This window comes from Saccopteryx leptura, chromosome 3 (genome assembly GCF_036850995.1).
Source record: "Saccopteryx leptura isolate mSacLep1 chromosome 3, mSacLep1_pri_phased_curated, whole genome shotgun sequence".
Classification (NCBI taxonomy): Eukaryota; Metazoa; Chordata; class Mammalia; order Chiroptera; family Emballonuridae; genus Saccopteryx; species Saccopteryx leptura.
Genome location: NC_089505.1, coordinates 198,691,977 through 199,845,409, shown reverse-complemented (window position 1 = coordinate 199,845,409; position 1,153,433 = coordinate 198,691,977). Strand labels below are relative to the sequence as shown.

The 1,153,433-nt window shown below is 39.1% G+C and overlaps 1 protein-coding gene, 5 non-coding genes and 1 pseudogene across 12 annotated transcripts; 3 read left to right on the top strand and 4 right to left on the bottom strand.

The window, feature by feature from the left end:
* Window positions 1–106,447: 106,447 nt before the first annotated feature.
* LOC136401932 (U6 spliceosomal RNA) lies at window positions 106,448–106,554 on the top strand. Its single transcript, XR_010750855.1, has one exon. It is a non-coding gene; the product is annotated as a U6 spliceosomal RNA (small nuclear RNA).
* Window positions 106,555–235,838: 129,284 nt separating this feature from the next.
* CDKAL1 (CDK5 regulatory subunit associated protein 1 like 1) lies at window positions 235,839–1,111,004 on the bottom strand. 7 transcript variants are annotated; one of them, XM_066377145.1, is made up of 17 exons: window positions 1,110,900–1,110,995; window positions 1,110,116–1,110,159; window positions 1,093,988–1,094,160; window positions 1,090,746–1,090,858; window positions 976,956–977,040; window positions 879,836–879,932; window positions 845,738–845,786; window positions 809,550–809,670; window positions 719,701–719,804; window positions 583,602–583,768; window positions 533,813–533,958; window positions 468,670–468,850; window positions 404,976–405,038; window positions 283,793–283,876; window positions 280,776–280,940; window positions 241,547–241,662; window positions 240,561–240,731 (listed from the first exon to the last, which is right to left on the bottom strand). In XM_066377145.1, exons 3-17 carry the CDS (start codon window positions 1,094,155–1,094,157, stop codon window positions 240,701–240,703), a joined length of 1,692 nt encoding a protein of 563 aa, XP_066233242.1. In that variant the 5' UTR covers window positions 1,094,158–1,094,160; window positions 1,110,116–1,110,159; window positions 1,110,900–1,110,995; the 3' UTR covers window positions 240,561–240,700. The 7 variants fall into 7 exon arrangements, 6 of the variants coding, with proteins under 6 accessions (XP_066233239.1, XP_066233238.1, XP_066233240.1 ...); XM_066377142.1 differs by lacking the exon at window positions 241,547–241,662 and having other exon boundaries at window positions 238,582–240,731; window positions 1,110,923–1,111,004; XM_066377141.1 differs by lacking the exon at window positions 241,547–241,662 and having other exon boundaries at window positions 238,582–240,731.
* Window positions 379,514–379,577, bottom strand: LOC136401501 (small nucleolar RNA SNORD42). Its single transcript, XR_010750535.1, has one exon. It is a non-coding gene; the product is annotated as a small nucleolar RNA SNORD42 (small nucleolar RNA).
* Window positions 439,938–440,042, bottom strand: LOC136402019 (U6 spliceosomal RNA). The gene has a single exon (XR_010750925.1). It is a non-coding gene; the product is annotated as a U6 spliceosomal RNA (small nuclear RNA).
* TRNAL-UAG (transfer RNA leucine (anticodon UAG)) lies at window positions 517,442–517,515 on the bottom strand. The gene has a single exon. It is a non-coding gene; the product is annotated as a tRNA-Leu (tRNA).
* TRNAH-AUG (transfer RNA histidin (anticodon AUG)) lies at window positions 855,683–855,758 on the top strand. Its single transcript has one exon. It is a non-coding gene; the product is annotated as a tRNA-His (tRNA).
* LOC136397333 (small ribosomal subunit protein eS6-like) lies at window positions 978,147–994,277 on the top strand (annotated as a pseudogene).
* Window positions 1,111,005–1,153,433: the final 42,429 nt, after the last annotated feature.

The window sequence follows — 1,153,433 nt, the reverse complement described above, 5'->3', positions numbered from 1 at the left end:
CCAGGCTTGTTCACACAGATGAAGGGCGAAATTCCAACGGTGCAAGTGGAAGCACATGAAGCTTCCTGAGGCCCAGGCTCAGAACTGGTTTTCTGATACTTGCTCCCGCTGCATTCACAAGGCCAGCTGGATTTGAGGGCTGGAGAAGAACAGACTCCACCTCCTGATGGAAGATGTGATCAAGTCACAGAGAGAAAAATACAGGGCTGGGGGGCGAGGATTGTGGCCATTTTTGCTCTCTACCACACACAAATAGTATATACACACATGCACTTCCCCTCTCCACCATCCTTTTTTTTTTTTTTTTTTTTTTGTATTTTTCTGAAGTTGGAAACGGGGAGGCAGATAGACTCCCACATGCGCCTGACCGGGATCCACCCGGCATGCCCACCAGGGGGCGATGCTCTGCCCATCTAGGGTGTTGCCCTATTGCAAGCAGGGCCATTCTAGTGCCTGAGGCAGAGGCCATGGAGCCATCCTCAGCACCCAGGCCAACTTTGCTCCAATGGAGCCTTGGCTGCTGGAGGGGAAGAGAGAGACAGAGAGGAAGGAGAGGGGGAGGGATGGAGAAGAAGATGGGCTCTTCTCCTGTGTGCTCTGGCCAGGAATCGAACCCGGGACTCCTGCATGCCAGGCTGATGCTCTACCACTGAGCCAACCAGCCAGGGCTCCATCATCCTCTTTTTATAGCCACAGCGTATCATGTCACCAACTGGAATAAACCAGAATTCAGTGTGCACCTTGTTGTGATGATGGATGCTTATTCATTAGTAGATATCATGGTGAACTAAGATTGTATTTCCTTATATAAGGGTTCCAACTCTCATCCTCAGAGTAAATAATAGTCTTGTTTTGAGTTGTTTGCTCTAGTTTTTCTGTGCACTTTCTATAAATACAGCTTCAAACTCTTAGCAGTAAGTATCCATTTTCTACAAGCAAGTGCAACAAATGAATTACCAGTTTCTTCCCCCACCTCCTTGCCCCCCCACCCCCAGACCCTGTGTCCTTCTCTTCCAAACTGGACTGGGTGTTCTTCGAGTCTGCTACATAGTAATCATGCTGACATTCCGGCAGCTACTTTCATCTGCAGAATGCTGTGCTTCTTAGCTAAGAGCATGGTCTTTCTGAGTTTCCTCTTCACCTTCGGGGAGCATATCTTCTAGTAGGTTCCTAAAAAAATGGTGCACAGGAGGCAACTTTTTGAGACTCTGAGTAAGTACCCTGTGTTCCCTAGTCTAGGATGTTCTCACTCAATCTCTTTTGAGAGGAAACATGTAGTCCTGTCCTGTATTGGGAAGAGGTAGTCATGGGTAGTGCAGAACACTGTAGGGAATTGCAGTGGAACTACTTAACCTGACCTTTAACCCCTCCCCTGGTTTCAGTCCTGCCCACATTCAGAGGCAGATTAAGGTCGGTTGAGGCCCTGAGCGAAGAAGAAGAGAATATAGGGCCCTTTAAAAAAAGAGAGAGAAACAGGGAAAGTAAAAATACATGTTAACCATATTTTTAAATAAATAAAAATTATTATGAACTATTAATGTTAAAATGGCACATATGAAACCAAACTTGGTGTCATTAGAAAAAAGTGTAAGTTAGAGTTTTGTGGGCCCTTCAGAAGTCGGGGCCCAGGGTTCGCATGGTGTGCCTGCCATTAACTCTGCCTCTGCCCACACCCCTTCGGAGGCCGCTGGTGCCTTTATTGCTGAGACTGTCCAGGCCTCTGGCTCCGTTCAGCCTGGTTTTTGCTTTACTTCTTACTGGCGCTTGACACTCTGCCTTCCTCTCTCTAGTAAGTCAGTTACTGTCCATCCATCTGTTCTCTGGCATTCAAAATATTGCTATTTTCTCTTTGGTTCTCACAGTCCATAATGATGTGGGCTATTCTCTCCCCTTAGTGTCACCTTAGTGGGACACTGAGAGGGCCTGGAAGTATAATCACTTTTATATGTGCCATGTTTATCTAGAAGTCGTGTGGTTTGGTTTCAGGAGCACTAAGTACTTGGGAAACCAGTTATAGTCCCTGTGTTTTGCAGGAAAATCAGTTGCTATTAGTTTTCATTAAATACCAGTGACACAAGTTCAAAATTTTTTATATTCATTGTGAAGAAGGGTAAAAAAAAAAGAGTGAAGGTGGCAATTACCAAGTGGCAATCTCAAAATAGTAATGTATAAACAGCTTTTCTTGCCTTGCTCAGAAAAGGTACTCAATGGTGTATTTGTATAAATTAAATGATGCTTAAATTGCACTCCAAGGATCATGCAGGTTCAAACTTTAATCCTAATATCTCTAAGCAAAGGCACATGCAAATTGACTTGATGCTGAATAAATATTTCATGAATTTATTGGTTGTTTTTCTGAGTTGAAACTAGGAAAGCAAGCTCACCTCTCATTCTAAATGTCTGAAATGAAAAATGAAATGTACTACTTCTTAATCAGTTTCAAGGAAGGTAAAATATTGAATCCCCTGGAATGCATCAAACAGAGCTCTGATATACTGCCAGTCAAATAAATTATGTATAGAAGATGTGAATTTTATGACCTCCTAGTTATTTTAATATATTGCCTTGCCTCTTCTCCCCAAAGCATGCTATTTTATAATTGTTTCACCGTTTCCTGATAACTTTTGTCCAAGGAATGACAGCTTGGCCAAATACCATTTTGACAAATGCAGGTGGATAGGTCAGGTACATCTCCAGTTAGAGAAAATGGGGTGGCTACAACTATAGTCCCTTGCTGTCAATACTATGCTCTTTTCACAAGTATTTGCTGCCCCTTTGAATACCAGTAGTTTGTTCCATGTGAATATCTGTAAGTGATGGTTATGAGTTAGTCCTGGGTTACCAGGGGCCTTCAGGTATCTAGCAGTTTGCTCAGAATGGTGGCCAGGTGGCCCACACAGCTGTTCAACCCAAATGAAGATTCTGGGTGCTCTGAGAAGCCTTCTTTTAGCCCTAAGTTAATGTCTGCACTGTGTTGGGCTTTGCTGACACCTGAGAGCAGCAGCTGCACCCAGCACCACCATGATGCAGAAACTTGGTTGTGTTAGCAAGGTCTACTTCTGCTTGGAAGTGTTACTAATTAACTGTTAACACATGACATCTACACACACGCCTCAGTGCAAAAAACAGCCAGTTAAATCCATGCATAAAAAGTTGACAACAAAAGTGAGAAAGAATAAGGTTATGATACATTTCTACTCTTTCAGAGTAAAAACAAAATAGTTATTTGATAAATCGTATATAGTAGTACTTTGTTGTACCATATTTATGATTCCAAACTTGGGACTTCATCTGGAATGCTGGGTAGGTAAAAAGCAAGGGGAGGAAAGCATATTTCTGCAAAGATATAAAAGGAATTGAAGAGCTACTGATTAAAATCTCAACTAGTTTTGTGACCTTGGGAACAATATTTCTTTTTTTAGGACCTCAGTTTTTCATATTTATAAATAAAAGGATTGAATTATTTATACACTGAACTAATGTTCAATGTTTAAAACCTGAGATTCTACGACAGGCCACGTTCCTGAATCTATAGGGATGAGAACCAGCAGAAAAGCACTCTCCCATTGTACAACAATTTGATCTTCAACCCAGGTTTAACACCTCTGCACACATACAGGTGGTAGAAATTTGTAATGAGTAAGAAACATGCTGATTTAGTAGAAAGAAAGAACATTCAGGGTGTTTATTATTATTATTATTATTATTGAATAACAATAGTATTGTTTGAAGAGCTCTGTACTTTGGGAAATTACTGTGTAGGACCAATAAAAATGTTAGTCGTGTTTATTTTTTCATTTCATTTTCTAAAGTACAACTTTGTTATGGTAAATGTGACTGGTCACCTGTGAACTCTTGGAACCCAGAGAGCTCTAACTCCTTGGACAGGCATTAGAGAGTGTTATCTTACACTGCATTTCTCAGCACACAAAGTGCTTATCACATATGATCTCATGCAAAACTGATTTCTTACAATCAGAAAGACGCACAACATGATAAATTTTTTATAGACATTTTGAAAGCCAAATTCTCTTTTGTGGGTGGTTGATGATGTTTGGTCACCCTTGACCTTATGGCAAAGATGAATATTCCACTGCACTTCAGCCCAGTTTTCCAGGGCATAACAAATTCTCCTGATGGAGGGTAGATTGAGTGGGTGAATAAAACAGTGCTGAGGTCAAGGGAGCAGAATTCAAAGGAGCAGAGTTCAAAGCCTAACTCAGTTATTTACTAACCAGCTGCATGGTTTAGGGTGAATCACTTTTCCTTCTAAACCTTGGTTTCTCTATCAGTATATAATGACCATGTCACTGCATTCTTCACAAGAAACTCCCCGGGGGCAGTCAGCTTTGTGAAATAATGCCAGATAGGAATTCTTTGCTCTCTTCTTTCAAATTCCTGAGAATAGCTTAAATAAGAGGAGGTATTATTACTTCAAAGTTATTTTAATATGTTAATCACCATAAACAGAAATTAGTTCTATGGTTGAGAAACAAAGATACCATGCCATCAAATTCCACATATCTCATGTTTTTTTGTTTTTTGTTTTTTAGTGAGAGGAGAGGAGGCAGACACAGACTCCTGCATGTACCCAGACCAGGATCCACCCAGTAAGCCCACTAGGGGGCAATACTCTGCCCATCTGGGGCCCTTGCTCCTTTGCAACCTGAGCCATTTTTTTAGTGCCTGAGGCAGAGGCTATGGAGCCATCCTCAGTGCCCAGGGCCAACTCGCTCGAATGGAGCCATAGCTGCAAGAGGAGAGGAGGAGGAGAGGAGAAAGGAAGGAGAAGAGAGAGAGAGAAGCGAGAGGGGGAGGGATAGAGAAGCAGATGAGCGCTTCTCCTGTGTGCCCTGACCAGGAATCAAACCAGGGCCACATCTTTCATGTTTTGAACACAGCTATTGATAATCTAAAATGTCAGAATCAGTTATATTCCAGCTTCCTCCTGTTCACACTTCAATTCTCTGGTACTTCCTGCCCTTCCAGAATCTTCAAACTGCGTATGGGAACATTCTTGGCTCTTATCAAGGACAAGGGAGGATGCCCCTTAACATACATACATTTTTTATCTTTCTCCTTTTTAATGATTTATTATTATTATTATCACCCAGATAAAGCATCAGTTTGGGTCTTGTTTTAGGATTATTTATAGTTCTTGAGGCCATGTTGTTGTTGGTTTTTACTATATTCAATTATGATTAGGTGTGGCCATGAATAATGAAACCCTAAAAAATGAATATCTAGACCAGACAAAAGTGTTACTTCTCTTTCATATAAAAGAAGTCTGGAAGTAGGTCTAGAAGTACATCTTTAGAAAGTCTTCATCCTCAGGCTTTTTCTATTTTGCCATACTGCCATTTTTATCATAAATATTCCACTTTATAGTCTAATATGTTTGTTCAAGCTTCATACATTACCTTGGCAGCCCTCTCAGCTGGAAAGATAAAGGGTCCAAAAAAGGGCAACTTTTAACTTTAAAAAAAACATTTCTGAAAGTTATATGTGACACTGTTGGTGGGAATGTAAAGTAGTACAACCATTATGGAAGAAAGTATGGTGGTTCTTCAAAAAACTGAAAATAGAACTACCTTATGACCCAGCAATCCCTCTACTGGGTATATATCCCAAAACTCAGAAACATTGATACGTAAAGACACATGCAGCCCCATGTTCATTGCAGCATTGTTCACAGTGGCCAGGACATGGAAACAACCAAAAAGCCCGTCAATAGATGACTGGATAAAGAAGATGTGGCACATATACACTATGGAATACTACTCAGCCATAAGAAATTATGACATCGGATCATTTACAGCAAAATGGTGGGATCTTGATAACATTATACGAAGTGAAATAAGTAAATCAGAAAAAACCAGGAACTGCATTATTCCATACGTAGGTGGGACATAAAAGTGAAACTAAGAGACATTGATAAGAGTGTGGTGGTTACGGGGGGAGGGGGGAAAGGGAGAGGGAAAAGGGGAGGGGGCGGGGCACAAAGAAAACTAGATAGAAGGTGACAGAGGACAATCTGACTTTGGGTGATGGGTATGCAACATAATTGAATGACAAGATAACCTGGACTTGTTATCTTTGAATATATGTATCCTGATTTATTGATGTCACCCCATTAAAAAAATAAAATTATTTAAATAAAAAAAAAGAAAGTTATATGTGGCAATTCTGCTTACACCTCATTAAACTTAAAATTTAGAACCAGAACTAAGAATATGGCCACACCTAGCTGCAAGGGAAGCTGGAAAAATGTTTTCATTCTAGGCAGTCATTGGCCAAGCTAAAAGAGTGTTGTAGGGCAAGATCAACAGGATTTGACCCAAATCAAGTATCTTGAAGAATTCTTTTACTATCAGATATTCATAAGCTATTTTTCTGGAAAGGCTATAAGATTAAATTAGAAAGTACTATCAGGAAGGACAATCCAAAGAAAATATAAGATGGACAAAAGACACCTCAGTTATATTAGACTGCTTCAATAATATCTAAACATACCCATGCAGAATGTGTTACCCTATCAGGATGATACAAGGTGGCTGGTGATTATGGTTTAACTAAAAAAATTTTTATTGATAAATTTTATCCAAAATCAAAAAGGTGAGAAAGATATAATTTGTCAGTATAATGACGGGTTGTTTCAGGAAGGAGCAGAGGTACTCTTTGGAAAAACCATAAAATAAAAATAAACTGCCCTTCACTTGTAACTTCTACATATTTTTTCCCTTTTAACACTATCATCCTCCCATGAGCATTTAATGGTGTGTGCATATGTACACACATACACACACACACACACAATGGTACACACTATGTTTTCATGAAGCATAATGTAAGAAAAAAAATCTGCTTAACTAATTAACTCTTATCTATTTAAGACTTAACTTGCTAGCCTCCCCAGGAGTATTATTTAAATTGGAGTTCCCAGGAGTGAGTGTTGCTTCAATTCCAGTAAATAAATGCCTCAGAGACTATTTCATATGGGGCCCTGGAGAACATCTATAACAAGGCTTACACTTTTTATAAATGAAAAAACAGGTTTGGGGACATAGTAGTAGAAAAAGAGATACGGGACATGCCCTCCTGGTATTAGTGTCTTAGCAGGGGAAACATATATTAACTATCCAAAACACTGTGTGTAAAATTAAGATTAATTATAGTGGGAGAAATGCTTGCAACACATATCACAGATAAATTGTTAATCTCCATTAAAAAATGCCTAGATAACAGGAAAGAAAGGTTAAGTACCCAATAGAAAATGGGCAGAGAACATGGACAGACAGTTCGTACATGCAGAAGTACAAGTTGTCCTCAAGCACATGGAAAGATACTCATCTTTACTCAAGATAAGATGCACATTAAAACTGTACTGGGTACCCTTTCTGATCTCCCAATCAAAATTGGACAGTACTATGGTGGAGTTGTGAAGAAATGGACACTCATATTTTGTTTTGAAGGTGCAAAATGACAGTCCATAGGAGGTGGGGTATTGTATGGAGATAGCTACCAAAATTACTGATTCATTTTTCCTTTGACTCAGCAATCCCACTTCTGGGCATTTACATAAAATCAGCACATGCATAAAATAACACACAGATATATGCACACATGTGGTTATTAATTGCTGCATTATTTGTAATAGTAAAAGATTAAGAACAATGTAACTGTCAGCAAAAGAAACTGGTTCCATAAACAATAGAAGACTTACTTGATGGAGTTCTATGCAACTGTAAAAATAAAAAGAGTTATTTATATCTTTATATAGAACAAGTTCCAGAGTATATTGTTAGGGAGGAAAAAGCATGTTGTAAAGTATGTTATCTTTTTATTAAAAAAAGAGGAAACAAGATATGTACTTGCAGAAAAGAAATCTTGGAAAGATAAATAAAAAATGAGTAAACAAATGTTTACCTCTAAACAGAGAGGTAATGGGGTAGATGAGAACAGAAAATCAAAGCTAGATAGCTTAATATAAATCTTTATTTCAATTTGACTTTTTAACCATGTAAGCACATTAACAATTTAAAAAAAAAAAAAAAACATTATAAAATTAAAATGGCTACTGTGACAAATATCTGAATGAGACAGTTAAGATATTTTCACAGTCAGGAAAGATTTGACCTAGTCAGATAAGTTAGGGAATGTTTCCTGGACCTGAGATATGAAGAATGAATAAGAGTTAATGGGCTCAAAGATAAGAGAAGAACATTATAATCAGAAAGGGAAACTTGTGCAAAGGTCCTGTGATGGGAAGAAAAATAAGAACTGCAAGTAAGTAGCATAGCAAGTTGTGAGACAAGACTGGACCAATAAGGAGAGGATAGACCACTTGGGACTTGTAGGCAATGCTGAGAAATAATTATATTTTTATCCTAAGAGCATGAGAAACTGTTGAAGGGTTTTAAGCAGACAGACATGAGGAGATCTGGGGAAGTTTGCACTTTATTCAGGGAAATATTCACAGTCACTGAGATTATAAAAAACAACAACATATGGTGTAGTCACTCCACTTGTTCTTAAAAAGAATTCTCAATCCCACCATGTCCCAATTCACCTGTAAAATCACATGCAATGCTTGCTAACATTTTATGTATTTCAATTATGATCCATCAGTTGTTATTTGCAAAAAAACATTGCACAAATTGCACAAAGGATAAAGTTGTTATTTTCTAATTTCCATTGGAACTTATCTTTGTTTCTAGGCAACATCATTGCACTGAATAATGATGGCTCCAGTCTTCAGAATCTCTCACAATCTGGTAAGTGAAATGAACAAGGAAACCAATTTCTGTGTGTTCAGGCCAGTATCTCAGCCTATTAGACCAAGCCTGGGAATAAAACCCATTTTTAATGCACCATTTGATAAGAACACTTAACCTCTGTATGTATAGTAATTAGAGAGATAATTAGAACTTTAGTAGAATCTCTTAAGACTAGAAATACATTTGAAATTCACCTAGAATGAAAATTACATTCTCTCAGACCAATCCAAGGTATTTTTCTTTCCAACTTTATTTTGCCTGCTCCCTCCACCTCAAAGCTTTTGCAGTTTAAAAAGTGTGATAAAAGAAGAATTTTATAGGTAGTGCATATCACAGAAAGGTAATAGATTTTAAGTCAAAAAATTGCTTTATAGCTATTTAAAAAGGGGGGAAAACACCTTAATTTTGAAAATGAGCTTCAGAGGCTAAGTATGAAGAAGACGAAGTATGACTCATCTATGCAGAGAAAGAACTGCTCTTGCATGAATCTACTCATAAAATGTTAATGTATGCATAAGAAAATTGTGTGCCTTAATCTCTGAAGCAACACTTATCAATAAGAACCCTTTAATTCTTTTCCTGTACTTGATTTATTAGCTTATGAAATTATGTTAATAACCTTCTGTTAATGGTTTAGGGGCTCAAATGACCTGATTTTAATAATAAAGTAATTTATGCAATAAATGCAATCAGCATCTATGAATCTCACTTAACAGACCATGTTGGTGATTAGGCAATGCTAAAACTAGGGACTGTCAGCATGAGGCAGTACATGTGCTTCTGCAGAGAAAGTAGATTTGGCTGTTGAGCACAGAAGTAGGGGCTGCTCCAGGCACATGATCTGAGCTGCAGCTCTTGGCGGCAAAAGCTTTGCTAGACAGGTTGAGACTGGATTAGAAATTAATTTACAAATAGTAAAATGAGTCTGATACTTGGATAACTGTAGAGTAAGTCTACATATGAAGTGTATCAGTGACAAGGCACAGTTGTGTCTTTGTTGGAGTGAAGTGATTTCCTGGAAGAAAACTGAGGAGTACAGGAAACAGCAGACACAGGAATAACCAACAGCTTCCTGGGAGAGAACAGCAAAGGCCTGGGGTGGGGGAGGGTGTCTCAGAGCGGGTGGGGTGGACACCTAGAAGAGATGTAGGGTTCAAATCTTGTTGAATCCTGTCTTCATAAAATCTACATCCTAGCCTGACCAGGCGGTGGCACAGTAGATAGAGCGTCGGACTAGGATGCTGAGGACCCAGGTTCGAGACCCCGAGGTCGCCAGCTTGAGCATGGGCTCATCTGGTTTGAGCAAAAAGCTCACCAGCTTGGACCCAAGGTCCCTGGCTCAAGCGAGGGGTTACTCAGTCTGCTGAAGGCCCGCGGTCAAGGCACATATGAGAAAGCAAACAATGCACAATGAAAAACTAATGATTGATGCTTCTCATCTCTCTGTTCCTGTCTGTCTGTCCCTGTCTATCCCTCTCTCTGACTCTCTCTCTGTCTCTGTGTGAAAAAAAAAAATCTACATCCTAGAAAATCTGGGTGCTAGTATTCCTCAACTTTGGCTGTGAGAGTATTATATGTTGAATTACCTTTTCTGCTTTGCTTTGTTTTGTTTCTTACTTTTCTCCATGCTTTACTGATCTAAAGCTTAGATATAATGAATTTATACCCTCTTACACTCATTTGAGTGCAAAGACACAGTATAACCAGGCTAGATAGAGATTTTTCTCCTTTCTTTCTTCAGAGGTCCCTAGAAAACACATTTCATTTTCTTCTCTTATTATTTAAATATTCCTCCTAGGAATTCTATGTCTCTCTCAACCAAAATTTACTAGACCATTCTCTGAGCTCTGAAAAATAAAGACAGATGTGGTCACTCCCCTCCTACTGACTGTGCAGGATGCACACTGGCTGTGGAGAGCAATAACCTGTGTTGTTAATGACCAGCAGGACCCAGGCATCACGGCACAAACGTCCCAGCACCCTTGATCAACTCCTTAAATACTGACAATCACAAAGGATTTTTAAAAAATGTTCAAAGACACAATTGGAATGCTTGATAGAACATTATGCCTCTTCCAAGTCAGTTTTACATCAAATATGATTTTAGTACAATATTAAGTGGAAAAAAAGAAGAATTTTAAATTGGTTAAACTTTCAACTGTGCTATAGCAAAGACAATATTGGCTTTTAAATCAGAGTTTTTGGGTTCCTAATTTGGCTTCACCTCTCACTACTTGTGGGATTGGTCAAGATGCCTGACTGTTTAAGAGAAATTTATGTTTATTTTTCTATATTTTAATGAACGGGCATTAAATTTGTGATACAATCATAAATTGCATTATTTTGGAAAATATAAACAAGAATGTATATTGCTAGAATATAAATATTTAGTAGAATTTTAATTCTTCATCCTAATTTTAAATCGGCATTGTATTGGCTATATTACAAATGAGGACCATTGCCCTGGCTGGTTGGCTCAGTGGTAAAGTGTTGGCCAGCATGTGGAAGTCCTGGGTTTAATTTTCAGTCAGTGTACACAAGATAAGTACCCAGATGCTTCTCCACCCTTCCCCCTCTTGCTTTTCTCTCTTTCTCTCTCTCTCTTCCTCTCCTGCAGCCATGGCTTGATTGAAACAAGTTGGCTCTGGGTGCTGAGAATGGCTCCATGGCCTCTGACTCAGGCACTAAGAAGAGCTCAGTGCTGAGCAATGGAGCAACACTCTAGGTGCCAGAGCATCGTGCCCTAGTGGGCTTGCCGGGTTGATCCTGATCGGGGTGCATGCTGACTCTGTTTCTGTCACCCCTCCACTCACTGAATAAAAAAAAAATTGAAGGCCTTTCTTAACTGTCATGTCTTATATGAAACTTAACTAAAACTCTCCTGTTTCTTTGAATTTGCATAAAATTGATCATAATTTTACCATACCATAAAGCATGCAGTAAATGCCTCTGAGCAACTTTATGTGCAATCTTTAACAAGAGCTGCTATATATAATCCCAAAATTTAAAACATTATAAGTAATAATGATGCTTTGCACGTTGTAGCACCTAATGGTCTCAAATCTCTACTCACAGCCTGTCAAGCCAAGCACTGTGTAGGTGCTCAATGATCATTCAACACCATAATCTCATTAATCCCCACTACTGCGCAGCAACTAGCAGTGCTGTCTCATTTCACAACTAGAAATATCTGCCAAGAGGTCTTGTACCTGCTTTGCTTGTGTCTCCAAGTACAGATTGGATTCTTAGTACACTGTAATAATCACTGTGTGATCGTGTTTTCAGTCATCAGGATTCTTGTCAAATATGGGCTTAACGTATGGTCTAACAAAAAAGTGAATAAAATCACAAGGATACTAGTTCTTTGCAAAAGAAATAACACCTAATTTATTTAAGCCATCTCTCCTCTGAAAAATTCTGAAGATTTTTTTTCACATAGCCAGAAAACACTGTAAAAGAAAAGAAGAAGAAGAAAAAGAAAAAGAACAAGAAGAAACTAAACTTCTTCCTAACAGTGTGCGGAAAGTCCATATCCAAGCCTTCCTTTGACTCTAACCAATGGCACCCAAGATGTACAGCTATAGCTGTTGAGTTTTAATGGAATTCCATGGATTTTAATACTATTTCTAAATTCTTATCACTCTCACCAATTTGATCTCTCAAACTCATACAGACACTTTCTTCCACTTTTGTGGCAAACATTGTACCTTGCAAAGCAGGAAGAAAATGGTGATGGGTGTAATCGTATTTGGGTGGCCATACTAGACTTCTCTTTTTGTTTCTGTTCAAAGTTCCCAATTCCTTCATCTGGCAGGCTAATTTCTTCCCCTTTGCTTCCAATCTCCTCTCTGTTTTGCTCCACATGGCACTTTCTACCCATCCAGGAACACTGGCCACCTTATAGCCACTTTAACCATGTTGGGGGGCTGTTTAAATTATCCTTTGAGTGGAAAAAATAGGTGCTATTTCTAAGCCTATGGTGTTGAGATATGCATCAGGTTAAGGTTAAGACACACTGTGCTTCCTATTGCTTTGATAGGTGTAGTAACCAATTCTTCCTTTTCTTGCTAGAGTACTTCTGCTCCTGGTAACTCACCTTCTAAATTCTTACACCTCCTAACTTCATGCTTCAAAACATGTTCTTTCTTCTACACTTTTTGGTTTGTTGTTGTTTTTTTTTTTTTTTTTTTTTTTTTTTTTTAGAGAGGCAGGGAGAGAGAGACAGAAATATCAAGATGCTCCTGTCTGTGCCCTGACCGGGAATCGAACTGGCAACTTCCATGTTCCGAAATGATGTTCCAACCAACTGAGCTATCTGGCCAGGGCTCTTTCTACACTCTTTTTTTTTTTTTTACAGAGACAGAGAGAGGGATAGATAGGGACAGACAGACAGGAACGGAGAGAGATGAGAAGCATCAGTCATCAGTTTTTTGTTGTGACACCTTAGTTTTTCATTGATTGATTTCTCATATGTGCCTTGACCGTGGGCCTTCAGCAGACTGAGTAACCCCTTGCTCAAGCCAGCAACCTTGGACCCAAGCTTTGTTCAAACCAGATGAGCCCGCGCTGAAGCTGGCGACCTCGGGGTCTCGAACCTGGGTCCTCAGCATCCCAGTCCAACGTTCTATCCACTGCGCCACCGCCTGGTCAGGCTCTACACTCTTAATTAAAGCATTTTTAAATCACTCACTGCTGCTAGATAATGTAACCAGCCATTATATCAAATGAAATAAAATCAATTAAAAAATGAAAATCAGTTCTTTAAATTATATCTCCATATTTTTTCAAAGGAATACATTTAACTTGACCCCCTGCAGGCCAGGGGGATAATGCAGGGTCCTTCCCGAACATGCCCCTCCTGCTCACTCCACACCTTACTGTACTCTTTTTGAAAGTGCAAAAACTCTGACTTGTTTTGTAATTAAACTCATTTTATGAAATGAGAGGGTAACAGAAAAGAGACTTCCTCTTGCTAACATAACTATTCCTGGGATAAATAAATATATATAAATAAATATATTTTTCCACTGGCAAACAGAAATAAATTATTTTTAAAATTTCAGTGTCTTTATTTAACACTGAACCACAGGACTGAGGTGGAAAGTGTGGATTCTGGAGCCGGAATAACTTTGGATGTGAATCCTGCCTCTTATAATAGCTGTGTGGCCTCAAGCAATGACTGAATCCCTCTGCTGTTCGCTTTCCTCATCTTTAAAATGGGATGATAATAACAACTACCACTTCTCACTGTGGTGAGGACTAACTACATTTATACATAGAAAGCACTTAGAACAGTATCTGGCATCGAGTAAGTGTTCAATTACTGTATTCTATTATTTCTGTGATGATTATGCACTGCTCCCAGTCCCATTAATAGAAGGCCACTCACCCACTGTGACTCTAAGTCAGATTCTGGGAATCTCTAGGTAGAATCAGGAGCAAAGAAATTATTCCCCATCTCTCTTCCTCTCTCAAACACTTTCCTCTTTACTGTTAAAAATGTCTTTTGACCCAGCACCACCTTAATAAGATATTTATCAATATAGCAGTCCAAAGGAATGTATGCTTTAAATATGATTATGGGAGTCAGCCGGATAAGCATTTGACTCAGAAAGCTTAGAACTCTTCACAACTTTGGTTTAAGCCCTATGTATACTCCAAAACAATCAAGGTGGTGGCTCTGTCAGCTTCTCCACAGAAACAAAAAGCATTCAGACCCAGAGGAAGTTAAGATGTTAGCTTTTTCACTGCAAGAATCTCTCATCTCATATGTAAAATACAGATTGCTGTCAGTGCACCCAATTTTAAGAAAATTAGAATAAGGCTTATGGAAGGGAGTAAAAATTATTCATCCAAAGAAGTTTTGGATGTTCCGTGGGGATGAGGTGGGATGGGGGGGGAGGTCACTGTTTTTCTTACTTCTACCTCATCTAGATTATCTTCCAGTCTGACATTTTTTAATCTGAGTTTATTTTCCACATCATTAATTTTATTTCTCAATGTTTTATAGCCTTTAAAATTCTCAGTTAAAACAGCATCATGTTAAAATATCAACATTAATCATCATTTTCCACCTCTTCTTTATTTTTCTTTTCATAGGTTATGTTGGGGTTTTAAAAATCCTTTTCCATTACTATTTTTGAATAGTCCCTGACCTTCCTTTGCATCAACCCAAGCTCATCCAATTTAACAAATTACTTTGGAGTCTCCTGAGGGAGACAGATGGAAAAGCAGGCAGCCTTATATCCTGGATGTGGAAACCAAAAGAATAGCAACATGGGACCATATGTTTATCTTGCAGTATTTTTTTCCTGAAAAACAAAAACCCAAGCTACCAACCAAACAGATAACATTACAAATGAAAAGCAGATCTCCTCAGTGTATCATGCCACCTACAGAGAGCTGCCCACCAACCCAACTTCTCTCTCCATTGTCTTCAGTGGTTTAGAACTGAAGAGGCTGTTCCTCTAGCCACTGAACATGCTCTGTTCTGATTATATATACAGACAACTTCTCTTTACATCTATTTTAGGCAAATCAGATCTCCCAAAGTACTGAAACTCCTGGGTAAACTAGGATCTAAATTCAGAGGAAAAAAAAATAAGAAGAGGCAAATTCCAGGAACTTTACTGACCCATTATCTGAAACATAAATTAGTTGAAGTGAATGTACTTAAGTCTTAATATTGCACCTTAAAGGTTTTATTACCCAGAGCAAAAGGTTGAGGGCATATGTGCATATTTGTTTAATTAATACTCTGTCTGGGTACATGCAGAACTTCGGCCACCCACTCCAGAATAGGTTTATTGGGATATTCTTTAGAACACTCTCAAGTCTGGGATTGCTCACAACTCTTCATTATTCTTATTGTCTGGCATCAAGACAGCTCAGCGTAGCTAACACTCAGCTGGAGGTTTGGTGACTGCTCCTTAAGACCATTGCAAAGCATTTCCATGGCTTTCAGAACAAAATAACTCCTTTGCTCTGCTATATATCCTGAGGTTTGCTCAGCAGTCTTCAGCCATTGCAAAGCTCCCTTTCCACATAGAACTCTTCCTAAGAATTGCTGGTGTGTGCTTAGTCATTTTGAGCTTGAGTGACAAGATACACACACACACACACACACACACACACACACACACACACACATATAAAGGATCTTGGTAGAAATAGAAAGGCAGATTAAATTATAAAACATCTTTGTAAGGTTTTGTTTGTTAGTTTTTATATCCAGAATGCATTTATGTTTTGTTAAAAACAGAATCCTTAGGTCATTAGGTTTCCAGACCTTCTCTGAAAATTGATGTAAACTTTAAGTCAGTTAATTTGAAATGTTAAAATCATTCCCCATTGTTTCTTTGGGGGAAAATAAACAATGAATTAGTCCTAACAAAGCTATTGGGAGTAAGGTAAGAACTCTGCCTTTGCTATTCTTCCAGTCTCCAGAGTTGAATTTTCTTTATATTTCTCTCCTCCTTTTCTGAGTGTTGCATGATTTTTCTCTTCACTTTTCTCTCTCTCCCAGGAAGAGACAGTATTATAGATACCTTTTTTGTTTGTATGTGTGACAGAGACAGAGAGACAAAGAGAGAGAGACAGATAGGGACAGACAGACAGGAAGGGAGAGAGATAAGAAGCATCCATTTCTTTGTAGTGGCTCCTTAGTTCATTGACTGCTTTCTCCTATGTGTCTTGACTAGGGAGCTACAGCAGAGCAAGTGACCACCTGCTCAAGCCAGCAACCTTGGGCTTAATCCAGAGACCTTGGGTTTCAAGCCAGTGACCTTTGGGCTTAAGCCAGTGACCATGGGGTCATGTTTATGTTCCCACGTTCAAGCAAGATGAACCTATGCTCAAGACTGCAACCTTAGGACCACAAACCTGGGTCCATAGCATCCCAGTTCAATGCTCTGTCCTCTGTGCCACCACTTGGCCAGGCGAGAGAGTAGATTTCTTCTTCTCTTTCATGTTTCTCTCCAGAAAACAAGACCCTCAAGAGATACTGCCTAGCAGTCAGTGTAGAGAATCCAATAGTGGACAGTGACAACAGGGGTCAAGAAAGAATATTCCCACAGCTGATCCCTAAACAGAGAATGTCCTTTGTCAATTGTGTAGACTTCAGGGACCACTGGTAAAAGAAAGACAACCACAGCAAAACTATGGAAATGGTAAAAAGTCCATTTGCCAGGGGTTTGTGAAGGGAAGGATGAACAGACAGAACACAGAAAATTTTTCAGAGCAGTTAAAATCCACTGTGTGATACAATATAGGTACATGTCATTATATATTTGTTTTAATCCATAGACTGTACAACACCAAGAGAGAACTCTAATGTAAACTATGGACTTTGGGTGATAATGATGTGCCTGGTGATAATATAGAACTACTTTGTTGGAGGATGTTAATAATGGGAAAGGCTGTACATTTGTGAGGGCAGGGAGTACATGGTAAATCTCTGTGACTTCTGCTTAGTTTTGTGGTGAACCTATGACTACTTTTTATTAAAAAAAAACAAGTGCCACAACTATAAGTTGATGCTTCTCATTTCTCTCCCTTCCTATTTGTCACTCTCTCTGTCTGTCGCTCTCTCACTAAAAATAAAAAGTAGCACAGAAATACAGTGTAGCATTTCCAGAAAAAAAAGAATAGCTACTAAAAGATTATGTTAATATTTACATAACATGTTCACACACATCACCTCATTTGATGCTCTCACTAACCTTGCACAATAAGTATGATTTCCATCCACTTTATAGAGAAGGTAACTGAAGCTCTGAAAAGATAAGTGACTTAAATAAGGTTTACTTGGATCAGAAGTGGTACAGATGAGATTCTAATTCTTATTACTTCACAATAATAACTCAGTCCTTAACAGGCTGTTGTCTTAGAAGCACAAGCAGAGAAAGGTTGCATAAATTTCTTTTACTATTATCAATTGACTTACCTTTGTAGGTTTAAATAAAAGTGACTGAAACTTAATAAGCATTTTTACTTTTTTTTAAATACTCTATGTTTTAAAACTTATTATTCTGTTTTAGTAATTTCAATGATAAGGGCCTAAAATTTTGAAAAGTATAACTAACAGTATATAAAACAAAGACTTTTTTTACAGAAATCCAAGAATGACTGAGAATTAATCAATTTATCAGCATAATTTATCCATTAATAAATTAAGAAGTCCTGGCCAGGCACCAGTTGGTTTGAGCATTGTCCTGATACGCAAACGTTGGGGTTTTGATCCCCAGTCAGGGCACACACAAGAACCAACCAATGAATGCATGAATTATTGGCACAACAAATCAGTGTCACTCTCCCTCTCTCTCATCCTTCTTTTCTCTCTAAAAACAATAAATTTGAAATAATTTTTAAAATATTTACAAATAATTTTATTAAAATTAATTAATCAATTACTTAAGGGGCAATCTAGAATTATACCAATATATGACAAAAGAATAACTGATACAACTCAGTGGACATTTGTAGTAAAAATCTTTAAGTAAAATAAAAATAGGAAATAATTCCTAAACACAAAAGAGTATTATTTTGGAAACCAACAAATAATGAAATGAAATACTAAAGAAATGTCTATTAAAATGAGAAACAAGAGAAAGCTGCCTATATCATGAGTATTATTCAGAAAGTGTTTTGAAGGCAGCCAGAAGTGATAGGGTTATGGCCAGAGAAAGGAGAGAGCTCCACAGAGCTGACTCCCAAGAAATCTTCCCAAGAGACTCCCAAAAGAGTCTCTGCATATCCTGGACCAAAAATTGAGAAGCACATGTACAGTGCTTGCCTCTGGGAATCCTGCTGCTGTGAGGCTGAGAGCTAAACAGAGATATTAGAGATCACATAGAGTTTTGATACATTGGGATTGTGGCCCAGCCAGGGTGAGGAATCCCCACTGAAAATGTAAAGCATTAGATTGAGACTTTAGAAAAGCCACATTTTACAAATATTGCCTATGTTCCAGAGTAAGGACCATACCCTAGGACTCAGGACATAAATGGTAATAGGCTACCCTAAGAAAGCTTAAAACAAAGTCTGACTGGAAGAAGGTCTATCTATTGTATATATGCTGCCAAAATAAAACTCAACACCCTTTAAAGGAAGACAATATAATTAATTCTCCCTACAATGTATCATCAACAATATCCAGCATCACAATAAAAAAATTACTAGAGCTGCAAAGAAACAGATAGTATAATCTATAATTAAGGGAGAAAAAAATGAAAACAAATCTTTAAGTAACTCAAATTAGCAGACAAGAATTTTAAAACATTTAGTATAAATATGCCTAAGTAGGTGAAAAAAAAAAATGTGAAGAGGTAGGTAATCTCAGTCAAAATATAAAAAAACTATAAAAAGAGCCAATGTAAATGCTAAGCTAAAAAATATAAAAATCTGAAATAAAAGATCCCCTGGATAAGCATAATAGGAGATTGTGCACTACAGAAGGGTCAATGACCTTGAAGATAGCTCAATAGATATTTTCCAAATTGATGAACAGAGAGAAAGAAAATTGAAACAAAAATAAACAAAGCCTCAATAATCTGTGGGACAATATAAAGTTATCTAACAAGTATAAGTGGAGATATAAACAAAGAAGAGCAAAAATAAAGAAAAAACTTTAAGCAATAGTATCTAAGAAGTTTTCCAAAATTGATGAAAAGCATCAATCATCAAAAAAGTCATATCTGGGTATGGCATACTCAAAGTATAAAAAAACAAAGATAAAATTGCAATGCATTCAGAGAAAAAAATATACATTGTGTATCATAAGAATTATGATGGACTACCATTCACGAAAAACAATGAAGGTCAGAAAAAATATTAAATTGATATCTATAAAACAGAGATATAAAACTATCAACGGAGAATTCTATAGCCAGAGAAAACATCCTTCAATAGTGAGGTTTGACTAAATTTACGTATAAAAGAAAGCTCAGAAAATTTATAAGAAACAGAAGCTCACTTTAAGAAATACTCAAGCTTAACCGGGCAGTGGCGCAGTGGATAGAGCATCGAATTGGGATGCAGAGGACCCAGGTTCGAGACTCCGAGGTCGCCAGTTTGAGTGCGGGCTCATCTGGTTTGAGCAAAGCTCACCAGCTTGGACCCAAGGTCACTGGCTTGAGCAAGGGGGTTACTTGGTCTGCTGAGGGCCCATGGTCAAGGAACATATGAGACAGCATTCAATGAACAACTAAGGTGTCTCAATGAAAAACTGATTATTGATGCTTCTCATCTCTCTTTGTTCCTGCCTGTCTGTCTCTATCTGTCCTTCTCTCTGTCTCTAAAAAAAAAAAAAAAAAAAAAAAGAAATGCTCAAGGAAGTTCTTTAAACTGAAGGGAAATGATAACAAATGGAAACACAGTTATACAGGAAGAAATCAATGCTATCAGTCATGGTAAATACTGTATGTGGGCAAATAAAAATATCTGCCTTAAAATTACTTTAAAAGAAAATGGACTATTTAAATTAACTACATTAACATTAAGTTACAGATTTTACAACATATATATATATATGTATATATATATATAATACATGACAATTCATAGAGGATGAAATGGGGGTATATGAAATTATACTATTGAAAGATTCTCATATTTTACATAAAGTGGTACAATTTAATTTAAGTGGACTGTGATAATTTAGAATGCATAATATAAAACCCTAAAGCAAGATTTTAAAAAAGAAAACAAAGAGGAATACCTAACAGGTCAATAGACATTCAACAAATATGGCACTCATAATTGGATAACTATATGAAAAAAGCAAACTTCAATCAACACTTTGTACCATATAGAAAATTAAGCTCAAAGTGGACCATAGATCTAAATATCAAACTCAAAACTCTGAAACTTACAGAAAAAAACATAGGAGAAAATCTCTGAGGCCTTAGTAAGGCAAAAGTTTCTTAGCTATGACACTAAAAGTAAGACCACAAAAGCCTGACTTTTGGGCCTGACCAGGTGGTGGCGCAGTGGATAGAGTGTCGGACTGGGATGCAGAGGACCCAGGTTCGAGACCCCGAGGTCGCCGCTTGAGTTCAGGCTCATCTGGTTTGAGCAAAAGCTCACCAGCTTGGACCCAAGGTCCCTGGCTCGAGCAAGGAGTCACTCACTCTGCTGAAGGCCCACGGTCAAGGCACATATGAGAAAGCAATCAATGAACAACTAAGGTGTCACAATACACAACGAAAACCTAATGATTGATGCTTCTCATCTCTCCGTTCCTGTCTGTCTGTCCTTGTCTATCCCTCTCTCTGACTCTCTCTCTGTCTCTGTAAAAAAAAATAAATAAATAAAAATAATAATAATACTGTACTGTCTCCTGGTAGTCATATGAGAATGACAATAATTGGCATAAAAATCTAAATACATCTTTAAATCTGGTTAAGTCAAAGGAAATAACCTCTCTGCCCTCAATTTCCTTAAATGGAAGCCACCATTGAGGAAGACCCAAGATATTGCCGCCTTCTTAAAAAAAAAAAAAAGCCTGACTTTTGGTGAAGCAGTAGATAAAGTGTTGACCTGGAATGCTGAGGTCACCAGTTTGAAACCCTGGGCTTGACTGGTCAAGGCACATATGGGATTTGATGCTTCCTGCTCCTCCCCGCTTCTCTCTCTCTCTTTCCCTCCCCTCTCTAAAATGAATTTTTAAGAAAGATAAATAAAATCTCAAAAAAAACCCATAAAAGAACAAGTTGATAAATTAGACTTAATCAGAATTAGAAATTTTGTAAATGAAAAAATAATAAAGATAAAAGGCCACCTTCAAGCCCTGGCCAGTTGGCTCAGTGGTAGAGCATCGGCCTGGCGTGAAGGACTCCCAGGTTTGATTCCCGGCCAGGGCACACAGGAGAAGTGCTCATCTGCTTCTCCACCCCTCCCTGTCTCCTTCCTCTCTCTCTCTTCCCCTCCCGCAGCCAAGGCTCCATTGGAGCAAAGTTGGCCTGGGCGCTGAGGATGGCTCTGTGGCCTCTGCCTCAGGGGCTAGAATGGCTCTGGTTGCAACAGAGCAATGCCCCAGATGGGCAGAGCATCGCCCCCTGGTGGGCATGCCGGGTAGATCCCGGTCGGGCACATGCAGGAGTCTGACTGCCTCCACGTTTCCAACTTCAGAGAAAAAAAAAAAAAAAAAAGACCACCTTCAAATGGGAGAAATTGTTTTCAAATACCGTATTTCTCCATGTATAAGACTTACCTTTTTTCTAAAAAACTGGGGTCTAAAAACTGGGTGTGTCTTATATAGTGGTTGTATTTTTTTTTTTTTTTACTTGCATTTCCCTCTTTTTTGTGCTTGTTTTTGTGCTCATTGTTGCAGACAATGATTTGTCATCAGACACAGATGAGGACAAACTAATGGATGGGAGTTTTGACAGTGATGAGGAGTTGTATAAATTTTATGATGAATAAAACTTGAGTTCAATAACTTTATGTAATTTATTTTTTTTCAAATTTCGAGCCCCAAAATTAAGGTGCATCTTATACATGAGATCATCTTATACATGGAGAAATATGGTAATATGCCTAATAAAAGACTTGTATCCAGAAAATATTTTTTAAAAGCCTTCCAAATTCAATGAGAAAATAACCCAATTTTTAAAAAAGGGTCAAAGGTTTGAACAAACACCACCAAATACAAGCATCTACAGAAAAAAATGTTCAACTTTAGTCACTGGGGATATGCAAATTAAAACCACAATGAGATGTCTCCAAACATCTATTAGAATGGCTAAAGTTGGCATTGACCATACAGTGATGGTGAAGATGTGGAGCCACTGAAACATTCATACATTACTGGTGACAACATAAAATGTTACAACCACTTGGGAAAACAGTGGATGGTTTCTTAAAATGTTAAGCATATACATACAACAAGATTCAGCCATTCCACTATCAAATATTAACCTAAGGAAAAAGAAAGTGTATGTCAACACAAAGATTTGCACACAAATTTTCATAGAAATTTAATCTATAACAGCCCCCAAATGAACACAATCCAGATGTCTATCAGTAGATGAGTATATAAGTAAATGGAATACTTATTAATAATAGAAAGAAATGAACTAATGTTCAACAGCAAAGACAAATCAAAATTCATTATGCTAATGAAGGAAGTCAGAGGAAAATGCGCATATGGTATGGTTCCATTCGTCCAAAATTTTAAGAAATGCAAACCGTTCTAGATAGCAGCAGAAAGCAGATCAATATTCAATGTGTGGGGATATAAAAGGCGATGGAGAAGTAACGAGGAAGAAAGATTACAAAAGCAGAATCGAGGAAGCTTTTTTGGAGTGGTGGATTGTTTATTATCTTGGTTATGATAATGATTTTACAAGTATATATATGTGATCGAAAAACACAGGATCTGCTGCTTGCTATCACAAAAGTCAAAATCGCAAGACAGGAACTGGTGCAAAAGGAAAGAAGTTTATTCAGGTGCCTTAACCTGAGAGACTTCCCTTCTCAAAGACTATCACCATTTCCTGTCCAAGTCCACAGTTCCTTTAGGATAGGGAGGGGACGGGTGTTTTTTCTCTATCCAATTATCTTGCTAGCTTTCTGTGCACTTGGGCCTTGTTCATTCACATATCTAGCTTTTGGAGCACTAGGGTTTTATCTAGCTTTTGGCGCTCTGGGGTCCTATCCAATCCTGTTTCTAGCTTTCGGTGCTCTGGGGCCCTAATCCAATCATGTTTCTAGCTTTTGGTGTGCTGGGGCCCTAACCATTCATGTTTCTAGATTTTGGAGCAGTCATGTAAGAACCTCCCCTTTCAGCCATCTTGGTAATGCGAAAGACTTTGCCAGTGCTCCTTGATTATCTACAGTAATATATAACAAGAAAACTTATCAAATTTTACACTTTGAATGTGTATAGTTTATTGTCAACTATGCATTAATAAAGTTGCTTTTTCTTTTTTTTTTTTTTTTTTTTTACAAAATCAGTAGAGGAAATAAAAAGAAATACTCAAAAATATTTTATTAACCCCAAAGAAAGCAGGAAAATAAAAATAAAAGTGACACATTTCTACTAATCAAAATACACCATTAAGAAAATATAAAGTAAGTCGTAGAATAGGAGAAAAAATTCAATACAAATATATAACAGGGACTTGAATCCAGAATACACAAAAAATCCTAAAATCAATATTTTAAAAAAGAAAACGTACAATGGGCTAAATACTTAGACACTTCATCTAAGATTAAAATAGTAAAAAATAAACCTATGAAAGGGTACTCGATATTCCTAATCATCAAAGAATTGCAAGTTAAAATCATAGTGAGATATCACTTCATTTCCTCTAGAAAGACAACTAAAAGTACTAATAGCATCAAATGTTGCCAAGAATATGGAGCAATTGTTATTTTCATGCATTACATGAAATACAGAATAGTGTAAATACTACGAAAAAAATTGTCCGTATTTTTAATAAAATTAAATGTGTACCTCCCATATCACAAATATTCTATTCCAGGTATTTAACTCAGGAAAATAAAAACATATACCCACAAAAAGAATGTTTATCACAACCTTATTCATAATGATCCCAAACTGGAAACAATATTAAAATCCATCAATAGAGAATGGATAAAGGAACATGGTATAGTCACACAATTGAATACTACTAAACAACATAAAGAAAAAAAAAAATTGAATACCCTGGCTGGGTGGCTAAGTGGATAGAGCATTGTCCCAGCTTGCCAAGGTCTTGGATTCCATTTAGGGGCAATGGGCATACAGAAACAACAGATGAGTGCACAACTAAATGGAACGAGTTGATGCTTCTTATCTCCTCTTTGTCCCCCCCTTACTCTCTCTTTCAAATCACTGAAGAAAACAAACAACACCCCCCACACACAAAATTTACTGAACATGCAACAGCGTGGATAAATCTTAAACCCACTATATTGTGCTAAAGAAGTCAGACACAAAAGAGTGCATACCATGCAATTTCATTTAATGACATTCAAGAACAGGCAAAAATAATCTGTAGTAATAGAACAGAATTTGCTTCTGAAAGAGGATTGACTGCAATATCTCATAATTAAACTTTTTAGTATGATGAAAATGTACATTTTTATTGGATTGTTTTTTATACAGGTGTATGTCAAAAGTCATCGGAGTTACATTTATTAACTGTACATTTTACTGTATAAATTTTGCCTAAATTAAAAATAAAAATATCATAATGAATTTATGAATTCAGAATTTGAGTAAAAATTTATTCTGAGTGTCACACAAAAGGATGAGATATAAAATATTAAATATTGAAATGTGGGGAAATACTGGAATATGGCAAAATATTAGCATGTTAAATTGGAATGTTAGTAATATAGAGTGTCTAACATTAGCTTCTGTGATTCAACAGTATCTATAAAATATTTCAAGTTAACTAAAATAAACAAAATGATGAAGTTAAAATGTCTCTGCAGTCTGTAGTATCCTTACAGTGAGACATGAGTCAGAGATCAGCAATACCAATGTTTTAAAAGCCCCCAAAAAAGAGAAATGCAAGCTTCATAACCCACGATTTCTGATACTAGAGTCATTATTGTATTGCCACTTTATAGTGTCGACTATAACCTTTGTCACAAACCAAGATGGCAATCTCTTAATTCATTAGGTCTATCATAGTATTGTAAATCTTATGAGCCAACATTTCATCAGATGAGTTGGGAACACAATTTCAGCACCGTTGTTTGTCCCATTTTGCTGTAGGCATCTGTTGCACTCAACTGAGAAACCATCACCAGGTTCTCTAGGTGATTCACTCTTGCTTTTTAAATGTAAAGAGTTTACAAATGAACTGATACTATTGTTTACAATGCCATTTATTCTCATCATTAAATTTCACTCAATCAGACCTATCAGAGAGACCATATTCTTAAATTTTCATTTTCATTTCATTTTTCACATGGAGGTGGCTTTTTGAAAACTCGACTGCATAATTATTGTTTTTACCTTCATTTCCATGTAAATGTTAAGGCCTCTCTCATTCTCATTGTCACTTGGGGTTTTCAACATGGCATCCAGACACACAATAATACCCTTTTTCATATGCACCAAAGGAAGATTATTTAAATGTATTTTTATTTCTTTTTTTTTAATATTTTTTTGAAGTTGGAAACAGGGAGGCAGTCAGACAGACTCCCACATGCGCCCGACAAGGATCCACCTGGCATGCCCACCAGGGGGCGATGCTCTGCCCATCTGGGGCGTTGCTCTGCTGCAATCAGAGCCATTCTAGTGTCTGAGGCAGAGGACATAGAGCCATCCTCAGCGCCCAGGCCAACTTTGCTCCAATGGAGCCTTGGCTGTGGAAGGGGAAGAGAGAGACAGAGAGGAAGGAGAGGAGGAGGGTGGAGAAGCAGATGGGCGCTTCTCCTGTGTGCCCTGGCCGGGAATCGAACCTGGGACTCCTGCACGCCAGGTCGACGCTCTACCACTGAGCAAACCGGCCAGGGCTTGTGTTTTTATTTCTTAATCATATCTCTGAACTCACTTTTGAGAGTCAGTATTATCTTTTACCACCGTACTTTAAAAGGGTCCACAATATTTCAAGATGAAATTTAGATCTTGGGTCATTAAAGATGCTCAAAATTGACAAACAGAAAAGGCCTCAAGAAATGATTCGTTAACTCACCTCTGAAATGGTGAGTAAACTGTATACAAATAATGTTTTGAGTTATTTGCGGTCTGAGTTTTGTCAGCTACATCTCCCTTACATCCTACAGTTCTCTCATAGAGGCTCTTGCTGTGGGCCAGTCCCAGCTGGGAATACTCCAGTGTTACCTTCCAAAGGGAGAACAGGAGCAGGGAGTGCAGGTCTAGCAGGAACACCCTTTATCCCTTTTCTGTGTCCCCGAAGCAATTGTACAAGCATGTGTGTGCTCAATGGTAGTGTGAGGAAAAGGCTGGTGGTTTCCAAGGGGACAAGTGCTGGGGGATGGGGAACAAGTGACAACAGCCATAGCAAGAGCAGCAGGAGAGCTAAACCCAAGGTCCATGACATAAGAACTTAGCTAGGAAACGAGGAGCTTACTCTTGGTCAAGGTCTGACTTTATGATTTGCAAACGCAGGACAACCCCCAAACTGTTCTTCAGATACTGAACAGCCCTCACAGGAGCAGGCAAAGCAAAGGGTGGTCCTGCCCTCTGGCAATGCATTCCTACCATCCATATTAGAGTTCTGAACACATCCTCCCAGTGGAAGATGCTACATGGGAAAGACAGGTTTGTTGCGCCTGAAACTGGACAGTATTGAAGGCACACATCAATTAGAAGTGGAAACCCAGCGCCCAATCCAGTGTCCTAAACCATACAGCACGTTACTGTCAGGCCCAGGACTAGAAGCAGTCTCCCAGCCCCCAAGCCAGTGCTCCTTCACTGTTGCTCCATTCTGAGTGCGCTAGGCTTTTCAGAGTGAGTCTGAGGTTCTGAACACTTCTGTTTACCTAATATATGTGAAAGAGAAAAGCATGTGGAATTTCAAATGATCAACCCTGCTAACATTATTAATGTGGGACATCCAGTCTTGGGCTTCAAGCTTTCTTTGTCAGCCTTTTCCTCTAAATGTCTCTAGCATGCCTCCCTAGTATTGAACAAACATCAGTTCTACCTCGGTCCTGGATTTTGTCAATACAAACTTACAATGTGCTGGCTTTTTTATCATCACTAACAGTTTTCTTAATTAACCTATTGATAGAGTCAACAGCACAGTTCACTGTTTGCTCCACAACCACTGCAGAGTCAAGATGCTCTCTGAGAAGTTCAGAACACTTGCCTGAGGTTGTTTTGTTTTCCAGAAAGAAAGGGGAAAATAAAAACCCTCACAACCACAGTGCATTTGACTTAATTGCCTAAAACTTCCTTCTGTTTATTTTGCCCCAAGTAACAGCCCTTCTTTAACTAATAACTTTAACTATAGCAACCCCTACTTATAAAAGGGCACCTCTTCTCTGGACTTGGTCTGTTTCTGCCAACTTCTAATTATGAAGCCAGAGATCAGCAAGTCGCCGTCCTAGGTTTTCATTCAATGGGATGTAGGGCCTGGGCTGCAGGGTTCATGCTTCCGGCTGGATCCTTCAGCCTGGCGTGGCTGAAGTCAGTGTGCGGGACGTTCTGTCATATCTGCCTGAAAACACAGGAAGAGGACAAAGCAAAAAAGTTCTCCTGCACGTCAGGCTGTTATTGTCACTATTCTTGTTATGGGACAGTTATTAGTTAAAGGCCACATTGGGTTCAGTAATAACAAAAAACGACTTAAATGATCTATTTCAGCTTGTGTTATTGCCGGGTAAGGATGATCTCATTTGATGGCATATGCAGTGGTTGATTGTGCAAGAACGGTGCTTTTCTAGATTGTTTGTTTCCTTATACATCAATCCAGCTTGCATTCCCCACACTACCTGGCAAAACTGCTCTTTATGAAAACCTCTCAGCAGTCTCAGAGCCCCTCCCACTTTGCTGGCTCAGCTTCACCCACTCCTCTATGGTGCTGTGGGGTGGACATTCTCAGCCCCAACTCCGCTCCCACTCCCAAGCAGCCGGGGTTGGCCCTCCCTTTAATATCCAAGCTGGGAGAAGCAGGAAGGACAGTTCACAGCGTGTGGCCAGTTGCTGGGTGGGTGGTGGTGTACTACTCATCCTTCCGTGATGACAGACAGCCCCCTACCTACATACCACAAGAATTTCCCACAATCTCAGTTGAGAAGTTGGATCCTGGCAGACGATTTCCAACCAGTGACTGCATCGGCTTAATGTGATGCCAACTGATAAATGTTTTACGTCTTGGCGTCCTCCCCCGGTCTCTCCTTTTGTGTTCTTCTTATTGTTGTTCATTGTTTATGCCAGGGGTCCCCAAACTTTTACACAGGGGGCCAGTTCACTGTCCTTCAGACCATTGGAGGGCCGGACTATAAAAAAAACTATGAACAAATCCCTGTGCACACTGCACATATCTTATTTTAAAGTAAAAAAATAAAACGGGAACAAATACAATATTTAAAATAAAGAACAAGTAAATTTAAATCAACAAACTGACCAGTATTTCAATGGGAACTATGCTCCTTTCACTGACCACCAATGAAAGAGGTGCCCCTTCAGGAAGTGCAGCAGGGGCCAGATAATGGCCCCAGGGGGCTGCATGCGGCCCACGGGCCATAGTTTTGGGGACCCCTGGTTTATGCAGACACAGAATGATAACTAGGTGCTTGGTTAATCAGAATTGTTAGCTTTTCTTTTTCAATGAAAGTAGGTAGTCATTTCAAATGTGCAGCCTATTCTCCATCCCAGATGGCAAGCCCTCTTGTAGATTACCCTTGCTGGGGGAGGAATAACGCTAATATAAAGTAAATGGGTAAGTCTATAAACCAGTCTCTGGTGGATTCAATTAACTGTTCCAGGTGTGCTGGCAGGAAAAGACACCAAGGGCCCCCCAAAACAAAATCACCATGATGGCAAAGGTAGGGGTTAAAAGTGTATCCCCTCCAGCACAGTGCAGTGATGGAGAGGTGGTTCTGCTGCAGAGCAGACGGTGTCGGTGTGCTGGGGGTGGAAACAGCTGAGCAAAGAAATGCCAGTCAAGACCTGAGACCTGGAGAATGACATCATCATCTTGTTCTAGAGAGCCACTCAGTTCAAAGTTCTGGGCCAGCACTGGCATGGCATCATCATGGGAGAAGATAGAACACTGAACTGTGTGTGGGCTCACAGTAAGGCGGCGATGGAGCACACACAACCACAAGTGCGCTGCCTAGCGGACTGGTCACATATGGTGGTTCTCCCTCCAAGAGGTTTTTATTCCCAGAACTGAGTAATCTGGACAATGCAGAGAGAGGGATTAGCTATCCTGCCAATCTTTGAAGCCCTGAGCTAGAATGATTTTGTTATTTTGTATGTGTGTGTTTTTAATTTACTGAGATAATATTGATTAATAAAATTATACAGATTTAAGGTGTACAATTCTATAATGCATCATCTGTATATGCATTGTGTGTTCACCACCCCCAGTTAAGGCACCTTCTGTCACCATTTATCCCCCCTTACCCTCCTCTACTTCCCCATCTTCTTTCCCTCCTGCACCCCCACACTGTTATCTGCATCTATAAATTGTTGTTTTTTGGATTTTCTCTCTCTTCTCTCTCTCTCTCTCTCTCTTTCGCCCTGAGCGAGACTTAATTCAAAAAACAAAAGGGCATGGCTTCATGTGTGTTCAAGGTTGGACTATAGGCCTTCAGGCTAATTTAAAACCAAAAGAGACCAAAGAGATCATTTAGTTCTCATTTTTTAGAGAAGAACTAATCAAGTCCAGATTACTCTACTCCCATCACAAAGCAAGTCATGGGTGGGGTTTGTATAGAATACACAGAGCTAACTGCCAACCCAATGTCTTCTCCGTTGTCAAAACTTGCAACACCCCTTTCCGCTAAATGCAGTATCGTTTGCTTTTAAGAGTATGAGGTTTAGAAAAGGGAACACTTTAGCTCCTATTTTAGAATTTGAAGACTAAGCCTGAACTTTCCAGTTTTACACATTGGGACATATGTTACTCAGTTTCCTCGAGTCACTAAGGGAGCCTAGAGATTTCTTGATAAGGTAACTATAGAGATGAACCTCTTATTTTTTACCCTAACCCCAGATATCTCTCCTGATCATATGTCCTTTATATGCAACCAACACTAAAGGATCAACAAGGTGAAAGCCTACTTGTTATCTTTGGCTCCACTCAGCCAGCCCCTCACTTCCAAACAAAATGCTAATACTCCTTTCAGTTCTCTGGTTGGGGACAGTACCACCAGCCTTCCCTTCAGCCACGCAGTATCCTCTAGACTCAGCTCCTACAACGTTTGTTATTTCATTTCCTCTTGTCCATTCCTGGGACTACTGTAATATATACTTTCAGATCTTACTATCTTCTCCTGGGACTGTGGTCATTTCTTTATTGGTCCCTCAATTTCTTTCCCATTTCCAATCTTTTTCCTCACTGCCACTGCAGTGATTTTTCAAAAATATAAATCTGATCATGTTATTGGCCAGTGGCTCTGTCCATCAAGAGAGCTCCAAATCCCATCACATGCAATGAGAACCTCCACGACTTGCCTTTCATTTTATTTCATTTGGGCCTTACTTCACACCTTCCCCGTTGCCACCTCACTGTCCTTCCCATTCAGGGTCCCAGCCATGCCAAGCCCTCAGAGTCCCTCCTACTGGCCACTTCTTTTTCATGATCTCATTCTCTCCTTGTCTCACTTACCTGGGCATGCCCTTTGTGTTTTAGTCATGACCATTTACATCCCCCCCCCCCCCCCGCTGTGGTTAAAACATTATTTCATAAATGTTTTACTACAAGGCAAGAGTTATATATATAAAAAAAGTTGTGTCACTTTTTTGACAGTGTTACCAAATTTAGATGCTACAAAATTGTAGGCCTTTTTGTTTCATTCTATTCTGAAAAAGAATAGAAACACATCCAATTAAAATTAGACGCTCCATCAAAGAACTCTTCCCTCACATCTTTAACGACTCAATTCAAGTGCCACCTTTTCTACAAAGCATTTTCTAACCTCGCAATTCTACAGGGTAAATAAAAACACTCCATCTTCCTGCCCTCAGAAAATTTTGTTTAAACTTCTATCCCACCTAGCACCTCTACTGCAGGACAATTATTTGTTCCATGTCTGTCTCTCACCCATGATACAGGGAACAACTTGATGGAACAGAGTACCGTATTTCCCCATGTATAAGACACACCTTAATCTAGGGACCTGAAATTTGAAAAAAATTGTATTACATAAAGTTATGGAACTCCGGTTTTATTTATCATAAAATTCGTACACCTCCTCATCACTGTCAAAACTCCCATCATTAGCTTGTCCTCATCTGTGTTTGATGACGAATCACTGTCTTCATATATTGCCTCATCCTCAGTTCCATCTATGGCATTTGAAATGTTACACTTCTACAACCACTGTATAAGATGCACCCAGTTTTAAATGCCAAAAATTTTAAAAAGGGGTGTGTCTTATACATGGGGAAATATAGTAAGTGTTATTTATCTTTGATTTTCTGGTACCAAGCACAGTGTCTGGCATATAGCAGGCACTTGATTGTTTTCAGAAGGAAGGAAAGAAGGAAAGAAGGAAAGAAGAAGGAAGGAAGGAAGGAAGGAAGGAAGGAAGGAAGGAAGGAAGGAAGGAAGGAAGGAAGGAGGGAGGGGAGGGGAGGGGAGGGGAGGGGAGGGGAGGGGAGGGGAGGGGAGGGGAGGGGAGGGGAGGGGAGGGGAGGGGAGGGGAGGGGAGGGGAGGGGAGGGGAGAAGGAAGGAAGGAAGGAAACACATACTGTCACAATATATTATTGTTTCACTTTTTATTCTTTCCAGAAAAAAAGGAACCTGGTAAGATTTAGACCACTACTTCTTGAAACAACTTACCCAAGGCAGTTCAGGAATCCACTTAGTATTGTTAGAAAAGATAAATATTTGTTTATTTTCATATTGTACAATACTGCCATTGCTGAAATACCTCAATCCTGGGATTAAAAAATACTAACCTTAATGACTCTAGTGAAAATTGGTCATGTTTCCAGCTGTCCAAATACCATTCCTCTATTTGGAGAACTTCCCTTTATACAGGTTTTTTGGGGAGGCAGAGCCCCTGACTGCTATAGTACAGTGTGTCCGTAAAGTCATGGTGCACTTTTGACCGGTCACAGGAAAGCAACAAAAGACGATAGAAATGTGAAATCTGTACCAAATAAAAGGAAAACTCTCCCAGTTTCATACCTATTCAGTGCAGTTCGATGTGGGTTCATGCACAGATTTTTTAGGGCTCCTTAGGTAGCTATCCCGTATAGCCTCTACAGACTCGTCACTGACTGATGGCCTACCAGAACAGGGTTTCTCCACCAAACTGCCGGTTTCCTTCAACTGCTTACTCCACCGAGTAATGTTATTCCTATGTGGTGGCGCTTCGTTATAAACGCGCCGATATTCACATTGCACTTTGGTCACGGATTCGAATTTAGCGAGCCACAGAACACACTGAACTTTCCTCTGTACCATCCACATCTCGACTGGCATGGCCGTGGGCTGCTCCGCTGTATACACAGTGTTACATCATCATCTGCGCATGCACACATGCTGCCACATCATCCTACAGAAACTGGGAGGGTTTTCCTTTTATTTGGTGCAGATTTCACATTTCTATGTCTTTTGTTGCTTTCCTGTGACCGGTCAAAAGTGCACCATGACTTTACGGACACACTGTAGTTGTAGAGGTGGGGTACTCACATTCTCAGTATCCCTTCCAAGCAGGACACAGACTTATGTGTGCACCGGGATCACCAATTACATGTAGCCATAGGAGCAGGAGCTGATGACAGTAAGGTATGAGGACACCTCTGGTGGTGGTCATGGTACCAAACGCATCGAAGTTCAGCACCAGCAGCCATGCAGACCACAGTGACTGGTGGGCGGCAACAGTGTCCTCACGGGCACATTCTGCAAAGGGGCGTTAAGCAAGGATCTGATGCCTTGCCTCCTTCTGCCCAGTTCCTGAGCCTGGTCCTCCAACCATCCGAGTAGTTCTCTGAGGCAACTAATCTTCAATAAATTACTTTTTCCTTATCATCCTTTCTGTTGTAACTAGCAAACCAAAAATATCCAGAACTCCTTGGTGATTCATAAATGCTTCTGGCTTTAGGGATCTGGACTACCAGTGTGCATGATTTATATGAGTCTGCCTGATAAAATATCTCATCCACTGGCAAGTCCATGGTTAGGTCATTCCACAGTATTAGAGGAATTTTCCTAGGCAGATTACTTTTAAGAATGTTTCATTGGGTAAGTTTTCTTGCCCTAAATTACACATCTGTGTGTTTGCACAGTGCCTGGCCTATAATAGGTACTCAATAAATACCTGATGAAAGAACTAAGGAATAAGTATTTTTAATTCAGAAGACTGTTACCTAATTTTACTCTATCAAATTGGTATTATTAAGATAAAACCTTATAGAAAGAAGCAGACAAACCAGATGGTCTTTAAAGAGCCTCTTCCTACATGTGATTTGATGATGAACCCCCTCAAGAATGATGCTCGCAGATATTCTAGCAACCAGTTCAGTTCAACAAATACAGTGTGTCCGTAAAGTCATGGTGCACTTTTGACCGGTCACAGGAAAGCAACAAAAGACGGTAGAAATGTGAAATCTGCACCAAATAAAAGGAAAACCCTCCCAGTTTCTGTAGGATGATGTGGCAGCATGTGCGCATGCGCAGATGATGACGTAATACCTTGTATACAGCAGAGCAGCCCACGGCCATGCCAGTTGAGATGTGGACAGTACTGAGGAAAGTTCAGTGTGTTCTGTGGCTTGCTAAATTTGAATCCGTGACCAAAGTGCAATGTGAATATCGGCGCGTTTATAATGAAGCGCCACCACATAGGAATAACATTACTCGGTGGAGTAAGCAGTTGAAGGAAACCGGCAGTTTGGTGGAGAAACCCTGTTCTGGTAGGCCATCAGTCAGTGACGAGTCTGTAGAGGCTATACGGGATAGCTACCTAAGGAGCCCTAAAAAATCTGTGTATGAACCCACATCGAACTGCACTGAATAGGTATGAAACTGGGAGAGTTTTCCTTTTATTTGGTACAGATTTCACATTTCTATCGTCTTTTGTTGCTTTCCTGTGACCAGTCAAAAATGCACCATGACTTTATGGACACACTGTACATATCAATCCTTATTGATCCCTTCCTGGAACTATTCCAGGTGTTCATGCTTCAATTATGGCTCCCCCAAGTGTTTATCTGTGACCTTCGGCCAAAATTAATCCCTCTGACCCTCAGTTTCCTCCTCAGTGAAATAGAGATAATCATACTTCTTCAAAGGGTTGTTACCAAAATCAAAATGTTATCAATGCCCACTTCTTTCTGCCTTTATTATTTTTGTTTTTACTCTCAGCATCCTCTCTTAAATTTAGTTCAAACACCCTCATAAGCACCTTCTCTGCTCCATGCATTGGGTAAGTCACTGTGGACCCAAAGTTGAATAGGGCATGCTCCTACTCTTGAGGAAGTTACAGTGTTTTCAAAGAGATAGAAGGGCCCAAAAAAATCAGGAGAGATGGTGATGGTAGTTATGGAGGTGAACAAGGGCACCACTAATGAGTACCAGGAAAGGCTGTTCATGGAGGTAGAGTGAGCAAATGTGATAGGATCCTTAGAGGAGATGTCCTTGAGGAGAGTCTCCAAGCAGAAGGTCAGAGGAAAGAGAAAGGAATGGGCCTCCGAGAAAAATGCACTGTGTGAGAAAAGGCAAACATGGAAAACAGCTTTTCAGTATTTCTGAAAGGTGAAGTTCAAGATGGGTTTGGAAAGAAGCCAAGTCGGCCTGGCATGCAGGAGTTTCGGCTTCGATTCTCAGTCAGGGCACACAGGAGAAGTGCCCATCTGCTTCCCACGCTCCCCCCCTCCTTCCTCTCTGTCTCTCTCTTCCCCTCCCGCAGCCAAGACTCCATTGGAGCAAAGTTGGCCCGGGGCACTGAGGATGGCTCCATGGCCTCTGCCTCAGGCGCTAGAATGGCTCGGTTGCAACCGAGCAACACCCCAGATGGACAGAGAATCTCCCCCTGGTGGGCGTGCTGGGTGGATCCCGGTAGGGCACATGTGGAAGTCTGTCTGTCTGCCAACTCCCCCCCGCCTCCCCTCCTCTTCTCACTTCAGAAAAATACCAAAAAAAAAGAAAAAAGAAAAAAAAGAAAGAAGCCAGGTCCGCAGAGCTACAGAGCAGTGGTTCTTATCTGTGGCTCGCGACCCCGGCGGGGGTCAAACGACCAAAACACAGGGGTCACCTAAAGCCATCGGAAATGTATTGTATAATAAATATGTATTTTCCAATGGCTTTAGGCGACCCCTGTGTTTTGGTCATTCGACTCCCGCCGGGGTCGTGACCCACAGGTTGAGAACCGCTGCTGCAGAGGGAGCCAGGCAGATCACAGATGAAGATAATGTTAGAGAAAGGGGTATGGGACTCTGGGTAATAGGGAGCCCCTGGAGGATTGTAAACAACTAGGCATTTCCAAAACCTCACTCTGGAAATGGTATGAAGGATGAATATCAGAAACCACAAGACTGAGAGGGGAGACCCAGCAGGAAGTCATCACCCTGGTGCAGGTGAATAATTGTGTGATTCCAATCTGGGAAGATGGTAGAAGAGAGAGGAATGACAAAGGGAGTCAAGCAATGTTTAGAAGACAGTAAGCATGTTAGAGGAAGGCCTTTTGGTCTCCTCAGAGTTCAGCTTTGTTCTGTTTCCTAAATATGTCATGGTGCAATGATTCATCATCATTAAACCAATGATAAATGATACACACATTCCCCACCCTCCATCCTGAGATAGGAAGAAATTGTAGCTGACCAGACACTGTGCCCAGCACCAGGTTGTGACAGCATGGTTCCAAACCATCTTTCCTCTGTAGTGAAAGATCACACAAGTAATGGAAAGGCTTCTAATGGTTTGCAAACCAGGAGACATATTTGATGTGGCATAAATTATCCATCTTTCTTGAATGTCTTATAGTTTACATTTTTCAGACAATCCTATTCAGAAGTTCAGATGGATTTGTAGCTAGGATTTCTTTTCTTCTTTTCACTGAAGAGCCTACATACATTTAAATCAAATAAGAAAAAAGAAGCAAAATAGGATATTAGGGTAAACACATGATAACATTGGCCAAAATTGTCAGGAATGGCTGCCCCATTTCGTCAAATAGAAATAGGGCTAGACAGTTACTTCATTGTGATTTACACTCTCCACCCCACCCCCACCCCAAACAGATCTAATCTTAGTCTAGTGCTCCCAGGTTGGGCTCGCAGGAAGGCAGTCTAATGTGGAGTGCAGACAATGCAGATACACTGGCTCCTTTCCCAGGGGGCCGAGTCCGGACAAGAATCAATATTTCAATAGCTCAGGATTAGGAAACACACATATCAAATCCTGTCTGTTAAGGAAACAAACAGACATTCTGTGTCTTATCCAGACTGATAGGGATGAAGTGTCTGACTCATCTGCAGAAGTGCACTTATTATTCTTGTACTTTGGGGATTAGTACAAATTATGTAAAAAATTCTCAGAATGAGACTAAGGCTACTTAGAAAAACACTGTAAATAAGATCTCGAACTGCCTGATAAGCAGGTTTTCAGGATAAAAGGAGGACTCCAAATGCAGCTTGGATAGTCTTACATTGTTTAGAAAGTAAAAGTCACAGAAATCAAAAGAGGTAGTTTGGCTTGAGTATGCAGCAGCCTGTGATCAAATTTGACTGGCTACCTCGAGCACCCCCCGCATCAAATATTTGGGAAATCTGAGCATTCCAATGTCAGCCCCAGCCGATTGGTGCCTTTCCTGTTTGTATCAAAGGAAAGACATTGCGATCACAGGGATGATTAACGTCACACGCTGAGACATGCATCTGCAGGAATAACAGGGGATTTCATATTTATCTGTTTTCCCCTCAAAAATAAGGAATGACAGTAACTGTATTTAGAAAAGGGGTTTTCCTCCAGGAGAGATGATGTCTCTCATGTCTTAGAGCACACTCTCATTTCCCATAGCCACGCAGGCAGTTTCTAGGGCATGCCTTGATCTAGCACTTCCAGGTGTCCATGAAAAGAGGACAAATGTGAAGAAGAGGCGGGTAGACAAGTGCAGAGTATCAAAGATCTAACTGCAACTCTGACAAGCATCAGATCAAAGGAATCTTTCCTGGGTTCTTTGATCTCTTGGGAACCACATTCAGCACCCTCCCCTGGCTGTGCCTGGGGCAGGTGGCCCTCCCTTCTAACTCCTTCATCTCTTTCTAGTTTTAAATAGTTCAACTCTTAAACATTTTCAAAGGAGTGGAAATAAGCAAATGCTTTAAGATCTAACTCATTTGTTAGGTTTAGTGAAGTCCTGCTACCATACTGACACCAGACTAAAAGATTAAAAATAAGCACCAAGGGATCCTTAAAAAAGAACAGTTATTGCTTTTAATACCTTACCTGACTTACAGCTGTGCAACAGCTGCACAGAAATGAGACAGTGTCCAAAAGTCCACCTCCAGAAGTGCCTGGGGTGCTGAGGAATGGGAAAGGAAGGTTTCTGTTCTCCTAATGGAGGCAAGAATTTGAGATACATCTACAATCATCATCTGTCCTTGCCCCCCCCCCTTCGTTCCCTCCCACCAAGTTCCCAAGACAATAGGATGGCCTCCCCTTCAGCTCCACATCACCCAATGTCTCCAGTGCTGTGTTTTCTCATCAGTTGTGCCTAGCACTTTCCACGCAAAATGGCCTTTATTACAATGTTAGGGAGTGGGGAGAAAAATCTTGCCTTGGAACTTGCCTCCTACCTTAAGGTAGTCAAATTTAGCAAATAAAAATACAAGACAGCGAGTTACATTTGAATTTCAGATAAATGACGAATAACTTTTTTAACATCAGTATGTCAAGATATTGCACGGGACACATTAATGCCAACTAAAATATTATCTGTCTTTAACTTGAGTTCAAATTTAGCTGAGTATCCTGTATTTTATCTGACAACCCTAGCAGGATCCCTCTGTCACCAAATCTTGCCTTATGCAATGGATTAGCTTAGCCTCAGAGTGCAACAAAAATGGATTTCGCCCTATCCTCAAAGCCCCTTCTAAATGTGGTCCAGGTGGTGGGGGAAAGAGAAAGGGCTAGTGGTCGTTGAGCAACTGCACACTGTGTGTCCCACTGGATCCCCCCAACACCCCTATAGGGTAGGGATCTTTATTTTCCCTTTCACATGGAACTCTGTGACAGTCAAGAAGTTTACCACCATAAAAGAGAAAGAAGAAGAAAAAAAAGATGGCAGCGGAGTAAGCAGATGCACAGACGCCCAGCTCTCACCTCCAAACTGGAATACAAATCAATTTAGGAAAAATCAGCATGAAAAACCAACTCTGAACTGCAAGAACGGCTCTCAAAAACCAAGGAGCAAAGAGGAAATCACAGAAATCCTGGTAGGGAGCCCCTGAACCTCCTCTGCTTGCCGGAACAGAGGGGGTGGGGGTGGGGCTGAGAGCCCAGAGAGGATCTCGGAGGGAGGGGAGCAGAAACTACTGCTCACAGCCACTTGCCTGGTGACCAGGGAGCGAGGTGCGTTGAAAGGACCACCTTATCTCCCAGGTGGAGAGGACAGGGAGAGGGACAGACTGTGAGGGGATAAGGAATGCAAGAGAGGAGCTAAAAGGGCTGACTCATCGTGCTGGAGGCGGCCATAGCTGGGGGAGGGACTGAACCTTTCACAAAACAGAGCTGAAGTGCTTCCGGATCAGAGACCTCCGGACATCTCTCCAGCTCCAATCAGCACAACAAGACACAGCTGAAAACAAGAAGTGAGGAGGAGGGGCAGTAACTCAGGTCTCCATGGAGATCTGAGATACACCTCCCCCTACTGAAGCTGAGAAAACACACTGCCCCCAGAGAGTCTAGCTGGCTAAAGAGGCCTTCAGAGTCTCAGGTTACACCCACCCCATTCCTGAATACAGTTTCAAGGAAGCCCCCTGCTGAGATCAGTAAACAAGACTATCACCTGTTAAGAAAACAAACAAATCAAGACTTCAAAGCTGCCCAAATCCGAAAGTGGATTACAGATAACAGCTGATACCAACCCAAGAAGACCTAGAAATAACACAACTGAAAACTGGAGGCAGACAACACCAAGCCTAGACTCAACCAACTCTACAAATAAAACAAAACAAAAAAAAAAAGAGGATGAGAAGACAAAGGAGTGCAATCCAAATGAAACCACAAGAGACACCTTCGAGAGATGAACTGAGTGATATGGAAATAATCAAACTTCCAGATGCGGAGTTCAAAATAATGATTGTAAGGATGCTTAGGGATCTTAGAACAACAATGGAGGGGCAGTTTGAAAACCTAAATAAAGAAATAGCAAGTATAAAAAACAATCAGATGGAGACGACAAGTACAATATCAGAAATAAAGACCACAATGGAAGGAATTAAAAACAGGATAGATAGAGCAGAGGATCGAATCAGCGAGTTAGAGGACAACTGGAATGAAGGCATGAAAGCAGAGAAGAAAAGAGAAAAGAGACTCAAAAAGTCAGAGGAAACTCTTAGAGAGCTCTGTGACAACATGAAGAGAAATAACATCGGCATCATAGGGGTTCCTGAAGAAGAAGAAAAAGAACAAGGGATAGAGACTTTGTTCAATCATATCATAGCTGAAAACTTCCTTAAATTAATGCAAGAGAAACTCTCACAAATCCAAGAAGCACAGAGGACTCCATTAAAGAGAAACCCAAAAAACCTACACCAAGACACATCATAATTAAAATACCAAAGCTAAGTGATAAAGAGAAAATATTAAAAGCTGCAAGAGAAAATAAAGTTATCACCTACAAAGGAGCCCCCATAAGGATGACATCTGACTTCTCAACAGAAACACTTGAGGTCAGAAGGGAATGGCAAGAAATATTCAAAGTAATGCAGAACAAGAACCTACAACCAAGACTACTTTATCCAGCAAGGCTATCGTTTAAAATCGAAGGAGAAATAAAAAGCTTCCCAGACAAAAAACAACTCAAGGAATTCATTACAACCAAACCAATGCTGCAGGAAATATTAAGGGGCCTGGTGTAAACAGATCAAAGTGGGAAAAGAATACAGCAAAAAAAAAAAAAAAAAAAAAAAGGGAATACACCTTTAAAGAAGAAAATGGCAATAAACAACTACATATCAATAATAACCTTAAATGTAAATGGATTAAATGATCCAATCAAAAGACATAGGGTAGCTGCGTGGATAAGAAAACAGGACCCATTACATATGTTGTCTACAAGAGACACACCTTCGAACAAAAGGCACACATAGATTGAAGGTAAAAGGATGGAAAAAAACGTTTCATGCAAACGGAAATGAAAAAAAAAGCTGGGGTAGCAATACTTATATCAGACAAATTGGACTTTAAAACAAAGGATATAGTAAGAGATAAAGAAGGCCACTACATAATGATAAAGGGAGTAATTCAACAGGAAGATATAACTATTATAAATATCTATGCACCTAATATAGGAGCACCTAAATATATAAAGCAGACTTTGATGGATTTAAAGGGCGAGATCAAAAGCAATACTATAATAGTAGGGGATTTCAATACCCCACTAACATCATTAGATAGATCCTCAAGAAAGAAAATTAACAAAGAAACAGCAGACTTATTGGAAACACTAGATCAACTCGATTTAATAGATATCTTCAGAACCTTTCACCCTAAAGCAGCAGAATATACATTCTTTTCAAGTGCTCATGGTACATTCTCTAGGATAGACCACATGTTAGGGCACAAAAGTGCTCTCAACAAATTTAAGAAGACTGAAATCCTTTCAAGCACTTTCTCCGATCACAATGGCATGAAACTAGAAATGAATCACAACAGAAAAGCTCAAAAATTCTCAAACACATGGAAACTAAATAGCAGGTTGTTAAATAATTAATGGATTAAGAATGAGATCAAAGAAGAAATAAAAAAATTCCTAGAAACGAATGAAAATGAGCATACAACAACTCAAAATTTTTGGGACACAGTGAAAGCAGTGCTGAGAGGGAAGTTCATAGCACTACAGGCACACTTTCAGAAGCTAGAAAAAGCTCAAATAAACAACTTAACCCTGCATCTAAAAGAATTAGAAAAAGAACAGCAAGTAAAGCCCAAATGTAGTAGAAGGAAGGAAATAATAAAGATCAGAGCAGAAATAAATGACATAGAGGCTAAAGAAACAATACAGAAGATCAATGAAACTAGGAGCTGGTTCTTTGAAAAGGTAAACAAGATTGATGAACCTTTAACTAGACTCACCAAGAAAAAGAGAGAGAGGACTCAAATAAATCAAATTAGAAATGAGAGAGGAGAAATAACAACTGACATAACAGAAATACAAAATATTATAAGAAAATACTATGAAGAACTGTATGCCAAAAAACTAGACAACCTAGATGAAATGGACAAATTCCTTGAAACATACAATCTTCCAAAAATCAATCTGGAAGAATCAGAAAACCTAAACAGACCGATTACAACAAAGGAGATCGAAACAGTTATCAAAAAACTCCCCAAAAAGAAAAGTCCAGGGCCCGATGGCTTCACAACAGAATTCTACCAAATATTCAAAGAAGAACTAACTCCTATCCTTCTCAAACTATTTCAAAAAATTCAAGAGGAAGGAAGACTTCCAAGCTCCTTTTATGAGGTGAACATAATTCTGATTCCAAAACCAGGCAAAGACAACACAAAGAAAGAAAATTATAGGCCAATATCTCTGATGAATATAGATGCTAAAATCTTCAACAAAATATTAGCAAACCGGATCCAACAATATATGGAAAAAATCATACACCATGATCAAGTGGGATTTATTCTGGGGAGGCAAGGCTGGTACAATATTTGTAAATCAATCAATGTGATTCATCACATAAACAAAAAGAAGGAGAAAAACCATATGATAATTTCAATAGATGCAGAAGAAGCATTTGATAAAATCCAGCACCCATTCATGATCAAAACTCTCAGCAAAGTGGGAATACAGGGAACATACGTCAACATGATAAAAGCCATCTATGAGAAACCCACAGCCAACATCATACTCAATGGGCAAAAGTAAAAGCAATCCCCTTAAGATCAGGAACAAGGCAGGGGTGCCCCCTTTCACCACTCTTATTTAACATGGTCCTGGAATTCCTAGCCACAGCTATCAGAGAAGAAGAAGAAATAAAAGAAATTCAAGTGGGAAAAGAAGAAGTAAAACTATCATTATTTGCAGATGATATGATATTGTATATAGAAAACCCTAAAGTCTCAGTCAAAAAGCTACCAGACCTGATAAATGAATTCAGCAAAGTGGCAGGATATAAAATCAATACTCAGAAATTAGAGGCATTTTTATACATCAGCAATGAACAGTCAGAAAGAGAAATTAAGGAAACAATCCCCTTCACAATTACAACCAAAAAAATAAAGTACCTAGGAATAAACTTAACCAAGGAGACTAAAGACTTGTACTCAGAAAATTACAAAGCATTGATAAAAGAAATCAAGGAAGATACAAACAAGTGGAAGCATATACCGTGCTCATGGTTAGGAAGAATAAACATCATTAAAATGTCTATATTACCCAAAGCAATCTATAAATTCAATGCAATACCAATTAAAATACCAATGACATACTTCAAAGATATAGACCACATATTCCAAAAATTTATATGGAACCAAAAGAGAACACGAATAGCCTCAGCAATCTTATAAAAGAAGAATAAAGTGGGAGGTATCACACTTCCTGATATCAAGTTATACTACAAGGCCATTGTACTCAAAACAGCCTGGTACTGGCATAAGAACAGGCATATAGATCAATGGAACAGAACAGAGAACCCAGAAATAAACCCACAGTTCTATGGACAACTGATATTTGACAAAGGAGGCAAGGAAATACAATGGAGTAAAGACAGCCTCTTTAACAAATGGTGTTGGGAAAATTGGACAGCTACCTGCAAAAAAATGAAACTAGATCACCAGCTTACACCACTCACAAAAATAAACTCAAAATGGATAAAAGACTTAAATGTAAGCCGTGAAACCATAAGCAGCTTAGAAGAAAACATAGGCAGTAAGCTCTCCGACATCTCTTGGAGCAATATATTTGCTGATTTATCTCCATGGGGAAGTGAAATAAAAGACAGGATAAACAAATGGGACTATATCAAACTAAAAAGCTTTTGCACAGATAAAGACAACAAGAACAGAATAAAAAGACAAACTACACAATGGGAGAACATATTTGACAATACGTCTGATAAGGGGTTAATAACCAAAATTTATAAAGAACTCGTAAATCTCAACACCAGGAAGACAAACAATCCAATCCAAAAATGAGCAAAAGAGATGAATAGACACTTCTCCAAAGAGGACATACAGATGGCCAACAGGCATATGAAAAAATGCTCAACATCACTAATCATTAGAGAAATGCAAATTAAAACCACAATGAGATATCACCTCACACCAGTCAGAATGGCGCTCATCAACAAAACAACACAGACTAAGTGCTGGCGAGGATGTGGAGAAAAGGGAACCCTCCTGCACTGCTGGTGGGAATGGAGACTGGTGCAGCCTCTGTGGAAAACAGTATGGAGATTCCTCAAAAAACTGAAAATCGAACTGCCTTTTGACCCAGCTATCCCACTTTTAGGAATATACCCCAAGGACACCATAGAACGGCTCAAAAAGGAGAAATGCACCCCCATGTTTGTGGCAGCATTGTTCACAATAGCGAAGATCTGGAAACAACCCAAGTGTCCGTCAGAGGACGAGTGGATTAAAAAGCTTTGGTACATATATACTATGGAGTACTACTCAGCCATAAGAAATGATGACATCGGATCCTTTACAATAACATGGATGGACCTTGATAACATTATATGGAGTGAAATAAGTAAATCAGAAAAAAAACTAAGAACTACATGAATCCATACATAGAAGGGACATAAAAATGAGACTCAGAGACATGAACAAGAATGTGATGGCAACAGGGGTGGGGGGTGGGGGGAGGGGGGATTGGGTGAAGAAGGAGAGAGGGGTTGGGGGAGGGGAGGGGCACAAAAAAACCAGATAGAAGGTGACAGAAGACAATTTAACTTTGGGGGAGGGGTATACAGCACAATCAAATGTCAAAATAATCTAGAGATGTTTTATCTCAACATATGTACTCTGATTTATCAGTCACTGCATTAAATTTAATAAATAAATTTTAAAAAAAAAGAGAAAGAAGAGAGGAAGAAGAGGAGGAGAAAGAAGAAGAAGGGGGAGGAGGAGGAAGAGGAGGGGAAGCAGGAGGGGGAGGAAAAGGGGGAGGGAGAGGGAAAGGGGAGGGGAAGGAGAAGAGAAAAAGGAAGAGGAAGAGGAAAAGGAAGAGGACGAAGGAGGAGGAGATGGAGGAGGAGGAAGAGGAGAAGAAGAAGGAGGAGGAGGAGGAGGAGGAGAAGAGGAAGGGGTCAGCTTCTAAATGTTGGGGACATGATTCTAACCCAGGTGTTCTTGACTTCAAAGCCTTGGTCTGTCCACTACTCACCACTGTCTCCTTTCCTCTCCCTAATGAGACATGACCGATTCTGAGACTAATGGACTTGTTCTAACATAAACAAGCCTTTTCCATTTCAGATACATCTTGCCATGTTAAACAAAAGTTCTGGATCTAGAACTCTCTATTCTGCCATGAGAAATGAGGGGTGGGAAATTTGATCTAAGACAGAAGACCAGATCTGACCTGGGTCTTAGGTACTTAAGTGAATTAAAGACCATCACTGGTGGCTTTCCTCACCCTGGGAGCCTGTGTAAACTCATTCATTTGCACTGAATCAAGTTAGGATACCAGCATATTTTGAACTCCTGACCTCCTTATTCTCCAGGGCAGTGGTTCACAGGATTAAGTGTGCTTCAGAATCAGCTGGAGGGCCTGCTAAAGAAGGGATGGTTGAGATCCCTCTCCAGAGCTTCTGCCCCAGTAGGTCTGGGGTACAGCCCGAGAATTTGCATTTCTGACAAGTTTTCACGTAACTCTGAGGCTGCTAGTCCAGGGATTCCACTGCTCAAGAATTAAAAAGAAAGCTTCCTTAAAATTAGTATTCACTATTGGGAACTTAACTCCACACATACTTCAGAATTCAAGGCCATTCTACCTTTCTCATGGTCGATTTGGTGGCAGATGGGAGAGTGAGTGGGAGAGCTCAGTAGGCAGGTCATATTCAAAAGTTTGGCTTTCTTTTCTTCTATGACAATGAGGCATTGGGTGGTTTTAGGGGAGGGATGACATATCCAGGCCTATCACTCAAAAAGGTTATTTGAGTGGACATTGAACTCGGAGATTGCTGTAGTGGGATCCACTGGAGATGGTGAGGGTGTGGATGAGGAAGGGACCTTTCTGAGTTGAATGGGGGAAGCAAATCCCAGTGGTCTGAACACAAAACCAAAATCTTTATGTCTGCTCTTGCTGCTCTCCACCGCCAGGGGATCCAAACTAAGCTTGGTGGAGAAAGATGTAAGTATTTCTTGTGTTTTTATCCTGAAATCCTTCATAAGTCTATGCCTTACACTGTGCATGTCTGGTCCAGGAGTTACCACCCTTTTCACAAGGGCTTTCACTCAATAATAATTGTTCAGCTGTACTTTCCTTCCCATTCCCAGATGTTTATTTATCCATCCACAATCACTTGGTAGCTTCCAGGCTGGTGGGGGAGACCAGCAAAGAAACAAACAGGTGAAATTCAACGCAGCACAGGAATGGAGGGAGCTACAAACACCTGTGGGACCACAGTGGAAGGAACGATGGACCTAAGGACAGGGGATTGTATACAAATTAATTTTCAAGTCATTTAAAAATTCATTTTGTGAACTCAAATAGAAAACTATCAATTCATTCCCTAGATTGAAAACTATTTCCCTCTAGCACAGGCCCTTGATAAACATATGTTGGCAATTGAAAAATTAATTAAATGTCTTTAACATATTAATCTCACTAGAATATCAAAATTCCGAAAGAAATACGACCATCTTCATTATCTGTCTTTCTCCAAATAAAAATATTTTATTTGATTTCAAAAATATTTGGATTTTTTTGTTATTGTTTACTTGAGTAAACAAGGATAAGAGCATAACACCAAACTGTCAGGTACAAAAACCTAGCCTTGAGGAGAGGGCTTGACTTTAGAGGAGGAATGGCTGATTCATGCAATCAGAGCTCATTACTGAGTACACAGAAGAACACACCAATGTTCAAGAATTACAACTTTAGAAGATAAAAGCATTTACATAAATCATTCTTGCTCACACACTGGGAATCTGAAGAAGGAGCAGTAGCAGCAGAAATCAATAAAATCTTTTTAAATAAGGCAAGTTTAAAAAAATCATCTTCCAGCAATTTGATGCCAAATGCTTGAGATGAAGATGATAGAAGTTACACCAAAGGACAAACCTTTCTCTGGACTTCCTGTGGACTGTGGGGTCAACTGGGAGACCCAAGGACAGCAGCTTTTCCCTGGCTGCATAAATGATCTTTGGCGAGTCACCCACTGTGGTGTCTATAAAGAGTCACTATCTGCCTTCCAAAGCTGCCAGCAGCTCTGTTTATCAGGAGACCACGAATGTAAATGATCCTCCCAAGCCCAGTGCCTTGATCTCACAGTGGGGAGAGGGGAAAACCCATGCTTTTGCAGCCAAAGAAACTTCTAAGATAAAACAGAAATAAAAGTGGAAAAAATGAGAGAAAAGTAAATGGAATGATTCGAAATCTTCACTCCTTTCTGCTCTTTCTGCTGAGTTCATTCATAATTGGTCTAGTTCTTGATAAACTAATTCAAGATTGGTCCTTCAGGCAGCTTCGTGAGTCATCATAGCACCACAGCTCAGAGGGCAAATGGCCCAGGTGATGACCCTAGACACAAGCACCTGTCTTTGTGCCCTCCACCTGCAGCCCTAATTGTGCTGCATGTTGCCAGCATCCTTCTTGATACCTTGGAAAGTACCCTGGGTGTTTTGTTTTGTTTTGTTTTGTTTTACAGCAAGCATCTGTGAAGTTAAGTTTGTATGGCAAAAGAAAAGAGAAGGCATTGGACAAGGTTTATAACAACTGATACATCAGAAAAGTTGTCAATCCTGGGAAATTTTCAAAATAATTTGGGCTCATTGTTGCTGTCATTCAGTCCTACCTTTATCGGCCTTGTCCCATGAGCTGGTCCTACTTTCAGCTGGACCCCAGACCACCTAGCTATATTCTACCTGCACAACAATCTCCTCAGAACTCCTCAGAAACCTGTCTTCTGAAAGTACACCATATATTGAAACTATCCTCTGTTTCCTCACCTTGGGTCCATCTCCATCCTATATTTTTTGTAGAGTAACTGATTTCAGGGGAAAAGCAAAGTGATTGGTTATTTACATTAAGGTGTGAACAGCAACAGCGGTAGATGCAATGGACTCCCCTATTTTCTCTTCCTCGTAGCGATAAGCCCAGCTGACTGTTTTCCCAGACTCCTCTTTAGCCCAGGGTGGCCGTGAGTCATACTTCTGGTCAATGGGACTGCTGGGAATGTCTTGGAAAGTGTTTTCCTGATAGAAGGGACAGACACCTCCAGCACTTTTCTTTATCCTTCTTCTACTTGGAAGTAGGCATGTCAGCTTGAAAGGTAGAAGTTACACCGTGGCCCAGAGGCCACCAGCAAGAGGGACTGAGCGAGAGAATCAGGGCAAGACTAGTCACAGATCTGTTTCCTTGCTCACCTGTGTGGGCCCCTGCGTCCCTCCAGCACTCTCTCCCACACCTACTTCCCTGTGTTCTCCTCACAACCTTTGCCTGGTCTAGCACTCAGGCTCAACTAACCACTGACGTCCACCACTGCCTGTCTCCAGAACCCCGTCCTATTGCTGGAAAAAGCATATTGGCTCCATTACACATTTGAGATTGTATTGTGGTAAGGATAGGTAAGTGAGATTTACCCTCTTAACAGATTTTTAAGTGTACAATATAGTATTAGCTATAAACACAACACTGTAGACCAGATCTCTAGAAATTATTCATCTTGCATAACTGAAAGTTTATATCTGTTGAGCAGCAATTCTCTGCCCCAACCCTCAGTCCTTGGCAACCACCCTTTACTCTTTCTTTCTACGAGTTAGGCTATTTTAGCTCCCTATGCAACTGGAATCATTCAGTATTTGTCCTTTTATAACTGGCTTAATTCACTTAGCATATCCTCCAGGTTCACCCATGTTGTCACATATGACAGGATTTCCTCCTTTCCTTCCTTCCTTCCTTCCTTCCTTCCTTCCTTCCTTCCTTCCTTCCTTCCTTCCTTCCTTCCTTCCTTCCTTCCTCCCTTCCTTCCTTCCTTCCTTTATTCCAGGCTGAACAATAGTCCATTGTGTGTGTATACATTTGCTATTGAAGCCTCAGTTCTAAGGTTTCCCAAGGCACTTCCCCCACTGCAGGAGGATGGAAAACACTGGAACCTGATGACTTTCCCTGGCTCTTCCAGCTTTCGAATCCTGAACTGCTCTGATTTCAGAGTCCCTTATGTCATCTCTGCCTTCCTTTCCTCCCGGCTCCTCCCATTCGTATTAGCCAGAGAGTGACGCTAAGGCTTTGGTCAGAATGACCCAAGTTCCTTTCCCAGCTCCACCAGAGATAGAGCTGAGCAACTTGTGGAGCAATTTAATTTCTTTCACCTTCAAATTCCTCTCTTATCAAAGAAAACAATTTCATTATAGATTGTCATCAAATACAAACAATTCAACCTGTACACACAGAATAAGTGTTTAACAAGCATTAGCCATTAATCTTAACAGGGTCTATGACAGGAGTCAAAGACGCCTTTGGCTCCCTGGAGCCACCTTCCCGACACCAACGGCAATCCATTGACTACGTCAAGCATCTCTGAGTCCCCAAGTCCCCTTTGTTCTTGAGAGGAAAGAAACACATTGTTACAACGACAGTAGATTAACTTCGTTTGCTGAATTTCATTGTTTTAGCGAGAGAAGCTGAGATTGAACTAGAACACAAGAGCGACCCCAGGGGAGACAGAGAGAGAGGAAGATGACAGCGTTGGGGTGGGGGTGAGGAAACAATGAGGAAGGTGGGAAAATGGGGACAGATGGACAAATTCTAATTAGGCTCTTTTCTCCTCTGCTGTTGTTTTTGCATCTTTTGGTTTAAAAATAAAGTGTCCTGTTTTGGTTTAAATCATGCCTTTTATTTTCATATTTTTAAGATAAAAATCGCTTAACCTGCCCAGGACAAACTGTGATCTAAGGCATTTGATTTGTGTTAGAGAAGGAGGGAAAGAAAGCCTTGAGCCCACCCCAAGGAGGCAAAATGCTTATGGCGTGTGAGAACGTTATTGACTTAATTTCAGGATTGCTCTCCCAGGCGAAGAAAACCACCTTAAAAAACAAACAAACTTGTATTCTGGGGTATTTCCCAGAAAAGACGCAGGTATGGTTTAGTAAGATGGGGTTTGGTTTTGTTTTTTGAGCTTCAGCTGGGTGGCAAAAGGTCAGTGCTGTGTCGTAATCCACTCGGGTGCCTCTCTCCCGTAAACTTAACCACAGCCCTGTAAAAGCCAGGCAGCATAGCAATTAGTAAAATGAAATGTCATTTTCTAAACATCTTCTCCTCAATACCTTAAAAAGTTACTGCTGAGTTTTTGAATGTTCTGGAAAAACTCTGGTGGTCAACATTTCAGAATAATTTTCCTAGGAGAAATCTGTTAAAACGATTTCCTCTAAAATAAGTTAATGAGAGGGAGAGCTGAGGCAAAGTAGCCTGTCAAACATGACTGAGGTCTTGAGAATGGATCAGAAGGTTTGTAAGGTAGTGATGTGTGGGAAGAAAGAGGGTTTTTAAAATAAGAACTATATCATCTTTTGACCCACAAACTAGCATGCTTGTTGGTATGAAGCCTACCAGTTTGTCCCAGTCTGTTTCATGCACTATGACCTGCTTCATGAATGAACAGCATCTCAACATTCTCCTAGGTCCTGGGCCTCTGGCAAGAATGCTCCAGCTAAAGCAACTTGTGCTCCATGGGGTGTGGGCTTCCTGAGGTCAGCCTGGAGCAGAACCTGCCCCTTACATACCCAGCGAAGGTCTCAAACAAATCACAGTGAGAACTGTGAGGAGAGGATGTTTACTATTGTGGCTCCTGACGTCAAGTTGGAGCACAATCCTTACCTCATTGTTGGCATTTATAATTAGGCCTGGTTTTCTATACTTAATTCAGCCAGCACCCCATTGCCTATCCAGGTGATAGGAAGCCACTTCTACACAACATGAACTAAATGCCTCATTTTGACCCCTACCTATCCTATTATTAAAGCTTATTGTAACAAAGTGAGTTACATTGGCTTGAATTTGTTTCCCCCTCCTTTTCCCACCTAACTTTTATTTTAGAAAACCAGGCAGCAAAAAAAGCAAAAAAGAGAACTCATGAGTCTATACAATCTATAAACTAGTTAATAAGCTCCTAAATTAAGAAGCCAATTCTTTTGTTATGGGATGAATTGTGTTTCCCCAAAACTCAAATGTTGAAGTTCTAGCCCACAGCACCTCAGAATGTGACCTTATTTGCAAATAGGGTCATTGTAAGGTAATTAGTTAAGATATCATAATGTAGTACTGTGGGACCTAAGCTGATATGACTGGTGTCCTTACAAAGGTAGGAATTTTGACACAGAGACACACACACACAGGAGAAGGCCATGTCAAAATGAAGGCACAAATGAGGGTGATGATTCTAGAAGCCAAGGAACATCAAAGATTGCCACTAAATACCAGGAGCTACAAGACGGGCATAGGACAGACTCTCCCTTACAGCCCTCAGAAGGGACCAACCTTGCAGATACCTTGATCTTGGACTTCCAGCCTCCAGAACTGTAAGAAATAAATCTGTGTTGTTTAAGTCACCCAGTGCATGGTAATTTGTTCTGGCAGCCCTAGAAAGCGAATGCATCTCTGAATTTAAAACCCTGTGATTTCTAAACAGGGTCCTTTAATCATGACTAGAAGAGTGCGGGCTCCCCCTTAAACTTGAGACAGCTTCCCACAAGTTTCAGTCAGCTTTGTTCTTACGCAGTGATGTGTGAGAGTCTCACTGCAATGCATAGAAATCTTGCTTATGATTAAATGCGAAATGTCATGGTATTTCGATCATTCACCTCTGGGTACATCTTGTCCACCTCAGGTTATTAACTCGTTAATTTCCTTTCCACATAGTTGGGGTCTGATGATAGTGAGATTGATCCTTAGAACTGTTTTCAACCTATGCTACCCTCACAACCATCTTCCTGTATCCTTCATGTTTTTTTCATCTGTCTGGGTGTGCCACCACCACTCTAAGAGCAGTACAGATGTCAAGAAAAATGGAAAAAAAAATTTTTTTCACGGAGCCCTCACATCAGCACTTCCTCTGCCATTCCAGAGCCATTCTGCATTAACCCCTTTATTACTGATAAGACCATTCTCTCAGGGCTCAGCAGGAGTCAGGAAAGGAAGCTGAAATCTCTGGAAGCAACAACTGATCGCCCGTTGGCCTGTGACTACGACTGCTGGGACTGAAAAATGTCCTCGCAGAACCCAGATGGGACTGGCTCCCTCTTGCCCAAAGGAGGCTGATCTGGGAAGGCATGCTGGCCAGGATCGCACCCTCGTGTGGCTGAGGAGCCCTCGCCTCGGCTGGAAAACATTGACATCAACGGGACAGAGAAGCAGGTTGAACGAATATCATCAAGCAGATTTTCTGAACTCACTTTTGCCAAAATAATCCATGCAGTGGGCTATTTACATGTGTGCTGGTTGTGAAAATGCGCCTCCCTTTGGAAGTGTGCCGTCAGATGGACGGGGTTCCATCGCCCTCTCCAGGCCGGGCCCCTACCATGGATGCTTCCTCACATTACTTCACTTGGATCTTACTTTTTCCTTCCAAGCTCCCAAGCTGAAATTTCAACAGAACTCCATTCCAAAAGTAGCTGCTCTCTCTACCACTGGTCCTAATAATTTTTATAAGCAGAAAATGAAAATATGGTATAGCATTAAGCAGGGCAGAAAATTATGGCTTTCCCTCTATGCCCCTAAAGGCAACACCTTATGTCCCATCTGCAAAGTGCCAAAGACAGCATTTGGTACCTTAAAGGCGGAAAAGGATGGCTCTAAATGGGACTCAGTGTGTGGTGCTTCCAGGGCCTTTCCAATCAAGTCATCATTAAAGGGTATATACTCTGGGCAAGGTATTTTCTTTAAACAATCCTTTGCAAAAGAAAAGATTTTAGGTCCAAACACAAGTAATTTGGTAATTAAATGTTGTGTGAGGGACCAGCTATTTGTCTCACATGAGCACAGAGCAGATAGGGCTTCTGTCAGCCTTCTGAGGGTTTGACCTTCATTTGCAATCCTCTCTGCCAGCCCTCTGGGCTGTCATCTCCTTAATCGCAGTGACAGTGAATGTGACACCCCCCCCCACACACACACACACACTTGGTAATAATCGAGGAGAGGAAAAAGTCCACATTTGCACACAGAGGCCTGAGTTGAGTGGGGAGGTGGCCACCTTGCTTGCTATCTGATCTTCAGAAAATTACTTACCAGGGTGGGTTGTGAGCATGTCATAAGCTAATGTGAAATATGCAAGCACTGGGGTCCAAGTGCCCAGTGTAGTTTCTACTGCAGCTTCTGTTGCAGACCATGTTGGGCACTCAGGAAATCCAGGTGGGAATCTCATGGGCTCTCTGGCTTGACCACCCTCTGCTACTGTGCAGGACACAAACACACACCTCATCCTTGTTTGAACACTTTCATCTCAGTCTATGCAAAGTCTCTGGGGGTTTGTGCATCCATTTCTCTTGAATCTGGTAAGTTCCCCTGCCTTCAACTTTTCTGACATGTCTGTGGATAGTGAAGCACTCATTTCAAAACCAGACACACAGAACGTTCTTGATCAGTGTACCTTTGCTCAGTGAGGTGACTTTCCAGCCCTAATCCAGCCCATCTTCCCTTCCTTCTCCCTCACCGCCACCTTGCTTAAAGTACTTCCATTTTCAGTCTGCACTTCAGAACTGATCATTTATTAATAGTGTTCTTCATATTATCCCATAATTCCCTACCCCCCAAACTGTCATTCCCAGTCCTATGTAATCACCACTCTCTGCTTCTTTTTCTTTTTTTTCTCTCTCATGTTCAGGCTGCCAGGAATTGTTGCAAAAAAGTGAAGAGATTGACATACTCATTCATTCCTTTGTTCGACACATATTTTCTGAGCTCCTACCACATGTGGAAAGCACTTTGTTGAGCCCTGGTGAGAAACAGGACCACTATGGTGGCTCTAATGCCCATCATCGACTAGTGGAGGGGCAGCAAATGAATGAAGAAGTCAACATGCAAATATATACACAGTCCCCCAGTGACAAGGGCTATGAAAACAATGACTGAATGTAGCGATCATGGATAACGGTAGACAGGGAAGCCTTCATCAGGAGGAGACATGCAGACTGAAACCTGAAGGATGAGAGGGGCCATTCAGAGGACACAACAAATGCAAATGCCCTGGGTAGGAAATCTGCCTGGAATGTCTGAGGACCAAAGAGAGGCAGTGTGGTGTGGATCAGGGGTAGGGATGCCAGATTCAGCTCATGACAGGCCTGTAAGATCCTGGTGATGTTCAAATTTTTTTTTCTTTTTTTTTTTAGCAAGAGATTGAGAGAGAGATAGATGACAAACATCATCTCACAATTGTGGTACAATTGCTTTCTCACATGTGCCTTAACTGTGGGAGGGGGGCTCCAGCTGAGCCAGTGACTCCTTGCTCATGCCAGCGATCTTGAGTTTCAAGCCAGTGACCATAGATCATGTCTATGATCCCATGCTCAAGCCAGCAATTCCATGCTTAAGCTGGTGAGCACATGCTCAAGCCGGTGACCTCAGGGTTTCAAACCTCGGTCCTCAGTGTCCCAAGTTGATGTTCTGTCCAATGAGCCACAAGTCAGGCTAGAGTTAGAATTTTATCCTCAGAGAGATGGAAAACTATTGACAAATTTTAAGTAAAAGATGAACATGATAGAATTAAGATTTACCAAGAAAAACAGACTTACATCAGCTCTAAATGGGGCCCCTCTGCCATTCAGTTCTTGTGGATTTCTTACGGTATTTCTTGACATGGGTTCTCTTCTACCTATAAACACTCCAGGGGCCCCACCCCAGGTCCACCTCTTGGCACTCACCCTCCCCATCTACTTAACTGAAAGATTAAGAACATTTTCTCTCCAGGTCTGGTCTATGGTGGCACAGTGGATAAAGCATCGAACTGGAAAGCTGAGGTTGCATGTTCAAAACCCTGGGCTTGCCTGGTCAAGGCACATATGGGAGTTGATGCTTCCTGCTCCTCCCCTCTTGTGTCTCCTCTCTCTCTCTCTCTCTCTCTCTCTCTCTCTCTCCCCCTTCTCTCAAATGAATAAATAAAATCTTTAAAAAAACCATTTTCTCTCTCTTTTTTATTGTGGTAAAAACATACCTAGCATAAAACTTACCACTTTCACCACTCTTAAGTGTGCAGGTCAGTGGTATGGAGCGCACTCACAGTGTGTGCATCCATCACTGCTGCCCATTTCCAGAGCTTCTCATCCTCCCAAATTGAAACTCTGCCTCCACTAAACATTCTCCCTCTTTCAACTCCCCCCCCCCCTGGACTCTCACCAGCGACTTCCATCCTGTCCTGAAGGGGAAATGGGTCCCCCTGTGCCGCAGTATGTGCTCCATGCTGCCCTTCATTCATCCTCACTGACCTTCACAGGACACAGCCTGCTTATACCTCCATTCACTTCCCTCTCTCCTTACACTCCCTTCCCTGATAAACAGGCCTTTATATGTCTTTCTTACTGTAATATGAGTGAGTGAATAAATGAGTGCATTTTTTTAAAGATCGTCTCTCTAAGCCGAGTTTCCGAGTCATTCTATCCTCTGCCTGTGTTACCAACACCAGTGATACCCCCAGCCCTGGAATCATTAGCCCTGCCTTCTGCCACAGGTAACACTATCACCGTCCCCTCTTCAAAATTCTTTGATTCTTTGGCTTCCGTCAGGCTGTGTTCCAGCAGTTCCTCACACATGGGATGCTCCTTTCCCATCTCTTTCCCTCATTTCTCTCTTTCCTCCTGACCAGGGGTCCCCAAACTACGGCCTGCGGGCCGCATGTGGCCCCCTGAGGCCATTTATCCGACCCCTGCCACACTTCTGGAAGGGGCACCTCTTTCATTGGTGGTCAGTGAGAGGAGCACATTGACCATCTCATTAGCCAAAAGCAGGCCCATAGTTCCCATTGAAATACTGGTAAGTTTGTTGATTTAAATTTACTTGTTCTTTATTTTAAATATTGTATTTGTTCCCATTTTGATTTTTTACTTTAAAATAAGATATGTGCAGTGTGCATAGAATTTGTTCATAGGTTTTTTTATAGTCCGGCCCTCCAACGGTCTGAGGGACAGTGAACTGGCCCCCTGTGTAAAAAGTTTGGGGATCCCTGCTCCTGACCCTAAAAGCACAGGCAGCTCCTTAGCTTCTGCCCCCTAGCCCAGAGCTCCTACCATCAGCCTCATTTTCCCAGCTGCCAGCTGGATGTGTCCGTGGGGACAGCTTGCCAGGATCTCAAATGCAATAAGTCCAAAGCCAAACTCATAATTTTCCCTGACCCGGTCCAGCCTCACTTCCAGTTCATGTGTCCCAAAGGCCATAATTGCTACTGCCCCAGTTCAGGCCCTCATTAACACCTCCCGTCACTATGGCAAGAATCTCATTAACGTCAATGACTCCATTCCTGCCTTGCCTGAATCCTTCTGATCTACTGCTTCCAAATTCATCTTCCTAAAAACTGGGCTTGATCATAGCACATACCTGTTAAAGCACGTTAGTGGCACACACTGACACGCCATTAGCCTGACATACAACGGTTCTCCTCAGCTGCCTTTCAGCCTTATCTATGACAGCTGACTGCACCACAGTGTCTCAAGTGTTCTGTAGCATCTGGACTCCTGTTCCTCCCCTTGCTTCCCCATCTGACCTCTGTATCTCTTTTGTTCCTCAAGGGTCTTTCCTTCAGAAAGCCTGCTCTGAGTCTCGACCCAAAGTGGTTCCTCCCTCTAGTATTTTTTAACAACTCTCCCGTTGACACCAGTCCTGTTCTTAGTTAATCCTGAGGCACTTTCTCCCCTTCCAGCTCTTCTCCAAACCACATTGCCTTGTCAGTAAAATTATGACCGAAAGTCTGGATGATTTTTCCTGGGTCTTCTCCATCCATCCATCTCTGAGACTGTGGCTTTGGCAGGGGGCGGTCTGGTACAGCAAGAAGCACATTGACCAGAGTCCAGAACCTGAGCTCTGCTGGCCATTCTATTGGAACAAACTATTTGACACACCCGGTGTTTACCTCTTCATCTATGAAACTAATGTTTAGATTAGAAAGATCTCTTAAATCTTATCCACTAAATCATAACCTTTTAATTCCCATTTCTCCCAACACCGAAGACAATGCCTGCTGTTTACAGAACAACTTAACCATTTTCACCTATCATGTCATTTACTATTTTTTTTTCTAAATGAAAGGAGGGGAGATAGTGAGACATACTCCCACATGTTCCTTCACTGGAATCTACCCAGCAACCCCCATCTTGGGCTGATGCCCAATTCAACTGAGCTATCCTCAGTGCCTGGGCCAACACTCAAACCAATCGAGCCACTGGTTGTAGGAGGGGAAGAGTGCGAGAAGGGAAAGTGGGAGGTGGGGGAGAGAAGCAGGTGGTTGCTTCTCATGTGTGCTCTGACCTGGTATTGAACCTGGGATGTCTGTATGCTGGGCCAAAACTCTAGCCACTGAGCAAACTGGTCAGGGCCATCATTTCCTTTTTAAACCAAAAAAGTTACTTACAAGACATGATAGACTCATCAAAAACAAAACAAAGTAGGCCTTGGTCAGTTAGTTCAGTGGTAGAGCGCTGGCCTAGCATGTGGAAGTTCTGGGTTCGATTCCTGGCCAGGGCACACAGGAGAAGCGCCCACCTACTTCTCCACCCCTCCCCTCTCCTTTCTCTCTATCTCTCTCTTCCCCTCTTGCAGCCAAGGCTCCATTGGAGCAAAGTTGGCCCCAGGTACTGAGGATGGCTCCATGGCCTCCGCCTCAGACTCTAGAATAGCTCCAGTTACAACGGAGCAATGCCCAAGATGGGCAGAGCATCGCCCCCTAGTGGGCAGGCTGGGTGGATCCGGTTGGGCACATGCAGGTGTCTGTCTCTCTGCCTCCCCGCTTCTCACTTCAGAAAAAAATAAAAATTAAAAAAACAAAACAAAAAAACCCTTAAATTTTCTACCTTTCTTTTTTTTTTCTGAAGCTGGAAACGGGGAGAGACAGTCAGACAGACTCCCGCACGCGCCCGACCGGGATCCACCTGGCACGCCCACCAGGGGCGACGCTCTGCCCACCAGGGGGCGATGCTCTGCCCCTCCGGGGCGTCGCTCTGTTGCGACCAGAGCCACTCTAGCGCCTGGGGCAGAGGCCAAGGAGCCATCCCCAGCGCCCGGGCCATCTTTGCTCCAATGGAGCCTTGGCTGCGGGAGGGGAAGAGAGAGACAGAGAGGAAGGAGGGGGTGGGGGTGGGGGTGGAGAAGCAAATGGGTGCTTCTCCTATGTGCCCTGGCCGGGAATCGAACCCGGGTCCCCCACATGCCAGGCCGACGCTCTACCGCTGAGCCAACCAGCCAGGGCAAATTTTCTACTTTTTTATAATTGACCTCAACCCTGACTTTAAACATGCAATCAACTCAGTGCTCTGAAATAAGCTTTGTGCACAAGCAGAGATTTTTACACATTCACAAAATGAAGGTTGTTGGCACAACTGCAGCATAGAAACCACTGGTGTTCAGGGTTGGAGTACATGTATCAGAGGACGTCCCATTTTGGTCTAATGGAGCACTTCTGGGGCAACCGGGAACACGGATGGCTATTGACCCAGGCTCCACATAGATCCAAGGAGCTCCCTGTACCAGTTGTGAAGTTCACCTCACTCCATCTGGCTGAGATCCCCACTCTACTTTAGGGAAGAGCCCCGCATCTTCTCCCAGGTGGCCCCTCACCCCAGGTCATTCAGCTGTCAATTCTTCCTGGAGCCTTGTCTTGGCCAGGGAGGCCTATTCCTTCTGACCTAGAACCAGCCCACTTCCATGCACAGTCTTTCTGAGGCCCTCACCACTCCTGGAAAGCTAACTAGAAAATCAATCTTGTGCCCATGGAGTTTCCTCAACAGACTACCCAGACTTCCAGTCACAAGTTCAAGCAAATTTTCCTCAAAGGGCAGAGTCTGTGCCCTCAGTACTCGAGTGTGTGTGCTCCTGGTGAAGAACAGATAAGGGGTGGGGGTCCCCAGCTATCCTTGGAGGTTGTTCTGTTGCCCATGCTCCATTCTCTAGAGCAAATACCAGGCATATTTATTCTCTGAGTGACAAACTTAAAGGATTCAAACCCTCCTCCCCCAGTAAAAAGCAGTCCCATTCTATGATCTAACCTATACTGTTCTTGAGAAGATGAAGAGCTTTCCTATTCTTTGTCATTTGTTTCTATATTTTAAACCTGTGCCTGGTTTAGATGATTAGTAGAGGCCAATCCTGAGAAAAGGAGTGGAGGAGGTGGTATTGCACCCCAGCTTGCATTTTCCCAGCACTGCCCACATATGAAGGCTCCAGGGCGTTCTCTTCTTCTGCAGAAAGGTCTGGACTTCAGACATGCACACTTAATGCAGAAGGGCTCACACTGTACTTCAAGTATCACCCCATCAGCAAACCCTTGGGCTAAAATGCACATTCTGGCCTCACCCAGACCCAATGAATAAGAATATTAGGAGGTAAGGTTTGCAGTCTTATTTTTAAAAATTTTTAAATTAATTTTAATGGGGTGACATTGATAAATCAGGGTACATATGTTCACAGAAAACATCTCCAGGTTATTTTGACATTTGATTATGCTGCATTCCAATCACCCAAAGTCAAATTGTCTTCCGTCAGCTTCTATCTGGTTTTCTTTGTGCCCCTCCCCTCCCCCCACCCACCGGTAACCACCACACTCTTGTTCATAACTCTGGTCTCATTTTTATGTCCCACTTATGTATGGAATCATATACTTCTTAGTTTTTTCTGATTTACTTATTTTGCTCAGTATAATGTTATCAAGGTCCATACACGTTGTTGTAAATGATCTGATGTCATCATTTCTTATGGCTGAGTAATATTCCATAGTATATATGTACCAGAGCTTTTTAATCCACTTGTTCAATGAATGGACACTTGGGCTGTTTCCAGATCTTCGCTATTGTGAACAATGCTGCCACAAACAAGGGGGTGCATTTTTTCTTTTGAAACAGTGCTAGGGTGTTCTTGGGGTATATTCCTAAAAGAGAGATAGCTGGGTCAAAAGGCAGTTCCATTTTTAATTTTTTGAGGAATCTCCATACAGACTGTATTCCCACCAGCAGTGCAGGAGGGTCCCCTTTTCTCCACATCCTCGCCAGCACTTATTCTGTGTTGTTTTGTTGATGAGCGCCATTCTGACTGGTGTGAGGTGATATCTCATTGTGGTTTTAATTTGCATTTCTCTAATGATTAGTGATGTTGAGCATTTTTCATATGCCTATTGGCCATCTGTATGTCCTCTTTGGAGAAGTGTCTATTCATTTCTTTAGCCCATTTTTGATTGGATTGTTTGTCTTGCTGGTATTGAGTTTTACAAGTTTTTATAAATTTTAGTTATTAACCCCTGATCAGACATATTGTCAAATATGTTCTCCCATTGTGCACTTTGTCTTTTTATTCTGTTCTTAATGTCTTTAGCTGTGCAAAAGCTTTTTAGTTTGATATAGTCCCATTTATTTATCCTGTCTTTTGTTTCACTTGCCCGTGGAGATAAATCGGCAAATATATTCCTGCAAGAGATATCAGAGAGCTTACTGCCTATGTTTTCTTCTAGGATGCTTATGGTTTTACAGCTTACATTTAAGTCTTTTATCCATTTTGAGTTGATTTTTGTGAATGGTGTAAGTTGGTGGTCTAGTTTCATTTCTTTGCAGGTAGCTGTCCACTTTTCCCAACACCATTTGTTGAAGTGGCTGTCTTTACTCCAATGTATGCTCTTACCTCCTTTGTCAAATATCAGTTGTCCATAAAGGTGTGGGTTTATTTCTGGGTTCTCAGTTCTGTTCCATTGATCTATGTGCCTGTTCTTATGCCAGTACCAGGATGTTTTGAGTACAATGGCTTTGTAGTATAACTTGATATCCGGAAGTGTGATACCTCCCACTTTATTCTTCCTTTTCAAGATTGCTGAGGCTATTCATGTTCTCTTTTGGTTCCATATAAATTTTTGGATGATGTCTTCTATATCTTTGAAGTATGTCATTGGTATTTTAATTGGTATTGCATTGAATTTATAAATTGCTTTGGGTAATATAGACATTTTAATGATGTTTATTCTTCTTAACCATGAGCACAATATATGCTTCCACTTGTTTGTATCTTCCCTGATTACTTTTATTAATGTTTTATAATTTTCGGAGTACAAGTCTTTAATCTCCCTAGTTAAATTTATTCCTAGGTACTTTATTTTCTTGATTGCAATGGTAAAGGGGATTGCTTCCTTAATTATTCTTTCTGACAGTTCATTGTTAGTATATAAAAATGCTTCTGATTTCTGAGTATTAATTTATATCCTGCCACCTTGCTGAATTTATTTATAAGGTTTAGTGGTTTTTTGACTGAGAATTTAGGGTTTTCTATATACAATATCATATCATCTGCAAATAATGATAGTTTTACTTCTTCTTTCCCAATTTGGATGCCTTTTATTTCCTTTTCTTATCTGATTGCTGTGGTTAGGACTTCCAGAACTATGTTTAATAAGAGTAGTGAAAGGGGCGTGACCTGTAGTAGCGCAGTGGATAAAGCGTCGACCTGGAAATGCTGACTTCGCTGGTTCAAAACCCTGGGCTTGCCTGGTCAAGGCACATATGGGAGTTGATGCTTCCAGCTCCTCCCCCCTTCTCTCTCTTTGTCTCTCCTTTCTCTCTCTTTCTCTCTCTCTCACTCTCTTTCTCTCCCTCTCCTCTCTAAAATGAATAAATTTAAAAAAAGTTATAATAAAAAAAAGAGTAGTGAAAGGGGGCAGCCCTGCCTTGTTCCTGATCTTAAGGGGATTGCTTTAAATTTTTGCCCATTGAGTATGATGTTGGCTGTGGGTTTGTCATAGATGGCCTTTATCATGTTGAGGTATGTTCCCTGTATTCCCACTTTGTTGAGAGTTTTTTTTTTGTTTTGTTTTGTTTTATTAAATTTAATGCAGTGACATTGATAAATCAGGGTACATATGTTGAGAGAAAACATCTCTAGATTATTTTGACATTTGATTGTGCTGTATATCCCTCCCCCAAAGTTAAATTATCTTCTGTCACCTTCTATCTGGTTTTCTTTGTGCCCCTCCCCTCCCCCAACCCCTCTCTCCTTCTTCACCCCTCCCCCCCTCCCCCCAACCGCCACCCCTGTTGCCATCACATTCTTATTCATGTCTCTGAGTCTCATTTTTATGTCCCTTCTATGTATGGATTCATATAGTTCTTAGTTTTTTTTCTGATTTACTTATTTCACTCCGTATAATGTTATCAAGGTCCATCCATGTTATTGTAAATGATCCGATGTCATCATTTCTTATGGCTGAGTAGTACTCCATAGTATATATGTACCAAAGCTTTTTAATCCACTCGTCCTCTGACGGACACTTGGGTTGTTTCCAGATCTTCGCTATTGTGAACAATGCTGCCACAAAATGGGGGTGCATTTCTCCTTTTTGAGCCGTTCTATGGTGTCCTTGGGGTATATTCCTAAAAGAGGGATAGCTGGGTCAAAAGGCAGTTCGATTTTCAGTTTTTTGAGGAATCTCCATACTGTTTTCCACAGAGGCTGCACCAGTCTCCATTCCCACCAGCAGTGCAGGAGGGTTCCCCTTTCTCCACATCCTCGCCAGCACTTAGTCTGTGTTGTTTTGTTGATGAGCGCCATTCTGACTGGTGTGAGGTGATATCTCATTGTGGTTTTAATTTGCATTTCTCTAATACTTAGTGATGTTGAACATTTTTTAATATGCCTGTGGGCCATCTGTATGTCCTCTTTGGAGAAGTGTCTATTCATCTCTTTTGCCCATTTTTGGATTGGATTGTTTGTCTTCCTGGTGTTGAGATTTACGAGTTCTTTATAAATTTTGGTTATTAACCCCTTATCAGACGTATTGTCAAATATGTTCTCCCATTGTGTAGCTTGTCTTTTTATTCTGTTCTTGTTGTCTTTAGCTGTGCAAAAGCTTTTTAGTTTGATATAGTCCCATTTGTTTATCCTGTCTTTTATTTCACTTCCCCATGGAGATAAATCAGCAAATATATTGCTCCGAGAGATGTCGGAGAGCTTACTGCCTATGTTTTTTTCTAAGATGCTTATGGTTTCACGGCCTACATTTAAGTCTTTTATCCATTTTGAGTTGATTTTTGTGAATGATGTAAGCTGGTGATCTAGTTTCATATTTTTGCAGGTAGCTGTCCAATTTTCCCAACACCATTTGTTAAAGAGGCTGTCTTTACTCCATTGTATTTCCTTGTCTCCTTTGTCAAATATCAGTTGTCCATAGAACTGTGGGTTTATTTCTGGGTTCTCTGTTCTGTTCCATTGATCTATATGCCTGTTCTTATGCCAGTACCAGGCTGTTTTGAGTACAACGGCCTTGTAGTATAACTTGATATCAGGAAGTGTGATACCTCCCACTTTATTCTTCTTTTTTAAGATTGCTGAGGCTATTCGTGTTCTCTTTTGGTTCCATATAAATTTTTGGAATATGTGTTTTATATCTTTGAAGTATGTCATTGGTACTTTAATTGGTATTGCATTGAATTTATAGATTGCTTTGGGTAATATAGACATTTTAATGATGTTTATTCTTCGTAACCACGAGCACGGTATATGCTTCCACTTGTTTGTATCTTCCTTGATTTCTTTTATCAATGCTTTGTAATTTTCTGAGTACAAGTCTTTAGTCTCCTTGGTTAAGTTTATTCCTAGGTACTTTATTTTTTTGGTTGTAATTGTGAAGGGGATTGTTTCCTTCATTTCTTTTTCTGACTGTTCATTGTTGGTGTATAAAAATGCCTCTGATTTCTGAGTATTGATTTTATATCCTGCCACTTTGCTGAATTCATTTATCAGGTCTGGTAGCTTTTTGACTGAGACTTTAGGGTTTTCTATATACAATATCATATCATCTGCAAATAATGATAGTTTTACTTCTTCTTTTCCCACTTGAATTTCTTTTATTTCTTCTTCTTCTCTGATAGCTGTGGCTAGGAATTCCAGGACCATGTTAAATAAGAGTGGTGAAAGGGGGCACCCCTGCCTTGTTCCTGATCTTAAGGGGATTGCTTTTACTTTTGCCCATTGAGTATGATGTTGGCTGTGGGTTTCTCATAGATGGCTTTTATCATGTTGACGTATGTTCCCTGTATTCCCACTTTGCTGAGAGTTTTGATCATGAATGGGTGCTGGATTTTATCAAATGCTTCTTCTGCATCTATTGAAATTATCATATGGTTTTTCTCCTTCTTTTTGTTTATGTGATGAATCACATTGATTGATTTACAAATATTGTACCAGCCTTGCCTCCCCAGAATAAATCCCACTTGATCATGGTGTATGATTTTTTCCATATATTGTTGGATCCGGTTTGCTAATATTTTGTTGAAGATTTTAGCATCTATATTCATCAGAGATATTGGCCTATAATTTTCTTTCTTTGTGTTGTCTTTGCCTGGTTTTGGAATCAGAATTATGTTCACCTCATAAAAGGAGCTTGGAAGTCTTCCTTCCTCTTGAATTTTTTGAAATAGTTTGAGAAGGATAGGAGTTAGTTCTTCTTTGAATATTTGGTAGAATTCTGTTGTGAAGCCATCGGGCCCTGGACTTTTCTTTTTGGGGAGTTTTTTGATAACTGTTTCGATCTCCTTTGTTGTAATCGGTCTGTTTAGGTTTTCTGATTCTTCCAGATTGATTTTTGGAAGATTGTATGTTTCAAGGAATTTGTCCATTTCATCTAGGTTGTCTAGTTTTTTGGCATACAGTTCTTCATAGTATTTTCTTATAATATTTTGTATTTCTGTTATGTCAGTTGTTATTTCTCCTCTCTCATTTCTAATTTGATTTATTTTAGACCTCTCTCTCTTTTTCTTGGTGAGTGTAGTTAAAGGTTCATCAATCTTGTTTACCTTTTCAAAGAACCAGCTCCTAGTTTCATTGATCTTCTGTATTGTTTCTTTAGCCTCTATGTCATTTATTTCTGCTCTGATCTTTATTATTTCCTTCCTTCTACTACATTTGGGCTTTACTTGCTGTTCTTTTTCTAATTCTTTTAGATGCAGGGTTAAGTTGTTTATTTGAGCTTTTTCTAGCTTCTGAAAGTGTGCCTGTAGTGCTATGAACTTCCCTCTCAGCACTGCTTTCGCTGTGTCCCATAAATTTTGAGTTTTTGTATGCTCGTTGTCATTCGTTTCTAGGAATTTTTTTATTTCTTCTTTGATCTCATTCTTAATCAATTAATTATTTAACAACCTGCTATTTAGTTTCCATGTGTTTGAGAATTTTTGAGCTTTTCTGTTGTGATTCATTTCTAGTTTCATGCCGTTGTGATCGGAGAAAGTGCTTGATACGATTTCAGTCTTCTTAAATTTGTTGAGAGCACTTTTGTACCCTAACATGTGGTCTATCCTAGAGAATATACCATGAGCACTTGAAAAGAATGTATATTCTGCTGCTTTAGGGTGGAAGGTTCTGAAGATATCTATTAAATCGAGTTGATCTAGTGTTTCCAATAAGTCTGCTGTTTCTTTGTTAATTTTCTTTCTTGAGGATCTATCTAATGATGTTAGTGGGGTATTGAAATCCCCTACTATTATAGTATTGCTATTGATCTCGCCCTTTAAATCCATCCAAGTCTGCTTTATATATTTAGGTGCTCCTATATTAGGTGCATAGATATTTATAATAGTTATATCTTCCTGTTGGATTACTCCCTTTATCATTATGTAGTGGCCTTCTTTATCTCTTACTATATCCTTTGTTTTAAAGTCCATTTTGTCTGATATAAGTATTGCTACCCCTGCTTTTTTTTCATTTCCGTTTGCATGAAACGTTTTTTTCCATCCTTTTACCTTCAATCTTTGTGTGTTTTTTGTTCTAAGGTGTGTCTCTTGTAGACAACATATGTATGGGTCCTGTTTTCTTATCCACGCAGCTACCCTATGTCTTTTGATTGGATCATTTAATCCATTTACATTTAAGGTTATTTTTGATATGTAGTTGTTTATTGCCATTTTCTACTTTAAAAGTGTATTCCTTTTTTTTTGCTGTATTCTTTTCCCACTTTGATCTGTTTACAACAGGCCCCTTAACATTTCCTGCAGCATTGGTTTGGTTGTAATGAATTCCTTGAGTTGTTTTTTGTCTGGGAAGCTTTTTATTTCTCCTTCGATTTTAAACAATAGCCTTGCTGGATAAAGTAGTCTTGGTTGTAGGTTCTTGTTCTGCATTACTTTGAATATTTCTTGCCATTCCCTTCTGGCCTCAAGTGTTTCTGTTGAGAAGTCAGATGTCATCCTAATGGGGGTGCCTTTGTAGGTGATAACTTTTTTTTCTCTTGCAGCTTTTAATATTGTCTCTTTATCGCTTAGCTTTGGTATTTTAATTATGATGTGTCTTGGTGTAGGTTTCTTTGGGTTTCTCTTTAATGGAGTCCTCTGTGCTTCTTGGATTTGTGAGAGTTTCTCTTGCATTAATTTAAGGAAGTTTTCAGCTATGATATGATTGAACAAAGTCTCTATCCCTTGTTCTTTTTCTTCTTCTTCAGGAACCCCTATGATGCCGATGTTATTTCTCTTCATGTTGTCACAGAGCTCTCTAAGAGTTTCCTCTGACTTTTTGAGTCTCTTTTCTCTTTTCTTCTCTGCTTTCATGCCTTCATTCCAGTTGTCCTCTAACTCGCTGATTCGATCCTCTGCTCTATCTATCCTGTTTTTAATTCCTTCCATTGTGGTCTTCATTTCTGATATTGTATTTGTCATCTCCAACTGATTCTTTTTTATACTTGCTATTTCTTTATTTAGGTTTTCATACTGACCCTCCATTGTTGTTCTAAGATCCCTAAGCATCCTTACAATCATTATTTTGAACTCCGCATCTGGAAGTTTGATTATTTCCATATCACTCAGTTCATCTCTCGAAGGTGTCTCTTGTGGTTTCATTTGGATTGCACTCCTTTGTCTTCTCATCTTTTTTGGGTGTTTTATTTATAGAGTTGGTTGAGTCTAGGCTTGGTGTTGTCTGCCTCCAGTTTTCAGTTGTGTCATTTCTAGGTCTTCTTGGGTTGGTATCAGCTGTTATCTGTAATCCACTTTTGGATTTGGGCAGCTTTTAAGTCTTGATTTGTTTGTTTTCTTAACAGTGATAGTCTTCTTTACTGATCTCAGCAGGGGGCTTCCTTGAAACTGTATTCAGGAATGGGGTGGGTGTAACCTGAGACTCTGAAGGCCTCTTTAGCCAGCTAATCTCACTGGGGGCAGGGTGTTTTCTCAGCTTCAGTAGGGGGAGGTGTATCTCAGATCTCCATGGAGACCTGAGTTACTGCCCCTCCTCCCCACTTCTTGTTTTCAGCTGTGTCTTGTTGTGCTGATTGGAGCTGGAGAGATGTCCGGAGATCTCTGATCTGGAAGCACTTCAGCCCTGTTTTGTGAAAGGTTCAGTCCCTCCCCCAGCTATGGCCGCCTCCAGCATGGATGAGTCAGCCCTTTTAGCTCGTCTCTTGCATTCCTTAGCCCCTCACAGTCTGTCCCTCTCCCTGTCCTCTCCACCTGGGAGATAAGCTGGTCCTTTCAATGCACCTTGCTCCCTGGTCATCAGGCAAGTGGCTGTGAGCAGTAGTTTCTGCTCCCCTCCCTCCAAGATCCTCTCTGGGCTCTCAGCCCCACCCCACCCCCTCCATTCTGGCAAGCAGAGGAGGTTCAGGGGCTCCCTACCAGGACTCCTGTGGTTTCTTCTTTGCTCCTTGGTTTTTGAGAGCCATTCTTGCAGTTCAGAGTTGGTTTCTCATGCTTATTTTTCCTAAATTGATTTGTATTCCAGTTTGGTGGTGAGAGCTGGGCGTCTGTGCATCCACCTACTCCGCTGCCATCTTTTTTTTTTGCTGAGAGTTTTGATCATGAATGGGTGCTGGATTTTATCAAATGCTTTTTCTGCTTCTATTGAAATTGTCATGTGGTTTTTCTCCTTCCTTTTGTTTATGTGATGAATCACATTGATTGATTTGTGAATATTGTACCAGCCTTGCCTCCCCATAATAAATCCCATTTGATCATGGTGTATAATTTTTTCATATATTGCTAGATCCAGTTTATTAATATTTTGTTGAGGATTTTAGCATCTAAATTCATCAGGGATATTGGCCTATAATTTTCTTTCTTTGTGTTATCTTTGCCTGGTTTTGGAATCAGAATTATGCTCGCCTCATAAAAGGAGCTAGGAAGTCTTCCTTCCTCTTGAGTTTTTTGAAATAGCTTGAGAAGGATAGGAGTTAGTTCTTCTTTGGATATTTGGTAGAATTCACTTGTGAAGCCATCAGGCCCAGGACTTTTCTTTTTTGGGAGTTTTTTGATAACTGTTTCAATCTCATTTGTTGTAATCAGTCTGTTTAGGCTTTCTGATTCTTCCAGATTAATTTTTGGAAGATTATATATTTCAAGGAATTTGTCCATTTCATCTAGGTTGTCTAGTTTTTTGGCATACAGTTCTTCATAGTATTTTCTTACAATATTTTGTATTTTTGTTGTGTCAGTTTTATTTCTCCACTCTCATTTCTAATTTTATTTATTTGAGTCCTCTCTCTCTTTTTCTTGGTGAGTCTGGTTAAAGGTTCATCGATCTTGTTTACCTTTTCAAAGAACCAGCTCCTGGTTTCATTGATCCTCTGTATTGTTTCTTTAGCCTGTATGTCATTTATTTCTGCTCTGATCTTTATTACTTCCTTCCTTCTACTACATTTGGGCTTTACTTGCTGTTTTTTTTCTAGTTCTTTTAGATGCAGGGTCAAGTTGTTTATTTGAGCTTTTTCTAGCTTTTTAAGGTATGCCTGTCATGCTATGAACTTCTCTCTCAGGACTGCTTTTGCTGTGTCCCATAAATTTTGAGTTGATATATGCTCATTATCGTTCATTTCTAGGAATTTTTTAATTTCTTTTTTGATCTCATTGTTAACCCATTTGTTATTTAATAACATGCTATTTAGTTTCCAAGTGTTTGAGTATTTTTCAGTTTTTCTGTTGTGGTTGATTTCTAGTTTCATGCCATTTTGTTCAGAGAAAATGCTCCATATGATTTCAATCTTCTTAAATTTGTTGAGACCACTTTTGTGCTCTTACATGTGGTCTATCCTAGAGTATGTACCATGAGCACTTGAAAAGAATGTATATTCTGCTGCTTTAGGGTGAAAGGTTCTGAAGATATCTATTGAATCGAGTTGATCTAGTGTGTCCTTTAAGTCTGTTGTTTCTTTGTTAATTTTCTTTCTTAAGGAGCTATCTAGTGATGTTAGTGGGGTATTGAAATTTCCTACTATTATAGTATTGCTGTTGATCTCGCCCTTTAAATTCATCAAAGTCTGCTTTATATATTTAGGTCCTCCTATATTAGGTGCATAGATATTTATAACGGTTATATCTTCCTGTTGGATTGCTCCCTTTATCATTATGTAGTGACCTTCTTTATCGCTTACTATAGCCTTTGTTTTCAAGTCCATTTTGTCTGATATAAGTATTGCTACCCCAGCTTTTTTTCCATTTCCATTTGCATGAAATATTTTATTTCATGTTTTTATCCTCAGTATATGTAGATCTTTTGTCTTAAGGTGTGTCTCTTATAGACAGCATATATATGGGTCTTGTTTTTTTATCCACGCAGGTACCCTATGTCTTTTGATCAAATCATTTAATCCATTTACATTTAAGGTTATTATTGATATGTAATTGTTTATTGCCATTTTATTCTTTAAAACTATATTCCTCTTTTGCTATATTCTTTTTCCCCTTTGATCTGTTTACAACAGGCCCCTTAGCATTTCTTGCAGCATTGGTTTGGTTGTAGTGAATTCCTTGAGGTTTTTTTTTTTTGTCTAGAAAGCTTTTTATTTCTCCTTCAATTTTAAATGAAAGCCTTGCTGGATTAAGTAGTCTTGGTTGTAGGCTCTTGTTCTGCATTACTTTGAATATTTCTTGACATTTCCTTCTGGCCTCAAGTGTTTCTGTTGAGAAGTCATCCTTTTGAGGGCTCCTTTGTAGGTGATAGTCTTTTTTTTCTCTAGCAGCTTTCAATATTTTCTCTTTATCACTTAGCTTTGGTATTTTAATTATGATGTGTCTTGGTGTAGATTTCTTTGGGTTTCTCTTTAATGGAGTTCTCTGTGCTTCTTAAACTTGTGAGACCCTTCCTTGCATCAATTTAGGGATGTTTTCTGTATGATTTGATTGAATAAAAAGTTTCTATCCCTTGTTCTTTCTCTTCTTCTTCAGAAACCCCTATGATGCAGATGTTATTTCTCTTCATGTTGTCACAGAGCTCTCTTAGAGTTTCCTCAGACTTTTACAGTCTCTTTTCTTTTTTCTGCTCCACTTCTGTGCCTTCATTCATCTTGTCCGCTAACTCGCTGATTCGATTCTCAGCTTTATCCATCTTGCTTTTAATTCCTTCCATTGTGTTCTTCATTTCTGATATTGTATTTGTCATTTCTGACTAATTCTTTTTTATTATTTCAATGTCGTTTTTTATATTTGCTATCTATTTAGGTGTTCGTAATGACCATCTATTGTTGTTCTAAGATATTTGAACATCCTAACAATCGTTATTTTATTCTCTGTATCTGGTAATTTGGTTATATATGACTCGTTCAGGTCCTTTTCTGGGGATTTCTCTTGATTCATTTGTGTTGCATTTCTCTGCCTTCACATTTTGTCTGTGTAAAAGAAGGTTTTGGCCACTGGCATCTACTGGGTGTGGCCTCTGTGTTTTCTAGGTGTGGTCTGTCTGCAGGCCCTCAACCCCCTCTGCTGCTTCTGCCTACAGCATTCGGGTATGGGGTGCCGGTGCCAGCCCACTGGGGCTGTTGCTGTGGTTTCTGCCTTTCCTTCATGGGAGGGGCTATGATCACGTGCTCAGGTATAAAAGCCTCAGTGGCCTCGCCCTTTGCCCTATCTCCATGGGTGGAGTCATGCTTGGCCCTGAGGGCAGGTATGAGTACCTTTGCTCAGTTGCAGGTCTCTGCCTGATTCTGGGCTTTTGCCCCACCCCTGCAAGAGGAGCCCACTCGCAGGACAGCTGCAAGCCTTGGCCCCACAGGCTGGCTGGGCTGCATGCCCTTGCTCAGTCGCGGGACCGCGCCTGTTCTGGGCTTTTCGCTTCATGGCCGTGGGAGGAGCCGGCTCCCGCATCAGGCCACAGGCCTCGGTTCTGCAGGCAGGGCAAGGCTGTGCTCCTGTGCCCTTGCTCAAGGGCAAGTCTCCCCCCCTTCCAGGGTTCCCGCCCTTCCCCGGCAGACTGGATTGCAGGCGGCCAGCAGCTGGGCTTGACCACTTTCAGGCATTCCCTCCTCCCCAGCTGGGCAAGACTGAGCTCACACCTGGGCCCAGTGGTGGCCAGCTAGCTTCTGCCCTTCCAGACAGAACCGCTTCCATGTCCCGTTGCCGCCTGCCTGCCCTCGAGCGAGCCCTCAGCCATGTGGGTGGGGGCACTGCAGCTCAGACCCTAACACTCCGTACTGTAGACCTGAAAGCTCCCTCCTTCTAAGTGATTCTGCTCTAAGTACTGCGGGAGAGCTTGTTTGGCTGGTGTCCTTCTTCCTTTTGCTGGTATTGCTGTTTCCAGGGGAAATATTCACTTCAGATTTGGGGAGTGACTCATCCCAGGGGTTAGGGTGACTGTCTCTCAAAGTGTTTCTCCCTGTGCCTCCTAGATTACACTCTCTTCCCACTACTCCAGTCCTCTTCTCTCTCCCCATCCCCCAGAACCCTGGGTGAGTGGTTGGGAGAGAGGTGTTCTGCGTGGTCCCTTTAAGAAGAATCCTGGGTCTGAGAAATCAGTTTCTTTCTCACAAACAGTTATCCTGTCTTGTTTCCAGTTAAATACTGTCCATACACCTCTTCTAGGTTCTGGGGATGTAGGCTGAGGCTTTGTTCCTGGGGCTCAGGACCCTCCTCTCTCTGCTAAACTCACTTCCCACCACGCAAGTCTCTCCCAGCTGCCATTCGCTCTGGGGAGCTGGGTAGCCCTCTCTGCATCTCCTCTTTTCCTACCAGTCTCGGTGTGCCTTCTTCAGTGTTCCTTGGTTGAAGAGTCCTCTCAGTTTAGTCCAAAGTTGTTTTTTCCAGATGATGGTTCTTAAAATTAATTGTAATCTACTTTGGTTCCGGGAGGTGGAAGTTGGTACATCCGCCTACTTCATCACCATCTTGTCACCACTCCTGCAGTCTGTTTCTTGTACTTAGTATGACTATAGTCCATGTGCTAACATCATTTCAGGGATTTTTTTCTTTTTAGTGGAAGATACTATACTCAATGATAGGAACTTAAAGATTTATGAGCAATTTGTAGAAAGTGTGGGAGGCTGGAGTTGGATGGTGGACATTCTGAAAACCAGGGGTCTTATTTATACTTTAAAAGTCAATGCCTTTGGTTCACACCATCTGAGTCTATAAATACATTCCACCTTCTTTAACTTGCTGGCACTTTAAACCTACGCCAGTTTAGAAACTCTGAAAATAGGACTGCTGCTGCTGCTGAGCTTTAGAAATGAGATATTGGTGTCAAGAATGTGAAATCTCTCTTTCAGGGGTTTTAACTTCCTCCCACATTCAGTTATAACAATAGTACTTTATGTTGTTGGAGGAGCAAATGGCCAGATTCAAACTACGCAGAGTTCTGCTCTTCTCCTCTCCCATGTATGTAGAGATGACTTATATATATACATATAGGTACTCCTTGTAGTCATACAACTTCCTTATATGCATACCACATGGAGACTTGCTGCTACAAACATCTTTGCAACAGTTTTGGATGAATGACTTTTAGAATCTAAAAGCTAAAAGAATTTGAAAACCAACTCCCTGCTGGAATTATTTTTTCCCAAAAATAGTTCTCATGTGGTACAAAAATAATTCTCCTTACTAAGGAGCATTAATATTTTCCAACTTTAAATAAAATATATCTATATATAACAATTTTATATATAAATAAAATTTAAAATTTAAGTATATATATATATATCTACATAGATATATATGTGTATATATGCATGGATGCAGACTCATTAATTCCCAAGGCTATCTTTCAATGTACAGACTGAACAAGTCTTATTAGCTGAGGCCCATCTCTCTTGCCTAATATTTTCTTAACAAAAGCCTGGTGTAAATGAGGATAGCATTGATGGGTCGCATCTAGAAACCATAGCTGTGCCTGACCTGTGGTGGCGCAGTAGATAAAGCGTCGACCTGGAAATGCTGAGGTCACTGGTTCGAAACCCTGGGCTTGCCTGGTCAAGGCACATATGGGATTTGATGCTTCCAGCTCCTCCCCCCTTCTCTCTCTCTGTCTCTCCTCTCTCTCTCTCTCTCTCTCTCTGTCTCTCCCTCTCCAAAATGAATTAAAAAAATTAGAAACCATAGATGTTCATGAAAATGCAGGTTCTTGGGCCCCAAATCTTACTAACAAAATCAGAACCTCAGGGGAGGAAGAGCAAATAATCAGCAATTTTAACAAGCTCCCCAAGGGACTGTGATCATTGGGATGTCCCATCCTACAGCATATATGTCACAAACTACTCAGTTGGAAGGTAGACTTGTCCTTGCCAGATTCTAAGTTCACCTGGACGTAGCTTAGCTCTCTAGCAAGGCTGGATGACAACGTAAGAATCCAGTTTCTCCCTTTTGAGATCTCTCAAAACATATAATAGGTGTTCAATACAGATATTTGTTTGGTGGTTTCTCCTGCTTTTGAAGGAGGGCAGAGGGATCATGAAATTATTGTTACCTCATTTGAACAGCCAGCTAATAGAGATTTGATTCCATACTCTAGAGCAGTGGTCCCCAACCCCCGGGCCACGGACCGGTACCCATCCGTGGGCCATTTGGTACCAGTCCGCAGAGAAAGAATAAATAACTTACATTATTTCCATTTTATTTATATTTAAGTCTGAATGATGTTTTATTTTTTTAAATGACCAGATTCCCTCTGTTACATCCGTCTAAGACTCACTCTCGACGATTGTCTCGGTCACGTGATACATTTATCCGTCCCACCCTAAAGGCCGGTCCATGAAAATATTTTCTGACATTAAACCAGTCCATGGCCCAAGAAAGGTTGGGGACCACTGCTCTAGAGGCCCTCAGACTTTGCAACTGGAAAGATGGTCCCATTCTTCTCTTCCATGGTATAGCACCACTGTTGCTGTACCAACAGCAGACAACTTTGCCCAGAGTCTGAATTTAATTACTGCAGATTTTTATTTCACCTTTTATATTGGTTAAAGATTCTGACCTCAAACTGCTGCATAAATTCTCTTTGGAAATTATATAACATCTAACATCTTGGAAGGTAAGTATAATAATAAGCTTGATACTGTCCAAACACACACACACACAGAAGGAGGGAGGGAGGATGAAAGGGAATACGTTTTCTATGCTGCTTAGAATCATGCCCATTTTTATAAATCCTCCTGAGCCATGGAATTAAAACTATGGAAAAGTAATATCACGATGTAGTTAGTGAAGGAAAATGCCCTTCAGAATTGGGAAGGGATATGGGAAGATAGAGAAGAGAGAGACTAAATAATTCATGAAGTAGCTTTTCATATTAGTGATATCAAGAACTACCATCATTATTATAAAATTTTAGAACTTGAATCTAGGATCTGTGTTCTATGAAAAACATTGTTTATTATTATTTCATGAGTTTTTGCAATCTACTTCTAGACACCATCTAATACTACCTATTTCAAAATAATAATACTGGAGACAATTCTTTTTAGCAGAAGAAATTCTTTAAAAGGTTCATTTTGAGTAACCCAGTTGACAGTGCCTTATTCCAATACAAATCTCATTTTGGTTTTCCTTTGTTGCAAGATCCTAAGCCTGGCTGGAGTTCAAGTTTTCCTTTCCTGGGATGGTGGAATTTCCATGAAGGTCAGAGTTTATCCCTGCAGCAGAGGTTAGACAGGTCAGTGGTTTGGCAGTAGAATAAAGGGCTTCAGAGGGACTGAAAAGCAAGATTAAAGAGAATATTAAAATACAGTCTACAACCCAAAATGTAAAACAATTTAGCACAACACTCACATACATGATGCTGATTAACAGAAATGCTTAGAAACCGAGGAAAGGAAAATTGTTTCCTTCTGTTGCTTTTCCCCCAAAGATCTTGGAGTCTGCATGGACACACCCAAAACATTTGGCTTGTTCCCAAAACTCCAGACTCTAGCATGGCTGTAAAAAATAGCTGTGAGCCAGAAGGACTGACGGGTGGCAAATCTATTTCTGAAAGGGGCCTTGTTCAGTCTGAGCCTCAAGGATTTTTATTTGTGCAAATTCATCTGTCCGCGTGGATAAATGCAGTCACACCGATAATCACATTTACAGGGCAAATAGTCACATGAAGTAAAAATATCCAACAGGGTTCACATTTTGAGGGAAAAGAGAGAGTCATTCCCATTCCAGATGTTGCTAGATAATGCTGAGCAGTTTCCATGAAAAGCTGTAGAAGTGGCATTAGCTCACATGGAAATAATGTTTTAACTAGCTGGGAGTGGTTCCTGGAGCTTGCCCTGATCCTGCCCAGATCTAACCTACCCTGAGCCATTGCAAAAACTATCTATACCCAGGTACTCAGCTGGTAAGAACAGTTCAGCAGAACTCTGGTAGAAATAGCCTCTGGCCAAAAAGACATGGTATTTGTCACTGCCAGCCTTCATAGCCAGGGGTAAAATGCCTCCGAAGACCAAGAACAGAACTGTTAGGGGTCCACGTCACAGCAAATGCTGAGATAACACCACAGAGATAACCAGGGAGAGCAGTTTCTGAGTGACTTGGTGGAATTAAGTATATCAGTAGCAAAGAAAGGCATCTTTACTCTCTATAACCATTGGGTAAAATCTACTACTGTTTGGTTTCTTTTTTTTTCATTCCTTCTCTATAATAAACAATATTAGTGACATGAATTGATTGTACATGATTTCAGTGCTAATGAAATGTTGAGATTGTCAGCTCAAATTAAAATCTTTTTATTTCAGGGTGAATAAATATGAAAAGGTTCTTTGGAATTAGGCTTTGAGCTTCAGTCTAGAGCTCTGAAGAAAATTGTGCAATACCCCGGCCTGATCCATAGTGGCACAGTGGACAAAGTGTCGACCTGGAATGCTGAGGTCGCTGGTTCCAAATCCTGGGCTTGCCTGGTCAAGGCACAAATAGGAGTTGATGCTTCCGGCTCCTCTGCCCCTCTCTCTTTCTCTCCTTTCTAAAATGATTAAATTTTTTTTTAAATTGTGCAACACCCCTCCTCCAAATCCTAGTATTTATAAAATAAGATAGTGTAAAATTATTCTTTGATGTACCTCTGTGTTTAACCATGTAATTGCTAACACTGGCTCCTCACTCCCGGCAGGGATTGTCCAAACAACCATCACTGTGAACATCTTGCAGAACTTAACCTTAAAGAGACAGCACTCTGTAAGAGAAATTTCTTTTCTCATCTGGATTATTACCATGGGCATGAAATTCTTGACTTCAATAGTTAGGATTTATGAGCTATGTCTGTCTTGCTAATTGAAGTAAGTAGCCTTCATGGCACAGTCTTGGCCATGATCCTCGAAGCTGGGCTATAACTTGCAAGTGGGCGAGGCTGACTCCCAGGTATGTGGTATGAGGCTGAAGAAATCGACAGATGAGAGGACGGTTGCCTTGGGAAGCAAGAAATCATTTGAAAAGCCAAGTGGTGAAATGGGTAGAGGGAAGAGAGAAAAACCTGAAGAAAAGGGTTAACAATAGAAAAAAATATGAAAGGGCTAAGCAGGTTTGGGAGGTGAGAACCTGGAGTGTTTCTTTAAGCCACTGGTATACAAGGGAATGGAGACTATATAAAAATTAGACAAACAACGTGTGGTAGAACTACTCAGGATACCAAGTCTGTTCAGAAGACAACAGCAAAACCTGGAGGGCCTGTAACATCAGTCCTTCTGTGGAAAACAGTAGGTTTTGTTGAGATGTTGAATGGAACTCTAAGGAGAATTAGATTCAGTTCAGCGTTGCCCTATAACATCCAGGATGAATATTGCATGGGATGGATATACACCAAAACCATTATTTCTTGTTTATCTAAAATTCAAATTTAACTAGGCACCCTGCATTTTTATTTGCTAAGTCTGACAACTCAGATTCAGTTTCCAGTGCATTCTATCATTAATTATACAGAATAAACTACAAAGTTTACATAGTGGTTTTGACACATGCCTCCAATTCTTTTTCCTCTAAGCAACTGGGTGGCAGGGGGCAAGGGGCAGAGCAAGGCGGGGATAAGCCTTACCTAGTGTGGCTTCAGAACAGTCTATTCATTTCCAGTGTCCATCCCACTGCACAGACCACATGTGCTTTGTGAACCACGAACTACACCAGGTGTGGCCAACAGTTTTTGCCCCCGGGCCAGATTAGAAAGAAAACTTTTTTCACAGGCCGGAAGAATATTAAAATTAAAAAATGTTAAATACAAAAATGATTCGTTTAAGTAAACAAAATTTTATTATGTAATTTGTTTATGAATAAATGTAACTGAGTGAAAAAATTTAATAGTCAATATTGTTTTAATAAAAATATTTTTTAATAAAAATATAATTAGCCTGACCAAGCAGTGGCGCAGTGGATAGAGCATCAGACTGGGATGCTGAGGACCCAGGTTCGAGACCCTGAGGTTGCCAGCTTGAGTGCAGGCTCATCTAGTTTGAGCAAAAGCTCACCAGCTTGGACCCAAGGTCGCTGGCTCAAGCAAGGGGTTACTCGGTCTGCTGACGGCCCGTGGTCAGGGCACATATGAGAAAGCAATCAATGAACAACTAAGGTGTTGCAATGTGCAACAAAAAACTAATGATTGATGCTTCTCATCTCTCTGTTCCTGTCTGTCTGTCCCTGTCTATCCCTCACTCTGACTCTCTCTCTCTAAAAAAAAAAATATATATATATATATAAAATTACATACCATATAAATATCAAAACTGTATTGCAATTGATCGAAACAATATTTAATTAATAGAATAAGCTTGAAGGGTTATATTTATATCGCAAATAAAACAATTATTTCGTTTTACAAACAGCCTGGACCCGTTTTCAGTTATCAACTGCAGTTATTGTCTATGCTACAATGCTACTTGATTCAGCACACTTGACCACAAAAATAACGAATTGTTTGACCTTGGGTGCCCACCGGCAAACTCCGCCTAAAAGAATGTGGGTTTCACATCACCGCTAAACATCAAAAGTTCATATCGAGTACAGACAAGTACAAAAGTTGTAAATCTTTATCATGGAATTTTTTTTTAAAATAAAGAAGTATCACGAATCCATTTGACCAATTATTGGAAGTTAACCCTAGATTACTCACACGCGGAATTCTTTTCCATGTATCACTATCTTCTTAAATATCTCAATTTCCAATAATCAAAGACGGTTCTGCTTCTGAGTAGCTGAGATTTTAAAGTAGTGGAGAATATTAAAAATTTAGTCACGGGCCTCATAAACTCATTACGCAGGCTGGACCCAGCCTGCGGCCGTATGTTGGCCATACCTGGACTAAACCATGGTGCGAGGGCAGCTCCTTATTGTTTCCAGGCCATTATTGCCAAGTTTTTATCTCCCTTGGGCATTTACTCTAAATGCAGTTGTTCAGTACCAACTATGTAAATCTTTGTAAATAAACTTCTGCAGAAGGCTCTGTTTGCTCCAGAATACTCTTCAAAAACCTTAATAATCTGAATTCCTCATTAATTTAGGAAAAGCTTCACAAAACTGCATCACATCCTTTTTCTGCACCATAAGCATTCTTCATGTGGGGTGGCTTCCCAATTATACTCTCTCTCTCTCTCTTCTTCTCTCCCTCTCTCCTTCCCTCACATGCAGGAGACCAGGCCTCATGGAGCTTACCCACTCCTTTTAGAGGGCTCAGGGACCCATGGAATTTTTTGTTTCCATCTCCATCTCACTGGCTGACAATCTTACTCTCTGCAATGATGTGAACTCATAGCTCCATGGGGATGATCAAAATTCAGGCCTCCAGCCTGACCAGGCGGTGGCGCAGTGGATAGAGCATCAGACTGGGATGCAGAAGACCCAGGTTCGAGACTCTGAGGTCTCCAGCTTGAGTGCGGGCTCATCTGATTTGAGCAAAGCTCACCAGCTTGGACCCAAGGTCGCTGACTCGAGCCTCGAGCAAGGGGTTACTTGGTCTGCTGAAGGCCCGTGGTCAAGGCACATATGAGAAAGCAATCAATGAACAACTAAGGTGTTGCAATAAAAAACTGATGATTGATGCTTCTCATCTCTCTCCGTTCCTGTCTGTCTATCCCTCTCTCTGACTCTTTTCACTCTGTCTCTGTAAAAAAAAAAAAAAAAAAAAAAAATTCAAGCCTCCAGCTGTGACCTCTCAATTCCAGACCTTCAGATTAACCCCTGGCACTAGGATGCTTCATCAAAAGAGCCAGAAAAACATCTTGGACTCGTTGATTGCAGGCCACTCCTCAAAATGCATGATGGGAGGTGAAGCACCCTGTAACCACAGGAAGGAGTCTTACACTAGAAAAGATGAGTCCTCCGCAGGTGGTCTGTCTCCTTCTCTGGAGACCTTTGAAGAATAAAGGCCATGAAATCATGGAAGGGACTTCAGCTTTGAAGGGTAGATGTGGGGCACAATACCCCACTTTCAAAAACAGCAGTGCCACTGAAGATTATCTGTGGTTCAAGAAAAGTAAGAAAAGCTGCCCAAGACTTGATGAAGGACAGAGGGAGAAAACTGTTCTTGGAGAGTGGATGCCTGCATTAAACTGGAGCTGAATTTGGCCGAGAAGGAGTTTTTCCTTTCTTCCTTTTCACGAGCTTAGAGCTTTATGTGTTTCCACAGTCTTATGGAAGCTAACACTTCATGGGTGAGTACTATAAATTCAATAGCATCCTTGTTAAGGATCAGAGAGATATTATTTAGCCAATAGTAAACCTGAGAAACATGCCACCTCTGTGGGTTAAGCATCTGTAAAGGCGGACTTGGTCAGTGCAATGCATTGTTCTCACAGTAAAGCTTCAAATTAGATTATTGACTAGGTTAATTTTCCATGGGATATAGGATTTGGTTTGCATTTCAGAATCAGAGTTCATTAAATTTGCATTGCAGTTGATTATCTTCCATTAAGAAGTTTCATTACTGGGAAGTGTAAGTGCTTTGCCACCTCCTTAGTTGCAATGTTAAGAATGCAAATGTAGGAGCTTCCTATTGATTTCATTGAATTTCACTAGGCAACTTAAACCCATATTTTATTTTAAATCCCCATTCCAGTTCTTGAAAAATTAGCACCACTACCCTACCAGTAACTGCAAAGAAAAAAAACTATTATAAATTGTATAATGAACAAAGAGCAATTTAATGAATCAAGTTGCTTTAAACACTATTTCATCTAATTCAGTAAATACATGATTCAATACCTTTTGAGGACATCTTTACTTATAAATCTATTTGGAAGTCAGGTTTTGATTTTCGTTTTGGGTTGTTTTTTTTTTTTTTCAAATGCCACCATATATCTATGCAAGTTTTTAAAGGTATATTTCAGATTGATAGCCTAGGGTGGTGCATTAGATTATAGAATCTGAGTTCTGGGAACCATCAGTCTATATCACAAAAACATTTGAGAAAATTAAAGAAATAATCCTATGAAACACTAAGTTAGCTTTGCAGAACTGAACATTTCTCCTAATCAGCCCTGGCTTTGAGTAATATTGGTGACTCTCTTCATTAAGGAAAAAGAGTATGTTCAAAGGCAAATGAGTTCCAAAGGAAGATTGCACAACTTCTAAACTTAATTTTTTTTTTATTTTAGAGAGAAGGAAGAGAGAGACAGATCAAAGTTGCTATCTCTTTCTCTCTCTCCTATTTTAACCTCACTTGCAAGAGACCAGGACTCCTGAAGAGTTTTTTTTCTTTTCCAAGTGAGAGGAGAAGATAGACAGACAGACTCCTACATGCACTGGGATCCACTCAGCAACTCCATGTTAGATGCTCTGCCCATCTAAGGCCATGCTTGCAACCAAACTATTATTAGCACTTGAGGCAGAAGCTCCCCAGAGCCATTCTCACCATCCCTGGCCGATGCATTCAAACCAATCAAGCCTGGCTGCAGGAGGAGAAGAGAGAGAGAAGGGGGAGAGGGAGGGTTAGAGAAGCAAATGTTCACTTCACCTGTGTGCTCTGACTGGGAATTGAACCTGGGACATCCACATGCCGAGCTAACTGATGCTCTACCACTGAACCAACTGGCCAGGGCCAGGACACCTGAAGATTTTAACCAAAACTGTTAAGATATAGAAAGTTCTTATTCTTTTTTTTATTTGTTTTGACTGCAACACTGGAGAACCAGTGCCTCAGTATAAGACATAAAGTGGGGAAGGTATTTGTGAGGCATAATAAAAGTTTATGAGCATTCTACCTTGTTTCCAAATTCCACTGTAAGCCACAGATTGTCCTTCCTGTTTCCTCAACCATGAAATGAAATTTCAACAAGACACAAGAGTCCTACATTAGAGAATAGGCACTTCAGAAACAAGGATTTGCCTCATTTGATAGTACATTTTACCAAGGCAAAATGTGAGCTTTGATCATCCTTTCTGTCCAACTGTCGTATAAAGTCCTAGAATTCAAGTGCTGGCTCTGAGCTGGAGCACTTTGGATCACACACACCTTACAGTCCCCTCTTGGGTGTTGAGTTCAAGGATTCAGGGGAACAGCAAGTACCCTGAAGACATGCTGTTACAGCCAGGGGTTGTGTCCCAGATGTTCCCACAGCCATGTGTTCTCTTCATGTAGGGTCTCACAGCCAGACTGGAGAAGGAGCCAGAAAGTCATGTCCTGGTCACTAGAAGCAAAGGTTCTACTATGATGCCTTTGGACATGACTGGTTTTTCTCCAGAAAAGCCACATACAAGAAAGCTTGCATAGGAGAATGCAAGTTTTAGAGGCCAAGTAGTCAGTAGGTTAAAAGACAAGATAAATAATTATCAAAGATCAGAACCCAGGCAAGCTGGAGAGTCAACACAATCAAGTCCATATAATGGAAGGTAAGCTAAACTTGACACAGAACCTAGATGTAGATTCATCTTAGAAATGGTTCTCAACATGGACAGCACATTACAACCACCTGGCTATGCTTTAATCTAACTTTAATATCCATCCCATCTCCATACTAACTGAGTCTAAATTTGAAGCATGGAGATTATTATGTTTAAAATCCACCCCTGTTGACTCCAATTCTCAGTCAGAATTGAGAAGCACTGAATTAAAGCTTTCTTAAACAAGTCTAGATGAGACAGGCAGCAGTCTCATATTAAGGGCAAGAGCTTACTCACATGTAAGGACAGGGAAGGAAGTGGATCACACCTGATTAGGAAAGGGAGTAGGAGCAGGCAGATGAAGGTAGAACTTGATACAGAGGCCTGGGCAGCTGTCACTACCCTGGTTATAGAACATGTCTTTGGGCCCGGGAAAATGGGAGAGAACCTGATGCTCAGTCTGTGGCCAGTCATTATGCTATTTTTCCTTGGTCAGAATCCCCTCACAGTGTTGACTTCGCTCCCTCAGTGCCGAGCTTATCAATAGGGCTCATGATGCTGTGGTCTCCTACCAAACAACCCTCCCCCACCACCCTGCCATGCCCGGCCACCTCAGAGTCCATGAACATGGGTGGGCTCAATTATCCACTGCTTAAAGCAGCTGCGTTTGCCCATCCTCCCTCCTGGTCTCCGTGGATCCAGCACAAAGATGTTTCAGATTTGCTCCACATCCAGCAGAAGAGAAATTTAGTACTTGTATGTTTCTCTCCAAAGTATCTGTGAGCATTGTACTAAAATTTTGGCACCTTTTTTCTTGTCTGATTGCTAATACACTTAAGAGCGATAAGACCTATCAAAGCCATCTTGGAGAAGCTGGTAAACCAAAAAGAGATATATGGTGTTTTGGAAAAGTTCAAAGCACTTAGCAGGTGTCATGACTTCCTCTCAGCATGATTTGATCTGTCTTCTAACCATAGACTCAGTCAATACCCAGGTAGTTTCTGTTTCTATAATCTTCCAAGATTAATAGATTGTGAGTACTTTCCCATGTGACTGGAACTATCCTGTCTGTGACTATGATGCTTCCTGAGCGTCACTCTGATTGCACTGGTCTAGTAGTTAAAGTTCTTCTGTGTGATAACTATGAATTCTATTATTAAACCAGTTTAGAAACCACTATCTGTCTTTGAGTGCTGATGACAGCAATTTCTAGGTTAGAGGTATAATATATCCACCAAAGGCATGCTTCTGGCTATAGTAATATTCCCAAAATTGACCATTACAGTAAAAAATAACAAAAAGCAAACAAAATAACAGCACTAATTGAATTAGTTTTTCTTCAACAATCATATTCTCTTTCATGCTTCTCTCTTGCCTTCATTCTCTCAAACAAGTGTTCTCAAAGAAACCAGAAAACACAGCATCTCTCTTGCATCACTCTTAACTGAAAATCGTTGATACATTTATTGGAAAGGCAGACTTTCAAATAAGTTTCTTCTTTTTCTTTTTTCTCCTCCTCCTCCTTCTCTTCTCCTACACTTCTTTTTCCTTTTCTTCTCCTCCTCCCTCTTCTCTCCCTTTCCTCTCTTCTTCCTTCCTTCCCCCTTCCTCCCTCCTTCTTTTCCTTCCTTCCTTCCTTCCTTCCTTCCTTCCTTCCTTCCTTCCTTCCTTCCTTTCTGCCTGCCTTTATTTTCTAATGGCTCAAGGTCCAACACATACTCAAACACATACTACTCAGAGCCTGATATTCCTGGTGTCTGCTAGCTTGGACATTTAACTCTTCCCATCCTGGGAAATGGTTCCCTAGAACATGAAATCTTTTTTCTTTTTTAGAGTAGTTCCCAGTAAAACTGAGAGAAAAGCACATAGAGTTTCTATATATCTCCTGCCCACATATGCACAGCCTCCCCATTATCAACATCCTGCACGAGAGGGGTACATTTGTTACAATTGATGAGCCTACACTGACACATCATTATCAACCAGAGTCCACAGTTTACATTAAGGTTCACTTTCGGTGAATGCAAGCATTTTAGCAAAGGGCTTTATGATACCTGCTCTGTGACTTGGGCTATCCTAGGTCTTATAAACTGATGCTTGCCCTGTATCCCCCATCAACATGAGGGCAGGGACCTCAATACTGAATTCTGAATAATTCCAATGGCCTTCACTATTCTGTTGTTGGAATATTGTTATGCTATTGGTATGGACTTATCTTAAAGTTTGGAAATGGAAAAATTATACTTACCTTGAAGTTCTAGAATAAGCACAAGCATGACTTTAAATAAACCATTAGTAGCTATTTTCATGACATCTTGTGGGTGCTTTCAGGACAGGGATGACTTCTTGCCATATAAGGAAGTCATCTAGTTGGATATATTGATATAACTTAAGCAGTGCCAGGTACAGGGGTCCAACCCAAACCTGTAGAGTGGCAGCATCAAAATGTGGGGTAATAAGTTGCAAGTGTTGTTTAAGAAGAAGAGCTTTATCCCTGCTTCTTTTATTACATTTGGATCCTTAATTTATAATATTTCTAAAATTTTCTCAGTTCCAAAGAAAACACAGCTCAGTCTATGTGTGCTTCTTGTCCCAACCAGACCCTGACAGTTGCCCTTCACGGATATGCAGTGTTACTGCTGACTTTCTCATGGTGCAGTTGGAAGAGGCCTTCATTTTTAAATGATTCCAAAGACGAAACTCATTTTAGCAGACGGTTTCTCAGGGAGCTCATATGGAGCAAACCGTAACGTATTATTTCATAACCCCCAAGATGCCTGCTGACACACTGAAGTCAGCATATATCATAACTTTTTGGACACTGGAATCTCAGACAAGATGAGGGCCACTGGCATTTTTTTAAGTTTGTGGAAAAGTAGGTTTCCTTTTTGGAAACCATGACTAATTTAAGTAATCATGAGAGCCTAAAAATTAACCTTTCCAATTGGCCCTTCACAAGCAATAAGGGTAATTACAACATAACCAAGAAGAGTATGTCTCCCCTCCCCCTTTCATTCTCAAAAGTAAAACTTGGTCAAGTAACTTTGTGAAATTCTACTTTAAAACTGATTATCTTTGGAGGGTAGAATTAAAGATGATTTTTACCCCCAGCATTTTTACTTCTCTGAAGTTTTAATATTCTCTAATAAGTATATGTGGCTTTTATCATTTTTACACTTTGTTTGTAAATACATATACAGGGTGGGGCAAAGGTAGGTTTACAATTGTTTGTATGGAAAATAATACAATAATTAATAAATAATAATACAAGAATAAACTGTGTTTCATGTACTCACAGTGTAAACCTACTTTTGCCTCACTCTGTATATGCAATCCTATGGTTCCTTTTTTTCTCCTTAGGTGAGAAGCAGGAAGGCAGAGTGACAGACTCCTGCATGCACTCAGACTGGGATCCACCTGGCAAGCCCACTAGGGGGCGATACTCTGCCCATCTGGGGCTGTTGCTCTGTTGCTCGACAACACAGCTATTTTAGCACCAGAGGTAAGGCCATGGAGCCATTCTCAGCACCTAGGGCCAACTTGCTCTAACTGAGCCATGGCTGCAGGAGGGGAAGAGAGAGATAGAGAGAGAGAAGGGAGAGGGGTAGTGGTGGAGAAGCAGAAGGTTGCTTCTCCTGTGTGCCCTGACTGAGATCCAAACCCAGGATGTTCATATACCAGGCTTATGCTCTACCACTGAACCAACAGGCCAGAGCCCTTATGGTTCTTATAAGGCATATTAAAACCTTTTTTGAGCATCATCCTGGACTAAATATAGGAGTAAGCACGTTGATTTATTTCAATGATATTGCAAACCATCCAAAACCACATTGGCCATTCTCAATTAGCCTCCACAGACTACAAGCAGTAGTGTGCTGATAAATAGTTAATGACTGGCTTTCCCAGGAAAAATAAAAGTCCTGATTTATAGCATTTGCTTATTTTCATGGTGGATTTCAAGTTACTTTGTGCTGTCACTGAAAACAGAGTAGGCACACTGATCTTTGAACCTATAGCGAACAGTGTGTGCCACTGCAATACACTGGTGAGATGACAGGTACACACACACACACATGCACACACACTTACCACCAGGGATATATTATAATGAAAGTAAATCTAAGACTAATTCTGTAAACATTTATGGCAAATAGGCACACATGTAATCACAGCATGTATTCTTGGAAGTAACTTCCCAATGGGTATAGAGTAATGGGATCAGGGTCAAACAAAATGCTATTCCAAGGGGTGTAAGCAACAGATTCACAGCATCCTTAACCCTGTCTGTGTAAGGGCAGAGGGGCTAGTCCTCGTCAGTTTGTGCACATTGACCACCACTTGGCAATAAAAAAATGTTTTCTAACACCTCCTATGCAAAATCACCAAGCTTCTGGTGCTGCTGGAGACAGCCAAGAAGGGATGCCTTGCAGGAGCTAGCTACCTCCGACTCCTGGAGCAGAGGACTGCCAATGCTGACGAATCACCCCTGAGAGTGACAGGGGACAGATGAACCACTCCAGAGTCAAGATGAAAACTAATGTCTGTCTATCTCAGGGGCAGCTTGTTCTCTGGAACATGTAAGGCCTCAGGGTTCAGAAAAGTCGAGTGCCAGCCTAGTCCCACACACCCCCAGAGTCTGCCTGCTGAGGCAGCATCCCTCCCCACCCGCCGCTGCATGGGAAGGAAAAGCCAGGAACTGAGATGGCTTCGAGTACTCTGTTTGGTCCACGGCCATGCTGACCTCATCTCTCGGTCTCTGGGCTTGCCTGTAGGACAAGTCTCTGTTTGCTCTGAGTCTGTTCCCGTGAGCTTGGTTGAGTGACTAAGGCTTTGGAAGCACAGAAAGCTGTAGGGCATAGCACAAAGGTAGCCTTCTTGGGAAAGGACAGGGTGAAAACAGTAGAGGGCAGCTGAGCTGCCACAGAACACCAGGCTTGAGCATCAACATCCAAGATAGACATTTTCACCAGCTCGTTTCACTGTATGGTGGCCAATCTCCAGTAGTCACATGTCATGTGACCCTAAGCAAATCATTGGCTCTTTTGAAACTCTGTTTTCTCATCAGTGAAACTGAATGTCATCCCTTCCTCGGGGAAATGGTATATGATTAATTGAATAGTTCATGAAAAAGAGTCACGATGATGTTGCCACATACATTATGGGCCACTCAGATCATCAATATTATTACTGATCTTGACTAACTGATACCAAGCTAAAAATCGTAGCCAATTTCATGTGACAAGAAACTCTGTAAGACTATGAAAATAGCCTGACCTGTGGTGGCGCAGTGGATAAAGCGTCGACCTGGAACGCTGAGGTCGCCAGTTCAAAACCTTGGGCTTGCCTGGTCAAGGCACATATGGGAGTTGATGCTTCTTGCTCCTCCCCCTCTTCTGTCTGTCTGTCTGTCTGTCTGTCTGTCTGTCTCTCTCTCTCTCTCTCTCTCTTTCTCTCTCCTTTAAAATGAATAAATAAAAATATTTTTTTAAAAGACTATAAAAATATACTTTATTTTTATGACGTTTCCTCTTTTTTTCTCCTTCATTCCTGTCTCTTACTCTGGACCCAATTTGTTGAATCAAGTTATAAATCAATCAAATAATATCCTTTTTTTTTTCACATTATATTGATCCCAGACTTGAGTATGGGGAAGCTCTGGGAAGGAACTGGGAGAAAAGGCAATGTTATCATCACTTTTACACACTAAGAAAAATAAAAGCTAAAAATAACTCATAGATTATTCAGGAAAAGAAGATCCAGATTTGACAACCTCAGACTGTTTTTATTTCTGCAAGACTATCATGCCTCCTACTGTTTTAACATAGTTTTAAAATTTTATTTTATGCGCCCCGGCAGCATCCTGACTGTCACAAGTAGTTTTCAGCACTATGCTATCTCATGCCTCGAGATTCGTTGCTGCTGAGGACATCTTCCGGGGAGAATGTGATTTAGTGATTGTGCCTCTGAGTAAATATGTAAGCACAAATGTGCAAGAACGTAGCCCCCATAGACACCCTAATGTTAACAAAGCTTTTTCAATTCCTAACAATCAGCCCAAATCTGAGGACTTTTCTTTGTCCTTTCTGTTTGTCTGGTTCTTTCTAATGCCCTGATTATAGTGTACACTTGTGAAAGCAGCAAGCAGGGCCTGGCTGGCAGGCTGGTGACCACAGCAGCCTTTTACCCTGTCAGCGCCAGCCTGCCGAGGGCCTGGGTGACAAGGAGGTGAGCAAGGGCACAGTGTGGAGCCAAGCTGGCCAGGAAGGGGAAGGGTGAGCTCAATTCTTCCTGCTCCCTCCACCCTCTAAGGCTGTGACACCAGCCTAAGCTCTGGTTTCCAGTCACAAGGTCCCGGGAGGCCTGGTTCTGCAGGGTCCTAGCTCTGCACGGTATGCCAGGCTGGGGTTGCTACAGAGACAACCTTGTCTTTGCAGCTTCCTCAGGAGCACCTCCTGGGGACAGCTGGGATCAGTTGGCCCCAGTAAATGGCCAGCTTTCTAACCAGGAATGTCCCCAAGGTACCCAATTAGGGCTTCAAGATTTGGAAAGGCAGAGATTAGTCTAATGATTTTATGTCAGAAAATATGATGCGCATAACCAAATAAAAAGGGTGACGGGAGAGATCACTGGAGACATTTAAATGTCCTCTCAGCCAAGAACAGGCACATAGGGTTCTAATCCCCGGCGCAGTTCTGAGCAGTGGGGGGAGGGGTGGGAGAGGGTGGGGTGGTCAGAGCTGTTATAACCAGAGGGGAGTTGTGCTACTTGGAAGCATCTTAGGGTCTCTACCCTCTGCCCATTGGGGGGGGGGGCGAGAGAGTGAAAAGGCAGGATGGCTTCACATATTCTAGAACTATCTACCTCCATGTAAAGCTAGCAGAGGATGTCTACCCCACAGCGTGGGTGGCCATTGGAGAAGGCTCTGCATCCAGAGGGGGCAGAGACATTGCTTTCCTCAGGGAGAGGCATTCTCAAGCACAAGCAATTTTCATTTCTGAAGGCAAAGACACCCACCATCCTTGAGAGCTGCGTGGTTAAAAACAGAGCCCATAAAAGGTAAGATTCCTTCTTTTTCATGGCCCCATAGTATCCCATTGCATATATGTACCACTGCTTTTTAATCCACTCGTCCACTAACGGACACTTGGGCTGTTTCCAGATCTTCACTATTGTGAACAATGCTGCCATAAGCACGGGGGTGCATTTCTCCTTTTGAAACAGTTCTATGGTGTTCTTGGGGTATATTCCTAAGAGTGAGATGGCTGGGTCAAAAGGCAGTTCGATTTTTAATTTTTTGAGGAATCTTCATACTGTTTTCCACAGTGGCTGCACCAGTCTGCATTCCCGCTAGCAGTGCAGGAGGGTTCCCTTTTCTCCACATCCTTGCCAGCACTTATTCTGTGTTGTTTTGTTGATGAGTGCCATTCTGACTGGTGTGAGGTGATATCTCATTGTGGTTTTAATTTGCATTTCTCTAATGATTAGTGATGTTGAGCATTTTTTCATATGCCTATTGGCCATCTGTATGTCCTCTTTGGAGAAGTGTCTATTCATTTCTTTAGCCCATTTTTTGATTGAATTGTTTATCTTCCTGATGTTGAGTTTTACATAGATGGACCTGGAAACTATTATGTTAAGTGAAATAAGCCAGGCAGAGAAAGAAAAATATCATATGACCTCACTCACTTGAGGAATCCAATGAACAATGTGAACTGAGGAACGAATTTGAGGCAGAGGAGAGATCAAAGAGACCAGAGGAAAAGCGGACAGAGGGAAAGGGGATGATAGGAGGGGATAAACCTGAAGGGAAGGGGGGAGGGCGTTGTGGGGAGGAGGGTAAGGGAGATGTTGAGGGGAATACGGGGGAGGTGGGAGGCATTCAGGACAACACTAGAATATATGTAAACACAATAAATTAAAATCAATTTAAAAAAAATAAATAACCTGCAACATACATTGCAAAAAAAAAAACAAAACCCAAAGAAAACAGAGCCCATAGAACTATAAAGACATAGATGACACCTTCTAAAGGAGAACATTGTTTCTTTGTTTCTTTGCTCAGCTCCTGGAAGGAGGAAGAAAGGGGAGACAGTGAGGTGGGGACAGCAGGGACCACAAGAGACGATGAGACAGAAAGACACCCCACAGAAGAATGGGTCTGTGGATGGGGGGAGAGTTCTGAAGCGGGGAGAAGGGCAGGGAAAAGCTCTAGGCACCATCTCTGGTTGGGTCTGATGCCAGCTGCGTGCTTGGAGACAGTCCTCTGAGTTTCTGCTCCTGCTGCTTGCCTGCTCCAAGGGAGGGTAGACCGGGCAGCGCCAGCAGGTTCCACCTGTTCCAGGCTCACACCTCACTCTTGCAGACACTCTAATTTACAATGGCGCAGTGGATAGAGCATCAGACTGGGATGAAGACCCAGGTTTGAGACCCCGAGGTTGCCAGCTTGAACACAGGCTCATCTGGTTTGAGCAAAGCTCACCAGCTTGGACCCAAGGTCGCTGACTCGAGCAAGGGGTTACTCAGTCTGCTGAAGGCCTGTGGTCATGGCACATGAGAAAGCAATCAATGAACAACTAAGGTGTCGCAACAAAAAACTGATGATTGATGCTTCTCATCTCTCTCTGTCCCTGTCTGTCCCTCTCTCTGTCTCTGTAAAATAAAGAAATAAATAATAAAAAATTATTGATTTTGTTTTGTTTTTTTACAGAAACAGAGAGAGGGATAGATAGGAATGGAGAGAGATGAGAAGCATCAATCATCAGTTTTTCATTGCAACACCCTTAGTTGTTCCTTGATTGCTTTCTCATATGTGCCTTGACCATGGGCCTTCAGCAGACCGAGTAACCCCTTGCTCGAGCCAGCGACCTTGGGTCCAAGCTGATAAGCTTTTTTTGCTCAAGCCAGATGAGCCCGCGCTCAAGCTGGTGACCTCAGGGTCTCGAACCTGGGTCCTCAGCATCCCAGTCTGATGCTCTATCCACTGTGCCACTGCCTGGTCAGGCAAAAATTATTGATTTTTAGAGCAAGAGAGAGAACCAATTTGTTGTCCACTTATTTATGCATTCATTAGTTGATTCCTATATGTGCCCCGGCTAGGGATCAAACCTGCAACCTTGGCATATTAGGACAACATGCTAACCAACTGAGCTACTGATCCAGGGCCTTTAAATGCATTTCTGACTTAAGATGTTTTCAACAGAATATAACCCCATTGTAAACTGAAGAGCACCTATACTTGTCTTATAGCCTCAGGAGAGTATAATATATATGTATGCAAACACACACACACACACACATATATATGATCAATGTTTGTGTGTATATGTATATATACATATACACATGTGTATGTCTATACATATACAAGTATATATATATGTGTATATCTATAAATATATATGTATATATATAAAACCAATGTTTTATAAAGATCATTTTAATGATTTCTGTTTAGGGGCTTTAGCTCAGCCCTTAAAGAAGGTAATGGTAATAAAGACTAACACAAATCTCAATTAAAGATGCCTCTTGCTTTCAGGTTTAATTATGTCCCCTCAAAAGAGGTGTTGACGTTCCAACCCCTAGTCCCCATAAATGACCTTATTTGGAAATAGGGTCTTTACAGATATAATTAAGTTAAGATGAGCTTATTAGGTTGAATTTTTAATCCAATATAACTGCTATGTTTATAAGAGAGAGAATGCCATCTGAAGACATGGACACACAAGGAAGGTAATGATGTAAAGACAGAGGCACAGACTGGAGTAATGAGTCCACAAGCCAAAAATCACCTGGGACCACTGGAAGATGGAGGGGCCAGGCAGGAGCCTCCCAACAGGCAGGGAGAGCATGAACTGCCAACATTTTGATTTGGGGTTTCTAGCCTCCAAAACTCTGAGAGAACACATTCCTGTTGTTTTATACCATTTAATCTGTGGTGGCCCGGGAAATGAATATCCCCCTTCTGTCCCTCATTGGCCTAGAAGCCTTGTCCAAATATCAAGACTCTCTACTCTCTTCACTGAGGGTGAGTTACTTCCAGACAAACTCCTTGGGATCAAATGTAATAAGGTCTTTGGGGGCCTACCCTTGGCTTTTCAGATGCATCTGAGTCCTAGGATGAATGAGCTGACACTCCTCAGATGGAACTTCCACTATATCTCTCCGAAATGTGTCAGTTGTTCTAAATGTAGTAGACAAAGAGGTCCCTAAAATCCTACCTTCGGAATTGTCATTTGCAACAGCACTTCCTGACAAACTATGACACGCTGACTGTGATTGTAGACTGGCAAGGCGGACTCAAATGCAGAAGGGGTCACTGCCTTCGGGAAGCAGACGTTCTTGCTGGAGAAAAGAGGGTAAAAGATACTTCTTAAAGTGTACTCTAAATAACACTATTAATTAAATGTTAAATTTAATTTAAGCAGTATACAGCTTAGGTTTTGAGGGATTTCAGAGAAAAGGGCAGAGAGATGTCACCAAAGGCTGCATGCCAATGGAGTGCGAGGGGCAAGGTGAAGGGACAGCATGAGTGAGGTCCAGAGGAGGGGACAGTGCTGCATTTACCTGCCAGCAATGGAAGGCCAAAGAGCCGTGGGGGACAGAACTGTTCCAAGATTGCAGCCCAAACTGAAATCCAAGCAGGAGGAAAGACCGTTTGCCTCTGGATTGCTAAGGGCTGTTGACTGCAGTGAGGGTGAAATAGGCAGAATGATAATTAGCTTGTCCAACCCCAAGTTGTAATTTCTGCTCTGATTGTATGAGTTTCTCAAATCCTGAGGGACTAGCAGTAAGTATTCACTTGCAAGAGCAATTCTCAAAAGATTAACAGAGCATTGAAATGTCATGGTGACTCTCCAAAACATTTCATCCTTCCCTGTCATAAACATAATCACAGCCTACACCCCCACGCGTGGTGGGGAGAAAGGCTGGAAATATATGAGGTGTCTTAAGTGTGTTCTCAGAGATAGGCTCCACAAATAGCCCTGTAAGCATTCCTCAACCAAGAGTTATGGATGCCAGATGCTGTTAGCAGCTCGTGACTGCGAAGACCAGAGACAGGGGCCCTAGCGATAGCACCATAATCTAGGTCCTGGCGGTAAGGCTGTTATCATGCTGCTCACCCGCCTACTTAGTGGAGAACATTCTCCTTTCCAGGAACTGCCACTTATTTTGGTGTTCCATTGTTTGCATACTTGGTCAGCGAATGTGAGGCTGTTGAGTTCAGGGTGCTGAGCTTCAGAAGATCATTGAGGTGGATTTTCGGAACACTGAGCTCACTGTGTCCTGGCCAGTCTGAGCAGGGAGACTCAGTGGTCCTAAAAGCTAGACTACATGCCAGAGGAGACCTATGGATGAAATGTTTGGAAGTGTCACCGTAATGTTAAAATGTTCTGTTAATCCTTTGAGAGTTACTCTTGCAAATGAATACCTGTCTCTGGTCCCTAATGATTTTTGAAACTCATAGAAACATGTGCTCTTGGCTGCAGTTTCCAATAACGCTGCTGTGACAAACTATCCCTATGCCTTTTCCAAAGGCCTGGAACCCAGCACTCTTGGGCTCCTTCTTCTATTCGGGGTGGACTGGGCAACCTTCCAGGATTTTGCTGCAAGTGTCTAAACATGTTCATCACCCAAGTTATTATCTGGGGAGAGTCTGTATGTAGTTATTTCACCACCTTCCTGCGAGGCCTGGAGACCTTACTACCTGATCTACCTGGTAAGAGAAAGGCAGCACCTGGGCCAGTGGTGGGACTCAGCCAGTTTGCACCAGTTCAGCAGAACCGAGACCTAATTATTTGTTGAGTTCGGTGAACCAGTGTTAAAATGGCACTGTAATCAGGGTTCTCTCTAAGGTGGGCACGTGGGTAGCCACCCAATGTGGAAATCACAAATTTACGTTCCTTACTCTTTTTTGATGTTCATCTGTGCAACAGCGTATTCTAAGCACCTATAGTAATGTTCATTCTGTCCATAGGTGAAAAAAATTTGACAGAACTATGCTTGTAATATTTATTTATTCATTTCATAAAACTCATTATATCTTTGATGAAATACTATATTTTAATTCCCTTGCATTTGTTACTTCAGTAAAAAACATAATGTAAAGAGAAAACATGTCAACCAATCTGTCATTGGAAATATCTTAAAAATAAGTTTTATTGTTTTTGTCAGGTATTATTTAATATTTTGTATTAATATTTTAAAACCTTCTTATAACATAATCTAGCTTTGTGTACCTCTTTTATTATTCTTATTTAAGTATTAAATGCATGAAATAATAAACTACCTTTTGGCATATCTTTTTTTATACTTAAAATGGTCATTAGGGCAGAGAAGTGGCTGTTGAATTATTTGCATCCTGTCACTGCCCTGGGCCCAGAGACAAGAGCTTTACCCTATGTCATCTTCCCAGTTTCCTGAGTGAAGCAGAGCCACACTGTCGTCTCTGCTCCCACAGATACAACATATCCTTGAATATAAATTATTTCTTATTATAAATCAGGCGTCAGTGAACTTGTCCTATAAAGGGTGAAATAATGAAAACTTAGGGCTTTCTGAGCCATATAGTCCCTGTCACAACAACTCAATTTGCCATGGTACTGCAGCAGCAGCCATGGACAATATGTGAACAAATAAACATGGCTGTGTTTCAATAAAACTTTATTTACAAAATCAGGAAGTGGAACAGAGTCAGCCTGTGGGCCATACTCCTGTTACAGATATATATGTGTATATATATACACTTAACTATTTTTGAACTGTCTGTTATTATTTTAGAAGAGCTTTCACAGACATCTTTGTTCCTCACAATCCTGGTAGATATGGGCCAGTGTTGTGTACACTCATTTTATATATAAGGCAATTGAGGCTCACTAATAACTCATCTGTTGCCAATAGTTAGAAAATGACAGAGTGGAGATTTAGACACAGGCTCTTTGTTTCAAAGTCTAACATATCTTCTACCATGCTAATTAATTGTGGGAGCTACAGTTAAAAATTTGACTTCACCCTAAGTAAAATCCTGACTCAGTTTACTAATAGCACTTCTCTTTGTGGAAGAAGATGTGCAAGAGAAGAATGGCACACGAGCTGCAGGGAATAGGGGCATGAAGCACGCGGAACAAGGAAGCACAGCTTTCGTTTTACAGTGCAGTCACCATGTCTCACTTCAATCTGTTGGCTGTACTGCCTGTGGCAAGGCAGAGAAGGTCTGCTAGTCAGCAGAAGGCCTCTGTTTCTTCATCTCTGGCCACCTCACCCAGAAAAATTCTGGGATGTTGAGGACATTTTTCCCCTTAACTTCCTTGAAGAAGCATGAGTCAACAGCAGTTAATGAGTGTCTACAATTACAAGAAGATTGATCCTTTGAAGACCTTGTGGAAGAAGCTTACACAGAGATGAAGTAAAACTGGGATGGCAAGGTCTTTGATAGAACCTGGGCAAGACAGAAGCAGAAATATCTTCTCCCTCCTTTGGGAATGAGCGCTCTTTGTGCTGGGAGGCACCTGCGAAGTACTTGCAATATCCGGAGGCCATAAAGTATATTTGCAAGAACAATACAAATCTAGAGTAGACATCATTTCTCTTTATAAATAATGTATGACCTTATGCATCTATCCTAAAACATTTCTGGAACAAATTAAGGCACAGAAAAAGAAAGAAAAACATTTATATTGCATCTATTTCCAAACATCTTCTATGAGCAGCCTATCAGTTTTGGGCACTGCAGTGGGTTACATGGTTTCTACCACCATCTACGTCCATGTCCTAATCCCCAGAACCTTTGAATGTGACCTTACTTGAAAAAAAGTTTTGTAGATGTAATTAAGGATTTTGAGATGAGGAGATCATTATGGATTATGTGGGTGGACCTTAAATCCAATGACAAGTATCCTGAATAAAGACACACAGAGGAAAAGGTAGAGATTAGAGTGATGCTGCTACTACAACCCAAGGGATGCCAGTAGTCCCTAAACGCTGGAAAAGGCAGGGAAAATATTCTACCCTGGAGCCTTTAGAGGGAGTTTAGCCTCACCGACACCTTGAGTTTGGCTTTTCTTAGCCTCCTAACTGGTGAGAGAATGAATTCCTGTTTTTTTAGGCCACCAGTGTGTGGTAATTTGTTTTAATTTAGCAGCACAGAAAATGAACACAAATGAACTTAATTTCTTAAAATGTATTTTTGTTAAATTTCAAATGCAGAGAGAGAGAGAGAGAGAGAGAGAGAGAGAGAGAGAGAGAGATCAGTCACATTGAGCTGCTACAATTCTATCTCTCCATGTGCCAAGACCCTGTATCAGGCCTTCCAAACAGGCCTGTTTTCAGCTCTTCTCCTGATTCTGGAACAGGCAAGAATCACTCCCTTGGTTTCGGAAAGCAGCATTGTGTGGCAGGAGGGGCAGCGGGTGGAGAGGAAGAGGATCTTCTCACAGGACCAACCAACCAACCAAATTATGGAGTTAGAGGTGGTCAGAAATGTTCATGAGGGATTTGACTTGTGTCTCACAGAGTAAAGATCAAGCTGATGCTACTGTCCTCTTGCTCCATTCTCACTCTGCCCACAGAACATCTCTTGTGTCTGTAATCGAAAGCGCAAACCTCCCCTATCCCTGCCACCCCATTAAACTCATACACTGTTTTAATTCTCAGTTTCATCATCTTCAGAAAAGTTACTTGTTTACCCAAAGTTGACTTCTGTCTCACTTGAGAAACTACAAGGGAGAGTCTGGACCCTAGGGGAGCTTTGAGGAGGACAATCTGGTTGAGAAAATGATCTGGGTTCCTGGCTTGCACAATTACACGAAGGGCTTTTTTTGTTTTAATCAATTAGGTCAAAAGGCACAGCACATTTTGAAGGAATGAAATGACCGAAACGCACTTTCCCCCCAGGATTTGAATAATCCCAATTCAATTAAATTTCTGACAGAAAAGGACTTAATTTTACTAATAAACAGGTAACCAGCCCGACAAGGAGGCAGCAGTAAGCAAATTCTAGTAAGAAAACATTAGGAGCAAGAGGCAGTGTTCTCAGTAGCCACTTCTCAACTTTCAGGGTCTTGAGCTATATTTTCCCATATATATATGGGAAAATATATATATATAATGACTGTGAATAGAAAAAAAAAGGAAGCTGGAAATTACTTCTAAAACAGATCAGTTCCATAAAAAAATGCACCAAAGAGCACTCTTTGTTTTGCCCTGCAAATTATGTTGCTCTCTCCAGCCTTTTAAATTACACTGTCCCAATAGAATTTATTTTCCCACTACATACACAGCATGGATATATTTGCTGATAACATGGCCTGTGCTAGTTTTAGCAGAACATGGTTTTTGTTTGTTTGTTTTGTTTTGTTTGTTTTCCCCAAGAAAAGACCCAAGTCCTGGATCACGCAGCTTTTGGAAATAATGGCCAGCATTGCTTCATCCTTTGCAAGGATGTGGTACCCATTTCTTGTCTCACACCACAGCAGAACCGAGAGGCTGCAGCAATAGTGTACATGTAGGAATTTTGTAGAAATCAGAGCTGAAGAAGAGGTACATTAATATTGCATTTGGTTTTTGCCCAATATGTGTGTCTCCCTTCCTCTCAGCCTTCATAAATATTCCAGAGCCTTAGACAGAGAAAACAGTGACAGCAGCATAAGTTTCTGAGCTAAAAGCAATTATAGCCTTGGTGTAAAAACAGCAGCCAATAGCCTCAACGTTAGCCATGATTTAGGTCTAGGTTGGGCCACTATGAAATTCACCAGCAGGAGAGACCTGGCTGGTCCCGACCCTTGTTTCCCACTGACATGCAGGCATTTGACTTCTGAATGGTAGTTTTGAACAAAGGCAGTAATTTGTTTCCAGCTGGTACAATTGTTTAATAAAATGCCTGTTGGGTCTCCAGAAGTAATATTCTGCTCTTCTCAGCAACAATGAACAATACCCCATCTTGAGGACCACTAACTCAACTCATATGAAATGTCTCAACTTGAAGTATAAGATTTTCAATGACAGTAATTTGTCATATGGAAAAACAAATATTAAAAACAAAGCTTCAGAGATGCATAGTAAAGGGGAAGGAGAAAGGAAATCTAACAGAAGGCTGAAAGCATTTCACTATTGTAATAATTATTCTTCTAATGTTTTAATCAAAAGAAGCAGCCTGTCTCTCTCCCCTCATCTACAATATATTCAAGCCTCCGCACTTTGTAGGTGTCAATCTCCATGCCTTCAGGCTGTTAGGAGGGAGCAGAAATTGGCAGTCCCTGAACTGCAGAAGACTGTATGATAACAGTACCTGCACCACACCTTAATTATCTCAATTATGTAAATGTGTGTTGTTTGTCAACAGCTAGAAAGAGAAGAGGTTGTTAGGCTGTTGGAGAGATGGGTTTTTAGGTGTAGGTTTGAGCAATGTGAGTTTCCTTTCTGTTGTAATTATTTCTTTACTCTCTTCTTTTAAGAAAGGATTTTATATTTATGAGAGGGAAAGAAGAAACAAAAAAGTCACTTATAATCTCAGTGAGGTGTATTTTCTTAAAGTCATTGGTCCAATGTGGTTTCACAAGGTTTTTTCTTCTCCTTCTTCATAAGTGATAAAAAAATATATATATATACATATATATATGTGTGTGTGTATATATATATATATATATATATATATATATATATATATATATATATATATAAAATGGAAATAAATACAAATGTTGTTCACACAGAATGCAGGGGATCTAAGTGATTTATTTTCCAGGAGCTAAAAATGAATAAAAATTAAATAAGCTATAAAATCAGTACACATACCTTCAAGTGCGACCAGAAACCAATTTTGGGCTATCTATGTAGAAAAAAACAATGCTACTTAGTATTAAAAATCCTAACATTAGCTGATCTTTTTCAGAGAAGTGTGGCAAAGCTTATAGAATAAGAGTCCTGGTCAGTTTTCCAGTTTTCTGGCATAAACCAGCCCTGGAACCCAGTCTAGTCTATTCATCCAGAGACCACAGAAGTGAATTTGACCTCTGGCAATTCAGTTATGACTAGTCACCGATAAAATACACACAGGGATGTTCCCATACCAGCAACAAAAGAGAGAAAGATGAGCACATGTTGTTTTTCTTAAACCACAACTAGGGAGTGTGTGTGCTCTTCATTACCTATTCCGAATCTGAGCTTTTCTGAATATTCCCCAAGCACCAGGGCTGAGAGAGCCAGCCCGGTCACTGCAGAGAGAGGAAGCAAGCAGTGGCTTGCCTGTCTAGGCTCGAATTTCAACAACCTGTCCGGAGTCTCCTCTCTGTTGAAATAATGCTAGTCAGACAGATTGGATTTTACCAGCCAGCTCTCAGATCCTTGTGCTGTGGCTTGCTGGAGAGGCCTAGAGCAGTAGGGAAGCAAAGAGGAGTCTGAGCACCCTGGCGTTACCATTCTGCCAAAGCATCCAAAGGCATTGGAGTTTTCTTTCTAAATTCCACAGGACTATTCTGGAAAGAAGAGTCACAGAGCAGGCCAGCTCAGCAGAGAGAACAGAGTAACTGTGTCAAGAACCTGGTTCTTCCACTGATTAGCTAGGGAATTTGGGCATGTTACTATTTAGTAGCTGGGTGATTTGGGTAAGAAGCCACATTTCTAGGCCAAATTCCTACCTGTAAAATGTAATTAATGCGATACGCCTTTTATTGGGTTGTTTGTAAAAATTAAATCAAATCATGCAAGAAAAAAACGTGTAAGCTATCAAATGCTATACAGATGTCATTCCTTACCTTTTCTTTGTAAGATAAACCTTGCCTCTTGAGTCAGAGCACTCTGATTTTCACTGCAGTGTGAATGTGCGGCCCTCACAGAGCAGATTTTCTTCTCATGCACACAGTGCCCAAGAGTTTTGGTTGGGGAGCAACCTACCTCCTTGGTCATGTGTTAGAATTTAGTTCCATGGAAAAAAAAAAAAAGAACTGTCTCCTTGTAGTGAAAGGGAGTTTTGTTTTGTTTTAATGCTGATTGGAACTGAGGCCAAATCAAATATGTTTGAGCCTAAAAAAATAAAAAAACAGATGAGAATTGAGTTTGCTGTGTCCCTGTTCAGAGAAAAGTTGCCTGGGACAGTGAGCCCCTTCCAGCCCGATGAGCCATGAGATGGGACAAAGGAGGACACCATTCCCACAGACTGGCTTCTTCTTGCCCCCAGGGCAAGGGGGCAGAGTCGGGTCACTTGCTCTTCCCCCCCAAAATTTTAACTGTTGTAGGGTTGCCAGATAACACAAAGAACTCCCATTTGAATTTCAGATAAAAAAAATAATTTTTTAGATTATGTCTCAAATATTGCTAAATCTGGTACACTAAATTGTTGCCTGTGTCAGCAGAATCATGCAATGACAGAATTTTTTTAAAAGAAGAAGAAGAACCATACCATCCTCTGATTCAATCTCAACGTTTTATCTTGTGTGAGAGAAAGGCGGCCTGGAGAGGCTACACGTCCCCTTAAACAGCAGCAAACCAGACCTAGAACCACCCAAAGGAGCCAACTTTCTACCTACAGCAATCGTGCAAATGATGGTTTTTAAAGCAATTAAATACACAGTACCTTCTTCTTTTTTTTCCCTGAATATTTGTTCACACAAACCCAGGAAACTATTGAGCTGTGATTACTGGCTGCTGTTTTTACTCCAGAGCCTTGGTGTGTTTGTGGCCAACAGAAACAGCAAGCACTAAAAGGTTAATTAATGACTATCCACAGTTAGCTCTGCTGACCACGGGATGGAAGACTGGGAGGGGATTTTGGTTACGGTCACTTATTTAATAGAATGTTCACCATGACCTAAGCTGATTAGGTCATCAAGCCAGGAAGGGGCAGATTAAAGAGGAGTAAGGAAGGAGGCAGACCAGGACAAGACTTTTACCAAAGTATACTGCATATGATTCTGGCCACAGGCTCACCCCTTGACCTTTATCCTTTGACTCTGACCTACTGACAGACCAAGGGCTCCCTGGCGTCATTCCCATCCCACGTCTGGTGCACATGTGGGGGCACTCCGTCACCCCTAGGAGCTCCATTTCCTCCCTAAGAAGAATTAGGACTGGAGATTGTTTGGAAGCAGATTTCTCCCTCAAGGGCAAAGTGTACAAAAAAGGTTGTGCCTCACACTAAAAGCTGGGTTTGAGAAAAGCTGGAGCGTTTGCTGTGCTTTAGGGGGAAAGAGGTAACACTCAAGTCTTCCTTTTCATGAATCTAAACCAGTACTTCCTTTTCTTTTCCAATATTTTCATCTTGTGCTACAAGATACTTGGTACAACAGAACATTCTACAAAGAATGCTGGGAGACAAGCTTTGTCTCATCACTTTTCCCCCACACTTCAGAGCTGGCCAAAGCACTCTGACTCTATGATTGGCTGAGTCTCAATGCCTGCAAAGTATTTTGGAACTGGTATTTATTGTACCCTCTTCTGTGACTCACCTGTAACAGCACACACGGCCCACCAAGGGACTTTTCCCTCGCGTTCAGCAGTTAGCACTGACTCTGCTTGGCAAGGCTCTTGGTGACTGCACAATCTCACACCTGCCAGCGCTGAAAAGTTCTGGAAATAAGGATTCTGTGCCAGACATTCCTTTAGAGCACTTCACTTCCCCTAGTTCCTCATTCTCACAGCCATTAGACGAGTAACCAGTTTCTTGAACTTGGTGAAACCATTTGCAGGGATAGTAGGCACACAGCACATCTGAGAACTGAAGCGCAGGCCAAGGCCCCCGGGTTTGAACACCGGCTTCTCGCCGCCTTCATTATTGCCTCACTTTTGTATCACGCCTCACATTTTCCAAAGCACCTTCACATCTGTTCTCCCTTTGTTCTTTATGACAGCTGTGAGACTGAGTGGGCAGATTCAGACCGAGTCACACGTCTGGAGGGTCTACCTTGTGCCAGGTTTCTCTGCTCAGCATTTTCATCTGTTTTATCTCATGTGATCCTGCTGACAATCCTGTGGCATGGATAAAGGGAAGGGACCCACCATACAGATGAAAGACTTGAGGGTCAGAAAGTGGCATGCTCGAACGGCAAGCTGACCCTTTTTCTGCACTACATATAATCTGTTTTAAATTCTGTGCCTGTGTTAGAATTCTTCTTTAACCTCAGTGACCCTGAGAAAGGGCAATATGTGCAAGTGAATAATATCTCACAGTCTAAAAACATTGATCAGCGATTATGGCCACAACTTGTTATACATGCCCATCCGTGGCCTCCTCATTCCTGGACAATGATCTGGCCTATAGCAAGACCTTTAGATGGGTAACACACATGTACCAAAGTTGGAGGAGTGCTAGATGCTTCTGCTAGAAGCTCTTGGAACACTTTCAATCTCCTCTGTAGTATTTTATTAGTAATAAACTGCCAATGGTGAGAATCCTCTTTATTTGATACTTTGCAGAGCAACACACAATAAGGTGTAAAGAAAGAAGCTACTCATCGGTCCAATCCCATCCCCCATAATAACTGATATTAATACTGTGCTATCTGTACACATATTTCTCCTGGATCATATAAATATACAAGTATATACATACATTAATGAGTTTGCTGGCTTGTTTTTCACTGAAAGAGAAGCATACATTTTTATTATTCTAAAACACTTTTTCTTGCCTCTTCTTCTTTCTTCCTCCTTCTTCTTCTTCCTTAATACTATATCATGGGTATCCCTACTCTAATTTCCCCTAATTTCTTTATGTGTATATATATGCACAATTATATATATATATATATATATATATATGTAATTTTATAAATACATGTAATATCACATATATGGGATAATATCACATGAGTAATAATGAATGCATAAAAATTCCCATGAAGTGTCTATATCATAATTCCTTTGTTGATAACTTTGTTTACAATTTTTTGCCACTATGAGCAACACTGTAATAAATACTGTTGAATGTGTGGGGGAGAAAAACCCTAACCCCTTTCCTCTACTCTCAGGTTCAGTTCTTGGGGCCTGCAAATGAAGCTGATAATAGACAAAATACCAGGAGAAAAAGTTTATTACACATGCACACAGGATTTTCACAGTAAATAAGGGAAAATCCAAACAAGTGGTTAGGTCCCAGGGCTTACATATCATTTTTATAAGGGGTGACTTTGTGTGGAGAGGTAACAAGATATAGGTTTGGTTACTAGAGTTGGTAAATATATAGGATAAATTAAACAAGATAATGATTATCTCAGTCAGGTTCACCTATGAGACTCAAGTTGGTGCTGTCTCCAGTGATAAGCGTCATCACTTCTTCCTGTTATCGGAAAGGGGAGTGGGGAAATTTATGCCCTGCTACAGGCAGGAAAGGGGAGGGTGGAGAGTTCCTACTATGACTTCTCTAGCACAGAATAATCATCAAGCCAAAGTGTCATATTCTGGGGTGGCATATTTTGATCTCATTTCAATGAGTGTTTTAACTACTATTTCTATGAGATTAATTCCCTGGAATGCTGAGTTAAAGTTTATGTGCATTTTATTTTTTATAGATGTGTCCAGATTACTTTCCTAAAAGGCTGAAACACTAATTCACATTTCAGCCAGTAATATAACCCATGATCACCCATCTCTTCTCCATCCTAGCTGGCTGTTGGTGTTTGTTCGCTTGTTTTGTCAACCTAATGGGTTTAAAGTGGCACCACATTGTTATTTTAATTTGCATTTTCTTTCCTACTAGGGAGGTTAAACATTTTTTCAATAGTTTATTAACTAAATTTGCTTTTCTTTGAGTTCCCTGTAATTGTCGAATTGTTTTCTCTCTCCCCGGAGTGTTAGGTCCACCAGAGCAAGTACCATGAGTGTTCTGTTACCCTGCCGGTTATTTCTGTTCCTAAAATAGTTGTTGGCAAACAGTAGAGGCTCAATAAAGAGTAGATTAGAGAATAAGTGAATGGCATTTCACTCAGCAACTCTTCTCCTAGGAGCTATAATAAAGTAATAATAATGGTTGTGTGAAAAGATTTATCCATAAAAATATTCATTATAGAATTGCTTGTAACTAGAAATAAAATAGGAAATGATATTTAATATAGAAAGAAAATAATAATGATTATAACAGCTAACATTTATTTAGTGGATACTACTGAGTAGTATGTTTGAAGTTTTTAAAATAAATTATCCTGATTAATCCTCATAATATATTAAGTTTTAAAAAGCTATTATAATACTGTATGCACAATAATAATCCTAATTGCTTAAATAAATGTTTCTGTATGCATCAACAAATAACTGGAAAGATATATATGAAATTGTTAAAAGTAGTTGATTTGTATGATTAAAGAAATAGATTATTTTTGGGTTTTTTTTTTTGCTTATACCTACTTTTATCTAAGTCTTCTCCACCTTCTGTAATAAAAAAAATAACGTAAGAAAAGCTATCCTGAATAATATTCTAGTATCTAGTGCTTTCTTCTTGTTTTTAAAAAAATAAAGTGTGTATATAATATTAATATGTATATAAAAAACAAAGAAAGTCTTACAATAAAAAAATAAAGCTGACAAATGCCCAATGAAATAGCTTGCTGGCCATCTCATCTTTCCTAGATAATATACGTCCTGGGTTTTGGATCCCCAGGAAGGAAGTACATTTGTCTCCTCAGTCTTTTAGGGCTGACCCAAAGAGCCATTAATCATTCTGTGTGCAGCTCAGAGAGAAGCCTCTGGAAGCAAGGAGAGGAGTGACAAGCCCATCCAGCCTGAGCAATAGTGACGCAGGTGCCTGGGATGGACACTGGGATGGAGCCTGGGCAGCAAATGGAGCTACAGCCCGTGCAGGGGCTCAAGGAAAGCTGTACTGGGACATGATGGAATGTCACAAGGTCGATCCCCAAAGAATCAAAGTGAAAGGCTTAGCACAGGGTGGAGACTGGTCAAGCCATGTTGTCCTTCCTGCAGCCTTTGCCAAAGAGGCCATCACCTCTTCCTGCTGCATGTCTCTCTGCTGAGCTCAGTGCACAAAGGTCAGGCATCCATGGAAATCAGCCTGGACAGTGGGGTGTATTCATGTACATCCCTAGAACTACTCTTAATATAAATGTCCTTTTCTCAAGAGGCCAGAGTCTACCATAGGCAGTTATCCCCACTGAGCCCAGGTCCTCAGCAAGAAAAGGAGGACAGAACCACCCTTTCACCAAATGATGCCATTTGCTTTCCTGTGAATTTGTTTGCCTAAGCAAGCTGCCCCTGTCCTCCTGCACCTGGCCTGGGAGTGTGCTCCTGACTCTGGGCATAGCATGATGGAATGCTCCAGGGAAGTGCTCCAGGTCAGTAACACTGCGAAGGCAGGAGGCAGGCGCAGTAGCAGCCAGCTCTCTCTGGAAGGTCTCCCCAGATGTCCAGTCACGGCATATTTGTCATGGTGGCTGCACCCAGCACACAGACTCTCCCTCAGTTGTCACTGATGAGAACAGAGAGTTAGGATGCGAAGCCAGCTCAGGAAACTGATGATTCCATTCTCAGAAGTTTGGAAACCAGGTGAGCTCCCACTGGCTGCTTGAAATCAGCCAGGTATCCATCAACCATGGATGTCAGCTAAGGCTGCTAATGACAACTCTCCTTTTGTTCATTTGAGAGCCAGCTATTATACTTCCTAGCACACCGTGGCTGAGGCCCTGCAAGCAGCGAGTCCAGTGTGTGGGACAAGGGTGAGGCCTGGGTTCCGCTCCCAGCTCTTCCACACACTACCTGGAAAACACTGGGGCAGTTCCTTCACCAGCCTGTGCCTCCTCTTGCTTTTCTTCAGGATAATGATAGAAACCGTAGGAGAACTAAATGAGTTAATTTATTAAAAATACTATGGATCGTGCCAGGCACAATGTAAAGTACATTCCATTATTTTCTGCTTTTAAAACCCTAGGGCATGGAATGGACTGAGAAATAATTACTCAAAAATAAAAACAGGAAAACCCAAAAAACCTGAATGCTTAACAAACTAGTTTCAAGGGTTCAAATATGGCTGGCAATTTGAAGACAGTTAGGTGCTAGAACTTCTCAAGGTGAGCCAAGAAAATGAGCAGACACACAAAAATAAGGACTCACCAAATAGGTTAAAAGAGAAAGTGTAAAGATATATGATGAGGCCCTGGCCAGTTGGCTCAGTGGTAGAGCATCAGCCCAGCATGTGGATGTCCTGGGTTCAATTCCCAGACAGGACACACAGAAGCAATAATTTGCTTCTCTACCCCTACCCCTCTCCCCTTCTCTCTCTCTCTTTCTCTCTCTCTCTTCCTCTCCTGCAGCCATGGCTCAATTGGTTCAAGCACATCAGCCCCGGGTGCAGAGGATGGCTCTGTGGAGCCTCTGACTCAGGTGCTAAAAATAGCTCGGTTGCGAGCATGGCCACAGATGGGGGTTACTGGGTGAATTCTGGTCGGGGCACATGAATTCTGGTCTGTCTATCTCCCCTCCTCTCACTTGAAAAAAGAATATATATATGGTGAATATAGCGGTTTCATCTGATTTCCTTTCTGACATTTCAGCAGGTATAGAAAGAAGGAGTATCTTGGTAAGTGCTCAGACTTCTAAACTTCCTTTGAGTGCTTGCTTCAACTGCACACATAGTAAAATCAGAATGATACAGAGAAGATTAGCATGGTCCCTGCACAAGGATGACACACAAATTCATGAAGTATTCAATATTTGGGGGAACTGGTGAGGGGAAGTCCACCTGAGAAGCTGAATTTCTTCATAGCAATTATTTAGATGCTGTTTTTGCTGTGTTTAGAAAAACCTCCAAGAGCATTTAATTTTCAGATGCAGAAAGAAGCCTCTATAACAGCGGTTCTCAATCTGTGGGTCACCAGGAAATACATAAATATTATACAATACATTTTTAAATAAAATATGTATTTCCGATGGCTTTAGGCGACCCCTGTGTTTTGATTTTTCGACCCCCGCCAGGGTGGTGACCCACAGGCTGAGAACCACTGCTTTATAACTTCTCATGCATTTGCTAAACTGCTGTTGGAGCTAAGCACTACTGGGAGGTAAGCAGGTATCAATAATACCCATTTGTTTTGTTTTTTCCACCCGAGGAAAGTATTATTTTGTCCAAGGCTTCACTCACCCAGGTAATCGCGGGCAAATATTTACACTTGGATTTCTGTTTCCCACTTTACTTCCTAGCACTCTGGACCCCTGCCTTCCTTTAGACTCCATGACTTAAGCTATTCATCATTTCAGGGTCAGAGTTTGCCAAGAGTATGTTGATTTCAGACAGAAAACAAAAATAGATGCACTTTAAAAATGATCCAAGTGTTGTTATGTTTCTGATTTTTGGATCCCCCCAGCCATTTTATAAGAAATCCCTGCTGTTTGAAATAATGATCTGAATCTCCTGAGAAACTTTAAATCATGTTAGACAATTAACAGATTCCTGGCACACCTAAAGCCAGCTGTGTGTGGCAGCATACATGCATCCAGTGAAGCCTAAGGTACTTATCGAAGGACACATGGCAGGTGTAAGCCATGTCTCTTTTTTCCCTAGAAGAGACCACATCTCAAAGTTGTCTTGATAACATCCCCATGACTTCTTGTCAGCATGATGCTTTCAGCAGTTTTGTTGAGGAATACTTTTTGTGCTGACAGGACTAAGTGAGCTTTGACCTGAACCTTGTTTTCCTATATTTAACAAATACAGAGAAAACAGAGCTAGTGGCATTACTCCAAAGACATAAACATTCTTTTCCATGATTATCTACAGCCTAGAATGTGGCTGAGAACTTTTACAGAGGGTGCTACTGTAGTGAAATAATCCTGGCAACAAGGAATATAGAGTAGCTGTCTGGCCCTGAGCATCCATGTCTGTCTGGACAGGGTTCCTTTGAGATACTAAAACCTTAGAACGAGCACCATAATGCATGTAAAAGAAGCCCAATGGCCTTAAATACACGCTCTGATTTAGTTTTGTGTCCATGAAAAATACTTAAGCATGTAGAAGAAAATGTGGACTTTGTATGACATTATCAGGTAATTGAAATGAAATGGTAGAAATGTAGGCATTTTATATAGTCACTTGTAAGTAGACTTGTTACAGAGGGGATTTGAGCATATTTTACAGCAAAAATATGTAAAATTTAAGACAAGTTGGTTGGGGTTTTCTTTTCATTGAGGTAAAATACATATAACATAAATTTACCATCTTAACCATTTTTTAAGTGTAGAGTTCAGTAGAGTTAAGTATAGTCACATTCTTGGGCAACCAGTCTCCAGAACTGTCTCATCTTGCAAAACTGAAACTCTATGTTCATCAACAAGTCCTCATTAACAAGTTGTTTTTAATAACAAATTTCTGTATTACTTAATGAAAATATACTTTAAAAATTAAGCACATTAAAGAAAGAAATGGAAGAAGACACAAATAAATGGAAAAATATAACATGTTCATGGATTGGAAGGATTAATGTAGTTAAAATGTCCATACTACCTGAAGAAATATACAGATTTGATATAATTTCTATCAAAATACCAATAAATTTTTCTCAAAACAAGGGAAAAAACCCTAAAATGTATATAAAAGTACAAATAGACAAAGCAAACTTGAGAAAGAAGATATCATGCTCCCTGATTTCAAACTATATTACAAAGGCATAATAATAAAAATAGTATGGTATGGTCATAAAAATAGACGTGTAGATCAATGGAACAGAATGAAGAACTCAGACTATATTCTCAGTTAACCTACAACAAGGGAGGCAAGAACATACAATGGAAAAAGTATAGTCTCTTCAATAAGTAGTGTTGGGAAGAGTGATAGACACATATAGAAAATTAAACTGAAACACTCTCTCACACTCCATATACATAAGTAAACCCAAAATGGATTAAAGATTTAGATGTAAGACTTCAAATCCTAAAACTCCTAAAAGAAAATATACATAATAAACTCTTTGACATCAGCCTTAATAATATCTTTTTGAAAATATCCACTCTAGCAAAGAAAATAAAAACAAAAATAAACAAATGGGACTACATTAAACAAAAAAAGCCTTTGCTAACATCAACTTGCTGACATCAACTAAATAAAAAGACAATCTACATAATGAGAGAATATATTCACAAATCATACATTCAATAGACATTGCTCCAAAGAAGACAGACAGATGGCCACCAAATATATGAAAAGATGTTCAATATCACTAATCATCAGGGAAATACAAATCAAAGCCACAATGAGATGTCACCTCACACCTGTCAGAATAGCTATTATCAAAAATCAACAAATGACAACTATTGGTGAGGATGTGAAGAAAAGGAACCCTTATGCACTGTAGATGGGATTATAACTAGGTGTAGCCACTATGGAAAACAGTATGGAAATTCCTTTAAAAAACAAACAAAATTAAACTATGACATGAACCAACAATTTCACTTTTGGGTATTTATCTGAAAAAAGAAAAATGCTAATTTGAAAAGATCTACCTATGCACTCCTATGTTAATTGCAGCATATATACGCCCCCCAAGATATGGAAGCAATGTAGGTGTCCATCAACAGATAAATGGAGAAAGAAGATGGGATACACACACATATGCATGCTGGAATGTTACTCAGCCTTAAAAGGAATGAAATCTTGACATTTTTGACAACATGGATAGACCTACCTAGAGGGTATTATGCTAGGTGAAATAAGTTAGACAAAGAAAGACAAATACCGTATGACTTCATTTATACAATATATAGAAATCTAAAAATAAAACAAAATAGATTCATAGAATCAGAGCTCAAACTGATGGTTTCAGAGCGGGAGTGAGGATGAGTGAAAAAGGTGAAGGGGAATCAATAAGATAGAGTCAATATTTTGATAACTTTGCATGGTGACAGATGGTTATTAGACTTAGGGTGATAATCACATCATAAGATATATAAATGCCAAATCACTATATTATGCACCTGAAATTAATATTATCTTCTATGCCAACTATACTTAAATTTAAAAAAATAAAGAAACAAAATAAATAATGTCTCATATTTTTAAAAATGAGCAAAATCTAATGACCATTGATTGCCATTCAGGAGGAAAGTTTTTGATGTGAAAACCTGTAGCCTAGCAATCTGACAATTCCTTTTGGCAGAATGGAAAGGCTGGTAAGCGTAAGGGAGCAGAATCACGTGAGAGCAGGCAATAGTAGAAAGAAGTTCTCTGGTTTTGGTATGTAAAAACCTTGTGATATGGTCCGGTAGGTTGCAAAAGCTGGGCCAGAAACTTCACTGGAGGCTCTCCAGGAGCAGTGTGGAGAAAAACTTGCAGTTATAGGAACCAGAAGCAGATCCGCTCCCGCGCTCCTGAGACAGCCAGGAAATGAGTCTCAGGAAAGGCGGTGACTGAAGGGAGCTGGCAAGGAATGTACAGGAGGTTAAGACAAAAAAGGCTGGAGAGGAATGTAATTGACATGAACCCAGGGCTGGAGTGGAGAGAGTCGAAACTAGAGAATCCCTCCAGAGTTCTTAATTTACTTGACCCGGGCTGGGGATGAGGGATGAAGATAGATCCAAAGATCCTAATTGTAGAATGCAGAGCAGCAGTAGTGAACTAGGTCAAGAGAGAATGCTGTCTCAATGTGGACAAGTTCCTTTCCAGAAAGGACCTACTTTATATCCAAGCCTGTGGGTACTGGAAGAAAAATCACCTTAAAGTCTATTTCTAAGCTGAGCACCTGGAATCCCGATGGATAAGTTACATTTTCACATTCCCCATTCCATAATACACATTGCACTCGAAGGGTTCCAACATTATATTCTAAACAGGAAAATCCTTTGGATGTTGGCAACAGAACCTACTAGAAGAAAATAGAGAAAATTTCTGCTAAATTTCAAGCATAAACAGAGATGAAAAATCTGTCTCTTAGGAGTGATGGCATGGATGGTGTGGAAGAGAAAGTTTTCTCAGGTTCTCGCAAGATGCTTTCAGAGCCACCAAAGAGAAACACTCAAATGTGGATGTTTCTGACAGCATCTCACAGCTTTACTTGGAAGAATTTTAGCAGTATTTTCTGAAATTTGGAGAGCTTCCAGGCATATTCTATGGCTTTTTATAATAAAGCGCTATTGTACAGAACTAGAATATCATGAAGATGCTTTATAAAATGGTTCGATTTCACTTTGGCTGTAATAGGTGCCAGGGAGCAGTGGTACGTTCCAGCACAAGTTACATTATTTATTAGTTGTGCAACATTGGGAAAATCACTTAAACTCTCTGACCTTTACCTTTCTATCTGTGATCTGAGGGTGACAATACTGCCTTATGAAAACCATTGGAGAAAAGTAAATCCAATTGGATTCCAGAAGGTGTTAAAATTGAATTTAAGAACATAATACTGAACTTGTAGCAACATGGCAGATGAACCTGATGTGGCCTGGTTTCCTCTAGTTACAGAGATACTTGGATTTTGGATAAAATCTAACACTTAAGAATGTTGAGGGAGAGCTGAACTTCAAGGAAAGTATGGGAAACCACCAGGTGCCAGAAATGAAAGCAATCAAAACCAGGAGGGTGAGCACGAGCTGAGAAGTAGCCCTCTGGACTTCCAAAGTTCCTAGCTGCAGAGCTATGAGTCTCTAGTGCCCCTGAGATAAGAGGTGATGAGAAGAGCTACTAAGCCATTAGTCTGCTCAGGCTACCACAATGAAATACCACCAAATGGATAGCTTATGACAAATGGCCTTTTTCTTTTTGTGTCCTCACGTTGCCTTTGCTCACACACCCTAGGTGTCTCTTCATCTTTTTATGAGGACAACAGTCCTATGGGATAAGGGCCCCACCCTTACGACCTCATTTAACCTTAATTACCTCTTTTAAGGAGCTATCTACAAATATAGTCATGTTCTCTGGGATTGAGTATTAGCTTTAATATATGAAGTGGGGAGGACACAACTTGTCTATAACAGGGGCTGATGAAACTCTACACAGGCTCAGGGCAGCAGTAAAAAAGCTAAAGAAAGCTTGCCTTGGATGGGAAGGGGGAAGATCACCAGTGAGAAACAAAAGCCCAGGTTTGTCACATGTACAGGTGTGGGCTTTGAACTTACCTTCCCTGCATGTTGTGGGAGCTGGAAACTAAGAAACAAACATAAAACACTGTTCCAGGGACACTAAAATTTCTAAAACCCCACCAGACACAAAAAATAATTAATCTGAGCAAAAATTTTACAATCCAGGACAGGACACAGATTTTTTTTTCTTTTTTTAAATCCTGATGAAAATTTACCCATTAAATAAAAAAAGAAACACAGTGAGAGTCATCAAATGCTCAAGTCCCAGTGGTTCTCAAAGTGTGTCCCTTGGACCAGCAGCCTTAGTGTCACCTGGGAACTTGTTTGAAATGTACATTCTTGGGCCCATCCAGAATTTCTGAATCAGAAACCCTGCAATCAGAGTTTTAACAAGTCCACCACAGGGTTTGGAGGGCTGACGAAGTGTGAGAAGTAATGCAATAGAGACCATTCTAGCAGCTGCGGAGTATGACGCTTCCACGCAACAGCCTCTGCCCTCGCCCTGGAAGCCACTGGCTTAGACATTCATGCCATCAAACACACCATCCATTGCTCATCCCTGTTAGCATGCCTCCAAACCCCAGGTCACTTTCCTTCCTTCCTGAAAGACTTTCTCCCTAGCTCAGTAACCCTCCCTGCTCTCTACCCAAGGCTTATCACATAGTTGGTGCTCAGAGCATTTTTATGGAATGAAAAAACAAATGGGAACTGCGTGTGTTACTGTGCTATGTTCTTTTGAAAAGCCTCTAATCCTACACTTGGTATTTTAGGTGGAGGTGGTGGACTGCTTTCCCCAGTATGGCAAAATCTAAAAAATACATCTATTGTACCATATGAGGCAAAGAGAGCAGCTTTGCAGAAGGACATGGTATTAGTTAGCTACGGCAGCCTGCCGTAACAAAGAACCACAGGCTGAGTGGCTCAAATAACAAAAATGTATTGCCTTGTCGGGATATTTTTAATCTTATTTTTCAATTACAATTTACATTCAGTATTATTTTGTATTAGTTTCAGGTGTACAGTGTAGTGGTTAGACAATCATATACTTTACAGTATTTCCAATACCTACCTGGCACCATCCATAGTTATTAAAGTATTATTGAATATATTCCCTATACTGTACTTTACATCCCCATGTATACATTATGACTACCAATTTGTACTTCTTCATCCCATCACCTTTTTCTCCCAGCCCCCAGCCCCCTTTGCCTTTGGCTACTATCAGTCTGTTCTCTGTATTTTCTCATAGTTGTGGAGGCTAGGAGTCCAAGATCCAGGTGTAGGCAGAGCTGGCTCCTTCCAAGTGCTGTGAAGGGGACTTTGCTCTGTCCTCTCTCCTGGCTCTGGGGTTCCTTGCATTATGATGATGTCTTCACATCAGCTTCCCTCTGTAGGTGTTTCTGTTTACTCCCATGACATTCTTTTTATGGGGACACTGGTCAATTACAGCTCTTTTCTCAATTAAGGCCCGTTCTGAGGTCCTGGGGGTTAGGACTTGAATAAAGGAATTTAGGGGGATAAAATTCAACCCATAACAGATACATTTAGCATAATACAAAAAATTTACATTATATAAAGTTTAAAACAGTGTGGTATGTAATTTTTGGACACCTAAATGCACAGTGGAAGTATAGAAACATGACGGGAGGGAAAGGAACAGCTTCAGCACAGTGCTTTCCTCCGCAGAGGGAGAGGGAGTGAACGGCATGGGAGGGCTGTGCAAGGGGTCCAGTGTTATCCACCATTCAGTTATTTTTGAATATGAAGCAAGTAGAGCTCAATGTCGACATTTATTAACTGTCCATGGTGGGCATTAATTATTTCCTGCATGTTAAAACAAAATATTTTGTTTGCATATTAGAGATAGTAGCATTAGGGAAGAAATATTCCTTGCTATAATGAACATGATGTCAAATAAGCCCAACTACAAGAGCTCACAATATTAAGTGTGTGCAGGGGAGGACAAGGAGTGCCAAGTGGTAGGTGGCTGTGTGAAAGGACAACTACAGGGGCTGAAATCTGGCTATAGGGGCACAGACATGTCCCTTGGTGGGCTACCAGTCACAGGAGATGGTGGATCAGGCAGGTTAATACAGGCCAAACCTCAGTTCAGCTGGGAAGGCAAGGCTGTGGCGAAGGTGTGGGTGACATCCAGGTGAGCTAAGCACAGAAACACAGTCCAGACAATCAAGCATCCAAGAGTCACACTTGCTCTGGGCAGTAAGCTAAGACTGGTTGCCAGAAGAGGAATTCCTGTCTGCCAAGCAGGACTAGATGAGGAATTCTGCCTTAGAATTCTAGAGAGGAGGTTCAATTCTTACAACTTTGCAACTGAAGCTCCGAAAGTGAATGACCACAACTTCACAGAGGTTCCAAACTAATGGGTACATGGGTGGTTCGTTTCCCCTGCCCCCCAGGGTAAGTACCAGGAAAAAACTGACCCAGAGGGGGAGGGCAGCGTGTGAGCCCTGACCCATCTCTGCTTTGCTGGGAAGACTTCCTGTTTGCCAGGCCAGAACTAAGCACACTATATACATCATCTCATTTCACACTCTCAACAACCCTATGTAGCTGTTTCTATTATTCCCACTTACAGATGAAGACGCTGAGGCTTAGAAATATACAGAACTTGCCAGTAACAAGTAGATGGCAAAACAGGGGCCCAATCCCCATCTGTCTGATTTCAGAGCTCACAATCTCAGTCCCTATGTTTTTTGTTTTGTTTTGTTTTGTTTTTTGTATTTTTCTGAAGCTGGAAACGGGGAGAGACAGTCCGACAGACTCCCGCATGCGCCCGACCGGGATTCACCCGGCATGCCCACCAGGGGCCACGCTCTGCCCACCAGGGGGGATGCTCTGCCCCTCCCAGGCATCGCTCTGTTGCAACCAGAACCACTCTAGCGCCTGGGGCAGAGGCCAAGGAGCCATCCCCAGCGCCTGGGCCATCTTTGCTCCAATGGAGGCTCGGCTGAGGGAGGGGAAGAGAGAGACAGAGAGGAAGGAGAGGGGGAGGGGTGGAGAAGCAGATGGGCGCTTCTCCTGTGTGCCCTGGCTGGGAATCGAACCCAGGACCTCTGCACGCCAGGCCGACGCTCTACCACTGAGCCAACCGGCCAGGGCTCAGTCCCTATGTTTTATGGGCTCCTTTCATTCACATCAAAAATTCTTGCCTGAGGCTCTGGCCGGGTGGCTCAGTGGATAAAGCACATTCAGATGCAGCGAGGTCACGGATTCAACCCCTGGTCTGGGCACGAACAAGAAGCATCAATGAGTGCAAAACTAAATGGAACAACTAAGTAGAACAGCAAGTTGATGCTTCTCTTTCTCTCTCCCTCTCTCTCTCTCTCTCTCTCTCTCTCTCTCTCTCATCAATGCAAAAAAAAATTCTTCTTGACCAAGTTCATCTCAGGTGCTGAAGACACAGTATTGATTAAGACAGACAGTCTCTGTCTTCACGGGGTTTATGTGAAAGTAGCTCGCCACCCCCCCCCCCCCATTTTACATTGCAAATGCAGGATAAGGTGTTTTTACACCATGCCCCAATAACCTTAGCTTACATTTAAAAAAAAGAGTAGGGGTGTGGGGGAGGGAATTAGGGGGAAAGAAATTGTACTCAAGAGGTTGTATAGGCAGGAGACCCTGCTCCACAGAAAGGCCAGGATTTCTAAAAAACACTTCTAATTGTTTTTGATGTGACAAAACTGGAACTCTGACCTTTGAGCTGAAAGGGAAAGGAGGCTTGTCCCGACAGAATGCCCACTGACAGGAAGACCCTGTCTGGCAGAGGTGCCTGCTGATTATTATTCTAGCCCGAGGAAAAAGAAAGTCAATTCAAAAATTGCTTGTTCATGTTATGGTAACTCCTTAATGCTTTTAATGAAAATTCTTCTCCTTCATGAAATATTTTCTATTTTAAAGAACAACAGCAAATTAATACAACGTTTCCAATAGCCTTTAAGTCAGGTTTAATTGGGGTAATTCCCTCCAGTGAGTCGAAAGATGACATTTGTCTTTATTGACTGGATGGAACAGTAGACTGGAAGCTGGGATGAAATGTCAAGGTAAAATAATGCTAATAATTATTCTGAATGTTACATTCTCCTTGACCTTGGAATTTAAAGGGCCAAAATGAAGGCTTTTTGTCAAAAGTCCAGAAGACATCTAGAGACACTGCTGACATTTATGATTAATGTAATCTGGGATTATTAGGAGAGAAATGCAGAATATGATTAGCTTTTAGTATCTCAGTAATTCATTTTATATCATTAAAGAAACCATACGGTTTAGGGACATAAAAAGAGCTGACATGCTGTGGATAATCCTAATCTCTAGAAATTTAAAAAGGAAACCTCTAAAGATAAGTACAACTTTTAAATTAAAACAGCAGTGACCGAATAATTAAATTTATAGGTCTGTAATAAAAAAGAGAAGAAAATGACCCCCGTCTAAGGAAAAATAATGATTTCCTATACATAACACACAGGCACACAAAAGAAATCAAGCCTCTATCTGCCGGCTCCTGTCGCTTCCGAGAGTTTTCTGGTTCATTTGCAGTGACAAGAGAGAGTGCGGCCGGGAAGACTGCCCCCGGCACTGGGCACTGAGCTGGCAACTCAAGCAGCCCCTGAAAAATGTGACTGTGGCTGAGAGCAAAGCACCTGGACAATGGGAAAGATGGCTTTCAATATCTGTTGGGAAACAGCTCCTGTTTTAAATAAAGCTTTTGGTACAAAGCTCTAACCGGAAAACGTGCAAGGGGTAGGGGACTCCGCTCCCTGCGCCTGGTTTCCGTGCCTGGGGTCCTCCCCAGCCCACTCCGCCATTCCTTTTCCCTCTTCTTGCGCAGCCACCGGGACAAGGAATGCGGCAGGGGTGGGACATTGATTCTTGGAAAGAAAAATACATAAGAAACACTCACATACAAATTAACAACAAAGCAAAAGGGAAATAAGCCTTTTGGTAGAGAAATAGAAAATATTTAACCTACCTATTTTCAATTCAAAAAATGGGAGACATGAAGCTTTATACCAAACAGTATGGATATTTAAACAATTTGTGCTTACGACATATGCACAAACCGCACATTATATATGTGCATGATGTATAATAAATGCATAGGAATTATTTCCTCAACTTTTTCCCCCAGCAGGGACAGATGAGAGGTAGTGAGCAAACAGAGAGAGAAGAGATAAAAAAAAGGTAAGCAGGTAATATAGGGAGAGAAATGTAGAAGGGAGGGGGAGGCAGAAAGAGAAAACCCAAAGATGAGACCCGCATGCAGAGGCTTTCCTTCCAGCCTAAGGTACATCAGAGGTATTTCTGATCATTTCTGATTAGCTCTCTAGTAACTGAGAGCAGATTCTATGTTGGTGTACATATCAGTACATCCCTTGGTTTACAATGGGCTTATGTCTCAACAAACCCATAGTAAGTTGAAAATATCGAAGTCAAAAATTCATTTAATACATCCAACCTAGCAAACATCATAGTTCAGTCTAGCCTACCTTAAACATTCTAAGAACACTTGCATTAGCCTACAGTTGGGCAAAACCATCCACCACGATGGATACACTGTCGGTATTGACCCTCCTGATCATGGGCTGACTCAGAGCTGTGCTTGCTGCCACTACCCAACATCATGAAAGAGTGGCTAGCCCAGGAAAAGATCGAAATTCAAAAATTGAAGAATGGTTTCTGCTGAATGCGTATGGCTTTCACACTGTTGTCAAGTTAAAAAAATCTTAAGTTGAACTGTCCTACATTGGGTACCATCTGTATAAAATCTATGTGAAAGGCTAGATCTGTGGATCTGTAATTGTATGCTTTACACTGCAGAAATTTAGCATCATAATAAATGATAATTCAGGGGATCTTAAGAAAGGCACTATTTGAAATGAAATAATATTGGCTTCTTACATTGTACTACAGTTACTTGTGAAAATAAATCAAAATAATGTACTTGCAAAATCCCAATAAGATTGAGAAACTTGTGGCCAAAAATCTTGCTAAAACAATATCGCAACAGGAGGCCACGAGAAGCTTTTGACACATCTCAGATCTGCAATGTGGCAATACTCACAATTAGCTCCACTCATGCTAATTCCTCAGATATTGTTGTCTTAAATAAACACACATTTAAACAGACATCACCAGCACCTTAAAAGGCAGAGCCATGGACAACATTGAAAAGATAAAAATGAAAAAATTCTCTATCAAAACTTATCATTGCCAAGTGGTAGCTAAGAGGCATAGTGACCTCTAAAACCTTACAAGTAGCTTCATATCATGTCACTAAACGTTTGTTGGGATCATGTGCAGACATTGCTCTAGGCCTGAAATATGGTGATGGATTAGCACACCAGCCATGCAAAGGCACTGTTGAGTGTACAAGCATAAATATAGGTGCTAAAGAAGTGTAGAAGAGAAGCACTCACCCAGTGTGTCCCTGGGTGAGAGAAGGGGTGATAAGAATTTGCTGAGGAGCTAATTCTTGAACTGAAGATTTAAAGAAAGAATAAGAGAGAGCCAGAACCAGATGGAAAAGTGGAATGTCTAGTGGGTGTTAGAATGGGTAGACTGTGGGTATGTATGAACGGGAACTCCTGACACAGGGAGACACTCTGGCCAAAGGTAAGCAGCCCACTTCTCAACAAATGGCACCATTGTCCACCCAGTGGCTCCAGCTAGAGCCTAGGAATCACCCTTGATCTCATTTCTTTTCCTTACGGCTCACATCTAATCATTAAGTGATGTTGACTCTACTTCAAAATATATTCCAAATCCATCTAGTTCTATCTTCACTTGAGCTCCCAGTAGAAGCGTATCCTCTTTCCTCTGGACTCTGCAATTGCCTTCTACTTGTTATAGGCTGAACTGTGACCTCTATCTCCCCCCACACATACACCAAATTCATATGTTGAAGCCCTAAGTCCTAGTACATCAAAATGTGACTGTATTTGGAGATAGGGCCTTACTTGATTATGTTAAAGTGAGCCCGTTAGGGTCAGCCATAGTGTAATCTGACTGGTGCCCTTATAAAAAAAGATTAGGACACACAGAGAGACATTGGGATGTGTGTGCACAGAGGAGCGGCCATGTGCAAGCCAAAGAGACAGGCCTCAGAAGAAACCAACCCTGCTGACACCTTGATTTCAAACTTCCAGCCTCCAGAACTGTGAGAAATAAATTTTTGTTGATAAAGCCACCCAGTCTGTGGTATTCTTTCATAGCTGCCCTGACAAACCAATACAGCTGTCTTCCTGCTTCTACTTATGCCCCCTAAAATCCAATATCCAGCAGCAAAATTCTACCATATCATTACCCTTCCAGTGGCTTCCCCTATAAAATGCAATTCCTTGTACTCATCCAAGAGGTACTGAAGATGAGCTGACATCCTTCTGATTTCAGATTAAATGTCACTTCCATAGGAAGGACCTCCCTGCCCCCCAAAAGCCCACCAGACACTCTCTAACATATCATTGTGCTTTATATTTTTCATGGTCTCCATTACCCTATGATATTTTCTTACATATGTGCTTACTTATTTCTATGCCTCCCCCACCGTTCTGGGTAAGTTCCTTCATTCTACCTCTAGCCCCTTTATCTGTCCCATCTGTCTCTTGATATCAGAACACAGTAGGTGTTCAAACATTGTTCTAGATAAATAAATGAGAGCAGAATGCATGACCTGAAGCAAACTGCATCTAGTACAGGTTGGCAGGTGGATGGGAAGGGAGGAACCTGGAGAGGTAGACCGGAGTCAGAACGTACAAATTCTTACATGAGGTATGCCAACAATATGGTGACTGAGCAGAGCTAGTACCCACCCACCACACTTGGGGGCCACTGGGATTCTGGGCAATGTCTCTATACTTGCTACATAGAGTGTCCAGGGACAATTGAACAGTCATCCACTCACAAACTCTACTTTAAAAGGGGGCTCAGGAGCCCTATAGAAGAACAGAAACCCTGTCCACAATTGGAGGTCAGCTGGGACGAGGTGTCAGGGCTAGAGCTGGCACACCACAAAGGAGCAGCAGCTGCCAACAGGAAGTCACCCAGTCAAGAAGAAACATGGTGGAATGGGCTGGAGGGGATGACTGAGCCTGAGTGAGGAAAGGCTCAAATTTGCACCCCATCCCTACCCCTGCCAAAGTACCTGTGTGCCGTGGAGGAGGAGCCTTATGGGGAAGGGAACTGATATGTGTCACTAAGGGCCTGGTTCTCTGTAGTGGGCCTTCCCTCTCAAAGAGATGGCCACCTCCAGCTGTAGAAAGAGACTGAGGGCTAGAGGTGGGAAAATAAATAAGATTTGTATGGGAAAATCCTCAGATACAGGGAGAGAAGGCAGACTTCCTGGATACCACAGGCCGGCCCTGGCAGACACATTCACAGCCCTGGAGATGGAGAAGTCAGTGGAGGGCGCATCACAGCTGGAAGAGAAGGAGGCAGAGCCGTGGCACTGAGTCCATGGGAAACCACTCTTCTCTCCTCGCTGATGGAGATTTGGACAGAGACTTGAGAAATGGGAGGCTGGGGATATGTAAAAATGACTCTACTTAAGGCTCAAGTTAATAGGGGCAGTTGTAGGTTTTTAGGTTTGGGAAGCCAAAGAAAATTTCAAAGTGAGAAGACCCTAAGTTACCATTTGGGAGTATTACTCGATGCCAAACTGAAGATGGACTGGAAGGACGCAAGGTTATTTCTTTAGCCCCATGCTTATGGGGAGATCTGGCCCTTTCCAACTCTGCAAGCATTCTGAGAAAAATCCTCCGGGTTTCCAAATTTCGACTCAGCCTGATCATATGATTTCTGATTCCCAAGAATTATATAGCACTTACCTCCTAACCTAAAAGATTTCCTTTACTTAGCATCATGAGAAAACTCATCTCCATTTCAAAAAATAAAAAAGCAATGCTCTGTTATCTATAGATACTCCCATTCTTTAAAACACTTTGTAAATCTCATAGGTAAATATTCAATACTGAATTTGTATATCTGCTTTCATTTAAAAATTATATTCTCCAACCTGATAAACCATCTCCATCATTAAATTTGCTCTTGAGACACTCCCAATTGTTTATAAACAACTTGCTAGGGCAAAGACTTGTCAATTTAACTATTTAAGATATCTAATAGAAGTTCTGGCTGTATTTCTTTTAAAGAGTCAAAACTGGTTTGAGCAACAGAAACATTTGAGCAACATTGTTTTGATAAGCTTAAAGTCTCAGAAAGTGATGAGGTAGTAGTCATCATCAGGATATAATTTCTAGCATGCGTATTTTTTAAAAATCAGGCTTATGGCCTGACCAGGCAGTGGCGCAGTGGATAGAGCATTGGACTGGGATGTGGAAGGACCCAGGTTCGAGACCCAGTAGTCGCCAGGTTGAGCGCGGGCTCATCTGGCTTGAGCAAAAGCTCACCAGCTTGGACCCAGGGTCGCTGGCTCCAGCAAGGGGTTACTCAGTCTGCTGAAGGCCTGCGGTCAAGGCACATATGAGAAAGCAATCAATGAACAACTAAGAAGTCGCAACACACAACGAAAAACTAATGATTGATGCTTCTCATCTCTTCGTTCCTGTCTGTCTGTCCCTGTCTATCCCTCTGACTCTCTCTCTGTCTCTGTAAAAAAATAAATAAATAAAATAAAAAATAAAATAAAAATCAGGCTTATGATTTTATATCATATGATATGTTTGTGTGCATTGCAATGATAGAAAACAAGGCAAAAATATATGTATATATTTCATGCCTTAGAGTCATAGTCAAGATTCTAATGGAATACTTTTCGAATCTTATTACAATGATACCTTGAAATACGAGTTTAATTTGTTCTGTAACTGAGCTCATAAGTCAGTCAACTCATATATCAAATAAATTTCTCCCATTTAAAATAACTGAAATAGATTTCATCTGTTCCAGCCTGTGAAACATCCCCAAACCATCCTAAATTATGAAAAAAGACATGTTTTTAATTAAGAAACAAACATGTATACTTTACTAATGCATACAAAATATATGAAATAAAAGAAAAAAGTGTTATTTAGTACTGTATTCTTACCTTGGAGGCAGACGAGTGTGACTAATGGAGGTGAATGGTGGAGGAGGAGGGAGGGAGAAAGGGATGCAGGCACTGTAGACACGTAAACTAAAACTGCACTTTCTTAACACTAAATGTAAACCAAAACTGCATTTTCCTTACTCTAAACAAAACTAAAACTGCACTTTCTTTACTTAAAATGAAACCACAAAAACTTAACTATAAAAAAATGGACTTTCTTAACTTTAAACTTAACCTCAGCTTAACATTATGTATTTTTCATTTAATCATCACCTGTTTTTGCCTTTTTGGCTGCACTTTCAGCACTTTCACTTGCAGGACTTTTGAATAAAAATCTATCCAAAGAGCTTTGCTTTTGTCTTCCTTTTAAAAAGTTATGGAAATGTGACAAACAAGTGTCATTAAAAAGTGCTGAAGCATGACCAGTTGATTGCAACTCGTATCTCGGAATTTCGTTAGGATCTCGAACAAAAATACAGACCGAGTCGCAGCTCGTCTCTTTAAAAATTCGTATGTTGGTCTGCTTGTATCTCAAGGTACCACTGTATTCTTGAGGATATGGGCCAAACAAAATGTAATTACTATACAGGCAAACTAGCAACATTATAATTGACCATTCTGTTCAGTTTTACTTTATAAAACAAAGCAAGTGATAGCATTTCTTTGGCTCAGTTTCTAAACTTCTGCTGCATAAAAAAATGACACTAATTTAGATATTTTAGTATGCATTAATGCAAGATCTCATTAAACAATCATAGAGAAAGGTCAATTACTTTTGTGTCTGATGACATATCTATTCCTGCAACGACTTCAATGAATTCAGAGAAGGACAAGATAATAGTTATAATCTATAAAGCTAATTTTCCTTTTGCTTACTAAATACAAAATTGCGAATGATCATGTCTAAAAATCTACAATAAAATTCATAAAATATTTGCAGTAGGTGATAAATATTCTATAAGAAAATTTACTGTTGGAATTAAACATATTTATCAGTATTAGTACCAATTACCCACAATATATTTTTGAAACACCATTGACCAGGTATATAGCACTTACTGCACTGTAAGAGTTGATGCCAAACAACTATCAAAAACCTCTCCGGAAAGACAAGATGGCAATGGAGTAGTCGGACGTACCAACTTCCACCTCCCAGAACCAAAGTGGATTACAAACTAATTTTAAGAACTATTGTCTGGAAAAACCAACTTTGAACTAAACTAAGAGGACTTTTCAACCAAGGAACACTGAAGAAGCCACACTGAGACTGGTAGGAAAAGCGGAAACGCGGAGAGGGCTGCCCAGCTCCCCGGAGCGAACAGCAGCCAGGAGAGACTCACGTGGCGGAAAGTGAGTTTAGCAGAGAGGGGAGGGTCCTGAGTCCCAGGAACAAAGCCCCAGCCTGCAGCTCCAGAGCCTAGAAGAGGCATATGGACAGTATTTAGCTGGAAACAAGACAGGATACTGTTTGTGAGAAAGAGACTGATTTCTCAGACCCAGAATTCTTCTTAAAGGGACCATGCAGAACACCTCTCTCTCAACCACTCACCCGGGGCTCCGGGGGATGAGGAGAGAGGAGAGGACCAAAGTAACAGGAAGAGAGTGTAATCTAGGAGGCACAGGGAGAAACACTTTGGGAGACAGCCACCCTAACCCCTGGGACGAGTCACTCCCCAAATCTGAAGTGAATATTTCCCCTGGAAACAGCAATACCAGCAAAGTGAACCAAGACAGCAGCCAAACAAGCTCTCTTGCGGCACTCAGAGCAGAGTCACTTAGAAGGAGGGAGCTTTCGGGGCTACAGTAGTGAGTGTTAGGGTCTGAGCTGCAGCGCCCCCACCCACACAGCTGAGGGCTCTCCAGAGGGTGGGCGGCAGTGGGACACAAAAGCATGGTTCTGTCGGCAAGGGTGGAAGCCGGCTGGCCACCACTGAGGCCCAGATGTGAGCTCAGTCTTGCCAGGCTAGGGAGGAGGCGGTGTGCAAAAGTGGTCAAGCCCAGCTGCAGGCTGCCTGTAATCCAGCCTGCAGGAGAAGGGCAGTAACCCCAGAAGGGGTGGAGACCAACCCTTGAGCAAGGGTGCAGAAGCACAGCCTTGCCCTGCCCACAGAACTCAGGCTTGTGGCCAGACTTGGGAACTGGCTCCTCCTGCGGGGGTGGAGCCAAAAGCCCAGAACAGGCAGAGTCCCGATACTGAGCGTGGGCACGCAGACCTACCTGGCCTGTGGAGCCAAGGCTTGCAGCAGTCCGACAAGCGAGCTCCTCCTGCAAGGGCAAGGTGGAAGCCCGGAAACAGGTGGAGACCCGCAGCTGAACAAAAGTGCTCACCACTGCACTCAGGGCCAAGCATAACGCCACCCACGGGGGCAGGGCTAAGTTCAAGGCCACCAAGGCTTGTACACCCGAGCATGTGATCACAGCCACTCCATGAAGGAAAGGTGGAAACCACAGCAACAGCCCCAGTGGGCAGGCACCGGCAATGCCCATACAAATGCCCTAGGCAGCAACAGCAGAGGGGGTGGCGTACCTGCAGACAGACCATACCTAGGGAACAGAGGCCATACCTAGTGGACTCCAGTGGCAAAAACCTTCTTTTACACAGACAGAATGAGAAGGCAGAGAAATGCAATACAAATGAATCAAGAGAAATCCCCAGAGAAGGACCTGAATGAGTCAGATATAACCAAATTACCAGATGCAGAGTTTAAAATAATGATTGTTAGGATGCTCAAAAATATTAGAACAACAATAGATGGTCATTACGAACACCTAAATAAAGAGATAGAAAATATAAAAAAGGACATTGAAGTAATAAAAAAGAATCAGTCAGAAATGACAAATACAATATCAGAAATGAAGAACACAATGGAAGGAATTAAAAGCACGATGGATGAAGCTGAGATTCGAATCAGCGAGTTAGAGGACATGATAAATAAAGGCACAGAAGCAGAGTAAAAAAAAGAAAAGAGACTGAAAAAGTCTGAGGAAACTCTAAGAGAGCTCTGTGACAACATGAAGAGAAATAACATCCGCATCATGGGGGTTCCTGAAGAAGAAGAAAAAGTACAAGGGATAGAGACTTTGTTCAAGCATATCATAGCTGAAAACTTCCCTCAATTAAGGCAGGAAAACATCTCACATGTTCAGGAAGCACAGAGAACTCCATTAAAGAGAAACCCAAAGAAATCAACACCAAGACACATCATAATTAAAATACCAAAGCTAAGTGATAAAGAGAAAATATTAAAAGCTGCTAGAGGAAAAAAGGCTATCACCTACAAAGGAGCCCCCATAAGGATGACTTCCGACTTCTCAACAGAAACACTTGAGGCCAGAAGGGAATGGCAAGAAATATTCAAAGTAATGCAGAACAAGAGCCTACAACCAAGACTACTTTATCCAGCAAGGCTATCGTTTAAAATTGAAGGAGAAATAAAAAGCTTCCTAGACAAAAAAAAAAACTCTAGGAATCACTACAACCAAACCAAGGCTGCAAGAAATGCTAAGGGGCCTATTGCAAACAGATCGAAGGAGAAAAAGAATATAGCAAAAGAGGAGTACAATTTAAAAGAATAAAATGGCAATAAACAATTACATATCAATAATAACCTTAAATGTGAATGGATTAAACGATCCGATCAAAAGACATAGGGTAGCTGCGTGGATAAGAAAACAGGACCCATACATATGCTGTCTACAAGAAACACACCTTAAAATAAAAGATGCACATAGACTGAAGATAAAAGGATGGAAAAAAAATTTTCACGCAAATGGAAATAAAAAAAAGCTGGGGTAGCAATACTTATATCAGACAAAATGGACTTGAAAAAAAAGACTATAGTAAGAGATAAAGAAGGTCACTACATAATGATAAAGGGAGAAATCCAACAGGATGATATAACCGTTATAAATATCTACGCACCTAATATAGGAGCACCTAAATATATAAAGCAGACTGATGGATTTAAAGGGCGAGATCAACAGCAATACTATAATAGTAGGGGATTTCAATACCCCACTAACATCACTGGATAGATCCTCAAGAAAGAAAATTAACAAAGAAACAGCAGACTTAAAGGACACAGTAGATCAACTCGATTTAATAGATATCTTCAGAACCTTTCACCCTAAAGTAGCAGAATATACATTCTTTTCAAGTGCTCATGGTACATTCTCTAGGATAGACCACATGTTAGGAACAAATTTAAGAAGATTAAATCATATCGAGCACTTTCTCTGATCACAATGGCATGAAACTAGAAATCAACCACAACAGAAAAACTGAAAAATACTCAAACACTTGGAAACTAAATAGCATGTTATTAAATAACGAATGGGTTAACAATGAGATCAAAGAAGAAATTAAAAAATTCCTAGAAACAAATGATAATGAGCATACATCAACTCAAAATTTATGGGACACAACAAAAGCAGTCTTGAGAGGGAAGTTCATAGCATTACAGGCATACCTCTAGAAGCTAGAAAAAGCTCAAATAAACAACTTGACCCTACATCTAAAAGAACTAAAAAAAGAACAGCAAGTAAAGCCCAGAGCTAGTATAAGGAAGGAAGTAATAAAGATCAGAGCAGAAATAAATGACATACAGGCTAAAGAAACAATACAGAGGATCAATGAAACCAGGAGCTGGTTCTTTGAAAAGGTAAACAAGATTGATGAACCTTTTCCAGACTCACTAAGAAAAACAGAGCGAGGACTCAAATAAATAAAATTAGAAACGAGAGTGGAGAAATAAAACTGACACAACAGAAACACAAAATATTGTAAGAAAATACTATGAAGAACTGTATGCCAAAAAACGAGACAACCTAGATGAAATGGACAAATTCCTTGAAACATATAATCTTCCAAAAATTAATCTGGAAGAATCAGAAAACCTAAACAGACCGATAACAAAAAATGAGATGGAAACAGTTATCAAAAAACTCCCAAAAAAGAAAAGTCCTGGGCCTGATGGCTTCACAAGTGAATTCTACCAAATATTCAAAGAAGAACTAACTCCTATCCTTCTCAAGCTATTTCAAAAAATTCAAGAGGAAGGAAGACTTCCAAGCTCCTTTTATGAGGTGAGCATAATTCTGATTCCAAAACCAGGCAAAGACAACACAAAGAAAGAAAATTATAGGCCAATATCCCTGATGAATTTAGATGCTAAAATCCTCAACAAAATATTAGCAAACCGGATCCAGCAATATATGAGAAAAACCATACACCATGATCAAGTGGGATTTATTCTTGGGAGGCAAGGCTGGTACAATATTCGCAAATCAATCAATGTGATTCATCACATAAACAGAAGGAAGGAGAAAAACCACATGATAATTTCAATAGATGCAGAAAAAGCATTTGATAAAATCCAGCACCCATTCATGATCAAAACTCTCAGCAAAGTGGGAATACAGGGAACATACCTCAACATGATAAAGGACATCTATGACAAACCCACAGCCAACATCATATTCAATGGGCAAAAATTAAAAGCAATCCCCTTAAGATCAGGAACAAGGCAGGGGTGCGCCCTTTCACCACTCTTTTTCAACATAGTTCTGGAAGTCCTAGCCACAGCAATCAGACTAGAAAAAGAAATAAAAGGCATCCAAATTGGGAAAGAAGAAGTAAAATTATCATTATTTGCAGATGATATGATATTGTATATAAAAAACCCTAAAGTCTCAGTCAAAAAACTACTGGACGTAGCCTGACCTGTGGTGATGCAGTGGATAAAGCGTTGACCTGGAAGTGCTGAGGTCGCCGGTTTGAAACCCTGGGCTTGCCTGGTCAAGGCACATATGGGAGTTGATGCTTCCAGCTCCTCCCCACCTTCTCTCTCTCCCTCTCTGTCTCTCTCTCTCCCTTTCTCTCTCCTCTCTAAAATGAATAAATAAAAAATTAAAAAAAAACTACTAGACCTGATAAATGAATTCAGCAAGGTGGCAGGATATAAAATTAATACTCAGAAATCTGAAGCATTTTTATACACTAACAATGAACTGTCAGAAATTTTTATACACTAACAATGAACTTAACAGAAATTAAGGAAGCAATCCCCTTTACCATTGCAACCAAAAAAAATAAAATACCTAGGAATAAATTTAACTAGGGAGATTAAAGACTTGTACTTGGAAAATTATAAAACCATTGATAACAGAAATCAGGGAAGATATAAACAAGTGGAAGCATATACCATGCTCATGGTTAGGAAGAATAAACATCATTAAAATGTCTATATTACCCAAAGCAATTTATAAATTCAATGCAATACTGATTAAAATACCAATGACTTACTTCAAAGATATAGAACACATATTTTAAAAATTTTATATGGAACCAAAAGAGAACACGAATAGCCTCAGCAATCTTGAAAAGGAAGAATAAAGTGGGAGGTATCACACTTCCGGATATCAAGTTGTACTATAAGGCCATTGTACTCAAAACAGCCTGGTACTGGCATAAGAACAGGCACATAGATCAATGGAACAGAACTGAGAACCCAGAAATAAACCCACACTTTTATGGACAACTGATATTTGACAAAGGAGGTAAGAACATACATTGGAGTAAAGACAGCCACTTCAACAAATGGTGTTGGGAAAATTGGACAGCTACCTGCAAAGAAATGAAACTAGACCACCAACTTACGCCATTCACAAAATTCAACTCAAAATGGATAAAAGACTTAAATGTAAGCCGTGAAACCATAAGCATCTTAGAAGAAAACATAGGCAGTAAGCTCTCTGACATTTCTCGCAGCAATATATTTGCCGATTTGTCTCCACGGGCAAGTGAACTAAAAGACAGGACAAACAAATGGGACTATATCAAACTAAAAGGCTTCTGCACAGCTAAAGACAATAAGAACAGAATAAAGAGACAAACTACACAATGGGAGAATATATTTGACTATGCGTCTGATAAGGGGTTAATAACCAAAATTTATAAAAAACGTGTAAAACTTAATACCAGGAAGACAAACAATCCAATCCAAAAATGGGCAAAAGAAATGAATAGACACTTCTCCAAAGAGGACATACAGATGGCCAATAGGCATATGAAAAAGTGCTCAACATCACTAATCATTAGAGAAATGCAAATTAAAACCACAATGAGATATCACCTCACACCAGTCAGAATGGCGCTCATGAACAAAACAACACAGAATAAGTGCTAGCGAGGATGTGGAGAAAATGGAACCCTCCTGCACTGCTGGTGGGAATGCAGACTGATGTAGCCACTTTGGAAAACAGTATGGAGATTCCTCAAAAAATTAAAAATGGAACTGCCTTTTGACCCAGCTATCCCACTGTTAGGAATATACCCCAAGAACACCCTAGCACTGTATCAAAAGAAGAAATGCACCCCATGTTTATGGCAGCATTGTTCACAATAGCGAAGATCTGGAGACAGCCCAAGTGTCCATCAGAGGACGAGTGGATTATAAAGCTTTGGTACATATATACTATGGAATACTACTCAGCCATAAGAAAAGATGACATCGGATATTTTACAACAACATGGATGAACCTTGATAACATTATACTGAGCGAAATAAGTGAATCAGAAAAAACTAAGAACTATATGATTCCATATATAGGTGGGACATAAAATGAGACTCAGAGACATGGACAAGAGTGTGAGGGTTAGGGATGGGGGAAGGAGAGGTAGGGGTTGGGGGAGGGGAGGAGCACAAAGAAAACCAGTTAGAAGGTGATGAAAGAAAATTGGACTTTGGGTGATGGGAATGCAGCATAATCAAAGGTCAAAACCTAGAGCTGTTTTCTCTGAACATATGTACCCTGATTTATCAATGTCACCCCATTAAAATTAATCAAAAAAAAAAAAAAAGAGTTGATGCCAGAACAAACTTCTGGTAAGTCCAGCATTTAAAAAATCAACTAAGAGACAAACTAGATTAAAATGTTTTTCCAAGCCCTGGCCGGTTGGCTCAGTGGTAGAGCGCGGCCTGGCATGCAAGGGCTCCCGGGTTCGATTCCCGGCCAGGTCACACAGGAGAAGCGTCCATCTGCTTCTCCACCCCTCCCCCTCTCCTTCCTCTCTGTCTCTCTCTTCCCCTCCCGCAGCAACGCTCCATTGGAGCAAAGATGGCCAGGGCACTGGGAATGGCTCCTTAGCCTCTGCCCCAGGCGCTGGAGTGGCTCTGGTCGCAACAGAGCGACGCCCCGGAGGGGCAGAGCGTCACTCCCTGGTGAGCGTGCCGGGTGGATTCCGGTCGGGCGCATGCAGGAGTCTGTCTGACTGTCTCTCCCCGTTTCCAGCTTCGGAAAAATACAAAAAAAAAAAAAAATGTTTTTCCAGCTCTTTTGAGATATAATTAACATTGTGTAAGTTTAAGGTATACAATGTGTTGATTTGGTTCATTTATATACACATATATATTATGAAATGATTACCACTATAGTGTTAGCTAAAGCCTCTATCATGTCACATGGTACTTAACTGTTCTCATCACACATTCACACAAAGGTAGTTATCTTGTATGTGTGTGTGGTGAGAACATTTAAGATTTATACTGTTAGCAACTTCCAGGTATACAGTGCAGTGTTATTAGCTATCATCACCATGCTGAACCTTAGATCCTCAGAACTTACTCATCTTATAACTGAAAATTTGTGCACTTTGACCACCATGTTCCCATTTCTCTAAGCACCATTTCTCCTGTTCCCCCAACCCCTAGCTCCTGGAAGCCACCACTCCACTCTGTTTCTATGAGTTAAGCTCTTTAAGACTCCACACATAAGTGATATTTTACAGTACAGTATTTGTCTTTCTCTGACCTATTTCACTTGGCATAATGCCTTCAAGGTCCATCCATGATGTTGCAAACAGCAGGATTTCCCTCTTTCACATGAGTGAATAATGTATACATATTGTAAGATACATGTATCTCATATTTGCTTTATCTATTCATCTGTTGACAGACATTTAGATTGTTTCCATATCTTGGCTATCATGAATAATGCTGCAGTGAATATTGGAGTGCAGATATCTCTTTGAGATCCTGTTTTCATTTCCTTTAGATATGTACCCAGAAGTGGAATTGCTGGGTCACGTGGTAGTTCTATTTTTAATTTTTTGAGGAAACTCCATACTGTTTTCCATAGTGGCTGTACCAATTTACATGCTCTCAAGGGTTCCCTTTTCTACACACCCTCTCCAACACTTTCATTTTTATCTATTTGATATAGTCATTCTGACAGTGTTAGGTGATATCTCATTGTGGTTTTGATTTGCATTTCCTGAATAACTAGTGATGTTGAACATTTTTTCATATGTCTGCTGGCCAACCTGTATGTCTTCCTTGGAAAATGTCTATTCATGTCTTCTGCCCATTTTTTAATTGATGTTTTTTGTTGTTGAGTTGTATGAGTTCTTTATATATTTTGGGCATCAATCCCTTGTCAGATATAAGATTTGCAAATATTTTCACCCATTCTGTTGATTGCATAAAAATTTTCTTGATGTGTTCTACCAAGCAAACTTCTCCATGAATATTTAACCTTAAGGTATTTTTTTAATAGCTCTGTCCAGGAGCTAAAATTTGATGTTTAGGAAATTTGATGATCTTGAGCACATTTATATTATCATACAATAATCACACCATCACCATGATCCAGTTCTAGAACATTTCTTTTTTTTTTTTTTTTTTTTTTTTTTTTTGCACTTTTCTGAAGCTAGAAACGGGGAGAGACAGTCAGACAGACTCCCGCATGCGCCCGACCGGGATCCACCCGGCACGCCCACCAGGGGGTGATGCTCTGCCCATCCAGGGCGTCGCTATGTTGCAACCAGAGCCACTCTAGTGCCTGAGGCAGAGGCCACAGAGCCATCCCCAGCGCCGGGCCATCTTTGCTCCAATGGAGCCTTGGCTGCAGGAGGGGAAGAGAGAGACAGAGGAAGGAGAGGGGGAAGGGTGGAGAAGCAGATGGGCACTTCTCCTGTGTGCCCTGGCCAGGAATCGAACCCAGGACTTCTGCACGCCAGGCCGATGCTCTACCACTGAGCCAACTGGCCAGGGTCACTAGAACATTTCTAAAAAGTTCCCTATGCCTGGCTACTGTCAATGCTCATCCACAGTCCCAGTCTCAGGTAACCACTGACCTGTTTTTAGTCTCTGTAGATTTTCTTCTTTTTGTGGCATTTCATAGAAATTGAACCATGAAGTCTTTCCTGCATGGTTTTTTTTTTCCCACTTAGAATAATGTTTTTAAAGTTCATTCACAATGGAACATATATCAATAATTCATTTTTTATTGCCGAATTGTATGGATATGACACATTTTGTCTATTCACCAGTGAATGAACATTTGGATTGTTTCCAGTTTAAGTCCATGATAAATAACTATGTTATAAATATTCACCTTCAAGTCTTTGTGTGGCCATAGGTTTTCATATCTCTTGTTATTGGTAAATTGTATTTTAAGTCTCTGTTTAGCCTTTTGAGAAAATGCCAAATTCTTTTGTCAGGTAGCTATACCTACCCACCAGCAATGTATTAGAATCCCAGTTTTTCTACATCCTCATCACTTGGTGTTGTTAGATTTTTTTTTTATTAAAGCCATTTGAGTGGGTATGTAGTGGTATCTTACTGTGATATTAATTTGTATTTACCCACTAACTAGTGGAGTTGAGCACCTTTTCAAGTACTTATTAACCACTTGCATATCTTCTTTGGTGAAACAACTATTTAAATCTTCTGCCAATTCAGTCCTGGCTGGGTAGCTCAGTTCATTAGAGCATCATCCCAATACACCAATGTTGTGACTTCAATTCCCAGTCAGGGCACATATCAACCAATGAATGCATGAATAAGTGGAACAACAAGTCAATGTTTCTCTCTCTCTATCCCTCTCCCTTCCACTCTCTGTGAAATCAACCAATCAATCAATCTTCTACCACTTTTAATTGGGTTATTGTATTATTTAGTTTTGATATATAGCAATATTGCAGTTCACTTTTCACAGTCTCACTGTATCATGAATTTTTAAGTTGTATATATCTAATTTTGTATCATGGATTTTTTGCTATATCGTGGGATTTTGTGTATATAGATATTTTTATATATTTATTATTAAAATTATTTTTGTGGTAAAGTAAGTATTTTCTAACCTAAAAAATTGAAAACAATATAAAAAATATTAATTAAAACATTAAGAAAATGTTAAATCAAAATAAAATGCCTTTTGAATGTGAACAATACATTCAAAACCATCATTGAGGAAGGGGGCTATAAGCCTGAACAAGTTTTTAATATGGAGAGATGGGCTTATTCTGGAAGCAAATGCCATCTCACACTTTTATTATGAAGGACGAAGCCAAAGCCTCTGGATTTAAGGCCCAAAAAGATCGGGTAACTTTGATTATGTGTGGGAATGTGGCAGGCTTTATGATAAAGCCAGGACTTAATTATAAGTCAAAAAACCCAAGGACCCTAAAAAATAAGAATAAGAATGTATTGCCTGTGTACTAGATGTACAACCCCAAGGCCTGGATCACAAAACTCTTCATGTCAGATTGGTTCCACCAGTGCTTTATCCTGAAGGTCAAGCTTTATCTGGCAGAAAAAGGCCTCAAATTCAAGGTGCTTCTGGTCATGGACAATGTGGGAGGCAACACTGTTGATCTGTCATATGATGGTGTGCAGATAGAGTTCTTGTCACCGAACACCACATCACTGATTTAGACCATGGATCAAGGCGTTATTTGCACTTTTAAGGCTCTCTATATGTGAAATCCCCTGCAAAACCTTGTTGAAGCTATGGACTTAGACAAAGAATTCTGAGTAAAGATATAGTAGTGTGACTGCACCATTGCATTGTGTCTCCTAAATATTCAGATGGCCAAAAGGAGATGAAGAGTGAAACTTTAAATGCCAGCTGGAAAAATTTGTGGCCAGAAGTGGTCCACGATTATAAGGGATTCTCTCCTGATGAAGTCCAGTAGATGAAATGTGGTAGATAAAGGCCGTGAAGCTGGCAAAACTACTGGGAGGAGATAGCTTCAATGATATGACTCCTGATGATGTTAATGACCTGATTGATGCCCACTCACAACCACTGACAGACGAAGACCTGAGGGAGATGACAAAGTCAGCAAGCGAAGAAGAGGAAGAGGAACAAGAGGAATTTGGGGTTGAAGAAGAAGAGGAGGTTGGCCTAATACTCAATCGCCTCGCAACCATGGTCAGAATGGCCAAAGAACTTCAGCGAGTGGCTCAGCAATAGTACCCCCAGGTGCTTCGTTCATTGCAGTTCTCAAATACAATGGAGGGTTGCATGCTGGTTTATAAAAACCTCGCCCAGAAGAAAAAGCAGCACCAGCAACTCCCCATAACTACATTCCTCACTCAGAAGAAGACACCAGTTACACCTATGCCTTTAGTGAAATCAGAAATTACAGATGAGGGCAAAGATACTGCACCACCTGATGAAGTGCCTGATGAAGTGGCGCCTTCAGAATAGCTGTAATGCTATCTTGGCTGTGCAGTCCATTCATCTCATCGTCATCACCTTCATCATCACCAGTACTGCACAGCTAATTCACCATCAGCTTCATCATTCAAGTTGTAGTATATTCACTGGTGATTACCCATATAGAATTTTATATGTTGTTAAAATTATGTAAGTTTAAGAGTGTAGAAACTGTTTGAGAGCATAAGAAGTGTTTATAAGAGTGTGGGAGAGCTTTGTAAGAGTGTGAGGTTTAAACTATATATAAATAATAAAATAAATATTAGGTCACTACTTCACGAATTTTCACCTATGGGGGGGGGGGGTTCTGGAACCTAACCCTTGTGATAGACGAGGGACCACTGTAATTTTAAAATATCTATTTCATATATAATCCCTCTATCATATATCACAAACATATGATTTGCATTAAGATATATGTATATTATGTATGTATGTATTTTCTGGGTACCGTTCTTTGTCAATATTCTGTCTTAATCTAAGGTTTGTATTTTTATTTTTTTAATCTTACCTTTTTAAGAGCAAAGGTTTTTAAGTTTGATGAATCCAATTTGTCAATTTTTTAAATAAAAGGTAACTTTGGTAACTTAGAAAACATTGGCTAACCCAAGGTCACAAAGATTTGCTCCTATGTTTTCTTGACATTTTATAATTTTAGATTTTATATCTGAGTCTTTGATCTATTTTAAGTTCATTTTTGTGCATGGTGTATGATTTAGGTGAAAGTTTCTTTTTTCCTATGGAAAAAATGCCTATTCTTCCAACACCATTTATTGAAAAGACTGTTCTTTCTCCACTAACATGCTTTTCTTGCCAAATATCAGTAAACCATAAGTGTAAGAATTTTTCTCCATGCTCAATTTAATTCCATTGATCTATATGTTTTTCTGATGTTAATACTACAGTCTTAATTGATATATCTTTGAGTTTTGTAATTGGGTAGGGTAAGTTGTCCAACTTTGTTCTTCTTACTTATTTTTTGTATTTTTCCGAAATTAGAAGTTAGGAGGCAGTCAGACAGACTCCTGCATGTGCTCGATCAGGATCCACCCAACATGCCCATCAGGGGGCGATGCTCTGCCCATCTGGGGCATTGCTTCGTTTGGCCAGAGCCATTCTAGCACCTGAGGCAGAGGCCATGGAGCTGTCCTCAGTGCCCAGGCCAACTTTGCTCCAATGGAGCCTTGGCTGTGGGAGGGGAAGAGAGAGAGAGAGAGGAAGGAGAGAAAGAAGAAGGGAGAAGCAGATGGGTGCTTCTCCTGTGTGCCCTGGCCAGGAATCAAATCTGGGACTTCCACACACTGGGCCGATGCTCTACTGCTGAGCCATCCAGTCAGGGCCTATTCTTCTTTTTAAAAATTGTTTTGGTTATCCTAGGTCCTTTGTATTTTCATACATATTGAGGGTCAATTTTCCAATTCCTACAAAAAAAAAGCATGCTGATATTTTGATATCAATAGTGTTGTATCTATAGATGGAGAATTGTCAACTTAACAATATTGAATGTTCCAATTCATGAATGCTGAATATCTCTCCATTTACCTTGATCTTCTTTTGTCAAATTATTTTCCTAAATATTTTACTCCTTTTGAAGATACTATAAACGGAATTGTTTCTTAATTTTATTTTTGGATTTTTTGTGACTAAGATATATAGAAACAATTGATATGGGCATAATGATCTTTTATCCTGGAATCTTGCTAAACACTCACTAGTTTTGGTAGCTTTTTTGTAATTTCCTCGAGATATTCTATGTAGGATCTTGTGTCTGCAGACAGTTTTACTTCTTTCCAATTTAGATGTCTTTAACTTCTTTTTCTTGCTTTACTTCACTAGTTAGAATCTCCAGTATAATGTTAAATAGAATTATTGAAAGCATTCAGTTCCCTATTAAGAGATTATATTAATTAATTATGTGGGTAAGGGGGGTTGGTCCTTTATTGTATTAATATGGTATGTTATATTAATTGATTTTTGAATGTTAAACCAACTTGTATTTTGAGGATGAATCTCACTTGGTTATGTGTATTATTATTTTTTGGGGGGGTCTTTTTTTAAAGGTTTTTGCATATATGTTTATGAAGAAAATTGGTATGTAGTTTTCTTTTCTTTTGATATCTTTGTTTGACTTTGATATCAGGGTAATACTAGCTTCAAAATATGACTTGGGAAGTATTCCTTTCTCTTCTATTTTCTGAAAGAATTTGTTTAGAATTCATATTATTTCATCTTTAGAGGGTTGATATAATTTACAGTGAAACTATTTGGGATTGGTGGGCAGAGTTTTAGTAATCATTTCAATCTCTTTGCTTGTTATACTTAAATTCAAATTTTTAATTATTTTCCTTTAGTTAATCTGGTTATTAATGCCTGACTGGGAATTTGTACATCTTATCTAAGTTGTTTAATTTATTGGTATAGTTATATAATACTCCTTTTATAATTTTTTTCATTTCTGTAGGGTCAGTAATAATATCCTTTCATTCATTCCTGACTTGTGTCTTAACTCTTTTTTCATGGTCAATCTCACTAAAAGTTTATTAGTTTTTCTCATCTCTTCAAAGAACCTACTTTGATTTCATTGATTTTCTCTATTGTGTTTTGCTTTCTATTTCATTGATTTCTACTCTTTATTATATTCTTCCTTCTACTTGTTTCTCGTTTAATTTGCTTTTTTTTTAACCAACATATTTCCTTCTAAGTACTATGTTAGTTGCACCATAGTTTTTAGTGTGTTGTGTTCTCATTTTTATTCAGTTCAAAATATTTCCTAGTGTCCTTTTTGCGGTCTTTTTCTATCCATGACTTATTTAGAATTATGTTGTTTAATTCCCAAATATTAAATGAATCTCAAATTTTCTTTCTATTATTGATTTCTATTTTAATTCTCTTGTGGTTGAATGGTTTCAATAATTTTGAATTTATTAAGCTTTGTCTCATAGCATAGCATATAGTCTATCTTGGAAAATACTCCTTTTAAAACTGAAAAGAATACATATTAGATGTCATTGGGTGTAGTGTCCTATAAATGTCACTTTATTCCATTTAGGTCAAGTTTGACAGTCTCATTCAAGTCTTCTATATCTTTGCTGATTCTCTAGCTTTTAAATCTCCACTTTGTATTGTTGAATTTGACATTTCTTTTTTCCTTCTGTCAGATTTTGATTCATAATATTTTAGGGGCACTCGTTATACATGTTATATTTTTATGTGTTGATTATTTTATCATTGCAAAATGTCCCTCTCTGTCAGTAGAACTGATACTTTTTAACTAAAGTCTATTTTGTCAGATATTAATATAACCACTCAAGCTCTATTATGGTTATTATTTGCATGGTATATCTTTTTCTATCTTTTTACATTCAATTTTATCCTTAAACCATAAAGTATATTTGTTGCAGACAGCTTATTGTTAGAGCTGGTTTTTTCATCCATCCCAGCAATCTCTGCATTTGTCTGTGGGTTTTAGTCCATTTAATGTAATCAGTGATTTGGTTGGGTTTACATATTCTATTTTGCTATTTTTCCCATTTGTTGAATCTTTCTTGTCCTTGTTTCTCTTTTGTTACTTAATTTTGTGTTGAATAAATATTTTATAGTGTGGTAATTTAATTTCTCTTTATTTTTTAACTATCTAGATAGATAGATAGATAGATAGATAGATAGATAGATAGATAGATAGATAGATAGATAGATTAGTGGTTACTCTAGAAAGTACAATATAAATCTTCAAGTATAACACTCCAGTTTTATTCTGACTTAAATCTGGTAAAATATAGAACTTTTGCCTCCTATAGCTCCATTCCCTCCTCCTCTTCCTTAATGTTATTATTGCCATGCATATTACATGTACGGTTAGTCCTCACTTAACATAAATGATGGGTTCTGTGACTTTAAGGAAAGTGTTGTATAAAAAAACAATTTACCATAGACTAACTGATACAAACAAGAGTTAAGTTTCTACAGCATCTCATCAATTTCATAACACAACAACGTTGAATAAAATAATTTTATTCAAAGACTTGCTGCATATATATCATGAACTCAACAACACAGTTCTATAAATATTGCTTTATATAATTTTAAATTTCTTTTGAAGAACTTAGGAAAAGAAAAGGAAAAAATAAATTTATGTAGACATCTTTATTTGCCCATGCATTTGACATTTCTAGTCCTTAGTTTTATTTTCTTCCTCTATATTTTCTATCTCAACTTTCTTTTATACTTCCCTTAAAGTAACCCAGCCACAGGAAAACATAATGATACCAAAGAAAATATCCTGAAACTAAACATTGTCCGGAAGTCAGATTTCTGATATAAATTCTGAAAGGAAAAAAACTTTTTATTACAAAAATAATTCAAGTATCATTTTCCTAAATAGCTTCTTCCTATGTAAAATGAAAGAGCATTTCAGCCTACTGTTTCACATTCTTCTATTCTGAGAGCAACTTACTACAACTCATGAACCTCATCCTTGAGTAGCTGTTGATTTATTCTTTCCCATATTCTTGGTGATCTCATTTGCAGTACATTTCTAAAAGCTTACCTCTCAACGAGCTGGTTCTTCTCCTAGGTCTAATTATTTGAAATATTTTTCCTAGATATTTTTTGAATAAAGGAGTTAGCTAAAGGATATCTTTCTAGTCTATAGCAATTGAACCCAGACTTAACACCATGCTGGAAAAAAAAATCTTTCTACACTCAAACTGTCTCAATTTTGAGATAATTAATTAAACTCATAGACTTCTAAGTTTGCATTCCAAAAAGAAGAGTAAAATAATTATTCTTTGACCTGTTAAAACATGACTAAATATTTCATTAATAAATAATTGTGGATTCAGTACATCACTAAGAAAATATTACAGTATGTCGTGTTTAATTATATGTATAAACCTATGTATGCAATTGTTTTATAAACATAAACACATATTTTTACTATGTTTTTTGTTACTGCTGGTGGTTTGGAGGTCCTTAAAATATTCCCCATATAGCATCTCACTATTTTAAAATAGAAATATAATGTTTATAGGCATGAGGTCTGTGGCAGTAGGATTCATTTAATTCACAGTTGAAGGAAGAAAGAAAAGAGGGAGAGATAGATCGAGGAAGAAAAAGGAAAGAAAGAAAATATAAGCTAAGAAATACAGTAAGAGTTGGAAAGAAATAACCTGTTTCTAAGTGTGTTGATTGATCTAATTATTACCCGAGAGAGCAAAACCCTGGAGCCTTGAGGAGAAGGAAGTACAGAGAATGGAGTTCAGAGGAAAGTCTAAAGAAACAGTATATTAGTCACCAAGGCGCTTTAATTAAAAAAGGTAAAAAGGACATTCTTCTTCCTCTGAACAAAAGGTCTATTGAAATGGAAACTAATGATATCTTCAAGAAAATAGAAAGGGTTTGATGCGGAAAATAACTAACATCCTACACAGTAATATTTTGTTATTGGCAAACAGAAAGCAATAGTTCAGAATTTATCAAGCTTATCAGTTCCACCTAATTAAGAATATAGCCAGAGGGTATAGTAAACAAAACTCTAATAACTCACTTCTGAGCTCCAGGCCTCAGTGAAATCTAATATCCTTCTTGAAATGGGGTTGGTGGTCTCTGCTCTTCTTGACCTTCATCTGAAAGGCAACCACATGGAAACACTACTCTGTTAAGGCTGAGGGTAGAATTATTTAGAGATTACATTCATGTCATCTGTGACAGACTCTTGTGTCCAGTCACCATATTGCCAGAGGATGCATGAAATTTATATGTGAGTCTTTGAGAAAAAAACTCTATAGAATCTGGAGGAGGATGATTTAATCATTTCTAGTTCAATTGCCGCCACCAAATCCACTCCATTTGTTTCAAAATGAAGCCGAGCATTTCCCCAGAAAACCTCTCCTCTCAACTTAGAAGATGTTCCAGTGTGAACATTACATGTTCAATCAGGGTGCTTGGATGAAGGTCAAGAAATGTTCTCTAAAGCTAAAATTAGAGACAGCGGAAATAGTTGGCAAATGAATATTCAAAGACTCTCAGGCTCTTCACTTCTTTTCTTCTTCTACACATGCCCCAGATTTTCTGTCTTTTCCTTTGACTGTCACTCCTTATCTATTTTGCCTATGGTCAGAGATGAGAGCATTGTGCCCTCTCCCAAATCCATATATTGAAGCCCTGAACCCACAATGTGATGGTGTTTGAAGATGGAGCCTTTGGGAGATAATTAGGATTAGATGAGGTCATGAGGGTGGGGCCCCCATGATGAGAATGGTATTCTTATAAGAAGAGGAGAAAACCAGACTTCCCTACTCCAACATGGCACACAGTGAGAAGGCAATCATCTGCAATCCAGAAGGAGAGACCCGGATCATGCTGGCACCTTGACTTCTAGCCCCTAGAGCTGTGAGAAATAAATGTCTGTTATTTAAGCCACTCGGTCTATGGAATCCTATTATGACAGTTCCATGCAGCCTAAAAAAGAGAGATGCCCTTTAGGAGGAATGGTCAACTTCAGGCCATATCTATGTGTCATATTGAGGTAAGGGTGGTCAGAGGAGCCAGCAGTCAGAAGGAGCAAGGCAACATGAGCCAACGAGGCAGGACATCTCTATCAAGAGGAGCTCTGACTAGAAGGGCCAGGGAGATAAGTCAGAGGCAGGAAATCTACCAAGGAAGTAAATGCAGGGAGAATTGGGGGTGGGAATAAAGGGGAAGGGGTTAAGAAGTATAAATTGCCAATTATTAAAATAGTCACAGGGATGTAAGGTGCAGCATGGGGAATATAGTCCATAATATTTAAAAACTAGGTGTGGTGTCAGATGGGTACTAGACTTATCAGGGTGACCACTTTGTAAGGTATATAAATGCCCAATCACTATATTGTATACCTGAACAATATAGTATTGTATGTCAACTGTAATTTTTAAAATATATTTTAAGGAAACCCACACACACAAAAGAAGTAAATGCAGCAGGGAGTATGCCAATGCTGGAATAAGTCAGTGGGTACACTGGCCAAGAACTCAAAGAACCAGTTAAAGGGACCCAGAAGAGGGGAGAATTAGAGGCAGACACTGAACTGTGATAGAAGTTGTCTGTATGCCGAACGGCCTGGGCCTGCTTCTAGACAAGATTCCCAGAGTCCCACACACTGCAGTTTGGGATTCTCTATAATGCCTTGCATGGTAAGTAGTCTAATAAATGATTCCTGGGAGTGGGTCTTGCTCCACATGAGGTGGTGGCAATTGGGAGTCATAAAGTGTAGAAACTCAGATGTAAGAGATGAAAGAGATCACTGAACCACCCTTCGTTAGGTAGAGGAAGAAATTGAAACCTCAAAAGACTAAATGATATAGCATCCCAACTGCATGATTAGGAGTTACAAAACTGGTTAAATTATAAAACGTAATGCCCACTTCAACACTTCTCATACTACCTCACAATATCTTCCCTTACGTAGTGTCTGGAGACTATGACACATCACCTTGGCTTTGAACTCAGCCTACTCTCCAGACACAACCTTGCATCAATGAATAATTCCTTAATGGAGAAGTACCTTGGGGCTAAATTATGAAAGCTCTAGATGAAAGATTATGGAATTGGGATTTATTCTGTAGGTCAAATTTCTTTATTTGAAAAGGTTAAAGGCCCCTAAATGTAGTAAGTAAAATGTGTATATGTGTGTGTGCATGTATACACATTTGCCAGGGAAGAGCATTTAAAAAAAATCTTATATAGGTAAAGAACCACCATTGTAGATACAGAAAGTTCTTAAAGTTAATTTTGAAGCTGGAGAATGTCATGACCCAGAATCTTTTTCTCGGAGTTGGACAAGATGGCGACGGAGTAGGCAGACATACCAACTTCCACCTCCCAGAACCAAAGTGGATTACAAACTAATTTTAAGAACCATCATTTGGAAAAACCAAATTTGGACTAAGCTAAGAAGACTCTTCAACCAAGGAACACTGAAGAAGCCACACTGAGACTGGTAGGAAAAGCAGAAACGCAGAGAGGGCTACCCAGCTCCCCAAGTGAACGGCAGCCAGGAGAGACTTATGTGGTGGGAAGTGAGTTTAGCAGAGAGGGGAGGGTCCTGAGCCCCAGGAACAAAGACCCAACCTGCAGCCCCAGAGCCTAGAAGAGGCATATGGACAGTATTTAGCTGGAAACAAGACAGGATACGGTTTGTGAGAACGAGACTGATTTCTCAGACCCAGGATTCTTCTTAAAAGGACCACGCAAAACACTTCTCTCACAACCACTCACCCAGGGTTCTGGGGGACAGGGAGAGAGGAGAGGACCGGAGTAGCAGGAAGAGAGTGTAAACTAGGAGGTACAGGGGGAAACATTTTGATAGACATCCACACTAACCTCTGGGACGAGTAACTCCCCAAATCTGAAGTGAATATTTCCCCTGGAAATAGCAATACCAGCAAAGGGAAGCAGGATAGCAGCCAAACAAGCTCTCCCATGGCACTCAGAGCAGAGTCGCTTAGAAGGAGGAAGCTTTTGGGACCACAGTAGTGAGTGTTAGGGTCTCAGCTGAAGCGCCCCACCCACATGGCTGAGAGCTCACCGGAGGGTGTGCGGTGGTGGGACACAGAAGTGCGGTTCTGTTGGCAAGGATGGAAGCCGGCTGGCTACCACTGAGGACAAGGTGTGAGCTCAGTCTTGCCTAGCTAGGGGAGGAGGGAACGTGCAAAAGTGGTCAAGCCCAGATGTGGGCCGCCTACAATCCAGCCTGCGGAGGAAGGGCAGGAGACCCAGAAGGGGTGGAGACGTGCCCTTGAACAAGGGTTCAGGAGCACAGCCTTACCCTGCCCATAGAACCGAGGCTTGCGGCCTGACTTGGGAGCCGGCTCCTCCCACAGGGGTGGAGCCAAAAGCCCAGAACAGGTGGGGTCCCGCTATTGAACATGGGCATGCAGTCCCGTCCAGCTTGTGGAGCCAAGGCTTGCAGCCATCCCACAAGCAGGCTCCTCCTGAAAGGGCGGGCAAAAGCCAAGAATCAGGTGGAGAACTGCAGCTGAGCAAAGATGCTCACTCCTGTCCTCAGGGCCGACAACATGCCACCTGCGGGGGCGGGTTGAAGGCCAAGGCCACCAAGGCTTGTACACCCGAGCACATGATCACAGCCACTCCCGTGAAGAAGAGGTGAAGACAACAGCAACAGCCCCAGTGGGCAGACACTGACAACGCCCATATCCGAATGCCCGAGGCAGCAGCAGCAGAGGGAGTGGTGGGCCTGCAGACAGATGACACCTAGGGAAAACGGAGGCCACACCCAGTGGACTCCAGTGGCAAAAACCTTCTTTTACACAGACAGAATGAGAAGGCAGAGAAATGCAACACAAATGAATCAAGAGAAATCCCCAGAGAAGGACCTGAATGAATCAGATATAACCAAATTACCAGATGCAGAGTTTAAAATAATGATTGTTAGGATGCTCAAAAATATTAGAACAACAATAGATGGTCATTACGAACACCTAAATAAAGAGATAGAAAATATAAAAAAGGACATTGAAGTAATAAAAAAGAATCAGTCAGAAATGACAAATACAATATCAGAAATGAAGAACACAATGGAAGGAATTAAAAGCACGATGGATGAAGCTGAGATTCGAATCAGCGAGTTAGAGGACATGATAAATAAAGGCACAGAAGCAGAGTAAAAAAAAGAAAAGAGACTGAAAAAGTCTGAGGAAACTCTAAGAGAGCTCTGTGACAACATGAAGAGAAATAACATCCGCATCATGGGGGTTCCTGAAGAAGAAGAAAAAGTACAAGGGATAGAGACTTTGTTCAAGCATATCATAGCTGAAAACTTCCCTCAATTAAGGCAGGAAAACATCTCACATGTTCAGGAAGCACAGAGAACTCCATTAAAGAGAAACCCAAAGAAATCAACACCAAGACACATCATAATTAAAATACCAAAGCTAAGTGATAAAGAGAAAATATTAAAAGCTGCTAGAGGAAAAAAGGCTATCACCTACAAAGGAGCCCCCATAAGGATGACTTCCGACTTCTCAACAGAAACACTTGAGGCCAGAAGGGAATGGCAAGAAATATTCAAAGTAATGCAGAACAAGAGCCTACAACCAAGACTACTTTATCCAGCAAGGCTATCGTTTAAAATTGAAGGAGAAATAAAAAGCTTCCTAGACAAAAAAAAAAACTCTAGGAATCACTACAACCAAACCAAGGCTGCAAGAAATGCTAAGGGGCCTATTGCAAACAGATCGAAGGAGAAAAAGAATATAGCAAAAGAGGAGTACAATTTAAAAGAATAAAATGGCAATAAACAATTACATATCAATAATTACCTTAAATGTGAATGGATTAAACGATCCGATCAAAAGACATAGGGTAGCTGCGTGGATAAGAAAACAGGACCCATACATATGCTGTCTACAAGAAACACACCTTAAAATAAAAGATGCACATAGACTGAAGATAAAAGGATGGAAAAAAAATTTTCACGCAAATGGAAATAAAAAAAAGCTGGGGTAGCAATACTTATATCAGACAAAATGGACTTGAAAAAAAAGACTATAGTAAGAGATAAAGAAGGTCACTACATAATGATAAAGGGAGAAATCCAACAGGATGATATAACCGTTATAAATATCTACGCACCTAATATAGGAGCACCTAAATATATAAAGCAGACTTTGATGGATTTAAAGGGCGAGATCAACAGCAATACTATAATAGTAGGGGATTTCAATACCCCACTAACATCACTGGATAGATCCTCAAGAAAGAAAATTAACAAAGAAACAGCAGACTTAAAGGACACAGTAGATCAACTCGATTTAATAGATATCTTCAGAACCTTTCACCCTAAAGTAGCAGAATATACATTCTTTTCAAGTGCTCATGGTACATTCTCTAGGATAGACCACATGTTAGGAACAAATTTAAGAAGATTAAAATCATATCGAGCACTTTCTCTGATCACAATGGCATGAAACTAGAAATCAACCACAACAGAAAAACTGAAAAATACTCAAACACTTGGAAACTAAATAGCATGTTATTAAATAACGAATGGGTTAACAATGAGATCAAAGAAGAAATTAAAAAATTCCTAGAAACAAATGATAATGAGCATACATCAACTCAAAATTTATGGGACACAACAAAAGCAGTCTTGAGAGGGAAGTTCATAGCATTACAGGCATACCTCTAGAAGCTAGAAAAAGCTCAAATAAACAACTTGACCCTACATCTAAAAGAACTAAAAAAAGAACAGCAAGTAAAGCCCAGAGCTAGTATAAGGAAGGAAGTAATAAAGATCAGAGCAGAAATAAATGACATACAGGCTAAAGAAACAATACAGAGGATCAATGAAACCAGGAGCTGGTTCTTTGAAAAGGTAAACAAGATTGATGAACCTTTTCCAGACTCACTAAGAAAAACAGAGCGAGGACTCAAATAAATAAAATTAGAAACGAGAGTGGAGAAATAAAACTGACACAACAGAAACACAAAATATTGTAAGAAAATACTATGAAGAACTGTATGCCAAAAAACGAGACAACCTAGATGAAATGGACAAATTCCTTGAAACATATAATCTTCCAAAAATTAATCTGGAAGAATCAGAAAACCTAAACAGACCGATAACAAAAAATGAGATGGAAACAGTTATCAAAAAACTCCCAAAAAAGAAAAGTCCTGGGCCTGATGGCTTCACAAGTGAATTCTACCAAATATTCAAAGAAGAACTAACTCCTATCCTTCTCAAGCTATTTCAAAAAATTCAAGAGGAAGGAAGACTTCCAAGCTCCTTTTATGAGGTGAGCATAATTCTGATTCCAAAACCAGGCAAAGACAACACAAAGAAAGAAAATTATAGGCCAATATCCCTGATGAATTTAGATGCTAAAATCCTCAACAAAATATTAGCAAACCGGATCCAGCAATATATGAGAAAAACCATACACCATGATCAAGTGGGATTTATTCTTGGGAGGCAAGGCTGGTACAATATTCACAAATCAATCAATGTGATTCATCACATAAACAGAAGGAAGGAGAAAAACCACATGATAATTTCAATAGATGCAGAAAAAGCATTTGATAAAATCCAGCACCCATTCATGATCAAAACTCTCAGCAAAGTGGGAATACAGGGAACATACCTCAACATGATAAAGGACATCTATGACAAACCCACAGCCAACATCATATTCAATGGGCAAAAATTAAAAGCAATCCCCTTAAGATCAGGAACAAGGCAGGGGTGCGCCCTTTCACCACTCTTTTTCAACATAGTTCTGGAAGTCCTAGCCACAGCAATCAGACTAGAAAAAGAAATAAAAGGCATCCAAATTGGGAAAGAAGAAGTAAAATTATCATTATTTGCAGATGATATGATATTGTATATAAAAAACCCTAAAGTCTCAGTCAAAAAACTACTGGACGTAGCCTGACCTGTGGTGATGCAGTGGATAAAGCGTTGACCTGGAAGTGCTGAGGTCGCCGGTTTGAAACCCTGGGCTTGCCTGGTCAAGGCACATATGGGAGTTGATGCTTCCAGCTCCTCCCCACCTTCTCTCTCTCCCTCTCTGTCTCTCTCTCTCCCTTTCTCTCTCCTCTCTAAAATGAATAAATAAAAAATAAAAAAAAAACTACTAGACCTGATAAATGAATTCAGCAAGGTGGCAGGATATAAAATTAATACTCAGAAATCTGAAGCATTTTTATACACTAACAATGAACTGTCAGAAATTTTTATACACTAACAATGAACTTAACAGAAATTAAGGAAGCAATCCCCTTTACCATTGCAACCAAAAAAAATAAAATACCTAGGAATAAATTTAACTAGGGAGATTAAAGACTTGTACTTGGAAAATTATAAAACCATTGATAACAGAAATCAGGGAAGATATAAACAAGTGGAAGCATATACCATGCTCATGGTTAGGAAGAATAAACATCATTAAAATGTCTATATTACCCAAAGCAATTTATAAATTCAATGCAATACTGATTAAAATACCAATGACTTACTTCAAAGATATAGAACACATATTTTAAAAATTTTATATGGAACCAAAAGAGAACACGAATAGCCTCAGCAATCTTGAAAAGGAAGAATAAAGTGGGAGGTATCACACTTCCGGATATCAAGTTGTACTATAAGGCCATTGTACTCAAAACAGCCTGGTACTGGCATAAGAACAGGCACATAGATCAATGGAACAGAACTGAGAACCCAGAAATAAACCCACACTTTTATGGACAACTGATATTTGACAAAGGAGTTAAGAGCATACATTGGAGTAAAGACAGCCACTTCAACAAATGGTGTTGGGAAAATTGGACAGCTACCTGCAAAGAAATGAAACTAGACCACCAACTTACGCCATTCACAAAATTCAACTCAAAATGGATAAAAGACTTAAATGTAAGCCGTGAAACCATAAGCATCTTAGAAGAAAACATAGGCAGTAAGCTCTCTGACATTTCTCGCAGCAATATATTTGCCGATTTGTCTCCACGGGCAAGTGAACTAAAAGACAGGACAAACAAATGGGACTATATCAAACTAAAAGGCTTCTGCACAGCTAAAGACAATAAGAACAGAATAAAGAGACAAACTACACAATGGGAGAATATATTTGACTATGCGTCTGATAAGGGGTTAATAACCAAAATTTATAAAAAACGTGTAAAACTTAATACCAGGAAGACAAACAATCCAATCCAAAAATGGGCAAAAGAAATGAATAGACACTTCTCCAAAGAGGACATACAGATGGCCAATAGGCATATGAAAAAGTGCTCAACATCACTAATCATTAGAGAAATGCAAATTAAAACCACAATGAGATATCACCTCACACCAGTCAGAATGGCGCTCATGAACAAAACAACACAGAATAAGTGCTAGCGAGGATGTGGAGAAAATGGAACCCTCCTGCACTGCTGGTGGGAATGCAGACTGATGTAGCCACTTTGGAAAACAGTATGGAGATTCCTCAAAAAATTAAAAATGGAACTGCCTTTTGACCCAGCTATCCCACTGTTAGGAATATACCCCAAGAACATCCTAGCACTGTATCAAAAGAAGAAATGCACCCCATGTTTATGGCAGCATTGTTCACAATAGCGAAGATCTGGAGACAGCCCAGTGTCCATCAGAGGACGAGTGGATTATAAAGCTTTGGTACATATATACTATGGAATACTACTCAGCCATAAGAAAAGATGACATCGGATATTTTACAACAACATGGATGAACCTTGATAACATTATACTGAGCGAAATAAGTGAATCAGAAAAAACTAAGAACTATATGATTCCATATATAGGTGGGACATAAAATGAGACTCAGAGACATGGACAAGAGTGTGAGGGTTAGGGATGGGGGAAGGAGAGGTAGGGGTTGGGGGAGGGGAGGAGCACAAAGAAAACCAGTTAGAAGGTGATGAAAGAAAATTGGACTTTGGGTGATGGGAATGCAGCATAATCAAAGGTCAAAACCTAGAGCTGTTTTCTCTGAACATATGTACCCTGATTTATCAATGTCACCCCATTAAAATTAATTAAAAAAAAGAATCTTTTTCTCTTGAGTTACAAAAAAGTTGGGATGCTTTAAACAACCATCCTTACTTACTTTTAAAGAATCTGAGAAATTTTTGTCCCTTTCACTTTTTCAAAAAAATAATATGGCCCTGGATGGTTGGCTCAGGGGTAGAGTGTTGGCCTGGTGTGTGGATGCCCTGGGTTTAGTTCCCACTCAGGGTACAGGAGAAGCCACCCATCTGCTTCTCCACTCCTTCCCCCTCACTTCACTCTATCTCTTCTCTTCCCACAGTCATGGCTTGGTTTGCTCGAGCAAGTTGGTCCCAAGTGCTGAGGATGGCTCCATGGCCTCCACCTCAGGTGCTAAAAAATGGCTCCAGTTTCAGTGGAGCAATGGCCCCAGATGGGCAGAGCATCACCCTCTAGTGGGCTTGCTGGGTGGATCCGGTCGACGTGTATGCAGGAGTTTGTCTCTCTGTGTCCCTTCCTCTCACTAAAATAAACAAACAAACAAACAAACAAATACTACTTTACTAACTGTGAGAAACTCTGCATGAGCAAATACTTCTAGGAATGTAGCTTGCGCTCTGCCTTACTGGGCCTCACTCTCCAGATGAGGAGTTCCTGTCATTGGTCTGGGTTTGTCGAGGGACTTGTTCTGGGCGGGCAGAGGAGAAAGCTGGGGTCAGGGTTACCTGATGTTCTGGGAAACTCCACTCCACTCCACTCCACCGGGGTTGCTTGTTACCAGGCATCTGAATTTTCACCATATGCAACAGGAAAGTTTCCTGTTCCTAGTCCATCTATAGGGCTTGCCCTCAGCAAAGTTTAAAAGTAGGAAAAGTTTTCCTTCCTTAGTCTCTGCAGCCTTTTTTGGCTATGGGCTTCTAAAAATTGAGTCTGACAGCTAAGTAGTTTGTGGTTTTCAAATCATATTGCTTGTCAAGTTATAAAATCCTCTTTTTAACCAAGCCCTTTCCTCCAGTTTTACTGACATCTGCTCCTCCTCTCTGTCACTTACATGCTGAGGTATCAGGTCTGGAATACTTGTGCCTTTGGAAATTTATATCAAAGTTTTACCTTTCCCAAGGGTGCTGAAGGGTAGAATTTATCTCTAGATATGTAATAAAAGTCTAAATCAGGGGGTAATATTGTCAGTAAACTATTTGGAGATGTAGGGACATTTTCTGAGTGCTTAAAATCATACCAGAGGGTTTGCCTCTAGGAAAAAGCTGTCTTACCCAGATGCACCTGTAAGCTGAACTGCTGGGAATTTTCCTGTAACATAAAACAATTTTTGGAAGGAAAGAAGAGAACCCTAACTCCAAAACACTTGCACAGTAATCACCACAGAATCTCCTCAAATATGTATTTTAAATTTGTTGACAATCTTTCTCTAAGTACTAGTGTATATATATGATGAATCAATCTACTTACCACTATAAAAAGGCTGAAGAAAATTTCAGTTCTATGAGAAAATGTTTATTAAAAAAAATGCAGATGTTACTTGGCTCACAGTTCCAACCAGTCATGTAAAAGATCATTTTACACCAGGACTCCCACAAGAAATTCTAAAGAGCCAGGAATCACGGGATCTTTTTTCATACAAGCAGAGAATTCCTTTAAATCTCTTCTACACAATTTGCAGAAGTCCTGCTAATGCAAACCATACTCTTTTGAGTTTATAAAATAGCAAACACAAAATCAGTAAGCCTTTTCAAAAATATTATTCCTTTGAGCCTGACCAAGCGGTGGCGCAGTGGATAGAACGTCGGACAGGGATGCGGAAGACCCAGGTTCAAGACCCGAGGCCGCCAGCTTGAGCGCGGGCTCATCTGGTTTGAGCAAAAGCTCACCAGCTTGAACCCAAGGTCGCTGACTCAAGCAAGGGGTTACTCGGTCTGCTGAAGACCCATGGTCAAGGCACATATGAGAAAGCAATCAATGAACAACTAAGGTGTCACAACAATAAACTGATGATTGATGCTTCTCATCTCTCTCCATTCCTGTCTGTCTGTCCCTATCTATCCCTCTCTCTGACTCTCTCTCTATCTCTGTAAAAATATATATATATATTCCTTTGCTAACCTTGAAAACAGAGAACCAGAATAGCATTTTGAACCCCACAGAAGCCCAAAGCCAAGTCCCTGTGCATTCCCTTTGGTCACTGGGAGATGCTAACCTTCACCTTGATTACTTTTTAAATGTGGCAGCATTCTGCCACCCCCCACCACCAATTTAAATGTAATATCATTATTCACAGGCTGCTTCATCCTGGCCAGAAAGCATTGTCAAAGACTGAACAAGTATGGCTTACAAAAATTCAGTGTGGCCTGACCTGTGGTGGCACAGTGGATAAAGTGTCAACCTGGAAATGCTGAGGTTGCCGGTTCAAAACCCTGGGCTTGCCTGGTCAAGGCACATATGGGAGTTGATGATTCCTGCTCCTCCCCCCTTCTCTCTCTCTCTCTCTCTCTCTCTCTCTCTCTCTCTCTCTCTCACACACACACTCACTCTCTCTCCCCTCTCTATAATAAATTTAAAAAAAAATTCAGTGTGACAGAGAACTTCAAATCACATTGTATGTCTTTCTGTAGAATTCTAACATTGCAAACAACACATAATGTTTTTGTGAAATCTGATATTGACAAACTAATTACAAGCAACAGGCATTATCAAACAGGAAATGCCATAATTCAAATAGACCATATACCGATGTTTTGTATTTTGGAGAAGTCCTCAATGGGATTTGAGTTTTTCCAGTTTTCTTCTACATCCATTGATCTGCTGTGTGACATGCAAAGACACTCTCCTGGCTTTAAATTCTGTTATCTTGACAAGAGACTCAAAATGGCTGCCCTTCACCCAGGGAAGAAGAAAGATATTCTAAAATTGTCTGGAGTGTTCTTGAATTCAAGATGTCAAAGTACCACCCAAAACAAGAAAAATGTAGGAAGACCATGCCTCTGTCAAATGAGACTGGAAGATATCTGCAACAGAAACAACAATGTAAAAAGAGAGAAGGAAACAGAGCAATGGCAACTCCTTTGCAGAGGAGGGAGAATTCAAACTGAAGTGCTGTAGGGAGGACAATGCTAAGAAATAAGCCATTTTGCAGGTCAGAAATCTGGAAGAGCTCAGGTTTTGAAGTCATCAGTTTCAGCATGAAAGAAGAACATATGAGACAGGAAAGAAACAGGAAATCATTTAGGCTTCTGCACGGACAGGGTGGCCCTGATCTCCTTTTCTTTTTTTTCTTTTTTTTTTTTTTTTTGTATTTTTCTGAAGCTAGAAATGGGGAGAGACAGTCAGACAGACTCCCGCATGTGCCCGACCGGGATCCACCCGGCACACCCACCAGGGGGCCACGCTCTGCCCACCAGGGGGTGATGCTCTGCCCCTCCGGGGCGTCGCTCTGTTGAGACCAGAGCCACTCTAGCGCCTGGGGCAGAGGCCAAGGAGCCATCCCCAGCACCCGGGCCATCTTTGCTCCAATGGAGCCTCGACTATGGAAGGGGAAGAGAGAGAAAGAGAGGAAGGAGAGGGGGAGGGGTGGAGAAGCAGATGGGCGCTTCTCCTGTGTGCCCTGGCCGGGAATCGAACCCGGGTCTTCTGCACGCCAGGCGGACGCTCTACCACTGAGCCAACTGGCCAGGGCCCCTGATCTCCTTTTCAATCTCCACTGAGGAAAAACTCCAACCTGGAAAAAACAGCAAACAAACACCACTACCTCTCCTCCCCAAAAAAGGAAACTCGGAGAAATAAAAATAATACAGACAGCAGAAGAAAACTTCAAGACGTTACATTCATAAAACAAGAATAATATCCTATTTAATAATAATTGTAATAATTGGCACTTAAGAGCTCCTGGAAGTTAAAAATCTGAGTCAAACTTATAAATTCAATAAAGCAACTGGAAGATAAAATAGACTTCTTAAAAAATGATGAAGATGAAAAATAAGAAGAAAAGGCAAGAAAATTAAAGGTCAGACAAGAATGTCCAACATCAAAATAATAAAAGTTCCAGAAAGAGAAAACATTAGGGAGAACATTATAATAATACAAGAAAAAAAATCTAGAACTGAAGTAAATAAAGCTGAATTTCCAAGCTGAAAATGTCCACTGAATGAATTTATTTTAAATGCTGCACATCAAGATACATGATCATGTTTCAGAACACTAGAAACAAAGAGCAGAGGTGAGCACTTCTAGAGAGGAAACTGAAGTTGCACACAAAGGAGTCGGAGCAGTGCTGGGAGCTGTGTTAGTCTGCTTGGGCTGCCATAATAAAATCCATTGATGGAGTGGCTTGAACAACAGAAACTTATTTTCTCATGGTTCTGGAGGCTGAAAGTTCAGGATCAGCATGCTAGCATCGCCAGGTTCTGGTGTGAGCTCTCTTCCTGGCTGACAGACAGCCACCTTCTTGCTCTGTTGTCACTTCCTTCTGAGCATGTGGAGGAAGAGCTCTTTCTCTCTTGCTCTTCTCATAACTTCATTTAATCTTAATTATCTCCTAAAAGCCATGTCTCCAAGTACAAGCACGTTGGTGTGTAGGGCTTCCATATACGAATTTTGAACAATTTAGTCTATAGCAGGCATCTCAACAGCAACATTAGAAGCTAGAAGATAATGGAGAAATGCTGGGGGAATGCTAGGCTGATAATTCCTCACAAAGGGCAATAGTCTTCAAAGGAGAATGTAGTTACAAATATGGTGGATGTCTATCACCCACAAATTTACATAACATAGTAACAAAGACTTCATAAATGGATTTGATTTTTTTTTAAAAAGTGATATAACTAAAGTAAGCAGGAAAAGAAGAGGAAGGGAAATATGAGTATAAGAGCTAAAATGCTATGTATCAAGAAAGAAACTCAGTTATATCTAAAATTGATTGATCAAGTATAGCTATCTATGTTGTGGGAAACATACTCTAAAGTGACCTCAGTACATCATGCCCTTGTATAATCCCCTCCGCTTAAGGGAGGGCAGAAACTGTGATATGCTTCTGGCCAATAGAACATTGCAAAGGTGAAGTAATTTTGCAGATGCAATCAAGGTCCCATATCAGTTAATTTCAAATTAAACAAAAGGGATACAGAATTAATCAGGGAAAAGTCTTTAAAGATAGATATTCTGCTGAAAGAAGTGAGAGGGTCAGGTGGCAAAGAACACTGGGTGGCCTTGAGCATCTGAGAGCAGGCCACAGCTGACAGCTAAAAGGAAGACAAGGAACCTCAGTCCTACAACTTCAAGGAACTGATATCCGCCAACAAGCATGTGAGCTTGGAAGAGATTCTAAACTCAGGAATGAAATTCAACTCAGCTGACTTGGTTGCAGCTGTGTGATCCCCAGAGCAGAGGACACAATGAAGCCAGATTTCTGACCTACAGAAGTAATGAGCTAAGATGTGTATGTTATGCTAAACCACTAAGTTTGCAGCAACTTATTACACAGTGGTAGAGTTGATCCTGAAATGAGTTAATATTTTAGGGCTGTTGGAATGAACTGAATGTATTGTATTTTGCATGTGATAAGGACATGATTGTTGGAGAGCCAGGGTCAGAATGCTATGAACTGCATGTTCCACCCCTTCATTCAAAAATCAAAGCCCTAACCCCCAGTGTGGCCTATATTTGGAGATGGGGGTCTCTGAGGAAGTAATTAAGGTTAATTGAGCTCATAAGGCTGGGGCCCTGATCCAAAAAGATTAGTATTCTTATAAGAAGAAACAAAAGAGAGTTGACTTTCTCTCCATGAGTGTGAATAAACCATGAAAAGGGCATGTGAAAACCCAAGAAGGCGGCTGTTTGAAAACTCTGAAGAGTCCTCAGAAGAATTTGAATTAGCCAGAATCTTGATCTTTGTCTTCTAACCTCCAGGACTGTGAGAAAATAAATATCTGTAGTTCAAGTCACCAGTCTATGGAATTCTTTTCTGGCAGCCCAGCACAGTCCCATGCCCAAGTATGTTTTGTAGTTGAATATATTAATTTTAAGTTCATTTTAGTTACTTAAATTTAAGAAGTACTTTTAAAAGAGAAAATACACTTGTTTCCTGGAAGGGAACAAAGAAAACAAGATCTTCCTTGATATAATATATGAGTACAACTTAAAATTGCTACTGCTAAGTGAATAGACATGTATCAAGAAAATAGCAAAAAGAGGGAAAAGAATTCAATAAAATAATCTGATAAGGTTGTGCACTAACAGTTTTCATTCATTGTGGCATTACTTATCATGATGAAAAACTGGAGATGAGCTAAATGTCCAATAATTAGAAGATTACTTAGATAAATTATGTCACAGCCATACAATGCAATGTTCTGGAGTCATTTAAAGTCAGTTTTAGAGGAGTAATTAACACCTTAAGAAAACATTAAAAATATTGTAAAGGGGAAAATATTCCAAAAACAGTATGAGCAATACAATTCCATTTGGTAGTGTGTGTATATTTATGAATGACACACATCAAAATGCCAATGGTTATCACTAGATGGTAGAATTAGAAGTAGTTTTGTTTTCTTTTAGGACTTTTCTGAATGTTCTAAATATTCCACCATAAACAGTTCTTGCTTTTGTACTGCATATGTAGTTTTTATTTGGAGCCCACATTAAGATAACTTCGCTTTCATCAGTTCTCAGGAATTCTGACAAGTTGGTTCCTACATTTTAATATGGTAGATAAATCCTGATTTCATGGTTCTGTCCAGCACACTCTTTTCTTATAGTAGATGAGAAGTGCCAGTGGGCTGTAAATCCTGCTAATCACAAAAGCAAAAGGGGTGGCGGTCACAAGTGATGGAATGAAAGGTGCAGAAATCCACTCTAGGACTTTGCAGCTGCCGCTGCACTCAGTCAGCCACCATGTCCATCCCACCGTGCACTGCTCCTGCGGCTGGGAAGTATGGTCAGAGCATAGCAAGTTCTTCTCATGTGAACCTCCTGTTCTTTCCAGGGCCCTGCATGTTTGGGCAATGCTTTTTTCCCAGGGTTTAAATGGAATTCCCAAAGAGGAGATAAGTACACCCCAGCTATCCCAGTCTTCCTGCTCCCTCAACCCAACTCTTCTTGTTCCTTCTCCTTATAGCAGAGGACAGACTTTACCAACAGACGCAGAACAAGTGGTTAAAGAGCCCCCTTAAAGGAAGGCTGTTCCCAAGACTTGGTAAAACTGTGAAACTATAGTGGTAATAATTCATATTTAAGTTTTCTTTTACCAGTGTTAGCTGATACTATTTTAACAAACACAGATTTGACTCATTAATTCACAAAATTATATTTAAAAATTGATACCAATTTAATAGCCATTAAAAACTACCTGGCCTCATTTAGAAAGGAAGGTAAGTAGTGTAGACAGTAACTGATAAGCCTGTAGTCAATGGGAAGTGGTGTTTTTTACTTCACAGACAAGGAAAGTAAATATGCGATAACCAGTGATACCCTAGCAGGCATCCCCAAACTACAGCCCGCGGGCCGCATGTGGCCCCCTGAAACCATTTATACAGCTCCCGCTGCACTTCCGGAAAGGGGTACCTCTTTCACTGGTGGTCAGTGAGAGGAGCACTGTATGTGGCAGCCCCCCAATGGTCTGAGGGACAGTGAACTGGCCCCCTGTGTAAAAAGTTTGGGGACCCCTGAAAGCTTCTGTGTGAACCATCAAATAAATGCTGTCTGTCTCTATACCTTCTCACTTACCAGTGTCCCCATGCCACCCCTATTTGGGACTATCTCTTCCCAATCAACCTGGAGACCAGGAATCGTACCACAGAACTGCCTGACAAATAGTTCAGGCGATTGGGATGTGGGAGTGATCAATGTCAAGTATCTCTAGGAGCCATGCAGATAATCCCGATGAGTACATGCAGTGTGGTCTCCTTCCCTCACTCCATTTCCTGCCCAACTGCCCCTCTCCCTCTCCCACCCTCAATCACCTCTTACAAAGCAGCAACTTTAACTAAACTTGTAGAGGAGCGCCTGTCCTCAGACATGGGATGGAATTTGTGTTGAGATGGAGGATGGGTTATGAGCAGTTAGTTCTTCAACAAGCTCTGTCCTCACACCACTCTAAACCACAGCAGCGTACATTAATGCAGCCAACTCCAAGGAGGGGAGGAGGAGCATGCCTCCTCTCAGAAGAAGGCTTCAGAACACAGAGACCAGATGTGTAGCTGGCAAAGCACATTGAATTCATCTAATGTTTATTGACAAAAACTCCAAAAACAAAGCTCAATAAAATCAGTTTAGCTGTTAGGGATACACAGAGGATTAAAGTAAAAAAGTATTATATGGGTTTGCAAAGGTTGACAAACACAGCAGCATTACAACTCAAATTGAACAAAAGAAAATCTAGTAAGAACTCACAGGGAATAAAATCATAACACCCAAGCAGTTGTTTAATCAGCAATGTTGTATCATTTTGCAAAACCTTCAGTAATACCACCGGGTATAAGAAACCCAGGTAACATCCTCATAGCTCCCTAGTTCTTCATACTTCTTGAGACATCTTCTCTATAGGGACTCAACAGGACTGAGTTCCTTTCTTTATTTTTATTTTTAGCATGGAAAAACAGACTGAATGGTGTTATGGTTGACTGTGTCCTTCCAGAAGATATGTTAAAGTCCTAGTCCCCAGTACCTCAGAATGTAACTATCCTTAGCAATCAGGTCATTGCAGACTTCAGTAGGTTAGAATGAGGCCATACTGGGATAGCATGGGCTCTTAATCCAATGACGGGTGTTCTTGTCATAAGAGAAGAGACATAGACTCACAAACACACAAAGGAGAATGTCATGTTACTTTAGAAGCAGAGCTTGAAGTGATGTATCTATAAGCCAAGGAACTCCAAGGTCTACGAGAGACCGAGGAAGACTCCTCCCCTAGAGTTTTCAGAGCACATGGCATTGCCAACTCCTTGACATCAGACATCCAGCCTCTAGAGCTGTGAGATAATACATTTTTGTTGTTTTAAACCATGCACCTTGTGGTACTTTGTTACTGAGATGCTAGGAAATTAATACAACTGGTAAAAACTGTCCTCCAACAGTTTATAATTAATGCAGCCCATCCATCATGCAGTTGATCTGATTGAGAATTATGAAGGATAACGGCAGCTGGTGAGTTTCTTGTGCATTAAGTACAAATGAGGCAAATGTTTCATTTTCAGAAATAAGAACAGTGAGCCTGACCAGTTGGTGGCACAGTGGATAAAGCATCAGCCTGGGTTGCAGAGGACCCAGGTTTGAAACCCCAAGGTTGCCAGCTTGAGTGTGGGCTCATCTGGCTTGAGCGCGGGTTCTCTGGCTTGAGTGTAGGATCATAGACATGATCCCATGGTTGCTGGCTTGAAGCCCAAGGTCATTGGCTTGAGCAAGGGGTTACTCAGTCTGCTGTAGCCCCCCAGTAAAGGCACATATGAGAAAGCAATCAATGAACAACTAAGATGGCACAATAAAGAATTGATGCTTCTCATCTCTCTCCCTTCCTGCCTGTCTCCCCCCCCCCCCCCCCCCCGCCGTCTCTCTTGCTAAAAAAAAATTTTTTTTAAAGAAATAAGAACAGTGAGATCTTCTGGTGAAGATGTTCAAATAAATGGATGCCTACTTAGCAGAGACACTGAAAAGGATTTAAGGTTTTTCTGTGAGGAACTGGACCCTAGAAACATCTTGAATTGCCTTACCAAATTCTATGCCTCATGCAGAAGGCTCACCCCATGAGAGATGTGCAGAACCCATGTGCAATCAGCCTAATTCATTTTGTTCATGTCTCAAAGAAAAATACAAATGTTTGGCAAATTGTCCCAAAAAACCTGGCATATGCCTTAGTCATTTATATCATTTCCACCTGGAAAATATTCTAGGCCTCCAACATACATGTTTCCAATGCTTTCCAAATGAAGGGTCGTGTACCAGATTCTGTGCTAGTTTCCCTGTACACTTATAGTCATATTTAATATATGCATTTGCCACAGGATGTGATACATTATTATGACTGAGGTATTATGATAACCTTTCTAGAAAGACAATGCAGCTTCCCTCAAAATCATCCTGTGTAGGTAGATAAATCTTGCTTAGGTTTGTGAATGACTTTAACACATATGATGTGCACCTACAGACACGAATCAACCTGGGATCTTGTCCCAGTAATTGCAGAAGCGGACCAGGGAGAAGTTCCAATCCCAGAGGCTGGAGTGCCACAAGGAGACCACATCTGGGGTCCGCAGTGGTGGAGGACGCAGGACATTATTATTCAGTCTCACTCCTGCAGACTTTTCCAGCGAGCCCCGTGAAAACAGCTGCTGTGCGGCATACACAGTGAGCTAATCAAGGGCATGGGCTGTTCTTCTGAAAGGAAAAGCTATTATTATCCATGTTAATTTTAACTGCTTGGCTTGTGTAGGACATTTTAAGAATTTCTTTCAAAATCAGAAGATACATATTTTTTTATATAAAACTGTAGAATGTTATAAAGAATCACACAATTACTATTACCTGTGTTCCCATTTCCCCAGTTGAAAGAAGCAGCTGGCATTTTTCTGCTTCTCTGATGTAACTGCCAAGTTTTAGAAGTATCCTGAAAAAAAGACTCTAACGTAAGTCTCCAAATAGACAAGGCTGAGTTGACTAAAACTGGCCAAGACCTGTGATAACTATAGAACAAAACGTGCCCTCCCTTCCTCTTGTCTGTGACACCAACCTACCCTTAGAAGTTCCCAAATCAGCTTGTATTTAAACACCAGGTTTCTGATGACTCAGCAGAACAGCTCTATCTTCATGTGACTGGGTTAGAGCTACCTCTTTCCACCCAGCCTAAGCTCTCTGACTCCGGCCCACTGCCAGGCACTCTGCCTGAGGCCTCTCCCACTCCACATTCCTTCCTGTTCTCCAAATTCAGCAGTGCCAGGTGCAGAAGCAGTACTGAGAGCAAAGGAGAAACACGGGAGGAACAGAAACCGCAAACCCACAGCATGGCTCTAATAGGTGATGATCATTTGCATGTCCAAAAGTAGAATCATTCATAAACATTGACCAAATTCTAGCCAGAATGGTGCAGGGACAGAGCCTCCTCAGGCACAGACCCTAGAGCGGAGCTCCTGGACTTCCAACCAGGAGCCGCCCCAAGTGATCCCATAAGAGTGCTCCCATAATCATGTTTTTGGGGCCAGCTCTCCCCCATAGGAACTCCAGCCTGCCAATGCTGGAATCAGAAGAAATATCCTATAACATTCAGTCCATCCATTTTCTCAGGAGAATCACATCTTTCAAATACTTTCAATCTGTCTCAGTGTTTTAGAAAGTAAAGATGCATCACGAATCTTTGCTTTTAGAAAGAGTGGTCTGCTCCTGATGCGGCCTGATGGCTAGGGAAGTGCTCTATCTTTGAAGTTTAGTGTGAAATGATCATTATTAATAATATACTCACCGATGAATTGGTCGTAGACACTTAAAATACTTTTGGTTAATGTTGCTAATGTTAAAATATTTAACTTGTGTTCGTTGACTGATGCTGGATAAATAAAATGTGGTATAACCATACAATGGAATATTATTCAGCCATTAAAAGGGAATAAAATATTAGTAGAAGCAAAGACAAAAGGCCACATATTATACAATTTATTTTATGATAAATAGGCAAATCCATAGGGAGTAAAACCAGATTACTGGTTGCCAGGGGCTGACAGGAGGAGGAACGGGCGTGCCTGCTTATGGAGAAGGGCTTTCCTCTGAGGTGATGAAAAGCTCCAAATCATATGCTGCTGGCAATGGCTGCACCACTAATGACTGTACTTCCTGCTGCCAAACTGCACACTTTAAGATGACTAAAATAGTCAGTTTTACATTCAATGTTATAGTTTATCACAATAAAAAAATTCAACCTTTGCATTTCCATTTCCTCAATTATATTCTCAGATCTATGTTCTTTGGTATGTTATAGGAAATATACAATAAATGTCTCAATAAAAATCTTAGAAAATGGCAATTTTCATGTAACCACACACTCCAAGGCTGAAATTATCCATGACACCAAACCACTGGGGTGAGATATTAAAGGTGACAGCTGCACTCCCCCAAGCATGACGGTCCCCTCAACTTCTCTTGTTCTTGCTCTACCTCCAACACCAGAGAAAAGTAGATCCTAAGATAAATTGCTAGTCACAATTTACAATCAGAACACTGTTTAGATGCATAAACAGCACTTGTGCTTGTTTGTAATGCCTTCTAGGTACTGGATATTAGGGTTTGTCTCTTAGATCATGTTGTTGGTTTAAAATACACCATTGCTCAAGCATGATGAAGTATGCCTGTGTGCCTGGTGTGGAAAGAAGGGCAATTTGGTTCACTATGTTGAGACTTCTAAAAAATTAAATTGCTTAAGTTACAAACTACATATTTTCTTTCAACAACACCAAATCTTATCATGTCACTTGCTTCTCTGTTTCTAGGAATGAAAATTAGAAATCTTAATACAAAACATTAGCTCAAGTGAGCTGGTCTGGCAGAGTAACCGATTCTTGGAATCGCAGTGGGGAAACCCTGCCTGAGCTTCCTCCAGTCACAATAAATCACTGTTAGTTTTTTATTGAACCAACAGCATTTAAGTCACAAATATATCTATGCAGAAAGCAATTATGGCAGCTCCTCAAATAGAGGACTTAAGGAGCCACTTACTCGGTACCAGCACTGATGGGCCTGTGCTAATGGTCAGAATAATAGGTTAGATTAGAAAGAACTGCTCAGACCCAGAGCAATCACCGACACCTCAGAATTCCTTATCTGAGCTGTGATAGCTCTTATTTCACACGCAAAGGACACTGCAGTAGCAACCAGATTGTGGGCTTTTCCTGGTGGACTTCCTAGGACACCCAAAGACTCTCGCCTATATTAGTTCATGTGCTCTGGCTAATAAGGTTTCAGAGAGCTGACAGGCCTGAATACAAGGAAAAATGAATCCCAACAGATAAGCACAACTATTTATTGGGTTTAATAAGAAGAGAGAAGAAAAAGAAAGAGCAGCTTAGACACCAATATAGTCAATACCTTTGAATCTCAGTTTTTTAAACCCCTGAAAACTCATGACACCCTAGGCCCAGAAGGGCTCTCAGAGGTCAACTATCAGGTAAACTGATTCATTATCTGCTGCAATATAACGAATTATTCTAAAACACAGTGGCTTGAAATAACAAAATGCTTTATCTCACCATTTCTGTTGGTCAGGAATCCAGGTGCAGGTCACCTGGCCGCTCTGCTTTAGGGCCCCACGTGGACAGCAGTCCCAGTGTGGGCGGGGGCTGTGGCCATGAAGGCGGACTGGGGAGGGACCGCTTCCACATGCACTCAAGGGAGGCCTGGCTGGAGGCAGTGCCTCCTGGATGGGTGGGCTGTTGAGCTGAGGGCCTCAGTGCTCAGGAGCTGCTGGCTTCAGGCCTTCCTCCATCTCTCACCATGTGAGCCTCTCCGTCTACTAGTTCATAGCATGGCAGCCAACTTCACCAGAAGGCAAAGGAACAGGCCGAGAGGAAGTATGAACAAAACAAAAGTCACGTTCTTTTGCAGATTATCATCAGAAATGACATCCCACATTTTCTACTTATTAAAAGTCACTAGGCCCCACACTTAAAGAGGGGTAAATTATACAGGGCGTGCAAACCAAAAGGTAGCATCATTAGGGCTATCTCAGAGGCTGCCTGCCACCTGTGACTATTAGATATTTCTGTCTTCCCCACAGACCCCTCCCTGGCCTCTGCTTCAACTTCTTCTGCCACGAGGAGTCAACCCTCCGGCCCTGAGGAGTCGAGCTCATTTCTGGTTCAGAACCCTAGCTACTTAGTGCTAATAGCTGACTGGCCTACCACAACTTGGGTCCCTGAGGTTCCATCAAATACCCAGAAACAGTTAAGAGACTGCTGAATTCAAGTATTTGTAAAGGAGATGTTTAGAAATGGCGATTTTGCGCACGAGATAAGATGTAGAAAGAGAAAAGGTTTAGTTATCACAGAGGAAGTCCTCCTACAACCACTGAAGGCGATCTCAAGCCTCCCAGATATTAGGGGCAGCTGGGTATGGGAAGGCAAGCACTGTGCCAGACCCACAGCCAAGATCCCCTAACCGGCCCTGTCCTGGATCTCCCAAACCACTTCGCAGATGCATACGTTTTGTCTGTCCTTAAAGCTACTGGGGAACACTGAACACAACCTGGACCATGCTGCCCTTCCACAGGTTCAAAGAAAGGGTGCCGAGAACAGATGCCTGGGTTGTGAAGCATCCCAGAGCAGTCTGTAAAAGGCAGTGAGACAGCTCAGGTGAGAAGTGGGGAAAGGGCTCCAATCAGTCAGAAAAGGAAAAAGCGAAAGGATCACAACCCTGGGGACACAATCACATTGTAAGCCTCAAAGGTCTTGATTTCCCAAGAGGCTGGGCTGCTGTCAGGATGGGGCAGAAGCATATAGGTGCAGGGGAGATGGGCAGCGGGAAGGATGGGAGGGGTTAGGGTCTGCATCCCCAATGCTTTCTATTCATCCCTTGCAATGGCCACATGAATAGTTTCTGTCACACAGACACATCTAAAATGAAGAATACGTGTGGGAGATTGGTTGGGGTGGGAAGGCAAGGGAGGACTAAAGAGAACTGCATCGTGAGCAGAGTTCTAACTCCATCTCCTTCATGTGGTCAAATTCTGTGAACTGCATCCGGAAGCCCAAACTAGTGGACAGTCACATTATTCACTAGCTTAGAGTGTGTGCAGCTAAAATCTAACCAAGTTTTTAAAAATCATCTAATGAATGAGCAAGAATTGATTCAGGAAGACATGGGTTTCAGATGGACACCATACCACTTGTAACCCAGAAGCAGTTAGAGCACCACCTGAGCCAATCTGCCAGAAGGGAATTTTCCGTTAGAACAATGGTAAGATGACTGCTTGTGGGTGCGTTACCTTGTTCCTGTCTTTTACTTGTCAGCTTCTCTCTCTCTCTGCTGTTAACACTCTTCTCAGAAGTGAACTGTGGCCTGACCTCTCCATTCTGTGTAGCTGTCCTGAGCTCCAGGGTCATGGTCAGCGCCCACCCAGTGGGGGGTTAATTATTTGGTTTTGGCTAAATCATAAAGCTAAGTAATAAAAATGCAAGGGCTTTATCAACTCTCTAACTCTGGTGATTTTCCAAATGCCCTGTAGCAAATCTATTGTGTCATTTAGCCCTGAATGCTGAGTCACAGTAGACAATGAACACAAATTCCACCCAGTATTATAGACACCGTTACAGGACTGCTGAGAGTGCACAAGGCTGTATTTCTCCAAGATAACTCTGCTGAGAACCAGTAAGCATGTGCCCTTTAGAGATACACAAACGGTTCCTGTAGTTTGCATAGGAACAGGACAAACATGAACCCAAACTTGCACTCAGACTCCAGAAATTGTTGGGGAATACACAAATGTTTCCATAATGATCCTAAATTAACACATGAGCTGTAGACTGAAGGCTTCCAGAATGCAACGGGCCTCCTGGCCAGCCGACTGTCATCTCCAGGCATATCTACATCCATACTTCCCCCCCTACAGTACAGGTCTGCAATATAGGTCAAAAATTCAAAAACAGAAAATTATGTTTCAGGGTTGAATTTAAGGGAAAATTAAGGTGTCTTTAACCAGTCCAATCTTTACTCATATACAATGTCACTGTTTCTTTGATAAGCCCCATACTCTGGTTCAAAAGTAACTAAAGAAAATAAAGCATTTTGTCCCTTTTGAAAACTACTTACTTTAAAGAAGAACCTATCAGCAAGTGAGGAGAAGGGGGTGACCAAATGGTTTCTTCTCCAGTCTTTTTTCTCTAGAAGAAAGTGCATGGTGGGCTCCTCCAAATGGGACGAGAGAAACCTTCCGCATGGTTAGACAGCCAGCTTCTTGTGCAATTTGAGATATACAATAAAACCAGCCTATGCTTCTGGTTCTGGCCTGACTTAATAACTTACTAATTGTAATTGACTAAACACCAAGCACCAGCTCACACATGTCAAGACTCATTTTTATCACCATCTTGGATCTATTGTGTTCTACATAGAAGCATGCCGGAAAATGTCCATTGAGCCACCAAAACATGGCTGACCTGAGGTCGATATCATAATCCAGAATATGAAACCAGATGGTCCAGGAGCCAGGGGACAGGAGCAGGGAGCTGAGGTCAAGCAGGCACTGCAGGATGAGTGAATGAGGTCACTGTGTCCGGCCACTGTAATTGAATGTTTTCAGTGATGAGTCAGTGAGCACAGTTCCTTTGAAGGGCCAGAGTTGGGGCATTAACGGGGTGGGGAGGGGTTGTTCAAACAGGGCTGATCTCAAGACAGAGGGCAACCACTCAGAACCTCTGAATATCTACATTTCCGGATGCCTCTGGTCTCTCTAATACCCTTCATTGCAGCTCATTGCTTTGGAGCATAAGACAATCTAAAAGTATGAATTTATCTAGATGAGAGGAGATGAAGATGGACAGGGCCACAGAGCCTAGAGCAGTTTAACCCATCAGCAACCACGTCGCTATCAAATAGGATCTTCTGGAGAAACTGGCACAGAGAGAGGGTAAGATCTTGGCAAAGAATCTTCTGTATTTAAAAGGCAGACTACAAATAGACCCCAGGACTGTTGATTCCTAATTCCATGCTTTTCCCAAGGATATCCAACTATCTTTATATGCAAGTTGTTAGGACACCATGTCTCTTTCCATTGCCTTTCAGTGACAAAGATGAGGCTGTTTCCTTGAGGAGCATCTAAAATACTAGGCCCAAGAAACAGTTTTTAAGTAGAGGACTGTGTATCAGGGACTAGTCAAAGAATTAGGAAGATAAAGTTAAATAAGAGCTTGTCTTATTTAACTTTAGACACTTGCTCTGAGGGGCAGCACACGCTAATCCAGACCCTCCAGGAAGGCACGTTTTCATACATTCTCCACAGTGCCCAGTTTCTCCTTGGCTTCTCTTGAACTGCCATGGTATTAAACTCTCAGCTAAGAAAGCCTAGTTATTTATGAGCTTAGATGCCTTTTCCTTAACCCCCTGCCTCCCCTAGTTCATATGGGAGGGCACTGGGCCCAGCCAACAACCTTTGCTGCAAATCTCTGCACCAGGGAAGAGGCTGTTAGCAGAGTCTGTCCTCCTCCCCGTGAATTTGCTGGGACAGATTTCTTCTCTCAACACTGTATTTATTACTGGGGCGTGAAACACAAATCTACAGCTGCCTTTTCCACTCGCCCGCTGTTGAGAGCCTGCTCAATAATTTAGTGCTGTCTCCCTGAAGGGCATTTGGTTTCTGCTGCCTGTTGCATAAGACAGTGCAGTGTGCATTCTGAGGTGCCTGGGACCGTTCCCCGCACCCCCACCACCCCTGCAGTTGGCTTATGCAAGTATTGGTTTGCAGCTGCAGGAGCAGCAAGCAGCTCTTTAACTCTTGGACAGCCACAACCATAACTGCTCTTTCACTGACAGTACTATTCTCTCCCTATTGGATTATCACAGCAAATTGAAGGTTACTTAAAAAAAAGGAAAAGAAACAAAGCTGTCACAATAGGAGACCAAACACTGGCAACAAATAAAACAAAAGGAGGCACCAAGCTCTTTAATTAAGGTTCATGAAGGCATGTGAATCCTAGCTTGTAGTTACCCTGCTGTGCCTCTGCCTGATTAGCTACAATGCATCTGCTCTGTTTCCTGGTATCCATCTGTACTGCTATGGAGAAATGTATTTGGGTCGCCGTGACTCTCCATAAGATGGCTCAAAGGCATCAGCTGCAGATAGACTGATGGTTACGCATGTTGACAGTGCTTCCTGCGCTCCTCGCTGTGTTGACATGCAAGATCACACCCCCTTCCTCGTACCTGCGATTAACCAATATCCGCAGACAGCCCCAATAAAATGCTTACTCCCGGACAATCCAATGTCTTAGGGTGACTCATTTTGCTGCTGCAGGCTGTAAAGCTGGAAATATGCCTTCGTCACACCCTTTTCATAAACCCCACCTATCTGTTCTGCAATGATTCAGGCCGCAGAATTCCTCCTTTACTAGATTAAAAGGATCATGGCAACTTGAACCTTTCTGCACGTAACAACATAAGGAATTTTTCATTCCAGTGTGTCATAAACGTGTGCTGTGCATACAAGCTTCTTTCTCTCCAAGGAAAGTACAGCCAAGACTGAAGTGGCCGTTGTCAGAGCTGTTTAGACAGAGCGTGCTGTGCAACTCAAGTCGTGTGGCCCTGTGTGATTTTGGTTTCCCCCAAATGCTATTTGCCTTGTTCATAAAAATCTGTTAGAATTTTTTTGGATCCTAAAACTCTTACTACTATGCCATTTTGTTACTCAATAACACTGATCCCATAAACTCAGTTTCATAAAATTTAAATGAACTGAACTGACCCCTATACAGAAACTCAGACATCTGAAACTTAAAAATATACTGCTCACAAAAATTAGGGGATATGTCAAAATGAATATGAAGTAATAAAATATCCCCTAATTTTTGTGAGCAGTATGTTTTCCTAAAACTGGTGAACTCCAAATAAAGTCTGGAGTTTAATTAATAGTAATACATCAATATTAGTTTCTTAGGTTTGACAAATGTAATAATGTAAGATGTTAACTTTAAAGGGAACTGGGTGAGGGGTGTATGGGAACTCTTTGTATTATTTTTGCAATTTCCCTATAAATTTATAATTCTTCCAAAATAAAACATTTATTAAAATTTAAAATATACATATATTTTCCTCAGTTGGGTATAAATGAAAGCAACATTCAGTTTAAACTGGGTGTTACAAAGTAACAACTTGCCAGCCATCTGATTTCATAGAAGACAAGGTAACAGAGAGGCATGGGTAGAAAGTCACTGTAGCTAGGAACATAATGCCCACACTCATTAGCTCATTTAGTCACAGCTGGGGCACTTTGTTGTTGCTTTATTGTCTTAGGAAGGGCTTCAGCCTTTGAAGAATTTCACATTCTTTGGGGAATTCCAGAGTACATGCCTTGAACTATGAGGACAGTAACTGGTATAAAATATTAGGGATAAGAGAAACTGCAGGGCCCTGGCTGGGTGGCTCAGTGGATTAAGTGTCCTCCTAGCACACTGAGGTCGCAGATTCAACCCTCAGTCAGGGCACATATGAGAAGCAATCAATGGGTGTACCACTAAGTGGAACAAGTTAATGCTTCTCTCTCTCTTTCTCTTTTTCTCTCTCTCCTTTCCTTTCTCTCTCTCCCTCAAATCAATGGGAAAATTTTAAAAAAGATAAACTGCAGGAGGAATTTCCCTTATACAAAGTGACCAAACCAGAAGACCTAAATGCAAAGCTTTATAAATTCTGAGAGCTTATTGGCAAGCCTAGACCAAGAATTGTCACTGCATACTACTCATTCCTACTAGCACATCAGTGAAGGTTAAATTTGGTGCAATTATCACTAGTCTAGTTCCCCTTTTCCCCCTTACACACCTTGTAGAACTCATAGCGGTAGCTCCACAGGGACTCAGAAACGGCCTGATCCAATCTCCCCCTGGGGCCCAGAGGTAGGTGTTGATAAACAAGGACACACAGGCGGAAGTACTTTGAATAAACAGTTGCATAATTATCAGGTATAATTACTAATAATATCATGACCAGCCACTTGTCCAGGATCACCCAGCTGCTTAGAATATAAGATTCTAAACTCCAAAGAGCCTGGCATGGGTCTTTGTAATTTAAGTATGGACAGTACTGAAGCCCACATGAGGAAGTGTTTAATAAATAATCAACCGATTGCAGTGTGGGTTCTTTAACCTCGAGCCAGCAGAGGCTCCCTTTCTTCTTCGGAAAGAGTGCAGCCTGAAGAGAGAGCATTTGTTTACCAATTCGAAAAGGGAGCACAGAGGAGCCCGCATTTATTCCTGGGGGAGGATAATGTAGCTGTCATAAACTGCTGTGTCACATCAATTTAAAAGTAATTTTTCTGAATTAAGAGAAAATTGAGTGGGAAAAATGCTTCCTTTTGGAAATTTAATTTCCAGCTGAGTATTTGTAGGCTGGTACTCTTCACTAGTACACAAGTGATAAGCTGCTTCGTGTGCCAGTGACACCAACCAGGACAGGAAAAAGTCAGTCTTCAAACAGCCATCTCCTCCCAGTCTTACCCTCTCCCTCCCTCCCCCACTCCTCTTGCTCTCACCCAAACGCAAGCCAACTCCTCTGAAAACAGAGAGGCATAAAATAATCGAGCTCCAGGCTGAAGATCAAAAACTTCATGGCGGTGAATGGAGATAAAGGAGAACATTTCATCTCATATTTAAAATGTTAGATTGGGTGCTTATAATCCCCTGATTTCACTTTTTTAATTAAAAAATTGAAGCTTTACACAGCATTTGCATATTCATGCCTCTATAATGTGCACTGATTGCATTAAAGGCGGAAAGAAAGCATGTAAGTGCAGTGCAAATCTAGTTACTCATCAAGGGCATCATCTATGTGTGCACAGATAAATATTTTTAAACAAACTAGCACAGGCCCCGGCACAGCTGCTCTGGACTCACAGCTCCTGACAGCAATTCCAATCCTACTTTTCCTTCCATCAAGGTTCAAGAGCTAGCACATTAGTCTAAAAATTTTACAATTTGGTGATTTGTAGAATTAGTAGGTCCTTTTGCCAACTGCACTCTTCATTAAAAATCAAAAGGACAGCTTCCATCATTCAACAAGACCTCCAATTGTTTGTGACTATTAGTCATAGGAAGGGAGAGTTCCCCTGCCCAAGAAGTGAATATCACTGACCAGGCATGGAAGACACTATTAATGGCCCAACAATAGCTAATCCCCTTTGACCCCCTTGCTTAAAAGTCATGACTATGTCTGGAGGTACAGTGTTCCCAGCTTTTAGAAGTAGGCCATGTTTTGTCTAGCCAGAGGTTGGCAAACTACTCCTGGGCCACATATAGTCTACTACTTGGTTTTGTAAAAAAAAAAAAAAAAAAAAATTATTGGTACACAGAAATGTCCACTCATTTAGCTGTTGTCTATGTTTGCTTTCACACTCCAAGCACAGATCTGAGTGTTGCAATAGAGGATAGATGGCTTCAAAGCCTCAAATACTCACTACCTGGCCATTTACAAAAAGTGTTTGCCAAACCCTGGTCCAAGCCAACCCCAGCCAATTTCCCAGCCTCCCTTGCAGCTAGGAAGATGTTGGACTGTATATAGTAGGTGGAAAAGACATTAGCAAGGGCACTTTTTGGATAACAGAATGAGTAATAGACACTGTCACTGAAATAAGAACCATGAAAGAGCATCAGATTTGGGGAGAGGATTACAAGAAGGAAGATGTAAGTTTAAGACATCTGAATATGTTATCTGAGGTACTTTGACAAAGTCAAATAAATACTTCAATATTCAAGTCTTGACTGAAGGACTCTAATATCAATTGTTTCTTTAACTTTAATTCAAACAGACTCTTCTTGGACCTCACCCCCTCCCCCCGCAAATTATTATCTCTATTAAATCCTCCTGACCACTACCTCCTTCTTGTAACTCTATCATAACTTTGTTCTATAACAACAGCCTTTCCTGGCTCTCCTACCAGTTCTCTCACTGCACCTTCTCTTTCTTTTGCCTGCCTACATGTATCCCTCACTCCCTAAACTGGTGAAGTCCTTCAGTGTTTATCATCAATCTCTTTTTACTTCCCTCCATATTCTTTCACTGAACATTATCACCAGTCTCGTAACTTTCAAATAAATAACTCCCACGTTGGCATCTCTAGCCTAGACTTTTCTCCCGCTCTTGACCCACTGTTACCTGTTGTGTATCCCCAACAAGTGACATCTTGGCAAATCAAGCTCTATGTACTTAAAATATTTATTTATTTATTTATTGGGGAGGAATGAGGATCTGAAAAACATATTTTGTTTTTGATCTCCCAACTTCATTCCATACCGCTCAGTTCCGACCTCTGCCCTGTGTCCACGGCCTGTGGTAAGTGGTGTGTATCAGACTCACTTTACTCTCTGGCTAGTCCTGAAACCAGCGCTTTACAGTTGGCTCAAATTTGACCTCAGGTTTGCATCTTTTTCCCTTGGGTGTCAATACTCTGATTTTAAAAACCACCAGCACCACCAACTGTAAATGAGCTTTACAAAGAGGCAGACATTTAGAGTGAGTGGACAAGTAAATCAGAGAATACAGACAAAATGAAGGGATAGTTTATCAGGGGGGTTCACTTAAGCAGCCACCAGGAAGCTGCATTCTGACCCTTCTTTTCTGTAGGGTGGCTCCTGCTGGTCCCCCCAAAGCGCGAGGCTGAGAACGTAAAGGAAAAGAGCTCCTTCGGCTTCATTTCTGTTTCCCACCTTACATTTCTACTTAGTGTTTGTTAAAACGTCAGTTTTGTGCCTTCATGTTTGACCTCCGATGGATCCTGTACTAAAGAAAGCATTTTCTGACTTCCTAAGCATCAAAGGCCAGATTTAGAATTCTTTCTTCATCTTCCTTTAAAAATCTTTCCAAGGGGGCTATTATTTCAGAGAGCTATGATGTGGTCTATCTATTCCTCCTCCTTGAAAACACGATCTGAGAAAAAACTGGATCAGAGAAAGAAGAAATAAACAATTTCCAAGCCAGTTCCTTGTAGTTCCAAGTAACAAAAAGGAGGGATGGGATTCCTTGTTTCCCTGGACTGTGGCTTTAGGACCAGGGGCTGCCCAGGCAGACCAAGTTAACATGGGAGCCAAACCCCTCCACAGGGGCTCAGGGCAGAGCACCTCCTTGGTAGTAAGGACTAGATAGTCCTACCAGTTAGTGTGGGCCGCAGGCCTGGCATTTGAACAGGAAGTGAGGCCAATCCTAAATGAAATCAAACTGTGAATAAAGGATGATTAAAATAAAAACTAACAGCATCGTTCAGAGAGCTGGTGCATGGCTCAGCTGCCCGAATGGGGCTGCCATCGCACGCCTTGGACATGAGACATGAAAAATTGCCTAGATAGCTATTGGCTGAGGAGGTTGTGAGAATCGCGTTTGTCTGCACTTTGTCGTGCCCATGACGCCGGGAAGGTAAGAGGGGCTGGTGAGAAGGTTGACAGGCTGATAAGTTTCTTTTTTTTTTTTTTTTTTTGTATTTTTCTGAAGCTGGAAACGGGGAGAGACAGTCAGACAGACTCCCGCATGCGCCCGACCGGGATCCACCCGGCACGCCCACCAGGGGGCGACGCTCTGCCCACCAGGGGGCGATGCTCTGCCCCTCCGGGGCGTCGCTCTGCCGCGACCAGAGCCACTCCAGCGCCTGGGGCAGAGGCCAAGGAGCCATCCCCAGCACCTGGGCCATCTTTGCTCCAATGGAGCCTTGGCTGCGGGAGGGGAAGAGAGAGACAGAGAGGAAGGGGGGGGGGGGTGGAGAAGCAAATGGGTGCTTCTCCTATGTGCCCTGGCCGGGAATCGAACCCGGGTCCCCCGCACGCCAGGCCAACGCTCTACCGCTGAGCCAACCGGCCAGGGCTGATAAATTTCTTTGGAAACAGCCTGGAAGGGCTGCCAGGAATGCAGGAAGCTCAGTGTTCCAATCCAACAGCTCTACTCCCCATGCTTTACAGCCCCAACAGGATGATTTTTAAATAACTATTTCAGAAAGGACATTGGGTTAGAAATCTAGAACTCTGAGCTCCAACCCTGCCTCTGCTAATCTGTTGTATGACCTTGACAAAATGCTTCACTTCTCTGGGCCCGTGAGTTTAAAAGGACATTTTCTGCTTGGAGGGGAGAGAACAAGAGGTGGTAGGAGGTTGAGGACGGGGTTGACAAGGAAGGATAAAACTTGGTTCCTGGGACCCTGGGCCTAGGCTGGGGGGCCTGGGGCCCCAAGAACAGAGAAATGTAGGACTTAGCCAACTCTGTTCCAAAGAGGTACACCCTCAGGGCGTTGAATAGTGGCTTTCCAAAAGATATATCCCATTCTAAGCACCAGAACTTGTGAATGTGATCTTATTTAGAAGAAAGATCTTTACAGATATAACTAGGATCTCAAGATCAGATTATCTTGGATTGGGATTATTTTAAAAGAAAAAAGCAGAAGGAGGTTTGAGAGTCATACACACAGGGCAGAATGCCACATGGAAACAGGGAGACTGGACTCTGCCTCCCTGACTCACAGAACACTTAGAGCCGCAGGTGCTGGGAGAGGGATGAAGACGCCAGAAAGACTTTGGAGGGAGTGTGGCCTGCCAGCACCTGATTTCACACTTCCGTCACCCGACTGAGAAACTAAGATTCTGTTATTTTAAGCCAAATAATTTGGGATGACTTGTTTCAGCAGACCAAAGAAACTAATGCAACATCTTTGTGAACAGAATAGTCTCTAGGATCTCTTTAAAAAGACTTCCTTCCCTTAAAGCCTTGAAGATGTTCATTTAAATCAGCTTTGAGCCTCAATTTAAACGTGGGTAGAGGGCTGGGATGTCTCTCTACCCCTCTCCATTGCCATGTTATTCCCAGAGAGAAGAGAACTCACTGCTTCTGTCGGGCCCTGAGATGATCACCACCTGGCAGGGGTGCTGGAAGCGGGTTGACAATGGTGCCAGGAGGAGACAGCTTTCCCAGGTACTTTCTGTGAGAAGATAGGAGTTATGCTGACAGCCCAGGAAAGATCAGTAAGAAGTTGTCAGCAATGGGTCATTTTTGGTGTGAGTGCTTCACTGTTTGAACATTATTCTCAGTGAGCACAGGCCCTGTACACTCTGTTACATAATTACAACTACCACTCCATTTTTTATTTTAAGGATGCTGCAGGACTCCGGACAAGCCAGTGTTACTACCTGTCCTTCCCATGGCTGCAAGAGTCAGCCTCACGTCTCATTCACACCTTGATTCATTAACGCAAAAACATTTTCTGAGCCCCTATGATTGGCCCTCCTTGATTGCTACCAGCCATCCCTCACTCTCACCCAATTGCCATTGTGGCCCATGATGTGATTTACAAAAGCACTTGGCAGGTATGCAATGGTAAGTAGGGAAAATGAATGTGAGTGTAGTATAACTTGAAGTGAACTGGTTGTCCAGTAAGTCAAGAAGAGAGAGAGAGAGAGAGAGAGAGAGAGAGAGAAAGGGAATGGGGGGAGAGACTGCAGCGTGAAGTTGCAAATAAAGATGTTTCAGTTTGCCAAAAAAGCTGAGATGATTACTGATGCAAAATACCCACTAGGCTTTCATTCCTGAATTTACCCTCTGTGTGCCAGGACCAAGAGAACTTCTACATAGACCCTCATTCAGGTAGAACGATTCTTACAGAAAAGTTCTTGGGAAAGAATATTGAGAGGGTTCAAACATGCTTCACAGTTTAATTGAACTTACATGATTTGAGAAAAGGGAACCACAGAGATACCTGAAGAGGATTTTCCCTTCACCATAGAAACAAGTGATTGCAATCTTAACTGACATTTCAGATTTGATGAGTTAAATTTTTTATTTTTAATTGTGGTAAAATACAGATAACATAAAATTTACCGTCTTAACCATTTCTAAGTGTACAGTATTCATATTGCTGTGCAATCAATCTCCAGAACATTTTTTACCTTGCAAAACTGAAACTCTGTATCATTAAATAATTCTTTATTCTTCCCACCCCCTCATCCTTAGGAACCATCATTCTATTTTGTCTTTATGAATATGAATACTCTACATAGCTCAGATAAGTGGAATCATATAATATTTGTTTTTTTTGTCCTTAAGGAGATAACAATCTTTTTTTTAAATAAATAAATTTTTATTAATGTTAACGGGGTGACATCAATAAATCAGGGTACATATATTCAAAGAAAACATGTCCAGGTTATCTTGTCATTCCATTATGTTGCATACCCATCACCCAAAGTCAGACTGTCCTCCATCACCCTCTATCTAGTTTTTTTTGTGCCCCTCCCCCTCCCCATTCCCCTCTCCCTCCATCCCTCCCGTGCCGCAACCTCTCCCCCACCCCCGGTAACCAACACACTCTTGTCCATGTTGCTTAGTCTCGTTTTTATGTCCTACAAATGTATGGAATCATGTAGTTCTTGGTTTTTTCTGATTTACTTATTTCACTCCGTATAATGTTATCAAGATCCCGCCATTTTGTTGTAAATGATCCGATGTCATCATTTCTTATGGCTGAGTAGTATTCCATAGTGTATATGTGCCACATCTTTTTTATCTAGTCTTCTAATGAAGGGCTTTTTGGTTGTTTCCATGTCTTGGCCACTGTGAACAATGCTGCAATGAACATGGGGCTCACATGTGTCTTTACGTATCAATGTTTCTAAGTTTTGGGGGTATATACCCAGTAGAGGGATAGCTGGGTCATAAGGTAGTTCTATTTTCAGGTTTTTGAGGAACCACCATACTTTCTCCCATAATGGTTGTACTACTTTACATTCCCACCAACAGTGAATGAGGGTGCCTTTTTCTCCACAGCCTCTCCAGCATTTGCTATTACCTGTCTTGTTGATAATAGCTAATCTAGCAGGTGTGAGGTGGTTTCTCATTGTAGTTTCGATTTGCATTTCTCTAATAACTAATGAAGATGAGCATCTATTCATATATCTGTTGGCCATTTGTATTTCTTACTGGGAGAAGTGTCTGTTGATGTCCTCTTTCCATTTTTTTATTGGATTGTTTGTTTGTTGTTGAGTTTTATGAGTTCTTTGTATATTTTGGATATTAGGCCCTTATCTGAGCTGTTGTTTGAAAATATCATTTCCCATTTAGTTGGCTGTCTGTTTATTTTGTTTTCAGTTTCTCTTGCTGAGCAAAAACTTTTTAGTCTGATGTAGTCCCATTCATTTATCTTTGCCTTCACTTCTCTTAACTTTGGAGTCAAATTCATAAAATGCTCTTTAAAAACAAGGTCCATGAGTTTAGTACCTATGTTTTCTTCTATGTACTTTATTGTTTCAGGTCTTATATTTAGGTCTTTGATCCATTTTGAATTAATTTTAGTACAAGGGGACAAGCTGAAGTCGAGTTTCATTCTTTTCCATGTGGCTTTCCAGTTTTCCCAGCACCATTTGTTGAAGAGGCTTTCTTTTCTTCATTGTGTGTTGTTGGCCCCTTTATCAAAAATTATTTGACCATATATATGTGGTTTTATTTCTGGACTTTCTATTCTGTTCCATTGGTCTGAGTGTCTATTTTTCTGCCAATACCATGCTGTTTTGATTGTCATGGCCCTATAATATAGTTTGAAGTCAGGTATTGTAATGCCCCCAGCTTCATTCTTTTTCCTTAGGATAGCTTTGGCTCTTTGGGGTTTTTTATAGTTCTATATAAATCTGATGATTTTTTGTTCCATTTCTTTAAAGATTGTCATAGGAATTTTGGTGGGACTTGCATTAAATTATAAATTGCTTTGGGTAAGATTGCCATTTGATTATATTTATTCTTCCTATTCAAGAACAAGGAATATTTTTCCATCTCATTGTATCTTTTTCAATTTCCCTTAACAATGCTTTGTAGTTTTTGTTATATAGGTCCTTTACATTCTTTGTTATGTTTATTCCTAGGTATTTAATTTTTTTTGTTGCAATCGTGGAGAGGATTATTTTTTTGAGTTCGTTTTCTAATATTTCCTTGTTGGCATATAGAAAGGCTATGGACTTTTGTATGTTAATTTTGTATCCTGCAACCTTACTGTATTGGTTTATTGTTTCTAGTAATCTTTTTGTGGAGTCTTTGGGGTTTTCGATGTATAGGATCATCTCATTTGCAAAAAGTGATACCTTTACTTCTTCTTTTCTGATATGGATGCCTTTTATTTTTTTGTCTTGTGTGATTGCTTTGGCCAGAACTTCTAGCACCACATTAAATAAGAGTGAAGAGAGTGGACAAACCTGTCTTGTTCCTGATTTAAGGTGGAAAGTCCTCAGTTTTATGCCATTTAATATGATGTTGGCTGATGGTTTATCATATATGGCTTTTATCATGTTGAGATATTTTTCTTCTATACCCATTTTGTTGAGTGTCTTAAACATAAAGTTGCATTGTATTTTATCAAAATGCCTTTTCTGCATCTATTGATAAGATCATGTGGTTTTTGTTCTTTGTTTTGTTGATATGGTGTATTACGTTAACCGTTTTACGTAAGTTGAACCATCCTTGAGATTCTGGGATGAATCCCACCTGATCATGATGTATTATTTTTTTAATATGTTGTTGTATTTGATTTGCCAGTATTTTGTTTAGTATTTTAGCATCTGTATTCATTAGAGATATTGGTCTGTAGTTTTATTTTTTTGTGCTGTCCTTGCCCGGTTTCGGTATGAGGGTTATGTTGGCCTCAAAAAATGTGTTTGGAAGTATTGCTTCTTCTTCAATTTTTTGGAAGAGTTTCAGTAGAATAGGAACCAAGTCTTCTTTGAATGTTTGATAGAATTCACTAGTATAAACGTCTGGGCCTGGACTTTTATTTTTGGGGAGGTTTTTAATAGATTTTTCTATTTCCACCTGCTAATTGGTCTGTTTAGGCTTTCTGCTTCTTCATGACTCAGTCTAGGAAGGTTGTATTGTTCTAGGAATTTATCCATTTCTTCTAGATTGTTGAATTTGGTTGCATATAGTTTTTCATAGTATTCTACAATAATTCTTTGTATATCTATGATGTCTGTGGTGATTTCTCCTCTTTCATTTTGGATTTTGTTTATATGAGTTCTTTCTCTTTTTTCCTTGGTGAGTCTTGCAAAGGGTTTGTCAATTTTGTTGATCTTTTCAAAGAACCAGCTCCTTATTCTATTAATTTTTTCTATAGTTTTTCTGTTCTCTATTTCATTTATTTCTGCTCTGATTTTTATTATCACCTTTCTTCGGCTGGTTTTGGGTTGTCTTTGTCCTTCTTTTTCTAGTTCCTTAAGGTGTAAGTTAAGTGGTTCACTTGGGCTCTCTCTTGTTTGTTCATATAGGCCTGAAGTGATATGAACTTCCCTCTTATTACTGCTTTTGCTGCATCTCAGAGATTCTGATATGTTGTATTGTCATTTTCATTTGTCTGTATATATCTTTTGATCTCTAGGCTTATTTCTCCTTTGACCCATTCATTTTTTAAAAGTATGTTGTTTAGTTTCCACATTTTTGTGGGTTTTTTTCCTCTTTTTTGCAGTTGAATTCTAATTTCAAGGCTTTATGATCAGAAAATATGCTTGTTGCAATTTCAATTTTTCTGAATTTGCTGATGTTGTTTTTGTGGCCCAACATATGGTCAATTCTTGAGAATGTTCCATCTACACTAGAGAAAAATGTATACTCTGTTGCTTTGGAAAGTGTCCTGTAGATGTCTATCATATCCAGGTGCTCTAGTGTTTCATTTAAGGCCAATATGTCTTTATTGATTCTCTGTTTGGATGACCGCTCCTGAGCCGTCAGCAGTGTATTGAGGTCTCCAAGAATGATTTTATTTTTGTCAGTGTTTGTTTTTAGGTCAATAAGTAGCTGTCTTATATATTTTGGTGCTCCTTGGTTTGGTGCATATATATTAATGATTGTTATGTCTTCTTGATTCAGTGTCCCCTTAGCCATTATGAAATGACCATTTTTGTCTCTGAGTACTTTTTCTGTCTTGTAATTAGCATTATTAGATATGAGTATTGTTATGCCTGCTTTTTTTTGGATGTTATTTGCTTGGAGTATTGTTTTCCAGCCTTTCACTTTGAATTTGTTTTTATCCTTGTTGCTTAGATGAGGTTCTTGTAGGCAGCATACAGTTGGATTTTCTTTTTTAATCCATTCTGCTATTCTGTGTCTTTTTATTGGTAAGTTTAATCCATTTACATTTAGTGTAATTATTGACACTTGTGGGTTCCCTATTGTCATTTTATAAATTCCTTTCTGTAAGTTTTGTATCTTGATTGATTCTACTCTTGTGTTTTTCTATCATTTGTTTTTGTTTGTTTGTTTCCATACATCTTTCCTCTGTTGCTATCTTTTTTTAAATCATGTGCTTCTGTGGTGGTTTTTTCAAGTGTGGTTACCATTAAGTAATGAAAAGGGTACCTATCATATTCATTGTAGTACCCTATCTTATGAGTGTTTCTGCACTTCTTCATCCTTTACTACTATTAATCTCCATCCTCTCTCTTTTTTTTGCTTTTGTTGTCAAAGTTTAAATTTGGTTTTATTGTATTCTTGGTGGAGCTTTTACTTGTGCTTTTGTTTTGTTTTGTTCTTTGAATCTGGTTGGAAAAAACCCTTTAATATTTCCTGGAGTGGGGGTTTTTGGATGATAAATTCCCTCATCTTTTCTGTATTTGTGAATGTTTTTATTTCTCCTTCATACTTGAAGGATAGCTTTGATGGGTATAGTATTCTTGGCTGAAAGTTCTCTTTGAGGGCTTTAAATATTGGGGTCCACTCTCTTCTAGCTTGTAGAGTTTCTGCTGGAAAATCTTATAATAATCTAATAGGCCTTCCTTTATATGTTGTATTCTTCTTTTCCCTGGCTGCCTTGAGAATTTTTTCTTTGTTGTTGGCTTGTGCCATTTTCATTATGATGTGCCTTGGAGTAGGTTTGTTGTGGTTAAGAAAACTCGGTGTTCTATTTGCTTCTTAAATTTGAGGCTTTAGTTCTTTCCACAAGCTTGGGAAGTTCTCATCTATTATTTGTTTGAATATGTTCTCCATTCCATTTTCTCTCTCTTCTCCCTCTGATATACCTATTATTCTTATGTTATTCTTTTTGATGGCGTCAGACAATTACTGTAGGGCTTTCTCATTTTTTTTAAATTTTTGAGTCTCTCTCTTCTTCTCTCTGTTGTGCCTAAAGTTGCTTATCTTCTATGTCATTAATCCTACCTTCTATCTGGCCTGTTCTATTAGCTAAGCTTGTTACTTCATTTTTCAGTTCATGAATTGAGTTTTTCATCTCTGTTTGATTTGTTTTTATAGTTTCAATTTTCTTTGTGTTTGTTGAGTTGTTTTCTGAGCTCCCTAAATTGCCTTTCTGTGTTTTCTTGTATATCTCTGAGTATTTTTAGGATCTATTTTAAATTCTCTGTCATTTAACTCCAAGGTTTCCAATATATTAAATTTTTTCTCCATAGATTTTTCCACATCTATCTGTGTTACTTCTCTATCTTTTGTATAAATGATATTCTATTTCCTTTTCCTTAATGGCATCTGAGGGTGGTCTTATTGATAGCACTAATGAGAATTAATAAAGAATAAAAAGTAAAAAAAATGGAAAAAAATTTTGGAAAAAAAACAATAATAATTTATTATCCCCCCCCCCCTTTTCTTTCTTCTCTTCCCCTCCTGTCCCCTCCTCCTTAGGAAAATATTGTGATGAATTGTGAATTATATTATGCTAAATGGAACAAAAACTGCCTATTGTGGAGAGCCTGAGTTGGGGGGAAGTGTTCATGGGGCAAAAAAAAAGTAGGGACCCACAAAATGCAAAAAAGAAAAAAAATTGGGTCAAGTTAAAATGATTTGCTTGTAAGTGATGGTTGACTAAGAAATATAATGAGAGGAATAAGAGGGAAACAGGAAAAAGAAAAAAAATAACTATTGTATTAAGTGAAGCAAAGACTAAATAGAATGGAGATCCTAGGTTGGGAGGAATGCTAATGAGTTAAAAAGTGAAGGAGAAAGCACCCAAAATGCCACACACACAAAAAAAAACACTTGAGTCCCAAATTAAATAATTTGTTCGTGATTGAGGATTGAATGAGAGGAAAAGTAAAAGGAGAAAAGAGGAAACTAATAGAAAGGGAGAAATAAGAAAAAGGGGAAAAGGAAAGGAAGAAAAAAAACAAAAAGAGAGAGAGAGAGTTAAGGGTTTTGGAGTGTAACTCTCATGGAGAGTAAGGAAGAAGAAAAGAAATAAAATGTAACACTTATGGGTAGTGTAGTTCAAGAAAAGGAAAAAATATGATGGGCAGAGAATAAAAGGACCAAGGTGGAGGAAATAGAAATAATAATAATAAAGGCAGGAAGATGAAAGAAACAAAAAAAATAGTGGAACAAGTTATAAAGTCTGTGGATTTTTCTTGATTTTGAGAGGTTAACTTCTTCTTCATTTTTCTTTCCTCTCCCTCTTCCTGGTTGGTGATTCTGTACCCCAGGCTCTGCCCCTGTGGCACGCTTAGGTAGGGATTTGCAGTTGATGAGACTCTACGGCAATGTCATATATTTGGCTTCAGTCTTGTTAGTAGTCAAGGCTTGTTAGCGTTTGCAGGCTCCAACAATGAGAGAGTCCGTTTTCCCGGAGCCTCTCTCCTAGTCTCTCCTTCCTGAATTAGCAGCCTGATGATCCACTCTGAGGCTTCCACTGCCTCTGCCTGGGGAGTAAAAGGCTCAAAGAGCTGGCAAATCCCTACTCTATCCCCACTCAATGCAGGGCTCTGGGTAAGGCTCTGGCAGTCAGAGCTGCCAGCATAATCAGGCTGGGCTGGGAGCCAATTGCTCTCAAGGTGACTTTCTATGAGCCTCCAGGCCTGTTCAGCTCACCTAGCACTCTGTGGGAGCACTTTCCCCAGGCTTTCCGCACTTTTTAACCTGCTATGGCTGGGAAGAAGATGCCCTAGTCGCTGCCTGCAGTACAGGAGGTCTTAACATCTGCCAAGTCCCTCTTTTTAGCGTATATCCCTGAGTATGAAAGCTCTGCCAATCAGAAGTTGCCCCCACCCCTTTAGCAAGAGGCACTATAAAATATCACACCTCTTGTCTTGGGTGACTGAACTGAGAAAGATCTTGTCAATTAGAGCCACGTAGGTCAGTTGGGAGGTGAGCAGACTGTGAGTTAAGCTAATTTTAGCAATTGGATCTGCAGATCTGCTCCAGAAAGGACTGCAAGCTGCCTGCACGCCCCTCCCCCGATGCTTGATTGTTAGCTTGAATGGCTGGGTGGGGCGCCCCACCCGCCCAGAGAAGCTCGGGCATAGGGAAGTTCACTTTGGCTTACTCCCTGCGCTCTGCTGGCAGCTGCTACCCATGGCACAGGCGGTTGCTCACGGCATGCAGGTGGCTGGGATGCTCAAGGTGCATGGGTGGTTGCTAGCATGGGCTGATTCACCACAGGCATGCTCTTTCCTTGGCTTGAACGAATGTCCATGCTGCAGCCTAGCTACCTCCACACCCTTAATCCCCCCCCCCACTCTCAGTTCCAAGTGAAAGCAGCCTTTGCTCAGGTTAGTGAGGAAGGCGCAGTGTTTCTTTGTCCAACTTATTTCCTTCAGGGTTGATTATATATTTAGTCAATTTTTCACTCGATCCTACCTTCACTTTCAGTGTGTGGAACTTCCATATGCTCCAAGGATAGATTTTTCTGTCTCTGGTTGATGAACTTGTTGAAATTTTGGGGAGATTTGTTGGTCACGCTCCTCATGGTGCCATTTCTCTGACGTCACACTGAGATAATTATCTTGACAACTGTTTAATGTCACTTAGCAGACTGTCATCAAGGTTTATCCATCTGGTAGTTTGTGTCAGAACTTCCTCTCTTTTTTAAGGCTAAATATATTCCCTTGTATGTATATACTATATTTTATTTATCCACTTACTCATCAATGGCTATTTGGATTGCGTCCACCTTTGGGTGTACAAATAATGAGTGAAATGTTGAGTTTTTCTTTTGTGGCTAAAAATCTCCCTGAAGTTTTCTTTGCATATTTTCATATCTTGTTTAGAACTAAAATCTACCATGTAACTGTTAGTTATAAATGAGCTTGAAGAAAATCCTGAAGATGTAAACCAATCCTTCTCAAGGGGTTTCTCTGATACCCCTTTCTAGCCCGAGCTTCTCCCTGGAGAGCCACTGCACACACTGATAGAATAATTTCTAGCAACTGTATTCCTATTTGATCATCGAGAATGCAGGTAGCCTTTGCCTATTTGCCAAAGGGCCCTGGTACATGAACACTGAAGCTGGAACTGACTTCTGTCTTCTCACAGACACTTACATCTCCTGTGGAAAACACAACAGTGTTCTAAAACCCTGCTGTTCCCTGGGACTTTCAAATCGCTGGGTCATTCTAATAGATTTTGAATGGTATGTCCCTTCAGGTGCACTTTATAAGACAAAGGCTATGTTCCTCATTCTTGAATTCTAATGAGGTCCACTACCTCTGCTTAGCCTAAAAGAGGGATGTGCGGGTCCATATTCCCCCCTCAAACATGTACAACAGATCTTGTGAGTGTAATAAGCTCAATTCTTGCATGTCATGTTGATTTTTAAAAAATAGTCATTAATTTCTGTTAAAAGCCTAAAGCCCCTTTTTATGCCAAGCAGGTGGTGCCAGTCCAGGTAGCCCCTGAGACCGACTACTCCACTGCAGAGGCCAGGAGAAACACAGGGACAATGGTAATACTAGGACAAATCCCTTCTCTTTTATCACAGCCCTTCCCTAGGTCATTCTAGATGTCACATTCAAAAAAAGTAAGGGGAATGGCGGAACTACCTAAGACTCTGTGTTATCAAAGAGGTTCCCACTCTGCCCATTATTTGATGAGTGACCTTGGGCTCCCCAAACAAGCCTCAATTTCTTCATCGTAGTAAGGGGTTAATAGTAACATTGTTGCAGATGACAAAATTTCATTCTTATGGCTCAATCGTATTCCATTTTATACATGTACCACTTCTTCTTTATCCACTCATCTATTGATGGACACTTAGGTTGTTTCCATATCTTGCCTATTCTAAATAATGCTGCAATAAACATATGGATGTATATGTCTTTACAAATTAGTGTTTCGAGTTTCTTCAGATAAATACCCAGAAGTGGACTTGCTGGGTCCTTCTTTGCCCTTTGCTACTGCCTTTGTTTTACAGTCTATTTTGTCTGAGGTATTAATACCCCAGCTTTATTTGTTTGTTTCTGTTTTATGAAATATATTTTTCCATCCTTTTACTCTCAGTTTGTGTGTGTCTGTTGATCTGAAGTAAGTCTCTTGTAGACAGCAAATGTAAGGATCTTGCTCTTAATCTATTCAGTCACTGTATGTCTTTTGATTTTACCATTTAATCCATTTGCATTTAACGTAATTTTTGATAGATATGTATTTTAAATTTTTTATTCAGTGAGCGGAGGAGAGGCAGAGAGACTTTCACATGCATCCTGATCAGGATCCACCTGGCAAGCCCAGTAGGGGGTGATGCTCTGCCTATCTGGAGTGTTGCTCCATTGCTCAGCAACTGAGCTCTTAGCATCTGAGGCAGAAGACATAGAGCCATCCTCAGCACCTACGGCCAACTTGCTTCAGTCAAGCCATGGATATAAGAGGGGAAGAAAGAAAGAGAGAAAAGTAAGAAGGGGAGGGGTAAAGAAGCAGATGGGTGCTTCTCCTGTGTGCCCCGACTGGGAATCGAACCTGGGACATCCCCAAACCAAGCTGACACTCTACCACTAAGTCAATTAGCTAAGGCCCATATTGCCATTTTATTTTCCATATTTTTTATCTTATTTTTCTTCTTAGAAAAGCCCTTTAACATTTCTTGTGATACTGGTTTGGTGTTAATGAACTCCTTCAGCATCTTCTTGGCTGGGAAACTCTTTACCTGTCCTTTGATTCTAAATGATACCTTCTCTGGTAGAATAATCTTGATTATAGGTCCTTGCTTTTCATTGCTTCGAATATTTCTTGCTTTCTTTCTTCTTCTTCTGGCAACCTCATGATGTGAATGCTGGTAACCTTAAAGTTGTCCCAGAAGCTGCTTATACTACCCTCATTTTTTGGAATCTTCTTTCTCTTTACTGTTCTGATTAGGCGTTTTCTTCTTCCTTATCTTCCAAATTGCTGATTTGATCTTCTGCTTCCTCTAATCTACTGTTGATTCCCTGCAATGTTAGAGTTGTATGCATGTGAAGTTATCAGTTTAAAATAGAGACATGGATGTCAGAGAAATGGTGCCGTAAAGAGTGATACCGATAAATCTCCCCCAAAATTCAACAAGATTTTAAAGCAGAGACAGAAAAATCTATCCTTGGAGCCTCCAGAAGTTCCACACTAAACATGAAGGTATGATGGAGCAAAAAATTGACTAAATATATAATCAACCCCGAAGGAAATAAGGAGGAAGAAACATTCCGCCTTCCTCACTAACTTAAATAAGGGCTGCTTTCACTGGGAACTGAGAGTATAGGAACTAAGGTGGACATAGGGTATGAATAGAACCAGAATGCGGCACAAATGTCCGAACCAGGCTGTGGCACGGACATCCACACTGAGGAAAAACTGTGCTTCTGGCAACCCAGTCAACACAAGCTAATGCTCGTGCCAAATCCAGACAAAGAAAGGCACTTGGAACAGCCATCCGCCCTGATCTCCTGGTCGGCGCGCACAGATAGTGGGTGAGAGATTCCTTCTAGAGCCCCAGGAGTGGGAGCCCGTGTTACTGGACAGAGGGGCAGGGTCAGAGGCCTTCCTGTGGGCCAAAACCGGAGTCTTGAGGTTGCCCTTGTGCCCCAAAAAGCAGTGCACTGGGAGTGAGTGGGAGTGAAATTCCCTATGCTTGAACTTTTCTGTGCAGGCAGGGTGCCTCACCAGGAGTGAGAGGCGGCTGGCCGGATATCCTGGTTGGCAGGTGCAGATAGTGGGCAAGAGACTTCCCTGAGAGTGGACGCCTGTGTTCCTGGACAGAGGGGCAGAGTCAGAGGTCTTTTTTTGGGCTGAAGCCTCGCCTGATTATGCTAGGAGCTCTGACTGATTGAGCCTTACCCAGAGCCCTGTGCTGAGTGGGAATAGAGTAGGGATTTGCCAGCTCTTTGAGCCTCGTACTCTCCAGGCAGAGGCAGCAGCACCCCCATAGCTGGATTATCAGGCTACTAAGTCAGGAAGGAAAGACTAGAAAAGAGGCTCCGGAAACATGAACTCTCTCATTGGCGGAGCCTGCAAATGCTAATGAGCCTCCACTGCCAATGAGACTGAAGCCCAATATATGACATTGCCATAGAGACTTATCAACTGCAAACCTCTACCTAAGCATGCCACAGGGGCAGAACCCGTGGTACAGAGGAAGACCAGGAAGAGGAAGAAAAAAGAAAAAGCAAGAAGATAACCTCTCAAAATCAAGAATAATCCATAGACTTTATAACCTATCCCATTTTATTATATTTGTTCATTTGTTTCTCTTATCTTCTTGTCTTGATTATTCTCTTCCTCTTCCAATTTGGTCATTTAATTCTCTGCTGGTCTTACTCTCTCCTCTCCTTGAACTACACTACCCATAAGTGTTACATCTCCCATTATCTTTTCTTTCCTCTTCCTTTCTCTCTATGAGGGTTGCACTCCAAAACCCTTAACTCTCTCTCTCTCTCTCTACTTTTATTCTTTTTCTTCTTTTTGTGTTTTCCTCTTTCTTTTTTTTTCTCCCTCTATATTAGTTTCTTCTTTTCTCCTTTACTTTTTCTCTCATTCAATTCTCAATCACAAACAAATTACTTTATCTGGGACTCAAATTTTTCTTTGTGGTGCTTTGGGAGTTTTTTACTTCACTTTTTTAACTCACTAGCAGTGCTCTCAACCCTGGCTCTCCATTTTATCTAGTTCTTGTTCCACTAAATACAATAGTAATTTTTTAATTTGTCCCCCCTTTTCCTGTTTCCCTCTTATTCTTCTCATTATATCTCTTAGTCAACAATCACCTAAAGCAAATCATTTTATTTTTGACCCAAATTTTTTCCTAGTTTGCATTTTGTGGGTCCATACCCCCTTTTATGCCCCTATATCACTTCTCCCCAACTCAGGCCCTCCATTATAGGTACTTTTTGTTCTACTTAGCACAATAAAATTCACAGTTAACCACAAAATTTTCTCAAGAAGGAGGGGAGAGGAGAGGAGAGGAAAAAAAGAAGAGGAATAATAATTTTTTTATTCTTAACTTTTTATTCTTTATTAATTCTCATTAATACTATCAACAAAACCACCATCAGATGCCATTAATTAAAAGGAAATCAAATATCATGGATACAAAAGACAGAGAGGTAGCACAGATAGATGGGGAAAAATCTATGGAGGAAAAATTTAATATATTGGAAAACTTGGAGCTAAATGACAGAGAATTTAAAATAGAAATCCTAAAAATACTCAGAGATATACAAGAAAACACAGAAAGGCAATTTAGGGAGCTCAGAAAACAACTCAATAAACACAAAGAATATATTACCAAGAAAACTGAAACTATAAAAACAAATCAAACAGAAATAAAAACTCAATTCACGAGCTGAAAAATGAGGTAACAAGCTTAGCTAATAGAACAGGCCAGATAGAAGGTAGGATTAGTGAAATAGAAGACAAGAAACTTGAGGCACAACAGAAAGAAGAAAGAAACTCAAAAATTTAAAAAAATGAGAAATCCCTACAGGAATTGTCTGACTCCATCAAAAAGAATAACATAAGAATAATAGGTATATCAGAGGGAGAAGAGAGAGAAAATGGAATGGAGAACATATTCAAACAAATAATAGATGAGAACTTCCCAAGCCTGTGGCAAGAACTAAAGCCTCAAATTCAAGAAGCAAACAGAACACCGAGTTTTCTTAACCACAACAAACCTACTCCAAGGCCCATCATAATCAAATTGGCACAAACCAATGACAAGGAAAAAATTCTCAAGGCAGCCAGGGAAAAGAAGAATACAACATATAAAGGAAGGCCCATTTGATTATTATCAGATTTGTCAAAAGAACTCTACAAGCTAGAACAGAGTGGACCCCAATATTTAAAATCCCGAAAGAGAAACTTTCAGCCAAGAATACTATACCCATCAAAGCTATCCTTCAAATATAAAGGAGAAATAAAAACATTCACAGATACAGAAAAGATGAGAGAATTTATCATCAGAAAATTCCCACTCCAGGAATTACTAAAGGGGGTTTTCCAACCAGATAAAAAGAACAAAACAAAACAAAACCACAAGTAAAAGCTCCACTAAGAACACAATATAACCAAATATAAACTGTGACAACAATAAAATAAAAGGGGGGGGGAGGACAGAAATTAACAGTAGCAAAGGATGATGGAGTACAAAAGTACTCACAAGATAGTACACTACAATGAACAGGGTAGCGACCCTTTTTATTACTTATGGGTAATCACCATTGAAAAAACCACCACAGAAGCACATGATTTAAAAAAAGATAGCAACAGAGGAAAGATGTATGGAATACAACCAAACAAAAATAAAAGATAGAAAAACAAAAGAGAAGAATCAAACAAGACACAAAACTAACAGAAAGCAATGTATAAAATGGGAATAGGGAACTCACAGTGTCAATAATTACACTAAATGTAAATGGCTTAAACTTACCAATAAAAAGACACAGAATAGCAGAATGGATTAAAAAAGAAAATCCAACTGTATGCTGCCTACAAGAAACTCATCTAAGCAACAAAAATAAAAACAAATTCAAAGTGAAAGGCTGGAAAACAATACTCCAAGCAAATAACATCCAAAAAAAGCAGGCGTAGCAATACTCATATCGGATAATGCTGACTACAAGACAGAAAAAGTACTCAGAGACAAAAATAGTCATTTCATAATGATTAAGGGGACACTGAATCAAGAAGACATAACAATTCTTAAAATATATGCATCAAACCAAGGAGCACCAAAATATATAAGACAGCTACTTATTGACCTTAAAACAAAAACTGACAAAAATACAATCATACTCGGAGACCTCAATACACCGCTGACAACTCTAGATTAGTCATCCAAACAGAGAATCAACAAAGACATAGTGGCCTTAAACAAAACACTAGAGCACCTGGCTATGATAGACATCTATAGGACATTTCATCCCAAAGCGACAGAGTATACATTTTTCTCCAGTGTACGTGGATCATTCTCAAGAATTGACCATATGTTGGGCCACAAAGACAACATCAGCAAATTCAGAAAAATCGAAGTTCTACCAAGGATATTTTCTGATCATAAAGCCTTGAAACTAGAATTCAACTGCAAAAAAGAGGGAAAAAAACCACAAAAATATGGAAACTAAACATACTTTTAAAAAATGATTAAGTCAGAAAAGAAATAAACGCATAGATCAAAAGATATATACAGACAAATGAAAATGACAATACATCATATTATAATCTATGGGATGCAGGAAAAGCAGTGATAAGAGGAAAGTTCATATCACTTCAGGCCTATATGAACAAACAAGAGAGAGCCCAAGTGAACCACTTAACTTCACACCTTAAGGAACTGGAAAAAGAAGAACAACTACAACCCAAAACCAGCCAAAGAAAGGTGATAATAAAAATCAGAGCAGAAATAAAATGAAATAGAGAACAGAAAAACTATAGAAAAAATTAATAGAATAAGGAGCTGGTTCTTTGAAAAGATCAACAAAATTGACAAATCCTTGGCAAGGCTTACCAAGGAAAAAATAGAAAGAACTCATATAAACAAAATGCAAAATGAAAGAGGAGAAATCACCATGGACCTCATAGATATACAAAGAATTATTGTAAAATACTATGAAAAACTTTATGCCACTATATTTGACAACCTAGAAGAAATGGATAAATTCCTAGAACAATACAACTTTCCTAGACTGAGTCAAGAAGAAGCAGAAAGCCTAAACAGACCAATTAGTAGGGAAGAAATAAAAAAAACTATTAAAAACCTCCCCAAAAATAAAAGTCTGGGCCCAGACAGTTATACTAGCGAATTCTATCAAACATTCAAAGACGACTTGGTTCCTATTCTACTGAAACTCTTCCAAAAAATTGAAGAAGAAGCAATACTTCCAAACACATTTTATGAGGCCAACATAACCCTCATACCGAAACCTGGCAAGGACAGCACAAAAAAAGAAAACTACAGACCAATATCTCTAATGAATACAGATGCTAAAATACTAAACAAAATACTAGCAAATCGAATACAACAACATATTAAAAAAATAATACATCATGATCCAGTGGGATTCATCCCAGAATCTCAATGATGGTTCAACATATGTAAAACGGTTAATATAATACACTATATCAACAAAACAAAGAACAAAAACCACATGATCTTATCAATAGACGCAGAAAAGGCTTTCGATAAAATACAACACAATTTTATGTTTAAGACTCTCAACAAAATGGGTATAGAAGAAAAATATCTCAATATGATAAAGGGTATATATGATAAACCATCAGCTAACATCTTATTAAAGGGCACAAAACTGCAGGCTTTCCCCCTTAAATCTGGAACAAGACAGGGTTGTCCACTCTCTCCACTCTTATTTAATGTGGTGCTAGAGGTTCTAGCCAGGGCAATCAGACAAGACAAAGAAATAAAAGGCATCCACATCAGAAAAGAAGAAGTAAAGGTATCACTTTTTGCAGATGGTATGATCCTATACATCGAAAACCCTAAAGAATCTACGAAAAGACTACCAGAAACAATAAGCCAATACAGTAAGGTTGCAGGATACAAAATTAACATACAAAAGTCCATAGCCTTTCTATATGCCAACAATGAAACATTTGAGAACGAACTCAAAAAAAATAATCACCTTCACGATTGCAAAAAATAAAATAAAATAACTAGGAGTAAACATAACAAAGAATGTAAAGGACTTATATAATGAAAACTACAAACCATTGTTAAGGGAAATTGAAAAAGATACAATGAGATGGAAGAATATTCCTTGCTCTTGAATGGGAAGAATAAATATAATCAAGATGGCCATATTACCCAAAACAATATACAAATTTAATGCAATTCCCATCAAAATTCCAATGACATTTTTCAAAGAAATGGAACAAAAAATCATCAGATTTATATGGAACTATAAAAAACCCCAAATAGCCAAAGCCATCCTAAGGAAAAAGAACAAATCTGGGGGCATTACAATACCTCACTTCAAACTATATTATAGAGCCATGACAATCAAAACAGCATGGTATTGGCAGAAAAATAGACACTCAGACCAATGGAACAGAATAGAAAGTCCAGAAATAAAACCACATATATATGGTCAAATAATTTTTGATAAAGGGGCCAACAACACACAATGGAGAAGACAGCCTCTTCAACAAATGGTGCTGGGAAAACTGGAAGGCCACAAGCAAAAGAATGAAACTCGACTACAGTTTATCCCCTTGTACGAAAATTAATTCAAAATGGATCAAAGACCTAAATATAAGACCTGAAACAATAAAGTACATAGAAGAATACATAGGTTCTAAACTCATGGATCTTGTTTTTAAAGAGCATTTTATGAATTTGACTCCAAAGGCAAGGGAAGTGAAGGCAAAAATTAATGAATGGGACTACATCAGACTAAGAAGTTTTTGCTCAGCAAGAGAAACTGATAACAAAATAAACAGACAGCCAACTAAATGGGAAGTGATATTTTCAAACAACAGCTCAGAAAGGGTCTAATATCCAAAATATACAAAGAACTCATAAAACTCAACAACAAACAAACAATCCAATAAACAAGTAGGAAGTGGACATGAACAGACACTTCTCCCAGTAAGAAATACAAATGGCCAACTGATATATGAAAAGATGCTCATCTTCATTAGTTATTAGCAAAATGCAAATCAAAACTGCAATGAGATACCACCTCACACCTGTTAGATTAGCTATTATTAACAAGACGGGTAATAGCAAATGTTGGAGAGGCTGTGGAGAAAAAGGAACCCTCATTCACTTTTGGTGGGAATGTAAAGTAGTACAACCATTATGGAAGAAAGTATGGTGGTCCTCAAAAACCTGAAAATAGAACTACCTTATGACCCAGCAATCCCTCTACTGGGTATATACCCCAAAAACTCAGAAACATTCATACATAAAGACACATGTAGCCCCATGTTCATTGCAGCATTGTTCACAGTGGCCAAGACATGGAATCAACCAAAAAGCCCTTCAATAGAAGACTGTATAAAGAAGATGTGGCACATATACACTATGGAATACTACTCAGCCATAAGAAATGATGACATCAGATCATTTACAACAAAATGGTGAGATCTTAATAACATTATACGAAGTGAAATAAGTAAATCAGAAAAAAACAAGAACTGCATTATTCCATAAGTAGGTGGGACATAAAAACGAGACTAAGAGTCATGGAGAAGAGTGTGGTGGTTACAGGGGGGGGGGGGGGAGAGGAAAAGGGGAGTGGGTGGGGCACAAAGAAAACCAGACAGAAGATGACGGAGGACAATCTGACTTTGGGTGATGGGTATGCAACATAATTGATTGACAAGATATCCTGGACATGTTTTCTTTGAACATATGTACCCTGATTTATTGATGTAACCCTAGTAAAATTAATTTAAAATAAATAAATAATAAAATAAAGATGTTATATGTATGGTTCAAGTAAACCACATTGTAATCAAAAACAAAAACCTATAGTACAATAAAGACACAAGATAAAGAGAAGAGAATCAAGGTGTACCACTATAGAATATCGTCTATGCACACACACACACACACACACAAAGAGAGCAAGAGAAGAAAAGACAAAGAACCTACAAAACAACCAGAAAATAATTAAAAATATGGCAACAGTAAGTCCTTACCTGTCATAGTTACTTTAAATGAAAATGTACTAAATTCTCTAATCAAAAGTCTAAGTTGACTTAAAAAAACAAACCCCAACTATATGCTGCCTACAAGAGACTCACCTTTTCAAGGACATATATAGACTACAAATAAGGGGACAGAAAGAGACATCCTATGTAAATGGAAACCCAAATGAGCAGGAGTAGCTATATTTATATTAGACAAAATTATCTTTAAGTCCAACTGACACATGTGACAAAGAAGGTCATTCTATAATAATAAAGGGGTCAATTCCTCAAGAAAATATAGCAATTGTAAATATATATGCATTGAACATTAGAGCACCTAAATATGTTAAGCAAAAACTAACAGATCTGAAGAGAGTAATAAGCAACACTAAAAAAATAATAGGTAACTTTAATACTCAATTTTCAAAATGGATAGATTATTTAGAAAGCAAATCAATACAGAATATACTTTGCACCAAATGGACCTAACAGACATACACAGAAAATTCCATCCAACAGCAAGCAGAATACAAATCTCAAGTGCACACAAAACATTCTCCAGGTTAGACATAATTAGGTCACAAAACAAGTTCCAGAAAAATTTAAAAGATTGAAATCATACTAAGTAGCTTTTCTAATTACAATAATATGAAACTAGAAATAAATAAGAAAGAAAACAGAAAGATTAAAACAATATGTGGAAATTAACACACCCCTGAACAACTCCTAATCTAGATAAAATTAAAATAGGAATTAAAAAAAAATACTGAACCAAATAACAATGGAAGCAAACATATCAAAACTAAAAGGATGCAGCAAAAACAGTGCTGAGGGCAATTTATAGTGATAAGTGCCTACACTAAGAAAAAAGAAAGATCTTACACAAAAAAGCTAACTTTACATTTCAAGGAAGTAGGAAAACAAAAACAAACAGCATAAACTTAACAGAAGGAGGAAGGTAACAAAGATCAGAGCAGAAAGAAATGAAATACAGAATATAAAAATAATGGAAAAGATAAAACTAAGAATTGGCTTTTTAAAAAAGATAAACAAAATTGGTAAACTTTAGCTATACTTACTAAGAAAAAAAGAGAGTTGATTCAAATAAATAGAATTATAAATCAAATAGGAGACTTTATAACTGATAGCACAGATATACAAAGGACCATCAAAGACTACATTGAATGAGTATGCCAATAAATTGGACAATCAAGGAAATGGAAAAGTTTCTAGAAACATACAATCTATCAAATCTTTTTCATAGAGAAATAGAAAATCTTAACAGACCAATAACAAGGAGAGTGAATCAGTAATCAAAAACTCCTCAAAACAGAAAATCCCAGAACAGAAGGCTTCACAAGTGAATTCTACCAAACATTTAAAAAAGAATTAATGCCAGTTTTGTTTAAACTCTCCCAAAAAAGTAAAGAAGAGAGAATATTATCAAATCTATTTTACAAGGCCAGCATTTCCTGATACCAAAGCTAGATGAAGACAGTACAAGAAAGCAACTATAGGCGAGTATCCCTGAGGAATATAGAGGCAAAAATTCTCAGCACAGTACTAGCAAACCAAATTCAATACTACATTAAAAGTGCTATTTATCCTTGGAATGCAAGGATGGTTCAACATGAGCAAAGCAATAAATGTGACACAACACATTAATAGAATAAAAGATAAAAATCACATGATCTTTTCAATAGATGCAGAAAAAGCATTTGATAAAATTCAACATTCATTCATGATTAAAAAAATCTCAAAAAATTGTCACTAGATGGAACATAACATAATGAAGGCCTTATATAACAAACCTATAGCTAATATCATATTCGATGGTGAAAGATTGAAAGCTTTCCCTCTAATATCAGGAACAAGAAAGGTTACACACTCTCAACACTCCTATTCAATATAGTACTAGAAATCCTACCACATAAATTAGGCAAGAAAAAGTAATAAAAGGCATCCAAATCAGAAAGAAAGAAGTAAATTTTCTCTACTGAAAATATGACTTTATATATAGAAAATCCTAAAGACTCCACCAAAGAACTGTTAGACCTAATAAAGGAATTCAGTCAAGTTGCAAGGTACAAAAGCAACATAAAAGAACCAGTTGAATTTCTATACACTATCAATGAACTGTCTGAAAGACAGAAATTAAGGAAACATTTCGATTTACAATTGCACTAGAAACAATAAAATACTTAGGAATAAATTTAACCAAGTAAGTGAAAGATCTATATATTGAAAATGATAAGACATTGATAAAAGAAATTAAAGAAGACATAAATGGAAAATTATGCCATGTTTGTGCATTAGAAAAATTAATACTATTAAAATGTCCATACTACTCAAAACCATAGATAGATTTAATTTAATCCCTATTAAAATGCCAATAGTGTTTTTCACAGAATAGAAAAAACAATCCTAAAATTTGTGAAGAATCACAATAGACACTAAAACAGCCAGAGAAATCTTGATAAAGAACAAAGCTGGAGGCATCACATTTCTTTTTTTCAAAAGACATTACAAAGCTATAGTAATCAAAATGGTGTGGTACTGGCATAAAAAGACACATAGACCAATGGAACAGAATTGAGAGCTCAAAAATAAACCCATTCTTTTTTTTTTTATTATAAATAAATTTTTATTTTAATGGGGTGACATCAATAAATCAGGGTACATACATTCAAAGAAAACATTTCCAGGTTATTTTGTCATTTAGTTCTGTTGCATACCCATCACCCGAAGAGAGATCGTCCTCCGCCACCCTCCATCCAGTTCTCTCTGTACCCCTCCCCCTCCCCCTCTCCCTCCTTCCCTCCCCCCACCCCCCGTAACCACCACACTCCTGTCCATGCCTCTTAGTCTCGCTTTTATGTTCCACCAATGTATGGAATCCTGCAGTTCCTTTTTTTTTTCTGATTCACTTATTTCACCCTGCACAATGCTACCAAGACTCCACCATTCCGCTGTAAGTGATCCAATGTCATCATTTCTCCTAGATGAATAGTATACCATGGTGTATATGTGCCCCATCTTCTTCATCCAGTCCTCTATTTTTTTTTTTACAGTGATTAAAAGCCTTTAAGCAAACTCTTGGCCAATACAGCAAGAATCCATAAAAGAGTAGTGTCCTTAACATGTTCACCAAGTCCAAGTTGGCCCCATCACCATGCCAAATCCCTGAAAAATGCAACCCAAGCACAGTTCAGTCTGTTAGGAGCTGTCACAGGGAGCAGGAGTCCAGGAAAGTTCCCCACAGGAAAAGTCCGCATGGCACTGGAATTGTTGTCACCATTCTATACTTTGCAGCTCATGTCCAAGTCCCAATGACCGCTGCTTCTAGCTGGTAATGATTCAGGTAGAATGGAAAAAGCCATTTGCAGCATGCGTGGATATGGAGCTTCTGTTCTCCTCTGCCTGGAGAGTTGAGACCAGGTTGCTTTTCCCTGGAGCTCTGTGACTGTGGCATGGTAAAGAGAACCTTGGGATACACTCAGCTGGGTGGCAAAGGTAAATTCATAATACAAGTTGGCAAAAGGAGGAAAGAGAGCTCTAAATTAGGAGTAGGTCCCAGCCTGAAATATGAGTGGGGCATTGAGGTAGGAGGGATAAAGGAAACACTATATATTAAGCAAAGCAGCAGAAAATAGGACTATCAACACCCACAACAGAGATCTTTGAGGGAAGAATAAAAAACCTGACTATTCAGGCAAAACATAGTTAAGTGGCCCTTGTGCAAATGAGATCAGTTTACCTGCTTCTTGGAAGAAATACCCTAGGCTCGTCCACAGGGTCGTAGATGGGGCCGATGGCCCTGGGCACCTTCAGCCTTCAGTGGCAAACCCCAGCTTTCTGGGCAAGGTTAGGTCATAGGTGGCTGGAGCAGGGCTGGAAGAGACTGAACCCTCCCTTTCTTACATGGTCAATTAATAAAGTAGGGCGCCAAGAATATACAATGAGAAAATGGCAATCTTCTTTTCTTTTTTCTTTTTTTTTTTAAGTGAGAGGAGGGGAGATAGACAGACTTCAACATGCACTCTGACTGAGATCCACAGCAACCTCCATATGAGGCTAATGATTGAACCAACCCAGCTATCCTCAATGCCCAGGGCTGATGCTCGGACCAATTGAGCCTCTGGCTGTGAGAGGGGAAGAGAGAGAAAAGGGGAAGATGGAGGGGGAGAGAAGTAGATGGTCACTTCTTGTGTGTGCCCTGACTTGGGATCAAACCTGGGATGCCCACACAACAAGCCCACACTCTATCCACTGAGCCAATTAGCCAGGAACAGAACAGTCTTTTCAATAAATGGTGGAAGAAAAACTAGATACCTGTATGCAAAAGAATGAAACTGGACCCCTATTTTATACCACTAGCAATATTAACCTAAAATGGATTATAAACTTGAACATAAGATTTGAAACCATAAAACTCCTAGAAGAAAACATAGGGAAAAAGCACTTTGATGTTAATCTTGGCAATGAATTTTAGGATACGACATATAAAGCAACAGCAACAACAGCAAAAATAGTAAGCAGGACTACATCAAACAAAAAGGCTTCTACACAGCAAAAGAAACAATAAAATGAAAAGGCAACCTACTGAATGGGAGAAATTTTTTGAAAATCACATATCTTATAAGAGGTTAATATCTAAAATATACAAGGAACTCGTACAACTCTATAGCAAAAAATCAATCCAATTAAAAACGGGCAGGCCTGACCAGGTGGTGGATCAGTGAATAGAGCATTGGATGGGATGCAGAGGACCCAGGTTTGAAACTCTGAGGTCGCCAGCTTGAGCACGGGTTCATCTAGTTTGAGCAAAGCTGACCAGCTTGAGCCCAAGGTCACTGGCTCGAGCAAGGAGTTACTCGATCTGCTGTAGCCTCCCACCCTAGTCAAGGCACATATGAGAAAGCAATTGAGGAACAGCTAAAGTATCACAACAAAGAACTGATGCTTCTCATCTCTCCCCCTTTCTGTCTGTCTGTCCCTATCTATCCCTCTATCTGACTCTCTTTCTGTCTCTGTAATAAAACAACAACAACAAAAAAAACAAACAATAAAAACAGGCAGAAAACTTGAGTAGACATTTTTTTCAAAGGATACATACAAATGGCAAACAGGTAGATGAAATGGTGCTCAACATCATTAATCGTCAGGGAGATGCAAATCAGAACCACAATGAGATATCACCTCACACCTGTTAGAACAACTGTTATTTTAAAAAATAGAAATAACAAATGCTGGGAAGGATGTAAAGATAAAGGAACCCTTGTACACTGTTAGTGGGAATGTAAGTTGGTATAGCCACTACAAAAAACAATATGGTGTTTCTTCACAAAATGATAAAACAACCTATCATATGATCCAGTAATCCCACTTTTGGGTATTTATCCAAAGGAGGTGAAATCACTATCTGAAAGAGATATCTGCATCTCCATGTTCATTGCATCATTACCAAGACATGTGAGCAACCTAAGTATACATTAAAGGATGACTGGATAGAGAAGATGTCTCACACACACACACACACACACATATATATATATGCGTTGGAATATTATTCAGCCATAAAAAAGGAGAAAATCCTGCCATTTGCAATAATGTGAATGGATTTTGAGGGCATTAGGCTAAGTGAAATAAGTCAGAGAAAGACAAACACTGTATGATTTTACTTATATAAGGAATCTAAAAGCATCAAACTCAAATGCAACAACAAAATGACAATCACATAAGGGGAAGGATATGTCAACTAACCTTATTGTGGTAAATATTTCCCCATACACACATGTATCAAATCATCAAGCTGTATACCTTAAAGATATATAATGTTTTATGTCAATTATATCTCAATAAAGTTGGGGAAAAAATAACACTAATTTCACTCATGAGGGCTCTGTCCTCATGACAAAATTGCCTCCCAAAAGCACCACCTGTAAATATCATCATCTTTGGGGGTTAGGATTCAACATATGAATTTTTTTTTCTTAAGTGAAAAGTGGGGAGGCAGATAGACTCCTGCATGTACCCCGACAGGAATCCACCTGTCAAACCCCCTATGAGGTAATGCTCTGCCCATTTGGGGCTGTTGCTCCATTGCTCAGCAACCAAACTATTTTTAGCACCTGAGGTGAGGCCATGGAGCCATCTTCAGTGCTGGGGCCAACTTGTTCCAATGGAGCCATGGCTGCAGGAGGAGAAGAGAAAGACAGAGAGAAAGAAAGAGAGAAGGAAGAGAGAAGGGAGAGGTGGAGGGGTGGAGAAGCAGATGGTTGCTTCTTTTTTGTGCCCTGATCAGAAATCAAAAAGGGACATCCACACACTGGGCTGCAGCTCTAATGCTGAGCAAACCAGCCAGAGCCTCAACATGAATTTTGGGGGCCACATTCAGACCCTAGCAGAAAGCAAAGCTGAAACCACTGAAGAATTACAAAGAAGACCTTGAAACTACATCTGGCATGGGAACCAGCCCTTTTTTCAATTTTGTCTGGGTGTTGATAGCGCCAATCTGTGGTATATGCCATCTGTTTGTTAAACTACATGGGTTTAAGGGAGAATGAAGCACCAGCCACAAAGGCTTTTCTTCATTGTGTCCTCCATATTAAGCCTTGTCCTACAGTGGTGTGACAAGTGAGTTCTAGAAAGAATAGACCAAGTGCTAGATCCTCGGTCCGTGAGCCTTCTGTCTGAACAGTCTGGTCATTTATGTTATGACCAGACTTCTTGTTATTCCTTCCTGCTAGACTCTTCCACTAGTTCTCAATGAGTCCCCTGAGCTGGGCCCTCCCTTATCTTTTATGTAAACAAACTTAAGGGTAATGAAAGAAAGATGTCAGCTCTTATGGCTCATAAAGCTGCTTGCAGATAGCCAATTTAGCACAAGCTATGGCCATTACCTGTACAGTTTAGCACTTCTCTCACACCACGCTGACCTTAAACTTCAGTTGCCAATGATGAATCCAAAAAAGGCTGTAAGAGCTGTAATGTGTATATTTGTAAATCATAGGTTTGTGTCCCACATCCGAAACCTGACACCTTTTGAAAATGACAAGGATAGTCTTTTGAGTGTCACCACAGAACAATTATGAAGATTTATGATGTTTTCAGAGACCACAATCAAACTGTGAGGCTGACAGAGAATTCCTCTTGGCCTCTGGTTTTTCATTTGTAAAATAAGAGGGTTGGAATAATTGGTCATCCAGTACTTTTCAACTCTAATGTACTATGGTTCTGCTAATATTGGAGGTTACATTGGGTTACTAAGTCCTTCACAAATCCCGTGAAGGAGGGGAACTGGCCCAAAGACTCCAGGCTACTTTTAGACTTGCTGAGCTGGCCTTGAGAGTCAGCCTCTGCTCTGCCCACAGTCCCTCAGCTCCCACAACCCCTGCGGAGCCTGTCTCTTCATCTCTCTGCACCACCTCAGACACCGCAGGACAGCCCTGCAGAGCCCCAGTGCACACCTCTGCTCAGCATGTCTTCTGCAGAAACTATTATCCCCACTCCACCTTCTGCCCACACTTCAGCAGAGAGGACAGGGATTAACCCCATTTCTAAGGAGACAACCATGCAGGGCGCACACTGGCAGACCCTCTTCCCATATCTAGGTCACCCCTCCAAAAGAGGAGTCATTTATCTGACTGGAAAGACTGTGGCACGAGTGGGTGGGGTCATTTTGGTTCCAGAGGAGAAGCAGCCTTCCTTTCTCCTTAACTCCCCAGGTCCTCCCACTGACCGGTGAGGATGGCAGAGAGTGTTCTTCTCTTCTTGGTCCCCATGGTCCTCACTCTGGTACAGAGAAAAGGTTTGGCTTCTAGAAGTAACCTTAGGAGCCCATAATTCTCTCCTCCGCTCTCTGGCTCACTCCGGTGTGCCACCGACTGGGTTCATTAGGTGACTGTGACTGTCTGTGCTGGCTGGGCACCTTTGTTGCAGACCCAGCTCTCCAAGTAGTGGGAACCAGGTTCCACTGGTGAGACTCAGGCAGCAGAAATTCTAGTTGGGGGGTCTAGCTTTGGCAAAAGTCACATTGTCACAATTTTCCAGGAAAGGCATGTTTCAGCGAATGAAGCTGATAGCTCTGTTCCTCATTTGACCCCAATATTTGCTCTCAATTAGCTGAACACTGGAGTAGATTAGGCACTCTGATAGGGGTTGCTCCAAACATCCACCAACATTATGCATTTACTGAAGACCTGCCATGTGCCAGGCACTTGGTTTATCACACTTTCAGATTCATGTTCAGGTTTCAAACTGACCTCCTCCATGAAGCCTCCAGAAATAATTTTTAAAAAAATTATTACTATTAAGTGAGAGGCAAGGAGGCAGAGAGACAAACTCCTACATGTGCCCCAACTGGGACCCACCTGGAAAGCCCCTTATGGGATGATGCTGTGCCCATCTGGGACTGCTGCTCCATTGCTCAGCAACTGAGCTATTTTAGCGCCTTAAAGGAGGCCATGGACCCATCCTCAGCACCTGAGGCCAACTTGCTTCAACCATTGGAGCCATTTCTGTGGGAGAAGGAGAGAGGGGGGGGAGGGGCAGGGGTGGAGATGGTTGCTTCTCTTGTGTGCCTTGACTGGGACTTCCACACGCTGAGCTGATGCTCTACTGCTGAGCCAACGAGCCAGCAACCAGGAATAATTTCAAATCAACCTATACCTCATCTCTACTGTGAATTCCTTTATACTTATAAGTGCCATGCAGCATATTCATTTTAAACATGCTTAAATACCCTGGTTATTCCCTTCATATTTACCATCTCATTCCAAGTCTGTCAAAAGTTACATACTTAGGAATAATATTTTTTCCAATAGCCTTCCTGCCCCTAAAAGCACCACCCCCAACACTCCAGGTTATCTGATATAGTTTCAATTTTGTGTTATTTTATTAACTTATTTAACAAATCTCTACTGAACTACTATAACAAGCAGGCACAAGAGAGACAAAGATAAATGAAACTAATCTCAGCCCTTGAGGATTTCAAATTTCACTGGGAGAAGAGTCCTGATTGGAAATATTGTCAGGGAAGTGTGAACAGAGTCAGGGAAACAGAAGACAGAACAGGTCACTTTGCCTGAAAAGGAATCAGGAAGCCCAGGCAGAGGGGAGATGTCTGAGAAGGGTTTTGAAGGATGAATAAAAGCACCCCACATTGACAAGAGGGAAAGGTATTCTAAAGAAAGACACAGTACATGCACACACATGGAATCATCAGTTGGCTAAGTATGGTCTCTCAAATAATGAAAATTTCAGAGGGGCTGGAATGAGCTGCCATGGAAATGACTGGCAAGGGGTGAGTTGGGCGAGACTGATGGGCAGCACGTAGTGAGAACACACACGTGGCTGAGGGGTTAGGGTTATGCGGTCAGTGATCAGCAATCAATAGCAATTCATAAAATCAATTTTAGCTTTAAGATTTTTTAAAAATAGAAATAAACTGAGAACAAATTTATGATTTAAATATTATGGTCAGAGTATGCACAATGCCCAGCATAATGCTGGACATACAAAAGGCACTAAATAAATGCAAAGAGACTAAGGGAGGAACCCCGAAAACATGATGAGGTTGTGTCTATCACTTTTCCAAATATTAGCTGACACTGATTATTCTAACAAAGACAGGAGGCTCCTCTATGACACAAACAAAAGGTTTTTGTTTTTTGTTTTTCTCAGAAAAAAAACTGTGTTCTAGGTGCAGCCAGTGGCTGACTCATCAGTACAAAAACTGCACACTGACTATTTGGTTACTGGTGTTCTCCACGGTGGAGTGTACCTGCTCTGGTCCCACTGGCTCTCACTTACTGTAGTATCTGAGGACACGGGGAATACACCACATTTATGCACTCAGTTCATACTCAGTGAGGGCCTGGTCTGACTCCTTATATCATCATGGCTGATGAAATGACTACCCATCTCTCAAAATAAATGTGGAGATGGAGTTATCAGACAGAAGTACTTTGAAAATTTAGGCTCAGAAGTATTTTGAATACAGATGGCTTGGTATTTCTGTAATAGTTTCTCAGATTTCTTCTCCTTCTTTTCCCACCCCCTCTTCTCCAAAGAATGCAATGAAAGGAACCCCTCAGGTGAGACATGGTTTTAAATCCCAGCTCTGTCACCTACTAGCTTGTGACCTCAGTGAAGTCACTTTATTCCTCTAAACCTCAGTTGTTTTTCTAGAAAACAAGCTGTTATAAAAATTAGATAAGCCTGACCTGTGGTGGCGCAGTGGATAAAGCGTCGACCTGGAAATGCTGAGGTCGCCGGTTCGAAACTCTGGGCTTGCCTGGTCAAGGCACATATGGGAGTTGATGCTTCCAGCTCCTCCCTCCTTCTCTCTCTCTGTTTCTCTCTCTCTCCTCTCTAAAGATGAATAAATAAAATAAAAAAAAATTAGATAAGATAATGTGTAAAAAGGGCCTAGAACAGCACCAATACAAAATAAGTTCTTAAAACACAGTACCTATTATCATAACAAACTTGTTTGGATACTCTACTCTCTAAAACCCCTGGATGAATTCCAAGAAGGACCAATGTACATACTGATGTACATACTGAGTGTGTCAGGGTGACTTTTTGGCAATTATCCAGGAAACTCCCTACTATTTGGTTGCATCTTTTTTTTTTTTAGGTGACAAAAGGGGAGATAGTGAGGCAGACTCCGCATGCACTCCAACCGGATCCACCTGGCAACCCTATCTGAGGCTAATGCTCAGTACTGAGCTACTTTTAGCACCTGAGGCTGTCACTCAGAATAACCGAACTATCCTTAGTGCTCAGGGCCATGGTCAAACCAATCTAGCCACTGGCTGTGGGAGGGAAAGAGAGAGAGAAGAGGGAGAGAAGGGACAGAGAGGCAGATGGTTGCTTTTCCTGTGTGCCCTGACAAGGAATTGAACCCCAGATGTCCATAGGCCCAGCTGACGATCTATCCACTGAACCAGTAGCTAGGGCCTATTTGGTAGCATCTTGACTGTGACAACTAGCTCTATGTTCTCAATTTCAAAACTACTTTTCATGGTAATTATCAATGAGTATCCAGTTCTATTATATCTTTCATCTTTGTGATGAAACTGTGTTTCTCCAAAGTGACCTTAGCTTAGCCTATCCCTAAAACAAGTTTTTTTAAAGCATTTTATTTTACTTATTTTTAAAATGGATTTATTGGGCTGACCCTGATTAGCAAAATTAGACAGGTTTCAGGTGCCCGATTCTACAATACACCTCTCTAATGTGTGTTCTCCAAAAGAATTTATTTATTTATTTATTTTAGAGAGGGGGGAGAGAGAGAGAGAGAGAGAGAGAGAGAGAGAGAGAACAGGGTGGGGGGGGGAGCAGGAAGCATCAACTCCCATATATGCCTTGACCAGGCAAGCCCAGGGTTTCGAACCGGCGATCTCAGCATTCCAGGTCGACGCTTTATCCACTGTGCCACCACAGGTCAGGCCTTTTTCAAAAGCATTTTAAAATCACTAACAAATCCTCTGAAATAATACATTTTGCCATAGATGAAACCATCCAGCTCAAACATTCATGAAGCAATATTTAATTTTTAATTGCTATTAATTATAAACGAGGGGAAAAAATAACCTCATATTTGTTCTGACCTCTTTTTAAATTCAAAGTAGGTAGGTAGTGAACACAACACGCTCCTCCCTCTTCCAGAATTAGGAGAGCGCAACCACACGTTAATCGAAAACAAAACCCCTAGTAAGGGTTTAAACAACACACAGACCGTGAATTCATTAAATCCAGAAGGCCACTTCCTCACCTACTCAGAGCACCCTCATACCCCACTGCCCACAATTAAAACGTGCAAATCTCACCCAGCTGTTGAGCGGGCCCTCACCCAGAATGGAAGATGTAAAAATGTTGAAGGATGGAAAATTCCTTACAAAATCCTTCACACATCTTTATGCCAATTACTAGTGTTTCACAAGCCTGTAGAGATTCTTTCTCTTCATCCTTTATCTCTGAACAGCTTCCTCTCCGCAGTCTGTCTACAGGCGCGAGAGGTGCGGACTCCCACATTGCAGGTGGTAAGAGCAGGCAGGGCAGCGCACCCGCCCCCACCCATCACCAGCTAGCCCACCGTTAAGGCGAAAGCTTTCCTTGGCGGCGGCACATTGGAATCACTTGGGGCGTGTGGGGGGAGGTGTTGAAAACTACCGCAGGCTGGTCTTACTCGCAGCACAGTGGTGTGGTTCCCAAACACATTGGAATAGTCTGGGAGCTTTTAAGAGTCCTAATGCCTAGGCTTCACCCCAAACTAATGCCGTTTTCTCTGCAGGTGGCACCCGGTATTGCAACCAGTGAGGGGGCTCTGCTCCCTCCCCCCCCCCCCCCCAGAAATCAAGAGAAGAGATGAAACAGATGCAAAAGAAGGGGCTTACTGAAAACAAAGGGAGGGAAAAGAGAAAGGGAGAGAGCTTGATGCTCAAAGGAGGGAGCACACAGGTACGGAGTAGATGGATGTCTTTGCTCTCCAGGGCCCTTTGGAAGCGTGTATCTGTCGTGCCTGCGCAGAGTGGAACTCTTTGGGGAGAGCCCGAAGAGAAACTTTAAACTTATCTAGGAGAGGCTCAAAAAAGAAAAAAAGAAAAAAAAATTAAAGTGCATTCCCATCTGCTTAAGAGAGAGAGAGAGAGAGAGAGAGAGAGAGAGAGAGAGAGAGAGGCTCAGCCTGTTTAGTAAGGGTGTGAGCTGACAGTGAGATTGTTCAAGTTCTAGGAGATTCCTATGGGCTGGGCCTGCCCTAATGAAGCCACAGTGTCACGATCGAACAGATAAAGGAGCTGTGAGGCTCAGGGACACACAGGAAAGAACGCTGTGAAAGCGTGGATGGGCCAGTGATGGAGGGTGGGTACAGTCTTGGCCTTCACTGCCAGTTGCCTGTAAAATGCATGCTTTTCACTATCCTTCACTAATAAAGTACCAATTTTGTTCTGATGACATTGTGCCCAGTTTTAAAACACCGTATTTCCCAGCTTCTTTCAACAGTGAATGAACACGTGATAGACCTCTGACCAATGAGCTGAGTGGAGGTCATAGAGCAAGGATTCCCGCAAAGCTCAAAACTGTCCATCTCCACTGGAGGTGCTTCTGGCCTTAGGCCTTCTCCTCCTTCCTGCCTGAAGCACAAATGGGAGGCTGGACATTGGGTAGCCACCTGGCCACCAAGAGGACACACCAGCACACACTAAGAATGTTGGCGCAGAAAGTTGGAAAGAATCTGGGATTCTGCAGCCATAGAGAGCCACCATGCCAGCCTGTCTACACTGTGTGTGAGACAATTATCCCCTGGCTAGTTGAGCTCTCTACCCCAGCAGATTTCTGTCCTAGATGATACACCATCCAAAGGAGAGACAGACAGGATAGGAGAAGGTATAAGGCATTTTCCCACTGAGGAAAAAATAAGGGTGTAGCCACCAAATGTGGACTAGCAAATGCTTTATTTAGTAGAGTGCATCCCGGATGAGGTTGTCCAGTCCAGGAGACAGGGGCCAGAGAAGTTGCGCAAATTCTTCCGCTGGGAGTAATTTATAGGGTTGGTAGGGTGATGGCGAGTTGATATGATGTGGTGAAATTTCATGGGCTGACAGACAGTCGTTCTTTTTCAAAGGGCTCCTGGGAAGTTTCTTTTGGCGGGCATGGGTGTGGGTGGTTCCAGCCAAAGTTTCTAGGCCTGGTTCCTCATGTGATCTTCCCCCATTGCCAACCAACCTCACATTCTGACCTTTTATGTTAGATAGGTGTGCCGCTATTCATCTGGCTACTTCCTGCTGGTTAGGGGTGTCGTGGGGAGAGGAGGTTTGAAGGTGGTGACTTTAAGGGGAGTCGTGTGTATGGGTGTAGGAATATGTGATTGTGACTTGAGAAACCTCACAGATGCGGCCCTGTAAGAATTTTAAAAAGAGGAGCAAACATGAGTAATATGCTGATAATTAGAGGAGGACCTAGGACAGGGGCAGTCCAGGTAAGGATGGGTGGCTGCCACCAGGAGTTAAGCAGATTGTAAGAAGAGAGGTCCTTGCTCAGTTTCTCTTGCAGATGGTTGAGGACATTGATGTTTTCTTCCATCAGGCCAGTCTCGTTGAACAGCACTGCTCCCTACTTAAACTCACTCTGGCGGCAGGTTTCCGGTGGGAGGGACAGGAGCAACAGGAGGATCTGCAGGGCCCAACCTTTTGGTGACCCAGAGACGGGTGGGGCCCAGTGGTTCCGACTGCCAGCGGTCCTGCATGGGGACAAGCTTGAGGAGAGAAACATGGTATCAAGGTGTTTGCCCTAGGAGCTTGGCTACGGTAGGAGTAGTCAATATTACCATATGGGGTCCCATCCATCTAGGCTGTAGGGAGCCGGCTGGAGCTCCCTCAGAAGAACTCTGTCTCCTGGCTGGAGGGGGACTGCTGGGTGTGCTTCATCTGGACCCCCTATGGGAGGAAGGGTCTGGTCTACATGTTTGTTCTCTGAGAAGATGGCAGAGTAAAGACAGAAAGGAGAGGCAGGTGGCAAGAGGAGGGGGGTTTGGCTAAGAGAGCAAAATTGGGAGTTCAGGGTCAAAAGAAGCTTATTAGATCGAAGAAAGAAAGAACTTGAAGGAGTGTTAGAAGGGGAATCCGTCCAAACTACATGTTGGGTGGTGTGCGAAGGGGAAAAGAAGGGGTCCCATCAACTCCTATAACTGAGACCCATGAGGAAACTAGAGGTCCAGAGTGCGATGGCAAAACAGAGAAGGTAGCCCCCATGTCCACAAGAAATGAGATGGACTTACCCGCTCCTGCAGCATTACCCTGGGCTCGGCAAGGGTGATGGGGTCGAGTCTGGGCCGTGCCAGTTGTCTATGAGGCCTAGGAGTTCAAGCGGTGGGTCCGCCTGGCTGGCTTGGCCTCCCATTTGGGTGGCTTGTCCTCCACGTAGAGGCGCTGAGGAAGAGCCTGTTGACCAAAGGGGGCAATTGTTCTGCCAGTGACTGGGCTGCTTGCAGTTAGGGCAGGGCTTAGTGGGCAGCTGTGGGCAGGGGCACTGCTGGGACCAGTGATCCTTTTTGCCACATTTAAAGCAAGCTGCTGGTGGGGTTCCTCTTTATGGCCTTGACTTGGGTCGGGAACCTCCTATGCCTTGCCCCTGTTGCTCAGCCAGCCTCAGGGCTGCCACAAGAGCCTGGGTTTAGAGAGTTACCTTCTGCTGCATGCGGGCCTGGTGAGCAGCCTCGGCCTTTTTCTACTAGCTGTGACCATTAAAAACTTTAAATGCCAAGTTCACAGGTCCCAGATAGGGGTTTGGGGGCTGAGAATAAGAGGAGGTGGGGCTCCTGGGGAGCTGGGCACCCAGATCCTGCTGGAAACGCTGGAGCCAGAGGCAGGACAGGGCCAGACCTTCCTGCAAGAAGACCAGGGTTGGGCTGTGGGTCAGGAGCCCTGAAAACCCGGGTGAGGGCCAATGGCCAGCAGAGGAGGGCCTGATGGGGAGGGGCTTAAGAACACAGCGGAGAAGGGAGGGGCCCCTGGCCGGCAGGGGAGGGGGCTTCCTGGAGGGAAGAGACCCGAGCAGGAGGGGTCCACAGAGGGACCAGAGAGGAGTCCCAAGAGAGGGGCGCCCCTGGGGGTCAGGCAGGAGGGGGAGAGAGTTGGGGGTTGGTGAAGGAGGAAAGATCAAGAGTGGAGGGTTTAGTTGAGGTTTCTCTGGCCAAAAAGGGCCTATGCCATAGAACAGGTGGCACAGAGATTAGGATGGGAGCGCAAATACTAGAAGCCCTGAATGTAAGGAATCTCTGACCATTTCCCAATTCTTTGGCAATAGTTAAATTGGTGAGGGTGTTAAAATTGAAAGTCCCTTCAGGAGGCCACCTGGTTTGATTATCCAGTGGGTATTGTGGCCTGGCCACAGTGGAGAAGATCAGTTTCTTGTTCTTTAGGGAGGGAGAGATTCCAGATAAGGCACTCAAGGAGTGTTTTTGAGTCAGGTTTAGATTCCCGTGCCTTTATGGCCACCCTCAGCCTCAGAGTGATCAGAGATGAGAATTGGCATCCTGCAACTGAAGCTCTGGCCACCGGATGGTTAGGTAAAGTGGGTGTGTCCAGGACATCTCCACAGGCACACACGTACTTCGAATGGATAAGAAGTCCCTGATGCAGCTGCGATTACGGACAGGGAGTCTTGGTGGAAAGAACTGAGGGGAGGCTGGAAGCAGGGGAATGTGCCAAAGTGGGTGGGAGGTCGGAGGTCTTGTTCTTCCTCGGAAGGGAAGGGGAGAGGAGCAGTCCCCTGCGAATTTCAAGGTCCTCCCAGGTTTTGGTACCAAAATGTAAGGTATTTCCCCACTGAGGAAGAAAGAAGGGCGTAGCCACCAAGTGTGGACTAGCAAAAGCTTTATTTAGCAGAGCGCATCCTGGCTGAGGTTCTCTGGTTCGCAAGACGGGCCAGAGAAGTTGCGCAGATTCTTCCACTGGGGGGTAATTTATAGGGTCAGTAGGGTGATGGCGAGTTGATATGACATGGCAAAATTTCATTGGCTGACAGACAGTTGTTCTTTTTCAAAAGGTTCCTGGGAACTTTCTTTTGGCGGCATGGGTGTGGGCGGTTCCAGCCAAAGTTCTTGGGCCTGGTTCCTTACGTGACCTTCCCGCATTGCCAACCAACCTCACAGAAGGTACCCACAGCAAAAGTAACAAGGAAGCCTAGATGTAAAGTGTGAATTAAAGACAAAGTGGGAAGAAAGAGACATCATGGCAGAGAACTTCCTCTTCCTCTTCCTCTTCCTCTTCTCCTCCTCCTCCTCCTCTTCTCCTCCTCTTCCTCCTCTCCCTCCTCTTTCTTCCTTTTTCTCTTCCTCCTCCTCCTCCCCTCCCCCTTCTTCTTTCTTCCCTTTCCCCTCCTCCTCCTCCTCTCCATATTCCTCCTTCCTCTTCCTCTTCCTCTCCTCCTCCTTCTTGGTTTGTCACTTATTCCATGACACTATTTTGAAGTTTTCTTGAATCTGGCTGTTTGTCAATTTTCTAGATTTTTTTTTTTTTTTTGTATTTTTCCGAAGCTGGAAACAGGGAGAGACAGTCAGACAGACTCCCGCATGCGCCCGACTGGGATCCACCCAGCATGCCCACCAGGAGGCGACGCTCTGCCCACCAGGGGACGATGCTCTGCCCCTCCGGGGCGTCGCTCCGTTGCGACCAGAGCCATTCTAGCGCCTGGGGCAGAGGCCAAGGAGCCATCCCCAGCGCCCGGGCCATCTTTGCTCCAGTGGAGCCTCCGCTGTGGGAGGGGAAGAGAGAGACAGAGAGGAAGGAGAGGGGGAGGGGTGGAGAAGCAGATGGGCGCTTCTCCTGTGTGCCCTGGCCAGGAATTGAACCCGGGACTTCTGCACACCAGGCTGATGCTCTACCATTGAGCCAACCGGCCAGGGCCCTGTCAATTTTCATGACACTAGAATTAAAGATTGTGCCATTTATTGTGTGCATATGTAATATATATACAGATTCAGAACAAGTGTTTTTCTAGCATTTTTGAATATAGAATGTTTTCATTAACCCCTGTCCCCAAATGGTAGTTTATAGTGTTTCTTTCCTGTTGAAGACCATTAGTTCCTTGTGCATGAGACTGTCTCCTTTACCTTCAAATTCCGATTACTTAACAAAGCTTAGCATGTAATAGTATCATTAAATATTTGGAAGAAAGAAAGGAAGAAGAATGGATATGTCAAGAAGGGAGCAGGAACCTTTCATGAAAGGGAGGGTAATTTTAATGAGGAAACCATATTTTAAGCAACTGCCTGTGCTGGTCATTAGGTGGTGAAGTTGGCTTAAGACAGTTTTGCTATTACTCAGAATGCAGATAAAATAATTTGTTATATATGGGACAGTTTAAAAATTGGGTATTCGTAAATAGTATGGTTTCATTAAGAAATTTAGTTCCTCTCCACTTTTGGTTTCTTCTCTGAGTTTCATCAAAGATCCTTGGGGATTTCTTTAAAGAAAATATGACCATCTTTAATTTGTCATTGTCTTATTATTAGCAGGTCCTATCTCAACTCTGTATAGATTAGTGAATTATTTCCAAAGACCAATAACTCTAAAAGACTATTAATTATGTTCAATAAGATGAATCCTGTAAAGCACCTTCTATTGTGCCTAGCAAAATGAAGAAAGCATACATATGTTGGTTTCTTTCTGCTTTCTTTTGATTAAAAACAATACATGTCTTCCCAGAGTGCTTTTATAAGTGTTAGTTCTAGCTAGTGGCAGGAATTGAGACTTGCTGAGATATTCTTCCAGTCCTTCGTGTGTTATTTCAAATTCTTTGACAAATTATCAAAACTTTTTTAATTATTGTTTTTAAATTACAGTTTACAGTCAATATTATTTTGTGTTAGTTTCAGGTATACAGCATAGTGGTTAGACAACCATATACTTTGCAATATGTTCCCCATAATATTTCTAGTTTCCACCTGGCACCATACATACTTATTACAATATTATTGACTATATTTCCTATGCTTTACTTTACATCCCCATGACTATTTTGTAATTACCAATCTGTACCTCTTAATCCCTTCACCTTCTTCATCCAGTCCCCCTGACCCCTCCCCCTGGCAACCATCAGTCTGTTCTCTGTGTCTGTAAGTCTGTTTAGTTTGTTTATATTGGTCTTTAGTGGAATCAGCTCTTTTGTGTAAACCACATCCATAATTACTACCTTTAATTTCCCACTTCTGTTTCTTTAAAGAGGAGTGAGAATTTGATCACCTGAGAAGAAATCTGGGTGCAAGGACCTTCTCCCCTCCTTGCACAGCCTTTCTCTATCACAGGAATCTTGCCATTGTTAACAACTCACCTGTATCATGGCCTTACAAACCTCAGTTTCGTTTCCATCGAAATCACGACACACATTGTCTTCTTTTCAAATTCACATTTCACTTCTTTAATGCAATTCAAATAAATGGCATACTTATAATAAGTAAAGTGTCATTTTGGGGACAACTGACCCGCCTTCTCGGAGCAGAAATTCAGGTCTGGCGCGCAGCAGCTCCCTGGGCCACATGGACTGTGAGCTCCTTCAGGCTTCAGCGCAGGGAGAGCCAGTCAGCGGGTCGTTCAGTGGTGGCCTGCAGTGGGAGCTTCTAACAAACTCACTAGTTTGGATAAGGGTATTTTGATAAACGGTGTTTATTGCTTTGGGAATTTGTGTTCCACGCGTTTCCTTCTCTTTTGATATTTTACATTTTTCACTCAGTGTACAGATGATAGAATGATTTGTACTGTAACTGCTCCATGTGCACACTTGGGGAAAACTGAGCAGGGCTGGGGAACACTGCTGTCTGCAGCGTGGCTCAGCGTTCCCAGCCTCTGCCAGCGCGGTTTGTTCTCTGTCACAGGGCAGGAGCCTCGTCACGGGAACCACTAACTACACAGACTAAAGGAGGCACTGAGAGTGTGTGTGTGCAGGGGTGATTTTGTGAGTCTGGAGTGATCTGTGAGATAGGACTACTCTCACTCATTGCTAATAAAATGTCTTCAGACATTTTTATATTAAATGTGTGCCATCTTCCACACACAGTCAATAATGAGTTGCAATAGTAAATTTTCCTAAGTGATAAGCATCCGTCTCCCTTTGTGTTGTTTGGGGATGTATGATGTGAGAGCAGGAGGGCAGTGTGTGCAGTCACATTCATTCTGATTCATTTTATAGAGCTCAAGAATTCTGGTATGCTCTATGAGACAGAAACAATTCTGAGTTGTTTCTTTTCAAAAATTTTTATTTATTAATTTTAGAGAGAGGGGAAGGGAGAGAAAGAAACATCAATTTGTTATTCTATTTATTTAGGCATTTATTGATTGGTTCTTGTGTTTGCTCTGACTAGGGATTGAACCCTCAACCCTGGTATATCAGGATGACACTCTAACCCAGTGGTCCCCAACCTTTTTTGGGCCACGGACCAGTTTAATGTCAGAAAATATTTTCATGGACCGGCCTTTAGGGTGGGACGGATAAATGTATCATGTGACCGAGACAAGCATCAAGAGTGAGTCTTAGACGGATGTAACAGAGGGAATCTGGTCATTTTTTAAAAATAAAACATCATTCAGACTTAAATATAAAAAAGATGGAAATAATATAAGTTATTTATTTTTTCTCTGCGGACCAGTGCCAAATGGCCCACGGACCGCTACCGGTTCGTGGCCTGGGGGTTGGGGTCCACTGCTCTAACCAACTGAGCTACCTGGTCAGGACTGAGTTGTTTCTTTTTTTGAAGAAATGTACTAAAATAGCAATGTGATGGCACTATACAACTATAAGAATGGCTAAAATCCCAAACAAAAAAGCCCTGATAGTACCAACTGCTGTGGATAATATGGAGCGGTAGGAACTCTCATTGCTGGTGGGAATACAAAATGATACAGTCACTTTGGAAGACAGTTTGGCAGTTTCTTAACAAAATTAAACATACTCTTACTATATGATCCAGCAAGTGTGCTCCCTTGACATTTACCCAAATGAGTCAAAAACTTTTAATTCATGCAAAAACCTGTATAAAAATGTTTATAGCAACTTTATATGTAATTGCCAAAATCTGGAAGCAACCAAGATATTCTTTAATAGGTAAATGTATGAACAAACTGTGGTATATCCATTCAATGAAATATTATAGTGATTTAAAAAATGAGCTATCAAGCCACAAAAAGACATGGATGTACTTAAATGCTTATTGCAAAGTGAGAGAAGCCAGTCTGAAAGGCTACATATTATGTGATTTCAACTATGTAACATTCTAGAAGAAACAAACAGAGGTGATGAACAGGGATTTAGGAAATAAAGGACTGAGTTGAGCCAGGTGCCACCGAGGGAGTTTTTAGGACAGTGAAACTATTCTAACTGATACTGAAATAGTGAATATAAAACCTTAAGTATTTGTCAAAGCTTGTACAAGGATACAGCACAAAGAGTAAACATTCTAGAACTCAGAGGATTAAAGGATAGGATGCAAAATGTGACAAGAAAAAATCTGAATGTACCCAAATGTATGAAACAATCTCACTGAAAGGTAGGTGGAATAATTAGGGAGTAGCCACCTAATTAACTTTAGAAATGAGTGGGTTCTTTAAGACTAAGGCTATAAAAATTAAAAGAACTAGGCCCTGGCTGGTTGGCTCAGTGGTAGAGTGTTGGCCCAATGAGAGGAAGTCCCAGGTTCGATACCCAGCCAGGGTACACAGGAGAAGCGCCCATATGCTTCTCCACCCTACCCCCTCTTCTTTCTCTCTATCTCTCTCTTCCCCTCCCACAGCCAGGGCTCCATTGAAGCAAAGTTGGCCCAGGCACTGAGGATGACTCCATGGCCCCCACCTCAGGTGCTAGAATGGCTCCGATTACAGCTGAGGAATACCTCAGATGGGCAGAGCATCACCCCCTCCCTGGTGGGCATGCCAGGTGGATCCTGGTCGGGTGCATGCAGGAGTCTGTCTGCCTGCCTCCCCACTCCTTCTCACTTCAGAAAAATAAAAAAACATAAATACATACATATATACATAAAAGAACTTAATACTCATTGATAAAATGGCTTCCCAGTGGTACAGGTGAACAATTCTGATGCTGCTATGAATGTATTCCACTGGAGAACAAATTTTTTTTCATTTTCCATTGCATGAGGTTTCAGAACTGTTTCTATATATTTCTGCATCGCTGATTCTAAATCTTAAATCTGTTTTTTTGGCACATGCTCTAGTTTTTATGCAATTTTCATTTGTTTTTGTTACTGCTAATGGCATACATTGGTTTTTAAACTGGAGTTAAAGGGCAACAACTCTTGGATTGAACATAACCACAAGGCAATTAATGTTTTACAAACATCACTTTTACATAATTGTAGTTGTTTTTAAATGTAAAAAATTACTATCTGATAAAAACACCCTCTTATTTTGTTTTAAGATTGAATCATGGCTTCTTCGAGTAGGCGTAAATGTAAGAATAGTCCTGACACCTTCTGTTATATATGTGACTGTTACACACTTCAACGTCAAAGGGGCAATATTTCATCATTTGTAACACGTGCATATATTGTCTATTTTCAAGTTCCCCTTGGCAATCAAGACAAGAATTGGGCTCCTCATATTGTGTGTCATAATTGTGAGGAAATGCTTCATGACTGGACAAAAGGAAAACACAAAGGGATGCCTTTTGGTATTCCCATGGTTTGGCATGAACCTAAGGACCACAGCAGTGACTGTTATTTCTGTCTGATCCATACAAAGGGCATCGGCAAGAAAAAAACGGCATATGATCACATATCCTAATATTCCTTAAGCAATACGACCTATCCCACACTCTGAGACACTCCTGGTTCCAGTTTTCAATGGTTTTATTTCTTCTAAGGATGAAGAAAGTGAACATGGTGATCAAGTATATTTTGATAAGATGCAGTATATTTTGATAAAATGCATGAGGAAATGGTTGTAGAATCTGAAGGGTCTTCTGATGCCAAGCAGTCATTAACCCCTCAGCAGTTTAGCCAACCCAAATTGAATGACTTAGTAAGAGATTTGGGCCTATCAAAGAAAGCAGCTGAGTTATTAGCCTCCAGGCTTCAAGAAAAGAATGTACTTCACCAGTCAGCTAAAGTATCCCATTTCAGGAAGTGTGAACAAATTTTTGTGGACTTTTTTTCTGAAGACAAATACTTTGTTTACTGTCATGATATCAGTAGTCTTCTCAGCCAGCTAGGTGTTACCATTTATAGTCCAACAGAATGGCGGTTATTTCTTGACAGCTCTAAATGGAGTCTGAAATGTGTTCTCCTACACAATGGTAATGTTTATGCAGTGGTTCCAATTGGTTATTCAACTCATCTGCAAGAAGATTATAATGACATAAAAATTGTCATCGACTTTCTGAAGTATGAGGAGCATAACTGGATCATTTGTGTAGATCTTAAAATGTAAATTTCCTGCTAGGATAACAGAGTGGTTTCACGAAGTATCCTTGCTTTCTGTGTTTTGTGGGACAGCCGAGCTCGGGAGAAACACTGGACACAGAAGGAGTGGCTGAAACATGAAGCTCTGGAAGTAGGGATACAAAATATTGTGAATGAACCTGCAGTTAATTGAGACAGGATCATTTTCCCCCCACTTCACCTCAAACTTGGCTTAATGAAGCAGTTTGTTCAGGCTTTGAATAGAGAAAGTGAATGCTTTCAACATATTATTTCTGCTTTTCCTGCTTTGTCTTTCGAGAAGATAAAAGCAGGTATATTCGATGGACCTCAAATTTGAACCCTCATACGTGACAAAGAATTTGCAGGAAGATGAATAAGGAGGAGAAAGCAGCATGGCAGTCTTTTGTGGCAATTACAAAGAACTTCCTTGGTAACAAAAAAGCAGAAAACTATGAACTTCTGGTTCAAAGGATGCTGTTGGCTTTCCACAACATTGGATGTAACATGAGCGTTAAGATTCACTTCCTGAACAGTCACTTTGATAAGTTTCTCGAAAATTTTGGAGCTGTTAGTGATGAGCAGACTACTGCTGGAGCATCAAACGAGATTGTCCTCAACAAGTACACAAACGCAAGAGCTACAAATGCAAATTTTTACCTGAATAGAATTTAAATAAGTTTTGCACAAATTTTATGATTAAAATAAGTGTTTTAATATGTTCTATTTTGAAATTGTAGACAAATTCTGATGCAATCATATCTTTAAGTGTTATTAGTGTATTTACTGCATTATATAAATTATTATATTTTCACAAAGATGATGCCCAAGAAGACATTCTACTTCATTATGTTAAACTAAATGTTGAAAATTTTACAATAAGATGAAAACCTAAAATCTTGAATTGCAAAAACTAATGTCATATTTCAGATCAGCACACTTGAATTAGGTAAGAACAAGTGTTTTTGTGGATGCAACAAAAATTTTGTTCCCCAGTGTTCTGGAACTGAGCAGTTAAGTTAATGGACAGTTAATGGATAGTGGGAGCCAGGTTTCTCACTGTTGGAATGAGAATTTAAATATAAGCAAAGAGAAGATGCTAGAACAATAGATGTGGTAATAGTTTAGAGTTGAAGTCATGAATATGAATTCATACTTTTTAATAGGTACAGATTATTATATAGAGAAATTCACATACACAGGGTGTCATAGTACATTTCTTTGCTGTCAGCTGAGAGGATCTAAAAACAATGACAGCTCAATAGTAATGAGCATACTTAGCACCCAGATCTTGGTTTTAAATACCATTCTCTAATCAAAGAAACCAGGAACCTTGGAAAAATGGCTGACTCTAGGCCTGGGGCAAGATATATATTATACAAAATGAGCCTGGAGTATCTTGTAGTCCTGGAAAGTAAGAAAATGCTCAAAATAAAACAAAACAAAAACACCACATCAATGGGAGTTATATCAAAGGGACAGAAAAACCAAATGAAAGAGCTCCCAGGGGCCACAGCTGGAACAATTTGAGTAAGAAAATAAACAAAATAGTATTGGATTATTGCCCAAAATATAAAATTAGTATCCATGAGGCCATCCTGATATAAATTACCAAATAAATAAATAAATAAATAGGGAGAAAGAATTCCAGAAGAAGAACCCCAAATGATTTATGTAGAAACACTGCCTTCAGGCAGTCAGAGCATGACTCCCCGCTTCTTTAGTGTGGGTCTGCAGCGACATCCTTCCAAAGAGGGTCTTCATCCCTGAATCAGTAGGCCCCTGGTTGGTCAGCACATAATCTGAATAATCTCTAGCTCAGCTGGCCAAAGTTGGCCAAATTGTAGAGGGAGAAGTCTGTTTTTGTTTTCTCCACTGGGCTCCTGGCACACCTTTTGGGATCTCCTTCAGCAGAACAGAGCTGTACCTCTCATCATAGAATAACAGTGAGCTGATAAAACTCCATCCCCATCAGGGAGGTGATTTTATCTTGTAGTAGTGGCCAGCTGCATCCAAATTGCCTGAGGTGCTTGGTAAATACGTATATTTCTGGGATGCATCCCAGATCTCCTCAGTCAGATGGGTGTGGGGTTGGGAACAAAAGCCTGGAATCTACATTAAAAAAAAAAGGTATCTCAGGTTATGTCTATCATCGGTATTAAAGCTTGAAATTGGCTATATTGCTACCACATAAATAAAATGTTTAATTTAAGAGTGATATAAATAACACCAGAAGGAAAAACCCCATCTACTTCAGAATGAGGACATTCTGTAAGACACCTAAACTGGTTTCTTTCACAAGACAGTGACATAGATAAAAAGAAAAGAGATGAAAAGCAACTTTAAGGACACTTCTAATATAAACTAATGAAACACAATGGGTCTTGAGTGCATCCCGATGCACACAAGTCAGAAGCAAGACAGTATCTTCAGACTGTTTTGAAATTTAACATAGAATCCTGGCCAGTTGGCTCAGTGGTAGAGCGTCGCCCCAGAGTATGGATGTCCCAGGTTCAATTCCTTGTCTGGGCACATAAGAAGTGCCCACCTGCTTCCCCCCCTCTTGCTTCTCTCTCTCTTTTTCTCTCATTTTTACTCTCTTTCTTTCTCTCTCTTTCTCTCCCTCTCTCTCTCTTTTCACCTCCTACAGCCATGGCTCGATTGGAGTGAGTTGGCCCCGGGCACTGAAGATGGTTTCATAGCCTCCACCTCAGGCACTAAGAAGTGCTTGGTTGCTGAGCAACAGAGCAATGCCCCAGATGGGAAGAGAATCACCCCCTCAGGGGCTTGCTGGGTGGATCTTGATCGGGCACATGTGAGAGTCTGTCTCTCGGTCTCCCCTGCTCTCACTGAACAAAAAAGAAAACAAAAGAAAGAAATGTAACATAGACTGTGTATTGCATGATAATAATAACTACTGTTACTTTCGTTAAGGGGCCACATAAGTTGCTACTCCCTATTTTACTTGTATACTTCAGGTTTTGGGGGAAAATTACATGATGTCTGCCATTTGTTTTAAAATGCTACAGCAGAAATTTAAAAGTGTGGCAGTGGGTGTGAGGAAACAGATGAAACAGTTTGGTGGAAAGTTGATGGCTCATTGAACATGAGTAGTAGGTATATAGGGTTTGTTGTATTCCAAACTTTCAGGTATGTTTGGAATAGCAAGTTGTTAAGAGAATCTCAGGAAATGAAAATGCAATAGAATGAAGTACCATTGGTGGGTTTCTAGGACAGCATTTTTGACAGTTTCTAAAAAAGTTAAACAGAATCAGCATATAACCCAGCAATTCCACACCTATGTATATTCCCAAAAGTATTGAAAACAGGGACTCAAATACATGCACATTCATAGCAGAACCAGTCACAATAGCCAAAAGAGGAAAGCAGCCCAGACATTCATCAACAGATAAATGGATATACCAGAAAATGCAGTACATGTATAGAATTGAATATTATTCACCTATAAAAGTTATGAAGTTCTGATACATGATACAACATGGATTAAAAACATTATGCTAAGTGAAATAAATCAGACACAGAAGACAATTACTTTATGATTTCAGTGATATGAGGTGTGTAGAATGAGCAAATTCAGAGACAGAAAGTAGAAAAGAAGTTCCCAGGGGTGGGGAGAGAGAGAATGAAGAGTTATTGCTTAATGGGGGCAGAGTTTCTGTCTCTGTGATGAAAAAGTTTTGGAAATAGGGGTGGTGAATGCACAACATTGTGAATGTACTACATGCCACTGAAATGTTCACTTTAAGATGGTTAAGTTTATGCTCTGTGAATTTCACCTCCACTTAAAAATAAAAGGTGGGTTCTAGCCATCAGGAGGAAAGATAAACAGTGGTGAACTGCAACTCTAAATTTAGCTATTCTCTCCATGATCAATGGAAATGGTGTACGAACAAGGGAAAATGAAACAAGTGACTTCTAACATTTATAGGACTATTTTTTATAAGCCTACACAACAGTTAATCCCCATGAACTTCTTTGATTCCTTTGAGGGACATTTTTTTCTGATTATGTTAACTCAGGTCTGGAGTCCTTACTCAGGGAAAACTGTTGAGGCTTAATTGAATTAAATCTGCAGAATCAGACTGAATTTTAATACATTGTAATTAACATTGACATCACTATTCTGTTTAACAATTGGGTCCATCAGATTGTGGGCAAGAGTGGCAGTAACTGTCAGTGTAAATGCCTTCCCCAATACAAATAAGCCATCTTTTTTTTTTTTTTTTTTTTTTTTTTTGTAAAAATAAGCCATCTTTTGGAAGAATATACCTTGTTCTTGGCTAGGAAGAATAAATATAATCAAGATGGCTATATTACCCAAAGCAATATACAAATTTAATGCAATTCCCATCAAACTTCCAATGACATTTTTTAAAGAAATAGAGCAAAAAATCATCAGATTTATATGGAACTATAAAAAACCCCGAATAGCCAAAGCAATCCTAAAGAAAAAGAATGAAGCGGGGGGCATTTCAATACCTGACTTCAAACTCTATTATAGGGCCACGACAATCAAAACAGCATGGTATTGGCAGAAAAATAGACACTCAGACCAATGGAACAGAATAGAAAGTCCAGAAATAAAACCACATATATATAGTCAAATAATTTTTGATAAAGGGGCCAACAACACACAATGGAGAAAAGAAAGCCTCTTCAATAAATGGTGCTGGGAAAACTGGAAAGCCACATGCAAAAGAATGAAACTGGACTACAGTCTCTCCCCCTGTACAAAAATTAACTCAAAATGGATCAAAGATCTAAACATAAGACCTGAAACAATTAAGTACATAGAAGAAGACATAGGTACTCAACTCAGGGACCTGGGTTTTAAAGAGCATTTTATGAATTTGACTCCAATGGCAAGAGAAGTGAAGGCAAAAATTAATGAATGGGACTACATCAGACTAAGAAGTTTTTGCTCAGCAAGAGAAACTGATAACAAAATAAACAGAAAGCCAACTAAATGGGAAATGATTTTTTCAAACGACAGCTCAGATAAGGGCCTAATATCCAAAATATACAAAGAACTCATAAAACTCAACAACAAACAAACAAACAATCCAATAAAAAAATGGGAAGAGGATATGAATAGACACTTCTCCCAGGAAGAAATACAAATGGCCAACAGATATATGAAAAGATGCTCATCTTCTTTAGCTATTAGAGAAATGCAAATCAAAACGGCAATGAGATACCACCTCACACCTGTTCGATTAGCTGTTATTAGCAAGTCAGGTAACAGCAAATGTTGGAGAGGCTGTGGAGAAAAAGGAACCCTCATACACTGTTGGTGGGAATGTAAAGTAGTACAACCATTATGGAAGAAAGTATGGTGGTTCCTCAAAAAACTGAAAATAGAACTACCTTATGACCCAGCAATCCCTCTACTGGGTATATATCCCAAAAACTCAGAAACATTGATACGTAAAGACACATGCAGCCCCATGTTTATTGCAGCATTGTTCACAGTGGCCAGGACATGGAAACAACCAAAAAGCCCATCAATAGATGACTGGATAAAGAAGATGTGGCACATATACACTATGGAATACTACTCAGCCATAAGAAATGATGACATCGGAACATTTACAGCAAAATGGTGGGATCTTGATAACATGATACGAAGCGAAATAAGTAAATCAGAAAAAAACAGGAACTGTATTATTCCATACGTAGGTGGGACATAATAGTGAAACTAAGAGACATTTATAAGAGTGTGGTGGTTACGGGGGGGAGGGGGGAATGGGAGAGGGATAGGGGGTGGGGAGGGGCACAAAGAAAACAAGATAGAAGGTGACAGAGGACAATCTGACTTTGGGTGGTGGGTATGCAACATAATTGAACGACAAGATAACCTGGACTTGTTATCTTTGAATATATGTATCCTGATTTATTGATGTCACCCCATTAAAAAAATAAAATTATAAAAAAAAAAAAAAAAATAAGCCATCTTTGAAGTCCAGAGAATGTGCTGACACTAAGTCAGCCAAAAAGAAGTTGAAAAGTAAAAGGTGTCCGACCTCCATACTCACTGAAACCACTGGCCCAAGTAGCGACATGATGTTGTGATAATTCTACATAAAAAATGAATCCAAGGACTACATTCCATCTGTTACTTCATGTCAGTCATTTCTTTGTCTTTGTATGCCTTCTGGCAGGACAATTTATTATCTGTTTTTCTCTTCTAAATCTAATTTTTATTCAATGTCATAAATATTTCCATTCCTTTGCATAATTGTTTTCCCCAGGATGCACTGTGGGGTCAGACTGTAGACAATGTGATTGAGAATGAACGAATGGTACTTTCTGAGGGGTTGGCCTTTGCTGGTGACCTGGGCTGCACGAGCTGTTGGAGCAGGGGTCCGCAAACTATGGTCCGCGGGGCCGCATGCAGCCCCCTGAGGCCCTTTATCTGGCCCCCACCACACTTCCAGAAGGGGCACCTCTTTCATTGGTGGTCAGTGAGAGGAGCATAGTTCCCATTGAAATATTGGTCAGTTTGTTGATTTAAATTTACTTATTCTTTATTTTAAATATCGTATTTGTTCCCGTTTTGTTTTTTTACTTTAAAATAAGATATGTGCAGGGATTTCTTCATAGTTTTTTTTATAGTCTGGCCCTCCAATGGTCTGAGGGACAGTGAACTGGCCCCCTGTGTAAAAAGTTTGGGGACCCCTGTGTTGGAGTGTGCCGAGAGGTGACATGAGCTAGATGGAAGGGTTGCCTGAGAAATTTAACTTTCTCATCATCTGAGTCCTCTTTTGTCCCAGGAATATTGAGATAGCCACCCTGAAGCTAGCCTTGGACTTTTGCCAGTATCTGACCTTTTCATCAAATAGGATTTTGGTGTTTTTTTTTTTGTTTGTGTTTTTTTTTAATGTAGCTGAAACAGATTTGTCATTCCCCAAATGGATATGGGCATAGTGGACAAATTATAGGAAAATCTCTCTGAAAAGAAAAAAACAAAAAAGGACTATTGGAAAATAAGATGGTGAAATCACACAGTGTGATTTGGTAACTATAGAGAAAAGACTGACTTTGTAATTTTCTTCTGGAAAATTGTTCAGAGTGAAGCTGACCCAGGGCATAATTGAACAACATGAAAATGAAGGAGCAGCTTCTTTGCTCAGGCCTGTGCGGCAGAGCTGGGCACAGGAAGACGGGAAGGAGGCCACGATCTGGGAGAAATGTCTCCTGGCCTGGCCCCATCATGGCCCCTGACCGGGGAGAAATTCAGGAATGCAATGGGTGTCATTGATTACTACCAACTCTCATTCAAAGGTACTGCACATTTCTTCATTAGAAAGAAAGAAAATGAGTTTTACCCATGTGCTGTCATGTGTAGACTCATAGCAGGGTCCATGGGTGAAGTTAAAGAAAAACTCAGAAGAGCTGACACACTTCTTTGCTGGGTAACATTTCTCTACTTGAAACTCTGGGAACTGGAGCAGGCTGTCCAGTGGGGGCTGACCAGGTCCTGACATGCAGACCGGTGTGCAGCTGGTGGGGAAAGTGGACTGAGCCCTCAGCTGAGGGAACAGGCTCAGTCTGGGGTAGATCGGCCGGGACTCCTCTACTATGTCCCTGACTCTTCTTCATTTTGGTTTTTAGCTGACTACCGTAAGCCTCAAGTCCAGAGCTTCTTCAAGCAATGCTAAGTGGAATTTATTAACATTTAACATTTTTCATTTTTGAAAATGGCAATCTTCTATGTATGGCAAGTGATACAGATTTTCCATTTGTGATATAAAGCTTTGTTTTTAAAATAGGTGAGTTTAAGTTTCCAAAGTGACTGGTTGAAAGAAATCTATTAAGTAAATAATTCTGTGATGGTACTTGACCATGACTTTTTGGTACTTAGCTCATGACATTTGCAAAACCTCATGATCAGACAAAGCCTGTTTGTAGTAACAGCCAAGATTAAATCAGCCTCTACAATGGATAGGCCATTGTGAAGAGCCCTGATCCATCACAACCCTGCAGGGTGGCTGCTATGAGTCCTGTTTGACAGAGAAGGAAGTTGAGTCTTTAGGTTAAATTTGGCTGTGAAAGTTCATTCAGTAAGAGAAGCCAGAATCTGATTTAGGTCTGATGCCCAAAGCTCTGTGCTTGCTGTTATGTTTGACTCGTTGCTTCTGGGTTCTTCCCTGCAGGGTCGGGGCTGTCCCATCTGAGCTTTTAGAAGAGAACCTCCATGAGAGGGCACTTGCCCTCTGTGTCCTGCCCCAAGTTAGATCTCAGGAGTTTTCCACATTTCCTTCTCTCCTCATTTGGTTCCTACAAGAGCCAGGACCTGTTTTCATTCATTCCCAGTCTGAGCACTTCTTTCTACCCCAAACCCGACTTTACTTCCATCATTATAAAAACATCCATCTTTCACAATCTGGTCCCGTAACAACTTTCGCTGGGAGGAGGCAGTACCTGCTGACCTCAGTGTGAATTACAACATATCAAAGAGTCCAAGTTTTAAAGTGGTCAGATCTCTGCTTCCATGAGGAGGAACTCTATTTTCACTCATGCCCTAGCAAGAGATTAGCAGCTTGAAATCACTTTGACAGTGTCAGTTGCTCTACTGCATACCACAGGGAATTTTAATTCCAGCCTGTGAAATCGTAATTGCTACTCAAGGAGAAGCGAGGAATCCTGGGTAATGGCCACAGCCAAGCTCCGTGTCAGAGCTGCCAGGTTCTGCCACATCAGGTATTACTTGCTGTTATTCAAAAATCACCGCAGCTTTCCATATGGGAAGTCAAACTGGGGAGTGAAAATAAATTAACAGAAACTGTCAGCTGTTCAGAACAGCACAGACAGCAGTGACAGAGGTGGGTGACCCCCCCCCCCCACCTCAATCACAAAAAGTAACTTATTCTCCTTTTGGGGGGGTAAAGATAAAGAGTTTCACAAATAAATTTCATTACTTAAGGTATGCAGCTAAATTATGTCATTATTAAGCAAAAAATAAACTGGTCCGTGGCATGATAAGGTTAAAAGCTGCCAATTTCTATTCACTCTTTCCTAGAAAGAATGTGGGGGGGAGGTGAGTGGTGGAAAGTGGCCCAAAAGAGTAATTAAAGTAATGAAGATAGCAAGTGCATGTCAGGTTGATGTTCACAATGGATTAAAATTACCTGCTATCAAAGTTAAACCATCTGAGAAATTGCTTCCTGGCTATCTTTGGAATAAAGAGAATTTGGAGCTACCACATCTGATTACGAAACAGTTGAGACAGAGAAAATTATCTGCAAAGGGAAGGACCTGTTACCTGCCACCCTATGAAGATAAGGGAAGTTCTGACAAGTACTAAGTTGTTCTGAAATGAATTTTTTTTTCTACTGAGGGTCAGGAAGAAAAGAGAAGGAGCTAAATATAACTGCTTAAGAAAATAGATACAGTCTGTGACATTGATTTTTTGTTTTAGATGCCCCTTTTACTGCGTGTTGAGAAAGAGCAGTCTTTCTTTGCAACCCACTCAGATCTCAACTCAAATATCAAATGTTATTGTAATAAAGTTTAAAATGCCTGACACATTACAGAGAAACAAAGGCTCTTTCGGATTGGTTACCAGAAGGTAGCCCGTGGTGACTTTCTGGGAATTTACATTGTGATTTCAATGTTAGATTGAAATAGGTTTTGCTTTTAATATTAATTGGAGTTACTGCAATTCCTCAGATAGCTTGACACATGGCATGAGAGAAAGCTGGTGTCAAATCACTCACCCCACACACACTGTCCTTTGATTTTTATGTCTAAAGAAATTAAAAATATTCTTCCACCTGAAATACAATATTGTTCACTACTGAATTCTCTTACAGCTTGTGTAACTCTGATGCAAGGTGGCTTGATAAGATTAAGTTTTTTAGACTGGCATCGAACCAACTTTCGCTTTTTGTTAGGTGATTTGGAACTTTCAGCTTTTCTAATGTCAAATATCTTGGGGGGATGTTCTTTGAGAGGGGAAAAGAGAAGGAAGTCTTATTCGGGGACATGAGAATATTATGCTTATGGGTGGGGTTAGAGATCTTAAACTTAGCAGGAATGTCTGAGAAGAAAAACTGTTGGAGAATCAGAGATGAAAAAGCTATGGAATCAGGAAAGGTGAGAAGTGGACAGAGCAACGGCCTTAGCGAAGGAAGTTTGCAGATCACTCTCTCCAGTGACACAAATCTCAACCCCTCTTGAGTTTCTCCATTTAAAAGTTTATTATTTTATTTTTAAAAATATGTATTGATTTTCTTGAGAGAAAAGGAGGGGGGAGAGAGAGAGAGAGACTGAAACATTGATCTGTACCTGTATGTGCCCTGACCAGGCAACAACCTCTGTGCTTTGGGACAATGCTCCAACTAACTATCTGAGCTATCCAGCCAGGGCTTAAAAGTATATTTTTAAAAAGCCTTTACTTTTTCTAGATGGGAGCAGACTCTATAAGCCCCATCTTTCAGTTTGTTTTCTGTTTGACTTCTGCTTTTCCTCTCGGATATGGAACAACATGAGACGTGATACTGACTAACCACCGTTGTTCCTGGGTGAGAGACCATGCTGTAATCAGGTGTACTGACTCAGGTCAACACATAATGTTGAGACCAAATGAAAGTCTTGTTTTTCCAGTCTTGTAGGCATGACAAGTTTTATTATTTGGCTCACTTCAATGAGCCAAATAATCAGGAATTTATAGTTGTCCTGTGAAGTCTGGAATTGAGGGTAGTGGATCATCAATTGTTGTCCTGAGCAGCAACAGCCCTTTCCTTATATCTCAACCAAGTAAGGTTGCAGAAATCACACTGGCTAAAGTAAACCTCCCAAAACATTAGAAACAAAAAACCAGGAGCATCTGCTCTCCAAGGTCACGGCCTGAGATAGTTATCACAGGTGGCTTTGGGGGTAAGTATTCATGTCCATGTCTCGGGAATAGAGCATAAGAATTCTTAACTGAACAGGTGTATTAACAGAATCTGAGATACAGCAGATCAAAATCAGAAAGCTGAGCCACTCCTGTGAATTGCAGTTGATAAGCAGAGAGGGTAGCAGGTGCAGAGGAATGGAAGGTTGCTAGGTCCCCAGAATCTGCTCAGTGTGACAGTGCCAAAGCAAAAGATTAAGGATCAAAGATGCTGAACTATAAAGATAGGAGCTTGACTCTTACTGAGGCTCGCTCTTTTCTTTCTTTCTTTCTTTCTTTCTTTCTTTCTTTCTTTCTTTCTTTCTTTCTTTCTTTCTTTCTTTCTTTCTTTCTTTCTTTCTTTCTTTCTTTCTTTCTTTCTTTCTTTCTTTCTTTCTTTCTTTCTTTCTTTCTTTCTTTCTTTCTTTCTTTCTTTCTTTCTTTCTTTCTTTCTTTCTTTCTTTCTTTCTTTCTTTCTTTCTTTCTTTCATCACATGAGACACAGAGAGGTGGAGACATAGACTTCCACATGCTATCCGACCGGAATCCACCCATAACCCCCATCTGGGGCACTGATCTGTTGCTTAGCAACAGAGCTATTTTAGCACTTGAAGCTAGGCCATGGATCCATCCTCAGCACCTGAGGCCAACTTGCTCATTGAAGCCATGGCTGCAGGAGGGGAAGAGAGAGGGAGGGGAGGGATGGAGAAGCAAATGACCACTTCTCCTATGTGCCCTGATTGGGAATCGAACCCAGGACTGTCACATGCCAGTCTGATACTCTACTGCTGAGCCAACTGGCCAGGGCACTGAGGCACTTTCTTAATTAAAATAACAACAGGACCCACATATCCAGCTTGAGTTATGTTACAGCAACAACTCTAAGACAAACCCCCAGTATCAGCAACACTAGGGTCAGTAATAGATTGACAAAAACCACCACCAGTTGGCTATGCCAAGGCTTGCTAACAGCTCTCCTGGAAACTGACAGATTTACCAACTTGGCAGTGTTTAACAGCCTTAAAGTAAGGGCAGAGTTTTAACTCTCCCTAAAATTTGCTTCATCGTCCCTGAGAAAGTGATTAATACATTGCATGTTTCCAAAAGTGTCAGTTTAGGGGAAGGTGAGGGGAGCTCCTGGGCCTGGAGCATCAAAAGGAGAAGGAGCTATCTTCCACGTAATCATTGCTTCTTTTTCCAGACACAAGTCTTTTCAGAGACTGCAAAGTTGAGAAGCCTACCGTGGCTCTTCCTTGACTATTGAAGCAAGTCTCAGTTCCTTAGCATGGCATCAAAACCCTACATAATGTGGTCTGAGCTTATTTCTTAGTCTAACTTTCAGTTACTCTTCTTATAGATTCTTCACTCTGTCTACACTGCTCCTCAAATTCCTCATGTACTTTCATACTATTACTTTTTTACTTTGGTAAAATATGCATAATATTTATCATTTTAACCATTTGTAAGTATATAATTCAGTACCATCAAATACACAGTCTTGTGGAACCATCAACAATATCTATCCCTAAAAGCCTTTCATCATTCCCAACATAAACTCTATACCCATTAAAAAATAACTCCCCCACTCCTCCTTCCCTCAGCTTCTGGTAATTCCTATTCTACTTTCTGTCTCTATGAAATCTGTCTCTTAGGTGCCTGACACAAGGGGGTACCATACCACATTTGTCTTTCCATGTCTGGCTATTTTACGAAGCATAATGTTTTCAAAATCCATCCACGTATAGAATGTATCAGAACTTCACTCCTTATTAAGGTTGAGTAATATTCTAATGTATGTATATCCTACATTTTGTTTGTGCATTCATTCATAAATGGACATTTCGGTTGTTTCCACCTTTTGGCTATTGTGACTAATGTTGCTATAAACATGGGTGTACAGATACCCGTTGGAGTCCCTACTTTCAATTCTTTGGGATATGTAAGTAGGAATGAAATTGCTGGGTCATATGGTAGGTAGGTTTAAATTTGGAAGAACTGCTAACCTATTTTCCACAGTAGCCACACCATTTTACATTTCCACCAACAATGTATATGAGTTTGATTCCAACTTCTCCAAATACTTGTCAACATCCATTTTTGTTCTTTTCTGATTGTTTTTGATGGTGGCCATTCTAAAGGATGTAAAATAATATCTCATTGTGACTTGACTTGTATTTCCCTAATGAGAGGTCATGTTGAGCTTCTTTCCATGTGCTTATTGGCCATGTATGTATCTTTGAAGAAACGTCTATTCAAATCCTGTAGACATTTTATATATATAGTTCTTTATACAGGGGTGGGCAAAAGTAGGTTTACAATTGTGAGTAAGCAAAACCGAGTTTATTCTTGTATTATTTATTAATTATTGTATTACTTTCCATATGAATAACTGTAGATCTACTTTTGCCAACCCCTGTATGTTCTTGATATTAATCTTACCAGAATTAAAGGTTCAAATATGATATTTTCTTGCATAAGTTGTCTTTTTGCTTTCTTGATACTGTCCTTTGATATATAAGTTCTCTATTTTAATGAAGTCCTATTTCTCTATATTTTTCTTTTGTTGCCTGTACTTTTGGTGTCACATCTGTGAAATTGTTGCCAAATACAACATCATGAAGATTTTCCACAATATTTTCTTCTAAGAGGTTTCTAATTTTAGATCTTAAGTTTATTTAGGTCTTCTATCTATTTCAAGTTAATTTTTATGAGATGTAAGGTAAGGGTCTTTATTGTATGTGGAGATCATTTTACCAACACCATTAAAAAAAGACTTTCTTTTCTCTATTGAATCTTCTTGGCATCCTTAAAAAAAATCCAAAGACCATATTATGGGAGGATTTTTTTCTGGAATCTCTATTCTCTTGTGTTGGCCTTTATGTCTGTTCCTCTGCCAGTACCATATTCTTTTAATTATTGTAGCTTTGTACCTTTTGAAATTGGGAAGTGTTTGTGAGCTTTTTAACTTCATTCTTTTCCAAGATTGTCCTGGCTATTTGGGGCTCCTTGCAATTCCATATAAATTCGAGGGTCGGCTTTTCCAATTCTATGAAAAAGGCTGTTTCAATAGGGATTATGTTGAATTTGATGTTTGCTTTGGGTAGTACTGACATTTTAACAATGCTAAGTTTTCTTATCCATGAACATGAGCTATCTTTTCATTTATTTATTTTTAAGTTTCTTTCAGCAATGTTTTTTAGTTTTCAGTATATGTGTCTTTCATTCCTCTAAATTGTTAGATTTATTCCTCAGTATTAATTCTTTTAGATACTACAGCAAATAAAATTGCTTTCTTAAGTGTTTTTTGGCTTTGTTCATTGCTAGTGTATAGAAAGACAATTGATGTGTGTTGATCTTGTAATCAGCTTTGCTGAATTTATTTGCTCTAGTGGATTCTTTGGGGTTCTCTCTAGGACCATATCATCTGCAGACAGAGTTTTACCTCTTCCTTTCCAATTTGGATGTATTTTATTTCTTTTTCTTGGCTAACTGCTGTCACTGGAACTTCCAATATAATGTTGAATAGCAGCAGTAAAAGCAAGCATCCTTGCCTTGTTCCTGATCTTGGGGTAAGCTGTCAGCCTATCACAACTTAAATATGTATTAGCTGAGGGTTTTCATAAATACCCTTTATTGTGTTGAGGAACTTCCCCTCTATTCCTAGTTTTCTAATAGATTTTGTCATGAAAGGGTGTTGAATTTTGTCAAATGCCTTTGCTGTGTCAATTGTGATGGTCACATTTTTTCCCCTATATTCTATCAATACGTTGTATTTTAATGTTGAACCATCCTTGTATTCCTGGGATAAATCCCACTTCATTATGGTCAGTAATACTTATAATATGCTGTTGAAGTCAATTTGCTAATAACTTGTGTCTATTTTTTTCATTTATATTCATATAGAATATTTGATTTGCTATTTTCTTTTCTTGTAGTGTTTTTACCTGGTCTGATAACAGGATAATGCTGGCCGCATAGAATGAATTAGGAAGTGTTCTTTCCTCTTCAATTTTTTGAATTTAAATAGAACTGATATCATTATTCCTCCTTCAAGGGCAAAGAGTCACAGGATTGCAAGAGGAATTCCAGGATTGTCATCAGAGTCATTACAAAGTGACTTTTCTGAGGGAGATAACACTCAAGAGGAAGTTATAGTTTGTAATTAGACTCATTACTTATGCAAATAGTATGCTTTAGTTCACAAAGGTTAAGTCTAAGTATAATGAGTTATAAGTGAACAACATACTTTATAGCTACAGAATTTGAAAAGCTTTAGGTCGGTTTAAAAACCACACGTGTTTTATTCCTCTTTATGGAAATGGGGGTAAAAACAGAAGCTAAAAGCTTGGACCTTGAAATCAGACAGTCTGGGATAATATCTATAGTTGTTATGATAATGAGTCATATTAAAAGCAGATGAAATAAACCCAAAAGTAAAATTTCTACTTCTTTAGGCCTCGCTGAACTCCAACATTTCTCTTACTTTGATCTAAGTTTTTTTCTACATATATATTTGTGTTTGCATATATATACAGATATGAAAAAAATTAAAAATTATATATATATTTTTTCCCCTGGGCACTTGCCTCATCAGTACACTTTAAATATATTCAGATGCCTGTAATCTGGAAGGCCTTAAGAGAACAAATAATATTCTTTGATTCAACTGCTACACAGTACACAGTTGGGATACTTTGACTATAGAACTCTAAGAAACAGTACTGGTAGGAAGTAATTGACAGAAAACTAATGAAGAATAATAGTGTCTGTATTTCCTTTTATCCCCAAGGCAGGATGGGGGAGGGCACTCCTTCTAGGCCTGCCTATTAATCTGTTTGCTCTTTTCATCTTTGGGCCTGGAAAACCGTCTTGATCTAAGACTGGCCACCCAACTCTGCTTCATGCCATTCATTAATTTGATCTCCTCAAATACAGCTGCAATCCATTTTCTTTGAATCTTTCTTCCTTTGCTGCATTTGTTAGAATTAGACTCTAAGCCCTTGAGGCAGAAGTCTTTTTATTCCGTATATAATTCTTTTGGGTGGTCATGTGTTAATATCGGAATTAAAAACATCTTTCTTTACTTGTAAAATTGGTTTTCAGGCTTAAATGGCTAAATCAAATAGGAAAGGGGTAGAAATGATGAAAGACAGGATGTGATAGATGGTGAGCTCATTTCATCTTTTAATGACCCTACAATGGAATCATGACCTAGTTCACAGATGAAGCTCAGAAAAAGAAAGCATCCTGGCTGGAACTAACAGTAAACTTTTGCTGATGTCAAAAATCTGCTACTCTTTCCTTCCTACCTCAAACTTGTGTTGTAAATGACTCAGACATGACTCAAATTGATTCAGAGTCTTTGCTCCTTCACAGTTCCTTAATTCAAATGCTATGGTTTGAACACCATAAAAATCAAGTTCAGTGGTAATAAACATCTGCTTATTGATAAATTAATTTTAAAATAAGGGAAAATATGATGAGAAGTGATTAAGACCCCAAGATTATAAGTTTGGCATAAATTCTCTAAATTACATTGTATCATAGGAGCAGAGGTTCTCAAGCTTTCTTGATTCATGGCACCCCAGGCCAAAAGAAACAGTTAACCATTCTGTTTATTAAGCAGGCAGGCCCGAACAACCTAATGAATATGTATGTCCTCGTAGCTTATAAAAACTGTTTTAAAAAGTAACACATGTAAATTGAAAGAAAAATATTTTTATTTCATTCTAGAATCACCATCATTACATTAACGGAAAGGGTGCATCTGTTGGGCACGGCACAATTCTCAAACGTTGGCATAAGATCACCCTCATGCCTTGTTCCACATGGATTTTCACTTGATATTTGCCTTTTATCAAAGCAACTGCTGAAAATCCACTTACAAAGATAGAGCATCATAAAAAGAATGTTGAAATAATGAACTATTCTGAACTAGTGGTGGTTTGCATGAACCGACCAAGATGTTGCTGAGTTGCCATGGAGAATTTCAGATATCCTTGGGGTTCCTGTGAATGCCCTGCAGCCCCCAGGGGGCCCTAGGCTGGCAGATCTTAAAAATATTTTTTTTCTTTCCTTCCCTTTTCCTTCCCTCTTTCTCTCTCCCTTCATTTTTTTCTTGTTTATTTTATAATTATAAAGCCTCCCGAAGCTTCATTTATAACTCCAATTCTCTCTCCATGACATAATACACACTGACATTTCAACAGGAATGAAGTCAGTAGAAAAGCATATGTTTTGACTGAACAACATATGGAAGTCTGATGTTTATGGACACATTTTCCCAGCAACAAAGCAAAGCTTTTAGCAGAGAATTCTCTACATTCTCCTACTGACTATCTCACACTTGATGAAGGAAAGAAGACAGAAAGAAGGGAGGGAGGGGAAAGGAAGAAGAAACTTGATTAGTAAATCTTCTTTATTAAGTGTTGCTGAGTACATGCACATCCTTGGAGCAGGACCACATGGAGGGATGGACTGGCTGCCCAGGACAAGCAGCCACATGGCCAATCTTAGAGATGCATCTGTTGGCATAGGTCAAGTTTAGGTAGAAGGCAGTGGACAAGAGAGCAGGGAGAGTGTAGAGCATAGACACAAGGGCTGTAGAGTCAGCTGTGTTCAAGTCCTGCCTCTGTAACTAGGTAGCTCTGAGTCCCTTGTAAATTACTTAATCTTGTGAGTTTTAATGTTTTTTTTTTTCTCCAGTAAAATGGTAATAATAATACTACTTATCCCAAAGTTGTTGTTTTTATTTTGTATTTTGTATTTTTCTGAAGTTGGAAATGGGGAGGCAGTCAGTCTCCTACATGTGCCCGACCGGGATCTACCCGGCATGCCCACCAGGGGGCAATGCTCTGCCCATCTGGTGCATTGCTCTGTTGCAACCAGAGCCATTCTAGCACCGGAGGCAGAGGCCATAGAGCCATCCTCAGTGCCCGGGCCATCTTTGCTCCAATGGAGCCTCGGCTGCGGGAGGGGAAGAGAGAGACAGAGAGGAAGGAGAGGGGGAGGGGAGGAGAAGCAGATGGGCGTTCTCCTGTGTGCCCTGGCTGGGAATCGCCAAAGTTGTTTTTTCATGATGCATTAACACTTGTTAAGGTGCACATCATAATATATGGCACATTTAAAGTCTTCTAGACAGTTAATGATTATCAGTATTATTATTATTAAAAGAGGGCTGATTCCCAGGTGGGAGACAGCAGAGTAAGGTCTGCTGAAGAATGTCAAGGGTACAGAGAGAAGAAATGGGAAAATGATAGTTCATATCAATAAATGGATTGCATCCAGAACTCTCTGCTGGTAGGAATGTAAACTGGTATAACCAATTAAGAAAACCACCTGGCAGTATTTGCTAAAGCTGAGAATATGCAAATGACCGAACTCAGCAGTCTGACTTCTAGATATATGCTCAGCACATGAATGCTTACATATGTGTACCTAAACATGTTTACAGCAGTGTTATTCATAACAGCCAGAAAACTGGAAGTCACTCACCTGTTGAATGGTCAAAGACAATGTGGTCTAGACATACAATAATATTCTATTCAGCAATAAAAGTAAATGTACTCTTGCTACAAACAATCTGGATGCAACACACAAGTATTGTTGGGCAAGGGAAGACATAAAACAGTGCATGCTATATGATGCCATTTATATCAAGTTCTTCAGGCAAATCTACAGTGTTAGAAATATGAATAGGTCTGAGCAGGTAGTGGTGCACTGGGTAGATTGTCAGACTGGGAAGCAGAGGACCCAGGTTTGAAACCCTGAGGTCACTGGCTTGAGCATGAGCTTACCAGCTTGAGCACAGGCTTACCAGCTTGAGTGCAGGGTTGCCAGCATGAACACAGGATCACAGACATGATCCGATGGTCGCTGGCTTGAGCCCAAACATCACTGACTTGAAGCCCAAGGTCGCTGGCTTGAGCAAGGGGTTACTCAGTCTGCTGTAGCCCCCTGGTCAAGGCACATATGAGAAAGCAATCAATGAACTATTAAGGTGTCACAACAAAGAACTGATGCTTCTCATCTTCCTGTCTGTCCCTCTCTCACAAAAAACAACAACAAAACAAAACAAAAAAAAAACATGGATAGCAGTAAACTTAGGGAGGGGCAGAATGAACGTCTGGGAAGGTACATGGGGCTGGTTACAATGTGCGTTCACTCTTTGAAAATACAGCAAGCTGTCCCCCTATGATTTATGTACATTTTCACCTATATGCTTCCCCGTAATAGTTTACCTTTAGAAAAGAAATTGGCCAAAGTATTGAAAATCTTGCTGTAGACTATATGTTTGTGTCCCACCACCCCCAATTCATATGTTGAAAACCAATCCCTAATATGATGGTGGTCGGTGGTGGGGCCTTCAGGAGGCTAGTGGATCATAGGGGGAGCCCTCATACAAGGGATAGTCCTCTCTGAGAAGACCCAGAGAGCTCCCTAGCCCCTTCTACTAAGCGCGGATGCAGCCCGAAAACAGCCATGTGTGAATCACAATAAGCCGTATCTGCCAGTGCTTTGATCTTGGACTTTCCAGCCGCCAGCACTGTGAGAAATAGACACTTATTATTTATAACTCACCCAGTCTATGGTATTGCGTTAGAGCAGCTTAAAACAGATTGCTTATAAGTTTCCTTTTCAGCAGAGAAGATCACATCAAAAAAATAAATAAATAAATAAAAAAAGAAAGAAAATTTACAAAAGGATTTTGGTACTGAGGGAAAACATGAAAAGACAGTACGGGGCACAACAGCAGTTAGGTTTACAAAGTGCAGGTCAACTGTCCTATCATGACTGACTCTGAATGAATCAGGATAGTCTAGGTTATGCTATAGTCATAACTCCCAAATCCCAGTGGCTTATCACAACAAAGCTCCTTCTTGTTCTAACAGAACACCCAGCACAGGCTGGTGGGGGCTCTGCTCCTCGCACTCACCTGGGGTCCCAGGCTCCGCTCCTTAACTTGGCAAGTGCGTCTGCAGTTCCTCCAGAGGCGGGGAGAGCACCCTTCCACTCCCATTGCACCAGCCAAAGCAGGGCACCTGCGCAGGCCTAACTCCAGGGCTGAGAGATGTGCAGCTGCCCTCGGGGCAGGGAGAAGAGGAGCTAGACAGGTGACAGCTCTACTGTCACCACACTTCTTCTTCGGTTCCCAGACTCAGCCACAGGTAAAGCCCTTCCCACAAGAGCACTGTGTTGTTGACACCCACTGCACCCTTCTCTCTGCCCTCATCCGAGAAGGCCGTGGAGAAAAGCAAGCTGCCACCAATGTGGCTACTGACAATGTATACCTGCAGCAGGGCAGTGGCTAGTTAACTTTCTAAACCAAGGAGCGGAGTAGTTGCTTACTGGGGGTAAGCAACAGTCAGGGCAGAGTGGGGAGAGTCCTGTATGGTCAAAACAACCCGAGAGTCCGCACCATCCGGGGACAGTAGGGCTGCTGGAAAGTTGGGTGTACCGCTCTCCCAGGAAGAAAACCAAAGGAAGGCACAGCTGGAGGGAGGATACAAATAGACAAGAGGGGGAGAAGAAGAGTGGGGAGAGGATAAGATTAGAGAAATAAGAAAAACTTTGTCTCAATTCAGTTAGACGTATAAAGCTTTCTTACACACTATGTAGTGCGGTGTTTCCCAACGTGGGGCCCATGCCCCACAGGGGGGCAATTCGATAGTTAAGGGGGGCAATTTGAAAATGGACTCGACACGACTTTAACTCTTTCGCCCCGGGCCATTTAAATGCAATGCTAGATATCGGTGCCAAATTTAACAAAAAATGCAATTCTTAAATAATTGCGGTAAATAATTATTAAGTATAATTTCGTTTGACGAGACCAAAATATCAACTGGGTGATTGGCGTCGTCAAGTCAACTTCGGACTGGGTTCACCACGGAGCGTGCCGTCTGCCGTGGGGAACCCCGGACGTTTTAAAAACTCGCTAAACAACGCAGTTATTCTCACCTAATTGGCCCATCGCAACTTCTGTAGTGTTTCACATCATTCAGTTGGTGTTAATTTGAAATAAGTGTCAGTCAAAACTGTTGTAAAAGCTCGTTGACTTAATAAATATACATATATATATTGTATAGATATAATTGGTAAGTATTTGATTTTATTTTTATCAATATTAAACTCTTTATTAAGTACTTCTTGCATCGGGGCTAGAAAGCAATAATATTTTATAAATATTATTGGGGCTATAATAGTGCATGCACGACAATTTTAATTTTAGAAACATAACTTTCCAGAAAATTTTGTCAAGTGGAAAAAATATAGATACCTTTTGATTTGCGGTGGTAGTGTAGTAAATGTGTTATATACATTTAAATAAATATGAATTTTTAGTATACGTTTACTCTATGTCACATTGAATATATTTTAACACATATTTTAATATTAGTTTTTAATTGATCTTATTTTTATTTCTTATAGCCCATAGTAAAATGAGTGGTGCAAGCAAGAAAAAAACTCGTCAATATTCAGAGGAATATTTAAAATTTGGGTTCATACAAATTAACCGCTGTTCACGATGAGCGGATTCCTTTTTGTCTTTTATGCCAGCAATGCTTGACCAACGAATCAATGAAACGAGGTCGTCTTGAGGCGCATTTGAAGGCGAAACATAGTGCTCATATTCAGATTTGAGTTACTTTAAAACTTTAAAGAAAAATTTTGAAAAAAGAACATTAAAGTCTCTATTTACTGCTCATACTTCAACTAATAATCGTGTTCTTGAGGCTAGTTATCAAATTTCTTTATTCATCGCTAAAACTGGAGAAAATCACACTATAGGAGAGAATTTAATAAAACCGTCAATATCAGCATTTCTTAAAACGGTTCTTGAAAAAGATGACAAAGATGTAAAAGCTATGCCACTCAGTGACAATACTGTTAGCAGAAGAATAGACGAAATGAGTGAGGACATTGAAAAACAACTTATTGAAAAGCTGAAAACAGGCCCTGGCCGGTTGGCTCAGTGGTAGAGTGTCGGCCTGGCATGCAGAAGTCCCGGGTTCGATTCCTGGCCAGGGCACACAGGAGAAGCGCCCACCTGCTTCTCCACCCCTCCCCCTCTCCTTCCTCTCTGTCTCTCTCTTCCCCTCCCGCAGTGAGGCTCCATTGGAGCAAAGATGGCCCGGGCGCTGGGAATGGCTCCTTGGCCTCTACCCCAGGCGCTAGAGTGGCTCTGGTCGCAGTAGAGCGACGCCCCAAAGGGGCAGAGCATCGCCCCCTGGTGGGCAGAGCGTCGCCCCCTGGTGGGCGTGCTGGGTGGATCCCGGTCGGGCACATGCGGGAGTCTGTCTGACTGTCTCTCCCCATTTCCGGCTTCAGAAAAATACAGAAAAAAAAAATAAAAAAAATAAAAAGAAAAGCTGAAAACAAGAAAATTCTCCTTGCAAATGGATGAATCAACTTTGAGAGACAGTGAGGCAGTATTGATAACTTACGTAAGATATATTGATAAAGGACATTTTGCTGAAGAAATGTTGTTCTGTAAAAGATTAGAAAGCACCACTACCTCCAAAGATATATATAAAAAGCTAAAAAACTACTTAGATGTCAATGATATACCAATGAAAAATATAACATCTTGTGCTGCAGATGGTGCTCCCAATATGATGGGCAAGAAAAATGGCTGCTTAAAATTGATGAAAGATGCAAATCCAGAAATGATTCTTGTGCATTGTGTTATTCATAGGGAAAACTTGGTAGCTAAAAACATCTCGCCTGTTCTGAATGAAGTATTACATACAGTAATAAAGTGTGTTAATGCTATTAAAGCTAGTGCCAAATGTGAGCGTCTTTTCAAGCTATTTTGTGAAGAACAAAATGAAGACCATGTGAGACTTTTACTTCATACTGAAGTAAGATGGCTATCAAAAGGAAACTGTTTGAAAAGATTTATGGAACTGTTTGATACTCTTAGTGATTTCTTAAGCGACAAACCTGAAATGAAGTATCTGTTAACAATAGATGGTAAAGTGTTTGTGAGTTATTTAGCTGATATCTTTGAAAAACTAAATATATTAAATAAGCAACTTCAAGGAACAAATAAAACTCTTGTCGATGCAAAAGCAAAGATATTTGGTTTCATTACCAATATTGAGTTATGTCAGAAACATATTAACAACAAAAACTTTAAACAGTTTCATTGGCTCCAAAAATGTGAATTAACTGATACCGCTTTACTTGTTATTGTCAATCATTTGAATATTCTATCGGCTGATTTAAAAGAAAGATTTTCTGATTTAAAACAAATTGATTTCCCAACATGGATGATGCAGCCAATGTTAGTGGATTTGTCTGATATATCAAATATGCAGTATCAAGAAGAACTCGCAGAATTGCAAAATGATGAGTCAGTTAAAGCTTTATTTAATATCAAAGGAGTGATGGCATGGCTTTGTGAGGAAACAGAAATCAAATACCCAAATTCAACCAAATGTGCAAGAAAACTATTGCTACCATTTCCATCTTCATGTTTAGCTGAATGTGGATTTAGTGCTGTAAATGATTTACTGGTAAAAAAAAGAAATCGGCTGGATATAACACAACGTGGAGACTTGAGACTAAAGCTAACCAAATTGGAACCTAATATAAAATCTCTGTGCAGCAAGCATCAAGCGCAAGAATCACACTAAATTAAAATAATAAATTAATATAGAAAAATCTGTATTAAAATTATTTGAAATTTAAATTTCTGTTTTTCATTATATGTTTTGAAATTTTACTTACTGTGTTTTGTTAACAATTTCATAGTGATTTCTTCCTAGAACCTATCATTTATGTTTATTAAGTGAACAAATCAATTTTTTAATGTTAAAAATTATGTATGTTACATAGGGGGGGACATAAAAATTTTAGAAAGGTTAAGGTGGGGCATGGCACAAAAAAGGTTGGGAAACACTGATGTAGTGTGACTCTAGCCTTCGGGCACTGTTTTCACTTCTGCTAGGTTTTCGTTAAATACGTACTTCACCAGAATCCACTCTGTTTATTACCTAAGAAACAACCACATCGATCTTAGGAAAGGAGGTGCCCAGCCAGCTGCCACACTGTCAAGACTTCCCCTCCCCCCGCCAGCAGCCAGGGTGATGCCGGGTGAGGGGGGCACTGCAGGAGTCTCAAAGGGGCAAGGGCAGATCTTCTGTTTTTTAAATGTGATTTCCTCTTAGATCCACATACCAGTTTCGGGAGAAATGTAGTTAACACTCAAGTCTCAGTTTTGTTTTGTTTTTAAACTCACCAACTGATAAGATAATTAAGTTTTAATTTGGATTCTTTAAAAGTCTGAAATATTTTGAGACAAAAGGAGGAGCTGAACAGGGGTGTGGGTTTAAAGATGAAAAATGTCATAAATGGTAACCACAGGGTACCTGATTTCCCTGTTCTGATACAATCCAAATAACTTCTTTAGATTCGGATGACTTGCTTATTACAGAAATTCCTTTTATTGTGAAAGACGTCAGTTCACTTAGTAAAGGCCACTGATATCAGGTAGAAACAAACATTTGATATAATTGATAAAAAATGGGCCAGCTCATTTCAGACGAGTCCAGGTTTTGAAAGCCCGTGTGTGAGTGCTAAGAAGCGGGCAAGCCCTCTGGCCGCTGCCGCGAGCCCTGCAACCCCCCTCCGGCCGCTGCCAGGAGCCCTGTAACCGCCCTCGGGCCACTTCCGCGAGCCCTGTAACTGGCAGAGTCCCCAGCACGTTCCAAAAGGATTTGATGTCCAAAAATAGGTTTTGATATAAACTTTTCAGGAACACATCTGCTGTGAAAAAGAAGATACTGGTAGAAATGGGACTCCAAACAAAGCATAAAGAAGGAGATCCATTTAAAAATGTTTATTAAAGATGGAAGTCTTCCCACATATGGAGAAGGTGACCAGATCCACTCCACACTGTACGAGTTAAGTTCTGACTTGAAGGCTGAAGATTTACTGAAGATGCAACCACTAGCATTTCTTGCTAAAAACAAACCAAAAGGAGCTTAATGTAAAAGATATGCTATGGCAGCTGTTACTCGGTTTCAGATAAAAGCACCAGTGGGTCTGACTCCACGGAAGACAGCGTGAGCCTCATTAAAAAGTGTGGCTAAGGAGGCGGCAGGGAGACCAGCAAACACGACTGCCCTTTGAGGACTGATGTGGGAGCTTCCCTGTTCATTGAAGATTTTAATTAGGAATTTATTCTTCTCCACAGATGCTTCATTTACTGTGTTTTAATTATAGACCTTGACGAAAAAAGCAAGAAGAAGAGCAAACAGGGCCAGGCCTACGGACATCATCAGTGCCGAGTCTCGACGCAGCCTCTGCAGTTGCAGCGCCAGCCTGGACCTCGCCGAGGCTCGCTGCGTCGTAGCTGGGATGTGGGATCCTGAGCTCAGGGGATTCCCAAGCCTATTTCTGAATTCCTGGTAAGAGAGAAACGCAGAAGGAAAAAATAATTTTAAAATGCAAAGAAAGTCTTATTGGGGTATTAATCAAGTAATGCGTCCCTAGAAGGAAATTTTTTTTTATTGAAATATAACTGACATGTGCATTGTATTAGTTTCAGGTCTACAACATAAAGATTTGATGTTTATATATACTGTGAACGACCACAGTAAGGCCACTTAATATCCATCAGCCCACATAGTTACAAATTTAGTTTTCTTATGATGAGAAATTTTAGCGCATGTATCTTTTTGAGTTAGTGTTTTTGTCTCCTTTGGATATATTCCTAGAAGTGGAATAGCTGGATCATACAGCAATTCTATTTTTATTTTGTAAGCACCTCCGTACTGTTTTGCATAATGGTTGCACCAATTTACATTCCTACCAACACAGAACTAGGATTCCTTTATCCACATACTCACCAACACTTGTTATATCTTGTTTTTTTTTTTTTAATAACAGTTGTTCTAACAGGTGTGAGGTGGTGTTTCACTGTGGTTTTGCTTTTCATTTCGCTGATGATGACTGATGTTGAGCATCTTTTCATGTGTCAGCCATCTATATGTCTCCTTTGGAAAAATGTCTATTTAGAGCCTCTGTTCATTTTTTAATCAGATTTTTTTTTGCTATTGAGTTGCATGAGTTCTTTATATATTTTAGATAGTAACCCCTTATCAGATAAATAATTTGCAAATATTCCCTCTCATTAATTAAATCACCTTTTCATTTTGTTGATGGTTTCTTTTGCTGTACAGAACCTAATAGTTTAATGTAGGAAGGAGCTATCACTTACTGCTTCAGCATGGGCACATTCAAACAGCCAGCATAGGCCAAATGGCCCCAAAGCAGGTGTAAGTCACAGTTCCTCCCTTGAGGAGTCAGACTGCATTCATAGTCTCTATACACGACCTGTGTGAGAGGGAGGGACAGCACTCACGGAGAATCAAGGAGGAATTCATGAAGGGTAGAAATACAAGCAGATCTATTTAGCAAAAACAACAACAAAAACAAACCAAAAAGAAAAACAGAGAAAGAGAAAGAGAGAGAGAGAGAGAGAGAGAGAGAGAAACCATAGAAGCCATTTTATTCAGCAAACATACTCCTTATGACAGAGATTCCCATAGGGCACTGCTGCAGGAGGGCTGCCCCCAACCCTCAGGGGGCCCAAAGGGGTCTAGGTGGCTAGAGGCATCCACCCACCCCTGTATGCAGCATTTGTCATGCACATGTCATGATGTGCCACATCACTATGCTCACTCTCTGTGTGCTGGACATGGGAAAGGTTGGGAAGCTTGCTGGGAGGGAGTTTAAAAAGCTAAGGGCCATGATGTCACTTCCTCTTAGGTAGTCCCTGCTCCCTGACATATTCTGGCCGGCGTGGGGAGGAGCAGACGGAGCGCCTGGGGAAACCTGGCACTGGGAGTGAGGGTGGTTCTAATGTTTTAAAGTGTGATTTTGGTTCCATTTACATTTCCACTTTAGGTATAGGCTTTAGAATCAGCACCTCCCTGCTGAAATCTGAAGAGCATGCTGAGGGCTGGGGGGTGGGGGTCTGGGGGGTTGGGTGGGGAAGGGAATACTGGATGGAGGGAACAGTGCGGGGGGGGGGGGCAGGAACACAAAGGCAGCATACCACAGGCATGTGTGCGTGTGGAAAAACAAGAAATACACAGAAGCCCCACATGTCTTTGAATGACCATGTCACTTTGCTCATTCTTCCATTCCAAGCTCCCTGACGATCTCACGGTGAGACCTCGGCCTTGTGTGGGAAGTGGTGCGCTGCAGCTCACTGTGCGCGCCACGGTGCGCGCCACGGATCTGCACTTTACAGAAATCACTGCGCAGGATGGTGGAGGGTGGGCTGAGGGGCGCGAAGAGAATGGGACCGAAGAAGCTGGTGGTGAGCGGTGGCGATAATGAGGTGGACATGTGAACACCTAACGTTCGGATGACGGCAGTGGGATGGAAAGGAGGAACAGAAGACTTCTGATGTAGAAGCAACAGGAATTGAGTTCAGATGACTGGGTAATGAGAGGGAGAAAGAACAGGAATGGGGAAATAAAGATGACTTTTGCAATGTAATTCCCACCAGCTAATATTTACATGTAATACAGTGTGTTCGTAAAGTCATGGTGCACTTTTGACCCATCACAGGAAAGCAACAAAAGACGATAGAAATGTGAAATCTGCACCAAATAAAAGGAAAACTCTCCCAGTTTCATACCTATTCAGTGCAGTTTGATGTGGGCTCACGCACAGATTTTTTAAGGTTCCTTAGGTAGCTATCCCGTATAGCCTCTACAGACTCGTCACTGACTGATGGCCTACCAAAATGGGGTTTCTCCACCAAACTGCCGGTTTCCTTCAACTGCTTATCCCACCGAGTAATGTTATTCCTATGTGGTGGCGCTTTGTTATAAACGCGCTGATATTCACGTTGCACTTTGGTCACGGATTCGAACTTAGCGAGCCACAGAACACAATGAACTTTCCTCTGTACCGACCACATCTCGACTGGCATGGCTGTGGGCTGCTCCGCTGTATACATGGTGTTACGTCATCATCTGCGCATGAGCACATGCTGCCACATCATCCTACAGAAACTGAGGGTTTTCCTTTTATTTGGTGTAGATAGAAGAATTCTTGCTTTGACTATAGGAGACTGGTTGAAAATTAATAAAGCTGCTAACCACAGGCAGTCAAACCATTATTTACTTCTGTGCTCCTCAAATCCCTGGGCCTCAGGACACCCTGCTGGTGGCCCCTCACTCTGAACCCTGGCCAGGAGCACACAGTTGAACAGACGGAATTGGCCTCCCTGCAACAGCGGGGCATGGGCAGGTGCTCAGGGTGCACTCAAACGTGCCCACCCGGGAGATCACTATCTTGCAAGCCTAGCTTTCTGAGTGATATTCAGGAGCTGGAAATATGTTGACAACCTATCATTTCAATTGAGTAAAAATAGCCTTAAGGGCTCATGACAGCACTCCTAAGTAAGCAGCAGCCCTGGGGAAGACGCAGTCCTCTGGCTGAAATGAGAGAAGCCAGGGAGTTCCTCCCCAGCAGTGAGGCTCCTTCTTCATCTCTGGGAACCAGCACAGCTGGTCACGGGAGGTACTCAGTAGTGATTAGAAACGAACAAAATGAGAGTAATGGCGGGGTAGGAAGCGATACCGATAAATCTCCCCCAAAAATCAACAAGATCTTCAACCAGAAACAGAAAAACCTATACTTGGAGCTTCCAGATGCTTCGCAATACACCCAAAGGTATGATTGAGTGAAAAATTGGCTAAATATATAACCAAACCCCGAAGGAAATAGGGAGTAAGAAATGCTCCGCCTTCCTCACTAACCTAAACAGGGCGGCTTTCTCTGGTAACTGTGAATATAGAAACTGAGGCGGGCAAAGGGGGTGAATACATCCAGGCCACGGCACAAACGGCCGAACCAGGCTGTGGCACGGAGATCCAAGCCGAGGAAAATCTGATCCTGTGGCAACCCGGGCAATACAAGCTAACACTCGCGCCAAACCCAAACAAAGAAAGACAAGCGGCGCGAACATATTACCCGGTCTCCTGGTTGGTGCGCAGTTAGTGGGCGAGAGATTTCTTCCTAAGCCCCGGAAGTGGGTGCCCGTGTTGCCCCACGGAGAGGCAGGGTCAGAGGCCTTTCTGTGGGCCGAGGGCAGAGTCTCTGGGCAGCCCCAGCGCCCTGGGAAAGCCACACACGGGAGGGAGTGAGAACTAATTCCAACGGTGGAGATTTTCCGTACTGGAGGGTGTTTCACTCAGAGGGAAACGCGACCGGCCTCATATCCTGGTTTGCGCGCGCAGATAAGGAGTGAGCGATTCCTCCGAGTGCCTCGGCAGTGCGCGCCCGTGTTATCGCACAGAGGGGCAGAGTCAGGGGCCTTTGTGTGGGCCAAAGCAGAATCTCGGGCCGCCCCAGCGCCTTGCAAAAGCCGCGCACGGGGACGGAGCAAGACTCAATTCCAACGCTGCAACTTTTCCCTGCGGTTGGGGGTTTCACTCAGAGCGTGAGACTGCTGGCCGGATATCCTGGTCTACATGCACAGCCAGTGAGTGAGAGTTTCCTCCAAGCGCCCCGGAAGTGGGTGCCCGCTTGTGTTACCGGACAGAGTGGCAGAGCCAGAGGTCTTTGAATGGCCGGAAAGCCCGCCTGATTATGCTAGCAGCTCTGACTGACTGAGCCTTACCCAGAGCCCTGTGCTGAGTGGAAATAGAGTGGGGAGATGCCAGCTCTTTGAGCCTCTTACTATCCAGGCAGAGGCAGCAGCAACCCCATAGCTGGATTATCAGGCTACTAATTGAGGAAGGAAAGACTAGGAGAAAGGCTCCAGGAACACGGACTCTCTCACTGTCGGAGCCTATAAATGCTAATAGCCTCGACTGCCAACGAGACTAAAGCACAATACATGACATTGCCATAGAGACTTATCAACTGCAAACCTCCACCTGAGCGTGGCAAAGGGGCAAAACCCGGGGTACAGAGTCACCGACCAGGAAGAGGGAGAGAAAAGAAAAAGCAAGAAGATAACCTCTCAAAATCAAGAATAATCTGCAGACTTTATAACCTATCCCATTTTATTATATTTGTTCGTTTGTTTCTCTTATCTTCATTCTTGATACTTTTTTTTTCCTCCTCCAATTTGGCCGATTAACTCTCTACCGGTCTTACTCTCTCCTCTCCTTGAACTACACTACCCATAAGTGTTACATCTCCCATTATCTTTTCTCTTCTCTTCCTTTCTCTCTATGAGGGTTGCACTCCAAAACCCTTAACTCTCTCTCTCTCTCTCTCCTTTCTTTTTTCTTCTTTTAGTGGTTCCCTCTTTTTTTTTCCCTCTCTCTATTTCTTTTCTCCCTCTATATTAGTTTCTTCCTTTCTCCTTTACATCTCCTCTCATTCAAACCTCAATAACAAACAAATTATCTTATCTGGGACTCAAACTTATGTTTGTGGCATTTTGGGGGTTTTTTACTTCACCTTTTTAATTCACTAGCAGTGCTCCCATCCCTGGCTCTCCATATTATCTAGTTCTTGTTCCACTAAATACAATAGTAATTTTTTAATTTGTCCCCCCATTTTTCCGTTTTCCTCTTAATCCTCTCATCATAACTCTTAGACAACCAACACCTAAAAGCAAATCATTTTATTCTTGACCCAAATTTTTTCCTTATTTGCTTTTTGTGGGTCCATACGCTCTTTTTTTTTTTTTTTCTTTTTTCTTTCTTTTTTTTTTTTTTTTTTTTTTGCCCCTTTATTACTTTTCCCCAATTCAGGCCCTCCATCACAGGCATTGTTTGTTATAATTCACAGTCCACCACAAGATTTTATCAAGAAAGAGGGGAGAGGAGAGGAGAGGAAAAAAGGAGGGGGGGAATAATTTCCTTTTTTTTTTTTTTTTAAATTTTTATTTTATTTTATTTTTCTTTATTTCATTATTATTTTTTTTTAAAAAAACAACTCTTTTCGATTTTTTTTATTATTTTTTTAAACTTTTTATTCTTTATTAAATCTCATTAATACTATCAACAAAACCACCCTCACATGCCATTAAGGAAGAGAAAATCGAATATCATGGATACAAAAGAAAGAGAGGTAACACAGCTAGATGAGGAAAAATCTATGGAGAAAAAATTTAATATATTGGAAACCTTGGAGCTAAATGACAGAGAATTCAAGATAGAAATCCTAAAAATCCTCCGAGATATACAAGAAAACACAGAAAGGCAAATTAGGGAGCTCAGAAAACAACTCAATGAACACAAAGAATATATGTCCAAGGAAATTGAAACTATAAAAACAAATCAAATAGAGATGAAAAACTCAATTCACGAGCTGAAAAACGAAGTAACAAGCTTAGCTAATAGAACAGGTCAGATAGAAGAGAGGATTAGTGAAATAGAAGACAAGCAACTTGAGGCACAACAGAGAGAAGAAGAAAGAGACTCAAAAATTAAAAAAAATGAGATAGCCCTACAAGAATTATCTGACTCCATCAAAAAGAATAACATAAGAATAATAGGTATATCAGAGGGAGAAGAGAGAGAAAATGGAATGGAGAACATACTCAAACAAATAATAGATGAGAACTTCCCAAGCCTGTGGAAAGAACTAAAGCCTCAAGTTCAAGAAGCAAACAGAACTCCAAGTTTTCTTAACCCCAACAAACCTACTCCAAGGCATATCATAATGAAAATGACACAAACCAACAGCAAAGAAAAAATTCTCAAGGAAGCCAGGGAAAAGAAGAATACAACATATAAAGGAAGGCCCATTAGATTATCATCAGATTTCTCAGCAGAAACTCTACAAGCTAGAAGAGAGTGGACCCCAATATTTAAAGTCCTGAAAGAGAGGAACTTTCAGCCACGAATACTATACCCATCAAAGCTATCCTTCAAATATGAAGGAGAAATAAAAACATTCACAGATACAGAAAAGATGAGGGAATTTATCATCAGAAAACCCCCACTCCAGGAATTACTAAAGGGGGTTCTCCAATCAGATACAAAGAAAAAAAAAAAACAGAGCCACAAGTAAAAGCTCCAAGAAGAACACAATAAAACCAAATTTAAACTGTGACAACAACAAAAAGAAAGAGGGGGAGAAGATGGAGATTAACAGTAGCAAAGGACGATGGAGTGCAAAAGTACTCACAAAATAGTTCGCTACAATGAACAGGGTAGGGACCCTTTTCATTATTCAAAGGTAACCACCATTGAAAAAACCACCACAGAAGCACATGAGATAAAAAAGATAGCAACAGTGGAAAGATGTATGGAATACAACCAAATAAAAACAAAAGATAGAAAAACAAAAGAGAAGGATCAAACAAGACATAAAACTAACAGAAAGCAAGATATAAAATGGTAATAGGGAACTCACAAGTATCAATAATTACACTAAATGTAAACGGATTAAACTCACCAATAAAAAGGCACAGAGTAGCAGAATAGATTAAAAAAGAAAATCCAACTGTATGCTGCCTACAGGAAACTCATCTAAGTAACAAGGATAAAAACAAATTCAAAGTGAAAGGCTGGAAAAGAATACTCCAAGCAAATAACATCCAAAAAAAAGCAGGTGTAGCAATACTCATATCGGATAATGCTGACTACAAGTCAGGAAAAGTACTCAGAGACAAAAATGGCCATTTCATAATGGCTAAGGGGACACTGAATCAAGAAGACATAACAATTCTTAATATATATGCACCAAACCAAGGAGCACCAAAATATATAAGACAGCTACTTATTGATCTTAAAACAAAAACTGACAAAAATACAATCATACTTGGAGACCTCAATACACCGCTGACGGCTCTAGATCAGTCATCCAAACAGAGAATCAACAAAGACATAGTGGCCTTAAACAAAACACTAGAGCACCTGGATATGATAGACATCTACAGGACATTTCATCCCACAGTGACTGAGTATACATTTTTCTCCAGTGTACATGGATCATTCTCAAGAATTGACCATATGTTGGGCCACAAAAACAACATCAGCAAATTCAGAAAAATTGAAGTTGTACCAAGCATATTTTCTGATCATAAAGCCTTGAAACTAGAATTCAACTGCAAAAAAGAAGAAAAAAATCCCACAAAAATGTGGAAACTAAACAACATACTTTTAAAAAATGAATGGGTCAAAGAAGAAATAAGTGCAGAGATCAAAAGATATATACAGACTAATGAAAATGACAATACGACATATCAGAATCTATGGGATGCAGCAAAAGCAGTGATAAGAGGGAAGTTCATATCACTTCAGGCATATATGAACAAACAAGAGAGAGCCCAAGTGAACCACTTAACTACCCACCTTAAGGAACTAGAAAAAGAAGAACAAAGACAACCCAAAACCAGCCGAAGAAAGGAGATAATAAAAATCAGAGCAGAAATAAATGAATTAGAGAACAGAAAAACTATAGAAAAAATTAATAGAACAAGGAGCTGGTTCTTTGAAAAGATCAACACAATTGACAAACCCTTGGCAAGACTTACCAAGGAAAAAAGAGAAAGAACTCATATAAACAAAATCCAAAATGAAAGAGGAGAAATCACCACGGACACCGTAGATATACAAAGAATTATTGTAGAATACTATGAAAAACTTTATGCCACTAAATTCAACAACCTAGAAGAAATGGATAAATTCCTAGAAAAATACAACCTTCCTAGACTGAGTCAAGAAGAAGCAGAAAGCCTAAACAGACCTATCAGTAGAGAAGAAATAGAAAAAACCATTAAAAACCTCCCCAAAAATAAAAGTCCAGTCCCTGACGGCTATACCAGCGAATTTTATCAAACATTCAAAGAAGACTTGGTTCCTATTCTACTCAAAGTCTTCCAAAAAATTGAAGAAGAAGCAATACTTCCAAACACATTTTACGAGGCCAACATAACCCTCATACCAAAACCAGGCAAGGATGGCACAAAAAAAGAAAACTACAGACCAATACCTCTAATGAATACAGATGCTAAAATACTAAACAAAATACTAGCAAATCGAATACAACAACATATTAAAAAAATAATACATCATGATCAAGTGGGATTCATCCCAGAATCTCAAGGATGGTTCAACATACGTAAAACGGTTAATGTAATACACCATATCAACAAAACAAAGAACAAAAACCACATGATCTTATCAATAGACGCAGAAAAGGCTTTCGATAAAATACAACACAATTTTATGTTTAAGACTCTCAACAAAATGGTTATAGAAGGAAAATATCTCAACATGATAAAGGCCATATATGATAAACCATCAGCTAACATCATATTAAATGGCACTAAACTGAAGGCTTTCCCCCTTAAATCAGGAACAAGACAGGGTTGTCCACTCTCTCCACTCTTATTTAATGTGGTACTAGAGGTTCCAGCCAGAGCAATCAGACAAGACAAAGAAATAAAAGGCATCCATATCGGAAAAGAAGAAGTAAAGGTATCACTTTTTGCAGATGATATGATACTATACATCGAAAACCCCAAAGAATCCACAAAAAGACTACTAGAAACAATAAGCCAATACAGTAAGGTCGCAGGATACAAAATTAACATACAGAAGTCAATAGCCTTTCTATATGCCAACAATGAAACAACTGAGAAGGAACTCAAAAGAATAATCCCCTTCACGATTGCAACAAAAAAAATAAAATACTTAGGAATAAACATAACAAAGAATGTAAAGGACTTATATAATGAAAACTATAAACCATTGTTAAGGGAAATCGAAAAAGATATAATGAGATGGAAGAATATACCTTGTTCTTGGCTAGGAAGAATAAATATAATCAAGATGGCTATATTACCCAAAGCAATATACAAATTTAATGCAATTCCCATCAAACTTCCAATGACATTTTTTAAAGAAATAGAGCAAAAAATCATCAGATTTATATGGAACTATAAAAAACCCCGAATAGCCAAAGCAATCCTAAAGAAAAAGAATGAAGCGGGGGGCATTTCAATACCTGACTTCAAACTCTATTATAGGGCCACGACAATCAAAACAGCATGGTATTGGCAGAAAAATAGACACTCAGACCAATGGAACAGAATAGAAAGTCCAGAAATAAAACCACATATATATAGTCAAATAATTTTTGATAAAGGGGCCAACAACACACAATGGAGAAAAGAAAGCCTCTTCAATAAATGGTGCTGGGAAAACTGGAAAGCCACATGCAAAAGAATGAAACTGGACTACAGTCTCTCCCCCTGTACAAAAATTAACTCAAAATGGATCAAAGATCTAAACATAAGACCTGAAACAATTAAGTACATAGAAGAAGACATAGGTACTCAACTCAGGGACCTGGGTTTTAAAGAGCATTTTATGAATTTGACTCCAATGGCAAGAGAAGTGAAGGCAAAAATTAATGAATGGGACTACATCAGACTAAGAAGTTTTTGCTCAGCAAGAGAAACTGATAACAAAATAAACAGAAAGCCAACTAAATGGGAAATGATTTTTTCAAACGACAGCTCAGATAAGGGCCTAATATCCAAAATATACAAAGAACTCATAAAACTCAACAACAAACAAACAAACAATCCAATAAAAAAATGGGAAGAGGATATGAATAGACACTTCTCCCAGGAAGAAATACAAATGGCCAACAGATATATGAAAAGATGCTCATCTTCTTTAGCTATTAGAGAAATGCAAATCAAAACGGCAATGAGATACCACCTCACACCTGTTCGATTAGCTGTTATTAGCAAGTCAGGTAACAGCAAATGTTGGAGAGGCTGTGGAGAAAAAGGAACCCTCATACACTGTTGGTGGGAATGTAAAGTAGTACAACCATTATGGAAGAAAGTATGGTGGTTCCTCAAAAAACTGAAAATAGAACTACCTTATGACCCAGCAATCCCTCTACTGGGTATATATCCCAAAAACTCAGAAACATTGATACGTAAAGACACATGCAGCCCCATGTTTATTGCAGCATTGTTCACAGTGGCCAGGACATGGAAACAACCAAAAAGCCCATCAATAGATGACTGGATAAAGAAGATGTGGCACATATACACTATGGAATACTACTCAGCCATAAGAAATGATGACATCGGAACATTTACAGCAAAATGGTGGGATCTTGATAACATGATACGAAGCGAAATAAGTAAATCAGAAAAAAACAGGAACTGTATTATTCCATACGTAGGTGGGACATAATAGTGAAACTAAGAGACATTTATAAGAGTGTGGTGGTTACGGGGGGGAGGGGGGAATGGGAGAGGGATAGGGGGTGGGGAGGGGCACAAAGAAAACAAGATAGAAGGTGACAGAGGACAATCTGACTTTGGGTGGTGGGTATGCAACATAATTGAACGACAAGATAACCTGGACTTGTTATCTTTGAATATATGTATCCTGATTTATTGATGTCACCCCATTAAAAAAATAAAATTATTAAAAAAAAAAAAAAAAAAAAAGAAACGAACAAAATGAACGAGTGAATGAATGAGAAAATATGAGGGTGTGTGCTCTATCTGAGATGTAGCCAATCAGAACTGTGCCTATGTCTCTGGTGATCAGAGTGTCCAGCAATGTATTCAGGGCACTTTTTACATGAGTCATGAGTTGCTGCTATAGCAATTAAACCATCATTTCTCATGTTTGGGTTTACAGTACCAGAACTAAGAGGCTGATTAATTTTCCAGGGTCCAAGTTAAACATTTTTGAGTCACGTAGTTTTGAGAAGCCAGTGGAGACTAGAGACTGTTCCCCTGAAAAATGGGGAATGCGGGTGCACGCGCCCACTCACACATCTGCATCTGCCTTCAGGAGGTGCACAGACCTCGCACTCAGGAGAGGAGCCGGGTATGGATTGTGTGGCCTGAAGCTTTCTCTTGAAAAAAGAATATGAATACAAATTAGGTAGAGGGCCTTAGAAGGGGGTCCCTCAAAGTGTAAGACCCTGAAACTTCAGCTCCATTAGCTTCTGGGAAAATCCACTTCTGGCTCAACCCAGTTCTGAATGCCCGCAGTTCTAGAAACTACCACTCAGTGATCCCTGATGCCAGGCTGGGAGTTAGCCTGACCTGGGCAGGCCTAGAGAAGTCTTCTCACAGCACTGGGTTGGGTTCCTGAAACATCTGCTTCACAAAACTGCAGTGCAGGTAATGTGCTTATGCTCTCGAGCCTGGGAAAGAAACCCGACATTGGATGATAGTTGCTCAAAATTTCTTCCTGTCTTCCTTCCAACACATGTGCCCTAAAATTTTGCTCAAGATATAATAGTTATCTATTAAACTACCACAGTAGATTATCTGTGGTTGTGTTCAACTTAGTCACTCTTAGTTGGGCACTGATTTTTCCCCCTCCACCCCTCAAACATTGAACACATCTAAACACAAGGGACCCATAAGATGTATTCTGGTGCTGAGCCTCTCTCCTGCTCCTACTGAACGAGTTCATATCCCGGAACCACACAGAGAGCAGCAGCACGTGTGAGTCCGTATCCTGGAACCACACGGAGAGCAGCAGCACGTGTACGCAGCCACAAGAAGCCCAGCTGACCTGCCACTCTCCCCAAGGTCAAAGTGAGAGCTGGACAACAGAGCAAGAGAGGGGAAAATGTAGCCTGTCTCCAGCCGCACTATGCTGCTCTTATTATCTTCACCTTTTACCAATCCAAGATTTTAGTTAAAGGAGTTTCATGATTTGTTTTAAAATATCAGATTCAATAAAACATTTCTCAGATCTGGTAATCAGTAGGCAAATAACGTTGTACATTTCAATTGTCATTTCCACTGGGATTACAGAAGGTGTAAGTAGAGGACTGCTATTCTGTTACATTCTAGAGTGTAGCTTGAAAACCGGATGAATCCCATGCACTCATCAGCAGTCCCGAGCTGCTGAAGCCCTGCCCACTACCCCTCTCATAAGCACCCACTGTAAGGGAGAAGCTAGGCCCACTGTAAAATCAGCACCTCTTACTCCCTGAGCCTGCAATCTGTGGGCGAACCCTCTGGAAAGGTGCCTAACTAAAACCAACCCATGTAAGAAGGAAAGCCTGGACCACTCAAGTTATGAGGAGGGATTCAACTGTCAGATGGGCCAGGGGCCCATTTTTACCTGCTTTTTCTTTCAATACCTAATATTATTGTAATGCTGTTTTCAAGGAAAATAAAGAGGAAAGAAAACGTTACTGTCACCCTCACCATTCCACATAAGATATTTCTGCCCTTGCTCTGTGCCCTGCCTGAAGCAGCCATCGCCCCTCTCTCCATCCTCAGCCTCTCTTCTTGTTGTTTTCTCTGGCCTCTATCACTCGGGCCTCCAGAAGGAAAACCCCTCTCAGCCAGCAAACAGCCAGGAAGGGTTAGGTGTGTCCCCTCTGTGGGGCTGAGCGTCTTGTTGGCTGGCTCTCATCATGCCCCCTGTCAACTGCTGTCTCCTCATGAGCTGTGTGCACTCCCCCAGAGGACAGTGTAAGTTGAAAGGATATCCCTTAGTAATACATACGCACACATGCATAAAGTCTTTCCATATGAAGATCATTTACCTATTCTTGTATTTCTTATTAGATTGTAAGGTGAATGGGACACAGAATCCAATATTACCAATGCTACACAGTATAAATATAAAACATCACTGGGGGAAAAAGACTTACCAGCAGAGAAGCAGGATTGTATGTTAATTTTGTACAGCTACTTTAACAAATTACCACAAACTGCCCTGGGAAGTTAGTGCATTCGGTTAAGAGTGTTGTCCCAAAACAATATCAGGTTGTGGGTTCTATCCCCGGTCAGGGCACACATGAGAGGCAACCAAAAAATGCACAACTGGCCGGACAGCTCAGTTGGTTGGAGCATCATCCCTGAGCATGGAGGTTGCCAGTTGGACTCCCCAGTCAGGGCACATACAGGAACAGATCAATGTTACTGTGTGTCTCTCTCGCAGACACAAAACAAAACAGGAAATTACCACAAACCTAGGGTCTTAAATCCAGCTTCTTGGGGCTGCCTGCATGTGGTCCCTTCTCCATTGTCAAGGCCACTAGCATAGGCTTTTTTATAAGCACCTTGTGGTTGACATTGGACCCAGATAGATAATCCAGGACAATCTCAAAGTCCCTTCTGCCATGTAGCATAACACAGTCACAGGTTCTAGGGATTAGGATGTGAACATCTCTGGTGATGAGTAAGGGGACAGGGACAGGGAGGGGGGAGGGTATATTATTGTGCCTGCTACTCATGGCATATGTGACCCCCCAAGATCTCATTATCCCACCAGAAAGTGTGCTCAATTCAGGCAAAGCTGGACTAGCTGCACAAAAGAATTGTTCCAACAGAAGCCTAATGCTCTACTCATTCACAGGGCAAGGGTACAGGGTACCCCTCCCCCATAGTGACAAGTCCTCGTGGAAGAAGACCAGGGGCCTCCAGGGGTCAGCTTCTGCTAAGTCCTTTTCCTTTCTTTGAGCTCAAGCAGACCTACTGAGGTAGCTGATTGCTAAGAAAATGGTCCTCCAGGGTCATCCATATTTGTCCTACTCAAAGCTCTTTCAGCCAAAAATAGGGACCTGAAGGAAAGGGTACCTAGGAGGTGGTAAATCAATCTTCTCTGAAGGGATATCTGCATTTCTACTTGTTCCTTTGGATTCCATAGTTACATTTTCACACATTTGCAAGTATTCTTTTTCTGGGGAGCCAGATAGGCGTGGCCTTCCAATGAAGAAACCCAGGCTGTTCAGAAGAGGCCTTTCCTGTAGTCCGTCCTCCTTTGCTAGTGTATGCAGCTAGACATCAATAAGGGAAGTAACCAGAGGGAACTGAATCGGGGAGCTGCTGTTTTGTACACCCCAGGGGATCACCCTGCTAAGGGGATTAACACTTCTCCCTTCCCAGTGTAGGGAGGGAGAACCATTTCTCCATCTTTCCAGAGCACAACCAGTCCATCCCCAGAATATGGGGCACGTGCTTGGGTGCTTCTATTTGAAGACATGCGCAGTGGAAGCCAAGAAGGTAGTCATAGAAGCCTGTCAGTCTGGCCTATAAGAATATGACTGGCTAGTGGGAGGGACCAGTGAAAGCCTGAGAAAGGTTAAAAAGCTAATTGGTTAGTTTAAAGAAGGCCTAATTCTTCCCAAAGCCAAAGGCTATATAAGCCTAACAAAGAAGCTTTCTCTCGCTCCTCTTGCTTGGAAACATGTGCTTGCCCTGTTCATTCCGGTGCACGCGCTCCCCACGCAGCGATGCGGCCCTGGCTGCCGCACTGATTGTCAGGCACCGGGTCTCCCAAGTACCCAAGCGGCTCTGAGTGCCGCCTGGGTGCGCAATGCTGTGTGGACTGGGCTAAGCTCTGATGGGCCTGAGAAAGACTAGACTGGACTTTTTCTGTGGTGAGACAGATGGAGATGAGACACTGGGAACCTGTGGGCAGCCTTCCATTTCAACCCTGAATAAATCTTACCGCAAAAGCCTCACTGCCCCATACTTGGGTCTCTGGAATGCTTTCCTTATGATTCTGTGGAAAAATACCATTTCCGCTGGCAACACCTCATCAAAAATATTTGCATACTATAATATGTAATACTGCCACAGGCCAGAAGAATAAGGAGAAAAGTGGAGGACAGGCTCTACTTGGCATATTTATAGGACATTCCCCATGTGCCCAGCAGGGTTCTAAGCATGCTACATGCATCCTTTCCTTTACACTTTCCAATCTCCCAGGAACGTAGCTAACATGAGTTAATCCCAGCTTTAAGGACCTACCAAATTTACAGGTAGTAGGAGTAAAAGGTGAAGCAGATGAGAGGCGTGGCTTTAATCATACTAAGTTTAACCTTGATTGTGACCTATCATAATAATGTACTATAAATAAATAAGAAAAATAAGGGCACTACATAATTATTAAGATCACTCAAGATCAGCCTGACCAGGTGGCGCAGTGGATAGAGCATCGGACTGGGATGTGAAAACCCAGATTTGAGACCCCAAGGTCGCCAGCTTGATTGCGGGCTCATCTGGTTTTGAGCAAAGCTCACTAGCTTGGACCCAACGTCGCTGGCTCGAGCAAGGGGTTACTCGGTCTGCTGAAGGCCCACGGTCAAGGCACATATGAGAAAGCAATCAATGAAGAACTAAGGTGTCACAACAAAAAACTGATGATTGATGCTTCTCTTCTCTCTGTTCCTGTCTGTCTGTTCCTATCTATCCCTCTCTCTGACTCTCTCTGTCTCTGTAAAAAAAAAAAAAAAAAGAGCAAGATTAATACCAGACTTTCACCACTTCAGTGCTGCACAATCTCATGGAGGTAACGGTGTTATTATATGTTTCTCTACACAGAAGTAGGACCTTCCAGGAAAGCCAGCCTTGGGTCACGCACAAACTCTTCAAGTTACCTGTCTTGCAGTTCTGAGCCATGTTGAGAGTTTGTAAATGTGACCTGTAGATGGCACATTGCTGAGTTTTCTCTGAACATATGCACACATACTTGATCTGCTCACATTAGAACATGTTGCAAAATGTGTTTTAATGAGGAACAGTTGGTCTGGTTCTGCTCAAATAAAAGATACCCCTGTAAGAGAGATGCCACCTGTCTTTCCATCTTGCAGTGCAGCTTCTAAATGAGTTCTTCTGTCCCTGACACCTGCAGGTATTGCCAGGGACCTGAAATCACATTCCACATGCCAGCTCCTTTCCTGAGATTGACAGACAACCTCCGCCCTGTGCGTGTGTCATTAACCAGAGACCAGGACATACAGGGGATGAAGGGTGCCAAGCTACCTTTCTCCACTATTTTCCTAAGCCTTCCTCAAACTGGGAGCAACTTAACATCATTCATATAACTAGGACTGCTTAATTATCTCCAAACCAAAGATGTTAGTCTTTTCTAGTTCTTATAGTCTACATAAATAATGTTATATGCATTGTCCATTAGCATTATTGATACGATGGCATATAAGAGAATCACCAAAATAAATTTGGAATCAATTAAACTTGTTCATTTATTTTGGAAGACCATTTACATTTTAAAACCTCTGTCACAGAGTCACACAATGACAGCACAGCACTGTCAAGCCTTTCCATACCACTTTTGGGCACGTGCAATTCTAAATCATACATTATCCATATGTAATTTTCTTTCCTCCTCACCTCAAATGTGTAATTGCTATCAGGTCATTAGAATTGCAAAGAAAATATTTTATACTGAAACATGTGCACGTGTGTGCACGCGCGCGCACACACACACACAACCCCATCACTATAATCTTGGTTTTTTTAAATCTTATTTTGGTGATAGCAGAGTAAATACAAGGCTGTGCTAATAAGGCCAAACATAAATTATTAAATTATCTGCTGTATGATCAAATGCATTTCAGAATATTCTGAATAATTCTGCCTTGACATTTACCAAAGGAAAAGATCTGAGGTGCCCCTGCATGGTCTCGGTGAACCCTCACTTTCAGAAGGCCCGATCCTCTGACTTGAACTGCACCAAATTGAAAAAAGAAATAATCACATCAAAAACCAAAGCTCGGCATCAGCCCATCACTTAATTATTACTTTGTGTAAGATCTCACTTCAAGAGATATGAAAATAACTCAGCTCTCAACTTCTTTTAATGGACTCAAAGTATTTCTTATGTGTAAATTTTTCTCATAGCTTGGAGGCACTGTTAAAGCTTGAAGTGGACGCTAACAAGGATGAAGAATAAATAGTTTGATAGCTCATAGCTCAAGGTAATTAGAATTTAGAATCTTTATTTTAATAAAGTCTGAACATATGGTCTATGCAGAAAATTGATCAAAATTTTCTATGCAGAAGATGTGATCAATGTGACAAAATTTTCTTAAAATATACAGTATGCAGTCTAATATAAACAAAAGAATCTCAAAATCTGATTTTAAAAAGTTTGCTTTGAATACAAATTATCTTCACATCAGAAAGCTATCTTGATCGTAATTGTATTTTACTCTGCACACTCTTAAGTTGAAGGAAGCACCTCCTAAGGTCAGCATCCCTAACGTGAACTGCTGCACTGGCCCCGACAACAAGGAGTGAACACAGGGCTGCTCAGCACTGGGATGCCTTCCCGACCCTCAAGCTGTGCGGTTCTGTCTGAATACCCTCATCTTCTATAAACTCACTCATCTTTATGTTAGCACCAATGTGCGTCTAAATGAGCTCACGCATTCCTAGGTTGTTTTTTTAAGTGAGAGAAGGGGAGACAGAAAGACACCCGCAGGTGCCCAGACCGAGATGCCCCCGGTAATTCCCATCTGAGGCTAATACTTGGACCAACTGAGCTATCCTCAGTGCCCGGGGCCAACGCTCAAACCAGTCAAGCCACTGGCTGCAGGAGGAGAAGAGAGAGAGAAGAGGGAGAAGGAGAGAAACAGATGGTCCCTTCTCCTGTGTACCCTGACTGGAAATCAAACCTGGGACATCCATACGCCGGGCTGACACTTTATTCACTGAGCCAACGGGCCAGGGCCACACAATCCTAATTTTTGACTTGTTACATCAACGAAAATAAGGGGGACATGGTAGGGCATCAGAGTCAGATCTAGACTTAACAATACAGTATAACAATATTTGCCAACAGTACTGCATTATCATTTGTTTATACATAACCTCTCTAGTTCTACAAGAAAAACTAGAGGTTGCAAGCTTCGTCAAAAGGTATGTTATCAGAGGTCTGGCAGCCTAGCTGGAGATACATTTTTACTTCTTTCTTGTTATCAATTCTTTTTTTCAAAAAAGAAGGTTTTCTTATTAGTCATACTTAAGAAAATTATCTAGAACTTTTGTAGGTTTCTCTTCTGCTAACTAAATATCAGTCATAGATGTATAGACCAAGTATGTGTGCGTGCACACACACACACACACACACACTGCCTTAAAATAAAGAGGGAACCAAGAGGCTTACTTAGAACTACAAAGTCTGTAATCAAAATATTCATGATAGTGGTAGAAATCTGAACTCCTCTATTCTGAATTATTGGCTGGAGATAAATACTAGTACAAACTACAGCTGCTCTACAGGTGTGACAAAGCTGAAGAAAGAAATATAAATTGGGTCAAGATGCTCTACTGGTGATCAAGTCCTTTCAATAATTTCTTAAATCACAGCCAAAACCATCCTCATGCCATGGAGTATACACAGGAAGCTATGAACTACAATGTTGAGGAACACAACAATTGGGTGTATTAAAGTTAATCTTTAAGTAATCAATTCAAATCAAAATAATTACTCCTAAGAATTTTTTTGTGTGTTTTTCTGAAGTGAGAAGTAGGGAGGCCGAGAGACAGACTCCTGCATACGCCTGACCAGGATCCACCCGGCAAGCCCACCAGGGGGCGATGCTCTGCCCATCTGGGGCGTTCCTCCATTGTAATCAAAGTCATTCTAGGACCTGAGGTGGAGGCCATGGAGCCATTCTAAGTGCCTGGGCCAACTTTGCTCCAATGGAGCCTTCCTTGGCTGCGGGAGGGGAAGAGAGAGATAGAGAGAAAGGGGAGGGGGAAGCAGATGGGCGCTTCTCCTGTGTGCCCTGGCCGGGAACTAAACCCAGGACTTCCACATGCTGGGCAACGCTCTACACTGAGCCAACCAGCCAGGGAAAGAATTTCTTTTAGCTAGGTAACCATGAGAGTGTGTTGACAGATGTTTGTGCTTTAAATGAAAAGGAAGCCATGATGTTAACAGCTATTACAATGCAACCCTCTCATCCGGTTCTAAGTATTGAGTTCAATGACACTGGAGATATGGTTTTAGCATCACTGAGCTCCATGAACTGCATAGGAGATGGCAGGTGCTTTGTTCTGTCTCAAAAAGTCCCATAAATACTGCACTAACATGTAAAATGTTTCCTATAGATTACCATAATAATTATTTTAGTTTGGAAAATTGAAACAAACATTAAGAAAAAGTACATAGTACATTCTATAATTACACTGAACTCAGGCACCTGAAGGAAGTTCATATCTCCACCTTTTCCCCTATCACTTCCAAAGTTCCATTATGTACACTTCCAAAAATCCATTCCAACGCATGCTTATTCTCTCTTTCTAACAAAAGTCAATAATTTATATGACTCAGTCCTGGCTAGTCAGCTCAGTGGCAGAGTGTTGGTCCTCCGTGTAGAAGTCCTGGGGTTGATTCCCAGTCAAGATACACAGGAGAAGCAACCATCTGCTTCTCTACCCCTCCCTGTCTTCTACTCCTGCAGCCATGGCTTGAATGAGCAAGTTGGCCCCAGGTGCTGAGGATGGCTTCATAATCTTGCCTCAGCTCGGCTGCCAAGCAATGGAGCAGCAACCCCAAATGTGCAGAACATCAGCCCCAGATGGTGGTTGTCAGGTAGATCCTGGTTGGGGTGCATGTGGGAGTCTGTCTCTCCACCTCCCTGATTCACTTGATAAAAAAAAAAATTACATGACTCTAAAGCAGCGGTTCTCAACCTGTGGGTTGCGACCCCAGTGGGGGTTGAACGACCAAAACACAGGGGTCGCCTAAAGCCATTGGAAATACATATTTTATTTAAAGATGTATTGTATAATAAATATGTATTTTCCGATGGCTTTAGGCGACCCCTGTGTTTTGGTCGTTCGACCCCCGTTGGGGTCGCGACCCACAGGTTGAGAACTGCTGATATATAAGATGAAACACTACTTATAACAGAGGCATTGCAGACCAAGGAAAGATAGAGTTCCAGTAAAATTTTCTGGAACAATTGATTATATAAACATAAAACAATGAAATTTTTTTTTTTTTATAGTTTCTGAAGTTGGAAACGAGGAGGCAGTCAGGCAGACTTCCGCACGTGCTCGCCCACCAGGGGGTGATGCTCTGCCCATCTGGGGCATTGCTCTGTTGCAGCCAGAGCCATTCTAGCACCTGAGGCAGAGGCCATGGAGCCATCCTCAGTGCCTGGGGCCAACCCTGCTCCAATGGAGCTTTGGCTGCGGGAGGGGAAAAAACAAAGAAATTTAACCGCTCCCTAGCATGCTTAGAAATCAATTATAAGTAGACTGAGTACTTACTTACCTTGCAAAGGCAAAACTGGAAACATTTAGAAGACAATATGGGCAGAAACCCTTTCTAATACATAGTGGTAGGTAGGAAAATACTATAGTTCTTAAATCACAAAAAATACACACAGTTCTAGGGGCACCAAAAAGAGGTTAAAACACAAGCCACAAATTGTGAGAAGCCACTTGCTTCACAAAGAGCTGAATTTATATAAAGAATGCTAAAAATCAATAAGCTGGTCTCAATTCCATAGAAGAAAATGAGCAAAAGACTTTGACTCTTTATTGAAGATAAAATCTGAATATATATATAAAAAAACCAATGAACACATTAAAATTTGCCTAGCCTCATTTATGAGAGAATATCAAGTTAAAAATCAATGAAGTATTAACTCACATACACCAAGTTGGCAAAAAGTAAGAGGTCTACCAATACGAAGTGTGGATGAGAATGTGGAGGCACCAGGCGACTTCAACACTGCTATGGTAATGGTCTAAATAAATGAACATAACCACTCTGGGAACAGTGGACATTATCCAGTACAGCGGAAGCTGTGCACACCTGCCAACCCCACAATTCCATTCTTGGGTGCACAACCCACACAACAGAAATTGTTGCAAGTAGAGGTCAATTTCAAGTTGCCATCATGGCTTCCATGATTAAAGTTAGAGACTCTAGCAGGGTTTAGAATGGAGAGGGGCATGGGGGAGGGGTTGGTCAAAGGTAGAATAAGTAGCCCTGGATGTGGGGCTAGGACTTCCTGAGAACATTAAGTCTCCAAGCTGTCTCCGTAGCAACCACTTTCTTTTTTAAGATAGGTCCCAGCAACTAACCTACCTCTTCTCCTTAACCACTCCTCCTTTTCCCCTTCTCAATTCTGAAGGTGTTCCCCACCACCATTCTAAACATCACTGGCCAATGTGGAAAACAAATGGGATACCTAAAGAGCCGCTCTGTTGCCAGTAACACAACTTCTCATTTTTGACTGGGTTCTGTGGGATAGGATCAGTCCCTGTATCACTTCCTAAGGCTGCTGTAACAAATTATGTAAAATCAGCAGCTGTCCACAACACAAACTTACCATCTCGCAGTTCTAGAGCTCAGTAGTCTGAATAGGTCTCACTGGACTACAATGAAAGGACATGTCCTTCACCTCCTGGAGGCTCTGGGTGGGGGGGGGGGGGGACCCATGTTCTTGCCTTTTCCAGCTTGCATTCCTTGGTTCCTGTCCCCTTCCATCTTCTAAAGTCAGAATTCTCTTGATTCTCATGTTGCCCTTTTACTTTTAAGGACTATCTTGATTTCACTGGGCCTACCTAGATAATCCAGGATAATCTCTTTATTTTAAGGTCAATGGACTAGCAAATTTAATTCTATGTATGAATTAATCCTGGCCCCCTACCCCCATGTACCTTAGCATATTCACAGGTTCTCAGGATTAGAACACGGACATCTTTGGGGGCTGTTTTTTAGCCTACCACAGGCCCCAAGGGTGATAATACTGAGTTGAGCTGTTGGGTACAAACACTTTCAGAACAACACCATAGTCTAGAGTACTTAAAGTCTCCCAAAAGAAGACCATGAAAAAATCACTTAGTTACTATTTTTACATTTTGGATTCTTTATGTGAAAAATAAGAGTTGTGTTTGTTTGTTTTTTTTGTTAAACTGATCCAACCCTTCCAGTTCTACAACTCAACATCTAAAAACAAGACATGGAGCTGTAGAGTGGAGGGACTGGGTCTAAGATAAAGCAGAACGTGAATTCTGATAGAAAGACACGTAGCCTACTAGCACAAAGGCCAGGGTTTCAGGGGGTGTGGCAGGGTGAACACAGTAATGGTCCCAGCTCATCACGCCTCCTGTATTTATACCTTCTAAAACATAGCTATGTACTTCTCTTCCTGGTCTTGACCATGTGACTCACTTTGGCCAGTGGGATGTTATCAAATATAATGCATGTTGTGGCTTGAAAAGGACTTGAGCATTTCTGTTTACTGTTCTTCTTCGTCTGCCTTCGCCATGAGAACATGCCCAGGCTAGCCTATTATAGAATGAGATCCATGGAGCAGAGCAGATTCATGTAAGCAGTCCCTGCTGAAGCCATCTAGGTCTGCCAGCAGAACCACACATCAGCAAGCCCACTGACATTAGAGTTGCTGCTCAGCTACCCTACAACTGGCTGCAGATACATGAGTAAGCCTGGTCGAGATGAGCTGAAGTTCACTATAGCTGTGTGGGTTTTTGTCATGAGGCATTTACTGTCTAGCTAACTGATAATATTTACAATGACTAGCTATTTGATCCTCTTCAGTAAGGGATGTTCATTATCTCTAGCACAATACATTCACTCATTCACTTAATAGACATTTACTAAACATTTGCTCCATGCTAGTCATTGTTCTAGACATTACAAAGAAGTTAATGAAGCTCAACATTCCAGCCCTCATGGATGGGGCTTCCATTTCAACACCTGGAGACAAAGGAACACAAATATTTGGTGTGTGTGATGAGGAGTTGTATCATGGAGAAAAACAGAGTATGGGTAGGGGGAACTAGGCTGTGACAGATGATGGGGGTGTCATTTTACAGAGGAAGGCTTCCCAGATAAGGTGGTCTTTCAGCAGAGGCCTGAATGAAGGAGATGATAGACATGTCATCCAGGAATCTAAGAGAAGCATGTTCTAAGTAGAGTGACTAGCAAACAGAAAGGCCCTCCAGAGGCAGGGTACCTGGTGTGCTTAAATTCAAGGAGCAGCATGAAGGCCAGTGCAGCTGGTACAGTGTGCTTGAGGGGGAGAAAAGTCAATGCACCGGGGGTGGGGGGGGGTGGGGGGGAGGCACTAGGCCACGTGGGCCATTACAGAGATGTTGGCTTCCACTTTGAGCATCACTGGAAAACCCTACATGTTTTTCTATTTTCCAAATTTAATTGTTATTATGTTAAGATATATGTAACATAGAATTTATCATTTTAATAATTTTAAGTGCATAGTTCTGTGGCATTAATTACAACCCTCATGTTGTACAGCCATCATCACTGTCGATTTCTAAGACTTCTTTATCCTATAACCATTAGGAAATAACTCATTTCCACTGTTAGCCCTTGACCAGCTCTAATCTACTTTCTGTTTCTATGAATTTGCCTATTCTATATCTTTCATATGAGTGGAATCATATAATATTTGTCCTTTTGTGTCTGGCTTATTACATTTAGTGTAATGTTTTCAAAGTTCATGCATATGATTGAACATATATCAGAATTTCATTTCTTTTTATGAATGAATAAAAATTCTAATGTATATATATATCATATTTTGTTTATCTACTCATATGTTGAATGTACACTTGGGTTGTTTCCACTTCTTAATTATTATGAATAATGCTGCCATGAACATTGGTACACAAACATCTGTTTGAGTGTCTGCTTTCAATTTTGGGTACATATGCTGGGTCGTATGGAATCCTAGATGGGTGTGAGCAGAAGAGACATGATCTGATCTACATAGAAGAAAGAAACAGGAGACTGATTAAGTAGATTATGTTTATTTTCAGATAATCCAGTACAGAGACTAGAAAATCACCTCCCTCAAGAATGTTTAAAAGATCCATAGCAAAAAAATGCTATCGTGTGCCACAGATGTGCTGTGATTGTTCAGAGGAACTGGCCTCATCTGGAGGGTAACAGAAGAGAAAGAACAACTCACAGTCAATCAAGAGGGGAACCTGACCACAATCACAAAATACATATTTCAGGCAACTTACTTTACAAATGCTGTTGCTGGTTATAAATCTGCCTAAAAACACCAGTAACCAAGTCCTCTTCTCACTGTACATATGTGATTTGGGCAACACATAACCCATGCCCATGGAAGTGTTATTACTAGTGTGAGTATCTTGATTAACTAGATAAATGTAGTTAGGCCTAGAATAATGAGGCCTAGCGATAAATCTTCACTGGTGATCACTACGCCACCAACTTCACAGCACATATTCAGTGATCACTTCCTGTGTGCCAGGCACTGCTCTGAATGCTTCCCATGCTTTATCTCACATTACTGTCAAAATCACCCTATCAAATAGATTCTATTACCCCATATTTATAAAACAGGAGACATGTCTAGACAGTGATCAGCCAATGATCACACAGTTAGGAAGGGATAGAGCCAATGGTGGGAGTCAGCCAGTTCAAACTGGTTCAGCAGAACCGATACCTAATTTTTTGTTGAGTTTGGCAAACCGGTTGTTAAAATGGCACTTGTAATCAGGGTTCTCTCTAAGGTGGGGGCCTGAGCAGCTGCCCAATGTGGAAATCACAAATTTACATTATTTACTCTTTTTAAATGTTCACTTGCACAACAGCATATTCGAAGCGCCTTAGTAATGTTCATTCCGTCCATAGGTGAAAAAAATTACAAGTAAGGACGTCAATCAAGAAGCAATATGGAAATACCTTAAATAACATTTTTATTGTTTTTTTTCAGGTATTATTTAATATTCTTTCATTAATATTTTAAAACTTTCTTATAACAATCTCTTTTTGTGTATCTCTTTTATTGTTCTTATTTAAGTATTAAATGCATGATATAACAAACTACCTTTTGGCATATCGTTTTTTATATTTAAAACAGTCATTACAGCAGAGAGCTGGTTGTTAAATTATTTGAATCCCACCACTGGATAAAACCAAAATTCCAAATCCACACAGCATGACCCTCTAGCTCACGTGCTTAAGGGGACACTTGATTCTTTTGAAATGGATGTTTGCAAGAAAGAAGTCCTGGGAACCGGGCCTCTAGAAGGAGAAGGCAGATAGTGATACAGTGTGCCTGCAGTTCTTTGATTTTCTGGGCCCTGGATTTCTCTCAAGTGGTGGCAAATCTGAGAGGCACTGCATCCTATTTTTATAGGTTGACTTCCTACTAGAGAAATGTCAACTTGACATATGGCTTGAATATTTATGTTTCTCAGTAATTTTGCAGAATTGCATTGGGGAGATAGAGGGACAGGAGAAAATTTGTTTCTCCAAAGCCCTTTAAATTTAAAACATTGCAAAGTATGTTAGAAAACAAAGCTATTCATGGTTTTATTATTTTAGGCACAACTCAAAGTCAATACCCTGAATATGACAGGAGAAATAAGTTATCACTTTCATCACTAGGAAGTAAAGGAGAGAAAACTAAAATTTATGGTTAGAAGCATGCCCAGCTCTAAAGCACACATCCTTACAGTTCCCACGAAAAGAATTTAAATTTGCAAGATTATTATCAGTTTAAAAAGGAGCTTTTGCAATCTGCTTATCGAGATGTCAAATGACTTCAAAGAGCAGGTTGGGTGGCTTGACTATGACTTTTATAGCCCTTGAAAATTATATTAATTTCCTAAGTTGAAGTAACAGAAGATTTCAACCTATTTACATATATTGAACCTCCCAGTCTCTGGAGGAGAAACCATCCACTCCACCCTGCTTGCAACTGAAAGCCAAGTTCATTCCACAATATGGCCTGAGCACCAGCTCTGAGTCAGGTACTGTGTTAGGGCCCGGCTGGTAGGGAAACAGACAGGTGGCCTGCTCTTACAGCTTTTCTTCCCTCATATGCTTGGGCTTTCAAACACACATGACAGAAACTTCTAGTATTTACCTATATGTTCTTACTTATCAGTAGCATAGCAAGAGGGGGGGTAGGGGGGCCTATCATGCCCAGGGTGCCACTTGCAGAGGGGTGTCAAATGGTCTCCAAGACAAACAAGAAAAGCGTAGTAGAAGGGGGGTGCCAATAAAGTGTCGTGCCCCGGGCACCAGTTCTGTTCACCACGCCACTGTTACTTATACAGGAGTATGTATTTCCCAAACTTTTTTTTTTAATTTATTCATTTTTAGAGAGGAAAGAGAGAGGGAGAGAGACAGAGAGAGAGAAGGGGGGAGGAGCTAGAAACATCAACTCCCATATGTGCCTGGACCAGGCAAGCCCAGGGTTTCGAACCGGTGACCTCAGCATTTCCAGGTCGACGCTTTATCCCCTGCGCCACCACAGGTCAGGCTATTTCTCAAACTTTTGAAGTTAGGTGGGGCCATGTGAATAGTTCAGGCCAATGGATGTGAAAAGAAATAGCATGTACCATTTCAGTGCTGAGGCGGTGAAAAGCCTGGTTCGTCACAATTCTCTTCTTGCAGTCAACCTGGGTCCCTGGGTGACCATGTGAACAGGCAATACCTGATTCCAAACCGTCCACTAAATAATACCGACATGCTACAGTATCAGCAGGAAATAAAGCTTTGTTATGTTAAGCCCCAGATTTCAGAGTTAATTTGTTACTACAGGACAGCCTAACTTATAAACTAATACATGTGTTTTATTGTACACAGTGTTAGCTATAAGTTTTCTATTCGACTTCAAAATCCAGAGGCTCCACTCTTCAGAGAACATGATTTTCCACTGCCTCCGATTGCCCACATCTGCCTATGAGTGCCTAAATAAAGCCAGATTTATTCCTGTGCATCATGTCACTTTGAGAAAAATTTCTCCTGCTGGGCAGGGGCAGAGGTGACATCTCCTACCAGCAGCCTCTATGTGGTTCTTGGTGTTTTGTTTTTTTCTGAAAAACTCAGCAAGGATTCTATTCCCAGCCCTTCTAACAGGTTTGTGAACTATCTAGCATCCTTTTTTAAACCCCTTCCTGTTTAAACTAACTGAACTGTTCTCTGGTTGGCAAAGTATGCGGACACATACATTTCCTGGTACCACAAGTATTCAGAGGTCTCTTGTCTTTCAAACCCTTACAATCAGATGCCATTTAATGCAGCACTTGATATATTATAGATTTTGTTTCATACACACATATCTCTTCTTCCCAACCAGACTTGCATCTACTTGAGGGCAAGATTCACATCTTAGACCTTCTGTACCCCAAGCAGTGCTTGGCACAGTGCTGGGTCTGTTTTAGAAACTGACAGGATGACCATACAATTCATCATCCAAACCAGGATACTTCAGGGAGTGAAAAGAGGGACACTATTATTAATTCTGTTAGGGCAATGGCTATAAACCAGGGCTGCCCCAGACAAGCTGAAACATATTGCCACACTGGGTGCTTACAATTACTGACCAAATGAATATGAAAGACATTGAGGGAAAGTAGTATAATCAAAATCAAAGCATGAAAGAGCAGTCAGGACACCGGGTTTACATCATCGCAGGAGGTAGAATTCTCCTGGAGCACCCCTAGTGCCTGCCACCAGGACACTGGGCTGAGACGACCTTTCAGGTTTGGGGGTTTCTGAAATATGGCTTTGGTTTTCATAGGGAAGATTTTCCCATTTGGTGCTTTTATGATGAAGAAAAACGTTTGTTCCTAATGAATTCATTTAGATTTGCTAAATATCACCCATAAAACATTGACCCCAAGAGCAATTATGTTGCACAGGGCAGCTCATATACCTATATAAGACCCTCTCTCTCACCCTAATTCCTTCATGAACAGGTCACAATAGAGTAGCAGTATTACCAGAAGAACATCCAGACTAAAATCTCCACAAAGGTCAAGATCACTTTCATTATTTCCATCTCCAGCCTTTTGCCCAGCACCTGGATAATATTATGTTTAACAAATACTGAAACATCATAAGAAGCCAGATTTTACCTGCATGATGTATGTGTCAGTAATTCAGGCTCCAGTGGCCTGATCCTCTTCTCTTGCCCTTGGCCCTTCTCTTGCTCTGGGAGTCTGCACCTTGCCTTTGCCTCAGCCCACTGTTTCTTCTATCCTCTCCCTCATAACGTGGACGAAGGGGAGAGAGGTTGGAAAGCCCAATCCCCCCTAAGATGCCTCTTTGTGAGTGTGCCCAGCAATGTAAAGAACACTTTATGTGTCCTAGCCTGAGCCCAGGCTAGAATAAGCTAAGATAATACAGGTAGAAAACCTTAACAGCAAACACATAGGAGAGGCTCACTAAATGGCAACTGTTATTATCAGGCCACAGCTAGTTCCCTGATCCACGAAATTCCCCTCACCAAGCCCCAGCCTCAAGCCTCAGGAGGAGAAAAATTATCATCTGTGATTGCAGGATTAGTGAGGGAAGTGAAATGACAGCTGTTTAGCATGAGCTAGCTCTGATGGTACTTTGGATGGTACTCAAAGTGGTATATGAAAGGTACTACAAATATACCAAACACATTTGGAATTGACATAATCATATTAGTTCTGCTGTAATGCCCACTTAAAACATAGCTCAGCCTGACCAAGCAGTGGCATAGTGGATAGAGCGTCCAACTGGGATGCGGAGGACACAGGTTTGAAATCCCGAGGTCACTGGCTTGAGTGTGGGCTCATTGGCTTGAGCGCGGGATCATAGACATGACTCCATGGTCGCTGGCTTCAGCCCAAAGGTCGTTGGCTTGAGCCCAAGGTTGCTGGCTTGAGCAAGGGGTCACTCAGTCTGCTGTAGCCCCCTGGCCAAGGCACATATGAGAAAGCAATCAATGAACAACCAAGGTGTCACAATGAAGAATTGATGCTTCTCATCTCTCTCCCTTCCTGTCTGTTTGTCCTTCTCAGTCCCTCTCTCTGTCTCTATTAAAAAATAAAAAATAAAAATAAAAACCCCACATAGCTCAGCAGCACAGGACAAAACGATGTATCTAGACTGTGAACCCTAAATACATACTTCCTAATGGGCTTGCAAAAGAGTCTAATTAGATGCAATATGAGAAAGAAATGCACTAAATATTAAATGCAGTGTGGTATTAATTGTTGTGACACCACTTTAACATATGGGCAATGAAGAATTCAATCTTTTTTTTTTTTTGTATTTTTCTGAAGCTGGAAATGGGGAGAGACAGTCAGACAGAGTCCCGCATGCACCCGACCGGGATCCACCCGGCACGCCCACCAGAGGGCCACGCTCTGCCCACCAAGGGGCAATGCTCTGCCCCTCCAGGACGTCTCTCTGCTGCAACCAGAGCCACTCCAGCGCCTGGGGCAGAGGCCAAGGAGCCATCCCCAGCACCCGGGCCATCTTTGCTCCAATGGAGCCTCGCTGCGGGAGGGGAAGAGAGAGACAGAGAGGAAGGAGAGGGGGAGGGGTGGAGAAGCAGATGGGTGCTTCTCCTATGTGCCCTGGCCAGAAATCGAACCCGGGACTTCTGCACGCCAGGCCGACGCTCTACCACTGAGCAACCGGCCAGGGCCAAGAATTCAATCTTATATAAATGTTAGAAAGACAAAAAAAGAAATAACAAACCCAAAAAAACAAAAAAGGAAACCAGAAAAACTGCTTGGGATTGAAACCAGTGTCCTTGGAGTGGAAGAAAAATAGGAAGGAACACACCCTCATTTGCCTCTAACACGGTTAGCTGATCTGTTTGAAATTAGATCCACTTTCAACTGTTTTAACTTAATTATTAAGCCATTTCTTAACCTCATGAATGCAGTTTTCATGTGCTTTCAAATCTGGCCCTGAACTAATAGACCCTTTCCCTTCAGTGGTTTTGGAAATGAATGTTAGATGGAGAGGAAAGCCTTTTAACGGGGCTTTTCTAAGGGTCAGAGCTCGGGAAACACAATATAGCTTGTACAAAAACCCAGTATACCTGAAAATCCTGCTGGCCCTCTGTCTGGTAATGAGGTGAACCACGCCACCCTGGAAAACTTCTGCTTCCTTTCCTAGCACAGTCGGCTGTGCTGCTGCCGAGCTATCTAACAGCTCAAGTGGATCCATTACGAGGATCAAAGTCCCACAGATGAGAAACAGGTGGCAGCAGGCACCCTATGGCAGCCTTTCCTGCATTTGTGAGAAACAGGGTGGTGGGCCCAGCCCTCCATTCAAGAACAGTCTCGTTGAAAAAGGGGCATCAAGAAGAAATGTCTGCCAGTAAGAGCCAGTGCTGTAAGGGTGTCCTCCAGTCTGTCTGGTAATTTGTTGCTCTCACTGTGTGGAGGCACTTCCTAAGGTGGCCTGCTTCCCCTGTCACTATGCAAAAATCGTGGCTGATGAATGTGACGTGACATGGCAAAAGGCTGTATAATTTTTACCTTCCCTGCTTACAGTAAAACAATGCCTTGGCATGTATCATGAATTAATAATGATAATATTAGTAGGAGCCAACGTTTATTGACTGCTAAGTCATTTCTATGTAAATCCTATGAAGTAGGTACTGTTATGCTCACTGACAGAAGAGAGGACATAGGTGGAAAGAGGGTGAGTGACTTGCCCAAGGTCATACTTCTTTTAAGTGGTGACGCAAGGATTCAAACCCAGGAAAGCCGAACCTAGAACCCATGTTCGCAATTGCTAGAGTATACTGTAGGGTGAAAACCACTGAAAGCAAATACTTTTTAAAAATTATAAAATAAAAAATAAAATAAAGGCCAGGAAATCACTGGTTTTTAAAGCTATACTTACTGAACCCTCATCAAATACTAATATAACTACTATTTCCAGGCACTTCGTCCACACTATCTAATCTAATCCTCTGTGGATCATTCTTTCCATTCACCAGTGAAGACTCTGTGTTCAAGAAAGTCAGATGCACAGGATCACAGGATCTGTAACTGTGACTTGAACCCAAACCTGACAGACCCCACATCCTGAGCTTCCCCCACAAAGCCGCCCCACCTTTCTTTAAAGCTGTTCTTTACTGCTAGGAATACATTAAAAAAAAGAGAAAAACTTTGGGATAAAATAACTACTTACAAGTTTAGAATTAGGTTGAATTTCTTTTTTGTCTCTTTTCTACTGGGCACAAAATAGCTCTGACATCTTAATTATCGATCCTAGAAATTGTAGAATTTCAGTGATTTGTTAGAACATGGGCTAGAAAGGAAGAAAGACCATCAGGAGTAAAGCTAGCCTGCCTTCATCCAGCAGCCATAGTGTTCGCGTTCTCATCTTCCTAAGGCAGACATGTAACTCAAAAGCACTTTTAGCAAAACACAAAGATTAATACTATCCATTTTCTCATCATGTTAATTTTCTCTTTCCTTCCTCCCTTCCTTCCTTCTTTCTTTCCTTCCTTCCTTCCTTTTTGGGATCTGGTGTATGCCTATTCTGGTATAGAAAAGAAAATTACTGTCCAGAAACTATCAAATAAGATTCTTGCAATTCAAAAGGCAAGGTGGTACGAGCCTGGCTGGCTGGCTGGCTGGCTCAATGGAGAGAGTGTCAGCCCAGTGTGCAGACATGCCGGGTTTGATCCATGGTCAGGGCACACAGAACCATCTGCTTCTCTTCCCCTCTGTCCTTCTTACCCTCCTACAGCCAGTGCTCAACTGGTCTGAGCTTCAGACTCAGGCACTGAGGACAGCTTGGTTGATTCGAGCATTGGTGCCAGACTGGGGTTGCCAGGTAGATCCCAGCTGGGGTGCATGTGGGAGTCTATTTTTCTATTTCCTCTCCTCTCACTTAAAAAACATCCATGCTTGACCTCACATCCATCAGGATGGCTACTACCAAAAACAAAGAAAACCCACCAGAAAATAACAAATGTAGGCAAAAATGGAGGAATTGGAACCCTGTGCATTGTCTGGAGGAATGTGAGATAGTGCAGCCACTGTGGAAACTAGAATGGTGGTTCCTAAAAAAATAAAAAATGGAGTTACAATATAATCTAGTAGTTCTACTTCTGGGTATTTACCCAAAAGAACTTAAAGCAGGGTCTCAAAGAGATAACTGTCTAACCACATTCATACCAGCATTATGACTAAGAGCCAAATGGTGGAAGCAACCCTGGTGCTCACTGACAGGTAATAGATAAACAAAATGTGGTGAATACATACAATAGAGTATTATTCGCCTTTGAAAGGAAGGAAACTCTGACCCACGCTACAACATGGATGAACTTTGAGGACACAATGCTAAGTGAAATAAGCCAGTCAGAAGACGAAAACTGTATGATTCCTCTTATATGAAGTACCCCAAGTAGTCAAATCCACTGAGACAGAAAGTAGGATGGTGGTTGCTGGGGACGAGAAGGAAGGCTGAATGGGAGCTGTTTAATGGGTACGAAGTTTTAGTTTTGCAGGATGAAAAAAGTTACAGTGGCTGGTTGCACACCAGTATGGATGTTCTTAACAGTACTAAACTGTACACTTAAAACTGTTTAAGATAGTAAAGTTTATGTTATGTATACTTTACCACAATTCAAAAATAAAAACAGGCCCTGGCCGGTTGGCTCAGCAGTAGAGCATCGGCCTGGCGTGCGGGGGACCCGGGTTCGATTCTCGGCCAGGGCACATAGGAGAAGCGCCCATTGGCTTCTCCACCCCCCCCCCTTTCCTCTCTGTCTCTCTCTTCCCCTCCCACAGCCAAGGCTCCATTGGAGCAAAGATGGCCCGGGCGCTGGGGATGGCTCCTTGGCCTCTGTCCCAGGCGCTGGAGTGGCTCTGGTCGCGGCAGAACGACGCCCCCGGAGGGGCAGAGCATCACCCCCTGGTGGGCAGAGCATCGCCCCTGGTGGGCAGAGCATCGCCCCTGGTGGGCGTGCCGGGTGGATCCCGGTCGGGCGCGTGCGGGAGTCTGTCTGACTGTCTCTCCCCGTTTCCAGCTTCAGAAAAATACAAAAAACAAACAAACAAACAAAAAAACCCAGAGGCTTGAAAGTTGATAAGACCTGGATATAAATACTGGCTTGCCTTTCCCACCTTATAATTTTGTTATTTTAGTTACTGGTGCTCAGATTCCTTATTTGTGAAATAGGGATAATAATAGTACTTTCTCATAGGGTTATGAGGGTGATATGAATGAATGCATATGAGATATTTAGCATACTACGTGACCCATAATAAAAACCCCATGAAAGTTGACTTTGAGCCACAGCGGTAGGCATGGAGTCTTTAGCCAGTGGCAGAGTGGGTACCAACAAGAGAAAATCCCTTGCGGTCTCTCAAGAAGCTGTATAAGGAATAATATCCCTCCTGGGGGTATAACATAGCCCAAGGAGTGACTCACAGCCTTGAAAGCTCAGAAACTAAACTTTACCCACACAAGAGCCCACATGGATAAGACACAGGAAACCAATATATTAACAACATACAGAAGCTGAACAAACCTGTTTTTTTCCTGCACGCAGATTTGCATAGGAAAGCAAATTATAATTAGAAGGTTGCCTGATAAGTATGAACTCAACAAAGTGAAGTAAATGCCTCAAAGGTACAACAGTACTGAGCTAAGGAAAATATTATAGATGCATTCATTTCCATATTGGGATGATCTTCAAAGTTTAAAAAAATGTTTTCCATTGACTAGAAAGAGAGCAAGAGAGAGAGACAAATAGAGAGAGAGAGACAGAGAGAGAGAGAGAGGCATCAGTTCTTTGTTCCACTTAATTGTTCCATTTAGTTGTGTGCTTACTGGCTGCTTCTTGTATGTGTCCTGAGCAGGGATTGAACTCTCAACCTTGGGTGACTTTAAAACCATTACTTGCCTGTCCCCTGGAGGGACATACTCCATGAACAAAAACAACTGCAAAACCACAACAGCTTAAACTGTTTTTTTGCTATCACATACTGGTGAGAGTGCTGGTATGGTTATTATTAGACAGTTATATGAGTATTTCAAGATAAAGCAAGTGAGTAATTATGTTGCGTTATTGGGAGCTGAGACTTTCAGTGTGGAACAAAGAAGTGACAGATGTAAGACAGAACAATCCTAAGCTGAGTCAGATGATAGCATGAGTTAGGCAGAAAAGAGGACGTTCTCAAGTATGAAAGACTTTAAGATCTATGTCGAAAGGACTGAGGAACCAATCTGATAAGCTCCCACTGTCCAAAAATGCAGCCATTGAGCACCAACTTAGTATGATAAGTCCAATGGATAAAAACACATCACCTAGATAGAAATCTATAAGTTTATAGTAATACTTTAAAGAAAAAACCACCTCATTGGTGAGTTTTGGAAGATGTTAGGCAATCAGCTTGAATTTTGAAAACTAGTAAATAGAGAAAAAGTGTCAAGCCCTTCTCTCACCTCTCCTTTACGAACTGTGCCTCATGGTAAACAAAAACTGGTAAGAAAAAGCTTTTCTTTATAGCAGTACTTTTAGCTAATACACGAAGAAAAGGGAATTAGAATGCCACCATTGGCAACCCCTAATGACTCAATGAGTCTGGGCAATGCTCGTCAAGCACAAACACTGAAGAGGGAGACAACCAGACATTCCTGTACGCCTCTTAATGGAAATGCACAGCACTATATGAAATAATGCTGTCAAAAACTCAAATCTGAATCTGATAACGCCTCTAAATCGAACTACTAATTTATAAAACACAGAGGCAACACAGAATCCCATAAAACTGTATGAGAGGATACAATTAGCAAATTCCACACTGTAGGGATTGCCACAGTACAAACAACATGGTTTCTTCTACAGATAACCTGCAGTACAAAAAGAGAAGACAGTCGACAGATTAAAAATGACTTATAAGGCATTCCAACTAACTGCAATAAATGGACCTTATTTGCATCCTGATTCAAATAAACTGTTTTAAAAAAACTGCAACATTTGAATATACTAGATAAAGAATTAATGTTCAGCCCTGGCTGATTGGTTCAGTGGTAGAGCGCAGGCCTGGGGTCTGGAAGTCCCAGGTTTGATTCTCAGTCAGGGTACACAGGAGAAGCACCCATCTGCTTCTCCACCCCTCCCTCTCTCCTTTCTCTCTATCTCTCTCTTCCCTTCTTGCAGCCAAGGCTCCATTGGAGCAAAGTTGGCCCGGGCGCTGAGGATGGCTCTATGGCCTCTGCCTCAGGCACTAGCATGGCTCTGGTTGCAACAGAGTGACGCCCCAGATGGGCAAAGCATCGCCCCCAAGTGGGCATGCCGGGTGGATCCTGGTTGGGCACATGCGGGAGTCTGTCTGACTGCCTCCCCGCTTCTAACTTGGGAAAAAATGAAAAAATAAATAAATAAAAAAGAATTAATGTTAATTATTTTCAGATGTGATAATACATTGTGTTTTCTTTTTGAAAGAAATCTTCATCTTTTAGAGATGTTTTTTGATATATTTAGATGAAATGTAAGGCTAAGTGAGGTTTCCTTGACAATACCCGAGGATGAGGGTGTGAATAAGAGTACAAGTGACATAAGATCAGCTATGAGTTGACAACTGTTACAAGTGGGTGATGGGTAGATGAGAGTATTGTATTGTTCTTTCTATTTTTGTATATCCTTAAAAATTTCAATAATAGGAAATGTACCTAATATAGATGAAGCAATTTATTGATCCCAACCTTTGTTGATGGTTCTCAGATAATTTGTCACATTATCGAATGGTCATGGATTTGGCACAGGTGACGTTAAATCCTGATTACATGTAGGTTTTTTCAGATGGAATGATGGAACAGCATGGCACTTTCCTAAGGAAATTTCAGTTGTATATAAAAATCATTGCATTAAATAGGCTATGTTATTACTAATTTAGCTTCCACGAGAGAGCATGGTAACAATATCAATGCTCTTAACAACTTAAAACTGTATTTTTCTTAGGGTTCCTATTTCTCTGGAACCTTTCACTAAACAAATGCACCCCCAACACTTCCACATATGACTTTTGCCTATCTCTACCACCATCTTTATAATCACCTTTTGAAGAAAGGTGATATATATATGAGAGACAATCTCCATCGTCCAAAAAGATGCTGTTCAACTCTATTTTCTAAAGATGGTACTGTGAAAACTTGGTATCATTACATTAAAATATTAAGACTGCCTTTTATAAGTGTCAAACACTCCTCCCTACTTGAGAGACATTTTCCTCTAAGAGTGGTTCTCAAACTTCTGCATGTATCAGTATTACCCAGAGAGCTTATAAAACACAGATATTACTGCGTTCGCACTCAGAGAATTTCTGACTCAGGTCTGGGTTCAGGCCTGAGAATATATATTTTTCACAAGTGTCCAGATACTGCTGATGCTCTGATGCTGCAGCTTTGGAAACTGCATTTGAGAATTATTGTCCTAGAGACCGTCTATGAAAACTTATATATCCCTTGCTTCCCCAACTCCTTTTTCCTCTTAAGAACCAAGTCCACTGACACTTTCTAGGCAAAAATTTATGATTAATCCTTTCTTTGATTTATATTTATGCCTTTGAACTCTATGATGCCTTCCATTGGATAATTTTTATATAATCCTTTTCTGAAATGAATTATCCTTAAATGATACTTACTCAGAAGTATTCTTTATCAGGTTGGAGGCATTTTGGCTCCCATATTCCCAAATATTAATCAGACTAATTTTTACTATCTTTCCTATTTTCTCCTTCTTCTGTCCTCCATTCCTCTAACGGTCTAACCAAACCAAAAAGAAGAACAGTGATAACCACAAAAAGATGTTACTACATGGTGTTTCCACTAGAATACAATTTCTTAGAGGACAGTAAACCTTCTGATTTTATTATGGCTGTCCTTTTCCATCATGTGACGGCCATATACCTATTATTATTTGAAAATACAAGGCCTGTTTTCTATTAATATTTATAGAATTCAAAGTCTTGCCATAGGGTAGGCATTCAATCCATTTTTGTCAAGTGAAATATTTAAATCACAGAATCTCAGAGGCAACTGAGGTTCAGGGAACCTAAGATGCACAAAAGGTCACAAAACCTGTCATCACAAGTGCCAGATTTCCACAACCCAGACCTCGCGATGCCCATCTGGGCTGTGCTCTGCCCCTAGTCTGTTGTACATCTCACCAGTTTCATCAAAAGACAGCCACAGGGCCTAACGGGAGACAAAATAAGTCTAAAATAGCGTAGGGATAAATACTTAGAAAGTAATCATACAATTCTCAATTAAGAAAATGCATTTACTCAAGAAAATAAGTTTTTAACACAGTATTTTGCTCTAGATGCTTCAGTCTTTCCAGATTTCTTTATGAAGTACCATATTTTTCACTCCATAAGATGCACCTGACCATAAGACACACCTAAGGTTTTAAGGAGGAAAATAAGAAAAAAAACATTCTGAACCAAATGGTGTGTTAAAATATTTAATAAAATACTGTATTTTTTGCTCCATAAGACACACAGGCATTTTCCGCCTCCACTTTTGGGGGTTAAAAAGTGCGTCTTATGGAGCAAAAAATACAGTATGTAGGGGAGGCTGTCATTCTAGGAAACTCAGAACACCTAGAAAACTCAGAAAGATGAGAATTCTTATGGGATTGGTTTGCAAGCACTGAATAGATTATCCTAATAGAGAAATTCACCCCTCCCTTGCCTTCGCACAGCATGGTCATAGCAAAATAATAACAAAACTGAAATTGTTAGGACCAGGTCATCTTTAGTTTAGAGTCTGCTCTTTCTAGATGCAACTAGATTTGAGGGAAAGGAATTATGACCGCTTAGTAACTGTTCACTTAGTAACTGTTGAGTTAGGCTGCTTTTTTTCCTTCACCTTTATTAGTGTTTAAGGAACCCAAAATGTCTGAGACATGATTATAACCTCTACCACCTACTTCTAAATCCTATAAAAGTTGAAGCTGTTCTCTTCTCACTTATTTTAATTCATATCACCAACCAAAGCATTTAACATCAGAAGAAATTCATTAAAGAAGGCTTTTAAACCCCAAGTTTGGCATATTTTTCAAGCTGACAAATAATGAAGTATAAAGCTATGTTTATTAATTTATATGAAGTCACAAATGGTGATAACAGACTTGCCTTATATTTCCCGTCATGTAAACACCCAATTCAATATTCCTGACCCTCTGGCCTCATGCACACTGTAACACTATTCCTAGAGGCACAGAAGGGCCAGCAGCCAATGACCCCTTTCCTCATCCCACCTGGGACTTCTGGGCCGTCCCATGGCGTTTAAACAGGACTTCTCTTCTAGAAAGTAACACTATAATTATGAAACTAATAAAAGGATACTACTTTTCCTGATTTATGTGTTATTAATGATGATGTTTTAAAATACCATCCTTTTTAATAAGCATATACAAAGGAATTAAATCAGGCAGGGTCTCTGAAGTAGTAATTTGCTCACTACCACCATTTGTTTTGATCCTGTTTATTGTGGTAATTTAAAATCAAGCTAGTAAGCCAACTTCCTTTAAAAATTTCTGAAGTAAAAGCCACATTTCTAGTAATATATTTTAAATGCTGGATTATGCCATTCCCTCATGGCCATCCATCCCAACCCCGAAGTAGGATTTATGTTTTAAGTAACAGCCAATGTGAATGGTTATGCTTATCAAGTGGAGTTCACTCCCAGTGGAGCAGACGGCACACTTGGCCGAGCGCTCACCAAGGCTGGCCCACGCCATGCCACTATCAGCCAGATTCCACACATACACTTGTCCAGGTCCTGAGATGGCTCACTCGTGTCTGGACACCAGAGTGTTTCACCACGCTAAGTGAGACGACAGATAATCGTACCCACTTTGTGACCATGCCCAAAGTTTAATTCACATGCCCTTGCCATTATTTTGAGGAAAAGATAATACATATACTAATCAAATTTGGAATAATATGTCCAGATAAATATCATTTCTCTTTTTTTCCCTTTTGTTAGCTCATCACTATACATTTTTCTTGGAATGCTTAACAATTGTGTTAGAGAACAGACATCAAATGATGCTTGGAAATGTGATACCCATGTTCGTTTCACACTTCATCGGCTTTTACAACTGTAGCTCAATGAAATGTAGGAGAGCTTGGCCAACAGCCATATTTACCAAGTTATAAAATAGGGGTCAGGTTACTTTTTTTATAGAAAGAAAAAAATGTTTACTTTTCATGCCACATGACTAAAGCAGCTAACACCCTGGAGCAGCAACTGTCAACCGGTGTGTGGCAAGAATTTTTAAAACATGCACTACCTGACTATTTAGTCAGGGAGGGGCATTGGCCTCTTTTCCCCTTAGATTGTCAAATAAGAAAATGACAACAGCCAACACAACAACAGCTGTCCAATTGAATGAATCAAAATTACACCTATTTCTTTTCTCGTCAGGTTGACGTAAATATATTTTTTGGTGTGCTGCAGAATATTTTAGCAATTTGTATGTGCCGTGACACAGAAATGGTTGAAAATCGCTGCCCTAGAGAAAGGCACCATAAGTATGTGTACTGATATGGTTTAGTACCTGTGTAACTGGAGGTATGGACTATACTATAAACAGCTTCATAACGCAAGAAAATACTTCTTCCCTCACCCCCTTCCACTCAGGATCTACTGACACAGAAACATATTGAATCAGATCATCTTCGGCGGTAAATTTTTCACCTGAAAATCATGGCTTTTGCTTTCTGCATCTAGGCTAGAAGCAGAAACGGCTTATTCCCTTCACAGGCAGGGGAAAAAGCTAAAGGCATCAGCACAAATGCATCTTTCTAATTCAGATTTCAATCTGTCAGAAAGGATTAAAGCCTCATGCATACATAAAAAGAGGACTATAAATGATAACGAAAACAGGGTCTGGAATGACTCCGCTCCCCCAGCTGCTGTGTGACTAGCAGGGGAGAAAGGAAAGCGTCTTTTACTCACCTCTGTTAAACCCGAGACTTCGCCTTTTGCTAATGGTTTGCTGATGGATGGTGTGTGTATTCTGGCGTCTGCTACTGGCTGTCCTTTCATAAAATGCTTTCCTGATTCATAAATGTCCACTTCGACCATTTTCCCCATGAACGTGGGGTTCTTTGGCACTAAAACCTTTAAAAAATTTCAGAAGGTTTAATTTTTTAAAATAAACTTTTAGAACAGTTTTAAATTTATAAACTTATTGCAAAGGAAGCACAGAGAATTCCTGTATATCCCATACTCAGTTTCCTATTAAAACATTTTACATTAGGGTGACAACTTGTCACAATTAATGAGCCATTATTGGTGTGTAATTATTAAATTCCATACTTTATTCAGAATTCCTCAGCTGTCAACTAATATCCTTTTTCTATTCCGGGATGGCACCCTGAGTGGGCTCCACCTCCCAGCTGCTCCAGGCCGGGTCTGGCTGGAAGGAAAGGCACTCGGGGAGGAGCAGCACCTGCTGTCCTGAGGCATGTGTCAGGCAGGCCTGGGACCCCCAGCAGTCAGCCAGGCACTTCTGGACAGGCCTTTTATATCCTGCCCTTGGCTGTCCCACACGATGAAGAAAACCCAGACAACCCTGATGAAAGCCTCAGACTTTTAGTAGCTTCCCAGTTAGCTGTCAAGAGTACTGGTTTGGGCAGAAACTTCAGATAAAGGCCTGTACATTTGTGAGTACATGAGTGTGTGCTCGTGCACATGTGCATGTGTTTTGGGGAAAAAACAAGGACATTTAAAAGCAACCTTTTTACTATCCCAAACATGGGTATTTGGAAGTAAATGGTTGCTTTAACTAATGGTTGTCATTCAGTTCTTTGCTGTTACAAAACCGTGTATTTGTTCATTTCACCTCCGTGCAGAACCAGCTGCTCTGAGGGCACTTTGGCTAGTTCACAGGAAACTGCCAGGTGGTAACTTTCCACCGGAGATTTCAGGCAAAAGTGCTTGTTTGCCGCCAGCAAATGCTCCCCTGCTCTGGGCTTAGCGGTAGTTCGCATGTAGTGCGTCCCCCTTACAATTCTATTTTAACACAGGAGCTACTTGCCAATCTTTTCAAGTAAGGATCCAAATGAATAGATCAATTCTAATCCAGCAATACTTTGATATCTTGATATAATCTTTACTTCTGGAACTCATCTTATGAGAAAAGTAATTCCTATGACATCTTTGATACTTAGTTATAGAGGCTAAAAAGTCAGATGAGAGCCAGAAGTTCCACAGCCAATTTCTCCAAGAGGCAGAACTGGATTCTGGACTTCTTGAGCCTGATGTTTTATGACCACTTAGTACACTGCTTCATCAAAGCAGAGGAAGAAAGTCACCTGGGTGGTGAATTACTCATGGCAAGCAAATGAGCTACAAGAGCTTTAGGATCAGAATATGAAAGCCCTTTTAAATCAGTTTTTATAAAACAAGGAAATCTCTAGAGTAAACTATCCCTGGGAGATCTGGTACTATTCTGGGAGAAAATAACTCTACTTGATCTGCTGCCTTGATCTGAATGAAGGGCTCAGTGTTTTCTCTCCCTCCGGTTTTAATAATTGGAAAAAGCCTGACTGCTTTAAATTGGAGGAAACAGCTAATGAGGCATGCCATTGCCTTTAAAATAAAGGGAGAAAAGTTCCCTGCTGAGGCAGAAACCCAGATGGCAAGAGAAAGGAGAAGGAAGAGGCAACAAAAATACAATCAAGCTCCTCCCCAGGGCTGAGCAAAAAGCTGGCCTGAATAGGAAAATGGCTCTCCGGAGTCTATTAATGAGATGGAAAATGGGGAAGAGACTCGGCTCAGACACAGAGTGTTGGAAAGCCTTCCTCAGCTGTGGTCTCCACTGGGTGCTGAACAGGGCTTGTTTTGTCAGGGTCTTGATGAGCTCTCCCCACCTTTCCTGAGGACCTGGGCCCCTGTCTGAGACTGTTCCTTGTGGACCATCAATGCTGGAGGCCTCTTCTGCTGTGGCTTCCCTGCTTCCTAAGACGTGAACTTGGCTGTCCTTGACCATCCCTTACCTGACTCACCCACATTGGTCTTAAGAGCCTTTCCAAGCTCTAATTCTACCATGACCCATAGAAAAATACATCCATTTCTCATTTGATTGGAAAAGAACAACAAAAAAGGAAAACCTGTTTGATCTGAAATTTAATACAACCCAGGAATGACCTATGAACTCCCTGTGCCCATGAAGGTCTCCCACCTAGGAGGGCATACACATCTCCACACCTCAGTGCCCTGAGGGGGACATGCTGTTTTCCTCAGGCACTTTTGCTTTGCTTTGCTTTATCAACCGGGGAAGTGGAGTCCCAACTGCTGAAACAGAAGTCTGGCCACCGGCGAGGCAGGTCAGGCTCACTCACATGCACAGGGGAAGAAGCCCTTTAGGTTGGCCTCAAAGAAAATGTTCAAAGTAAGGTTTATTTGATCCTCATACTGGTTCTTCAGAGTTGTTCACACAGTTTGAGTTGAATCAAATGGGCAGACTCTTTGCCTTTGCTCTCAGCATTTTGATCAAGGTAGGAGTAAAAAAATAAATACTAAAACTGAAAAAACCAACCAATCAATAGGCCCGCATGAGTGCCATGACAGCAAGAGGAAATCCCCGCCCTTCCATGCTGATGTTGCCTGTAGACATCCTTCCTGTCTCTGGACAGGGCTTTCCCCTTCACTTGGCCAAGCTATGGGAATTTTGGCTGGGACAGCTGCCTGTTCCAAACTCCCAAAGCCTAACGCTGGCACTGTCAAAGACTGATGACGATTAGAGGCACTGTTTCTTTACAGAGAATGTCTTGTAGACTAAGCCATGTTAGTCCACTGGCTTGATGCTATAGAATAGCCTTGCTGACACAAGGTTCTATAATTCACCCCCCCCCCCCCACACACACACACAGCACACGCATCTTTAAGTTCATTTTTCTTAAACTGACTTACTCTCAGAACTCTTTTTCATTTTGGAGAAAACTTAAGAACACAGAAGTATCTCTTACCTGCTCATAGAATCGATTGTGTGCAACGTAAAACTTGGAATCAAAAGATTCTTCTGTTACTAACACTTGTTGTCTTTCACCAATCTGGGAAGAGAAAGAAAAAAAGGAATAAGGGAAATACCTAGAAATCAAAATAAATGCCAGCTCAAATAATTCTGGGCCAGAAAGCAGTATCCTCTTGAGCAGGGGTCCCCAAACTATGGCCCGCTGGGCCGCATGCGGCCCCCTGAGGCCATTTATCCAGCCCCTGCCGCACTTCCGGAAGGGGCACCTCTTTCATTGGTGGTTAGTGAGAAGAGCATAGTTCTCATTGAAATACTGGTCAGTTTGTTGATTTAAATTTACTTGTTCTTTATTTTAAATATTGTATTTGTTCCCGTTTTGGTTTTTTTTACTTTAAAATAAGATATGTGCAGTGTGCATAGGGATTTGTTCATAGTTATTTTTATAGTCCGGCCCTCCAATGGTCTGAGGAACAGTGAACTGGTCCCCTGTGTAAAAAGTTTGGGGACCCCTGCTCTTGAGTGTAAAGTAGACTCTAAATGGCTAGTTGCTTACAGCTAATAGAAGAATCACAGTACAAATTTCCTGAAAGACATTATTAATTATTTGGTAATATAAAATGAGCATAGTATGAAATCTTATTTTCTTACATAACTATGAAACAAAACTTGATCTTATTTCTTCCTTTAACAGAAGATAATTAAGGCTTCTAAGACATATAAAAATCTTCTAAATATCACTTTGTTTCTTGAAAAAAAAGTTTCTAAATAAGCTGGAACAAGCTGCTTCTAATTCAAATTCATGAAAATATTTTGGCAATAGGAAAGTAGTAATAAACATTAATTTGAGTTAGAAGGGATGTAATGCTAAAGAATATGCTTCCAAAAACTAGTCATTATGTCCTTGCACCTAAACATCTCACATACTGCATACTATTCTGAAATTACTGATTCATTCACACAGCTATTTATTATATACGTTTTCTCTGTCACAGGCAACTGGCTCTCTATGGTGTAGCCATGACCTCATATTCACACTTTTAAAGAGAAATACAGCAAAAATATGGAACTGTTAATTCTCTACAGAATCAATCTATAGTTATCTATATTTATGATCTAAGCATACATTTTTAATAACCAAGAAGCTAAATTAAACAAAATATGGGTTAAGGAAATATGACTATTCTAAAAGTCTACTATTTTCAAATTTATTCCACTGTGAAATGTAACATATAAGTATCAATTACTTATTTTTACAGGGTTGTCAAAATGTCTGATGTAGCATACCAGCTGTATTGAATGATTGTGCCCAGAATTATTTTTGCCATTGCTACTGGGCAAATATAACCTGCCATATTAAAGCACACTGGCAGAAAATTTTTTCTTTTTTTCTTTTATTTATGACTGTAAAAACAAAATGAAACTTTATTATAACAATCATATACTCAATTTAAACAAATTCAAATAGTAGTTACCCCAATGCAAACAAGAGGAGCTGCTAGACTCAACCTTACAACGGTAACCACAAACACACTATCCCCCCAAATCCTCAAACAAAAAATTCACAGATGTGTACATGGAAATACAGATGCTGATGGGTTCCCTGCATCAAACACATCAGCCCCATGTCCTGTTGGCTCACCACAGATCTCACTAAGAAACCTTGTTACAGAAAAATCAGTCACCAAAGTTTAAAACTTTTTGAAAATAACTGTAAAGATGCTAGTATTTAGGTTGCACAATCAATAAGCCAGTTTTTTTTTTTTTTTTTGTATTTTTCTGAAGCTGGAAACGGGGAGAGACAGTCAGACATACTCCCGCATGCGCCCAACCGGGATTCACCCGGCTCGCCCACCAGGGACGACGCTCTGCCCACCAGGGGGCGATGCTCTACCCCTCCGGGGTGTCGCTCTGCCACGACCAGAGCCACTCTAGCGCCTGGGGCAGAGGCCAAGGAGCCATCCCCAGCGCCCGGGCCATCTTTGCTCCAATGGAGCCTTGGCTGCGGGAGGGGAAGAGAGAGACAGAGAGGAAGGAGGGGGGGGGGTGGAGAAGCAAATGGGCACCTCTCCTATGTGCCCTGGCCGGGAATCGAACCCGGGTCCCCCGCACGCCAGGCTGACGCTCTACTGCTGAGCCAACCGGCCAGGGCCAATAAGCCAGTTTTTAACACTGATTTTCATATATGTTCACCAATTTAGGGTTCTTGTTTTTAATCTAAGCATTCATTAACTAAGATAGTTTCTGTTCAGGAAAACCTAAGTGATCTCTGCAGCTAAAGAATGCAACATAGAGGATCTTTTCAATTGTGCATCCATATCACACACACACACGCACTCAGTGTTTGCCACAAGATCACCACCTTACAAAGGAAGCTCATTTAACCAGTATCATCTTGCCCAGTCCCAATGTCATTCTGCACAGAGCAATGAAAACAATTTAAACGCCTAAAAGAACAAGAGGAAGAACTAGAGGGTGAAAAGATATATATGACATAAAGATTTTCAAAAGCAATTCCTAGTCTCATATGTAGAGACTTGCCACCATGTTCAGGCAATTCCCATGTAAGAAACATAAACACAGCTGCACTAAATAGACCACCTAATAATTAAAAAAAAAAACACCCCCAAAACCAAGACAAACCTCCTCAACATACAATGCCAGTGCCTAAATACACTATAATTTACTTTTTTTTTTTACTATCTTACTCAAATTGTAGTCCCCTTAGCCAAAGGCTGTAAGGTTTCTAGAATGATACTTATCAAGACTTATTTCACTCTCTGAAAACCAACAATGGTTCCTGGAATATTAACTTCTTTTAAAAATCATGTAGCGACAAAAATGATTTCCCCCAACTTCGACTTTGAGCTTTGTTTATTTGAAAAACCTGATGAATACTGGGTTTCACTGAGGTATATCTTTCTGCAAAAAAACTTAGAATGTTTACATACATATCACAGTGTGAGTTGTTTATAACTTAGGATAAGTATCTGTTGATGGTTCTTAAGGAAATCTGCAATTAAACTCCATCTAACACTAAGTTTCCAGGATATTAATCTAATAACAATATAAGACTGTAGATACTGAAACTGTATGCTGCTTCCTTCCTCTTGTTAGAGTTAATGTGGGCAGCGGTGGTCATCATTTTAGGGCTGTTTTATTTCATCTGGAGATAATAATGATAATATATACAAGTTAGAAAGATTTGCTATGTTTATACAGTATAGGGCAGGGCTTTCGATTAACCACCAGAGAACTATTTGTAGGCGAGTATTTAACTATTATTTGCCAAAGGGATTCAGGAAAACTGCCATGTGCAATAATTTATAGAGGTAGACAGACAACTCTTCAGTTGACCCTTTTAAGCCATGGATATGGAAGAGCAGGAAGCATCAACCCGTAGTAGTTGCTTGTCATATGTGCCTTGATGGGCAAGCCCAGGGTCTCGAACTGGTGACCTCAGTATTCTAGGTCTACGCTTTATCTGCTGTACCACCACAGGTCAGGCAGCTATAGATGTTTTATCTCATAAGGAAGTTCTTAAAATTCCTCAGAGAATACTGGGAAAAAATGAGCATAAGAAAGCTAAGACCTTGATCAAAAACTGATATAATCCATCCCCACCCCCTAAAATTACCAAGAAAAAGGAATAAATGCTCCTCTCAAGATTTTTTAAAGGATATACAATAAAGTGAATAAAAACACAACCTTTAAAAAAATCAGCTATTTCAAATAACCATAAAACCAACAATGACATTAAGGAAGGGGGAGTTCAGGTGGAACTCTGGGAGATGCAACTTTGACTTGGTGACAACAAGGAAATGAATGTGCCAGTGACACATATAATAAATCTCACATCTTTTTCTCTTTTTTCTAATGAGCTTCTAGCCCCTATACTTTCCAACTGTTTTCTCCTCAACCCCACAAGATAACACAGTGTGGCTAAAAACCTGCATATAACAAGATTTAGGGGAGTTATCCAGATTTGACTACCACCGATTCTGCTATCTAGCAAGGAATTCTAATCTAAGAGAAAAAAGGCAGGGCATCTAAAGAGAGAAAGATAAGGCCAACAATATCCTTAGACAAACAGGACAACCATCACTCAGCTATGTATTACGCTAATGACAGAAATAATCCTCTAGAAGTGATCAGCTCAATCTGTTTTACAGATAATGACAAAGATGGGATATGTCTCATCTGACATTCTGATACTCTGCTGAGAAGTGAATCAGTTTCTATGGCTGTCTCACTATCATTGATAGAATCGTTCCTAACAACTGGATCCCCTGACAGGAATGCGAAGTTACAAAACTGCCTGAAGACAAGCCCTCCACAGAAGAAGATAATGAAAAGAACGCTTGTGAATTTTAAAAAAGGAATAAACTCTTGTGAATGTATGAGGTTGGAAAAAACAGTTTTTATAAACTTTGTAACCAAAGGCAGACATGGTTATTCAGCAGAGATGAAAGTAGAATTGTAAACTCAAAGGATTGCCTAGAACAGGGGTCGGGAACCTATGGCTCGTGAGCCATATGTGGCTCTTTTGATGGCTGCATCTGGCTCACAGACAAATCTTTAATAAAAATAATAATAACGTTAAAAATATACAACATTCTCATGTATTATAATCCATTCATTTCCTACCGCTCATGTTCATGGTCACGGGTGGCTAGAGCCAATCACAGCTGTCCTCCGGGACAACACCAAATTTTTATTGGATAATGAGTAATGTACACGGGTCATTATATAAGCTCTCATGGAATTACATTTTAAAATATGTGGCGTTCATGGCTCTCAGAGCCAAAAAGTTTCCCAACCCCTGGCCTAGAAGGTAGCTTCAAGATAACCAGACAGTCAAAGTTGGGAAGAAAGGGGAAGAGGGAACATACCTCAACATAATAAAGGCCATGTATGACAAACCCACAGCCAATATCATATTTAATAGGCAAAAACTATAAGAGTTTCCCTTAAAATTGGAAACAAGATAAGGATGTCTGCTTTCACCACTCTTATATAACATAGCACTACAAGTCCTAGCCACAGAAATCAGACAAAAGAAGAAATAAAAGACATCCAAATAGGAAAGGAGTATGTAAAACTGTCATTATTCCCAGATGTAATGTTACTGTACATAGAGAACCCTAAAGATCCCACCAAAAAAACTACCAGAACTGGTAAATGAATTCAGTGAAGTAGCAGGATACAAAATAAATATCCAGAAATCAGTTGCATTTTTATACACCACTAATGGACTATGAGAAAGGGAAACTAAGAAAAAGAATCCCATTCACAATTTCTTCAGAAAGAACCCTCCCTCTATAAAATCAATAATTTTTAAAATAAATTATTTAAATAAATTAAAATATCTAGGAATAAATTTAACCAAAGATTTAAAAGACCTGTACTTGAAAAATCTTAAGACAGTGAGACAGAAATTGAAGATACAACTAAATGTAAGCATATACTATGTTCATGGATAGGAAGAATTAACATAATTAAAATGTCCATATTACCCAAAGCAATCTACAGATTCAACACAATTCCTATCAGGATACCAATGGCATATTTCACAGAACTAGAACAAATATGCCAAAAATTCATATGGAACCAAAAAAGGCCCTGAATAGCCAAAGCAATCTTGAGAAGAACAACAAAGTTGGAGGAATCATCCTACCTCATATTAAACTATACTACAAGGCCACATGAATAGAAACACATTGGTACTGGCATAATAAAAGCAGACATATAGATCAGTGGAACAGAGTAGAGAGCTCAGAAATAAACCCATACCTTTATGGTCAATTAATATTTGACAAAGGGGGCAAAAACATAAAATGGGGTAAAGGTAGTCTATTCAATAAATGGTTTGGGAAAAGTTGAACGATACATGCAAAAATACGAAACTAGACCACCTTCTTACAACATACACAAGAATAAACTCAAAATGGATAAAAGACAAATGTTAAGACTCAAAACCATAAAAATCCTAAAAGAAAACACAGGCAGTAAAATCTTGAACATTTCTCGTAGCAATATTTTTTCTGATATATCTCCTTGGGCAAGGGAAACAAGAAAAAAATAAACAAATGGTACTACATCAAACTAAAAAGCTTTTGCACAGCAAGGGAAACCATCAACAAAATGAAAAGACAACTCACTGAATGGGAGAACATATTCATCAATGATATATCTGATAAGAGGTGAACATCCAAAATTTATAAAGAACTTACAAAACACAATACCAACAAATAACAATCCAATTAAAAATGTGCAAAGGGCTTGACCAAGTGGTGATGCAGTGGATAGACTGTCATCAGGGACATAGAGGACCCAGGTTCGAAAACCCGAGGTCAACAGCTTGAGCACAGGCTCACCAGAATGAATACAGGGTCTTTGGCTTGAAGCTTAAGGTCACTGACTCGGCTGTAGTCCCCGGTCAAGGGAAATACGAGAAAGCAATCAATGAACAACTAAGGAGCTGCAACAAAAAACTGATGCTTCTCATCTCTCTCCCTTCCTCTCTGTCTGTCCCTATCTGTTCCTCTCTCTGTCTGTCTCTCTTGGAAAAAAAAAAAAAAAAGGGCAAAGGACCTGAATAGATACTTTTTCAAAGAGGACATCAAAATGGCCAGTAGACATATGAAAAGATGCTCAATGTCATTAATTATCAAAGAAAAGTAAATTATAACCACAACGAGATATCACCTCACTCCTGTCAGAATGCCTATCATCAATAAATCAACAAATAATAAGTTCTGGGGAGGGTGTGGAGAAAAGGGAGCCCTACTGCACTGCTGGTGGGAATGCAGACTGTTGCAGCCACTGTGAAAAGCAGTGTGGAGTTATCTTAAAAAATGAAAAATGGAACTGCCTTATGACCCAGCAATTCCACTTCTGGGAATATATGCACACCTATGTTTATTGCAGCATTATTTAAAACAACCAAATTCAGAAGCAGCCCAAGTGTCCATCAGTCAAAAAGTGGATAAAAAACCCAGTACATTTACACAATAGAATACTACTGAGCCATAAAAGAAAGAACTCTCATCCCTTGTGTCAGCATGGATGGACACCGAGAACATTATGCTAAGTGAAATAAGCCAGTTAGAGAAAGACAAGTACCATATGATTTCACTCATATTCATATGTGGAATCTAATAAACAAATAAACTAACAAACAAAATAGAAAATTACTCATAGATAGAGAATAGATTGACAGCTGAAAGAAGGGAGGGGGGACTTAGGAGCTTGGTGAAAAACGTGAAGGGAGTAAGCTGAAAAAACAAAACTCATCAACACAGACATCAGTATGGTGATTACTAGGAAAGGGGGTAGAGGGTATAAGGGGGATAAATAGTAAAGGAAAAAGACTTGACTTGGGGTGGTGAACATACAGTATGATACAACACACACATACATGAAGAGGAAAGAGATGAGGAGGCAGAGGATGGTCAGAAGCAGGAAAGCATAGTTCTAGTAGAAACCTGGGTGAGAGGAGGGGTTACTCAGAAACACCCAATGCCACATATCTGAATTAGACAAAAGGGTGAGAAAGCTCAGGGTTTGGGCAGATTATTTTTAAGATAAAAGAGATTTGACTACATTTAGGGCCTTTACATTCCTCATCAAAAAATTGAGCTGGCCGGTTGGCTCAGCAGTAGAGTGTGATCCCAGTGTGTAGAAGTCCCGGTCTGATTCCTGGCCATGGCACACAGGAGAAGTATCAGTCTGCTTCTCCACCCTTCCCTCTCTTCTTTCTCTCTCTCTCTCTCTTCCTCTCCCACAGCCAAGGCTCCATTGGAGAAAAGTTGGCTGGGCGCTGAGGATGGCTCCATGGCCTCCGCCTCAGGTTCTAGAATGACTTTGGTTGCAATGGAGCAAAGTCCCAGATGGGCAGAGCATCGCCCCCTAGTGGGCATGCCGGGTGGATCCCGGTTGGCACATGCAGGAGTCTGTCTGTCTGCCTCCCAACCCACCCCACCTTGCTTCTCACTTTGGAAAAAAAAAAATTGAGTTGTACGGAAGTGAAAAAGGAGGTGGGCAGAGGACAACAGGGCTGAAGAGGAAGAGGATTGTAATATTTAAAGGACCTTTCTATTCCAAAATTCTAAGTCATTATTCATGGTAGGTCTATGAATAGAGGGACTGGTATGCCCACCAAGTTCCAGATTAAAAAAAAAAAAAGAGCTCTAAATCCTGGCTTTATTTTATTTTATTTTATTATTTATTTTAGTGAGAGGAGGGTATGCAGAAAGACTCCTGCAAGCACCCCAACTGGGATCCACCCAGCAAGCCTACTAGGGGGGAGATGCTCTGCCTATCTGGGGCATTGCTCTGTTGCTCAGCAACTGAGCTTTTCTTAGTGCCTGAGACAGAGGCCACAGAGCCATACTCAGTGCCCAGGGTCAATTCACTCCAATCGAGTCATGGCTGAGGGAGTAGAGGTAAGAGAGAGACAGAGAGAGAGAGAAGCAAGAAAGAGAGAAGCGAGAGAGAGAGAGAGAGAGAGAGAGAGAGAGAGAGAGAGAGAGAAGTGAGAGGAGGAGGGATAGAGAAGCAGATGGTCACTTTCCCTGTGTACCCTGACTGGGAATCAAACCCAAGATATCCACACGCCAAGCTGACACTCTTCCACTGAGCCAACTGGCCAGGGCCCAGGCCCTTTTTTTTTGAAATAGTAAATTACAGCTACTTTCTTGCTGTAGTTAAAGTAACAATGTATTCTTTCATATCCACCAAGAAACACAAAGTCTCTCAAAAAGCTATGGAGTGACCTGAAACTAAATAAATCTGTCAAAATCTTCCCATTGAGATACTCCTACCCCTTTTTAAAAATAATATTAAGAAAGATGTCCTTTTCCTTTTTGATTTGCTTTATTGTATATAATTTATAATCAATTAAATAAAATGTTCATTTAATTTTTACAACAGTTGAGAGTTTAAGAACTTGGGGTGGGAATACAATCCCTTGCTATAGCATTTCCACAGGAAATTCACTTTCCATTGACAAAGTGTGACCTTCAGGACATTTGGAAGTGGTTTTCATTCCTAGAACCTTTTTTTAACAAGCCAGGCATACTCTATGATTACACTCATCAAATGTCAGTGGAGAAAGGAATTTTTCCTAGATTTTCTTTTAGTCCATTTTAACCTGACTTTACAAAGACATTTTATGAAAAATGAATTACACAAATAGTCTTGTAAAAGCACCCCTCCATTTCACAACTTGAGTGACTGAAGAAAGGGACGGTGCCAGACCGCGCGCCAGCCTCAAGCTTTCACATACAGGTGACCCCAGAGCTCCCGGAGCCGGGGCCTGGCTATGAAAGGATGAGGTAGATTTTTTAGGCCTTGTTGAAAAAAAACAGGAGAAAAGCTCATGCTTTTTTTTTTTTTTAAACCACAAAGGCAGAAAATAAAGACACTATTCCCCTAATAGAAAGAGAAGGTAAAAATGTGAAGGGGGTGCAGCAATCTCTGATTTCACAGAGGGAAAACTGAGGTCCCGCAAGATGCCGTGGTTTGTGCAGTGGCGGAGGGAAGAGAAGGAAGTCTGGAAAGCACCCCATCGTGTGGTGCTGCCCAGCTAACTGCTAGCTGCAGAGCCACAGCAGCCTGGATCCCACTGCAGCGCACGGCTCTTCCTGGAGCACAGAAACATCTGTGACAAACAAAACGCAGTGGCTTTTTAAAAATTCTGTTTTTGGGGTCAAGTTTTTGGTACTGTTACATAATCAGCTAAACTGTGTTATTTGTGTCACATCTATGCTTAAAATTACCCAAGGGCCTGAAGTTGTGACAAACATCAGTCCTAACCATATGGCTACATAACACACACAAGTACACTAGCGTGAAGAAAGCAGTGGTTTCCAACAGAATGTGGCTGCTGAATGAATGCTCGTTCACATGCCCTCTATTTCTCCATTTGTCCTAAAATAAACGATACCCCACGTGGCTGTGTAAGTATTTAGAAAGAGAAACTGAAAAGAATTGCTTCAAGACAGGCTGACAATATCAGAATTAGACAAAGACATTAGACTATCTGGCCTACACCTTATATCAAGTTTACTTTTCTCTTTACTTCTTTCTTTATTCCCCCAACTCCTTTTGTTTTCTTTAAATAGAAAAGCTGGGATGTGAAAAATAATTTCAATTCAATTTCTCCCCTGGAACCTTAGATTAGGTTAGAGTTCAATATTTCAATATAACTGCCCAGAGTATCCAAAACACACTTACAAAGGATAGATATATATTTAAGGATCAGTGTAAGAGACATATTTATTTCTTGAAAACACAAGAAGTTAAAAAAGTTATTTTGCTTCCCATGAAAAGTTCTTAGCAATTAATTTTTTTCTGTCCAATTACCCAAGGGAAAAAATGGAGATTAAAACACACATATCAAAACTCTCATACTTATTTACATCAACTAACCAATAAACTTGAGTTCTATCTCTGTTTATCCTACAAAATATCCTGATGTGCTACTTCTAGAACTATGCTTTACCTTTTTTTTAAATTGTAGATAATAAAAAAAATTTTTTTCTACCTGATTGGTTTCTGAATGTATGACTCTGGGAAATGTCAAATGTCTTTCTTTAGTTCTAGCCAAATTAGTTTCTTTATTTTTCCCCCAAAGCTGCCTGGAACATGTTAAACACAAGGCTGTGTCCTTAAACTCTGAAATAATATTTCTAGTGTCTGTGCAAAAACCTGCCCTCACATACACTTTCAGACTAATTACTGCAGTGTTATGTTGCCAGTGAACCACTGTAATTACACTTGGAGCAAAGTATGGTCTTGTTCTTTCCTAGCTAATGAAAATGATAAGCTTTCCATTTTGATCCATCATTCACAAGAGGCAGAGCATGTGATTCTGGGTCTCCAGGGTATACAGTCATTTTCCTGATTGTTTATGTACACTTCTGTTTTCTGGCCTTGCAACAGCTAGAATTAAAGAACCAGGCATGCTTATGCTAAAAACAGTCAACAGTAATAGCAACAACATTAAAATTTATTGTCATCCTTACTCCACAATACTATTCAATAATGAACTAAGGCTGTGACACAGGTATGTGTGTCAAAAAGGATGATAGCAAACTACAATGAGATACCACCTCACCCCTGTTAGATTAGCTATTATCAACAAGACGGGTAATAGCAAATGTTGGAGAGGCTGTGGAGAAAAAGGAACCCTCATTCACTGTTGGTGGGACTGTAAAGTAGTACAACCATTATGGAGGAAAGTATGGTGGTTCCTCAAAAAACTGCAAATAGAACTACCTTATGACCCAGCAATCCCTCTACTGGGTATATACCCCAAAACCTCAGAAACATTGATACGTGAAGACACATGTAGCCCCATGTTCATTGCAGCACTGTTCACAGTGGCCAAGACATGGAAACAACCAAAAAGCCCTTCAATAGAAGACTGGATAAAGAAGATGTGGCACATATACACTATGGAATACTACTCAGCCATAAGAAATGATGACATCAGATCATTTACAGCAAAATGGTGGGATCTTGATAACATTATAAGGAGTGAAATAAGTAAATCAGAAAAAAACAAGAACTACATGATTCCATACATTGGTGGAACATAAAAATGAGACTAAGAGACATGGACAAGTATGTGGTGGTTATCAGGGGTGGGGGGAGGGAGGACGGGGGAGAGTTAGGGGGAGGGGGAGGGGCACAGAGAACTAGATAGAGGGTGGCGAAGGACAATCTGACTTTGGGCGAGGGGTATGCAACATAATTTAATGACAAGGTAACCTAGACATGTTTTCTTTGAATATATGTACCCTGATTTATTAATGTCATCCCATTACCATTAATAAAAATTTATTTAAAAAAAAAAATAAATAAAAGGATGATAGCACAGAAAACAAGTAACAAGGCTCATAGTCCATTGTATTCAAAATGATCAGTTCATTGGTCTAATTAAGTATTCTTGAGAAATGTTGGACAGTTTACTGTCAAAGAGGCTGGAACTGTATCTGACTTTTAAACAATGACAGAAACTACATTCTATAAGATTTTTAAAATATAATATCTATGTTAAAAGAAAACATATTCCTCAACTTTACTTATTAATGCAATTAAATACATTCAAAAGGGAAACAATGTTCCTTTAGGTATTTTATCTATGTGTATTTCTTAAGTGCCATGAGTACCTTAGTGGCCCTATTATTCCTTCCTCATATTTCAGAAATAATATAAACATGAAGAAAAACTGAAAAATAATTTGGCTTTAAAAGTCCTTCCTCACAAAGCAGTGATACCAGATATGAAGACCCAACCCACAGTGGTTTAGTTGAATCAAATCAGACTATGACATCTCTTCTGACAACAGCCTGGTATTCTGTTTTCTTCAATGACCCAAGGGAGTCCCTTCCCAGTTGGAGGCAAAAAATCCCACTCTTAATAACAAAGCTATTTTATCTGTGGGTGGAGAGCCAGCAGTAAAGTATAGGGACAGTGCTTTGTTGATCTGGTTAAGATAATTCTCGACAGCAAAGTTACATGACAAATGTAACTTGACCCCCTTTCAGCATCAGAGATCTATACCTGCCTGCTGACTGAGCTTCCAATTCCAAAAACAGCCAAGTTTTAATCACCTGTCTGTACATTTTTGGTATTTTAGAACATTCTAAGGGTTACCTACACTGCTTCTGTGGATCTTTTTTTTTTTTTTTTTTTTTTTTTTAATTGTGGTAAGAACACATAACATGAGGTCTACTCTCCCTAAACCAGTGGTTCTCAACCTGTGGGTTGCGACCCTGGTGGGGTCGCCTAAAGCCATCGGAAAATACATAATGCACATCAGGTATTTACATTCCGAATCATAACTGTAGCAAAACTACAGTTATGAAGTAGCCACCAAAATTATTTTTTGGTTTGGGGTCACCGCAACATGAGGAACTGTATTGCGGGGTCACGGCATTAGAAAGGTTGAGAACCACTGCCCTAAACAAATCCAAAATAGTTGCCCTTCCTTATCACAGGCCTGGCAGAAGTATGTTAGAGCTATTTTTCCCACACCTGGGAAATTCTACAATGCCTAGGCAGTACAGAAAAGCACCCAACTTTTAAAACTATCTAAAGTCCTATGGCCAGTTGTTGCTAGTAGTAACATTCACGATATCCTAGTCACGGAATGGCTAAGTGGGACCAATAGGGCACCATGGCTGTGGAACCCTGAGTCACAGGCAGCGGGAAAGACAAATGATTGAGCTCCTGCCAGTACAGGCACTGAGCAAAGAATCCCACAAACATTAGCTCACTGACTCCAGACCCAGACCCAGTTGTTACTGAAAGTGCAATTCTAAGCTTGAACAACTATCTCCATCACTCCACCTTCCTGATCTTTTCTCATTGCTCTCTACCAGTCATTACTCAGAAAGTCTAAGCTGATCTCTGATGAGCTTCTCAAAAAGGCAGAAGGTAACCATATTTACATCTCAGAACTACTGAACAGACTGCCTTCTTGAAAAGCACCTTCAGGATTTTTGTTTCACTGATGACAGAATAAAGGAGCCAGATGACAAAGAGAAAGAAAGAAAACCGAGTTTTAGACATTTTGTGTTCATCCAACCTGGTAATACAAGTAATTACTTGCCAATTCCCCTCATCCTTTGCTCAAAGCCCTCATTCCACAAGCACTGAGCAGTGACTAGCTGAGAGCCAGGTACCTGCAGTCTCCCACATTACCAAACGCTCATCAAAACAGTGTAAGACTCACAGTGTTCAAAGAAAGATTCAGACATCTGGAGTAAAAAAGGTGTGGGTGTGGTATGGTATGCAGTACACTTTCCAATTTTCTTTGCAGTGAGAGGAAGCTCCTTTTTAGATATTAAATTATAGGAGAGGATGGGTATGTTCTAGGTCACCCATCCTCTAATTGTGAATTTTGGGAATCATGAATTCAGAGCTGGCATGGGTGGAGGAACTAATAGGTCATTTAGTTCAAACTCTTCATTTTACACATGAAAAGACGAAGGCCTGTTAAAGATTAAGGATGTGGGCAAAGTCAGACAGCTTGAATATTTATCCATAGATTAAAAATGGATTTTAGCCCTGGCCGGCTAGCTCAGCGGTAGAGCATCGGCTCGACGTGTGGAAGTCTGGGGTTCGATTCCCGGCCAGGGTACATAAGAGAAGGGCCCATTTGCTTCTCCACCCCCCCTTTCCTCTCTATCTCTCTCTTTCCCTCCCGCAGCCAAGGTTCCATTGGAGCAAAGTTGGCCCGGGCGCTGAGGATGGCTCCATGGCCTCCGCTTAGGGTGTTAGAACGGCTCCAGTTGCAGCACAGCAACAGCCCAGATGGGCAGAGCATTGCCCCCTGGTGGGCATGCCGGGTGGAACCCAGTTAGATCCCAGTTGGGCGCATGCAGGAGTCTGTCTCTCTGCCCCCCTGCTTCTCACTTCAGGAAAAAAAAAGAAAAAAGAAGAAAAAAAAAGGATTTTACCCTGACAACTGTTTTTAGGCAGGTGAATTATTGACTCTAAGCCTGCACCATTCTGTGCAGTGGCCACCAGCAGCATGTGGCTGTTGACCACTTAAAATGTGGCAAATCCTGACTAGGATGAGCTCTAAAACACACTCCAGTATAAAACACACGCCAATTTTCAAAAACTTAGCATGAATAAAAAAATACAAACTATTAATTTTATACAGATTACATGTTGAAATATATTGGATATATTGGGTTAAATACAATATATTAACAAAATTAATGTCATCTCTTTTTACTTTTAGTGTAGCTACCAGAAAAATTTAAAAGTATCTGTGGTTCACAGTATATGTCTATGAGACAGGGCTGCTCTAAAACATTATTATGTAGGTTTTAAGAATTTAACAGAAATCCCTCATTTCATTATTTAGAAAGAACTGTATTTGTCATTTAACAAATAAATTTTTAACTCATTGTAAGGTCGGTGGATAATGGGAAAGGTCAGGCCCGGGAACTTTGGCTAGAGCCGCCCACAACCAATCACGCCAAAAGATACTTCCCAGGAGTCCTTGGGAAAAAAGCGACTGATTGTCAGCCAGTGAGATTTTGCTACGTCATATTAGCCCGACTTCCCTAGAGGACCCCTTTAAATTTACCCACGCGGTCTCTCCATGCGTTATTTTCCTGACTTCCATCTTCTGGGCCAGTGAATCTCGTCCAAGAAACGCTCTGTACTGAATAAAGCCTTTTACTATTCCACACTTCGTGGCTCCGGCCCCTTCCTTTCTTCCTTCCTTCCTTCTCGGTGGGGAAAAGTACCTTATATTTTGGTGCTGAAAACCCAGGAGGAGTTAGAAGTCTGCAAGGACTGCTCCTCTTCCCCATCCCCTCCGAGAAAGAACCAGGACCTCTGACCTTCCACCCACTTCTGCGCACGGTGTGGTAAGTCCCCTGCCTCCAGCCTCCCCTCAGTTCTTTCCGAGACTCCTGTCCAAAACTGTAGCTACGTCAGGGATGTCTTTTCCGTTCCAGTGCGTGTGTGCTCATGGAGACGTCCCGAGCACATCCACTTTACCTTTTCGGTCCGTGGCCAGAACTTGAGTTTTAGGACGCTGATACTCAACTCTGACCACTCCAAAGACTGAGGGTGGCTGTGGGGGCACAGAAATCTCCCTCCCTAAAGAAGAAGAAACTGTTCTTCTTCTCTGCTGTGGCCAGGCCACAGAACCCACTGAATTAGCCTCCTGAAGGGACTTTCAGTGCTAACACCCTCACCAATTTAACTATCACCAAAAAAGCTGGGAACTGATTGGAGATCTCTTACATTCATGGCTTCTAATTATTTGCGCACCCGTCCTTAATCTCTGTGCCGCCTGCTCCACTGCGCAGGCCTTTTTCTGGCCAGAGAAACCTCATCTAAAACCTCCGATCCTAATCTTTCCTTCTCCGTGGACTCCCAACTCTCTCTCTCTCCTGCCTGACCCTCAGGGTCGCCCCTCTCTCGGGACTTTTCTCTGTTTCCTCTGCGGACCTCTTTTGTGCTCGGGTCTCTTCCCTCTGAGAGCCCCCTCCCCTTACTTTGCAAAATCCTGTTTCTTATTCACCACTACCACTCTCTGCTGGTCAGGGGCCCTTTCCTTCTCCACTGTGTTCTTAAATCCCTCCTCCGTCAGGCCATTCTCAGCCTGGCATTGGCTCTTACACCAGTTTTCAAGATGTCCAACCCCAATTTTCTTACAGGAAGTTCTGGCCCTGTCCTGCCTTTGGCTCCAGTGTTTCCTGCGGGATCTGGGTGCTGGGCTCCCTAAGAGCCCCCTCCTCTTATTCTCAACCCCCCCAATCCCCTATCTGGGACCTGTGAACACGGCATTTAAAGTTTTTAACAGTCCCAACTAGTAGAAACAGGCCAAGGCTGTTCGCCAGGCCCACATGCAGCAGAAGGTAACACTTCAACCCTGAGGCCAGCAGAGCAACAGGGGCAAGGCACAGAGGGTGCTCTATCTAAGTCCGGGCCGCAAAGAGGAATCCCACCAGGAGCTTGCTTTAAGTGTGGCAAGGAGGGTCATTGGTCCTGGCAGTGCCTCTGCCTGAGGCCGCCCACTAAGCCCTGCCCTAAGTGCAAGCAGCCTGGTCACTGGCAGAGCGATTGTACTCTTTTGGCAGCAGGCTCATCCTCGATATCTCTACGTGGAGGACAAGCTGCCCGAATGGGAGGCCAAGCCAGTCAGGTGGGCCCACCACTCGAACTCCTAGGACACGGCCTGGACTCAGAGAACCCAGGGTATGCTACAACGAGTGGGTAAGTCCATCTCATTTCTTGTGGACACAGGGGCTACCTTCTCTGTTTTGCCATCACACTCTGGACCTCTAGTTCCCTCACAGGTCTCGGTTATGAGAATGGATGGGACCCCTCCCTTTCCCCTTTTACGCCACTCCTGACATGCAGTTTTGCCTCAAGCTTGCCTCCTTATAGGACCACTGGCAGTCGGAACCACTGGACTCCATCCATCTCCAGCTCACCAAAAGGCTGGACCCTGCAGATCCCCCTATTACTCCTCTTTTTTTTAAAATCCTTACAGGACTGCATCCGTGAAGTTTCTCAACTCACGGCCACACAGATGTTCCTCCTGACACCCCTCAAAATCACCACCTTCCCATCTCCCCCTCCCCACGATGCCCCTAATCAGTAGGAGGTAGCCAGACGAATAAATGGTGCCCCTTTTCTATTTAACACAAAAGGTCAGAATGTAAGGTTGGTGGATAATGGGGAAAGGTCAGGCCCGGGAACTTTGGCTAGGACCGCCCACAACCAAGCTCGCCAAAAGAAACTTCCCAGGGGACCTTTGGAAAACAGCGACCATCTGCCAGCCAGTGAGATTTCACCACGTCATATTAGCTCGACCACCCTAGGGACCCTTTAAATATCCCTCACATGGGTCACCCCTTGCGACTTCCCTGGTCTCCATCTTTCCTCGGGGCCAGAGAACCTCACCGGGTGGGATGCGCGCTGTACTCAATAAAGCCTTTTACTATTCCACACTTCGTGGCTCCGGCCCCTCCCTCGCTCCCTCCCTCCCTCCCTCCCTTCCTTCCTTCCTTTCTTCCTTCCTTCTTGGTGGGGAAAAATACCTTCCACTCATCACAAATGCTTTTAATTGCAGTAATCATGTAAATGTAACACTTCACATTTAGTAAAGAATACACACATATATATAAGTTGTAAAGGCAGGAATTCTGAATTGCTAAATTGTTCTTTTGGACCCTTAAATTATTGCTTCCATCCTTCTGGTTGACCACAGCCTCCCAAAAGCTACACCATGATCAACATGCTCATTATTTTTAGGGAAATCCAGGCATCAGAGAGGCCCTATACATCTTCCAATCTGTCACTTCCCAGTCAGTGTAGTTACAAAAGCAACCATATAAAAGACAATGGCGTTTGGACGAGAAAGTCAGAAACCAATCATTCTCAAGTTCATTTTTTCAAAAGCCCAAAAAGAATGTCCAAAACACATACCGCCTCAGGTAAGATAAGGCTTTCGTTATCAATCCTGTTACAAAGAATTCTGTGTAGATATGAGTAATAAATAACACGTGCAGTACACACCACCATCTTTCAACCATTTGCCAGTTAGGATTGGGGCTGAGGAAGCAGAAAGGATTAAGCTGAAATCAAAGAGAGCCAAGCTCTAATGGTGTCTAATTAGCATAACAAAAGATACTGCCACAAGCTTTCAGCAGTGGGCAATACATCTCATTAAAAAAGACTGAATAACAATTATTCTCCCCCTCCCCCACCCCCACCCCCACCCCCACCCCCACACTTCTTGGCTTGACTCTGGGAGACCTTGAGAGCTCAGCTTGAGAGCTTCTGCTTTATTGGCCTGGCATTCAGGCTGCAGGCTAAAGAGCCCACTTGTATTACCGTGCACCTGCATCTCAATGCTTTATCCTGGTTCCCTCTCCTGCTGTGATACTGTAGCTTCTTCGAGCACATACAAGTCCTGTTATGCAGTTCATAGGTATATAACATTGAGAAATGGTGATGCTGACCTAAAAAAAACACCAGTTTCCCCCAGTGTCTTTATTTAAAGAAAATTGATCTATTTGTTTTTGTCTTCACCTATTCTGTGTTTCCCGCCTCATCGATAATGAAGCTAAATAAAAATTCTACTGAATTTTATTTCAACCAGTAATTAGCTGTGAGCATGCACACACACACAGACATGCACATATGCGATTTAATGGGAGTAGCCTAACTCAAACCTATCCTCTCTCCCTACTTCCTCTTGATGACTGACAATTGAGAAAACAAAACATAACAAAAAAAATTGAGGTTCCAGGTAAACATGTAGGTAGGTTTTTGTTTTGTTTTTCTGTATAAACCATGAATAAATGAGTCAACTTAAACCAAGAATAAAAAGCATTCTTCCAGGGGATTACTAAAACAAATGAAAGCTTCAAGTAACCCTATGCACTTTTCATATCAATCTACATTGGGTGAAGGACAGGGAGGGAAGGGGAGAGAAAAGGATGAAGTTATTTAATCCAAACAATTTCCAATTCTGAATGACATTTTTTGATCAGTAACACCTTTCAAAGAAATCTAGTTATGAGGACTGCTTTGATTATTTTTTTTAAAACCTCTTCTGCCAGCCTGACCTGTGGTGGCGCAGTGGATAAAGCGTTGACCTGGAAATGCTGAGGTTGCCGGTTCAAAACCCTGGGCTTGCCTGGTCAAGGCACATATGGGAGCTGGTGCTTCCAGCTCCTCCACCCTTCTTTCTCTCTGTCTCTCTCTCCTCTCTAAAAATGAATTAAAAAAAACAACACCTCATCTGCCAAACACAATATTACATAGTCTACTACATTTGAACACTGCCATGTCTGCAAGTTGCTCTAGAAAAATCTGTTTACCACACATGCAGACAGGAACCTCTGCAATTGTCACTGAAACCAAATAGCAAGAATCCAGCCAAGTCACCGAGTAGCTGAGAAAACCTATTGAACCCAGTTAGAAAGTCTGGGTTTTCCAAACTGCTGTATAGTTACTGTACTGCAGGAACTTACAGACCTTGAGAATATTCTAGTCTTTAACATTATAGACTGGAGACCTGGTGGGGGACACTTGAATACAATACATTCTCTGTATGTGGTAGGACACAGTTAAAACAAAAACTTGGGACATCACCCAAATCCTAAAAAGCCCTTCTCTCTAGGGTGCCTACTCAGCATTCAAAAGCCAGCAGGTTTCTGCCTTCCATCCTACAAGTAGAATGGATTTTTAAAATCCTCTCTCCAACTGAATTTCTCCTACTTAATGTACAGATAGATCACATTGCAATTGTTTTTCATTTCTTGCCTATTTCCACCCTAAAATTTTACCAAAAGTAGTAACACATGAATGTAACACATTAATATAATTCTATACTGCTTTATATTTAATACTGTGTGCACAGTAATTTTGTACTGTAATCCTGTAAGTGAGAGATCTTACAGTCTATGGTCTTATAGTTTACATAAGGGTTTCTGAATATGCTGGTGCAATCGCCTTTGTTTTTAAGACAGAACCTCAGCCAATTCCATAAAAGCTTGAAGCGGGTATAAGGCCAGCAGCTGTGGCCATACTGGTTCATATTGGATTTGGGCAGATGGTAGAGAAACTGAGAAGCTGGAAAATGATGGGTCACTCTGTTTATTAGAGTCTCACAACTGTGGACTAGAGAGCAGGCAGGGGGAAAACCCCTCCTCTGGCAAACAACAGCAAAAAATGGCCCCTCCCAATGGTGGCAGGCAATCTGCAATCTATAATCTGTCGCCCGAGGGCAAGCACCTGCAGCCCTACATCACTATACACACGTGGCGCTGCCCGTGCTCATGCACCAATTAGGCAAAATACAAGTGAGCAAGCCTAACATATCTGTCTGCCCAGCAGGGGGGTCAAGAAGCCTTTAGTTCTACCTCTGCCACTAATTAGTTTTTTGACTCCAAACAAATCATTTCACTCTGGGGCCCCAGTTTCCTCATCTAAAAGAGGGGGTGAGTTGAAATCAGTGACTCATAAGACCACTTGTTCGTGACTCTCATACTCTGTGTTTCTAAATTAAGTGTCCCATCAGGGAGGCCCTGAGTGCACAGTCAGGGCCCCAGTGGGAAGAGAGGTCTGCTGGCAGTGCTGTGGCATCCCAAGGACACGGCCAGCGCCTGGCCCTGAAGTCTGTCACTGGTCTCATCACCACTCTTCCTGCCTTCCAGTTCCAGAGCTGACACACAGTCTGGGATTAGTGACGGCTGCCAAAGGCAATGGTGAAGGGAAAAACGAAGAGAAGCAACATTTCAGGGATTCAGTTTACTTCTCTAAAAGAAAGAATTAAAATAATTAGGCTTGAATCTTGAGTTGTCTTCAGGTTAGAACCTAGCTTTAGGGAGTCAGTGCCTATGCTGGGAAAAGCTTGGCTGCTATTGGTACATATAGCTGATAGCACTCCTCCAGGAGCACATTTGAAAATTTCATGCATTTCCATTTACCACCCAAAGGAAGAGAGCTCTGTGAGCTGAGACACACTCACGATTTTAACATCACTACTCGAGAGCTTTTCAAGTAGTCAGGAGAAAATTTTAATTTTAAGCAGAGAGCTGCCTTGGGCTCTATCCAATTACTGCTCAGAACAGGGGTAACCTTCAGAAAGCAGCACATGCTGGGGTAGAGACCAGACCACTGCTCAACAGCTAATGCAGTGGAGGCTGCAGGAAGACTGTGGCCAGCCTCAAGGACCTCCGTCAGCAGTCCTGCTGGGCCGGCTGCTGTCCCCTGGAGGACTTTTGCCTGAGCAGAGTCATGCCATGCAAAGCCATAACTCAAAAGGATTTCAGAGAAGACAAAGCATATTTAATGAGGAGAAAGGAGGAAAATTGACAATATTGATAAATCTACAATTCATTTTTTCAGTAGCTATTGGAAAGATGAATCATGTTGGGAAAACAGCAACAATCACTCTGAGCTGCTTCTTGTCATCTCTAAAATATGACCCTACGCCTGCCTGAAAGAGTTAAGGGTGTATAAATATTTAACATTCTTCTCTCAAAAGCACAAGAAAATTCCTTTTGCAGGCATGGATTTCACATTGCTAAGCAAACATTAGGATATGGTCCAGGGTCCATAATCTTAATGATATAGTAATGATTTTTTTAAAAACTTGCTTATATGTGATTAAAAAAAAAATCCCTACAGATTTTGATTTTACACACAGGCCCACACAGACCCAGGGACTGTGACTGTTTGTGGAAGTGTCTGAATGGTCTAAATGACAGAAGACCAGCGAGGATTTGCTGTGGACCAGGGTGAGAGTCACTGAAAGTGACAACCAGGATAAGCCTTCCTCAATGTTTTCTAAGTGCATATTCCCTAAAGCACCAGGGAATATGCCTTTAACTGTATTTTTTAAAGGAGCTTTCAGATTTTAATTAGATTAAACAGTTGCTTGTAAATGAGTATCCCTTCATTAACATATCAGAGTCCCAACAAACCATTGTATTTCAGAGGACAGTGTCTAGGCCCAGCACTGCAGCAGGGAGAGAGATCCTCCTATTTGATCCCTAAAATGTTTTAAGGGAAATAATAGAGGTGAAAGCTCACAAGATTAAAGATTCTATGAGATGGGAGATTTTGTTTCTTGCATTTATAGCTATATCCCTAGTGCTGAACACCATGCCTGACTCATAGTAGCTTTTCAGTAAATATTTGTTGAACAAATGAATGAAAGAGTCAGCTCTTTTAACAAGTATACAGTTATACTTTTGTAGTTATATTATCATACATTGATGTTTTTGAAAAACTGGCCCACTGGAATAAAATCATCAGTGAGTTTATTTTCAAGGGATTTAATTTTATAATTTCTTCTAAGGAAGATAGAAGAAATGCAGTTTTTTGTTACCACTTTCATAACATAATAATTTTTTTATTTTTATTTTTTTGTGACAGAAAGACAGAGAGAGGGACAGATAGACAAGGGAGAGAGATGAGAAGCATCAATTCTTCATTGCGCCACCTTAGTTGTTCATTGATTGCTTTCTCATATTTGCCTTGACCAGGGGGCTATAGCAGACTGAGTAACCCCTTGCTCAAGCCAGCAACCTTGGGTCCTAGCTGGTGAGCTTTGCTCAAATCAGATGAGCCCGCATTCAAACTGGCGACCTCAGGGTCTCAAACCTGGGTCCTCTGCATCTGTATGGCCAGTATCCACAGCCACCATCACAGCCACCTGGCCCATGCAAATTCGCATTGGATTCGGACAGTTGGTAAAGAAACAATGGAGCCACGAACTGGTGGGCGATCATCTTTAATCCTAGCTTGCACCTGGCGGGCAAGTAAAAACACACACTTGGCTCCAAAACCCACTCATTCAGTGCTCACAAAGCCACTAACTTATCCAAGTTTCCTAGAATCAAAGGTTTATAGCTCACCAGCCTCATTTTCCTTTGTTTCCCATCTCCTTCTCTCTGCACAAACTCTGCACTAACTGGTTTCTCCTTCAGCATTCCGCCATCTTGGCTGCCTCTCTCCTCTCCTCCACGTGGCCTTTCTCTGCTCTCTGCTCTAGTGCTAATCTCAGGAACCGAGAGAGCAAGTTCCTGTTCTGCCCCACTTTATAATGCAGAAATCAAAACCTTTAATCCAATATACAAAATAGGGAAGTCTCTAATACAAAGTCACTTATCTGGGGCATGATGGGATTGTACCACCCCACATCAAAAAGGGTGGGAAAGGCTTGGTCCTAAAACCAAGCCCCAGGCTACAAGGATCCTGCCTGCCCACAGCCCACCCCCAACACACATTAATATCACCTGGGAGACAAGCTTCCATGTGGGCAGCGCCATCTTTAACAAGGTGAGCATAATATATTTTATCTGCCCAACATCCTTCTATTTCTTCTTCTTCTTCATCATCATCACCTTTTTGTTTTTGAAGTGAGAGGAAGGGAGATAGTGAAGCTGACTCTCGCATGCATCCAACTGGGATCCACCCAGCAACCCTGTATGTGGCTGATGCTTGAGTATTGAGCAATTTTCGGCACCTGACATTGATGTGCTTGGACCAACTGAGCTATCCTCAGCATCCAGGACCATGCTCAAACCAGTCAAGCCACTGGCTGCAGGAGGGGAAGAGGGAGAAAAATGGGACAGGGAGAGGGAGAGGGAGAAAAGCAGATGGCTGCTTCTCCTGTGTGTCCCGACTGGTGATTAAACCCGGGACGTCCAAACATGTGGCCGACTCTCTATCCATTGAGCCATCGGCCCAGGCCATGATTTGATTTCTAAACTGATTTTATCACTGTGAAGATGCGCTGGATATTCACCATTCAGAGATTAGGAACTCAGTAGGAAAAAGAAAGTCAGAGGTGTGCTACATGCCTGCTTACCAAATCACAATCTAAAGACAAAACCACAAGAGTTCTTCAAAAGGTAGACTGGTTCCTTTTATGGGAACAAACAGCTGAGTAAAAATTCATAAAGCAACACCAATAGCTCCATGGACCATTCACAACCAGGCAAATACTATGTGGGAAGAAGTTTAAAACCCAAAATGCTAATCCAGTTTTCTTAACAGTTATTTCAGATTGGTTGAGGCTTTCTAGAAATCAGTGCAAGATTTGGTAATTCCAACTGGGACCAGATGGCTAACTTCTGCTTGCTTCTAAAACTTTTGGAGCTGTAAATCATCAATGTTACACAGTATTGCTATATTCCAGTTGATATATTCTTTGGTATCAGAAGGACTAGTAAGTGATATAAAACATAAAGTTTACAAATGTACTGTTTCAAATAATGGTGACGATGGTGGTGGGTAGGTGGTAGGGGAGGAGTTGTGAGAAAGTTCAAACAACAAATGGAGAAAATTTGATTCTATTACTTCTATTAACCACCAGGACTATGAGCACAGGCTCCGCCCTTCACCACTACTTTTGTTCCTGTTATAAAATGGTTAACCTTCTTTCCTCACCAAATACCCAGGGAGTAGGTACTGTCTTATTCTCACTTCACAGTAGGGAAATGGAGACCCATTGAGGTACTGTTAGCTAAAGTCACATAGTTTATAATGGTGAAGTTGAGTGATTTCATTTTAAAAATATTCTAAAATTCTAGAGTGACAAATTTGTTGCTTGAAGTATACATAGACAGAGACTAGTGTAGTAAATTTAAAGTGCTGTTTTATGAAGTTGGTAATTAATAGCTTAAAATATTTAGTTACAAAATTTTTATTTCTGTTTTTAAAACAAATACACAGTATTATGAATAAATGATTATTTCCAAATTCTTGAACTTGTCAGAAAGACAGTAGGTAAAAAGTATTTTAAAAATTTAATATTCAGTATATTAAAATACATCTCCCAACCCTAGCAGTCCTAGAAAACACAAGGGACATGATGCTAAGGGACTACTTGCCTCTAAGCATCTTCACATTCAGTGCGGAATTTGTTGAGCATTATTCTTGAGGTTAAATAAGGCCTCAGAACTAATAAATGAAAGAAATAACTGACTATTAACAAGTAAACCCATGATAATAAATTGTTGATTTAGGGCAGCTGCTAGGCCTACTCCAAGTAATGTTTCTTTCTCTTAATGGTTCCATTCATCCCCACCCCTCTCTTCTCTTTCCTCTCTCTCTCTCTCTCTCTCTCTCTCTCTCTCTCTCTCTCTCCCCTTCTTTCCCTATCCCCCCACCACCACCATTCTATGTGGGCAATCTAAACCCTCTCCTGTCCTTGAAAATCCCAGCCCTTTGCAAGGGCAGTGTGGCCTTTCCTCATCCTGCACAGGGTTTAGGAAGACAAGCAGCACCACAGCGACAGCACAGAGACTACCCCCTTCTGATGAGTCTATCACTTCTCTGCACTAGGTTAAAAGGTAACAGGGACACTGGCAAATAAGAGTTTCTAAACTTGTCCTGGCCAGGTGGCTCAGTAGATAAAGCATCATCCTGGCATGCCAAGGTTGGGGGTTCAGGACACGTAGGAGAAGCAATGAATAACACAAATAATGGAACTTAGTGGAACAAAGGGTTGATATTTCTCTCTCTCTCTCTCTCAAATCAATGGAAAAAATTTTTAAACAGTTTCTAAACTTGGAAAACTAATTGTGACAGTATAAATGTTACAATTTTAGGGATGATATGTTGTTTGGGTAAAAAAAAATAAAAAACCCATGGCTGGCTGGAATCACTCCCCAAGCTGTGTGCTCCGCTAGTGAGCAATCAGAGTGTTATAGAAAGAACATGGAACTGTGCAAGTGGCAACTCTCCTGTGCATGGGGTGAGTCACCTTGGATCTCAGATGCAAGGATAGCCAGCTCACTTCAATGAGAACACGTGCCGTTCCTTAAGAAACTGACAATTGATACATGAAAACAGACTGCTGGCAATACTATCATTATTATAACTAGAGAGGTCGAGTGACTGGGCAAGTGATTAAGTTATTGTCTAGAAATTATTTTTTAGTACCATTTCCAATCAGATTCATTCCTTTCACAATCAATTTTAACAATATCATATTTTACAACATGGTTCCTCCTTTCTTTCAATGTTTTAGCCTTCTATACAAGTTAAAATTAATATTGAAAGCAAGTTTTTTAAAAAGCTAAAAAATATGGCTTCCTCTTCATTATTTTAGTTCAGAATTTTGCAGGGCACACCACACTAACAGCTCATTCATGTTCTCTCTACTTTCAGTGAAATTACAACATAAATGGTGAAGGACTGACAAAGAAACAACAGGCATTGGCTCTGTGAAAGATTTTTATCTTATTAAAGATATTTAAATACGTAACCCCTGTCATGTTGTTCAGAAGGATGATAGGAAGTGGAATTTCTCTTTCATCTTCCCTCTCCCCAGCCCACTGGCCTGGCCCTGTACTATGATTGTCCGTGAATCTCCATTCTCATCCTCTCTGCTGCCCTATGCTTGTAACACTGGCTGCTACTATCTTTAAAGTCACATTTTCATATATAGTTGACAGGCCAAAGTATCAAGGGATGAAAAAACAGTTGAGTTCAAGTGTGATTGCGACTTTTATTTGGACAAGCTACCACTTTTACCATCTATAAAATGAGAAAAGCATATATATATCTATCTACCTTAGAATTAAAGAAACAAAGATAGAGAAATAAGTTAAAATACTATAGAATACACTTAAAATTTTTACTTTTCACATTGGTTTATTCACCATCTCTGGTTAGGTTGCTAGGCTTTGAGAATTTTTTTAAACCAAAAATAAACTGTTACTATATGTATTTACTGTCATCTTTTTGAAAAATTATCTAATGTATCTGTAAATGATTCTTCAATTTCCTTATAGAACAAATATTGGAGTAGATCCAACAGTCATTTATGAGATGTGTATCTTCTTGCTACAAAAAAAGAAGAATCAGTTGAAAACCTTAAAAACTCTCTAGCCAGGCTGAAGATCCTACTACACTCTCTCAATCAAGCCTTTCATTTTGTGAATCAAGTGCACTGGTTTTGTTCAAAACACCTACTGTCCTCATGTACTTATTTTTAGTTGTTTATGAAAAGAGGGTAGAAAAAATCATTTAAATTGAAGTTCGCAAACAGAATTAGGCTGTTATCAAATCTATGAAAAATTCATAATCATTACAAACTGAACTAGTTATTCCTTGTATTTGATAACAGACTCTCTACAAAATAAAGTGTGTTTGTATGTGTATGAGTGATGTTCAATTTATCAAAAAATAATTATCATGATATATAAAAACTAAGTATCATAAAAATGGAAATAAGCCCGTATATTAAAGTGGAGGGAAAAAAAGCCCTTCAAAAAAAAGAAGGGAAGAGACATACCTTTAAAAGCAATGTAGTATTTTATAGATTTTCATTTTGTTCAAGTCTACCTAAATTAACTGAAAATACCCAGCAGTCTAAAAAAGCGTATTTCAGCATGATTCTAATTTAAGAAAGAGAAATCTTGGTTATATAAATAATACAAATGAACAGCAGAGTTGTGGATTTTAAAACTGTAACTCTTCTCTAATAGGACACTGAGGATTGCTTTCCAGAAACAAACTTCCATCCTGTGAAGACACTTTCAGACCACAGGGCCAGGAAGACCCTTTGCCTCAGCTGTCTGGTACTAAAGAGTACACATTCTAGCGCATGTGACATTTTTCACGTATAGGCAGTGATCTATACATTTGAGTTCAAAGCAATATTTTTTACTCTGTTCTTCAGACTATAATTTACCCCCCCCCCAAAGTAAACAAAACAAAAAATAACCCAAGCAGATTAAATAGTTCTCCACTTGGGACAGGAGTTGTGTATCTAGCCTGTTTGTACATTGTGTTAAATGCCCCCATTCTGCTGCTCTGCTTCACTGGCCTTGCAACAGAAACACCAAACGCACGACCAGAGACACTAACGAACAGTCTTTGGCTTCAAACTGATTAACATATAGAAAAACGTTCTTCTCTTTAGAAGCAGATTTGCATGCATGAAAAACCCAAACTGAAGCTTTAAATCTTTAACATTCCTCTTATCACAGATCATTAAATGAAATAAACTTCTATTCCATCTAAAAGATGTATGCTAGGAAAGAATCACTTCATTCTTTCTTTACCTTAACAAATACCTATCATGAGTGCTCTGCAAATATTGCCAGCTCAGTGCTCAAAACAACCTGATGCAAAAAGGACTTCCTCATAGGAGTCTGGACCCAGAGGTGCAAGTCCCTTGGCTGTGGTCTCACCACTGGTGACAGGCCCAGACCACGTTCAAACCTGGCAGTCTGGCTCCAGAGTCTGAGCTCTAACTGCTATGCACACTATCTCTTCAATTTTAAAGTCAAGTTAGAGTTTTAAAGTGATGTTATAGCTCTGTCAGATAGCTCAACTGGTTAGGGCAGGGATCGGAAACCTTTTTGACTGAGAGAGCCATGAATGCCACATTTTTTTTTTTCTTTTTCTAGAGAGAGAGAGAGAGAGAGAGAGAAAGGGGGAGAGAAGCAGGAAGCATCAAAATCCCATATGTACCTTGACCAGGCAGCCAGGGTTTTTTTTTGTTTTTTTGTTTTTTGTTTGTTTGTTTTTTTGTACTTTTCTGAAGCTGGAACCGGGGAGAGACAGTCAGACAGACTCCCGCATGCGCCCAACCGGGATCCACCCGGCACGCCCACCAGGGGCGACGCTCTGCCCACCAGGGGGCGATGCTCTGTCCCTCCGGGGCATCGCTCTGCCACGACCAGAGCCACTCCAGCGCCTGAGGCAGAGGCCAAGGAGCCATCCCCAGCGCCCAGGCCATCTTTGCTCCAATGGAGCCTTGGCTGCGGGAGGGGAAGAGAGAGACAGAGAGGGAGGAGGGGGTGAGGGTAGAGAAGCAAATGGGCGCTTCTCCTATGTGCCCTGGCCGGGAATCGAACCCGGGTCCCCCGCACGCCAGGCCGACGCTCTACCGCTGAGCCAACTGGCCAGGGCCAATGCCACATATTTTAAAATATAATTCCATGAGAGCCATACAATGACCCGTGTACATTACGCATTATCCAATAAAAATTTGGTGTTGTCCCGGAGGACAGCTGTGATTGGCTCCAGCCACCCGCAATCATGAACATGAGCGGTACAATATGAATGGATTGTAATACATGAGAATGTTTTATATTTTTAATGTTTTTTTAAATTTTTATTAAATATTTGTCTGCAAGCCAGATGCAGCCATCAAAAGAGCCACATGTGGCTCGTAAGCCATAGGTTCCCGACCCCTGCGTTAGGGCACTGTCTTGATACACCAAGGATGCAGGTTTGGTTTCTGGTCATGACACATAATAGGAATCAACCACTGAATACATAAATGAGTGGAACAAATCACTGTTTCTCTGTCTCTCCCTTCCTCTCTCTTTCTAAAAATATTAATAAATAAAGTGATGTTAAAAATGTTAATTAATCTGGGGGAGCTGATAACTACCATGTAGCCTGCGTGGAGTTAAAATAGTCCCTTTCTTATTAAAAGAATTTTGCTAAACCATCATGAAATATTCACAACTTTAGGAGATATAATTCAAGTGATACCTTTAAAGTCACCAAGGGATCTTATCCTTTGTGACAGAATGGATGGACTCGGAGAGCATTATGCTAAGTGAAATATGCCCATCAGGGAAAGACAAGTAACATGCAATTTCACTCATATGTAAAATGTAATGAACAAAATAAAGCAATAAAACAGAGACAGACTCATAGATGGAGAGCAGGCTAACAAATGTTGGTGGAGGCTGCAAGAATTAGGCAAAAAGAAAAAAATGAAGAGAAAAACTCACAAACATGGAAAACAGTGTGGTGATTGTGGGAAGGCATGGAGGAGTGTAAAGATGGGTAAGTGGTGATGGAATAAGACTTGCCTCCGCTGGTTGGAGATACAATGTTTTATACAGATGATGTGCTGTGGAATTGTACACCTGAGACTTTATAATTTTGTTAACCAGTGTCACCCCAATAAATTAAATAAAAAAGGAAAATAAGGCCCTGTCTGGTTTGCCCAGTGGACAGAGTGTTGGCCCAGTGTGCAGACATCCCGGGTCCAATCTCTGGTCAGGGGACATATGAGAAGTGACCATCTACTTCTCTCCCCCACTCCCCTCTCACAGGCAGTGACTTGGTTGGTTCAAGTGTCAGCCCCCAGTACTGAGGACAGTTTGGTTGGTTCAAGCATTGGCCCCAGATGGGGTTGCTGGGTGGACTCTGGTTGGGGGCAATGCAGGAGTCTGTCTCTCTATTTCCCCTCCTTTCAATTAAAAGAGAATAGAAAAAATTTTTTTTAAGGAAAATAAAATAAAGTCACCAAGGGATCAAAAAGGCTATGTAGATAAAATGGTAACTGTAATGTTCCTTGATTCATTAGTAATTTTAAATTTGTCAAGTTTTTTAAAAAAAATAGCAGTGCCCAACAAAAGATACACATAATCATGTAGCTTTTGAAAATGAAAAAATAAAAAAATTAAATTTATGGAGGAAAAAAAGTAGAGGCTGATTACAGTAGTACTCCCCCCATCTTTCATTTGTGGTTTCACTTGCAGCAGTTTCAGTCACTGATGGTCAACCATGGTCCAAAAATAATAAATGAAAAGTTTCAGAAATAAAACATTCATAAGTTTTGAAGCAAGTGCCGTTCTGAGCAGCATAATGAAATGTTGAGCCTTTCTGCTCCATCCCAACTAGAATGTCAATTGTCCCTTTGCCCAGCATCTCCATGACTATGTTTGCTCTCTGCCCATTAGTACTCAGGGTGGTCTCAGTTATGATGGGGAGAGAGAAAGAGAGAGAGAGAGTGAGAGCCTACATTCATATAACTTTTATTACAGTACATTGTTGTAATTGTTCTATTTCATAATTATTCTTCATTTTCAGTGTCTAATTTACAAATTAAACTTTATTATAAGTATGTCTAGAGAAGAAAAAACATAGTTTATATAGGGTTAGGTACTGTCCACAATTTCAAACATCCACTGGGAGTCTGTGGACAGCAGGAAAATACTGTACATATACCCTAAACCTAAGCTATATTGTCATTGCAGTTGAGCACTGAATCTCTTTGAGCTTCGTGACAGTCAAGCAAAAAAAAAAAAAACCCAAAACAAAAAACAACTAGCTAGCATAGTTACTTAGGTGAGCTCCACTGTTTCAAGAAAGGAAGGTGAAAGGACTCATTTGGAAAGAAAACTTAATAAAACTAATAGATTTATAATTTTAACCAATTAGTAAATAGATTTTACAGTCAGGAAACCTATTTTATCATCCTTGCTTAGGAAAGTATTTTGTACTAAGGAGCTACACAACAAATGCACTTTACAAAACAATGCAAAAATGTATTGCCACATAACAGCATTTTTTGGCTGTGTAACAACAGTTTTGGCTATTATACCATGAGGTCACCATCAAGGCTCAACTGGATTAAGAGCCAATTGTAATGGAATTCTTGCTTCTATTTTATGTCTCTATGGTCCATTTCCCATAAGCCATCTAGAGTGAGATTTTAAAACTCAAGTCTGGTCATGTCACAACTCCACTTAAAACACTACAGTGGTTCCCCACGGCTCTCAGGAGAAGGCTGACACACAAAGGTCTACTTTATTTTTTTAAATTAGTACACAGGAGGCTATATAATGAATGTGTCAAAATTTACTTAACTACTTTCCTTTTAATAGACATTTGGCTTGTTTCCAATTTTTGGCTATTAACAACAATCGCTTTGGACATGTGGGTATTTGTCTAAGTAGAATTACTAGGTTGAAGGAAGAATATTTACATTTATTGTTTTCATATAAACAACTAAAATGCCCCCCAAATGGCTTTATCAACTTATGTTCCCACTTAGTATCTGAGGGTTTTCTTTCCTACACTCAACGATATGGTGTATTATCAATTAAAAAAAACTTTGCCAGCAAAAGAGATGAATATTTTTGTTGTAAATTTAATTTTAGTGAAATTTTAATTTTATAATTGCTAGTTAGATGGAACACCTTTCATATGTTTATTGAATGCCCTTGACCATTTTTCTGTGGAATTACAATTCCTGAATGAAAACTATTGCAAGTATTTTTTCCCAGGTTTAATGGTTTTCTTTTAACTTTGTTTATCATAACAATCATTATATTGAAATATTTACTGTTTTGGAATAAGATTTATCAAAAAACCATGTTGGGCTTTTGATTAAGATCATACAGTTGAGATGACATCAGCGTAATGGCGTGGTAGGAAGTGATACTGATAAATCTCCCCCAAAACTCAACAAGATCTTCAACCAGAAACAGAAAAACCTATCCTTGGAGCCTCCAGATGTTTCACAATACACTCGAAGGTATGGTTGAGCGAAAAATTGGCTAAATATATAATCAAGCCCCGAAGGAAATAGGGAGTAAGAAATGCTCCGCTTTTCTCACTAACCTAAACAAGGCTGCTTTCACTGGGAACTGAGAATATAGAAACTGAGGCGGGCAAAGGCGGTGAATAGATCCAGGCTGCGGCACAAACGGCCAAACCAGGATGTGGCACGGAGATCCAAGCCGAGGAAAAACTGTGCCTGTGGCAACCCAGTCAATACAAGCTAACACTTGCGCCAAAACCCAGACAAAGAAAGACAAGCAGAGCAGCCCTTTTCCCTGATCCCCTGGTCGGTGCGCGCAGATAGTGGGCGAGAGATTCCTCCAAGTGCCTCAGCAGTGGGCGCTCGTGTAATCCAACAGAGAGGCAGAGTCAGGGGCCTTGGTGTGGGCCAAAAGCAGAATCTCTGGGCCGCCCCAGCGCCCTGAAAAAGCCGCGCACAGGGAGAGAGTGAGAGACAATTCCAACACTGGAACTTTCCCGTGCAGGCAGGGGTTTCACTCAGAGGGTAAGGCGGCTGGCCTGATATCCTGGTGGGCGCGCACGGAGAGTGGGCAAGAGATTCCTCCCAGAACCTCAGGAGTGGGAGCGCGTGTTATTCCACAGAGAGGCAGAGTCAGGGGCCTTTGTGTGGGCCAAAAGCAGAATCTCCAGGCCGCCCCAGCGCCCTGAAAAAGTCGCACACAGGGAGGGAGCGAGAGCCAATTCCAACGCTGGAACTTTTCCGTGCAGGCGGGAGTTTCACTCAAGAGTGTGAAACTGCCGGCCTGATATCCTCCTGGTCTTCACACAGATACTGAGCGAGAGTTTCCTCCAAGTGCCCCAGGAGTGGGCGCCTGCCCGTGTTACCGGACAGAGTGGCAGAGCCAGAGGTCTTTGAGTGGATGGAAGCCCCGCCTGATTATGCTAGCAGCTCTGACTGACTGAGCCTTACCCAGAGCCCTGTGCTGAGTGGGAATAGAGTGGGAGTTCCCAGCTCTTTGAGCCTCTTACTATCCAGGCAGAGGCAGCAGCAACCCCATGGCGGCATTATCAGGATGCTAATTGAGGAAGGAAAGACTAGGAGAGAGGCTCCAGGAACACGGACTCTCTCACTGTTGGAGCCTATAAATGCTAATGAGCCTCGACTGCCAAAGAGACTGAAGCACAATACATGACATCACCATAGAGACTTATCAACTGCAAACCTCTATCTGAGCGTGCCAAAGGGGCAGAACTGGGGTACAGAGTCACCGACCAGGAAGAGGGAGAGAAAAGAAAAAGCAAGAAGATAACCTCTCAAAATCAAGAATAATCTGCAGACTTTATAACCTATCCCATTTTATTATATTTGTTCGTTTGTTTCTCTTATCTTCATTCTTGATTTTTTTTTTCCTCCTTCAATTTGGTCGTTTAACTCTCTGCCAGTCTTATTCTCTCCTCTCCTTGAACTACACTACCCATAAGTGTTACATCTCCCATTTTCTTTTCTTTCCTCTTCCTTTCTCTCTATGAGAGGGTTGAGGTTGCACTCCAAAACCCTTAACTCTCTCTCTCTCCTCTTTTTTCTTTTTTCTTCTTTTAGTGGTTCCCTCTTTTTTTTATCTCTCTCTTTCTTTTCTCCCTCTATATTAGTTTCTTCCTTTATCCTTTATATCTCCTCTCATTCAAACCTCAATAATGAACAAATTATCTTATCTGGGATTCAAACTTATGTTTGTGGCATTTTGGGGGTTTTTACTTCACCTTCTTAACTCACTAGCAGTGCTCCCATCCCTGGCTCTCCATTTTATCTAGTTCTTGTTCCACTGAATACAATAGTAATTTTTTTATTTGTCCCCCCCATTTTCCTGTTTCCCTCTTATTCCTCTCATCATAACTCTTAGTCAACCAACACCTAAAAGCAAATCATTTTATTCTTGACCCCAATTTTTTCCTTATCTGCTTTTTGTGGGTACATATCCCCTTTTTTTCCTGTTTTTTTTTTGGCCCCTTTATTACTTCTCCCCAATTCAGGCCCTCCAGTACAGGCACTGTTTCTTCTATTAAGTACAATATAATTCACAGTTCACCATAAGATTTTCTCAAGAAAGAGGGGAGAGGAGAGGAGAGGAAAAAAGGAGGGGAGAATAATTTCCCTTTTTTTATATTTTATTTTATTTTTCATTATTTAATTATTAATTTTTTTAAAAAAACTCTTTGATTTTTTAATTTTATTTTTTAACTTTTTATTCCTTATTTATTCTCATTAATACTATCAACAAAACCACCCTCAGATGCCATTAAGGAAGAGAAAATCAAATATCCTGGATACAAAAGAAAGAGAGGTAACACAGATAGATGAGAAAAAATGTATGGAGAAAAATTTAATATATTGAAAACCTTGGAGTTAAACGACAGAGAATTTAAAAGAGAAATCCTAAAAATACTCAGAGATATACAAGAAAACACAGAAAGGCAATTTAGGGAGCTCAGAAAACAACTCAATGAAGACAAAGAATATATTTCCAAGGAAATTGAAACTATAAAAACAAATCAAACAGAGATGAAAAACTCAATACACAAGCTGAAAAACAAGGTAACAAGCTTAGCTAATAGAACAGGCCAGATAGAAGGTAGGATTAGTGAAATAGAAGACAAGCAACTTGAGGCACAACAGAGAGAAGAAAGAGACTCAAAAATTAAAAGAAAATGAGATAGCCCTACAGGAATTATCTGACTCCATCAAAAAGAATAACATAAGAATAATAGGTATATCAGAGGGAGAAGAGAGAGAAAATGGAATGGAGAACATACTCAAACAAATAATAGATGAGAACTTCCCAAGCCTGTGGAAAGAACTAAAGCCTCAAATTCAAGAAGCAAACAGAACTCCGAGTTTTCTTAACCCCAAAAAACCTACTCCAAGGCACATCATAATGAAATTGGCACAAACCAACGGCAAAGAAAAAATTCTCAAGGAAGCTAGGGAAAAGAAGAATACAACATATAAAGAAAGGTCCATTAGATTATCATCCGATTTCTCAACAGAAACTCTACAAGCTAGAAGAGAGTAGACCCCAATATTTAAAGTCCTGAACGAGAGGAACTTTCAGCCACGAATACTATACCCATCAAAGCTATCCTTCAAATATGAAGGAGAAATAAAAACATTCACAGATACAGAAAAGATGAGGGAATTTATCATCAGAAAACCCCCACTCCAGGAATTACTAAAGGGGGTTCTCTAATCAGATACAAAGAACAAAAAAAAAACAAAGCCACAAGTAAAAGCTCCAAGAAGAACACAATAAAACCAAATTTAAACTGTGACAACAACAAAAAGAAAGGGGGGAGAGGATGGAGATTAACAGTAGCAAAGGATGATGGAGTGCAAAAGTACTCACAAAATAGTGCACTACAATGAACAGGGTAGAAACCCTTTTCATTACTTAAAGGTAACCACCATTGAAAAAACCACCACAGAAGCACATGATTTAAAAAAGATAGCAACAGAAAAAAGATGTATGGAATACAACCAAATAAAAACAAAAGATAGAGTCCTGGCCGGTGGCTCAGTGGTAGAGCATCGGCCTGGCATGCAGGAGTCCTGGGTTCGATTCCCGGCCAGAACACACAGGAGAAGCGCCCATCTGCTTCTCCACACCCCCCTTCCTCTCTGTCTCTCTCTTCCCCTCCCACAGCTGAGCCTCCATTGAAGCAAAAAGATGGCCCGGGCACTGGGGATGGCTCCTTGGCCTCTGCCCCAGGCACTAGAGAGGTTCTGGTTGCGACAGAGCGACGCCCTGGATGGGCAGAGCATCGCCCCCGGGTGGGCATGCCGGGTGGATCCCGGTTGGTTGCATGCAGGAGTCTGTCTGACTGTCTCCCCGTTTCCAGTTTCAGAAAAATTAAAAAAAAAAAAAAGTAAAAAAAAAACAAAAAAAACACAAAAAACAAAAGATAGAAAGATGAAAGAGGGATCAAACATGACACAAAACTAACAGAAAGCAATCTATAAAATGGCAATAGGGAACTCACAAATGTCAATAATTACACTAAATGTAAATGGATTAAACTCACCAATAAAAAGGCACAGAGTAGCAGAATGAATTAAAAAAGAAAATCCAACTTTATGCTGCCTACAAGAAACTCATCTAAGTAACAAGGATAAAAACATATTCAAAGTGAAAGGCTGGAAAACAATACTCCAAGCAAATAACATCCAAAAAAAGGAGGTGTAGCAATACTCATATCTGATCATGCTGACTACAAGACAGCAAAAGTACTCAGAGACAAAAATGGCAATTTCATAATGGCTAAGGGGACACTGAATCAAGAAGACATAACAATTCTTAATATATATGCACCAAACCAAGGAGCACCAAAATATATAAGACAGCTACTTATTGACCTTAAAACAAAAACTGACAAAAACACAATCATACTTGGAGACCTCAATACACCGCTGACGGCTCTAGATCAGTCATCCAAACAGAGAATCAACAAGGATATAGTGGCCTTAAACAAAACACTAGAGCACCTGGATATGATAGACATCTACAGGACATTTCATCCCAAAGTGACTGAGTATACATTTTTCTCCAGTGTACATGGATCATTCTCAAGAATTGACCATATGTTGGGCCACAAAAACAACATCAGCAAATTCAGAAAAATCGAAGTTGTACCAAGCATATTTTCTGATCATAAAGCCTTGAAACTAGAATTCAACTGCAAAAAAGAGGAAAAAACCCCCACAAAAATGTGGAAACTAAACAACATACTTTTAACAAATGAATGGGTCAAAGAAGAAATAAGTGCAGAGATCAAAAGATATATATAGACAAATGGAAATGACAATACGACATATCAGAATCTATGGGATGCATCAAAAGCAGTGATAAGAGGGAAGTTCATATCACTTCAGGCATATATGAACAAACAAGAGAGAGCCCAAGTGAACCACTTAACTTCATACCTTAAGGAACTAGAAAAAGAAGAACAAAGATAACCCAAAACCAGCCGAAGAAAGGAGATAATAAAAATCAGAGCAGAAATAAATGAAATAGAGAACAGTAAAACTATAGAAAAAAATAATAGAACAAGGAGCTGGTTCTTTGAAAAGATCAACAAATTTGACAAACCCTTGGCAAGACTTACCAATGAAAAAAGAGAAAGAACTCATATAAACAAAATCCAAAATGAAAGAGGAGAAATCACCACAGACACCATAGATATACAAAGAATTATTGTAGAATACTATGAAAAACTTTATGCCACTAAATTCAACAACCTAGAAGAAATGGATAAATTCCTAGAACAAATACAACCTTCCTAGACTGAGTCAAAAAGATGCAGAAAGCCTAAACAGACCTATTTAGTAGAGAAGAAATAGAAAAAACCATTAAAAACCTCCTCAAAAATAAAAGTCCAGGCCCAGACGGCTATACCAGCAAATTTTATCAAACATTCAAAGAAGACTTGGTTCCTATTCTACTCAAAGTCTTCCAAAAAATTGAAGAAGAAGCAATACTTCCAAACACATTTTATGAGGCCAACATAACCCTCATACCAAAACCAGGCAAGGATGGCACAAAAAAAAGAAAACTACAGACCAATATCTCTAATGAATACAGATGCTAAAATACTAAACAAAATACTGGCAAATCAAATATAACAACATATTAAAAAAATAATACATCATGATCAAGTGGGATTCATCCCAGAATCTCAAGGATGGTTCAACATATGTAAAACGGTTAACGTAATACACCATATCAACAAAACAAAGAACAAAAACCACATGATCTTATCAATACATGCAGAAAAGGCTTTCGATAAAATACAACACAATTTTATGTTTAAGACTCTCAACAAAATGGGTATAGAATGAAAATATCTCAACATGATAAAGGCCATATATGATAAACCATCAGCTAACATCGTATTAAATAGCACTAAACTGAAGGCTTTCCCCCTTAAATCAGGAACAAGACAGGGTTGTCCAGTGTCTCCAGTCTTATTTAATGTGGTGCTAGAGGTTCTAGCCAGAGCAATCAGACAAGACAAAGAAATAAAAGGCATCCATATCGGAAAAGAAGAAGTAAAGGTATCACTTTTTGCAGATGATATGATCCTATACATCGAAAACCCCAAAGAATCCACAAAAAGACTACTAGAAACAATAAGCCAATACAGTAAGGTCGCAGGATACAAAATTAACATACAAAAATCAATAGCCTTTGTATATGCCAACAATGAAACATTTGAGAACGAACTCAAAAGAATAATCCCCTTCACGACTGCAACAAAAAAAATTAAATACCTAGGAATAAACATAACAAAGAATGTAAAGGACTTATATAATGAAAACTATAAACCATTGTTAAGGGAAATCGAAAAAGATATAATGAGATGGAAGAATATTCCTTGTTCTTGGTTAGGAAGAATAAATATAATCAAGATGGCCATATTACCCAAAGCAATACACAAATTTAATGCAATTCCCATCAAAATTCCAATGACATTTTTTAAAGAAATGGAGCAAAAAATCATCAGATTTATATGGAACTATAAAATACCCCGAATAGCCAAAGCAATCCTAAAGAAAAAGAATGAAGCTGGGGGCATTACAATACCTGACTTCAAACTATATTATAGGGCCACGACAATCAAAACAGCATGGTATTGGCAGAAAAATAGACACTCAGACCAATAGAACAGAATAGAAAACCCAGAAATAAAACCACATATATATAGTCAAATAATTTTCAATAAAGGGGCCAAGAACACATAATGGAGAAAAGAAAGCCTCTTCAATAAATGGTGCTGGGAAAACTGGAAAGCCACATGCAAAAGAATGAAACTGGACTACAGTTTGTCCCCCTGTACTAAAATTAACTCAAAATGGATCAAAGATCTAAACATAAGACCTGAAACAATTAAGTACATAGAAGAAGACATAGGTACTAAACTCATGGACCTGGGTTTTAAAGAGCATTTTATGAATTTGACTCCACAGGCAAGAGAAGTGAAGGCAAAAATTAATGAATGGGACTACATCAGACTAAGAAGTTTTTGCTCAGCAAGAGAAACTGATAACAAAATAAACAGAGAGCCAACTAAATGGGAAATAATATTTTCAAACAACAGCTCAGATAAGGGCCTAATATCCAAAATATACAAAGAACTCATAAAACTCAACAACAAACGAACAAACAATCCAATAAAAAAATGGGAAGAGGACATGAACAGACATTTCTCCCGGGAAGAAATACAAATGGCCAACAGATATATGAAAAGTTGCTCATCTTCTTTAGTTATTAGAAAAACGCAAATCAAAACTGCAATGAAATACCACCTCACACCTGTTAGATTAGCTATTATTAACAAGACAGGTAATAGCAAATGTTGGAGAGGCTGTGGAGAAAAAGGAACCCTCATACACTGTTGGTGGGAATGTAAAGTAGTACAACCATTATGGAAGAAAGTATGGTGGTTCCTCAAAAAACTGAAAATAGGCCTTGGCCGGTTGGCTCAGTGGTAGAGCGTCGGCCTGGCGTGCAGAAGTTCCAGGTTCGATTCCCGGCCAGGGCACACAGGAGAAGTGCCCATCTGCTTCTCCACCCCTCCCCCTCTCCTTCCTCTCTGTCTCTCTCTTCTCCTCCCGCAGTGAGGCTCCATTGGAGCAAAGATGGCCCGGGCGCTGGGGATGGATCCTTGGCCTCTACCCCAGTTGCTGGAGTGGCTCTGGTCGCGACAGAGCGACGCCCCGGAGGGGCTGAGCATTGCCCCCTGGTGGGCAGAGCATCGCCCTCTGGTGGGCGTGCCAGGTGGATCCCTGTCGGGCGCATGCGGGAGTTTGTCTGACTGTCTATCCCTGTTTCCAGCTTCAGAAAAATACAAAAACGAAACAAAACTGAAAATAGAACTACCTTATGACCCAGCAATCCCTCTACTGGGTATATACCCCAAAAACTCAGAAACATTGATACGTAAAGACACATGCAGTCCCATGCTCATTGCAGCATTTTTCACAGTGGCCAGGACATGGAAACAACCAAAAAGCCCATCAATAGATGACTGGATAAAGAAGATGTGGCACATATACACTATGGAATACTATTCAGCCATAATAAATGATGACATCGGATCATTTACAGCAAAATGGTGGGATCTTGATAACATTATACGAAGTGAAATAAGTAAACCAGAAAAAACCAGGAACTGCATTATTCCATACGTAGGTGGGACATAAAAGTGAGACTAAGATACATTTATAAGAGTGTGGTGGTCACGGGGGAGGAGGGAGAAGGAGAGGGAAAGGAGGAGGGGAGGGGAAGAAAGGAAATTAGATATAAGGTGACAGGGGACAATCTGACTTTGAGTGATGGGTATGCAACATAATTGAACGACAAGATAACCTGGACATGTTATCTTTGAATATATGTATCCTGATTTATTGATGTCACCCCATTAAAAAAATAAAATTATTAAAATTAAAAAAATAAATTAAAAAAGAATTTGTTTAAAAAAAAAAGATTATACAGTCGTCCCTCGCTATATCATGGTTCACTTTTCACGATCTCACTGTATCACAGATTTTTAAATTGTATATATCTAATTTTGTATTGCAGATTTTTCACTATATTGTACACAGGTATTTTTATATATTTGTTTTAATTATTTTTTGCAGTAAAATAAGCATAATAAGTGTTTATAAGAGTGTGGAAAAGGTTAATAACAGTGTGGAAAAGGTTTATAAGAGTGTGGGGAGGGTTAATAAAGCCTTAAAATATACATATAAATAATAAAATAAATATAAGGTTGCTACTTCATGGATTTTTGCCTATCGCAGAGGGTCCCCCGTGATAGACGAGGGACCACTGTATTGACTGTACAGAATAATATGAGAAATTATTGTTGACATTATTATATTAAATTATCCTATCTGGGAATGAGTTATGTTTTATCATTTCAATATATCTTTTATGTTCTTCAAAAAAATATTAGTTTCATCATAAAGATCTTATACATTTCTTGTTAAATTCATTTGTAGGTATATATATTTGCTGTGTTTCTACTGTGAATGATATTTTTCTATTATATAAATATTTATTTATTATTTATCCTAAAACCCAGTTCCTTTATCTATCTCACAGTCAGGAAAACAGATAAATGTATTCTGCATTAAAGAAAAAACCAGAAAGGGATGCTGGAATTCAGAAAAATTAGAATTTTTTTTTTACTAATGTGTTATAGTAGTAAATAAAGGGAATCTAGTGTTAATAGACACTAATTTATAATTCTGATTTTAGAAATTACAGAGAATGGCAGTCTAGTTTTTAGAAAAAACAGCCTGAGGGTGTCCCTAGGTCTACCTTCTTAATTCATTTATAGATTTTTCAAAAAATCTTAAGAAAAGTGGTTATACAACTTTACTTAATTGCTAGTTTTGTTTCAAACAGTCTTTTCTGCAAAAAAAAAATAAATAAATTTTTTTTTATCAGGTCTCATCAGCTTTTTTTGTAAGTGGTGTGGCTTCTCCCTAAGAACGGCTCAGACACCCTGGTGTAAACCAAATTCTACATGCTATAGCAAAAACCCTGGAGTTCTTTTTGTTGTTGTTTTGATTTTTAAAGAAAAGTATAATGAACCTAATTTAATATTTCTTAGTTTTAACAATTAACTCATGGCTAATATTGTTTCATGCATTACCAGCTCTTACCCCCAGATTTCTTTTCCTTTTACCTTTCGATCCCCCTCATCATTCCTCCCCCTGCATCCCAACTTCCTGCCTCTGGCATTCACCAATGTGTCTTATTCCATCTAAATTAGTGTACCTCAGGAAACATCTATGCTGTCACAGATGTCATGATTTTTGTATTTTTTATGGCTGAGTAGTATTCCATTGTGTGTGTGTGTGTGTGTGTATCACATCTTCTTTAGCCATTCATCTGTCAATGGATACTTATTTTGTTTCCATACCTTGGCTATTATAAATAATGCTGCAACAAACACGGGGTACATGTATCTTTTCAAATTACTATTTTCATTTTCTTAGGATAAATACCCAGAACTAGGATTGCTGGATCATATAGTAGTTCTATTTTTTATTTTTTTAGAAACTTTCATACTGCTTTCCATGGTGAATGTACCAATTTGCATTCCCACCAACAGTGCATATGGGTTCCCTTTTCTCCACACTTTCATCAACACATTTTCTTTTTTTTTTTTTATGATACTCATTCAGACAGGTATGAAGTGATATCTTACTGTGGTTTTAGTTTGCATTTCTCTCAGCATTGGTGATGTTGAGCATCTTTTCATCTATCTGGTTAGCCATCTCTATGTCTTCTTTGGAAAAATATCTAGATCTTCTGTCCGTTTAAAAAATTGGATTTTGTCTTTTTGCTGTTGAGTTGCATATGTTCTTTAAATATTCTAGATTTTAGCATTGTATCAGATATATGATTTGCAAATATTTTCTCCCATTCAGCATGTTGCCATTGTATTTTATTGATGATTCCCTTTGCTGTGCAAGAGCATTTTAGTTTGCTATGGTCTCACTTGTTTATTTTTACTTTTGCTTTTTGTGTCAGATTCAAAATATCATTGCCAAGACTTATGCCAAGGAGATTACTGCCTATGTTTTCTTCTAGGAGTTTCATGATATCAGGTCTTACATTCTAGTCTTTAATTCATTTTGAGTTAATTTTTGTGTGTGGTGTAAGATAGTTGTCCAGTTTTTCCAATACAATTTATGGAAGAGACTGTCCTTTTCCCATTGCATATTCTTGGCTCCTGTGTCGTGGGTTTATTTCTGGCCTCTCTATTCTGTTCCCTGGTCCATGTGCCTGTTTTTACCTTTTAATTACTAAAGCTTTGCAATATGGTTTAAAATCAGGGAACAGTTTTGTTCTTCTTTCTCAAGATTGCTTTAACTATTCAGGGTCTTTAAGGGTTCATACAAATTTTAGGATTACTTGTTCTGTTACTGTGAAAAGTGCCTTTGGAATTTTGGTAGGGTTCACATTACATATGTAGATTGTATGAATGTTTTAACAATACTGAATTTTCCAACCCATAAGCATGGAAAATCTTTCCATTTATTTCTCCTTCAATTTCTTTCAGTAATGTCTTGTGGTTTTTAACATATATGATCCCAGACTTTTAACAGTTTGACTTAGAATTTTTCAACTTGACAATGGTGTGAAAGCAATACGAATTCCATAGAAACCATAATTTAAATTCTGATTTTTGATCTTTTCCACGGTTAGTGGTATGCAGACAATACTTGATTGTGATGCTAGGCAGGGGTGGTAAGCTGCAGCTCCCAGTTAGTTACGTGATCACTGAGGGTAAACAATGAGACTCTACAGTGACCCACTGTGTTAGATGATTTTGCTCAACTGTAGGCTAATATAAATGATCAAGCATATTTAAGGTAGGCTAGGCTAAGCTATTATTATGCTCAGTATTTTAACTTGCCATACTTTCAATTTACAATGGGTGCATTGGGATGTAACCCCATCATAAGTTGAGAAGCATCTGTATACAGATCTTTCACTTCCTTGGTTAAATTTATTCCTAGGTATTATTGTATTCTTTTTGATGCAAGTGTAAATGGGATCATTGTCTTAGTTTCTCTTTCTGATAGTTTGTTACTAGTATATAAAAACACAATAGATATTTTTGTATTGATTGCATTCTGATACTTTACTGTATTTGTTGATTAGTATTAACGGTTTTTTGATGGAATACTTAGGATTTTTTACTTATAATATGTAATCTGTGAATAGTGACAATTTTACTTCTTTTTAATTTGAATGACTTTTATTTCTTTTTCTTGCCTGACTGCTCTGGACTTCTAATACTATGCTGAATAAACGTAGCAAGAGTAGGACATCCTTGTTCTGTTCCTGATTTTAGAGGAAAAGCTTTCAGCTTTTTACCACTGAGTATGATGTTGTCTATAGGCTTATTATATATGGTCTTTATTATATTGTGGTATGTTCTCTCTACTCCCACTTTTTTTTGGTTTTATCATAAATGAGTGTTGAATATTGTCAAATGCTTTTTTTCCACATCTGTTGAGATGTTCATATAATTTTTACCCTCTATTTTGTTAATGTGGTATATCTCATTGATTTATTTGTTAATGTTGCACCATCCTTGTATTCCTGGAATAAATTCTACTTGATAGTGTATGGTCCTTTTAAATGTATTGTTGAATTTGATTTGCTAATATTTTGTTGGAGATTTTTACATCTATGTTCATCAGGGATATTGGCCTAGAATTTTCTTTCCTGTGGCATCCCTGCCTGGCTTTGGTATCAGGATAATGCTTGCCTCATGAATGGGGTTTAAGGATTTACCTCCTATTCTATTTTTTGGAGGAGTTTTAGAAGGATTGGTATTAATTCTTCTTTGAATGTTTAGTAGAATTCACCAGTGAAGTCAGCTAGTTCTGGACTTTTGTATGTTGGAGTTTTTTTCTTTTTTATCACTGATACAATCTCTTTAATAGAAACCTGTGTATTCAGATATTGTTTCATCATTTATCTAAATTATCATCTTCTGTTTAGTTTTGGTGGGATCCTGTAGCTGATCATAATCGGTTGTCTTAATTTTTTATCCTCTTGTATTTCCTGTAATTGTATACTTGTTTGCATTGTCTACTAAGACTAAAATTTTCATGACAAAGGAGACTATTTCTACCTTTGTACTGCCGTATTTCCACTACCTAGCATAGCTCTTGGAAAACAGTGGACAATCAATAAATATTTGTTGAAATGAATAGAACTAAAATGTAAATTCAGGCTTTTCTTTGCATGTATGGATATTAATGTATGTTCATTTCTTCCTAAAACGGTCAAACTTCTTGAAAAATTAACTTAAAATTCTACTATACAAAACAGAATAAAAATCTGGATGCAATAAAAGGAAAGTAACTACAACAGCAACAGCATTAAAAGAACCATTAACCAATACAAAAAAGTTAATTATTGAAACTAAAGGCTACTCTGGGTTGAGTGTACAATGGGCAGCTTTGCTAGAAAGCAATTTGGTAGCGTCTATCAAAAACCCTTTAATCTAATAATATTTGTACTATTTAACTTAATAATTGTGCTTCCAGGAATACATCTAAAGAAAAGGGTCACTGAGACAAAAAAAAATGTGTATAGATGCTTATTACATGATAATAAGCATCTATAAAACAAACATTAGAAACAATCTGATTGTCTAACAACAGAGAAATAGTTAAGATAGCAATGCATCCATTCAATGGTGTAGTATGAAGCTATTAAATGCAGTCTTTGAGAATTTCAATGACACAAAACAATGCTCACAATATAATTTTTTAAAATTAACCACTATATATAGTATAATGCCATCATTGTAAAATAAAATAAATGAACAAAGCAATACAGTGTAAAGGAAGGAAATATCCTTACAAGGTCATAACGGTTAACTCTGGGTGGTGAGTTTATGAGTGATATATATATATATATATATTCATATTTATCTTTTATATATTTTATAATATATAATTTTTACTTTTCAAATATTCTAAAATGAGCATTTTAAAAACAATCATACAGAAGATATTTTAAAAATCCTTCTAATAAAGGTGGGTAATCAGAAAAATCATTAGAACTACTGCTCTCCACACATTTTAATTTCTGATTGTAATACTGTTTCAGCTTTCTATTTAGTATTAAGGTAATTTAAGAATATTGACAATTGCCTGACCAGGCTGTGGTGCAGTGGATAGAACGTCGAACTGGGATGCAGAGGACCCAGGTTCGAGACCCTGAGGTCGCCAGCTTGAGCGCGGGCTCATCTTGTTTGAGCAAAGCTCACCAGCTTGGATCCAAGGTTGCTGGCTCAAGCAAGGGGTTCCTCAGTCTGCTGAAGGCCCGCGGTCAAGGCACATATGAGAAAGCAATCAATGAACAACTAAGGTCTTGCAACGAAAAACTGATGATTGATGCTTCTCATCTCTCTCCATTTCCTGTCTGTCTATCCCTGTCTATCCCTCTCTCTGACTCTCTCTTTGTCCCTGTAAAAAAAAAAAAAAAAAGAATATTGACAATTAATGATAGCTGCAAACAGACTATTACTTTATAAGTGTTCTACAGCTAAATGACTTTGGCTAAAAGCACTATAGTATTTTGGTAGGTTAGGATACTACTTTTTTTGGCCTCTGGCAATGACATGAAGTTTTCCTACCTTCCATATGATAAGAGCAGTGAAAAATGTTAATTAAAAAGTGTCATGATTTTTTGTTGCAAATTTTATAAATAAGGGAAGCCAAAAAAGCATTAGGCAGATAATATATATGAAATAAGATGACTAATAAACCTGCTCCCTCTTAACCGCAGTATTACATGATAGTACATGACTGTCCCAAGCAACCTCTCTGTCTTCTGTAACAGTAAAATACAGCCCTGGTGACCACCTGGGTGGCATGCTTCAGGCATTTTATCAGACAGAGCTGCGGACAGCACACACTAAACTTCACTTGTATGCTCCACGGATCATTAGCTGTCTTCACTATTACTTTGCTTGTCTCACTAGTATGAATTCATCCACATTCATAAAAAATTTGATGGCTTTTCTATCATTCTTCTTCATCCTGTCAGAAAACTGACAAACCCACTGAGGGTAATGCTGGTTGGTAACTGTCACCTTTAAATTACATGGGTTTCAGTGGGGACATAGGGACACAGCATTTGACATGTCTGCTTGGCTCTATTATTATCACGAGGGAGACGTTCTAAAATATTCTAATTGTATTTTTTTAATGTCCATCTTATAGACCATCTTATTTTGCTTCTTTCCATATTCCTTTTACCCAAATAGAAATGATCCTGCTTAGGTTCGTACTTTTCTCTAAATAAATAACTTCTCCCTTGCCTCTCACCATGAATTTCTCCCATCTTCACTGACCTGGAACTTGGTCTGGTGACCCAAGAGGCCTATCAACATTAAATCAGCTCCGGTCTTGAGCAGAAAATAATACACCTCCATATTTATGTTTTGGTGCAGGAGGATACTTATAAAGAGAGAGGAGAAAGGGGTGCATGAAAAAGAGGCAAAAGGACACAGAAGATAAGAGAGACAGGAATAAGAAGCAAGATGGAGAAATACAGACAAATCCTGAAGTGCCATTGGTTTGGGGATAAATATATTACCTAAAAAAACCTGCTAAAAGTGTGCTATTAACCTGGGTTATGGGTACATTAAAAACTGTTTTTATAGCTTTTTGAATTAATTTTCAGAATATTCCCTTTAGCCTTTGTAAACAGAAGGAATGCTTTTTATTTTCAAATTATACCTATCAACTTTTCCCAATTGTAGCATATTACCTTCTGATTTGTAAGACAATAGATCTGATTCCAAGGATATGTATAATTACAAAAATTTTCCTCATGTGTAGCTATGTCAGTTATGTATTGAAGTCTTCCCAATAGTGAATCAAGATTAATCTCTCTGTAGCTTCTATATGTTACCTGTAAAGCACCTGCTCAAAATTAGTTATTTTTCTAGGCTGGCTAACATTTTAGGATCCTAATAAAGATTCCATCTTGCTTTAATCTCAAATGCCTTTCAACACTGATGATGAAATGGCTCGAGCACCTGGATGTGACCTGTGTGGGACCTGGTTTTCGCTAGGAACAGAAGGCTGAGTGCAGTTATTCTTTACAAAGAATACACTGACTAATGTGACTTCACTTCCTGCTTTCATACTTAGGTCACTAGTCAGCATGCTTATCACAGTCACCTGCAATCTTTGGCTACATCAGGACACCCCAAACATGCCCTGGAATATAACCCCACCATTCCTCAGGCTTACTGTCAAACAACAATGCTCTGTTGACTCTGCATTCGTTTGAAACCCAGTGTCCTTTCTTGGTATGCACATCTAGAGTGTGTTTATCAGCACACACCAGTTTCAAGGGTTTCTAAAGACATCTGTAGACTGAATTGAAGAAAGAAGGCTTCTGAAGCTCAGACATATATTCTGAGATCAGCTCACAGGCCCTTGTGTCTCCTTGAGAAAAGCTTATGAAGCCTCATGGTAAATATGTTTTATTCAATTAAATAAAATGAAATCTATGACAATCCTAATTTACTTCAATATCAATGAAAAATATGTTAGACAAGGTGCTGTCAAATGGCTATCATGTATAACACACTTAAAATTTTGGTCACTTAATTCGTTGAAAGCTTTGCAGTAGCTTTCTGAGAGTGGGTATTCTCAACTGTGTCAAAGGAAGGTCGGAGACTAGAAGAGAGAGAGACCTTTGCACTTCCTGTAAATTTGATGTGAACAAAGTGTACTTTTTTTTTTTTTTAATTTTCATCCTTCCCCCGTCCCCATCTTGGCAACTATTAGCTAGTTCTCTGTATCAATCGGTCTGTTTCTATTTTGTTTTGCTTATTCATTGGTTTGATATTATTTTAGGTTCCATATATAAATGAAATCATATGGCATTTGTCTTTCTCTTATTTCACTATATGTTTTACTCTTATTTCACTCAGCATAATACTCTCCAGGTACATCCATGTTGTCACAAATGGCATAATGCCATTCCTTTTTATTGCTAAATACTAATCCATTGTATATATGTACCACATCTCCTTTATTCATTTATCTGTGATGAACACCTAGGTTGCTTCCACAGCTTAGTTATTACCAGTAACGGTGCAGTGAACAGAGGGTTGCACACATATTTTAGAATCAGTGTTTTTGTTTTCTTTAGAGAAATACCCAGAAGTGGAATTAATTGCTGGGTCACCTGAAAGTTCTATTTTTAATTTTTGAGGAATCTCCATTCTGTTTTCCATAATGGCAGATCTAGTTTAGAATACCACTAACAGTGCACTAGGGTTTCCTTTTCTCTACATCTTCGTAAGCACTTGTGATTTGCTGATTTATTGATGACAGCCATTTTGACAGGTATGGGGTAATATCTCATTGTGATTTTGATTTGCATTTCCTTGATAATTAGTGCTGATGAACACCTTTTCATATGTCTCTTGGCCATCCTTTTTTGTATGTCCTCTTAGGGAAAATGTCTCTTTGGGTCTGCTTATTTTTTTATTGGATTGATTTTTTTGATGTTAAGTTTTATGAGTTCCTTATATATTATGGATATTAATGCCTTATCAGATGTATCATTTGCAAATATTTTTTCCTTTTGTTGATTGATGGTGCTGAGTGTATATCCTTGACTACAATGAGACTAAAGGTTGTTAAATAACTCTGGTGATATAGGCGAAATGATAAAGTCGAGTCATTATTGTTAGATAAGGTCCTCATGTCTATTATAAGCTAGTTGTCTTTGTTTCTAAGCTAATTAAATAGTTTCTGGCATTTATTAAGTAGCCCTTCTATGGTTCACATGACTCAGTCATGGTTACTTTTGGTGGAACTTTCATTAAAAGTCATTTAGTCAATCAACTATACACATTGACAGTGCATTTGTCAGAAATGTTTTGGAAAAGCAAGACAGTAATTAAAATCTACCAGTATGGCTACTCAAAATCTTTCTCACCTGACTCAAAATCTTTCTCACCTGACTCAAAAGAAAGTGCTAGAGTGGAAACAAAAAGTGTGAAGTAGCCTGTATTAGAGCAACAGCCTGGCAGGCACAGTGTCCACACTGCTTTTCTGATTTCGCACTGCTGCCACCTACATCATCACACTCACTTCTCACGACAGCTATTTGAGGTATTATTTCCAGAACACAGAAAAGGAAACCAAGGCTCCCAGAGCTTAGTGACAAACGGAAGGTCACCCAGCAGTTCGGGTTTTCTGTTTTCCGTTTTCACACCCACCCTCACAATACACAAGCACTGATGTAGCCATAAAGACAGATGTGGAGGAACAGTGCACAAGACAAAGGGTACGGTGCCTTTGGGAGCGTCTCCCAGTTATCTGACTTCTACTTAAAAAAATCCGTATTACAAATAGTTTGGAGTAGGTCTAAAATTTCTCCTTTAAAACACATTTCCCCCAATGTTCTTTTGTATTATTAAAAGCTAAGCCTTTGTCCATCTAAAGGCTTTTGATAGAAGTGCACATACCTCATCTTACTGAGCTTGCTTTCATTGTGCTCCACAGACATTGTGTTTTTTCAACAGGAAAGCAAGCCCCTCTGCCAGCAAAATGGTTACAACTCGCTTTATTACAGTGCTCTAAATCCAAAACCGCAACATCTCCAAGGTGTGTCTATAGTTAAATTCAAGATGAGGACAATGTGCCTGCACTAACGTTTGCTATGGCTGATAGTGAGTGTAGCAAAGGAGCTGGCAGGCCAGAGAGGTTCCCAAACAGCTGCATTTCTTGCCTGCATGTTCTCCTATCTATAATAGTTTATGTTACCCTCAGCCTCTCCCTTTCTCCCTTTTCCAGCCTCAAAACTTGTAGGAGGATGCTCTTTACAAGGACAAGTCCCATAGGCTGAAGCCTTTTAATGGATCCTCTGACTCCTATGGGAGGAAGCCCTAACCCAGGGGTCCCCAAACTACGGCCCGCGGGCCACATGTGGCCCCCTGAGGCCATTTATCCGGCCCCTGCCGCACTTCTGGAAGGGGCACCTCTTTCATTGGTGGTCAGTGAGAGGAGCATAGTTCCCATTTAAATACTGGTCAGTTTGTTGATTTAAATTTACTTGTTCTTTATTTTAAATATTGTATTTGTTCCCGTTTTGTTTTTTTTACTTTAAAATAAGATATGTGCAGTGTGCATAGGGATTGTTCATAGTTTTTTTTATAGTCCGGCCCTCCAATGGTCTGAGGGACAGTGAACTGGCCCCCTGTGTAATAAGTTTGGGGACCCCTGCCCTAACCGTTCCCCTGGGCCCGCACATCTCTCACCTCTTTTTACTCTTACAGGTAATTCCTCCTATTGGGGCCACAAGGAAGAAGTCCATGGAGTTCTCTGAACATGCTATGCGCTCTCACACATCTGCACCTCCACACTGGACGCCTTCCTCCTAATTCCATTATCAGGCCAACTCCTAATAGTGTAAAAGGTAAATATACCCACAGTGAGGTCCTGCCTCTCATGAAACAGACAAGGAAGGGAAAGGACACAAGTTATGTTAGCTGTGGTCAGGTAGTTTGCAACAAGGTTCAGGAAGGAGGTCTATTCCTCTGAAGAGACGCCTGGGGAGGAGAAAGAGAGGGTTATTGCTTCCATCCTCATTAACCACAGGGGAGCTGGCTATTGGGTTCATTTCAGTTCAAAATGTCTTCAGGGTGTGTTAAGGTCACAAAGATGAATAAGCCAGGTCCCACCCTGTGGAACTTTCCATCTTAGTAAAGGTAGCAGATAGAATGGACCAAGCAGAGACTGGCACAATGACAATGGAGCTGGGGGCAAGTTCCAAGGACGAGTAAAGTGAACCAGGCGTATAAAGGTGGGGAGGGTGTTCAAGCAGAAAAAGGCCTGAAAGAGAAGACGGTACTATGACCCCATCTTAGAAGTCAAGGATTTTTTTACTCTATTTATGAATATAAACTTCTTGGTTTACGCCAAACCCATCCTTGGTGGATTTCTAACTGGCTAGCATTTTAGGAAAGAATGTCATCAAGTCACTTTAGCTCCAGGACAGGGAATGGCAGATGATGATGGTCAGTAGACAGGGGCCGGTTTCCAGCTTTTGTGTGTTATGGTGAAGCACCTGGCATTGCTTTAGGTAATGGTGAATGCTGCAGAGGTTAAGTCACGGTCACATTTCTGTTCTGGCTAGATTTACAGTTCCTAGTCTTTTGGATTCTAAATGCTAGTAAAGCCAGGTGTGTGTGTATGTGTGTGTGTGTGTATGTGTGTGTGTGTGTGGGGGGGGGATTAAACCAGTTTGTCTACAAGATTAATACTTTTTATTTTATAAGCAGGAACACACATTTTCAAAAATTCATTATTTATGATTATGGTCATTTTATAATAGAATGGGATTTTAAAGAAGAGATTTTTAAATAGAAAATCTAATCTCACTGTATTTTATTGGTCTTATTTTTGTGTCAGATTGCTGAAAACATCATCTTGAACTAGCATTTAACAGTCCAATAGTTAGGCACACTGGGATAGAATATTCTGGGACAATTTAGACAGAGCTGGGGGTGCAAGCCTCAGGGCCGGGAGCCCGACCAGTAATTAAAATAATAGCATTATTATAAGACTGCAAAGTTTAAGATAAGATTCGCTTTAGAACTCTACCCCATATACCTTTTTCTGATTTTTCTCTAACAAATGTCTGTGGTTGAGCAGCCTCCACAGAATACAGATTTTGGCTGATTGGTTAGAGAGTGCTCATAAGACAATGGAAGTGACAAGGGTAGAAAAGAAATACACAAGGGTTGGGGGAAAGCTGCGACTTGAAATCAAAATATTAAACTACACAGGGTCCTCTCTGTGGCCCCAAGTTGGCGTCTGCTTCCGTTATGTGAAGACTATGAGGCCAGCATCCAGCTCCTGTCTACTGACGAACAGGAGGCCTCTGCACTGGCTAAGACAGGGAAGTGGAGCAGCTTGTCAAACAAGTCCCAGGAAGGGGACTGAAGCACCTAGGGCCCAGAAACAACCGCTTCACCCCTGCCATCTTCCTCACAAGGCAGCACTAAGCAGAGCAGGGAGGAGGTGAACAGGACCATTGGCCACTTCATACAGCAGGCATGAATTTGAAACCAGATTCTGAATGTTGTGAGGCTGACTTCTAACAGCACTCCGTGTGATGTAAGTGCACCCTAACGGATTATACAGGATGGGTTCCGCTGCGATACTAGTGAATGAGATATCAAGACAGTCTCATTCCAGGTCCTTAAGAGCAAACAAGAAGCATAGAAACTACAAATTTGATGCTAAGCCTGACTGTGCCAGGAGGTTTTTGTTTTGATTTTCAATATGAGGGCAAAATCTACATTCACTGGAATCCATCCAACTCAAATCGTGGGGCCAGAAATGCCTTCCAGCCAAACTGTGGAATAAACCTTACCCTTTCTCCATTGAAGGCACCACGTTCAGTTCTAGAGCCTCAAATTTTAAACACAATGCCTCTGTTGGGGAAATGTACATTTTTATGGCCCCAAAGAGATGAAGCTTTTATGGATAAACAAGAGTCAAGATGGAGAGAAGAATGGAGGGATAGCCTATCTGTTGTCCTGACAACCATGCCAACTAAGAAATGCTATTGGAAATTTCTAGACTTTGGGAGAAAGGAGTAAATTAAAGTTCATAGCCTGACCAGGCGGTGGCGCAGTGGATAGAGCGTCGGACTGGGATGCGGAAGGACCCAGGTTCGAGACCCCGGGGTTGCCAGTTTGAGTGCGGGCTCATCTGGCTTGAGCAAAAAGCTCACTAGCATGGACTCAAGGTCACTGGCTCGAGCAGGGGGTTGCTCAGTCTGCTGAAGGCCCTCAGTCATGGCACATATGAGAAAGCAATCAATGAACAACTACGGTGTCGCAACGAAAAACTGATGATTGATGCTTCTCATCTCTCTCCGTTCCTGTCTGTCTCTCCCTATCTATCCCTCTATCTGACTCTCTCTCTGTCCCTGTAAATAAAAATAAATAAATAAATAAATAAAAATTAAAAGTTCATAATCAAAGATTTTTTAAAGGCAAAATTTCAAGGAATTTTGTGGGGGTCAGTAAAGTTCAATACCTTATAGAATTTATAGATGGAATTTATATACCAAACAAATTAATATTCAGAAAAAAAAGATCCTAAAGACTCAAAGACACTGTACTGATTCATACATTTGAGACAGAATTTTAAAAGCACAGCTGAAAACTGAAAGGGCCCCATGTTAACTGGAAGACGCCGTCCAATGTTACAGACCAGCCAGAACCCACCCTGCTGAGTCCTGGAACTGTCATGCTGTATTTCTTGAGTCAATAATCAAATTGAAAACCTTCCTAAGATTTAATTTGATTTGGCAAATTAGTCACTTACATTTTTGAAGTTTGAAACCAATCTCTCCCTTCCTACCAAGGCATATCTCAATCTCAAATTTCTACTTCCTGCAGTTAACACTTTTTCAAGAAAATATTAGCACAAATTAACTCACAGAAGCAGTGTCTCCATTCCTTATTAAAAGCCTCATGACAGGCACAATAGACACTTGCATTCAAGGTCTGAATTAATGAAAACGGCACATTGTCTTTCCATTCAAACATGCCTTTCCTTAGCACCATGGGTTAGCTTCTTTCTAAATGTGGCTTTAAGTAGAAAATGTCAACAATTATGAGTCCTTTGAGATTTAAAATCTGAAACTCAAATTATCAAGCCTTAATAAAAGCCTACTAAATTCTTCTATGTGTTATATTATGTCTGCTTAATTACTCCAAGCCCATAAAGGAAGCAATGTAGAAGCAGAGTTTATATGTTAGCTTTATAGAAGAGTGATTTTTGAGACTCTTTCCTCTAAACTTAATTTTTATGTGCACATTTAAAAACATATATTCAGAATCATTATAAAATCTTAAACATCGATCATTCCTATAAATATAATAAATGGATAAATTCTCTTGTAAGGCAACAAGTGATTAAAACACCAAAAAGTTCTTTATCTTAAGCAGTACATTCTCAGTTCAGTGGGCATTTCTTTATTATTACTAACAGTGTATTTCTGACTGACGGGGAAGAGAGATACAACTTGTTTGTTGGAACTACCATTTCAATACTGTTTCTACAGAATATAAATAATCTTTTAATGAAGCATGAAGTCACCATTATTTAGAAAATGGTCTTTGCTTATCTGCTACCATTTAGAAAAAAATAACAAGCAACATTATTTTTATTCTGATTATGTTACTCTTAAACAGTATCTTTGGAGGGGAGGAAAACATGCAGCCTTGTCAAGAAGATGAGAAGGATGGGCCCATGTAATAGAAGGTTTCCATAATGTCTTTACCTCAGAGGAGCAGGGTAGCTATTCTGCACTGACACTAGCGGTCAGTCAGCCTGGTGTCACCAGATCATCTCCCTGTCCACCCTGTCTCTACCTTCACTGCACCCCCAGCCAACTAAAGGGGCTTCCTGTGTTATGATCAACACTTATTGTCCCTTAATATCCATTTTCTAATTTTCCAGTAGCTGGTTTCTTGACTGACTTAGTCACTGTTTAAGTAAAAATATATGTGTCCCCAAACATTAGTAAATAATAAATCACATTTCCTATCAAAAATTTAAAGAATGAAAACAAAAAGGTGGGAGGCTCAGATGCCACTGCTTTTTTTAATACTGAATTTATTGGAGTGACACTGGTTCATAAAGCCATGCAGGTTTCAAGTTTACAACTCAGCAAAAACACTGCTCACTGCATCATGTGCTGGTCACTGAAAGTCAGGTCTTCTTCTGTCCCCATCCCACCCCCGCCCACCTCCACCTACTCTCCCCTTTTCCTCTGATATCACCACACTGTTGTCTGTCAGATGCCATTTCAGAACCAAACAATTCTATTGATCTTTCTCTGAAACTTTCAAATGTAGGGATATGTAGCTGCAAGTGGACTGCACAAATATTTACAGACCACGACTATGCTACACGCTGCCCAGATCAGCAGAGTCCTCCTCAGACAACTGTAGAACCGAACAAAAGCAGAAGGTCATTTCAGACCACAAGAACAAATCCTATATATTTGGTGTCACAGGTTTTCTTTGTTTTTGTTTTTTTTGTTTTATTTTTTAAACTTTTGTTCTGCAAATATATGATATGAAAATAATTGAGCCTCACTGTAAAGACCTCTTTCAAGGGGTAGTCAGGGAATCAGGAATCTTCCCTTTCGCTTCTTATGTAAACATATCCTCAAACCCAACCTGGCTGGATGGAACCAGAGAGAAGGTTTTGGATTTCTCTCTAACCCTTCCCGCCGCAGCGGTCTACGCTGCAGACCACAAAATGGATACACAAAGGTATGATCCTAACAGAGTGGTATGAAGTGAAGCAGGCGTCACAGTTCAGAGTGGGTATTTGTGAGCACTGTATGAACCGACTGAGAGCAGCACACTGTCTTAAAAGGGAGTCTATTACCATTGAGTCTTCGCTGAGCAGGTCCATATGGCCAGGCGTTGGGCTGGGCTCTGGTGATGTTACGCCCCTGTCCTTATAAAGCTTATAGTCTAGAGAGGGAGGATGAACCATGGTCAAATAAGCACACAAAGGTAAACAATGAATTCTGATGACGCTAAAGGAGTGCCACCCGTTGCTATGAGAGTTCATGTGGCGATTCGGCCTGGTCAGAGAGGTCTGGAGAGGTCTCTGAGAATGCTTGGAGAGTGAGCACTGCAAAATGACCAGGAGCTGGGGGGGGGGGGAGCGGTGAAGGAGGGTGGGAGGAGCCTCTCAGGCTTAGAATAGCGTGGAGAGGCCCCCCGGGGAAGAAACAGCATCTACTCAAAGGAGAGAAGGCCGGGACACATGCCTGGTGCAGAAAGAGCCAGAGAGGGTTCTGGGGAGAGGGTCAGCCTCACACACAAAAGGTTTCTGCCTTTTCCCTAAAACCAATGAAAAGTCACTGCTGAGTTTTAAGCAGAGAAGTGACATAACCATATTTGCTGGGAGTATACACCCTTCTATCTGCCCTTTGGCAAACAGATTTGAGAGGGAAACAAGAATGCCGAAGGGCCAGTTAGAAGGTGACTGCTACACTTCGAGCAAAAGGAAAAGGGACAGAGTTGACTTGAAGGAGAAATGCACACGTTCCCTAGCCTGTGGTTGCATGGGGTTTCACTATTCGCAGACTTTCTCTTATCTGAATACAAGTTGCCTACTCCAGAAATGAAACTGTCTTTTAGCCGCTAACAAATCTTTTTCTTGGAAGGACAAATCATATGTAATTATATATATATATAATTATAGTTATCTAAAACTAAAAATACATAATTAAGTGCACAGGCGTAAAGGATGTTGAAGATTCAAGAAATTAAATGAGAAATTCATGTGCAGGTTTATTCTGGACTGTATTTGTATTTATCTAAACTCAATCACTCAGATTACAGACCACACAGTCATAGTTAGTGAAATTCCCACTGAATTTCCAGATCTACACCATCAGTACTAGCACGAATGCCATCACGCATGATCTGCTTGTAGCTGCGGATGCCTTGAAAGAAGAGGAACAGAAATATGAAGGTCCTCACCGAGCGCTGTAACACAGAGCACATGTCTGTGGGCCAGGAAGGCAGCTGGCGGGGCACGAGCCAGGCCTCGGCTTCAGCAGAGGAGCTGCCCGAGCCTGCCTGGATCTGGCTTGCAGCCTTCCTCGGGTGCTTTGAGCTCCCCTGGGTACAGCAGGGACAGCATATCAGATCCTCGCAGATGCTGAAAGCTGAAGGCACCGGGAAGAAAAGCTTTGACGTTCTGTCACTGGAATGACAGGACAAAATGGACTGCAGTAAACAACAGTTTGAGCAGGATAATTTGATACACTGGGACCTTAAGCTTCTCCAGATGCTGAACTCAGCTTGGGATGTAAGATAAGAGGACAGCATTTACCCTCGTGAATGCAGCAGGAATGTGTAAAACCAGGAAAAAAGAAACCGCCTTGTGTAAATAGGAACCAGGTCGCTAACATGCATGTCCTCAGAGCCACACATCAACTCACATATGGAATAACAGAATATATACAATATTCATATGTTACACATGCATGTAAAACATCATGCTTTGACATACATATAAAATATAACTTGTTTGCTGTCCTAATAATATACAAGTAAGGCTAGAAAGAAAAACAAATGCTTGTGGGGAATTTTAACATGGGAACAGCACTAGACCTATATTAAGCTCACTCACTATCATACACTCCACAACTATTACAAATAAAATGCCTCTGAATAACATTTCTTTTCCAAATAAACAAGCACATGCAGACACAGATTTGGACTGTGAAGATTTAATCCACAACAGAAGGATGCTGCTTATGGAGTGAGAAATGAAGTCGCAGTCCCTCTGGGCACATCCAGTCGCCTGCCAGTCTTCCCTAACGAGGCTGAGTGATGTGCTCGCACTTCTGAGCTGGGTTTGCTTCAGGAATGCCAGTGGGGGTGAGCAAGGGTGTCATAGTGAACCAGAAGTACCACCAAACCACTGATTTTGATTAGGGTCACTTAGAACTAACAAAGCCGCTCGCTTTACTGGTGAAGATTTTGACTTAGTTTTTCTTTGTATTACTTAAGTAAAAAATTTACAAAGATGAAAATAAAACAAGGCATCAACACAAGCATATGGCTTTGTAACTTTAAGATATATTGTGCTTGTATAATTGAGAACAATGAGAGAAGACGTTAGGAACAAAAGCTAACACTTATCTGCTCTCTATTATGGTAAAGAGCATTAAGCTAGCGACTTTACACATATTTATCTGAAGACCACGCAAGGTGATTGCTACTAGCCTTATTTACACACTACTGTCTCACAGCATGGCAAAAAAATTTGTCCAAGGTCACAGAGCTTGTAAGTGATAGAACAGGGATCAAACCCATGTCTGTTGAATTCTGCCAAACTCAAAAGACCATCTCTTTCCACACCCCCCCCCCCACACACACAGTCTTTCAAAATATTACTACAGAAACAAAGAAAAGTGTTCTGAAAAAGAAATCAATAAACACAAATTAAGAGCCAATGGAATACATGACTAAAACGTGCTTCAGTCCCATGCTGAACACCCACCCAGACAGACGGGAGGCTTTGCCCCTTGGCAGTGTCAGGCACCCAGGATTCTGTTTCCGAGAACCCACTTCTTAGGGCTGGATACTTTTAGGAGGATCCCGCGCCAAAGCAACACAAAGGCATGCCTACCAATCTGGCTGCCCAAGTTCCTGGTATCTCTCTGCACCTTTCCAGCTATTTGGATGCTATTATCCCCACAATACAAACTCTTTGCTGGTTGCTAGTCTTCACTGATGAGTGTTCCTTTCTGTCTTCCTTACAGGTGCTGCTCTTCCTTCCTCCCCATCCACCACTCCACTCAATGGTACTAGAAAACTTCTCTTTCTTCCTACCTTCTTTATAAAAGTATTAAGTGTTTGCTTTAGAAAAATTCAAAAAAACTTATAAAGGTACAAAAAAGAACATAAAATCACCAGGGATCCTGTCACCTAGAGATAACTATGGTAAACATTGTGGTATATATTTTTTTTCTAAGTAAATGTATAGCAATTATTTTAGTGAAACTGATATCACATATACATTCGTGTTATCTTATAATACTTTTGAAATTCTGAAATATAAATGAACATGTTCCTGTCATTAGACTGCGTGGCATTATATCAATATTTATCTAACTTATCACCTATTATTGGGTAATTAGGTGGATTTTTTAACATCTTACTATTATAAACAGTTCTGTGATGAGCTGTTGCCCAGCTCCAGGGCTGTCTCTTTACGATATACCCTCCGCACACTTGAAAGGCCTGGATGGGTCTTGCCTGGCTGCTCTTCTCACAGGTTTCATGAAATTTCATTCCCAGCAAGAGGAAGTATTAATGCAGGGGAAATAGGTATCTTGAACATAATAATTAACAACTTGCAAAGTAACTTATAAGTTAATTAACTAATTCATTCAACAAATGCTCATTAACCTTGTCAATGTGCCAGGTTCTGGGGACATAGCAAGCAGACCCAGTCCGGTGCTCCAGTGCTTACTATGTAGTTTTCTAGGATCTTCAAGTGTTAAATTACTTCATCATTAAGACAACCCATTGCAAAAGTATTTATTTATTATAGTGAGAGGAGGGGAGATAGTAAGACAGACTCCCACATGTGCCCTGACTGGGATCTACCCGGCAACCCTGTCTAAGGCCTATTCTTGAATCAATAGAGCTATTTTTAGCACCTGAGGCTGATCTGCTTGGACCAGCCAAGCTATCCTCAGCACTCTGGGACAATGCTTGAACCAATCAAGCCACTGGCTACCAGTGGGAAAGAGGGAGACAAGGGGGAGAGGGAGGGGCAGAAACAGACGGTCACTTCTAATGTGTGCCCTGACTGGGAATCAAACTTCGGACTGCACTGACACTCTATCCACTGAGCAACCAGTCAGGGTAAAAAAATATTTTTAAATTATATCTATTTTATGGATGAGAAAACTTAGGCACAAAGCAATTTAGTATCTTTTCCAAGGATACACAGCTAGTAGAAGGCAGGAGTTGAGAATTAAAGCCAGGAAGAAATACATATGAAACTCAGGTGTCATCCAGGGTCTCCAAGCCTTTACACCTTATCCTTCTCCAAATGACTTTAAAACATCTAGGGTACTTACATTCTCAAAGTCATATCTAGTGCCTAATTCTTGGTCTTGTGACTGAGTTATATAATTAAGTGCACATGGAATAAATGCAAACTGAGTATTAGTTATTCTTTCTACTTCCCCCTCTTTTATCACTCTTTCTCTCATTTATATTGAAAGAAGAATTCCCTACATTTTTCTCCTGCAGAGCAGTGAGTTCTATCTTTCATGGCGTTCTATCTCACAGCCTCAGGTGCTATTTTGTTTTCTAAGAGAAATTATGTTACTAGCTAAGAGAATTATATCTTTCTCCCCATATGTGCATGCAAATATGGACGTGAGATACCCTATATTAAGACAAATATAAAATATTGCTACAGATGATTATGTAGCTGCCATATAGATCAAATCTGACATTTGCTCATTGATTAATCAAGAAGAGAGGCATAAGCAATCCAAATTCAAATGAGTTAGGTTAATTCATTAAAGTCTTAAATAAATCCATATAGGAGTAATTATTTTTCTTTGTATTTGAGAATCCATGGTCGGAATGACAATGCTTACTATGAAATAAAATCACATACCTCCACCCTAACAATGAGGCTGTTGATATATGTGTATAATAAGTGTTAAATAGTCACATCAAAACACTATTGGGGGCATATACAAATTACTAAATCATATATATATATATATATATATATATATACATATATATATATATATAAAATACATATAAAATAAAATTTTAAAACATCACCTACTTTTGAACCAGTGAGTATAAATTATTCATTTGCTGCCTGATCAGGCAGTGGTACAGTGGATAAAGCGCTGACCTGGGATGCTGAGGACCCAGGTTTGAAACCCTGAGGTCTCTGGCTTGAGTAGGGGGTTCATTGAGATTGAGTTCAGGCTCACCAGCTGCAGGGTCGCCAACTTGAATGTGGGATCACTGACATCATTCCCTGGTCTATGGCTTGAACCCAAGGTCACTGGCTCAGCTGGAGCCCTCCCCCCCCGCGTCAAAGCACATATGAAAAAGCAATCATTGAACAACTAAGGTGCCACAACTACTCGTTGATGCTTCTCATCTCTCTGCCTTCCTGTCTGTCCCTACCTATCCCTCTCTACCTCTCTCTCTCCCTCTCTCCTTCTCTGAAAATATAAAATAAAAATTAATAAAATAAATTATTCACATGCCTTTTTATACTAGGGGACTGGATTAAAAAAAGTCAAAGAAAGAAAGGATTCAGAAATGAATTTTAGAAAATGAAACACTGTTTCATAATTTGCTGCAATTCCCAGTCAAACCAAAACACTTCTTGAGCAGTTATGCAAGGCCACCTAAGCTGCGATGTGTCTGGCATGTCTGGAGCTGAGCAGTGTGTAGCCTGCTGGCCACACAAGCTGGCCCTCAGTCTGACAAAGACCAAGGAAGGATAAAAACTAATTCAGTTTTTGAAAAACCAGTCTTTTCCTTCAAAATGTTTTCAAGGAACTGAAGAAAACCTGCATTAAGCATTATGTGCATATATATATAACTTACTTCATAATTTCGGGCAAGAAAGAAGTAAGAGTTGAACACACACAGTGGAGCTGGAACGGGCTCTCAGAATAGCATCTGCTGCTGCTCCCTGCCAGCAAGGACCGACTGTCAGTGCTGCTCCTCGTACCACTTGAATTTGACTCACTTAACTGTTTGCTGAGTGAATGTTTGTGGAAGTGACAGAACAGGTGACCTGTAGAATGTTTGGCAGGGCCAGCTTTTTAAGGGAAGGACATTTATCATATTCAACAGTACATCCTTTTTACTTGGCTCAATGCTTGGTACCTATTGAGTGCTCAATTCATACTTAGCAACTTTATAATAATCAGAGAAGACAGCAGATTAAAGTGGGAACGATTACCATGCTCCTCTGAAAGCAAAATGAAGAGAGTCATAGAAAAAGGGAGACATTGCAACTACTGGGGACAACTGGTGGAATTCCAAGGAAAGCCTGAAGAAGACTGACAGATGTGAGGGGAGGGGGCGGCTTCCTCCGGGAAAGAGGGATCTCCTCTGAGACAGGAAGGAGGGAAAAGGCCATGCTGAAGCACTGGATTGTTTGCAAGGGGAAAGGAAAGAACATCAGAAAAGTCACGACAATTGTCTCCACCTTCTTACTTAATAAAAATGATAATCACCCATTTAAAAAGTGCAAAGGTAATTGTCAGCAAAGCCGACTGTTCTCACTCAATAGACTGAGGTGAAGTGAGTAGGCTCTGAGCCTTGAGAATGGCAAAGGCTGCAGATAATCAATGTGTGTGTTAGGGGTGCCGGTGGCACACTAGCAAGAACTGGAAAGTTAAAAATACCAGATAGGAACATATTCCTCAAACCACTGCTTGAATTGTTCAGTAATTTTATCAAAGAACTGTGCTAGGCACTGAGGAGAAATTAGAGATATGTAAGATATGGCTCAAAAGCCCAGAGATAGTTCATGGTAGAATGTGAATATATGCCTCCCCCCCAAAAAAAGTGGAAGAGCTAAGGGCAAAACATTCTATAACAAGGGCTATAGTCCTTAATTGTTATTTCTCTTTATATTAAATTGTAATAATTATCTCCTCTAATTTTTTGCTGTTGTTTATTTTGTTGTTTATAATCAATAAAGTCATTTTCTGGGCATTAAAATGGAATAGTTATAGTAGTAGGTATTTGAGTTCTTTTGTTTGTGAAAAAATGGCTTCTCCTCAAGGTTCACTGAACAAAACAGATCGTAAAGCTATGGCTGAAAACAGGGTCATTTCTTAGAGTAGATTCCTTTAAGGAATATTCTTTGCACAAATACAGGCCTGCCTCCAGATCTACCTGGCCAATAAAAACTATTATTACCATCCATCCTCACTGAGCCCAGATCTGAGAGGGTTAAACTAAAAATCAAGTTATTGTTGCTTCTCTTTTGGCTTAGTACAGCCTTTCTATAATTCTCTAGAGCTAAGCAGCTGACAGCATGGATTTTTTATTGAAGAAATGCTGTGACATTTGTTCTAAATGTCACATTTCTCCCCCACAAACTAAAAATAGCATGTCACCATACCCCTATCCCTAATAAAATTGTTGGCTTGGAAATGACATTGATAAGAAAATGAAGCATATAACCTTTTCTCTCCTTCTCTATAAATGTTTTATTTATTCCTGGGTAACATTTGGTATCTTTTGTAGGCTGAGATCAAAGAGACAAATCAGCTAATTTCACTGCTGAAGTAGTCTTTACAGTATGGAATTGTCATTTTTAAAGCACATTCCAGGCAGGCACTGCTGTCATTTGAGTAGTGATCTAGTGACTGACAGAAAATATCTGTAGAAATAATGTGTGCTCTCATAGTAATGTGACATTTTACGAGCAGTTTGACTGTTTTCATTACTCTGATTTCAGGCTGGTGAAGAGGAAGTGAGAGAGCTAGCAATGGAATATGGGAAGACTGTCAGGATGAAGTTGATAGGACAACCTTGAAATTGGGCTGCTATATTTAATAAGACTTTGTAGCAATTATCAGAAAGCATTTTAAATATTAAGTTGACTTGAATGGTTAATCCGATCAATTCCAAGGTCACTGGTTTTATTGACAATAATGGCTGACACTAAGAGCTAAGTTTCAAGCAAACTTCATGGAGACGTTGGGTATACTTGCCTTTATCATCCTAACTAGGTTTTGTTATAAGGACAAAGATTGAATTACAGGGAAACTTCCATGACAACATCTGCACTGTTCTATGAAGTCACAGGCTCTGTTAAGAAGAATATATTGCTAGAAAACATAGCTTAGGATTAAGGTCTAGGAAAGCAATGTTCTCTGAGGAATCATCAGGAATTTTGGTTTCTAGTATGGCAAATAAGGAACACCTGTGTATCTTGCTTATAAATATCCAATACTTATTTCTTTTTTTTCTTGTTCCTGAAGTGTGTGCTGTTTGGTAAATGTGTAGATAATGTGGGAATTCTATAGAACCTCACTATTCATTTGAACACATATCTATGTACTTGCTATTTTGGTGATACACAAAGCGGAATTCCCAATTACTTTGAGGTTGGTAAAGAGAATGGACTCACTTAAAGAGTGAACTCAGCCAACTTCCCAGTATTTTGATCTATACATGGCTTCTTTTTTTAAATTTTTTATTTACTTATTTATTTTAGTGAGTGGGGAGATAGAGAGATAGAGAGAGAGAGAGAGAGAGAAGAGAGAGAGAGATGGGAGGAGCAGGAAGCATCAACTCCTTTATGTGCCTTGACCGGACAAGTCCAGGGTTTCAAGCCGGCAATCTCAGTGTTCCAGGTTGTCGCTTGATCCACTATGCCACCACAGGTCAGGCTATACATGGCTTCTTTACTGACAGTATAGACAGTCACATTCAGAAAGGCCTAAAGATGTCATTCTATATTTTCAATAACTGTTATTAGCATAATTTTAAGCTATAAGCCTGTTTGGGAATTTGAGGGCTCACAAAAGGTTTAGAATGCATAGCCAACAAAATTGCAAATGTCAAAAGACCACCATCTATACATCACTGCACACAGATAAGTGCTATTTCCACTGTCTATTACCGAAATAACCTTATTAGTGTATAAATAACCCTTCAAAATCTATTTTGTATGCAAATTACAACACTTTCTGTTTTGCTGTGTACTTCCAAATCCCCAAACGCTTGCTTACACAGGGAGCTGCTCAAGGGAAGCTTCCGGCGTAATCATTTGTATCCCTAAGCACCTAGCGTATAGCAGGCACACAATGTATACTGGTATTTCCTTCACAATACCAAAGCTAATGCCTCTTACAATGCCAGATATATGAAAAATTTCATCCTAGAATTCTACAACTTAACTAAGAATTCAGTCTTCATTTCAAAGAATTTATAATGAGAAACGAATGGCAGTCCTTTCCCTCTGAAAAGTAACCATGCTAATTTATGGTCAGCAGTCTGCAGCTTGCATTGTGTCTTGCCACCTCAATCCTGCCTTTCCCTTCAATTTTGTTATCAATTTCTATATTTTTATCACTGTATCACCACATTTTGAAATGACAATGAGATGCTTTAAAAACTCTCTTTGCATCAAAAAGAATAAAATGTCTAGGAATAAATTTAACCAAAGAGGTGAAAAATCTGTATCCTGAAAACTATAAGACAATGATTACAAAAAAAAAAAAAAATAAAGAAAACAGAAATTAATTGAAGGATGTATCATGCTCACGTACTGGAAGAATTAACATCATTAAAATGTCCATACTACCCAAAGCAATCTACAGATTCAATGCAATCCCTATCAAAATACCAAGGGCCTTTTTCACAGAACTAAAGTAAATAATTGTAACATTTATATGGAACTACAAAAAGACTCTGAAAAGCTAAAGCAATCCTGGTAAACATGAACAAAGTTTGTGGTATCATGCTCTCAGATTTCAAATATACTACAAAATTATAGTAATCAAAACAGCATGGTGCTGGCACAAAAACAGACATATAGATCAATGAACTGTAATGAGAGCCCAGAAATAAACCCACGCTTAATAGTCAATTAATCTATAACAAAGGAGGCAAGAATACACAATGGAGAAAAGACAGTTTGTTCAATAAATGATACTGGGAAAACTGAACAGGTACGTGCAAAAAAAGGAAAAGAAATAGGATAACTATCTTATGCCATATACAAAAATAAACTCAAAATTAATTAAAGGCTTATGTTTAACACCACAAACCATAAAACTCCTAGAAGAAAACATAGGAAGTAAACTCCTTAACATTGGTCTTAGCAATAATTTTTGAATGTCCCTTCAAGCAAGGGCAACAAAAGCAAAAATACACAAATGAAATTATATTAAACTAAAAAGCCTTTGCACAGTAAAGAAAACCAGCAACAGAGTGAAAAGACAACCTACTGAATGGGAGAAGATGTTCTGATACAGGATTAATATCCAAAATATACAAAGAACTCATACAATTCAACATCAAGAAACACAAACAATTCGACTAAAATATGGGCAGTAAACCTACATAGACATTTCTCCAAAGAAGACAAACAGATGGCCACCCACATGAAAAGATGCTCAGCATCACTAATCATCAGGGAAATGCAAATCAAAACCACAATGTGATAGCATATCACACCTGTCAGAGTGGCTATTATCAAAAAGACAAGAAGTAAGTGTTGGTAGAAAAGTGAAACAAAGGAAACTCTTATACACTGCTAGTGAGAATGCAAACTAGTATAACAATTATGGAAGAAAGTATGGTGGTTCCTTAAAAAATTAAAAATAGAACTATAATACCAACCAGAAATCCCTCTACTGCAAGGATCCCCAAACTTTTTACACAGGGGGCCAGTTCACTGTCCCTCAGACCGTTGGAGGGCCGGACTATAAAAAAAACTATGAACAAATCCCTATGCACACTGCACACATCTTATTTTAAAGTAAAAAATCAAAACGGGAACAAATACAATATTTAAAATAAAGAACAAGTAAATTTAAATCAACAAACTGACCGGTATTTCAATGGGAACTATGGGCCTGCTTTTGGCTAATGAGATGGTCAATGTGCTCCTTTCACTGACCACCAATGAAAGAGGTAGCCCCTTCTGAAAGTGCGGGGTGGGGCAGATAAATGGCCTATCCACTCAGCCGTAGTTTGGGGACCCCTGCTCTACTGTGTATTTAACCCCCAAAACTGAAAAACAATGGTACATAAGCACACATGCACACCCCCCCCCCCACTTCACTTCAGCATTATTCGCAGTGGTCAAGACATGGAAACAACCAAATCCCTAGATAGAGGATTGGGTAAAGAAGATGTGGTTCATATCTACTGTGGAATACTACTCAGCCATAAGAAGAATGAAATCTTGCCATGTTTGACATCATGAATGGACCTAGAAGGTATTATGCTAAATGAAATAAGTCAGATAAACTAAGACAAACACCACATAGTTTCATTTGTATGTGGAATCCAAACAAAATAAAACAAAACAAATGAACAAATAAAACAGACTCAGAGACACGAAGAAGAAACTAACAGTTGCTAGAGGGGAGGCAGATGGGGGGAATGGGTGAAAATAGTGAAGGGCACCATGAGGTACATACTTCCAGTTATAAATTAAATAAGTGATGGGGATGTAACATATAGCACAGGGACATAACCCATAATACTGTAAAACTATGCATAGTGGCCAGTGGTTACTAGATTAATCATGGTGATCACTTTGCAAGGTATATAAATGTCAAATCATGTTATACACTTGAAACTAATATAATGTTGTATGCTAACAATGTTTTATTTATTTATTTATTTATTTATTTATTTATTTATTTATTTATTTATTTTTAATGAGAGCACGGGAGTTACAGAGACAGATTTCCACACACACCCTGACCAGGATCTCCCCAGCAACCTCCCTCTTGGGCCAATGCTCCAATCAATGAAGCCATCCTTAGCACCTGAGGCTGATGCTTGGACAAATCAAGCCCCTTGCTGAGAGAGGGGAAGGGGAAGAGAAGAGAATGGGGAGAGGGAGGGAGAGAAGCAGATGGTTGTTTCTCCTGTCTGCCCTGACTGGGGACTGAATCTGGGATGTCCACATGCCAGGCTGACACTCTATCCACTCAGCTAACCGGTCAGGACCTAACTATCCTTTAATAAAAAAGATACGAATTGAATCATTCAAAATTCAGAAAACCAAACCAATAAACTACTAAATGCCCTGAAAACAAACAAACAAACAAACAGACAGACAAACTAACTCTGATCATTCTCTCCAGTTTTGAAAACATAATCAATGTGCTTTCAAAAAGCCTGCAGTAATAGTTACCGAACAAAAAAAGAAACCTGTAATTTTTTTAAAGGTAAAATAACTTATTTGAAACTCAAAGCTAGAGTACTAAAATTCTGTGCATTGTAAAGGACACACAAAACACCAAAAAATACATGCTTTTGAATTTCACAAAATAATTACATGTCCTATATATATTTTGTTATATATGAATGAAATTATTTAGGTATTTGACTAACTGGTGGTTATATTTTTTTTATCGGATCTTTTTAAAACAAAGGATGAGTGAAGACTATGTTCCCATGTAAACGTGGCTACTCGGTGGGGCATGAAAGGGCAGCCCCCAGTCCCCGGGGGCAGAAGTCTGGCGTCACTTCATGTCACCTCAGGTGAGGCAGAGTCTCTTCCTTTGGTTCATTCATAAACACTCTGATATTCTCATCTGCCTTCCCATCCCGCTCCAAAACAAAACATTTATTAACTGAAGCTTCCAACTGTGACAGAAATTACAGTCATGTTAATGGTACAGATGGTGTAAAAAACGCAATCTAAAAACATGATTAGAAAACTCAGGAGCTAGGTAACCCAAGTTCATCTCGGATATGGCTGACCAGACTTCTATGAGGAAGGAAATACACATTTTTGGTTAATTAGCTTGCTTTTATCCATCCCTGTAATTAGAACATGCTTTATCTCCTTCTTAATCCTAAAACAGTCATTAGATTTAATAAACCTTTCCAGATTGCCACAAATGAGAAAATTAGTTAAAAAGCAAGCATTAAGCTGGTATTAGCAATATGATTGTAACATTATATGAATAAAAAGGTTTTGTTTAATTATTCAAGATTAAATATATCATTTTATTACTTGTTACAAAAGAATATACAGATTTTTTTTACTTCTTATGTTGGTTCATAAGATAGTAAAATATTAATGCTACCCCAGAAATTACATTCCACTCAATAGAAGTAATTATTAATCATTCTTAAAAAAACCTCAACCCCTAATTAGCTTCTTCTCAAGTTAAAGTAGAGTCAGAATCCCACCTGACTGAAGGAGAGGGTGGTCTCGGCTGCAGGGCACTAACTAGGAAGCTTGGCTTAGGTACCTCTCAAGGCTCTTGTGAACTGGCTGTGGAAACAGAACTGCAGGCTGGCCTTTGTTGTTCTCATTATTTAAACTTCTAAGCCTCCGTGTGATGGTCTCATTTTTCATGGGAGTATAGCATGGTCTCCCAACTCCACAGGCCCCACTAATCCCCACCCCACTCTACTTGCAAATCTGGTATGAAAACCATTACTCACAAGGTGCTACTTTTCAGATGATTAAAGATAAAAAATCTTTTTTTTTTTTTTGACAGAGACAGAGAGGGAGTCAGAGAGAGGGACAGCTAGGGACATACAGACAGGAAGGGGGAGAGATGAGAAACATCAATTCGTTGGCACCTTAGTTGTTCACTGATGATTGCTTTCTCTTATGTGCCTTGACCGGGGGGCTACAGCAGAGTGAGTGACCCCTTGCTCAAGCCAGTGACCTTGGGCTCAAGCTAGCGACCATGTGGTCTTATCTATGATCCCACACTCAAGCCAGGGATCCTGTGCTCAAGCTGGTGAGCCCGTGCTCAAGCCAGATAAGTCGTAGCTCAAGCCCGCGACCTCGGGGTTTCGAACCTCAGTCCTCCTTGTCCCAGTCCAATGCTCTATTCACTGCACCACCACCTGGTCAGGCAGATTAAAATAATTTTTAAAAACTGAGAAACAATGTAACAAAGCCGAGAACCCAAGCCTTCCCGTCTTTCATCTAGCTGAACATTCCCTGTGTTCAATAAAGCTAACTCTGCTGTGTAACAAGAGGCATCTCAATGAAATGACTTCATGTTTTAAAAACAAACCAAGCTGGTCCTCACTCGGATCCTGTGATACATTTACAGCAAAAACCTGTTTACTGAATGGCAGGTTCTAGGGGCACTGACAGACGTTTCCTCCCCTCGCTCCGCGGCCTGTGCTGGCTAGCGCAGCACGTGGTCACAGCACTCAGCTCCATTGTTGCCGATGGGCTTCCAGAAAGGTCAATTTGGGCCTGGATCAGATGGGAAAGTTCAAAAGACAGGAGGTTTATTGTGATCACAGGACAATGGCAGAGATGTGAGGGAATCCTGGATAGGAGGGTAACTTCAAGAATATCTTAGCGACACCCATCCATCTCAGGAATACACCAGAGGCTCTAGAAATGATTCTACATATTTTACTCCTCACTCCAAAATTCAGAAGGTGAGAGGGAAGGAAAATGAGTCTAGTTGGGTCATTCCACATTTATTCTGGGCTAAACCTACTTTGTCAAATAGACTAGAAAGGATAGGGTCAGAGATCCAAAACATTTTTTCCTCTGGTCTATGGGACATAAAATAAATTTTTGGTAATTTTTATGGAAAAAGGCACTCCAAGGGGCTGTTAGTCATGTCAGCCATTTTATTATTCTAATTTCAGAGTAGGAAAAAAACAAACAAACCCAAGACCCAGAAGGTACACACTGAGCTCAGAGAGATGCCTGGCTCTTGGCTCCCAAAGCCGTATCTGATGTATCAATAAGTTGTCTTTTCCTAGGCAACTGCACCATCCAGACCCATTAAGACTGCAGAAGGATGGAACAGGGTATTGGCAGTTTAGAAGTGCACAGTCTCCAAGCCAATTTTCACATGCATTTATTTGAATAGAATGTTACATTCTAGCCCGCCATTACCTTTAGGAAGTCTCACTCTCTATGTTGTCTAGTGTCAGGCACTGAACTATAGGATTGGCCACAAATTAGCCATTATTCTAGACAGACCCTTGGCTTCTCTGGGCTGTGGCTGCCTCATTGTGGAATGAAATGGTTAGGTAAGATGATCTCTCTGAATCTTTCTAGTACTAAAATTACTTGATTTCACTCTATTTCCTAATGCTACACATTGCAAATCTGATTTACTGTTCTTTGTTGAGATTAACTTCAAATGCTCCCTAAAAAGAAGCTAGGAATTAAGTTAAGAATAAACCGCTTCTCTATCAATGGGGTGGAAGAAAAGAGATGTGTGTTGAGATAGATGCTTGACCTGGAGGTTAATAGAGAATCCCAGTCCTGGGATGTCTCTAACGTGGTTTTGCAGGAGAAAAAAAAATCTCATAATAATGTTACAGAGGTTTTGCAATTTTGTTTAAAGAAGTGACTACAGAGGAGATATTTATTCTAAGTGCGAAAAGGTCAGCTTGGTAAATAAATACATTTATAGTATTACTTTAATTTAAATTTTTTATAGACTTTCTGCTCTTCACTATTAAGAACAAACATGAAAATCTGCATACTCTCAACACTTAGGACGCTGTTCTGAGAAAGAAAATGTGACTGCCCGGAAAGAGGGGCTGTTAAGCTGGTGCATGCAAATGAGCCCTGCCTGCTGGGCTAGAGCTGTGTGGAGAGCCCTGTGGGAGAAAGTACCCCCTGCAGGCTCCAGCTTCCCGAGTCATGACCATTTAGCAACACAGGAGAGCTAATTTTGGACATTTAATGAAGCTGAAGTCACTTTGTGTAAATCTCAGATTTAGAACAAGTAAACTAGCTAAAACAGAAAATCTTGGAAAATGTGTGCAGTCATGGCATTCTCCTTGTCGGCCTCCTCACCCCAATGCCGGCGTGCCTGGTCTCATCTCATTCCCGTCATTTTTAAGAACGAACAGGTGACTGAGTGTGAACGGCCCCATCATGGAATCCACTCCTTGTGGGTGACAGTGGGTTCACCACTCACAGGACAGTGCTTACCACATTGTGGTTTCTTTGAAAACTGCTGTTAATAAATGTATGTGACTTTAATCTAGTGAAGGGAAAATACCTAACATTTGCTTCCTTAAGCTCCATAATGTCTGACCTTCACAATTCTGTGGGGTGAGTAGGACGGTTGGTAATTTTATGCCCATTGTCACAGATCGGAAAACTGGGGATAAAGGAAGTTAAATAAGTTGTTCAAGAGAACACAGCTTGGTGGAAAGAAGATTCCTATGTAAAAGCATTTTGTGTTAAGTACTATACATTCAAAATAATTAATATGATGATTTTGGCACATCTCTATAAATTGAGACAAAATTTAAAACTTCATATAGAATGATATTTTAGTCTTTTCTGAATATACCTACCAAAATGTTGGTGTTTTTCACCTTCCGACTCCCTGGCTGTAGCCATGGATAAGGAGCTGCTCCATCACCATTCCCTGGACAGCAGGCAGCTCAGCAGGGGGACACGCACTATTCTGCGACCTGAACTGTTCCAGACAGCCTGTCACTGGGCGTGCAGCAGAGAGCAGCAAGATATATAATCACGCTCTTGACTAGGGTCCCCAGAGACACAGGTCTGAAGAATTATGGCGTTAAGAAATGATGTTTGGTACAATCAATAGTCTTTCAGGTTGACTTAATGTGAAAGGAAAACAGTATTAAACAATTATGCTGCACATGAGCAGTGCATATAAGAGTGCATAGTTGATCATTTTTATGGTCTAATAAAAATGTATTTGCTTTTGTTTATTACAAATACATCAGGAAACCAGAACATCTAACACAGGGTGGCAGCTGGTTAGCAAGACCTGGCTACAAAATAAAGCCCTGACATATTTTAAAAATAAAATATCAATTTCTAATTTAAAATACACCAAGTCAAGTTTGTTTAAAAATGAACACAAAGCTTCTGTTTGCGGCTGTTCATCACCTTTATTTTTCTTCAACAGAAAAATTACCAGAAGAGCTTTGGCAGTGAAATGCTAATATTAAAGGTTATATGGTCCTACTTTGCACAGATGAGACATTATCGTTACAGACACACTTGCTTCAGTGACACACCACTTAAACAGAAAAGAAAAAAACCCCTAAAAACAGAGAGATGTGGACAGAAAAACAAACTTTTTGAAATTTACTACTGTGTGCTTTTAACATTCCTAATTCAGGGTGTACTGACCTATACTATTGGTTGTTTTTATTTTTGACCTTCTAGCAACACTGTGATTTCAGCATCTAAGACATAAAATATGGACTACATGAAATAGGAATTACAGCTTTGTTTCACCATCTGAGAATAAGAATTAGGCTGAATCAGCAAATTAATTATGTTCCCTGCATTTTGAGACTGATGGAATGATTAGTTGGCCACAAGCTGCACAGATCATGCATTCTGTAACAAGGCAAATTAGATATTTATGTTTCTATTCCAAACAAAGCAGACAGGCTGTCTGGCAGGAGTTTTTTTCTACACTAGTTAGAACTGTTGTAAGTAAAGCTTAGGAGTTTAATCATGTGGCACTTCAGCCCTGCTATACATAAACAATCTTTATGAGGGTCACACTGTTTCTTATTAACAGTCAATAAATGCAGTATTCCCATTACCATCTCCAACTTCATGTAATAATTTTGTAAAAATAACGTTCCCTGGCTTGAATTTGCACAAACGAGTTCATACCCATTCTTTAAGACTGCCTTACTATAATTTGTACTTCCATTTTCTCCCAAAGCATCCTGTTTATACTCTTGCCTGTGCTTGTGGTTCAGATTATCAACACAATTGCTTATCTTTAAATCCTCATAATGTTCCTCCTGTCCTAGGCATGTCCGCTGCTGCCCTCCAGAGATTGCCTAGTGGCTACCGATGAGGGCCCTCAGTCTAGGAATCCAGCCTGCACCATTTAGCTTATCAGGAGGTGGGTGCTAGAATTGGTTTTGCTACCACAAACCGTGTAGCCAGAAGTGAAAACTGGGCACCGCAATACCTGTGGAGCCCCAGCTCTCCTAAACCTCCTGACAGGCCAGCTTGATCCACACACGGCGATCTGTGAATCTGTGTTTGCTTGGTACTGCAGCTCAGTTCAGGTCAGAACCATAGTTCCGTCTTACCTAGAACTCTAGGTATTCGGAAGGGGCCCTAATTCTAACCACCTGCCTCTTTCTCAGGTCAGCCATTCCCTTGCTGCGAGTGGAGAAAAGGCAAGGGAGAATTAGCAAGAAGTTCTTGCTTTTTCAGCATCAGCCTGCAGTCCAGTCGGGAAGAAAGTCATCACTATGTGAGAATCGCCTACCTAGACTGGCGATGCTCACACTACCTGTGGTGAAGATCAGATCTTTAAACAATTTACAGTCCTTCTCTTTTTTCTTTCCTTTCCAAAAAGTATTTCAGACTGCATCAGGAACTGATTTTCTTATACAATACAATAAGAATTGGTAACTAGAAAAATGAAATTAAAAGACATACAAATTACAAGCCCCAAGATTTTTAGTATAAAATTCAAGAAACATAAATTTAGCTTTCAAATTCCTAAATGCATACTTCCATTCCTGTAGTTCCCTTACTGGATGGAGGTGAGTATACGTCTGTGGACTGACTGGGACTGGGGACCATGTGTAGAAGAGCACTGGCCAGGCCCCTCCTGCTCCCACATCCCGTGCACGTCTTTACATCTAGCCCCGCCGTAAGGTTGATCATCTGTCCTTGCACAAGGTCTCCCCGTCCACAGTGCCAGTGTTGCTGACACACTAGCATGCCACATGCCTAGGAGCTTACTGGTTATGAAAATCACACAGTAAATATTTGATGAAATAACTAATTACTGCCTGGTAATGTCATTGACTGGTTCATTCATTCAAGAAATTATTCAGTGCTCAGTAGTATGTGTGAGGCACTGGGAGAGTTCCTGGGGCATCTAACTTGTTGTTGAATAGCTTTTAGTCTGGTGAGAGAGACAGAAAGTAAAGAAAAAACCACAATTTCCTGGGATAAATGTCAAGACAGACGGAAGCACATAAAAGTGTCACTTGTTCTCGTCTGGATTTGTAACATGCAAAGGCTTCTGGGAGAGATGGTGCCTGAGCTGAGTCCTGAGGATTAGAAGACATTCACTGTGAGGAGAAGGCAGAATGAGAGAAGAAACAAAATCCACAAAGATAAAGATGGAGACAGTGTGGCATGACCAAGGATTGGGTATCATGGTAGAGCTTAGACATGGGGGACGAGCAGGACGTGGTGAGCATGAGCTTTGTGTTGTGGAAGGGCAAAGGTTTTAAGAAACCGAGTGTTTCTTATGAGGCTCCTTACTTGTGGTATTGTGAGAACAACAGTTGTTTTTTTTTGTGAAGGACTGTACTATGCAACATTCAGGATGTTTAGCATACGTGGTCCTAGGGTATTAAGTGCCCAAGTGATGGTAACAATAACCCTGGTTGAGAACCTTGGGTAGACAGATGACTGGACAAGCCTCTTAGGAAGATACTGTGGCACCAACATTCACGAATTAAAGTGCTATCCTAAATGTATGTGCAAGGAAAACCACATTAGTCATGTCCAAGGAATTTCCAAAGAAACTCACATCAGACTCCTTGAGTGTTTACATCTGGCCTCTACACAAGTAATTTGTAAGTAACTTTACCATAAATTCAATTCCACTCAGCAAGTATTTACTTAGAATCTATTAAAAATGTCAACTTCTAGCCTAGTTTCCTTTAAGGGCACTTGAAAATATAAGACACAGTCTCTACCCATGAGAAGTTTACAATCTAGTTGCTAAAACATAATTAAGCGAACACACAGGCTGTATATAATCCAGTGTTTGACAGTGTATTATTCATATGCTTCATGGAAACATTTAGTATTTAAGTGGATTCCTCTTTTCTACTTTCCTTGACTTGCCGTATCTGACCTCATCCACTATTAGAAGAGTTCAACAAAGAGAAAGTTGGCAGAAAGCTGACATCATCAAGTTACCTACGAGTCTTCTCAGTCTCTACTTTATTAAGGGGTTTTGTAGAAAATGCTATTTTAATTTACCTGAAGGAAACAAACATATTCTTACTTGTAATATATATCCTAAAAATTACCAAGATTCTCAATATTTCCTGTAAGTGAGGATGTTAAGGAAAGGCACAATCATACTGATTTGGCACGGAAGGTGGAAGCTATGTTTCTCTACTTTCCCCAGCTCCAGGAAGTCTTTCTGAGGCCATGTTGACAACCAGATACAACTTCATCTAGTGATTGTGCTATGGGTGCTGTCCTCTGTTCTGTTCCCAATTCCTCTCCCTGATGAAACTGCACATTTGATAGGACTCTATGATCACAAAGTGTAATGGACTTCTGCTTGAAGGGGACAGTTTCCAGTGATTTGTGGATCTCTCTGCTGGGGTCACAAGTCATCAAAAGTTGACTCTTATAGGGGGAAAAGCCAGTCCTCACTTAAAATTTTCAGGGACACTCTAAGTCAAGAAGTTCCAGAAAGTCTGTTAGAAAATGGTAAGGTTTGTTCATTAATACATGAGAATCAATAATTAGTAGTTAATACTTTGGCAGAAATCCTGGTCTCTTTTGTTATAATGAAAGAAGCCAGGGAGATTCTCAAATTGACCCTTTTCAATAATTTATACCTTGTAATGGATGTGTTTCTCAAATTCTTTCCTGAAAGAAGGCTTAGTGTGGATGACCAACGACAGCAAGAGATTGTGGAGTTCGTAAGTAATGAAAAGGTCATGCAGAGGGGAAAAGGAGAACCTAAGTGCTAGCAGAGGCAAATGTCACCATTTTCTCTAGCTTTGGACCTGACATTGAATTTATGTATAAAAATGGGCCTTGACTGAGCTAATGGATGATATCTGTGTTTTCATTATAATGTATTTTTCTGAACTACCATGGAAAAATGTGAGAAATAAAACATGGAAATACAGGTTGGGCAAAAGTAGGTTTACAGTTGTTCGTATGGAAAATAATACACTAATTATTAAATGATAATACAAGAATAAACTGTGTGTTTCAAGTACTCACAATTGTAAACTTCCTTTTGCCCTACCCTATATTTAATAATTCAATATTTCCAAGTATCTAGACTACTGAGAATATGAGATAGTAATTATTTAGAAGGAAGGGAAAGAGATATTAAGAATACTTACTTATAACAAATCCATTTTCTCACAAAAAGGAGACACTATTTTCCCTATTTGAGATGACAGATGTGAAGGTCAAACAGGTTAGGAAACATGCCCGAAGTTTCAGACTTAGTAACTGAGAGAACGCACATTCCAAGCAGGGTCGTGAGGTAAATCTGGGTTACAGACGTGTTAGAAATAAAGTTATATTTGTTGAGGGACGGGCATTTAAAAAGCGTTGTCCGTGGTTGAAATGATAAAATGAGGGTTTCCCCCAAAACACTCCCCCCCCTCCACACACACACCCTGGTAATGTTGGTTATTGTGGCTGAGCCATTGAGTTTATCTGGAGAGCCACTCTCTTTTGCACAACAAAATATTGATGGCAATACGTGATTCACTCAGATATTTTGTTGAGGGCTACAAGCATCATTTGAAACAAAAATATGGCCCTACTACTACACATGAAAGGGACCTGCATTACTTTTCTAATGCTAAAGGAAGAAAGGGGACAATGAATAGAACAGCAATAATAAAACTGAAAAGAGACAGGAAGGGAGAAGGAAGAAACTCTTCAGTACAGGCCTCCAGAGAGCTGTTCTAGAAGTGTTTGTAAAAACGTGTGACATGTAAGACTTTCCACTCTTGGGAAAAATATGGACAGCATGGACTATAAGTTATTTGATTCTGACATACATCCTCCAATGTTGTCTAACATTTAATTATATTAACCTTTTAAAAGCTTTTAGTTTATTATTCTGTGTTTCTGCCACCTAAAAATAATGAGCTTAAACAGCATTCATACTATTGCTTTACCTTGTGCATAGATTGTTTTAATAAAAGATTGTAATGAAATAATTGTTTCAGAAAAGCCAAATCAATTCACATTTGTGTTTTATAAAAAAACCTAAGTGATAAAAATAGTCTTTCAAAAGATAAGCATCTCATATATTTAGAAGAAGACTTTAGCTTATTTATCATTTCAAGGCTTCTTCATGCTTTAACTACCCTTTAAAAACTGTAACAGGCTGTGGAAAGAAAATAAGTTAAGAGTAGTCTCTTTCTTTACATGATAAATCTGCCTTTGGCTGTGAAACCAAGTAGAGATTGTAAATAACTAAACTTATAACTGGTAATACATAGGTTGGCCAACCATTATTAAACATAAATTGCTTTTTTGCAAGAACAGTCTCTTCAACCTGAAAACAGTTGCAGCACACAAGGTTAACTATAACAAGGAATTCTGCAAAGCCAGTGTTCACTCCCCATTATAAATGTGATGAGTCTTGGTGATTCACATTATATTTTCACATTAATGCTAAAAAAAACTCTACATAATGCATGATGCCCCCCCCCCCATAGAGTTTCCTGCTTTTATTCTAATCAGTGTATCCTACAGCTGTGGCCGAGGGGCTGGTGGTGGGGAACAGCAATGGCAGACATCAGTCTGGACTATCCATAACCTTGGACGCCTTTGGGAAGCATAGAAGGCGAATAATTCATTGCAGGACAGGAGAGATAGCTAGGAAGTAATTCCTCAGTATTATCTTTATGATTTGAAACCGTGTCAAAAGCAATAACACATGAGAGTGCAGTACTATCAAGGAAAAAGCCCTGGACAGTTATTTGGGCAGGTATGTACTCTGTGTTCTGGTTATAATTTAAGCCAGATGTAAAACTCAAAAAGGTACATTGAGACCATTATGCTCTTGGTGAACCGGTACAAGGGCCAAACAGTGTACACAAACTTCCAAAGATGGGTTTTAGGGGCAAAATGTGGAAATTTTTAGGTCCTAGGGACATAAGAAAAATTTCTGAATCAAATAATTAGTGAGTCTTGGTTCCTACAACTGATTACAGCTGTGAAGCTAGTACTGAATTCCTTATGCTTTCAAAGTTCCAAATGACCTTCAGTTAAACTTTTATAACGTGGTTCCTTTAAAATATATTCATGCTTTGCTATTAATATCATTGCTAATAACACAGTAATTAATAACAGTGGTGCTAGTGGCATTACATAATACTGTTAAAATTAAAATGAGCTGTTCACCTCTATCCTATCCTCCCCAACACCACTGACTGTGTTGAAACACAGGACCAGACAATATCTTACTCTTTGTGTTCCCAGTGCCTGCATACAGTGACTGAACACACCAATGGGAGTTTTTATAAAATTTCATAAAATGACTACTGAGTCTCATTTATAATGCTGGTGTCAGGGTAAGACATATTGTTTACAGACATAAAAATCTGATCTGTGATACTAGGTACAGTGTACAAAAGACATCTGATTTCACCTACAGTCAAAATAAACACAAAATACAACCTAAAATGGAAGTTATTTTTCCCTGATTTAGAGAAGCATATATATGTCTGGTTGTCCTTCAGATAAGCTGACAACATTCAAAAGTGCTTAAAATTCAGTAATGATGTAAGCATTCATATACTCATGACAATGAAAAAACATACTAGCGTAGATTCAGAAAAACATTAAAAATTTTTAAAGCTCTTGTGTTTTCATATTTATCTATTTGCAGAGGTTTATTTGGCATTGTGGGAGTTAACTGCACTCTGAATCAAGGTCTGACGACGACTTGTGGAGGAGGGGAAGCTGTCTAGTTTGCTAACTTGTCCATCTGTCCCTCCCTCCCTCCCACGTGGCACCAGTTCTCTAGTAGAGCAGCAACGCACTGGCCTTTGGCATGCCTCCCTGAGCTAATAAATGTTTTGGTTTAAAAATCCTCCCCCTTTTAATCCTGTCCAAGCTTTAGGATGAATGTCAGTAATTTTCAAGAAGCACAGTCCAATAGCTTATATGTTGCTCAAAGAAGGGAATTAAATTATGTTGTATTTCGCTGTCATATGGTCCTATACAGGGGAAAAATAGTTTTCAACTGCTGCTGTAAACTCTAGAGGGAACTTATACAAGTAGAGGGGCTTAGGCTCCAGGAAACACATGTATTCATCATTCCACTGGTTCTTAAATTTACTGTGACTGAGGAAGGGAACGTATTACAGTGCAAACTCTTCTGAATGTAACAGATGCAATTCAGGAAAGTTTAATCAACAAAAATGACAGTACATACAGTTTAATAGCATTTGGAAGTGCATAATGCATGCATGTTATCTCATTTGACCCTCATAACTAAAGGCACTTAGAACAAGGATGATCTCAATTTTCAAGATAAAAAGTCAGATTTGAGATACTCTGTTTTAGATAGAAGCCTGACTAATACTACATATCTTAGAAGAGGGTTAATTTGGAAATAGGCCAGGCCATTTGAACTCGTTTTCAGTATCATCCAGCTGGTTGAGTGGCCGAGCCAAGGCGCCCCCCACCTTATCACACAGCAAAGTCAGTGCTGTGCGCACATTCCTAGAATTACATCAGTGTCTCATGCTCAAAGCCTGTTTATTATTGACTTTCTACTCTCTAGTTTGTCAACGCAGTGTTCTTGGCACAAAGTATATTTTTAAAAAATCAATTAATAGAGTTAACTAAGCCATAATAAGATCTAGACTATTAGAGAAACAGCTAAAAAGAGCTTTAAAATAAGAATGGTGGATTAATTTTACTGAATTTACTCCTAAAATGATTTGTCCATCTTTATATAGACTACTATCTTAATGTCTTAAACTCTTAAGATGCCAGCTTGGAGATGACGTCAGAGAAATGGCACTGTAAGGAGCGATACCGATAAATCTCCCCCAAAATTCAACAAGATCTTCAACCAGAGACAGAAAAATCTATCCTTGGAGCCTCCAGAAGTTCCACACTAAACGTGAAGGTATGATTGAGCAAAAAATTGACTAAATATATAATCAACCCCGAAGGAAATAAGGAGGAAGAAACACTCTGCCTTCCTTACTAACCTAAGTAAGGGCTGCTTTCACTGGGAACTGAGAGTATAGGAACTAGGGTGGGCATAGGGTGTGAATAGAACCAGACTGCGGCACAAACGTCTGAACCAGGCTGTGGCACGGAGATCCAAGCCGAGAAAAACTGTGCTTGTGGCAACCCAGTCAACACAAGCTAACGCTCACGCCAAACCCAGAAAAAGAAAGGCACTTGGGGCAGCCATCCGCCCCGATCTCCTGGTCGGTGCGCACAGATAGTGGGTGAGACATTCCTCCTAGAGCCCCGGGAGTGGATGCCCATGTTACCAGACAGAGGGGCAGGGTCAGAGGCCTTTCTGTGGGCCGAAACCGGAGTCTCGGGGTCACCCGTGCCCTGAAAAAGGGGCGCATGGGGAGGGAGCAGGAGCAAAATTCCCTACGCTCATACTTTTTTGTGTGGATGGGACGCCACACCCGGAGTGAGAGGCAGCCGGCCAGATCTCCTGGTCAGCGAGAACGGAGAGTGGGCGAGAGATTCCCCCGGGAGTGGGCGCCTGTGTTCCCGGACAGAGGGGCAGAGACAGAGGCCTTTCTGTGGGCCGAAACCAGAGTCTTGAGGTCGCCCCTGTGCCCCAAAAAGCAGCGCGCGAGGAGTGAGTGGGAGCGAAATTTCCTACACTGGAACTTTTCCGTGTGGGCAGGGCGCCTCACTGGGAGTGAGAGGTGGCTGGCCAGATATCCTGGTCGGTGAATACAGATACTGGGTGAGAGATTCCCTTGGGAGTGGGCGCCCGTGTTCCCGGAGAGAGGGGTAGAGTCAGAGGTCTTTCTGTGGGCCGAAGCCCCGCCTGATTACGCTAGGGGCTCTGACTGATTGAGCCTTACCCAGAGCCCTGCACTGAGTGGGAATAGAGTGGGGATTTGCCAGCTCTTTGAGCCTCGAACTCTCCAGGTAGATGCAGCAGCAACCCCCATAGCTGGATCATCAGGCTACTACTTCAGGAAGGAAAGACTAGGAGAGAGGCACAAGGAACACGGACTCTTTCATTGGCAGAGCCTGCAAATGCTAATGAGCCTCCACTGCCAACGAGACTGAGCCCAATATATGACATCGCCATAGAGACTTACCAACTGCAAACCTCTACCTAAGCGTGCCATAGGGGCAGAACCCAGGGTACAGAGTCACTGACCAGGAAGAGGGAGAGAAAAGAAAAAGCAAGAAGATAACCTCTCAAAATCAAGAATAATCCACAGACTTTATAACCTATCCCATTTTATTATATTTGTTTGTTTGTTTCTCTTATCTTCTTATCTTGATTATTTTCTTCCTCTTCCAATTTGGTAGTTTAATTCTCTGCTGGTCTTACTCTCTCCTCTCCTTGAACTACACTACCCATAAGTGTTACATCTCCCATTATCTTTTCTTTCCTCTTCCTTTCTCTCTATGAGGGTTGCACTCCAAAACTCTTAACTCTCTCTCTCTCTCTCCTCTTCTTTCTTCTTTTAGTGGTTCCCTCTTTTTTTCTCTCTCTTTCTTTCTTTTCTCCCTCTATATTAGTTTCTTCTTTTCTCCTTTACTTTTCCTCTCATTCAATCCTCAATGACGAACAAATTACTTTATCTGGGACTCAAATTTTTCCTTGTGGCGCTTTGGGTTTTTTTTACTTCACTTTTTTAACTCACTAGCAGTGCTCCCAACCCTGGTTCTCCATTGTATCTAGTTCTTGCTCCACTAAATATAATAGTAATTTTTTAATTTTTTTCCACTTTTTCCTGTTTCCCTCTTATTCCTCTCATCAAATCTCTTAGTCAACCATCACCTAAAAGCAAATCATTTTATTCTTGACCCAAATTTTTTCCTTTTTTGCATTTTGTGGGTCCATACCCCCTTTCTGGCCCCTTTATCACTTCTCCCCAACTCAGGCCAAACCATTATAGGTAGTTTTTGTTCTATTTAGCACAATAAAATTCACAGTTCACCACAAGATTTTCTCAAGAAGAGGGGGAGAGTAGAGGAGAGGGAAAAAAAAGGGGGGGGATAATAATTTTTAAAAATTTATTCTTCTTTATTCTTTTAACTTTTTATTCTTTATTAATTCTCATTAATACTATCAACAAAACCACCCTAAGATGCCATTAAGGAAAAAGAAATCAAATATCATGGATACAAAAAACAGAGAGGTAGCACAGATAGATGAGGAAAAATCTATGGAAGAAAAATTTAATATATTGGAAATCTTGGAGCTAAATGACAGAGAATTTAAAATAGAAATCCTAAAAATACTCAGAGATATACAAGAAAACACAGAAAGGCAATTTAGGGAGCTCAGAAAACAACTCAATGAACACAAAGAATATATTACCAAGCAATTGAAACTATAAAAACAAATCAAACAGAGATAAAAAGTCAATTCACGAGCTGAAAAACAATGTAACAAGCTTAGCTAATAGAACAGGCCAGATATAAAAGGTAGGATTAGTGAAATAGAAGACAAGCAACTTGAGGCACAACAGAGAGAAGAAGAAAGAGACTCAAAAATTTAAAAAAAAATGAGAAAACCCTACAGGAAATGTCTGACTCCATCAAAAAGAATAACATAAGAATAATAGGTATATCAGAGAGAGAAGAGAGAGAAAATGGAATGGAGAACATACTCAAACAAATAATAGATGAGAACTTCCCAAGCCTGTGGAAAGAACTAAAGCCTCAAATTCATGAAACAAACAGAACTCCGAGATTCCTTAGCCACAACAAACCTACTCCAAGGTACATCATAATGAAATTGGCACAAACCAACGACAAAGAAAAAATTCTCAAGGCAGCCAGGGAAAAGAAGAATACAACATATAAAGGAAGGCCCATTAGATTATCATCAGATTTCTCAACAGAAACTCTACAAGTTAGAAGAGAGTGGACCCCAATATTTAAAGTCCTGAAAGAGAGAAACTTTCAGTCACGAATACTATACCCATCAAAACTATCCTTCAAATACAAAGGAGAAATAAAAACATTCAGAGATACAGAAAAGATGAGGGAATTTATCATCAGAAAACCCCCACTCCAGGAATTACTAAAGGGGGTTTTCCAACCAGATACAAAGAACAAAACAAAACAAAACCACAAGTAAAAGCTCCACTAAGAACACAATAAAACCAAATTTAAACTGTGACAACAACAAAAAAAGAGAGCGGGAGAGGATGGAGATTAACAGTAGCAAAGGACAATGGAGTGCAAAAGTACTCACAAGATTGTGCACTATAATGAACAGGGTAGGAACCCTTTTCATTACTTAATAGTAACCACCATTGATAAAAACCACCACAGAAGCACATGATTTAAAAAGATAGCAATGGAGGAAAGGTGTATGGAATACAACCAAATAAAAACAAAAGAGAGAAAAATGAAAGAGAAGGATCATACAAGACACATAACTAACAGAAAGCAATCTATAAAATGGCAATAGGGAACTCACAAGTGTCAATAATTACACTAAATGTAAACGGATTAAACTCACCAATAAAATGGCACAGAGTAGCAGAATGGATTAAAAAAGAAAATCCAACTGTATGCTGCCTACAAGAAACTCATCTAAGAAACAAGGATAAAAAAAATTCAAAGTGAAAGGTTGGAAAACAATATTCCAAGCAAATAACATCCAAAACAAAGCAGGCGTAGCAATACTCATATCTGATAATGCTGACTACAACACAGCAAAAGTACTCAGAGACAAAAATGGTCATTTCATAGTGATTAAGGGGACGCTGAATCAAGAAGACATAACAATTCAAGGAGCACCAAAATATATAAGACAGCTACTTATTCACCTTAAAGCAAAAACTGACAAAAATACAATCATACTTGGAGACCTCAATACACCGCTGACGGCTCTAGATCGGTCATCCAAACAGAGAATCAACAAAGACATAGTGGCCTTAAACAAAACACTAGAGCACCTGCATATGATAGACATCTACAGGACATTTCAGCCCAAAGCGACAGAGTATATATTTTTCTCCAGTGTACATGGATCATTCTCAAGAATTGACCATATGTTGGGCCACAAAAACAACATCAGCAATTTCAGAAAAAACGAAGTTGTATCAAGCATATTTTCTGATCATAAAGCCTTGAAACTAGAATTCAACTGCAAAAAAGAGAAAAAAAACCCCACAAAAATGTGGAAACTAAACAACATACTTTTAAAAAATGAATGGGTCAAAGAAGAAATAAGTGCAGAGATCAAAAGATATATATAGACAAATGAAAATGACAATACGACATATCAGAATCTATGGGTTGAAGCAAAAGCAGTGATAAGAGGGAAGGTCATATCACTTCAGGTCTATATGAACAAACAAGAGAGAGCCTAAGTGAACCACTTAACTTCACACCTTAAGGAACTAGAAAAAGAAGAACAAAGATAACCCAAAACCAGCCGAAGAAAGGAGATAATAAAAATCAGAACAGAATAAATAAAATAGAGAACAGAAAAACTATAGAAAAAATTAATAGAACAAGGAGATGGATCTTTGAAAAGATGAACAAAATTGACAAACCCTTGGCAAGACTTACCAAAGAAAAAAGAGAAAGAACTCATATAAACAAAATCCAAAATGAAAGAGGAGAAATCACCACGGACATCATAGTTATACAAAGAATTATTGTAGAATACTATGAAAAACTTTATGCCACTAAATTCAACAATCTAGAAGAAATGGATAAATTCCTAGAACAATACAACGTTCCTAGACTGAGTCAAGAAGAAGCAGAAAGCCTAAACAGACCAATTAGTAGGGAAGAAATAGAAAAAACTATTAAAAATCTCCCCAAAAATAAAAGTCCAGGCCCAGACGGTTATACTAGTGAATTCTATCAAACATTCAAAGAAGACTTGGTTCCTATTCTACTCAAAGTCTTCAAAATATTGAAGAAGAAGCAATACTTCCAAACACATTTTATGAGGCCAACATAACCCTCATACCGAAACCGGGCAAGGACAGCACAAAAAAAGAAAACTACACACCAATAACTCTAATGAATACAGATGCTAAAATACTAAACAAAATACTAGCAAATCGAATACAACAACATATTAAAAAAAATACATCATGATCAAGTGAGATTCATCCCAGAATCTCAAGAATGGTTCAACATACGTAAAACGGTTAACGTAATACACCATATCAACAAAACAAAGAACAAAAACCACATGATCTTATCAATACATGCAGAAAAGGCATTCGATAAAATACAACACAATTTTATGTTTAAGACTCTCAACAAAATGGGTATAGAAGGAAAATATTTCAACACGATAAAGGCCGTATATGATAAACCATCAGCTAACATCATATTAAATGGCACAAAACTGAAGGCTTTCCCCCTTAAATCAGGAAGAAGACAGGATTGTCTACTCTCTCTGCTCTTATTTAATGTGGTGCTAGAAGTTCTAGCCAGAGCAATCAGACAAGACAAAGAAATAAAAGGCATCCACATCAGAAAAGAAGAAGTAAAGGTATCACTTTTTGCAGATGGTATGATCCTATACATAGAAAACCCCAAAGAATCTACGAAAAGACTACTAGAAACAATAAGCCAATACAGTAAGGTCGCAGGATACAAAATTAACATACAAAAGTCCATAGCCTTTGTATATGCCAACAATGAAACATTTGAGAACGAACTTAAAAAAAAATCCCCTTCACAATTGTAACAAAAAAAATAAAATACCTGGGAATGAACATAACAAAGAATGTAAAGGACTTATATAATGAAAACTACAAACCATTGTTAAGGGAAATCGAAAAAGATACAATGAGATGGAAGAATATTCCTTGCTCTTGGATAGGAAGAATTAATATAATCAAGATGGCCATATTACCCAAAGCAATATACAAATTTAATGCAATTCCTATCAAAATTCCAATGACATTTTTTAATGAAATAGAACAAAAAATCATCAGATTTATATGGAACTATAAAAACCCCCGAATAGCCAAAGGAATCCTAAGGAAAAAGAATGAAGCTGGGGGCATTGCAATACCTGACTTCAAACTATATTATAGGGCCATGACAATCAAAACAGCATGGTATTGGCAGAAAAATAGACACTCAGAGCAATGGAACAGAATAGAAAGCCCAGAAATAAAACCACATATATATGGTCAAATAATGTTTGATAAAGGGGCCAACAACACACAATGGGGAAAAGAATGATTCTTCAGCAAATGGTGCTGGGAAAACTGGAAAGTCACCTGCAAAAGAATGAAACTCGATTACAGCTTGTCCCCTTGTACTAAAATTAATTCAAAATGGATCAAAGACCTAAATATAAGACCTGAAACAATAAAGTACATAGAAGAAGATATAGGTTCTATTCTCATGGACCTTGGTTTTAAAAAGCATTTTATGAATTTGACTCCAAAAGCAAGAGAAGTGAAGGCAAAAATAAATAAATGGGACTACATCAGACTAAGAAGTTTTTGCTCAGCAAGAGAAACTGACAACAAAATAAACAGACAGCCATCTAAATGGGAAATGATATTTTCAAACAACAGCTCAGATAAGGGCCTAATATCCAAAATATACAAAGAACTCATAAAACTCAACAACAAACAAACAATCCAATAAAAAAATGGGAAGAGGACATGAACAGACACTTCTCTCAGGAAGAAATACAAATGGCCAACAGATATATGAAAAGATGTTCATTTTTATTAGTTATTAGAGAAATGCAAATCAAAACTGCAATGAGATACCACCTCACACCTGTTAGATTAGCTATTATTAGCAAGACAGGTAATAGCAAATGTTGGAGAGGCTGTGGAGAAAAAGGATCCCTCATTCACTGTTGGTGGGAATGTACAGTAGTACAACCATTATGGAAGAAAGTATGGTGGTTCCTCAAATAATTGAAAATAGAACTACCTTATGACCCAGCAATCCCTCTACTGGGTATATACCCCCAAAACTCAGAAACATTGATACGTAAAGACACATGCAGCCCCATGTTCACTGCAGCATTGTTCACAGTGGCCAAGTCATGGAAACAACCAAAAAGCCCTTCAATAGAAGACTGAATAACGAAGATGTGGCACATATACACTATGGAATACTACTCAGCCATAAGAAATGATGACATCAGATCATTTACAACAAAATGGTGGGATCTTGATAACATTATACGGAGTGAAATAAATAAATCAGAAAAAACTAAGAACTATATGAATCCATACATAGGTGGGACATAATGATGAGAGTAAGAGACATTGATAAAAGTGTGGTGTTTAGGAGGGGGAGGAAGAGGTAAAGGGGGAGGGGGAGGGGCACAAAGAAAACTAGATAGAAGGTGACAGAGGACAATCTGACTTTGGGTGATGGGTATGCAACATAATTGAATGACAAGATAACCTGGACATGTTTTCTTTGAACATACGTACCCTGATTTATTGATGTCACCCTAGTAATATTAATAAAAAAATAAAAATAAATAAATAAATAAAGATGCCAGCTTTTACACATCTTTTATTTTATAGAGTTTTGATGGGTATTGCTGATAGTGCTTATGTGGCTAACCTGCAATGAGATTATATTTCAAACAGAAGCTGTAGTTTCCTTATTTCTCAACAAAAACTAGGATCACCTGCCTTGTTTCCCATTTATTATTTCATGATTGATTACTGTTATAGCATGGATTACATTTTTCCTTCTGTAGCACACATGCATTAATCTTCACTTATTCTTCAATGGTAGAATTCATTAAAATGCATTCTCTGAAATTGGGTCACATACAAGAAAATGTAACCACATAGGAATATGTGCTGTTATGACAAAACATAATTAATAAAGCATAAAATATGTTTTTATGAAGTTATGGTTTTAATTTGCTACCTGAAGAAATATGCTCTAGCAATTTTGTACAAGTCAACTTCCTAGGAGAATTTAAATCCCCTTCCCTCCCTCCTCTGGGTACTGAAGGATTATGACTAATGTACACTAAATCTCTCTTCACTGGAAAATATCCTAGAAATTTCTCAATCCAAATTTAAGCTATGGGTAAGTATGATGGTCCTAAACCTGGAGCAAACTCGGTGTGACTTGTGAGTTTCTATCCTGCCTCTCCTGGCCTTTCTCTCTTTTTTTCTGCATGGTGTGACACAGCAGGGTACAGTGTGTCACAGTGGGCCCAGCAGGAGCAGCACAAAAACTCAGGGCAACAACCCCCCCAGGGACCCCAGCAAATGAATGACCTATATTTGATGCAAGTAGTTCACATGAGAAAAAGGGACTCTGTGGTGCAGCCTGCATTTAACCTGTATTTTAAGAGGCAATTAGAGAGAGAGAAATAAAGTAAATATGGATACGATAATTATTACAGACATACATCACTCTAAAATCATGAGACATCAGCAAAACTATATATGTTCATGTAAATGTGCACATGGTCTTCTTTCTCTTAATTCCCCAATCTTCATAAACAAATGTACCAGGGGAAGGTTAGTACAAGTTAAAACAGCATTAATGGGTCACATATTAATATTTATGTTTTACTATATAAAGACCTTGCATACATTATGACTCTGTTCTGCAAGCTGAATGAATAACTAATGTTACATTATGTATGGGTACATATTAAACAGACATGTCTACACTTTCTTAGTTCAGGATATGATTAATGCAGCCTATCAGAAGCCAGATGGTGCAGAACCAGAACCATCAATCAAAATGAAAAGACCAGTGCATGCTCTCCACAATGAGGTTCTCACAAATGGAGATTCTGTTCACAGACTCTAACTGGTAATAGGCAGAAAATGCCAAGAACATAGCTGCACTGTCCCACTGGGATAAAAAGTCGTAGCTCAGGCTTGGCGAGATAAAAAACCTGGCACAGGAACATTCGCTGCTGGAGCCCTGAGCAGCAGAGCTGGGAAGCCTGAACAGACCAAACAACCTACCCTGAAGATTAAAAAGAAAAAAAACTTATTAGAAGCTTTTTAATTATTTTAAAATAATGTTTGCACTGATGACAGTATCTGTCAAACAGTACCCATTTCTCATTTGATTTAGGATGGGACAGTGCCACGGAGTAGCAAAGCAGCTGCCACTGTCTGCCTGACACGTGAGCTGGCATCTTGTTTCTCTCGCACAGGCTTTATTATAAATAACCCCAAATGCTTTAGTGTTACTTTGCTTTCTCCATGGATCTATGGGAAACAATTTTAGTTTCTGTTATGTTAATACTAATAACTACTTTTGAGGCAGTTGTAGGGAGAATAAAAAGTTTCCTGTTCCTTTAATAGCTTTACATAAAAATAACTACAGAAACACAAGGTGCTTTGTCTTTGTAAATGGTTTGTGTGTGTTTAGAAAACGTTAAATAATCCACATACGCTGTTTGGACTTCAAAAAAATAAAAACAAATATATAGCTTCTAAATTCCAATAGACACTGCTATACCATCGCAAAATTCTAATTTTGTGGCATTTGGGGAGGTAGACAGATGTGCAGACATGGAGAAAAGTCCAGGAAATACAAACTTCTTTCAGAACAGTTATACAGCAAAATGAAATACATTTTTTTTGGGGGGGTGACAGAGACAGAGAGAGGGACAGACAGGGACAGACACAGGAAGGGAGAGAGATGAGAAGCATCAATTCTTCGTTGCGGCACCTCAGTTGTTCATTGATTGCTTTCTCATATGTGCCTTGACCCGGGGGCTACAGCAGACTGAAGGACCCCTTGCTCAAGCCAGCAACCTTGGGTCCAAGCTGGTGAGCCTTGATCAAACCAGATAAGCCCACACTCAAGCTGGCGACCTTGGGGTTTCAAACCTGGGTCCTCCATGTCCCAGTCTGATGCTCTATCCACTATGCCACCACCAGGTCAGGCCAAAATGAGATTCTTAAATAATACATTAAAATAAAATAAAATAAATAAATAAAAGGATAATGGAAATAAAAACATTTGAAAAATCTGAATGTGTTATCTCTAGAGATATTCCTGTTTCAAGATAAAAATTATAGGATGATCCTCAAAACTTGACATGTGAGGTAATTTGGGAAAAGGACAACCTACTTTTACTTTTGCGGCGATAATGAGGAAAAAGGTGTGACTATGCATATTACTATAAATAAGACTAAGTATTAATAGAATGATTGAGCTTAAAAAAAATTTAATTTTGTTATTTCTATCTTCATTATTATGTAGTTTTAAAATAGGACAGACATACTAACTTATGTAAAATTTTGTTACCACCTTTTCCCTAATAATATAATCATTTTCTACATCATTATTTATATGCAAATAATATGTATTGCTTGGATATTATTCCACTGAACATATATACTACGGTTTACTAATATAATTAATTTCCTTATTTGTGGACATTTAAACTTTTCCGCTCTCTATTATTAATAATACAGTAAACATTTTTGTGAAAAGTGGTATTTCTGTCTTTAACGTATTTCTGTCTTTAGAATAGATTTTCAGAAGCTCAGCTACTGAGCTTAATGATATTAAGTTTAAGGCTCTTTCTAAAATTTATATTCTCATCTAACAAATAAAATTAATCTCAATAAATTATTTTTATAAATTTTATAGGTGAAAATAACTTATTGCCCTTTAAATTTGTATTATTTTAATTACCCGCTAAATGAAGAATTTTTATGTGGTTAAACAACTACAATTCCTTTTTAAATCTTTATTGATGTATAAAATGCACCATTCTTTTTTTAATCTTTTTTTTTTTTTTTTGTATTTTTCTGAAGTTGGAAATGGGGAGGCAGTCAGACTCCTGCATGCACCTGACTGGGATCCACCTGGCACGCCCACCAGGAGGCAATGCTTTGCCCATCTGGGGCGTCGCTCTGCTGCAACCAGAGCCGTTCTAGCGCCTGAGGCAGAAGCCATAGAGCCATCCTCAGCGCCCAGGCCAACTTTGCTCCAATGTAGCCTCGGCTGTGGGAGGGGAAGAGAGAGACAGAGAGGAAGGAGAGGGGGAGGGGTGGAGAAGCAGATGGGCGCTTCTCTTGTGTGCCCTGGCCAGGAATTAAACCTAGGACTTCCACACGCCGGGCCAATGCTCTGCCACTGAGCCAACCAGCTAGGGCCATTCTTTTTTTTTTTTTAAAGTGAGAGTAGGAGATATAGACAGATTCCCACATGTGCCCCAACCCGGATCCACCTGGCAACCCCCATCTGTGGCCATGCTTGAGTACTGAGCTATTTTTAGCACATGAGGCAAAGGCTCCAGGAGCCATCCTCAGCATCTGAAGCCACTGTGCTAGAATCAATCGAGCCATGGCTGTGGGGGAGGAAGAGAGAGAGAGAGAAAAAGAGAGAGAAGAGGGGAAAGGGGAGGGGTGGAGAAGCAGATGGTCATCTCTCCTGTGTGCCCTGCCTGGGAATCAAACCTGGGACATCTACATCCCGGGTCCAATCTGAGCCAACGAGCCTGGGCCTAAAATGTATCATTCTTATCTACTCAAAAAGAATCACAAAGTACTCCTCCTTGCAATGCTAAATTTGTCTGATCACTTAAAAGTAATAAACTATATTCCTTTAAAATATGTAAAAATAAAAATTTTTCACAAATTTGGACCTTGCATACATTATGAATGTTTTACAGCTGAATGATTAAATAATGTTACATATATCATATGTAGGTACATATGAGACAGATATGTCTATACTTTCTTATTTCAGGATATGATTAATAGTTTACAGTCTTCCTTGAAACTACTTAAAATTAATGAAAATTTAACATAAATAACTATATGCTCTAGCAATACATTTACAGTAGCTGCCTAGGTTTTATGGATTTTCCCCAGTGCCAGGAATGTTAAATGACAGCTTTCTCAGTAAATGGGTCTGAAATTTATCTGTCTGTCTTACTTCCACCAGAACTTCAATATTGGGTGATTAGCATCAAATTCCTTTTGACTTGTTTATGCTGACTTTTCTGACACATATGTAACAATATGGACCACACCAAAGTAATGAAGATGCATTGTATGAAAGAAAAGTTGTTGTGATCAAAACATAAAAGACCAGAAGATCAAACTGACCCCAAAAGAAAGTGGAAATTAAACTGTACATCTTTCTAGAACTAGATGCAATTGACATAAACACCTAACAAGGCAGTACCTATTATGGAGAAAATGTATTTCCAAAATTCAGCGATGCTTATATTTAAAGCAGGCAATACAGTAAAATAATAATTATTCTTATATATATTATCATTGTTATTATTTTTACCAGAGCAAACTAGATTTTGAAAAATCTAGAGTCATCCAGATTTTCTCTGGCCTTTTTGAAAGAAAGTAAATAATGGTTACTCCTTTTACTCCTCATTATGGAGACTGTATTATAGAAAAGGCAGAGCATCCAGCAGCACAGATCATGTATTGGCATCATGCTGAATATACTGCTCTGTGGCTGCTCTTTGAACTCTGGTATGTCCTAAGCACTACCCTATGCCATTAATTAGCCTTTGTAAACACACTGTGGCAGTTTGTGCCGAGGGAAGACCAGGGAAAGAGGACTTCTGGCACTGCTAACAAAAGAAAAACCAAATTCAGTTGTCACGGGCAGGTCCGTTTTGTTCTGGCACTGGCGGTTCCTGCCATGCCTTCTCTCTCCACAAGCTTTTCCAGCCCAACTCCTTAGACTTTGGGTGCTGGCTTCAGAGAGGTCGGCCAAGGAGTGGGGGAACCCAGCCTTGCCAGTTCTGCGGCTTTCTACCAACAGGAAAACACAAAGGGCCGGCCACAGGTGCTGTCTCTCATGCACGCCCCCAGCAGGTCTGTGTAGCCTTGAGCAGTGGTGGTAGATGCCAATGCACCCAGATGTCTCCCGAGATCCCTACCGGTGGCCTCCAACACAGCAACCGAGTAACCTGGAAACTGATGTTCAGTTGAGCAAACCAAGTTCATACCAACCTCAGGGGCTTAAAACATTAAATCCAGGGTGCTAAGAGGTAGAGTACACTGGAGTTTTGAATCTCAGAATAATTAGAAATAAAAGGGGTCCTTATTCTGTAGAACGCAAATATTCAAAATCAACAATAGCTACAAAGAATTAAATAAGCAATAACCCCTAAAACAAAGAAAGAAACACCTTGTGGTGAAGGTAAAAGATCTACCAGTCTAAGATTCCGCAAATCGGACTCTTAGGCAGTTTTATTATTAATTTAGCCAACTACCTGTGGAACTTAACCCCTGTGAGCCTGGGTTTCTGTATCTAAATTAAAAAAGAAAAAAGAAGAAACCATCACAAGCTGACCTTACAATTCTCCTCAGTGCTAACATTTAAGGATTCTAAATATCTACCCTCTTATTTTGATTATTTAAGGAACAAATGTAAAAACCTATCGTCACCATTTTAGTAGCATGTAATATATTCTGGGAAATCTTATTCTGTATTATGCATACAGTCATCAGTATAATTATGTTACCCTTTTCTGAAGGTTATTAGAGTTAGAACTTGAAGACCATATCCTGCAGGACAATATTGTTTATATTTATATAAGGGAACGACTAGACCCTATCAACTAGTCTACAATATGCTCATTAGTCTACACATATCTAAGGAGAATTCTAGGGTGAAGGCACTGTCAGTGAAAGCGTGAACTGTAAGGTGTCCTTTGGGCTCACATGTGTTAGCTCTGTGACCCTCCCTACCACAGGCTTCCCACTGCTACAGTATCATGGACAGTCTCAGTGCTATTCTAAAAATACATTGTTTAAAAAAACTAAACCTGTTCTTTTCTAATGTCCAATCACATGCATGTTTTAATCACAGTATTACTGTACCACTAATATTCTTTTACAGATATGTAATTATAGAAGTAAATGTTTACTGGCGGAATTTGTAATAATAATTACAACTAACATTTCTTTAGTATGTCCTACATTCTCTGTAGTACCAATCTCTTCAACATATATTCTCTTTCTTATTCCTTATAACAATCCCATGGGGAAGACACTATTTTTTTTAACCTTCATTTTAGAGATGAGGAAGCTGAGCTCAGAGAAGTTTAAGCAAGTTACCTACATTACAGAGCTAATAAATGACAGATAAGAACCTGAGCTGAAGTGCTTCTCTATTGAAAACTGTTCAAAATAGTTACAAAGCTTATTGGGTTTTGCAAATTTTATGGTACAATGCTCCATGATGCTGTTCAGTGCCCCTTAACAGAAAGATTGATGGGACGTACTCCATTTAGGGATTTGCCTTAAGAAAAGGCTGTCAGTCCTCTTGAATGATATACTTTCCGTTATTACACAGTGAAAGCTGTGTATTCCGCTACTTATCTGTCTGCCTCTGCCTCCAGGGCCCAGGCTTCTACTCCAAACTGTGGCAATGACTGAGTAACAAAGCTCTTCTTATTTTCTTCTAAAATATCTTACTATGAACCTTTTACATAAGTCACTATGAGGCTCTAGACAAAAACAGAAATAAAAACAAAGGATATTTTAAGTCATAAAGGCAATTCGTTAGTAAAAAAGAACTATATTTTAATTATAATAATATTTTCTTTGGCCAGGTAAACTCAGCCTGAGAAGGTAGTGAAAAAAATAAATAACAACTCTGCCTTTTTTTTTTTTTTTTTTTTTGCATCAGTGGTTCCTTTGAAGACATCACAAGTCTCAGGTTAAAATCTTTCCATCATGTGCAACAACTCTGCCTTTTATTATGTGCTTTACCAGATAGCATCCCATGTGATAGTGACTCTGTGAGATAAGACAGGTATTGTTTATATCTGCATCTAGCAGATAACTAAAGTGATCAGAGAAAATAATTTTATCCAAAGTCAAATGACAAAACATCACTTTGAAGTCAGTTCTTCACTCTATTATACCATACTTCTAATGCTTAATAGAGTAAGTTCTATTATTTGTAAAAAATTAAACTCATAAATTCAATGACAGAGTGCTTTTATATTGCTTATAAAAACAGAACATATTATGGCTACTTTTTTTGCATTCACTTCACTAGAAATTCAAATGTTCCAATAAAACATGGAAAATTTTACTATATACACATGTACAATACTTCAAATTAAATATATATTTCTCAAATGTTGATGAAACTCTATAAATATATAATAGTATGATAATTGCATTATTATAAACATTTGTTGTCTTTCCTCTCTTTACTCATTCTTCACTCCTTGGGGAAATTCATCACCCCTTTTTCCCTCACACTATAGCCAGTGTGGCCTGAGTGGGTTAACTTCCCCCCAGCATTAGAAGTGAGAACCCTAGATTAGCTTAAGTCAATCAACATACTGACTCCCAACTCAGGGAAGTGCACACCACTCAAATCAATCAGGTAGATTTCCCAGGACAGTGGACTTGACTTATCTCTTCTTTACATTTGGTACCATGAAAAAATGGGGGGGAGGGGCACTGCTGTAGCCACTTTGCTCACTCCAAGGTGAGCTGGAGAAGAGCTGATATATCAAATACTGCCACGTGTTATAGCAACGGCTGCTACTGATGACTCATTGGAATCCTCAATATAGCCTTGCTTAATGCAAAATCTACCTTGACAGTTCAATTAAGCAGACTAATAAATTATACATTATCTCTTTATGCCAGCATGAGTTGGGTTATTCACAACATAGTCTTAAATAAAATATCTAATAAGTCAACTAGGATCCTTAGGGATATGTCACATTATCAGATTAAGTACAATATAGGTAAAACTAGAAATTCAAAATGGTATACACAGGTCTGCTGTTAGAGCAATATAAGCAGAAGACTGGTTTATGAGGGGGCTCTGTGTGTATGTGAACACGTGTGCACCAGTACAGGGAGGGGTGAGGTGGGAGGAGGACTAAGGAAACTGATAAAGGCTTTGGATAAGTGCCAGGAAAAGAAGGGAAAAGGATCTCACTGCGGATGAAAAAAAGGATTGGGGTTGAGGGCAAAGCTGAGATGGAAATGCGTAACTTTGCAATAAAGCAATTAGCATAATTTGCTCATTTAGAACATTTGGAAGCACATCACACACACACACACACACACACACACACACACACACACACACGTTGTGCAGGCACACGGAACCCAAGTATTAGTATATTGTACAGTTCCCCTGTAATTCTCATGGGCCACCCAGTCTGGGACGTTCTGTTAGAAAAGAGGCACCCTCCATGAGAGGTGCATAGCTGTGGAAGAAAGCTAACCCTGCTTTCAAACCATTCTCCTTCATTTTATATAATGTGATGTAACTGGAAATGAAAATGATGCACATTCAGTACAAGATATGAAAGTCCTGTGGTACCACTGCTTGTCCACACAAGCTCTTTCACTTCCCGTGTGGACACGGGGCACAGAAAATACATACTTACTCAAGAACACCTGCATAACAGTCCGCCTTAAAAAATGTAACATTTATTCCTTAAATTAACTTTTATTGAACTCTAGGTGTAAGCCACTGCACTAGTCCTCAGAGCTACAGACCTGTCCCCATCCTTACGGACACAATCCCTGTCTTCAAAAACTACACTCATTCAGGGGAGATGGAAAATCAATGTGGTTGGAAAGCACCGACAAGGGACACTTACCGCCGGAGCAGGCAGGATGAAGAGGAAGATGGGGCTGGCTTCCCAGAGGGAATGGCTGCCTTATATGTAGTTCTAACGGGGGAAGATGAGACAGCTGAAGGAAGTGATGGTAACTTCCAGAAACAGAGAAGAGCCTGTGCATAGACACAGAGAGTGTGGAGTACTTGGGAAAGGCATCTAATTCGGTGAGGCTGGAGCACAGGTAAAAAGAAAGGAGCTTCCAGCCGGAAGGGGCCTTACAGGCCATGACGGGGCTGCATTTTGCGAGTCCCTGAGGGCTGGGGAAGTATTGTACATAGGGGATGAACATAATCTGCACTGCATTTTATAAATATTCCCATCAAAGCAGTGGGAGAAAGAACTGGGGCTTGGGAGGACAGTAAGAATAAAAATAGAGAAATCAGTCCGAGACAGATGAAGAAATCCAGGAGATCTGCCAAAAGCCCACACAAAGGCAAGTGCAGTAAGACAATGAGGTCAAATCTAGATGACTCACAGAAGCAGACTGAGAAACATCTGACCAATCAAAAGTAGTGGGCAAACCTGACCAGGCGGTGGTGCAGTGGATAGAGCGTCGGACTGGGATGCGGCGGACCCAGGTTCGAGACCCCGAGCTCGCCAGCTTGAGCATGGGCTCATCTGGTTTTGAGCAAAGCTCACCAGCTTGAGCCCAAGGTCGCTGGCTCGAGCAAGGGGTCACTCAGTCTGCTGTAACCCTCTGGTCAAGGCACATATGAGAAAGCAATCAATGAACAACTAAGGTGTCCCAATGAAAAACTAATGATTGATGCTTCTCATCTCTCTCTGTTCCTGTCTGTCTGTCCCTATCCATCCCTCTCTCTGACTCTGTCTCTGAAAAAAATAACAGGAAAAAAGTAGTGGGCAGGGGGACAGAGAAGAGCCCAGGATGACATTCTGGTTCACAGCTGGTGTGTTCATATGCATCCATGTAGTGAATATCGAGCATTCATGTTAGGTTAGGGAGGGGCTGGAGGAGAGACAGAGGATGGGTTCAGTCCTGCACACAGTGGGATTGAGGTGCTGAGGGAGGAAGGACAGGAAGGGCTGACTGAGATAGTTTGAAAAAGTAACAAACCTAGTTGAAAAAGAAACAAACTCCAGCTGTGCAGCCCTCTATCAGCTCTCTGAAATAACTTGTAACACAGGCAAGAAAAATGGGCTATGTGAACAGTCAAGGACAAACGGATTGAACTTCCTCTCATACCCCATCCCCCCCTGGAGACACAAAAGTCACGTAGGTCTGCAAACAAAGAAGTCAAAGAAATCAGGCACTTGTCACGTGAAAGCTAGAGCTGTAAGGGTATATAAGACTCAGAAAAACTCAGTTCGGGGAGCTCAAGTTTGTTGCCTTTTTTGAGTCTCGCTGCTCTGCTGACTAATAAACCCCCTTCTTCCAGCACTTGTCTTAGCGTCTTTGTCCTCCGGAAGTCACTTCTTTGTTCCTGCAACAGTGCCACCCAAAGGTTAATGCCCCAGAACATGCTGCATGTGTGCTTGCGATGCACAGGACCATCCATGGGCCCTCAAGGAACAGAACATTGCTGTGAATGTGAACAGTGACATCAGAGACACAAATGAGGAGAATCTTGGAGGGAGCACCCAGGGAGGTGACAAGAAAGCCTGGTAGAGAGCAATACACCAACATGCATGTAGTGTGCGGTTAATTACCTAAATATTATGGAATCAGATACTTATCTAAGTGTTTTACAGTCCTCAAGGGGAGTTTTAAATATATGTCTGTTACATATTCAAAATTTATTAGGAATCCTTAATTTGAAAACGATTTTTCATCCAAGAGCTAAGACCATTTGTCTTTATTTAGAAATGAGTACAGTACATTTACAAATTATAACCAAAGTAAAGACTATTGAATGTTTAAACCTATTAAAGTAGGAAGGGGAATGCTGAGTAACTAATCAGATCTGGAGTGTTAGCAGCTGCTGATCTTCTGGGGCATGAATTCAGTGACGGCTTGGCAGCAATTTTGATCTGTTGTTCTAAGCCTTACTGAAGGGTGTGAGAGTATTTCAGTAGGAAATGTTAGGTTTGCCTCAATTTTTCCCTAGCAAACTCACAGGTGTTGACCTTGTTCTCAAGTAAGTAAAAGTTGAGTGACTGTAAAGTCAGATAAACATATTGACAAACGGGTCTGTGAAAAAAGTGGACTTCTGTAACACATGGGAGTGACTTCCATCCATATGGAGGAGCTACACAAGAGTGCGTGTGCCTTGGTGCTTGCGCAGAGGGCCCGCGAGAAGTGGCGTGCTGCACTGATTTCATAGGCTGTTTGCAACAAGACTCTGGCTCAAACACTGTCAACTAAATTTAAGGCAAAAAAAAGAATTCACATTTCATTTTTTGAGTACACTTGAAACTATTCAAAGAATTTTAAGGCCACTTATAGATGGAAAAGTAATATTAGCCAGAAAACATGGGCTATTGGCAGAGAACTAACTCATCCCTGCAAATCTTGACATTAGCCAGAGTTCCTATTTTAGTTTCCATCTATCAACCTACCTTTCTTTTCATCTAACCATCTCCAATCCTTATGACATAAATACATACCAATATTTATAAAAATACATACTCAAAGTTTATATTTCATTCTTACTCTTTTTAAAGTGACTAGATCAGTATTACATTTAAAATTTTTAAAAATTCAAGACAGACTATGCTGCATGGAAATTCAAACACTTGTCTCAAACTAAAATAAAGCAAAGTCTATAGAGTCAAGCAGATAAAGTGAGAAAATACCAAAATTCAAAAAGCAGAGTATAAAGAATATTTACTTTATGGAATAATAGATTTTCCTAGAGTCCACATCCTTATAGCCAGGAAGAAGAAAGAAAAACTTCTCATAAGAGCTCAGATTCAGTTGAAAAAAATCATAATACTATCAAAATAAAAGGTCTTATTTCTTTATTTTTTCTGTAGTGGATATACTGCATAACAGGATTCAAGACTAGATCAGTTGTAAAAACAGTATATAATGTATGTTGCAAATGGAAGCTCAAAAATGTAGGACTTCCACACATCTTATAAAATTCTTGTTAGGATCCTGTACAGATTATATAAAACATGCTTTGAGTAGCGTTTTGAAAAGAATGTATACCAACAATATTTTGAAGATTCCTTCCTATTCATAGTTTTTGAGTTTACTAATAAAGGTTTTTAAATGTTTACACCCACTGCCATAGGGCTCAGTTATTTTAAAAACTAAACCATGTGGTTTGTGATAGGTCTAGAAGTTTTGGTGACTATAAGGTAGATAGAGGGAAGTTAATGAGCACTGAGCCACTGCATCTCCTATTCAGAACAAATAAAGATTTCTATGTATACCTCTGCTGAAGTTTTAGAGGAGGCAGCAGATTAATTTCTCCAATCAACAAATATTTATAAAGCACCTCCTAAATGCCACTGTTTTAAGAGTTGGAGAAACAGCATCAAACAACACAGACAAAATATCTGCTTCCATTCTAACAACCATAATTTTGATTAATAACAATAGCACCTGTTGTTTATTGAGAGTTTACTGTGTGCTGAGTACTAGTGGTGAAGCAGACATTCTTGTGACTATCACTTGACAGCGAGAATAACAACATTTATTAAGCATTTACTATGTGCTGGATGCTCTTCCAGATGCTTTCCATATTATTCATGAGACTCTCATTAGGCAGATACCAGCGAATTTCATTAATTCTAAAATGTACATTTCTTTTTTACAATTTAGGCATCTTCCTATTTTACATGTATCTTCTAATCAGTGAGGTCTCAATATTATAATGGGCTGTGTCATTTCAATGGATGGCAAGTCTTATAATTAACAGTTTTTAGGGTCTATGAAATATAGCAATGGTTTTCAACATTTTTACACTTGAAGACTGGTGAAAATAGGAGAATTATTTGGGGGACTGCTAAGGCAGAAATCATCCTGAGCATAAGCAACTATATGGGCCTATAATCTTCATATAACACCTAGGTGGTTAAATCTTTTGTGGACCTGCACAAAATTTCTGGCTGACTGGTTCGCAGGCTGGTGATTGAAAAACACTGAAATACAGCATGACCTGGTGGTGGTGCAGTGGATAGAGTGTCCACCTGGGGTGCTGAGAACGCAGGTTCAAAATCCCAAGGATGCCAGGTTGAGTGCAGGCTCACCAGCTTGAGTGCAGGGTCGCTGGCTTGAGCTCAAAGGCCACTGGCTTGAAGTACAAGGTCTCTGGCTTGAGTCCATGGTCACTGGTTTGAGCAAGCGGTCACTGGCTTGACTGGAGCCACTCCCCACTCAGTCAAGGGTCAAGGCACGTATGAGAAAGCAATCAATGAATAACTAAGGTACTGCAACTATGAGCTGATGCTTCTCATCTCTCTCCCTTCCTGTCTATCTCTGTCTGTCTGTCCCTCTCTCTCTTGAAAAAAACAAAAACAAAACAAAAAGATCCCACTAAGATACAGTATGATTCTCACTATATAGGAGGAAATAGAAGTAAAGAAAACAAGTACCTTGGCAAGGTCATACAGCTGGTATGTGTAGGAGTCAGAACTTAAAGTTACAAACATGGAGGTAGATACATAAAGTCAGAGACCAAATTACTCCATTTTTTGTGGCTATTTCTAACAACTGAGTGGCTATTCACAAAAGAGAAGCATAAGTGAAACTTTAAGAAGACATCATATTTTCCCTATTAGAAAGGGTTTTAAAAGGTAGAGAAGGGTGCAGGGGGACGAGCACTGTTTTACACTGTTGACGGGAGGGCACACTAGAACATCTTGTTTGGTGGGCATCTGGCAATTCCTATTATGATTTAAAATGCACACACCGCCCTGGCCGGTTGGCTCAGCGGTAGAGCGTCGGCCTAGCGTGCGGAGGACCCGGGTTCGATTCCCGGCCAGGGCACACAGGAGAAGCGCCCATTTGCTTCTCCACCCCTCCGCCGTGCTTTCCTCTCTGTCTCTCTCTTCCCCTCCCGCAGCCAAGGCTCCATTGGAGCAAAGATGGCCCAGGCGCTGGGGATGGCTCTGTGGCCTCTGCCCCAGGCGCTAGAGTGGCTCTGGTCGCAACATGGCGACGCCCAGGATGGGCAGAGCATCGCCCCCTGGTGGGCAGAGCGTCGCCCTTGGTGGGTGTGCCGGGTGGATCCCGGTCGGGCGCATGCGGGAGTCTGTCTGACTGTCTCTCCCTGTTTCCAGCTTCAGAAAAAAAAAAAAAAAAAAAAAGTACTAAAATGCACACACCTATAATTCAGCCATTCGACCTCTAGAAATGTATCATACAGCTAATATTTATGAATGCACAAAGGGTGTATCTGTGAGAGTGTACACTGCAGCGCTGCCTGGGAGATCAAAGATCAAAAGCCACCCAAAGACCCATCAGTAAACATCTAGTTAAATAAAGATGGTAAGCATCTGGTATGGAATATACACATTTACTCAAAACAAAAGGAACAAAGCAGTTCCTTATGTCTTGATTCATATTATCGCCAAGATATGCCAGTGAAAGAGAAGCAGGAGAATCTGTAGTATGTTAACATTTGAAAGGAAAAGCATGTATCTATATGAAAACATATATGTAGGTATGTGTTCATTAATGCAAAAAAATAACTCTATTAGAGATACACACATAAAACCAGAACTAGTGGTTACCTCTGGAAAAAGGAACAAGGGTCTGTAAATTAAGGTCAGGAGGAAGAATTCTTTGAATATGGTATTAAGTGCAAGTATTACCTATTTTGTAATTAAAAATCAAAAGCAAACTTAGTACATCCTCTCACAGCTGTGGTCATTATCATTGGAACATTCCAAGTACGTAATGACATGGACAGAATCCAAACAGGGAATTAAAATACTAGATTTTAACCCTGTATTTGCTGTGAGATAATGGGCGCTTTCTATAGTTATGGTATGCAAATCAAAAGAAAAATAAAATACACTTTATATATAACACATTAAATTCTAGTCCATAATTCAGGGGGCTTTCCCTGGAAGGGAAGAAACAGACAAGTAAGATATGATTCCCTCCTAAACACATTCACAGGGTAGCACAGTTATGTCAATAGCAAATATATAACACAGCAAAATAATTACAATGCAGTATTCGTTGCAATCTTGCCTGTTGCTTCATGGATTGTAAGTGGCTTATTCCAGTTATTGTGCCTGTCCCCTATAAAAAAACCCTCACATTTCTTGAATAGAACTGAGTTCTGAGAGCATGATAAATCCAATAATAAAGACATATGCATGCCATTGAGGTAGCATGGGCACCATTCTCTGTGTGCATCTGAGAAGATGCAGAGAAGGTGAAATTAAACTGGGTCTTAAAAGAGGAATTCAGCAGGACTAAGCAGCCTTTTCCTCAGCTCTATGTAGAAGTGGGAGGGCGGAGAGCAGTAGGTTTCCATGAGCTCTAAGAGCCGTTGGAGCTCTAGAGTTTAAGACTAGGAAGGGAAAATGGACAAACCCAATGTTGAGTTTTTCTATTACCGTCTCCAAAGGAAGGGGAGTGAGTTACAGATTGTACCATATGTTGAAGACCCTAAGAATCACTCCCATAAGCAGAAACATAATGGAGGATAAGAAGCGAGAACATCTAAGAGATTGTGCAGAGAAATGCAAAAGTAAGAGGAATAGTAATAAATATGAACACAGAATGGATAGGGAAGATAAGCAGCTGGTATTGAGACAAATGGAAAAGTGAGAGGAAGAACGTGAGCTGTGGCGGGAGGGACACACCAAAAACCACAGCTGCATCAACTCCAGACAGTTTTAAATTCAATTAGGAAAAGACAGTGCTGCTAAGAAACAAAAATTGAGGACTGAAGACAAACAAGCACTTTAAACTTAACCCTGTCCATAAAAGCCTAAATCGAATTAGAGAGACAGGAGTTTTATGCATAGCAGCTGGATTACTATACTTTACAATAATTAAAAATGAAATATTTTCCTTTCTTACCCCATGTGCTCCATATGATAATGGTATTAAATTAGAAAGAACTTGAGTTTTTAAAACTCCTTTAATTTTATTTGACACGTGTAGATTTAAAATATCTTTGGAATTCTGAGGCACCCAAAGGTGGCGTGTGAAATAGTGGAAAATATGAACAATCATGAGAAGAAGCTGGTTAACTTATTTTCTTCCCAGATGCTGAAACTCTCTAGTTTTCCAATTTCAAGAGAAGAGTGTTAATGCACATATTAAATAAGCATAATAGATGCTAACTGTAATCATGTCTTCTTAACCTTGTATAAAACCCTAGAGAAAACAAATTATCAGCCCACAGAAACACTTCTGTTTTATTATTCTTTGTCAAGAAAGTTGTGGAAACTGTGTAAGTCAGAATCTGTATGGAAGACTGGTAATCACCTGAGATGACGCAGAGACTGGGGCTTCTCAGCTGCTGTTAATAATGCTTCAGGAGGACACAGGCCAGGCTGGGGGGCCCGTGTCCCACCACCAACCCCAGGGCTCTCAACAGTCTGCAGTCCTGAGTGGCAGAGTGGAGGAAGAAGTCAGCAATAACAGCTTCTCATCTCCCTGACCGGTGCGGGTTCTACGTTTCTCAGTACATCTCAATAACAGTAACTTCAGCCACAAAGAAGTCATTCATTATAATTTATGATAATGTGGTGCTGAGAAACAAAATGCATTTTTCAGGGGAAATATAAAAATTCTTCTTCCTTGAAAACAAGGTATGGATACTCTTTAATTTAACTTCTTTGTGCCTCCCCAACAACTTTCCAGAGAGGTTTCCCATGCTGTCATAGATTTCAGAGAATCAGTCAAATGAGTCAGTTTGTTAACTTCTGAAGTAAAATAGTAAATGTTTGAAAAAGTACATCCGCCATTGGTGTGAGCCTTTGGTGGGAAGGCACATTACAAAGGATGGAATGAGAAACAGGAACACATTTTCTCAGGCCCTTCACATTAAATGCAGGGGAGGAGCTAAAAGGACTTTATTGCTCTTTATTTTGGATGGCTTCCTTTTCATCTGTTTCAATTTGCCAAAGTGAATAGGTGGTGGACATACAACTTGGGTTGCCAGATGATAACAAGACATCCAGTCACATAGGAATTTCAGATAAATGAATAGGTAGGTCACACAGAATGTAGGGGCCATATACTAAAAACATCATTGTTGTCTGAAATTCAGATTTAACTGGGTGTTCTGTGTTTTTATTTGCTAACTTGGCAACCCTAACATATCAAGTCAATTGTGCTCTAGCCAAGTCTGTTGTCCAAGCGGGGACGGGAAGGGATAGATGTGGCAGTGAGCTCTGGCATGAGACACAGATGAAGGGTGTGAGTATGCTGATACACGTTAACCGGGTGCAAAGTCTGGTGACAGAGGACAAGCAGAGGGAGCTGGTGGAGCAGAGGGAGACTAGCCGCCCAGGCATGGGTGGGCCACACGTGTCCTCTGGCTCTTAGTCCAGTGCAGCTCTGCCTGTCTGTGCTGGGCTCTCCCTTATGCTGGGGAATTTCGTAGAGGCAGTGTATCACCCATAACAGTGCAAACAGATATTTTAGATTCAATAAATAATCTGAAGATCCAATAACTGCTATATCTATGGAGATCTTATGATTATGTTTAAATGAATACTTTTATACTAAATGTTAGCAAAGAACTTGATCATGAACTTTGCTTTTTCCCTATTATTAACATTTCTGGGATTTTTTGGGTGGGAAGGTGGAGGGGAGAGGATATACTATTAAACAGGACATTCTTACATAATGGCCTGGGAAACATTCTGTCTTCTGTATCATGACCCCACCTGCCCTTAACAGAAAGTTCCAGATGCTAACTGGTGTCCTGGCAAATGGGACAGGGTGGCATTCTACTTGTGTCTAGTCTGCCCTGATGCCATTTTCTCATCTGTGTACCATGGCTGCAGATGACTCTCTCCTCCACCTTCCTCTGCTTTCGGGTTTTTGGTTCTGATGCACTCTGTTCCTCTGGCTTGATCCTCTCCTGCTGCATTGGCCCTAAAGAACTCCAGTCCTTTGGCTGGAGCCACTGTGCTGCCAACCTGCCCCACCCGGACCCCACAGAGAGCACAGAGTTGGGAGGAGAGCAGGTTAGACAGGGCTCTAGTAGAGGCAGAATGCCCATGGAGTCTAGTCAGCACCCGTCATCATCCAGCAATCTCTGAGGATATCCACACGCTGTCCAGCTTCCCTTAGGTTCCTTCGCACTGGGCTGACGGTGAGTTCATCAGGAGGTGGAGCTGAGGAGAGGGTAGCAGTTTTAGGAAAAGCTTGGCTGCTGAACTGTCTGCTTTAGAGGGAGCTTATTTAGTGAATTCCCTTTCTGTTACTGTCCTCTGCCTCTCCTTATTCTTTTTCATGCAAACTTCCTATTTCTACCTCAAGTTTACCTACTATTTGAATTTAGATATGAGGTTGGGCAGAGAGGCAGAGTAAGAAGGCCCACTTCAACCCTGAGCCCAAGTTGTGTTTGCCAGTCTACCTTTTATTAGTGTCTTACATTGTGGGTATTTATAAAGCTATTTGTGGCCACAGGAGTGGTGGGCACAGACTTGGAGTTAGACATCTCTATAACCTGTCAGATGTGTGACCTGGTCAGTTACTTAATCTCTCTGGGTCTCAGTTTCTTCATCTGTGGATAAATGAGAGATAAATAAGAGTGCTCATCTTATAGACTGGCAAAAAGGTTAATGAGTTGTGTGTGCATGTAAAGCTTTAGAGGAAGGTGCCAGTTACATGGTATGCTTTCAATAGTTGAATAACAACAATAACAATAATCCACTCAGATTCGATTCTCCTTGCCAATCCTAAGAGTACTTGGCAGAACAGAATTCTGGCAACTGCAAGTCCCCAGCTACATTATTATAACAATACTAAAATCTTTGCCATTTACACATACTTCTAATACTACCCATCTCTGCAGTCAGTAACAAAATAAAATAATATGTAAAAATGTTTAATTTTTAGAACAATTCCATGTTAAAAGGCAAAGAGAAAAATATATAAATAGAGTATCAGAGTTAGGTTCAAAAAAACATGATCTGCTACTCAACTTGAAAACAAATTGCGAGTGTTACTGAGAAAAATGCTTTTGGATTAGGTTGGCATAGATCAGAAAGCAAGGGGCAGTTACAGATGTCTACTGTTGAGTCAGAAAACAGCTGCACTGTGTCTGCATCTTCTGTGATGCAGACAGAATTATGTGGTCACCCTAAGAAAGAAGATATTTTAAAAAATGAAAGCACACATTTTATACCGAGAATCCTTTTACTTAGTATGTCTTTTATTTTGAGGCTGTTATTCATTTGGCTTTAGCGTGGAGTCGATGAGGCCAAAAGTGGGGTTATTACTGATGACAGTGCTCACTTCCCTGTGTTTCAAGGCGTGACCCTGAGCGTGGTTTTAGTATGACATGTGAAAATATAACAGCCAGGGAACTCAATCAATTAGACATCTATTCAATCACTCCCGATATTTAGCAATACGCCTAAAATTACTTTTTAAATGTTTAAGAGTTTGCCAAAGATGGAGAATAGAGTTAAGTGCACAAATAGCTTTGGACAATCTGCTGCAGAGAACTGTTTTAAGCATGGCATAAACATGCCAAATCAATAATTTGTTTCTTTATCTGCATGTGCCACGAAATCTGGCTATCAGAGAGTGCCGGATCCATTAAAAAGTGAATTCGCTATTTTCAGACAGCAGATAGCTCAAAGCTCAACAGGGCCAACAGGCAATAATCCAAATTCCCATCTCCCTCTCTAGAAGACCAACTCAAAGCACTCTTGCTATATTATGTTGTTCACAGTACAGGAGATAATGAAGGCTCGACAATACTGTGGCTGCCTCAGGGCTGAGTCAAATGGCTATTATTCTTCAAACACAAAGAGGTGGGCAGAGTGACTTTTATCTTAAATCGCTAGACAAATCTGATTAATGGAGAAATGTAAATCAATACATGATTTCCAAAATAAAATTGTTCTTTTTCCTTAAGGTATGATATATATATGAAACAATGTCACACAGACTACGAGTCTCTTAGAAAAGAAAGGACAGTGGTAGACACCAGTACTTCCTACCCCCTAGACTTTTGAAATGGATTTTTGCTTTATGCTTCTGCCCAAACCAAGCTGCAGAAAATGTTGTGTGTGTGTGTGTGTTTTACTACATATCACTATATAATAGCAGATAGGAAGTCCAGCCGTGTTTTTAACAACAGTTCTTAATGTATAGACTTAGAAAATGTAGATTATGGAAACACATATGAGTATATTTTGAGTATTTAATATTGCACTTAAAATGCATTGTACTGATACAGTAACTTACTATTATTCCACTTAAATTATGCCTAATTTTAAAGATAAAAATATCTTATAATGATTCTCAAAGACTTTCATATCTTTACAGCACCTAATTCTATAATGAATACTTTGAGGGAATACTGATTCTACCCCTCTTCATCTTTTTGCTTATACACATTTTTTTACCTTTACCCAACAAACACCACATGTCCAACCACCCTTTCACTATTTCTCTTTTATTAAGCCACTCCAGCAATACTTCATTATCCAACCCTAGTAAGAGCCAGTTGCTCCTAAAAGACTTTTCAAGATAAACAAAATTAATTCTTAAAATATCAATGCTTCTGAAAGTAGGTTATATTCAACTCTACCATTTTAAACAAAACATCTGTTTCTTGATACAATTTAGGCCCGATTATTTTGCTGGGAACTACTGAAACGCATAGGCTTATTTAGGTAACTGGGTCCAGATTAAGTGGTCGTGGGCAGCTGCACTTTTAGAGTTCTTCTGTTAATGACATCGTTTTTATGGTCTTGGTCTTGCCTGCATTTAGTATGCTGCCACTTCTTAATGGAGCTCTGACTTCTTGAAGCAATAACCACCCCTTTTTAACTGCTGCTGAGGTTGACTGTGGTTTGGGAAACCAGGCATCTTTGTTTGCTAGAACTATTCTTATTTATTTTTAAGTGAACTGTTTGTGGATAGGGGGCTGAAGAAGTAACGAGGTGGGGAGGGAGAATTAGATGGTGACTTTGCCAGGTGGGGCCCAGGTTAGCTCACTTGCAGGTTCTGTGCTGTGTTTAGTTAGCTGAGCTCACTGTGCAAAACACTTGCGGGCTGAGTAAAGCACTAGGTGTCCATTTTTTATCTTGCATACATGCTAACTTATCAACTGTCTTCATAAAGAGCTGTTTTTATTTTGACACATATGAATTTGTTTACAGTTTAAATAATATATGTATACATGTGTCTATGAATGTGGAAAATATTAAAATAACACTGGTCACTAAAAGAAAAAGAAAAGCTTACTTTGCCAACATAGGATCTATATAATAATGTTACTTTTCAGGTGTGTTCATTGATTTATGTCTTCAAAAGTAAAAAATTATTAAGATTAGAATAGTCACTAAAGAAAAATGAGAGGCCCACTTCACAAAATACAGAAACAATAATAGTGACATCCTGTTAAAGATTCACTTTTAATGGTCTAGTATATATGAATTCACACAGATTAACTGTGTTTAGGAACTTAGTCAACTTTGCAGACGTTAAGAACCACTAGAAAGAAACCTAAACAAAATTTTGCAACTTTTCCTTTCTAAACATTTTCATATTTTATAATAGCTCTTTACATTAGCAGATTATAAACACATTTTTTTGGCTAATAAACCTAAATTTCCCTCTGAACAGGTCATTCTGATAAACTTGAACAAGAAAAAAAAAAGAAGAGGAAGGAAATGAGAGAAGCATCTTTTATATGCATAGCAATATTTTCTTCAGGCCAAACAGAAAGCACATGTTAATTTGCAGAATTTAATAAAAAGGTTCTTATTATATACCCTACTCTATTTACTTGTGACTTATCCAAAGGAAAAACTTAACTTCAAGTTGGCTTTCTGTGACCTAGAAAGCCTGTGGCCCTAACCTTTACCAGCAGTTAGTATGACATGTCTGCAGAAATTACAAGCTAGTTTATTAAAATAACAGAAAAAATATAATGTACAAAATACCATCAGATTACCTGCTGTTTTGAATTTCCTTTAATGATACCATTTATTAGGACAGATAAATGGGAATTAGCTTTGGTTCAAGCCTTTTTGTGTAAGTCTAAATTATAAGAACTCCTGAAAATTATATTTTTTAAATAGACATGGAACCAGAGACAACAGTCCAAAAGGAAATTCTTCTAGTCTCCAGCAAAAGTTGTCTTAGAGTATAATAAATAAATCAAGTATTTTCCTTAAGGCTTACTCTGAGAGCATATTTTCTCCCAAGCTTTGTTTGTTTTTTGCAAAAACCTTTAAGAGAAAACCAACCGACGATTTACAACCCAAATAATGGCTTTAGAACAGTACCATTAAGAAAAGCACCTGGCCTGACTCAAACAACACGTTTGTTTAACCTGGTGACTTTCCTGTGTTTGGGGGTCAGTCAGAAGCAATCTTGGTTGGAGGGGAGGAAAAAAAAAGCAAATATAACTGACTCACTGAGAACAAAAGCATTGTACTAACTACTCTTTGTAATTATAACAGTTTTAACAGTTTCTAGTAGGCAAGGCTATCATTTAAGTGACCAACTATAATTTGGGATATATATAATTGGGAGCCAATTTTAGAATAGGAGTTGCACTTCTGAATTTACTCAGCATAATGAACCCACTGAAATGCAGAGTCGTCCTTCTTTGGTATAAATTTACATCAAGGGAAACATTAACAATAAAAGGAATCTAGAGGGAGAGAAAAAGAATATCACCATTCACTCCCAGGAGCAGACCACAGTTTATTTCACTTTTGCATCTTTTTCATTACAGAATATTTCAACTGTATAGATAGAAAGAATACATACACAGATAGAATGATGAACCCCACAAACCCATCATTCAGGTTCAATAATCATCAACATATGGCCAATCTTATTTTACTCTATCCTACCCACTCCCCTCCTTGAATTCTTTCTTTTCTTTTTTTTTCTTTTTAAGATTTTATTTATTCATTATAGAGAGGAGAGAGAGAGAGAGAAAGAGAGAGAGAGAGAAGGGGGGAGGAGCAGGAAGCATCAACTCCCATATGTGCCTTGACCAGGTAAGCCCAGGGTTTTGAACTGGCAACCTCAGCATTTCCAGGTTGACACTTTATCCACTGCGCCACCACAGGTCAGGCCTGAATTCTTTCTTAAAGCAAATCCCACATAGCCTAGATTTTATTTTCTACAAGCTTTCATTTGCCATATATGTACATATTTAACCTAAAGATCACTCCAGAAATCTACTGAACATGACAGGTTTTAAGAAACCTTAACCACCTCTTATAAAATGTTTTACACTAAAACTTATCTGACTAGAAACTAATTTGTTTGAATATAATTGGTTAGTTAAAATGACAAAGTAACTTGAATGGCAGCCCTCTGTTGTTTTATTTATGGGGAGAATGGAACATTCTCAGATTGAGAAAATGGTGCATGTTACTCAGTCCCTGGGATTTTAGTCTTTGTAGACCCTGATCAACAAGAGACAAGTATGAAGTGGAGCAGCTAGACTTGCTGTGATGGAGCCTGGAAATATGGGAGGAGGCTACAGAGGTAGGAGAGCGGCCTAGGAGACCACCTTTCCCTTCACTGCATAAAACAGAATGCCAACAGGTCAACCTTGGAAGCTTCAAAATCACTCATCAAGGAGGACCTGAAGATGGCAGCGGAGTAGGCAGACACACAGACTCCCAGCTCACACCACCGAACTGGATTATAAACTAATTTATGAACAATCAGCATGAAAAACCAAATCTGGACTAAAAAGAACAGCTTTCAAAAACCAAGGAGCAAAGAAGAAGCCATAACAAACCTGGTAGGGAGCGCCTGAATCTCCCCTGCTTACAGGAACAGGGGGGGCGGGGAGGGTGGTGAGGCTGGGCTCTCACTCCAAGGAAAAGAGCAGTAAATACTGCTCATAGCCACTTGCCTGGAGACCAGGGAACGAGGTGTGATGAAAGGGCCCGCTTGTCTTCCAAAAAAAAAGGCGAGAGAGAGAGACGGATGGTGAGGGGGAGAGGAATACAAGTGATGACCTGAAAAGCTGACGCAGTACTGGAGGCAGCTATAACTGGGGGAGAGGCTGATCCTTCCACAAAGGAAAATACAAAAGTACATCCAGATCACAGAGATACAGACATCTCTCCAGCTCCAATCAGCGCAACAAGACACAGCTGAAAACAAGAAGCGGGGAGGAGGGGCAGTAACTCAGGTCTCCATAGAAATCTGAGATACAACACACCCTACTGAAGCTGAGAAAGCAACCCGCCCCCAGAGAGATTAACTGGCAGAAGAGGACTACAAAGCCTCAGGTCACACCCACTGCATTCCTGGATACAGTTTCAAATAAGCCCACTGCTGAGATCAGCAAACAAGAAAATCACCTGTTAAGAAAACAAACAAATCAAGACTTCAAAGCGGCCTAAATCCGAAAGTGGATTACAAATAATAGCTGATGCCAACCCAAGAAGACCTAGAAACAACACAAGTGAAAACTGGAGGCAGACAACACCAAGCCTAGACTCAACCAACTCTACAAAGAAAACACCCAAACACACAGACACAATGAGAAGACAAAGAAGTGCAATCCAAATGAAACCACAATAGAAACATCCAGGAGATGAACCGAGTGATATGGACATAATCAAACTTCCGGATGCGGAGTTCAAAATAATGATTGTAAGGATGCTTAGAAATCTTAGAACAACAATGGATGGTCATCATGAACACGTAAATAAAGAAATATATTAAAAAAGAATCAGTTGGAGATGACAAATACAGTATCAGAAATGAAGACCACCAAGGCAGGAATTAAAAACAGGATGGATAGAGCTGAAGATCGAATCAGCGAGTTGCAGGACAACTGGAATGAAGGCATGAAAGCAGAGAAGAAAAAAAAAAAAAAGAGACTCAAAAAGTCTGAGGAAACTCTTAGAGAGCTCTGTGACAACATAAAGAGAAATAACATCCGCATTATAGGGGTTCCTGAAGAAGAAGAAAAGAACAAGGGATAAAGACTTTGTTCAATCATATCATAGCTGAAAACTTCCCTAAATCCATGCAGGAGAAACTCTCACAAGTTCAAGAAGCACAGAGAACTCCACTAAAGAGAAACCCAAAAAAATCTACACCAAGACACATCATAATTAAAATACCAAAGCTAAGTGATAAAGAGAAAATATTAAAAGCTGCTAGAGAAAAAAAGGCTATCACCTACAAAGGAGCCCCCATAAGGATGACATCAGACTTCTCAACAGAAATACTTAAGGCCAGAAGGGAATGGCAAGAAATATTCAAAGTAATGCAGAACAAGAGCCTACAACACAGACTACTTTATCCAGCAAGGCTATCATTTAAAATTCAAGGTGAAATAAAAGGTTTCCCAGACAAAAAACAACTCAAGGAATTCATTACAACCAAACCAATGCTGCAAGAAATGTTAAGGGGTATGGTGTAAACAGATCTAAGTGGGAAAAGAATATAGCAAAAGAGGAATGCACCTTTAAAGAAGAAAATGGCAATAAACAGCTACGTATCAATAATAGACTTACATGTAAATGAATTAAATGATCCAATCAAAGGACATAGGGTAGCTGCATGGATAAGAAAACAGGACCCGTACATATGCTGTCTACAAGAGACACACCTTAAAACAAAAGATGCACATAGGTTGAAGGTAAAAGGATGGAAAAAAACATTTCATGCAAATGGAAATAAAAAAAAAGCTGGGGTAGCAATACTTAATGGTAAAGGGAGCAATCCAACAGGAAGATATAACTATTATAAATATCTATGCACCTAATATAGGAGCACCTAAATATATAAAGCAGACTCTGATGGAATTAAAGAGCGAGATCAACAGCAACACTATAATAGTAGGGGATTTCAATACCCCACTAACATCACTAGATAGATCCTCAAGAAAGAAAATTAACAAAGAAACAGCAGACTTAAAGGACACACTAGATCAACTCGATTTAATAGATATCTTCAGAACCTTTTACCCTAAAGCAGCAGAATACACATTCTCTAGGATAGACCACATGTTAGGGCACAAAAGCAGTCTCAACAAATTTAAGAAGATTGAAATCATATCAAGCACTTTCTCTGAACACAATGGCAGGAAACTAGAAATCAAGCACAACAGAAAAGCTCAAAAATTCTCAAACAATGGAAACTAAATTGCAGGTTGTTAAATAACGAATGGATTAAGAATGAGATCAAAAAAATAAAAAAATTCCTAGACATTAATGATAATGAGCATACAACAACTCAAAATTTATGGGACACAGCAAAAGCAGTACTGAGAGGGAAGTTCATAGCACTACAGGCACACTTTAAGAAGCTAGAAAAAGCTCAAATAAACAACTTAACCCTGCATCTAAAAGAACTAGAAAAAGAACAGCAAGTAAAGCCCAAATGTAGTAAAAGGAAGGAAATAATAAAGATCAGAGCAGAAATAAATGACATAGAGACTAAAGAAACAATACAGAGGATCAATGAAACTAGAAGCTGGTTTTTTGAAAAGGTAAACAAGATTGATGAACCTTTAACTCAGCGGTTCTCAACCTGTGGGTTGCGACCCCAGCGGGGGTTGAACGACCAAAACACAGGGGTCACCTAAAGCCATTGGAAAATACACATTTATTATACAATACATTTCCGATGGCTTTAGGAGACCCCTGTGTTTTGGTCGTTTGACCCCCGCTGGGGTTGTGACCCACAGGTTGAGAACCGCTGCTTTAACTAGACTCACCAAGAAAAAGAGAGAGAGGACTCAAATAAATAAAATTAGAAATGAGAGTGGAGAAATAACAACTGACACAACAGAAATACCAAAATTGTAAGAAAATACTATGAAGAACTGTATGCCAAAAAACTAGACAACCTAGATGAAATGGACAAATTCCTTGAAACATACAATCTTTCAAAAATCAATCTGGAAGAATCAGGAAACCTAAACAGACCGATTATGACAAATAAGATCAAAACAGTTATCAAAAAACTCCCAACAAAGAAAAGTCCTGGGCCAAATGGCTTCACAAGTGAATTCTACCAAATATTCAAAGAAGAACTAACTCTTATCCTTCTCAAACTATTTAAAAAACTTCAAGAGGAAGGAAGACTTCCAAGCTCCTTTTATGAGGTGAACATAATTCTGATTCCAAAACCAGGCAAAGACGACACAAAGTAAGAAAATTATAGGCCAATATCCCTGATGAATTTAGATGCTAAAATCCTTAACAAAATATTAGCAAACCAGATCCAATAATATATGAAAAAAATCATACACCATGACCAAGTGGGATTTATTCTGGGGAGGCAAGGCTGGTACAATATTCACAAATCAATCAATGTGATTCATCACATAAACAAAAGAAAGGAGAAAAACCACATGATAATTTCAATAGATGCAGAAAAAGCATTTGATAAAATCCAGCACCCATTCATGATCAAAATTCTCAGCAAAGTGGGAATACAGGGAACATACCTCAACATGATAAAAGCCATCTATGACAAACCCACAGCCAACATTGTACTCAATGGGCAAAAATTAAAAGCAATCTCCTTAAGATCAGGAATAAGGCCCCTTTCACCACTCTTATTCAACATAGTCCTGAAAGTCCTAGCCACAGCAATCAGACAAGAAGAGGAAATAAAAGACATTCAAGTTGAAAAAGAAGAAGTAAAGCTATCATTATTTGCAGATGATATGATATTGTATATAGAAAACCCTAAAGTCTCAGTCAAAAAACTACCGGACCTGATAAATGAATTCAGCAAGGTGGCAGGATATAAAATTAATACTCAGAAATCAGAGGCATTTTTATACACCAACAATGAAGATTCAGAAAGAGAAATTAAGGAAACAATCCTCTTCACTATTTTAACCAAAAAAATAAAGTACTTAGGAGTACATTTAACCAAGGAGACTAAAGACTTATACTTGGAAAATTATAAAACATTGATAAAAGAAATCAAAGAAGATACAAACAAGTGGAAGCATACACCGTACTCATGGTTAGGAAGAATAAACATCATTAAAATGTCTATATTACCCAAAGCAATTCATAAATTCAATGCAATACCAATTAAAATACCAATGACATACTTTAATGATATAGATCACATATTCCAAAAATTTATATGGAACCAAAAGAGAACACGAATAGCCTCAGCAATCTTAAAAAAGAAGAATAAAGGGGGAGGTATCACACTTCCTGATATCAAGCTATACTAGAAGGCCATTGTACTCAAAACAGCCTGGTACTGGCATAAGAACAGGCACATAGATCAATGGAACAGAACAGAGAACCCAGAAATAAACCCACAGCTCTATAGACAACTGATATTTGACAAAGGAGGTAAGAGCATACAATGGAGTAAAGACAGCCTCTTCAACAAATGGTGTTGGGAAAATTTTTTTGCAACCTGCAAAAAAATGAAACTAGACCACCAACTTACACCATTCACAAAAATCAACTCAAAATGGATAAAAGACTTAAATGTAAGGTGTGAAACCATAAGCATCTTAGAAGAAAACATAGGCAGTAAGTTCTCTGACATCTCTCGCAGCGATATATTTGCTATTTATCTCCACAGACAAGGGAAATAAAAGACAGGATAAACAAATGGGAGTATATCAAATTAAAAAGCTTTTGCACAGCCAAAGACAATAAGAACAGAATAAAAAGACAAACTACACAATGGGAGAACATATTTGATAGTACGTCTGATATGGAGTTAATAACCAAAATTTATAAAGAACTTGTAAATCTCAACACCAGAAAGACAAACAATCCAATCAAAAAATGGGCAAAAGAAATGAATAGACACTTCTCCAAAGAGGACATACAGATGGCCAATAGGCACATGAAAAATGCTCAACATTGCTAATCATTAGAGAAATGCAATTTAAAACCACAATGAGATATCATCTCACACAGATCAGAATGGCGCTCATCAACAAAACAACACAGAATAAGTGCTGGTGAGGATGTGGAGAAAAGGGAACCCTCCTACACTGCTGGTGGGAATGCAGACTGGTGCAGCCTCTGTGGAAAACAGTATGGAGATTCCTCAAAAAGTTGAAAATCGAACTGCTTTTTGACCCAACCATCCCACTTTTAGGAATATACCCCAAGAATACCATAGAACTGTTCCAGAAGGAGAAATGCACCCCCCATGTTTATGGCAGAATTGCTCACAATAGCGAAGATCTGGAAACAGCCCAAGTGTCCATCAGAGGATGAGTGGATTAAAAAGCTTGGTACATATATACTATGGAATACTACTCAGCCATAAGAAATGATGACATTGGATCATTTACGATAACATAGATAGACCTTGATAACATTATACGGAGTGAAATAAGTAAATCAGATAAAATTAAGAACTATATGAACCCATGCATAGATGGGACATAAAAATGAGATTCAGAGACATGGACAAGAATGTGATGGTAACAGGGAGTGGGGTGGAGGGGTGAGGAGGGGGCGAGGAAGGAGAGGGAGGGGGTAGGGTGAGGGTAGGGGCACAAAGAAAACCAGATAGAAGGTGACAGAAGTCAATTTGACTTTGGGTGAGGGGTATGCAGCATAATCAAAGGTCAAAATAATCTGGAGATGTTTTCTCGGAACATATGTACCCTGATTTATCAATGTCACTGCATTGAAATTAATTTTAAAAAAACACTCATCGAGCAGTCTAACTACTTATAATAATTTATTTCTGATCTTAAAGCAAAGACATAAAGGTATTCCATATAGCATTTATATTCAATTCCTCACTGCCCGATGATTAATTTGTAGAGGAATGAAGTCCTCACAAGGGAAGCCAAAATAATCTGAGGTGACTTTGATACAATGCCACAAAGGATATCAAAAGTAAGCCAGTAGAAATTGCAAATGGCTAAGTTCCATTAAGAGTGCTAATAAAAGAATAATTGAATTTCCCCTAACTGTGAATTAAAAAAATATTAGAAGTGGGTAAAATTTAGATAAGTCAGGCAAAACTTTTGATGCAGCCTTTTGTTGTTAAATGTTAACTTTAGCCACTGTTGCATTTATGTTTATTACATGGCTTCATCTTAAAAAATGCAATTTTTCCATTGGAAATTTGGCCAATCTCATTCCTTTTTTTTTTTTTTTTTGTATTTTTCTGAAGTTGGAAATGGGGAGGCAGTCAGACAGACTCCCACATGCACCCGACCGGAATCCACCTGGCATGCCCACCAGGGGGTGATGCTCTGCCCCTCTGGGGCGTCACTCTGTTGCAACCAGAGCCATTCTAGCGCCTGAGGCAGAGGCCACAGAGCCATCCTCAGCGCCCGGGCCAACTTTGCTCCAATGGAGCCTTAGCTGCGGGAGGGGAAGAGAGAGACAGAGAAGAAGGAGAGGGGGAGGGGTGGAGAAGCAGATGGGCGCTTCTCCTGTGTGCCCTGGCCGGGATCAAACCCGGGACTCCTGCATGGCAGGCGATGCTCTACCACTGAGCCAACCAGCCAGGGCCTCATTCTTTTTTCTTTTGTGTATTACTTCTCGGCCTGTACCTTCCTTCTGCAGCTGCAGACACTGCAGGGTCTCTCAATCTCTTTCAAGTAAATTGCCATGTTCAGCAAAGTCACAGACCTAACTTCAAAAAAGTAACTTGAAACAATCTAATTTTTAGTCCTGTATATAGCCATGGTCACACTGAGGAAGATAAACACCTCTTTTAAATTTTTTTGATGCTTAAATCAACTGGTCACTATAGAAAACTATAAGCTATTCCAATTCTTTCAACTTCTGTGAACAACTGGCACAGACAGCTCTTCCCTCCGGAATCCAGACATCTTCGCTCTCTCAGATGAGTAGAGTAGTTTTCATACCACTGATTCTGGCTAGTTAAGAAATCCCCACATGTCTCCTTCTAAATTCATAGATAAAGATTTAAGAGTATATTAGCAATGCAACCGCGAAACTTTTGTGTTTGCTTCTGAAATTACCTCAAATTAACAGATTAAGTGGAACCTTGTGTGATAAAGACGCTTTGCACAACTCTCAAAAATCTTGAAATGTATTTCCCTATGACAATTTGTGATATTGAGCATTTTCTTTAAAAACAGCTCTAAGTAGGCCCTGGCCAGTTGGCTCATCGGTAGAACGTCGGCCTAGCGTGCGGAGGACCCGAGTTCGATTCCCGGCCAGGGCACACAGGAGAAGCGCCCATTTGCTTCTCCACCCCTCCGCCATGCCTTCCTCTCTGTCTCTCTCTTCCCCTCCCGCAGCCAAGGCTCCATTGGAGCAAAGATGGCCTGGGCGCTGGGGATGGCTCTGTGGCCTCTGCCTCAGGCGCTAGAGTGGCTCTGGTCGCAACATGGCGATGCCCAGGATGGGCAGAGCATCGCCCCCTGGTGGGCAGAGCGTCGCCCCTGGTGGGCGTGCCGGGTGGATCCCAGTCAGGCGCATGCGGGAGTCTGTCTGACTGTCTCTCCCTGTTTCCAGCTTCAGAAAAATGAAAACAAAAAAAAAAAACAAAAAAAGAAAAACAAAAAAAAAACAGCTCTAAGTATTATATTTTTTAAAGAGTCCTTATCTTTTACAAATATATGATGAAATACTTATAGGTGAAACAATGTTTGGGCATTCTTCAAATACAGAGAATGGAGGGCATGGGGAGTAAATGAATCAAGACTGGCCCTAGGTACATAAGCTGTGGGATGGATACGCCAGAGTCAATGTCACTATTTGGTCTTCTGTGTAGCAAAACTATTGGAAGTCTATAATTCAGATATAATGCAATGCACTGCTCTTTGTTAGGGCTTTTATTTAGAATAATAACTTTCTATCAAGACCAATGGAGAACCAAGAGTTGGAAGTTAATATTTCAACTGTCTGTACCAATTCAATAGCCAAGTCCATCACTACATTGTTTGGTAAAAACAAAACAAAACAAATTGTCTTCCATCACCTTCTAACTGGTTTTCTTTGTGCGGGTAATGGGTATGCAACATAATCAAATGTCAAAATAATCTGGAGATGTTTTCTCTGAACATATGTACCCTGATTTATCAATGTCACCACATTAAAATTAATAAATTAAAATTTAAAAAGATAATAAAATAAAGCTATACTAGCCATTGGCAGAGATGCCTGGCAGATGAGCTAAGAAGAAAAAATAAAACAAAACAAAACAACCAAAAAACTCCTCAAAACAAAGAACACCCCAAACTGTCTTTTTAGTCTTTGAGATTTCAGTGACAATATGTAACTAGATTTTAATGTGAATTAAATATTATTTTAGTTCAAAATACAAATTTTCTGGTTTCCTTTAAAGACAGAGTTAAAAATTAAAACAGAAATATAATAAAACTGGTAGGTGTACTTTCACATCACTATGTGTTGAGGAAAGTTGTGCCTGCTTTCAAAAACCCTTCTCTCCCACACAATACACTAAATACACATAGCTCTTACCTTGTGATCATATGGACTGTAGGAATGAAACACTCGAGAAAGATCTTTTGTTCTTTGCTTTTTCTGTGGAAGAAAACACACACATTTGAGTAGACACACGTGTGCACAGATATCTATCATCTATCTATCTATCTATCTATCTATCTATCTATCTATCTATCTATCATCTATCTATCTATCTCTCCATCCATCCATCCATCCATCCATCCATCCATCCATCCATCCTTCCATCTACCTACCTACCTGTCGGTTTTCATTTCTCTATCAGTATTAAGATGTTTACTTAGACAGTCTTCCTTGTGCAAGGTGAGGGGCTCCAGTGCCAGTATGGGACACGTGGATGTATTTAGAAACCAATGCCACTTGAGAGTTATGTGGGTCACTGTAACAGATAAGCCAGGCAAACTTTTCCTAGAAGGTTTCATAATTAAAACATTAATAATCAAAAACTTTATTTATAAGCACATAACTTAGAGACTAAAGTGGGGAAAAAACTGTGAAAAGAAAGAAAACTCTTTGACTGTCACTGTAATGCCAATTGCTGTTACTCTGATTGGGCACTTCCATTTAGATGATATACCTCTGTCAGGCCTTTTGTCTGCTGGAGATCACCCTTGTTCTGTCACTGCTATAAGGTCCACGTGCCCTGCATGGTGTTTCACACACCATAGGCACTCTATAAATATTTGCTAAATCTGTGAATAAATGAAACTCTCGAATCAGACAGGCATATAAGTACCGTAAATATCTATAATGATGACACCTAAGCCTCACGTATAGTTATAAAGAGCAAAGCTTCTTTTCACTGCTAATGATGTTCCTCTCAAGTGGAACCCAGGTACCACTCACAACCCTTCTGCACCTTCTGCTTCCCGGTGTTACAATAAACATATTTGGGGTTCTCTTATACAGCCAACCATCAGAAGCAGCTTGTTTGCTCATATGCCGTCACTGTCATCTGTACTTTTGCCATAATCATCATGAACAATTTTGTGTATGGTTCTAGATCTTCTTGGCATGTATCTTCATACACAACTGATTATTATTACTTTTAAAGAAAGGAGAGCATTCTGTGTATACTGTTCTGAAATTTACTTTTTCCACTTTACAATTTATCCTTGCTGAACATTTTCTTCTTTTTTCTTTAGTGAGAGAGACAGATAGCATGAGAGACAAAGAGAAAGACAGACAAATAGGCAGACATTCTAGAAGGGAGAGATGAGAAACATCAACTTGTAGTTGCATCACTTTAGTTGTGCATTGACTGCTTCTCATATGTGCCTTGACTGGCAGTGGGGGAGGCTCCAGTTGAGCCAGTGACCCCTTGCTCAAGTCAGTGACCTTGTGCTCAAACCAGTGACCATGGGATCATGTCAATATTCCCACGCTCAAGCCGGTGATCCCACCGCTCAAGCTGGTAAATCTGTGCTCAAGCCAGTGACCCCGGGGTTTCAAACCTGGGTCCTAAGTGTCTCAGGTCAATGCTCTATCCACTGTGCCTCCACTTGGTCAGACATCCTTGCCAAACTCAAAGGCTTGTGTATCTGGATCTATAATCTTTAATACAGAATTCTCACATCCAAAAATTTCTGAAATCTCAACTTTTTTCTGCAATTTATTTGTTTTTTAATATAATGATTATCTTTGTATAAATATCTGCCAGCTTGAGAGTGGAAGTTTTTTAAAAGATAAATTATGGAAGTTCAGTTGCAGGATCAAATAGTATGCATGTTTATTACCTTGAAAATTACTGTCATATTGTTCCCACATCACAAATGCTATACCAACTAGCCTTCTCACCAAGAGTGAATGAGAGAAGAAATTGCATGTTAAGTTGGAAATTCTTAATTTCTCTTTCCCAACTAAAATTTGTAATGTTTCTAAATTTACAGAACAGATAAAACATTTTTAAAACAGACTGAACATCTTCCCAGGTACCAATTATATGATTTACTTTTGCACATAAGAGTTTGACACTATCTTGTATTAAAATTCTGTCACAAGACTGGCCAGTTGGTTCTCAATTCTGCCCGTGTTGTTTTTGGTTCTACTTTTTTATTTTAATCCAACTACCAGGTAAAGGAGCTTCTTCTATCTCTACTAGAGAGTGAATCACAGCCTGGCACCCATGTTTCCTGCAGAAGTAATTCCTTCCTTTCAAGTCCAGGGGCCGCCTGTGCCTGTCAGTCATCCCCCCCTGGGCCAGGGAGCTAAGCAGAGCATCCTGGTTTCTACTGATCTTCAGTAGCCACTTGGCTAATTCAAGTCTGCTATCAATTAAGACCTCATAGGTAGAATCATTTGTACATACTCATAGTTTTTCTATTTCAGAACTGTCTTTGGAGCCACAGTGCCAGTTGGCAATCTTTCAAATCACCTGGCTTTGTTTCCACATTCTGACAGCCCCTAAAAGTGATCCTCATGGCCCCTCAGCCAGAATCCCACCTCCTCTGGTCTATCTCTCAGGTGTGCTTCTGACCATCACACTCTAAAGTAATTTAACGTTCCTTTTTCCCCACCCAGCAGAGCTATGTCTGTAACAGACTGGAGACAGTTCCTTGGCTCTATGAGCCTTAGATTCCGTTCTGAACAGGTCACTTGCCACCAAATTTTTCATTAGTTTATAATTTCCTCTTACCTTCTCATACACCTATTTGGTTGATGTGACAGTTCTTGACTTATATACTTCAATCAGAAAAAAATGACGGAGACTAACACTTCTATGGGTTGGAGACTTAATATAAAACACGGGAGAAAATTTCTTTTTTCAGAAAGGAAATTATGGTAGAGGAGATAAACTACTAGGAAGCAAAACAGTATTAAACTTAGGATGTGTCCCCAGGATTGTTCAGTTCCAGAAATGGTTGAGCTACTGGCTTGAGCTGGCAAGTGGACACAGAATATTCAGAGGTTGTTTTGTATGTCTTTTTAGGTGGGTTTTGATTTTCTATGTCTATTTTGATAGCTGAAGATGTCTTTTATTATAAGCTATCTCAAGTTATTTTGGGAAGGAAGTGGGGTATAAATGATAAATAAATACACTATTCAGAGTAGCCCCCCAAAGAAGCCAGTGATAAAAGAATGCTCTTTTATTCTGACAACAAATATACTATATATACAGTGAAGTCTTGGCTATGAATACTGAAGGTGATATGTATCAGTCCAGTTAATTGAAAATTATTGGTTTTTCCTGTGAGGACAGACTCATAGAGCCCAATGGTATCACCTTCTGGGATCCAGAACAGGGGTTGATCAATGATGGCCCATGGGCCAATCCAACCTGCACACAGCCACATTCAATTATGTATTATCTATATACGCTTTTATGCTACAACAGCAGAGTTGAGTGGTTACATCAGAGATTGTATGGCCCACAAATCCTGAAGTATTTATTTACTACCTAGGCTTTTATAGAAAAAGTCAGCCTTCCCTAATCTTGAATCTCTATCTTTGACCATGTCTATATCTAACAGTAGTCCCTTGACCCCAAACTAAATGAACAACTACCTATCTAGCAAAATTCCTTGCTCCTTCTAACTGCCTAATGAAGACAGTTGAAGAACCAATCACAACCCATATCCTTACACACCAGGATGAACATACCAGGCAAAATAACAATTAGCTGTCTTGTTTTTGGGATTTTACCTTCTGAGCATTCCATGTTCAGACAGAAAATCCTATAAGTTGGTCACCAGAGTATGCTGAAATAGATAGGATGTGAATAAAGTAGACTCTGAAAGTCCCTAAGTGCTGAGGACAGGGAATCTGAAAAGAGACCCTTTATTAAGTTCTAGCACTAATGCAAAGGAAAGGGTTTCAAGTAAAAATAACTAGAGTGTGGCCATTATTTCATGTGAAGACACTGCTGAGTGTACTGTGCTACAAAACAGGCTTGTTGAGCCTTGTTCTCCACAGTTTTAACTGAAACTAAAAGCTGAGCCAAAAATGGAATAATTAGGTATTTTCCTATTGCATCATACTGTGTCTAAATTACCTCCCACTTTTTAGCCTGTTTAAACAAGTTTCTCAGTCATGCAACCACCTGTAAATTCTCCAAGTGTTTATAAAGTAAACATGTTAAACAAGTTGTGTGGTGAACTTGTAATGAGGGTGGCCAAACTACAGTGAACACAGCAAACATCTCTCCCAAAACTGTGTGAGGTACCTTCAAGTCACCTTATCATTAATCCCAAGGATCAGGCCACAGAGATGAGAGCTTATTAAAAAGTAACTATTATACATGCCAAGTCCTGAAGCTATATGGGTTGCAGTTTAGTTGGAAAGATGCAGAATATGAGCCCTGGCCAGGTAGCTCAGCTGATTAGAGCCTCATTCCAAGACACAAAGACTATGGGTTTGATCCCTGGTTAGAGCTCATATAGGAAGAGGTCGATGTTTCTCTTTCTCAAATCAATAAATAAATTTTTAAAAAAGTTGAGGCAGTATGCAAATTTAGTAAAATGTCTAGATTTCTGACAAGCTAAGCATCTGCAGATCTCCATCCTATAGGAATTTCCTAAACTGCTTTTGTATTTCATTCAAGGACAGAAAGCACTGATCACCCTTTTTATATTTATGTGTATACTCCTTTTCAGGCAAAACTAAAGGCCCTAATGGAGCATTTTTAATAGTCCAGGTTTCCAGATAATGCAATGATTCTATTTTTTATCAAAGGTATGCACAGACTCCAGATATGAAAAAGGCTCTACATGTGATGAGAACAGATATTTTGAAGGTGAAGTTACACAATCAATTAAACTGTAACAATATACACCAATTTAACTCCTCCTGGTTCCCCAAACTTATTCAATGTTTTCTGTGCTCATTTTCTACTTGTAGATTAAAGTTTTCTCAGATAAAATAGTATTACTATAAGGTACAACTATATAAACTATGGACTTCATTTCTACATAGGGAGTCTCAAAAAATGACAAAGTCTACGAGTGTTTAGAGAATTAGATGTGTGTAAGACATTATAATAACATACGCTGTAAATGTCTCAGCAAGCCTTTGTCATACTTTATGCCAAGAAGCCAAAATAGCAGGTTTGAGTTATCAGGGTCTTGGAAGTCACCATTCTGTCTCAACAACAAGTAACAAACTGAACAGACTGAAAAATCAACAATTCTTCCTAGCTCCCGGAGAGGGGATGACTCAGGGAAACTGCAGCCTCAGAACTGGAGAGAGCAACAGGTAAATGCGGAGAACCGGCACCTGGAGCAGAGCCTCAGGGAGAAGCTGCTGCAGGAACCAGTCAATGTGCAGGTAGGAGACCCTGAACTGTAGCTAATGGGATGCTGAAGGCTCAATGCAGGCAGCCTAAGAGTTAAGAACTCTAGTTATTGGCAGTACAATATTGTAGAATTTACCTCCAGGAGCTCAACCAGGTTCCCATAGTAAATATCAAAGAAAAATACCACCTCCTCCTCCCTGCCCCACCTGGCCTCTTGCCTGTGGTGGTGCAGTGTACATAGAGTGTTGACCTGGAACGCTGAGGTCACCAGTTTGAAACCCTGGGCTTGCTCAGTCAAAGCACATACAATAAGCCATCAATGAACAACTAGAGTGAAGCAAGCACGTATGAGTTGATACTTCTTGTTCCTCCCTCCCCTCTGTAAAATCAATAAATAAAATCTTTAATGAACAACTAAAGTGACGCAACTACAAGTTGATGCTTCTCATCCTTCTCTCATGTGTATAGTAGAACCATAGACACTATCAGAAATGGTAAAGGAACTTTCGTAATATTCGGAGGCTTGTAATAGTGTAAAGTACAGGCCTAGGCAGATTGTGATAAATAGGCTTTGGATTATATGCTTGCGGTTACCTTCCATTAAACTGTGATGGGCCCAGGTAATTGACATGCCAGAGGCTAATAGGACGAATGTATTTAGTAGGGGGATGTCTCACACACACACACACACACACACACACACACACACACACACACACACACACACCCTGGAGCTTCCTTCTGTCAAAGGGAGGAGAAAAGGAAGCATTTTGAAATCATCAGTGTACTCAGTTCTTTTTTTTTTTTCTGAAGTGAGAAGTAGGAGGCAGAAAGATAACTCTCCCATACTATCAACCGAGATCCACCCAGCATGCCCACCAGGGAGTGATGCTCTACCCATCTGGGGTGTTGCTCTGTTGCAACCGGAGCCATTCTAAGCCCCTGAGGAAGAGGCCATGGAGCCATCTTCAGTGCCTGGGCCAACTTTGCTCCAGTGGAGCCTTGGCTGCGGGAGGGAAAGAGAGAGATAGAGAGAAAGTAGAGGGGGAAGGGTGGAGAAGCAGATGGGCGCTTCTCCTGTGTGCCCTGATCGGGAATCAAACCCGGGTCTTCCACTCACCAGGCTGATGCTCTACCACTGAGCCAACCAGCCAGGGCCTGTCTTCTGCTCTTAACAAGGCCTGTCCTCAGGGGAAACTAGTTAGCCAGAGCCTAACATGTAGGGTATTATCAGAGCCTAACAGTATATCTTGGGGAAGGGAAATACTGAACTCTGTCTCACCTAGCACTCCTGTCGTATCTAAAGCAGGGGAAGAAAACCCTGGAAACAGTTGGTAAGTTCACATTCCAGAGGCACAGACTCATTAAAGGACTGAGATCTAATCAGAAGAATATAGAAGGCTTCCTCTATCGTTACATCTCATCACATTACAAATGTCTGGCTATTAAGAGAATTACAATATATAACAAAAGGCAAAAAACAGAATTTGAAGAGACAGCAAATATCAGAACGAGACCAGGCAGAGATGTTGGAATTATCTAACTGGGAATTTAAAACAGCTATGATTAATAGGTTAGGGACTCTAATAGATAAAGTGGAAAACATGTAAGAACAGATGGGTGATGTTAGCACAAAAATAAAAATCCTAAGAAAGAACCAAAAAGAAATGCTAAAGCTCAAAAAAATAAAAATAAATAAATGAACAGAGATTAGAAATGCCTTTATGAATTTATTAGTAAATGGGATACGGCTGAAGAAAGAATCTCTGAGATACAGTGTATCACAACAGAATCCTTGAAAACCAGAGAGCAACAAAAGCAAAGACTGAAAACAATAGAAAATCCAAGATTTGTGGGAGAACTACAAAAGGTATAATATATACATAATGAGAACACCACAAGGAAAATAAAGATATAAAGGAAGAGAATAAATACCTGAGATAATTACAACTGAGAATTTTCCCCAAACTAATGTTACACCCTAAACCACAGATCCAGGAAGCTTGGAGAACACCAAGTAGGATAAATGCCAAGAAAAGTTGGGTATATTGTTTTCAAATTACAGTAAATCAAAAAGAAAATCCTGAAAGAAGTCGGAGAGAAAAATACCTCAACAATAGAGTAACAAAGATAAGAATTACCTCCAGCTTTTCCTTAGAAACCATGCAAGCAAAAAGAGAATGGAGTAAAACATATGAGTTGAGACAGAAAAAGAAAAACACCAATCTAGAATTATATATCCTGGGAAATTATCCTTCAAAAGTGAAAGGGAAATAAAGGCTTTCTCAAACAAAAAATTGAAGGAATTTCAACGCACTTATTTTTTACTGCTCCCTTTCTGGAAGAGAGCCTAAGAAGTAGTTAACCAATCAATTAGAAAGTAGCAGCAGAAAAGTAAGAGTGGAACCGAGACAACTTACTAACTGAACAGCCAGGTTCTGAATAGCTACCTTGTGTCATGAAGGTGCACTTGAGACAACAAGGCAATGATGGGGTGGTGGGGTCTCGGAGAGTGAGGTTCCAAACAAATTCCACAGTTCCAGCAGTAAAGGCTGGAAGGGATCAGAGACTAACCAGTTGCTACACTCCAAAGATAAGCATTCAGAAGGGAAGCCAGAGAACCACACCCTGAGGCTAAAGGGCCGAAGTAGCCAAAAGGTGCAAGATGAAAACAAATGACTGCGGTGTTCAAGAAAGGCCTTGGGAGGGATGACGTCAGAGTAATGGCAAGGTAGGAAGCGATACCGATAAATCTCCCCAAAACTCAACAAGATCTTCAACCAGAAACAGAAAAACCTATCCTTGGAGCTTCCAGATGTTTCGCAATACACCCGAAGGTATGGTCGAGCGAAAAACTGGCTAAATATATAACCAAACCCCGAAGGAATTAGGGAGTAAGAAATGCTCTGCCTTCCTCACTAAACTAAAAAGGGCGGCTTTCTCTGGGATCTGTGAATATAGAAACTGAGGAGGGCAAAGGGGGTGAATAGATCCAGGCTGCAGCACAAACGGCTGAACCAGGCTGTGGCACGGAGATCCAAGCTGAGGAAAAACTGTTCCTGTGGCAACCCGGGCAATACAAGCTAACACTCGCGCCAAACCCAGACAAAGAAAGACAAGTGGGGCAGCCATTTTACCCGATCTCCTGGTCGGCGCGCGCAGATAGTGGGCGAGAGATTTCTTCCAAAGCCCCGAGAGTGGGTGCCCGTGTTACCCCACAGAGAGGCAGAGTCAGAGGCCTTTGTGTGGGCCGAAAGCGGAATCTCTGGGCAGCTCCAGCACCCTGGGGGAGCTGTGCACGGGAGGGAGCGAGAACTAATTCCAACGGTGGAACTTTTCCGTGCTGGTGGGGGTTTCACTCAGAGGGAAACGCAGCCGGTCTGATATCCTGGTCTGCGCGCGCAGATAGCGAGAGATTCCTCCGAGTGCCTCGGCAGTGCGCGTCCGTGTTATCGCACAGAGGGCCAGAGTCAGGGGCCTTTATGTGGGCCAAAGCGGAATCTCGGGCAGCCCAAGAGCCTTGCAAAAGCCGAGCACGGGGACGGAGCGAGAGCCAATTCCAATTCCAATGCTGGAACTTTTCCATGCGGTTGGGGGTTTCACTCAGAGAGTGAGACTGTGGGCCGGATATCCTGGTCTGCGCGCACAGATAGTGAGCGGGAGTTTCCTCCAAGCGCCCCGGGAGTGGGCACCCGCCTGTGTTACCGGACAGAGTGGCAGAGCTAGAGGTCTTTGAGTGGGCAGAAGCCCCGCCTGATTATGCTAGCAGCTCTGACTGACTGAGCCTTACCCAGAGCCCTGTGCTGAGTGGGAATAGAGTGGGGAGTTGCAAGCTCTTTGAGCCTCTTACTATCCAGGCAGAGGCAGCAGCAACACCATAGCTGGATTATCAGGCTACTAATTGAGGAAGGAAAGACTAGGAGAAAGGCTCCAGGAACACAGACTCTCACACTGTCGGAGCCTATAAATGCTAATGAGCCTCGACTGCCAACGAGACTAAAGCACAATACATGACATAGCCATAGAGACTTATCAACTACAAACCTCTACCTGAGCATGCCAAAGGGGCAGAACCCGGTGTACAGAGTCACCGACCAGGAAGAGGGAGAGAAAAGAAAAAGCAAGAAGATAACCTGTCAAAATCAAGAATAATCCACAGACTTTATAACCTATCCCATTTTATTATATTTGTTCGTTTCTTTATCTTATCTTCATTTTTGATTTTTTTTCCCTCCTCCAATTTGGTCGTTTAACTCTCTGCTGGTCTTACTTTATCCTCTCCTTGAACTACACTACCCATAAGTGTTACATCTCCCATTATCTTTTCTTTCCTCTTCCTTTCTCTCTATGAGGGTTGCACTTCAAAACCCTTAATTCTCTCTCTCTCTCTCCTCTTTTTTCTTCTTTTAGTGGTTCCCTCTTTTTTCTCTCTCTCTCTTTCTTTTCTCCCTCTATATTAGTTTCTTCCTTTCTCCTTTACAACTCCTCTCATTCAAACCTCAATAACAAACAAATTATCTTATCTGGGACTCAAACTTATGTTTGTGGCTTTTTGGGGGGTTTTTACTTCACCTTTTTAACTCACTAGCAGTGCTCCCATCCCTGGCTCTCCATTTTATCTAGTTCTTGTTCCACTAAATACAATAGTAATTTTTTAATTTGTCCCCCCATTTTTCTGTTTCCCTCTTATTCCTCTCATCATAACTCTTAGTAAACCAACACCTAAAAGCAAATCATTTTATTCTTGACTCAAAATTTTTCCTTATTTGCTTTTTGTGGGTCCATACCCCCTTCTTCTTCTTCTTTTTTTTTTTGCCCCTTTATTACTTTTCCCCAATTCAGGCCCTCCATTACAGGCATTGTTTGTTATAATTCACAGTTCACCACAAGATTTTCTCAAGAAAGAGGGGAGAGGAGAGGACAGGAAAAAAGGAGGGGGGGAATAATTTCCTTTTTTTATTTTTTATTTTATTTTATTTTTCTTTATTTCATTAATTTTTAAAAAAAAAAACAAACTCTTTGATTTTTTATTTTTTTAACTTTTTATTCTTTATTAAATCTCATTAATACTATCAACAAAACCATTCTCAGATGCCATTAAGGAAGAGAAAATTGAATATCATGGATACAAAAGAAAGAGAGGTAACACAGATAGATGAGGAAAAACCTATGGAGAAAAAATTTAATATATTGGAAACCTTGGAGCTAAATGACAGAGAATTCAAGATAGAAATCCTAAAAATCGTCCGAGATATACAAGAAAACACAGAAAGGCAATTTAGGGAGTTCAGAAAACAACTCAATGAACACAAAGAATATATGTCCAAGGAAATTGAAACTATAAAAACAAGTCAAACAGAGATGAAAAACTCAATTCACGAGCTGAAAAACGAAGTAACAAGCTTAGCTAATAGAACAGGTAAGATAGAAGAGAGGATTAGTGAAATAGAAGACAAGCAACTTGAGGCACAACAGAGAGAAGAAGAAAAAGACTCAAAAATTAAAAAAAATGAAATAGCCCTACAAGAATTATCTGACTCCATCAAAAAGAATAACATAAGAATAATAGGTATATCAGAGGGAGAAGAGAGAGAAAATGGAATGGAGAACATACTCAAACAAATAATAGATGAGAACTTCCCAAGCCTGTGGAAAGAACTAAAGCCTCAAGTTCAAGAAGCGAACAGAACTCCGAGTTTTCTTAACCCCAACAAACCTACTCCAAGGCATATCATAATGAAATTGGCACAAACCAACAGCAAAGAAAAAATTCTCAAGGCAGTCAGGGAAAAGAAGAATACAACATATAAAGGAAGGCCCATTAGATTATCATCAGATTTCTCAGCAGAAACTCTACAAGCTAGAAGAGAGTGGACCCCAATATTTAAAGTCCTGAAAGAGAGGAAATTTCAGCCACGAATACTGTACCCATCAAATCTATCCTTCAAATATGAAGGAGAAATAAAAACATTCACAGATACAGAAAAGATGAGGGAATTTATCATCAGAAAACCCCCACTCCAGGAATTACTAAAGGGGTTCTCCAATCAGATACAAAGAACAAAAAAAAACCAGAGCCACAAGTAAAAGCTCCAAGAAGAACACAATAAAACCAAATTTAAACTGTGACAACAACAAATAGAAAGGGGGGGAGAAGATGGAGATTAACAGTAGCAAAGGACGATGGAGTGAAAAAGTACTCACAAAATAGTTCGCTAGAATGAACAGGTAGGAACCCTTTTCATTACTTAATAGTAACCACTATTGAAAAATCCACCACAGAAGCATATGAAATAAAAAAGATAGCAACAGAGGAAAGATGTATGGAATACAACCAAATAAAAACAAAAGATAGAAAAACAAAAGAGAAGGATCAAACAAGACACAAAACTAACAGAAAGCAAGATAAAAAATGTCAATAGGGAACTCCCAAGTGTCAATACTTACACTAAATGTAAACGGATTAAACTCACCAATAAAAAGGCACAGAGTAGCAGAATGGATTATAAAAGAATATCCAACTGTATGCTGCCTACAGGAAACTCATATAAGTAACAAGGATAAAAACAAATTCAAAGTGACAGGCTGAAAAACAATACTCCAAGCAAATAACATCCAAAAAAAAGCAGGCGTAGCAATACTCATATCTGATAATGCTGACTACAACACAGCAAAAGTACTCAGAGACAAAAATGGCCATTTCATAATGGCTAAGGGGACACTGAATCAAGAAGACATAACAATTCTTAATATATATGCAACAAACCCAGGAGCACCAAAATATATAAGACAGCTACTTATTGATCTTAAAACAAAAACTGACAAAAATACAATCATACTTGGAGACCTAAATACACCGCTGACGGCTCTAGATCGGTCATCCAAACAGAGAATCAACAAAGAGATAGTGGCCTTAAACAAAACACTAGAGCACCTGCATATGATAGACATCTACAGGACATTTCAGCCCAAAGCGACAGAGTATATATTTTTCTCCAGTGTACATGGATCATTCTCAAGAATTGACCATATGTTGGGCCACAAAAACAACATTAGCAAATTCAGAAAAATCAAAGTTATACCAAGCATATTTTCTGATTATAAAGCCTTGAAACTAGAATTCAACTGCAAAAAAGAGGAAGAAAATCTCACAAAAATGTGGAAACTAAACAACATACTTTTAAAAAATGAATGGGTCAAAGAATAAGTGCAGAGATCAAAAGATATATAGAGACTAATGAAAATGACAATACGACATATCAGAATCTATGGGATGCAGCAAAAGCAGTGATAAGAGGGAAGTTCATATCACTTCAGGCATATATGAACAAACAAGAGAGAGCCCAAGTGAACCACTTAACTTCACACCTTAAGGAACTAGAAAAAGAAGAACAAAAAAAACCCAAAATCAGCCGAAGAAAGGAGATAATAAAAATCAGAGCAGAAATAAATGAATTAGAGAACAGAAAAACTATAGAAAAAATTAATAGAACAAGGAGCTGGTTCTTTGAAAAGATCAACGAAATTGACAAACCCTTGGCAAGAGTTACCAAGGAAAAAAGAGAAAGAACTCATATAAACAAAATCCAAAATGAAAGAGGAGAAATCACCACGGACACCATAGATATACAAATAATTATTGTAGAATACTATGAAAAACTTTATGCCACTAAATTCAACAACCTAGAAGAAATGGATAAATTCCTAGAAAAATACAACCTTACTAGACTGAGTCAAGAAGAAGCAGAAAGCCTAAACAGACCTATTAGTAGAGAAGAAATAGAAAAAACTATTAAAAATCTCCCCAAAAATAAAAGTCCAGGCCAGATTGTTATACTAAGGAATTCTATCAAACATTCAAAGAAGACTTGGTTCCTATTCTACTCAAAGTCTTTAAAAAAATTGAAGAAGAAGTAATATTTCCAAACACATTTTATGAGGCCAACATAACCCTCATACCAAAACCAGGCAAGGATGGCATCAAAAAAGAAAACTACAGACCAATATCTCTAATGAATACAGATGCTAAAATACTAAACAAAATACTAGCAAATCGAATACAACAACATATTAAAAAAATAATACATCATGATCAAGTGGAACTCATCCCAGAATCTCAAGGATGGTTCAACATATGTAAAACGGTTAACGTAATACACCATATCAACAAAACAAAGAACAAAAACCACATGATCTTATCAATAGACGCAGAAAAGGCTTTTGATAAAATACAACACAATTTTATGTTTAAGACTCTCAACAAAATGGGTATAGAAGGAAAATATCTCAACATGATAAAGGCCATATATGAAAAACCATCAGCTAACATCATATTAAATGGCATTAAACTGAAGGCTTTCCCCCTTAAATCAGGAACAAGACAGGGTTGTCCACTCTCTCCATGCTTATTTAATGTGGTACTAGAGGTTCTAGCCAGAGCAATCAGAGAAGACAAAGAAATAAAAGGCATCCATATCGGAAAAGAAGAAGTAAAGGTATCACTTTTTGCAGATGATATGATCCTATACATCGAAAACGCCAAAGAATCCACAAAAAGACTACTAGAAAAAATAAGCCAATACAGAAAGGTCGCAGGATACAAAATTAACATACAGAAGTCAATAGCCTTTCTATATGCCAACAATGAAACAATTGAGAACGAACTCAAAAGAATAATCCCCTTCATAAAATACTTAGGAATAAACATAACAAAGAATGTAAAGGACTTATATAATGAAAACTATAAACCATTGCTAAGGGAAATCAAAAAAGATATAATGAGATGGAAGAATATACCTTGTTCTTGGTTAGGAAGAATAAATATAATCAAGATGGCTATATTACCCAAAGCAATATACAAATTTAATGCAATTTCCATCAAATTTCCAATGACATTTTTTAAAGAAATAGAGCAAAAAATCATCAGATTTATATGGAAGTATAAAAAACCCCAAATAGCCAAAGGAATCCTAAAGAAAAAGAATGAAGCTGGGGGCATTACAATACCTGACTTCAAACTATATTATAGGGCCACGATAATCAAAACAGCATGGTATTGGCAGAAAAATAGACACTCAGACCAATGGAACACAATAGAAAACCCAGAAATAAAACCACATATATATAGTCAAATAATTTTTGAAAAAGGGGCCAACAACACACAATGCAGAAAAGAAAGCCTCTTCAATAAATGGTGCTGGGAAAACTGGAAAGCCACATGCAAAAGAATGAAACTGGACTACAGTTTGTCCCCCTGTACTAAAATGAACTCAAAATGGATCAAAGATCTAAACATAAGACCTGAAACAATTAAGTACATAGAAGAAGACATAGGTACTAAACTCATGGACCTGGGTTTTAAAGAGCATTTTATGAATTTGACTCCACAGGCAAGAGAAGTGAAGGCAAAAATTAATGAATGGGACTACATCAGACTAAGAAGTTTTTGCTCAGCAAGAGAAACTGATAACAAAATAAACAGAAAGCCAACTAAATGGGAAATGATATTTTCAAACAACAGCTCAGATAAGGGCCTAATATCCAAAATATACAAAGAACTCATAAAACTCAACAACAAACAAACAAACAATCCAATAAAAAAATGGGAAGAGGATATGAACAGACACTTCTCCCAGAAAGAAATACAAATGGCCAACAGATATATGAAAAGATGCTCATCTTCTTTAGTTATTAGAGAAATGCAAATCAAAACTGCAATGAGATACCACCTCACACCTGTTAGATTAGCTATTATTAGCAAATGTTGGAGAGGCTGTGGAGAAAAAGGAACCCTCATACACTGTTGGTGGGAATGTAAAGTAGTACAACCATTATGGAAGAAAGTATGTTGGTTCCTCAAAAAACTGAAAATAGAACTACCTTATGACCCAGCAATCCCTCTATTGGGTATATACCCCAAAAACTCAGAAACATTGATACGTAAAGACACATGCAGCCCCATGCTCATTGCAGCATTGTTCACAGTGGCCAGGATATGGAAACAACCGAAAAGCCCATCAATAGATGACTGGATAAAGAAGATGTGGCACATATACACTATGGAATACTACTCAGCCATAAGAAATGATGACATCGGATCACTTATAGCAAAATGGTGGGATCTTGATAACATGATACGAAGCGAAATAAGTAAATCAGAAAAAACCAGGAACTGCATTATTCCATACGTAGGTGGGACATAAAAGTGAAACTAAGAGACATTGATAAGAGTGTGGTGGTTACGGGGGGGGGGGAGGGGGGAAAGGGATAGGGAAAGGGGGAGGGGGAGGGGCACAAAGAAAACTAGATAGAAGATGACAGAGGACAATCTGACTTTGGGTGATGGGTATGCAACATAATTGAACGACAAGATAACCTGTACTTGTTATCTTTGAATATATGTAACCTGATTTATTGATGTCGCCCCATTAAAAAAATAAAATTAAAAAAAAAAAAAGAAAACAAATGACTGCGGGTCAAGGAGGTCCTTGGTGAAGAACTAGTCAAGAACTGAGAGAACCCAGGTGAGGACAGGGCTTTGCAAGAAGCAATGAGAGACAATGAAGTCAAGATAAGAAATGAAGAGACCTTAAGAGGTAAGTGAAATAACTACTAAGAATGTGGTCTGATGCTCAGGTAGGTCTGTGTTTCTTCGAGGTCTTCTATACTTCTTGCAGGGGCAGGGTCCAGCTGTCAGGGTGTAGGAAATGCTGGTCCCATTAAATCCCGTCTAGAATATGACAGCATTCAATTGAAGGAGGAAAATATACTTACTGGAGAGTTCAATTTTGATAAAACCCCAAATAAAAGTACTGAGTCTGTAGTTAGATTATGCCATTTACATAAACTGTAAGAAAGAAGGTCATATATAGGCACACAAAGACAGGGAGAAAAGGAGGTAGCTTTCTTTAATTAAAGAAATGGCTAAATGATTAGAACACATGATGCAAAAAATGTGATAGTTTCTTCAGAATGATTAAATGTGCATTTCAGAAGAGCTTCCGAATGGTGTTAGAGACCAGTTGGAAGCATGGCTAGTGGCCATACATGGTGTGAGAGGAGGTTGTAGTGGTTCAGAAAAATGACAACATCCCCCCATTAATCGAGGGGCAAGGAGTGTAGGTGGGAGCATTGGAGATTAGCTAGAATGCAGTATGGACAGCATGGTGACAGACTGGACAGGAGAACAAGAAAGGGAAGAGCAAAGGAAGACCCCAATCTTTCTGGACGAGATAACCAAGGAGAGTGACACACCTGTGCTGATGAACAACATCCTAAAAAGGAAAATCAGACTTGGTATCTGCTCAGGACTTCACATGCAAAATGAGGAAGCTGGATTAGACTAGCAGTTCTCCACTCTGGCCGCAGGTTAGAATCACTAGGGAAACTTTAAAATGCACCAGTGCTCCAGTCCCTGGTCCCCAGTGGCACTGATTTAATTGGCATGGTGGGATCTAGGCAAGTCTATTACTTAAAAGAAGAGGCAGATTAAGGTCGGTGGAAGTCCTGGGCACAGAAGAAAATATTTGGCCACTTAAAAAAAAAAGAGACAGGGAAAATAAAAATACACGTTAACCATATTTTTCAATAAATACAAAATATTATGTACTATTAATGTTAAAATTGCACATATGAAACCAAACTTGGTGCCATTAGAAAAAAGTGTCGAGAGATGACGTCAGAGTAATGGCGCGGTAGGAAGCGATACCGATAAATCTCCCCAAAACTCAACAAGATCTTCAACCAGAAACAGAAAAACCTATCCTTGGAGCTTCCAGATGTTTCGCAATACACCCGAAGGTATGGTCGAGCGAAAAACTGGCTAAATATATAACCAAACCCCGAAGGAATTAGGGAGTAAGAAATGCTCTGCCTTCCTCACTAAACTAAAAAGGGCGGCTTTCTCTGGGATCTGTGAATATAGAAACTGAGGAGGGCAAAGGGGGTGAATAGATCCAGGCTGCAGCACAAACGGCTGAACCAGGCTGTGGCACGGAGATCCAAGCCGAGGAAAATCTGTGCCTGTGACAACCCAGTCAATATAAGCTAACACTCACGCCAAACCAAGACAAAGAAAGACAAGTGGGGCAGCCATTTACCCCGATCTCCTGGTCGGAGCGCGCAGATAGTGGGCGAGAGATTCCTCCGAGTGCCTCATCAGTGGGCGCTCATGTTACCCCACAGAGAGGCAGAGTCAGAAAACATTGTGTGCGGAATCTCCGGGCCTCCTGAGCGCCCTGAAGAAGCCGTGCATGGGGAGTGAGCGAGAGCCAATTCCAACGCTGGAACTTTTCCGTGCGGACGGGGGTTTCACTCAGAGGGTGAGGCAGCTGGCCTGATATCCTGGTCAGCGCACACGGAGAGTGGGCAAGAGATTCCTCCCAGCACCTCAGGAGTGGGCGCTCGTGTCACCCCACAGAGAGGCAGAGTCAGAGGCCTTTGTGTGGGCCGAAAGCGGAATCTCCGGGCCGCCCCAGAGCCCTGAAAAAGCCGCGCATGGGGAGAGAGCGAGAGCCAATTCCAACGCTGGAACTTTTCCGTGCGGGTGGGAGTTTCACTCAGAGGGTGAGGCGGCTGACCTGATATCCTGGTCTGCGCGCGCAGATAGTGAGCGAGAGTTTCCTCCAAGTGCCCCAGGAGTGGGCGCCTGCCCGTGTTACCGGACAGAGTGGCAGAGCCAGAGGTCTTTGAGTGGGCAGAAGCCCCGCCTGATTATGCTAGCAGCTCTGACTGACTGAGCCTTACCCAGAGCCCTGTGCTGAGTGGGAATAGAGTGGAGAGTTGCAAGCTCTCTGAGCCTCTTACCATCCAGGCAGAGGAAGCAGCAATACCATAGCTGGATTATCAGGCTACTGATTGAGGAAGGAAACACTAGAAGAGAGGCTCCAGGAACACGGACTCTCACACTGTCGGAGCCTATAAATGCTAATGAGCCTCGACTGCCAACGAGACTGAAGCACTATACATGACATCGCCATAGAGTTATCAACTGCAAACCTCTACCTGAGCGTGCCAAAAGGGCAGAACCCGGGGTACAGAGTCACCGACCAGGAAGAGGGAGAGAAAAGAAAAAGCAAGAAGATAACCTATGAAAATCAAGAATAATCCGCAGACTTTATAACCTATCCCATTTTATTATATTTGTTCGTTTCTTTATCTTATCTTCATTCTTGATTTTTTTTTTCCTCCTCCAATTTGGTTGTTTAACTCTCTGCCGGTCTTACTTTCTCCTCTCCTTGAACTACACTACCCATAAGTGTTACATCTCCCATTATCTTTTCTTTCCTCTTCCTTTCTCTCTATGAGGGTTGCACTCCAAAACCCTTAACTATCTCTCCCTCTCTCTCTCTCCTCTTTGTTCTTTTTTCTTCTTTTAGTGGTTCCCTCTTTTTTCTCTCTCTCTCTTTCTTTTCTCCCTCTATATTAGTTTCTTCCTTTCTCCTTTACGTCTCCTCTCATTCAAACCTCAATAATGAACAAATTATCTTATCTGGGACTCAAACTTATGTTTGTGGAATTTTGGGGGGGTTTTACTTCACCTTTTTAACTCACTAGCAGTGCTCCCATCCTGGGCTCTCCATTTTATCTAGCTCCTGTTCCACTAAATACAATAGTAATTTTTTAATTTGTCCCCACATTTTCCTGTTTCCCTCTTATTCCTCTCATCATAACTCTTAGTCAACCAACACCTAAAAGCAAATCATTTTATTCTTGACCTAAATTTTTTCCTTATTTGCTTTTTGTAGGTCCACACCCCCTTTTTTTTCTGTTTTTTTTTTTGCCCCTTTATTACTTCTCCCCAATTCAGGCCCTCCATTACAAGCATTGTTTGTTCTATTTAGTACAATATAATTCACAGTTCACCACAAGATTTTCTCAAGAAAGAGGGGAGAGGAGAGGAGAGGAAAAAAGGAGGAGGGGAAATAATTGCTTTTCTTTTTTTTTTTTTTTTTTTTTGGATTTTTCTGAAGCTGGACACGGGGAGAGACAGTCAGACAGACTCCCACATGTGCCCGACCGGGATCCACCCGGCACACCCACTAAGGGTGACACTCTGCCAACCAGGGGGCGATGCTCAGCCCCTCTGGGGCGTCGCTCTGCCATGACCAGAGCCACTCTAGCGCCTGGGGCAGAGGCCAAGGAGCCATCCCCAGTGCCCGGGACATATTTGCTCCAATGGAGCCTTGGCTTCGGGAGGGGAAGAGAGAGACAGAGAGGAAGGAGTGGGAGGGTGGAGAAGCAAATGGGCGCCTCTCCTATGTGCCCTGGCCGGGAATTGAACCCGGGTCCCCTGCACGCCAGGCCAATGCTCTACCGCTAAGCCAACTGGCCAGGGCCAATAATTTCCTTTTTTAAAATTTTTATTTTATTTTATTTTTCTCTATTTAATTATTAATTTTTTTAAAAAACAACTTTTCGATTTTTTATTTTTTTAACTTTTTATTGTTTATTAAATCTCATTAATACTATCAACAAAACCACCCTCAGATGCCATTAAGGAAGAGAAAATCGAATATCATGGATACAAAAGAAAGAGAGGTAACACAGATAGATGAGGAAAAATCTATGGAGAAAAAATTTAATATATTGGAAACCTTGGAGTTAAACGACAGAGAATTTAAAATAGAAATCCTAGAAATACTCAGAGATATACAAGAAAACCAAGAAAGGCAATTTAGGGAGCTCAGAAAACAGCTCAATGAACACAAAGAATATATTTCCAAGGAAATTGAAACTATAAAAACAAATCAAACAGAGATGAAAAACTCAATTCAAGAGCTGAAAAATGAGGTAACAAGCTTAGCTAATAGAACAGGCCAGATAGAAGGTAGGATTAGTGAAATAGAAGACAAGCAACTTGAGGCACAACAGAGAGAAGAAGAAAGAGACTCAAAAATTTAAAAAAATGAGATAGCCCTACAGGAATAATCTGACACCCTCAGAAAGAATAACATAAGAATAATAGGTATATCAGAGGGAGAAGAGAGAGAAAATGGAATGGAGAACATATTCAAACAAATAATAGATGAGAACTTCCCAAGCCTGTGGAAAGTAGTAAAGCCACAAATTCAAGATGCAAACAGAACTCCAAGTTTTCCTAACCCCAACAAACCTACGCCAAGGCACATCATAATGAAATTGGCACAAACCCACGGCAAAGAAAAAATTCTCAAGGGAGCCAGGGAAAAGAAGAATGCAACATATAAAGGAAGGCCCATTAGATTATCATCAGATTTCTCAGCAGAAACTCTACAAGCTAGAAGAGAGTGGACCCCAATATTTAAAGTCCTGAAAGAGAGGAACTTTCAGCCACGAATACTATACCCATCAAAGCTATCCTTCAAATATGAAGGAGAAATAAAAACATTCACAGATACAGAAAAGATGAGGGAATTTATCATCAGAAAACCCCCACTCCAGGAATTACTAAAGGGGGTTCTCTAATCAGATACAAAGAACAAAAAAAAAACCAAAGCCACAAGTAAAAGCTCCAAGAAGAACACAATAAAACCAAAGTTAAACTGTGACAACAACAAAAAGAAAGGGGGAGGAGAGGATGGAGATTAACAGTAGCAAAGGACGATGGAGTGCAAAAGTACTCAAAAAATAGTGCATTACAATGAACAGGGTAGGAACCCTTTTCATTACTTAAAGGTAACCACCATTGAAAAAACCACCACAGAAGCACATGATTTAAAAAAGATAGCAACAGAGGAAAGATGTATGAAATACAACCAAATAAAAACAAAAGAGAGAAAAATGAAGATGAAGGATCAAACAAGACACAAAACTAACAGAAAGCAATCTATAAAATGGCAATAGGGAACTCACAAGTGTCAATAATTACACTAAATGTAAATGGATTAAACTCACCAATAAAATGGCACAGAGTAGCAGAATGGATTAAAAAAGAAAATCCTGCTGTATGCTGCCTACAAGAAACTCATCTAAGTAACAGGGATAAAAACAAATTCAAAGTGAAAGGCTGGAAAAGAATACTCCAAGCAAATAACATCCAAAAAAAAGCAGGTGTAGCAATACTCATATCAGATAATGCTGATTACAAGACAGCAAAAGTACTCAGAGAAAAAAATGGCCATTTCATAATGGCTAAGGGGACACTGAATGAAGAAGACATAACAATTATTATTATTATTATTTTTATTTTATTTTTTTCTGAAGGTAGAAACGGGGAGAGACAGTCAGACAGACTCCTACATGCGCCCAACCGGATCCACCCGGCACGCCCACCAGGGGGCGACACTCTGCCGCCACCAGAGAAACTCTAGCGCCTGGGGCAGAGGCCAAGTATCCATCCCCAGTGCCCGGCCATCTTTGCTCCAATGGAGCCTCGGCTGCAGGAGGGGAAGAGAGAGACAGAGAGGAAGGAGAGGGGGAGGGGTGGAGAAGCAGATGGGCACTTCTCCTGTGTGCCCTGGCCAGGAATCGAACCCAGACCTTCTACACACCAGGCCAACGCTCTACCACTGAGCCAACCGGCCAGGGCCAAAATTCTTAATATATATGCACCAAACCAAGGAGCACCAAAATATATAAGACAGCTACTTATTGACCTTAAAACAAAAACTGACAAAAATACAATCATACTTGGAGACCTCAATACACCGCTGACGGCTCTAGATCGGTCATCCAAACAGAGAATCAACAAAGATATAGTGGCCTTAAACAAAACACTAGAACACCTGGATATGATAGACATCTACAGGACATTTCATCCCAAAGTGACTGAGTATACATTTTCCTTCGGTGTACATGGATCATTCTCAAGAATTGACCATATGTTGGGCCACAAAAATAACATCAGCAAATTCAGAAAAATCGAATTTGTACCAAGCATATTTTCTGATCATAAAGCCTTGAAACTAGAATTCAACTGCAAAAAAGAGGAAAAAAATCCCACAAAAATGTGGAAACTAAACAACATACTTTTAACAAATGAATGGGTCAAAGAAGAAATAAGTGCAGAGATCAAAAGATATATACAGACAAATGGAAATGACAATACGACATATCAGAATCTATGGGATGCAGCAAAATATGTGATAAGAGGGAAGTTCATAGCACTTCAGGCATATATGAACAAACAAGAGAGAGCCCAAGTGAACCACTTAACTTCCCACCTTAAGGAACTAGAAAAAGAAGAACAAAGACAACCCAAAACCAGCCGAAGAAAGGAGATAATAAAAATCAGAGCAGAAATAAATGAAATAGAGAACAGAAAAACTATAGAAAAAAATTAATAGAATAAGGAGCTGGTTCTTTGAAAAGATCAACAAAATTGACAAATCCTTGGCAAGACTTACCAAGAAAAACAGAGAAAGAACTCATATAAACAAAATCCAAAATGAAAGAGGAGAAATCACCACGGACACCATAGATATACAAAGAATTATTGTAGAATACTCTGAAAAACTTTATGCCACTAAATTCAACAACCGAGAAGAAATGGATAAATTCCTAGAACAATACAACCTTCCTAGACTGAGTCCGGAAGAAGCAGAAAGCCTAAACAGACCTATTAGTAGAGAAGAAATAGAAAAAAACATTAAAAACCTCCCCCAAAATAAAAGTCCAGGCCCAGATGGGTATACCAGCAAATTTTATCAAACATTCAAAGAAGACTTGGTTCCTATTCTACTGAAACTCTTCCAAAAAATTGAAGAAGCAATACTTCCAAACACATTTTATGAGGCCAACATAATCCTCATACCAAAACCTGGCAAGGACAACACAAAAAAAGAAAACTACAGACCAATATCTTTAATGAATACACATGCTAAAATACTAAACAAAATACTAGCAAATCGAATACAACAACATATTAAAACAATAATACATCATGATCAAGTGGGATTCATCTCAGAATTTCAAGGATGGTTCAACATATGTAAAACGGTTAATGTAATACACCATATCAACAAAACAAAGAACAAAAACCACATGATTTTATTAATAGACGCAGAAAAGGCTTTTGATAAAATACAACACAATTTTATGTTTAAGATTCTCAACAAAATAGGTATAGAAGGAAAATATCTCAACATGATAAAGGCCATATATGATAAACCATCAGCTAACATCATATTAAATGGCACTAAACTGAAGGCTTTCCCCCTTAAATCAGGAACAAGACAGGGTTGTCCACTCTCTCCATTCTTATTTAATGTGGTACTAGAGGTTCTAGCCAGAGCAATCAGACAAGACAAAGAAATAAAAGGCATCCACATCAGAAAAGAAGAAGTAAAGGTATCACTTTTTGCAGATGGTATGATCCTATACATAGAAAACCCCAAAGAATCCACAAAAAGACTACTAGAAACAATAAGCCAATACAGTAAGGTCGCAGGATACAAAATTAACATACAGAAGTCAATAACCTTTCTATATGCCAACAATGAAACATTTGAGAACGAACTCAAAAGAATAATCCCCTTCATGATTGCAACAAAAAAAATTAAATACCTAGGAATAAACATAACACAGAATATAAAGGACTTATATAATGAAAACTATAAACCATTGTTAAGGGAAATCGAAAAAGATATAATGAGATGGAAGAATATACCTTGTTCTTGGTTAGGAAGAATAAATATAATCAAGATGGCTATATTACCCAAAGCAATATACAAATTTAATGCAATTCCCATCAAAATTCCAATGACATTTTTTTAAAGAAATGGAGCAAAAAATCATCAGATTTATATGGAACTATAAAAAACCCCAAATAGCCAAAGCAATCCTAAAGAAAAAGAATGAAGCTGGGGGCATTACAATACCTGACTTCAAACTATATTATAGGGCCATGACAATTAAAACAGCATGGTATTGGCAGAAAATAGACACTCAGACCAATGGAACACAATAGAAAACCCAGAAATAAAACCACATATATATAGTCAAATAATTTTTGATAAAGGGGCCAACAACACACAATGGAGAAAAGAAAGCCTCTTCAATAAATGGTGCTGGGAAAACTGGAAAGCCACATGCAAAAGAATGAAACTGGACTACAGTTTGTCCCCCTGTACTAAAATGAACTCAAAATGGATCAAAGATCTAAACATAAGACCTGAAACAATTAAGTACATAGAAGAAGACATAGGTACTAAACTCATGGACCTGGGTTTTAAAGAGCATTTTATGAATTTGACTCCACAGGCAAGAGAAGTGAAGGCAAAAATTAATGAATGGGACTACATCAGACTAAGAAGTTTTTGCTCAGCAAGAGAAACTGATAACAAAATAAACAGAAAGCCAACTAAATGGGAAATGATATTTTCAAACAACAGCTCAGATAAGGGCCTAATATCCAAAATATACAAAGAACTCATAAAACTCAACAACAAACAAACAAACAATCCAATAAAAAAATGGGAAGAGGATATGAACAGACACTTCTCCCAGAAAGAAATACAAATGGCCAACAGATATATGAAAAGATGCTCATCTTCTTTAGTTATTAGAGAAATGCAAATCAAAACTGCAATGAGATACCACCTCACACCTGTTAGATTAGCTATTATTAGCAAGACAGGTAATAGCAAATGTTGGAGAGGCTGTGGAGAAAAAGGAACCCTCATACACTGTTGGTGGGAATGTAAAGTAGTACAACCATTATGGAAGAAAGTATGGTGGCTCCTCAAAAAACTGAAAATAGAACTACCTTATGATCCAGCAATCCCTCTACTGGGTATGTACCCCAAAAACTCAGAAACATTGATATGTAAAGACATGTGCAGCCCCATGTTCATTGCAGCATTGTTCACAGTGGCCAGGACATGGAAACAACCAAAAAGCCCATCAGTAGATGACTGGATAAAGAAGATGTGGCACATATACACTATGGAATACTACTCAGCCATAAGAAATGATGACATCGGATCATTTACAGCATAATGGTGTGATCTTGATAACATGATAAGAAGTGAAATAAGTAAATCAGAAAAAAACAGGAACTGCATTATTCCATACGTAAGTGGGGCATAAAAGTGAGACTAAAAGACATTGATAAGAGTGTGGTGGTTATGGGGGGAGGGGGGAAAGGGAGAGGGAAAGGGGGAGGGGGAGGGGCACAAAGAAAACTAGATAGAAGATGACAGAGGACAATCTGATTTTGGGTGATGGGTATGTAACATAATTGAACGACAAGATAACCTGGACATGTTATCTTTGAATATATGTATCCTGATTTATTGATGTCACCCCATTAAAAAAATGAAATTATTTAAAAAATTAAAAAAAAAGAAAGAAAACTATGTCAGAAATTTTATGATAAAAATATAACTTTAGTTATAACTTTAATTAAACTCAACTTGAAATGGTAAAAAGAAAAGAAAAGAAAAGAAAAAAGTGTCAAGTTGGGTTTTTGCTGGCCTTTCACAAGTTGGGGCCCAGGGTACGCCCGCTGTTAAATCTGCCTCTGCAAAAGCTCTTGGATTTTCCAGCATGCAGTTAAAGTTCAGCATCACTAGTCATGAAGATTCCTAAGTTCTCCTCCAACTGCTAACATTCTTTTTTATTCCCAATTGATTATAGAGAGAGGTAGAGAAAAAGAGAGGGAGAGGGGAAGAAAGGAGGTTAGAGAGAGAGAAGCATCAAGTTTTTTCACTTAGTTGTCCCACTGAACTGTGCACTCACTGAATGCTTCTCATATAGGCCTGGACAGGGGCCCAACACGTGGCCTCTGACACTCTGGGCTGACACTCTTCACTGAGCCATCCAGCTGGGACCTAACTTGAACTTCTGGATGGGTTCCTCCTTACTGTCTTTCAGCTCTTGCCATTCTAAGTTTGGAATTCTGTCAGGCATTTTTCTTCTAATCTCCAGATTATGTTTGAAGCTTTGCCTCATTTCCTAACCTCATCCTTTACTTAAAAGTGGACTGTATGCAGGAATTCCTCTGGGGTGCACTGGAGCTTTGGCTGAAGGGAACAGGCTGCTGTTATATATTTAGCTGCCTACTAGGTGAGTGCTTCTGAAAAATAAGAAGCTAATTTAATAAACCTGAACCTTTATTTTGTTATCAATGTATAAAGCATCAGAAGCTTAATTAAAAGCACTTGACATTATCAGTATCAGCACTCAATCACAATCTCACTTTTATATTGTACACATTTGGCTTGTTTCCCTCAGGTGATAATCATTCAAGATCACTAAGAAGGAAAAACAGGTGCCTGAAATTTAAACACACCTCAAAATTTAGAAATCAATTTAAAGAAAAACCAATGATGTGAAATGTGTTTGGTGATCAAATAATCAAAAATACTTAGAAAAATAGACAAACTCTTCAAAATCTCACCTGCTTTTGCTTTACACAGCACATATACTTTCCTGTTCTATGAGGAAAAACTGAGAACAGTAGAGAAAAAAAGTGGGCTCTAACTCGACGCATTTTTTTTCCGCCTCTTTCTTCCTAGTTAAGATCCGCAAGATCACTGAAATGACTACGCATGTGGCTGACTCTGACAGTAGTCTTGAGTTTCCTTCTCTCCCTCCAGTTCAAGCAAATTCAGGGAGAGTTATCAGGCCCTTGAGTTTCTCAAACCTCGACAGTGTGGGTGGAGGTGGTGGTGGTGCACAGGGTAAGCATTTCTTAGAGGACATTAAATCAGCCCAATTCTAGTCAGGAAATATATTAAGTAAATTTTTGTTCACCCAACTGCAATGGTATTCAAATAAAATAACGGGGCAAACATGGAAATGTACCACTGATAAAACACACTTCTTTGCAGCCTCACGGTTTCTAAAATAACCTTAGTGGAATGAAAATGCAACAATCATCCTCAGTTTCACAGTGGGGAAGGAAATGCAAATGGGAAACTGCAGTAATTCAAGGGTAGTGGATGAAGTAAAATGTAAGTAGACATAACATATCTTCTTATATCAAACTCACCTTATTTTCTAAAGAGAATATTTGTTTGCAGGGAAAAGACATTCTCTGGTAAGAAAGGCAAGGCTGGCATATAAGGAAGGAAGGAGACTTAATTACTTTGTAGCAATGGATGTTGCTAAATTGAGTAGCGGCTGCAAGCAGTTAGAAGAGAAACAGCCTTTCAACATAATCTAAATCCCTACAGTGTACAAACACTAAATCTAGGGTACTTACTGAGTACTACATAGCCCAATGGTTCCTTCCAACTTCTTTTGTGTGGTACTTCGGGAAGCTCAAAAGGAGCACACAAGAACATGAGTTGCTAAACATATCAACTCCATATCACTATTTTCACTCTGCCCTTACAGCAAACCACGAAGAGAGTTGGCACTACTTATCTGGATTATTGGACTGATATTCTTTTCCCCTGAACCACCTGGCTTCAATTTTCAACCCCTAATTCAAGAGCTGGCAAAAATGATCTGTGGGCCAAATACAGCTGGCTATCTATTTTTTTTGTAAACTCTATGATGTGTTTTTATATTTTTCAATGGCTGAAAAAACCCAAAAGAACAAGACTTACTGGTGACTTGTGAAAATAATATGAAATTCAAATTTCTGTAGAGTCTACTGGAACACAGCCACGGTCACTTTTTCATGTATTGTCCATGGCTGCTTCTGTGCGAAAATGGCAGAGCTGAGTGGCTGCAACAAAGATCGTATGGTCAGGAAAGCCAAAAATAGTGACTATCTGGCCCTTTAAAATAAGAGTTTTTCAACCCCTGCTCTAAACTATTGGTGTGCAACTTGTGCTGCACATTGGCATTGCCTGGGGATTTAAATAATACTCGTGTCTGGGTTCCATTGCCATAGATTCTGATTTAATCTATCTGGTTGTAGCCCGGGATTTGAAATTTTTTAAATCTTTGCAAGTGACGCTAAAGTGAAGCCAGGGCTTGGAACCACTGCTCAGCCTGCCTCTGCACTGAGGCTCTCTGCACGCTCCTCTTTGAAAACCTTCAAGGGCTCCCTAATGCTGAGAATCAATTTCAGGTACTGCATTGGGGCTTGGACACATTTTTTCCACTAACACCAAAGGCCATGTCTTATTCCTGACAGATTATGTGTTTTCTTGAGTCTGCATCTTACTAATGCTAACCCCTTTGCCTGGAACGCCTTTCCTGCCATCTTCCTGTGTTTAATTCAATCTGAAAAGCCCAGTTCAAAGATCACCTCTTTCATGCTGGGTCCCTCAAACAGAAAGAACCTTTTTAACTATGTGTTTATACAGATCTCCAACACCTTCACTGTGTGCTAACACTGCTTTGAGGGCAGAAACCATGTCCTGGTCATCAGGGTGGCACCCCTTTCTTCCACAACACTTTATTACAGTGACTTGTATATGGAAACTGTTCAAGAAATGCTGTTGCCTGACCTGCGGTGGCGCAGTAAGCATCGAGCTGGAACGCTGAGGTCACTGGTTTGAAACCCAGGGCTTGCCCGGTCAAGGCACATCTGAGAAGCAACTACTATGAGTTGATGCTTCCTACTCCTCCCCCCTTTCTCTCTCTCTCTCTCCTCTCTCTAAAATTAATAAATTAAAAAAAAGAAAAAGAGAAAGGAAAAAAGACAGGAAGAAAGAAAAGGAAAGAAAGAAAAAGAAAGGGAAAGAGAAGAAAGAAAGAAAGAAAGAAAGAAAGAAAGAAAGAAAGAAAGAAAGAAAGAAAGAAAGAAAGAAAGAAAGAAAGAAAGAAAGAAAAGAAAAGAAAAGAAAAGAAAAGAAGGAAGGTAGGAAGGAAGGTGGAAGGAAGGAAGGAAGGAAGGAAGGAAGGAAGGAAGGAAGGAAGGAAGGAAGGAAGGAAGGGAGGAAAGAGAGAGAGAGAGAGAGAGAGAGAGAGAGAGAGACGGAAGGAAAGAAATGCAGCCATTCCCTTGATCTCACAAAGTTCTAGTTTTACCTTCAGCGAGCGTTCTAGTCCCTCAAACTATCCACCCAGGTACCTTTCTCTACAACTGTAGTAACCTCCATTTCCCTATTTCTTTCTCCTTCATTCTCCCTACAGATTCTTTTGCTCCCTGCCCTGTACTAATTCAATTACATGCCCTGAGCACTTCTCACATGGTCTGTGCACTGGGGCCATCTCAGCATTCCTGGCCATTCTTCTTTGATTAGTGAGCTGCTGTTTTGGTTCCTAATAAGAGCCAGTTTTCCCATCTCTATTCTCACCTTCTATTTTTTTATTTTTTATTATTATAATAAATTTTTATTAATGGTAATGGGATGGCATTAATAAATCAGGGTACATATATTCAAAGAAAACATGTCTAGGTTATTTTGTCATTAAATTATGTTGCAAACCCCTCGCCCAAAGTCAGACTGTCCTCCGCCACCCTCTATCTAGTTCTCTGTGCCCCTCCCCCTCCCCCTAACTCTCTCCCTCCCTCCCTCCCATGTCCTCCCTCCCCCCACCCTTGGTAACCACCACACTCTTGTCCATGTCTCTTAGTCTCATTTTTATGTTCCACCAATGTATGGAATCATGTAGTTCTTGTTTTTTTCTGATTTACTTATTTCACTCCTTATAATGTTATCAAGATCCCACCATTTTGCTGTAAATGATCTTATGTCATCATTTCTTATGGCTGAGTAGTATTCCATAGTGTATATGTGCCACATCTTCTTTATCCAGTCTTCTATTGAAGGGCTTTTTGGTTGTTTCCATGTCTTGGCCACTGTGAACAATGCTGCAATGAACATGGGGCTACATGTGTCTTCACGTATCAATGTTTCTGAGGTTTTGGGGTATATACCCAGTAGAGGGATTGCTGGGTCATAAGGTAGTTCTATTTGCAGTTTTTTGAGGAACCACCATACTTTCCTCCATAATGGTTGTACTACTTTACAGTCCCACCAACAGTGAATGAGGGTTCCTTTTTCTCCACAGCCTCTCCAACATTTGCTATTACCCGTCTTGTTGATAATAGCTAATCTAACAGGAGTGAGGTGGTATCTCATTGTAGTTTTGATTTGCATTTCTCTAATAACTAATGAAGTTGAGCATCTTTTCATATATCTGTTGGCCATTTGTATCTCTTCCTGGGAGAAGTGTCTGTTCATGTCCTCTTCCCATTTTTTTATTGGATTGTTTGTTTGTGGTTGAGTTTTATGAGTTCTTTGTAAATTTTGGATATTAGGCCCTTATCTGAGCTGTTGTTTGAAAATATCAGTTCCCATTTAGTTGGCTGTCTGTTTATTTTGATATCAGTTTCTCTTGCTGAGCAAAAACTTTTTATTCTGATGTAGTCCCATTCATTTATCTTTGCCTTCACTTCTCTTGCCATTGGAGTCAAGTTCATAAAATGTTCTTTAAAACCCAGGTCCATGAGTTTAGTACCTATGTCTTCTTCTATGTACTTTATTGTTTCAGGTCTTATATTTAGGTCTTTGATCCATTTTGAATTAATTTTAGTACACGGGGACAGGCTGTAGTCGAGTTTCATTCTTTTGCATGTGGCTTTCCAGTTTTCCCAACACCATTTGTTGAAGAGGCTTTCTTTTCTCCATTGTGTGTTGTTGGCCCCTTTATCAAAGATTATTTGACCATATATATGTGGTTTTATTTCTGGGCTTTCTATTCTGTTCCATTGGTCTGAGTGTCTATTTTTCTGCCAATACCATGCTGTTTTGATTATCGTGGCCCTATAATATAGTTTAAAGTCAGGTATTGTAATGCCCCCAGCTTCATTCTTTTTCCTTAGGATTGTTTTGGCTATTCGGGGTTTTTTATAGTTCCATATAAATCTGATGATTTTTTGTTCCATTTCTTTAAAAAATCTCATAGGGATTTTGATGGGAATTGCATTAAATTTGTATATTGCTTTGGGTAATATGGCCATTTTGATTATATTTATTCTTCCTATCCAAGAACAAGGAATATTTTTCCATCTCATTGTATCTTTTTTGATTTCTCTTAACAATGCTTTGTAATTTTCATTATATAGGTCCTTTACGTTCTTTGTTATGTTTATTCCTAGGTATTTTATTTTTTTTGTTGCAATCGTGAAGGGGATTATTTTTTTGAGTTCGTTTTCTAATATTTCATTGTTGGCATATAGAAAGATATTCTCACCTTCTATAACTAAAATCCATTCTCTGAGCTTTAAAGCTTAGTTATTAATTGAATGAATGTGTTATTCAATTAATAACTAAGCTTTATTAATGAATTGACACATTTACTGCGTGCCCACCATGCTGCAGGGACCATACTAAGCCCTGGTGTGATAGAAAGTGGTCCTCTGGATTCAACACAGCTTACAATCTGGTGGAGAGAAAAAACAAGTACTACACAGGGTAGGGCAAAAGCAGGTTTACAGATGTAAGTATGTGAAACATAGTTTATTCTTGAATTATTCTTTATTAACCATTGCATTATTTCCCATATGGACAACTGTAAACCTACTTTTGACCCAACCTGCACTTAAGCAGCAATCAGCACATAGTAAGTACTTAAATGTTCAGTGAATGACATCTTAAAACTCTGGGTATTAACCTTTGGTAATAATACTGTTCACCAAGGGATTGTGCAAATGAATGACCCGTTTATGATTCTTACACATATAACTAAATCCAATACAAATTTATGTCAAAATTATTTTTATAACTATAAATGGTACTTCAACATGATAATTGTAAAAACTCCAGAAATTAAAACTTATTTCTCATGGGATTCTGTTTTTGAGTCAATTTATATTTTATGCACAAATTTTTAAAACATGTCTGCTCCCTCATAAAGCTTGCTCCTTTCTCTGACAAGTCATATACAGGGTAGGAGAATGAGAGCACCCAGTGTCTTCTGCTGGATGGGAGAGTATTGGGAAAGGACAAAATTAACATATACCGTGGATTACCCTTACCTTAGAAATAAATAAGTAAAAACAACACTAGTAGCAGTTCAGAATGTAGTCAGATCCCTAATATATGATTTACTGTCCATATATTAGACACTTGGTTTTATAACATATTAATCACCTGATAGCACAAGAAACATTATGTGTCCTCCCCAAGGTCCTCCCCCCTTCAGTTACTTTGAAGCTAAGCAGTTTGACAAGCAAAAAATATATAGGTTTTAAACTAATCTTATTACATTTTTTACCCATAATTGTGTATCTAGCCCAATTCATAGACATAAATAGCACTCATGCATGAAGAGGTTTCACTGTTATTTCTAAAATTTAAAACATTTCTTTAATATACGACAAGATAACTATTCTCAAAGTGGTATTTTAAAGAGATTAGCAGTTACTATATTAAAACTCTTTAAGTCTGTCCCATCATCACAACCAATGAACAGTGCAAGACAACAAATTTTCTTCTCTCTAGGTATTATAGTTTTTATTTTTGTCTTCAAAGTCTTCCTAGGCTATAAATTATTGGAAATTAGGGAGGGGTTGGGAACAAGTGGTTTTATTCACCTTTTTCCTTAATAATCATGTCTGATACCTGTACATTTTTTATACACACACAATTAAACAAAAATCAAAAGTAGGAAGTCCAACAAGAGATGTAACTATGAGAGTAATATTTTGCAAGTGGATAAAATACATGCAGTGTGGGTCTTTCTAATTAGTGCCCTGGAGTTGTATGTGTTTCTGTACTGTTATTAAATACTTCTTTTCCTTATACATAAAAAGATGGTAACGTGCCTTTTCTGAATATACCACTCTGTGAAGATGAGCCTTGGAGCTCGGTGTTGTGAAATACAGGGTCAGGCAGTCTGGGTCTGCCCAGACTGTTAATACTCACAGCCTCATCCCGGCTTCCAGAGGCTAACCCACAAAGCCCCCAAGGGGAAGAGTGATGAAAAAGAATGGAGGAAACTAAATTTCTCTGACCCTCAGATAAGCTGCTATATAGTTCTAAAAACTGATCAAAACCAATGAATCTCCTTCGTGGCCCTGGATAACCCCTGGTGTCACCCCATTCCATGAGAAGTCCGAAAATTGCTCTGTGCCCGTTATTGCTGCATCTCTAGATAAGCTCACAACTCGTTTTTATTATGATTCCATGACCGGGACCTGGAAGGTCAAACATGACAATGTAGGTTTGATAACTCTCCTACTTTCTACATCTAATTTAGCACCTACTGTAAAAAATCATTTCTATCAGCAATGCTACCATCACTGATATCTCTCTGTCCCATCTCACCAATAATAAGAGTCTAGAATTCATTTCAGGGGTGGCTGGGCTTGTTGACCTATCTTATCCTCAAGTACTATGTCAAAAATAGACTTATTTCTGATCCCTATATTAAACATACATATTTCTTTTTTATCTTTGGCCTTTATAATAAAGGAGCCTTTATTTGATAACCAGAAGACAATTTAATATACAGCTCAATCTTCTCCACTCGCTCGTCCGCATGTCACTTCAGAAACCAGTCGATTCTCTTTTATGCTGTAGAGCAAGTTTACTACACAGCCAGCCAGTGGATGACATGTCTGAGGTTGGCTCTATGCCAAGCAATCTTTTCAGCCACTGGCAGGAAGGGTACAGGAATGTGTGTGGGGCTGTGTGTGGGGGGATATGCTGGTTGAGGGCCGACGAAATTAGGAAAAGGGCAGGTGCAAGGACATGAAGGAGCTGAGGTCTCCCTTGTGCCCATTCCAACACCTCACACAACTCTACTTGCACATATTCATGCTACAAAGAGCTTTCAGAGAAATTAGCCCACACAGCACAGAAAAGAATGCCCCAAGAGTACAGGTCCCACATGACAGGCCTGGCCACTTTAAGTAATGGGAAAATAGGTAGAATGCGATATGTTTCAGCTAAGTTCACCACCACAGACCTCCATGGAGGCTAAAGCTCTGCTGTCCCATCCACCAGACCCTCTGCCCCTGTGGAGGCCGAGGTCCAGCTCTCTAAGCACATCCTCAGGGATTAGAGGCGGCTTGTCCATCACCTCAGGGTACCGACCTCACATCCTGGAGATCTCTCATCTCCTGCCTCTCCTTTCCTTCCTTCTTCAGCAATGGAGAGCTAAACAGTGAAGAACCCTGACATTCATTTATTGTGTACATTATATGCTTTCTGCTTTTTATTAAAAAGGATCTTAAGGTATTGAAAAAAAGCCTATAGGTTTAACATGCATGCAAAATAGTGTCTTAGAAAAAGCTGAATAAACTACCTACCTGGCTGTGATCATTTTAAAGAATTATGTTAAAGTAACTTGAATCAATGTCAAAATCCAAACATTTTTTGACATTTTATATTTTAAAAGTTGCTCATAACTATAGTTTAATGATAAGCATTCAACCATTCACTAGATTTACTGAATGTTTGCACTATAGGTTTTATCAGCAATTACAGTTGAACCTCAGACAACACAGGTTTGAACTGCATGGGTTAATTTAGGAAATTATTTTCAATAAATACTGTAAATGTATTTTTTCTTCCTTGTGATTTTCATAATAACATTTTCTTTTCTATAGCTTACTTTTTTGTAAGAAAGAATAAAATACAGATAACATACAAAATAATGTGTTAATTGACTGTTTACGTTATCTGTTAGGCTACCAGTCAACAGCAAGTTACTAGTTAAATTTTGGAGGAGTCAAATAATACATGTATTTTCTTTTTTATTTATTTTTCTATTATAGTTGACATTCAGTAGTATATTAGTATTAGGTGTACAGCACAGTGGCTAGAAATTTCTATAACTTGTGAAGCGATTCCCCCCATAAGTCTAGTAAGAACCTGCACCCAACATGGTTTTACTGCAACAGTCACTAAATCTCCTGTGCTCTGCTTGCCATCCTGGTGACTACTGTGCAGCTGAACAATACAGAGGGCTTCAGGAGCCTGCGGGCCATCCTTGTGCAGGGCCATGCTGATCGTCTCGTATCCATCCAATTTTAGGATGTGTGCTGCTAACGGGAGCATTATACTCGTATTCTGGACTGCAAGGGGGTCAAGGCCTCTAACTCGCCTCATTCAAGGGCCAGCTGCAACCTCCTTTCCTTCACCCAGTAACTGGATCTACTGCTTCCTTTGCCATCACGAGCCACTGACCATACACGCCTTCACTTGTTTTAAACTTCAGAGCAATGTTGAAAGTTCTTTATCAATCTATTAACTGCAGAGGAATGCTATATATTTTTTTCACTTCTTTTTCTTTTTCTTTTTTAATGCCAGCCTCTTCCTAGGTCATTATATTCTTGTGCACCTAGACAAGTTTCTAGGTGGAAAGTTTGCCTTGGTGTAGTCTTTGTGGAGTATGTTGTCTGGTTTTAGTAACTGTTTATCCTAACGCCCCCCCCCCCCCACCGAAGCATTTGCTTATTTTTTTCAGTTGTTTTCCAAAATCTGCTACATGTGTATATAATCTAAAAGAGTCCACCAACTCAACAGTTTCCTAGCTTCCTGTTCCCATTTCGGCTTCCTTAGAAGTAACTACGTACAACTCTTTTAGTGTATTCTTTTGGTATTTACACAACCATATTGCTAAATACCATGATATTATTGCTATTCCTAATATTTTAGTATCAGATACTAACGACTGATTTCCCGCTAAGGAAGATGAGCTTTCTTGCATGTCTTCCCATGCCTGACATTCATATGTCAATCTCCTGCCTTCACTTCCAATAAAATTATATCATACACATACCATTCAGAATTCAGTTATGTAATTATTATGATTATATATCCTTTCCTCTATATAAGAGTTTTAAAAAGTCATTTTCTTCATTTGCTTAATTTTACATGCATTTATTGCTAATTCAATCTCAAATTCTTTCCCACTATCCAAATCACTCCTCAGGAAGTTTTAGTCACACGAAGTACTTCTTTTCATCTTCGTGAGGAAGCTTCTGTGGCGACCCTGCTGCTTGGAGTTAGTCTGCTTGCTCTCAAGCTGCTCTGATGCAGAGCTATCCCTCTCGCCCTCAGCCGGGGCCTGAAAGCACGCTTTTTAAAACATGAGAATTCTGTTTTGTTTTTTTCTAATAACCAGAAAATACAAGTTTACTTTAAAATTTTATTTTAATTACAAAATTGTTCCTTTTCCAGCCCTTAAAGATGAAAAGACTACTAGGCATTGATGATTTTAACAATCAAACAATTGTTAAAAACAAGACAACAGGCCCAAAATGGAGTTCCTTATGCAAAACCCCGCATCAGCAAACCAAGATGTGACTTAATTATACTTTCGGCTCTCCCAAAAATGGATCCTTATAGCAGTCATTCAGGAGTCACCTGACAAGCATTAGTTAGGTAATCTGCCTGATAGGCCCCTGCAACCCCTAACAGAAAATAGACTTGCAACAACCAGCCACTGTTTTCCAGTGCAGCCTCCTCGTTCCCGTTCCCTCTGCCTGTGTGTCACTGATTGTTTACAGCCCCTCAGAACTACTTTCCAGCTGCTGTGTTGGATGTTGCCCAGTTGATGAATCACTGAACAAAGCCAGTAAGATCTTTAAAATGTACTTGAATCTTTAAAATGTAGTTGAATTTTGTTTTTTAACACTGGTTATTTTTTTTAAAAAGCTATTTTTTTTTTGTATTCTTAAACTGAAACATCATGTGATTTGTTCTCAACCTTTTGTGGGATAAGAATCATTTAAAAAGCTGATGAAAACCAATGTGTCCCTCCCCTAGGAAAGAATTCTGAATAGAGCCATATACTGGTCCACATAACCTCATCTGGTCCCCAGAGCCTTGGAAGCCTATGGAGGGCTAACCCAGGGAAAGACACTCCTGTGGAGCTTTCCTTCTCTCAAGACCCTCCTTGAGGCCTGGGGACTTCAGAACACTCATCTTAGTACTTCTGACCTGATAAAGAATCTTGACTATTCATTTATTAGTAATTTTAAAATCATGAAAACTAAGTGCTACAATTTAAGTTCCCAGCAACATATTATATCATCAGGATGTATAGTGCATGATGCCGTATCCACAAATGATAATGTGGAAGGTATCATTTCTCATCCTTTATAGCATATTAATTTTCAAGACTGAGTAACACAGTTTCAATCTCAAGACAGAAACAGTGTCCTAGAACCAATCATTAATGAAAGAAATTAGTAAATGATAACTGTAGTTCCCAACTTTTAAACAAGTTATACTCTATGCCTTGCTTTTAAGTTGTTTGTTTGAAATCAGGCTACACTAGGGGTTGGGAACATGAGACAGATGTGGCTCTTTTGATGGCTGCATCTGACTCGCAGACAAATCTTTAATAAAAATAATAATAACGTTAAAAATATAAAACATTCTCGACCCTGGCCGGTTGGCTCAGCGGTAGAGCGTCGGCCTAGTGTGCGGAGGACCCGGGTTCGATTCCCGGCCAGGGCACACAGGAGAAGCGCACATTTGCTTCTCCACCCCTCCGCCGCGCTTTCCTCTCTGTCTCTCTCTTCCCCTCCCACAGCCAAGGCTCCATTGGAGCAAAGATGGCCCGGGCGCTGGGGATGGCTCTGTGGCCTCTGCCTCAGGCGCTAGAGTGGCTCTGGTCGCAACATGGCGACGCCCAGGATGGGCAGAGCATCGCCCCCTGGTGGGCGTGCCGGATGGATCCCGGTCGGGCGCATGCGGGAGTCTGTCTGACTGTCTCTCCCTGTTTCCAGCTTCAGAAAAATGAAGAAAAAAATATATATATAAAACATTCTCATGTATTACAATCCATTCATTTCCTACCGCTCATGTTCATGGTTGCGGGTGGCTGGAGCCAATCACAGCTGTCCTCTGGGACAACACCCAAATTTTTATTTGATAATGCGTAATGTACACGGGTCGTTGTATGGCTCTCATGGAATTACATTTTAAAATATGTGGCATTCATGGCTCTCTCAGCCAAAAAGGTTCCCGATCCCTGGGCTACACCTTTTTCATTATAAATAATGACTACATTCTGATTGAATTACATACCCTCAAAACCCAAACAATAAAAAAAAAAAAATCTAACCAATTATTTAGCCTAGATCACGTGTTCTTTCAACCAGTACTTAAGGACCATTTATAAACTGCTTTTCTGAATTCTGCAGTTTCATGCCATTTCACACTGATCTTGTAGTGGTCTCTTTCTTGTCTTGTCCCAGATCTCTGTGAACACATATTTGGGAAGTACTATCTTCATTCTTGACCTATTTTTCTCTCTTAGACTTATACAAAGCATATTCACTAACTAGAGAGTCAAGTTCTCGTGAATAAACCACTTTCTCAAAGTCAGTGTCTTTCTCCAGCCCCTTCAGCAATTCTCTGGTCAGCCTACATTTCATCTTTCATTCCGTTCCACAAGCACCCATGGTTGATATCTGCAGTCTACAAGGAAATGCCCAAAGTGATTGTTGTACTTTGGAAGTTAGCCAGTCAGGTGACACAAATCACTATGCACATCGGTCCTTACCAGGGCCATGGATGGCTTTACAATATTTATGCATTCCAAAACATTTACATTTTGGGGCAAATTTATTTTTTGCTGGGAAGACTGAATATGCTTATGCATGTCATAAATATTTTATATATATATATAAAATCAGATTCTAAAAAAAAAGAAAACAAAAAAGAACCACTGACCTAGATTAGCTATAGATGAAGGTCTCTTATACAATACTCATTTGGTATTCATGGAAGCCATGATCTCTAAATACATATGTGAGGCTGAGAGAGGACCAGCTAAGCACTGTGAAGGGAGTGAAGACAGAAACACAGGGAATAGTGTTCTGGCTGCTTTACTCTGTGAATCAAAAGCCCTATGGTGAACTAGGTTCTCCTTCTTTAAAACACAGTGACAAGCACATCCTTCAAGAGACCAAAGCCCCATTTCAGGTTGCTTCTCAAAGTGTTAGTTATAGCCTGCATGCAGTCCCTCTCCCTTAGGAAATTTCTGATAAGCAGTGTTCCCCGCCTCACTGTATTTCCAGTGATATTTGGGACTCAAGAGTACCCGATGCATAATGTGCCTACAATTCCATGCAGTTTATGCAACTTATTGTTCTGTTAGGCCTGGATGCTGAAAGGAGAGCATCCCAAGACCTATGGAAGGATAAGTAGACAGGGTCAAGCTAAGGAACACCATAACTAAAAAGCAGTAAAGTCAGCAGGCCACAGGGGTTCAGAATACCATTCCAATCAATGCCTGACACATATATGAGTGACTAGGATATTTTTTTTTCTTTTTCTTTTTTTGTATTTTTCTGAAGCTGGAAACAGGGAGAGACAGACAGACTCCTGCATGCGCCCGACTGGGATCCACCCAGCACGCCCACCAGGGGCGACGCTCTGCCCACCAGGGGGCGATGCTCTGCCCCTCCAGGGCATCGCTCTGCTGCGACCAGAGCCACTCTAGCGCCTGGGGCAGAGGCCAAGGAGCCATCCCCAGCGCCCAGGGCCATCTTTGCTCCAATGGAGCCTTGGCTGCGGGAGGGGAAGAGAGAGTCAGAGAGGAAGGAGGGGGGGCGGTGGAGAAGCAAATTGGCGCTTCTCCTATGTGCCCTGGCACGCCAGGCCGATGCTCTACCGCTGAGCCAACCGGCCAGGGCCGATATTTTTAAACCTTATAAATTTCCTCAAAGTTTCGTTCTGTTTTTCTCCTGTTTTCAATAGAGATTAGAAAATAAAAAAATCAGAGTGTAAAAGGAGTTTGGTCACAGCGAGGAAGAGCTTAAACTCTAGACCTTATTTGTAGCTGGTCTCAAAATGAAAGAAACCCTGAGGATTGTTGGGGAAGGAGACTGGGTGCCTGGGAGCAAGGCAGGATGAGATTCGATGAAGAGCCTGGCCCCAAACACGCACAGACAGTCCTGCACGCAGCTCCTCCAGGGGCTATGTTTCCTGCGGTCCCGTTTCGGCCCAACTATGCACAAAGCACCAGGTAAATCATTTCACCGCCAAGCCTCAGTGAGCACAGGTATCTACATCCTCAAAGTTGCAAAGCTGGTTAAAGCATTTTGCCTTTGAATTTTTAAAATTATGGCTTTACAATTCTATACATTTAAAATAAAATTGAGGCTTCTGTATTTTAATTAAGCCTCTTAGAGCTTTATTTTAGGCACTGCTTTTCTTTCTCTCCTGCCACTACAGTTTTAATACAAATAGAATGGCTAGGAATCATTGCAGAGACAGAACCCTTGGCTTCAGACCCTAACTCGACCACTGGCTGTGTGACTTTGAGCAAGCTACTTATACTCTTTGAGTCTCGTTTCTTCAAATGTAAAATAGGGACAAGAACAGTCATTATTTAGGGCTCTTGCGAAGATAAATGAATCAATGTAGGTAAGCACCAGAGTGCGTGGCCCATGGGAGTACTCCATACCATGAAACCTACCAGTACCATCGAGTTTACAAGTCATACAAGTCTTCCTTCAAAGTCTCTCTCATTCTTTTTTTCTCTTTTTTTTGTGAAAGAGAGATAAAGAGAGAGAGAGACTGACAAATGAGGACAAACAGGAAGGGAGAGAGATGAGAAGCAACAACTCATAGTTGTACTTTAGTTGTTTGTTGATTGCTTTCTCATCTGTGCCTTGACCAGTGGACTCCAACTGAGCCAGTGATCCCTTGCTCAAGCCAGCGACCTTGGGCTTCAAGCCAGTGTCTTTAGGCTTAAGCCAGCAACCATGGGTCATGTCTATGGTCCTACACTCAAGTCAGCAACTCTGTGCTCAAGCTGGATGAGCCCACGCTCAAGCCAGCGACTTCGGGGTTTCAAACCTGGGTCCTCAGTGTCCCAGTTCGAAACTCTACCCACTTCACCACTGCCTGGTCAGGATCTCTCAGTCATTTTTTTCTGCATACTCTCAGAGTTGCCACCAATGCTCAGACCTCTTGACCTCACGGCCACACTATTTTACCTCTCAATTCCTGCCTGCAGCCTTTCTCTACTCTGATATATCTTGCATATTGCTCCTAATTTCATCTTCCTAAAATATTACCGAAATTATGTTACTCTATGCTAAAAACCATCCAAACACTGATGTTGCCTACAGAGTACAGATCACATATTTCTGAAGGCTCAGCTTGTGAACAACGGCACAATCCCAAAAGCTAATGAGGTTGTGAGTCCCCATGTGATTACAGATTCAACATTCTCTTGATGGGCCACAAACCATATGGTAAAGGCCTTTCTCATTATTCACTACAAACCCTGCATTCCAGAAGAACTAAACTTCTTAACATTTTTGAGAAATAAAATGTATCTCACTCCTAATAGTTTTATATAGTGAAAAGCTAAGCGTTTTAAAGTTCCTATATTGGGGAGATGACGTCAGAGTAATGGCGGGGTAGGAAGCGATACCGATAAATCTCCCCCAAAACTCAACAAGATCTTCAACCAGAAACAGAAAAACCTATACTTGGAGCTTCCAGATGCTTCGCAATACACCCAAAGGTATGATTGAGTGAAAAATTGGCTAAATATATAACCAAACCCCGAAGGAAATAGGCAGTAAGAAATGCTCCGCCTTCCTCACTAACCTAAACAGGGCGGCTTTCTCTGGTAACTGTGAATATAGAAACTGAGGCGGGCAAAGGGGGTGAATACATCCAGGCCGCGACACAAACGGCCGAACCAGGCTGTGGCACGGAGATCCAAGCCAAGGAAAATCTGATCCTGTGGCAACCCGGGCAATACAAGCTAACACTCGCGCCAAACCCAAACAAAGAAAGACAAGCGGCGCGGACATTTTACCCGGTCTCCTGGTTGGTGCGCAGTTAGTGGGCGAGAGATTTCTTCCTAAGCCCCGGAAATGGGTGCCCGTGTTGCCCCACGGAGAGGCAGGGTCAGAGGCCTTTCTGTGGGCCGAGGGCAGAGTCTCTGGGCAGCCCCAGCGCCCTGGGAAAGCCACGCACGGGAGTGAGTGAGAACTAATTCCAACGGTGGAGATTTTCCGTACTGGAGGGTGTTTCACTCAGAGGGAAACGTGGCCGGCCTCATATCCTGGTTTGCGCGCGCAGATAAGGAGTGAGCGATTCCTCCGAGTGCCTCGGCAGTGCGCGCCCGTGTTATCGCACAGAGGGGCAGAGTCAGGGGCCTTTGTGTGGGCCAAAGCAGAATCTCGGGCCGCCCCAGCGCCTTGCAAAAGCCGCGCACGGGGACGGAGCAAGACTCAATTCCAACGCTGCAACTTTTCCCTGCGGTTGGGGGTTTCACTCAGAGCGTGACACTGCTAGCCGGATATCCTGGTCTACGTGCACAGCCAGTGAGTGAGAGTTTCCTCCAAGCACCCCGGAAGTGGGCGCCCGCTTGTGTTACCGGACAGAGTGGCAGAGCCAGAGGTCTTTGAATGGCCGGAAAGCCCGCCTGATTATGCTAGCAGCTCTGACTGACTGAGCCTTACCCAGAGCCCTGTGCTGAGTGGAAATAGAGTGGGGAGTTGCCAGGTCTTTGAGCCTCTTACTATCCAGGCAGAGGCAGCAGCAACCCCATAGCTGGATTATCAGACTACTAATTGAGGAAGGAAAGACTAGGAGAAAGGCTCCAGGAACACGGACTCTCTCACTGTCGGAGCCTATAAATGCTAATAGCCTCGACTGCCAACGAGACTAAAGCACAATACATGACATTGCCATAGAGACTTATCAACTGCAAACCTCCACCTGAGCGTGGCAAAGGGGCAAAACCCGGGGTACAGAGTCACCGACCAGGAAGAGGGAGAGAAAAGAAAAAGAAGATAACCTCTCAAAATCAAGAATAATCTGCAGACTTTATAACCTATCCCATTTTATTATATTTGTTCGTTTGTTTCTCTTATCTTCATTCTTGATACTTTTTTTTCCTCCTCCAATTTGGCCGATTAACTCTCTACCGGTCTTACTCTCTCCTCTCCTTGAACTACACTACCCATAAGTGTTACATCTCCCATTATCTTTTCTCTTCTCTTCCTTTCTCTCTATGAGGGTTGCACTCCAAAACCCTTAACTCTCTCTCTCTCTCTCTCCTTTCTTTTTTCTTCTTTTAGTGGTTCCCTCTTTTTTTTTCTCTCTCTCTCTTTCTTTTCTCCCTCTATATTAGTTTCTTCCTTTCTCCTTTACATCTCCTCTCATTCAAACCTCAATAACAAACAAATTATCTTATCTGGGACTCAAACTTATGTTTGTAGCATTTTGGGGGTTTTTTACTTCACCTTTTTAACTCACTAGCAGTGCTCCCATCTCTGGCTCTCTATATTATCTAGTTCTTGTTCCACTAAATACAATAGTAATTTTTTAATTTGTCCCCCCATTTTTCCGTTTTCCTCTTAATCCTCTCATCATAACTCTTAGACAACCAACACCTAAAAGCAAATCATTTTATTCTTGACCCAAATTTTTTCCTTATTTGCTTTTTGTGGGTCCATACGCTCTTTTTTTTTTTTTTTTTTCTTTCTTTTTTTTTTTTTTTTTTTTGCCCCTTTATTACTTTTCCCCAATTCAGGCCCTCCATCACAGGCATTGTTTGTTATAATTCACAGTCCACCACAAGATTTTATCAAGAAAGAGGAGAGAGGAGAGGAGAGGAAAAAAGGAGGGGGGGATTAATTTCCTTTTTTTTATTTTATTTTTTTAAAATTTTTATTTTATTTCATTTTTCTTTATTTCATTATTAATTTTTTTTTTAAAAAACAACTCTTTTCGATTTTTTTAAATTATTTTTTTAAACTTTTTATTCTTTATTAAATCTCATTAATACTATCAACAAAACCACCCTCAGATGCCATTAAGGAAGAGAAAATCGAATATCATGGATACAAAAGAAAGGTAACACAGCTAGATGAGGAAAAATCTATGGAGAAAAAATTTAATATATTGGAAACCTTGGAGCTAAATGACAGAGAATTCAAGATAGAAATCCTAAAAATCCTCCGAGATATACAAGAAAACACAGAAAGGCAATTTAGGGAGCTCAGAAAACAACTCAATGAACACAAAGAATATATGTCCAAGGAAATTGAAACTATAAAAACAAGTCAAACAGAGATGAAAAACTCAATTCACGAGCTGAAAAACGAAGTAACAAGCTTAGCTAATAGAACAGGTCAGATAGAAGAGAGGATTAGTGAAATAGAAGACAAGCAACTTGAGGCACAACAGAGAGAAGAAGAAAGAGACTCAAAAATTAAAAATAATGAGATAGCCCTACAAGAATTATCTGACTCCATCAAAAAGAATAACATAAGAATAATAGGTATATCAGAGGGAGAAGAGAGAGAAAATGGAATGGAGAACATACTCAAACAAATAATAGATGAGAACTTCCCAAGCCTGTGGAAAGAACTAAAGCCTCAAGTTCAAGAAGCAAACAGAACTCCAAGTTTTCTTAACCCCAACAAACCTACTCCAAGGCATATCATAATGAAATTGACACAAACCAACAGCAAAGAAAAAATTCTCAAGGCAGCCAGGGAAAAGAAGAATACAACATATAAAGGAAGGCCCATAAGATTATCATCAGATTTCTCAGCGGGAACTCTACAAGCTAGAAGAGAGTGGACCCCAATATTTAAAGTCCTGAAAGAGAGGAACTTTCAGCCATGAATACTATACCCATCAAAGCTATCCTTCAAATATGAAGGAGAAATAAAAACATTCACAGATACAGAAAAGATGAGGGAATTTATCATCAGAAAACCCCCACTCCAGGAATTACTAAAGGGGGTTCTCCAATCAGATACAAAGAAAAAAAAAAAAACAGAGCTACAAGTAAAAGCTCCAAGAAGAACACAATAAAACCAAATTTAAACTGTGACAACAACAAAAAGAAAGAGGGGGAGAAGATGGAGATTAACAGTAGCAAAGGACGATGGAGTGCAAAAGTACTCACAAAATAGTTCGCTACAATGAACAGGGTAGGGACCCTTTTCATTATTCAAAGGTAACCACCATTGAAAAAACCACGACAGAAGCACATGAGATAAAAAAGATAGCAACAGTGGAAAGATGTATGGAATACAACCAAATAAAAACAAAAGATAGAAAAACAAAAGAGAAGGACCAAACAAGACACAAAACTAACAGAAAGCAAGATATAAAATGGCAATAGGGAACTCACAAGTATCAATAATTACACTAAATGTAAACGGATTAAACTCACCAATAAAAAGGCACAGAGTAGCAGAATGGATTAAAAAAGAAAATCCAACTGTATGCTGCCTACAGGAAACTCATCTAAGTAACAAGGATAAAAACAAATTCAAGGTGAAAGGCTGGAAAACAATACTCCAAGCAAATAACATCCAAAAAAAAGCAGGTGTAGCAATACTCATATCGGATAATGCTGACTACAAGACAGGAAAAGTACTCAGAGACAAAAATGGCCATTTCATAATGGCTAAGGGGACACTGAATCAAGAAGACATAACAATTCTTAATATATATGCACCAAACCAAGGAGCACCAAAATATATAAGACAGCTACTTATTGATCTTAAAACAAAAACTGACAAAAATACAATCATACTTGGAGACCTCAATACACCGCTGACGGCTCTAGATCGGTCATCCAAACAGAGAATCAACAAAGACATAGTGGCCTTAAACAAAACAGTAGAGCACCTGGATATGATAGACATCTACAGGACATTTCATCCCAAAGTGACTGAGTATACATTTTTCTCCAGTGTACATGGATCATTCTCAAGAATTGACCATATGTTGGGCCACAAAAACAACATCAGCAAATTCAGAAAAATTGAAGTTGTACCAAGCATATTTTCTGATCATAAAGCCTTGAAACTAGAATTCAACTGCAAAAAAGAGGAAAAAAATCCCACAAAAATGTGGAAACTAAACAACATACTTTTAAAGAATGAATGGGTCAAAGAAGAAATAAGTGCAGAGATCAAAAGATATATACAGACTAATGAAAATGACAATACGACATATCAGAATCTATGGGATGCATCAAAAGCAGTGATAAGAGGGAAGTTCATATCACTTCAGGCATATATGAACAAACAAGAGAGAGCCCAAGTGAACCACTTAACTTCCCACCTTAAGGAACTAGAAAAAGAAGAACAAAGACAACCCAAAACCAGCCGAAGAAAGGAGATAATAAAAATCAGAGCAGAAATAAATGAATTAGAGAACAGAAAAACTATAGAAAAAATTAATAGAACAAGGAGCTGGTTCTTTGAAAAGATCAACACAATTGACAAACCCTTGGCAAGACTTACCAAGGAAAAAAGAGAAAGAACTCATATAAACAAAATCCAAAATGAAAGAGGAGAAATCACCACGGACACCGTAGATATACAAAGAATTATTGTAGAATACTATGAAAAACTTTATGCCACTAAATTCAACAACCTAGAAGAAATGGATAAATTCCTAGAAAAATACAACCTTCCTAGACTGAGTCAAGAAGAAGCAGAAAGCCTAAACAGACCTATCAGTAGAGAAGAAATAGAAAAAACCATTAAAAACCTCCCCAAAAATAAAAGTCCAGGCCCTGACGGCTATACCAGCGAATTTTATCAAACATTCAAAGAAGACTTGGTTCCTATTCTACTCAAAGTCTTCCAAAAAATTGAAGAAGAAGCAATACTTCCAAACACATTTTACGAAGCCAACATAACCCTCATACCAAAACCAGGCAAGGATCGCACAAAAAAAGAAAACTACAGACCAATATCTCTAATGAATACAGATGCTAAAATACTAAACAAAATACTAGCAAATCGAATACAACAACATATTAAAAAAATAATACATCATGATCAAGTGGGATTCATCCCAGAATCTCAAGGATGGTTCAACATACGTAAAACGGTTAACGTAATTCACCATATCAACAAAACAAAGAACAAAAACCACATGATCTTATCAATAGACGCAGAAAAGGCTTTCTATAAAATACAACACAATTTTATGTTTAAGACTCTCAACAAAATGGGTATAGAAGGAAAATATCTCAACATGATAAAGGCCATATATGATAAACCATCAGCTAACATCATATTAAATGGCACTAAACTGAAGGCTTTCCCCCTTAAATCAGGAACAAGACAGGGTTGTCCACTCTCTCCACTCTTATTTAATGTGGTACTAGAGGTTCTAGCCAGAGCAATCAGACAAGACAAAGAAATAAAAGGCATCCATATCGAAAAAGAAGAAGTAAAGGTATCACTTTTTGCAGATGATATGATACTATACATCGAAAACCCCAAAGAATCCACAAAAAGACTACTAGAAAAAATAAGCCAATACAGTAAGGTCGCAGGATACAAAATTAACATACAGAAGTCAATAGCCTTTCTATATGCCAACAATGAAACAACTGAGAGGGAACTCAAAAGAATAATCCCCTTCACGACTGCAACAATAAAAATAAAATACTTAGGAATAAACATAACAAAGAATCTAAAGGACTTATATAATGAAAACTATAAACCATTGTTAAGGGAAATCGAAAAAGATATAATGAGATGGAAGAATATACCTTGTTCTTGGCTAGGAAGAATAAATATAATCAAGATGGCTATATTACCCAAAGCAATATACAAATTTAATGCAATTCCCATCAAACTTCCAATGACATTTTTTAAAGAAATAGAGCAAAAAATCATCAGATTTATATGGAACTATAAAAAACCCCGAATAGCCAAAGCAATCCTAAAGAAAAAGAATGAAGCTGGGGGCATTTCAATACCTGACTTCAAACTCTATTATAGGGCCACGACAATCAAAACAGCATGGTACTGGCAGAAAAATAGACACTCAGACCAATGGAACAGAATAGAAAGTCCAGAAATAAAACCACATATAGATAGTCAAATAATTTTTGATAAAAGGGCCAACAACACACAATGGAGAAAAGAAAGCCTCTTCAATAAATGGTGCTGGGAAAACTGGAAAGCCACATGCAAAAGAATGAAACTGGACTACATTCTCTCCCCCTGTACAAAAATTAACTCAAAATGGATCAAAGATCTAAACATAAGACCTGAAACAATTAAGTACATAGAAGAAGACATAGGTACTCAACTCATGGACCTGGGTTTTAAAGAGCATTTTATGAATTTGACTCCAATGGCAAGAGAAGTGAAGGCAAAAATTAATGAATGGGACTACATCAGACTAAGAAGTTTTTGCTCAGCAAGAGAAACTGATAACAAAATAAACAGAAAGCCAACTAAATGGGAAATGATTTTTTCAAACGACAGCTCAGATAAGGGCCTAATATCCAAAATATACAAAGAACTCATAAAACTCAACAACAAACAAACAAACAATCCAATAAAAAAATGGGAAGAGGATATGAATAGACACTTCTCCCAGGAAGAAATACAAATGGCCAACAGATATATGAAAAGATGCTCATCTTCTTTAGCTATTAGAGAAATGCAAATCAAAATGGCAATGAGATACCACCTCACACCTGTTCGATTAGCTGTTATTAGCAAGTCAGGTAACAGCAAATGTTGGAGAGGCTGTGGAGAAAAAGGAACCCTCATACACTGTTGGTGGGAATGTAAAGTAGTACAACCATTATGGAAGAAAGTATGGTGGTTCCTCAAAAAACTGAAAATAGAACTACCTTATGACCCAGCAATCCCTCTACTGGGTATATACCCCAAAAACTCAGAAACATTGATACGTAAAGACACATGCAGTCCCATGCTCATTGCAGCATTGTTCACAGTGGCCAGGACATGGAAACAACCAAAAAGCCCATCAATAGATGACTGGATAAAGAAGATGTGGCACTTATACACTATGGAATACTACTCAGCCATAAGAAATGATGACATCGGAACATTTACAGCCAAATGGTGGGATCTTGATAACATGATACGAAGCGAAATAAGTAAATCAGAAAAAAACAGGAACTGTATTATTCCATATGCAGGTGGGACATAATAGTGAAACTAAGAGACATTGATAAGAGTGTGGTGGTTACGGGGGGGAGGGGGGAATGGGAGAGGGATAGGGGGTGGGGAGGCTCACAAAGAAAACAAGATAGAAGGTGACAGAGGACAATCTGACTTTGGGTGGTGGGTATGCAACATAATTGAACGACAAGATAACCTGGACTTGTTATCTTTGAATATATGTATCCTGATTTATTGATGTCACCCCATTAAAAAAATAAAATTATAAAAAAAAAAAAAAAAAAGTTCCTATATTGGACAGTGATCTTGATCACTTGCATGAGCCTCCAAGTTTTAACAGCCATCTGCGTCCCTATTACAGCATTCAGGATAACTCTGCCTTGTATCGTCGCCGTTTGTATCATCTTTTTTTTCCTTCCTGGGTTACAAGGAGGAACACCTAAAAGCCATCTTGCCATGTGGTGTGGCACCCAGTCTAGGCTGCACAGAGAAGCTTACCTGACACTAGGCAAATTAATGTTATCCTAACTGCAGTTTTAACTATGATTTTTAATGTAGCAGCAGTTCTGATTGCCAAAGTGACCATGAGACTTAACTCCCAACGCCATGTTTTGGCCATTGTGGGCACCACAATGTGGACTGCTGTGGTTCTGGCACAGGTGACATGTGCCAGCAGGGTCTTCTCCAACTTCAATACTCAACTGTATAACATAACCCTGGCTGCTAACAGAAGACACAATCATATTGAACTATTTCACAATTGTCTTTAAGTTTCTCTGTGTGTGTGTGTGAAACAGAGAAAGACAGAGAGAAGGACTGATAAGGACAGACATACAGGAAGGGAGAGAGATGAGAAGCACTAATTCTTCATTGTGGCTCCTTAGTTGTTCATTGATTGCTTTCTCATATGTGCCTTGACCTGGGGGGGGGGGGTTACAGCAGAGCCATTGACCCGTTGCTCAAGCCAGCAACCTTGGGCTCAAGCTAGTGACCTTTGGACTTAAGCCAGCGACCATGGGGTCATTTCTATGATCCTATGCTCAAGCCAGCAACCCCGCACTCAAGCCGGTGACCTTAGGGTTTCAAACCTGGGTCCTCTGCACCTGAGTCTGATGCTCTATCCACTGTGCCACCACCTGGTCAAGCTTTTAAGTTTCTTAATGGAGTAGCAGTGGAGGTACCTGACAAATTATCTATCTGGGTAAACCTTTTAAACCTTGGGAGAATACAATGATTTTCATTTTTAATAACACTGACTGATTCTCCATTACCTTGACAGAAGAACAAGGAGGGCCATTCCTTGGGGCTCCTGAGGCTCTCAGCTGTGACTTAACATCAAACAGCGGGGCAGACATCCATCAATCACTGCTTGCATTAACTCTGTCATAGCCCCAGTGATAGCAATCATGTTTTGTGATTAATTCCAGAACCAGCTAGAACTTACATAGAACTCTTCCTCCATAGTTTTTATATTGTCCTAAAATAACAAGTTCAAAGCTCCCAGAAAGTAGTTTGAGAAGGTACTTGGTGCTTTTCCTGGATAACAAAGGTTAAGAGGAAAGGTGATACAGGAATATAGAATACATGGAAAGTAGTTTTTACTTCAATAGTATGCCTTAATTCTGAGTGATACACAGATAGAGTTGGTGAGTATCATAGTATTTTAGGAAAAATACTTCATTCATGACCTATGAATTCACCCTAAAAAATCAAGATATTTTATCCATAAATTTTCCTAGCTCTTCTTGACCTAAGTTTTTGATCTGCACTTCAATGAAATAAATTTCTGCCTTTCTAATTGCAGTTTCCTTTGTCACTACACTTAATTTAAAATATCTCATTTAATGCCCTGCCCAGATAGTTCTATTGGTTAGAGCTTGGTCCCAAAAACAGATGTTGCTAGTTCGATTCCTAATCAGGTCATGTCCAGAAACAGATCGATGTTCCTCTCTCTCTCTCTAAAGTTAATAAATAAAAATTAGAGTATCTCATTTAAAATAATATAGTCTAAGAATTAAAAACTGTTAAAAATAATTAAAAGATTTAGATTAGATTAAAACGAAGAAATGAAAAATCTTTTAGACTACGTAATTGTGACAGTTGAAGCCATCAAAAAATTTAAAGTGTGAACTAAATCACTAAGACTTTGAGTTTTCAGGGCCTATATTTTCTTTCTTCTATGATCCAATTAAATACTTGGGATTAAAAATTATGCAAAAATAGATAACTATACTGTGGCAAAACCAGATAGTGCCTTAACCAAATGATCTCAATTAACATCACCATTAAGGGCAAAAGGACATGTGCCTCCAGACATGATATTCTGAGAAGAACACATCATTCCTTTAGTTTCATAGGGAAAAAACATATAACATAAATCAATCATAGGAAAAACTGAAGCCCAAACTGAGGGGCATTCTATAAAATAATTGGCCACAATTCTCAAAAAATGTCAATCTACCATGAAAGATAGAGCTGAGAACTGTCTAGGTACAAACATATAACAATTAAATACAAGACCTTATGCTGAACTGAGTCCTATATCAAAAAAACAACAGCTACACAAGACACTGTCAGAACTCTTGACAAAACTGGAATATTACCTATGGATTACATAAAGTATTGTAGCAATAAATTTTCTGAATTTAACAGCACTATTGTGGTTATGTACCATACTCATTCTTAGGAAATACACACTATTAATGTCTAATCTGTATGTCTGTAATCTATTCTGAAATTGTTCAGGGGACAATATCTAAGTGTAAGTCAGTCTGTCTATCTCTTGATAAAGAGCATATCTAGCAAAATGTTAAAAACTGATGAATCGTGGTAAAGGGTATACTGGAGATAGGTTATTCTTACAACTTTCCTATACGTTTAAAATCATTTCCAAGAAGTGTAAAAATTTTCTAGGTCCTATAAATAAAAAACCCACTGCTATAATAGAAAGACAATTTTGAAACCAACACTTTTTTGGTCATAAACTAGAATTATTTGGAATTTCTTGAACAAATGTTTATTCTACTGTTTATATAAGCATAGAATAAGGTGGAGGAATGGCATCCAAGTCTCAATCACTTAGTTATGTAACCTTGGGCAATTGTGTTAATTTTTCTGAGGCTCTGTTAACTCATCTGTAAAGTGAAAAGTAATAGCAGATACCTAAAAGTGTGTCAGAAGAATAACATGAGACAAAGCACATGAAAAAGCACAGACTATGTTGGTTTCTGGCACTTACTAACATTCAAACAATGGAAGCCTCATTTCCCTGCCCTAATAACTGTTAAAAAGGTACTTTTTATTATAAGTGGCAAAAATAAAAAATCAGGACATTTATCTTAGATATAAGATTTCAGATATAATTAGTAGAGTGCATTTTTATCGATTTAAATGCTTATCTGCTCATATTTTACTTGTTAATCCTTAATTATAAAATAAACATGGTTCCAAAAGGCAAGAGTTTACAAAAGTGTCATGTTAAATTACTGAATATATTATGTGGACCTAAATACACATTAGCTCTAATAGTTGGAACTACACTTATAAGTCCCTTAGAAGGTTATAAATATGGAGTTAATAATGAGCCATAATTATAGGAAAAAAATAACAGAAGATAAAAAAATAAATTATCAAGTTCTTTATCTTTAGAAGTTGCTCCAAAAGTCTACTCACTTCTCAAGCTGTTACTAAAGTAATAAAAAGTGAGTTCAAATTGAATATTACAATTTTAATAAATTGAGTTCATATAAAAGGCATATAAGAATTAGGTAAATCCTTGCAATTTTTTTGAAACTTCTATAAAACAAGGCATATAATCACTACCAAAAAAAGTTGACCAGGCGGTGGTGCAGTGGATAGAGCGTTGGACTGGGATGCCAAGGATCCAGGTTCGAGACCCGAGGTCACCACTTGAGCGTGGGCTCATCTGGTTTGAGCAAAAGCTCACCAGCTTGAGCCCAAGGTCTCTGGCTCCAGCAAGGGGTTACTCAGTCTGCTGAAGGCCCACGGTCAAGGAACATATGAGAAAGCAATCAATGAACAACTATGGTGTTACAATGAAAAAAAGTTAAGATTGAAATATAATAAAGATGACTTTCCCAAGGATAGAATTTATGTTCTTTTTATTTAATATAAATTCACTCAGTTCTTCTCAATCCTAGTCCTCACCACATTCACCCTCCAAGAGAAAAACTTACAACCATAAATCTTCCTATTGTCTTGCTAACTATACACTCATAAAAGCAGCAGGATAAAAAATGCCGAAAGATAAGCAAAAAATGAAACAATCATAAGAAACAAGTTGAGTGTAATTTCCAGGATTCTTTTTTTTTTTTTTAAAGATTTCCTATAGGCTCACTATGAAGTACTAAGTAAGACTGCCATTATTATAGTCAAAGCTCTCAAATCATATCTGACTCTCCTTGTCCTAAAGTTGGGTTATTATAGAACATATGAGATACTAAGATACTCAAAATAAACCATGATTCCAGAGTATAGTCAACCTCGATTTTTTTTTCTTTCAGTGACTTATAATTAACAGAAGAGTCACATGAAAGGGTTTTAGGTATCAATAAAAATTTGTTTTTCTTTTCTTATCTTTATCATCCTGACAGTAACCAATCTCACAAAACCATGGCTCCATTCTGCATTAACCATCTGCATGTGTCCAGCACCTGTCTTGTCCTGAGGGATGACTACACAAAGCTGATTTGGGTGATAGTTGAATCCAGTTCATCAACATTACATCAGGACTTAATAGAAAATCAGGCAGTGCTCTGTGGCAGGTAAAGGTCAGATTCAGAGGATGGGAAATAAAGATTTTCTGAAAGAATGATTCAGGCTCAGTGGATTCAGAAGTATGCTTTTTCAAAAAAAAATCTGTGGCAAGAAAGACTAAGAGTGGCCTCACAGGCGGCACCTCCCTCAGGGGTGCTCCCCGGGTCCTGTGCACAAGTTCCCAGGGCGAGGTCCCACAGCAGCCCACACCGCGCACACTTCTCATGCCGCCCAGAGAACTTTCTTCTTAGAAAGAGCACTGATTTTCTTTCATGAGATTCTGACAGGATGCTGCTTTGATATACTCCCAATGAATCACATTTGTTAAATTCTCTAATATTTCAGGTTCAAGACAGCAGACAACCAAAGGGCTTGCCAGTACGGGCAAGGCCAGTACATTATCAACACCAGCGAACTTCCCTCTCCACCCACAGCAGAGCCTCAACAATTCTTGTTACTTCCACATTCTTCAAAGCTCCAAACATGATCACTCCCATCTCCTTTAGTCTTTTAGTGTGAGAGCATGACAACAGGGAATTGACTTATTCAAAAAGAATGAAAAATAAAAAGATGCATTCAGAGCTCCAGCTTCTCCCAATGCTCCGAAATCCAGAGTTTTCTACATGTACACACACACACGCACTCAGTTGATAAGCTTATCTTCAGGGTAAAAGCTCATCCTGTAAGTACCATGTAGACACAGTTTGGGTAAAGATAAAACCATGTGGGGTGAGGGACAAGGAAAAGACAAGGGCTGGGGTCTGGAGGAGCTGGCACTTCTCTTTTGAAGTAGAAGAGGCTCAGGCTGATCCAGGAGCAATGTCTTGACCATTAGGAAACAGAACATCAACAGCACTGGCAGGAGCAAAGGCAGAAACAAGCTGTAATGTCCTAAATGTTAGGCATATTTATGGGTCCTTACAAGATGTCCTGGCCTACCAATATTTGATCTGTGAGACAGGAGTCTATTGAAAGTCAATTGAGTGACTATAGAGTAAATATACTCCCCTGAACATGGAATAACCTTGCTGACATGTAGCTAAGCCTAGGACCTAGACTAATTAAGTCCAAAATATTTATTGAAAGTCGCAGGAATAAGTCACAGAGACTTCTTAAACCTGTCAGTTAGTCTCCAAACGTGTCTTGCACAAACTCCTCCTTGTACCCTGACTCTTCATTCCCACTGCACTGCACCTAGAGTGAGCTTTCAGAAACAAATACAAGATGCCCCACAGAGCATGCACTTCATGCTCACTAAATGTTTCACGATCTCTTTATTCTTGGGGTTCTTCACCTGCCGATCCCTCTAGAAAGCCGGAGGTAGAGGAGAAAAAGAGGAAGCCACGTGAGAACTGTGAGCAGCCAGGTGTTGTTGAAGTGCCAAGTGTGTTAGAAAGAACGGCAAAACATGAGCGGAGAGGGAGGCAGGCACTTCCCTCTGTGATCTTGAGCAAGGTAGTTCATCACTCAGCCTCTCCTGTGCAAAATGACTATAATAATGGTGCCTACTTCACACAGGTGTGAGAATGAAATTAGGTAACAGATGAAGTCCTCAGAACAATGTCTAACATATACTGATTGCTAAATAAATGTTAATTCTTTTTATTTTTTATGTCATTATTATGATTAGGTCCAAAGATTACTGCACATGTTGGGTAGCATCAAGGTTAAGTTTCCTCAGACCCAGGAATGACCATGTGTCTTCTAGTGACATGGCAAGCCCTCAGTAACAAGAAGGGCTGAAAGATCAATTATTTAGAGGTATCTAAAGCCAGACAATGCTCTCAGATCAAAATCCTTCATAGTTAGTATATTAGTTTCCTATTGTTACAGTAACAAATGATTACAGACTCAGTGGCTTAAAACAACAAATTTATTATTTCACCGTTTTGAAGATCAGACATCTGAAATGGTTTATGGTCTTAAGTCAAGGTCCTGGCGGGGCTGCACTTCTGCAGGCTGCAGGGGAGAACCTGCCTTGCCTTTCCGGCTATCGGATACTGCCTGTGTTCCTTAGCTCATGGTTCTGTCTTTGATCTCCGCTTCTGTCCTCACATCTCCTCCTCCCTCCAATTTTAAATCTTGTATCCCTCTTCTAAGAATTCTTGGGATTACATTGAGTTCACCCAGATAACACATCCCTAATTCAAATGATTTAACTTAATCGTATCTTCACAGTCCTTGTTACTGTGTGAGGTAGCACATTTCCAGGTTTTGAGATTAGGACATCTTTGGAGCATCATTATTCTTTCCGCCACAGTGGGACTCATTGCTGCCATTTCAGTCCCCATAAAAAACTAATTTACATAGGTTATAGTATCCCTAAAAATTCCAGGAAAAGTAAATTGATTATATATACAAAAGTAATCAGATTTATAATAAAGTAAAAGGTGAAAAAAACTAGAAAAGTCAAGATAACACATTTAGGCCAATGATCTAGAAAAAGAAACCACCTAAACTTTCTAAATATGGACTGAAAGGTGGTCTTAATATCATATGATAGAGAATCAAAGATTAAGAAGAGTTTCAAACACTTCAGAGCTGATTAAATTCAATTCTCCATTTGTCAAATGCACACCACTGTATTAAAACTCACACAGGTAGCAGGTTCCCAGCACTCCTTCGGGATTGTCCTACTGTTACTACAGTCATCTGAAAGACTCCTGTCATGTGATCTGCTGAAATCTATAAACCACAAAGCTATGGTCAGGCAAAGAAATAACTATCAAAAATGAAAATAAAAAGAGAAATAATATGTCAAGAAACAAGAAAATAGAGAAATCAAATACAATTACCGTAATTGCATAAGATTCCCAAAACATTCCTTCTAGACAGAGAAGTTAAAATAAAAAGGATCTTGAGAAAAGGGGGCTCCCGATAGGTGTGTCTGGGAATCAGTATAGAATAAAATGTCCCAAACAATCTAGAGTATAAAACTCTTGAAAATATGTTTTTCCTTCTCACCAAAGAAAAAAAGTTTAATTTGGAAATCAGGACTGTGTGAATACTATCATTATGCTAGCTAGGAAGTTAACAGTGTCAGCACTCATTCCATTAAGGCAACTTGTCACTAAAATACTGAGTTGTTAAATTTTAGAATCATTCTCAGAAACAACAAAAAGTTTTAAAAACTTTTAGAGAAAGTGATAAGGTTCTAGATATGCTATATTTCTCTGTCTTGCCCTTTAAGATAAAGTGTGTCCTGGACTAACAGGCAGCTAGTTTTGGAAGAGCCATTATGTGTCATTAAATAACCTTCTGTATGTGATTTAACAACATTCCTGATTCAACTTCTATTCCAAGCAGTCTCCTGCCTTGGTTTGAAACCTCTAGCAAAAACTCACTTCCTCATAGGGAAAACTACACGGACAGTTTCAGCTAAACTGCCTCTGTCTCTCAACCCCAACGATGCCCTCCAACCTCTCAGGAACACACTCCCACTCATCGGGGCTGAGACAGCAATGTCTATTGTGGCCTCATTATCTTTAGAATGTATATTCTAGAACTTGCAAGTAAGTATGTTATGAATTTTTCATGTTGACATATATTTAAAGACATTATCTTTATACTCTGGTTCCAAGATTTAAGATGAGCAAGCAGGTGGATTTAATATCACAATTTTACATTTTGAAACAATAGAAACATTTCAACAGCCACTCTTGTTGCCTAAAGATATTTTTCAAGTCATAGATCTCTTAAAACAAAGATTTCATCATGCCATTATTTTTCATCAAAATTTTCTCAAAAACAAAGTTTGGAGTTTATGACAGATAAGGATCAAAAGACTTTTTACAGGACCTTCTCTAGGCAGATCAAAAATCTTGATCACAATTTAATAATACTATTAGAATTATTTATGATTAATGAAGACTAATGAAGGAATACTCAATGGAATAGAAAACATAAACATGCAAATATGACCTTTCATCTAAAAGGCTAACATCACTCTCTTTGGTATAGGTCATTTCACTATTAAATCTCATACATAAAAAATCTGGCAAAAACTAAGAAAACAGAACTTTTAGTTTATCTGTTCATAAAAAATACAGTGTGTCCATAAAGTCATAGTGAACTTTTGACCGGTCAGGAAAGTAACAAAAGATTGTAGAAATGTGAAATCTGCACCAAATAAAAGGAAAACCCTCCCTGTTTCTGTAGGATGATGTGGCAGATGTGCGCATGCGCAGATGATGATGTAACACTGTGTATACAGCGGAGCAGCCCACGGCCATGCCAGTCGAGATGTGGACGGTACAGAGGAAAGTTCAGTGTGTTCTGTGGCTCACTAAATTCAATTCCGTCATCAAAGTGCAATGTGAATATCAGTGCATTTATAACGAAGCGCCACCACGTAGGAATAACATTACTCAGTGGGATAAGCAGTTGAAGGAAACCGGCAGTTTGGTGGAGAAACCCCGTTCTGGTAGGCCATCAGTCAGTGACGAGTCTGTAGAGGCTACACGGGATAGCTACCTAAGGAGCCCTAAAAAATCTGTGCATGAGCCCACATTGAACTGCACTGAATAGGTATGAAACTGGGAGAGTTTTCCTTTTATTTGGTGCAGATTTCACATTTCTATCGTCTTTTGTTGCTTTCCTGTGACCAGTCAAAAGTGCACCATGACTTTACGGACACACTGTATACTGCTTAATTTATTTTCATTATAAACTTAAGAAGGTTATATTCTTTGTTTTAGCAGAATTAGCAAATAAATCTACCCTTCTCACCTATGCAAAAGCAAAACTCAACTGAATGGTGTTTTATCAATTTGGTGATTTAAACGATAAAAAAACCCCACAAAATTTATTTATCAGAGCTCTACTATAAAACATTAAATACAATGAAATTTATTTATATTAATAGTAGTATTCATGTAACAGTAGTTATTAAGAAAGGGAAAATTATACTGAAATTATTTCTTTTATGTCACATATGTAAAGAACATTTTTAGGGGCTTAGTTTTAGTAGAAATAAAATATATCTAAGAGAACAATAGATTCTCATTATTCTGGCATTCTAAAGCCAGAGTAAAAAGCTGTTGTTTGAAAGCAGCTGGTATTGTGCTCTGCTTCCAATAATGGGCTAGATTCTACTTTCACTGTTGATTTTCTGGGCAAGAAAATGAGAAATGTATTACATAAGAAAGAATTACCACCCATTTTGTTTCACTGTTTTATTTTAGTGAAGTTTAGTTACTAAATATCTTTATAAAATACCTGAGACCAGTAAACAATTTTTAATTTTTGATAAATTTAAGAGAACAAAAAAGAATAAAATACACATCACATATCCTCTTTCATGGCATATCTCTCAAATTTTATTATTAATGCTATTTCCCTTTATTTAAGGTTCAAGATATTACAGAGAATAAATCTTTCTAGGCTAGTTTTTACCTAGAGAAATAAGAGAGCATTGTGGATTGAGTTGTTTTCTCCCCATACAGAAATACATCGAATCTTAACCCATGCATCTCAGAATGTGACCTTATTTGAACAGGGTCATTGCAGATATAACTAGTTAAGATGAGGAATAGGTTCCCTAATCTAACATTACTGCAGTCATTACAAGAAGACAGCTATGTGAATACAGGGAAACATAGGGACACTGTGTAATAATAAAGGCAAAGACTGGAATTATGCAGCTGCAAGCGAAAGAAAAAGATTACCAACAAGCTCAAAGTCGGGAAGAAGCAAGGAAGGGTTCCTAGTACGGTCCCGAGGGAGCAGGGGCTTGCTTTCGGACTTCTAGTCTCAGCTGTGAGACAACAAATCTATCTTGTTTTAAAGTGAAATGAACTATCAAACCCTGCAAAGACATGAAGGAAACTTAAGTGCATATTACTAAGTAAAAGAAGCCAATCTGAAAAAAATGGATACTATATCATTCCAATTACATGATATTCTAGAAAAGGCAAGACTACAAAGAGTAAAAATACCCATGCTTTCCAGGTGTTATGGAAGAGGATGGGATGACAAGGTAGAGCCCAGAGGATTTCAGAGCAGGGAAATTATACTGTATGGTACTGTAATGGTAGGGACATGTCATTACACATTCATCCAAACCTATAGAATGTACACCAGAAGTGAAGTGTAAATGTAAATTATGGATTTGAGGTAATAATGATGCATCAATGTTGGTTCATTCATGTAACAAATGTACCACTCTGATATGAGATGATGTGTGTAAGCAGGGAATATATGGGAATTCTATGTACTTTCTACTCAGTTTTACTGTCAACCAAACACTGCTCTAAAATATAAAATTAAAAAAAAATTTCTGCTATGCCAAGACTGGATGTCGAAAGTCTAAAAATGTAGGAATGATGCTAGGTGATATGTTTACAAGATAAAAGACTGAATAACAACAAAAAAGCATGTAAGAGCTGATTTGATGCAATAAATTCTGCTCTGCTTCTGGCTAAGGCAAATTAGCGTGTATCAGACCGTTATCTTGCCAAGAACAATAAGAAAAGGTGAATAAAATTTATAATATGTAGTGCTTGAACATCAAAAGCTACTAAGGCAGAGAGGACCCGAGAGACCAAAATTGTTGAGAGAAGGAAAGTCCATTAGCTCAAGACTTGGAACCACTTTTCCTTTCCAGGCATTCATCAATTTGTAAGCAGTTGCTAGGAGGATGGGCAGCCAAGCAAAAGCTAAGAGGCTAAGAAACTACGCTCTTATGCATTCTTAAGAGCCAAGGAGACAAAAGTTAGTATTGAAGATCCACCTCAAAGAAAGCCCCTGGTGACTACTACAGATGAGCTCTACTCTGGTATCTGGGATCCAGCTTTTTACCAGCTGATCTTGTGCATCTCTTCCCAATTTCATGTCCAGTAATGTCACATTTGTAGTTTAAAACTGGCACAGTGAAAGAATTTACACTATGGAAACTGGCAAATGTTACAATTCAGAACCCTTATCACTGAGAGTTGGTTGTTAGACACCAGCACACCATAGGCTACTTTCAAAAAAGTTAAAGCAAATCAGAAATAAACTAATCTTCAGAAAGACTGAAAAAGTTTCACAAACCAATCTCAGACCAATAAAAAGAATTAGTCTTTACATTAGAGCCTAGCAGAAGCAAAATTAAATCCTCCCAGAAGAAGACACATTATTGTCAAGAACCTAGTTTTGTTCTTTTAAAAAATAAATAAGTAAACAGTGGTAATCATTTAATAAAAATAATCAGATACACAGAAAGGGAAAACAGCTGGTCAAAGTCAAGGAAAAAAAAGGCAACAGAAACAAACCAACATTAAACCCAGATATTGCAGAATTCAGGATGGACTTAAAGGTAACTTTACGAGTAAAATGTTCAATAAATAAAAAAGAAAATAGGATTTCACTAGAAAACCAAAATCTATAAAAAAGAATCAAACTAAATTATAGAAGTTAAAAATAAATTAAAATTAAAAATTCCACAGATGGGTTTGACAGCAGATTAAAAACAGATGAACAGAGGATTAATGAACTAGAATAGCACTTCACAAATTTTAATGTAGAGACAGGTCACTTGGAGATTCAGATTATGATTGGCATTAAGATGAATAAATTGGGATTGGCACGCAATAGAACACTTACATAGCAATGAAAATGAACTACTGTTACTTGCCAAAATATACTAGCCTCATCAATATAAAGTTTTAAAAAGCCAAACATTGCATACTGATGAATTCTTGCATTTATATCAAATTGAAAAACAGGTCAAAATAATGTATGGCGTTAAAATAAGCCCGAGTGATTTCTATTGGGAAGTGGGAGAGAATGGTAAGGGAAGGGAGTGATGACAACCTCTGGGGTCCTGGTGATGTTCTCCTTCTCAACCTGACTATTGATTTCATGCAAGTGTTCACTTTATAAAAAGGTATAGCTGTTCACTTTTCTGCAAGTAAGTTATAGTTCCAAAAGATTTTAATTAAAGAAGGAAAGTTTTTAAAAGAATGGAGTCAACTATAAGGACAGTGGTTGCCAGAAACTGGAGATGGAAGGAACAAATGACTACAAAAACGTTAAAAGGAATTTGTTGGGGGGAAGATGTGACCATTTTCTGTCTTGCTTGTGGTGGTACTTACACTACCATAAACATTTATCAAAATCCAAAGAACTGAACAATAAAAAGTGAACTTTGATGTATATAAACTGTACCCCAATAAAAATTAAAATTTAGATACAAAAATAATAAATTGACTTCTTTTTATGTTTGTGAATAGTTATCTGTGATATAATAATATGATTTTCACTGATGAAATCAGAAATAAATGATCTATCAGTAAAATATTTGCTTATCCTTTTATACTCAGAAACCTGTAAAATAAAAATGAAAATTTGGGAAAACAAAAATGATATTACCTTTGGTTTTACTGAAAAGAAAAAGACACATATATACACACATATAGGTGTATATATATGTTTTGAAATAATCTACCATATTTCCCCATGTATAAGACGCACATTAATTTTGGGGCCCGAAATTTGAAAAAAAAATGTATTACATAAAGTTATTAAACTCAAGTTTTATTCATCATAAAATTCAGACAACTCCTCTTCACTGTCAAAACTCCCATCCATGAGCTTGTCCTCATCTGTGTCTGAGGACAAATCACTGTCTTCATATATTGCCTCATCCTCAGTTCCATCTACGGCATTTGAAGTGCCACAACCACTGTATAAGACGCACCCAGTTTTTAAACCCTAAAGTTTTTAAATAAAGTGTATGTTTTATACATGTGGAAATACAGTATATGTTATAGGTTTGATACAATAGAAAAACAGTAACAAGCTCTGGGTTTCCTTTTAGTATTTATTAATGAAAGCATTTGAGAAAAATTAATGGCAGTCTACAATACTTTTTAGTTATTAGAAACAAAACAGAAAATTTTCAGTTAAATAATTCTACTTCCTCTTAAGGTTTATTTATATTTTCCATCTTTATTTAGCTAATGAACCTAGAAATGAAATGTTTGTTTGAGACTATTAATATCTGGGACATTCAAGGAAACAATCATTACTGGATTTCAAAATTTTCCTTTTTTTTCTTTTTTGTATTTTTTCTGAAGTGAGAAGTGGGGAGGCAGAGAGAAAGACTCCCTCATGTGCCCAATCGGGATGCATCCAGCATGCCCATTAGGGAGCGATGCTCTGCCATCTGGGGCACTGCTACATTGCAACCAGAGCCATTCTAGTGCCTGAGGCAGAGGCCATGGAGCCATCCTCAGCACCCGGGCCAACTTTGCTCCAATAGAGCCTTGGCTGCGGGAAGGGAAGAGAGAGATAGAAAGGAGAGGGGGAGGTGTGGAGAAGCAGATGGGCGCTTCTCCTGTGTGCCCTGCCCAGGAATCAAAGCTGGGACTGCCACATGCTGGGCTGATGCTTTACTACTGAGACAACCAGTCAGGGCCTCAAAATTTTCACATTTATTTTAAGTCATCTTACTATATATATGAATATGTGAGGATGAGATTATATTGAGTTTCATTGCAAAAGCAATACACATGTGAGATAAATTGATAATTGATAAGATGATGTAGATGATAGATAGGTAGATAGTTAGATAGGCAGTAAATATCAAATCTTGATATCATAGAAAAAACAGGAAAACCATGGGACCTCCAGTAAGTAACAAATTATGAAAGAGTCTCTTAAAAAGCAGCATCAATATGATGCCTTCTTTGCTCACAGATATTTAAATATTGCCTGACTTTCAAACACTCAAGAATTTATTTTATAAACATAGCCCAGTACTAATTTTACTTAAAATTTTCTTTCCCAGTGTCACCTTAATCTCATTCTTCAAAAGAAAAAAAAGGGGACATTTCAGTTGCCTAAGGTCTTTTGACTTATCCAAGGCCTCCCACCCTGACCCCAACTTGGAAAACACCCCATCTTTTATAACCTAAGGGTTATATATGAACCAGCTGTGTTACGATAGGCAACATAGATGCATTTGTGTAATTGGCTAAATTTAATAACTTATAAGAAAAGCATCTTACCACTTGTGCTGGAACTTGTTCCAGTTTCGCAGCAGGAGTTCCTGGTCTTGGGTAAAACTGGTTAATAAAGAGGCTTGGAAATTTGTACTCTTCAACAAGTTTCACTGTTTCTTGAAAATCTTGATCTGTTTCTCCAGGAAAACCACAGATAACATCTGTAGCAATAGTTATTCCAGGAACTCTAAAAAATAATGAGACAAAAATGTAAAACCTTGACAATACATAATTATTCTGTTTCTCTGACATTTTAAACACCATATTCCTTTTAAAATTAAATTTGACTTTTAGAAAAGGGCAAATAGTTTTATAAAGCCCTAAATTCTAAGAGGTTATGAAAAACAGTGGACCTGTCATCCTCAAGAGAAACACATTTTTAATTCTTTTAGACATTTATTTTCTATTTTAAGATATTTATCCTGCTATTTCTAGATTTACTGATTTTTAGGCAATATTTACTGACTTCTTTATTAAGGTAAATGAGGATTTAGCTCCTTAAACTATCCCTCCCTTTACTATATAATCACTGCACAATTCTTAGTTAAATAAAAATATTCACTATACATATTACATAATTGACCAGGTTCTTTTCTTCCCCTCTGGGAATGCCACTCTTACTTTGTCTGTGCTGCTTCCTAATGAGCTGCTGTAACACCTGAATGTTCTTCTTTGGTCTCCTGTTTTCAATCCCATTTTCCCTGGATCCTATATCCTCCTATTCTTGATTAGTCTATTCTCCATAATTCTGCTGGAGCACTCTTTCAGATTGAAAAGAGTGTTAGCAAGATTTTGTTGATATTGTCTTAACATGTCTGAACTACCAATCCATGACTGATAGTGACTGTGCATAGCACTCCAAAGTGAAATTTATTAGCAATCAGACTTTCTTATTGCTCCTTTTTTTAAGCTGGCAAGGTTGATGAGATTTCCAGACTCACTCTGAGGCACTCTTCTTTATATGTGCCCCACTCTCTTTTTGAAAACTTTTTTATTCTCAATTATTTTAAATTTTATGATAATAGCCCCTGTATTATGTGCTTAAATTTATTTCTGTATGGGTACAATCCAGAGACTCAGGTTCTTTAGGTCTATGGAATTTTGTCCTTATGTATAGATGTATTTATTTATTTTTATTCAGTGAGGGGAGGGGAGGCAGAGACAATCTCCTGCATGCACCCCAACTGGGATCCACCAGGTAAGCCCACTAAGGGGCTGACGCTCTGCTCATCTGGGTGTTGCTCCATTGCTTTAGCAACTGAGCTCTTCTTAGCGCCTGAGGTGGAGGCCACGGAGCCATCCTTAGTGCCCAGGCCCAACTTGCTCCTATTGAGCTATGGCTGCAGGAGGGGAAGAGAGAGAGACGGGGGGGAGAGAGGGAGAGAAGCAGATGTGTGCTTCTCCTGTGTGCCCTGACTATGAATTGAACCTGGCACATCCACACACTGGTTGACACTCTACCACTGAGTCAACTGGCCAAGGACCAATTCTGTCCCTTTTTAATTCATTTTTTTTTTCTCTCCCTGGGATGCCTCTCCTTCAAATATTGAAACTACTGAATTGACTCTCTAAGTTTTTTCATTGTCATTTTCCATCTTTGTCCTTTTACATCATTTTCTGAAAGATCTACTTGATTTTATCTCCCAACTCTTCTATTGAAAAAACTTAATTAAATATCTTATTTTAAATTATTCTCATTCTCCTTTTCACAGTATACTGATTTTGTTTTAGAGATACAACATCTTTTCTTATTTCTTAGGATATCAATAAAATTCTTCAAAATTTTTCTTTTGCTCAATGCAATTGTGCTATTTACTCCAAGTTCTTTTATTTTGATCCTTCTCATTTATGTTTGAAACCTTCCATCAATAAACAGTATTCCTGCTGCAATTTATTATTTAAAAGTAAAGCACTAAACACTATTTATTACAGAGTGACTGGGTAATAGGCTATCTATGTTTTTGATAAGTCCATATATTAGCTTCTTAAAAGTCATTGTCTGTGGCCATTGAGTTTCTCAGGTATGCTACCACAGTCTATTGTAAATTAACAGCAGAAGAATAACAAAATTATTTGAATCCATGAACAACAAAAAAAATAGCCTTAAACATTTCAAATCATAGAATATATACATATATCAATTTTTCTATCACTTAAAGGAAGTTCTATAAGAATGAATAAAATAGTTTACTGCACCAAGGTATATTAAGTGTATGGGGGCATAAGAGAGAACAAAAGGATATAACAATGAGGAAAATCAAAATACTGGATGTCTAATACAAACAGCTCCATTACAATAGCTTTCCATACCAAGTTTGCATAATCCTTTAATGCCTTGTGAGAGAAAAATGACAGATTTATTTTTAAAAATATTTCTTTCTTGATTTCTACTTTGTCTCATCCAGCCATTAATTTGGCTGAACTTTTAGTCAGTAAGATAAATTACAAAGACAGGAACTTCTCTGTGAGACAATAGTAGAAAAAAAGAATGTGCATAGAGAAAAATAAAACTATATTTGAAAAAACGTTAATTTTTACTGTGATATGAAAACATTTTTTCATTAGAGGTGATTAACAAAATGTTTGAAAATCATAAAAATATATGCTTTTACAGTAAGCTAGAGCTAAGAAGACCATTTGGTATATATATACTGTGGAATAAAAAAGTTTTGTCAATAACTTCAATTATCTATTTTTTACACTTAATTTATAACTACCCCTGAAAAAAAGAAATCCACAACAAAAAAGAAACATAATGGAACACAGCAGAAACAACAGAAAAGAGTCAATCTCTCCTAGAAAGTTTTTTAAAAAAATCTTTGAAGCTGCCTTTGAAATACTGCAGGAACAAGGACAATTGGCTATTGTCCTAGCCAATCGTGAATTGGCATGGACTTGGCACAAGAGTATGGGGTATTTCCAAAGGAAAGTACCTTTCTGATTGCTGCCCACTCCCCAGTCCTTCTTGATCCAGTATAGCTGAGGTCAGTATTATGCAACCCCTGCTTACTTTGGCTTCAAGGCCCACAGTGGAAAGAAAAGACAAACCTTTATACTAGTCATCATAAATGTGAAGGAAGGAAATGTTCAGTGTGTGGATATGTTTGATAATCTACACAACAAGTTGATTGATAACAGGGGAATGAGTAGGCACTATGAATTAGTAAAAGACCTATGCTAGTCAAAATTTAAAAGCAAAAGCAGTTTAATTAGTTTTAAAATATATAAGAATATATATTCAATACTAATTGGCTATAAAATGATTTCAAAGTAGAGACTGCACTTGAATATGAGACGAGGTTCATCTATACATTAACAATATATATGCAAATGATGCTACAAATATTGATCGACTCACGACCTATGCAACTTATGACCATTCGACTTTATGACCACAATCACTAGCCATGACTGCTCCGCATCTGACAGCGCAAGCATTGCCCAGCTGGGTAGTGCGGACCAGCTTCCGGCAGCACTACCATCTCCGCGTGCACCATTTTAACTGTTATCCCAGACTCAGTACAGCAATTTGTGTTTTGTGTCCTGGATATTTTTCATCAAATCCCTCCCAAGATATCTACCAACAGGAAATTGTCTTTGCAAATATTAAACACATGCAGCCTGACCAGGTAGTGGCGCAGTTGATAGAGCATCAGACTGGGACGCGGAGGACCCAGGTTTGAAGCCCTGAGGTCGCTGGCTTGAGCGAGCTCATCTAGTTTGAGCAAAAGCTCATCACTTGAACCCAGGGTCGCTGGCTCGAGCAAGGAGTCACTCTGTCTACTGGAGCCCCCTGGTCAAGGCACATATGAGAAAGCAATCAATGAACAACTGAGGTGTTACAACGAACAGTTGATGCTTCTCATCTTCTCTACCTTCCTGTCTGTCCTTATCTGTCTGTCTCTCTCTTTCTCTGTCACACACACACACACACACACACACACACACACACACAAAATAATAAAAAATATTAAAACAAAAAACACACATGCACATATATCCCATACTGCATTTGAAATACTATTAAAACGTACTTTAATTCATCTCAAGACCCTCACTGGCATTTGCCAATTACAATGGCAGTTACATTGGCAAATAGGAAAAAGGTTGATTCTAGTTTATTCTTTAGATCAATAAATTCCACATGTGGCCTGACCAGGTAGTGGTGCAGTGGATGGAATGTTGGACTGGGATGCGGAGGACCCAGGTTCGAGACCCCGAGGTCATCAGCTTGAGCGCAGGCTCCTCTGGTTTGAGCAAAGCTCACCAGCTTGGGCCCTGGCTTGAACAAGGGGTCACTCGGTCTGCTGTGCACCCCGGTCAAGGCACATATGAGAATGGAATCAATGAACTAAGGTGTCTCAACAAAAAAAACTAATGATTGATGCTTCTCATCTCTCTTCGTTCCTGTCTGCCTGTCCCTATCTATCCCTTTCTCTGACTCTCTCTGTCTCTGTAAAAAAAAAAAAAAAATAATAATAATAATAATAATAAATAAATAAATTCCACATGTGAAAAAATTAAAACTAAGACACATGCTATTATCTCAAGTGAATAATATATAAATGATCAGACCTATTAAAGTTATTAGGCTTAAGCTAAACACATGATTGAAAGAAATAATGTTTTAGTCCTGTGGACTAAATTAATTCCAGGACAATTACTCAGTACTTCCAGGAAAAGCAAACTAGAGGTAGGCAGGGGAAAAAATATCTTGGGACTGAATGGAAATCAATATATTTAAATATGTGTGATGCAGCTGAAGCACTGTTTAGAAAGACATTTACAGATTTGAATGTCTATGTTAAAAAGAGTTAAACACAATAATCTAAGTACCTGAAGAAGCTAAAAAAGAGGAGCTAATCAAAACCAAAGTAAGACAAAGAAAGGGAATAATTAAGGTACAAGAAGTCAATAAAATAAAAAATAGAGAAAAATCAATAAAAGTCAAGGTGCATCTTTAAAAAAACCAAAATTACTAAACTACTAGCTAGGCTGAGAAGATAAAAGACAAAATGACCAACTTCAGCATGAAGGAGATAGCACTACAGATTGGATCAACATGAAAAGATACTAAAGTTAAGTGGTTTACTTTGGGGCTCTCTACTCTGTTCCATTGAGCTATGTGCGCATTTTCATGCCAATGTCATCTTGTACTATTACAGCTTGGATAGTATAGTCTAAAACCAGGGAGCGTGATACTGCCACCTTTGTTATTCTTTCTCAAGATTGCTTTGACTATTCAGGGTCCTTTTGGGTTCCATAGAAATTTTAGGATTCTTTGTTCTAGTTCTTTTAAAAAACAATAAAACTAGTAAAACTGGTATTTTGATGGAGACTGCACTGAATCTATAGATTGTTTGGGTGATTATGAACATTTTAACAATACTAATTCTTCCAATTATGAGAACAATCTAACCACTTATTTGTATTGTCCTTAGTTTTCTATGGAAAACAGTATGGAGGTTCCTTAAAAATTAATAACAGATCTACGATAAAATCCATCAATACCACTTCTGGGAATTTACCCAAAAACAGAAACACTAATTTGAAGAAAAACATGACTCCAATGTTCATTTCAGCATTATTTATGATAGCAAAAATATGGAAACAGCCTAAGCATCCATCAACAGATGAATAAAGATGATGATGCATACATTATAGGGGTTCAGAACTAATCACCCCTAAATATACCATTGTAATATGCAGAGTATTTGAGCTAACGGCAACTGAGACCCTATGGCCTTAAAATAAACTACTACCCAGAAGAATTTAAATTAGGGGCCTTGGCCATAATAAGAGCTAATCAGAAATAACTTTTTTGACTTATCTGTACAGTAGGGCAAACTACTAATTGCTCTTCGTACCATTCTGAAATGATCTTATTCCTCTCTGAGGCCCTTATCCTTAGCTCAGAATGCCATATTAACTTACCTCATTTTAACTCACCTTATCTGAACCTCTCAGGTATGCGGCATCTCTATCATTATGTGAGGTTCCCATACATACATGTGAAATTAAATTTGGTTATTTTCTCTTGATAACCTGTCTCATGTAGATTTAATTATTAAACCAGTGAAAAGAATCTTCAAAGGGAGAAAAAAGTTTCTTTCTCTCACACAATATGTACAAAGGGATGTTATCCAGTCACAAAAAGAAGAAAATCCTGTCATTTGCAAAAACATGGATACACCCAGAGTATTATGCTAAGTGAATTAAGTATGAGAAAGACAAATATGGTATGATTTCATTTATAACTAGAATAAAAAAATAAACAAACATAAAAAAACCCCAAAAAACCAGAAACAGATTCAAAGTTACAGGAAACAAACTGGTAGATACCAGAGAGAAGAGAGATTGGAAGGTGGGAAAAATAAGTGAAGGGAATTAAGAGATATAAACTTCTAGATATAAAATAAGGAAGACATGAGATTTAATGTATAGTATAAGGAATGTAGTTAATATTGTTGTAACTTTGTAAGGTGACAGATGGTAACTAGATTTATCGCATGAAACATTTCATAATGTATATAAATACTGAATCACTATGAAGTGCACCTGAAACTAATAGAGTTTTATATATCAATTTTACAACAAAAAGATACTCTAGATATATTTTACACCAATAAATTAAAAACTTAGATGAAAAATTCTTTGAAAGACAAATTATAAAAACTGATTCAGAAAGAAACAGAAAATATGATTAGTCTTTTATCTATTACAAAAACTTGAATTTGAAATTTAAAAGTCTTGCCAACAAAAGAAAACAACACAAAACAACCCAGGCCCAGATGACTTCACTGGTGAATTCCATTAAATATTTTTAAAAAAATCAAACTAGTTCTACAGAAACCATTCCAAACATAGATGAGAAAGGAACTAATTGTATGAGTCCAGATGCAGCTTATATGAAAACCAGAGAAAGAGATTGGAAATACATATCTTCCATGAACACAGAGACAAAATTTCTGAACAAAATAGATTTTAAAAACCTCAACCCCATTTGTTTGGAAACTGAATACAATAATATAGATGTATTCCTACAACTGAATGGCCATGATCTTTTTCAAAGTAGAACTCAGAAATTTCTGACCTTTCACAAGAAGTTTAAGCCAACATGTTTGAAGGCATTATTTTCAAATAGTAACCAAAATTGACATACTAACATACTTATTAATTGATTAATGCATTTATTACTTTTAAGTGATATTTATAATAAAAAATAGCCAGGCCTCTTCTTGAGAAAAGTTTTGTAGCAATTAGTTTTTTAAATATTGCTTCTCTTTAAAAGTAATAAAACTACTTTTAGTAAGCTAAAAAAAATCCAGGTGACTTATTTAGTTTAAATTTTGTACAATTTTACATTTATTTTTCTTTTCTCTCTCTCTCTCTCTTTTTTTTTTTTTTTGTATTTTTCCAAAGTTAGAAGCAGGGACGCAGTCAGACTCCTGAATGTGCCAGACTGGAATCCACCTGGCATGCCCACCAGGGAGCGATGCTCTGCCCATCTGGAGCGTTGCTCTGTTGCAGCCAGAGCCATTCTAGCACCTGAGGCGGAGGCCATGGAGCCATCCTCAGTGCCCGGGCCAACTTTGCTCCAATGGAGCCTTGGCTGTGGGAGGGGAAGAGAGAGACAGAGAGAAAGGAGAGGGGGAAGGGTGGAGAAGCAGATAGGCGCTTCTCCTGTGTGCCCTGACCGGGAATCAAACCCGGGACTTCCACACACCAGGCCAATGCTCTACCACTGAGCCAACTGGCCAGGGCCCAATTTTATGTTTTTGAAGTAAAAAAGTAGTATGTGTGAGACAAAGAAAGAAAGAAGAACATAGATAGAATGACAAGTGACTTAGTAAAGCTTTGGAAATTTATGGATATCCTTAAACATCAGAATTTAAAATGGTAAAAAATAAATAACTATTAAATATCTGTAGCCAAAACTAACCAAGTATATGAGAAAAGTGTTTCCGAAACTCAAAAAGAAAGGTGGTTGTCAAATAAGCCAAAAATAAGAGAGGGGACCATACAGAGGCAGACAACACTAAAGAATTTAATGTCATCTGTTATATTCTAAACCTGGTACAAATCTAAAATATACAGTTTGATGCCAAGCAAAATCAAAAGAATCACACTATTAACTAAAAATTAAATAAATACTATGAAAAATAGGATTTTTTTATCCTATGATGCTATGTTTGTATTCCACTGCAAATATTTTAGAATAAGCAAAAAGCTTTACATAAGACCAAAGATATTGCTTTAAAGATTAAAAGTAAGCATAGTGGATAATATTGTTATAACATTTAAAAGAAACCATATTAAAATTCACAGAAATTTTGCACATCTGTTATTAAAATCATTTTATGATATTGCTGGTTAAAGTGAAGGTATTTACTATCTATGGTACTGGTAACACAATTCTTATATGAGTTTTCCTGTTTCTATGGTAACATGAATTATAAGGTTCAATGAAGTTAGATTCAGTAATGTGTATTTTTCTGTTATTCAAGGTGAAAAGGAAATGAAACATTTCTAACATTCATAAACTACAGCAAATGTCTGAATTCCATTTAGAGATAAGATGATAATTACTAAAGTAATTATAATTCTTTCTGGATGGAATTATTCTGCACACAGTGGAAATTCAGATTTGGGGATGAAAGCAGGGGCCAGAGTATATTCAGCATCAGTAATTAATTACAACCAAAACCAATATGCTATTCTGATCCCTTAGAATGAACTATACCTTCTCTGTCTGCTTCCGACCACAATATGAAAGAAATTGGTCCCCCCCCCCCCATCCCTTAAGTCAGGAATATAAGGTCGGTGAAATCATTTTATTCAAGAGAAAATCCAATTACAGAAATAATCAACATTTCCCTCTTGCTTTATTTTTTTTTCATATTTGAAAGGGCATTCGCATTAGCACAACCAATTAAATGAGTATCAGAACAGGGCAAAAACTACAAAGTTGGACAAGTTTCTTAAATCTTTTAAAATTAAACTTTGAAAAAAAAACACTTATTGAAATTTTAGAGACTCAAACCTAGATCATGGCATTTTTTAATGGGAAAGCATAATTGTAAGGTGACTAAACATTGGGTTTCAGGAATAATCATTTATAAAATTATACAATCATAATGCCTCTATAACATCCAGTCCACTATAAATAAGAAATCAGGTAAATTTTTACTTTAAATTAGAAGTGCTCTCATCACCAAGAAATAGCACTCAGAGGCATTACATTTCATATCTTATGGTATCCTAAAATGCAATTTGTATAGTATCACCAAAAATAATACTGAAAACAAAATACAGAGAGAAAGAATGGGCAGGCAGGACTGCGTGCCCCAGAAGCAATCAAATCAAAACAACAGAATTATTCAAAATTACTTTCTTTATTCCTTATTAGTTGAAGTTGTGTATTATTTAAATTCAGTTTACCTTAAACCTCAGATAGAGGGTTGGCAAACTATGGCTCATGGGCCAAATTCAGCCATTGCCCGTTTTCGTAAATTAAGTTTTACTGGAACAGCCACACTCATTCATTTACATTGTGTCAATGGCTGATTTGTCTACAAGGGCTGAGTTGAATAATTGTGACAACTGCAACAGAGACTGTTACACAAAGCCAAAAATATTTATTGTCTGCAGAGATTCTAACCAACTAGACCCAAGATTGAGTTTTGTTAAGTACTCCCAAGGATACCCCAGGGTGAGTTTGAGGGAACAGTGGGCACATGATGCTTTCTAAAATGTAGCTCTAAATCAACCTTTCCATTATCATGGAATTCTCACTGATACAATCAAATCAGAGTATTTCCTCCCTGAGCAATCCTGGTCCATAATCTATTAGCACGTATCCACACTATTCATTCCGTAGACCACCTCTCTAATGAACTTTTCCTGATTTTCTCTCCCCATCTCAACTACTCAAGTCTTTCCTTTACACCTCTGTGATGGGTGAGGTCCCGGTTTGTACTGCCTGGCACCTTTCACTTTCGCTTCATTGTCTTAAGCCTTCTAGTAAATCATGAATGCCTGTTGAACTAGAATGGGGCCATATTCATATTCTTTCTTTTAAATTATCTATTTTTATTGACGAGAGAGAGAGAGAGAGAGAGAGAGAGAGATATCTGTGGTCTCACTTACTTATGCATTCATTGGTTGACTCCTGTATGTGCCGCACTGGGGACTGCATCCACTACCTGGGTGTACTGGGATGAAGCTCTAACTGAGCTACCTGGTCAGAGCCATCTTCATAATTTTCACACTGCAGCAACAAGGCAACAGCCTCACAGGTAGCTGAAGCTCAATAAAAGTGCCCACTGAATTAAAGGTGACGGGCAAGGGAGAACTGGGGAGAAGAACAGGGGGCAATGAGGTTCTGGCCGGTTGGCTCAGTGGTAGAGCGTCGGCCTGGCGTGCAGGAGTTCCAGGTTCGATTCCCGGCCAGGGCACACAGGAGAAGTGCCTATCTGCTTCTCCACTCCTCCCCCCTCCTTCCTCTCTGTCTCTGTCTTCCTTTCCAGCAGCCAAGGCTCCACTGGAGCAAAGTTGGGCCCAATAAAGCAGTAGACTTTATTCATACCTCGTAATGACTAATCCCTGTCTTGACTACTAAAAATCTCAGTATTTTACTTTAAAGTCTAAGGAAGAGTGAACTTCTTGCTTTTATCATCTGGTAGGGGAAGAGAAGAGGTAAACCTGGGGATCTGTGAGAGGCTACCCTTTGGGCTAAGGCTCCAGATGCTGGCTGCCCAGACAGTGGCCACTGCAGCTTGCTTGATATGCTTACAGTGAGTGCATCACATTTCAAATGAGTACTTTAAAAAACTATATTAGCTAAGTTTTTTTTAACTTAAGTTCATATTTTTAGGAAAAATTTAAAACACTGACACAGGGTGAAAGATGATTTAAATAACCCGAGTTCCTTGCAGCTCTCAGTGTAAACTCTGGGGACGGGTTCGAGCTGGAATCCTTGAAGTTGAAGCAAGATTTCTAAGACTTGAAAAAAGTTTTCAATACAGTTGCTACCTTCTATTTTTGAAGATGGTAAATTGTGTATTAACTGGATAATATGTTCTTGCTTAAGTTCTAGCTCATCAACATCTCTGAGGGCTGCTGCGGCAGAGGCAGTGAGTGGCCACGCATGCTTTCTGTAGGAAAATCTCATGAAGTCTGTGTGTTCATCAGACACTGCAGCCTCTCTGTGAGGGGCCTGTCACTTCTCACAGCACTGCCTGTCAGATCCCTAGTTGGCCCAGATCTTTACTAAACTCTGAACAGGCAACCGTGTTCTGTGTCACGCCACGCCTGGCTGGCCTGTCAGCTGAGGTCCACAGCCACGCAGCACTGCCAGGGACTGAGCTGGGCTACTCGCAGTCAGGAGGAGCCTGGGAGCGCTTTACTGGTCCTGAAAGCGCTCCCAGGCTCCTCCTGACTGCGAGTAGCCCAGCTCAGTCCCTGCCACACTGCAGCTCCCTGGAGGCTGCCTGCTTCTGACCCAGCTGGTTCAGCGGTGTTGGGATGCTGGGTATGGCTATCGTGCTGGTGGTAGCTGACAGCCTGCATCAGGGAACGTCAGGACACTACAACAATCCCCAGTGTCACTGTTCACGGTAGAACAGACCTGAACAAGTCACACATGAACTAGCTCTCTGCCACCAGCCCCTGTGAAGTTCACTGAGCACCTACTCTGTGCTCGATACTCAAGTGCTTTTCATATATTGACTCATTTACTCCACAAAGCAGCTAATGAGATAAGTAATATTCTCTCAATTTTATAGCTGTGACAACGAAAGCACAGAGAGATTATGTAACTTTGCTAATAAAGTCACACAGCAAAAAGAAGTAGTCTGGATCTGAATCCTATCTCTGTTTTCAGAGTCTGCGATCTTAAATGACAAACTGCTTCCCATTGATGAAGGGCAGTAACTATCAAATAGATACATACTTATCCCAAAAGGCCTCCTTTTCCAGAAACAATGATATCAGGTGTCATTGTGGAGTGATTTATTGGAGACACTCATTTAGAAGAATGAGTGTCTTCTCATGATTCTACAACCACCAAATAAACAAAATACCCACTTCACACTATCTGTTCAGTTATTCCTCAGTTATTTACTTATTATTCTAATGTTAGAAAACCGGGTCATTTTTCCATGGTCACGGAGTTAGTCAGTAGCAAAAAAGCAGTGTTCAGTTTTCTGTCTCCTAGTGCTTTCTTCCTAGTGCTTACTCACCCTTTTATCCAAGGAAAAGAAATGTAAGGGAAAAGCCTCACCAGATATATCTGTGCCAGGAGCCAAAAAGAAGATATTCATGAAAGCTCAGATTTCATCACATACATTCTCAGTGGTGACAAAATTACAGAAAGAGTGACAGGACCCCATGAGACTAGAAACATCGATAGACATAACTAGCCCTTGGCTCAGAGAGGCAGTGAGAAAACAAAAATCTTGTTAATTTTTAACACCTCACATCATGTCCCCAATTATGAAAGGTCTAGAAAGTAGCCCTGATTACATCATTTTTGGCAAACAAATCTCAGGAATTTAGATAACTACTGTGGTGCTTGATACCAAATCCTGGGCAGTTAGTTTACAGCCTGGCACAAAAACCAAGTATCTCTGTCTGCTTATCATTCAGATCCTGCTAATGGCTGCAGAGACTCACCATGAATCATGTGCCGATATTTTTTGTTCTGTGTCATTTCATAGATATCAAAACAACCCTGTGAGATGGAAGGGGTGAGATGTTTACTTCCCAGAGATTCAGAGAGGTAAAGTATTTGCACAGAGGAATCAGGACTTGAACACTCACTACTGCCTCTCAAACCTTCCTAACTTGAGTAATTCTCAAATACAACAGCCTATTCAAAAGCTTCTTTTGCTATGCTTTAGAGAGAAGTAAAGGAGAAAATACTCGTCTGTGATCACCAATGTAAACCGCAAGTGTGTAAATGTGGGATGCTGTCTACCAGACAGGCATTGGGGTAGCAGTCTTACTAGATGAAAGCCGGCTTCAAAACCAATTTGAGTCAGCCTAAACAATGATAATCGAAGCCCTGTAACTGAGGGTATTAGAAACAGAACCAGAGGACCTGGAGGGTTGCACAGCATGTAGACACCAGTGGAGGTAAACAGTGCTGGGCTCAACAGTGTACAAAGGAGAAAGGTGGGAGCAGAGGGGGTGGAATAAATGGAACCATGAGCCTTGGAGAAGATGCAATCAGGAGTAAGACCTAACAGGGTGTGTGGGGGCGAGATAAGACACATGCAAAAAATACTGCAGAGGTTTGTGGACATGACAAGACATAGAGAGCCCATACTGCTGCCTCCTAATGTAATATCTGCTAAAATTAACTGAAACAAAGTGTAACATCACTAGGATTTATGTTCCACTTCAACCTATGTGTGTAGCTCCAATCACAGGAAATATTTCCTTTAGCAAACAGCTTCAACAAAATCAATTTCTGATCAAAAAAGTAAATTAAGAAACCCCAGGTGGTAAAACACAAGGAATGATTAGTTCATCAAAGCTGAAGTCCAAGATGTGGGTCTGGGCAATCCGTGACAATAGGCTTCCTGCACAAAGCCATCTCCTCCTGAAGATCAAGTCACATTCTCCAGGTGGCCCTGAACCAGAATTGTTTTTAATTGTGTGGTAATACTTTTATAAAATCTGAACACAGCCTGACCTGTGGTGGCGCAGTGGATAAAGCGTCGACCTGGAAATGCTGAGGTCGCCTGTTCGAAACCCTGGGCTTGCCCGGTCAAGGCACATATGGGAGTTGATGCTTCCAGCTCCTCCCCCTTCTCTCTCTCTCCTCTCTCTCCCTCTCTCTGTCCTCTCTAAAAAATGAATAAATAAAAAAAAAAAAAAAAATTAAAAAAAAAAAAAATCTGAACACAAATAAGGAAAATCACAAGAAAATGACATCAAAGAGCAAATGCGAAGGCAAGCACTGCCACTGAAGGAAGGAGGAAGAACAAGTCGTTTTCAGACGCAGGAAAGTGCAAAGCACATGGTGAAAACCTGTGGCGGACATATGCCTCAGGGAGTCTGAAGTGCTTTAGGAAAGGAGGGAGGGCAGTCTGGGCGGTAGCTCCGGGGGCACTGCCAGGGAAGTGTCCACGAGGACTGTAAAAACAATGAAAAAAGAGCCACTAGCACACAAATGGGGGGTGGCTGAAAGAATCATAATGTAGCTCAGCCCTATAGTGAAATCCTTTTGTAAAATGTGGGGGCATGAGTCACTGTGAGCTTTGATGGCTTCCCAAGGAAAATTCAGTTCAATCAATATTATCAATTAACTTGATAATCAATATATAATTTCATCAATATCATAGAAGGTAGACCTATGTCCTAGCACTGTGCTATACAAAGACACGATGCTATACCTGCCTTCAACGTCCTCTGTCAGCGATGAGTCAGGTATGCACCACTAGTAGTAGTTGTAGCTGTAGATTACTGGTAGCTATAGAAAATACTTTCATAGCACTTTGCACCTGCATGGTTTTGAGTGCTTTCATCCTAACTCAATTAATCCTCTAAGTATTCCTAATAAGATGAGTACTGTTATAATCTCCATTTTACAAATGAGGAAACTGAAGCTCAGAAAGGTTAAATGACTTCTACCATGACACAGTTCTTCAGCTGTCCCCCTTTATCTGTGGTTTTACTTTCTGTGGTTTCAATTGCCCACACAGTCAACCATGGTCCAAAAATTTTAAATGGAAAAATTCCAGAAATAAAAAATTCATTAGTTTCAAATTGTGTGCCATGTGAACAGCATGATGAAATCTCACGTCATCCCATTCCATCACCTAGGTCCTAGGACATGAATCATCCTATAGTCCAGTGTCTCCAAGCTATAACTCTCCCTGCCCATTAGTCACTTAGTAGCCTTCTCAGCTATCAGATCAATTGACGTGGCAACCCAGTGCTTGTGTTCAAGTAACCCTTATTTTACTTAATAACAGCCCCAAGCTGCAGGAGTGATGCTAGAAGTTTGGATACGCCAAAGAGAAGCTGTAAAAAGCTTCCTCTAAGTGAAAGTTGAGTACACTGCAATATATTTTGAGAGACAGACCACATTCACATAACTTTGATTATACTAAATTAGTATATTTGTTCTATTTTATTATTAGTCACCGTTGATAGCTTATTGTGCCTAATTAACAAATTACACTTTATCAGAAGTATATATTTCCAGGGAAAAATAACATACACATAGGGTTCGGTACTGTCTGCTGTTTTGAGGACTCCCTGGGGGCCTTGGAACATGTCCCCTATGATTAAGGTTGGGACTACTGTAAATGTCAGAGCTGCGACTTGAACTGAGGCATCTTAGTTCCAAATTCTGATCTCTTCACTCAGTGTGTAGCATCTCTTGATAAATAACTATAATTCAAGGCACAACGAATAAGTGCTACATGAGTATTATAAATAAGTGTTACAAAAGCACAGTAATGCGTGCAGAGAGAGACAGGAAGCCTTCAGGAAAGTGGCACGAGAGCTCAGAGGACAGAGGGAGACAGTACAGGGCAGTGCCATCCAGTAAAAGTATAATGTGAGTGACATATGTAATTTTAAGTTTTTTAGTAGTCACATTAAAAAAAGAAACAAATGGGCCCTGGCCGGTTGGCTCAGCGGTAGAGCGTCGGCCTGGAGTGCGGGGGACCGGGGTTTGATTCCCGGCCAGGGTACATAGGAGAAGCGCCCATTTGCTTCTCCACCCCCACCTCCTCCTTCCTCTCTGTCTCTCTCTTCCCCTCCCGCAGCCAAGGCTCCATTGGAGCAAAGATGGCCCTGGCGCTGGGGATGGCTCCTTGGCCTCTGCCCCAGGCGCTAGAGTGGCTCTGGTCGCGGCAGAGCGATGCCCCGGAGGGGCAGAGCATCGCCCCCTGGTGGGCAGAGCGTCGCCCCTGGTGGGCGTGCCGGGTGGATCCCGGTTGGGTGCAGGTGGGAGTCTGTCTGACTGTCTCTCCCCGTTTCCAGCTTCAGAAAAATACAAAAAAAAAAAAAAAAAAAAAAAAAAAAGAAAGAAACAAATGAAGCACCCAATGTACACAAAATTTTATCATTTCAGCATTCAATCAATAAGAAAATTAATGAGATAAGTGTTTTACATTTACAACACATCTCATTTGGAGTTGCTACATTCTACACGTTCAAAGGACACATGTGGCTCCTATATTGGACAGCACATAGAGAGAAGGTAAGCAAATACTCTCAGCAGAAGGAAAAATGAGAGCAAAGGCATTCAGGAAGAAAAGAAACAAATGGCAAACACCATAGACCAGGGGTCCCCAAACTTTTTACACAGGGGGCCAGTTCACCGTCCCTCAGACCATTGGAGGGCCGGACTATAAAAAAAACTATGAACAGCCCTGGCCGGTTGGCTCAGCAGTAGAGCGTCGGCCTGGAGTGCGGGGGACCGGGGTTTGATTCCCGGCCAGGGTACATAGGAGAAGCGCCCATTTGCTTCTCCACCCCCACCTCCTCCTTCCTCTCTGTCTCTCTCTTCCCCTCCCGCAGCCAAGGCTCCATTGGAGCAAAGATGGCCCGGGCGTTGGGGATGGCTCTGTGGCCTCTGCCTCAGGCGCTAGAGTGGCTCTGGTCTCAATATGGCGATGCCCAGGATGGGCAGAGCATCGCCCCCTGGTGGGCAGAGCGTCGCCCCATGGTGGGAGTGCCGGGTGGATCCCGGTCGGGCGCATGCGGGAGTCTGTCTGACTGTCTCTCCCTGTTTCCAGCTTCAGAAAAATGAAAAAAAAAACACACAAAACAAACAAACAAACAAAAAAAACTATGAACAAATCCCTATGCACACTGCACATATCTTATTTTAAAGTAAAAAAACAAAACAGGAACAAATATAACATTTAAAATAAAGAAAAAGTAAATTTAAATCAACAAACTGACCAGTATTTCAATGGGAACTATGCTCCTCTCACTGAGCACAGTGAGGTTCTAAAAAAGTACTTGCTAACTGAAGCAAATATAGGCAGAGAAAGACAAATACCATATGATCTCACTTATATGTGGAATATAATGAATAAAATAATTTAACAAACAAAATAGCAACAGTAGCATAGATACACAGAACAGACTGACAACTGTCAGAAGGGAGGTGGGTTGGGGCTGTATAAAAAAGTTGAAGGGCTTAAGCAAAACACACACACATACACACGTGCGCGTGCACGCACACGCACGATAAGACACATACAACAGCATAGTGATAGCCAGAGAAGAAGGGGGTGCGAGGGGAAGGAGGGGGTGGAGGGAGAGAAAAGTGGGCAAAGAGGGTGGGGAACGGGGATGCAAAGAGACTTGACTTCAGCATTGAGAGCACGATGCTGTGTGCAGATGACGTTCTGTTGTACACTTGAAACCTATATGGATTTATAAGCCAAGGTCACCCAATAAATTCAATTATAGAAAAAGAAAAAGAAAAGGATTTGTTAGTACAGGAGCAGGGCTGGTGTAAATGGTGGTGGTGGTACAGGAGGGAGGATAGAAAATCAGCTTATAGTTAAATGAGAAGCAAAAGGACCAAGTTATAAGAAATGTTGGGGAGGAAGCTGCAGCTGCTTCAAATGGATTAAGACCTGAGCATTTTCCCTAATAGTTAATACATTAAATGGATAAAAACAGTGCAAAAAAAAAAAAAGCAAAGAAAATACTTTCACCAGAAAGCAAACTGCACTCTAGCTGAGTTTATTTAAAGCTAAAACTGAGTTATGCGTATAATTATAATAAAATCAGTTTTACTGATGAACATGAAACAATAAAGAAATGTCTTTGCATATTGACTATAATAATGCAATGTTTTCAAGTCTGTATGTTACTAACAATAAAAAATTATTACCCAGATCCATCAAACATTAAGCTTCTATTCATCAACAAATAAAAATGTTCCAAAAACTTTTATCAAATTAATAGATGGACAAATCAAATATTATAGGAAAATACTGGATGTTATGCATTGAAGGATTTTTCAAAAATCTGAAATACTGAGAAAAATACAATTTTCACAGTAACAGTAAAAAATGTAAGATAGAAAGGTAACAATATAAAAACTATATTATATTAAATTGGAAATTCAGTTTAAAGAAGTTACATGATTTTAAGCCTGGGCTTTTTATTCAAACCTTCTGTTTCAATTACTTTTTACAAATTTCAATCTGCTGATGGTGTGCATATTTCCAATAAATACAACAGCATGAGATGCCATACTAGCAGGACACCTGCTAACATCTTTTATTCATGTACATGTTCCTAGTGTAAAGCAATTATATTTCAAATATTTTAAAATGTTTTCTATTACTGCCTAACATAACTGCAAGTTACCTCACAAATCATCATTTTTCTTTTGCACCCCCTCTGTCTAAATCTCTGAGAAAAGACTTAATTTGTGGTGTTGTTTGTAGAAGTCAATAATAGCTCACAAGTAATCTCCCTCTGGTTTACTTGCATCTGATTGTAGACATGAGAATATAGCTGCCTATCAAATGAAAGAAAAAGGCATGTACATATAGATTGTATGTCTTATCCTTGATTAAGGTCTTTGGAACTGGTTCTGAGTGCTATAAATTCTGAAGTAGAAAATAAGTGCAAAATCTAGTTATTATAACTCTGAAAACCCTGTGATAGTCACTGGTCTCCCATCCAGGGCTCTTCACCACATGGAAAGCTTCAGCCTTGTTAGCTTCTCCTCTGCAGGTGTGGGGATAAGGGGGGACAGGATGCAAGCTGCTTGAAAGAGTGAGGGGTGTGAGCAATTAGGGGAAGAGCGATGCATAATTATGTCATAGTTTTCTATATTCACTGAAATGACAAACATTTAGGTTTAGCTCACAGTTGAAAATGGTAAATCTGAGAGGCAATACATTTTTGTATATTAATTTTAGGTTACTATATTATGAACCTATAATGTATTTATTCCTAGTACAAGTATTTTGGTAGGGGTAAGTTTAGCTTTAAAAATTAATAAAGATTCCCGGCCAGGGCACATAGGAGAAGCGCCCATTTGCTTCTCCACCCCTCCGCCGCGCCTTCCTCTCTGTCTCTCTCTTCCCCTCCCGCAGCCAAGGCTCCATTGGAGCAAAGATGGCCCGGGCGCTGGGGATGGCTCTGTGGCCTCTGCCTCAGGCGCTAGAGTGGCTCTGGTCTCAATATGGCGACGCCCAGGATGGGCAGAGCATCGCCCCCTGGTGGGCAGAGCGTCGCCCCATGGTGGGCGTGCCGGGTGGATCCCGGTCGGGCGCATGCGGGAGTCTGTCTGACTGTCTTTCCCTGTTTCCAGCTTCAGAAAAATGAAAAAAAAAAAAATTAATAAAGAAATTTTATACTAGGCAATGAAATAATAATCCCAAAGTACAGCAATATTTTTAATACATATAAAACTATTTATTGACATACACCTCAAGTGAAAGACGATTTTAGTGAAGTCATTCAGTCTATTTAAATCTATTATTTATATGACATAAAATATTAATTGTAGCTAGAATCTAATTGTTAATTGCTTATTATTTACTCAGTCCCTTTCTCATTTAACTTTCTCAGTGATGTGACTACTCAACCAAAATATATTTTTAATCTCAACTTGACTGAGAAACATTCATCTAGAAGAGAATAGTCTCACATGAAGCTTTATCACAGGGGACAGGTCATCAGATCATTATTGTTTTATGACTAAAAAATGAGTGACTTAAGACAAAAAGCTCAACATCCTTAAACTTCATTTCTATTCATTCTCTAATAAATACCATCTGGTGTGTACTTTAGGGATATAATAATACCCGTCAAAAACTCCATCGTATTATGAGAACCGGCACCAAGTTGATCTGAAATGCATATTTGAACAGATGTGTTTAAATTACATCTCCATCTATCCACATGCATAAATTCAGAGCAAGTGTGTGTTGATTTAAAATGCATAAAAAAGGGGATTTGGAGATGCATCAAAAGTGAACAGCATCTCAATGGATCAAGGCTCACATTACAAAAGGTCATTACTAAAGATAAAGTTTGCATTTATTAAGAGTTGCACCATGGGGCTGTTCATGGGAACTGACTGAATGTTTGCTGCACAAAATCAGCCCCTGAAACTACACTAATTTTTTATAAATCCTCCATGTAAAACATTAAAACTGTCATCCATGGACAGAAATAAATGGAATAGCAGACATCAAAATAGAGGATATTGTATGGCACACTACTGACTGGCATTGGTAACATGGCTCAGTCCCCTGTTTTAACCATATTTTGAATTTCTTTAGGAATAAATATCTAGGTGATTTCTGTAGGCTATTCTGATTCCATTTTTTTTTCAGATATGCTTCCAGAAGTTAAAAATAACTACGGTAAATCCTTTCGGAGTTATGAAGTTTATCAATGTTTAGCAAGAAATTAAAACACAAAACTCTAAGTACAAAGGTACAGACATGAATGTTCTCTGTATTCCACAAGTCACTAAGCTCTACACTGGCCTTTTGCTGTCATTATAAAGAGACTGGTGACTGCTGACAGCAGGGCCTGCTATCCATGAGGTTAACAGTATTAACCAAAAACAACTAATTGCTGAGTGAAATTACTATTAACATTATCAACAAATATTTAATGAATTTATACTATTTTATATGATACACATGTATAAGCAGCTTCTTAATGAAGCTGAATGTGCGAACAAACGTATAACATTCAACTCATGAATATTCATTCTTAGGTATTGCTATTATTATCCAAAGCTGTGTCAGATACACTGGACAGTTAATATTGTCTTTATTCACAGGTGAGGGAAATGAGGATTTAATATAAAACTGATAGAGGACACGCTTTATATAGTGGCTATATTTCAAATAAACATTTAAGATACTGTAATATGTTAGGGCAGTTTAATAAAAAAAATGAATGACCATCTCAAAATATTTGTACAAAAAGGAGATATCGGAAGCGCAAGAGGAAAATCAGCTTTCTCCGCATATATTTAGTCACTTAAAGGTATAGATTTACAGCTGTTTTTACTGATAGATGCAGAAAATACACTGAAGCCTGACTTAATTAACCAAGGGAGTAATGAAAGTAGCCATTCTTATCTTCTTTGCTCTGCAGCCTATAGAAGGCCGGACACATCCAGTAGCTCTACGTCTCACACTATAGAGTCCAGCCCAGCTGAACTTCCGTTCTCTTCTCTGACTCCATGCTTTCTAGCCTGACTCTTTAACCCAAACAACTTCAGCTTTAATTGTTACAGATTGGGTTTCCTCTTGAGATTTATAAAAAAAATGTATTTTTTCCAGGAAAGAACAGTGAGGCCAAACAATCAAACAAAAAAGTGAAAAATAAAAACAAAAACCAAACAAATCCCCCTACAATGTCCGACCTAGAAGATACATCTCCAGCATTTATGAATGATAAGCAAGTAAGGCTTATCATCATCTATCTCTGGTCTCCTCCCCTGCTTCTCCAAATTCTACCAACACTGAGTTGAGGACAGTGGGGCCAATATCAACAGTCAATTAAAAAACATTTCAATAATATTGTAATAATTTTGTATGGTGCCGGGGGTACTAAAAATAGCAAGGGAAACACTTTGTAAAGGAAATGATAATATTTCAAAATCTATTTAACTCTGTGATGGAGGAGCCTTCACTAACCTGTGATAGGAAGTGACTGATATGATACAAGGCAAATATTGAGAGAAGGTGCTAACAGAATTCTGCAAGTGCCTTCCAAGTGATAAATTATGTTAAATTAAAACCAATAAAAACTGATGTCATGAATGAATATCAATATTTGATATTATGTAGCTGGGTGAAAAGACATTTTTCAAAATATATAAAAGCTCATTACATATCAGGAATGACAAATGAACATTAGTACATAATTGATTTTTTTGTGTGTGTGTGTGTAACTTTCTTTTTTTTTATTTTTATTAAATTTAATGCAGTGACATTGATAAATCAGGGTACATATGTTGAGAGAAAATATCTCTAGATTATTTTGACATTTGATTGTGCTGTATACCCCTCCCGCAAAGTTAAATTGTCTTCTGTCACCTTCTATCTGGTTTTCTTTGTGCCCCTCCCCTCCCCTAACCCCTCTCTCCTTCTTCACCCCATCCCCCCTCCCCCAACCCCCCGCCCCTGTTGCCATCACATTCTTGTTCATGTCTCTGAGTCTCATTTTTATGTCCCTTCTATGTATGGATTCATCTTAGTTTTTTTTCTGATTTACTTATTTCACTCCGTATAATGTTATCAAGGTCCATCCATGTTATTGTAAATGATCCGATGTCATCATTTCTTATGGCTGAGTAGTATTCCATAGTATATATGTACCAAGGCTTTTTAATCCACTCGTCCTCTGACGGACACTTGGGCTGTTTCCAGATCTTCGCTATTCTGAACAATGCTGCCACAAACATGCGGGTGCATTTCTCCTTATCGAGCCGTTCTATGGTGTCCTTGGGGTATATTCCTAAAAGTGGGATAGCTGGGTCAAAAGGCAGTTCGATTTTCAGTTTTTTGAGGAATCTCCATACTGTTTTTCCACAGTGGCTGCACCAGTCTGCATTCCCACCAGCAGTGCAGGAGGGTTCCCTTTTCTCCACATTCTCGCCAGCACTTATTCTGTGTTCTTTTGTTGATGAGTGCCATTCTGACTGGTGTGAGGTGATATCTCATTGTGGTTTTAAATTGCATTTCTCTAATGATTAGCAATGTTGAGCATTTTTCATGTGCCTATTGGCCATCTGTATGTCCTCTTTGGAGAAGTGTCTATTCATTTCTTTTGCCCATTTTTTTATTGGATTGTTTGTCTTTCTGGTGTTGAGATTTACAAGTTCTTTAAAAATTTTGGTTATTAACCCCTTATCAGACATACTGTTAAATATGTTCTCCCATTATGTAGTTTGTCTTTTTATTCTGTTCTTGTTGTCTTTAGCTGTGCCAAAAGCTTTTTAGTTTGATATAGTCCCATTTGTTTATCCTGTCTTTTATTTCACTTCCCCGTGGAGATAAATCAACAAATATATTGCTCTGAGAGATGTCCGAGAGCTTACTACCTATGTTTTCTTCTAAGATGCTTATGGTTTCACGGCCTACATTCAATTCTTTTATCCATTTTGAGTTTATTTTTGTGAGTGGTGTAAGCTGGTGATCTAGTTTCATTTTTTTGCAGGTAGCTGTCCAATTTTCCCAACACCATTTGTTAAAGAGGCTGTCTTTACTCCATTGTATGCTCTTACCTCCTTTGTCAAATATCAGTTGTCCATAGAACTGTGGGTTTATTTCTGGGTTCTCTGTTCTGTTCCATTGATCTATATGCCTGTTCTTATGCCAGTACCAGGCTGTTTTGAGTACAATGGCCTTGTAGTATAACTTGATATCAGGAAGTGTGATACCTCCCACTTTATTCTTCTTTTTTAAGATTGCTGAGGCTATTCGTGTTCTCTTTTGGTTCCATATAAATTTTTGGAATATGTGTTCTATATCTTTGAAGTATGTCATTGGTATTTTAATTGGTATTGCATTGAATTTATAGATTGCTTTGGGTAATATAGACATTTTAATGATGTTTATTCTTCCTAACCATGAGCACGGTATATGCTTCCACTTGTTTGTATCTTCCTTGATTTCTTTTATCAATGTTTTGTAATTTTCCGAGTACAAGTCTTTAGTCTCCTTGGTTAAGTTTACTCCTAGGTACTTTATTTTTTTGGTTGTAATTGTGAAGGGGATTGTTTCCTTAATTTCTCTTTCTGACTGTTCATTGTTGGTGTATAAAAATGCTTCTGATTTCTGAGTATTGATTTTATATCCTGCCACTTTGCTGAATTTATTTATCAGGTCCAGTAGTTTTTTGACTGAGACTTTAGGGTGTTCTATATACAATATCATATCATCTGCAAATAATGATAGTTTTACTTCTTCTTTTCCAACTTGAATGCCTTTTATTTCTTCTTCTTCTCTGATAGCTGTGGCTAGAACTTCCAGGACTATGTTAAATAAGAGTGGTGAAATGGGGCACCCCTGCCTTGTTCCTGATCTTAAGGGGATTGCTTTTAATTTTTTCCCATTGAGTATGATGTTGGCTGTGGGTTTCTCATAGATGGCTTTTATCATGTTGAGGTATGTTCCCTATATTCCCACTTTGCTGAGAGTTTTGATCATGAATGGGTGCTGGATTTTATCAAATGCTTTTTCTGCATCTATTGAAATTATCATATGGTTTTTCTCCTTCTTTTTGTTGATGTGATGAATCACATTGATTGATTTACGAATATTGTACCAGCCTTGCCTCCCCAGAATAAATCCCACTTGATCATGGTGTATGTTTTTTTCCATATATTGTTGGATCCGGTTTGCTAATATTTTGTTGAGGATTTTAGCATCTATATTCATCAGAGATATTGACCTATAATTTTCTTTCTTTGTGTTGTCTTTGCCTGGTTTTGGAATCAGAATTATGCTCGCCTCATAAAAGGAGCTTGGAAGTCTTCCTTCCTCTTGAATTTTTTGAAATAGTTTGAGAAGGATAGGAGTTAGTTCTTCTTTGAATATTTGGTAGAATTCTGTTGTGAAGCCATCGGGCCCCGGACTTTTCTTTGTTGGGAGTTTTTTGATAACTGTTTCGATCTCATTTGTTGTAATCGGTCTGTTTAGGTTTTCTGATTCTTCCAGATTGATTTTTGGAAGATTGTATGTTTCAAGGAATTTGTCCATTTCATCTAGGTTGTCTAGTTTTTTGGCATACAGTTCTTCATAGTATTTTCTTACAATATTTTGTATTTCTGTTGTGTCAGTTGTTATTTCTCCTCTCTCATTTCTAATTTTATTTATTTGAGTCCTCTCTCTCTTTTTCTTGGTGAGTCTACTTAAAGGTTCATCAATCTTGTTTACCTTTTCAAAGAACCAGCTCCTAGTTTCATTGATCCTCTGTATTGTTTCTTTAGCCTCTATGTCATTTATTTCTGCTCTGAGCTTTATTATTTTTTTCCTTCCACTACATTTGGGCTTTACTTGCTGTTCTTTTTCTAATTCTTTTAGATGCAGGGTTAAGTTGTTTATTTGAGCTTTTTCTAGCTTCTGAAAGTGTGCCTGTAGTGCTATGAACTTCCCTCTCAGCACTGCTTTCGCTGTGTCCCATAAATTTTGAGTTGTTGTATGCTCATTGTCATTTGTTTCTAGGAATTTTTTTATTTCTTCTTTGATCTCATTCTTAATCCATTCATTATTTAACAATCTGCTATTTATTTTCCATGTGTTTGAGAATTTTTGAGCTTTTCTGTTGTGATTCATTTCTAGTTTCATGCCGTTGTGATCGGAGAGAGTGCTTGATATGATTTCAGTCTTCTTAAATTTGTTGAGAGCACTTTTGTGCCCTAACATGTGGTCTATCCTAGAGAATGTACCATGAGCACTTGAAAAGAATGTATATTCTGCTGCTTTAGGGTGAAAGGTTCTGAAGATATCTATTAAATCGAGTTGATCTAGTGTTTCCAATAAGTCTGCTGTTTCTTTGTTAATTTTCTTTCTTGAGGATCTATCTAGTGATGTTAGTGGGGTATTGAAATCCCCTACTATTATAGTATTGCTGTTGATCTCGCCCTTTAAATCCATCAACGTCTGCTTTATATATTTAGGTGCTCCTATATTAGGTGCATAGATATTTATGATGGTTATATCTTCCTGTTGGATTATTCCCTTTATCATTATGTAGTGGCCTTCTTTATCTCTTACTATATCCTTTGTTTTAAAGTCCAATTTGTCTGATATAAGTATTGCTACCCCTGCTTTTTTTTCATTTCCGTTTGCATGAAATGTGTTTTTCCATCCTTTTACCTTCAATCTATGTGTGTTTTTTGTTCTAAGGTGTGTCTCTTGTAGACAACATATGTATGGGTCCTGTTTTCTTATCCACGCAGCTACCCTATGTCTTTTGATTGGATCATTTAATCCATTTACATTTAAGGTTATTATTGATATGTAGTTGTTTATTGCCATTTTCTTCTTTAAAGGTGCATTCCTTTTTTTTTTTTTTCTGTATTCTTTTCCCACTTTGATCTGTTTACACCAGGCCCCTTAATATTTCCTGCAGCATTGGTTTGGTTGTAATGAATTCCTTGAGTTGTTTTTTGTCTGGGAAACTTTTTATTTCTCCTTCGATTTTAAACGATAGCCTTGCTGGATAAAGTAGTCTTGGTTGTAGGTTCTTGTTCTGCATTACTTTGAATATTTCTTGCCATTCCCTTCCGGCCTCAAGTGTTTCTGTTGAGAAGTCAGATGTCATCCTTATGGGGGCTCCTTTGTAGGTGATAACTTTTTTTTCTCTTGCAGCTTTTAATATTTTCTCTTTATCGCTTAGCTTTGGTATTTTAATTATGATGTGTCTTGGTGTAGGTTTCTGTGGGTTTCTCTTTAATGGAGTCCTCTGTGCTTCTTGGATTTGTGAGAGTTTCTCTTGCATTAATTTAGGGAAGTTTTCAGCTATGATATGATTGAACAAAGTCTATCCCTTGTTCTTTTTCTTCTTCTTCAGAAACCCCTATGTTGCGGATGTTATTTCTCTTCATGTTGTCACAGAGCTCTCTAAGAGTTTCCTCTGACTTTTTGAGTCTTTTTTCTCTTTTCTTCTCTGCTTTCATGCCTTCATTCCAGTTGTCCTCTAACTCGCTGATTCGATCCTCTGCTCTATCTATCCTGTTTTTAATTCCTTCCATTGTGGTCTTTATTTCTGATATTGTATTTGTCGTCTCCAACTGATTCTTTTTTATACTTGCTATTTCTTTATTTAGGTTTTCAAACTGCCTCTCCATTGTTGTTCTAAGATCCCTAAGTATCCTTACAATCATTATTTTGAACTCCGCATCTGGAAGTTTGATTATTTCCAAATCACTCAGTTCATCTCTCGAAGGTGTCTCTTGTGGTTTCATTTGGATTGCACTCCTTTGTCTTCTCATCTTCTTTTTTTTTTGTTTTATTTGTAGAGTTGGTTGAGTCTAGGCTTGGTGTTGTCTGCCTCAGTTTTCAGTTGTGTTATTTCTAGGTCTTCTTGGGTTGGTATCAGCTATTATTTGTAATCCACTTTCGGATTTGGGCAGCTTTGAAGTCTTGATTTGTTTGTTTTCTTAACAGGTGATAGTCTTGTTAACTGATCTCAGCAGGGGGCTTCCTTGAAACTGTAACCAGGAATGCTGTGGGTGTAACCTGAGACACTGAAGGTCTCTTCCACCAACTAATCTCACTGGGGGCAGGGTTTTTTCTCAGCTTCAGTAGGGGGAGGTGTATCTCAGATCTCATGGAGACCTGAGTTACTGCCCCTCCTCCCCACTTCTTGTTTTCAGCTGTGTCTTGTTGCGCTGATTGGAGCTGGATAGATGTCCGGAGATCTCTGATCCGGAAGCACTTCAGCTCTGTTTTGTGAAAGGTTCAGTCCCTCCCCCAGCTATGGCTGCCTCCAGCACGAATGAGTCAGCTTTTTTATTTCCTTTCTTGCATACCTTAGCCCCTCACAGTCTGTCCCTCTCCCTGTCCTTTCCACTTGGGAGATAAGCTGGTCTTTTCAACCCACCTTGCTCCCTGGTCGCCAGGTAAGTGGCTGTGAGCAGTAGTTTCTGTTCTTTTTCCTCTCTGAAATCCTCTCTGGGCTCTCAGCCTCACCCCCCCCCCCCTTCCGTTCCTGTAAGCACAGGAGACTCAGGTACTCCTTACCAGGGTTATTGTGGCTTCCTCTTTGCTCCTTGGTTTTTGAGAGCTGTTCTTGCAGTTCAGTGTTGGTTTTTCATGCTGATTTTTCCTAAATTGATTTGTATTCCAGTTTGGTGTTGAGAGCTGGGCGTCTGTGCGTCCGCCTACTCCGCTGCCATCTTGGAGCTCCAGTACATAATTGATTTTAATGATAGGAAATATTAAACTGAACCCAGTAAGTGAAGTGTCCAAATAAAGTAATTTCATTCTTCTCATTAATAGATCTATACCTTAAATATTGTAGCATGTTAATATCATATATTTGAATTTCATCAATAAGAAATTTGTTTTCCAGATAGATACATAACGCTTGATTTTGTTTCTTGGTCTACAAAATCTAAAATACTAGTTGGCCCTTTACCAAAAAAGCTTACTGACTCCTAGACTATATGCTTCTCTAGTGCCTCTGAATAGTTTAAAATATATATAACAGTCAAGTTTTCCTTTCAAATATGAATTATACTCAAAACAAAAATCTGTGGCTACTATATCATTTTTCTGAACAGTAAAGAAAAGCACCAGAGTACAGGAGATGCCTAGCAGGGTTTGCAGATATGCCTGTCTCAGGCACTGCCTCTGCTTTATTCTGAATAATTCTATAAAGAGAATTTCAGTGGATTTTAAACAAGCCCAGTCTCCAATCATGGGTCTGAGAATCTTGTTATTGAGAACTTAATTTTTGAGGCAATGTCTAATGTTAATTAAATATTATATGTTCCTATGATTGTCTAAGATTGCTATTGATAAAGATGCTGAAATAAAATGTACTGTATATTGAATGACAAGCACAAATATCAATATGCACAAATATTCACAGAATGAATATTTCAATATGAAAAGCTCTTAATACACTATTTCAATTTGTTCTATTTCATTAAAACGAGCACCAGTAAAAGACATTGTCTTTATACAGGACATGCAGGTAATTCACCATATTGTAAAATTTATGGATTAAAAGATTTAGAAAGTAATTGAGTTTACAATTCACAAATAAAATTCCTAAAATGAATTTTTGTATTCCGTGGTGTCTTTAGTTTAGGTAGAAAAAAATGTCATCCACGAACTGCTCATCTTTGATTTCATTATATTTATCAAGTCAAACCAAAATTGATTATTTAAAGAAAAAAACAAAGATAATTTTCTGAGATTAGATTACCCATTTTTTGCTTGGATGAATAAACAGCTGCACTAAACTAACCCTACGTTCACAGGAACAAGTCTTTTACGTGCTGAACTTATAGGCAGTTTGTGTTGCCTGATAACAAAACATGTTTTCCTTGGCCATTTGCCTGGCTTTATTAGGTCTAGGGATCAAGCTACATGTATGCCTTAAAAAACTGTATTCAATCTGTAAAATAAATGTATTAGACGAACTCATCTATCAGTTGATTTAAGTGGCCACTATTTGAAATTAAACAGGTGTAATTCCATACACTGATTTTTATTTTATATATTTTTAATTAAAAATACTTTTAAAATGTTACAATCTCCGCAGATAAGACAATGATGGCTCAAAGGGACAGCTGGGGACTTACAAGAGAAAGAGCTGCAGAACCAACAAGTGGTGACAGAAGATAACACCAGCTCCTTAACTGAGAAGACAGAGACCATCTGGTAGCACCAGAACTTTGTCTTCATCCATGCATCTCAGTGTAGTTTGATTTAATTTTCAGTATCTGCCTCCCAGATTCTGAGGAAGGCATTTGCTCCCTTCTTTATAACTGTGCCCTGGATTCGATTTTTCTAGAACCCTTGTGGGCTTTCTCGTCCATAATACCTCTCCTCTAGCGCACTCTACCACATTCTGCCTTTGCAAGTCAGGCTCGTCAGCCCAGCTTGTCTTGCCTAATTCTTCCACCCCCTTTCGTAGCCAGTTCCAAATATTTTCCTTTCTTCTTCTCCCTTCTAGACTTTTAGAAGAATAGTCTATCTCTGCTGCTTTTACTTCCTTATTATTAACTTCCTGGTAAACTCTCTGTAACCTGGCTCTTGCCCCAATACTGTGATGAAATTATGATCTCATCATTGGCAAATCCACAAATTTTATTTTCTGTCCTAATTCCATTTGACCTACATACTGTATATGACACTATTAATCATCCTTCCCTTAACTCTTCACTTGACAGATGATGTGAAGGGGTGAGCCTCAAGTCCATGGGCTGTCAGTACTTACAGAACCCCAGAAGCAGAAAGAAGGGTCTGCAGGAACCTAACAGTTTTCGCAGGGTCTATTATCTACCACCAGAGACACTGGTAGGAGAAAGTTGGTGCTATTAATAAATATGCTAGGACAACAGGTTAAATCAGGATGATCCTGGGAAAACAAAGAAAAAGGTTACTATAGATAAAGGAGGAATAAAGGGCGAGATGACTCCACACTTAAGGCAACCTTGGGACATTAAAGCATTTTCCAAATAGTGATCAAAAGCCATGTAAATAATGCACTGAAAGAGATTGGGCCTTTCGGGAGATAAAGGAGTTGCTAACCTCTAAGGCATGGGGCTGACTTATGTCTGTACCAATTACAGTCAAGGAAATAAACAACTTCACTGGGTTCCATGCTACCCCTCTAAGATGCTGTTTTCCACCTCATATTCTAGCCAAGCCAAGCCCCCATAACCTAAGACGAAGCACAAAGCAGAGTGTGGTAGGCATTATTCTAAAACGGTCCCCAAATTCCCAGCTCTTAGTGGGCAGATACTTTCTAGTTATTCAACCAAACACTAAACTAAGCGTTTCTATGAAGAGATCTTGCAGATGTAATTAAGGTTCCAAATCACTGACCTTACAATGAGATTATCCTGATGGGACTGACCTAAATAGGTGTCCTTTAATAAAAGCAGAGTTTTGTTTGTTCGTTTTTGTTTTTGCCATTGCTGGCAAAAGGGGAAGTGGGAGAAAGCAAACATGCACACTGTGAACAGGGTAGTCTCATGGGCTGGAATGTGCCAAGATAAGAGTTAGCAGGAATACAAGGACCTCAGCCCAACCACTGCTAGGATATGCATTCTATCAGGAACCAGTAAGGTTGGAAGTGGATCCCAAGCCCCTAAAGAGAACAGAGCCTCTCACTAACATCTGGATTTCAACCTCCTGAGAGCTCACACTGGGGACCCAGCCACACTGTACCAGACTGAGATATACATAACCTGTGAGATGATAAATTTGTGCTGTTTTATTCCATTAAGTTTCTGGTAATTTGTTACACAGTAAGAGAAAATGACTACACAAAGAATGAGATGAGGAAAATACTAGACATCCACAGTATCCCTGTAGGCTTTAATGAAAGGAGAGTGGGCCATAAGAGTAATTATATCAACTCTTATCCCTAATTGAGAGCATTCCAGAAGGAGAAACTGAGTAGCTGGAGTGAAAGACCTACTTTTCAATGTGTCCCCTTTATGCTCTTTTGAAATTATTTTCCATGTGCATGCATTCCCTGTTATAAAATATATGAAAATAAAATTTATCATGACATGTCAGCACATAATTTCAGGTAAGAATCAAAAGAAGAAACTTAATGGAAAACTGATGGTTATACCATCACAAAACCTTGAAATTAGGACAACCAACCTACATACCATGTTAATTATTTTTTTCTCTTTTTCTATTTTTTTTATTAATTAATTTTAATGGGGTGACATTGATAATCAGGGTATATAGGTTCAGAGAAAACATCTCCAGGTTATTTTGACATTTGATTATGTTGCATACCCATCACCCAAAGTCAAATAGCTAATGAAGATGAGCATCTTTTCATATATCTGTTGGCCATTTGTATTTCTTCCTGGGAGAAGTGTCTGTTCATGTCCTCTTCCTATTTTTTTTATTGGATTGTTTGTTTGTTTGTTGTTGAGTTTTATGAATTCTTCGTATATTTTGGATATTAGGCCCTTATCTGAGCTGTTGTTTGAAAATATCATCTCCCATTTAGTTGGCTGTTTGTTTTGTTGTCAGTTTCTCTTGCTGTGCAAAATCTTCTTAGTCTGATATGGTTCCATTCATTTATCTTTACCTTCACTTCCCTTGCCTTTGGAGTCAAATTCATAAAATGCTCTTTATAACCAAGGTCCATGAGTTTAGTACCTATGTTTCCTTTTATGTATTTTATTGTTTCTGGTCTTATATTTAGGTCTTTGACTCATTTTGAATTAATTTTGGTACAAGGGGACAAACTGTAGTCAAGTTTCACTCTTTTGCATGTGGCTTCCCAGTTTTCCTAGCACCATTTGTTGAAGAGGCTTTCTTTTCTCCATTGTGTGTTGTTGGCCCCTTTATCAAAAATTATATGACCATATACATGTAGTTTTATTTCTGGGCTTTCTATTCTGTTCCATTGATCTGAGTGTCTATTTTTCTGCCAATACCATGCTGTTTTGATTGTCGTGGCCCTATAATATAATTTGAAGTCAGGTATTGTAATACCCCAGCTTCGTTCTTTTTCCTTAGGATTGCTTTGTCTATGTGGGGTTTTTTATAGTTCCATATAAATCTGATGATTTTTTGTTCCATTTCTTTAAAAAATGACATTGGAATTTTGATGGGAATTGCATTAAATTTGTATATCGCTTTGGGTAATATAGTCATTTTGACTATATTTATTCTTCCTATCCAAGAATAAGGAATATTTTTCCATTTTATTTTATCTTTTTCGATTTCCCTTAACAATGCTTTGTAGTTTTAATTATATAGGTCCTTTACATTCTTTGTTATGTTTATTCCTAGGCATTTTATATTTTTTGTTGCAACCATGAAGGGGATTATTTTTTTGAGTTCGTTTTCTGATGTTTCATTGTTGGCATATAGGAAGGCAATGGACTTTTATATATTAATTTTGTATCCTGCAACCTTACTGTATTGGTTTATTGTTTCTAGTAGTCTTTTTGTGGAGTCTTTGGGGTTTTCGATGTGTAGGATCATATCATCTGCAAAAAGTGAAACCTTTACTTCTTCTTTCCCAATATGAATGCCTTTTATTTCTTTCTCTTGTCTGAAATTTCTGGTCATGTTAATTATTCTACTGGGCAAGTACTAAACAGAAGTTCCGGAGAAAGTCTTGGAGGAAAGAGTACCTCTCCATGATCACCCCTCTCAGCTCGGCTCCCAACAGTCCCTACTTTTACTTTCATCCCATCTCTCTTTTCTTTTTTGTTCATTCAGAGTGATCAACATTTTAAAACAAAATTAGTGACAACCAGTTAGATGCTGGATGCAGGGAACAATAAGAATACCATCAAGTTCAGTATCTACAAATTTTAAGTTGTGGCAACTTTAAAAGCATAAGTACAATGAAGAGAAATAACAGAGCCACAGAGTAATGACACTGGCATGGGAAGGGACTATGATTTCTGTCATGGCTGAGTTTGAGCATCAATGGGATATCCAGGTCAAAGACTCCAGTGGGCACTTGATAACTATCTATGTGATTTTGAGCCTTTTTAACCCTCTGTTTTAATCTAAAACTGAGCATAATACCCAACTAGCTGAACGCTGGGAGATCAAGTGAGATGAACATTTATGCAGTTTTAATATATAGCCCAGCATAGAGCCAACCCTTAAATAGTACCTATTATTACTTCTGGAAATATGGGAGCGGTGTCAGAGTCAGAAAAAAGACCTACTAGGAAGTTCTTTTAATAGTCCAGACAAGATATTTCATTGACACAGTCCTTGGGCTTATCTTCACCACAGTGACCCCATTCTCCCCAGATCCACTGTGTCACACCAGCCTCCTCACTGGTGTAGACTCCCTACTACCTGAGCCCACCTGCCTTCTTCTGTGACCCCCTGATCCCTCCCTATTCCTGTGTCTAGTCCATTTGTGTTTCTTCCCCTCTTGGGTCTACTCAGCAACCGGGGCCTAGTTATCTGTATCTCAGATTCGTGGCCCCCACAAATTCTTTTTTCCAGAGCATGATCAGCGTGGGCCTCTCTAGAACCTGGCACTGCCCCTCCTCTCACCTCTCTGCCTGTTAAGATTTGCTTCAGTTGGTCTACGAGAGGAGTGACACATTCTCCAGCAGGAAGGATACAGAATTGGGCCAGAATAAAACTGCATTTGGAGCCTGACTGGAGAAGAAAACAGACTGATGGACAGCAAAGGGGCTACATGGAGATAAAATGACTCCCTTAGTAAGGTTTAAGCCAGGCTTCCATAGGCACATTCAGCAATCTGGAGGAAAAAGTGGGTGCTGGGCGTAGGGCCAAGCCCAGGGGGGCAGGATTAGAGGTAAAAGAATGATGAAGCTGTTATCAAAGGATGTCACTAACACAGATAACCATGGACAGGCGGAAGCCAGAAGATTCAGGAATTAGGAGAGATCAAGTCATTGGAGTTCATGACAAGGATGAAGACCAGGAAAGAGAAATCATAAGGGGCTGAAGCTCACTAAAGAGTTATAGTGTCAACGGACGAATAAAGCATAAATTCATGTCCAGTAACGGATAAAGAGGTCTGTAGAAACAAAATCATTTTCTCTGATAACATCTTAGTTAGGACAGCCTATATGTCTGGTTACACGCATGGGAAGCCTCTGCTTTCCTCCAAAATTAATTCCTGGAAAATTCATCATAAAAGTTAGCCTTTTCTCAGAGGAATAATAAATAGACTTCAGTACTGCCCTCTTGGTTGTGACTCAGCATTAAGTAAATTATAGATACTACTAAGAATATTCAATAAAAGCAAAGAAACAATAATAAACATATATAACAGTTTAAAACAGTAAAACTGTGTTCCAAGTTATTAAAATGATAGAATTTTAGAGCAAAAGTGAACTTTAGAGTTTGTTTAGTCTAATCCTCTGTGTGAAGGATGAGACTCAAATTAAAACTACAAAGATTAAACCAGTTTTTCCCAATCAACAACTTATTTCTTGATTCCTCCCAAAATGTCTTCATGGCCTATTTCAAAAATCCACAAAATGAGTAAAATTAAACAACATATTTTGAATATATAGGGATATACAATGTATTTGCAACAAATCTACAAAACAGAAAAACACTGTATGTAACATAGTTTCATATTATCTAATGCTAATAGCTATAATATATGTGAGCATATAGTTAATTTTAACTTGCTTCTATGGTCTCCACTTCAAAGAAAGGAGAAGGAATACTTAGCCAACTGTTAACGAGAGTTAGAAACAGAAAACAATCCAAGTGTTGAACAATCAGGAATAACTAAGCAAGACAGAAATATAAACATAATAAAATGTTACATAACCTCTAAGCATGATAAATATATGAACAACTTTGAATCACAGAAATGTTCATTCAAAATAATGAGAAAAATAAATACAAATTAATAAGTGTGAAGTTGTAAATTTAGAGAATATAGTAAAAACTTTGCCTTCATTGTATTCTTTTATTCTGTAAATTGTTCCATGTAAACCAACAAAAAGCAAGCAGATGCATGAGCAAGCTGTCAGGGAGGCTGGAAATGAAGCTTTCTCTATCTTGATAGATTTCTCTGCAGCTAGAAACAGGAACAGGAGTTTATAAAATCACTACTTTTATTTCAAAGAGAATAATTAGAGCATTAAAATATTTGAAGAATGCCTAAAAACTTTAGCTTCTAGGCCTAGAGAAAATAGTTCTGTCTTTTTGTTCATCTTCATTTCATTGCTAACTTCTTTCCTGTCCCCAAATAAACAAACAAATCAAAGTCTATGTCTCTAAAAGGAAAAGAAGTCAGAAAGAGGTGGCCAAAGTTTTGGTGGAAGAAGAGAAATAGGGATATTCGTTCACCTTTGCATTTATTAAAACTTGCTTAAATTTATAATAAAATAAAGCAAAATCAAATCAAACCACAAAACTAGAGCAGTCTGCTTTTAAGAAAAATTGAACTGAAAATAAAGAGAAATATATAGATAAGAGTATGTTCAATCAGAAAAAAGTATGTCTATTAATTACACTGATCAAAGATACTATCTTATGCCTGACCAGGCCGTGGCGCAGTGGATAGAGCGTCAGACTGGGACGCCGAGGACCCAGGTTTGAAACTCCGAGGTCACTAGCTTGAGTGTGGGTTCACCAGCTTGAGCGCAGGATCATAGACGTGATCCATGGTCACTAGCTGGAGCTCAAAGGTCGCTGACTTGAGCAAAGGGGTCACTCGCTCTGCTGTAGCCACCCCCCACCCAGTCAAGGCACATATGAGAAAGCACTCAATGAACTAAGGTGCTGCAACAAAGAATTGATGTTTCTCATCTCTCTTCCTTCCTGTCTGTCTGTCCCTCTCTTTGACTATCTTTCTATCTCTGTCCAAAAAATAAAAATAAAAATACCATCTTAGCCCATTTTTACAATTTAAAAAAAGGAACTATGGGGACGGGAGACTATGGAGTAACTGATTGTAGAGTTGTCAATGGACTAGAACCAATTTTAAAATGATATCTTATACATTAACTTTATAAGGATTAAAGTTATATAAGTGGATCTCTTAAATTCTGTGAATTGTCTCTAATTGGCAACAAAATACAACTTGATTCTACGTATTGTTCAGATAATACAAATCAAATTTTCTGCTATCCAATATTTATCAAAAACATAGTGAAGAAATAGCAGAGGACTGGTTAAAGGATGTACAGTCTACCTATTTCTCTAGATCAGGGGTCTCAAACTCGCGGCCCGCCGAACAATTTTGTGCGGCCCGCAGACTAATCCACGAAGTTCAAAATATTTTGGATAAAATTAAATAAGCCTAGGGGCCTACTTGTATTTTTCATTTCTCTAGCATCCTAGCTAGATATTAGCTTAGTTAACAGCAGTTGTGATGCGAACTACAGTTTCTGGTCGTTTTGTGACACTGAGTAAACTGCATGTACGATTGTGTTTGTTGTACTGATTTTTTTTTGTTTTCAACTGCAGTGAGAAAAGTGTTGCGTAACAGTTGCCTTTTGTAGACCTAGTGCGGCCCGCGGAACGGCTGTGATCTTGCTCTGCGGCCCACATGCTGAGTTGAGTTTGAGACCCCTGCTCTAGATGGTCTAAATTTACTGCTGCATTAACCCATACAGTGAGACTTCACATCTGAACTTTTCCTGAACTATGATTTGGTATCTCTCACTTATACTGAGGAGGAAAGAAAACCAAGTCCCATGTGGTCACCGATGAGAACACAGTATGTTACAGAAAGGGTCTCATGTGGAATTTTTGCTCTAGTTTCAATATTAAGCATAGCTGTGTCTCTGAGCATAGACATTTTGATTCTACAGACTTTGTGTAAATCATATCACTGACAATACTCCCCTCTTTGCATTAGTGTTTAAAAAGCTTGTGATCAACTAGGCAGTCCAAATCGACTAAATGTAAGAGACTAGAGGGCATGTTGTATTTGATAGCAACCTTACTATTATATCATCTTAGTTTTTCTACATTTTTCTCCTTTCTCTTGATTTCTTCAACTGCGTTTAAAATTTTTCAGCATGTTTCTCTGTAAACCATACTGTTCACAAAAATTAGAGGATATTTCAAAATGAATATGAAGCAATAAAATATCCCTTAATTTTTGTGAGCAAAATACTAAATTCCTGAGTGCAGATTTAAAGAAATAAGTTCTTTTAATGCTTAAAAAACATACTCATGTTACCTATCAAACTGTATATATATATATATATATATATATATATATATATATATATATATTTATTTATTTATTTATTTTATTATTATTATTTTTTCTTATTGAAGCTGGAAACAGGGAGAGACAGTCAGACAGACTCCCGCATGCGCCCGACTGGGATCCACCCGGCACGCCCACCAAGGGGCGACGCTCTGCCCACCAGGGGGCGATGCTCTGCCCATCCTGGGCGTCGCCATGTTGCGACCAGAGCCACTCTAGCTCCTGAGGCAGAGGCCACAGAGCCATCCCCAGCGCCCGGGCCATCTTTGCTCCAATGGAGCCTTGGCTGCGGGAGGGGAAGAGAGAGACAGAGAGGAAAGTGCGGCGGAGGGGTGGAGAAGCAAATGGGCGCTTCTCCTGTGTGCCCTGGCCGGGAATCGAACCCGGGTCCTCTGCACGCTAGGCCGACACTCTACCACTGAGCCAACCGGCCAGGGCTCAAACTGTCTATATTTTGTCCCAAGAAAAAGAATTGATTGTAATGTTTACATGATCTCATCTCTAAAGGTAATCCCCATAATCTAGCAGACATAAACATAAGGAAATATGTATATGTTAGTATTTTCTTGGCTAAAATAATAAATGCCTGCTCTTGTTGTTTTATTCTATTTATTGCATATTTATTTACAAAGTGATATATAAGGAAATGCCACAAACCAAAATTCATGAAACATTATTCAACTGAGGACAGTTTCCCATCATTTGAATATGGAAAACCAAAGAAAAACAATCACACCTCTCCTTTTCCACGTCCTGCCATGATGAACTGATGTGCCCCAGTAAAGTGAGTGACGCAGTAGAAAACACTGAAAGAGTCATGATGGATTTGTTTCCATTTTGCCATGGAAAAGCTAAATGGGTATGACCTCTGGTAAATAAAAATACACTGTGCCATTTTGTTTTTTGTAATAATCCTCGGGAAAATGTGAACTATGTTCTGAGATAAAACTGAACTGGAAACTAAAATAAAAACCAGTGAAATTTTAGCAGACATTCTATAGAACACAAAATTCTAATCAGAAATGGAACCATCTCTAACTGGAAGCAAATCATTTAATTGATTTGGAGACTTTCAACATTAGAACGGGAAGGAGACGAGGGTGTGGAAGAAGATCTCTTGACACATGTACTCAAGGCCTTGAGCCTTCTGCTTTCCATACCCAAACCTACTTTACAGAAAGGACACAAAGGAATTCTTATCAACACCTGCCCTAACCTTTCTTGAGACTCAGAGCCAGGTATACACAGAGGGTGTGAAGTTACAGCCAGCCACCTGGGTCGCACTCCAGGTTCAGTTTCCTCACAGCACCTCACCATTCAATCCGGACACCCTTTCACGGACCTACTGAAACAAAAGACCCATATACGGGCTTTAAAGCACCTCAGAGTAAATACATTTAAACTGGTATCAAGGGGTAACATGTTTCCATTTGTGTGTATGTCTAAATTTTAAATGGCTACAGCTTATTTCCAAAGGCTAATTAACGGTAGGAAAAAAAAAACGAATTACAAATTGAGAAACATTTACCTTCAAACAAACAAAAAAAGCTTCACATTAAACAAACTGCTGTTTTGCTTGTATTTATCTTCATGCTTTCAACCTTAGATCACTCTTCCAAACAGTATTTAAGCTGAATGATCTAATCAAAAGGTAACAAGAATGATTAATGCTGATGCAATGTAATTCCTGCCCTGTTCTCGTCTACTATATGGCTTCCCTATGAAAACTATGAAATGCTATATAGATGTGGGGTATGATAAAATGAATACTAATGCATTTCTGATGAAACACCAGTAACAGAAGTTAGAAATGAATAGAAATTACATACAGCACACAGCATCTCGGCAGCTCCCTCAGGCATGTTACTAGATACCGGTGATGGGCCTGCAGGGTGGAGAGAAGCTGAAGGCTGAGTTTAGCAAAAGTTACAAAGGGCGTCACAGCTGTGGGGGCCTGCAGGGAGCTGGAGGAGGAAGAACATGGCCAGAGGGGTCACCCTGTCCCCTCCTCACACAAAAGCAGGGCAGTTAACTGGTAATGGTTTATAGCTCAGCTGGCTAACCAAAGTAGTGTCAGGTCTGAGTCAAGCTCTCTTGACAACTTAAATCAACATTTTGGGTGCAGTCAACCCGCCACTAACCCAAGTTCCCACCACAATCTATTGTTTAGAATTAACTGAACCTGACTGCATCTGCCAGGACACTGGGCAGCAGCCAGGCCCTGAGAGCACTGAAGATAATTTACTCCCTGTAAATAATGCTCAAAAATAAATCTGGTGCTAGGCATGAAACTGTGGACTAAACCCAGACATATTTTTATGTATTTCTTTCTACACAAAGAGTGAAACAAGACAATGTTTTACACTCTCCAAGGATCTGAGAACTGATTCTGATTTTAGTGCAACTAAATTTCCTATCTGGGAACGTAAAAAAGGGAGGCACTGCTGGGAGTCAGAACCTTTCCACACAGAGGTAGCTTTCCTAAAGTGTACTGGTGGGTCCATTATAAAAACACAACTTCCATGCAGGGGCAACAGGTGCTGAAACTTCTCCCTGAACAAAAAATATTTTACATATTGACCCTTCAGAGTTCCTAACCTATTTTCTGCTGGTTTTTTTTTCTGTAAGACATTAAAGACCTCAGAAAAACGCACATTTTATTTAAGAAAGGAGTTTTCTGGCATTATCAACCAACAATACTTAAACAGGAATGACTTCATACAAAATAACCACCAGTGACAAGGGCTGTGAGGTGTTCCAGGAAAGCAAAGGTTTACCAGAAAGAGGAAAGATTGAAATGTTTGGAGGACTGGACATACAGGAAGTTGAATTAGAGCATGGAGTATATAAAGAAAGAAAGGTCTCGGTCCTCGGCCCTGGCTGGTTGGCTCAGTGGTAGAGCGTCGGCCTGGCATGTGGGAGTCCCGGGTTCGATTATTGGCCAGGGCACACAGGAGAAGGGCCCATCTGCTTCTCCACCCCACCCCGTCTCCTTCCTCTCTTTCTCTCTCTTCCCCTCCCACAGCCAAGGCTCCATTGGAGCAGCGATTGCCCGGGTGCTGAGGATGGCTCTGTGGCCTCTGCCTCAGGCGCTAGAATGGGTCTGATTGCCGCAGAGCGACGCCCCAGATGGGCAGAGCATCGCCCCCTGGTGGGCATGCCGGGTGGATCCCAGTGGGGCGCATGCGGGAGTCTGACTGCCTCCCCGTTTCCAACTTCAGAAAAATACAAAAAAAAGAAAGAAAGGTCTCAGCCCTGAAACAAAAATGTCTATTTTTAACCCTGATGACCTTTTTTTTTTTTTTGTATTTTTCTGAAGCTGGAAACGGGGAGAGACAGTCAGACAGACTCCCACATGCGCCCGACCGGGATCCACCCGGCACGCCCACCAGGGGCGACGCTCTGCCCACCAGGGGGCGCTCTGCCGTGACCAGAGCCACTCTAGCGCCTGGGGCAGAGGCCAAGGAGCCATCCCCAGCGCCCGGGCCATCTTTGCTCCAGCCATCTTTGCTCCAATGGAGCCTTGGCTGCGGGAGGGGAGGAGAGAGACAGAGAGAAAGGGGGGTTGGAGAAGCAAATGGGTGCTTCTCCTATGTGCCCTGGCCGGGAATCAAACCCGGGTCCCCCGCACGCCAGGCCGACGCTCTACCGCTGAGCCAACCGGCCAGGGCCTAACCCTGATGACCTTTTGATGGCATTAGAGACATTAGTGGACCTTGATTAACATGTTACTATTGCATAATCTGTTATCTCAATTTTCTGGATTAATTCTGCCAATTAAACTATACTTTATATATATATATATTTTACATATTGACCCTTGACCCTTCAGAGTTCCTAACCTATTTTCTGCTGTTTTTTTTCTCCTTTTTTCTTTAAGACACTAAAGACCTCAGATAAACGCACATTTTATTTAAGAAAGGAGTTTTCTGACATTATCAACCAACAATACTTAAATAGGAATGACTTCATACAAAATAACCACCAGTGACAAGGGCTGTGAGATGTTCCAGGAAAGCAAAGGTTTACCAGACGTATGCGGGAGTCTATTTCTGCCTCCCCACCTCTCGCTTAATAAAAGGAGATATATATTATATATATATATGTATATATGTATGTGTGTGTGTGTGTGTGTGTGTGTGTGTGTGTGTGTGTGTGTGTATATATATATATATATATATATATATATATATATATAGACAGAGAGAAGGAGAAGGACAGAGAGAAGAAGAGAGAGAAAAAAAGCATTCCTTTGTTGTTCCACTGAGTCATGCGGTATTGGTTGCTTTCCAAATGTGCCTTGACCAAGGATTGAACGTTCACCACTACCTTAGTGTTTTGGGACAACTCTCTAAACAACTGACTTAACCAGCCAGGGCCAAATAAACTATACTTTTAACCTTAGAAAACATTTTATAAAATTTCATGGAAAGAAAATAAAACAAAACAAGAACAAAAAATATATATCCTTTTATTAAGTGAGAGATGGGGAGGCAGAAATAGACTCCCACATGTGCCTCAACCAGGATCCACCACCTGGCAAGACCCCTACCAGGCAATGCTCTGCCCATCTGGGGCCGCTTCTCCATTGCTTGGCAACCAAGCTATTTTAGCGCCTGAGGTGAGGTCATGGAGCATCCTCAGCACCTGTGGCCAACTTGTTCAAACCACTAGAGCCATGCCTGAGGGAGAAAAAGAGTGAGCAGTGGGTGGAGAAACAGATGGTCGCTTCTCTTGTGTGCCCTGACTGGGAATTGAATCTGGGACATACACATGCTGGGCTGATGTTCTACCACTGAGCCAACTGGCCAGGGCCCAGAAAAATATTTTCAATGTGTCATTCTTTTCCAAGCTGATGTTTTGTATATTTTATATTAAATAGCCCATGTGCATTTGGCTCCACCTATTACATAGCATTTTTTATTTTGTTTTTAGGTATCACTAATGACTGTTCTGTGTTGTTCTATATTGAAAGAAGCAGCAATCATTTAATGAGTGCTCACCAAACACTTTTCTAAGCCTACTGTAATTTCTATCATCTCACTTAATTCTCACAATGATCTTTTTAAAAAGGTGTTATCCTAATTTTACAAATAAGAAAACCAAGTCAAAGAGGGTAACTTAATCAATATTATAAAAATAAACAGTCTTTAAATTGGTTTATTTGACCTTACACCTATGTTCTCAATTATTGGGCTAAACTGACTTTCTATCATCAATATTCCAATTGATTACTTCCACACAAAAGTTCTTACTTGGAAGAAAATTATGATAGCACCTCACTTAAATATCTCTACCAAAAGTGGCTAGGTTCATAAGATACTTATGCTTCAGCATTCTTTTTCTTGAGTTTTTTCTTTTTAAACATCATAGTACCTGTGAATCTACTAAAGTTTCTTTCTGTCAAAACAGCAAAAACTAAAGATATGTGACTATCTCTACTACAAACAACTTATATAATTCTGACATTCTGAGAGAAGCAACTTACATATTTCTGTCTGATATTTAGAAAGAACGAGTCTTTTATGGCAGTCAAATCGCATCATGGAAAACTAAACTGACCCAGCCAATTAAATATATGTGAAATAAAAAAATACTAACTTCTCTCAGTTTTGGTTGAAAATGAGGAAGACAGACTATGATTTCTATCTATAATACACTGCTTTCTAATTCTATATGTTGCTGATCTATTAATTAAATTGGCAATAAACACACACACATTTAAACCCTTAATTTTTTTCTTTCTCTCATACTTTTTGTTTTGAGAAAAACGTGAAAAGAGAAAAAAAAAATCATTTGATTCTAATAAGATTAGCACCACAGCTTCTAAAACTTCTAAACAATATCATTTGGGGTACTGGTATTAGAGAAGCATTTTTACTTTGGAGATGAAATATTTTGGTTAAAGAAGAAAAGAAAATGAGATAATGGCTACTGTATAAATATAGTGCTTTGAAAAAATTTAAGCTAGAAGCAACTTTTAAGATTCTTTCCTTAATGCTAGTTGAAACAAGTAAATCACACAGCCATATTAGTTATTTAGCATCTCCTAGTGGCCTGCTGGCATATGAAACTTTTTAGGATAGCACTAAATAGGTTATATTTTGCCTACTGCTATATGGATGATGATTCCTATGTACATTAAATTAACTGAATAAAGAAAAAAAATTTTAAATCCCTATAATGCACGCTACCCAAGACAGCAGTTAATGATTTCTGAGAGCAGAGCCACAGGCTATTGCTACAACCGAGCAACTTCTAAGGCTTCTAGCAAAAATATTATTTAAATTTCATATATCTCATCATATCCTAAACCACTAATATTTATGCTATCTAGCCTCCAGTCTAGTTTTTAATGCAAAACAAAACTCCTTTAGGAACTCTAATTCTACACACAGCACCTGATGCAGCAGTAGAAAGAGTACCACCGGGATCTTCATTAGAAAAAACACACAATATAGTAACAGGGTTGTAACAAATGGGCACCTGCAGAAGTTAGTTTCTCTTAAAAATAGGACAGAAAAGAGAGAAAAGGAATAACTCAATGTTGAGTCAACAGAAAACAATTTGTTAAAAAAGAAAACAAAAACCTAACATGAGGCATATGACAAGGCAAGAGACAAAATAAAGTGGGCTAGACACAGCCTCCTTTTCCACTAAGAAAAACTCGGTTTACAGGTGGATACAACTTCATGTAAATACTGTGAGGAACTGTAGAATAGAAAGAGTTTCCTTCCTACTTTCACAAAGAAAAACCTCATCACAATAAGCATAACGTTTAGAAACAAAGTTATAATGTACACACTTCCATTATTCAGTTTTAGGCTATTAAAGGTTTGCTTGACCTAAGAGTTCATCTTTACGAAAAGCACCCTGTGTCATAATATTTCCGAAAGAGTACACAATTCTTATATTTCATGTCTAAATATAATTTCTATTACTTATACAAAAGCTTATTCCAATACGTAGCATATGGTACTTTCATTTTTATAGGATTATATTTTATTAAGGAAAGATGAAATAATCATCAGCAAAAATTGAAATATAAACATTTATATTTTAAAGATCAACTTTGGTTTTAGCAGTTTGTTTTAGGTAATTAGCACAAAGTTAGTTTCTTTGGAATCAACTTATTTTTCTCAGCAACTCTTACAGCAAAAATCAGAAGCATAAGACTGAACTGAAACACACAGTGTGGACCAAACAGAGCCTGTCTGCATTTACTTGACTCAATTATTACCTTTACTTCTCTTGGCTTGATATTATTTCTAGAAAAATAATCTTGGGCTCTATGTCTAGCTGTCTAAACAAAAATACTATTAGTCCACACCTTTCGTAAGGGGTAAATATTCCAGCAATCTGTTGGGAGTAAATTCACTCTGCCCTTTCTGCTGGCGCACCAAACACTTGTGATGGCTTTCCCAAGGGAAGGTGCATGGAGAAAGCACAGGCTCCTGTTTGACCCCTGCTGGCAATCAATTTATGGCCTCAAGCATACAGCTTGATAGCCCTTGCAATTCTATATTAGCTTTTATAACTCTTGATATTATTCTTATTCATATAAATGTCAAATTCCTCTGGGTAACCTGACCTAAAAGTGTTCAAATCTCAGTTTACACCCTTTAAAACATTTCAGAAATAGAGGAATTAAATTAAATTTTATATATTTTAAATTAAACACCCAAGAAAGGGAATTACAAAGAACAGTTTTTGCTGCTAAATACTATAGAATTATCATGCTGTGTGAAGGTCGATCATTTAGGAAATATAAAATAGCTTGGAAGAACAGCTATTTTACAACAATAAAAATGAAACCACTGTCTCTCAGTGAAGATGGTCAGCAAAGAATTATATAAACTAGAGCTAGAAAGAAAACTGACTTTCTAAGGCTGTTTTCCACGTAATACAATTATTGTCTTAAAACATGGTTAATTTAGGTGTGAGGCTTCTGGTAGCAGGCTGTGTACACTGAAGCAAACCAACCACAGAGATAGCCATGTACACCTGCCCCGGTCCTGTTGCTCTCAGGTAATGGTCCAGCCTAAGGACTTAAACGAGGGGGCTGCATGGGGTACCAGGGCCATGGCCACCAGATGTAGGAATAATCGCTGCCTTGGCCATCAAGTCTTTGCTGTCTTTCCTGTGAACTTTTCTACCATAGGATTCTGACATTTCCATGTCCCGTGTCAACAGAACTCCTTCATCCAACAAAGATGTAATGGGTTTATGTTTTAGCACTATAACAGGTGTTAAAGATATACACATGGAAAACATTCATGAAGTTGTATGAAGAACGGGGAGTCTCTGGAGGGAGATGCATGCACAAACACAGAAATGTGTGGTAAGCACTGCAGTGGAGACAAACCCTGAGGAGGTATGTAAGATACTTTTGCACAATTCCTGGCAGCCAGCACAAATCAGTAAGAGGTAGGTGGTACAACTGCTATTGTTATTGTTTCATGTACGGAAGGCAATGAAGAGCTATGGAAGAATTTGATCAAAAAAACAAGGTTTGTATTTTAGAAAGAATATTTCTGGCAATAAAGTGAAGGGCGGATTAAAGGGAATGAGCCTGGAGTTAGGGAAGGCATTTAGATAGAACCCTAGAGAACTTCCTCAATGAGGGTAACAGACCTTTGGAAGATCACTTTCCTGCAACCTGGCAGATTAGACTGGGTGGGCGAAGGTGAGAAGGAAGTCCAAAAGCTTGCTTCTGATTTGGTTGGATGGATAATGGTCTCGCTGAGATAAAAAGGAGTGCAGGATGATACAAAAAAATAAAAAATAGGCCCTGGCCGGTTGGCTCAGTGGTAGAGCGTCGGCCTGGCGTGTGGGGGACCCGGGTTCGATTCCCGGCCAGGGCACATAGGAGAAGCGTCCATTTGCTTCTCCACCCCCCCCCCTCCTTCCTCTCTGTCTCTCTCTTCCCCTCCCGCAGCCAAGGCTCCATTGGAGCAAAGATGGCCCGGGCGCTGGGGATGGCTCCTTGGCCTCTGCCCCAGGCGCTAGAGTGGCTCTGGTCGCAGCAGAGCGATGCCCCGGAGGGGCAGAGCATCGCCCCCTGGTGAGCAGAGCATTGCCCCTGGTGGGCGTGCCGGGTGGATCCCAGTTGGGCGCATGCGGGAGTCTGTCTGGCTGTCTCTCCCCGTTTCCAGCTTCAGGAAAATACAAAAAAAAAAATAAATAAAAATAAATAAAAATAAATAAATAAATTAAAAAGAAAGAAAGACTGCCTGCTGGCGTCCACAATTAGGGGTCTATTGTCCACAGTTGGGAGTGGTTATAATGAAGAAGAGTGAATAGAAACCAGATTGGAGCTGGACAAGAAATGGATGGAAAGTGCAGAAGGTAGAGGCAGGCAGCACAGAGGTCATTCCTTAGAGATGCTGAGCCGTGAGGAGCAACGAAGTGCAACTGTAAGAGGTAAAGGCAGGCTAAAGATAAAGATTTCTGGAAAACAGAGATAACTGGAAAACAGTAAAGGAAAAAGCTAAGCAAAGAAAAATATCAGATTTTTGAGTTAGGCCTGGAACTTAAACTAGTTTAGCTCACCTTTTTTAGTTCATTGATGAGGAAATGGAGAAAATACTAAATCACATTCTGCCATTATAATTAGAAGTCGCAGCAAAAAGACTTGAATTTCCCAATCTAAGAAATATTTACTGATAGGTAGAATTAGGGTAGCCAATAAACATTTAGTTAAGAATTCCTCTCTAAAAAGTTGCAAAACCAAAAAATGTCTTAAGAAAGGAGTAATGACAATGTAGCGAGGCTTTATATAAATAGCAACTTGGTTTAAGGAGTCCTTAATTTTTTTTTAATCCTACTTATTCAATTCTAATTTCTTATTTACAAAGATAATTGGCAAAGAGCAAAAATGCTCTGAAAGGTTTTAACACATTTAAATAGGTAATGAAAGTTACCAATATGATGTCACCAAGGAAGGAGAAAACAGTTTCTCAATAAAGTACATAGAAGAAGACATAGGTACTAAACTCATGGACCTGGGTTTTAAAGAACATTTTATGAACTTGACTCCAATGGCAAGAGAAGTGAAGGCAAAGATAAATGAATGGGACTACATCAGAATAAAAAGGTTTTGCTCAGCAAGAGAAACTGATATCAAAATAAACAGACAGCCAACTAAATGGGAAATGATATTTTCAAACAACAGCTCAGATAAGGGCCTAATATCCAAAATTTACAAAGAACTCATAAAACTCAACAACAAACAAACAAACAATCCAATAAAAAAATGGGAAGAGGACATGAACAGACACTTCTCCCAGGAAGAAATACAAATGGCCAACAGATATATGAAAAGATGCTCAGCTTCATTAGTTATTAGAGAAATGCAAATCAAAACTACAATGAGATACCACCTCACCCCTGTTAGATTAGCTATTATCAACAAGACGGGTAATAGCAAATGTTGGAGAGGCTGCGGAGAAAAGGGAACTCTCATCCACTGTTGGTGGGACTGTAAAGTAGTACAACCATTATGGAGGAAAGTATGGTGGTTCCTCAAAAAACTGCAAATAGAACTACCTTATGACCCAGCAATCCCTCTACTGGGTATATACCCCAAAACCTCAGAAACATTGATACGTAAAGACACATGTAGCCCCATGTTCATGGCAGCACTGTTCACAGTGGCCAAGACATGGAAACAACCAAAAAGCCCTTCAATAGAAGACTGGATAAAGAAGATGTGGCACATATACACTATGGAATACTACTCAGCCATAAGAAATGATGACATCAGATCATTTACAGCAAAATGGTGGGATCTTGATAACATTATATGGAGTGAAATAAGTAAATCAGAAAAAAACAAGAACTACATGATTCCATACATTGGTGGAACATAAAAATGAGACTAAGAGACATGGACAAGAGTGTGGTGGTTACCAGGGGTGGGGGGAGGGAGGACATAGGAGGGAGGGAGGGAGAGAGTTAGGGGGAGGGGGAGGGGCACAGAGAACTAGATAGAGGGTGACGGAGGACAATCTGACTATGGGCGAGGGGTATGCAACATAATTTATTTATTTATTTATTTATTTATTTTTTATTTATTTTTTTATTTTTTTGCATTTTCCAGAAGCTGGAAACAGGGAGAGACAGTCAGACAGACTCCCGCATGCGCCCGACCGGGATCCACCCGGCACGCCCACCATGGGGCGATGCTCTGCCCACCAGGGGGCGATGCTCTGCCCATCCTGGGCGTCGCCATGTTGCGACCAGAGCCACTCTAGCGCCTGAGGCAGAGGCCACAGAGCCATCCCCAGCGCCCGGGCCATTTTTGCTCCAATGGAGCCTTGGCTGCGGGAGGGGAAGAGAGAGACAGAGAGGAAGGCGCGGCGGAGGGGTGGAGAAGCAAATGGGCACTTCTCCTGTGTGCCCTGGCCGGGAATCGAACCCGGGTCCTCCACGCTAGGCCGACGCTCTACCGCTGAGCCAACCGGCCAGGGCTATGCAACATAATTTAATGACAAGATAACCTAGACATGTTTTCTTTGAATATATGTACCCTGATTTATTAATGTCATCCCATTAACATTAATAAAAATTTATTAAAAACAAAACAAAACAAAAACAGTTTCTATATGTTATAGAATAAAAAGCAGCCTTTGAATTCCTCCAGATCCACCACATATGCACCTTCTCTGATCTCTAATTTCTTTACCTAAAACATAGGAATACCAACACACACTTCAGAGGGATTTTGTGAGAATAAAATGAAATTATGAATTTAAAAAAAACTTTTTAGCCTGACTAGTCGGTGGCACAGTGGATAGAGCGTTGGACTGGGATGCAGAGGACCCAGGTTCGAGACCCTGAGGTCGCCAGCTTGAGTGCGGGCTCATCTGGATTGAGCAAAGCTCACCAGCTTCATTCCAAGGTTGCTGGCTCCAGCAAGAGGTTACTCGGTCTGCTGAAGGCTCACGGTCAAGGCATGTATGAGAAAGCAATCAATGAACAACTAAGGTGTCGCAATGAAAAACTGATGATTGATACTTCTCATCTCTCTGTTCCTGTCTGTCTGTCCCCATCTATCCCTCTCTCTGACTCTCTCTCTGTCTCTGTAAAAAAATAATAATAAAAAATTTAAAAAAAAACCTTTAAAAAAAAGAAAAAGGCACTTTATTTAGAGCAGTGCTTTTTGAATTACCAGTTTTCCTTCCAATTCATTATGGACTGACATTTCTCAATCACAAAAATCATACCATAAATTGATGTTTTGAGAATGTCAAAAAATCTTGTACATTGACAATGAAGAGTGTACAAAGGGCACCGTCTTTGAGCCAGTATTGGAGCAGCACTGATTCAGAGCTGAGCAAATGTGACAGGAAACCGAATAAAAAGCACTAGAGCTATGGTACCAGGCAACCTGGGTTTGAGTTTTTCACTACCACCTACTACCTGTGTAACTTCAAGCTCTCTGTTTTAGCTGTCTCTCATGTAAAATATCAGTGAGACCTATCTCACAGGGTTGTTGTAAGAATCCAATGAGTTTATACATGTAAACAAATCTGAACAGTAACTGGGACTATTAGTCTCAATAAATCTGAGGGCAATGAGTCCTAATATACAGTAAGTTCTCACTTAACATTAAATATCGCTTCTTGGAAACTGTACCTTTAAGTGAAATGATGCAGAATAAAACCAATTCTATACTAGGCTAATTGACAGAAACAAGAGTGCAGGTCCTATGGCATCTGTCTGGTCACAAAAATATCACCAAACTTCTAATAGAGACCTAAAACAGTTCTAATATTAAACACTGAAATAAATGTGAGTTATACATACACTGAAGAAGGTTAATAAAAACAAATCAGATAATGATTTCCCAATCTGCTTATTCTAGTTCAGGGTCATGGTGGGCAGAGCCTCTGCCAGCAACTCAGCATCCCAGACGGGCCATACCCCACACCCATACCCACTCAGACTGACACAGCGTGGGCATGCCAATTCACCTCATTGTGTATTTTTGGGAAGTGGGAGGGAACTGGCGTACTGTGAAAACCTGCCACACATGGGGAGAATGTACAAACTTCACACAGACTTTGCTGGGAATTATACTTTGTTTTCTTCATCAATGTTATAATGATGTTATTCAAGAAACAGGTGTATATACAAAAAGTCACAATTCTAAGGCTAGATATTTTCCTGCTAACACTATTTTTCTATTTGTATATATTTGGGTTTTTATATTTACTTTAGCCTATAGAAAGAGAAAACATACAAGAAATATTATATGCACAAGAAATATTACTTTAAAATTCATTACAATTTAATCCAGTGGCTTTCAACCTTTTCACACTTGGGGACTAGTGAAAAGAGTAGAATTATTATTTTAGGGATCGCTAAAGTAGAAATCATTCTGAGCATAAGCAAATTTAACTAAGATAACTGGGTCTATAATCTTCATACAACATAGGGTGGTGAACTCTTTAGTGGACTAGCACAAAACTTCTAGTGGACTGGCATTCATCTATGGACCAGCAGTTGAAAAACACTGATTTAATCAGAAGTTTGTTATTAGACTCCCTATATACTAGATTTCTTAAAAGTTCTATATGTTTCCTGGAAAAATTTGTTTCTTTCACTATTTAAATAAAATTCAGGAAATTATACTATAAAAGTTCCCAAGATTGAATGTGACTTTTGTAAGTAGAAAAACACTCTTAAAAATTTTAATTACACCATGATTCCTAAAATCACAAATTATTCAAATGGGAGAAAAAAGAATAAAACCCAATTAGAATAGTTGATATAAGTTGGAACAAACTGAAAATGAATTAAAAATTCTCTGGGAAAAAAATAAATAGAATAATATATTTTCCCAATGATACAATTAAAAGATTTCATCACAATAAATAAAGAAAAAAAGTGTGTGTGTGTGTGTGTGTGTGTGTATATATATATAAAGAGTCATTATTGAACAGTGGAATTAAAATGGCATTTTCTGAAAGGACTTTGATGCTTGGTCTTATTTACATGATTAGTCTAAAAACAACTGCTCTAAATAATAATTAAGAAAAAAGAAGTCTTTTCACTTTTTAAAAGCCTTAACAAGAAACTACTGATTTCATTGATCAAAATTAGTTTATAAGGAGAAAATTCCTCTAAGAATTTAAGACACTTAAAGTAAAAGCACATCATGCAAGTAACCCAGACAAATCAGAGGAAATGCAGGTTGGAAGCAAGCTTGCAGTGATGGGAAGGAGTCTAGGACAGGAGAAGGGCTGTATGAGGCTCCTGCATATCATGGGCGTGAGGCACACAGCTCTCCTCTTGTCCAAGAGGGCTCACTGGAGCTCCAGCCATCAAATTTGCATTCCAGTCTGTAGAAAGGTAAAGGACAAGAAAGGGTATGCCTTCCTTTCCTTCAAATACTTTCTTTTTTTTTTTTTTTTTCATTTTTCTGAAGCTGGAAACGGGGAGAGACAGTCAGACAGACTCCCGCATGCGCCCGACCGGGATCCACCCGGCACGCCCACCATGGGGCGACGCTCTGCCCACCAGGGGGCGATGCTCTGCCCATCCTGGGCATCGCCATATTGCGACCAGAGCCACTCTAGCGCCTGGGGCAGAGGCCACAGAGCCATCCCCAGCGCCCGGGCCATCTTTGCTCCCATGGAGCCTTGGCTGCGGGAGGGGAAGAGAGAGACAGAGAGGAAGGTGCGGCGGAGGGGTGGAGAAGCAAATGTGCGCTTCTCCTGTGTGCCCTGGCCGGGAATTGAACCCGGGTCCTCCGCACGCTAGGCCGACGCTCTACCGCTGAGCCAACCGGCCAGGGCTCAAATACTTTCTTAAAGTCACACGTCACTTTGATTATATCCAATTGGTCAGAACCTAGTCACATGTCTGTTGAAAGGTAAAGTAAAGTAGTCTTTAGTTTGAGTGGCCTGTGTCCATCTGAAAACAAAGGGCTCTGTTGAAAATAAGGGCAGGTGAGATGGTGGAGAACAAGTCATAGTCTCTGCCACAGTCTCTCCTGTTTGGCCATTCTTCTTGCTACACATAGAACTTAGTGCTTGTCTGAGAGAGACAACCCAAGCCCATCTTGCCACCCTGTTTTGTTGTACTTCCATAATCTCTGCTTGATGCGCTGTCCTTTTATTTTTTATTTTATTTTTTTTAATTTTTATTTATTCATTTTTAGAGAGGAGAGAGGGAGGGGAGGGGAAGGGAGGGGAGGGGAGGGGAGGGGAGGGGAGGGGAGGGGAGGGGAGGGGAGGGGAGGGGAGGGGAGGGGAGGGGAGGGGAGGGGAGGGGAGGGGAGGGGAGGGGAGGGGAGGAGAGGAGAGGAGAGGAGAGGAGAGGAGAGGAGAGGAGAGGAGAGGAGAGGAGAGGAGAGGAGAGGAGAGGAGAGGAGAGGAGAGGAGAGGAGAGGAGAGGAGAGGAGAGGAGAGGAGAGGAGAGGAGAGGAGAGGAGAGGAGAGGAGAGGAGAGGAGAGGAGAGGAGAGGAGAGGGAGAAGGGGGGAGGAGCTGGAAGCATCAACTCCCATATGTGCCTTGACCAGGCAAGCCCAGGGTTTGGAACCGGCGACCTCAGCATTTCCAGGTCTACGCTTTATCCACTGCGCCACCACAGGTCAGACTATTTTTTATTTTTTTTAAATTACATTTAAAGGGGTGACATTGATCAATAAGAGTACATAGGTTTCAGGTAAACATCTCTATAGCATTTGAACTATTGATTATGTTGTGTACCCATCACCCAAAGTCGTGAGCTGTCCTTTCAGGAGGGCTAGACATGGCTTTCTGAGGACTGATGGCTCTAAACTGAAAGGCACTTAAAATGGAGTAGAAGTAAGATAGTTATTTATAGAACGGAAACATACAGCAACTTCTATCTGATAGAAATTTCAAATCCTGCTTCATAGTAATCATGAAGATGTTCTGCCCGAGCACTGAGGATGCTTCACCATGTCCAATGACCTTATTGTCCCGTGGCTGAAATTCTCCAGTTTGCTATTTTCCATTGCTCTTCTCCTATCACGGGTGGGCATTAGGGGCATGCTATTCTGAGTGGGCTCCATGCCTGCTTGCTTCTGGTGCCGATTTGAGACGTTGAACTTGCTTTAGGAGTTGTATAGTCACAAGATATGAGGACAATCCTGGTGTATGTTTGCATAACCAATTCCCTTAAAAACTTAGTATACTTCCTTTTCTATTTGTTTCTTGTCAGTTTCATATGGAAATGTAGTAAAAAAAAATCATGTCTTGACATAGTTTTGAAGCTGAGTACTCTACCTTTTATTTGTTGGCCTCTGTCTTCTGTTCTGTCTGCCACCCACACTGCCTCTGATTTACCGATGACCCCTCCAGACCCTGTGAAGCACTCTTGATCCCATCCCTGCCCGAAAACTGGACCAGTATATGAGCAAGCACCAAGGTTATCTCTTTGGGTGGCTGTGGCACTGTAGCCAATGCTTATAATTGCTTGGCTTGTCTTTTGTAAGCCTGCAAACCTCAAAGTCACAGGATTGGCAGTCAAATCAGATTGTAATTCACAAACAGAAATTGGTTTTCTCAGCAAAGCTCTGTGTTCTTAAATCTCTGCTGCAATAGGCTAGCCCGTATCTCAGTAGGATCCTTGCTGCCAAGAGCACTAAGAAGGAGGGAGCTAATATTTAACATTGTGAATTTTTGGTGATGCTTCTACTACAAACTTAGTTAATATTGCCTTCCAAGATTCAGCAGGTAACAAATCTGACCAAATAATTTGCTACCATATAACATTAATTAGCTTCACAGCCTGCAACGAGTCCTTCCTACCTGCTGCCCAACTAAACTAACACCATACTTTTCGGTTCTATCACATGCAATACTCCACCCAGGATCAAGTCAGTGTTTGTTTCTTATCCATGGAAAGACTGTAACAAGCACTTATGCTCCTCCACCCCAACAGCAGAGTTAATATTCGTGTTTTACTATACTTATCAACCACTGCGGTTTTAAATATTTATATAATACTAATCATGGTTTAAGAATGCCAGTCTCCAGAAGTTATAAAATTTTACTAATCTCTTAATATTCTACACCTAACAAGTACCTATATAATCTACAACCAACAAATACCAGTTGAATAAATGCAAGATTTTGGCTCCTTTGAAAGTACTATTAATTCACAGTGATTTTTTTGGGGTGGGGGTTACTTCAGAATTTAAGTTGGTCAGATCTTAATCTGAGATTTGATCTTCAAAGACAATTATGGGTTACATCACCCAATTTCTTCCCCACTATTTGCTGCTGACTTAGTCACAGTACCTTTCAGATATTACTGCAAGGTCTAGGAGAATTTTCAAAATTACATTCACTGTACATGCTCCTTAATTTCTTCCTGGTTTTCTAGAAAAACATAAGGTCCTGGATGTAATAATGAGGGTTCAGTAAGTGTCCATCAGATAATAACAATGAATATGGGGAGGCAAGAGTGAACAGTGTTGACTCTCTCCTGGTGCCAACAGCAGGTGATGAAGTGGACCAGTGGCAGAGGTTGGGGCTGTCTGTAAGCAGGAGGCTGAGTTGAATAACTAATATACTTGACTCTAGGGAAGGATGAATAGGAGGCAGAAATGAGGACTTACAAAGGTTTGGAAGCACAGCAGATGCTGTAGGATAATAGCTCTGCAACACATAATAACCATGAATATAGCACTTTATTTTAAAACATGTACTTGTGCACACACTTCCCAAAGAAACTCTGCAATTCATAGTTACAGACACTGCTAGAGATAAACCACTCATTATTTCTATTTGTGGTTTTTCACTCTGCGGTCATGTTCAAAAACAGCTTCTATCATCCCCTTACCCAGTGTCTCTCCACCTGGATGGTGACTGAAAGCAAAAAGGAAGGGACACTGTAAGAAAATATAATTTTAGGAGGAGGTAGGTATGACTTAAAATTTTCTATAGCATAACTTTTAACTGGGAAATTATGATCCCTAATATTTAAAATTTTTCTAAATTTATTTATTGATATGGTGTGAGGGATGAAGAAACATCAACTTGTTGTTCCACTTATTTATGTATTCACTGATTGATTCTTGTATGTGCCCCAAGGGGGATCAAACTCGCAACCTTGGAGTATCACGATGGCACTCTAACCAATTACGTTACCCAGTCAGGGCCTCATATATAGTATTCCTAAATATTATCCTATTAGGAAAGACTAAATGCTATAGTAGCAATGAATTAAGTTTGGTGGTTACTAAGGCCAGTGCTTGAATCTTAACTCCACCAATTATTAGCACAGTGATTTTGGGCAAGTCACTAAGCAATGTCTGTTAATGTTCTTACCTATAAAATGAAGGTAATAATACTTCTTCTTTAGCATGTGTTATTGTGAAAACTAAGACAGTTAATCTAGATAAAGTACTGAGCATATTACTTTCAACATATTATGTACTCAATACATGCTGCCTAACAATTATTGTTAGTAGTAACCAGCAGGGATTCACAGAACACAATCTGTAAGAAGACAGAGTATTATTATGTTCAATTAAAGGGAATGTATCAGCTCTCTGCAAAAAGCAGGGGATTTTCTTGCTTGTGAAAAGAGAATTTTAATTATAACAGACTGAGAAATACTACTCTAAGCCTTAATTTCATTGGTACAAGAGCGTCATTCATTGAACAAATATATATTATCTCTGCTGCTTGCTTTTGTGCCCTTGGGGCTGTGGGTACGGGACAGTGATGGGGGACTCCTCGGGGCTGTGGATATGGGATAGTGATGGGGGACCCCTCAGGGCTGCGGATATGGGATAGCAGTGGGGGACTCCTCGGGGCTGTGGATATAGGATAGTGATATGGCAATCAAGGAGCACAAACCCTGCTCTGTGCTAAGAACTGGGGATGCAACAGTCAACAGAGATCCATACAGATTTGTTCTGATATCAGACATTACTACATTTCAACAGCTTTGACTTTAACCCAGAGCACCTAGCCTGGGTCTGCTTATAGGAGGTAACTTTAGTTGACATTTGATCCTTAGTATTATCATTTTTTAAAACTGCCAACATCAAGTGGCTTCTGCAGTGTCATCTCCTCCTGGATTTTCTCCTATACTGGCCTGACCTTGCCTTTTCAACCTCTGTCAGAGGATCCTCTTTCCCAGGCATGGCCAACATACGGCCCACGGGCAGAATCCTGCCCGCATAATGAGTTTATGCGGCCCATGATTAAATTTTTAATATTCTCCGCTACTTTAAAATCTCAGCTACTCAGAAGCAGAAGCACCTTTGATTATTGGAAATTGAGATATTTAAGAAGATAGTGATACGCGGAAAAGAATTCCACGTGTGACTAATTTAGGGTTAACTTCCAATAATTGGTCAAATGGATTCGTGATACTTCTTTATTTAAAAAAAAAATTCCATTATAAAGATTTACAACTTTTGTACTCATCTGTACTCAATATGAACTATTTGACGTTTAGTGGCGATGTGAAACCCACATTCTTTTAGGCGGAGTTTGCCAGTGCTCTCCCAAGATCAAACAATTCGTTATTTTTATGGTCAAGTGTGCTGAATCAAATGGCATTGTAGCATAGACAACAGTTGCAGCTAATAAGTGAAAACGTGTCCAGGCTGTTTGTAAAACAAAATAATTGTTTTATTTGTGATATAATCCCTTCAAGTTCATTCTAGCAATTAAAAATTTTTCGATTGATTGCGTGCGATACAGTTTGGATATTTATGGTATGTAATTATATTTTATTAAAATATATTTTTATTAAAATAATATTGTATATTAAATTGTTTTTCCCTCACATTTATTCATAAGCAAATTACATAATAAAATTTTGTTTACTTAAATGAATCATTTTTGTTACTTAAATATTAACATTTTTTAATTTTAATATTTTGTCTGGCCCATGAAAAAAGTTTTCTTTCTAATCTGGCCCGGGGGCAGAAACTGTTGGCCATGCCTGCTCTTTCCTCTTTCTTCACTCAAATATGGGTCCCTAGACTTCTGTTCCCAGCCTGCCCTGGTCTCCTGTCCGGACGGTCATCAGTACAGCTTCAGCTACACCTCAGCTGCAGGTACTCCCCAACACGCATCTCTCAGCCTTCAGCTCTTACCTGGGCTCTTGACCCAAATCTTCTACAGTGTAGGGGCTCTCCCCTGTATTCTCTACATAGGCAGGTCAAACTCGGTATGTCCAAAACCAAACTCATGACCTTTTTTATCCAAGTTCCTCCTTCTCATTCTCCTATCCGAGTTAAGTACATCATCTACTACTGTGCCTTGAGTTAAAACACCACAGAGCTATCTGTGCCACTCATGCATACGTTGCTCATCCTTCCTTCAAAGAACAAAGAGAAAATTGATCTCCTCAATATTTGTTGGGTCCATATTATTGTGCCTATCGCTGTTTAGCAGAAAAGTAAAACTCAAAAGTATTAGCTATTGGTTTTACTACAATTACCATATTATTATTGTTGTTGTTCCATGTATTACAGTGCTGGTTACAAAAGTGACAAATGAAACAAATGAATCATTTAATTAATATGTTTTATTAGAATTGGTAAGAAAATCACTACACAGTAGCAACTGAGGATCTAGTCCCATCATGTATTAAAGTACTATGGGTTTTTTAACTAGTCCTTTTTCAGCATTGTGAATCCTGACATTATATTTATATGAGATTAAAAATACCTATCCTACACACTTGGCTAGGCTTCTGTGACAATATCATGACATAATATGTGAACCCCATAGTGTATAAAAAGTATTCAGAAAGAAAAGATGCTTGGTATTAGCATCTGACTTCATAGATATATGATTTGACCCTTATGTTTACAACCGACAATGAGGAAGACAAAACGTACAAATTATTAAAGAAAGGTAGTGTCTCAGTATCCAAAATGAAGAATACAATCATATTAAAAAGAAGGATATAAGATAGAAGGATGTTAGGAGTGATGAGGGTTCTCTCTTGAACAGGCTAGAAGAAAAACAGAAAGCTAAATAAATGGAAAATTCAACTGTCTTCAAACTAATGAATCAAATTTGGCGTAATCATAAAATAACATGGAATTTAGCACATGTCAAAATCTGCCAAATATAAGTATAATACCATGTTGCAAAAGAAAAAGTAAATGGTTTTTCTATTATATAACTATTTTAATGATATGCATTCATTTTCCTGAAAAAATTTAAAAGTAGCAAAAGCAAGAAGGGGAAAGAAAGAAGGTCACTACTTCAGAAGGAAATATGAGGAAAAACCGTGAACAAGACCTTAGAGCAGTGGTTCTCAAATTTTTTGAAGTCGGGACACATTTAAAATCCTACAAATAATTGTAGGTGCACTATATTCAAATTTCTGAGAAATATGTTATAATAATTAAATCAAATATTAAAAAAAATATATAAAGTCTAAGTGTGCTTTTATGGTAATTAAATGAAATAAATACGACAAAATTAAATTTATTCTGACATTAAGAAACATTTCTTTTTAAATATTGACATTTTTAAATTTTCATTTATTTTATTTTTATTTTTTTTTAATTTTTTATTTATTCATTTTTTTAGAGAGGACAGAGAAAGGGTGAGAGAGAGAGAGACAGAGAAGGAGAGAGAGGAGAGAGAGAGAAGGGGGGAGGAGCAGGAAGCATCAACTCCCATATGTGCCTTGACCAGGCAAGCCCAGGGTTTCGAACTGGCGACCTCAGCATTTCCAGGTCGATGCTTTATCCACTGCACCACCACAGGTCAGGCTAGAAACATTTTTATATTACATTTTTTGAGTAATGCTTTTTAGAATTTGTAAAAAAGAGGGTATAAAAAATAAAACAACAACAAAAAAGTTATCTTTTTATATATATATAGATACATTCTTAGAAAATTTAGTAAATTCAGGAAGTCCTGGCACAAATGTGTTAAGGTTTTTCATTCTTGTGTTTATGAGAAACATGAGCCTGATGTGTCCTAGCGATTTCTTCAATGTTTGCACATATATTTGAAAGGCAAATTCTCATTTCTTTGTCAATACATTGAAGAATTCCTCTCTTCTTACTCTTAATTGTGTTGAGTGCAGAAAACTCCCACCATACATATCATCTTAACTTTACACCAAACAAAGGATTGAAGAAACTTGCCTCCAGTCTTTCTGGGGAACATCGGGGTAGTGTAAACAATCCAGCACCACAGCTTAACAGCCTTTTGCAATCTAATCAGGCAAGTGAGGTGGGGGGTTGGGCAGACTGTCAGCTTACAGCCAATTCCCCACACCTCTGTCCCCCAAAATCTAAACTCCCAAAACCCTGTTGGTTTTTTGGTCCCCAACAGGCACGTATATCTCTGGAATACCATAGGGCGCACCTGGAAATCTTCTATAGCGCACCAGTGCGCCCTGGCACACACTTCGAGAACCACTGCCTTAGGGACACCCAAAACAACAACCAAAAGATATCAGAAATAATGACATAAAGCCAGAAAATGTCTTTTATGGAAGTATTTTGCCTAAATTATTTTGGAGGTGACTATTTAGTGAACAAAAACACATCTGGGAATGCATCTGGAGGAAAACTTAATTATCCAATCCTACTAAATCATTTTTCTTTAATTTCTCTTTTTATATTCTGACAAACATTGCTGCTTATGTTTCCAAGACATCAGAAATAAAACTAGATAGAAATAAAAAGAATAAAATTCAACTGTAACATAATTTGTCTTTTACCAGGTTGTGTCCCAGTCCACATGGATGACTGGGACTCATTAAAGGAGGAAAAAGAACACAAGATGTGAATGAGCAAGAATCATTTTTTGCAGATAGTCTAGAAAAGTAGGTCACATGATAGGCTGGACAACATGAGATACTGAGTGACTCACAGAAATCATCCTGCCAAAGTGCCTGGCTCCATGCTCTCGTGCCCCTTCACTGTCTGTGTAGACAGTGGGCAGATCAGAGGACAGAAACTGCTCTGCGAGGCTGCCAATTCCCTTCCAGTTTTTTCTCCCCAGGAAAGACTCCCCTTGCCCCTCAGTGCTCAATAGTTATTGGTTGTGGCATTTCACTAGGACATCTCTGGGGATAGTAAACTCAGGCGTGTGTGAATAATTAAAAGGCTAAAAGGGTCAATATTCCATCCACCTTACATTGTACACTGACAATAACAACAAATTCTATGATGCATAACATTATGGAATTAAAAATCAACACTCAGATTCTAACCAGTAAGGTGTAACTTACTTAGAGGTAAAAACACAGTGGTCATGAGTTGACAGTGTATTTACTGAGTGAGGGAGAGGGATCTTCTCTCCCAAGTTTAAGGTCTAGTTAACATAAACCAAGTGGCCACTAAACTTGCAACGAAATAATTTGTGTAAACAGTTAGGTCTTAATATAGAAACTGTTTCACTTCTTTAAAATGTACCTTTCGCCGGACCAGGCGGTGGCGCAGTGGATAGAGCATCGGACTGGGATGCGGACGACCCAGGTTCGAGACCCCAAGGTCGCCAGCTTGAGTGCAGGCTCAACTGGTTTGAGTAAAGCTCATCAGCTTGGACCCAAGGTCGCTGGTTCGAGCAAGGGGTTTTTCGGTCTGCTGTAGCCCCACAGTCAAGGCACATATGAGAAAGCAATCAATGTACAACTAAGGTGTTGCAACAAAAAACTGATGATTGATGCTTCTTCTATCTCTGTATTCCTGTCTGTCTATCCTTCTCTCTGACTCTTACTCTGTCTCTGTAAAAAAAAAAAAAAAAAAAGTTAAAAAAATATATCTTTCAATAGGACATTCTTACATGTTTCTTTCCCACATCCATGTGTGCATTTGGGAACTCATAAATCTGTTACTTAACTTGAGAACATATCTTGACAGAACTCTGCATGCTGTCATTTTTTAACATATGTGAATATGTGGTTCATTCTGAGGAGTGAGGGTGTAAATACAATACTACTCAAATGAGGAGAACCCAAATAAAGTTTATGCCCAAGGCCCTAAGGTCCTGAGAACCCTAATTATATCATCCTGAATATATCAAAGTGAAAATTCCTCTCATCGGGAAGTAACTCTTTCAAAATTACAAAAGAAAATAAAAATAAATAATTCAAGTTTTATACTCTTTTTAGCCCAGTTATATGTTTAAAAGAGAAGAGAAGAGGCAGTTAAGTGACTAGGTTATAACAGAAACAAAAATGTTGAGGTATTTATTAAAATCATAAAAACATGAATATTTCTAAAACTACAATTATACATCTTGCTTTGTTTTAGGTAGTTTTCTTCCATATCCCCACAAACCCTGTTATATATTTCCAGAAGTTATCTTATCCATTTGAATAAAAACACCAAATTGCTGAATTTTCCAACTGGATTAATAAATGCAAATAGAATAATTTCAGTTATATGATTATCTGCGCATGGCCTGCTGTTTTAAATTAGTATATCAAATGATTTAGACACTTGTTTCTTTGTAAAGGTTGCACGAACTAATACGTTCCCATATGACCAACATGTGCCAGCACTACGAGGCTCTCTTCCATCCAGCTGCTGGTATGATGATAGTTGCCAACTTTTAAACAAATGAAGAGAATAATGAATCAGCTTGAAGTTGGCTCATACCTCAACTTATATTGCTTGCAGTTATAACGCAGGCCAATTTCAACTATAAAAAAATTTAATTAAAAATATTTTACCTCCACTATTTGAGAAACAGGGTAACACAAATACTGCTGAATTAGTGGTTTCAAAGCCTGTAGCTTCAGGTAAACTCCCATAGTTTGGATTTCAGGCTTAAGTGCTGTAGGTTGTTTTAAAGATTGGATTTTTTTTTTTTAGGAAACAGATTAGAAAATACCTCGTCCCTAATTCATTACATGAATATTTGAGAAACCTCATGCTGCTGGGGGAAAAATGAGGCTTCAAAGGCTTCAGAGGAACTAGGATGCAAATGAAAAGGGACACATTAATAGGGAAGCCAAAACTCCGAAGGCGAGGAGAGCACCTAACACACCCCATTTAGTCAGGGTCATCTGATGTGCAGTGTCAGGCGTGACTGGGCAACGTGGCAGTATCAGACTGTTTTTCTAAGCATGACAATATTATTGAATTATTAAATTCTAATAAACACTAGACAAAACAATTTTGTGCTGGATGAGTTATCTGGATGAGGGGTTCCACAGAACTCCTGAAACTTTGGTGTTTCCAATAAGCACTAATGTAGTGGGCATAGAGCTATGGCAGTTTTTACAGAAAGAAAAAGTAGAATATTAGACCAAAGGTCTGTTTAAAATATTTAATTTATTTCTAAATACCATCATTGTTGAAAATTATTTCCTGGATGAATTCACTTCCTGAGAGGACAGGAAAACTGGATTATAGTGTCCTATGGGAAAGAGGGTATGTTACAAGCAACAAGTTGGACTAAATATACACATTTACGGCTGATGAACTGTATGAAACTATGCAAGGATTATCATATTTGTAAGTGATCCTATGAGTTCCCAAAGGGTAATAGTAATGTCTCTCAGTCATTGGCTCTATATATTAGGTGTATTTTATTGGCTTCCTGATACAGTTTTTCAATGTACCTTATCAATTATAAAATTACAACTAAGTGTGAAATTGTATACCATGGCTGCTTCTGTCCTCATTTAATACAGAGTTAATGAAAAAAAACCCCAAACTCGGAGATGTTACGTGGCTGACCCATACTCTACAATTCTGGTGATCCACAGTACTTGAATCTGAAACTGTGGATGGATGGTTCAGGGATGGGTGTCTTCTCCAGGCATCTCCAATATCCTCTCCAGAAATCCCTAGTGCTGGGAATGCTGGAGAGCCCTGGGTAGAGAGCTTGGTTCTGGGGTATTCTGGTCAGTTGAGATGATTCAAGAAAAGCTAGGCAGATGCCTCAGAGTGACTCAGGATCCAAAGAAAGCACAATGAGCTCAACCTATGAATAAAGACAAGAGACTATTTTCTTACTCTTTGGAATAATCATCACTGATCTCTATATGGCTCATGGATGCTACTGAAACTATTCAAGACACAATTTTAACAGGTCCATCTTTGGAGCAACATAAAATAGGCTAAAACTTGCTGTGAAACTGTTGCCTGATGAAGTAGCCACAGTAATTCCCCAAACAACCGAGTCAGCACTCACCTAATGGAGGTAAAAGAGAGGAGCTGATTCCTTAACCTCACTGAATCATACTAATGCAAAAAACTGGTTGGAAAGTGTTCTAGTCTATTCTGCACAACAGAATGCATGTCTGCACTTGGCAAAATCTTGTGCAACAGGTATGTAATGTGCACATTATTTGCTACGGCTCTAGTAAGCAAGAGGCAAGAAATGTCACAGGTACGATTTGTTTCCACTTTTGAAAACATTCTCTTCACTAGTGCTGGCATGCCCCCAAGGACTCTCTTATATGAGACGAGTTTACATACAATAAGCTAGAACAAATGCAAAGGAGGGATAGAGGCCAACAACAGACAGATTTAATATAAAAATACTTCTTCTTTAGCCTTGATCTCAATTCTGTTCAAGATCAGAAAGTATTGGAGGTGATAGAGATCAGTCATTACTTCATTTTCTACTTTGGAGGCTGCATATACTTACGTGATCATAATTATGAAATCCTAGACTAAATTTACTTTCTACTCATTGATTTAAATATTCAATTAGCTGTATTGGTTTGAATGCACACTAAGTATCTTTACTTCTGCTGGTTAGGGTAATCAAGAAATGCCTAGAGGTAAAAAAAATTTAGAAAGACACATAAATAAAAGATGAGGAAGAAAGTAAATAGAAGAAGAAAAAGATTTTAAAAGATTTGTATGTATTCAGGATAAGTGACTAATTGACAGTGGAAAAAATAATTGCTTACGGTTTATATAAAGCTATCGTATCCATAAAACACATACTACAAAGGTACCTAATTATAAATAAGAAGATGGAAATAAAATGTTGTCTTAATTAAGAAAAATAACAGAAAAAAATATGGAAAAAATTACGGAAAGTAGGAAGATCCATGCCACAACTCTGTGGGATAAATGACATCCCCAGAGGGAGCACGCTGCCCTAGATGAGCAAGTCCTTGGCCAGCTCTGTGTTTCCTGCCTTGGATAGTCACAGAAGGCATGCAGTGTTTGGTAATGATGAGAAGAAGGGTTTTGACGAATATAATTATGGGCTGCAAGTGTTTTTTGTGGAAACAAAATTATCGTTTACATCTGAGGTTGTGAAAAAATGTCTTAATTTTGGTCAATACCAATTTGAACTTTAAAAAGCAGAATTCACAAACCTCCTTATAAATCTCAACTCTGCAAATAAACTACAAGGATAGTGCATAGAAGACAAGATGTTCTAGATACTCTAAGAAATGCTATTTAGTAGAAAATTATCTATTTTGTAGTGACATGATATGGCCTACCTCCATGTCAAAACTACACTGTAAATTAAAAAAGCCACATTAAAGCCGATTTTAAGCACAGCAAAGCTTAAAGCAGTTTTCACCTACTAGTTTGGGTATAAAAAGGATCACAATTCACACTACCTTGGAAAGACTGATGATACAACACAAACTTACGTCATGTCATGTACAGATGGCAAGGTGGGTATAAACTCGAGAGAAAAAAAAAATCACATTCAAGGTGCCTAAGGCAACTCAAAGGCTTTGAAAGCTTCAAAAGTCTCACCTTTTCTTTGGTACCATTAATTGTGGCTACAATAAGTACATTTAGCCACAGGCTTTGAAAGAAAGAAAGAAATGGCTATTTTCTTAAGTGCTAACAGACTTACTTCTCTTTCAGAAAATCTACCACTCTTCTGAAGTCCGCCAGGCAGTATTCCCTCTTCATTCCCATGAGGACGGCGTCGGAGGCCGACTGGACTGGTATGTGCAGAAAAGCGTAGACTCTGGGATGATTAAGGATTTTAGCCATTTCCTTTAAAAAAAAAAATGGAAGGAGCAAACATGAACCATCTTAACAAATCAGGGAATGGTTTCCATCAGATCAACATTCACAAGTGGAAGCAAATAAGCACAGCTGAAAACAGACCGATCTTCTAGGACAGTGGTTCTCAAAGTGTGTGCCAGGGCGCACTGGTTCACCCTAGAAGATTTCCAGGTGCACCTATGGTATTCCAGAGAAATATGTGCCTGTTGGGGACCAAAAAACCAACAGAGTTTTTGGAGTTTAGATTTTGGGGGACAGAGGTGTGGGGAATTGGCTGTAAGCTGACAGTCTGCCCAGCCCCTCACCTCACTTGCCTGATTAGGTTGCAAAAGGCTGTTAAGCTGTGGTGCTGGATTGTTGACACTACCCCCCATGTTCCCTAGAAAGACTGGAGGCAAGTTTCTTCTATCCTTTGTTTGGTGTAAAGTTAAGATGATATGTATGGTGGGAGTTTTCTGCACTCAACACAATTAAGAGTAAAAAGAGAGGAATTCTTCAATGTATTGACGAGGAAATGAGAATTTGCCTTTCAAATATATGCCCAAACATTGAAGAAATCGCTAGGACACGTCAGGCTCATGTTTCTCATAAACACCAAAATAAAAAAACTTAACACATTCACACTGGGACCTCCTGAATTTACTAAATCTTACTAAGAATGTATCTATCTATATAAAGATAACTTTCCTGTCATTTTATTTTTTAATCCCTTTTTTTTTATAAATTCTAAAAAGCATTACTCAAAAAATGTAACATAAAAATATTTTTTAATGTCAAAATAAATTTAACTTTGTCATATTTATTTTGTTTAATTACCATAAATGCATGCTTGGACTTTATATTTTTTCTTTAATATTTGACTTAATTATTATAACATATTTCTCAGAAATTTGTATATAGCACACCTACAATTATTTGTAGGATTGTAAATGCGCCCGACTTCAAAAAGTTTGAGGACCACTGTTCTAGGCCCTTTAAGTAAATGTCAACTGGCAGTATTTTAAGAAAGACATTGGGAATTCAATATTCCTTTAGGACAAGGCCACTTAAAAGTTATTACCTCGCATTCATCATCTCTCTTAGGTAACAAAAAAAGAGATAAACTCGTATAATGTCTAAAAACTAAAATTTTTTGAGTATTTCAAAATAAACATTTTTTCTTCGCCCCAGAGTACTTACATATTCTGCCTGTTTCATTAGCAGGAGATACAGCAATCCAGGGTGGGCAAGGGTAGGTTTACAGTCATGACTGTGTGCAACAGAGTTTATTATTGTTATATTTATTAATTATTGTATTATTTCCCATATAAACAACTGTGAACTTGCTTTTATCCCATCCTATATTAAGGCAAACAGTTGAAGCTGTATAATCCTGTGCACTTTAAATAAAGTTTCCAAATTCAGGGTACATCAACACTGTATTTATTTATTTTTGATTCTGAAGGAGAAAAGGTAATCTAAAAGTCACCTGTTTCTTTTTCAGCTATTAATGAACACATTTTTTGAGAATTTACTATGCAAAAGGAACACTATCAGACAATGAAGCTTGTCACTGGTCACTATGACATCTACCTTTAACGTCTAGTTTCAAAGAAGAGAAATAAGGGGAGAACAGGAGGAAAAATCTATCTTGCAAAGTTAAGGAGAGCAATATTTGAGTGAAACAAATTTGAAAACTCAGAGACTGTTTTAAAATTCCTCCCTTTGTTAAGGGAGTAGGAAGAAGAGCAATGAAAGGAAAGCTGTGCTTTCTTAACCGTCTCTGCAAACAACAAGGAGACTGGCCCATTTAGCTCTCCGCCCTGCTGCAAGCAGTCTCATTGATGGGGGTGGGGTGGGAGGGCGAGGAGGGAATGGGGGTAAAGAGTTGAAGGGGAAAAGCTGGGAGGGATGGGAAGGAAGGGGATTAGAAGGGGTACAAAGAAGAGTGTCAAGAAGGAAGCTGCTTTTTAATAAAAAATCATTGTGTGTCAGCCTTGGCTGGTTGGCTCAGTGGTAGAACGTCGGCCTGGCGTGCAGGAGTCCTGGGTTCGATTCCCGGCCAGGGCACACAGGAGAAGCGCCCATCTGCTTCTCCACCCCTCCCCCTCTCCTTCCTCTCTGTCTCTCTCTTCCCCTCCCACAGCCAAGGCCCCATTGGAGCAAAGTTGGCCCGGGCGCTGGGGATGGCTCCATGGCCTCTGCTTCAGGTGCTAGAATGGTTCTTGTTGCAACAGAGCGATGCCCCAGATGGGCAGAGCATCGCCCCCTGGTGGATATGCCGGATGGATACTGGTCGGGCACATGCGGGAGTCTGTCTGACTGCCTCCCCGTTTTTAACTTCAGAAAAATCCCCCCCTCAAAAGAAAAAATCATTGTGTGTCCAATGATTTTTAGTTTTCAAAGTACTGTACTTTGACATGTTATTTCATTTTAACATTGGGACAATATTTTGAGGGTTCTTATGGAGCCAAAGCACCAGCCAATTCCATATATTCATCTCCAAATTATTCAGGGGTAACTCATGCATATGTATCAACGATGCCCTTCGTTTTTCCATTTTCTTTCCATTGACTGTGAAAATTAGCATTTTTAACAAAGTGGAAGAAAAGAGCAATGAACTCAAATCAGTCACCTTCTTGGAAGCAACTTAGTTGTTTTAAAAATTCTTTTGGCTATGAATTTCAAATAAGCACACAATATCAATATCCTTTATCTACCTTCACTACCAGAAATTAACAGGTACACACACACACACACACACACACACACACACACAGTTACTATATTGGAACTGGAGTTGAAGAATTTCTTATTTAGTAGAAAAATAACTGATAAGACATCTGAAAGTTCCCTACACAAACAGTTATGATTCTTGGTTGGGCATTCAGTCCGCATGCGTAGGGCACTGACCTGATGCACCCTATGGTAAGTATGTCGCCTTCTGCTACAATTCTCCCCCTTGCAGGTTTTTCACACCTGGACATCAATATCCCCAAAGAGTGAGGAAAAAACAGTTGTACAAAAATCTTAGTTTTCTAAAGGGGCAGGATACCCAGCTTTAGTTAACTTTCAACACGTTGACTATGATTTTTTAAAAAGGACCTTAACAAATACAATTTGTGAAGTAAAATTTCATTCTCAATCTCTGTGCCTTGCTTTTCTAATCTATAAAATGGAAACAGCAGTAATCCCCACCTCACAGGGCCTCTGGACTGTTGTGAAAAGAAATAAAATAGTCCAGTATTTGCTTACATGTGAGCACTCAATATGTAAATAGTCTAATCTTCTTATTCGTTGGAGAGCATTTAATGTTCATGGTAACACACTTTCATATAGATTAACAGAAACCCATCAATAAACAGAACAGCTTTCCAATAAGCTAATTCCCTTAACTAATGAGTGAAGGAGAGATCATTTGTATTGATTTACATGAAATAAATTTGATGGGCGTTCCCAGCAAGCATGACCCTGGGTCAGAAAGGGTAGTGGCGTTTCCCCAGGAAACACTCAGGGTGGCCCACTGCTATAAAGTGGAAACTTCCCTAGATGAAGCTTGCCCTGTTACAGTATGACAATTTACAAATTAAAATGTTAATAGCAAACAAGGAGGATAAATTTAGTGGTTTTTTCACTTTGGCTCAAAATGAGACTTTCCCACTAGTAATTACCTCAGCTTCATGGTATATAGGCTTTGCAACTTTGTAATGGTAGGTATCAGAACAGAATATACCCAAAAGAAACAAAATATTGTACAAATTTCTCTTCTTTTTTTTCTTCTATCCCTGTTCTCATTCAGAACTGTTGGTTCAACCTTCAACCCTTCACCTTTCAAAATTATTCTGTTTTTCAGGTTTGGCTTATAGCTTCAGGTTTTCTCATCAAGAGATTACTTTTTCCTCTATGATTCCTCCGCAACTGTTTGTGGAGTCACCAAGTGTCTCCCTGAGTCTACCTTGCACTCTGATAATAAATTTCCCAGATGGAAGTTCTACAAGAGCAGGGATTATATTTTTGTCCTCTCTCTGGATCTTTACAAAAGCTAGGAACCCCAAATATAAATACAGGAATGGGTTAGAACTACATCAATATATACTGTCACAAAAATTAGGGGATATTTCAAAATGAATATGAAGTGGTAAAATATCCCCTAATTTTTGTGAATAGTATATGTAGAAAGAGGCAAGATATAACTGCAATTTGATAGACAAATTTTCAATTATTAATAGTTCAGTTTGGCTAAAGTAGGTAAAAACACACATATACAAGAAGGCAATATAATCAGCTTGCTTTGAATTTTGCAACAAGTGAAAAATTATATCTGAATATATATGTCAATATAAGGCATAAGTAAAAATCACTTTATTGGTATTCCCATCATGGGTTATACAGTGTGTCCGTCAAGTCATGGTGCACTTTTGACCGGTCACAGGAAAGCAACAAAAGATGATAGAAATGTGAAATCTGCACCAAATAAAAGGAAAACTCTCCCAGTTTCATACCTATTCAGTGCAGTTCCATGTGGGCTCACGCACAGATTTTTTAGGGCTCCTTAGGTAGCTATCCCGTATAGCCTCTACAGACTCGTCACTGACTGATGGCCTACCAGAACGGGGTTTCTCCACCAAACTGCCGGTTTCCTTCAACTGCTTATCCCACCAAGTAATGTTATTCCTATGTGGTGGCACTTCGTTATAAACGCGCCAATATTCACGTTGCACTTTGGTCACAGATTCAAATTCAGCGAGCCACAGAACACAATGAACTTTCTTCTGTACCGTCCACATCTCGACTGGCATGGCCGTAGGCTGCTCCGCTGTATACACGGTGTTACGTCATCATCTGCGCATGAGCACATGCTGCCACATCATCCTACAGAAACTGGGAGGGTTTTCCTTTTATTTGGTGCAGATTTCACATTTCTATCGTCTTTTGTTGCTTTCCTGTGACCGGTCAAAAGTGCACCATGACTTTACAGACACACTGTATTTCTAATAGTTTCTTGGAGCGTCACATTGGACTCACAGTGTATCTTCTTGTGGAAATGATATACAGGTCCCAGTTAACCAGAAAAAAGGGAGCTCTTAGTTCAAATGTGGCTAACAGAAGAATGGCAACCATGAGCAGCCTGGCCTCTGAGCTGAGTGAAAGAGCCTGAGTAGACAGACAAGTATAAAAGTGGGCATGTGTACACACAATGAGTGAAAGTGTGTGTGTACGTGTGTGTGTGTGTGTGTGTGTGTGTGTGTGTGTCGAGGAGCTCTGGTAGCAACTAGCATGCAAATGGTATCTATTTTAATATAAGGATATTTATAATTTTTTTAAGTGAGAGGAAGGGAGATAGAGAGATTCCCACATGTGCCCCAACTGGGACTCGCCCAACAGCTCTGCCTGGAGCTGCTGCTCAAATACTGGGCTATTTTTACTGTCTTAGACTGATGTGCTTGGACCAATGGAACCATCCTCAGTGCCCAGGCTGATGCTCAAACCAATCAAGCCACTACTGTGGGAGGGAAAAAGGCAGAGAAGAGGGGAGATGGAGAGAGAGATGGCAGAGGAGAGAAGCAGATAGTTGCTTCTCCTGTGTGCCGTGACTGGAAATCGAACCCAGAAGGTCCATACACAGGCCCGAAGTTCTATCCACTGAGCCACTGGCCAGAGCCAAGGACATTTATAATTTAAGGGTTGATGTAGCAAGACTGCTTAAAATATAGATGGTGACTATCTTATAGGCAGAGCAGAGAATGGCTAACCAGGTCATCAAAACAGTATTATTTCTACCTGGTGCTTTTATATGGAGCTCTCCTATCACAAACTGATAATAATCTCAAGGTTAGTCATTTTTAAATAAACTTTAAAAACAAAAAATAATGAATAGGATGAAAACAGGCTTAACTTAAAAAAGCATTCCTGTGCATGAGGACATTTTAAAAAATGTGTGTTGAGGTTTCATTTTTATTGTCCTACAGTCATCAAATTAATCTTTTCTTTTTTTTTTTTTTTTCCAGAGACAGACAGGGACAGACAGGCAGGAACAAAGAGAGATGAGAAGCATCAATCATCAGTTGTGCCTTGACTGTGGGGCTAAAGCAGACTGAGTAACCCTTTGCTCAAGCCAGCGACCTTGGGTCCAAGCTGGTGAGCTTTAGCTCAAACCAGATGAGCCCGCGCTCAAGCTGGTGACCTCGGGGTCTCGAACCTGAGTCCTCCGCATCCCAGTCCGACGCTCTATCCACTGCACCACCACCTGGTCAGGCGCAATCATCCTTTTATATCTAGCTTTGAATATATACACTACCAGCTTAACAAAGTCACCCAGTGTGTAAAAGTGTATAAAGTATATTAATACTTGCATTCAGACATCTTTGCATTCACACTGATAATTATGAATTAAAAAGCCCTCCTGGAAGTATAGATATATCTAAAATGCTTAATTTTACATTGTTTTTTTTTTGTTCGTTTGTTTTCAACTAACCTAAGACACATAACAAAGAAGTAAAAAATTTCAAAAACACAAACTATACCATTACATTTAAGCTTTTTTAAAATTGATTATTTGACATAAAAATTCACTTATCATAAAATTTACCCATAAAAAAGTATTCAATTAAATGTTTTCACTACGTTCACAGGGTAGTGCAAGCATCGCCGCAGTCTAACTTTACAACTGTGTGTGCACTAGCCATCTCTTCTCGCTGTGCCACCCAGCTCCTTTCCCCAGGCCTGGACAACCACAGTCTACTTTCTAGCTCTATAAAATGCCCAGTCCGCACATTTCATATAAACAGAATCATACAATATGTCTTTTGTAACTGGCTTCTTTTACTCATTATGTTTTCAAGGGTCATCCATATGGAAGTATGTAGACATTTTTTTTCAATTAAATAAAACAGAAATTAAGAATTTATTAAATATGCCATTTCACATAAAACTATTAGCTCAATTAGAGAATGGGGGTGAGACTATAAATGATAATTTTTTTTTGGTTCTTATTGTTTTGTATTTTATTGGGTAAATATAGGAAACATAAAGTTTCCCCTTTTGATCACTTTGGGGACATAACTCTGGCATCAGTACACTCAGAATGCTGTGCACCATCGTCGTCACTCACCTCTCGAACTTTTCCATCGTCCCCAACTGAAGCTCTCTCCCCACTGAACAGGAACTCCCACTGCCTGCCTCCTCCCAGCTCTTAGTAATCCATTCTGTCTCTATGGATGTTGCAAGTCTAGGTACCTCATGTAAGTGAAATCATACAGTATGTGTCCTTTAGTGTCTGGCTTATTTCACTACGCATGTTTTCAAAGTTCATCCCTGTTGCAGCAATTGTACGTTGCTTCAGATACCACTTTCCCAGGCCGCTGGCAGGTAGTTCTACCATCAGTGTCGAGTGTTTAGACTTCTATCAGCACTCATTTCCCTGTCCTGCGATTTTACTGTTCAAATTCATATTCCAAGGATATACTTGTTTATCTGTATCTTCCCAATTAGTTGACCAATACCTGGCCTTTAAATATTTAAATTATAGCTGAATAAATGAATGACTGAAATGCCCAATCACTTAAGCAACAGTTATTTTGGAGGAAGTTCTACAGAGACTTCTAGCTAACGGTCAGAAAAGCAAAGCTTGTGTCTAGGACATCCTATTTGTGGGGCCACCTTCAACACTCCAAAGTCATATAAGTCAAGATAAAATGTGACTAGAGTCATAGTTTAACCATTATTTCATTAATGACACTGTATCAGCCACAAGTGAATTTCCAATACTTCCATTTACTCTCAGCAATTTAAAAATATATTTCTGACAACAATTAGGGGATATTTCAAAATGAATATGAAGCGATAAATTATCCCCTAATTGTTGTGAGCAGTATAAATTATCATTAATGGCATCAAAAAGTGAATGAGAAAGCTTGAGATTATTTCCAATCCTCTGCCCCAAGTGAAAAGGGTTATATATTGTGAATAGATACTAATTTAAATTTAATCTATAACTTTATTATTAACAGAAAATTCACCTCTAAACTAGAGTTAACATTTTTAGTATTTGTATTGAAATAAATTGCAACAAAATATTCTATTAGTTTTCATAGAAATGTTAACCCTTTGAGTAGTGGGTTTTTTTTCATGCTTACTGACCCCCAGGAGTAAGTTTTTTTTTTTCAAAAAATGAAATTAGTTCCAGTTACAGTTTTATTAACTTATAAACATGTTTGTTTGAAAACCAATTTATGGAAACAAGAAGAACATACGTTTGCCTTTTTTTAGTGTTGCCTTACACATTTTTAAAATAACTGATCATACTCTGGATGGTCAGGAGGCATGAGGACATACAGGAACGTTCGTACTACTCAGAGGGTTAAAAGGATTTCAAAACTCCTTTACTATTACCACTTCGCCTCCGTGTCAGACTCCATTAGATATTGCATTATGAAGATAAAAATATGCGTTAAAAGATTTCAAGATGGCTGCAGACTAGAAGGAAGGTACACTCACCGGTTCCTACTATCAAACCAGATTTATAGCTAAATTACAGAGCAATCAACCTTAATAACCAACTGAAGGCTAGATGAACTGAAATATTATAATCAAGGACTTACAGAAGCCACAGAGAGACTGGTAAGAAGGGAAGAGCCGTGTAAAGGGCTGGTCCCTGCACCCACATTCAGCGGCTAAGAAGTCTGAGGCATACCTGGGCTGCAAAACAATCTGCCTCCAGGAGCACGGGGTCCCAATCCCACACGGGGACCCCAACCCAGAGAAAATAGTGGGGATTTAGTCCACCTGGGAGAGAAAAGCGTCTGCCAGAGACCCAGATGCCACCTTTCCAGGGTCATGTGCTCTTATTGTTACAGCACCAGCCTGGGGAGTGCACTGCCCAGTTCTTCAGCTACTGGTGACAGACACCATTCTGCTAAGCTCAGCCTTGCAGAGGGGTCTGCTGGCTGCACCCCGCAGGGACCTTTGCTGCGCTCTTTTTCTGGAGATGCTCCTGGCAGAGACTCAGACAGTGACTGAATGGTATAGCTCTGGAAAGGGAATCACTCTTTCCTGTCTCGAGCACACAGCCAGCACCAACCCCACCTGTCAAACCAAGCGGGCTGCCCTTCCACTTCCTGGGACTCTGTCCTGCTTAGTTCAGTCCTGCAGGGATGTCAGAGTGCCATGCGGAGCTGGGACTTTCAGAGTGTATCTCTGGGGGAGGCTTTTGTCCGTGAATCGGACAGGGGGTACTGGGTTATATGCCTACATACAAGGGGAGGCATTCCTATATCCCCTGTGAGCACAGCCCATGCTATTCTCCCAAAGGGAGACTCATTTGACCTACCTTTCCAGCAGATAGGCAGCTCAGTCCTGCAGCTGGATCTGAGAGCTGCTTGGAGCAGGGTTCTTCAATGCATGTCTCCTGCAGAGGCTATTTCCTGCCCAGCAAGGTAAAGAAGCACCCATCCCCTTCTGCAGGCTTGCTGGCACCAACCCCAATAGGCAACTGTCTGGACCTGCCCTTCCAAGTCCTGGTGGCCCTGCCCTGCTGAGCTCAGCGCTGCTAAGGGGAAAAGAAGGATGCTCAGAGCTGGGATATTTGGAGTGCTGTCTCTCTCAGAGGCTATTGTCTTGGAACTGGGCTCAGCGGGAATCACTCCCAAGTGGAGACTCTTTTGATGGGTCCTCATGAGCCCCCATGACTCCATCCAGCTGAGCTAACTCCTGCAGAAGGGATGGCTGGCTGCATCTAATCTGAATCTGTAGCATACTCCTTCAGGGGGAGTGAGAGTTGAAGACTATGGCAAAGACTGAGTGGTATGGCTCTAGAGTAGGGGCCACTTTCCCTTCACTCAGTGTCTTCTGGTGTGGTCCACCAGTAGGACCCACTAGCCCCATCCTCCCATCCCAGGTCGCCCTGCACTACTGAGCTTGTGACCTGTAGAAAGGTCTGTGGATCTCAACCAGCCTGGGTCCAATCTATAGTCTTTCTTCAGAAGGTTCTGGAGGGAGACCAGGAAACCTCAGGGGGAGGCAGAGTAGCTGACAGGTAGAGTTGGACCTTATGGAGCCTCAGGTCTTTTATAGATCTGTCCCCAACTCAAGATGGAGGAAGCTGACCCTGTACAGTGATCAGCCCCTCCCATAGACATCTAGGCCCAGTAGACACACCCAGAAACAGGAAATAATGTGGTAGCTCCACACAGGTAGACCAAGGCCATTTACACACAATGACTAACATCGACCTGTACCTGAAGCCCATCAGAATGAACCAAGAACCAACACAACTGGTGGTGGACTTCAGACCACAACACAGCTCGACTCAATTAGCCATACAAGCAGCACACTGAAAAGAGGATCCCGGTAAAAACAACTATGCCTTGAGGGGGACATCATATATGATCAAAATTTATCCTTATAGTCAGTCAACCTAAAGGGTTAATTCCACCCACAAAAGGGCCAACAATATTCAAGACTCAACAACAACAGAAGAGTAAACATAATCCATAATATCACTCCTGGAGCCCAGCTCAGAGGAACTAGAAGACTGTGCCAAATAGTCCAATAAGACACCTACATTATAAAGTCATCAAAACAAGTTTGGGAGTCATAGCAGATTTACCTAATATACTGAGACAAAAATGAGGAGACAAAGAAATATGTCCCAAATGAAAGAACAAAAGAAATTCCCAGAAAAATAATTAAATGAAATGGAAGCAACCAAGATGCCAGATTCAGATTTTAAAACAATGGTTATAAAGATAGTCAAGGACTTACGGAAAAAAATGGATGGTCTCAGTGAGATATTAAACAGATAGTAAGCATTAACAAAAAAACAACACAGAAACCATAAAAAAGGACAAGTCAGAAATAAAAGATACAATATCTGACATAAAAAATACACTAGAAGGAATCAAAAGATTAGATAAAGCATAGGATCAAATCAGCAATTTAGAGGACAAGATAAGAGTAAGCACCCAAGCAGATCATGAAAAAGAAAAGAGAATTCCAAAAAATGAGGAAAGTCTAAGGGTCCTCAGGGACAATATTAACCCTAACAACATCTACATCATAGGGGTACCTGTTGGGCAGATAATATATATTATGATCACTTTGTTAAGGATGGTACTGCCCACGTGGAAGCTCGTCTCCCAGGAGATATTAGTTGCCCTTATGCTTGGAATGGGCGTAATTATATTAATGTGTGTTGGGGGCGGGCTGTGGGCAGGCAGGATCCTTGTAGCCTGGGGTTTGGTTTTAGGACTAAGCCTTTCCCACCCTTTTTGATGTAGGGTGGACTTTGTATTAGAGACTTCCCTATTTTGCATATTGGATTAAAGGTTTTGGTTTCTACACTATAAAGTGGGGCAGACCTGGCGGATTCCACCTTTGGAATTTTTCTGCTCTAGGAAAAGTTCTAGCGTGGAAAAAATTAAGCAACATGCTCTATATTTGAGCGGAATCTGCTGCGGCCTCCCATTGACTTGAATAGGAGAGGAAGAAATGTGTCAGAACTGCATTTCTGCCGTACAGGGGATCTCTCTTCTGCACAATCCATGGGTCTCCCATTGAAGTAAATGAGATGTGGATTCCACCGCAGAAACCGCTGCTTTATAGTGTGAAAGAGCCCTGAAAGATACCATGCTGTGCAGAAACTGCAGTGTATCCTATGATGTAGTTCACACTGTTCTATATAGAAAAATTGCAACTAATCTGGAAAAAACAGATCCATTAGTTAAGCAGCTATTTACGGAATGGTAGCCCCAATACACTAGGTAAGGAGGTCCATTAGTAATAAATATTTCTCAATATATAATTCAATATTGTTTTTGTGATTAATCACTATGTTTAAATTATGTTTGATTTGTAGCAATGAGAATACATAATGCATATCAGGTATTTACATTCCGAATCATAACTGTAGCAAAATTACAGTTATGAAGTAGCCACCAAAATTATTTTTTAGTTTGGGGTCACCACAACATGAGGAACTATATTGCGGGGTCACAGCATTAGAAAGGTTGAGAACCACTGTTCTACATTCTTCTCCCTCCCCTCCCTAAAGGAGGGACAGGACAGGAAAGCCTGACCTTTCCTCCCAGAATATCAATATCAATGTTCAGCTTTTTGGTACCTTAAAACAGATTCATCCCATATGGTGTTCAATTCTAAATGATAAACAAAACTTTTCCAGGCAAACCGCAATAGGTAACACATAATACACCCTAGTTTGTGAGACACAGGCTATTTTGTAAAATAATCCAAGGGCCTGTCATGTCAGTTCTGCCTTGTCTAGCCTAGTAATATCAATTATGCCTTTAACAGTACTGTAAGGCCAGTGGCCACCATCATCATCGTGGCCATGCACATGCAGGTTCCCACTGAATTCAGGCAGACGGTAAAGGTACAGTGGAGCTGGAGGATAGTAGGCCATTCCGTTTATTCAAGTCTGGCAACTGCGGACAAGCAAACAGGCAGGGAAGACCCTTTCCCTTTCTCCTCACAGGTCTCCACTGGTGTTGGGCAGATAAAATATATTATGCTCACTTTGTTAAAGACGCTGCCCATTTGGAAGCCCGTAGCCCAGGTGATATTAATGTGTTTTGGGGGCGGGCTGTGGGCAGGCAGGATCCTGGTATCCTGGGGCTTGGTTTTAGGACTAAGCCTTTCTCACCCTTTTGATGTGGGGTGATGCAATCCCATCGTGCCTCTGGTGGGTGACTTATTGTTGGAGACTTCCCTGTTTTGTGTATTGGATTGAGGATTTTGATTTCTGCACTGCAGAGTGGGGCAGACCGGGGGCTTCCTCTCTTGGTTCCTGAGATTAGCATTAGAGGGGAGAGCAGAGAGGAGAGCAGAGAGAGGCCACGTGGAGGAGGCCAGTAGAAGCAGCCAAGATGGCGGAGTGCTGAAGGAAAAGCCAGTTTGTGCAGAGTTTGTGCAGGGAGAAGGAAGGAGATGGGGAACAGAGGTGAATAAGTCTGGTGAGCTAGAAACCTTTGATTCTAGGAAACTTGGATGAGTCAGTAGCTTTGGGAACGCTGAATGAGTGGATTTTGGAGCCCAGTGTGTGTTTTTACTTGCCCACTGGGTGCAAGCTAGGATTAAAGATGATGGCCCACCAGTTCTTGGCTCCATTGTTTCTTTACTGACTGTCTGAATCCAATGCGAACCTGCATGGGCCAGGCAGCTATGATGGTGGCCGTGGATACTGGCCTTACAACCCGTCTCAGCACTCCCCAGCCAAACAGGCCAGGCCGAAATCTCTGGGCTCCCAAGCCCTCAGCATGTTCTTGTTCTCTCTCTCTCTCTCTCTCTCTCTCTCCTCTCCTCTCCAGCAAAAGAGTGGGGAGGAGGAGCCTCCTCCAGCAAACAATAGCAAACAATGGCTCCTCCCCATGAAGGCAGGCAATCCACAATTTGCAATCTGCAGCCTGAGGGCAAACATCGCACCCTTTCACCACACACACATGGCATTACCCCATGCCAATGCAACTATTAGGCAAAATATAAGTGAAAAAACCTGTTACAAACTTGTTTGTGTAACAAGTGATAGATATGTGTATTCCAAACTGCCCTCTTGATGTTCCGCTTATCTGTCAGACATCACCCTTACTGGACTATTGCCCCTGAGATAGAGGAATTCCAAAAAGCTGAGAAGCTGCCCCAAGGAGGGGCTCCGGACACACCAGGACTTTTGATTCAACACTCACATGCTCGAAGCCCTGCAAAGGGGAGCATTCCGGACATACCAGGACTTTTGCCTCAGTATCCCCTCAGGCTCTCCCAAACACTATATAACTCGCCCCTAGTCTGTAACTGGTGCTCTCCTCCCCAGGAGAAGTGCCCGGCAGGGTTCCTTTCTTCCTTTCAATAAAGCCTGTTACTCTGGTCTTTCGGACTCCCATGGATTCCAACAACAAGTACATTTGAGAAAAATAAGAAATGCACTAGGATCACTTCAAGATTCTCTACCTATTCAATCTCTTATCAGATATAGTGTAGGGGTTGGGAATGAGTCAAAGTTATGTCTGTGGAGTATAGGAATTGAGCTAAAGGCAACCAAGGCCAGTGGGCTCACAGAAACTTGGGCCCACTTTCCTGACCTAGCTAGCCAAATCTGAATTAGGAGCCTTGCCCATAATAAGAGATTATCAGAGACAACCTTTTATCCTATCTATAGGGCAGGGCAAATTTCTAATTATTGAACATCTTTCCTTCTTATCTTCCTGCAAAGATCCTCTCAAGCCCCAAGGGTCCTTTCCTCATCCTTAGCTGAGAACGTCACATGTACCTCATTTTCCCTTCTTGTCTTTGAAGCTCTCATGTATGTGGGGTCTCTGACTCTCTCGTGTATGGTAGGTTCCCATGCATATGAAATTAAATTTGATTTCCCCTTGTCATCTGTTCATGCCGACTTGATTTTTCAACCAGCCAGAAAGAACTGAGGAAGGAAGGGGGAGTTTCTTCCCTTGTCCCAGAATACCAAGTGTGACATTCTTTGTTGAAATAACTTTAAAGAGAATTGTTCATTTGAAGGGTTGCACTTATAGATTTTATGAAGCTGAACCTGTCACATACTTTTAGAAAAAAAGATACATAAAATAATCAATGTACTTAAAATAATAAAAGAACACTCTTCTTTTTAAAACTGAATGTTTTCTGTATTATGAAAGTAGTAAATATTCATTTTTGAGATTTTGGAAAACAGAAAAATATAATGAGAAAAACTGATAATAGTTAAGACAATCAGTGTCAAAAGAGAAATTCATTCCCCTTACTATTATCTTGGAACAATTCGATTATAAAATTATATCTGATACTATCTAGTGGGATTAGAAAAACTGAAATGAGTTTCAAAGACCAAAATATTAAACTAATAATACTTTTTGACAATACATCTTTCAGTGCAAGCTAAATTTCTCAAAAAATAAAAGAAAACCTTTCTTCTAAGAAGGTCCCAAATCACCCAGACACTTACTCTCAAGGGGCTCATAATGCTGATATATTAGCATAACAGGAGAAAAAAATCTGAATATAAAAACAACAAACAAAGGAGAATCAGAGATAAGAATCATCAAAACATCTTAGAATTACTCCTGAAGAAGTTATTACCATTACAGCAATGCTGTCCCTGGAGCTATGATGAGAGAGTGGGAAAAATAGACATAAAAAAATTTCTGTTCAAAAAAACCCCATAAAAACAAAAATGAAATTAAAGGGGGGGGGGGGGTGTTGGGCAACTGAGTTTGTAAAATCTGTATTTTCTGGGTTTGCTCACTTTTATTTTTAAAAATGGCCACTGCCAGGTGAAACTGCTAATTACCTTCCTGTTAATGTTGCTGGAGGAGGGGTTTTCATGCCAAGAAAGGTTTGTGAAGAAAGAGAAGCAGCAGCCAAGATGGTAGGGTGCTGAAGGAGAAGCCAGTTTGTGCAGAGGAGAAGGAGAAGGTGTGCAGATGGGGAAACAGAGGTGACTGAGACTGTTGGGGGCCTTTGAGTCTAGGAAAACCCAGAGAAGATTCTCCTGGCTGTGGAACCAGAGAATGTGTGAGCAGGTTTTGGAGCCCTGTGTGTTTGTGTTTTTACTGGCTTGCCAGGTGCAAGGCTAGAATAAAGGAATGGACCACCATCCTCCAGCTCTGCAGTTTCTTTACTGTCTGTCTGAATCTAATGGGAACTTGCATGTGAATGGCCACGATGGCGGAGGCCCCTGGCCTTACAGTGGGGGCGAAGGACTGGCAATTCTTTCCTTGCTCCCAAATTTATTGTAAGGTAAGGGAATTCTTGAAAGTTCTTTAAGACATTTCATCTTAAAAATGTGGACCATAACCAGTCATTTAATTAGAATTGTTTCAGAAACCATGAATGTGTCCAGCCCTATCCAAATCAAAATCCTGTTAGTAGTGCAGTAGTAACAGTAGTCATAACAAAAGCAGCATTAACAACTTTCTTTGCTAGACACTGTGCTGCGTTACTCATTACCTTACTGAAATTTCTGAAAAAGCCTAGGAATAGTTTTACTCACTCTAAGGCAGGGGTCTCAAACTCGCGGCCCGCGGGCCACATGCGGCCTGCCCACAAATTTTGTGCGGCCCGCAGACTGGCCCGCAGACTAATCCATGAAGTTTGATTAGTCTGTGGGCCGCACAAAATTGGTGGGCGGGCCGCGAGTTTGAGACCCCTGCTCTAAGACTCAGAGAAAGTAACTACACTTACCCAAGGCACAACTGTAGAGCTGGAATGTAAACAAAGTCACCCTGACTCTTAAAGGCCAGCACAATGTGCCACCCCAAAATATACCTCTTTGGTCTATGAATTATTTTGAACTAAAGGCCACTGAGAACCAGCAGGCTCAGAAAAATCTTTAAAAACAGGGTGTTTTCCTTCTGAAAAAAAAACATAGTCATCTCTTGCCATATCACAGTTCACTTTTCGTGGTCTCAATATATCGCAGATTTTTAAATTGTATATATCTAATTTTGTATCACGGATTTTTTGCTATATCACGGGATTTTGCGGTATATAGGTATTTTATATATTTATTATTTTAATTATTTTTGCGGTAAAATAAGCAAAAAAAGTATGAGAAAGGTTAACAGTGTGGGGAGGGTTTATAAAACCTTAAAATACAGTGTCCATAAAGTCATGGTGCAGTTTTGACCGGTCACAGGAAAGCAACAAAAGACGATAGAAATGTGAAATCTGCACCAAATAAAAGGAAAACCCTCCCAGTTTCTGTAGGATGATGTGGCAGCATGTGCTCATGCGCAGATGATGACGTAACACCATGTATACAGCGGAGCAGCCCACGGCCATGCCAGTCGAGATGTGGACGGTACAGAGGAAAATTCAGTGTGTTCTGTGGCTCGCTAAATTCAAATCCGTGATCAAAGTGCAATGTGAATATCGGCGCGTTTATAAAGAAGTGCCACCACATAGGAATAACATTACTTGGAGGGATAAGCAGTTGAAGGAAACCGGCAGTTTGGTGGAGAAACCCCGTTCTGGTAGGCCATCAGTCACAGACAAGTCTGTAGAGGCTATACGGGATAGCTACCTAAGGAGCCCTAAAAAATCTGTGCATGAGCCCACATGGAACTGCACTGAATAGGTATGAAACTGGGAGAGTTTTCCTTTTATTTGGTGCAGATTTCACATTTCTATCATCTTTTGTTGCTTTCCTGTGACTGGTCAAAAGTGCACCATGACTTTACGGACACACTATATATATATAAATATAAGATCGCTACTTCATGGATTTTCACCTATTGTGGGGGGTTCTGGAACCTAACCTCCGCGACAGAAAAGGACCACCATATAATATTTAAAAACGGAAATCTAGAGGCTCTGTCCAGATAGTTCAGTTGGTTCGACTATGTCCTAAGTGCTAGGTTGCTGGTTTAATTCCCAGTCAGGAGACACACAGGAAGACATCAATGTCCTGTCTCTCTCTTTCTCTCTCCCCTCCTCTCTCGCTAAAATCAATAAATAAACATTAAAAATGGAAATTTGGAGGAAGAAAAGGATGAAAGTTCCACACTCAGGAAAGGGGACTTTGAACAGTTCTTAGCAGTGGGGAAGTAGCAGGCCGACAGCCGCTGAGTGCACAGGGGTGGAGGGGCAGCTGGGTGAGGGCAGTGGAGGGATTAAGCAAAAAAGAAAAAAAAAAAGAAAAAGAAAAAACTTCTGGACAGCGACAATAGTGTGGTGACTGCCAAAGGGAGGTGCTGTAGTGGAAGTTGAGGAGGATACAGAGCTGAAAATGGTGATGAAAGGAGACTGGACGTGGGGTGGTGAATGGACAATACAGCATACAGAGATGTGTTGCAGAATTGTGCTCCTAAAACCTACATAATTTTGTTAACCACTGTCACCCCAATAAATTCAATAAAAATGGGGGAAAAAGACTTAAGTCGTCATAACAGACCTTACTGAACAATCCCTGGCTACCATACTTTTCCTGTATGTAAATTGGCTCCCTGACCCTGATGCCTCAGATCCCTCTTCTTTTGTTTTAGCATAAAATGGTGTATAGACCCAAGTTCTAAACAACACTTTGGGTCACTGATATCTGGGTGCAATCTCTGCATAAAGCACATGTCAATAAACTTCTGGTTTTCTCCTGTTAATCTGTCCTTGGCCAGTCTAACAGAACCCAACCTGGAGAACCTACACCAAGTAGAGAAAAAATTTTTTCCTTCCTCACACACTGCTCCATCAATGTGTCAAACAAAAGCATCATTCTGGTGGACTGATCTATGATCACCCTGATCCCTAATGTCATTCCTGAGTAACAGCTCAAACTAATTCACATGAGATGTTGCAATCAATCAATCACTTCTGGGATCAGGGCTGGAAACAGTGAAGAACAGTCTCCCCAACACAAGACATAAAATATATATATAAATATATATTAGATACAACTTAAAATTTGCCAGTTTTCAAAATTCTCCTTATGTCGAATTTATTAGAAATGTGTAGCTTTTTTTCAAATGTCTCAAAATGCATAAATTAGCTATTATTACATTACTTGAAATTAGGTAATAAATTAATAGGATCTTTGTGGTCTTTTGCTACTGAACAATATAGAACTTGAGTTCATAATATATATACCTGATAAGTGTGTATAATAATATTAATAAGGCCACAAAGAGGAATATATTGCCCATTAGTTCTACTTTATTTCCACTTGGTAAAAATGGATTCACATGTGAATTCCTTAATTGGAACTGAAATGAAAATATTACTATATGGTAGGCTAGCTTGCTTAAGAACACCTTGTCAGAGTATTTTCTGAGATTCTAACCTGCTGCTTTTTTAAACACCAGGGTTCGAAAGTTATAGGCTTAGATAGCCTGTCTAGCATATAAAGAGAGATAAAAAAAAAAAGCTTCCAATTGATGAGCCAAATTTACATTTGAAGACTTGAGCTACTTTTTAAATATCCTGTTGTTTTTTAATTACATGGAAGTTAAAACTCTATGCAATTAAAACAGTTTCAGATTAGAGAGGAAAATGAAAATTTTTTATTTTCTCCTTTATGCCAAAGGATATGGCCTCTAAGAATACAAAAATCTGATGTACCTTTTTGTGCACAATTCTGACTAAGTGATAATAAAGGCAAATCATTTTATAAATAAGTATTTTCAGATCTTTATAGAATTAAAGTATTAAAAAAAAAGGATAGCAGAACTCTGGTCAGTAGGCTCAGAAGTAGAGTGTCATGTGGATGTCCTGGGTTTGATTCCTGGTCAGGGCACACAGAAGTGACCATCTGCTTCTCCACCTATCCCCCTCTCACTTCTCTCTCTCTCTCTCTCTCTCTCTCCCCCTACTGCAGCCATAGATCAACTGGAGTGAATTAGCCCCGGGTGCTGAGGATGGCTCCATGGTCTCTGCCTCAGGTGCTAAGAAGAGCTTGATTGCTGATCAATGAAGCAACACCCCAGGTGGGAAGAGCGTTGCTCCCAAGTGGGACTACTGGGTGGATCCCAGTTGGGGTGCATGTGGGAGTCAGTCTCTGCCTCCTCTCCTCTCACAGAATAATAATAAAAACAAAGGTTGCAGAGCAGGCTTTGAACTTATCTTGCCAATCATCAAATGTGTTATATATGATAGTATTAATACACTATGTTTACCTGGCATCAGAACTGGATAAACAAGTAACAATGATTAAGAAAATATGTACTGTATTACATGCTAAGAATTTTATTCTGTCAGGTGGACCAGGTGGTGGTGCAGTGACTAGAGCATCAGACTGGGACACAGAAGACCCAGGTTTGAAACTCTGAGGTTGCTGGCTTGAGTGCGAGATCACCAACTTGAGCGTGAGATCATAGACATGACCCCATGGTCACTGGCTTGAGCCCAAAGTCATTGGCTTGGGCAATGGTCACTTGTTCTGCTGTAGTCCCCCCCCCCCCCCGTCAAGACACATATGAGAAAGCAATCAATGAACAAAGGTGCTGCAATGAAGAATTGATGCTTCTCATCTCTCTCCCTTCCTGTCTGTCTGTCCCTGTCTATCCCTCTCTCTGTCTCTGTCTCAAACACACACACACACACACACACACACACACACACACACACACACAAAATACTTCTGTCTCAGGTAAAAAAAAATTGTAAATGAAGCATTCTGTCTTTTTTAATATTTCAACATTAGAGATTGAGAATATTAAAGATATACAGGAAAAGAAAGAACTGTGTAGAAGATGAGTTGAATACAATGTGTTCTAGCTGAAGCGAACCAAGATGAAGGGTGACAGTAACCATGAACAGCTTTCTGTATGATGTGTCGCTCATTTCTGTTGTCCCATCCTCACAGGACAGTAACTAATCTCTCCAGAGAATTACCCAAATGGGCACAGTTTATAGAGAATATCTAGAAAGAACTGGATATTCTGAAAAGGATGTCCCTGAAGAAATGGCGTCAAGAAGTAGGAGCACACATTCTAGATGAAAAATGTATTACAAGTATACAGCTGCCCTAAGTAAAATTAACAGTCTGCAATGTCTTCAGCTGAGTGAAATGACAAAAGGAAAATCCAACCCCTTAAAGGTATAAGAATTATAGATTAAAACTACTCATTAAAAATGAAAAACAAATGGGATACTCCCATCTGGGTATTCAATTTTATTTCCTTAATGAACTATTGGAATAGCTTCCCACAATCAATGATGTTTAAAAATAAACTCAGTATGGATAAATGAATAAAGTAAATGTGGCATGTACCTACAACAGAATATTATTCAGCTGGAAGAACAAATTCCTGCCATTTGTGACAACGGGGATGGACCTTGAGGATGTGATGCTAAATAAAATAAGTCAAATTTAACAGAGAAAGACAAAAATTGTACAACCTTGCTTAAATGTAGAATTAAGACAAAAAGTAAACCAAGCTGACAGATACAGAGAACAGATTGGTGGTTCCCAGATGCAGAGGGCTGGGCAGTGGGTAAAATGGGTGAAGGAGGTGAGGTCAAAGTTACAGATTTCCAGTTATAAAGAAGTCCTGGAGATGTAATGTACAGCATGCAGACAAGACTTAATAATACTCTTTTGCATATTTGAAAGTTCCTAAAAGATCTTAAAAGTCCTTACCACAAGAAAAGCAAATTTGTAAATATGTGTGGTGAGGGATGTTAACTAGACATTTTGGTGATTATTTCAAAATACATACAAATAGAGAATTATTATATTATATTATACATCTGAAACTATATAATATAATGTTATGTCAATTATTTCAATTAAAAAAATGAACTCTATTTCCTTGCCAAAGCACTGCAACCTGTGTGTGATCAGTTAAATAGTTCTAAAAGATCTAAATTTCTCATCATTAATTGCTATGTGTTTCTTATATTTATTAACCCTCAGAAGTCTCTGATATTTTGCCATATCTACCACTTCGACAGAACTTCGCACTGTCCAGGCCACACGCTTCTTTCTTACAAAACCGTAGACTAGGTGTGAGTCTTTGAATCGGAGAGTAGGACTGAAGGAAAATAAACCAGCAGGCAAGGGTCATTTTTAAATAGTTTATACTTACATTTTTTAATTTGATAAGAGAACCCATCTCCAGATCTTCAACTGCCATCTGTACACTTTCCTAAAACTAATTTGGCTTGTGGTAAAAGGCTTCAAGCTGACTCTCCTTTCACTCCTCCCTCTCACCCTTACTGAACACCTTCAAGTCACCAAATAATTAGAGAAGCTGGCTTTTTCAAAGTAACTTTATGTCCCCATCCCTGCCACCCTCACAGTCCATTTCATTATAGACTACTTTTATAGTAAATTTTTACTTTTATGCTTAATAAATATTTATACTGTTTTGATAATATAAGCAATAAACATTCAATTAAAAAGTGCTTTTAAAAAAATACTGAGAGGCTTGTGGTCACAATAACGCTTTCATTTAAATTTATACACTGGCAGAATGATCATCAGCATACTGCCAAGCTAAAAAACATGTTAGATATAATTCTGTGGATAAAAGTAGAAAGAAAATTCAAATTTCGGTTAAAATAATGATGTAAATTTTCCTTTTTTAATATATATTTCATTGAAAACATTTGAAAAAATGATGTAACAACTTTATTTTACAATTTCATATTTAAAACATGGCAGAGACTGCAACTACTGCAACTATATAAATGTACCATAAAAAATTCCAGCATTGGCCCTGGCCGGTTGGCTCAGTGGTAGAGCGTCGGCCTGGCGTGCAGAAGTCCCGGGTTCGATTCCCGGTCAGGGCACACAGGAGAAGCGCCCATCTGCTTCTCCACCCCTCCCCCTCTCCTTCCTCTCTGTCTCTCTCTTCCCCTCCCGCAGCGAGGCTCCATAGGAGCAGAGATGGCCCGGGCACTGGGGATGACTCCTTGGCCTCTGTCCGAGGCGCTAGAGTGGCTCTGGTCATGACAGAGCGACGCCCCAGAGGGGCAGAGCATCGCCCCCTGGTGGGCATGCCGGGTGGATCCCGGTCGGGCGCATGCGGGAGTCTGTCTGACTGTCTCTCCCGTTTCCAGCTTCAGAAAAATACAAAAAAAAAAAAAAAATTCCAGCATCGATCAAACAAAGTATGAGGTGGCACATGCTTTTAAAAGTTATTTAGGGGTAATACTAAGCACAGGTTTCAATACCGCTCACTGGTCTACAATGCAGAATCCCAGCCCCTTCGTGTGGCACTCTTGCTCCTCGAACTCACTCAGGCTTTCCAATCTCATCTCCCACTGATGGCTCTGCCCTCTTAACATATACTGACAAAAACAGTAAATATTCTAAATATTTTAAAAGTTTATTTGTTTAGAAAATCTGTTTTGGGAAGAAAACTTAAAGTTTGGTGACTAGATCGATAGCATAGTATTTGAGCAATATCCTTTGTTCTTCAACTCATTTGCTTTATTAATGACCTCCTAGTATATTCTTTAACATAAGGGTTTTAATTTTAAGTTACTATAATTTAGCAATACTCAAAATTAGTCTTTCATATGTACAAATGAGGGCAAATTATTTTGTTAAATTTCATTAAAATTTATCTTGTATAAAGAGTTAAGGTGCCTGACCAGGTGGTGGCGCAGTGGATAAAGCATCGGACTGGGATGCAGAAGACCCAGGTTCAAGACCCCGAGGTCGCCAGCTTGAGCGCGGGCTCATCTGGTTTGAACAAAAATTCACCAGCTTGGACCCAAGGTCGCTGGCTCAAGCAGGGGGTTACTTGGTCTGCTGAAGGCCCATGGTCAAGGCACATATGAGAAAGCAATCAATGAACAACTAAGGTGTCGCAATGCGCAACGAAAAACTAATGATTGATGCTTCTCATCTCTCTGTGTTCCTGTCTGTCTGTTCCTATCTATCCCTCTCTCTGACTCTCTGTCTGTCTCTGTAAAATAATAATAATAATAATAAAAAAATTTAAATTAATAAAAAAGAATTAAGGTGTTCACTGGTGCGTGGAAAGGTAAAGAAGATGTGGATATATATTTCATGGAATATTACTTAGCCATAAAAAATAAAGAATTCCTGCTGCCACTTATGGCAACCTAGATGGACCTAGAGGTTATTATGCTAAGTGAAATAAATCAGACAGAAAGAGACAAATACTGTATAATCTCATTTATATATAAAATTACCAAAAAAAAAGGCTTACAGATACAGAGAACAGACTAGTTGTCAGTAGTGGCGTTTTGGAGAAGAGCAAAATAGGCAAAGGTGGTCAAAGATACAAATTTTGATTATAAAATAAGTGAGTCCTAAAGATATAGAGCATGGAGACTATAGTTAACAATACTATTATTATATATTAGAAGTTTGGTAAGAAAATTGATCTCTCTCCCTGGCCGGCTGGGTCAGTGGTAGAGCATCGGCCTGGCGTACAGGAGTCTCGTGTTCGATTCCCGGCCAGGGCACACAGGAGAAGCTCCCATGTGCTTCTCCACCCCTCGCCCTGTCCTTCCTCTCTGTCTCTATCTTCCCCTCTCGCAGCCAAAGCTCCATTGGAGCAATGTGGGCCCAGGCGCTGAGGATGGCTCTGTGGCTTCTGCCTCAGGTGCTAGAATGGCCCTGGTTGCAACAGAGCAATGCCCCAGATGGGCAAAGCATCGCCCCTTGGTGGGCATGCCGGGTGGATCCCGGTCGGGCGCATGTGGGAGTCTGTCTGACTGCCTCCCCATTTCCAACTTCAGAAAAAAAAAAAAAAAAAAGAATTGATCTCAAAAATTTTCACCTCAAGAAAAATAAATTTATAACTATTTGGGGTGAGAAATATTAACTAGACTTACTGTGGTAATCATTTTGCAATATAGGCAAATGTCAAATTATTATGTTCACCTGAAACCAATATGTTATATACCAATTACATTTTAATTTTGAAGAAATAACTTTGAAAACTATATTGTGATATTGTATTACGGTACAAATTTACTAAAAATCATCAAACTGTACACAAAAAAAAATAAGAGTATAATCTTCAAGCTTAAAATGAAGAAATGTAAGTATAAACTATCTTTTTTTTTAAATAAATTTTTATTAATGTTAATGGGGTGACATTAATAAATCAGGGTACATATATTCAAAGAAAACATGTCTAGGTTATCTTGTCATTAAATTATGTTGCATACCCCTTGCCCATAGTCAGATTGTCCTCCGTCACCCTCTATCTAGTTCTCTGTGCCCCTCCCCCTCCCCCTAACTCTCTCCCTCCCTCCCTCCTATGTCCTCCCTCCCCCCGCCCCTGGTAACCACCACACTCTTGTCCATGTCCTTAGTCTCGTTTTATGTTCCACCAATGTATGGAATCATGTAATTCTTGTTTTTTTCTGATTTACTTATTTCACTCCGTATAATGTTATCAAGATCCCACCATTTTGCTGTAAATGATCTGATGTCATCATTTCTTATGGCTGAGTAGTATTCCATAGTGTATATGTGCCACGTCTTCTTTATCCAGTCTTCCATGTCTTGGCCACTGAGAACAGTGCTGCCATGAACATGGGGCTACATGTGTCTTTATGTATCAATGTTTCTGAGGTTTTGGGGTATATACCCAGTAGAGGGATTGCTGGGTCATAAGGTAGTTCTATTTGCAGTTTTTTGAGGAACCACCATACTTTCCTCCATAATGGTTGTACTACTTTACAGTCCCACCAACAGTGGATGAGAGTTCCCTTTACTCCGCAGCCTCTCCAACATTTGCTATTACCCGTCTTGTTGATAATAGCTAATCTAACAGGGGTGAGGTGGTATCTCATTGTAGTTTTGATTTGCATTTCTCTAATAACTAATGAAGCTGAGCATCTTTTCATATATCTGTTGGCCATTTGTATTTCTTCCTGGGAGAAGTGTCTGTTCATGTCCTCTTCCCATTTTTTTATTGGATTGTTTGTTTGTTTGTTGTTGAGTTTTATGAGTTCTTTGTAAATTTTGGATATTAGGCCCTTATTAGAGCTGTTGTTTGAAAATATCATTTCCCATTTAGTTAGCTGTCTGTTTATTTTGATATCAGTTTCTCTTGCTGAGCAAAAACTTTTTATTCTGATGTAGTCCCGTTCATTTATCTTTGCCTTCACTTCTCTTGCCATTGGAGTCAAGTTCATAAAATGTTCTTTAAAACCCAGGTCCATGAGTTTAGTACCTATGTCTTCTTCTATGTACTTTATTGTTTCAGGTCTTATATTTAGGTCTTTGATCCATTTTGAATTAATTTTAGTACATGGGGACAGGCTATAGTCGAGTTTCATTCTTTTGCATGTGGCTTTCCAGTTTTCCCAACACCATTTGTTGAAGAGGCTTTCTTTTCTCCATTGTGTGTTGTTGGCCCCTTTATCAAAGATTATTTGACCATATATATGTGGTTTCATTTCTGGGCTTTCTATTCTGTTCCATTGCTCTGAGTGTCTATTTTTCTGCCAATACCATGCTGTTTTGATTATCGTGGCTCTATAATACAGTTTAAAGTCAGGTATTGTAATGCCCCCAGCTTCATTCTTTTTCCTTAGGATTCCTTTGGCTATTCGGGGTTTTTTATAATTCCATATAAATCTGATGATATTTTGTTCCATTTCTTTAAAAAATGTCATAGGAATTTTGATGGGAATTGCATTAAATTTAAATATTGCTTTGGGTAATATAGCCATTTTAATTATATTTATTCTTCCTATCCAAGAACAAGGAATATTTTTCCATCTCATTGTGTCTTTTTCTATTTCTCTTAATAATGCCTTGTAGTTTTCGTTATATAGGTCCTTTACATTCTTTGTTATGTTTATTCCTAGGTATTTTATTTTATTTGTTGCAATCGTGAAGGGGATTATTTTTTTTTTGAGTTCGTTTTCTAATATTTCATTGTTGGCATATACAAAGGCTATGGACTTTTGTATGTTAATTTTGTATCCTGTGACCTTTCTGTATTGGTTTATTGTTTCTAATAATCTTTTTGTGGAGTCCTTCGGGTTTTCGATGTATAGGATCATATCATCAGCAAAAAGTGATACCTTTACTTCTTCTTTTCCGATATGGATGCCTTTTATTTCTTTGTCTTGTCTGATTGCTCTGGCCAGAACTTCTAGCACCACATTAAATAAGAGTGGAGAGAGTGGACAACCCTGTCTTGTTCCTGATTTAAGGTGGAAAGTCCTCAGTTTTATGTCATTTAATATGATGTTGGCTGATGGTTTATCATATATGGCCTTTATCAAGTTGAGATATTTTCCTTCTATACCTATTTTGTTGAGAGTCTTAAACATAAAATTGTGTTGTATTTTATCAAAAGCCTTTTCTGCATCTATTGATAAGATCATGTGGTTTTTCTTTGTTTTGTTGATATGGTGTATTACGTTAACCGTTTTACATATGTTGAACCATCCTTGAGATTCTGGGATGAATCCCACTTGATCATGATGTATTATTTTTTTAATATGTTGTTGTATTCGGTTTGCCAGTATTTTGTTTAGTATTTTAGCATCTGTATTCATTAGAGATATTGGTCTGTAGTTTTCTTTCTTTGTGCCATCCTTGCCAGGTTTTGGTATGAGGGTTATGTTGGCCTCATAAAATGTGTTTGGAAGTATTGCTTCTTCTTCAATTTTTTGGAAGACTTTGAGTAGAATAGGAACCAAGTCTTCTTTGAATGTTTGATAGAATTCACTAGTATAACCGTCTGGGCCTGGACTTTTATTTTTGGGGAGGTTTTTAATAGTTTTTTCTATTTCCTCCCTGCTGATTGGTCTGTTTAGGCTTTCCGCTTCTTCATGACTCAGTCTAGGAAGGTTGTATTGTTCTAGGAATTTATCCATTTCTTCTAGATTGTTGTATTTGGTGGCATATAGTTTTTCCTTGTTTTATTGATTTTTTCTATAGTTTTTCTTTTCTCTATTTCATTTATTTCTGCTCTGATTTTTATTATCTCCTTTCTTCGGCTGGTTTTAGGTTGTCTCTGTTCTTCTTTTTCTAGTTCCTTAAGGTGTGAAGTTAAGTGGTTTACTTGGGCTCTCTCTTGTTCGTTCATATAGGCCTGAAGTGATATGAACTTTCCTCTTATTACTGCTTTTCCTGCATCCCAGAGATCTGATACGTCGTATTTTCATTTTCATTTGTCTGTATATATCTTTTGATCTCTGCGATTATTTTTTGACCCATTCATTTTTTTAGAAGTATGTTGTTTAGTTTCCACATTTTTGTGGGTTTTTCCCCCTATTTTTGCAGTTGAATTCTAGTTTCAAGGCTTTATGATCAGAGAATATGCTTGGTACAATTTCAATTTTTCTAAATTTGCTGATATTGTCTTTGTGGCCCAACATATGGTCAATTCTTGAGAATGTTCCATGCACACTAGAGAAAAATGTATACTCTGTCGCTTTGGGATGAAGTGTCCTGTAGATGTCTATCATATCCAGGTGTTCTAGTATTTCATTTAAGGCCACTATATCTTTATTGATTCTCTGTTTGGATGACCGATGTAGAGCCGTCAGCGGTATATTGAGGTCTCCAAGTATGATTGTATTTTTGTCAGTTTTTGTTTTAAGGTCAATAAGTAGCTGTCTTATATATTTTGGTGCTCCTTGGTTTGGTGCATATATATTAAGGATTGTTATGTCTTCTTGATTCAACTTCCCCTTAATCATTATGAAATGACCATTTTTGTCTCTGAGTACTTTTTCTGTCTTGTAGTCAGCATTATTAGATATGAGTCTTGCTATACCTGCTTTTTTTTGGGTGCTGTTTTCTTGGAGTATTGTTTTCCAGCCTTTCACTTTGAATTTGTTTTTATCCTTGTTGCTTAGATGTGTTTCTTGTAGACAGCATATAGTTGGATTTTCTTTTTTAATCCAATCTGTTACTCTGTGTCTTTTTATTGGTAAGTTTAATCCATTTACATTTAGTGTAATTATTGACACTTGTGGGTTCCCTATTACCATTTTATAAACTGCTTTCTGTTAGTTTTGTATCTTGTTTGATTCTTCTCTTTTGTTTTTCTATCATTTGTTTTTGTTTGTTTGTATTCCATTCTCCTTTCCTCTGTTGCTACCTTTTTTAAGTCAAGTGTTTTTGTGGTGGTGTTTTCAAGGGTGGTTACCATTAAGTAATGAAAAGGGTACCTACCATATTCATTGTAGTGCCCTATCTTATGAGTATTTCTGCACTTCATCGTCCTTTGCTACTGTTAATCTCCATCCTCTCCCCCCCTTTTTTTTTCTTTTGTTGTCACAGTTTAAGTTTGGTTTTATTGTGTTCTTGGTGGAGCTGTTACTTGTGGTTTTGTTTTCTTTTGTTCTTTGAATTTGGTTGGAAAACCCCCTTTAGTATTTCCTGGAGTGGGGACTTTCTGCTGATAAATTCTCTCATCTTTTCTGTATTTGTGAATGTTTTTATATCTCCTTCGTACTTGAAGGATAGCTTTGATGGGTATAGTATTCTTGGCTGAAAGTTCCTCTCTTTCAGGGCTTTAAATATTGGGGTCCACTCTCTTCTAGCTTGTAGAGTTTCTGCTGAGAAATCTGATGATAATCTAATAGGCCTTCCTTTATATGTTGTACTCTTCTTTTCCCTGGCTGCCTTGAGAATTTTTTCTTTGTCATTGGTTTGTGTCATCTTCATTATGATGTGCCTTGGAGTGGGTTTGTTGGGGTTAAGAAAACTCGGTGTTCTGTTTGCTTCTTGAATTTGAGGCTTTAGTTCTTTCCACAGGCTTGGAAAGTTCTCATCTATTATTTGTTTGAGTATATTCTCCATTCCATTTTCTTTCTCTTCTCCCTCTGATATACCTATTATTCTTATGTTATTCTTTCTGATGGAGTCAGACAATTCCTGTAGGGCTTTCTCGTTTTTTATTATTTTTGAGTCTCTTTCTTCTTCTCTCTGTTGTGCCTCAAGTTGCTTGTCTTCTATTTCACTAACGCTATCTTCTATCTGGGCTGTTCTGTTAGCTAAGCTTGTTACCTCGTTTTTCAGCTCTTGAATTGAGTTTTTCATTTCTGTTTGATTTGTTTTTATAGTTTCAATTTCCTTGGTAATATATTCTTTGTGTTCGTTGAGTTGTTTTCTGATCTCCCTAAATTGCCTTTCTGTGTTTCCTTGTATATCTCTGAGTATTTTTAAGATTTCTATTTTAAATTCTCTGTCATTTAGCTCCATGGCTTCCAATATGTTAAATCTTTTCTCCATAGATTTTTCCACATTTGTGTTACCTCTCTATCTTTTGTATCCATAATATTCTATTTCCTCTTTCTTAGTGGCATCTGAGGGTGGTCTTTTTGATAGCATTAATTAGAATTAATAAAGAGTAAAAAGTAAAAAAATAAAAAAAAGGTAAAACACCCCACAAAAAAAACAACAGTAATAATTTATTATTTCCCCCTTTTTTCTTTCTTCTCTTCCCCTCTTCTCCCCTCCTCAGGGAAATATCGTGATGACCTGTGAATTATATTATGCTAAATGGAACAAAAACTGCCTATAATGGAGGGCCTGATTTGGGGTGAAGAGTTCAAGGGGCAAAAAAAGGGAGTAGGGACCTACTAAATACAAAAAAAAAAAAAAGGAGAAAATCTTAGACAAGCATAAGATGATTTGCTTGTAAGTGATGGTCAACTAAGAGATATAATGAGAGGGATAAGAGGGAACCAGAAAAAAGGGGGGAAAAAGAATAATAAAGAAGAAAAAAAATAAAAATAAAAAGTAAGAATCTGTTGTAATGAGTGGAGCGAAGACTCAATACAATGGAGACCTTGGGTTGGGAGGAATGCTAGTGAGTTAAAAAGCAACATAAAAAGTACCCAAAATGCCACAAAAATAAACAAACAAACAAAACCAAAAACAAAAGAGAAAAAAAAATCCAAAAAAAACTTGAATCCCAAATTAAATAATTTGTTCGTGATTGAGGATTAAATGGGAGGAAAAGTAAAAGGTGAAAAGAAGAAACGAATAGAAAGGAAAAAATAGGAAAAAGAGAAAAACGAAGGAAGAAAAAAACAAAGAGAAAAAAACAAAATAAAGCAAAACAAAAATAACAAAAGGGGAGAGAGTGAGAGTTAAAGTGTTGTGGAGTGTAACCTTAAAGGGGAGTGAGGATGAAGAAAAAAAATAAAATGTAACACTCATGGGTAGTGTAGGTCAAGAAAAGGGAAGCATAAGATGGGCAGAGAATAAACGGACCGATGTGGAGGAAATAGAAATAATAATAATAAAGGCAATGAGATAGAAGAAACAAACAACAACAATGAAAAATTAGTGGAAGAAGTTATAAAGTCTGTGGATTTTTATTGATTTTGAGAGGTTAACTTCTTCCTTTTTCTTTTCTCTCCCTCTTCCTGGTCAGTGACTCTGTACCCCAGGCTCTGTCCCTGTGTCACACTTAGGTAGGGATTTGTAGTTGATGGGATTCTATGGCAATGTCACATAATTGGCTTTAGTCTTGCTGGTAGTCAAGGCTTGTTGGCGTTTCCAGGGTCCAACAATGAGAGAGTTTGCTTTCCTGGAGTCTCTCTCCTAGTCTCCCCTTCCTGAATTAGCAGCCTGGTGATCCAGCTATAAGGCTGCTACTGCTTCTGCCTGGAGAGTAAGAGGCTCAAAGAGCTAGGAAATCCCCACTCTATCCCCACTCAGCACAAGGCTTTGGGAAAGGCTCTGGCAGTCAGAGCCTCCAGCATAATCAGGCGGGGCTGGGAGTCAATTGTTGTCAAGGTGACTGTTCAGCGCCTAGCATTCAGTTGGACCATTCAACCCAGGCTTTCCACACTTTGTAGCCTGTTTTGGCTGGGAAGAAGAGGCACTAGTCGCTGCTTGCGACTAGTGTAGTATAGATCTTATTATCTGCCAAGTCCCTCTTGTTAGCGTTTATTCCTGAATTTGGAGGCTCTGTCAATCAGAAGTTGCCCCCGCCCCTTTAGCGAGAGGCACTAAAAAATATCATGCCTCTTGTCTTGGATCGCTGAACTGAGAGAGATCTTATCAATTAGAGCCCCGTGAGTGCGCAGATTTCGTGGGTTAAGCTAATTTCAGTGATTGGATCTGGGCAGAAAGTATTTCAGGCTGCCCGCGCGCCCTTCCCCCAATGCTTGATTGTTAGCTTGAATGGCTGGGTGAGGTGCCCCGCCCACGCAGAGAATCTCCCAAGTAGGAAGACAGCCCTTGCACCTCTCCCGCTCACCCCGCCGCTGGCAGCTGGGGCGCACCAGGCGCACGGGATAATGGGGCACCCTGGGTGTGCGGGCCAGTGGGGCGCTCTGGGTTCGTGGGATGCCCAGGGCACGCGCGCGAATGGGGTGCTCCGGGCACCGGTGTCTGGGGACTCTCACTCGCAGTGCGCGGGCCGCTGGGGACGCTGGCAGTGCTCGCTCTGCGACCGGACCGCGGCACCAGGCGCGCGCCGGCGGCTGCTCGCTGCTCCCGAGTGTGGGCCGACTCACCACAGGCGCACTCCCTCCGCGGCTTGAATGAACGTCCCTGCGGTAGTTAGCTTCCTCCACACCCTCGGTCTCAGATTCAAGTGATAACAGTCCTTTTGCTTTCAGTTTGTGTGGAACTCCGGAATGCTCCAAGGATAAATTTTTCTGTTTCTAGTTGATAAATTTGTTGAGATTTTGGGGAGATCTGTCAGATGCGCTGCTCACGGCGCCATTTCCGTGACGTCACTCAGTATAAATTATCTAAAGTTGAGTTTTAACTAGAAGCATATATCAGGTCAATGAAAAACCCAAAAGAGAATTATAAATACTGAGTCTATTGTTTGTCTCACTTAAACACCTTGGCTCTTGATAAAATGAGCAGTTTTTCAACTCAAATCAACAAAAGAGATATTTTTTTACATACAATGTAGTGGGGGAATGGGGAATGGTGGTAATTAAAATGTATAAGGTTGTAATTGCCTAGCAGAGGTACAGAGAGCTCTAAATGAGAATTGGGAAGAAATGATTAATTCTTTTTGTACACTGGGGAGCACAGGAAGAATTAATGATTACAGGATGGATGGGCTTTAGCAGGCAGTGATTGCTTAGAGGTGGGGAGTTGCATTCTAGGCTGGGGTGAAAACAATAACCAATAATACAATGATTAATTTTAATTTTTTATGAACATTAAAATGTGTAACATGACAGGGAAATTTCTGCTGTCTACTTAAAAAATATACCAGATTTCATCACTCAGTAATAAAACTATTAACTAACATCTGTTTCCTGTTTATATTTTCACAAAGTTTTTTTGCATTACCAGATAAAGTTTTATATTCTGCATTAAGAAAAAAATACACTATAACATCTCCCTCCTTTAAGTCCCATCTGGATGTAATAAAAGAATCAAATTCTGAAAGGGCAAGACGGAAAGGAAAGTTCTACCTTTAGTCCTAACAGAAACAGCTGATTACCCTTTTCCCCACACTGTGGCACCTACCAATAACCATAAGAAAAACACTAGCCACATGTGAAACTCTGAATCCGATAGGATCTGAACAGCCACAAACTGGCTGAATTTGTTCCAAACTGACCACAAACCTAGTTCAAAGTTGAGCCTCTGCACAATTATATGTGGAATGTCCTTAGGATTTTGGTCACATAGTGGCAGAGTAGCCACATCTATGATGCATAACAAAACCAAAGCAGCTGCCAGTGATGCTTTTAGTATTTTATTTTTTAAGAACATATATTTTGGTTTAGTAAAACCTATATTGTCTCAGTAGTGTAAAATTGAGACTTACTTCATGTCTTTGAGTCTGTAACCACTTACTGGTATTTTCCTTTAGTAGAAATCAATTTATTAGGTTATTAATTTATTAATTAAAAATGTAAGAAAATAAGACATATTAACTAACTTCATGTGACTTGTTAAAAATCACAGAAGAGCCCTGGCCGGTTGGCTCAGCGGTAGAGCGTCGGCCTAGCGTGCAGAGGACCCGGGTTCGACTCCCGGCCAGGGCACACAGGAGAAGCGCCCATTTGCTTCTCCACCCCTCCGCCGCGCTTTCCTCTCTGTCTCTCTCTTCCCCTCCCGCAACCAAGGCTCCATTGGAGCAAAGATGGCCCGGGCGCTGGGGATGGCTCTGTGGCCGCTGCCTCAGGCGCTAGAGTGGCTCTGGTCGCAACATGGCGACGCCCAGGATGGGCAGAGCATCGCCCCCTGGTGGGCAGAGCATCGCCCCGTGGTGGGCGTGCCGGGTGGATCCCGGTCGGGCGCATGCGGGAGTCTGTCTGACTGTCTCTCCCTGTTTCTAGCTTCAGAAAAATGCAAAAAGAAAAAAAAGAAAAAAAAAATCACAGAAGAAGAAGAAATTGGAAAGAATGTAAGAGAAATACAGATCAAACTCCCCTCCCACTACTACCAGGTTCTAGACAAAGACAAAGTTTAAGTGGGTTCCATGATCTAGCTAAGGTCACACAATCAAAGTGTTAGAATAGCGTTAGAACCAAGGTCTTCAGATTTTCAGAACAGTGCACTCTTAAATACAACTTATAAAAACTGTATTTTATGGTAAGGTTTTATAATAAAATCTTTTTTTCATAGATTTAACAAAATTATACCGGAATGCATTCTAACAGAATACATGGCTCAATTATTCCATTTGCCATCATATAATTATATTTAACATAAGCAAAACTTTATATGTGTTCTGAATTTTTCATTCTCTTAGCTAGGAATTACATCGACTACCCATTGGACAAAACTCATGTCCAATCGCAAACACTTCCCTTTTGTAGGGGAATATTCTACTGGGTCATCTGTTGAAGGGTCTTTTACTACTTCCATTCAAAAGTCTATCTAAGAGAATAGTGGGAACTCTCAGAAAAGGCTGGCAATTTTATCAAAGCCAAATATATGGTTACCCTGTGACTCAGCAGTTCTTAAGTATCCACCCAAGAGAAATGAGTCGCTGAACAGATAGTGGTATGTTCACATGTTGGAATGCTTCACAAAAATGGAACAGAAATGAACTGCCAATACACATAACAACATGGATGACTCTCATTCTGTTGGGCAAAACATAAGCTGGCTGCACTCAAAGACCCAGGTGAACACTGGCATACCACTATGTCTGCTCAGTCATTAGTGACCCACACGCCACTCCTCCCACGGCTCCAGAAAAGTTCCACTTCCACCATGAGATCTGCTTCACTCCCTCACTAGACAGCTTTCTCCTTCCCAACAAGGACTCCAGACCTCAGATTGCTCTATATTTCTGATGAGAATACACTTAAAAAATGAGAAACCTCAGATCAAAGATACCTTCGGACAGGAAAAAAAAAAAAAATTCTATACTTTCAGATTTGATACATGTTTTAAAGTAAAATTCCAAAGTTCTTATATAATAATAACAATGATAATAGCTAATAATTACTGAGCATCTTCTCTGTGTCAGGTAGTATTCTAAGCAGTCTACCTATATTAATTCATTATTCTACCAATGTTACTCCAGGCCAAAACAAAATCTTAAATTAATAGTATTTTATAAAGCAAGGGTCAGGAACCTATGGCTTGTGAGCCAGATGTGGCTCTTTTGATGGCTGCATCTGGCACGCAGACAAATCTTTAATAAAAAAAAAATAATGTTAAAAATATAAAACATTCTCATCTATTACAATCCATTCATTTCCTACTGCTCATGTTCATGGTGGTGGGTGGCTGGAGCCAATCACAGCTGTCCTCCAGGACAACATCAAATTTTTATTGGATAATGTGTAACGTACACGGGTCATTGTGTGGCTCTCATGGAATTTCATTTTAAAATATGTGGCTGTTCAAGGCTCTCTCAGCCAAAAAGTTTCCCAACCCCTGTTATAAAGCATTGTTGATACATTGTTCTTTGTACAGGGTAACTGCTATTATGCCCCAGTTGGTAAATGAAAACATCAAAAACCAGATAAATGTGAAAATTCCAATGTCCCACACAAATGGCCAGCACCACCAAGACTATCAAAGAAGGGCCCGGACAATTAGCAAGACTTAGTTCTGTTCCCATAACTTTCTCTGAGTTCTGAAATCAAGAATGCTTTCTTAAGACAAGAGAAAATAGGCCAATAAGATATACAACACTGAGGTCCATTAACTCAGTGGTCCCCAACCTTTTTTGGGCCACGGACCGGTTTAATGTAAGAAAATATTTTCACGGACCGGCCTTTATGGTGGGACAGATAAATGTATCACGTGACTGAGACAAGCGTCAAGAGTGAGTCTTGAATGCAACAGAGGGAATCTGGTCATTTTTTAAAAATAAAACATCGTTCAGACTTAAATATAAATAAAACGGAAATAATATAAGTTATTTATTCTTTCTCTGTGGACCAGTACCAAATGGCCCACGGACCGGTACCGGTCTGTGGCCCGGGGGTTGGGGACCTCTGCATTAACTCACTGATAACCTATCTTTCAAGCATAAAATGTTCCTGAAAGTGAGGAAATGAAGTGGTGAAGGTGGCCTAATAAGCTTATGGTAAGAGCAAAAGGAAGAGAAGTAGATTATTGTTTATCTTGTTTTCTTTAAAAAATCTCTTTCCAGAAATAGTAAGGACTCTGAAAAGAAACTGATAGGCTTCCACTGGTAACAGTGAGAGTATACAAAACAAGAGGAGCTCACTAAAAGGGCAGAGAGTGCATCAAGCCCAGTGAGATCAGGGGTGAATGCTAGAAGGATGTGTTTGAGGTCCCATGGAGTCAGCCATCAAAATGATCTCCATTTGCTCTCCAAGGTTGTAGGTGGGAAACAAGAAGTCTGTTTGCAGAGCAATCATTCCTTGAACAATAGAGAGATCTTTGTAACATGGTTTTCTGGAAATTTCATTTTTCACTGTATTATTTACTCTATGAAAAGCAATTATAGTTGTGGAGGGCCGTAATATCCAAAAGAAATGTTTCCTTTTCAAGTGCTGGGTACAGGATGCAAGTCAAGCAGGTGACTCCACATGCTTGCTATAGAAACAAAAAGCCTTTCTGTTTCCAGGACCCTCTGACATAGGGTTATAAAAAAATGATACAACTGCCAATGCAAGTATTTCAGACCACATACCATATAATGAAATGGCACAACAATTTTTTGAAATGCTATTTTTTTTCTTTTAAAGTTCTAAGTCACATCAAGTCAAATGAGTTTGAAGGTTTTAGAAGGCTCAAAATACAAGCTCAAAGGAAAATTTTTAAATCTATCTCATTCAGCTTAATACCTTTAAAATGTTGTTCCCTTTCCAGAAAAATTCACATGTGGATGGAGTAATGATGAGTCAACAAATTTGCCAGATTAATGACAAAAGTGACTCAGACTCAGGTCTTTTAACTCTGTGAACACTTCAATGCACTCATGACTCATTCAGTTAGAAGGATAACAAATAAAAAAGCCATAAAGATATTTTTAACAAAAATGCTGGTAATAAAACACAGGCACTTTAAAATCTGTATTTATTTCTATGATAGTAAAACAATGTAGTGTAGATTTTGAAATGACCCTTTCTTGCCAGGAACTAAATACCCTTGAATTACCAATATTTTCCAGTAGTTTACTGTGAATTTTAGAGTTTATAACTACTAATTGCAAGATGGCTATCTGTTTAGTTTAGTAAAGAGGCACCAACAGCAGACATCTCTTCCTGATGAATAAATGCCTGACTTACTGACGGACAATGCTTTCTGGAAAACTGCACAGATGATGGAAAACAGCACAGTAAAGGGGGCATATCATCCATCAAGAAAACAAAGCATTTTTATACACTAAGACCAATAGCACCTTCAACAACATAGAAGATAGTGATTATAGAAGTAGAATTATCTATCAGAATAAAAATAATGAAAGAATTTTAATATGGTTTTTAATTTAAAATAGTAATTTAAAAAGAGAGGAAAGCAACTAATTGTCATAGGCAAAATCTATGTCTATGCCACATTACTTTCCTTCCACGTGATATCTAGAGCTATGAGTCTCTAATGAGGCATATATTTTAGTTTGTAAATACTTCTGTTTCCTGTGAGGGTGATGTTTGCTACAGACCACTGAGAGACTCAGTTAATAGTGATCTTTTGCTGTCCATAATCTACTAATAACATGAGTTTTCCTCAAAAGCTTTATGAGGGCAGATGGCATCATAAGTGGTTGATGGCACCTTGGACATGGAATACAAAAATTCAGCAAGAAAACTGGCTCAACCCTACACACTAATGGCCTGACAGATATAGAGGCAGCTCATTTCAAGGCATAAGTAGTATTTGCTAACATCAGCAGAAATGGCAGAATAAAGATCTCTGAAAATCTTCTCCTCCAAAAATGGTCACAATCAACTTTTTCAGAACTCTGAATATTTAATAAAAGCTTGCAGCATTCTGGGAAACATTAACTTTTTTTTTTTTTATTTGGAGGAATCTAAGAACAGTGAGCTCTATGGCATTTTAAACCTGCCCTTTTCTCACCTCTCATTCCCCAGTTCTCCTGTAGTCTTGAAAACCAACAACCTGCAATTCTGGTGAAAATCAGCAGCCTGGCAGACAAGGGAGGAAGCAGAAGGTTGGAGCTACTTCAAAGCCCCATTCCCAGAAAACTGGCATTAATTTAACCTGTCTGCTGGTTCTATGGAAGACTTCATATACAGGCGTGCTTATTTAACTTGACCTGGCACCCAGTAAAAGCAATCTTTTTCTCAGGGACATTTGTCAAAAATAATCAGCTATAATTGTTTTATATCCAGGCTGCCTGAAGCTGTGAATAACACTTAGGGCAAGCAATAAGCAGACCAAAAAGCTTATAAAGAAAAGTTAGGGAATGTAATGTCCAGAGGTGGCTTTGAAAAACACAGGCATATTCCTGGGAATCTAGAAGGCCACATGCATACATAGGGCTGTGTGTATGTCCAGGTTGTATGCATGCTCAGTAAAGACCAGAGAAGGCCTTCAGCCTCTGGCTAAACCTAAGGTTTTGTACAAGTAGGAAGTGAAAGTAAGGATAGACTTGTAAGCAACCTGACTGAGCATTGAAGGCATATCAATAATGAGATGAAAATTATAAAATACCAGATAGTAATTCTGGTATAAAAAGCACAAGAATTAAAATTTTTAAAATTCACTATTTGGACTCAGCAGAAGATTTAGACAGGCAGGAAGTAAGAATTAGCAAACTTGAAGGCAGGTAAATTGAGGTTACTTTGAGGAACAAAAAGAAAAAAGAATGAATAAAAATGAACATTATCTCAGAAATCTGTGGGACATTCATAAAGCAAAAAACATAAACATAATCTGGATTCCAGAAGGAGAGGGGGAAAAATATAGATATAATATTTGAAGAAATAATGGCCAAAAACTTACAAATTTAAAGAAAAACATTAATGTGCACACATCCTAGAAGCTCTAGGACAGGGGTTGGGAACCTTTTTGGCTGAGAGAGCCATGAACGCCACATATTTTAAAATTAATTCTGTGAGAGACATAAAATGACCCATGTACGTTATGCATTATCCAATAAAAATTTGGTGTTGTCCCGGAGGACAGCTGTGATTAGCTCCAGCCACCCGCAACCATGAACATGAGTGGTAGGAAATGAATGGATTGTAATAGATGAGAATGTTTTATATTTTTAACGTTATTATTTTTTTTTATTAAAGATTTGTCTGTGAGCCAGATACAGCCATCAAAAGAGCCATAGGTTCCCAACCCCTGCTCTACGTACTCTACATAGGATAAACTAAAGAAGATATACAGTATATCTAGACATCTCACAAGCAAACTGTTGAAAGACAAAGAATCCTGATAGCAGCAAGAAAGAAGCAGCTCATCATTTGTCCTCAATAAGATCAACAGTTGATTTTCATCAGAAATTAGAAAGGCCAGAGGCAGTGGGATAACACACAAGTAATCTCATTTTATTGGTCTTTGCTTTTTATGCCTCAGAATGCCCCCCCTTCCCATAAATTGAGGGCAAGAGCCACAACTAGCAAAAAGATATGTCTTGCTTTAATGTGATACTTGATTAAGGTGGTCTAGAACCAAACCTACAATATCTCTGATAGTTTCAAAAAATATCTTGTTTGGAAATACAGTCTTTGCAGATGTAAGAAAGTTTAAATGAGGTCATACTGAATTAGGTGGGCCTTAATTCAATAATTCATGCTCTTATAAGAACAGGAAGTTTGAACACAGAGACAGAAAAGAAAACCATGTGAACACTGAAACAGAGATTGCAGTGCTTTGTCTATCAGCCAAAGAATGCCAAAGACTGCCAGCAACCATCAGAGGATAGGAGACAAAAACTGAATAGATTCTCCCTCAGAACCTCAAGAAAGGAACTAACCCTGCCAACAGTGTGATTTTGGATCTCTGGCCTCCAAAACTGTGAAAGAAGAAATTTCTGTTATTTTAAGCCATTCGGTTTGTGGTACTTTGTAAGAGAAACCTGAGGAAACTAGTATACAAGTGTAATAGAGGAATAAAGAAACAAAAATAACTAGGATCTGCTGAAGTGGGAAAAATGAAGGCTGAAAATAGAGTAGCAAATCAATTATAAGATTAATGTCTGATATATCAAGTGATTAAAATATAGACTGATATTCCACGACACTGCAGAATAACAGTTGATATAAAACTTTTCAGATTTATTTAACATGTAACTCTAAAAGTTACATCTTTGTTGCCAGATATTAGAGACAGACTTATTTACAATATTTTCTCAAATCAAACAATGCTATACATGTTGCAAATTTTTCAATGATTTTTTTAAATATGCAGAAAAGAGTAGATGGTATAAATAGAAAAAGAATAGTTTTCCTCCTCTACATAACGAATAATTGGAGAACTTGGAACATTAGTTTAAACAGTTTCATTTTCTCTGGCCCACATGTAGTATCTTCTGATATTAAAAATGATATAGTATATGCAGTCCATTCATGCAGATTATATCCTATTCAATAGTTCTGTTTTAATATGTGCGAATAAAGGAGTTCTTAATATTAATTTTACAACATGTATGCTTCCAATTTAGGAAACAATCATTATTTACTATTAAATGACATAAAAGAATTCTGAACTTAACTTTTGAAAATTTAATGTTTTTAAGTGGATTATTTTTGTGATAGGCAAAGAAAGATGTGAGGGAAAGGACAAATGCACATCAGACCCGAAAACAACAATTTAGTAAGTTAGAAAGTAAGAGAAGCAAACTAAGAAACTGTACTTCTCTTTCTGAAAAACATGCAAAAATGTTCCTCAACTATTTTATGAACCATTAACTTTATTATCAACCTTCCTACACCATGTTCTACACCATGAATCACTTGAAAATTCCATTACCCACCTGATATAAAAGATGAGAAATTTCATTTTAGTAAGTGCTGAATTAGCAAGTGCCTAAGGTAACCTTTCATAGGCTATCAGAGCTAAGAAATCAAAACAGAAACAATCCTAGAATCAAAAGAAAAGTGTAAAGGAAACCATGTTGATTGCCTTATGTGTTAACCATCCTCTGTGCTTATGAAGGACAAAGGCAGCTTTTCAATGGCTTGAACAGAACTGACTTCCTAAATTAATGAGGAGGCTAAAGCCAACAGCTGGTGTATTGTGGAGTTTGAACTGTACTAATTTTGACAAGTGACATGGAAACCTTCTTAGCTACTCCTATAAAACAAATTAAGGATTCAGGGGAATGGCAATGTGAAATGCCTTTTAAGATGCAAATTAAACCACATACATATCTAATGCCCTCCTTTATAAACCGAAAAGTACACTAGAATACTAAAAGATGAAATAGGAATATTTGTATACCCCAAATGAAATATGTAAATTTCCAGGCTTTTCAAGTACGCTAGAACTTACGTTAGAATTACATATGTGTGCATGTGTATCCTGCTTTGTTAAAAGATTTATATATATGTACAGGGAGACGTGCCACCAGATATTTGACTATGACATCAGTTTCTTTATAAAGCATTTACAGAGTCCTTTTCACTCATCATCTTGACACATGTTTTATCTCTATGTTCTTTCCCCTTCAGAAAAATGATCATCTCCCTTGGGAATAAATATCCATATGGCACTGAATTTCATGAGCAATATTCAATAGCTTAGGTCAGTCAACGGCAAGAGAAAAAGAAAAATTTAGTGGATGAGAAGTTCGGACAGCTTTTACCATAAAGTGGACTAAAGTATTTGATGATAACTAAAAATGATTTTACCATTTATATTTTAGCACTGGGTTTAGACTACTTGCATGCTATTTGGTAATTTAGAAATTGGAATGGAAAGCAGCAGTGAAGCCCACAGGGTAGGTTCTCTGTATAAATTATTGATGGTTATATAAATAAAATTTTTAAACAAGGCATTTTCCATTGTGCTCCCCAGGATGACAGAGGTACCCAGTATGTTAAACATGAGAAACATTCATATGCAAAATCATTCATTTTTCCATGACAACATACACAGGATGATAAAAATTAAAGTTCCTGATGCAACAGACTGAGTCTGTGAGGGCAGCAACAAAGAGTAATCTGTTGAGATTGAGTCTATCTATTTATGCATTCACTTCTTTTCTGAGTCCTCTGGCCTGCATGTAATCATGAGGGTTAATCACCCAAACTGCATATTACAAATTGAGGTTCAGTAATAAGAAACAATAAGCTATGTAAATTTTTCAGAGGGGCTGCTGAATTCAAGAAAACCTCAGTCTTCTTGGGCAAAGCTGGAATTAGGGGCTGAAGCCTAACCAAGTGAGCAAGTAAGGATGGCAGGGACAAACAGATGGCAGAGTTGGAATGTGGGGTGGAGCCTGCAATCAGGCCTATGAGGAGCAGGCATGTTAATTTCATCTTTTATCAGAAGTAGTAAAGTCATCAGACAAATAGGGCTGGGCATTTCTTCCATACTTATCTTTGCTCTCAGAGGGGCTGCTCCCAGATCTCAGAATTAGACTCCCAGTAAAGCCTGAAAAACTCTTTATTATGGATATGAATCCTTTAAATATTTGATGAAGGTTTATCACCCCACCCCCAAATTTTCAGAGAGGTACAAACTTTGGTTTCCAGTTTCAGAGGTTTCACAGATCTCTTAATATCTGCTCACAAATATCAGGTTAAGAATGAAATAAATTGATGATTATAATTGGCAAGAAACTGGGTGCCAACAGTCAGATCAAACCACATGCTGACATGTCCCAAAAGCTATATGTAGATGGCAGACATAAGGAGTTCTCCTTTCCATTGCCTTGTTCAAAATAAATCATCTAGTATGCCCTTCTATACATCAAAGGGGATAAATATTTTGTAAACAACAAAAAAATCTATATGCATATTTTTTATTATTCTGGAAAGTATAAGCCTTAAGGAAAAAAAAATTAAAATCCCATGTGAACTGTTGACTGGAGTTTGGAAATTCTGTATTGCTTTGATGAAACATAAGCACAGTAGGGACTGAGTTTGTTCTTATTTTAAAAATTATGAGCCATTTTTTAAGTCTGCCAAGCCAAACATACTATTAATGTTCATAAATTACCACGCAGCAAAAGTCCTTGACAGATATCTACTCTCTTTTGAGGGATAAATTAATTTTGCTAAATATACATTTAGGTTAGAATATGAGGTCAATTAACTAGAACTAAACACACAAAAATCAAGGCTAGTGAGAAACTGATTTGTTGTAGTGATTACAAGATTACTCAACCAAAAACAGACAAAACATTTAAAACATCACCTTATATAATAATGTAGAGAACATGAATATACTAAATATAAATCGTGTAGAAACCTATACATTTTAATTCAAGCTAAATAAAATGTAGAGTAATATCAATGTGAATATTCGTGTCAATACTTTTTGACCATATTTTACAAAGTAATATAAATTTAAAATTTGCTTTATTCATAATCTGAAGTAAAAGTCTTTAATAACAAGTATTTACACCCCAGACTAATCAATTTGCCCTCTGTAGACTGGTATATTTACAACACACTAAAATTCTGATATTTTAAGACCTACAGTAATCTTAAAGGGAGATAACAGTTATTTTTAATTTTTCATAACACACGGAGAACTAGAGTAGCTGAGATAAATAAAATCCACAGACATTTCCCATACCCCTTACTGGTCAACAGCTTTACTATCTTCTCCCTCCTCACCAACCCACAAAACCAAAAACAAGACATGCTGCCTGGTTTTAATTTTTCCTCCTTGACCACTCACTGCTGACTTGTCTTACAGAGATTATAAAAAGCAGTGGAAGCTAAGGAGCATAGGAATAAAGAAGCTAAGGGCCCAGATAGTCGACAAATCTAGCAGTACCTAGAGCAATTTTTGCACTAGGTAGTGCTAAAAATTCTATCTATCACTGGTATTTTAGGAGAGCAAACAAATAAAACACATCCCTTAGTCAGACAAATATGACTCATAATTAACAAAAACATGACAAAAAAAATAGTCCCCAAATTCCTCCCAAACCAGATAAGAAAATATTATACTTAAAAATATAAAGGCATGCAGGCAAGAAACAGCTAAACTCAGAGCTACCATATCGTTCAATACACATTTTGTAAGTGCACAGTATCACAGGTGCTGAAATGCGAAGATGAACAAGACAGCCTCTCTCTCAAGGTGATAACAGTTTTGTTTAATTTACATGTAAATAAACAATCTCACCAGGAGGAGTACAGTAGAGATATTGTGGACTGAGGGGAAAGCAGGGACTGGGTCTGGAAAGGCTTTATAGAGGATGCGATAGAGTAGAAAGCCATTTCAGAGTCAATCAACAAAATGAGGATAATGCTATCTATGCAGCTAGTTTATTATAAGAAGGGAAAGAGATATTGTGTGCAAAGCAATCTGCATGGTATATTAAAAATAAAAAGCACTCAATATATTGTACTATTGTTATTATTATTATGCAGTCTTGCAAAAAGTTACCAGTAATGTCTGGTGCCGTCACTGGCCTCACCAGACCTTGCTCAGTTCACGTGTTCATGTTCAGTCTGAATTAGTACCTTAGCTATGGGCCAACTACAACTGGAAGTGCACAACTAAGCTATGCAGTTTCAAGTGTAGTCAAATTCACAAGCCAACCACTTTCTATAAGGACAAGGTTAATTAAAGAATATGTCAGAATATTATATTAGTGATATCCATAGGCAGGCAGACACAGAGGGAAACTTGTGTGTCTTACTCATTGCTATATAAGCATTATTAGTCAATACACATAGTAGCAATTATTAATATATCTGCGTAACTCATTATTACCAAATGTTAACAACACGTGGTAAGTATGGAATGAGAAAAATTAAAGTAAAAGTAAAACCTTCAGGAGTACAAAATGGCAAAAAGAAAAAACATACAGGCTATCTACAGGGTATAGAGGAGGCACCATCAGGGTACTAAGGGAGTGGGGATGTAATGGAAGATGCCTCTAGGGACCCTGGATGTCACGCTAAAGAGCTTATCTTGAGCCCATGGGTAAAGGAGAAGAAGCTTCACAGACTTTAAGATAAGGTAAAAATTTATAATCTACTATTTTACCTACTGGTTTTACTTTATATCCAAATTTAATAAGTATTACATAGCTCATTATTATGTTTCTTCAATTCCAGGGTGTTTTTCATAAACTTGATATATTGCTCTGTCACTTATATAGTCATTTAAAATGAATTCTATATTGTTTAACACAGTGTTATGTTAAAAATAGGTTCTGTAAGCCTGACCTGTGGTGGCGCAGTGGATAAAGCGTCAACCTGGAAATGCTGAGGTCGCTGGTTCGAAACCCTAGGTCAAGGCACATATGGGAGTTGATGCTTCCAGCTCCTCCCTCCCTTCTCTCTCTCTGTCTCTCCTCTCTCTCTCTCTCTCTGTCTCTCCCTCTCCTATCTAAAATGAATAAATAAAAAATTTTTAAAAAATTAAAAAAAAAATAGATTCTGTAAATGTTTGAGACCTGTGACTACTTGCCTGCCTGTTAGGGATTAAGAATTCCCCCTCCCTTCCATTTATTCACTACACATTCACTTAATACCTACCATATAATAGGCCACATATAATACTAGACTTGATAAAACCTTAAAAGTGTATCCTGTGTTAACTATAATGTGCATCTTCTGTTCCTATGAAGATTTACTAACATGTATTATCAACAAATCTATTTTTTCACACAACAATTTTAAATAATGATAGAAACCTGAGTATTTTCCATTAAATGATTACCCCTTTAAGCTGTTCAATAAAAAAAAAAAAATTAATTAAGCTGGTAAAAGAGTTTTAAAAAATCTCAAGAGTCAGGTGAATGGCAAATGAACAAAATGAGGCAGGAAAACAGCCCAGTGAAGTACTGGTAATTAAAGCTGGTAGCACGAAGCATCTCCCAGAAACACAGGAAGGCTAGGTGCTAACAATGTAATTCTCAAGGATCCCTCACTGTAAGGGTATTAAAGCATCAGAATTGCTATTTCAAGAGTGGGTTCCTTCTATTTCTACAGTTTAAAACAGGGGTCCCCAAACTTTTTACACAGGGGGCCAGTTCACTGTCCCTCAGACCGTTGGAGGGCCGGACTATAAAAAAAACTATGAACAAATCCCTATGCACACTGCACATATCTTTTTTAAAGTAAAAAAACAAAATGGGAACAAATACAATATTTAAAATAAAGAACAAGTAAATTTAAATCAACAAACTGACCTATGGGCCTACTTTTGGCTAATGAGATGGTCAATGTGCTCCTCTCACTGACCACCAATGAAAGAGGAGCCCCTTCCGGAAGTGTGGCAGGAGCCGGATAAATGGCCTCAGGGGGCCGCATGCAGCCCGTGGGCCCAGCCGTAGTTCGGGGACCCCTGGTTTAAAATAATAACCACCTGTCATTCACTGTTTTGTTTGTTTTTTCCTACTGTTTTCTTCTTTTCTTATTGGTGAACTCTCTTCAGCCCTCTTTTAATAAGTCCAGTAATTTCTTCAGAGTGGTTTAAGTTCAGCAAGAAGAGAACGGGGAAATACAATGTGTTGGTGGGTACAAGCCGAGGCTCACCAGGTTTGGGCTCTCTTCCCTGTTGTCCATTTCCACCCTGGGAAGCCAGTGAGATCCAGAAATCAGTGACATGTCCTCTTACATAAGAACGTTTGTCCAGCACTGAAAACTCTGGGCTCCCCGCTCAGAGAAGGATGAGAAGAGCTACCACAGTCTGAAGGTTTTCTCAAAGTGGCAAAAGAAGACTTTAAAAGCTCTTCCTTCTGAATGGTGTGGTCTCTTACTCTTGCACGGCATTGCTTGCTTCCTTTTCATCTGTTTCCTACGGATTACTTTCTCCCATGGTGTGGCACAACAGAGCTGCTTCTCAAGTGCAAAGGAATGTACTCCTCCTGCTTATCAAGGACACAGGAGTCACTGACTTTCTTTGGGACAACTCTCACCCTAGAAGCTCATGTACTTCTTTTTTTTTTTTTGTATTTTTTCCGAAGCTGGAAATGGGGAGGCAGTCAGACAGACTCCCGCATGCGCCCAACCAGGATCCATCCGGCATGCCCACCAAGGGGTGATGCTCTACCCACCTTGGGGCGTTGCTCTGTTGCAACCAGACCCATTCTAGCGCCTGAGGCAGAGGCCACAGAGCCATCCTCAGCGCCTGGGCCAACTTTGCTCCAGTGGAGCCTTGGTTGTGGGAGGGGAAGAGAGAGACAGAGAGGAAGGAGAGGGGGAGGGGTGGAGAAGCAGATGGGCGCTTCTCCTGTGTGCCCTGGCCGGAAATCGAACCCGGGACTCCTGCACGCCAGGCCGATGCTCTACCACTGAGCAAACCAGCCAGGGCCAGAAGCTCATGTACATTTCATCTTCTGCTGCCTCTTCTCGCCAGAATATTAAGACTCCAAAGACTAAAGAGTGGGCTCTACAATTTATTTTATGAAGTAGGTTCTTCCTTTATTGATTCTTTTATTCACTCACTTATGGTGTCATTCCTGGGTGGGGCAGAACCAGAGATGGGTATGACAAGGTCCTTGACTCAGGAAAATGACAACACAGGAGGCAAGGCCAACATTATAAATACCTTACAGTGAGAATGTTAAAAAGGTAATGTCATTGCAATCAGAACTGCTCATTCTAACCACAATTTATGAATTAAAAATCTGGAGTTTTTCCAGGTAAAATGTAAAGCTATATTTATCAGCTTCTGTTGATTTTGGACGCTCTCCTGGACCATCTAATTTAGAGGTCAACAACTAGCACTACTTTAGGTACCGAGCATTAGGATCCACTATAAATATGGTATAAGTTTCTGCAATCTTGCAGTTACTTAAAGTGCTAGATTTATTCTAAGAGGTATTTGGTTAGTCATCTCAGAGCCAATAATCATTTTTTCCCCTTGTGTTTACTCCTTACCTGAACTTCTCCGTTCTCCAGCTCTAGATACTATGGTTCCTTCGATCCTTGACAAAATTGTTTTGTTTTTTTTTACTTTTTTTTCTTTTTCTTTTTTTTTTTAAAGAGACAGAGAGAGAGAGTCAGAGAGAGGGATAGACAAGGACAGACAGACAGGAACGGAGAGATGAGAAGCATCAAACATTAGTTTTTCGTTGCGCATTGCAACACCTTAGTTGTTCATTGATTGCTTTCTCATATGTGCCTTGACCGTGGGCCTTCAGCAGACCAAGTAACCCCTTGCTCGAGCCAGTGACCTTGGGCTCAAGCTGGTGAGCTTTTGCTCAAACCAGATGAGCTGGGCTCAAGCTGGCAACCTCAGGGTCTCGAACCTGGGTCTTCCGCATCCCAGTTCGACGCTCTATCCACTGCGCCACCGCCTGGTCAGGCCTTCACAAATTTGTTTATGGACTATATATTGGTAGTCAATAAGCTTACTTCCCTGCCTAACCACCACATATCTAGCTCATGTCTTGCTTTTCATAACGAATGTCTCATATCTACTGCAAACACAGCAAGACTGCAGTAGTCTCAGCATATTTGATTTTTATAGATAATCACATGCTTTCTGAAGTGCTGAATCAAAGAGAAAAGTAGAAATTGACATGCTTATGACTTATCTTTAAATACCAAATCATAATTGCCCCACACTATCCAAAGTACCAAAGTTAACACACAAATTGTATATCTTTAGTAAAAAAAATCTGGCTAGAAGAATGAAAATAACAAAACTGATATTGCTAAATTTCTTTATGACATACTTATAACTAACAATCAGATTGCTATCAACTCTGTTTTTAGAATTTCTAAAATACGTTGTTGATATTAGAGAAGCTTTTTAGCAACAACCTTAACAATTACAAGCCTCAAATCAACAGAAACAATCTTATAAATCTTTGAATATTCATTTGCATTTATGCACTAAATTCCAGCAGCTACGCTTGCTTTTAAAGTTTTGGAAGTCATATTTCTGCAGAAACTAACTGCAAAGAACATAACTGATGAAAAATGTGACTCATTTTTATACTTTGCACATGACTTTCCAGCACTTATTATACTTCTTATCCATACCTGGAGGCCTAATATAATTATTTTACTCTATGTATTACAGTATTAGATCCCAGCATGTTTTTTCCCTTTTCAATGACACTCCCTGTCCATAGTCATTGCTCAATTGTGTCATCAGGCACCTACTTGCAGACATGTCCACTTTCTAGTTTAATGGTAAGCTCCTTGAGGGGAAGCACCCTGCTCCACAGAAAGTATAAAAATGAAACCAGGGATCTCAAATTGTTACAACTCCTTTTCTCACTGTGATTACAAGAAAAACAAATGAAAGAATATCAAACTGCATGTCTCTTTGATTCTACTTACCCCTAATTATCTCCTGACAAAGGGATGCAATTTATAACATTTTCAAACTTACAGCCCAGCATCCTAATAACAGGGCTAATATACATCCTAACAACAGGATGTTCACTGTTGATTGCAAAATTAATGCAATGAATTAGTAGCCCTGAACTAGACAGGGGTTCTAACGGAGGAATTGAGGCAAATTTATACAATGGAAAACTCAAGGGCTGCAAAAAAGAAACAAAGAATTGTGCCAAGATGGCAAATACTGGAAAAGCTAGGCAACGGTAATTAACAGCGAGGAAGCAAAACAAGATGGGCAGACTGACAGAAAGGGGATTTGAAATCCTCAATCCATCCTTGCTGACGTGGAACCACAAAGAAATGTGAAGGTGGTTTTAAATGAAGCTCATGTGCTAACACTGAGACTGCCACATCATCTGGAGTGGTTTATGTCTGTGTCAGCATGGAAATGGGGTACTTTTCCTTACCTCTAGATGCTCTAAAATATAAGGCGGATTTGTCATGCCAAGCCTCAGCATTGCTCCCTCAGGAATCACTTCAACCAGTTTCCACAGCAGTGCGGGGAGATTGGTGCCAATATCTCTGCCATAAGCCCCCGTGTCTTCACTGGTCAGCCATATCTCACAAACACCCTCTGTGAATCAAAGGAGATAATTAACAAATCTGTTACAGAGCTGTTTCCTTCATCATACAGCTGCTCACCCCTTTTAATGCAGTATTTCTCAGCATTATTATACAGGCAGTCGGCTATTCAACTGCAGGGAAAAAAGCAACTTATCCCATGGTGGCAGTGGGTTATTAAGTTCATTTTATGAACACCAGAGAGTTACACGAATGCTGTAAATTATCAATGCGTTCTATGGAGTGATTAACATTCACAGCCAATCAGTTCAACCGTGTTTTTTTCAAAGCACTTTGATCAAGACTAATGTTTCAATCCCATCACAGAGAATACCAATTTTATACGGCAACAGAAGCCCCGGAACTGAACAGTTGCTCTACAGTACTATCAGCAGTTAACTGACTAATCAGTCTGTCACCAACACAAGGAAAAATGTCAAGTGTGGTTAAGGTTTCACTCACAAATTATTAATTATAAAAGTACCCATTTCTCCTGTAGGAACTATTCTAATTTGTCTTCTTTAGTCAATTAAGAAGAGAGTGCACTGTCTGGCTTTGTTCAAAGAAGATGGCTGCTGCATAAGTATTGGTGTTGGAAAACCTGCTAACTGACAGCTTGCATCCTAGTTTCCATCAGTCAGACCTTAGGAAAATGTATCTATGTTTTGTTGCTATTGTTACTAGAAACAATCCTGACTTCAAATATTATAGCTGACAATAACTTTCTCTCAAAAATGGAAAGGAAATACTTTTGGCTAACTAGCATTATTTAAAATGAGTAAAACAAGAGTTAGCAAGAGCCACCCAGGTTTGCATGACACACAGAATGTTTCTAAACGCATATGCAATTATATGGTTAGCCTATTTTAAAAGGCCAAATGATTCACAAGTCTCAAGGAACAATAAAACAGGCCTATGCAATTGGTTCACACTGAAGTGATTTGCTGCTTCTGAAGAGCCTGAGCACATACATGGCACACAAAGAACGGTGACAGCCGGAGCCAGGAGTGTAAGTTTCTGGAAAGAATCTTAAAATCGTAATTTTAAATTGTCTTTAGTTGACAGAATAGAAGAGTTTCAAAAATACATTAAAATATTCCTAGCCAAGAGAGACAACAAATAAAACATGTGGCTTGCAGGTGAATGTGAAGGTAAAACTAAAAGAATACAGAAGGAAGAGGTAAAGATCTTCACTATCCTTAATGTGTTCCACAGAGGTAGGAAAGACATGAAGTGAAGCTCTCCAATCGTTAGTCTTTCCTTGAGAATAAGAGACATATTAACTTTATCAAAAAACTAGCCAACCCAAACAAAAACATATTCTCTTTTCCCCACTTGTCTTTCTGATACATGCTTATCCTAACCCACACCTAAAGAAAAATAGACAATAAGAGGCAGAAATTGCATTTTAGTTTCCTTAAATTAAGGAAGCAATGACTTAGCACAGAAAACAAGAAATAACAACAGCAAAAAGGCTCCATTTAAAAAGCTGGAGATGTTTTTAGTATTTGAAAAGCAGCAGTGTTATGAATAAATGGATTTTCTTAATTGAAATTAAATAAGGAGTCCCAAAATTAATAAACCTTTGCTTAGTTTTAACCATTTAATAAAAAATAATGTATCCTCAAAAGAAAAGTCTAGCATGTTTATAGGTTTTTGTAGTTTTATAATTTTATAAATATTCTGTCAATGGAGTAAATATTTTTCTATTTAAAAATGGGTTGCAATTAATGGCATCATCTTTATTTTAATATTACATATGCCATCAGATACTGGACTCTACAATCTTTTTTTTCTTTTAAATCTTATCACAAAATCCACTCCAGGAAAAGAGATGGCTAAGTAACAACATAAACAGATTTTAAAACACTCTGAAAGAGGTTATAAAAACAGGACATTATCCATGATTTTCCATTACTGGCATTTGAGCAACACAATATGAATATTTTTAAATGAACAGAATAATTTTAATTTATAATTTTTCCATCCAAATGGTTCCATGTTACGCCTTTTGTAGAGAGAGCAATTCCTGGAACAGTGCCTTGCTGTTGCTAGATGAATATAGAAGGGGAAAATCACTATGAACAGGAATGGAAATAACATCCAAGCAGAAACAGCAGCCAGCTCTTAAAGCTGCATAGGTGGGGACCAATAGCCCCCTGGTGGGCTGAAACTTCAAATTAAATCACATAAAGAGGAAGCAGCTGTAACACTAAATCAGCAACAACAGGAATAATGGTCTTGATGTCTCCAAGATCAAGGCTGCTAAAGTGCTCTATATAATAGCAACCTGGCCTAAAACACAATGAAATGAGAGAACGTGTGCAAAATGTGAAACCCATGGACTTCAGGAGAATTGTGCCCGGTCAATTCAATCCAAAAATTTGTCAAAGATGATTTTTGCTCTTAATAAACGTGAGAAAGTTCAGATTTTATAAGGTTATATTTCAAGCATGAATTCTAATGAGAGCTGATCTCTCAAATAGAGGATACAGAAAGTCATTTTATACTAAAGGTGAAGCTAAATATGGAATCCCTCTGCCTGACATCCTTTTCCCTGGGAAGTCTTGTGATTATTCATAGTGCAAGCAGTTCCTATCAGGTCAGCTTGCATATGAATTCACCAGGAAAATTCAGTTTCCTTCAGGCTGCAGTGCAGTCTGTAATCACTAATGGATACTGGAACACATGTATGCTTCTATCTGCACACTTAATTGGCTATACTTATGGACAGAAGTGCTTGCCTAAACAGCTTCATTCCTTCAGGACTTCAGTTATGAGCTATATTCCTTTGCACATTCATTTCTTTATTCATCTATCAAACATTTATTAGGTCGTTACCTACTATGTACCCTGCAGCAATTCCAGCTCATGACAGATATGGATTCATCATTAAACTTCTGTGATCTAAGATTGGCTATTATCTATGAGCTAGTGAGGGGACAATGACAGACATCCAGGGAACGTTGCATACGTCCCTAATGGTGGTGGCAGAGGGAGATGGTTACTCAAGACACAGCCTTAGACACAAAAATGAAGGGCGAACTAAGCTGGGTGGAAGTGGATATGATGTCAGCTCCAATGAGATAGACTCCCACCTGCAATATAATGTGGACTTTGATTAATACAGGTCCGAAAAATAAACACATGGAAATGAAAAAGAGAAGCAAGCAGGAAGAACTAAGAGAAGTGAATGTCCAGTTAAAGTTCCCATGCCTATAAAAATAAATACATGCAAAAAAAAAAAGAAAGAAAAAGAAAGTAGTGGCTTGAAAAGTAGAACACAAAAAATAGCTTTTTTTAAAGCACCTAAGGAGAAATTTTACTTTTTCCTAAAATTGTTCATCAACCTGATTTTGTTCATTCTCTGTAAATTGTTCAGTCTATCTGACTTCTAATAAACCTTAAGCTCATCCTTTTGTTGTGTTAATTCTGGTAAAAAGAAAAGCAAATACTAGAGAGAAATGAAATGCATCTTACAAGGTAAAAAAAAAACCTCTTTAAGAACTTTAGTTACTAGAATCCGTTATTGTTTCAGCCTATAGCTGAAACACACAGCAGCTGTTCCCTGAACAGAGAGCAACCTCAACAGCCAGTTTCTGATCTTCATTCTATAATAATCTGTGATGACGAGGATGGGAAAAATAGGAGGCAGGAAACGTTTAGAACATAAGAAAGGTAATTTTCTTAATAAAACAGTCTCTCTACAAACAAAATAGTTTCTGAAAAGTCAAACTTTGCCAAGACTCAATTTCTTTTTTCTTCTTTTCCAAATGAGAGGAGAGGAGACAGAGAGGTAGACTCCTCATGTACCCTGATTGGGATCCACCAGCAACCCCCGTCTGGGACCATGCTCACAACCGAGATATTTTTAGCACCTGAGGCACAGGCTGCACAGAGTCACCCTCAGCTCCCAGGGCCAAAGTGCTCAAACCAATGGAGCCATGGCTGCGAGAGAGGAAGAGGGAAGAGAGAGAGAGAGAGAGATTGAGAGAGAGAGAGAGAAGGGGAGGGGGGAAGGGGAGGGGGGAGGGGGAGGGGGAGGTGTGGAGAAGCAGATGGTTACTTTTCCTATGTGCCCTGACGGGGAACCTGGACATCCACATGCCAGATCAATGCTCTATCCACTGAGCCAAATGGCCAGGTCCCCAAACTCAATTTCAAAAACTTATGACTCGCTATAATTTTATTGTGTATGAGCTTCATTGTGATAAACTAAAATATGGGTGAAGAGTGATTTCATCTGGTCAGAGAAGCATATTTCCCTAGCAGCTCTTGCTTTATCACGGGGGAAAATGTCCACCATAATAAGTTGCTTCAGTGATTTGATTATGGTTAGAGTCTCTAAAAATAAGGATTACAAAAATATGAAACCTATAAACTATGATTAATGGGTTCAATAATTAAAGAGCACTAGATGGCCAGAAAAACTGACATAAACAAAACATAATAAAGAGTATCACCTCAAAATCTGCTAAATCTTTCTTCCTCAGAAGATATGTCCACTCCCCTGCTCCTGCCCTCTGCCCTCCAATAACCCACATGCTATTCAGTTCCACCTCACAATCCATCCTGAGTCCTCCTCCACCAGCCCATTCCAGCCTTCACACTCCGTTTTCTTCAATGGCCAAAAACGAATATAAATTCAACATACATTATGCTATATTTATTTAATGTGCATTAAATTCTTGGCTCTTAATTCTTGATGCTCTTTTCTAAGGGTCACAGTGCATATTAATTAGGTTTTTATAGGCTCATTCTTCTTAAAAGCAATCTTCAAAAATTCAGAAATAAATATGACCCTCTGTTAAATCACTTGAAAGGTCATGCAAATGTATTCAACGAAGATGTTTCTAAGTAATAATATGTATAAGGCAGCTTATAGTTATTTAGCTTAATTTTTAATAGCAAATTAGTCAATGTAACTCTTAGGTCTTGTCTAATGCTATTACTAAACACTCAAGAGTTTTATGTTTTCCTGTTAGATAAAAAAGGACTTAATGACAATTTTATTAAAGATAGCCTCTTAAGAGGACCACCTAAGGTTATCTTTAATATCTTTCATATAAGAATGCTATATCACTGACAAAAACCCAATTAATAGACCACCGTAGAAGATTCATTACCTAATTCTTCAGTTATATCAGGTTTATACTACTTTTACAAACTTAAGAGAATTATTAGTGGTCTGAAGTTTCTTTTTCCTGTTTTTTCTTTGTGCAATGGTGAGTTTAGAGGACAGTTTCAAGAGTCCTGCAATGAATGCCTGTCCCTCCTTCATTCAGACTCCCGTAGAGCGTTTTGTCCCACTCGTAGCACTTTCTCTCCACACCCACAGCACATGTGCTTTTTACCCTGACCCTTTGAGAATTAGTTGCAGACATGATGGTACTTTAAATCTAAATAAATCAGCATATGTCTTCTAAGATCAAGAACATTCATGCCCATAATCACAATATAATTACTGCCTTAAATAACGTTGGTCAGCATTTTCACTGTAGCCAGACTGACTCACTATTATTTCTTTGTGCAATTCACTGTAGCTCAGACCTCTGTGCTTTAGCATATGCTGTTCCCTCTGTCTAAAATGCCTGAAAGAATTTGGAAATAATGGGAAGCTAAAACAGACACCACAAAAGGAAGATATACTTTGTAGAAACAAGGCATCTGATTCTCCAGTGTCCAAAATCTGCAATAAGCTTCAGTGAGGCAGATTAAGTTTATCCTCTTAAAACCACAGTGTGCTTTCTGCCATATACGGGCTGTTTTAATACTCCTAGAAAAATACAGACAACAGTGTCTACATATAAGCCCTTTGGTGTTTCAGCAGGATGTGGGAAGAGATGCTATTTTGTCTTTAAAAAATCACAACAGGCTCAACTTCCAGCAGCCCAAACACTGCAGATACAAAAAGAACTAGGAAGAGGAAACAAGAAAATGGCTGGATGCCTGCAATGCAGTACCTTTTTCTCTGAAAAGATTAATATCAGCTGATCATGGTGATAACAGAAATTTATCTTAATTCCAAGACTAACTCGAAGAGTTATAGAATAGTTTAGAGGTTAAAGAAAACTAAAGATGCAAAGAATTTCACATTGTTTTGGCCACTGAACTCAATTACAGAAATGAAGAACTAATAGAACTTAAATATCAAAAGAATAGAGTTTTATTTTTTTTTATTTTTTATATTTTGTGTGTGTATGTTTTTCTGAAGTTGGAAACGGAGAGGCAGTCAGACAGACTCCCACATGCGCCCAACCGGGATCCACCCGGCACGCCCACCAGGGGGCAATGCTCTGCCCATCTGGGACGTCGCTCTGTTGTGACCAGAGCCATTCTAGCACCTGAGGCAGAGGCCATAGAGCCATCCTCAGTGCCCGGGCCAACTTTGCTCCAATGGAGCCTTGGCTGCAGGAGGGGAAGAGAGAGACAGAGAGGAAGGAGAGGGGGAGGGGTGGAGAAGCAGATGGGCGCTCCTCCTGTGTGCCCTGGCCAGGAATCAAACCCGGGACTCCTGCACACCAGGCCGACACTCTACCACTGAGCCAACCGGCCAGGGCCTATTTTTATTTTTTTAAATGTGCATTTTATTGATTTTAGAGAGAGAGGAAGGAAGAGAGAGACAGAGAGAGAAAGTGGGACAGGAACATCAATCTGTTCCTGCATGTGCCCTGACCAGGGATGGAACCGGCAACCTCTGTGCTTAGGGATGATGCTCTAACCAACTGAGCTAACAGTCTTTCTCAAAAGTGAACTCCACCTAATCTACAGTTAAATATGACCTGAAATTCTATATTTCCAATTAAAGAAATTTGACTCTGAACATAAAACTTATAAATTAATATTTTAAATATTTAAACAACAAAAAATAATTTTTTACTTGACATTACATTCTTATGTTCATCTGGAAGGTGCATCAGGTGTATAATTTAGTTGTCCTAATACTAATAAAACATTATTGCTTCATTCATTCATACTTCTTCTAGCAAGTGTTTGTTGGGTATTATTACATGCCAGACACTGTTCTACGTCTTATAGACAAGGTCTCTGCTCTCATGAAATGTATGCAAGTGAGAGGGACAATAACTAAGAGATAAATAACATGTTATCAAGTAAAAAAAATGCTAAAAAAAAGCTTTTAAAGCAGGATAAAAGGAAGGAGTGATAAAGCAGTTGGGAAAGGACATTGCTATTTCTGTCAGAGACTAACTGAGGAAGACTCACAGTGACATGAGAACTGAATGGTCCAAGGTGGTAAGCCATGCAGTCAGCCCTCTGAAGAAAGAGCACTGGAAGCAGAGGGAATATATGAGCATGAGCATGACTGTAGTTCCCAAAGAACCACACAGAGGTCAAGAGTGGTAGGGTGAGGTAGGTGACGGGCATGTGGTGAAGAAGAACTCTAAGATGGGAGCCACTGGTGACATAAGTTGTTGCAAAAGGCCCCATCAAAGGGCAGAGCTACAAGAGCAAACATCACCTGTTAATAACCTGCTCACTGTCGCAGGCAATGCATATGCAATTTGTATCTTATACATGATAGTGAAAGCTCTCGACAACTTCATGTTTTAAGATACTATCATACTTAAGCTCATGAATATTCAGTACAGTTTCAGAACTCTCAAATCACTAGATTTGGAATTTAAGAAGGAACAGAAAAAGAAATAACAGATCACAAAATTGCAGTCTTTCTAAAAGAAATTAGTTTCTTTCAATCCTTTTTTTTTTTTGGAAGGGGAACTTATTATAATTTACTAAAATGAGTGAAACACGACTAACAAATTTAAATAGAAACAAGTAAAAGAAACCCGAGATCATTAACACATTTATGCTTTCTAGCTGATAGCACCTATAGGAAAGGAGGTAGTTGCCAGTCTTTTATATCATCTCCTTTTTCTTCTTCATTCTACCCACCCAACAGAACCTAAGTACTACTCCTGGCTTCAACTTCTCTCTTAACATCATTTAAGTTGACGTCCAGAAAACCAAATTTGCCTCAAACTCAAGAGTCTTCAAAGAGGTTGAACCACTGCTACAACTTCCAAAGGAAGGAGAAGTAGAAATAAGTAAAATGGAACCCTCTTATAAAGGGAAAAGACATCTTTCCATCATTCAAGAAAAAAGAAGTCTAACTCTTAAGAATCTACTACCCATACACCAAGTGACTAAAGTTAGACATAAAATAATTCAGATCAGTTTCACTCTTTTTAACCACTATAATTGGCAACTGACCCAAAACTGGGTTAGTTAAAATAGTCTTATAAGTCTAACTTGTGCCCTTTAAAAGTAAAAGTTTGGAAGTTCTATGACACTGTTAGTTGTGCCTTGATGAAAATTAGAATAATTAGAATAGGAAGTTCTGATATATACATGAGATATAAAGAATTTAATAATCAGCTATCTCTTCAATTTAAAACTTCTATAAATAAAGCACTACAAACACTTGCAAGTGGTATTAATAAAAGGTAGTTTTAGTATTTATTACAATAGAATATCATATATACCAATAACCAGCTCTTTAACTTACCCAAGCTACAGTAATCAAAATTATATGCAACAATATGTCTGTTTCCATGAAAGAATGTGTAATATCCAGCACAAATTGTAGACTCTAGCCACTCTAATGACAACACAAAATTTTAATTAAAAGGAAATATTGTGAGGACTTCCATTTCTATACATGAAGGATTAACTGTAATAGGAATTGCCTTAATACTATAAACAACTAGAAAATTTGACTAAATATATGAAGCCATCAGACAAGGAATGACAGGCAGTGCAAGACTGTGATTTCTGAAAGAAGCAAAAAAGGTGAATCCTTTGATTGCCCAACTTACTAACTAAAGGCATTTTTCTAGGCCACAGTGCAGAATAGGGAAGCAAACAGAACCTGATGATCTTGATAACTTGAAAAGACAGAGAAAATAGTTCAGAAAGCTACAATTTCCAGAATTCAATATTAAAGAGGCAAAATTTGCACAGAGATAGAGCTCCAAAGACCAGCAGATAGTCCCTCCATGTTTTCAATTGAGTACTCTCTGGGCATGCATGGGAAAAAACTAAAACTCAAGACTGGGGAAAGAATCACAAAAAGCAGTAGATCAAAGAATTTCTAAAAGTCATAAAGGACCAAGAACACTGTGTTTCTGCAAGATGAAACAAAGACCTTAGAATACATGAGTCACTAGATAGAGTCCTAAGAAGGGTTTCTTCCTAGGGTGGAAAAGATTTATGTTAAAATTAGAAGCTACTCTAAACCTATACAAACAGACCTTAAAAGGAAACCTCAGAAGATCAAACTAAATTCAAATAACCTATGACTGAACATACACCAAAACTCTTTAAAGAAACAAAACAAAAGCCAATATTCAACAAAGTGAAATTCAAAATGCCTGGCATCCAAACAAAAATTTCCAGGCATACAGAGAATAAAGAAAATATTGACTATGGTTATGATCAGGAGAAAGCTCAGTACATAGAAAAAAAGTCCTAAGTGTCAGATGATTAAATTAGCTGATAAGGGCATTAAAAGAGCTATTGTTAATGTGGTCCATGTGTTCAGAAAATATGAACATGATGAGAAAAATACACATATTAGAAAAAGATTGTATTCTAAAGATGAAGTTGAAGACCTAGTAATAAAAATTATCTAAAATAAAGTAAAGAAAGAAAGGACACTGAGAATAAAAATGAACAGAGAAGAACAATACCAAGCCAACTAACACATGTATATTTAGACTCCCTGAAATAATGGTTAAACTGTTTTCCAACTTTGATAAAAACTATAAACCACAAATTCAATAAACTTAAACAGCCTCAGTAGAATAAAAGAATAACACCATATCAAACATATTATAAACAAATGGCTTTTAAAAAAAAGTAATAAAGAGATTATTTTAAAAGAAGTTGGGGTAGAGAAGACACTGTACACAGTCACAAAAATGACAGCATGATGATGACCAGAGGGATGGGGGGGGGGGCAGAAGACGGTATGAAAGATAAATGGTGATGGGAGGAGACTTGACTGGGGGTGGTGAACACACAGTACAATATACAGATGGTACATTATAGAAATGCACACCTGAAACCTATATAATTTTATTAACCAATTATTGCCCCAATAAATTTAATTAAAAATAAATACATACATAAGAGTAATAGAAAGTATTTTATCATGCAAGGCAGAATGAAAAGAGAGACATCCTCAAAACACTGAAAAATTGTTCTAGAATTTTGAATTCAATGAAATTTGGAAAACACCTATTCATTAAGAGGGCAAAATAAAGAATTGAGACAGACAAAGTTGAGAGAATTTCTTACCAATACACTGCTACTCTAAATAAGAAAAAAAATCTTTAAATATAGGACAAATGATTCCAGATGGAAAGGAAAGCACTAGATGACACACAAAGGAAAGAACAGGACCAGAATGTTAAATGTGCAGCTATATATAAAAGCTATTTTTCTCATTTTTATCTCTTTAAAATATAATTGACTATTTTAGGCAAAACAAATATTGTGGAGTCTAAACTTTATGTAAAAAAATGACAAAAGCACAAAGAATATGAGAAAGAAGGAAATTAAAGTATATGATTATAAGGTTATATTATTGTTTTTTTGTTGGGGTTTTTTTTTGGTGTCAGAGACAGATAGGGACAGACAGACAGGAAGGGAGAGAGATAAGAAGCATCAATTCTTTGTTGTGACACCTTAGTTGCTCATTGATTGCTTTCTCATATGTGCCTTGATTGGGGGGGGGGGGGCTACAGCAGACCGAGGGACTCCTTGCTCAAGCCGGTGACCTTGGGCTCAAGCTGGTGCACTGTGCTCAAACCAGATGAGCCTGCACTCAAGCCAGGAACCTCGGAGTTTCGAACCTGTGTCCTCCACATCCTAGTCCAATGCTCTATCCACTGAGCCACTGCCTGATTAGGCATATTATTCTTATTTGAGGCTGAGTGCAATAAGTTAAGCGTGTATATTTAAACCTCAGAGCATCTATGAATCAATAAATCAAAAATAAAGAAAACAAAGAGGCATAGCTAACAAGGCAATAGTGAAGACAAAGTAGAATCACAATACTCAGTGTAAGAAGACAGAAACAGAGGAAAGAAGGAACAATGTAATGATGGGAATTGTAATGAGTCATTAACCCCAGAGGAGACAAGAGTGGAATAGAAAATCCTGGAAGAATATGCACAGGAGGCTTCAACATTATCTTTAGTTCATTTTTTACTTAAAAAGCCTAAATATGATAAACTGTTAGAGCTTAATACAGCCGGCAATTGTTAAATTTTTTTAAAATTGATTTTAGAGAGAGAGGAGAAAGGAAAGGAAAGGGAGAGAGAGAAATCAACTTGTCATTCCACCCACCTATGCACTCATTGGTTGATTCTGTCCTACCAGGAATCAGACTTGCAACCTTGACATATGTGGACAATGCTCTGACCAACTTGAGCTGCAGAGCCAGGGACTATAGAACTGGTAATTTTTAAAAATGATATTAGTGTCTATAGTGTTTTATATCTTGAAAACATAATTCAAAATTTGAATGACAAGTAATAATCCCTGTGCTTAAATAAATGTTGATAAAGCCCATTTATATTTTAGAAAAAAGCTAAATCAACCAATGAGGTTGATATGTTTTAAAATAAGCGATTCTGTAATAATAATTAAGTGCAATAATCTTTATTAAATTCTGCTACGTGAAGCCAATCTAGGTAGCTAATATTCAATATTTAAAAAGAGAATGCTAACTTTCCCCTAGCATAAAGGGTGAAAAGAATGCCATTTAAAAATAACTACCTCATAGAGGGGAAAAATGGTAATTTCTTTTTTTTTTTTTTTTTTTTTTCATTTTTTTTCATTTTTTTCTGAAGCTGGAAACAGGGAGAGACAGTCAGACAGACTCCCGCATGCGCCCGACCGGGATCCACCCGGCACGCCCACCAGGGGCGATGCTCTGCCCACCAGGGGGCGATGCTCTGCCCATCCTGGGCGTCGCCATGTTGCGACCAGAGCCACTCTAGCGCCTGGGGCAGAGGCCACAGAGCCATCCCCAGCGCCCAGGCCATCTTTGCTCCAATGGAGCCTTGGCTGCGGGAGGGGAAGAGAGAGACAGAGAGGAAAGCGCGGCGGAGGGGTGGAGAAGCAAATGGGCGCTTCTCCTGTGTGCCCTGGCCGGAATCGAACCTGGGTCCTCCGCACGCTAGGCCGACGCTCTACCGCTAAGAAAAATGGTGATTTCTTACCATCAATAATTCATGTATTAAAAGAAAGATAAGCTACAGTTGGTTGGAGGCACCAAGGAAAACAACAAACCAATAGCTTTGTTGACATTGCCCTTTCCCATTAACTCAATTATTCCAATTAAGGGTGATCCGGTGTGTACCCAGAATCATGTAAGACTTAAATAATTCTATACTTGAGAATAATGAGTCTATGGCCATACCACCCTGAACACGTCTGATCTCGTGAAAGAGATGTAAAGCTACTTTTCGCTCTTCTTATGCTCTTTCAGCTGGCCATGCACTATGGTTCACTAAAAATAGATTACATTAGATCCTTCTTGATCTTGGTGCTACACCTAACATACTGCATTTTATGATAACTAATCAAGGTAGTATTTGAATAAAAATATAAAGATAATTTTAAGAATCAAAACTGTCTAGTAATAAAATGCCAAAAGACTTTATTACACTGTACTTAATTTTTAAATCAAAGACTAGAGAAGATCAGAAAGGTTAAATGACTTTTCCAAAGTTATACAATAGCCAGTAGCAGAGTAAGAATAAGAATCTAAAAAAGGAACTCCAACATAACTCTTTGATGTCAATTTAATTACTAAAAAAGAACACCTATAAAACTTTGGCTCTACTTTGGCAAAAAGGGAAGTATCAACTAAAATCTCAAAGGAAAAAATTCTTTAGTGGCATTAGAAAGAAAACCAAAACAATACATAAATAATATGTGAGTTGCATTAAGAATATAAGCCTTTCCTATCCAAGATGATAACCAACAGCTACTGGTGGCTATTGAGCATTTTAAATGTAATTAGTCCAAACTGAGATGTGCACATTAGAAGACATGATATAAAAAAGTAAATATCAAGATTTTTTGTTTGTTTGTTTTTTTGTTTGTTTTGTTTTTCTGAAGTTGGAAACGGGGAGGCAGTCAGACAGACTCCCACATGTGCTCGACTAGGATCCACCCGGCATGCCCACCAGGGGGAGATGCTCTGCCCATCTGGGGCATCGCTCTGCCACAATCAGACCCATTCTAGAGCCTGAGGCAGAGTCCACAGAGCCATCCCCAGCGCTCGGGGAAACTTTTGCTCCAATGGAGCCTTGTCTGCAGGAGGGGAAGAGAGAAACAGAGAGGAAGGAGAGGGGAAGGGGTGGAGAAGCAGATGGGCGCTTCTCCTGTGTGCCCTGGCCGGGAATCGAACCCGGGACTCCCACATGCCAGGCCGACACTCTACCACTGAGCCAACTGGCCAGGGCCAATATCAAGATTTTTTATATTGATTATAAGTTGAAATGATTATGTTAAAATATCTTATAAAATAAATTGAACCAGTATCTTTTTACTTTTCTTAATAGGGCTACTAGAAATTATTAAATTACAAACATGGCTCACCTATTTTTATTTAGGCAGCAATGTGTATAACCAGTGAGTGGTTCTCAACCTTTTTATACTTGGGGACCGGTGAAAACAGGAGAATTATTAGGGGACCGCTGAGGCAGAAATCACCCTGAGCATAAGCAAATTCAACTAAGATCACCGGGTTTATAATTTTCAGACAACATCAGGGTGGTTAATTCTTTCACGAACTGGTCCACAGACTAGCAGTTGAAAAACATTGATATAGATTACAGAAATATCTGTAATGAAGAACTAAAAAATTAACATAAACTTTAATTCATTAATAAATTGTACTTTCTCCTAAATAATTAATCAAGAAAAACAAAATTATTTAAATAATATGATTGATACATTTAAAATACTATACCTTATACACTTTATACTTTAACATCAGACAAACCCAATTGAGAAAGGTCTAATAAAATAACTGACCAGTATACTTCAAAACATTAAGGTTATGAAAGAAAAGAAAAAGGTACTGTCCCAGACTGGAGATGAAGAGACTGAGGAGACACGGTAACTAACTGTACATGGAATCCTGGATCGAATCCTGGACCAGATAAAGGATATCAGTGCAACAATGGATGAATTCTGAATAGGGTCTATGGATTACATAATACCATATCAATGTTAATTTTTCTGACATTGATTATTGTACCATGGTCATGTTAGATATTAACATATGAGAAAGTTAGATGAAGTAGAGGAAGAGTATATGTGAACTCTTTGTACTATTTTTATAACATTTTTGTAAGTCTGAACTTATCTCAAAATATAAGTTTAAAAAAAAAGATAAAGGCAGGGTACTGGTTATCAGGACAAGACACTCTGTTCTACATATGCAAAACCTCTGCAGAGGCTTCATGTAAAGGTCAAGCTGGGCAGGCCCAACCCAGTCTTTCTGTCTAATAAATCAAGAAACTATCTCCCTCAACACTGAGTAAAGCTTCCTGATTTAAAATAACTAATGTCAGGATGTTTATAAAAGTTATCACTTCAGAAGCAAAAACATGCAATGGGGTAAAGATGGTATTTTATTAAGTGGTGTTGGGAAAATTGAACAGATATGTGCAAGAAAATGAAACTAGACCACCTTCTTACACCATGTATAAGAATAAACTCAAATTAGATTAAAGGCTTAATAAAATCATAGAGGACAACATAGGCAATAAAATCTCGAATATTTCTTGTAGCGATATTATTTCAGATATACCTCCTTGGGCAAGGAAAACAAAAGAAAAAATGGGACTGCATCAGACTAATAAGCTTTTTGCACAGCAAAGTAAACCATTAACAACATGAAAAGACAAGCCGCTGAATGGGAGAACATATTCACTGATATATCTGATAAGGGGTTAATAATATCAAAATTTATAAAGAACTTAGAAAACCCAATACCAAAATAATTTTTAAAATCCAATTAAAAAATGGAAAAAGAACCCGAACAGACACTTCTCCAAAGAGAATTGTCTTAAGATGGCTAGTAGGCAAATGAAAAGACGCTCAACTTCACTAGTCATTAGAGAAATGCAAATTTAAAAAAACAATGAGGTATCACTTCACACCTCTCAGAATGGCTATCACCAATAAATCAATAAACATTAAGTTTTGACGAGGATGTGGAAAAAGAAGAACCCTAGTGCACTGCTGGTGGGAATGCAGACTGGTGCAGCCACTGGGGGAAACAGTATGGAGTTACCTCAAAAAATTAAAAATGGAACTGTCTTATGACTCAGCCATTGCATTTCTTGGAATTTATCCAAAGAAACCTGAAACATTAATTCACAAGATATACGCACCCCTATGTTCACTGCAGTGTTATTTATAATAGTCAAGATTTGGAAGCTGCTCAAGTACCCATCAGTAAATGAGTAGGAAAAAAAGCTGTGGTACATTTAAACAATGGAATACTACTGAGCCATAAAAAAGGAAGGAAATCTTACCCTTTGCAACAGAATGAACGGACCTGCAGATCATTATGCTAAGTGAAATATGCCAGCCAGAGAAAGACAAGTACCATATGATTTCACCTATATGTGGATCTAATGAACAAAAAGAACTAACAAGCAAAAAAGAAGCAGACTCTTAGAGAATAGACTGACAGCTGTCGTGAGCAGGGATAGATAAGGGGGTGAAGGGATTGAGCAAAGAAGGAAAAAAAACAACTCATGGACAACAGTACAGTGACTACCAAGAGTACGGGGACTAGAGGAACAGACGGAAGGTACAGGAGGGTAAATGGTGATGAGAAGAGACTTGACTTGGAGTGATGAACACACAATACAGTGTACAGCTGTGTTGTAGAACTGTGCGCCTGAAACATAATTTTTTCAACCAGTGTCACTCCAATAAATTCAATAAAAATAAAAAAATAATAAAAATTATCACTTTATTAAAAAATCCACCTGACCTGTGGTGGCGCAGTGGATAAAGCATCGACCTGGAACGCTGAGGTTGCTGGTTTAAAATCCTGCACTTGTCTGGTCAAGGCACATATGGAAGTTGATGCTTCCTGCTCCTCCCCCCTTTTCCTTTCTCTCTTTCTTTCTCTCTCTCTCTCCTCTCTAAAATGAATAAATTTAAAAAAAATTTAATCCACCAAATGAATATTTTTCTGCAAATAAGCTTCATTTCTATATAAAAAAGAAATTTTATATACTATATTTGCAATTAGAAAATGAAAAGACTACCTTCTGAAACACATCATGTACTGCCATAATCATCATAAAGTAGTATTTACTAAGTAGGCACCACCAAGTCTTACATGAAGCTTCCCAAGGCACATATAAACAACACGGATGGCAGATCTAGAAAAGAGAACTAAAGAAAATAAGTATACAGAAAAGTCTGAGTTAACTATTTACAAAACAGGCAAATATAACCCTAAGGAGTAGACCAGGGGAAGTGAAAATAGTATCAGCAGGCCACTGGAAAAAAACATTTTTATGGCATTAAACTTAGATATAATAAAAGTACAATATATTACATTTACATTTACTATGTATATATGCACTAATATAAAGAAGAAACTATGATATATGGTACAGCGTTATAAAGAAATCAAAGTAACATTCATATCTGAAAAAGAATGCAATCACTGGCAGGGAACACGCTCTTCTACAGACTACAGACGAGGGCAGGGAAGAAGGTCTAGTGTGTGGCAAGAAGAGTCCAATTCTGCACACGACCCAGGGCAGCTTTAACAGTTGGAAAAAAAACAGTGGGAAGAATAAGGAGAAAAGTATCTGGCTCCCTAAACAATATATTACAATTCAGCCTATAAAGCCTTTCTTTTCATCACAGTTACCACTTAGATGACCAAAGTTAAGGAACAGTCATTATAAATTATGTCTTTTTGAAAGTCATTACCAATAAGCTTGACGTTATATATACTTAAATTTAATAAAACATACATATGAAGTAGAGCTAATGGTGTTTTTAAAATCCAATAGCTTATAATATGCCTTGAAAGTCAGGAAATAGTCTCTCTATCCAGCTAAGGAAGTGAGAAAGGCAAGCTCACAATGAAGGTAATCTGCAGAATGGGATCTTTGATTCCCTTCTGGTAAACATGTTACAGTAATTCCACAAGCATTACCGAGTGAACTCCATGTGCCAGGCACCATGCTTAGAGCACAAAGATGAGTAAGGCATCCCAGAAACACACTGTCTAGTGTCAGGTAGCAGCAGAAGCAACTTACATTTAAAAACAAAACGAGGCCCTGGTTGATTTTCTCAGTGGGTTAATGGCATATTCCTGAAACAACAAGGTCGTGGGTTCGATCCCGGGTCAGGGCACACATAGGAAGCAACCATGAGTGCATAACTGAGTGGAACAGCAAACAAATGCTTCCCTTGCCCCTCCCTCCTCTCTCCCTTTCTTCCTCTGTCTCTATTAATAAATTAAAAAAAAAAAAAAGCCCTGGCTGGACAGCTCAGCTGTTTGGAGTGTCATCCCAGAGCATGGAGGTTGCTGGTTCAATTCCCTGGTCAGGGCACATACCAGAGGAGCTTAATGTTCTGTCTGTCTTTCCCTGCCTACCTCAAAACAAACAAACAAAAAACATACTTTGAATGGTGTCTACATTTACAATTCCACTCTAGCCCTGACTCTAGAAATTCCAGCTCTACCTGATGTGTCCAGTAGTTATATAGCCATGCTTCGAGCCATGATGCTTTTTCATACCCAAACTCTCCAATTCTTAAAGCTATTTATTTTACCTGTGTCATTGGAAATGGTTTATTTTTAATACACTACTGTGATCAGCACTGTCCATATAATGCTTTGAACATTACTAGCATTCAATAAATAAAAAAACCAGCTTTAACATTAAAAATAAATTTAAAAAACAAGCAATGAATCTAGACTATAGATTTGTCTACTGATCACAGAACTGCTGTTGGTGATACTGAAAACTATTTACATAAATGGCCGTAAAATTACAAAATATGCAAATTTCCTTTATGCAAGAAATGTACCAAATAATCTCAGATTCAGAGCGCTTAAAAATATTCACCCAACTGGGATGATTTCAGATTAAAGAAAGTAAGAACTGTGTAATTATATACACTTACCTTGACAAACAGAAAGCAATCTGTGATTAGAACATAGCAATTAGTTACAAAATGCTTCACATGGATTTAATTACCCATCAGTCTACATGTAGCTTAATTACTTTTATCTCATTGCATCAGTAAAAGATTTCTGCCTGGGGCAACTGCCAGTCATATATTTATAAGGCTTCTAGACTTTACAGTGAATACATTATAACACTCAGGCAAATGTGCTAAAGTTACAGTTGCAGAGGCATTCTTAATTTAGAGTCTAGTTTTAGTCTTAAATGTCTCATCACTTAGAGTCAACTATCTTCTAGTTTTCAGTAACAGTGTCACCTATTTGGCTAAACAACACTGTTGACATTAACAACACCTCTGTTTATTCTAATCTTGTAGAGCAGAAGCAAAGGCCTTTAAAACCAAAAACAAAATTTTTATTGCGCTGTGGCAAAGGGTACCATCTATATTGTCACAGGTAAAGTAAACACTTAGCTTCAGGGAAATGACCCCTTTTTGGGATAGCTGAAGAATGTCCTTTCACTCAGTGCTACTCTGCTGACAAGTTCAGAAAGATGGTGGCTTCACAGAATGGATGTTTTGTGATTCAGAATGGGAATTTCTCTCTTCCTAGGAAGACAGGTCTCTAGTTTTAAATTCAGCTAGCCAAGGTTTGTTCTATCTCCTTTGCAGATGTACTCAATGCCTTTGGGCAAGTTATTTAATTGACCTAAGGAGAAATAATAACCACTGTAATTTAACATAACTATTAACACGAAAACTTTCTAGTAGAGGATGATGCATAGCAAATATAAAATCGAAGTTAACAGAGTTGATGGGTTCTCCTAGAAGGGGCCTGTGAGCAATACACAAATTCATTAGGAAAGGGGTCTCTTTGGAGCTCAGTAAAAAATATTCTCCTTTTATTTTTCTTTAAGGAAAAACTTTTCGTATTAATTGGGAAGTTAGATTCTATAAGAAGTGAGAGCTTTTAAGACTCTGGAATCTGGTATGCATCCTGCCTGAGCCCAGTGGAGAAACCCTCTGTCAAGGCAGGCAGTCTCTGAGCCAGCTGGCAGTGTGTTGGCTCAGTTTACAGAGGTCTCTGGAAGTTTCCTTTAGAGCTCACCAGTCATGGGGAATCCCTCTAAAATTTATTTTTTCCCCAAACTAGAAATGCTTCTGCTTCATCTCAAATACAAACAAAATAAACAAGAACAAGGGTCTCAAGTATTACTATGCTTAAAAATTACCTATAGGCCCTGGCCAGTTGGCTCAGTGGATAAAGTGTCGGCCTGGTGTGTGAATGTCCCAATTTTGATCCCTGGTCAGAGGACACATAAGAAGCAACCATCTGCTTCTCTCCCCTCCCTCTCTCCCTTCTCTCTCTCTCTCTCTCTCTCTCTTCCCCTCTTGCAGTCAGTGGCTCAACTGGTTCAGGCGTTGGCCCCAGGCACTGAGGATGGCTTGGATGGTCCAAGGATTGGCCCCAGATGGGGGGATCCCGATCAGGGCACATGCAGGAATCTATCTCCCCTCCATCCACATTAAAAAAAAAAAGAATCACCTATAAAGCATTTAATAATTCAAGTGAGAGGCAGGGTGGACAAGATTCTAATGAAGTATGTCTGCAGTGATATTCAAGACTATGTAACCTGGTGATACTGATAACGACACTAAGAGAAATGCTAGGCTAACGTTCATGAGAGTATATGGCAACAACTCACACACACACACACACACACACACACACACACAAATTTATTTATTTATTTATTTAAGGGTAGAGAGACAGACTCCTGCATGCGCCCCAACCAGGATCCACCCAGCAAGCTCATTAGGGGGCGATGTTCTACCCATCTGGGGATGTTGCTCCACTGCAACCAGAGTCATTTTGTGTGCCTGAGGCAAGGCCGTGGTGCCATCCTCAGGTCATCCTAGATGCCAACTCGCTCGAACCAATTGAGCCATGGCTGTGGGAGGGGAAGAGAGAGAAAGTGTGAGGGGGGGCAGGGGGAGAGAAGCAGATGGTCACTTCTCCTGTGTGCCCTAACTGGGAATCAAACCCGGACATCTACATGCCAGGCTGATGCTCTACTACTGAGCCAATCAATCAGGGCTAACTTACATATTACAATCCTAGAGAAAAGAAAAGATTTTACACCTTTAAAAGATTTTTAAAATTCCCTCCTAGAGTTTAGTTAATATATCATAACTTCATACTTCCCAATTACTGATCCCCAAAAGGGAATACAGGTCCCACATTCTTAAAAAGAGCTTGCAAATGGTTGTGTGTCACCATTATGTACAGGCTTTCCATGACAGTTGAAAGGAATACAGGATTGGGAGTGATTAAGTATGTGATACAATGACAAGATTTTTATGGTTATGTGTGGGCACTAAAGCACAGAGATTGAATTCAATGTTTGAGATGCATATTTAATATATGGAGATAACCTGTACTGTAAAATCAACCCCCTGATGATTTTATGAGTTTTTACTCCTTTATCTGTAATAGTCAAAGCAAGTGGTCCATACAGTAGATGCCCAAAACTTATTTGGAGGGTTCTCTGAGCAGCACTGTGGCAGATGGCAAGAACAAGTGCTGTATGAAAGGGCAGCAAAACGGCGGCCTAGAAGAAATGGGTGATCCATTTCCTAGGGAAGATCGGTGTGGAAGCACCAGCTCTGTCTAATATAAGAAATACTGGAAAAACACTAGTCATGAGAACTCAAGGAACCCAAATCACAACTGATGGTCTTAAGGGTCACATCTGCAGAATGATGAAGCTGCATTTAGAAAACCCAATCTAATTACTGAGGTAGTTCAGCGTAAAAAGTGCCTGCCTAATTTCCATGGCATGAATCTTATCTGTGATAAAACATGCTCCATGGACAAAAAAATAGGAGACCATGATTAAAGCTCAGGCTGAAGTCAAGACTACATATGGTTATTTGCTTCATCTATTCTGTGTTGGTTTTACTAAAAGAAATACAAGAAACAAGTGTACGAGCCCTGGCCGGTTGGCTCAGTGGTAGAGCGTCAGCCTGGCATGCAGAAGTCCCGGGTTCGATTCCCGGCCAGGGCACACAGGAGAAGCGCCCATCTGCTTCTCCACCCCTCCCCCTCTCCTTCCTCTCTGTCTCTCTCTTCCCCTCCCGCAGCCAAGGCTCCATTGGAGCAAAGATGGCCCGGGCGCTGGGGATGGCTTCTTGGCCTTTGCCCCAGGCACTAGAGTGGCTCTGGTCACAACAGAGCGACGCCCCGGAGGGGCAGAGCATCGCCCCCTGGTGGGCAGAGCGTCGCCCCTGGTGGGCGTGCCGGGTGGATCCTGGTCGGGTGCATGTGGGAGTCTGTCTGACTGTCTCTCCCTGTTTCCAGCTTCAGAAAAAAAAAAAATACAAAAAAAAAGAAACAAGTAAACAAGTGTACGAGACTGCAAGCTGACAGAGTCCTTGCAGTTTAGATTTGTGGGGGACAGAGATGTGAGGGACTGGCAGTAAGCGGACAGGGCCCTTGCTGCCCATCCCCCCACATCACTTGCTTGATTAAGTTGGTAAAAGCTAAGCTCTTCCCCACAACCTCATATTGTTTGATTAAGTTGGTAAAGGCAATTCACATGCTCTTCCCTGCATCTCCATGTTAACTATGATGCTGATGGTTTCTACTCATCCCATCCCCCATGTCCCTCGAAGAGACTGGAGGCAGTGGTCTTTTTACCCTTTGCTTTGTGAAGTTAAGATGTTATGCGTGGTGAAGGGTTTTTTGGGCTCTGGGGAAAATTCTTGATTTGCCTCAGAAATGTGACTTTGTATCTGAGCCCTCTTTGTTTTGCTAATGACTTTGCTGTGCCCAATAAATAAAGTGTTTTGGGGGTGGAGACTCACACTTGCAAGCCATCAGCTTGGCAATGGGTCCTCCCAATCCCATTCTTTTTCTTTCTGTGTTTATTTTCTAATCCTCCACCTTCCCACTTGGACCTGCAAAATAACGAGTTGCGCTAAATTGTGACCTATTGGATTTGGAAGACCTCTTATGCTCAGCATTAACAGGTCTCCCAACCCAGAAAAAGATGGAAACTATGACCCAAGTGGTGCAGGAAAATGACCTGAAAGTAGTCAATATATGGATTCCAGATAGCACTGGAAAAGACACAGAAGAGGCATGCCAATCTATTTATCCATTCCATGTTGTTTTTGTCAAAATGCTGGAGAAGCCCAGGTTTGAGCTGGGAAAACTCATGAGCTTCATGGTGAAGGCAGCAGTCTTGGAAAAGCTACTGGGGGAGACACAGGAGCGGAAGTGGAACAAGCTGAGGGGTATGAGCCCCCAGTCCAAAAATCTGTTTGAAATTCAGACATTTAATGGTGACAAAAAACCCTACCAGTGATTAAAAGGTATTGAAGGCTCTTTCAGGTAAGGTGTATGATGACTCATTCAGGTGCGCCAGCTCCACACACACACTGTGGAGCACACAGTGAGCAGTCACTAGTATCTGCTGAAGGGAGGAAAAGCGAGGGGTGAAGGAGGCTGCTTCAGATACTTAACCTGGGAAGAGCCAAACCTCTCTTCAAAAAAGTTTCTTTATTATTATAGTGGGTAGGAAAACATTTTTCAGAAAGTTCTCTAAATATAATCAGATGCAACAGAAATAAATACCACCACACGTTGTCAAAAAGAATTTAGTTGCAGCTTCTTCCCTTTGTGTCTCACGTACCAGTAGTTCTCACCCAGCAACAGAACAGCTTCGTCGGAGACGGCGAGCTGCCAAACAAGGCTGCCACCCTCTGGGGTGGCCTCTCACTGGCCAGTGACAATGAGCATAGTAATTATCTCCCAGGTCTTGTTTGTAAAATGGCCATAGTGATGTTGGATGGTTACAATTCAATGACAGGAAATTTTCCAGTAAAAAACTTAGCATAGGACCGGATACCTGGTACAAGGCCAATTTACTACATATATTTACTTTCCTAAGTTAAAGTGGCTTCAAAAATAAATTGCAACTAGAAAAACATTAAATATATATCAACAAATGTATACCCCTAGGTAAAGAATGATGGTTCACGTTAGAGTAAGCTTTAGAGTCAGCTTGGGTTAGACTTCTGGCTCTACCATTTACGAGCTAGGTCCTTGGGTGAGTTTAGTACATGTCTCTGAGCTTAGGTTTCCTCAGCTGCAAGGTGAAGATATGCATGCCATGTCTCGTAGGGTTGATAAAATGAGATAACCCATCAGAGCTGTTTCCACTCTCCCTGGCACAGAGTGAACAAGGGATCCATTCCAGGCCTCAACATGGATTTGTTTGCTGAACCAGGGACCAATGCTTTTGGAAATTGGAAATTGGAAATAATAATATGTTTAGTAAGACATTTGAGTTACTCTGAAATTTCCATTTGAAGAAAACTACTTCTGTAAATGTGAAGTTACAATAAAAAGGATAATTATGGTGTAGCCTGTACAGACCTATATGCAGAAATTACCCTGTTTGCATATGGGAACTACTCAAGCACAGAAACAGAGCTTGATGGAGAACTTTAAAAACAATAAAGTTAATTAGAAGAAAAAATACTTTTTACAGAGTTCAAAAACAAGGTTTTTTTTCTGAAATTCACATTTATAGCATTAACAGTCAAGGAGTTGGAAAAGTTAATGAAATAAATGCTTAAAATCACTTCAAATGACTTCTATTATAAAAGTTTTCATTAGTTTGGTTTCAGTCTGCTTTTTAACTCATTAAGTGTTTTTTTTTTTGTTTGTTTGTTTTGGTGGGGTTTTTTTTGGATTTTTCTGAAGTTGGAAACGAGGAGGCAGTCAGAGACTCACGCATGCACCTGACCGATCCACCCGGCATGCCCACCAGGGGGCGATGCTCTGCCCATCTGGGGCATCGCTCTATTGCAACCAGGGCCATTCTAGCGCCTGAGGCAGAGGCCATGGAGTCATCCTCAGCACCTGGGCCAACTTTTTGCTCCAATGGTGCCTTGGCTGCGGGAGGAGAAGAGAGAGACAGAAAGGAAGGAGAGGGGGAGGGGTGGAGAAACAGATGGGCGCCTCTCCTGTGTGCCCTGGCTGGGAATCGAACCCAGGACTCCTGCACACCAGGCCGACACTCTTCCACTGAGCCAACCGGCCAGGGCTCTCATTAAGTGTTTTTAAAATTAGATATGCTATTTCAGTGCAGCTATTCATGGTACTTTTTGTCAAGAAAGAAGCCCCGTAATCACTTACACTTTTTATCTGAAAAAACTAAATCAACTTGATAAAAAATGTTTCTAATAAACATCATAAAGATGAGTTAAAATTAAAAGAAAACATAGTTTCAAGAGTATTTAAACAAGTACTAATACTATAAGCCAGGAGCTAACAACCTTTAAAAACATAATGTGCCACATGTCAGCGAGTTTTCTCTTTATATTCTTTGGGGTCGAAGGAGAAGATGTTGATGTGACTTGGCTTTTGGATAATGTTCAGTAAGGAGCCATCACCATCTGTCTGCCAGTGCGCAAGGACATACCTGCACTGGCCTCTGATATGGACGGGGCAGATCTTCAGCATCAGTGTCAGCCAACAAAATTTAAAAATAAATGTAATAAATCAGCCCATGTTCTGCTTGCTGCACACACACAATTCTGATAATTATGAAAGTAAAAGAAAAAGTCAAACATAAAGCAAAAATCATTGCTACTAACATCAAAATACAGAAAGGTTATTAACAATTAAACCAGAAATATCCAATCTGCCATTATTCCTTGCTCATAAATACTTTTCCTTTGCAGAGCACCTCCATTTCACTGCCCTCTTGACTCCCTTTTTCTTCTCCTACTACTGCTCCTGCACTGGGACCATTTCTGTTCTTCTGGGTTCACCCTTCCATTCTCTCCTACATTGTACTTCACTAGAGACTGCTTTCCTTGCTACCAAGGCTAGCCTTTAATACCAGGAAGAACAGGATAGTACTTTTATATGCCCCCTCCCCAGAGAAGACCTGGAGTACCCCCAGCGAATGAGTGGCTGCATATATTAAAGCCATCTGTTGTCACCATGTGCCCAGGAAAGTTATCTCACTAAGCCTGGACCATGAAGTGATGATCCTTTATAAATCTACTGGAACTTTCCATATTGTCTGGAACTGCCAGGATTTACTCAAACAAATGCTAGGAAAAGGAAAGGTTACATTTTCACTGTATAGTGTTAAAACTAGGCAGAGGGAGGAGGCATTACTTTCACTTAAAAGATGTAATGACTTATCAGCTGGCTTCTATAAACATCTTCAAGTTATGATGGAACACAAAACAATGTCCCTGAGATATTATGAACCAAGGATTCTAGTTATATGTAGTTTGAGTTGAATAGATTTTTGCATGAAAAAGGTTGATAATTTTTTCAGTTCCAGGTTGTGAACATCCAGCTTCTTCTTTTTTTTTTTTTTTTTTTTTTTTTCTGAAGCTGGAAACAGGGAGAGACAGTCAGACAGACTCCCGCATGCGCCCGACCGGGATCCACCCGGCACGCCCACCAGGGGCGACGCTCTGCCCATCCTGGGCGTCGCCATGTTGTGACCAGAGCCACTCTAGCGCCTGGGGCAGAGGCCACAGGGCCATCCCCAGCGCCCGGGCCATCTTTGCTCCAATGGAGCCTTGGCTGCAGGAGGGGAAGAGAGAGACAGAGAGGAAAGCGCGGCGGAGGGGTGGAGAAGCAAATGGGCGCTTCTCCTGGGTGCCCTGGCCGGGAACATCCAACTTCTAAAAAAATAATTAGAAACCTCAGGGAGGGACAGCCTACAGTAGAAGAAAAGATTTTAACTGTAGCACTTCCAATATTGTCTCACTTCAAAAAATTCACTTGAATCTGCTGAATCCCAATTTCTTCATCTGGAAAACAGGAGATTAGACCAGGCTATTTTGTTTAACTTTCAAGGTTAGAGAACCCCTCTGACACTGATAGGAGTTATAGATCCCTTTCCAAAAATAAGGCACATACAACATTTTACTTGAGATTTCAGGGGATTCATAGTATTTAAAGCATATTTGTTGAAAATTCGTGGACTATATATTAAAATGTGATTGATGTTCACTCTGTGCACATAAACCATTTTTTAAAATAAGGAAATTTTTTACTACAAGAAAATCAATTTCTTCACACCCCTACTTAATAGTTGTTGGATAATTACTTGAAATATAAAGTTTAATGAGACTCTGAAATTCCACACGTGCCCATGGAGCCCACATATACTCATATATTCTGTATAATTGTAAAGTAATCACTCTGTCAGCCAAGATTGGCAACTATTGATCAGTAAGCAACTTAATTACAACAAAAGTTATAATTTCTTTAGCTTGAGACTTTGAAAGCTTTCACCAAACAGTAATAAAAATCATTGCTCTAAGTCAGTGGTTCTCAAAGTGTGCGCCAGGATGCACTGGTGTACCCTAGAAGATTTCCAGGTGCGCCCTATGGTATTCCAGAGAAATATGTGCCTGTTGGGGACCAAAAAACCAACAGGGTTTTTGGAGTTTAGATTTTGGGGGGACAGAGGTGTGGGGTATTGGCTGTAAGCTGACAGTCTGCCCAACCCCCCACCTCACTTGCCTCATTAGGTTGCAAAAGGCTGTTAAGTTGTGGTGCTGGATTGTTTACACTACCCCCCATGTTCCCCAGAAAAAGATTGGAGGCAAGTTTCCTCTATCCTTTGTTTGGTGTAAAGTTAAGATGATACGTATGGTGGGGGTTTTCTGCACTCAACACAATTAAGAGTAAAAAGAGAGGAATTCTTCAATGTATTGATGAGGAAATGAGTTTGCCTTTCAAATACATGCCCAAATGTAGAAATCACTAGGACATATCAGGCTTATGTTTCTCATAAACACAAGAATAAAAAAACTTAACACATTCATGCCAGGACCTGCCGAATTTACTAAATCTTACTAAGAATGTATCTATATATATAAAAAGCTAACTTTTTTGTCGTTTTTTAATTTTTAACACCTCTTTTTAACAAATTCTAAAAACCATAACTCAAAACATGTAATATAAAAGTTTTTTAATGTCAGAATAAATTTAATTTGGTCGTATTTATTTTGTTTACCATAAAAGCATGCTTTGAGTTTATATTTTTTTCTTCAATATTTGATTTAATTATTATAACATATTTCTCAGAAATATGTATATAATGTGCCTACAATTATTTGTAGGATTTTAAATGCGTCCCAATTTCAAAGTGTGCGAACCACTGCTCTAAGCCAACTATTTCTGAAAAAAGATTTTCAAAACCAACCATTTCCCCTTTACATCAAACACAGACTGACCAGTTCTCTTGAGCCTTGGTGTCCAAATTTTCATTAGGATTGGTTCTGTAGGCATGCAATACCCCTGCAACTGGCATTAGCTACTCAGTCTCCATTCTTCAGAGATCAGACTGATCCAGTCTGGTTCAAAGTCTCAGGCATGCAAAATCACTCTTAGCAGATATACCAAGGGCTCAGAGGCTATCTCCCAAGTGTCAGCCAAGGAACAGTCTTTATTTGGGATATACAGAATTTGAATAACCCAGGTCTGCTGAGTTAACCCTTACCTGGACACATACCTTCTTTTTTTTTTTTTTTTTTTTTGTATTTTTCTGAAGCTGGAAACGGGGAGAGACAGTCAGACAGACTCCGGCATGCGCCCGACCGGGATCCACTCAGCACGCCCACCAGGGCCGACGCTCTGCCCACCAGGGGGCGATGCTCTGCCCCTCCGGGGCGTCGCTCTGCCGCGACCAGAGCCACTCTAGCACCTGGGGCAGAGGCCAAGGAGCCATCCCCAGCGCCCGGGCCATCTTTGCTCCAATGGAGCCTTGGCTGCGGGTGGGGAAGAGAGAGATAGAGAGGAAGGAGGGGGGGGGTGGAGAAGCAAATGGGTACTTCTCCTATGTGCCCTGGCCAGGAATTGAACCCGGGTCCCCCGCATGCCAGGCTGACGCTCTACTGCTGAGCCAACCGGCCAGGGCCAACACATACCTTCTGTGTGTGTGTGTGTGTGTGTGTGTGTGTGTGTGTGTGTGTGTGTGCGCGCGCGCGCGCGCGCGCGCGCTTCACCCATTGAACTGAGAATTGTTGTTTTCATTCAATTAGTTCCCTCATTAATGGGTAATAAAATCTTTAAAACATTAAAAAAATAGAATAAGTTTGGTCAAGAAAGAAGAAACTCAACTATCAACAGTCAAATGATACAGTTAATATATAATCTTCCAAGATTTTAATAAAAACTAATAAATTTAATTTCTATTTCAATAAAGCTCTTAACAAAGAAGGTAGTATAATTAAAGATGTTAATTCAAAGTTTACAGAGAGGAAACTATTTTCAGGGGGAAAGGAACAACATTATTTCTGGATTTAGGATCATTAGTTACCAAGGCAAGTAGAAAATAGTAAAGAAAAAAAGCACAAGCCTCCTACAGGAAATCTAGGACATGGTTCCCATAGTACCTTTTCAGTTCTAGAATTCTAGAGTCTCGGACATATTTCCTGACCCATGTAAGTCAAAAATGTGATTTTTCCATTTATCTTTGTTATTATGTTTTAAAATCGATGAAAAAACAATATTAATGCAAAAGAGGCATACTATTGAATTATTAATAGGCAATACAACTGCAAATGTTCTTGTGCACCATTCTTCACTGCCCTTGCAAACAGTTTCAAAATGGAAGCTACTGAAGCATGAAGACTGTTTGCTGCCATTGCTTTTTGAAATCACAGTGCTGGGAATTGGTAGACTTCTTGCTTCCTTGGGTTATTATCAGATATCGTGAACTTTCTTTGAAAGCAGACTATAAATTCACAAGGGGGTCCCTTTCCTTCAATCTAGAAAATATTAAGAATGACCCCCCCATCTGCCATTTTAATGTATTCTTCTCAAAGACTACCATAAATATTTAATATAAGAATGGCACTGTTTAAACACAATGAATAACTTACAAAATTAGACTTGGCTGATGAATTACACTGTGTACATAATACACTGTAAATAATGAGAAAAAAAATATGAACAGCATTACTAACCTTTTCTTGCTTCTCCTGACATTTCTTAAGGAATATTAAAAAGATTGACATGAAAAAGTGACTAACTAAATAAAGCCATTCTAATCTTGACTTGAAACCTAAAATCTTGGTATATTACTCCACTGAAAGGATTCCATATATGAAGATTTCCCCTTTCTCAAGAAGTCTCACTTAACCTGCTAACTACTTAGGAAAAGTCAGAGAACTAGGAGAATAGCTTGTATTTAGTACATGGTTTAGTCTTTTGTATTCAAAAAGGAATCAGAATCTACCAGTGGACTTTTCTGTGGAAGACATTCGATATATATTTATCAAATGAGTACATACAGTGATTATCAGATGCAATTATACACTACATTTAAAATGCTAAGAAAAGATGCTTTCTCTTTCTGGTATTACTACAACAACAAACCTGCATATTTTCCACTCTCATTAATATCCAGAGACCATTTCTTATTCTTTATTTAAAAGGGGGGGGGGGGGGGACAGCTGTTACCTCTTTGCCTCATAACTCCTAATCTGTTAATTCTTCTATTCAAATGAAACTATTTCAATTTCTTTTCATTTTTCTCAGAGGTCTCTTTTCCTAATCCACTTTCAATGAATTTCTCCAGAGTGTAACAGAAGAATTATTTCTCAGTACTTACATAGGTTACCCCAAAGTAATATTAACTTACAAGAACAACATATCCTTGACATAGTGCATTGCCTAGATTCCCCTGTGGGGTCAGTGCCAAGCCTCAATTCTTTACATAAACAACTTTACAGTTCAACATACTATATACCTATTGATATTTCCAACCAAGCCTTATACAGTTAATTTAGATTCTTCTTGATGCCACCAATTTTTCCTAAATTGATGTCATGCATCAATACCTTTCATATGATTTTACTAAGTAAAATGTAATGTTGCTCCACACGGAGGATATCATCTGTATAAAACCATCTTTGGGCTATAAACAGAGCTCTGTAGATTATTCTTCAACATGTATGAATTCATTTTCCTAAAATTCTGAGAAAAATATACTGGAATTTGTCAAGATTTTCTTTTACATCAAATAGTTAATATTAATATTTCCCCCTATTTTTATATGGAACATCATTTATTATAGAGACAAACAAAATTGATTGGATTTATTCTTTAAAATATATAATAGTACTCACTAACCGGTTATCTTTTTTTTTTTGACAGAGAGAAGCATCAATTGTTCCAAACAGTTGTGACATCCTTTGATTACTTCTTATATGTGCCTTGACTGAGGACTGAACTGGTGGCCTCAAGCTCAAGCAAGCGACTTCAGGATCCAGGAGTCAATGACCCTGGGATACAGTCAATGATCTTGGGTCTTCAACTGTCAACCTTGGCACTCTGGGTTGACACTCTATCCATTGTGCCACCACCAATCAAGCTCGCTTGGTATTTTAACTGTTGGCTAAAGTTCTAGTAGCTTCCCAATTCTTATCATTACTATGATTTATAGATATGTCTATTTAAAAGATGAGTACTATATATACAGTGAAATCAAAGATATCTAAAAACCTTTAAAAATCACTTTTTGAACTAACTTCTAGTTTGCCTTACTGAGACATTTTTGAGGCAAGTAGTACTCCACCTAATAAACACTCATGCCTAATACTTAAGATAGATAACAAATATAAATTATGCTATTCATTCATTTTAGTAGACATCTCAAATGATAAAAATAGATACAGCTTAAATTGCAAACCATTTGATAAATGATGGAAATTTCTGTGCATTATATATCACTAAAACGTACTTTGTAATGAGAGTTCTTGCTTGAATAAAGTCAAAATATAAAACTCAACCCCTATCTTTCTACTCTCACCTCAATCTTAAGTCAGATCTTATAAAATACAGACTATTATTCTGGGTGAAAAAGCACGGAGTTGTTTAACTCCAACCATTACAGTCTTGTATTGAATGCAGTGCACCAGGAGAATAAGCACCCCTCAGTTTACCATAACCCTTCTTTCACTGGAGCTGCTTGTTTGTCATTTTTCGCAAAACACACACACACAAAGAGAGAGTGAGAAAGAGAGACAGAGACAGAATACTGGATCTACATACTCAAAATCTTCAATTCAGTCACAGCCCCTCCTGAGGTCTACTGCGTTTCTACAGGGAGATCATTGTTTTAAGCTCCCCCCCCCCACCTCCCCAGCAATTGGAAGTATTGTAAGAGGGTAAAGAAAGAAAAACTTCAAAATGAGAATTTCTTTATAGCCTAAAATATTTGAAAGTTTTCACGTCTGCATTTCGTATATGTGACTCCTTACCACAAGTGTGGAGGACCTTTTGACTGTTAGTGGGGCAAAACTTATTCAAATATAAAGTGTGTTCCTCAAATAGCACAATAACATTGAAATAAGTTTGATATCATTCTTCTTCCTGGCACTGGCTCAGAATGTATGCCTTTATCACAAAACCAGTTTGAGTTTTGTTCAAATATCTTGTTATACTTTAATTCAAAATATACTGTGCTTTTAATTTTAAGCACACAGCTCTGGAAAATCTCAAACACTTCATTCACAGTTATAACATCTAGTTACTACATTCCTATATATTTATATATATATATATATATATATATATATATATATACTAAGGTTCTAAAGTAACTACAAATCAGGCCTGGCATCTCTCAGGATGAGGAAAAGTTGAAAAGTTTTGCTGACTTCTTCTTCCTAAAACAAGAAAACAGTAGCAGTATTTGCAATCACTGAAAAACCAGTCAAAGAGGGTTTAAATTTTCTACAGAGTGTTCTTACTCGTTTGACGTTTTGACCATGTGTGAAAAATGGAAACCAGAGAGAGTAAACCTCAGATTTATGAAAAATTATTTCACAAATAGGAACTGAAATAAACTGAGTCTTAGTAGTCATTGCCACCTGCTAAAAGATAAACAGCCTGCGAAGTCAAGCCACAAAGATGGTCCAAAAGTTAAGGACAACTATTCTCTGAAGGTTTAAGCTAGGATGGGCCACAAGACTACTCTACTTTGACTTGGAGATCAGAATTAAGATAAATATCAATTAAAGATCGCTAAGAAAGATACCTTAGTATCCTTTTGTTTCATTTAAAATTACTCTGAAACATCAATTTAAAATAGACCTAAATAGCCACGAACAAGTCACTTGCCTCTCAGCTTACTTTCTTGAGAGGACAGGGATAATAACATGTCTTGCTGGGTGTTGTATGGCTCAAAATCATTTGTAAAACGTCTACCACAGTGAGAGGAAGTAGTCGTCATTAAATAAATAAGAGCTATTTTTATTATTTACCATATTATCTTTTAACTAGAAATTTAAGAAGGAAATTTCCAATTACATATGGATGAGGGGACATTAACTAAGATAACCATCTGAACCTCAAGAAACAGCATTTAGCAGTTTGAACCATTACTATTCAAGTAACACTGTCTCCTGATTGCCATATTCCCAAATTACTGAGACAGTAATTCTCTCTATAAAGGGTAAGTAAACTCTCAATACTAGTATAAATCTACCAAACTAAAGGTATTTGAATAATAATTTCATAGGTCCATAATTTCTGGTGGCCTATTTTCATACTAAGTGCTCTCTTGGGCATAACGTTCACTAACTGGAAATTTAGGATCATTACTTTAATACTAACTAAATAGAAATGTGAATGGTAGTATATAATCTTAAAAAACAATAAAAATAGTTTTTGTTTAATTACTGTTATACATAGTAGACTCAAAAACCTAATTCTTTTCAAGTTTTTAAGGTAATCTGGAAATAAGGCAAATGGAAGTCAGAAACAAAAAATATTATTAAAATCTTGAATTTTCCAAAACTAAAACAAAAAGTACATATATTTCAACTTGTCAATCAAGCATGAATTTAACTTATGGTACTGACTTCACTACCTTTACTCTATCCTCACCTCATCTTGGAGTCATCTTTTCCTCTAGTGGCCTTAAAGCTTCATCCTGAACTCAATTGTCACTCCTCTCTTACAGGCCTACACTTCTAGTTCTAATCCTAAAGCTGATATCATTCACTCAATTGTGAGCCCAGACCCTGCCTTCTGCCCTTACATGGCACTAAAAACCACCAGGCCAAATGTAGTCTGGGCACCCTACGAACACATTCCACAGAGCTGAGAATTGAGAGCACTCAAGTTCTCAGATATAAGAAACAGTAGCTATTCTGAGCGATCAGGAAGAAAAGGAATTTATTAAAAGGATACTGAGAATCAGGCTCAATGCTAAGCTTCCAGGAGCCCTGTAGTGCAAAACAGGCATGAAGAGAGAACTGCCAGTGTTTCCGCTGCACCGAGAATTCAACCCTGCTAGCGCGGCACCGCCAAGCAGGCTGCAGTTCCTGCCACTCAGGATAGCAAAAATGGACTCTGGGTGGAGCCTCCAGCCCAAGTTGCTCACTTTTGAATTTAGATTTATTAATGGAATGTAGGTCACATTCCTGTGTCCTACCACAAAGGGGGTTAGTGTTCTGAGTTCCGTCTTGGTGAGGTGATTATCACGAGGTTGGAAATGCCCTCAGTTATAGAGTAAGTGTTTAAAAGGTGCTGGGCCACCAAAAATAACACAACTAATGCCAACTGCACAAAGTTCTAAATTGCTAAAACCCGCCCTGGCCAGATAACTCAGTTGATTAGAGCACTGTCCTGAAGCACAGAGATTGCCTGTTTGATCTCCGGTCAGGGCACATGTAAGAACAGATTGATATTCCTGTCTCTCTCCTGCTCTCTCCCTTCCTCTCTCTAAAATCAATAAAATAAACATTTCTAAAAATTGCTAAACACCCAAGTAAAGAAGAAAATGGATAGTGTTCATCCCTTAATCCTAGAAAAGGGATGTGCTTCAATGCAAATAGTTAAATCATAAATGTAGTAAACAAATATGGCTACATCAATATTTCCAATAATAAATTATTATAAGTCTATTATGAATAATGAAAATAAAAACTCTGTAATGTTCCTAACTGTCTTGTGCCAACATTTGCAATTCCTGTTTGTTACTTAACCTATTCAAACTATATGGGCACAGCTGACGCTTTTGGTCCCCATACTGACTTATGACACACCTTGACTAACTCTATTCCTGTTTTCTTTCCCCTTTTATCTTTAAAGGACTAGAAAATTGACATTGTTATAATTCTATTAACTCAACTATATCCCTTATTTGGATTCCACCAGTTTTTCCATAAACTTGCTTTGGGGGGGGGGGACACAGGGGAGGTGGGTAGGAAGAAGTATTATATATGGCGGCAGTACTATATATTTTACTGCAGGTATAGATTCATGTAACCACCACGACAATTTATGTGCAGATCTGCTCCATCATCCCCCAAAAAGCTCTCTCATGCTATCCCTTTATAGTCATTACTCCTTCCATTTCCTAACTCCTGGCAATTATTCATCTATTCTCCATCTCTCTAATTTTGTTGTATCAGGAGTATTCTATATAGACTCACAGTACGTAATCATTTGAGATTGGCTTAAAAAAAACTCAACATAATGCTCTTTAGTATCCATTAAGTTGCTGCATACATCAATACTGTGTTCTTTTTAACTGTTAAGCAATATTCCATTGAATAGATATACTACAGTCTGTTTATTCATGTTCTTGTTGAAAGATATTTGGCTTGTTTCCAGTTTGGGGATATAAAACCACCATGAAAATTTCATGTACAGGTTATTGTGTAAATTTAAATTTAATTTCTTAGGATAAATACCCAGGAGAGAGGGACTGTGAATTATGTTATCCATAATGATTCATTCTTATGTGTCAAACTGGCTAGTCTATGATACAGTCGTTTGATCAAACACCAGAATAGATGTTGCAGTAAAAGTGTTTCTTTAGGTATGTTTAACATTTAAATCAATAGCTTTTAAGTAAAGCAGATCATACTCCATAATATAGATGGGTCTTTTCCAATCAGTTCAAGGTTTTCTGGACAAATGACTGAGGTTCCTAGGAAAGGAAGAAATTCCGCCTAAGATTGCCTTCAGATTCAATACTGTAACACTGATTCCTACCGGAATTTCCAGCCTGCCCTACAGATTTCATATTTGTAAGCCCCTACAATCATGTTAGCCAATTCCTCAAAATCAATCAATCAATCAATCAATCAATCAATCAGGGTATGTTTGGAGAGTTGGTACATGTGGGTGTAATTTTTTCTTTTTTTTTATTTCTGAAGTGAGAAGTGGGGATGCAGAGAGACAGACTCCCGCATGTGCTCGACCAGAATCAACCCAGCATGCCCACCAGGGGGAGATGTTCTGCCACTCTGGGGTGTTGCTCCATTGCAACCGAAGTCATTCTAGTACCTGAGGCTGAGGTCATGGAGCCATCCTCAGCACCTGGGCCAACTTTGCTCCAATGGAGCCTTGGCTGCAGGAGGGGAAGACAGAGATAAGAGAGAAAGAAGAGGGGAAGGGTGGAGAAGCAGATGGGCGCCTCTCCTGTGTGCCCTGGCCGGGAATAGAACCCGGGACTTCCACACACTGGGCTGATGCTCTACCACTGAGCCAGCCAGCCAGGGCTGGAGACTTCTGATAATACAGTACTCTATGATTGGGAAGTAGGCAGAAATAGCTGTCCTCAACACTTTTTAATTTTTTCCCATTATTTAATAATCTAATTTCTAAAGTATAAATCAATTTATAAAAACTACAACTCTTTACATATAAATGCATAAATATATAACTGTATTTGTAATAAATATAGAGACAGGCATATTGACTAGCCAAGGATTAAGAATTTAAGAGAGACTTTTAATAATTATAATATGAGAACATCTTATTATAAAACCCATTAGTATTTTAGCAAGTAAATTCTGTAAGAAATAAACAGACCTTCCTGTCTCCAATTGTAACTCCACCATGGTAAACTAAGTAGGAATCAGTTCAGGTACACACATTATGTGAATTTGGAGGTGAGCAATACCTCAGATATACAAATGATATGCAAATATTCTCAAAGTGATCCTAGTGTCATGAGAAAATCTACACATTAAAAAGGTGGGAAAATTTACTATTACTTCAAACAACTGCTAAAGACCTTTTTAGGGAGCTATATAAAACTACAGAAAACTGGGAGGTTCTAAGCAGTGATAGTAGAAAATAATTTAATCCGCTTTAAATAGTGTTTTAAAAAATAATGCAGGAAGAGACCGGTAGTATTAATATCTCTGCCATGAAGACAGTTATTCAAAAATTCAACAAGTTTCTATTGAGCACCTATTAAGTTCTAGGCTCTGAGGGTTCACCAATAAAGAAAATATACAATCTACTCACATGGATTCTATAATGGGTTGGTATGGGGTGGAAGGAGAAAATGAAAAAACATGTAAGTCAAATCACAATAAATTCTTATAAAGAAAAGTAAACCTAGGTAAGCAATTAAAAAATAGAAGTGCATGTGGTGGTAGGTACTATTTAAACTTTTTTCTTTTATTTATTGATTTTAGAGGGGGGAAAGAGAGAAAGAAAGAAAGAGAAATATCATATTGTTTTTCCACTTAAGCATTCATTGATTCTTATAAGTGCCCTAACTTGGTGTATTGAGACAATACTCTATCCAACTGAGCTAACTGGCCAGGGCTGGTAGGTGCTATTTTAGAGAGGACGGATAGGGAACACATCCCTGAGAAGGTGACATTGTATGGAACATGGGCTCCTTAAAGGTGGGGTGACCTAGGAAAGATGAAAAGAGATAACTTCAGATTTCATTCTTTTTTATTATTATTAAATTTAAAGCAGTGACATTGATAAATCAGGGTACATATGTTGAGAGAAAACATCTCCAGATTATCTTGACATTTGATTATGCTGTATACCCCTCACCCAAAGTCAAATTGTCTTCCATCAACTTCTATCTGGTTTTCTTTGTGCACCTCCCCTCCCCCATCCCTTCTCTCCTACCTCACCCCATCCCCCCCCACACCCCCACCCCCGTTACCATCACACTCTTGTCCATGTCTCTGAGTCTCATTTTTATGCCCCATCTATGTATGGGTTCATATAGTTCTTAGTTTTTTCTGATTTACTTACTTCACTCTGTATATCGTTATTGTAAATGATCCGAAGTCATCATTTCTTATGGCTGAGTAGTATTAGATTTCATTCTTAATTACCTGCCTCATTCAGCTATTTGTGAATCAAGACCACATTCCTACTCCTCCTATTTATAGATAATTTCATGCCTTATCCTTATCCTTGGTTAGCAATTAAAGCCCTGACCAACACAACACGTTCCCACAAAAACTACTCATCTGAAGAAACAAGGAGATCAACATCACCTCGAGAGGGGCTGGACTCTGCCATAGGCACAGTCCAGGAAAGCACTGCCCCACCCAGGCAGAGAAAAGCAAACAGGTTTACCAAATCTCCACTGCAGATGAAGGAAAAAGAAACAAGTAGTAGCTACGTAGAAGTTGGAAAGTTAAACAGAGAACACTGGGACTTTTTATGAATTTGAAAGAAATAATAATAATAATAAAGCTGTCAAATAGTTTCCTAGTAAAAGTCAACAACAGAAACAGGGGCTTCTTCATGCACTTCCATTCAAAAGAACATGGCAGTGGATCAGGATATATGAATCACTACATGGTAGAAAGACACGATTATCAAACTATTGGGTGGTCTTTCCTAGAGGAACATTGTCAGACAGACACATCTGACTTTGATCTTTCATTCACAGAAATAGCCTGGAAAAACTTCTCAACCCCATAAAAACAATAAATCTCAAAAGCCACATACTCTGGAGGCCAGAAATCACCTCTGATGAGAAGTCCTCCTTTCCAGTGTACTAAGCAAATATTAACTGTTAATATGCTGAATCATAAACAAAACAGTGAGAAGACAAGATGTCGATGGAGTAGGCGGATGTACCAACTCCCATCTCCCAGAACCAAAGTGGATTACAAACTAATTTTAAGAACTATCATCTGGAAAAATCAACTTTGGACTAAACTAAGAGGACTCTTCAAACAAGGAACACTGAAGAAGCCACACAGAGACTGGTAGGAAAAGTGGAAACGCGGAGAGGGCTGCCCAGCTCCCCAGAGCCAACGGCAGCCGGGAGAGACTCGCGAGGCGGGAAGTGAGTTTAGAAGAGAGCGGAGGGTCCTGAGTCCCAGGAACAAAGCCCCAGCCTACAGCCACAGAGCCTAGAAGAGGTGTATGGACAGTATTTAGCTGGAAACAAGACAGGATACTGTTTGTGAGAAAGAGACTGATTTCTCAGACCCAGGATTCTTCTTAAAGGGACCGCACAGAACACCTCTCTCACAACCACTCACCTGGGGCTCCAACGATCAGGGAGAGAGGAGAGGACCGGAGTAACAAGAAGAGAGTGTAATCTAGGAGGCACAGGGAGAAACATTTTGGGAGACAGCCACCCTAATCCCTGGGACGAGTCCCTCCCCAAATCTGAAGTGAATATTTCCCCTGGAAACAGCAATACCAGCAAAGGGAAGCAGGACACCAGCCAAACAAGCACTCTCGTGGCACTCAGAGCAGACTCGCTTAGAAGGAGGGAGCTTTTGGGACTACAGTATTAAGTGTTAGGGTCTGAGCTGCAGCGCCCCCCCACACACAGCTGAGGGATTACCCAAGGGTGCGCGGTGGTGTGACGCAAAAGTGCGGTTCTGTCGGCAAGGGTGGAAGTCGGCTGGCCACCACTGGGCCCAGGTGTGAGCTCAGTCTTGCTTGGCTGGGGAGCAGGGGGCGTGGAAAAGTGGTCAAGCCCAGCTGTAGGCTGCCTGTAATCCAGCCTGTGGGAGGAAGGGTGGAAACCCTGGAAGGGGTTGAGACCTGCCCTTGAGCAAGGGTGCAGGAGCACAGCCTTGCCCCGCCAACAGAAACTAGGCTTGTGGCCTGACTTGGGAGCTGGCTCCTCCCACAGGGGTGGAGCCAAAAACCCAAAACAGGCAGATTCCCGCTACTGAGCATGGGCACTCAGTCCCGCCTGGCCTGTGAGGCAAGGCTTGCAACGTTCCCAAGAGAGGGCTCCCCCTGCAAGGGTGAGGTGGAAGCCCGGAAACAGGCAGAGACCTGCAGCTGAGCAAAGGTGCTCGCCACTGCCCTCAGGGCCGAGCATAACACCACCCAAAGGGGCAGGGAAAAGGCCAAGGCCACCAACGCTTGTACACCCGAGCACACGATCACAGCCACTCCCGTAAAGGAGAGGTAGAAACCACAGCAACAGCCCAAGTGGGCAGGCACTGGCAACACTCATATCCAAATACCCTATGGAGCAACAACAGAAGGGGTGGCAGGCCTGCAGACAGAGCATACCTAGGGAACAGACGCAACACCCAGTGGACTCCAGTAGCCAAGACCTTCTTTTACACAGAGAAGATGAGAAGGCAGAGAAATGCAACATAAATGAATCAGGAGAAATCCCCAGAAAAGGATCTGAATGAATCAGATATAACCAAATTACCAGATGCAGAGTTTAAAATAACGATTGTTAGGATGCTCAAAGATATTAGAACAATAGATGGTCATTATGAACACCTAAATAAAGAGATAGCATATATAAAAAAGGACATTGAAATAATAATAAAGAATCAGTCAGAAATGACAAATACAATATCAGAAATGAAGAACACAATGGAAGGAATTAAAAGCAGGATGGATGAAGCTGAGAATCGAATCAGCGAGTTAGAGGACACGATAAATAAAGGCACGGAGGAGAGCAGAAAAAAAGAAAAGAAACTCAAAAAGTATGAGGAAACTCTAAGAGAGCTCTGTGACAACATGAAGAGAAATAAAATCCGCATCATAAGGGTTCCTGAAGAAAAAGAGAAAGAACAACGGATAGAAACTTTGTTCAAGCATATCATAGCTGAAACTTTCCCTCAATTAAGGCAGGAAAACATCTCACATGTTCAGGAAGAACAGAGAACTTCATTAAAGTGAAACCCAAAGAAATCAACACCAAGACATATCATAATTAAAATACCAAAGCTAAGTGATAAAGAGAAAATATTAAAAGCTGCTAGAGAAAAAAAGGCTATCACTTACAAAGGAGCCCCATAAGGATGACTTCGGACTTCTCAACAGAAACACTTGAGGCCAGAAGGGAATGGCAAGAAATATTCAAAGTAATGCAGAACAAGAGCCTACAATCAAGAGTACTTTATCCAGCAAGGCTATTGTTTAAAATTAAAGGAGAAATTAAAAGCTTTCTAGACAAAAAAAAAAAAAAAAAAAAAAAAAAACTCAAGAAATTTACTACAACCAAACCAAGTCTGCAAGAAATGCTAAGGGACCTGTTGTAAACAGATCAAAGGTAAAAAAGAATATAGAAAAAGAGGAATACAATTTTAAAGAATAAAATGGCAATAAACAATTATATATCAATAATAACCTTAAATGTAAATGGATTAAATGATCCAATCAAAGGACATAGGGTAGCTGCGTGGATAAGAAAACAGGACCCATACATATACTGTCTACAAGAGACACACCTTAAAACAAAAGATGCATATAGACTGAAGATAAAAGGATGAAAAAATATATTTCACGCAAATGGAAATGAAAAAAAAGCTGGGGTAGCAATACTTATATCAGACAAAATGGATTTAAAACAAAGGATATAGTAAGAGATAAATAAGGTCACTACCTAATGATAAAGGAAGCAATCCAACAGGAAGATATAACCATTATAAATATCTACGCACCAAATATAAGAGCACCTAAATATAAAAAGCAGACTTTGATGGATTTAAAGGGCAAGATCAACAGCAATACTATAATAGTAGAGGATTTCAATACCCCACTAACATCACTAGATAGATCCTCAAGAAAGAAAATTAACAAAGAAACAGCAGACTTAAATGACACACTAGATCAACTCGAATTAATAGATATCTTCAGAACATTTCACCCTAAAGCATCAAAATATACATTCTTTTCAAGTACTCATGGTACATTCTCTAGAATAGACCACAGGGCACAAAAGCGGTCTCAACAAATTTAAGAAGATTGAAATCATTTCGAGCACTTTCTCTGATCACAACGGCATGAAACTAGAAATCAACCACAACAGAAAAACTGAAAAATACTCAAACACTTGGAAAGAAAATAGCACGTTATTAAATAAGAAATGAGTAAACAATGAGATCAAAGAAGAAATTAAAATATTCCTAGAAACGAATGATAATGAGCATACATTAACTCAAAATTTATGGGACACAGAAAAAGCAGTCTTGAGAGGGAAGTTCATAGCATTACAGGCATACCTCTAGAATCTAGAAAAAGCTCAAATAAACAACTTGACCCTACATCTAATAGAACTAGAAAAAGAACAGCAAGTAAAGCCCAGAGCTAGTATAAGGAAGGAAATAATAAAGATCAGAGCAGAAATAAATGACATAGAGGCTAAAAAAACAATACAGAGGATCAATGAAACCAGGAGCTGGTTCTTTGAAAAGGTAAACAAGATCGATGAACCTTTAACCAGACTCACAAAGAAAAAAAGAGAGAGGACTCAAATAAAATTAGAAACGTGAGTGGAGAAATAAAAACTGACACAACAGAAATACAAAATATTGTAAGAAAATACTATGAAGAATTGTACGCAAAAAAACTAGACAACCTAGATGAAATGAACAAATTCCTTGAAACATATAATCTTCCAAAAATTAATGTGGAAGAATCAGAAAACCTAAACAGACCAATTACAACAAATGAGATTGAAATAGTTACCAATAAACTCCCAAAAAGAAAAGTCCTGGGCCTGATGGCTTCACAAGTGAATTCTACCAAATATTCAAAGAAGAACTAACTCCTATCCTTCTCAAGTTATTTAAAAAAATTCAAGAGGAAGGAAGACTTCCAAGCTCCTTTTATGAGGCGAGCATAATTCTTTTTTTTTTTTTTTTTTTGTATTTTTCCGAAGCTGGAAACGGGGAGAGACAGTCAGACAGACTCCCGCATGTACCCAACCGAGATCCACCCGCCCACCAGGGGCGACGCTCTGCCCACCAGGGGGCGATGCTCAGCCCCTCCAGGGCATCGCTCTGCCATGACCAGAGCCACTCTAGCGCCTGGGGCAGAGGCCAAGGAGCCATCCCCAGCGCCCGGGCCATCTTTGCTCCAATGGAGCCTTGGCTGCAGGAGGGGAAGAGAGAAACAGAGAGGAAAGAGGGGTAGGGGGTGGAGAAGCAAATGGGTGCTTCTCCTATGTGCCCTGGCCGGGAATTGAACCCGGGTCCCCCGCATGCCAGGCCGACGCTCTACTGCTTAGCCAACCGGCCAGGGCCCCAATAATTCTGATTCCAAAACCAGGCAAAGACAACACAAAGAAAGAAAATTATAGGCCAATATCCCTGATGAATTTAGATGCTAAAATCCTCAACAAAATATTAGCAAACCGGATCCAGCAATATATGAAAAAAAATCGTACACCAGGATGAAGTGGGATTTATTCTAGTAGGCAAGGCTGGACAATATTTGCAAATCAATCAATGTGATTCATCACATAAACAAAAGGAAGGAGAAAAATCACATAATAATTTAAATAGATACAGAAAAAGCATTTGATAAAATCCAGCACCCATTGATGATCAAAACTCTCAGCAAAGTGGGAATACAGGGGAGATTCCTCAACATGATAAAGGCCATCTATGACAAACCCACAAGCAACATCACACTCAATGAGCAAAAATTAAAAGCAATCCCCTTAAGATCAGGAACAAGGCAGGGGTGCCCCCTTTCACCACTCTTATTCAACATAGTTCTGGAAGTCGTAGCCAAAGCAAGCAGACAAGAAAAAGAAATAAAAGGCATCCAAATTGGAAAATAAGAAGTAAAACTATCATTATTTCCAGATGATATGATATTTTTTATAGAAAACCCTAAAGTTGCAGTCAAAAAACTACTAGACCTGATAAATGAATTCAGCAAGGTGGCAGGATATAAAATTAATACTCAGAAATCAGAGGCATTTTTACACACTAACAATGAACTGTCAGAAAGGGAAATTAAGGAATCAATCCCCTTTACCATTGCAACAACAACAAAAAAATAAAGTACCTAGGAATAAATTTAACCAGGGTGATTAAAGACTTGTACTCAGAAAATTATAAAACATTGGTAAAAGAAATCAGGGAAGATACAAACAAGTGGAAGCGTATACTGTGCTCATCGTTAGGAAGAATAAACATCATTAAAATGTCTATATTACCCAAAGCAATTTATATATTCAATGCAATACCAATTAAAATACCAATGACTTATGCCAAAGATACAGATGCATGGTAAAGGTGTTTATTTGAGACACTTCTCCAAAGAGGACATACAGATGGACAATAGGCATATGAAAAAAATGCTCAACATCACTAATCATTAGAGAAATGCAAATTAAAACTACAATGAGATCACCTCACACCAATCAGAATGGCACTCATCAACAAAACAACACAGAATAAGTACTGGCGAAGATGGGGGGAAAAGGGAACCCTCCTGCACTGCTGGTGGGAATGCAGACTGGTGCAGCCACTGTGGAAAACATAAGGAGTTTCCTCAAAAAATTAAAAATTGAACTGCCTTTTGACCCAGCTATCAAAAAATTAAAAATTGAACAGACATTTGACTGTTAGGAATATACTACAAGAACACCATAGCACTGTTTGAAAAGGAGAAAGGCACCCGCATGTTTATGGCAGCATTGTTCACAATAGTGAAGATCTGGAAACAGCCCAAGTGTCCATCAGAGGACGAGTGGATTAAAAAGCTTGGTACATATATACTATGGAATACTACTCAGCCATAAGAAATGATGACATCAGATCATTTACAACAACATGGAAGAACCTTGACAACATTATACTGAGCGAAATAAGTAAATCAGAATAAACTAAGAACTGTATGATTCCATACATAGGTGGGACATAAAAATGAGACTCAAAGACATGGACAAGAGTGTGGGGGTTACAGGGTGGGGGGGCACGAGAGGGAGGTAATTGGGGGAGGGGAGGGGCACAAAGAAAACCAATTGGAAGGTGACAGAATACAATTGGACTTTGGGTGATGGGAATGCAGCATAAGCAAATATCAACATAACCTAGAGCTGTTTTCTCTGAACATATGTACCCTGATTTATCAAAGCCACCTCATCAGAATTAATAAAAAAAAAAAAAAAGAATTTGTCTCAGGGCTAATTCAGGCAGTTAGAAGAATAGTATAAGGATGCTAATTCTGCTTCTCAGGCCACATCCTGCAAAAGGGGCCCCAAGAAAATTGGTGATTTGGCTCCTCTGATTTTGCCAATTGGATTTAAAAAAATAGGTCAGGAATGCCCTGAAATGGAACTAACAATACAAGGACATAAATTTAAAGAACTTTTAGATACTGGAGCTGATGTTTCTGTTATTGCTAAGCTACACTGGCCTCCTTCCGGGCCCACTCATGCAGCAGCCACAGAAGTACAAGGTATAGGGCAGAGTAAATCCCTTCTACAAAGTTCTAGTTTTCTACATTGGGAAGATTAAGGTCATTCTGGATTTTTTAAGCTTTATGTGCTCCCTGGATGGCCAGTTAATTTGTAGGGTAGAGATGTTTTGAAAAATACAGAAGCGTTGCTTGTCAGTCCCAATGGTTTAGTCAGTACTCAGATGCTTGATCGGCGATTTTTGCCCAAGGGACTAGGGAAAGAACAGCGAGGAATTCTCACCCCCATAGAAATGGCATCAATACCAGAAGGTGTGGATTACGATATCAAAATTTAGCATAGGGGCCTTGGTAGCTCCTGCTATCCCAATAATGCATTGTGCAGACCCAATTACTTGGAAATCAGATAATCCTGTATTGGTAGACCAATGGCCGCTTTCTCAGGAGAAACTTAGGGCAGCTGTTCGATTGGTACAAGAGCAGCTACAGCTTGGGCACATTGAACCATCTAATAGCCCATGGAATACACTTCCATATTTTGATCTTGTCGCCTCCTTGATAATCAAGGGGCATAGGCGACCCTTACAGCTTATAGGTTTTGAGCATCAAAATTATTGTTGTTCCTTTTTTCAAAGGATCAACAACAATGGCTCTGGGAAACTTCCACTAAATGTCAAATTGCTTTTGCAAATCAACGGACAACTTTATACTGAAACAGTCAACTTAAAATCAGTTCAAAGACTAGAATTATATGCTATTATCATGGCTTTTCAGCATATGCCATATTCCTCCTTTAATCTATATACAGACAGCAAATAATATTTACTTTTGGTTGTTTTCACTATAAAGACTGCTGTCTTAGGGAACACTGTAGATGAACTATTTCAGCAGTTCCTCCTTCTTCAAAGACTTGTATATCAACATAGAGCTCCATGATTTATAGGACATACTTGAGCTCACTCAATGCTCTCTGGAGCTTTAGCACAAGGGAATGCCCTTGTTGATCAAGCTACCCAAAAGGAAATTATTTGGAGCAAACATGACAGATTGAACAATTCAGTCTCATACTATTCATCACCAGAACGCTGCAGCCCTGTGTAAACAGCTTCAACTTTCTCGGGAAGCAGCATGGCAGATTGGTAAATCCTGTCCAAGGTGTCCTATACTACAATCTGCCCCTTAATTTGGAGTTAACCTTCAAGGACTCCTACCAGGACAACTTTGGCAAATGGAGGTTACTCATATACCTTCATTTGGCAAACAGCCCTATGTCCAGGTTACAGTGGATACTTATTCTGGATTTATATACATAGTAACCCCTGCCAGAACAGGAGAGGCTGCTAAGCAGGTTATAGCTCATTGTCTGTATGCATTTTTCTATTATTGGATTTCCTAAACTGGTTAAAACTGACAATGCTCCTGCATATGGAGCAAAAGCATTTACTGTATTTTGTCAAACCTTTTGAATTATGGGTATTTCTTACAATCTTTAAAGTCAAGGTATTATTAAAGCATACCCAGCAAATATTTTAAGGTCAATTTAAAAAAAAATTAAAAGGGGGGAGTCATATCCTGGACCTCCTACGGGTCTACCATAATCATGCTTTTTACTTAAAGAATTTTAAATTTCTTTTGAATGCTGATGAACAGGATATGCCAAATCTTCTTCTCCTGCAAACTTCTACCTTCTTTTATTTGATCCAGCTAATAACACTGTTTTATCTTTTTCTAAATAGCTCCAGATATACGGAAAAGGTTTATATAGGTGGATGGGGATCCTCAAACCCCTCAGCGAGATCTTCTGAGCATGGCTTTTAAGATACCAAGAGTCAGAAAAAGCCCAATAGAGATCAGGTGAACTACTAGCTTTTAGGGCATGCCCTTAAAGGCTCCAACGCCCCAAAGGGGTCTCACAGGAATCCATCTGGGTCCTGCTTCAATAGTGAAAAGGAAGGTCATTGAGCTAAAGCCTGCCAGGCTTACATGCCTTTGCTGTGAGGAAAAAGGGACACTGGAGGTTAGGCTTCCCCCTCGCTCCTCTAAGGGAGGGTTCAGTTTCTTCCAGCCCTGCTCCAGCCACCTGTGACCTAACCTTGCCCAGAATGCTGGGGTTTGCCACTGAAGGCTGAAGGTTTCTAGGGCCGTTGGCCCCATCTACGACACTGTGGACGAGCCTAGGGTATTTATTCCAAGAAGCAAGTAAACTGATCTCATTTGCACAAGGGCCACTTAACTATGTCTTGCCTGAATAGTCAAGTTTTTTATTCTTCCCTCGAAGATCTCTGCTGTGGGTGTTGATAGTCCTATTTTCTGCTGCTTTGTTTAATATATAGTGTTTCCTTTATTCCTCCTACCTCAATGCCCCACTTATATTTCAGGCTGGGACCTACTCCTAATTTAGAGCTCTCTCTCTCCCCCTTTTGCCAACTTCTATTGTAAATTTACCTTTGCCACCCAGCTTAGCGTATCCCAAAGTTCTCTTTACCATGCCACAGTTGCAGAGCTCCAGGAAAAGCACCCTGGTCTCATCTCTCCAGGGAGAGGATAACAGAAGCTCCATCTCTACACATGCTGCAAATGGCTTTTCCAGTCTACCTGAATCACTACCAGCTAGAAGCACCAGTCATTGGGACTTGGACGTGAGATGCAAAGTATAGAATTGTGACAATTCCAGTGCCATGCGGACTTTTCCTGGATGTGGACTTTTTCTGGACTCCTGCTCCTTCTGTTAGCTCATAACGACTGAACTGGGGTTGGGTTGCATTTGTAGGAATTTGGAATGTGTTAGTGCCAACTTGGACTTGGTGAACATGTTAAGGACACTACTCTTTTATGGATTTTTGTTGTATTGGCCAAGAGTTTGCTTAAAGGCTTTAATCACTGTAAAAAAAAATATATACACATACACACACACACACACACACAGACACACACATATATAGAAGGCTGGATAAAGAAGATGTGGCACATATACACTATGGTATACTACTGAGCCTTAAGAAATTATGACATTGGATCATTTACAACAAAATGGTGGGATCTTGATAACATTATATGGAGTGAAATAAATAAATCAGAAAAAAAAACAAGAACTGCATGATTCCATACATTGGTGGCACATAAAAATGAGACTAGGAAACATGGACAAGAGTGTGTTGGTGAGATGACGTCAGAGTAATGGTGGAGTAGGAAGCGATACCGATAAATCTCCCCCAAACCTCAACAAGATCTTCAACCAGAAACAGAAAAACCTATCCTTGGAGCCTCCAGATGTTTCGCAATACACCCAAAGGTATGATCGAGCAAAAAATTGGCTAAATATATAACCAAACCCCAAAGGAAATAGGGAGTAAGAAATGTTCCGCCTTCCTCACTAACCTAAACAGGGCGATTTTCACTGGAAACTGAGAATATAGAAACTAAGGCGGGCAAAGGGGGTGAATAGATCCAGGCCGCGGCACAAACGGCCGAACCAGGCTGTGGCACGGAGATCCAAGCCAAGGAAAAACTGTTCCTGTGGCAACCTGGGCAATATAGCTAACACTCGCGCCAAACCCAAACAAAGAAAGACAAGCGGGGCAGCCATTTTACCTGATCCCCTGGTAGGCGCATAGTGGGCGAGAGATTCCTTCCAAAGCCCCCGGAGGGTGCGCCGTGTTACTCCACAGAGAGGCAGTCAGAGGCCTTTGTGTGGGCCGAAAGCCTCCAGGCTGCCCCAGCACCCGGGGAGAGCCGAACACGGGGAGGAAGCGAGAGCTAATTCCAACACTGGAACTTTTCAGTGCAGGCGGGAGGTTTCACTCAGAGGGCGAGACTCCGGCCTCACATCCTGGTCTGTACGCACGGAGAGTGAGCAGGAGACTCCTCCCAGCACCTCCGGAGTGGGAGCCTGTGTTTTCCCAAGGAGGGGCAGAGTCGAGGGCCTTTGTGTGGGCCAAGGGCGGAGTCACGGGCTGCCCCAGCGCCTTGAAAGAGCGGCACACGGGGACGAGCGAGAGCCAATTCCAACATTGGAACTTTTCAGTGTGGGCGGGGGGGTTTCACTCAGAGGGCGAGACTTCCGGTCTAACATCCTGGTCTGCACGCACAGACCCGCCCATGTTACCGGACAGAGTGGCAGAGCCAGAGGTCTTTGAGTAGGCGAAAGCCCCGGCTGATTATGCTAGCAGCCTGACTGACTGAGCCCTACCCAGAGCCCTGTGCTGAGTGGAAATAAGAGTGGGGAGTTGCCAGCTCTTTGAGCCTCTTACTATCTAGGCAGAGGCAGCAGCAAACCCATAGCTGGATTCTCAGGCTGCTGGTTGAGGAAGGAAAGACTAGGAGAGAGGCTCCTGGAACACGGACTCTCTCACTGTCGGAGCCTATAAACGCTAATGAGCCTCGACTGCCAATGAGACTGAAGCACAATACATGACATCGCCATAGAGACTTATCAACTGCACACCTCTACCTGAGCGTGCCAAAGGGGCAGAACCCGGGGTACAGAGTCGCTGACCAGGAAGAGGGAGAGAAAAGAAAAAGCAAGAAGAGAACCTCTCAAAATCAGAATAATCCGCAGACTTTATAACCTATCCCATTTTATTATATTTGTTCGTTTGTTTCTCTTATCTTCATCCTTGATTTTTTTTCTTTCTTTTTTCTTTTTTTTTTCCTCCTCGAATTTGGTCGTTTAACTCCCTACTGGTCTTACTCTCTCCTCTCCTTGAACTACATTACCCATAAGTGTTACATCTCCCATTATCTTTTCTTTCCTCTTCCTTTCTCTCTATGAGGGTTGCACTCCAAAACCCTTAACTCTCTCTCTCTCTCTCTCTCTCTCTCTTTTTTCTTTTTTCTTCTTTTAGTGGTTCCCTCTTTATTTCTCTCTCTCTCTCTTCTTTTCTCCCTCTATATTAGTTTCTTCCTTTTTCCTTTACATCTCCTCTCATTCAAACCTCAATAACAAACAAATTATTTTATCTGGGACTCAAACTTATGTTTGTGGCATTTTGGGGGGTTTTTACTTCACCTTTTTAACTCATTAGCAGTGCTCCCATCCCTGGCTCTCCATTTTATCAAGCTCCTGTTCCACTAAATACAATAGTAATTTTTTAACTTGTCCCCCCATTTTCCTGTTTCCCTCTTACTCCTCTCATCATAACTCTTAGTCAACCAAAACCTAAATGCAAATCATTTTATTCTTGATCCAAATTTTTTCATTATTTGCTTTTTGTGAGTCCATACCCCCACCCCTTTTTTTTATTTATTTATTTTCTTTCTCTTGCCCCTTTATTACTTTTCCCCAATTCAGGCCCTCCATTACAGGCATTGTTTGTTCTATTAAATACAATATAATTCACAGTTCACCACAAGATTTTCTCAAGAAATAGGGGAGAGGAGAGGAGAGAAAAAAAGGAGGGGGGGGAATAATTTCCTTTTTGAAAATTTTTATTTTATTTTTCTTTATTTCATTATTAATTTTTTAAAAAAAAAAACACAACTTTTTTCAATTTTTTATTTTTTTAACTTTTTATTTTTTATTAAATCTCATTAATACTATCAACAAAACCACCCTCAGATGCCATTAAGGAAGAGAAAATTGAATATCATGGATACAAAAGAAAGAGAGGTAACACAGATAGAAGAGGAAAAATCTATGGAGAAAAAATTTAATATATTGGAAACCTTGGAGTTAAATGACAGAGAATTCAAGATAGAAATCCTAAAAATACTCAGAGATATACAAGAAAACACAGAAAGACAATTTAGGGAGCTCAGAAAACAACTCAATGAACACAAAGAATATATGTCCAAGGAAATTGAAACTATAAAAACAAATCAAACAGACATGAAAAACTCAATTCAAGAGCTGAAAAACGAGGTAACAAGCTTGGCTAATAGAACAGGCCAGATAGAAGAGAGGATTAGTGAAATAGAAGACAAGCAACTTGAGGCACAACAGAGAGAGGAAGAAAGAGACTCAAAAATTAAAAAAATGAGATAGCTCTACAAGAATTATCTGACTCCATCAGAAAGAATAACATAAGAATAATAGGTATATCAGAGGGAGAAGAGAGAGAAAATGGAATGGAGAACATAGTCAAACAAATAATAGATGAGAACTTCCCAAGCCTGTGGAAAGAACTAAAGCCTCAAATTCATGAAGCAAACAGAACTCTGAGTTTTCTTAACCCCAACAAACCTACTCCAAGGCACATCATAATGAAACTGGCACAAACCAACGGCAAAGAAAAAATTCTCAAGGCAGCCAGGGAAAAGAAGAATACAACATATAAAGGAAGGCCCATTAGATTATCATCAGATTTCTCAGCAGAAACTCTACAAGCTAGAATAGAGTGGACCCCAATATTTAAAGTCCTGAAAGAGAGGAATTTTCAGCCACGAATACTATACCCATCAAAGCTATCCTTCAAATATGAAGGAGAAATAAAAACATTCACAGATACAGAAAAGATGAGGGAATTTATCATCAGAAAATCCCCACTCCAGGAATTACTAAAGGGGGTTCTCCAATCAGATACAAATAACAAAAAAAAATAAAGCCACAAGTAAAAGCTCCAAGAAGAACACAATAAAACCAAATTTAAACTGTGACAACAACAAAAAGAAAGGGGGGAGAGGATGGAGATTAACAGTAGCAAAGGACGATGGAGTGCAAAAGTACTCACAAAATAGTGCGCTACAATGAACAGGGTAGGAACCCTTTTCATTACCTAAAGGTAATCACCATTGAAAAAACCACGACAGAAGCACATGAGATAAAAAAGATAGCAACAGTGGAAAGATGTATGGAATACAACCAAATAAAAACAAAAGATAAAAAAACGAAAGAGAAGGATCAAACAAGACACAAAACTAACAGAAAGCAATCTATAAAATGGCAATAGGGAACTCACAAGTGTCAATAATTACACTAAATGTAATCGGATTAAACTCACCAATAAAAAGACACAGAGTAGCAGAATGGATTAAAAAAGAAAATCCAACTGTATGCTGCCTACAGGAAACTCATCTAAGTAACAAGGATAAAAACAAACTCAAAGTGCAAGGCTGGAAAACAATACTCCAAGCAAATAACATCCAAAAAAAAGCAGGCGTAGCAATACTCATATCTGATAATGCTGACTACAAGACAACAAAAGTACTCAGAGACAAAAATGGCCATTTCATAATGGCTAAGGGGACACTGAATCAAGAAGACATAACAATTCTTAATATATATGCACCAAACCAAGGAGCACCAAAATATATAAGACAGCTACTTATTGACCTTAAAACAAAAACTGACAAAAATACAATCATACTTGGAGACCTCAATACATCGCTGATGGCTCTAGATCGGTCATCCAAACAGAGAATCAACAAAGATATAGTGGCCTTAAACAAAACACTAGAGCACCTGGATATGATAGACATCTACAGGACATTTCATCCCAAAGTGACTGAGTATACATTTTCCTTCGGTGTACATGGATCATTCTCAAGAATTGACCATATGTTGGGCCACAAAAATAACATCAGCAAATTCAGAAAAATCGAAGTTGTACCAAGCATATTTTCTGATCATAAAGCCTTGAAACTAGAATTCAACTGCAAAAAGGAGGAAAAAAATCCCACAAAAATATGGAAACTAAACAATATACTTTTAAGAAATGAATGGGTCAAAGAAGAAATAAGTGCAGAGATCAAAAGATATATACAGACTAATGAAAATGACAATACGACATATCAGAATCTATGGGATGCAGCAAAATATGTGATAAGAGGGAAGTTCATATCACTTCAGGCATATATGAACAAACAAGAGAGAGCCCAAGTGAACCACTTAACTTCACACCTTAAGGAACTAGAAAAAGAAGAACAAAAACAACCCAAAACTAGCCGAAGAAAGGAGATAATAAAAATCAGAGCAGAAATAAATGAAATAGAGAACAGAATGAGTATAGAAAAAATTAATAGAACAAAGAGCTGGTTCTTTGAAAAGATCAATAAAATTGACAAACCCTTGCAAGACTTACCAAGGAAAAAAGAAAAAGAACTCATATAAACAAAATCCAAAATGAAAGAGGAGAAATCACCACGGACACCGTAGATATACAAAGAATTATTGTAGAATACTATGAAAAACTTTATGCTACTAAATTCATCAATCTAGAAGAAATGGATAAATTCCTAGAACAATACAACTTTCCTAGACTGAGTCAAGAAGAAGCAGAAAGCCTAAACAGACCTATTAGTAGAGAAGAAATAGAAAAAACCATTAAAAACCTCCCCAAAAATAAAAGTCCAGGACCTGACGGCTATACCAGCAAATTTTATTAAACATTCAAAGAAGACTTGGTTCCTATTCTACTGAAAGTCTTCCAAAAAATTGAAGAAGAAGCAATACTTCCAAACACATTTTTTGAGGCCAACATAACCCTCATACCAAAACCAGGCAAGGATGGCACAAAAAAAGAAAACTACAGACCAATATCTCTAATGAATACAGATGCTAAAATACTAAACAAAATACTAGCAAATCGAATACAACAACATATTAAAAAAATAATACATCACGTTCAAGTGGGATTCATCCCAGAATCTCAAGGATGGTTCAACATACGTAAAACGGTTAACATAATACACCATATCAACAAAACAAAGAACAAAAACCACATGATCTTATCAATAGACGCAGAAAAGGCTTTCGATAAAATAAAACACAATTTTATGTTTAAGACTCTCAACAAAATGGGTATAGAAGGAAAATATCTCAACATGATAAAGGCCATATATGATAAACCATCAGCTAACATCATATTAAATGGCACAAAACTGAAGGCTTTCCCCCTTAAATCAGGAACAAGACAGGGTTGTCTACTCTCTCCACTCTTATTTAATGTGGTACTAGAGGTTCTAGCCAGAGCAATCAGACAAGACAAAGAAATAAAAGGCATCCATATTGGAAAAGAAGAAGTAAAGGTATCACATTTTGCAGATGATATGATCCTATACATCGAAAACCCCAAAGAATCCACAAAAAGACTACTAGAAACAATAAGCCAATACAGTAAGGTCACAGGATAAAAAAATTAACATACAGAATTCAATAGCCTTTCTATATGCCAACAATGAAACAATTGAGAATGAACTCAAAAGAATAATCCCCTTCACAATTGCAACAAAAAAAATAAAATACTTAGGAATAAACATAACAAAGAATGTAAAGGACTTATATAATGAAAACTATAAACCATTGTTAAGAGAAATTGAGAAAGATATAATGAGATGGAAGAATATTCCTTGTTCTTGGTAGGAAGAATAAATATAATCAAGATGGCTATATTACCCAAAGCAATATACAAATTTAATGCAATTCTTATCAAAATTCCAATGACATTTTTTAAAGAAATAGAGCAAAAAATCATCAGATTTATATGGAACTATAAAAAACCCCAAATAGCCAAAGCAATCCTAAAGAAAAAGAATGAAGCTGGGGGCATTACAATACCTGACTTCAAACTCTATTATAGGGCCACGACAATTAAAACAGAATGGTATTGGCAGAAAAATAGACACTCAGACCAATGGAACAGAATAGAAAGTCCAGAAATAAAACCACATATATATAGTCAAATAATTTTTGATAAAGGGGCCAACAACACACAATGGAGAAAAGAAAGCCTCTTCAATAAATGGTGCTGGGAAAACTGGAAAGCCACATGCAAAAGAATGAAACTGGACTACAGTTTGTCCCCCTGTACTAAAATTAACTCAAAATGGATCATAGATCTAAACATAAGACCTGAAATAATTAAGTACATAGAAGAAGACATAGGTACTAAACTCATGGACCTGGGTTTTAAAGAGCATTTTATGAATTTGACTCCACAGGCAAGAGAAGTGAAGGCAAAAATTAATGAATGGGACTACATCAGACTAAGAAGTTTTTGCTCAGCAAGAGAAACTGATAACAAAATAAACAGAAAGCCAACTAAATGGGAAATGATGTTTTCAAACAACAGCTCAGATAAGGGCCTAATATCCAAAATATACAAAGAACTCATAAAACTCAACAACAAACAAACAAACAATCCAATAAAAAAATGGTAAGAGGACATGAACAGACACTTCTCCCAGGAAGAAGTACAAATGGCCAACAGATATATGAAAAGATGCTCATCTTCTTTAGTTATTAGAGAAATGCAAATCAAAACTGCAATGAGATACCACCTCACACCTGTTAGATTAGCTATTATTAGCAAATGTTGGACAGGCTGTGGAGAAAAAGGAACCCTCATACACTGTTGGTGGGAATGTAAAGTAGTACAACCATTATGGAAGAAAGTATGGTGGTTCCTCAAAAAACTGAAAATAGAACTACCTTATGACCCAGCAATCCCTCTACTGGGTATATACCCCAAAAACTCAGAAACATTGATACGTAAAGACACATGCAGCCCCATGTTCATTGCAGCATTGTTCACAATGGCCAGGACAGGGAAACAACCAAAAAGCCCGTCAATAGACGACTGGATAAAGAAGATGTGGCACATATACACTATGGAATACTACTCAGCCATAAGAAATGATGACATCGGATCATTTACAGCAAAATGGTGGGATCTTGATAACATTATACGAAGTGAAATAAGTAAATCAGAAAAAACCAGGAACTGCATTATTCCATACGTAGGTGGGACATAAAAGTGAAACTAAGAGACATTGAGAAGAGTGTGGTGGTTACAGGGGGAGGGGGGAAAGGGAGAGGGAAAGGGGGAGGGGGAGGGGCACAAAGAAAACTAGATAGAAGGTGACAGAGGACAATCTGACTTTGGGTGATGGGTATGCAACATAATTGAACGACAAGATAACCTGGACTTGTTATCTTTGAATATATGTAACCTGATTTATTGATGTCGCCCCATTAAAAAATAAAATTATAAAAAAAAAAAAAAAAAAAAAAGAGTGTGTTGGTTATGGGGGGGGAGGGAAAAAAGAAGGGGGAGGAGGAGGGGCACAAATAAAACTAGATAGAAGGTGATGGAGGACAATCTGACTTTGGGTGATAGGTATGCATCATAATTGAATCACAAGAGAACCTGTGTGATTGGCTCTACCCTGGCCGGTTGGCTCAGCAGTAGAGCGTCAGCCTGGCGTGCGGAAGTCCCGGGTTCGATTCCCGGCCAGGGCACACAGGAGAGGCGCCCATCTGCTTCTCCACCCCTCCCCTTCTTCTTCCTCTCTGTCTCTCTCTTCCCCTCCCGCAGCCTAGGCTCCATTGGTGCAAAAGATGCCCCGGGCGCTGGGGATGGCTCCTTGGCCTCTGCCCCAGGCGCTAGAGTGGCTCTGGTCGCGACAGTGCGATGCCCTGGATGGGCAGAGCATCGCCCCCTGGTGGCGTGCCGGGTGGATCCCGGTTGGGCGCATGCGGGAGTCTGTCTGACTGCCTCCCTGTTTCCAGCTTCAGAAAAATACAAAAAAAAAAAAAAAAAAAAGAACCTGGACATAGTTTTCTTTGAATATATGTACCCTGATTTATTGATGCCACCCCATTAAAATTAATAAAAATTTATTTATAAAACAACATCACCAAAAAAACACATTATAGTGAAAACCCAAGGGAGTAAGAGTCTGCGCCACAAATCTCAGGAGTTGAAGAAGGCACAGGAGAAGAAGAAGGAGGTAGAATCTATGTTATTCCCTACATTGGAAACCCTTCAGAGAAACTGTTAAGCATTAGTAAAAAAGTAAGATCCAGAAACTAAGTTTGACTATGTCTATTTCAGTATAAGGGCAAAATAAAAAAAGCCTAAATAAAATGTCTTTAATAATATAAAAAACTTATTTGTATGAATTCTTTGACTTTTTGGAAAAACTTATGAACGATGGCATTTTGAGTGACTTCCCCACATAAAAGATTACTGATTCATGTGCACATATACAAAATTAACATGTGAACCAATATATAACTTCAGAGCTAAACAACAACAATAAACCATGCAATGAAATAGTCTCTTTTCATACATCAAGTCCTTTGTGGAGTTATACAACTGGCTGGCATCTCCCTTGATAAAAAGTAGTATAGTCCCGGACAGTAGTCCTTGGAACCAGAGGATGTGGACTTGACTTTTGGTTCCACAGTTGGTAGCTACTTTTGATAGCTACACAATTTCTCTTACTGAGCTTCAGTTTTCATCAATAAAGTAACTAATGAATAGCACCCAACTTGCTGGTTATCCTAAATATTAAATCAGATAAAATAAAGTTTCTAAGATTGTTCTTACAAATATATATTTTTTATATTTCATTTATATAGCAATTTTTTATTTATATGTTCTATATAGTCCACATTTATATATAATAAATATTGGTAAATATGAACTCCTTAATCAATGACTTGCTGCATCTGCTTGGGTAAGTCATTGAATCACTCTGATCTTTACCTTTACATTTGTAAAATGGAGGTCATACTGTCTAGCCTATATTCAATAGATTATCCCTACAAATTAGGGAGGGAATTAACCCAATTTCTGCACTGCCATGTTTATTAGTTTACTGGGGTTGCCCTTACAAAGTACGATACGCTGGATGGCTTAAACAACAGAAATTCCTGTTCTGGAGGCTAGAAGTCTAAGACCAGATGTCGGCAGGATTAGTTCCTTCCAAGGGCTGTCAGGAAGAATCTGATGCCTTTTCCTACTTCTCATGGGTTGCTGGTGATCTCTGGGGTTCCTAGTTGAAGCATTACCCTGACTGTTGCCTTTACCTTTACAGGACATTCTCCCTATCTGAGCGTCTTTCAACAAAACTATTTAAGAACAGCAGTCATAGTAAATTACAGCCCATCCTAATAGCTTCATTTTAACTCAATTACCCCTGTAAAGACACTATCTAAATAAAGTCATACATACTGTGAGGAGTTGGGGGTTAGGAAGAATTTTAATATAAGAAATTTAATCCTGCCCTGGGCAGTTGGCTCAGCAGTAAAGTGTCAGCCTGGCATGTGGACGTCCCGGGTTCAATTCTCAGTCAGGGCACACAGGAGAGGTAACCATCTGCTTTTCTACTACTCCCCTTCCCCCTTCTCTCTGTCTCTTCCCTTCCCATAGCCATGACTTGAATGGTTTGAGCAAGTTGGCCCTGGGTGCTGAGAGTGGCTCTATGGCCTCACCTTAGGCACTCAAATAGCTTAGTTGTTGAGCAATGGAATGATGCCCCAGATAGGCAGAGCATCGCCCCATAGAAGGCTTGCTGGGTGGGTCCCTGTAGGAGTACATGCGGGAGTCTGTCTCTCTGTCTCTCCACCTCCCACTTATAAAAAATATAATAACTAGATAAAAAGAAAAGAGAAAAAAATAATTTTAACGCTGCCTGACCAGGTGGTAGTGCAGTGGATAGAGCGTCAACATGGGATGCTGAGGACCCAGGTTTGAAACCACAGGGTCACTGGCTTGAGCATGGGCTCACCAGCTTGAGTGTGGGGTTGTTGGCTTGACTGTGGGGTCATGATGCCATGGTTGCTGGCTTGAGCCCAAAGGTCGCTGGCTTGAAGCTCAAGGTCACTGGCTTGAGCAAGGAGTAGCTGGCTCTGCTGGAACCCCCCAGTCAAGGCACGTATAAGAAAGCAATCATTGAATAACTAAAGTGCCACAGCTATGAGTTAATGCTTCTCAATTCTCTCCCTTCCTGTCTGTCCCCCAACCTCTCTAAAAAAATTTTTTTAACCAATAACACTATGCTCCATTTAAGAGGCTGCAAATCAGGGTATACATGAGGGGTTTAATGTGGTACCCACATCTGAAGTCCTAGAGAAGTCTAACTCTTGGCTAGAATTCATCAGGCCCCCAGGCTACCAAGTTAAAATAGCCAAATAGCTATTTCTGCAGCACAAATCTACTTTCTCCACAGACAGGATTGCCGCACAGAACACCCAGTTAAATTCAAATGTCAGAAAAACAACGAATACATTTTCAGGTAAGTGTGTCTCATGAACCCCCTATATTTTTATTTGGTAAAGGTTCCATCCTACCCACTGATGGGCTGCTGGCGCATTGCTACACTGAACTAGCTACTCAAGGTCAGGCAGCATTGCTTCAAGTTTCCCCATAAGAATTACCTGAGGTACCTGTTCCACGCAGAAATTTCCAGGCTCCATCCCAGACCCAGGGAATCAGACCCTCCACAGAGGAGTCTGGAAAGCTATAGGTTCAACCAACAGCAGCCAAGATGATTCTTATAAAAGACATTTGGTAAACAATGGGTTAGATGAGGAAAAAGAACTGGTGAAGAACTGTTAGTACAAAGAAAATAATAAAGTTAAAACAGAATCTAGAATAAACAGCGGGAATAACAAATATCTTTCTAATTCAGAACATGAGAATGTAGGAAATAGGACTAGATAACCACAAATAATTAATGCTTACCATCTGGGGAGGTGAAGTGGGTGTAATAATTGCATTAGTCAAACTGTTTTCCCTTGTCCTTACTCCACCAGGTATGACCCTGCTAAACTCAAGAGTGCTCTGTGACCATGGGCCACCTCCTGGTGGAAATAAGCACCTGCTGTTCCATCCCTCCTAGCACTGTTCTGGCTCTCCCTGAGGCCTGGTCAGGAGTGAGTTCCTACCACCTCTGATTCTCAGCCTCCCCAGCACAGGGAAATAGTCTTTCTCCCTACAAGTGGAGAGTGTGAGGGCAGAACACTGCCTGCTCTGTGGGTGGTCTGGGTAGAGCTCAAAGTTTTGAAGTATGTTTCAAATACTAGGGGGAAATAACAAGCAAAATAAAGGATACTACATTAAAATGAAATGTGTGCTTATTTAAGTTGATTTTAAATAAAGAACCTAAAGCATTTAAATAAATCTCATTAACTGCATATACAATAATGGTTTAGACATGACTAGCAGCCTTTTTAAGCAAAGTATCATTGGTTTACAAAACTAAATTACAGTAAATAAGTAAAGACTTGTTGAAGTAACCGTAAAAGGTGCTGAACTGGGACATATTCTTTATACAATCCAACCTGCTTTTGGTTCCTTCATCAATTCTGATAACTTAATACCAAGTCTCTTCTTGTAAGAGGTATTTAAAAAGATTTCTGAGCTCAGTATAATTTGAACTCTGTCCTATGGGGGGGGGGGGGGCTTAAATTCAACAAGATCATTATACATATTACATAATATACACAAATCACACAGTAATACATACACAGTTCTATCACATTATAGCTAATTTTAGCTTTTGGATTTTAATTTACAGTGGTTGACTTTTTATTTAATATAGTTTGGTTTATTAGGAAAGGATACAACAACAACAAAGGAGAAATAACCAGAAAATATGAGAACTCATTAGAATAGATCCAATATCTAGTATTCTTGCAGATATATTACAGCGAGACACCCAGGGATATACTTCCTATAACAAAAATGAATAAAATTCTTATGACTGAGGCTAAACCAATACTTTGAATAAAAATACATTTAACTGAAGATTCCTCTTAATAAAATAATAAGAATATCTAAATTTTAATAAAAATATTCTGTCTCATAATTGCATTGAGACAGACTACAATGAAATCAGACTTAATATATAATACAGAGTCTATTCATCACAAGGTTACTTAGGATAAAAATGTTTACTATATAAGTTAACTTGTCAATTGAAGGAAACTTTTCCCCATTAAGGTAGTGATTTTTCAACAGGTGTGCTATAATAATTTTTAAAACATGCAATACCTGACTATTTAGTCAGAGGCACTGACCTCTTTGCCTTTAGATTGTCAAATAAAAAAATGACAACAGTCTACACAACAATAGCCATCTGGTGTGAATGAACCAAAATTATATCTAATTTTTGTCAGAGTGGCAAAGACTATATTTTTTGATGTGCCACAGAATTTCAGTAATTAGTTTAAATGTGCCACAGGATGAAAAAAATTAAATATTTATGTAGCATCACAAAGCTTGTTTTGGACACAGTATTAAAATCAAAGTTTAGTGGTGTCTGGTCCAGTATGGCTTTTCATTTGCCTACCAATAAAGAGTCAGGCAATAATTCATTGTGATCATTCAATTAACTTTGCATTTATAATTTGTATCTCAAATAAAATATATTTTTAATCAGTACTAAATATTTTCAAGTAATTATCCTTAAGACTCATCAAAATCTGATACAGATAGTATCCAATCCTTATTAAGTTGATATTACGTATTCAAATATCAACTTGCAGGAGCCTGTTATTCAGATCCCACACTGTGACAGTGTGCTCTGTGTCAAACAGCTCCACCAGGACCCCCAAGACACCATTCCTGCAAGGCTCTGAGTAAAGCTGGCCAGAGGAGTTCACCAGTGATCGGGAAGTAGAAGTGAGCAGCAGCCACTACTCTCTGAGTAAAGACCATCAGGATTAGAAGTGGTGACAGAGATGCAGAGATGTGGGTAGGTTCCAGCTTATTCTCACCTTCTCCCACTGTGCTTCCAGCAAGTCTGTCCCTGTTACCAATGGCAGCCCACGGCCTACAACCAAATGCTTGGCAGCAAACTCAGAGGCAGCTGCTACACAGCACAGTTGCTCCAAGTCCTCATAACCTTCTCTCTCACCATCCACTCAGGTGGCTGGCCACTCTGGGCTTCTGACTCTGCTCTTCCAACTCCAACCTGGCCCTGCACCTCCCCCGACACTGCAGAAACGCTCATTCTTGTACTAAACCCTTATCCCATAACTCAAACTCACAGTGGTCCACTTCCCTGATTGACCCTTGACTAATACACATACCTTCTACACCACAGTTGTGAGAGAACTAGCCAAAGTTTTATTTTCCCTAATTATTATTTGTTTTTTCATAATGACTTTTAAGAATACAATTTCTAATCCCAAAAGAATTCCTGTTTATCATGACAACGAAAGTGAGACCAACTCTGCCCTGTGATATAAATACATAAGGACTTCAAAGTTTTACTTGTTCCTTAAGGGTCGATGAATTTTTTTTTTATTTTTAGAAGCACCATCTTTATTACCAGAATTCTCTCTTCCCTGTTACTATGTGCAACTATATGGAAAATAAAATCATGTTTGAGCAATCAAACTAAAGCATGCAGGAGCAAAAAAAAATAATCTTATCTTTTCCAATAATTATATAAGGGCACTGTAAAAGCAGCGAAATTAAGAAAAGGAACATCAAGATAGATCTCTGAAGACTTGTAAAATGATGCATATCACTAATGCTCAATTATTAAAGTCTCAAAGGAACCCAGGCTGAGTAAAGTAATGAACACGCATTTACCAATCTGAGCTGCACTTTATTCAAGAACACATCTCCAAATAATGATGCTTGGAAGATTAAAGAAGATAAGTGTTTCAAAGACTAATATCCACAGGAAAACTCTGAAATCAAAATGAAGATATCCAACATTAAAGGTGTCCCGCATGAGTGTGTGAAAGGGGGAAGGAGAGGAGGGTGTATCGGGTTATTCAACTATAAAAACTAGGCAGAGTCTTTTGTTGAACAGGTCTACTAGATGCATTAAATATAATTTGCCTTTTCCATCTAAAAGTTCAAACTTGCTCATTTTTCCCCAGAAAATCAGTGATTTGCTATTATGGCTCCATGCCATTTAGTGAGTCTATAGAATACAGTGACAACCATAGTACAAGACAGAGATATGACTTGTGGGCAAAAAGCCCTGGGATCACTGAGCACATCACTACTTCCCTATACCCCCAGCAGGGTTTTACCTCAAACAATCCTTCATCTATCTCCCATTAATACTGCCTCATAGGCCTGCTGTCATCCCATCACCAATGACCATTCTTCTCTTATTGCCTTTTGGATTGCTTTTTCTACCTCTTTTTTACCTCCCAATATTGTATCCCATACCTTTTAAAAAATTATCACTTCTGGCCCTGGCCGGTTGGCTCAGCGGTAGAGCGTCGGCCGGGCATGCGGGGGACCCGGGTTCCATTCCCGGCCAGGGCACATAGGAGAAGCGCCCATTTGCTTCTCCACCCCTCTCCCCTCCTTCTTCCTCTCTGTCTCTCTCTTCCCCTCCCGCAGCCAAGGCTCCATTGGAGCAAAGATGGTCCGGGCACTGGGGATGGCTCCTTGGCCTCTGCCCCAGGCACTGGAGGGGCTCTGGTCGCGGCAGAGCATCGCCCCTGGTGGGCGTGCTGGGTGGATCCCATTAGGGCACATGCAGGAGTCTGTCTGACTGTCTCTCCCCATTTCCAGCTTCAGAAAAAAAAAATTATCACTTCTTTTCACTGTATACTCATTTCTTAGAGATTTCATCAATAACCATGGCTTAAAATGTAATCTACATGTCAACAATTCTTAAAATTAGATCTCCAGCTCCAATTCCTTTTTTGAACTTCAGGTATAGCTATATATTCAACTGGCTCTTTGATATTCCCTTTTGATATCTTATAGCCAATTTAAATAACACAGCCAAACTTGAATTGTGGAACTTCTTACACAGATGTGTCCTATTTCCAATCTTCCACACTCTATACTTGATCCATAAACCTAGGAGCAATAAATGTCTCCTGTTAGTCAAATAAGTTTGTAAATATGATATATATGTTTGCTCGCTTACATTTTGCATTGGGCATGGGAGACAGGCTGTAGGCTAGCAAGGTCCTTATAGCCTAAGGCTTGGTTTTAAGACTAAGCCTTTCCCACCCTTTTAATACTACGATCTTCTCAAAACTAAGCTTTTCCCCACACCCTTGACTGTTGCATGATGTGGGGTGGTGCACTCTTATGAGGAATCCCATTTATGCCTCAGATAAGTGGCTTTGTATCAGAGATTTCCTGATTTGTATATTGGCTTAAAGGCCTTAATTTCTACACTATAAAATGAGGCAGACTGGGGGCACTCTCGCTCAGATCCTGCCATCAGCATTGCAGAGGAGGGGCAACCAAGATGGCAGAGTGCTGAAGGAGAAGCCAGTCTATACAGAGTTAGTGCAAAGAGAAGGAGATGGGGAACAGAGGTGAATAAGACTGGTGGGGTCTTTGATTCTAGTAATACTGGGATGAGTCAGTGGCTTTGGGAGCCCTGAATGGAAAGGGAAGTGTTTTCCCGCTGTGTGTATTTTCTTGCCCACAGGGTGCAAGCTAGGATTAAAGGTAATGGCCCATCAGTTCTTGGCTTCATTGTTTCATTATCATCTGTCCAAATCAAATGCAAACCTGCATGGGAATGGCTACGACGGTAGCCACTGGCCATACATCTCCCTTCATCTTCCTCACACCTTACATCTAAATACGTCTGATCAAACCAACTGTGCAGGCAAGTACAATTGACTAAGCATGTATGAATATTTGCAAGTGATTGTATAATAGGATTTTGAATCTGTCCATTTCTCTCCATCTCCACTGTCATCATACCTGGTCAAACCACCACATTATATCATCAAATAGCTTCTCTAAAAAAAAAAAGAGTCTGGGGGAGATCCAACATGGTGGTAGAGAAGGTGAATGATACACTCACTTTATCCTAGGACCAAACAGCAATTACAGCTAAATTTAAGAAAAACCATCCTGAAAAACCAACTCAAGACTAAAAGAAGAAGAGTCTTACAATCAAGGATTCACAGAAGAAGCCACATCAAGACTGGTAGGAAGGGCAGAGACGCAAGAAGGGCTGGCCCAACTTCCACGAACCATAGCTGATGTTCCAGAGGGATATCTAAACTCAGGGGATTCCCCCTGAGAAGGAAGAGGCCTGAACCCCAAGCCAGGCTCCCCAGTTCAGAGCACCAGAGCTGGGGTGGGGACCACATCTACCACCTTCCCTGAAACCTGACTGGTACCTCCCCCTCAGGGAAGATCCAATAGCCCCATTCTCCTGACTCCACCAGAGGCTCTTTCAGTGACAGAGGCTAAAAGGTAGCCAGCAGGCAGAAGCAGCCAGAGGTGGATATCAAGAAGCCTTGGGACTTTTGCTGACCTGATGCTGGGCCAGGTTCTTGTAAAAGCTGGATTTAATGTGCAGTTTGGTCCTTCTTGTGTGCACCTTAGCCCAGCAGAGGCTGCCATAAAATATGGATCGTTTGTAGCCCAAACATGTTGCTCAGGGCCAGTCACAGGTAGCATCATACATTGGCCCATACCAGGTTCCCTCCCAAGAGGCCTAGAACCAACACAACCAGTGGCCTTCTTCAAACAACATCACAGCAGAATACAATTAGCTTTATAAGCAGCATATCCAAAAGGAGAACTCATCAGGCACCAAACCCAGTTGAGGTGAATATGCTTCCTGTGGTCAGCACCTGCATAACAGTTTCAATGCACTGGTCAAGGTAGAGCCTCACAGTCAGCCAGCCTGAGGGTTGATCTCACAACCAACACCAATCAAGACTTGATTATAATAGAATGGCTCCCATAATTCATATAAGGGACATTCCTGGAGCACACAGCTCAGGTGATCAAGGAGTCTACACCACTGGAGCCAACCTACCAAGTAAGGCCACCCCACAAAGATCGAGAATCATAGCAGGTCTATGTAATTCATAGAAACAAACACAAAAAGGCAACCAGAATGGGGAGAAAAAGAACAGGCCCCAAATGACAGGAGAAATCTCTAGAAAATGAGATAACTAAAATGGAGAGAAGCAATTTATCAAATACAGAGATCAGAGTAATAGTCATAAGAATGTTCAAAAAGCAAAGTGACAACTTCAACAGAGAAATAGCAAGTGATGTCCCAGGTTCAATTCCCAGTCAGGGTACATATGAGAAGTGACCATCTGCTTCTCCTCCTCTCTCTCTCCCCTCCTCTCTTTTCTCCCCTCTCACAGCCAGCAGCTCAACTAGTTCAAACGCTGACCCTAGCCACTGAGGACAGCTTGGCTGTTTCGAGCATTGGCCCCAGATAGAGATGGCTGGGTGAATCTCGGTTGGCGCACATGTGGGAGGCTATCTCTCTATCTCCCCTCCTCTCACTTAGAAAAGAAAAGAAAAGAAAAGAAAAGAAAAGAAAAGAAAAGAAAAGAAAAGAAAGAGCAAGTACAAAAAAGAACACAGAAACCATAAGAAAGAATAAGTCAGAAGTGAAGAATACAATATCCGATATCAAGAATACACTGTGAAGAATAAACAGTAGGTTGTATGAAGCAAAGAATCAAATCAGTAATTTGGAAGGCAAGGAAAAAAAACACCCAATCAGAACAGAAAAAAAAAAAGAAAGAATGAAAAGAATGAGAATAGTTCAAGGGACCTTTGGGAAAATGTGAAATGCTACAACATCTGTATTATAGGAGTACCAGAGGAAAAGATAGAGAGAAAGGGATCGAGAATCTATTTGAAAAGTAATGACTGAATATTTCTCTAAACTGGTGAAGAAAAAGACACACAGGTCCAGGAAGTTCAGAGAGTCCCAAACAAGATGAATCTAAAAACGTCTCCACACCAAGATACATCATAATTAAAATAGCAAAGGTAAAAGCAGGGGTTGGGAACCTATGGCTCGCGAGCCAGATGTGGCTCTTTTGATGGCTGCATCTGGCTCGCAGACAGATCTTAATTAAAAAAAATAATAACGTTAAAAATATAAAACATTCTCATCTATTACAATCCATTCATTTCCTACCACTCATGTTCATGGTTGCGGGTGGCTGGAACCAATCACAGCTGTCCTCCGGGACAACACCAAGTTTTTATTAGATAATGCGTAACGTACACAGGTCATTGTATAGCTCTCATGGAATTATATTTTAAAATATGTGGCATTTATGGCTCTCTCAGCCAAAAAGGTTCCTGACCCCTGGGTTAAAGACAAAGGAAATCTTAAAAGCAACAAGAGAAAAGCAGTTACTTACTAGGGAACTCCCATAAAGCTGTCAGTTGGTTTCTCAACAGAAACATTTCAGGTCGGAAAGGACTGGCATGAAAAATTCAAAGTGATGAAAAGCAAGAACTTACAACCAAGACTAGTTTACCCAACAAGGCCATTGTTTATAATTGAAGGACAAATAAAAAGCTTCCCAGACAGGAAAAAGTTAAATGACTTCATTACCACCAAACCAGTATACAAGGGGAGGAGGGGGAGCAAAGAGGAAAGGTGAGGGGAAGTAGAGAGGGGTAGGGTGGAGGGGGGAGGAGGAGAGGGGGAGAAGAAGGGGAGGAGTAAGAGGAGGGGGAGGAAGAGGAGAAGAAGAAGAAACAGAGGAATATAGTTAAAAGAATAAAATGGCAATAAATATATACATATCAATAATCACTTTAAACATAAATGTTTTAAATACTCCAATCAGAAGACATAGTGTAACTGAATAGATAAGAATCAAGATCCATATATATATATACACATATATATATATATATATGCTGTCTACAAGAGACTCACCTCAGTACAAAAGATACACACCGACTAAAAGTAAATTGATAGAAAAAGATATTTCATAAAAATAGAATGAAAAAAAAAGCTGGGGTAGGCATACTTATATCTAAGAGATAAAGAAGAGCACTACATAATGATAAAGGGAGCAATCCAATGACAGAATATGGCAATTGTAAATATTTTTCAACCCAATGTAGGAGCACCTAAATATATAAAGCAAACCTTGATGGTTATAAAGGGAGAAATCGACAACCATACACTCTACAGGATTTTAACACTACAAAGAAAGAAAACTATAGGCCAACATCCCTGATGAATATAGATACTAAATCCTCAACAAAATCCCCAGAAAGCCGGATCCAGAAATACATTAAGAAAGTCATGCACAGCCTGACCAGGTGGTGGTGCAATGGATGGAGCGTCGGACTGGGATGCGGAGGACCCAGGTTCGAGACCCCAAGGTTGCCAGCTTGAGTGCAGGCTCATCTGGTTTGAGCAGAGCTCACCAGCTTGGACCCAAGGTTGCTGGCTCGAGCAAGGGGTTACTCAGTCTGCTGAAGGCCCACGGTCAAGGCACATATGAGAAAGCAATCAATGAACAACTAGGGTGTCGCAACGAAGGACTGATGATCGATGCTTCTCATCTCTCTCCGTTCATGTCTGTCTGTCCCTATCTATTCCTCTCTCTGACTCTCTGTCTATGTAAACAAACAAACAAACAAACAAAAAACAAAAACAAAAAAACCCAAGAAGGTCATGCACCATGATCAAGTGGGATTTATTCCAGGAATTAAAGGTTGGGACCACATCTACATATAAACATAATACACCACATAAACAAAATGAAGAATAAAAATCACATGATTATATTAATAAAGGCAGTAAAAGAATTTTATAAAATTCCAGCACCCATTATCTTAAAATCTCTCAGCAAGGTGAGAATAAAGCCCATATATGACAAACCTACAGCCAACATTATATTCAATGGATAAAAACTACAAGGGTTTCCCTTAAGATCAGGAACAAGAAAGGTTGTGCGCTATCACCACTCTCACTCAATATATCGATAGTACTGGAAGTCCTACCTACAGCAATCGGACAGGAAGAAAAAATAAATGGCATCCAAACTGGAAAGGAAGAAGTAAAGCTGTCATTATTTGCAGTTGACATGATACTGTACACAGAGAATCCTAAAGACTCCATCAAAAAACTACTAGAAAGTACCAGGATATAAAATAAATATCCATAAATCAGCTGTATTTTAATATACCAATAATGATTTATCAGAAAGGGAAACCAAGGAAATGATATCATTCACAATTACTTCAAAAAGAATACAATTCCTAAGAATAAATTTAGTTATGTAAAATACCTGTTCTTGGAAAATTATAAGACATTGAAGATAGAAATTTGAGAATAAACAAATAAGTGGAAGCACATCCTGTATTCATGGACAGGAAGAATTAACAGGAATGATTTTTCTGAATTATCTACACAGGCAACAGAAACACATATACACAAAAATAAACAAATGGGACTACATCAAACTAAAAGTTTTTTGCATAGCAAAAGAAACCATCAAAAAAATGAAAAGAGAACCCAGTGAATGGGAAAACATATTTGCTGATAAATCTGATAAGGGGTTAACATCCAATATTTATAAAGAACTTATAAAACTCAACACCAAAAAAAAAAAAAAAACAAAACAAAACAAACAATCCAATTTACAAATGGGCAAAAACCCTGAATAGACACTTTTCTACAGAGGACATACAGATGGCCAATAGACATATGAAAAAATGCTCAACATCACTAATTACCAGAGAAATGCAAATTAACACCAAAATGAGATTTCACCTTATACCAGTCAGAATAGTTATTATCAATAAATCAACACACAAAAGTGTGAAGAAAAGTCCTGGCAAAAGTGTGAAGAAAAAGGAACACTAATGCAATACTGGTAGAAATGCTGATTGGTGCAGCCACTGTGGAAAGCAGTATGAGGTTATCTCAAAAAATTAAAAATAAAACTACCGTTTGACCTAGCCATCCCAACAACTGGGAATTTATTCTAAGAATCCAAAAATACTAATTTGAAAGAATATATGCACCCCTATGTTCATTGCAGCATTATTTACAGTAATAGCCAAACTAACAGAACAACACAAGTGCCCATCAATAGACTGACTGTATTAAAAGGCTGACATATATATTATATATAATGGAACATTACTCAGTGTATTAGTATTTTGGGTTTATTGGGATATATACCTAGAAGTAGAATCACTAGATATTAAAGCAGTTCCATTTTTAAATTTTTGAGAAACCTCCACTGTTTTCTGTAATGGTTGCACCAACCTTCATTCCAATCAACAGTGCACGAGGGTTTGCTTTTCTTTACATCCTTACCAACAGTTGTTGTTTCTTGATTTGTTGATGATAACAATTCTGACAGGTGTGTCAAACCGCCTCTTATCTGATGCCTTCACTTACACTGGGGACCTCATTGATATATCCTCCACACTGCAGCTAATAATCTTAGGAATGCAAATCAAATGATGTCACCTCACTGCCTCAAACCTTTTGCTATAACTTCCCATTGTTCTTAAAGTTCAAAATCCTTAATGTGGCCATTCATAAAGAAAAAACTAATCCATAGAACTAGAAGACCAGATAGTGGTTACTGTGGGTGAATGACCAGGGGATCCGACACTGGTTTCTGAGTTGCTGAGAATGCCCTGTTTCTTAATCTGAGTGCTGGTTAATGTTTCATGGCTTTGTTTTGTTTTTTAATTTCAGTTTATAAAAAAATTATCAAAGTAAACACATAAGATTTGCACTTTGTTTGTATACATATTACACTTGACTAAAAATATTAAATATCCAAGATAAAAATAGACTCTGCAAATCAAAGCTCCATCTTCCTTATCTGTGCATCACTAAAAGGGCTCCTTACATGCTACGTCTCCTAGAACAGTGGTCCCCAACCCCCGGGCCATGGACGGGTACCGGTCCATGGGCCATTTGGTACTGGTCCACAGAGAAAGAATAAATAACTTACATTATTTCCGTTTTATTTATATTTAAGTCTGAACAATGTTTTATTTTTAAAAAATGACCAGATTCCCTGTTACATCTGTCTAAGATTCACTCTTGACGCTTGTCTCTGTCACGTGATACATTTATCCATCCCAGCCTAAAGGCCTGTCCGTGAAAATATTTTCTAACATTAAACCAGTCCATGACCCAAAAAAAGTTGGGGATCACTGGTCTAGAACATAGTATATCCACACACTAGCCCATCACCTTCCTCTCTCTCTTCCTCCCATACAGAGTTACCACTAGTTAGGCTGTTATCTCTGGATTTCAAAGGCAGCTTCGTTGCTCATATTTTATTTTTATTTTTTTATTTTTTTTTTTTTTTTTGCATTTTTCTGAAGCTGGAAACAGGGAGAGACAGTCAGACAGACTCCCGCATGCGCCCGACCGGGATCCACCTGGCACGCCCACCGGGGGCGACGCTCTGCCCACCAGGGGGCGATGTTCTGCCCATCCTGGGCGTCGCCATGTTGCGACCAGAGCCACTCTAGCGCCTGGGGCAGAGGCCACAGAGCCATCCCCAGCGCCCGGGCCATCTTTTTGCTCCAATGGAGCCTTGGCTGCGGGAGGGGAAGAGAGAGAGAGAGAGAAAGGCGCGGCGGAGGGGTGGAGAAGCAAATGGGCGCTTCTCCTGTGTGCCCTGGCTGGGAATCGAACCCGGGTCCTCCGGACGCTAGGCCGACGCTCTACCGCTGAGCCAACCGGCCAGGGCCCGTTGCTCATATTTTAATTCGAGTCCAGTGGATATTAGCTCCTCATGAATATTAAAGAAGACATGTTCCATTAATTTTCAATCATTATGACGGAAACTACTGTATATTACACAAATCCTTCAAACTAATAATTTTTTATTTAATATTTAACTTTCAGTAAATAAAAAGATCTACACCAATGACAAAATACTCTATCACATGTTCATAAGAGATTTCCTTAAAAAATATTTGTTTTCTTATATTTTATAGCACATTACTTAGGCAGAGATACTACAATAAGATTTTGAAAGAGAGAGCTTGTGTTTTCCTACTTTATCAAAAAATCCAATAGCAAAAACAAGGTGATTTCATGAAGAGAAACTTGGAAATGACCCCACCCTATAGGTGTTGCTTAGAAGTAACATTTCTGACAAGGGAGCAGATAGATGTTTAGGGGAAAACTCTTTGAATAAGCATACAGTTAATGACATTCGGCCTCATCATTAAATTTTTTTTTTTGTATTTTTCTGAAGCTGGAAACGGGGAGAGACAGTCGGACAGACTCCTGCATGCGCTCGACCGGGATCCACCCGGCACGCCCACCAGGGAGCAACGCTCTGCCCACCAGGGGGCGATGCTCTGCCCCTCCGGGGCGTTGCGACCAGAGCCACTCTAGCGCCTGGGGCAGAGGCCAAGGAGCCATCCCCAGTGCCCGGGCCATCTTTGCTCCAATGGAGCCTCGCTGCGGGAGGGGAAGAGAGAGACAGAGAGGAAGGAGAGGGGGAGGGGTGGAGAAGCAGATGGGCACTTCTCCTGTGTGCCCTGGCCAGGAATCGAACCTGGGACTTCTGCACGCCAGGCCGATGCTCTACCACTGAGCCAACCGGCCAGGGCCTCATCATTAAATTTTACAGCAGCCTTTTTCACTCAAGCAGCCCAATACGATGTGCCACGAGCAGTATCTAGTTATGGTGCTGGTGCTTTAAAGGGAAAACATGGGAGGCCATGGGACATTGTTGATTAGGATATAAGCCTTGAGCTTTCCACAATTCACTAAAGAAGCAACATTATCAGCACTAAAGTTAATACTACAACAGTTTGGACACCATCCTTAAAATAGTAAAGGAAAAAAAGATTGTTCTCATACTACCACTTGACCTATTTGTTTTAAAATTTGGCTTTAAGGTATATGTTTACTTACCACTTTCCATGAGGACTACCAAACACTCAATATCTGAGGTAGTGTGCCAATTTTATAGCAGCATTAATTCAAAGGGGAGGGGCTGTTTAATCTCAAACTTTCTCTAAATAAAAGCCATTGCAGGTAAAATTTAAGGACTAGAATATTGAGAGGGTCAAGTATAATCTCAAACTGTGTCCTGGGGTACTAAGAGCAGCTGGTCCAGGCAGCACGTCCAGTCACTGAGCACGCTCTCAGTGCTTAAAGCTAACACAGCTGGGCATAAAAAGTCAACATATACATTACCCTTGCCTAGGCAAATCTCTCAGAACCTCTTTGATTCCGTTTCCTCATTAACAAAATGTAAGTAAAAGTAACAACTTTACAGGGTTATTGTGAAAATAAAATTGAAATTAGTGATATGTAAATTGCTTAGCATAATACTTGATAACTATTAGATCTCTGATAAATGGGTTTTTAAAAAATACTATTTTTAGAAAGAAAGAAATGTTAATTTGTTCCACTTATTTTTGCATTCATTGGTTGATTCTTGTATGTGCCCTAATCGGGTATCAAACCCACAATCTACATGTACTAAGATAATGCTCTGACCAACTGAGCTACCTGGCCAGGGCCCTAAAAAATAATTTTTTAAAGCAGCATCACTCTGCTGACAAGATTTGCTACAGTAGAAACAAAGTGTACTCAGAAAATAACACTTCCTTAATAAAATGAAGTGTGAGTGGGAGCTCAAGAACTAGCAGAGCAAGGATTGCAGGGCTCTATGTCTGGGTTGTGCTGAGTTTACTAGACTAGTTATATAACACAAGCAAGTCACTTAGCCCCTCTTCCTCTCTCTCACTCTCTATATAAATAAATGTGGAACTTAGTAGGCTGATGTCCAAAATACTCTTTGGCACTAATATTTTTATAAGGGAAACCCTGAGAGCCATTTAATCTTAGTTTAAGATACTTTGAGCAAACACAAATTAGAAAGAAATTGTTTTATTATGTTTCATCATAGGACTCTTATACAGAAAGTTATTTTTTATGAGATGAGAAAATATTTATATGATTAAATTTATAAAACATTTTTATGCAATAATATTCATGATATTACTTAACTAGTGTTTAGTTTATCAGTACTCTCATTTAGTGTCCCTAATCCCACTGAATACACAGTATTTAGAAAGAGCAAATGAGTTGCCATCTCTTATATTTCAAATGTCAATGAAAAGAGTCATTAGACAAGAGTAAGTCACTTTAGAACAATTACAGTATCCCTATAAAAACAAGTTCACTGCTAAGAAGAACTGGGGGAGCCTAAATCAGAGGCAATTGTCAGATGATAGTCACATTTAGTGAATCTGCTCCACTCACTTCTGTCTAGTGTGCCTAAAAGTCTCACTTAGAATATCCCCACTACTGAGAGCTACAAAGAAGGAACAAGGAGAGAGGGAAAGAGACAGAGACAGAGAAGAAAGAAAGAAAAGAAAAAAAGAGAGACGAGAAGAAGGAGGGGGGAGGGGAGGGGAGGGGAGGGGAGGGGAGGGGAGGGGAGGGGAGGGGGGGAGGGGAGGGGAGGGGAGGGTAGGGGAGGGGAGGGAAAAGGAAGGGAAGGGAAGGGAAGGGAAGGGAAGGGAAGGGAAGGGAAGGGAAGGGAAGGGAAGGGAAGGGAAGGGAAGGGAAGGGAAGGGAAGGGAAGGGAGATAGATAAATTGGTGGAGAGACTGCACCATAAAAGGCATAAAGACATGCAGGAGAGGAAGACATACAAACCAACAATAGACACCAATAAAAATATGCAGAAGCAGCCTGACTTGGAGGTGGCGCAGTGGATAGAGCATCAGACTGGGAAGCGGAGGACCCAGGTTCGAGACCCTGAGGTCACCAGCTTGAGCGCGCGCTCATCTGGTTTGAACAAAAGCTCACCAGCTTGGACCCAAGGTCGCTGGCTTGAACAAGGGGTTACTCAGTCTGCTGTAGCCCACGGTCAAGGCACATATGAGAAAGCAATCAATGAACAACTAAGGTGTCACAGCGAAAAACTAATGATTGATGCTTCTCATCTCTCTCTGTTCCTGTCTGTCTGTCCCTATCTACCCCTCTCTCTGACTCTCTCTCTGTCTCTGTTAAAAAAAAAAAATGCAGAAGCAAATGAAACAAAACTCAGACTAGATAAAAATGGTAAAAATAACTCATGTAGTCCCCCATTACAAAATCCAGCTGGCACAAACTAAAATATACTCAAAAAGAGCGGGGCTATCATTCTCTGCCCAGAAATAAATGAGTGAAAATCTGCTGATTAACAAGGCTGTTCCTGAAGAGTAGCTACATTTCCATGCACTCCTCTATAGGGTCAGAAACTTCATTTCCTCAATTTACCAGACCTTCACTGAGTCATTCATATAGTTCAATCTTAAGTAGATTGATTTATTGGTTCTTAAGTTAATTAATTTTAAAATGAATAAACCACAAAAATATTACACTCACCAACATACCCTCCCATTATCTGTGTAGAACTAAAGCCATTAAGTGATCTAATGGCTATGACTGCATTGGCTAATGTCACTTATAAATTTGACAATATAAGAGAAAAGAGTTCAGTGCCCCTGACTAAATAGTCTGGTGTTGCAGATTTTAAAAATTCTTTTGGCAAACCAGTGGGCCGTGGAACACTGGTTGAAAATTGCTATTGGAGATATATAGTATTTAAAGTACCTGACTGCTTCTAGATGCCAAAGATCAAAGAGGCCATGACATGTAGACTCACTCTCAATCTGGTTTGGAGCAAGGTTGACAGCCTCCTGTTTAAATGGCATAGCAACCAATTCTTCATCGGAGCATATGTCTTGCCATCCCCATTTGTGGGCTCTTCATTTCAAATGGGGGTTACAAATACAGCTGCTTCTCTTGTGGTGCTCCACTTAACTCTTTTCTGATTAAATCTCCACAGGTGAATCATCTTTAATGGAAGAGTATAGATTGTGGTCTTAGAAACCAAGCCTCAAACCAACAACATATAATAGTCTAACTAATGTTTCCCCCTTCTTCTCCCAAGGTTGATGGCACTGGGATATTAGAAGTTCACGACTAACATTCTTCCTCACAGACCCTTTTCATATCTCAGTTTTGGTTTAAGATCATCTTTTTCATAAAGAGAACCATGGTATCAGTGGAAAGCTAGTTGCTTGGTTAACACTTCAAGTTAATTGTCTGGAACCACTGTGAATCAATATTATTAGTGTAGGAATCCTGAGAACAATAAAACTTAATAATTAGTTCCCAACTTATTATATAAATTGATTTAGCCAAGAAAGCCACACTTCTCAAAACTCTACCTGGCAGAACATATCACATCTTTTTTTTTTTTTTTTTTTTTTTCCTGAAGCTGGAAACGGGGAGAGACAGTCAGACAGACTCCCGCATGCGCCCGACCGGGATCCACCCGGCACGCCCACCAGGGGCGAAGCTCTGCCCCTCCGGGGCGTCGCTTTGCCGTGACCAGAGCCACTCTAGCGCCTGGGGCAGAGGCCAAGGAGCCATCCCCAGCGCCCGGGCCATCTTTGCTCCAATGGAGCCTCGGCTGCGGGAGGGGAAGAGAGAGACAGAGAGGAAGAGGGGGGGTGGAGAAGCAAATGGGTGCTTCTCCTATGTGCCCTGGCCGGGAATCGAACCCGGGTCCCCTGCACGCCAAGCCGACGCTCTACTGCTGAGCCAACCAGCCAGGGCCATATCACATCTTTTAAACATCAGTTTCAAATGGAAACTTAAAAATTCACATTTACCAACAGAAATTTCATATCTAAAGTCCTTTCTATTTTCCTTTGGAGGTAGCAGGACTAAGTAAAAAATAATTTCTAAAACTATCCTCTGAATTCCAGACTCTTTCACCCTGATTGAGCTGCACATACTACAGAATTCTTAGAAGAGAGGTTTATTTTGAGAAAGGCAGTGAGAGTGGGGAGGGAGACAACCGCCATGCTGGTCATCTCTCCCACACTGCATCAGCAACTCGGTTTCACCTAGGACTCTCAGTCTCCAACAATGGGGTACCAAAAACTAAAATGGAATGTTAACTGAAACATGAAAGAGTTCCATTAATTTGATGAGTTCACATATCAAACCCAAATATATATATTTATTTCTAAATCACAAAACCCAATCTATAGTTTTCATTATTGATTTAAAACAAAACATTCTTTACTATTTTATTTAGCAACAGAAAACACTCATCTAAGTAATTATGAAAAGATGCATTTTACATCAAATAGACATAATATAAATGGTTCACTTACTAATAGGTTTTTACCAAGACTTTGTTGTCTATTAAAATTTCCCACTTTTAAATTTCATAAAAGGAAAAAGACCGCTTCCAAACCCTAATCTCTTAAATGTTAAAATCTATCACGCTTCCTCTCCATCAGGCCCCATGCTCATCCCTCTCCAGTGGTGCTGGAGACCATGCTGTGAATGCAGTGTGGTAGGGCTCACAGCATGGTAGAGCTCGCCTTACAACAGAAGGATGACTTGTAGCTTATTTAGAAGGGCCAGAGGGTGAAAAAATTGAAAAACACAATTTTAGGAGTGACTTTCAATCAAAATGTGCATATTTCCACGGAGTAATCATGTACCCAAGACAGTGTTTGGAGACAGTGCAGTTTGCATTAGCGTCAATTTTAAGGGAAGCCATTCTCTTTTCCAGAAATAATTATAAACAGTGGTAATTAAACAAAGCTAAAGAGACAGAGACTTGACAGACCTCTCACAACTGCCAATGTTAGATGTTACTTGCAAATCCTAACATCTAATAGAAATTATCAACTAAATGATGATGAACACCTACTGAACAACTGTATCTCTATCCATCTATCTACCTTACACACATACACACACACAAATAAAAGGTATTTGTGTCCATTCTTTAATAGACTTATTTTCTTATTTATTTTTAGAGAAAGAAGAAGGGGGAGACAGAGGGGGTGGAGAGAAGTGAGAAGCATCAACTCATAGTTGCTTCACTTAATTGTTTACTGATCGCTTCTCATACTTGACAGGGGGTCCAGCTGAGCCAGTAACTCCTTGCTCAAGCCAGGGGCCTTTGGGCTCAAGCCAGCAACTTTGGGATCGTGTTGGTGATCCAGAGCTCAAACCACCAAGCCCATGCTCAAGCCCACGAGCACACGCTCAAGCTGGCAAACTCAGGGTTTTTGAAATGGGGCCCTCACTGTCCTGGGCCAATGCTCAATCCACTGCGCGACCGCTAGTCAGGCCTGATAGACATTTTTGATTCTGAGTTCCAGATATAAAAAACTAAGACTATGGGGAAATGCAAATACTAACAACACTTGTGGAAGGAGTCTATGGGAGTATTTAGCACACAGCAGAGTTAAAAGAAAAAGCACACTCATTAACCCAAAATTTCTCTTACATATGTATGCAAAAAAATAAGTACAAAGCTCTTCACTGCAATTCCATGGTTTGTAATTTGAAATAACCCAAATATTCATCACCAGATGAATAAATTATAAATTCCTACAATGGACTATTACAGAGCTATTAAAATGAGTGAAATAGATAAGATATATGAACCAACATGAATAGCACTATAAAACAAAATGTTGAGTGAAAACAGAAAAGCTGAAAAATATATGAGTATGAAATAACTTTTTAGTATTATAAAAATTTATAAAACATACATACTCTATCACACACATACACACACACACACTAAACACCAAATTCAAAACAGCAGTTACCTCTGGTAGAGAAACAGGAGAATAAAACCTGGTAGGAGATGATAGGAAATTTCAACTTTATAATATTTCAACTTTATTCCTAAAAACAAAAATCTAAAGAGCATGTGACAATACTAACACTTGTTCATTTTCTGTGAAAAATTCACCAGTTTCTGTTATATTACATTATGTATTTTATGTTTTTTATTTTTCCAAACTGTTAGAAAATATATAACAGTATAAAAACAAAAACAATGGTTATCTCTATAAATAATGGTTTATTTCTATAGGTCAATTATTATACAAATAACACTCAAAGAAGAAATAAAAGACCTTCTTCAAAATCCCAGATGGAAAAATTCTGATTCAGGTGAGTAGTCCTTACAGATTGTCACTCAAAATTCTTTTTAAAAAACTGCTTAAATATTAAAAAATTTAAGGTGTTAATGTGTTTTTTCCTGATGTCACTTGAAGAATTATTTGCTGTACATTTAAAGCACAACAAAAAAGAGTGTAAAAGGCAAGATCAGAGGTTAAGTACTAATGATGATAAATTTACCACTGTCAAAATAGGAAGACTATTTGAATTTTAAGAAAAAGAATTTTTGTTGAATATCTCTACTAATTTACAAAATAATACTTGACTAACATACAGTTAAGCTGACTTTTTAAAGAATTAAATAGTTGAGGTCAATAATATATTGCATGAAACTGACTCCCAAATAACATTTTAGATATCTACTATGCAGTCAGTAAGCAAATGAACTACCCATAATCTTAACAATTTCAATCTCCCCTTGATTGAAATGCACACAAATACATGTCAAAATAATCGAAACAGGTTTCTTTTCTATGTGTTAATATTTCATTTATAATCCCATCACTTGAATGTTTTGATAAGGACAACTGTTAGCATTAAATGTTAATTTCTGTTCTAGTAAGAAATGTTCAAATTTAAATACCCAATCTTTTTGCTCACATAGTATACAACTACTACTATTATTAACCTTCAACTCATTCGAACACTTATTATTCCATGCCCAGCCCTTTCTAAAATCCCTCTGCAAAGATTTTTTCATTTGATTCCCACCACAACTCTGGCATGATCCTCACTTTACAAATAGATATCTGGGAAGAGAGATGTTAAATAACTTATCCAAAGTCATTTTAGATTCAGCAAAAAGAAGAGCAATGATTCATCTGACTGCAGAATTCAAGTAATTTCTTGATCACTATATTCTACATACATACATACATTCATACATACATACATACACTGCTCACAAAAATTAGGGCATATTCTATAGCTTCATATTCACTTCGAAATATCCCCTAATTTTTGTGAGCAGTATATATATAACTATGTACACAACAGAAAGCTATGCAATGAGGAAATGCACTTCAAATTTACACTCTTTTCCCCTAATCCCTCCTCACTAAAATATCCTGTAACGTATTCCCTTACTATCATAATTATTGAAAAACAGTTGTTGGTACAGGCACAAGATCTAAAGTGAATATGCCAGGAACCATTTAGTTACATGGGGGGAAGGCAGGTGCACTGAACCCTACTGTTCTCTTGCTCTGAGGCCAGCAAAGGGCCAGCACACGCCTCATGGCAGCAGGCTGTAAACTGCATCCAGTACAGTCAACTTCCCTAAATCATGATCGCCTTACCGATTGCAGTCAAATTCCAAAGAATTTAGTACCTTATTAAGATGCCCTAATGTACTTCTTTGGTGATGCCAAGTCAACAGTAACAGCTATTGGAAATGAAGTTGCACAAAGAGCTGCATATTTGGGATCATTCCAGACCCACCTACAGGGTGATGTTATTCCACTTCCAACAGCTGTTTCTCCTTACCTGAGGTGAGGCAGGTGCAGGACAAAAGAAGCAAATGACTTTGCACCTGCTCCTCAAATTCAACTCAGGTAAATCAGTAAAGCTGACCTTTGTGAGCTGTCACCAGGAGCAGATGTTTAGTGGAAGACCAGGAGGTGCTCATCCACTTGACTTTGACTCCGTTGAATTCATTCAATTTAACCAATTTGATCAGGCTCTACTGACAGATGCTTAAGGCAACTGCTTCCTGAAAGTATGTTATACCTAGAAAGACCCTGTAAAAAAATAAGAGTACTGGAAAACATGGAAGTAGATTATTTTAACTTTTTGTTATAGCGATTTCAAACAGACACATATAGACAGTATAGTAAAATGAATCCTCATGAATCAGTTTTAACAAATACATAATAGTGCATGACCATCTATTCACAGGCCCTCCCCCCTCCCCAGGGATTTCTGAGGCAAACCAGAACTATGCCTTTTCACCTAAAAATATTTCATTATTACCACACTTAAGAAACTAAAAGAAAAAATTTTTTTGCTTGTTAGTCCATTTTCTTCATTAGATTCCAGATATAAGTGAGATCACATGGTATTCGTCTTTCTCTGACTGGTTTATTTCACTTAGCACAATAATCTCCAGGTCCATCCACACTGTCCCAAAGGCAAGATTTCCTTCTTTTTATGTCCATGTAGTATTCCACTGTGTAAATAAATGCACCACAGATTTTAATCCACTCATCTACTGATAGACTCATACATAGAGAGCAGGCTGAGAGTTTTTTTGTTTGTTTGTTTTTTGGAGGAGGCGGTAAAGGAGGTGAAGGAATAGAGAAAAAAAAAACCAAAACAAAAAAACCCCAAAGACCTCATGGACACGAACAACAGTGGGGGGATTGCCAGGAGATGGGGTGGAAGAGGGTATGGGGAGTAAATGGTGATGAAGGAAGACTTGACTCGTGGGGGAGGTGGGGGATGGACACACAATACCTTGTATAGAGATGTGCTATAGAATTGGGCACCTATACCCTGCATAATTATGTTAACTAGTGTCACCTAATAAACTCAATAAAAGAGAAAAAGTTTATAGTAATTTAAAAATATCATTAGTATTCAATTTTTTAAAAAAAAATTTATTAATTTTAATTTATTGTGTTTACATGGATTCAAGAGTCCCACAGTATTGAAGTTTTAATTGTCCATTTTAAACAGTTTGTTTAAATTAGGGTTCACACACAGTCCACACACGGCAATTTTCTTTTAAATCTTTTAATCTGTAAACCTCCCCTTCCACCTCTCTCCTGACCATCCCCCTCCCCCCCACCTCATCTTTGTTGAAGAAACTGTAACTTTGATTCTGTAAAGTTTCTCAGTCTGAATTTTGCTGCCTGCTCCCTGAAGTGCAGTTTAGCATGTCCCCACACCTTCTGTTTCCTCAAGGGTGTTGGTGATAAGAGAGAGCCCAACACACAGAAGTTACAAAAGTGCTTAAGAAGAGGAAAAACACAAACGAACAGCAGCTCTAAGGATGCTACAGTAACTGAAAGTAGAGATGAAGGAAAAAAATCTCTAGCAAGAAGACTAAAGCTAAAAACAGAAAAATAGACGACTACTACAAGCAGACTCGCCCTATAAGCACATAAGAAACAAGCAGGGTGGGCGGCAAAGGCTGACACGGGACAGTAACAGGATGACTGATACTCCACTTGGCATCACCAGGGGAAGTGGCATTAATTGCAGGAAGGGCAGGTTCAGCATGCCTACAGTGATCTCTATTTCTTGACTGGTAAGAAGATAATGAGAGAATGGCATGAGGTACTAGACCACTATCTACATCACTGATCTGCTGTAGAAATATTCCTTCCAACCCTCAAGAAGAAGCACCCATTTATTTGGTAGCCTATCTTGCAGCTAAGCAAATTACTGGCTAAAGCCTGAGCTCTGTAACTAGAACCTCTGGACTCAAAGACTGACCTTGTCACCTATCTTTGTAACAGAGGGCAAATTCTTTGTCCTCTCTGGGCCTGTTTTGTTGTCTTTCATATGAGATAATATTTAATAGCACCACCTTCTTTTGTGAGGAGTCAATAAGATAATACAAACAAAGCTTTCAGATGGGTGACTAGAATACAGTAACTATATTAAATACTCAATATTACCTTATTGTTTTTATCATCACTATATTGAAATAGTAAGTTGTTATTGGTCACCATTAAGAATCACAAGAGTACTTCTTTTCTGAAGTCTTTACCTACAATTTAAAAGCATTGTTTCCAAAAAACTGTGATGCAAATTACCTGATGTACTTGTTAGAAAGAAACAAGTCATGATCTCCATCCCGGACCCATGGAAATAGACTCTTTAGCACAGCAGTGCAGGAAACATTTTGACCACAGCCCAGGTAATCCTTATTTTAAACAAAGTTAAAGAAACATTGGAGAACTCAAGAGAGAAAAATTTAGATGTGACCAGAAGGTTCTAAAAGCAACTATATTTCTTTTCCACCTGACTGCTTGAAATTATAATGAACATTAATAGAAAAATGTTGATTTTATAAATACTCTTCCATTGCTGAATATATATATATATATATATATATATATATATATATATATATATATATCAAATTACCTACTGCATATTACATCCACATACATTGCCAATCATGTTTTTCTCCACAACTGCTTACAGTGTTCAGATCTAGACACCAAAGATTTTTGTCACTGGAGGGGAAGTTCTTGAGAAAAGAAAGCTTCCATAAATACCACTGTGCAGTTTGTTCAGAGTCTACAAATTGATAATTAAGCAATAAGAAACATCAAGATGTAGCTTAAAGCACTAGTTATTAATGTACATAGCAAGCACACTGTAAAATATCAGGATGTTTAATTCAAAATGGATCAAAGACCTAAATATAAGATCTGAAACAGTAAGTTACACAGAAGAAAACATAGGTACTAAACTTATGGACCTTGGCCATACAGAATGTTTTATGAATTTGACCCCAAAATTAAGGGAAGTGGAAGCAAAAATAAATGAATGGTACTATATTAAACTTAAAAGCTTCTGCATAGCAAAAGAAACTGACAACAAAACAAAAAGGCAACCAACCATCTGGGAGATGATATTGCAAACAACAGCTCAGACAAGGGGTTAATATCCAAAATCCATAAAGAACTCATACAACTCAACAATAAACAAACAATCCAATTAAAAAACGGGCAGAGGACCTGAACAGATACTTATCCCAAGAAGATATATCAATAGTGGTCCAACATGTATATGAAAAGATGTTCATCTTCACTAGTTATCAGGGGAATGCAAACCAAAACTCACACCTGTTAGATTAGCTATTATCAACAAGACAGGTAATAACAGGTGTTGGAGAGGTTGTAGAAAAAAAGGAACCCTCATTCACTGTTGGTGGGAATGTAAACTGGTACAGCCACTATGGAAAACTGTATGGTGGTTCCTCAAAATATTACAAATAGAGTTACCATATGACCCAGCAATCCCTCTTCTGGGTATCTACCTGAAAAACTCAAAAACATGTATTTGCAAAGATATATGCACACCTATGTTCACTACAGCATTATTCATGGTGGCCGAGACATGTGGACCCCACAGTGCCCTTTGATAGGGGACTAGATAAAAAAGATGTGGTGCATATATATTATGGAGCACTACTCAGCCATAAGAAAGGATGAAATACTGTCATATGACAACATGAATGGACCTTGAGATTATGCTAAACGAAATGTCAGTCAGAAAAAGCTAAGAAACATATAATTTCAGTTTTTGAAACTTATTAACACACAAAAGGACAGACTCAAGAAATCAGAGGAAGCCACTATGAGATGAAAATGCATCAGAGTAAGTAAAGACCATGTAAAAATAAAAAACAGGTAAGGAAAATTAGAAACTACCTTGGATTGTTCTCACAAAAATCTGTATATGAATGTTTATAGTGGCTTTATTCACAATTACCAACATTTGTATACAATCCAGAGGTCCTTCAACTGGTGTACAGATAAACAAATTTCGGTACATTCATACCATGGAATACTACTCGGCAACAAAAAGGAGTGAACATGCAGCAATATGGATGAATCTCAGATATATTATGATAAGTGAAAGAAGGCATATTCACGAGGCTACATACCATATCATTCCATTTATTTTATTATTATTTTTTTTAATAAATAAATTTTTATTTTAATGGGGTGACATCAATAAATCAGGGTACATATATTCAAAGAAAACATTTCCAGGTTATCTTGTCATTTAGTACTGTTGCATACCCATCACCATATCATTCCATTTATATGACATTTAGGAAAAGCCATAAAACAAATTCCTGGTTATCAGTGCTGGCAGTGAGAAGAAGGTTTGACTAAAAAGGGACAAGGACATTTTTTGTGGGTGGTATAATTGGTATCTTGATTGTAGTGGCAATTACAATTTTCAAAAATAATATACTGCTCACAAAAATTAGGGGATATTTTATCACTTTATATTCATTTTGAAATATCCCCTAATTTCTGTGAGCAGTATAAATTTTAAAGTGCGTAAATAAAAAAAATGTTTATGTACCTTGAAGGTAGAAACAGGAGATTTCAGACCGCATAAAAATAAATTAGGGAGGACAGAGTTAAGAAATAAAAACCATAACAAAAAAAAGTAACATCAACATGCTAGCAATAGGAAAAACACTTTACAGAGAGCAATCTTAATAATAAGCAAAGTTCAAAGAGAAAAACAGAAATAATATGATCGTTTACCTAGAAAGCCCCAAAGAATCAACTAAAAAGCTACCAGATTAATAATTAATAAAAAAGTTCAATGAAATGTTTGGATAAATACAATATAACAAAATCAATAGCTAGCCCATCTACACATGATAAAATTAGAAAATCAAACAACAAAAAAGAGTAGAGTCACAAGAAGCAGCAGCTAAAAAAATTTTTTTTAAAGTGAAGTTTATTTTTAATAGGTACCAGAAAAAGCATCTCAAAATTCTTTGTAATATTCTACACAAGTGATAAATAATTCAATGTCAGAATTCATTCTATAGTTCTACAGTTTAAATCAGGTTTGAGTGTGCACATACTTTACCCAATTAGATGAAGACCTGCTGGTCATCACGCTTAAAAATAAATTCTTAATAAGAAATTTATAGGATATAGAATATAATACGAAAGTTTATAGATTTATGTATCCTATATACAGGATATATGCTTATAAATATATACAGTAAAGAAGGATTATATAACAACAGAAACAGAAAGGTCTTTTTCCAATGTTTCTTGAAGTATAGTCCTAGACCCACAGAATCATTATCATTTTTGAATTTAAAAAAAAATGCAAATACTAAAGTTGTACTTCAAACCCACTGACTCTCAAATTCTGGAATGGGGACCCAGCAATCTATGTTTTTAACAAGCCCTCCAGGTAATGGTGATGTTCCTGAAAGTTTGAGGGCCAAGGTGCCGATGTTGTTGGTTTGGGAGCACACTTGGAGAATCACTAGCCTATATAATTAAGAGTGACGGGACAAGGACTTAGCTATTTGGAAGGACACCATATTAAAGTTAAGTTCCATTGGGATAAAGAGTAGTTAAGACAGATGCCTAGATAACTCCCCCAATGCATAGAGAGCTTTGTCAAGGAAGCCTCCCAACCTATCCAGCCAAGTAATCTGAGAGTGTGCTCTCACCCTTAGTAGTGCTCAGTGTGCATGAATCATTAATAAGAAATTTCATGATCCTTTTTTAAGCTTTGGGAACTTATTTAGCAAACCTTCCCCCACCCCCTTTTATAACATGTAACTCAATTATTTGACTTTTAAATAATTGACTTTCAAGTATGTTTTCAGACCTACATTATATATGAATTCAGAGACTTTAAGTAACTGTCTAGGGCTAGGTTATAGGTCACAGAGAAATGTGTAAGTAACAAAGGACAGTATTATAATATATTATGGCATCTTGGTTTTATATTGAAATATTATAAAAACTGAAAGCATTTAGTTTCTTTGATAGGATAAAAAAATATAACATAAAATATGTAGAACTACTTACTACTACCTCACATTCCCACTCTATTCTGGAGCCCTTGGCAAACTTCTTCAGGTTGATACATTATGGGAATTATTTATAGAAATTTCAATATAATAAAACGTGTCCTTGAGTGCTTCTCTGTGTTTGATGTGGAAGACATAAAATTTATTTATAAACCACATAAAATAATAACAATTATTAAGGTCACATTCTTCAAGAAAATGAACACTACAGTCTTGGCGAACAAAGCACTGTTTTCAGACAGGAAAGCAATGGAAGAGCTTGGCAGACAGTCCTGCTACTGATGCCCAGAGAGACCTGAGCGTGAGGGAGAGGAGAGGCACATATTTAAAATGCAGTGAAACAAAATGAAGATAAGTGGAAAATGGAGAAAAGATCATCGGTAACAAAATTTCATACTGTAATACAAAAATGGACAGTCAGCTTAAACCTTTTACTTACTGTGAGGCAAAGGTTCTGTTTAAGAACCTTGGTCACCTTCTTGGTTTTGGTAGGTTGAATTCTCTCACTATTGCCCCAGATACGGACAAAGAGCAGGGATCACTGCACAGAACAGGAACCAACAGTCCAGGGTTTTTAGAACCAGAAGATAAGAAAAGTGAGAAGAGGTCAGGAACAAAATGTCAAGGAAAAACAGCAAAGACAGGAAGGAATTTGCGGGTATCAAGTATTAAAGGGAAAATGAAGTTTACATTTCAAAATACCAGGCAGAGACAAAGTAAGCCTGACCCCAGAACATACATTTCTACTCCCTGCATGAATCACTGAATTTCAGGTTCTTCATCTATACAAACAGGAATAATGATTAGCCAAAAATGTTGTTTTGAAAATTAAATAGCACAAAAAGAGCTAAAGTGCCTTGTACATAGCAGGCAAGAAATATTCTTTATATAGACTTTTTAAAAGTGTATATGAATGTTTTTAAACCCACTAGGTGTAGTCTGCTCCTCCTTGTACCAATACTTTAAAATCAACTGGAAATTCCTACTGCACTTTCTTCCTACCACCAAAGTGTCTTTGTCTCCCTTAAGAGAGCCTGGCTTTGTCATTGTAGCAGAGGCTTTCTGGGTTGGCAGAAATGAGAAGAGAGCCCACCTGAAAATCAGTCTTAAGACTTTGCAGATACTTCTCTATCCTATTACTATTGAAACAATCACCAATGGAAGAGATTTAAAAACTGCTAGGGTTGTTGTGATTGGCTTTTAAGATTTATTGATTTACTTAACACCTGAAGGCATCTGGACAGTAGTGTAAAGCTGTTGTGCATAGGAACAAGGGCAGGTAGGTTCTAAGGAAAGTGCACAAAGAAAGGGCAGCTACAGATCAATGTCGGCAGAACACGGAGAGGCTTATTGAGTAAGAAGAGATAAGAAGGACTTGAAGTCTTGCTATTCTCAGTTACTGTCTAAAGCAATGGTTTTCAACCTTTTTACACTTGGGGATTGGTGAAGATAAGAAAATTATTTCGGGGATTGCTAAGGCAAAAATGACCAGAAGCAAATTCAACTAAGATCATTGGGTTTATAATCTTCATACAGCATCAGGGTGGTTAACTCTTTTGTGGACCAGCATGAAATTCCTGGCAGACTAGCGCCAGTCTGTGGGCTGGCAGTTGAAAAACACTGCTCTAAAGTCTGGGTCTCCTCTTAGTTCACTATCAAAATTTTATTTAGAATCTATATATAAAGTATACTATATGGGATACGAACAAAACCATCTTCCAGTCTAGTAGGCTGACAAAACATAATAATATAACTACAAGACAAAGTGGAAAATGTAGAATATCATTAAATACACGATAGCATTGAGTAGGGAGAAATTATATCTGGTAGGAGAAATCACTGCAAGCTCTAAAACCAACATGGCCAGCACAAAAGAAGGATCAGTGGAGACCCGTCCTCTAGGTAGGAAAGCATGAGACCCACAGAGAAAAATGTAAGTAGGTGAGTTTGACAGGAGCAGCAGGAAGTGGAGTGGTTAGGGCTAAGGCTGGGAACAAAGACCACAAATGGCTGAAATTTCCAGGCAAAGGAGCTGGAATTATAGCCATAGAAAGCAAAATACCGACACTTCAAACATTCAAGGGCTGAGTCAAAACAGGATAAGTAAGAAACTCTGCTTCTGAGAGAAGGAAGGCTCCATTAAGAGTAACCCCAATGTGCACATGTCAAATGAAAACTGAGCCATGAATCATGGTGGATGAGTAACAGTAAGAAATGCACACAGAGCCAATTTGGGGTCATGAGCAGGTTCTCTGAGTTCATACTGAAGTAGAGATTAGGAAGCAGAGTCAGAGCTGGCCAGGGTTATCCACAGTGAGTCACTAGTAAATCAATGACACAGGTCCTGGTCCTAGGGCAGTGAGCTCAGGCTGGCCTGTACATTGGCCAGACAGGTGCATCTTGGGCTGGGTCAGGAAGCCTGAAGATTCTGAGGTGATGGAAACAGAACAGCAATCTTAGGCAAAGAAAAATATGAAAATTCCCAGATACTGACCCTATATTTGACTAAAAAGTCCTTAAATCTGGTCAGGTCTTAGATTGCAAAGGTTTGTATATGACACGCACATATTTGTTAGAGTCTCATTTAACAGTTGAGGCATTTGCATATCCCTGAGTCATAACTGCTGTTACAAATATAATTTTGGTGATGTGGTTCATATTTTGTACCACTGCCCGCAGGAAAGTGTCCACAACCACACGTCTTCTCTATAGTACACTGGTCAGACCACAGTGTAAATATCGTACTTGTTTATTCTCCTGTATGCACAGCAGTGCACACCCCCATTAGGCATCAATTCTATGAGGCCAGAATAGTCATTGTCACCACTATGTCTTCCAATACCTAGTATATATTATATGCTAAATAAATTGTTAACTGAATAGTATTGACTTTGATCTCTCTCTGGCTAGCATGAAAACTTAAAATATCTAAAACTCTAATTTGGCCTGACCTGTGGTGGCACAGTGGATAAAGCGTCGACCTGGAATGCTAAGGTCACCAGCTCAAAACCCTGGGCTTGCCTGGGAGTTGATGCTTCCTGCTCATCTCTGTCCCCCTTCTCTCTCTCTCCTCTCTAAAATGAATAAATAAAATGTTAAAAATAAATAAATGAAACTCTAATTTGTATGATACAAGTAATGTAAACATTTAAGGCATCAAAATGTTTCAGTTCTGAAGCAAACAAAAAAACTTTTACTAAAAAAAAAGTTTTGGTAAGTCTACATGTATAGAAAAAATATTAAATAAAACTATACTAATCACAAAAGTAATTTCTTATCTGTAAAAAGAATATACTACCATTTGGACATATTATTTTATAGCAAATGCTAACCCTTCCTGTCTCTCAGTTACTATTTATTCACAGTATCACAGATCTTACCATGGTGTGGGAAATTAACCAATCACCTGGATAGGCCTTATTCCCTCAGAAAAGCAGTGATCAAAAGCAAGCCATTGTTTTTCTTCTTTTATTCACATATTTTTAGATCTACAGAAACAGTACCATAATCAGGTTGGCTTTCCAAAAAGTATGCAGTGTATCGCTTCTTGGCCTTTTGGCTAAGATCAAGTGTAAAAAGTATGCAGTGGCCTAACAATTCTACCAGGTAGACAGTCTCCCCACTTTACAGGCGAAGGAACCAAGGCTCAGAAAATTTAGGCAATTTGTTTGATAAGATTACAGACTGAAGTGACTGTCTGAATTCACATCTAGGTCTGTGTGACTTCAAAGTTCAGATTCTTTCCAAGTTCAGACTCATTTGAAAATGAAATACAAGAGGAAAACATACTAACGAATTTAACCCATAGTATACATTTTCTCAACACTGTACAAATATTGCCATTTTGTCTGAAATATATATGTCTGCTAGATAAGAGATGGTCACCAGTTTATTTTCTCCAAGGATGACTCCATACTCAACAGCTGTGACATCCTGAATATTCTAACACCTTAGCAAGGAGTAGCTCATCCCCCTCTCTTGTATTGGCAACATCTACACACATGGTATATATCCTTACTTCCTGCCCCGAGTGGAAGCTTCTCCGCAGCTCATAATTGCAGTGCCTTTCCTAATCACCAGTCCCACCCTGTCAGTTTAAACTACAGGTTTTTGTATTTACCAGCAGCAACCCACGAGTGTGTTCAGATCCTGAGTCAGCTTCAAAAATTCCAGCAGCAGCTGGTAGAAACAGAATGCTAATTCACTGCAGATGGCAAAACATTGCCTACATTTTAATTTATTTACATTTGCAGAAATTGTGAATCTGCAGTTAGATCACTAAATTATTTTAACATTTAAGTTTAGCCTTTTTCAATTCAGTCTGTGCTCAATAAAAATTAATGTTTTTATGTTAAAAATTCTTTCAACAAGCCCAATTAGTCCTATATTTTCCAAAGTTTTTCTTTTAAAAGCGTTTTAAGCTGGTGAGCCTTTTTTGAATTTCTTATTATACAGGTCACATGCAGAGATGAAACAATATAGGCCTAAATCATACCAAAATTTTTTAAATAGGACTATAATTACATTAAAAATAATTCTCAGTATCTTTGTATTTTCCACAACTGCTATTTCAGTAATGTGAGACTAATCAATTAATAAGTTATAAGATTATTAAGTAGCTTTATAGACCGTATTTTTTCATTAGTTAAGGTAACAGGGACAGAAAACACATTATTACTTAATTTTTAAAAGCCAAGTAAACAGACAAAGGAAATATCCAAATTAAATGCTTACAGTGTTGCTGCCCCTTCCTGGAATCAGTCTTCTAACCCACCCACACAATCCCAACCAATAGTGAAGATAAAATATTTTAAATCATAAAGCGTCGACCTGGAAATGCTGAGGTCGCCGGTTCGAAACCCTGGGCTTGCCTGGTCAAGGCACATATGGGAGTTGATGCTTCCAGCTCCTCCCCCCCTTCTCTCTCTCTGTCTCTCCCTCTCCTCTCTAAAATGAATAAATAAATAAATAAAGATATAAAATATTTTAAATCTAAATACAGAAACATCTCTAAGAGCTTCTATTCCTGTTTTTATTCTCTCTCTCTTTCTACAAAGACAAAATTATCAGTGACATACAACCATTCTCCTTAGATTCCCCAGTGCTTCCTGGGAGCAAATGGTCTTGCTTACCTACTTAGTAAAAGAGCTAGAACATTCACTGTGAAAATCTTGAACCCTTCTCCCATCATTTCAAAATTTCTCAAGTTTTTTTGACACAACCTCTTCTTTTCCTTTTTTGTATCAGAGTAGGAAGTGGCCCAAACTTACTGTCCTCTCCCATCTCTTTTGAAATGGCCCTCCCATTATATAATATCCATCTTTCTTTGTACTTCCTTTTTCCTTTGTCTACAAATAAGCATAAAAGCTCCTAATGTAAAAATACTGCTCCCTCTCTATACAGTTTCATCATCTACCACACTATTTTCATTCTTCTTTCCATAGCTGGGGGCATCAAATCTGCTTTACGAGGCTTAAGCCATCTCCCCCTGAATTCATTCCCAACTCCAATTACTTCTTCTATCCAATGCCCTTCAACACAATACAAACATAATTCTAGGTGAAATCAGTATGCTTCTTTTAAACTACAACTATTCCATTAGGGACTGTCACCATCAAGTCCCTTCAACATGGAATTCTGGACCAACCATTACTCTTTAATGGTAGCTACTCCCTAGCTACCTGATTACCTCACCTCCCCTTAGCTACTCATTTCACTGCAATTCAAATTCCTCTTCAATCACTGACAAAGATCTTGGATGTTAAGAGAAGCCTGGTTACTTACAAGTTTTAAAGAATGTTAAAAATTAAGCAAGGTCAAAATCGTGTTATACAAACTATAACACCAAACAAAACAATGCCTTTTAAAACACCCACAGATAAAAGTATAATGACTAACGGCCTTGTTATGAAGCTGAGTCAACACTCTTCCTGCACCTACCTTTGATGGGCTCTGCTCTCGATACTGATTCTCAGTTCTCAACTGGAAATAACATAACACTCAAGATCATGAGCTGTAGTCACTTTTTCTCACTATGTAAATTTGGGCAAGTTATTTAACAACTTTGTGATCAGTCTTCTCATCTGTAAAGGGTTTTAATGAGATTTTAATTATAAATATAATAAACTTAAAACAGTGTCTGGCATATAAGAGGTTATAGACATATAACATTATATATCAGATATTGTAATTATATATAGCAATATATATCAGCTACTATTATTATCATCACTATCATCTGAGTGCTTATAAGAGCAGACTGCCTTTGTTCCAGAAGCCAGTAATAAGAAGTTCCCAAATCCACACTTTTGACTCGCTTCCTCGGTCATTCTATGCACAGTGAAATATGGGAATGACTACTCAAATAAAATTGTTTTCTTAAGATAAGCAGTGAAGTCCTAATCATCATATCAATTATTTCTTAAAGCTCATCCAACTCAATCTCTACAATACAGCTGACCCCTCTTCAGCTCTGCTCCATGTTTGACCCCCAAATCTTCACTTAAAATTGAAGCTAAGAGAGTTTCTGATAAAAACTGGAAAATGACAGCTATATTCTCTACTAAGACTTGCCACACTGCTACACTGAGCCCAAGCCAAAAATGACCCTTTCCTCTAAAGCACACTGCTGCCTTTTATCTCTACTTCCATTACTGGCCAACCTCTTCCAACCACTCAGGCTACAAATCTCAGTCATTTGTGACTATGTTGTGATTTTTCCTCATTCTCCAAGTTTTCAAAGTCTGTATTCTATAACACCTCTCAGTTATAACTCACCCTTTCCAAAGTTTCCAAATGCCTGAGTATAAGTCTCTCACCTGGGATATCTAAACAGCTTTCAATAGTCTCCATGGTCTCTAATATTGTCCCTTTTATAATCATATTACAACTGAAATTATTTTCCTAAAATGCAAATTTGTTCATGTTCTCTTTGATTAAAAAAGACAAAATTCTCCTTTCTCCACATCCTCGTCAGCACCTATCCTGTGTTGTTTTGTTGATGAGCGCCATTCTGACTGGTGTGAGGTGGTATCTCATTGTGGTTTTAATTTGCATTTCTCTAATGATTAGTAATGTTGAGCATTTTTTCATCTGTCTATTGGCCATCAGTATGTCCTCTTTGAAGAAGAGTCTGTTCATTTCTTTTGCCCGTTTTGATTGGATTATTTGTCTTCCTGGTGTTGAGTTTTACAAGTTCTTTATAAATTTTGGTTATTAACCGTTTATCAGACATATTGTCAAATATGTTCTCCCATTGTTTTGGTGGGAATGCAAACTGGTGCAGCCACTGTGGAAAACAGTATGGAGATTCCTCAAAAAAATTAAAAATGGAACAGCTTTTTGACCCAGCCATCCCACTTTTAGAAATATATTCCAATAACACCATATCACTGATTCAAAAAAAAGAAGTGCACCCCCATGTTTATGGCAGCATTGTTCACAATAGTGAAGATCTGGAAACAGCCCAAGTGTCCGTCAGTGCACGAGTGGATTAAAAAGCAGTGGTACATATATACAATGAAATACTATGGGGCCATGAAAAAGCAGGAAATATTACCTTTTGCAACAATATAGATGGACCTGGAAACTATTATTTTAAGTGAAATAAGCCAGGAAGAGAAAGAAAAATACCACATGACTTCACTCATTTGAGGAATCCAAGGAACAATGTGAACTAAGGAACAGAATTAAACCTGAAGGGAAGGGGGGAGGGAGCTATTGGTAGGGGGCAAGGGAGATGTTGAGGGGAATACGGGGGAGGAGGGATGCAATCAGGGCAACACTAGAATCTATGTAAACACAATAAATTAAATAAAAAAGAAAGAAAGACAAAGGAAAAGTTGAATTCTTTCCAATAATTACAAAATAATAGCTAAGCTTCTTAGCTGCAGAATGCATACTACCATGCACCCAGCTATGCAGGCTGCACTGTATTTCTGACTAAAACACGCACGTTCATTTCTTTCAGTATTTGATCATATTAGTTTTCTACCCAAGAATGGAAATGTCCTTTCTCACATTAACAGCTATCAAATTCTACATGTCCTTTGAAACCCAGCTTAGAGATTAACTCCCTGATGACCCTGCACCATCTTGAAAGCCAAAATTAATCTTTCTCTGCACTCAGATGACTCTTGCGAAATTTAGTTGTTATTTTTACTTAGTTAGGAATACAATTTTGATAATCAAAACTATAATAACAAATTATTACTTTGAAGAGATAGCAAGAAAAGTGTGTATTAGGAAAAGTAAGCTTTTCAGAGTACTAAAAAAAGTATTGCTGTTCTAAAATACACATTTTAATTAAAATATTTTTAACAATACGAATTGCAAAATATTTTTAAAACATAATATATTTTTGTAGCTACTCCCTTCTATAATTAAAGATATATAAAACTATGCAACTATAATCTCTATGAAATATGCTTGGGTCTTTTCTACTGCTCCAACTTTAGGAAAATTAATTCAAGGTTTTAATTTAGACATCTACTCAAGCTTAGCGCACATCATTTAAGAGCTATATGCCTATTGTGATCTTAAGCAGTCTTTGCTCACAGGTAAAGGGACAGATATTTTGTTTGTAAACTAAGTGAAGGTTACAGACCTGTGACACAAATATAGATTCAACAGAAAATTTTAAAAACTTGTATTCTAGTTCAAAAAAAATAGTAGGTGGATCTGGAATCATAATCATGTAACAAAGGACTACTTAGTATAAAATTTGAAGAAATAGCTAATATTATAGAAGGGGGTTAACATAGGTAGCAATGATGAGCCCACCAACCAGGGGGTCTTAGTCAAAGGTCAATACAAAAATGATTATGCTGGTCAGAATCATTTTTGGATTACTTTGTTGATGTTGGTAAGTGTGTTTGTTATGTTGTTCTTATGATAATTATTAGACATATAGCTGCATCTTATTAATATAGTGATAAAGAAATATTTCAATACAACTTGTTTTAACCCCATTATCTTTCATTTTGTGCACTTAAAAATATCATGAAAAAGGATATATAGGTATTTCTCTTTACTGATTAATGTCCTTCAGTTGGTAGGTCTTGTCTATTAAGTGTGGGGTGGTCAGCAATGGGGGACTGTCACATGAGAAACCCAGACCCAGGAACTTTAGATAGAACTGCCCACATCCAGGCGCACCAATAGAAACTTCCCAGGAGTCCTTTGGAAAAAAGTGACTGTCCGTCAGCCAGTGAGATTTCTCCATGTTATATTAGCTCGACCACCCTACAGACCCCTTAAATATCCACCAAGCGGGTCACCCTATGTGACTTCCCTAGCCTCTGTCCCTGGGGCTAGGGGACCTCATCGGATGGGATGCGCTCTCTACTCAATAAAACCTTTTATTATTCCACACTTCATGGCTCCAGCCCCTTCCTTCTTCCTCGGCAGGGAAAAATACCTTACATTTTGGTGCCGAAACCCGGGAGGAGTCAGAAATCTACAAGGACCGCCCTCTCCCCTTCCCTTCCGAGAAATAACCAGGACCTCCGACCTTCCACCCACTTCGGCGCACAGTGTGGTAAGTCCCCTGCCTCCAACCTTCCCTCAGTTCTTTCTGCCGAGACTCCCTGTCTGAAACCGCAGCTGTGTCAGGGAGCGCTTTCCGTTCCAAGTGCGTATGTGCCTGTGGAGACGTCCCGAGCACATCCACTTTACTTATCCATCCATGGCCAGAGCTTGAGTTGAGGGATGCCAATGCTCAACTCTGACCACTCCAAGAACTGAGGGCAGTCGTGGGGGCACAGGAATCTAAACCTAATCCAAAAACACTCCTGGAGTGCCTTTTCTGAAATCTCTCCCTCCCTAAAGAAAAAGAAACTGTTCTTCTTCTCCACTGTGGCCAGGCCACATGACCCACTGGTAGCCTCCGGAACAGACTTTCGGTTTTAACACCCTCACCATTTTAACTATCACCAAAAAAGCTGGGAACTGGTTGGAGATCCCTTATATTCAGGGCTTCTAGTTATTCGCGCTCCTGTGCTGCCTGTTTTACCACGCAGGCCCTTTCCGGCCAGAGAAACCTCACCTAAAACCTCCGCTCCTAATCTTTCTTCCTTTGCCCGACCCCCAATTCTCTCCCCCTCCTGCCTGACCCCCCAGGGGCACCCCTCTCTTGGACCCCTCTCTGAACCTCTTTGCTCAGGTCCCTTCCCTCCAAGAGCCCCCTTCTCCTCCCTTCGCTGGATCCTGTTTCTCATTCACCCACAAATACCAGTCTCTCTTTCTCCTCCCCTGCTGGCCAGGGGCCCCTCCCTTCTCCACTATGTTCTTAAGCCCCTCCTCCATCAAGTCACCCTCAGCCAGCCATTGGCCCTGTCCTACCTTTGGTTCTGGCGTTTCCTGCCAGATCTGGATGCCAGGCTCCCTGGGAGCCCCCCTCCTCTTATTCTTAAACCCCAGACCCCTATTCTAGACCTGTGAACATGGCATTTAAAGTTTTTAATGGTCATAGCTAGTATAAACAGGGCAAGGCTGCTTGCCAGGCCCGCATTCAGCAGAAGGTAACGCTCCAATCCCAGTCTCTTGTGGCAGCCCTGAGGCTGGCAGAGCAACAGGGGTAAGGCACAGGAAGTGCTTGACCTAAGTCCAAGCCACAAAGAGGAATCCCACCAGCAGCTTGCTTTAAGTGTGGCAAGCAGGGTGACTGGTCCTGGCAGGGCCTCTGCCCGTGGTTGCCCACTGAGCCCTGCCCTGACTGCAAGCAGCCTGGTCAATGGCGGAGTGATTGCACCTTTGGGCAGCAGGCTTTTCCTCAGTGTCTCTATGTGGAGACGAGCTACTCAGATGGGAGGCCAAGCTAACCAGATGGGCCCACCGCTTGAACTCCTAGACATCATGGACGGCTGTCATGGCCTGGACTCAGAGACCCCCCCATCAGCCTCACCAAACCCCAGGGTAATGCTGTAAAAATAGTTAAGTCCATCTCATTTCTTGTGGACACGGGAGCTGCCTTCTCTGTTTTGCCATCACACTCTGGACCTCTAGAGTCCCCTCACAGGTCTCGGTTATGGCAGTGAATGGGACTCCTTCTTTTCCTCTTCATACACCACTCCTGGCATACAGTTTTGCCTCAAGCTTGCCTCCATGCAGGACCACTGGCAGTTGGAACCACTGGACTCTACCCATCTCCGGCTCACCAAAAGGCTGGACCCTGCAGATCCCCATATTACTTCTCTTTCTTATAAAATCCTTACAGAATTGCATCCATGAAGTTTCTCCAGTCATGGCCAAACAGATGTTCCTCATGACACCCCTTAGAGCCACCACCTTCCGATCTACCCCTCCCCATGACGACCCTAATCAGCAGGAAGTAGCCAGATGAATAGGCGGCACCCCTAATTAACACAAAAGATAGGAATCTGGGGTGTTCAACAATTGGGTCGGTCACGTGAGAAACCCAGACCCGGGAACTTAGCTAGAACCGCCCACACCCATGCACGCCAAAAGAAACTTCCCAGGAGCCCTTTGGAAAAAAGCTACTGTCTGCCAGCCAGTGAGATTTCACCACATCATATTAGCTCGTCCACCCTAGAGACCCTTTAAATAACCCCCATGCGGGTCACCCCATGTGACTTCCCTGGCCTCTGTCCCCGGGACTAGGGAACCTCGTAGGACGGAATGCGCTCTCTTCTCAATAAAGCCTTTTATTATTCCACACTTCGTGGATCCGGCCCCTTCATTCTTCCTCGGCGGGGAAAAATACCTTACATTAAGTATTTTGAACCTCTGTAGTTCATCCTTGTCTTTGAAGAGCATACAGTACTAATAAATATAGGATAATGACTTAATCTTGTGTTTTCCTGTGTAATGCTTTCTGTTATAATAATAATAATTTAAATACTAGATAATCTAAATACTAGAGTGTAAGTTCTTCATCATAGCTGTTGGTAAAAAGAACTTTTGTGGACAAGGCCCACCAGAGGTGAGGACAACGGAGATGCAGAGACCCGACACCGCAGACCAGGTTCAGCAATGCAGATCTGATTTATTCAGGAAGTAAGCTAGCTTATATTCATGGGTTCAGCCTATAGGGTGTTACAGTGTGTCCTTCACAGCCAATGGCTGAAAAGATCAGGGAGCTGCCTGGTTGGTGCTGAGCCACCTCCTCACAGTGGGTGAGCTCCCTCCTGGGTGTGCCTAGGAGGGTTTCAGGTGCTGGAGTATTCTCACAGCATTGCATCAGCCACAGCTGCTAGGAATGTGCTCTGCGCTCTACCTACAAACTTTGACAGCAGCAACCATCTCCTGAGTGCCTACGCACAGGCCCTGTGCTAGGAATTCATACAACTTATGCAAGGTTATTACTTTCAGGTTATTAATGAGAAAATGAGGCTTGGAAAGGTTAAATTACTTGCTCAGAGTCACATACATAGCTCATGGCCAAGCCAGGATTCAAATAGTTCAACCTCACTACCCAGGCTTTTGTTAGCTCACAGCCTGGTAAACAGGTAAGCTAGCTAATATCTATTGAATGTATGAGAAAAAAAATCCTGAACACAAATGAATAAACTTTAGGAGAGAAATAAAGTACTGCTGACATATTTTCTGTAATAAGCACATAATTTCTCAAGAGATAACTTAGAAGGAGTTTCAACCTCTTCTCAATTGCTGCCCTAAATAATTTACATAAATAGAAAGGCAGGGAAAACAAAATACATTTTGTTAATCTTTGGGGAGCCTAATTCAAGGTAAAAGTAGGAAAAAATTAATTTGGTACTTTAATGTAGTAAATTGCTTGTAATTCTCTCCTTTCACAGAGCCAGAGGTATCTGGACACCAGGATGTGAATCACTGAAGGGATGTTCAGGTAGCAGGATACTGTCACCAAAGAAAAGCACTAGAGCCTCTGTGCCACAGCCCTGACAAACAGTGACTGCAGGAACAGCACTGGGTGTGCTCCTGTACTTTTTGGAAGAAGCTAACATGTTTTCCTCTCATGTTCCGTTTTAGGAAAATTCCTGGAAATGAAATGACAAAATGCATGGGGATTCTCTTGGTGAAAAGTTTTTTAAAAAGGTATTTCTAGTATATACAGAACCACTTAGACTGTACAAATATTATATTTGTATTTATTAAAGAGGCTGGGAAATCACTAATTTAACATCAGTTCAATGCAACCACAAACTCCAAAAGATTGCCCAAATTATTGTGATACACTGTACTCTGTTACAAAATATATAGTACAGAGAAGCTGGCTATCAGATGCACTACCTTATCGTTACTATTTGTGTTCTATATACACTAGATTCCTTTAACATTTTTCTCTGTGTGTGTGTGTGTGTGTGTGTGTGTGTGTGTGTGTGTGTGACAGAGACAGAGACAGAGACACAGTGAAGAACAGATAGGGACAGATAGACAAGAGTGAGAGAGATGAGAAGCATCAATTCTTTGTTGCAGCACCTTAGTTGTTCATTGATTGCTTTTTCATATGTGCCTTGACTGGGGGGCTAGAGCAGACTGAGTGACCCCTTGCTCAAGCAAGCGACCTTGGGCTCATGCTGGTGAGCCTTGCTCAAACCAGATGACCCCACACTCAAGCTGCTGACCTCGGGGTTTTAAACCTGGGTCCTCAGCACCCCTGTCCAACGCTCTATTCACTGCGCCACTGCCTGATCAGGCTCCCTTAACATTTTTCATGATATTACTATTCGTATTAATAAGCAAGCAGTCATATGTGAACTACCTACAGAAATTATGTTAAGTGCCTTAAATACATCACTCTTAATATTATGTGAAAATATTCATAAAAATGAAGTAAGCAAATTTAAAGAATTTTACTTTCCTACAAAATAAACTATGAATACCATTCTGCTTTCCTTTTTATAAAAACCATTTTAACCATTCTAAAGTGTGTAGTTAAGTATATTTATATTGTTATGCAAAATAACCATCATTATCATTTCCTTATTTTTATACATGACTGAAAAATAAATTTTTGTTATATTTAAGGCAAAAACTACATCAGCTTGGAGAAGTAAAACATACAATTTTTCAAATGACCAAAAATAGCTTTTTAAATTACTCATGCTTTCAAATATACATTATATTTTTACTTATAAATTATTTTGAAGTAGGTGTGTTTGGCTAATCTGAACAGCTTACTGTTCTATTTTATTAAAAAATAATACCTACAAAAGCAATGAATCATTTAGAATCAGATGGTCATGTGGACAGATTTACTACAAAAAAATCAACTCAATGATTTGTTTTAATAGAGCTCACATAGCTGAGTTTGTGAATTACATCACATCAATACCACTGTTGAAAGCAACTCCCAACTAAAATGAGATGAGATACTGAACAGATGAAGTGTTGTTCAAAATCTATGTAGCCCAGACTTAGGGGACAGAAGAATTAATGAGAAAATGAGAATCTACCAGATGGTGCTGCAGGATTCCTCGCTGAACATCCGCCACCTCAAGCAGCTTCTATACATGCAAAGTCCCAGGGCCCCACCTGGTAGCAGCATAATTACCCTAAATGTGCACTTATGTTTCATTACACCTTGGCCATTACTATGTGCACTGATTACAAGTATCAATCCCTTTCATTTTCATACACCTCTGCAGTTCCATAGCATTCAGCTGTGAAAACTCAGTACTCTCCTTGCTTCTAACATGCGGCCCATGCTGATAAAACCGCAGAGGGTAAATTATTTGTCACTCTACAGGGTGCCAATTCAGGCTGATAAGAATGACATCATCCCCATTTTACCAATAACAATGGCACTAACAAGAACTTGTAATCAACAAACCTCAGTCCTCTGCTAGCCCTGGCAGGTGCAACTCTTTTTATGCTAAAAATAAGTCAACATTAGCTTCCAGCTCAAAACTATTTCTTTTATCACAATACTAAGCAGAAGTTGGCTTCCATAAGGCAGTGCAGCTGCTGCCGCTTCTGCAGATGCCTGCATTAATTGTATCAAGGACACACTGAAGTAAGTGCTTATTCAGCACCATGGCTATTGGGGAGCAGCTGGAGGCACAAGACAAACTGTCTTGAAGAGAATGTACCAGCCCAGTGTGTAAATTACAGTGATGAAGCACAAAGAGTCTAAGTTTAAGGATCTAACATAACTGCAGAACAGCATGAAACTTTAGTGTTATTAAGGGAGTCTGAAACATAGTGTTTTCTAAAAAAGAACAGACCATCAGAGTTCACAGAAACCACTTTTAAAATGAGGGTGATATTTGCTACCCATTCAACACAGCAGAAATAGGAAAGTCATCATTAAAAATAGTAACAGTGTCAATTTAATACTGCTCTTTTTGTAAAAATCATAACATAATTCCCCTTGTGTGTGTGTATGTATATATTTCAAAGTATTAAACAGCAATATAAGAATAACATTGTTTATTATACAGAAGCAACATGTGGCTCAACAGAAAAGACTAATTTGGCTAGTTTTCTTCCTCATCCTCTTATTACTAATTCATGCCCCCTCTATACATCAGTGTTACTTACGTTTTTTAGTAATGTCCCTTCCATATTCTAACTTTTACATTAATGGGCAGAAATAAATTAATGGTGATTAAACTATTCCTGGTAATAGGCAATTATGGAATATTCAATTGTGCCAGTTTGGATGGGGATAAGGGAAAAGGATCAATAGAGATACTCCTAGAGAGGAACTGTAATGTTAAGCCCCCTATTCAGTCAGCCTACCCTATGAACTCCCCAAAAATCCACTCTGTAAGTGCTCTAGGGGCTGAGCAGGGCCATGCTCCTTCCCTCGTTCTGAAACCAGTCTGAAAACATTGGTGGGCCTAACAATACATCAATACACCTAATCTAACTGGCTTTTCTTTAAGATCATGACCAAACTGCTTTATATTTGCACCACAGACATCACTCCCTACAAAGGGTACACTTAAACTATGAATGTGTTTTTTGAACTTTCACAAAATGACCCATACTCCTGGTACACAATCACAGTTCTACTAATTAGAAATTGCCTCAAATCAAAACAACTAAGTACTTTAAAATTTCTGAAACATTCAGTTACTATTACAATATATCTACAAAGCCAATTCACAAAGGTTATACCACTAATAATTGGCTCTCCTTTAGTTGACACCTTGGGAAACAGAAACAAAGCTTATAGTGATTAATTTCATCTAAAAAATTGCAAGAGACTTACTCTATGTGACACTGTGATATAGATACTGAACTGATGGCTAAACTCACTCATCAGATAAATGACTTGATCCTCTACTTGAGCCTCAGAATACCACTGTTCAAACAGAAATTGAAGCTGCATAAAATCAAATTGCTTCTTTCCACACTTTCTAGGTATCGAGAAATAATTAACACAAATGGTAAGTCCGGAAGACCTAAAGTCTACCGTGTCATTAATACATGGCAAGTACAGTTTGCTTTCATTTTAGCTAAGTGCAAAACAGAGTATACGAGAATGGATTTGTAGAAACCCTGTCCAGTATATGTAGGTAATTGTAACTGGACTTGGCATCTGTACTGGGAACCAACACCTCACTGCTTCAGTAATCATTTCATTTGCGTTTTTATGCAGTGTTTCCTAGCACAACTGCCATGATGCTAAAATGTTATTACTGTCATACTCAAACCATTATATCATCTGCAAGCCCATAAAATAACAATTAACCTTGTCTTCATTCAAGTATATATATAGGTGAATTTTTAAATTTCTAATCTATTTAATCACTAAAGACACAACTCACCAAAACACATTCACTTACCCATGCCTTTACAATCTACAAAACAATATCCGTATTAAAATTTGAAGCGTTAGAAAATAATAAATTTTTAAAACAATAAGAACAAAATTCTGGTGAAAACCACAAAGAAAAAAAAAAGCCATGCCCAAATGAGACTTCATAGTTTTTCTGAAACTGTCATTTCTTTGAGTGTATTTGATATTTGACAGATATATTAGCTCTCAAGCATCATTTATCATGTTTATTTTTAATAGGTTTCCCTTAGAACAGCTGCCTAAGATGCTAATCTTTTCTTTTTTCTTGGGCCTTTTGTAAATATTTGAAATAGCTATTCATTAACAGTTGCACATTTATTCAGTCCTGTTGCACAGCTTGTGGGCTGGAATTAGCTTTTATATTATTTTTTCTATCTGTTGGCCAGACTAGAGGAACCCTGCTGTTTGGGTTCAATCTGTCAAGGTTCAAATTATCCTCTAAATGAGAGCTAATCAAGGGCGTCTGACCTGGTTTGCAAATAAACTAGGAACAAAAGTGGGTTTATTTTTTCTTTCTTTGGAACAATGATTCTCAAAACGTAAAGCAAAACAAGCACAGGTCACTAATGTGAGTGCCTGAAATTAAAAACAGGCACAACTGGCAACTACAGCTGAACTGGATTAACTGGGCACTTTCGGTTTCAAGCTGTAAGTGTGTTTACAAGAACTGGTTTTCAAATGCATTTCAAATTTAAACTCACAGTCCTTTGAATGCAAGCAAGTCTGTGGCATGAGGAGAGCATGGGTCTTAGGCAATCAAGCTACTCTGATGGGCACCTCTGTAGAAGCTTCACAGTATGTTCACACACCCCAAGGCTGTTTCATAGGTACATGCCACACAACACATCTTTCTGCATACTGACATCACTACACCATTTTATGTACGTTTCTAAAATATGAAATAGCTTTATTTTAACATGTTTAAGCTGCAAACTTTAAAAAATAGGTATTTTAATATATTATCACAGTTGGTTTGAAATATATCTTTATGAACTACTTAATGAATGTACTTAAATGTATTCTAATTTACTAACATATATTAAAACATTTTCTTAGTATAGTAAGGTTCCTAGAACCTAAATGTATTGTTTGGATATATTTTTAGCTTTCTGTTGCTTTTAATAAATATCTAATCTTTTGAAATAGCAATGACAAATGATACTGAAAGACCTAGAACATTATGCTTGCAATTCCACTAAGGGCTTCTCTCAAAATGATCCCAACTGATGAATTAATTGTTGTTATCATAACAAACTAAACTGCACTAAGCAACCAATGTATTTGCAGTATCAAGTATTTAAGTACAACATTTTCTCCGAGGGGTAGCATGTTATAGGGCAAAATGCACTGGCTCATCAATCAGGAACGTTCCATTGGAATATTCTTCCTCAGCTTTGCAGTGTAACCTTATGGGCTACAGGCACTAGCAGCTGTAATTCATTCAGTGATTGTAAGGACGAAAAGAAAAGCTAGAGGTAAAAGCACAAAGAAAATCATTTGATGCTCACTTCTTAGATAATTTTATTAATATAAGGGCCTATAAAACAGAATAATATCTGAATTATATTTGTAATCATCCCTGTATTTATTGAAAAAAAAACCTGTCACTAATAAGAATGAAAATACAAGGAATATAATCAATCAGTTGATATGTAAAGGTTTTACTTTGTTTCTTGTTGGTAGAACAGAATAAATACTGCAGCATACAGAACACAGTTTTATTTAGCTAGGGATAGCAATTATGCTTGTTGGAGTCCATTTCCAAGAATAATTAGCAATACGTTGGCTGAATACATGGTTAGATGTCAAGAATTAGCTGATAACCAATTTGAAAAATATTTTATCTTATCTAAAAAACATTGGTCCAAGTTTCCATTTACTTTTCTTTTAATTATATTATTCTGAACAAGCAAGCCATCTTTAAGAAGCACCTTATGTCTTAGTAAGTTCTATATTATAGTGAAGGAAAATATTTGTTTCATAACTTGCTATCAAGTAATAATTACTAATTACAAATTGCTCCTCCTAATGTCCCAGCATTTATTACAGAAACTATAAAATGTAAACAGCATTTCACTCACAAATGTTCCACTTAATAGATATTTGACAAAAAATTGTTAAATAGACAAATAATAGTAATAATAATAAGATTAAATTGCATACTAACCTTGGCTAATGTTCTAGAAAAAGAACTCAACCATTCTCCTTTATTTAAGCTAGTCTAAGTGTCATCCTTTTAAGTAAAGAAATATACAGTAAAATGGAAAATGTTAGTCAATGTGACAAAAACATTACAGATTTTTAGAATTCATGGGGAGATATTTTCATGTGATTGCAATATTTACAAACTTACAAAAAGCACTTACTGCTTGGAAATTCAGTTGCAAAAGTGATATTGCTGGAAACATTCAAATGCTGGGCTAATACAGTTAGAGAAATTACTTTTTAAATCTTTATTCAATTTATTCTCTACTTAACATAGTGCCGTTTCTTCTACCCTCCTTTTATTACTAAAACTAATTACCTAGTGAATTACATCTTCAACTGGGTATAACTATAAATGAAGGTCAGATCACTGCATATAAATTATTTCAAGTCTAAAAAATAAAGCGCAGATGTAGTCAGATGAACAAATAAGGATGTGAAAACAGAAATAAATTCACCTGTAGACATGTAGCAACTCAAATTTTCAAAGAAAGCAGGTATTACCTTTTATTTCCAGTTTTCTTCAACATTTTTAAGAAAAGCATTACTTTGTTTCAAATATTATCTAGCCTGTGATTATTTGCATATATATATAATAGGTATACATTAATATTCACAGAAAATAGTTTTTATTATACATAGTCCACATTATCGTATTCCTAAATTACTTCACATCTGTAAATAAATCATCTTTCTCTCATTACCAATATAGGGTACTGCTTGACTATTCCTTCTAACTCCAGGACATATAACCAGACATTTAGAAGTTTCATTCTGAGAACATTTACTGTTTCCAGTTGGTAAAGAGAAAGTTTCCAGTTAAGAGATGAATAAGGGCATGCATGAATTTAAAACACATTTACTTGAACCTTAATTGTGACAGCAAGATAAGTAAGACCCAATCAGTCCTTACCACAAAGGAGGTAAAAGTAGAGCATAAGAAAATTTAAACATTACTTTAAACCTGGTAAGCACTGTCACAGTTGTAGGAAGAAGAAATTCTGTCACTGAAGAACATGTTACATGGTGCACAATGGTGAGAGATGACAGCTGGAGGAGAGATTAGACAGAATACAGAGTCTTGAATACCATGTAACCCTACAAACCCTTTCTACTCAATGTGACCCAAGGACCAGCAATATCAGCATCACCTCACCTCGGAGCTTAACCTAAAGATTCTCAGAGGCCCTACTCAAGACCTAGGACACAAAATTTGCATGTTCACAAAAACCCTAGGTCATCGGCATGCACTTTCAACTGTGAGGAGCACATTTACAGTCCAGTGTGTCTTCACAGCAGCCCAGGCACAGGCACGCACGTGGGTTCGCACACAAAGACACGCAGAATAGAACAGCAAAGAAAAATACATAAAATGGCAACAGCATTTTCTCAGGTAGCAACTTATTTTCTCCTGTTCTTTCTACTTCTTGCCCTCTTATTATTATTAAGAAAATAATAATAAGCAACCATTTAATAAGTATTCTCAAAGTACCACAGACTTAGCATTAGGTTATTTTGTTTAACCTTCATTCTTATTACCTGATAAGTATGCTTTATCCCTAATTTTCCAGATGGGAAAACAGGCTGAGTGAGAATAAACAGTTTTTTTAAGGCCACAGAACTAACAAACTATGGAAATAGAATTTGACCCATTCTGCTCTTAACCAAAATGCCATAGCATCCTAGATTTTATCTAAATGGCCGCTCTTACCATCCAGCGATGATTACTAGACTGCAGACAATAAACTACATGGCTCTGTGATTTTTAGCTCTCTCAATCTTTAATAGTTCTGGTGATATGCCAGTAATTGTTTAAACCATAATCCTATTATTAACACCATATTTAGTTTAATGAAAAAAGCCTGAATGTATTTGGCTAGTCTTAAAATGTAATGTAAATATAATAAAGGCATGCCTGACCAGTAGTGGTGCAGTTGGTAGAGCATTATCCTTGGATGCTGATGTCCCAGGTTCTAAACCCCAAGGTTGCCAGTTTGAGCACATGCTTACCAGCTTGAGCATAGGGTCGCTGGCTTGAGTGTGGGGTCATTGACATGATTGATGGTCACTGGCTTGAGGCCATAGGTCTCTGGCTTGAAGCCCAAGGTCACTGGCTCAGCTGGAGCCCCCCCGGGTCAAAGTACCTATGAGAAGCAATTAATGACAACCAAGGTGCTGCAACTACAAACTGATGCTTCTCATCTCTCTCCCTTCCTGCTCTCTCTCTCTTCCTGTGTCTCTCCATTTCTTTCTCTTAATCTCTAATATATATATAGATATAATTATATATCTATTATATTATATATAATAAAGGCATTATGACATTTTCATATTGAAATACATTATAAGAAATATCTAATGTATTTGTTGTTGCACAATATACTACACAAAAAATAAATGGCTTAAAAGAATAATTTATTATTGCTTATAATTCTGCATTCCAGGCAGTTAATGTACCAGCTGGGACATTCAATGGCTCTTCATTCCCATCTCAGCTGAGAAGCTAGAATACCTGTGGGCTGCTTAGGTATGCATCTCTTTGTCCACAGGATACTGCCAATAGTATAAATATATAGATACACAGCCAGACCTCCTTACATGGTAGTTCAGGGCTCCAAGTAACAGTTCACAATAACAAGACTCACTAAATAACTGCTTATCAAACCTCTACTCACATCATATTCTCTAATACCCTGCTAGCCAAAGCAATACACACAGCCAAGCTGATAGTCAATGAGGAAGGGGGTCTATCTGCACAGAGCATGAATACTGGGAGACATGATTCAATGGGAGCCAGGAAGTAATAGTCTATAAGGGTTTTTTAATAGTTTATCCACATGCAATTACAAGAGAAGAAAAGTGGAACTGTTGATTATCCACATCTGCTAAATCTTAGACTATTTTAAAATATGTTTATGAAATCTATATGGAGGCTTAGAACTAAGCTTAACTATTTCAAGTATTTCAACACCAAAAATACGCTTTCTTCACTGAACACGAAATCTTTAAACTCTCAGTCAAGCCCAACATTTTGCAAGTAACAAGCATTATGGCCCATTCTAATTAATTGGCTGGGGCTTTCTCTCATTTACTCTCCATGTGTTTGGGTTTATTTTCTACCCACTTTTCTGGTTAAATGCTCTAGCTTTGAACTCTGTCTCAGATCTTTGATTTGATGACTTTCTGGGCTATCCTTCTGGATGTGAACTTTGACTTCTACCATATTTCTGGGCTCTGACCACTCTATTTATCAGATACACATCTGCAACTAATACAAAATAGTATTGAATGTAAACTCTAATTTATAAAATTTAAAAAGAAATGAAGAAACAAGTAGCTATGAAATTATTATAGTGCTTTGGAGGATATAAACAATGTGATATGATACAGAATAAGAGGAAAATGACTCCCTTAAAAGGGTGGTCAGAGAAGGGACCTGTGATGAGGTGATTTTTAGCTGATTAAGCTTTAATATGAAACAGACAGCCATGCAATAACCAAAGGTAACCTTTCTACAAAGGCAGACAAGCAAGTGCTATCTTCAAAGAACTAAGGAAGAATGGTGGATCATGAGATTAGAGAGACAGTGAGACCAGATGAGTTTGCAATGGAGAGTGCCATCAGATCATGTGAGGCCTCATGGACTCTGATCCTAAGGTAAGCTGCATTTTCCTTCAAATGCAAACCACCCTTCATGAACTTAACTTTCCCTGCTTCTGAGAAGCCACCACTTAGTCTTCCAGCCCCAAACTTTTCTTTCCCTAAACTTCTAACATGTCTTTTCTCCCTAACTGCTCTGAACTGTCTTTCCAAGCAGATGTCTCCGGTGCTATTACGAGGAGCTGCAGAAGCCACAGTGCAGCGGGAAGAGAACTGGTGTAGTGGACGGGAGTACAGCATGGCACTGATCCTCCTTAGGCTTCATGTTCCTCATCTGGAAATGAAGGCCTACAGAAAACAGCAAAGGTCCTCTGCCATTCTGAAATTCTTTGATTTATTCATAAAACTGTAATTAAAACTCTAGGGGAGGAGTGACATCAGAGAAATGACACTATGAGGAGGGCTATCGATAACTCTCCCTGAAATTTCAACAAATTCAACAACTAGAGACAGAAAAACAATCCCAGGAGCATCTGAAATACACACATATATCAAACAAAGGTACAACTGGGTGAAATGGTAGCTGAATACATAATCCACTCTGAAGGAAATAAGCCGGAGAACGGAGCACTCCTCCTTCCTCACTGACCTGAGCAAGGGCTGCTGTCACTTGGAACTGAGAGAAGGCGAGGGCTGGGGGCATGGAAAAAGCTGGGCTAGGGCAGAGACAGTCAAGCCAAGGAGAGAGTGTGCTTGTGGCTTGGCCCATACGGAGTGTGGAGCTAACGCCAGCAGCAGACCCAGGCAGAGGTGGGCGAGCAGTTGCCTTGTTTACTCCTGATATCCTGGTCGGTGACATGGACAGTGTATGAGTGGTTCCTCCTAGAGACCCAGGCGTGGGCGCCTGCATTCCCAGACAGAGGGGCTGGGTAGGAGACTGTCAGCAGTAGCCTTCTGCATGGGGTGCGACCAGAATCTCGGTGTAATCCCTGCTCCCTGAACAACAGCAAGCGGGGAGTGCGTGAAAGCCGGCTTCCCTACACCAAGACCGCTCTGTGCAGGGCACCTCCACCAGCTATACAGGCTAACAAAGCACATTACCTGGGAAGAAATATACGGAAATGATAGGGGGAGGGGCATGCAGGCAGCTTGCAGACAGCCTTTGGAGAGCAGACCTGCAGATTGGATCGCTGAAAGGAGCCTAACCCGCAATCTGCTCACTGCCCAGCTGGCTAGCGCTGGCAGCACTCTGGCTGACAAGGTCTTCTTTCTCAGGATTTCGATCTAAGAGAACCTGATGGAAAGATGTGATATTTTTTAGGGCTTCTTGCTCTGCATGTAGGGCTGGGGCAACTTTCTGCCAGCTGATACAGGGTAAAGTAACACATTCCCATAGAGCAGACCTCAGAGAACACTGCAGAAGTTAGATAGGCTAGGCTGTAGGCTTCTTAACAAGGGAGAAGCCTGTGGAGAGCACTCCCATGGAACACTAGGGCAAATTTAACTAGACATACCCCGGGAACCTTAGAAAGGAGGTTGAACACTGCTTAAGCTGGTGGCTCTGGTTGGCAGAGCTTTCACACTCAGGGCTGTGCTCTAAAAGGACCTGGAGAAGGGACTTGGCAGCTTGTTCTGCAGGCAGCGACTAGGGCATCTTCTTCCCAGCCAATACAGGTTACAAAGTGCAAAGAGCCTGGGGAGAGTGGTCCCATAGACTGCTGAGGCATACTGGACATGCTTGGAGACTCACAGACACCTTGAGAGCAACTGGCTACCAGCCCTGCCTGATTACGCTGGAGGCTCTGACTGACAGAGCCTTAAACAGAACCCTGCACAGAGTAAGGATAGAGGAGGGATTTGGCAGCTCTTAGGGCCTCTCCAGGAAGTGGCAGGGGCAACTTCACAGCTGGGTCCACAGGCTACTGGTTCAGGAAGGAGAGACTTGGGGAGAGGCTTCAGGAACAGACTCTCCCATTGTTGGAGCCTGCAAACCCTAACAAGCCCCGACTACCAATGAGATTAAGGCCTAGTTTATGTCATCACCATAATGACACATCAACTGCAAAACCCTACCTAAGCATGCCACAGGGGCAGAGCCTGGGGTACAGAGCAACCGACCAAAGAGAGAGAGAAGAAGGAAAAAGAAAGAAGATAACCTCTCAAAATCAAAAATAATCCAGTTTTTATAACTTTTTCTACTTTTTTTTCTTTCATTTTTTATCTTTACTTTTTTTCTTCCACCTTGGTCATTTTATCCTGTTTTCATCTTATTCTTTTCTTTTAATCTTGAACATCATTACCCATAGGTGCTACATTTAACTTTTGTTTTTCTTTCTCTCTATGAGGGTTATTTTCCAAAACCCTTAACTCTCTCCTTTTTTTTCTTTCCTCTCTTTTGTTTTCTTCTTTTCTCTTTCAATTTTCCTCTCATTTAATCTTCACTCACAAATTATTTTGTTTTGGGTTCAAATTTTTCTTTGTGGTATTTTGTGTGCTTTTTACTTCCCTTTTTATCTAACTAACATTCACCCCAAGCCTGGCTCTCCAGTCTATGTAATTTTTGTTCCACTTAATACAATAGAATTCTTTTCTTTTTGTTGTTTTCTTATTTTCTCTTTCACTATATCTCTCATTCAACTGTCATTTACAAGCAAATTATTTTATTCTTGATCCAAATTTTTTCCTTGTGCATTTTGTGGGTTCTTACCTTGTTTTTTGCCCCTATGTCACTTCTGCCCAACTCAGGCTCTCCATTCTAGGTAGTTTCTGTTCCATTTAGCACAATATAATTCTCAGTTTTTCATGGTATTTTCTCAAAAAAATAATTAAAAAAATTTTTTTTCATTCTTTTTCAATACTTATTAGTATTATTAACAAACCACCCTCAGATGCAATTAAGCTAAAGGAAATCAAATATCATGGATACAAAACACAGAGATGTAGCACAGATAGATGAGAAAAAAATCTATGGTGAAAAAATTTAATAGATTGGAAACCTTTGAGCTAAACGACAGAGAATTTAAAATAGAAATCCTAAAAATACTCAGATATACAAAAAAGCACAGAAAGGCAATTTAGGCAGCTCAAGAAACAACTCAGTGAACAGAAAGATTATATTACCAAGGAAATTAAAACTATGAAAATGAATCAAACAAAGATGAAAAACTCAATTTATAAACTGAAAAATGAAGTAACAAGCTTAGATAATAGAACAGGCCAGATAGAGGAGAGAATTAGTGACACAGAAGACAGGCAACTAGAGGCACAACAGAGAGAAGAGGAGAGAGACTCACGAATTTTAAAAAAAAATGAAAGAGCCCTACAGGAATTGTCTGACTCCATCAAAAAGAGCAACATAAGAATAATAGGTATATCAGAAGGAAAAGAGGAGAAAATGGAATGGAGAACATATTCAAACAAATAATAGACGAGAACGTCCCAAGCCTATGGAAAGAACTAAAGCTTCTAATTTAAGAAGCAAACAGAACACTGAGTTATTTTAACCCCAATAAACCTACTCCAAGGCACATCGTAATGAAATTAGCACAAACCAATTACAAAGAAAAATTCTCAAGGCAGCCAGGGAAAAGAAGAATATGACATATAAAGGGAGGCCAATTAGACTAACATCAGATTTCTCAGAAGAAACTCTACAAGCTAGAAGAGAGTGGACCCAATATTTAAAGTTCTGAAAGAGAGAAACTTCCAGCTAAGAATATTATACATATGAAAGCTATCCTTCAAATATGAAGGAGAAATAAAAACATTCACAGATAGAGAAAAAAATGAGGGAATTTATCACCAGAAAGCCCCCATTTGAGGAATACTAAAGGGGGTTTTTGACCAAATACAAAGAACAAAACAAAACAAAACCACAAGTAAAAGCTCCACCAGGAACACAATAAAATCAAATTTAAACTGTGAAAAGAAAAACAAAAAAGGGGAGAGGATGAAGATTAACAGTAGCAAAGGAGGATGGAGTGCAGAAGCACTCACGAGATAGTGTACTACAATGAACATGGTAGGTACATTTTCCATTACTTAATGGGAACCATCCCTGAAAAAACAACCACAGAAGCACATAACTTGAAAAAAGAAGTAACAGAGGAAAGAAGTATGGATTACAACCAAACAAAAACAAATGATAGAAAAACAAAAGAGAAGAATCAAACAAGATACAAAACTAACAGAAAGCCATATATAAAATGGCAATTGCAACCCTCAAGTGTCAATAATTACACTAAATGTAAATGGACTGAACTCACCAATAAAAAGACAGAGTAGCAGAATGGATTTAAAAAGAAAATCCAATTGTATGCTGCCTACAGGAAACACATCTACGCTACAAAGATAAAAATAAATTCAAAGTGAAAGGCTGGAAAAAATACTCCAAGAAAATAACATCCCCCAAAAAGCAGATATAGCAATATCATATCTAACAATGCTGACTACAAGACAGCAAAGGTAATCAGAGACAAAAATGGTCAATTCATAATGATTAAAGGGACATTGAATCAAGAAGACATAACAATTCTTAATATATATGCACCAAACCAAGGAGCACCAAAGTATATAAGATAGCTCCTGACTAACCTAAAAACAAAAACTGATAAAAATACAGTCATACCTGGGAGACCTCAATAAACCACTGATGTCTCTAGATTGTTCATCGAAACAGAAAATCGATAAAAAAATATTGGCCTTAAACGAAACACTAGAACAATTGGATATGATAGACATCTACAGGACATTTCATCCCAAAGTGCCAGAGTATACACTTTTGTCTAGTGTACATGGAACATTCTCAAGAATTGACCATATGTTGGGCCATAAAAATAACATCAGCAAATTCAGAAAAATTGAAATTATACCAAGTATATTTTCTGATCATAAAGCCTTGAAACTAGAATTCAACTGCAAAAAGGAGGTAAACAAACCCACAAAAAATGTGTAAACTAAACAAAATACTTTTAAAAAATGAGTGGGTCAAAGAAGAAATAAGCACAGAGATCAAAAGATACATACAGAAAAATGAAAATAACACTACGACATATCAGAATCTCTGGGATGCAGCAAAAGCAGTAATAAGAGGGAAGTTCATATCACTATAGGCCTATATGAACAAACGAGAGAGAGCCCAAGTAAACCACTTAATTTCACATCTTAAGGAACTAGAAAAAGAAGAACAAAGACAACCCAAAACCAGCAGAAGAAAGAAAATAATAAAAATCAGAGCAGAAATAAATGAAATAGAGAACAGAAAAAGTATAGAAAAAATTAATAGAACAAGGATCTGGTTCTATGAAAAGATCAACAAAATTGACAAACCCTTGGCAAGACTCACCAAGGAAAAGACAAAGGACTCATATAAACAAAATCCAAAATGAAAGAGGAGACAACACCACAGATATCATAGATATACAAGGAATTATTGTAGAATACTATGAAAAACTATATGCAACCAAATACAACAATCTAGAAGAAATGGATAAATTCCTAGAACAATACAATCTTCCTAGACTGAGTCATGAAGAAGCAGAAAGCCTAAACAGACCCATAAGCAAAAAGGAAATAAAAATAACTATTAAAAACCTCCCCAAAAATAAAAGTCCGGGACCAGATGGCTATACTAGTGAATTATATCAAACATTCAAAGAAGACTTGGTTCCTATTCTACTCAGAGTCTTCAAAAAAATTTAAGAAGAAGCAATACTTCCAAACACATTTTATGAGGCCAACATAACCCTCATACCGAAACCTGGCAAGGACAACAAAAAAAAAAAGATAATTACAGGCCAATATCTCTAATGAATACAGATGCTAAAATATTAAACAAAATACTAGCAAATCGAACACAACAACACATTAAAAAAATAATACATCACGATCAAGTGGGATTCATCGCAGAATCACAAGGATAGTTCAACATACTAAAACGGTTAATGTAATACACCATATTAACAAAACAGAGAGAAAAAAACCCCCACATAATCTTATCAATAGATGCAGAAAAGGCATTCGATAAAATAAAACACAATTTTATGTTTAAAACAGTCAACAAAATGGGTATAGAAGGAAAATATCTGAACATAATTAAGGCCATTTATGATAAACCATCAGTTAACATCATATTAAATGGCATAAAACTGAGGACTTTTCCCGTTAAATCAGGAACAAGACAGGGTTGTCCACTCTTATTTAACGTGGTGCTGGAAGTTCTAGCCAGAGCAGTCACACAAGAAAAAGAAATAAAAGGCATTCATGTTGGGAAAGAAGAACTAAAGGTTTCACTCTTTGCAGATGATATGATCCTATACATTGAAAACCCCAAAGAGTCCACAAAAAGATTACTAGAAATAATAACCAATACAGTAAGGTTGCAGGATACAAAATTAATATACAAAAGTCCATTGCCTTCCTATATGCCAACAATGAAACATCAGAAAACGAACTCAAAAAAATAATCCCCTTTATGGTTGCCACAAAATATAAAATACCCACGAATAAACATAACAAAGAATGTAAAGAACCTATATAATGAAAACTACAAAGCATTGTTAAGGGAAATCGCAAAAGATGCAATGAGATGGAAGAATATTCCTTGTTCTTGGATAGGAAGAATAAATATAATCAAGATGGTCATATTACCCAAAGCAATACACAAATTCAATGCAATTCCCATCAAAATTCCAATGTCACTTTTTAAAGAAATGAAACAAAGAATCCTCAGATTTATACGGAACTATAAAAAACCCCATATAGCCAAAGCAATCCTAAGGAAAAAGAACAAAGCTGGGGGCATTATAATACCTGACTTCAAATTATATTATAGGGCCACAATAATCAAAACAGCATGGTATTGGCAGAAAAATAAACACTCAGACCAATGGAACACAATAGAAAGCCCAGAAATAAAACCACATATATATGGTCAAATAATTTTCGATAAAAAGGCCAACAACACACAATGGAGAAAAGAAAACCTCTTCAACAAATGGTGCTGGGAAAACTGGAAAGCCACATGCAAAACAATGAAATACGACTACAGTTTGTCCCCTTGTACTAAAATTAATTCAAAATGAATCAAAGACCTAAATATAAGACCTGAAACAATAAAGTACATAAAAGAAAACATAGGTATTAAACTCATGGACCTTGGTTATAAAGAGCACTTTATGAATTTGACTCCAAAGGCAAGGCAAGGGAAGTGAAGGCAAAGATAAATGAATGGGACCACATCAGACTAAGAAGTTTTTGCACAGTAAGTGAAACTGACAACAGAACAAACAGACAGCCAATTTAATGGGAAATATTTTCAAACAACAGCTCAGATAAGCGCCTAACATCCAAAATATACAAAGAACCCATAAAACTCAACAACAAACAAGCAAACAATCCAATAAAAAAAATGGGAAGAGGACAGGAACAGACACTTCTCCCAGGAAGAAATACAAATGGCCAACAGATATATGAAAAGATGCTCGTCTTCATTAGCATGAGAGAAATGCAAATCAAAACTACAATTAGATACCACCTCACACCTTTGATTAACTATTGTCAACAAGACAGGTAATAGCAAGTATTGTAGAGGCTGTGGAGAAAAAGGAGCCCTCATCCACTGTTGGTGGGAATGTCAAGTAGTACAACCATTATGGAAGTAAGTATGGTGGTTCCTCAAAAAACTGAAAATAGAACTACCTTATGACCCAGCTATCCTTCTACTGGTTATGTACCCCAAACCCAAAAACATTTGTACATAAAGACACATGCAGCCCCATGTTCATTGCAGCATTATTCACAGTGGCCAAGACATGGGAAGAACCAAAAAACCCTTCAATAGATGACTGGATAAAGAAGATGTGGCACATATACACTATGGAATACTACTCAGCCATAAGAAATGATGACATCGGATCATTTACAACAACATGGACGGACCTTGATAACACTGAGTGAAATAAGTAAATCAGAAAAAACTAAGAACTACATGATTCCATATATTGGTGGGATATAAAAATGAGACTCAGAGACATGGACAAGAGTGTGGTGCTACCAGGGGTGGGAGGGAGGAAAAGGAGGGGAGGGGCACAAAGAAAACCAGATAGAATGTGATAGAAGACAATTTGACTTTGGGTGATGGGTATGCAACATAATTAAATGTCAAAATAACCTGGAGATGTTTTCTCTGAACATATGTACCCTGACTTAATAATGTCACCCCCTTAAAATTAATAATAAAAAAAACCCCATGGAAACAAACAAAAACCTCCAGGGCTCGGCAGGGAACAGAACAGGGAGAGCCAGGTGGCTTCTCGATTTCTCCTGAAGAAGCCTTCAGAATATACAGTGAGTCCGTAAAGTCATGGTGCACTTTAGACCGGTCACAGAAAGCAACAAAAGATGATAGAAATGTAAAACCTGCACCAAATAAAAGGAAAACTTTCCCAGTTTCATACCTATTCAGTGCAGTTCGATGTGGGCTCATGCACAGATTTTTTAGGGCTCCTTAGGTAGCTATCCCGTATAGCCTCTACAGACTCATCACTGACTGATGGCCTACCAGAATGAGGTTTCTCCACCAAACTACCCGTTTCCTTCAACTGCTTATCCCACCAAGTAATGTTATTTCTATGTGGTGGCACTTCGTTATGAATGCGCCAATATTCATGTTGCACTTTGGTCATGGATTCGAATTTAGCAAGCCACAGAACACACTGAACTTTCCTCTGTACCGTCCACATCTCGACTGGCATGGCCGTGGACTGCTCCGCTGTATACACGGTGCTGCCACATCATCCTACAGAAACTGGGAGGGTTTTCCTTTTATTTGGTGCAGATTTCACTTTTCTGTCGTCTTTTTTTTTTTTTTTAATTTCTTTTTTTTTTTTTTTTTTTTTAAATAAATTTTTATTAATGGTAATGGGATGACATTAATAAATCAGGGTACATATATTCAAAGAAAACATGTCTAGGTTACCTTGTCATTAAATTATGTTGCATACCCCTCGCCCAAAGTCAGATTGTCCTTCGCCACCCTCTATCTAGTTCTCTGTGCCCCTCCCCCTCCCCCTAACTCTCCCCCTGTCCTCCCTCCCCCCACCCCTGGTAACCACCACACACTTGTCCATGTCTCTTAGTCTCATTTTTATGTTCCACCAATGTATGGAATCATGTAGTTCTTGTTTTTTTCTGATTTACTTATTTCACTCCTTATAATGTTATCAAGATCCCACCATTTTGCTGTAAATGATCTGATGTCATCATTTCTTATGGCTGAGTAGTATCCAACCATTATGGAGGAAAGTATGGTGGTTCCTCAAAAAACTGCAAATAGAACTACCTTATGACCCAGCAATCCCTCTACTGGGTATATACCCCAAAACCTCAGAAACATTGATACGTGAAGACACATGTAGCCCCATGTTCATTGCAGCACTGTTCACAGTGGCCAAGACATGGAAACAACCAAAAAGCCCTTCAATAGAAGACTGGATAAAGAAGATGTGGCACATATACACATAGAAGAAGACATAGGTACTAAACTCATGGACCTGGGTTTTAAAGAACATTTTATGAACTTGACTCCAATGGCAAGAGAAGTGAAGGCAAAGATAAATGAATGGGACTACATCAGAATAAAAAGTTTTTGCTCAGCAAGAGAAACTGATATAAAAATAAACAGACAGCCAACTAAATGGGAAATGATATTTTCAAACAACAGCTCAGATAAGGGCCTAATTTCTGTCGTCTTTTGTTGCTTTCCTGTTACCTTTCAAAAGTGCACCATGACTTTATGGACACATTGTAGTTGATGCTAAGTAAATTCTCAGAATATCAGGCTAGTCTATGATCAGATGGAATCTGGCAATTCCAAAGTTAGATACAATTAAGTTTTAGTTTATCAAACGTTTCAAATAATGACATTTCTGTTCCCCATATCTTAGTCAAGTAACGGTGATATTCTTTCTGCATTGAAAGACCCAACTTGCATGACCAAGCAATGACATAGTGGGTGGAGCGTTGGACTGGGACATAGAGGACCCAGTTTTGAAGTCCCGAGGTCACCAGATTGAGTGCAGGTTCATCTGGCTTATTTATGTAGGGGCTCACCAGCCTGAGCGTGGGGTCACTGGCTTGAGCATGGGATCATAGACAGGACCCTGTGGTCACTGACTTGAGCAACTGGCTTGAGCAACGGGTCACTTGCTCTATTGTAGCCCCTGGTCAAAGCACATATGAGAAGGCAATCAGTGAAAAACTAAGGAGACTAAGGAACCGCACAAAGAATTGATGCTTCTCATCTTTCTCACTTCCTGCCTGTCTCTCCCTATCTCTCCATCTTTCTGTCTCTCTCTCAAAAAGAAAGGCCTAACTCAATCTGTACAAAATAAAAGTGATACTTAAAAAGGGAAAATTTTATATGAACTTATAGATCAAAAAGAACTAGACTGCTACAAAAAATAAATAAATACTTCCAGTCTTTAGTCTAGCTCCCAGAATCAGAATAGTATCGTAGGGACAAGGAAAGTAAATTTGAAAACGCCCCAATGTAATCTGATGGAAGGCCTGGTGTGGGAAAAGTAGAGTTGATCCACACAGTCATCTATTACATGAGAAAACAGTCCCAGATTTTTACTTAATTTCCTCAAATAAATTGTACGTTTCTTCACCCCTTTCACTGAATATTTTGATCAAATAACTCAGTCTATTTAATCAAGAAAGTTCTCTAGACAAAAGTTTCTCGAAGTGGTCCTCACACACCTGCATCTGGGTTATTTGGAGTAATTCATTTGAAAGTAAAACGTGCTGGGACTATGGCTGACCTACTGAAATGGGAATCTGAGCAGGTATTTGCATTTGGAACGCACACCCCAGAAGTCCAGAGTTTATCCCAAGAAACAGTAAAGGTTAAGTAAGACCCATATCCAATAAATGATTACTATCTCATTGTTCACCTCCATTAACTAAAATTCAAAAAGATCTATATGGAGTGTATGGTCACCCACTCATTCACTCCTTCCCATATTCATTCAATTCATTCTTCCATCAGGCCTTTCCCATTATTCCCCAATTACATTTTCACTGGTTAAATCCTCTTACCCTAAAGTTCTCATGCTTCTTTTGTTGACAGCACCAGAAAAAATCAACTAAAGGGCATATTTTTTCAAGTCAGCAATCTAAATCAAACTTGTCCTTCCTATGTTACAAATAATAAGAAATTTGCTAGAAGGCACCATGAGAAATAAAAAAATATAACTGAGAACAACAAATAAAGAGAATTTAAAAAATTTATAACCTCTGCAGAACAGCCAAGGTCTCACTAACAAACATCCTTTTTCATGCAGAAAATTGTGCTCACTATACCTGACATGGTGCAAGTATGTTTACTGCAATTTAATATCCAGACAAGCAGGAGAAGAAATTTAATAATTTTTCAGCTGGAATGAATTGACAGCCAGTGTAAGAAAACTGCAGACTTTGCAGAATCAATAAAAGCTGCTGGCATCAAAAAGTAGTACTTTTGCCTAGAAAACATCTCACAAAGGTCAGGTTTACAAACCACCAGGTAGCAGTATCACTTTCACATCTTTCCAGAGCTATTAAAATTCCATTAAACAACCTTCCAAAACTAACGTGCAACTTTAAAGTTCACCAAAAAGATCCCAGAACCAGATCAGCCTCAGTTCAAACTCCCAAAGCAAACCCTTGGTTAATTTTTGTCCCCTTGTCAAAAAAATCATTTGTAGAATTCTATTTTGTAAAAGAAAAATATCAAAACAAATATATATGTATTTATTTATAACTGTAATTATGGATTTAAGTGGATATACCCATTTAGTGAAATGATAAACACTCGGTAACATCAGAAAATTCTTTCCAAAAGTAAATTATTTTTCTGTTGCATTATCTTGGAAAGCCACTACCCCTATACCTGATGTCATAAAATCAAGCCAGTACTAAAATAGTCAGTACTCAATTGTGCCTGAAAAGGAGCTGACATTAAGTAATATTTCTTGCCCATTTTACACACAGAGCTCAGTCTATATTTCATTATAGGTGTGCTATGTTATCAAGCATAATCAATTCAGGATTAGCTACTCAGTCCACATTTATTGAGCACCTACTAAACCCATCCAAACACTGGCACATATGCCAGTGCCTCCCAGTGACCTACAACACCGAGGGAAGGAGGAGGGAACAGGGCTGTGAGGACAATCACTCTGCCTCTGAGCAGAGATGCATGGCAAAAGCCTCCCCTCAAGGAATTCAGTTTTCCTCCACAGGGCACAAACTTCACTGTTTGCTTACTTGATCTCAAAAGCAGATGGATTTGCACTCAATCAGAGCAGAACACAGGAACCTTAGGGACAAGGGCAAAGAACTCTGCTGCCCTACTCAGTTCAAATGCCAGTGGAAAGAATTAGGTTGACAGTGGAAAACAGGCAGCTCTTCTTTCTCCAAATCAGTGGTCTCCACATTTTTTTTAAATTTATTTATTAAATTTAATGCAGTCACATTGATAAATCAGGGTACATATGTTGAGAGAAAACATCTCTAGATTATTTTGACATTTGATTGTGCTGTATACCCCTCCCCCAAAGTTAAATTGTCTTCTGTCACCTTCTATCTGGTTTTCTTTGTGCCCCTCCCCTCGCCCAACCCCTCTCTCCTTCTTCACCACATCCCCCCTACCCCCACCCCCCACCCCCCACCCCCCACCCCCCACCTCTGTTGCCCTCACATTCTTGTTCATGTCTCTGAGTCTCATTTTTATGTCCCTTCTATGTATGGATTCATGTAGTTCTTAGTTTTTTTTCTGATTTACTTATTTCACTCCGTATAATGTTATCAAGGTCCATCCATGTTATTGTAAAGGATCCGATGTCATCATTTCTTATGGCTGAGTAGTACTCCATAGTATATATGTACCAAAGCTTGTTAATCCACTCGTCCTCTGACGGACACTTGGGTTGTTTCCAGATCTTCGCAATTGTGAACAATGCTGCCACAAACATGGGGGTGCATTTCTCCTTTTCGAGCCGTTCTATGGTGTCCTTGGGGTATATTCCTAAAAGTGGGATAGCTGGGTCAAAAGGCAGTTCGATTTTCAGTTTTTTGAGGAATCTCCATACTGTTTTCCACAGAGGCTGCACCAGTCTGCATTCCCACCAGCAGTGCAGGAGGGTTCCCTTTTCTCCACATCCTCGCCAGCACTTATTCTGTGTTGCTTTGTTGATGACCGCCATTCTGACTGGTGTGAGGTGATATTTCATTGTGGTTTTAATTTGCATTTCTCTAATGATTAGTGATGTTGAGCATTTTTTCATATGCCTGTTGGCCATCTGTATGTCCTCTTTGGAGAAGTGTCTATTCATCTCTTTTGCCCATTTTTGGATTGGATTGTTTGTCTTCCTGGTGTTGAGATTTACGAGTTCTTTATAAATTTTGGTTATTAACCCCTTATCAGACGTATTGTCAAATATGTTCTCCCATTTTGTAGTTTGTCTTTTTATTCTGTTCTTGTTGTCTTTAGCTGTGCAAAAGCTTTTTAGTTTGATATAGTCCCATTTGATAATCCTGTCTTTTATTTCACTTCCCCATGGAGATATATCATCAAATATATTGCTCTGAGAGATGTCGGAGAGCTTACTGCCTATGTTTTCTTCTAAGATGCTTATGGTTTCACGGCCTACATTTAAGTCTTTTATCCATTTTGAGTTTATTTTTGTGAGTGGTGTAAGCTGGTGATCTAGTTTCATTTTTTTGCAGGTAGCTGTCCAATTTTCCCAACACCATTTGTTAAAGAGGCTGTCTTTACTCCATTGTATTTCCTTGCCTCCTTTGTCAAATATCAGTTGTCCATAGAACTGTGGGTTTATTTCTGGGTTCTCTGTTCTGTTCCATTGATCTATATGCCTGTTCTTATGCCAGTACCAGGCTGTTTTGAGTACAATGGCCTTGTAGTATAACTTGATATCAGGAAGTGTGATACTTCCCACTTTATTCTTCTTTTTTAAGATTGCTGAGGCTATTCGTGGTCTCTTTTGGTTCCATGTAAATTTTTGGAATATGTGTTCTATATCTTTGAAGTATGTCATTGGTATTTTAATTGGTATTCCATTGAATTTATAGATTACTTTAGGTAATACAGACATTTTAATGATGTTTATTCTTCCTAACCATGAGCACGGTATATGCTTCCACTTGTTTGTATCTTCCTTGATTTCTTTTATCAATGCTTTGTACTTTTCCGAGTACAAGTCTTTAGTCTCCTTGGTTAAGTTTATTCCTAGGTACTTTATTTTTTTGGTTGTAATTGTGAAGGGGATTGTTTCCTTAATTTCTCTTTCTGACAGTTCATTGTTGGTGTATAAAAATGCCTCTGATTTCTGAGTATTGATTTTATATCCTGCCACTTTGCTGAATTCATTTATCAGGTCCAGTAGCTTTTTGACTGAGACTTTAGTGTTTTCTATATACAATATCATATCATCTGCAAATAATGATAGTTTTACTTCTTCTTTTCCCACTTGAATTTCTTTTATTTCTTCTTCTTGTCTGATAGCTGTGGCTAGGACTTCCAGGACCATGTTAAATAAGAGTGGTGAAAGTGGGCACCCCTGCCTTGTTCCTGATCCTTAAGGGTATTGCTTTTAATTTTTGCCCATTGAGTATGATGTTGGCTGAGGGTTTCTCATAGATGGCTTTTATCATGTTGAGGTATGTTCCCTATATTCCCACTTTGCTGAGAGTTTTGATCATGAAGGGGTGCTGGATTTTATCAAATGCTTTTTCTGCATCTATTGAAATTATCATATAGTTTTTCTCCTTCTTTTTGTTGATGTGATGAATCACATTGATTGATTTACGAATATTGTACCAGCCTTGCCTCCCAAGAATAAATCCCACTTGATCATGGTGTATGATTTTTTCCATATATTGTTGGATCTGGTTTGCTAATATTTTGTTGAAGATTTTAGCATCTAGATTCCTCAGAGATATTGGCCTATAATTTTCTTTCTTTGTGTTGTCTTTGCCTGGTTTTGGAATCAGAATTATGCTCGCCTCATAAAAGGAGCTTGGAAGTCTTCCTTCCTCTTGAATTTTTTGAAATAGTTTGAGAAGGATAGGAGTTAGTTCTTCTTTGAATATTTGGTAGAATTCTGTTGTGAAGCCATCGGGCCTTGGACTTTTCTTTGTTGGGAGTTTTTTGATAACTGTTTTGATCTCCTTTGTTATAATCGGTCTGTTTAGGTTTTCTGATTCTTCCAGATTGATTTTTGGAAGATTGTATGTTTCAAGGAATTTGTCCATTATATCTAGGTTCTAGTTGTTTGGCATACAGTTCTTCATAGTATTTTCTTACAATATTTTGTATTTCTGTTGTGTCAGTTGTTATTTCTCCTCTCTCATTTCTAATTTTATTTATTTGAGTCCTCTCTCTCTTTTTCTTGGTGAGTCTAGTTAAAGGTTCATCAATCTTGTTTACCTTTTCAAAGAACCAGCTCCTAGTTTCATTGATCCTCTGTATTGTTTCTTTAGCCTCTATGTCATTTATTTCTGCTCTGAGCTTTATTATTTTTTTCCTTCCACTACATTTGGGCTTTACTTGCTGTTCTTTTTCTAATTCTTTTAGATGCAGGGTTAAGTTGTTTATTTGAGCTTTTCCTAGCTTCTGAAAGTGTGCCTGTAGTGCTATGAACTTCCCTCTCAGCACTGCTTTCGCTGTGTCCCATAAATTTTGAGTTGTTATATGCTCACTGTCATTCGTTTCTAGGAATTTTTTTATTTCTTCTTTGATCTCATTCTTAATCCATTAATTATTTAACAACCTGCTATTTAGTTTCCATGTGTTTGAGAATTTTTGAGCTTTTCTGTTGTGATTCATTTCTAGTTTCATGCCGTTGTGATCGGAGAAAGTGCTTGATATGATTTCAGTCTTCTTAAATTTGTTGAGAGCACTTTTGTGCCCTAACATGTGGTCTATCCTAGAGAATGTACCATGAGCACTTGAAAAGAATGTATATTCTGCTGCTTTAGGGTGAAAGGTTCTGAAGATATCTATTAAATCGAGTTGATGTAGTGTTTCCAATAAGTCTGCTGTTTCTTTGTTAATTTTCTTTCTTGAGGATCTATCTAGTGATGTTAGTGGGTATTGAAATCCCCTACTATTATAGTATTGCTGTTGATCTCGCCCTTTAAATCCATCAAAGTCTGCTTTATATATTTAGGTGCTCCTATATTAGGTGCATAGATATTTATAATAGTTATATCTTCCTGTTGGATTACTCCCTTTATCATTATGTAGTGGCCTTCTTTATCTCTTACTATATCCTTTGTTTTAAAGTCCATTTTGTCTGATATAAGTATTGCTACTCCAGCTTTTTTTTCATTTCCATTTGTATGAAACGTTTTTTTCCATCCTTTTATCTTCAATCTATGTGTGTCTTTTGTTCTAAGGTGTGTCTCTTGTAGACAACATATGTATGGGTCCTGTTTTCTTATCCACGCAGCTACCCTATGTCTTTTGATTGGATCATTTAATCCATTTACATTTAAGGTTATTATTGATATGTAGTTGTTTATTGCCATTTTCTTCTTTAAAGGTGTATTCCTTTTTTTTTTTTTTTTTTTGCTGTATTCTTTTCCCACTTTGATCTGTTAACACCAGGCCCCTTAATATTTCCTGCAGCATTGGATTGGTTGTAATGAATTCCTTGAGTTGTTTTTTGTCTGGGAAGCTTTTTATTTCTCCTTCGATTTTAAACGATAGCCTTGCTGGATAAAGTAGTCTTGGTTGTAGGTTCTTGTTCTGCATTACTTTGAATATTTCTTGCCATTCCCTTCTGGCCTCAAGTGTTTCTGTTGAGAAGTCAGATGTCATCCTTATGGGGGCTTCTTTGTAGGTGATAACTTTTTTTTCTCTTGCAGCTTTTAATATTTTCTCTTTATCGCTTAGCTTTGGTATTTTAATTATGATGTGTCTTGGTGTAGGTTTCTTTGGGTTTCTCTTTAATGGAGTCCTCTGTGCTTCTTGGATTTGTGAGAGTTTCTCTTGCATTAATTTAGGGAAGTTTTCAGCTATGATATGATTGAACAAAGTCTTTATCCCTTGTTCTTTTTCTTCTTCTTTAGGAACCCCTATGATGCGGATGTTACTTCTCTTCATGTTGTCACAGAGCTCTCTAAGAGTTTCCTCTGACTCTTTGAGTCTTTTTTCTATTTTCTTCTCTGCTTTCATGCCTTCATTCCAGTTGTCCTCTAACTCGCTGATTCAATCCTCTGCTCTATCTATCCTGTTTTTAATTCCTTCCATTGTGGTCTTTATTTCTGATATTGTATTTGTCATCTCCAACTGATTCTTTTTTATACTTGCTATTTCTTTATTTAGGTTTTCAAACTGCCCCTCCATTGTTGTTCTAAGATCCCTAAGCATCCTTACAATCATTATTTTGAACTCCGCATCTGGAAGTTTGATTATTTCCATATCACTCAGTTCATCTCTCGAAGGTGTCTCTTGTGGTTTCATTTGGATTGCACTCCTTTGTCTTCTCATCCTCTTTTTTGTTTGTTTGTTTTATTTGTAGAGTTGGTTGAGTCTAGGCTTGGTGTTGTCTGCCTCCAGTTTTCAGTTGTTTTATTTCTAGGTCTTCTTGGGTTGGTATCAGCTGTTATCTGTAATCCACTTTCGGATTTGGGCAGCTTTGAAGTCTTGATTTGTTTGTTTTCTTAACAGGTGATAGTCTTGTTTACTGATCTCAGCAGGGGGCTTCCTTGAAACTGTATCCAGGAATGCGGTGGGTGTAACCTGAGACTCTGAAGGCCTCTTTAGCCAGCTAATCTCACTGGGGGCAGGGTGTTTTCTCAGCTTCAGTAGGGGGAGGTGTATCTCAGATATCCATGGAGACCTGAGTTACTGCCCCTCCTCCCCACTTCTTGTTTTCAGTTGTGTCTTGTTGCACTGATTGGAGCTGGACAGATGTCCGGAGGTCTCTGATCCGGAAGCACTTCAGCTCAGTTTTGTGAAAGGTTCAGTCCCTCCCCCAGCTATGGCCGCCTCCAGCACGGATGAGTCAGCCCTTTTAGCTCCTCTCCTGCATTCCTTATCCCCTCACAGTCTGTCCCTCTCCCTGTCCTCTCCGCCTGGGAGATAAGGTGGTCCTTTCAACGCACCTTGCTCCCTGGTCGCCAGGCAAGTGGCTGTGAGCAGTAGTTTCTGCTCCCCTCCCTCCGAGATCCTCTCTGGGCTCTCAGCCCCACCCTCCCCCTCCGTTCCGGCAAGCAGAGGAGGTTCAGGGGGCTCCCTACCAGGACTCCTGTGATTTCCTCTTTGCTCCTTGGTTTTTGAGAGCCGTTCTTGCAGTTCAGAGTTGGTTTTTCATGCTGAGTTTTCCTAAATTGATTTGTATTCCAGTTTGGTGGTGAGAGCTGGGCGTCTGTGCTTCCGCCTACTCCGCTGCCATCTTTTTTCTCCCGGTCTCCACGTTTTGAAAAATCACTTTCCTGATTCAGTTAAAGATTTCAGGAATAAATATTTTTTCTCAAACTCTGTTTACTTAAAAAAACATATGGAAAAACAATTAATAAGCAATATAATTTACATACAATAAAAATAATTTAATAATACATTTAAGAATGCATATATATTATTAGCTACATACTAATGTTGTCACATATTACGTACTATACAAAATATATTTAAAAAGAAAGATGTTAAAGGAAGAGAAAACACAAAGACAAATTCTAGTATCTTTTCCCTGTACTTTTTCCTGTACACATTGGTCACTGTGAGCCAGCGAACCCCTGAAGTATTGTTATCCTCTGTAACAAAACTCTTTTCTGGTGCCCAGTGGCTACAGATGTGGGGTCAGATCAATAGAGGGTCACAAATACTTGGACTGTATTGTCTTAGCCTCCTAAGAAATCCTTTCAAAATGTTATATTTTTCAGAGCACTGTTGAAAGTTTTAACAAGGAATGCCAAAACATTCCACTGTAAGAACACAGTATATGAATGAGCGTGTTAAAGGAGGCTGTTGAGACTACTGCATCTCTCAGACTGACTGTATGAACTCCATGTGAAAATGTTCTTTCGACTCTAACGCCAAGATTTTTGTTTGTTTGTTTGTTTGTTTTTTGTTTTGCCCTTATGACAGTAGCTTTCAAAACTGCCTATGTGAATATGGCTTAATTTCCTGTATCCCAAACCCACACCAAGCCTCGAATTTGCTATTCTCATCTGTTTCCCCGGGTCTCATTATTGTTTTTATAATACTAAGTCAAAACATATTTTACTTAATACAATAGAGGAAAAGAATAAAAATCTCCAGTAACAGTGTGTATGTTTGGAGGTGGGGGTTAATTACTCTAGTCTTCCTAAGGATGGACACAAGAACGTATTCCTGGAAGCTCCAAATTCTCTGTGCTATGGATTATATGTACTCTGAACTATGAAAACTCAGAGAATTTTGAACAAATGTCATTTTGTAAAACAGTCTTGGGACTGAATCCTTGTTTCCCAAAGAAGAATAAGCTATTTACTCAATTATCTGCAAACATTAGCCACAGGCCTACCTTATTGGAAGAAGTAAGCAAAGGCTAATTATAAAATGTACTCTTATCCCCACTTTTCTAAAGCCTGTGCCTCTTAGCAGAAACGTAACTGTTTCTAGATAAATGCTCGATAAATATTTGTTGAGGCCCTGGTCGGTTGGCTCAGTGGTAGTGTCGGCCCAGCGTGTGGAAGTCCTGGATTCGATTCCTAGCCAGGGCACACAGGAAAAGAGCCCATCTGCTTCTCCACCCTTCCCCCTCTCCTTTCTCTCTGTCTCTTTCTTCCCCTCCTGCAGCCAATGCTCCATTGGAGCAAAGTTGGCCTGGGCGCTGAGGATGGCTCCATGGACTCCGCTTCAGGTGCTAGAATGGCTCCGGTTGTAATGGAGCAACAGCCCCAGATGGGCAGAGCATCGCCCCCTGGTGGGCATGCTGGGTGGATCCCGGTCAGGTGCATATGGGAGTCTGTCTCTCTGCCTCCCCACTTCTCACTTCAGAAAAATTAAAAAAAATTAAAAATAATAAAAATTAAAAGTATTTGTTGAATGAGTAGAAAAATAACTATATAATACCAACAGTTACTTTAGCTAAAGAGTCATTATTTGATTTCTTTCTTTCATAGACCTCTAGTACCACATAAACCTCAAGATGCAAAATGGCAAGTAGATTTCATCTAGAATATTAAGCACAATCAAATGGCAGTGATTCTCAAGAACTATGTATTGAGAGGAATTCTGAGGAAATTCCATGGTTGATCAGTAAAGAATACCAGAATGTAGGGAAGGTGGAGGGCGGCACAGAATGGTCAATCTGCTGATACCACCCTGGAAAGATAACAGATGTTTTCAAAATCCAAAGGTGCTTATTTAAGTTAAAGGCTCAATGATTTTTGTTATCTGAAGACTTGCTTTCCACTTCTATTTATTTTAATATTCATTAGTCCAACTTGCTACTCTGTCCTTCTAATAAATTAGGAGGAGTTCCTTGAAGATAAGGACCATGTCTTTATCATTTTATAAAATCCCCACACAGCACAATAAATATTCCATAAATGGCAGGTGGTCCTTTTGTGTTACTTTGGGGAAAACAAAAATCATTGAGTGCTTTAACTTAAATAAGCATCTCTGGATTTCAAAACTATCCATTAACTATCAGGGTGGGTCAGCAAATTGACAACACTGTTGTCTCTCCAACCTCCCTAGCTAACTCATTTTTTACTAATCAATCAGGGCTTCTTCCTCACAATCCCTCCCAATAAAGGCTGAAAGGGCAGTTCATTTTCTAGCTTCAACCAAAAGATTTATCTAAACTAGTGGTTCTCAATTCTAGTTTTCAATTCTGGCTATTCATTAGAATTACCTATAGTGTATTTTAGAAAAATGCAGACCCCCCCCCCAACTCCTCCATCACAGAAATTGTGATGTAATTATTAAAAATGGATCACAGATATAAAAGTTTGGTTTGGGTTTTATAAAATTGCCAAGTGACTAAAATGAACAGCTAAACTGAGAACACTGATCTTTTCTAGATCACCATTAGTTCCTAAAGACTGCATCCTTCTCTTATGGAGTTATGATCCAAATCAGCATGTCAGATACAGAAGAAAGTTCTGCCATAAAGAGTCATAAGTTAACTTTCCACACAATTGACCACTGAAGCCTTTCATTGTAACTCCTACTGTAAGTAAAGCTTTATTGAAACACAGCCACTCCCATTCATTTATGTAATTCTATGGCTGTTTGCATGCCACAAGGACAGAAATGATCAGTTGTAACAAAGACCTCACAGTCCATAAAGCCTAAAATATTTAATATCAAGTCCTTTAAGAAAGTGTCTTCCACCCCAGATATGTGTATAAGGAATACATCAGAGAAATAATCTAAAACAGCCAATTCAGGCTGGACCCTAAAGGTTCTAGAGAAAGGCCTCAGAGGTTAATAAGAAAAAGCTCACTAAATGGGAAGCCACATCTCCTCTAGCCACAAGTTGTTCTGCTTTTACTTTTCAAACTTCATTGAAAGAAAGCTTTGAACACCACTGACTTGGAAAGTAAGAGATCTGAATAGACAAAAGCCAGGTAAAGTATACTCTGCTTTGCCTGGATAACTTTAACATTCTCCAAAATCAAACTGATTAACCACAGCTTATTTAAGCTGGATATCTGATAAACAGCTATTTGGATACCATGTCCACCTACCAAGTTCTATACATCACATGCATTTATTTAGCTCTCTCATTAAAATTCTTTTATAAGTTACATTTTAATATTATATTTGGGGGTTTTGTAAGAATAAACAGAAGAAAAGGCCATGTAGAAAATATGTCTTGAATTTCTATATATTAGCAGCTAAAGGCATTCCTATTTTATTATGCAATATCTCTTAGAAAATGTTACATAAAAATTTTTCTTAGTGCTTATAGTCTAGAAACATGTAAATTTCTCATTATAAAATATACACTTTCATTTACACACTTATGTCAAATTATATAAAACACACTGTCATTATTCTTATGGAGAGCCAGGATTTATCAGTTGATTAAATCTTCCCTCTTTCCAAACACTATACAACACTTCATACAGCTTTTATTTTCATGGTCTCTTACATACAGTCATTTAATATAAGCTGCCTGAAATCCTTTTGGGAAATTGTCAATGTACAAAAAAAAAGTATATTAACATTATTAATCCTTTAGAAAAAATAGATTTTTCAATTTCATTTGAACACAGCACAAATGAAAAAATAAAGAAATAAAAAGGATTTATTTAAATTATAAATTAATAAAAATTAATTATAACTTAATAGGATGCAATTATTGGTCTCTTTTTTGATCTTAGATCAAAATCACCATCTAGTAACCCTTGCTAAAGGTGATCATTCAAATGTGGATTGATGTAAACCATGAAACTCCACAATCTGAAGTTTATAAATCAGAGAAGCAAATGCTGTTCACATTCTTTCTGTTGCAAAAGGGCAGGAAGCAATGTTTTCCAGTTGCATGTCACAATTAATCTTATACACAGTAGATGGTATCTTTGCAAGTCTTGAAATAAAACAATTCATTTTTTAAAAATCCAACATTAATATGAAAGTCAATAAGCATCAAGAAATTTTCTCCCTGCTTTGAATATTGCACCTTAATTTATTTACCTTTCTCTAAGTGGTTTATGCCACTTACTTTGCAGGGATTTTACAGATTTATAAGAGAGAAAAAAAGTAGCAGCACAAATGAGAACTAGAAAAGCACACAATAACTATAAAAACAGCTCATCCATCATCTCTACATTCTGATTCCAGAGACAGCAGTGAAAGGTGTTGTTTCCACACCACTCACTGAGCACACTTAAAAAGGTTTGTTCCATCACTTACACAACTAAAACTGATTGATTAGCTGCTAGAGAAAAATCAATACAAATATGCTAGAAAACACTAGGTTGTAAATTCATCTGGCCTCAACGAAGTCCTGGTCACTGCTTGACATGTTTTTCTAGACATCTAAAATGCAACCATGTCAAACCTCAGCCCCCAAACACTGCTATGCCTCAGAATTGTTAAAACCTCAATCTCAGCGAAGGTGAGGAACTAAGGGAGACGGATTCCGCATTGTCTGTTAGAACAATACGATGATACCCAGAAGTTACCTGGTAAATATTATACTCCTATGCAGAACTACCTACAAAAATGATAAGCACACTGAGAAGGTTAAAATAGTCAAAGAAAATCTCAAAGGGACAAGTTCAGGGAGAGAAAAAGAAAAAAAGCCAGGGAACCAAATAAATAGAAATTATACACACATGTGCGTGCGCGCACATACACACGTAAAAGGTAAACTAAAGTTTCTATTTCAAAATATAAATAATTTTGACTTGAATGCTTTCCACTCAAAAGTTAAAGAGCTGCCCTTCTCATTGTTTGGCACCTGACTGTATAGTCAGCATATTTTTACTGCTTTGGGAATCCACTTTACACTCAGAATGATTCCATGAATCTCTTCTTGATGCTCCCTTGCCTTTGGGTTAGCCCTCAGTCTCTTCACTTTCATTAGGCTGCTAAGAAATACATTTTTATAATTATAAAATGTTTCATAAATATGCTATTCAAAAAGAAATTGTGATCTTATTGTATCATGACAAGAAACTGGGTTTTAATCCCCATTCCACAATTTGTTTAGAGTTTTTACAAAATCAGTGTTTATTTCTACATATGTAGAAATTAAAAATTTTTACAAAAAGAAAGAAAGCAAATGTAATTTTCAGGATGAAAAATTTAATTTCCACTGCCTTTAAACACAGTGCTAAAATTTATTAGAAGCATATTTAAACATTTTACCATAACACAACCTTTCAAAGAATAATATTTTTTATTCATTATTCTTTGTAGAACAGAGAATATCATATGGTATAATGCAGAATTTAAAAGGTTATGGCCCAAACAATATTCCTAACACCTGAGTTATTAAAAAGCGACATATGTAAAAATCACAAAACTAGGAAATAGGTTATTTCTTCTCTTATATTTACCTTCACAATTATTCTTCATAATTGTAAAGCTCCAACAGAAATTTTATAAGACCATTAAAATCCACTGTCCTTGCAGAAAAAAAATAATAATAAACTAACCCAATGTCTTTAAAATGTAAGCTCTAGACTGTTATTTCCTATAATAGAAAGGAATTATGAGGTCATTCTTAGCATGAATTTGCTTTCCAAAAATTAAGAAAATGAAAGGTAATTGTCATACTAAATAGCTTCCACATATAGAGACATTTTACACAAAACATATTTTAAAAGCAAAAGAAAATATGTTGTTTTATTATAGTCATTAACATTTGCTACAGATGTTTCAATATTCTCACCCAAAAATGAGTTTCTCTTTTTGGATTCACTTGAAATCCTTTCAGTTTAAGTATCATGACTTCATAATAAGACATAGGCAATTACTTTACATAAGTGATCTCAAATTCTAAGAAACAACACTGTCATCGTAATAAGAAAGCCATAGACCCTGGCCAGTGACTCAGTGGATAGAGTGTTGGCCCTGTGTACGGACATCCCGGGTTCTATTCCCAGTCAGGGCACACAAAAGAAGTGACCATCTGCTTCTCTCCCCCTCCCCTTACCTCTTCCTCTACTTTCCCTCTTCCCCTTTCTCAGTCAGTGGCTCGGCTTATCTGAGCTTATCGGCCTCAGGCACTAAGGATAGCTTGGTTGTCAAGCATCAGCTCCAGACAGGGGTTGCCAGGTGGGTCCTGGTCAGGGCACATTCAACAGTCTGTCTCACCATCTCCCCTCCTCTCACTTAAAAAAAGAGTGGGGAGAGGGGAAAGCCATTGCTCAGAGAGGTCAGGTACTTTGTTCAGATCATGTGGCTAGTAAGCAGCAGACCACTGTTCCAAATTCAAACTCTCCTACAGAAAGGAGCATCAAATACTCGACAACGTACAATTTTCCTAAATACAATGACTTATCTAGAAAGTCATGACCTAAATATTTTATTAACAGTAGTACATATCAAGCAAGTGAGCTCACCAATCCAACTACCTGCAACTCTAATTTATAGATAACAAGCCAATAGGAAAACTTCATATTGAAAACATTCCATGATTGGAAATAAAAAGACACATATGTATCTACAGATGATGATGATGATGATGATGATGATGATGAAAGTAATACTAAATAAACCTCTTCTAATACTTTCTCTATAAATATTCAGTAAGTCACTGAATACATATAGTATTTGAACCACTCACCTTAACTAACCCAACTCACTAGGATATGTCAATGTTAACTACCAATTAAAGTCTGATAGAAGAAACACACTTATCTCTGTTGCTCAGAAGGTAATTAGATAAATCAGAGAGCTAACTGTTGGATATATTTAGAATAATTCTATAATCATTTTCATAAAAACTACGTTTACTCCTTTTTTTCCCCCTCAAGTCACATATGATATACCAGTGTGGCCATACTAAGTCATGATGCAGTCATATGAAAGTGCTAGTATAGGTTATTGATGAGAACAGACATGAGGGAGCCAAGAGAATACTTTCACTTCCTACACAGTGATTTAACAGTTTTATATTTTTCAAATAAATTTTTAGAGTAAAATGAGATTTTTAAGTTATATGTAGTTGCAATTAGAAATGCATAAAGGGATGTGAGGGCGATCTGGCTGCGACATCTGTCACCCCATTGATCGCCAGGGTTGATTTGGCTGATCTGGCTGGCTAGGCGGGTGTCCCCTTCCTTCCTCACCACTCCATGTGCGTCCCTCCCAAAGCTGCGCGCTCGGTCGAAGAGGACGACCTTGCCCGCTAGAGGAGAGGACCGTTCTTCGGTCAAGGGTATACGAGTAGCTGCGTTCCCTGCTAGAACCTCCAAACAAGTCTCAAGAAATGCATAAACTTGAAAAAGTGCCTCAAAGACATTTATTTGTATGCCATCCAATTTGCATTGTTGAATGGATAGATCATATAGTTCTAATATCTCCATTAACCAGCAGATATATAAAAAAAAACAATAAACACCACGTAAGAATGGCAGAAAAGACATCATTTTTCAAATATATTAGGTTTCTGTGCAAAACTTATGCCCTTTCTGAAAAATTCTTAAAGTAGTTGTAGTAGAAAAGACAACCACCTAAACTTTTCCTTAAATAACTTCCTTAATCTAAAACACTAGCAAGAGTCAAAGTTTCCTTTCATCTTTTTATTTTTTAAAATTTTCCATTGATTGAGAGAGGGAGAGAGGAAGAGAGGGAAAGAGATCCAGCCAGGGTCTTTTTAAAAAATATATAATTTGGCCTGACCTGTGGTGGCACAGTGGATAGAGCGTCAACCTGGAAACACTGAGGTTGCCGGTTCAAAACCCTGGGCTTGCCTGGTCAGGGCACATACGGGAGTTGATGCTTCCTGCTCCTCCCCCCTTCTCTCTCTCTCTCTCTCTCTCTCTCTCTCTCTCTCCTCTATAATGAATAAATTAAAAAATTTAAAAAATCTTAAAAAAAAAGTTTAAAAAAATGTAATTTATTGATTGATTTTAAAGAGAGAGGAAGGGAGAGAAAGAGAGAGAGACAGAAACATCAATCCATTCCTGTAGGTGCCCTGACCAGAAATCAAATCAGCAACCTCTGCGAATTCAGGTGAGGCTCTACCCAACCAAGCTATCCGGCCAGAGCAATGGATTTCCTTTCATTTCTGACTTAATACAAGTTAAATAGAAACAGAAGAGGGTACTGAGCAAAGAATATAAAAATAGGAAAAAAAATATTGTGGGATGTTAATAAATCGACCAAGATTATTTTCTATTATAAAGAGCATTCCAAATTTATGTTGATAAAAGCTTTACATAGACTAAATAAATGTATTTGGAACTCATACTTGTTGAGATTTAGGGTGTGAAATACTGAAAGTAGCACTCAAAGTTACCTGTTAAAAGGAAAAGTATGTTGCCAATAACTATTAACCCACAAGATTATGAGACAACAGATTATCTCATTGTGGGTGTAAAAGCACACAGATAATATATATACACATAGTATAAACAAAGACAAAAAAGAAAGTTTATGGTTAAACAGTTATGTGTCAACCAACACAACTGTGACTCATGTAAAAGATAAGTCTTGCTACCTGCTGAGAGATACTTAGACAATCACACTTTCCAGCAAGTAATGATTTGGAAGTAGCTGGCCACCCACACAGTCACTCTCCTTCAGGCTCTCTATCAATAACCCTCCTTACTGGCCCAGTACTCCTGTGCATAAACCATATTTATTGGCTGATAGTAAAATCTACCTTCTTCTTTCAAAAACTCTGAGAAACCCTCATCAGCCCTATTTCCTAATGGTGCAGAAATGACCAAAGAAAGAGGCAGAAATCTTGAAAAGTATCACTGAGACCATAAGAATCTTAACACATGTCAAAAGGTCATGAATTTCATTTTTATTTTTTTGTCTTTTCCATGGAAACAAAAGATAGGTGATAAAATTCAAATCATGTCACTTACCTTAGAGTCATTAAAATTTTAAAAAAATGAAAGAGTGGTTAGAGAACAGTAATGTAAATATTATAATCTGAATGATTGACTGACTCAATCAGATAAGCTGAAATATTTGTAAACTCTTCAGAAAGCTAAAGAAGCATATATGTAAAGTAAAAAAAAATTAGAATACTACTATAATTTATAAAGAACACTAAAATTATACATAATTCTGGATACTCTTACCTTGAAAAGACTGCTTGGCTCTATCTACAAGTTCGTCAATAGGATAACTGGCCAAATTTCCTCGGGCATGTTTAGTTTTGCAGTAGGTACAAGCATTGAGACACCTGTTCAAATGACAGCAATAAAAAGCCTCAAATTTTGAAAATAGTGCATATTTAACATGAAAAAAAGGCCCCACCAAAGTGCTACTTTAGTAACATTTACAGTTTATATAAAAGATACAAAAAACTAGTATCTATTATACTTCATATTTATTTTATTTCTACCAGGCACTAAAAATTGCAATTATTTATGTTTCAGTCACTCAAGAATGACTGTACATATCATGTAATATTACCTTCAAATACACATATTCTGAGTGGTACAAAGTTTATAAAAAGCTTATAATGATTAATCCAAAGAAATTCAAGATACAAATTGCTTTAAAGACACTGTTCTTTCTCTGACTGTCATAAAACTAAAATTTTAGTATCTCCTATATATACCATATTATTCATAAATGAAAGTGCATATTCATTTAAATTTTAACTAACATGATAACAGTCAACACAGCATTTTCATAAAAAATACACCCTTACAAATTTTCAGATATTTTGTACTGTTTGAAATGAGAAAAAAATATGTAAACATGACCTATGTTTAATTTTTCTCACTTTGAAATTTTAAAGCATTTGTAAAATCATCTTTTAAAACCTTGTTATTCATTATAGCAATTATGTCTAAAGACTATTGGGAAATAATTTTATTTTTTAGTATTTCATGGCTAATGTCATTCTACTTTTTTTTTAAAGGGAGAGAGACTGGAGGGAGTGGGGGTAGAGAGAGAGCAGCTCGTAGTTGCTTTCACTTTGATTGTTCATTGATTGCTTCTCATACATGCCTTGACCAGTGCCAAGCCAGTGTACCCTTGCGCCAGCCAGTGACCTTGGGCTTTCCATCCCTGCAACCAGTAGGCTCAAACTAGTAAGCTTGGGGATCGTGTGGATGATTCTCCCACTCAAGCCAGTAACCCCGCACTGATGAATCCCCATTCAGAGCCAGCGACCGCAGGGTTTCGAATTGGTGACCTCAGCATTACAGGTCAACTCTTTATCCACTGTGCCACCACAGGTCAGGTTCTACTTATTTTTTTAATTACTTAAATTTATCATCCTAGAGCACCTGAATCACTGAAGAGATTTGTTTTGTTTTTCAATGTTGTTGACCCTTATTTTTGGCATAGACTTTTTTTATTATCAGTGTTACTTTTACTTTATAATAAAAAAAATTATTTAAATAATATTTTTAAATTACAAGTGTAAAACCAACATTTATCAAAAGGATATATGTTCACTGGAGCATTATTACAATAGTCAAGATATGGAAGCAACATAAGTGTCTGGGGATGTATGAATAGATTTTAAAAATGTGGCGTATAGGCCCTGGAGGGTTGGCTCAGTGGTAGAGTTTTGGGCCGGCATGTAGAAGTCCTGGGTTTGATTCCCAGTCAGGGCACACAGGAGAACCACCCATCTGCTTCTCCATCCTTCCTCCCCCTTCTCTCTGTCTCTCTCTTCCCCTCCCAAAGCCAAGGCTCCATTGGAGCAAAGTTGGCCGGGCACTAGGATGGCTCTATGGCCTCTGCCTCAGGTTCTAGAATGGCTCTGGATGCAACAGAGCAACGCCGCAGATGGGCAGAGCATCGCCCCCTGGTGGGCATGCTGGATGGATCCCGGACAGGCACATGTGGGAGTCTGTCTGACTGCCTTCCCACTTCTAACTCCAGAAAAATACAAAAAAAAAAAAAGTGTCGCATGTATATACACAATAGAATATTACTCAGCCATAGAAAAGATAATCCTGCCATTTGTGACAATATGGATAGACCCTCAGGGCATGTTTAGTTAAGTCAGTCAGATAAATAAGGGTAAATACTATATGTTTTCTCCTACAAGTGAAATACTATATTAAAGAAAATAGAACTCATAGAAATAGGGAACAAATTAGTGGTTGCCAAAGGGTGGGATCTGTGGGATGTTGATAGGAAAACAGGTAAAGGTGGCCTGAAGGTACAAACGTCCATGTACAGGATAAATAAAGTCCATGGATGTAACATATAACATGGTACTAAGATCTTAAAAGGATCATAAGAGAAAAAAATTGTAACTATATGGGGTGACAGACATTAACTAAACTAATTGTGGTAAACACTGAACAGTATATACATACCTCAAATCATTATGTTGTACACTTTAACTTACGCAGCGTTATATGCCAACTGTATCTCTGTAAAACCAGAGGGTCAAATAAATAGCTAGCTCAAGGGCAGTAACTCAAACCTCAAGAGCTGAAATTCGTTTCTAGGCCTATCAAACTTCAAATTCCATGATGTTTTCATACCAAACTTCCTCCCAGAATCTATGTGTATCAAATATCCTAGCTACACACAAATGTAGATAAGGTATAATCATAAGATAAGCAATCATCTGATATGAGATATAAAGAAACATGACTTATATATTCAAAGATTTGGCCAATATACATCATCCTGTGTATGAAGCTATTGGTTTAAACAAGTATTCCTCTCTTCTATTCTATGGAAAGATAAGACTAGGTTTCTTGTCCATCCACTGGCCCAAGCCAGTTACTCCATCCTTGCTGTTTACAAGTTCTGTTTTCATCCTCCTGCTGGTTCTTTGGCCAATGGAGAACTGCTTAAGTTAAGTGGACAATCTTAATAGAAGCTACTACTATTTCTGACTATAGCTGTATCTTAAAAATAACAGTTGTAAGGGACACCATCCTGGAAAAGGGGAAGGAAAACAAAAGGAGAACGGCAGAAAACATGTATTTAAAACATTTATAACATAAATGAATAAACACTTAGAATAGACTCTGCCCCTACTAATATCAGTAAATGCTGGCCAATAGCTCTTTAATGTGACTGTTCTTAACAATTCTGTAAGGAAAGAATTATACATTATCATGTTCCAGGTGTACCTAACTTTATGAAACAGATATGTTACTGATAGATTGGTTTAAATGAACTATGGAAAACAATCATATTTTCCCACTGGCTCACTTAATAAAACCGAAAATGTATCCCCCGTGGAAAATCACTCATGAAAATGGACGAAAATAAAAGTTTAAATAAAACAAAGTGACACTAGGAAACATTTATAATAACGTAAATAAGCCAGTAAGTATAAATATTACATTAAAATTCAAAGAATTCTTCACTAAACTGCTCCCTTAAGGTTAATTAGGATCGTTGATGTGATATGTTTTTGAAGTTCTAAACTCTTTATTATATGAGTTTACTCTTACTTGTAAGTTACCAAAATATTTTATATTAGTTCAATAAAGTGAAAATTTCTACACTGAAGTTTTTCAAGCATGTTATAACAGGAATAAGCAAGCATTAAATCTGCCTTGCTTTTAACATTTAAAAAGAAAAAAGATTTGTTATAACCCCCAATTATACGCATTACAAAATCAGAAAAGAATAAGTTTTTTGATGCTATTTGATTTAAAACAATTTTCTTAATCATTAAAAATTATGATGACCAATCATTTCAACATGACAAGCCTTCAATGAAATAAAGGGATTCATTATAGAAACCATCATAGAGAGAGTCAGTTATCTGTAAACAATAAAATAATTGTCTAAGAGGAACACCGAGCCAGTTTCTTCAACTGTCAGAAAACAAAAGATCTTTGAAGGTAGACAGTTAAAGACAAAACCAAAAACAGGATGGCCACTGAACTATAAGGAAGATGCAAAATCCCAAACAGACCTAAAACATTGTGATAGAAGAATAAAGCTAGTTCACCACACTAATCTTTGCACTGGTTGCTATACGGCCACAGGCAAAGAAATAACTAAAAACCTCAAAAGCAGAGGCAGATTAGGCAATTAATTAAAAAGCTTAACTGAAATCTTAAAAAGCATCTGTGATAGAATAATTTTAAATTACAAAAACTAAACAAATAAAGTAACAATGAATTTTCACAAATTAGAATTATTTCAAAGGATTTAAATGCATAATATATGTAAATGTAATTATTGAACTACATAAAACAAATAAAAACTAAAAGTTTTAATATATTCATGTTGTTTTTCTTTTAAAGATCATCTTTATATATCACAAGTTCTAGAATAATTTAAAAATCAGAGTTAGACTTATAAAAATTCACCCATACTGACATTTTATTTTTTTTATGGTGAATTCTACCAAGCATATAGAGAAAAACAAATACTAAACATTCTCAAACTTTTACAGAAACTTGAAGCAGAAAATTCCATTCCTATCTCATTCTATGAAAGGAGAATTACCTTAATACTAAAGTCAGATACAGAATAGAAAAGTACAGACCAATATCTCTACTGAACACTTATATAAAAATCCTTAACAAAACACTAGCAAATTGCCTGACCACTGTATCACAGTGAATACAGCATCGACCCTGAACACAGAGGTTACTGGTATTTGAAACCTGGAGGTCATCAGCTCTAAGCTAAGGCTCATCAGCTTAAGTGGAGGGAATCACCCACGGCATCCCAAAGGTTGCCAGCTTGAGCCCAAAGGTTGCTGGTGTGAAAATCCCAAGGTCATTGGCTTCAGCAAGGAAACACTGGCTGGGCTTGAGCCCGAGAACCAATACCCAGTTAAGGCACATACGAGAAGTAATCAATGCACCACTAAAGTCAAAGCAACTACAGGTTGACGCTTTTCACTCTTTTTCCTCCCCCCTCTCTCTCTACGTTCCTCTCTGTCTCTCTTTCTCTCAAAAGAAACAAAAAGAAAAATACATGCAAACAGAGTGCAGCAAGATAATAAAAGAATTATACATCATTATTAAGTGAGATGTACTCTTAGAATGCAAGGATGGTTGGTTCAAAATATAAAAATCGATCAATATAATATGCCACATCAATACAATGAAGGGAAAAAACACATAGCCTTATCAATGCAGGAAAAGCATTTGACAAAATTGAACAGCCGTTCAGTATAAAGAAAATCAAACTAGAAATAGAAAAACTATTTCTTAACCTAATAAGAACCATATATAAAAAAGCCACAGTGAACTCAATGATAAATGACTAAAGGCTTTTCCTCTGAGATTAGGAACAAGGCCAAGATGCCCACTTTCACCACTTCCATTCAACATAGTACTGGAAGATCTAGCCTGAATAATTAGGCAAGCAAAAGAAATAAAAAGTATTTAAATTAAAAGAAAGTAAAATTATTTCCGTTTGCATATGATATGATCTTATATGTAGAAAATCCATATTTAGAAAAAAACCTGTTAAAACTAATAAGAGAATTCAGCAAAGTAACAAGACACAAAAATAAAATTCATGAAAAAAGCCTGAAAAAGAAATTATATAAAAACTAAAAAAGAAACAACAAAAAAACACAACTCCATTTATAATAGCATTAAAAACTTTACTTGTAGAATTCAACTTAATCAGAGGTAAAAGATTTATACAATAAAAACTACAGAGCATTGCTCAAATTGCAGAAGAGATAAATAGAAACATATTCCATAGTCAATGATGAAAAGGCTTAATATTATTAAAAATGTCAATATTTCCAAAAGCAATCCAACTTGAATGTGACACCCATCAAAATTCCAATATGTTTCTTTTTTTTTAATTTTAATGCGGTGACATTGATAAATCAGGGTACATATGTTCAGAGAAAACATCTCTAGGTTATTTTGACATCTGATTATGCTACATTCCAATCACCCAAAGTCCAATTGTATTCCGTCACCTTCTAACTGGTTTTCTTTGTGCCCCTCCACTCCCCCAACCCCCTCCCTCTCCCCGCCCCACCCTGTAACCCCCACACACTTGTCCATGTCTCTGAGTCTCATTTTTATGTCCCACCTACGTAATGAATCATATAGTTCTTAGTTATTTCTGATTTACTTATTTTGCTCAGTATAATATTATCAAGGTCCATCCATGTTGTTGTAAATGATCCGATGTCATCATTTCTTATGGCTGAGTAGTATTCCATAGTATTATATATATGTACCAGAGCTTTTTAATCTACTTGTCCACTGACGGACACTTGGGCTGTTTCCAGATCTTTGCTATTGTGAACAATGCTGCCATAAACATGGGGGTGCATTTCTTCTTTTCAAACAGTGCTATGGTGTTCTTGGGGTATATTCCTAACAGTAGGATAGCTGGGTCAAAAGGCAGTTCAATTTTTAATTTCTTGAGCAATCTCCATACTGTTTTCCACAGTGGCTGCACCAGTCTGTATTCCCACCAGCAGAGCAGGAGGGTTTCATTTTCTCCACATCCTTGCCAGCACTTACTCTGTGTTGTTTTGTTGATGAGCGCCATTCTGATTGGTGTGAAGTGATATCTCATCGAGGTTTTAATTTGCATTTCTCTAATGATTAGTGATGTTGAGCATTTTTTCATAGGCCTATTGGCCATCTGTGTGTCCTCATTGGAGAAGTGTCTATTCATTTCTTTTGTCCATTTTTGGATTGGATTGTCTTCCTGGTATTAAGTTTTACAAGTTCTTTATAAATTTTGGTTATTAATCCCCTACTGGATGCATTGTCAAATATATTCTCCCATTGTGTAGTTTGTCTTTTTATTCTGTTCTTATTGTCTTTAGCTGTGCAGAAGCTTTTTAGTTTATCCTGTCTTTTATTTCACTTGCCTGTGGAGACAAATCGGCAAATATATTGCTGCGAGAGATGTCAGAGAGCTTACTGCCTATGTTTTCTTCTAAGATGCTTATGGTTTTACAGCTTACATTTAAGTCTTTTATCCATTTTGAGTTGATTTTTATTAATGGTGTAAGTTGGTGGTCTAGTTTCATTTCTTTGCAGGTAGCTGTCCAGTTTTCCCAACACCATTTGTTGAAGAGGCTGTCTTTACTCCGAAGTATGCTCTTACCTCCTTTGTCAAATATCAGTTGTCCATAAAGGTGTGGGTTTATTTCTGGGTTCTCAGTTCTGCTCCATTGATCTATATGACTGTTCTTATGCCAGTACCAGGCTGTTTTGAGTACAATGGCCTTATAACTTGATATCCGGAAGTGTGATACCTCCCACTTTATTCTTCCTTTTCAAGATTGCTGAGGCTATTCGCGTTCTCTTTTGGTTCCATATAAATTTTTGGAATATGTGTTCTATATCTTTGAAGTAAGTCATTGGTATTTTAATTGGTATTGCATTGAATTTTGAAATTGCTTTGGGTAATACAGACATTTTAATGATGTTTATTCTTCGTAACGATGAGCACGGTTTATGCTTCCACTTGTTTGTATCTTCCCTGATTTCTTTTATCAATGTTTTATAATTTTCCGAGTATACGTCTTTAATCTCCCTGGTTAAATGTATTCCTAGGTACTTTATTTTTTAGGTTGCAATGGTAAAGGGGATTGATTCCTTAATTTATGACAGTTCATTGTTAGTGTGTAAAAATGCCTCTGATTTCTGAGTATTAATTTTATATCCTGCCACCTTGCTGAATTCATTTATCAGGTCTAGTAGTTTTTTGACTGAGACTTTAGGGTTTTCTATATACAATATCATATCATCTGCAAATAATGATAGTTTTACTTCTTCTTTTCCAATTCAGATGCCTTTTATTTCTTTTTATTGTCTGATTGCTGTGGCTAGGACTTCCAAAACTATGTTGAATAAGAGTGGTGAAAGGGGGAACCCCTGCCTTGTTCCTGATCTTAAGGGGATTGCTTTTAATTTTTGCCCATTGAGTATGATGTTGGCTGTGGGTTTGTCATAGATGGCCTTTATCATGTTGAGGTATGTTCACTGTATTCCCACTTTGCTGAGAGTTTTGATCATGAATGGGTCTTGGACTTTATCAAATGCTTTTTCTGCATCTATTGAAATTATCATGTGGTTTTTCTCCTTTCTTTTGTTTATGTGATGAATCACATTGATTGATTTGTGAATATTGTACCAGTCTTGTCTCCCAAGAATAAATCCCACTTGATCATGGTGTATGATTTCTTTCATATATTGCTGGATGCGGTTTGATAATATTTTGTTGAGGATTTTTGTATCTAACTTCATCAGGGATATTGGCCTATAATTTTCTTTCTTTGTGTTGTCTTTGCCTGATTTTAGAGTCAGAATTATACTCACCCCATAAAAGGAGCTTGGAAATCTTCCTTCCTCTTGAATTTTTTGAAATAGCTTGAGAAGGATAGGAGTTAGTTCTTCTTTGAATATTTGGTAGAATTCACTTGTGAAGCCATCAGGCCCAGCACTTTTCTTTTTTGGGAGTTTTTTGATAACTGTTTCAATCTCATTTGTTGTAATTGGTCTGTTTAGGTTTTCTGATTCTTCCACATTAATTTTTGGAAGATTATATGTTTCAAGAAATTTGTCCATTTCATCTAGGTTGTCTAGTTTTTTGGCGTATAGTTCTTCATAGTATTTTCTTACAATATTTTTTATTTCTGTTGTGTCAGTTGTTATTTCTCCACTCTCGTTTCTAATTTTATTTATTTGAGTCCTCTTTTTTTCTTGGTGAATCTGGTTAAAGGTTCATCGATCTTGTTTACCTTTTCAAGGAATCAGCTCCTGGTTTCACTGATCCTCTGTATTGTTTCTTTAGCCTCTATGTCATTTATTTCTGCTCTGATCTTTATTATTTCCTTCCTTCTACTAGCTCTGGGCTTTACTTGTTGTTCCTTTTCTAGTTCTTTTAGATGTAGGGTCAAGTTGTTTATTTGAGCTTTTTCTAGCTTCTTGACGTACGCCTACCATGCTAAGAACTTCCCTCTCAGGATTGCTTTTGCTGTGTCCCATAAATTTTGAGTTGATGTATGTTCATTATCATTCATTTCTAGGAATTTTTTTATTTCTTCTTTGATCTCATTGTTTACCCATTCGTTATTTAATACATGCTATTTAGTTTCCAAGTGTTTGAGTATTTTTCAGTTTTTCTGTTGTGGTTGATTACTAGTTTCATGACAATGTGATCAAAGAAAGTGCTTGACATGATTTCAGTCTTCTTAAATTTGTTGAGACTGTTTTTGTGCCCTAACATGTGGTCTATTCTAGAGTATGTACCATGAGCACTTGAAAAGAATGTATATTCTGCTGTTTTAGGGTGAAAGGTTCTAAAAATATCTATTAAATTGAGTTGATCTAGTAAGTCCTTTAAGTCTGCTGTTTCTTTGTTAATTTTCTTTCTTGAGGATTTATCTAGTAATATTAGTGGAGTATTGAAATCCCCTACTATTATAGTATTGCTATTGATCTCGCCCTTTAAATCCATCAAAGTCTGCTTTATATATTTAGTTGCTCTTATATTAGGTGCATAGATATTTATAATGGTTATATCTTCCTGTTGGATTGCTCCCTTTATCATTAGGTAGTGACCTTATTTATCTCTTACTATATCCTTTGTTTTAAAGTCCATTTTGTCTGATATAAGTATTGCTACCCCAGCTTTTTTTTCATTTCCATTTGCGTGAAATATTTTTTTCCATCCTTTTATCTTCAGTCTATGTGCATCTTTTGTCTTAAGGTGTGTCTCTTGTAGACAGCATATGTATGGGTACAGTTTTCTTATCCACGCAGCTACCCTATGTCTTTTGCTCGGATGATTTAATCCATTTACATTTATGGCTATTATTGATATGTAATTGTTTATTGCCATTTTATTCTTTAAAACTGTATTTCTCTTTAGCTATATTCTTTTTCTCCTTTGATCTGTTTACAAAAGGTCCCTTAGCATTTCTTGCAGCCTTGGTTTGTTTGTAGTGAATTCTTTGAGTTGTTTATTTTTTTTGTTTTTTTTGTCTGGAAAGCTTTTTATTTCTCCTTCGATTTTAAACGATAGCCTTGCTAGATAAAGTAGTCTTGGTTGTAGGTTCTTCTTCTGCATTACTTTGAATATTTCTTGCTTTCCCTTCTGGCTTCAAGTGTTTCTGTTGAGAAGTCGGAAGTCATCCTTATGGGGTCTCCTTTGTAGGTGATAGCCTTTTTCTTTCTCTAGCAGCTTTTAATATTTTCTCTTTATCACTTAGCTTTGGTATTTTAATTATGATTTGTCTTCGTGTTGATTTCTTTGGGTTTCTCTTTAATGGAGTTCTCTGTGCTTCTTGAACATGTGAGATGTTTTCTGCCTTAATTGAGGGAAGGCTTCAGCTATGATATGCTTGAACGAAGTCTCTATCCGTTGTTCTTTCTCTTCTTCTTCAGGAACCCTTATGATGCGGATGTTATTTCTCTTCATGTTGTCACAGAGCTCTCTTAGAGTTTCCTCAGACTTTTACAGTCTCTTTTCTTTTTTCTGCTCTGCTTCCGTTCCTTTATTTATCTTGTCCTCTAACTCGCTGATTCGATTCTCAGCTTCATCCATCCTGCTTTTAATTCCTTCTATTGTGTTCTTCATTTCTGATATTGTATTTCTCATTTCTGACTGATTCTTTTTTATTATTTCAATGTCCTTTATATTTGCTATCTTTTTATTTAGGTGTTCGTAATGACAATCTATTGTTGTTCTAATATTTTTAAGAATCCTAACAATCATTATTTTAAACTCTGCATCTAGTAATTTGATTATATCTGATTCATTAAGGTTCTTTTCTGGGGATTTCTCTTGATTCATTTGTGTTGCATTTCTCTGCCTTCTCATTTTCATGGGTAAAGGAATATTTTGGCCACTGGAGTACCCTGGGTGTGGCCTCTGTTCCCTAGGTATGGTCTGTCTGCAGGCCCGCCACCTTCTCTGCTGTTGCTGCCTAGGGCATTCAGGTATGGGCGTTGACAGTGCCTGCCCACTGAGGCTGTTGCTGTGGTTTCTGCCTCTCCTTCACGGGAGTGGCTATGATCACGTGCTCGGGTGTACAAGCCTTGGTGGCCTTCGCCTTTGCCCCACCCCGGTAGGTGGCATTATATTTGGCCCTGAGGGAAGAGGGTAAGCAGCTTTGCTCAGCTGTGGGTCTCCGCCTGTGTCCGAGCTTTAGCCCGTCCTTGCAGGAGGAACCCGCTTGTGAGACGGCTGCAAGCTTGGCTCCACAGGCTGGGCAGGACTGCGTGCCCAGGCTCAGTAGTGGGACTTTGTCTGTTCTAGGTTTTTGGCTCCACCCCCACGGGAGGAGCCAGCTCCCAAGTTAGCCCACAAGCCTAGGTTCCGCAGGCAGGGTGATGATGTGCCCCTGAGCCCTTGCTCAAGGGCTAGTCTCCACCCCTTCCAGGGTTCCCACCCTCCTCTTGCAGGCTGGATTGCAGGCTGCCCGCAGCTGGGTTTGACCACTTTTGCATGCCCCCTCCTCCCCAGCCGGGCAAAACTGAGCTCACACCTGGGCCCAGTGGTGGCCAGCCAACTTCCGCCCTTGCCGACAGAACCGTGCTTCCACGTTCCACCACCATCCGCCCTCGGACAAGCCCTCAGCCATGTGGATGGGGGCGCTGCAGCTCAGACCCTAATACTCACTACTGTAGTCCTGAGAGCTCCCTCCTTCTAAGCAACTCTGCTCTGATTGCTGCGGGAGAGCTTGTTTGGCTGGTGTCCTGCTTCCCTTTGCTGGTATTGCTGTTTCCAGGGGAAATATTCACTTCAGATTTGGGGGGGAACTCATCCCAGGGGTTAGGGTGGCTGTCTCCCAAAAGGTTTCTCCCTGTGCCTCCTAGATTACACTTTCTTCTTGCTACTCCAGTACTGTCCTCTCACCCCGTCACCCAGAGCCCCGGGTGAGTGGTTGTGAGAGAGGTGTTCTACTATTTCCCTTTAAGAAGAATACTAGGTCTGAGAAATCAGTCTCTTTCTCACAAACAGTATCCTGTCTTGTTTCCAGCTAAATACTGTCCATACACCTCTTCTAGGCTCTGTGGCTACAGGTTGGGGGTTTGTTCCTGGGACTCAGGACCCTCCACTCTCTGCTAAACTCACTTCCTGCCTCGTGAGTCTCTCCTGGCTGCCGTTGGCTCTGGGGAGCTGGGCAGCCCTCTCCACGTTTCCACTTTTCCTACCAGTCTTGGTGTGGCTTCTTCAGTGTTCCTGGGTTGAAGAGTCCTCTTAGTTTAGTCCGAAGTTGGTTTTTCCAGATGATAGTTCTTAAAATTAGTTTGTAATCCACTTTGGTTCTGGGAGGTGGATGTTGGTATGTCCGCCTACTCCAGCACCATCTTGTCTTCCCCCCAATATGTTTCTTACATAAATAGAAAAGCACATCCTAAAATTGATATGAAATCTGAAGGGATTCAAATAGCCAAAACAATATTGGGGGGGAAAAAAACTCTCAAGGACTCATATTTCCTAATTTCAAAGTTTTCTACAAAGCTACCTTAATAAAAAACAGTGTGGTAATGGCCTAAATAGACATATAAGTCAATGGAATGAAATGGAGAACCCTAAAACATATGGGGTGAAATGATTTTGACAAGGGTGCCACGATCATTCAACAAGATAAGGAGAGTCATTAACAAAAAGTGCTGGAAAACTGTATATTCGCATGCAAAAGAATAAAATGTGGCCTTTATCTAACACCATACATAAAAAGTAACTCAAAATAAATCAAGACTCTATATGTAAGATCTGAAATAATAAAACAGGACAAACTTTTCATGACACTGGACTTGGTAATAATTTATTGGATATTACACCAAATGCTAAGAAAACAAAAAAAGCAAATAAAATGGACCTCAGGAAAGATTTTTAGTTGTTTTTTTTTTTACATCAAAAGGCATTATCAAATACAGTAAAAAGGCAACCCACAGAATCAGATAATATATGCAAATCATGTATCTGATAAGGGGTGATATCAAGAATATACAGAGACTGCAAAACTCACCAACAAAAAAACCAACAACCAGACTCAAATTGGGTAAAAGACTTGAATAAGACATCTCTCCAAAGAAGATATATGAATAGTTAATAGGCATGTAAAAACATATTCAACAGCATTATTAAATTAAGAAAATACAAATCAAGACTACAACCAGATACTACCTCATACCTAGTTGGATGGTGACTATTAAAAAAAAAAAAAAGAAAACAGCAAGTATTGGTGAATATGTGCACTGCTGGTGGGTATATAAAATGGTATATAGCAACTGCAGAAAATAGTATGGTGCTTCCTCAAATAATTGAAAGTAAAACTGCAACATGACCCATCAATCCCACTTCTATATATATAAACAAAAGAATTGAAAGTGGTGTCTTGAAGAGATTGTACATTCCTATTCACAGTAACAGTAGCATTATAGAAACTATTTAAAATGTGGAATCAATCCCAGTCTCTATAAATAAATGAACAGATAAGCAAAATCAGTGGAATATCATTCAGCCTTTAAAATGAAGAAAATTCTGTAACATGCTACAAAATGATGGAACTTTGAGGACAATAAGCTAAGTGAAATATGCCAGTTAGGAAAAGACAAACACTGCATAACTCCACTTCTACGAGGTATTTGTAGTAGTTCAATTCAGAGACAGAAAGTAGAATGATGGCTACCATGGGTTTGGGGGAGTAGTAAATGAAAAGTTATTGTTTAGTGGGTAGATAGTTTCAGTTTTACAAGATAAAAAGACTTACGGGAATTAATGTTGGTAATGGTTGCCTAACAATGTTAATGTACTCCATTTAATACCACTGAACTGTATACTTACAAATGGTTAAAATGTCAACTTTTTTATGTTCATCTTACCAAAACTTTTAAAAGTATAAGAAAAGAATATGCAATTATTTGCATGGTTAATATTCTTAGTAGATTACAGTTTATTTGAAAAATAGGTATATATCTTACTATCTGCTATAACATCTAACACAGTGCCTTGTATACTGTTAGAACAGGGGTCGGGAATCTATGGCTCGTGACCCAGATGTGGTTCTTTTGATGGCTGCATCTGGCCGCAGACAAATCTTTAATAAAAAAAATAATAACGTCAACAATATAAAACATTCTCATGTATTACAATCCATTCATTTCCTACCGCTCATGTTCATGGTTGTGGGTGGCTGGAGCCAATCACAGCTGTCCTCCGGGACAACACCAAATTTTTATTGGATAATGTGTAACGTACATGGGTCATTGTATGGCTCTCACGGAATTACATTTTAAATATGTGGCATTCATGGCTCTCTCAGCCAAAAAGGTTCCCGACCCCTGTATTAGAATATCAATAAATAGTCAAAGCTCTTTCATAATGGACCAGACCAGATGTCAAGCCAATACTTGGTTACAGAGCCAGGAGCAGTGCTAAGCAGAAAGATGGGCTGGCAATTACAATTGTAACTGCTTAGGGAAAAGTCCAGTAAGACACAACAAGACAGAGAAAAAAGCAATAAGGAATGACAAAGGCACAGGGTGATAATATGAATTTGCCAGGCAAGAGCACCAACTCTTGTCTTCAAGGTCAGGCAGCTGAGAACAGGACACTAAAGCTAGGAAACTAAAACTATTAAGCCAGGGACTCCACATAGGATATAAACAATACACTGTGTACATCATGCCAAATAGACTATCCATCAAGAATATCCATTTTCAATATAACTGTGTACATATCCCATCAGTAGTTCCCAGACTCTGAGATGTCACAGAGCAATAAATTTAAAATGTACATACTTAAAACTGACCACTAAATAGAATGCCAACTTTTCATTTTTAAAAAAGTTAAACTATCCTGTACTGTCATTTTTTTTTTTTAAATGCTTATTTTAACACACACAAAAGCATTATTATGAAAGACCACACATGTAGCTTCAGGAAAAACTCACTCTGTATTTCCCATATTTCTCATTTCACCAGAGAACAGCAAAAATCCATCAAATTCTACATAAATTACTGCTGCAGATGATTCCATAACATCTAACCATTTCCTAACATTTCTATATTTCTATAATCTGTAGAATTGAAGATGTACAGGTAAAAATAGAAAGAAAATAGCTTTGACTGAATATTAGCCTAAATCAGGTAACACACCAATTGACAGGGACATAGACAAAATATAATTAATAAGTAATAATAATTACAGTTGGGTTTTCAAAATGTACTATTTATAGCTAGTGGTTTACTGCTTGGGAGACAAAGTCCCACAGCAACAGCAACAATAACAACTCTTTCTGAATGTGTTTACCAAACTAGCATGGTGAAAGATGCTGAAACTGTCAGCCATAAAACACATACTTTTCTAAAAATGTTCTTCTATTTCATCTACATTGTTATTTTTAGTTTTATAAAACAATGAAAGTGGTACAAAAAATGAAGGCTAACCTATTATTTAGACCTTTCAAAGACTGCAGTGAAGATAGCGGCATACAATCACCAAATAATAGTTGCTAGTAATACAAAAACACTTGATTGGCCATTGGAGCTGGAGACCCCAGACAAAGTGACTTTGTGCTACAGATTCAAATTAACTCATAAATATCCACGCTGAAAAAGAAACAGGACCTCTGAAGGCAACTATCTATTTCCTACTGTGGTATAAACCATATGTATGCAAATATACATAATTTAATCTTTTAATATATAATTCTGCCATGTAAAACATATTGTCAATACACACTGCAAGGTTTGAAACACAGTAATATCCTTTAAAAAACAACATAACCAAGTAGATTTATACTTTCATCCATACACACACACAGTTTCCCTACCTCTACTCCTAAAGGTTCTCTATGTTCTGGAATTTGCCTTTTTGTTTGTTTTCGGGTACCGATCCCTGACTCCTTCACCAAAATTACTGAATTAGGACCTACATGTAAGAATGTAACCAAGGCATATTATATGCCTGAACTGAAGCCACATTTATATAATGGTAATATTAGAAATAATATTTACGTACTTCCTGTGCCTTCACGGTTAACACTTAGATCTGTTATTAACCTAAAGACTTATTAAAGGGTTAATCTCCTAAAGGTTTGACTAACCACATGCTAAATATACTAACCAATAAAACCTGACTCTAGTTTAAAAGTAAAAGAGTGTTAGTGAGAAGAACTATTGTTTTTGTTTGCTTGGTGATTGTGGAGGCTGCCGTCTCCTGGGGTAAAATCACACAGGAAACACTGGCTTAAGCTAATTCTGTAACATATAACAGGTACCATATTTTGGTGCCGGGGATAAAAGGTATTGTTCAAACACTGGTCAAACATCCTGGGAAAAGAAAAAAAATCTTTTATTTCAATTATGTCGAAACTATAGTAGAAAGCCAAATTCAGATAATTTTCTAACCTCTGTGGGAAAATAAATCATTTGAGTAGAATGATGATATAGTTACAAATGGAGAGAGAGGAGGTGTTTTAAATTGGAATGGAATAGTGAGTGGTGCCTAATCATGTATGCAATTACCTACTATTTTAATTTCAACAACAAAGTCTCCAAATTTGAGAGCTATAATTCTAATGAACATTATAATCTAAATAAAATATAACCCTGCCTTTACCTTTAGAAGAGTAATACATAAAGCAGGGTCAAGACAAAATACTGTTTATCAGAGATAAAATGAGCTAGCAGGTCCTCAATGTAAAGTCACTGACTGCTGAACCCTCTTTAGAGAAAGACTTTTTCTACTCAGGATCAGGTGCACAATGACTTAGTCAGTGTCTCTTCTCCCTCATACACTTTACACCTTATTTACTTGACTGATTGTAAGAATCCCCATTGATGCAGTAACAGCTCTATATTGGGACAGGGGTTGGGGGAATGATAAAAGCAGCTAGCCCCATTAAATGCAGGATTCAATCCTTTATAAAGAACTATGCTGTTTCCAGAAAGGTTAGGATGGAAAAGGTAAAAGTTTGTCACAGATGGAGAATATATGTCAGTTTAAGAATTCAAACAGGAACACTAAAATATTATGTTTTAGAGATGAGCAAAATACCATTTCAGAAGAACTCCTCAAAAGGTGGTGATATTTGTGGGGTATACCTTGAAGGAACCACACCCTTTGATGAAGGCAAAAGTGAATTTTAAGAAACCTCTGGGCTAGACAAACAGGCATATATCAAGGTATGAAAAGTTTCTTATGTTTAAAAGAATCAACTGATGAAAGTTTATCAATCTTTCAAATGAGAAATGGCCAAGTGCCTGAGTGCCCCAGTTCCCGAGCAGCACAAAACAGATGACAGGAAGTAATCTTATTAGCGTTTCCCAGGTTAGATTCTTTTTCAACACTTAAATGTTCCTTTATTGTTTCTCAACAGATCCTATTGAAAAATTCTTTCTTATATTTTCAAACATCTCCTGTCCTATTTGAATTCTTTTTTCTAGATTAAATAGACAATTGTTTCATTTTAAAATTTATCAAGATAAATGCATTCCAACTTGGCTTAATAATTCCATTTCTTGGGACTCTTCTAGATTGCTGATGACAGTTATAGCTTTAACAAAGATAAATCTGCTTATGTGCGTTAAAAAGCCTCACAATGTTTTCTCCAGTAATACTATTTCCAATCTAATAAACATTTTATTTTTAAAATGTTCAATTTGTATCCAATGTATGAAGAACAATCTTCCCAAGTCCAGATTTTTAAAAACAAAACACTCTCCCTGGCATAAGAATAAATGGTAAACTAATAGTTACACAATAGTTACTGTGTGCAAGGCACTATTTTAAGCACTTTTCATGTATTAAGTCATTTTTAATTCTTACAGCAACCTCATAAATTCTGTGCTTTTATTGTCCATCATTAACAGTTAAAGAAACTAAAAAAGAATGAGACTAAGTTAACTTATCGAAGGTTAATAAGTGGTGAGGCTGGGATTTGAAATTAGGAAGCCCTATGCCATACTACTTCAATATAAAATAATCAAAATTTGCTAGATTAAGACACAATTCCATTGATGTCCTGATATCCATGACCAAATACCTTCTCCTAAGACATCTAAATTTCACCATTACAAAAGAAATATACCATTAAGAGTAACTAAAACATACAGAACACATGCTAAATTCTCAAAGAAACTTTATTTTTGGATCTTTTAATTGTTAAGAAAATAACCTTTTTCTGTCCCTCACTTATTAGATACCAAAAAAAAGAAAAGTATTAACTTGAAACATTTTGTACCACTTGGTAGTGTAGATCAGTTGGTTAGAGCGTTATCCTATATGTCAAGGTACTGGGTTTGATCCCAGGTCACACAGTACATGCAAGAATTAACTAATGAGCCTGACCAGGTAGTGGTGCAGTGGATAGAGCATCGGACTGGGATGCTGAGGACCCAGGTTCGAGACCCCGAGGTCGCCAACTTGAGTGCAGGCTTATCTGGTTTGAGCAAAGCTCATCAGCTTGGACCCAAGGTCGCCGGCTCCAGCAAGGGGTTACTCAGTCTGCTGAAGGCCCGCGGTCAAGGCACATATGAGAAAGCAATCAATGAACTAAGGTGTTGCAATGCGCAGCGAAAAACTAATGATTGATGCTTCTCATCTCTCCGTTCCTGTCTGTCCCTCTCTCTGACTCTCTGTCTCTGTAAAAAACTAACAAAAAGCTAAATAAAATAAAATAATTAACTAATGAATAAATAAGTGGAACAAAATCCATGTCTATCTGACTTTCAAATCGATAATTTTTTTTTAATAAGAAAAAAAGAAAGAAACAGCTGAAACCCACCACCCTCTTCATCTGATGTGTATTCCAATGCAACATTTACTCAAGGAACGAGATGATCTCTGTCTTTTTAACTGGAATGCCATTCAACTGGCAAAAGAGAGCCTGCAGTTCAAGCTGAGTTTCTAGAGATTATTACCTTAGTGGTGCTGCTGCCTTATTTTTATTTACTGATTTTAGAGAGAGAGTTAAGGGAGAGAGAGACAGGAATATCGATCTGCTCCTATATGTGCCCTGACCAGGGATCAAACCAGCAACTTCTGCACTTTGGAAGGATGCTCTACCAAGCGAGCTATCTGGCCAGAGCATATGCTGTTTTAGTAAGAGAAAATATTTTATTATAGGTAAATTTATTACACTTGTGGAATATAATGACTGAAACTCTGCAAATCAAACAGCCTTTGTAACTCAACCATCAATCTGATTTATTTCAAGGCTTTTCTTTTCCCGCCGCCCTTTCCTGAAAGCATCTCCAAAGAGAGGACAAAGTTACCCGGTTCACTGCTGAAATACGCAGGGGTGGCGACCAGAAGACACAGGCACTCTCTCTCCATTCCCGAGGAGAAGAGGCTGGCCAGAGCACAGACCCACAAGGCGGCTTGCCAACGCTCAGAGAAAGAAGAGGAGGAGGAAAAGGAGTTTAAAAGGGGAGGAAGCACTCTCGCATACACCTCATTTTGATATGCATAACCTCTCTGTGAGACATACCTGGTGCTGGTAGTAGAAGCTCTATTTTTTCCGATAAGAAAACTGAAGCTGAAAAGTCTGTAGGACACAGACTAATTAAGAGACGGGACTAATGTTTAAACCCAGCTCTTCCTACTTATTAGAAGCCTAAAGTGATTTCTGGAGGAGAGCAGAGGTAAGGAGGAAGACCCTGTTTGATTGCTTAATATGTGTTATTTTAATTAATAAGTATTTTAATCAGGAAGCACAGAGAACTCCATTAAGGAGAAACCCAAAGAAACCAACACCAAGACACATCATAATTAAATTACCAAAGCTAAATGATAAAGAGAAAATATTAAAAGCTGCTAGAGAAAAAAAGACTATCACCTACAAAGGAGCCCCCATAAGGATGACTTCTCACTTCTCAACAGAAACACTTGAGGCCAGAAGGGAATGGCAAGAAATATTCAAAGTAATGCAGAAGAAGAACCTACAACCAAGACTACTTTATCCAGCAAGGCTATCATTTAAAATTGAAGGAGAAATAAAAAGCTTTACAGACAAAAAAAACTCAAGGATTTCACTGCAACCAAACCAAGGCTGCAAGAAATGCTAAGGGACCTGTGGTAAACAGATCAAAGGAAAAAAAGAATATAGCAAAAGAGAAAAACAGTTTTAAAGAAAAAAAATGGCAATAAACAATTACATATCAGTAATAACCTTAAATGTTAATGGATTAAATTATCCAATCAAGAGACATAGGGTAGCTGCGTGGATAAGAAAACAGGACCCATACATATGCTGTCTACAAGAGACACACCTTAAATCAAAAGATGCACACAGACTGAAGATAAAAGGATGGAAAAAAATATTTCACGCAAATGGAAATGAAAAAAAAGCTGGGGTAGCAATACTTATATCAGACAAAATGGACTTTAGAACAAAGACCATAGTTAGAGATAAAGAAGGTCACTACATAATGATAAAGGAAGCAATCCAAAAGGAAGATATAACCATTATAAATATCTACGCACCTAATATAGGAGCACCTAAATATATAAAGCAGACTTTGATAGACTTAAAGGGCGAGATCAACAGCAATACTATAATAGTAGGAGATTTCAATACCCCATTAACATCATTAGATAGATCCTCAAGAAAGAAAATTAACAAAGGAACAGCAGACTTAAAGGACATATTAGATGAACTTGATTTAATAGATATCTTCAGAACCTTTCACCCTAAAACAGCAGAATATACATTCTTTTCAAGCGCTCATGGTACATTCTCTAGAATAGACCACATGTTAGGGCACAAAAGCGGTCTCAACAAATTTAAGAAGACTGAAATCATATCGAGCACTTTCTCTGATCACAATGGCATTAAACTATAAATCAACCACAATAGAAAAATTGAAAAACATTCAAACACTTGGAAACTAAATAGCATGTTATTAAACAATGAATGGGTTAACATTGAGATCAAAGAAGAAATTAAAAAATTCCTAGAAACAAACGATAATGAGCATACATCAACTCAAAATTTATGGGACACAGCAAAAGCAGTCCTGAGAGGGAAGTTTATAGCATTACAGGCATACCTCAAGAAGCTAGAAAAAGCTCAAATAAAAAACTTAACCCTGCATCTAAAAGAAGTAGAAAAAGAACAACAAGTAAAGCCCAGAGCTAGTAGAAGGAAGGAAATAATAAAGATCAGAGCAGAAATAAATGACATAGAGGCTAAAGAAACAATACAGAGGATCAATGAAACCAGGAGCTGGTTCTTTGAAAAGGTAAACAAGATCGATGAACCTTTAACAAGACTCACCAAGAAAAAAAGAGAGAGGACTCAAATAAATAAAATTAGAAATGAGAGTGGAGAAATAACAACTGACACAACAGAAATAAATAATATTGTAAGAAAATACTATGAAGAACTGTACGCCAAAAAACTAGACAACCTAGATGAAATGGACAGATTCCTTGAATCATATAATCTTCCAAAAATCAATCTGGAGGAATCAGAAAACCTAAACAGACCAATTACAACAAATGAGATTGAAACAGCTATCAAAAAACTCCCAAAAAAGAAAAGTCCTGGGCCTGATGGCTTCACAAGTGAATTCTACCAAATATTCAAAGAAGAACTAACTCCTATCCTTCTCAAGCTATTTCAAAAAATTCAAGAGGAAGGAAGACTTCCAAACTCCTTTTATGAGGCAAGCATAATTCTGATTCCAAAACCAGGCAAAGACAACACAAAAAAAGAAAATTATAGGCCAATATCCCTGATGAACTTAGATGCAAAACCCTCAATAAAATATTAGCAAACCGGATCCAGCAATATATGGAAAAAATCATACACCATGATCAAGTAGAATTTATTCTTGGGAGGCAAGGATGGTACAATATTCGCAAATCAATCAATGTGATTCATCACAAACAAAAGAAAGGAGAAAATCCACATGATAATTTCAATAGATGCAGAAAAAGCATTTGATAAAGTCCAGCACCCATTCATGATCAAAACTCTCAGCAAAGTGGGAATACAGGGAACATACCTAAACATGATAAAGGCCATATATGACAAACCTACAGCCAACATCATACTCAATGGGCAAAAATTAAAAGCAATCCCCTTAAGATCAGGAACAAGGCAGGGGTGCCCCCTTTCACCACTCTTATTCAACATAGTTCTGGAAGTCCTCGCCACAGCAATCAGACAAGAAAAAGAAATAAAAGGCATCCAAATTAGAAAAGAAGAAGTAAAACTATCATTATTTGCAGATGACATGATATTGTATATAGAAAACCCTAAAGTCTCAGTCAAAAAACTACTAGACTTGATAAAAGAATTTGGCAAGGTGGCAGGATATAATATCAATACTCAGAAATCAGAGCCATTTTTATACACTAATAATGAAATGTCAGAAAGAGAAATCAGGGAATCAATCCCCTTTACCATTGCAACCCAAAAAATAAAGTACCTAGGAATAAATCTAAACAAGGAGATTAAAGACTTGTACTCGGAAAATTATAAAACATTGATAAAAGAAATCAGGGAAGATACGAATAAGTGGAGGCATATACCATGCTCATGGTTAGGAAGAATAAACATCATTAAAATGTCTATATTACCCAAAGCAATTTATAAATTCAATGCAATACCAATGAAAATACCAATGACTTACTTCAAAGATATAGAACACATATTCCAAAAATTTATATGGAACCAAAAAAGAACACGAATAGCCTCAGCAATCCTGAAAAGGAAGAAAAAAGCGGGAGGTATCACACTTCCAGATATCAAGTTATATTATAAGGCCATTGTACTCAAAACAGCATGGTACTGGCATAAGAACAGGCACATAGATCAATGGAACAGAACAGAGAACTCAGAAATAAACCCACAGCTCTACGGACAACTGATATTTGACAAAGGAGGTAAGACAATACAATGGAGTAAAGACAGCCTCTTCAACAAATGGTGTTGGGAAAACTGGACAGCTACCTGCAAAAAAATGAAACTAGACCACCAACTTACACCACTCACAAAAATAAACTCAAAATGGATAAGAGACTTGAATGTAAGCCGTGAAACCATAAGCGTCTTAGAAGAAAACATAGGCAGTAAGCTCTCTGACATCTCTCGCAGCAACATATTTGCTGATTTGTCTCCACAGGCAAGTGAAATAAAAGACAGGATAAACAAATGGGACTTTATCAAACTAAAAAGCTTCTGCACAGCTAAAGACAATAAGAACAGAATAAAAAGACAAACTACACAATGGGAGAATATATTTGACATAGCGTCTGATAAGGGGCTAATAACTAAAATTTATAAAGAACTTGTAAAACTTAATACCAGGAAGACAAACAATCCAATCCAAAAATGGGCAAAAGAAATGAATAGACACTTCTCCAAAGAGGACACACAGATGGCCAATAGGCATATGAAAAAATGTTCAACATCACTAATGATTAGAGAAATGCAAATTAAAACCACAATGAGATATCACCTCACACCAGTCAGAATGGCGCTCATCAATAAAACAACACAGAATAAGTGCTGGCGAGGATGTGGAGAAAAGGGAACCCTCCTGCACTGCTGGTGGGAATGCAGACTGGTGCAGCCACTGTGGAAAACAGTATGGAGATTCCTCAAGAAATTAAAAATCGAACTGCCTTTTGACCCAGCTATCCCACTTTTAGGAATATATCCCAAGAACACCATAGCACTGTTTGAAAAGAAGAAATGCACCTCCATGTTTATGGCAGCATTGTTCACAATAGCAAAGATTTGGAAACAGCCCAAGTGTCCATCAGAGGACGAGTGGCTTAAAAAGCTTTGGTATATATATACTATGGAATACTACTCAGCCATAAGAATTGATGACATAGGATCTTTTACAACAACATGGATGGGCCTTGATAACATTATACTGAGTGAAAGAAGTAAATCAGAAAAAAACTAAGAACTATATGTTTCCATACATAGGTGGGACATAAAGATGAGACTCAGAGACATGAACAACAGTGTTGGGGTTACAGGGTGGGGGGAGGAGAGGGAGGGTGTTGGGGGAGGGGAGGGGCACAAAGATCATGGCTTTTCAGCATTTGCCATATTCCCCCCTTAATCTACAGACAGTAAATATTTACGTATGGTGTTTCCACTATAAAGACTGCTGTCTTAGGGACAAATGCTGATAAACTATTTCAGCAGTTCCTCCTTCTTCAAAGACTTATAAGTAAACATAGAGCTCCATGTTTCATAGGACATACTCAAGCTCACTCCATGCTCCCTGGAGCCTTAGCACAAGGGAATGCCCCCCCCCCCTTTTTGTGGTTTTTTTTTTTTTTTTTTTTTTTAGTATTTTTTCTTTTATTTATTTATTTTTTGTATATTTCTGAGGATGGGGATGGGGAGGCAGTCGGACGGACTCCTGCATGCGCCTGACTGGGATCCACCTGGCATGCCTACCGGGAGGAATGCTCTGCCCATCTGGGATGTTGCTCTGTTACAACCGGAGCCATTCTAGCGACTGGGGCAGGGGCCATGGGGCCATCCTTAGTGCCCAGGGTGGATTTGCTCCGGTGGAGCCTTGGCTGCGGGCGGGAGGAGGGGGGCCGGGAGGAAGGAGAGGGGAGGGAGTGGAGAGGTAGATGGGCGCTTCTCCTGTGTGCTCTGGCCCGGAATTGAACCCAGGAATCCTGCACACTAGGCCAATGACTCCGATGGGTCTACTATATCATGCTTTTTACTTAAAAAAAAAAAATTTACATTTCTTTTGAATACGGATGAACAGGAGACACCAAATCTTTTTTGCCTGCAAACTACTACCTTCTTTATTAGATCTAGCTAATAACACTGTTCTTTTTTCCAAATAGCTCCAGATATATGGAAAAGATTTATATAGGCAGATGGGGATCCTCAAACCCCTCAGCGAGATCTTCTGAGAATGGCTCTTAAGATACCTAGAGGCAGAAAAAGCCCAATAGAGATCAGGGGGAACTACCAGCTTTTAGGATACACCCTTAAAGGCTCCAACACCCCAAAGGGGTCTCATAGGATGCCATCTGGGTCCTGCTTCAATAGTGGAAAGGAAGGTCATTGAGCTAAAGCCTGCCAGGCTTACATGCCTCTGCTGTGAGGAAACAGGGACACTGGAGGGTAGGCTTCCCACTCGCTCCTCTAAGGGAGGGTTCAGTCTCTTCCAGCCCTGCTCCAGCCACCTATGACCTAACTTTGCCCAGAAAGCTGGGGTTTGCCACTGAAGGCTGAAGATGCCCAGGGCCGTCGGCCCCATCTATGACACTGTGGACGAGCCTAGGGTATTTCTTCCAAGAAGCAGGTAAACTGATCTCATTTGCACAAGGGCCACTTAACTAGGTCTTGCCTGAATAGTCAAGTTTTTTATTCTTCCCTCAAAGATCTCTGTTGTGGGTGTTGATAGTCCTATTTTCTGCTGCTTTGCTTAATATATAGTGTTTCCTTTATCCCTCCTACCTCAAAGCCCCACTCATATTTCAAGCTGGGACCTACTCTTAATTTAGAGCTCTCTTTCCTCCTTTTGCCAACTTGTATTATGAATTTACCTTTGCCACCCAGCTTAGTATATCCCAAGTTTCTCTTTACCAGGCCACAGTCACAGAGCTCCAGGGAAAAGCAACCTGGTCTCAACTCTCCAGGCAGAAGAGAACAGGAGCTCCATATCCACGCATGCTGCAAATGGCTTTTTCCAGTCTACCTGAATCATTACCAGCTAGAAGCAGTGGTCATTGGGACTTGGACATGAGCTTCAAAGTATAGAATGATGACAACAATTCCAGTGCCATGCGGACTTTTCCTGTGGGGAACTTTCCTGGACTCCTGCTCCCTGTGACAGCTCCTAACAGACTGAACTGTGGTTGGGTTGCATTTTTCAGGGATTTGGCATGGTGATGGGGTCAACTTGGACTTGGGGAACATGTTAAGGACACTACTCATTTATGGATTCTTGCTGTATTCGTCAAGAGTTTGCTTAAAGGCTCTTAATCACTGTAAAAAAAAATAGAGGACTGGATGAAGAAGATGGGGCACATATACACCATGGTATATTATTCAGCTAGGAGAAATGGTGACATCGGATCACTTATAGCGGAATGGTGGAGTCTTGGTAGCATTGTGTGGGGGTGAAATGAGCGAATCAGAAAAAAACAGGAACTGCAGGATTCCATACATTGGTGGGACATAAAGGCGAGACTAAGAGGCATGAACAGGAGTGTGGTGGCTCTGGGGGGTGGGGGGAGGGAAGGAGGGGGGGGGAGGGGGAGGGGTACGGAGAGAACTGGATGGAGGGTGGCGGAGGACGATCTCTCTTCGGGTGATGGGTATGCAACATAACTAAATGACAAGATAACCTGGAAATGTTTTCTTTGAATGTATGTACCCTGATTTATTGATGTCACCCCATTAAAATAAAAATTTATTTATAAAAAAATATATATATATTTTAATAATCTTAAGAGCTTTATTGAAGTAAAACTGACATACAATAAACTGCATATATTCAAAATGTGCAATTTGATAAGTGTTGACATATGAATACATCTATGAAATCATCACTCCAATCAAGATAATGAATATACTCAACCACAAGTTTTCTTGTTTCTCTGTCATCTTTCCTTCCATTTACTCTCATCACCTCCCCACTACATTACCCAGTATCAGTTCTTTCACTATAAATTAGTATTCATGATAAATTAGTTTTCTAGAATTTTATATAAATGAAATAATAGATTATGCATTCTTTCATTCATATTGTACAGTATATCAATAGTTCAGTGCTTTTTATTTCTGAGTATTATTTCATGAATTCCACACTTTGACAACATCTCCCCATGAGGCCTTGACACTAGGGGGCAATAGAGGGAGATAGAAAGTTCAGACTGAGGAGAAGGCACTTGCTTTTTCTTATTTACCTCCTGTCCCTGTAAGTGACCCAAGTTTCTTTCTTTTTTTTTTTAAGTGAGAGGAAGGGAGACAGAGAGACAGATTCTCGCATGTGCCCCAACCGGGATCCACCTGACAACCCCCATCTGGAGCCACACTTGGGCCAACCGAACTATACATAGTCAGTGCCCAGGGTTGACACTCAAACCAATTAAGCCACTGGCTGTGAGAGGGGAAAAGAGAGAGAAGGGGGAGAGAGAGGGAAAGAGAAGCAGATGGTCACTTCTGTGTGCCCTGACTGGCAATCAAACCCCAAACAACTGCACACTGGACCAATGTTCTATCCACTGAGCCAACCAACCTGGGTAACCCAAGTTTCCAACCCTGATGGGGAAAGCTTAGCATAAGCACTCTTAACCAATGAGTTAATACCTTAAATTTCTTATTTTTATTTATTTATTTTTTTCATTTTTCTGAAGCTGGAAACAGGGAGAGACAGTCAGACAGACTCCCGCATGCGCCCGACCGGGATCCACCCGGCACGCCCACCAGGGGCGGTGCTCTGCCCACCAGGGGGCGATGCTCTGCCCATCCTGGGCGTCGCCATATTGCGACCAGAGCCACTCTAGCGCCTGAGGCAGAGGCCACAGAGCCATGCCCAGCGCCCGGGCCATCTTTGCTCCAATGGAGCCTTGGCTGCGGGAGGGGAAGAGAGAGACAGAGAGGAAAGCGCGGCGGAGGGGTGGAGAAGCAAATGGGCACTTCTCCTATGTGCCCTGGCCGGGAATCGAACCCGGGTCCTCCGCACGCTAGGTCGACGCTCTACCGCTGAGCCAACCGGCCAGGGCAATACCTTAAATTTCATGATTACTGCAAGCATTTATTATGGTGGCTTCAAGTAAAAGAAACTTAAATGGTACAAAAATTAAGAATGATGAAAAGTGTTGCTTACTTCTCCTAGACTAGATAAAGACAGGTGTAGGCTAAAAGCCTAAAAGAAGGGGAGAAATAGATCTTTGATACAAGAGGCCCTCTCTGCCTCAATAGCCCAAAAAAGGTAAAAGTTGGTTAGTGTGGACTCTGGTAGGGTTAAAACAAACAAAAAGCCAAATTGTGGAAGACAAGCTGAGGCTTGTGAAAACAGAGGCTGGGAAGTTAGAGACTGCACAGGAGACTGAGCCCTGAAGACACCTAATCCTCACCTACACAGCTCCTTTCCCAAGCACCTCCAGCTAATAGGCATGTCTCCGCCTAACAAAGAAAACAATATACTTCATTGTAAAAATGAAGTTGAGATGCAGCCTAAGGGCAAGAAACAAGCAGAGACCAATATAGAGCGGTGGCCTTTAAATTAAGATCCTGAGTTATATGGTGGATACTTCATGCTCTTACAGGCTCAGAAAGGATGACAAGACAGCCTCTAACTATGGTTACTACAAATGGAACTGACCATAAACCCACTAGTAGCCAATATATACACCTAAACCCAGTAAGAGCTTCAAAGAACCAACTAAATGGTGTTTTCCCACAATAATTTTATATTTTCCTTAACCTGAACAAGATTCTTTGAATTTGCAATCTTTCAAGGTGTCAACATTGAGAAATGTCTCTTATTCTTGGAGATATGAGGTTTACAACAGAGACAGTCCTTGCCTTCAACCTAAGTAAGAATTATAAGGTAGACATATTACAGGAACCCAATAAAGATTGCTTTGGGAATTTGTTAGATTTCTGAATTTTGGGCTTTGCTCAGACTCTAGAATCACCCCCCACCCCAAAAAACAAAATTAGAAAAAAATTTAAAAGTACATTCTTCTATTTCTTCAATCCTCTCATTTTACAAATAAGAAATAGAAATCAAGAGATTCAACTAATTTACCTGAAGAAGCAAAACCAGACTTTCTAAAATAAAGTTTCATACTTCTATACTGGTTGTTCTCAGCCATTTCCCCTGTCCAAAGCCAGTGCTGAGCTATGCCCCAGTCCCATCAACAGCAGATGGTGAACGGGAGAAGAGGCAAGGTGAGGTAGGCAGTGGAGAACAGAGGTGGAGTGGGAAGGTCATCACTAGACTTTGGGGAGACAGCTTCTTTTACTGTAGCCTAATTATGTTAGTTAGATGTTACATGTGATTTTTTTAGTTTGTTTTGGATTTTAAAATTTGGTCCCAAAATACATGATTTCAAAATTCACTTATTAAAAAAATATATTTTATGGCATAAATTCTCTGCCTTAGGAGATAAAATATAAAATAAAAACTTGGATAGAATCTCAAATTATTATGCTTAATTTCATATAATCATTGTAAAGTGCAATAGGGTTATCAGACAGAAGATATTGTTGGACTTCTGCCATTGGTTTGCTTTTGTTTCGAGGAAGTGAAAAGGGAATCATACCTCCACTATCATTTAACTAATTTATTTTTGCTAGTCATCACTCTAAAGTTAGGTGAAAAAAAATCCACTGCAATAATGTCATTGGTTAATAATCCATTTTAAAGTAAACAACAACAATCCTATAGTTAAAATCCATTTATATAAATGAATTCATTATCATATTCACACTAAGAACATTTCCTAAAGGTACACACACGGTAGTGTTTGTTAGCCTGTTGTTTCCTTCCATGCATCTGAAATAAAAATTATTGATGCCAGCCCGCTTCCATATTCTCAGTATAGGAGGACCTGAGATAAAATATTTGATGTTACTTCTTCTGTTCTGTCATCTCAGTCTTTTACTGAACTTGAAAATTAACACTGGTTTTTTTGTTGGGTTTTTTTTTTGTATTTTTCTGAAGCTGGAAACGGGGAGAGACAGTCAGACAGACTCCTGCATGCACTCGACCGGGATCCACCTGGCACGCCCACCAGGGGGCGATGCTCTGCCCACCAGGGGGCGATGCTCTGCCCTTCTGGGGCGTCGCTCTGTTGCGACCAGAGCCACTCTAGCACCTGGGGCAGAGGCCAAGGAGCCATCCCCAGCGCCCGGGCCATCTTTGTTCCAATGGAGCCTTGGCTGCAGGAGGGGAAGAGAGAGACAGAGAGGAAGGAGGGGGTGGGGGTGGAGAAGCAAATGGGCGCTTCTCCTATGTGCCCTGGCCGGGAATTGAACCCGGGTCCCCTGCACGCCAGGCCGACGCTCTACCGCTGAGCCAACCGGCCAGGGCCTTTAACACTGGTTTTTAAGACTGCTGAACACACACACACACACACACACACACACACACACACACACACAATATAACAACAAAATGACAATAATTACATAGCTATCAACAATTGAATCTAAAAATTAAAAGAAAAAAAAAGAAACAAGCAGAACAGAAACAAACTCACAAATACAGAGAATATTTTGATGGTTACCAGATGGGAGGGAGACTGGTCGGATGGGTGAAAAAGGTGAAGGAACTAAAAAGTATAATTTGGTTGTTACAGGATAGTTTTGGGGATAGAAAGTACAGCACAGTAGTGAATACAGTCAGTAATATTCCAATAGCTGTGTCAGATGAGTACGAAATTTATTGGGATAACCACTTAGTAACTTATATAATGTCTAATCACTGGGATATATACCTGAAACTAATATAATATTGTGTGTAAACTGTAATTGAAAAGTTAAAAATGATTTTTTTTAATTCTAAAAATAGACTGCTGACCACAAGATTCTATATCCTAGTATTACCTCTTTTCATGTTAACACATGTCTAAAGAATTTTGGATGGAATGAGGAAACAAGTGAATAGGCCTAAAATAACTAATATCTGTAATACAATATTCATTACAGTAAGTATGCAGGAATTAAAATGAATCTGTTAAGAACTAATTACTAGAATACTGAATCACTGTGAGGCTTTAATGAAATCTAATGACTGATTCTGTAAAAAAAACAAATATACAGGACATAAAATTCTACAGACAGTGGATATATGATATAAAATGGTTTAGCCACTCAAAAAAACAGCATGCCAATTCCGCAAAAAATTGAACATAGAATTACAATATAATTCAGCAATTCCCCTTCTGGATGTAGACACAAAAGAACTGAAAGCAGAGGCTAAAACAGAGATTTGTGTCTCTTTATGGCAGTGTTATATGTTGTATTAAAAATAGCCTAAGAGAAGAAATAACCCCAATGTCCCAAATGGGTGGATATATATACAAAATGCAGTAGATATATGCGAAGGAATGTTATTCAGCCTTAAAAACAATTTTCTGTCACATACTACATTTATGAACCAGAGGAACAAATCTTATAATATTCCTCTTATATGAGCTCCCTAACATAATCAATTCCATAAAGACAGAAAGTAAAATGGTGGTTGCCAGGCTCTGAGAGTGAAGGGCTGGGTATGGGGAATTATTTTTTAAGGAGTACAGAGTTTCATGTCAGGATGATGTAAAAGTTCTAGAAATGGGTAGTGATAATGATTGCACAAAAATGTGAATGTACTTAATGCCACTTAACTATATACTGAAAATTGTTAAAATGATAAATTTTATGTTATGGGTATTTTACTACAATAAAGAGTAAAACAGTGGTAAAGCATAATAATGCATCATGAAAGCTTCAAAATGAAAGTAAAATTCTATAGACAATTTCAAGGGTTCACAGATCGCCTAAAGTTCAACAATGAATCCCAAGTTATAAACTCCTGCTAAATCTTAACATAAACATTATGAAAAGGACACCATACTAATTTTATAGAAATTAGCTTTCTGTGATCCCTAAAATGATTGCCAACAAAATCCCACACCACAATATAATAAAAGTTTATTTAAAGAGCAGGGATTTTCTCCCCCTCTGAAGCTCTTTCCCACACTGAAACAGAGCAATAGCAGTTCCACATTTGTTGTTTGTATTTCATCACTGTTTTCAGACAGAACAAGAGATCTGCTGCCTACACACCATTTCTCAGCATCAACACCCATTTTCTTATGCAATCTGAAGTTCTGTTGGCAAGTTCAAAACATTTTTCCCAACCACAAAAACTTCTTTTGATACTCTAAGTGAATGTTCAAGGAAGTGTTCCCAATAAAAAAAGACTATTTAAAACAATATCAATAGTCAAGAAAACTTAACTGGTAACTTAATAAAAACTTAAACTCTAGATATAAGACATATAACACTTGGTAGCTACTTTGTTGAAAATCAGTTCTTTTTAAGTTTTCCACTAGGAACTTATTTGCAAATGCTAAAAGAACACAGAATAAGAAAAATGCAGAAACCACATTAGTCTTCCATAATTCTGTGAACAACTTTTCAAATTCTTTTTTTTTAAATAAATTTTTATTTTAATGGGGTGACATCAATAAATCAGGGTATATACATTCAAAGAAAACATTTCCAGGTTATCTTGTCATTTAGTTCTGTTGCATACCCATCACCTGAAGAGAGATCGTCCTCCGCCACCCTCCATCCAGTTCTCTCTGTACCCCTCCCCCTCCCCCTCTCCCTCCTTCCCTCCCCCCACCCCCCGTAACCACCACACTCCCGTCCATGCCTCTTAGTCTCGCTTCTATGTCCCACCAATGTATGGAATCCTGCAGTTCCTGTTTTTTTCTGATTCGCCCATTTCACCCCATACAATGCTACCAAGACTCCAGCATTCCACTGCAAGTGATCCCATGTCATCATTTCTCCTAGCTGAATAGTATACCATGGTGTATATGTGCCCCATCTTCTTCATCCAGTCATCTATTTTTTTTTACAGTGATTAAAAGCCTTTAAGCAAACTCTTGGCCAATACAGCAAGAATCCCTAAAAGAGTAGTGTCCTTAACATGTTAACCAAGTCCAAGTTGGCCCCATCACCATGCCAAATCCCTGAATAATGCAACCCAACCACAGTTCAGTCTGTTAGAAGCTGTCACAGGGAGCAGGAGTCCAGGGAAAGTTCCCCACAGGAAAAGTCCGCATGGCACTGGAATTGTTGTCACCATTCTATACTTTGCAGCTCATGCCCAAGTCCCAATGACCGCTGCTTCTAGCTGGTAATGATTCAGGTAGACTGGAAAAAGCCATTTGCAGCATGCGTGGATATGGAGCTTCTGTTCTCCTCTGCCTGGAGAGTTGAGACCAGGTTGCTTTTCCCTGGAGCTCTGTGACTGTGGCCTGGTAAAGAGAAACTTGGGATACACTAAGCTGGGTGGCAAAGGTAAATTCATAATACAAGTTGGCAAAAGGAGGAAAGAGAGCTCTAAATTAGGAGTAGATCCCAGCCTGAAATATGAGTGGGGCATTGAGGTAGGAGGGATAAAGGAAACACTATATATTAAGCAAAGCAGCAGAAAATAGGACTATCAACACCCACAACAGAGATCTTTGAGGGAAGAATAAAAAACCTGACTATTCAGGCAAAACATAGTTAAATGGCCCTTGTGCAAATGAGATCAGTTTACCTGCTTCTTGGAAGAAATGCCCTAGGCTCGTCCACAGTGTTGTAGATGGGGCCGACGGCCCTGGACACCTTCAGCCTTCAGTGGCAAACCCCAGCTTTCTGGGCAAGGTTAGGTCATAGGTGGCTGGAGCAGGGCTGAAGAGACTGAACCCTCCCTTAGAGGAGCGAGTGGGAAGCCTACCCTCCAGTGTCCCTGTTTCCTCACAGCAGAGGCATGTAAGCCTGGCAGGCTTTAGCTCAATGACCTTCCTTTCCACTATTGAAGCAGGACCCAGATGGCATCCTATGAGACCCCTTTGGGGTGTTGGAGCCTTTAAGGGTGTATCCTAAAAGCTGGTAGTTCCCCTGATCTCTACTGGGCTTTTTCTGCCTCTAGGTATCTTAAAAGCCATTCTCAGAAGATCTAGCTGAGGGGTTTGAGGATCCCCATCCGCCTATATAAATCTTTTCCATATATCTGGAGCTATTTGGAAAAAAGACAGAACAGTGTTATTAGCTAGATCTAATAAAGAAGGTAGTAGTTTGCAGGCGAAAAAGATTTGGTGTCTCTTGTTCATCAGCATTCAAAAGAAATGTAAATTTTTTTTTTTTTTTTTAAGTAAAAAGCATGATATGGTAGACCCGTCAGAGTAATTGGCCTGGTGTACAGGATTCCCGGGTTTGATTCCTGGCCAGAGCACACAGGAGAAGCGCCCATCTACCTCTCCACCCCTCCCCCTCTCCTCCCGCCCGCAGCCAAGGCTCCACCGGAGCAAAGCCACGCCGGGCACTAAGGATGGCCCCATGGCCTCCGCCCCAGTCGCTAGATTGGCTCCGGTTGTAACAGAGCAACAACCCAGATAGGCAGAGCATTCCGCCCTGGTAGGTATGCCAGGTGGATCCCAGTCAGGCGCATGCAGGAGTCTGTCTGACTGCCTCCCCATCCCCATCCTCAGAAAAATACAAAAAAATAAATAAAGAAAAAATACTAAAAAAAGGGGGGGGGGGCATTCCCTTGTGCTAAAGCTCCAGGGAGCATGGAGTGAGCTTGAATATGTCCTATGAAACATGGAGCTCTATGTTGACATATAAGTCTTTGAAGAAGGAGGAACTGTTGAAATAGTTTATCAGCATTTGTCCCTAAGATAGCAGTCTTTATAGTGGGAACACCATACGTAAATATTTGCTGTCTGTCTATAGATTAAGGGGGGAATATGGCAAATGCTGAAAAGCCATGATCTTTGTGCCCCTCCCCTCCCCCGACCCCCTCCTTCTCCTCCCCACACCCTGTAACTCCAACACTGTTGCTCATGTGTCTGAGTCTCTTTATGTCCCGCCTATGTATGGAAACATATAGTTCTTAGTTTTTTCTGATTTACTTCTTTCACTCAGTATAATGTTATCAAGGCCCATCCATGTTGTTGTAAAAGATCCTATGTCATCATTTCTTATGGCTGATTAGAATTCCATAGTATATATATACCAAAGCTTTTTAATCCACTCATCCTCTGATGGACACTTGGGCTGTTTCCAAATCTTTGCTATTGTGAACAATGCTGCCATAAACATGAGGGGTGCATTTCTTCTTTTCAAACAGTGCTATGGTGTTCTTGGGATATATTCCTAAAAGTGGGATAGCTGGGTCAAAAGGCAGTTCGATTTTTAATTTCTTGAGGAATCTCCATACTGTTTTCCACAGTGGCTGCACCAGTCTGCATTCCCACCAGCAGTGCAGGAGGGTTCCCTTTTCTCCACATCCTCGCCAGCACTTATTCTGTGTTGTTTTATTGATGAGCGCCATTCTGACTGGTGTGAGGTGATATCTCATTGTGGTTTTAACTTGCATTTCTCTAATCATTAGTGATGTTGAACATTTTTTCATATGCCTGTTGGCCATCTGTGTGTCCTCTTTGGAGAAGTGTCTATTCATTTATTTTGCCCATTTTTGGATTGGATTGTTTGTCTTCCTGGTATTAAGTTTTACAAGTTCTTTATAAATTTTGGTTATTAACCCCTTATCAGACGCTATGTCAAATATATTCTCCCATTGTGTAGTTTGTCTTTTTATTCTGTTCTTATTGTCTTTAGCTGTGCAGAAGCTTTTTAGTTTGATAAAGTCCCATTTGTTTATCCTGTCTTTTATTTCACTTGCCTGTGGAGAAAAATCAGCAAATATATTGCTGCGAGAGATGTCAGAGAGCTTACTGCCTATGTTTTCTTCTAAGATGCTTATGGTTTCACGGCTTACATTCAAGTCTTTTATACATTTTGAGTTTATTTTTGTGAGTGGTGTAAGTTGGTGGTCTAGTTTCATTTTTTTGCAGGTAGCTGTCCAGTTTTCCCAACACCATTTGTTGAAGAGGCTGTCTTTACTCCATTGTATTGTCTTACCTCCTTTGTCAAATATCAGTTGTCCATAGAGCTGTGGGTTTATTTCTGAATTCTCTGTTCTGTTCCATTGATCTATGTGCCTGTTCTTATGCCAGTACCATGCTGTTTTGAGTACAATGGCCTTATACTATAACTTGATATCTGGAAGTGTGATACCTCCCGCTTTTTTCTTCCTTTTCAGGATTGCTGAGGCTATTCGTGTTCTTTTTTGGTTCCATATAAATTTTTGGAATATGTGTTCTATATCTTTGAAGTCAGTCATTGGTATTTTAATCAGTATTGCATTGAATTTATAAATTGCTTTGGATAATATAGACATTTTAATGATGTTTATTCTTCCTAACCATGAGCACGGTATATGCCTCCACTTATTCGTATCTTCCCTGATTTCTTTTATCAATGTTTTATAATTTTCCGAGTACAAGTCTTTAATCTCCTTGTTTAGATTTATTCCTAGGTACTTTATTTTTTGGTTGCAATGGTAAAGGGGATTGATTCCCTGATTTCTCTTTCTGACATTTCATTATTAGTGTATAAAAATGGCTCTGATTTCTGAGTATTGATATTATATCCTGCCACCTTGCCAAATTCATTTATCAGGTCTAGTAGTTTTCTGACTGAGACTTTAGTGTTTTCTATATACAATATCATGTCATCTGCAAATAATGATAGTTTTACTTCTTCTTTTCCAATTTGGATGCCTTTTATTTCTTTTTCTTGTCTGATTGCTGTGGCTAGGACTTCCAGAACTATGTTGAATAAGAGTGGTGAAAGGGGGCACCCCTGCCTTGTGCCTGATCTTAAGGGGATTGCTTTTAATTTTTGCCCATTGAGTATGATGTTGGTTGTGGGTTTGTCATAGATGGCCTTTATCATGTTGAGGTATGTTCCCTGTATTCCCACTTTGCTGAGAGTTTTGATCATGAATGGGTGCTGGACTTTATCAAATGCTTTTTCTGCATCTATTGAAATTATCATGTGGTTTTTCTCCTTTCTTTTGATTATGTGATGAATCACATTTATTGATTTGCGAATATTGTACCAGTTAACCCATTCATTGTTTAATAACGTACTATTTAGTTTCCAAGTGTTTGAATGTTTTTCAATTTTTCTATTGTGGTTGATTTATAGTTTAATGCCATTGTGATCAGAGAAAGTGCTCGATATGATTTCAATCTTCTTAAATTTGTTGAGACCGCTTTTGTGCCCTAACATGTGGTCTATTCTAGAGAATGTACCATGAGCGCTTGAAAAGAATGTATATTCTGCTGTTTTAGGATGAAAGGTTCTGAAGATATCTATTAAATCGAGTTGATCTAATATGTCCTTTAAGTCTGCTGTTTCCTTGTTAATTTTCTTTCTTGAGGATCTATCTAATGATGTTAATGGGGTATTAAAATCCCCTACTATTATAGTATTGCTGTTGATCTCACCCTTTAAGTCAATCAAAGTCTCCTTTATATATTTAGGTGCTCCTATATTAGGTGCGTAGATATTTGTAATGGTTATATCTTCCTTTTGGATTGCTCCCTTTATCATTATGTAGTGACCTTCTTTATCTCTAACTATGGTCTTTGTTTTAAAGTCCATTTTGTCTGATATAAGTATTGCTACCCCAGCTTTTTTTTCATTTCCATTTGCGTGAAATATTTTTTTCCATCCTTTTATCTTCAGTGTGTGTGCATCTTTTGATTTAAGGTGTATCTCTTGTAGACAGCAAATGTATGGGTCCTGTTTTCTTATCCACGCAGCTACCCTATGTCTCTTGATTGGATCATTTAATCCATTAACATTTGAGGTTATTACTGATATGTAATTGTTTATTGCCATTTTTTTTCTTTAAAACTGTTTTTCTCTTTTGCTATATTCTTTTTTTCCTTTGATCTGTTTACAACAGGTCCCTTAGCATTTCTTGCAGCCTTGGTTTGGTTGCAGTGAAATCCTTGAGGTTTTTTTTTGTCTGTAAAGCTTTTTATTTCTCCTTCAATTTTAAATGATAGCCTTGCTGGATAAAGTAGTCTTGGTTGTAGGTTCTTGTTCGGCATTACTTTGAATATTTCTTGCCATTCCCTTCTGGCCTCAAGTGTTTCTGTTGAGAAGTGAGAAGTCATCCTTATGGGGGCTCCTTTGTAGGTGATAGTCTTTTTTTCTCTAGCAGCTTTTAATGTTTTCTCTTTATCATTTAGCTTTGGTAATTTAATTATGATGTGTCTTGGTGTTGGTTTCTTTGGGTTTCTCCTTAATGGAGTTCTCTGTGCTTCCTGAACATGTGAAATGTTTTCCTGCCTTAATTGGGGGAAGTTTTCCGCTATAATATGTTTGAACAAAGTCTCTATCCCTTGTTCTTTCTCTTCTTCTTCAGGGACCCCTATGATGCGGATGTTATTTCTCTTCATGTTGTCACAGAGCTCTCTTAGAGTTTCCTCAGACTTTTTGAGTCTCTTTTTTCTTTTTTCTGCTCTGCTTCCGTGCCTTTATTTATTGTGTCCTCTAACTCACTGATTCGATTCTCTGCTTCATCCATCCTGCTATAAATTCCTTCCATTGTATTCTTTATTTCAGATATTGTATTTGTCATTTCTGTCTGATTCTTTTTTATTATTTCAATGTCCTTTTTTATATTTGTTATCTCTTTATTTAGGTTTTCGTAATGGCCATCTATGGTTGTTCTAATATCTTTGAGCATCCTAACAATTGTTATTTTAAACTCTGCATCTGGTAATTTGGTTATATCTGACTCACTTAGGTCCTTTTCTGGGTATTTCTCTTGGTTTGTGTTGTATTTCTCTGCCTCCGCATTTTCTCTTCACGGGGTGGCTGTGATCACGTGCTAGGGTGCACAAGGGTTAGTGGCCTTGGCCTTTGCCCCGCCCCTGTGTGTGACGTTATGCTCGGTCCTGAGGGCACTGGTGAGCACCTTTGCTCAGTTGCGGGTCTCCGCTTGTTTCCGAGCTTTCGCCCTGCCTTTGCAGGATGATCCCACTCAAGGAATAGCTGCTATCCTTGGCTCTACTACCGGGCAGGGCTGCGTGCCCAATCTCAGCTCTGTAGTGGAACTCCGCCTCTTTTGGGCTTTTGGCTCCACTCCCGGGGGAGGAGCCGGCTACCAAGTCAGACCGCAAGCCTGGGTTGCACGGGCGGGGCAGGGCTGTGCTGCTCTGCCCTTGCTCTGGGGCTGGTTTCTACCCTTTCCAGGGTTCCCGCCCTTCTCCCGGAGGCTGGATTACAGGCTGCCGGCAGCTGAGCTTGACCGCTTTTGCACGCCCCCTTCTCCCCAGCCGGGCAAGGTTGAGCTCACACCTGAGCCCAGTGGTGGCCAGCCGGCTTCCGCCCCTGCCAGCAGAACCGCGCTTTTGTCTCCCGCTGCCGCCCGCTCTCCGGTGCGCCCTCAGCCGCGTGGGTGGGGGCGTTGCAGCTCAGACCCTAAGACTCACTACTGTAGACCCGAAAGCTCCCTCCTTCTATGCGACTCTGCTCTGAATGCTGCGGGGGAGCTTGTTTGGCTGCTCTCCTGCTTCCCTTTGCTGGTATTGCTGTTTCCAGGGGAAATATTCACTTCAGCTTTGGGGAGTGACTCGTCCCAGGGGTTAGGGTGGCTATCTCCCAAAATGTTTCTCCCTATGCCTCCTAGATTACACTCTCTTCCTGTTACTGTGGTCCTCTCCTCTCTCCCCCCGTCCCCAGGAGCCCCAGGTGATTGTTTTTGAGAGAGATGTTCTGCGCGGTCCCTTTAAGAAGGATCCTGGGTCTGAGAAATCAGACTCTCTCACAAACAGTATCCTGACGTGTTTCCAGCTAAATACTGTCCTTACGCTTCTTCTGGGGTCTGGGGCTGCAGGCTGGGGCTTTGTTCCTGGGGCTCAGGACCCTTTCCTCTCTGCTAAACTCACTTCCCGCCACGCGAGTCTCTCCCTGCTGCCGTTCGTTCCGAGGAGCTGGGTAGCCCTCTCCTTGTTTCCGCGTTTCCGCTTTTCCTACCAGTCTCTGTGTGGCTTCTTCAGCGTTCCTTGGTTGAAGAGTCCTTTTAGTTTAGTCCAAAGTTGGTTTTTCCAGATGATAGTTCATAAAATTCCTTTTCAAATTCTTTAATGATTAAAATACTATTTTGCAATAGCCCTTGATAATGAAAAGTGTTTAGCTTCAATTGTTCGTTTCTTAAAATTTATACATAAAAAGTGATTTATACTGGAAATTGTTAGCTTTAAAAAACTTAAATCCTAGTATATACTTTTACTATATAATTAATAAAATTTTGTAGTTATTAACAAACTACATGTCAAACTGGATAATGACAAGAATGACGAGTGACAGATAAGCATTGTCAAGTGCTATTGTAAGGACTCTACATACATTCAATTAGTCCTGAAAACAACCTTATAAATATCCTATTTTACAGAGAAAAAAGAGGCATGGAGAAATACTGTGATCTAACAAACATCACACGACTGGTGTGGTATAGCTTAACACATAAGCCCAGACAGCTGAGCGCCCACATCCATCCCCTCAGCCGTGACATGTACTAATACTGGTCATAACATACTGGAGAAATGAAGATGATTTTGATGGTGCTAAACAAGCTCTTCAGTAACAGAAAATACTTCAATTGTCTTTTTGATCATAGGCTTCTTTTTAAAACTTAAAAAAAAAACCACTATGAGCCATTGAACTCGAGAGCATAATTCACAGTATTAAACACATTAATGAAATCTAGATGTTTGGTACTATCTATGACCAAGGAGAAAGTAAGTCATAGAGATTGAGGGCTATAGTTTTTCTTTAATCTTTTTCTATATTTGAAATCAACATACAAGTATAAAACAAAAGTAATGCCTACAGGATTGGTAGTTTACTCAACTAAGAAATAATTATATTAGTCAATAAAGGAATGAGAAGTACAGATGACTCAGCAACCTTTATAAACGGACACACAGCTGAAATTTTTAACACACTAGCCTGTAGATCAGGGGTCCCCAAACTTTTTACACAGGGGGCCCATTCACTGTCCCTTAGACGGTTGGAGGGCCGGACTATAAAAAAACTATGAACAAATCCCTATGCACACTGCACATATCTTATTTTAAAGTAAAAAAACAAAACGGGAACAAATACAATATTTAAAATAAAGAACAAATAAATTTAAATCAACAAACTGACCAGCATGTCAATGGGAACTATGCTCCTCTCACTGACCACCAATGAAAGAGGTGCCCCTTCCGGAAGTGCGGTGGGGGCCAGTTTATAAATGGCCTCAGGGGGCCGCTTGCGGCCCACGGGCCGTAGTTTGGGGATGCCTGCTGTAGATGCTGATGTATAGGTAATTTGTTCAAAACAATTAGAGGTTTGGAGGGAAGACAAAGTTCATGATAGGATGACTCACATGTGTCTCACAGCAAAATAAAAACCACCAGACGTTTATCTCTGAAAAACAAGACACTGAGTCTGGCACCAGCTTGCCAAGCAAGAAATACCACGTGCAAGTCAGACACTCATGTGCTGTTTAAAAATAAAAGAGAGAGATAGGCATATGATGAGTGATGACTTCTAAACCTGACCTTCTCTAAAATAAACAATCCCATTTATAACTCCCCACTCAAAAAAAAAATCAAAATACCTGAAAATAGCAAGTTTCACAAAAGAACCAAGAAAGAAACTTTATAAGTAAGAGCATAAAAGATCTTACAGAATGAAAACACTATTTTAGGAGAGAAAAAGCAGTAGCTTTTGTCACACAGACTGTATTCATTCAGCAGATTTCCGTCTTCTCTGTATTAACGTGAACTTAATGAGGCCACCCACCCTCTGCAAGCTAACTGGGCAGAGACCACTGATATGGGGAGCTGGCTTTCATTTAGAGAAATTCTTACTCAAAACTCCAAATTCTACATGAAAGGAGAAAGACTACAAATAGAAGGAAGGTTGCTACATCTATTTAAATGTAAATTCTATTTGAAGAGAACATTAAATAATTACAGGTAGAAAGAATACCTTGTCTGGGACCAAATTCAGTTCCTATCAGTGAATAAAGATAAAGTACTATAGTTAATCCCCTACAAATTTAATGCAGTAGTAATGTAGTAATCTCCTAAAAATGATCTTAAAAAAAAGAATGGAGTAAGGTATAAATCTAACAAAAAAATACAACAAAAATAGGCGCTGGCCAGTGGCTTAGTGGATAGAGCATGGGCCTAGCATATGGACATCCCAGTTTGATTCCCAGTCAAGGCACACAGGGGAAGCAACCATCTGCTTCTCTCCCCCCTCCCTCCCCCAAAGCCAGTGGCTCAACTGATTTCAGCATCAGCCCCCCGCCCCATGCTGAAGACAGCTTGGTTAGTTTGAGAGTATCAGTCTCAGGTGATAAAAACAGCTCGGTACTCAAGCATTGCCTCTTCAGACAGGGTTGTGGGGTGGATCCCAGTCACGGATCATATGGGAGTCTGCCTCACTATCTCCACTCCTCTTACCTATAAAAAAAAAATACCATAAAAATAAGTCTATTTTTAGGGGCCTGGCCAGGCAGTGGATAGTGTGTCAGACTGGGATATGGAGAGCCCAGGTTTGAAACCCCAAGGTCACCAGCTTGAGCATGGGCTCATCTGGTTGGAGCAAAGCTCACCAGCTTGAGCCCAGGTACTGGCTTGAGCAAGGGGTCACTCAGTCTGCTGTTGCCCCCCAGCAAAGGCACATGAGAAATCAATCAATGAACAACTAAGGTGCCACAACAAAGAATTGATGCTTCTCATCTCTCTCCCTTCCTGTCTGTCTCTATCTGTCCCTCTCCCTGCCTCTGTCACACACACACACACAAAAAGACTGCAGAGAGCCTGACTGGGGAGGGGTGGGGGTCTATGTAGCCTGTCCATCTTTATAATTTGGCAACACTTTCATTAAATCACAACTAATAATCAATCTGGGTTAGTATCAGTAAACTGGGACCACTTAAAAATTAATTAATTAGACTTGTAGTGCAAGCAACAGTTTTTAAAGTATTTATAATAAATATAGCTTGTCACTAGGAATATGCTTTCACATCACAAATAGTGCCAAGAAGAATCAAACCATAACTCAAGAGTTCGTGAGAGCTGTCATAAAAGCATTGAGTGTGACACAATGTAGTATTACTTACAACTAAAGTACCAGAAACAAAAAAAACCCAATAATAGTTCTAAGCTCTTACTCTCTGTTTCTGTGTGTACCTTGTCTCCAACCAGAAACAGAGCCTGACGCAGCAGCAGCAGCAGGTACCCTCTGAGTGGCACCGATCTACAGCTCCAGCTCAGCCTACTCAGCTCCTCACTCATGACCCCAGAACCCAGAGCTTCATCAGAATACAGCTTGAAAAACTCTGGCTTACTTAATCACGTTCAAAATGATTATCCTACCACTTAAATCATACACACTTGCAGAGCACATATAAGGTATATGGATGTAAAAGTGATTAAACTACAACAATAAAGATAATTATACAAGAGAGGAGAACGGCAAGGAACAAAGGTAAAGGAAGAAATGTGCCGCATTTGCACATAAGCTATGCACACCCTCCCATATGCCTTAAATCATCTCTAGGTTACTTATAATAACTAATGCAATGTGCTATAGAACTAGTTATGTTGTATTGTTTAGGGACAGTGACAAGAAAAAGGTCTGTACATGTTCAGTACAGATGCAACCATCAGAGGCCTAACTACATAACACACGTTAGCAACAACATAGTTTCTTTGCCCCCGAATTTTTCAGTCTGAGGTTGGCTGACTCCATGGTTGCAGAACCTGTGGATATGCAGGGCCAATTGAACAGCAATAGATAACTAATACAGAGCCAACAGAATTTTCAAACCATCTATTTGCATGTGCATTTGATAGAAGAGCATGGGCCTTCTCGAAAAGTAGGAAGAGGATTCACAAACTTTTACCTACATTACGGGCCACAGAACCTAAAACATTAGCAAGAGCAGCAGAAGCAACAGCACCAGGAGCAGCAATGGGAAATCTATCCCATGCTTGAATCCACTTGAGGGTAGACTCAGAGGCAACCTCAAAACTTGCCATTAATAGCCATCTGGCTTGGCCAACCACAAAAGTACCTTAAAGTATAGTTTTCCAAACTGTGGGCTGTGTTAAGCAATTTATTTTTTAATTATCAAAATAGAACAGAATATACTAAAATGCATCATATGTAAACATTTGTTAGGTGAAATCAATTGAATTCTTTAATTATTGAGGACCTATTTTGTACGAACACTATGTCATCAGTTAGAAGAGTCTAAGAGGGAAGAATAGGACAAGTGCATGAGAAACAATGTGGCGAGAAACCCCAGGACGGCCTCACTGAAGAAGGAAACAACCCTAATCAGAATAGGGAACCAGGACAGCTTCATGGACTGTCCTCTCCAGCATTTTAGAACGTGTTGTTATTAAAAAGGTAGGATGTCCCCAGCGGCAGAGAGGAAGGCACTGCCCCTCCAGAGGGAAGACCAGCACATTGCCTGAAGAGGCTGGCGGTGGAGGGGAGTCCAGAGTGTGAGTGCAGAGGAAAGCAGGGCTTGTTAAGATGTTGTCAGGCTGAAGAGATGACTGAACAACACCCTGAGAAGCTTGTATTTTATTTTACGAGAGATCCAGAGAAAATTTTTACACACACTGGGTTAGAGAAAATGATGCTCTTGGCCTTTTGGCCTTGTGTTCCGTGACTCTGGCAGTGCTATCTGAGAGGCATGCTAGGGCTAGGCTTCCATTGTGCATGTGACAGTGGGGACAGCGACTGAATTGAGGGCCTGAAATACTGGGTGATAGATCTACTCCATTAATCACTCACAGAACATCCTTCTCCATTCTGCCCTTTGATATTTTCTACACAAATCAATTCTGTCAAGATAACACAATACTGCCTCATGATAAAACACATTCTTATTGTTCACTATTTACCTTCTTTATTTTTTAAAGAAGATATTCAATTTATTTTGTCTTCATCTTTGGCTCAAATAATATTTCTAAACTTCATTTCCGTTTCTTTTGAAATAGAGTATATGCTTTTAAATTGGAACACGATACTTTATCATAAATATGAGAGAATGATCTTGGCTCAGGTTTTTTATTCTTATGTTTTTCCCAAAAGAAGCTGGGCCTTTCAGGACAATGCATCTAGCCTATTTCAGAAATACTACTTGCTGTCATCAACATTACTTCACTGTAACAACTTTTGAAATGTTACTATGATCTATAACTGTAAGATATATAACACCATAAACTCAGTTTAATGTTCTATATCAAGAATTGTCAAATTTATCCTAAAGAGTCAGAAAGTAAATATTTGAAGGCCATATCTTCTCTGTTGCAACCACTCACTTCTGCTGCTGTCCAGCCAAGTTAGGCACAGACATCCCACAGGAGTGTGGCCGGCCTGCAATGAAACTCTACTGACAAAACGAGGCGGCAGGCTAGGTTTGCCTGTGGGCCATAGCTTGCTGACCTGGATCTGTATTTTCTGTCATTAACTACTTTCATATAAAAGAGTAAACTGTAACTCTTTCCTGAATATTAGAGTTATAGGATATAATTATATCAATGCTTACTGAAGTTGCATTGCATGTCAGCTAAGTTTATTACTTCTACTCTATCAGAATACTTTCTGGAGATGCAGGACATCATCCACAAGAAAATCCTGTCAGCTTCATCTTCAACATGCAACCAAATGCAACCTCTTCTCATTGTCTCCATCACCACCCAAGCCACCCATTCACTTACTACCTACCAAGCTCACACTGAATCAGGCTCTGTCCAAGGCACCAGGGAAACATGAGACAGCAAAACCCAGAAACACCCCTGCCTTCAGGGAGCATACATTCTGGCAACTGATGAATGTCCATTAACAATAAATATAGTAAACAAGTAAAGGGTAGTATACATTAGAAAGTGAGAAATGCTACTGAGAAAAAATACAGATAAAAGAAATAGGAAAAGGGACACCAGGGCAGGGTAACAGTGGCAATGGTAAACAGTGTGGTCAGTTCCGGCCCAGCACACCTGTGCCCAGATGGTAATCCTCCGGGAGGGGCTCACACTGGGAATGTGCTCCCATCATCTCCCACGGGGACGATCACAGGACATTCCCCCACACCACAGCAAACAATGCTTCTCAAATGCCCAACGGGGCATGTCAATACCCTGCTCACACCAGTGCATACCCTGAATCAAATCTAAAGCCTGACTTGGTTCCCAATTGCCCAACCTCATGTCCTACCTCTTTGCCTCTCCACCCCCCAACACTGGCTTCCTCGTGGTTCCAGTCACAACCCCCCCCCCCAAGGCCTCCTGCCTCTGCCTGAGACACTCTTGCCCAAATATCTGCATGGCTCTCTTTTACCTTCTTGTCTCATATACAGTACCACCACCCCAAAGGCCATCCCTAAAACTTCTCTATCCAAAATAACCCCCCTCACTCCATCCCCTCAGCCTGTTTCACTGACCTCATTATACTTGTCACTAGGAAAGTCTTTTGTTTACCTATTTCTCTGTTTTGCTCATTAGGAATTAAACTCCACGAAAACAGGAATTTAGTTGGGAAAATTTTGTCCCCAACATGACATCCCTAACACCCTAAAAGACTCTCTGGCACATAGTATAAACTGGCTATCAATAAACATTCAGAATGAACACATGAATGTGGTGCTATTTCATAGAAGAGGAGTCAGAACTTCCCCAAGGACACAGTGAAAGAGTGACTAGGCCAGAACTTGAGCCTAAGATTGCTGGAAATGAGAGCCAACAGTCCTCACAAACAGCCTCCTAAGGCATGTCCTCAGCAACATGAAATAGAGAAGTCAGGAATAATCTACAGGTACAGATAGTGCTAAATCACTTAATGAACAAGTTATCTTTGAAGTTAGAAACATCAGCCTGGCCTGGCCTGTGGTGACACAGTGGATAGAGGGGCAGCCTAGAACAGTGGGGTCGCCAGTTCAAATCCCCAGGCTTGCCTGGTCAATGCACATGCACGAAGCAATGAATGATCAACTAAAGTGAACCAATGACACCTGAACTGTGGTGGCGCAGTGGATAAAGTGTCAACCTGGAACTCTGAGGTCGCCGGTTCAAAACCCTGGGCTTGCCTGGTCAAAGCACATATGGGAGTTGAAGCTTCCTGCTCCTCCCTCCCCCTTCTCTCTCTCTCTCTCTCTCTCTCTCTCTCCTCTCTAAAAATTAATAAAATTAAAAAAAAATTAAAATTAAAGTGAACCAATGACAATCTTGTTCTCTCTCTCTCTTTTTCTCTCTCTCTTTCTCTCTCTCTCTTTCTCCATTGTTCTCTAAAATCAATAAATGAAATCTTAAAAAAGAAAGAAACACCAGACTGGTATTTTACTAGCTCTGTGGCCTTAGCAAATAAATTACTTAATCGTTCTCTGCCTCATCTATAAATTCAGAACAAGTTCCTACCTCACAATTCTGGCAAGAAGAATAAACAAGTTCATATCCTTAACTTACTTAGAAAAGGCCTTGTACAGTATAGGTGCTCAATTAAATGCTTTTGGGTTTGTTTGTTTTTTACTTTAAAAAAAATTTTAATAAATATACCCCCCTTCACACATTTCTCTCACCCCGACTCCTTGTTTCTGGCAACTACCATCTGTTCTCTGTGTCTGTGAGTTTGTTTTTTTAGATTCCACATATACTGTAGAAGAGATCATACAATATTTGTCTTTCCCTGCCTTATTTCAATTAACATAGTGTCCTCATGATCCACCATGTTGTCACAAATGGCAAAGTTTCATTCTTTTTACTCAAGAATGAGTAATATTCCATTCTATATACATACATGTCATTTTCTTTAAGCATTCATCTACTGATGGACACTTAAGCTGTTTCTATATCTTCACAATTGTGAATAATGTTGTAATGGACATGAGGATACAAATATATTTTTGAGTTATTATTTTAATTTTTGTTAGATAAATTTTCATTAGATAAATTATAGGAGTGGAATTGCTGGATCATATAGTAGTTGTATTTTTAATTTTTTGAGAAATTTCCACACTGTTTTCCATAGTGGCTGCAACAATTTATATTCCCACCAAAATTGTATACACGTTTCTCCTCCAACACCAACACCACCATGATCCATGAACAGCAGCAGCAACAGTGAGCAATGGCTTCCAGGCATGAAACCCTGACTTCAACCCGATTGAACATACTGATGTAACCACAGGCCTGTCTTGTGAAGACATGGGAGAGGTGACAATGCTGTCAACACATTTTTGTGCCTATGATATTGTGCTTACTGTTGGGAATTTGGGGGAGCACCAAAAGGAAGCATGTACAAAATCTTAAAGGAAATCTAGTGGTCCTCTTATGTCAGGCTAAACAGTAGACTTTGGCCCTGTGAAGTGGCAGAGGAAGCCTATTCTGGATGGGGTGGCTACGGGTACTAAACAGCCACCACATCTGCATGAGGAGTCACCAACAGGGACGGATGAGGCCTGTACCTGAAGGGTAGTCCATACATATCTTCTTAAATATTGAAAAAAAATGATGACTAAAAAAAATTGACATGGTATTTACTCTTCCTATTTATATAATATAAAGTCCACTGTAAAGCAGAATATAAATATTCATATCCATTTTAAAAATCTTTGCATTTGTTTGCAAATACATAAAAGAATCTCTTTTAAGAGTCTCAAAGCGCCTGACCAGGCGGTGGCGCAATGGATAGAGTGTCGGACTGGGATGTGGAAGACCCAGGTTTGAGACCCTGAGGTCGCCAGCTTGAGCGCGGGCTTATCTGGCTTGAGCCAAAAAGAAAAGCTCATCAGCTTGGACCCAAGGTCGCTGGCTCGAGCAAGGGGTTACTTGGTCTGCTGAAGGCCCACAATCAAGGCACATATGAGAAAGCAATCAATGAACAACTAAGGTGGCACAACAAAAAACTAATGTTTGATGCTTCTCATCTCTCAGATTCTCAAAAAATATACTCTAATTCTTTTACCTATCAAATTAAAAGTGATGTCTGCTTATAACCCACCTGGAACTTTTTAGAATAGCCCAACAGACTGTCATCTTAGCCAAACTATCCATTACTATAGGGAAAAATACATATTCTGGTCTAGATAAACATTTAAGAATACAAAATATGGGAAAATAAAACAGCAAACATATAAATCAAAGTTCTGTAACAATGTATGCTAACTATATGAAAGAAGCAAAAATAGAAAACACCATTTAAAAAGGGTACTATCAGAAACTGGTCTAGACAACCAGATCAAGTAAGTCTCTTGTAAACAATAACTATAATAACTAGTTCAACTAAATGATTGTCTTAATATAAAGCATACATCTAGCATGCACTTGCATTACCAATGAACTGAAGAATTCATCAGTCAATAACACATAGAGAATGAAGAGATTTTTAAAAACACTCTTTAAAACCTAAGTTCTAAACATATACGATAATCTAAATGTATCTCAAGAGGCTGAACAAAAAGCCTCTCTCACTGATCCAACAGTGGCACTTTAAAAATATATATACCCCATACTGGTACAGCATAACATATTTATAAGAATTGTACTATGAACTATAAAATGTTTATATAAGTTTAATGCACCTGCTCTAACAAAGCCTACTCTTTCATTCTGAATGAAGCCTTATAAAGTCTATGCACTGACTCAGAAACATTGACTCGTAAAGACACATGCAGCCCCATGTTCATTGCAGCATTGTTCACAGTGGCCAGGACATGGAAACAACCAAAAAGCCCGTCAATAGATGACTGGATAAAGAAGATGTGGCACATATACACTATGGAATACTACTTAGCCATAAGAAATGATGACATCGGATCATTTATAGCAAAATGGTGGGATCTTGACAACATTATACGGAGTGAAATAAGTAAATCAGGAAAAACCAGGAACTGCATTATTCCATACGTAGATGGGACATAAAAGTGAGACCAAGAGACATTGATAAGAGTGTGATGGTTACGGGGGGAGGGGGGAGAGGGAGAGGAAAGGGGGAGGGGCACAAAGAGAACTAGATAGAAGGTGACAGAGGACAATCTGACTTTGGGTGATGGGTATGCAACATAATTGAATGACAAGATAACCTGGACATGTTATCTTTGAATATATGTATCTTGATTTACTGATGTCACCCCATTAAAAATAAATAAAAAAATAAAATAAAATAAAGTCTATGCACTGAATGGGCAATGATATAACTGCTCTTCCTCATTTTCAGTGGTCATAATATAGAGCCACAATGTTTTCAAAGTAACTAATTTCACTTATAGCAGATAGATAAGAACATCAGCTCAAATTAAATAATAAGAACCTTATCACTCATCTTAAAAACAAAATACTCAGACAAAAACAATAATACCTGGACTGTTTTTTATAATGCTGACAATCTGATAGTGTTATAATCATTTTGCATTCATTGCTCCACAATACGTGAGTAATGACTGAGATACAAATGTGAGACACATGACATTACTATTACAGACGTTTATGGGATTCAGTCCAGAAACATTTCCTCAAGTGAAGAAATTGCTAACTCCAGTTTGAGACATGTTACCAAAGATTATAATCTAACCCTTGATTGTGATAGTGCAACATTTGGTCCCAACAAGACCAAACAAGAGATTGTGAAAGCTCCAAAACAAGCCATCACCACTGAAATGAGTCACTAGGCTAAGGACAGCATCTTTGAGAAAAGTGGACACCATGACATGAACTGTAACGTAAATGACTACCTGATAAGGACTGATGGGGATGAGCATGGGGATGGGGCATGGGGATGGGGGATGGGGGACAGAGGATGAGAACAGGGATGGGAACAGGATGGGAACGGGGATGGGGGTAGAGAGACAGGAGTGGGGATAGCAGTGAGGATAGGAGTGGGGATGAGGATGGGGGTGCACAGCTCAGACAAGAGTAAAAAGACCTTTTCTGCAGGGACAGGAAGCTGCTTGGAAAACAGGCACTTCAGGTTATGTTCATCCAGTCTGTCATTTTTTCACAAAGCATTCTATAAATCAAGTGGCTTTTCTCCCCATAAAAATCCTATGATAAAATTCCTTGTTGATGTAAACCACAAATACTCTTACTATAACAGTCCTTTCGTGTGGGTCACACCAAGCTGATAGAGAAACGGTGTATTTGCACGCTTGCAGGAGATGGAGGACAACTTTATAGCACTCTAACTTTTAAACGATAATGGGTCAATTCTTTTTGGATAGATTTTTAAAACATCTGAAAGTCCCCATATTATTTAACCCAATAGCATAAAACAAGTCAGTAGCATTTGGAGAATAAGCATGACATCTACTTTCTCTGACCTCTGACAAACGAAACTTTTTTAAACTTATCAACTTATAGTTACTGTGAAGAGATAGTGTGTGACTGATACTTTAAATAATTAAAAGAAAAAATTTATTAGGAAAAATTCTACTTCACCTGTTAAAACTGAGTTGCCTTATAAAAAACTTTATGAAGGATGTTTATACTATCTCCTGTCTCTACAATGGAGCTTGCATACAAATGTACCAATAAAAGAACTAGTGCTGTAAGCAAAATCTTGGAAAGTAAGGCCTAAATTCTAGTTCTAATTATACCAAACACTAGTAATAAGATTTTTTTTTCATTTTCCCAGTATTTAAAATGATTGTAAAACTTACCTCTCAGACGGTTTTATGGATTAAGCAAAAATATTGTAAGTAACGCAACACAGTGCATTATACATAACAAGCAATTTTCAACTAGTGTGCTCCAAGAATTTTTAAAACATGAAATACTAGACTAATTAGTCAGGGACACTGACTTCTTTTGCCTTAGATTGTCAAATAAGAAAATGACAACAGCCAACACAACAATAGCCATCTAGTATGAATGGATCAAGATTATGGCTATATTTTTGGTCAGATAGGCAAAAAATATATTTTTTGATGTGCCACAAAATTTTAGTAATTACTGTAAGTCTACCAAGAAATGAAAAAGGTTGAAAATCACTGATCTAGACTAATGAAATGCAAAGTGTTAAACAGTAAATACTTATTAATTCACAGTAGAAAATTGCCATTGACTCTTGAGATAAAAAATAGCACTGGAGAGGATAAATCAACATTTCTTAACGAAATACAGAAGATGACTAGAGAATGTTACAGGATATAAGAGAGCCAGATGGATATCATGAAAAAGTTCCAGAACTGCTTGTTAATCAAGCCAAACAACAAGAAACCATTCAAACCACGAGTATATATTTTTAGCTTTCTGATGATACAATTTGATTAACTCTATTTGCTTTTTTATAATTCTTTATTTGGGTTTGAAAAACATCACTTTTATTGGATTCACTTATATATAATTAAATGTGTTTCAAATATGATGTAAGAAATATTATCATCTAAAATTAACCAAGGTTTAAGCTCTAAGGAAATTTTATGAGCTCTGCTTCTCTTTTCTATGATGGTGCTTTGTTAAGTAATGATGAAAATTTGTGTTTATGGGTAAAATACATATAGCTAGCTAGCTGCTAGCACATCACAATGCTGATATACTTCAAGTAGTGATTTTGCCCAGCAGCATACCCTATAATGAATCAATAGAAATAAAAGTACAAAAAAGGCTTTGAAGTAAATAGAAGGGGAAATAATAATAGAATACTGTAGTGGGGTTAAATAGCACCCACCAAAATTCATGTCTACCAAAAACCTGTGACGATGACCTTATTTGGATGTAGGATCTTTGTAGATATAATCAAGTTAAAATAAGGTCAAACTGGCCCTGGTTGGTAGGCTCAGCGGTAGAGCATTGTCAGCCCGGTGTGTGGAAGTCCTAGGTTTGATTCCTGGCCAGGGCACACAGGAGAAGCGCCCATCTGCTTCTCCACCCTTCCCCCTCTCCTTCCTCTCTGTCTCTCTCTTCCCCTCCTGCAGCCAAGGCTCCATTGGAGCAAAGTTGGCCCAGGCGCTGAGAGAAGCTCCATGGTCTCCACCTCAGGTGCTAGAATGGCTCCAGTTGCAACGCAGCAACGGCCCAGATGGACAGAGCATCGCTCCTGGTGGGCTTGCCAGGTGGATCCCGGGTGCATGCAGAAGTCTGTCTGACTGCCTCCCTGCTTCTAACTTCGGAAAAAATACAAAAAATAAATTAAATAATAAGGTAAAAAAACTGGATTACAATGGATCCTAATCCAATGGCTAGTGTCCTAGGAAAAGTTAGACACAGACACAAAGGAATGAAGGCCATGTGACTGTGAACGCAGGGACTCGAGTTATGTGTTGGGGAAGCAGGCCCTGCCTATACCTTGATTTTAGATTTCTGGCCTCTGAAACTGTGAGAGAAAATTTTCTGTTATTGTAAGCCACCAATTTGTGGTAACTTGTTATGATAGCCCTATGAAACTAATACAAGACCTAGAAAACTGATATCAACTGTGTTAAATTAACATGCAATTATATGCATACCAACATTGAAATGTTACCAAACTGTTAACAACAGCTACCTCAGGGTGGTACTCTAGCTAATTTTTTATCCTATGATTTCTGTTTCTTCCAAATTTTCCAAGCCCTTTTTAAATAAACATGTTCACTTTCAACTTAGAATAAAAGCTAATAAAGATGTCTTTACAAACCCTGAACTAATCAGGAAGCAAGGCACAAAGAAAATAAAAACATGCAAAATCTGAAAGAGCAAAGAAGAAATAACCAACAAAACAAAAAAATTTTAAATATGAGACTGCTTTACACCCACTTATATAAATGATTTTGGAAATCCAGATGCAATGGATATTTTTCTAGAAAAATACACTTTAACAAACTGATCCCAGAAAAGACAAAAAGACAAAAATACTCAATTACTAGAACAGAAATAGGGAATCTAGTGTACTCCTTCCTCTATTGACCTTTAAAGATCAGATGGTACTATGCGAACTTAAAAACAAAACTAACTACCAATAAAATTACCCAACAGTTTTCTTACTAAACAAACATTAACAGTAATTCTGAAATCTGACAAAGAATCCTACAACTATTCTGAGGAATACCAATGCAAAAATGCTAAATTAAACACTACAAAAAGACTTTTGCTTCAAGCCAAGAAGAAATGATAGAAAATTATATGTATTAATTATGTGGTTCACAATATATGAAACACTAACATGTATTGATAGAACAATTGAATCAAGAGAGAAAAGGAAATGTAATCATTGCATGCTGCTATAAGGTCTGAAACTGTATCTGAAGTGGTATAATATAACTTGGAAGTAAAACTGCTGCCATACATACACATACACACACACACACTATAAACTACTAGGCAACTACTAAGAAAGTGTAACCAAAATAAACAGTAAGAATAATAAAAATTCACATTTTAGGCAAAAGAAGAAACCAAAGCACATGGGATGAAAAAAAAATAGCAAATGCAAGAATTAAATCCAATACACCAATAACCATATTAAATGTAAATGACCTAAACACACTAATAAAAAGATGAGCTCAGCATTTTTCTGATATAAATGTTTTCAAGAAAAATACAGACCAACAATGCCATGAACAGAGACTTAAAAATTATTTGCAAAATTTTAGAAAATTAAATAAAAATGCATAACATACATCAAAATCAAGTGAGATTTGTACCAGCAAATCAAAGTTGATTTAACATTTAAAAATCTACCATTGTAATTTGCCATATTAAACACTAAAAAAGAAAATACGTATCATCTCAATAAATTTTTTAAAAGAGCACTTGACAAAACTATAATTAAAATTCTTAGTAAATTAGGAACAGAGTGAAATTTCCTCTACCACATAAAACCCACAATTAACATCATACTAAACAGTGAAAAACCAATATTTTCTACCTGATATCAGAAAGAATGATTTTACTTTAGGTTGGAGGTCCTAGCCAGCATAACAAGGCAAAAAAAAAAAAAAAAAAAAAAAAAAAAATATATAGGAATAGAAATAATCAATAAAGAAGTAAAACAGTCTTTATTTGCAGACAATTATCTACCTAAGAAATTCTAGCCTGACCAGGTGGTAGCGCAGTGGCTAGAGCATCGGACTGGGATGCGGAGGACCCAGGTTCAAGACCCAGAGGTCGCCAGCTTGAGCACTGGCTCATCTGGTTTGAGCAAAGCTCACCAGCTTGGAACCAAGGTCGCTGGCTCAAGCAAGGGGTTACTTAATGGTCTGCTGTAGCCCCACTGTCAAGGCACATATGAGAAAGCAATCTATGAACAACTAAGGTGTCGCAACAAAAAACTAATGATTGATGCTTCTCATCTCTCTCCATTTCGGTCTGTCTGTCCCTATCTATCCCTCTCTCTGACTCTCTCTCTCTGTCTCTGTAAAAAAAAAAAGAAAAAAAAGAAATTTTAAGAAATCTACAAATAGACACTAAGCCTAACAATTTATAAAGTGGTAAGATACATACAAAGATCAATTGTACATCTATATAATAGTAATAAACATTTAGAAATTAAAAAAAAAATTATTTAGTGAGAGGAGGGGAGGCAGAGACAGACTCCCACATGCACCTCAATTGGGATCCACCTGGCAAGCCCACTAGGAGGTGATGCTCTGCCTAATTGGAGCATTGCTCCGTTGCTTAACCACTGAGCTCTTCTTAGTGCCTGAGGTGGAGCTCATGGAGCCATCCTCACCGCCCAGGGCCAATTCGCTCTAATCGAGCCATGGCTGTAGAAGGGGAAGAGAGAAAGAAAGAGAGAGAGAGAGAGAGAGAGAGAGAGAGAGAGAGAGAAGTGAGAGGGGGAATGTGGAGAAGCAGATGGGTGCTTCTCCTGTGTGCCCTGACTAGAAATTGAGCCCAGTACATCCACATGCCAGGTCAATGCTCTACCACTGAGCCAACTGTCCAGGGCCTAAATTTTTTAAAATACCATTTATAATATCCTAAAAAAAAAGAAAGAAAGAAAAGAAACACTTAAGGACAAATTTAAAAAAAAATTTGTAACAACTCTTAACAAAAACTACAAAAGACTATCAACTTTTTGAAAGATCTAATTAAATGGAGAAATATACCATGCACATGAATTAGAAAACTCAATATAGTAAAGATGTCATTTCTTCCCCAAATGATCTATAAATTCAATACAATTTTATTGAAAATCATTAAAAAGCCCTTTTCAGTAAAAACTGAAAAGGTGATTCTAAAACTTACAGATAAATAACCTATAGTAGTTTAACTAACTGTTTAAAACAAGAATAAAGCTGGAAAATAAATTATGACTTCAAGCAACACTAATCAATATAACATAGCACTGGTGCAAAGGAAGACTATACAAATTTATTAAGAACACAAGAAAAGCCTGACCAAGTGGTTGAGCAGTGGATAGAGTCTCAACCTGGGATGCAGGGAACCCAGGTTCAGAGCCCCAAGGCTGCCGGCTTGAGCACAGGACCACACAGCTTGAGTGCGGGGTCGCCGGCATGGAATCACAGACATGATCCCATGGTCCACTGGCTTGAGCAGGGGGTTACTGGCTCAAATGCAGCTCCACCCCCCTCATTAAGGCACATATGAAAAAGCAATCAATGAACAACTAAGGTACTGCAGCTATGAGTTGATGCTTCTCATCTCTCTTCGTTCCTGTCTGTCCCTCTCTTGCTCTCTCTAAAAAAAAAAGAAAAGAAAAAGCACACAAGAAAATACACTATAGTGATAGAAAGCAGGAAAACTATTTGCAGATGGGTATGGAGAAAGCGATGGATTATAAAGCACGCAGACACTTCTGGGGTAAAATGCATATTATTGTGATTGTGGTGGTGGTCTCATAGATGTAAACTTATGTCAAACTCTTTACTTGGTACACTAGAAAGACTACTGAGACCATATCAAAATCATCCAGGAGCCAACTTGAAGGAGCCCCCAGTAGCCAATATATTATGATTTGAAACATATTAAAAGTGTCTTTAAGGCTATGGCCAGTTAGCTCAGTTGGTTAAGAGTATCATCCCAAAACAACAAGTTTGTGGGTTTAATACTCGGTCAGGGCACACACAAGAAGCAACCAAAAAGTGCACATCTGAATGGAACAACAAATGAATGCTTCCCTTCCCCCACCCCTCTCTCTCTTCCTCTCTCTGTCTCTCTAAAAATGAATGAAAGGTAAGCCCTGCTAGATATCTCTGGAGTGTCATCTGGAGCACAGAGGTTGCCAGTTTGATCCCTCAGTCAGGGCACATACAAGAGTAGCTTGATGCCCTGCCTCTCTTAAATAAATAAATAAATAAATAAATAAATAAATAAATAAATAAATACATACATACATACATACATACATACATACAATGAGATAATAATAAAAAAGTATTTTAAGATATACCATAAGTGTATAAAGTATATAATGATTCTTAGTTAAAAATTAAAAACAAAGCAAAATGTGAAATTAATTTTGGAGAACACAAGGGAACCAAAACATTTTTTTTTAGTAACAGTGACTAAATGGGAATCAGGTATAGGCTAGTAAACAAATAATTGAAAAAAAATATTTTAAGGAATTACAACGAAAAGATGAAGAAGTCATTATAGAAATATTAAAATCTAACCATTTTGCATTCCTTCATAACATATATAGGCCAGAGGTCAGCAAATTATAGCTAGGTGGTCAAATCTGGCCCATGCTGTGTACATATATATGACCAGAGATCTAAAGGCTTTTATATGGGTAAAGGGACGTAAAAAGACACAACAAAAATCATTTGATAGAGATCTTATGTGAACAACAAAACCTAAAATATTTATCTGGCCCATATGTTTGCCTACCTCCTCCTGATGTAACCAACAATCTGCCTTTTTATTTTCTTTTTTCTATTTTTTTGGCATTAAGTAAAAAGCTGATAAAACTTTATAAAAGATGTATCAAGTTAACAACATATAATCCTCACACTATGGTCTGAATGTGTTCCACAAAAATTCCTATATTGAAATTCTAACCTACATGAAAAGTGATGGGACTTTGGGAGGTGGCTAAGTCATGAGGGTGTAGCCCTGGTGAATGGGATTCATGCTCTTATAATTTTGAGGCTCCAGAGAGATTCCTTGACCTGTCTACCATATGAGGACACAGCAAGAAGGTGATGGGTATATACCTGAAGGAAGGTCCTCACCAGAGGTGACCATGCCAGTGCCTTAATCTTGAACTTCCTGTCCGCATGAGCTGTGAGCAGTAATCTTCTGTTGCTTTGTTATAACAGCCCAAACAGACTAAGACAGCACAGATTAACAAAAGTAAGATAACTAGATATGTGCCTCCTGACATGGCACACTAAGTAGCACACTCCACCTGTTCTGAAGTATCCCTACCAAAACCCTGAACTCTAGACAAGTCTCTAAATCTATTTTCCGTTTACAGCAGAAACTGGAATAAAGGAACACATTAAATAACACCATAGGGATATAATAAGCTAAATCCAGAATATGAGAAAGTTTAGGACAAATAAATGATTTCCTAAAATTAAAAAAAAGAGAGAAAATAAAACAGATGGGAAAATACTTAAAAACTATATGAGTTAGAAGTAAACCCTGGTCAGGGCTAACAAAGACTTTCCTGGAAATGACCTTAGTGTCCCTCTTCTCAAACTTGTTTCCTTGGACATATCAGAACTGCCCTTGGATTGAGTGAATTGTGAAATGGTATACAGACCTTGGGCCTATATAACAGAATGCTATAAAAAATTAGTGAAAAATCAAGGCTAGACACTCGCTGGGTCAAAGTGGCATCCATACACCTTGGCTCTTGAAATTCTTAACACAGGTGAGGGCAAAAAGAAATTGTATATTAGGGTAGGTAGGCTAGGCTTCCTGATGAGATGTAGATTATACCTGCTTTGTCTCTTGCCCTTGGTCCTTCTTTGAATCAAAATGAGAGCAGTATTAGATTAAAGTCAGTTGAGTCTTGTGAGACTGATGGCCAACTTGGTACATAACCACTGCTGGGGCAGTACACCAACCAGGAGCAGTATGTGGATCTCCTTTGGGTCCTGATTCAAAAGAGTCAACTGTAAAGATAGAGGTGGAAAGAGGAGAGGGAAAAGGAGAGGGAGAGAGAGAAGGAAGAACAAGAGCCATCAACTAGGAAAGTTTTGAGACTGCATATTTGTTGACAGTAGGAAATCTATTTAAATTTAATTTTAGGTAGGACAATGATATTGGGTGGGGGTGTGTGTGTGTGTGTGTGTGTGTGTGTGTGTGTGTGTGTGTGTGTGTGTGTTGCACTCTCCATAAAGGAAAAAGAAAGACCAAGATCTTTTCTGTAAAGATACATAACTGATGTATTTATAATTAAATAATACAATGTCTGAAGTTTGCTTCAAAATAATCCAGTTGTGCTGTTACAGAAAAGGGGCAGGGGACAGTGGAATACATATTAAATAGCATGGACTGCCCATTAATTGGTAATTACTGCATTGTGGTGAGTACTTGAGGGTTCACTGCACTACCCTTTCTTTACTGTATGTTTGAAGTTTCCAATAATTAAAAAAAGGGTGGGGGAGTAAAAAGTAGAAAAATAGGATATAAATAAAGAACAACTATCAGTCTGTAGGGATATTCATTTATAAGTATAGACCCATCTTTAAACTGACTTGCTGCTTCCCTTTCTATCTTATATTTATTAAGCTTTTAATATTATAAAATTGGAATATTATACATATCAAATATTCCTGAGTAATCTCTATTCATGAAACCTCAAAAATAAAAATATATTTATTCAGGGAGTTATATACATCTTAAAAGACAAAAATATCAACTAAGGATAAAATAAAAAGTATGAGTGAGCCAAACAAATCCCTGATTTTCTGTGACTTTACATATTATTCAAGACATAGAACAAATCATGTGTCTCCTTTCTTCCTTTCTAAATGTATTTATTCTCCAATTGATAACCCCCTATTTTGCTGATTTTATTGAGGTCGACTAAACAAATATTTACAAAATACTCACTAGAATGAAGCATTCCTATGAGAACAACCAAAAACAGAAAGCAAAGAAGTATGTTGCCTCTTTAGGCCAGTGTTTCATCCCTATGTACTCCAGATACAGAAATTATTCCTAGTATACTAAAATAGCAAACAAATTCTCTGCTCACAGTGGCTAACAAAGATATACCTAGAGTGACGTCAGAGAAATGGTGTGTGAGGAGGGCTCCCGATACTTCTCCCTGAAATTTCAACAAATTCAACAACTAGTGACAGAAAAACAATCCCAGGAGCATCTGAAATACACATACATCAAACAAAGGTACGACTGGGTAAAAGGTGGCTGAATATACAATCCACTCTGAAGGAAATATGACGGAGAACGGAGCATTCTACTTTCCTCACTAACCTGAGGAAGGGCTGCTTTCACTTGGAACTGAGAGGAAGGGAGGGCAGGGGGAGAGGGAATAAGCAAAGAGATACACCTATTCAGCATTAGTTTCAAAGAAAAAAAAGGCAAAAAAAAAAAGTCAAAACTATGTGAAGTAATCAACATTACTATATTCTTTTAAGCTTAAAAAAGCATGGCCCTGGCCGGTTGGCTCAGCGGTAGAGCGTCGGCCTGGCGTGCAGGAGTCCCGAGTTTGATTCCCAGGCCAGGAGAGGCAGCCATTTGCTTCTCCACCCCTCCCCCTCTCCGTCTCTCTCTTCCCCTCCCACAGCGAGGCTCTATTGGAGCAAAGATGGCCCGGGCACTGGGGATGGCTCTGTGGCCTCTGCCTCAGGCGCTAGAATGGCTCTGGATGCAACAGAGTAATGCCCCAGAGGGGCAGAGCATCGCCCCCTAGTGGGCATGCCGGGTGGATCCCGGTCGGGCGCATGCGGGAGTTTGTCTGACTGCCTCCCCGTTTCCAGCTTTGGAAAACTGATAAAAAAATAAAACAAAAAAAAAGCATGGCCCTGAATGCTAATAACTTGAAATATGCATTGCATTAAAGGAGAGTGTGCACATGCACGATGTGCACATGTGTGAGTGTGTATGTGTAAAGGAAGGAGTGGCCCTGAGGATGGCTGGGGCTGGAAGTTCCAGCTGAATAGTCTTAATTAGGCAATACTGACCTTAGATGTCTGTTACAGTAAGTTGTTTTGGAAAGAGGCCTCAGGCAAAAAGATCAGAGATTTTGTTATGCTTTCCACTGTAAACAAGTTTTTGCTTTCCCTCAATAAAAACACTGGTTTCTACAAGCAACATTGATGGAGCCAAAGTTGCATATATGCTTTCTGCCCTCAAAACAGATCTTCTGAATTCTACTTCAAGTACTGTAGCTGAGAATTAAAGTTATACACTGTGAGAGAGAATTATGTCACGTACTCAAGAAGAGAATATATAAAATCAAAGACTAGTACCGTGATGGCGAACCAATGACACACATGTCAGCACTGACACACGTAGCCATTTTTGATGACACACGGCCGCATACCAGAGAAGTATGGGGCCGTATGCCCAGAATGACGTTTAATCCTCGGATCCTGCACAGCCAAGTGCGGTAGCCGAGGATAAAACATTTGCTGTAGTGTAGACACTCTGTGCCAGAGGTCTGTAGGCCAAAACAACAGAACTCCGGCACAGAGCATCTAGTTCTGGGACTTCTGGTTAGGTCGTTAGGGGATCTTTGACCTCATTATTACAATTATACATTTTTGTTATTTAAACTATAAATATCGCAAAATTATGAGGTTTTTTTCTCTAAGTGACACACCACCTGAGTTATGCTCAGTTTTTTGGCGAATTTTGACACACCAAGCTCAAAAGATTGCCTATCACTGGACTAGTAGTTACTTAGTATCCAGAGTCTGTATTTCAGGAACTCCTGAAAAATCACCTTTGTTTCATATCTGAAAACATAGTAGAAAAATGCATTTATTTTCTAAAAAAATACAGATGCACTAAAAAGCACACCCATGGTTTTTACTATTTACTAATGGTTATTCTATTATTATCTTATGCTAATAGTAGCACATCTAGCCCCAGTTTCTCTCTTGAAAGCCAGACTCAAATTTTCAGACTGCTGAAAATCTCCCACAGGTATCTCAAGCTTAAGTCCAAAATCCAACTACTCATCTTTGTCTCACGACCAAATCTCTTCTCTCTTAACCATCTGTAAGAACAGTGTCACAATGTCCTGTGGCAACATTTCTCCCAGTTTCCATCCCACACCTTTCGGTATTCAATCAACTTCAAAGGCATGGCCATTTTTTTCTGTAAAGGGCTAGATAGTAAAGCTAAGTCTGTGAGAAAAAAAATAAAGTTCACCAATGTGACCACTGGTTCAATAAAATATTACAGATTCTAATATTCCTATTATTCATCTGCTGATGAATAATAGAATGAATAGCTATACAATTTAAACATCCCACATTTTCCCAATTTGTAAATTGCCTAAGGGTTTTTCTGTTTTACACGTATTTTTACCATCATCAGTTGTAGCACATCCTAGCAGATTCTATTTCAGCTTCTACTGAATTTGTGTTTTCTTAATTTCTTAAGTATTGTCATCCGTAATTGTGTCACACAGGCAATTAGAGAAACTATTCTTCCATCACTTCAAATTAAACATTGACTCCTTTAATAAACAACAAATGATGTTGAGCATTTTTTCATATGCCTATTGGCCATCTGTACGTCCTCTTTGGAGAAGTGTCTATTCATCTCTTTTGCCCATTTTTGGATTGGGTTGTTTGTCTTCCTGGTGTTGAGTTTTACAAGTTCTTTATAAATTTTGGTTATTAACCCCTTATCAGACGTATTGTCAAATATGTTCTCCCATTGTGTAGTTTGTCTTTTTATTCTGTTCTTGTTGTCTTTAGCTGTGCAAAAGCTTTTTAGTTTGATATAGTCCCATTTGTTTATCCTGTCTTTTATTTCACTTCCCCGTGGAGATAAATCAGCAAATATATTGCTCCGAGAGATGTCCGAGAGCTTACTGCCTATGTTTTCTTCTAAGATGCTTATGGTTTCACGGCCTACATTCAAGTCTTTTATCCATTTTGAGTTTACTTTTGTGAGTGGTGTAGTAAGCTGGTGATCTAGTTTCATTTTTTTGCAGGTAGCTGTCCAATTTTCCCAACACCATTTGTTAAAGAGGCTGTCTTTACTCCATTGTATTTCCTTACCTCCTTTGTCAAATATCAGTTGTCCATAGAACTGTGGGTTTATTTCTGGGTTCTCTGTTCTGTTCCATTGATCTATATGTCTGTTCTTATGCCAGTACCAGGCTGTTTTGAGTACAACGGCCTTGTAGTATAACTTGATATCAGGAAGTGTGATACCTCCCACTTTATTCTTCTTTTTTAAGATTGCTGAGGCTATTCGTGTCCTTTTTTGGTTCCATATAAATTTTTGGAATATGTGTTCTATATCTTTGAAGTATGTCATTGGTATTTTAATTGGTATTGCATTGAATTTATAAATTGCTTTGGGTAATATAGACATTTTAATGATGTTTATTCTTCCTAACCATGAGCACGGTATATGCTTCCACTTGTTTGTATCTTCCTTGATTTCTTTTATCAATGTTTTGTAATTTTCCGAGTACAAGTCTTTAGTCTCCTTAGTTAAGCTTACTCCTAGGTACTTTATTTTTTTGGTTGTAATTGTGAAGGGGAAAAAATGCTCAACATCACTAATCATTAGAGAAATGCAAATTAAAACCACAATGAGATATCACCTTACACCAGTCAGAATGGCGCTTATCAACAAAACAACACAGAATAAGTGCTGGCGAGGATGTGGAGAAAAGGGAACCCTCCTGCACTGCTGGTGGGAATGCAGACTGGTGCAGCCACTGTGGAAAACAGTATGGAGATTCCTCAAAAAACTGAAAATCGAACTGCCTTTTGACCCAGCTATCCCACTTTTAGGAATATACCCCAAGGACACCATAGAACGGCTCGAAAAGGAGAAATGCACCCGCATGTTTGTGGCAGCATTGTTCACAATAGCGAAGATCTGGAAACAGCCCAAGTGTCCGTCAGAGGACGAGTGGATTAAAAAACTTTGGTACATATATACTATGGAATACTACTCAGCCATAAGAAATGATGACATCGGATCATTTACAATAACATGGATGGACCTTGATAACATTATACGGAGTGAAATAAGTAAATCAGAAAAAAAACTGAGATGAACCCATACATAGAAGGGACATAAAAATGAGACTCAGAGACATGAACAAGAATGTGATGGCAACAGGGGCAGGGGGTTGGGGGAGGGGGGATGGGGTGAAGAAGGAGAGAGGTGTTAGGGGAGGGGAGGGGCACAAAGAAAACCAGATAGAAGGTGACAGAAGACAATTTAACTTTGCGGGAGGGGTATACAGCACAATCAAATGTCAAAATAATCTAGAGATATTTTCTCTCAACATATGTACCCTGATTTATCAATGTCACTGCATTAAATTTAATAAAAAATAAATAAATAAAATAAACAACAAATGAGCAGTGTTGGAAATATCTGTTGATTAATCAAGAACCAAAAAAACCACTTGAAAAATTTGTTTTGTGGTTTTTAACTACTAATGTTGCACTTCATGTCTTCAACTCTTTGAGCAACTGCTCTTACCTAATGTCTAATAAATAAGTTTACTTTCACTGGACACAATTTTTTCAGTTGCTACAATCAAAACATGGTTTAAATAAATCACTATTGATAAGCAGCTTTTCTTGCTTAGATAACAAAAGTGCCAATCAGAAACTCAATTTAGTTGCAGTCTCACTTTCATTTTTTACTTTTGAAAAACATTCTGCTGTGAACTAATATTCCATTTTAAATTGTCTAATTTTTCTGACCATTGCTTTCCTGTGAGTTGGGAACACTGTGCTGAATAGTCAGTCTGGAATGTCACGGCATCTGGTGTTCTTTTAGCACAGTTAGGAATGTCACTGTAATAAACATAACATGTGCTTTACCATCTCATTTGATAATAAAATTATCCACACTCCACTGTGACTTGAAAATGAAACACTCAAAATATACTGTTGTCTTCTTTTCTTTTGGAATGATGGGTATACCCTGGTAATAAAAAATAAAGTAAAATGAAATCAGCGATACACATCCACTCAAAACACTGTGAATTGGTTATAACTGCAATTTGTACTATACTGAGCAGCAATGAAATCGCTGAATTCGCCTGTGCCAGGGGCCCATGATCACACATAGTCTTGCTGAGTCACTAGGACTCATAGTAGTCAGAAGCCTGTGGTACTCATGCCTATAGTTTATTACCACAGTCAGCAGACAAAAGAATATTCACAGGTAAAGAATGGGGGAGTCGTTCACAAGCATGCTATGTTCTCCCCATCAGGAAGGCCGTAGCAACTCAGACTGCAGAGCTGTTATTTTGGACTGGTCACAGAGGCACAAGGGCTAGTCACAACTATTGAAACTGCAGTCTAACAGAAGGAAAAAAACAAATGTTAAGTACCCCAGACAAACACAGTCTTATGAACACAGGTAAAACTCTATAGCCAGGTTTGCAGATGTCAGAATAGGGTCAATCCCCACTCTCCAAACCCCAACCCCAATCATACCGTTCTAAAGATGACAGCCCCAGATTCCTATGCTAACTCTTTGCTGCTCAGAAACACATGTAGTCTCTGTCCAGCTGCTCAACTCCACCACTGTAGCATGAAATGCAGTCACAGACAATAAAAAAATTTTTTGAGGATAGCTCTTTCTCAGTGAAACTTTATTTATGGTATTGATATCTGAATTCCATATAATTTTCATCTATTACAAAATATTATTCTTCTTTTATTTTCCCCAGCTGTTTAAAAATATAAAAACCATTCTTAGATCACAGGCTATTCCAACAAAGGTAGTGGCTAGATTGTCCTGTAGGCTATAGTTTTCTAATCCCTGAGCTAACCAACCACCTGTGTTCTTAAACCCAATTACTCTTGCCTCTCTCCCTTTACTGTCTCTCCCTGAGTTCATACTACCTATTTCTTTTCTCAGTTATTACAAACCACTCACAAGTACTTTATTCATCAATGTACCCTTATACCTAGCATTGCGGCTGGGACAAAGTACGCAGTCAAGATATTCTTACTGAATGAGTATGGTGCAATTCCAAACCTCTAAAGGTATTTTCCAAACATATGGTCACTATAAAATGGTATGGTGCATTTATATTCAAAGAGTTAACAGAATACAAAAGATGTAAACAGAATGGAAATAAAATAGAATCTTGGAAAAGATTTCCACAAATGATCTAAATATCACATTTCATTTCTTCCTAAACAAGACTAAAAAACTGAAATTCATTCACCTTCTTCTATACCCCCATCCCCCACCTTTCAGGTAGTAGACATCAGCCCTTAAGTGCTTCCACTTCACATTCCCGTCCCACATACACCAGAAACCTCTCTACCAAACAGGCTTGCTTCTCCTTTGGTTTCTTTTTCTAACAGCTTTTTCTCCTGAATATAAAATTATCTCCTATATCCTCATGAGACTACTTTTAGGAAGTATTTTTTTTTCATTTTCAATTAGTTGGTTTGCTTGTTTATTGTATAGGATGTATAGGATGGCAAACATTGGTTTAGAAGGTGAAGAAAATTATTTGCTAAGAAAAATAACTCATTCATACTTACTAAGAGTTAACAGCAAGTACTGCAGTAGTAAGAAAACATCTCTAAAGAGAATATTATTTCACTAAGTATGTTGTGTAAGAGCACACTTAAAAATCTGTAACACATTTAAGAATGAGACCACAAAACTGGCTAAAGTAATCTATCTCTTCCTCACTCCATGGAGAGAGAGACAGAGAGGTTTACAGCTTTTTTCTTAACACAGAAAATACAGAGTATTTACCAACATTTCCTTGTAAATCAAGGGGTTAACTATACCTGCATCATGAATATTTATGTGAGTAATATCCAGGCCGAAGAGTTAGATAGGTGGATTTGTCACAACTCAGCAACTGTACTCAAGATGTGTTTATTCCAGTGTTCCTAAATTTTACATTAAAAAACTAGAAACAAATATTGACCTCTAGTTAATAACATGCCTGATGAAGTATTTATAGAGAGGTATTCTTATTTCTACAATTTAATTTAAATGTGTTGAACAACAGACCCTGGCTGGTTGGCTCAGTAATAGAGCGTCGGCCTGGCGTACAGGAGTCCCGGGTTTGATCCCCGGCCAGGGCACACAGGAGAAGCGCCCATCTGCTTCTCCACCCCTCCCCCTCTCCTTCCTCTCTGTCTCTCTCTTCCCCTCCCACAACCAAGGCTCCACTGGAGCAAAGTTGGCCCAGGCGCTGAGGATGGCTCCTTGGCCTCTGCCTCAGGTGCTAGAATGGCTCTGGTTACGACAGAGCAATGCCCTAGATGGGCAGAGCATCACCCCCTGGTGGGCATGCCAGGTGGATCCCAGTCGGGCGCATGCAGGAGTCTGTCTGATTGCCTCCCCATTTCCAACTTCAGAAAAATAAAAAAATAAAACAAACAAAAAAAAGCCTTTAAATGTGTTGAACAACTACAACAACAAAAAAACATGGATTGAAAGAAGGCTAATTAATACTGGGTGAATGAACAAAGGATGAAATAAGGATAGCAAAATGTAAGAATGAATCTTCATGGAGCACACAGGTATTCCCTGTCAAATTCTTGGAACCTTGCTACTTGAAATTTTTCATAATAAAATTTGGGGAAAATGTAAATAAGCCCAGCAATGTGTGGTCTGCAGATCCTCTTCAGGAAGCCTGAAGGTCTGTCTTGCAGGATGTAGTATGTGGACATTCACTGCCTGAAACAAAGATGTGGACACACAAAGGCATTGGCAGGCGGTGCTTCTAATCCAATCATAGCCCATTTCAACTGCTCCTTCAACTCCCATGAGTCGGAATTTACTTGGAAGAGTTAGTATCTACAGAGGGTCAGTCCACTAGGGTCATGATAATACATCCACCTAACCTGAAAGCCAACCCTCCCCTGATGCTTCTGGGTACAAGTGAACAGGGAGTTATGATATTGACTGAGAGAGACTGGGCATTCTCATCAAAGGAACAGGGTTGCCATGGGAAGCAGAGACCTTGGGCACGTTCTACTGCACCTTTGGAATTACTACGTCTGATGGAAAAACTAATGGGAACCTCTGCCAACCCTTTATAGGCAAGCCCCTGTAGTGACAGGTCCCTCAGAGGTCACAGAGTGGGAAGTACCAGGCCCTAGCACTCTGCCCAGCCAAAGGGAACAGGGACTAGGGAATAGGTAGAAGAGGAAGGGACTCATAAATATCACCTCCTAGACCAGAGGTTTTTAATATGGGTCCCTGAATCCCAAAGGGTACAGACATAGATTTTAAGGATTCTATAACAAACACCACCCCACACACACACCACCAAATCATACAAAAACATTTAAAGATGTGCATGTGCCTTTTTTCCCCAATGGAAGTATCTATAACAGTTATCAAATATTCATTAAAACTAGTGAAAAATCACCGACTGACATCTATTCACAGATGCAGGCATATTAATACCTCATAATAAAGTATTTATGAGGACAACACTAGTAACTCCTTATTGATAAACTGGTTGGGCTGAATTACCTGTAACATTAATTTCCACATTGTATCTTCCATTGTCTTACTTGTTCCCTACGACAAGCACTCAAGAGCACTAACCGGATTATAAATAATATCTGTGAAGAGAGTTAATGTGTGAACCCAGGTGATTCAGAACAAAGATCATTGATATGTTAGCCCTAAGTGTGTATCAATCACATGCCAATAACTTCCATGAAAGGCCTGGATTAAAACAAAAAAAAATTGAGAGGACAGGTGAGAAGAGAGGAGGGAGGGGAGGGGAGGGGAGGGGAGGGGAGGGGAGGGGAGGGGAGGGGAGGGGAGGGGAGGGGAGGGGAGGGGAGGGGAGGGGAGGGGAGGGGAGGGGAGGGGAGGGGAGGGGAGGGGAGGGGAGGGGAGGGGAGGGGAGGGGAGGGGAGGGGAGGGGAGGGGAGGGGAGAAACACAAATAAGGTGTTCTCTGGAAGCCTGTTAGCAAAATGGCTTATGTTCTCTCCTAGCTTTCTTACTTTTCTTCTCCCTTCTGATTTTGCTTTCCTTTATATTCTAAGAAAGATACTAGCTAGGGTGGTGGGTGAAAACAGAAAAAATGTTAGGGGAAAAGGGAAGAGAAAAAGAACAATATAATTAAAACATGTCTAAATTCCTATTAAGTATTAAAAGAATGAAAGAAGCTGGGCACAAAAGTTTAAGAAGTGTTTCATCATCTCTATGAAAACATCACTGCAACAAAGATGATGAACATGTACATCACCCGTAAGTTTGATTGTACTACTGTGTATTCCTCTCTGTCCACTCTCAGACCTTCTTGCCTCAGGTAACCACTGATATGCTTTCTCTAACTATAGATCTGTTTGCCTTTCCTGTAGCTTTACATAGATGGCACAATGCAGTAATAATGGCTTTGTCTGGGTTCTTTTGCTCTTGCACAATTATCTTGACTTTCAGCTATGCTTCTGCATGTATCAAACCCCTAATTTCTTTACTTTGCTGGGTAGTATTCTCTTTCAGGTTCATGTCACAATTGGTTCATCCTTTTGTATATTGATGAACAGTGGACTGCTTCTAGTTTTTGGCTATTACAAATAAAATTTCTTTGATCATTTGACTTAATTTTTTTAAATGGCAGCAACAGCAGCTTGGTATACATGCACGCACGCGCACGCACACGCACACACACACACGTCTAACAGCTCCAGCAGGGCTGCATGCTCCTAGATACTGTAGAGAACCCATGCGATTGATTTGCCACTATTACACATTTTCACAGTCAGCCCCTGCAAACTGGAGATTTGCAATTCTTCCAAATATGTAGGTAAGATGATTAGCGTCGAAAATAAGGGCTTGATTACAACTGGGAGTAATTGGATGGAAAAAAAAAAATTTTTTTTTTTTTTTTTTACAGTGACAGAGTCAGAGAGAGGCATAGACAGGGACAGACAGACAGGAACGGAGAGAGATGAGAAGCATCAATCATCAGTTTTTCATTGCGACACCTTAGTTGTTCATTGATTGCTTTCTCATATGTGCCTTGACTGTGGGGCTAAAGCAGACCAAGTGGCCCCTTGCTCCAGCTAGTGACCTTGGGTCCAAGCTGGTGAGCTTTGCTCAAACCAGATGAGCCAGTGCTCAAGCTGGCGACCTTGGGGTCTTGAACCTGGGACCTCCGCATCCCAGTCCGACGCTGTATCCACTGCACCACTGCCTGGTCCGGCTCAGAAAAGTTAAATTTAAACAAATCATTCTGACAGTCATAGTAGTCATCTACAGTTAGACATCTGCAGTTTTTATAGGCACAAGTTCCAAAGCAGTAATTATTTCTTTATACAAAAAGTAGCAAGAAAAATTGCAAGGTTGGTGTGCAGATGTACATAAAGATAAGAAGAGTATACAGGCATCGGCTTAATTATAAGCCTAATCATTGCTTCTGTGACTGAGACATTTTTATTCTAACCAGATCCCACCCTTGCCCATTCCCACCTCCAGCAACAATAGCATCATCTGAAAATTGTCTACTGATTAGCAAATGGCAACTGGCAGGAAGAGTGAAAAGAGTCTTTCTTTAATGGGAAATGATATCAGTTAATTAAAAAGTTTCATTTAACAAATCAAACCATGTCATAATCCTGCCATTTAAAATATCGATCGAGCCTGACCTGTGGTGGCACAGTGGGATAAAGCGTCGACCTGGAACACTGAGGTCACCGGTTAGAAACCTTGGGCTTGCCCGGTCAAGGCATATATGGGAGTTGATGCTTCCTGCTCCTCCCCCTTCTCTCTCTCTCTCACCCCTCTCTCTCTAAAAAATCAAAAAAAAAAAAAAAAAAGTTAAAAAAAATCGATTGACTCATGACCTATGCAATTTACGACCATTTGACTTTATGACCACAATCGCTAGCCATGACTGCTCCACGTCTGCAACACAAGCGTTGCCCAGCTGGGCATACGACAGTGCAGACCAGCTTCGGGCAGCACTACCATCTCCACGTGCACCATTTCAACTGTTATCCCAGACTCGGTACAGCAATTTGTGTTTTGTGTCTTGGATATTTTTCATAAAACCCGTCCCAAGATGTCTACCAAGAGGAAATTGTCTTTGCAAATATTAAACCACTTGTACTGGTAATGCAGTGTTTGACTTAAACCTGACGAATGTAAAAATAAGAAACAAAATGGTGTAGAGATGATACAAATGGCATAAAATGAACAAAGAAAATTATGATATATAACAATAATTAAAGAAAGTTATGATAAAATATGACTTAAAGATTTTTATAACATCATTTCACAGTACTGTACATATACCCTACTCAACTTACAACCAAATCGTGTTACGACCAGTCTGTCAGAACCGGTCGTGGTCATGAGTCGAGCACTAGCTGTAACTGTCTTATTATTTATCTCATATTACCTACAGGTGACAATATTCCATTCACAACTGAGGATGAATTCAGCTAAGCGTAATTCACCCTCAGCAACTGTTCCAAAGCTCAGTTCTTCTAAAATATACAGGCCTAACCCACCTTCCTCTCTGTCCAGTCAATTTTGCTTCTTATATAAATAAGGTATAAACCTTTTTTCATAAATTTCAGTCTCTTACCTTGGTTCTCCACCTTAACATGTCTTAATATATTTTTTTTCTATGTAGGATGAATTAATTTTTAAAGTAACTGTCATATAGTAAAACGGGTATTTTGGAGAGTATGCTGTTCTATGAATTGTAGCACACGTATAGATGGAACAACCACAAGAACAAGGACTCAGAGGAGTTCCATAGCTCCAACAGGCCCTTTAGCTATTCTTCTATAGGCACACCTCCAACCACCGGAAATCACTGATCTCCCCTCCATCACTAGAGTTCTCCCTTTTCTATAAAGAAATCACACAGTATATAATCTTTTATTACTGGCTTCTTTTACTCAGTACATGATTTTAAGATTCATTTAAGATGCCAAGAGTATCAAGTAATTAGTCTCTTTTATTGCTCAGTAGTATTCAATTGAATAGGTATAACCAGGAGTAGTCAACCTTTTTATACCTACCATGCACTTTTGTATCTCTGTTAGTAGTAAAATTTTCGAACCGCCCACCAGTTCCACAGTAATAGTGATTTATAAAATAGGAAAGTAACTTTACTTTATAAAATTTATAAAGCAGAGTTACAGCAAGTTAAAGCATATAATAATCATTACTTACCAAGTACTTTATGTCGAATTTTTGCTGTTTGGCAAAATAAATCTTTATAAAACAACTTACTATAGTTAAATCTATCTTTTTATTTATACTTTGGTTGCTCTGCTACCGCCCGCCATGAAAGCTGGAACACCCACTAATGGCGGTAGGAACCAGGTTGACTACCACTGGGTATAACAGTTTATTTATCTATTCACAGTCCTGAAGGACATATGAATTGTTTTGTTTTGAAAAATTAGAAAGAGAGCTATTATAAACATTTGTATACAGGTTTTTCTGTGAGCTTAAGTAAAAGGAGGAAGATTTATGCAATCCGAAGAGATATTAGAGTATCTATGAACTTCAGTTTTCATTTCTCACACCCAGAAGTAGGATTATTGGTCACAGGATAAGTTTCTGTTTAACTTTTTATGGAAACTACAGAACTGTTTTCATAACATGGCTTATCATTTGGCATCCCCATCAACAATGTATAAGAGTTCCAGTTGTGCCTGACCAGGCAGTGGAGCAGTAGATAGAGTGTCAGGCTGGAATGCAGAGGACCCAGGTTCAAAACCCCGAGGTCGCCGGCTTGAGCATGGGTTCATCTGGTTTGAGCAAGGGGTCACTCAGTCTGCTGTAGACAACCCCCCCCCCCCATAAAGGCATATATGAGAAAGCAATCAATGAACAACTAAGATGCTACAATGAAGAATTGATGCTTCTCATCTCTCTCCCTTCCTGTCTGTCTGTTCCTATCTGTCCCTCTCTCGGTCTCTCTCTGTCTCTGTCAAACACACAAAAAAAGACTTCCTGTTGCTTCATAACCATGCCAACACCCACCTGTAACTTCATTATTTCTTCATTTCCACTAAATACCCCTAGTGGTAACAATACAGAAAAACTTTACACATAGTATTTGCCATTTGGAGCAGTATCTGCTCAAGTCTTTTGTCCACTTGTTCATTGGGTTGCTTGTTTTCACACTGAGTTTTGAAAATTGCCTATATATTGTGGATAATCCTATGCTTACATATGTAAATATTTTCTGTTAGTGTAGCTTGATTTTTATTCTCTTAATAATATCATTCACAGAGCAAAAGTTGTTAATTTTGATGAAGTCCATTATTTGTCCTTTTATGGATTGTGCTTTGGGCAACATGTCTTCTGCCTAATCACAGGTCGCAAAAATGTTCCATCTTTTCTCTATAATTTTAATAGTTTAAAATTCTGCATTTAGATCTTTGATCCCTTCTGGGTTACTTTTCATGTGAATATGAGGTTTAGGTAAAAGAGTTTTCCTTTTTCCATATGGATATCCAATTATTTCAGCACAATTTGATGAAAATACTGCTTTCCCCCTTGAACAAAATTGGCACTGCTGTCAAAAATCAATTGGCCAGCTTGTGTGGGTCTATTTCTGAACATGCTGCTCTGTTTCCAACGAATTTCCTTCACCAGTACCATACTGGCTTGATGGCTGCTACTTTATAACAAGATTTAAAATAGGGTAGTGTGATTCTTCCAATTTAACTCAAACCATTTTATAGAACTCTAGTTTCTCTGTCCTTTCATATAAAATTTAGAATCAGATTGTCCATATCCACACACAAAAAAATACAACTAAAATTTGTATTGAAATTAGTTCATATAGATGAATTTAGGGAGAAGATCCTATTACTATGTTAAGTTTTCCAATCCATAGATATAATACAACTCTGTATTTTTAGGTCTTTGATTTCTTCTTCTTCTTTTGAGAGGAGGGGAGGAAAGAGATGATAGCATCAACTCATAGCTGCTTCATTTTAGTTGTTCATTCATTGCTTCTCATATGTGCCTTAACCTGGGAGCTCCAGCCGAGTCAGTGACCCCTTGCTCAAGCCAACAACCTTGGGCTCAAGGCAGCAATCACTTGGGCTTCAATCCAGCAACCTTTGAGATCAAGCCAGTGACCTCGGAATCATGTTGATGATCCTGCACTCAAGCCAGCAAGCCCACACCATGTCAAGCTGATGAGCCTATGCTCAAGCAGGAGATCTTAGGGTTTCAAATAAGAGACCTCAGTGTTCCAGGTCAACGCTCTATCCACTTCACCTCAAGTCAGGCTGATTTCTTCTGTTTGCAGTTTATAATATAATTTGTTAGATTTATACCTAAAAATTTACGCTTAAGTAAATTTTCTTTTCCAATTGCAATTGCTGGTTCATAAAAATATTATTAATTTTTGTGGTTTATATTGTATCCTTGATAAACTCACACATGAGTTCTAGGGGGTTCATAATAGATCCCATGGGATTTTCTATGTAGATAATCATGTCATCTGTGAAAAGGCATGGTGTTATTTCCTCTTTTACTTTCATATAACTGAGCCCTGATACATTTAATACTGACTCCTTTAGAAATGAGAACCCATATACTTACCAGTCTTAGATGCTAGGCCTAAAAATGGGGCTGACTCTCAATGGTCAGTCTAGTGGCCGAGTCGCTGATAACCATACTCAAACCTACTAGCTCAAGTCTCCTTCCTTTACCCTTAGAACTCGTATTGTCAGTCTTAGCATAGCTAACATACAAGCCCACCCAAGTAATGACCAGTTTGACATTCAAGTAGTATATCCTTTACATCGGAAAATATAGATATATGAAAGTTCTATTATATATTGATTGCTTATTTTTCTTTATTAAAGAATAAGCCCAAAGCCCTGGCCAGTTAGCTCAGTGGTAGAGCGTCGGCCTGGCATGCAGGAGTCCTGGGTTCGATTCCTGGCCAGGGCATACAGGAGAAGCGCCCATCTGCTTCTCCACCCCTCCCCCCTCTCCTTCCTCTCTGTCTCTCTCTTCCCCTCCCGCAGCTAAGGCACCACTGGAGCAAAGTTGGCCCGGGCACTGAGGATGGCTCCATGGCCTCTCCCTCAGGCGCTAGAATGGCCCTGGTTGCAACAGAGCAATGCCCCAGATGGGCAGAGCATCGCCCCCTGGTGGGCATGCTGGGTGGATCCCGGTCGGGCGCATGCAGGAATCTGTCTGACTGCCTCCCCATTTCCAACTTCAGAAAAATACAAAAAAAAATTTTTTTAAAGAATAAGCCAAGGCCCTGGCCGGTTGGCTCAGTAGTAGAGCGTCGGCCTGGCATGCAGAAGTCCTGGGTTCGATTCCCGGCCGGGGCACATAGGAGAAGCGCCCATTTGCTTCTCCACCCCTCCCCCTCTCCTTCCTCTCTGTCTCTCTCTTCCCCTCCCGCAGCCGAGGCTCCATTGGAGCAAAGATGGCCCGGGCGCTGGGGATGGCTCCTTGGCCTCTGCCCCAGGTGCTAGAGTGGCTCTGGTCGCAACAGAGCGACGCCCCAGAGGGGCAGAGCATCGCCCTCTGGTGGGCAGAGCGTCGCCCCCTGGTGGGTGTGCCGGGTGGATCCCGGTCGGGTGCATGCGGGAGTCTGTCTGACTGTCTCTCCCCATTTCCAGCTTCAGAAAAATACAAAAAAAAAAAAAAAGGAATAAGTCAAAATTACAGCAACATTTTCAGTATAATGTGAACTCACCAACAGTTTTTACTCACCTTGATAAAAAACTAAGTCTATGCAACATACAGAAATGTGGAGTAAAAAAACAACTGATGTCAAAACGAAGCCAATCAATCAATGGTGCTGCTCCTTAGAAAGCTTTAAGAAGGACATTAGGAGGTCTGCTGACGTAAATAAATCAGCCTTTCTTATCCAGTGTTCCAAGATAATTAAGTACTAGAGAAAATAATCTAAGTTATTTTTTCAGTTCTCCCAAAAACAGTACACAGCTATTTACCACATAAATACTTAGGGGAAAAGTTAATTCATTATACAATAAATGCCTTAAAACATTCAAGTGTAAGTTTAGGCTTAATTCTCTCAGAGAATACAAACTGACCAACAGCTGAAATATAAGGTCAACACTCAGGAAACAGTAAAAGAGATTTTAGAATGAAAAAATACCACTAGAATTTAGAAATTGAGTCATCAAGACTTTTTTATTGAGAATTTCCATACGCTAGTCACTGTTAGGTGCTAGGGACACAAACATACAAACCTACAGGAATAAAAAGAAAGTACAGAATAGAACCAGAAATATAGATGGGAAAGGCCAATAATGAGTGGACAGAAGGATACAAGATGTAAAGTCTGGAGTTCTTGTGAAGATTCTCGCACATCCAAAGAGAAATCTTATGTCTCAATAGCCTCTTTCCCTGAAGTACTCAAATTCCCTTAATAAAAAGATAATTTCATTGTTTTCTATTGATTACTCATGAAACACTGGCCAAAGAAACACCATTTTCTGGAGTTTTGATATATATATACTTTAATACAAGCTAAGACAAAATACATTTATGATGTCTTACACAATTCCTGGAAACATAGACCAAAAAATTTTAATCCCTCCATCAACCTCTAAAATCCTAAAGGTAAAGGTATACCACTAGTCAGAATAGACTCTTTCTTTCATGAACCAAATTCTCCTACAAGTGAGAGCAATATGCAGACCATCAAACATTGGTAGTAAGGCCTAGTGGGCCTCAGTTTCATTATCTTTGAAAAGATCTTAAATTTCTAAAATCCTTTCCAATTTGAACAGTTTCTGAATATATAAATCTTTCAAAGGGATTTTTAATTATCCAAAAATAGATCTTTATTAAGAAGGTGTGTGGGCATTTGGTATTTGGCCATAGGGCTACAAATAATAAAGAGAATTATTAAGTAGTTTGCTAAGTCTATCCCTAATTAAAAGTATTTTTTCCATCCCTTATAAAAATGGCCTCAGTCCATTCTCATTAGTTGGCAAAAGATCTTAGGCAGTACAACCCATTAATAAACAGCCTAAATCAGCTGCTCACTATACAAACTATCATTTACTCTACTATCCAACCAAATATTTCTCAAGGAAATATTACAGATGACAATTCCATATATTTACAATAGATATACTTAAATTCAACCATTCTTTCTTACATACCACACAAAACAAAGAGGCTTTTAATAAAACACTATTAATTATATAAAACTCAAAGATGTGGGTTCTACACTTGCTACCTTCTTCTACTCCTTTCTCTTTTATTCACTCATTCACACAAACATTTAAATGGTTCAGTAATTTGATTACCCAAAATGCCTATGTTGTTTTAAAAGGAAAGAATAAACATCCTATGTGGATAAAAAATAAAGAGAACACATTCTAATTAATAATAATAAGGACAGCAATCAATTATATGTAGCAATTATTATTTGCCAGATGCTATATTATAAGCTATACATCAATATACTGAATCTTCACAAGCCTATTAAACAAATAGTGTAATTCCCATTTTAGAGATGAGAAAACTATGCACAAAGAAACCTGCCCAGAGTTACACAGTAAGCACTGGAGCCAGGATATATACCCAAGCAGTTTGATTCCAAAATTATGTTCTTAACACAAGGCCAAATGGCCTCTCATATTCAATGTATGAGGCTGAAATTTTAGCTAACTTCTACTAAGACGGTAGCTACATTTATACAAGATGGTAGCTCTGGGTACATTATTTAATCTCAACTTCAGTTTCTACAAAATGGGAATAATTATGAAAATTTTATAGTAGAAAAAAATATGTATCCCTTTGGGATTAGCCATAACACATGGATACAGATGGTGGGTTGGCAATGATGGGGGGGTGTGGAGGTAGAAAGAAAGGGGTGAAGTGGGCTAGGTGAGAGGAGGGAGACTTTACATGGGAAATGGGTAGACATGATGTAGTGTGTAGAAGGTGGTATACTGAGAGAGATACTTGAAACCATGTCAACACAATAAATTAGAAATAAAAATTTTAAATTATAAAAAAAGATAATGCACCAAAAAAAACACAAAACAAAACAAACAAAAAACACCTCATCGACAGGCAACAGTTTGGTGATTTCCAGAGAGATTAGGAGGTGAGAGGGGGTAGAAAAGGGGAGAGGGGGATCAATGGTGATGGAAGGAGACTTGATTGGGGCGGAGAAGACACAATATAATAAACAGATGACACCTAAAATCTACATAATTTTATTAACCAATGTCATCCCAATAATTTCAATTTAAAAATATATATCTCCTTAATTGTTAGCTCTATGAATGGCAATGTTTTGGAAAGCAATTTGAGTTTATATTCCAAGACCCATAGAAAGGTTCTTAATATTAAAATAATAATTCTACTTCTGTGAATTCAGCCTAATGAAGTATATTTGAAAATCTATGCTTTTTAATATGTAGTACATGTTAGCGATGACAAAATTAACTGCAGTTAAGACCATCAGAACAAAAGAAAATAGACAAAGGTAAGTTTATGAAGTACTATATTCTAAAAAGATTTTTTTTTTTTTACTGTTGTCAATATATCTCAATTCAAAAAAAAAAAAAAGAAATCTTCCAAGGTCTATCCACTCTTTGAGAAAAATCAATAAAAAAAAAAAAAAAAAAGAAAGATAAATCATTCTATATAAGATACAGAGGAGAACACCACACATTGGTGAGACTGAAGACCAAACTGTTCTAGTAATCAAAGCATCCTGATAATAATGGCACCTCATGAAAAGATGAGAGAAAGAAAATGAAAGAATGAGAAAAAAACAAAGCAATATGTAAAGAAGATAGTCTACAAGATAAGAGAATTAAGAAAATATGGATACCACAAGATCAATTAAAGTTGTCTAGGAACATTAAGATATAAGCAAAGCAGTAGCAGGATAAAGAAAAACAAATGATTAAATTAAGCCATATTGATGATGCTCCAAATAAGCACTGGTGAAATATATCAGGAAAATATTCTGTGTAGGAGTCCTAGTCAGTTGGGTTTTGACTTAGGGTATGCAAGAATAAGATAAATTAAAAATCATAACAAAAAATCCTCAAACATCTACATTGTCTTTTCCTCCATCATTTACCTGTGAAAATCTACTACAAGAATTTAAAGTCAATGGAGCAATTTTTCTTTCTTTAAAACATTCTTTTTTAATTTTTACTGAAATTATTGGGGTGATACTGGTTACTAAAATAATATAGTTTCAAGTGTACAATTCTATCACACATCATCTGCATATCGTAGTGTGTATTCACCACTCAAAAAGTCGGCTCCTTCCATCACCATGTATCTCCCTTCCACCCTATTCTACTTCCCCAAATCCTTTTCCTTCTGGTAGTGCCCATGCTGTTGTATGTGTTCTGGAGTTTGCTTTTGTTTTTGCTTAATCCCTTCACCTTTTTCACCTAGTCCTAAAAACCCTCTCCTCTCTGACAGCTGTCAGTCTATTCTCTATCCATGAATCTGCTTCCATTCTGCTTGTTAGTTCATTTTGTTCATTAGAGTCCACATGTGAGTGAAAGCATATGGCACTTGTTTTTCTCTGACTGACTTAATTCACTTAGCACAATGCTATCCAGGTCCATCCATGCTGTCGCAAAAGGTAAGATTTTTTTCTTTTTTTTAAGGCTCAGTAGTATTCCATTAGGTAAATATATCACAGCATTTTACCAAGCCACAGCAAATTAAGAAAATTAATCATTTGATATATAACTATAAAAAGCCAACTATGTAAATGCAAGTCAACTCAGGTACACAGAAGGCTGGCCCTATGCCAGCCACGACACAGCACTCTTCGGCATCTTCACACATCACTACACTCTGCTGTCAGCAGCAGCAGGACCCAACTCTCTCCTCACAGGCTCTGACACAGACATCTCTGTTATGAAAATGTATTCACTGTGTCAACATCAGTGCTGCTACTGACACATTTTGCTTCTTGATTTACATGTAACTGAAAATTAAGGTAGGAAAATGAAAAGAAAAAAAGCCTATGTATAGAAATAAGAATGAGAAAACAAGAATGCCAAAAAATGGGCAAAAAAAAGGGTGGGTCCTAACAACTCCATTCTTTGGAAATAAAAATCAGAGGTGTTTATTTTAAGAGTAAGCACAGAATCAACACTCAAGAGATCACAGGCTGCCTGAAATCCAGGGGCTTAACAGCATGTGACAATGGTGATTGAATTCTTAACGGTAATCAATTACCAAAGAGGATCCCACTATCTAAACATGTTATACATGTTAAGGATGCCCATTTTCAGCCATCATATTTTATACAAGTCCTATTTTATTCATTCTCTATATCTGTGATCACTTTGGGTACACAAACTTAAGTCTCATATATAAAAAGACAATTATATTTGATGAAGACTAAAATGAAATCTTTTACCAGTTAGCTAACCTACACTACACTGTGAGACTCTTAAGGGCAGTGATAAAATAGGTCAGCCCTGTTTCTTTCACTGCACTTATTAGAGTATCCGATACATACAGATATTCTGCAAATGTTCTTGAATAAATGAGTGAACAAGTACAAAAAATAAATGAATGTGTGAACAAACCCCTGTATAACATGGACCACCAATCTTGATTGGTTCTATCTTCCAGTCACAGGGGGTTATGCATGGTCCTAAGTAAATAAATCTATCCTTACATACGTGTTCTCATAAATTTATATAGACATGAGCAGTAGAAGACAAAGAGGAGGGAAGAAAGGGAGGAGGAAAACAGACTAGAAATCACATTTTAGGCAGTTTGTGCTTTTCTCAGGAGCAATAATCAAACAATACATAAAAGGTACTTTACAAGGTAGAAAGATCTCCCTAAACACACACTATCTTTCACAATTAATACTTATTTTAAGGATAACCTAAAAAGAACCACAGAAATAACACATTACAAATCACAAAGCTACATACACTGTTTAAAAACAGATACAAGGATTTTAAAGAATGACCTTGCCTTAAACCCAGTTTCCTTAGTGAATTTACGGGGGGGGGGAAACAAAAACGGACATTCTTCAGAGACGACTTCATCAGATAAAGTAAATGAAGTACATGCACTATTGCCTTTTTAAAAAGCCAAATAAAACATTTTGCTTTGTCAGGGTTAGGAATAACAAAACAATTGTTGCTACCATGCTGAGATGTAGTAAAATAAAAGCAAAGTGGTTTCAGAAATAAATGAGATCTATATTATTCTTGTATTGAAAAAAACTGACAGGGCTTGATCCATAATCACATATGTATCCAATTATACTTGATTAAGGTTGAGCTATAGAATTTTGGGATTTTTTTTCCTTTCCTGATGGGTCTGGGAATTAGGTTTTCCTGAAGCAAGAGGAAAACTCACAGAGGGCAGTTCTTTGGATACACACAACCATTCACACCTATTGTGCTCTCCAAGTGAGACTCAGTTTCAAGCACCCTAGCTCAAGTACTGGTTAAAAAAAAATGCAAGTCGAGAGGGTACAACAGTTATATCTCTAGATCTAAATGATTTAGCAGTCCTATCCTTTAAACATCAGAATAGGAAAATTCAAATGCAATTCCACTGGGTAAATTTAATGCATCTAAAGAGTCATTTAATATAGTACAATAAAAGTATACAGTAGAAATGCTCCTAGCCTACTTCCATTTTCTATTCTTTGTAAAAATCTGGGGCCCACAGCATCTTTCTCAGGTTCAGTAAGCTGTTTCTACATTAGCCTCAAATTTTAGCTCTAACTGGCTTTCCTTTCAACTAACTAACTACAATTCCAATGCAAGGACAGCAAACTAGAAGCCATTTTGTTGTACTGGAAAAAGAACTGGTTAGACAACGTGAATCAAGTTACGACTCTGCCACTTACTGCTCCCTGGTCTAAGCAAACTGCCCGCATAGTTGTGATAGTAATACACCTAACAGTAATTATATGTAACAGATACTCTGAGCCAGGTATATGTTAATTACTTTAAACAGATGACCTCTTTTAATTTTCACAACACCAATATTATCCCCATTTACAGATGAGAAAATTGAGACTTATAGAGGAGCTGAATAATGTATACAATGTCACACAGCAAATGACGAAATGATGAGGCTCAGTTTGAACTCAATCTCCTGCTACCTTGTTCCAACCTTTATCCTACCATTCCATTATTCAAAACACCTACCACACTGACCCACACTCATCATTCTCTGTATAAGACAAGGCTTTCATAATTCAAAAGCATCATTCATGGGAGGTTGGAGTTTCCCATGCTTAAAATTCTTTTGAACCCACCTATAAGATAAACTTTGAGACACAACCTAAAGATATACTTTCCATGAGTGTTCTCTCTACCTCATCCAAACACCCCATCTTGGTCCTAAGATAACTTTGTTTACTCCTGTATTATACTTACAATGTTATAATTCAATTGCTTTGTGCTTGTTTCACTCTCTATCTATCCTGTGGATTCTCAATGGCAGTCACGAAATGAATGCGTCTTTCTATCCTCTGCACTTAACAAATGCCCAGCCACGTTGGCTGAATAAACTAATGTCCAGACACAGGGCTGTTTAGTTTTCTTAAAGGGCAAATAAAAAGGTCTTGTACTCATGAAGTAAAACAATAAACTTTCTAAACTGTAAGAGCATCTATAACTATTTATAATTGATGCTATCCTTACCATATAATCTATGAACTAACCTGCGGCAAGTGTTAATCATCCTACTCAATTAACTTTAATCTAAGGTTTCCTTAATTGTGTGCTTAAATTTGAGCATATTTAAATTTTTGCTTTTTTAGGCAAAATCAGTTATTTTTCCTGCCCTAAACCACACAATTTTGTTTATCAGCAAAGTGGTAAAAACGATGCCCTATTAGCACAGTGGTATACCCTACAACTGGCCAGAATTTCAAATGGTTTTTTAAAACCAAGTACTTCTTTATATATAATTAGTAAGAAAGTTATGTATTTATTTCAAAGTTTATATAAAATAATAATTACATAAAGAAGAATTTAAAAAATTTAAGATTAAATCCCAATTCTAATACTGCTTAAATTTTTTTACTGGGTCATTTACTGAAAGGCACTTATTAAACAAGCATTTGAAATTTCTGCAACGTAATAATTACTTCACAGGTATGTGCCAATAGTGCCATCCACTGTTTTTATAAGTGTTCTTTTCTAAATACAGTTTTAGAATGCATTAAAAATAAATAATTTTAGAATTTCATTTGTACAATATTTTAGTGAAAACAGAGTATTCAGGAATTTCATTGAAGACATCAAAAAAGCTAAAAATCTCAGAATTACTAGTTTTTATATAAAAGTATAAATGTAACAAGTTCAACATTGCCACAAATACTTCAATTTCACATACAAATATTGATCGACTTACGACCTACGCAACTTACGACTATTCGACTTTACAACCACAGTAGCTAGCCACAACTGCTCCACGTCTGGCAGCACAAGCGTTGGGCTTATGACAGTGAGGACCAGCTTCAGGCAGCACTACCATCTCCATGTGCACCATTTCAACTGTTATCCCAGACTCGGTACAGCAATTTGTGTTTTGTGTCTTGGATATTTTTCATAAAACCCGTCCCAAGATGTCTACCAAGAGGGAATTGTCTTTGCAAATATTAAACCACTTATACTGGTAATGCAGTGTTTGACTTAAACCTGACGAATGTAAAAATAAGAAACAAAATGGTGTAGAGATGATACAAATGGCATAAAATGAACAAAGAAAATTATGATATATAACAATAATGAAAGAAAGTTATGATAAAATATGACTTAAAGACTTTTATAACATCATTTCACAGTACTGTACATATAGCCTACTCAACTTACGACCAAATCGTGTTACGGCCAGTCTGTCAGAACCAATCATGGTCGTAAGTTGAGCACTAGCTGTATTTAATTCTTTAAGTTTAACTTCATTCATAGTCCAAATTAACATATTCTCTTTTTCTACAAATAATCATGTATAGTAAAAGAGAAGTAATTAGAATGATATTCCAGCTCGGCCAGAAAATTTTTCTGCATTTAAGTAGCACTGCTGTCACTGAAATAATAAAATATTCATGAGTGAATACTGTGAGCAAGACAATGGGCTAAAAGTGATGGGAGAGACTAAGATTAATTTAAGTTTACTTTTCATTCATTTAAAACTGAACAAGTAAAAGACTGATTGATAAGCTGATGATAAACACCTAAATTTAAATTCTAGTACGAGCAACTTTCTTGCCTAAATAGTACAAAGAATAAGAAAGAAACGGGTCTTGGAGAATTTTGGTAGCCTATAAAATATAGCAACATCAAAATTCTAAGAAAAACAGAACAAGAATAAATATAACAGGTTTCTACTGAACGTAGAGATGTGCCAGAAGAGCAGCTACAACCCCTAGACTCAAGTTTCACATGTCCATTTAGGATGTCTAATATACTTTTGAAAGACTTTAATGTACAGAGAATATATAATGCATGAGTTGTTATAAGCTGCAACTCTAAGAAAAGTCTCTCTTTGCTAGTATTTAATCAGAAAGGCTACCTTCCAGAAAGTATTGGTTATGTTTTAGCAATTTTTTATTTTGGTCAAAAGCAGAGGTTTTGCAAATAAGCATAATAAATGACAGAAATATGTTTTCATTTGTGAAAGTAGTACTTAACTACTAAACACAAGTGGTTAACCAATAACATAAAAGACAGTAGAAATGAGATCTCATTAGTGAAATCAGTGGCACTAAACATAAGTAAATTGGCTAAAATATTTTCCAAGTAATGTAAAGAACCTTGCAACAACACACTGGCCAAGACCAATGTTTTCAAACTATCTATAATGACAGACCAGGATTGTTATTACAAACTCTTTAAAAAAGATTAGTTTTGGGTTTTGGGGGATTTTTTTCCAGTAAAATACAATTAAAATAAATTACAAGATACTGCAGTAATGTTAAATTGCCTTAAAGTTTCTAAAACGTTTGCTCTCAATTTCTATACTTGCCATAGACCAGCCATCAATAGTTAAGACCTGGCACTAGTTCACAGACCACTGGTTGGGTAGCATTGGCTTGAACCATTGAGATTATTACTCTGGCTTGGTCCTTACCCTACTCTCATGTTATGTAAAGGATTCTGGTTGCCTGAAGCTGAATGTATGGTTTCATCATGCAAGGTTTAATTTAATCAGGCAAAGGAGAGAGAATAAGAACAAGGCCTTCACCAAGTGTACAAGTGCTGGGGCCCGGGCCTGTTGGCTCAGTGGTAGAGTGTTGGCCCAGCATGTAGATGTCCTGGGTCCAATTCCCAGTCAGGGCATAGAGGAGAAGCGACCATCTGTTTCTACACCTGTCTCCCTTCCCTTTAGCGTTCTTTCTCTCTGTCCCCTTCCTGCAGCCATGGCTCGATTGGTGAAAGCAAGATGCCCCGAGCTTCCCCTCACATGGCTCTGTGGAGCCTCCTCAAGCACTAAAAATAGCTTGGTTGCTCAGCTACCAACAGCCCTAGATGAGCAGAGCATCCCTAGTAGGGGGCTTGTGGGATAGATCCTGGTCCCGGGGCATGTAGGAGTCTGTCTGTCTCCTCTACTATCACTTAAAAAAAAAAAAAAAAAGCTGGACTGTGCCACCTTACTTAACAAATTCTTACTGCAGATTTTTGGACTGAGACTGGCTTTCATTATAATCTGACAGCTGGGTTATAGGGAAGCAGCTACTTCTCATTGGTAGCTACTATTCTATATAAGAAAAAAAACAAGAGCTATGCATGACAAAATTGGCTTAGGGTAATTTGCAAAGTAATATTGAGCCATAATTTTAAAATAAATGAATGACTATAGTGTGCTGCTTTTTTTTGGAAAATGTTTTACACTGAGATAGTGCCTCTTGGAGAGAGGTGTCATGATCTTGTAAGAGCTGTCTCTGAGGACAGCACCAGGCTGAAGAAGCAATTCTCAAGCAAGCAGATTCAAACAGGACCACGGCTTATACAATCAGGATATGTGAACATTAGTGTAGCTTAAACTGAAAAAATAAGAATATCTTATTTCTTGACACCATGCTAAGATATAAGGACTCAAAAATCATTATTGAATATAGTAATACATAGTCGTTTGAAAGAGATTATAATATAAAATATCCCAAATTTTATCTTCTCAAAATATTAAAAAGATTCACCTTAGTATAAGAATGGTCCAAAACATACTAAAACTTCTAACAGGATCTCTTTGGAATCTTAATTCAAGCTTTCAAAGAGTACGTCTAGTTATATACCTCAAAAAAACCATTTCTTTAAGGATGTAATTTCCTGAAAAGTTTAATTAAAGAGTAATATAGCATTACTATAAGATAGCATTGAGGCTTGTATTTTCAACTGGCAGTGGAAGACCTTTTGCTATGTTGCTGCCACTGCATCGCCTAGAAGGGCAGTGAGAGAAAACCTACCTTTCTCAAAGCTCTTAAGCTCAGAGGTCAGAAGAGTCACTGCTTAGAAAGAGAGCCATGCTGGGACCTAACAGCATTGTCCTGAATACGGAACAGAATGAGGTCCGAATATTCTCCACACAGGAGCTGCAATTAACTCTGTGCTTATAACTGCCTGTTTTGGATTATTTCCTTCTATGTTATTTACTTGCTGATTTGGTAAATGTTTCTCTTTTATATGACATACCGTAGTATCTAACACAATACCCGGTACTACAGTAAGCACATAATTATATTTCCAAATGTATTATGATTATATGTCATTAATAACTAGTTCATGTTTTAACCATTAGAACCAGAAAGATAACAAAATGTTATTAGTAATAACTACGTTTCTCTAAAAATGGCTTTACTTATATAAAGTAAATTGGCATTCCTGTTCTTTCATCCATTCATTCAAATATTTAGAGAGCACCTATATATCTAGCACTAGAATAAGGACTGATAAATTCTGGACATCACAGAAAGAAAGTGAAAACATCCAAGTTAGTTTGTTTTCCAAGATCTAAAATGTTATGGGGAGTAAAAAGTTTTAACAGATAATTTTTAAAATGAGAATAAGTTTAAGTACATAATCTCAAAGAAAATTACATTCCCCTTAAAGGTTCCCATAAACCATCATTTTCTGTCTCACAGATAGCAAGTAACAAGTAACAGAGACAATATGCTGTCTCTGTTTTGCTTGACAGCATGAAGAAACTGAACCAGTCTCTATAGTAAATTGCTGAAAAACTTTAAGAAAAACAAAAGACAGACAAGATAACTTTTAAAAGAAAAAGTATCAGTAAAATATTACAGGGTTAGACAGTATTTTCTCAGATGTGTTTAGCCCAGGGGAGGATTATCCTTCAAACTAGAGATAATCTGATAGTAGCTGAAAAATGATATACTGGTAACATATCAGAACTTCTAAGCAGCACTCTCAACTCTTGGCTTTGATAGAACAAAAATTGCCAAGGCATTGTCAAAAATTATGACAAAGGAGGATAAGGAAGCACAAGTTTTCTTTATGACCCAATTTCTAATTTTTTTTTTACTTTTTGTCCCATACATTACCTTCTGTCTCCATACTCCATTCTCAGTACTAGAAAAAAAATAAGGCAATTACACAAATGGGATATAGCAGGACAAAAACTGAGCTTTCCAACCTCGGCTCACTTCTTGTGTTTATGCACGTGCTGATCCCTGCTAGCTGACCATTGTGCTGGGTTGATACTTCTCTAAGTAAATATCCACATGCATCCTCTCTTGTGCTTCAGAACTATGAGCTAATTCTACTAATTTAATCAGAAAAATAAAACATGGGCAAGAATCTTTAAATTTCGTATCTTTACCTCAGAAATGATTATTTCTGGCCAAACATTTAATTAGACTCTAATGTGATATAACTTCCATTTTATAGAAAACATACAGGGTTGCTCTTCCTCTCCAAGGAGGAGGGGAGCAGCCTCCCTGGCAGACATGAGATGCACATCTTTGTGAAGACCCTGACTGGCACCCTTGAGGCTGAGCCCAGTGACACCATTGGGAACATCAACGCTAAAATCCAAGACAAGGAGGAGATCCTGCCTGGCCAGCAGCACTCGATTTTTATGGGAACACAGCTGGAGGACCGCCATCTCTCTGACTACAACACCCAGGAGGAGTCTACCCTGGTGCCTTGTCTGTGGGATGGTATCATTTAGTGAGTCCGCCCTCTGTCAGCTCTCCCAGAACTACAACTGCGTAAGATGACCAAAGAGTGTCCGCTCCCTGTACCCGTGCTGTCACTGCACAAGAGTGAGGTCACACCAACTACCTGTGCCCAAGAAGGCTCAACAAGGCCCTTCCCTCCACCACCTCCTGCGACCGGCAGGGCAGCCTTCTGCCTGAACCCGGTGACCCTGGGGCTTCAATAAAGTTTCCTTTATGTTGACTAAGAAAAAAGGAAAAAGAAAGCACACAGGGTACAATAACAAATAAACATCAAGACCAAAGGGAGAGAGGGAGGGGAAAAAAACATGGACAAGTCCTAGAGGGGAGGGGGCCTGTACTCCGATAAAGAACTGGCCCTGGCTCAAAGCAGTGTCATCAAAACACTGTGGTGCACTAACCGCAACAGTGAACTCTGCCCTCTGTTTTGCTTGACAGCATGAAGAAACTGAACCAGTCTCTATAGTAAATTGCTGAAAAACTTTAAGAAAAACAAATTGATAAATTCTGCACTTAAACTTCCTCTCATCCTTTACTCCTATATCTAAGGAAGCACAAAAGTGTCCTTTCTATTCGAGACTTATCTATCCATATAAGATCCTGCTGAGTTTCTCCCATCAGTATATTCCTAATACTTACCCCTCTGCCTCTAAACAAACTCAGATTTTTAAAAATCTTCCTGTTCTCTAAAGACTACCTCTCTTAATTTATAGTCCAACTCCTCAAGAAAATAATCTTCCTTTTTCAACATGGTTTCTAATTTTCCCAACCTATTAAAATAGTTCACCTAACCCAGTATTATTTCTCCTCCAAGGGTCTGAAGCAACTGATTATACTGGACTCCACAATCATAAAAATCTTCTCTGTTTTACAGGTGGTTCTTGTCTCCTCCCAAACACAGGCAGCACTGACCACTCACTTTCAGCGACCTCATTTATTTCACCCCTCCAACTAAAGCTTCTTTTTCACCTTGTGTTTCTATCTCCAACCATCCTTTGCAACTTCCAAACCCACGGTTACAAATAACTCCACCAGAGTAGGCCAAAGGCCGTGTTCACAACCATTCCCAAAGCTGGCTGCTGTCCTTGCTTTCCATTCCCAAAACCACCACTCTGGCCCTCTGTCCTTCCTGGCTGGATGCTAACGGCCTCGGAATTGGTCTCCACGTATCCAGCTATCCTCCAGCACCAACCCACATTGCCGGCTGGTCCCAGAGTGGCCTTCCTAATGCCTCGCTATGGTAATCTCTCACCTCTGCTCCAGACTTCAGGGCTCTCCTTTCCTTTACCACTGAATCAAGTGTATAGATTCTTCACACAAATGGTAACCTATCACACTTTTCCTCACACATACTAAAAACTCCTGACAAACTGGACAAAATTATCTACTTCATAAACAAATATATGGTCTGCTCCAATGCTTTTGTTGATTTTTTTCTCTACCTATAATTTTCTCTCATACTTAGCCTAACCCTTGGAGGCCTGCATGCCAAAGGGAATTAAGGTTGCAAATGATATGAAGGTTGGGAATCGGCTGACCTTGAAATAGTTAAAGGGTCCTGTATTATTCTGGTGTCCCCAATGAATCACAATATAATCGCATAAAAGTGCGAGTCAGAATCAGAGGGAGATGTGACTACGGAAGACACAAAGAAATACAACGTTGCTGGCACTAAAGATGGAAGAAGACTGTAAGCAAGGAATGTGGGTGTCCTATCAATGCTGAAAAAAGCAAGCAAACAGATTTCTCCCCAAGAGCCTTGCTCTTAGTATATAGTAAGACATGTATTTGACTTCTGACCTCTGGAAGTATAAAAGTTACATTTTCAAATATGTGTTTCAGATAGTTAAAATCAAAACATGGTCAGTACCTTGAACAATATTGTAACTCTACTGAAAGAAAAATAGTCCAAAATGATGAGCACATTAACCACTCCCCAAAATAAAATACTTTTTTTGAAAATAATTTTAACCAACAGCATAGCTGGAAAAGGAAAACCATGTTTATTACCAAAAAGGAGAAGTTAAAATAATATTAATCAAAGATATAAAACCCTGCTACATATGTAAGTGTAATTTGTACACCAGAAACATTTTGAAGGGAACTATAATCATGTACTTTTAGAGCTTTTTGTTTTTCTTTCCCATGAAAAGGTACAACTATTTCCTATGTCAGATGTCCAGGGGAAAAGACTGAATTCATGCAGTCTGTTGAGTATTTTATAAGTTTGAGAGCAACTCACCCAGTATTGACGGAAATGATTTCTATCAGTGGATTCTTCCTAATCTTAGGCAAATCCAGGGGTGCTCCCCCCAGCCGTTTTCCATTATCCTTTTTCTGACCAAGCAGTCGCACAGAGTGACCTTCAAATAAAGCATATAAACACACATTAGCATGAGTCACACAATTTCACTTTAATTCATTGCTGGAAACAAATGTGTTAATATTTGCACTTAATTTCTTCTTTTCTTTTACGGAGGAAAAAAACACCTAGAGAAGATGTGATCATTTAACCTAAGAAATACTGCCAAAGGGAAAAACAGCTATGTTCATGTCCTACAGTCCAAAGTGCTTTGCTTATAATGTTGGCACATTTTACTGCATAGATGAGAGAATCAGAAATACCCTTAGAATGTCTTCCCACAAGGCATAAATAAATGCTCACTAGCATAAAGCAAGAAGGTTCACCTGAGAACTCAGCATGCTGGCCAATTTTGCACTACAGGGAGGGGGGAAAAAAAGCAAAAGCAGATTATCTGCTCAAAGCAAATAGCAAATCAAAGAAGCAAAGAATAAATAAGCTAAAATTTATGAAACACTTTAGGACTAGATTTTTTTAAATGAATGTGTTTGATCTACGTCAGGTAACTCAGTTGCTTAGAGTGTCATTCAGTCAAGGTAGCAGGTTTGATCCCCAGTCAGGGCACATACAAGATTCAGCCAATAAATTCATAAAATAGTGGGACAACTAACTGATGTTTCTCTCTCTCTCTCTCTCTCTCTCTAAAATCAATAAAGAAAAATATAAAATAAGTAAAAAATGTAAAGATCAAGTGTTTTTGAACTTATTTTTTTTAAAGTTATAAAAGTAAATTAGATCATTTCTAAAACCATTACAATGTTTATAATTTTGAATTAATTGAACTCTGTAGAAAAGATGGAAGAAGAGTACAAAGAATTCCATCCCTTCAGATTTCCCAATTATTTTTCCAGGTTTACTTTGTCATTTGCTCATTATATATAGCCATTATTTTTTTATAACTTTACTAAGGGACATCCAATAAAATTTACCCACTGTGAACCAACAATTCAGTTGTATTAAATAAACTTATACAGTTGTGTAATCTTCACAAAATCCCAATTTAAGAACATTTCTATCACCCCCAAAATTCCCTCAAACTTATTTACAGTCTATCCCTGCTCCCATACCAAAAATACCACACTTTATTAATGTTGACCAACTGATGATATTTGTATTATTTCCAAGTAATGCCTATTATAATAATGTTCCAATGAATATTTGCATACAAGTCTTTATGTGGATATAAGTTTTTATTTCTCTTGGATTCCTATGAATGGAATCACCAGGTCAGGTAGTAAATTAATATTTAACTTTAGCCTGACCTGTGGTGGCGCAGTGGGTAAAGCGTCGACCTGGAAATGCTGAGGTCGCCGGTTTGAAACCCTGAGCTTGCCTGGTCAAGGCACATATGGGAGTTGATGCTTCCAGCTCCTCCCCCTTCTCTCTCTCTCTGTCTCTCTCTCCTCTCTGTCTCTCTCTCTCTCTCTCTCTCTACTCTCTAAAAGTGAATAAATAAAATTTAAAAAAAAATTTAACTTTATAAGAAAAAAACTTTTCAGAGTGGTGATAACATTTTATATCCCACCACAAATGTATAAGAGTTTCTCCACATTGTTGCTAATACCTCATACTTTAACTTTTTTGACAATAGTCATTTTTATGGGTGTGTAGTGGTATATTATTGGGATTTGAATTTGCATTTCTAATAACTTATGATGTTAAGTACCTTTTCATGTGATAATTAACCAACTAACTGTATGTTCTGTTGGTAATATGTTGTGATAGTTAATTTTATGTGTCATCTTGACAGGGCCTCAGGACCCCCAGACCTTTGGCCAAATATTATTCTGATAGGTGTTTCTGGATGAGACTGCCATCGAAATCAATGGACTAAGTAAAGCAAATCACTCACCCTAATACTGGTGAACCTTACACAGTCATTTACCCTGAATAGAACAAAAGTGCTGAGTAGGAGGGAACTCCCCCTGCTTGACGATAGAGTTGGATCATGGGTCTCTGCCAGCCTTCAGACTCTGGCTGAAATATCAGCTCTTCTTAGTTCTTCTGACTGCCCAGTTGCAGACTAAAGCTTATACCATCAGCTCTCCTGTTTCTCAGGTCTTTGAAGTTGGACCAAAACTATACATCAGCTCTCCTGGGTCTTCAGCATGCTGACTTCAGATCTTGGGAAATTCTCTGCTTCCATAATGGTGTTATGTTCCTCACTAATAAAAAATGTTTCCTCTAGTATTTTGCCAAATGTTTTAATTGGAGTATTTGTCTTATTACTGAGTTGTAAGAATTCTTTATATATTCTGCCTACAAGAACTTAGATAATATATATGACTCGAAAATATTTTCTCACTCTATGCGTATAGTTTTACATTCATGATAATATGTTTTGAAAAGTGTTTTCCAATTAAATAAAGTTCACTTTATCAATTTTGTCTTTTATAGCTCATGTTTTGCTATTATAGCTAAGAACTCTTGGCCTAACCCAAGGACACAAAGATTTCTCCTACATTTTCTTTTAGAAGTTTTACTGTTTTAGCTTTAAAATTTAGGTCTAGGATCCTCTTCGTTACTTTGAGTGCATAGTACAGGTTTAAGTTCATCTTCTCCATATGGATGTTCAACTATCCAAGTGCCATTTCTTGTCTATCCTCTATCTTTGTGCTATATGTTGTTGTACATATATTAATATATAGTTGTATAAATCCAAAAATGAACTGATATAATTGTTATACAACTGTTTTTAAAGAGAAAAATGTGAAAATATATATATATTTAAAGAGTACTTTTTATTTACCCACAGAATTACCATTCCCAGCACTCTTCATTTCCTCCTGAGAATTCATGATATCACTTGGCAGTTCTTTCTTTCTGCCTGAGAACTTTTAGTATTCCTTGTAAAGAAAATTTTATAGCAACAAATTATTTATTTGGGAATGTTTTTATTTCGTGTCATTTGTGAATGATAACTTTGCTGGATGTAGAATTATTAGTTGACAGTTCTTTCCTTTGAGCACTGACTATATCATTCCACTGCCTTTGACCTCTCTTAATTCTGATAAGAAGCCCATTATTAATCTTACCGTTGTTTCCCTGTAGTGTCACTTCTTTCTTATGCTTCCAAAATTTTCTCTTTCAATAGTTTGAGTATGATGTGTGTAGGTATAGATCTCTGTGATTTTCCTACATGCAAGTTAAGTAACTTTTTGGATCCATAAAGTAACATTTTTCATCAAATTTAGGAACTTTTCATCCAGTATTTTTTGGGTGGGGGGGCACTTTTTCTGTATCTTTCCTTCTATGACTCCCAAGACACACATATTGGTGTGCTAGATGTTGTCCCACAGGTCTCTGAGGTCCTAGTTATGGTTTTTTGTTTTTATTTTTTGACAGAGAGTGACAGATACTGAGGAACAGACAGGGGCAGATAGACAGTAAGGGAGAGAGATGAGAAGCATCAATTCTTCGTTGCAGTACCTTAGTTGTTTTTGATTGCTTTCTCATATGTGCCTTGACCAGGGGGCTACAGTAGAATGAGTGACGCCTTGCTCAAGCCAGCGACCTTGGGCTTCATGTCAGCAATCTTTGGGCTCAAGCCAGCAACCCTTGTTCAAGCTGGTGAGCCCACGCTCAAGCCAGATGAACCTACACTCAAGCCGGCGACCTCTGGGTTTCGAACCTGGGTCCTCCACGTCCCAGTCTGATGCTCTATCCACTGCACCACCACTTGGTCAGACCTGATTATGGTCTTCTCTTCTTCAGATTGATAATTTTTCTACTGGTCTATCCTCAAATTTACTGATTTCTTTTTTCTGCCACCTCAAATCTGCAATTAAGCCCCTCTAACAACTGTTTAATTTCACTTCCTGTACACTTTGTAACTATATTTCTATTGGGTTTTTTATATATAATTTTTACCTTTTTGTAATTCTGTATTCGAGTCACTATCAATGTCCTTTCCTTAAATGACAGTATGGTTTCACTTAGTGCTTGGAAGTCTTTGCTAAACCCAACAATTTTAGTCAAAGACAATTTGTACTGAAAGCATTTATTTTTCCTAAAAATGGTTATACTTAGCCTGACCTGTGGTGGCGCAGTGGATAAAGCATCAACCTGGAATGCTGAGGTCACCGGTTCGAAACCCTGGGCTTGCCTGGTCAAGGCACATATGGGAGTTGATGCTACCAGCTCCTCCCTGTTCTCTCTCTCTCTTCCTCTCTCTCTCTCTCTCTCTCTCTCTCTTTCTCTCCTCTCTAATAAAAATGAATAAATAAAATCTAAAAAAAGAAATGTTCCCTATTAAAAAAATAATAATAAAATAAAAAAAGGTTATACTTTGTTTCTTTGCATGTATCATTACACTTTGTTGAATACTGGACATTTTAGTTAATATACTGCAGCAACTCTCAATTCAGATTTCCCCACCCACCCAAAGCCTGTTGTTCTTGTTAAGTAACTTACCTGGACTAGCTCTACGATGCCTATCTCTCTAGAATATGAACAATAATTGATGTCCCTTCTTACTTTTTTTAGATTTTCCCTCAAGAATAACTTCCCAGGGCTCAACTCTGTGTCTACATAGCTTTTTATTAAGCAGGACCAGTCACACATTTGTTCAAATACCATGAACCAGTAAGATTTCTCCTATCTGCTGGTGTATCTCTTTATGAGCTGGTAAGGGCATTCCAAGCTAGAGCCATTTTCAACTCTGCCTCAACTTTTACCTTCTCCTGGGCTTCCCTGGGTCCTCTCCCTCCTCCCCTGGTTGTGTATGCAGGCTCCAGCAGGCAAAAAAGTGTGGGTGGATTGGGCCCACTCTAATCTCTGCTGGACATGTGTACTACCTCCAGTCAACCTACAGACTGTGGAGATTTTTATCAAGCTTCCTAGCACTGTCTTACCTCCCAGAAATTCCTGTTAAATCCCTGGTTAGTCTACCTGTGCACTCTTGCCAAGCAGGCCCACAACTTTTAGGGGGCAGAACAATGACCCTCCCTGTCACTTCCACCAAAATCTTTACTTTGACAGTTCTCCAAATCAACTGAGCTGTCATGGCAGAGCAGTAAAGTGGCTGGTTTTCATAGCCTGCTCTGCCCTGTTGAACTTCCTTGCCCACAGGGGTGAGGAAGGAAAATGGGAGTAGCCCAAGAAATAAACACTGCAGGCTCACACTGTTCTTACCCAAAGTTCAGTTGTTTTCACAAATAAACACTTCTCAATTTGCTGAATGCTTTTAGATGATTTCCAAAGTGCTGACATGGTTTGTTTTTAATCATTTATCCAGCTTTATCACTGCTTGAGAAGAGATCTGTTGACCTCCTCACACAGTCATGCCACAAGCAAATCAAAGCCACTTTTTTAAAAGCAAGTAACTTTAAATACATAATTACTAGATATAAGATTCTAAGCAATTATATACAAGTTTCATCAACCCTCATTTCAGAAAGATGCATTGCTTAAACATCTCAAACAGACAGCTTTTCATGACCAGAAGTAATAAAGCCATCAGTCACAGCCTTTTTGCACTAATCATTTTAATAAGAAACATTACATACTTCATTCATTCTGAAAATTCTTGCTCTGATGTAGAAACATAGCTTGAGTCAAATAAGCATTTGGCATACCAGATTTCAGATTTTCAAGATAAGATGAACTCTTCGATCAGAAGTCCAGTTAATGAAAAAAGTGAGCAAGATTGCCATGATAACATAATAGTTCTCTGCGCAAAATGCCAAAAGTTCATAATGACTATGCAAAGGCATGCTATTTTCATACTAGAATGAGACAAATTTCATTATATCCTGCTGAGACTTCAGTAATATGCACCCTGCACTAATAACATTTGATAAATTATTCATCTTCACTATCTACATGCAAATAAAGGAACATATCTCTGTCTGATAATATAATGAGTTATTTTCCAATCCAATGACTCATTAAAGAGTGGCAGACCTAACAATAGTCTGGTTTTTTTTTTTAAAGAATTGAAAATATAGTACACTAAAGACAAAGTAGAAAATAAAAGTCCCTCCTTATATCTAGCTAACAATGAAAGGAAAGAAATTCAAGCAGTCACAGAATGATTATCTTTTTTTAAAAATGATCTAGCAGAAAAAACTTTAATTGTTACATGTAAAGTATTTATGTTATTAACCAATGTTACCCCAATAAGCTTAAATATAGATAAAAATTCTTTTTCAAACAGAATTCCTGTTTCAAATTAATTTCTTGACTCTACAGACCACAGAATAAAAACATATATTGAAAGTCATTACCTGTTATATGTGGTTATAAATATTATCATCTAAAAAAACCTCAAATTTGACAGAATAAAGAATAAAATTGAAGGTGATGTTTTCAAGATGCCAAGTCTTTGAGAAGCAAAGAGAGGACATAAGACTGAGGGAAACATGCTGAGGGGTAAAGATGTAAAAAATGAAAAAAATATATATTTTTGGAGCAATTTTGCTGAAAATGAACATGCTACATTTATGAAGGGACCAGGAAGCGAGGCCACAATTGCATGCATATATTGCTTCTTTGTTTTGTCCCTTCTGGTTAGCCGCTGATGCCTAGAGCTGTGATGAAAACAAATGGCTCCTCAATGAACACTGATTTATTTCTTGACTACTGTGACTAGATTGAAGAGAAAAGCAGAAAAAAAAAATCAGGACAACAGAATTTGAAAGAGAGTGAAAGTATCAGTTTTTATATCATTTTCAATCACACATAATAAGAAATTAAAGGAGGAAGTATTAAAAGAACAGATGGAAAGAAAGATGCTCAGTGTGACCCGAGCAACTGATAACACAAGACCACTGAGAAGACAGGGATAAAGATGTAAAGTGATTAAAACAGAGATATGCAGTTTTAAAATCAGGATGAAAAAGATTACCTTATATGTCAATGGGACATGCTCAAACATTATATTTCTGATGTCCTTTATCTTTTCCATTTTAAATGTAAATCCACATTTCATCTCCTCTAAATAATGGTCAAGTGAGTCTCAGTGGGTTTATTAACCACCTTTAATATACATCTCTCTAAGTTGTTACTTACAACTGTCATAGAAAAAAATCAACCCTGTTAAAACAAATTTAATTTTAAGCCTGAGGCTTTCAGCACTTATTTATAAATCAGCTACAAAAACCTGATTCAGAGAGGGTTTTTACATTTAATCTAATCCACTAAAGAATGTTAGTGAACCACTTTATTAGATAAAATAATTATATATTACAAAAATTTCAACCAAAAGCTGGTTTTTCATATAATTCACTTATATACATATTGTCAATTCATATTACTAAACACCTTATGTGAAAGAAAAAAACAGTCATATTTTGTACAATAAATGCTATCCTAGTTGAATCAATACTCAGTGTGTTCATGGATATTCCAGTACAAAAAGTTATTTTCCAAATCCTATAGTGTTGTGTTGAACATTATTACATGTAGACCTTAGGGAAAACATCCTATCCACATATAGAGAGCCCAGTCTGTCAACATGTCAAGTAGCCAATTATAATGATCATTCACAAATAGAAAAGAACCAACCCCTGAAATACAAGCACAAAGATTGAGTGACAGAAATAAAACTACCTACAAAATACATATTTATTAATTACATTTCTACCAATCTGTCCTCCTTTGGTTCCTACAGCTAAAGTGGTTTGGACTAATTCGCTTCAGAATATTACAGAAGCAGCAGTGGCCTGGCAACTTGGACTCGTATAGTTTATTTTCTTTCCCCCTAAATTTCTTTTTCTTCTAAAGGCACTATAAACAGCCAGACTTTCCTTTGATACTGTATTCCTCCCACCTGCTTGAATGGCCATTCATTGTTTCCTTATCATGTGGCCACCCACCCACCTCCTCCACCACCAGAGAGGCCTCATGCCAAGTTTTCTTGGTTTCTCACTAGCTGCTTTCACGCCACACAATTTCAGTCTTATAAGGACACATTCAGAAGACCTGCCTGACCCTACACTCTAGGTCAGCCTGCTGGAAAATTTCCCAGTAAAGCAATCTAAAATGATGTTGGAGTCCAGGGGCAGAGGGCAGGAGAAGGCAGAAAATTCGAGCAAGAAGAATAAAAGAGTCAGTGTGATGCAGATACCAATTCTCACTTGAGTAAGTTTAGTCACATCAATCTGAGTATTATTTAACAACATCACAAAGGAATGCTCCATTAATCTGGTTTTCTACAAAATGCTTGGAGCTACTGCTTGACATATCGTTCACAGGCATTTTTAACTACTTAATCACAAAGAAAAACAAAAATGTAGCCAGAAGTTTGTCTCTACTCCATCCCATGTCATTCTTCACCTGGGCCACCTCTCAAGAAAGCAAGTAGTCTCTGAAATTCACATGAAAGTGTGACCCTCCCTTGAAATATTTTTATTTTAAAGGAAGAAAGCAAAGAAAAACAAAGAAAGTGGGTTAAATGTTAGAAGCAGCTCTCTCACAAGTCTAGGTTGGAAAACTTTATGAGAAATGCCTGAATTTACTCATAAACACAAGATCATTACAATCCAAGCACCAATTTTAGCTACTAAGATTTCATCAAGTATTATGAATTTAAATGTTAACTAGAACAATGACAACTAGAAAAGATATTAAAATAAGAAAAAATGTTAAGAATCAATGTCCAAAAAGACAGAATTTATAGTGTGACTCAAAGTGTTAAGAGAGCCTACAAAGGTACTGATGTTATCAGTGTGCATTTCTAAAGTTTAACAAAGCATGAAGAGCCCAACACTTTACCTGATAGGTGGCTTGGAGAGGACCCTAAGATATTGACAAAATACAGAATTTAAATCCCTATAAGTTTAAAGATTTAGTTTAATATCAAAAATCTTGTTGCCCCAAAACAGGTCCTACACTATAAGATGTAAAATTTATGTACAATCCAGAACTCTGGAAGCTCTAAAGTTGAAAACATTTGTTGGAATAAACATTCTTAGGCAATTTTTTTTTCCGTTTGCATAGCATTGCTAGTATAACAAATAAAGGCAATTATTTTTAAGCTTATCATATTAAACAAAGGCTACATATGACAATCTACATAAGCAAAATGTCTCCTTAACCTAATGGAGGCATCTTCTGGAGGCAAATTAACATAAGCATTTAATTTTATGTTTTAATTACCTCTTTTATAAGCAGATGAACTTTTTAAGACAATGGGAGATGTGTGGTGCAAATTTATTTTTCACAATCTACATCAAGTGTGTATCAAAACACTTAGCTTTGACTGATAAAGTCAAAGCAGTCCCATATCAATAACTCAACAGTAGTACATACAGACCCGTAAAAGAACTCCTCAGTTCACTGGCTGTCTTGCTACAACAAGGACTCTTGAATTCGAAATTTGTGAAGTGGCTCCAAGGTGGCAGTGTTTACAGTGACAAAGCTGAGTGTGCTGCAGTTTCTGTGGGTAAAGCACCCACGGCAGCAATATGGAGCTTAATCACTGCTCGTGCTCAAACCCATAGCCCCAAAGTTACGGCACCAGGTGATGTAAGAAGAGATAACAGATCTTACAATAGATGACATTCAAGCAGCTGGAAAATAACTTCAAGTACAAGACATAAGGAAATTGTAAGCCACATTTAACTCTTAAAAACTAAGGCTCAAATTGCTCCTTTAAATCAGGAATAAAAATTTCAAGTTTTCCTCCTGCTATTAGTCAACTCAATCCACCATAAATGCGAGAGGAGAGATGGGAGGCAGAGAAAATTAGAGGGCTGTCTTATCTATGGATCTTTTTAAAAAATGCCTATCTGTCCTTATTGTGTTTCATTTCATCACAATGACAAGTGCTTGCACTGCGGGCGGTACAGAAGCAAGCTAAGTGGAAAGAGGTTAGGGAAAGGGACGCCAGAGCTTACCTGTTGGCTTTAAATTCACATTCTATTATATAGATGCTATCATTGCCCTTCTATGGTTATGGCAACAATAAAATCAGTGCAGAAATGTTTAAGAAAAACAAAGAAGATGAACACTTAATATGCAACATTAACGCATATGCACAACTACAACAAAAGTCTCACAACAATATAGATAGGCTTAAAATGGTGTATAAAATATAACTTTATCAATATTTACTTACAACATAAAGACAACCAAAATATTACCCAGAAGAAAGAAAAAGTCCTATTCTGCTCTGAGCAACCATATAACTGCTGCCCTAAAAGGGGCTTATGGTCATGAAGAAAACAGACCTCTAAACAAACAAATAACTGCAATGAGGTTTCATTGATGGTCTGGTCAGTGTTTCTAGAAACAGTGGGACACCGTGAGAGAACAGTCATCTTTCCTGGGAAAGAACAAAGGCTTCAAGGAGAGGCAACAACACTAGTGGAGAAAATCAGACACAATTTATATATGTGACTATATATATTTCATAGTCCATTTGGAAACAAGAGTATAAACACAGCAAGCATAGTTCTTTGCTAGAATTCCTGCTTACTGTTCATTTTCTACTTCTCAGAACCAGCCTATTGCTAAATCCAAATTTCACTAAAAAGATTTATTAAGACTTAGCATAAAGGTGACTCACTTGAAAAACTCTACCTTCAAAAATAAAAATGATTCTACATTTAGTTTATGAGGTGAAAATAATGTGGACTTGAGATGTATTCTTACTTCTAATCAAATAACTGATCAAACATTATTTTCAAAATTTGATTTTAAGAAATTCCAATTAAAATTGGTTATGAAATTTTAAAGACTGAAAGTTACCTGAATCAAAATCTTTCTGGTTACAGCTTGAATATTTATCTGGACTGAAGAGACTTTAGAACATAGGCCATATCCTTAAAAAAAAATGTGTCAGAATTTTCTTGACCTAATTATTTGAAAGTAAAATCTGTATAAAATGTGTTTCGCATTAAAACCTTCAAAAATTACCCTTAAAAAACATACCCAATAGAATTTTTTCTGTAGAAATTTTTCTTCAGCTTTTATTGGTTGCTTACAGTTAAGAAACTAACTCACTAATTTCCAAATTTAAGCACCTTTATAGCAAGGTAAGACAAAAATATATTTTTTAATATAACCAATATTTATTAACTCCTTACCAAAAAAAGTTCCTACTTGGCACAAAATAAAATGGCAAATAAAAGTCTGAGAAAAGAGAAGGGGGAATGAGATAAAAAAAAAAGTTAACAAGAAATGTGAAGGACAAAATGTGTAAGTGCAAATGTGAAAGGGGAAAGATGGCGGAGAAGCTGACGCAGTAGTCGCGTCCTCCCACAACTACATCAAAACGATCACTGCACTACAGAACACCATCTTTCAGAACCACCTGAAGTCTGGCTGAATGGAAGTCCTACAGGTAAGGGTTTAACAAAGGCACATCCATACTGGTAGGAGGTGGGGGATGTCCACACCCACATGAATACAAATCGGGAGGACTGTCTCAGCTACTGAGGTCTCCCCCGAGGAGCGCACCAACCCAGACCCACGCCAGACCTCCCAGCCCAGAGTTCAAGAGCCAGGAGGACAAGTCCCTATAACTTCTAACTAAAAACCAACAGAAATTGAGGCTGAAAGAGACAGAGGGCTGCTGGAGTCCCAGGCAATTCCTCTTAAAGGGCCCACACAGACTAACTCAGGCTGTCTGGCTCTGAGCTCCAGCACTGAGCCAGCAGCTTAAAAAGAACCAGGGACATATGCAGAGAGGTCCTCAAACTTTTTATAAAAACCGCCCACTTTTGCAGTGCTGGTCAACCTGGTCCCTACCGCCCACTAGTGGGCGGTCCAGCTTTCATGGTGGGCCAATCGCAGCGCTGTTTGGTTGCGGGTAGGGACCAGGTTGACCAGCACTGCAAAAGTGGGCAGTTTTTATAAAAAGTTTGAAGACCCAAGAAAGGGCAGCTCTCTGCTAGACAAAAGTGCTGACAAGCCCACTGTTCTTTTCTGAGACCCCTCCACAGAGCCAGCAGGTGGGCACCATATCTGAGTCTCCATCAACCTGGCTCACACTGTTCACCCCACCCTGAGGATTTCCTGAGACCTCGCCACACCCAACTTGTGAGCTCATCCAAGTTGTTTCCAGTGGCTTTTCCATACAAATGGCCTATCTTGGCTCATGATTACGCTTTTCCTAAAATGTCTTAAATAAGCAGCATCTGGGCTCAGTTTGCCCCATCATACTTCTTGCTTAAGTGGCCCCAGGCCTGGCACCAGTGGCAGCCAACCGTGGTTCCTATTTGGCCTCAGCTGAGCACCTCCAAGCCCATCAGAAGTAGCAGCAATCTTCAGATCACTCTGTAGCTCATGCTGGGTGGTCCATGGCAGAACACAGTGGTGGCTGACCTTGGCCTGCAACTCCTGCAAGGCCCAAAGACCAGCACATCCGGTGAACAGCTTCAGACCGTGTTGAAGTAATGCCAAGCCACCTCCACAAGAGACACTCAAAGGGTAGACTCAGAGGGCACCATAGCCCCAACAAAGAAAATCCTGCACTGTGGGGTGTGCCCCTGCACAGCTGATTCTCTGTGACTGTCAGTGGCCACAGCCAGCGCTTGTAACCATCAGTCTGTGGGTAAATCCCTCCCAGTGATGTACCGACAGGAACCAAGACTCAAATACAACAGGAGGATGTACATACACCACCAGGGATGGGGGGAGAGAGGGGTGCGCACCTGGAATGCCCAGCTTGGATGATTGGGGAGGCTGTCCCACTGGACCCTACGGAACACCTACTACATAAGGCTACTCTACCAAGTCCAGGAGACAGAGCAGCTCTACCTAATGCACAGAAACAGGCCCTGGCTCCTTGGCTCAGTGAATAGTGCATCAGCTCAGTATGCAGACATCTGGGTTCAATCCTCCATCAGGGCACAAATGAGACATGACCATCTGCTTCTCCTCTCCTCTCTCTTCCCTTCTTTCTGTCTTCCCTTCTCACAGCCAGTGGCTCAACTGGCTTAAGCATGGGCCCTGGGCACCTAGGTTAGCTCCATTGGTCCAAGCATCAGCCTCAAGCACTGAGGATGGCTCAGCTGATTCGAGCATTGGCACCAGAGAGGAGTTGCTGGGTGGATCCCGGTCAGGATGCATGTGAGAGTCTATCTCTCTGCCTCTCACTTAAAAAAAGAAAAATTTTAAAAAAGAAAAGAAATAAACACAGGAAGGCCAAAAAAGGGAGACAAAGAAACTTGTCTCAAATGAAAGAACAGAACAAAACTCCAGAAAAAGAACTAAACAAAATGAAGACAAGCAATCTACTAGATGCACAGTTCAAAACACTGGCCATAAGAATTCTCAATAAACTTAGTGAGAACATTAACAGCATTAAAAAGGACATGGAAACCATTAAAAAAAATAAAAGTCAGTAATGAAGGATACACTAACTGAAATAAAGAATAACTTACAGGGAATCAACAGTAGAGCAGATAAAGCCAAGAATCAAATCAGCAATGTGGAATATAAAATTGCAAAAAACACACAATCATAGTAACAAAAAGATCAGTGATGTCCTGTGGAGCACAACAAATAATTGTATATAAAAAGGGTAAGTTACAAAGAGATAAAAAAAGTACTATAGTTACAGTTGCTACTATAATTGGTGCAACTGTAATTCAATCAGAACCTATAGTGCTAATGCTGCTTCTCCAAAGCAAGAAGACCAGGAGATTTTCCAAACTTTCAAACACTATAAGTTAAAGTCAGATCCCATTTATTTTTAAAGCTCTGGAGAACTAGGAAATAGGTCACAAATAATTGCATTGATAATGATAAATTTGCAAATGATTTTTAGTTATAAATTAAAGTAGATTCAAGGTAATCCCTATTAAACCACTCACTTGCATTCTGACACTATTTCTTGAATATGAGGGAAGAGGAAGAATGCAGTAGTGTGCCAGGAACTGCATGTAAATCTGTATAAATCTTTAGCGCCTGTGCTCAGGAAATCAAGATGAAGAATCATAGTTGTTTCCCACCCCAGGACATCTGAGTGATATTTTCCTTTCCCAGCTGTATGTAATTGGGGCTCACAGTGACAACAAATTGAGGTGAGAGGCCACATGCCAAAATTTCCCAAACCCTACCTTCCCCAGTTCTGACAAACCACCCTGCCATCTCCCCTCTCTGGCTAGTAGTCCCTTTCAGTTACCACTCCTCTCTCAGCAAGCACCCTGAAGAATCACTACTCCATGTGATCTTCTCACCTTACATTAAATCCTCTCAATTTATTTCACCAGCAATACCTGTCTCTAAGTCCTGAAAATAAACATGCCCCAGGGTAGAAATAAAAGCTGCTTCAAAGTAGCACAAAACCCTTAAGCACTGGAAAGTAATCTCTGTCACCACCCAGGAGAGCATAACAGCTGAACAGAGTAAAGGCAAAGGAATCAGAAAACTGTGCTCTCTTCAAGACACCCCCCACTGAAGAACATAGACATACACGAAAGAAAAGTGCATGGCATGTTCGCCCTGAACATCTTCAACTTCATTTGGTAGGCGTGGGGAGAGAAAAATGAAATGTATTATGTGTTGACTAGGATGCAAGGAAAAGCTAGTCCCATTCTAATAACTTTTGCTAGAGATCACTGTCCAAAACGTCAGTCTCTCATTCTAATGAGACTCTGAAACTCAGTTTTATATAGCAGACTAACACACTGAGGATTTCTGAATTGAAGGGATCTTCCATGTCATACAATTTACAACTCAAGAAACAGAACCAATGAGATTGTGCGGGTTGTTAAAAACAACCTGTTGCCTAACCTGTGCTGCAGTGGATAAAACCACAACCTAAAAGTGACCTGTCAGCAGGAAAACAAGCATTTCATTACAACTCTTCATCATCTTCCTCTAGGATTCTTACTCATTACAGCAGCGAACTTCCGTGCATTTTAAAGCAATGGTGCATTTGGATTTTCAATTACAATAAAGATTTAAATGTGTTAGATTCAGGTAGACTGAATCATTACCAGCTAGAAGCAGCGGTCATTGGGACTCAGACATGAGCTGCAAAGTATAGAATTGTGACAACAATTCCAGTGCCATGAGGACTTTTCCTGGATGTGGACTTTTCCTGGACTCCTGCTCCTTGGGACAGCTCCTAACAGACTGAACTGGGGTTGGGTTGCATTTTTTCAGTGATTTGGCATGGTGTTGGGGCCAACTTGGACTTGGTGAACATGTTAAGGACACTACTCTTTTATGGATTCTTGCTGTACTGGCCAAGAGTTTGCTTAAAGGCTTTAATCTGGTGTTTCCCAACGTGGGGCCCACGCCCCACAGAGGGGCAATTCGATAGTTAAGGGGGGCAATTTGAAAATGGACTCGACACGACTTTAACTCTTTCGCCCCGGGCCATTTAAATGCAATGCTAGATATCGGTGCCAAATTTAACAAAAATGCAATTCTTAAATAATTGCGGTAAATAATTATTAAGTATAATTTCATTTGACGAGACCAAAATATCAACTGGGTGATTGGCGTCGTCAAGTAAACTTCGTCCTGGGTTCACCGCAGAGCGTGCCGTCTGCCGCGGGGAAACTCGGACGTTTTAAAAACTCATTAAACAACGCAGTTATTCTCTCCTAATTGGCCCATCGCAACTTCTGTAGTGTTTCACATTATTCAGTTGGTGTTAATTTGAAATAAATGTCAGTCAAAACTGTTGTAAAAGCTCGTTGATTTAATAAATATACATATATATATTGTATAGATATAATTGGTAAGCATTCGATTTTATTTTTATCAATATTAAACTCCTTATTAAGTACTTCTTGCATCGGGGCTAGAAAGCACTAATATTTTATAAATATTATTGGGGCTATAATAGTGCATACACGACAATTTTAATTTTAGAAGCATAACTTTCCAGAAAATTTTGTCAAGTGGAAAAAATATAGATACCTTTTGATTTGCGGTGGTAGTGTAGTAAATGTGTTATATACATTTAAATAAATATGAATTTTTAGTATACGTTTACTCTATGTCACATTGAATATATTTTAACACATATTTTAATTAGCTTTTAATTGACATTATTTTTATTTCTTATAGCCCATAGTAAAATGAGTGGTGCAAGCAAGAAAAAAACTCGTCAATATTCGGAGGATTATTTAAAATTTGGGTTCATACAAATTAACCGCTGTTCACAATGAGCGGATTCCTTTTTGTCTTTTATGCCAGCAATGCTTGACCAACGAATCAATGAAACGAGGTCGTCTTGAGGTGCATTTGAAGGCGAAACATAGTGCTCATATTAATTCAGATTTGAGTTACTTTAAAACTTTAAAGAAAAATTTTGAAAAAAGAACATTAAAGTCTCTATTTACTGCTCATTCTTCAACTAATAATCCTGTTCTTGAGGCTAGTTATCAAATTTCTTTATTCATCGCTAAAACTGGAGAAAATCACACTATAGGAGAGAATGTAATAAAACCGTCAATATCAGCATTTCTTAAAACGGTTCTTGAAAAAGATGACAAAGATGTAAACGCTATGCCACTCAGTGACAAAACTGTTGGCAGAAGAATAGACGAAATGAGTGAGGATATTGAAAAACAACTTACTGAAAAGCTGAAAACAAGAAAATTCTCCTTGCAAATGGATGAATCAACTTTGAGAGACAGTGAGGCAGTATTGATAACTTACGTAAGATATATTGATAAAGGACATTTTGCTGAAGAAATGTTGTTCTGTAAAAGATTAGAAAGCACCACTACCTCCAAAGATATATATAATAAGCTAAAAAACTACTTAGATGTCAATGATATACCAATGAAAAATATAACATCTTGTGCTGCAGATGGTGCTCCCAATATGATGGGCAAGAAAAATGGCTGCTTAAAATTGATGAAAGATGCAAATCCAGAAATGACTCTTGTGCATGTGTTATTATTCATTGGGAAAACTTGGTAGCTAAAAACATCTCGCCTGTTCTGAATGAAGTATTACATACAGTAATAAAGTGTGTTAATGCTATTAAAGCTAGTGCCAAATGTGAGCGTCTTTTCAAGCTATTTTGTGAAGAACAAAATGAAGACCATGTGAGACTTTTATATACTTCATACTGAAGTAAGATGGCTATCTAAAGGAAACTGTTTGAAAAGATTTATGGAACTGTTTGATACTCTTAGTGATTTTTTAAGCAACAAACCTGAAATGAAGTATCTGTTAACAATAGATGGTAAAGCGTTTGTGAGTTATTTAGCCGATATCTTTGAAAAACTAAATATATTAAATAAGCAACTTCAAGGAACAAATAAAATTCTTGTCGATGCAAAAGCAAAGATATTTGGTTTCATTACCAATATTGAGTTATGTCAGAAACATATTAACAACAAAAACTTTAAACAGTTTCATTGGCTCCAAAAATGTGAAGTAACTGATACCGCTTTACTTGTTATTGTCAACCATTTGAATATTCTATCGGCTGATTTAAAAGAAAGATTTTCTGATTTAAAACAAATTGATTTCCCAACATGGATGATGCAGCCAATGTTAGTGGATTTGTCTGATATATCAAATATGCAGTATCAAGAAGAACTCGCAGAATTGCAAAATGATGAGTCAGTTAAAGCTTTATTTAATATCAAAGGAGCGATGGCATGGCTTTGTGAGAAAACCGAAATCAAATACCCAAATTCAACCAAATGTGCAAGAAAACTATTGCTACCGTTTCCATCTTCATTTTTAGCTGAATGTAGACTTAGTGCTGTAAATGATTTACTGGTAAAAAAAAAAGAAATCGGCTGGATATAACACACCGTGGAGACTTGAGACTAAAGCTAACCAAATTGGAACCTAATATAAAATCTCTGTGCAGCAAGCATCAAGCGCAAGGATCACACTAAATTAAAATAATAAATTAATATAGAAAAATCTTTATTTAAATTATTTGGAATTTAAATTTGTTTTTCATTATATGTTTTAAAATTTTACTTACTGTGTTTTGTTAACAATTTCATAGTGATTTCTTCCTAGAACCTATCATTTATGTTTATTAAGTGAACAAATCAATTTTTTAATGTTAAAAATTATGTATGTTACATGGGGGGGGCATAAAAATTTTAGAAAGGTTAAGGTGGGGCATGGCACAAAAAAGGTTGGGAAACACTGCTTTAATCACTGTAAAAATAAAATAGAAGACTGGATAAAGAAGATGTGGCACATATATACCATGGTATACTATTCAGCCATAAGAAATGATGACATCGGATCACTTACAACAAAATGGTGGGATCTTGATAACATTATACGGAATGAAATAAGTAAATCAGAAAAAAACAAGAACTGCAGAACTCCATACATTAGTGGAACATAAAAACGAGACTAAGAGACTTGCACAAGAGTGTAGTGGTTACAGGGGGTGGGGGAAGGGAAGGAGGGGGGAGGGGGAGAGGTAAAAAGAAAACTAGATAGAAGGTGACAGAGGACAATCTCTCTTTGGGTGATGGGTATGCAACAGAATTGAATGACAAGATAACCTGGACATGTTTTCTTTGAATATATGTACCCTGATTTATTGATGTCACCCCATTAAAATAAAAATTTATTTATAAAAAAAAAAGATTTAAATGTGTTAGAAACCATCTTTAATGAGTATATTTCAATTACTGTTTCTTTATTACTGTTTATTTATAAAGAACATATACTTTATAAAACAGCAGTACTGATAACCTTGAAAATCAATCCATAATTGATATCCTAACTGGACATTCTTGCTAATGAGTCCCCACTCCCAAACTAATAAGGAAATGAAATTGGTATTTATTCTCAGTCTCAGAAGTAATTGCTACATATATGTTATATGATCTGAAGAGTGGTACAGAATAAACTTTTAAAAGAAAAGATGTACAGTGTGTCCATAAAGTCATGGTGCACTTTTGACCAGTCACAGGAAAGCAACAAAAGACGACAGAAATGTGAAATCTGCACCAAATAAAAGGAAAACTCTCCTGGTTTCATACCTATTCAGTGCAGTTCGATGTGGGCTCACGCACAGATTTTTTAGGGCTCCTTAGGTAGCTATCCCCTATAGCCTCTACAGACTCGTCACTGACTGATGGCCTACCAGAACGGGGTTTCTCCACCAAACTTCCCGTTTCCTTCAACTGCTTATCCCACCAAGTAATGTTATTCCTATGTGGTGGCACTTCGTTATAAATGCGCCAATATTCACGTTGCACTTTGGTCACGGATTCAAATTTAGCGAGCCACAGAACACAATGAACTTTCCTCTGTACCGTCCACATCTCTACTGGCATGGCCGTGGGTTGCTCCGCTGTATACACGGTGTTACATCATCATCTGCACATGCGCACATGCTGCCACATCATCCTACAGAAACTAGGAGGGTTTTCCTTTTATTTGGTGCAGATTTCACATTTCTATCGTCTTTTGTTGCTTTCCTGTGACCCGTCAAAAGTGCACCATGACTTTACAGACACACTGTATATATCCAAATGTTAGATACAAATGTTAAAAATCAGTCCAGCATTCTTTCTCTATGCCCATTACTAACAATATTAGCTTTTCTAAGGAAAGGTTGCATTTGCATCACCTGATAAATGGAATCCTATAACTGCCTAAGTAAAATTTCATAACTGTCAAACAAATTTTTCAAGAAAAAGAAAAAACCAGATTTAAGTTTTTTGTCTAGTCATATCTTAACCATTAAATTATGTTATCAATTTTGTCAACTGGCTATGATATCTGATTTTACTGGTAATTGTTTTTAAATAAATTTTTCAAGAATGGTCATAATTATTCTACATAGTTTATTTTGCTATTGAAGTTTAGTATACCTCTAAGATGACCTGGTTTCCACTTTATGTTTCTATTTTTAGTGAACCAAGCTATAAAGTACTAAAGGAGAATTACCAACACAACACAATTTACTATTGTGATAAGAACAAACCAAACAGACAGTATCACAATAAACCTACAACTTCACCCTCTACTTGAAAAATGTAATAAAATCTCTTGTATTGTTTTCTCTAAGTTTATACTCCCAACTATTCTCATTACATTTTACTAATTAAAAATAAAGTTTTTTTACAGAAGACTAAATCTTTTCTAGATGCACATATGGCAAGCACGCAGAACATAAAGCAGTGTGCCATGTACCCACTCTCTTCAAGTCAGTAATAATAAAGGGAAAACATCATGTGAAAAACTTCCCATTTTTTAGTACATTAAAGTTTTCTGTATTCATATTAATTTTCACATTTTCTGTATGAAACAGAAATACTCAAAAAAAAAAAAAACAGTATTAATTGATTACTTGGCAATTTTTACTAAATAACTTCTATTAGAGTAAACAGAAATTAGAACCTGATATAATAATCAGAATTGTTACATCTGAGAATACTAAATACCTGATGAAAATTATTCAGATGTAAGCTTTAAAATCAGGATATTCAAACTTTAGAAACCATTTTACATTAACAGTCTGCACAAAAATCTAGACTACAATAATACATTTTTAGAGAATTCAGCAATATTTATAATCTCACTTTTGTGCAGTCTGCAAGGCCCCATCAAGACTTGCAAGAGTTACTTTATTTCACCATGTATAAGACACTCCCATGTACAAGACGCATCTTAATATCGGGGCTCAAAATTTGAAAATAATATATATTACATACAGTTACTGAACTCAGTTTTATTCATCATAAAATTCATAAAACTCCTCATCACTGTCAAAACTCCCATCCATTAACTTGTCCTCATCTGTGTCTGATGACGAATCACTGTCTTCAACAATAAGCACAGCCTGACCAGGAGGTGGCGCAATGAATAGAACATCAAACTGAAATGCCGAAGACCCAGGTTCAAGACCCCGAGGTCACCAGCTTGAGTGCAGGCTCATCTGGTTTGAGCAAAGCTCACCAGCTTGGACCCAAGGTCGCTAGCTCAAGCAAGGCGTTACTCAGTCTGCTGAAGGCCCACGGTCAAGGCACATATGAGAAAGCAATCAATGAACAACTGAGGTGCCTCAACAAAAAACTAATGATTGATGCTTCTCATTTCTCTCTATTCCCATCTGTCTGTCTCTATCTACCCTTCTCTCTGACTTTCTCTCTGTCTCTGGGGAAAAAAAAAAAAAAGAGCACAAAAACAAGCGTGAAAAAGTGGGAAATCCAAGTAAAAATATCAACAATCACTGTATAAGACACACTCAGTTTTTAGACCCTAAATTTTGGGGAGAAAGGTGTGTCTTATACATGGGGAAATACAGTAAGCCCACTTTCACAATAGGCAAGTCCTTGTTACTATTTAAACAAGGAAGGATGGGGCTACTTTAGTGGATAGATCAGTGGAACCACTAACAGTAGGGCTGAGGTCATGGAGCCTGAGAGGTTCGAGCTGTAAAGTAATTTCCTTTTCTATTTTGAACAATCAAATCCAAGGAACTATTATAACAGTGCTACGTGAAAACTACAGTAAGCTCATCAACCTAAGACACTATTCATTCAACACTATGCACCCTCCTTATCCCAGAATAAAGAAATCAAAAGTTAATGAAATACTCAAATCTTTGTATGATAATAAAAGGTGGTTTCAAACCATGAGAAAAAAAATCTTTAAATAGAAAAGAAAATATGGGATGAGCACATTAAAACAGTATACTTAAATTTAAGACAAACTAAAACATGTAAAACAATTTTTAAGCCATATAAAGCAGCAGAATCCACCGGGGGGACATAGTTAAGCATTTATTTAAGTTTTAAAATCTTTAGTGGCAGAAAAATATTACACAAACTTAAAGCTACATAACTACTTTTATTTTTAAAAAAAGTAAACATGATAACCATTTACAATCATTAAAGAAGACTCATCTAATGCACATTTTCTAGAAGATAAAAAACACTGTTTCTGCTCAGTATGTGTATGGCTGGAAACAGGGCTGAAATACAACTATGAAGTCACAGAAACACAGACAAGAGATTATATGGTGGTTTGGCTAAAAGACAGCCTTTTCCAGTTATCATTCCAAGTCAAGACATAGAATAAAGTGATCTGAAAAATCAACTTAAAGTCCTATGGTAGAACTTATATAGGAATAAAGGAATTTTATATAAGTTCAGGTATAAAAGAATTTCCCTATTCTTATTTCTAAAAATATTATGATTTGATCTAAGAAGGATATAATTAATAAAAAGAAATTCATTCCAGAAATAATATATATGTATAGGGGACAAATAACTAAAGGTAGAATCTCATCATTAATTTGGGGAAATCAAAGAAGGGCAAAGAAAGGAAAGAAGATAGGAAAAGTCATAAACTGACAGTTAAGAAAGTAGCAAAACACTATGGTTGCAAACTGGAATCACGTGTTAATATGGTACATAAAACAACAGGCTCACTGAAGAAAGTAAATAAATGAAGAACAGCGAAAAATTCCTTGCTCTTTGAGTTACTAGAAGTTAGACATTAATCACTTATTTAATTACACCAGTGAGAATAGCAAGTTATGTCTATTATGCAAAACCAAAAGCACAACTTTTTCTACTATATTCAGTCTACAGTAACTGTATCAAAAATTATACGAGAATACATAAAAGTGTCCTTTCAAAGCATATATTGACAATAAAATTGTTTATTGAAAACAAATATTAAAAAAGCAAATATGTTTTTGTAGTATAATACTGTTGGAGCCATAAAATGCTCCATATCCCATCTCAATTTGATTATCCATTATGCTTGGAAAACATCCGCAAGTAAGTCTCCACTGGACTTCGTGAGGCAATTACTCATGATAAACAATGATAAAGCCACACTTTATATAGTTCTGTCTTCCAGTCTCAATTTACAAAGAGTTTATGCTCTGAATTAGCATCCAGTGCAAAGTAAGAAATCTGACAGAGGGAAGACTAATAGCACTGTGTTAAATAAGAAAGAGCTGTTTGGTGAAGTGCCCTGGGAATTTAGATAAGTCTAAACCAAGATCGCATCAATTATTGAGAAGTTAGGGGAAACAGAAAATCAATATAACTTGCAGATTGTACCATATTGGGAAAGTCTTAAATTAACAACACTGGAGGCATTTGGAATTAGACTGAATAAAATACCAGTAAACATATTAATGACAATAGAGGTCTCTTTTATTAGAGCTTGACTGGGGAAGAAACACAACTAAATAGTAAAAACATTTTTCTAATTTTAAGCAATATTTACTTGCAAATCATTTGTCTTAAGTTATTCAGCTAGACCACTGGTAGTCAACTTGGTCCCTACCGCCCACTAGTGAGTGTTCCAGCTTTCATGGCGGGCGGTACTGGAGCAACCAAAGTATAAATAAAAGGATAGATTTAACTATAGTAAGTTGTTTTATAAAGATTTATTCTGCCAGATTTAATGGAAATCCGACATAAAGTACTTATTATGTAAGTAATTATTATTGTATGTTTAACTTGCTGTAACTCTGCTTTATAAATTTTATAAAGTAAAGTTACTTCCCTACTTTATAAATCACCATTACTGCCCTGGCCAGTTGGCGCAGTGGTAGAACGTTGGCCTGGCGTGCAGGAGTCCCGGGTTTGATTCCCGGCCAGGGCACACAGGAGAAGCGCCCATCTGCTTCTCCACCCCTCCCCCTCTCCTTCCTCTCTGTCTCTCTCTTCCCCTCCCACAGCCAAGGCTCCATTGGAGCAAAGTTGGCCCGGGCGCTGAGGATGGCTCTGTGGCCTCTGCCTCAGGCGCTACAGTGGCTCTGGTTGCAGCAGAGCGACGCCCCAGGTGGGCAGAGCATCACCCCTGGTGGGCATGCTGGGTGGATCCCAGTTGGGCGCATGCAGGAGTCTGTCTGACTGCCTCCCCTTTTCCAACTTCAAAAAAATAATAATAATACAAAAATAAAAAAATAAAAAATCACCATTACTGTGGAACCGCGGTGAGTGGTTAGAAAACTTTACTACTAACAGAGATACAAAAGTGGGTGGTAGGTATAAAAAGGTTGACTACCCCTGAGCTAGACTATCTTTTATAGAGAATTTTTCAAGTTTTTTTGGGTTTTTTTGAGGACTTCATGTACACATATCAGAAAAAATGCGAATTTATGTTCCCTTCAGAGCTTTCAAACAAAAAGTTTTAATGCCCTTCTAAGCAAAGTCTAACGTTCTTACAAATATTTTTAAAAGAAATTAATTTAAATCTTTCAAATGCCATAATTCTTCCCCTAGATTCAGTTACAGAGTTGTTGCATTTTCAAGATGATAAAGAAGAAAATTCTAAATTGATATAATCTAGTCTCCCAAAACAAATGTTATATAAAATGAATGAAATTTTCAGGCCACTATTAAAATAATTGAGTTTTCATTCAAAGTAACTTGAAATTTTTCATTTTGTTCCAACTAAGACAGATACAAATGAAATGTTTTGCATGGCTTTATGTTAATTATAGGAGATTTAAATGCTTTCAGCATCAACATCAATGTTTCACATTATTACAGTTTTTAAAAACATTACTTCATATAACACAAGGAGCAATAAGAAGAATGCAAACAGGCTGTGGCGGAGGCTGTCTATCCAAACTCCCTTCAGAGAAGACAGATATGAAGAGAGCTCAACAGGGATCAAACATGGAAACAAGGCAGTTATGGCAAAATCCTCTTACCAGGCTGTCTTCCATCTGGCCCTTCTAGGCAGAGCCTTGCCTCTCCACAGGGCATTTATCAATCAGGGTCCCAGCAAAGCAGATGGCACACTGCATCACTGAAGAGATTTTAATAAAGGGACTATTTACTGAAATTTGGCAAGAGTGGCCAAAGCAACAAGAGACAAGGCGGTACTCTAAGGTGAGCAACAATGGGGTGCTGTTCCTGCTCCTGGGCCTGTGAAATGGAAGGAAGGGAACGGCTACAGGAACCTGGGTGAACAGATGAATAGAGGGAGCCACCAGACGAAAGCTGTGGCCTGGAGGCGAGAGAAGCAACCAATCCAGGAAGAGTAGAGAAGGAAGGGTGAGAAGGTAACTCACACTTCTACCTCACGCTCTAGTCACCCCTCCATCACCTGATGGGCTAAAACGAGCTAGGAGCCCGATAGCAGGGTCTGCTGATGCAGTTCACACAGCTCAGCCTTCATGAACACACTCCAGGTGGAGAAGGGCGAGAATGAACCTGGGGCAGGGCAAACAGACCGCATCCATTCTGTACAGGATTCTAAGATAATGTGAAGCAAACTGCAAACAACAGAGGAAACAAAAAGTGACAGTTGATTGGAGCAAAAGGCGTATGTATGAAATTAATGGAAAAAAAAGTGGAGATGGCAGAAGAAAATTAAGATCACACTTAGAATTCCCCTATCAAGTTGGTGGGTACTATGCCACCACTAAAGACACATATGCAGCCTGGTACTGGCATAAGAACAGGCATATAGATCAATGGAACAGAACTGAGAACCCAGAAATAAACCCACACCTTTATGGACAACTGATATTTGACAAAGGAGGAAAGGAAATACATTGGAGTAAAGACAGTCTCTTCAACAAATGCTGTTGGGAAAATTGGACAGCTACCAGCAAAAAAACTGAAACTAGACCACCAACTTACACCATTCACAAAAGTCAACTCAAAATGGATAAAAGACTTAAATGTAAGCCGTGAAACCATAAGCATCTTAGAAGAAAACATAGGCAGTAAGCTCTCTGACATTCTCGCAGCAATATATTTGCCGATTTGTCTCCACAGGCAAGTGAAATAAAAGACAGGATAAACAAATGGGACTATATCAAACTAAAAAGTTTCTGCACAGCAAAAGACAATAAGAACAGAATAAAAAGACAAACTACACAATGGGAAAATATATTTGACAATGCATCTGATAAGGGGTTAATAACCAAAATTTATAAAGAACTTGTAAAATTTAATACCAGAAAGACAAACAATCCAATCAAAAAATGGGCAAAAGAAATGAATAGACATTTCTCCAAAGAGGACATACAGATGGCCAATAGGCATATAAAAAATGTTCAACATCACTAATCATTAGAGAAATGCAAATTAAAACTACAATGAGATATCACCTCACACCAGTCAGAATGGCGCTCATCAACAAAACAACACAGAATAGGCCCTGGCCAGTTGGCTCAGCGGTAGAGTGTCGGCCTGGCATACGAGGGACCCGGGTTCAATTCCCGGCCAGAGCACATAGGAGAAGCGTCCATTTGCTTCTCCACCCCTCCCTCCTTCCTCTCTGTCTCTCTCTTCCCCTCCCGCAGCCAAGGCTCCACTGGAGCAAAGATGGCCCGGGCGCAGGAGATGGCTCCTTGGCCTCTGCCCCAGGCCCTAGAGTGGCTCTGGTCGCGGCAGAGTGACGCCCCGGAGGGGCAGAGCATCACCCCCTGGTGGGCAGAGCATCGCCCTTGGTGGGCGTGCCGGGTGGATCCCTGTTGGGCGCATGCGGGAGTCTGTCTGACTGTCTCTCCCTGTTTCCAGCTTCAGAAAAATCCAAAAAAACAAAAAAAACAAAAAAAAACACAGAATAAGTGCTGGCAAGGATGTGGAGAAAATGGAACCCCCCTGCACAGCTGGTGGGAATGCAGGCTACTGCAGCCACTGTGGAAAACAGTATGGAGATTCCTCAAAAAATTAAAAAATCGGAACTGCCTTTTGACCCAGCTATCCCACTGTTAGGAATATATCCCAAGAACACCATAGCACTGTTTGAAAAGGAGAAATGCACCCCCATGTTTATGGCAGCATGTTCACAATAGCGAAGATCTGGAAACAGCCCAGTATCCATCAGAGGATGAGTAGATTAAAAAGCTTTGGTACAGGCCCTGGCTGGTTGGCTCAGTGGTAGAGCGTCGGCCTGGCATGCAGAAGTCCCGGGTTCGATTCCCGGCCGGGGCACACAGGAGAAGCGCCCATTTGCTTCTCCATCCTTCCCCCTCTCCTTCCTCTGTCTCTCTCTTCCCCTACCATAGCTGAGGCTCCACTGGAGCAAAGATGGCCCGGGCGCTGGTGATGGCTCCTCGGCCTCTGCCCCAGGCGCTAAAGTGGCTCTGGTCGCAACAGAGCGACGCACCGGAGGGGCAGAGCATCGCCTCCTGGTGGGCAGAGCTTCACCCCCTGGTGGGCGTGCCAGGTGGATTCCGGTCAGGCGCATGCGGGAGTCTGTCTGACTGTCTCTCCCCGTTTCTGGCTTCAGAAAAATACAGAAAAAAAAAAAAAGAAAAAAGAAAAAAAAAGCTTTGGTACATATATACTATGGAATACTACTCAGCCATAAAAAATGATGACATCGGATCATTTACAACAACATGAATGAACCTTGATAACATTATACTGAGCAAAATAAGTAAATCAGAAAAAACTAAGAACTATATGATTCCATACATAGGTGGGACATAAAAATGAGACTCAGAGACATGGACAAGAGTGTGGGGGTTACGGGGTGGGGGAGAGGAGAGGGGCACAAAAAAAAACCAGTTAGAACAGGGGTCTCAAACTCACGGCCCGCGGGCCGCATGTGGCCCGCCTACCAATTTTGTGCAGCCCACAGACTAATCCACGAAGTTCAAAATATTTTGGATAAAATTAAGTAAGCCTAGGGGTCTACTTGTATTTTTCATTTCTCTAGCATCCTAGCTAGATATTAGCTTAGTTAACAACAGTTGTGACGCGAACTACAGTTTCTGGTCGTTTTGTGACACTGAGTAAACTGCATGTATGATTGTGCTTGCTGTACTGATTTTTTTCTGTTTTCAACTGCAGTGAGAAAAGTGTTGCGTAACAGTTGCCTTTTGTAGACCTAGTGCGGCCAGCTGAACGGCTGTGATCTTGCTCTGAGGCCCACATGCTGAGTTGAGTTTGAGACCCCTGAGTTAGGAGGTGACGAAAGACAATTGGACTTTGGGTGATGGGAATGCAGCATAATCAAATGTCAAAATAACCTAGAGCTGTTTTCTCTGAACATATGTACCCTGATTTATCAATGTCACCCCATTAAAATTAATTTAAAAAATTAAAAAAAGACACATATGAAGGAGAGTACAATAATCTGAGGACAATGGTAGCCATATTCAGTCAGACTGAAAGCAGAGTCACTGGTAGCAAAGGTTAGTTAGATTATCCTAGCAGTCGAGGTGTTGAGATAGTAAGAAATAAAACAATAGTATGAGTTGTGTTCTGGGTATCTCAAAAGCATTACCCGCTTAATCCTCTCCATTTTAACCTGAGAAAATTGACCCTCAGAAAAGTAATGTGCTGGAAGACAACAAACAACTGGTTAAATGCTAAAGGGCACATTATTTCATAACTTGTGCTGTCTAGATGAAGTATTGGCAATAGAAATAAAAAGTAAAGAACAGAAGTTCACTAACAAGCCTTGTTCTCTATTAACCAGGAAATCTCAAATGAGTCACTTAACCCCTTCCTAGTTCAACTTCCTCATCTGCAAACTAAGGACACCTATAAAATTATTTCTTCCATCTCTAAAATTCTCCGTTGTATGACCAAAACAATTCATCAGCCTTCCTTCCCTCACATCAGACCTGCAATGAACATCTCCAGCAACTTCATCCTCAACTCAACTCTTGCTGTAGACTCTTACAATTAAATCTAACAGCAGTCTCTCCAATAAATCCACTTAAGCCCAAAGACTTCAGTGAGAAGCCATCCCTGATTAACATAACCATGGAGAAAATGAGCCTTCTGTGATACTGTGGTATAGTACCCTGATTCCGAATACAGAGTTTCTAAACTCATAATTTCCTGAGTGATAACAGTGAGTGGAGCAACCGTATCTGGTTTAAGTTAAAGAGGAAAATCTTGGAGGATGGGGTGGTAACCAGAGGAGCCATCCATATGATTAGAAGAATGGAGTTTTCAGCCACACAACCCCCCACACCTCTAGAGAGGGAAGAGGGCATAGACATTAAGATCAATCACCAATGGCCAATGAGTTAATCAATCAATCTGTGTAATGGAGTTTCCAGAAAAACCCTAGTGATGGGGTTTGGAGAGCTTCCAAGTTGGTAAAAACACTGGGGTGCTGGGAGGGTGGTGCACCCAGAGCAGGGAAGCTCTGCAGTCTTTTCCACACATCCTACCCTCATGTTTCTCCCACTTGGATGTTCTTGACATGTCTCGTTGATAATAAACCAGTAACATCAGTAAAGGGCTTTTCTAAACAGAGAGGGCTTTAGGAAACTATCAAATCTGAGGAGAGTCATAGAAACCCAATTTACAGTTGATCTGTCAGAAGTATAGGTGACAATATGAACTTGCGATGGGCCTCTGAAGTGGTGGGTAGTCTTGTAATACTGAGGCTTTAAGGACTTAAGGACACCTGCCCTAACCCTGGATTGCTACTGTTAGAATCACTTGGTATAGAAAACATATATTTGGTGTCAGAAGTGTTGTGAGCATAGAAAAATATAGTTTATCTTTACTTCTCTGATTTCCTATAGAAATTGATCTCTGCAAGCTATTTGGGAGTCTGCTGAGCACAATGTTATTTACTATTCATTGTCTTTTAATAGACTATTTTCCAGAGCAGCTTTAGGTTACAGCAAAATTGAGCAGAAAATAGAGAGTTCCCATATATCCCTTTTCCCAAAGCACACAAACAGCCCCATTACCACATCCCACACCAGAGTACCATATTTGTCACAGTCAGTAAACCTACACTGATACATCATTATCACCAAAGGTTTATAGTTGACCATTTACTCATGGTGTACATTCTACGGGTTTGGACAAATGTATAATGATATGTACCCACCATCAGAGTATCATACAGAATAGTATCACTGCTCTAGCAATTTTATGTACTCTGGCTACTCATCCTTTTCTACCCCTGGCCCCCAATAACAACTGGTAACCACTGATATTTTTTATTATATCAATAATTTAACCTTTACCAGAAAGTTATTTGGAATAAGAGTACGTAGCCTTTTCCGTTTGACTTCTTTCACTTAGTAATTTACATTTAAGTTTTCTCCACATCTTGTCATAGTTTCACAGTTCACTTCTTTCTAGCACTGAATAACATTCTACCATTTGGATGTATCAGAGTCTGTTTACCCATTCACTGAAGGATATCTTGGTTGCTTGCAAGTTGTTGCAATTATGAATAAAACTGCTGTAAATATCAGTGTATGGTAAGTTTTCAACTCAACTCCTTTGGATAACTACAAAGGAGTGCAACTACTGGATTGTATGGAAAGAGTATGTTTCATTTTATAGTAAACTACCACATTGTGCTGAACTCCTACCAGCAATGAATGAGAGTTCCTGTTGCTCCACATTCTCATAAACATTTGTGGTTGTCAGTGTTTCAGATTTGGCCATTCTAATAAGAGGGCAGTAATAACACATTGTTGTTTCAATTTGCAACTGACTAATGACATATGATGTTGAGCATTTTTTCATATGCTTATGTGCCATTCGTATTTGTTCCTTTGTAAATTTCTGTTCAGTTTGTTGGGCTGTTTTTTAAATCAGGTTATTATATTATTGAATTTTAAGAGTTCTTCATATATTTTTGGTAAGAGTCCTTTATCACCTATGCCTTTTCCAACTATTTTTCTCACACATTGTGACTTGTCTACTCTTTTAACAGTGACTTTTGCAAAGCAGGAGTTTTTAATTTTGATGAAGTCCAGCTTATCAATTATTTCTCTCATGAATCACGCCTTGAGTGCTGCATTCTAAAAAGTCATTGCCCTAGCCAAGGTCACCTAGATTTTCTCCTGTGTTATCTTCATCACCCTCAACTTCTTTGAAAAACTCTTGAGAGCCCAATATGCACCAGGTACTCAAACAGAAGATAAGGCAACAATATCCTCAAATATCCAGAAGCATTACTTTAACAAGCTCAGACATTTATTAAGGCAACGATTCTCAGCTCAGAGAGAGCAGAGAAGTCACAGTACCGCAAAAAAAGTAGTGTCAAACCTAAGAGCTCAGGCACTGGAGCCAGAACTGCTTAAAATCCCAAATCTGCTACTTATTAGTTGTGTGGCCCGTGTCTCAAACTCCTCATCTGATAAATGAGAAAAACAGTTATACCTTGTTCACAGTACTGTTGTGAAGATTAAATAATCCATGGGAAGTGCCTATAACATTGTAAGTGCACAATAAATGCTAGTACTTTTGAATTCTCCTAGATAGATTTGAGGTATAGTTTGAAAAAACACTCAAAATTATCACTACTCAAAATTTTTAATCATGACATTTCATTTATTTCAGAATAAAAAAATAATTAAGGTATATGATCACCTTCTCATATTCTGTGGTCAAAATCTCTAAGTTTATAAAAATTCAAAATAAATGGGCATTAACAACAGCATATGGGAGGTAGTACAAGCCTGAAGGGAAAGTATGTGATTAAAAAAATCTCAATGTGGGGGAAGTAATCTATTCAGTTGTTCTTTGTTTAAAGCAAATTTTCCATAAGAAAATAGTAAAAATTTTAAGTGAGACTCTGAATTCATTTAACTTAATATTTCAATATCATATTACTAGTTTTCATGTATGCTAATCTAACAGAGGGAAAAAAGGTTATAAATATTTAAGAATTAAACTACATTATTAATAATGACTATTTCTAAGTGACATCAATAAAATGTTTCAAAGAACATTAATGAAACAAAGCATAAGTCTATGTACCAGTGAAACTATAAAATTATACCTCAAGAGATATTAAAATTGGATACTACTTTAAAAAGTACTTTAAAAAAATAAAACTATAATTACATGATATGAAACCATGCAAATGTTAACTGTATCTCAATAAAACTGAAAAAATACAAATAACTTCCTTACTGCAAAACTAAATAAATTCTGCCTGACCAGGCAGTGGCGCAGTGGATAGAGCATCAGGCTGGGATGCAGAGGACCCAGGTTTGAGACCCCGAGGTCTCCAGCTTGAGCACGGGCTCATCTGGTTTGAGCAAAAGCCCACCACCAGCTTGAACCCAAGGTCGCTGGTTCCAGCAAGGGGTTACTCAGTCTGCTGAAGGCCCGCGGTCAAGGCACATATGAGAAAGCAATCAATGAACAACTAAGGTGCTGCAACACGCAGTGAAAAATTAATGATTGATGCTTCTCATCTCTCTCCGTTCCTGTCTGTCCCTGTCTATCCCTCTCTCTGACTCACTCTCTGTCTCTGAAATAAATAAATAAATAAATAAATAAATAAATAAATAAATACTAAATAAATTCTGTCTTCCTGGTCTGAATTTTAAATTAAATATATTTTAAACAAAAATGATAATAAGATTAAAAATTAAAAGAACAGGGAGATCCAAGATGGTAGTGAAGTAGGTGGATGTTACACACTCCTACTACCAAACTGATCATCCTGAATAACCAACTGTAGACTAGCTGAAAAGAAGTCTTATAACATAGGATTCACAGAAGAAGCCATATCAAGACTAGTAGGAGGGCAGAAATGCCACAGGTGGTGGCTGAGTTTCCAGAGGGATATCTCAGCTGCGGGGGGTACCCACTAAGAAGCGTGGGATCTCACCCCCAAGCCAGGCTCCCCCAGCATAGAGCATCAGAACCACATAATATCTGGCTGTGAAAATCAGTGGAGATTCTGCGCCCATAAGGGAAAGACAGGATTCTGCTAGAGACACAGACACCCTCTGAATAAAGGGCCAACACATAAAATAAGGATTGCAGCCACTCACCCTGGGCACCCACAGAGGGAGGGCAGAGCAAACTAGTCTCATGAGGAGAGACTGTGGTATATAGCTCCAGGGAGAGAGAGAAAGGAACAGCCGCCAGGATCCCTGACCCATGTGACTCTCCCACACTATAGATGCAATCCTGACTGGGTGTAGCACACCCTCCATACTGCATCGGCCTAGGAGAAAGCAATTGTTCCACCCTCTGGACTCCCTATAGCCCCACCCTGCAGAGTTTGAGCCCTGCTAAGGAGATAGCTGCCTGGGCCCAGGTGAAGAGGTCTGGGCAGACTCAGGAGATGTCAGTGACTGCATTGTATGGCTTTGGGATGAGGGCCATTACCCCCACTTTTCCAAGAACCTGATTGGCACTTCCCCCTCATGAGATATCCACTAGCCCCAATCTCTGAGCTCCTGGTGACCCCACCCTCCTAACTCCAGGTGTTCTGCCCTACTGAGGTCGGGGAAAGATCGGGGATAGACTGATCTGTGTGGATCTGGAGCAGGGATCACTCCCCACTCCTTCCCCCAAACCTGACAAGCACATCCCCCCTAACGGGAGATCCACTTGACCCACCTTACCAACTTCTGATGATCCAGCTTTGTGGAAATCTGGCTCTTGGCAGAACTTGGGAAAAACTAAGCTGAGTGGCTCTAGGAGAAGGGACAGTTTCCTTCACATGCCTGACCTGTGTAGAGCCCTCCCTTCATATGGCCAAAACTTGCTCTGTTTGGACCTGATAAACCTTTCTGGCCTTCCATGAGGGGAGAGACTGGCAGCAGTACAGTGATAGTAGAGTATTTTAACACCCCATTGACACCAATGGATAGATCTTCTATACTGAAAATCAAAAAGAAAATGGCAACCATAAGTGACGCACTAGATAAAATGGTCTTAATGGATATCTTCAAAGCATTTCAACCCAATGTACTAGAATATACATATTTACAAGTGCACATGAAATATTTTCAAGGATAGAGCACATGTTAGAAATCTAAATAAGTGTCAAATATGACTGAAATTATATCAAGCATCTTCTAACTGTAATGGTATGAAACACAAAATCAATCACAAGGAAGAAACTGAAAAACACACTAAGACATGAAGGCTAAATGACATGTTACTAAACAATGAATAGGTTAACAATGAGCTCAAGAAACAAATCAAAAGGTATTTGAAACAAATGAAAATGAGAACACCCAAAATCTGTGACAGTCTTAAGAGGGAAATCCATAGCACTTCCACATTAGAAATTTAAAAATTACTAAAATTGATTAATGAATTTAGTAAACTAGCAGGATACAAAATAAACATCCAGAGTTCAGTTGTATTTTTATATACCAATGATAAACTATCAGAAAGGAAAACTAAGAAAATAATCCCATTCACAATTCCTTCAAAAAGAATAAAATACCTAGGAATAAATTTAACCAAGGATGTAAAAGACCTCATTCCAAAACTTATAAGATACTGAAAAAAGAAATTGAGGAAGATACAATAAGTGGAAGCATATATCACATTCATGGATTAGATGAATTAACATCATTAAAATGTCCATACAGCCTATACAACCTATAGACTCAATGAAATTCTGATAAAGATATTAATGGCATATTTCACAGAACTAGAAAAAATATTCTGAAAATTTATATGAACCACAAAAGATCCCAAATAGCCACAGTAATCTTGGGAAATAAGAACAAAGTTGGAGAATCACACTGCCTGATATCAAACTATACTACAAGGTCACAATAATCAAAAGAGCAATGGTACTGGTATAAAAATAGGCATATAGATCAATAGAACAGAATAGAGAGCCCAGAAATAAACCCATACTAATCATCAAAGAAATGTAAATTAAAACCACAATGAGATATTACCTCATACCAGTCAGAACAGCTATTATCAATAAATCAACAAAAAACAAGTGTTAGGGATGATGTGGAGAAAAAGGAACCTTCCTGCACTGTTGGTGAAAATGTAGATTGGTGCAGCCACCGTGGAGGGCAGTATCGAGTTCCTAAAAAAATTACAAACAGAACTGCTTTACAACCAAGTGATTCCACTTCTGGGAATTTATCCAAAGAAACACTAATTTGAAAGAATATACGTATGCACCCTTATGTTCATTACAGTTCTGTTTACAATAGCCAAAATTTGGAAGCAGCCCAAGTGCACATCAGTAGATGAGTGGATATAAAGGCTGTGATACATTTATACAAAGGAATATTACTTGGCTGAAAAAAAGGATAAAGAAAACCTTACCATTTGGGACAGCATGGACGGATATGGAAAGCATTGTGCTAACTGAAATAAGTCAGTCAGAGACAAACAAGTACCATATAATTTCACTTATATGTGGAGTCTAATGAATAAAATAAACTATCAAACAAAACAGACTCACAGACACAGAGAACGAACTGCTTGTCAGATGAGAGGGGGATTGAGGGACTGCATGAAAAAGGTGAAGGGATTAAACAAAGTAGAATCTAATGGACACAAACAACACTGTGGTGATTACCAAAGGAAAGGGGATTTGGGAGATTAAAGAGGGTAAAGGGGGTAAACAAAAACCAAAAGAGCCTTGACTGGGGGTGGTGAACACACAATACAATATACAGATGATGTGTTGTAGAAGTGCACACCTAAAAACTATATAACTATTAACCAATGTTATATATTTAATTAAATAACAAAAAATAAAAATAAAGAACTATAGCCTGATCAATTGTGACACAATATATAGAGCATCTACCTGGGACACTGAGGTCCCAGTTTCAAAATCCCAAGGTCGCCAGCCTGAGCACAGGCTCACTGACATGACCCCATGGTCACCAGCTTGAGCCCAAAGGTCACTGGCTTGAAGCCTAAGGTTGCTGGTTTAAGCAAGAGGGCACTGGCTCAGCTTGAGCCCCATGGTCAAGGCACATATGAAAAGTAATCAATGAACAACTAAAGTGACACAACTATAAATTAATGCTTCTCATCTCTCTCCCTTCCTGTCTCTCTATCAAAAGAATAATAATAAATAAATAATAAAAATTTAAAAATAAAGAACTATGGCCTGTATATGAGATCAGTCAAGGCAGGAAGTAGTCAGGGACAAACTTTTACAATTTCCTATCTAAAGCAAAAATTTTCAAAAAAAAGTTTTTTCATAAAGATGCTCAATAAATGTTAACTAAGTAGTATTTTTATAACTATATATCTCGATGCTTTTAGGCCCCCAAATCACTGCAACACCTAAGATGAAGGAATAGACGACTGCCATGGTGGATGACTCTTTTTTTAACTTGTCTAAAAAAAGAACAGTAAAATATGAATAGCTAAGAAGTTCTAAACTATGGGAGCTGGCAACTGGCCCTCCTTCTTGGAGCAGAAGGAGAGTAACTGGTCTCTGAAGTCCAGCCCACAGTTTCTGTACCTCATCCAGGTCAGTCTCCTTGAAAGGCAGTTTTATATACAATACATAACTCTGTCCATCTCACTTTCAAGAATTACCTTTAATTGTTTCTTCCACAACTTCTACTACACGATCTATCTGTTGAACCTAAAAAGAAAAAAAACTATTAGACAAGCAATTTACAGAAAAAAAATATTAAATTGTGTGTGTCCTTCTGCTTTAGTCAATGTTACACATTTTCTAAGCTCACAAATGCAGGTTTCCTTTAATTAATACATTTGTATTACTATTTCATGTTGTAATGAATTATGAAATTATCACTCTCTTCTCCTCTCAAGACAATTACAGAAATCATATCATATTTAAATAAACTTCCTGGCATTGTTAGATGAGCCTATCAACATAAACTCAAAATGTCCTGAGAAATAAACTAATGTTCAACTAAAACATGTCTCTTCACACAGAGCTTCAAGAAAAACGGCAGAAAATGACAACCTACGCAAAAGGACATGCTAATATTAAGAGAATCTACCCCAAGTCTGTGCTTTATTATTTTAACAGCAAAACCCCTTTTAATAAATTTCTACCCTGTGCTAGGTACTGTGCCCCAGTCTATGGACTACAAAGTCAATAACAGATCCTGCCGTAGACACCAGTGACTAAGAAAGATTTCCCAGGGTGTCATGAAATCACAGAAGAAAGGTAATAAAATCTGACTGAGTGAGCCAGGAATGCTTCTTATGGGATAAACAGGATTAAATTAGAAGAAATCCACTAGGGAGACTGAGTTATAGTGGCTGGAGTTTAGAAGGAAAATGAAAAAAGCAAAGATTGTAGTCTAAGAAGCTAAAGAAACAGAGAAAGTTAAGTAAGAATAGATCATAAGTTTGATATTACTTCTACTGTAAAATTCCTCAGTTCATCATTGTTTTATTACAGAAGAAATATATGTTCACTAAATAAATTTAAACAAAATAGAAATACAGTATAAAGCAGAAATAAAGTAACCCATAACATCCTTCCATCTTCCATTTCCACTCAGGTGAAATCACTCATAATAGTTCGATGAATAGAAGCAAAAGTAGGTTTGCAGTTGTGAGTACTTGAAAATTTATCCTGATATTATTATTTATTAACTACTGTATTATTTTCCATATGACAACTGTAAACCTTCTTTTGCCCCACCCTATATACATCAGACCCCTCCTTATCTGTGAAGTATATGTTCCAAGACCCCCCAGCACATACCAGAAATCACAGATAGTATCAAATCATATATATATAATGTTTTTTCCTATGCACACGTACCTATAATAAAGTTTAATCTATAAATTAGGCACAGTAAGAGATTAATCAAAAAATCAACAATAAAATAGAACCATTATAACAATGTACTGATAATAAGAGTTACGTAAATGTGGTATCTCTTTCTAATAACTGGTCTGATAAAAGAAATGGCTACTAAGTGACTCATGGGTGGGCAGCATGTCCAGCATAGATACACTGGACAAAGAGATGAGTCACATCCCAGAGAGCACAGAGTAGGACAATGCAAGACAGCACAAGATTTCTTCAAGTTACTCAGAACAGCACATAGTTTACAATTTAAAAATTAGCTGTTTCTGGAAATTTCTATCTAGTATTTTCAGGTTGTGCTTGGCCATAGGCAACTGAAAGTGCAAAAAGCAAAACCATGCACAATAGGATCTAATACAGTTCTTTTCTGTAGTTTTTCCATTTCTTTAAAAAAAATGAGACATAGATGGATGATATATAAAACAGACCTGCCCTTAATTTGTTTTCTAGATGTCATCAGTACATACAGGCCTTCTTCATTCATTTCACTAGCTGCCCAGTATCTCATGTACAGATATACCGTAACAATTACGTAATCCCTTCCCCTATTAATGGGCCTTCTGTGTTATTTCTAATCTTTCATCATTATACAACAACGTTGCAATGACCTGAAATGAAACAAAAAAGAACCTTTTCAAAAAAACTTTATTAAAAATGCAATAGCAAATCTCTTTAAAACATTCCTTTGTCTGAGTGTCTAACAGGAAAACAAGGACAGACTTAGAAATCACACTTGAATACAGCACTGCCTCTGACCGCTTAGGCCAGCATGGTGTTAGCACTGGCAATAATTATTGGGAAATTGCCAAAGGCACATTAAATCTCAGAGAATGTGGGATCTTTAGTCCCAAACAAACCTACCTAACAGAAGATGTGTCCACCTGGAGCCACTAGAAGCTTTAGGTTTGGTTTTATTAAGAGAGTCCATGTGGCCCTGGCTGGTTGGCTGAGCGGCAGAGCATCAGCCCAAAGTGTGGAAATCCTGGGTTCGATTCCCAACCAGGGCACACAGGAGAAGCTCCTATCTGTTTCTCCATCTTTCCCCTCTCCTTTCTCTCTGTCTCTCTCTTCCCCTCCCGCAGCCAAGACTCCATTGGAGCAAAGTTGGCCCGGGCGCTGAGGATGGCATCATGGCCTCTACCTCAGGCACTGGAATGGCTCTGGTTGCAGCAGAGCAACACCCCAGATGGACAGAGCATCGTCCCTCGGTGGGCATGCTGGGTGGATCCCGGTCTGCGTATGCAGGAGTCTGTCTGCCTGCTTTACTACGGGCTTCTCACTTCCAGGAAGAAAAAAAGAAGAGAGAGTCCATGTAGTTTCCTTAAATAATGTGATTAAAGCCAAGATAACAAAAACTTCAAAGAGGAGGAAGTAGCCAACAGTGTCAATTGCTACAAGATAACAAGTAACATAAAGACTAAAATGGGTGTGTCTGATTTAACAGTGAAGGGATTAATTAACTTATTAAGGCAATCCGGGAATTCAATATAAATGTCTCAAAACTATGGTGTACACCTTAAACTAATAGAACATTGTATGTCAACTGAAAGTCAAAAGAAAATGAAATAAAGAAAACGGTAACAGCTAATATAGGTTACTGCTTCACAAAGCTAGGTAGAAAGGGAAGAAGAAAGAGAACTAACTGCTGGTAGGTAGCTAGGAGAAATTGAGTGTCTATATGTTTTGGTTTAGATTGATATATTTAATTCATTCATTTGTTTATTTATGGGGGGGGAGTTATATGCAAAGGGGAGAAAGGCAGTAAAGTAGTTGAAGACAGAAGAAATAACTGACGGAGCAAGTTTCTCCTGGAGGTATTCATAACAGCAAAAAGGTAGAAACAACCAAGTTCCATCAGCTGACAGATGAAAAGGCGGTACAGCCATACTATGAAATATTAAAACATAAACGGGAAAGTACTGATATATGCTAAAACATTACACTAAGTGAAAGAAGCCAAACTAAAATGTCAAGTATTAAATGATTCCATGTATATGAAATGGCTAAACTCGGGAAATCTTCAGAAACAAAGTAGATAAGTAAGTGCATATGGATGGTGACAAAAGAAATGAAAGAAACTGCTAAAGAGTATTGAGTTTCGTTTTGGAGTGATGAAAATTTTCTAAAATTGATGGTGGTGATGGTCACGTAACTGTGAATATACTAAAACACATTGAATTATACATTTGAAATGGAAGAATTGTATGGTGTGTGATAAATATCTCAAAAAAAAAAAGCTGTTATCACCAAAAAAGTGTTGAGGGTGGTCAAATGTTCTAATGTAAAGGTCACAAAATTCAATGAAAAACTAAGGAAATGTTCTAAATTAAGAGACTAAAAAGGCCTGGTAGCCAAATGCAACTTTGGATCTGGGGTGTTTCTTTTCCTATAAAAGATTAGGATGACTGGCAAGAGATGAAGATGAATATGGTCTGCAAACTGATATAATATTACATCAATATTACTTCCTGTGTTTATAATTGTACTACTTCAATGAAAGAAAATATCTTTGTTTCTGAAACATAGGAATTTACAGGTTAAGGGGCATCATGTTTGCATCTTACTATTAAAAAGGATCAGAAAAAAATGTATATATGTAACAATAATTAGCAAATTTATTAAAAATTAACATTTCGGTAATCTGGGTAATGAATGCATGATCATTATTTTTGTAGCTTTTCGGTGAATGTAAAATTATGTCAAAATAAAATATTTTTTAAGTTAAATACACACTTGTGTGGGCATTGAAGAAACAAAGATTTTCTTCCACTCTGGTGGTCACAAAGAACTTACACAAATGGACACAGCTCAAACTATAGCCTCTAAATTAAAAAACTAATTGATTAAATTTGCCTTCATGGCAGCAAATTAAATATTGCCTACACGTGATTATTTAACCACTGGGTAGTATGAGGAAGCTCCAGAACTTTAAAAGTCAGGGTCTAAAAAATTTGTAGAAAAGATGAAAAAAATGTATATTTAATTACAAATAAGCAAGGAGAAGTTCATTAATGACATAATAAAACAATTGTGTCATTAGAATTTTTCATAAGAAGGATACTGAAGGAAGGTGGAGACAGGAGGAAAAAAAGAAGGAGAGACAGAAAAGAAAGGTAGGTTCAACAGAAGAGGGAGAAGTTATGAGGCAAAAAAAGAAGCAGGGATGAGAGAGACAGGGAGAAAGGAAAAAATAATAAAAGAACAAACTCAGGATTCACATACAGTAAAGAATACATTGAATTCATTCTGGGGAGAAAAGGAAAGCTGTTCTTAATCAATGCTATAAATTGTAGCCCTGAATACACAAAGCTTAGTCTCTGACATATAATTCAAATAAAATAAATAAAATAGTATCTTGTGTCCTTCAGGCACTTAGTTATAAATATACGGGGGGAGGAGGGACATGCAGTATGTTCTATTACTGACTCCATATGTTCTCAACAATGAAAAAAAGAGTTGGTGAATAAACAATACATAAATAACATTCTCCTGAAGAACTTTTAAAAGAAATCCATAAAAATATTTTATTCAGCTATTTTGAACCACTCCAAATTTATAACTAAACGTATACTGAAGAAACAAAACCTATAAAAAGTACCTAAAGCAAACAGAAGTGCTATTCAGAAATTTGCTAATTTGCACTGCTCCCAAAAGAATTTTCTACAGTGATGGAAATATTTATGTGCTGTGTGCTGTCCAACATGGTAGCCACATTTAGTCACTGTGTACTTGATATGTGGCTCCTGTGACTGAGGAACTAAATTTTACCTCTTTACACAGTCACATGTGGCTACCAGTAACCATACTGGACAGTGCAGGTTTAGAGTATGGCTAACACGCAACCCAGCTTGTGGTGATCTGTTATGGCAACCCTAGAAAACTAATATAGATCTCAAACACAATTTTGTCAAGTTGGCTTAAAAAAAGGTCAGTCAGGGAGCAAGTTGATACTGTTTTGCAGAGGCTCTGCTTCAGTATGTGCTTGAAGTATTCCTTTTCTGAACAACCAGAACCTACATAAATTAATAACTGGTAATAACACAGTAATAGCTAAGAGTTCTTGAGCAATCATTGTGTTTCTCACTCTGTGATAACACAATACATACATTACCTTATTTAATCCTTACAACAGTCCTAGGCTGAATACTATCATTATTTCTGAGGGTTAAGGAACTAAAGCACAAAGCTATCCAGCTAAATGACTGCCCAGTATTTCTAGTCGCTCTTATTTAGGAATGGCACATGGGTGACACATTTCATGAGTTTCCCTTTTCCTATGCACATGAAGATCATTGCTAAATGATTACAGAATGCTATCTAACTGAACCTGGACTTTTAAGAGACCCAGGCAACAACTATTCCCCAAACTCTACCCTCATAATCACCAACAGGCATGCATGCGTTCACCTAACAAATGCGTTCACCTATTAAGCACCAACCAAGCACTACATGCTGTTCTAGAAATTGGGGATATGATAGCAAAAGATACCAAGTCACTGCTTTACAGACCTTATGTTTTAATTGGAGAAACAACTATGTAAATAATTGAAAATGTTCAAATCCTATCGAGACAGATGCAATGAAGAAAAATAAATTCAATAAAAATAAAAAATAATAAAAATAAAAGAAAATCTGGGAGTGGCAGGAGGTGAAGAGAGCGATTTTGCAATAGTGACTCAGATAAACCTTGGAGTAGGTAGTATTCATCCTGAGATGTGGACTCTAAGACAGAAGCATCAACATGAACCTCCAGGGGAAGAGTACATAGAAGGGCTGAGAGACAGAAATGATAGAGAGTGAAAGGCAGTGGTAGGAGATGAGTCAGATAACTAAGGGAAGATTACAGAGGTGAGCAAAAGTAGGTTTATAGCTGTTCATATGGAAAACATATAAGTATAGATACTAATACAAGAGTAAAATCTATGTTTAGTGTAATCACAATTATAAACCTACCTTTGCTCAAACCCTATATGTAAGACCTTGTAGCTCCTGCTATTCAGGTTAAATTTTACTCTACTAGCAGAAGGAAGCCAGTGGAGGGTTAAAAGAACAATCGTAATAGCATGCTCAGGCTAATCCTTGGCATGAGTCAGTTTACACTTTCAATGTTAATCTGGTCTGGTTCTCCTATTCCTTGATTTTCCCAAGACATATCAAATCATTTAACGAGTAAGAGTGTATCGACACCATTGATAAACAGAAACCCAGATGCAGAGAATCTTTCTCATCAGCTCTCTTAATTTTGACTACTTATAAATAAACTAGAAGAACTTGTCACCATTCTAATTAAGAAATTCAGACCAATGGGTTGTGAACATACAACACAATGTACAGATGATGTGTTATAGAGTTATGTACCTGAAACATGAATGATTTTGTTATGCAGTGTCACGTTAGTAAGTTCAATAAAAAGAAAAAAAATATATGTATCATGCCAAAACTTTAAAACTATCTAAAAACTCTACTAACCTTCAAAAGAAAAGAAGCCCTGGCCGGTTGGCTCAGTGGTAGAGCGTTGGCCTGGCGTGCAGAAGTCCCGGGTTCGATTCCCAGCCAGGGCACACAGGAGAAGCGCCCATCTGCTTCTCCACCCCTCCCCCTCTCCTTCCTCTCTGTCTCTTTCTTCCCCTCCCAGAGCCGAGGCTCCATTGGAGCAAAGATGGCCCGGGCGCTGGGGATGGCTCCTTGGCCTCTGCCCCAGGTACTAGAGTGGCTCTGGTCCCAACAGAGCTACGCCCCGGAGGGGCAGAGCATCGCCCCCTGGTGGGCGTGCTGGGTGGATCCCGGCCGGACGCATGCGGGAGTCTGTCTGACTGTCTCTCCCAGTTTCCAGCTTCAGAAAAATAAAAAAAAAAAAAAGAAAAAAGGTTTTATACCTGCATTAAGAACTATACATGTAAAATGCCTTTTCCATCATGTGTTTGTTCAAATTTTTCACTTTTACAATAATGAAAGTCTAATCCAATAATCAGCAGCTGACAGGTTAAACTTTATACTGACGTCTTTATAAAAATATTTTCTATTTAAAATTTTTTTTCCAAGCTGTGAAGAAAAGTCCTTATACCTGAAAATGGTATTTATCGGAAGCCAGCACAATTTAAAAATCTCTGCAATCTGGGGAAATCCATAGCAGTCACCAAACTTAACATCTTTTAACTCTACTAGATGAAAGATTTCTTAAATTCACAAGCCTGTGAACAAGACTGCTAATGACTTAAAAAGAGCACTTGATGCTACATGTGGTTTAACTTTTTGAACAAAACTTTCTCACATTCCAGGATGTTTTCATCTTCTTTCATCCCTTCGTTCAGAAAAATTCTTCCCCAATAGTAGAAATAGCCCTTTCATCAAAAATTATATGACCACACATTCCACACACAACTAAAAGCACATTTTCAACCTGAATCGTACCAGCAGGTGACTAACACTTAGAAAGAGATAAAAATTACTAACTGAAAGATGAGGCCAGGCTAGCCAATGCCAGCAAAATGAGTACCAGTACCAGGAACTTCTTTCTCTTAAATCCAATTAAAATACCTATAAAACTTTCTGTAGTGGAAGAAATATTTCAACAATTATAACAAAATTCACCATGCTAACCTCAATTATATAGAGAAACATTATCTGGGACATCAGAATACTATCACAGTAAATAACAGGGCATGTTATAAAGTAAAAAAATTATTTTTAAAGTGATACCTAATTAAAAACAGTAATGTTAGAACTAAAAGAAATACACACGAGAGATGTAAAACATCAACTAATAAACTCCACTTTTCGTAGCAGGCAGAAAATGGCCTCCCAAAATGTTCAGATGCCCTAGTCCCCAGAACCAGTGAACATGTTAGCTGACATGGCAAATGGACTTTTCAGATGTGATGAAAGACCTTGAGATAATGAGATTAGCCTGGATTATCCAGAAGGGCCCAATCTATTCCCAGGAATCCTTAAAAACTGAGGGATAACAGGGGAAAAAGATGTCAGCGGAGTAGGCGAACGCACAGACCCCCAGCTCTCACCACCAAACTGGAATACAAATCAATTTAGGAAAAATCAGCATGAAAAACCAACTCTGAACTGCAAGAACAGCTCTCAAAAACCAAGGAGCAAAGAAGAACCCCCAAATATCCTGGTAGGGAGCGCCTGAACCTCCTCTGCTTACAGGAACGGAGGGGGGGGATGAGGCTGAGATCCCAGAGAGGATCTCACAGAGGGAAAAGAGCAGAAACTACTGCTCACAGCCACATGCCTGGCAACCAGGGAGCGAGGTGTGTTGAAAAGACCAGCTTATCCCCCAAGTGGAAAGGAGAGATACAGGGACAGACTGTGAGGGGTTAAGGAATGCAGGAAACAAACTATAAAGCTGACTCATCCGAGCTGGAGGTGGCCATAGCTGGGAGAGGGAATGAAACTTTCAAGAAAAAAGACCTGAAGTGTTTCCGGATCAGAGATCTCCGGACATCTATCCAGCTCCAATCAACGCAACAAGACACAGCTGAAAACAAGAAGTGGAGAGGAGGGGCAGTAACTCAGGTCTCCATGGAGATATGAGTTACACCTCCCCCTACTGAAGCTGAGAAAACACCCTGCCCCCAGTGAGATTAGCTGGCTAAAGAGGCCTTAAGAGTCTCAGGTTATACTCATGGCATTATTGGATACAGTTTCAAGGAAGCCCCTTGCTGAGATCAGTAAACAAAACTATCACCTGTTAAGAAAACAAACAAATCAAGACTTCAAAGCTGCCCAAATCCAAAAGTGGATTACAGATAACAGCTGATACCAAACCAAGACGACCTAGAAATAACACAACTGAAAATTGGAGGCAGACAACACCAAGCCTAGACTCAACCAACTCTAAAAATAAAACATTCAAAACAGATGATGAGAAGACAAAGGAGTGCAATCCAAATGAAACCACAAGAGACACCTTCAAGAGATGAACTGAGTGATACGGAAATATTCAAACTTCCAGATGTGGAGTTCAAAATAATGATTGTAAGGATGCTTAGGGATCTTAGAACAACAATGGATGGTCATTATGAAAACCTAAATAAAGAAATAGCAAGTATAAAAAAGGATCGGTCAGACGTGACAAATACAATATCAGAAATAAAGACCACAATGGAAGGAATTAAAACCAGGATAGATAGAGCAGAGGATCGAATCAGCGAGTTAGAGGACAAATGGAATGAAGGCATGAAAGCAGAGAAGAAAAGAGAAAACAGACTCAAAAAGTCAGAGGAAACTCTTAGAGAGCTCTGTGACAACATGAAGAGAAATAACATCCGCATCATAGGGGTTCCTGAATAAGAACAGAAAGAACAAGGGATAGAGACTTTGTTCAATCATATCATAGCTGAAAACTTCCCTAAATTAATGCAGGAGAAACTCTCACAAATTCAAGAAGCACAGAGGACTCCATTAAAGAGAAACCCAAAGAAACCTACACCAAGACACATCATAATTAAAATACCAAAGCTAAGCGATAAACAGAAAATATTAAAAGCTGCAAGAAAACAAAAAGTTATCACCTACAAAGGAGCCCCCATAAGGATGACATCTGACTTCTCAACAGAAACACTTGAGGCCAGAAGGGAATGGCAAGAAATATTCAAAGTAATGCAGAACAAGAACCTACAACCAAGACTACTTTCCAGAGCAAGGCTATCGTTTAAAACCAAAGGAGAGCCCTGGCCGGTTGGCTCAGCGGTACAGCGTCGGCCTATGGTGCGGAGGACCCGGGTTTGATTCCCGGCCAGGGCACACAGGAGAAGCGCCCATTTGCTTCTCCACCCCTCCGCTGCGCTTTCCTCTCTGTCTCTCTCTTCCCCTCCCGCAGCCAAGGCTCCATTGGAGCAAAGATGGCCCTGGCGCTGGGGATGGCTCTGTGACCTCTGCCTCAGGTGCTAGAGTGGCTCTGGTCGCAACATGGCAAGCATCACCCCCTGGTGGGCAGAGTGTCGCCCCATGGTGGGCGTGCCGGGTGGATCCCGGTCGGGCACATGCGGGAGTCTGTCTGACTGTCTCTCCCCGTTTCCAGCTTCAGAAAAAAAGAAGAAAAAAAAATAGAAGGAGAAATAAAAAGCTTCCCAGACAAAAAACAACTCAAGGAATTCATTACAACCAAACCAATGCTGCAGGAAATGTTAAGGGGCCTGTTGTAAACAGATCAAAGTGGGAAAAGAATATAGCAAAAAAGAAATACACCTTTAAAGAAGAAAATGGCAATAAACAACTACATATCAATAATAACCTTAAATGTAAATGGATTAAATGATCCAATCAAAAGACATAGGGTAGCTGCGTGGATAAGAAAACAGGACCCATACATATGTTGTCTACAAGAGACACACCTTAGAACAAAAGACACACATAGATTGAAGGTAAAAGGATGGAAAAAAATGTTTCATGCAAACGGAAATGAAAAAAAAGCTGGAGTAGCAATACTTATATCAGACAAATTAAACTTTAAAACAAAGGATATAGTAAGAGATAAAGAAGGCCACTACATAATGATAAAGGGAGTAATCCAACAGGAAGCTATAACTATTATAAATATCTATGCACCTAATATAGGAGCACCCAAATATATAAAGCAGACTTTGATGGATTTAAAGGGAGAGATCAACAGCAATACTATAATAGTAGGGGATTTCAATACCCACTAACATCACTAGATACATCCTGAAGAAAGAAAATTAACAAAGAAACAGCAGACTTATTGGAAACACTACATCAACTTGATTTAATAGATATCTTCAGAACCTTTCACCCTAAAGCAGCAGAATATACATTCTTTTCAAGTGTTCATGGTACATTCTCTAGATAGACCACATGTTAGGGCACAAAAATGCTCTCAACAAATTTAAGAAGACTGAAATCGTATCAAGCACTTTCTCCGATCACAACGGCATGAAACTAGAAATGAATCACAACAGAAAAGCTCAAAAATTCTCAAACACATGGAAAATAAATAGCAGGTTGTTAAATAATGAATGGATTAAGAATGAGATCAAAGAAGAAATAAAAAAATTCCTAGAAACGAATAACAATGAGAATACAACAACTCAAAATTTATAGGACACAGCAAAAGCCGTGCTGAGAGGGAAGTTCATAGCACTACATGCACACTTTCAGAAGCTAGAAAAAGCTCAAATAAACAACTTAACGCTACATCTAAAAGAATTAGAAAAATAACAGCAAGTAAAGCCCAAATGTAGTAGAAGGAAGGAAATAATAAAGCTCAGAGTAGAAATAAATGACATACAGGCTAAAGAAACAGTACAGAGGATCAATGAAACTAGGAGCTGGTTCTTTAAAAAGGTAAACAAGATTGATGAACCTTTAACTAGACTCACCAAGAAAAAGAGAGAGAGGACTCAAATAAATAAAATTAGAAATGAGAGAGGAGAAATAACAACTGACACAACAGAAATACAAAATATTGTAAGAAAATACTATGAAGAACTCTATGCCAAAAAACTAGACAACCTAGATGAAATGGACAAATTCCTTGAAACATACAATCTTCCAAAAATCAATCTGGAAGAATCAGAAAACCTAAACAGACCAATTACAACAAAGGAGATCGAAACAGTTATCAAAAAACTCCCAACAAAGAAAAGTCCAGGGCCTGATGGCTTCACAACAGAATTCTACCAAATATTCAAAGAAGAACTAACTCCTATCCTTCTCAAACTATTTCAAAAAATTCAAGAGGAAGGAAGACTTCCAAGCTCCTTTTATGAGGCGAGCATAATTCTGATTCCAAAACCAGGCAAAGACAACACAAAGAAAGAAAATTATAGTTCAATATCTCTGATGAATATAGATGCTAAAATCCTCAACAAAATATTAGCAAACCGGATCCAACAATATATGGAAAAAATCATACACCATGATCAAGTGGGATTTATTCTGGGGAGGCAAGGCTGGTACAATATTCGTAAATCAATCAATGTGATTCATCACATAAACAAAGAGAAGGAGAAAAACCATATGATAATTTCAATAGATGCAGAAAAAGCATTTGATAAAATCCAGCACCCCTTCATGATCAAAACTCTCAGCAAAGTGGGAATACAGGGAACATACCTCAACATGATAAAAGCCATCTATGAGAAACCCACAGCCAACATCATACTCAATGGGCAAAAATTAAAAGCAATACCCCTAAAATCAGGAATAAGGCAGGGGTGCCCCCTTTCACCACTCTTATTTAACATGGTCCTGGAAGTCCTAGCCACAGCAATCAGATAAGAAGAAGAAAAAAAAGGCATTCAAGTTGGAAAAGAAGAAGTAAAACTATCATTATTTGCAGATGATATGATATTGTATATAGAAAAATCCTAAAGTCTCAGTCAAAAAGCTACTGGACCTGATAAATGAATTCAGCAAAGTGGCAGGGTATAAAATAAATATTCAGAAATCAGAGGCATTTTTATACACCAACAATGAACAGTCAGAAAGAGAAATTAAGGAAACAATCCAATTCACAATTACAACCAAAAAAATAAAGTACCTAGGAGTAAACTTAACCAAGGAGGCTAAAGACTTATACTTGGAAAATTACAAAGCATTGATAAAAGAAATCAAGGAAGATACAAACAAGTGGAAGCATATACCGTGCTCATGGTTAGGAAGAATAAACATCATTAAAATGTCTATATTACCCAAAGCAATCTATAAATTCAATGCAATACCAATTAAAATACCAATGACATACTTCAAAGATATAGACCACATATTCCAAAAATTTATATGGAACCAAGAGAGAACACGAATAGCATCAGCAATTTTAAAAAAGAAGAATAAAGTGGGAGGTATCACACTTCCTGATATCAAGTTATACTACAAGGCCATTGTACTCAAAACAGCCTGGTACTGGCATAAGAACAGGCATATAGATCAATGGAACAGAACAGAGAACCCAGAAATAAACCCACAGTTCTATGGACAACTGATATTTGACAAAGGAGGCAAGGAAATACAATGGAGTAAAGACAGCCTCTTTAACAAATGGTGTTGGGAAAATTGGACAGCTACCTGCAAAAAAATGAAACTAGATCACCAGCAATGTAAAGCCAGAAGCCGTGGCCAGGGCCACCATAACAGCAGCCTGGCCTATGCAGGTTCGCATTGGATTCAGACAGTCGGTAAAGAAACAACGGAGCCACAAACTGGTGGGCCATAGTCTTTATTCTTTTTTTTTTTTTTTTTTTTTCATTTTTCTGAAGCTGGAAACAGGGAGAGACAGTCAGACAGACTCCCGCATGCGCCCGACCGGGATCCACCCGGCACGCCCACCATGGGGCGGCGCTCTGCCCACCGGGGGCGATGCTCTGCCCATCCTGGGCGTCGCCATATTGCGACCAGAGCCACTCTAGCACCTGGGGCAGAGGCCAAGGAGCCATCCCCAGCACCGGGCCATCTTTGCTCCAATGGAGCCTTGGCTGCGGGAGGGGAAGAGAGAGACAGAGAGGAAAGCGCGGCGGAGGGGTGGAGAAGCAAATGGGCGCTTCTCCTGTGTGCCCTGGCCGGGAATCGAACCCGGGTCCTCCGCACGCTAGGCCGACGCTCTACTGCTGAGCCAACCGGCCAGGGCTGGGCCATAGTCTTTAATCCTAGCTTGCACCCGGCGGGCAAGTAAAAACACACACTGGGCTCCAAAACGCACTCACATTCAGCGCTCACAAAGCCACTGACTTATCCGAGTTTCCTAGAATCAAAGGTTTCTACCTCACCAGCCTTATTCTCCTCAGTTCCCCATCTCCTTCCTTATCCCAGATACAAACTCTGTACAAACTGGCATCTCACTCAGCACTCCGCCATCTTGGCTGCTTCTCCTGGCCACATGGCCTCTTTCTGCTCTCTGCTCTGCTCCCTCTGCTCTCTCATGCTAATCATCCCAGGAACCAAGAGCGAGTAAGCTCCTGTTCTGCCCCCAATTTATAGTGTAGATCCATAACCTTTAATCCAATATACAAAATAGGGAAGTCTCTACTACAAAGTCACTTCTCTGAGGCATGATTGGATTGTACTGCCCCACATCAAAAAGGGTGGGAAAGGCTTAATCCCAAAACAAGCCCCAGGCTTCCACATGGGCAGCGTTATCTTTAACAAAGTGAGCATAATATATTTTATCTGCCCAACACCAGCTTACACCACTCACAAAAATAAACTCAAAATGGATAAAAGACTTAAATGTAGGCCGTGAAACCATAAGCATCTTAGAAGAAAACATAGGCACTAAGCTCTCGGACATCTCTCGGAGCAATATATTTGCTGATTTATCTCCACGGGGAAGTGAAATAAAAGACAGGATAAACAAATGAAACTATATCAAACTAAAAAGCTTTTGCACAGCTAAAGACAACAAGAACAGAATAAAAAGACAAACTACACAATGGGAGAACAAATTTGACAATACGTCTGATAAGGGGTTAATAACCAAAATTTATAAAGAACTTATAAAGCTCAACACCAGGAAGACAAAAAATCCAATCCAAAAACGGGCAAAAGAGATGAATAGACACTTCTCCAAAGAGGACATACGGATGGCCAATAGGCATATGAAAAAATGCTCAACATCACTAATCATTAGAGAAATGCAAATTAAAACTACAATGAGATATCACCTCACACCAGTCAGAATGGCGCTCATCAACAAAACAACACAGAATAAGTGCTGGCGAGGATGTGGAGAAAAGGGAACCCTCCTGCACTGCTGGTGGGAATGCAGACTGGTTCAGCCACTGTGGAAAACAGTATGGAGATTCCTCAAAAAACTGAAAATCGAACTGCTTTTTGATCCAGCTATCCCACTGTTAGGAATATACCCCAAGGACACCATAGAACGGCTCGAAAAGGAGAAATGCATCCCCATGTGTGTGGCAGCATTGTTCACAATAGCGAAGATCTGGAAACAGCCCAAGTGTCCGTCAAAGGACGAGTGGATTAAAAAGCTTTGGTACATATATACTATGGAATACTACTCAGCCATAAGAAATGATGACATCGGATCATTTACAATAACATGGATGGACCTTGATAACCTTATATGAAGTGAAATAAGTAAATCAGAAAAAAAAACTAAGAACTATATGAATCCATACATAAATGGGATATAAAAATGAGACTCAGAGACATGAACAAGAATGTGATGGCAACAGGGGTGGGGGGTGGGGGGAGGATGGGGTGAAGAAGGAGAGAGGGGTTGGGGGAGGGGAGGGGCACAAAGAAAATCAGATAGAAGGTGACAGAAGACAATTTAACTTTGGGGGAGGGGTATACAGCACAATCAAATGTCAAAATAATCTAGAGATGTTTTCTCTCAACATATGTACCCTGATTTATCAATGTCACTGCATTAAATTTAATAAATAAATTTAAAAAAAAACTGAGGGATGGCCCTGGCCGGTTGGCTCAGTGGTAGAGCGTCAGCCTGGCGTGCAGGAGTCTTGAGTTCGATTTCCGGCCAGAGCACACAGGAGAAGCGCCCATCTCCTTCTCCACCCCTCCCCTCTCCTTCCTCTCCGTCTCTCTCTTCCCCTCCCACAGCCAAGGCTCAATTGGAGCAAAGTTGGCCCGGGCGCTGAGGATGGTTCTGTGGCCTCTGCCTCAGGCACTAGAATGGCTCTGGTTGCAACAGAGCGACGTCCAGATGGGCAGAGCATCGCCCCCTGTTGGGCGTGCCGAGTGGATCCTGGTCGGATGCATGCAGGAGCCTGTCTGACTGCCTCCCCATTTCCAACTTCAGAAAAATACAAAAATAAAAAAAATTTTTTAAAGCTGAGGGATGGCATGGTTCCCTTAGGTTAGAAGGAGGCCACAAATCAAGGAATGTGAGTGGCCTCTAAAACCTGGACAAGGAAAGAAAAAGGACTCTTCCTTAGAGCAGTCAGAAAAGAATACACCACTGTTTTGACTCTGGTCCAGTTAAACCCATGTCCAACTTGTGATCTCCAAAATATGTGTTGTTTTAAGCAACAGTGTTTATGGTAATTTGTTATGGGGCTTACAAAACTATTACTCCAATTAAACAAACACATGATAGAGTTAGCATCATAAAAGAGGGAAAGGAAAAATCTTAAGATAAGTGCTGCTCGAAGAGCTAAAAACAATATGAAAAAAAAATTAAATTAAATGCCTACCTAATATTTAACGAACATTTACTCAACAAATACTTATGAGTTAGACAATGTACTGAGCACAAAAAGTAATGGAAAAATGTAAAATAAGAGCAAACACAATCACTGGCTTTATAGAATCTATAAGTGTCCATCACAGTAAACTGCAAATAGATTAAAGAGTTGAATAAATCCACTCTTTAAAAAGGTTTAAAAAAAAAAAAGATAGAAATAGAATACCTTATCAGATCTCTTACTATATCCTGGGATTTAAGTTTTTAACCACAAAATAAATTACCCACTTATGCCCCAACAAAATAGTCAAGGTTTCTACTATATCAAAATTTTGAAAGATAATGAAAAAGGATGATACAAAGACAGGTAAATCTTTTCTCCTTATTAAAATAGACTGATTTTCTACTGTTGCGCTGTAGGAGGCCCCTATATATTCTGCATATAAACTATTTTAGGAGTTATGTGTTTTAAAAATATTTTCTCCCAGTCTATGGCTTGTCTTTCCATTTTCTTAATAGTATCTTTGTTGAGCAAACATACTTAATTTTGATGAAGTTTAATTTATTAATTTTCTTTCATGTCCAAAGAAATAGTTTTGTATATATGTGTGTGAGTGTGTTCTACCTAAGGAATAATTTCCTAACTAAAGCTTACCCCAAAAGAAGAAAAGAAAGGGGCTGGTAGTAGAAAATGAATACCTTACCAAAGATACACAGATGACAGATAATCACACAAAAATATGCTCAACACCATTAGTAAACAGAGAAAAACAAACTAAGACCACAATGAGATGCAACTAAATACCTAAAACAATTATTAAAATTGAAAAACTGTCAGTGCCCAATTTTGGTGAAGATGTGAAGAAACTGGAGCTGCTGGTGGAAACACCAAATGGAATAGCTGTTTTGGTAAATACCCTGGCAGTTTCTTTTTTTGTTTGTTTGTTTGTATGTATTTTTCTGAAGCTGAAAACGGGGAGAGACAGTCAGACTCCCGCATGCACCGGACGGGATCCACCCTGCACGCCCACCAGGGGCCAAGCTCTGCCCACCAGGGGGCGATGCTCTGGCCCTCCAGGGCGTCGCTCTGCCAGGACCAGAGCCACTCTAGAGCCTGGGGCAGAGGCCACAGAGCCATCCCCAGCGCCCGGGCCATCTTTGCTCCAATGGAGCCTCGGCTGTAGGAGGGGAAGAGAGAGACAGAGAGGAAGGAGAGGGGGAGGGGTGGAGAAGCAGATGGGTGCTTCTCCTGTGTGCCCTGGCCAGGAATCGAACCCGGGACTTCTGCACACCAGGCCGACGCTCTACCACTGAGTCAACCGGCCAGGGCCTCCTGGCAGTTTCTTAATGGGTTGAGCAGATGCTTACCATGTGACCATACAATACCATTCCTAGGAATTTACCCAAGATAATGCAAACATACCAACACAAAGAGCTACCAATGAATGTTAATAGAAGATTTATTTTGAATAGCCCCAAACTAGAAACAACACAAATTTCTACCAACTGGTGAACAGATGAACAAACTCTGGTTCATCATGCAATGAAATAATTCTAGGCAATAAAAAGTAACAATTTATAATTACAACAAGGATGAATACTGAATGTATTGTGCTAAGTGAAAAAAAGGCAAGAAACAAGTGACATGTAATTCCATTTATATGACATTCTGAAATAGGCACAGAAATCAGAACACTCACTGCCAAGTACTGTGGGTATATGTGTTTGGCTGGGGGATGGAATTGGGTATAAAAGAACACAAGGGAACTTCTTAATGCCAGGGAAATGCTCTCTATATTAATTTTGGTGGTGCTAACACATGACTATGCATGTATCAAAATTCATCAAATGTGAATTTCATTGTGTGCTATTTACACCTAAATAAATCTGACTTAAAATACGAAAAAAATTTAGCATCAATAACATATAAGAAAATAATTAGCAGAAAACAAATAAAGGGCATACAAAACTAACCATTAGATTATACTTTTTCTAACCCTCAAAGTCTCATTCAATCTTAACTCCCACCCATCCCTCACCCTGTCCTGCGGAGTCTGACCTAAGCACTGCATTGCCCGTTAACTCCATCTATCCACGCACACTACTCGCACTCATTTGCACTACTCCAAACTACGCCTCTTACAACTATTCCCTCCAAGTCCCACTCAAGTCAGGACACACTTCTTGCTCTTCTTTCTCCCTGCCAGTCACCCTTAAACACACAGGCTTTCCCTAGGCGTGCCAATGTTTCTGCTCAGAAGCTCTTTCTCCTTTCTCCATTCATCAAATCATTACTCAAATGTGGTTTTTTGTTTTTGTTTTGTGTGTGTGTGTGTGTGTGTGTGTGTGTGTGTGTGTGTGTGTGTGTGTGTGTGACACAGAGACAGAGAAAGACAGAGAGAGGGACAGACAGAGACAGACAGACAAGAAGGGAGAAAGATGAGTGAAAAGCATCAATTCTTCATTGTGGCACCTTAGTTGTTAATTGATTGCTTTCTCAAAAGTTGTTTTGCTTTTTTGTGTGACAAAGACAGAGAGAGAGAGACAGACAGGCAGGAAGAGAGATGAGAAGCATCAATTCTTTGTTGCAGCACCTTAGTTGTTCATTGATTGCTTTCTCAATTGTGCCTTGACCGGAGGTTATAGCAAAGTGAGTGATCCCTTCCTCAAGCCAGCAACCTTGGGCTCAAGCCAGTGACCATGGGGTCTGTCTATGATCCCACACTCAAGTCAGCAACCCAGATGTGTTTTATTCAGCTCTGTACCTCCAGCAAATAGTTTCCTTCTAGGCATACAGTGGGTTCTAATGCTCCACATAGCTTCATTCTCATGCTCACTGTTAATTCTACTAATAAGTGAATTAATTATTTTTTAAAGCTAAAACTGAGCCATTTAACTATGTGCCAAGAGCCAGGTGAAGGAAATTACAGGTATTGTCTCATTTAACCCTTACAGAACTCAGGTTCTGTATGATCACCATTCTACAGATGAAGAAACTAAAGCACAGAAAAGATAAGTGGCTTGTACAAGGACACACAGTTAAAAAGTGGTGCCGCAGGGATATGGACCTATGCATTCGAGCTCCCGAATTCAGGCACTTAACTACTATAAAACACTACAGTTTTGTTTTGTTTTTAATATTGTAATTCTACAGGTGAAAAATTTGTATACATATTGGTAAATTTAAAAATCCCTTAAAAACAATAACAGATATAGGAAGGTACAAACATGAATGTGCTTTTATATCTACATGTCATTCTGTTATAATACTGGCTTTTTGATAATGAAAAAAACACAATATGAAAAGAAGAAATATTAGAAGAGATGAAGTTGTGAAAAACAGGGCAGTTTCTAAATATTTGACCTCAATGTCAATGCCACTATTTCTGTGACATTGTTTCACTTCATAAACTTATTTACCTTTTACAATATGGTATATAACAGAAATATTCTGAAATATCGCCTCTTTCAAATACTGCTTTATTTATACACATAATTTTCTAAATTAAAGTATATTCACATTTGAAATGGTCATCATGCTATTTGACTTTTCAGGATTAGAGCAACTTGCCTGAAAAGATGTTTAAACCACTAAAAATCAACCAAGTAATAGTCCCTGAGACAAGTGGACAACTGCATTAAAACCCTATTTCGGCCTGACCAGGCGGTGGCACAGTGGATAGTGTCGGACTAGGATGCGGAAGGACCCAGGTTCGAGACCCCAAGGTTGCCAGCTGAGCGCAGGCTCATCTGGTTTGAGCAAAAAGCTCACCAGCTTGGACCCAAGGTCCCTGGCTCGAGCAAGGGGTTACTCGGTCTGCTGAAGGCCTGCGGTCAAGGCACATATGAGAAAGCAATCAATGAACAACTAAGGTGTAACAACAAAAAACTGATGATTGATGCTTCTCATCTCTCTCCGTTTGTCTGTCTGTCCCTATCGATCCCTCTCTCTGACTCCCTCTGTCTCTGTAAAAAAAAAAAAAAAAAACCTATTTCATCCAGTTCTCCAAAGAAAATGTGCATCTATCTGCAGGGCTCACAGCTTGCACAGCAGGAATTTTTGTCACCTACAAATTTTCGACATCAAACTATATATTCTAATGCAAACTGCATGTTTTAGAATGTTATAGTATGTGTATTAATTTGCAGTTTATTTAGGATTTCTAGAGAAATTACACAATTACTACAAAGATAAGCCTAATAAAACGATACCAAGTTCAAATGCAGTTCTTGTTTATTAGCACAGAAAATCTATACAAAATGTACAAGTTTTGTAAACATGCTTTCCTATAACAGAAAAACTCAACCTTTCTAATAAAAGTCATGCCTATTAATAACGGCTACTACAATAATTGAGAAATAGCACCTTAAAAACAACTCAATAAATTAAATACTATTTCAGCCTTCTATCCATAACACAACTGCTAACCGAAGGACACAAAAAATGTTTCCATCAGAGCCTTACAGAGAAATTCACAACTAATCAATCTCCCTGCAGTCTAGGGCCCATCGCACCAGGAGGCTGGAAATATTCTAGGCTCAAACCAGATGTCTCTCCCCCAATACTGGAATGTAAGCTCTGTGAAGACAAGAAGGAGTTCTGATGATTTGATATACTGATGCATTCCTACCACCAGAACAGTAGCAGATATTAGGCACTGAGTGCGTACTTGCAGAATCAAAGGAAGAATATTGCAGCAGCCCCAGGATCTAAAGCAAAACTTTCTGAGTCCCAAAGTCTATTACTTCTTTTTTTTCTACCAGACTTTTATCAGAGAACATCCTGCTTTCTGGTTGTTCTAAAAGAAACTGTCCTACCAGCAAATGAGCTGAAGGAATATTCAATAGGTATAGTCACAAGATCATAAAACTACCTACAGCTAAACACAGAGTAACCAATTTAAACAAATAATAGGGGGAAAGTGACTCTGCATGAGAACTCATTCCAAGGTGGATGGTTAACCATAACTATCTGCCAAAAGAGACATGAAATTTTTCACTATTAGGTAAAATGTTTCAAATAGTGAAGAAAAAAAAAAAGATCTTGATTGGTCACTGACAAATATACATATTTTAGACATAAAATATAAAACTTCACTTAATCATTCTAGGAGAAAAGTTTGGGTTAAAAAAGATATTTTTATCTAAGACATCTATCTATGTTTTAAATCTGCTCTTTCTCCTTCCCCAGTGAGAGAAAAATTAGTTCCGTGCCCCAGGATGGTAGACAGTTACTGCCATCAGAACCAATTTGAGACCTAGAGGGCGATAGGTTTTACTTGTTTTCTTTCTGTGCACCACCAAACAAATGATATCAATCACAACGGGACAGTTTCAGGAGGAAGCAAGTCAGATAATGAAAAAGGCCCCGGGGTCAGATCACCAATTTTATGTGCTCTCACCACACCACTAAATCTGACTATGAAAACAAATTAAATGCCCTGTTTCAAAAGGCTGATATCAGTGGAAATTAACATGTTACCATGGTAGCAATATCCTTTCTACTTATTAAAAATCTTCTTAAAGGCTCCGTGCATTTGCAAACATGGAATAGTGTGTCTTTTGAACTTAGCTGTGCCCCACAAGGCGAGGAGGACCTGTCAGTTCTTCCACCAATAAAAAGCTGTTAGGTGGGGATCAGTGTATAAACATACTATTCCACATGAGGTGACAGAAACCAAACCTCACAGGAGGGGAAAGCACAGAATTTAGTTACAGCTGTTCTTCCCTCCATGATTAACACCTTCCATCATAGTTCTGTGAGTGAAGTTCTGTGCAGGAATAGCAGTTTTTACCCAGTCTATAAATCAAACGTGCAACACAATTCCAAACATCCTAAAAACAGTTTCCGAAATCACTGAATTTAAACATCTTCATAAAGTTTTTACACTTTAGAATTGTTTTTCTTTGTACAAACCAGTATAATTCATTTCTTTTTTTTTTTTCCTTTGGTATTTTTCTGAAGCTGGAAACAGGGAGAGACAGTCAGACAGACTCCCGTATGCGCCCGACCGGGATCCACCCGGCACGCCCACCAGGGGGCGACGCTCTGCCCCTCCAGGGCGTCGCTCTGTTGCGACCAGAGCCACTCTAGCACCTGGGGCAGAGGCCAAGGAGCCATCCCCAGCGCCCGGGGCCATCTTTGCTCCAATGGAGCCTCGGCTGTGGGAGGGGAAGAGAGAGACAGAGAGGAAGGAGAGGGGGAGGGGTGGAGAAGCAGATGGGCGCCTCTCCTCTGTGCCCTGGCCGGGAATCGAACCCAGGACTTCTGCATGCCAGGCCGACGCTCTACCACTGAGCCAACCGGCCAGGGCCTATAATTCATTTCTTTATTTCAATGTAACTGTTGAGCAGATAAAATATATTATGCTCGCTTTGTTAAAGATGGCGCTGCCCACATGGAAGCCTGTCACTCGGGTGGTATTAATGTGTGTTGGGGGCGGGCTGTGGGCAGACAGGATCCTTGTAGCCTGGGGCTTGGTTTAAGGACAAAGCCTTTCCCACCCTTTTTGATGTGGGGTGGTGCAATCCCATCATGTTTAAGATAAGTGACTGAATTAAAGACTTCTCTATTTTGTATATTGGATTAAAGGTTTTGATTTCTACACTATAAAATGGGGGCAGAACGGGAGCTTGCTCTCTTGGTTACTGAGATTAACATTAGAGGAGAGAGCAGAGAAAGGCCACGTGGAGGAGGCCAGGAGAAGCAGCCAAGATGGCGGAGTGTGGAGTTAGAAGGCAGTTTGTGCAGAGTTTGTGCAGGGAAAAGGAAGGAGATGGGGAACAGAGGTGAATAAGTCTGGTGAGCTAGAAACCTTTGATTCTAGGAAACTCGGATAAATCAGTAGCTTTGTAAGCACTGAATGAGTGGGTTGTGGAGCCCCAGTGTGTGTTATTACTTGCCTGCTGGGTACAAGCTAGGATTAAAGATGATGGCCCACAATTTCTTGGCTCCATTGTTTCATTATCATCTGTCTGAATCTAATCTGAACCTGCATGGGCCAGGCAGCTGTGATGGCGGAAATGGTTACTGGCCTTACAGTAATTTATTTCATTTCAAAAGTCTTCTTATTTTATAGCAATTCTATTCAGAAACAGTCTCTCCAAACAGCAATTATAAATGATTTTGGTTTCCTATTCCAGACTTTTTTCCTGAAGTTTCTGGTTCTGTGTATATAATTTTTATGTATACTCAGTTATGATAACTGTCATATTGTTGTTACAGAAAACAAAGCTCTATAAAATGATGTCAACAAATAATAATCTTATATAATAATATATGCTTAAAGTTAAATTACAACTGTGATACTGTTGGCTTATAATATGATTGAACTTTTGGAAACTTGTTACAATATACTGATTTTAAAATAAAATAAAAACCATATGTTGGCATTAATGTGTGATATATATTTCATAAAAATCAGAAAATACTGATATTCAATTGTTAAGAATAGTTAAGTATCCTTCAACAGAATATTAATGAATAATTAAAAATGGTTTAAAACCTCATGGAAAAAAAGGAAGACAAAGTGGTTTAGAGATTATAATTAAATAAAATGTGCAAAAATTAAGTGTGAAAAAGATAAGCAAGGTTGTAATTATTGTTAGGGTGATGAAATCACGAATTCTCTTTCTATTCACTTTTTTTTTTTTAATAATTTTATTTTTTTAATGGGGCAACATCAATAAATCAGGATACATATATTGAAAGATAACAAGTCCAGCTTATCTTGTCGTTCAATTATGTTGCATACCCATCACCCAAAGTCAGATTGTCCTCTGTCACCTTCTATCTTGTTTTCTTTGTGCCCCACCCCCTCCCCCTTTCCCTCACCCTTTCCCCCCTCCTCCCCGTAACCACCACACTCTTATCAATGTCTCTTAGTTTCACTTTTATGTCCCACCTACGTATCGAATAATGCAGTTCCTGGTTTTTTCTGATTTACTTATTTCGCTTCATATCATGTTATCAAGATCCCACCATTTTGCTGTAAATGATCCGATGTCATCGTTTCTTATGGCTGAGTAGTATTCCATAGTGTATATGTGCCACATCTTCTTTATCCAGTCATCTATTGATGGGCTTTTTGGTTGTTTCCATGTCCTGGCCACTGTGAACAATGCTGCAATAAACATGGGGCTGCATGTGTCTTTACGTATCAATGTTTCTGAGTTTTGGGGGTATATCCCCAGTAGAGGGATTGCTGGGTCATAAGGTAGTTCTATTTTCAGTTTTTTGAGGAACCACCATACTTTCTTCCATAACGGTTGTACTACTTTACATTCCCACCAACAGTGTATGAGGGTTCCTTTTTCTCCACAGCCTCTCCAACATTTGCTATTACCTGTCTTGTTAATAATAGCTAATCGAACAGGTGTGAGGTGGTATCTCATTGCAGTTTAGATTTGCATTTCTCTAATAGCTAAAGAAGATGAGCATCTTTTCATATATCTGTTGGCCATTTGTATATCTTCCTGGGAGAAGTGTCTGTTCATATCCTCTTCACATTTTTTTTATTGGTTTGTTGTTGAGTTTTATGAGTTCTTTGTATATTTTGGATATTAGGCCCTTATCTGAGCTGTTGTTTGAAAATATCATTTCCCATTTAGTTGGCTTTCTGTTTATTTTGTTATCAGTTTCTCTTGCTGAGCAAAAACTTCTTAGTCTGATGTAGTCCCATTCATTAATTTTTGCCTTCACTTCTCTTGCCTGTGGAGTCTAATTCATAAAATGCTCTTTAAAACCCAGGTCCATGAGTTGAGTACCTATGTCTTCTTCTATGTACTTAATTATTTCAGGTCTTATGTTTAGATCTTTGATCCATTTTGAGTTAATTTTAGTACAGGGGGACAAACTGTAGTCCAGTTTCATTCTTTTGCATGTGGCTTTCCAGTTTTCCCAGCACCATTAATTGAAGAGGCTTTCTTTTTTCCATTGTGTGTTGTTGGCCCCTTTATCAAAAATTATTTGACTATATATATGTGGTTTTATTTCTGGGTTTTCTATTCTGTTCCATTGGTCTGAGTGTCTATTTTTCTGCCAATACCATGCTGTTTTGATTGTCATGGCCCTATAATATAGTTTGAAGTCAGGTATTGTAATGCCCTCAGCTTCATTCTTTTTCTTTAGGATTGATTTGGCTATTTGGGGTTTTTTATAGTTCCATATAAATCTGATGATTTTTTGCTCTATTTCTATAAAAAATGTCATTGGAATTTTGATGGGAATTGAATGAAATTTGTATATTGCTTTGGGTAATATAGCCATCTTGATTATATTTATTCTTCCAAACCAAGAACAAGGAATATTCTTCCATCTCATTATATCTTTTTCGATTTCCCTTAACAATGGTTTATAGATTTCATTATATAAGTCCCTTACATTCTTTGTTATGTTTATTCCTAAGTATGTTTTTGTTGTTGTTGCAATCGTGAAGGGGATTATTCTTTTGAGTTCGTTCTCAATTGTTTCATTGTTGGCATATAGAAAGGCTATTGACTTCTGTATGTTAATTTTGTATCCTGCGACCTTACTGTATTGACTTATTGTTTCTAGTTATCTTTTTGCGGATTCTTTGAGGTTTTCGATGTATAGGATCATATCATCTGCAAAAAGTGATACCTTTACTTCTTCTTTTCCGATATGGATGCCTTTTATTTCTTTGTCTTGTGTGATTGCTCTGGCTAGAACCTCTAGTACCACATTAAATAAGAGCGGAGAGAGTGGACAACCATATCTTGTTCCTGATTTAAGGGGGAAAGCCTTTAGTTTAGTGCCATTTAATATGATGTTAGCTGATGGTTTATCATATATGGCCTTTATCATGTTGAGATATTTTCCTTCTATACCCATTTTGTTGAGAGTCTTAAACATAAAATTGTGTTGTATTTTATCAAAAGCCTTTTCTGCGTCTATTGATAAGATCATGTGGTTTTTGTTCTTTGTTTTGTTGATATGGTGTATTACATTAACCGTTTTACGTATGTTGAACCATCCTTGAGATTCCGGGATGAATCCCACTTGATCATGATGTATTTTTTTTAATATGTTGTTGTATTCGATTTGCTAGTATTTTCTTTAGTATTTTAGTATCTGTATTCATTAGAGCTATTGGTCTGTAGTTTTCTTTTTTTGTGCCATCCTTGCCTGGTTTTGGTATGAGGGTTATGTAGGCCTCATAAAATGTGTTTGGAAGTATTGCTTCTTCAATTTTTTGGAAGACTTTCAGTAGAACAGGAACCAAGTCTTCTTTGAATGTTTGATAGAATTCACTCGTATAGCCGTCTGGGCCTGGACTTTTATTTTGGGGGAGGTTTATAATGGTTTTTTCTATTTCTTCTCTACTAATAGGTCTGATTAGGCTTTCTGCTTCTTCTTGACTCAGTCTAGGAAGGTTGTATTGTTCTAGTATTTATCCATTTCTTCTAGGTCGTTGAATTTAGTGGCATAAAATTTTTCATAGTATTCTACAATAAATCTTTGTATATCTACGGTGTCCGTGGTGATTTCTCCTCTTTCATTTTGGATTTTGTTTATATGAGTTCTTTCTCTTTTTTCCTTGGTAAGTCTTGCCAAGGGTTTGTCAATTTTGTTGATCTTTTCAAAGAACCAGCTCCTTGTTCTATTAATTTTTTCTATACTCTTTCTGTTCTCTATTTCATTTATTTCTGCTCTGATTTTTCTTATCTCCTTTCTTCGGCTGGTTTTGGGTTGTCTTTGTTCTTCTTTTTCTAATTCCTTAAGGTGTGAAGTTAAGTGGTTCACTTGGGCTCTCTCTTGTTTGTTCATATATGCCTGAAGTGATACGAACTTCCCTCTTATCACTGCTTTTGCTGCATCCCATAGATTCTGATATGTCGTATTGTCATTTTCATTAGTCTGTATATATCTTTTGATCTCTGCACTTATTTCTTCTTTGACCCATTCATTTTTTAAAAGTATGTTGTTTAGTTTCCACATTTTTGGGGGATATTTTTCCTCTTTTTTGCAGTTGAATTCTAGTTTCAAGGCTTTATGATGAGAAAATATGCTTGGTACAATTTCGATTTCTCTGAATTTGCTGATGTTGTTTTTCTGGCCCAACAAATGGTCAATTCTTGAGAATGATCCATGTACACTGGAGAAAAATGTATACTCAGTCACTTTGGGGTGAAATGTCCTGTAGATGTCTTATCATATCCAGGTGCTCTAGTGTTTTGTTTAAGGCCACTATGTCTTTGTTGATTCTCTGTTTGGATGACCGATCTAGAGCCGTCAGCGGTGTATTGAGGTCTCCAAGTATGATTGTATTTTTGTCAGTTTTTGTTTTAAGGTCAATAAGTAGCTGTCTTATATATTTTGGTGCATATATATTAAGAATTGTTATGTCTTCTTGATTCAGTGTCCCCTTAGCCATTATGAAGTGGCCATTTTTGTCTCTCAGTACTTTTGCTGTCTTGTAGTCAGCATTATCAGATATGAGTATTGCTACACCTGCTTTTTTTTGGATGTTATTTGCTTGGAGTATTGTTTTCCAGCCTTTCACTTTGAATTTGTTTTGATCCTTGTTACTTAGATGAGTTTCCTGTAGGCAGCATACAGTTGGATTTTCTTTTTTAATCCATTCTGCTACTCTGTGCCTTTTTATTGGTGAGTTTAATCCATTTACATTTAGTGTAATTATTGACACTTGTGAGTTCCTACTGCCATTTTATAGATTGTTTTCTGTTAGTTTTGTGTCTTGTTTGATCCTTCCCTTTTGTTTTTCTATCTTTTGTTTTTATTTGGTTGTATTCCATACATCTTTCCTCTGTTGCTATCTTTTTTATCTCATGTGCTTCTATGGTGGTTTTTTCAATGGTGGTTACCTTTAAGTAATGAAAAGGGTTCCTACCCTGTTCATTGTAGCGAACTATTTTGTGAGTACTTTTGCACTCCATCATCCTTTGCTACTGTTAATCTCCATCCTCTCCCCCCCCTTTCTTTTTGTTGTTGTCACAGTTTAAATTTAGTTTTATTGTGTTCTTCTTGAAGCTTTTACTTGTGGCTTTGGTTTTTTTTTTTGTTCTTTGGATCTGATTGGAGAACCACCTTTCGTAATTCCTGGAGTGGGGGTTTTCTGATGATAAATTCCCTCATCTTTTCTGTATCTGTGAATGTTTTTATTTCTCCTTCATATTTGAAGGATAGCTTTGATTGGTATAGTATTTGTGGCTGAAAATTCCTCTCTTTCAGGACTTTAAATATTGGGGTCCACTCTCTTCTAGCTTGTAGAGTTTCTGCTGAGAAATCTGATGATAATCTAATGGGCCTTCCTTTATATGTTGTATTCTTCTTTTCCCAGGCTGCCTTGAGATTTTTTTCTTTCCCGTTTGTTTGTGCAATTTCATTATGATATGCCTAGTAGGTTTGTTGGGGTTAAGAAAACTCGGAGTTCTGTTTGCTTCTTGAATTTGAGGCTTTAGTTCTTTCCACAGGCTTGGGAAGTTCTCATCTATTATTTGTTTGAGTATGTTCTCCATTCCATTTTCTCTCTCTTCTCCCTCTGATATACCTATTATTCTTATGTTATTCTTTTTGATGGAGTCAGACAATTACTGTAGGGCTTTCTTGTTGTTGTTTTTTTTAATTTTTGAGTCTCTTTCTTCTTCTCTCTGTTGTGCCTCAAGTTGCTTGTCTTCTATTTCACTAATCCTCTCTTCTATCTGACCTGTTCTATTAGCTAAGCTTGTTACTTCGTTTTTCAGCTCGTAAATTGAGTTTTTCATCTGTTTGATTTGTTTTTATACTTTCAATTTCCTTGGAAATATATTCTTTGTTATCATTGAGTTGTTGACTGAGCTCCCTAAATTGCCTTTCTGTGTTTTCTTGTATATCTCGGAGGATTTTTAGGATTTCTATCTTGAATTCTCTGTCATTTAGCTCCAAGGTTTCCAATATATTAAATTTTTTCTCCATAGATATTTCCTCATCTAGCTGTGTTACCTCTCTTTCTTTTGTATCCATGATATTCTATTTTCTCTTCCTTAATGGCATCTGAGGGTGGTTTTATTGATAGTATTAATGAGATTTAATAAATAAAAAGTTAAAAAATAAAAAATTGAACAGTTGGTTTTTTTAAAAAAAAATTAATAATGAGATAAAGAAAAATAAAATAAAATAAAAATTTTAAAATAAGGAAATTATTCCCCCCCCTCCTTTTTTCCTCTCCTCTCCTCTCCCCTCTTTCTTGAGAAAATCTAGTGGTGAACTGTGAATTATAACAAACAATGTCTGTAATGGAGGGCCTGAATTGGGGAAAAGTAATAAAGGGGCAAAAAAAAAGAAAGAAAAAAGAAGGGGGTATGTACCCACAAAAAGCAAATAAGGAAAAAATTTGGGTCAAGAATAAAATGATTTGCTTTTAATGTTGGTTAACTAAGAGTTATGATGAGAGGAATAAGAGGGAAACAGAGAAATGGGGGGACAAATTAAAAAATTACTATTGTATTTAGTGGAACAAGAACTAGATAAAATGGAGACCCAGGAATGGGAGCACTGCTAGTGAGTTAAATAGGTGAAGTAAAAGCCCCCCAAAATGCCACAAACATAAGTTTGAGTCCCAGATAAGATAATTTGTTTGTTACTGAGGTTTGAATGAGAGGAGATGTAAAGGATAAAGGAAGAAACTAATATAGAGGGAGAAAAGAAAGAGAGAGAGAGGGAAAAAAAAGGGAACCCCTAAAAGAAGAAAAAAGAAAAAAGAGGAGAGAGAGAGAGTTAAGGGTTTTGGAGTGCAACCCTCATAGAAAGAAAGGAAGAGGAAAGAAAGGAAGAGAGAAAGGAAGTGGGAGATGTAACACTTATGGGTAGTGTAGTTCAAGGAGAGGAGAGAGTAAGACCGGCAGAGAGTAAATCGGCCAAATTGGAGGAGGAAAGAAATATATCAAGAATGAAGATAAGAGAAAGAAACGAACAAATATAATAAAATGGGATAGGTTATAAAGTCTGCAGATTATTCTTGATTTTGACAGGTTATCTTCGTGCTTTTTCTTTTCTCTCCCTCTTCCTGGTTGGTGACTCTGTACCCCAGGTTCTACCCCTTTGGCACGCTCAGGTAGAGGTTTGCAGTTGATAAGTCTCTATGGCGATGTCATGTATTGTGCTTCAGTCTCGTTGGCAGTCGAGGCTCATTAGCATTTATAGGCTCCGACAGTGAGAGAGTCCGTGTTCCTGGAGCCTTTCTCCTAGTCTTTCCTTCCTCAATTAGTAGCCTGATAATCCAGCTATGGGGTTGCTGCTGCCTCTGCCTGGATAGTAAGAGGCTCAAAGAGCTTGCAACTCCCCACTCTATTTCCACTCAGCACAGGGCTCTGGGTAAGGCTCAGTCAGTCAGAGCTGCTAGCATAATCAGGCGGGGCTTCCGCCCACTCAAAGACCTCTGGCTATGCCCCTCTGTGCGATAGCACAGGCACGCACTGCCGAGGCACTCGGAGGAATCTCTCGCTCACTATTTGCGCGCGCAGACCAGCATATCAGGCCGGCCGCATTTCCCTCTGAGTGAAACCCCCACCAGCACGGAAAAGTTCCACCGTTGGAATTAGTTCTCACTCCCTCCCGTGCGTGGCTTTCCCAGGGCGCTGGGGCTGCCCGGAGATTCCGCTTTCGGCCCACACAAAGGCCTCTGACTCTGCCTCTCTGTGGGACAACACGGGCGCTCACTCCCGGGGCTTTGGAAGGAATATCTCACCCACTATCTGCGCGCGCCAACCAGGGGATCGGGCAAAATGGCTGCCCTGCTTGTCTTTCTTTGTCTGGGTTTGGCGCGAGTGTTAGCTTGTATTGCCTGGGTTGCCACAGGAACAGTTTTCCTCAGCTTGGATCTCCGTGCCACAGCCTGGTTCGGTCGTTTGTGCTGCGGCCTGGATCTATTCACCCCCTTTGTCCGCCTCAGTTTCTATATTCACAGTTCCCAGTGAAAGCCGCCCTGTTTAGGTTAGTGAGGAAGGTGGAGCATTTCTTACTCCCTATTTCCTTCGGGGTTTGGTTATATATTTAGCCAATTTTTCGCTCAATCATACCTTCGGGTGTATTGCGAAACACCTGGAGGCTCCAAGGATAGGTTTTTCTGTTTCTGGTTGAAGATCTTGTTGAGTTTTGGGGGAGATTTATCGGTATCACTTCCTACCCCGCCATTACTCTGACGTCATCTCCTCTATTCACTTTTTAAAACATGTGTTTTCTTGTTTTTTTCTATTTTTCCAAAGTGAGAAGTGGGAAGCAGTAGACAGACAGACTCCCGCATGCGCCCTACTGGGATCCACCCAGCATGCCCACCAGGGGGCGATGCTCTGCCCATCTGAGGCATTGCTCTGCTGCAACCAGAGCCAGTCTAGTGCCTGAGGTGGAAGCCATGGAACCATCCTCAGCGCCTGGGCCAACTTTGTTCCAATGGAGTCTTGGTTGCAGGAGGGGAACAGAGAGACAGAGAGAAAGGAGAGAGGGGAGGGTGGAGAAGCAGATGGGTGCTTCTCCTGTGTGCCCAGACTGGGAATCGAACCTAGGACTTCCACTCACTGAGCCGACGCTCTACTGCTGAGCCAACTGGCCAGGGCTAAGACATGTGTTCTTAAGTTAGTTTTCCAGTTACTAAGGAGCAAAACAAGATAAATCTAAATAAGTGGAAAAGTAATACAATGAGATTAGGTGACAAAATAAAAGGGGTACCAGATTGAACAGAAAAACAATGTTTAGCTGTCATGACCACAGGTTTACATTACCTCTTAAAACTGTTTTCCACATTAAAAGCACTGGGTGTCCTCCCTTACACTATCTTGAGAATCTGCCCTGCATCTTCACAAACACTAAGCTCTTGAGTAACACAATGGAGTTCAGGAAAATGTTACCATATGTACAAGAAGAAGAGCCTTTCGCCACACTAAAGAAAGTCTAATATTCTGGTAACTAAATTCCTTAAGATGAAATCTAAGCTGAATCCCAAGCTTTTACCACATTCCATCTCTACAACAAAATTCTAACTAGTTTCTTATTTCCCTAACGCAGCAGGATGATGTTTATGGAGAGACAGTTAGTTTGACATGAAAAGATAACTCAGGATTCCCTATTCATTTAATTCCTTAAATCACGAGAAATCAAAATGTAAACAAAGAATGAAAACAAACCAAAATAAAGTTCCCAAACAATCAGGTTCTGTTTGTTTAACATGAGAATGTTCAAAGATTATTAAATCTGGTCGTGGGCAAGGACTTTACAGCAGAAAACAAGTTTGTTACACTGAGAATACAGTAGAAGAACCTGTCAGTGGTATATCAAATGAGGAATCCAATAAATCTCAATCGAGGTGCCACTTCTTCATGTAACTTTTTTCTACATGCATACAACATTTGTATAGCTCTTTAAAGCTCATTTCCGAGCACAATGAGGATAGCTGCAGTGATGGGAAGGAAAAGCACCACCACGCAGTCAACAAATACAGACCGACGGACATTCTTTGAACAGTGACGCCACCAGAATACAGCAGATAGCAGACAGTAGTCTCCTGACTTCTGAGAGTTGGCTGCCCAATGGGGAAAAATGTATGACAACACCAAAAATATAGTCAGTCAGTCACCCAACACTTATGGAGTGCCTACTATGTGTCAGGCATCGTGGAAAAGGCTAAAGAAACATAGTGAAGGTTAAAAAAATTGAACAGCTGTCACCTTAAAGTTAATAACTTTTTTTTCTTTATCAAAGACAGAGAGTCAGATGGATAGATAGGGACAGACAGACAGAAACGAAGAGAGATGAAAAGCATCAATCATTAGTTTTTCGTTGCGACACCTTAGTTGTTCATTGATTGCTTTCTCATATGTGCCTTGACTGTGGGCGTCAGTAGACCAAGCAACCCCTTGCTCAAGCCAGCGACCTTGGGTCCAAGCTGGTGAGCTTTGCTCAAAATAGATGAACCTGTGCTCAAGCTGGTGAGCTCGGGGTCTCAAACCTGCATCCTCCACATCCCAGTCCTACACTCTATCCACTGCACCACCGCCTGGTCAGGCCGTAAAGTTAATAATTTAAATGCAGAGGTAGGTTTTATTCAAAAAATCATGTACATTAACCCCCAAATCACAACTCTGTGAAAGGCTGAGAGCAAATAACAAGTAACTGCACAGTAAGCAAAAACCTAGAGACAGGATTATTGAGGACTACACAGAATGTCCGAAATGGCTTTACAGAATGGTAACGTGGAAGTCGAGACTGGGGGCCAGGGCATGAGTATAAGGGAAGTGTTGCATTCCAAAACAGGCATGTAGGTACTGGGAGATGACAAGCAGTTTAGTGGAGCAGGAAAATGATGATGACATGGCAATACTGGACAGGCAGACAAAGACTAGGAAATTATTCAGAGACTTAAATTCCATGCTATGGCTTATTCTGTTAGTTTTTTAACTTACTGTGTTAACATGGATTCAAGTGTCCCACTCAATATACCACCCTCACCCCCAACAACGAGTTTTTTGTTGTTGTTTTTTTAATGAGAGACTCTAGAACATGATTTTTTGCTAAGATGGAAAAGTTACACAGACATGACCAAGTTTCACAACAACAGAGGAAGTATATTGAGGACAGACATAAGTATAACAAAGTTTGTAGTAACGTAGATGTACAAAATAATATGTGTAGTTATTGCGTGTTCGGACAGTGTGAGATTTCTTTCTCCCTCAGGTACAAGCTTACCCCTATGACGCTCAGTCCTTGCAGGTAGTCCTGACGAGGCTGGGCTTGAGGGACACATCCAGCCAGCACTACCTTCTTGTTCTCCTCTTGAGCTTTTCTAAAAGATTAAAGACAAAAGCATGTGAATTATTTTGCTCATAGGTACACCTGTGGAAACTGATGTTAATGCATATGAGTTCTGTAAATAACAAGCCCATCTAAACATGAAACTAGATTTTCTGACAACTGTTTAAAGAAATAGAGTAAGGCTTCTGTATGTGTCTATTTATCATACCATAGATGGTATAATACAGGAAGTATTCAGAAAATGATTAAATAAATTAATGTATAGGCAGAATATAAAATACTATTTTAACAGCACATGAGTTTCATTTCAGTGACTTAAGAGTACTTTGGTACAATTTTTCCACTTGGAATCCTGAAAAAAACTTGTTAAATAAAATCAAAAAGATCTGACTTCCACAGATTGCTTAACATATATCTAAGAGAATAAAAACCTGACTCTGCCACCTGGTTTTAGTTTTTTATCAGTACCAAGCACATTGTTGCACACAAATAGTTTTCTTGTAATAAATATGAAATACTTTATCACAAAAAATCTTTCCATTTACATTAATCATCTATACAAGGAAGTAAGATCTGGTTTCCTCAAGAACTATAGCCGTATCACCTAGAATCACTGCCAGGTATCCAAGAGAGTCTGTGAGATCACCAATAATTAAACCCATAAAGGGATTCAATGACTTACTAAGTGCATCTAAAACATGATGGTATTTAAAGAAACAGAGTAAGGAGGAAGGCATATGCCTTGTACTCAATCAACAAGCTTATGGTTTAACATAGATGAGACGTAAAAGGACATAAGCAACACAGCATCAAATAAATGTTCTAAATGACAAAAAGATGTACAGGCAACATATCATAGAGGGAAAAGAACATGCACCTAAGAAATACAGTAAAAACCTTCACCACAACCCCCCACCACACACACACACACACACACACACACACACACACACAAAACTGAGAGAAGTTTAAGAAGAAATAGAGAAGTTGGAGAGGGTGAAAACGAAGGCAGAGAAAGCTCCAGCAGTTTTTACACCATGGAAAAAAAGAAAGCAAGGAGAAAGTATTTCATTATAGAAAAAAAATCTGTATAAAGGAGACTGATAGGGCATGTATGTTGAAGGAGCCTGTGAAAGAGGCTGACAGTATTTAACTCAGTGGGCAATAGGAAAGCCTCTTAAGCTTTGGTAGCGGAGTTGACACAAAGTGGAATCAAACTTTCACAAGGTGTAAAATGAAATAGAAAGGAGAAAGAAACCAAGAGGCGGGGAAATTAAATGAATACCCTTAACAAAGGGATGTGAGTGCATGTGGAAGAGGGGTGGGAGGGGGGATTAAAGAAAAGGAGATTAGTTCTCTTGCTAAAATTTACTTGGGAAACCCTAAGAAAGAATCAAAGGTGATGCCAAGGTTTTGAGTCTAAGGCAGGGGTCAAGAAACATTTTCTATGAAGGGCTTTGCTGGTCATAGCTGTTGGAACTCTGCCGTTTTAGACCAAAGCAGCCATATATAATACCTAACCAGGTGTCCCCAAACTACAGCTGCCAGGGGCCGCATTCCAACCCCCCTCGCACTTCTAGAAGGGGTACCTCTTTCATTGGTGGTCAGTGAGAAGAGCACTGTATGTGGCGGCCCTCCAACGGTCTGAGGGACAGGGAACTGGCCCCCTGTGTAAAAAGTTTGGGGACCCCTGAAACAAATGGGTGTGTTTATGTTCTAATAAAACTTCATTTAGAAAAACAAGCAGCAGGTCACATTTTGCCCAAAGGTGAGAGTTTGTGAATCTCTAGCCTAAAAAAATAAAAAGTCAGCCATTAGCTGTCAGGAGTAGCTGACTGAGAAGTGGACTAAAAGGTAAGAAACTCACCTAGGACACACTAAATCTGAGGACCCACTAATGCCTGTCAACTCTCTCGAAAAGTCAGCTGGTAGGGAGTGAAGCATGGGGTAGATTTTAGATTCTAAAGGGAAAATCGCATTGAGTACAAAACTGGAAGGTTGTTTAGAGATGTGGAAACATTTTTTATAGCATAAAAATATTGCTATGGAAAACAAAAAGGAGGTAATATCACCACCACCAACAATAGTACAGCAACAATAAATAATCATGGTTAGCAACTATACAACGCTTTGTCAAGGTAACCATTATGCAGTTAATTATGTAACACATTTTAAAACAGTACAGCCAACATATAACAACTGAGGAAAATGGTTCTGGAGACAGTATAAACATTAGATCAGGTCACAAAACTGTCCAAGGAAGATGTTAAGGGAGTACGCAGAACAGTAGAAAATAAAAAGTTCAAACTAGAGATGCTTCCTTAAGTAACTAACTTAAAATTACTTATTGCTTTTATTCATGTTTTTACTGGATTTGGCTTTAAAATAAGATGGTAGGCCAGAACTAAAATCTAAGCTAAAACTCACATCCCAGTTATGGAATATTAATACCGCACTTTATATGTGACCAAATAAAGTAGCAAAAGCATTAAGGCAATTTCTCAAAAAGTATTCTTGCTCTAAACATTCTCTTCTCATATACTATTCTTTTGTTTAGTTAGTTTTGTTCAGGTTAATAAAAGCCTTTAAAAAATGGGTCTTTAGAAACATATCCAGCACAGGTATAGTTTAAAAGCTTTATCATTCAAAATATGATTGCTGATAATAATAATACCTTAAAAAATTTAAAAACAGTATGAATTTTCATGTCTTCAGTTAAGATAGCCTTGAAATGTTAATTAAAATGAAAAAATATAAAGTTAATTCAAAATAATCATTAATATTTTTTGAAATATATTTCCAAATTAAAAGAAACAAAGCCTTGTGTAGAGCACTGACTTGATTAATATAGAAAACATAAATCTTTCCCTCTCTTCTGCCAAGCACCAAATGCAAACAAGAATTTGTACAGAATCTTTTTTTTTTTTTTTTTTTTTTACAGAGACAGAGTCAGAGAGAGGGATAGACAGGGACAGACAGGAATGGAGAGATGAGAAGCATCAATCATTAGTTTTTCATTTTGCGACACCTTAGTTGTTCATTGATTGCTTTCTCATATGTGCCTTGACCGGAGGGCTACAGCAGACTGAGTGACCCCTTGCTTGAGCCAGCAATCTTGGGTCCAAGCTGGTGAGCCTTTGCTCAAACCAGATGAGCCCGTGCTCAAGCTGGTGACCTCGGGGTCTCGAACCTGGGTCCTTGGCATCCCAGTCCAACACGCTATCCACTGCGCCACCGCCTGGTCAGGCTGTACAGAATCTTAAAATTCACTGCATCACAGAAAAAAACCTGAATATTCCTTATCAAAACAGCACAGAAATGTACAGAGATTATCATATATTGAATGTCTTCAAAGTAGAACACAGTTTAATATTTGACAGTTGTTTTCCTGCATCCTATGAGTCAAGTAACAGTTTATTAGAAAAGAAATAAATTCACGCTTGTGTCTAGAAAAACATCCTCTACAAGTAGCAGGTAAGGAGCAAATGTTGTTTCTCCATGTTCATTTCTCCATTCTTTATCTCTTTCCTGCAAGTTGATAATTAATTTACATAAAATACTCATAATAATGGTTTCTTCAACCAAAACTTTTGTTCATGAGAAAGTACTTTTAAATATATATATATATCTGATTTGTATTTCTAAATGTATACTAACACACTCCAAAAAATGTCCTCACAACACCAGAAAGAGGGTCAGATTAGTCTGCTTCTGTACAAAGCATATTCTTAACTACCCTACATATGGTTACAGTTTGCATTCAAATATTCGAGCATTTTAAGTATTTATTTATGTATAGGCAAGTAGTCATGTGAAATGCAAAAAACATTTTAGCAAATAATGTAAGAGAAAAGAACTAAGGATTGCCTGACTAGGCGGTGGTGCAGTGGATAGAGCGTCGGACTGGGATGCAGAGGACCCAGGTTCGAGACCCCGAGGTCGCCAGCTTGAGCACGGGCTCATCTGGTTTGAGCAAAAGCTCACCAGCTTGAACCTAAGGTCGCTGGCTCCAGCAAGGGGTTATTCAGTCTGCTGAAGGCCCACAGTCAAGGCACATATGAGAAAGCAATCAATGAACAACTAAGGTGTTGCAACGCGCAATGAAAAACTAATCATTGATGCTTCTCATCTCTCTCCGTTTCTGTCTGTCTGTCCCTGTCTATCCCTCTCTCTGACTCACTCTCTGTCTCTGTAAAAAAAAAAAAAAAAAAAAAGAACTAAGGATCTGCAACTGTGATAGACTTCAGTCACTATGATGGCCTTCCTAAATGTGTCAGGACTTTTTGAGATAGGGAAAGAGCTGCAAAGTAATTGAAAATAAAGTAACTCTAAGATTTGATGGGATTCATTAACCTGAAAATAACAATCCAAAGAAATGTATTCAAATGTGTAACTGAGAATGTCTAGAGACATTCAAATTCAAAGTACTAGACTATAATATAATCCCAGGATCACAGATTGAATATATTTTTAACCAACAAAAGTAAAACATAAGCGCACATTTTATGCCCCATGAGAAGAAAGAATGTAGTCTTCATTGCACCTAGACTTTTCTAAAATGTTCTCGATGTGTGTTTAGGAGTCCAAAGGCTAAGTTTCGCAACATCTATAACAGTGGCACACAAAGTGAGCACCTAAGACATATAAAAACCAATCAAGAAATTTCCACATGATTCCAATACAAATTCTTACTGCCAATATAAGCTCTTGGGCTCACCTATAAAAATAATGGTTTATTAAAAAGTCACTAATTCAGCATTTTGTTTTTTCATTCTGATTCATTCACTCACCACATATGCCACACACACACAAGAAAGAAGTCATGAGATCTCAAGTAGTTCACAGTCTAGTAGGAAAAAAAAGGAATGAGTCTTAAAACCAGGTTTTTGCATGAAAGGGAAGAATGAAGATCTGGAGGTAGCAAAGAATGCTGAGTGTAGACCTGTGGGAGAACCAGCATGCACTCCTGTAAAGAGACCGAAGGGCACCCAGTTATGGAAGAGAGGTGGCTTTCTCTGAAAGAAGGGCTGTGTAACCCTGACACCAAATGAGATCCCTAAGGGACCAGATCAGGGGCACAAAGGAGGCTGAGTAAGGCAGACCAGAAACATCACTGCCATCTTCCTCCCTCAGTCTCCTCCACCACTGCATCTGTCACTGTGCTTTCATTTACTCTGCGTACCAAGGGTCTGTGGATGATTCTGTTTGAAGAAAGGATTCTGTGACTTTAATATATGTGAGAATAGGACATAGACTGGTGCTGCATGCTAGCTAGAAACTACGAAACACAGTAAAATGCACAGTTGGCCTAACTAGCCTCATGGCTTCAAAGGGAACCAAGTGCAAAGAACGGGGCTGATTCCTTGGGTCATAGTGAGATGTCTCTCTCTGACTCCTGCTAGGCTGGCTGCTGAAAGTCACTCTCCCTGGGAGTCAGGAAATTAGCATTTCCCCAGAAAATTGGAGACAGCAGCTGGAAGTTTGGGAATCCTTGTAACTAACTCTAGGATGCTGGCTACCATTGACTACAGTCAGATGTGCCTCCATGAGAAACTGAATTTGTGAAACTGGTTACTAGAAGTTTAGTCCCTGAGTCCATTTAATTCCAGGTAAATTTATGAAATCAAGTTTCTGAACTTGTAAAACTAAAGGTCATTCAGTGAAAAACACTGACAACACCCAGCTATGTCATCTGAAGAGCCAGCTTGTCTCTACGACATGTTTCCACTTCTCTAAAACTGAAACTCCAATCTTGCGAGATGATCATGCATACACACAATCTGGTTTCAAAAGTCAGTGGCTGGAAAGCTGTATCTCCAGTACCAAAGCCCATAGGTATGTTCTGTTTCAGAAACTCAGTATCAAGACATACGTGCACGTTAATGGTCAATGAATTAATAGCAAGTCCATTATTCCAGTTGTTCTTTTCAAAAGCCTTGGAATTATTCTTTATATGTCTTGTTCTCTCACACCCAGTCCATGAGCAAATCCCTCTGACTGCACCTTGAAAGCATGTCCATGTTCCACCCACGTGTACCACCTCCACTGCTGCCACGCTGCTTTAAGCAACTAACATTTGCTTCCTTCCACCTTTGTTCCCTCAGAGTTTAGTCTCAACACAGCAGCCTGCGTGATCTTTTTAAAGCCAGACAACTGCACCCCTTCTCCCTCAAAACAAGTCTTATGAATCATTATCTCACAAGGATCACAGATTCAAAGTCATGGTTCTTAAATATGGCCAACAAGGCTCTAACTACCTGGGTACCCTCCTCCCTCCCTCCTTCCCCACACACCCTAAACTGCCACTGCTCTCCTGCTCACTTGGTCAGCTTCTAAGTGTTCCCGGAAAACTGCACGCAGGGTCCCACATGAGGCCCTTGCATTTGCTGTTCCCTCCATGGACAAACTTTTTGCCAAGTGTTCACAGGGCTCTCTTTCAACTGTCAAGTCTTTCGTCATATGTTATCATCTAACCCTGTTTTAAACTGTGACCTGCCATAGCCACACCATGATTTCCTTTGCTGCTCTATTTCTTTTTCATACTACCTCTCACCTTCTCCTATACTACGTTATTTTCTAGAGTTTTAATAGTCTTGTCACCTACCTAACCACCACTGCCCGAGTGTGAATTTCCTAAGAACAGGAATTTGGGTGTTTTGGGTCACAAATGTATTAGTAGACAGAACAGAGCCAGTATATTGTAGAAGCAAAAAAGGGGAGGGTAGGACTCCAGCTCTAACCATGGCGGAGCAGTTAAATGAAGGAGGCACAGGCAAACACGGGACAGCACAGTCCTTCAAGAAACACAGCAGTGAAGTAAGTCAAGTACAGGCTCTAGAGCTAGGCTGCTAGGTCCAAAGATTGTGCGAGCTCTATTATTTCCTATGTAATTATAGGTGCGTTATCTCACCTCTCTGTGCTTTAGTTTCTGCATTTGTAACAGAAGTTTCTACCTCATGAAGTTGTTGTGAAAGCCCAATGTGCTAATAAATGAAATGCACTTTAAAGAGTTCTGGCACATAGTAAGAACTTTTATAAATGTTTACAATTATTTAAGAGAAGTATGAAAATCTATAAGTACTGACATGGAGGTATGTATACAACACATAAAGTTATAGAAAAATACCAAGTTATAGAACAGAGTGTAAACTATGTCCCATTTTTATAAAGAAGGTACCAAGAAGACATGTGCATAGAATAAATTCTAAAAGGGAATATTCCAAATTGTCTATAACAACTAAATAACAAATTAAGAAAATAAAGAAGACACTTGTAACACTGTTCTTAAAAGCTTGACATCAAAATAAGGCCCAGGAAAGACTTGACCAGTGCCTGAAGTAAGACATCATCCTAGGATTGGAACCATCTAGGATGAGGCATATGCCATAACCCTCTCTATATACATTCTAAACTTGCTCCCCCCAACATTAGTGAGCTCCTCCTCTTGGATAGGAAAGTTTCCCAGTCGAACATACTTTAGCCAAATAGTCAATATTTTCTCAGTATTCCTTATAAGTGGTCATGTGGCTTCTGCTTTTTTTCCTCAGAGGAAGGGAGTTCATTAATTCAAATTTTCCTGTTTAATCACTGAATACCTGTTTTTGACCATATGTTCTTCTTATTAAACTCTACCTCAAATAGCTTCAAGTTATTCATCCCAATTTGTTTCCTTTCACCTCCTAAAGCTTTATCCTCTACACTGGTCTACATCCCAAATCATGTTCGGTAAATAAAAAAAAAATAAAACCATTTCAAAGGAAATATTTCTACAATACATGTCATGCATACACTTCCTATCTGTATGTGTAATATACATATACTATATAATGATTATATAAAACAATTATCTCATATAATATGATAGATGATAGATGATAGAGTGAATCTCAATAACCTATAGTTAACTGCATTAGCTCATCATGTAGATAAGAGTCTGACATCTGTAAGAGACATTCAAAACTTTCTAGCCCTGTCACTTCACTGTATAAAAGAAGAAAGTGAGGATAAGAAAGATTAAACAGCTTGGCAATGGTCAAAGTGAAGACAGTATGGCAGGCATCCATCACTCCCTTTGTTTAGACATAATGATGTCCTAAGCCAGAGCTTACCAAGATGCACAGGGCTGAGTAGTCTATAATAAATAATAAACTCAGTAAATGATAATTTTGATTCTTCTCTCTCTTTTCTGTCAGTTATTACTTCTCAATATGTTATTTAACTTTTTAACTCAATCTACCACACCACCACACCATATCTAACTGTTATGCAATAAATCTATAAAAATTTCTGGAGTAAAAGATTAAAATCAACAACCTCACCTTTACATAAATTCATTAATAGAATATTTTGTGCCTAATATGTGTCCAATATATACTTAGAGGCCTGTTGGCTATTAAGACGAACTTGTGCTTCAAGGAATACACCTGAAGCTGAAAAAGCAGGCATCCCCAAACTACGGCCCGCGGGCCACATGTGGCCCCCTGAAACCATTTATACAACTCCCGCCGCACTTCCGGAAAGGGGGCACCTCTTTCACTGGTGGTCAGTGAGAGGAGCACTGTATGTGGCAGCCCCCCAACGGTCTGAGGGACAGTAAACTGGCCCCCTATGTAAAAAGTTTGGGGACCCCTGCAACTAAACAGAAATATAAATGTACACTTTAAGTAAATGATTACTTCATTAATAAATACAAGTTTACAGACCAAAAAATACATACAATTATATATAATTCATACTAATATATTTTATATATTATAAAACATACCTTAATATTTTAAAAATGAAATACTGCAAAAGAAAATTAGTGACCTGAGTTCAAACACAGAGAAGAAATCACTGCAGATTCAAATAAAGAATTAGTAGAAACTTCTTTTCTCATTGAAGGGCACCAGAATATGCCAACCCAAAATATGCCACTTTGGCATAAAGATTATTTTGAACTGGAAGCATTTTAGAAACAGAAGAGTTGGAGAGGAACAAGCTCTCTCCCCTCCCATATCTGGCTAAAAGCAGAACATAAATTTCCACTTGGAATGTTACCTCCCTAATACCAGAAAGAACTACTACATAACAAACCCTATTAAACAACCTTTATTTACTATTAATATCCTAATCACCCTCCCATAAGCTCTTTTTCCTTTGTCTAAAGTCTTCTCCACTCTTTATCCCCTTTATTAAAATGGTATATGATCTCGAAATTCTAATTGCTCCTTGGAGTAACATTTCTTTGTGAACTTCCACGTTTACTTAAATCTGTTTTTTCTTTTTTCCTATCATCCATCTTTCATCAGTTTAATTCCCAGGCCCCAATTGTTGAACCTAAGAGGATACAAATATAGAAGGCTTTCCCCCCTCCTTTTATCATGAAATGTAAGATACACTGGTATTTTTGTGTTACTACCAGATCCAAAGCAAAGTAAGATGAGTAAAGATTAGTGGAAAGCAGATGACTATATATGCGATACCTCACTACATTTAAAACTGCTTTTAAAGTACACAGCACATAACATTTAAATCAATCAGTTCCTTCTTGTTAAAGAAAAACACCCCTCCCTTAAAAGGATTAACATAGAAAATAACCTAAACTTATGGCATGTATATTCCTACCATGAAAAATAATATCCCTATAAAATGAAAAGCAAATCTGCAATTAGTTCACCCCCCTTAAAATCACTATTCTGATACTATACTCATAGCAAACATATTAGGAGGTAATAGCCTTATAGAAGAAAGGAACAAAAAGCAGAAGGGGAGAAAAAAGAACAGGAAACTCAAAAGTATATCAGTATATCAGACCTTAGTAAACTGACATTAAGAAGAGAAACCCTGATCAGCTGTTATATTTATTCAATACACCATCCAATTTGCATATCTCATTGTACTTTATCACATTCATCAAGAAACACTAAACTTAAATTGCAACATGAATCTTGTAAGGCCAGAAGCCACAGCCACCAACACAGCAGCCCGGCCCATGCAGGTTCGCATTGGATTCGGACAGTCGGTAAAGAAACAACGGAGCCACAAACTGGTGGGCCATCATTTTTAATTCTAGCTTGCACCCGGCGGGCAAGTAAAAAATACACTCTGGGCTCCAAAACTCACTAACATTCAGTGCTCACAAAGCTACTGACTTCTCCGAGTTTCCTAGAATCAAAGGTTTCTAGCTCACCAGACTTATTCACCTCTGTTCCCCAACTCCTTCCTTCTCCCCGCACAAACTCTGTATAAACTGGCTTCTCACTCAACACTCCGCCATCTTGGCTGCTTCTCCTGGCCTCCTCCACGTGGCCTTCCTCTGCTCTTCTGCTCTGCTTTCTCCTCTAATGTTAATATCAGGAGCCAAGAGAGCAAGCTCCCGTTCTGCCCCTATTTTATACTGTAGCTTCACAACCTTTAATCCGATATACAAAATAGGGAAGTCTCTAATACAAAGTCACTTCTCTGAGGCATGATTGGATTGTACCGCCCCACATCAAAAAGGATGGGAAAGGCTTAATCCCAAAACCAAGCCCCAGGCTACAACGATCCCCAACACACATTAATATCACCTGGGTGACGGCCTCACGTGGGCAGCGTTATCTTTAACAAAGTGAACATAATATATTTTATCTGCCCAAAAAATCTGTTATATACTAAAGAAGAAATTAGGAAAATTAACTCTTCTGGTTCCCACTAAAAATGAATTAAAGATATAAAAATTCTAAAGTAAAATGCATACTTGAGCTCCATCCATCCTGAATAAAATCTGAGCTGCAGTAATGTTAGACCCCAACCTTGTTTCGAAGGGGAGACCCAGACAAATTGAGAATTTACAATTCATTTTTTAGTTTGAATAAAGTTGTTTTAAACACTTATAGCAGGAGATGGGAAGATGGCAGCGGGAGTAGGCAGACGCACAGACGCCGAGCTCTCACCACTAAACTGGAATACAAATCAATTTAAGAAAAATCAGCGTGGACTACAAGAACAGCTCTCAAAAACCAAGGAGCAAAGAAGAAGCCACAACAAACCTGGTAGAGAGCGCCTGAATCTCCTCTGCTTAAAGGAACGGAGGGGTGGGGGAGGCTGAGAGCCCAGAGGGGATCTCACCCAAGGGAAAAGAGCAGAAAATACGGCTCACAGCCACTTGCCTGTTGACCAGGGAGCGAGGTGTGTTAAAAAGACCAGCTTATCTTCCAAGTGGAAAGAGCAGGGAGAGGGACAGACTGTGAGGGGCTAAGAAATGCAGGAAACAAATTAAAAAGCTGACTCATCTGTGCTGGAGGCGGCCATACCTGGGAGAGGGACTGAACCTTCCACAAAACACTACTGAATTGCTTCGGGATCAGAGATCTCCAGACATCTCTCCAGCTCCAATCAGTGCAACAAGACACAGCTGAAAACAAGAAGTGGGGAGGAGGGGCAGTAACTCAGGTCTCCATGGAGATGTGAGATACACCTCCCCCTACTGAAGCTGAGAAAACACCCTGCCCCAATGAGAATAGCTGGCTAAAGAAGCCTTAAGAGTCTCAGGTTACACCCATCGCATTCCTGGATACAGTTTCAAGGAAGCCCCCTGCTGAGATCAGTAAAAAAAAACTATCACCTGTTAAGAAAACAAACAAATCAAGACTTCAAAGCTGCCCAAATCCGAAAGTGAATTACACATAACAGCTGATACCAAACCAAGACGACCTAGGAATAACACAACTGAAAACTGGAGGCAGACAACACCAAGCCTAGACTCAACCAACTCCACAAATAAAACACCCAAACACAATGAGAAGACAAAAAAGTGCAATCCAAATGAAACGACAAGAGATACCTTCAGGAGATGAACTGAGTGATATGGAAATAATCAAACTTCCAGATGCAGAATTCAAAATAATGATTGTAAGGATGCTTAGGGATCTTAGAACAACAATGGATGGTCATTATGAACATCTAAATAATGAAATAGCAAGTATAAAAAAGAATCAGTCGGAGATGACAAATACAATATCAGAAATAAAGACCACAATGGAAGGAATTAAAAACAGGATACATAGAGCTGAGGATTGAATCAGCGAGTTGGAGGACAACTGAAATGAAGGCATGAAAGCAGAGAAGAAAAAAGAAAAGAGACTCAAAAAGTCTAAGGAAACTCTTAGAGAGCTCTGTGACAACATGAAGAGAAATAACATCCGCATCATACAAGTTCCTGAAGAAGAACAAAAAGAACAAGGGATAGAGACTTTGTTCAATCATATCATAGCTGAAAACTTCCCTAAATTAATGCAGGAGAAACTCTCACAAGTTCAAGAAGCACAGAGGACTGCATTAAAGAGAAACTCAAAGAAACCTACACCAAGACACATCATAATTAAAATACCAAAGTTAAGCAATAAAGAGAAAATATTAAAAGCTGCAAGAGAAAAAGAAGCTATCACCTACAAAGGAGCCCCCATAAGGATGATATCTGACTTCTCAACAGAAACACTTGAGGCCAGAAGGGAATGGCAAGAAATATTCAAAGTAATGCAGAACAAGAACCTACAACCAAGACTACTTTATCCAGCAAGGCTATCGTTTAAAATTGAAGGAGAAATAAAAAGCTTCCCAGACAAAAAACAACTCAAGGAATTCATTAAAACCAAATCAATGCTGCAGGAAATGTTAAGGGGCCTGATATAAACAGATCAAAGTGGGGAAAAAATATAGCAAAAAAGGAATACAGCTTTAAAGAATAAAATGGCAATAAACAATTACATATCAATAATAACCTTAAATGTAAATGCATTAAATGATACAATCAAAAGACATAGGGTAGCTGCATGGATAAAAAAACAGGACCCGTACATATGCAGTCTATAAGAGACAGACCTTAGAACAAAAGATACACATAGATTGAAGGTAAAAGGATGAAAAAAAACATTTCATGCAAATGGAAATGAAAAAAAAGCTGGGGTAGCAATACTTATATCAGACAAATTGGACTTTAAAACAAAGGATATAGTAAGAGATAAAGAAGTCCACTACATAATGATAAAAGGAGTAATCCAACAGGAAGATATAACTATTTTAAATATCTACGCACCTAATATAGGAGCACCTAAATATATAAAGCAGACTTTGGTGGACTTAAAGGGCAAGATCAACAGAAATATTATAATAGTAGGGGATTTCAATACTCCACTAACATCACTAGATAGATCCACCAGAAAGAAAATTAACAAAGAAACAGCAGATTTATTGGACATACTGGATCAACTCGATCTAATAGATATCCTCAGAACCTTTCACCCTAAAGCAGCAGAATATACATTCTTTTCAAGTGCTCATGGTTCATTCTCTAGGAAGAACCACATGTTAGGGCACAAAAGTACTCTCCACAAATTTAAGAAAATTGAAATCATATCAAGCACTATCTCCCATCACAACAGCATGAAACTAGAAATGAACCACAACAGAAAAGCTCAAAAATCCTCAAACACATGGAAACTAAACAGCAGGTTGTTAAATAACAAATGGATTAAGAATGACATAAAAGAAGAAATAAAAAAATTCCTAGAAACGAATGACAATGAGCATACAACAACTCAAAATTTATGGGACACAGCAAAAGCAGTACTGAGAGGGAAGTTCATAGCACTACAGGTACACTATAAGAAGCTGGAAAAAGCTCAAATAAACAACTTAACCCTGCATCTAAAAGAACAGAAAGTAAAGCCCAAATGTAGTAGAAGGAAGGAAATAATAAAGATCACAGCAGAAATAAATGACATAGATGCTAAAGAAACAATACAGAGGATCAATGAAACTAGGAGCTGATTCCTTGAAAAGGTAAACAAGATTGATGAACCTTTAACTAGACTCACCAAGAAAAAGAGAGAGAGGACTCAAATAAATAAAATTAGAAATGAGAGAGGAGAAATAACAACTGACACAACAGAAATACAAAATATTGTAAGAAAATACTATGAAGAACTGTATGCCAAAAAACTAGACAACCTAGATGAAATGGACAAATTCCTTGAAACATACAATCTTCCAAAAATCAATCTGGAAGAATCAGAAAACCTAAACAGACCGATTACAACAAATGAGATCGAAACAGTTATCAAAAAACTCCCAACAAAGAAAAGTCCGGGGCCCGATGGCTTCACAACAGAATTCTACCAAATATTCAAAGAAGAACTAACTCCTATCCTTCTCAAACTATTTCAAAAAATTCAAGAGGAAGGAAGACTTCCAAGCTCCTTTTATGAGGCGAGCATAATTCTGATTCCAAAACCAGGATTAAATGCCAATATCTCTGATGAATATAGATGCTAAAATCCTCAACAAAATATTAGCAAACCGGATCCAACAATATATGGGAAAAATCATACACCATGATCAAGTGGGATTTATTCTGGGGAGGCAAGGCTGGTACAATAATCGTAAATCAATCAATGTGATTCATCACATAAACAAAAAGAAGGAGAAAAAACATATGATAATTTCAACAGATGCAGAAAAAGCATTTGATAAAATCCAGCACCCCTTCATGATCAAAACTCTCAGCAAAGTGGGAATACAGGGAACATACCTCAACATGATAAAAGCCATCTATGAGAAACCCACAGCCAACATCATACTCAATGGGCAAAAATTAAAAGCAATACCCCTAAAATCAGGAATAAGGCAGGGGTGCCCCCTTTCACCACTCTTATTTAACATGGTCCTGGAAGTCCTAGATACAGCAATCAGACAAGAAGAAGAAAAAAAAGGCATTCAAGTTGGAAAAGAAGAAGTAAAACTATCATTATTTGCAGATGATATGATATTGTATATAGAAAATCCTAAAGTCTCAGTCAAAAAACTACTGGACCTGATAAATGAATTCAGCAAAGTGGCAGGATATAAAATCAATACTCAGAAATCAGAGGCATTTTTATACACCAACAATGAACAGTCAGAAGGAGAAATTAAGGAAACAATCCCCTTCACAATTACAACCAAAAAAATAAAGTACCTAGGAGTAAACTTAACCAAGGAGACTAAACACTTGTACTCAGAAAATTACAAAGCATTGATAAAGGAAATCAAGGAAGATACAAACAAGTGGAAGCATATACCGTGCTCATGGTTAGGAAGAATAAACATCATTAAAATGTCTATATTACCCAAAGCAATCTATAAATTCAATGCAATACCTATTAAAATACCAATGACATACTTCAAAGATATAGACCACATATTCCAAAAATTTATATGGAACCAAAAAAGAACACGAACAGCCTCAGCAATCTTAAAATAGAAGAATAAAATGGGAGGTATCACACTTCCTGATATCAAGTTATATTACAAGGCCATTGTACTCAAAACAGCCTGGTACTGGCATAAGAATAGGCATATAGATCAATGGAACAGAACAGAGAACCCAGAAATAAACCCAGAGTTCTATGGACAACTGATATTTGACAAAGGACATAAGGAAATACAACGGAGTAAAGACAGCCTCTTTAACAAATGGTGTTGGGAAAATTGAACAGCTACCTGCAAAAAAATGAAGCTAGATCACCATCCTACACCACTCACAAAAATAAACTCAAAATGGATAAAAGACTTAAATGTAAGCCTTAAAACTAAAGGCATATTAGAAGAAAACATAGGCAGTAAGCTCTCTGTCATCTCTTGGAGCAATATATTTGCTGATTTATCTCCACGGGGGAGTGAAATAAAAGACAGGATAAACAAATGGGACTATATCAAACTAAAAAGCTTTTGCACAGCTAAAGACAACAAGAACAGAATAAAAAGACAAACTACACAATGGGAGAACATATTTGACAATACATCTGATAAGGGGTTAACAACCAAAATTTATAAAGAACTTGTAAAACTTAATACCAGGAAGACAAAAATCCAATCCAAAAATGGGCAAAAGAAATGAATATACACTTCTCCAAAGAGGACATACAGATGGCCAATAGGCATATGAAAAAATGCTCAACATCACTAATCATTAGAGAAATGCAAATTAAAACCACAATGAGATATCACCTCACACCAGTCAGAATGGCGCTCATCAACAAAACAACACAGAATAAGTGCTGGGGAGGATGTGGAGAAAAGGGAACCCTCCTGCACTGCTGGTGGGAATGCAGACTGGTGCAGTCACTGTGGAAAACAGTATGGAGATTCCTCAAAAATTAAAAATGGAACTGCCTTTTGACCCAGCTATCCCACTGTTAGGAATATACCCCAAGAACACCATGATACTGTATGAAAAGAAGAAATGCACCCCCCTGTTTATGGCAGCATTGTTCACAATAGCAAAGACCTGGAAACAGCCCAAGTGTCCGTCAGAGGACGAGTGGATTAAAAAGCTTTGGTACATATATACTATGGAATACTACTCAGCCATAAGACATGATGACATCGGATCATTTACAATAACATGGATGGACCTTGATAACATTATATAGAATGAAATAAGTAAATCAGAAAAAAACTAAGAACTATATGAATCCATACATAGATGGGACATAAAAATGAGACTCAGAGACATGAACAAGAATGTGATGGCAACCGGGGTGGGGAGTAGGGGGAGTGGGGATGGGGTGAGGAAGGAGAGAGGAGTTGGGGGCGGGGAGGGGCACAAAGAAAACCAGATAGAAGGTGACAGAAGACAATTTGACTTTGGGGGAGGGGTATACAGCACAATCAAATGTCAAAATAATCTGGAGATGTTTTCTCTCAACATATGTACCCTGATTTATCAATGTCACTGCATTAAATTTAATAAATAAATTTTTTAAAATAAAAATAAATGTTTAAAAAAATGTTTTAAAAAAAAAAAACTTATAGCAGGTTTCTAAACAAAATGTTCAGGTTTTTAACATCTTTTTCAAAGTCACTTTTCCAAAAAGACATTAGTTTAATATAAAATCTGATTTCTTGGGGGGGGAGGGGCTTAAGAGAAAAGCTCTTTGTTACTTATAAAAGTACAATAAGGCCCTGGCTGGTTGGCTCAGCAGTAGAGCGTCGGCCTGGCGTGAGGGGGACCCAGGTTCGATTCCGGCCAGGGCACATAGGAGAAGCGTCCATTTGCTTCTCCATCCCCCCCTCCTTCCCCTCTGTCTCTCTCTTCCCCTCCTACAGCCAAGGCTCCATTGGAGCAAAGATGGCCGGGGCGCTGGGGATGGCTCCTTGGCCTCTGCCCCAGGCGCTAGAGTGGCTCTGGTCGTGTCAGAGCGACACCCTGGAGGGCCAGAGCATCGCCCCCTGGTGGGCAGAGCGTTGCCCCTGGTGGGCGTGCCGGGTGGATCCCGGTCAGGCGCATGCAGGAGTCTGTCTGACTGTCTCTCCTCGTTTCCACCTTCAGAAAAATACAAAAAAAAAAAAAAAAAAGTGCAATAAATGCATGATTGAGTGGAGCAACAGATAAATGCTTTCCTTCCCCCTTCCTCTCTCTGTCTCTAAATAAAAACTTTAAAAATTAAGCCCTGGCCAGATAGTTTGGTTGGTTGGAGCACAGAGGTTGCTGGTTCGATTCCCCCGTCAGGATACATAGGGGAGCAGTTCAATGTTCCTGTCTCTCTCAAAAAGAAATACATAAATAAAATAAAACAAAATTCTATTTTCATATCTTCAGAAAATAGAACTATTGGTTATAATTAATCTGACCTCAGATCAAAAAGGTATTTAATTATAAATGCAACTTTTGACTTCACAGAAACAGACAGCTGATCACAGACAAATCTTGAAACCACTGTTCAGCCCTAGTTCCAGAAAGGAAATAAGCTTCAGTGAAACAGATACTGCCCCATACTCTTCTTTAAAAATGTCCTAATATGGTCAGGACACATAGAGGAACAGCTTGGTGTTCCTGTTTCTCTGTCTTTCTCTCCTGCCTTTCTCAAAGAAAAGGAAGAGAAAAAAAAAAGGATCTAATACCAACATAATGGACAGAACAGAATGCATTTGCGGGGGGTGGACCAGAAAGCTTCTATTGTTTGCAATGCTGGCCAACAGATAAACTTCATTACACTAACACCAGTATCACCCACACTAACATCTATTCAAATTATCAACTGAAATAACCAAGCAAATGAAATAGTTTAGCAATATGACTCAAACAAACCAAAATGTACATAATATACAACAAAAAAAGAGGTTTTCTTCCTTATCACCATTGTCTATTATGAAGAAGAAACTAAAGCTCCACAGAGTGACATGTAAAGGAACTATGGACTCCCTCTGACCCACATAAAAGAAAAACATGCTTAAAGTATCTCATCTAGCCTGACCAGGCGGTGGACCAGTGGATAGAGCGTCAGACTGGGATGTGGAGGACCCATGTTCAAGACCCCAAGGTCGCCAGCTTGAGCGCGGGCTCATCTGGTTTGAGCAAAAGCTCACCAGCTTGGGCCTGACCTGTGGTGGCGCAGTGGGATAAAGCGTCGACCTGGAACACTGAGGTCACCGGTTCGAAACCTTGGGCTTGCCTGGTCAAGGCACATATGGGAGTTGATGCTTCCTGCTCCTCCCCTTTCTCTCTCTCTCTCTGTCTCTCTCTCTCACTCCTCTCTCTCTAAAAAATAAATAAATAAAATATTTAAAAAAAAAAAAAAAAAGCTCACCAGCTTGGACCCAAGGTCACTGGCTCGAGCAAGAGGTTACTGGGTCTGCTGAAGGCCCACAGTCAAGGCACATATGAGAAAGCAATCAATGAACAACTAAGGTGTTGCAACGAAAAACTGATGATTAATGCTTCTCATCTCTCTCCTTTCCTGTCTGTCTGTCCCTCTCTCTGACTCTCTGTCTCTGTAAAAAAAAAAAAAAAAAAGTGTCTCTTCTATGCTCCGTGTTACTACTGTAAGGTGCAGCAATAATAATAAAAAGGCTGTATGTATACATGAAAAACAATAGGTCGTCAGCAATTGAAAAATTTTTATACAATCAACTAATAGTTATTGAACAGTGACTATGAAGCAAGTATAAACTATCTAGGGTCAAAAATTATTATGCTAAGGCTGAGAGAAAAGATTTGGTTATCTCTAAACTATATAATCCCATTAATTATCCATTACACTTCTTCTATAAAGACAAAGCATGTTATTCTTGGGAAGCTTTAATTATTAAGGCTAGCTGATATCTGTGGTTAACTTAAAAGCTCCATTTCCTTCTAAAGATTTTTGTCTGAATTCTACTAAAATTAATCTATAATTGGTCCTTTAAGTAACTGCACATTTTACTAATGCACAGATGTGTGCAAACACACACACACAGTGAGAGAAAACCAACTTTTTAGATTGATGTTATTGTCTTAATCTCAGAACCAATAAGCAGAATGCTACATATCTATAGTTTTACACATAACTCACTGTCCCAGTCACAGAAATAATATAAAAATTCTTAATTTGAAGCTAGAAACAAAAGAAATAGGACCTGAAAGAAATAAGAGAATTTAGAATTACTGCAGAAAAACTGCCATGGCAGAGCAAATTATAAGTGGGACCATAGTAGTTGCTATTACACAGTGCCTTATCTAAAATGTAAAAGTAGGCCCTGGCTGGTGGCTCAATGGATAGAGTGTCAGCCAAGCGTATGGACATCCCTGGTTCGACTCCCAGTCAGGGCACACAGGAGAAGCGACCATCTGTTTCTTTCCTCCTTGTACCCCTTCTCTTCCTCTTCCCTTCCCTCAGTTTGAGGCTTGGTTTGAGTGTTTCTTTCTGACAATTTTGATCATTCACACTGGATAGCTATTGCTGTGTTGGTTGCTGACATCTTTTATTTGGCAGTCTGAGGGAATTGTGCATGTTTTAAATTCTTGCAGCATGCCAGCGTGTCTCCTGCTGCACATCAGTTAGTTGAAAATCATTGCCCTAAAGCAACAGAACAGAAAAAAAGCACTAAAACTTATAATTCAAGAAAACTGACATAAAATTTTTAAAAATTATTTGGGTACATATTAAAAGATCATACAATGTATGATAATTGCTCTAGAACAACCAACACCAAGATATATTCTAATAATACTGCTGAACTCCAGAGGAAAAGAAAAAATTCCTTTGGTACTCTAGACAAAATGACACATGACTTATAAGGGGAAAAAATTATGCTGTCACCAGACATAACAAAAATGTGACCCAAAATTTTATATACCCTAAAACTGACAAAATTTTAAGTATAAAGGGTACTGTTAAGCCTGGCCAGGTAGTGGCGCAGTGGATAGAACATCGGACTGGAATGCGGAGGACCCAGGTTCGAGACCCCAAGGTCACCAGCTTGAGCGCGGGCTCATCTGGTTTAAGCAAAAGCTCACCAGCTTGGACCCAAGGTCACTGGCTCAAGCAAGGGGTGACTCGGTCTGCTGTAGCCGCATGGTCAAGACACATATGAGAAAGCAATCAATGAACAACTAAAGTGTCGCTACAAAAAACTAATGATTGATGCTTCTCATCTCTCTCTGTTCCTGTCTGTCTGTCCCTATCTATCCCCCCACCTCTGTCTCTGTAAAAAAAAAAAAAAGGGTACTGTTAACACATCACTAGTAAGGGGATTTTGTTTCTAGGAGCCCTTCCTAAAGGAACCTAGTAAGAATGGTTTCAAACACCAAGAATAACTAGAGGGATATTTATGTAAGGTCTAGTGTCAAGCAGTAAATACTTATAGGATGAATAGCAAATAAAGATTAAAAGGGAGCGACTGATATGCAATGGCTCCTATGGCTGAACAATGTAAATACAGAACTCCCATTAAAATTTTGGGGATGAGAATGGAGATAGCATTTGTAAAAAAAAACTAAAAAACTTTTTCAGTAATTAAGATTGGCTGTGTAAGTACATGTATTATTATTATTCTAAAACTACTGTACAGTATATGTAAAGTGAAATAAAGCTAATAAAGACTATAGGATATTTCTAATTCTGTCTTCCTCTATGTTCTTTTTCACTTTTTTAATGTGTTCATTGATTTTTCTTTTAGAGAGAGAGAAAAGGAGGGGAAAGGAGGGCGAGAGGGGGGAGAAAGAAAGAAAAGAAAGGAGGGAGAAGGAGAAAAGGGAAGGGAAGGGGAGGGGAGGGGAGGGGAGGGGAGGGGAGGGGAGGGGAGGGGGAGGGGAGGGGAGGGGAGGGGAGGGGAGGGGAGGGGAGGGGAGGGGAGGGGAGGGGAGGGGAGGGGAGGGGAGGGGAGGGGAGGGGAGGGGAGGAACATTTATGTATTCATTGGTTGATTCCTCTACGTGCCCTGACCAGGAATCAAACCCACAATCCTGGCATATCAAGACAACGCTCCAAACAGCTGAGCTTCCCAGCCAGGGCTTCCATTATGTTTTTGATAACTAGGAATCTTGGTGAGAAGGAAAGATATATAGATGTAGTATATAAAATTAAATTAAAAACCCTCTAGTCCTAAATGTAAATTAGAAATATCAATATGAAATCATGAGGCATTTTATCTTAAAATTTGTGAGTGGCAATGTGTATGTGGTATTGTGTGTGTGTGTGTGTGTGTGTGTGTGTGTGTGTGTCTACTGAAAAGACTGAAAAGGCCTAGAATCAAAAACCAACGCAGAAGCAAAGTACCCAGATGTGAACATGAAATGACATTTAGCATAAAAAAAAAGCATTTCTTAAGGAAGGACTGATTCCAAGTTTGTGACAGGAAACGTAGAATATGATCTTAGAACATCATATCATATCACTTGAGAATAATGAAGCTATCAAAGAGTACCCAGGTCATGTCAAGAAAAAGTCAGAAGCCAACCTGAAGGGGTTCACAATAGCCAGGCACAGGGCAATTTGAACTTGGATAAAAATTTGCAATTGACTTAAGTCCAAGTATGTTTAAATTCTTGAGTTTCTAATCATATTTTTAAAAAAAGAAACAAGTTTTCAGTCATCTTCTGAGAATGATGGGGAAATAATTCATTATTTTAGGAACTAGGTAAATAAAAGAATTTAAAATTTATTCTGTCTTTCTCTATAAATTCTACCAATGAGTAAATAGCAGATGAACAAAAACATCTCCTTATAAAACTATTACAGCTAATTTATAACAAGATGATAAAATAGCATATCATCACTTCCTAAACCTCAGAAGTAATGAATCTGGACATTAAGCATCAATGTCTGGTAGCATCATGAAACAGAAAACAATCTCTCATTATGAGCCTTCTAACGAAAGGATATAATACAATACGATACAATACAATATAATACAATGCAATGCAATATAACTCAACACAATGCTATAAAACGCAACACAACACAAATCTGCCAAGGCTCTGTAGCCAGCTGTCAATTTGCAGGGGAAACAGAGGACAGAGAAACATGTGGAATTGCAACAAAATCTAGAGGACAGAAAGCCCACAGGTTAAAAGGTCCAGATTCTTAAACATGTAAATTACAAGGAAAAGAAAGAAATGGAAGGGGAAGAAATGTAGAATAAGAAAGATTTAAAATATAACCTGACCAGGTGGTAATACAGCGGATAGAGCACTGAGCTGGGACACTGAGGACCCAGGTTTGAAACCCCAAGGTCGCCGGCATGAGTTCAGGGTCATAAGCTTGAGCACGGGCTCACCAGCTTGAGCGCAGCATCTCTAGCTTGACCAAAGGATCACAGACATACCCCATAGTCACTGGCTTGAGCCCAATGTCACTGGCTTGAGCAAGGGATCACTGTCTTGGCCCGAGTACCTCAATCAAGGCACGTATGAGAAAGCAACTGATGAACAACTAAGGTGCCACAACTATGAGTTGATGTTTCTCATCTCTCTCCCTTCTTATCTGTCCATCCTTGTCTGTCTGTCTCTCTCTTGTGTTGGCAGGCAAAAATAAATGAATGAATAGAATGAATGTATGAATGAATGAATAAAAATAAAATATACATCAGTTTTTTTTTAAATGGGCAAGACTTAGCTTTATTATCTCAGAACAACACTAGGGTAATAAAGCCACAAAGGATCATAAATTATAATTATTATAAAATCAAGACAGAGTTCCCTTGTGGAGGTGAGGAGAGCACTGCGATGTTGATGGGGACCCTAACGGGGTATCCAAAGTGGCTGAGAATTGTTTTATTTCTTGAAATGGGTGGGAGTTATAAGGGTGCCCAACTTAAAAAAATATTCACTAACAAATTCACTATCACATTTTTCTGTGATTTTCAATGTTTTTATTGTATTTTATAATAAAGGAGTTAAAAATCTTAATAAAAAATACTCTACAACTAAATAACCAGAGATTTCCCAGAAAACAAAAAGGGGAAGGGAAGTAAAACTGTGTGGTAGCCATCTCCAAAGTCTTCTGAAACCTCCCTATGTATCTCAGAACCCACATGAAAGTGGTTTTAACCCACGGTATATAAACAGCATGTCAGTCAGCGGAACAGCCCCGCTGTATGCTTGTAGAAATAAAACTGCCCTCTGTCTTCTGACCATCCTTGTCAGAAGTAACTAGAATGACACTGAAAAAAAAAAAAGTACCGCAAAAGAGCTCACTTACTTCCTATATTTTACAGTAATTAATTAAAATTAAAACCTAGCCTGATCAGGCGGTGGCACAGTGGATAGAGCGTCGGACTGGGATGCGGATGACCCAGGTTCGATACCCTGAGGTCACCAGCTTGAGCGCGGGCTCATCTGGTTTGAGCAAAAGCTCACCAGCTTGGACCCAAGGTCATTGGCTTGAGCAAGGGGTTACTTGGTCTGCTGAAGATCCCGTGGTCAAGGCACATATGAGAAAGCAATCAATGAACAACTAAGATGTCACAACAAAAAACTGATGATTGATGCTTCTCATTTATCTCCATTTCCGTCTGTCTGTCCCTCTCTCTGACTCTCTCTCTGTCTCTGTAAAAAATAAAATAAAATAAAATAAATTAAAAAATAAAAAAAACCTATACCACTGAAAGGACTGAATGGAAAATTAAAAGCAGGAAGATGCACAGACCACACCTCTGTCTGCTCCCTTCTCTACTGAGTATGGGCCACTTGCCTGGTTCTTTCTGAGAACACAATGTATTAAAGGGCAGGCTGGTGAAGAAGGAAAAGTGTACACTGCCTGTCCAAGGGACCTAACATCAGGCCCTGGCTGTGCTGCGAATTGACAGTCAATCCTTCCTCCCCCAGCCTTAGTTTTCTGACATATACAGTACATAAAAGTGGTTAAACAAAAGGAATTCTGAGGCTTATCCTAGAACTAAAAATCTATGGTTGTAAGAGGGAATATCTGCCCCGAAAATAGCACTTGCCACCAAAATCCAAAAGGAGTAAGAGGAAATCCACAGGAGCAAATGACATCATTAGAAATTATTTTCTTTTCCAAATAGTAAGGTTTTGTTTTGTTTTTTATTATTATCATTTTGACAGAGAGAGAGACAGAGAGAGGGATAGATAGGGACAGACAGACAGGAACGGAGAGAGATGAGAAGCATCAATTATTAGTTTTTTGTTGCAACACCTTAGTGGTTCATTGATTGCCTTCCCATATGTGCCTTGACTGTGGGGCTACAGCAGACCGAGTAACCCATTGCTCAAGCCAGTGACCTTGGGTCCAAGTTGGCGAGCTTTCGAGCTTTGCTCAAACCAGATGAGCCCGCGCTCAAGCTGGTGACCTCGGGGTTTCGAACCTGGGTCCTCCACATCCCAGTCCAATGCTCTATCCACTGCGCCACCGCCTGGTCAGGCTAGTAGGATTTTTTTTTTTTTTTTTTTTTTTACAGAGACAGAGAGAGTCAGAGAGAGGGACAGATAGGTTCAAACAGACAAGAACGGAAAGAGATGAGAAGCATCAATCATCAGTTTTTTGTTGCGACACCTTAGTTGTTCACTGGTTGCTTTCTCATATGTGCCTTGACCGCGGGCCTTCAGCAGACCGAGTAACCCCTTCCTCGAGCCAGCGACCTTGGGTCCAAGCTGGTGAGCTTTGCTCAAACCAGATGAGCCTGCACTGAAGCTGGCAACCTCGGGGTCTCAAACCTGGGTCGTCCGCATCCCAGCCCGATGCTCTATCCACTGCACCACAGCCTGGTCAGGCTAGTAGGATATTTTTAATTAAAAAAAAAGTAAAACCTCTTTGAAAACTCTGCCAAAAGCTACAATTTACATTTAATTTTTCACACTAAGCTGATATAAGAAGAAAGTAGCTGTAATAGATTTTAAAATTAGCAAATGGAAATGTAAGAAGGAAGTTCATTTTTAAAACTTTAAAATTCTGGTTCGTTCTTTCATATATCCATTTGTAAAACTGTGATAAGTGAGAAAGCCTTTGGTATTAAAAAGTAAGAATACATAATAGAAAACAGGCAAAAAAATTTACTTTCCTTCTCTCACCTCCAAGTTTTCAAAAACTGTAATCGCGCACATCAAAATCCTGAATAATACCCAAGTCACTACATTAAACCTCCAAAAGAAAAAATAATGATAATAATAAACAAAGAAATGAAAGTCTCTGTAAGATGAAAGTTAGGAGTCTAGGGTGTAGTCCCGCACAACTGTCCATTTCTTTTAAAGAACAAAAAAACTGTAACCATGACAATAGGGTATTGCTTTTTACACTGCTTCGGCTTTTCCAGAGCAATCCTGTCTCATCTGCTGCCTCTGAAATCCTCAGGAAGAACCTGTGAGCTAAAGGTGGGATTTTTATTTTACAAATGAGGAAAATGAGGTTCAGAGAATCAGGGTGGAAAATGGAATACAAGAATGAGATCGGTCTCTACTACTCAAAGCAAAAGGGGTACATGGAGTACCCCTAAAAACAGAATACATATAGGCTCTGTACCTACTGAGGGATGAGACCTCACTTTAAAATCTAAACCCCCCAAACTACCTTAACATGGGTCATCTTCATGAGGATGAGAGGCCGTTAGAGTCACAAGCTGAGACATTTCACACTGTAAGGAATGAGCGTTAACTACTCTCCAGTACTGGAAGCAAGTAGATGCTGAAGAACAGGTGATGAAGACAATGAACCATGTGAAAACATCCTCTCTGTCTACTACGTCAGTTAAAAAATAAGAGAACTAGAACAAGAAGTCCGAAATGTAAGGTTTCTAAATTTCAAATCCTTATGTGCAAAGGAAGGGTGAGGGCTGTATTCTGACTGATGCCATACAAGGCTCAGAGAAAATCCATTTTCCCTATTTACATAAAATTTATTTGGGCACAGATTGCTAACCACCATAACAACAATAACAAAAACAATAGCTAAGGGAAGCATATATTTCTTAAGTATTATTTAGAAAACAAAACAAACATTGTAAATATATTGCTCTAACATGGTGTTGGGCAAATGAATTTGTAAAACCTGTATTTTCTGGTTTTGTTCACTTTATTGTTAAAAATGGCCTTTCAAAACATGACAGTGTTGCCCAGGTGATACTGTTAATTACCTTCCTGCTTGGGAAGGGGCTTGGTTATGCTAATGTATGCTGGGGCGGGGGGGGGGGGGGGGGGGGGGCTGTTGTGCCAGAAAGTTTGTGAAGGAGGAACTAGGAGGCCATTTTGGTAGAAAAGAGGCCACGTGGTTACAGAGGAGGCAGGCAGCCAAGATGGAGGTGTGCAGATGGAGAAAAGGAGGTGACTGAGGCTACTGGGACCTTTGATTCTAGGAAAACCAGGAAAAAGTCAGTGGCTTTGGGAGCCCTGAATAGAAAGGGAAGTGTTTTCCCACCGTGTGTATTTACTTGCCAGCTGGTTGCGAGGCTAGAATCAAAGGTAATGGCCCACCTGTTCTTGGCTCCACAGTCTTGTTACCGTCTATCCGAATCTAACGGGAACCTTGGATTCCCACGGTGGTCACAGCCACGTGCCAGATGGCTGTGACCACCACCAAGACTGGCCTTACACATGGCCTCTCCCCATTAAGATTCTCAGCAGATGATCTTGCTTCTTATCCCACTGAAAAGTAGAAGAAATCAGAAGAGAGCTGCTGTTCCCTTCCCCCACCACATTTCCCAAACCACCTGCTCAGTAGCAACACAGTCAGGCAGCTGCAAAACAATGAACTGCATATATGACAGTGGTCCTGTGAGGTTACAATGGAGCTAAAAACTCCAGCACCTAGTGATGTCATAGCTCAACACATTACTCACATGTCTGTGGGGATGGTGTTGTAAACAAACCTACAGCTGCCAGTCGTATAAAAGGCTAGCACATACAACTATGTACACAGTACACACTTCTTGATGATAATAAATGACTGTTACTACTTTATGCATTTACTATACTGTATTTTTAAATTTTTTCCATTGTCTCACATTTTTCCAATTTATTCAAATCAGAATACAAATAGGTTCATAAATCACAATTAGTTGATATGTTCTATAAGTCCTTTTTTAATCACTAGGTTCCCATTCTCTTTTCTTTTCTTTCTTTCCCTTAATATTTTTAAAATTTTTACTTGTTGAATAAATTGGGTTCATTGTTCTATAATGTTTTCCAGAGTCTGGAGTTTGCAGATTACATTCCTGTGGTATCACTGACACTATTCACTCCCTCACCTTATATTATACTACCTTACTAAAGAGTGCACTCTTTCTACATATTAAAAATAAAGTTTGCTTTAAAACTGTGTACCATGTTACACTGGCAGCAGCTTCAACCTTCTTGTGTTTACTGCAACTCTTGATTCCATCATTTTCTCTTTGCTTGACTTAACCTCATGTTGCTTTGTACAGCAGCATGCTGTATAGGTTTGTAGTCTAGGGCAATAGGTTATACCATACAGCCTGGATTGTGTAGTAGGCCATACCATTTAGGCTTGTGTAAGTGCACTCAATGATGCTCACACATGACAAAATTGTCTGATGCATTTCTCAAAATATGTATATCTGCATTACTAAGCTGTATATAACTGTGCTTGTCTTCCGGCCTGTTAAAACAGATCAACTGTTCTTACTCTCATGTAAATCCAACACTTCTGCTTGTGTGCTAGCATCAGCATCCCAGCTCCTCTTGCAAACCCTGCTCCTGTAATTACCTTTTGTAATTACCCTCTTTCCTCTACTAAGCAATTTTTCCTCTATAATGGATCATATCCAACAGCATACAAATATGCAGTGACACCCCATCTTAAACACAAAACAAAACTCTCCTCTGATTCTACACCTTCCCCCACTTTGCTCAAATTCCATTTCTACTTCTTTTAATAATAAACCTCTTATAAAATGCAATCTGCACTGTCTCACTTCTTTGTCTCTCATTGTTTTAAATCCACTCAAATCAGTCTTTTATCTGCAACTCTCCAAAGAAACTGCTCATCAAGAACAGCCACATGATCCCTCAACAAATCTAATTGATCAATTCTGAGTCTTCATCTGACTCAATCTCTCAGTAGCACTTAGACAGCTGATCACTCCATCTTCTTGAAACACATCTTTCCTTTGGCTTCTATCCACTGAGCATATTCTGCTATTTCCTAAATTCCTTGGTCTTCTGTGTGCACTGATTGGTAATCGAACCCAGGACATCCACACATTGTGTCAATGCTCTACCACTAAGCCAACAAACCAGGGCCCACATAGGTGACTTTAATTTCTTCTATGTATTGAATACTTATTATGTAAGAATTATCTTGTACACTGTATGAATCCCAGGATCACCAAGTATTTAGTTCTAAAACTGTTTACCATACTCTCCTGTTAGCTTACCTGAAAACATCCTCCACAAATATAACTAGGCATTATATTCCCAGTAACAAAACTCAAAAGAAACAGGTAGGTGAATGTGGTATTGGAATCCTGCCACAGCCACATCAAAATTACAGCTAAACCACAGAATAACCATCATCCAGAACTGCCTAAAATGTAGATGAAAAGAAGTCCTACAACTAGGGATTAAAAGAGGAAGCCATATCCAGACTGTTAGGAGGGACGGAGACATAGATAGCTTGGTCCCACACCTATGTGTGACAGATTAAAACCAGGAGGGAGATCTTGGCCATGGAGGTTCCCCCTAAGGAACAAGGTGTCCCAGCCCCACACCAGGCCTCCCAGCCCAGGATTCCAGAGCCAGGAAGAGAAGTCCTTATAACTTCAGGCTATAAAAACTAGTGGGGATTGTGGCTGAGTTAAGACAGAGAGCTGTTAGAATCCCAGGCAATTCCTCTTAAAGGGCCCAACCACAGACTTACTTGGTTGTACTTACTCCCTCTGAGCTCCAGAGGTAGAGCAACAGCTTGAAAGAAACCAGAGACATGCAGGGAGGAACTGAATTGTCTGGCATCATGACAAGACCTCTCGGGGAAGCTTTCTGCCAGACAAAAGTACTGGCAGAGACCACTGTTCCTTTTAGACCCTCTACCCCACAGAGTTGGCTGGCAGACACTATACCTGAGTTTCCATCAACCTGGATCACACTGTTCACCCTGCCCAGGTATCCCTAAGAACCTGCATCACCCAACTTATGGGCCCACCCAAGCTGTTTCCAGTAGTTGTTCCATATAAATGGCCTCTCTTGCCTCATGCTTTAGATTTTCCTAACATCCCTCAAACAAGCAGCATCTGGCCTCTGCATACCCTGTACCACTTGTTAAGTGGCCCCACGTCCAGCACTAGCAGCACCCTGCCTTGGTTCACAGTTTGGCCTCTCCTGGGCACCTCCAAGCCCAGCACAAGTAGCAGCCATTTGGAGATTGCTCTATGGCTTATGCTGAGTGGTCACAGGCAGAACATAGCTGGTGTCTGACCTTGCACATCCTGGGAGGCCCCAAAGCCAGTACACCCAGTGGACAGCTTCAGACCATACCAAATAACCCTACTAACTCCACAAGCGACACACTCAAGGGCCAGGCTCAGTGAGCACCGAAGTCTCACTAAAGCAATTGCTGGTCCTTAAAGTCAACTCGTATATAGCAGCTCCTCCACTGAACTCACAGCCAGGCCTCACAGACGTCAGCTTTGGAGTCAATCCCTCCAGTGAAGCCAACAGCAATTAAGGCTCAACTGCAACAAGACAGTGCACAAAGCCCACACAGGGACACATCTGGAGAACTCAGCTTAGGTGATAGGAAGACTGTACCAGTGGGACCTATAGGGCACCTACTACAAAAGGCCATTCTACCAAGTCCAGGAGACACAGCAGCTCTACCTAATACATAGTGACAAACATAGGGAAGCATCCAAAATGCAGAGACAAACAAGTCCCAAAAGAAATAAAAACAAAACAGGAGAAATCTTTAGGAAAAAACAAAAACTAAATTAAAGGAAGGCAAGCAAACTACCAGATACAAAGTTCAAAACAATGGTTATCAGGATACTCAAGGCACTTAGTGAGAACTTCAACAGCATGAGAAGGCCATAGAAACATAAAAAAAAGACCAGTGAGCAATGAAGGATATACTAACTAAAATACAGAGTAATTTATAAGGCATCAACAATAGAGCAGATAAAGCTAAGAATCAAATCAGTAATTTGGAATACAAGGAAGCAAAAAACACCCAATCAGAACAACAAAAAGAAAAATAATCCCCCTGAAAATGAAGATAGCATAAGGAGCCTCTGTCTGTATAAGGACAACTTCAAGCATATCAACATTTGAATCACGGGGGTGCTGGAAGGAGAATAGAAAAAGCAAGAAATCGAAAACCTATTTGAAAAAAAAAGTAACAGAAAATTTACCTAATATAGTGAAGGAAATAGAAATACCAGTCCAGGAAGCACACAGAGTTCCAAACAAGATGAAGCCAAGGAGGCCCACACCAAGACACATCATAATTAAAAATCAAAAGATTAAAGACAATGAGAATCTTAAAAGCAGCAAGAGAAAAGCAGTTAGCTACAAGGGAGCTCCCATAAGACTATCAGCTGATTTCCCAACAGAAACTTTGCAGGCCAAAAAGGAATGGCAAGAAATATTTAAAGTAATGAAAAGCAAAGACCTCCAACCATAATTACTCTATCCAACAAAACTAAAGGACATATAAAGGGATTGCCAGACAAGAAAAAGCTAAAGTTCATCACCATCAAATCAGTATTACATAAAATGTTAAAGGGACTTCTTTAAGAAGAAAAAAATATATCAAAAATGCAAATAGATATCTTTCAACACTGAATCTTTAAAAAAAATAAAATTAAAAGAGCAAGTAGAGTATATAAAGACTTATAGATATAGAAAACATTTTGAGAGATGAAAGGGTGCTGAAAGATATGAGAAAGGGTAAAGAAATTAAGAAATATAGTGGCCTGACCGGATGGTGGCACAGTGGATAAAGCATTGGTCTGGGGCACTGAGGACCCATGTTCCAAACCCTGAGGTCACTGGCTTGAGCGTGGACTCACCAGGTTGAGCGTGGGGTCACTGGCTTAAGCATGGGATCATAGACATGACCCCATGGTCGCTGGCTTAAAGCCCAATGTCAATGGCTTGAGCAAGTAGTCACTGGCTCAGCTAGAGTCACCCAACAAGACACATACTAGAAAGCAATCACTGAACAACTAAACAGTGCCTGGAGATGATACATGAGAGATAACAAAACCCTTATGGTTCAAGCTACTTTTGGTTGAGTCTTCTACTACTGATAGCCAAAAATATCTAAACTGAAATGGCTCCATTTATCAAAACATATTAATGTAAATGGTAAAACCAAACACATTCTCACTTCTGTTTGGCTCCAGTGTCCATATTATCATTCCAATATACTAACAGACTGGTTTGTTTTTTTCTTAGTGAGAGGAGGGGAGGCAGAGACAGACTCCCACATATGCCCCGACCAGGATCCACCTGGCAAGCCCAATAGAGGGTGATGCTCTGCCCATCTGGGGCCATTGCTTCATTGCAACCAGAGCTACTTTTTTAGCTCCTGAAGTGGAGGCCATGGAGACATCCTCAACACCGGGGTCAACTCGCTCTAATCGAGCCTTGGCTGCAGGAGGGGAGAAGAGAGAGAGACAGAGAGAGAGAGAGAAGTGAGAGGGGCAGAGATGGAGAAGTAGATGGTCACTTCTCCTGTGTGCTCTGACCGGGAATCGAACCTGGGACATCCACACACCGGGCTGACACTCTACCACTGAGCCAATCAGCCAGGGCCTAACAAGCTTTCTTATTTACTAGCTGAGCCAAAATTCCAACCCAATTTTATCCAAAACTCTTTTTACTTAATTACATGTGGCCTAGGGAATATACGTTTCTGCATTTTATGTACAAACATTACTCTGACAACATTCCAAATGCCCTTGTCAGTAAACACTTCTTTGGCTAATGGGGTCCAAGAAGTATATTGGAAAAATGTTATATATGCTTTTACCTACAAAATACATGCCTTTCTGATGATTATTAGCATCTATTTCAAAATAAAAATACTTTTTCTATAATTGCTACATGCACTGAGGACAGAATGCCTCTCTGTATCTAACAATTTATGAATTCACTTTTTACCTGTTCCTCCTTGCTCAAGTTAATTTAATTCACATATAATCTTAATTCCACTTGTAAGCCACACCTGTAAAGGAAAATGATATGCCACTAAATTCCCAGTAAAGAAGTGGTTATCACCAATAAAGAATAAAATACATTTTTAGAAAACTAAAGGGGAACTCTTACAGATAAAGAAGTGAGGGCTCACAGAGATTAAGTATTTTATTAGAAATCACACAGATAGTTAGAGCCAGAACCAGAACTAGAAATTTGGACTCTAATTCCTAATTTACTTTCTACACAATATCATAAAGCTTCCAGGATGCTTATCGAACATATACTAAGAATTCTTGGCCAAACAAAAATAATCCATTACTGTATGTCAAGTAAATAAAAAACCTTTTAGTAAGTTAAAGTGACAGATTCCTGACCTGTGGTGGCGCAGTGGATAAAGCGTCGACCTGGAAATGCTGAGGTCGCCGGTTCGAAACCCTGGGCTTGCCTGGTCAAGGCACATATGGGAGTTGATGCTTTCAGCTCCTCCCCCCTTCTCTCTCTCTGTCTCTCTCTCCTCTCTCTCCCTCTCGGTCTCTCTCTCTCTCCTCTCTAAAAATGAATTAAAAAAAAAAAAAAGACAGATTCACATTACCTTATATACTTACTTTTTATTTGTTAAGTAAGCTTCACTGTGTCTTAGTTATCTTTTCTACTTTTCCAATCAACAAAATTTCTTTTTAATTAAATAATTTATACCAATTGTTATCAGTGCAAACACACTTAAGGGCAGGGATCATAGTTTTAATTTTTACATTTCTACATTCTATTTTATAAAAACTATGTATATCATATTTATTAAAAACTTAGACAAAACAAACTGTCACTTTTTTAATTTAAATGTTGTGATTTCCCTAATGAAGCAAGTATCATGATAATGTTGACTTCATCCAGCATCTTCTTGGTTATGAACCTAAATAGTCTAGGAAGTCTTAACTTGGAGCTGAGGAAATCAACAGTTTCTAGAAATTTACTTAAAATGATTAATTCACACAGGAGTTTAGTAAGTGCTGTAGTTGATTTCGACATCTATTTCACTTAAGATGATTTTCCAAACCAACTGTTATAATTCCATCTCTTTTGCCAATATTCAAGAGTGAGTAGTCCAAAGCCAATCTGGACCAATGATACAAGAAGAAAGTCTTGCTCAGGTCTTCAAAGGAAGTAGAGGTAGTCTCTCTCCTAACATATGTAAACAAGGAAAATATGGACTTAACTATTATTCTTGTCCTCATAACCACATAAAAGAACCAGCTTTAAAGATGAAACCAAGAAAGCAAATGGAAGAGGAAAAGAATGAACAAACCTGGGTCTCTTATAACGAGTTCAATCAACCCACTCTGAAGCCTTTTTGGCCTTGTAAGAATAATCCTATTCCTTATTGTTTAAGTGAGTTGCACTTGAGATTTCTATTATAGCACTTGCAGCAAAAAGAATCTTCTCTGATAAGGTAGTAAAATCAAGTCTGAGGGAAAGAAGCACCAGAAAGGGAAGAAACTATAAACCTCAAGTATTATAAAAAGAAACACTCCAAAGTACTCTCTCTACTAAATGGTTTAATTTCTAGCCAAGTTTTCGGTGTTTTCTACAGAACCAAGAAGCTCTAAGACTCTCCCTGAATAATATCTAATTCTGAAAAGTATCAGCATTTCTATCCGTTTTCTTAAAATAGTCACTATGCACCCAGCATACTTCCAGGCACCAGGGGATATAGCTGTAAGCAAAGCAGAATGTTTGTCCTTGAAGCTTACCTTGCAATAGGCAGAGAAAAATTAACAAGTAAATAAACATCTTCCTCATGGATTTAGTTCTACAGTATAAAAATCATGAAACACCAAAGCAAGTTCTATCATAACCAGTATCTGAATATTATGAATAAATGGGGTAGAAACAAATAAGACTTCATGAATGCTTTTACTCAAGTACAAAGAAGTCTAAGGCAAGACCTGAGAACAAGAAGAAAAGGATGTAAGGGGGGGAGGGAGGGAGGGAGGGTGGGAGGAAGATGGGAGGGAAGAAAAAATTATAACAAAATTGTAGGAAAAAAAGGTAAAGGTGCAGAGGAAAAAAACAAGATGAAATCATCAGGACAATACACAATAAAAAATAAAAGTTTAAACAGCATCTGTTCCAACTCTTTCCCATTAGAAACAAGGAAACTAGGACAAATGGAGTATTAGCCAATTAATAAGGTCTAGAATCCAAGATCTTTTCATACCTCTTTTAAAAATATCTACCTCAGACTAGAAGAAAACTCCAAAGTTCCCAGCCCACATCATAAAGTCCCTCTAAGCTACAGATTACTTTCCAAAACCGACCACACTGTAACCCACAATCCAGGATTTAGCTAAATTCAGTTCTTCTCAAAAGAGCGCCAGATGGGCAAGAAATACCATGACCTCATATACAAAAGGAGATAAAATTCCTGTACCCATCTCTGTGTCTTACGTGCAATAAATTAGGGCTTGTAAAGAGAGAGAAAACTTTTTAAAGAAAAGATATTTCACAGTGATAAACACAAAATTTTTAATCAGCATTAAAAATTATCCAAAATTTCAATCTTGCCCTAGTATTCAAGTCTCTGACTACATACTATCAGACAGCTAAATTGAATGTCATGGCTTCCTTATTTTCCCAGAAGAAATTTAAGGAACTGTTAAGTAGCTATTGAAATGTTTAACAATTTCAAGTAATAAAGAAAAGTAAATAGTTACTGGGATTAATCATATGCACTGGACTAAATAGCTCACTCCAACAGTATGTAATTTAAAATATTTGAGAAAGAATAATAGTTGCAATTTTTAAGCATTTTCTCTACCCTTAAAATATACTATATATTAAAATGGTTTCAGAATGCAAATCAAAGGTCAGTGACTGATATTACTTCAGAGAAGTCTGAGACTTGGCCTGAATATCAGAAAAATACAGAAAATTTTTAATCCCAAACTGCTTTAAAATGTACATTTTAAAAGCTATTTGGCAGGAAGCTTTCAATTTTTAAAAAAATATAAACATTTATTCAATGTTCAAATGTTGATTGTTTATTTTATGTGAGGCACCATACCAGCCACAATTAATGCAATTGAAATATAGGAATCATCCTTAGATATATAAGGAATATTTGGTTGTTCTTGATCATAGAAGATAGAAAAAACAATCATGCCTTAGAGTGACTTTCTCTATGCCTATGCCTCTTATCCCAGCATAATTATTATTATTGGCTCTCTGTCACTCTCAAAAGTGTCCCTGGTTAGTCACTGAATTTCACGGTTACCCCACCAGAGTGGGTAAGCAGACAGGTGCTATATGGTGGCTAGTTACCATAAGGCCAAATACTACTAGATTTCTTTTTTATGTTGTTGATAAGAACAAACTATCCCTAGATAAAATGTAAAGACTCAGATGTTATATCAACACGATAAAAGCATTCTGTGATTGCTGAATAATAACTTTAAAAGGGATTTGTTTTCTTAATTCAAACACCCAACAGTCAAATATTCCATCATTCTGTGCTACCAGATTAATGGTTTGCAACTAACCCAGGCAGATCTCAAAAGCCACGTGACCAAAGAACCAAAACACTGGGGCCACTTGCCAGACTGTCACAAGAACAAAGGCCTAGCAGGTGGCCACCCACTGCTCCAAATTAAATCATGCTGCACAGAACATTATCTTCATCATTGTATAATGCTGTTTTTGTGTAATGTTACTCCTTATATCCCCTTTTCAAAATTAAGACAAAATTGTTTTTAATCACAGGCAAACCACAATAGGAAATAACAATGATCCAAATAGCATTGTTCAAGACTGAGTGAAAAGGGTCCCTCCCGTCACAGAAGTAATCACCAAACCCTACACACCCGTCACCTCAATATTTGTTCAATGAAGCAGTGCTGTATCTGGAACAAATCCTGAGGCCTAGTTAAACACCAGGTGGTACACTAGGGTAGTTCTTTTTTTAAGTAACAGATGGCTCAAACTTTTCATCTTTATGACATGCAGCACAGGACTTATGCAAGTAAAACTGTCTTCCAAGTACTTTATACAAGTAATACAATTACTCATGTGACTCATCACTTCACATCATAAAGAGAGCAGCAGGTGAGACAGATGCTGTGCTCCTGGCTTATTTATATTACTTTGTACAACAGATATATAAATGATATAAACACAGAAATACATATAATTATATATTTGATGGCATTTCACTTCCTCTGTTGTAAAATTAGGGGGCTGAATTAAGTGAATACTTTGGTTTGAGTAAATGAAAGTAAAGTTACAAAGCTGAAATAAAGTCAGAGTAAGGAGAAATGTGTGTCCAGTTTCATTAAAATTTGAATTGTAGATTATTTTTAATAGAAATTTAAGAAAATAGGCAGAAGCTGGTTAGGTCAGCCTATCAGCATCTGATCACTACCTCAAATTCTACAAAAAGAAAACAGACACTTAGAGTTTAGTAAAAGAAGATAGAGTAAGTGTCCTTTCCTTCCTAGTTTCCCCACCCCACAACCCTCTAGCCAAGGTCCCGCAGTAAACAGCTCTGCATTTCCCACAAGGTGTAGCTTCTGAGAGGGGTGGGTGTCATTTGATACAACAGCAGAATTGAGGCAAAGGAGTCTTCACATGAAGCACCATGTGGCTTTAGATAAAGCCCACCTATCCCAAATGGCTGTGCCTGGCCTATGGTACTATAAAGTGGGAAGTAAATGGGTGGTCATATCACATCAGCTTTCTTGTAGCTGATACTTGCGAGCATGAGTACCCAGGGGTAGGACTCTCTGCCCTGGAAGAGCTAGTGACAGGAGGAGATGTTTGGCAACATCAATTACTGCCTCACCTGTAGACCCAATTCATAAAACAACTCTCTGAACAGAGACTACCTTACCCACCACATGGGACAAAGGAACACAGGCAGCAAATAGCAAAGTAATTCAGGTGTGTGCTGCTGAAACAAGCGTGCAAAGGAAAAGAAGCACTATAGAAAGGATTTTACTGAAAATGATATTTGCTCAAAATGTCTACCAGAGCCCCCTAAAACCCATGAAATATATATACATATATATAGGTTCCTAATACAGTTTAGGTTTTCCTGAAAATCGAATTACCATGTACATTATGGCAACTGAGTAAAAATGAGTCCTGAATTCCATCAAATATTTGCAAAACAACTTTTAAAACCAGCTATTTAAATGTGGGGTCTTCCTGGTGAAATACTTGTGAGAATGGTACACATTTAATTTGTCTTGTCTTTCTCTGGCTTATTAATAATCATTACTAACTGCTGAGTTTCAAAACCTGGATGTTTCACATACAGCAGCTTTATAACTGTGATTGATGATGTTCTTTATAAAATATTTTTGTGTAATAATACCACTAAGCTGGAAAAAAATTTCATTTATTGATGCCTACACATGTCAAAATTAAATCACCATAAAAATATGCTCAGTGATAAAATAAAATACCATATAAATAATGTTATTTGTAAAATAAAAGTCTTTCTAAATATCTAATTTTGCTAAAGCGTATAAGCCGCCAGTTAATTAGTTCACACTTGATGTCAGCTACCTAGCATGTCTCACAATTATAAATACCATGATCAGGTTCTCTGCAATTTCAGAAACTTGACCGTTTTGTACAATACTTCCAAGAAAAATTAACACTTAGAATAAAGCTGACTTTTAAATTTACAAGTATTAATTACCATTCTACTTATATCCTCTCCTTACCCTTAGTACAATGAAAAATTATTGCAGGCTATGCACATTTTAATTGAATGTGAATTGTTATTCTCATTTCAGTCAAGCTGTCTGACTCATTTATTCTAAACCTCATATTCATTGCAAATTAACCGGATGATCACCCTGTAATGGATATTGGCATACCATAAATTCAACAACTTATACAGGCCTCAGGGCACTGGACTATACCATGTAGAATTCCATTTTGAAAGAGTAATCACAAGGAAATTCATAGAAGTGAGATTTAATCTGAGGGACAATGAATAAATTAACTCTATTATAGTCCGACTTCTGGTCTAGAGAAACTGTCCTCAGATTGTTATATTCTAGTCTATACTGCTGTCACTTCATATAAATTCAGCTTGGTCCTATGCGACTTTACCTCAATTATTCATTCAGTCATTCATTAAGTAAAAAATAAACTCATGGCCTACTGTTCTCCCTCTGGTTCTTCTACACCAGCCACATGGACTCTCTTTGCTGATCCTTCAACCTCCAAGCACACTGCTGTCCCAGTGCTTTCCAATTGCTATTCCTCTGCCTGGATGTTTTCTTCAGATATTCCCACTGCTCATGACTGCACTTCATTCAGGTCTCTGCTCAAATGTCATCCTATCAGAGAAACCTTTCTTGACCATACTACCTCAAAGAGCATCCCCCATCTCTCTGAAGACCGTGCTTTCATTTTCTTCATAGCATTTGTTACTCGACTTATATGTCATCTCTCTTCTCCAGCTAATGTTGGAAAAGCTATGTGTAAGCTACATTTACGTGCAAGCTACAAAAAAGACAAAAATCTGCTTTATACACTGCTTTATCCCCAGGACTTAAAACATCACTTGGTATAGCTCAATAAATGAGTCTGTGAATGTTTGTTTGATTCTCCCCTAGCCTGTGTAAGCTCACTAACCCTTTTGTTTTGTGCCGGCTCCATTCCCAGTGCCTAGAACACTGCTTAACTCTGAAGACACTCAGACACTCATCATGCTGAATGACTTCCACCATACACACAGACAGTTTTCAAATGTTATAAAAATTAAAAACACTAAAGACATGTGCTTAGTAATGTTTCATTTGATCATTAAATGAAAGTTCACTACTTTCCTAATAACTAAAACTTTCAGCAGTTTTCAAAGCTTAAATGACCAACATAATGTACCACATGTACACATTTACACATTAAATATATTCCTAAAATATTGTGTAAAACTAATTAAAAATAGCATGGTGTTTTTACTTATTGACATAATATTCTTCCCCCAGAAAAATATGTAGTCCAAAACATAAAAAAAAATGTATTTTACTAAATTTTACATCATGCTTTTACTGACTATATTACTTCATGTTTTCCTGTTAACATTATAATCTTCACCAGAAACAGCTGTAGTTAATGACATAATAAAAATCATAGCCCAACTGTAGTCCTAGACATGATAAACTTTCATTTAAATGAAGCAACTCTATAAAATACTTGCAAAATCACCAAAAATCCATATAAAATTTGAAAACCAACTGTATGTCTAATTCCCTTTGTCTTCAACAAAAATAAGAATACATAAAAGGTCTGCTTTTTACTCTTTTAGAACCATAAATACCAAGAATCAGCACATTTTTTCCATGAAGTACCACATAATAAATATCTCAAATTTTAAGGGCCATATGATCTCTATCACAACTATTCAACTCTGCCCTTACACTGTGAAAGCAGCCACAGACAGTATATGCAGACTATTTTGTGTTCCAATAAAACTTTATTTAGAAAAACAGGCAGCAAGCTAGATTTGCAGTACAGGCCATAGTTTGCAAACCCCTGGTGTACACCACTCCTTCTCTAGTAACTTTATTTAACAAAACTCAGAACTACCCAACTTAAGAGTCAGCTATGTGCCAACAGTCAACTTACAATTGAGGTGGATTTTTCTTTTAATTTTTCATATATTTTACTAATGAGATTCTTACACAAAGGAATTCGGCTCTTCCCCAGTTCTCTCTCCTCTTATCTAGAAACAAAGAAAAGAAATACCTATTCCGTAGATTCTGGTTCCTAAGATTTGAAACATCAAATAGTACAGAGGTGTGAAAGAGAAGAGATCTATTTCTTCTCTACTTTCTAGGAAATTTTAATTTCTGGGATCTTCCTATTTCCTTTTGTCCACTTTGCAAAGGGTCTCTTTGGTGTCAGCCTCTCTTAAAGTCACCAACCACGGTTGCACCATGATGTGCCCTAACACTTACTTTCCTCTTTGCTCCCCACCCAGGAATCAAACCAGGCCTCCTGCATGACAGGCGGAGATAACTTAAATATTTTAAAGGCCAAGGGCAGGTTCTAGAGTCCTAACTCTTGATATGCCCAGAGCTTTAAAAATGTTTATATTCCTTTAAATCAACCTCTCATTCTTCAATAAAGCTGATTTCTATGAAAATTATGAGAAAAACTAGCTGATTAAACTAAAACATTAATATGTGAATGAAAGGACTAGTAATCATTCAGAAAACTCCTGTCACAGGAGATATTTACTTTATTAAGGGTGGTTCAGGGAACATAACTTTTAAGTTCTGGTGGTACAGTTCTCATAACAATATAGAGAAAAAATAGGTATTCCATGAAATAAGAGGGAGAGAGCACAGAGGGAACACAGCACAGACTAACTGTATCAAAGCTCCACAAATCTCCGAAAACTGTACTATTGTTCTAGTTTGTCCACTTCTAATCCCACACACCCTGTAGTCCAAGGGTCATTAACAAATGTCCACAGGTAAGTCACGGAAGTGAATAAAGAGCAGAGGACAGGACTGGAGCAAAAAACACAGGGTGCAGAACGGGCAGCCAAGTGCAGGAATGCAGGCTATGTGTCACCCTACTATCAGATTTTCTAAGTCAGTCAGAATGAATTTACATTGATAAAACATTGTACAAGCCAAAGAAACCCTGTCTACAGGTTAGATTGGGCCCACAAGTCATCATTTTGTAAATTCTGCAGAACCCTGTCCTTTCTAAACTACAGCAGCCCAGGGGAACGATAAGGTATGTGGAAGGGATATGGTAGCAGGCAGCTTCTCTATAGATCAGCAACAAATCATTGTGAGTTAGGGAACTGTCTGAGAGAATCTGAAGGAGACAAAATGTCATTTAAAAATTGCCTTAATCTCAATGAATACCTAAAAAGTACAATTTAGGTATTCCCAAAATACAATTAATTAAATTGCTTCCCTCTTTTACAAAAGTCAGATATGCTCATAAGACTAAAAATTAAAGTGTTTCAGAATAGGTAACATTAATAACAAGGAAAAAACCAGACCACCCTCCTCAGGTACAATGGCTTTAATGCCACTTGGTGTTGATTGATTTATTTCAATCAACGTGAATCAGTTTTTAAATTCAATACATTTCCATTTGGTCCAGAAGTTGTACAAACTGTGACTCATAGGCAGTTTTCTCTCTCAATATTCTGTGTATGTTTCCACTTTGCAACTGATATCTAGTCTCAAATCAGTATAACCTTTTTGTAAGAGAAGGTGAATTTCATAGTATAAAACAAATCTGACCTTGCCATGAAATTCAGGCTACTTAGCTCAGGTCAGACCTGTCACAGGTCAGGCCTGCCAGCTGCTGTGTAACTTCTGTTCCAGTTTCTGCCCAGGCCTGTAATTATTTACAGTTCTGCACCTGTCAAAATCTTGAAACAATGACTTTCCTTGTTTCTCAGGGTTTATAGACAGTTAAATGTGCTCAGTTTCAAAACTGAACACTTAAGGCACACATGTTAAAGGGGTCACTATCCTTGAGTTTTTACCATTTTTTTAGCCTAAGTAAAATAAAGATGAAGGGGAAAACAAATTAGGTTTTGATGATTAATAAATAAAACATTAAAGTAGCTATTCTTAACCTTCATGAATATGGGAATTACCCATGAGTTGTTAAATTAAAAAACAAAAACACAAATGCTTAGTTAATATAAAACCATACCTCTAATATTAGAACTTAGAAATTGGGAGTGATGACTACCTCTTTAATATTTGGTTTGGAAAACAATTTTAAAACTATCAAGTACAGGAGCACACTTTCCCTTTCCACCAAATAATGAAGACTGGTCACCCTAGCTGAGCTAAAACCACAAAGACATCTGGCCAGAGTGGAGGTAAGCAGACCACGGCGGAATGGCGTGGGAGCGGAGCAGACCATCCAGGGGCAGAGCAAAGCTGTCCTGGAGAGTGGGCCTGGCCTCAGACCTGTTCCACAGCCATCCTGTATCACTGTCAAGCTGTTTGCACTGAATAAAGTTTCCTTTGCCTCCGCCATCAATCAACTGATAAATATCAAGTACAAATAACACAGTAATATAATAAACCATAACCATATTAAAAGATTGGTCATTACTACAATTCTATCTACCTGTGGGGGACTGTTGAATAATTTAATAGACAGGTAAAATTAAACTACTAAGTAAATCAAAAAAAGGAAAGATAAATAGAGTTAAAACTGGTTCTCTGGGCTAACCTGACCACTCATCAAGAGATGTAAGTGGGTCTCCTCACTATAGCTGATTCTGCAACTGAGAGAGATTAAGAGCTCTGGCTGGCTGAGCATTTATTCATTCTCCTAAGTTATGTGACTCTGTCCAGAAGGTGTATATTTCTTTAAGAAATCAGCAGCTCTGGGTAAACGGTGCATCTGGTGAACACATGTCCATGTACAGGTAAACACATGATTTCAGTAATTACTTCCAACACCATCTGTCAAGCAGGTAGTTCAAAACCTACTCAACAGGAAAGTCAGTTTAAAGTAATTTTTAAGCAAGTACACTTCTCATCTGCCTAATAAAAGTAAAGATCAAAATACAAACCTAGAAACCTGTCTACTCTATCCTGAATTTACGCAGGGCTGAGGCAGGCAGGTTCATTCTTGTAACTAATAAAGATGATAACCCTACACTGGTTACATGAATCTGATTAATTATCCTCAAAAGAAATTTTCTTATGATTAAAAATGACAGTAATGTATTCATTACTAATCAATAACTAATGAAACTAGTCTCTGTGACACGTCCAGTGTGCCACCTGTCCACTAACCCACCGCACCATTAACGAAGGGATAAACCACTCACTCTAGTGACAAATGCTTTGAAGTGGGTCTCGGTATCATTAACCCAACTTGAAAAACGTAACCCTTAACACAAAAGAGCACAGGGAAAGAAAGTAGACAGAAGCAGAGGAAAAGAAAAAAATACCCAATTAAGAATTTCCCTGACTTCAAAAAGATTTTTGAGAGACTTTGAAAAAATTATTACAATTCTATCTTGATGTATATCTATATGTCACTGGCCTTTTCATTTCTCTGATGTATATCAGTCAAGTGTTTACATAAAGTAAATACTACCAACTCTCAAACATCCAAAGTGAGGTATGGCAGAAATATCAAAGGCTGAACTCCCCCCAGACCAATTAAATTTTTCTTTCAGATTCAGTTTCCTTACCTTATTTTTACCATGAGTTTAACCTGGTAGAAGTGACTGATTTAAATTCTACCTTCTTGGTCCCCCCACCTGTCCCTTCTAAGACTGAAATATCAAATATATATATATTTGTATTTAGCCCTGATGTGTTGTAATAAGAATGGTACTTCACCTCTGTAATCTTCCTCCTAGAAACCCACATCGCTACTCCAAATATGAGAAAACCAGCAGACAAATCCAAGTAGGATATTCTACAAAAGAACTGACGTTCTACAAAACAGTACTCCTTAAAATCGTCAAAAACAAGGATCCTCTGAGAAACAGTCACAGACTACATGGGACTAGGAAGACATGATAATTAAATGCAATGTGGTACCCTGGAAGAGACCCTGGAACAACAACAAAAAAAAGACATTAGGGAAAACTAATGAAATCTGAATGAAGTATGGTGTTTAGTTAATAGGAATGTACCAATATCAATTTCTTAGTTGGTAAAAATGTAATATAATAATAAAAGATGTTAACAATAGAGGAAACTGGGTAAAGGGTATACAGGAACTCTCATATTATCTTTGTGAATTTTCTGTAAATCTAAAATTATTTTAAAATAAAAAATTTGTCTAAAATTTTGTTCAGTGGAGATTCTCAGTGTTCATTCATTCAACCAAATTTCAGCCACCTTATTACAACCATGCACAATGTAATGCACTGGGGACCCCACCATGCGACAGTCAGTGTGAATACACACTAGAACACCACAAAACTGGGATTAAAATCCACAAGTGATAGGAAAATGATTAAAAAGCAGGTGAGTATGAAATAAGGTAAGTCACTGATATAAAGCATACAAAGTATTACCTAATGTTACAATGTCTGTCAGTTTCTTAAAAATGCCTGAACATGAAGAATAAGATATGTTTACCTAGTTCAAACTTCAAGCCTACGAGTATACCGTATCCCTAGCCAAGAATCCAAAGCCCAGGGCACTCGAAGCAGAATCCCATTTCCAGAGACACCTACTATAAATACTTCTATTATCAGTATCTCAAGTAACAACTTAAGGTTTGCTAAAGAGTATATTAAAGTTCAGAAATGAGTTTTTATTAGTAAAAGCAATGGCTTATTGACTGGTAGAATTTTTTCTAGATATGCTTTTTCACCTATTGAAAGTATGATATTCAAGAAATATAAATTGCCCTGGCCGGTTGGCTCAGTGGTAGAGTGTCGGCCCAGCATGTAGAAGTCCCAGGTTCTATTCCCAGCCAGGGTACACAGGAAAAGTGCCCATCTGCTTCTCCACCCTTCCCCCTCTTCTTCCTCTCTATCTCTCTCTTCCCCTCCTGCAGCCAAGCCTCCACTGGAGCAAAGTTGGCCTGGGTGCTAAGGATGGCTTCATGGCATCTGCCTCGGGCATGAGAATGGCTCCAGCCGCAACGGAGCAACACCCCAGATGGGCAGAGCATCTCCACCTGGTGGGCATGCTGGGTGGATCCTGATCAGGTGCATGGAGGAATCTGTCTGACTGCCTCCCTGCTTCTACCTTTAAGGGTGGGAGTCTGTCTGATTGCTTCCCTGCTTCTACCTTTGGGGGTGGGGATGGGGGTGGGGAGAAATATAAATTGACTAAAAAATGTAAAGACAGTACATACTTCCGAAGGAACAGAATTAGCTCCCAAAACTTAATTTCTAAAAACTCCACTATCCAGCCATGGGTTTAGATGGATTCTTTGTTGCCTAATGCTGCATATAAAGGTAACTGAATCCTACTTCTAAAATGTCACTGTGTCTTCCTGAATGAATCTTTCATATAAAATGGTGGTCAAGGAACCTAAAAAGACAGAGATCTGAACCTTCATCAAGTTTATGTAACAAAACTGGATTGTTTTGAACCTGCTTTACTAATGAATGATTAATAAATATCTCTTGTGTGACAGAATGTGGTGTGAGTCTTGTAGAGAAGTAGATCCTGTACCTTAAACTTGTTTGGCAAAAACTAAATGTAGGCCTGACCTGTGGTGGCGCAGTGGATAAAGCGTCGACCTGGAAATGCTGAGGTCGCTGGTTCAAAACCCTGGGCTTGCCTGGTCAAGGCACATATGGGAGTTGATGCTTCCAGCTCCTCCCCCCTGTCTCTCTCCTCTCTCTCTCTCTCTCTCTCTCTCTCTCTCTCTCTCTCCCTCTCTCTTTCCTCTCTAAAATGAATAAAATAAAATAAAAAACTAAATGTAGTGAATGACAAAGGTGACATACCAATTCATTACAGCCTTTAGAAGAAGAGTTAGAAAACAACATCTAACTTGATATTCATGTATGGCCTTCCGGAAACAATTCTGGATATTCCTATCATTATCGAATTTTGTGTAAAACCATGAGACCACCCAGTTCTGAAGGTGCTAGGCAACTTGGTTTTTTTCCAGAAATACAGTCCTAAAAACACACACTACATCTATATCTTTCAAAACTGCTGGCTAGGAAAGGAGCAGTTCTGCATTCTACAGGGACTTGAAAACATTTCCTACTTTTTCACTAGAGATGAAAAGCAGTGGAATAGCCTTCATTTTGGCTTTTCTGTATTTCAGTACCTTGGGGTCATAACATACCTCATCACCTCCATGGGCTATTTGGAGAAGGGGAGAAGAGACTTCTTTAGCACTGGCATTAATGTAGCTATGGCTCCTGTTACCTCTGCAGACTCAATGCTTCCTAACAAAACTAATATAAACATGGAGAATATGCAAAAGATGTGTGAACAGAACTTTCTCTGTACAACTCAAAGAATGGCATCCTGATACATAGGTAGATATGTCCAGTCTTCTCCTTCTGTGGAATTGAAGGAGTTTTTTCAGGATCCACAATAAAAACTTTGATTCTCATGAAAGTAGCTAGCAGGTTCTAAGTAAGACTTGTATACAAGCATGACAAGTCACAAGTTATTTAAACTAGGAACTTTTCTGAACTAAACACCACAAGTTCAAATATAACTGGGTCTCATTATAAGCTTGTGGTAATTGACTAGAATCGTCTTTATTAAATGGCAAGACGCGACAAGAGAAGGCAGAGTATTCTTACAGTCTAGACCAGGGGTCTCAAACTCAACTCAGCATGTGGGCCGCAGAGCAAGATCACAGACGTTCCACGGGCCGCACTAGGTCTACAAAAGGCAACTGTTACGCAACACTTTTCTCACTGCAGTTGAAAACAAAAAAAAATCAGTACAACAAGCACAATCGTACATGCAGTTTACTCAGTGTCACAAAACGACCAGAAACTGTAGTTCGCATCACAACTGCTGTTAACTAAGCTAATATCTAGCTAGGATGCTAGAGAAATGAAAAATACAAGTAGGCCCCTAGGCTTACTTAATTTTATCCAAAATATTTTGAACTTCATGGATTAGTCTGCGGGCCGCACAAAATTGTTCGGCGGGCCGCATGCGGCCCACAGGCCACGAGTTTGAGACCCCTGGTCTAGACCTTTCAGGAAGCCTGGGGAGGGAACGAGGGCTGCTGCTGTGTGTGGTGCTGGGTACATGAAGTGCAGTAACTGTGAAGAACATCTGCCCCTAGAGAAACACATCTATCTGAGAAGATAATTAGGTCATTTGTTCTGTTCTTCATCCTATGTTTCTAGGAAAGATGAAAGTGACTGTTCTTCCTCTTGATGAAACACATACAAAAAAGTTCATTAAGTTTAAGTTCTGAAAGTTCAGTCTCAAAAGGATTTCAGTGACCTGGAATTAAATAACAAAAATTACCTCATCTCAACTGGGAAAATTATCAGAAATGGTTAGTATTTCTGACTAACCAGAAAAGACAATAAATATTTGTACAATTCAAATATAAGCTGTCAAATAAATGAGAAGGGAGGAAGACAAGTGAGAGGTCCCTTAGAATCTGAAGGGCCACCCCTGCAGCAGCAGCTGAGAGGCAACCCCTTGCTCCAGTGAAGGTTCTGGTCCTCTCAATACTGTTGGAAGCTCCCATCCTCTGTCAATTGTGACCCCTCCAAATACTGGTTTTCCAAATTTATCCAAAAGTTGTGATTATAATTTCATAGATTCAGGGCTCCTGAAAACAACAACAAACTAAAAATAAAGCCTCAAACAAAAATGTATCCTATGGGAACAATTGCAAAAATGATTACTGTAAACTCTCATAGTTGAAATTCCCCATCAAAAAGCTTTCTAGCCTGACCTGTGGTGGCGCAGTGGATAAAGCGTCAACCTGGAAATGCTGAGGTTGCCAGTTCAAAACCCTGGGCTTGCCTGGTCAAGGCACATATGGGAGTTGATGCTTCCTGCTCCTCCCCCCTTCTCTCTCTCTCTCTCCTCTCTAAAATGAATAAATAAAAATTAAAAAAAAAAAAAAGCTTTCTAGAGTGGTTTCATTTTAGGTGTCATGATTTTTTGAACCACAAGAATAATGAAATTCCAGAGTTCCAAAAAATTACTTACTCCTCTGTGACTCAAATGAAAATTCTGTAAAATATCAAATTAAAAGCCCAGAATGGTCTTAAACATTTAGGCAAACATTTAAAAGAAGTAAAGATGAATAAAACCAGAGACAAATTATTATCATTACACTTGCTTATTAGTTGTAGGCAGAATTCACAAGATCTCATGATGTTTGGGGCTCCAAACAGAAAGCTGTCTGCCTGACCAGTGGTGACACAGTGGATAGAGCATTGACATGGAACGCTGAAGACCTAGGTTTGAAACTCTGAAGTCACCAGCTTGAGCGCGAGCTCAAAAGCTTGAGCGCAGTGTCACTGGCTTGAGCATGGGATCGTCAACATGATCCCATGGTTGCTGGCTTAAGCAAGGAGTCACTGGCTCAGATAGAGCCCCCTGGTCAAGGCACATATGAGAAGCAAACAGTGAACAAAAAATGTGCTACAACTATGGGTTGATGCTTCTCATCTCTCTCCCTTCTTGTCTCTCCCTCGCTCGCTAAAAAGAAAAATGGAAAAAAAAAAAAAGAAAGCAGCCCGAAGTAGTTATAAAACTCCAAGTGAAATTTGAGATTAAATAACAAAGAGAATGCTTCTATACTAGTCATCTCTAAAATCCTTAGTCATTTTGATATTTTAAAATTCTCAATAAAATCCTGGCCAAATAAACAAGTGAGAATTGTCCTTGAATTCATGCCTGTCACATGTACTCTATTAAATCTATTAAGTACTTTATTTACTTAGAGGGAGGAAAACACAAAAATTCTCAATAGATAAATAGTAACCTATGTTAACGTCCTAATTCCCTAGTATGAAGAAGAAGCAAAAGCTGCCTACCTCTACAACAAATCTCATAAGACAAAGTCCTAGCAAGTATAAAACTGCATGCTATGAAAACAAAGTTAAAATTTTTAAACTCTGAACATATTTCCCCAATTTCAATTTATTTATTTATAAATTATATATTTGTATTATTCCTAATTGATTTGTGAACATTATAAAAGATACAGACATGGAAATTTTAAAAGAATAAGATAAAAATGAAGGTTTTAGTGTTTCCTTCCCACCCAACTCCCAATGCACTTTTCTTCATCTGTTCTAGGGGGTATGTACACCCCAGTGTGGAGACAAGTACAAGAACGACAAATACCAGACTGTGACACCCAACAAGGTCCCTTTACACTGCCAGGAGTCCACTCTAAGCTATGTCAGCACTGACAACTGAATAGCTGCTTTCAACCGTTTCTGTATTATCACCACCACTTCCCTATAAAGATACCCAGCAAGAGAAGAGGCAAAGAAACAAATCTGTAAGCACCAAGGCCACTGGTTAAGAGCACAGAAAGAAGTTTAATAAAACTACAGATTAAATGAAGTGTGTCTCTTCTGCCAGCTCTGACTTCCATCCAGCCTGGTACTCGTGCTTCCCTGGCCTCAGACTATTATGTGGAGTAAACAGTATTATCAATCACCTTCTCCAGCACCACCAAGCAGAAGGCAGGCTGGCCCCACCATGCCATCTGCACACCACCTGCTCTCAGCAGCAGTGGCTGCTCAGCCTCTGCTGGCCCAGAGATGCCTGGCCCAGAGGGCACCAGTGTGAACTCATATATTCTGTGGGAACGAGTCCAAAGATTCAGGAGGAAAAACTAGAAAGAGCCCAAGACAGGAAACAGGACAATGAATGGCAGCTTACATATGTGAGCCACAAAACCTCTTAGGAAGAGGGTCATAAAGTATCTCACCCACCCATAGATCCTAAAGAATTTCAGTCATTATTGCCTATTCCCATACATATATCCAAATATATATATTTCACTTTATTTAAAAATATATTCATCATTATTTATTAGCAAAATAATTACAGCATATCATAATCTCAATTTCCTTTATTTTAATACCTGAAAGTACTCAAGCAAATAGTGGGTACATAAGAATATTATTAAATAACTTTACATTAGATCTGCAAAATCTCTCATGATTTGAATGTTAAATTTATTCTTGATTAGTGCTTTTACAAGCCTGGTAACACAGTCCTGACTTTAAAAGTTTTCTAAGAGCTAATTCTCAATATACAAGACATTCAAATGAGTATACTAGAAAAACATGAAGTCTATAATAAAGACAATGTAAATGGTAACTTACCCTAAATAAATCTAAAAATTCTCAATTTCATTTATAGTCAAAGAAAGACATATTAAAACAATGAGGTATCATCGCGAAAGTCATTAAATCAGCCATGACAAAATGGCAGTTCTAAAAGTACCATGAGGGGGAAGTATGTCTCCGTCACTCTTACACTTCTGGTAAGAAAACTGATATACTTTTTCTAGAGAACAATGTGACAAAATAAATCTAGAATCTTTAACATGTTCATTTTTTGACCCAAAATTCCACCTTCACAAATCTGATCTACATGAAAAAAAGAAGAAAAACAGAAACCAACACAAAGACATGCCCAAAGACATTCATTCATTTGGTTAGAATACATGTATTGTAGTGAATAACAAATTGAATAAAATCTAGGTGCTCAGCCAAAGAACTTACAAGTTATAGTAGTCCACAAAATGAAATATTACATAGCCACCTAAAATATATAATAAATCAAAGTGTTTTTTTAAGTGGGATACAAAAATAATACTAAACAATTTCAACTATGTAAAGAGAGATCAACACCAAAAAAAAATATTGGAAAGATAAATACCAGCATGTTAACCATGGTAAACACTACATAAGGGGATACAGGTGTTTTGCAATCTGCAATCTACCTTTTTTACAATTAAAAACAGTAGTTTTGGCCCTGGCCGGTTGGCTCAGCGGTAGAGCATCGGCCTAGCGTGCGGAGGACCCGGGTTCGATTCCCGGCCAGGGCACATAGGAGAAGCGCCCATTTGCTTCTCCACCCCTCCGCCGCGCCTTCCTCTCTGTCTCTCTCTTCCCCTCCCGCAGCCAAGGCTCCATTGGAGCAAAGATGGCCCGGGCGCTGGGGATGGCTCTGTGGCCTCTGCCCCAGGCGCTAGAGTGGCTCTGGTCGCAATATGGCGACGCCCAGGATGGTCGCAACATGGCGACGCCCAGGATGGGCAGAGCATCGCCCCCTGGTGGGCAGAGCGTCGCCCCATGGTGGGCATGCCGGGTGGATCCCGGTCGGGCGCATGCGGGGAGTCTGTCTGACTGTCTCTCCCTGTTTCCAGCTTCAGAAAAGAAAATGCAAAAAAAAAAAAAACAGTAGTTTTGCCTGACCAGGTGGTGGCACAGTGGATAGAGCGTCGGACTGGGATGCAGAAGGACTCAGGTTCGAGACCCCGAGGTCGCCAGCTTGAGCGCAGGCTCATCTGGCTTGAGCAAAGAGCTCACCAGCTTGGACCCAAGGTCGCTGGCTCCAGCAGGGGGTTACTCGGTCTGCTGAAGGCCCGCGGTCAAGGCACATGTGAGAAAGCAATCAATGAACAACTAAGAAGTCGCAACACGCAACGAGAAACTGATGATTGATGCTTCTCATCTTTCTCCGTTCCTGTCTGTCTGTCCCTGTCTATCTCTGCCTCTGTTAAAAAAAAAACAACAACAAAAAAAAACAGTAGTTTTGAAAGTCTATGAATTAACAACCAATGATATATCTGAAACACTAAGGCCAGCCTTATGAAACATAAACCTAATACAATAAAAATAAAATTCCTTATCATTTAATTCTGAATGATTCTGAGATAAAGTATCTATAATTTTGAAAATCAATATAACAACATAAACCTTTAATAAACAACAATCAATAACAAAGAAAATATTTATCCCCAGGTGAAATTATACAGTAGACTTCAAATGGACATGATGGAATTTCCCCCTGTGATTTCTTCTAAAATCACTGTGTGAGAGATAACAGAAGCATTTTATTAATTCCAATTTTGGAGGAGGATAAGACACTGTCTATAAGCAATTTTCTTCTAACAGATACTTTTCTGTGTAAATAAAACTAGAAATTTTTAAGCAAATGGTGGATTACTAGTACTATAATCTATGCTAGCTATAATGACAATAAACAATAGAAACATACAAAAAGATAAACGTAAAAAAGCTGTTTAACTTTTAACATCTTCTGAACATTTAAGACTCTTTAGATTGGGACAGACCCAGATTTAAAGCCAACTCTGGCCCTGGCCGCCAGCTCAGTGGATAGAGCATCTGCCTTTGGTGCAGACATCCAGGTTCTATCTCTGGTCAGGGCACACATAAGAAGCAACCATCTGCTTCTCTCCCCTCTCCCTCTTCTCTCTCTCTTTCCCTCCTGCAGCCAGCGGCTCAGTAGGTCCAAGCATCAGCCTCAGGAACTAAGGATAGCTTGGTTGCTCCGAGAGTCAGCCCCAGATGGGGTTGCCAGATGGATCCCAGTCAGGGATGCATGCGGGAGTCTATCTCCCTATCTCCCCTCCTCTCATTAAAAACAAACAAACAAAAAAAACAAAACTCCATAATCTCTAAACCATGTAAATCTGGGGGCAACATATTTAACCTCTTCCAAAAGTATCTGTTTCCTCAACTTCAAATAAGATTAAAGAAGACAAAGTATACTTAAGAGCTTCACACATTACTCAATAAAAGACAGTTATTATTTTCCCACAAAAATAGTTTTAACTAGATAGAAAAAAGGGGTAAAGAGCAGAATAAATTTAAATGAATTCAGTAAGCATGTGAGGGCCTATGGTAGGCACTAGGTATATTGAGCTCACATTTTTCAGGGAGGAAACAATCAACTAAAAATTACAATGCAGCAGTCCACCTGTACTTGCAGTTTCAGTTACCACCAGTTAAAAATAACCCGAAATATTAACGGAAATTCCAGAAATAAACAATTCATAAGTTTTAAATTATGCATTATTCTGAATAAAAATCTTTCCCGCCATCCTGCTCCATCCCACCTGTGATGTGAATCATGCCTTTGCTCAGGGTCCCCCTGAACACGCGCTACCTGCCACTGGTCACTAAGTAGCCAGCTGGGTTACTTTAGGATTAGTGGTATCAAACCTATTATTTCTGTTCTTAAAATCACATCCTGATGTCAGAAAACTATGATGACAAAACAAGAGCCCTTTCTGTGGGCTAGCAAACAAGAAACATTGGTTTAATTTTGCCCTGTTATAACAGCCCTCACCTTACTGAACAGAACGAACATAGTTAAATTGTATTTTCTATGGTTTTTTTGGTTTTCTGGGGGGGTTTTTTTGTATTTTTCTGAAACTAGAAACGGGGAGAGACAGTCAGACAGACTCCCGCATGCGCCCGACCAGTATCCACCTGGCACGCCCACCATGGGGCGACGCTCTGCCCACCAGGGGGCGATGCTCTGCCCCTCCGGGGCTTCGCTCTGCCGTGACCAGAGCCACTTTAGCGCCTGGGGCAGAGGCCAAGGAGCCATCCCCAGCGCCCGGGCCATCTTTGCTCCAATGGAGCCTCGGCTGCAGGAGGGGAAGAGAGAGACAGAGAGGAAGGAAAGGGGGAGGGGTGGAGAAGCAGATGGGCACTTCTCCTGTGTGCTCTGGCCGGGAATCGAACCCGGGACTTCTACACGCCAGGCCGACACTCTACCACTGGGCCAACCAGCCAGGGCTGTATTTTCTGTTTTTTAAGGCTTGAGATTTGATCCAAAAGTTCTCTATTGTGCTAGATTTCAATATACTGTAATGCTATATGCAGAAAGTACAGATTTTTTTTTCAGTCAGAATAAACAGAATCATAGATGTAGATAGTGATAGACAACATTCAGTCTTAATATAAAGTCTTGCTACTTGAAAAAACAATTCCAGGCCCTGGCCGGTTGGCTCAGTGGTAGAGCGTCGGCCTAGCGTGAGGAGGACCCGGGTTCAATTCCCGGCCAGGGCACACAGGAGAAGCGCCCATTTGCTTCTCCACCCCTCCGCCACGCCTTCCTCTCTGTCTCTCTCTTCCCCTCCTGCAGCCAAGGCTCCATTGGAGCAAAGATGGCCCGGGCGCTGGGGATGGCTCTGTGGCCTCTGCCTCAGGCGCTAGAGTGGCTCTGGTCGCAACATGGCGACGCCCAGGATGGGCAGAGCATCGCCCCCTGGTGGGCAGAGCGTCGCCCCATGGTGGGCGTGCCAGGTGGATCCCGGTCGGGCGCATGCGGGAGTCTGTCTGACTGTCTCTCCCTGTTTCCAGCTTCAGAAAAAAAAAAAAAAAAAGAAAAAACAATTCCAGACAAGTGACAACCTGTCCTAGTTTTAACCATCTTAAAAACAAAAACAAAAAAAGGCTAGTACTAGAATAGCTGTGGTTTGAGCAATGAATATAAAGAATCAAACATTGCTAACAGTGCTGTCAGAAAATTCATCCTCAGTTTTCCTTTATTTGGCACATATTTATAAGAAAACAAACTTAAATATAATCTCATATCTTGAAAGATCACCAACAGTAATCTAAAATCATCATAAAATAGTTTTTAAAAATCAACACAGTTCATACTATCACTGTATTCTAAGAAAAGTTCTTCCAATAAATTTCAAAAGGAGCATTCATTTATCTTTCAAAAAATACATGGTTTGTCCTGGCCTGTTAGGTCAGTTGGTGAGAGCGTCATCTGACACACCAAGGTCATGGGTTGATCCTCAGTCAAGGCACATACAGGAATTAACCAATGAGTGAATAAATAAGTGGTACAACAAATCAATGTTTCCTTTTCTTTCTCTCTCTCTCCCATCTTCCTCTCTCTCGAAAACCAATAAATAAAAAATTTAAAAATATATATACACACTTAATTACACCTTAATCTTCCTGGAAAGCCATTCAACTAAAACAACTAGATTTAAAACTCTCCTCTAAAGAAGCTTATTTCTAGTTGAGGACAGAGCCCACATCCAAAGTGCCCTGTATAGAAGCCAACACTTAAGAGGTATTTACTGAAGAAATGGCTAAAACAACTCTCCCCACATAGCGGTCTAATCTACAAAGTGGCCCACACCACGGATAACAATGCCACTCATTTTACCTCATACCCACAAATTACTAATAATAATTCATTTATTTATTCTAGCCACCGCTTCTGATCACAGTGAACCCTTTGTAGCTAGTCCCAAACAGAGCAAAGCATGACTCACATAATTTCCATTCCTGACAATAATTCAAGTCTCGCCTGAAGAGGGCGGGAACCAGAACGGTAGCAGTCAAAAGGGCAAGAAAAATAATATACAAATATTTTTGTAAGTATTTTTCTGCTGTCTGAAATGTTCTTCTATTACTATGATTAAATATTGTAGACTTCATTTGAAGTCTAGATTTAGACTTATGCCTTAAAAAAACTTTCCCATCTAGCCTATCCAAAAAAATCCCATATAAAAATTCTAAAACTCTATTAAAAAAATTAAAAGGAAAGAATACAGAAATACAGTAAAACAATCAAGATAATAAAAACAAGACAAAGAAGTTAAAAAAGAGAGAGAGAAAGTAGTAAAATCAGAAAAGAGGAAAGAGGATTGTCCTAAACTGAGAACAGGAGACTGAGGAATAGATTCCAAGAACATAGTTGAGCCTCCCTCACATATACAGGGTACCTGTACGGCCCTCCATTCTGTAGCAGTTATTTTTAGTTTAACATTGGTGGCCTTCCCAGGCCAAGAATAAAGTTATTCTTGAAAAAGCTGACTAGAGCCCCACACCTTCCCTGCCCATCAACAGCCTGCACCCTGTGGAGACAGAGCTAACCTTCACCTAGAGCAGGGGTTCCCAAACTGCGGCCCCCTGAGGCCATTTATCCAGCCCCCACCGCACACCCAGAAGGGGCACCTCTTTCATTGGTGGTCAGTGAGAGGAGCATAGTTCCCATTAAATACTGGTCAGTTTGTTGATTTAAATTTACTTGTTCTCTATTTTAAATATTGTATTCATTCCCATTTTGTTTTTTTACTTTAAAATAAGATATGTGTAGTGGGCATAGGGATTTGTTCATAGTTTTTTTATAGTCCGGCCCTCCAACGGTCTGAGGGACAGTGAACTGGACCCCTGTGTAAAAAGTTTGGGGACCCCTGACCTAGAGGCTGGAGCTGTGGGAGAAGCAGGCAGTCCAGTCCATGGAGAGGACGACTCGTCATTTAGAAAATGGAGACACTTAAGTCACATAAAAATACCTTTGTAGCACATTAATATTTTTAGTTCATTAAAATTGGTTTGTTTTTCCAAAACATAAAAAAAGAAATCATATACTTATAAAACAGGAGTCCCAGAAAAAGATTAAAAAGTAATAAAACCATCTGACCTGTGGTGGCGCAGTGGATAAAGCATTGATCTGGAACGCTGAGGTTGCTGGTTTGAAATGCTGGGCTTGCCTGGCCAAGGCACATATAAGAGCTGATGCTTCTTGTTCCTCCCACCTCTCTAAAATGAATAAAGTCTTAAAAAATATTTTAAAAAGTAATTTAACCAATATATAAAATTATAATCAAAAAAAAATTCTAGAAACAAAATATCTGAATCCACATATTAAAAGACCCAACCAGAATTGCCAGATGATGTCAGCGTAATGGCGCAGTAGAAAGCTATACCGATAAATCTCCACCAAAACTCAACAAGATCTTCAACCAGAAACAGAAAAACCTATCCTTGGAGCCTCCAGATGTTTCGCAATACACCCAAAGGTATCGTCGAGCGAAAAATTGGCTAAATATATAATCAAACCCCGAAGGAAATAGGGAGTAAGAAATGCTCCGCTTTCCTCACTAACCTTAACAGGACGGATTTCACTGGGAACTGAGAATATAGAAACTGAGGCGGGTAAAGGGGGTGAATAGATCCAGGCCGCGGCACAAACGGCCGAACCAGGCTGTGGCACGGAGATCCAAGCCGAGGAAAAACTATGCCTGTGGCAACCTAGTCAATACAAGCTAAGACTCGTGCCAAACACAGACAAAGACAGACAAGTGGGGCAGCCATTTTCTCCGATCTCCTGGTCGGTGCGCGCAGATAGTGGGTGAGAGATTCCTCCGAGTGCCTGAGCAGTGGACACTCGTGTTGTCCCACAGAGAAGCAGAGTCAGGCGCCTTTGTGTGGGCTGAAAGCGGAATCTCCGGGCCGCCCCAAAGCCCTGAGGGAGCCGCGTACGGGGAGGAAGCAAGAGCCAATTCTAACGCTGCAACTTTTCCGTGTGGTAGGGGTTTCACTCAGAGGGAGAGACGGCTGGCCTGATATCCTGGTCTGCACGCGCAGACAGTGAGCAAGAGATTCCTCCGATTGCCTCGGCAGTGTGCGCCTGTGTTATCCCACAGAGGAGCAGAGTCAGACACCGTTGTGTGGGCCAAAAGCGGAATCTTGAGCCACCCCAGTGTGCTGAGGGAGCCGCGTGGGGGGGGGGGAGTGAAAGCCAATTATAACGCTGCAACTCTTCCGTGCGGGAGGGGTTTCACTCAGAGGGTGAGGCTTCCGGCCTGATATCCTGGTCTGCGCACAGATAGTGAGCAAGAGTTTCCTCCAAGCGCCCCAGGAGTGGGTGCCCACCCGTGTCACTGGACAGAGTGGCAGAAACAGAGGATCTTCAGTGGGCGGAAGCCCCGTCTGATTACGCTAGCAGCTCTGACTGAGCCTTACCCAGAGTCCTGTGCTGAGTGGGAATAGACTAGGGAGTGGCCAGCTCTTTGAGCCTCTAACTCTCCAGGCAGAGGCAGGAGCAACCCTATAGCTGGATTATCAGGCTACTAATTGAGGAAGGAAAGACTAGGAGAAAGGCTCCAGGAAAACGGACTCTCTCACTGTCGGAGCCTATAAATGCTAATGAGCCTCGACGGCCAATGAGACTAGAGCACAATACATGACATCGCCACAGAAACTTATCAACTGCAAACCTCTACCTGAGCGTGCTAAAGGGGCAGAACCTGGGGTACAGAGTCACCGACCAGGAAGAGGGAGAGAAAAGAAAAAGCAAGAAGATAACCTCTCAAAATCAAGAATAATCCGCAGACTCATAACCTATCCCATTTTATTATATTTGTTTGTTTCTTTCTCTTATCTTCATTCTTGATTTTTTTTTTCTCCTCCAATTTGGTCATTTAACTCTCTGCCGGTCTTACTCTCTCCTCTCCTTGAACTACACTACCCATAAGTGTTACATCTCCCATTATCTTTTCTTTCCTCTTCCTTTCTCTCTATGAGGGTTGCACTCCAAAGCCCTTAACTCTCTCTCTCTCTCTCTCTCTCTCTCCTCTTTTTTCTTTTTTCTTCTCTTAATGGTTCCCTCTTTTTTTCTCTCTCTCTCTCTTTCTTTTCTCCCTCTATATTAGTCTCTTCCTTTCTCATTCAAACCTCAATAACGAACAAATTATCTTATCTGGGACTCAAACTTATGTTTGTGGCATTTTGAGGGGTTTTTACTTCACCTTTTTAACTCACTAGCAATGCTCCCATCCCTGGCTCTCCATTTTATCTAGTTCTTGTTCCACTAAATACAATAGTAATTTTTTTAATTTGTCCCCCCATTTTCCTGTTTCCCTCTTATTCCTCTCATCATAACTCTTAGTTAACCAACACCTATGAGCAAATCATTTTATTCTTGACCGAAATTTTTTCCTTATTTGCTTTTTGTAGGTCCATACCTCCTTGTTTTTATTTTTTTTTTTTTTTTTTTTTGCTCCTTTATTACTTCACCCCAATTCAGGCCCTCCAGTACAGGCATTGTTTGTTCTATTAAGTACAATATAATTCACAGTTCACCACAAGATTTTCTCAAGAAAGAGAGGAGAGGAGAGGAGAGGAAAAAGGAGGGGGGGAATAATTTCCTTTCGTTTTTATTTATTTATTTTTCTTTATTTAATTTTTTTTTTAAAAATCTTCGATTTTTTATTTTTTTTAAACCTTTAATTCTTTATTAAATCTCATTAATAATATCAAGAAAACCACCCTCAGATGCAATTAAGGAAGAAAAAAATCGAATATCATGGATACAAAAAAAAGAGAGGTAACACAGATAAATGAGGAAAATCTGTGAAGAAAAAATTTAATATATTGGAAACTTTGGTGTTAAACGACAGAGAATTTAAAATAGAAATCCTAAAAATACTCAGAGATATACAAGAAAACACAGAAAGGCAATTTAGGGAGCTCAGTCAACAACTCAATGATAACAAAGAATATATTTCCAAGGAAATTGAAACTATAAAAACAAATCAAACAGAGATGAAAAACTCAATACACGAGCTGAAAAACGAGGTAACAGCTTAGCTAATAGAACAGGTCATATAGAAGAGAGGATTAGTGAAATAGAAGACAAGCAACTTGAGGCACAACATAGAGAAGAAGAAAGAGACTCAAAAATTAAAAAAAAAAAAAAAGAAAGCCCAAAAGTAATTGTCTGACTCCATCAAAAAGAATAACATAAGAATAATAGGTATATCAGAGGGAGAAGAGAGAGAAAATGGAATGGAGAACATACTCAAACAAATAATAGATGAGAACTTCCCAAGCCTGTGGAAAGAACTAAAGCCTCATATTCAAGAAGCAAACAGAACTCCGAGTTTTCTTAACCCCAACAAACCTATTCTCCAAGGCACATCATAATGAAAAAGGCACAAACCAACGGAAAAGAAAAAATTCACAAGGCAGCCAGGGAAAAGAAGAATACAATATATAAAGGAAGGCCCATTAGATTATCATCAGATTTCTCAGCAGAAACTCTACAAGCTAGAAGAGAGTGTGGACCCCAATATTTAAAGTCCTGAAAGAGAGGAACTTTCAGCCACGAATACTATACCCATCAAAGCTATGCTTCAAATATGAAGGAGAAATAAAAACATTCACAGATACAGAAAAGATGAGGGAATTTATCATCAGAAAACCCCCACTCCAGGAAATACTAAAGGGGGTTCTCCAATCAGATACAAAGACCAAAAAAAAACAAAGCCACAAGTAAAGGTTTCAAGAAGAACACAATAAAACCAAATTTAAACTGTGACAACAACAAAAAGAAAGAGGGAGGAGAGGATGGCGATTAACAGTAGCAAAGGACAATAGAGTGCAAAAGTACTCACAAAATAGTGCACTACAATGAACAGGGTAGGAACCCTTTTCATTACTTAAAGGTAACCACCATTAAAAAAACCACCACAGAAGCACATGATTTAAAAAAGACAGCAACAGAGGAAAGATGTATGCAATACAACCAACCAAAAACAAAAGATAGAAAGATGAAAGAGAAGGATCAAACAAGACACAAAACTAACAGAAAGCAATCTATAAAATGGCAATAGGCAACTCACAAGTGTCAATACTTACACTAAATGTAAATGGATTAAACTCACCAATAAAAAGGCACAGAGTAACAGAATGGATTAAAAAAGAAAATCCAACTGTATGCTGCCTACAGGAAACTCATCTAAGTAACAAGGATAAAAACAAATTCAAAGTGAAAGGCTGGAAAACAATACTCCAAACAAATAACATCCAAAAAAAGCAGGCGTAGCAATACTCATATCTGATAATGCTGACTACAAGACAGCAAAAGTACTCAGAGACAAAAATGGCCACTTCATAATGGCTAAGGGGACACTGAATCAAGAAGACATAACAATTCTTAATATATGTGCACCAAACAAAGGAGCACCAAAATATATAAGACAGCTACTTATTGACCTTAAAACAAAAACTGACAAAAATACAATCATACTTGGAGACTTCAATACACCGCTGACGGCTCTAGATTGGTCATCCAAACAGTGAATCAACAAAGATATAGTGGCTTTAAACAAAACACTAGAGCACCTGGATATGATAGACATCTACAGGACACTTCATCCCAAAGTGACTGAGTATACATTTTTCTCCAGTGTACATGGATCAATCTCAAGAATTGACCATATCTTGGGCCACAAAAACAACATCAGCAAATTCAGAAAAATCGAAGTTGTACCAAGCATATTTTCTCATCATAAAGCCTTGAAACTAGAATTCAACTGCAAAAAAGAGGAAAAATATCCCCCAAAAAGGTGGAAACTAAACAACATACTTTTAAAAAATGAATGGGTCAAAGAAGAAATAAGTGCAGAGATCAAAAGATATATACAGACTAATGAAAATGACAATACGAAATATCAGAATCTATGGGATGCAGCAAAAGCAGTGATAAGAGGGAAGTTCATATCACTTCAGGCATATATGAACAAACAAGAGAGAGCCCAAGTGAACCACTTAACTTCACACCTTAAGGAACTAGAAAAAGAAGAACAAAGACAACCCAAAACCAGCCGAAGAAAGGAGATAAGAAAAATCAGAGCAGAAATAAATGAAATAGAGAACAGAAAGAGTATAGAAAAAATTAATAGAACAAGGAGCTGGTTCTTTGAAAAGATCAACAAAATTGACAAACCCTTGGCAAGACTTACCAAGAAAAAAAGAGAAAGAACTCATATAAACAAAATCCAAAATGAAAGAGGAGAAATCACCACGGACATCGTAGATATACAAAGAATTATTGTAGAATACTATGAAAAACTTTATGCCACTAAATTCAACAACCTAGAAGAAATGGATAAATTCTTAGAACAATACAACGTTCCTGGACTGAGTCAAGAAGAAGCAGAAAGCCTAAACAGACCAATTAGTAGAAAAGAAATAGAAAAAAACATTAAAATCCTCCCCAAAAATAAAAGTCCAGGCCCAGACGGCTATACCAGCGAATTTTATCAAACATTCAAAGAAGACTTGGTTCCTATTCTACTGAAAGTCTTACAAAAAATTGAAGAAGAAGCAATACTACCAAACACATTTTATGAGGCCAACATAACCCGCATACCAAAACCAGGCAAGGATGGTACAAAAAAAGAAAACTACAGACCAATATCTCTAATGAATACAGATGCTAAAATACTAAACAAAATACTAGCAAATCGAATACAACAACATATTAAAAAAATAATACATCATGATCAAGTGGGATTCATCCCAGAATCTCAAGGATGGTTCAACATACGTAAAACAGTTAACGTAATACACCATATCAACAAAACAAAGAACAAAAACCACATGATCTTATCAATAGACGCAGAAAAGGCTTTTGATAAAATAAAACACAATTTTATGTTTAAGACTCTCAACAAAATGGGTATAGAAGGAAAATATCTCAACATGATAAAGGCCATATATGATAAACCATCAGCTAACATCATATTAAACGGCACAAAACTGAAGGCTTTCCCCCTTAAATCAGGAACAAGACAGGGTTGCCCACTCTCTCCACTCTTATTTAATGTGGTACTAGAGGTTCTAGCCAGAGCAATCAGACAAGACAAAGAAATAAAAGGCATCCATATCGGAAAAGAAGAAGTAAAGGTATCACTTTTTGCAGATGATATGATCCTGTACATCGCAAACCCCAAAGAATCCACAAAAAGACTACTAGAAACAATAAGCCAATACAGTAAGGTCGCAGGATACAAAATTAACATACAGAACTCAATAGCCTTTCAATATGCCAACAATGAAACATTTGAGAATGAACTCAAAAGAATAATGCCCTTCATGATTGCAACAAAAAAAATAAAATACCTAGGAATAAACATAACAAAGAATGTAAAGGACTTATATAATGAAAACTATAAACCATTGTTAAGGGAAATCGAAAAAGATATAATGAGATGGAAGAATATTCCTTGTTCTTGGTTAGGAAGAATAAATATAATCAAGATGGCCATATTACCCAAAGCTATATACAAATTTCATGCAATTCCCATCAAAATTCCAATGACATTTTTTAAAGAAATGGAGCTTAAAATCATCAGATTTATATGGAACTATAAAAAACCCCGAATAGCCAAAGCAATCCTAAAGAAAATGAATGAAGCTGGGGGCATTACAATACCTGACTTCAAACTATATTATGGAGCCACGACAATCAAAACAGCATGGTATTGGCAGAAAAATAGACACTCAGACCAATGGAACAGAATAGAAAGTTCAGAAATAAAACCACACATATATAGTCAAATAATTTTTCATAAAGGGACCAAGAACACACAATGGAGAAAAGAAAGCCTCTTCAATAAATGGTGCTGGGGAAACTGGAAAGCCACATGCAAAAGAATGAAGCTCGACTACAGTTTGTCCCCCTGTACTAAAATTAACTCAAAATAGATCAAAGATCTAAACATAAGACCTGAAACAATTAAGTACATAGAAGAAGACATAGGTACTCAACTCATGGACCTTGGTTTTAAAGAGCATTTTATGAATTTGACTCCACAGGCAAGAGAAGTGAAGGCAAAATTAATGATAAGGACTACATCAGACTAAGAAGTTTTTGCTCAGCAAGAGAAACTGATAACAAAATAAACAGAAAGCCAACTAAATGGGAAATGATATTTTCAAACAACAGCTCAGATAAAGGCCTAATATCCAAAATATACAAAGAACTCATAAAACTCAACAACAAACAATCCAATAAAAAAATGGGAAGAGGACATGAACAGACACTTCTCCCAGGAAGAAATACAAATGGCCAACAGATATATGAAAAGATGCTCATCTTCTTTAGTTATTAGAGAAATGCAAATCAAAACTGCAATGAGATGCCACCTCACACCTGTTAGATTAGCTATCATTAACAAGACAGGTAATAACAAATGTTGGAGAGGCTGTGGAGAAAAAGGAACCCTCATACACTGTTGGTGGGAATGTAAAGTAGTACAACCATTATGGAAGAAAGTATGGTGGTTCCTCAAAAAACTGAAAATGGAACTACCTTATGACCCAGCAATCCCTCTACGGGGGATATACCCCCAAAACTCAGAAACATTGATACGTAAAGACACTTGCAGCCCCATGTTCATTGCAGCATTGTTCACAGTGGCCAGGACATGGAAACAACCAAAAAGCCCGTCAATAGATGACTGGATAAAGAAGATGTGGCACATATACACTATGGAATATTACTCAGCCATAAGAAATGATGACATCGGATCATTTACAGCATAATGGTGGGATCTTGATAACATTATACGAAGTGAAATAAGTAAATCAGAAAAAACCAGGAACTGCATTATTCCATACGTAGGTGGGACATAAAAGTGAGACTAAGAGACATTGATAAGAGTGTGGTGGTTACGGGGGCAGGGGGGAGAGGGAAAAAGAAAGGGGAGGCGGTGGGGCACAAAGAAAACTAGATAGAAGGTGAGAGAACAATCTGACTTTGGGTGATGGGTATGCAACATAATTGAACGACAAGATAACCTGGACATGTTATCCTTGAATATATGTATCCTGATTTATTGATGTCACCACATTGCAAAAAATAAAATTATAAAAAAAAAAAAAAGACCCAACCAGGTCCTGGCTGGTTTGCTCAGTGGTAAAGCATTGGTCCAGCAGGTGGATGTCCCAGGTTTAATTCCCAGTCAGAGAATGCAGGAGAAGCAACCATCTGCTTCACCACTCCTACCTCCCGCTTCTCTTTCTCTCTCTTTCTCTCTTCCTCTTTCCCTCCCACAGCCACAGCTCGATTGGTTCAAGTGCATCAGCCCTAGGTGCTGAGGATGGCTCCATTGAGCCTCTGTCTCAGGCACTAAAAATAGCTCGGTTGCAAGCATGGACCCAAAAGGGTAAAGCATGGAACCCAGACAGTGGTTGCTGGGCGTATCCCAGTCAGAGCACATGTAGGAGTCTGTCTCTTCATTTCCCCTCCTCTCACTTAGAAAAGTAAGAACGAAAAAAAGGAAAAAACAACCTGGGAAAATGTAACTGGAAAAATCAAGTCCAAGATATATCTTAGTATAAAAATGTGGGGGTGGGGGGTGGAGGGCAAAGATAAAATAATGAACAAAGGCAAACAAACTTGACTAGCATCAGAGCTGTCTAAAACAAAACACAATGAAAGCCAACAATGGAACAGCATTTTTAAGACATTAAATGAAAGAACATATAAATAATGGATTTACCAACCAAGCTGCCCATTAAGTATCAATGCTATGTAAAAAGTTTTAAACATACAAGAACCCAAGATTTCTTCTTGAAGAATATGCTGTAAAATGAGCTAAAGTAATCAACAAATATTAGAGAAATTTTAACAAAAAGAATAATGAGCCCAACCATACACAATAACTGTAAGTCTAAGACTAAAAATAAGGGTGAGGACATCTATCTTCAAAATTATAAATTAATGTACAGTGTTACATATTGTAGAAAAATAGAAATAATGCAAAAAATGTGAATTAAAGGTAGAAGAAATAAGAATAAAGTAAGTTCACTGGTTGGCTAAAGTCAGAAATTAAAGGAAATCATTTAAAGTCTAACATAACAGATGATACATAAATAGGTAACAGGAATACAGGCATTTAAAAGGTATAAAGACAAAAGTAACAACTACAGTAAAAATACAAATATTCCTAAACAATATTGTAAGGTCGGTGGATAGAGGGATTGTCACGTGGTTAACTCAGACCCGCCCACTTTGGCTAGGACCGCCCACAATCAAGCCCGCCAAAGGAAGCTTCCCAGGAACCGTTTGGAAAGATGCGATCATCTGCCAGCCAGTGAAATTTCACGTCATAGTAGCTCCACTTCCCTAGAGGGACCCTTTAAATATCTCACACGCGTTTTAATCTTTTCAACTTCCCTGACCTCCATCTCTCCTCCATCTTTGTTTCCTCAGGGCCAGGTAACCTTGCTGGGCGGGATGTGCGCTCTGTACTCAATAAAGCTGTTTACTTATTCCACACTTTGTGGCTCCGGCCCGCTTCCTTCCTTCTCGTTGGGGAAAAATACCTTAGAAATATTTTAAAGAAAAAATATATCTCACAGAAAATATAAAGTAATATATATAATTATGAAATATAGTCACGTGCCTTTTTTGTTGTTGTATTTTTCTGAAGTTGGAAACTGGGAGGCAATCAGACAGACTCCCGCATGCGCCCAACCGGGATCCATATAGCATGCCCACCAGGGGGCGATGCTCAGCCCATCTGGGGCGTCGCTCTGCTACAACCAGAGCCATTCCAGCGCCTGAGGCCGAGACCACAGAGCCATCCTCAGCACCCAAGCCAACTCTGCTCCAATGGAGCCTCAGCTGCGGGAAGGGAAGAGAAGAGAGAGACAGAGGGGGGAGGGGTGGAGAAGCAGATGGGTGCTTCTCCTGTGTGCCCTTGCCGGGAATCGAACCCGGGACTCCCGCACGCCAGGCCGACACTCTACCACTGAGCCAACCGGCCACGGCCTAGTTACGTGACATTTAATGACAGGGATACATTCTATAAAAAGAGGTTGATGGGCAACTTTGTCTAGTGCAAACATCGTAGAGTGCACTTACAGAAAACAAGATGATAGAGCCTTCGTTAGCATCAGTGTACAGAAATGCTATAACTTAGCCATGACTCAAAATCCAGGAGAAATAGAAAAAGTCATAAATGTAACGACAAATTATATGGCTAAGAAACACCATAAGCAAAGTCAAAAAATAAAAAAATAAGAGAAAAATAGAAAGAACGTTTTTGTTTTGTTTTTCATTTTTATTTATTGATTTGAGAAACATCGATTGGTTTTTCTATGTATTTATGCATTCTTTGGCTGATTTCCGTATGTGCCCCAACTGGGGATGGAACTGCAACTCTGGCTAATTGGGACAATGCTCCAACCAACTGAGCTACCAGGCCAGGTCTAGAAGAACATGTTTTTTAACATATATCACAAATATCCATAATACATTTTAAAAACACATAAAAAATTGAGACAACTGATAAAAAAGAAAAATACATGAAGGACTGACAAAAATGTATAAAAATGCCAAACACATAAAAAGGTGTTTAACTCACCATTAGAGAACTGAAAATTAAAACTGAGATACCATTCATCTCTACCAAATGGTGACATTATAATGGTTGACCATAACAACACTCTGTTTGAGGGGCTGAAAGAAAACACAATTTGTGTACATTGCTAGTATAAGCAAATTATTCCAACCCTTTTGGAAAAGTACTTTGGTAATATCTATGTATGCATTTACCACTTAAGAAATTTATCTTGAAGATACACCTCTGGCAATACAAAAATACATGTGTGAAAGTTTACTCATTGCAGTATTTAGAACTGTAAAATTTTGGAAAATAACCTAAATGCCCACATATAGAAAAGTAGTTGAATAAACCATGATACAGCCATTCAGTGGAGAAATATGCAGCCATAAGAAAAAACTGAGGACAACTAACTAATACAGAACTTCTAGGCAATATTACAAAAAAGTAAAGAATAAAAGAGTATCTAACCAGGTGTGGCCAACAGTTTTTGCCCCCGGGCCAGATTAGAAAGAAAATTTTTTTCACGGGGCCGAATGAAAAAATTAAAAAATGTTAAAAACAAAAACAATTCATTTAAGTAAACAAAATTTTATTATGTAATTTGTTTATGAATAAATGTGAGTGAAAAAAATTTTAATATACATTATTTTAATAAAAATATATTTTAATAAAAGTATAATTACATACCATATAAATATCCAAACTGTATCACAATCAATCAAAACAATATTTAATTAATAGAATGAACTTGAAGGGGTTATATCGCAAATAAAACAATTATTTCGTTTTACAAACAGCCTGGACACGTTTTCAGTTATCAACTGCAGCTATTGTCTATGCTACAATGCTACTTGATTCAGCACACTTGACCATAAAAATAACGAATTGTTTGACCTTGGGTGCGCACCGGCAAACTCTGCCTAAAAGAATGTGGGTTTCACATCACCACTAAATGTCAAACAGTTTATGTCAAGTACAGATGAGTACAAAAGTTGTAATCTTAATAATGGAATTTTTTTTAAAAAATAAAGAAGTATCACGAATCCATTTGACCACATGCAGGACATCCTCCTTCCCTGTCCCGTGTCCTGTGACCACTGCCCACAGTGGGGTCCAACTCTGGACTTAGGGGTTGCATCTGCTGCCACCTTTCAGCTCAGCAGGTCTGTTCCAGGTGGTAGCCTTTGTCTTCCTACTCACCCCCTCCCAGGAGGGTGAGTGTTCCAAATTATTGGAAGTTAACCCTAGATCAGTCACAAGTGGAATTCTTTTCTGCATATCACTATCTTTTTCAATATCTCGATTTCCAATAATCAAAGACGCTTCTGCTTCTGAGTAGTTGAGATTTTAAAGTAGCGGAGAATATTAAAAATTTAATCGCGGGCGCATAAATTCATAACGCGGGCTGGATCCAGCCCGTGGGCCATATGTTGGCCATGCCTGATCTAGACTATGCTATCATGTAAGTTAAAAACAAAGGGAAACTTTAATAATTTACATAAATTATGCATACAGAATTCTGTATATTTATTCTGTGGGATTTAAGTTATTTTAACAGTGAGTCTATCTCAATATAAATAAATGAATAAAAAACGGACAAAGGTAGAATGGGGGACTGGAGGTGGAGGAGTCCAAAGGATAAATGTGTAGAGAAAACAAACATATGAGTGGGTTCATTCATTTGTTCAACTACCATTGCCAACCACTGTACTCGGTGCTGGGATAAAAGACATAGTGGCTGCCCCTAAAGAATGTTGATGCGGGATAGACAGAAATGATTAAAATACAGAGCTGTTTACATGGGGCAGCCACACACAGCCATTCTGGGTTGTGTCTACAAAGACTGGCTTAACTTTCTAATATCCACAAAGGGGCCATCCAATCATCAAAGTCTGTACTCAAAGGTGTCAGCCCTCAACTATAAACACAGTAACAGAAGTAAACACAGGGTTCTGTGAGGAAGATTTGCACCCACAGGTAAGGCTATTAGCTAAAAGCATGGTTGCATTTTACCTGTGGATTGATTTCTCCTTCACTGCCACCTGAACCCAATTTTTTATGATCATAGACAACCATGCCTTACTCTTGTCTAAAATCAAAGTAACTTTTAAAAAATGGCCCAGAGGACAGCTAAACCTAAAGGTAATCATTGTAAGAAACAGTTAATATTTTAGTATCATGTCCTATGGTTTAAAGGTCACCCATTTTTTATTTCACTTGTTAACCGTTAATTAAACAACACTACTGAGTGACTAAAAATTAAGAAAGATTATGTTTTTCACACTTAGAACAGAGAGTAAAGGGAGAAATAAACACAAGTCTTTCTTTCTCTGCTGTTGTATAAACACACATCAAGAATAAGTAGAATGTCTTTCAAAACAAAACAATAGAAAATTACTTTTGGCTGAAAGCACAGGCTTAGATCATGTTGGTTTCTTCTTTAATCTTGCTAAAGCAAGTTTCTGCATGCTTTCTGGGCCTCCACCTAAAGAGTTGTTAGGACAACAGCCAACACATATATTTAATTACATAAGTATTCAATGCTATCAGCCAGCTGTTGCTTGTACATAATACACTGACCTCTTTCACTCACTCTCTTGTTTAAAATGGCAAAAACAAAGCAACTGTTGATGTATCTGTAATCATAAAATATGCAAAATACTGTTCTCCTATACATATTAGGTAACTACAAAACATAGTTTTGCATTTTAAAATGACTTACTACATCTGAATTGCTTTTTCTGTTTCTGATTTGCAAATTAAGAAATCTTTCAACTGTAAATTTAACTATACCTACGTTTTGTTTTGTGGGGCTTTTTTTCGGAGGGGGGGGTTGTGTGTGTGTGTGTGTGTGTGTGTGTGTGTGTGTGTGTGTGTGTGTTTTGTCAACCAGAAATTCAACCCTCAAATATACCCTTTCCTTTATTTCCCATCAAATTTCTCACTGGGATCTCTCACATAATAATCTCTCTGCATTCCCATTTATCTCCATGTGTTTCCATGGTTAGGGAATAAGCAACTAAAGCCTGTAACAGGAAATTGGTCAAAATCTGCTCTGAATTATGTAACTTTCACCTCTCACTTTAGGAATCAACAGAGAGCTCTTCATTTATGTTTCCAGAAAGCATAGTACTCCAATACCATTATTAACTCCAGACTAGCTGACAGGGAAAAATAATACAAAGTCCTAGTAACCACTGAAAGCAGACTAAACAGAACCATGACTGAAGACTTGAATAATACAAATTCACATACAGTAGACAAGAAGAAGACCTAACACATAAACACCAACTTTTGCAGAGAACTCTGGTCTTCATCAAATCAGCCTTCAATTCACTGAATAAGTCATTTACCAAGCACTGCTCTAGAAACAAAAAGTTTCTAAGTAAACAGGCGAGACATATCACTGTCTGCATACATCTTCCTATTTGGCTCATTTCACAGAGATTCTGTACCACATTAACCTTTCCAACGCTTCTACTTCTTCCCTCACAACAGCCATGTTGTGCTCATCTTTTCCCACTACGGTGATTATCTGATGTTCTTTGCTCACTCACCAAAACTGGTCAATTTAATACTCAAATGCAAGACAAGTGCTGTGATAATAATATAGTTATATAGTTTATAAAATACTTAACATCAAATAATTCATTAACAGTGACTTCCTGAGGTACTGACAGCAGAATAATGCAAAACTCTCTTCCCAAAAAGGGAACAATCAGTTCAACCTAATTGTACAAACATGTATTGAGTAATTACAATTGTGTGTCAAACTCAGGGCCAAACACAACCAGGCTTTTATCTACAACTTTCTTCTCCTCTGACTCAAGATGAAACACTTCAATTAATCCAATGGTCAAGTTCTTAAAGCTGGCCTAGCTCACTCAGTATGGCAGGAAAAACAGGGTCCAGCCATTCACAGCTGAGCTTCTGTCAGCATGACCACGTGACTACTCCAAGAAAGAAGAAGAAATCTTACTACTTTTACTACTGCCCTCTCGAAAGAAAGTGTGGACTAATAGTGACAAACAGAAGTTTCTTACTTCATTTAGAAAAACAAGGGGCATGTTTCTCCCTGGTCCTTAAGAAAAACATAAAAAGCAAAATAGTTTATTTTTAAAGAGAGTCCTTTAAATACAATATCTGAAAACTAAATACAGTATCCGAAAACCTTTTGCAAATATACAGCCTGCTATTAACAAGGGATTAACATGGGCTTTGGAGGACCATCCTTAGAATAATTGACAAACAGTCTTATTCTATTAATGGTATCCGTTTCCCAAGAAAAGGAAAATCATTAGAAGGTGGAGTCAAAGACAGGATCAAAGACTCCATAAAAAAGAATTTTCCTGAGGTCAATAACCTGACCTCAAGACCCAATCTAGTAAAAAGCCAAATATGTAAACAAGTAATAAAACGTAATAAGCAACAATAGATGTTTGTATGGGATAAAGAAGAGCATAGAACAAAGGTGATTACCTCTACAGACCTTGGTGGTAAGGGGCGGGAGTTAGAAGGGAGATAACCTTTGATATGAGTTCCAAAAGATGACTAGGTTGCCTGGCAGCATTACATGGGGTATGTGAGTGAGTGTCTGTGTATGCGCATGCACACACATGCACATATGCATGCACTTGGGAGAAGGAAGAGCATGTTTCACAGAAAAGAAAGAATATATGCAAACACAGTATGTGTTTGAAAAATCACAGTAGGGGAGAAGTAAAATTCTTTGGAATGGTGAGAAAAGTAGGCAAATAACAGGTTTTAAAAATATTTTGTTACCCTAATATGATTATCTGTATCCTGTAGCTGAGAAGGAATCATCACAGAGCATGACAGAGAGGAAACCATGAACTGGAACAGAAAAGAAGCTGGGAAAAGCTAAAAGTATACTATAACATTAAGAGCAAGAGAGAATGAGGACTATTACTAAGAGATGTAGGGAAAGGATTAAATTCAAAAGATATGGTCTAGTTTGTGGCAATTTGATGAAATATGACAATACAGTGGTTCACTTGCAGGTGCCAAAAGGAACATTTTATTACCATGCAAGCTATAAAACACTAATAACATTGGGCAAAGGAAAGAAAAGGAAGGGGTCAAGGGGAGGAAGAAAAAGATACTTTAGTAGTAGAATCACTCCTTGAGAACAGGGAGAAAAAAAGGAGAAAGAAATTGGGAATCAAGGAAAACTTCCAGTCTACTTAGATGGTGAATACACAATCAAACAAGATAAGCAATAGGGATGGAAACACTACCTGAAGAAAAGGTGAGGTAGATAATGAAGAGATCATTTCAATGGAGAAGTGCAAGAAACATTGGAATACACAGTCTGGAGAGACTAGGGTCAGAAACAGAAATTTGGGAGTAATCAGTGTATAATGCTACCTAAACAATGGAAGTAGATGAGACATGGTTGGGAAAAGTGTAAATTCACATTAGGTATAGAATTATTTAGAGAAAAACAATCACATTAGACAATACTTGATCAATAATGCATATTAAGTCAAACAGTACAATATTTTGAATTAACTTTCCAAATAGAAGGAAAGTTTTTGGTGGGCAAAGATACTAAAACAATGAGATTGTGACTGACAAAAGTATACAATGATTTACTGCATCTGCTACTGACATGTTAAACGATAAAACTGATGTTGAATTAAAGCTATTTCATACAACTAGAAAAGCTAAAATTAAAATATGTAAGTTTTAGCCCTGGCCGGGTAACTCAGTTATAACGTTAAAGCATTATACCAACATGCTGAAGTTGTGGGTTTGATCCCTGGTCAGGGCAAATAGAAGACTCAACCAATGAATGCATGAATAAGTGGAACAAGAAATCAGTATTACTCTCTTTCTGTCTCCTTTCATCTCTAAAAATCAATTAAAAAATTTTAAATATATAAGTTTAAAGAAAATTTCACAACCTGCAGTATTAAAAAATAAGCTTAACAAAACAACTTGCATTACCTGACCTGTTTCCTGCAAAAGGCCAAACTAAATCCCAGTGTTTTATCTTCCAATGCCAAATTTTTTAATTAAAAAAGAAAAAAATAACCTAATTATTAACAAAACTAGTTGAAAATAGGACCAGTCAAGTTGTTTATTTTCTTTTAAACTGGATAACTACTATCTGAAAGGGAAAGCACTTTTCTATCCTCAATAAGTCAGCTTTTTTGACGGTGATTCATTTCACAAATTCAAGTTGAAATAATATTCTAGTACCTCCCCTAACTTCAGTTTCCAATGAAGAACTTAAAATCTATATAAAGTGAAAAAAAAATTTCATATTAGGAATGGCTATCAAATAATTTGCTTGATCAACAGAATGCTAGATAAGGAGCTGTCCTAAGGACAGAAGATATTAGTATACAAAGTAGGTGTCTCCCGTGTCAACACACTTCATCTTTGTCCATTTCTCCTTATATTCACAATTGTTCTTTCCAGTAATTTAACTCAGATATCTAAACCATTCCTTCAACATTGCCATTTATTTCTACAGGCAAAGGTGGTTCAAAGAACTAGTGACTCTTCGGCAGAGCGACGCCCCAGAGGGGCAGAGCATCGCCCCCTGGTGGGCAGAGCGTCGCCCCTGGTGGGCGTGCCGGGTGGATCCCGGTCGGGCGCATGCGGGAGTCTGTCTGACTGTCTCTCCCTGTTTCCAGCTTCAGAAAAATACAAAAAAAAAAAAAAAAGAACTAGCGACTCTTGTCTATCTACTATCAGTATGACTAAACCACAATGACCATTTGGGTTAATAATGCACAAGGTCAAATTGAGGTTGACAGTCCATGATCAAAGCAAGCTGGCTATTCTTTCTGTCATTTATATAGAACACACAGGATGTGTTTATTTTCACCAGCCTCTGAATGACCTCCTTTAGGTGGCATGGAAAAGATCCACATTTCTATAAAGCATTAACTAAAGATTTTTCTTATTTGATACTCTTATTAAGAGCAAATTTTATTTTTTTAAAACTTTTGATCTCTTTCAAAACATCTTTGTTTGCTCAAGAACCCCTCAAGTTAAAGGCCATATGTCTACACCAAATTGGTATAATGGATGAAACAAGGACAGGCCAACCAGCAAAGGCTCCACAGGCAGAGCTGTGTGGGCAACGGGTTGCCGACAGAAACCACCGGCTCAGCAATGCTTTCCAAACAATTAAAGGCAATAGCACTGAAGATTTCAAACTCAAAAGGCAGCAAAAAAATTTTAACTCCATTTTTGCTATTTAAAACTCCTACTCCTTTTAACAATCTGAGCATCAATTATACAAACATTGTAAACCTTTGGTAATTAGAAAAACTAGTAGAAAGCCAGTCAAAGTACTGAGCAGTGCAGCCTACAGCTTAATACAGATATGCATTTTCATTGCAGGCATTTTGACTAGATTAAAGGATTATTTAAAAATAGAATGACTTGGCCCTGGCCGGTTGGCTCAGTGGTAGAGCGTCGGCCTGGCATGCAGAAGTCCCGGGTTCAATTCCCGGCCAGGGCACATAGGAGAAGCGCCCATTTGCTTCTCCACCCCTCCTCCTCTCCTTCCTCTCTGTCTCTCTCTTCCCCTCCCGCAGCGAGGCTCCATTGGAGCAACGATGGCCCGGGCGCTGGGGATGGCTCCTTGGCCTCTGCCCCAGGCGCTAGAGTGGCTCTGGTAGCGACAGAGCGACACCCCGGAGGGGCAGAGCATCGCCCCCTGGTGGGCAGAGCGTTGCCCCCTGGTGGGCGTGCCGGGTGGATCCCGGTCGGGCGCATGTGGGAGTCTGTCTGACTGTCTCTCCCCGTTTCCAGCTTCAGAAAAATACAAAAAAAATATAAAAAATAAAAAAATAGAGTGACTTGTTATAGCACTAGTTTATAAAATGAAGATTTCCAAATAATCTTAAGCCAATATTCTCTCTGACCAAGGTTAAATAATACTCTTTCCAGTATTGTTTATATTGTGATATTGCAAACCTAATATTTTTCACTAAGAGAAAGTTTATTGAGAAAGTCACAGAAGTGAGAGAAATGGACTTTAGGAAACAAGGTGCCAAGGCAAAGAAGGAGAGCTTAGTAGAGGGAGGGAGAAATACCCCTGGCGAGAGGGAGGGCAGAGGCGTGGGTGTGCCTGGGGAGGAAAGGGAAAAAACTAATATTGACCACCACCACCACCAAAAGAAGAAAGAGCTCACCACCACCACCCCAAAAAAGAAATTGGTCCATGGCTATCTTGTCAGAAATTTACAATAAGTCCATGGATCTCGACCAATGAGATTGTATTAATCACATGAAAGACAGTATGTCCCTGAGTTACCTTCCTTTACTCCTGTTAAAATATGATGACCTACTGCCTAAAGACTCAAGAGATAAAAGAAGATGATAAGAAATTAAAGACAAACAACTATTAAATAGCAAAAAATATATCAGAAGAAAAACAAAAGCAGATGGTCAAAAGCAATGACATACACTTGGGAATAAGTGACAAAAAGAAGCAATCATTATTTAGAGGGTCCAGGTTAGAAAAAAAAAAGGACTTAGCCCTTCCTTGTAAATCTCTGCATTTGAACATAGGTGACTGGGTTCAACAAAGCAAGGAGAGAGGAAATACCTTATCAGACTCTCCCTGAATTTACACCTTGCCTCACTATCATGGGGGGAAGTGCATGCAAGAGAAGGGTCAGAAGGGAAAGCACTGAGCTAGAACATGAGGGGAGATAAATAGGTAGCATGACAAGGTATAATGAGTTTAAGAACTATTCATCTTTGTTTTTATTTGTTAGGAGAAGATTACAAGGGAGAAAGCATCTAATTAAACAAAATATTTGACAAGAGATAGGTGATAAATCAATGAAAGTTTTTAAATGTATAAATGTCACTTGAATTTGATGCTTTCTCAATGTCAACTGTTATTGTGCTTTTCACAGCATTGTATTTATTCTGGAAGCAAGCCAAATTTGAGCTTAAGTGCTAACAAGAACTAGTTGTAATTACCAAAAGCCTTCAAAGCCATATTTTAAGAAATGCTTCATCACCTATAATAGTGTTTTAAATTATCTATCAATCAAGAAGAATAGTGCATTAAAGAAAACTGCTTGCCTCCACTAACTCTGTAGTGAGAAAATGAAGAACGTTTCTTTTTTTTTTTTTTTTTAATGGGGTGACATTGATCAATCAGGGTACATAGGTTTAGAGAAAACATCTCCAGGTTATTTTGACATTTGATTATGTCGCATACCCATCACCCAAATTCAAATTGTGTTCCTTCACCTTCTATCTGGTTTTCTTTGTGCCCCTCCCCACCCCCAACCTTCTCCCTCCCCACCCCCCAACCACCACACTCTTGTCCATGTCCCTGAGTCTCATTTTTATGTCCCACCTATGTATGGAATCATATAGTTCTTAGATTTTTCTGATTTACTTATTTCACTCATATAATGTTATCAAGGTCCATCCATGTTGTTGTAAATGATCCGATGTCATCATTTCTTATGGCTGAGTACTATTCCATAGTATATATGTACCACATATTCTTTATCCAATCATCTATTGAAAAGTTTTTTGGTTGTTCCCATGTCTTGGCCACTGTGAACAATGCTGCAGTGAACATGGGGCTGCATGTGTCTTTATGTACCAGTGTGTTTGAGTTTTGGGGGTATATTCCCAGTAGAGGGATTGCTGGATCATATAGGAGTTCTATTTTTAATTTTTTGAGGAACCACCATACTTTCTTCCATAATGGTTGTACTACTTTACATTCCACCAACATGGATGGGGGTTCCTTTTTTCTCCACAGCCTCTCCAATATTTATTACCTATCTCCTTGATAATAGCTAATCTAACAGGTGTGAGGTGGTATCTCATTGTAGTTTTGATTTGCATTTCTCTTTCAGCTAACGAAGATGAGCATCTTTTCAAATATCTGTTGACCATTTGTATTTTTTCCTGGGAGAAGTGTCTGTTCATGTCCTCTTCCCATTTTTTATTGGATTGTTTGTTTGTTGTTGAGTTTTATGAGTTCTTTGTATATTTTGGATATTAGGCCCTTATCTGAACTGTTGTTTGAAAATATCATCTCCCATTTAGTTGGCTGTCTATTTCTTCTGCTGTCAGTTTCTCTTGCTGTGCAAAAACTTCTTAGTCTAATATGGTCCCATTCATTTCTCTTTGCCTTCACTTCCCTTGCCTTTGGAGTCAAATACATAAAGTGCTCTTTGTAACCAAAGTCCATGAGTTTAGTGCCTATATTTTCTTCTATGTAATTTATTGTTTCAGGACTTATATTTAAGTCTTTGATCCATTTTGAATTAATTTTAGTAAAAGGGGACAAAGTGTAGTCGAGTTTCATTCTTTTGCATGTGGCTTTCCAGTTTTCCCAGCACCATTTGTTGAAGAGACTTTCTTTTCTCCATTGTGTGTTCTTGGCCCCCCTATCAAAAATTATTTGACCATATACATGTGGTTTTATTTCTGGGCTTTCTATTCTGTTCCATTGGTCTGAGTGTCTACTTTTCTACCAATACCATGCTGTTTTGATTATCGTGGCTCAAAATATAATTTGAAGTCCGGTATTATACTACCCCCAGCTTCTTTCTTTTTCCTTAGGATTGCTTTGGCTATTTGTGGTTTTTTATACTTCCATATAAACCTGATGCTTTTTTTGTTCCATTTCTTTAAAAAATGACATTGGAATTTTGATGGGAATTGCATTAAATTTGTATATCGTTTTGGGTAATATAATCATTTTCACTATATTTATTCTTCCTATCCAAGAACAAGGAATATTTTTCAATTTCATTATATCTTTTTCAATTTCCCTTAAAAATGCTTTGTATTTTTCATTATATAGGTCCTTTACATTCTTTGTTATGTTTATTCCTAGGTATTTTATTTTTTTTGTTGCAACTGTGAAGGGGATTATTTTTTTTGAGCTCATTTTCTGATATTTCATTGTTGGCATATAAGAAGGCAATGGACTTTTGTATATTAATTTTGTATCCTGTGACCTTACTGCATTGGTTTATTGTCTCTAGTGATCTTTTTGTGGAGTCTTTGGGGTTTTCGATGTATAGGATCATATCATTTGCAAATAGTGAAACCTTTACTTCTTCTTTCCCAATATGAATGCCTTTTATTTCTTTCTCTGGTCTATTTGCTCTGGCTAGAACTTCCAGCACTATGTTGAATAAGAGTGGAGAGAGTGGACAACCTTGTCTTGTTCCTGATTTTAGAGGAAAAGTCCTTAGTTTTATGCCATTTAATATGATGTTAGCTGATGGTTTATCATAAGTGGCCTCTATTATGTTGAGCTATTTTCCTTCTATACTCATTTTGTTGAGTGTTTTAACCATAAAATGATGTTTTATTTTATCAAATGCCTTTTTTGCATCTATTGATAAGATCATAGGTTTACTTTCTTTGTTTTGTTGATATGGTGTATTATGTTAACCATTTTATATGTTGAACCATCTTTGTGATTCTGGGATGAATCCCATTTGATACTGATAATTTTTTTTTTTTTTTTTTTTGTATTTTTCTGAAGCTGGAAACGGGGAGAGACAGTCAGACAGACTCCCGCATGCGCCCAACCGGGATCCACCCGGCCTGCCCACCAAGGGGGTAATCTGCCCACCAGGGGGCGATGCTCTGCCTCTCTGGGGGGTCGCTCTGCGGCGACCAGAGCCACTCTAGCGCCTGGGCCAGAGGCCAAGGAGCCATCCCCAGCACCCGGGCCATCTTTGCTCCAATGGAGCCTTGGCTGCGGGAGGAGAAGAGAGAGAGAGGAAGGAGGGGGGGGTGGGGGGTGGAGAAGCAAATGGGCGCTTCTCCTATGTGCCCTGGCCGGGAATCGAACCTGGGTCCCCCGCACGCCAGGCCGATGCTCTACCGCTGAGCCAACCGGCCAGGGCCTGATAAATTATTTTTTAATGTGTTATATTCGATTTGTTAGTTATTTGTTTATATTTTAGTATCTGTATTCATTAGAGATATTGGTCTGTAGTTTTCATTTTTTGTGTTGTCCTTGCCAGGTTTTGGTTCCTCATATGTTGCCCTCATAAAATGTGTTTGGCAGTATTGCTTCTTCTAAAATTTTTTGGAAGACTTTGAGTAGAATAGGAACCAATGCCTGACCTGTGGTGGCGCAGTGGATAAAGCGTCGACCTGGAAATGCTGAGGTCGCCAGTTCGAAACCCTGGGCTTGCCTGGTCAAGGCACATATGGAAGTTGATGCTTCCAGCTTCTCCCCCCTTCTTTCTCTCTCTCTCTCCTCTGTTTCTCTCCTCTCTAAAAATGAATAAATAAAATAAAATAAAATAAAACTCTCCTTAGAATAGGAACCAAGTCTTCTTTGAATGTTTGATAGAATTCACTAGTACAGCCGTCTGGGCCTGGACTTTTATTTTTGGGGAGGTTTTTGATAGTTGTTCCTATTTCCTCCCTGCTTATGGGTCTGTTTAGGCTTTCTGCATCTTCATGACTCAGTCAAGGAAAACTGCATTATTCTAGGAATTTATCCATTTCTACTAGGTTGTCAAATTTGGTAGCATACAGTTTCTCATAATATTCTACAATAATTCTTTGTTTACCTATGCTATCTCTGGTGATTTCTCCTCTTTCATTTTGGATTTTGTTTATGAATCCTTTCTCTTTTTTACTTAGTGAGTCTTGCCAGGGTTTGTTGATTTTTTCAAAGAACGAGCTCCTTGTTTTATTAATTTTTTCTATAGTTTTTCTGTTCTCTATTTTGTTTATTTCTGCTCTGATTTTTATTATTTTCTTTCTCCTGCTGGTTTTTGGTTGTCTTTGTTCTTCTTTTTCTAGTTCCTTAAGATGTAAAGTTAAGTGGTTTACTTGGGCTCTGTCTTGGTTGTTCATATAGGCCTGTAGTGATATGAACTTCCCTTTTATTACTGCTTTTGCTGCATCCCAGAGATTCTGATATGTCGTATTGTTATTTCCGCTTGTCTGTATGTACCTTGTGCTCTCTGCTTTTATTTCTTCTTTGACCCACTCATTTTTTAAAAGTATGTTGTTTTGTTTCCACATTTTTGTGGGTTTGTTTACCTCCTTTTTACAGTTGAATTTTAGTTTCAAGGCTTTATGGTCAGAAAATATGCTTGGTATACTCTCAGTCTTTCTGAATTTCCTGATGTTATTTTTGTAGCCCAACATATGGTCGATTTTTGAGAATGTTCCATGTACACTAAAGAAAAATGTATACTCTGGCACTTCGGGATGAAATGTCCTGTAAATGTCTATCATATCCAATTGTTCTAGTGTTTCATTTAAGGCCAATATTTCTTTATTGATTTTCTGTTTGGATGAATGATCTAAAGCCGTTAGCAGTGTATTGAGGTCTCCAAGTATGATTGTATTTTTGTCGGTTTTTGTTTTTAGGTCAGTCAGTAGTCGTCTTATATATTTTGGTGCCCATTGGTCTGGTGCATATATATTAAGAAGTGTTATCTCTTCTTGATTCAAAGTCCCCTTTATCATTATAAAATAAACGTCTTTGTCTCTGATTACCTTAGCTATTTTGTAGTCAGCATTGTTAGATATGACTATTGCTACACCTGCTTTATTGGATGTTATTTGCTTGGAGTATTGTTTTCCAACCTTTCACTTTGAATTTGTTTTTTATCCTTGTAGCTTAGATGTGCTTCTTTGTAGGCAGCATACAGTTGGATTTTCGTTTTAATCAATTCTGCTACTCTGTGTCTTTTTATTGGTGAGTTCAATCCATTTACATTTAGTGTAATTATTGACACTTGACGGTTTTCTATTGCCATTATCTCATGAGTGTTCTGCACTCCATCCTCCTTTGCTACTATTAATCTTTGTCCTCTCCCCTTTTATGTTTTTGTTGTCACAGATTAATCTTGTTTTTATTGCGATCTTCATGGAGCTTTTACTTATAGTTTTGTTTTGTTTGGTTCTTTGTATTTGGTTGGAAAACCCACTTTAGTATTTCCTGAAGTGGTGGTTTTCTGGTGATAAATTCCCTCATCTTTTCTGTATCTGTGAATGTTTTTATTTCTCCTTTGTATTTGAAGGATAGCTTTGATGGGTATAGTATTTGTGGCTGAAAGTTCCTCTCTTTCAGAACTTTAAATATTGGGGTCTACTCTCTTCTAGCTTATAGAGTTTCTGCTGAGAAATCTGTTGATAATCTAATGGGCCTTCCTTTATATGTTATATTCATTTTTTCCCTGGCTGCCTTGAGAATTTTTTGTCGTTGGTTTGTGCCAATTTCGTTATAATGTGCCTTGGAGTAGGTTTGTTAGGGTTAAGATAACTCGGTGTTCTGTTTGCTTCTTGAATTCAAGGCTTTAGTTCTTTCTACAGGCTTTGGAAGTTGTCTGCCATTTGTTTGAATATATTCTCCATTCCATTTTCTCTCCTCCTTCTGATACACCCATTATTCTTATGTTGCTCTTTCTGATGGAGTCAGACAATTCCTGTAGGCCTTTCTCATTTTTTTAAAATCATCAGTCTCTCTCCTCTTCTCTCTGTAGTGCCTCTAGTTGCCTGTCTTCTATGTCACTAATTCTCTCCTCTATCAGGCCTGTTCCATAGGCTAAGCTTGTTATTTCATTTTTCAGTTGATGTATTGAGTTATTCATCTCTGTTTTATTTGTTTTCATACTTTCAATTTCCTTGGTGATGTATTTTTTGTTTGTTGAATAGTGTTTTGAGCTTCCTAAGTTGCTTTCTGTGCTTTCTTGTATATCCATGAGTATTTTTAGGACTTCAATTTTAAATTCTCTGTCATTTTACTCCAAGGTTTCCAAGCTATTGAAATATTTTTCTATAGATATTTCCTCACCTATCTAAGTTACATCTCTGTCTTTTGTATCCATAATATTCAATTTCTTTTTCCTTAGTGGCATTTGAGAGTGGTGTTGTTAATAACACTAGTTAAGAGTTGATAAAAAAATATTTGAGAAAATGCAGTGAAAAACTGAGAATTCTATTTTGGTAAGTGGTACAAAAATATGTAGAACGGAGGGCCTGAGTTGGGGGAAGGTGGCAAAGAGTCAAAAAACGAGGCAATATCCTACAAAATGCCACAAGGAAAATATTTGGATCAAGGATACTTTGTAAATAATGGTGGAATGAGAAAAATAGTGTAAGAGAAGAGAAAAGAAAGAGAAAAAAGAAAAAATACAGTGAAAAGTGAAAATTCTATTGTATTGAGTGGAACAAAACCTACATAGAATGGAGAGCCGGAGTTGGGGGAAATGCTAAAGGGATAAAAAGCTAACTAAAAAGCACACAAAATACCACAAAGAAAAAAATTTAATCCAGAATAAAATAATTTGTTTTGTGGGTGAGATTCGAATGAGAGAAAAAGTGAAAGAGCAAAGAAGAAACAAAAAGAAAGAGAGGGAGAGGGGAAAAAAGAAAAAAAATTGAGTTAAGTTTTTTGGAATGTAACACTCATTTAAAAAAGAATGGAAAATGCAACACCTCTCTGGGTAGTACAGTTCAAGATGAAAAAAATAAAATGGAAAGAGGATAAATGACCAAGGTGGAAGAGAAAAAAAAAAGACAAAAAATACAAGAAAAAAAATGGAAAAAGTTATAAATACTAGATATTTCCTGCTTTTGAAAGGTGTTATCGCCCTGGTCGGTTGGCTCAGCGGTAGAGCGTCAACCTAGCGTGTGGAGGACCCGGGTTCGATTCCCGGCCAGGGCACACAGGAGAAGCGCCCATTTGCTTCTCCACCCCTCCGCCGCACTTTCCTCTCTGTCTCTCTCTTCCCCTCCCGCAGCCAAGGCTCCATTGGAGCAAAGATGGCCCAGGCGCTGGGGATGACTCTGTGGCCTCTGCCTCAGGCGCTAGAGTGGCTCTGGTTGCAACATGGCGACACCCAGGATGGGCAGAGCATCGCCCCTGGTGGGCGTGCCGGGTGGTTCCCGGTCGGGCGCATGCGGGTGTCTGTCTGACTGTCTCTCCCTGTTTCCAGCTTCAGAAAAATGAAAAAGAAAAAAAAAAAAAAAGAAAGGTGTTATCTTCTTCCTTTTTCTTTCTTCTCTCTCTTTTTGGCCAATGGCACTGTACCACAGGTTCTGCCCCTATGACACTCTTAGGCTGAGATTTGCAGTTGATATGTCGCTATGATGACATAAACTAGGCCTCAGTTCCATTGGTAGGTGGGGCTTGTCAGCGTTTGCAGGCTCCGACAATGGGCGAGTAGTTTTCCCTGAGCCTCTTCCTAAATCTTTCTTTGCTGAACCAGCAGCCAGGGGATCCAGCTGTGAGGTTGTCCCCGCCACTGCCTGGAGAGCGAGAGGCTCTAAGAGCTGCCAAATACGCCCTCTATCCCCGCTCAAAGCAGGGTTCTGGGTAAGGCTTTGCCAGCCAGAACCGCCAGCATAATCAGGCAGGGCTGGGAGCCAAATGCTTTTCAAGTGTCTTTCTATGATCCTCTGGGCATGTCTAGTATGCCTCAGCACTCTGTGGGCCTACGCTCCACAGGCTTTTGGCAGTTTGTAATCTGTATCAGCTGGTAGGAAGATACCCCAGTCATGCCTGCAAAGCAAGAGGTCCTAAAAGCTGCCAAGTCCCTCCTCCAGGTTCATTTAAAGCACAGCTCTGTGTATGAAAGCGTTGTCAACCAGCTCAAGCAGCCAGGGCAGTGAGCTGATTTCTGGTTCTAGTTAAATTTGCCTCAACACTCCGTGGGTCTGTTCTCCACAGGCTTCTCCCTTGTTGAAAAGCCTACAGCCCAGCCCACCCAACTTCCGCAGTGTTCTCTGAGGTCTGTTCTGTGGAACTGTACTTTTTTTTTTTTTTTTTTTTTTTTTAATTTCTGAAGCTGGAAACGGGGAGAGACAGTCAGACAGACTCCCACATGCGCCCAACCGGGATCCACCCGGCACGCCCACCAGGGGCGATGCTCTGCCCACCAGGGGGCGATGCTCTGCCCATCCTGGGTGTCGCCATATTGCGACCAGAGCCACTCTAGCGCCTGAGGCAGAGGCCAAGGAGACATCCCCAGCGCCCGGGCCATCTTTGCTCCAATGGAGCCTTGGCTGCGGGAGGGGAAGAGAGAGACAGAGAGGAAAGTGCGGCGGAGGAGTGGAGAAGCAAATGGGCGCTTCTCCTGTGTGCCCTGGCCGGGAATCGAACCCGGGTCCTCCGCACGCTAGGCCGGGAACTGTACTTTTTAACCTGAATTGGACAGCTGGAAGTTTTCCCAGCCATTGCCTGCCGAGCAAGAGGCCCTGAGAACTATTAAGTCCCTCCTCTGGGTCCCCTTATATCACAGGCCTGGGAAAGAAGGCTTTGTCAGCAAGAGCCACCAGCATAAACCCGCCAGGCAGTGAGCAGACTGTGGATTAGTCTCCTTTCAGCACTCAGTGGATGTGCTCTCCAGAGGCTGTCTGCACACCCTTCCCCCCACCACTTTCACATTTCTCATTCCCGGTAATATGTTTTGTTCACCTGTATGGCTGGCGGAGGTGCCACGCCTGTAAGAAAGCTGGATCTCCACGCACTTTGTGCACGCTGCCGTTTGGGGCACCGAGATTATACAGAGACTCTGGTCACAGCTCACGCAGAGGGCCACGGCTGACAGTCTCCGACCCAGCCTCTCCATCCAGGAATGCGGGCACCTATGCCTGAGGCGCCAGGTAGATCCACTCACACTGCTCACGCTCACCGATCGGGAGATCTGGAGTAAACAAGGCAACTGCTCACCCCCCTCTGCCGGGGTCTGTGACTGGCGTTAGCTCCACGTGGGCTGAGCCACGGGCACACTCTCTCCTCAGCTTGAATGTCTCTGCCCTACTAGCCCAGCTTTTTCCGTGCCCCCAGCCTCACCTGCTCTCAGTTCCAAGTGAAAGCAGCCCTTCCTCAGATCAGGGAGGGAATACTCGTTCTTCATCTTATTTCCTTCAGAGTGAAGAAAAAACCACCTATTTGCCCAATCGTATCTTTGTTTGATGTATGTGTATTTCAGATGCTCCTGTGATTGTTTTTCTGTCTCTAGTTGTTGAATTTGTTGAAATTTCAGGGAGAGGTTTTGGGAGCACCCTTCACGGCGCCATTTCTGATGTCACTCAACAAACTTTTCTTATAGGGTTACTTCAATCATTCAAATACTTTATCATGACTCCAAATCACATTCACAACACAGTTTATATGTATAGCACAACCCATGCACACAGGTTATAACTGAGTTTTTAAACTTTCAGGGTAAGATGATGTTAGAGTTCTGGTGGAATGAGAGATACTGCTGATCTCTCCCCTTGGCAATTTCAACAAATTTAACAACTATAATGCAGCAAAGCAACCCCAGCTTGGCTAGCAGGCACACCTGAAAGATCCATGCACACCTGAAATATCCACGCACCACAAGAGACTAAAGTGAGACGGGGCAAAAAGGGGAGCAAAACATAAAATGCACTCATGCCGGGCTTTGGAGAGGAGAGGAGATAAACCTGGAGTGACTGGGGTTTTTTTCTCTGCTAGACTATAGGAAGAAGGGAAGTTTGGGCTTTCTGGACTTTGAGGAAGAAGAAGGAAATTCACAGTGACTGGGTCTACTTCTGCTAGGAGGAGCAGTGAGACAGAAGGGCTAAGTGGGAGATAAATCAAAGTGGCCAGAGTGCAGGGTCATGGCCAGTGTTCTTGTAATCTGCCTGCAGCCCCACTAGGCAGACAGAGAAAGCTGAAGTGCACCCCCAACCTCCCAGATTCTTGCCTCCCTCATCTAGTAGTACAGAGAATGGCAGAAAGAAACTCCAGAGCTGCTCTCTCCCCTGAGGAACAAAGGTGCTCCACATCCGGTCCCCAGGTCTGTGGAGACATGGGAAGGAGCGCCCAGAAGCCTGAGACTTCCAGAGCCATTAAGCTCTCATAACATGCCTCACCCACCAATGCGATTGAGGCCCTGCCTACATTATTGCCACAGCAACATCTCAGCAGACAGCCCAGGAACTTCACAAAGCTAAAAGTTGTAATATAATGACACCTACTAGAAAAATCCTCTCAAGATCAAAATTTATTTTTCCTTTCCTCCCCTATTTTACTTCTTATTCCTTTCATTCTTTTTCATTTTTGAATTTCATTTTTTTTTAATTTTTCAATTTTTTAGTTCTTTTCTGTTTGAGTTCTTAACAATACCACTCTCAAATGTCATGAAGGAAGACGAAATCAAATACCATGGCTACACAAGAAAGAGATGTATTTCAGAATGAAAATTTAAAAATCTCCAGAAAAATATCTAAATCACATGGAAATCTTGGAGTAAAATGATAGAGAATGCAAAATTGAAGTTCTGAAAATTATCAAAGAGATGCAAGAAGACACCAATAGGCAACTTAATGAGCTCAGAAAACAAATTATGAACAAAATGAATACCTCACCAAGAAGACCGAAACTTTATTTTTTTATTTTTTTATTTTTTGTATTTTTCTGAACCTGGAAACGGGGAGGCAGTCAGACAGACTCCCGCATGCGCCTAACCGGGATCCACCCGGCACGCCCACCAGGGGGCGATGCTCTGCCCATCCAGGGCGTCGCTCTGTTGCGACCAGAGCCACTCTAGCACCTGGGGCAGAGGCCAAGGAGCTATCCCCAGCGCCCGGGCCATCTTTTGCTCCAATGGAGCCTCGGCTGCGGGAGGGGAAGAGAGAGACAGAGAGGAAGGAGAGGGGGAGGGGTGGAGAAGCAGATGGGCGCCTCTCCTGTGTGCCCTGGCTGGAAATCGAACCCGGGACTTCCGCATGCCAAGCCAACGCTCTACCACCGAGCCAACCAGCCAGGGCCCCGAAACTTTAAAAACAGAGATGAAGAACTCAATACATGAATTGAGGACTGAGGTAGCAAGTTTAGCTAATAGAACAAGTCAGATAGAGAAAAGAATCAGTGACATCAAAGACAGGCAATGAGAGATGCTACAGAGAGAAAAGGAGAGACTCATGAAATTAAAAAACTGAGAGCACTGGCCAGTTGGCTCAGTGGTAGATTATTGGTCAGTCATATGGATGTCATAGGTTTGATTCCTGGTCAGGGCACACAGGAGAGGTGCCCATCTACTTCTTCACCCCTCCTCCTCTCCCCGTCTCGCTTCTTTCTCTCTCCCTCTCTCTCTTCTCCTCCCCTCCTGCAGCTAAGGCTCAATTAGTGTGAGTTGGCCCTGGGCACTGAGGATGACTTCATGACCTCTGCTTCAGGCATTAAAAAAAATGGCTCCGGTTGCAACAGAGCAAGGGCCCCAGATGGGCAGAGCATCGCCCTCAAGTGAGCTTGCCGGGTGGATCCTGGTCTAGGTGCATGCAGGAGTCTGTCTCTGCCTACCCTCTTCTCACTAAAAAAATACAATAAAAAAATTTTAAAAACTGAGAGAACTCTACAAGAATTGTCTCACTCCATCAGAAATAACAATGTAAGAGTAATGAGTATACCGGAAGAAGAAGAAGAGAGGGAGAACGGAATGGAGAGCCTATTCTAACAAACAGTTGATCAGAGTTTCCCAAGCCTATGGAAAGAAAGCCTCAAATCTATCAAAGCTATGCTTCAAATACGAAGGAGAAATAAAAACTTTTACAAACATATAGAAGCGGCAGGAATTTATCACCAGAAAACCCCCACTGCAAGAAGTACTCAAGGGGGTTATTCGACCAGACACAAAGAACAAAACAAATAAAAACTACAACAAGGTCACAATAAAAACAAGGATAACCTGTGACGACAATAACATAAAAGGGGAGAGGATAAAGATATGCAGTAGCAAAAGAGGATGGAGAATCACTCATATAGCAAAGGACTCTTGAACATATGAACATTTTTTTCTTAACCTAATGGTAACCACCCACAAAAAAGCCACTATGAAACACAAAGCTTGAAAAATAATAGGAGAAAGAAGTATGGAATACCACCAAACAAAAACAACTGACAGAAACAAAAAATAGAAGAACCAAACAACAAACAAAGCTCCCAGAAAACAAAACATAAAATGGCTAAAAGAAATCCTCAAGTATCAAGAATTATCCTAAATGTAAATGGACTAAACTCACCAATAGGAGGCACAGAGTAGCAGACTGGATCAAAAAGCAAAACTCAACCATATGCTGCTTTCAAGAGATACATCTAAGCTGCAAGGACAAAAGTAGATTCAAAGTGAAAGGCTGGAAAATGATTCTCCAAGCAAATAATATCCAAAAAAAATAGGTGTAGCCATACTCATATCTGACAATGCTGACTTCAAGACTACAAAGGTAACCAGAGGCAGAGATGGACATTTTATAACGATAAGGGCACATTGTATCAAGAAGACATAATAATTCTTAATATGTACGCACTGAACCAGGGAGCACCAAAATATATAAGATATCTACTAACTGATCTAAAAATAGAAGCAGACAAAAACATGATCATACTTGGAGATTTCAACACACCAATGATGGCTTTAGATAGATCATCCAAACAGAAAATCAATAAGGAAATATAGGCCTTAAATAAAACACTAGAACAAATAGTCATAATAGACATCTACAGGACATTTCATCCCAGAACATCATAGTATATATTTTTCTTCAGTGTACATGAAACATTCTCAAGAACAGACCATATGTCGGGCCACTACTCTAACATCAACAATTTCAGAAAGATTGAAATTATACCAAGCATATTCTCTGACCATAAGGCTTTGAAATTAGAATTCAAGGGCTAAAAAGAAGTAAACAAACCCACAAAAATGTGGAAATTAAATAACATACTTTGAAAAAATGACTGGGTCAAAGAAGAAACAAAAGCAGACATCAAAAGATATATACAAATGAAAATGACAACACGACATAACAAAATTTCTGGGATGCAGCAAAAGCAGTAATAAGAGGGAAGTTTATATCATTACAGGCTTATATCAAGAAACCACAGAGATCCCAAGTAAACAACCTAACATCACACCTTAAGGAACTAGAAAAAGAAGAACATAGGCAACCCAAAGTCAACAGAAGAAAGGAAATAGTAAAAATTAGAGCAGAATTAAATGAAATAGAGAATAAAAATATATATAGAAAAAATGAATATAACAAAGAGCTGGTTCTTTGAAAAGATCAAAAAATCGACAAATTATTGGCTAGATACACTAAGGAAAACAAAGAAAGGACTCATATAAACAAAATCTGAAATGAAAAAAAAATTACCACAGATATCATAGACATACAAAAGATCATAGCAGAATATTATGAAAGATTACATGCCACCAAATTCAACAACCTAGAGGAAATGGATAATTCCTAGGACTATACAATCTTCCTAGACTGCACCACGAAGAAGTGGAAAAACCTAAAAAGACCTACAAACAGGGAGGAAATAGAAACAACTATCGAAAACCTCCCTAAAAACAAAAGTCCAGGATCAGATGGCTACACTAGTGAATTCTATCAAACATTCAAAGAAGATCTACAATAGTACCTATCCTTCTCAAAGTCTTCCAAAAATTGAAGAAGAAGCAATACTCCCCAACACATTTTATGAGTTCAACATAACCTTCATACCAAAACCTAGCAAGGACAACACAAAAAAAGAAAACTACAGACCAATATCTCTATTGAATACAGATGCAAAAATCCTAAACAAAATACTAGCAAATCAAATACAACACAATAAAATAATACATCACAATCAAGTGGAATTCATTCCAGGAGCACAAGGATGGTTCAACATACAGAAATCGATCAACATAATATACCACATCAACAAAACAAAGAACAAAATCCATATGACCCTATCAAAAGATGTAGAAAAGGCATTCGATAAGATACAACATCCCTTTATGTTTAAAACACTCAATAAAATCGGAATAAAAGGAAAATACCTCAGCATAATAAAGGCCATATATGACAAACCATCAGCTAATGTCATACTAAAATGGTGAAAAAATGAAGGCTTTTCCTCTAAAATCAGGAACAACACAGGGCTGCCCACTCCACTCTTATTCCACATATTTCTGGAAGTTTTAGCCAGAGCAATCAGGCAAGAGAAAGAAATAAAAGTCATTCATATCGGAAAAAAGGAAGTAAAGGTATCACTTTTTGCAGATGACATGATCCTGTACATAGAAAACCCCAGAGACTACACCAAAAAAACTATTAGAAAAACTATAAATCAATACAGTAAAGTTGAAAGATATAAAATCAATATACAAAAGTCTACTTTTGCTTTTCTACATGCCAACAATGAAACTTCAGAAAATTAACTCAAAAAATAATTTCTTTTATAATTGAAAACAAAAAAAATCCAAAGTACCTAGTAATAAACTTAACAAAGGATGTGAAGGACCTATATACTGAGAACTACAAGACATTACTGAAAGAAATTTAAAAACACACAAGAAAATGGGAAAATATTCTGTGTTCATGGATTGGAAGAATCAGCATAGTTAAAATGGCCATATTACTCAAAGCAATATATAATTTAGTGCAATCTCAATCAAAATCCCAATTTCATTCTTTAAAGAAATAAAACAAAAAATTACCAGGTTCGTATGGAACCATAAAAAAACCCAAATAGCTAAAGCAATCCTGAGGAAAAAGAATGAGGCCAGAGGTATCGCACTATTTGACTTCAAATTATACTTTAGAGCCGTGATATTCAGAACAACATAGTATTAGCAGAAAAACAGACATACAGACAAATGAAACAGAACTGAGAGCCCAGAAATAAAACCACATATATATGGACAAATTATCTTCAACAAAAGAGCCAAAAACATACAATGGAAAAAAGAAAGCCTCTTCAATAAACGGTGTTGGGAAAATTGAAAAACCACATGCAAGAGAATAAAACTTTACAGTTTGTTCCCTGGCACAAAAATTAATTCAAAATGGATCAAAGACCTAAATATAAGACCTGAAACTATAAATTACATAGAAGAAAATATAGGTACTAAGTTCATAGACCTTAGCTGTAGAGAACAATTTATGAATTTGACCCCCAAAGCAAGGGTAGTAAAGGCAAAAATAAATGAATGGGATTATATCAAACTAAAAAGCTTCTACACAGCAAAATAAACTGACAACAAAACAAATAAGCAGCCAACTAAATGGGAGATGAAGTTTGCAAACAATAGCTCCAATAAGAGGTTAATATCCAAAATGTATAAAGAACTCAAAAAACACAGCAACAAACAAGCAAACAATCCAATTAAAAAATGGGGAGAGGACCTGAAAAGACACTTCTCCCAAGAAGACACAAAAATAGCCAACAGGTATATATGCAAAGACGCTCATCTTCACTAGCTATTCGAGAAATGCAAATCAAAGCTACAATGAAATACCATCTCACACCTGTTAGATTAACTATTATCAACAAGACAGATAATAACAAGTGTTAGAGAGGCTGTGGAGAAAAAGGAACCCTCATTCACTACTGGTGGGAATGTAAATTAGTTCAACCATTATGAAAAAAATTAAGAATAGAATTACTATATGACCCAGTAATTCTTCTACTGGGTATCTACACCCAAAACATTGGTATGCAAAGACACATGCACTGCCATGTTCATCACAGCATTATTCGTGGTGGCCAAAACATGGAAACAACCAAAGTGTCCCTCAATAGAAGACTGGATAAAGAAGAGGTGGTACATATATACAATGGAATACTATTCAGCCATAAAGAAATGATGACATAGTGACATTTATGACAACATGGATAGATCTTGAGAATATTATACTGAGTGAAATAAGTAAATCAGAAAAAAGCTAAGAACTGTATGATTTCACACATAGTTGGGATATAAAACTGAGACTTATGGACATAGATAAAAGTAAACTTGTTACCAGGGGAAGGGAACATGGGGGAGAGGGACTTGAGTGAATAGGGAGGGGGAAGGGTTGGGGAAAAGAGTATAAAGAGGGACAAATATAAGGTAACGGAAAATGATTTGACTTTGGGTGATGGGTATACAACATAATCAACAGTTCACATGCTATAGAAATGTTCACCTGAAACCTACATACTACTCTTATTGATCAATGTCACCCTGTTAATGTTAATTTTCTAAATAAAATTTAAAACTAAAAAAAAACTTTCAAAATCAGTCTACAATCATACCATTAATTAGATTATAAAACTGGTAATTACAGAAACTAAATTATCTGGGCTCTGCACTTAACGTGTTATCAGTAGCACTAAAATACCTTTATATCTATCTCATCACCTTTCCTATAGAGAAAAAATAGATAATCTGAGAACATGACAGACTCCACATAAAATAAAAAGGATTCTCTGAAAACAGGCAGTATCTGGTAAATATAATCCTCTGCTCTTGGATTAATCCTTCCTTCTCCGGCTCCAAAGCATGACTCAAATACTCTTGTTCCATCCCACATCACTACTGTCCTTCTCTGCCTCCCACCACAGTTCTGAGAAGAACTCTTCTCTGCTCCTTCTATATTTCTGAGTTAATGATACCATTACATTCATCTACCACTTCAACATAAACAATATAAAATCTGTATCACTAAGGTGATATCTGCCTCAATTCTACAACTGTTTACATGACATCTTTATCTGGGAAACACAGTAATAAAATGGCTAAACATGCAGATTTCTAGTCAGACTGCCTAGGTTGAAATCCCACCTCCACCATTAATGTACTAACAGCCTTAGAGAACTTCATCTATGAAAGAGAGACTGCTTCATCTCTAAAACAGAAATAAAACAAATCTACAATACGATAGCCTGCAAGAATCAAACTAGATAATATCCAACTGATGTAAAGCACTTTGAACAGTGCCTGCTACAAAGAATACAATCAACAAAGATCAAATATTATCCATTACTTTATTACAATATTTAGCTGTGACTTCAAATGTAGCCCAATCAACATCAAAACATATCTTCCCTTTAATTGAATTCCCTTTCTGGAATTCCCTATCCCTGGTCAGGGAACTGTAGCTCGGGAGCCACATGCGGCTCTTTTGGCCCCTTGCAGGTGGCTCTTCCACAAAATACCACGTACAGGCCCTACCTAGATAAGGAATGTACCTACCTATATAGTTTAAGTTTAAAAATTTTGGCTCTCAAAAAAAATTTCAATCGTACTGTTGATATTTGGCTCTTTTGACTAATGAGTTTGCCGACCATTACCCTAGATCATCAGAGATCTAAAAGTCATATTCAACAATGCTGAAAGTGTCAAGAATTCTCCTTTCTCAAATTGGCACCTTCCTTCCAAAACAAAATAAGGCCATCAGTATCTGGGACTACTGCAACTCTCTGTCCTAAATGGATTCCTCATATTCACTCTTATTAATACCCAATTATCCTTCACACTGTAGCATGATATAATTCTCTGAGTGGATTGAGGGAGAAAACACACTTAGAAATGTGTTTCTTTTTTTAATTTACCTTTTATAATAGTATAAAGATAAAATATACTGCACAGGTAAAAGTAATATTAATATTTTTTAAATATTTATTTATTTATTTATTTCAGAGACAGAGAGAGAGAGTCAGAGAGAGGAACAGATAGGGACAGACAGACAGGAACACAGAGAGATAAGCACCAATCATCAGTTTTTCGTTGCAAAACCTTAGTTGTTCATTGACTGCTTTCTCATATGTGCCTTGACCGTGGGCCTTCAGCAGACCGAGTAACCCCTTGCTCGAGTCAGCGACCTTGGGTCCAAGCTGGTGAGCTTTTTGCTCACACCAGATGAGCCCGCACTCAAGCTGGCGACCTCAGGGTCTCGAACCTGGGTCCTTCCGCATCCCGGTCCGACGCTCTATCTACTGCGCCACCGCCTGGTCAGGCAATAGTTTTTAAAATAAATGATATTGGAACAATTCAGTATCTACACTGTTAAGGAAAAAATCTAAAAGATATGCAGGAGCTACATGAAAAAATTTTAATCCTTAGAAAATCAAAGGCAACTTCATATCTTATTCATGGGTTGGAAACTCACAATGTAAAGATATCAAGTCTTCTCTCAAAGACATCAAAATATTCAATGTAATCATAATCAAAATCACTTGTTGAACTTGAAACATGATATTAAATCTCTATGAAAGGTCAAAGGAAAGCCAAGACACTCTTAAAGAAGAATAAAAACTTACTAGCACTTTCAAATATCTAAACTTAATATAAATCCATACTAATTATGATTGTATAGAATAAGTATCATAATAAAAAAAATAATAAAACTAAGTAAAACACAGAAAAAAGCCTAAGTATCTACAGACACTCAACTATGACAGAGTGAGTATTACATAGATAAAAGGAGAAAAGATCAATTTTAAAAAATAACAAAACAATAAATGATACTGGAAAAACTTGGTTTCTACACGAAAAATAAAACATTTTTGAAATTTAAAATAAATTTGGACCCCCTTCTTGGCCCATATACACAAATACATGAAAAAAAATCAACTCCAGATGGATTATAAACCTAAATATAAGAAGTAAAAACCATAAAATATTGGAGAATATCTTAACCTCAAGATAAAGATTTCTTAAACAATAAAAGCACAAACCCAAAGGAAAAATAGATATTTTTTTTCTTTTTTAATTAAGTGAGAGGTGGGGAGGCAGAGACATACTCCCATATGCATGTCAGCCGGGATCCACCTGACAAGCCCCTACCAGGTGATGTTCTGCCCATCTGGGGCCATTGCTCTGTTGCTCAGCAACCAAGCTATTTTCGCACCTGAGGTAAGGCCATGGAGCCATCCTCAGTGCCGTGGTCCAACTTTTCTCAAACCATTCAAACCACAGCTGCAGGAAGGGGAGAGTGAGCGAGGGAGAGAGAGAGAGAGAAGGAAAAAGAGAGAGAGGGAGGAAAAGAGAAAGAGAGAGATGAGGGGTGAGAAGCCGATGGTTGCTTCTCCTCTGTGCCCTGACTGGGAATCGAATCTGGGACTTCCACACGCTGGGCTGATGCTCTACCACTGGTCAGGGCCAAATTGATAAATTTTAAACCAGAATTTATCTTCATCATAAGATACCAATAGATAAAGTGAAAAGCCACAATTGATATCTGTGACATATGTAGCATGTAAGGATTAGTATCTAGTCTACATGTATTCCCAGAAATAAATAATAGACAAACAATTCAACAGAAAAAATATTTTAAAAGCCATTTTACAAGAAAAGGAAAATCCAAATGGCCAATAGATACAAAAAGATGCTCAACATCATTAGTAATCATGGAAATGCTAATTAAAACCACACTGAGGCCTGACCTGTGGTGGCATAGTGGATAAAGCATCGACCTGGAATGCTGAGATCGCCAGTTCAATACCCTGGGCTTGCCTGGTCAAGGCACATATGAGAGTTGATGCTTCCTGCTCCTCCCCCCTCCACTCTCTTTCTTTCTCTCTCTCTCTCTGTCCTATCTACAAAAATGAATAAATAAAATCTAAAAAAAAAACAAAAAAAAAACACACACTGAGATACTATCTCTACCACTAGATTGGCAAAAGTTAGAAGTCTGACCATACCAAGTATCAGCAAGAATTGAAAACAACAACCTGCATCCACTACTGGTGAGAATGAGCACTGATACATGCAGCAGGGGAATGGCATTATCTATTCAAATCTGAATATGTACACATCCATGAGCCAATAACTCAACTCCTAGTTACATATCCTAAAATAAGTCTTGCAAAAGCACACCAGAAACAATGTTCAAAATATTTATAGCAGCAGTGTTCATACAAGCAAAGCACTGAAAAAAACTCAAAACTCTTATCAATAATAAAATGGATAAATTGTGGAAAACTCATGCAGTAAGTGACCAGAATTATTCTACATCCATCAACATGGATAAATCTAACAGCAGAATGCTTGAAAAAAAGAAGTAAATCTCAGTTCATAAACTGTTTAAATCCGATAAAGTCTAAAACAGGGCAAAACTAAACCAATCGTTTAAAGATATACTTAACAAATGATAAATTTACTAATAAAAGTAATGGAATGACTCACAGAAATCAGGATAAAAAATACTTTTTAAGGGTATGAGTGAAAGAGGGACACATGAGGACTTCTAAGGTCTAGACAACATCATATTGCTTATGCTGGGTGGTGGATATACTGGTGTTAATTCGTTTTTAAGCTATAGGTTTCATAAATCTTATATAGGTGTATTTCATAATGAACCCACTTGGGGGAAGAGAGGAATGAATCTGAGAATGAAGTTAGGAGGTGAAGAATATTAAGTCTGGCTCGGAAGGCAAGAAGAAAAACAGGACCATAGCTAAAAGGAGTGCACAGGGGCTGATTAGACCCAAGCATGTTTCAATACCAATGAAAGGCACCATTGGGATTGGAGAGGTTGAAAACATAGGAGAATGAGGAAATAATTTATATAACGAGATTTCTTTTTTTTTTTTTTTAAAGATTTTATTTATTCATTATAGAGAGGGGAGAGAGGGAGAGAGAGAGAGAGAGAAGGGGGGAGGAGCAGAAAGCATCAACTCCCACATGTGCCTTGACCAGGCAAGCCCAGGGTTTTGAACCGGCAACCTCAGTGTTTCCAGGTTGATGCTTTATCCACTGCGCCACCACAGGTCAGGTTATAACAAGATTTCTAAGAAAGTAGCTGGGGTAAGATTCAGAGCACATGTGAAAAAAAGATACTTCTTTCACTTTAACTTGAAGGAACAAAGCAAGAACCAAGGATCTACATCTCCCCCAACAAACTGTATTTCCCTTGATAGCCAGGCATTACTAGCATCTAGAACAGTGCTAATGGGCAGGGAAAAGAAAAGAGGTAAGGAGTGCTTTGAGTAGTTTCAAAAAGTACAGAATGGGCCTGACCAGGCGGTGGCGCAGTGGATAGAGCGTTTTGGATGCGGAGGGCCCAGGTTCGAGACCCAGAGGCTCATCCAGTTTGAGCAAAAAGTTCACCAGCTTGGACCCAAGGTTGCTGGCTCCAGCAAGGGGTCACTTGGTCTGCTGTAGCCCCGTGGTTAAGGCACATATGAGAAAGCAATCAATGAACAACTAAAGTGCCACAACAAAAAACTGATGATTGATGCTTCTAATTTCTCTCTGTTCCTGAAGTAAAGAATGGATTGCCTGAGAAAAGTACATTTTTAATACTTAACAAATATTCCAATTACCTATTAGTTAACTTCACAAATACTCAAATCATCTATTAGAAAAGTCTACATTAGTTTCATTATCATATAAATGCAAAACAACATTAAAAGTCCAGCTCACACTTTTTGATACATACTAAACATTTAGATTATTAGCAATCATTTAAAAGCTAATTTCCTTAAATTAACTCTTACCTCACTGATTAAAAAAAATTATAAGGAAAAAACCAATACCTACTTACTTAATTGAGTTTCTAAAGTGGTCTTCAGCCGGGTTTTTTACAGTACAACTGTTCAGAAGCCATAAATCTGCATCTGATGCATTTTCTATTAAAAAAAGAATATGAAAATAAATATATCACATATAGTCAGTCAGAAGTATCCATGTGCTTACTTAGATGACACTGGGCCTGCTGGTGGAGAGCAGAGTGAGGTAGAGAATAGAGGCAAATAAACATCATATACAACACAGCAGGTAACTGTTGTAATATGGAAATGGTCATAAGAAATATTTATTATACATGTATAACCTGTGCTATTATCTTTTCATTTAAAAATATAAAGAGGGTAGGCCCTGGCCGGTTGGCTCAGTGGTAGAGCGTCGGCCTGGCGTGCAGGAGTACCAGGTTCGATTCCCAGCCAGGGCACACAGGAGAAGCGCCCATCTGCTTCTCCACCTCTCCCCCTCTCCTTCCTCTCTGTCTCTCTCTTCCCCTCCCGCAGCCGAAGCTCCATTGGAGCAAAGTTTGTCCGGGCGCTGGGGATGGCTCTATGGCCTCTGCCTCAGGCGCTAGAATGGCTCTGGTTGCAACAAAGCAATGCCCCAGATGGGCAGAGCATCGCCCCCTGGTGGGCGTGCCGGGTGGATCCTGGTTGGGCGCTTGCGGGAGTCTGACTGCCTCCCCGTTTCCAACTTCAGAAAAATACAAAAAAAAAAAAAAAAAAAATATATATATATATATATATACATATATATATAAAGAGAGTAAGCAACTGCCTCCTATATTTTCAATACTTGAGAGTATTTAATATCTTCCAAAAACTAAAGTGAAACTAACCAATCTTACCTTTGAATATGAAATGGCCTCTTTGAGGCTGCATGTTAATACACTGGTCCCTCATCTATCACGGGCATTAGGTTCCAGAACCCCCCCACGATGAGCGAAAATCCACAAAGTAGCAACCTTATATTTATTTTACTATATATATATCTTAAGGCTTTATAAACCCTCCCCACACTCTTCAAACCTTCCCACACTATTATTAACCTTTCCCACACTTATTTTACTGCAAAAATAATTAAAATAATAAATTTACAAAAATACCTATCTACCACAAAATCCTGCAATACAACAAAAAATCTGCAACACAAAATTAGATATATACAATTTAAAATCTGCAATTCAGTGAGACCGCAAAAAGTGAACCGCGATATGGCGCGGAACTGTATTTTTCAAGCACTTGTTGCCCGACCAGTGGTGGTGCAGCGGATAGAGTGTCGACCTGGGACACTTCAGTCCCAGGCTCTAAACCCCAAAGTCACCGTCTTGCGTAGGCTCATTCGGCTTGAGTGTTGGATCACAGGTATGACCCTATCTATGGTCACTGGCTTGAGTCCAAAGGCCACTGGCTTGCCTGGAGTCCCCAGGTAAAGACACGTATTGAAAAGCAATCAATGAACAACTAAAGTGATGCAACTATGAGTTGCTGCTTCTTATCACTCTCCTTTCCTGTCTTGTCTATCTCTCGCGTGTGTGCAAAAATAAAATACATATATATTCTCCAAGCACATGTATTATCTGTCATACACTGAATATTCTTCAGCTTGAGAAATTATTAGAAATACAATTTGTCTTCCTTGAAAAAGTTAAAGACTTGCCTCAAACTAGGGCTTGTATTCCTCTCAACAATTTTATTAGATATTGTTATATACTATAATAAACTCACCAGCAGTGCAAAACATCACCCAAACCCATTGTTTAATGAAATGAATTTATAAAAGCCTAAAGTCCTTGATGCTATTCTAACTACCTTGCTGCCTAAAAGGACTTACACTTTAAAATAAGATTACCACAATGAAAGGAAAACCAAAACTGAAAACTGCAGCACCATCAATGGTTATTTCGATAAGAACAGACGCTAAGATCAAAAGACACGAAGAACTAAGGGGTCAATGGATGTCTGTGTATACAACCTCTACCTGAACAAGGAGCTTCAAGTGAGAGCATTACATGAGAGGGAGGGTGAACACCACCCAAAATAAAGTGTTTTAAATATACTACCACCAGAAGGTGGACAGGTTACTGAACTAGGTATCTGGAAGAAAAGGTTAACATCTCAGGGTCATGCCAGCAGAACCTTCATGTCAGGTTCTCCAGTGTCATGGAGGAAGAGCAGTCTCACAGAAGAGCCCTTAGGCAAAGGACTAGGTAGATGAACAAGAATGGACCAAGGAAGGAAAAGACAGGAAGAGGGCACCCCACTTGGAGACACAGACTGAGAGAGGACCCAAAAAAGAATTTTACCTACTTTGAGATTTGGCCTATAACATTGTTAACTCCTGACGGAACTGAAAACCATCTGCACATTAGCCAAATATTGCCAATGTCCGAGCTGAGATACTAGGACTGGTTTTGGAAGGCTACAAACTTTAGGCTAGCCAGATGGAATCTATACCTCAAGATCTGGTTATCTGGTCTTTCATTATAATATCACAGTGCAGCAGTGCCTTATCATTCTGTATCACTCCCAGATTATCTTTGGAATCAAGCCCAAAAAAGTAAGACTGTTGACTCAAAAGATAAATTCATATGAATTGCATTGTATACTGTCAAACTCTCCTCCCTAAGGGGTGTATCACTCTGCACTCCCATGAGCAATGCAAGACATTGGCTGTTCATCCATGGCATCACCCTATAGACTGTGCTCTCAAACCTGTGTACTTCTGTCCATCAGGTAAAGAAACAGAAAGCCAGGTGAGGTTTTAATGCACATTCCTCTTGAATGATTTGAGCAACTTTTTATATGTTTAAGGACCATCTGCAGGGGGTTTTTCCTGGTTTTCAGAATGTTCATATCTTTTGCTCTCTTCTATCAGGCTAGTCATTTTCATTTCAAGTTTTAATTTAGTAACACACTTAGCATACTATATATACACAGAGAATATTATTTGTCTTTGATATTAGTTACAATATTTTTGCCAGTTTGCCATTTTACTTTTTTTATAGGTTCTTCATACTTTTTTATCCACCTCTTCTCTTATTGCTTCTGGATTTTGAGTCATAATCCAAAAAGTTCCTGTATTCCCAGATTACTAAGGAATTTACCTGTGTTTTCTTCTAATGCACATATGGTTTAACATTTAGATCTTTGATCTATTAGGAATTTATCCTGATACATATTGATCCTACTTAATTTTTAAAACAGATGGTGATGATATAAGATCCTATATTCTCCTATCAAACTGGGAAATAATAAAAAGCATGATACTGCCTGCCACTAGCAAAGAAGGGGGCAACCAGCGCCCTCTTCCTCTTCTGACGGCAGGGGCATAAGTAAACCCTCTGGAATGCAGTGTAGGGACAGCTATCAAAAGTTTAAATGCACAGTGGAACTTCTGCATGTGCTTGTAGGATATCCGCACCACACACGTGCATATTTATAATCATATACACATATATGCGCAAACACATATATGACATATTAATATATATCCACACAAAATTTTAAATTCTCACTGATGATTACTGACAAAGCAAAAGGCCTAAGAAGCCTACAAGTCCATTATAAGGAGATTGACTAAATAAATTATGAGACTGCAGCTAAAATACCATTTAGCTGTTAAATAAAGCAAGACAAATCTGTAAGTGCTAATTCATAATAATCTTTGTTGTCATGTCGGGTGAAACAAAGCAAGGCGCAGAAGAGAAGCTCTTGCATTTCATTTGTGTTTAAAAAAGGAAAATAGAAAAAGGAAAATTCTGTTCTAAGCAAAAAAGAAATTTCTAGAAGAATTCATATGAAATGATTTTGAGGTGTTTGTCCTTGGAAGTGAGAGGAAGGTTCAGCTGTCCTGAGTAGAGTGCCCACATGCACCTTTTATGTTCTTTCTCTTTCTTTAAATTGCATTGACACTAGTTTTATAATTTTATAAAATTTAACCATGAGAAGGGACACATTAATATTTCATTTACATTCATCTGTAGTTTTAATTATTAAACACATGTATTGCTTTTTTCCTTAAGAAAACTAATCAAAATTTTAAAATTTTAAGTTTCATTTTCCATAGAGCTTAGAGTCAATAATGTTCTTTCATTTTAAGTGAGAACATAAACTATTTTCCTGCTGTGATCCACCATGAAAACAGCGACCTGATACCCATTTTCAGAGGACTTTTCTTCCCACTGTTGAAAGCTTCTGTACTCGCTGAAGCAAGAAAATGATGGTCACTGACACACCACCCACTCCGAGTGTGAGAAAAGAAAAACAAACTACTATTTCTTTATTGAAGCACATTTAATTTCCAAACTATTTTTTATACACACGAAATAAATTACTTTTAAATCTAAGGTAATAAAAATCTGATTGGGAATAATGATAATAGCTAACATTACAGTGCATATTACGTGTCCAGCAATGAATCAGACATGTCATATCCTTTTTTGTTTTTTTCCATTTAATCCTCTAAATTTCTGGTGGGTTCATTTTTACTCAATTTTTTATAGAAGGCCGAATCTACAGCTTAGAGAGGAAAAGTACCTTGCCTAAAATCACACAGTAGGAGAGTGGGCCAGAACTAGAAATCCAGACACACTGACTCCAGGGACTGTCAATGTAAGAAAATTAGCCTCATCAGTGGCAATTCACCTTTTGATCAAAAATAATGCAGACAATATCTAAAAACAAAATATAGAAGTGTTATATGACCTTAAAGTTGCCTCATGAATTTCTAAAAAGACTAGTGATCAAACTTAAAAAGGAGCTGTGTGGCTATTATCAAAATTTCCAAGATCTTGAACATGTCAGCTCTTGGCCTCCTGTAATCACTGAGAGATCCACATTGAGTGGGGGACCCTTACTCGGGAGCACAGACCACCTCTCATAGCAACCAGCCATCTCTTCACCCTGCAGGCTTCTGCATAATCATGACATTATGGAAGAGAGGGCATGGTCCTAGCTACACTATCAGAACAAAACATTTACCTTACACAACTGTTACATCTGAAAGTCAGCTTGAGGAGCAGCATACAACAGTAAGAGGCGTCTATGCATAGACTGAGGTAAAGCCATTAAGAATGCCGACATAAATAAAAATTCACTAAGAACACAACAAAGAGGGGAAAATGTTTGTTTTGGACCCAACAGCATTTGGTAGAAAAGGGGGGTCTTCAGGACAAAACAACTGTCCATTATGCTTCTTCATACGCAGGGAGTGGAGTTACATTAACATGAATCATTGAATGCCTCCTAAAAACTCAGGGAAGAGAGTAAGCTTTAATCAAAGAATTTAAAAGCATCTCTTGAAAATGTCTCAAAATCAATAAAAAGAAAAATTAAAAATTTTGGAAGATGGATTTTCTTCTTCTACATTTCAATTATTGTTCTTTATAGGGACTGTGCAAAGCACAGCATGGAGTAACTATGTTTTCAAAAACAAAATGATCCATGAGAAAGCATTTTCCTCCGGTCAGCTAGAGTGGGTCAGAAGACTGAGAGGATGAAAAGGAAACAGAAACAGAGGAAGGGAGGAGGGGAGGGAGAGGAGTGGGAGAGACGGCACAGAGAGAGGGAGAGGGATGGGGGGAGGGGAGATAGGTGAAGGAGAAATGTATCTGACAAAGAGCATCTACAGTTCCCAGTATGAAATACTCAGAGCAAGAGCTCACCCTCCACTGTTTAGCGCTGGTGATTATCTGGCACATTTCCGAATGAAGTAGAACACAGCCCTGGGGGAAGCACTTATTCTTGGAGACCACTCACATGAGTGTGTCCTTTAAAGACACAGGTATCGCCCACTTGTCAAAAATTCTGGTCACATCACTTTACTTTCTCAGAAGACCCATATTTAAACCTGTTTTTGTTAACCAATAGAAATCCAAAGAGGATTTTCACTTTTACCCCCCCCCCCCAAAAAAAAGGCATAACCTGAAAACAGCATTCAGCATTTATGATGCAACAAGTCATTAGAAAGACAGTGTGCCCCGAGTGTCGAGAGCACACTGCTTTTGCACTAAGCTATCAATAGTATCATTTTAGGTTTTATGTGTTATTTGGTATGATTCGGTAGGTTATTTTGGGGTTTGTGGAAAACTAAAAATCTTTTCCATATAACTCAATAGTAATTGCTTCTTTGCTTTCTGCCTTCTCAGCTTAGGAAAAAAGTTTACCCATTTCAGATAGCAGAGACCTAGAGTCCTGCAGGGCACTCTGCAAAAATCAGATGAGGAAACCACGAATCAGCTTGAATTTTGTTCACTATAGAAAAGGAAAGAACATGTCTTCTTTTAAATGATAAATAAAAGCTCTGAAAACTCTAACAATAACTATTGAAAATTAAGTACACAGCTAAGTAGGCCTGGTGACAATCAAAGCTAGAGTGCAAGACAGACCTTTATTTACTACAGGGGTCCCCAAACTACTGCCCGGCCCGCGGGCCGCATGCGGCCCCCTGAGGCCATTTATCCGGCCCCCACCGCACTTCCAGAAGGGGCACCTCTTTCATTGGTGGTCAATGAGAGGAGCATAGTTCCCATTGAAATACTGGTCAGTTTGTTGATTTAAATTTACTTGTTCTTTATTTAAAATATTGTATTTGTTCCCGTTCTGTTTTTTTTTACTTTAAAATAAGATATGTGCAGTGTGCATAGGGATTTGTTCATAGTTTTCTTTATAGTCCAGCCCTCCAACGGTCTGAGGGACAGTGAACTGGCCCCCTGTGTTAAAAGTTTGGGGACCCCTGACTTACTATGTAGAACAGAACAATACTAGCGTTCCCCTGTCCTCTTTCCAAATTACACGGCTCTGTTGATCCTGACACATAATGAATTCAGAAGTTACTACATCTAAAGAATCCATAATAGGATATCTACTTCTACATTTTCAATAGGTGTATAAACTAAGAGGCAATATACATACCGAATGGACTCTATAGGGCACTTCATGACCCCGTCACCACACCTCTACCATAAGCCACTGCTCACCGTGCCCATCTTCTATGTTACATTCCTGCCACATTGAGCTTGTAGGCCCTCAGGCATAATAAAACTCCAAATCTGAGAATACAAAATCTAACTCCCCTGCAAAAAAAAATGAGCAAAGAATATGAACTGAGAGTTCACTAAAAAAAAAAAAAAATGTGGCTCTTGAACATACAAAAAGATACTCAATCCCATTCTTACTAAAGAGAAACAGCTACCATTTTTCATTTCCTACATTGTCAAAAACTGTAAGTTTGATAACACACTGCATGACGTAAGTATGAGGAAGAAGGCATCTTCTCGCATTGCTGGTGGTAATATAAACTAGAAAACCATCTGTAGAGACAATTTGACAATATCTGCCAAAAAGGCAAATGCATGTACTCTGACCAAGAAGTTGTAAGAATTCGGCCACTATAAACATACTTGCACACATGCAAGGTCATTCATTGCATCATTATTTGTAAAAGTAAAAGGTGACTACTAAAAGGCATTTTAGTACATTCAGAATTGACTCCTATAAAGCTGCTGAAAATAGAATGAATGAATGAGCTCTGAGTCCTAACAAAGAAAGATTTCCAGATGTATTTTTCAGAGAAAAAAATAAGACACTAAAAACACATACACTATGCTACCACTAGAACTCTGGAAGTATTTGTTTAAAATTGTATAAACGAATTTAGATGGCCTGACCAGGTGGTTGCACAGTGGATAGAGTGTTGGACTGGGACACAGAGCACCCAGGTTCAAAACCCCGAAGTCGCAGGCTTGAGTATGGGCTCATCCGGCTTCAGCGGAGGATCACCAGCTTGAGCAAGGGGTAGCTGGCTTGAGCATTGGATCATAGACATGACCCCATGGTTGCTGGCTTGAACCTAAAGGTCACTGGCTTGAAGCCCAATGTCACTAGCTTGAGCAAGGGGTCACTCACTCTGCTGTAGCCCTCCAGTCAAGGCACATATGAGAAAGCAATCACTGAACAATTAAGGTGCTGCAACAAAGAATTGATGCTTCTTTCTCATCTTTATCCCTTCCTGTCTGTCTGTCCCTATCTCTCCCTCTCCCTGACTCTGTCAAAAAAAAAAAAAATTGGATGGATACCAGAAACAAGCAATGAGAAGAGGAGTAAGAAGAGAATTAATGGTAGACAAGATAAGAGAAACACCTTCCCTTATATACCTTATTTTTTTATTTTTGAACCTACTCAAAATTATTTTCAAAGTAAAAAAAGCAATTGTAAAAAATGTAGCTTGTCTTAATCTTCCTACTGTCTCCCCAATTCCTCACTTCCACAGTCAAACACCTTGAAAGAACTGTCTCTGGACCAGCTCTACATACTCTGCCACTGCCCATTCCCTCTTCTACTACCTCATTTTGGTGAAGATCTTCAACCACTCATCATTTCCATGAAACCACTTTCATTGTGGGAACTGATACCAAACAACTTCTGTTTCCTTCCCATCTATTCATCAGGTAACTCCAACCCTTCCTCCATCAGGTAACTCCAACCCTACTCAAATAATTTTGAGTAGGTTCAAAAATAAAGAGATGATACCTACATTCATACTTTCAGTTCAGACATCAATCTGAGCTCACTATCCAGCTCACCTAATAGCATCTCCAATGGAATACACCAAAGAAATATTAAATTGACACAAATCATTTCCACAACCAAACTCTCACATTTTCAGCCTTGTATTCACAGGTTCTAATTAGGAAAGCAGAAACCACTCTAGGCATAAAAATAAAGAAAACTGACATAAAAATGTGGTTATATGGGTGATGAAAAAGCCAAGACACGAAATGCAGAATGGGAAGCATTCCTGAGGTGAGTAACAGCAAGAAACCAAGCCCAAGCTAAGGTCTAGAGAGATCCACTGGGAGAAGTGGAATTATGAGAAGATATGATCACTTGGAAAGAGCCAGAGCAACAACTGGTGCTGCCCATCGGCAGGATGTATGATAGGAGCTGAAGCCACAGGAAGAAAACTGCCACTTCCTCAGACATGAACCAGAGTAAAAAGAGAGGGGAGAAAATACCCTGCCTTCTCTCCATTACTATCCCTCAGTCTTCCATCATTGCTTCTTGGTGACTAGCTGTACCCACAAACGCCAAAAGGTAAATAAGACTGTGGAGTGCAGCTCCATCTAATACAGAGAACAGAGAAAGTCAGAAAATTGAAGCTTAGAGCCAACAGGCAAATCGTTAACCAGGCAAAGCAACACAAAGAAATAAAATTATAGGCCAATATCCCTGATGAATCTAGATGCTAAAATCCTAAACAAAATATTAGCAAACCGGATCCAGCAATATATGAAAAAAATCATACATCATGATCAAGTGGGATTTATTCTTGGGAGACAAGGCTGGTACAATATTCGCAAATCAATCAATGCGATTCATCACATAAACAAAAGGAAGGAGAAAAACCACATGATAATTTCAATAGATGCAGAAAAAGCATTTGATAAAATCCAGCACCTGTTCATGATCAAAACTCTCAGCAAAGTGGGAATACAGGGAACATACCTCAACATGATAAAGGTCATCTATGAAAAATCCACAGCCAACATCATACTCAATGTGCAAAAATTAAAAGCAATCCCCTTAACATCAGGAACAAAGCAGGGGTGCCCCCTTTCACCACTCTTATTCAACATAGTTCTGGAAGTCCTAGCCACAGCAATCAGATAAGAAAAAGAAATTTAAAAAAATCCAAATTGGAAAAGAAGAAATAAAACTATCATTATTTGCAGATGATATGATATTGTTTATAGAAAACCCTAAAGTCTCAGTCAAAAAACTACTAGACCTGCCTGACCAGGAGGTGGCGCAGTGGATAAAGCCTCAGACTGGGATGCGGAGGACCCAGGTTCGAGACACCGAGGTCGCCAGCTTGAGCGCGGGCTCATCTGGCTTGAGCAAAAAGCTCACCAGCTTGAGCCCAAGGTCACTGGCTTGATTGAGCAAGGGGTTACTTGGTCTGCTGAAGGCCCGCAGTCAAGGCACATATGAGAAAGCAATCAATGAACAACTAAGGTGTCACAATGAAAAACTGATGATTGATGCTTCTCATCTCTCTCCGTTCCTGGTTCCTATCTGTCTGTCCCTATCTATCCTTCTCTCTGACTCTCTATCCCTGTAAAAAAAAACAACACAAAAAAAACTACTAGACCTGATAAATGAATTCACCAAGGTGGCAGGATATAAAATTAATACTCAGAAATCAGAGGCATTTTTATACACTAACAATGAACTGTCAGAAAGAGAAATTAAAGAATCAATCCCCTTTACCATTGCAACCAAAAAAATAAAGTACCTAGGAATAAATTTAACTAGGGAGATTAAAGACTTGTACTCTGAAAATTATAAAACATTGATAAAATAAATCAGGGAAGATACAAACAAGTGGAAGCATATACCGTGCTCATGGTCAGAAAGAATAAACATCATTAAAATGTCTATATTACCCAAAGCAATTTATAAATTCAATGCAATACCAATTAAAATACCAATGACTTACTTCAAAAATATGGAACACATATTCCAAAAATTTATATGGAACCAAAAGAGAACACGAATAGCCTCAGCAATCTTAAAAAGGATGAATAAAGTGGTAGGTATCACACTTCCGGGTATCAAGTTATACTACAAGGCCACTGTACTCAAAACAGCCTGGTACTGGCATAAGAACAGGCATATAGATCAATGGAACAGAACTGAGAACCCAGAAATAAACCCACAACTTTATGGACAACTGATTTTTGACAAAGGAGGTAAGATGACAAAGGAGGTAAGAGCATTCATTGGAGTAAAGACAGCCTCTTCAACAAATGGTGTTGGGAAAATTGGACAGCTACCTGCAAAAAAATGAAACTAGACCACAAACTTACACCATTCACAAAAATAAACTCAAAATGAATAAAAGACTTAAATATAAGCCGTAAAACCATAAGCATTTTAGAAGAAAACATAGGCAGTAAGCTCTCTGACATCTCTTGCAGCAACATATTGATATTTGCCGATTTATCTCCACAGGCAAGTGAAATAAAAGACAGGATAAACAAATGGGACTGTATCAAACTAAAAAGTTTTTGCACAGCTAAAGACAATAAGAACAGAATAAAAAGACTTATTTGAAGTAAGTCAATGGGAGACTATATTTGACAATGCGTCTGATAAGGGGTTAATAACCAAAATTTATAAAGAACTTGTAAAACTCAATACCAGGAAGACAAACAATCCAATCAAAAAATGGCGAAAGAAATGAATAGACACTTCTCCAAAGAGGACATACAGATGGCCAATAGGCATATGAAAAAATGCTCAACATCACTAATCATTAGAGAAATGCAAATTAAAACCACAATGAGATATCACCTCACAGCTGTCAGAATGGCACGCATCAACAAAACACCACAGAATAATGGTGGCGAGGATGTGGAGAAAAGGGAACCCTCCTGCACTGCTGGTGGGAATGCAGACTGGTGCAGCCACTGAGGAAAAGTATGGAGATTCCTCAAAAAATTAAAAATTGAACTGCCTTTTGACCCAGCTATCCCACTTTTAGGAATATACCCCAAGAACACCACAGAACTGCTCCAAAAGGAGAAATGCACCCCCATGTTTGTGGCAGCATTGTTCACAATAGTGAAGATCTGGAAACAGCCCAAATGTCCATTCATTGAACAAGTGGATTAAAAAGCTTTGGTACATATATACTATGGAATACTACTCAGCCATAAGAAATGATGACATAGGATCAATTACAACAACATGGATGGACCTTGATAACATTATACTGAGCGAAATAAGTAAATCAGAAAAAACTAAGAACTATATGATTCCATACATAGGTGGGACATAAATATGAGACTCAGAGACATGGACAAGAGTGTGTGGGTTACGGGGTGGGGGGAGGGAGGAGAGGGAGGGGATTGGGGGAGGGGAGTGGCACAAAGAAAACCAGTTAGAAGGTGATGGAAGACAATTGGACTTTGGGTGATGGGAATGCAGCATAATCAAATGTCAAAATAACCTAGAGATGTTTTCTCTGAACATATGTACCCTGATTTATCAATGTCACCCCATTAAAATTAATTTTTTTAAAAAAAGAAGAAGGATATATCTGGATTTAGGCTAGTCAAAGGGGTAATTCTGCAGGCACTCTTGGTTAACAAACCCAATATCTATTTTCAAACTCCTTCTCCCTTCTCCCATCTCTGCCAGTGCCTAGAATAGGTAAATCACATGTTCACAGCTTTCCTCCCAGTTAGGGGCGGCCATATGAAACATTTTAAGCTATAACAATTAAGGGGAAGTCTGCTGCACTACAGGGTTCCTGGAAGGCTTTCAGCTTCCTAGTAAAATGAAGAGAGATACAGTATTCCAGTAAGCCTTCTGATTCTCTGGTAAAATGAAGAGATGCTGCTGTCAATACATGCCCCTTTGTGGAGCCTCAAACAGAAAAGTGAGGCGATGCCGCACGCAGGGCAGGAGCAACCACCTTGAAACCATGAAGGATAGGCCAAGAAATCTCTGAACAGCAGCCCTGACATTGTTGAGCTGCTAAGCCAGTTAGCAGATACCTATCTTCAAACCTCTCTTTCTTATAGAAGAAAAGTAAATCCTAATACAGGGTATATGACCTAATAATAATTTATTTCTAAATAAGAACTATTTACTATTGCATTAATACTATTAACAAATAACTGATCTTTCTAAAGTCTTTTAGAGTTCTTTCACAACAAAAATTAATTTAATAGAACATGTTATAACATACATTCCAATTTATTATTTAACTCAGCCTCTCTGGACCTCATTTCTTTTCTCTCAATCAACATATAGACTTAAGTGTCTACTATCTGTTAGGCATTCTTCCAGGTGGTGGGCTTGAAAACAGAGAGTGATCAAGATTTAGTGAAGGCCTTTGCTTCCATCCAGCTTACTTTCTAGGAGAAAACTTATTTGCAAAATGAGACAGATAGAAACTAATTTTCTCCGTGAGGCAGTGAACCTATGTTCACCATTTAATACAGGCATTGGGAAAAGAAACAACAAAGGAAGGGGCCTCTGAATGATACTCCCCTAAATCAGTGAGTCTGAGGGAGGGGAGAGGAGGGAAGTATTAACAGTGAAGTTATAGGTTAAATAATTGCAAAATAAAAGAAGGGGGAAGGGAAGTATACTCAATACACATCCTCAAGCCCAAAGATACTGCAGCAAAAGAAACACAGATCCTAGATTAGACTTCAAGGGCTGGGGAAAGGAGAACACAATGAAGGCAGTGCTGTCTTGGAGACAGCACTCTAGTTTTAAGCCTGAACCAGGAAGAATAGCCGATTAAGCTAAAATTGGTCAAAGGGGTATATGAGGAGCCCTGAGGAGCCACTGCGCCACCTCACCCACAGGTGTTGTAAAGTACCAAAAGCTACAGAATCAATATTAATATTTTAAGAGGCTTAAAGAACATTTTATTAATTTGGGATAAGGTGTGCAGAGAAATTTTGTGAATAATCTCTGTACTGTGTGATTGGCATAACCAGGATGGCCCTTGGCGTTGTATTGTAAATGCAAAGGGAAGGAAAACATGGATTCTCTGACATTCCACCACACCTGTGGAGAAAGGGGTGAATGGCTAGCCAGGTACAGGAAGAGAAAAGCCAAAATAAACCTTTTCTTATAGTAATGAGCCATTTGCTGGCATTTGTCCCCACGGAAACTACCTCTACCATATGAATGCATATAGTTAATGTGTGTGACTCTGGACAGAGAGATGGCAGATAAACATTAGAAAATATAGGAATGTCTCTTAATATGTAAAGAGACATCTTTCTATCATTGTGTTGACTTATAAATTTTGTTTTCTCCAAAATGATGTATGGCTTGCAAATTGAACATGGTCCTATCATGTTAAAGGGCATATGACTATAGCCTGACCAGGCGGTGGCGCAGTGGATAGAGCATCCGACTGGGATGCGGAGGACCCAGGTTCGAGACCCCGAGGTCCCCAGCTTGAGCGTGGGCTCATCTGGTTTGAGCAAAAAGCCCACCAGCTTGAACCCAAGGTTGCTGGCTCCAGCAAGGGGTTATTCAGTCTGCTGAAGGCCCGTGGTTAAGGCACATATGAGAAAGCAATCAATGAACAACTAAGGTGTTGCAACGCACAATGAAAAAACTAATGATTGATGCTTCTCATCTCTCTCCATTCCTGTCTGTCTGTCCCTGTCTATCCCTCTCTCTGACCCCCTCTCTGTCTCTGTAAAAAAAAAAAAAAAGGGCATATGACTATAACCAATAGTGGTAAAGGGCACCTAATTGCAATTTTTGCTTCTATACTTTCTGCTTGCAAAACTATAAAAACTAAGTAGAACAAAGGGCTGGCGCACTCTCCCTCAGATTTCTGTCAGAGTTGCCGCTGCTTGGACAAGCTAGACAATAAAGCTTTGGTGTGTAATCGACAGATTTTGTTCGTGTCTTCAATGTTTCAAATCCCTCCGGATTAGGCTTAACAGTACAGTCTCCCAGTTACAATTTTATAAAATCTGCCTTACTTTTTTTTAACACAACAGTCTACATTTTCTTCTATGATGATACTTTATAATCTTTACTACAAAAAATCTGTTTATGTTACACTATACCCAGAAGCAATTCACTGGTTGTATAAGCCTTACTTCTATCTAACCCCATAGGGAAAATAGATCTAAATATTACAAATCACTTAAGAGGGTTAAAATACATAGAATACATTTGAGCCAAGTACGTCTAAATGCTCATTAAATAGTACCTTATAGCAATATATTGACACATTACCTATACAACTTGACTCATTAGAAAGCCCTAATTTTCAGGAATTTGTCATGTCACAAAGACATTCAAAACTTTTCAATTAACTTAGTGAATTTCTCATTATTTCCCTGGTGAAAACTGTGGGAAGCATGGTAAAGTAATATACATACCACTGGAATTTTTGTTTAGCCAGCCTATGCAGAAAAGTTAAAATGGATGCATACTGACTGAACACTTTAACTTAATAGTTAAGAGAACTCGGGTAAATAATTTAAGAGTTTTACAGTATAGTCGAAAGAAGTTTGCATAAGTAGAATAGAAATATGTAACTATTCCTAGGTTACCGCTTCAAAAACAGATACCAGTCTCTGTTAAACCTAATCTGAGGGACTTGAAACATTGAAGGCACGAACAAAATCCATCAATTACACACCAAAGCTTTATTGTCTAGCTTGGCCAAGTGGCGGCAACTCCGACAGAAATCTGAGGGAGAGCCTGTTGGTCTTTTGTTCTACTTAGTTTTTATAGTTTTGCAAGCAGAAAGTATAGAAGCAAAAATTGCAATTAGGTGCCCTTTACCACTATTGGTTATAGTCATATGCCCTTTAACATGATAGGACCATGTTCAATTTGCAAGCCATACATCATTTTGGAGAAAACAAAATTTATAAGTCAACACAATGATAGAAAGATGTCTCTTTACATATTAAGAGACATTCCTATATTTTCTAATGTTTATCTGCCATCTCTCTGTCCAGAGTCACACACATTAACTATATGCATTCATATGGTAGAGGTAGTTTCCGTGGGGACAAATGCCAGCAAATGGCTCATTACTATAAGAAAAGGTTTATTTTGGCTTTTCTCTTCCTGTACCTGGCTAGCCATTCACCCCTTTCTCCACAGGTGTGGTGGAATGTCAGAGAATCCATGTTTTCCTTCCCTTTGCATTTACAATACAACGCCAAGGGCCATCCTGGTTATGCCAATCACACAGTACAGAGATTATTCACAAAATTTCTCTGCACACCTTAACCCAAATTAATAAAATGTTCTTTAAGCCTCTTAAAATATTAATATTGATTCTGTAGCTTTTGGTACTTTACAACACCTGTGGGTGAGGTGGCGCAGTGGCTCCTCAGGGCTCCTCAGTCTCATCTATGGTTTATTCTTACAAAAAGCTCCAAAAGAAATAAAATAATTTTTCCTGGGAAGTAACTTTCTGTAATATATCCAGAATGCTTCTGAGTTTTATCTTAGGGCAACCAGAGCAAAGACAAATATTGTCTTTTTGAATTACATGTGCTAAGTATTCTGGGACATCATTTTACTATACTACTACTCAGAAAACAGATGAAGAGAGGTGAAAATATTTTATAAACCATAATCATAGGATCTATGCTAAAATGCATAGAAGCATTAAGAGATGAATTTTGTTTCCACAAAATTATTACTACAAAGAAACTATTTCTATTCTATAGCTTATTCTAATGCCAGTTGTTAAAAATATAATAACTCAAGCATACAAAAAATTGGCTTCCATACACTATAAAAATATAGCACTATATAGAACTAAATATAGACGTTTAGGTTAAAAATTCAGTCCTAAGTAATACTAGAATTTGAAATATGTCCCATTTTCATGTCTCATTTGTGGAAATGTTTTTAAACTAACTCTAGCACTCAGATCTATCTAGTCTGTGAGACTGACCCCCTAGTTTCCTATGAGTTTGTGGGGTTTGGGGTGGTGGTGGGTTGTTAAGAAAGCATTTAAGAGAAAAAGAAGTAGGGATTTTTTTCATGGCACCTTAGAGGTGGTTGTCTGCTTCAGGATGAAGCTCAACATTCTTTCCCAGCCATTGGCTGCCAGAAACTCACTGGAGTGGACAGTGAATGCACATATCATACCTTTTATGAGAAGTGTATGGTCACAGAAGCTGCTGGGTGAAGAAAGGAAAGGTTATGTGGTTCGAATCAGTGGTGGGAACAAACAAGGTTTTTCCCCATGAAGCAGGGTGTCTTGACCCAAGGCCAAGTCCACCTGCTGCTGAGTGAGGGGCTGTCATAGACCAGAGAAGACTGGAGAGAGAAAGCACTAATCTGTTTGGAGTTGCACTGTGGATACCAATCTCCATGTTCTCAATTTGGTCGTTGAAACGGGGGGGGGGGGGGGGGGGGTTCCTAGTCTCTCCAATACTACTATGCCTCATCACCTGGGGCTCAAAAGTGCTAGCACTTTTCAGTCTCTCTAAAGAAGATGACATCCACCAATACATTGTGAGAAAGCCCCTAAACAAAGAAGGTAAGAAACCCCGACCAAAGCACCCAAGATCCAGTATCTTGTTACTCCACATGTCCTGCAACACAAACATCAGCGTACTGTTCTAAAGAAACAATGTTCTAAGAAACATAAGAAAGAGGCTGCAGAATACGTGAACTTTGGCTGAGAGAATAAATAAGGTAAAAGAAAATCACCAGAACAGATTGCTAAAAGAAACAGGCTGTCTTCTCTGACAGCTTCTACCTCTAAGTCTCAGTCTAGTCAAAAACGAGATTTTCTAAGAGCAACAAATAAATAAGAACAAAGATCAAATCTAAAAGAAAGAGAAAAAGAAAGTAGTGATTGTACTACATCAAAGGCAAAACTTTGATACTGTATATACTAGATGAAGTAGCAGCAGGACACCCGATTATCTGCCCAGCCTGAAACTGAGTTAGAAGGTAACAGGAAGCATAGCCTGAAAGAAGGAAAAGTCTTAGGAAAAACAAGCAAACAAAACAGTACGAGGTCTTTGTTTTGTTTTGTTTTGTTTCGAGAGAGAGGAAGGGAAAGAGAGAGAGAGAGAGAAGCATCAACTTGTTATTCCATTTAGTTGTGTCACTGATTGCTTCTCATTTGTGTCTGGATCAGGGCTCCATCTGGTATCCTAGGAATCAAGCTGGTACTCTCAGGGTAAAACAGGCAATCTCCGATTGAACTGGCAACCTCCGCACTCTGGGAAGAAGCTCTATCCACTGTGCCATCAGCCAGGGATTCCCAGGTTTTTTTGTTTTGTTTTGTTTTAACGAGTTCTCATAACTGACTGATAATGATGGGGAAGAAAGGCTTGAAGGTACAATGAAAGCTGTCTTCATGGGTCTCAGATCTGAACAGTACTATTATTACTCCACTCTTGAAACAGTCTCTACCATAAGTTGCCCACCATTTCTTTTCTCATCCTAGCAGTCACCACAAACAAATGCCTACTCATAACTTTCACAACAAATTGCACAGGATCTAATTTCCTGAAAAAATTGCCAAAGTAAACTGCATGTAAAAGGGTCTCTCTCCAATCTCCCAAAGAAAGCACATTAATAAACCAATACTCCTTAAAATATATATATATATATATATTTTATATATAATCATAACTATTATTTACTGAGCATTTTTTTTGTGTCAGGCTATCAGAGATTTACAGGCATAAACTCAATCAATTCTTAAAACAGGTAAGGCAAAAACACAGTCATTTTCATTACACCGATTAGGAATCTGATCTTAAATAACTTGGCCAAGGTCGCACATTACCAAAATGGTAAAACAAGAGTTTGAATTTAGCAATCTGGTCAAGATTCTGCAACCTAAATCAATACTGCTTATCAAATATCACATATCAGTAATAAAACATGGGCCTATTAAGTCTATTTATATCAGGTACCATGACTTAGAAACTAACAAAGCCTCCTTCCCCTATTGATTAACTAATCTCCACCCTGATTTACTTTGTAAAACATACATAGCAAGCATCTTGCATGGCACAAAAAAATTTTGAATTGGAATACTCCGTCTGTAATCTACAGCTAATGTAATCTAGATTTTATTGCCACAAGATTTGAACAAAACACAGAAAATTCATTTTCTCACTGAGTTCGGAAGCAGGGGTCCCCAAACTTTTTACACAGGGGGCCAGTTCACTGTCCCTCTGACCGTTGGAGGGCCGCCACATACAGTGCTCCTCTCACTGACCACCAATGAAAGAGGTGTCCCTTCCGGAAGTGCGAAGGGGGGCCGGATAAATGGCCTCAGGGGGACGCATGCAGCCCGCAGGCCGTAGTTTGCGGACGCCTGTAAATTATAAAGGATCCCATTTTACAGCCGTTAATACACTGAATAACTTAAGTGCTATAAAATAAGTTAAGATGGCAGGCAATGTTATATCATTATATCATATCTCATTCCCCATATCCCAAATGAATCACTACATAAACTTACTAGTTTGCTTTCTCTGCTTACAAAGTTAGTTTATATACTGATTATCCTAACATTTTTCAAAAATTATCATTCTTCTAAAATAGTTATATATTTCACTATAACTTTCAACTCTTTTCTGTTTGTTAATAAAAAACGAATGGGCTTTCTGCAATAACAAAACATAACTACAACAATTTATTATTATTTTTTTAAATAATTTTATTTTTTTAATGGGGTGACATCAATAAATCAGGATACATATATTCAAAGATAACAAGTCCAGGTTATCTTGTCGTTCAATTATGTTGCATACCCATCACCCAAAGTCAGATTGTCCTCTGTCACCTTCTATCTTGTTTTCTTTGTGCCCCTCCCCACCCCCTTTCCCTCTCCCATTCCCCCCTCCCCCCCGTAACCACCACACTCTTATCAATGTCTCTTAGTTTCACTATTATGTCCCACCTACGTATGGAATAATACAGTTCCTGGTTTTTTCTGATTTACTTATTTCGCTTTGTATCATGTTATCAAGATCCCACCATTTTGCTGTAAATGTTCTGATGTCATCATTTCTTATGGCTGAGTAGTATTCCATAGTGTGTATGTGCCACATCTTCTTTATCCAGTCATCTATTGATGGGCTTTTTGGTAGTTTCCATGTCCTGGCCACTGTGAACAATGCTGCAATAAACATGGGACTGCATGTGTCTTTACGTATCAATGTTTCTGAGTTTTTGGGATATATACCCAGTAGAGGGATTGCTGGGTCATAAGGTAGTTCTATTTTCAGTTTTTTGAGGAACCACCATACTTTCTTCCATAATGGTTGTACTACTTTACATTCCCACCAACAGTGTATGAGGGTTCCTTTTTCTCCACAGCCTCTCCAGCATTTGCTATTACCTATCTTGCTAATAACAGCTAATCGAACAGGTGTGAGGTGGTATCTCATTGCCGTTTTGATTTGCATTTCTCTAAAAGCTAAAGAAGATGAGCATCTTTTCATATATCTGTTGGCCATTTGTATTTCTTCCTGGGAGAAGTATCTATTCATATCCTCTTCCCAATTTTATTGGATTGTTTGTTTGTTGTTGAGTTTTATGAGTTCTTTGTATATTTTGGATATTAGGCCCTTATCTGAGCTGTTGTTTGAAAATATCATTTCCCATTTAGTTGGCTTTCTGTTTATTTTGTTATGAGTTTCTCTTGCTGAGCAAAAATTTCTTAGTCTGATGTAGTCCCATTCATTAATTTTTGCCTTCACTTCTCTTGCCTGTGGAGTCAAATTCATAAAATGCTCTTTAAAACCCAGGTCCCTGAGTTGAGTACCTATGTCTTCTTCTATGTACTTAATTGTTTCAGGTCTTATGTTTAGATCTTTGATCCATTTTGAGTTAATTTTTGTACAGGGGGAGAGACTGTAGTCCAGTTTCATTCTTTTGCATGTGGCTTTCCAGTTTTCCCAGCACCATTTATTGAAGAGGCTTCCTTTTCTCCATTGTGTGTTGTTGGCCCCTTTATCAAAAATTATTTGACTATATATATGTGGTTTTATCTCTGGGCTTTCTATTCTGTTCCATTGGTCTGAGTGTCTATTTTTCTGCCAATACCATGCTGTTTTGATTGTCGTGGCCCTATAATATAGTTTGAAGTCAGGTATTGTAATGCCCCCAGCTTCATTCTTTTTCTTTAGGATTGCTTTGGCTATTCGGGGTTTTTTATAGTTCCATATAAATCTGATGATTTTTTGCTCTATTTCTTTAAAAAACGTCATTGGAAGTTTGATGGGAATTGCATTAAATTTGTATATTGCTTTGGGTAATATAGCCATCTTGATTATATTTATTCTTCCTAGCCAAGAACAAGGTATATTCTTCCATCTCATTATATCTTTTCCGATTTCCCTTAATAATGGTTTGTAGTTTTCATTATATAAGTCCTTTACATTCTTTGTTATGTTTATTCCTAAGTATTTTATTTTTTTTGTTGCAATCGTGAAGGGGATTATTCTTTTGAGTTCCTTCTCAGTTGTTTCATTGTTGGCATATAGAAAGGCTATTGACTTCTGTATGTTAATTTTGTATCCTGCGACCTTACTGTATTGGCTTATTGTTTCTAGTAGTCCTTTTGTGGATTCTTTGGGGTTTTCAATGTATAGGATCATATCATCTGCAAAAAGTGATACCTTTACTTCTTCTTTTCCGATATGGATGCCTTTTATTTCTTTGTCTTGTCTGATTGCTCTGGCTAGAACCTCTAGTACCACATTAAATAAGAGTGGAGAGAGTGGACAACCCTGTCTTGTTCCTGATTTAAGGGGGAAAGCCTTCAGTTTAGTGCCGTTTAATATGATGTTAGCTGATGTTTTATCATATATGGCCTTTATCATGTTGAGATATTTTCCTTCTATACCCATTTTTTGAGAGTCTTAAACATAAAATTGTGTTGTATTTTATCAAAAGCCTTTTCTGCATCTATTGATAAGATCATGTGGTTTTTGTTCTTTGTTTTGTTGATATGGTGTATTACGTTAACCGTTTTACGTATATTGAACCATCCTTGAGATTCTGGGGTGAATCCCACTTGATCATGATGTATTATTTTTTTAATATGTTGTTGTATTCGATTTGCTAGAATTTTGTTTAGTATTTTAGCATCTGTATTCATTAGAGTTATTGGTCTGTAGTTTTCTTTTTTTGTGCCATCCTTGCCTGGTTTTGGTATGAGGGTTATGTTGGCCTCATAAAATGTGTTTGGACGTATTCCTTCTTCAATTTCTTGGAAGACTTTGAGTAGAATAGGAACCAAGTCTTCTTTGAATGTTTGATAAAATTCGCTGGTATAGCCGTCTGGGCCTGGACTTTTCTTTTTGGGGAGGTTTTTAATGGTTTTTTCTATTTCTTCTCTACTGATAGGTCTGTTTAGGCTTTCTGCTTCTTCTTGACTCAGTCTAGGAAGGTTGTATTGTTCTAGGAATTTATCCATTTCTTCTAGGTTGTTGAATTGTGTGGCATAAAGTTTTTCATAGTATTCTATAATAATTCTTTGTATATCTACGGTGTCTGTGGTGATTTCTCCTCTTTCATTTTGGATTTTGTTTATATGAGTTCTTTCTCTTTTTTCCTTGGTAAGTCTTGCCAAGGGTTTGTCAATTTTGTTGATCTTTTCAAAGAACCAGCTCCTTGATCTATTAATTTTTTCTACAATTTTTCTGTTCTCTAATTCATTTATTTCTGCTCTGATTTTTATTATCTCCTTTCTTCAGCTGGTTTTGGGTTGTCTTTGTTCTTCTTTCTCTAGTTCCTTAAGGTGGGAAGTTAAGTGGTTCACTTGGGCTCTCTCTTGTTTGTTCATATATGCCTGAAGTGATATGAACTTCCCTCTTATCACTGCTTTTGCTGCATCCCATAGATTCTGATATGTCGTATTGTCATTTTCATCAGTCTGTATATATCTTTTGATCTCTGCACTTATTTCTTCTTTGACCCATTCATTTTTTAAAAGTATGTTGTTTAGTTTCCACATTTTTGTGGAATTTTTTTCCTCTTTTTTGCAGTTGAATTCTAGTTTCAAGGCTTTATGATCAGAAAATATGCTTGGTACAACTTCGATTTTTCTGAATTTGCTGATGTTGTTTTTGTGGCCCAACATATGGTCAATTCTTGAGAATGATCCATGTACACTGGAGAAAAATGTATACTCAGTCACTTTGTGATGAAATGTCCTATAGATGTCTATCATATCCAGGTGCTCTAGTGTTTTGTTTAAGGCCACTATGTCTTTGTTGATTCTCTGTTTGGATGACCGATCTAGAGCCGTCAGCGGTGTATTGAGGTCTCCAAGTATGATTGTATTTTTGTCAGTTTTTGTTTTAAGATCAATAAGGAGCTGTCTTATATATTTTGGTGCTCCTTGGTTTGGTGCACATATATTAAGAATTGTTATGTCTTCTTGATTCAGTGTCCCCTTAGCCATTATGAAGTGGCCATTTTTGTCTCTGAGTACTTTTCCTGTCTTGTAGTCAGCATTATCCGATATGAGTATTGCTACACCTGCTTTTTTTTGGATGTTATTTGCTTGGAGTATTGTTTTCCAGCCTTTCACTTTGAATTTGTTTTTATCCTTGTTACTTAGAAGAGTTTCCTGTAGGCAGCATACAGTTGGATTTTCCTTTTTAATCCATTCTGCTACTCTGTGCCTTTTTATTGGTGAGTTTAATCCGATTACATTTAGTGTAATTATTGATACTTGTGAGTTCCCTATTGCCATTTTATATCTTGCTTTCTGTTAGTTTTGTGTCTTGTTTGATCCTTCTCTTTTGTTTTTCTATCTTTTGTTTTTATTTGGTTGTATTCCATACATCTTTCCTCTGTTGCTATCTTTTTTATCTCATGTGCTTCTGTGGTGGTTTTTTCAATGGTGGTTACCTTTGAGTAATGAAAAGGGTCCCTACCCTGTTCATTGTAGCGAACTATTTTGTGAGTACTTTTGCACTCCATCATCCTTTGCTACTGTTAATCTCCATCTTCTCCCCCTCTTTCTTTTTGTTGTTGTCACAGTTTAAATTTGGTTTTATTGTGTTCTTCTTGGAGCTTTTACTTGTGGCTCTGTTTTTTTTTTTTGTTCTTTGTATCTGATTGGAGAACCCCCTTTAGTAGTAATTCCTGGAGTGGGGGTTTTCTGATGATAAATTCCCTCATCTTTTCTGTATCTGTGAATGTTTTTATTTCTCCTTCATATTTGAAGGATAGCTTTGATGGGTATAGTATTCGTGGCTGAAAGTTCCTCTCTTTCAGGACTTTAAATATTGGGGTCCACTCTCTTCTAGCTTGTAGAGTTTCTGCTGAGAAATCTGATGATAATCTAATGGGCCTTCCTTTATATGTTGTATTCTTCTTTTCCCTGGCTGCCTTGAGAATTTTTTCTTTGCTGTTGGTTTGTGCCAATTTCATTATGATATGCCTTGGAGTCGGTTTGTTAGGGTTAAGAAAACTCGGAGTTCTGTTTGCTTCTTGAACTTGAGGCTTTAGTTCTTTCCACAGGCTTGGGAAGTTCTCATCTATTATTTGAGTATGTTCTCCATTCCATTTTCTCTTTCTCCCCCTGATATACCTATTATTCTTATGTTATTCTTTTTGATGGAGTCAGATAATTCTTGTAGGGCTATCTCATTTTTTTAAATTTTTGAGTCTCTTTCTTCTTCTCTCTGTACAACAATTTATTGAATGAAATTTATGCTTGCTTTGCCCTGGAAATATACCCTTATATTTCACTGCCTCACTATCCAACAAAACACCTTTAATATAATTTTTCTTCCTCCAAAAATCCATATAAAACAATATAATTAGTCTCACAAATATGCTTAGGCACAAAAACATTTCACTGGAAAAAAACCTGGAAAATGTAAGTGGTTTTACTGCTTCAGCTTAGTTAAAAAAAAAATAAATCAGTGTGTCAGTTTCAAATGCAAATGATAGCTAATTCTAATTAATTTTTTTTCTTTTTTTCCAAGAGTAAGGAAGGGAGGTAGAGAGACAGACTCCCACATGTACCCCACTAGTTTCCATTCCCAGATGGGAATCTGGGGCTATGCTCGCAACCAAGGTATTTTTATTTTTAGCACCTGAGCTGGAGGCTCCACAGAGCCATTCTCAATGCCCAGGGCCAATGTGCCCCAAATCAATCAAGCATAGCTGTAGAAGAAAAAAAGAGAAAGGGAGGGAGGGAGAGAGAGGGAGAGGGGGGAGAAGGGGAGAGAGAGAGAGAGAGAGAAGGGGGAGGGGTGGAAAAGCAGATGGTTGCCTCTCCTGTGTGCCCTGACCAGGAATTGAACCCAGGACTTCTACATGATGGGCTGATGCTCGACCACTGAGCCCACCGGCCAGGATCTTATTTTTAAGATTTTATATTTATTAATTTTATGCGGGGTGAGGTTAGGTGAGAAATATCAACTCAGAGTTGCTTCACTTTAGTTGTTCATTGATTGCTTGTCATATGTGCCTTGAACAGGCAAGCCCAAGGTTCGAACCGGCGACCTCAACTTTCCAGGTTGACACTTTACTCACTGCGCTACCACAGAACCTAATTCTAATTAACTTCATTTATTTATAAAATGAGAGTTGTATAAGAAAACAGCTAAGATAAACAATTAGATATTATAATTGTACTTGACTATAAATAGTAAATTTCAGAAAGCCTGAAAAAAAAAAGCCTTGGGAGAAATGTAATGGTTAAGGTAAAAAATTGCAGAATAATACAGAATCACTAAATCTATCTTTTTCAAATCCCTATGAACTAAACAAAAGAAATAAGATTAGCAAAGAAAACAACCACAAGTGTTCTAACCTGGGAAAAGGCCAATCTATAAATATAAGAAAAAAATAACATTGGGAAGCAGAATAAACCAATAAAACTGAAAACAAAATATTTCAATTTCTCAACCCAATGCACTCCCTTTGCCCACATATATAACCAAAATGAAAATGTATACTACGAGCCTGACCTATGGTGGCACAGTGGATAAAGTATTGACCTGGAACGCTGCGGTTGCCAGTTCAAAACCCTGGGCTTGCCTGATCAAGGCACATATGGGAGTTGATGCTTCCTGCTCCTCCCCCCTTCTCTCTCTCTCTCTCTGTCTTTCTCTTTCTCTCTCTCTCTCTCCTCTCTAAAATAAACTAAAAAAAAATGCATACTATGAGAATGAAATGAAATGAAAAGGTTAATGGATAAAATTCTCAAAACATCTTATTGATAAGACCCAATTTTTATTTTTAAAAAATGTTAAAACATATGAGTAAAAACTTAGTAAACAAAGTATCCATGAACATTTGGTGGGGTTGATTATTAAAAATAAGACAACCCAGCCCTGGCCAAGTAGCTCAGTTGGTTAGAGCATCCTTCTGACATGCCAAGGTTGCAGCTTTGATCCCTGGTCAGGGCACACACAAGAATCAGCCAATGAATGCATAAACAAGTGGAACAACAAATTGATGTTTCTCTTTCTCTTCCGTCCTCTCTCTCTAAAATCAATAAATAGTGACGTCACAGAAATGGTGCCGTGAGCAGCGCGTCCGACAGATCTCCCCAAAATTTCAACAAATTCATCAACTAGAGACAGAAAAATCTATCCTGGGAGCATCCGGGAGTTCCACACACACTGAAGGCGAAAGGGCTGCTTTCACTAGGAACTGAGAGTCCGGAGGGAGCTGAGAGTATGGAGGAAACTAACTGCGGCACGGACGTTCGTTCAAGCCGAGGAGGGAGTGTGCCTGTGGTGAGTCAACCCACGCGACCAACTGCCCACCTGAACTCCGGGAGCAACAGCCCCTGCACCGCCCCCAAGCCATGAGAAGCTATGCACCTGCGTACCAAGAGCACCCCAACCGCCAGCGGCAAGTAGGAAGTGCGCCATAGCAAACGTCCCTACACCGGAGCTTCTCTGCACGGGCGGGGCACCTCACCCAGCCATTCAAGCTAACAATCAAGCGTCGGGGGAGGGACACACGCGCAGCTTGCAGTCCCTCCTGGAGCACATCTTAGGATCCAATGACTGAAATTAGCTTAACTCACAGTCTGCTCACCTCCCAACTGAAATACAGGCCTCTAATTGACAAGATCTCTCAGTTCAGTGATCCAAGACAAGAGGCGTGATATTCTCTAGTGCAGGGGTCCCCAAACTTTTTACACAGGGGGCCAGTTCACTGTCCCTCAGACCATTGGACAGCCGGACTATAAAAAAAACTATGAACAAATCCCTATGCATACTGCACATATCTTATTTTAAAGTAAAAAAAAAAAAAAAAAACTAAACCAGGAACAAATACAATATTTAAAATAAAGAACAAGTAAATTTAAATCAACAAATTGACCAGTATTTCAATGGGAATAATGGACCTGCTTTTGGCTAATGAGATGGTCAATGTGCTCCTCTCACTGACCACCAATGAAAGAGGTGACCCTTCTGAAAGTGCGGCGGGGGCTGGATAAATGGCCTCAGGGGGCCACATGTGGCCCAAAGGCCATAGTTTGGGGACCCCTGCTTTAGTGCCTCTTGCTAAAGGGGTGGGGGAAATTTCTGATTGACAAAGCTTTCATACTCAGGGACATACGCTAAAAAGAGGAACTTGGAAGATATTAAGACCTGTACTGCAGGAAATGAATAGGGCATCTTTTTCCCAGCCAAAACAGGCTACAAAGTGCGGAAAGCCTGGGGAGAGGGGTCCCACAGAGTGCTAGGCATGCTGAACAGGCCTGGAGGCTCATTGAAAGTCACCTTGAGAGCAATTGGCTCCCAGCCCCGCCTAATTACGCTAGCAGCTCTAACTGCCAGAGCCTTACCCAGAGCCCTGCATTGACTGGGGTTAGAGTGGGGATTTGCCAGCTCTTGGAGCCCCTTACTCCCCAGGCAGAGGAAGCGGCAGCCTCATAGCTGGATCACCAGGCTGCTAATTCAGGAAGAGGAGACTAGGAGAGAGGCTCCGGAAAACAGACTCTCTCATTGTCGGAGCCTGCAAACGCTAACAAGCCTTGACTACCAACGAGACTGAAGCCAACTATATGACATTGCCGTAGAATCTCATCAATTGCAAATCCCTACCTAAGTGTGACACAGGGGCAGAGCCTGAGGTACAGAGTCAACGACCAGGAGGAGGGAGAGGAAAGAAAAAGAAAGAAGTTAACCTCTCAAAATCTAGAAAAATCCAAAGACATTATAATTTGTTCACTATTTTTTTTGTTACTTTTATCTTCTTGCCTTTATTATTATTATTTCTATTTTCTCCACCTTGGTCCTTTTATTCTCTGCGGATCTTATTCTTCCCTTATTTTTTTTAATAAATTTTTATTAATGTTAATGGGATGACATTAATAAATCAGGGTACATGCAATATATTCAAAGAAAACATGTCTAGGTTATCTTTTCATTAAATTATGTTGCATACCCATCACCCAGAGTCAGATTGTCCTCCGTCGCCCTCTATCTAGTTTTCTCTGTGCTCCTCCCCCTCCCCCTAATCCTTTCCCACCTTCCCTCCCGTGTCCTCCCTCCCCCCACCCCTGGTAACCACCACACTCTTGTCCATGTCTCTTAGTCTCATTTTTAAGTTCCACCAATGTATGGAATCATGTAGTTCTTATTTCACTTCGTATAATGTTATCAAGAGCCCACCATTTTGCTGTAAATGATCTGATGTCATCATTTCTTATGGCTGAGTAGTATTCCATAGTGTATATGTGCCAGATCTTCTTTATCCAGTCTTCTATTGAAGGGCATTTTGGTTGTTTCCATGTCTTGGCCACTATGAACAGTGCTGCAATGAATATGGGGCTACATGTGTCTTTACGTATCAATGTTTCTGAGATTTTGGGGTATATACCCAGTAGAGGGATTGCTGTGTCATAAGGTAGTTCTATTTTCAGTTTTTTGAGGAACCACCATACTTTCCTCCATAATGGTTGTACTACTTTACAGTCCCACCAACAGTGAATGAGAGTTCCCTTTTCTCCGCAGCCTCTTCAACATTTGCTATTACCCGTCTTGTTGATAATAGCTAATCTAACAGGGGTGAGGTGGTATCTCATTGCAGTTTTGATTTGCATTTCTCTAATAACTAATGAAGATGAGCATCTTTTCATATATCTGTTGGCCATTTGTATTTCTTCCTGGGAGAAGTGTCTGTTCATGTCCTCTTCCCATTTTTTTATTGGATTGTTTGTTTGTTTGTTGTTGAGTTTTATGAGTTCTTTGTAAATTTTGGATATTAGGCCCTTATCTGAGCTGTTGTTTGAAAATAACATTTCCCATTTAGTTGGTTGTCTGTTTATTTTGATATCAGTTTCTCTTGCTGAGCAAAAACTTTTTATTCTGATGTAGTCCCATTCATTTATCTTTGCCTTCACTTCTCTTGCCATTGGAGTCAAGTTAATAAAATGTTCTTTAAAACCCAGGTCCATGAGTTGAGTACCTATGTCTTCTTCTATGTACTTAATTGTTTCAGGTCTTATATTTAGGTCTTTGATCCATTTTGAATTAATTTTAGTACACGGGGACAGGCTGTAGTCGAGTTTCATTCTTTTGCATGTGGCTTTCCAGTTTTCCCAGCACCATTTATTGAAGAGGTTTTCTTTTCTCCATTGTGTGTTGTTGGCCCCTTTATCAAAGATTATTTGACCATATATATGTGGTTTTATTTCTGGGCTTTCTATTCTGTTCCATTGGTCTGAGTGTCTGTTTTTCTGCCAATATCATGCTGTTTTGATTATCGTGGCCCTATAATATAGTTTAAAGTCAGGTATTGTAATGCCCCTAGCTTCATTCTTTTTCCTTAGGATTGCTTTGGCTATTCGGGGTTTTTTATAGTTCCATATAAATCTGATGATTTTTTGTTCTATTTCTTTAAAAAATGTCATAGGAATTTTGATGGGAATTGCATTAAATTTATATATTGCTTTGGGTAGTATGGCCATTTTAATTATATTTATTCTTCCTATCCAAGAACAAGGAATATTTTTCCATCTCATTGTGTCTTTTTCTATTTCTCTTAACAATGCTTTGTAGTTTTTGTTATATAGGTCTTTTACATTCTTTATGTTTATTCCTAGGTATTTTATTTTTTTTGTTGCAATCGTGAAGGGGATTATTTTTTTGAGTTCGTTTTCTAATATTTCATTGTTGGCATATGCCCGAAGGACTCCACAAAAAGATTACTAGAAACAATAAACCAATACAGTAAGGTCGCAGGATACAAAATTAACAAACAAAAGTCCATAGCCTTTCTTCCCTTTTCTTGAACTAAACTAGCCATAAGTCCTACATTTTATTTCTTCTTCCTTACTCTCCGTGAGGGTTACACTCCAAAACCCTTAACTCTCTCTCTCACTCTCTCTCTCTCTTTTTGTTTTTTTTCTTTTCCTTTGTTTTTCTTCCTTTCTTTTTCCCTTTTTTCTTATTTCTCCCTTTCTATTAGTTTCTTCTTTCCTCCTTTTACTTTCCTCTCATTCAATTCTCATTGACGAACAAATTATTTAATTTGGGACTCAAGTTTTTTTGTGTGGCATTTTGGGTGCTTTTTACTTCGCTTTTTAACTCATTGGCATTCCTCCCAAGCCAGGATCTCCATTCTACTTAGTCTTTGCTCCACTTAATACAATAGGGTTTTTTTCCCCTTTTTTTCTGGTTCCCTCTTATCCCTCTCATTATATCTTAGTCAACCATCACTTACAAGCAAATCATTTTAAACTTGACCAAGATTTTTTCCTTTTTTGCAATTTTTAGGTCCCTACTTCCTTTTTTGCCCCTTGAACACTTCTCCCTAACTCAGGCTCTCCGTTATAGGCAGTTTTTGTTCCATTTAGCATAATATAATTCACAGATCATCACGATATTTTCCTAAGGAGGAGGGGAGAGGAGGGGAAGAGAAGAAAGAAAAGGGGGGGAAATAATAAATTATTGGGTTTTTTTCTTTTTTTTTCCAATTTTTTTTTCCATTTTTTATTTTACTTTTTATTCTTTATTAATTCTATTTAGTGCTATCAACAAGACCACCCTCAGATGCCATTAAGAAAAAGGAAATCGAATATCATGGATACAAAAGATAGAGAAGTAACACAGATGTGGAAAAATCTATGGAGAAAAAATTTAATATATTGGAAACCTTGAAGCTAAATGACAGAGAATTTAAAATAGAAATCCTAAAAATATCAGAGATATACAAGAAAACACAGCAAGGCAATTTAGGGAGCTCAGAAAACAATTCAACGAACACAAAGAATATATTACCAAGGAAATTGAAACTATAAAAACAAATCAAACAAAAATGAAAAACTCAATTCACGAGCTAAAAAACGAGGTTACAAAGCTTAGCTAATAGAACAGGCCAGATAGAAGGTAGGATTAGTGAAATAGTAGACAAACAACTTGAGGCACAACAGAGAGAAGAAGAAAGAGACTCAAAAATCAAAAAAAAAAAAAAAACAAGAAAACCCTACAGTAATTGTCTGACTCCATCAAAAAGAATAACATAAGAATAATAGGTATATCAGAGGGAGAAAAGAGAGAAAATGGAATGGAGAATATACTCAAACAAATAATAAACGAGAACTTCCCAAGCCTGTAATAAGAACTAAAGCCTCAAATTCAAGAAGCAAACAGATCACCAAGTTTTCTTAACCACAACCAACCTACTCCAAGGCACATCATGGAACAAACCAATGACAAAGAAAAAATTCTCAAGGCAGCTAGTGAAAAGAAGAATACAACATATAAAGGAAGGCCTATTAGATTATCATCAGATTTCTCAGCAGAAACTCTACAAGCTAGAAAAGAGTAGACGCCAATATTTAAAGCCCTGAAAGAGAGGAACTTTCAGCCAAGATTACTATACCCATCAAAGCTATCCTTCAGGTAACAAAAGAGAAATAAAAACATTCACAAATACAGAAAAGATGAGGGAATTTATCATCAGAAAGACCCCACTCCAGGAAATAGTAAAGGAGGTTTTCCAAACAGATTCAAAGAATAAAACAAAATAAAACGACAAGTAACAGCTCCACCAAGAACACTATAAAACCAAATTTAAATTGAGACAACAAAAGAAAAAAAAGGGGGGGAGAGGGCGGAGATTAACAGTAGCAAAGGACGATAAAGCGCAGAAATACTCATAAGTTAGGGTACTACAATGAATATGGTAGGTACCCTTTTCAATACTTAATGGTAACCACACTTGAAAAAACCACCACAGAAGCACATGACTTTAAAAAGGTAGCAACAGAAGAAAGAAGTATGGAATAGAAACAAACAAAAACAAGAGATAGAAAAAGGAAAGAGAAGAATCAAACAAGATATAAAACTAACAGAAAGCAATTTATAAAATGGCAATAGGGAACTCACAAGTGTCAATAATTACACTAAATGTACATGGATTAAACTTAACAATAAAAAGACACAGTCCAGAATGGATTAAAAAAGAAAATCCAACTATATGCTGTCTACAAGAAATACATCTAAGCAACAAGGATAAAAACAAATTCAAAGTGAAAGGCTGAAAAACAATACTCCAAGCAAATAACATCCAAAAAACGCAGGTGTAGCAATACTCATATCTAATAATGCTGACTACAAGACAAAAAAAGTACTCAGAGACAAAAATGGTCATTTCATAATGATTAAGGGAACACTGAATCAAGAAGACATAACAATTCTTAATATATATGCACCAAAATATGTAAGATCAGCTACTAATTGACCTAAAAAAAATACAGTCATACTTGGAGACCTCAATACACCGCTGATGACTCTAGATCGGTCATCCAAACAGAGAATCAATAAAGACATATTGGCCTTAAACGAAACACTAGAGCACCTGGATATGATAGACATCTACAGGACACTTCATCCCAAAGTGACAGAGTATACATTTTTCTCAAATGTACATGGAACATTCTCAAGAATTGACCATATGTTGGGCCACAAAGATAACATCAGCAAATTCAGAAAATCTGAAATTGTACCAAGCATATTTTCTGACCATAAAGCCTTGAAACTAGAATTCAACTGCAAAAGAGGGGAAAAAAACCACAAAAATGTGGAAACTAAACAACATACTTTTAAAAAATGAATGGGTCGGCCCTGGCCGGTTGGCTCAGTGGTAGAGCGTCGGCCTGGTGTGCGGGGGACCCAGGTTCGATTCCCGGTCAGGGCACATAGGAGAAGCACCCAATTGCTTCTCCACCCCTCCCTCCTTCCTCTCTGTCTCTCTCTTCCCCTCCTGCAGCCAAGGCTCCAATGGAGCAAAGATGGTCCGGGCGCTGAGGATGGCTCCTTGGCCTCTGCCCCAGACGCTAGAGTGGCTCTGGTCGCGGCAGAGCGACACCCCGGAGAGGCAGAGCATCGCCCCCTGGTGGGCAGAACGTCGCCCCTGGTGAGTGTGCCGGGTGGATCCCGGTCGGGCGCATGCGGGAGTCTGTCTGACTGTCTCTCCCCGTTTCCAGCTTCAGAAAACAACAAAAAAAAACAAAAACAAAGAAACAAAAAATGAATGGGTCAAAGAAGAAATAAGTCTAGAGATCAAAAGATATATACAGACAAATGAAAATGACAATACGACATATCAGAATCTATGGGATGCAGCAAAAGCAGTGATAAGAGGGAAATTCATATCACTACAGGTCTATATGAACAAACAAGAGGGAGCCAAGTGAACCACTTAACTTCACACCGTAAAGAACTGAAAAAAGAAGAACAAAGACAACCCAAAACCAGCCGAAGAAAGGAGATAATAAAAATCAGAGCAGAAATAAATGAAATAGAGAACAGAAAAACTACAGAAAAAATTAATAGAACAAGGAGCTGGTTCTATGAAAAGATCAACAAAATTGACAAACCCTTGGCAAGACTCACCAAGGAAAAAAGAGAAAGGACTCATATAAATAAAATCCAAAATGAAAGAGGAGAAATCACCACAGACATCATAGATATACAAAGAATTATTGTAGAACACTATGAAAAACTATATGCCACCAAATTCAACAATCTAGAAGAAATGGATAAATTCCTAGAAAAATACAACCTTCCTAGACTGAGTCAAGAAGAAGCAGAAAGCCTAAACAGACCTATTAGTAGAAAAGAAATAGAAAAAACCATTAAAAACCTCCCCCAAAATAAAAGTCCAGGCCCAGACGGCTATACGAGTGAATTCTATCAAACATTCAAAGAAGACTTGGTTCCTATTCTACTCAAAGTCTTCCAAAAAATTGACGATGCAGCAATACTTCCAAACACATTTTATGAGGCCAACATAACCCTCATACGGAAACCTGGCAAGGACGGCACAAAAAAAGAAAACTATACACCAATATCTCTAATGAATACAGATGCTAAAATACTAAATAAAATACTGGCAAATCAAATACAACAACATATTAAAAAAATAATACATCATGATCAAGTGGGATTCATCCCAGAATCTCAAGGATGGTTCAACATACATAAAACAGTTAACGTAATACACCATATCAACAAAACAAAGAACAAAAACCACATGATCTTATCAATAGATGCAGAAAAGGCATTCGATAAAATACAACACAACTTTATGTTTAAGACACTCAACAAAATGGGTATAGAAGGAAAATATCTCAACATGATAAAGGCCATATATGATAAACCATCAGCCAACATCATATTAAATGGCATAAAACTGAGGACTTTCCACCTTAAATCAGGAACAAGACAGGGTTGTCCACTCTCTCCACTCTTATTTAACGTGGTGCTAGAAGTTCTGGCCAGAGCAATCAGACAAGACAAAGAAATAAAAGGCATCCATATCGGAAAAGAAGAAGTAAAGGTATCACTTTTTGCAGATGATATGATCCTATACATCGAAAACCCCAAAGACTCCACAAAAAGATTACTAGAAACAATGAGCCAATACAGTAAGGTCTCAGGATACAAAATTAACATACAAAAGTCCATAGCCTTTCTATATACCAACAATAAAATATTAGAAAACGAACTCAAAAAAAAATCCCCTTCACGACTGCAACAAAAAAATTAAAATACCTAGGAATAAACATAACAAAGAATGTAAAGGACCTATATAACGAAAACTACAAAGCATTGTTAAGGGAAATCGAAAAGATACAATGAGATGGAAAAATACTCCTTGTTCTTGGATAAGAAGAAAAAATATAATCAAAATGGCCATATTACCCAAAGCAATTTATAAATTTAATGCAATTCCCATCAAAATTCCTATGACATTTTTTAAAGAAATAGAACAAAAAATCATCAGATTTATATGGAACTATAAAAAACCCCAATTAGCCAAAGCAATCCTAAGGAAAATGAATGAAGCTGGGGTAGTACAATACCTGACTTCAAACTATATTATAAGGCTACGACAATCAAAACTGCATGGTATTGGCAGAAAAACAGACACTCAGACCAATGGAACAGAATAGAAAGCCCAGAAATAAAACCACATATATATGGTCAAATAATTTTTGATAAAGGGGCCAACAACACACAATGGAGAAAAGAAAGCCTCTTCAACAAATGGTGCTGGGAAAACTGGAAAGCCACATGCAAAAGAATGAAACTCGACTACAGCTTTTCCCCTTGTACAAAAATTAATTCAAAATGGATCAAAGACCTAAATATAAGACCTGAAACAATAAAGTACATAGAAGAAGACATAGGTAATAAACTCATGGACCTGGGTTTTAAAGAACATTTTATGAATCCGACTCCAAAGGCAAGAGAAGTGAAGGCAAAGATAAATGAATGGGACTACATCAGACTAAAAAGTTTTTGCTCAGCAAGAGAAACTGACAACAAAATAGACAGCCAACTAAATGGGAAATGATATTTTCAAACAACAGCTCAGATAAGGGCCTAATATCCAAAATTTACAAAGAACTCATAAAACTCAACAACAAACAAACAATCCAATAAAAAAATGGGAAGAGGACATGAACAGACACTTCTCCCAGGAAGAAATACAAATGGCCAACAGATATATGAAAAGATGCTCATCTTCATTAGTTATTAGAGAAATGCAAATCAAAACTACAATGCGATACCACCTCACACCGGTTAGATTAACTATTATCAATAAGACAGGTAATAGCAAATGCTGGAGAGGCTGTGGAGAAAAAGGAACCCTCATTCACTGTTGGTGGGACTGTAAAGTAGTGCAACCATTATGGAAGAAAGTATGGTGGTTCTTCAAAAAACTGAAAAAAAAACTACCGTATGACCCAGCAATCCCTCTACTGGGTATATACTCCAAAAACTCAGAAACATTGATACGTAAAGACACATGTAGCCCCATGTTCACTGCAGCATTGTTCACGTGGCCAAGACATGGAAACAACCGAAAAGCCCTTCAATAGAAGACTGGATAAAGAAGATGTGGCACATATACACTATGGAATACTACTCAGCCATAAGGAATAATGACATCGGATCATTTACAACAAAATGATGGGATCTTGATAACATTATACGGAGTGAAATTAGTAAATCAGAAAAAACCAAGAACTATATGATTCCATACATTGGTGGGACATAAAAACGAGACTAAGAGACATGGACAAGAGTGTTGTGGTTATTGGGGGGGGGGGGGGTTGGAGGGAGGGGGGGCGCGGGAGGGAAGGAGGAGAGGAGGAGGGGAGGGAGAGGGGCACAAAGAAAACTAGATAAAAGGTGACGGAGGACAATCTGACTCTGGGCGATGGGTATGCAACATAATTGAATGACAAGATAATCTGGACATGTTTTCTTTGATTATATGTACCCTGATTTATTGATGTCACCCCATTAACATTAATAAAAATTTATTTAAAAAAATTTAAATTTTCAAATAAAATCAAGAAATAAAATGAAATAGAAAGATCATCCGTGGAAGAATTAAAAGAATTCAAAAATGGAGAACTCCTTATATAAATCAATTGAAAGTGAACATTGAGTCCATCTAAATATAGAACCAAAACTAAACAAGAGAAAAGGGTATCTGATATGGGATAAAATAAAACTGGCATATATATATACTTATAAAATGTTTTTAAACATCATTTTACAAAACAAAATTTTTAAAAATCACTTTACAAATAAGGAGTTGTAAAGAATTAGAATTGGAGACATAGGTAAGAACTCACATATAATAATATAGATACAGAGAAATATTTATACGTACATGTATATACACAGGCCAATACATATATATATATATATATATATATATATATATATATTTCCTTGATCTGTCATCTGAAACAACCTGAGATAAATGATAAACTGTAGCAACAAGCACACCTAGCAACCTTATTTTCTAATACCTTTCTCCAATAAAAGTAACCAGAACTCCTTTAGCAAATGGCTGATTCCAGGAATGGGGCAGAAAATATACTAATAAACCCAGAGCATCTTGTAATACCAAAAAGTACTCAACAATAAAAAAAGAGAAAGAGAAATTGATGGCAGTGCGTCAAAGGGACACAGGTGCAACTAATAGATCTCGCGCGGGCCAAAGCCAGAACAATCTAACAAAATAAAGTTGTGATGGATTATAATCCAGAGTATAAAATAAATATCTTGCATTCATAGTGATATTTTTTAAATGACTGAATAAATTAGTAAAGACAAATCTCCTGTGCAGAAATATTAATTATGTAGATACTCCAATGTACAGGAGTGTGAGTATAACACCCCGCGCCTTAAGTGTGGGCTACACATAGTGACTTCCTTCCAAAGAAGGGATAAGTAATTGTCCAGTGGAGAAACCTAACAAACCCTTCTTTTGGCAGCTAATCAAGGTCAACACCAATAGTAATAATTCATGTTTATATAATGTCATTATATGATATGATGTGATGAAAACGTCACTTAACTTTGTGGTCTTCCACCCCAATACCCATAATCCCAATCTTATCATGAAGAAACCACCAGATAAACTCCAAAAGAGGGACATCCTACAATATATAATGACCAGGAATCCTTAAAACTGTCAAGTTCATCAATAACAAGGGAAGTCTCAGAAATTGGCTCAGCAAGAGGAACCTAAGGACATATGACAAGTAAATGAATGTAATATAATATCCTACATGGCAAACTGAAACTGAAAAGGGACATCAGATATAAAACAAAGGAAATATGAATGAACTATGGACTTTAGTCAATAATAATGTATCGCTATTGGCTCGTTAATAATAATAAATACACCATACTAACGTAAGATGTTAATAGCAGGGGAAGCTGTAAGGGAATGGAGGCATCTATAGGAACTGTCAATATCATTTGCTCTATTTTTCTTTAAGTCTAAAACTATCCAAAAAAAGTAAAGTCCATTCAGAGGGAAAAAAATGTGTATATTATAAAGTCTGAAGTTCCCTTACAAAGAAAAAGTGGGTGTCTTAGATAGGCAGGAAATGTAGGCCCAGTAAATATGATAGTTTTCTCTTCTTCATGAATTCAATTGAAATTATGAAATGTTGAAAAGAAAAAGTTATATATTCAAAAACATACTTCAGATCTTCACCCGTCTCATACCAGCTGTGTGACATTAGCCAAGGTACTTCTGGAGCTCAGTTTCCTCATCTGTACCTTGGGGATAATATTTAATTTGTGGATTTGTTGCAAAAGTAAAAGATGCTACCCTGGCCAGTTGGCTCAGTGGTAGAGCGTCAGCCTGACGTGCGGAAGTCCCGGGTTCAATTCCCATCCAGGGCACACAGGAGAGGCGCCCATCTGCTTCTCCATCCCTCCCCTTCTCCTTGCTCTCTGTCTCTCTCTTCCCCTCCTGCAGCCGAGGCTCCATTGGAGCAAAAGATGGCCTGGGCACTGGGGATGGCTCCTAGGCGCTAGAGTGGCTCTGGTCGTGACAAAGCGATGCGCGCGAGATGGGCAGAGCATCACCCCCTGGTGGGCGTCCTGGGTGGATCCCGGTCGGGCGCATGCGGGAGTCTGTCTGACTGCCTCCCCGTTTCCAGCTTCAGGAAAAAAAAAAAAAAAAAAAAAAGATGCTATGTGTAAAGTTGCTCCTAGGACAGACTAGCAGCACACTGCAGAAGCTCAATATATTAAATGTTTTGAAAATTCCTTAAGATTTTGGATTATTTTCAACAATTCTAAATTTAGCAGTCCAAAAAGGATGTTACATTTATAAAAATAAAAAGTTTTCATGCTCACTTTGGCAGCCCATATACAAAAGCCTTTTAAATACATACTACCCTACCTGGTTAATAGTATTCCAAATTTTACCATTTCCCTTGAATATATTTAGGTAGTTTCGATTTTTGTGGGGGTTTTTCTAGCAACTATAAACTATGGTTCAGCATATGTGGAAAATAAGACTTTCAGGCCAAATTTTGTTTTATGAAGTTTGCCAACACATATGAAATAATAATAGGATTGAAAGCCTACTAGAAGGAAACATTTTAACACGAAAAATCTGTGTGCACTTGCCATAGGTATTCGGCTTATATTGAACACAACAAGAAAAGAAGACTCTAACAATTTATTCAAGTTGAAGAAGGAGGTGTTTGACTAGCTTTCCACTAAACCATTGATTTAAAAACTGTGCTGTAACCTTTCAAAATCAGTTGAACACACAGAGAAGTTAGGAGGTGTTTAAAAGCTAAAGGAGAATAAGAAGTTTTTATCTTGTCCAATCAAATGACTAGATAGCAAAAGTCAATGAGATAAATAAAAAAGTTACTCCTCAGATTATGTATTGGAATTGCAAGGCTCTGTGAAAACCTAACCAGTCAAATATCTAAGGAACTCACTAGACAGTAACAGATTCTAATAAGGCATACAAACACATTGAAACTGGAGAAAATCAAGGAGCTATAGAATTATTCAAAAAAGGTAGAATTCTTAGTCAAATTGGATATATGAACTGTGCAAATGATAACTAAAATCTATACTCATTTTTCATCACTGTAAGATACCTGGTACATCCTGGGGAATACCAGGGCTGTGTGATGAAAATGGTTCCTCATTTTCAAGAGTTTTATACAAGTACAAGAATGAAACCATATTTTAAGCTTCTGAAGCTGCCTTTGAAAAACAAATCCTTTTGTTTTGTTATTTTTAGATTTTATTGATTTATTTTTAGAGGAGAGAGAGAATGAGAGAGAAGAAGAGAGAAAGAGAGGGGAGAAGTTGAAAGCATCAACTCATACTAGTTGCTTCCTATATGTTCCTTGACTGGGCACACCCAGGGATTCCAACAGGCGACCTCAATGTTCCAGGTCGATGTTCTATCTACTGTGCCACCACAGGTCAGGTAAAACAATTCTAATCTAACTGAATTATCAAGAACAAGCCCTATGAGCTTAGTTCAGTTTTAAGAAGATTAAACTAAAAGAAAATACACTATCCATGGAATGTAACTGACAAATACTTTAACCTAAACCAAAATTTATAGTTATAAAAAATGTTTCTAACCATCTGGCATCATGGAGGTATATTTCCTCGCATGAAACTGACAAATCTGAAAGTGAGCACTGATTTTAGTAATGTAATTCTAGAACCAAATAGGACATATGCTCTGATAGCTTTATTCTCAAGAATGTAGTTATGAATTTGATCAAAATGTGGTCAGTTTCTAGCACTAAGCCTTCTATACAGTCAAAAATAGATCAAGGTATATTTGTGTTCTCTCCCCTCTTCCCATCCACAAGTTTGGCTACACCTAACCATTGCTTCCCGTTTTATTCCTCACAGAGCCTACACATACTGCTCACTACCTGGCCCATAGTGAGATCATCTGAGTACCTCTCCAGGGGTCTCAAACTCAACTCAGCATGTGGGCCGCAGAGCAAGATCACAGCCGTTTGGCGGGCCGCACTAGGTCTACAAAAGGCAACTGTTACGCAACACTTTTCTCACTGCAGTTGAAAACAAAAAAAAATCAGTACAAAATTGTTCGGCAGGCCGCAAGTTTGAGACCCCTGCTCTACACTAATAAAACATTCCAATACCCGAGCTAGAGGCAGGCTTCTCCTAGACATAAGTGCAGGAAGAAACATGGTAACAGAAAAGAACAAAAGGGCTAATATGGTATCACCCTCTGAAGTAATTTATTATTAAAGAGAGCACTGAGACACCAACTGTTAGTTCCACATGTTTTTTTTCCTCTTTAATTTGGAATAAAAAGTCAAATATTTAACTTATTTTTTAAATGTCCATAATTTTAGAGCACCCACAGAAAATATATAAGGGTCATATGAGATGGTTATCTGGGATTGCTTTAAAATTTTTCAGCAAAAACAGAATAGGAAAGAAAGACATAAATCTTAATTACTGAATCTGTTGATAGGTATAGGGCATTCATTGTGTGTGTTTGAACTTTTTTATAATAAGCAAACAAACATGAAAAAGAAATACAAGTGCATATAGGAATTTAGTGTGTGGTAAAGATGGCATTTCAAATTAGAAAAGAAACAATAAATGACTCATTAAATGGTATCAGAACTGGTTAGTCATGGGGAGTGGCGTGGAGAGCTGGACGTGGAGAGTGGCATGACGTATGGACGTCACATGTAACTCAAAATAAATTACACCTAGAATAAAAGATTTTTTTTTTCCTCGCTACTGCAATTACTGGTGTTTAGTGTTTGGCTCTGCTTGCTCTGGGTAGATCAACTCTTTCTGTTTGGCAACAATAAAAACCACAACGTAGGCACATTATATGCAACTGACAATAATATTTGTTTCACATTATTTCTTAAGAGAATGTATGTAGATGAATTTCATAGGACTACAGATGTTTGACTTATAAAGTTCTTCCACTGGTTGGAAAGGTGGGAAACAGAAATATAAATCTGCAGTCAGATTTATATTTATATAAATGGGTCTAGAGTATGTTGTTGCCAGGGCTGAGTAGAAGGCACTTGGTTGGGGGGGGGGGGGGGGATGTGATGGCAAAAGTCATCTTGATCGGTTAGAGTAGCCATGTGCAGAAGTGAGGCTTCAGCTACATACATTTTCTTATTTAATTTTTATTTAAGACAGAGGGAGGAGGAGGGAGAGGGGGGAAAGGAAGGAGGGGCGGAGAAGAGGGAGAGGGGGGGAAAAGGGGAAGAGGGGGGGAGGGAGAAGAAGGGGGGAAGAGGAACAGGGTGAAGAGGGGGAGAGGGGGAGGAGGGAGGGGGGAAAGGGGAGAAGGGGAAAGGGGAGAGGGGGAAGAGGGGAGAGGGGAAAGAGGGGAGAGAGGGAAGAGGAGGGAGAGAGGGGAGAGGGGAGAAAGGGGAGAGAGGGGAGAGGGGGGAGAGGGGAGGGGAGAGGGGGAAGAGGGAGGAGGGGAGAGGGAAAAAGTTGAAGGGAGAGAGAGAAAGAAACATCAATTTATTGTTACATTTCTTTTTCTGGCAATTTAATTTTTTTTAATTTTTATTTTTAACTAGATTTATTAGGGTGACATTGGTTAATAATATAGGTTTCAGGTGTACAATTCTGTAATACATCATCTGTACATTTGCAATGTGTGCTTCCCTTCCCTGCTCAGTCCTCCTTCCCTCACCACTTACTCTCCTTCACGCTCTTCTACCTCCCCCTTTCCCTCTTGTAGTCAGCATACTGTTGTCTCTAGGAGTTGTTGTTTTCTTTGCTTAATACCTTCACTTTTTTCACCCAGCCTCCAACTCCTTTTCTCTCTGACAGCTGTCAGTCTGTTCTCTATATCTCTGTAGCTCAAAGATTTAAATATAAGAAAACAAAAACATTAAAGTTCAGCAGAAACAATGAACTACAATCATCCACTTAGAGTAAAACAAAACACTGATAAAGTCAAATGTATAAAAAATAATTACTTTCTTCATAACAAAATCAAACCATAGACAACAAATACAACAAAGGGGGCAATCTGTAAATCATGTCACAAAAGGGTATTTTCCCACCTAGAGAGTGCCTACAAATTAGTAAGCATCATCTAATAGAAAAATGATAAAGGGCTATGGATGATCACAGAAAAGGAAATAAAAATAGCTCTTATCAGAGATACCAATTAATAGACACTGAGATATCATTTTTCATTCATCAAATTAACAAAGATCAAAAAAGGCTGACAATAGAGTATGTTGTCAAGGCTCTAGGAAGCCAGCAACCTCATACATTGTTGCTGGTAGTATAAATTAGTACAATCTTTATGAACAGCAATTTGGCAATACCTATCAAAATTAGAAATTTATACACCTTAACCCAGTAATCACACTTTCAGGGCTTTATTCTACAAATATATTTCCACATATAAAAAACGAAACACAAGTTCGGTTGTGGGTAGCTCATTCGCATTACCGGTAACAGCAAAAGACAAGAATAAAACAACAGTAATATATAGAATAAAAGGTCTGGTTAAATAAATTATCCTACATGCATACACTAGAACACAAAACTACTTCAAAATATAGATTAAGAAAATTTGTAATGAACTGGTAGAAAATGATCACCAAATCATACTGTTGTTGTTTTTTTACCACTGTTCACTAGAAAACTGAGGCTCCTTCCAAGGCCTCTGAAAGAGCAGTGGCCCTGGAAGCCCTCCCCGCACCCCTCTGTGTATGTATGCTGGCATTAATGTACTAGGAGGAGGCAAAAAAATGTATGTGCATGCGTGTGTGTAATTGTCTATGTACATTTATTCTTATAAATCCATACCTTTCCTGAGAGAGAGGAGAAAATCACTAGTTTTCTTCAGAAACACTTAATAGCTGAGGAGATGGACAGAGCCTACTTACAGTATACCCTTTGTTTCTTTTGAATTTTGTACCCTGTGAATAAATTATCCATTCAAACAAATTTGTTATAGTCTTAGTGTGATCCAAAAGCATAGCAGTTGTAGTAAACACCAGAGCCTTGGTTACATGTACTATCATCTTAAACTGAAATAAGTAACAAATGTGTTGTCCTACTTTACAGGAAAGCCCTTTTATCCAAAATATACTAATAAAAGAATTAGCCTCCTGAAACTGATACCATTACTTTAAAATGATCTTTAATCTCTAATTTGCTCTCATTGATACTATTATTAGGATGTCTCCTATATCCAGAGAGGTAGCAGGCACAATCAACTCTCCATTACTTTACTAGCCCTGGTTATCAGTAAGCAATGCAAAGCCTGCCTGCAGTTTTTCTCTACACTGAAATATTATGATGTAATAGTCACAACTAGAATAAATTATTTTGAGGTGGGCAGATGTGATTAACTCTCTAGCCAAAAAAAAAAAAAAAAAAAAAGTCAACTAAAAAAAATGGTAACCAAGTGGCTAAAAGAAAATAATTCACAGCAGAGAATTCTGAGAAAATTCCAGAGAAGCAAGAAAGATGTGCCCGTAAGTTACTGATGATAAAATAAAGAGGTATACAAAATTAATTCCATATACTTATAAATTCAAGAATATATTAATAATATGAAAATATGGACTGCTGAATACAGACGTGTTTAGGTATAAGTAATGTATATATGATTTTTTTTATTCATTTTAGAGAGGAGAGAGAGAGAGAGAGAGAGAGAGAGAGAGAGAGGAGAGACAGAGAGAGAGAAGGGGGGAAGGAGCTGGAAGCATCAACTCCCATATGTGCCTTGACCAGGCAAGCCCAGGGTTTCAAACCGGCGACCTTAGCATTTCCAGGTCGACACTTTATCCACTGTGCCACCACAGGTCAGGCTATATGAATTTTTAAATATGCATGAAAAGTAACTGCTACCATGTACATTTCAGTGTACCACTGTCAAGGGAATTCCAGAAAGTATGAGAGTCAAACTAAAAGGCATAGAGACCAGTCCCCAAAACCACCACATAAAACCGATTACCATAAATAAAGGTATAGAAATAAAAAAGAAAAAACTGCCTACAGCTAAGACATGAGCCTTCTGACTGATAATCCATAGAGCACTAAGCATGACAACTGAAAAATTATGTTCATATAGAAATAATTTCTGATATTTAAACTGAGGCTAAAGATAAGATTGTCTAAAAAGGAAAATAAGAAAAGATCCTACAGCCCTGACTGGGTGGCTCAGAGGATAGACTGTCATCCCAGTGTACTGTCACAGGTTTGATCCCCCATCAGGGCACATACAAGCAGCAACCAATAAGTGCACAACTAAGTGGAAGAACAAGTTGATGCTTTTTTTTTCCTCTCTCTCTCATCAATGGAAAAACAAATAAATAAATAAAATATATTTTAAGAAGAAAGGGAAAAAAGACACCAACAGAGAGAAAAAAAACAGATGGTCATCAGACCTCTTAACTGATAGACTGAATTCTAAAAAGAAAGAATGACTCAAAGATCTGGAAAAACTATTTTTAATCTAAAAAGTATACCCACTCAACAAGTATGAAATATTTTCAGTTAGAATTGAGCAGAGATATTACTACCACAGACTTTTTCTGACAAAATTATTTAAGACAGATAGATCCAATGCTAAATTTTGCTGCCATATTTCCCTACCTTTTATATTGTGTTAACTTTTGTTTTCATTGTCTGGATAAGATTTACTCACAGAACAGAAAAGTTTTTAAAAGGAGGGAAAGAGAGAAGGAAAGAGAAGCTTGACCTGAATATCAATTACTGGTCATATGAATATCATTTACTGGTCATATAATAAGTTTGGGCAAGAAGGCTGGGGTGAAGAAACCAGACCAAAACACAACCATGTGTAATTCCAAAGTCAAAATTATTTTTAAAAAAATGAAAGTGTTCCAAGAGCCCAGGTGGAGACAGAAAAAGAATGATAGTACCCACACTTACACACATACACACAGGGGCTATTGAACAAACCAGTATCCCCCACCACTACCATCAGCAATTCTGCTATAATCCCATACGTGTGATGCAAAACTTTGTCAAAACACCGATAAAGTCATAGACATGAAAAAGCATCAGTTATAAATGTCTAATAACTTTAAGATTTATTTTATTAGTACAAAACTGTCCCAAATTCAAGCCTGTAATAAATCATTCTTGTAAAGATTCTTGCCTCACTCTGAAAACACCTTTTCCAACTCTCATGCTAACTGCAATCACAAACCACACACATCAGAATCTTGACAGTATTAAAAACAAAGCATATCAGGCAAATGTTTTTCAATAACATAATTATGTGGTATTTATTTTTTATAACACATCATCCTGGCTAAGAATAGATAAAGACACTAAAGAAGAATAACCATGTTCTTTCCTGATCTGGTATCCCAGGGTAGCACCAGCTCCAATTGTTTGACTAACCCAGTTGTAAAGTACTTGACTGCAGGTAACTTCAGACACATCTCGTTTACTCCATGCTCACAAACTAAAAAATAACTGGCTTTTTCTCTACTGGTTTCAGTCATAGTTTTAACAGATGGCATCATTAAATGAGGAAGGTATGTTACTGAATATAACTAATGACTACCCATATGCCAGCAACAAAATACTGTGCATGTCAAGAATATAACACATTGGATTTATTTACTTGCTTGTTTTTGGATAAAGGAGAACATAATACAATGCAGCTATATAAACTGATAACTAACCTGGAACCAAGAACATTAAAAAGTAGGAGTAGGGGGGAAAAAAAAGTAGGAGTAGATCTTCACTTTTCTAAAAGTCTAATTGGCTAAAGTATACAGAGTATACCAAAAAAACCCCACAAAAGTACACAACATGCCAACTTCACTCTCACAATCAATGAAAATTACTTTTATTAGTTCAAGAACTTTCTCAGCCCTGGCCGGCTATCTCAGCGGTAGAGCGTCCACCTGGCGTGTGGAAGTCTAGGTTCAATTCTGGGTCAGGGCACACAGGAGAAGCGCCTATCTGCTTTTCCACCCCTCCCTCTCTCCTTCCTCTCTGTCTCTCTCTTCCCCTCCCACAGCCAAGGCTCCATTGGAGCGGGGTTGGCCCGGGCGCTGAGGATGGCTCCATGGCCTCTGCCTCAGGCGCTAAAATGGCTCCAGTTGCAAAAGAGCAACGCCCCAGATGGGCAAAGAATCGCTGGGTAGATCCCGGTCAGGCGGGAATCTGTCTCTCTGCCTCCCCACTTCTCACTTCAGAAAAATACAAAAAAAAGAAAAGAACTTTCTCAACTTTGGCCACAGGCTTTAGACATTACTGAAGCAATGATACTATTTATATGATAGATACTAAACTTCTTTCTCAGTAAACTTCTATGTCCTGTGATATAGTAGAATCTACTATATGTATGCTAATTTACTTCAGGAACAACAGAACATACTCAGATTTAAAGTACTATGAGCTATCTCAATACACCATTACTTAACATGCTTATTAATGCAATAGGTTTAAAAAAGACAAACAAAAAACATACAGGCATTGAATGTGTTCACTCTACTCTATTCTTACAACTACCTCCCCCCCAAGAAAAAGGAACCAATATGTATAGCTACTGTCCCCTTTCCTAATAACTCTGCTTTTATAGTGTTATTTAAATAGTGCTTTAGGATCAGATTATTTTATTTGGGAAAGAGGTTCTCTGAATCCTTCTTATATATTATATTTCTAACATTATTAACCACAGTGCCACCTGATATAAAATTCTATGATAGTCTATGGCTCATTTAATAAGAATGCATAATTGATTAAAATATACATCTGAAACTCTTTAATAATTTTCTTAAAAACATGTATGGCCATTTCAACAAAAAACTGTTAGGACAATAAGGAAAACACAAAACCTAGGTTAGACAGACTACTCAGTCCATACTTCCCTTTTTCTGTTAATTTGGTGACCAGAAGAAACTGATAACCTAAGAAGTACTTTCAGTTCTTCAGTTTTTGCTCTTCACCCAAGGACAGAAATTTTGGTCTATTACCTTTAGAAAAAAACAACTATAAAAACACAACCATTCGAGTCCCGGCCAGGGCAACACAGAAGAAGCGCCCATCTGCTTCTCCACCCCTCCCTCTCTCCTTCCTCTCTGTCTCTCTCTTCCCCTCCTGCAGCCAAGGTTCCATTGGAGCAAAGTTGGCCTGGGCGCTGAGGATGGCTCTGTGGCCTCTGCCTCAGGCGCTAGAATGGCTCTGATTGCAGCAGAGCAACACCGCGGAGGGGCCAAGCATCGCTCCTTCGTGGGCATGCCGGGTGGATCCAGTCAGGTGCACACGGGAGTCTGTCTGTCTGCCTCCCCCCCCCCGACCCCCCACCCCGGCTTCTCACTTCAGGGAGGAAAAAAAAGCACAACCAATGTGCATAATGAGATATAAAGAATACTTGCCTACAAGTCCAAGTCCCAGGTACATCCCTACTTATCATATTTCCCCATGTATAAGACACTCCCATGTATAAGACACCCAAAATTAATATTAATATTTGGGCCCAAAATTTGAAAACAAAATGTATTACATAAAGTTATTGAACTCAAGTTTCACTCATCATAAAATTCATACAACTCCTCATCACTGTCAAAACTCCCATCCATTAGCTTGTCCTCATCTGTGTCTGATGACGAATCACTGTCTTCGACAATGAGTGCAAAACAAGTGCGAAGAAGTGGAAAATGCGAGTAAAATAATCTACAACGGCTGTGTAAGACGCACCCAGTTGTAGACATAAATTTTTCAAAAAAAGGTGCGTCGTATACATGGGGAATACAGTACTTATTAGCAGTGACCTTAGGTAGACTTACCTAAACCTTACAAGCCTCAAAATCTCCACACCATATACTTTACAGATTTGTCAAGAAAACAAGATGAGATAACATAGGTAAAGCACCTGGCATAGAATAAAGGGGAGAAAGCCAAATAAATAAAACCTCGCCTGTAAGACTCACACAGAGCCAGAACATCCTTCTAACAGTGGGAGACACAGTTTTGCTATTTACACCTTGAACTGAAATAGATTCTATGAAACATATGATGAAAGATAGCTTTCTTTGCCATTCCACATCCAAATTTTCTGCAGCATTTCAGGTGCAGCCTGACAAATTTTCTAACATAGACTAAGCAGATCTCAAATCAACAAATAACAAACACAGGAATTTATCCTTAGGAATACTGTGCTTCAACAGTTCCTCTTTTCAATCTTCACTTTTCTGATCCTGCATTTATTTACAAACGATTCTTTGGTGCTCAGATAAACTCTACTCCCAGACATTATTACCTTCTTGAAATTCTACACATTCAGCTTCTCTGTGTACACAAACCTGCAGGGGCAATCAGATCAGTCTTATCTGCTTTCTCTCTATGTTCTACAATTTATAAATAAAAACCCTGGAGAGACAGAAACCTTAAAAACAACGTATCTTGCCATGATTATGAAGTGGTTATAAAATATTAAAAACAGGCTTGCATTATACAGAAAGGTTTTCTTTTAACTTTGGAAATAATCAATGTTTTTTCTGTTTAAATTTAGCCTATTAAATTTTACATAAATATGTGATCTCAAATACTATACTAAAATCTCTCTTCTGAAACAACAAAAAAGCGGAAAATATATAAAACAACCATTTTCAAGATACTGAACATCAAACAATGAAGGACAATAACCACTGAGAGAGACACAAATGAAGTGGATGTACAATTGCTCCAGCTTACTCCGTTAAGAGAGTTCCCAGTCTGTATTATAGTTGACTTACACAGTCCAGAGGAGTTGTGTTGGGAAGACAAGCGTTAATAGTTTGAGGAAACCAAGGTTTACTACAGTTTGCAGTACAGAGTATCGGAGAGAGGAGAGCTACAGAGCAAGAGAGTGCCAGAGATCTGCAGAAGGCGCTCTTAAATACTCAGCTGAGTACTGATTGGTGCATTCATGTGAGGAAACTACTAAAAGTTAGAAAAAAATGTCCCTGAAAGAATGGAGGTAAAGTGCCAGAGCTCACTCAGGAATGGAAATGCCTGCTCTCTCCAGATAGATGGAAAAACTTCATGAGTCATAGAACACAGGGTAGAGTACATAGAAGGGCCTAAGCATAGCTCCATCATGCTCTAAGTCAGTGGTTCTCAACCCCCGGGCCACGGACTGGTAGTGGTCCATGGGCCATTTGGTACCGGTCCACAGAGAAAGAATAAATAACTTACATTATTTGTTTTATTTATATTTAAGTCTGAACAATGTTTTATTTTTTTTAAAATGACCAGATTCCCTCTGTTACATCTGTCTAAGACTCAATCTTGACGCTTGTCTTGGTCAAGTGATACATTTATCCGTCCAACCCTAAAGGCCAGTCCATGAAAATATTTTCTGATATTAAACCAGTCCGTGGCCCAAAAAAGGTTGGGCACCACTGCTCTAAAGGATCAAACTTCGTCCAAGTAACTTAACTGCATCCCACAACAAGACACAGGATATTTATAGCTATACAAAACTATCCAGCATCTGACAAGATAAAATCCACATCTATAATCCAATCAAAAATCACCAGGCCATGTCCGGTTGGCTCAGCCATACAGCGTTGGCCTGGCATGCAGATGTCCCGGGTTCAATTCCTGGTCAGGGCACACAGGAGAGGCAATCATCTACTTCTTCACCCTTCCTCCTCCCCTTCTCTCTCCCTCCCTCTCTCTCTCTCTCTCTCCCTTTCTCTCTCTTTTCTCCTCCTTCAGCCATGACTCAACTGATTCGAACACATTGGCCCCAGGAACTAACGACCCCTCTGTGGAGCTTCCACATTGGGCACTAAAAATAGCTCAGTTGCAAGCATGACTCTAGATGGGCAGAGCATTGGCCCCAGACAGGGGTTGACAGGTGGATCCCAGTTTGGGTACAGGTGGGAGTCTGTCTCTCTATCTCCCATCCTCTCAATTGGAAAAAGAAAATTACCAGACATGTAAAAACTAAGAAATAGAAAATCTCATAATGAAGAGAAAAATCAATAAATCAAAACTGACACATGAATATCAGCAAACAAAAACATTAGAAAGTTACTATTATAACTATAGTGAATATATTCAAAGAATTAAGCCCAGATCTGAGAGATTTTTTTTTAATTAATTTTACTAGGGTGACATCAATAAATCAGGATACATATGTCCAAAGAAAACATGTCCAGGTTATCAATCTTGTCAATCAATTATGTTGCATGCCCATCACCCAAAGTCAGATTGTCCTCTGTCAACTTCTATCTAGTTTTCTTTGTGCCCCTCCCCATTTTCCTTTACCTCCCCCCCCAACCACAACACTCTTATCAATGTCTCTTAGTCTTGTTTTTATGTCCCACCTACGTATGGAATAACACAGTTCTTGGTTTTTTCTGATTTACTTATTTCACTTCGTATAATGTTATCAAGATCCCATCATTTTGTTGTAAATGATCCGATGTCAACATTTCTCATGGCTGCGTAGTATTCCATAGTGTATATGTACCACATCTTCTTTATCCAGTCTTCTATTGAAGGGCATTTTGGTAGTTTCCATGTGTTGGCCACTATGAACAATACTGCAATAAACAAGGGGCTACATGTGCATTTAGGTATCAATGTTTCAGAGTTTTTGTGGTACATTCCCAGTAGAGGGATTGCTGGGTCATAAGGTAGTTCTATTTTCAGTGTTTTGAAGAACCACCATACTTTCTTCCATAATGGTTCCACTACTTTACAGTCCCACCAACAGTGAATGGGGGTTCCTTTTTCTCCACAGCCTCTCCAACATTTGCTATAACCTGTCTTGTTAATAATAGCTAATATAGCAGGTGTGAGGTGGTATCTCATTACAGTTTTGATTTGTATTTCTCTAATAACTAATGAAGATGAACATCTTTTCATATATCTGTTGGCCATTTGTATTTCTTCCTGAGAGAAGTGTCTGTTCATGTCCTCTTCCCATTTTTTTATTGGATTGTTTCCTTGTTTGTTGTTGAGTTTTATGAGTTCTTTGTATATTTTGGATATTAGGCCCTTATATGAGCTGTTGTTTGAAAATATTATTTCCTATTTAGTTGGCTGTCTGTTTATTTTGTTATCAGTTTCTCTTGCTGAGCAAAAACTTCTTAGTCTGATGTAGTCCCACTCATTTATCTTTGCCTTCACTTCCCTTGCCTTTGGAGTCAAATTCATAAAATGCTCTTTAAAAACATGGTCCATGAGTTTAGAACCTATACCTTCTTCTATGTACTTCATTGTTTCAGGTCATATATTCAGGTCTTTGATCCATTTTGAATTAGTTTTAGTACAAGAAGACAAACTGTAGTCGAGTTTCATTCTTTTGCATGTGGCTTTCCAGTTTTCCAGCACCATTTGTTGAAGAGGCTGTCTTTTTTCCATTGTGTGTTGTTGGCCCCTTTATCAAAAATTATTTGACTATATTATATATGTGGTTTATTTCTGGACTTTCTATTCTGTTCCATTGGTCTGAATGTCTATTTTTCTGCCAATACCATGCTGTTTTGATTGTCGTGGCTCTATAATATAGTTTGAAGTAAAGTATTGTAATGCCCCCAGCTTCGTTCTTTTTCTTTAGGATTACTTTGGCTATTCGGGGTTTTTTATACTTTCATATAAATCTGATGATTTTTTTGTTCCATTTCTTTAAAAAATGTCATAGGAATTTTGATGGGACTTGCATTAAATTTGTATACTGCTTTTGATAATATGACCATCTTGATTATATTTATTCTTCCTATCCAAGAGCAAGAAATATTCTTGCATCTCATTGTATCTTTTTCAATTTCCCTTAACAATGGTTTGTAGTTTTCATTATATAAGTCCTTTACATTCTTTGTTATGTTTATTCCTAGGTATTTTAATTTTTTTGTTGCAATCGTGAAGGGGATTATTTTTTTGAGCTCTTTCTCAAATGTTTCATTGTTGGCATATTGAAAGGCTTTTGTATATTAATTTTGTATCCTGCGACCTTACTGTATTGGCTTATTGTTTCTAGTAGTCTCTTTGTAGATTCTTTGGGGTTTTCAACGTATAGGATCATATCATCTGCAAAAAGTGATACCTTTACTTCTTCTTTTCTGATATGGATGAATTTTATTTCTCTAGTCTAATTGCTCTGGCTAGAACCTCTAGCACCACATTAAATAAGAGTGGAGAGAGTGGACAACCCTGTCTTGTTCCTGATTTAAGGGGGAAAGCGTTCAGTTTTGTGCTATTTAATATGTTAGCTAATGGTTTATCATATATGGCCTTTATCATGTTGAGATATTTTCCTTCTATACGCATTTTGTTGAGTGTCTTAAACATAAAATTGTGTTGTATTTTATTGAATGCCTTTTCTGCATCTATTGATAAGATCATGTGGTTTTTGTTCTTTGTTTTGTTGATATGGTGTATTACGTTAACCGTTTTACATACGTTGAACCATCCTTGAGATTCTGGGATGAATCCAACTTGATCGTGATGTATTATTTTTTTAATATGTTGTTATACTCTATTTGCTAGTATTTTGTTTACTATTTTAGCATCTGTATTCATTAGAGATATTGGTGTATAGTTTTCTTTTTTGTGCTGTCCTTGCCTGGTTTCGGTATGAGGGTTATGTTGGCCTCATAAAATGTGTTTGGAAGTATAGCTGCTTCTTCAATTTTTTGGAAGACTTTCAGTAGAATAGGAACCAAGTCATCTTTGAATGTTTGATAGAATTCACTAGTATAACCGCCTGGGCCCAGACTTTTCTTTTTGGGGAGGATTTTAATGATTTTTTCTATTTCTTCTCTACTAATAGGTCTGTTTAGGCTTTCTGCTTCTCCTTGACTCAGTCTAGGAAGGTTGTATTGTTCTAGGAATTTATCCATTTCTTCTAGGTTGTTGAATTTAGTGGTATAAAGTTTTTCATAGTAATCTATAATAATTCTTTGTATATCTATGATGTCTGTAGTGATTTCTCCTCTTTCAATTCGGATTTTGTTTTTATGAGTTCTTTCTCTTTTTTCCTTGGTAAATCTTGCCAGGGGTTTGTCAATTTTGTTGATCCTTTCAAAGAACCAGTTCCTTGTTCTATTAATTTTTTCTATAGTTTTTCTATTCTCTATTTCATTTATTTCTGCTCTGATTTTTATTATTTCCTTTCTTTGGCTGGTTTTGGGTTGTTTTTGTTCTTCTTTTTCCAGTTCCTTAAGGTGTGAAGTTAAGTGGTTCACTTGGGCTCTCTCTTGTTTGTTCATATATGCCTGAAGTGATATGAACTTCCCTCTTATCACTGCTTTTGCTGCATCCCAGAGATTCTGATATGTCGCACTGTCATTTTCATTTGTCTGTACATATCTTTTGATCTCTGCGCTTATTTCCTCTTTTACCCATTCATTTTTTAAAAGTATGTTGTGTAGTTTCCACATTTTTGGGGTTTTATTTTCTCTTTTTTGCAGTTGAATTCTAGTTTCAAGGCTTTATGATCAGAAAATATGCTTGGTACAATTTCAATTTTTCTGAATTTGCTGATGTTATTTTTGTGGCCCAACATATGGTCAGTTCTTGAGAATGTTCTATGTACACTAGAGAAAAATGTATCCTCTGTCGCTTTGGGATGAAGTGTCCTGTAGATGTCTGTCATATCCAGGTGCTCTAGTGTTTCATTTAAGGCCACTATATTTTTATTGATTTTCTGTTTGGATGACCGATCTAGAGCCGTCAGAAGTGTATTGAGGTCTCCAAGTATGATTGTGTATTTGTCAGTTTCTGTTTTAAGGTCAATAAGTAGCTGTCATATATTTTGGTGCTCCTTGGTTTGGTGCATATATATTAAGAATTGTTATGTCTTCTTGATTCAGCGTCCCCTTAATCATTATGAAATGACCATTTTTGTCTCTGAGTACTTTTTCTGTCTTGTAGTCAGCATTATCAGATATGAATATTGCTACATCTGCATTTTTTTTGGATGTTATTTGCTTGGAGTATTGTTTTCTAGCCTTTCACTTTGAATTTATTTTTATCCTTGTTGTTTAGATGAGTTTGTTGTAGGCAGCATACAGTTGGATTTTCTTTTTTAATCCATTCTGCTAATCTGTGCCTTTTTATTGGTGAGTTTAATACGTTGCCATTTAATGTAATTATTGACACTTGTGAGTTCCTTATTGCCATCTTATACATTGCTTTCTGTTAGTTTTCCGTCTTGTTTGATTCTTCTCTTTCCTTTTTCTATCTTTTGTTTTTGGTTGGTTGTATTTCATACATCTTTCCTCTGTTGCTATCTTTTTTAAATCATTTGCTTCTGTGGTGGTTTTTTCAATGGTGGTTACCATTAAGTAATGAAAAGGGTTCCTACCCTGTTCATTGTAGTGCACTATCTTGAGATACTTGTGCACTCCATCATCCTTTGCTACTGTTAATCGCCATCCTCTTTCCCGCCCCCTTTTCATTTGTTGTTGTCACAGTTTAAATTTGGTTTTATTGTATTCTTGGTGGAGCTTTTACTTGTGGTTTTGTTTTGTATTGTTCTTTGGATGTAGTTGGAAAACCCCCTTTAGTAATTCCTGGAGTGGGGGTTTTCTGATAATAAATTCCCTCATCTTTTCTGTATTTGTGAATGTTTTTATTTCTCCTTCGTATCTGAAGGATAGCTTTAATGGGTATAGTATTCGTTCCTCTCTTTAAGGACTTTAAATATTGGAGTCCACTCTCTTCTAGTTTATAATTTCTGCTGAGAAATCTGATCATAATCTAATGGGCCTTCCTTTGTATGTTGTATTCTTCTTTTCCGTGGCTGCCTTGAGAATTTTTTCTTTGTCGTTGGTTTGTGTCAATTTCATTATGATGTGCCTTGGAGTAGGTTTCTTGGGGTTAAGAAAAATCGGTGTCCTGTTTGCTTCTTGAATTTGAGGCTTTAGTTCTTTCTAAAGGCTTGGGAAGTTCTCATCTATTATTTGTTTGAATATGTTCTCCATTCCATTTCTCTCTCTTTTCCCTCTGATATACCTATTATTCTTATGTTATTCTTTTTGATGTAGTCAGACAATTCCTGTAGGGATTTCTTATTTTTTTAAATTTTTGAGTCTTTCTCTTCTTCTCTCTGTTGTGCCTCAAATTGCTTGTCTTCTACTTCACTAATCCTACCTTCTATCTGGCCTGTTTTATTAGCTAAGCTTGTTACCTCATTTTTCAGCTGATGAATTGAGTTTTTCATGTTTGTTTTTATAGTTTCAACTTCCTTGGTAATATATTCTTTGTGTTCGCTGAGTTGTTTTCTGAGCTCCCGAAATTGCCTTTCTATGTTTTCTTGTATATCTATGAGTATTTTTAGGATTTCTATTTTAAATTCTCTGTCATTTAGCTCCAAGGTTTCCAATATGTTAATTTTTTTTCTCCATAGATTTTTTCCTCATCTATCTGTGCTACCTCTCTGTCTTTTGTATCCATGATATTCAAATCCTTTTTCCTTAATGGCATATGAGGGTAGTTTTGTTGATAGTATTAATGAGAATTAATAAAGAATAAAATGTTAAAAAAAAATTTAAAAAATGAATTAAAAAAAATTATTATTTCCCACCCTTTTTTTTCCCCTCTCCTCTCCTCTCCCCTCCTTCTTGAGAAAATCTTGTGGTGAACTGTGAATTATATTGTGCTAAACAGAATAAAAACTACCTATAATGGTGGGCCTGAGTTGGGGAGTTGTGATAAAGGGGCAGAAAAGGGGGTATGGACCCACAAAATGAAAAAAAGGAAAAAATTTGGGTCAAGAATAAAATGATTTGCTTTTAGGTGATGGTTGACTAAGAGATATGATGAGAGAAATAAGAGGGAAACAGGAAAAAGGGGAAAAAAATTTAAAAATTACTATTGTATTTAGTGGAGCAAGAACTAGATAAAATGAAGAGCAAAGGTTGAGAGCACTGCTAGTGAGTTAAAAAAAGTGAAGTAAAAAACCCCCAAAGCGCCACAAAGAAAAATTTGAGTCCCAGATAAAATAATTTGTTCTTGATTGAGGATTGAATGAGAGGAAAAGTAAAGGAGAAAAGAAGAAACTAATATAAAGGGAGAAAAAAAAAGGAAAGAGGAAAACACAAAAAGAAGAAAAAGAATAAAAGGAGAGAGAGAGAGAGAGTTAAGGGTTTTGGAGTGCAACCCTCATAGAGAGAAAGGAAGAAGAAAGAAAATATAATGGGAGATGTAACCCTTATGGGTAGTGTAGTTCAAGGAGAGGAGAGAGTAAGACCAGCAGAGAATTAAACGACCTAATTGGAAAAGGAAGAAAATAATCAAGACAAGAAGATAAGATAAGAGAAAGAAACGAACAAATATAATAAAATGGGATAGGTTATAAAGTCTGTGGATTATTCTTGATTTTGAGAGGTTATCTTCTTGCTTTTTCTTTTCTCTCCCTCTTCCTGGTCGGTGACTCTATACCCCGGGTTCTGCCCCTGTGGCACGCTTAGGTTTGAAGTTGATAAGTCTGTATGGCGATGTCATATATTGGGCTTCAGTCTCGTTGGCAGTCGAGGCTCATTAGCATTTGCAGGCTCCGCCAATGAGAAAGTCCTATTCCCGGAGCCTCTCTCCTAGTCTTTCCTTCCTGAATTAGTAACCTGATGATCCAACTATGGGGGTGCTGCTGCCTCTGCCTGGAGAGTAAGAGGCTCAAAGAGATGGCAAATCCCCATTCTATTCCCACTCAGCGCAGGGCTCTGGGTAAGGCTCAATCAGTCAGAGCCGCTAGCGTAATCAGGCGGGGTTTCGGCCCACACGAAGACCTCTGACTCTGCCCCTCTGACCGGGAACACAGGCACCCACTCCCGGGGGAATCTCTCACCCAGTATCTGCGCTCGCCGACCAGGATATCAGGCCGGCTGCCTCTCACTCCCGATGAGGCGCTCCGCCCTCACAGAAAAGTTCGAGTGTAGGGAATTTCGCTCCCACTCACTCCTCATGCACTGCTTTTGGGGGCGCAGGGGCAACCCCGAGGCTCCAGTTTTGGCCCATAGTAAGGCCTCTGACCTTGCCCCTCTGTCCAGTAACACGGGCGCCCACTCCCGGGGCTCTAGGAGGAATCTCTCGCCCACTATCTGCACGCCGACCAGGAGATCGGGGTGGATGGCTGTCCCAAGTGTCTTTGCCTGGGTTTGGCGCGAGCGTTAGCTTGTGTTGACTGGGTTGCCACAAGCACAGTTTTTCCTCGGCTTGGATGTCCGTGCCACAGCCTGGTTCGGACATTTGTGCCACAGTCTGGTTCTTCACACCCTATGCCCGCCTTAGTTCCTATACTCTCAGTTCCCAGTGAAAGCAGCCCTTATTTAGGTTAGTGAGGAAGGCGGAGTGTTTCTTCCTCCTTATTTCCCTCGGGGTTGATTATATATTTAGTCAATTTTTCGCTCAATCATACCTTCGTGTTTTAGTGTGGAACTTCTGGAGGCTCCAAGGATAGATTTTTCTGTCTCTGGTTGAAGATCTTGTTGAATTTTGGGGGAGATTTATCGGTATCGCTCCTTACGGTGCCATTTCTCTGACGTCATCAAAAGATTTTTTTTTTAAAGATGTAAATTAAAACTTTAAAAATTAAACTATCTCAGCTGCTCTAGGTTGTTTGGCAGAGTGACCCAAACCTTTACTCTTGAAAGATCTGAGTCTAACCATTCTGCCAGCTTTTGGCTGAAGTAGTTTTCCATTAACCTTTACTATCAGGAAAGAAAGTACTAAGAAGTACCGCATAAGATCTCCTGGATTCCAATTTTATCTCCATAACTCTGTTACATAACAGTAACCCAATTCCCCTTGGTAATCAGGATCAACACTCAAGCAAGGAAACCGATCTCTTTTTGGTCTATTGGTTCAGTGGCAAAAGGACCCTAAAATAGCTATATAGGAGCCTCATCTTCCACTTCAATGGAGCCATTCTTGTGATGTTCCTAGCAGAAACATTCTTTCATTGGAAACTAATATCTCCAAACCAGCAGAGCTCAGTATTCCCAGGACAAGTATCAAAAGTTCTACAAGTGGATTATTAGGCATAATAGTAAAAAAAAAGCCACTCTCACTTCCAAGTGGATTATTAGAGACATAATAGAAAAAAAAGCCACATCCGACACCTGACTCCCAGAGCCATGAATTCTGACTATGGGACAGAAAGCACCATCTAATACAAAGTATATGCTGCATTCTGTAAAACAAGTCCCCACCCTTTCATGGAATTATCTCTCAACTGGTGCTGTAATAAGAGCATTCAGTAAACCATTCCACCTTTCATTAGGCAACTTTCAAGTAACGAGGTATGGGGCAGTTAATTCCAATGAACCAACTCTCCACCTTTCTTGTGGAATGAATTCCCTGATTCAGAATGCCATGACACTGTATAAAGTGTTCTGTGAATCCACAAACTGTGGTGATGACAGAAGAAGTATAGGTAGAGAAAGCAAATTCATATGCAGATTATTCAGCTATTCCAGTAAGGGTAAATCTTTGTCCTCTCCATGATGGAAGAGGCCCAAAGTAATCAACCACTAGCAGAAGGCTGGTTGGCTCCCTTGGAGAATGGTGCTACATCAGAGGCTTAATGTTGTACTGAGCTGTTGGCAGATTGGGCATGCAGTAATAGTATTAGCCGGGTTCAGCTTGTTAAGAGAAAGTCCATATTGTTGAACCATGAACACCCCAGCCCTAAAAAGAAAAAAAAAATTTTAAGAAAAAAACTATTAAGACCCAGTGGTCACTGGACATTAAAGCTGAAAGAAGCTTTGGATTTGTTCAAAGGCTTTCCCTCATATACAGACATATCACGGGAAGCAGAACAGAATATGATCATTCAAATCTGTACACCCACACTCAGTAGGTAGATATCTTTAGCAAATTACTTCATCTCTTTAAGACTTAGTTTTTGCATTCAGAAAATGGTATAATAATGCTACCTACCTCATAAATCTCTTTTGAGGATCATATGTAAGTACATTAAAAGCTCTTTGCACAGCACCTCTTACAAAGCAAGCCCTCAATGTTATTAGACTAGCTACTATTATTCACTATCAGCAACCCTGGTCTTGAGAGAACTAGGAAATAAACTTTTGTATTATATCTTCCTACCTCCTTTCTCAATCATATCTGACCACCTGGTAACACAATAATAATTCTACTTAACCAATAAACACGAAAGGAGAATAGTGAAGAAAAAGGTGCTAGGATGAATAAATAAAATCTGGATTCCAGACTATCACTAACTAGTTCAATAACTTGGCACAAGTCCCCTGTTCTCAGTGGGCTTCCATTTTCTTAGCTTTAAGACACATTTGAATTAAATGCTATCATGAGTTCTTTCCTCCATTACAATTCTACAACACAGTAATAACCTCATATACCTATACTAGATCCTCCAAGTTTTTGTTTATATCATTACCTTCTTCTTCCTCAACCCTATCAACCACCAGCTCACTAGCAGAGAAGCTTTAGTGTCCATCTGCTCTTCTCCAAGAACAAATTTAAATCAATTCTGTTTTTTTTCCTTCCATACATTAAACTCAAAACTTTAATCACCACTTAACATTCTCCACCCCCCAAAAAAAACCTTTTGTTAAAACTTAACACAAAGATTAACTTATCTAAAGAAAATATAAGAATCATTATGATCTTCGTAAGATGGACCCCAAGTAGTGCTATCTATCCTCAAGTGATCAATGACATTGGATTAACCTACATTAACTCAAAATTAAACAAGTCACCACCATTCGGATTTAATTAGTGTTCCTGCTCTTTCTCAGAGGCAGAGTATTTTATAATTATGTACAAAGAAAATTATCAATAACACTGATTTTCTCAGTCAACTGACCTAAGTGTGAGCCACAGGGAGAGCAAGCAAGAAAAAAGACTAAAGACTATCGGTTCCATCAAGGGAAACTGCCAGCGCCCTCAGGGGAACCGGGCTCAATCTGACTAGAACATGACCGTTTATCATTGAGCACACCACAGAACTGGGAAACAAACATGCCAAGTTTCATGCATCTTAATCTAATATTGTACATAAAGTGAATTTTATAAATCTAATACTTTAATACATTAAAGGTGCTTGCTAGCTAGAAATAATCTATAAATACTGTTAAAAAAACTTATATGTACTGTTATGTGACACACACAAACACACTTTCAGGATTCTTTGCACTTCATTATATTTGCTCCAGGCAATCAAAACTTTATAAATAAAAGTAAATACCTGGAGTATAATTTAATTACCATCTTATTAATAACTATTTTTTCAAAGGCATATAAACCACTCATGATAAGAGGAAAAAAATAATAAAAATTGTATCATTTGAGGACTAATATTTGTTCAGTCACCACTTTGAAAATTGTATCATCCAGAGACCCTAAAAAGAATGATTTCAATGAAAATGACAGAATCAAACTGTTCAAATACAGAAGCCTATTCTAAGGCCTAACACATTTATCAATATATTTAGGTAGGTTTAACCACAGAGGGAAAAGATAAAGTAAAAGGTGTGATTTTCCTCTGCCTTTGCAAATCTGAGGCACTCTCTGTTCTAAAAAGTAATCAACCTTTGTAAATATCCAGGAACTTCATCTGAAAAGGTGATTTATATCAGCTTGCTGTACTCAGTAAACCATTACACATGCATACACATATACAATATTTTATAAAAAGAATCACTTTTTCCAAACAACATACAGAAAAAATACCAGATGATTGGGAAATTGTCAGTTAATGCCAGAAATAAAGCAGGAGCAAACAAAGTGAATAAAATTAGTATAAATTTTTTCAAAATTATAAAAAAAACCACAAGCCACAACCCCCCACCTTAGTGATATCCCTCCCAAGAATGAGATTCATAGGAAGAGAATTTGATACAAGCACAGCTGCTGGCTTTGAAACACACTATCTACCATTTCCAGAACGAAAAGGCAAACTGTCAGCCATGGTCTGACATTCAGACATGATACCACAGCTAATTTCTAGAATGATCAGTATACTAAATGTGCTTAGATTCCTTTTCATTGTGACAGTCAGAGTTGCACATGCTTCATAAGGAGTTAACACTTTGCTCACTATACATACCTCGAGCTACCAACACCAATTTTATGCAAATGTTCATCAACTGTAAATGGAGTTGGGTTAATAATCATAGGTTTAGATTCAATATGCAAATTAAACTTAAAGACTTCAGACAGAGTTATCCTGAAAACATTGCCTGCCACAGCACCTTTCTATTTGGTACACACTATAGTCTTCCCCAGCCACAGCATTTGAACTCTTAACAATATAGAAAGCCAAATGATCCATGTCATTATGCAAATCTCACCATAAACTCCTTTGAGAAACACAAATAAAAAATACAGGTGGTAATATTTGTATAAAGCACCCAGTGTTTGCATGACTGAGTAAGTTTGCATAGGATGGATCAAACAGAAACAGTTCCAGAAAGGGTAGGTCTCCTCCAGGAACTTTCTATTCTGATGATGGAGCAAACACCTACACTCAACCTGAGCTAACAGACGAGGGAAGAACATAATTGAATGAACTGACTTCAAACTACAGAAATACTGTGACTTTGTTCTTTCCAAGTTGTTATCTAACATCTAACATTTATTACCCACATTATCTTTTTTTATTTTAATTTGTTTTGTTTACATAATTACAAGTGTACCTCCGAATATATCTCCCTCCCTCCCCCCCCCGTGTTCTCCTTGACACCCCCTTGCCCCTTCCCCCACCACTCTCCCCACCTCCTCCATAATTCACTATCCTGCCCTCTATCTCTCTGTTATGTTTATATACTTTCACTAATGTCTTTCCTTTCCTTGAGCCCCTCCTCTCTTCCCCTTTCCCTCTAGACTCTTTGACCCCTTCTCTGCCTCTCTTCCGTTCCCCAGTTCTCATTGTTCATTGGATTCTTCACATGAGTGAAGTTATATGATATTTTCCTTTCTCTGCCTGGCTTATTTCACTTAGCAGATAGATTCCACGTCCATCCATGTTGCCACAAAGGGTTAGATTTCCTTCTTTCTCATGGCCACGTAGTATTCCATTGTGTATATGTACCACCGCTTTTTAATCAACTCATCTACTGATGGACAGTTAGGCTGTTTCCAGATCTTGGCTATTATAAACAATGCTGCACTATACATGGGGGTGCATTTCTTCTTTTGAATCGGTGATTTGTTATTCTTAGGATATAGTCCTAGAAATGGGATAGCTAGGTCAAAAAGGCAGTTCGATTTTTAATTTTTTGAGGAATCTCCATACTGTTTTCCATAGTGGCTGCACCAGTCTGCATTTCCACCAGCAGGGCAGGAAGATCCCCCTTTCTCCACATCCTGGTCAGCACTTATTCTGTGTTATTTTGTTAATGAACACCATTCTGACAGGTGTGAGGTGGTATCTCGTTGTGGTTTTTTTTGTTGTTTTTTTTTCCATTTTTCTGAAGCTGGAAACGGGGAGAGACAGTCAGACAGACTCCCGCATGCGCCCGACCGGGATCCACCCGGCACGCCCACCAGGGGCGACGCTCTGCCCACCAGGGGGCGATGCTCTGCCCATCCTGGGCGTCGCCATGTTGCGACCAGAGCCACTCTAGCGCCTGAGGCAGAGGCCACAGAGCCATCCCCAGCGCCCGGGCCATCTTTGCTCCAATGGAGCCTCGGCTGCGGGAGGGGAAGAGAGAGACAGAGAGGAAAGCGCGGCGGAGGGGTGGAGAAGCAAATGGGCGCTTCTCCTGTGTGCCCTGGCCGGGAATCAAACCCGGGTCCTCCGCACGCTAGGCCGACGCTCTACCGCTGAGCCAACCGGCCAGGGCTCATTGTGGTTTTAATTTGCATTTCTCTAATGAATAGTGATATTGAACATTTTATATCTCTGGATTTCTACTTTTTAAAATGTGATAAAGGAAAGAAAATAAAGATTTGTATTTGTTTGAATTTTTATAAACTATAGAAGGATATAAAAAAAAAAACTAAAAATTGTTTTCTTTTTTAACCTGGAGAGGCTATGAGAACTGAGCAAGAAAGGAATTTAGACAGAAACAAACTTTTGCCTGTAAATCTTTTCATATTTTAGGTACTTTAAACCGTGTAAAGGCCCTGGCCAGTGGATCAGTGACGCCAGAGCGTCAGCCTAGCATATGGACATCCCAGGTTCAATTCCCCAGTCAGGGCACTCAGGAGAAGCAACCATCTGCTTCTCTCCCCGCTCCCTATCGCCTTCTCTCCGTCTTCCCCTCCCACAGCCAGTGGCTCAATTGGTTCAAGCATGGCCCCAGAGTTGAGGATAGCTTAGCTGGTCTGAGCACATCATCCTCATGTGCTAAAAATAGCTCATTACTTGAGCATTGACCCCAGACAGGGTTGCTGGGTAGATGCCAGTTAGGGTACATGCAGGAGTCTACCTCACTATCTCCTCTCCTCTCACCTAAAAAATAAGAATAAATAAAAAAACAAAGATAATACCTATTCTAAATAAAGATTAAATAAAAATGTAAATAAAATGTGACAATATACTACAATAGCAGAAAATACTTTTTTATTCACTGCAGAAGTTAAAGATGGAATTTTAATATTCTAAGGGATTGCAATTAAATTTATGTAGACTAAAAAGCATTAAAGACATTTTATACTTATAGTTTTGGGGAACTTTTTTTTAGAGGGGAGAGAGAAGGATAGAGATGAAAGAAGGGAGAGAGAGGGAGGAGGGAAGACAGAGGGAGGAGGGGAGATAGAGGGAGGAAAGGAGAGAGGTGGAACCATCAACTCGTGGTTGCAGTACTTTTGTTGTCCACTGATTGCTTCTCATACGTGCCTTGACCAGGGGGCTCCAGCCGAACCAGTGACCACTTACTTGCTCAAGCCAATGACCCTGGGCTTCAATGACCTTTGGGCTCAAGCCGGCAACCTGCACTCAAGCTGGATAAGCCTATATACTCAAGCCAGATGAGCCCTGTGCTCAATCTCATAACCTTCGGGTGTCAAACCTGGGTCCTCAGCATCCCAGGTCAATGCTCTATCCACTGTGCCACCACTCGTCAAACTAATCATAGTTTTATAATTTAAAAAAACCTCAATAAATTCTTTTGTTATATACAAAACTCCCAGAGATTAAAATTAGAAATACCAGTGTTTAAGTATGTGAAAAATAAATGTCCACTTTCATCTTCCTGAAGCAGAAATCTTATAGCATATAGTAAATATATTTTAATTACTTTTATTCTCAGTGCTAAAAACTAATTAATTATTAAGAGTTGATAAAATTAGCTATTTGAAATGTTTAATTTGATTCTAGTTTCATATGTGTATTTTAATGAACACAATAGACATTTCTCAGTAGGTCACCATTTATGAACTTAAAACTTGTTTGTCTATGCTCATGACAGATCATGTCATTAATGCCTTGCTTTAACAAAATGTAACAGATATGTAGCCAATGCCATACTAAATGTAGAAGTTCAGAAGTATCATCTCTTTTCAAAAATGGCTATAATATATTTTTCAGTCATCACTATGCAGCCCTCAAAATCAGTATTAAGCTCAGTAAGCTGATGTTTCAGTTTAGAAACAATTTTGCCTTCTGGGGAAACGAAAATCAGTATGTAATAACATTAGCAAAAGCAAAGTGTGACACAAAACTAGATCACACCACAACCCTCCCCAGATTCCAGGGTATTCCAATGCTTTTTACAGCTATTATCATTACAAACAGAAGAATTTAAGGAAATGCTTCTGAAACTCTTTAATCCTTTATGGCTTTGCAACTTTTTGTGGCCCCCATGCCATTGCTCTATAATAAAAATACTGCACCATAACTACAGCCATCGTCAGAACTCACAACAGATATTAATGGACAGAGAGACGGGAACAAATGACAGGACATAAAAGAAGGAGAAAATGGCGGCTCAGCACTCACGTCCGTTAACCCCCATTGGTGAAACCTATCACCATGTTTCTCTCTCAGCCTGCAAGTAAGAGACACTTATTTTAATCGTGTCTAAAGCCCTGAATTCCAATAGTCCTTTTAGAAGCTCTAGATATCCAGTCAACAGTATACAGTTAAATATTACATCAGTAAGGAAAAAGTATGGGCACTATGGGCCATTCAAGAAGAAAAAACATAAAAACTACAACTACTATAAAAAATAATTATGGTGCCCGACTCTGCCCATAGCAGGTTATTTACATTTCCCATCTCCAATCCTCATAAAGATTTCACTAGGTACAACATAATAAAATCTTCATTTTAAAGCTGAAAACTCAGACTCAAAGTAAGTAAGCTGGGAGAGTTATGAGACTAATGACAAAGCAAGAATTCAAACACAGCCCTGGCCGGTTGGCTCAGCAGTAGAGCGTCGGCCCAGTGTGTGGAAGTCCTGGGTTTGATTCCCAGTCAGGGCACATAGGAGAAGCGCTCATCTGCTTCTCCACCCTTTCCCCTCTCTTTTCTATCTCTCTCTTCCCCTCCCCCAGCCACGGCTCCATTAGAGCAAAGTTGGCCTGAGTGCTGCGGATGGCTCCATGGCCTCCACCTCAGGCGCTAGAATGGCTTCCATTCCTCCAGAGCAACACCCCAGATGGGCAGAGCATCACCCCTTGGTGGGCTTGCCGGGTGGATCCCAGTCGGGTGCATTTGGGAGTCTGTCTGCCTGCCTCCCCGTCTCTTCTCACTTTGGCAAAATACAAAAAAAAAAAAAAAATCAAACACAGACCTATCCCTGAAAACTAATAAGAACAATAATATACCAATAGTTACAGCAGCTGCCTACTATGGTTGTATTCAGCATTTCTTCTCCAAACACATCTAAGCACTTCTAAATGTCTTAAATATTTTAAATTCATTTATTATTTATAACAGACATATAAAGAGGTACTGAGGTAAAAGAGGTACTGTTATCCTATTTTACAGATGGAAAAACTAGTACAAAGAAGTTAAACAGCATGACCAGGCGGTGGCGCAGTGGATAAAGCGTCAGACTGGGATTCAGAGGACCCAGGTTCGAGACCCTGAGGACGCCAGGTTCAGCGCAGGTTCACCTGGTTTGAGCAGAAGCTCACCAGCTTGGACCCAAGGTTGCTGGCTCAAGCAAGGGGTTACTCAGTCTGCTGAAGGTCCGTGGTCAAGGCACATATGAGAAAGCAATCAATGAACAACTAAGGTCTCGCAACAAAAACTGATGATTGATGCTTCTCATCTCTCTCCATTCCTGTCTGTCTGTCCCTGTCTATCCCTCTCTCTGACTCTCTCTCTGTCCCTGTAAAAAATAAATAAATAAAAATAAATTTAAAAAAAGAAGTTAAACAATTTGCTCAAGGTCACACAGCAAGGAAGTGAGGAAGTAAGGCAGCCAAGTGCCATCCCACATTCTGACCTGCTCTCTTTCCTATACCATCTTTCTAAACCCTAAAGTAAGGCAATGCAATTCTATAATCAGTAGACTGCATTCTTCATGTTTCACCTAAATAAGAGAAAAGCTACCTAATAATTAAGAAAGTATCTTTCAAGGTATATTCTTTTTTCTGAAATTCAATCTCACTGATAGCGAATTAGGAGGTCCTCCACTTTCCTAAAGAACTGAGAGGCAAGTGATGAATAATTTTCTAATCAAACAAGAAGCACTATAAGATCCTGGAATGTTCCATGAGAATACCCGCCAAAGGAAACTTGAGAAACAATCATTATTAATTAGAGAATTAAAGAAACAAAAACTCTACTTTCCAAGTTAAGCCTTTCAATTTCATTGGCTTTCAGGAAGAGTATCAATTACATCTAAAATCAAATAGGAAGCAATCTGTAACTACTCCCACTTAGATCATGCCGGTGTGTGTGTGTGTGTGTGTGTGTGTGTGTGTGTGTGTGTATGTGTGTGTGTGTGAGTGATATTAAGTATAAAGAAGAAAACAGAAGTAAACCTTCACCACTGAATTAAAAGCCGGTGTGTGTGTGTGTGTGTGTGTATGTGTGTGTGTGTGTGTGTGTGTGTGTGTGTGTGTGTGTGATATTAAGTATAAAGAAGAAAACAGAAGTAAACCTTCACCACTGAATTAAAAGCCGGTGTGTGTGTGTGTGTGTGTGTGTGTGTGTGTGTGTGTGTGTGATATTAAGTATAAAGAAGAAAACAGAAGTAAACCTTCACCACTGAATTAAAAGCCCAAAATAAATATGCACGATATTATGATACATATATTTTAATGGCTGTTTAATGCTGTGTAGCCTGAACATTCATAATATATGAGTCTGACCACAAAACGCAAAGCAAATATCTTAGTGTAGCAGAGTAGTCACAAAGGCAAAAAAAAACACCAGTAATTTCACACCAGGCTACCTGAATGAAAAAAATAACAAGATACCTTCTTTTGGTAGTGAGATTTGTTAAGTTATTGCCTGGACCAAGACTTTTATCCATATAAAACCAGAAAAGAAAATCCCACATAAGATTTCAAATTTTTTAACTCATAAAATAAGACAAGTATAGAATCCTACAAACAAAAATAGATAATAGCTAATCTAGATTCAAGACATCTTGATTAACTTGAGTTTTCCAGTCTAGTTCAGGAAAATAATCACTCATTCTTTTCATTATTGATTTTAGAGAAAGAGAAACACTGATTTGTTGTCCTACTTGTTTGTGCATTCATTAGTTGACTCTTATATGTGTTCTGACCCAGAACTGACCTCCAACCTTGGTGCACTGAGTCAAAACTCTAACCAACTGAGTTACCCAGCCAGGGCTATTGCTCATTCTTAGAACCATGGTATCTACAACAGAATCAGCAATAAAATGTAAAATAAATAAAAATACATGTTTTAAAAGGAGATCTCTTCTTATCCTAAGCAACTACCTTACTAGAGAGGAATCTGAAAACAATAAATAAAGTTCAATAAAAATACAATTTTACTAATTCTGCCTCCAAACCTTTAAAAGACTGCCAAGGAGACCTTAGCAAAAGAGGGGAAAAATTTTTTTAATAAAAAACCCACCTTAGAGGCACTGAAAGTAGGAGTGCTAGAGCAAAAAACTGAAATGGAGAGAAACTTCAAAGGGATTCTGTAATCAAAGATGTCTTATTCTTGACTGCCTCATCTCTGAGATTAAAGAAGATTTTTAGCCTGACCTGTGGTGGCGCAGTGGGTAAAGCGTCAACCTGAAAATGCTGAGGTCGCCGGTTCAAAACCCTGGGCTTGCCTGGTCAAGGCACATATGGGAGTTGATGCTTCCAGCTCCTCCCCCCTTCTCTCTCTGTCTCTCTCTCCTCTCTGTCTCTCTCTCTCCCTCTCTCTCTCCTCTTTAAAAATGAATAAATAAAATAAAATAAAAACTTTTAAAAAAAAAAGATTTTTAAAGCTGTTCCATGGACATACAAATCAAACATTTACAAATGTTTATAATTTCACAAGTCTTAAATTCAAAGGTAGACTCAAAGAAACAAGAGTAGCATGGGCAGCTAGAAGGAAAGATGAATTTTCTTGGGTGAGGGGGTGTAGAAGGAGGCTTTGAAAAATGTGCTCTGGGGTTGTAGAAAAGAAAGAGGGTTTCTGAAAAGCCCTCATCAGCCAGAATACCTAAATGAACCACAAAATGCTATGAAGAGGAAACTAAGGCACAGCTTCCACTTATTTCTACTGTATTTTAACAAGTATAAGATTCATCAAGCATTCACACAATGCCTATTCTGTTGCATTTATATGATTTAGATTATCATATAAACCTAGTTTATGCTCCTTTCTTTTTTTTTAATTCAATGAGAGGAGGGGAAGCAGAGACAGACTCCCACATGCACCCCAACCAGGATCCACCTGGCAAGCCACCTAGGGGGCGATGCTCTGCCCATCTGGGGCATTGCTCCACTGATCAGCAACTGAGCTCTTCTTAGCACCTGAGGCAGAGGCCATAGAGCCATTCTCGGTGCCCAGGGCCAACTCACTCCAATCAAGGCATGGCTGTAGGAGAGGAAGAGAGGAAGAGAGAGAAAGAGAGAGAAAGAGAGAGAAAGAAAGAGAGAATGAGAGAAAGAGAAAGAGAGAAGAGAGGGAGGGGTGGAGAGGCAGATGGGCGCTTTTCCTGTGTGACCTGACCAGGAATCGAACCTGGGACATCCATGCTGGGAAAATGCTCTACCATTAAGCCAACTGGCCAGGCCCATATGCTTTTTTCTTGCAACGAAAATCTCAACCTATCAGATTTACAATATTTTCAAGTTTGTGCACAACTGATGAATTTTATCATCTCAGCTTCCTACAGAAGTTTCACCCGATAAGTTAGAAAAGGACAAGGGAAGTGGAGGAAAAATTCATCCCTGTCAACAACAGCTTGAAACACACCTACCATTAGACAGTATGGTCACACAGGTACTGATAGAATCAAATAGACAACGTTTCTCTTAGCATATTTTTTTACATAGCAATCTCTTAATTAGTAATAATTAAATGTACCATTTAAAATGCTAACAGAAATAAAGCTGAATGTGAACTTTTCACTGCTTTACTCTATTTTCAATCTGTAAATACTACAATATTATCACATATACTTAGCTCTCTGACAGAAGTGAGAGCAGCTTACAAACTTTATTCACCTTTGTATCCCCAGGCCCAGCACAGTGCCCAACACAAAACAGAACTCACACACTCATTTGTGTCACCTAAATGTCACAATTATTTAAAACAAGGTAAAACTAAAATCTAAATTAGATCATAATTTTAATCTCTCTACTAAAATTAAACGAATCTTTATTTATTCTTTAAGGCCTAATTCAAACTTTATCATCTCTATGAAGCTTTCCCAAGTCCAGAGGCTGAAATCATTACTAATTTTCTCTATAAGAAATCTACATTCATATGCCAATAAGGGTATATCACCTTGACTCTGGTTACTTTTCATTAACTAAGTATTTACTAAGTGCCCACTATAGGCTGGCAACTCTTCTAGGCTCTGATTGATTCATGAGTATCACTCCTGCTCTCAGACAACTTACATTCAATTGGGGAAGAAAGAGATCATGAACAAATAAATATATCAGGTAGTGATCATTACTTAAAGGCAATTTAAAAAGTTAGAGAAACAGGGTAAAGGGAAGGACGTTACAGAGTAGCCAGGGAAGGACTCCCTGATGAGGTAACATGTGAGCAAAGACCTGAAATGAGGGAACACGAATGGCTACCTGAAACAAGAATATTCCAGGCAGAGAGAACAGTATGTTCTCTTGTTCAAAGAACAGCAAGAAAAGTAAGGTGACAGTGGTGGCAGAAGATGAAGTCAGAGAGGTAAGAAGAGTTCAGCTCATCTAACCCTCACAAATCATGGTAAAAACTCTGGCATTTATTCAAGTGGCTATTTGCATATAAATTAAAAATAAATAAAATTCAGTTCCTCAGTTGGATTAACCAGGTTTCAAGTGTTTAACAACTACATATAGACAATGGCTACAATATTACACAGTGCAAAACAGAAAGTTTCCTTCATTGAAAAAGTTCTATTGGACAGCACTGTGAAATCTGAGCACAGAGTAAAATAACCTGGCTTAAGTATTCAAAGAACCTCTAACTACAGTGTGGAAAAAAAAATTGGGGAGAGGGAGAGAAGCAGAGATAAATTAGGCACCTATTATAATCCAGGTGAGAAAACGGTGCTGACTTAGACCAAGGTGGTGACCTAAATGTAAGTGATCAAAAATGGCAGGACTCTGGATATGCTTTAAAAGTAAAGCCAACTGGATTTACTGACAGATCCAATGGGGGATATGAAAACAAGACTAGTAATCCTTAATTTCAAAGTTTTTCACCCAAGCAACTGAAACAGAAACACAGATTCCTTTAACTGAGAGGAAGATGATGGAGACTGGTGGGAAAGACTAGGCACTCAGACATGTTAAGCAGACACGCCTATTAAATATCCAAATTCACATTATACTGTATTTGAAGGGAAGAACAATCAGGCAAGTCAAATGCTAACAGGTGAAGACAATAAGGACTCAAATGACAGTTGCATTTGGCCATACAGAGGGCACTGGTGCACTGGGCAAGATCACTTCAAGTGCTTATGGAGACAGAAGGGGAAACAGCAGGTATAAACAACTGCTTACAAGGAGTTTTGCTACAAAGGAAGGAGGAAACGGAATAGCTGGAGAGGAGCATGGTGTCAAGGAAGGAGCTTATTTTACAACATAATATATCACAGAATGTTTGATGATAGGAATGATCCAATTAAGAGAGAAAATAATCCAACAGAGAAAGTAAAAAACTGCAGGAGCAATGTCCCTGAGCAGGTGAGAGGGGATAAGGGCACAAGTGATAGAGTTGACCTCCACTGGGAGCAAGCACCCTTCGGTGAGCACAGTGGAGGGAGCACAGGGCATGTACAGGAAGCAAGTTCATGCAATCCCCAAATGGCAACTATCCACTTTTATTATGAATGACCCCTCGGACACTGGTCTGTTTACTCAGAACAACTGGTTCCTCTCTTTCCTAGAACAGAATTGAGTCTCTTTGCCTTTAAGCATACTGCAGAGTGCCTTCCAACCCCCCACCCCCACCGTGAGTAAACCTACTCCTGTGCGGTATTTCCCTCCTAGCCTTCCAGGCTTACAGACACTACAGACCCCTATTTACAAAAAGCCTTTAGATATATACAGATTCTTAAAATAAGAATGAGATTAGAAACTAAATATATAAAATGTAATTCAATTTCCTGAGCCCCTTTCTAAGAGTAAGGATATTGAAAACAAATCAAATGTGAAATATGAGCAGTAACATTAGGGGACAAAAGGCAACCAGAACACTGCAGACATTACTGATGTTCATTAAAGAGGCAAAGTCATATTCTCTACTCTGAAATATATCTGGGCTGTTTCTTATACTCACTTTCCTAGCTTCAAGTAGTATTTTTAATAAAATAAATTTAGGCTTATTAGATCTATTAAAATTTGACAAAGATTAAAAAAATATCCTTAGTCTCTCAAAAATTTTGCAAGTAGCAGAATCATTCTCTGCAACAACCATGCTCAAACTAAATGGGGGGGGGTTACTAACAAAAGTGTCTGATTAGATAAGATAATGTAATACATCTATTATGTTGTAACAATACCATTCACACTGCTATTTCCATTATAAAAACCTGTTTTTCAACTCTGCCACCTGCCATCCATTAAAAAAGAAAAAAATATAAAACTGTTCTCCCAGAGCATTCAAGTCAAGTGTTGATCCTGGAAACATTCTACCACCACTCCCACTAACTGTTCTGTTCTTTAGATTATCATGCAAATATTTTAAGAGTGTATTTTGCCTGTACCTTGCACAGGTCTGCTTTTAAATATTAAAATTTTAATCTGCAAGCAAAGAAAACAGAAACATTCATTCCAGAAATATATCAATATGTAGTGGAGGTAAATTTGGTAGAATCCTAACCATCAGAACATTACTGTCACATCCAAAATAAGAGTTATAGATATTTATGACACTGAATACATCAATCATGATAAACGTTCATCTGATTAAATGAGGGTGAAAATCTAACAAGGTAATATGAAACGGAGAAATGTGAAAATGAAGAAACAGGTAAAAAATGTAAAAGCTACGTTCATGGCAAGGAAAAGCAGTCTGCAATGGTAAAAGAATAGCAAGTAGCATCTGGGCTACAACACAACCTATCTACTCTGCAATTAGTATCGGCTAGCTACTAAGCAAATGCCCAAACATTAAGGCAGTTTATTTTTCCCCAAAAATTACCCCTCAGAAAAGAGGGAACAGTTTTGTACTTCTAATAAAGTCTTTCTTATTACCAGAAGCTCTTACTCTCTCTATTCTCTTATTTTTATTTATTTATTTATTTATTTTTTACAGAGACAGAGAGAGTCAGAAAGAGGGATAGACAGGGACAGACAGGAACAGAGAGAGATGAGAAGCATCAATCATTAGTTTTTCATTGCGCGTTGCAACACCTTAGTTGTTCATTGATTGCTTTCTCATATATGCCTTGACCGCGGGCCTTCAGCAGACCAAGTAACCCCTTGCTGGAGCCAGCGACCTTGGGTTCAAGCTGGTGAGCTTTTGCTCAAACCAAATGAGCCCGCGCTCAAGCTGGCGACCTCGGGGTCTCGAACTTGGGTCCTCCGCATCCCAGTCCGACGCTCTATCCACTGCGCCACCGCCTGGTCAGGCGATTCTCTTATTTTGAATAACAGAATATCATTTCGAGAAGACCCCCTGAGCAATAGGATCTCTGGAAGCCTAGAGAAGTCACCTGAATCAGTCGCGTGAATTCAGCAAAAAGGGCTGCAATGAGATTTAACCTGATGTAACTCCCAGGGACACAACCTCACACTGAAAGTATTGGATTTCATTGTAAACAAGCCTTTCAAAGATTAACTTTTAAAAGCATTATAATTAGTGGTTACACTGTACCAATCAACATATGCTTCTACAGAAGGACATATGAGAACAGACACCCAAGAGAAAACTTCCAGAGACTACATCATAGATTCAAAATATGTTGGATTTCAAACAAGTCAAAAAGAAGTGAAGTCTACAAAATTGTGTCTATCAATTCAAAAAGTGACTCTAGAGAAGAATAAACCCTTCTGTTGAAGAGTTTGAATAAAATTACTTAATGAAAAGCCAAGGGAAAAAAATAACATTTTAAAATTATTTCATATAGCCTGACAAGGCAGTGGTGCAATGGATAAGCATGGCCTGAGATGCTGAGGACCCAGGTTCGAAACCCCAAGGTCACTGCCTTCAGCGCAGGCTCATCTGGCTTGAATGCAGGCTCACCAGCTTGAGTATGGGATCCTAGACATGACCCCATGGTCACTGGCTTGAGCCCAAGGTCACTGGCTTGAGCAAGGGGTCACTGGCTTGACTGGAACACCCTACCCCACCCCACCCCACCCCCGTTAAGGCACGTATGAGAGAGCAATCAATGAACTAAGGTGATGCAACTATGAGTTAATGTTTCTCATCTCTAGCCCTTCTTCTGTCTCTTTCTCTCTCTCTTTCTCTATCTCTCTCTCTCTCAAATACATAAAATTATTTCACATAATGCACTTTTAAATATGTATATATAACTTAACCTAATATAAGACTATTTGACAATTTTATCTTCATTCCTAAAGTTTATATATTCCTATTTATCAAAAGCTCATTGCCCTGACTGAGTGGCTCGGTGGCAGAGCATCAGCCTGGCATGTGGATGCCCCAGGTTTGATTCCCAGTTAGGGCACACAGAAGAAACGTCCATCTGCTTCTATACCTCTCCCTTCTCGCTTCTCTCTCTTTCTCTCTTCCCCTCCTGCAGCCATGCCTCAATTGGAGCACTAACTCAATTGGAGTGAGTTGGCCCCCAGCACTGAGGATGGCTCCATGGCCTCTGCCTCAGGCACTAAGAGCTCAGTTGCTGAACAACAGAGCAACACCCCAAATGGGCAGAGCATCATCTCTAGTGAGCTTACCAAGTAGATCCTGGTCGGGGCGCATGTGAGAGTCTGTCTCTGCCCCCTACTCCTCTCACTGAATAAGAAAATAAAAATAAAGAAATAAAAATAAAAGTAAATCTTCTCATTGGAAAAACAGGTGCATCACCTCATATTGGGAACATCCATATTTGCCATTTGCAGTAACTGAAAAAATAAAGGCAAGAACCAGATCTTTTCATTTTTAAAATTATTTGCTCAGCACATAGTATTATATCTCATAGATATACTGAACAGTTAAGCTACATGTTAAAATTCATAAATATATGAACATGTCTCTGAAAAATGTCTTAAGAAAAAAATAGAATTTTGTGGGTTAGCTACATGTACATGAAGAAAATAGTGCCCTGGCCGGTTGGCTCAGCGGTAGAGCGTCGGCCTAGCGTGCGGAGGACCCAGGTTCGATTCCCGGCCAGGGCACACAGGAGAAGCGCCCATTTGCTTCTCCACCCCTCTGCCGCGCTTTCCTCTCTGTCTCTCTCTTCCCCTCCCACAGCCAAGGCTCCATTGGAGCAAAGATGGCCCGGGCGCTGGGGATGGCTCTGTGGCCTCTGCCTCAGGCGCTAGAGTGGCTCTGGTCGCAACATGGCGACACCCAGGATGGGCAGAGCATCGCCCCCTGGTGGGCAGAGCGTCGCCCCATGGTGGGCGTGCCAGGTGGATCCCGGTCGGGCGCATGCGGGAGTCTGTCTGACTGTCTCTCCCCGTTTCCAGCTTCAGAAAAATGAAAAAAAAAAAAAAAAATAGTTCCTCTCCAAAAAAGCAATTATTAATTTGCTATTATATCTATTTTTCAAAATATAATTTTTCTATAGCTCGATATGCACATATTTTAGTGAGGAATGGGGTGCTGGGCTTTCCAAACCCAGGGTCCATAGGTCAGCCTTGTCTTATTTTTTTAAAAAGATTTAGTACACATTTTTGGAAAGCATGCTTAATCCTTAACATAAAATTAATATATGTACAGTGCTCAGAAAAATGCCTAGCACATAGTAAAAGCTAAGTACATTTTAGATTTTACCATAAATTGCTAGACCAAAAACTAGGGTGTTAAAGGTTGTGACATTGTTTACTGGCTTGTATTTTATTGCAAAAAGCAAAACCTGCAACTTCAAGATATTTAGTATAAATCATAGATAAGTAAAATAATATCCAAACTGGAGATTTTACTTTAATGATTACTACAAGCACTGTACTGGCTGTAAATCTCCCACTGCTCAAGTCCGAAGGCTGCTAACGCGGCCATCACTACTGACTCTCACACCACTTGGATCTCCTTAATACCGACATTTCCTAAGAGACAGCATTAAAAATGAAGGGTAATGAAACCTATGATAAATTAAGAGTTTAAAACAGTATGTAAATTTTTTCTTAAATATTTAACCTCTAGCAAAAGAAATAATATTCAGTTTGCCCAAAAGCATTAGCTTCACACCCTTCTGGTCTTAACGGATAACCGGATAACTACCTTAGAAGAAGAATGACTAGAGCTTCATCCCTGTGTCCTCCACATCTAGCTCAGCATCTCCTACAGAACTATACAGAGCAGACCCTGGAAATGTCTCTTTATGAAATTAAGAGAATTATAAGGTTTCTTACTAAAAAGTAGGATTAAAAAGGCTTCTTACTAAACCAAATACAGTCAACATCTTATGACTTAGTATAGGAAAACTACTCCTTTCCAAAAGAACTACATATTTAAAGCAACCTTCACAATAGAGAGGGTACATTTTATCTTTGTTAAAATATAAATATGTATATATTTTTTAATTACAGTAGAGTACAGTAAAACAGAAGTCTGACTTTTGAAAGTGTGTGTTCTAATGACCCCATTCAAAGTTTTCACAATATACGATGTTCCAAGTTAGTAGGAAGCAAGATGATCTATATACATCAAGGGGTGAGGTGACTGAGGCTCTGGAAGCTAAGCTCCAAAAACATCAGGGCTTCTCTTGAAAGAATTAATAATGCATTTAAGATGAAAAAAGTAAAGGTAAAAAAAATGTCAATGACTTTGACCTAAGCACGGGTTGAAGAGAGAAACACAAGAGCTAATAATGGCCCAGTGATAAAAAGATAAAATACTATCCAGAATGCTTTAACCCATTGCTAAGAGAGATGACAGCCAAAAACAGCCTATGTTATAACCTAGAAATGGGAGTTAGATAACAACAAATAAAGGAACTTCATCTTTAAAGACAGTAAAAAGTAACTGCTCTATAGAGAATGAAGGGGCAAAAGTGACACTGAAGACCTGAGTCCAGGGCATAAACTTGTAGGCATACATGGATGAGAAGCAGAAACAACACTGCCTCCTTGCTATGACAAATGGATGTATTCTGAGACCTTCCAAATACATGAGTATCAAAAATAAAACAGCCATGTGGGAAGTTCTATGTTAATACACTAGCCAAATGACTAGAATCTGTTCTAGCCCTGACAGTTAATTCCTACATACATTATTTTTAATTCTCATAACCCCACAACTCTATGAAACTGATATTATTCTCATCAAACTACTAGATGTCATGCACTTTCTGGGTATTTAAAAATAATTGAAACCCCAAATGCTAAGATCCCAAAGTCAAGGACCTAGTGCAGATATACCCAATCTTTCTGAATATAAGGACCATGCATGGTGATATAATACTTTCAATTGCCAATGACTAAGAAAACATATACAGCCTGACAAGGCAGTAGTACAGTGGATAGAGCATCGGCCTGGGATGGTGAGGACCCAGGTTCAAAACCACAAGATCACTGGCTTGTGCGGAGTTACCAGCTTGAGCATGGGATCATAGACATGACGTCATGGTTGCTGGCTTGAGCCCACCCTCCCTCCTGTCAAGGCACAAATGAGAAAGCAATCAATGAACAACTAAGGTGCCGCAACTATGTGTTGATGCTTCTCATCTCTCTCCCCTCCTGTCTGCCAGTCCTGCCTCTCTCTCTCCCTCTCTCTCTCTCTCTCTCTCTCTCAAAAAAGAAAACTTACATAAATACATTCAGAGACATTCCCTGCAATAAATATGGTGACTCTCACCCCCAAGATCTATACAGAACCAATTGAAAAGTATCAATCCACTATACATACAAGCTTGAATAAGCACCTCAGTCAGGGGGATTAGTTTTGTTGGGGCTTAAAGTATTCACTTTATTATTATCACAGATTTCAATTTATAAGTAGTTCCTTCCTAAACATACTCCCCTGCACCAAAAACAAAAATCCTATCTTGTGAATTGTACAAGTTATAAAAGTAATTCCCAACATTACATCTGTTTGCATGTTGTCAGTCCTTACTAACCCTCTCAATACTCACCCAGTCTCACCACCAGGATCAAGGAAAAGTAAAGAGTGTGTTTATGAAAGGGGGACTGTGGCAAACAGTGCAGTGGTTAAATACACAGGATCTGAAACCAGCCACCTGGGTAAGATGCCCAGCTCAACCCTCACCCTTACTACCCATGAGCCTTTGGTCCAGACTTTCATTCACTCTCTCAGTGCCTCAGCATCTTCATATGTAAAACAAATATTAAAAAGAAAAAAAAGTCAATCTTTGCAGTTTTGTGAGAATTAATATATATAAAGCAGGACATTATCTCACACACGGTAGGTATTATTTAAGTGCAAGCAACTCAAAAATCTACATGTAAAAATTCAAGCTGGAATAATATAATTCTGAACAAAAAGATGGGCTTTGCATTATTATTATAAGCATCTTTGAAAAGCTTAACTCAACAACTTCTTATGCATACAAAGGCTCCTTCTTTGCAGCCCTGTGAAGGGAATCTACCATGAGTTACAGCACTGCTTTCTGTCCCACACCCAGTGCCTCCTCGTGGCCCTTCTACACTTTTCCTCTGGTTCCTACTTTAGCTTATCAAAACCCACCATAAACAGCGCTAAATCTTGAGGAAAACAACCAGAATTTTAGAACACAAGATAGTGTCTTTTGTCAAACATCAAGGCCTTCATCAGATGTCAAGTCTTTCGCCAAGTATGTCTACCACAGAGAACTAAGTAAACAGACTATCACAGAACTCAGTAGATGATGCATGCCAAGCACCTAGCATCAGGGCCAGCACTCCTGACTGTGGGCAGTTGTCATTAACTCTATTAACAATATTCCTAAAAAACAGTACTCAATCTCTCAGCTTTACGGTAAAAATAAGTTTCTATTTGGTTGCTAGTTACACATTTTTGTTAGAAGAAAATGGAATTTATACATGTAACAACTGGAATGAATCTCCAAAACATTATTTTGAATGGAAGAAGCCAGACACAAAGGGGTACATATTACATAATTCTATTTTATGACTCCCATGAATGAACAGGAACAGAATCAGAGTGGCTGCTGCAGAGGACAGGGGAAGGGAGCATTTACTGAAAAGGGTACAATGGAAATATTCTCTATCTTCTTTAGGTGGTGGTACATGAGTGCAAAAAATGGAGGGAAATATTCACTGAACTGAACACTTATCACCTATGTATTTTATTGGGTATAAATCATACCTGAATTTAATTTTTGGTTTTTTTGAGATTTTGATTTTTTAGAGGGGGGAGGAACGGGAAGCATCAACTAGTAGGAGTTGCTCCTCCTTTGTGCCGTGACTGGGCAAGCCCAGGGTTTCGAACCAGTCAGCTAGGCAGTGGTCCCCAACCTTTTTTGGGCACGGACCGGTTTAATGTCAGAAAATATTTTCATAGACCGGCCTTTAGGGTGGGACAGATAAATGTATCACGTGACCGAGACAAGCGTCAAGAGTGAGTCTTAGACGAATGTAACAGAGAGAATCTGGTCATTTTTTTAAAATAAAACGTCGCTCAGACTTAAATATAAATAAAACGGGTATAATGTAAGTTATTTATTCTTTCTCTGCAGACAAGTACCAAATGGCCCACGGACCGGTACAGGTCCACGGCCCAGGGGTTGGGGACCACTGACCTAGAGCATTCCAGGTCAATGCTCTATCCACTGTACCATCACAAGTCAGGCCTGAGTTATAAAATTTTTAATAAGCAAATGAATCTAATATATACTGTCTAATTTAGAGTAGAAATATTCTAAATGATTGAGGAGATTAGAAATAAAAGCTCAAAGACTTATAAGTTATGGTCCAAGGACTATATATGTATTTATTCTTTTTATCAAAACTGCACCTAAGAATAAAAGCTTTTCCCTATGCATCCTATTTACAACCATCTCATCTATCTCCTATTGTCTCTCTTCATTCTGATCATTGCCTGATTCTTCCACTCATTTCAGAGTTTTCAGTCTGTGCTTACAACACAACACTAACAGAGTTAACAAAAAGAAAGACTGAATACTCAATCAAAACAGCAATGTTTTTTATTAAATAGACCAGCAGCTGTGTGAGCAGAAACTTGTAAATGCATCTGTTCTACAGGATTTTATGTTTAATTCAATTTGTTCAAATCAGAGCAGCAAGGCCCTACAACTGTGGACTAGACGAGGAAATAGTTTTGCTAACAGATCCTACATGGACATGGTACTTGTTAGAAAAGAACTGTGTTTATTCACTCATTCGTTCATTCAGAAAACAAGCACTTACTGAGCACCTACTCCACTCCAGCCATTGAGTATGGTGTTGGGAACACAGAGATGAAGTACAGCTGGGTGAAGGTGACAGACATGTGAACAGATGGTGGTAACACACTGGCAGGCTCAACATCCACACAGGCCTGGGGCAGTACTGGGAAAGCATAGTAGGGGGGAAGATTTCCTTTGAAGGCTGAAGCTTTCCTGGAGTAAGCAGGCGGAAAGGGAGAATGAAAAGTCTACTCCCACCTAATCTCCACTTCATACGTAAGGCAACTTCATATCACTAATGTTTTATTTCTAAATCTAGATAGGGGTCTGTATCTTATTCTCTTAGTCCTTTCTCTATTAAATATTTCATAATAAAATATTTTAATGCAGTCCACCAACTAGTACCTATAGATTTTGAAACCTCCTTCTCCCTCAACACACAGTTTAGAGTTGCCAGGGTTAGCTCATCAAAAATGAAGGTAATGGGGAAAGGAGACAGACTTAGAGGTTCTCTGGTGATGGCTACATATGGGGCCTAGCCCAGACCAACACATCAAATTTAGTATAAAATTAAAGAGATACAAAACTGGTACGTAAAACATATTCCAACTTCATTTTATATTATATATACATAGACAAAGAATTAGAACATATACCTTTGTCATGGAAAACAATAGTTTATCCCAAACAACCAACTCCATTCATTCTGATCACTGTTCTCGCAGCATTCACTGAACACTTGCTCCATGCTACCTACATTCAGAGAAGAGAAATCTGCCTCCAAAGTGCCAGCCATGAAACGAGAGGAATCAGGCAGGTGAGCAGACTTCTGGAGTGCTATGGACGGGCTCTCCAACGAGAACTGGTAAAGATGCATCCCAAGGTATACGACAGAAAATGTGGGAAACCTTCACCTCCTCACAGGTCATACCAATCACAATAAACCTTGGAGATTTTGTAAAATAAATATGGGGAAAAAATGAAATATATTTTGAAAATATTTTTAATCATTAAAAATTAATTTTGGGGGGTTGTTTTGTTTTGTTTTTTGGGGTTTTTTTTTAGATGAGTGGAGGGTAGATAGTGAGACAGACTTCTGCATGCACCTCAAACAGGATCCACCCAGCAAGCCCATCTGGGGCCAATGTTCCAGTACCAAGCTATTTTTATCACCTAAGGCTGCTGCCTGGGACCAGCCGAGCTATCTTCAGCCACCAGGGCCACGCTCAAACCAATCAAGCCACTGGCAACATGACAGGAAGAAGGAAAGTAGGAGAAGGAGGAAGGGGAGAGAAACAGATGGTCGCTTCCCCTGTGTGCCCTGACCAGGGATCGACCCTGGGACATCCACACACTGAGCCAACACTCTATCCACATAGGGCCAAAAAATTTAATTTTAATATACTCTGTAATTCCTAATATCAAAGGGTATAAAATTTTCAATAATGATAAAACACTGTTATTCTCCTATTCCATAAAGAAGCAATCACATGATCTCACTAGCACTTCCTAACAGAAAAATAAAATAAAATAAAATTCTGGAACTCATTTAAAAGTTCAGAGTGCCACTATCACATTGAAATAATACTGCCATAAGCAAAATAACTGATGGGAATATGCTAAAGCCTTCAAATAAAGGCAGCCTTCTCATGACTGAAGTACCTGGTGATATGTACAAAACTCCCAAACCATGTATAATATAACTTTTACTGTTCTAATACATATTAAATGACCAGTCTTCAAATAAATTTTTTTGGAATATTCATTTTTCCAACCATAGAAAATATTGTTGAATTCAATACGAAATAAATTATACATATATATACACACACATACAGATACACATATATGTACACATGCATATATGCAGCTAAGTGAATTTAAGGTACTTTTATGATTAATTGTTTTTATAATTTTATTGATTGATTTTAGAAAGACAGCAAGAAGAAGGGGGAAGGCGATGGAATAAGAGGGAGGGAAAGGGAGAGAAAAGAGGGGAGAGAAGAAAGAAGGGGAAGAGAGGGAGGGAAAGAGGAAGAGTGAGAGAAAGGAAAGGAGGGGGAGAAAAAGAGAGACAGGGAAGCATTCATTTGTTGTTCTACTTAGTTGTGCATTCATTGTTTGCTTTCTTATGTGCCCTGACGGGGATTGAACACTTCACCTTGGGGTTTCATGAGGATGCTCTAATCTAACTGGTCAGGGCCTAAGATTAACATTTTTTTTTTAAATAAATTTTTATTAATGGTAATGGGATGACATTAATAAATCAGGGTACATATATTCAAAGAAAACATGTCTAGGTTACCTTGTCATTAAATTATGTTGCATACCCCTCGCCCAAAGTCAGATTGTCCTTCGCCACCCTCTATCTAGTTCTCTGTGCCCCTCCCCCTCCCCCTAACTCTCCCCCTGTCCTCCCTCCCCCCACCCCTGGTAACCACCACACACTTGTCCATGTCTCTTAGTCTCATTTTTATGTTCCACCAATGTATGGAATCATGTAGTTCTTGTTTTTTTCTGATTTACTTATTTCACTCCTTATAATGTTATCAAGATCCCACCATTTTGCTGTAAATGATCTGATGTCCTAAGATTAACATTTTAATTGACTTCCTCTCCCTCCTCCAATCCTTCTATAATCCAATATGCTGTAAGAACATGCTACTTACACACTTCCTTCCTCTTACACTTGAAAATTAAAAAATAAGGAGCAACACAGATGTGTGATGTTTTGATAGAGCGTGTTGCCATGGAAATTACTGGCTGGTTCCTTATGAAGCACCATGACCTCATTGCAAATGAAAAGGGGAAAGTATGACTTCTGAGGATTCAACTCATAGAAAAATCCAAGACCTCAACAGACAATCTAGAAAATAATGCAATGTCAAGTGCTCTACTGAAATATGTTCAAAGAATGTTTAAAGCTTGACCTCCAAAATAGGAACCAAATATATAAAACTGAGACTCATAAACATAGATAAAAGTGAAGTGCTTACTAGGGGGAGGAGGAGCAGAGTAAAGAGGGACAAATATATGGTGATGGAAAATGATAAGAAAAATAGGAACCGTATAATAAAAAAAGAAGATATATACTAATGTGAGGACAAACCATTCAAATAATATGGACCTATGGTTTCTAAATAAATACATTACAGCCTCAACTGTGATGGCCTCTGAGAAAACTCCTTTATCTTTCTGTGGTTACATCACAAAATCAAATTCACATCATACTTTCCCTTCCAAAAGGAGCCTTTTTTTTTTCTTTCTCTGTCTCTCTCTCTGCCTGTCTGTCTCTGTCTCTTTCTCTTTGTGCCCCTATTATACAGCGTATCCCTTATCACACTGACAAGACTGGGAACCACAGCAGATGGTCCCCCCAGACATCATTCTAACAGGGTTTTTGTGCAAACAAAAGATAAAGAAAGCTACAGCAATGATTTACTGATACCTAAAGTTTAAAACTGAAAAACACAAACTGCTTTTTTCTTACTAATTTAACTGTTTATCCCTTAAACTACTAAGATAGATATGGTAAAATTAAGTATAATTTCAAAACTATAAAACCAAATACCCACTTTTTTTGCCACTAATTTTTTTTTTTGAGTTACCAAAATGTCCTAAATCACTTTTTTAAAGAACACTACCAACCATTTCTTTTGTACCAGAAAAAGTGGGAAATATTTGTAAATTTCTGACTTATAAATCCTACTCAGTTGCTGTTATGAAATAAACCACTCATCTGGATTTTTTATAAGAAAGAAAAATGCTTTTGAACTGAAAACTCCAAAATAACTGCCCCAAGAACTAACTAAAAGCTAATTACCTGAACCAAATCTGGAATCCTGATTGTAGAGTTAAAGTCTATTTTATTTCAAAATAATCTACCAGTTGAATACAACACTAAACCAAATGGAATGCCCCCAAAATTACTCATCCTTCAAGATGAAAGAGTATTTTCACACCATAAAGCAGAAGCTCCCTCATGATAATCTAATTGCAAAAGAGCACTGTTCTTCTGGTATACCTGAAAATCCAGCAAGAATCACAAATGATAATATATAGTGAAACTGACAAGCATCTGAAATAAACTATCCAGACATCAAGCAAAAATACACCAGACAGACCCACAGGGCTCTTTTAATGTAGGTCATGATTGTCAGACCATAGCAAAAACACAGTGACCCCTGATAAAAATTAACTTTGATTATATGTAATCATGCACATATTTTACTCTCAGCAACCAGCCCTCTGAAGTAAGTACATAAAGCTGCAAGAAGTGTGTATCACAGTCTCCTGTGAACCAGTTTTCAGCAAAGAGAATGTCAGCCTATCATATCAATGGAGGTATAAGAGTAGCTTCCACCAAAATTACCCAGGACCTCTAAGGACTCCATATAACCACTTACTTCATGAGTAAACACACTTACTCTGTAGTGTGTTTGTACAGATTTCTAAAACACCGCAGAAACCTAAACATGCACACATTCCACCTCAATTCCTTATTTAATCTTTCTACCAGTACATAACATAGCTGCATTTTTGTGGGAAAAGTATAAAAGTAAGCAAATTAAAATCACTAAGAAGCACAATCATATAATCTCATAGGTTCTTTTTGTAGAAACTGCTTAAAAGTATCTGTCTATATCATATGAGCATCCTCATTTTTGTTCTGCATGGGGAATTTTTGTCCTCACATAAGATTTCATGAAAGGATATATTACTTTGGATTAACTGGAAAAAATCTGCATTTTAACACCATTTCTCTCCCCCCGCTCCCCCCCCCCCCCGTCAGTTTAACCACAACTTTGTAATTCAGGTAGTGACAGCATAATACTAATCATGTCAGTGTTGTAAATCTGAACCAGTATGAACCAGCTAGTCACACTGCCTTCCACAGCCACAAAACAGATGTTTTATTTGGCCAGCCAGCCATCATAACTGAAAACAGGGCCAAGTGGGAGCCTACGCTCAAACCAGTGCAAATCCATTACTACTAGAAAAGCAGTGGGTCAAAAAGTTCATCTCTACAGGGCATACATCATTCAGTGGAAACAATAGGTATTTTCAATGCAGTGTTTCCAAATCCAATCTAAATCCCGTCTACCATGGTTAAAAGCATATTTTTCTAATGTTAGGGATACCCAAGATTCAGAAAACTATAAATATATGAAGTATAATCTAACAGATGCAAATATTTATTTCTGAACAGAAAATAAATTGTCAGGCATAGAAAAAAATCTAATTTTGATTTTTATAACAAAGTATGGCATTTATCATAACTAACACAAAATATAAAGCATCATGCTAATGAAATAATTTAAAGTAAATGTAGCATATTTTCTTTAAACAGATATTAGGTTCACTTCCGTCTGCCATCTTTTTGAAGAATGAAAAACTCCCTATAGTTGAAATATGTTGGCTAATAAATGTAACTTGAGATTTTTCTTTGAAATTAAACTGTAAAAGTGTTATGAAAACAGTCTTGTTTACATACGACTCCAATAACATACTATTCTCATTATGGTCACTATCCACATATTCTTAATACATAAATAACAAATACTGACAAGCAAGGTAAAATAATGACAACATTAAAATCCGCAATGGAAATGTTCACTCTGCAAAAGCATATCAAACATACTTTTTAAAAAAGAGAAACAGGAGGAGTGACGTCATAGAAATGGCACCATGAGGACACGGACCGAAAAGTCTCCCCCAAATTTCAACAAATTCAACAACCAGAGACAGAAAAATCTATCCTTGGAGCATTCGAGAGTTTCACACCCTGAAGGCGAAGGTAGGATCCAGCGAAAAATTGGCTAAATATATGATTAACCCTGAGGGAAATAAGTCAGCCAAAGAAACTCTCTGCCTTCCTCACTAACCTGAGCAAAGGCTGCTTTCACTTGGAACTGAGAGTCGGGAGGAGCTAGGGGTGTGGAGGTAGCTAGGCTGCTGCGCGGATGTTCGTTCAAGCCAAGGAAAGAGTGTGCCTGTGGTGAATTAGCCCATGCAAGCAAAAGCCCGTGCCCCACGCCCTGAGCATCCCAGCCTCCGGCCCACGCTGCGAGCAACCGCCCACACCCCGCACTGGGGGCCCCCAAGGCTCCCGGCAGCGAGCAGCCCAGCTGCCAGCGGCCCACCACAGGTGCGCCAAAGTGAACTTCCCTACACCCGAGCTTCTCTAGGTGGGAGGGGCGCCTCACCCAGCCGGTCAAGCTAACGTTGGGGGAGAGGCACGCGCGCGCAGCTTGCAATTCATTCTGGAGAAATTCTGAGGATCCAATCGCTGAAGTTACCCTAACTCACAGGCTGCTCACCTCCCAACTGACCTACGCGGCTATAACTGAAAAGATCTCTCTCAGTCCAGCTATCTAAGACAAGAGGCGTGATATTTTTTAGTGCCTCTTGCTAAAGGGGTGGGGGCAACTTCTGATTGGCAGAGCTTTCATACTCATGGATATATGCTAAAAAGAGGGACTTGGCAGTGTTAAGACCTCCTGTACTGCAGGCAGTGACTAGTGCATCTTCTTCCCAGCCAAAACAGGCTACAAAGTGTGGAAAGCCTGGGGACAGTGGTCCCACAAAGTGCTAGGTGGGATGAACAGGCCTGGAAGCTCAGAGAACGTCACCTTGAAAGCAATTGGCTCCCAGCCCCGCCTAATTATGCTGACTGCTCTGACTGCCAGAGCCTTACCTGGGTAAGGCACTGCATTAAGTGGGGATAGAGTGGGGATTTGCCAGCTCTCTAAACCTTTTACTCCCCAGGCAGAGGCAGCATCAGCCTCGTAGCTGGATTATCAGGCTGCTAATCCAGGAAGGGGAGACTAGGAGAGAGGCTCCGGGAAAACGGACTCTCTCATTGTCAGAGCCTGCAAACGCTAACAAGCCTTGACTACCAACGAGACTGAAGCCAAATATATGACACTGCCGTAGAGTCTCATCAACTGCAAATCACTACCTAAGCGTGCCACAGGGGCAGAGCCTGGGGTACAGAGTCACCAACCAGGAAAACGGAGAGGAAAGAAAAGGGAAGAAGTTAACCTCTCAAATTCAAGAAAAATCCACAGACTTTATAATTTGTTCCACTATTTTTTTTGTTTGTTTGTTTCTTTAATCCTCTTGCCTTTATTATTATTATTTCTATTTCCTCCACCTTGGTCCTTTTATTCTCTGCCCGTCTTACTCTTTCGTTTTCTTGAACTACACTGCACATAAGTGTTTCATTTTATTTCTTTTCTTCTGCCTTACTCTCCATGAGGGTTACACTCCAAAACCCTTAACTCTCTTTCTCTCTCTCTCTTTTACTTTTTTTTCCTTTTTTCTTCCTTTCCTTTTCCCCTTTTTCTTGTTTCTCCCTTTCTATTACTTTCTTCTTTTCTCCTTTTAATTTTCCTCTCATTCAATCCTAAATCACAAACAAAGTATTTAATTTGGGACACAGATTTTGGGGATTTTTTGTGGCATTTTGGGTATTTTTTACTTCGCTTTTTAACTCATTAGCATTCCTCCCAACCCAGGATCTCCATTCTATTCAGTCTTTGCACCACTTAATACAATAGTTTGGTTTTTTTCCCCTTTTTCTGGTTTCTTTCTTATCCCTCTCATTATATCTTAGTCAACCATCACTTACAAGCAAATCATTTTATACTTGACCCAAATTTTTTACTTTTTTGCATTTTGTTGGTCCCTACTTCCTTTTTTGCCCTTTGAACAGTTCCTGCCAACTCAGGCCCTCCGTTATAGGAAGCTTTTGTTCCATTTAGCATATTATAATTGACAGTTTATCATGATATTTTTCTAAGGAGCAGGGAAGAGAAGGGGAAGAGAAGAAAGAAAAGGGGAGGGAAATAATAAATTATTATTGGGGATTTTTGTTTTTTCCAAATTTTTTTATTTTTTTTAATTTTTTCTCTACTTTTCATTCTTTATTAATTCTCATTAGTGCTATCAACAAGAACACCCTCAGATGCCATTAAGAAAAAGGAAATCAAATATTATTGATACAAAAGAAAGAGAAGTAACACAGATAGATGTGGAAAAATCTATGGAGAAAAAATTTAATATATTGGAAACCTTGAAGCGAAATGACAGAGAATTTAAAATAGAAATCCTTAAAATACTCAGAGATATACAAGAAAACACAGAAAGGCAATTTAGGGATCTCAGAAAACAACTCAATGAACACAAAAAATATATTACCAAGGGAATTGAAACTATAAAAACAAATCAAACAGAGATGAAAAACTCAATTCATGAACTGAAAAACGAGATAACAGGCTTAGTTAATAGAACAGGCCAGATAGAAGGTAGGATTAGTGACATAGAAGACAAGCAACTTGAGGCACAAAAGAAAGAAGAAGAGAGAGATTCAAAAATTTTAAAAAATGAGAAAGCCCTACAGGAATTGTATGACTCTATGAAAAAGAATAACATAAGAATAATAGGTATATCAGAGGGAGAAGAGAGAGAAAATGGAATGGAGAATTTATTCAAACAAATAATAGATGAGAACTTCCCAAGCCTGTGGAAAGAACAGCCTCAAATTCAAGAAGCAAACAGAACACCAAGTTTTCTTAACCACAACAAACCTACTCCAAGGCACATCATAAGGAAAATGGCACAAACCAACGACAAAGAAAAAATTCTCAAGGCAAGAATTCAATAAATTCTCCACCAAGAACACAATAAAACCAAATTTAAATTGAGACAACAAAAGAAAAAAAGGGGGGGAGAGGGCGGAGATTAACAGTAGCAAAGGACAATAAAGCGCAGAAATACTCATAAGTTAGGGTACTACAATGAATATGGTAGGTACCCTTTTCAATACTTAATGGTAACCACACTTGAAAAAACCACCACAGAAGCACATGACTTTAAAAAGGTAGCAACAGAAGAAAGAAGTATGGAATACAAACAAACAAAAACAAGAGATAGAAAAAGGAAAGAGAAGAATCAAACAAGATATAAAACTAACAGGAAGCAATTTATAAAATGGCAATAGGGAACTCACAAGTGTCAATAATTACACTAAATGTACATGGATTAAACTTAACAATAAAAAGACACAGTCCAGAATGGATTAAAAAAGAAAATCCAACTATATGCTGCCTACAAGAAATACATCTAAGCAACAAGGATAAAAACAAATTCAAAGTGAAAGGCTGAAAAACAATACTCCAAGCAAATAACATCCAAAAAACGCAGGTGTAGCAATACTCATATCTAATAATGCTGACTACAAGACAGAAAAAGTACTCAGAGACAAAAATGGTCATTTCATAATGATTAAGGGAACACTGAATCAAGAAGACATAACAATTCTTAATATATATGCACCAAAATATGTAAGATCAGCTACTAATTGACCTAAAAAAAATACAGTCATACTTGGAGACCTCAATACACCGCTGACGACTCTAGATCGGTCATCCAAACAGAGAATCAATAAAGGCATATTGGCCTTAAACGAAACACTAGAGCACCTGGATATGATAGACATCTACAGGACACTTCATCCCAAAGTGACAGAGTATACATTTTTCTCAAATGTACATGGAACATTCTCAAGAATTGACCATATGTTGGGCCACAAAGATAACATCAGCAAATTCAGAAAAACTGAAATTGTACCAAGCATATTTTCTGACCATAAAGCCTTGAAACTAGAATTCAACTGCAAAAGAGGGGAAAAAACCCACAAAAATGTGGAAACTAAACAACATACTTTTAAAAAATGAATGGGTCAGCCCTGGCCGGTTGGCTCAGCGGTAGAGCATCGGCCTGGTGTGCGGGGGACCCGGGTTCGATTCCCGGACAGGGCACATAGGAGAAGCACCCATTTGCTTCTCCACCCCTCCCTCCTTCCTCTCTGTCTCTCTCTTCCCCTCCTGCAGCCAAGGCTCCAATGGAGCAAAGATGGTCCGGGCGCTGAGGATGGCTCCTTGGCCTCTGCCCCAGGCGCTAGAGTGGCTCTGTCATGGCAGAGCGACACCCCAGAGAGGCAGAGCATCGCCCCCTGGTGGGCAGAACGTCGCCCCTGGTGGGTGTACCGGGTGGATCCCAGTCGGGCGCATGCGGGAGTCTGTCTGACTGTCTCTCCCTGTTTCTAGCTTCAGAAAAATACAAAAAAACCCAAAAACAAACAAACAAAAAATGAATGGGTCAAAGAAGAAATAAGTCTAGAGATCAAAAGATATATACAGACAAATGAAAATGACAATACGACATATCAGAATCTATGGGATGCAGCAAAAGCAGTGATAAGAGGGAAATTCATATCACTACAGGTCTATATGAACAAACAAGAGGGAGCCCAAGTGAACCACTTAACTTCACACCTTAAAGAACTGAAAAAAGAAGAACAAAGACAACCCAAAACCAGCCGAAGAAAGGAGATAATAAAAATCAGAGCAGAAATAAATGAAATAGAGAACAGAAAAACTACAGAAAAAATTAATAGAACAAGGAGCTGGTTCTATGAAAAGATCAACAAAATTGACAAACCCTTGGCAAGACTCACCAAGGAAAAAAGAGAAAGGACTCATATAAATAAAATCCAAATAGAAGAGGAGAAATCACCACAGACATCATAGATATACAAAGAATTATTGTAGAACACTATGAAAAACTATATGCCACCAAATTCAACAATCTAGAAGAAATGGATAAATTCCTAGAAAAATACAACCTTCCTAGACTGAGTCAAGAAGAAGCAGAAAGCCTAAACAGACCTATTAGTAGAAAAGAAATAGAAAAAACCATTTAAAACCTCCCCCAAAATAAAAGTCCAGGCCCAGACGGCTATACGAGTGAATTCTATCAAACATTCAAAGAAGACTTGGTTCCTATTCTACTCAAAGTCTTCCAAAAAGTTGACGACGCAGCAATACTTCCAAACACATTTTATGAGGCCAACATAACCCTCATACCGAAACCTGGCAAGGACGGCACAAAAAAAGAAAACTATACACCAATATCTCTAATGAATACAGATGCTAAAATACTAAATAAAATACTGGCAAATCAAATACAACAACATATTAAAAAAATAATACATCATGATCAAGTGGGATTCATCCCAGAATCTCAAGGATGGTTCAACATACATAAAACAGTTAACGTAATACACCATATCAACAAAACAAAGAACAAAAACCACATGATCTTATCAATAGATGCAGAAAAGGCATTCGATAAAATACAACACAACTTTATGTTTAAGACACTCAACAAAATGGGTATAGAAGGAAAATATCTCAACATGATAAAGGCCATATATGATAAACCATCAGCCAACATCATATTAAATGGCATAAAACTGAGGACTTTCCACCTTAAATCAGGAACAAGACAGGGTTGTCCACTCTCTCCACTCTTATTTAACGTGGTGCTAGAAGTTCTGGCCAGAGCAATCAGACAAGACAAAGAAATAAAAGGCATCCATATCGGAAAAGAAGAAGTAAAGGTATCACTTTTTGCAGATGATATGATCCTATACATCGAAAACCCCAAAGACTCCACAAAAAGATTACTAGAAACAATGAGCCAATACAGTAAGGTCTCAGGATACAAAATTAACATACAAAAGTCCATAGCCTTTCTATATACCAACAATAAAATATTAGAAAACGAACTCAAAAAAAAATCCCCTTCACGACTGCAACAAAAAAATTAAAATACCTAGGAATAAACATAACAAAGAATGTAAAGGACCTATATAACGAAAACTACAAAGCATTGTTAAGGGAAATCGAAAAGATACAATGAGATGGAAAAATACTCCTTGTTCTTGGATAAGAAGAAAAAATATAATCAAAATGGCCATATTACCCAAAGCAATTTATAAATTTAATGCAATTCCCATCAAAATTCCTATGACATTTTTTAAAGAAATAGAACAAAAAATCATCAGATTTATATGGAACTATAAAAAACCCCAATTAGCCAAAGCAATCCTAAGGAAAACGAATGAAGCTGGGGTATTACAATACCTGACTTCAAACTATATTATAAGGCTACGACAATCAAAACAGCATGGTATTGGCAGAAAAACAGACACTTAGACCAATGGAACAGAATAGAAAGCCCAGAAATAAAACCACATATATATGGTCAAATAATTTTTGATAAAGGGGCCAACAACACACAATGGAGAAAAGAAAGCCTCTTCAACAAATGGTGCTGGGAAAACTGGAAAGCCACATGCAAAAGAATGAAACTCGACTACAGCTTTTCCCCTTGTACAAAAATTAATTCAAAATGGATCAAAGACCTAAATATAAGACCTGAAACAATAAAGTACATAGAAGAAGACATAAGTACTAAACTCATGGACCTGGGTTTTAAAGAACATTTTATGAATCCGACTCCAAAGGCAAGAGAAGTGAAGGCAAAGATAAATGAATGGGACTACATCAGACTAAAAAGTTTTTGCTCAGCAAGAGAAACTGACAACAAAATAGACAGCCAACTAAATGGGAAATGATATTTTCAAACAACAGCTCAGATAAGGGCCTAATATCCAAAATTTACAAAGAACTCATAAAACTCAACAACAAACAAACAAACAATCCAATAAAAAAATGGGAAGAGGACATGAACAGACACTTCTCCCAGGAAGAAATACAAATGGCCAACAGATATATGAAAAGATGCTCATCTTCATTAGTTATTAGAGAAATGCAAATCAAAACTACAATGCGATACCACCTCACACCGGTTAGATTAACTATTATCAATAAGACAGGTAATAGCAAATGCTGGAGAGGCTGTGGAGAAAAAGGAACCCTCATTCACTGTTGGTGGGACTGTAAAGTAGTGCAACCATTATGGAAGAAAGTATGGTGGTTCTTCAAAAAACTGAAAAAAAAACTACCGTATGACCCAGCAATCCTTCTACTGGGTATATACTCCAAAAACTCAGAAACATTGATACATAAAGACACATGTAGCCCCATGTTCACTGCAGCATTGTTCACGTGGCCAAGACATGGAAACAACCGAAAAGCCCTTCAATAGAAGACTGGATAAAGAAGATGTGGCACATATACACTATGGAATACTACTCAGCCATAAGGAATAATGACATCGGATCATTTACAACAAAATGATGGGATCTTGATAACATTATACAGAGTGAAATTAGTAAATCAGAAAAAAACAAGAACTATATGATTCCATACATTGGTGGGACATAAAAACGAGACTAAGAGACATGGACAGAGTGTTGTGGTTATCGGGGATTGGAGGGAGGGGGGGTGCGGGAGGGAAGGAGGAGAGGAGGAGGGGAGGGAGAGGGGCACAAAGAAAACTAGATAAAAGGTGACGGAGGACAATCTGACTCTGGGCGATGGGTATGCAACATAATTGAATGACAAGATAATCTGGACATGTTTTCTTTGATTATATGTACCCTGATTTATTGATGTCACCCCATTAACATTAATAAAAATGTATTAAAAAAAAGATAGAAACAGGAAATATGTAACAATGAGTTATACAACATGGTCCTTAAAATCCTGAACTAAATGTCATCCTATTAGTAGGAGACTCTGGCTACAGCTAATTTAATACTTTTTTTTTTATTCATTTTTTAGAGATGAGAGAGAGAGACAGATAGAGAGAGAGAGAGAGAGAAGGGGGGGAGGAGCTGGAAGCATCAACTCCCATATGTGCCTTGACCAGACAAGCCCAGGGTTTCGAACCAGCGACCTCAGCATTTCCAGATCGACGCTTTATCCACTGCGCCACCACAGTTCAGGCATTTAATACTTAAATGTTAATATAATTTCCCCAATACTACATCTGCCATGAATGTCTTCTTAACCAATAAAAGCAAGTTTAGAAAATGGTATATAAGGAAGAAAAGAATAATGCTCCAGCAATATTCTTGTTACACAATCATGACACATTTCCAAATCTAATTTATTAAAAATTACTACCACTTTCAAAAATTTGTGATTATTTGAGCAGAAATAAAGAAATTAGTTTAATAAAAAGATCTAAAAGTAGTATCACTGAAAGTAGGTTACCATCTTGCCAGGTATAGATATACAAAAACAGAGTAATATTATTTAAAACAGGCAAAGGCTAAATCACAAAATAATTAATTTCTTTAGCCACCACATGACAAATGAGACACAAAAACAGCACTGGATAAATCTTGTCACAAATACTGCAATGTGGACCCACACATATAATAAATAAAGTATAAGAAAGTACTCAGCATTTCTATGTAAACTGCATCTGAGTGATTATTATGGAATGCACACACTGGCTGAACCTAGAGTGTTCAGATTTTAAACATTGATTTACTTTGACTATATGCATGTCAAAATGAAAGATTGCTGTCTGGATCCAGACATGCCATATTAATATTGAACACAGGCATTCACTTCAGGTCAGTAGTCACTCCAAGTCTACTTCAGCAGGTGGTAAAAGTAATGTACTCATTAAAATGTATGTGTTACAAGGTTATCTCCCCAAAACAGCTCTCAAATAGAGGTAGCCTTGAAACTTAAGCATTAGATATGCTAGAACCAACCTCTAATTGTCAGAGGTCTGGCGAAAATTGAACTTATTCTCACTACCTGATAACCAATAAATTCAGTTGCTTTCATCAGTATCTCTGAAAAAGTCAGTTTTAAGTTCTATGGATGGAGCGAGCCTGCCGCCTCAACAGTTCCTCACCCTGGAACATGTGTGGTTGCTATGCAGACCATAGGCTCATCTCCATCTAAAAGGCAAAGTGGGATTTTTCTTCATGTTGGATGCCTCATTGTATTACTTAAGTAAATTTTTACTTCTTTCATTTTTACTTATACCATTTGAATTATTTTCCCCTTTTGTAAGACAATAAACTTCAATTCTCCAGATTAAAGGTATAAAACTCAGGATATTAGAGCTGATTGATATCAAAGAAGTCCTCCAGCAAAAAATAAAAAATAAAATAAAAAAAAATTCATCTGACCTTCAGCATATACAGAAGTATGAGTAATCAACCCCAAAAATGCTCTAGTATTTTAAAAATTACTTTTCACTGTCAAGGATGACTATTTTCCATTTATACCTGGAACCCCTAAACTTAAACAAGGTCGTTCTCTAGCTCAGTCTTCCACTTCTCTCTCTCCCATGTCACTCAATAATTTCCACTAACAGGTCATTCTTTAAATTTTTTTTGACTGATTTTAGAACAAGAGCCAGAAAGGGAGGGAGGGCGAGAAAGAGACATTGTTGTTCCACTTACTTACACACTCACTGGTTGATGCTTGTATGTGCCCCAACCAGGGATCAAACCTGCAACCTTGGTGCAAAGGGACAACGTTCTAACCAACTGAGCTTACCAACCAGGGCAATAATTCACTTCTTAATTTTAGTAACATTTTTAAAAAGCTAGATTGTTCTCTACAAATTCTGATCCCCCCCCAAAAAAAATGCTGATTTACTTTGTAAATAAAAGCAGACAAGTCCCCAAGTTTGTTAATATTTCACGTTGCTTCATTTCCTCATTATTCACCCCATTTCTACATAAGGGAAGAAGAGGAAAAAGGAAAGGTCAACAAAAATAGGAGTCTTTGTACAAGGATGAGACCTACCTATCTTGTTCACTGGTAAATACATAGCACGCCGGCCCATGATGAAAATCAAATGAATAAATGATTTTATAAAGAACCAGCAAACACTGGAGTGGAGTTCAACTTATTTGATGTGTAAGTAAACTGAGGCTCAAAAAGACTAAATGGCCCTGGCCGGCTGGCTCAGTGGTAGAGCGTCGGCCTGGCGTGCAGGAGTCCCGGGTTTGATTCCCGGCCAGGGCACACAGGAGAAGCACCCATCTGCTTCTCCACCCCTCCCCCTCTCCTTCCTCTCTGTCTCTCTCTTCCCCTCCCGCAGCCAAGGCTCCACTGGAGCAAAGTTGGCTTGGGCGCTGAGGATGGCTCCATGGCTTCTGCCTCAGGCACTAGAATGGCTCTGGTTGCAACAGAGCGATGCCCCAGATGGGCAGAGCATCGCCCCCTGGTGGGTGTGCCGGGTGGATCCCGGTCAGGCACATGCGGGAGTCTGTCTGACTGCCTCTCCGTTTCCAACTTCAGAAAAAAAAAAAAAAAAGACAAATGGCTTGGCCAAGATCACAAGGCAAATTGGTCAACCCTGCACAGAATCTAAGTTAAGAGATGCTGCTTTAACATCAAGCTTTTCCTTATTCTTTCTCCCACCTTGGCACTTATTCTTTTTTTTTTTTTTTTAACAGAGACAGAGACAATCAGAGAGAGGGATAGACAGGGACAGACAGACAGGAACGGAGAGATGAGAAGCATCAATCACTGGTTTTTCGATGCGCATTGCAACACCTTAGTTGTTCATTGATTGCTTTCTCATATGTGCCTTGACCACGGGCCTTCAGCAAACTGAGTAACCCCTTGCTCGAGCCAGCAACCTTGGGTCCAAGTTGGTGAGCTTTTGCTCAAACCAGATGAGCCCGCGCTCAAGCTGGCGACCTCGGGGTCTCGAAACTGGGTCCTCAGCATCCCAGTCCGACGCTCTATCCACTGCGCCACCGCCTGGTCAGGTTTGGCACTTCTTCTTCAAGCTCCACACAACCCTCTTTCTCAAGATTGACATAGGTTTCCCCTCATAGAGATATATCTGCAAAGTTGTCCCTCCCCAATCAGGCGGCTAATGTTTCTGTAAATAGCAAGAGAATATATTTGAAGGGAATTTTAAGATCTAATGGGAAGCTAAGATAGGGAGATCAAAGATAGAAGAAGAACTCATGGAAGGCCCTACCAATGTGTTTTAAATTTATAATAGACTGTAGTACTAAAAGAAAAGAAAAGAAGTGATATTTTACTCTTCCAGTTTGTAATGATGGATACCATGTTTTTAAGGATCTCTAACGATCTCACTTTCTAGAAAATTCAGGTATTTACCTTCTACAATTTCATTCAAATGTGAGTAAATTTCTTTTGACTTGCAATAGATAAAATGCTTTCTAAGAAGCTTTCATTGTACCCAAATATTTATAAGTCCAACTGATTCCTTTCTTACTGTAACAGACTCCCATTTTCTGGGGTCCCACAAGGTTCCAGGAATGCCCCCAACACAGATCTCAGCTCCCTCCCTGCTTTCAGAGGTAAGTGCCAGAGCCCAGGAGTATCTTTTCTTGACCTATCAGCCATTTTTCTTCCTCTTTAATTCCCAACCCTTGATTTCTTCTTATCTAAATAATCTCAGAAAGGAGTGAATTTTACCTAAGAAAAAAATTATAATGATCCTGAAAGACCACATAACAGTAAATTTAATACATACTAGACTTCACACAAATAAAAATCGTACTGGGAATGGGGAGAGAATCCTCAAATTTGGTAGCTACATAGTTTCTTATTCAGAGAAAAGGTTTTTCCATCCTCCATAACACCTTTAAATTTAAAACAGCAGAGCACAAGAATTAAGCATTCTAGTGGAGGGCAGTCAATGCTAATTAACATGACATTTAGACTTAACAGGTGGTCCATGACCTACACCAATAATGAAATCTAACTCCAAATGCTCTTGACCAAAGTAAAAGTATTTCTTTGGCAGGTGGCAAAAAGAATGATGAGTCAGGAAGAAATACTCAACTCTGGCCAGATGCCTTAAGGTATCACCAGTAAACACAGGAAAATTAAAAGAACCAATTGAGGAAACTAACAAAGAACAATGTGCCTATTTTATTCAGTCACTTTAAGCATGAAATCTATACTTACAGTTCCCATGAATCATAGTATCTGTTAAGCCCCAATAAGGCCATTTACTATGGTCAGGCTCATAAAAGGGTCTAAAAAATTTATAAAAGACTACCTGAACTAGAAAAATGCTAAATTTAATTCTTTCAGGAGGTAGTAAATCATCAGTGTTTTACACCTACTAGTAAAAAGGGCAACACAAATGAGAAAACAACTCTGTCATTTAGTAAATCATACTTATTTCTCACAAATTACACGAATATTGATATAAATTCATTCAACGAACACTGAGTGCTTATTATAGACAAAAATATGATTAGTGGGTACTAGGAATACAAGAAAAAAGGGCTATCTCATTACTCAGGTTCAGTCTAACAGGAGAGAATTGTAAACAAATAATTCTAATAGTCTATTAAGTGCAACAAGTAAAGACAGTCCTAGTCATAGCCTTGTGTAAAGGATAATTAAGTGTTGAGGATTTTAGGAAGTGCCGGTGAAAATGGTAGGGAACAATACAGTTAGAAATGTTCAAGAAGGATTTTACACCTGACATTTTTTGATGTAGTGCTTTACCTCCATCAAAGTAAGACAATGTATGTGAAAAAAAGATGACCCACCCCTCACACTTCTGGAATAGTCAAAATGGGTTTCTTCACAGATGAGATTTAAAAAGCTGAAAAAAAAATAAGCTCACTAATAATATCATCTTTGAAGCAAGACCTCAAATCTTCCCACACCTAATCTCTTATTACTTCTATGAAATCACTCTTCTGCCTCACTGGTTCCCCAAAGTAACATGTATTATGTTACTTCAATATCCTATTTTGCCTCATTTCCTAAATAACACCATCAGAAAAATATGTGCAAGAAACACATAAAACTAAAAGATGTTTAAATAGATTAAAATGGATTAAACACATGTTTGAATCAAATTCCATTAAGTTACTAGTTCATTTCAGAGACTCATACTTAAAACGTTTATATATACTGGTGAATTTTCTTTATTAGTGCTTAATATAATAACAGCTAACATTTATCTACCATTTATTAATTTTCACAATTCTATAACCCATTTTAGAAACAAGAAGTCACAAGTTCAGAGATGTTTGAGAACTACTTATTCAATTATACTGAGTAAGCTAATTTAAAAATTATCCCAGGTTTTTCAGACATTTGAATTGATCAGTGTTTCAGATCCAGCTGAGACCCAACAACAGGAGACAACTGCTTCAAGGCAACGCTAAAGAAGTGTTATCCTTGCAGATGAAGAGCTAAATACAAAAAGGAAAAAAGAAAAGCCCCTCCTACTATAAATACATTCAGTAGAAAAGATAAAAATAATTTATAAGAGGTTTCTGTGGATAAAGAATAATAAATGAATTACATTTAAGTCATATAAATTATTTTCCTTCTATGACATTTTTATTTTAACAAATTTTAAGAAATAATTTAGTTCTCACATGTTTTAGGCATTGATTGTCCTTATCCTGTTTATCTTAAGGTCTTGAAATTCTCAACCACATACAGTATTCTCCTCCCATGAGGATTTTTAGACACATAACCCTTAAAACTTAGGAATTAGAAAAACGGGTGTAATACAATGGTTGACTTCTAAAAAACTGCATATTGCATCTATACCTCATTCTAGTGATATTTTCTCATTGACATTCTAAAAAATAAAAAAATAAAAAGATGTTAATAAGCCCTTGCTTAATAAAACCAATGACCCCAACTCTCTTCTCTAATTAAAAGCTGATAGTACTTATATTTTCAATCACTGTTCAGATGTAACAGTCTTTTAAGTTATGTCTATTTTATAATCTCTATTACTAATCATGCTTAAAGAAAGTGATTCTGAAATACACTTTTTCTTGTTCTATTTCAGTCCTTGACATAGACTGGCGAATGGTATTATGAAGAAACAAGCATATTCAACCAACACAGATGACTGAAATTAAAAAGCTATAACAGATTAACATATCTAGGCCATACAGACGGGTCATGAGGTAATACCATCAGCATAAATTAGCACATTATTATTAGGTATCTAAAGGAGCCTTAAATGAAGCCTGCAAGATAGACCTCTTTTTCATCACAAATATATAATGCTGTTTGATTGGATTTCGTTTAATCACAAGTATTATTTGGAGAAAAAAAAGTATTGCTTGTATAATATCACATCTGACGAACTCAGCTTCTACCCAGAGAAGTAAATTTAAATTATGGAGAGCCTGGGTTGGGGAAAGGGGTAAAAAGGAAACCTGAGGAAAGCATTTTTGGGACACTATAGCTATCCTTCTCCATTTAGTGTCCAGAAACATATATTTTTTATTATTTATTTATTCATTTTAGAAAGGAGAGAGAGAGGGAAAGAGAGAGAGGAGAGAGACAGAGAGGGAAGGGAGGGAGGAGCAGGAAGCATCAACTCCCATATGTGCCTTGACCAGGCAAGCCCAGGGTTTCGAACCGGCGACCTCAGCATTTCCAAGTCGACGCTTTATCCACTACGCCACCACAGGTCAGGCCAGAAACATATTTTTTAAAAATCATTTTGTGCCTGACCTGTGGTGGCACAGTGGATAAAGCGTTGACTTGGAAATGCTCAGGTCGCCGGTTCGAAACCCTGGGCTTGCCTGGTCAAGGCACATATGGGAGCTGATGCTTCCAGCTCCTCCCCCCTTCTCTCTCTCTGTCTCTCCTCTCTCTCTCTCCCTTTGTCTCTCCCTCTCCTCTCTAAAATGAATAAATAAATTTGAAAAAATAAATAAATAAATAAATAAATAAAAATCATTTTGAGTGTTCATCATATTCTTACAAAAACTGAAAACACAAAGTCATTTAGGAAAATAAATCTGTTATTTATCAGATCCATAGAAATTTACAACTACAAAAAGAATAAGTGAAATAGTATATCAGTTTCTTGCTAAATAATTAAAACACTGTTTCTGAATCTCTACAATAAGACTATCCTAACAGTATGGGCTCTAAAGTAGTAAAGTGCCACAATGCATTCCTTCAATTTTTCCATGCTATCTATAGCTCACAGAACAACTGTCAAATACTGAAAGAAAATGTCTAAATGATTGTCTTTAGCTACAGGAACAGTTGCTGAATAATCAAATCCTCCTTTAATTATGCATTTTTAATCAATTAAGACAAATCACATATGTATCATATTACCAACTTCAACAAAGGCAGAAACAAGAGTGAACACTGAACATAAGAACATAATACACTGACCTGATCAAAAAACAAACCTCTGACTTCTCAATGTCTCACCAACTTCCCCCAAAATACATACATTTAGTAACAGGGAGTTACTTCAGAATTATGAAGATGAGTTGTTTTATTGTTTGGGGGTTTTTTTGAAGATGAGTTTTTAATGGAAAAGATGTAAACTCTTTATTTCTAAGGATTAGTACCCTAAAAGTAATATTTAACAAAAAAATAAAACAAAAAAAACACCTGAAACATACAAATTACACTGAATTGAAACAGTGGAAACACACTTGAAATTATCTTAGATACCCCCAAAACAATTATCAAGCTTTCATATTAGTAACAGAAGCATTTTGTGATTTTGTGTGTTTCTACTTCCAGTAAAAAAGCAATGGCAAATTCTGCCTCTACTGAAAAACAACTAATGATAGGTTTAATTGAACATAAAGAGAATGAATCTACTTGCATTACCTGGCTTGGGTCATAAACCATGTTGGATGTAATATACTCCATGAATGAACAATCAGGAGGTTTTCACCTAACTGTATGGGACATATATTCACCAAATCCTGCTCTATAAACAATCCTCACTTCAAGTCAACTTCATATTATCTAATTTTTGTATTTCTCACTGAGAGAAGCTATTCATAGAACCTAGATTTTCTTTCATCACACCACTGTCAGCAAGAAATTCAAACAATGAAAGATTCAAATTTTTAAAGATACTTTTAACAGAAAATAACACTCCAGAAGAGATAAACCTATGTGGTTCAACCTAAAAGCCACATGAATCATTTATTTATGGCTGTTATGTTTTAATCACTGGATTGTTTTTAGATGCTTAAAAAATTAATGGTTTTTGCTATACAAAAGCAACTATGTTTTCCATGAAACATTAGCTGTCACATTAATACAAGGTTTTATCATTAATTATTCTGGATTATACAGTTTATGTCTAGAAAATGATTGTTAAATCTCTGAATTTCCAAATCATTTCAAAATAAAAATGAAACCTGGTCCTAGAAAACCTTACATGAATTAAAGATCCACTTACAAAATAGAAAATTAAATGTAAAAAATATAACCTCAATTTAAAATATTTGCAGCTAAAACATCGAACACATTTTTTCATCGCAAATTAAAATATTATACATAGGTAAACAGTGCCACCTTTTGGTATATTTAGGAATTGAGCTCTAAATTTTACAAAAATATCTTTAATGTAACAAAGATGAAAGAAAGTAAAGCAAGGAATTAAAAAAACATTAGCTAACAATTCAATAATATTGAAACTTAGTAAGTAAATGAGTTATTTATTTTTAAACTTATAAATATTTTCAATAACAAAAATATTACTTCATGTTTATATGCTTTCATTTCAATTTCATAAAATTGGGAAAGCATCACTTCATTTCAAAGAAAATAAAGGCTTAGAAAATTTTAAAGACTTTATCCAAACATCCCTCAGTTAAGAACAGCTGAGCCATAACTGGCTCAAAATTGCTATTTTTTAAATTCCAACATTAAGTCCTTAAACATTATATGAGTCAAGTCCCATGATTATCCTATGTTACAAGTAATAAACACACTTCTATGTGGCATGAGATTTAACAAAATAACTTTATTGTTTTTACAGTTTTTTATACATATGTAAGGAAAAAATATTTATGTTTATTACATGAATACACACTGACTACATTCACAGAGCTGTTTACATTTCACAGAAACAGACTCTTAATCTAGTACAGTATTCTTCCTATCTCTATGCTAACAGAAAAAAGCCCTTCATTTAAAACAGCAAAGGCTTCTTTTTTTTCCAGGAAAAAATCACCCTTGTTTACGGCCTGCACATGATTTGCAACTTACCTAAATCACAAGATAAAAACCTGCTGCAAATGAGATGAAATGATAAGCTTCAAATGCTCTTTCTAAAGCTTCTTTGCCTAAATGTGATCTTCCAGTTAGATGTCTATGTACCATTATCAATGTCTTCCACTTTACATCTCCCAATGATTTCCTGAATGGTTAACATATTTATGCTGGAACACCCTCATAGTTTCCTTTATCTTTATAAGCTCGCTCATAATCAGCTCCCATATGGAAAGAAAAAAACACTCTCAATAATCTATCTTTATCTTTGATTCACTTGTTAAAATAAATTTTACTCAAATTGCAATCATCAAATAGTTCTTTATAGAGCAGACTTCAAAATCAGTTAAGTAATGATTCTGTCTTAAATTACATAGCAACTCAATAGGAAGCAAAAAAAAGACAATAGCTAATATGATGGTAGCTAAAATGTTTACTGAAAACACTAAAAATATGAGCAAAGAGCAAGTCAGAAGGCTGGGCCACAGTGCTCCACTGTGAGACAGAACTTATGATCAATGCAATAATTAAACAGTAACTCCTCAGAAGCGTATTTAGGTCCTTAATTAGTGTCACCTCTTGTTCATAACACATGCAAGAGAAAGCAGAGTGTAAGACAAGAAATTTGGTAAACTTAGCTTTTTCTAAAAAATGATTTAGTGGGAAAGACTGTATATAATGCTAAGAAGATATTTTTGAAGGATTCTGTTTTCCCCACAACTCCTTCTTCATCATTAGAAGGGCTGGATGCTAACCCTCACGAATAAACAACATTCCAAGTCGTCTCTAGAGACTCTTAAGTTTCTTCCCCTATTTCTGAATGGATGAAAAAAAATTCCATTTTGAAGGCCCTTAGTTTTGTTTCTCCCAGCTTTATTTATTCCCTGAATTGAAAGAGAAAAAAGAATGAGAAAGTGCCATTCTCACTGCCACCCTTATGCTATGCTCCCTTAACCATCGCTGCAAATAACTCAGCATTTTAACACAAGTCAAACTCCAAGATCACTTCTCTCTGCAAGTGCACAGGCATACCCACAAATATAGTACATGGAAATATACATAACAAAATTTTATTAAGTTTGAAGGAACATCAAAATTTCTAATACTGAATTCAATTCCAAATTGAAAGCAATTACTTCTTCTACTTTAATAAGAATGGATTAAATTAGATTTCTGATTCAATATAATTTGTAATGTCCATGTCAGGAAAAGTGATAGTATGAGGAGCTTACCCAAGACACGTCAAGACGGTTGAGACTGGATCTGACAGCCCCCTAAATGGGATTCTACTGAAAAAACTCATGGGATTCACATGCACAGACACACACACCACATTTATTTAACCTTTACAATATACTTTTTTTAATTCTTTTATAAACATAGGAATAAAGATACTTCAAAAAATTATAATCAAAAAAATTGTTTTTATTTCTTCACTAACACACACAAAAACCCTAGTTCCTGTTTTGTGCCAGGTACTATGTTTAATGATGATAATAATAACACACATTGAACAGCTCACATGCACTAACAATCTTTAGACTACAATTGTCTACTATTATCATCTTCATTAAATAAATGAGGACATTGTAGCACAGAGATATTGTCATTTGCCCATAGAGCTAATACAATAGCTGCTTTTACAGTCTGGCTTAATAGTAATAGCCAACTACAATTTGCTCTTAATCAGTAACCAGCAGTTTCTCTGAGATGTCAAAGGTAAAGATGACTAGGACAGAAGGAACTGATGCCACAGGGGAGATCAAGTAAAAGAGATAAATTACTCTAAGGCAGGAACTAGCTAGGGGGCCAGGCTCTCTGTGTCTCTAAGTCAGGGACAATAAGCTGAATGGCAGCAGTATAAGCAGAGCTGCATGCAGTGATACAAGGAGTTAGGATCTGAAATAATCAAATTAGTGCTATAATGTGGAGTCACAATTACCTCAAAAAAAAGAAAGCCTTTAAATCACCCAAGTTCTCAGAAACTCCTGAATTCGAGAATCATCAAACTACATATTGTATATTATGCACATATTGTACATACGTAATATATACATATTGTGTGTATGAATAATATATATATTTATATATATTATATTATATATATATATATTATATATACACATACATACATACATATAAGAAAAGGCCAAAAGAAAAGTCTCTGAAAATGTCTGGCCATTCAAATCACTTCCCCTTAAATTAACCATAAACATATCTTGGTAAAGTGGAAATGGGAGGGACATTCCTAAGGACTGTATTTTACTCCATTCTCTTTCAACATTAAGCCTCTTTAACCTTAACATATGTTAATAGATTTGAGGATTAAAGAGCAATTCCAGTTGCATTTTATGTGGTTAGTTTTTAGTTAAGTGTGAAAGCAATGTAATATATCAAGGTAACAAATGTTTTTCCTCCAATTCAAAAGCTCCCACCAGACGGCTCCTATGGCCAAGAGGACAATGACCACATTCTAAGACAAGCACAGTCAGGGCAACAGAGAGATGTCAAGAAGGAAGTCAATGAATGAATTATTTCACATCTGGTCTCCAACATACATACTGCAGGCTGATATCTGCACAGGATCACACTATCTCTGACAGGGTCTGTTTGTTCAATTCTTATATAAATACTAGTAAAAAGTTTCAAAAGCAATAAATCAAGAAAAATAAAGTGTTAATTAATTTAACAGCATTAAATAATTTTATCAGACTATTTGTACCATGAAATTCACTTTTCATGTATAACTACAGGGATTATGTAATAAAATACTGCCATCTATTGTCCAAGAGCTAAAAATACATCATTTCTTTCATCCAAACCCACTAAAATTTTAAATAAAGACCAAAAGAACCAACACTATTTAAGTGTCAGTATCTCAAAAAAATAATTATCCCCAAGATAAAACATGACAATGTAAAAAAGATTTTAAGTGAATCCTTTTTTTCTAATTTTACTGATTTGAGAGAGAGAGGAAGAGAGAAGGAGTGAGACAGAGAAAGGAACATAGATCTGCTCCTATATGTGCCTGATCCTGGGATCTAAACTGGCACAGACGCTTCAGAACAAAGCTCCAACCAACCGCGCTATCCAGCTAGGGCTTGTAAGTCAATCTTTCATGGTAGTTTATCATCTGGCCATTTTCTTTTCTTTTTTTAAATTAAATTTTTGAGGGTGACATTGCTTAATAGGATTATACAGGTTTCAAGTGTACATTCACTTTTTTTTTTTTTTTTTAAAGGGAGGGAAAGAGATGGAAACATCAATCCATTTCTGTACATGCCCTGACCAGGTTTCGAACCAGCAACCTTTGCATATTGGGACTATGCACTAACCAAACGAAGTATCTGGCCAGGGCACATGGTAAGTGCATATATATTTCTATAATACATGATCCGTACATTAAAGTCAAATCATCTTCCATCACCTGATCTTTGGCCCCTTTGCCACCCCTCTCACCCCTCCTCCCTCTATAACCACCACACGTTAGTCTGTTTATGAGTATCAGTTCATATTCCATATGATGTCCTCTGCAATTTCCACTTTAAAAAATCATGTTTTAACCCCCCTTCAGCCAATGCACCCTTTACTTTGTCAGCGTTCCCAACTGACTTTCCTCAACAAAGGAAATGTGGTGTGAAGAGCCCATTTTTACTCGGCTCCTTCTGAGATCACAAAAGGGGTTTTCCCAGCCCAGGCTGGCCACTCCATAACTCCTACTATAGGATTCCCAAACTGCATCTACCTATAATACAAGATATGGATTTTAAATTTAAACAAACCAAAAAAAGCGGTCTTATTCATACATTTACTGTTTCAACCCAACTGTTTATCATACTGCAATGCAATGTGCCTAGAGGTCTCATTTACATTTAAATATCTCCAAATTATTTTCTCTCACCAAATTCTAACCTTGTGAGGTGTTTTGCATTTGTTATCCGAGGAGATAAAAGGAAGGGAAGCTACCAAACCTCTTTAAGACTTCTATCCTTGAAAGTTGAGTTTCTTGGAGACTTGACAGAAGACATAAAGCTCAGCGATCCAGTAACAACTGTCCTCAGTACCACAATTGCTACACCACTCTTTTGTTGGAAGCCACACCCTGAAAATGTCTACTTCTAATGCCCCGTGCTGTCAGATCTTCACACAAAGCCAGCTTGTAATAAAATTCTCAACTTCCTATGTAAAATAACAAGGGCAAAAATAACTAGAAAAAAATTGAGGCTTTGTGAATAATATTCTTAGTTGCTCATTTGAATAAAATAATAAGAATATTTCTACAGGCCCTGGTCAGGCGGCTCAGTTGACAAACCTTCATCCTGTCACACCAAGGTAGCAGGTTTGATCCCTGGTCAGGGCATGTAGGAGAAGCAATGAGCACACAACAAAATGGAACAACTAAGTGGAACAATGAGTTGATGCTTCTCTCTTCCCAACCCACTCCTCTCTCTCATCAAAAATTTTTTTAAAAATTAAAAATAAAAAAAAGAGCCTGACCAGGCAGTGGCGCAGTGGATAGAGCGTCAGACTGGGATGAGGAAGACCCAGGTTCGAGACCCTGAGGCCACCAGCTTGAGTGCGGGCTCATCTGGTTTGAGCAAAAGCTCACCAGCTTGAGGCCAAGGTCGCTGGCTCAAGCAAGGAGTTATTCAGTCTGCTGAAGGCCCCCAGTCAAGGCACATATGAGAAAGCAATCAATGAACAACTAAGGTGTCGCAATGTGCAACGAGAAACTAATGATTGATGCTTCTCATCTCTCCGTTCCTGACTGTCTGTCCCCTGTCTATCTCTCTCTCTGAATCTCTCTCTTGTCTCTGTAAAAAAATAAAAAATAAAAATAAAAATAAATAAAATAAAAAAAAAGAGCCCTGGCCTGACCGGTGGTGACGCAGTGGATACAGCATCAACCTGGATCGCTGAGATCGCCAGTTCAAAGCCTGGGTTTGCCTGGTCAAGGCACATATGGGAGTTGATGCTTCCTGCTCCTCCCCCCTTTTCTCGCTCTCTACCCTCCCCCAACCTTTCTAAAATGAATAAATTTTTTAAAAATTAAAAAAAAAAAAAAGAGCCCTGGCCAGTTGGCTCAGCGGTAGAGCATCAGCCTGGCGTGTGGAAGTCAAGGGTTCGATTCCCAGCCAGGGCACACAGGAGAAGCGTCCATCTGCTTCTCCACCCTTCCTCCTCTCCTTCCTCTCTGTCTCTCTCTTCTCCTCCCGCAGCCGAGGCTCCACTGGAGCAAAGTTGGCCCAGGTACTGAGGATGGCTCCATGGCCTCTGCCTCAGGCACTAAAATTACTCTGGTGGCAACGGAGCAATGACCCAGATGGCAGAGCATCACCCCCTGGTGGGCATGCTGGGTGGATCACGGTCAGGTACATGCAGGAGTCTGTCTGACTGTCTCCCTGCTTCTAACTTCGGAAAAATACAAAAATAAAAATAAATAAATAATAATATGTCCACGGTAACAGGAAGGAAGGGTGAAAGTGAATTACTAGCAAGTTAAGCTAAATAATTATCTTAAGTTAAATGATTATCTTAAGACTATAGTTTTCAAACCCATAAAATATATACAGATAGTAAAAGCTTATAAAATTAGCCTGAAATACCCACATAAGGAGGGTATTTTACAGTTCAACAGATATTATTGCTATTTTAATGTGTATGATGGCTTTGTTTCTCTTTATATAACCTTTCTCTGTTTGACTTCTCAGCTTTAGAAATGCTAAGGTTCAAGTTTATAAGCTGGTGGTTCCATTTGCATTACAGACACTGCAAATGATCAAAATAGATTTTACTTTCACTATAATTCAGATGGACTTCAGAACCTTCAGATAAAAGGCATCGATTTTGGCTACAGAATAAAGAATTTCTGCAAAGAAACTCTGGGTTACATTAAGAAAAATATTCTATTCAGCATATAGCTAAACATCTCAAATACTTATTACTAATACATATACAAATCAGAAATCTAAATATCAGAATATCTTTAATAATTTTTTAAAAGCCTAGGTTTACAAAGTCTTTATTCTGTCTCTATCTCAGGTACAAGCTATATGAAATTAGCAATAAATATGAACACATTTTACACTGTAAAGATACTATACATATGTAAATAATCACTGTGATGGTGAATAAACAAGACTAGAATAAACAGGTACATATGGAAGGAAAGTTAAGAGCCCTGTGCTAAGACAGTAGATGATTCTTTCATTGAATTCTACTGGAGATTCACGAAGAATACAAATCAAGATGATAATATATTTATGTTCCACTGGGAGATCACTTCACATTTAGAATTAAAGAGGTGAGAAAGGACTGGGCAGCTCTAAGCTGATACTGCTCTGTACAACCAAAAGAAACAGCTTACTTCCAACTCCTAACTCAGTACTGCAATTAATAAACTCAGCATGCTCCTGTGGTATGGAGCCCAGTGGTACATACTGTCTTCTCTCTTCCCTCCAAAATAAACAAACAAAAAACCCTACTCTAATAAAAGCCATTAATATTGAATTTTAACTGAAATGCCTTTAAGATATCAACTTGGAGAGCCTACATAGCATAGTGCAGAGAAGCAGAGGCTGTGGTAACAGACAACAAATAAGTCTCGATGTCAGCTTCAGCCCCTATACCTGGGTGACACTGGAGCGGTCATGTGTCCTTCATTTTCCAGCCACAGACATCCGGTCTGGAAATATGCAAAACTTCATGCCAAAGTTATTTCATTTGATACTTGCAACAACTTACATGAAATCCCCAACACATGGTACCTTTTAAACAATTCAGCTCCCTTAACTGAAAATGCATACAAAAATCCTGATTTTATATAGAATTGGCCTGCACAAAATAGTACGTCACCTAAGAGAAGCATAATATACCATACACTTTTCATTTAGTTGTATTTTAAATAAGTTGAAGTCTACTGCCTTTTTAGCTTCCCACAGAATCAATCTACTCCTTAGTATATTATATAAATAAACTCAAGATATCAATGTGTAATGTCATGATCACCCAGTTCTTAAAACTGAAATAAGAAAGCAGGCACTGTTCTTGTTTTTTTTTTTAAGAAACTTTATATGCACTCATACTTTAATTATGTAGAATTATAATTTCCAAAAATCCAAGTCCAAACACAAAAGTATAACTTTAATGTCCTTAAAATTCTACTGACCACAAGTGTGTCCTTGAATTATTCCTTATACAAACATTTCCATATTTTCAATCTAATACATCCCATTGACCGCAGTCTCAAAATTTAAAACTACTTCAAATTAAATGGCCAGGTCCAGGAATTATGGTTCCACTACAGGCATTCAATTGTAATACTATCTCCTTACCAAATAATCTAGTGTTTATTTGTTTTATAAAGAGATAATTTTCTTAATTCAAACATAAGATTTTATGACTTGACATTATCACCAAGCATTTCTAAAATATAATTTGGAAATGCTCTCTTAATGAAGCAGGCCCTACTTCTATGTAGTATTAAAAAAACAACACATTAAAGTTTGACTATTTACTAAAATAACTTCTAAGACTTAACAAACAATATGAAGGGTTTTTCTTTGCCAAAAATACCAGAGGCTGTCACTCAGACCAACCGAGCTATCCTCAGTGCCCAGCTGTCATTCAAACCAATCATCAAGCCATTGGCTGTGAGAGGGAAAGAGAGAGAGAAGGGGGAGAGGGAGGGGAAGAGAAGTGGATGGTAGCTTCTTCTGTATGCCATAACCAGGGATCTAACCCGGGATGGCCGTATGCCGGGCCAACGCTCTATCCACTGAGCCAACTAGCCAAGGTCATAAACCTCTACTTTCTTTGCTGCACACTCCTGTTCACATTTGATTAGGCTTTGATGCACTCAGGTGAACAGACCCCATCAGTCTAGAAACTGTAGGTTTCATTCTTTGAAACCAGAATCAGGCACTATTTTACAAATTATGAATCAACATTTTCCTCAAAATAAAAAGGGTCTGAAAAGGTAATGAATGAACAAGCCCTAATAAGCCCTCACTGAGCAGAACTCTATCAGGTTATAATACAGGTAATTATATTCCTGGTATCACATAGTTAAAAGCACCAATTTCAAGTATATACCCACATAATCTTTCCTCTCCAAATAGTAAAAGTATCTACTATTGGTAATTGAGAGCTAATTTTGAATTTCCCTATATACTGTTTTAAATAATTTCTGTGTACATTAAACATAATCTATATTTTATAGCTATTTTAATCACTTAAGTAGTTAAATGGAAATATTTTTGGTCTGTGTTTGATTAATAAAACACTACAAATTATTAAGCAATAAAATTTGTATAAACTCCCACTATTCCACAATAATGAGAGAGACTACTGACACAGGTAAGCCTGAGATTACTCATATTTTATCCTGAGACTAAGTATCAAGTCATAGAGATTTCCTTCTTAAACGTTTTATAGAGCTAATGTTGATTGTATTTCCTGGGCCTAACAAGGGAAAAAAGTGTTCCTACAATCTGCTGCACGCAAACCAGACTAGAATTAAAAACTATTTCTAAAGTGGGTATAATCAACAGCATATAAAATTAATACATGTATATACAAGTAATGCAAGCATATAAAATATACTGCATTAATAAGATATATTAATTTCATATTCAAGTGAGTGTTTCCTTAATTCTCCCATTCTACTATTCCCAAATAGGAAGCCAACATTAGGTGTACATAACAAAGCTTAATATTCTTGTGTAAACACATCAGACTGTTATTTACACAGAAGAGTAGTGTTATAAGACCAAACACAAACTGCTAATGAACTAAAACTTTAATTAAAAAGTGTTAGATAATTAATATCACCTAGGAAAAGTCAAGCTCTGATTTTTTTAAATATTTTAGGGGATCATTGTATCAAACTAGCACCATCAGAATGTGTTAAGGCAAGCCCAAGCTAAATTATATTAAAAGTTACTTATGAAGTAATGCTAAAGCCATATTTTGAGTATTTTAGCTAAAGAACAACAGTATTATTTGCTGTCTAAAGAGTAAGTTATCAGAAACATAAAATTAATAGCATATGGTCATTCAGTTGCTGAAAAAAAACAATACTATGAAAAGAGCAAGTTCCAGTTTTCCCCAACCCTCACATGCTATCTTGAAGCTAGAACTTGCCCATTTCACAGCAAAGGCAACAGTGAGGTACAGAATAGTGGCTATGAGCAGTGTTTTGGAATGACAGCAAATTTACTGCCTATGTGATTTAAGGTAAGACACAGCCTCTCCATTCTTACTTATAAAGTAGGAAACCAATATTTCCTCGCATCACGAGAACTAAGATAACATATATAAAGCACTGGGCCAGTGCCTGTCACAAAGAATTCAAGTCACGGTGACATTTAATATACATACAGACAGACACAGTGACAGACACAGATGTGTGTATGAACCGTTACCATGCTCATTTCCCAACCCAGTTCACATGAGAGGACCCAGAGGCGCAGTGAGCACACTAGAGTCCAGAACCTCCATCTCCTTCCAAACACCGTTCCCTTCATGAAAGGGGTCAGGGTTCCTTGGAAAAGTGGTTGCTTCCAAGGCTGGGAAAAGAAAACTGGAATATCATGCAGTTCCAGAAAATAAGAAAACGCTCCAAAAAGAACAGAGACATGTTGAGAGGATCCAGGAGTCAGCCTAGGAGCCGGCCTGACTGAGGTCCTGTGGCCCAAGTTGGAGCACTGAACAGCAGAATCAATAATGATAGTACCGGACTACATCTCACAGGATAAAATATACCTATGAGTCCATGCTGATATAAGTAAATGACAAATAACAGCTCTTCCTTCCATAAGAATTTCCAATTAATAAATGTGGATGAAGGAAGAAAACAGAAAATCACATTAAGCAAACAATGTAGTAATGACTTGCAGACAAGATCATTGACATACTAAAATTAGTAGACAAAAAGGTTCAGGAGAAACAAGATATTTATTCATTACAATGAGAAAAAATATTAACTTTAGTGTGGAGAACTTTGGCGACAACGGTTAATGCACTAGTAATAAGATAGTGACATCATGAACGCTGATATAATGCACTGAGAAGGATATACTACCACTTCTGTACTCTTCTTGCCAAAAAATGCTTAACATAACCTTATTCTAATTATGAGAAAATGTCAGACAAACCCAAGTTGCAAGACAATCTACAAAATAACTAACTGGTTTTCTTCAGAAGTTCAAGGTCATAAAAGACAAGAAACTGAGGAACTGTCACAGATTGGAGGAGAGTAAGGAGACATTACAAATAAATGCAAAATGAGATCCTAGGTTGGATCCTGGAAGAGAAAAAGGACATGAATGGGAAAACTGCAAAGTTCAAGTAAGATCTGTGGTTTAGATAACAGTATTGCACTAATGTTAATTTCCTAGTTTATTAATTATAATTATGTAAGACGTTAATATTAGAGGAAGATGAGTGAAAAAACATACAAACCCTGCAATTTTATTTTCTATAAGTCTAAACTTACTTCAAAATAGTTTTTAAACTTATTTTAAAATATTAAATCCATAGTTATGTAGACAATATATAATAGCTCTCTTTTTGTTTTGCTTTAAGATCACTGTTATGCTAAAATATCCCTTAATTGCTAAGCTAGAATACAAACCTCTAGAAAACTTAGCTCTGAAAAATTTAATCAATAAAATAATTACAGATCTCATTACCTGTAATTTTATATCCATACGCAGCTAGCTGTCCAGCCATATATTCTCCATCTGAATTATTATGAGAACAACCCCATGTTCGTATCCAAATCTTCTGTATGCCTGGAATGGTGCTATTAAACAATCAATAAAAGAAAACAGTAAGTCTCATTAAAGGATTTTTTAAATAAAAAGCAATAGATGACTTCTGGACATATTATGGAAAAAATAAATAGTAATATAATACCCTCAGATCAACCCATTCACAAGCTGTTTATTAAATGTACCAACTTAATCCATAAGCTCCTTGTTACATCAAAAAGCTAAAATCAAGATAAAATAACCAAAGAATTCAAAGAAGAATCTCTACCCAAAAACACCTTTTCTCTAAATTGTATTTTAAATTCAGTACTATTAATGTACTACCACTAAGTTCAACTCCTAGAATGGTACATACAAGTAACAATAGCAAAAATGGTTCCAGTAACAATGACAGATAAAGAAAGAAAAACTAAGTACATCTACCTGCTCAAAGGCTCTATAACTAGTTACAATCTTAATGTATAATTTAGAGATATAAATAACTGCATCAGAATGGACAAACTGTCACCCCCTGGCATTATTAAAAGTACTTCATATATAAAATAGAGTTCTAAATGTAATAGCTTTAGGAAATAAAGCAAAGGCTTTCAATTTGGATTGTCCTAACAATTTATAATTAAATAGAAATTACCTTAAGGATATGTTCAAGACAAACATGAAAAACTTCAGTCATTTTAAAAAAATAAATTAATTAAATTAAATAAAATAAAAATAAAAATAAAAGTACCCTGGCCAGTTGGCTCAGCGGTAGAGCGTCAGCCGGCATGTGGAAGTCCCAGGTTCAATTCCCGGCCAGGGCACACAGGAGAAGCACCCATCTGCTTCTCCACCCTTCCCGCTCTCCTTTCTCTCTATCTCTCTCTTCCCCTCCATGGGAGCAAAGTTTGCCTGGGCACTGAGAATGGCTCCATGCATGGCCTCCGCCTCAGGTGCTAGAATGGCTCCGGTTGCAGTGGAGCATCGCCCCATATGGACCGAACATCACCCCCTGGTGGACATGCTGGGTGGATGCCAGTCAGGCACATGTGGGAGTCTGTCTGTCTGCCACCCCCCACTTCTCATTTTGGAAAAAACACAAAAATAAAAATAAAATAATAGTGCCTGACCTGTGGTGGCGCAGTGGATAAAGCGTCGACCTGGAAATGCTGAGGTCGCTGGTTCGAAACCCTGGGCTTGCCTGGTCAAGGCACATATGGGAGTTGATGCTTCCAGCTCCTCCCCCCCTTCTCTCTCTCTGTCTCTCCTCTCTCTCCTCTCTCTCTCTCTCTCTGTCTCTCCCTCTCCTCTCTAAAATGAATAAATAAAAAAATAAAATAAAATAATAAATAAATAATAATAATAATAGAAGTAAGTCCATATATTTTAAAAGCTTAACATTCCAAACAAAATAATCAAGTATATTAAAACCTCCAATAATTTACTAAATAAACAAATATAGGCATATTAAAACTATTTAACTGCATAATAATTTCTGGCTAGGTTATATTAAGTTGTATTAGAATTTCACTAGTGACCTAATAATGTAAACAACACAATAATTCACTTGTGCCCAATGCCTTTATCATAATGAACCATAAGTATTTGAAAGGTTACTAAGAAAAATCAAATGCCCAAACCACCACTCTCATTAAAACCACAAATTCCAGCCTGACCAGTGATGGTGCAGTGGACAGTGTCAATTTGGGATGATGAGGTCCCAGGTTCGAAACCCCAAGGTGGCCAGCTTGAGCTCAGGATCATGGACATGACCCCATGGTCACAGGCTTGAGCACAAAGTCACTGGTTTAAGCAAGGGATCGTTGGCTCGACTGAACCGGCCCCCCATCAAGGCACATATGAGAAGCAACCAGTGAACAACTAAAGTGCTGGAACTAGAGTTGATGCTTCTCATCTTTCTCCCCTCCTATCTGTTTCTCTTGAAAAAAAAAATTGCTGTAAAAATTTTAAATTTGGAAGTAACACAAAACTACATACCAGATACATAACATAACATCAAACAGATGGGAGATGAGGGAAGGGTCCTATCTTTATGCTAAATACTGTCCTAGGCCCTGCCTTCAAGGAACATGCAATGTGACACCTTTTTTAAAAAAAAAACAACTTGCTAAATTAAAAAACATTTGGCCTTGGCCATTTGCTCAGTGGTAGAGCACTGGCCTGGCCTATGGATGTCCTGAGTTTGATTCCCAGTCGAGGCACACAGGGAAAGCACCTATCTGCTTCTCTACTCCTTCCCCTCTCACTTCTCCCTCTGTCTCTCTTTTCTCCTCCTGCAGCCATGGCTCAACTGGAGCAAGTTGGCCCCGGGCACTGAGGATGACTCCATGGCCTCTGCCTCAGGCACTAAGAAGAACTCGGTTGCTGAGCAATGGAGCAACACTCTAAACACTCCAGATGGGCAGAGTATCGCCCCCTAGTGGGCTTACCAGGTGGATCCCAATTAGGACATATGCAACATGAGTTAGTCTCTGCCTTCCCTCCTCTCACTGAAAACAAACAAAAAATTCAATCTTTTCTTTTTAAGATTTTTATTATTTATTTATTTCATGGGAGGCGGAGAGCAAGAAGTATAAACTCATAGTTGCTTGACTGGAGTTCTTCACTGGTTACTTGTCACATGTGCTTTGACTGGGCAAGCGGGTTTCAAGCCTGTGACCTCAGCGTTCCACGTCTATGCTCTATCCACTGCACCAGCACAGGCCAGGCAAAAACATTCAAAATAAATAAATGTACATATTTCTTCTTAAAAGTTCAAAGATCTTTTATTTCCTTTTCAAGTGAGAGATAGTGAAACAGACTTCCACATGCACCCCAACCAGGATTCACCCAGTGACCCCTGTCTAGGACCAATGCTAAAATCAGCTGAGCCAGCCTTAGCACCCAGGGCCACACCCTGAACAACTGAGTCACTGGCTGCAGGAGAGGAAGAGGGAAAAAAGGAGGAGAGGGAGAGGAAGAGAAGCAGATGGGCGCTTCTCCTGTGTGCCCTGAAAGGAATTGAACCTGGGACTCTGCACGCTGGGCTGATGTTCTATACACTGACCCAACCTGCCAGGGCCCAAAGATTTTTTTCAAAGAGACATTATGCATAACAGATAGACCAGTACTACCAGTTTCTCCCCTGGAATGATACTGGAATTAAAAAATAATAATAATCTCACCTATCACTCGGTGGACTGTCTTCCTCTTGCAAATATTTCTGGGTATTTCGTCTTCGTACCTTTGGAACAATATGCTTTCTTGCAAAATGCCTATCTTGTGGCTTTGAATCTTGCTGTGACACAATATCTTCTATGTCATCCAGCAGTGCATCACAGGATGCAGAAGGCATCTTCTTCATCACATGAAAAAGTTAAAAATGATATAAGCTTATGAGTCCCTCAGAAAATCTGTTTAACATAGTACCACCTATAAAATATCCTTGCTGAACTTGAATCCAATAAAGCCCTTAGATTTAACTGCATGTTGACAGAAAATGCAGAAATAAAGAAACACAAGGAAACAATCAGACAAATCCTATTGATAGTGGACATTCCAAGGTTCAAATGGAACTATGACTTTAACAAATCCATATCATGGAGAAAAAAGCAGGAAAGGAACTGTTCAAGATCAAAGGAGACTTAAAAGCATAACAACTAAATGCAATTCCTGTTCTTGTTTAGCTCTTACTTTGCCCAAACAGCTGCAAGACATTTGGGGAACAACTGGAAATCAGAAGGTGAACTGGGTATCAGATAATATTAGGATAATGCTATAAGACAGCGATTTTCAACCTTTTTCATTTCATGGCACACACAAACTAATTACAAAATTCTGTGGCACACCAAAAAATATATTATTCTTTTTTGTGAATCGACAAGAAAAAATAGGTATAATTTTGATTTACAAAAATAATAATAAAATTACCTACCTTTTTGTTTCAAAGTGACTGTTAAAAAAATAATAAATTGCCTATATAAGGATTTCTGGTACCAAGAACTAACCAACCACACAACCTTATTATGTGACATAACCAAAAAATGCAGCTCCATTAGACGACCTGTGCACTCATGGCTCAAGACAGGCATGCACACTGGGCCACCGTGGTGTTGGCTGCTGTCATTTTTTATTTGACAATCTAAGGGAAAAGAGGTCAGGGACCGTGCTAAGTAGGTACTGCATGTTTTAAAAATTCTTAGAAGAGGATAAAGCAAGGAATAAATGGTGATGGAAAGAGACCTGACTTGGGCTGGTGAACACAAAATAGACAGATGATATATTATAGAATTTTTCACCTGAAACCTATATAATTTTATTAATCACTGTCACCTCAATAAATTCAATAAACTCCCCAAACTGAGTAAAAGAAAAAAATTCTTACAGCACACCAGTTGAAAATCTCTGCTATAAATCATTAAATATATTGTCGTTGTGTTTAAAAACCTTATTTTTATATATATTTACATATGTTCTACTGCTTATACATTACTTATATATTATACATTATATGTATTATATATTATTTATATAAGAAAATCTTTCTTGGAGATACACATCAAATATTTGGAGGTGAAATGTCATTATGTTTAAAATTTACTAGAACAAAAATTAGACTAACACATATGGGAAAACATTTACAACTTTAAGAGTTGTAGGAAAAATTTAAGATTTAGGAAACAGATATGTTGGTGTTCATTATCCTATTCTACTTTACTGAATAATCAAAATTTTTATAATCAAGAAAAGAAAATGTGGACACAGCTTCCAGAAAAATAGAGTAGACATTCTTTTCCATAACAATCCTGCTAAGTAAAACTGAGACTCTGGGCCCTGGCCGGTTGGCTCAGTGGTAGAGCGTCAGCCTGGCGTGCGGAAGTCCCAGGTTCGATTCCGCGCCAGGGCACACAGGAGAGGCGCCCATCTGCTTCTCCACCCCTCCCCCTCTCCTTCTTCTCTGTCTCTCTCTTCCCCTCCCGCAGCTGAGGCTCCACTGGAGCAAGGGATGGCTTGGGCGCTGGGGATGGCTCCTTGGCCTCTGCCCCAGGCGCTAGAGTGGCTCTGGTCGCGACAGAGCGATGCCCCGGATGGGCAGAGCATCGCCCACTGGTGGGTGTGCTGGGTGGATCCCGGTCAGGCTCATGCAGGAGTCTGTCTGACTGCCTCCCCGTTTCCAGCTTCAGAAAAAAAAAACAACAAAGACCAAAAAAAACCCTGAGACTCTGGACATTGCATGTAAAATAAACTTAAGAAGACTTTGAAAGGTGGAGAGAAGAAAGAAGTCAGGCTAGGGATGTTGGAATCCAAGAAAAAACACCATGGTGAGTTCCTTGGGGTTTCTTTTGTTTCTTCTTCTCAGACATGGAGCTAAAGAAGCCAGCAACCCGAAGAGCCAACCAAGGTGGACAATAAAAAATAAAAGCCTGTTTTATTTTCAAAGAACCAGAAAAGGGGCAGCCTAGAAAAGCTGAAACCTTTTAGACAATAAAAAGTCTGCTAGAAAAAACACACACACAAAACTATAGTCCCACCTGCATACAAGCTACAAAGGCTGGTGGGAAGTCCTGTCATCTCCCTTCTGCGGATATAATGAAGCACCCCGACACCTTACCAGGATAGAATCAGAAGGCCAAGTAGGGACCCTGGACTTCCCAACTAACCAATAAACCAGTGATGAAGACTCACTCCACTCAGAGTGTCAGTGAAAACCAAACTGATACATAACTTAATACTTAAGTCCCTATCAAATTCCCACCAAGAGTTTTTGTGGATACAGAGGAGTTCCAAAATTCATATGGAAAGGTAATAAAAAAAAAAAGTAGCATGTCTAAACTAATTGGTAAAAAAGAAAGAATAAAGAGGGAGGAATTAGATTGACCTATTTTAAAACTTATTAAGTAATCAAGACTGGACTATCGGTAAAATATAAACATAGCCTGACCAGGCGGCGGCACAGTGGATAGACCGTTCAACTAGGAGGCGGAGGACCCAGGTTCGAGACCCCGAGGTCTCCAGCTTGAGCGTGGGCTCATCTGGTTTGAGCAGGGCTCACCAGCTTGAGCCTAAGGTCACTGGCTCAAGCAAGGGGTCATTTGGTCTGCTGTAGCCCACCGGCCAAGGCACATATGAAAAGGTAATCAATGAACAAATAAGGTGCCACAAAGAAAATTGATGCTTCTCATCTCTCTCCCTTCCTGTGTCTGTCTGTCTCTGTCTCTCTCTCTGACTCTGTCTCCGTCACACACAAAAAATTATATATATATATATATATATATATAAACACAGATCAATAAAACATAAGAGATTTACTTAATTCACTCCGTATAATGTTATCAAGGTCCATCCATGTTATTGTAAATGATCCAATGTCATCATTTCTTATGGCTGAGTAGTATTCCATAGTATATATGTACCAAGGCTTTTTAATCCACTCGTCCTCTGATGGACACTTGGGCTGTTTCCAGATCTTCGCTATTGTGAACAATGCTGCCACAAACATGGGGGTACATTTCTCCTTTTGGAGCCGTTCTATGGTGTTCTTGGGGTATATTCCTAACAGTGGGATAGCTGGGTCAAAAGGCAGTTCGATTTTCAGTTTTTTGAGGATCTCCATACTGTTTTCCACAGTGGCTGCACCAGTCTGCATTCCCACCAGCAGTGCAGGAGGGTTCCCTTTTCTCCACATCCTCCCCAGCACTTACTCTGTGTTGTTTTGTTGATGAGCGCCATTCTGGTTGGTGTGAGGTGATATCTCATTGTAGTTTTAATTTGCATTTCTCTAATGATTAGTGATGTTGAGCATTTTTTCATATGCCTATTGGCCATCTGGATGTGCTCTTTGGAAAAGTGTCTATTCATTTCTTTTGCCCATTTTTTGATTGGATTGTTTGTCTTCCTGGTGTTGAGATTTACAAGTTCTTTATAAATTTTGGTCATTAACCCCTTATCAGACGTATTGTCAAATATGTTCTCCCATTGTGTAGTTTGTCTTTTTATTCTGTTCTTGTTGTCTTTAGCTGTGCAAAAGCTTTTTAGTTTGATATAGTCCCATTTGTTTATCCTGTCTTTTATTTCACTTCCCCGTGGAGATAAATCAGCAAATATATTGCTGCGAGAGATGTCAGAGAGCTTACTGCCTACGTTTTCTTCTAAGATGCTTATGGTTTCACAGCCTACATTTAAGTCTTTTATCCATTTTGAGTTTATTTTTGTGAGTGGTGTAAGCTGGTGATCTAGTTTCATTTGAATCCATACATAGATGGGACATAAAAATGAGACTCAAAGACATGAACAAGAATGTGATGGCAACCAGGGTGAGGGGTGGGGGAGGGGGGATGGGGCGAGGAAGGAGAGAGGGGTTGGGGGAGGGAGGGGCACAAAGAAAACCAGATAGAAGGTGACAGAAGACAATTTGACTTTGGGGGAGGGGTATACAGCACAATCAAATGTCAAAATAATCTGGAGATGTTTTCTCTCAACATATGTACTCTGATTTATCAATGTCACTGCATTAAATTTAATAAATAAATAAATAAATAACATAACAGAGGACCTGTAAATAGACCCACACAAATATGCCTAAATGATTTTTCACAAAAGTGCAAAAGCAATTCAATGGAGGACAGCCTTTTCAAAAATTAGTGCTGGAGCAACTGGACATTTATAGACAAAAATAAAAACTGCAACCCAAGTTTCACACCTTATAAAAAATAATTCAAAATGTATCATGGAGTAAATGTACAATGTAAGATTATAACCTTTAGAAAAAAATCATAAGAGAAAAATCTTCTAGATCTAAAGCTACATGAAGCATTCTTAGACTTGACACCAAAAAAAAAATCCATTAAAAATACATATATATTAAATCCAGACATTATCAAAATTAAAAACTTTTTACTCTGCAAAGACCCTTTTGAGAGAATAAAAAGTCAAACAACAAACTGGGAACAAATATTTGTAAACCACATTTCTGACAAAGGACTAATATCTAGAATTCAAAACACATACTGAAAAAAAGAAGGCCCTGGCCAGTGGCTCAGTGAATAGAGCATTGGCCTGTGTATGGACATCCCAGGTCGATTCCCAGTCAAGGCACACAGGAAAAGCAACCATCTGCTTCTCTCTCCCTCCCACACCCCCTTCACTCTCTCTTCTCTTCTCACAGACAGTAGCTCGATTGGTTTGAACATGGCCCAGGCACTAAGGATAGCTTGGTTGATCCGAACACAGCAGCCTCAGGCACTAAAAATAGCTCAATACACAAGCATCAGCCCCAGATGGGGTTGCCTGGTGGAATCCAATCAGGGAGCATGCGGAAGTCTGTCTCACTATCGCCCCTCTTCTCACACTAAAAAAAATAAAAAAAAGGAAAACAATACAGTGATCAAATGAATAAAAGACATTTCACCTAAGAAGATATACAAGAGAGAGGGAGGTAGGAGAAGGTAAAGAGAAAATAAATGGTGATGGAAAGAGACTTGGCTTGAAGTGGTAAGCACACAATACAATATACAGGTGATGGATTATAGAATTGTACCCATGAAATCCTAGGCAGGTAGCTTAGCTGATTACAGAATCATGCCCATACACCAAGGTTGCGGTTTAATCGCTCGTCAGGGCACATACAAGAATCAACCAATGAATGCATAAATAAGTAGAACAACAAATCACTGTTCCTCTCTCTTTCCCTCTACCTTCCTCTCTTTAAAATCAATAAATAAAAATTTTAAAAAACAGAATTATACCCCTGAAACCTATATATCAACCAATGTCACCCCAATTAATGTAATTTTTAAATAGCTATAGATACAAAAAGAAAAAAGGAAGGAATTACACAGAGGGCAAATAAACACATGAACCCAGCTATCAGAATGTCTAAAATTAAAAATAGTGACAAGTATGCCGAGTAACTGATATATAGTCCTATAGGAATATAAAACGGTTTAGGTGTCTGGAGAAAAAGGTACGGCATTGTCTTTAAAAAATTAATCATGGGCGCTGGCCGGTTGGTTCAGTGGTAGAATGTCGGCCTGGCGTGCGGGAGTCCCGGGTTCGATTCCCGGCCAGGGCACACAGGAAAAGTGCCCATCTGCTTCTCCACCCCTCCCCCTCTCCTTCCTCTCTTGTTTCTCTCTTCCCCTCCCACAGCCAAATCTCCATTGGAGCAAAGTTGGCCCAGGCGCTGAGGATGGCTCAGTGGCCTCTGCCTCAGGCGCTAGAATGGCTCTGGTGGCAACAGAGCAACACCCCAGAGGGGCAGAGCATCGCCCCCTGGTGGGCATGCCAGGTGGATCCCGGTCGGGCACATGCGGGAGTCTGTCTGACTGACCCCCCCCCACCCCCGTTTCCAGCTTCAGAAAAATACAAAAGAAAAAAATAATAAAAAATAATCATGCAACTACAATGCAACCTGGCAATTATACATCTGAGGGCTTAATCCAAGAGATATAAAAAATTAAAATCACACAAAAACCTCAACATAAATGTTTACAGCAGCTTTCTTTGTAATAGCCAAAACTTGAAAACAACCCAGATATCCTTAAACTAGTTGAACTAGTAATCAAACTGTAATAATACCCACACCACAGAATACTACTCAGCAATAAAAAAGACTATTGTTGTGTCGGCCTGGCGTGCAGAAGTCCCGGGTTCGATTCCCGGCCAGGGCACACAGAAGAGGCGCCCATCTGCCTCTCCACCCCTCCCCCTCTCCTTCCTCTCTGTCTCTCTCTTCCCCTCCCGCAGCCAAGGCTCCATTGGAGCAAAAGATGGCCTGGGCGCTGTGGATGGCTCCTTGGCCTCTGCCCCAGGTGCTAGAGTGGCTCTGGTCATGACAGAGCAACGTCCCAGACGGGCAGAGCATCACCCCCTGGTGGGTGTGCTGGGTGGATCCCGGTTGGGCGCATGTGGGAGTCTGTCTGACTGCCTCCCCATTTCCAACTTCAGAAAAATACCAAAAAAAAATACAAAAAAAAAAAAAAAAGACTGTATTGTTGATTTATGCAAGAACCTGGATAAACCTCTAAAGACTGATTTACGCTGACTCAATACAGCCAATCCCAAAAGGTCACATACTGTATGATTACACTTACGTAACATACTTGAGATTAAGATAAAATGAGAGAAATGGAGGACAAAATAGTGGTTGCCAGGGACCAAGGAGAGGCTGGGTGGGAGGAAAATAAATGTGGCTATAAAAGGGCAACATGAGAGATCCCTGTGATGGAAATGTTCTATATCCTGACTTATAAATGTCAGTATCCTGCCTGTGACACTGCACTGTAGTTTTGCAAGATATTACCACTGGGGAGACTAGGTCAAGTGCATAGCATCTCCACATAAGTTTTATAACTTTAACTGAATCTACCATTATATTAAAATAATTTTTTTAAATTATGTCAAGAAAAAGAAAGTGCACTTGAGTATGGTAGTACTGTCAATACATGAAGCAAATGCTCAGAGTCATCTCATTAACCAGTGACAACAACTGCACGAGGCAGCAGTGTGACTATCCTCACTTTAAAGCGCAGTCTAAAACACAGAGAAGCTCCCTGACCCAAGGAAGCACAGCAAGGATTCCCCACCAGATGACCCCAGCCAGCACCCACATGCTGAGCAACACTGCCGCCTGCTTAGTGTATGTACACTGAGTGACGCCTGTTCTCATCTGGGCTGTCTGTCTAAACCACTGGTAAGAGTCCTACACTCTCCTCTGGTCTCAGCCTTGCTGATGAACTATCTTTCCCTTCAACTGCCAAATTCCCAATTTTTTATTAATTACTTTCAATTAACAGTGGCTTCCAACCAGGCTCATTTTGTGCCATTTACTGTAATGTGCTCTTTACAACTATGACAAATTATGCCCTGTAAATCAGACAAAGCTGTCTTCAAATCTCAGCTAGTTTTACATAGTAACAGCAAAAGATTACAAATAATCCAAGTGACTATAAATCAAGGACTTGCTAAATTATAAATTCACATGCATACCACATGGTTAGGGAGGACTGTCAGTCACAGGAATGGAGCATATGACCCAAGCCTGCCAAAGTAACACATCCTCTTGGTCACAGTGGCTGGCTCAGGGTTGGATATGACAAGCCCTGCCAATTCAAGTCTTCAAAAGGACTTCTGTGCCAGAGCTAACAGGAGAGATGGCTTCCCCTTACACTGAAGTGGCTAAGCTGGGAGGAAATCACCTTGATGATGCTGAAGACCATCTGCCAGTCACAGGGCAGAAGGCTACCTCAGGAATGAAAACAAATAAGCGCTGGAGAGATAATGAGCCACACTAATATCATTTGAGCGCCCAGATCCAGCGAATGCCTGAAGCCCGATGCTGCTCCACTCTGAGCAGTCACATAGCCAACAAATTTCCTCTGCAGCTTAAAATAGTTTTGAGTTGGGTTTTCTGCTTTTGCAAACAAGAGCCTTGGCCAACACAGCAAATTAGGTAAGATGAAATAAACTAAGCCCTTCTCAAATTGGTCCTATCCATTTGAGATAGTAACTATCAGGGAAAAAAATGGTTCTGTGGTCACATTGGGAAATTCCTCCTCCTAAAGATTCCCACCACGTGTTAATGGATCAAAGACTGTGAAGAACAGCATGCAGTAAAGAAAACTCACACATCTTAGAAATTTTCTGAAAATCAATTTATCACAGATCCCATCTTTGAAAAGAGAAAGCTTGCCTTGGCCAGATATACTGCTCACAAAAATTAGAAGATATTTCAAAATGAATATGAAGCAATAAAATATCCCCTAACTTTTGTGAACATAATTAGGGGATATTTCAAAATGACTACAAAGTGATAAAATATCCCCTAATTTTTGTGAGCAGTTCAGTTGGTTAGAGCTTTGTCCCAAAGCGCAGAGGTTGCCAGTTCAACCCCTGGTCAGGGCACATACAGGAACAAATCGATGTTCCTCTATCTATCTATCTATCTATCCATCTATCTATATCTCTCCCTTCTTCCTTCTCTAAAATCAATAAAAAATACATTAATAAATAAAGTTAAAAACACAGCAAGCTTGAATAAGCTGACCTGAGATGCCTGCCCATATTCTGCACAGATAGATGACTTCCTTCGTTTCCCCAGAAGTGGCTCTTTGCCCAGGTTCTCAGCCTATCAATCTGTTACTATGAATAACTGTTCACATCCCTAAACAAACCTTGTACTCTGACCTATTCACGCAAAGATTTCCAGCAATGCTCCCTCTTCCTGCATCTTCTCTGACTCCTGACTGAATCATTACTACCTGGACATAAACATAGTATTATTTCTCCCATTTAAAAAACAAAAACCTTATCTAGACTCCAATTCCTCTACTTCCTGTATCCATAATATTTCTCTCTTTAAAATAAAAACTTCTTGCAAGATCTATCTACACATAAAGTCTCCAGCTCACCCTCCCAGTCTCTCAGGAACCAGACATTCACCCCCATCCCAAGTTTCATATCACCAAAATTGCCTGTCATGATTTCAGTGACTGCTAACAACATATACAATGATCAATTCTCAGTCACCTTATATGACCTCATCCATAGGACAGCACATGGTCTGAGTTCTCTTCCTCTATTAGCCACTCCCCAAATCTCCTGTGCTGGTTCCTCATCCTCTCCAACTTTTCACCATTGGAATGGGCCCATGCTGTTACAGGACTTCTTCTCCAGTGGCAGACATACCCTGTTCTCATCTGATCCCATGGCCCTGAATACCAACTATATGCTTACATAATCAGTCTCAGTCTTCTCCTGAACTTATGATTCACATTTCCAACTGTCTATTCAACATCCCTGCTTGAATGTCTAATGGTTATTTCAAACTTAAAAAGCAAAATGAGAACTCCTGATTTTCTTCCCACTTTACTGTTAGATTCAAGGAGTACTGACATGCTGGGGCTGCCAAGAGTGTACAAGGTCCCTGTGACGCTGAGAACAAAGAGTTCAGCAACATCCTGCATTGAGTCAGAGACCCTTATCAGAAGTTTATGTTTGAAATTCTCCACTGAGTAATACCCCCCCTGTAACTGCGCACGACCTCCCTAGCCAATGACTAACAGCCACATCAGCTTCTGTATGATGCTTGCTCATCCTAGATAGCCACCCTATAAAAAGGAGCCATTTTAGAAGCTCGTGGCTGCAGTGCTCCCTTGCGTGGGTTGCCTGCAGTCCCTGCGCAGTTTGTTGGCTGCGCAGGTTTGGTTGGCTGCAGTGCTCCAGTCTCTTTGGAGACGTGGGTTGCCTGCAGTCCCTGCGCAGGTTTGGGGGGCTGCAGTGTTCCCCTATGTGGGTTACCTGCAGTCCCTGCGCAGGTTTGGGGGGCTGCAGTGCTCCAGTCTCTTCGGAGGCGTGGGTTGCCTGCAGTCCCTGCGTAGGTTTGGGGGGCTGCAGTGTTCCCCTGTGTGGGTTACCTGCATCCCTGTGCAGGTTTGGGGGGCTGCAGTGCTCCCTTGCATGGGTTGCCTGCAGTCCCTGTGCAGTTCTGCAATAAAACTTATAAAATTCACTTTGTGTCTGCTGTAGTCTTTCTAGCCGGGATGTAACATTTACCCCACACAAAACCACCACGAAACACTACACCACCTTCCACAACTTTCTCCATCTCATCTAAAGGCAATCCAATCTTCTACCTGCTCAATCCAAAAATCTTGGAATCCTCTCCTTAATCCAATGCACCAACAATATACTCTTAGCTCATTCTTCAAAATAGATTCACTCTATTTTTGACCCTACCCACTGTTACCTTCTTGGTCCAAAGCAACATCAACTCTTGCCTAGATTATTGGCAGTTTGTCTCCCTGCTTCTACCCTTAATTCCCAAAGGACATTTTAGCATAGATGTCAGGAATCCCATTAAAAACTAAGTTTATCACAAGCTTCTAATCAAAATCTTTCAATGTCTTCTACTTCAAAATAAAAGCCAAAATCACTACAGAAGTCTGCAAGGACACGTGCAACGAGCTTCCTGTTACCTCTGACCTTACTGCCTACTCCACACCCCTCACTCCACTCAGCCATATGGACTTTCTTGCCAGTTCACACCTACCAGGCACAGACTCATTTTAGAATCTCATTCTTGCCTAGAACATCTTCAAGCCCTTCAGGACTTTGCTCAAAATGTTAACAGTGAGCCTGACCTGTGGTGGCGCAGTGGGATAAAGCGTGGGCCTGGGACACTAGGTCGCCGGTTCAAAACCTTGGGCTTGCCCGGTCAAGGCACATATGGGAATCGAAACTTCCTGCTCCTCCCCCTTCTCTCTCTCTCTGTCTCTCTCTCTCTCTCTAAAAAATCAATAAATAAAATATTTTAAAAAAGAAAAAATGTTAACAGTGAGGCCTGACCAGGTGGTGGCGCAGTGGATAGAGCGTCGGACTGGGATGTGAAGACCCAGGTTCGAGACCCCGAGGTCACCAGCTTGAGCATGGGCTCATCTGGTTTGAGCAAAGCTCACCAGCTTGGACCCAAGGTCACTGGCTTAAACAAGGGGTTACTCGGTCTGCTGAAGGCCCACGGTCAAGGCACATATGAGAAAGCAATCAATGAACAACTAAGGTGTCGCAACGAAAAACTGATGATTAATGCTTCTCATCTCTCTCTGTTCCTGTCTGTCTGTCCCTGTCTGTCCCTCTGACTCTCTCTCTGTCCCTGTAAAAAAAAAAAAAATGTTAACAGTGAGGCCTTTCTGAGCAACTCCCACACCTCACTACATAGACATAAACACTTCGTATCCTCATCCTCCACCTTGTCTTCCTACCATGGTACTTCATAAACAGCTTAGATGTTTTCAGTAATTTGTTACTGTCTTTTTCTTTCTACTAGAATAAACTCCATGAGAGTATAAAGATTTTTATGTGCTTTGTTCACTATTTTATCCCAGGTGGAACCTAACATTATGTCTAGCATTTTGCACATTCTCAATAAATATTTTTTACTACAGCTACCCAGTCTAACAAAGTATGGCCCCTACCTATACCGTCTGCCATTCTGTACCTACTGCACTAACCTAGATATTCTCCGAGTATACCAAACTAGTTTCTGACTCAGGGATCTTCACAATTGCTTGCTGCCCACTTACCTACTCAAATGACACCTATTTATTTATTTATTTTTTTACAGAAACAGAGAGAGTCAGAGAGAGGGATAGACAATAGGAACAGAGAGAGATGAGAAGCATTAATCATCAGTTTTTCATTGCAACACCTTAGTTGTTCATTGATTGCTTTCTCATATGTGCCTTGACCATGGGCCTCAGCAGACAGAGTAACCCCTTGCTCAAGCCAGTGACCTTGAGTCCAAGCTGGTGGGCTTTTTGCTCAAACCAGATGAACCCACACTCAAGCTGGCAACCTAGGGGTCTCGAACCTGGGTCCTCCGCATCCCAGTCCGACGCTCTATCCACTGCACCACCACCTGGTCTGGCCAAATGACACCTATTTAGAGAGGCCTTTCCTAACCACCATGTCTAAAATAACCACATACTGACCAAGCATTCCCCGTAACTCTCACTAAACTCTAACCTGCTTTATGCTTCCTTTTCCTTCATTCATAAACCTAATCCCATAGATACAACTGCATCTGCCTTTCTCATTACAGTGTAAGCTCCACAAGGACAAAGGCATCATCACTTTTCCACCATTATCTACACCTGAAATAAAAATAAGTTGGAAGTCTGAGACCAGGTAGTACCTTTGAATGACACATTAAAAGCCATCCTTTTAATATTACACAATTTTAACACCCCATAAACAAAAGAAGGTAAACAGAATGGAAGAAGAGAAATGAGAAGGGCCTGCTGCAACTGACATACAGTATCTCAGAGTTAGAGAAGTAGAGGTCGTTACTAACTAAGCCTCTTATTTTACAGAAGTGAAGCACAGGGAAGCTAAAATATTTATACACCTATAGAGCTAGAATTAGAACCTAGGCCTTCTCTCAACATCAGGCTCTCCCCATTATGGTTCTGCCTCATTCAAAGCACAAATAATGCGCAAGTCTAATGTGACCCTGAGATATAAACACATTCCAAAAGGGTGGGGGGCCAAAGGAAAAACAGGTAACTCACTTTAAGAAATGCAAATAGCCAATAAGCACAGAAAAGAATGCTTAACCATACTAACAAGTGTTTAAACATGAATTATTTTTCACCCTACTGAAAAAACCCTACTGCTAGCTGGAGGCATAGTAAAGCTGGCATATACTTTCTGAAGGATGATCTGCAAGCATATATCAAACTTTAAACCATCCCTTACTCAACAATTCCATTTCTAGAAATTCACTCTAGGGAGATAACAGTGTGAAAGTTAATATAACGCAGAAGTTCCTAAACCTAACAGTATATCATAACACCTGAACAATCTCACTTGTGTTAGGTAGGACAGACAGTTATGAAGGCAGGAAAAGGGAAAGGAAGGAGAAAAAGAGGGTTTATCTCACCCACTAAAGGAGGGAATCAGCAGTCTTAAACTCTATCTACCAAAACAAAATCACCAGATGTCCAGACGGCCTTGAAATACTGTGTGTTAGTCCCAATATCAAGAAAAGGGGGCCTTGAAACCCTATACATTAGACCCAATAACAGGGAAACAAAGCCTTCAAATTAAAAGTATATAACTACTGGCCCTGGCTGGTGGCTCAGTGGATACAGCATCAGCCTGGCATATGGACGTCCCAGGTTCAATTTCTGGTCAGGGCACACAGGAGAGGTGACCATCTGCTTCTGTCCCCCTCACTCTCCCCCTTCTCTCCCTCTTCTCCTCCCGCAGCCAGTGGCTTGATTGGTTCAAGCCTGGCCCTGGGTGCTGAGGGTAGCTCAGTTGGTTCAAGCAACGGCCTCAGGAGCTAAAAATAGCTCGGTACTCGAGTATCGGCCCCAGACGGGGTTGCTGGGGAGATCCCAGTTGGGAAGCATGCAGGAGTCTGACTCACTAGCTCCCCTCCTCTCACTTAAAAAAGAAAAAAAAAGAAAGAAAAAAAAAGAGTGTATATATTATTCCTAAGACCCTAATAGGTGGAGCACTCAGGTCAACTGAGTTGCCCACTTGTGTCTTGTGCCAAGTGTATAGGTTTGCTTCATAAACTGCTTGCTTTGCTTGAACGCTGCACCTTACCTCTCACCTGAGTTCTTTCTCACGAGTGTGACAAGAATCAAGGAGGAAGAAGCCTCCTTGGACCTGTGCTTACTCTGATGACAAAAGTAATAAAGGTTTTACTTCTAACAAATAGGCAGAAGGAACTGTTACTCAAAAGAAATTTTTAAATAAATGAGTAGTAAGGAAATGAAATTTTGAAAACAAAAGGAAAGCAAAATAAAAGTTAAATGGAACAAGAGGATCATTAAAGTTTATTTTCAAAGGAAGAGAAAAATCTAGTTTGATAAAGGAAATAAAAAGTCAGAGAAAAGGGAGATACTGAAAATGCTAAAGAGAATATACAGCATCCTAGAGTACTATAACCTACCTAGGTGATTTATAAGGAGAGCTTTTATAATATCAAATACCCATGTCCCGTTCCTAATTAGAATCTCTAAGAGTGGGACTTAATACTGGGAACTGAGACCTGCCCAGGTGATCCCACTAAACAACACCATGACTGAGAACCATTATTCTCCTGCAGCAGAGACTCTCAATCTTAAGGGTTCACTGCATTCACCTAAGGAGCTTCTGAAAATTACAAACAACTGAATCCCATGTCACTTGGATCAATCTCTTTGAACAGAGCCTGGCATCAAAACCTTTTAAAACTTTCCAGTAATTCTCATGTGTATAGCCACGGTGTGAAACAAAGTCCTACACCAGTAGTTTTCATAGTGTGGTTTCCAGACCAGCACAATCAGAATCATGGGGAACTAGTAGAAATGAAAACTCTCAGACCCCCTCTATCAGATATTCTGAGGAAAGCCCAGCAATTTTAACAGGCCTTCCAGATGGTTTTAATGTCCACTAAAATTTGAGAATCACTGTCCTAGAGTTATTCTTTCATAAAAATCACCTAGCATGCTTGTCAAAAATACATTAACAAGTCACCTAACTTGCAAAATGGATGCCAAGAAAATTCAATGAGGGAAAGAATAGTCTTTTCAATAAATGGTACTGTAAAACTGGATAGCCACATGCAAAGAATAAAGTTGGAGTCCTACCTCATATCATATATAAAAATTAACTCAAAATGAATCATACCTAAATTTAAGAGCAAATACTATAAAACTCTTAAAAGAAAACATAGGTATAAACTGTCATGATGTTAGATTAAGCACTAGTGTCTTAGTTATCACAGCAAAAGAACAAACACAAGAAAAAACAGACTAGACATCAGCAAAATTCAAAAATTTTATGCTTCAAAGGACACCATCAAGAGTGAAAAGACAACTCAACACAATGGGAGAAAATATTTGCAAATCATTCATCTGATAAGCCTTGTATCAGAACACATTAAAACACACACACAATTCAACAATAGAAAGACAAATAACGCAGTGTAAAATATGGGCAAAAGACTGAAATAACATTTCTCCAAAGAAGATACACAAATAGCCAACAAGCACATGAAGAGGTGTATCATTAGCTACCAGGGAAATGCAAATCAAAACCATGAGATATCACTTCATACAAACTATGATGACTAAAATAAAAAAGATAAAGAACAACATTGTGGATCAGAACATCCAAGAGAGAGACCAGAGTAGAGGAAAGGGTACAGGACCAAGTCTTAAGAAACTCCATATTTAACTGCCAAGAAGGCCAGCTTTATAAGGCCAGGCAGGTTCACATTAGATTACAGCAGACGATATAGAATCTGCAGAGCGGGGAAGTGTTGGGCCATTCCTGTTTAGTAGAGTCTGGACAGGGCAGACAAGTAAACAGTCAGGGAAAACCGTTTCTCACGGCAGCAGGCAAAGGAACAGCAAAACGGCCCCTCAGAGTGGCAGGCAGGCAATCCGCAATCTGCCAACTCCAGTAGCCTTACACAGGCTCTGCACACGTGGTTCTGCCACGTGCTCACACACTAATCATGCAAAGTGCAAGCACAGCTGTTTTTCCAACAATAATGAAAACCAAGAGGCAGCCACTAGAAAAAAGCAAATCAGTTGGTCATGGAAGGCAATGGCAGAGAGCATGTCTAAAAAGTGGACACAGCCAATGCAGATGAAAGGTTAAGTAAAATGAATGAAAATGCTTCTTGGATTTAGTGACATGGGGATCAAAGCATTTCCATACAATGATGGTGGCAAAATTATTAAGAACTTAGGCTATCTTTTTGCACATTATAATGTGTAACACCATCAAAACTTAAAAGGTTTAAGATAAATGAATACCTTGAGTGTCCTCAATTAGTCTCAAATCCTCTTTAAAGATGAGTCTGGAAAATAAAAATTGATTAGAAAAAGCAAGTTCACAACCAGTTCACAAAACCACAGTAAAGACTCTTTAAAATTACCTAAAAGAGATTGGCCTACATTAAAAAGAAAAAGAAGAAAAAATAACTGTCAAATACAGCAAGATTAATTACGTTGCATACTATTTCCAACTTCTTGTTGATCAGGACAGGTGTATTGCCATTTGCCAGACTTGCTATGACTGAGACCCAGCATCTGGCCAGAGCAGTACATACTATCCGGCACTCTAATGTCTGCGCGATTTAAGTGATACCAACAACCACACAATAGGAATAAGGCAACGAGGTAGGGCATCCATATCACCTTCAGTCCGAAATCGAGATTGATTCTGAGTAAACGAGGAAGAAAAGTGAAAACACAAGACACCAACACTTACGACTAACTTCAGTTTAAATGCTTAATGAGATCCAACGGTGTGAAAACTCACTGCGACAGCCTCCGGTCCTACCAATTCATTAACGCGAGTGGGACGTTAACCCGACCGCTAAGTACTCCTGACAGCCCTGCAGCACCTACGGCCAACGACCCTGTCCTTACTAGTGGCAGCGCTATCAGCCTCCCTGCTCCCCGATCCCAGCTGGCAAGTCTCCTTTCAACTACGAAACAAATCTGCAAACAGCCCGAGAAAGACTCAAACTGGGGAAACAAGGCTCCGCGGTAAAAAGAGCTCTGGTCCGCACACGGACCCACCCGCCGCCCTTACCCAGTAGTGGGGAAATCACAAACCAGTACAAAGTAAGACTCGCCGCTCTGCGGAACCCCGCAGATTTCAGATGGAGGCCGCCATGACACACACGTCCCATCACGTTCACTTACGCATGCTCGGCGACGGTGGCCCGGAGAGAGCAAATTGCTTCATTGCTGGAGTGCGATTTCGTGTTTAAGTTAATTTAGAAATGGTTACGCTTACATATCCTTTGGCTGCAGAAGAAAAATAACATCCCCAAGGAATCGGGTTCTTAGGATCGCTTGATAGCTAACTGCTGAGCGCTTACTATGTGTCAGGCACTGTGTATGGTAAGGGCTTTACATAAACATCTTCTCCCGACTTTATTATTATATCTTATTTTTCAAAAAAGGAAACCGGGAGTTTTAAGTACTTGCCCAGAGTTACTATCCTAGTAATGACTGCTCTTTGTGATGAATCCAGTTCCTTCTGACTCCCAAAGAACCTGCTTTTTTCATTACATTTTCTAACTTACTCAACCTTTTATGAGAAGTCATCTTAGGGAAGAGAGTAGAAAAATATAAAGAACAATTGGTAGATTAAATTTAATATAAGTCATTTAACATCAAGCAAGCTTTTTTGAATGCTTAGAAAGCAGTTTGGCAGAGAATGAGAACTTTCGTGGAATATGTTGATTCTGCCCTGTAGGTCTTACACGTATTATCTCACTTTATTATTTACCCAAGACACTGTATTTGACTTTCTCTTTCCCAGAAGAGCATCTCTACCTAAAAACGTGGAGGCCTTGAGCCATAAACTAAAAGTCAGAAATCGTAATCTTTTTCTGACTCTGGGTTTAACAGTGATTGGAGAAATTGCCTTATTTTATAAATTCCTTTTCCTAGTGCAAATCCCTCAAACTAAAATGATACCCTTTGTTCATCCATATCTGTGAAAGAATCTTAACTGTGACCAGGGGTCCACTGCAATCCTTGCCCAGTGAATTACAATTTGACGTTTATGTTGCCTTCTCTTCCACTACACCAAAAGGAGGCCCTAGGTTATCTTGGTTGTAATCCCACTACCTTGCACAGAATCTTTCACCTAATGACTCCACCTGTTTTCCCCAAGATATATTTAAATTCAGTTAAAGAAATCTTTTTGAGTGCACACCACATGACCTCCAACACTGTGCTGGAGCTGGAAAGGAAAAAGATCATTACCACCACTATCTCAGCCTACTTCAAGGAAATAGTTTCATTACAGAATAGCAATCACCATGGAAGATGAATGCAGGTTCAGGAAATTCTATTACAGAAGTGCTCACAATTAATAAAATGTCATATGTGCTAAATATTTTTTTTTGAACCTGAAATAGCAAGACTAGAAACCCTGTCTGGCTTCTCACTGGAGATTGGTTAAATATATTTATGGTATTTATGATACAGCTCTTTAAGAAGAACAAGGTTTCATTTAATATGCTAAGACATTCTTAAGTGAAAAAAGAAAGTTGCAACATTGTGTATACAGTATGTGAATATAGTTATTCCTAGATAGATAGATAGATAGATAGATAGATAGATAGATAGATAGACAGAGTCTCTAGAAGAATATATAAGTAACATAATAGGTTTTTCTTTAGGAAAAGGAACTGAGTGGCTAAAGTAAGATTTATTTTTCTCTGTATACCATACAAATGTCTTATTTATTCAAATAATAAATGGATACATCTTATTAATAAAGGTAAAATGCAATTTCATAATTTATAATTTACTGATTTATCTGTTACATTGTAGTGTTTAACTTTCATTTTCCCTTATATAAATATTTAAATTTTAAATCTTTCTTTTATTGTGATAACATATACATAACACAAAATTTACCATTTTAACCATTTCTAAGTATACAGTTTAGTAGTATTGAGCATACTCACATTTTTTTTGTGCAACCATTCCCACCATTCACCCCAGAACTTCTTCACCTCCCAAACTGAAACTCCATATCCATTGAACAACTCCCTTTTCCTGCTCTGCCCAGCCTCTGGCAACCACCATTCTACTTTCAGTCTGTGCGATTTTAACTATTCTAGGTTTCTCAAACAATATTTGTCCTTTTTTAACTCTTGTTTTTTACTTAGCCTAATATATTTATATTTGAGGTTCATTCATATTGTAGCATGTCAGAATTTCCTTCCTTTTTAAAGCTGAATTTTATTCCATTGTATGTTTATATCAAATTGTGTTTACAAACTTTAAGTCATTTTTAAATTTTTATATTTATTTACTTTAGAGTGAGAGGAAGGGAGAGAGAGTGTGAAACATTGATTTGTCATTCCACTTATTTATGCTTCCATTGGTTGATTTTTATGTGTGCCCTGACCAGGGATCAAACTTGCAACCTTGGCGTAGCAAGACAGTGCTCTAACCAACTGAGCTACCCGGCTAGTGCTAAATTTTAAGTCTTAATGTTTTGTCTCTCAAACTAGATTGTAAACTTCATAAGAATAGACTCTTCATTGCCTGACCAGGTGGTGGCACAGTGGATAGAGCATCGACCTGGGACACTGAGGACCCAGGTTTGAAAACCCAAGATCGCCAGCTTAGCAAGAGCTCATCAGCTTGAGCATGAGGTCATAGACATGACGCCATGGTCACTAGCTTGAGCCCAAAGGTCGCTGGCTTGAAGCCCAAGGTCGCTGGCTTGAGCAACAGGTCACTGGCTCAGCTGGAGCCCCCCCCCAGTCAAGGTACATACTAGAAGCAGTCAATGAACAACTAAAAAGCCTCAATTATGAGTTTAAGCTTCTCATCTCTCTCCCTTCCTATCTGTCTGTCCCTGTCTCTCTCATGTGTGAGTGAGTACAAAAAATAATAATAATAATAAAGAAGGAACTCTTCATACTGCTAATGTATTTTTAGCCTCTCATATAATATCAAATGTTTTATAAATGTTTGGTGGTAGACAAACCAAATGGTATATCTTAAGTGAATCTGGAAAATAATAGTAAAAGTTAATATTTTTAAGAACTTACAAATGTGTCAGTGGTTCCATTAAGCCCTCTATGTGAATTATAAAATGTATCCATCACAATAACTATAAGTAATCTGATAAATTAGGAGTGTTATTATTATCCTCTCATTACTCTTTATTTATACAGGAGAAGAGTGAATACTAGGCAGTCTGGGTTCAGTGTTTTAAATCATGGTCTGACTGTTTTTTGCTTTGTTATACTGTATTTCAAATCACTGATTTGATTCTTGGCTTCATCTACTCTATTGTTTATTTCCTGTAAATTATTCTTCACTTCAGTTATTATATACTTCATTTCTGACTAGTCCTTTTTTATGCTGTTGAGGTACTCACCAAGTTCAGTGAACATCTTTATAACCAGTGTTTTGAACTCTGCATGTGGTAGATTGCTTGTCTCCATTTTGTTCAGCTTTTTTTTTTTTCTAGAGTTTTGTTCTGTTTTTTCATTTGGGACATATTTCTTTGTCTCCTCATTTTGGCCACCCCATTGTGTCTGGTTTGTGTGTGTGTGTGTGTGTTTGTTTTGTTTTGTTTTGTTTTGTTTGTATTTTCCTGAAGTGAGAAATGAGGAGGCAGACAGACAGACTCCCGCATGCACCCAACAGGGATCCATCCGGCATGCCCACTGGGGGCAATGCTCTGCCCATCTGGGGCATTGCTCTGTTGCAACCGGAGCCATTCTAGAGCCTGAGGCAGAGGCCATGGAGCCATCCTCAGCGCCCAGGCCAACTTTGCTCCCATGGAGCCTTGGCTGGGGGAGGGGAAGAGAGAGATAGAGAGAAAGGAGAGGGGGAGGGGTGGAGAAGCAGATGGGCACTTCTCCTGGGTGACCTGGCTGGGAATTGAACCCAGGACATCCACACTCCAGGCCAATGCTCTGGCACTGAGCCAACCGGCCAGGGCTGTGTCTGTTCCTATGTATTAGGTAAAGCTGCTACATCTCCCAGGCTTGGTAGAGTGACTTTCTGTAATAGGTGTTCTGTAGAGTCCAGTGACACAGCCTTCCCAATCACCTGAGCTGGGCATTCCAGGTGCGTACCCCCATCTGGGCTGTGTACACCCTCCTGTGGTAGTTGAACCTTGATTGCTATTGGCACATCAATGGGAGGTGTTTTCCACCAGGCCAACCAACTACAAGGACTGGCTGCGACCACCAACCACCGTGGAGGATCAGCTGTGGAGGGACCCACTCCACAGAGCAGGACTTACTTCAGGAGGGCTATGGTGCCTGCTGGGTTCATTCCTTGAGTGTATTGCTTGTGGAGATGGTTGGGGTGGTGCTTCAACATGGTCTGAAGTTGCCCACAAGGTGCACTGGCCCTGGGGCCTCCCAGGAAGTGCAAGCCAAGGTCAGCTACCACCTGTGTTCTGCCTGGGGCCACCCCCATGAGCTGCAAAGTGATCTCTAGATAACTGCTACTTGTGCTGGGCTTGGAGGTGCCCAGGAGAGGCCAAACTGCAAACCAAGGCCAGTTTCTACAAGTGGCTGGCCTAGGACACCTTAGCAAAGGATACAGGGCATACTGCAGCCAGATGCTGCATGATGCATTTAAGACATTTTAGGAAAACCTGAAGCATGAGCTAAAACAGGCAATTCTTAAGGAAAAGGTACTGGAAACTGCTTGGGTGGGCCTACAAGCTGGGTGGAGCAGAGTTTCAGGGAATCACCAGGGTAGGGTGAACAGTGTGAGCCATGTTAATGGGTACTCAAATATAGCACCTGCCGGAAGGAACAATGGCCTGTGTCAGCACCATTGTCTGGCAGAAAGCAGCCCCAAGATCTCCTCCTAATGCCAGACTTTCCATTTCTTCCCATATGTCCCTGGCTTCTTTTGCGTTGCTGCCCCAGCACTGTAACTCAGAGGGAGGGAGTCTGAGTAAATCTGTGTGTGGGCCTTTTAAGATGCGCTACCTGGGACTCCCACAGATCTCCATCTCACTCAGCCATAATCCACACTGGTTTTTACAGCTGGAAGTTATGGGGACTTCTCTTCCTGACACTGGAGCCCTGGGCTGGGGGGCCAGTTGTGGGGCTCGGACCCCTTGCTCCTTAGGAGGGGACCTCCACAGCGAAGATATCTCTCTTGATTTTTATCTGCCACACATGGATGGGAGACCTATCCATTCTGTGTCTCCGCCCCACCTACCAGTCTCAATGTGGCTCACTTAAATCCCTGGTTGTACGACTCCCATTCAGCCAGAATTCAGGTGCCTCTGTGTGATGGTTGTTCTGCTGTTTAGTTGCAATTCCGATATGGTTGTGGGAGGAGGCGAGTACAGCATTTATCTACACCTCCACCTTGATCTGAAGTAGTTCAATATTTCTTTTTTTTAACAACTCAATGTGAATACTTCAGAAGAAAGAACGCGCATACTTTCATTAAAAATGCAAAATTGCAATTAGAGGAAAACATTGAAGATAAAAGAATGATAGGGGAAATGTGGAATAAAAACTAACCCTTCAAAAAAAAAACTGTAACCCTTCAGAGTGATTGACTCAATATTTTATGTAAGTCTTTACAATGAAAATTGAAGAGAAAATGTGGACAGTAATGAAGTTAGAGAATTTTTGCTATCTCAGCCACAAACCAAAAAATAAATAAGTTATGAAAAGCATAAAAACTTAGGAACATATATTTTAGATTTAGCATATTATGATCTTAGCAATTATCAGTGTGCTTATAAATTTGTACCAATCAATATATTTTTTAAAACTTTTCCATTGATTGTGAGAGAGGGCGAGAAAGGGAGGGAGCAAGGGAGGGGACAGGGAGAGAGAGAGAGAAGCATCAACTGGTTGTGCCACTTAGTTGTGCACTCATTGGTTACCTCTCCCATGTGCCCTGACTGGGGATTGAACCTACAACCTCAGCACACTAGGACAGTGCTTCATTCCCTGAGCCACCGGCCAGGGCTCAATTAATATCTTTTCATGAGAAATAAATTAGGCATTTAATTCACTAAAAATCTGATAAGAATTATACATAGAATTTTCTCTGTAGGATATTACAGAAGTCTAGTAGAATGAAATTTAAAACAGATTAATCTACAGTGTGTCCATAAAGTCATGGTGCACTTTTGACCCGTCATAGGAAAGCAACTACAGACGATAAAAAATGTGAAATCTGCACCAAATAAAAGGAAAACTCTCCCAATGAGTTCGATGTGGGCTCACGCACAGATTTTTTAGGGCTCCTTAGGTAGCTATCCCGTATAGCCTCTACAGACTCGTCACTGACTGATGGCCTACCAGAATGGGGTTTCTCCACCAAACTGCTGGTTTCCTTCAACTGCTTATCCCACTGAGTAATGTTATTCCTATGTGGTGGCGCTTTGTTATAAACACACCGATATTCACATTGCACTTTGGTCACGGATTCGAATTTAGCGAGCCACAGAACACACTGAACTTTCCTCTGTACCGTCCACATCTCGACTGGCATGGCCGTGGGCTGCTCCGCTGTATACACGGTGTTACATCATCATCTGCGCATGTGCACATGCGGCCACATCATCCTACAGAAACTGGGAGGGTTTTCCTCTTATTTAGTGCAGATTTCACATTTCTATCATCTTTTGTTGCTTTCTTGTGACCGGTCAAAAGTGCACCATGACTTTATGGTCATACTGTATTTCTTACATAAGAGATAAGAAAAGTATAACTAATAAAAGTGTTCTCAATTTTTAAAGTTCAACAGGTCAACATTTATTATGCAAATGTATTATAATTTATGTTAGCTTCCCATTGCACATGACAGAAAGCTAATAGTATTTTCTCAATCAAAAACGATAAGGAGGCCCTGGCCGGTTGGTTCAGTGGTAGAGCGTCAGCCTGGTGTGCGGGAGTCCCGGGTTCGATTCCTGGCCAGGGCACACAGGAGAAGCGCCCATCTGCTTCTCCACCATTGAAGCAAAGTTGGCCCAGGCGCTGAGGATGGTTCTGTGGCCTCTGCCTCAGGCTCTAGAATGGCTCTGATTGCGGCAGAGCGACGCCCCAGATGGGCAGAGCATCGCCCCCTGGTGGGCATGCCGGGTGGATCCCAGTCGGGCACATGTGGGTGTCTGTCTGACTGTCTCCCCGTTTCCAACTTAAGAAAAATACAAAAATACAAAAAAAAAAAAAAACGATAAGGAGGCACAAGATAGTTATTGCAAGACCCAGGGATTTTAATTGGAACCGATAAATTAAGTGTCAGAGTAAACTCCCCAGCTGAACATCATACAGATAAAGAAATGTTTTAGAAACAGTTTTCAAGTATTGCTTTTTATTAAGTATTGAAGATAAGGAAATAGGATACTATCACAGTAGTCTAAATATAAAGCCAAGAAAATGGTGACCGTAGAGATATGAGGGAAAGAAGGAATGAAAGAACAATGTCTAAAGAAATCTTGCCCCAAATAGATGAAAGTTTCGATGCTGAGGATAGAAAGAAAGGGCGCTGATGTTCTTTAATAAACTGAAAAAACAATCAGCATTTCATTGTGTGAAATAAATTAACCTGCTGTTGTCTTTGGACTGATGCTCAGTTTTCTCTTTATGTAATCTCACCACTAGGGGTCAGAGTGCTATACTTCTACTATCAGCTATCCAACTTGACAAATTGACACAAATTGATTTGGCCCAATTCTATAATTAAGCTCATCTTTTCCTTCTCCCATACTCAGTATAAGTGGTTTGGGGGTCGTGCCTGTGGCCCAAGTAATAGCAATGAGAGCAACGCGTTCGTTTGCCACAGCGCGGGTAATCCACGCCAGGCCAGGGTGAGTTCTGGGCTCTCAGTTCACGGGTAGAATCGGTGCTGGAGCTTCCCGGACTCCCATGTGGAGAACACCTGCCTGAGACCCAACCCATTTCAAAGCAAAGAGGAGGTGAGCAAAAAAGGGAAAAATCAATCATTTCTGAAGACAAATGTAAGCCTCCTGCAGTCAGTATGCCTGGACCTGGGTTTACTTCTGAGCTGTTCAGTTTTGTGAACAAGTAAATCCCCCCCCCCTTTCTTTTATCCTTTGAGCTCATTTGAATGGGTTTCTTTCACTTGCCATGGAAAGAGCCCTAGCTACACTTCTGATTTTTACATATTCTCTTGACTTTTGAACAATTTGTATCTACTGTCTAACTCTCTGCTTATAAGTATCTGTGACAAAAAGGCGTACAATGTTTTTTTCTCTGTTCTTTGGTAATATGTGAACCAAATAATAAACTTATTGCGTCATATAATGATATATATTTTTTATTTTTTTATTTTTTTTATTTTTCTGAAGCTGGAAACGGGGAGAGACAGTCAGATAGACTCCCACCTGCGCCCGACCGGGATCCACCCAGCACGCCCACCAGGGGGCGATGCTCTGCCCCTCTGGGGCGTCGCTCTGTTGCAACCAGAGCCACTCTAGTGCCTGGGGCAGAGGCCAAGGAGCCATCCGCAGCGCCCGGGCCATCTTTGCTCCAATGGAGCCTCGGCTACGGGAGGGGAAGAGAGAGACAGAGAGGAAGGAGAGGGAGAGGGGTGGAGAAGCAGATGGGCGCTTCTCCTGTGTGCCCTGGCCGGGAATTGAACCCGGGACTTCTGCACGCCAGGCCGACGCTCTACCACTGAGCCAACTGGCCAGGGCAATGATATATTTATTGAGTGTATACAGTTTACCAAGGACTGTATTAATGCTGTGGGCCGGGAAGACCAATATTGCTGCCCTCGTAAGAGTTTATAGACTAGCAAGTAGAGATTAACAAAAATATGATATAAATAAAATTATATTTTGCATTCAGAGGTAATAAAAATGGCCAAAATATTGCAGTAGATTAAGGAGAACCAAGAGTGAGGGCTTATAATTTGTAAAGCTGGTGGTCAGAGTAGGCTCACTGAAAAAAAGACCTTTAAGCAAAGCCTTGAAAAAGATAAGGAGGTTAGTAAGGAATGTGTGGGAAAAGAAAGGAAATCCAGGGAAAAAGGAACAGCCAATAGAAAGGCTCTGAAGGAGGAGGAGGCTTGGCATCTTCGAGAGAAAGGAAGATCAGAATGGTTGGAATGGAATGTGTAACAAGAAAGGAGGTCAGAGATGAACAAAAGCAGACCATATACAGCCCATGGGCCATAGTCAGAACTTTGGCTTTTACTCTGAAAGAAATGGGAGCAGTTACTGGGCTTATGAAAAGAGGAATGGATCAAGAAGTGAGCACTGATGGTATCCTGGACTAGGGAGGTTACAGTAGAGGTGATAAGAAGTGATTAGATTATAGACATATTTAAGTACACACTCATAAAACTGACTGTAGAATGGATTTAAGATACGAGGGGAGCCTGACCTGTGGTAGCGCAGTGGACGTGTCGACCTGGAACACTGAGATTGCCAGTTCAAAACCCTGGGGCTGCCCAGCCAAGGCTCACACAAGAAGCAAATGTTTCCCATTCCTTCCCTGGTTTTCTTGCTCTCCTCTCTCTAAATCAATAAATAAAAATTTAAAAATATAAATAAAACAAATACAGTGAGATAAAAATTACTAATTTTTTAAAAAAATGATATGAGGGGAAAAAAGAGAAATGAAGGGTGATTGTTAAGATTGTGGCCTGAGGCCTGAGCTGTGGAGACCTGGAACTCTGAGGTGGCAGGTTCGAAACCCGGGCTTGCTGGGTCAGGGCACATATGAGAGTCAATGATTCCTGCTCCTCCCCCCTTCTTTCTCTCTCTCTCTCTAATCTGTAAAATGAATTAAAAAAATAAAAAATAAAATAAAGTAAGGTTGTGGCCTGGACTACAAGAAGAATGAAATTGCCCATGAGGAGATGAAATAGATTGCTAAAAGAAAGATTAGGGGCCTGACCTCTGATGGCACAGTGGATAAAGTGTCAATCTGGGACACTGAGGTTGCCGGTTTGAATCCTTGGGCTTGCCTGGTCAAGGCACATAGGGGAGTTGATGCTTCCTGATCCTCCCCCCTTCTCTCTCTCTCCTCTCTTTCTAGAAATGAATAAATAAAATATAAAAAAATATTTAAAAAAAAAAAAAAAAAAAAAAAGAAAGATTAGGAATTCTGGTTTTGTTTTTTACCTTTTATGATTTTTTATTTTGAAATAACTTTAGATTTTTTAAAATTTCAAAAATATTACAATTAATTTATGTACAACTTTTACCCAGCTTCCCCAGGTGATCAGATGATAACATTTTATATAATGAAAGCATAATTATAAACCAGGAAATTAATATTGATATGATGTTACTAAATGCCCCAATCTAGGAGAGTTTCTCTGTCTTTCTTTGTCTTTAATGACCTTCATATTTTTTAAGAATACTGATCAGTTATTTTATAAAATGTCCCTCATTTTGAGTTGTTGGTTATGAGTTTTTGGCTATACTACTACAGAAGTGATGCCATGCCACCCTCAGCCCATTTATTAAGGAGGCACATGATATTGATATGTCTCATTACCAGTGATGTACTTGGAATACTGTCTCCCCAAGGTAAAGTTATGATTTTTAGCTATATTCTTAGTAAATGTCTTGTGGAATGATACTTTGAAATTACATGAGTATTTTATTTCTCAGCATGTATTTGCCTACTAATTTCACCATCCATAAATACTTCCTGCAGGCAAAAATTATTACTGAGCTGTTTGCCAAATGGTAATTTTCCATTTCCATTATTTCTTATACATTTATTATTAGATAAACTGTCCCTTCTCATCCTTTTTTATCTGTTCAATAATTTATCTAAGTATGAATATATTTTATTCTTTGGCTTATAATGCACTAGGAGCATTATTTTGATGCTTAATTGATCCCAGATTTGGCCATTGACCTTCAGATTAATTTCTGATTTTCTTTTTAACATGTCTCCTCCTCTTTTTAAAGTATATTTTTAGCATTTTCTTATTTTCCCCCAGCTCATCTTGTACTTTCTCTGCCCCATGCTTGGAATCAGCCAGTTCTCCAAGGAGTCATGGTTTCTTTTAGTGAGAAATGGTATTTAGAAACCAAAATATGAGCACTAGATGTCTTATTGTTACTGGGTATCATTGCTTCAGAAACTCAGTTTTAAACTTGTTAAACTTGAGATGTCCATTAGACATCCAATGGGGTTGTTAACTTGGCAGTTAGATTTATGAACCTCTAGATGAAAAGTTTGGAATGAAGACATAAATGTGTGAGTATTGGCATCTAGGCGATATATAAAAGCAAAACACTAGATTAGATTAGTTATGGAATAAATATAAATAGTGAAAAGGACAAAGACTGTGGCCTGGTACATTCCAATATCAAGATGAGGGAGAAGAGGAAGAGCCAGCAAATAAAACTGAGATGGAGCAACCAGTAAGGTAGAAAGAAAAGTAAGAATGTGGTATTTCAGATGCCAAATGATAAAATTACATCATGGAGAAGGGAGTGATCAACTGGATCAAATAATGCCAATAGTTTGTGTAAAATGAAATCTGAGAATTAATCATTGGCTTGAGCAACTTGAAGAGTAGTTTTGGAGGAGTGTTATGGCTAACTTGAATAAAGTTGGTTCAAGAATGAAGAAGGGACAAGAACTGGAGACGGTATATACAGACAACTCTGAGGATTTACTGCAAAGAGCAGCAGAAATGTAGGACTATAGCAGTAGAGAATGCGGGTTCAAAAAGGCGGAATTTTTTTTAATATAGGAGAGACAAGAACATGTTTATAGTATAAGTAAGAGCAATCCCTTGGAGACTGGAAAATTGTTGATATAATACAGAGGAAACAATTGAAGTGATATTCCTGAGAAAGGACAGTAACTATTTTCTTTTTTTTTTTTTTTAAAGATTTATTTATTCAATCTTCAGAGAGGAGAGAGAGAGGGAGAGGGATAAAGAGAGAGAGAAAGAAGGGGGAGGAGCAGGAAGCATCAACTCCCATATGTGCCTTGACCAGGCAAGCCCAGGGCTTCGGGCTGGCGACCTCAGTGTTCCAGGTTGATGCTTTATCCACTGCACCACCACAGGTCAGGTGGATGGCAACTATTTTCTAAGTGTCATATCACAGTGCCTGAGATATAAATATTTTGAGACTAAATCAAGGTTGTATACCTAGTTTAAAAACTCAGATACAGTTGGCTGATATTTTTTTTTTAAGTCAAACGTAAAGAAATGTGACTTTTTAAAAACTAGAGCTTTCTAAAAAGACATTAGCAGTGACTATCAAGAGTCAACTAAGCCTGAACGGTGGTGGCATGGTGGATAGAGTATCAACCTGGGACATTGAGGACTCTGGTTCAAAACTCCAAGGTCTCCAGCATGAGCGCAGGCTCACCAGCTTGAGTGTGGGATCATGTTTGCTGCCTTCAGCCCGAGCTCTCTGGCTTGAGCAAGAGTGTCTGGCTCAGCTGGAGGCATGTAAGAGAAGCAATTAATGACCAACTAAAGTGCCCAACTATGAGTTGATGCTTCTCTCTCTCTCTCTCTCTCTCTCACTCATTCACTAAAAAACAAAAACAAGTCAACTAAAATATTATAATGGAAATATATCTTACTGGCAAGTATCAGAATGTGGTCACTGCCAGGAAGATGTGAAAAGAGATGATCTTTTTTTCTTTTTTAAACATAAGATACTAGTGGCTTTTGCTTTAAAAAAAAATTCATTCATTAAATGCTTTCTATTAGCCACATCTTTCACTGGCCTCTTTATAAATATTTGCTTACAAGTGGTAAATCTGTAGGGAAAATTTAGCGATTGGCACTTCCACAGAGAGCAAATCTCTGAGAGTGAGTATGAGGAATGCAAAGGTTTTATTCGTCAGAAACTCTGTCAGAGAACAGACCAATCCTGGCCGGCGAATTTCATGGGAATTTACTCCCTAAAGCCAGAGAGAAACCAGGTTATGCTGCAACAGCTAGGAGGGGAGGAAAGTATTCAGTTTTTGTTCATTTGATTTACTTGGTTATTCTAAACTTTTCGAAGACCATCTTTGGGACTGTCTCCCATTCAATAGGAGAGTTAAGAACAGAGACCAAAAGAAAAAACAACCAGGACAAATGAATGAAACAAAACTTTTTATCTTTTGTTGGTCAAGTAAGTTTTTAAACATGATATATATGTTTGCTCGCTTATAGTTTGCATTGGGTGTGAGGGTACAGGCTGTAAGCAGGCAGTATTCTTATAGCATAAATCTTAAAACTAAGCCTTTCCCACCCACCCTTTTTAATGTAGGGTGGTGTACTCTCATGAGTAATCCCATTATGACTCAGATAAGTGACTTTGTATCAGAAACTTTCTTGTTTGTATATTGGATTAAAGCAGCGGTTCTCAACCTGTGGGTCGCGACCCCGGCGGGAGTCGAAGACCAAAACACAGGGGTTGCCTAAAGCCATCGGAAAATACATATTGTTTTGGTTGTTGGACCCCCGCCGGGGTCGCGACCCACAGGTTGAGAACCGCTGGATTGAAGGTTTTGATTTCTATAATATAAAGTGGGGCAGACTGGGAGCTTGCTCTCTCTCAATTCCTGAGATTAGCATTAGAGGAGAGAGCAGAGAAAGGAGAGCAAAGAAAGGCCACATGGAGGAGAGGAGAAACAGCCAAGATGGCGGAGTGCTGAAGGAGAAGCCAGTTTGTGCAGAGTTTGAGCAAAGAGAAGGAGATGGGGAACAGAGGTGAATAAGGCTAGTGATCTAGAAACCTTTGATTCTAGGAAACTCGAATAAATCAGTAGCTTTGTGAGCACTGAATGAGTGGGTTTTAGAGCCCAGTGTGTGTTTTTACTTGCCCGCTGGGTGCAAGCTAGGGTGCAAGCCACCAGTTCTTGGCTCCGATGTTTCTTTACTGTCTGTCAGAATCTAATGCGAACCTGCATGGGCCAGGTGGCTGTGATGGTGGCCGTGGCTACTGGCTATACATCTTCTTTGTTGTGTTGTTATATTTACCCTCTATAATTTCTCAGTAAATGATTTATAAGGATGCAGAAGAAAATGTTTAGTATAAAACCACTTAGTGAATAATTATAGCATTTTCGAAGCATATATTTAATTATGGTATCTATCAATATGGGCAGAATTCATATCCTAAATGAATTTGCCCAAAGCAGGACTGTACTTTCTGAAGTTGATTTATTTTTACATAATTATGATAAATTATAAGACAAATGACACACATGAGTTTATTTAATTGATTGTTGATTATCTTGGAAGGAAACAATGGTGTGGTTAATCCAAAATAATCTAAATTCATTTATATTTGACTTTGATAAAATATTGTTCAGTATTTAGCAATGAGTAAGGATATTTTTAACATTCTCAGATTTTTATAAAAACTTCAAATAAAGCAATTAAAGCATATTGATTAAAAACTGATTCATCCCATAGCCTGATCTTGCACATATTAATCTTTCAATAGATGGTATTAAATCATCATTCCTAACCTTGCTTTTCTGAGGGTACAAATTTGAATCTTCATGTAATTTTTTTCTTTGAAGCTAGCTCCAGTCGGTTTCTCATTGTCAATCAAGAAATTTTATGCCTGATCAGGTGGTGGTGCAGTGGATAGAGCGTTGCCTGGTGTAGGTCAAATAAGTTTGCAAATATGATGTATATGTTTGCTCACTTATAGTTTGCATTGGGTGTGGGGGACAGGCTGTAAGTAGGCGAGGTCCTTATAGCCTAAGGCTTAGTTTTAAGACTAAGCTTTTCCTACCCTTTTTTTTTTTTTTTTGTATTTTTCTGAAGTTAGAAACAGGGAGGCAGTCAGACAGACTCCCGCATGCGCCCGACCGGGATCCACCCGGCATGCCCACCAGGGAGCGATGCTCTGCCCATCTGAGGCGTTGCTCTGTTGCAACCAGGGCCATTCTAGCACCTGAGGTGGAGGCCATGGAGCCATCCTCAGCACCCGGGCCAACTTTGCTCCAATGGAGCCTTGGCTACAGGAGGGGAAGAGAGAGACAGAGAGGAAGGAGAGGGGAAGGGGTGGAGAAGCAGATGAACACTTCTCCTGTGTGCCCTGGTGGAGAATCGAACCCAGGACTCCTGCACGCCAGGCCGACGCTTTACCACTGAGCCAACCGGCCAGGGCTCCTTTCCTACCCTTTTAATACTAAGATCTTCTCAACACTAAGCTTTTCCCCACACCATTGACTGTTGCATGATGTGAGGTGGTGTACTCTTCTGAGGAATCCTATTTATGCCTCAGATAAGTGGCTTTGTATCAGAGACTTTCTTTTTTGTATACTGGCTTAAAGGCTTTAATTTCTACATCATAAAATAAGGGAGACCAGGGGCTCTCGCTCTTGGTTCCTATTATCAGCATTGCAGAGGAGAGACAGCCAAGATGGTGGAGTGCTGAAGGAGAAGCCAGTTTGTGCAGAGAGAAGGAGATGGGGAACAGAGGTGAATAAGGCTGGTGAGGTAGAAACCTTTGATTCTAGGAATACTCGGATAAGTCAGTGGCTTTGGGAGTCCTAAATGGAAAGGGAAGTGTTTTCCCGTGTATTTCTCACCCGCCGGATGCGAGCTAAGATTAAAAGGTAATGGCCCACCAGTTCTTGGCTCTGTTGTTTCATTACCGAATGTCTGAATCAAATGCGAACCTGCACAAGCCAGGCAGCTGTGATGGTGGCCGTGGATACTGGCTTTACACCTGGGACACTGAGGCCCCAGGTTCAAAATCCCAAGGTCGCTGGCTTGAGGGTGGGCTCAACAGCTTGAGCATGGGGTCGCTGGCTTGAGCAAGGAATCATAGACATGGCCCATGGTCCCTGGCTTGGAGCCCAAAGGTCACAGGCTTGAAGTCCAAGGTCATTGGCTTAAGCAAGGGCTCAGCTGGAGTGCCCCTGGTCAAGGCACATATGAGAAAGCAATCAATGAACAATGAAGGTGCCACAATGATGAATTGATACTTCTCTTCTTTCTCCCTTCCTGTCTGCTTCCCCTACCCCATCTCACTAAAAGAAAAAAAAAGAAATTTTACTAATTCTGTATCACCTGAAGGTAGTAGCAGAGAAGGCAAATGAATATAATGTCCCAGGGGTGGGTGGGAATTTGTAGGACAAACAGAGTAGAAAGACAAGAGGGGAAGGAAACTGAAAGCACCAATAAGAACAAAGTTGAAGTGGCTGAAATGAAGATCAAATTGGATTGAGAAGAAAGAGAAACCAAAATGAGATAAACCCAACCAGAAGAAGGGAGAGAGCTAAGGGGATGGAGGTCAGGGTTAGATGAGTTTGCTGCTTTATAGGAGCCAGGAATTGAGAGGAAGGACGTGGCCTGAGAGTGAAATAGCAAAGGTAGAAGAGTCCTAAATTGTAACAAGGTCTGGGGTGTGGCCAGGAGAGAGGGCTGTTGAAAGAAACTAGAAGTTGGATCAGAGATTAAAGAACTCTGATGCTAAGAAATGGAATGTATTGATACAATTTACTTAGGAGAGCTGCAGAAGTTAGGCAAAGAATGTAAATCAAATGTCAAAGCCCCAGTGTATATGTGTTCCTTAGAAATATAGGCAATTGTCAGAATCAAAATTATTTTGGAGATTTTAATTCTCCAGTGTCAATATGAGAGACTGAGTGGATGAAGTACGGTATAAAAGGTCCTGACATCTTAAAATATAGAATCAATTGATATTTGTAATGAATTAAATGAGGTAGAGAAACTCTAGTGCATACAAATGTTCTCTAGGCCATCAGTTGTGATAAAAACAGAAATAAATAACAAAAATGTGAAACATAAAACCTAATTACATGAAAACAATTTTAATTCTCCTAAATAATAGACTTATCAAGAAGAAAATTAAGAACACAATAAAAGTATTTTTAATAAAATAATAAAGTACTTCTCCAAAACCTTGAAATGTAGGAAAACTCATCTTAGAAGAAAATATTTGCTTTTAAATAATTTTATTACTAATAGACAATTAACTAAATGAACAATCAATTTCAAATCATAGAAAAGAAAAAATCTTGAATCGTGAGTGAAAACAATACTAAAAGCATAACAAAGCTATTAGAAATTAAAAATACACTTGAAAAATGAAAACAAAAGCTGTTTTTAAAGAGACTAATATAATGAACAAATGCCATATATAACAAAATAAAAAGAAACAATAATGCAGATACAAGCATATCAAAAGGAATATAAAATTATAGAAAAATATAATAAAGAATTTTTGTAGAAATCAGGAAATGCTTGTAAAATTATTTTTTAAAATACTTGAAATAACCTCCAAAATCTATCAACTAGTAAATAGTTAAACTTTGGCTCATACATACAATAAAATAGTTTATAATTTTTTTATTGATTTTAGAGAAAGAGAGGGAGAAAGAAAGAGAAACATCAATTTGTTGTTTCACTTGTTTGTGCACTCATTGGTTGATTTCTGTATGTGCCCTGACCAGGGATCAAACCCGCAATCTTGGTGTATCAGGATGATACTCCAACCAATTGACCTACCCAGGCAGGGCCCATAAAATGAAATATTATTCAGCAAAAAAAACTGAATGAAATTTTTAACACATGAAAATATACTGCATGAAAAAGTCAGACTTTAATGGCTATATACTGTCTGACTCCATTTATGTGACATTTTGGAAAAGGTAAAACTATAGGGACAGAAAACAAATCATTAATTGACAGGACCTGGGGGTAATGGGAGAGTTTTCTGAGGTGCGATGGGAGAGAACATTTATGTGTTAAAAAAGTTCAGTATCTTGATAGTGGTGGCTATTATACAATTCTGTGCACTTGTCAAAATTCAGAACTGTACACTAAAGGTGAATCTTAATCTATGCATACTGTACCTTAATAAACCAGGCCTTAAAAAATTTATAATGGGAAAAATATTAAAGAATAATACTGAATACTGCCTTCCCCATGGTGGCACAGTGGACAAAGAATGGACCAGGAATGCTGAGATCGCTGGTTTGAAACCCTGGGCTTGCCCGGTCAAGGCACATACGAGAAGCAACTGCTATGAGTGATGCTCCCCACCCCCACTTTCTCTCTCTCTCTCTTTTCTCTCTAAAAAACAACAAAAAAAGAATACTAAAAATAACAGCTAAAAAGAGCTTTTAAAGAAACTACTACAAATGAAAAGGTGTCAATAGTTTGAAAACAAATATAGATCACAGAAACATAGAGAAACTAGACAGACTCAAATACAAGTAATAGTTCATTACTGACTCTTTCTTTTCTTCCCTTCTGTTAACTTGTTTTCCTGCCCCTCCATTCCCCTGTCTTCCTGAACAATTGAGTGAAAAATTATTAGACCTTGGGGAAGCATAGTGGCAGAGCTACTCTGGAAAAGAGCTTGGCAGTTTCTTAGAAACTAAACATGCCCTGCCACACGACCCATCAGTCACATTCCCAAACATTTATCCCAGAAATTGATGATCTATTTTTACACAAAATCATGTACACAACTCTTCTCAGCATCTTTATTTATAATACCCCACACTGGAATTAACCAACATGTTCTTTAGTAGGTGAGTTGTTAAACTATGGTACATCCACATGATGGATACCAAGCTTAGGATGTCAGAACCCGAGCTTAGCAAAGAGGATGTCAGAGTAGGATGGCTCCAGTACCAGCCTGGTGCAAAGTAAGACTAGTGTCTGACAAAGTAGGGTGGGTAGTAACTAGTACAGTATGGGGTGTCAGATTCCAGGTGGGGTGAGGAGAATGTCTATAACAGGCAGAGATGTGGTAGCCACAATGGGTGATTAGTTACATACAGAGGTTTAAGCAAATGTTAATATAATATATTAAGGATAACAGGAACCAAGTTTCTTCCTGTCAAATAAAAGAATTATAAATAGGAAAAGAAAGGGAATAAGAATGAACCCTGTGGTACTGAGCCTGACCTGTGGTGGAGCAGTGGATAAAGCGTCAACCTGGAGCACTGAGGTCACCAGTTCGAAGCCTGGGCTTGCCTGGTCAAGGCACATATGGAAATTGTTGCTTCCTGCTCCTCCCGCCTTCTCTCTCTCTCTCTCTCTCTCTCTCAAATGAATAAAATCCTAAAAAATAAAAAAAATAAAAAGAATGAACCCTGTGGTACTGAATTTGAATTGGAGATGTTAATGTGAGCTATTTCTAAATAGAAAGAAGCTAATATAAATGGAATAACGTGTGTATATATGTGTACATACATAAGTGTGGGGGAGGTGATGTGTGTGTGTGTATCTAAAGTGAAAGGGGATGTTTAAATCTTAGGATGGATCATGCTTCAGGCAAAAGTGGATTTAGAGCCTCAAATAATTTCACCCATCTCTATCCCTTGACTCTGTCATTCATCTTGACTTCATTTTTTTTTTTTTTTTGTATTTTTCTGAAGCTGGATACGGGGAGAGACAGCCAGACAGACTCCCGCATGCGCCCGACTGGGATCCACCCGGCACGCCCACCAGGGGCGTCGCTCTGCCACGACCAGAGCCACTCCAGTGCCTGGGGCAGAGGCCAAGGAGCCATCCCCAGCGCCCGGGCCATCCTTGCTCCAATGGAGCCTTGGCTGCGGGAGGGGAAGAGAGAGACAGAGAGGAAGGAGAGGAGGGGGGTGGAGAAGCAAATGGGCGCCTCTCCTATGTGCCCTGGCCGGGAATCGAACCCGGGTCCCCCACACGCCAGGCCGACGCTCTACCGCTGAGCCAACCAGCCAGGGCCTTGACTTCATCTTTTATTCTCAGACCCTGTAATGTGTCAAGTGATTGTCTTTAGTTTTCAGGCCAATTTCCAGATTCAAATCCAGAAGAAAACAACTTTACTTTCCACTTGATAATTTGTGTTTAAAAAGCCTTAGTGCATGTCATTGGCTCTGATGGGGTCTTGCACTTACCCTGTAGAATCATTGTGGAACAGGGAATGCAGTGCATTGATTTGCTAAGGCTAAGGCACACCCATTTCTGAAGGCCAGGGCACAGTAAGCTCTCTCTAAAGCACCTGGATTAGTTGTGTGGGACAGGTGGTTCCATAGAGGAAAATTGGACAACTTTTTCTAGAAGAATGATGCATAGGTCCTGGAGTTTTTATTACTTAGTTCATTTCTTTTGGCAACTCAACATTCCCACACACACATTTCCTTATACATATGCCTAGAACATGTCCACTTCCATATTGATATACAACCAAAACACAACCACTCATTCTCAAAATAAGATAATCAAGCCCTGGTCGGATAGCTTGGTTGGTTAAAGCGCCGTCCCAAAGTGCAGAGGTTGCTGGTTCAATCCCCAGTCAGATCAATGTTCCTCTCTTTCTCACTCTCCACCTCTTCCTCTCTTTCTAAAATCAATAAATAAAAAAATTTTAAAAATAAGACAACTCTAAATCCTATCTAGTTGTTCCATTGAAATTCATACATGTCTTACATTCTCTGGCTAATTTTATATAATCTAACAAAGCCCAACTTAAATGATAGTCTCTTTTTCTCTCTCTTATACACACACCAACATACTCAGCATATACTGGTAATAATGGCAATGAGAGAATCAGATTTCCTAGATAGTCAGACCCACTGGTCATCAAACTGTAGCAGCCATGCAAGTGCAGCCATCAGGTCCCTCCCAAGAAAGAACACGCTGCTTAGCTGCGATGAGTGCAGTTAGTTAACAGCCTCTATCAGCAGCACCTTCAGGACCTACCTCAGCCTGTCAGCTGAGGTCATATTCTTCCTAGGCAACCCTACCAGGCAATGATTAAGCATGACAGGCTTATTCATATCTAGTCATTTCTGTCCAGTGCAGACTACTATAACTGCAGTGTTTGCTAAGGAGCTGTCCATTGCACTGACAGGCTTTGTATGATCTGCATGTGGACAGAAGGCTTTCCCTACCCAATCAAACTTGCTCCCCCTTTATCTTTTACAGACATTACTCCCAGGAAGTCTTTTTTTAGAATAGTGTAATGTATTTTTCTTCCTTGTGGCTTCTTCTGTCACCTCCCAATAAGCCTTTTGCACTCCTAACTGCATCTGCCTTTGCTTCCCAATAACTGGGAATGGATACAACACTATATTGCCAGAATCCAAGTACCCGCAGAATGGAATCAGGAACAGTACTGCAGTGGTGATCTGTCAATCATCTTCTGCTTTTGTTACACAGCCTCCAACAACCCTTCTTTGGAAAAGAGAAGAATGAGGGGAAATATACTGTTGAGAAAACAGCTGTGTTAGGCTTGCTCACTTATATATACTTTGTCTGATTAGTGTGTGAGCATGTGGCAGTGCCACATGTGTATAGTCTGTGTAAGACAATGACTGCCTGCCCTCAGCACAGATGGCAATGGCAGATTGCGCATTGCCTGTCCGTCATTGTGAGGGGACATTTTTTACTGTTCATTTGCTTGCTGCCGGGAGAAGCGTTTTCTCCTGCTGGTTTGTTCATCCGCCATTGGGAGAATCAATTAATTGGGAATGGCCTACTGCTTTCTGGCTCCGTAGTTTCTCTACCATCTGCCCGAATCCAATGTGGACCTGCCTGGCCTTGGACCGTGGCATTACACATACAATGGTTTCCAATCTGTGGTGTACATCATACAGTGCTAGGTAGGACTGGCAAGTTCCTCAACCTTGGCAATGGAACAAGCTTCTTCCTCTTTTTTAAAATTTTTTAGAGAGAGACAGGAACATCGAGCTGCTCCTGTATGTGTCCTGACCAGAGAATCGAACAAGCAATCTCCGCACTCCAGGATGACTGACGCTCCAACCAACCGAGCTATCTAGCCAGGGCTGGAGCAAGCTTCTTAATTGGTCAAAATGGTCCCTTTTCCTCCATGGCCACATTTAAGGTGCGTATTGCTGAGGATTTCCCTTCCTGAGGTTACACCTCTTCAGCTACTAGTAGTAGCTAAAGCAATATCTTTAGAGATGAAATAATCATTAGTCTTTGTTTGCCAGACTTGGAGTTTAGTTAGCTCTTGCTTCCATATAATTCTCTGGGCTAAAACCAAAGCCAGACAGCTAGTTGAGTCTAGAACTGAATATGTAGGCTCCTATTTCTTAGCAACAGACCCCAGTGCTCTGCTATTCTTCAATAACCCTTACCTTAATGGCCTTCATCTCCACATCTCTCTTGAGTTCATTCAAATTGATGTCCAGTGCAGGTAGGTGAGGCTAATCTGCTTCAGGCCCGCAGTGCAGTCACAATTTTGTAAATGGTAATTGCTCCCTTTATTGGGCAGAAGTACATTAAGGGAGGTGGTTGGATGAAACCTATGGGATCAAGAGTGTTTTTAAAATATTAATGCCAACTCACTTTCAACCTAAGATCTCCTTTTTGGAGCACCGTAACATGGGCCACAAGAAATAGCCAGCATACTCTAAAATTTTGACATTGTTCAACTGTGTTTTCTAACAGTCCATCCTTTGTCAATATGGCCTGAGTCTCAAGATAAAATACAGGATAGCCATTTGCCCAACTGTTTCACACTTCATATTAAGAGTTAAGAATTACCAACTTCGGGGGGCAGGAGGTAAAAAAAGAAAGAATTACCAACTTCGCAGCCTAGAAAAGGGGGTTTTCACTCTTATTAAACCATCTCTTAAATAGATGATTCTACAGCTCACTGTTTTTTTGTTTTGTTTTGTTTGTTTGTTTTTACAGCTCACTGTTTTTTATACTCCAATTCTGGTATGAATTTCTTCATAGTTTAGAACTCCTTTTAGTCACAAACAATAGAAACCATAATCTAAATTACTTAAATAAAGAAAGGTTAGTTATTGGCTTATGTTATTAAAAAGTCTTGTTAAGATCCTGCTTCAATCAAGGCCAGATGAGGAGGAAGGTTAAACAGAAATGTCATCAGAACACCATCTCAATTTCTTGTCTTGAGAAGGTTAGTCTTATTCTCTGTCTCCGTAGGGTAACAGTGGAGCTGTCTATAAAGCCATCCTCCCAGATTCAATTTAATAATAAAAAATTTTTTTAAGTGTGCCTTTCAGCAATCACAGAAAAAGTCTTATTTCTATTAGCTTGATTAGATTACACAATCTACCTGAAAAATTCACAGTAGCCAGGAAAATGCAATACAGAGTGGGGCAAAAGTAGGCTTATAGTTGTGAGTACACGAAACACAGAGTTTATTATTGCATTATTATTTAATACATAATAATATTACTATATTATTTTCTTTTCTTTTTTTTTATTTACTTATTTATTTATTTTTTTTACAGAGACAGAGAGAGAATCAGAGAGAGGGATAGACGGGCAGACCAACAGGAACGGAGAGATGAGAAGCATCAATCATTAGTTTTTCGTTGCGCGTTGCGACACCTTAATTGTTCATTGATTGCTTTCTCATATGTACCTTGACCATGGGCCTTCAGCAGACCAAGTAACCCCTTGCTCGAGCCAGCGACCTTAGGTCCAAGCTGGTGAGCTTTTGCTCAAACCAGATGAGCCCGCGCTCAAGCTGGTGACCTCGGGGTCTCGAACCTGGGTCCTTCCGCATCCCAGTATGACACTCTATCCACTGTGCCACCGCCTGGTCAGGCACTATATTATTTTCCATATAAACAACTGTAAACTTACTTTTGCTCCACCACCTATTGTAATTAGCCAAACTGAGTCACATAGATTTTATTATTTAAATAACAGCTTTATTGAAATATAGTTCATTTACCATAAAATCCAACACACATGAACTCTTTGGAAGCAGGACATAGTATGAGCACCATCTGAAACACCTAGACTGACAGTTGGGGAGGTGAGGTTTTCCAGAGCAAAATGGGCACTGTTATTAAAAGAAGGGTAAATAGTGTTGGCCACCAGAACTTGGGGTTAGCTAGTGTGAACTGATTTTCTAAAGATCTCACCTGACATATTGAACCCTTTTCATTTAACTGGTATTCCCTGGTTTATCCCCAACATGCAGCACTTTAGGGGATTTGCCTTCAAAGAACTTATTCATTGCTTTTCTACAGATGTTGAAAATGTCTTAAATCTCAGGTTTTTATCCACAACTCTACCTGGCTTAGTGTTTTGTGTATAGTTGACACAAGAGAAAATTTTCACGATTTTTTTATTTAATTTTTTAAAATTTATTTTAGAGAGGAGAGAGAGAGAGAGAGAGAGAAAGGGGGGAGGAGCAGGAAGCATCAACTCCCATATGTGCCTTGACCAGACAAGTGCAGGGTTTTGAACCAGCGAGCTCAGCGTTCCAAGTCAATGCTTTATCCACTGCGCCACCACAGGTCAGGCCAAATTTTCTTATTTAAAATTCACTTTGAGCCTGACCAGGTGGTGGCGCAGTGGATAGAGCGCCGGACTGGGATGCAGAGGACCCAGGTTCAAGACCCCGAGATCGCCAGCTTGAGCATGGGCTCAACTGGTTTGAGCAAAAGCCTACCAGCTTGAACCCAAGGTCGCTGGCTCGAGCAAGGGGTTACTCGGTCTGCTGAAGGCCAGAGGTCAAGGCACATATAAGAAGCAATCAACGAACAACTAAGGTGTTGCAACGCGCAATGAAAAACTAATGATTGATGCTTCTCATCTCTCTCCATTCCTGTCTGTCCCTGTCTATCCCTCTCTCTGACTCACTCTCTGTCTCTGTAAAAAAAACAAACACAAAACAAAACAAAACAAAACTCACTTTGAGTCATACATAGCGTTACTTCTGTAATTCTCCAGCGACATCCTGGGGCGTCTCTGTGGCTGAGTAGGAAATGATTATGTCAGCACTTCCAGTCAGGACTCAAGCACACAGTGTGGGTTCACAGGTGCACCTGGTGCAGGTAAGGATTCAGAGCCCAGTCATGGATGGAATCACATAGCCCTAGCTTCAAATTCTAGTCAGACCACTTTATAATTCAGTGAATTTGGGCCAGTCACTTAAACTCTCTAAACTTCAATTTTCTGATTGGAAAATTGAGATAATATTCCAAATGACTGTTATGGGAGTGTAAATGAGATGATGCACATATAAGAAAATAGAGGAATTACTTTTGTGACCTGGTACTTGAGTCTAGAAGAAATGCTGTGATGTTCTTGTGGGACTCAGACCCTAGGAGTTAATAAGCTCTGCCTTCCAGGAAAGATGAATACTGTTAAATAAAGCCCTTTTGTTTTTCTGAATGTTAAATAGGGTTTGGATATGCAAAGTTTGATCTGTAGGAGTTGAGAGATGGGGTACATATGTGAGGAAGAAGCATCATTGAGGCTAGTGTTGAAGGGGTATTATGGGGTGCTGGAAGTGACTCTTATTGGCTCCCAATGGCTGACTGTGGCATCTTTTCTCAACTCTGTGTTCAGTGACATCATGTTAGTAATGTGAAATCAAACATGAGACTATTTACACCACAGCAGTTGGCAACTCTACAGTTGAGCCTTCTCACCCCTCAAAGAGGTTATTGCTCCATATTCACAGCACAACACTGGACAAAATACCCCTATATCAGAGCAGTGAAGAAAGTCGCTTTGGAACACAAATATCCAAGGGACATTTCTTTTTCAGATTGTTTTCTTCTTATTCTTCACTTGACATCTTTAGTAAAGTCCACCTTAATACTACTGTTGTTAATTCAAGTGGATTCATTTTTTGTTTGTTTGTTTAGAAAGAGACAGGGATACAGAAACATTGAGCTGCTGAGCTGCTCCTGTATGGGCCCAGGCAAGGAATCAAACTGGCAACCTTTGTGCTTCAGGACAACGCTCCAGGACAATGCTCCAACCAAATGACCTATCCGGCCAAGGGTTATTTCCTTATTGATTGATTGATTTTTTTAAAGAGACAGAGAGAGGAAGGGAGAGAGAGAGGAGGGGGAAGGGAAGCATTCATATGTTCTTCCACTCAGTCATTCATTGATTGCTTCCTATGTGTGCCCTCACAGGGAATTGAACTGCAACCTTGTCATTTCAGGATAAGATCTAACCAACTGAGCTAACCGGCTAGGGCCTCAAGTGAATTCTTGAAGAAGATGAGGACAAGGGTACAACTACTATATAAGTACTGAAAAATGGTAGAAGTAATTGTCTTTATTATTATTCATAAATGGTGCCCTTTCTTCCTCACAAGGGTGCTAATGGTGCTGCTTTCCTGAGCAGAACAGATTTCTTTTCATCTGCTTTGTAGCAGACAGCTCAGTGGCCCTAGTTGCTCTGTTGGAGGCCCACCTGTGCAGGGAAGTTCTCCTGATTGTGGTGACATGGAAGCTGAAGCCTCGAGCTACAGTGGCCGCAAGAGAAAGAGAATGAGGGAGCAGGGAAAGCATTCCAGTTGAGGGAGCTGCAAATGCAAAGGCTCCAAAGTAGAAAAAGGGGCCTGTGAACCTGGAATGTATTAATTGGAGAGAAAGTGACCCAAAATAAGGGTTAGAAGCAGGCACAGATCAATTATGCTAGGCCTTCTGTACCATTAACCACTGAGAGCAGTTGAGTGGCCTCCAGGAGATTGTCAGGGATTATAATGTCAAATTTCCTGATGTTCAGCATTAACTAAAGCTTGGTTGATAGATACAATATTAATATAGGATTGCCTGAAGGGCATGAAGTACATGGTTGTGTATAAAAATCTATCTGTGCATTAAGTCAGATGAACTGAAAACTAGACTGCACTGTGGGAAAGTACTATGACTTAATGCCACAAGGCCAAATTAAAGGACATGTGGCAGCCAGTATTCAAGATCATTCCAATGATGCTCACCTTTATATACATCCCTCCCACATTGAACCTGGCTGACCTATATACACAATAAGATATGGCAGTGTGTGATTTAGGCCATAAAAAACATTTTAGCTTTGGCTTTTCCTTTCCTGGATCATTCACTCTGAGGAAGTCAGTAGCCATGTCATAAGGACACTCAAGCGATCCTACAAAGAAGTCCACATGGGAAGGAACTGGGGCCTTCTGCCAACAGCCAGCACCAACGTGCCAACTGTGAGAGTGAACCTAACTTAAAGTGAGTTCTCCAGTCCCACTCAAGTATTTGATGACTACCAGCCTGGCTGACATCTATTTTTTTTAATTCAGTGAGAGGAGGGAAGGCAGGGACAGACTCCCGCATGTGCCCCAACTGGGATCTACCCAACAAGCCCACTAGGGGATGATGCTCTGCCCTTCTGGGGCATCACTCCATTGCTCAGCAACCAAACTCTTCTTAGCTTCTGAGGTGGAGGCCATGGAGCCATCCTGAGTGCCCAGGGCCAACTTGCTCCAATCAAGCCATGGCTACAGGAGGGGAAGAGAGAGAGAGAGAGAAAAGTGAGAGAGAGAGAGGGGTGGAGAAAGAGATGGGCGCTTCTCCTGTGTGCCCTGATTGGGAATCGAACCGGGACATCTACACACCAGGCCAGTGCTCTGCCACTGAGCCACCAGGCCAATGTCCTGGCTAACATCTTGATCACAACCTCATGAGACACCTCAAGCCAGAACCACTTAAGCTACCCCCAAATTTCTGACCACAGAAACTGTATGATATAATAAATATTTATTATTATTTTAAGCCAAGACTATGTCTTGGTATTGTTTTATGCAGGAATAGATTAAAGCATACATTATAAAAAGCAATCCTAACCAACTATTAGCTACAAAGATAACACTGTTCATTAAGACAATTGTCGGCCCTGGCTGCTGGCTCAGTGGTAGAGCGTCAGCCTGGCGTGCAGAGGTCCCAGGTTCGATTCCCTGCCAGGGCACACAGGAGAAGCGCCCATCTGCTTCTCCACCCCTCCCCCTCTCCTTCCTCTCTGTCTCTCTCCTGCATGCGCCCAACCGGGATCCACCCGGCACGCCCACCAGGGCTACGCTCTGCCCACCAGGGGGCGATGCTCTTCCCCTCCAGGGGGTCGCTCTGCCGTGACCAGAGCCACTCTAGCGCCTGGGGCAGGGGCCAAGGAGCCATCCCCAGCACCCAGGCCATCTTTGCTCCAATGGAGCCTCGGCTGCGGGAGGGGAAGAGAGAGACAGAGAGGAAGGAGAGGAGGGGGGTGGAGAAGCAAATGGGCGCTTCTCCTATGTGCCCTGGCCGGGAATCGAACCCGGGTCCCCCGCACTCCAGGCTGATGCTGTACCGCTGATCCAACCGGCCAGGGCCCCAGGCCAATGCTTTTTATCCACTGTGTCACCATAGGTCAGGTTCAGTAGGCTAAAGTTTTGATTACAGGGAACTATTTCTGATGATTGCAGGTGAAAGCCGGATCAAGGTGAAGAGTAGGGGCACTCACACTCTTTAGACCTGAAGATAAAATACTGTGCACAAACATAAATTATTAAAGACAACACAGTTGCCTCTTCCACTCAGGATAGGCATTCAGTTCTGGTCCAGCAAAAGGGGCATCCCTGAACAGCTACTCTCACGTTAGCACTGTTTAAGCCCCAGAGAAACATTTTTCTTTGTTGCAGCTCTGTGATCTAGAAACAAAAAAGTAGGCAATCCTGTCTTAATGACAGGAAGGTTTGTAAGTTGTCAATTTCAGAAATGGATATTGTTTCAGCAGGGAGGATTTGAGAGGCAGAAACACTGAAGCAAGAGAAAATACAAATTAATCACTGTGCCAAATCTTTCCTCTCATTGAGTTTATTGCATAATGAAAGATTATTTTCTAAAAGTGCTGAGCATCTATTTTCTTGCTTGTCTTTGTGGATTGGAAGATGTTCTTGAATTAGCTCAATATCTGAAACCATCGTACATGACAGCTGAATAAAATTTTGCAATATCAAATAATTCATGTTATTCTTAAATTTAGACATAACAGACATGTAGCATGATGCTGATTGTATTGGCAACTGGATGAAAACTGAATTGATAACTAGCTCTTAGAGTATTTATTTTAAAATTAATAACACTTAAAAATTTTTAAAAATTAAATTTACATTTCACTTATAAAATTTCAATATTATTAACTTTATATTTTGTTATTTAATGTTAACAATTTTCAATATTTTAGAAGAAAATAAGTTTTGAAAACTTAAATAAAAAAGAATTTTCAAATTTAATTTGTACATGTTTGATAAGAGCAATTTAAATCTTGTACAATTTAAATGTAATTCAATTTTTAAAAATAAATATAATTAGATATTATTTTTAATCCCTCTGTTAATTACTGTCCTTTTTTTCCTATTTTTTCTTTAAAAAAATTTAAATGTATTGATTGAATTTAGAGAGAGAGAAGAAAGGAGAAAAAGAGTGAAACATTAATTTGTTCCATTTATGCACTCATTTGTTGATTCATGTATGTGCCCTGACTGGGACCGAAGCTGCAACCTTGATGTATTAGGATGATGTTCTAACCAACTGACCTACCTAGCCAGGGCTAATTACTGTCAATATACAAATTACTTGAAAATTTTTATTATAACAATGTAGTTATTGATTTTGCTAAAATGGTCAAGAAAAATAAATGTTTATAGAATATATAATTTATAAATTATAGATTTTTTTACACATTTAAATATGATTGATCTATCAACAGAATATCCAGACAGGTTATTAGGAGAGAGAGAGAGAGAGAGAGAGAGAGAGAGAGAAATTGAGTGTGCCTCATAGATACGGTAGCAACTTACACTTACTTGGGGCCCTGTAATTATCTTTTTCTTTTTTTATTATTTTTATTTTTATTTTATTTACTTTTTATTAAGTGAGAGTCAAGGAGCCAGAGAGACATACAACCATATGCACCCTGACCAGAATTCACCCAGTGAACCCTGTCTGGGGCTGCTGCTCTGTTGCTCAGCAACCGAGCTATTTTTAGCACCATAGGTGAAACCATGGAGCCGTCATCAGCACCAGGGGCCAACTTGTTCCAACAAAGCCATGGATACAGGAGGAGAAGAGAGAGAAAAAGAGAAAAGGATGGGAGGGGGTGGAGAAGCATGTGGACACTACTCCTGTGTGCCCTGACCAGCAATCAAACCTGGGACATCCACTTGCCAGGCCAATGCTCTACCACTGAGCCAACCAGCCAGGGCTGTACTTACCTTCTTAAATGTAGTTCTTGCTTTCTCTCTAAAGAGCAATATTTATGTTTGGAATTTTTCACCCTCGTCTTGGTCAAAGTCTAGAGTTACCTCTGGCTCTTCCTTACTTTGCTCTCTGACCCAAATACCCATGATAATTCTAACTCTAACTCGGAGGCCTTCCATGCCATGCTTAAAAAAAAGAACATTCTCAGACCTTTATTCTGGGAGCAAATTGTGAGCTAGCACATAGGGTGGGGAGGGGGATCCAAGAGATGCCTCTCTTCCCAGTTATATCACCAGAATAATTGTCACAATGATGCATCCGGGCTCCTTTCTTTTTTTCTATCTATTGACAATACAATGAACTTGGGCTTTTTAAAGGAAAATCTATTCTTATCTTTGAAATATCACTGAAGTGACATTCTCCAGTTTTGTATTTTGCCTACAGTTTCTCCATCTTGTTTCTTTACTAATCTAATGCTATTTTCCAGGAATCCCTTAACCCTTTTATCTGCTGCCTACAGCTCTTCTAAATTTATGATGTCATTATGAATTATTGCTTTTAAAATATCTCTCCTGACAATTCAATAGGCCCAGGAAGGGAAATCATTGTTTGTGTTTAGCATGTCATCTTAATCCCAGTACATCTCCTGACATTTTTTATCTCACTGCCTAGCACTGGTGAGCTTCAATGATACCAGGGTGCTTGAGTTCTCTGTGTGCACACTGCCGTGTCATGCTTTTGTGCTTTGGGTCATGTGGTTTACTCTTTCTCACTCAAATATTCTTCCCTCCTTTGTTCACTTAGAAAACTCATACTTAGGCCCTGGCCGGTTGGCTCAGCGTTAGAGTGTCGGCCTGGCGTGCGGGGGACCCGGGTTCGATTCCCGGCCAGGGCTCATAGGAGAAGTGCCCATTTGGGGGGGGTGGAGAAGCCACCCCCCCTCCTTCCTCTCTGTCTCTCTCTTCCCCTCCCGCAGCCGAGGCTCCATTGGAGCAAAGATGGCCCGGGCGCTGAGGATGGCTCCTTGGCCTCTGCCCCAGGTGCTAGAGTGGTTCTGGTCGCGGCAGAGCGAAGCCCCAGAGGGGCAGAGCATCGCCCCCTGGTGGGCAGAGCGTCGCCCCTGGTGGGCGTGCGGGGTGGATCCCGGTCGGGCGCATGCGGGAGTCTGTCTGACTGTCTCTCCCTGTTTCCAGCTTCAGAAAAATACAAAAAAAAAAAAAAAAAAAAAGGGAAACTCATACTTATCATTCAAAAATTAACCCAAGCATTCTTTTCTCCAGGAAAGAACTAACCAAATAAATTTAAAAAATAACATTTCTGATACACCTCAATTTGGGTTAAGTCGCCCTTCTCTAACATCTGTATACAGCATATCTCTGAGATTTCCGGATAAAGAATTTGGGAAATACATACTCAAAAGTTGTTCTTTGTTATCTGAAATTCAGAGTTAACCAGGCATTTTTGTTTTTGTTTTCTCAATCAGGCCACACTAAGGAGCTCCTCACTTGCTATACTGTATAAATCTTATCTTTTTACATGAGTATCCTCCCCTTGGGTAATAGAAGTTCCTTGGTGGAACCGACCATGTCTTTTCTGGTGGGGAGCTGAGGGTAGTGGAGTGGGGAAAGTATCTTTTTTACTTTTATACTGAGGTATCTGCAGTTAACTAATTGTCTGACACGCTAGGTTATATTAGGATCTTTTGGTTGCACAGAATACAAACAAAACTGAAGCCCAATTATACAATGGAGAATTTATTGTAAGGAGAGTTCCAGGATGTGAATGCAGCTGGCTTCAGGAGCATATGGAGCTCACCACTCTCCTGTTTCTCCTCTCTGCTTCTCTCAGTCCCTGGGGTCCCTTTCTCTCATTGCCATGGCTTTCTCTGCTCCTCAGTTCATGTGAAAGATGACTGTGCAGCACTCCTGAACGCTTCATCTTCTCAATTCAACATATAGACGCTAGTTTCTCTTAACCCCAATTTGAATTCATGGGGAAGAGACTGTGTTCAATCAGGTGAATATAGGAAATGAGGGTGTTGAAATGACAAAAAGGTCTACCTGTGACCCTGTGGTTTGATAGAGGAAATGAAGGAAGGGTAGACTCTGAAAAGGTTTCTACTACATAGCTGCTGCATTAGTCAGTGATCATTGGAAAACAGAATCAATAGGGTGTGTGTGTGTGTGTGTGTGTGTGTGTGTGTGTGTGTGTGTGAGAGAGAGAGAGAGAGAGAGAGAGAGACTGGTTGAAGCCCACCCTCATTATGGAGAACATAGAGCTTTTCTCAAAGTCCACAGATTTTAATGTTAATTTCATCCAAAAATATACTAACAGAAACATCAAGAATAATGTTTGACCACATATTTGGGACCATAGCCCAGCTAAGGTGGTATATAAAATTCATCATCACAGATGCTTGATAAATACTTGCTAAATTGGAGAATCTATGTTGTTTACTACATTTTAAAAGTGGGGGGTGGTGGGGGGAAGGGTGTAAAGAGGGGCAAATATAAGATGATGGAAAATGATTTGACTTTGGGTGATGGGTATAAAACATAACCAACTTTTTTCCGCCATCAATCTTTTAAAATATTTATTTCTTTTGTAAGATAAAATGCATTCATAGTAAATATTCCTCCTCAAAGCAATAGGTATTATCAACTTTTGTGTACCTTTTAGAAATATATATATATATATTTTGTATTTTTCTGAAGTTGGAAACGGGGAGGCAATCAGACTCCCGCATGCGCCCAACCGGGATCCACCTGACACGCCCACCAGGGGGCGATGCTCTACCCATCTGGGGTGTCGCTCTGTCACAACCAGAGCCATTCTAGTGCCTGAGGCAGAGGCCACAGAGCCATCCTCAGCGTCCGGGCCAACTTTGCTCCAATGGAGCCTTGGCTGCGGGAAGGGAAGAGAGAGACAGAGAGGACGGAGAAGGGGAGAGGTGGAGAAGCAGATGGGCGCCTCTCCTGTGTGCCCTGGCCAGGAATCGAACCCTGGACTCCTGCACGCCAGGCCAACGCTCTACCACTGAGCCAACCGACCAGGGCCCCTTTTAGAAATATTTTAAATCTTTATCCACAAATTCCTATATATCTCTTCCCCCACCTCTTCTCTACGCATGAAAGCATGTATATATATCTATACACACACACACACACACACACACACACACACACACCATTCTGTAACTTGCTTATTTATTTTTATTTTTTAATTAAAAATTTTAATTTAGGCCATGGCCGGTTGGCTTGGTGGTAGAGCGTCGGCCTGACTGCGGAAGTCCTGGGTTTGATTCCCGGCCAAGGCACACAGGAGAGGCGCCCATCTACTTCTCCACTCCTCCCCCTCTCCTTCCTCTCTGTCTCTCTCTTCCCCTCCCGCAGCCAAGGCTCCATTGGAGCAAAAGATGGCCCGGGCGCTGGGGATGGCTCCTTGGCCTCTGCCCCAGGCGCTAGAGTGGCTCTGGTCGCGACAGAGCGACGCCCCGGATGGGCAAGGCATCGCCCCCTGGTGGGCGTGCCGGGTGGATCCCAGTCGGGCGCATGCGGGAGTCTGTCTGACTGCCTGTTTCCAGCTTCAGAAAAATACAAAAAAAAAAAAAATTTAATTTAGCCTGACCAGGCGGTGGCACAGTGGATAGAGCGTCGGACTGGAATGCAGAAGGACCCAGGTTCGAGACCCCAAGGTCGCCAGCTTGAGTGCAGGCTCATCTGGCTTGAGCAAAAAGCTCACCTACTTGGACCCAAGGTCACTGGCTTGAGCAAGGGATTGCTCCGTCTGCTAAAGGCCCATGATCAAGGCACATATGAGAAAGCAATCAATGAACAACTAAGGTGTCGCAATGAAAAAGTGATGATTGATGCTTCTCATCTTTCTCTGTTCCCATCTGTCTGTTCCTATCTATCCCTCTCTTTATAAAAAAAATAAATGAATAAAATAAATAAATAAATAAATAATGTTTTAAAAATTTTAATTTATTGTATTAAAATGAATTCAAGTGTCCCACTACATATAACACCCTCATTTCGAACAATAAGCCCTCCATTACACCCCCTTTGCCCTCCTCCCTCTGCCTCCCTCCCCCTTCTCTCTGTGATTTGCTGTCCTGTTATCTGTATCTATGTGTTATGTATATATAATTTCACTAATCTCTTCACCTTTTCTGATCCTGTCCTCTCATCCCCCTTCCCTATGACATCTGTCCCACTAGTTCCTGTGACCCCACCTCTGCCTCTATTATATCCCTCAGTTCACTTTGTTCATTAGATTCCATATATAAGTGAGACCATATGATATTTTTCTTTTTCTGCCTGGCTTATTTCACTTAACGTAATAGTTTCCAGTTCCATCCACATTGTAGCAAAAAATAATATTTCCTTTCTTTTTAAGGCCCCATAGTAGTCCATTGTGTATATGTACCACTGCTTTTTTAAAAATCTTATTTTTATTAATTTTAATGCAGTGACATTGATAAATCAGGGTACATATGTTCAGAGAAAACATCTCCAGATTATTTTGACATTTGATTATGTTGCATACCCCTCACCCAAAGTCAAATTGTCTTCTGTCACCTTCTATCTGGTTTTCTTTGTGCCCCTCCCCTCCCCCCACCACCTCTCTCTCCTTCCTCACCCCCGCCCCACCCCCCAGCATACCCCCCGTTACCATCACATTCTTGTCCATGTCTCTGAGTCTCATTTTTATATCTCATCTATGTATGGATTCATATAGTTCTTAGTTTTTTCTGATTTACTTATTTCACTCTGTATAATGTTATCAAAGTCCATCTATGTTATTGTAAATGATCTGATGTCATCATTTCTTATGGCTGAGTAGTATTTCATAGTATGTATGTACCAAAGCTTTTTAATCCACTCGTCCTCTGACGGACACTTGGGCTGTTTCCAGATCTTTGCTACTGTGAGCAATGCTGCCAAAAACATGGGGGTGCATTTCTCCTTTTGGAACAGTTCTATGGTGTTCTTAGGGTATAGTCATAAAAGTAGGATAGCTGGGTCAAAAGGCAGTTCGATTTTTAATTTTTTGAGGAATCTCCATACTGTTTTCCACAGTGGCTGCACCAGTCTGCATTCCCACCAGCAGCGCAGGAGGGTTCCCTTTTCTCCACATCCTCGCCAGCACTTATTCTGTGTTGTTTTGTTGATGAGCGCCATTCTAACTGGTGTGAGGTGATATCTCATTGTGGTTTTAATTTGCATTTCTCTAATGATTAGTGATGTTGAGCATTTTTTCATATGCCTATTGGCCATCTGGATGTCCTCTTTGGAGAAGTGTCTATTCATTTCTTTTTCCCATTTTTTTTATTGGATTGTTTATCTTTCTCGTGTTGAGTTTTAGAAGTTCTTTATAAATTTTGGTTATTAACCCCTTATCAGACGCAATGTCAAATAAGTTCTCCCATTGTGGGGTTTGTCGTTTTATTCTGTTCTTATTGTCTTTAGCTGTGCAAAAGCTTTTTAGTTTGATACAGTCCCATTTCTTTATCCTGTCTTTAATTTCACTTGCCCATGGAGATAAATCTGCAAATATATTGCTGTGAGAGATGTCAGAGAGCTTACTGCCTATGTTTTCTTCTAAGATGCTTATGGTTTCATGGCTTACATTTAAGTCTTTTATCCATTTTGAGTTTATTTTTGTGAATGGTGTAAGTTGGTGGTCTAGTTTCATTTTTTTGCAAGTAGCTCTCCAATTTTCCCAACACCATGTGTTGAAGAGGCTGTCTTTACTGCATTGTATGCTCTTAACTCCTTTGTCAAATATCAGTTGTCCATAAAAGTGTGGGCTTATTTCTGGGTTCTCTGTTCTGTTCCATTGATCTATATACCTATTCTTATGCCAGTACCAAGTTGTTTTAAGTACAATGGCATTGTAGTATATTATAATTTGACATCAGGAAGTGTGATACCTCCCACTTTATTCTTCCTTTTCAAGATTGCTGAGGCTATTTGTGTTCTTTTTGGTTCCATATAAATTTTTGGAATATGTGTTCTATATCTTTGAAGTATGTCATTGGTATTTTAATTGGTATTGCATTGAATTTATAAATTGCTTTGGGTAATATAGACATTTTAATGATGTTTATTCTTCCTAACCATGATCACGGTATATGCTTCCACTTGTTTGTATCTTCCCTGATTTCTTTTATTAGTGTTTCATAATTTTCAAGTACAAGTCTTTAACCTCCTTGGTTAAATTTACTCCTAGGTACTTTATTATTTTGGTTGCAATAGTGAAGGGGATTGTTGCCTTAATTTCTCTTTCTGTCAGTTCATTGTTGGTGTATAAAAATGCCTCTTATTTCTGAGTATTAATTTTATATCCTGCCACCTTCCTGAATTCATTTATTAGGTCCAGTAGTATTTTGACTGAGACTTTTAGGTTTTATAAATACAATATGATATCATCTCCAAATAATGATAGTTTTACTTCTTCTTTTCCAATATGGATGCCTTTTATTTCTTCTTCTTGTCTGATTGCTGTGGCTAGGACTTCAGGATTATGTCAAATAAGAGTGGTGAGGCCCTGGCCAGTTGGCTCAGTGGTAGAGCATCGGCCTGGCATGCAGAAGTCCCGGGTTCGATTCCTGGCCAGGGCACACAGGAGAAGCGCCCATCTGGTTCTCCACCCCTCCCCCTCTCCTTCCTCTCTGTCTCTCTCTTCCCCTCCCGCAGCCGAGGCTCCATTGGAGCAAAGATGGCCTGGGCGCTGGGGATGGCTCCTTGGCCACTGCCCCAGGCGCTAGAGTGGCTCTGGTCGCAACAGAGAAACACCCCGGAGGGGCAGAGCATCACCCCCTGGTGGGCAGAGCGTCACCCCCTTGTGGGCATGCGGGAGTCTGTCTGTCTCTCCCCGTTTCCAGCTTCAGAAAAATACAAAAAAAAAAAAAAAAGAGTGGTGAAAGGGGGCACCCCTGCCTTGCACCTGATCTTAAGGGAATTGCTTTTAATTTTTGCCCATTGATCATGATGTTGCCAGTGAGTTTGTAATAGATGGCCTTTATCATGCTGAGGTATGTTCTCTGTATTCCCACTTTGCTGAGGATTTTGATCATGAACGGGTGCTGGATTTTATCAAATGCTTTTTCTGCATCTATTGAAATTATCATGTGGTTTTTCTCCTTCCTTTTGTTTATATGATGAATCACATTGATTGATTTGCAAATATTGTACCAGCTTTGCCTTCCTAGAATAAATCCCACTTGATCATAGTGTATGACTTTTTTCATATATTCCTAGATCAGGTTGGCTAATATTTTGTTGAGGATTTTAGCATCTAGATTCATCAGGGATATTGGCCTATAATTTTCTTTTTTTGTGTTGTCTTTGCTTGGTTTTGGAATCAGAATTATGCTCACACCATAAAAGGAGCTTAGAAGTCTTTCTGCCTCTTGAATTTTTTGAAATAGCTTGAGAAGGATAAAAATTAGTTCTTCTTTGGCCCTGGCCAGTTGGCTCAGCGGTAGACCATCGGCCTGGCGTGCGGGGGACCCGGGTTCGATTCCTGACCAGGGCACATAGGAGAAGCGCCCATTTGCTTCTCCACCCCACCCCCCCTTCCTCTCTGTCTCTCTCTTCCCCTCCTGCAGCCAAGGCTCCATTGGAGCAAAAATGGCCCGGGTGTTGGGGATGGCTCCTTGGCCTCTGCCCCAGGCGTAGAGTGGCTCTGGTCGCGAGAGCGATGCCCCGAAGGGGCAGAGCATCGCCCCCTGGTGGACAGAGCGTAGCCCCTGGTGGGCGTGCTGGGTGGATCCCGGTCGGTTTCATGCGGGAGTCTGTCTGACTGTCTCTCCCCGTTTCCAGCTTCAGAAAAATACAAAAAAAAAAAAAAAAATTAGTTCTTCTTTGAATATTTGGTAGAATTCACTTGTGAAGTCATTGGGCACTGGGCTTTTGTTTGTTGGGAGTTTTTTGATAACTGTTCCAATCTCATTTGTTGTAATCAGACTGTTTAGATTTTCTAATTCTTCCCGATTGATTTTTAAAATATTATATGTTTCAAGGAATTTGTCCATTTCATCTAGGTTGTCTAATTTTTTGGCATACAGTTCTTCATAGTATTTTCTTACAATCCTTTGTATTTCTGTTGTGTCAGTTGTTATTTCTCCACTCTCATTTCTAATTTTATTTATTTGAGTCCTCTCTTTTTTTTTCATGGTGAGTCTGTTTAAAGGTTCATTGATCTTATTTACTTTTTCAAAGAACCAGCTCCTAGTTTCATTGATTTCTGTATTGTTTCTTTAGCCTCTATGTCATTTATTTCTGCTCTGATTTTTATTATTTCCTTCCTTCTACTAGCTCTGGGCTTTACTTGCTATTCTTTTTCTAGTTCTTTTAGATGCAGGGTTAAGTTGTTTATTTGAGCTTTTTCTATCTTCTTAAAGTATGCCTGTAATGCTATGAACTTCCCTCTCATGACTGCTTTTGCTGTGTCCCATAAATTTTGAGTTGATGTATGCTCATTATCATTTGTTTCTAGGAATTTTATTTTAATTCTTCTTGATCTCATTGTTAACCCATTCATTATTTAATAACATGCTATTTAGTTTCCAAGTGTTTGAGTAATTTTTCAGTTTTTCTATTGTGGTTGCTTTCCAGTTTTATGCCATTGTGATCAGAGAAAATGCTTGATATGATTTCAATCTTAAATTTGTTGAGATCGCTTTTGTGCCCTAACATGTGGTCTATCCTAGAGAATGTACCAAGAGCACTTGAAAAGAATGTATATTCTGCTGCTTTAGGGTGAAAGGTTCTGAAGATATCTACTAAATCAAGTTAATCTAGTGTGTTCTTTAAGTCTGCTGTTTCTTTGTTAATTTTCTTTCCTGAGGATCTATCTAGTGATGTTAGTGGGGTATTGAAATCCCCTACTATTATAGTATTGCTGTTGATCTTGCCCTTTATATCTATCAAAGTGTGCTTTATATATTTAGGTGTTCCTATGTTAGGTGCGTAGATATTTATAATGGTTATATCTTCCTGTTGGATTGCTCCCTTTATCATTATGTAGTGACCTTCTTTATCTCTTATTATAGTCTTTGTTTTAAAGTCTATTTTGTCAGATATATGTATTGCTACCCCAGCTTTTTTTTTCATTTCCATTTATATGAAATATTTTTTCCATCCTTTTACCTTCAGTCTATGTGCATCTTTTATTTTAAGGTGTGTCTCTTGTAGGCAGCATATGTATGGGTCCATGCAGCTACCCTATGTCTTTTGTTTGTATCATTTAATCCATTTACATTTAAGGTTATTATTGGTATGTAGTTGTTTATTGCCATTTTATTCTTTAAAACTGTATTTCTCTTTTGCTATATTCTTTTCTCTCTTTGATCTGTTTACAACAGGCCTCTTAACATTTCTTGTAGCATTGGTTTGGTTGTAGTGAATTCCTTGAGTTATTTTTTTGTCTGGGAAGGTTTTTTATTTCTCCTTCAATTTTAAACAATAACCTTGCTGGGTAAAGTAGTCTTGGTTGTAGGCTCTTGTTCTGCATTACTTGGAATATTTCTTTCCATTTCCTTCTGACTTCAAGTGTTTCTGTTGAGAAGTCTGATGTCATCCTTATGGGGGCTCTTTTGTAGGTGATAACCTTTTTTTCTGTAGCAGCTTTTAATATTTTCTCTTTATCACTTAGCTTTGGTGTATTAATTATGATGTCTCTTGGTGTAGATTTCTTTGGGTTTCTCTTTAATAAAATTCTCTGTGCTTCTTGAACTTATGTGACTTTTTCTCGCATCAACTTAGGGAAGTTTAAAGCTATGATTTGATTGAACAAAATCTCTATCCCTTGTTCTTTCTCTTCTTCTTCAGGAACCCCTATGATGCAGATGTTATTTCTGTTCATGTTATCACAGAGCTCTCTTAGAGTTTCCTTAAACTTTTTCAGTCTCTTTTGTTTTTTTGGTGTTTTTTTTTTTTGTATTTTTATGAAGCTGGAAACGGGGAGAGACAGTCAGACAGACTCCCACATGCGCCCGACTGGGATCCACCCGGCATGCCCACCAGGGGCGACGCTCTGCCCACCAGGGGGCGATGCTCTGCCCCTCCGGGGCGTCGCTCTGCTATGACCAGAGCCACTCTACGCCTGGGGCAGAGGCCAAGGAGCCATCCCCAGCACCCGGGCCATCTTTGCTCCAATGGAGCCTCGGCTGCAGGAGGGGAAAAGAGAGACAGAGAGGAAGGAGGGGCGGGGGTGGAGAAGCAAATGGGAGCTTCTCCTATGTGCCCTGGCCGGGAATCGAATCCGGGTCCCCCGCACGCCAGGCCAATGCTCTACCACTGAGCCAACCGGCCAGGGCCCAGTCTCTTTTCTTTTTGCTGCTCTGCTTTCATGCCTTCGTTTACCTTTTCCTCTAATTCAGTGGTCCCCAACCTTTTTTGGGCCACGGACCGGTTTAATGTCAGAAAATATTTTCACAGACTGGCCTTTAGGGTGGAACTGATAAATGTATCATGTGACCGAGACAAGCGTCAAAAGTGAGTCTTAGACAGATGTAACAAAGGGAATCCGGTATTTTTAAAAAATAAAACATCGTTCAGACTTAAATATAAATAAAATGGAAATAATGTAAGTTATTTATTCTTTCTCTGTGGATCGGTACCAAATGGTCCATGGACTGGTATTGGTCCGCAGTCCAAAGGTTGGGGACCACTGCTCTAACTCACTGATTTGACCCTCAGCTTCATCCATCCTGCTTTTAATTTCTTCCATTGTGGTCTTCATTTCTGATATTGTATTTTTCATTTCTGACTGATTCTTTTTTATTACTTCAATGTCCTTTTTTATACTTGCTATTTCTTTACTTAGTTCTTCGTTATGGTCATCTATTGTTCTAAGATCTTTGAGCATCCTAAAAATCATTATTTTAAACTCTGAATCTGGTAATTTAGTTATATCTGACTCATTCAAGTCCTTTTCTGGGGATTTCTCTTGATTCAATTGGGTTGCATTTCTCTGCCTTCACATTCTGTCTGTGTATAAGAAGGGTGTGGCCACTGTAGTCCAATGTGTGTGGCCTCTGTGTTCCCTAGGTGTGGTCTGTCTGCAGGCCCACCACTGTCTCTGCCGCTGTTGCCTCAGGCATTCTGGTATGGGCCTTGCTGGCACCAGCCGGCTGTGGCTGTTGCTGCAGTTTCCGCCGCTCCTCCACAGGAGGGGCTGTGTTCACGTGCCCGGATCCACAAGCCTCGGACTTTGCCCTGCTGCTGCGGGTGGGGCTGTGCACTGCTCCTGGGGCCGCAAGCCTCGGCACTGTTGGCAGGGGTGAGCACCTTTGCTCAGCCGCGGTTCTCTGCCTGTTCCCAGGCTTTTGCCCCGCCCCCGGCAGGCTGGGTTGCAGTTGCACTTGCGCATCTGGCCACAAACTCTGGCTCTGCATGCTCATGCTCAGCCATGGGTCTCTGCAGATCCCAGGCTTTCACCTTTCCTCTGCTGGCGGGATTGCAGGATGGCCTGCAGCTGGCTGGACTGCTTTCATGTGCCCCTGCCAGGCAAGAGTGAGCTCACACCGGGCCTCAGTTGTGGCCAGTCCAGCTTCCGCCCCCACCTATCGGCCCGCCCTCGGGTGAGCCCTCAGCAGTGTGGTTGGAGGCGCTGCAGTTCAGACCATAACACTCAATACTGTATTCCTTAAGGCTCCCTCCTTCTAAGCAGCTCTGCTCTAAGTGTCATAGAAGAGCTTGTTTGGCTGGTGTCCTGCTTCCCTTTGCTAGTATTGCTGTTTTCAGGGGAAATATTCACTTCAGATTTGGGGAGTGACTTATCCCAGGGGTTAGGGTGGCTGTCTCTCAAAATGTTTTTCCCTGTGCCTCCTAGATTACACTCTCTTCCCGCTGCTCCGGTCCTCTCTTCTCTCCCCGTCCCCTGGAGCCCCGGATGAGTGGTTGTAAGAGAGGTTTTCTGCACAGTCCCTTTAAGAAGAATCCTGGGTCTGAGAAATCTGTCTCTTTATCTCAAACAGTATCCTGACTTGTTCTGCAACTAAATACTGTCCATACGCCTCTTCTAGGCTTTGGGGCTGCAAGTTGAGGCTTTGTTTCTAGTGCCCAGGATGCTCTCCTCTCAAATAAACTCACTTCCTGCCACACGAGTCTCTCCCGCTGCCATTTGCTCCGGGGAGCTGGGCAGCCCTCTCTACGACTCCATTTTTCCTACCAGTCTCTGTGTGACTTCTTTGATGTTCCTTGGTTAAAGAGTCCTCTTAGATTAGTCTAAGAGGCCTCTTTAGTTGGTTTTTCAGGATGATGGTTCTTAAAATTAAGTTGTAATCCACTTTGATTCTGGGAGGTGGAAGTTGGTATGTCCGCCTATTCCATTGCCATCTTAACGCTCTCTGAAACCTATGTAAGCTTACTGATTTATGTCACCTTGTTAAATTTAATTTTCTAAATAAAAATAAATAAACAAAATAAAAAGTGTTCTTTTTATGAAGTCTCAGAGAAATTGTGATTTCAAAACTACTTAATCAGAAATCATTAGACCTTTTCCTGAGTTCTGGTTTGTTTTACCCAATGAACTCTGACTCGTGTAAGTGATCATATTTCTCTCTTCATATAGGTTCTAAAAATGTTGGGGTTGAATTAGTGTTTCTTTTTCAGCAAATGTGCATTACTTCATAGATGCACTTCTCACACTAACCTCACTCCTATCTGCATATTATCTTTAAGACAACTCTAATTTTT

Excerpts from the sequence above, each read along its gene's own strand:
- CDKAL1 (XM_066377140.1), bottom strand. The coding sequence starts at position 1,094,166 with ATGAAGAAGATGCCTTCTGCATCCTGTGATGCACTGCTGGATGACATA. Across the intron at positions 468,851-533,812 it reads GTAGATTTTCTGAAAGAGAA|AGTTCCTGGAATAACTATTG; the intron begins GTAAGTCTGTTA and ends ATTATTTTTTAG. Across the intron at positions 240,732-280,775 it reads AAGTCTCGGGTTTAACAGAG|GAATTCAGAAATAGGCTTGG; the intron begins GTGAGTAAAAGA and ends CTCTCTTACCAG.